The sequence below is a fragment of the Coccinella septempunctata genome, chromosome 7, assembly GCF_907165205.1.
Source record: "Coccinella septempunctata chromosome 7, icCocSept1.1, whole genome shotgun sequence".
NCBI classification, from domain to species: domain Eukaryota; kingdom Metazoa; phylum Arthropoda; class Insecta; order Coleoptera; family Coccinellidae; genus Coccinella; species Coccinella septempunctata.
In genome coordinates this window covers 11,295,678-12,449,110 of record NC_058195.1, presented here as the reverse complement: position 1 = coordinate 12,449,110, position 1,153,433 = coordinate 11,295,678, and the positions used below count along the sequence as shown (strand labels likewise).

General features: G+C 35.8%; 78 protein-coding genes, 4 long non-coding RNA genes and 29 other non-coding genes across 163 annotated transcripts in view; 60 read left to right on the top strand and 51 right to left on the bottom strand.

The window, feature by feature from the left end:
• LOC123317889 overlaps window positions 1-4,830 on the bottom strand; it is an 18,972-nt gene extending 14,142 nt beyond the window's left edge. For 2 of the 4 annotated variants that reach the window (XM_044904499.1, XM_044904502.1), the window contains exons 1-3: window positions 3,996-4,096; window positions 2,765-3,243; window positions 792-1,259 (exon numbers count right to left, since the gene is read on the bottom strand). In XM_044904499.1, the coding sequence (XP_044760434.1) occupies window positions 792-1,259; window positions 2,765-3,193 (897 nt within the window). In that variant the 5' untranslated portion in view covers window positions 3,194-3,243; window positions 3,996-4,096. Of the gene's footprint in view, window positions 1-791; window positions 1,260-2,764; window positions 3,244-3,995; window positions 4,097-4,706 lie in introns of those variants that run through there. The other 2 variants (XM_044904500.1, XM_044904501.1) reach the window with 2 other exon arrangements.
• Window positions 4,831-5,615: 785 nt separating this feature from the next.
• LOC123316788 lies at window positions 5,616-9,557 on the bottom strand. Its single transcript, XM_044903014.1, has 3 exons — window positions 9,394-9,557; window positions 7,435-7,614; window positions 5,616-6,636 (listed from the first exon to the last, which is right to left on the bottom strand). The coding sequence occupies exons 1-3, from the start codon at window positions 9,452-9,454 to the stop codon at window positions 6,437-6,439; spliced, it is 441 nt and encodes a 146-aa protein (XP_044758949.1). The 5' UTR covers window positions 9,455-9,557; the 3' UTR covers window positions 5,616-6,436.
• A 2,481-nt stretch (window positions 9,558-12,038) lies between these two features.
• Window positions 12,039-17,875, top strand: LOC123317461. The gene is made up of 3 exons (XM_044904016.1): window positions 12,039-12,198; window positions 14,510-14,668; window positions 17,652-17,875. The coding sequence occupies exons 1-3, from the start codon at window positions 12,150-12,152 to the stop codon at window positions 17,861-17,863; spliced, it is 420 nt and encodes a 139-aa protein (XP_044759951.1). The 5' UTR covers window positions 12,039-12,149; the 3' UTR covers window positions 17,864-17,875.
• Window positions 17,876-18,736: 861 nt separating this feature from the next.
• LOC123317160 (peptidyl-prolyl cis-trans isomerase sig-7) lies at window positions 18,737-21,369 on the bottom strand. The gene is made up of 2 exons (XM_044903547.1): window positions 20,628-21,369; window positions 18,737-20,390 (listed from the first exon to the last, which is right to left on the bottom strand). The coding sequence occupies exons 1-2, from the start codon at window positions 21,190-21,192 to the stop codon at window positions 19,021-19,023; spliced, it is 1,935 nt and encodes a 644-aa protein (XP_044759482.1). The 5' UTR covers window positions 21,193-21,369; the 3' UTR covers window positions 18,737-19,020.
• Window positions 21,370-22,295: 926 nt separating this feature from the next.
• LOC123317161 lies at window positions 22,296-24,258 on the top strand. The gene is made up of 4 exons (XM_044903548.1): window positions 22,296-22,317; window positions 22,663-22,729; window positions 23,669-23,815; window positions 23,877-24,258. The coding sequence occupies exons 2-4, from the start codon at window positions 22,669-22,671 to the stop codon at window positions 24,086-24,088; spliced, it is 420 nt and encodes a 139-aa protein (XP_044759483.1). The 5' UTR covers window positions 22,296-22,317; window positions 22,663-22,668; the 3' UTR covers window positions 24,089-24,258.
• Window positions 24,259-30,677: 6,419 nt separating this feature from the next.
• On the top strand, window positions 30,678-38,869 carry LOC123317051. The gene is made up of 3 exons (XM_044903408.1): window positions 30,678-30,834; window positions 32,326-32,556; window positions 37,752-38,869. The coding sequence occupies exons 1-3, from the start codon at window positions 30,780-30,782 to the stop codon at window positions 37,976-37,978; spliced, it is 513 nt and encodes a 170-aa protein (XP_044759343.1). The 5' UTR covers window positions 30,678-30,779; the 3' UTR covers window positions 37,979-38,869.
• An 8,341-nt stretch (window positions 38,870-47,210) lies between these two features.
• LOC123316416 (cell wall protein DAN4-like) lies at window positions 47,211-51,892 on the top strand. The gene is made up of 5 exons (XM_044902485.1): window positions 47,211-47,368; window positions 48,805-48,933; window positions 49,485-50,309; window positions 50,862-50,912; window positions 51,439-51,892. Exons 1-5 carry the CDS (start codon window positions 47,320-47,322, stop codon window positions 51,654-51,656), a joined length of 1,272 nt encoding a protein of 423 aa, XP_044758420.1. The 5' UTR covers window positions 47,211-47,319; the 3' UTR covers window positions 51,657-51,892.
• Window positions 51,893-52,614: 722 nt separating this feature from the next.
• On the top strand, window positions 52,615-55,460 carry LOC123316415. The gene is made up of 4 exons (XM_044902483.1): window positions 52,615-53,362; window positions 53,625-53,917; window positions 54,794-54,951; window positions 55,004-55,460. The coding sequence occupies exons 1-4, from the start codon at window positions 52,876-52,878 to the stop codon at window positions 55,344-55,346; spliced, it is 1,281 nt and encodes a 426-aa protein (XP_044758418.1). The 5' UTR covers window positions 52,615-52,875; the 3' UTR covers window positions 55,347-55,460.
• Window positions 55,461-55,892: 432 nt separating this feature from the next.
• Window positions 55,893-59,733, top strand: LOC123316418. The gene is made up of 4 exons (XM_044902488.1): window positions 55,893-56,091; window positions 57,056-57,193; window positions 57,249-57,395; window positions 59,421-59,733. The coding sequence occupies exons 1-4, from the start codon at window positions 56,084-56,086 to the stop codon at window positions 59,647-59,649; spliced, it is 522 nt and encodes a 173-aa protein (XP_044758423.1). The 5' UTR covers window positions 55,893-56,083; the 3' UTR covers window positions 59,650-59,733.
• Window positions 59,734-60,023: 290 nt separating this feature from the next.
• Window positions 60,024-61,881, bottom strand: LOC123316417 (methyltransferase-like protein). Of its 2 annotated transcripts, none has more exons than XM_044902487.1 (4): window positions 61,716-61,881; window positions 60,821-61,309; window positions 60,582-60,754; window positions 60,024-60,164 (listed from the first exon to the last, which is right to left on the bottom strand). In XM_044902487.1, the coding sequence occupies exons 1-4, from the start codon at window positions 61,796-61,798 to the stop codon at window positions 60,028-60,030; spliced, it is 882 nt and encodes a 293-aa protein (XP_044758422.1). In that variant the 5' UTR covers window positions 61,799-61,881; the 3' UTR covers window positions 60,024-60,027. The 2 variants fall into 2 exon arrangements, with proteins under 2 accessions (XP_044758422.1, XP_044758421.1); XM_044902486.1 differs by having other exon boundaries at window positions 61,598-61,859.
• A 621-nt stretch (window positions 61,882-62,502) lies between these two features.
• On the top strand, window positions 62,503-118,505 carry LOC123318009 (protein alan shepard). Of its 7 annotated transcripts, none has more exons than XM_044904660.1 (9): window positions 62,503-62,583; window positions 76,121-76,175; window positions 95,104-95,418; window positions 97,833-98,071; window positions 103,098-103,156; window positions 103,579-103,706; window positions 109,244-109,525; window positions 110,826-111,179; window positions 113,718-118,505. In XM_044904660.1, exons 3-9 carry the CDS (start codon window positions 95,230-95,232, stop codon window positions 113,886-113,888), a joined length of 1,422 nt encoding a protein of 473 aa, XP_044760595.1. In that variant the 5' UTR covers window positions 62,503-62,583; window positions 76,121-76,175; window positions 95,104-95,229; the 3' UTR covers window positions 113,889-118,505. The 7 variants fall into 7 exon arrangements, with proteins under 7 accessions (XP_044760595.1, XP_044760592.1, XP_044760594.1 ...); XM_044904659.1 differs by having other exon boundaries at window positions 62,506-62,868; XM_044904657.1 differs by lacking the exon at window positions 76,121-76,175 and having other exon boundaries at window positions 62,503-62,868.
• A 1,136-nt stretch (window positions 118,506-119,641) lies between these two features.
• Window positions 119,642-125,428, top strand: LOC123317315 (WD repeat-containing protein 3). The gene is made up of 12 exons (XM_044903774.1): window positions 119,642-120,244; window positions 120,350-120,547; window positions 120,638-120,796; window positions 120,864-121,063; window positions 121,181-121,558; window positions 121,908-122,067; window positions 122,123-122,353; window positions 122,523-122,792; window positions 123,174-123,413; window positions 123,601-123,764; window positions 124,973-125,195; window positions 125,253-125,428. Exons 1-12 carry the CDS (start codon window positions 119,864-119,866, stop codon window positions 125,403-125,405), a joined length of 2,757 nt encoding a protein of 918 aa, XP_044759709.1. The 5' UTR covers window positions 119,642-119,863; the 3' UTR covers window positions 125,406-125,428.
• A 762-nt stretch (window positions 125,429-126,190) lies between these two features.
• LOC123318039 (tuberin) lies at window positions 126,191-154,940 on the bottom strand. 3 transcript variants are annotated; one of them, XM_044904712.1, is made up of 23 exons: window positions 154,765-154,940; window positions 154,580-154,713; window positions 153,867-154,115; window positions 153,620-153,756; window positions 153,290-153,464; window positions 153,008-153,208; window positions 152,652-152,793; window positions 152,239-152,578; window positions 151,952-152,120; window positions 150,103-150,327; window positions 149,794-150,040; window positions 149,353-149,474; window positions 148,020-148,350; window positions 147,659-147,855; window positions 146,826-147,178; window positions 142,497-142,900; window positions 140,370-140,606; window positions 137,081-137,347; window positions 133,582-133,974; window positions 129,300-129,709; window positions 127,160-127,486; window positions 126,739-126,915; window positions 126,191-126,556 (listed from the first exon to the last, which is right to left on the bottom strand). In XM_044904712.1, exons 1-23 carry the CDS (start codon window positions 154,832-154,834, stop codon window positions 126,353-126,355), a joined length of 5,511 nt encoding a protein of 1,836 aa, XP_044760647.1. In that variant the 5' UTR covers window positions 154,835-154,940; the 3' UTR covers window positions 126,191-126,352. The 3 variants fall into 3 exon arrangements, with proteins under 3 accessions (XP_044760647.1, XP_044760648.1, XP_044760649.1); XM_044904713.1 differs by having other exon boundaries at window positions 152,239-152,566; XM_044904714.1 differs by lacking the exon at window positions 137,081-137,347.
• An 18-nt stretch (window positions 154,941-154,958) lies between these two features.
• Window positions 154,959-170,586, top strand: LOC123318041 (tyrosine-protein phosphatase non-receptor type 4). 2 transcript variants are annotated; one of them, XM_044904716.1, is made up of 14 exons: window positions 154,959-155,091; window positions 155,162-155,662; window positions 155,745-155,961; window positions 156,166-156,286; window positions 156,425-156,512; window positions 156,648-156,800; window positions 156,872-157,120; window positions 157,527-157,684; window positions 158,651-158,871; window positions 160,110-160,292; window positions 160,346-160,621; window positions 163,095-163,444; window positions 166,086-166,367; window positions 168,815-170,586. In XM_044904716.1, exons 2-14 carry the CDS (start codon window positions 155,387-155,389, stop codon window positions 168,905-168,907), a joined length of 2,667 nt encoding a protein of 888 aa, XP_044760651.1. In that variant the 5' UTR covers window positions 154,959-155,091; window positions 155,162-155,386; the 3' UTR covers window positions 168,908-170,586. The 2 variants fall into 2 exon arrangements, with proteins under 2 accessions (XP_044760651.1, XP_044760650.1); XM_044904715.1 differs by having other exon boundaries at window positions 155,019-155,662.
• A 410-nt stretch (window positions 170,587-170,996) lies between these two features.
• Window positions 170,997-173,869, top strand: LOC123317085. The gene is made up of 5 exons (XM_044903451.1): window positions 170,997-171,745; window positions 171,802-172,109; window positions 172,444-172,817; window positions 172,879-173,276; window positions 173,605-173,869. The coding sequence occupies exons 1-4, from the start codon at window positions 171,182-171,184 to the stop codon at window positions 173,268-173,270; spliced, it is 1,638 nt and encodes a 545-aa protein (XP_044759386.1). The 5' UTR covers window positions 170,997-171,181; the 3' UTR covers window positions 173,271-173,276; window positions 173,605-173,869.
• Window positions 173,870-174,158: 289 nt separating this feature from the next.
• LOC123317086 (vesicle transport protein SFT2B) lies at window positions 174,159-175,644 on the bottom strand. Its single transcript, XM_044903452.1, has 3 exons — window positions 175,421-175,644; window positions 174,855-175,142; window positions 174,159-174,767 (listed from the first exon to the last, which is right to left on the bottom strand). The coding sequence occupies exons 1-3, from the start codon at window positions 175,487-175,489 to the stop codon at window positions 174,636-174,638; spliced, it is 489 nt and encodes a 162-aa protein (XP_044759387.1). The 5' UTR covers window positions 175,490-175,644; the 3' UTR covers window positions 174,159-174,635.
• A 514-nt stretch (window positions 175,645-176,158) lies between these two features.
• LOC123316777 lies at window positions 176,159-179,016 on the bottom strand. Its single transcript, XM_044902998.1, has 5 exons — window positions 178,747-179,016; window positions 177,249-178,686; window positions 176,933-177,111; window positions 176,628-176,741; window positions 176,159-176,340 (listed from the first exon to the last, which is right to left on the bottom strand). Exons 2-5 carry the CDS (start codon window positions 177,375-177,377, stop codon window positions 176,172-176,174), a joined length of 591 nt encoding a protein of 196 aa, XP_044758933.1. The 5' UTR covers window positions 177,378-178,686; window positions 178,747-179,016; the 3' UTR covers window positions 176,159-176,171.
• A 608-nt stretch (window positions 179,017-179,624) lies between these two features.
• LOC123316950 (zinc finger protein 711-like) lies at window positions 179,625-183,964 on the bottom strand. Of its 4 annotated transcripts, none has more exons than XR_006538119.1 (9): window positions 183,841-183,964; window positions 183,085-183,778; window positions 182,551-182,748; window positions 182,293-182,470; window positions 182,072-182,165; window positions 181,826-182,005; window positions 180,790-181,158; window positions 180,604-180,646; window positions 179,625-179,737 (listed from the first exon to the last, which is right to left on the bottom strand). XR_006538119.1 is itself a non-coding variant. In XM_044903271.1 (8 exons), the coding sequence occupies exons 2-7, from the start codon at window positions 183,722-183,724 to the stop codon at window positions 180,829-180,831; spliced, it is 1,620 nt and encodes a 539-aa protein (XP_044759206.1). In that variant the 5' UTR covers window positions 183,725-183,778; window positions 183,841-183,964; the 3' UTR covers window positions 180,029-180,646; window positions 180,790-180,828. The 4 variants fall into 4 exon arrangements, 1 of the variants encoding a protein (XP_044759206.1); XR_006538117.1 differs by lacking the exon at window positions 179,625-179,737 and adding an exon at window positions 180,029-180,150; XR_006538118.1 differs by having other exon boundaries at window positions 180,604-181,158.
• Window positions 183,965-184,171: 207 nt separating this feature from the next.
• On the top strand, window positions 184,172-185,595 carry LOC123316951 (60S ribosomal protein L7). Its single transcript, XM_044903273.1, has 4 exons — window positions 184,172-184,327; window positions 184,612-184,899; window positions 184,974-185,319; window positions 185,421-185,595. The coding sequence occupies exons 1-4, from the start codon at window positions 184,317-184,319 to the stop codon at window positions 185,529-185,531; spliced, it is 756 nt and encodes a 251-aa protein (XP_044759208.1). The 5' UTR covers window positions 184,172-184,316; the 3' UTR covers window positions 185,532-185,595.
• A 5,669-nt stretch (window positions 185,596-191,264) lies between these two features.
• Window positions 191,265-203,224, top strand: LOC123317286 (cGMP-dependent protein kinase 1-like). Its single transcript, XM_044903732.1, has 8 exons — window positions 191,265-191,769; window positions 194,345-194,602; window positions 196,937-197,128; window positions 197,524-197,740; window positions 198,193-198,372; window positions 200,950-201,165; window positions 202,375-202,557; window positions 202,865-203,224. Exons 1-8 carry the CDS (start codon window positions 191,478-191,480, stop codon window positions 203,031-203,033), a joined length of 1,707 nt encoding a protein of 568 aa, XP_044759667.1. The 5' UTR covers window positions 191,265-191,477; the 3' UTR covers window positions 203,034-203,224.
• A 1,153-nt stretch (window positions 203,225-204,377) lies between these two features.
• On the top strand, window positions 204,378-205,048 carry LOC123317246 (zinc finger HIT domain-containing protein 3). The gene is made up of 3 exons (XM_044903679.1): window positions 204,378-204,561; window positions 204,622-204,776; window positions 204,873-205,048. Exons 1-3 carry the CDS (start codon window positions 204,488-204,490, stop codon window positions 205,043-205,045), a joined length of 402 nt encoding a protein of 133 aa, XP_044759614.1. The 5' UTR covers window positions 204,378-204,487; the 3' UTR covers window positions 205,046-205,048.
• Window positions 205,049-207,045: 1,997 nt separating this feature from the next.
• LOC123317464 lies at window positions 207,046-250,892 on the top strand. The gene is made up of 4 exons (XM_044904018.1): window positions 207,046-208,618; window positions 245,238-245,422; window positions 246,777-247,134; window positions 250,192-250,892. The coding sequence occupies exons 1-4, from the start codon at window positions 207,147-207,149 to the stop codon at window positions 250,625-250,627; spliced, it is 2,451 nt and encodes an 816-aa protein (XP_044759953.1). The 5' UTR covers window positions 207,046-207,146; the 3' UTR covers window positions 250,628-250,892.
• An 8,505-nt stretch (window positions 250,893-259,397) lies between these two features.
• On the top strand, window positions 259,398-401,054 carry LOC123316842 (matrix metalloproteinase-2-like). The gene is made up of 10 exons (XM_044903095.1): window positions 259,398-259,843; window positions 337,624-337,889; window positions 392,076-392,222; window positions 395,235-395,377; window positions 395,831-395,998; window positions 396,259-396,388; window positions 397,014-397,407; window positions 397,462-397,763; window positions 399,374-399,477; window positions 399,557-401,054. Exons 1-10 carry the CDS (start codon window positions 259,706-259,708, stop codon window positions 399,811-399,813), a joined length of 2,049 nt encoding a protein of 682 aa, XP_044759030.1. The 5' UTR covers window positions 259,398-259,705; the 3' UTR covers window positions 399,814-401,054.
• Trnam-cau lies at window positions 292,115-292,187 on the top strand. Its single transcript has one exon. It is a non-coding gene; the product is annotated as a tRNA-Met (tRNA).
• Window positions 337,925-337,997, bottom strand: Trnak-uuu. The gene has a single exon. It is a non-coding gene; the product is annotated as a tRNA-Lys (tRNA).
• Window positions 401,055-403,995: 2,941 nt separating the features above from the next.
• Window positions 403,996-410,730, bottom strand: LOC123317516 (serine-threonine kinase receptor-associated protein). The gene is made up of 5 exons (XM_044904087.1): window positions 410,502-410,730; window positions 409,675-409,965; window positions 407,083-407,207; window positions 406,760-407,009; window positions 403,996-404,568 (listed from the first exon to the last, which is right to left on the bottom strand). Exons 1-5 carry the CDS (start codon window positions 410,614-410,616, stop codon window positions 404,366-404,368), a joined length of 984 nt encoding a protein of 327 aa, XP_044760022.1. The 5' UTR covers window positions 410,617-410,730; the 3' UTR covers window positions 403,996-404,365.
• A 501-nt stretch (window positions 410,731-411,231) lies between these two features.
• On the bottom strand, window positions 411,232-412,033 carry LOC123317046 (U6 snRNA-associated Sm-like protein LSm7). Its single transcript, XM_044903404.1, has 2 exons — window positions 411,874-412,033; window positions 411,232-411,819 (listed from the first exon to the last, which is right to left on the bottom strand). The coding sequence occupies exons 1-2, from the start codon at window positions 411,898-411,900 to the stop codon at window positions 411,502-411,504; spliced, it is 345 nt and encodes a 114-aa protein (XP_044759339.1). The 5' UTR covers window positions 411,901-412,033; the 3' UTR covers window positions 411,232-411,501.
• A 2,593-nt stretch (window positions 412,034-414,626) lies between these two features.
• LOC123317045 (alkaline phosphatase-like) lies at window positions 414,627-425,550 on the top strand. Of its 3 annotated transcripts, none has more exons than XM_044903401.1 (7): window positions 414,627-414,844; window positions 419,708-419,836; window positions 419,917-420,050; window positions 420,414-420,648; window positions 422,039-422,368; window positions 422,456-422,908; window positions 424,917-425,550. In XM_044903401.1, exons 1-7 carry the CDS (start codon window positions 414,769-414,771, stop codon window positions 425,201-425,203), a joined length of 1,644 nt encoding a protein of 547 aa, XP_044759336.1. In that variant the 5' UTR covers window positions 414,627-414,768; the 3' UTR covers window positions 425,204-425,550. The 3 variants fall into 3 exon arrangements, with proteins under 3 accessions (XP_044759336.1, XP_044759337.1, XP_044759338.1); XM_044903402.1 differs by lacking the exon at window positions 414,627-414,844 and adding an exon at window positions 418,844-418,966; XM_044903403.1 differs by lacking the exon at window positions 414,627-414,844 and adding an exon at window positions 419,460-419,592.
• A 2,435-nt stretch (window positions 425,551-427,985) lies between these two features.
• LOC123316748 (facilitated trehalose transporter Tret1-like) lies at window positions 427,986-430,738 on the top strand. The gene is made up of 2 exons (XM_044902964.1): window positions 427,986-428,134; window positions 429,379-430,738. Exons 1-2 carry the CDS (start codon window positions 428,092-428,094, stop codon window positions 430,731-430,733), a joined length of 1,398 nt encoding a protein of 465 aa, XP_044758899.1. The 5' UTR covers window positions 427,986-428,091; the 3' UTR covers window positions 430,734-430,738.
• Window positions 430,739-431,182: 444 nt separating this feature from the next.
• LOC123316700 (facilitated trehalose transporter Tret1-like) lies at window positions 431,183-433,475 on the top strand. The gene is made up of 2 exons (XM_044902892.1): window positions 431,183-431,332; window positions 432,088-433,475. Exons 1-2 carry the CDS (start codon window positions 431,287-431,289, stop codon window positions 433,443-433,445), a joined length of 1,404 nt encoding a protein of 467 aa, XP_044758827.1. The 5' UTR covers window positions 431,183-431,286; the 3' UTR covers window positions 433,446-433,475.
• Window positions 433,476-435,081: 1,606 nt separating this feature from the next.
• LOC123316803 lies at window positions 435,082-440,008 on the top strand. The gene is made up of 7 exons (XM_044903034.1): window positions 435,082-435,197; window positions 435,256-435,408; window positions 435,636-436,212; window positions 437,576-437,914; window positions 438,040-438,050; window positions 439,315-439,558; window positions 439,691-440,008. The coding sequence occupies exons 2-7, from the start codon at window positions 435,260-435,262 to the stop codon at window positions 440,006-440,008; spliced, it is 1,638 nt and encodes a 545-aa protein (XP_044758969.1). The 5' UTR covers window positions 435,082-435,197; window positions 435,256-435,259.
• Window positions 440,009-444,257: 4,249 nt separating this feature from the next.
• Window positions 444,258-447,438, bottom strand: LOC123317115. Its single transcript, XM_044903496.1, has 2 exons — window positions 447,198-447,438; window positions 444,258-445,118 (listed from the first exon to the last, which is right to left on the bottom strand). Exons 1-2 carry the CDS (start codon window positions 447,385-447,387, stop codon window positions 444,367-444,369), a joined length of 942 nt encoding a protein of 313 aa, XP_044759431.1. The 5' UTR covers window positions 447,388-447,438; the 3' UTR covers window positions 444,258-444,366.
• Window positions 447,439-457,696: 10,258 nt separating this feature from the next.
• LOC123317056 (protein singed) lies at window positions 457,697-522,895 on the top strand. 2 transcript variants are annotated; one of them, XM_044903414.1, is made up of 8 exons: window positions 457,697-457,945; window positions 480,778-481,015; window positions 492,168-492,424; window positions 494,730-494,910; window positions 497,413-497,646; window positions 517,235-517,391; window positions 520,483-520,781; window positions 521,807-522,895. In XM_044903414.1, the coding sequence occupies exons 2-8, from the start codon at window positions 480,796-480,798 to the stop codon at window positions 522,007-522,009; spliced, it is 1,551 nt and encodes a 516-aa protein (XP_044759349.1). In that variant the 5' UTR covers window positions 457,697-457,945; window positions 480,778-480,795; the 3' UTR covers window positions 522,010-522,895. The 2 variants fall into 2 exon arrangements, with proteins under 2 accessions (XP_044759349.1, XP_044759348.1); XM_044903413.1 differs by lacking the exon at window positions 457,697-457,945 and adding an exon at window positions 477,056-477,125.
• On the bottom strand, window positions 501,560-502,687 carry LOC123317057. Its single transcript, XR_006538133.1, has 2 exons — window positions 501,705-502,687; window positions 501,560-501,639 (listed from the first exon to the last, which is right to left on the bottom strand). It is a non-coding gene; the product is annotated as an uncharacterized LOC123317057 (long non-coding RNA).
• A 2,618-nt stretch (window positions 522,896-525,513) lies between the features above and the next one.
• LOC123317154 lies at window positions 525,514-528,035 on the bottom strand. The gene is made up of 3 exons (XM_044903543.1): window positions 527,676-528,035; window positions 526,992-527,265; window positions 525,514-525,758 (listed from the first exon to the last, which is right to left on the bottom strand). Exons 1-3 carry the CDS (start codon window positions 527,858-527,860, stop codon window positions 525,618-525,620), a joined length of 600 nt encoding a protein of 199 aa, XP_044759478.1. The 5' UTR covers window positions 527,861-528,035; the 3' UTR covers window positions 525,514-525,617.
• Window positions 528,036-530,365: 2,330 nt separating this feature from the next.
• Window positions 530,366-534,488, top strand: LOC123317873 (putative RNA-binding protein Luc7-like 2). Of its 2 annotated transcripts, XM_044904483.1 has the most exons (8): window positions 530,600-530,640; window positions 530,707-530,801; window positions 530,944-530,988; window positions 532,969-533,067; window positions 533,301-533,519; window positions 533,572-533,784; window positions 533,882-534,099; window positions 534,194-534,488. In XM_044904483.1, exons 3-8 carry the CDS (start codon window positions 530,974-530,976, stop codon window positions 534,267-534,269), a joined length of 840 nt encoding a protein of 279 aa, XP_044760418.1. In that variant the 5' UTR covers window positions 530,600-530,640; window positions 530,707-530,801; window positions 530,944-530,973; the 3' UTR covers window positions 534,270-534,488. The 2 variants fall into 2 exon arrangements, with proteins under 2 accessions (XP_044760417.1, XP_044760418.1); XM_044904482.1 differs by lacking the exon at window positions 530,944-530,988 and having other exon boundaries at window positions 530,366-530,640.
• Window positions 534,489-534,625: 137 nt separating this feature from the next.
• LOC123317875 (peptidyl-tRNA hydrolase ICT1, mitochondrial) lies at window positions 534,626-535,409 on the bottom strand. Its single transcript, XM_044904487.1, has 4 exons — window positions 535,227-535,409; window positions 534,989-535,174; window positions 534,771-534,940; window positions 534,626-534,717 (listed from the first exon to the last, which is right to left on the bottom strand). Exons 1-4 carry the CDS (start codon window positions 535,365-535,367, stop codon window positions 534,627-534,629), a joined length of 588 nt encoding a protein of 195 aa, XP_044760422.1. The 5' UTR covers window positions 535,368-535,409; the 3' UTR covers window position 534,626.
• A 166-nt stretch (window positions 535,410-535,575) lies between these two features.
• LOC123317868 (signal recognition particle subunit SRP68) lies at window positions 535,576-537,557 on the top strand. Its single transcript, XM_044904478.1, has 3 exons — window positions 535,576-535,775; window positions 535,836-536,185; window positions 536,238-537,557. The coding sequence occupies exons 1-3, from the start codon at window positions 535,688-535,690 to the stop codon at window positions 537,486-537,488; spliced, it is 1,689 nt and encodes a 562-aa protein (XP_044760413.1). The 5' UTR covers window positions 535,576-535,687; the 3' UTR covers window positions 537,489-537,557.
• Window positions 537,558-538,161: 604 nt separating this feature from the next.
• On the top strand, window positions 538,162-539,333 carry LOC123317877 (protein lin-52 homolog). Its single transcript, XM_044904489.1, has 4 exons — window positions 538,162-538,317; window positions 538,524-538,613; window positions 538,667-538,768; window positions 538,832-539,333. The coding sequence occupies exons 1-4, from the start codon at window positions 538,284-538,286 to the stop codon at window positions 538,975-538,977; spliced, it is 372 nt and encodes a 123-aa protein (XP_044760424.1). The 5' UTR covers window positions 538,162-538,283; the 3' UTR covers window positions 538,978-539,333.
• Window positions 539,334-539,642: 309 nt separating this feature from the next.
• LOC123317879 (cytochrome c oxidase copper chaperone) lies at window positions 539,643-540,122 on the top strand. The gene is made up of 2 exons (XM_044904491.1): window positions 539,643-539,882; window positions 539,959-540,122. The coding sequence occupies exons 1-2, from the start codon at window positions 539,743-539,745 to the stop codon at window positions 540,041-540,043; spliced, it is 225 nt and encodes a 74-aa protein (XP_044760426.1). The 5' UTR covers window positions 539,643-539,742; the 3' UTR covers window positions 540,044-540,122.
• A 298-nt stretch (window positions 540,123-540,420) lies between these two features.
• Window positions 540,421-542,248, bottom strand: LOC123317878. The gene is made up of 3 exons (XM_044904490.1): window positions 542,096-542,248; window positions 540,701-540,809; window positions 540,421-540,642 (listed from the first exon to the last, which is right to left on the bottom strand). The coding sequence occupies exons 2-3, from the start codon at window positions 540,795-540,797 to the stop codon at window positions 540,437-540,439; spliced, it is 303 nt and encodes a 100-aa protein (XP_044760425.1). The 5' UTR covers window positions 540,798-540,809; window positions 542,096-542,248; the 3' UTR covers window positions 540,421-540,436.
• A 399-nt stretch (window positions 542,249-542,647) lies between these two features.
• On the top strand, window positions 542,648-543,575 carry LOC123317876. Its single transcript, XM_044904488.1, has 2 exons — window positions 542,648-543,290; window positions 543,321-543,575. The coding sequence occupies exons 1-2, from the start codon at window positions 542,958-542,960 to the stop codon at window positions 543,573-543,575; spliced, it is 588 nt and encodes a 195-aa protein (XP_044760423.1). The 5' UTR covers window positions 542,648-542,957.
• A 203-nt stretch (window positions 543,576-543,778) lies between these two features.
• Window positions 543,779-545,258, bottom strand: LOC123317872 (putative nuclease HARBI1). Its single transcript, XM_044904481.1, has 3 exons — window positions 544,553-545,258; window positions 544,304-544,479; window positions 543,779-544,246 (listed from the first exon to the last, which is right to left on the bottom strand). Exons 1-3 carry the CDS (start codon window positions 545,064-545,066, stop codon window positions 543,779-543,781), a joined length of 1,158 nt encoding a protein of 385 aa, XP_044760416.1. The 5' UTR covers window positions 545,067-545,258.
• A 1,990-nt stretch (window positions 545,259-547,248) lies between these two features.
• Window positions 547,249-552,061, top strand: LOC123317869 (potassium/sodium hyperpolarization-activated cyclic nucleotide-gated channel 1-like). Its single transcript, XM_044904479.1, has 7 exons — window positions 547,249-547,711; window positions 548,504-548,734; window positions 548,819-548,981; window positions 549,784-550,072; window positions 550,861-551,066; window positions 551,120-551,329; window positions 551,454-552,061. Exons 1-7 carry the CDS (start codon window positions 547,434-547,436, stop codon window positions 551,670-551,672), a joined length of 1,596 nt encoding a protein of 531 aa, XP_044760414.1. The 5' UTR covers window positions 547,249-547,433; the 3' UTR covers window positions 551,673-552,061.
• A 143-nt stretch (window positions 552,062-552,204) lies between these two features.
• On the bottom strand, window positions 552,205-556,703 carry LOC123317870 (acetyl-coenzyme A transporter 1). Its single transcript, XM_044904480.1, has 7 exons — window positions 556,270-556,703; window positions 555,647-556,064; window positions 555,349-555,563; window positions 555,100-555,241; window positions 553,131-553,297; window positions 552,699-552,923; window positions 552,205-552,527 (listed from the first exon to the last, which is right to left on the bottom strand). The coding sequence occupies exons 1-7, from the start codon at window positions 556,474-556,476 to the stop codon at window positions 552,357-552,359; spliced, it is 1,545 nt and encodes a 514-aa protein (XP_044760415.1). The 5' UTR covers window positions 556,477-556,703; the 3' UTR covers window positions 552,205-552,356.
• Window positions 553,542-555,061, top strand: LOC123317874. Of its 2 annotated transcripts, none has more exons than XM_044904485.1 (3): window positions 553,542-554,087; window positions 554,136-554,324; window positions 554,505-555,060. In XM_044904485.1, exons 1-3 carry the CDS (start codon window positions 553,948-553,950, stop codon window positions 554,776-554,778), a joined length of 603 nt encoding a protein of 200 aa, XP_044760420.1. In that variant the 5' UTR covers window positions 553,542-553,947; the 3' UTR covers window positions 554,779-555,060. The 2 variants fall into 2 exon arrangements, with proteins under 2 accessions (XP_044760420.1, XP_044760421.1); XM_044904486.1 differs by having other exon boundaries at window positions 553,545-554,087; window positions 554,581-555,061.
• Window positions 556,704-557,440: 737 nt separating the features above from the next.
• LOC123317130 (suppressor of cytokine signaling 2-like) lies at window positions 557,441-606,968 on the bottom strand. 2 transcript variants are annotated; one of them, XM_044903518.1, is made up of 4 exons: window positions 606,698-606,968; window positions 593,662-593,732; window positions 559,284-559,651; window positions 557,441-559,138 (listed from the first exon to the last, which is right to left on the bottom strand). In XM_044903518.1, exons 3-4 carry the CDS (start codon window positions 559,622-559,624, stop codon window positions 558,631-558,633), a joined length of 849 nt encoding a protein of 282 aa, XP_044759453.1. In that variant the 5' UTR covers window positions 559,625-559,651; window positions 593,662-593,732; window positions 606,698-606,968; the 3' UTR covers window positions 557,441-558,630. The 2 variants fall into 2 exon arrangements, with proteins under 2 accessions (XP_044759453.1, XP_044759452.1); XM_044903517.1 differs by lacking the exons at window positions 593,662-593,732; window positions 606,698-606,968 and adding an exon at window positions 583,147-583,266.
• On the bottom strand, window positions 564,079-564,270 carry LOC123317133. Its single transcript, XR_006538138.1, has 2 exons — window positions 564,193-564,270; window positions 564,079-564,135 (listed from the first exon to the last, which is right to left on the bottom strand). It is a non-coding gene; the product is annotated as an uncharacterized LOC123317133 (long non-coding RNA).
• Window positions 566,311-566,502, top strand: LOC123317134. Its single transcript, XR_006538139.1, has 2 exons — window positions 566,311-566,388; window positions 566,446-566,502. It is a non-coding gene; the product is annotated as an uncharacterized LOC123317134 (long non-coding RNA).
• A 4,932-nt stretch (window positions 606,969-611,900) lies between the features above and the next one.
• Window positions 611,901-621,786, bottom strand: LOC123317128 (exocyst complex component 7). The gene is made up of 12 exons (XM_044903515.1): window positions 621,593-621,786; window positions 621,377-621,542; window positions 621,034-621,233; window positions 617,308-617,422; window positions 616,708-616,934; window positions 615,569-615,928; window positions 615,306-615,485; window positions 614,984-615,218; window positions 612,771-612,990; window positions 612,604-612,712; window positions 612,259-612,392; window positions 611,901-612,094 (listed from the first exon to the last, which is right to left on the bottom strand). Exons 1-12 carry the CDS (start codon window positions 621,638-621,640, stop codon window positions 611,992-611,994), a joined length of 2,097 nt encoding a protein of 698 aa, XP_044759450.1. The 5' UTR covers window positions 621,641-621,786; the 3' UTR covers window positions 611,901-611,991.
• Window positions 621,787-621,791: 5 nt separating this feature from the next.
• Window positions 621,792-623,704, top strand: LOC123317129 (tether containing UBX domain for GLUT4). The gene has a single exon (XM_044903516.1). The coding sequence runs from the start codon at window positions 622,057-622,059 to the stop codon at window positions 623,617-623,619; it is 1,563 nt and encodes a 520-aa protein (XP_044759451.1). The 5' UTR covers window positions 621,792-622,056; the 3' UTR covers window positions 623,620-623,704.
• LOC123317132 (40-kDa huntingtin-associated protein-like) lies at window positions 623,630-625,135 on the bottom strand. Its single transcript, XM_044903519.1, has 4 exons — window positions 624,996-625,135; window positions 624,694-624,943; window positions 624,200-624,635; window positions 623,630-624,108 (listed from the first exon to the last, which is right to left on the bottom strand). Exons 1-4 carry the CDS (start codon window positions 625,061-625,063, stop codon window positions 623,942-623,944), a joined length of 921 nt encoding a protein of 306 aa, XP_044759454.1. The 5' UTR covers window positions 625,064-625,135; the 3' UTR covers window positions 623,630-623,941.
• A 509-nt stretch (window positions 625,136-625,644) lies between these two features.
• LOC123317127 (sun domain-containing protein 1-like) lies at window positions 625,645-633,006 on the bottom strand. 2 transcript variants are annotated; one of them, XM_044903513.1, is made up of 5 exons: window positions 632,315-633,006; window positions 630,934-631,020; window positions 630,681-630,872; window positions 630,127-630,575; window positions 625,645-628,314 (listed from the first exon to the last, which is right to left on the bottom strand). In XM_044903513.1, exons 1-5 carry the CDS (start codon window positions 632,458-632,460, stop codon window positions 626,912-626,914), a joined length of 2,277 nt encoding a protein of 758 aa, XP_044759448.1. In that variant the 5' UTR covers window positions 632,461-633,006; the 3' UTR covers window positions 625,645-626,911. The 2 variants fall into 2 exon arrangements, with proteins under 2 accessions (XP_044759448.1, XP_044759449.1); XM_044903514.1 differs by lacking the exon at window positions 632,315-633,006 and adding an exon at window positions 631,312-631,457.
• A 312-nt stretch (window positions 633,007-633,318) lies between these two features.
• Window positions 633,319-636,182, bottom strand: LOC123317961 (facilitated trehalose transporter Tret1-like). Its single transcript, XM_044904599.1, has 3 exons — window positions 636,091-636,182; window positions 635,404-635,556; window positions 633,319-634,816 (listed from the first exon to the last, which is right to left on the bottom strand). Exons 2-3 carry the CDS (start codon window positions 635,444-635,446, stop codon window positions 633,489-633,491), a joined length of 1,371 nt encoding a protein of 456 aa, XP_044760534.1. The 5' UTR covers window positions 635,447-635,556; window positions 636,091-636,182; the 3' UTR covers window positions 633,319-633,488.
• Window positions 636,183-636,358: 176 nt separating this feature from the next.
• Window positions 636,359-640,136, top strand: LOC123317960 (facilitated trehalose transporter Tret1-2 homolog). The gene is made up of 2 exons (XM_044904597.1): window positions 636,359-636,550; window positions 638,642-640,136. Exons 1-2 carry the CDS (start codon window positions 636,505-636,507, stop codon window positions 639,964-639,966), a joined length of 1,371 nt encoding a protein of 456 aa, XP_044760532.1. The 5' UTR covers window positions 636,359-636,504; the 3' UTR covers window positions 639,967-640,136.
• A 512-nt stretch (window positions 640,137-640,648) lies between these two features.
• LOC123317959 (5-methylcytosine rRNA methyltransferase NSUN4) lies at window positions 640,649-643,767 on the top strand. Its single transcript, XM_044904596.1, has 4 exons — window positions 640,649-640,809; window positions 640,863-641,819; window positions 641,874-642,130; window positions 643,567-643,767. Exons 1-4 carry the CDS (start codon window positions 640,726-640,728, stop codon window positions 643,709-643,711), a joined length of 1,443 nt encoding a protein of 480 aa, XP_044760531.1. The 5' UTR covers window positions 640,649-640,725; the 3' UTR covers window positions 643,712-643,767.
• Window positions 643,768-643,775: 8 nt separating this feature from the next.
• Window positions 643,776-645,149, top strand: LOC123317963. Its single transcript, XM_044904602.1, has 2 exons — window positions 643,776-644,733; window positions 644,813-645,149. The coding sequence occupies exons 1-2, from the start codon at window positions 644,679-644,681 to the stop codon at window positions 645,106-645,108; spliced, it is 351 nt and encodes a 116-aa protein (XP_044760537.1). The 5' UTR covers window positions 643,776-644,678; the 3' UTR covers window positions 645,109-645,149.
• Window positions 645,150-645,898: 749 nt separating this feature from the next.
• Window positions 645,899-665,153, bottom strand: LOC123317957 (embryonic polarity protein dorsal-like). Of its 3 annotated transcripts, none has more exons than XM_044904593.1 (8): window positions 664,910-665,153; window positions 656,040-656,350; window positions 654,680-654,858; window positions 653,155-653,390; window positions 652,792-653,095; window positions 651,803-651,841; window positions 648,658-649,583; window positions 645,899-646,352 (listed from the first exon to the last, which is right to left on the bottom strand). In XM_044904593.1, the coding sequence occupies exons 1-7, from the start codon at window positions 664,970-664,972 to the stop codon at window positions 649,150-649,152; spliced, it is 1,566 nt and encodes a 521-aa protein (XP_044760528.1). In that variant the 5' UTR covers window positions 664,973-665,153; the 3' UTR covers window positions 645,899-646,352; window positions 648,658-649,149. The 3 variants fall into 3 exon arrangements, with proteins under 3 accessions (XP_044760528.1, XP_044760529.1, XP_044760530.1); XM_044904594.1 differs by lacking the exon at window positions 664,910-665,153 and adding an exon at window positions 658,567-658,723; XM_044904595.1 differs by lacking the exon at window positions 664,910-665,153 and adding an exon at window positions 658,228-658,250.
• Window positions 659,302-670,867, top strand: LOC123317962 (sporozoite surface protein 2-like). 2 transcript variants are annotated; one of them, XM_044904601.1, is made up of 3 exons: window positions 659,302-659,363; window positions 669,798-669,876; window positions 669,934-670,867. In XM_044904601.1, exons 2-3 carry the CDS (start codon window positions 669,807-669,809, stop codon window positions 670,776-670,778), a joined length of 915 nt encoding a protein of 304 aa, XP_044760536.1. In that variant the 5' UTR covers window positions 659,302-659,363; window positions 669,798-669,806; the 3' UTR covers window positions 670,779-670,867. The 2 variants fall into 2 exon arrangements, with proteins under 2 accessions (XP_044760536.1, XP_044760535.1); XM_044904600.1 differs by lacking the exon at window positions 659,302-659,363 and adding an exon at window positions 664,643-664,778.
• A 254-nt stretch (window positions 670,868-671,121) lies between these two features.
• Window positions 671,122-681,133, bottom strand: LOC123316800 (sodium/hydrogen exchanger 10-like). The gene is made up of 14 exons (XM_044903030.1): window positions 680,996-681,133; window positions 680,446-680,674; window positions 680,059-680,361; window positions 679,623-679,995; window positions 678,305-678,658; window positions 677,770-677,949; window positions 677,543-677,717; window positions 676,347-676,745; window positions 675,512-675,796; window positions 674,904-675,141; window positions 674,397-674,642; window positions 672,571-672,844; window positions 672,265-672,507; window positions 671,122-671,303 (listed from the first exon to the last, which is right to left on the bottom strand). The coding sequence occupies exons 1-14, from the start codon at window positions 681,014-681,016 to the stop codon at window positions 671,222-671,224; spliced, it is 3,402 nt and encodes a 1,133-aa protein (XP_044758965.1). The 5' UTR covers window positions 681,017-681,133; the 3' UTR covers window positions 671,122-671,221.
• A 1,672-nt stretch (window positions 681,134-682,805) lies between these two features.
• Window positions 682,806-687,574, bottom strand: LOC123316230 (NADH dehydrogenase [ubiquinone] 1 beta subcomplex subunit 10). Its single transcript, XM_044902175.1, has 4 exons — window positions 687,354-687,574; window positions 687,164-687,299; window positions 686,071-686,210; window positions 682,806-682,994 (listed from the first exon to the last, which is right to left on the bottom strand). Exons 1-4 carry the CDS (start codon window positions 687,442-687,444, stop codon window positions 682,870-682,872), a joined length of 492 nt encoding a protein of 163 aa, XP_044758110.1. The 5' UTR covers window positions 687,445-687,574; the 3' UTR covers window positions 682,806-682,869.
• On the bottom strand, window positions 683,005-686,057 carry LOC123316226 (coiled-coil domain-containing protein 186-like). The gene has a single exon (XM_044902165.1). The coding sequence runs from the start codon at window positions 685,663-685,665 to the stop codon at window positions 683,725-683,727; it is 1,941 nt and encodes a 646-aa protein (XP_044758100.1). The 5' UTR covers window positions 685,666-686,057; the 3' UTR covers window positions 683,005-683,724.
• Window positions 687,575-687,702: 128 nt separating the features above from the next.
• On the top strand, window positions 687,703-691,661 carry LOC123316229 (platelet-activating factor acetylhydrolase IB subunit beta homolog). Of its 5 annotated transcripts, none has more exons than XM_044902171.1 (5): window positions 687,703-687,779; window positions 688,586-688,632; window positions 689,057-689,205; window positions 689,321-689,504; window positions 691,339-691,661. In XM_044902171.1, the coding sequence occupies exons 1-5, from the start codon at window positions 687,773-687,775 to the stop codon at window positions 691,606-691,608; spliced, it is 657 nt and encodes a 218-aa protein (XP_044758106.1). In that variant the 5' UTR covers window positions 687,703-687,772; the 3' UTR covers window positions 691,609-691,661. The 5 variants fall into 5 exon arrangements, with proteins under 5 accessions (XP_044758106.1, XP_044758109.1, XP_044758108.1 ...); XM_044902174.1 differs by having other exon boundaries at window positions 687,765-687,798; XM_044902173.1 differs by having other exon boundaries at window positions 687,773-687,798; window positions 688,586-688,615.
• LOC123316228 (ATP-dependent (S)-NAD(P)H-hydrate dehydratase) lies at window positions 689,552-690,829 on the bottom strand. The gene has a single exon (XM_044902169.1). It carries the CDS (start codon window positions 690,665-690,667, stop codon window positions 689,618-689,620), a length of 1,050 nt encoding a protein of 349 aa, XP_044758104.1. The 5' UTR covers window positions 690,668-690,829; the 3' UTR covers window positions 689,552-689,617.
• A 354-nt stretch (window positions 691,662-692,015) lies between the features above and the next one.
• LOC123316227 (protein-L-isoaspartate O-methyltransferase domain-containing protein 1-like) lies at window positions 692,016-696,053 on the top strand. Of its 2 annotated transcripts, XM_044902166.1 has the most exons (6): window positions 692,016-692,691; window positions 692,959-693,210; window positions 693,739-693,825; window positions 694,619-695,019; window positions 695,160-695,362; window positions 695,443-696,053. In XM_044902166.1, exons 1-6 carry the CDS (start codon window positions 692,250-692,252, stop codon window positions 695,876-695,878), a joined length of 1,821 nt encoding a protein of 606 aa, XP_044758101.1. In that variant the 5' UTR covers window positions 692,016-692,249; the 3' UTR covers window positions 695,879-696,053. The 2 variants fall into 2 exon arrangements, with proteins under 2 accessions (XP_044758101.1, XP_044758102.1); XM_044902167.1 differs by lacking the exon at window positions 693,739-693,825 and having other exon boundaries at window positions 692,019-692,691.
• A 348-nt stretch (window positions 696,054-696,401) lies between these two features.
• On the bottom strand, window positions 696,402-697,929 carry LOC123316529 (U3 small nucleolar RNA-interacting protein 2). Its single transcript, XM_044902646.1, has one exon. The coding sequence runs from the start codon at window positions 697,850-697,852 to the stop codon at window positions 696,476-696,478; it is 1,377 nt and encodes a 458-aa protein (XP_044758581.1). The 5' UTR covers window positions 697,853-697,929; the 3' UTR covers window positions 696,402-696,475.
• A 134-nt stretch (window positions 697,930-698,063) lies between these two features.
• LOC123316851 lies at window positions 698,064-699,175 on the top strand. The gene is made up of 2 exons (XM_044903109.1): window positions 698,064-698,220; window positions 698,279-699,175. Exons 1-2 carry the CDS (start codon window positions 698,188-698,190, stop codon window positions 698,732-698,734), a joined length of 489 nt encoding a protein of 162 aa, XP_044759044.1. The 5' UTR covers window positions 698,064-698,187; the 3' UTR covers window positions 698,735-699,175.
• An 857-nt stretch (window positions 699,176-700,032) lies between these two features.
• Window positions 700,033-700,887, bottom strand: LOC123316818 (EKC/KEOPS complex subunit Tp53rk). The gene is made up of 2 exons (XM_044903060.1): window positions 700,648-700,887; window positions 700,033-700,590 (listed from the first exon to the last, which is right to left on the bottom strand). Exons 1-2 carry the CDS (start codon window positions 700,838-700,840, stop codon window positions 700,157-700,159), a joined length of 627 nt encoding a protein of 208 aa, XP_044758995.1. The 5' UTR covers window positions 700,841-700,887; the 3' UTR covers window positions 700,033-700,156.
• An 86-nt stretch (window positions 700,888-700,973) lies between these two features.
• Window positions 700,974-708,588, top strand: LOC123316579 (zinc finger protein 26-like). The gene is made up of 3 exons (XM_044902727.1): window positions 700,974-701,196; window positions 701,391-701,594; window positions 703,000-708,588. Exons 1-3 carry the CDS (start codon window positions 701,087-701,089, stop codon window positions 706,700-706,702), a joined length of 4,017 nt encoding a protein of 1,338 aa, XP_044758662.1. The 5' UTR covers window positions 700,974-701,086; the 3' UTR covers window positions 706,703-708,588.
• A 6,283-nt stretch (window positions 708,589-714,871) lies between these two features.
• Window positions 714,872-766,617, top strand: LOC123317227. Of its 3 annotated transcripts, none has more exons than XM_044903644.1 (13): window positions 714,872-715,103; window positions 729,789-729,959; window positions 751,448-751,631; window positions 751,896-752,078; window positions 752,345-752,452; window positions 753,499-753,755; window positions 754,613-754,773; window positions 758,220-758,500; window positions 760,247-760,417; window positions 760,604-760,895; window positions 763,301-763,965; window positions 765,213-765,409; window positions 765,471-766,617. In XM_044903644.1, the coding sequence occupies exons 2-13, from the start codon at window positions 729,847-729,849 to the stop codon at window positions 765,757-765,759; spliced, it is 2,901 nt and encodes a 966-aa protein (XP_044759579.1). In that variant the 5' UTR covers window positions 714,872-715,103; window positions 729,789-729,846; the 3' UTR covers window positions 765,760-766,617. The 3 variants fall into 3 exon arrangements, with proteins under 3 accessions (XP_044759579.1, XP_044759578.1, XP_044759580.1); XM_044903643.1 differs by lacking the exon at window positions 714,872-715,103 and adding an exon at window positions 722,254-722,878; XM_044903645.1 differs by lacking the exons at window positions 714,872-715,103; window positions 729,789-729,959 and adding an exon at window positions 743,596-743,834.
• A 1,731-nt stretch (window positions 766,618-768,348) lies between these two features.
• On the top strand, window positions 768,349-848,624 carry LOC123318043 (protein yippee-like 2). Of its 3 annotated transcripts, XM_044904718.1 has the most exons (6): window positions 768,349-768,518; window positions 825,366-825,406; window positions 829,705-829,870; window positions 834,485-834,528; window positions 842,364-842,472; window positions 844,922-848,624. In XM_044904718.1, exons 1-6 carry the CDS (start codon window positions 768,507-768,509, stop codon window positions 845,009-845,011), a joined length of 462 nt encoding a protein of 153 aa, XP_044760653.1. In that variant the 5' UTR covers window positions 768,349-768,506; the 3' UTR covers window positions 845,012-848,624. The 3 variants fall into 3 exon arrangements, with proteins under 3 accessions (XP_044760653.1, XP_044760655.1, XP_044760656.1); XM_044904720.1 differs by lacking the exon at window positions 825,366-825,406 and having other exon boundaries at window positions 768,360-768,518; XM_044904721.1 differs by lacking the exons at window positions 768,349-768,518; window positions 825,366-825,406 and adding an exon at window positions 826,003-826,152.
• Window positions 848,625-848,984: 360 nt separating this feature from the next.
• On the top strand, window positions 848,985-852,103 carry LOC123318042 (fatty-acid amide hydrolase 2). Its single transcript, XM_044904717.1, has 8 exons — window positions 848,985-849,727; window positions 849,786-849,926; window positions 849,982-850,137; window positions 850,284-850,373; window positions 850,447-850,678; window positions 850,825-850,975; window positions 851,093-851,242; window positions 851,602-852,103. The coding sequence occupies exons 1-8, from the start codon at window positions 849,337-849,339 to the stop codon at window positions 851,884-851,886; spliced, it is 1,596 nt and encodes a 531-aa protein (XP_044760652.1). The 5' UTR covers window positions 848,985-849,336; the 3' UTR covers window positions 851,887-852,103.
• Window positions 852,104-854,496: 2,393 nt separating this feature from the next.
• Window positions 854,497-867,125, top strand: LOC123316819 (S-adenosylmethionine decarboxylase proenzyme). The gene is made up of 7 exons (XM_044903061.1): window positions 854,497-854,766; window positions 854,906-854,992; window positions 862,822-863,023; window positions 864,164-864,397; window positions 864,458-864,550; window positions 864,960-865,115; window positions 865,207-867,125. Exons 1-7 carry the CDS (start codon window positions 854,582-854,584, stop codon window positions 865,342-865,344), a joined length of 1,095 nt encoding a protein of 364 aa, XP_044758996.1. The 5' UTR covers window positions 854,497-854,581; the 3' UTR covers window positions 865,345-867,125.
• A 2,169-nt stretch (window positions 867,126-869,294) lies between these two features.
• Window positions 869,295-893,707, top strand: LOC123316344 (kinesin-like protein unc-104). Of its 12 annotated transcripts, none has more exons than XM_044902380.1 (26): window positions 869,295-869,444; window positions 876,386-876,509; window positions 876,577-876,659; window positions 876,714-877,216; window positions 877,275-877,452; window positions 877,544-877,546; window positions 877,771-877,934; window positions 877,989-878,128; window positions 878,417-878,458; window positions 878,834-878,944; window positions 879,003-879,202; window positions 879,255-879,416; window positions 879,472-879,741; window positions 881,067-881,181; window positions 881,297-881,448; window positions 881,524-881,702; window positions 881,879-882,031; window positions 884,824-885,164; window positions 887,112-887,367; window positions 887,425-887,515; window positions 887,569-887,919; window positions 889,509-889,817; window positions 889,880-890,069; window positions 890,322-890,712; window positions 890,887-891,184; window positions 891,510-893,707. In XM_044902380.1, the coding sequence occupies exons 2-26, from the start codon at window positions 876,410-876,412 to the stop codon at window positions 891,813-891,815; spliced, it is 5,088 nt and encodes a 1,695-aa protein (XP_044758315.1). In that variant the 5' UTR covers window positions 869,295-869,444; window positions 876,386-876,409; the 3' UTR covers window positions 891,816-893,707. The 12 variants fall into 12 exon arrangements, with proteins under 12 accessions (XP_044758315.1, XP_044758314.1, XP_044758310.1 ...); XM_044902379.1 differs by having other exon boundaries at window positions 881,276-881,448; window positions 889,880-890,060; XM_044902375.1 differs by having other exon boundaries at window positions 881,276-881,448.
• A 2,093-nt stretch (window positions 893,708-895,800) lies between these two features.
• LOC123317208 (lysozyme-like) lies at window positions 895,801-902,789 on the top strand. The gene is made up of 3 exons (XM_044903618.1): window positions 895,801-895,997; window positions 900,489-900,748; window positions 902,477-902,789. Exons 1-3 carry the CDS (start codon window positions 895,952-895,954, stop codon window positions 902,627-902,629), a joined length of 459 nt encoding a protein of 152 aa, XP_044759553.1. The 5' UTR covers window positions 895,801-895,951; the 3' UTR covers window positions 902,630-902,789.
• Window positions 902,790-903,367: 578 nt separating this feature from the next.
• Window positions 903,368-907,820, top strand: LOC123317207 (lysozyme-like). The gene is made up of 4 exons (XM_044903617.1): window positions 903,368-903,829; window positions 904,604-904,884; window positions 906,806-907,066; window positions 907,576-907,820. The coding sequence occupies exons 1-4, from the start codon at window positions 903,772-903,774 to the stop codon at window positions 907,657-907,659; spliced, it is 684 nt and encodes a 227-aa protein (XP_044759552.1). The 5' UTR covers window positions 903,368-903,771; the 3' UTR covers window positions 907,660-907,820.
• A 1,717-nt stretch (window positions 907,821-909,537) lies between these two features.
• On the bottom strand, window positions 909,538-978,812 carry LOC123317094. Of its 3 annotated transcripts, none has more exons than XM_044903464.1 (6): window positions 978,595-978,812; window positions 967,889-968,073; window positions 917,182-917,244; window positions 916,604-916,765; window positions 916,099-916,466; window positions 909,538-910,594 (listed from the first exon to the last, which is right to left on the bottom strand). In XM_044903464.1, the coding sequence occupies exons 2-6, from the start codon at window positions 968,051-968,053 to the stop codon at window positions 910,273-910,275; spliced, it is 1,080 nt and encodes a 359-aa protein (XP_044759399.1). In that variant the 5' UTR covers window positions 968,054-968,073; window positions 978,595-978,812; the 3' UTR covers window positions 909,538-910,272. The 3 variants fall into 3 exon arrangements, with proteins under 3 accessions (XP_044759399.1, XP_044759398.1, XP_044759397.1); XM_044903463.1 differs by lacking the exon at window positions 978,595-978,812 and adding an exon at window positions 969,523-969,660; XM_044903462.1 differs by lacking the exon at window positions 978,595-978,812 and adding an exon at window positions 969,103-969,420.
• Window positions 927,790-954,906, top strand: LOC123317092 (pancreatic triacylglycerol lipase). Its single transcript, XM_044903459.1, has 6 exons — window positions 927,790-928,260; window positions 942,036-942,287; window positions 944,590-944,883; window positions 949,492-949,677; window positions 952,432-952,579; window positions 954,603-954,906. The coding sequence occupies exons 1-6, from the start codon at window positions 928,059-928,061 to the stop codon at window positions 954,682-954,684; spliced, it is 1,164 nt and encodes a 387-aa protein (XP_044759394.1). The 5' UTR covers window positions 927,790-928,058; the 3' UTR covers window positions 954,685-954,906.
• LOC123317093 (malate dehydrogenase, mitochondrial-like) lies at window positions 955,629-957,301 on the top strand. The gene is made up of 5 exons (XM_044903461.1): window positions 955,629-955,735; window positions 955,790-956,040; window positions 956,092-956,340; window positions 956,598-956,944; window positions 957,005-957,301. Exons 1-5 carry the CDS (start codon window positions 955,687-955,689, stop codon window positions 957,246-957,248), a joined length of 1,140 nt encoding a protein of 379 aa, XP_044759396.1. The 5' UTR covers window positions 955,629-955,686; the 3' UTR covers window positions 957,249-957,301.
• A 1,730-nt stretch (window positions 978,813-980,542) lies between the features above and the next one.
• Trnas-uga lies at window positions 980,543-980,624 on the bottom strand. Its single transcript has one exon. It is a non-coding gene; the product is annotated as a tRNA-Ser (tRNA).
• Window positions 980,625-983,431: 2,807 nt separating this feature from the next.
• LOC123317166 lies at window positions 983,432-1,037,032 on the top strand. Its single transcript, XM_044903556.1, has 3 exons — window positions 983,432-983,830; window positions 1,032,159-1,032,367; window positions 1,036,064-1,037,032. The coding sequence occupies exons 1-3, from the start codon at window positions 983,722-983,724 to the stop codon at window positions 1,036,685-1,036,687; spliced, it is 942 nt and encodes a 313-aa protein (XP_044759491.1). The 5' UTR covers window positions 983,432-983,721; the 3' UTR covers window positions 1,036,688-1,037,032.
• A 1,379-nt stretch (window positions 1,037,033-1,038,411) lies between these two features.
• On the bottom strand, window positions 1,038,412-1,100,475 carry LOC123316297 (NAD kinase-like). Of its 5 annotated transcripts, none has more exons than XM_044902305.1 (6): window positions 1,100,257-1,100,475; window positions 1,055,385-1,055,468; window positions 1,043,639-1,043,768; window positions 1,042,922-1,043,584; window positions 1,041,143-1,041,225; window positions 1,038,412-1,039,230 (listed from the first exon to the last, which is right to left on the bottom strand). In XM_044902305.1, exons 1-6 carry the CDS (start codon window positions 1,100,397-1,100,399, stop codon window positions 1,039,020-1,039,022), a joined length of 1,314 nt encoding a protein of 437 aa, XP_044758240.1. In that variant the 5' UTR covers window positions 1,100,400-1,100,475; the 3' UTR covers window positions 1,038,412-1,039,019. The 5 variants fall into 5 exon arrangements, with proteins under 5 accessions (XP_044758240.1, XP_044758238.1, XP_044758237.1 ...); XM_044902303.1 differs by lacking the exon at window positions 1,100,257-1,100,475 and adding an exon at window positions 1,057,305-1,057,745; XM_044902302.1 differs by lacking the exons at window positions 1,041,143-1,041,225; window positions 1,100,257-1,100,475 and adding exons at window positions 1,040,916-1,040,998; window positions 1,057,305-1,057,745.
• Trnae-uuc lies at window positions 1,057,080-1,057,151 on the bottom strand. The gene has a single exon. It is a non-coding gene; the product is annotated as a tRNA-Glu (tRNA).
• Window positions 1,057,968-1,058,039, top strand: Trnae-cuc. The gene has a single exon. It is a non-coding gene; the product is annotated as a tRNA-Glu (tRNA).
• On the bottom strand, window positions 1,058,291-1,058,361 carry Trnag-ccc. The gene has a single exon. It is a non-coding gene; the product is annotated as a tRNA-Gly (tRNA).
• Window positions 1,058,934-1,059,004, top strand: Trnag-gcc. Its single transcript has one exon. It is a non-coding gene; the product is annotated as a tRNA-Gly (tRNA).
• LOC123318098 lies at window positions 1,059,294-1,059,484 on the bottom strand. Its single transcript, XR_006538257.1, has one exon. It is a non-coding gene; the product is annotated as a U2 spliceosomal RNA (small nuclear RNA).
• LOC123318107 lies at window positions 1,060,631-1,060,792 on the bottom strand. Its single transcript, XR_006538264.1, has one exon. It is a non-coding gene; the product is annotated as a U1 spliceosomal RNA (small nuclear RNA).
• On the top strand, window positions 1,061,157-1,061,227 carry Trnag-gcc. The gene has a single exon. It is a non-coding gene; the product is annotated as a tRNA-Gly (tRNA).
• LOC123318106 lies at window positions 1,061,503-1,061,664 on the bottom strand. Its single transcript, XR_006538263.1, has one exon. It is a non-coding gene; the product is annotated as a U1 spliceosomal RNA (small nuclear RNA).
• Window positions 1,062,518-1,062,708, bottom strand: LOC123318100. Its single transcript, XR_006538258.1, has one exon. It is a non-coding gene; the product is annotated as a U2 spliceosomal RNA (small nuclear RNA).
• Window positions 1,062,519-1,068,010, bottom strand: LOC123316299. Its single transcript, XM_044902307.1, has 2 exons — window positions 1,067,758-1,068,010; window positions 1,062,519-1,063,330 (listed from the first exon to the last, which is right to left on the bottom strand). The coding sequence occupies exons 1-2, from the start codon at window positions 1,067,774-1,067,776 to the stop codon at window positions 1,062,849-1,062,851; spliced, it is 501 nt and encodes a 166-aa protein (XP_044758242.1). The 5' UTR covers window positions 1,067,777-1,068,010; the 3' UTR covers window positions 1,062,519-1,062,848.
• Window positions 1,066,966-1,067,036, top strand: Trnag-gcc. The gene has a single exon. It is a non-coding gene; the product is annotated as a tRNA-Gly (tRNA).
• On the bottom strand, window positions 1,067,602-1,067,792 carry LOC123318097. The gene has a single exon (XR_006538256.1). It is a non-coding gene; the product is annotated as a U2 spliceosomal RNA (small nuclear RNA).
• LOC123318109 lies at window positions 1,068,432-1,068,593 on the bottom strand. The gene has a single exon (XR_006538266.1). It is a non-coding gene; the product is annotated as a U1 spliceosomal RNA (small nuclear RNA).
• On the top strand, window positions 1,069,028-1,069,098 carry Trnag-gcc. Its single transcript has one exon. It is a non-coding gene; the product is annotated as a tRNA-Gly (tRNA).
• Window positions 1,070,437-1,075,190, bottom strand: LOC123316300. The gene is made up of 2 exons (XR_006538051.1): window positions 1,075,070-1,075,190; window positions 1,070,437-1,070,564 (listed from the first exon to the last, which is right to left on the bottom strand). It is a non-coding gene; the product is annotated as an uncharacterized LOC123316300 (long non-coding RNA).
• LOC123318095 lies at window positions 1,070,440-1,070,601 on the bottom strand. The gene has a single exon (XR_006538254.1). It is a non-coding gene; the product is annotated as a U1 spliceosomal RNA (small nuclear RNA).
• On the bottom strand, window positions 1,075,405-1,075,566 carry LOC123318094. The gene has a single exon (XR_006538253.1). It is a non-coding gene; the product is annotated as a U1 spliceosomal RNA (small nuclear RNA).
• Window positions 1,076,530-1,076,718, bottom strand: LOC123318101. Its single transcript, XR_006538259.1, has one exon. It is a non-coding gene; the product is annotated as a U2 spliceosomal RNA (small nuclear RNA).
• On the top strand, window positions 1,078,835-1,078,905 carry Trnag-gcc. The gene has a single exon. It is a non-coding gene; the product is annotated as a tRNA-Gly (tRNA).
• LOC123318096 lies at window positions 1,079,470-1,079,660 on the bottom strand. The gene has a single exon (XR_006538255.1). It is a non-coding gene; the product is annotated as a U2 spliceosomal RNA (small nuclear RNA).
• On the bottom strand, window positions 1,080,193-1,080,264 carry Trnag-ucc. The gene has a single exon. It is a non-coding gene; the product is annotated as a tRNA-Gly (tRNA).
• Trnad-guc lies at window positions 1,081,256-1,081,327 on the top strand. Its single transcript has one exon. It is a non-coding gene; the product is annotated as a tRNA-Asp (tRNA).
• Window positions 1,083,193-1,083,264, top strand: Trnad-guc. The gene has a single exon. It is a non-coding gene; the product is annotated as a tRNA-Asp (tRNA).
• Trnad-guc lies at window positions 1,083,945-1,084,016 on the top strand. The gene has a single exon. It is a non-coding gene; the product is annotated as a tRNA-Asp (tRNA).
• Trnad-guc lies at window positions 1,085,087-1,085,158 on the top strand. The gene has a single exon. It is a non-coding gene; the product is annotated as a tRNA-Asp (tRNA).
• On the top strand, window positions 1,085,839-1,085,910 carry Trnad-guc. The gene has a single exon. It is a non-coding gene; the product is annotated as a tRNA-Asp (tRNA).
• Window positions 1,099,824-1,099,914, bottom strand: Trnay-gua. Its single transcript is given in 2 exon segments — window positions 1,099,824-1,099,859; window positions 1,099,878-1,099,914. It is a non-coding gene; the product is annotated as a tRNA-Tyr (tRNA).
• Trnak-uuu lies at window positions 1,100,088-1,100,160 on the bottom strand. Its single transcript has one exon. It is a non-coding gene; the product is annotated as a tRNA-Lys (tRNA).
• A 5,150-nt stretch (window positions 1,100,476-1,105,625) lies between the features above and the next one.
• Window positions 1,105,626-1,108,797, top strand: LOC123317249 (ralBP1-associated Eps domain-containing protein 1). Its single transcript, XM_044903682.1, has 4 exons — window positions 1,105,626-1,105,804; window positions 1,106,111-1,106,528; window positions 1,107,022-1,107,348; window positions 1,107,401-1,108,797. Exons 1-4 carry the CDS (start codon window positions 1,105,655-1,105,657, stop codon window positions 1,108,459-1,108,461), a joined length of 1,956 nt encoding a protein of 651 aa, XP_044759617.1. The 5' UTR covers window positions 1,105,626-1,105,654; the 3' UTR covers window positions 1,108,462-1,108,797.
• The last annotated feature ends 44,636 nt before the right edge of the window (window positions 1,108,798-1,153,433 follow it).

Below are 1,153,433 nucleotides of genomic sequence, written 5' to 3'. Positions count from 1 at the left end.
TTGTATCAATCCCTAAAATCAGTTGATGCCAATCATAACTGGGAACAGCAAGCGTTAGATAGATCACAGTGGAGGTCTTTGGTCCACAGTTATAATAGAGGCTCGAGAAGAATACAGCGGCTACCAGATCTATCCATGCCCGGAGGATCTGTAGGTCACGGTTGGGTCCCTTCAGTCATAGGATGGCACACACTCGCAAGTAGCCCTAGGGAATTAGGGTTTGATAGCACCGATTTTTTTTTTCAATCTTTTTGTAGGTTTATTCTCGGTAACGAGATACAGCAATGAATGAATGTATGAGATCTGAAAAAATTGTTTGAGAGTAACATCTACTTAGTGCTTCATATTAAGTATAGTTTTTTTGACTCAGTGTTTTTAGATACCGTAAAAAAATTGAAAACTGTCAACTCGTCATCGCCTTCCAAAGGCTGTATCTTGGAATGGAGGTCAATTTCGAAAACAATTTATAGGAACTACCCCTGCTTATTTTCATCGAAGAATCATCCCCTTGAGTCCTATTTTCTATACAGACATTTCTATACAGACACCCTGTATATAACACATGTAAAAATGGAATTTTCGTTGATGAAAATAGTTTGTTTCGTGAAAAAATATAGAAATAAAAGGCGTGCACAAATAAACATTGAAAGGAAGCGCAATTCAGTTCAGCGTCTGACGTATTGAGTGGCAAGGTCAAGTTCAACTTGGCTCATTAGCCCAGTGTATAGAAAATGGTAAAGTAAACTCCATAATCCTCTACTAAGATGGACGAGAAATGTTTGCCTACTCACCTGCGGAGGAACGAGATTATTGGCCGAATGGATACTGCCCGTATGCAACGGACTATTTATGTTCGTGTCCAGATTGTAGAAGACCTTGGTCAGCTGGGCGGCCAGTTCCATGGTCTCCTTCTCCCATCTGACGTAACATTCTCTGAACTCGGGCGTCAGCTCCCTGGTGATCTTCCCAATGGCCGGACCGTCCCTGTTCTCCCAGTAGCCCCTCAGGATGTGCCAGCAGTTGGTCAGTCTGACGAAGGCGTAGATGAAGTCTTTGGTCGCCCACGGTATACCCTGCGAGTGTATGTTCGATACCGTGGTGCAAGGTTTCAATATCTCCGATCTCGTACGTACGCACAGATTCTGTATGTTGCGGAAACACGGGCGGTTTCTGTTTCTGTGTGCGATTTGTTCGGCGGTTATACAGCTCCTCTCGAGAAATTTGACGAAGTTGTCGGACATGTTATCGTCTACGTTACCCTGTGGGGGATTCATATTTGAGGATTAGTTAATGACGAAAACAAAATTCAAAACTCTGGAGGGCTTGAAAGACAATTTTACAGTCGAATGATGGCCTCCTGAAAATCCCGATTTCACACCTACCGATTTGGGGCTGTCATGCAAGAAAGTTCAACAGAAATCCCTGTAAATATTAGAGAAATCGGGAAGAAGTGGTTGATTAACTCAATTCTTGAAGCTTGCAGCATTTGAAGAAATATGAGCCCAAGAACTTTTTTGGTCGTGATGATTTTCATATGAAAAGTTTGGTGTAATTACCATCAATGAAATCAACAGTTAGGGACGTATTGAATAATATTTTTAACTAAACTATATTGTTAAGAACAGTTCAATGTCTTGAGGTGGCAATAGTTAGGCCATAGGCGCAAATAGAAACGCAGGTTAGTGAGATGACGCAGCGTGAGTTTTTGTAAAACATAGACCAAGACCGCTCAGTTAAACGTGACAGTGACTTGTCAGATAGTACGTGCAGCGCAGGAAAAAGATGCGTCACCTCACCAACCTGCGTTTCTATTTGCTCCTAGCCTTATGGTTATAGTTTGGTGTGGGGGTTAGATTCCACGGTGTCCTTAAGATCTATTTTGCCCCCATCAGATCTGTTCTCTCAACTGCACCATCTACTGCTCGCCAGCTCTAGACTTCAAATCAACTCCAGTATCTGAGAGGACATCATCAAGGCTGAGTCTGGCTGAGTCCTCATTCCTTCTATAACTTTCTCATCCAAGACATTCCTTGCGCAGGCTTGCAATGGCTGTAACCAGGTGAAAAGGAGTTTGCTTCTCTTCCCCATGCACAGAATCTACACTCGTCAGTTTCTGAGTAGCCAAATATCATCATACGCTTCTCAAGAAGGCCATGTCCAGTGAGGAATCCAGTACGTAGACTTTTTCGATATTGAAGTTTCAAAATCCCGTAGAAACTTTTTGGAATTATCCATTCCTGAAAGAATCCTACAGTGTTTCTCTTTTGGTTTCGACCTTTGCCAGAAACTCTTTCTTATGGGTGTATTTTCCTATACCATGGCTCTGGGCCAGTAATTGGTTGGTTTGTGCTTCCTTTCTTGAGAGATGACAATAACTGCCAAATTATTGGTAGATTCGGGACTTAATAAGTGTTCTGCCCAAAACCCAAATCAATAAATCATCCTGTATCTCAAAAACGTTGACTCTTAGACCACATTCAACTGCTGTTTTCTGGTCCCCCTGAGTAACAACTATACCCCTCAAACTATGTACCTACCACCCTTGCATACACCAAGTGGAGCACCTTGTTGAAATCGCCTTGGAATGGGCTCTTTAATGGTGGCATGAAATACAGGGTGTGCCATTTAAAATGATAAAAATTTTTAGTTGATTTAACAATGCCGAAAACTTCTTGGTTATGGTTGCTAATTTTCAGTTCAAATTGTCGCATCTTTCTCCCAATCAAGTGGTGTTTAATGTCGAAAACTGCAATGGAAGACTCACCATCAGTAAATCCTTATTGGGAGGGGGAGAAACATGTCCGTAATCAAAACCAGAAGACTCGCTAGGTTTTTCAGCCTCGAGGACCTCTTCTTGTACCTCTAGCCTTTCTCTTCGATCCCTGCCAGAACTACCGAAGAGGATGTCGGTCTGGTTGTTTGCAGAGTAAACCGTGGCAGCTGTACCGCCAGCCACTTGTGGTACAGGCAGAGAGTACTGATTGAACTGGGTGTACTGATAATGTTGCAGGTATGGTCTTGCAAGCTGTTGAGCGTTGTAGGCTACCATCGGTGGCGGTGGAGTGCGGAAACTAACGGGCTGGTAGTAGGCGGGGGTGGGATATATGTTGCCGTGACAACCACAGACGACTTGATGCATGTGTAGATGCACGTTTTGCTGCTGAGAACTGTTGTCCGGCCGATTCTGGTCCATTTATAGGAGATTTTTCCCTTTGAAGAAATGTGTGGGGTATTTCTTGAAAACTGGAAGATTTTTTTCGATTAGAGTTATTTTAATTATTGAGAACGAGCCCAAAAACGGCTGATTTATTCGAAATCAGTATCTATGAAACTAAAAAGATGATAGTTTGTTATGAAACTTCGCAGGCAAATACAATGACGCAAAACGTATATATGATGACATATTTTTTGTTGCTACCGTACTTCCAGTTTCATCCGGAAACCTAATTCAAGTAGGACATACTATATGTTTGGTGGAAATAACGAATGATGAAAATATAATTGGAGTTGAGGATGTTAAAATGTCAAAAAAATAATAAAAGTCGAGGTTGTTCTGAATAAACAAATTTAAGAAGCTATTTTATTATGCCTATGGTTTCGTATTCTGGATTATCAGATACTGACAAAAAGTTATACCTAATATAATGAAAATATAGATAGGTATCTGTAGCGTATACTTTTTATTGATTAATTATTATGAACCCTGATTTTCTATCGGTTTGGCTCAAATGGTTTTTTTCGCGCTTTTCAACAAAGGATATTTAGTGCCCATTCAGTGAAATATTTGATCTAACTGTCCATCAACTGAATTAAATAATGGCAACAAGTATATAACATATGAAAAGGCTCAATAAATTCATGAATCATAGCTATATATTCTATCATAGGTAAGTTCAATGGTCAGGTTAGAAAATATTAATCAATGTAAATTTCTTTTGGATGTAAGTATAACGCAAGCTATAATGGACGAAGAAAAATGCAAATGTTCTACTTACAAAGTAATCAATTTAAAAACATATTCTCTTACGAATTAGAAAACTTTAAATATAATCATTTTGGCATTTTTGACTTAAAAAAGAGTGAAGTGTTACTAAGGAAACATTGAATCTCATAATTTCAAAACAATATGATAATTTTGTTTTAGCCAAACACCCTGCCTAAATAAAGTTTCACTGTTACAAGAAAGAAAATCTTCATCAGACGATTGGAATATTATTTGAGCTCGGCAGTCTTAGAAGACTTTTTCAGATATCTATACAAAAATTATTCCTGATATTGTATGAATAAAATGTATCTCTGACTTTAAGCTAATTTTACAACATTCTCATGAATGTAAAACTAAAAATTCAGCCGGAAATGGATTTCAAAAACCGAAAGAAGACGTGTTCATCTAAAGAATTCACAAGAAATAGACTGCTTTACTTGAACCAAAATTCACTACAATCGCTGACCGCAAAAACTATTTATCTACTTGTTTAGAATCTGATAAACCTCGAATTCACTTGTACAAGTTCGAATAATTCTTTAATTCTTATACAATCGTGAACGCATGCGTCTTCACATTTATAATAGGAAACGAAACAAATTCGAGAACATGCGCATTGAAGAAAGGTATCCCAAAAATTAATATCTTACTGTTATGACAGAAGTTAACATGCAAGAGGTAATGGATGAAATTCGGTTACTCATTAGAAATGTTCACTTACGTACTCAAATTGATATTGTTACATATCTACAAGACTTAGGAACATTTCAACAAAATTTTGTACTTATTAATAACGTTAACGTAACAATGAAACAACGTTTATGTAATATTGGTTTTGACAGCACGATTCGAATTAATTTTGGGTTTCTGTGATTATACACCATGATTACAATTCTCTGTGACGTCAGATCATTGATGATCTATGGTATAGCGAAAGCTTGCGCAGTAAGGCATATGTAAGGCGTGTAGAATTTCAAAAAGTTTACGTTAAAACATTACGAAATTCGTAATGTTTCAATTGCTGTTTAACTTTGTTGGAATTCATTTTGTCATCAAGCTTTGTGAAACGGGGCATAGATATTTTGGTCGACCTGGATAACATGAAGATGAAGATCCTTTTCATCAAATATTTTGTTGGATTCAATTTTAGGCAATATAATTCATGAAAATTTTTCAACAAATTCAGCAGCCTAATATTTGTTTTACGCGCGTTTCCCTAGAAACGATAACGTCATCATTTTGACCAAATGTCTCAAATTATCGAATTTTAAGCCGAAAACGGTTTCAATTGATTTGGTTGGACTTATTGATGAAGAATTGTTAATCAATTTTTGTTCTGTGTTCGCTTGTTCTGCAGTGAACACTAACAGTTAAAACACTTTCTGGAGTTGTATTTTGTATTCTAATGGTGGGGTTATGCAGCTGTCCTAAGAGAAAAACCGATCTAGTGGAAAATGCTGATCACGTGAATCAAATCTGCCAATTAGATTGGTTACTTTCTTAGATATAGGCGAAAGTGCATTATAATTTTCAACTTGATCTCTATTTTAGAAAATAATTTTTAGAGTGGATTTTTTGTTGTTTACACTATTCTGAAACTTGCATAGGGGGTTCTGGAATAAAACAGATCTCAACTAAACACTTTTATATATTTTCAAATCTTATAAGAACTGATCGTTCTACCCTTATGATATTATTCCAAACTCATCCAGGAAGCTCTACCTAGAAACTATGGCAGTAAATGCATAGAATTCAATTGAAATAAACCATCGATAACATCTATAAACAATTCAAATTATTGCCGTTAAAATAATGCTCGAGTGTGAAGCTTATCTAGTTGAGCCTTCTATATCATCTGTTTTCAATCTTGAGCAATTTGAACATATAGAAAAATCTGTCAGTTTTCAGGAAATGGTAGCTACATTATATTAAACTTTCGGGAAGACTCATTTTGTCCTAGGAATTTGTTGCATTTCAGTGGTTGAAGGTGGAACCGAAAGAAGAGTTTTTCTATTCTGATTATGCTAGCTTACTAATCCTATCTGAGTGACTTTTATATTTAGCAGAAAATTACGAGCATTTCAAATGATCTCATTCTCTTTCGAAATCTACTGAAATAAAATGAAGGTGTTATTATTCTAGATTTTAATTAATAGCCTCAATCACAACCATCCAGTGTTGAAAGATCACTAATACTTATATTCAAGCGCTTCTTTGATGAACCAGATTTGGTCGATTGTGACTGAGATTCGAAAAACGCTGAAACGAAACTTATTTCTCATCAAATATCGAACGTAAAGTGTATGTTAACAATGGAATCCCTATTAAAAATAATAGTTCCAAGATAAAACCTTATCGACATGTCATTCAAAAATTTGGTTGATTTGAACGTAAAAAACATGGCTGTGTTAGTCCATTCTTTAACTTTAACAGTAAACTTCAACAATCAGATTATAGGTATATTCTAAGAAAGATAAGGAGTGATCCCAACAAAGTTGCCGAAGAGTATATCGTCGAACTACCATTACATCCGTCACCTTCGCATGCGCAGACCTCCTGTCTACCTCCAAATCCTGACCTGTGGTAGCATCTGTTTTGGTAGGAAGATGTGTCCCATCCGCATGTCCTGATGATTCGACTGTCGGGTTTCACTAAAAAAAATAGATTGTTGAGTGCCATGAATTTGTTCATAACAACAGTTATTATCCACTAAGAACTAAGAACGTGGTTTTCATAATAATCAAGAATGGATTTAGTGATAACGATATGGATACGAGTAATCTCCAGAAATATCCAGAGTTGTAGGAATTAGCAACTACGGCGACGTAGCTGGGGCCAGCAAACGGGAGAGTACATACTTTCATAATATTACCTATGTTGGAGTCGACGAAAAGAAGTAGTATGCATTTCGGCAAAAAGACTCTTTATATTGTCTCACCTATTTGCAATTTGCAGGCTCTACTATAATACATATCTATAGTTTCATCAAATGAAGTAACTTAGTATTAGGTACTTTCACCAACAGAAAAATTTTTAGCGATGGCAAAATATTGGTAAAAATCACTAAGGCAAATCACCATGGCAAATCACCATGGCAAATCACCATGGCAAATCACCATGGCAAATCACCATGTATGCACTACGCACCATAATAACGGAAATAGGGAATTTGTGCCATTTGGCTGAGTCACTATTCTTCGGAGTTTATTCTTAACAAAATTAACAAAGATATTTTATATCAAAACTCGATGAGAACTAAAGTGTGATATCCCATTTATCTTTCAATTCATGCAGTTATAAGTGATGAAAAAGCTCATTCGGCTTCATGTTATCAGTCCTAAGTGATGTTATCGAATGAAAATACAAACAAGAAGACTTTTCTTCGACATTAATAAAAAACACATCCATTTGTTTTCGAAAATTATTGAAATCGAATATTGTATACTTACAGCCATTCACTTCAAAATCTATTACTTGCTTTATCTTCCTGCACAAAACGTATGGATGATCTCCATGTGGCGATTTATCCAAGCAAGTAATTTTCAAATCGTCTGATAATTTGTTATTTTCGTCACCTAGACATCTTTTATCTGTTGCACTGTTACATTCGTAACATTTAAGTGCGATACCTGTAAAAAAAGCACATTATTTCGACGTAGTCATAGTAGGCTCCACGTGTTTCTTCATCACAGTAGCATCTTCAGGTATAGGTGAAGGCAAAGTTTACGTCTACCGGTCTACCCAACTCTGATAGCGAAACACTTATCGTGATAGAATATCTCATGTTGGTGAAAATCATATACATAATTCAGTTTCGTAGCTTTATTATGGATTTTCAGTAGGTGCATCAGTCACATCAATTCAATAGGTAGGTATATTTTATTCATTCATGACAGTCAAAGATAGCGTAAATATTAATAGAAACAATAATTCCGGAGTAATTGGAGTACTGTACACTTTTACAGAACTCTTTTTCTTTGAAAAGATAGCGTAGTTAAATGTTGTTTATAGGATTGATGTGGCCAATACTTGATGAAAATCCATAATTGAACTCAAAACATATTATACGTTTTTTACGAAAATTCATTCATTCATTCGCTGTCACAATAGCATCTTCAGGTGTGTGAAGGTAAACTGTTTTCCTAAATTGTTCAGGTCCCCTTAAATTTCTCAAAATTAGTCATATATCTATTATGAATAGGGACAAGTTAGGAGAAACTGAAAGATAATTACACAATCAGTTTAACGGCTGCAACCAATGTCGACATAATTTTTTCAAATCCGACGTTTCGTCTTCGACTTGTCATCATCAGCTTATTTCTAACCTTGTCCTGTTATTTTCATAACAAAATCTGAAGTGACTTCATGAAGTCACTTCTGATTCTGAATCAGATAAAATCGATTAAATATCCTCCTGGACCAACACTGGACGTTTCTCAGAGTATCTTTCAGGGGAAGTAATAATAGAATAGAAGTCAAAACAGAAACAAAATATCCAACAAGATTTTCCAATCAATAAAACAAGGAAGTTGTTATTCAAATGTAATACGAATGTTCTTCAAATTTTCTCTTATTCCAATTGAAAATGCCATTGGCGTCACCAGAGGGTCACAAGGGGGGGGGCAACTACCCCTGCCATTTAAATCACCATAAATTTGAAATGGAAAAAGAATTTCCACAACTGATTACTGAAGCATTTCAATCAATTATAATAGATGTATAATAAATACAAACTTGACAGCAATTTTTATGATAATAATAATAATGGTAGGTTTAACCAAAACTACCCTGTACTGAATTAGGTCATCATTATTATGATTACTAAATGGGGCTATACTAGCCTTGAGTATACTCGAAGATACTAGTTATAATTTATTATCTGCCAACTTCTAAAGATGACCTTTCTTCGATTAATTGTACTCAATCAAAATAATGTTTCTTTATATGAAATTAACAAAAAGAATATTGTTCCTTCTTTCCCAGTAATGAATTGCGAGGAATCACATCATTGATTGCAGCATGAATGCAGTTATTTATTAAAACGTATCAGTTAACTGATACCTACGTTTAATCTGTTTTGGCAAGTCATTCAAATCGGATTGAATAGGATCAACGAATAATGAGGTCCACAACTCATTGAACACTACCTATTCGACCCCTTGGAATGGAAAATATTGATCCAACCCTCCAAACGCAAAAGGGTGCGCAACATGAAGGACCCTGCTATGTTGAAACAAACATCAGCAAACTTGTAAAATAATTGCAAGAATAATCCGAAAAAAATTGATCTGGTGATCAATTTCACCTGAAACTTTTATGAGAACTCGTCAGTGAAACCTTTCGGTTGGCAATGCCCCAAATGCCTCAGAAAAAACTGAAAAACGAAAGAACATAGCAAATATACTCACTTTGTTCGAAACACACAAAAAGGGTAACAAGCACACTGATGTAATGGTGTAAGTATTTCATTATCGTGAAATGAACTTCAATACGGACAATGTGCCAAAATACGAGTCAAATTTTGAGCCGCAGGGTTTCACTGTACGATATCAAGCAGGCACTGGGCAATTGGAGGCAGGATCTTGCGCAGATGAGGTAAGGAGTTGAGATAGGAGATCATTTGGAATTCGGCATGGGGCGCTGAAATGGTGCCTAATTGTAAAATTGGGGCATGATAGGAGGATATAGTATATTAAAGATATAATAAAATGGTCCTAGTATCGTTTTGTCTCGTGACCAAAAGTCCGTGAGATTTCCTTTTGGATCTATTCCCGACCTTTTTTGAATACCGTTGTTTTTTCTTTGAATATTGGATTCTTGATTCACCATCTTCAAGCTCACTGAAAGCATCTTGGAAACTACATACAAAAGTTGGAGAAAAATGTTCAAGGACACCTGCTGAACTCTTTTTTTAATAATGAGGTGTCAAAAAGCAAATAATACTCGATCTTGATGGAGTTAAAAGGCGTTTCTGAATTATGCAAATATTTAGGCTATATCTTATTTCCTCCTAGCTTCTCTATGAAATTCAAACTGCCCATTTAATTCACTGAAAGAATAAAAAAGGGCCACTCTAATAACACCTATATTGGCAATTTGATGGTCCATTATTAACATAAAACGGATTATATGATTCTCAACAAACTGAGTTCTCCTCTATCACCTGAAGTTGCTGTATTGTGATAGCGAAACACGTATCGTGGTTTAAAAACTCATTTTTGTGAAAACCATATAGTCTGTTTCATGTTCAATTATGGATTTTCATCAAGTATATATCGGCCACATCAATCAAATATTCAGATATGGTCCATTATTTACGGAATTATTTGACCAGATTCTCTTTTGTTGGACACTTTTATGTTCCAAATTGAATTATACGTATCCTTCATCAAGTTTTGATAAATGTGACTAAACCCACATGAATTACTAAAACGGATGTCGACAATTATTCAATTGCATTGAATATTCCAAAGGAAAGATTAAGGTGAGGTATGACTTGACCAACACAAATCCAGTTACTTAATTAAGACTGTCCAGTTTTTTCCCATTTGTATGATGATGTTATTGCGAAAAGAGAGTATACCTAGTTCCTTTTGTACATATCATATTGCTAACTTATGCGAATTGCTAGATTGAGTTTTCAACTCAATTGAGAGGAAAATTGTGGAACGTTACAAAATATTATTCAAGATTCTGATATTTAAAATATCAGAATCTTGAATAACTTTACAACCGCAGATTGTAATTGGACCATACTCTATAGTTTATAGGAACTTTTTTATTGCGAATTATTTGTAGAATCACTCTGTGAAATTTGGCAAATGATAACTTGAAAACACTGTACCGTAGATTCGGGTGATTTGGGACGATTGTTGAATTTAACTTGTCTCATTTTCAAAACGGTGACCTATTTTTATCTGAAAAAGAGGTTCGACTATTGATTAGTATATACATCATGCTTCAGAATTCGGATATAAATTTTGAAAAAAATAAAATATACTTGTCCCATGTCACCCATCGATTTGGGAGGCTTGGGACACAAGTTAAAAGCTATTGATTTCTCAACTCTCAAATGAAATAAGGGACTTGGGACGGTGTATAGTTTTGAAAAATTAGAATTTGTGATTATAAAGTTGAAACTCGGTAAGGGAACTAAATGATAAACCCCTATTACAGCGAAAGTAAATATATTGCAACTCAAATGGTAAGAAATTAAACAAAACAAGGGAACTTTGATTTCTTTCAATCTTTGGTGATTTTTTTGTGGAAATAAGTAATAATATCCTGCGAAAAATCGGCATATTTCCTGCTGCCAATGCGCCGCTTGTATCTGTTCGGCATTGTCCCAAGTCATCCTATGAAACAACAAAATAAATGAATGAGATCCGTGTTGCCGTTTGATTTGTAAACAACCTTGTTTCATGACATATCTAATATCCCAATATCCCACGTATTCAGAAAAAAAAATTACACATGCACAAAGTGAAACACGTGTACAGGACACTAGAAAGTATAAGGGCCATAAAAAAACGCGCTTTTACTCTCCTGAATTCGTTAATTTTTCCTGTCAATCCAAACGCTCTTGTCACGGCAAACTCAACAAGAATTAATTTTTAAACTAACCGAAAAGACGCTACACAATCTTATAAGTTTGTCTCTTCACTCATAAATGGTAAGAAACAAAGAAATCTGCAAGGGGGGTAATTGTCCCAAGTGACAGGACTATCCCAAGTCACCCGAATCCACCGGTATATTATTGATATTATATAGGGTGTACAATTCAGAATCAGTGGCGCATCTGATATCAAGACTGAGTTTGGGGGGCACTGGCAAGTGGATAATTTCAAATAACAATCTATTTTGAGGCGCCATTTTTCTAAAATGGTGTCGGAATAAGTACATCGAAATCTACTAACTAAAAGCTTTTCAATACTTCATTGCAACTTCAGAAAATGTATGGAATTTTTGGTGGCTGGATTTTTTTGGCCCTCCGAATATTTCATAGAATTTCATCATGAATTCAATAATCTAACAATAGTTTTTGGTTTGTATAATGGATATCTGTTATGTTGACACGCCCGTCAATTTTCTTAAGTATTATATATTATTGAATTTTATGAGTAGTAAGAGAAAATGGCCTCGAATGTATTTACACTGATGAGGAATGAAATATTTCTCATTCATTATCATTTTAGTTCATTATTTCATAGTTGGTAAGTGATAATTCAAATTTTATAAAAAAATTCATACTTCCTCCAATGGATATCAAGACTATTAGAAATTTTTCCGTACTAAAAGTCCCATACTACTTTCAGTTATCACAGTAAACATGACCTTAATGAATAAGTAGTAGGATTTATTGTGCTATCTCCATCATTTTAGCTTATGAATGGAATAATCCATAAAACTTGATGCGAACAAATTCAGGATATTAATTTCCGAAGTACATATTTGGTTTTCAAGGTACAGGGGTTACATGTTTTCAAAATAAATAACAAATTTCCTCGATATTTTCGAAACGTTTCCTAGCTGGAGGCTAGAATTCTTGTATATAATTCTAAAATCTTTCTGATGTAATAAAATGCATTGTTCGATTGCTCTTTTCGAGTTTTTTTTTAATAACAAATGGTTTTCAATTTGCATTCTGCATTCTAGAGAAAAAACGCAGAGAGTCTTTTTTGTTCTCAATTGAATTAGAACCGTGTAGAAATGAATTCAAGTTGTGAAAAAGCCACTGTCACTGTCAATACGAGTACGCATACACGTCACTGTAGTTGCTGAAGAAGACAGTATTCGACGTCAAATGACCACCTTAATGAGGTACCTTTTTTTACTAAAGCTCGTTCAGATATCTCAAGCCTCTTCGAAGCGTTTCCATCAGATAAGGACCTACTTAAAGGACCTTTTTCTGACTCATCCTGATAACGCGGAGAACAATATCCAGAACTTGTTCGCAAAATGTTTATGAAACTTCCTGTAAATTCATAATTTTACAACAATTAAATTGTGAATTAGTAAACTTACACCAAGAATGAAACGATAACATCATTTGCAAGATATTTCATCGACATTCAAAGCGTTAAAAAATTAATAGGTTACTGCTACACCGAACCTGAGTACGCTCCTGCAGACATCCATGCTCTAGTCTAGAAGTGCATAAGATGTAAAATTTAAACACTGTGTCAGAGATTATAATCTTTGCACAGTGTGTTAAGAGGGCTGTGCTTGTGGGTAGTGGGTGTGGTACCTCCTTCCAAGTAACTTGAACGTTGAAGATTTATTGTACCAGGGGGTAGTTCCGATATTCCCGAACAATACTATCGGTATTCCCAGAGACGATGCCTATTGGCCCAGATGTTCGAGTTCTATTGTAATTCGATTGCAGGCCAGAAACTTGTCTCTGACCAGACCAGAATTGTGCAAAGTGTATACTGCCCTCCCCATTGTATATCACAAATATTCCATGGGATTTAAATCTGGTGAACGTGGTAACTGGTAATCGCGGCCAAACATTACCGCCCCTCTCTGTCTCTTGTGCAGTCCTGTTCGACGAGTAACGTACAAGGTGATTGTTTGACTCGTAAACATACCATATTTTAACAGTAGATTCTTGGGGCCAAAAGAAAAAAAATTTTCCTATATCGTTTTTTACGAATCCACTCGGTGTAAAAGATACAGGCTGTTGAAAAACCATAAAAAATGTTATTTTTAGTTCTCACAAACGGTTTTATCGAATGAAACGACTTTCGGAATATAGTTTTTCATTTATTGGATGAATCCTTTTCCAACACATGATATCACCCACGTCTTCCAGTTTTCTCATTATGACCATAAGGTGCCATAAAAATACCAACAATTCAAAGAACCCAACTGTTGAAACTAAGTTTGAAGCTAACCAACAATGAATATTTGCGCGTTTTGTAAAATAAAAGTATTCTTCATATTTTCTCGATTAATGGACCGTTTTCGAGTAATTCGATCTTCGACAATGAAAAATATCTGTGATATTCGGAAAATTGGGTACTTTGGCTGAATACAACTCTGTTCAAAAGATCAACAGATGTGTAGTGTCACAGATTTAGCTAGTGATTCTGAAGGTAATTTTGTTTCTCCAAGAGTGGCACGGCTCATTATAAAATAAAATGGCTATATCTTTTTATCAGGGCCGAATCGGAAAAAATGGTATAGGAAAAAGTGTTTCTTTTGACCTCAAGAATCTACTGAGGTACCAGTCAAAGACTCACCCTGTATATGTGTGATGAGAGCTTTATTTTTCTGAGTAAAGTAGTGACAGTAAAGAGTTCTAATTGAAATGCTGCTTCGCTGCCCAATAAAAAAATTTATAGTTTGAAGCAGTGTAGGTAGAGGAAAATACTTATTTGAAGTTGTCAGCGCATTTTTAATCGATTTTTGGAATCTCTTGCCTTGCTATAGAATAATACGCAAAAGTAATATTTTACCCTTCTCAATTTTCAAGTGTTCATCTCATCATTGAGGGAATAAATGATCCATTTTAATTTTCAGGAATGGCATTGCAGTGTTACCAGTGTAATAGTGAAACACACCGCAGATGTCTCTCGGAAGAACGTCTCATAGATAAGTTTTTAGTCGAATGTCCCCCATCAAAAGTCAATTATTCCGGATTGAAGCCAACGCCTTTCTGTTCCAAAATCAACCAGTGGTGTGAGTTCATTTTTTTACTAATAGATAGCCACAAATAAATTGAATTTGGTCATTCAGTGTACTAAAATCTACTATACAATGACTGCGAACTCATGATTCATCTACACTGCGCAAAAAAATTAACGCACATTATGGAAATCTCAAATTTATTATACAACTGAAGGTGTTCTCAATAATAATTATTCTTATCAGAATTATGCATGCATATGTTATCCACTTTCAACGGTTTTCTTCAATACAGATGTTGCAAGAAGTCCAGATCTCAATCCGATTGAGAAGGTTTGGAACCACCTCAATAGAAGGCTGAGAAGTTCAGAATATCATCCAGCTACTCTTAATGACTTAGGAATTTAACTCGGAGAAATCTGGGAAGGATTAGATCAGAACATTTTAAGATCACTCATTTTGAGTATACGCAAGGGGTGGAAATACCAAGTATTAAATCACTTATCAGCATTTCAGTATTTTGGAAATTGTTCATTTCTCTTCTTTCACATAAGATTCGGTGAAATCCTGAATTTTTCTTCCATTTAATGTGTCTTGTTTCGTTCAAAACCTTCCCGAGAGAACATAAAAAATATGTTATAAAGTCAATGTAGAGTTAACTTTCATTAAAATTGGGATTTTCAGAATGTGCGTTAATTTTTTTGCGCAATGTATTTTGACGCGGACGGCGTTAGGTTAGGTTACACCTTCCCAGCGAGCACAAAAACATCTCAGAGATGTTAAAAGTAAGAGATTTCGAGACATTGAACATCCACTGCGATGTTCTGTTTATACATGAATAGAACTTTTATAGAACATCCAATGTCCGCCGCAGGCGGCTATTATATGGTTGTCCCTGGGATGTCACAAAAAGAACTACTCAGAAGTTTTTTTGATAGCCTTTTCATGTACACAATAGAACATTTCTATAGCGCTTTGCGCACACGAAATCGCTGTTTGTAAGACTTTATATGAAATTCGTTTGTGAGGCCTTTTTTCTTTCATTTGAATGTTTGAGGATACCACATTCAATTTTAAATGAACTACAAAGTTTTCAAATGAAATACAGAATACTATATAAGAATAAAAATATTTTAATGATACTTCAACAGGTACAAAAGGAAAAGAAATCCCATTTCAGATAAAAAATTGAACAACAAAAAATAATTGATAAATATTATACTACAGAAAGGGAGAATAAACAAAAAAATATATCACATTCAATAAAACAAACATAAATAACCAAAAAGAAATATCACATTTAACATAAAAAAAACAGAAATAATAGAAAACAAAATGATTATAATTTTAGATGTACCGAAAGGGAAAATGAAAAAAAATTTATGAAAAATTTATTTTCCCTTCATTTTATCGTCCCTCCTCCTCTGCCTAATATGCCTAAACCAATCTTTGGCATAGAGTTCGAATACTTTCCTAGTGATTTGGAATTTTTTATGGATCACATCTACAAAATAAAAACAATTCAAACAATTAATGAATATATGAAGGTTAAGATGATTTTTTCCAATTAAAATAACAGAGAAAATAGCTGCATGAAAGGATCTAGAAGATTTGAGTTGTATAGCTCCTGACCAGGTTGATTTGCGAAACGATTTCATTCATTTCATTATTTGTACTGGTATGTAAAGATACAATACAACAATTTAAAGGAGTTTTCAAAAACAAGAACTTCTCTTTTTGGGACAATTTTAATTATTTTGTGATTCACAAGTGATGAATGATTATTATCATCGTCGGAAGAGTAATCTTACAAAATATTCTGGGTATTATCAACGGCAGAGATAGATTATCGAAATATGTTGAAATCCTCGATGATATGGCTTTAAACTTTATAAAGTTATTTCTTGAATAATTATAATAACCTTCCATATACCATTCGATTATTCCAATCAAAATACAATGATCTCTTATACCTAGTCCCAAATACACAAATAATATTAACCACGCAGCGTGGATTCTTTTGAGGTTATATGTATGTTTCTGGACATAACACTATACATTCAATTCATGTAATACTTACTTAGTAATTGTATTTGGTTACTATGAAGAGATCGATCCTAAATTCACAATCAAAACCAACACAGAAGTAGTTAATATTATACAAATCACCAATCAACTTTCAACTCCGAACAGTCCACAGTCCAAACTACGAAGAAAGTGGAAATGGCGGCAAAATGAAATAGGTGAATTATATTGTTTATTTGGGATAAACCTTCCAAGGCAAACTATGCGACGCCAAGAGAAGATATCCACACGTTTACATTATTTTCAACACGACAGTACCTCTCAGTAGGTAGACGAAGAAATGCCACAGATGGCACAGATCAGAACAAATAGAGATTTCCAATAGCCTTTGGAGACCTCTTTGGGAAGTGCATATAACGTTTCAAAGAAACATCCTCATGCCAACATTTTCGAAACATCCCAAAACATCCCAGGGATGTTTGTGCTCGCTGGGTTATACCTTCCAAATTCGAACTTAGAAACGCATTTGACTTGAGGGGAAGATAACTCCGACATCTTGAATATCTTATTATCTTATATGGGTGATTTTTCGTGAAATAATTTGTTTTGATGGGTTCTACCTTCTACCTTTTGTCAAATAAAAGAATCATTTTTGAAAACATCCATATTGTCACATTAGCAACCAGTATGAAATGCTTTCCACAGCATGAGTGTAGTTTAGCAGGATTAACTATTAGGTTTGTTCGTAGAGTGGTTCACAACGTTTGTGGACTGTACAGAGCAAGCGTAATTCAAAGATATATTAATATCTTTGGCGTAATTGCATTTTAGGGCAGCGAAAATCCATTTGCGCTTGCTCTGTACAGTTCACAACCGTTGTGAACCACTCTACGAACAAACCTATTATATTCCGCATTTCACCCGGTAAAAAACAGAGAAATATTTGAAACAGGTCGTTTAGTTTCGCATACGAAGAGTCGTATATTTTCTAAATATTATATTTTATTTGCAGTGTATTTCACAAAAAGGAAGAGGGAAGCTGTGATAAGAGGCTGCAATTACTACCACAAATTCAAAGATAAGTGTGAAATTCACAGTGACCGAGACTCAGCTGTGTCTGTATGTTTGTGTGGAACTGACGGCTGTAATTTCGGTAGCAGGAGCAGGCTTACTGCAAAATTGTTGGGCTTGCAATTTTTTTTATATTTATTATATTTAATATAGTTTTCCATTGTCCATTTGAATAGTTCTTCTTTAGGCGGTACATCGGGAGGTTGAGAATAGGGACTATACTTACTGTAATTTGTGGTTGATATCATCAAGTAATCCAAGTTAGGTCTCTTAGGCAGTGAAGCGTCTATACTGCCAACATGGACTAAACCAAAGATTATAGAGTTAGGTTAGCTAACTAACTCTATAATCTTTGGATTAAACTAATAAAACACTTTTTGACCTCGTCAGAGCAATACAACTCTCATCTCGATGGGAAGCGTTTAGTTTTGTCGGCCTTTATTAAATGCCAGTAGCCGCTTTTAAGTTAAACTAAACCAACGCCATCTGGCTGGAGTCGAATCTAACTGAACCTCTCCCAATGGTCTCCGAATAAATTTATCTGCAGTATCCACTCTTTTCAAGAGCATTTCGAGGACAGCATTTTTTTTTTAAGAGAGTTGCCCTCTAATGCTGCGTCCAGACCAGACGAACCCAAATTCTATCGAACTTATCAATTAGTAGCACAGATTACAGAGTAGATTAGTAGAGATACTTTCAACGCCAGGAAATGATATCCAGTAGAGAAAACATTCTCCTCCACACCAAAAATCATCCCTTCAATGCAAAAACAACAGAAATGAAGTAAGCTTTAAATAAAGTACATACTATTATTCCCTATGAAATTGAGATGATAACTCTTCCTTCTTGAATTCATTTCACATTGGCGATTTTAGGTGAAATTTTGAAAAGTTCTACCTTCTGTCATTAAAAAACCCACTTTTTCAAAATACTTTTTTACTACTTCTAATTAGAGCTTTCATTTGTTACCTCTTAATGCATGTGAAACATACAAATCAAAGGGTAGGGTTCAGAAAATGATGAAAATTCTTGTTTAATTGAATTTATTGCTAAATTTGCTTAGCTCTGACATCTATTATTACCTATACTTTTTATTTTTCAGGAAAATATGGACTGAATAAAAAAATTTCCATAAAAAAATAGCCTAACATCATTCAACAATGAAGTTTGAAAACATTCTCCTTATATCCAATTTCTTACTTCTAATCTAAGCTTCAGAATCTTCATTCACCTCTCTTTCCTGTTTTAAGCCTTCTTTTTATGCATCACTAGTACAAATTTCTTCATCACAGTAATTTTTATTATATACACTATTTTCTATATTTTTTGTATTTGTCAGATGTAGATTTTTCACTGCTTCTTGAGCTCTCTTTTCTTTTCTTATACTGAGGTGTAAGTGACCTACTATTCCTTGATCTACTTCTTCTATTTTTTGTTTTTTTAATTCTAGGCGTTTGAGATCTACTTCTACTTCTCAATCTGCTTTCTTCAGCTGTTCTCTTGTGAGATTTAGATGCGGACATATATTTAGAACTCCCTGACCTCTTATGTTTTTCATCACCTCTATCATGCGATCTTTCCTTGTTTATATTTTTTTTGTAATTTTTTTTTGTTTCAGGTGAGGAAGATCTACTTGTTCTACTCCTTGATCTACCCTTTCTGTTTTTTCTGCTTTCACCATGTTCAGACGAATCTGATGTACTACTTTCACTGGTTGAAGATGATACACTGCTGTCAGTACTACTTGGCCTGCTTTTCCTATGTTTTGTTTTCTTATATGAGGGAGACCTACTTTTTCTACTTCTGGATTTAATTTTAACCTCATTATAGCCTTTCTTGTGGTCAGATGATGAAGGTCTAGTTCTTTTTTCTGTTTTATTGTTTTCAGGTGTTCGAGACCTACCCCTTTTGGTATTCCTCTCGTATCTCTTATCTGATAAAAGGGATCGACCTTTTTCATTGTTATTATGTTTTGGTGATGATGACCTACCATTTGAGCTCCTTGATCTACTTCTTCTGCTCTTTTTTTTGCTGAATTTGGGTGTTAGCGATCTACTTCTACTCTTTCGCATTCTTCTATGTCCTCTAGTGGGACTTCTATTTTTTTGATGATATTTCCCACCATTATCATATTCAGGTCTTGATAATCTTTTTCTTCCAGATTTACTATATTTTTCCGATTGGTTATCATCGTTGTAGCTCGTTTCTTTCAAATCATGTTTTTTTTTTGAACCATTTTCCGTGAAATGTTTGACACCTCTGCCCTTACCCATCCATTTCACTTTTGAGACTGACTGACTGAAGTCAACATGGATTCTTCTGTCGTCTATGAGAACATTATCCATTTTAAAATATGCCTCTTCACAGGATTTCTTATCCTCAAACTCAATAAAAGCATACTGAAGTGAATCACCAGTCTTATGATCTCTAATAACTTCGCAAGATTTTATTTTTCCGAATCGGCTGAATATGATTTCAAGGTCATCATCTGAAGTGACTGGATTAAGCTTGCAAACAAAGAGCACGTTTTCAGGGGGTGCCATATCCGCATCTGGAAGGTCTCCAACCATTTCTAGGATTGTAGCTCTGGCCTTTGCTTCTCTTTCAGCTATCATTTCATTTATTTCTTCTGCTGATTTGCCAGCAATTTCATCGATTTCCTCATCTGCAGCAATGCGACCTGAAATGGAATATAACTATTGAGTTGGGTCTCGAAAAACATAGCTTATTATTCAACCTTCCGTTCTCAATGATATTCTCTGATTTAATTTGTACCATTTTATTCAAGTTATTACTGATTACTGATTGCTGGGTGTGTTGGACGGATAAACCCAAACCTGCCACTGCGACCAAGCGGTCTATTGTAGCACGAGTTATTAACAATATGTTGAAAAAGTATTCATAGAAACAAATTTACCTCCTTGTAATCTCTCAGCTGACGGTGATGGTGATCTAGAAGGAATGACCATTTTTTCCAAATCAGGAAGTGGATCGTCCAAGATTACTGTGTGAGTAATACGGATATCCTGATATGGCCGATCATCTGAATCACAGATGGCCTCATTTATTAATTCCAACACATCTAACCCTTCTGCCACTTCCCCAAAAACACAATGCTTTTCATCTAAATATGTTAGGTCATCAGCCAAGGTGAAGAAGAATTGGGAACCAATCATATTTTCTTCATTACCCACAAAAGAAATCAACCCTCTGATCGTGTGCTTGATACGTGGTTTAGTTTCAGCAACAAAAAATCTTTTCAGGGGTCCATCTAGCACACCAAATATGGATTCTCCTCCACTTCGACTACCCGTAGGGTCTCCAGTTTGAGCAATAAACCTTCTGGTGACGGTATGGAATAAATTATAATTGTAATACTTGATTTTACAAAGTTTTAAGAAATTCAAGCAAGCTCTGGGGCGTTCTTTGATGAATAAATCCACTGTTATATCACCAAGTGTTGTTTCGACAACAACAGACATAATGAACTAATGTTTATTTTCTTAACTAAGCACAAAAAACAAAGGGTTCAAGACAGGTTTGTGGGGGCCACAGGGTCGGCAGCAGTTAATAAAAGCATCAAATTGTTTTGTTTTCCCTCTTTGACATTCTTTGAAAGTGAGGTTAACAGGGACAACTTATCACAGAGAGAGTCACCATAGGTTACTGTTCTTCTTCTTCTAAAAACGTAACGGATACCAGTTACGTGGATTTCCCACTTCCATAGTTTTTAATGAAGACTTAAATTTCAGAAAATGAATGATTACTATGTTATTCAAAAAAATGAGGAAAGAACGGACCAGAGACAACCACAACCGGTCTCCTGCACTTGCACGGATTGAATCAAGAGTTTATGCGGCGCTCTGTTCAAATTTAATTGAAGATGCCTATAACTCCGAAACCGTCGGCCAGATTTTGCGTACTTTAACAAGTACGCGACCTCAATGAAAATTTCAAATTCTACCTAGCTTTTTCTATTCGGAAATTAGAATGTTGAGGACCAGCTGGACAGAATTGATTTTTAACATTTGATACTACTCTTGTGGCTCAAAATTTGAAAATAACCGATATAAAGCAAAATAATAATGAACTTGTTCCTAGGAATCTTATCAATGGGACAGAAAACTGGTAATTTAGCTTCAAACGCTTATTGGTCTTTAGATACATACCTAAATCAATATTCGAAATTTCATAGCCTACTTGACCAATAATTTTCTTGCTTCATTACCAATTCCTGACTAAATGTGTTTATTTTCTTTTTTTAATATCTAATTTTTTATTGTATACTAACAAATAGTGCTCCATTCGCATTTCTTTCGAGTATCATTATCGACATAAATAAGTAAGCCGAACTCGTGAAATATTCACATAAACATCTCTATTGAATATTTATAGTTTGGGCTTGAACTGTAACCTCAAGATATGAGGTTGTACATTAGGTTCATTTTTATCAATCGAATTCTTACTTATTCTTTATCATGAATGAACAACAGTGTTCGTAATCCAGTTGTGACATATGAATCTGGTTGTTTTCTGAAAATTGAATGAGGTGAGATTTACAAGTACTTATCGAATTATTGATCTTAGGATTTTACGATTTTCTGACCGTACGTATATGAAACTACAGAGTGAGTAAAAATTCATACCTTGCTCACATACTATTGGAAAAAATGCTCGAATAGGTCAATTTTAATTTCAAATTATGCAACCCTAAGTTTTTGTGCCAGAAATGAATATTTCTTCTGATGCTTGAGATGATTTAGTCATTGATGGTTTCTTCATAAACCGTGTTAACTTATAGGGGTTAAGAAATGTTAAATTAATTGAATTCAAATTTGTATGTATTTTGAAGTCAATGACATACATTTCAGTAATTATGTATAAACAGTGTATATGTATCTTTAAAATCTAGCTTGATGTTCGATTTATTTTAATCAAGGTTTTTTTTTCAGATCGACATGCAAATTTCTACAATTTTTCAAGTTAGCGTCTTATTATTGTTTTATTTTTTGACAGCAGGTAAGAAAGCTTACAAAAATAACCCTTGAGTTAATGTTATATCCATTTTCATACAGCCTGACTATGGCAAAAATTTCCGAAATCCATTGCTGATTAAAAATTTTGCCATAGAAAAATGATTCATTAATTATGTAGTTGCTTGCACAGTTTACAGAAGCTGTATACCAAATTTAAGGAGAATATAAATATATGTAGGTACTCCAGAATTACGCAGCCATGATAAAAATATACTATTTTTTGTATAACCATTAAAACTAGGAATTTGTTGAAGAAAATTTTGAATTTTTTCATTTAGCACATTTCTGTGAAATTGCTTTTGCTACTTTGAAGCTGTAATAATCTGTAATGAATTATTTGTTTCACGCTATCCAAAATTTCATTACAAAAACTAGTCCATCTTAACTCATGCAGTTGTTAGATAGTTATGTTATGACTTATGATGAGACAGATAAAACACCCACACAAATTTCCGATGTTTGCAGGATGTAAATGAATAGTTACGAAAAAATGTAAAGGGGATTCCTTGACAATTGTGTGGGTCTATCAGCTATCTTATAATGTTTCTGAGCAGCCCCTGCTTAGATATACAGTCTCCTGAGATATTGCCCTTCCCACCTGAATAGCAGTTTTTATTTTTTTTTCTCAGAAACCAGAGAACTGAGAGATATGACAGATATTTTATGAGACCGAGAAATAATAAAAAAAAATTTGGTGGTGTTTCTCTGCAATTGCAAAGGGTAGAAATAAAAAAAGCCACACCTGAAATTTGTCAGTTTATATCGTTGAAAAATTAGTTTTTGAGCACTTCATTCATTCAGAACAAATATGGTCTCTTGTATTTTCTTGTAAAAAAACAGTTTTTGAGTATATTAGTTTTAAAAAGTGTCAATTCCTATGTCAAAATCAGAAAAACATTTTTATTATTCACATTTGTTTCAGTATACGCACTGAAATGTTTCCAATGCAACTCTTTCGACAATCCAGAATGCCTGACGCTAAAAAATAACGACACGGATTCAGAACATTACAAGGAATGTCCAAAACTCGAGGGAAATGTGACATTCTGCCGAAAATTATATCAACAACGTGAGCAACCGATAAGTTAACATTGTGCCCCCTTAATAATTTAATTTTTTGGGATTCCTAGTTGAGAATGACGAGAAAACCGAGCGAGTTAGAAGGAGTTGCGGATGGATCCTTCACAAGGAGCCCAAGGATCATTGTTGGAGGGCAGACACTGATTTCAAGAAGGAAAGGAACTGCCAATGTTTTGGAGACGCTTGCAACACCTCATATCGTACAGAATATAGTTTTAGTGCATGTTTGGTTGCTGTAGTTGCTTTCCTTCTGTATATATGAATGGATTGAAAATTATTAATACAATTATTGAAATCATTTTTTGATATGCTATAAGGAAGACATTACAACAATTTAATTTTTTTTAATGTGTTGGATATGGTGTTTACTCTATTCCATGCCTAATGGAAAGTTGACATAATTTTTCCCGAATAAAAACTTATAATTTTTTAGTTTTAGTATGTTTAGTGAATTCTGTTCTACTTCTATTCTGTTTATAATTTTATTGTATATTAATCTTTCGAGTAGTACTGTGGGCAGCAAACTGATTGGTCTCTAAAAAATAATAATGAAATAAGTAACTGACCCTCGCGTCATTAGGAATCTGATATCATAACAGAGGCGGATTTTTGCAATGAGTAGAGAATAAACTTCCAACCATTTAGACCTTATATACAACATTATAACTTTTGAAAGACGATAGAGGGTTTCGCTTCAAAACGGGTAAAAAGATCCCAACTCTGTTGAATTATATTACTGTTTTATATCAACATGCATCCATAAAAATGCTATATATTTATGTGCGTTCAATCTCCTATTCAGTGTGGACGAGGGCTTAGGAAAGTAACTATTTCGATATCCATAGTATGCACCGTTAGATACCGTAGATTCGGGTGACTTGGGACGTTTGTTGAATTCATCTTGTCATATTTTCAAAACGGTGACCTATTTTTGTCTGAAAAAGGGGTTCGAATATGCTTAATGACTCAGACTATTGATTTGGATATATACCATGCTTCAGCATTCGGATATAAATTTTGAAAAAAATAAAATATACTTGTCCCAAGTCACCCACCGATTTGGTAGGCTTGGGATACAAGTTACAATCTATTGATTTCTCAACTCTCAAATGAAATAGGTGACTTCGGACGGTGTATAGTTTTAAGAAATTAGAATTTGTGATTATATAGTTGAAATTCGGTGAGGAAATCAATTGATAAACCCCTATTACAGCGAAAGTAAATATATATTGCAACTCAAATGTGAAAAAACTGAGCAAAACAAGGGAACTTTGATTTGTTTCATTCTATGGTGATTTCTTAGTGGAAATAACGTAAACAATAATATCCTGCGAAAAATCGGCATATTTCTTGCTGCAATGCGCCGCTAGTATCAATTCGGCATTGTCCCAAGTCACCCTATGAAACAACAAAATAAATGAAACAGATCCGTGTTGCCGTTTGATTTGTAAACAACCTTGTTTCATAACATATCTAATAACCCAATATCCCACGTATCCAGACAAAAAAAATTCCACAAGCACAAAGTGAAACACATATACAGGACACTAGAAAAGTATAAGGGCCATAAAAAAACGCGCTTTTACTCTCCTGAATTCGTTAAATTTTTCCTGTCAATTCAAACGTTCTGGTCACGACAAACTCAACAGGAATTAATTGTTGAACTAACCGAAAAGACGCTATACAATCTATTAAGTTTGTCCTTTCACTCATAAATGGTAAGAAACAAAGAAATCTGCAAGGGGGGTAATTGTCCCAAGTTACAAGACTGTCCCAAGTCACCCGAACCTACAGGTAGTACTGTGAGCAGCAAACTCATTGGTCTATAAAAAATAATAATGATATAACTGACCCTAACATCATTAGAAATCGAATATTATAAGAGGTGAATTTTTCAAATGTGTAGAGAATAAAATTTTGAAAGACAACAGACGGTAAAATGATCCCAACTCAGTTGAATGATGTTACTGTTTTACATCAACATCCAAAAAAAGTGCTATGTGCCTTCGATCTTCTTTTCAGTGTGGACGAGGGCTTAGGAAAGTAACTATTTCGATATCCATAGTATGCACCGGTAAGTTCATCTTTATCAAGATTTATTTTACCCACATCCCAAGATACTGGATAATTAATTTAACATGATAAAGGAATAACGTTACGTGACCGATTGTAATATTCAGAATGCAGAGTTTCTGGAATGAAGAGAGTAAGCAGGGTAAACAGTTTATGTATGGCATTAAAACTGTTATTTAGTTGTGACTTCCTGATATAATTCGCTCCTTGTCCTTGTTTAATGGTTCCTTTTTCAACTTGGATGCGACAATCAAGCCTTGATTGATGTGTTTGCATACTTCAACATGCAAGGGTGCTTCTGTGGAGAGTTTAAGATTAACAAATTTCATACTATACTTCCAGAATTAAAATTAATTTGTAGAATAGATTTACCTCGAAAGCAGTGCATACTAAGGAAGGAATTTTGTTTTCAAAATACCGAAAATGTCCCCAGACACCCCAGACCCCAGAAAAAATTAAGTGCGTTTTGCTAACCCCTCCCCCAGTAACACTTCGATTTGACCTGGGTCAATCTCTCCATCATAAACTCTTTTAGAGCTCAAAAATCTGATAAGTGCACAAATTTCCACTTACTGTTCCCAGCCATGATCCATGCATTGCCACCCAGTATTTAGGTATAACCTAATTGGATCGAGTTATTGAAAAAAATCAGTTTCAGAAAAATAACTGTGTTCACTTGTATTTGGAGTACAGAGCCTTCACAGATGAAGCATCATAATGTTTTGTCCTATTGCGACGTATAATATACCTCTGATTTTTTTAATTCAATTGTGGGTCACACTGTAGAGTAGCTCCAGTCTATAAAACCTCGCCTTAAGCGCTAAATCCCTAGTTATAGCGCTATCAATTTCTAAAATTTCATTTTCCATTTGAGTGAACATTCCCTTATACAGGGACGCCACTGTGCCGGGTAGAAAGAAATGTCAATGTAGGAAACCCAATGAAGCTATTCCCAACAAGATATGCGTTTAGTAAAATTGATTGCCTTCAAGTAATCAGATATAGGGTTTCTCCCACGTTGTGTGGGCGAAAACGACAGTACTTTGAAAGCAAGCAAAGATTTGTATTCATGTGAAAACGGCGAGATATAAACTAGCGCATGAAAGAATGTTTACAATCTAACTTTGGTTGAAAAATGTATGAGCAAATTGCGATCTTCAAGTACAGTTGTCGCTTTCAATGAGTTTGAAGAAAAAATGGCAAAATCAAAGCAGCTGCCACACAATTCCTATCCTATACTTCTTGTGAGTAATTTCGAGCTGTTTGGGCTGTAGCTCCATCCTGGTGTATCCAGATATCACCCAGATCGTGTTCTTCAGAAATTTTGTTCGATTCAAACTGTAGGAAATGTGGGAATGTTTCCAACATCGAAATGCTGAGAAGTTACTGACATTTTCCTGCTCGAAAAAGAAGGGGTCTATCACTCATAGTTGGGGAGCCCATGATGCTAAATCGGGATTTACTCGAGCGTCGTGGAGACCTAGTGGATTTTCAAGATGAGATGGTAGAAAGAAAAAAAGGTTCTATGATGTATGCATTTTAAGCGGTGGGGAAAGCGTCTGCAGGTTTTCAAAGATGTGAAAAAAATCGTCAGGTGTACATACTCGAGCGTGTCAGATGATAGCCCTATGTGTCTCTGATAATAAATTCATGTTAATCTGACAGTGTGTGTGTCAGATTTTCAGAGGCTATGTTAATTTGACCTAAAAGATGCTACTTTTCAAAAGACAGACGATTCGGACGTGACTGAAGGTCACAGCGGTCCTTTGAAAATGCAGAAAAATAATCGATTTTCAAACAGATGGTTAATTTCGGTGTTGTAGACGTATTGTCCTATTGATCTGACACAAATCAGGAAGGGTCTCTCAATCTGACAGTATGAAGATGATAATAAAGCATTTTTTTTGATATCTCCCTTTCTGTATCTCTAATCGTTTTTGTATTCATTATAAAAGTGGTAGATGATAAAATTCTATACAGCTTTTGTCTAAAGGAATTTTTTAGACTCTAAACCGTTTTTAAGCTAGATGCGAAAGAGCAAGGTTAATGTAGAATACCAGTGTAATGTACATTCATCGGATTATTTCTGAAAAACGTTCGAACGTAGAAAAAATTGCTTCGAACGAAATTTGTAGAAAATGTCATGCTCTACAACTTTTATAATGAATGCGAAAACAATTTGAAGACCAGGAGAGGAGATAATTCAAAAAAACTGATTTCTGTGACCTTTATATGGCCAATTTTTATTGTTTCGGTTGGCTGAAAGTGTCAGATTTTTTTTTCTGTTACCGGTAGATTTGGGGTGAATTAGGACACTCCTGTAACTTGGGACAATTACCCCCCTTGCAAGTTTCTTTGTTTCTTACCATTTATGAGTGACGGGACAAAGATTGTGTAGCGTCTTCTCGGTTAGTTTAACAATTAATTCCTGTTGAGTTTGCCGTGACCAGAGCTTTTGGATTGACAGGAAAAATTAACCAGTTCAGGAGAGTAAAAATGATTTTTTCATGGCCCTTATACTTTCTAGTGTCTTGTACATGTTTTTCACTTTGTGCATGTGAAATTTTTTCTTCTGTATACGTGGGTTATTGGGATATTAGATATGTCATGAAACAAGGTTGTTTACAAATCAAACGGCAACACGGATCTCATTAATTTATTTTGTTGTTTCATACGGTGACTTGGGACAATGCCGAATAGATACAAGCGGCGCATTGGCAGCAGGAAATATGCCGATATTTCGCAGGATATTAAAATTTACGTTATTTCCACGAAGAAATCATAAAAAAAATGAAAGAAATCAAAGTTCCCTTGTTTTGTTCAGTTTTTTCACATTTGAGTTGCAATATATTTACTTTCGCTGTAATAGCAAAGAGTAATAGCCCCAGGTAGAAATTTTAGTCTTCAAGACGTCTTTGGTTGGTCATGTTCGGACGTATGGTGACCAACTTGGTGACGTCAGTGAAACCTTATGGTGACGTTAATATGTCACAGCCTGAAGACGTCTTACGGTGACGTCTTGAAGACGAATTTGGAAGACGATTATTCGGTACTTTTACGTCTTGCGTACGTCTTTCTTACGTACTGAGGACGTCAGTATTTCTCAGAAAATTTTAGAATTTCATGGATAAAAATGAAACATAAACCAACATGTTTTTTTTTTCTTCCCCCTGGCCTTGTGTTCGAGCATATCAGCATACATTATTTGAAATCCTAGGTACAATACACCCACAAACATCCTATGATATCGGCGGGATTCGAACCCGCTACCTCCGGCATCCTAGCCGAGTGCGCTGCCATTACGGCCGTCGAGGCTGTGTAAGATGTTGGTATTATTGGTATTGAGTATCATGAAAAAGTCTGTCAGAAAAAGTTATTTTCAAGACTATGTACTAACGGAAATGAAGCAAAAGATCAATTGTCAATGCGTTAATACATGCATTTACATAGGATAAATGGAACAGGATAGCTAGTCATATTTTTTTCAGGCTTTTGACTGCAAATAATTTCATCTTCCTTGAATCTAAAGGATATGAATATAGCGATTTATAATTTAACGGACGTTATCCGTTTATGTTTCATATCTACATATCTATATTCAAACTGTCCGATATATATCGAACCTTAAAAAAATTATAAGTCTAAAGTCTCAGAGTGGTCTGAGAATAACGTTATTCAGACGTCTTTTGTGTGACGTCTTACTAGCCCACTTGAATTGACGTCTCGGAGACGTTATTTTACGACGTCTTACTAGCGTACATGAATTGACGTCTCAGATACGTTATTGTACGTCCGAGTGACGTCGAAGACCAATAAAGACCTAATGAAGACGTCTTCGAGACAACACCGTTCTACCTAGGAGGGGTTTATCATTTAATTGCCTTACCGAATTCCAACTATGTAACCTAAAATAAAATAAAATTCTAATTTTTCAAAACTATACACCGTCCCAAGTCACCTATTTCATTTGAGAGTTAGGAAATCAATAGATTTTAGCATCTGTCCCAAGCCTCCCAAATCGGTATGGGTGTCTTGGGACAAGTATATTTTATTTTTTTCAAAATTTATATCCGAATTCTGAAGCATGGTACCTATATATCCTAATCAATAGTCTGAGTGATTGAGCATATTCGAACCTCTTTTTCAGATAAAAATAGGTTACCGTTTTGAAAATATGACAAGTTGAATTCAACAATCGTCCCAAGTCCCCTGAATCTACGTTATTCTTGAATCATTTAGCTTCAAAATAAAACATCCACTAAGCTCGAGAATGTACACGTGACCTTTCTTGTTCCGCAAGTTTTGAAAGAGATTTCTCAAGGGAAAATCGACTATCTTATAAGAAAGTATGCCCTCGTGTTGCTTAGTCTATAAGACATAGGGGAGCTCCAACACTTTATTATAATGCTGGGTGTTTTATTTTCTATGTCACTTAGTTAACTGACTTACTCGCTGTGACTATCAATGGGCGATTATGTATTATGTTATTGTGGATAAGTTAGATCCTCATACTTTTTTTAACCTTCTTTGCGGAAAGTAGAAAATCGAATATTTCGATGATTTTCGAAATTTCGCCATGAAAAATGCAGTATTCTTGATGTTTACAAAGCGACAAGTATAGAGAATGTAACCAAAATACTTCATGAAAAGTTCACGCTGCATCTTCGTTTATATCACGTCCGTTGCGAGCAACCCTTAAAAATCACCCCCCAGCAGCTTGTCGACGACCCTGTTCTCTTTCTGTAAATAGGTGACGCCGAAATGTCGGGTAGTTCACTGTTGAGATCCACAATGATTCCGCGAAGTCAGTTTCGCGCACATTGTTTACTTGTAGGGGTCCCTAGTCTTAGATCTTGTAGTTTAAGTAATTAGATTTTGATATGGTTAAAATAGTTGAATTGGTATTTCGCGTGTGGATGATCAGTTTTTTTGCAGGTGAGTAAATGAATTGAACAGATTAATCCAACCGTAGTTATAATATATTTGTGTGAAATTCGAAAAATGCGTCGTTAACTTAATGCGCTTAAATATGCACAAGAGGCAATAAAAATATTGGTACTTTTCGGATATCCCCAGAATATTATTTGATATATTGAATATTGATTATTTGTTCCAAAAAGTTGTAGTAAATGAGGCCGATTTATTATAGTATATTATTATGTACGTAGAAATGGTACGCCCTATACTACGCTACTACGCATATTTTTTTTATGATAAAAATATAAATATTAAGTACAAACCATATTCCACATTTATTAATTAGAAAATTTGTTTGGAAGTTTAGCAGTATTCAATAATAATAATAATATAATAGTTATGATAAATAATAAATTATACTTACATTATACAGGGTGTTCCTGAATTGGAGGTACAAATGAACTGGGGAAATTCCTCAAGTAATCTTAAGAAAAAAGTTCTATACACATGGGATCGCAAACGTTTCGTTTTCGAGATACAGGGTGTTAAAGTTTGCCATAAATATTACAATTGGGAGTTCACATCATGTGACATGCAATTTTGATAGCAAATCTACAGGGTGATATTTTTCATGAAACACAGTCCCCTGTTTTCATTCAGTTTTTTTTTGGTGAGCCACTCTGTTAATTTGAAAAAATTTAAAAAGAAGCCTCGTTGTTATATTAAACTTTATGGTCACTTGCAATTTTGTCGTATCTGCTACCGATTTCGAGAAAAAAATTTTGAACCATTCTCTCGAAATCCTATGAAAAATCCAAATTGTCGTAAAAATTCAGTTAGTAGGCTGTGGTGAATAAATTCATTCTTAGTTTCGACTTCGCACATCAAATTAAACTAGCTATTCCTAATAATGAATGTGTTTTCATAACTTGTTTCAATACCACTTCAGAAATTCAAACTTCAACACCCTGTATCTCGAAAACGAAACGTTTGCGATCCCATGTTTGTGGAACTTTTTTTCTTAAAATTACCCAAGGAATCTGACTTGTTTGTTTGTTCTCTCAATACAAGAAATAGCCTGTATATTATATTGTACCTTACATGATTAATTTTTTTCACTTATCTGCCTTAATTTTTGCAATATACCAATTTTGTTGTTATGCAAAATAATAACGCGCATTCATATATAAGATATGCCTTCAATCTTCAATATATATAGTAAATTTTTACCTACAGGGTGTCCCAAAACTCGTGAATCAAACGTCACAGCACACGATACAGTAGACCAAATACTATCGAATGATATATGATACCAAAAGTACTTCAGCGAAAGTGTAGCGTTTTTTTAATTAGAATTTTATGAAAAAACCTAATATTGCCGTCTCGTGGTTTAAAAACTCATTTTGTGAAAATCGTATAATCTATTTCAAGTTACATGAAGGCAATTGTAACCTATACAGATACACCTATCAAGACCTGCGGATCAATTCTTTACCAATCCTTTTTCAGATTTTACCATGGCTATCGAATGTTACACATGCTCTACAATTAAGGACCACAAAGCATGTGAGCAGCCAGAAAAATACAATATCCCAAGGAAACTCTGCAACAAATCATCTCTGAACGATACACTCAACTTAGCTAAGGAAATAGATCCTGATTTCAGAGAAATATTCGAGGTAGAACTAAGCGCACTTGATCCTATGGAGCCCACGACTTGTTTGAAACAAATAACTTTAGGTATGTTTTTGTCGCAAAACCAGAATTAGGTATAACATGGTATGATTGAAAAAAATAACAGGTTACTGAAGTAAGTAATCGTTTCATGAAAGCTGGCTTCTTGGGAAGCTTTGTTTTTCATTTTTAACTTTTCGGAAAAGCTCTGACGATGGACAACGAAAAAATCTTCTGATTCTGACGCCCCTAGCTTATACAGGGTTCTGCAATAGTGCGTTAGGCTTCCATAGCTGCCAAACCAGACGTTTTAGAAATTTAGTTGAAAAGCATTCCCTTTGTACTTTCAATTCTGCATCTCAGGAAATTATTTTCTAATACACAGGGTGTTCCCAATTAAAATTATTCAACAAATGAGTGATTTTTTAAATGAAACACCTCTTATATTTTTGCATATTTTCAATGCTCTTCAATACCTCTACCATGATGCAAAATATTAGGGATATTTTTCCAACGGTACGGATCTTATTCAGAAAAAACTGCAAAATTTCGACGAAACAGTAGTTCGGTAAAAGCCTTTTACCGATTTCCAGAAGCGATAGAAACATGAATTTGATCAGGATTTCCTTTAACTTAAGATTTTGCCTAGTCATCGTTTCTAAATGATCAACCTCTCTTATACAGGGTGTCCGTTATGAATGTCCAATTATGAAGAATTTCAAATTGTATTTTCTCGATTTTTTCAAACGTAACACCATGTATTTTTTTCCATGATGATATACACAGTTTGAAACCTTACATTCTTTAAGAAGTAACCTTAGGATTATTTTTACTCCTGTGTCCATCAGACACGAAAAATGAAATTTCAACCAGAAATTTCAGGAATAATGAACTAACTAACGGAAATTTAAAATGTGTCACATAATGAAACCAAACTGAATGACCAATTTTTGAAAAACTTTTGAACCTATCCAAAATCATAATCTTTGAAGTTCAACATGAAAATGATAATGTTTCTCCGAATAAGTAACACATACATAGGTATTATTGGTAACGTGTGTATTCTAACGATTACAGAGTTTTATCGGCATCCAAAAAAATTTTTATTCATGAAATGGATTAACACAATTTTTTTTGTCTTTTTCAATGCCCGTTTGTTTTTATATCCAATATTTAAATAAAATTTTCTGTTCTGATTTTATTTTCCGCGCCTGCTGGACGCAGGAGTGAAAAAAGCCCTTTGGTTACTTCTGAAAAAATGTAAGGTTTTAAACTGTGTACAACATCATGGAAAAAAATAGATTTGAAAAAATCGAGAAAAAACAATTTGAAATTCTTCATATTTGGACATTGATAACAGACATCCTGTATAAAAGAGGTTGATCATTTAGGAACGACGACCAGGCAAATTCTTAAGTTAAGAGAAATCCTGATCAAATTCATGTTTCTATCGCTTCTGGAAATCATTAAAGGGCTTTTACTGAACTACTGTTTCGTCGAAATTTTGCAGTATTTTCTGAATAAGATCCGTACCGTTGGAAAAATATCCCTAATATTTTGCATCATGGTAGAAATATTGAAGAGCATTGAAAATAAGCAAAAATATAAGGGGTGTTCCATTTAAAAAATCACTCATTTGTTGAATAATTTTATTTGGGAACACCACGTATATTAGAAAATAATTTCCTGAGAATCAGAACTGAAAGTACAAAGGGAATGCTTTTCAACTGAATTCTTAAAACTTCTGGTTTGGTAGCTATGGAAGCCTAACGCACTATTGCAGTACCCTGTATATAGTGTCAGGTATTGGTGAACCGATGGAACAAGCTGTATATTGAATGATCCCATTGGAAACGTTGGGATAATACTTAAGTACTCAATTAATTTTTCTCTAACCCAGTCTCAGTGATCTGCAGAGACGTTTTCTTATCATTCGGTGCAATTTATCAGTTCAGAATTTCGTTGGAATATCTTTTATATTTTCTTATCTGATAAGTTTCCCATGGAAGTAAAAAAATGAGGCTATTGATTATGACGCTAACGTGTGTCATCCCCTCATTTATAGAAATTTATCTCGATAATTAAGTTATTTCAAAATTTCAAATACACAGAACGCAGCACTTACGATGATAGATATAGTTAACGAAAAACTGTTTCGTTTATTTCTTAAGCTATTCACTTCATTATAATTGAAACACTGAGTTTTTGAGTTGATCGTGAAAAACCATTCAAAAAACGTGGTTTTCCCAGTAAAAAGTTTTCAGGTCACAGGTGCTGTTACATAAAAAGGCAAACGTTAAGGTGACCACACACAAATTCTTGCTGGATCTGGATCATCACTATTTTGTCATAATTCAGTCAGCATTATTTTTGTGGGGTGGGTATAGCCTGTATTTAAATCCCATGGGTTATGTTTGAACGATACTGGAAGAAAATACTTCGTTCATCAGAAAAACCGCTCGAACAACCCATTGTTCTATTTCAGTGACTAAAATGAAGGTTAATTGAAAGATTAATGGAATTTCCGATACCTTATCGATGGATGATATTAATAAAGCCAAAGGCTACTACATACAAGCGTTTCCCAGGATCGATAAACGAGAAAGATCTATTTTTCCGCAACATTTTCACCACTTTTTATTGGCAGCAAGCCAGAGTTGTATTCGGAAGATCGAATGCTCATTACAGCGAGAGGAAATCTACGAGGAAGAACCAATTAGTTGATAAATGGAGTAAATGTTACGATAGGAGGGAACAATGCATAATAATGCTCTGGATTGGCCCACCAAAGAGATATTTGTTTATTTTCTTGTTGGGAAGATCAAGAAATTTGTGATTGGTGGGAGTAAATGAATAAAGGTTAATAGAATCAAGATTTGATATTTCAAACAAATATACAGGGTGATTCAACGAAATTTAACAACTCGATTTCCCTCCGTATTCGAGGGGAAACAACTTTTCCACTGTTTTCACTTTTTTTCCGCTTCAAAATATCCATCGATAATGAAATAATAGCGAAAATAGTGAAACAAGCAATATGGAATTCATCTCGAGAATATTGTTCGTCTCCGACAAATTTCAAAGTTATTTAGTAGTTGTGTTGTTCATTTTTTGTCCAAAAAAGTAGACGGACCATGTTTTTGATTTATCCTAGACTATCTTGGGTTTTTAAGAACGTTACAATTGTCAAAGAGATTGAAAATTTTTAGCAGAATTAAAATGGTGTATTCCATAGAAGAAGGGGTGGAAATGATAAAATTATATTTCAGAAATAACGACTCTGCTCGAACAACAGCAGTTTTATTTATTGAAGGACATTCTGGAAAAATGTATCCTGTATACAGGGCTGATTCCTAATTGTATGTCAATATTTATGGGGGTGATTTTGGGGCCAATTTTAAGAAGAAAACTTTATATGAACATATGTCCTAAACGTCTTACCTTATGAGATACAAGGTGGTATTATTTGGACAGTCAGTGGCACGCTACTGACTGTATTCAATTATGAGCAAATTTCATCTCTTGAATTTTTTTAGTCCGACTCACGGGTTTCATCTAAAAAATGAAATCTACTTATGTCTCTGCACGGTGATATTGTCATATGTAGGTATGTATAAGGATATTTTTATGATCATGCGGAGAAACGGTTTTTATTTTTTAAGCGGAAACCGTGAATCGGATTGAAAAAAAGTCGAGTGATCAACTTAGTTAAGAAAGGATTGGGAATTTCCAAAATAATTTTTATTTCAGGAAAAATCTGTGGTATACCATCAATGTCTGCCAAAATAGGTAGGTCAAATTACGTACGAACGCCACTGGTTGAAATTAAGGAAAAAGTGATACATTAAAAAATGCCTCTTGATTCATAGTATACATGTATGACAAATTTCATTGAAATATTTGAAGTGGTATTGTAGATATTGATAATAAATGATTAATGTATGTATGATGTATCTCAAAAGGTGAGACGTTTAGGACATATGTCCATATAAAGTTTTTTTCTTAAAATGGGCCCAAAAATCACCCCCATAAATATTGACACTCAATTAGAAAACACCCTGTATGCTGACGTTGTGCAACTGGCTGCCAAATTTGACGCTACTGGTTCAGTCAGAAACAAGAATAAGGTGCATGAAAGAGACGAAGCGAGGGACGCGGTTGTCTTGGGTCATGTAGCAATGGATCTAACCTTCAGTACTAGGATTTCCTAGTGTTCGATGTATCTGGTGTTTGGTGTTTCACGCACAACAATCATGAGAATCCTTAAACAACGGGGATGTAAAGAGCGGAAAAGTTGTTCCCCCTCGAATCAGAAATATTCCACATTTTCCTTTTAAAGCCGGAAAATCGAGGTTTTGAGTTTTCATTCGACCACAGGGTATAAAGAATAGACCCCATCTACATAGTTTTTTTTGTTTGTTTTGGATTGTTTGGAGCTAAGAGAGAATAATTTGGTAAGATTGCTATACAGGGTGGGCAAAATTCGTTGTCTACTGAGAGGATCTCGAGAACTATAGCAGCTAGAAGAAAACGGATGACACATTTCCGAGCTCATTTTCGGAGAAACAAAGAATGGTGAAAACCGCAGCCACCTACGATGCTCCGTTTTTGAGTTTGACAATTTCGTAAAGTTCTATTACTTTTTTGTCTTTGAAGTCACAAATCTGAAACTTGAACCTTCTACAGGCACTTTTTTACGTAGAATCCACTGATGAGCTCAAAATATTTTTCCAATTTTAATCATTAGGTGAACTATCATTTTTAAATGAAAACTTTTATTGAATTTGTTATTTTTGAATTGGAAAAAAATCTTTTGTCGGTAGATTCTACGTATGAAGGTGCCTAAGAAGGTTCAAGTTTCAGATCTGTAACTTCAAAGACAAAAAAGTTATGAGAACTGTTCGGAATCATCAAAATCCCAATTTTTGTTTATAACTCGAAATCTAAAAATGATAGGCCGATTCAGTTTTCAGATTTGGATTAGTCATGAAAAAAGAATATGTCATCCGTTTTTTTTGTAGCTGCTATAGTTCGAAATCTATTTCTGAGATTGGAATTATGCAATGAAAATACCGTGCTGTAATTTCCAGAAATGTACCTATGAATTTAAGTTTCCCAATTGAATTAGAAGAGTGAATCGCCAAAAAAAATGCTAATAGCATATTTTGCAGTGAATCTATCAAAGGTTGAATTTTATTGAAAACGCATCTTTTGAATTGTATAAAATCTTTGATATTACATTCATTTTTCCTTCGTTCCAGTGGGTGAAAAGCATGTTATCCTGAGGGGATGCCAACTTCTCGCCTATTCTGGAAACCTAAACGTCTGTTATAAAGTGAAGAAACACCAGAGCAACAATTTGAGGACCACTTTCTGCGAGCTTTGTAACACCAAAGACGGCTGCAATTCTTCCAAAAACCTCCACTTGAGCTATGGACTGTTAGTACTCACTCTCCTGACTTGCCTGACAAATTTCATCAATACATAAAATGAAAATGGAAACAGTAGTGTTTAAAACTGCGCTGTAATTTAAGTTTGAGATTGACGATTGTTTTGTAATGAAACTGATCTGAGACAGGCTGACTGTGTGCATTGCACATCCGAAAAAAAGGGTGGATGAAAGACTACCCTATACCTAAGTTTGGGGCACTCGTAAGCTTTGTAGTTTAGAGTTACTGCAATGAAGAAATATCACTTAAGCAATACTGTGAGAGTTGGTCAATTCATATTCACATAAGTAGGAGAAAATATGAATTCTGAAATAATTTTGTGAAAATTTCTCATTGTTTTTCCATACACAAGTAAGTTTATCGAAAACATTATGAAATCTCGGTCGTTTGTTTTGTGCCAAAAAGAGCTAGTAGAATTTTTTTGAATTCCTACTTGTTGGAAAGTTTCAGCTGAATATCGTTCAGTAGATGAGAACCAACAACAACCAACAATTATTTTTATCTCGTAATCATGACTTTTGTCGTCTTTTGAGTCAACTGATAGTTCAGAATCATATGACTGATGCAAATTTATATATTTGAGAGATGCCGAGTTTTCCTAGTTTTTTTGTTCCGTTTCTCAATCCCAACCAGAGAGAGTGAAACACTGTCATTTGTAAGATTTTGTTAGATTATCAAGTCTTCAAAATTGACCATCCCGATCAGGCTATATGGTGTGGGTTCACGCAAAGCTCTTAAGAATTATAAGACCTAAGAAATTGACCGTCAAATGGGCAGTTGGCAAACCCGTGTAAGCCATCTGATTGGTCCCTTTCTTAGGTCTTAGTAACGCTGTTTTTAACAATTAGAGACTATACCTATATATAATATATATAATAGGCTTGACAAACATCGTGCTTGCTTTCGTATTTTTTCAAGGTTTTCGATATTTTTATGTTGGAAGTAATAAAATATTTAAAACTATTCCACTAGTTTTTCTCCTTCATTGTGGCGTACAAATAAGTGATAAAAAATCACGAACAAAGGGAGTAGGTAGGTTAAATATTGAGATGGGTATATAGGGTGAGTCTTGGAGTCGAACTAATATTTTAACAGAATACTCTTGAGGTCAAAAGGAATACTTTTTTCTATACCATTTTTTTATTCGGCCCTTATTATAAAAATATATATAGGTAGCCATTTTAAGTTTTCATAATGAGATGTGCCACCCCTGGAAAAACAAAAATATCCTCAGAATAATTAGCAGAATACACATCTGTGGAACTTTTAAACAGAGTTGTATTCAGCCAAAATACGCAATTCTTCAAATTCCAAAATTTGATGTTCAAAAGATTTTTGAACATCAAATTACTTGAAAACGGCACATTACACGAGAAAATATGAAGAATACTTTTATTTTACAAAACGTTCAAATATTCATTAGATATCGTCCAACTTAGTTTCAAGAGTTGGGTTCTTTGAATTTTTGGTATTCTTATGGCACGTAATGGTCATAATGAGAAAACAGGAAGACGTGAGTGATATCTTGTGTTCGAATAAGATTCATCAGATGAATATAAAACTATATTCCGAAATTCATTTCATTCGATTTTTCATGGTTTTTCAACATCCTGTATATTTCAAACCGAGCCGATTCGGTAAAAATGATAAAGGAAAAAAGTGTTTCTTTTGACCTCAAGAATCTACTGTTCAAATATTTGTAAGAGTCAAAGACTTACCCTGTATATACAGGATGTCCCACGGTAGGTGGCCTTTTAGCCGTTATAGATAACGTGATAATTTCACGAAATTAACCCTCTAATACCCAAGTCCGCCTTGAGACTGGTTGCATATAAGTGGATACAAAATTATTCTGCCCATGTCCGTCTTCAGTATAGGTTCATTTTGTGAGAACAGGTGTTAATGTAAATCAGTTAACTATTTGCGAAAAAAAGATGTAGATTACATAAGCTAATTTGAAACTATACGGAAATAATTATAAAAAAGGAAAAAAAACTTGGGCATTAGAGGGTTAACTAATTTTATGCAACAGAAGTCCATAACCTGAAAACCCTCATATTCATAGAAATTTGACTCAATTTCCGAAACCATGAGGTTTTCATAGAGGAACATGAATTCTTATATCCTTTAGATGAATATTTTGATTTTCTCTGAAAATATCAGACAAAAGTAGGGTGTTTCATTTGAAAAATTCAACTTTTTGTCATGTTTTTTTCTACATGAAACTTATTCTCAAGATCTCATTGACCTATATATTTAAAATTTCTGCTCCCAAAATATGAAATGTCTCTTCTATATACCAATTTTTTTACCATGTTTTTGGCTATTTTTTGTGAAAGATCCGTTCTCCGTAAACGTCATATAGACCATCCTGTATATTCTTTTGATAAAGAGCATTACAATTTTCAACCTAAGCGTAATAATGAGGTACCACATAATTTGAGCTATGATACAAGAGCTTATGGAAAAATCCCAGTAAAAAAAATTTCACCCGGTGAGTGTAGGTAATTAATTGTAAGAAATGAAACTGTTTACAAAATAAGCTGAAATATTTGATATTGGGGGGCATCTCACACTGCAAAATGTGCAAAAATTGAGATGTATATAAAAGTTTAAAGCCCTTGCAATGAATAGTTACCAATACCAATGAGTGGTGCGAAATATTGGAGTCTGATGATTGCTTCTATCAATGGTTAAGTCTGGACGTCTATTTCAGATAAAGTCGATGCTATCTCATCTATACCGATCATGTATTTATCACTACCTCGATTAGAAGGTAAATATAAATAAAATACAAGGATATTTTAGGTGCACAATGGAACAATATTCTGGTTTGCGAGCTGATAAATTAATTCACAAGTGTTTTTTGCAATCAGTATGACTCATAGTTGATAGTTGCTCATGTCATCTTACAATTTGACCCAGAAGGAATCAATTTCATTTCACAATGTCCTCTGATATTTTCCTCCCAGAAGAATAAAGAAGAACAGCCACATCTACAAGCTAAAACTTAATGTCTAATACGATAACTAAAAAAATCAAAACAAAAGACTTCTCTTTTTTATGCTGTCAAAGTTATCTATAGCGATATACCTGTACCTCAAAGCAAGCTCTCAATTTCAGTTGAAGCACACTGAAGAATGTAGAGGAATTATTTAAAACAAACGGAATCTTCTTTATTAGAAAAACATTATTCTCTGATATTCTTTCCCATAGATATATTCAATCCTTTTTGTTTGAATATCAGCCCAATAACTCGCTGAACATATACACTGCGCAAAAAAATTAACGCACATTGTGGAAATCTCAAATTTATTCTACAACTGAAGGTGTTCTCAATGATAATAATTATTTTTATCAGAATTATGTATGCTTATGTTATCCACTTTCAACGGTTTTCTTTAATACAGATGTTCTTTCCCAGCAGGAATAAAAAAAGATGATATTATCAGATTATGAATGTATTGGCTCCATTCTAAAATCAGTTGTTCTCGATCAATTCTAGTGATCAATAGTTTTTCTTTCGTTTGATTTTCTACACTCGATCGCTATGCAACGCGAAACACGCAATTTGACCCAAGAGGAATGTGCCCAAGCGGTAGTTTTGCGAGAAGAAGGTTGGACATACACAAGAATTGCAGAAAGGTTTGGAGTTTCCCATACAAGTGTGTCCAGAATGTTGCTGCGATTCAGGGAGCCAGGTATGAATGTCCGAAGACCAGGACAGGGTCGACCACGGGTAACAACTGCCATTCAAGAACGTTACTTCAGAGTTTCTTCGTTGAGACAACGGTTTGCAACCGCTCGCCTCCTTCAAATTCAGCTTGAGCAAACTCATGAGGTGCAAATTAGCACTCAGACAATAAGAAATCGCCTCAGAGAATATGATTTAAGGCCCCGTGTCGCGGCAAGAAACCCAGCTCTTATATATATATTACCCCAGCCCATCGAAGGGCGCGTTTGGATTTTGCGAGAGAGCATATCCATTGGGAAGAGGCCCATTGGGAAAGAGTTCTTTTCACAGATGAGTCTAGAATCTGCCTCTACCATTGTGATCGACGTTCCCTTGTATACAGACGTCCACATGAAAGATATGCTCATTGCAATTTTCTGAATACTACTGGTTTCGGGGGAGGATCGATTATGGTATGGGATGGAATATCTTTGACTGCTCGCACAGACCTAGTGGTCGTTGATAATGAAGCTATGAATGCTGATAAGTATATAAGGAACATTCTTGAAGAGCATGTAGTGCCATTTGCACCATACATTGGTGAAAATTTCATTTTTATGGACGATAATGCCAGACCCCATCGTGCCCGCATCGTTCAGGAGTACCTAGAAGAGGTTGAAGTCTCTCGAATGGAATGGCCAGCAAGAAGTCCAGATCTCAATCCGATTGAGCAGGTTTGGGACAACCTTAATAGAAGGCTGAGAAGTTCAGAAAATCATCCAGCTACTCTTAATGACTTAGGAATCCAACTCGGAGAAATCTGGGAAGGATTAGATCAGAACATTTTAAGATCACCCATTTTGAGTATGAACCGTCGTTGCCAAGCTGTAATTAACGCAAGGGGTGGAAATATCAAATATCAAATCACTTATCAGCATTTCAGTATTTTGAAAATTGTTCATTTCTCTTCTTTCACATAAGACTCGATGAAATCCTGAATTTTTCTTCCATTTAATATATCTTGTTTCGTTCAAAACCTTCCCGAGAGAACATGAAAAATAAGTTATAAAGTCAATGTAGAGTTAACTTTCATTAAAATTGAGATTTTCAGAATGTGCGTTAATTTTTTTGCGCAGTGTATCATTATACACGAATCATAACCAGAACTCATGAAAAATCAGATTAAATATTTTCGGGGAACTCCTTTTCATTCAATTCAAATTACTTTACTATAGGCTTATCTTAAGTGAATTTGGCAGAGTGAATGATCTCTCCGCAATTTTGATCTTTATACCATTTTCAAAACTGTTAGGAGATGTATGATTCGATTATCAGAAATGTATCTTTTGTTTGAAATAAAACGACTCCACAAAATAATCATAATTTGTTAGTTTGTTTTATAAAGATGCCGATTCGAATCATGTAGTATTCATTTATTCGATCATGAGCACATGGTACTTCATTATAATATAATGCAGTTCTACTTATGAGGAAATAGAGGAAAATTTATTTTCAACCTCATCCTCCAGATAAAAACATTTCGGGAAATCTTTCATTGAATTCGAATCGATAAACAAAATATTACCCCCATAAAGATAATGATATATCTTTTGATTAAATGCACAGAGAATGATTTTTTTGAATACTTCGATCAATATTTTACATCAGTTGGCATTGAAACTGGAAAATCAACAAAACAAGTCTAGTGGTTAAAGCTCAAATTAAATAACAACACATATTTTCATATCTGAAATGACTAGTCGGACTTTTCGATTTGAATCTAAACAAATTCTCATAAAAAAATTAAATAAGTATGCTGAACTCAGAATAGAAAGGCCTTTCAAATGAAGTATCACTTACCCCATCTCAACAAATCAAAATATAGGGGTTGGGGTTGTAACAGTGGGTTTAAGTGATACGGTTTTGAATTTTATCTTAGACGATGAAGTTGACCCCATGAAATAAGAAGTCGACGCGTTCGTGCGTTTCTATACAGGGTGAGTCTTTGACTCGTACGAATATTTCAACAGTAGATTCTTGAGGTCAGAAGGAAAAATATTTGTACGAGTCAAAGGCTCACCCTCTTTAATTTGGTTCTGCCTACCTAAGGAGCCGCTGTTTAGTTATCAATGACCAACTCTGTATACAGGGTCCTGCATTAGTGCGTTAGGCTTCCATAGCTGCCAAACCAGACGTTTTAGAAATTTAGTTGAAATGCATTCCTTTTGTACTTTCAATTCTGCATCTCAGGAAATTATTTTCTAATATACAGGTTGTTCCCAAATAAAATTATTCAACAAATGAGTTATTTTTTAAATGGAACACCTCTTATATTTTTGAATATTTTCAATGCTCTTCAATACCTCTACCATGATGCAAAATATTAGGAATATTTTTCCAACGGTACGGATCTTATTCAGAAAAAACTGCAAAATTTCGACGAAACAGTCGTTCGGTAAAAGCCCTTCACCGATTTCCAGAAGTGATAGAAACATGAATTTGATCAGGATTTCCTTTCACTTAAGAATTTGCTAAGTCTTCGTTCCTAAATGATCAACCTCTCTTATACAGGGTGACGGTTATCAATGTCCCAATATGAAGAATTTCAAATTGTTTTTTTTCGATTTTTTCTCGAACACCATGTATTTTTTTCCTTGATGATGTACACAGTTTAAAACCTTACATTCTTTAAGAAGTAACCTTAGGATTATTTTCACTCCTGTGTCCAGCAGACACGAAAAATGACATTTCAACCAAAACTTTCAGGAATAATGAACATAATAACTAACGGATATTTTAAATGAGTCACGCAATGAAACCGAACTGAATGACCAATTTTTAAAAACTTCGAAACCCTTCCAAAATCATAATTCTTGAAGTTCAACATGAAAATGATAATGTTTCTCCGAATAAGTAACACATACATAGGTATTATTGGTAACTTATTGTGTATTCTAACGATTACAGAGTTTTATCGGCATCCAAAAAAAAATATTATTCATGAAATGGATTAACACAATTTTTATTTGTCTGTTTCAACGCCCGTTTGTTCTTATATCCAATATTTAAATGAAATTTTCCGCTCTGATTTCATTTTTCGTGCCTGCTGGACGCCGGAGTGAAAATAGCCCTTTGGTTACTTCTGAAAAAATGAAAGGTTTTAAACTGTGTACATTATCATGGAAAAAATACAGGGTGTTACATTTGAAAAAATCGAGAAATAACAATTTAAAATTCTTCATATTTGGACATTGATAACGGACACCCTGTATAAGAGAGGTTGATCATTTAGGAACGATGACTAAGCAAATTCTTAAGTGAAAGGAAATTCTGATCAAATTCATGTTTCTATCACTTCTGGAAATCGGTGAAGGGCTTTTACCGAACTACTGTTTCGTCGAAATTTCGCAGTTTTTTCTGAATAAGATCCGTACCGTTGGAAAAATATCCCTAATATTTTGCATCGTGGTAGAGGTATTGAAGAGCATTAAAAATATGCAAAAATATAACGGGTGTTCCATTTAAAAAATAATTCATTTGTTGAATAATTTTATTTGGCAACACCCTGTTTATTAGAAAATAATTTCCTGAGATGCAGAATTGAAAGTACAAAGGGAATGCTTTTCAACTAAATTTCTAAAACGTCTGGTTTGGCAGCTATGGAAACCTAACGCACTATTGCAGGACCCTGTGTACAAGAGTTGGTCATTGATAACTAAACAGCGGCTCCTTAGGTCGGCAGAACCAAGAATCTACAGTTGAAATATTCGTACGAATCAAAGACTCACCCTGTATAGAAACGCTCGAACGCGTCGACTTCTTATTTCATTGGGTCTTCTAAGATCAAATTCAAAACCGTATCACTTAAACCCAGTGTTACAACCCTAACCCCTGTATTTTGATTTGTTGAGATGGGGTTAGTGATACCTCATTTGAAAGGCCTTTCTACTCTGAGTTCAGCATACGTATTTAATTTTTTTATGAAAATTTGTTTAGATTCAAATCGAAATGTCCGACTGATCATTTTAAATATGAAAATATCATTTAATCAAAAGATATATCATTATCTTTATGGGGGTAATATTTTGTTTATCGATTCGAATTCAATGAAAGATTCCCCGAAATATTTTTATCTGGAGGATTGTTCGATGAGAGTGAGGTTAAAAATAAATATTCCTCAATTTCCTCATAAGTTGTATTATATTATAATGAAGTACTATGTGTATAAGAGAGGTTGATCATTTAGGAACGATGACTTAGCAAATTCTTAAGTGAAAGGAAATCCTGATCAAATTCATGTTTCTATCACTTCTGGAAATCGGTGAAGGGCTTTTACCGAACTACTGTTTCGTCGAAATTTTGCAGGTTTTTCTTGAAAAGATCCGTACCGTTGGAAAAATATCCCTAATATTTTGCATCATGGTAGAGGTATTGAAGAGCATTGAAAATATGCAAAAACATAAAGGGTGTTCCATTTAAAAAATCACTCATTTGTTGAATAATTTTATTTGGGAACAGCCTGTATATCAGAAAATAATTTCCTGAGATGCAGAATTGAAAGTACAAAGGGAATGCTTTTCAACTAAATTTCTAAAACGTCTGGTTTAGCAGCTATGGAAGCCTAACGCACTATTGCAGGACCCTGTATAAATTATAGTGGAGGAAAATTCTGCTAAGGTGAACTGATTCTGTGTAATCGGTCCGCATTTGCATTGAATAGAGTCTGATTCCTTTAAATATTCGCCAGAATGATGTTAGATAATCGATAACGGAAACTTGTAAATAAACGACCACTTTTTTCCAAAGCGTCACATAGAAATCTCTGATCCATACGATTTTTCTTTAACTCATGAGTATGTTTATCAAGAAAAACAAACTTTATCTGAGTTGGAATGAAATTTCCGCTCCAACGAATTCTACTTTATTGTGACAATAATACATTTTTGAAAATGCCTAGCTAGTGAAGTTAGAAAGCACTGAATTGACTGAATTGAAGTAAGGAGCTTTTACATCCTTGTCTAAATTCCGCACTGAACTCTGATTGAAGTATTTTCCCAATATTTAAATCTGGAAACTAGTACCACAAATTACAGTGATCTCTGTAATCTGTGACCAATACTTTGCTGTATAATAACGTTTTGTAGGTCCTCTGGGCGGGCTTTCTGTTTAATAACAATTTCTTTAATGGTTTCAAGTTATGTGATTGAAAAAAGGTTTCAATATAACACGGAAAACATAAAACCTGAATTTACTAGGATGAGTGCCTTCTATGGCCGTAACTTAAAAATTAAAATAAGATATTCTACTGTGAACTCGTACCTTAACTTAACGGAGAGTTTATGCAGAGTAACTAAGAACTAATAATACCAATCTCATAGGCAGATGGAAATACGTGCAACCAATTGGATTGGTCCCTTGCATAGTTCTTAATAACTCTGCACAAACTCACCATTATACCCGCAGATTATAGGTACACTTGCCAAGAATAACTCTGATGGGATTCAGCACTTTGATCGATATCTACCTATTGGAATTCATCCTGAACGAATTGATTTTACACAATTGTTCCATAGTTTTATCTTTCTCTTGGAAATCTATATGCTTATCAGATAATATGTATCATATAATACCGCTCGGTTTAATCAACGACACAGTGATTATTCTCGCTCAATTTGTTTCAAAGAAGAAAGTTGGGCAGTTTTCGAAATGAAGTGCTCCTTCACCCTCATATTAGTGATCTTTTGTTTAGGCCTGGGTATGTATAGTGACGAATTCCAAGTAAAGAAGTTTAGATTTCCAGATCAATGGATTATTGAAGCAGTAACTCTTTCGTGAAGCAATACAAAAAAACTGGCGTGCCACATAAAGCTATGTGCGCATTAAGCTAAACCATATGTAATATTTAATTTCGTTTCATTGAATCAAAAAGCACCCATTCGTTTTCGTTAACTATTATTCAAAAGAAAGTAATTGAAATTTCCGAATCAAATAATACTAAAAGTAGTAAAAGTACAAGCTCTTTATAAATGATCTTAACATAATCATCACAAGGGGGTATTTCATACTTTGCTATTGTCATATTTCCTTTACTTCAGTAACAAACAAGAAAATGCAATTTTTGATATAGCGCCTTCAGTTGTGCGAAATGCTGGAGTCCTTGGGAAACAGAATATTAAAAATCATTGTCATTGTTTCTCCTGAGATAATATCAGTATGTACAATAAAAAGTTTCAGATTAGAATTGTCTTTTCCACAATATAATAGATAAATTGAGACACCTTCAAAAATTCCCCTTCTTTTGTAGGGGTAAATTTTCTACACCATTGTGGAAATATAAATATAAATAACTTAGAAGTTGCATTCCGCATTTTGGACATCAATAATTATTCGCTAAATTTCGCCCATCGAAATTATTGTCATTTTGAGATTTATAAATAATTGAAGAAGGAATGAAAGAAGAGCCTTAGAAATATACACTACCTGTCAAAATACCTGGAAAATTAATTTTTATTTCGTTTATCAAATTATAATACTCAAAGATTTAAAAATAACTAATGAAGCAATGGAAGTTTTTAGTGGCCCCAAATGACTATACAATTTTTGACACTCTGATGTTATATGGATATACAGAGTGGACCATTTAAAATGAAACGAAGGCTCTGTAGGTCCGCACAACCGAATTATATAAAAACGGTCGGACAAGTCGATTTTTTATTCCAGGAGGCAATTACTAAGATCAAATTCAAAACCGTATCGCTTCAACCCTAATTATAGAACCCCAACCCATTTATTTTGAATAAGGGGAAGATGGGGTAAGTGATGCCTCATTTTAAAGGTCTCTTTTTCTGAGTTATTCGTCATATTTAATTCTTTTGGTTTCAATCCTTTCGTTTTTGAGATATTCTATCCAGTTAAACTCAGGTTTTTCCCTTCCTTTAACGGCTTTCACATTATATAATACGCGAAAACAATTGTACAATTGGATAACTGAAAAACTACAGTTTGAGATGTAAGGACAAATATAGTAGGGGATTGGGGGTGAGATTTTATGTTCTAAGGGGTAAAATGATATTTTGTCGAGAATCAGTGAAATCTAGTTTGATTAATGTCCACTTAAAACATGAAATTCGCTCAGTTGATGTGAAAATTTCGAAACGTCCTAAAAAAATCAATTTCTGACTTGTGTTTCAGGAAATGGCTTGGAATGTCCCGATGCTGAAGGAAAAAATGTTGAATGTACTAAAGATAACAGTTATATTGATGGTATTCCAGAAGATGACCTCAGTGATGATTACATCTGCATTTCAGTGACAGTAGACGGTAAATGAAAATATTACCCACATTTCTCTTTCCAGCAGGCTTTCTATTCAGATCAGTGCAAAATGTAACAGTTGTAACAGATATATAGCTTATCAACTACTCAACTAGCTAGAACAATTGGTAAAATATGTAGTGTACCATTTCTTAATTCATCTCTGAAGAAGAATATGAAAAATCTGATATCAATATATTCAATTACAATAAATTCGAAAAAAAATTAAATATCTCGTTCAAAATTTTAAGGGAAATTGTTATAGTGATTGAATAAGGAAATGATGTATTGTATTTAATTGCTTTCTTTATTGTGATATTGGTATAAATAATAAACAAATTTTATAATTCATCGTCATTGGGTTGAAAGAAATGTACTTTAAATAATTCTAAAACAGTTCGAATCGAAGCAATAAAGTTTTGAGACTCATACGGAATTTTCCCAATCCAAACTCCAAGCAAAATCTCTACCAAACCAAAACATCAACATTGTAAATTCAAGCTTAAAAAAAAATCTTCTCATTTGGATTTTATACATATAACAATGAGTTTCATTTCAGAGTCCATTATTCCAACGACTAGTCCTACTGCTTCAACCACCTCTGCTCCAACTACTGCGGATACGACTACAACACACACAACCACCTCTGCTCCAACTACTGCAGATACGACTACAACACACACAACCACCTCTGCTCCAACTACTGCAGATACGACTACAACACACACAACCACCTCTGCTCCAACTACTGCAGATACGACTACAACACACACAACCACCTCTGCTCCAACTACTGCAGATACGACTACAACACACACAACCACCTCTGCTCCAACTACTGCAGATACGACTACAACACACACAACCACCTCTGCTCCAACTACTGCAGATACGACTACAACACACACAACCACCTCTGCTCCAACTACTGCAGATACGACTACAACACACACAACCACCTCTGCTCCAACTACTGCAGATACGACTACAACACACACAACCACCTCTGCTCCAACTACTGCAGATACGACTACAACACACACAACCACCTCTGCTCCAACTACTGCAGATACGACTACAACACACACAACCACCTCTGCTCCAACTACTGCAGATACGACTACAACACACACAACCACCTCTGCTCCAACTACTGCAGATACGACTACAACACACACAACCACCTCTGCTCCAACTACTGCAGATACGACTACAACACACACAACCACCTCTGCTCCAACTACTGCAGAAACGACTAAAACACACTCAACCACCTCTGCTTCAACTACTGCAGAAACGACTAAAACACACTCAACCACCTCTGCTTCAAATAAAGAAGGAACAACTACAGTTCCAGGCAACCAAACCCCCTCTAAAAACGATGGTAAGTCTAGCAAAAGTTAAATTTTTTATGGTATGTCTTATTTTTTCCGCTGATACATTGACATAAATTATACAATAGTTGGCAATAACAACAGAGCAGAAAAATTCATTGTTCCGACTTATAATATATAGGATATTCCAAGGAAAACTTGAAATTGCTATTTTTTACTACTACAAACCACAGAACACTAATATAAGCTACAAACATTCAAATTAAATCAGGGAATAAGGTAATCTTCATGATTTTCTGTAGGAGTGAAGTGCATTTGTTATATAGACCAAATTTCAAGGATCGCAACAAGTAATTTTTGACCTTGTAATTCTGCATATATGATATGGATGTATGCAAACTGTAATGAGGTGACTTTGGGTAAAATTATTCAGTTCAATGAGTCTTTCTCGCAGAAAGAAACTCTTTTTCGTAATAAACACTTGCTTGAGAAGCACCCAACGCTTAGTCCTCTTCTTATCATCATAGTATGTACTTCGAAAATTACAGTTGTGATTTGTTAAGGTCCTCTATTGAATTAATAAAAAATGTGTATATTTACAGGTGATTCGGACGATATCCAGGTATTTAGAATACGGCGAGATGTCACCTTGAGTGAGTATATTACTGGTTATTAAAACATGTCTCACTCAGTGTCCCTCAGACCTAGCTAGGAAATAGAATAGGATTTTTCAAATTATTAGATCTATTCAGATGAAATAGTTTGGCTAGGAGGTACAAGAATATAAAGAGGTGTCCCCTTTATATTGAAAGAGTAAATTGTGGTTATGGCATGGCATTAAGATGAGTTCTGCATCAATTGTACTTATCTACTACCCTAAAAATTTCATAAATACCTTCCCTTTTATTTCAATGTTTGTTGAATAGTTTCAGATCCATCAAAAATTATCTGGGTGTGAAAGCCTTCATTAATCCGTTCGGAACTTTTCCAGAGACCTAACAAAATAAATAACAAAAATTTCGTTCCATATCCATTTTTCGAAAATCCTTCCGAATCGATTGTTTTTAAATTTTAGAATTGAGGAAGAAAACATATAAAAGAATCGTACTGCTTGAACTTATTTTCTCGCTCTACAATAAACAAATAATATGATAAAAAATATATGTATTCATTTCACAGGACAAATTTTGCAAGGCCAATTGTATAAGGATATAAACATCTCGCAATGTGCACGAAAGCTCAAAAAAGGGGACCTCTGTGATGAACTCAAGAAAAAATACCCAACCGGAATGATAAAAGATTGCAAAACAAATGGTTCCTTCCGAATATCTTCTAATTTGGCGATTTTGACTGCAGTCTTGATTTTCCTCTCATCGACATTCGTTTTCAACGTTTAGTGAAATAAGTATATCTATCACGGTTCCCTTACAAGACTGCATGTTGTCCTAAGTATATCACCGAATCATTCAGAGAAATTTAAAGGAAGTTTATGCAGCAATTTTTCATTTACCCTCTATTAAATCCACGTTTTTGTAAACATTAGTATTAGTTCGTAAATTTTTTTTAAGTATTATTTATTAGTCTTGTGTGAAAATGAACACCGACTGAGATTTTGAATAAATGATTTTTGTTATTATATATATTCATTTTATATTTTCCCGACTCTGCCAGAAGAAATGAAATAGCTAGTTTCCACGTTTATACTAATAAACTAATTTCTGAGAACTATAGGAATTAACATGATTGTTTCCTGTTTTGAATATTCCGCTATATCTTGAGTTCTAAGATATTGCTTAACCCCAAAACAGATAGAAGAAATTTAACGGACTTAAGTAATCTGATACAAGAGCCAAAAAATGGTATTTTATATCAATATATTTTAAGTTCTTTTTGATATATAATGTAAAATCGTCTTGTGTCTTATTCAATCTGCATAAATAGAGTAAATAATCTAAAATATGTAGTTTAATTTTCTCTAAGCATTTGAAAATTTCAATTCAATGGAAAACTGCCATCAATAAAAACTAATATAAAAAGAAAAGGTATCATGAATATGGGTGTACATACTACACAGTCTTCGTTAATTTAAAAACTACTTTGACTTTGCCTATGCATCGAAGAACACTCCGAAATGTTTGAAACACCCTGATTTACTTTTACAACGCCGTATTTTAGAGCAACCTTCCGGCCTGTTCCATTCTACCTCCTTGATTCTACGCCACTGTCAACACGCACAGATTACAGATTACTCTGTATCTGTCATTGAACTCTTAAAAGTTGCTAAAAGTGCCTCTATCTATGGCCCGCCATAAAGATAAAAAATAAATACAAGTTAACCTAAAATTTCAACTTTGTTTTTGTTAATGTTATTCGTTTTGTAGATCAGAACGTAGGGATCATAGACAAACTGGTAGGGATGTTTAGATAGCTCAAGAAATCCAAAAGTTCTCTTAAAATTTCAGAATGGTCGAATTTTGAATAATGATTGAAGTTTAAGTTTAATTTTTAAGCAAATTACGATTTTGCTATGTTCCTGATTAAGTCGTCAGTGTGAACATTCTTGTTTCCAGACGAACTGGAAAGTAAGAAAACAATATTTTACACCAAATATCGACGATGGAAAACCCCTCATCTGAAACAGAAGTTATCACTCTTAATACCATCTTCAAGAAAATTATAAACTCTGATGATGGGGAAACTGAAATATCTCTTCAAGTTTTGAATGGCATCATCGAAACTAATTTACATTTGGATCTCGATAATTTGGATAATGTCCAGAGAAATGCTTTAGTCTATATGCTTTTGAGGTATATAAAAAATTGGCCAGGATGGTCAAAAAAAGATGAGTATGAAAAGGGATCTATCGATCTTGATAATTGGATGTTGAGATTTAATAACTACATATGCTATAAAATGCAGTTATTAGTGACCAGGACATTACCAAATATAGAAAAAGATTTGTCTGATCAGGCGGAATCTAGCTCGGTAAAAACAGCTGATGTGAGTACCCAAACAGAATCCAAAGTGAATTTTTCCAACTTCAACATAGATTTGGCTGGCCCAGCGACTCTCTTGAACAATTTGGTATTTTCAGGACATCAAGGTAAACACAAGTTTTAGTTGTACGAATTAGCCACATAAAGTACTCAAGCTAATATGAGATATATATGTCGGAGTTTTGACACACGTATTTTTATGTTTTTATATATTTTTTAATCAGTTTGCTTTTTTATGGTTTATATGTACATGTCATTCATTTATTATTTGTTTATTATGAAATGTGTAAAATTTATTCAAATATATATTGAAGTTTTGAAAACATAAACTGAGCTTTTATGTACCAAGATGATTATCTGATCTTTCAGGCGACATTAGAGTGGAAGAGCATGCTGAAAGACCCTGGGTAACTTTGGAATGTGCCGATCTTTTGAATTATCCATATGTTCAAGTAGAATTCAACAGCCCAGAATTGTCATTCAAAAGATCATTTGAACCCAAAATAAGCCAGTATCTCAGTTGTTCCTCAGATATAACCAGAGAAGATTCCAATTTCATATTGTCAAAAAGTTCCATTCATTCTAATTGTTCCAAATGGCCCATTAAAATCTCTATCTTGGAAACTTATATCAGTGCTTTCAAAGCCGCTGTTTCTTCACACGTGAGTAGAAGTTATGAGTTGAGTGAAATGATCACTATGGTAGTAATTCTGTGCATGAAGTCACTTGGATACACATTCAAATTATTTGCTTCTCCTGAAAAGTGTTTTCCGTTGACATCATAATAATGTCAGTTTGATATACTTGAGAACATCCATAAATGACCCCTACTAATGCTCAATTTTCCATTAATGCACAATAAATGTGTGATGTAAATTAAATTCGAGTTTCTGTAATTAAAAAATATCTTATTTCTTTTTGAGGTTTTTGGGTAATTTGCATGTTATCTAAACGTAATCAATTTTTATTTGTCTGTCAGTTTTAATCTTCATATTGGCCCAACCAATTTTGTCGGTACTTTATTGGAAAAGGGACTCTCCAAGGAAGACTTTAGACTACAAAAAAAAGTAAAATAGAGTAGATTTTAGTGAAGTGAACTAGAAGAGAGTAGAGCAGAGTAGAGAAGTGAAGTGAAATAATGTAAACTGAAGTTAAGTAAAGTGAAATGAAATAAGTAAAGTTCCTTCTACGATACAGGCAGGTACAGCTAGTCTTCCATATAAGATCTGTGTCCCCACCAAAGAACTTATTTAATATTCTTCAATGAACTTCTCTGAATTCCAAAGACAAACAAATTCATTGGGAGGTTGTACTCTCAACACATCACAGGCACAACTTTTCCTGCAATCTGTGGCACTCAATGCAGAACATATTTTATTCAGGAATTAATCAATTTCTTTTGAATGAGGTTGACAGAAACCTTTATTTTAATGAATGATCTCAAATATTAAAGTCCTTGCTTCACTCTCACGTTGAAACATCTCAATCATTAATGGCTCAATTAATAAACAAGCAGATTAAATAACTGTTCATTTTAGTTATCACCTGAACAACAAGAAGAGGTGAATATCGTGCTAGATCAATTTTATCTTGACATGGTTGATGTAAGCACTAATAACGAAGTTTTTGAGAATAGACTTATAACGTTCAACATAGGAAGAAACATATATAAGAGGACAAAAAAATTATCCAACGGGTGAGACATTAAATCAGTAGTGAGTTAATATGCTGATGATATGTTTTTACAGGTGTTCCTCACCAGATGTTGTTTTCAATGAAATATTCTTGCCTAAGGTAACTTCATCATTCAGGTATTTCGCAGGAATGCAACACAACTCTGTGGAGAAAATAGTTGCAGATCCAGATAAAATTGATGTCAAGGTAATGTTAGCTTTCACACCTGTGATAACTTACAGATGCACTTTTTGCAAAATAACATTCAGCGGTCCAGAATCGCGTCTTGCCCTTGTGTCGCATTTACAAATGTTGCATAGAAGGGCGCAGACATTAGTGTGTTTGCGCTGCAATAAATGTGTAGAAGTTGCAGAATTATCCAGACGAAGATGGAAATGTGTATGTTTCGAGGAATAGCGAAGTATTTGAAACATGTGCAATTTATTTATTTTATACATTTTTGATACTTTAATTTCATTGTTATATTGATATAATTGTACAAATATAATTGTAATAAATAATAGTTACATATTGGTCTTTTTTTGTGTAAAGAAAGTTTCGCAAACTTTGCCCATTCCAAATGGAATATGGAATGAGAGTATATCTATCTTCAAAGTGGATCAGTAGATTTAACAGGCTTGTTCGTAGAGTGGTTCACAACGGTTGTGAACTGTACAGAGTAAGCGCAAAAGGATTTTCGCTACCCTAAAATGGAATTGCGCTTGCTCTGTACAGTTCACAACCGTTGCAAACCACTCTATGAACAAAGCTAATATGTACTCTTTTCGACCTAGAGGATCTACAAAGCCGAGAAGCATGACGCTTCTTAAAAATTAATTAAAACATCAAAAATAAAAAATTGAAACCAGTTGGCGCACCCTAGAGTAATTGGGATAAAAGATATCTACCTATTTCAGAAATGTCGAGTTTTTCACTGTGGATATACTTCCAAAAACTCAAAAACGGCTGGATCAATTCCCTAACATTCCCCTTTTGTATTAAAGAACACAATACTGTGTTGTGCAGAATATTCTAATTTGTTCACATGGATACGTGTAGTTTGAAAATGAAAGTTTTTTTGTATCGAAAAAATGATTGTCTATTGACTTCATGTTGCGTGTTTTACAAATGAAATAAAATTTTATGTACTTTGAATGTTTAAGTAAGTGCATTTATAATTATTTATAATGTTATACCTACCTATATGTATTTTGCAGCTATTTGTTCTGAAATGAAATATACTCATTTCTATAATTTTTCAACATATTATGCGAGCTTTCAAATGAAAATGTCAATGAAAAACTTGCATTAATGGCAAAGGTTTGAAAATTTTAGAACTTTATCCATATAAGATCATACTGGAAGAAGTTCTGCATGTATTCCAAGTATGGAGGGTTTATGCAGAGTTCCTAAGACCCTCTGGCGATCACATGAACGCTATCTACCAATGAGATTGCTCCATTTTTAGCTCTTTTTAATTTGAAACACTGCATCAGTTCATCATTTCTAATCAAAGTAGAAGGGGAACCTAGAACCTATATCCCTATAAATTGAACTATCCCTAAACTACAAATGCAAATGCCAAAAAGAACTTCGAATCTAGACTTGTGCAATTAGGAGTATTAAAGATTAATTATTCAATTCTTGTGCTTTCAAAAGATCACGATTTTTCCAATAAGTACGTTAAATCTACCCTTAAACTTCAATAAATGGATTAAATCCTGTTGGTTTTCAACCATAAGAACAAACTTTATTATTTTTGTTGTCCAGGTTCAATCGAAAACTTTCTACAAAATTATACGTTAACTTTCATAAAAGGCGTGGACCATTCTGTCATATATTCCAATTCCATTAGATGGCGTTATACAACGAGCTCTTGAAGCTGAGTTAAATTAAATAATAATCTTTTCTTAAAATACTACAAATTTACACCATTACGTTTGAGCTAGGCACCAAGTATCTGCATTCTGCAGTGGCAAACATGATTTAGATGGTGTAAAAAAAATAAAGTGAAATTTGGGAAGTATGTTTTTCCAACAAAAGGCGTTGAAGATAAATTCCTTATGGAAAGCGGGTGGCTACAGCTAGTTATTGCATAAATCATACATAGAAAGAATTCTTTACAGAACGCAAAATTCAATTAATTCAGGCGAAATGAAGGAATCCAACATGAACCCAAACAACAAGACCGAAGAGATTGCGGAAACGCCCAAAACTGACAGAGAACAACCGTTTTTCACGAAATTACTGACGGAAATAACTTCGTAAGTTCTTGATTGATCTGAGCGATTTCCCCAATGAAGATGTTGAATATTCTAGATCCTTCGGGAAAAATCATACAGCGTCATCCAAGCATCGCGTATTCTGTTTTAAGGAAAACAGGCCGGATGATCCTTTCATCTCCTCGGATATACCTTCGAGAGTATCAGAAGCAAAACTCGAATTTTCAGATAGGAATGAAGAAAGGTTAGTTGAATTTCTTTGGTCTATCACTCATCGATCTTTTAAAAGAGCAATCTAACTGTAGTATCCCCCATATATAAAACACACACCACGTCGTTGGAATATTTGCAATATCATCAACTGTAACGAAGGTCCAAGCACTGATCCCTGGGGTATTTCCTATTTTAACTATCCTTAATAATTCCATGTAGTTCTACATGTTCAATTATATGGCACCTACCCTCCATAAATTACACTGCGCAAAAAAATTAACGCACATTATGGAAATCTCAAATTAATTTTACAACTGAAGGTGTTCTCAATGATAATTATTTTTATCAGAATTATGCATATGTTATCCACTTTCAACGGTTTTCTTCAATACAGATGTTTTTTCCCAGCAGGAATAAAAAAAGATGATATTATCATATTTTGAATGTATTGGCTCCATTCTAAGATCATTTGTTCTCGATCAATTCTAGTGATCGATAGTTTTTCTTTCGTTTGATTTTCTACACTCGATCGCTCTGCAACGCGAAACACGCAATTTGACCCAAGAGGAATTTGCCCAAGCGGTAGTTTTGCGAGAAGAAGGGTGAACATACACAAGAATTGCAGAAAGGTTTGGAGTTTCCCATACAAGTGTGTCCAGAATGTAGCAGCGATTCAGTAAGACAGGTATGAATGTCCGAAGACCAGGACAGGGTAAAACACGGGAAACAACTGCCATTCAAGAACGTTACTTGAGAGTTTCTTCGTTGAGATAACGGTTTGCAACCGCTCGCCTCTTTCAAATTCAGCTTGAGCAAACTCATGAGGTGCAAATTAGCACTCAGACAATAAGAAATCGCCTCAGAGAATATGATTTAAGGCCTCGTGTCGCGGCAAGAGGCCCAGCTCTTACCCCAGCCCATCGAAGGGCGAGTTTGGATTTTGCGAGAGAGCATATATGCATTGGGAAGAGGCCGATTGGGAAAGAGTTCTCTTCACAGATGAGTCTAGATTCTGCCTCTACCATTGTGATCGACGTTCCCTTGTATACAGACGTCCACATGAAAGATATGCTCAGTGCAATTTCCTGGATATTACTGGTTTCGGGGGAGGATCGATTATAGTATGGGGTGGAATATCTTTGACTACTCGCACAGACCTAATGGTCGTTGATAATGGAGCTACGAATGCTGATAAGTTTATAAGGAACATTCTTGAAGAGCATGTAGTGCCATTTCCCCATACATTGGTGAAATTTTTTTTATGGACGATAATGCCTGACCCCATCGTGCGCGCATCGTTCAGGAGTACCTTGAAGAGGTTGAAGTATCTCGAATGGAATGGCCAGCAAGAAGTCCAGATCTCAATCCGATTGAGCAGGTTTGGGACAACCTCAATAGAAGGCTGAGAAGTTCAGAAAATCATCCAGCTACTCTTAATGACTTAGGAATCCAACTCGGAGAAATCTGGGAAGGATTAGTTCAGAACATTTTAAGATCACTCATTTTGAGTATGAACCGTCGTTGCCGAGCTGTAATTAACGCAAGGGGTGGAAATACCAAGTATTGAATCACTTATCAGCATTTCAGTATTTTGAAAATTGTTCATTTCTCCTCTTTCACATAAGATTCGGTGAAATCCTGAATTTTTCTTCCATTTAATGTGTCTTGTTTCGTTCAAAACCTTCCTGAGAGAACATAAAAAATAAGTTATAAAGAAAAAAAATAAAGTCAATGAAGAGTTAACTTTCATTAAAATTGAGATTTTCAGAATGTGCGTTAATTTGTTTGCGCAGTGTATATATAGTAGGAATCATTTGAAAGAAATCTCAAGGCCATTGTATAAGGACATCTATATTTGTCCTTATACAGTGCCAAGGCCATTTAAGACGCATGTTACCTCGCTTGGAAATAAAAATAGCGGAGTCAAGGAAACCTAAAAAGAGCGTCCCTTTTCAATCAAAATTCGACAGGTCTGGACATTTTCAGTTTTTGGAGATTCGTTTTGAGTTGGCCACCATGTATATAAATTATAATACCTGGATTATTTGTTTTGCAGAAAACACCTATCGGAAAAATATGGACGACGATCAATAGTAACACAGATGTATTTCGAAAACACATCGAGAAATATTTCACTCACAAGTTCAGACTACCTGGTCCCGAAGTTCGAGCATATAGATTTCAGTGAACTAAGGACCAAAGACCCTCATCAGATAGCTTTGGAAAATTCGTGGAAGAACTTCAACGCACTGAAACTACAAAGGGCGAATGAAAAGATCAACTGAGCATATTTTACTCATTGTTTCTCACTATCAACAATGTAGCCTTTATGACAATAATTTTGGATCAAATAAAACTTTCATCTGTGGTTTAGACTATGCCCAGGTTATATTGAGATATTGAGGGTCAACTAAAATTGAAACGCGTCATCGACATGAAAATCGAGTTTTTTTCCTTAATGCCAGTTAGATTCAATATCGGTTTATATTTGGTTTCCGATTGGATTAAAAGACTTATTTTACCCCCTTGTTTAAGGGTCACCATATGCCACACTGGTCATGGCAGATCAATATTTAATATGTATTAGTGATTAGCAAGTAACTCTAAGGAAAGTTGTACTTGCAGATGATGTAGATATTAACCAAAAAAAAAACTGTGATACCTTAAATTTTTTTATATTTAGCTTGGATCCAAACCCTATACATTTTCAACAATCTACCTCTATTCACTTGCAGCCTCTTGTCCGTTCTATTTTCTTCTTCTACAAACCTTGAATCGTTAAACAACGACCGGATTTCCTCTGAAAATGGACATAAATTTTTCAAATAAAATGTACTCATCATTTCATGTGCCAGATAAAAATCTGTGCAAAACTCAAAAAAAATCATCACTTAAGCTCCTATCATGCAAGTAAACAAAAATTTCAGAGTTGGGGAAAGTATCTACATATATTATCAGAAAACTATTGAGAATGTAAATAATTATTGTTAAATCCTTTATGAATTTATAAAAATTTTAACCAATTCTATTTTAAACAAGCCCACTGAGAGAATTGTATAATAAAAGGACTTCTTGAATGAAAATGCAAATGGAAAACTTTTCTTTAGATACTTTGAACAAATTTAAATATTACTGTATAAGTGGACATAAATGTATCTATATTCATCATCTACAGCGTTTAGTTGTAGAATAAAGTTATGTGAGCACTACTATTTACCTTGTGAGAAGAAATAAACTCTTGTTCCATCTCCTCTTACATAGAAATTCTCTGAAAGGCACTTTCCAGGTTTGAATCTCAGCTGTGCCAAATCATATCTGCCGTAGTCTCGAAACAGAACCACACCCCCAGGTTTCAAATATTTATAAATATTATCCACAACACTCTGAAACCTGAAATGAAAACAAAGTATGTGTCACAATACAAATATAACAACTCGGTGAACAAAAGAAAATTACCTCTCTGGTTTCAAAGCGGATAGCACAAATATTAGTACAATAATATCAATACTATTTTCTTCAAAAGGAACATCCCAAGTATCCTTTGAAGCATCTTCCACAAATACTTCACATCTTTTTGTATCGTACTCCTTAGATTCTTTCAATATATTAATAGCTGTTTCGGAAAAGTCACAACCATAAACAAACAAATTTTCATTTCTTGAATATTGTAAAATGGGAAAAATTGTGTTCCCCACCCCACATCCGATTTCAAATATTTTTTTATGGTTTTCAGGTGTACTATCTGATAATTCAGGGAACTCGGTGAACAACCAGTGTCGATCTTTGAAGAAACGGTTAGTGTGGATGTTGTAGAAGGCATCCCAGTACAGGTTTGCTTCAATGTCATACTTGTCTATAGCTTCTTTTGGCAATGTGATTTTGCCATTTTGGGTGACTATTTTTTGTGCTTCTTTCTTCTGGTCCTCATCCCACTCAACGTCATCCCTGTAAGGTAAATATACATACATTGAAACAACAGAAATGTAAGAGAATACTGTTATGAAGGATTACATAGGGTTTTTCGAAAAATTAACCACTCAATAGTTCAATTAGTTTTGGAATAAAATTACATTAATTATCGCATGTATGCAATATCAAAAAATGGACAAATAAGGTGGTGAATTCTCCCGATTCACCTGTATTCCAAACATCTTACTTCAACTTTGTTTTTGTATAGAATTTAAATAAAATCTGTGATTCAACATGTTTTGAACTGATATGAAATGGACGTACCATGCATTGAATTCGTATATCTGCGTTCTGTCTTTCAAGAATCTTGACCCATACTTAGGTTTCTTTCTGTATTTTGTGAACGCATAACAATACCTTTTATGAGTAAATTTTATCATACCATGCATTATGCTCGAAAACATTATTTTCTTCTGTTAAATGACGGTTTCCAAATTGGGGCCTCTTAGTTGAATCACTATCCATCACTCAAGTTTTTCCTATCTTGACCAAAAAACCTAATCAGAGACTTTAACCCAATCAAAAAATAAAAAGAACACACAACACAACCGAACTTAACCTTAAAATGGAAAATGTCAGGTGAAGAAATCAGCTGAGAACCAGACATAGCCCAGTGGCGTAGCTAGTAAGTCACCCACCTGAAGAGGAATATATTTGGTATTATAGCCGTGTAAAAACGCTCTATTTTTGCAAGAAATAGTATGGAGTATATTTGCTATTACTGTACGAAATCTTCCGATTTTACACTGCAGGATTTTGAAAGTTAAGACCTTTAATGGATCTACGCCACTGGTCGGCACCCTTTCGGAGATGTTCGATCAATAAAAGGTTGTCTATGGTCCATTAAGGTCATTTCACACAGCTTAGAGCAGAAGTGTTGTTACTTCTGCTCTGTCCAAAGATTAGTTAATTAATCTTTAGCTCTGCCAGTACCGTTAGTAGTAAGAAACTGAAGAAGAAACATTCTTCTCACCTTTTTGAGCAGCAACATTTTATCTTAAAATAATATTAATAACTAGAATTGACTAGCATCTATGCCCAGAAACTCTTCTTGAAGCAATCACACAGCAGTGTTGAAGGGGGCTGTGGATCAATCGTATTATTCTATAGTTTTCTGTCATCATTGATGTGGCTAGAGAAGGAAAACAATAATGGGAGGATCCCCTCTATTCGTAGAACTGTCATGATAATTTGATGTTTACCTCCCTACTTCAGAAATATCAGTGTTTGCGGTTTTTAAATGCCGCGTTGTAAGTAATATTTATCGAATATTTTCATGAGAAGTGTTCTTTTATATAAATTTACACATTAAAACCAAGTACAAATAGTTGTGAAAGACTGACGTATTAAAAATCGAGCAGAATTGGAATGTTTTTAGTGTCTGACATCTGTCATAGAAAGTAGGGGCGTATCATTTGCGAAGGAATTTGAGAACTTTGTCGATCATTGAACATTTTTCAAATCGGGTGAATAACTCCAGAGTGCCTTTCATTTAAAGAAATTGTGAATTAATTGTGTCTTGTACATTCTTTAAGGTAAGGTGAAAGATATTCTGAATTCTGAGAATTGACGAAATGTCACTTCTTAGGAAATTGGAAAACTGCGTTTTTCAGATTTTCCATATTGAATTTGATGATCTATTGTAAATACTCAAGTTGAAAATTCTGCTAATAAAGCTTCTGATGGGATTTTGAACTTAGATTATCATCAGTTATTGATTAGTTTCTTCTACGCCCATATCAATCTGTATCCTATATGTGTATTGGATTTAGCTTTTAATTTTTAAATGTTTTATGTTATTTTAAGTCAGTATCATTTTTAATCTTCACTGGCAAGAAAGTATCTATTCAGAAGACAATTCTTTTGAGTGACTCATTCTGTATTATTCCATAGTATAAGAAAGGTTGAACAAATGATTCTTAAGATCATTAAAAGAGTTATGATTATCTAGTGGCAATCAGAATATCAAATGATGAGTATTTTGAACATTTTGGAATATCTGGGAGGGGTATCAAGTAGTTATCTTCCCGAAAAGTTCCCCTTATTGGAACAAAATGGTGAATGCGCCGCTATTAATTCTCTGAACACTTTTGAGTTTTCAATTTATGGCAGTTCAGGGTTATGGTACAAGGTAGTTCTAGATATTTGCAACAGTTTTCAACACTTTATAAAACCATTGAATCCTGCTAGGAATCAACATTCTCTCTAATGGTGGTGCAGTGAATATCATAGATTAGATTGCGGATAACGAATTGAAAAACGCTCCAAAATTCACGCAAAGCTTAACTACTTCTTAAGTGGGAGATATCCTAAATTTACCAAAAAATTTAAAACAAAAAATTATGGTCCCTGCCGAGTCCTGAACCTGTCCACGTCGCATGACAGTAGGCTTGGCACCAATTTCGAATTTTCCATATTTCCAGTATCAATAGTCTTTCGGAAATATGTACTATTAGTATTGTGTTTTATTTCTCAACTTCCCACCTTCGTTATGAGTGGATTCGAGCTGAAAATTGGAAGGGTTACTTTCGATATTTGCTTGGAAATTCAGGAAAATTCTGGATGGATTTTTCGATTTTAGAAGTTACCATATAATTTTCTACCGTCCTCTTTCAGTTTTGTTTCAACTTTCCTCTATTATTCTTAAGAAAACTTACTCAACAGTAGTATTCAGTGTAGATGAAAGTTAAAAAAAAAGGCAGTGGAAATTGATTGAATTGATGTGGTGGATACTTGAACTTAAAACGACTTTTACAAAATGGGTTCTTAAATCACGAGCCTATCTAGAAGACAATGATATTTTTTCTATCCGGGAAATTTTATCTGAAACTTGTTTTTAAAGGAAATTCGATTTCCCTTCAATGATTGCTGCAGCTTCTAAGCAGTTGCTGAAAAAGAATCAATGCATATTCTCGAAAAATGATAAAAGGGGGCACATTACAGTTGGAAACACCTTAAGAGATTGGTGTGAAAGCAATTGACACTATTTCACACAACTAAATAAAAGTTCGGAAGCTCTGTTCTTGATGGATTACTTTTACAACTCGACCTCAGCCCAGAAAGATGAAATTGCGAGATGGTGGAGATCTACACCATATCGTTTCATACTGGGTGATTCGAAACGGAAGAGGAATCCCCGAATATGACGATTAAACTGAAATTGCCCTTCTCAAATGTAGCTAGTTTAGGAGTGACAGGGTGCGAAGGTTTTTTTTACGAGAAATTAAAAAAGTTTTATATATCTATAATCAAAACAGGGGAGAACTATTTTTCGAAAAAGACGACCTCGACAACTTACTATTTCAAGATGCATAAATTGCATCATATGTATAATGAATGCAGCAAAGCATTGATCGCAAATATGTATCTCGAGAATACGTTTTCCTCGACATTTTCATTTACCAACAGAAAAAATGTAAGCAGTAAGTGAAACTTCATGCTTTTTTGTGTGAATGTTGGGAGTGATGAATGATCTATGTGGAACATACCATCTGTTTGGGGTTCAAGATTATTTTAAGAAATAGGGGGCTCAGATTAAATTCACGGTGTCTCGTGCCCAGGTGTTTGGAAATGGAAAATCACCATCGATTTATCACGACCCCCTGAAAACATCTTAAAGTCTCCCCCTTTCTGTAGGGTAAAAACAGATATGGTTTTTCAACATCCACTTCCGTCGAGGTGAGACTATTAATAGATTTTCATTTCTACCAATGTCTGTAGATGAGAGACACATCCTGAGTAGCTTATCTGTTAGTGAATACAGTAATTGGTGTGCACGAGTCCTAAGTCGAATTTTGCCACCCCCATGATAGATCGTGTTGACTCATATGCGGCTTTTAGGGGTTTCAAGTGCCACCCTCTTTGCCCAGTTGAATTGGAAATGTTCTAAAGGTGTTACCCGAAAAAAGTGCACAATATGGTCTGTCTCCGTTTATTATTTCTAGGTGAGGTAATACTCAATGATAATACAGAGTTCATTTAATTGCGAAAATACTGTATTGTGGAATTGATGTTGAGGGGTGTGGGAAAATGTTTGAACATCACACGTATTTAAATGACAAAAATCATACCGGAATACAACCCCTATGATTCTGTATTTCAGTATGTTTTTTCTCATTTCTGTATGTGTAAGATGACCCTTCACATTTTTTAGAATCCTGAGGAAGTTCCACCAGCCGAAACGTCGACTTATGGAATAAAGAAGAGATCAGAAAGTAAGTTTCAGTTGTCGCTCCCAAGAAAATACTTTTCAACCCTGAGAAAAAATAATTTTTGTTCCGAAAAACAAATACAGAGTGAGTCTTTGACTCGTACTTGTATTTTTACAGTAGGAAGTCAAAGGAAATGCTTGTTTCCTTTAGCATTCTTTCCGAATCGGCTGTGTTTAAGAGATAGAGGCTGTTGAAAAGCCATAATATTTTTAGTTCTATCTCACAAATGGTTTTATCGAATGGAATGAATTTCGGATTATAGGTTTTCATTTATTTGATGAATCTTTTTAGAACACAAGATACCACCCACGTCTTCCAGTTCTCATTATGACCATTACGTATCATGAAAATATCGAAAATTCAAAGAACCCAACATTTGAAACTAACCTAAATTTGGTCGTTTTGTAGAATAAAGTTATTCTTCATATTTTCTCGTATAATGCGCCGTTTTCGAGTAATTTGATGTTCAAAAATTAAAAAGGATTTGTGAAATTTGAAAAATTGGGTACTTTGATCGAATGCATTTCTTTTTAAAAGATCCACAGATGTGTAGTATCACAGAATTAGCGAGATATTCTGAGGGTAATTTTGTTTTTCTAGGGGTGGCACAGCTTATTATGAAAACTTAAAATGGCTATATCTTTTTATCAGGGCCGAATCGGAAAAAATGTTTCTTTTGGCCTCAAAAATCTACTGTTAAAATATTTGTACGAGTCAAAGACTTATCCTGTATACAGGTTTGTGGCCCCAAGAATCTACTCTCGAAATATTTGTATGGGTCAAAGACTCACGACACACCCTATATTTTTCGCCCACGAAAAAATTATATATCGATTGAAATTCATTCTGGGAGGATACTGCATTTCCTGAAACTTTTTAGTGTTTTCACTCCCAACCTCAATTTTTTAATTGATTTTGTTCCAGAGATTGGGAGTGAAAACCGTAAAAAGTTTCAGGAAACGAACAAATTTGTTTTCGATCACAAAATAGTTATTTGTGCAACCAGTTGGGAAAAGCATCATTTTTCGTAATTTTTTCTGCGCAACTCGCAAAAGAACGCGAAATACGAAAAATAGTGTTTCACACAATATTTTTTCTAATTTTAAATAGGATGTTGCTATGAATTCAAATTTAAAGTACCAAAAACATCTTTAAAATCGTCTAGTGACGGAAATTATTCAACTTTTTACAAGTTACAAGCAAGTATCGTTTTTTTTCTCGTAACTGGTTGCGAAAAGTAAAACGTTTCAAAACGTCAATTCGTTTTAAGAAGTGTCACTTTATATGTCAAAATTAGAAAAAATAATTTTCTACGCCGAGTCAACACATTTTTGCATCACTAGAGAAATCAGTTTTCGACCTCGAAAATACCTATTTTCAAGCAAAAAAAATAATTTTGGACCCCCGAAAAAATATTTAATTTCGGGATTAAAAAATATTTTTTCCTGACTTCAGAAATATTATTTCGCGATAGAAAAGTGATTTGTCTCGTGGTTCGAAAATGTTTTGTCTCTACGTCGAAAATTATTTTTTGTCGGGGTCGGAAAACATTTTTTCCCTGGCTTCAGCAAAATTTTCCGGAGTGGAGAATTTATTATTTATTTTTTGTTGGAGTTGATAATTATTCTTCTTCAGAGTTACAAAATATTTTTTCCCTGACAAAAAATGTTTTTTTTTTACGGTCGAAAATAATTTTTTGTCATGTTCGAAAACTACTGTTTTCCTGCCTTCAAAATAATTTGTTTCGCTGTGGGAAAGTCATTTTTCTCGTGGTTCGAAAATGTTTTGTCTCTACGTCGAAAATTATTTTTTGTCGGGGTCGGAAAATATTTTTTCCCTGGCTTCAGCAAAATTTTCCGGAGTGGAGAATTTATTATTTATTTTTTGTTGGAGTTGATAATTATTCTTCTTCAGAGTTACAAAATATTTTTCCCTGACTTAAAAAATGTTTTTTTTTACGGTCGAAAATAATTTTTTGTCATGTTCGAAAACTACTGTTTTTCTGCCTTCAAAATAATTTGTTTCGCGGTGAAAAAGTGATTTTTCTCGTGGTTCGAAAATGTTTTGTCTCTACGTCGAAAATTATTTTTTTTCGGGGTCGGAAAATATTTTTTCCCTGGCTTCAGCAAAATTTTCCGGAGTGGAGAATTTATTATTTATTTTTTGTTGGAGTTGATAATTATTCTTCTTCAGAGTTACAAAATATTTTTTCCCTGACTTAAAAAATGTTTTTTTTACGGTCGAAAATATTTTTTTGTCATGTTTGAAAACTACTGTTTTCCTGCCTTCAAAATAATTTGTTTCGCGGTGGAAAAGTGATTTTTCTCGTGGTTCGAAAATGTTTTGTCTCTACGTTGAAATTTATTTTTTGTCGGGGTCGGAAAATATTTTTTCCCTGGCTTCAGCAAAATTTTCCGGAGTGGAGAATTTATTATTTATTTTTTGTTGGAGTTCATAATTATTCTTCTTCAGAGTTACAAAATATTTTTTTCCTGACTTAAAAAATGTTTTTTTTTACGGTCGAAAATAATTTTTTGTCATGTTCGAAAACTACTGTTTTCCTGCCTTCAAAATAATTTGTTTCGCGGTGGAACAGTGATTTTTCTCGTGGTCCAAGAATGTTTTGTCTCGGGGAGAACAATTTTTCGACCACGAAAAAAAATATTTTTCAACCTCAAGAGGAAAAACTTATTTCGAAACAAATGACATTTTCGAAAACCCGGTAACGGGACGATATTCGACGAGTCTAGGAGGTTGAAATCTATGTTGAAAAATGCAAGGGCGTGCCGTTAAAAAAAACACACTTTCCTGCAGAACTCTTCAATGGAAACTTATATCTTTGGTTAGATGAAAGTAACACAAAAATAACAAACTACTTGAAAAAAAAAAAGACTTCGGGTTTTTTTTTTTAATATCCCAAACAGAAACTTATACTTATAGTGAAATATTCGAAACAGTAATTTTCCAAAAACCTGTAACTTTAATTCGAATCAAATATCTATTATCTGCTTCCTGATTATTATTTAAAAACAGACGTCAAGAGTACTACTTTTTTCGCTCGAGAGGCCAGCTGTGACCATCGAAATTCCCCAACCACCCTGTACCAATTTTCATCTATTTTTTCTGTATGAGTTGTTAGGTACATTTCTTTAATGCTCGATTGTTTTTGGGAATAAAGTTCCTAGACTAAACCATGGTTGAACCAAGGATTCTGTCTCAATAATTTTTGGTACTCATGCGCCATCTGATCCTAGACTAGATCCCGGAAGGAAATAGCTGAGATGGGGTGAAACGGCGGGTCTTTGACCCCGTCGGATGCCCCGAGAGCGCCGACCGCCCAAATCGAAACCAGACAGACAGTCGTATTTGCGTAGGATTCTAGCATCCCTCTGCCGAAGAACGAATCGGCGTTGTCGGATTTTCGACGAATTTTCAGGTTAAAAATAGAATGAGATTCGCACATAATTATTTCAATTACGAATATTTCATTCGTTAACGAAGAAATCGTGGAGTTAAATATTGAAAATGATGCACATAACCATGTTAGGTAGGCTGTAGCACCTAGGCAATAATATGAAAAAAAAAAAAATAGTAAAATCTTGAGTGTGAGTCTTTGACTCGTACGAATATTTTAACAGAAGATTCTTGAGGTCAAAAGAAACACTTTCTTCCTTTACCATTTTTTCCGAATAGGCTCGGTTTAAAAAATACAGGCTGTTGAAAAACCATAAAAAATATTATTTTTAGTTCTCTCTCACAAACGGTTTTATCGAATGAAATGAATTTCGGAATATAGTTGTTCATTTATTTGATGAATCTGTTCGAACACAAGATGTCACCCACGTCTTCCAGTTTTCTCATTATGACCATTACGAACCATGAAATGCCACAAATTTAAAGAACCCAACTCTTGAAACTGAGTTTGACGCTATCTAAGGAATATTACCTTTTGTAAAATAAAAGTATTTCTCATATTTTCCCCTCTAATGCCCCATTTTCGAGTAATTTTGATGTACAAAAATAAGTATCAGTAAAATTTGAAAAATTGGGTACTTTGGCTGAATACAACTCTGTTTTAAAAGATCCACAGATGTATAGTGTCACAGATTTAGTTAGTTATTCTGAAAGATTTTCCAAGGGTGACAGCTCATTATGAAAATTATTATAATTTACTTACACTCGTTAATGATCATAACCGAAAATGATCAGGATATTTCACCATAGATTAATGAAGAAAATCATTAAATAAAAAATTTAAAAATTATACAAAGCTATGTTACACAGGCTGTAACACCTAAAAAGTGTCCTCTTATAACTCTGTTATTGTTCATTGAAAGGAGAAAAAACTTATTTTTAGTTTATCCACAACCGTTTGTGATGATGATCTCTGATGAATGAAGAAAATCACAAAAATATAAATAAAAAAATGCTTCCATAAATTTGTTTTCTTAATGTTGAATGAGGAAAAAATAAATTAATAGTAGAATTATTATAATTTACCAACACTTGTTAATGATATAACCGAAAATGATCAGGATATTTTACCATAGACTAATGAAGAAAATCATGAAATAAAAAATTATACAAAACTATGTTTTACACAGGCTGTAACACCTAAAAAGTGTCCTCTTATAATTCTGTTATTGTCCATTGAAAGGAGAAAAAACTTATTTTTAGTTTATCCACAACCGTTTGTGATGATGATCTCTGATGAATGGAGAAAATCACAAAAATATAAATAAAAAAATGCTTTCATAAATTTGTTTTCTTAATATTGAATGAGGAAAAAATAAAATAATAGTAGAATTATTATAATTCACCAACACTTGTTAAAGATCATAACCGAAAATGATCAGGATATTTTACCATAAATGAATGAAAAAAATCATAAAATATGAAATTAAAAAAGTTCACAAAGCCATGTTACACAGGCAGTAACTTATTTTCAGTTTATTTACAACCGCTTGTGATCATGAGCCTTGATGAATAAAGAAAATCGCAAAACTATAAATAAAAAAGAACAAAGGCTAAAGAGTGTCATTTTATTATCCTCTTACTGTTCACTAAAAGAGGAAAAAAAATAGCGTTTGTGATCATGACCGAAAATGACCAAGGTTTTTTTTCCTCGAAATGTGCAAAATAAAGATGATAGTGTTAGATGATATGTATGCCGAAAATATGCTTAGAACATTTTTTTTTTAATATTTTACTATCCTACTATATTTTACAGTAGTTCAACTAGCTTTTAAGATTTGAGTACTGGTATGTCATGGTCAAAATGAAGATACTGGAAGATTTGGGTGGAATTTTGTATTCGAAGAAGATTCATCACATCAATGAAATTTTTTTAGATGGATTTTCAGCACTGGGAATTTTTTCAACCTAGCCGAATTGTAAAAAAAATTTTAAGGGAAAAAGTGTTTTTTTACCTCGGAAATCTTCAAAAACTCGCCCTGTATAAAAAAAAAGTGGAAACCAGCTTTTATTGTTGAAAAAAAGACAAGTTGAAAATAAAAATTTCAAATATTTTTTTAGACAAGGATTTATGCAAATGCTCTAGAGGGATAACATAATTATTAATTGTTTGATTTAGGTAATTTTGTTAGCAAAAGCTCACCTCACAATACTATAATTTTATTTATCCGAAAATCTTTTAATATAGTACCTTTATCGAACTAAATAAACTAAACTAAATAAATTATTATTTTTTTTTCAGTGAATTTGCTTGCCTTGAAAATTGTTATTTGTTATTATACAGAGGGGGTAAAAAGTAACGAAATTGTTATCCTCGGCTTTCATTATTTTGTAAAAAAATTCCGGTCAATTGTTATCTTAAATTACCTTTTACATTTTATGTATGATCATTGAGTACCCTGGGGGTAATACTTGATTGAGGAGTTAGTTACGCACCCTCTAAGAAGGATGTTACCGAAAACATGCATTTTTCTGAGGGTAATGATTGAATAAATGAAAAATGAAAGAAAAGCAGATTCATTTATCTTTGTAATTGTTCAAAAACGCCAATCACTCCTAAAGTGTATGTTATTGACCTCAAAGTAGGTATACATAAAAGTAGTCGAAATTTGCATTCAATAGGCTTAACCGTTTCAACCCTATCATTAAAAAATGGTTGGTAATAACTCCTAGCAATGACCAAATCGTCCTCAGCAACAAAAGGTCCTTTCATTTTTGACACAAAGAGGTTGATGGGGTTAGGTATATCGCTTTCTGGAACAAAGAGATAGAGTTGCCATTTTACACCTGTCATAAAGACTCCTCACAAACTACATGAAAAGTTGCGTGGTTTGAAATAAAAATTGACCTGACTTTTAAAAAAAAATTGTAAACCCTGAAGAATTTTGTGCGATACTCTACAGGGTGTCTGTTAACAAATGCGAAGGACTTAGGGAGATGATACCTCTATGAAAATAGGCAGGGGTAGTTCCCATAATTTTTTTTCGAAATCGACCTCCCTTCCGAGATACAGCCTTTGGAAGGCGATGACAAGTTGACAGTTTTTAATTTTTTTTACAGGTTCCAAAAAACACTGAGTCATAAAACTATACATAATATGAAGCACAATTTTTTTAGATTTTATAACTTTATCATTAGAGGTTGAAAATAACAACCCTCTATGATTTTCCTTCGAAAATTGTTTTCGTGGGTTAGATTTTCGAAAAATAAAATTATTTTATGGTTTCCCGTTAAGTTCTGGAGAAAAAAAGTCTCTTGCAAAATTATACGATGAAATGTCGGAACTGCTTGTAAGTTTTTATTTATTCCTAGAAAAGTATCGACTGTATCGAAATTTTGTAAGAGACTTTTTTTCTCCAGAATTGAATGGGAAACCATAGGAGAATTTTATTTTTCGAAAATCTATCCCACGAAAACAATTTTTCAAGGAAAATCATAAGGGGTTGTTATTTTCAACCCCTAATAACAAAGTTATGAGATCTAAAAAAATTGTGTGAATAACATCTACTTAGTGCTTTAATATTATGTATAGTTTTATGAATCAGTGATTTTTAGAACCCGTAAAAAAGATTTAAAACTGTCAACTCGTCTTCGCCTTCCAAAGGCTGTATCTTGGAAGGGCGGTTGATTTCGAAAAAATACCTACTGCTTGTGAGTTTTTATTTATTCCGAGAAAAGTATCGACTGTATCGAAATTTTTCAGGAGACTTTTTTCTCCAGAATTGAATAGGAAACCATAAGAGAATTTTATTTTTCGAAAATTCATCCCACGAAAACAATTTTTGAAGGAAAAGTCATGAGGGGTTGTTATTTTCAACCCCTAATAATAAAGTTATGAGATATAAAATATTGTGGGCGTAACATCTACTTAGTGCTTCATATTATGAATAGTTTTATGACTCAGTGTTCTTTAGAACCCGTAAAATAAAATTAAAAACTGTCAACTCGTCATCGCCTTCCAAAGGCTGTATCTTGGAAGGGAGGTCGATTTCGAAAAAAAATTATAGGAACTACCCCTGCTTATTTTCATCGATGAATCATCTCCCTAAGTCCTTTGCATTTTTTTACAGACACCCTGTGTATATATGTCTTCGTGACCCCCAAATGGCCACTCCCGGTAGGAGACCCTGTATATTTTCCCTAGTATGGAAAATTCAAACGATGCCATTAGCTGGATCGTAAATCGCCAAAAATAGACGACGGTGTATTATAAAAATAAATTAATCAACAGCGTAATTTCCACGCGTTTCTCCTCACGCGTTACGTTCACTATCGCCAAGCGGAAAAGCGATTTCCCAAGCAATTGATGTAACATTGGCAATGGTGCAGCTTTGGTTTCCGCTTCTTCTCGGGACGATTCGGAACGATACGCGTTTTCGGTTTTATCATCCAAGATGGTGCGAGGGGAGTGCCGAAAGGTTATCCCGTAAAACGTCGGTTGTTCTGTTCACCTCCATAAATCCTGTGATACTCCCTGAATAATCGACGAATCTTTGTGAATTTCAACGGTACGCCCGTTAAGTTCGCTCCTTTCTATGACGATGAGTGAGGGACACACCCCTGCTTATATGCCTTGCCCGAAGTAAACGAATCTGTGATATAAAAATGAAGTAGGATGGCAACGGACGTTACCTCGACTAAAATTAATAAGATCAACTATAAAAACACGGTAGGTGGAATGGCGACAATTCCCAAGTTGTCAGAGGTTAGGTTAGTCCTTATGTTTACATTTGCAAGGTTGCATAATATAACCCGGCCTACGGAACGCGTAGGGCCGGTTTTGCCAGCTGTTCCGTGTCAGCTGATCCTCCTTGGCTGCTGCTTATTGACGTTTGTTTTGTTTATTTGGCGCTGACTCATCATGGTTTTACTATATTTAAAAATAAATGATTCGAGCTGATAGATTCATGTTGTCCGCGAAATTTCCGTCCGTATAGTTCGATACAATCCAGTTTGAAATACGCTGTGGATGTTGGAGAGAAAATTTACGTTTTGCGCTTTAATAAAATTTTCAATATTGCTGAACATACCGCAAACATAGAGGGGCGTATGTTTGCGTTCTGCTCAAACACAAAAAATGGTCCTCAGCCAAAATCAAGCAATTTGGGGTACATTGTACATTCGTGGTCTAAAACGATTGATTTAAAAACTGCTGGTTCAATATCCTTCATCCCACAACGATTATGACAAACATCTGAAACGAGCAATTCCCAATTTATTTAAAAATAAAGTTTTTTTTTTCAACAGAAGGTAGAACTGGTCAAAATGAAGCGGTTCACCAAAAGTCACCTATACAAAACTTTTCAAAAGTTGAAAAAAAATTGAAAATGATGCTAATACGACCATAGACCATAGTAAGCAGAATTATCCCAAAGCAGTGGGAAAAACTTATATGCTGATGATGATATTGGCTCGTTCGATATTCACGTGGTGATGAAAATGGAAACTTAGGACTGCTGAATTGTTGTCATTATTTTTTAGTAACTTACACGATTTTATGAATTGGCTCATTTCGATACCACTGACTGAAGAGACTCAGGACACAAGTGTAAAAAATAGAATAATACTTCAAAATCTCACCAATAAAATTCGTCTAAATCATTCACGAATTTTTGCACAATGGGCATCACAATCTTCTTGTTCGAACATTCCAACAATCGTAAAAATGGGGAAACATCATAGCACTTTTCAACATAAGCACGTTCAAGAAACTGCCTCAATTTCTTACATTTTTTTTTCACCCTAAATTGCACGATACAACAATTATGATTCTCTCAAAAGTGACCAGATGCATCTACTCCGATGAACTTGGTACTGAACCATTCATTGTCAAGCCATATGTTTATGTTTTGTTTCGTTTATGCGATGCCGGTGTCACCTTCCACAGTCCTGTACTTGAAATTCAATGAAATTTTGTAGAACTTCTAGGGGTTATATCTCAGCCATCTTGGATATTTTATACAGGCAAGTTTTGGTTAAACGACTCATTTTGATGAGTTCTACCCTCTGTCAAAAAATAACCTTTGAAAACACCCTGTAAAGGGCTGCTTGAATATGTGTACAGGGTTACCCTAAACAGAATTTAGCAGTTGCTTTTTTCAGATTATTTCTACCAAAACAAATTTTCATATAACACATTTCCATCGAGGTCAGAGATGTGTGTATCACTTTGATGAGGACCAATAAGTTTGAAACCATAGCAACTACTCTTTTCATCGGTGGAATTAGTTTTCAGAATTACACACTATAATCATGGTGCTGCATTCCTTTTAGGATGATACTTTTAGATTAGAACTTTCTGTCTACGGAGAACATAATCTTGCTGTTATATTATTCTCACTTATTTCTGATTCCGCTTCTATAAGCCGAGAAATTCCAAAAATAGAAACCAAAATTCATTCCATGGAAGAAACCCTCAATGTTCACTGAATTATAAGGGAATCCCTATCGAAGGCCACTTAAAAGTTGGAGCAACATGAACTAAATCCATTTAACGAAATTCTTCTCGAGGAACACCCAGTAATGGAATTAGTTAAATTTCAGAATTGATGTATCTGGATATCAGTTGCAGTATTTAAGCCGACCAGTCTAAGAACTAAGAACTGGTTAGATTTACAGAATGTCTTAACGCAAAGGATGAAGAGAAAATTATACCACAAGACCATACGTAATATTCATAATTTTCATAATGGAAACAGTCACATATCCATTTCCTGACCTGAACTCAAGTAGAAGCTTAATCATAATCTAATACCACGCGTCTATGATTCAAAGCAAAAATCGTAACATCTTAACCTAATTTTACCTATAAAATAACATTGAATGTCTTTCTGATAGCAAACTCCATAAAAAATATCGCCCTTGAGAATTAAACAGTTTCTTCCATTCATTTGTCATTTTCCTCAAAAAAAAAAAAACAGTGAACAACTCTTAAACGACTCAGAATAGCTGTAGAGAATTCTTTACGAAATATGAAATGAAGGAGGAATTTGAAAATACATTCAATGATCTAATAATATTCAATTAAGAAGGTTTATTTCCCTTATATTTTTTTCAACAATATGTGGAATTTAAAAAATACATAATTTTTGTTTTGTTTCAGGTAAGACATGGTCAGATCTCTGAAGGTGTACAAAGAAAAGGAAGATCTCAGTTAGGTAATTTTGTCTACCATGATTTCAATAGAATGAAATATACTTCCGATGCAAGTGCCGAAGTTGTTAGAAAAACTGAAGGTCTACAATTCTGGGTGTTACAGTACTGATCATTTTCTATCAATAATGTACTGAAGAAATCTTCCACCTAATACATGGTGCGTTACAAAAACGCTCAAAAGCACAATAAAAAACAAATAAATAGTTTAACACTATCATCATTGTAAAAGACATAGATAACACAGGATAAGTGACCCATTTTCAATAAACTGAGCTAGACGCAGCTTATTGCTGCGTTGTTTGGTAGTTTTCTACTTATCGTTAACAAACCCAAACCAAAATTAAATTTCAAAGATTGGCAAGGTTAGCAACTCACAAACTTCTATAGTCTAGACCCTGTAGGATCCAGATAGGCTAATTTTTATGACTAGCCAGCTCCTGTCAGAGATATATGGCAGTGAGGTGCTGGGCATGAAAGCTGACCTGATCGTTGCAAAGACCAACATGAGCAGGCATTACTAGTCCAGACACGAGGATATCCATGTACAGGGGCCCCGCTGGTTTACAGGCAAAATATAAACGCTACTGGAGCCGGAGTCTACCCTTGACTGAGCTTTACTCTAGTCTAGGCAGGTTTGGAACTTCGTTTCATTCAATCTTTGCCATCAATCTATCCTGACGCATAGTGTTTGTGCTACTAGATCTCTGAAAGTTGACGAGTACAAGTCGGCCTTGGAGCTCAAATGCACCTCATTCATGTTTCTGAACGGGCCCATTAGAGATGTGTAATACTGTGCTACGCCGAGCAATTGTGCCATCTCTATTCTATCGAGTTGCCGTGTCCACACAAGAAAAATTACCCATCTCTACAGCCAATTAAATACACTATATCTTGGCTAGAATTATCTAGAACCATCTTCAATTGATCGAAGGATTACTCAAGATATATCAGTATACCTGGAGATGCGATTAAGATAGTGGAACACGTGTAGGTTAAATAATAATCCTACCCTAATGAAAAGCATGTCATTCTTTTTCAAATTAATGATCGGTGCACAATAGTGAATAGTGGCACCTTTAGATTGTGAAATGATAACTGGCAGATATAATGAGATGTAATGAGCTGATTACTTCCCAGAAGATTTATAAATGCCAGAAGGACAAAAACATGGATTTGAAAGAAATTTGATCTCTGAATTTCCCATTACATGACAACGTTTCAATATAATAAAATAAAGTGAGGAAAAAACTCGATGGCTACTATACAAACATACTGCTCAAAAATTGAAGTGGATTATATGTAATAATATACAGGGTGAGTTTTGACTCGTACAAATTTAACGGTAGATTCTTGAGGTCAAAAGAAACACATTTTTTCTATGCCATTTTTCCCAATCGGCTCAGTTTAAAAGATACAGGCTGTTGAAAAACCATAAAATAATGTTATTTTTAGTTCTATCTCACAAACGTTTTCATCGAATGATATGAATTTGGGAATATAGTTTTTCATTTATTTAATGACGCTTTTTCAAACACAATATATCAACCACGTCTTGCAGTTTTCTCATTATGACCATAAAGATACCAAAAATTCAAAGATCCCAACTCTTGAAACTAAGTTGGGTGCTATCTAATGAATATTCGAACGTTTTGTAAAATAAAAGTATTCTTCATATTTTCTCGTATAATGCGCCGTTCTCGAGTTATTTGATGTTCAAAAATTCAAAAGTATCTGTGAAACTTGAGAAATTGGGTATTTTGGCTGAATACAACTCTGTTTAAGAGAACCACAGATGTGTAGTAGCACAGATTTAGGTAGTTATTATGAAAACTTGAAATGGCTATATTTTTTTATCAGGGCCAAACCGGAAAAAGTGGTACAAGAAAAAAGTGTTTCTTATGACCTTAAGAATCTACTGTTAAAATATTTGTACGAGTCAAAGACTCACCTTGTATAAAGGAAAATAATTTTTTTTGTATATTAACTGATGTATTGAGGTACGTTTCTACATAGGCTCAACCTGCCAGAAATGGCAGCAGTAAGCAAGGCTGCTTCAGAGCGACAACAGTAGAGAAATGAACAAAATAAAGATTTTATGTTGTGGAGTCTGCAGGCTTCCTAGAAATCTAGGTTTAATATCGGCAGGGACCTCCAGTAGCTCTTGTAGTGCTCTTGCTATATTTATCATTGTGTCAATGAGATTATCGATGAAAGTTTCATGAATGTCAAAGCATTGGCGAGCTGTGGTAGTGTCAGCGGCGGGTCAGTTAAGCGATGTAATTGCTGTGACATTGCAGGCCAGACACTTTCAATACGATTTTGGTCTGTAAGATGACTTGCATGGATGAACTAATCTCCAATCAGTCAAGGGCTATTTGCCCTGTCTGTGATTCAGCTCTCTGACACCAAACGAAAACGATTGGATTTATAGATCTAGTCGGATTCAACTCCGACCATCCTCTGGCACGTGGAAAACAGTTCTCTGACACATACTGATCACCGTTTGGAGATGTGAGCTCCAAGAGAGCTTTTGGTCAAAAACTACACCAAGGTATTTGGTGTGGTTTTTGGGGACTAAGGTTATACTCTCTATCTTTAACACTTGAGAGAAAACTTTACCCTTCGCGAATATGCCACTCGTGGGTTGAGGTCAGACCTTGCATAGAACCCTTATTACAAGATCACTGGTATATCCGCAGATTAGAAAACCCGCCTCCACGACCAGTCAGCCTCACCGCTATTCAGACTGAATTTCCCCATGTGCACTAGACCGGTGTGCGGACGGCCTAAGCCTCTAATTGCATACACGCGAAAGCGCATCCGCCCCATTATGACATTTCGTCGCTTTCAGATCGCCAATTGCAGCATTCCCATGCGCGGCAGTCTCCCTACCCTGTCGGGCGTGTTTGCCACGCCACGAAGCGATCCCCATCTCCCCATACAGTGGCTTTCTGACTTTCCTGCTGTGCCAGACATGTCAGGGAATGCTGATGTGATCTTTGCTTTCTGCATCTTTGCCAGCTTGTCGTCGTTTCCGGTGAAGGTCGCCGGTAGACTTCCTGTGCGTACGCTCACATTCTTGTTCTGCTGTGATCGGTGAAGTGCCTTATTGAAATACGAAAGATACGTATCCGATTAAGTTATCCGACGTTTCCGGTTCACGATACAGATACGGATTGACACTTTTCGTGATGTGTTGCTTGTTTTGTTGGTACTGAGAGCTGTCGTCGCCGTTCAAGGTAACGTTGATTACGTTTCGTGATGTTTTGCATTTCGTTGTTTTTCCGGAGGTCTGGGAAACCCCTGGACTCGTTTGGTCGCTTTATTGTGAGGCTTCCTTGGTGGTACACACTTGAGGATGTACAACAGTGAGAAGTCTCCAAGGCTGCATCGATTTGTTTCTTCAGTCGCAGCTTTTTTATTCAAATGCAGTGGTGCGCTCTTTTTTTCATTTCGCACATTTTTAATCTTTTTTGGAGCTATGTACGTGGCAGACGTTGGTATCCAAATTGGAATCTGGTAACGTGCGACCAATGTCATGTCAGATCGATTTGATTTTCAGTCGAGTCGTATTAGGACAAAAAATTTATGAGGATTAATTTCTACAAGTGGTCTTATCTCGGGTTTTATTGTAAGAATGGCTCCATTAGCAATCCTGTAAGATTATCCTGGTGTTTTACCCTCGGGGGAAGGTGAGCCTTACCATTGGGGACCTAAAATGTGCCTCAAAAAAGGGTGTTTTTGTGGTTTTTCGGTTACATCTCCCTATAAACTTCGAAAATCGTCTGTGAAGATTGTAGATCACTAGAATCTGCCTGTAATGAAGCCAAGAGAATATTTTTCGGTCAACTTGAAGGTCCTGTAGTATTTACAAGGCTGTTTCAAAAAATGCGCGCTTGTTCCACTGCTCTACAACTTAGATCACTATCATCGCATGAACACAACTATGGAGGATTTTTTTCGGAAAACTGACTGAAACGCAGATTTTACAATATCTCTGAAAATTGGCCCAAATTTGAGGTCCTAGATGGAAACGGGTTGTCCAAAAAACGCTGACTCAGTTTCATTCAACGCAGAATGCCATCTACCACAATTGGTGGGTGGTAGGTAAAACCACACACTCTTTTTTGTCACCAAAAGTTAAGCTCACATCTCCTCAAAAAGAAAAACCTAAGATAGTCTTATGAGGTCACTTTGACTCATTAAGAGAGAATCTGTTGTAGGAACTAAATCCTTTCTACTATTTTACTGTACTATTCGATCATTCTATTTTTCATAGGAATTTCTTGTTTCAAATCTGTAGAATACTAATTTACCTTCCAAATGTTGGACCTAGTCTCCACGATGATACTTTCATATTAGTATTTTTTTGTGATGGAACACAAATGGGATTGCATCTATCATTATTTCAATCAAAATTAATCTCACATCTAGTAAATTGTCACAAAACTCTCAAAAAAGTGAATATGTTGAAAAATATGAGGAAGTAAAAGCAATTCAACAAAAAGCTTAAATAGATCTGGAAAATAGAAAGGAGAAAAGTAACTTATAGAACATTTCTGATTGACGTCACGTTGAGGGGCAACCAATAACCAATTATGATCATACACCTCCAAATTTATCAATAATAATCAGTTTTCTACCATACCACACTTTTAAATCAGTATTGAAAGAAAAATTATACTCGGCGTTCGACATTTCCCAAGAAAATAAAAAAAAAATCTCGAAATCACAAATAAATTAACTTAACCAACACTTTGTGTGACCCTCGGGCAAAATGGCAGTCCTGTCAATGTTCGGTTATAGGAAATTATAGGGCCCTATTGTGCCCTATGATTGGTGTCAAATTGACGTTAACCTATGGCTCGCAATCTGACATGGATTGTCAAAATTCTGTAACCTGTTTTAACCCTCTCGCCGAGAGTTGGCAGTGTTCTTGAAATATTGCAAAACTGATAACCTTGAACTCTATCTGGGGGGATTTTTCATCAATATATTCATCTTTGGTAATTAATGAAAATCTTATGGAGATATAGAGTTAAAGAAAGGGCCTTTCTTACTTTGAACTGTTAAAACTGTTCAACCATCTCCCGTTTGCATCTTATCCACTATTGTGCAACATTTTTCATAACCTAATTTTTTTCAATATTCTATCTTTGCATCAATAATGATCTATCAGGGTCTTGGTCATAATCCATTTCTTGTTTCCTTGTATATGTGGGTATCAAAAATATCACGATGGTCTCGAACAATGAACCTATCTTCTCTCGTACCCCGCATAATTGGTAATACGAAATATTCATCATAATGACTCCATTCACCACTAGAAATCGTTATTGAAAGCTTCTTCCGATGAATGTTTCCAATCTGTCCATGTAAACTAGGTGAAACTAACAGATCATGCGGACTGCTAGATTTAAACAAAGGACCGGAATTATACAGGCTGTGTCAAGCAGCGCTATTCATTTTAGATGGGAAATGTGAATTACCAGGTTAGATTGGATTGGCCAGATATCTTTTTGGCCTCGCCTGAGGACTGAACTCTGCTGTATTAGTAGCATCGATTCTGGATCTGGGATTTCGAATTTCCACATAGGCTGAAGGACCATAGGTCGATGACGCTTTGTTAGAGACAATAAAGAACTGTTACACTCATATTTCCACAAATGTACTAATCCTATGTTGGCAGGAGATGCAGTTGCAAGGTGCTCTGCTACTTTGGGCTGTAACCCTAAAATATGCGATGAATGAATGAGCTATCGGCTGTAGTCTTTTTTGCTACAGCAGAGCAGAAGAGTACGGGAAAAATACTCGACAAGGTACAAAAGCTTGCCTGTGCATGCATCACTGGACCTATGAGAACGTGTCCTACTAGATGACTTGAGGTCATCACAATCTCACTGCTCTACATCTAGTGATATATAGGGTTGCCCATCTGAGGAAGGCACAGGTAATGAGAGAATTAAAAGTCAGAGAGCCTGGTCCTCCCTAAACAAGAACATCTCATCAGCGAACCTACCTAGTGATGTTACGATTAAAAAAGCATTGAGAAGAAATTTAACACGATGCTTTGTAAAAGGGGTGAATGGGAATAGAAATGCACTACCCAGAATGTCAAAGTTAATACAAAAAACCACGACAGGGGCTGGCGCTGGAATATGTAAGGGGCAAGCACCAAGTGTACACTATCGCTAGGCTGTTCGAGTGTTTTGCAGGCAGAAATACTTGCTATCGAAAGATGACATAGGCGTTGTCATAAACCTGGAAAGAATGTGACAAAGTGATCCATTCTTAGAGTCTAGCCTACTTCTATGTCATCGGCTCAAAGCTGATAGTGCCGAAGAAAACTCAATGAAATGAGCAAGAACAGCAAGGTTTCTCTAGTCTGAGTTCCATCTCACTCTGGAATCAAAGGAAACTAGGAAGCTAACACACCAGAAAAGGACTATAAACGCCACTTACTGGCCCAGAGTCTTTCTGTGGTATAGAAAAATGTTTCTGGGGAAGGAAGAAACCAAAGAAGAAAAACTCTCATCTGTTACTTTGGTTTATTCAGTACTGCTTTCTAGTTTTTCCAAAGAAATTTAATTTTAAACTCGACTTGAATACCCGATAAAACCTACAAAAAAGTTGTCCTAAATCGCGATTCATTGAAAACTGTTAAAATCGATGTGATATCTTCATTCTGTCATCAGTTTCGATGGCATTGCTATGCGGTTTGGAATGGAAATTTTCCCGAAGTATATTTGCTTTGAAATTTTGGGTTATCGTATCGTGGTGAGTCATCGTTGTGGTAGTAATAATCTGAGGATATGATTATTTGAATATTCATGAGGAACAACAATGATTCGAGTTCGGTTGATCAGGCATAAAAGATAAAACGTTAAGTTCATGGTTGACGTTAAAACCGAACTTATTATACCACGAAATGTGGAATTGTCCAATTTTCTGAATATTCCATAATCTAGAGAGGAAAAACCTTCAGATTTTTTTTAATGCTTAACATTTTAGAGAAGAGTTTTTCTCGAATCTTCGCTCATTCGCAAGTTCAAAGAGAATAAAATGGAAAAGACAAAGTTGAACTTGGCAGCAAGATAAGTTTTACTAAATATAAGTTTGGTTCAAAATATTTATAAGAATCGTCATCTTTAGTTTCATGAAAGCGCAGTCCATCCTGTCTTGAAAAAGGTGTAAAATGAAAGTAGCAATAATAGCACGAACAATAACTAATTCACCAGTTTTTTTAATGCCGTATATCAATTCTTCTGCACCGTTAACCTTCGTTTCACCATACCCCAAGTTTTCAAAAACACCCCCAAATTATTCAGATATTCCTGCATTCAATATTATGAGAATTATTTACTCCTTTAATTGTGTTTATTTATCTTTTCATTCTTCTGAACCAATTGTATACGATGACTGCTCATGATTCACCTGCTGCGGGTGCTTCCTACTTCTACCTGCCAGATCCATACTTAAAATTTCATGTAATCGCATAGGACTTGGAAGGATGAATAGGATGATTACTTCTCCCTGATATCTTGATCAGTTATACCTTCTTCCAAAACTTCTCATTATTCAGTGAATACATCTACTGAAATGAACTGATAAACATAAGGAGGGAAAATTCGCAATTTATAGGTACAACTGAAAAAAGTACTTCCCCAGTGATTTCTCGTGATTCTCTGGCCTCAAAGGCTTAGCCACACTGTATCTTTTCAACCGAGCCGAATTGGGAAAAAATGACAAGGAATCTGTTAAAATATATGTACAATATACAGGGTGGGCCATCCATAACTTTCCACCCCGAATTTTGAGCTTTGGGATGGAATAACGAAAAAACGCTCAGACAGGTCAAATTTTGTTGAAAGGGGGACAAATAAGGGCTTTCAAATGAGTTTGATATCACTACCCCTCTAGCCGCAACCCCTAACAGATCTCATTTTTGAATAGGGAAAAAGGGTCGAGCAGCACCTTGTTGGAAAGGCAATTAAATTTCCTACATGAGTGTATTTTTTTTTCATCGCATTATTATTATATAGAGTGACTCAGTATTTCATCAATAACTTTCACACGCCGAATTTGGATCTTTGAGTAGCGGCTAGAGGGGTAGTGATATCGAATTCATTTTTTGACCCGCCTGACCGTTTTTTCCATCTCAAAGATCCAAATTCGGCGTGTAAAAGTTATTGATGGAATACTGAGTCACTCTGTATAATAATGAAGCGATAAAAAAAATACACTCATGCAGGAAATTGAATTGCCTTTCCTATAAAGTTCTGCTCGATCAAAATGGCCATCTGAAATCTCACAAAATTTCATATGTTTCTGCAAATATCCCTCGAATCAATATTTCAACCAGTGTTAGGGCCTTAAAACACATTTGAAACACAGATGGCGCCCACATCACTTCAGTTGCTTCGTTTCCTATTTTTCTACTCTATAATCTTTGGTGACCATAGATAACCTACAAGTGACGTCATTCCGAAATGCCTAATACCCGCATGAAAGTGTCCACTCAGTGGAAAAGGACGAAGCAGAAGAAAGAAAAAGACAACTACTGGCCTCACGTTGGGTAGTTTCTTTCACATTTTTCTGCCATATTCACCGTTCAGCTGATATAGAATGCCCAGTCCATTCTCTATGTCTATGGTTCGCACCAATCACAGACAGGGGTGGGTACTACTCATAGAGCGGAAGAGTACTGTTTTTGGCCTTGGTTTTTCGAGACAAATTGGCCCTCAGAGGTGGATCTTCTGGCCTACTTGTAACTATGTCGACTGTTGAAACTAACATTATTGCAGCCGCAATCGAAGATGTTTCTCCGTCCCAAAAAAATCGTGTGAAATGATCGTTTGGGCACGCCTCGAATTTCGTCAAGTCCTCATTGCAATGACGGCTCGTCCGGGTATGCAGGGTCGGCCGGGCCGACCCAAAAATAATCGAGAAATGGAAAATAATTATAATTATTTTATTCTTCAAATCTTATTCCAAATGATTAATTTCGATATTAAATTCTCGATTAATTCCCTAGTAATACGTACGACAACTTATTTCGATCAACGTGACGCCCCTGTCGCCCTGAGTTAGTTTATTTCGAAGTTCTCTTTCCTTACGATAAACACGATACACGCTAGGTCGGCCAGCCGGCAGTAGCCTAGCGAAACGCTTCAAGTTATTGTACTATACAGCACCTACGTCGCACGCAGTTATCACCAAGTTGAACATCGTATTACGTCGCTGCTAGATACATACACGGTCGGCCAGCACGAGTTGGGCCTACCTTGCTATGGTTTGGTCGTTTAGTTGTCATATTTCTAGATTTCCTCATTGTCTATTCTAAGATATTATATTATCAAATGAATAGTTAATCATTAAATATTATGTCTATTTTAGAAAAGAGCGTATTCGCACCTTTTAAGAGTAGTTTAGTCAATGAAAATATAATATATCCCTAATTATAGTTAGATTTTTTTATTATTAAATGAATAGTTAATTTTTGAAAAAGGGTATTCCGACCGTATAAGAGTAGTTTAGTGATTTTTTGACCATAAAAATTCGTAACTCCTAGTGAATTTATAAGGGCACGGTGATTTCGAAGCTTCTTGAATACGCGTAGCCGGCCGGCCGAGCCTCGGAGTGGGGATATAAGAATCGCATCCGCATCGCTGTTCCCATATTATGAATTGAATTAGGTCAGTGTCGTAGAATAAGAGAAAGGGGTGCACGTGTTTATCAGTTTTCTTCGATTCATTTCGTAAATTTTGACAATCTGAGTGGATTCTAAATTTCTTTAATTGTTGAATAATTGGAGTAGTAGCAAATCGAAACAAACTTTGCATCCTGTCACAAGATCATGTGACAGTAGAAGGAAGAATGGTGAAATAAAGAAAGGAAAAATTAGTACATTTTCACTTAAAATCAAAATTGTAGATGTGTTTCAGTGAACTTAAAATTTTGATTCGTATTGACGTTTTGTGTTGTAATAAATTTGTTATCGGTATTTACAGAGAGACACCGAAGAAGAATAAAACTATTATTCAAAAGCTGGGCAAAAACAAAGAAGTATAGTACATTCTTTCTCCAAAAACAAGCCTTCATATCGCATTGAAAACGAAACTTTTATACACTGTTGTATAAAAATAAATCAGACTATATCTACAGGATGGGGCATAAGTCTGGAATAAAATTAATATTTCTTCAATATTAATCAACCACTCAAAATGAAGACACTGAAACCCACCAATTGCTTTTCAATTACCTTCTTCTTCTATCAATGAGTAGTTTCTCAACCAATAACTTAACATCAAGATGCTGAAAAACATGTCATTTCTGATTGCATTTATTTTTGGGAAATAAAATTGAATATTTTTTTCCATCCCTTAGCCGCAACCCTATCCAACTTATCTTCAGAAACTTAATCGACAAAAAATATATCAACATTCAATTTTAGAAAAACAGAGATTATGGTGGGATTCCGCGTTTTCATTTTCAGTTATTGGTTGAAAAAATAGATATTAATTTTACTTCAGGATATTCCCCTGTATATCCTGGGTCTGGCCGACCCACACCTTATGGGCACGAGCCGTCACTGCCTCATTGGCCGGTCCATCGGTTTCTGACCTATGGTCCCGAACCGATGACCCGCGACTGTTCGATCTTCTACGTCTCCCTCTGGCCGGTCGAATTTATGATTGTAATGAGGATATCGGCCCGCGGATTTGGCCGTCTCCTCTCCAGTTTCGAGAGGCTTTCGCCTAGCCGGCAGCGGACATTCCGACCGCGCATAGAAACTGTTATTCGGAACGGATGGATAACGTTGCATTATTCGCTTCCCAAAACGATTTGAGGCGAGCCCCGGTCGTCCGACGTCGGGTGTATTGAACTTTCAAGGATACGATACGTCTGCGACGATAAAAATTCAAATAGGATTCTATGCTGTTCATTCACGTTCTCGTTTCGGCGGCCAGAGGCAGCGGCAGGTGGAAGACCCGGGAAGGTTGCCAAGGTCAAGCTCACCGGAGGATTTTCGAAGAGAACGAGCCCAGCCCTCCAGTCTAGCGCAGTTATAGCTGAGCGATTTCGGAAACGTCGACTTCCGATCATCGCTTCTGGTGTACAAATAGAGATAGAGATGTTACCTATACATCTACGTTTCAGTTTGGAATTAACTTGTGTCTTCTCTTCAGAAAAACCCAATTTCCTTTTGAATTATATCTAGGTATGCTTTCAACAACTCATAATTCTATTGACCCTCAATACAAAGTATGACTTGTACCTATAAATGCTTTTCATCCTGCTCAATTTGTTGCATAAATTGTGGCAAAAGATCTTGAAGCGTTGCAGGCAGTCTGTGGGCATCAAGGGCACTTTGTAATGCTTGATGTGGAATACCATATTTTTCTCTAGAAGTCATTACCTAGTGTGTGCTACATTATCTTGAAAAATGAAATTTTCGCCAATAGCTGTGTGAAATTATGGGGTTACTACGTTGATTAACCTGAAGCGCCTCAGAGCAAAAACCCGTACAAAGTTTATTGCTGAAGTTCAATATGCAGACGACCGCGCACTTATCGCTTGCGGCCCAGAGGATCTACAGATAATGTGGGACACCTATAAACATATATACGAAGCTTCAGGCCTTAGACTCAATATTGACGAAACCTTCAAACAGGTATCAGCCTGGAGGATGAAACTCTAGAACAGGTCAAGCAGTTCAAATACTTGGGAAGTCTAACCTGGGCACGGAAATACACAACTGTATCAATTCATTATCACGGGCATTCTGGAAGCTAAAGAAAAGAGTGTTTTAAAATCACGACCTCAATCTGAAGACCAAGACAGCTGTTTACAAAGCAGTGGTCATCCCAAAGCTTCTTTGCGGAAGCGAAAGCTGGACGCCCTACTAGCGACATATTAAACAGCTTGAACAAACGCAACAACGTCATCTAAGACAAATAATACATATCAGATGGTTCCACAAAGTTTCAAATGCAGAAGTCTTGCAGCGCGCGAGTCGTATAACAATTGAGACTCAAGTAACGAGGGCCCGACTTAGATGGAGCGGCGACATTCTGAGGATGCAAGACACAAGACTCTCTGTATGGCGAATTCAGAGGAAGCTCGGAAACCAGGAGGCCAGTATAAGCGGTTCAAGGATATACTGCATCAATCCCTAAAATCAGTTAATGCCAATCATAACTGGGAACAACTAGCGTTAGATAGATCACAGTGGAGTGGTCCACAGTTATAATGGAGACTCGCGAAGAATACAGCGGCGGCCAGATCTGGTTGATGACTATCCATGCCCGGAATGTGGAAGGATCTGTAGGTCACGGTTGGGTCTCTTCAGTCACAGGAGGGCACACAGTTGCAAGTAGCCCCAAGAAATTATGAGTTTGATCGCACCAATAGTTTTGTTTTTGAATCTTTTAGTAGATTTATTCTGGGATACAGCCATGAATGAATGAATTAAAAATTTCTGATAGTTTCCTTCAATGGCATTTCCACACATCTTTGGATTATGACTTTTCCTGTCTCAAAGACGCATAGACAGCAGCCTAATGTTAGTAAATAGTTCAGCGCTAGTCCCTGTCGTGGTATGGTGAGTACCATTTGATGGTATTATTTTTGAGAGCTGGGATTGTGGATTTCCTTTGTCAATCTTATTTCCTACTTATATTTGCATCGTAGTACAGGGTTTCTCGATGATATTTTTCTTAACCATATCATCGCTGATGGGATGTATTTGATCGGAGATGGCTAGGCTCTGTGATTCTCAATTCTCTCATTGTCGATACTTTCCTGGCCTCATTGGTCAATCTATATATAACTAGATGAAGAAGTGTAAGATCTGTAATGATCTCCAACTCTCTTGTAAGGGTACTCTGTCGTAGCTCCAGTGATACAAACATAGGCTAACCTTTGTATTCTATCGAGGGCTCTCCTCCTACTGTATTGACTTGCCTGAGTGTACCAGACTATTGCCCCATGAGATATTAACGGTCTCACAATCATGACGTAGATACATCCATCCCAGTATTTTTGGATTACATCCCAAAATCCCGATGTTAGATTGTCTTCATAGAGACATCTTCTGACAGGAAATTGAAGTTCCTGTGATAGATATAGGTTAGGTAATCGGAAAAAATATCCTCAACATCCTTTACTGGCCTTGACAGTAAAGCAGACTTCGTAACTTGAAGGCCTCTCTGCTGAAATTGGCGTATCTTCCCGCCTTCCTTGCACCAGTTGCAGACGTTCCTCACCTAACAGTATACCCACAGCCATTCATACTGTACTTTTTGCGAGGAAACCTTGTCGCCTATGGCGAGCTTAACGGAAGAAACGAATTCCTGCGGAATGCAAAGCCGTGGAAGAATGCGCCTCAATGCCAGGTTGAAGAATCGCACACTCGGATCTAGGTTAGTCGAGGTCACTTACTTCTTCGTCCGAAGAGTTAGGAATGCGAACACACGACAGTACTATCACATGTGTATATGGCGCGTTTCTACTACCTACGCCGTAAAAAAATACTCTCAGAGCTATCCGATGGAATGCACAAACATGAAGCTGACCTTTCCCATGTTATTATTTCGAAAAATGATTTGAAAATGACACTTGACACTTGAAATAGAAAGCAGAGCACTCAGTATCAATGAATTTATTAACTACTACATATATAGCTGACCTAGCAGACATTTTTCCACCATTCATAGTGGTGGAATATTTTTTAGTAATGGGAAGTAAGATGAGAGATAAAAAAATTGAGTTACTAGAATAGTGTGAAAAAAGTATTTATTTTAAACTTTTTATTGAAAAAATTGATTGAAGACACATTTAATTATATAAATAATATTATGTACATTTTTTATTTTGAGTGAACATTGACTTTTTCTTTGCAGTACCACTTTGTAAACAAAATGTTTTTTTTTGTCTATTGCTTAAATGAAGTTGAGGGTTTGTCAACACAGGAACAAGCTACATACAAATGACCGTGTGAAATCATGGATTTTCTAGATCAATGCTGCAAAACTTACGGTCTAACCGAAACTAGAAGTGAATAATTTAGTGTAGGTACTTAAAATTGATACAGGGTCCTGAAATAGTTAGGCTTCCATAGCTGCCAAACTAGACGTTTTAGAAATTTAGTTGAAAAGCATTCCCTTTGTACTTTCAATTCTGCATCTCAGGAAATTATTTTCTAATATACAGGGTGTTCCCAAATAAAATTATTCAACAAATGAGTGATTTTTTAAATGGAACACCTCTTATATAATTGCATATTTTCAATGCTCTTCAATACCTCTACCATGATGCAAAATATTAGAGATATTTTTTCAACGGTACGGATCTTATTCAGAAAAAACTGCAAAATTTCGACGAAACCGTAGTTTCGTAATAACCCTTTACCGATTTCCAGAAGCGATAGAAATATGAAGATTTTCAAATTCATTTTTCGTGCCTACTGGACGCAGGAGTGAAAATAGCTCTTTGGTTACTTCTGAAAAAATGTAAGGTTTCAAACTGTGTACATCATCATGGAAAAAAATACAGGGTGTTACATCTGAAAAAATCGAGAATAAACAATTTGAAATTCTTCATATTTGGACATTGATAACGGATACCCTGTATAAGAGAGGTTGATCATTTAGGAACGATGACTAGGCAAATTCTTAAGTTAGAAGAAATCCTGATCAAATTCATGTTTCTATCGCTTCTGGAAATCGGTAAAGGGCTTTTACTGAACTACTGTTTCGTCGAAATTTTGCAGTTTTTTCTGAATAAGATCCGTACCGTTGGAAAAATATCCATAATATTTTGCATCATTGAGGTATTGAAGGTATTGAAGAGCATTGAAAATATGCAAAAATATAAGGGGTGTTCCATTTAAAAAATCATTCAGTTGTTGAATAATTTTATTTGGGAACACCCTGTATATCAGAAAATAATATCCTGAGATGCAGAATTGAAAGTACAAAGGGAATGCTTCTCAACTAAATTCCTAAAACGTCTGGTTTGGCAGCTATGGAAGGACTCTGTATATGCATTGATCCCTAATCTCGTGATCGTTTTTTATTTTAAATTTATAAATGCATTGATCACTTATCTCGAGATTCGTGTTATTCGCGTAGAAGGTGGCTTCCCAACATACACTTGTGCGCGAAATTTAATTTCGTTTAGTTTTCCTGATTTTCCTAGGCAACTTTTTCGAAATTTTCTTCCGTTAAAACCTTCTACAAAGTATGAGGAAGGTTTCAAAGAAAATATGAATGAAATCGGTTCAGCTGTTTTTATGTAATGCGATGACAAAGCAAAACAGGGCTGCATTTGTATTCATATGTCTCCGGGTTTCGTAAGTAATCGATCAAAATACCATTTAAGTTCAAAAGACCATTTGATGAGAATCAATTTTCTTCTCTGTTTGAAATTTACTTCGATTGGCTGCATTTCTTAGAAATGTTATCGTGGCAAGTTAACAATTAAATTTGCAGTTACATGAATAGCGAAAAAATATTGGTATTCGTTTGTAGTGACGAACTTGCTGCATCATTATTTAATTGTTTATAATAACCGAAACATTCTATCCTTATCGAAATTCCATGAGAGACTAAAGATAAGAAACAATAAAATTGTTGGCTCTGACGTTCATGAAAAGATAGCGGATCCAATCTTGTCTATGATTCATAAGTCTGGCCTTCCGTCGTTCGGTACAAAAGAGTTCAGGGACGTACTGAGGATTTTCGAAATTGGCCAGAGATTGTTTATTTTCCTTTCGGCTATTGACTTCGATCGACCCATTCGGAAGGCCGAAAGTGTAAGAATAAAACGAGCTTGAACGGTGAAACTCAAACGTATTGTGACGATAATACAATACAGTTTTTCTGTCTGACGGACCTGACCTTGGAACATATATAGATATCTATGTCCCAAGAGCCTGACCTTACCACTGAACTATAAATTAGTTCAGTGGACCTTACACACACACAAAATTTCATGAAATCGGCTCAGCCGTTAGGGGAATTCAGAAAAAATACTCCTTAAATTGTAATTCTACCTACCAGGCTTGTTTCTTGAATCTGAACCCACTTTTTTGTGAACCCCCTGTCCTAAACCAATACATTTTGGCACATTATTCATCCGTAGGTAATATAAAAATCAAAGGCTTTTCGTTGGAAACAACTGACGGAAAATCACCATGTGCTAATCGATGAGTTTCAATATTTGAACTAATAAATTACGCTTTTTGTGTTTAATGATCAAACAAAATTCTTGGTGATAAACTCCGTACAAAACCGTGATGGAGGGAATGTAAAAACGGAAGTATCTGTATTTTATCGGCGACATTGACATAATGACACATTGTCATTGTATTTCGATTTTATCTGCACCAATAAAATCTCCAGTGTGGTGACTAATAGAGCGAGCCACTAACTCATTGCCTTATCTTGAACTTGAAGCGGCTAAGAATTTGACTGACTGTTGGACAAGTCAATTTTGTCCATGAGAAGGTCAGTATTGTAGAGGAAAACAATTGTAATGTTTTACACCTTTATCGATCATCCTCAAGCCCTGACATTCGAAACAAAGTTTATAGAGTTGAAAGATGGGAAACGCCCTCATATCTCTGGTACTAAAAACCGACTACGATTTGGTCAGTGAAAACACACTTGACAATGAGATGGCGCTCAAAACGTACTTTCCATACAGAAAAACTGTTTAATAATAGTTTTCTGTTTTATAATAGAGGGGCGCGAAATTTGAATTATATTCCTTGTATTTAATTTTAATATCTACCTTGTTTATACAAGAAAACAAACATCCTGAGCGACAAAACAAAAGTACGGTTTTGTTTTGTGATCATGTTTTCATCTGAACATTGTTTGGAATTAATTACTATCAATGAAAAATGCTATTGGATGTGCTAAATTTTTATTTGCAGTTTATAAAAAATTTAAAAAAGTGGACAACAAATGAAGCTCGACAAGGACACAAAAGTATATGGTGATCTGCTATACGTCGAAGGTGATATTTCTGTGCAATAGGTTGTTTTGACTTAATAAACTTAGTTGAACTTGTACAATATACATATATCAGAAATTAATATGAACCAATATTCAATATACCATCATATCATACAGATTTCAGTTCCTTACATATTATTTGTAGAATTTTCAGAACAACACTTTAAAAAACCTTACAGAGGTATACAAGACCTTTATGTTAGCCTGTCAATATAGTTATGTTATGCTTTTTTTATGATTTCCTTATGATATGGTCTCTTTATGACACAATATACAAATTGATTAATGAATGAACAAAACTCACAGCAGGTTTCATAAAACTTTGACTTCCCGAACAACAAATCAATAAAACCTTTGCATTCCTGAAAATATTGAAGGTGAAGCAACTGAGAATCATTGAATGGACCTATACAGATGATAATTTACCCTAAATGTAAGGGATGCTTTCTGTATATAACAATTTATGTGCAGAACAGTTCTCAATTGACTTGCAGTAAAATGTTTCCTGCACATGGTGTAGTCAGTAGTGTTTGCTGAAGTCATTGACTCAACGTCCTAAAAAATTTATCCACTCCGAAAATAAAAATCAATGAATGACCAATTCACATGTTACGAATTTTAATACTAACGCTTCCATTTTCCTTAGTTGTGTAAAAAACTGTTTTAAATGATTGTACTCCTCTTGGTTTTCTGTTGGTTGAGAGTTGTATCAAATTGTTCGGTTGCGATGTAGTTTCCTGACTTTTAGTTGTTTTTCTAGAGCCTTGATAATGCAATAATAAATTTTGCGAAACGTTGGCCATCACACCAAGTGGTTTCTTTTAATAACGTTCCCAAACCAAACAAGTATTTCCATCTTGATAATTTACTGGAACGAAAAATCTTATCTGTTGAAAAACTTAACTTCAGAAAATCCATTTTATTATTTGATCCTTAGTTCTCCACCTTTCAATAATTTCCGAACGATATTTTGGGGTTTTCACTAAGAAATTAAACAAAAAGATTTGATAATCAGCAACTAGAACGAGCTAAATAAACAAAAATTGGTACTAGCATCAAAATGTTCTAAACCTCTTTGATCAAAATGGCCATCTGAAATCTTATTTTGTAAGATTTTGAATTTTTTTTCATATGTTTCTGCAAATGGCACTCAAATTAATATTTCAACGAGACCTGGAGCTCTCATCACTCCAGTCTCTTCGTTTTCCATCTTTATACCGTATTATCTTTAATTCGAATATAAACGATCCCTTTTATTCTATTTCAAAACATTTTTGAAACTTGTGTTTCAGATGTTTAGAGAGAATAGCAGCAGGAAGCTTCAAGAAAATGTTGTAATTGTTCAATCTGTTATAACGGTGTATATTTAATGTTCAAATATTCTGCTCGCATTCTGGAGCAATTCATTCGTAATAAATTTAATGAATGTTTGTAGTAGGAATGTGAAATATCATTAAGTGTCATTCGTAATAAGTTGTTTCACATTCTTGGTGAATTGAGATATTGAAAACCCCTTGATGGTTTCAGAAGCAAACAAGTTCTCTGTCGTCAGTGTAACAAATTTGAAGTTTTTTGGCTATTTATTGCCGAAAATCTATAAAATTCATATGTTGGACACACTATATGATATTCGGATTTCCCTCCCGCAGTAATGTTTGGAATATTATCAGGGTGATTCACCGCGATGGCCTGTAGACTCTCTGAATTTTTCGAGGGAAGGATCCATCTTTTTGCAGACTAGTAATTAAGAAGAAATAACCATTCTCGTTCTCGGCAATTGACCGATAGAGGTCTCCGATATCTAAACCTTATATGAATTTAGGCAACCCAAAAAAAAACGTGCTAGCATCCCCCTATCCAAAATTTTCTTCTATCGATCAATATACGATTGTTTTTTATTTTTCAGAACAGTGCCAGCATCCACGGATTACCTCAGCATTCCTCTAACCCGCAGCAGCAACGTAGCAGCGGCGGCTCGTCGTTCACGGCCCTTGTCAAGACAGCGGGGTCGGCGGGGGCTATCTCCGCTCCCATGGCAACGCAACATCAAAGCGCCAGCGGGTACCGCCAGTGGGGCGGCGTTGGTGGAGGTCATCAGCACGCTGCAGCAGCTCACTCGTCTTCGCCCCCCTACTACCGGTATCCACAGCCTAGCCAACTACACCAACCTAACCATATACCCGCATACGCGGCAGCCAACGCTTACAATTCCTCCAATACGGTAAGTTTTTTATTTTTGGGGGTTGTTTTCCGCCCTGGGAAGGGCAAACCTATGTCATTTTGTTGGTGCCCCTGGCAGCCTGATATTCCATATCAGTTGAAAGCATTTTTCACTATTTAACAGTTCGAACAGGACGAAGGATTTCGGAAAATAGAAGGTCTAGGCATCATCGGAAGGATGTTTAGCCTTACTGCTGCTTGAGAATCGCCAATTGTCTTTAGAAATATGTATATGTGGAGTTTTTAGGTTTGAATATTAAGATTTTTAAGAAAATACGTGTTCGAAGCACTCACAATTTGTCCGAAAAACTGGAAGTCTGAAAATTTTAAAAATCTACAGTTCTATTCACCCTATGTACAAAGTTTGCCCTCCAGCACATCCAAAGTAAAGCAGTCCTGGTGACTACTAGACTGCTACTAGAACAACCTGCACATGTTTTGGTGTTCCTACTGTTCTCGCCTGTCTTCGTCGCGTACTTCCCGCTTCTTCAAGTTGGCGAGCCTAAGTTCTCGTGGTGTCACGATCACAGAACGGTTAGTTTCGTAGCATCAAGGTTAACACCTGCTGGACCTGAGCCTCTCTGTGTGCTTGGAAAATACCATAAGACAGCGGTCCAACAATTGGAGTTGAACAACAGAATAACCCTCTAGAGAAACACTCCTGGACTCACTCAGTCAAAGAAATTCGTGATGATTTCACCGACCTACACCAGAAAACTGCTAAAGCTGTCACGAGCTGAGCTTCGGGTGATGGTGGTACTGCTGCCAGGGCACTGTCGGTACAAATACCATTTGTACCGAATGGGAAAGTCAGCAGATGAGACTTGTAGGCTCTGTGGATTAGAAGGAGAAACAGCTGAACACATGGTATGCAAATGTCCAGAGCTGGCTGGACTAAGAACCACTCATATGGGGAAATCGGTCCTGGATACTCACGAGGTAACGGCTAAGGCCCCTAAGGATGTTGTCGGTTTTATCAACATCATTGACGACCTCTTTGGGTTCCTAGATGAGTAGGATATAGAACAAAAGAGCTACATGGTCGCAGTTCCCCAAAGGCTGATCGAGCCACAACGACTCTAGTTCAATAATATAATAATAATAGTTTCGTAACGCCTTCAAACGACAGACTACAAACTACAGACCCTAGGGAACACATAGAGCCCTTCGGTTCCTGACTGCCCCCTTCACAGCACGAGCAACGATAATTTAATGATTATCATCAGCTTTCGAGTCGAAACGAAATCATATTGATTTCTGATTAAACTTTCGACGCCAAACTGCATTCAGAATTATCGCAGTATCTGCGACGTTTCTACGAAACTACATGAATCTTATCGATTTATCTAATCGTGATCTTTCCACATTTTGCTGTATCAATCCAACTGAGAATTCACTTATGTAGTGAAACTCAATACTTCATTTGTATACATAACTTTGCATATGGGTATGTAAATGTAGATATGAATATATACGTGGAACAGTTTTCAATGAATTCTTTGATAATTTTAGGACTTCCCAAAACATAGTTCAAATGTTGATGAACTATTCTCGTTCCTTCCAGAAGTAGTTCAAATGTATTCGATAGACTTTCGCGAAGAATTCAAAATATAAATCAGAAGCGTTTCAACTTTTATGAATTTCTCGAATAATAAGTATCTCAGATTCAATTTGTCATTTTCCAATGCATAACAAGTAAAACGGAGTAGATGCTGACCAAGTTCTCGGTCCAAGTTGACCTAGGTTTCTTTTAGACCTAGATTTTCTTTGTAGCAGACGCTTTAAGCTGCAGTGACTTTATACAAGACAGTGCCGACTATTGTGGTCTCGTTTGTCATCGTTTTAGCAATTTAATGGCGGATTTAGTCACGTGACGTGACCCAATCCGCATTAAGGATCACAACATTGTAATCTGTGCTTCTAAGCCGCCAAGTTACTGCTAAGTTTCCATTTGTCGCCACACTCTTGTAGCTGTAGTGTAACTACAGTGACCGTATCAAGCTGATACAGTCGCTGTAGTATATAACCATACCCCAGCGCCACCTAACACTCGTTAACTCTCAGTGTGAAGATGGCAGCATGTATACATTTGCACCATACTCTCATTTTGCAGGAACCGATATTTCCTAGCATCTACTGGTCTCTAATAGTAGAACCATCAATTCGATCTATTTGGTGAGAGTTGTGTTGCTCTGACGAGACCAAATGATATTCAAATCATGGTCAGCATCTACTCTTCGTCGTTAGTATTATCCTTCTGTTGGTAGTCCTCATAATGGTGGTCGGCTAGTTCGATCCAAATCGTAACATTCATTGATTTTTAATCAGTGGACGTTATGTATTCATTTCAATTACAATTTAGTTCTGTAGTTCATGGAAGAAGGGCGTTTTCAAAGGTTTTTTTTTTTGTTTCAGTATGATAACCGAGTGCCAACAGCAAGTAGTCCATCTAAATCGAACGCAAGTAGCACAGGATCTCATAGCAGCCAGAACGGCACCATTTCTAACAGCCAGCTGAGCAACAACATGGCCAACACCAACTCGTCCAGTAACAATTCCACTGCTGGGTCGGAACAACTCTCGAAGACTAACCTGTATATCCGGGGACTGCCCGGAACGACAACAGACAAAGATCTAGTCATTATGTGCCAAAAGTAAGTACTTGGTCAGAGGGAAGATTACAGTGGCCAATGACAGTTTGGAAATAGGTTCCTGAATTGGAAATACAAACGAAACGAGGAAATTCCTTGAGTGATTTTGAGAAAAACGAGTCTCATAAACATGTAACTGCAAACGATTCGTTTTCGAGATACAGGATGTTTAAGTTAAAAGTTTTTATCTCATAGTATCTACAAATTCAACTGAAATTTTGTATAAATGTTATAATTGATAGTTCACACCATGTAACATGCCAATTTCGATAGCAAATCTACAGGGTGATATTTTTTCGGGAACACTTCCCCTGTTTACCTCCAGAACTTTTTTTGGTGAGCCACTGTTAATTTGAAAAATTGTAGAAAGAAGCATTGTTGTTGTACTAAACTTTATGGTCTCTTGTAGTTTTGCCGTATCTGCTACCGATTTCGAGAAAAAGAATTTGAAAGATTCCCTCAGAAAAATCCAAATTCCCATAAAAATTCAGTTAGTAAGCTGTGGTGAATAAATTCATCGTGTTAGAATGTGTTTTCACAACTTGTTTTGATACCAATACAAAAATTCAAACTTTACACCCTGTATCTCGAAAACCAAACGTTTACTATACCATGTTCATGGGACTTTCTTCTTAAAATTACTTAAGGAATCTCCTCTCTCCGTTTGTACCTCCAATTTAGGAACACCCTGTATACTTAGTGCCGGCTTACTCATCATTAAATTTTACGAAGAAAGTTTAGTGTGAGTTCTTGAGGTCAGTTTCAATGTTTCGACAACTGTCAATCTGATATCAACTGGTAGTTTTCTCGAGATTAATACATGCAGTAACCTTCCATCAATACTGAAAATTCCAAACAATAGTATGGTATCTACTAAAGTGAGGTTAAATACCTGTAAACAACAACGTCAAATAGTAGGCCATCGTTGACGGGTTAACTTGATCCAAGGTTATTGGGAGATTTTCTTACCGAGCGGGTACACTGGTAATTCCAGTTATCAGTCCATTAAGTTTATTGAATAGATAAACTTTCGATAAGTGGTGCTCGGAAACCGGACATAAGTCAGGATAAGAAACGATCAGTAACTCAACCATATCTACAGAGTGGTTTTTGTGTTGTCGTCTGTTCTCACAAAAAAGTAAGTAGGCGATTATTGTGTTTTCTAGCTAAAATTGTGATGGTTCAAAAACCATCATCAGGTTGGCGCTGGAATATACTGGGCAAGCACTATCGTTAGGCTCCTGCTCTAGTGTTTTTCAGGCAGAAATATTTGCAATTGAAAGATGCGTAGACATAAACCTAGAAAGAAACTATCGAGTGATACATTCTGATAGTCAAGCCGCTATCAAAGCTCTTAACTCCTATGTCATCTACTCAAAGTTGATATGGGACTACCGAAGGAAACTCAATCAAATAGGCTACAACACAAGTTCTCCTTAGTCTGGGTTTCAGGTGACTCTGGAATCCAAGGAAACGAACAGGCCCGCACAATCGCCAGAAAGAGAACACTAATGCCACTTACTGGCTCAGAACCTTTCTGTGGTACAGGAAAATGCACCTATAAGAAACAATTTCTGGAGAAAGAAGGAACCAAAAGAGAAACACTCTGGAGTGATCCTCTCAGATACTGGAGTTCATTGGAACTCTGGAGCTGGAAGGCCAGCTGTAGAGGGCGCAGTTGTGAGAACAGCTCTGGTGGGGGCACAATAGACCTTAAGGTAGCAGTGAAATGTAACTCCCTTGCCAAACTATAAAACTATAACTGCCGTTGGATTTATCTCAAATTGTGATCGTTTACTTACCTAACCCTCAGGCACATGTATACATAAAAATGTTGTGATGAATTCATCAATACTGGAGGTTCCAGGTATTTGTGAAATTCAATAAATATCTCTTTTTCTTGAAACTAATTAGGGTTATCTTAAAACAGTGGTTCCCAACTAGTGGTCCGTGGACCACCAGTGGTCCGCGGAAGCCAAAATATGGTCCGCGAACTTAAAACATGGTACTTAGTTCGAAGTCCGCAAATGATTTACAGTTTTTTATTTAAGATTTAACCGCTGCCCTCAGACCAAACTGTTTAATAGATGGCGTTAGCGAATAGAATCAGTAGTACAGTCAAAACAAATGTGCTGAAAATTTTTAGAACGTGGCAAATACACTGCGCAAAAAAATTAACGCACATTATGGAAATCTCAAATTTATTCTACAACTGAAGGTGTTCTCAATGATAATTATTTTTATCAGAATTATGCATGCATATGTTATCCACTTTCAACGGTTTTCTCAAATACATATGTTTTTTCCCAGCAGGAATCAAAAAAGATGATATTATCAGATTTTGAATGTATTGGCTCCATTCTAAAATCAGTTGTTCTCGATCAATTCTAGAGATCAATAGTTTTTCTTTCGTTTGATTTTCTACACTCGATCGCTATGCAACGCGAAACACGCGATTTGACCCAAGAGGAATGTGCCCAAGCGGTAGTTTTGCGAGAAGAAGGGTAGACATACACAAGAATTGCAGAAAGGTTTGGAGTTTCCCATACAAGTGTGTCCAGAATGTTGCAGCGATTTAGGGAGCCAGGTATGAATGTCCGAAGACCAGGACAGGGTCGACCACGGGTAACAACTGCCATTCAAGAACGTTACTTGAGAGTTTCTTCGTTGAGACAACGGTTTGCAACCGCTCGCCTCCCTCAAATTCAGCTTGAGCAAACTCATGAGGTGCAAATTAGCACTCAGACAATAAGAAATCGCCTCAGAGAATATGATTTAAGGCCTCGTGTCGCGGCAAGAGGCCTAGCTCTTACCCCAGCCCTTCGAAGGGCGCGTTTGGATTTTGCGAGATCATATCCATTGGGAAGAGGCCGATTGGGAAAGTTCTCTTCACAGATGAGTCTAGATTCTGCCTCTACCATTGTGATCGACGTTCCCTTGTATACAGACGTCCACATGAAAGATATGCTCAGTGCAATTTCCTGAATACTACTGGTTTCGGGGGAGGGTCGATTATGGTATGAGGTGGAATATCTTTGACTGCTCGCACAGACCTAGTGGTCATTGATAATGGAGCTATGAATGCTGATAAGTATATAAGGAACATTCTTGAAGAGCATGTAGTGCCATTTGCCCCATACATTGGTGAAAATTTCATTTTTATGGACGATAATGCAAGACCCCATCGTGCGCGCATCGTTCAGGAGTACCTTGAAGAGGTTGAAGTCTCTCGAATGGAATGGCCAGCAAGAAGTCCAGATCTCAATCCGAATGAGCAGCCTCAATAGAAGGCTGAGAAGTTCAGAAAATCATCCAGCTACTCTTAATGATTTAGGAATCCAACTCGGAGAAATCTGGGAAGGATTAGATCAGAACATTTTAAGATCATTTTGAGTATGAACCGTCGTTGCCGAGCTGTAATTAACGCAAGGGGTGGAAATACCAAGTATTAAATCACTTATCAGCATTTCAGTATTTTGAAAATTGTTTATTTCTCTTCTTTCACATAAGATTTGGTGAAATCCTGAATTTTTCTTCCATTTAATGTGTCGTTCAAAACCTTCCCGAGAGAACATAAAAAATAAGTTATAAAGTCAATGTAGAGTTAACTTTCATTAAAATTGAGAATTTCCGAATGTGCCTTAATTTTTTTGCGCAGTGTATATTCATTTTTGAAGATAACCTTCTAGCTTTTATTTGCAAACTTCAATTGTGATTATATGTAAAAATTTCCAAAAAGATGGAATCAATTGAATAATCGTCAAGACCGAACGGCTGCATCGAGCTCCATAAAATTTTCAGATTTATTACTAGAAGAGTTGCCCTTTCAGAATTTGTATCACAATAACATCTACGGTTATTGTTATTGAGAGATAGTACACTCGGAAGGTGACTATCGAAAAATTTCCAAAAATATGGAATCAATAAAATAATCGTCAAGACCGAACGGCTGCATCGAGATCCAGAAAATTTTCAGATTTGGAGTTTGGGATATTTATTCCGGATCTGTATGTCGGTATGTCGGTCTGATAGTGTGTACGTGCCTTGGGCCAGATACGTGGCTGGCTGGAAATGCACCGTTCCCAAGGTCGACGTTTCATTTAATACTACATTGTGCGTACATCAACAACAAACGATATTAGTTGTTAATTCGCTATTCATCTTCTGACTAATCCATTTCAATTGATTATGGCACATTAAAACTTGGGAATGTTGTTTTTCTTGTACGGTTCGTCCCTTTTTCAGAATGGGCTTGTGATCTACGTGGTGGAATATTTTATTGATCATCAGTTCTCAGAACTGATGGGAAAACAGATGGGTATTCGACAAAGGTTTCAAACACAGTGTACTAACTTCTGTGGAAAATCTAAATTATGTTGGTAATAGACACTGACCTACTTCTAAAACCGAAGATGCATCGAACAGAGTTACTTAGAGATACACCTTTTCCGGTCAATTTTACAAAAAAAAAGGTGCAACCTTTAATATCTTGGCCTCCATGCAAAATCAGAAGAAAAGCAATAAAAAAGTAAACATTGTTTGGCAGGGGCACAATTTATACGGTTGTATAAACCCTGTGAGTGTGATGAGTGCAACCGTTAAATCTTGAATGGGAGGGGATTCAGTGACACCTTGTTTTCAGGTGTCAGGTTCATTCAATTGGCCTTCTTTTAACAATCCATTTCTCTTGGAAATATGATTAGTGAGGCAGTAGCTCACAGATCATTTCCAAGAGAAATGAATTGGTAGAAGTCCGATTAAATAGCCACCACCCCCTCTAGACTTGTCACTTTTTGATTTTTTCTTCTGGGGACATTCAAAGTTGTGTATAAAACAAAGCATGCCAAAAAAATCAAGTTGAAGTTTCCCAAAATGTAAGAGCCGTATGAAGCCATTTTTTACTTCTTTATATAACGTCACAAAATCAATTCGGCTGTTTTTCCCAATCAATCGTTGACAGAAACAAAGTCCTTTTCGTAATATGTTAAAATATGAATTTTATAGCTAACAAGAATATTTTTATTTTCAGTTTTGGTACAATAATTTCAACGAAGGCCATTTTAGACAAGAACACGAATAAATGTAAAGGTAAGACAAATAACACTATTCGTTTGTTTTTTGAACTGTTTTAGAGTAACACTTTTCTCAGATGCTATGAGAAAAAAATTGAATTTCATCACACTGTTGAAATGTTTGTATCCTATGTTTATAGGACTCTTTTTGCCTTTAAATTATCCAAAGAATCTTCCCCAGAATCTTTTTAGTTCAGAGTTGTTCAGGTGTGGAAATTCAAATTTTGTATCATTGCATGTTCAAGCCTGGAGTGATCAAGAAGAATTCTAGCTTAAATCTTGATCGACACATAAATTTTTATTTCCAAGATTGTTTCGAAATGGTTGTGGTTGAATATATCGTCATGAACCTTTGAATAACTTTGCTGTGGTTTTAGTGGACGTAATGAACATTTTTTGCCCCACATGCTATTACATATCGTGTCTCTTGATTTTCAGGTTATGGTTTTGTGGACTTTGACAGCCCTGCAGCTGCAGAGGGGGCAGTAAAGGCGTTGACCGCCAAAAATATACAGGCGCAAATGGCCAAAGTGGGTATCCATAATTCTCAACGTAGACAACCCTATGTACGTTTGCATGCAAGTAATACCTAGCTTTATCAGATTATTCTGTCACAGTGCTCTGCTACCCGTATTAATTTCTTATTAACATTTTATTTTCTCATTTCTCGGAAGAGTTATGTTATCCTTCATTGAATTCGTTTTATAAGAACAATCGCTAGGCCATTATTTCATTGGATAATAATAACAGCAAATTGATTATCGGAATCGATCGGAGGTAATCTTTTACATTACGTAATAACGTTCTATACAAGGTGAGTCATTGTGGTGCATATGTAGGGTTTTACTTTGAGACGATATTGCAATATTTTGCTTCTCTCATCCATTTTTTTTTCAAATTATGCTCGAAGTTCGTGGAAGTATTCTCTGTTCAGCATAATCATAAAAATGGAGGCTTTTAGTATTGAAATTTTGTCACGAAACTCAAGAATTTTGAAAGAAATTGAAAAGAGTAATGTTTTAAGAGATTTCGCATCATAAAACTCCTGTGTACCAAATTCAGTGATCTTCGTATGATAGGATTCTGAGATAAGAAGAACAGACTATTATTGGGGCGAAATTCAGGGAGCTTTAAGCTGCAACTCCGAAAGAGTGAGACTCCTGACAAAAATAAAAATAGGTGTCTCCTAATTTTTTCTCGAGAGTCTAAATTCTGTTGCATTGATTTCGGCACACACTGTCCATTAAAAAAGCATTGATAAAAACAAATCATTGATTGGGCTATCAGAGTTTTGTGAAATCCCGTAGATTTGGGTGACTTGGGACGATTGTTGAATTCAACATGTCATATTTTCAAAACGGTGACCTATTTTTATCTGAAAAAGAGGTTCGAATATGCTTGATGACTCAGACTATTGATTAGGATATATACCATGCATCAGAATTCGGATATAAATTTTGAAAAAATAAAATATACTTGTCCCAAGTCACCCACCGATTTGGGAGGCTTGGGACACAAGTTGAAATATATTGATTTCTCAACTCTCAAATGAAATAGGTGACTTGGGACGGAGTATAGTTTTGAAAAATTAGAATTTGTGATTATATAGTTGAAATTCGGTAAGGAAATTTAATGATAAACCCCCATTATAGCGAAAGTAAATATATTGCAAACTCAAATGTAAAAAAACTGAGCAAAACAAGGGCTTTTACTCTCTTGAATTCGTTAATTTTTCTTGTCAATTCGAACGCTCTGGTCACGGCAAACTCGACAGGAATTAATTGTTAAACTAACCGAAAAGACGCTACACAATCTCATAAGTTTGTCCCTTCACTCATAAATAATAAGAAACAAAGAAATCTGCAAGGGGGGTAATTGTCCCAAGTTACCCGAATCTACCGGTACTGAACAGAATTGAAATTCACTTCCAAATATCGAATTATTATCATACGGGTCAAAATATCTTCGCAAATGAACCATTATTTTGAAACAAATTCTCAACGATAAAAATGGTTGTTTGTCGGCTTCAAAAGATAAACATAGAATGTCAAGGACTTTTGATTTTTGGAAGGCATTTCGACGATCTACATAAATGAAAAGCATTAGTTTTCAGTATTATTTTTTCAGAAAAAGGCGATAACGTTTGATAATATGAATCCAGAAAAAAATCCGTGTCATAATTATGTTAAAATCCACAATTTCTCCCTGGTCTCTTCCATAAAATAGTAAAATGACATCATTATGAGAATGAGCCATCTTAAATCCAGGAACATCCTGTTTTTCTCATCAGAAAAAAGTTACACAAATGGAAAATGCAAAAGAATTTTATTTCTTACTTCTTATTAATTTATTTTCCTCTAAATTATTCTGGTTTTTATATATTTCCCTCGGCAATTTTTTGGAAGCAATATTGGTACGATATCAAGACAAAAATCTTTTTGTTTATTTTCGCATTACCCCCAGTTTCTATCATATTGAAGCTCGATATTTTCAAAATTCTCAGGATTTTTGGATTATCTTAGTATAGAAGTAGATATCAGTAGCCTCTAGAGAGATTTTTCGTTCTTATTGCTTGATATTATTTACATTAAATTATCTAGTTTTGTTTACGTTATGAGTTGATGTAATTGAGCGTTTCGAAAATTTTACCTGATATGATCTCACAATATTGATAAACAGTAGATGTTTATATTATACGGGTTTCCCTTGCTATAGATATATGCAACAACAAATAATGCAAATATTGAGTAGAACTATTGAATATTAAAAAGTATAACGGAACACGAAGGAAATGACGAGCATTGAAATAGGCATACAGGGTTTCTCGCGATAAAATTGGAAAACTCCCTCATTTTGAAAAGTTTTGTAAACGTTCTCGTTTCAGAATTTCAGAAAAAATGATGGGGTAATCACTGAGAAGAGTACTTCATCTATGTAATGAACACAAATGAATAATATGTATATCAAATGCTAATTTTAGTTTAGTACTCTCAGTAATAAACCGAAATTGGGTAAAAAAAGGTTCGGGAAATTGAGCTATCATTTAGCGAATTAATTAAGATCTGGAATACTGATTTGATCGACAAAATATCGATATTGAAATTCTAAATACCGTATTACATCACAATCTGATTGCTCAATGCTTATCGTCATCCTATCACCCACGTGATCACTAATTACTTACTGTATTGCGTACGCTATTGATTAGATACATCAGTGTACTTATTAATTATTATTATTATAATTTTGGACGTCTTCGATTATTTTACCTAAGAAAATGGTGGTATAATGTAAATGGTTAAACTTAGTGAATCGCATTTTTTCATGAATTATTACACTGTAGGAGGGATTGATGTTCTTGAAGTGAAATTGCAACGTTAGATGAAAGAATGTATCAATTCGGGTTCGATAAATTCAATCTTCATTTGGTCTAGTGTACATACTTGAATTCTTATAATGAGTTTGCTGTTAATCCACGACTACCTTGAAATGGCTATGTCGATTGCATCCGAATTTGTACAAATTGTTTTGCTGTATGATTGAAATGGTATTGGATATTGCATGTTTTCTATTTATTTCCAGTAGTTTTCATTGACTTATTTAATTATCTTAGTTTGTCACGATATTATGAGGACCTCACTATAAAGTATAAATTAGTTCTCAAAGCTCTGTATCTATTCTGAAGAGTTCGTGAGAAATATAGGAGTCATTTTTATAGTACAATGTGGTTGGACACGTGAAAATGTTTCGATAAGGTTTATAATAGAAAAGATGATAGTGACACAGGAAAATTAGCAATGAGAACTATATTTTTTTCTTTATGATGACGAAACTTCAATAATCAATAATCAGAATGAGTGTAAACATTCAATTATAGTTTAATCATGAAGAAATCCTCATAAAACCAACAATGTACTGTTAGAAATGTACAAACATTTCTGGTCTCTCCTTATAATAAATAAATTGAAAAAAAAATTAGAACGCTTGGACTAGATATTCAGATTGAAATCTATTTTTTGCAATTTTTACACGTCGACATGATATGAAGACTTCTCTTCCCCTAGGTGGCTAGATTTTTCGCATTTTCTATTAAAATTCGTCCATGAGGCAGTTTTCCCTGATTGATTGGGATTTGGTCTAAACTATAAAGAGTATCCCCCTGCATGACGTTATCATTATCGATGATAATTCGTATTTGAAATGATATTGCTGTGACAGAATAACAATAGGAATAACAAACTTTGTATAGGACACGTTATTGCTATATTTTATTTTTAGAGGAAACACTATAGTTTTGGTCTCATTTTCACAGATAGTAGTGTAGAATATGTAATGTGCTGTGCATAGGTGCATGAAGGTTTTGATATAACAATAAATTGGTTTTTATATTGTGTTGTTAGGTTGTCCAAAATTATGTCCCAAAATTTCATGTGAAATACAATTTTGTAATTGAATTTTTTAACTGTACTGTCTCCAGATCAATATTACGTTCTGAAAAGATCGATCTGTCGATAACAATTAAAAGTTTAGGGCTCAGAGGATGAGGGATCAGGGAAGTCGGAATCGACTTTACCTATAGCATAAGCAAAACTTATTTTTGACTATGGGGTGCTCCGAAATACCACCCTGCCTTGTCGAAGGAGGATATTCATTTATGATGGTTTTACCTAGAGCTCGTACCTTGAAGACCAGTCGAGATGAATGTATGATCTTGTTTTTATTGAATTCCCCAAGTCTTGTTCAGTATTTCGGATCACTCTACAGGTGGTCAGAAAGACACTGCGATTTTTCGAAAATGACCTTTAAAAAAATGTCAATCCAGTCCATTTTTTCAATGGCATGCCTTGAATTATTTTCGTCTCTTGGATACCCTAAGGGGTTGGCCTTCATTTTTATGGAAAAGTATAAATACAGATAATTTTAGAATGCTAATCCATCTTAATAATTTTGTTTTAGTGGTTTCAATGGAAATCATTTTTTTTCTGTTCAACTCCAAAGATTCATTGTAATACTAGCTGACTCGGGGGAGTCCTGAGGAAATATTTAGTATTTGGAAGTAAAATGAGCGCTTGAAAAATTGAGTTAGTATAGTATGAAAATCGAGAGAAGTTTTTATTTAAAACTCTTTATTGAAAAAATTGATTGAGTACATATTTATACATATAATAGGTCCTTTCGTTTGCATAAAAAGTGTAGCACTTTTCTACACTTTTACACTTCTATTTTAGTATTCGTTTGCTGATTGAATTTACACCAGTGTAGAGTAAGTGTAGTTTATCTACATATCCTTTCTACTATGTGTAGATAAACTACACTTCCTCTACCCTGGTGTAAATCAAATCGAGTGTAGAAAAGTGCTACACTTTTTATGCAAATGAATAGACCTAATATTATGTGAATTCTTATTTAAATTGAACATAGGCTTTTTCATTGCAGTGCTACTTCGTAATCAAATTCGTTTTGTCTGTTGCATAAACGAGTAACGTTGAGGGTTTGTCACACAAGATCAGACTACATACAAGTGATCGGTTGAAAGTGATCAATATACTAATCACTAATCATTTAGACTCACAATAATCAATTAACTAATAACCAAAATGTTGAACTCCGAGAACGCTAAATCAATATTAAGTTCGTTCGTTAAATTCATTTGTCAACTGTCAGCAAGTGTTAATCACTTATCCGTGTAAGGTGCGCAAGTGTATGTTGGGTACATACACTTGCGCACGACATTTCAATTTCGTTTAGTTTTCCTTATTTTTCACTTTCCCAGGCAACTTTATCGAACTTTCTTCCTCCAAAACCTTCTACAAACTATGGGGAAAGTTGAAAAAAAAATGATTAAAAACGGTTTTGCCGTTTTCACGTAATGCGATGACAAGGCAAAACAGGGCTGCATTTTAATTTATATAGATAGAGAATTTATGAATTATCATGTATGCTACCAGACCCTTCCTTTATTTTTATTGACATAAAATTTGCGCCAATAAAATGTATTCACACTTTTCAGTTACTAAAGATGTCTAGTTCTACACGATCTTAGGAGAATTTTTCGTTATGGATTATGTTTGCCCTAACATTAATAAAGATTCATCTTTTCCAGCAACAAGAGCAAGACCCGACTAATCTGTATATCGCGAATTTACCGCCCCACTTCAAAGAAGCCGATCTGGACAGTCTCCTCAGCCAATATGGCAGCGTCATCTCCACCAGGATCCTCAGAGATTCAGCTGGAATTTCTAAGGGTGTGGGTTTTGCCAGGATGGAAAACAAGGAGAAATGCGAGAAGATTATTCAGTTCTTCAACGGCAAAACAATACAGGGTTGCAAGGAGCCCCTTCTGGTCAAATTCGCCGATGGTGGTAATAAGAAGAAGATATATAAGGTGAGTCCCAAAGTAGTCGTTTATGAACTATGCTGGAAACAGTATTTTTCATCAGGAATGAGTGGCGCAGATAAGGGTTACATGCCAGTCAAAAGCCCTCTTCAAATGTCCTCAAAGTTGGACATAATAATATATCATCGCGAATTTCTTCATACAACATTTCTAGTTCTAAAAAATTGTTCTTCATCGTTTTCCTCCATCTATTTTAGGTTTCTCAGCGTTGGCCATGAAAGCCTTAAATCAACGGCTTCATTCACGACTTGTTTGCGGAAAATCGATATTTCATATCATGTTTTCTTTATGAAGGAATGAATTTCACATGAGAACATCCTCGAATGAATTCTATACACTATAGTGTAAATACTAATCAAAACCGGACATCTGGTTCCGAAGTTATATAAAGACAAACAAAAAAACTGAAAGGCACATTGACTTTCACATTTATTATTTATAATACATTAATTCGTATTGGAAAACATCATTAATCACTATCAAATACAGCCTATCTCATTCAGGAATTTTCAAAATCAATTCGGTAGTTCCTGGAAAACCAAGAACTCATTAACTTTACCAAATTATAATATTAGGAATTTTAAACAGGCGATATGGCCTCTGGTATCAGTTTTTTTTTTAATTAAAAGTTAGTAGTAGATGTTTGTTTACATCTTAATCTGTTGAAAATATCTTCATCTGTCTCTTTATATTGAGGGAAGCCAAGTGAAGTTTAGATAATTTGGATCCTTTGAGCAAATCTTATAATACGACTTTCTTGTTAAGGTGTCCGTTTTCACTATTTTCCACGATGAAATGAACATTTAGCCAATGTTTAAGGACATAACGTATCTTGTCCTTATAGTTTTTGTACATTTCAATTAGTTACGAAGAATAGAAAGCGAACTAACCGGTATATACAGGGTGATTCTTTGACTCATACAAATAATTTAACACAGTAGATTCTTGAGGTCAAAAGAAACACTTTTTTCCTATAGCATTTGTTCCGATTCGGCCCTGATAAAAAAATATAACCATTTTAAGTTTTCATAATGAGCTATGCCACCCCTGAAAAAATAAAATTCCCTTCAGAATACCAAGCTGAATCTACAGAGGTAGTGTGGATGTTTGTGGATGTCTTGATGAACCTAGTTCCGAAGATCGACACTACACATCTGTGGATCTTTTAAACAGGGTTGCATTCAGCCAAAGTAACCCAGTTTTTCGAATATCACAGATATATCTTGACATTCAAATAAATCTAACCAATATTTCATGATATTTAATTTCCGTTTTCGAATTTTATAAGATGTTTCATATTCAGAACAATGAAAATTCGAAGATGTGGCGTGACGGAAGTGAGGGCCTGTCAACTGTCGGCTACGAGCACACCATCTCCTCCAATGGGGTAGCCACGACCCACATGATGCCTGCGATTTCCAGCTACAACAGGTCCTACGCCCCGTTCGCTGCCGGTTTCGCCGGTCCACCGCCATGGGTGCAGGGATATATGCTGCCGTCCATGCATACTGTGGACGACGCCTATCCCATGTCAGGACACTTAACCGCTCCCTACAAGAACGACGGACAGGGACCGAGGAACATCCCTGTAATGCTCCCCTCACCGGAATCTATGCCATATGGGATGAATATGATGTCGTCGGTAAGTTTTTCTGTTGAGTTTGACTAAGTTCTCGTTAGAAGTTTCGCTTCCGAAGTAGCATCTTCAGGTAGGTGAAGGTAATACTTTTCAGGACTTGTTTTCAACCGCTCTCGAACTGATTATGTAATTGCTGACATGAGTATGAATGTAAGAGGTGTTTGATTAAGACTCAGATTTGATGGAGGCCTGTTTAACCTGAAGCGCCTCAAAGCAAACACCCCTACAAAGTTTATCACGGAACTTCAATATGCAGACGACTTCGCACTTGTCGCTAGCAGCTCAGAAGATCTACAGATAATGTTGGACACCTATAAACATAAAATATATACGAAGCTTTAGGTCTTAGACTCAATATTGACAAAACTTAAGTCCTGGTGAGTCCGCCAGAAAGCCTTCAAACAGATATCAGCCTGGAGGATGAAACTCTAGAACAGGTCGAGCAGTTCAAACACTTGGGAAACTTCCTAAATAAACTGCTCCACATAAGTAAGGGATATTGACTTAAATTGCAAACAATATAGTTAAAATAAGATTTTTGTGATGAAATTTCATATTAATATGATTTCAAGTTGCAAAGTAATTTTAGCCTGTAGGTCTGCAGCGTATACAGGCTGGTTCAGAAAAATCGAGTAAAATAACGAAATTTTATTCCCAGAGAATTCAAGCATTTTAAGACTATCAATACAATGTATGGCCTCCACGGGCATCAATAACAGTTTGGACATATTCTTTGCATACTACACACGAGGTTGTTGAACATTTCTTGAGGAATTTGGTTCCATAAACGGGGCAGAAGCTCGCTCAGATCATTTAAGGATTCTGGGGTAGGTTGATGATTACCTAATCTTCTTTGGAGCATATCCCATGCATGTTCTATGCAATTCAAATCTGGTGAGTGCGGAGGTATTGGTAAATGTGGAATACCAAGCTCCTCGCGCGCATTCTCAACTATGGCTGCACGATGCTGTCTAGCGTTATCATCTAGAAATTGAAAAGTTTCACCAATAGCAGCGTGAAAATTTGTCAAAACATTGTCAATGATATGCTTCCTATAGTGTAAGGCGGTCATATTCCCAGGACAACGCCGAAACGGTGATGAAACGATCCTGAGCAGGTGTTGTTTTTCGTCGCCCACCAAGCCTTGGTCTTTCCAACACGGAACATGTCTCCCTGAACCTATTCCAAAGTCGAGATATCACACTTTGGTTGACTTGGAGCCTTTCCGCTACAACAACCTGAGTTAGGCCACGCTTTAGCATTCCGATAGCCCTATTAGCCTCAGCGTTTGTTAATTTACGTCTTAGCATTTTCAGAAAACTCTTTTCGAATCGAAGCCGTTGATAAACTGACTTCATTTCAAAATAAGAGCATTCATGAAGCCTATGCAAAGAACCAAACTTCAGAAAAAAGGCGACCAGATTGACGAAATGTCTCTGATTTTTATTGGATCGATTCAAGTTGTTATTGAGTTTTTAATGATTTTACAGCGATTTATTTTCTCGAAGATTACATACTTTTAAAAACGATTGAATACGATATCCCTAACTCTTGTGGAGCAGTTCACTGGGGCTAACCTGGACACGGAAATACACAACCGTATCAATTCGGCATCACGGGCATTCTGGGAGCTAAAGGACAGAGTATTTCAAAATCACGACCTCAATCTGAAGACCAAGACAGATGTTTACAAAGCAGTGGACCTCCCAACGCTTCTTTACGGAAGCGAGAGCTGAACTCCCTACAGGCGACATATTAAACAGCTTGAACAAACGCAACAACGTCATCTAAGACAAATAATGCACATCAGATGGTTCCACAAAGTTTCAAATGCAGAAGTCTTGCAACGCGCTAGTTATATAACAATTGAGACTCAAGTAACGAGAGCCCGACTCAGTTGGAGCGGCCACATTCTGAGGATGCAAGACACAAGACTCCCCAAAAAAGCTCTTTATGGCGAATTCACAGAGGGAGCTAGGAAACCAGGAGGTCAGTAAAAGCGGTTTAAGGATATACTGCAACAATCCATCATAACTGGGAACAACTAGCGTTGGACAGATCACAGTGTAGGTCTTTGGTCCACAGTTATAATGGAGACTCGAGAAGAATACAGCGGCGGCCAGATCTGGTTGGTGACTATCCATGCTCGGAGTGTGGAAGGATCTGTAGGTCACGGTTGGAGGGCGCACATTGCAAGTAGCCCTAAGAAATTATAAGTTTGATCGCATAGTTTTGTTTTTGAGTCTTTTTGTAGATTTTTTGTCGGTAACGGAATACAGCAATGTAATTCTCCAACTTTTTACTGGGTCGATTGATGCCGTTGATGTTTTTGGCGCTTGTGAATCCTCTAGGTCGAAGGCAGCGTATTAAATATGGCGATATTCTAATACACTTCCATGGTAGATCTACTTTTAACTTGTTAACAGCCCAATACGGGCGTGATACACAGGACATCAAAATGTATATGTGGCATCTAAATGTAAACTATACATCTGCTTGCTGATATAAATTTGTTGCATATGATGCAATTTTTTTTTTCAGTTGACTGCTCAGATGAGCGCTATGCACATCGGTACCTCACCCTTCATGTCGCAGTACCAGTTTTATCCATCGATGATACAAGCAGTGCCCTTGGCAGATTCGGAGAATACACCGAACGCTGCTAGTCCCGAGGATCCATACCAAGCTTATCAGCCAGCACAACCAAAGTAAGAACAAAGATGCGAAAGAGATGAAAATGAGATTATTCTTGAAATGTGTTTGTGAACAGTTTAAATTATTTATTTTTGGGGAACTTTCATCGTTTTCAACCATTTTCTATGGAGAGATTGAAGGTTGCTATTGGTAATTCAGTTTATCTGACTCTTTATTCGGTTTTCATACGAAAATTTCATTTATTGATGGATTCCACCTTCTACTTATTGTTCTGAATTTGGTTGTGAATGATGAGTTTCCTAATTGACTTTTGAGAATCTTTGCACATCAAGCATAATTCTTAGTTTCAAGAAATGGAACTACCAAGGTGTTTAAAAGATTTTGAATATAGTTTGTAAGTATTAGAAAGGGGAAGAAACTACCCAAATAAGTTACAGAATAATTTGAATTGATTCTTCTGTCGGTTATTAATTTTTCATCTCGGTTTGAAATTGTTTCAAGAGATCTATAAATGACTGAATATAAGTGTAAAGTAGGTATTTTTGATACAGTATGTTCCTAGATACAAAATTGTATTGAAAATCCATCAAATATCACAGGTTATCTGTGTAAGAAAGCCAAAATCGACGTTTTCTATTTCGTTACATTTTTTGCTTGTCAAAATGTGAGTGTAAATATGTTCAACCAGACTGTGAGTTTCTTACATAGATAGGGTATATCCACCATTCTTCAGAATCGTGCTGCTTTTGAACATGGCAAAGCCAATATTTCCTCAGTGTTCTCTGGAATGAGAAGTGGACACGTAAAATTCAGATGGTTTAAGTAGAGAAGAAGTTGACTAAGCCTTGCTATTATATTCAACACGAAAGAAATTTCTTTCGGCTGACGATATTGATTTTGCGATGTTGATTATCGGCATAAATTGAGTAGAATAGATTAATGTAGATAGTATTGAAAAAGTAATAGAACACTTGACGCCATGATGAGTAAGATCATTCGAGAAGCAACTATATAGAGAGGGCGAAGCAACTGATGAAATTATGATCTTCCCGCCACTAGGCATAGCATAGGTAAATTAAGTAATTTTATTTTTTGATGAAGATCTTACGTAGGTAGTTGTATATTCATGATGAGATTATAGTGCTCATAACAAATCAAAGAAAACTTCCTCGATCATGTTAACGACAACATGTGTGGTAAGAATAAAATTGCATGACGAAGGGGTTTGAACTTCCCTTCCAATGAGTTATTTCTATTCATCTCCAGTCTCAAGGATGAGTGAATTGATAATCGATCCTTAAAATGTGGATTTCCATGTTTATATAAACGCATAATCGGAAAAAATTCGAAATCTCGAATTGCAATCTAATGTCCCCCCCGTTGAACATTCAGGATTCTGATGGTATAATTCGACGAAGAACTTCATTTTCAGAAAGTTCTCCACATCGATACCCTTCGAATTCCGTTCGCCAAATAAACTTCAACTATGAAATTTCGAGGTTTGAGCATATACAATTTTATTCTACCACCCAATATTAAAACTTCCAAATTTTACGTGATTTCCGGATTGTAATTTTTTAAATAGGGTGAGCATATTGGTCAAAAGCGAATCCGAATAAAATTTGATAATTCTGATAATCGCCTTCTGGGTTAATGGAACTAAACTAATGGTGGGTTTACGCTGAACTAATGCCTGAAAATGGTACCAATGTAATGGATGGATGGCGATCACCTGATCCGCCTGTCTTAGTTCTTTATGTACCCACCATCACATAATGTTTATTTTTTCAGCTGTTTTGAATCAAGTAAAAAATATTAAGAACTAGTTCCATAGTAACCTTGAACAAACTATAAAAACTGAAAACACTGATATGACAATATTAGGTATTTGGATGAGCTTTTGATCTTTTTCAGAAACCAAACATCTTTTTTTCTGTTCAACAAATTATAAATGAGTTCGAATGTAATATAAATATCTTATATCCGGAATAAGCTACCAAAAATGTTATATGGCAAAGTAAAGTATTATTTTCAGGTTTGGATACATATTTCCCTCGAAAAAAATCGATGCAATTTTTTAATTTGCTCACTATGCACTCGATGGATGTAGTTTATTCTGATCTCAAACTGGGAATATTCTGAAAAGTGAAAATCCGCATAGCCGTATTGAAGTAGTTGATTTGTTAGGTTTTTATCGATTCACATTCCACCCAACTGTTGTCCTTTTAATTAGTTGTCATTTATCGAATTTTTTTTCATTTACAAAAGTTTCCCCTCCCTATTTGTACAGTTATTGTATAGTGCAATTTTGTTTTTGTTTTTTTTTTTAGATTTATTTATTGAAGATTTATCAAATGGGATCCTTTTTTAAATGGATTTAATCAAACTTTCTTTTTAAAGTCGGATGGCACCGGAGTACAAGCCGGTTGTAAGAACTGTGATTTTGAATTTTTAAGTCATTTAATTTGTATAGTCGTATCTAAGGGAAGTTGTAATATAATCGGCAGATATCCATACTGGAGTGTCATTATTATCTAGCAAAGGCGGAACGCAGCCTTTGAAATGGATAAGGGCTACCTGGTCACTGAATATTTAATATTCTAGATAATTTATTGACAGAAAAATATTCATATACATACAAGAAAAATATTTAATATATTTATTGCGCAATAGTTTTTTTGTAAATAGGTACTTGAATATTTAGATTGTTGTTGTTTGTACACATGTTTTAAAGCTACATTTTTCTTTGATATGTTTCGATCGAATCTAAAATATTAAATGACATCTAAGGACCGGGTTTTTCGAAATGAATGTGGACATTATTAGAACTCGTGCCTTTTCAGATTGTCCATTGACAGGGATATACTGAAAAATATTTTAATATATTTTTTTATCTCGATGTTTTCCTGAGAAACCGTAAACAAATTTTCAACTTTTGGAGTTTCTGTGTTGTAGACAAATGTGTGTTTATTTTTATGTATGCTTCCATCCCGCAGATAGTTCGAAACCATGACTCAACTTTTCATATTACATCACCATAATGTTTTAGATCAATTCTGGACGCTAAAAAATACATACCTTAAGTATGTAGTTCATCACCATTGGTATAAGTATATTCGGACGCTACTTATAAATGTATCGCTCAATAACTATTGCTGTTATATAAGTGTAAAAAATTCTCATTAATAACGAAAGCAGGTTATATTTTTTTACCCAGACAAGGGTCCGGTATTTATAGTCGGTATGAGTGATATCAAATATAATGAAAGAGTTTCTATATTGATGAAAATGTTTTAGCGCTTTTCGCTTTTCTTTACCTCGGTTCAACTCAAATTCTATACTGAATTTTTATTTATTACTTTTTAAATTCCTTTTTCCAATTTTTATTGAATTGAATGATATTTTGATTGTGGTTTTTATTTATTCGAGATGTCGTGTCAGAGGTTAGAGTTTATCTTGAAGAGGCACGTTATAACCCCTGCTATTGCAGTTGTGTCTTATCAAGCTCTTGGTCCAAATTGATTTGTGTCGTAGGCGTTAAATGACTAACAGTGGTTTACCACGGCTATCACTAATAGATGATCGTATTTCCGCATGTTTTTATGCATCAAAAGGAAATCGCACTTGACTCGAAATTATCCTGTGTTTGTTTGTGTGGAACACCAATTTTTCCTCAACAACCTATGGAAATCATTTCATATTTTCGAAAATAAATTCCTGTAATGCGAAATGAAAATTATGAGAGTAAAAAGTTTTAAAAATCTGTTGGGTTAACTTACGAAGTTGAATATACCACTTGCTCGTACAATACAAAATTCTTTATTATTCTGATAATCTTTGAAAACGGACGGTTTTTCTGCACCGCGCATGATTGTATTGATTTCACATGAAACATTGTATGGAAGCTAGAGCCACATGAGATATTTTCGGTGGCTTCTTTTTTTCAATGAGAGATGGGAGAAATTTGCATTAAATGAAATTAACTATTCAATAGTTCATCGCATATTTTCCCCCAAAAATTGACTCTGGTAAGCCCGATACAAGGAAAACAATAATTTTATATTTTTATAAAGGAAATGTCTGAATAGCTAAAACCAAAAATTATATGGACAACATTCGAAGATATAAAATTTTACACATAACTGATAAACTCGGTTTATTTTCGTATACCATGAAGGTATCGCATAGTTTTAGACCATATTATCGAGAAACGACTACCTATAGGTTTAGATTGGGAGCAGGTCCCAATATTTGTAAAAAGTATGCGCATAGTCGCATTTAATTTAAGAATAGCTTTCAGATTAGTGCTTAGTGCAGTATGTTAAATTATAGTGTAGTAAACAAGCGATATTTTAGAAAACGTAGCTTAGGTTTAGTTTGTAAGATGAATGAAATGAAAATTGACTAGATTTTGTTTGGGACGGTAGTTAAATGTTATATATAGATATATTGAGCTGATTAGAGCTCCCGATTAACAAAGTAGGGATCTCTAGTTATGGCAGTGTTATAGTCAGAGCAACCCTTTCAAACTCTAGTTAATGTAAAAAAATGCAGAAAGAATTAGAATAAGTCAATGTTTTTTATTGTTGTTTAAGTTAAATGAAAAATATGTTTGTTCGATTTCTTTTTTTATTGTAAGTCTAATTGTGTTGGTAAATACATTGTATTTGTCCACCATTAGTTTTCTTTCTAACATTTAAGTGACAACGAGTTTCAGGATTCAAACAACAGATTACTAAAACATCATTTCACAAAAGTTCAAAACTAAAAGTCTTATTGGCTACAGAAATCGGGAATTTTCATGGCCAGAATTTCATAAAATTCCCATGAAGAACAAAATTCTGGAAAAATATTTCATTATTTGAACATTGACTATATTTGAAGTGAAACTTAAAAAAAGTTAATGTAATATTCCTGCATAAAATTCCCATGCCCATGAAATATCAGAGAGATCATCGAACAGAGGGATGGCCATGAAATGTAGTTAAAGAAAACACTGGTAGGTGGCGCCACGGTTTAATCAAGTTTCTTTCCGAACATCCCTCATATATTTGGAACCAAAGATTATAGAGTCTATAATCTTTGTTTGGAACGTATTTGAGTTATATTTTTCAGATATGGTGAACGCCAAAGGGTTTAAAGAAATTAGAAACTATTGAGCGTTTTTAAAATACCTCCTGCTTATGTTTGCTCAAAAAGTTGACCAACCTATGGCTTATGTCAACCTATGTCTGATACTGAAATAATTGAAATGTTAGAGAAAATGTGGGAAATCGGTCATGTATGTGCTCTCATGAGGCTAGTAGACATAGACAAACTAGTAGAGCCATTTGCTTATAGAATAAGTGCAAGAAATGCCACTCAAAAAGCCAAGTTCAGTAATACTTTTTGTTTCTCATTTTATATTTCAAGTTATATTATTAATAAACTTTTTTCAATTCCATTATTTAATTGCCCAACATATTTCATATCTTCCACAATTCACATTTTATTAGGAAATAAAGATTTTTAGGACAGTTCAAAACAAATTGTTTCCCATTTTTAGAGAAGTTCTCCATAGATGTGTATATACCAAAGATATTACACAATATAATAATAATAATATCTTTGGTATATACACCCTACATTTTACCATTAAAGTTGAATACCCAGCTATTATACAGTCAATAGCTAAAATTAATAATTGCATCCAAATTATTAGAATCTGAAGAAAAGTATAGCTAATATGGCTTTCCGGGATGGGCGCAAGAGGGCTCTCAATGACTGAAGATGTAAAGAAAGAAAAAGATAGGTATTGAATTCTATGCAACTTGTTGACATCTTGTTGATTGAGGTTATGATCATAATTGCACGTTGCTTTTAAAATCAAAAGTTTTAAATTTAGTGTTTCGTATTTTAACGAATACAAACCAAATATTCTTAAAGCAATAAGACGAAGAAATTAAAAATTTTATGTATCCTCAAGAAAATCTGGAATCAGACATCATAAAATACAGGGACGTTCAGTGCTATAAAGTTTTACGAAATCTAGAATGGGTAAAACGAAAGACTATTTAGGATTTGTTCCTGCTGGAAATTTCAATATTATCGCCAGTGGTACAAGTAACGTATCTTTCGTTACATTGGATGGACAAGAAGGAAGATTCGTGGCAGTTGCGGCATGTGAACATGTTGTTATTTGGGATATGAGAAGAGGTGAGAAGGCTCAAGTGTTAAATGGCGAAAAGACTGCAGTGACAGCGATATGTGCTAGTCCAAATAAACGACAATTGGCTGTGGGTTATGCCAATGGACTTGTTCAATTATTCGACCTAAAGTCTGGAGACATGTTGAATCCATACCAAGGCCATACTTCTGCAATTACTACTCTAGCCTTTGATGAAGGAGGTTTCCTGCTAGCAAGTGGCTCACTGGTGAGTAATGGAATATCATCCAAAACATTGTATTTCATGAAATAGATTTGCCATAAATCTACATAACCAAATGATTGTGAAACCTGAAATCAATTTTGTTTTTAGGATACTGAGGTAGTGATATGGGATTTATATGAAGAAAAAGGATTATGTAGGCTATCTGGGCACACTGGACCTATTACCAAGGTAGTTTTCATGTCAAAAATGAACGTAGTGATAACTGCATCTAAAGATACTCATGTCAAGTTTTGGGATTTAGATACTAAATATTGTTTCAAAACTGTCGTGGGATTAGGAACAGAGGTAAGGATTTTGAATAATATTAATTGATTCAATTGATTTGATTTACTTTACCGATGTTTGTTATTAATCAACTGTGTTACGAAATTTTAGGTTTGGTCTTTAGTACTCATGAGGGAAGAAAAATACATGGTGACAGCAGCGTCAGACCAGACATTGGGAATTTGGAAATTGGTACAGAAAGGTGAAAATGATGAAAACGATATGAAACAAGAAGATAACCCTGAAACACATGAAGACGATGATTTGAAGGTGACTATAAAATAACATCTAGGAGAAACATTTTTTCTAATCAGTTGACCTTTCTTTGTTTTTGCAGTATCCGTTGCGATGCTACAAAATAGGTACTGTAGCTAGAGCTGGAATTGGTCGTTCAGTATTTATGTGCGCTGATGCTAGTGGTCAAATATTGGCTTGTCATGGTAAAAATCAGTTGATAGAAATATTCCAATTCCTGTCAGATGAAGAGGCAGATGCAAAATTAAAGAAGCGGGTCAAGAGGTTGAGAAAAAGAAGCAGGTGTGTTAATGTTAAATCGTGTACATATTATTTGCAATGAGCTCTATCATTTGTTGATAAAGAATCAACTCGAATAAATGTAAAAAATAATTCAAATTATCTCATTCACATTTTTAGAACAGAAGATGAAGAAGCGAAGGTTGAACTAACCGATAAAGACCTATCAAAATCAGTGCTTGATATTGTGAAACGTTTACAACCTATCAAATTGACCGGAAAGCCAAAATCTACAGACATAGTATTGGGAAGAGGAAATGAGGTCCGATTGGCAGTTTGTATGAGGGATAATGAATTAGAATTACATGCTATGAATTGCGGAAAGGAAGAAAATGAAGCCAAATGTTTGAAAAAAATTTCCTATCTTCAAGGTCATCAAAGTGAGGTTAGAGCTGTAGCGTTCAGTAGTGATAATCAGCTCATTGTATCTGGTAGTGGGGAGTCTATTAAATCGTGGAATAGATCCACACAAGCCCGTGTCATGACGCTGGAAACAAGGTAAGCTTTTTCTTTACATATGTACAAAGTATTTCAGAGGAAGAAATTGCATATGGAAATGTTGGTAATACGATTTTCTTCAGGTAAACGAAATTGGGTATTTTGACATTAGAAAGAGTTTGTCTAGACTCAAGAGCACAGAAATGTTTGAATTTCTACCAATCAGAAAATGTTACATGTAAATTCCTTAGCAACGGCTTCAATCGCCAGCACTTTGCTGTCAATCATAATTGTCAATAATATTGATTATCCAGGCCCACTTTTTTTTAATGATCTTCAGATATTCCTTTCAGTATCGCCAATTCTAGAGTTAAGCAATTATTTTGACAGCTATCTTTTCGATTTTCAGTTCTATAGTGACAGTGGCGTTTGTTCCTGGAGATAGATATGTATTAGCAGGAACCAAAAAAGGGGAAATTCTCATTGTAGACATTGCGGCCGGTGAAATTGTAGAAGACATTGCAGCTCATGACAAAGAAGTACGGTCACTTTGTTTGACATCAGATTTGGTAAGATATTATAAAACCTAGTTTTGTGGAAAGTACTTCATCTTTTTCTTTACAGCGTGGAGTAGTTTCTGGTGGCATAGATAAAGCAGTGAAATTCTGGCAGTTTGAATTGATACAAGACAAGAATAACACCGATAGCAAGGGGAAAGTTCTATCACTCATACATTCAAGGACACTCAAATTGGAAGATGGTGTTTGGTGTGTGAGGGTCTCGAAGAACGGAAAATTCTTAGCTGTTGCGCTCTCAGACTCGACAGTGAAAATATTTTTTGTTGATAGTTTTAAGGTAATTATGTGTTTTTGGATAGTCAATCCAATAATTCAAAATCATTGTCAATGTCATAACGAGATAACCTAAACATTCAAGTTGTCAGTTCGTTGCAATGAACAAGTTGCATTGATTTAACCACTCTTTGTTTCAATTCAGTTCTTGAATATTTTTCTATTCATTTCAGCTCTTCCTATCTCTTTACGGTCATAAACAACCAGTACTATCAATGGATATCTCATCGGATTCTGCGATTATAGCTACTGGTTCTTCCGATCGTAATGTGAAAATTTGGGGCATGGACTACGGTAACTGTCACAAGAGCATATTCGCTCACGATGATTCCATTACCGGATTACAGTTTGTCCCTGGGACCCACTTGTTTTTCACATGTGGAAAAGACGGAAAAATAAAGCAATGGGATGGAGATTCTTTCCAGAAAGTTATAACTCTGCAAGTAAGTTGAATTTTGTCTTATGCTTTCGGCTGCCATCTCAATATATCAAATTTGGAATTAACCTATTTAATCGGCAAATAAACGAGATTTTTAGACCGATGAGGAAATCATGGGTGTACAGATTGATGATGATTCAATATTTCCATCTAATCATCTAATTTTTTCTACAAACTAATCTACTAAACGGGTCATGCGACGAAATCACCCTAGGATGTCAAATTAACATCAAAATAGTATAAAAGTATCTTTAAATTTGTTTTATGGAATTTTCGCTAGTTCTCGAATCTTTCAAGGTTTTTTTCGTAATTTGTGTTGTTTTTTGTGTTGAATCGGTTATACGAAATCTATGTAGTTGTTTGATTAGATGAGGTGCATTTTCAGGGACATATTGGCGAAGCTTATGGATTGGCTGTCAGTCCAAATGGAAAATTCGTAATTTCTTGCGGTTCCGACAGAGTGTTACGTCTGTACGAAAAATCTGATGAAATAATTGAAATAGGAGATCAGGAAGAGATGGAAAGAGAACAGCAAGAGCCCCTAGCCACAGGAAATGTAACAGTTGTGCCCGGACATGGTGAACTCAGTTTACCGTCCAAAAAGACAGTTGGCTGCGAAGCAGGGGTAAGTTAGATTAATAATATCCTGAAAAGAGAAACGCAACTTCGATAATAACTGCTTACTAGCGACACCTGGTGTCAATTTCTGTAACTGGAGTTAGTATCTAGATTTCAAAATCCCGGAAAATATTTGAAAGCTTCTTTTCATATCATTTTGAATTCAATCAATCAAATCTTTATTTCCTTTCAAGGCAGACAATATTTTGGAAGCATTGCAAGTGTGTGAACAATACGAGTTAGCACTTGAGGAATGTCGAGGGAATGCCAAACCACCTCTACCACCACTTATGATGGCCTATCAGGTGGAAACCATCGATGATTATCTTATGAAAGTTATAAAAAGTATAAGACCAAGGTGAGTTTTTTAGGAAAATTTTGGTGTTTTAGGTTTTTTTTTCTCAGTTATTCACTGTTTTTCTGGTCATCTTTTGGAAAATAATTTTGGGAACATTCCCAATGCATAAGAAAGACACAACTCATTTCTTTCAACTGTGGCACACGCAACTCTGTCTATTCTGACGATTTTCATTAATTTTGGAAATTCATCAATATTTTTGCATTTCAACAGATGCATTATCTCAATTTCTCAAATTTTGCACTAGAAAAAATTGCCCCATCATGAAATGCAACAATAAACGATCTTAAATTGAGGGAGCTCTGAAATGCCATTCAAGAATTTCAATTTTCTCATCAACAGTCAACGTTTTCAAGTCGAAGAAATGATTTCATTTTCGACCCTTATGGTCTCTGCGCTCTGTTGCTATAGATAGATGTACAGGGTGGGCAAAATTGGTGATACCTGAACTAAAAATTTTTAACCCAACGAGATAGAGGAAAATGAATGGCACATTACGTTCGTTCTTTTTTCGAAAAACGAATGATGCCATCAACTGCACTCCTCTATCTTCTTTTGTTTTTGAGTTATAGGCCAAAATTGAAATTTGGGTGATTTCAACTTTGGTCATAATCTGAGTTTCTGTTTGTGCTAGGATGTTGAGATGAAAAAACATGACACTTTTTTATAGCAATCCAGTGACGTACTATGATTTTTCCAACAGGTTTATTTGCTGAGCTATAACATCAAGTTGTGTTTTTTCTTATGAAAACAGTAGTTTTAAATGACTAAAAAAGAATCGCCATTTTTTTCCCTTTTCAGAAATATATCATACATCGCCCTCAGTCTTTCTAAGTCATTTTAAGCTACTGTTTTCATAAGAAAAAATACATTTTTATGGTGTAGCTCATCAAAAATACCTGTTCGAAAAAATCGTAGTACGCCACTGGATTCCTATCAAAAAAGTGTCTCCATAATGTTTTCATTTCAACATCCTAGCACAAACAGAAACGGAGATAATGGCCAAAGATGGCATTATTAGTTTCTCGAAAAAAGACGACATGAATGGCACATTCATTCTCCTCTATCTCGTTGGGTTAAAAAGTTGTAGTTCAGGTATCACCAATTTTGCCCACCCTGCACAGTGAAGTGTGCAGAGCTAGCCTATCCATGTCTACAAAATTAAGCACCCACTGAATAACTGTCTTAACCTTACATTGATTTTTCAGTGATTTGGAACAAGCACTCCTCCTGCTCCCCTTTGAAGCAGTGTGCAGAATAATGAAATATTGCCCGATGTTGCTGGAGAAAGAGCATGATTTCGATGCTATTATGACCATCTTTTCGTTTTTACTGAGGGTTCATCATTCCACCATACTACAGACTGAAGATTTGTTTGAAACAATGGAAAAATTCTCAGAAATAAGTTTTGTGAAATCGAAGGAACTGAAGGTAGGTCATTTTTCTGAGATTTTCTCTAATACATTGATGAAACTTGTTATTTTTCAGGATTTGATTGGTAATAATTTATGCACTCTGAAATATATTCAGAGAAAATATGAAGGAACTGAAATGCTAACGATATTCAAGGATGATACTATAAAGAAGCAAAAAAAGATTACAGACAACAGAAAAAGAGAGAAAAGGAAATTAAATAAATAAATAAATATGTAAAAGAAATCTACTCATTTCATTACCTTCTGGAAAAATAAATCAACGAAAAATTCTTGAATAGGACATTGCTGCATCGCGATATTTTTGGGAAAAGAACATTTTCTCTTTCATAAGCATCTCCATACCAGAAGAGCAAAACATTCATAAGAAGGAAATTTCAAAAGGTTCTAAAACCACTGGGTCGATTTCTACCAAAACCGGTGAGCTTAATCAAGCCTCAGATGAGCACCAACATGCAAAATTTCACATCGATAGATTCAAAATTGCGAACTTTGGAGTGCCCACAGCAATTTTTTTTTTTTTTTGAAAAATTCGAAAAACTAAAAAACCGTTTTCCCGATTTCCACCAAAACCAACAGACTTCTTGGCATCGTCGATCCGCATAATCCTTCCAAATTTGATCTCAGAATTTCAAATTGTATCATAGAATTCCAACATGATACTCGGATTTTTGACTTGCAACTCAGAATTTTAACTTGTATCACAGAATTTCGACGGGTAACTAAGCATCCTGATATGTATCTCAGAATTCAAACTTGAAGATCAGAATATTTATTGCAAAAAATTACGCTTTCGTAAATATTTTTCTGGCAAAATACCACACACGAAAAATTTCTATGAAAAACAATTCCTCATTTTATTCTTTGTGTTTCAAAAGTTGTGGCAAAAAAACCTATAAAAAGTTGAAAAAAAGCATGCTGTTCTCTTTCAATCGATATTATTTTTCAAAATGCCAATATGAACTGTTTCAGGAAAAAATCAAACTCTTCAAATAAATTTAATTGAAATATATAATTAAAATCTGCTTTTAATAAAACAGGTGGTTACATTACCTTCTGCACGAAGTAAAAACTTCCATTACACTTATCTGATCTCGGTAAGTTCTTCCTTATGATAAACACAATAATTTTAAGATTAACAACTTGATTGTCACCCTATGTATATTCGGTGAAATCTTCCATCTGCTTCTGCCTCGATTTGGAGCTATTGATCATATTTTCAGCATGAGGAGGGCTATCTATTGTATCGATCACCCTCGATCTGATCTTTTTGATCTGTCTGAGTCTTTCGAGCCAGTTGGAAGCGTAAGGACTCTGGGAATTTGAGAGAAGCAGCGATGCATGAACCAAAGACGCCAACTGTAATCATCAAATGCAATGGAATTAGAGATAAAGAATTATTTCATTGCATTTTTTAGTTACAAATTCATTGATGGAAAAATTTTCAATTTTGTTTTTGCATCAGATATTTTCATCGCTGTGGTAGATGATTATCACCCTTAACCCTCTTAGACAAATAGATTAAAATGTCCGCTACTTACATTGCAATGAAGTGCCAACTGCCTGGCTAGTATAGCAACACTTTGATCGGAAACTATCTTGGTTTCTTGGCAACCAGCTCCCATAAGATTGATCAATACTTCTTTGCATTTAACAGTCACCCTGTTCAAATTTTGATCCATTGGTTGAATAATCACAGATGCGAAATTGAATTGACTCTAGAAAAAATATAAAAATGTATTGATGACCAAGAAGTTGTATCATTATTTTGTCACAACAAGAACAATTTGTAGTTTTCTTAGAAGGGAAAAATCTAAGTAGAAGTAGGGGGTAGAAACCGCCGCTGCTACAGAATATACAAGGTGTAAATGGGCAAAAAAGGAATCATAAATTTTGATTCTATTCATTCACATGAATATGATACGCCTTGTTACCACTTAAACTGGATGTAGACCAACTCACCCTGATTGTATTCATGTTGTAATCCTCGCCACTCTCGTTGTAAACAATAGTCACATTGTCGTTACCGATGTGTAACTTCTTGCAATGACAATTCGGATCCGAATCTTTGTTAGGCATCAGAGTAGCCACATGGAAAATCATCTTTACCAAATCGTCTTGCCACATGTAACTGAACTTGCCATCCTCCCCGTTTTGGGACAATCCACCTAGGAAGTGTAGCTGGGGATCCACGTCCTGAAGTTTGAACAATGTGCCCAGTCTGCGGAGAAATTCCCCGTACCTTATTGAACCGAACGAATTTTTCAATATTTCGCTTTCTTTGTTCGCCTGAAAAAAGTGCGAGAATGAACAGGATGGAAGGGGGTTTTCACAGATGAGTGGTTTTTTCGAGGGAAAAATCGTCTATATAAAATATTCAAGATGGCGGAGTCATCATCCCCCCTAAGTCCAATGCGATTCCATGAATTAATAGCTACCGATAGGATAGGATTTGTTTCCATGAGCTCACAGAATCGATAATGTAATCGCCAGTTTATTAAAAACGCGCTCAACGATACAGATAAGAAGTTGATAGTGCGACAAATACCGTGTATAAAAATGTACAAATTACTGTTGAATTGTACTAAATAATTGCTCCACATGAGTTAGGGATATTGACTTAAATTGCAAAAAACTATAGTTAAAATAAGATTTTTGTGACGAAAATTTATATTAATATGATTTCAAGTTGAAAATTAATTTTAGCCTGTAGGTCTGCAGCGTATACAGGGTGGTTAAGAAAAATCGAGTAAAATAACGAAATTTTATTCCCAGATAATTCAAGCATTTTAAGACTATCAATACAATGTATGGCCTCCACGGGCATCAATAACAGCTTGACATCTTCTTTGCATACTACACACGAGGTTGTTGAACATTTCTTGAGGAATTTGGTTCCATAAACGGGGCAGAAGCTCTCTCAGATCATTTAAGGATTCTGGGGTAGGTTGATGATTATCTAATCTTCTTTGGAGCATATCCCATGCATGTTCTATACAATTCAAATCTGGTGAGTGCGGAGGTATTGGTAAATGTGGAATACCAAGCTCCTCGCGCGCATTCTCAACTATGGCTGCACGGTGCGGTCTAGCGTTATCGTCTAGAAATTGAAAAGTTTCACCAATAGCAACGTGAAAATTTGGCACAACATTGTCAATGACATGCTCCCTATAGTGTAAGGGGGCCATATTCCCAGCACCAATGTGTAGATCTGTGCGCCTGTTGAAACATATCCCGGCCCATACCATAACACTACCCCCTCGGAATGGATGGACTTCGTGGACATAGCGACGATTACGGAGTATGCGTGGGATTGTCCATACCCTTATTCTTCGAGAATCTGAAAATCGTCCATATCTGGATTCATCAGTGAAAAGGACACTACGCCATTGATCGTTCCAATTGATATGTTGCCTTGCCCATTCCAGTCTTTGGCGCTCATGGTCACGTGTTAATGGAACTCCTCTTAATGGACGTCTAAAACCTAGATTCACCTCTCTCAAACGTCGTCTGATGGTTTCGATGGAAACTTGGACCCCATCTGCATTTTGAAGAGTATTCCGTAGCATTCTACACGTAGATGTAGGGTTTCTTCTCGCCGTAACGGTGATGAAACGATCCTGAGCAGGTGTCGTTTTTCGTCGCCCACCAAGCCTTGGTCTTTCCAACACGGAACCTGTCTCTCTGAACCTATTCCAAAGTCGAGATATCACACTTTGGCTGACTTGGAGCCTTTCCGCTACAACAACCTGAGTTAGGCCACCCTGTAGCATTCCGATAGCCCTATTAGCCTCAGCGTTTGTTAATTTACGTCTTGGCATTTTCAGAAAACTCGTTTCAAATCGAATCAGTTGATAAACTGGCTTCATTTCAAAATAAGAACATTCATGAAGCATATACAAAGAACCAAACTTCAGAAAAAAGGCGACCAGATTGACGAAATGTCTCATACTGATTTTTATTGGATCGATTCAAGTTGTTATTGAGTTTTAAATGATTTTACAGCGATTTTCTCGAAGATTACATACTTTTAAAAACGCTTGAATACGATATCCCTAACTCTTGTGGAGCAGTAGCGTAGTGAATCAAGAAAATATCCTACCTGTCCTTCACGAATGTAGATAACCCCAATCTTATGAGTCTCGTACGGAGGAATACGATCCAAATTAGAAATCGCTCTCCGGATCGGTTCATCAGTCCCAATCAGGATAGGCCTCTCTTTCGAATCCGCGAAGTCGACTTTCTGATAGATCTGCAGGAAGATGAAGCTTGGATTGATGCCGCTCTTCGGCGCTTCTCTAGGCCTGGTCAGCTGTTGAAGCTGTTCGCTTCTCGGCTTCCTAACGCCGTGACTAGTCCCTGCCACAGTGTGCGTGCGATCTCTCTTCTGTGGATCGAAATCGCTGAGCTTATCGATGTTCCCCGTGCTTTTTCGATCTCTGCTCGTGTCCCTGTTACTCGTGGTATTCCTGTCGAGGACGGAAGCTGACGCGCTCTTTTGTATTTCGTTCCCTGGAAATGTTCAACGTTCATAAACAGGGTGACAGTTTAAAAACTTGCCAGGCCAGTTATGTCGCGACAAGGATGTTTTCAGAGAAAATGCCGCAACAGGTCAATTTTTATTCGGATGGGGGCATATTTTGAGCAGAATTGTAAGCTGAAATCTCCTCAACCCCAGGTGTAGGGGTAATCACCCCTAAATTCTTAATAGGGAGTAGGGGGTGAGATTTTACTCATTTGAAAGATCACTTGTCCCTTTACATGAATACTATGGTTTGCAAATTTTTATTGATTCCTTGAAGTAGTTACAGGAGGTGACAATTTGAAAACTTGCCAGGCCAATGATTTCTTGACAAGGATGTTTTCAAAGAAAAAGCCGGAACAGATCAATTTTTAAAGGGGGGGACATATTTTGAGCAGAATTGTAAGCCGAAATCTAGGTGCTATCACCCCTAAATTCTTAATAGGGAATAAGGAGATTTTACTCATTTGAAAGATCACTTGCCCCTCTACATGAATACTATAGTTTGCAAATTTTATTGATTCCTTGAAGTAGTTACAGGAAGTGACAATTTGAAAACTTGCCAGGCCAATTATTATGTGTCGACAAGGATGTTTTCAAAGAAAAAGCCGGAACAGGTCAATTTTTATTCGGAGGGGGACATATTCTGTGCAGAATTGTAAGCCGAAATCTCTTCAACCCTAGGTGTAGGGGTTATCACCCTTAAATTCTTAATAGGAAATAGGGGGTGAGATTTACCTCATTTGAAAGATCACTTGTCCCTCTACATGAATACTATGGTTTGCAAATTTTTATTGATTCCTTGAAGTAGTTACAGGAGATGACAATTTGAAAACTTTCCAGGCCAATTATGTCTCGACAAAGATGTTTTCAAAGAAAAAGCAGGAACAGGTCGATTTTTATTCAGAGGGGGACATATTTTGAGCCGACTTGTAGCCGAAATCTCCTCAAACTTAGGTGTAGGGGATATCACCCTTAAATTTTTTATAGGGAATAGGGGGTGAGATTTACCTCAATTGAAAGATCACATGTCCCTCTACATAAATACTGTGGTTTGTAAATTTTTATTGAGTCCTTGAAGTAGTTACAGGGGCTGACAATTTGAAAACCTGCCAGGCCAATTATGTCTCGACAAGGATGTTTTCAGAGAAAATGTCAGAACAGGTCAATTTTTATTCGGAGGGGGACATATTTTGAGCAAAATTGTAGGCTGAAATCTCCTTAAACCTTGGTGCAGGGGTATCACTCCTAAATTCTTCATAGGGAATAGAAGGTGAGGTAAACCTCAATTGGAAGACAATATGTCCCTCTACATAATACTATCGTCTTCCCATCGAGGTATAGGTACCTATAGATCAACCTCTATTCCCTATTAAAAATATAGGGGTGATAGTCCCTAGACCTACGATTGAGGAGATTTTGGCTTACAATTCTGCTCAAAATATGTCCCCTCCGAATAAAAATTGACCTGTTCTGACATTTTCTCTGAAAACATCCTTGTCGAGACATAATTGGCCTGGCAGGTTTTCAAATTGTCAGCCCCTGTAACTACTTCAAGGACTCAATAAAAATTTACAAACCATAGTATTTATGTAGAGGGACATGTGATCTTTCAATTGAGGTAAATCTCACCCCCTATTCCCTATAAAAAATTTAAGGGTGATATCCCCTACACCTAAGTTTGAGGAGATTTCGGCTACAAGTCGGCTCAAAATATGTCCCCCTCTGAATAAAAATCGACCTGTTGCGTCATTTTCTCTGAAATCGTCCTTGTCGTGACATAATTGGCCTGGCAAGTTTTCAAATTGTCACCCTCTATAACCAAAACGGGAGTATTTCAAGTTACCCCACCTGAAGATGCTATTGTGATAGCGAAACACGTGTCGTTTAAAAACTCATTTCGTGAAAATCGTATTATTTGTTCGAAAACGGGGACGTGTGTATCACTTTTAGATCCATGAGGATTTTTCTGAGATACGCGCTTCGAAATTTGACCTTCGAAAATTGCCAAATATTGGGGGTCACTTAAAAATTCGTCAAGACCAAACGGTTGCACCGAGGTCGATGAAATTTCGAGATTTATTAATAGAAGAGTTGCTCTTTCAGAGCAAGATCACTTTCAGCTATACAATGATTTTTCTGGAAGATACACTTCGTTTGGTCTTGACGAATTTTCAAGTGACTCTAGCATTACAACCGCAATCCTCCAACTTCCAATCGAGCAAGCTTGGGACCAATCACAAAGAGATCCTTTGCCACAAATTCAGTGATTTGATTAATTACTTGATGGAAAGCATGCAGTGAGTATGCCAATAATGAACGTGGATACCATGCTTTGTACTGAGGGTAAATAAAACTATGAATTTCTTAGGCCCGTTTGCACCAACACCCCTTAAAACGAGTACTTAACTAAGTGTCGTTTAAAGTTAATGGACGCTTAATTTTATTCCCAGTTGCACGACTGTGGCTTAACGGAATCTTAAATAAGGGGCCCTTATGTTTTTATAGCTAGTGATATTTCGGTTTTTTATTTTGGTGCAACTTCATCCTAATCCAATGAAGCCATTTCATTGGTTGGACGGTTGCCGATGATCATTGCCATTTCATTAACCTAACTTTATTGTCCTGTCAGTCAGTTTTAAGTGAATTATTATATTATAATCAAAGAGTAACAACTTTTTGCTGTTGAATTATCATTAATATTGATAATGATAATGATTGTCAAATAAAAGGTACCTAAGTTTATATAAGTACAACACCTTTTTTGTGAGTTCTTGTGTGAATTTGTTTCACTAATGTTGAACGCGAACGTGAAGAAAATGTCCTTATTGCCCTTGTTAGTACGAATACGGTGAATGCTTGCCAAGCAAGTAATTCACGAAGGGCACTCAACTTCTCAACAGAACAAAAGAGTTTGTTGCTAACTATAGTATGATTTGTGACACCAAATTGAAAATTGAAAAACACTGACGGCATTACAAGAAAGGCAAAAAAAAGGCTTGGTATTCAGTAATGAATTCATTCAATTTTCGAAATCCATCAAAAATGGTAAGTTCTGCAGCCAGTTCAACAAATTATTCTAGGTTAGAATCCCGCCCTCAAATATTTAAGTGGTCATTACAGCAGCGCTTAAATTTAAGGCTAGCTTTAGCCATTTAAATGTCACTTAATAGTTGGTGCAACGTAATTTAAGTTAAGGGTTCATTTTAAGGGACACTTAACACTAACGTCCAGTTTCATAATAAAATTTAAAGTCACTTTGAGCTTAAAGCTTCTATTAGTGTCATTTTTACGTCCAGTTTCATAATCGAATTTAACGTCACTTTAAGCTTAAAGCTTCCTTTACTGTCATTTTTACGTCCAGTTTCATAATCGAATTAAACGTCACTTTAAGCTTAAAGCTTCCTTTACTGTCATTTTTAGTAGGGTTAAAGGAAACTTTAAAATTAAAGGTACTTTAGGTTTGATTATGAAACCGGCCGTTAGTAGGGTTAAAGGAAGCTTTAAAATTAAAGCGACTTTAGGTTTGATTATGAAACCGGCCGTAAGTAGGGTTAAAGGAGGCTTTAAAATTAAAGCGACTTTAGGTTTGATTATGAAACCGGCCGTAAGTGCGTTTAGTGCAAACGGGTCTTAGGGGTTCATTTTAAGGGACACTTAACACTAAGCGTGTTTGGTGCAAACGGGTCATAAATTTCCAGAGTTTCGTGAAATTCTCCAAATATCATAATTATGTTCTAAGTAATTATGTTTCTGCGATTACATTACATTTCTTCGAAATCTCATCACTCTAACCTGAAAAACTCTTCAAATAAACATTTCAATAAGAAATCGAAACTTTTAACTAGCAGAATATACACACCTTCCTTGTCCTTCAGAATCCAACCCTTAGCCGAAGTCTGCGTGGGACTCTGTGGCGGTTTGGCCGCCACCGATTGAAGTTTCGAGTGGGCAGGCAGCCCCGACTTGTCCGAATCCTTGGCCGACTTGTTCGAGTCCACCGAGAGATCGCTGGAAGAGTTTTTCGACAGACTTGCTCTCTGTAACATCGGATGGTTTGCGGTGGCTGTTACGTTCGGGGTTGGCGGCACCGATTGGTAGGCTTTTGGTGCGATGTTGCTCTCGCCCGGAGGCGAGGAACCTGGATAACTGTGGCAACTGAGGAGGGAGGGGTGTTGCGAGGGATTATTCGCTTTCTTTCCAGGCAGAGACAGGTCGGTCAACGGGAGAGCTTCGTTGGATGGCGGTGTCGTACCTGAAATATTCAGCGACTCGAAAGAATTTTTAAACATAAATAGTTTAATCAGTTATGGAATACAGGACGAGTCTTTGATTCGTACAGATATTTTAACTTTAGATTGTTGAGGTCAAAATAAACACTTTTTTCTCCCACTATTTTTTTTGAATCGGCTCGGTTTGAAAGATACAGGCTGTTGAAAAACCATAAAAAAATGTTATTTTTAGTTCCATCTCACAAACGGTTTTATCCAATGAAATGAATTTCGGATTATAATTTTTCATTCGTTTGATGAATCTTTTTCGAATACAAGATATCACCCACGTCTTCCGGTTTTCTCATTATGACCATTACGTACCATAAAAATACCAAAAATTCAAAGAACCAACTCTTGAAACTAAGCTGGATGCTAGCTAATGAATATATGAACGTTTTGTAAAATAAAAGTATTCCTTATATTTTCTCGTATAATGCGCCGTTTTCGAGTAATTTGATGTTCAAAAATAAAAAATATCTGTGAAATTCGAAAAATTTGGTACTTTGACCGAATGCAACTCTTTTTGAAATATCCACAGATGTGTGTGTCATAGATTTAGCTTATTATTCTGAAGGGAATTTTGTTTCTCCAGGGGTGGTACAGCTCATTATGAAAACTTGAAAGCGATATATCTTTTTATTAGGGCCGAATCTGAAAAAATGCTATAGAAAAAAGTGTTTTTTTTTACCTCAAGAATCTACTGTTAAAATATTTATACGAGTCAAAGACTCATCCTGTATAATGAATATCCTACGTTTTTCTCCTCGGAAAAGTTGGGCAAAAGTAGGGGGAAGGACTAAAATGGACACCCTAAAAGGGTGTTTTGGAAATTTTCAGTCCTCATATCATGAGATACCTATGCGCAACTCTGCCGAAGGAAAATACGTCTGATATTGATATTGCATACTGCAATTTTTTCATAATTGAATGCTTATTCTACTGGGTATTTTCTATACTAAAATATTCCAGTAAAAAGATAGAATACATCACGGAGTATGTATCTTTTACAAAAGGGTAACCCCAAGTACCCCAAGTATTTAAGTGAAAAATTACAAGAATTGATTATCATGAATTAGTGAATGCAGTTTTTGAATTCTGAAGTTATAATTTCCCTCAAGGAAATATTATAGGTACCTCCATCCGAAAACAACATTCACTAAATAAATGATTACTCTCATAACAATATTAAAGGAAGTGAAGGAAGATGTCAATGCACTTGCCAGGAAAGCACATACTACTTACTCCTCTAGCTCTAGCACATGGTAAGTAAAGGGTGAGCACAGTTCGATGGGATTGAATTGCAGTACTGTGACCTCAATTTTCAGAGAATGGGTAATGGCCAAAACCCTCATCTTCTTTTATTTTCAAGTTTATGAAAACCCATTTTTCGGCTCTTTGAATTGGTGTCTCTATTTCATAAAGTTTCAGTGATATGAAAAAGCAAATGCAACATTCTAGAGACACTTTTTTATGTATAATGCAGTGGCGCAGTCAAAGATTTTTTTCAGTCCACCACTTCAGTGATATAATGTTAAATTTCCTTTTATAACATATTCCAGTCCCATATTTTTTCCTGATATAGAATAAATAATATACGGCGAGATTGTTCCATAAAAAGAACTCAAAAACTAGTTCGATCAAGTTGACGGGTCATTTTCATTGATAATGTGATAATGAGCTTTATATTGTGTCAGGTTATGAGAAACTTTGAAGATCACTCTCATTCCAGATATTCGGTAAGCTGCTTGTAAAATGAGGAACTAACCAGAATTTTCATGACTACTTCATTTTTACCTATGCTACTACTAGCAAAGCCGTCTTTATTTGTGGAGGTGTTTGAAAAGATGTGTCGGAACATATTTATTTGTATTCAGGTTTACGAAATTTCCTGAAAGTGATGCATTCCATGTTGTAACACTTTTCATCTTTTCAAATATATGAAATGAAAGAGATCTTCAAATTCTCTCATAACCTGCCACAACATAGGAAGCATCTATACGCATTATCAATGAAAATATCCCATCAACTAGTTTCCGAGTTCTTTTTGTTGGAAGAACAATTATTAGAGACACAATGTATATTATATATTCTGAATCAAAAAAAAATATGGGACTGGAATATGTAAAAAAAATATAGGGTTTATATTCAAAAAAATTAAAATTACTATTATATTACTGAAGTGACTGAAAAAATCTTTGACTGCGCACTCCATTCTACATAAAAAAGTGTTACATTTGTTTTTCACTGAAACTTTACGAAATAGACGCACCAATTCAAAGAGCCGAAAAATGTGTTTTCACTTAAAACTTATAACAATAAAAGATAGACGGATGTAGTTTTGGCCATCATCCATCTTTTGGTCGGAAGCATACCATTCATTTTTCCCTAGCTCTTACGGTTGCAGAAATGCCATTCAATCCCATCGAATTTTGCCCAGCCTGTACAGCAATATTGAAAATTTGATTTCAAGTGCAAAAAGTAATTTTTCTCTCGTATATCCACTTCAATTTATGAGCAGTGTAGTAGAGGGATACATCTTGTTAATCTTCGATATATTACAGAGTACAGGTGTTTTAGTTGTACCTACTCTGTTATTACATTCTTAGGTCTAGTTCCAGCCTATCAGGTCAGTATTGAGTCAATTTTGTTCGACTACATACAGAACTGAGTTTGATAATTTCACCAGTTGCATCGCTATTTCTAGCAGAAGTTCGTGGTCAGCATAGCAATGTTGCTTTAAGATGTACAAACATAAATGTTTGATATCAATCTGCCAATCAGTCTTCATGAATTTCACGATTACGTATTTTCCCAAAAGTCAACCAGTCAACCACAATTCACGGATTTTGGCTCCCAAAATTGTTTTGAAACAATTTTCCAGAATCAGTATGGTTTGATGGACATAACCATATGTTTTTAGTGAGGATACACTGAATTGATACAGTACATCTGCCAAAATGGCATTACACAGTTCATCATCCATTTATTCTTGATAAGACAAGAAAATTCAACCCTACTGTAGGGATAATCGACATATACCAGTTGCCCAGCCCCTGATCATATCTTTATTTGCAAGTTGCGACTTACCAGCCATTTCCTCTGGTATAGCCTCGCAACTGACTCTCATATCCTTCGAATATAATTTTCCCTTCTTACTACCGTCCTCTTCCGTATTTTTTTCGTCGTCGTGCTTGGAATGCAAGAACGGATTTTTCCAGTTCGACATCTCCGGGCTGGAGTTCGACCTACGGACGGGGTTTCTGGTCTTGGTTCCGTCGTCGTAGATGTGTTCCATGTCTTCGTCTCCGCTATCTCGTGAACTTTGCCGAGATGGGGAGTCCCTTGAACTGGAACCTGCATTTTAAAACTGTTCGTTATTCGCACAATATCACTAGGTACTTCTGCGCAATCCTCCACCAAGCAATTTCGATCAAAACTACAAGGGAAATGGGGGCAAGCATTATTTTCCCGTTCGATTATCAAAATGTAGACACTGTCCAAAAAATTGCAAATTGTTTGGCGATATCCATTTATGAGTATAAAAATGGACATAATTAGTATCAAATTGTCCAATTATTGACAGTTGTTCAATTCAATACAGTCTAACATTCTCAAAACAGTTTTTAAAACTATAGTACTCAACTGAGGCAAATTTTGCTACATTCATCATACAGTGAGACTCTCTAACTAACTTCAGTAAATCAAAGACAGGTTTTTTGTTGTGACTATCTCCTTTTTCATGTCCTTATTCTGCATTTCCCGTGTTTTGTGTATCGTGCTCTCCTCTCAAGCCTGTTCATGAAATGGCAATAGGGATGGCCTTAATATCTTTCAGCTTCCATCGTCTCCTTGTTTGTTCCTCAAGATATTTGAATTTTGATATGTTTTCAATGTGCCTATCTAGTAGGCTGTTGATATGCAGACGACTGCGCACTTATCGCTAGCAGCCCAGAGGATCTACAGATAATGCTGGACACCTATAAAAATATATACGAAGCTTTAGGCCTTAGACTCAATATCGACAAATCCAAAATCCTGGTAAGTCCACCAGAAAGCCTTCAAACACATATCAGCCTGGAGAATGAAACTCTGGAACAGGTCGAGCAGTTCAATTACTTGGGAAGCTTCATAAATAATAAGGCTAACCTGGACAAGGGAACACACAACCGTATCAATTCGACATCAACGGGCATTCTGGAAGCTAAAGGACAGAGTGTTTCAAAATCACGACCTCAATCTGCAGACAGCTGTTTACAAAGCAGTGGTCCTCCCAACACTTCTTCACGGAAGCGAAACCTGAACGCCCTACAGGCGACATATTGAACAGCTTGAACAAACGCAACAACGTCTAAGACAGATAATGCACATTAGATGGATCCACAAAGTTTCGAATGCAGAAGTCTTGCAAGACTCCCCAAAAAAGCTCTGTATGGCGAATTCACAAGAGGCCAATAGAAGCGGTTCAAGGATATACTGCATCAATCCCTAAAATCAGTTAATGCCAATCATAACCGGGAACAACTTGTGTTAGACAGATCACAGTGGAGGTCTTTGGTCCACAGTTATAATGGAGACTCGAGAAGAATACAGCGGCGGCCAGATCTGGTTGGTGACTATCCATGCCCGGAGTGTGGAAGGGTCTGTAGGTCACGGTTGGGTCTCTTTAGTCACAGGAGGGCACACAGTCGCAATTAGACCTAAGAAGTTATAAGTCTGTTCTTTTTTTTATGTCCTTTTGTAGATTTATTCCCGCTAACGGGATATAGCAGTGAATGAATGAATGTTATTTGGAATCGCCACGTCGAAGAATAGTGCTGTTCTCATCTTTATATAGTAATATGAGGTCAGGTCTATTGTGAGTTATTTTCGGTCTGTGAGAAACGTGTGATCCCAGTAGAACTTGCGACGATCATTTTCCAATACAGAATCTGGATGGTAATTCTAATAAGGAAACCCCTTACTTAGAAGGTATCTTATTTCCAAGTGTAAAATCTTGGCAACAGCATCATGTCTATTCTTGAACTCCGTGCTCGCGAACTTCTAGCATCCCTCGGTGAAATATGTTGGGTGGTTTCATCCCACAGCCATAACGCCACTGAGGCATCCTTGGGTTTATGCTTCATATAGCTCCTTCATCCTGGATGGCAATGATGAATCCCTCTGTCTCGGAAAACAAACTCCCAGAAGTCAACCAGTAGTCGTGGCAGTTCTGTTACTTCTATTGAGCTTTTAGGGTGATGTTTATGATGTTTCGTCAGCATGTTCGTATTTTTCTCTGTAGGGCTGATAAATCGGTGGTGGTAAAATATATTGATCGCTTTCATCAGATTCTTGCTGTTTTAACTAGTTTTCAATATACTCTCAATCTACGATGAACTGTTCCGTCAATTCTCTTTTCATCTGGCCCTGATTTACTCGTTTAGCCTGCTTAATCTTTAGAGACTTGACTTTTTTCTCTAATACTTCGATTTCTACACCTTCCTCCAGTTTGAATCTACCGTTTTTTATTTTGCCTCCGGTTATATAATATGAATATTGTTATTATAACATTTACTCATGTCGGAAAAAGAGCAATTTAAAAAGAATTATCCACCTCTCCGAGTATATTTACAAAAAAAACTGTCTTTGATTTAGTGAAATTATTCCAAGTTACCGACTCACACTGTACAATCAATTTTGTACGACACCTATTTTCACGTAGAATACTGTGCTACGCTACGTAGCTGTTGATAATTTTTTTTTCTCAAAAACCATTACTTCTATCGAGTAATCAGAAGGGAACTTCATTCTTTATTCAAAATGAATCAAACCATCAAAAATTAATTTTTCAATGGTATAATATGAATAAGGAAAAAACTTTCTTGCAGAACAAGTTTTAGGGGTGGCTTTTTCTACCTCTTGCATTTATAGGGGAACACCACCAACTTTTTATCCCCATCTAGCTGCCATTGAATGTCTGCAAAATTTCATTTCTGACAGTTTTTTGGTTTCCTAGAAAAAAATCATATCCTCCGGGATCTGTATCAGAGCTACCCAAAAAAAAAAGTTATATGAAAGACCCAGACTTTTTTCAACAAGGAATTAAATCTCAACATTTTTTGCAACTATTCATTCTCACCCTGTATAGTTAGATAAATTCGGGAAAAATTTCGGAAACATAATAATAGTAATCTAAATTATCACCAGGAAATTCAATTAATACATCTTTTCTTTATATTGTGGCGTTCTGCTAGAGGGTTAAATGATGAAGACTTTTGTTCTAAATGAAGTTTTCTAGGATAAACTACAACAATTTCCAAAACCAGCCAGTAGTTAGGTTAGGTACCAGTAGTTAGATTATGGCGGTTTATAGAGATGCATCAATTCCATTACTCACCAGGAATGCGAATAAGTAAGTTTGAAGAATCTATGTCTCTATCCCTCTCTTGGAGAACTATATCTAATACAGCATCTGCCGAAGAGTTAACGCGAGATGTAGCGGGACTAATATCGTTTGCATTCCCAGTAGTCACAGATGGCATAAACAGGTGCGTCAACTCTTTCAGAGGAAATTCGTTGATTGAGGATTTGGACGATATGGTATTTTGTATCCTCATCACCCAAGACATGTCACCTGTAAGGAAAAATTTCACTTTTTTTCTTTATTCGTTGAATGAAACACCGCTCAAATATTGGATTGGATAATTTGCGTACATGTAATCGTATATAAAGGGAAATAAAAAACTATTTTGTATACATCCTGATGTATCAACTTGGGTGTCTACATACGGTTAACCTGCCTGGAATGACAATAGTAAGCAAGACCCTTTCAGAGCGACAACATAATCAAACACCTACCGTAGATTCGGGTGACTTGGGACGATTTTGAAATTCAACTTGTCATATTTCAGAAACGCTGACCTATTTTTAGTTGAAAAAGAGGTTCAAATATGCTTAATGACTCAGACTATTGATTAGGATATATGCCATGCTTCAGAATTCGGATATAAATTAAAAAAAAAATAAAATATACTTGTCCCAAGTTACCCACCGAATTGGGAGGCTTGAGACACAAGTTAAAATCCATTGCTTTCTCAACTCTCAAATGAAGTAGGTGAATAAGGACGGTGTATAGTTTTGAAAAATTAGAATTTGTGATTATATTTATAGTTGAAATTCGTTAAGGAAATTTAATGATAAACCCCTTTTACAGCGAAAGTAAATATATTGCAACTCAAATGTAAACAAACTAAACAAAACAAGGGAACTTTGATTTCTTTCATTCTTTGGTGATTTCTTTGTGGAAATAACGTAAATAATAATTTCCTGCGAAAAATCGGCATATTTCCTGCTGCCAATGCGCCGCTTGTACCTATTCGGCATTGTCCCAAGTCAACCTATGAAGCAACAAAATAAATGAATGAGATCCGTGTTGCCGTTTGATTTGTAAACAACCTTGTTGTATGGCATATCTAATATACCAATAACCCACGTATCCAGAAAAAAATTACACAAGCACAAAGTGAAACACATGTACAGGACACTAGAAAGTATAAGGGCCATAAAAAAACGCGCTTTTACTCTCCTGAATTCGTTAATTCTTCCTGTCAATTCAAACGCTCTGGTCACGGCAAACTGAACAGGAATTAATTGTTAAACTAACCGAAAAGACGCCACACAATCTTATAAGTTTGTTCCTTCACTCATGAGTGGTAAGAACCAAAGAAATCTGCAAGGGGGGTAATTGTCCCAAGTTACAGGACTGTCCCAAGTCACCCGAATCTACCGGTAAATCAATGTCCCTCAAAGCATTCACGAGCTGTTGTAAAGTCTGCAGTGGGTCAGGTGGGCGGTGTTATTGCTCTGAGATTGCAGACTAGATATGTTTAATATGGACGAGTATTATCGTCGAACAATGAGAGGTTCTACAGTCAAATGACGATACCTTACCGCTGTCAAGATTGCGTTAATGAGGATAATAAGATCTGTGCATCTCTTAAAACAGTTGCCTCTCCAGAAGCACACTGAGCCACCACCGAAAAGAATTGTTGGCTACACTTTGCAAAGCCCGGAGACGGTTAACAACTTCCTGTAGAGTGAATGCCTCGTTTAACCAACACACAAATCATTCAAGGAAGGCTCACGATGAACTCGTTATGCTATACAACACCAGATTAGTTGCAATAGCCAATTATGAAATGAATTTTGTTAGATTAGCCACTAAAGTGTCAAGAGGAGTATATTTTGTGTGTGTGTTTTCTCTCCAATATCCACTTAAATTTTTGAGCAGTGTATTTTTGACTAAAGCCCGTTTGCAACAGCCGAGAATTCTCTAGAAAATTTACTCGAGATTTCATGCGCCGTGAATTATGTACCGTTACATACGCACTTTCGGTAGAATTCTCTGTTCAGTTGCGTACAAAATAATCTCTGCCGTTTTCTTGCGAGAATTTTGTAGAGAATTCTCTAGAGAATTCTCGGCTGTTGCAAACGGGCTTAAGAGAGCATTCACGATTATTCATACCTGTAGGTCTTCGAACGTATATTTCCGCCCACGCTTGGCACCAGCAGGAGCACAGAGGCTTCTCGTACTTATCCGGATCGGCGCTAACCATACCTCTTAACTTCTTCTGGACCTCATCTTTCTTTTCCTCGTCCGTTTTTTCCTCCGGCGGGGCAACAGTTTCGGGGTTGATTTTATCGCTGGAGTTCTGTCGAGTCAACAGGGCCGCCTCGGCATTCTCTATGCTGCTCCTCGCCGATTTCTGGCCTTGCCGTTCGCTCGAACAGACGTGCCAGCACTTGTCGCACAGTCCGTGTTTCAGTACCTTCTGGGAACAGCCGCTGGTGGTTATCGTGACTAGTTTGTTCCCCAGAAGCCAGGTCATACTTTGGCCGCCGTTCAGGAGAAATTCAGCAGTGGGAGTACTAGGAATCAAATTATTAAGATGATTGGATCAAATTACACAGGCCAACAAAATGAAAAAAAAAATTGGTGCCGGAAATCTAACATCTGATTTCAGATGTTTTTAATGTGCTGATTCCAAAAATGCCACCAGATTTTTTCTATCAGCTCTAGTTTCTGAGATACACGTTACAGGTTAAATGGTATATTTTTTCTGACAAAGGACAAAACGTAGTTTAAAATGTGTTCTTTTACATAACGGTAACAAATATGGCTCAATTCCTATTGGTCATTCTACTACCATGAAGGAAGAATATGAAACAATAGCATTAGTTTTGAGAAAAATTAAATACGAAGAACATCAGTGGTCAATTTGTGTTGATTTAAAAATGATTAACTTCCTCCTTGGACAGCAGAGTGGTTATAAAAAATATCCTTGTTTTTTGTGCCTTTGGGACAGCAGAGCTAAAAATGAGCACTGGGTTAACAAAAATTGGCCTTCAAGAGATGTCATGATTCAAGGAATACAAAACGTGATCAACGAACCTTTGGTTTCAAGAGAAAAAATCTTACTTCCGCCCTTGCATATCAAGCTAGGCAATTGTGAAAGCTTTAAATCGAGATGGAAATTGTTTTGGGTATTTGTCACGTAAATTTCCTGGCATTAGCACGGAAAAACTCCTCAAATAAGGCAACTTGTTAAAGATCCACAATTCACCACATCAATGAACGAGACTGAATCTAACGCTTGGAGTTCATTTGTTCAAGTAGTACAAAATTTTCTTGCCAATCATAAAGCAGAGAATTACGTAGAATTAGTGGAAACTATGCTTTCAAATTTTAGTATTCTCGGCTGTAACATGAGTATAAAAGTTCACTACCTCCACAGCCACCTAGATCGTTTTCCAGAAAACTTAGGTGATTGTAGTGAAGAACAGGGGGAAAGATTCCATCAGGATATTAAAACTATGGAAGATCGTTATCAAGGACGATGGGATAGCCACATGATGGCGGACTACTGCTGGAGCCTTCAGCGAGACTGCCCTAGTAAACTCCATTCTAGAAAATCGTGTAAAAGAAAATTTTTATGTGATTAGTGACTAAAGTAATTATGTAAATTAAGTTTTTGCAATAAATACTTAAATCCATGTGTCTTTGTTTTTTTTAACTGTCAATAGTAATATTATATATTATAACAGTTTTAACGTAAATTATATACACAATTTTTTTTAAAAATCTCAAAAACTAGATCTGATAGACAAAATCTGAGAACTTTTTTACATTCTGCATCCAAAAATTACAGTTAAAAAATCGCAGGCACCAAAATGTGTGTTGGCCTGTGTTATGAATGAAAACGAGATGAGAATTTCAAACAAAGGTTCGAAACTGTTTCTTCATTCATTATTCTCAATATTACTAGAGAATTTTAAGAAATTTCAAAAATTCTGCATATCGGAAACTACTTTTCAGATGGCACTTACAAACGCGCAAAAGTTTTAACTTTAACTTGGAGAGACTGTTGAACATAATTATTATAAACTAGCTTAAACCCCCGGCTTCGCTTGCGCAATATTTCATGGTAAAACGCTAGTTAAGATATCATTAGAATAATTCAAAAAAGAAAATGAGCACAAAATCAATAAATCCCACTATGAAAAATGAAATCGAAAAGAAATAATAATTAATAATCAGCATCAAAATATTAATAAGCAAGAGGGAAATTTGGGATTTACTCGAGCATGTCAGATTAATATAAAGCGAGATACCTTGGACCCTGTAGAGTACCTCTACCAAAAATTAGGCCTGTATCTAGGGGGAATTGTCTAGGACAGCCTGTCAGAATAGTAAAAAAAAACGATCATTGTGCATACACGAGCTTCAGATTAAGATATGTGGTTAATTACATGTTGAAAAGTATACATTCTCTTATGACTGAATTATTGATTGCAAACAAATTGACGTTTATCTGTCAATCAAGCGTTGATTCCCCGATCGAGCTTTATGAAACCGGGGGTAAATCTGACAATTTAATCTTGGATTTCATAAAGCTTGATCAGGGAATCAACCAATAGACGTCAAATTGTTTGTGTTTTCAAGTTATAATTCAGTCATGATCATTCAGAATATAAATCTCGCATCAAATTATGATGTTCATACGTCCATAAAATTATTCTCAATTGCTACTTCTTCAATATATTCAGAAAAAATAGGTTTCAGTGATTTCGTTTAAGAGATCGAGTGACTGTCAAATCGTTGATCGGACAATCAAAGTTTTATGAAACCCGCTGTAAGTGTGACAAAAATGTGTGGGAGTGCGCAAAATTTGTAAAACGTCACGTGTACATTCTTGAGCGCGGTGGCTTTTTTTCTTATATTGAAGCGAATGATTCAAGAATATCGGAAAAGATATAATCTGACAGTTTCAGCAAGCCGAAACAATAAAAATTGGCCATAAAGGTCACAAAAATCAGTTTTTTTGAATTATCTCCTCTCCTGAGTTTCAAATTGTTTTCGCATTAATTATAAAAGTTGTAGGGCATAACATTTTCTACAAATTTTGTCCGAAGCAGTTTTTTCTACTTTTGAACGTTTTCGAGATACATGGCGATGAATGTACATTAGACTGGGTTTCTACATTGACCTTGGCCTTTCACATGTGTGGCTAAGCTCCTTCCCCTTATCGCCCTCTAACTCGAAAACGGTTGAGTGTATGTGAAATTGCTTCAGACAAAAGTTGTATAGAATTTTATTATGTACAACTCATAATTAATACAGAAACGATTAGAGGTACAGGAAGGGAGATATTTTTAAAAAATGCCTTCAAACTGTCAGTTGAAGAAAACCCCCCTGAGTAGTATCAGATTAATGAGTCAACACGTCTGCAACACCGAGAGTAACCATCTGTATAAAAATCTGACATGCTCGAGTATATACAAGTAACGATTTTTTTGCATTTTCAAAGGACCGCGGTGACCTTACGTCACGTCCGAACTGTCAGTCCCTCGAAAAGTAGCTTCCAATAGGTCCAATTACCATATCCTCTAAAAATCTGACACGCTCGACGACAATTTTTTTTTACCATTTTCAACTCTTCCGAACAGCTAGCCCCACCACGCAAACTGTCAGATTAACATGAATTTATTATCAGAGACATGTAAGGCATATACAGTATCTTAATCTGACACGCTCGAGTATGTACATCTGACGATTTTTTTTTACATCCTTGAAAACCTGCAGAAGCTTTCCCCACCGCTGAAAGTGCATACATCATAGAACCTTTTTTTTTTCTACCATCTAATCTTCAAAATCCACTAGGTCTCCACGACGCTCGAATAAATCCCGACTTAGCATCGTCGGCTCCCCAACTATAATAAATTGGTGAGAATTAAATTGACTCACACAGAATGTTTAACAAAATAAACAATCCTGTACGAAATTTAAATTTGAATAACTCAAAAACGGATAGATTTAATAGAAAAAAATATGCTGAACACAGAATAGAATGGCTTTCCAAATGAGATATCACTTTCCCGCATCTTCTCTATTCAAAATAAAGGGGTTAGAGTTGTAACAAAACCTTATCGCTTCAACAAGCGATAAGTTTTTGAATTTGTTCTTAGAAGTTACCCCCCTGAAATAAAAAATTGATGTGACCACCGTTTTTATAGGTTTGTTCATGTTTGCAACGGTTGTGAACTGTATAGAGCAGGCGCAATTCCATTTTAGAGTAGCGAAAATCCATTTGCGCTTGCTCTGTACAATTTACAACCGTTGTGAACCACTCTACGAACAAGCCTTATATAATTCGGTTCTGCCGACTTACAGGGCCGCCGTTTCGTCTTCAATGGCCCACTCGGTACATAACAATGAATGAAAGTGTAGATAAACAATGCCTAATGAATTTCACACAATTTGATGATCGAAAAACTTTACAATAATCCAACTTACCGCCGGGGCAGAGCGCTAGATGGAGAAAACGCATATCTGGCCATTAGGTCAATGCAAGTTTCGGTGAGTTCTTCATAAAACGTCAACACTGACGCATTCGCCGCATTCAACGAGATGGTCAGTGGAATCGAACCCTTGTGCATTAGCAACTGCCCCTTATTTTCTTGGGATCCGGATGACCCCGATACAGCAGCGCTGCCTCCGGACACCGTAGCAGCCCTTCTTCGTGGACCCTGCTCTGTTAGACTCGAACTCCTCTTCCTGTCCGAACTGTCTATGTTCAGTTTACTCAGGTCCACTTTACTGAAGAAATTGGTCTCTTCAAATGGAGTCAGGACATTGGTTTGAAGGGCCTATAATATAGCAAAAAGAAAATGTAGATGTCCCAGGTGAAATGGAATGGACTAACAAGAACTAACTCTCAATATATCAAGAGGATTAACTGAATGTTTGCTTGAATTCAAAAAGATATCAATAAGGACCACCCATTAAAAAAAAAAGTGTTTCTTTTGAACGCAAGAATCTACTGTTAAAATATTTGTACGAATAAAAGTCTCAACCTATATACAGGTTTGGAAAATAATGCGCGAAAGATAAGATAGCTTTCAAACTAACTTTATACTTTATAAGTTGGACATCTTCCAAATGACACAAGAAAAAAACCCGCACTGATAAGTTAGCTACAAAAAAGTGAAATTCCCGCTTTGGCGAAATTACAGAAATTTAAAGAACCGAATTAATCAAAACCAATTCAGCTCGATGAAGGGTTAGCAGGGTGACATCCTATAAAAATCATACAAACAATACATCGAATATTTGAATGTTATACATACACTAGTGATAAAGGCTACGGAGTTGATTCGAATGGGCAATCTACATTTCAGGAACCATACACCTATCACATAATGGGCCAAAGACACGGTATAGTGATTATACTTGAAGGGATTCGTAAATGGTGACGTTATTGCGAAGATGGACAAATACTGCTTGTCCACAAAACTAGCGTAAACCATTGGCAGCTGTGTGAGAGCTGGAAATATGAATGAGGAAAAAAATTAAGCCACATTTTAGTTTACGGAGAGGTTTTTAAACCTATTCACTGGTTATCAGTAATACTGAAAATAACTGACGCATTTTCATCCAATTTTTTTTAATTTAATTTATTGGCGATTCAAACATCCAAAATTCACTCACTGGATAGGAATTCCAGAACTGGTATAGCTATGACGACAGTTGGAGAGATTTTCGATACAGTGAGGAGTATCTCTGGTAACATCTTGATCATAACATCCCTCATTTCCAAGCAGCATATCGTCAGAGCCTCTATAAGTTGCTTAGGGCTGGTACGTAAGGAATTTCCTATACACCGGGAGAGACACCGCACTAGGAACTGTTGATGTTTCTGGTCCAAACAAGCATGATAAGAGGGTAGGGTCACTAAAACCATGAAGAATAAGTGGAGGTACTCGTGGCGGTTCACTGTTTTATTGAAGTGCTCCGGTAACGTAAAGTGCTTGTCCAGAATCTGGAACATTTACATTGTCCTTATGATTGTAAGAGTTAGGAAAAAAAAGTCATATAGATTTGCATCAACAGGCAAAGGGAGCATTGAATCTTTTGTTAAAAGTCAGCGCCCGCAAGTACTGAATAAATCACAAAGCTGAGTACAGGGTGGTCAAAATTCGTTGTCTACTGAGGGGATATCGAGAACTATAGCAGCTAGAGGAAAACGGATGACACTTTCTCGACCCCTTTTATCATGACTAATCCAAATCGGAAAACAGAATCGGCCTATCATTTTTAGATTTCGAGTTATAAAAAAAAATTGAGATTTTGACGATTCCGAAAAGTTCTCATAACTTTTTTGTCTTTGGAGTTACCAGATATGAAATTTGAATCTTCTTAGGTACTTTCATACGTAGAATCTATTGACCAAAGATTTTTTTCCAATTCAATAAAAGTTTGCTTTAAAAAAAATGAAAGTTCACCTAATGATTAGAAATGAAAAAATATTTTGAGCTCATCAGTGGATTCTACTTGAAAAAGTGCCTGTAGACGGTTCAAGTTTCAGATTTGTAACTTCACAGACAAAAAAGTTATGAGATTTTTAGGAAATTGTCAAACTCAAAAACGAAGTATCGTAGGAGGCTGCGGTTTTCACCATTCTTTGTTTTTCCGAAAAAGAGCTCGGAAATGTGTCATTCGTTTTCTTCTAGCTACTATAGTTCTCTCAGTCTCTCAGTAGACAACGAATTTTGTCAACCCTGTACACAGAGGACTATTTTTCAAGAGGCCGTATGAGCGAAACTAGCTTATCGCTAGTGGCAGTACGTTTTCAGTTGTTCATTTAAAAATTTTAAAACCTGGAACTCTGCTTTGCTTAATATTGTCATTTTATTTCCTCAGATACTCATTTTGCATGAACTTAAAGAGAATAAGATAAGTAAATCATTTTGCAGTGGAGAAATCTGATTCATCTTTATTTATTTGAAACATTTTCTGTTGAAAAAACCTTCTACAAACTCACCGGTGGACTCAAAACATCTACCAAAAGATCCAGTTGGATATTACCATGCTTCGATAGAATGAGAGTTTTATTTTTCAGCACCTTAGGCAGCTCCTGAAGCACTAATCGTAAAACATTCCAGTCTGTAAAAAATAATTATTTTTTCATTGTTTCACATTTCTTCTTCAAATTTTAGGCAGAGTATTGTATGTATCTTGTATTCATTTCATTCTTACTCTTTCGTTATCGGCGAAATGTTCGAGATTAGCGAAATAACCCTAATTTTTTTTTTGGCATCTTCTCTGAATGATTTGGATCGATTTTATTTCAGCGTTCTTTCGAATTTCGCGTTTTTCAGTCATTTATACAGTTTTCGAAGGTAATCATATTGCTGTAATGGGGTGGAACTCCCCAGATTGAAATTTTTTTTTAATTGAAGATGTTGCTGAATCAACTACTTACCTCTTTCGCGTTCTAGACAGCTTATAAACACTCTGAAAGCACGTTTAATGGAAACATGTGTAATATTGCACTGGACACCATGCTGTCCCAAAGCGGGTGATTGGGGCAAAGGGGAGCCGACAACAGCCTTATCCACTGAATGACTTGTGACACATAAATAAGGGCTATAGTTAATGTTCTTCTCATCCCTCGAGTAGCCCAAACGGTATTGGTCATCCGCCCTCATTTTCAAGAAGCATTCGAAAATCTGTAATAAGTCGAAGTGGCTAACTGGCAATTTATTTTTTATCAAAGATGAAATTTTCTTACCAGGTATCTAACTCTGTAACAATTAGCAAAGACTGAAGGCTTTTTATAGTGGGTTTCCAAGAAAAGAACCATTATTTTGTATATTCTTACTGCGTGGTTTGATGGTAAACGCTCCAATTTGTAAACGAATACATCTATCAAACCCTCTACTAAAATCAAGACGTCCTCAAGTTCTTGTTCTGATGGACTATGATCTGTGTAAACTTCAAATGGTCGGAACATTAGCTAAAACAAGGTTGATATAAAATCCTTAGCAGGAATTCATATTTCACATAAAATACACTGCTGAACAATTGATAGAGAGATCAAGTATAAATTTCTTTTTATATAGAGGGTCTTTGACTCGTACAAATATTTTAACAGTAGATTCTTGAGATCGAGAGTTGCATTTAGCCAAAGTACCTAACTTTTCAAATTTCACAGATACTTTTTAATTTTTCATCAAATAACTCGAAAACGGCGCATTATACGAGTAAATATGAAGAATACTTTTAATTTAGATAGCTAGACTCCCTACAGGCGACATATTGAACAGCTTGAACAGACGCAACATCATCTAAGACAAATAATGCACATCGGATGGTTCCACAAAGTTTCAAATACAGGAGTCTTGCAGCGCGCGAGTTGTATAACAATCGAGGCTTAAGTAACGAGGGCCCGACTCAGATTGAGCGGCCACATTCTGAGGAGGCAAGACACAAGACTCCCCAAAATAGCTCTGAATGACGAATTCACAGAGGGAACTCGGAAACCAGAAGGCCAGTTTAAGCGGTTCAAGGATATACTGCATCAATCCCTAAAATCAGTTAATGCCAATCATAACTGGGAACAACTTGTGTTAGACATATCACAGTGGAGGTCTTTGGTCCACAGTTATAATGGAGACTCGAGAAGAATACAGCGGCGGCCAGATCTGGTTGGGGACTATCCACGCCCGGAGTGTGGAAGGATCTGTAGGTCACGGTTGGGTCTCTTCTGTCAAAGGAGGGGACACAGTCGCAAGTAGCCCTAAGAAATTATAAGTTTGATCGCACCGATAGTTTTGCTTTTGAGTCTTTTTGTAGATTTATTCTCGGTAACGGGATACAGCAATGAACGAATGAATGAGATAGCGTCGATCTTAAGAGTTGGATATTTAGAATTTTTAGTATTTTTATGGTATGTAATGGTCATAATGAGAAAGGAAGACGTAGATGATATTCTGTGTTCGAAAAAGATTCATCAAATAAATGAAAAACTATTATAATATAATATAATATATTCCGAAATTCATTTCATTCAATGAAATGTTTGTGAGAACTAAAAATATCATATTTTTATGATGAGGAAAAAAGTATTTCTTTTGACCTCACGAATCTACTGGTGAAATATTTGTATGAGTAAAAGACATTCTTTCAGGAAAAACTGAGATGTCTTAAATTGATTTTATCATATTCTCTTTTCAATTTTTCACGCTCTTATCCTCTGAAATCCAAATTGTGGTAGTCAGATGGTGGCATAAGAAACCATGTGGTATTTGTTGCTAAGATTGTTTTTTTTTCTTGTTTGAATGTATAAGTTTGATTGGAATTGACAATAATTGAAAAAAATGGAAACTAGCTTTCCCAAAACATTCCATTTTTTCTTCATTCAATCTTTTCATTCTCTGTTATTCAAACCTAGTATTTCTCAAGAAAATCTATGAAAAAGAGACATTTTTAGGTGATTCCTTTCATTTGTTGAGCAGTGTATTTTTCACTATTTGAATAGCTCTTATCAAAACCTTCCTGAAACCTCTGGACTTAGATTTTCATTTCGAATTCACAAATATATATAAAGATACCAAAAAAATTTCTGAAAACCCACTTACTTTCTCCAAAATGTCCAACATTTCCACACACCTTTTAGTCTCACAGGAAACGCATAAACTAAGCAAGCATTTAGCCACTGCTGATCGTACTGTGATATTCGTGTCATTAACTATATTAGTACAGTGGGGAATAACGATGTTATCAATTAATTCTTCTTCATAACTTTTTCTACAAAAAGGAGTTCAGTTAGGTAATCATTAGCATACTGAGATGATGCTATATTAGCAACAGAGAGCAGCTGAGCAAATCTCAGACTAAAATTTTCAATAAAATGCATTAAACCTACCTATTCAAATGTGCAACCCCCGAAAGCACATTCAAAGCCGCCAATCTGATGTCAGTTCTGATTTCATCACTTTTGAAGAATTTATTCAGTAAATGGTTCAAGTTGGTAAGCCAGCATTGTTCCGTGGAAATAATGTCTCTAGACATGTATTCAATCAACCTCAATACACTGCTTTCTGGCCGACTATTAGCGCAGTTTTTGATTATGTCAAAGTACTGTCTCAGCGAGCCACTGAAGCAACCTGTATCGATTAAATTCTCTATCATATCGAGGGTTTCGTGCATTGGTGTCACTATCAAGTTGCTGGGTTGTTGGCCGATATTGCTTTCTGAAAATATAACTACAAATAATGAAAATAATAATGCATACAAAGTAAAGTTTTATGAAACTAATATTTGTCAGGCCATACATACCTAAGCTGTTCTGAACATGCTGAATAATATCTAGAACGGTGCTCCAAGCTGGTTTTGATAATTCTAACCCCAATTTCTGTACAAGATCATACATTCCTAAAATCACTTCGTAGCATATTAGAGGATGGTTGGTTCTGACTGCCTGGAAAAATTTATTTTTGAAACCCCCCCTATGTTGAGGAGCAAAAAGATATAATAATGATCATCAGCTTTTGTTGAATGTTCCGCTTAATTTTAGGGTCGCTATAAGAGACTAGATATGTGAGAATTACAGAAATTTTAAAGGCTTTACATTATTTTGGGTCCTGAAATCTCTCAGTAGCAGCTAATACTGTCTACTATTGGTTATTACATACCTCGAGTAACGACGGCAAAACAGCACTTGGAGGCACACATAAATTAGCTACAGGTTTGGAGCTCCATAAAGACATATGAATGAAAAACACAGCTCCTCTCAATAAATGGATCTGACTCTTCAGGCCTTGTTCCTCCAAAATCAAACACAAAGTGTACATTGAAGCATGACCCATGTGTGTGCCTAACAGATTTTTTCCAACCTGTAACAGAATTTCAAATAAAAAAGTGGAAGAAATCAACTGATGTTGAAATTGATATTTGACTGCACTAGTCTACTTTACCTTCCAAGCCTCTTGGCAGAAGTCTTCGTTATTAACTGTTCGACATAGGGCTCCGATCAATCTTGGCAATGCATCTGATGGCATATTGCTGTAAGCTATTACAGTTTCTAATATTTGAAGACAACAACTGATCGTCCTTGGTTCATAGGTGCCACAGCATAGTATACAAATAAGACTAAAATATGTTAATTATATTAATTTTTATATGAGAACAATACAAGCCAATTTTATTATTTTTTTTTAGGGAAGCAAATAAGGTTTAGTTCGATTTAATTATGGTAATTAACATAAGGTGAAAATATTCATATCAATTTATAAATTTATACTCACTCAACAAGACCAGAAAGTATGAAGCTATTTAAGCACACTGCATTGAATTTTATTATATTCAAAATCAATTCTAAATATTCAACCACATTATTTACATGTTGGATATCTGAATACCATCCAAGAAGAAATGGACCAATCTGAAAAAAAAATATATATATATATATATATAGAAAAATTTATATGATACAAAATAATGAACCAAAAATAATAATAAATATTCATGTTAGCCACACTTTGAAGAACTTACCTCTTCTTCAAAATGCTGCACGTTCTTGCCATTACTTGTTAGGGCAACCAAAAGCTGTAACCTCTGCCCAACATCTTGGGGATTATTGTGGGTCCTGATGAACCGAAAAAATTCGGCTCTTGTAATTTTGAGTTCTTCATTTTGGCGTTTTATTAAATTGATCAGGAAAATGAAACCTGTATTCCTCAGTTCCAGGTTATCAATAGAAAATATATCCTCTATGCTTTTCCACAACTTGGAAATGGTATCCTGAAAAAATAAATTGTCCACTCCACAAAATGTCTGAAGAAAATTTCAATAGCAGTTTCAAACTGATGAAAATATGTTCATTACGAAAGTTTAAGTGCACAAGTTCTCAAATCAGTTTCAACAATAGTGAAAAAGTATTAATATATTGACTTTCAAAGATACGCTGTAAGGATTGATTAATTGTATACTCAGAGATTGTCTAGCAGAATATTTTGAAAGAAGCATGCATATTTTTTGAAACTCATTGTATATTTTTTCTTGCAGCATCACGAATGGAAGGGATAAAAATAAAAAATTTTAATCTGCCTTCAGTCCAACTTATAGTCAAATGGAAACAGATTTCAGTGCTATGTCTATGGGTACATAAGGACATGGAAACAGAATACTCCGTGTCTCCTCTAAGTTAATGAGGGATTTGGCAGAAACCTCATTTCAAATTATTACTAGATCTTCTTAATTCTTACAGTATCGAGGTTGCTGCAGGAAACTCGTTCAGTTATATCTTTCAACCGCTTGATTCTCTGTGGCACAGGAGTCTCTTTTCCAATATCTCTCAGTATATCATCACTGAGCTCAAAAGAACCTCTGCTCCTAGTGCCTGTAATGAAAACATTGTGAATGGAATATCCTACAAACTACAAGAACAAACCTTGATTTCGACGAAAAAACTGCTTGAATTTATCGTGGAAACTTTTATTATCTTTGTCTCTAGACGACATCGTGTTTTTTTGTATATCAATATTTAATTAAAATTTAAAAACCTCAAAAACCTAGAAAAAATCAAAACCGCCTAACCTAAAATATTTGTTTTGACTTTTGATTTGACACTTCGTGTCAAATGTCAGGAAGTTCACCGACTTCACTCATGTCAGTCAATTCTGACATTCGCTTGTACCAATATTTATAATCAATCAATTATTTTATTTTATCTCCATTCTTATGTGACTTATTCTTTGCAGTTTCTGGATGATCTAATGTAATTGCAGTTCTTGCAAACTTGTCTTCCAGCTTATATCTACATTATTATGTGATTATGAATTTTTCAGGATGCTTTTTGTTCTGACAAACTTTGAAGTGTAAACTTGATTCAAATAGCAATGAACAACAACAGTTGAACAATTTGAGAGCCTTAAACTCTCCAAACGAACAAAAACAAGATTTTCAAAGATAAAAAACCACAGTACAAAATGTGTTCAAGTTATTCTCAAGAATGTTATTAAATAATTAAGGCCACCATCAAATCCTTTTCAAGGAGTTCTCACATACAAGCTATGATAGAAAACTTCTCAAGACAAATGTTCAGAGGTTCCAGTGGGACATATAACGTATACGCTTTAGAACTGGCTGCCACAACGTTTCGAAAGTTTAAAGGTCTGGAATTGACTGTACACTTCCTAGACCGTACAGAACATGTTTTTCATGTTGACAAACGTTCCAAAGGTTCCGTGCTATTAGATCTTGTTTACCACCACCTGGAACTGGTTGAAAAGGATTATTTTGGATTACAATACCCTGAAGATAAGTCAGGCACCTCGACTGAATGTATGGTAAGATTTTGATTAAATAATCACGGATAAGAATGTTTTGTGATAAGGATCCTGGAAGTAATCTGTAATGAATTATTTTTAGATTTGGCTGGATCCGTCGAAAACCTTGAAGAAACAGCTGACAAATTGTCAGACAAATCTGTATTTCCGTGTTAAGTTTTATGTTTCCGATCCTAGTAAATTGCAGCATGAATATACTAGGTATCAATTTTATCTACAAATTAAGAAAGACATATTCGAGGAAAGATTGCTTGTTCCACCTAGCACTTCCATCTTGCTAGCAAGTTACATGGTACAATGTAAGTAAAATCAGTATAATAAGTGCCTTCAATATTATCACTCTGCTCTAGTTTTTGATTGATGAAGATAAGAATTTTGAGCTCAAAGAATTTTTTTTTTATTCAACAACCAGAAAATATGCACCATTTAAGATAAATCAACTTCATAGTTCGGAAACAATTGGAATTGGATTTCTTTGAAAAATATAATCTTTTCGCTTGCAGCTGAACTGGGAGATTACTGTCCAGAAGAACATGATAAGAACTATTTATCGAATTTGCAACTCATCCCAGGACAAACTCCTGAATTGGAAGAAAATATAATGGAACTTCATAAACTACACAAGTAAGTGTTATTGTAGTTCAAAAATTTCGTTTCTTAGTTTGAGGATCAGTACCTACACATCGGTTTCCACAATCACAATATGTTAGGTTAGAGAATACTCACATGTTACACTGCACCTGAATGAAAAATTTCTTTCAGAGGAAAACTTCCAGCTGTCGCAGAATTTCATTTTTTAGATCATGCCAAAAAAATTGATATGTATGGAGTGGATCTACACAATGCATTGGTAAGTCTTAATAATAATAATCTTTATAGATTTGAAATTTGCATGTTCGTGCAGAAAGCGAAAGGGAAATCAGTAGCCGATTCTTATGTGGATCGAAAGGAAATCAATATTTATTAGCAGCATCTTTTTTTTCAGGATAGTACAAATAAGAGTATCCAATTAGGTGTGACACATATGGGTCTTGTCATATTCAGAAACAATATTAAATTGAACACCTTCTCTTGGTCGAAAATTATGAAGATCTCCTTCAAGAGAAAACAGTTTTTCATTCAGCTGAGGAGAGAACCTGTAAGTGGAAATTTCATTTTTTATACAACCTCACGTTTTCACCGTTCTAAACCAACAAATATTCGTTTCAGTCCGAAGACTATGACACTGTTTTAGTCTTCAATATGGAGTCGTACAGATCGGCCAAGAAACTCTGGAAGAGTTGCGTAGAACACCACACATTCTTCCGTTTGCATTCGCCCAAGGTGAAACGAAAATTCCCCTTTTCGTTGGGGTCGAAATTCTCGTATTCTGGAAGGACGGAAATCCAGACAGTTATTGACGTGCAACAGAGGGGAAAGATCGAACATAAGTTTGTGAGGTCCCCCAGTCGACAAATAGTGAGTAGGGCTTTTGATCTTTCGAAACATTTTGGAATTGTCCATGTGTGAACTTGTCTGCAACAACAATAATTGTCTCTTATGGGGGTTTACGTAGAGTTCCTAAGATCTAAGGCCTTCCAAGGGAGGAACAATCTCATTGGCAGATGGCGTTCTCTTTATCGCAGTTTGCCGATTAGATTGGTTTGTTTTTTTTTGGTCTTAGTTCTTAGCATGGACCTTAATCCTGGCAATGTAAGCTTAAACTTAATTGTCACATTTGAAAACTGAAAAACTCAACATCGACCCTTTGAGTTGCAAAAACATTTCAGAGAAGATACTTCATTTGAGAATGTTGTTTATTGTTTCGAAGATTCATATGTCATTAACGCTTGCTAAGTCATCATTTTTGCCGTATTCTCCCCAGGTAAAGCACATAATTTCTACGGGACCGTCGATGGAAGAGAAGACAAAAACGTTTTTAACTCCCAACAGATCAACCAGATCTTACGATAATAAGGTCACCTCTTTAGGATCAAAGGGGCCCAGAAAAGCTTGGGGCGCCGAATCGCAAATTTCGAGCGAGTAAGTACCATATTGTGAAGTTTATCAATAATAAAAAATATACAAATCCAATTATACAGGGTGTATTTAAAGGTGATGCTTTTTTTCAACAGAAGGTAGAGCTGGTCAAAATGAAGCGTTTCACCAAAAATCACCTATACAAAACTTTCAAAATGACAAAGTTGAAAAAAAAATTGAAAATGATTACTGAAATAGATCCTAACACGACCCTAGACCCTTTTTTCAGCTGAATTATCGCAAAGCAGTGGAAAAAACTTATCTCCTGATTCGACCATGTGGTTTCGTTTAGGATATTGGCTCGTTCGATATTTACGTGGTAATGAGAATCGAAACTTAGGATTGCCGAATTGTTCTCATTATTTTTAGTAACTTACACGATTTTATGTAATGGCTCATTTTGATACCAACTGACAGAAGAGACGTAGGACACAAGTGTAGAAAAAAAAATAATTCTTCAAAATCTCACCGATAAAATTCGTCTAAATTATTCACGAATTTTTTCACAATGGGCATCACAATCTTCTTGTTCGAACATTCCAACAATTGTCCTAAAAATAGAATGAAATCTTAGCATTTTTTTAACATAACTAACATAATCACTTTCAAGATTTTACCTCGATTGTCTACATTATTTTTTTCGCCCCAAATTGCACGATACAACAATTATGATTCTCTCAAAAGTGACCTAATGCATCTAATCCGATGAACTTGGTACTGAACCATTGATTGTCCAGCCATATGTTTATGTTTTGTTTCGTTTTTGCGATGCCGGAGTCGCCTTCCACAGTCCCTTACTTGGAATTCAATGAAATTTTGTCGAACTTCTAGTTTGTATCTCAGCCATCTTGGATATTTTATATAGAAAATTTTTGATTGAACGACTTATTTTGATGAGTTCTACCTTCTCTCAAATAAAAGCTTCACCTTTGAGAACAGCCTGTATTCCATTTCATTGTTATTCCACAGAGATGGGGATAATTTGGAAAAGCCCATTGATGCTCCATTTTCGCCTGGCAAGATCCTCAGCTATGCGGATGATGATATACCTTCCCCAGTGTCAAATGGACTGTATGACACCCCTCCGTACAGTGCTAGTCATTCACCAGTGTCTCAGATGGTCGAAGAACCATCCGTTAGTATAACACTATTTCCTGACGCAGAAGGAAAATATGGATTCAATGTGAAAGGTATCGTTTCTTCACAAACAGATTTCACGAAATCCGTTTCATTAGAGCGTTTTTTTTTTTAATCTGTGGAAATTTATTTTTGTGACCCATATGGCAATGACAATGCCAGTTCTCGTCACTTTTATTTTAACACTCGGTTGGCCATGGAAATTTTACACATTTCACTCTGTATAGTACGAAAATGTGGGGTTATGAAGCTTGTCAAATCATTTTTGTGTTTTAAATCAACGCCATGTTGCCCGTTCTACGTAAAAGTTTTTGTTATCACGTATTTTATCACAATGTTGAATCTCTTCGGAAAATATGTGACGAACATAATTGAAGTTTATACAAACTGATTGAAGGCATACCAAATCCAGTTATTTGCATGGAAAATATAAGAGATCAGTATAATATCATAATATGCACTAGCTTGAGGAGAGTTAATGTTCGTTATCTTCTTTGGCTAAAGTTTGAATACATTATATCAGTTGTAGATTTCAAAAAAATCAACCAGAAGATGAAATGCATATGATGCAGTGGTTAGGAATGGGTATCTCTTGAAGGAATTAACAGATAATTACAAGAATGTTAAATTCTTTAACAAAAATCATCTTGCATCAATATAACTAAAAGGAATTGAAGGATGTTTCAATTCAAGATGAACTTCACCTTTGAACAAAAATTTCATGGGAATAAACAATTAACAGAAAGACTGGCCCGTATTTGTTTCTGTTTATCTTAATACATTGATATAATAACAATAATTTATTGGTACCTTAAGACATTTACAATGTATAGGACAAGTCAAATGCCACCACTTTTTTGGGTCTCCCAATACAAGGAAATTCTTTGTCATCCTCTTCATCCACAATCTTTCTGATTGTTGAAATATTCATCTGAAATATAAGTCGTTTAGATTCAGATGAAACATTATATAAATTCTCTTACATTGAATATGTTCGCTACCGTCTGTCGTATTGTGGATTTTAGAATATCAGGGTAAAACTATTTGCATGAGCGGACCTGAAACCCTGTCCCTTTTTTCAATCACTTTCGACATTTTCGTAATAAAAATTGATATTAGTTGTGGCAACGGCGTTCTGACATCAACGACATTTCATGAGTGCCAACCTTACTCCTCTAGTTACAAAAACTTGGGAAAATTATTTCATGGCCAACGGACTGCTAAAATAAATGTGAATGGAGTATAATTTCCTATATCGAAATTTTGTTGACCGGTGTAATTTTTTTCTCAGGTGGGGTCACGCAAAGTCTTCCAATTGTAGTTATGAGGGTAGCCCCAAACACCCCTGCCGACACTTGTACACCGAGACTATCGGAGGGGGATCAAATTTTACAGATCAACGGCAAAGATATGTCCACTGCCTCGTACGAAGAAGCTGTTAAACTTATCCAAGAAGCCAGGACTACGAATGACGGTGAGCAAAATGAATATGTTCAATTGTTCGATGTAACACATGGCCTTCTTCAGGGAAACTCGTTCTGCAAGTGAAGCCAAACGTCATTTACAGCGGTCTAGACGATTACGAAGAACCGCCCTATCAGTATGTGCCGTTGGGAGATGTACAAACCGTCCAATCAGGAAACGTCCTGGAACAGAGCATGTTGCTACTCGCTGACGGACTAGCGAGCGGCGCTGTGGTGGTGAGATTCGAAACGCTCTATAGGAAGCACCCGGATATGACTTGCGATGAGGCCTTGAAACCAAAGAATATAAATAAAAACAGATACAGGGATATATCCCCATGTAAGTTAGTTTTTTATGCATCATGAAAGTGAGTTTATACAGTAAAGAGAATAATAATTAGAATGAAACGAGAAATGATTATTGCCCTCATACATTCTTATTCAATTTTATTTGCCTGATAAATTCGCCCTTATATTACTTATACAGATGCGGAAAAATATTTTTTCACAGTGGAGAAAAGTATTTGTTCCAGATATAGATTTTTGTTATTTAAACGATCCACACAGGTTGAACCTGAACACGGGGAATACCGTGGATCAATGAAGTGTAAAAAGGAGAAGTTTATCAATACAGCACTTGAAGGTCTGTAGGTTGAAGCTCTCCTCATACCTCTACCTCTATGCATGGTGAGTATTTGACTCATACTTGAGGTTGAAAAAAAATTTCTTTTTCTATACCATTTTTTCCGATTCGGCCCTGATGAAAAGATACAGCCATTTAAAGTTTTCATAATTAGCTGAGCTACACCTGGAAAAACAAAATTCGCTTCAGAATAACAAGCTAAATCTATGACACTACACATCTGTGGATCTTTTAAACACAGGTGAATTCAGCCAAAGTTCCCAATTCTCAGAAAACCACAGATACTTTTCATTTTTGAACATTACTCGAAAACGGCGCATTATACGAGAAAATATGAGGAATGATTTTATTTTACAAAATTTCCAAATATTCATTAGATAGCGTTAAACCTAGTTTTAAGAGTTGGGTTCTTTGAATTTGAATCTACTGTCAAAATATACTAACCCAGAAGGAGCTGTAAATTTCAATTTTTTTTTTTTTTTTGGTAAAACATAGATAGTATAGCAAGGAGTAAATGTTTAAATTTGGAGAAAAAAACGAAGGCTTTACAATTTTTTTATTGAATTTGTCAATAATGCGTTTGTTCAACGCGGTTATCTATACACCCCTCAACACGTCTTGGCATTGATGCAAGAAGATGGTCTATTTCTTCTTGAGGGTTACTATCACAAGCTACCTGTACTTCATGTCTCAGAATCACCTAAGTCCGTGAAGGCTGGGGTAAATTTCCGAGCCTTCTACCCATGATGTCCCAAACATGCTCTATGGGCGAAAGATCGGATGATCTGGAAGGCCATGGCAAAAGATTCACATGGGTCGCTTCAAAAAAGTTTAAACTAACTCTGGCAACATGAGGTCGAGCATTATCTTGCTGAAATATTGGATTCTCGAGCCGGTTAAGGTAAGGGAGAACATATGGCTCCACTGTTTCTTGAAGGTAACGCAGCGCTGTCATGTTACCTCGAATAAACACTAAAGGTGACCTACTTCCATGTGCAATAGCACCCAATACCATAACGCCTACTGTCCGGTGTTCATGACGCTCAACATTAAAATGAGGTTCACGTCTTTCTCTTCGACGTCTTCTTAGTCTTCTTCGGCCATCATGTGCACCCAAGGAGAATCGAGATTCATCAGAAAAGACGACCTGATGATGATGCAATTCCATATTGCAATGTTTTCGTTCTCTGCACCACTGTAATCGTTGCCGTCTTTCCTCAACCGGAAGAGATAACACAAGATGGGGTCGATAATGCTGCAGTCCAAACGGTAAACCGTTCGGACAGTTACAGGATGGCCTTGTTCTCCTAACCATCCATCAGCCAAAGATCGAGTTGTCGCAAATCGGTCTCTAATGTCCATAAGTCTTAGACGCCGATCTTGAACTTCATTTGTGCCCCTTCGACGTCTTGTGCCTACTCTTCTTCGATTTTGGGCATCATCAAACCACGCTTGACAACATCTCATAACAGTAGTTGGATTTCTGTTCCTACGGTTAGCGATTTCTCGAAATGACAACCCTGCCTCCCGTAGACCAATAATTCGACCTCTTTCAAATTCTCTTAGCTGGCGATAAATTCTGCGTACACGTACTCTAGGCATTTTAACAACAACTAAACATCGACTTTGGATCTCCTCGAACAGCTGGTTTGTTGTAAAATTTAAGAAATTTGCAAAAAACGACTACAATATTTAAGTAACAAAAAATGTTTTCATGAAAAAACCTTCACCATTTTTTTCCAAATTTTAATCATTCACTCCTTGCTATACCATCTATGTTTCACCAAAAAAAAAAAATTTAAATTTAAACAGCTCCTTCTGGGTGTTGCAGTTTCTTTGTCGGTTAGTATATTTGTACAAGTCAAAGACTCACTCTGTATATTATTAAAATCGTGCACTTGGAAAATACGAATTTAGTGGATGGCGGAAAATAATTTTGAATTTACTGACACAGGGTAGTGTAGCAATTAGAATCATCAAACACAGGGTATACTACACTTACCGAACATGTGTATCTCGGTGGAGGACCATCGAACAGAGCTATTAAGATGATACGAAAAATGTGCATCTTCGGAAAAAATCATTAGTTTTTGGTAACCGACAAGCATCATCCACACACTTGATAAATACTGAAAGAGGAACTTTTCATTTTGTAAAATCCTTGTTTCAGACGATACAACCAGGGTGATCCTCAAAAACGACATCAACGGGGACTACATCAACGCAAACTATGTAAATATGACCATCAATGGTACCGAAATGGTGAACAGGTACATCGCAACTCAAGGTCCCCTCCAATCCACAACCGACGATTTTTGGCAAATGATCTTCGAAGAAAAATGCACGTTGATCATCATGTTAACCACTCTGGTAGAGAGGGGTAGGACCAAGTGTCACAAGTATTGGCCCAGCGTTGGGGAATGCCTGACTGTACAAAACACCACCGTAAAGTGCATCAAGGAGGAGACGGATCTGACCGGAAGCGTCGTCTATAGGGATTTCATTCTGACGGATGGCGACGTAAGTTGTGTCTATACAGGGTGGGACTTTTTTTTTAGATGGAATGCCCAACTTTTCATCCGATATCAATCAAATACGCATCTAATGATGCATCATGTTCCTAACGAAAACTTCATGGTTTCGGAAATAAAGTAAAATTTCTATTTAAATGAGAGTTTTCAGCGTACGGCTTCAGTTGCTACCGTAGAATTATTGCCACGTTTATTTTGTAATATTCTAATATGATTGAAAACTCGACTGAAGGTGTTTGTCTTATTCATACATTTTTGTCTGATAAAATAAGCCAAGCAGTCTGAAAACCCTCATTTTCTAGAAATTTGACTTTATTTCTAACATGATGTTCTAGTATAGGAACATGATACATCGTTAGATGCGTATTTTGATGTTCTCTGAGAATTTTAGATGAAAAATAGGTTTTTGCCGTTTTTATATCGAGTGATAAGAGGAAAAATTTTGGAACACATAGTATATCACAAACCTAGTTTTTTCTACATATCAACCTTGAAGGTTAATTCATTCATCAACGGATAAATTTTTTCCTTTGCTTTGCGATAATTCAGATCACAAATGATCTAGGGCCGCATTAGGATCTATTTCAGTAATTATTTTCAAATTTTTCTTCAACTTCGTCATTTTGAAAGTTTCGTAAAGGTGATTTTTGGTGAAACGCTTTGTTTTAACCAGTTCTACCTTCGGTTAGAAAAAAGCTACACCTTTAAATACATCCTGTAAAATGATGTTCTAGATAACTTAACAAAAACCACGAATAAGGAGAAATATACGGGGTGAGTCTTCGACTCGTACAAATATTTTAACAATAGATTCTTGAGGTCCAATGAAAATTTTTTTCCTTACCATTTTTTCAGAATCGGCTCGATTTAAAAGATGCAGGCTATTGAAAAACCAAAAAATAATGTTATTTTTAGGCCTATCTCACAAACGGTTTTACCGAATGAAATGAATTTCGGAATATAGTTTTTCTTTTATTTGATCTGTTATTTGAACACAAGATATCATCTGCGTCTTCCGGTTTTTCATTAGTACCATTACGTACTATAAAAATACCAAAAATTCAAAGAACCCAACTCTTGATGTTCAAAAATTTTGAAAAATGGGATACTTCGGCTGAATTCAACTCTGTTTAAAAGATCCACAGATGTGTAGTGTCACAGATTCAGCTAGTTATTCTGAAGGTAATTCCGTGTTTCCAGGAGTAGCACAGCTCATTATGAAAACTCTTTTTATCAGGGGCGGAAATCGGAATCGGAAAAATGGTATAGGAAAAAAGGTTTCTTTTGACCTCAAGAATCTACTGTTGAAATATTTGTACGAGTCAAAGACTCTGCTCACCCTGTACACGTGACCCCTATCAATTGTTGAAGAGTATATAAACCCTAGCAGACATTGGCATCTTTTAATTGCATTTCCATGATCCTATGAACCTAATGGTACCTGGCACACAGCCAGGAGTACTAGTCCTTTCAAGATACCGATAGATTCGGATGACTTGGGACGACAGTCCTGTAACTTGGGACAATTACCATTCTTACCATTTATGTGTGAAGGAACAAACTTATAAGATTGTGTAGCGTCTTTTCGGTTAGTTTAACAATTAATTCCGGTTGAGTTTTCCGTGACCGGAGATTCGGGTGACTTGGGACAGTCCTGTAACTTGGGACAATTGCCACCCTTGCAGATTTCTTTGTTTCTTACCATTTATGTGTGAAGGAACAAACTTATAAGATTGTGTAGCGTCTTTTCTGTTAGTTTAACAATTAATTCCTGTTGAGTTTTCCGTGACCGGAGCGTTTGAATTGACTGGAATTCAGGAGAGTAAAAGCGCGTTTTTTTATGGCCTTATACTTTCTAGTGTCCTGTACATGTATTACACTTTGTGCATGTGTCATTTTTTTTTTCTGGATACGTGGGATATTGGGAAATTAGATATGTCATTAAACAAGGTTGTTTACAAATCAAACGGCAACACGGATCTCATTCATTTACTTTGTTATTTCATAGGGTGACTTCGGACAATGCCGAATAGATACAAGCGGCGCATTGGCAGCAGGAAATATGCCGATTTTTCGCAGGATATTATTATTTACGTTATTTCCACAAAGAAATCTCCAAAGAATGAAAGAAATCAAAGTTCCCTTGTTTTGTTTAGTTTTTTTACATTTGAGTTGTAATATAATTACTTTCAATATAATACGGGTTTATCATTCAATTTCCTTCCAAATTTCAACTATATAACCACAAATTCTAATTTTCCAAAACTATACACCGTCCCAAGTCACCTATTCCATTTGAGAGTTGAGAAATCAATAGATTTTAACCTGTGTCCCAAGCCTCTCAAATCGGTGGGTCACTTGGGACAAGCATATTTTATTTTTTTCTTAATTTATATCCGAATTCTGAAGCATGGTATATATCCTAATCAATAGTCTGAGTCATTAAGTATATTTGAACCTCTTTCTCACATGAAAATAGGTCACCGTTTTTGAAATATGTCAAGTTGATTCTCAAAATCGTCCCGAATCTACGGTATTCTTATCTTTCTGTCCAACCCTAAAGAATGAAGATAATAACAACTCGTGTTGTAAATACCGTTTGCCCCATTTGTACATTTTTTTCTTCACAGACCGAGGAGCTCAGAGAAATCAAGCATATTCAGTACGTCGTTTGGCCGGATCACGGTGTGCCTGCCTCACCATCGGAGTTCCTGTCGTTCACCGACATCGTTAGAGAAGCCAGAAAGGGCGACGCCCCAGTCGTCGTACATTGCAGCGCCGGAATCGGACGCACCGGCGTCCTTATACTGATGGACACGGCCTTGTGCCTGATCGAAAACGAAGAACCCGTGTATCCGTTGGAAATCGTCAAAGTTATGAGGGAACAAAGAGCCATGATGATTCAAAATGCTGTGAGTATTCCTTCCTTTGAATTTTCGTGTCACACTTGCCACTTGTGGACACACTTTTTACCGTATATACTAATGTAGGAGTCCCTTGAATATCTTCATTGAGTTCACTAGCTTTGATGTTCCCACCCTGAGTTACACAGAGTGAGTCTTTGACTTGTACAAATATACTAACTGACAAAGAAACTGCAACACCCAGAAGGAGCTGTTTAAATTTTAATTTTTTTTTTGGTAAAACATAGATGGTATAGCAAATAATAAATGATTAAAATTTTGAAAAAAATGGTGACGGTTTTTTCATAAACACATTTTTTGTTACTTGAATATTGTAGTAGCATTTTGCAAATTTTTTAAATTTTACAACAAACCAGCTGTCGTCGGTTGTGGATTGGAGGGGACCTTGAGTTGCGATGTACCTGTTCACCATTTCGGTACCATTGATGGTCATATTTACATAGTTTGCGTTGATGTAGTCCCCGTTGGTGTCGTTTTTGAGGATCACCCTGGTTGTATCATCTGAAACAAGGATTTTACAAAATGAAAAGTTCCTCTTTCAGTAATTATCAAGTGTGTGGGTGATGCTTGTCGGTTACCAAAAACTAATGATTTTTTCCGAAGATGCACATTTTTCGTATCATCTTAATAGCTCTGTTCGATGGTACTCCACCGAGATACACATGTTCGGTAAGTGTAGTATACCCTGTGTTTGATGATTCTCATTGCTACACTACCCTGTGTCAGTAAATTCAAAATTATTTTCCGCCATCCACTAAATTCGTATTTTCCAAGTGCACGATTTTAATAATATACAGAGTGAGTCTTTGACTTGTACAAATATACTAACCGACAAAGAAACTGCAACACCCAGAAGGAGCTGTTTAAATTTTAATTTTTTTTTTTTTTGTGAAACATAGATGGTATAGCAAGGAGTAAATGATTAAAATTTGGAAAAAAATGGTGAAGGTTTTTTCATGAAAACATTTTTTGTTACTTAAATATTGCAGTCGTTTTTTGCAAATTTTTTTAATTTTACAACAAACCAGCTGTTCGAGGAGATCCAAAGTCGATGTTTAGTTGAAAAGAAAACCTAGAGCACGTGTACGCTTAGCTAAGTGAATTTGAAAGCGGTCGAATTATTGGTTTACGGGAGGCGGGGTTGTCATTTAGAGAAATCGCTAACCGTACGAATAGAAATCCAACTACTGTTATGAGATGTTGTCAAGCGTGGTTTGATAATGTCCAAAATCGAAGAAGAGTAGGCACCAGACTTCGAAGGGGCACAAATGAAGTTCAAGATCGGCGTCTAAGACTTATGACCATTAGAGACGGATTTGCGACTACTCGATCTTTGGCTGATGAGTGGTAAGGAGAACAAGGCCATCCTGTAACTGTTCGAACGGTTTACCGCCGTATAAGGTCTTTTGGACTGCATCATTATCGACCCCATCTTGTGTTACCTCTTACGGTTGAGCATCGACGGCAACGATTACAGTGGTGGAGAAAACGACAACATTGGAATGTGGAATGGCATCAGGTCCTCTTTTCTGATGAATCTCGATTCTCCTTGGGTGCACATGATGGCCGAAGAAGACTAAGACGACGTCGAAGAGAAAGACGTGAACCTCATTTTAATGTCACATACACCGGACAGTAGGTGTTATGGTATTGGGTGCTATTGCACATGGAAGTAGGTCACCTTTAGTCTTTATTCGAGATAACATGACAGCGCTGCGTTACCTTCAAGAAATAGTGGAGCCATATGTTCTCCCTTACCTTAACCGACTCGAGAATCCAATATTTCAGCAAGATAATGCTCGACCTCATGTTGCCAGAGTTAGTTTAAACTTTTTTGAAGCGTTCCATGTGAATATTTTGCCATGGCCGCCCAGATCCCCCGATCTTTCGCCCATAGAGCATGTTTGGGACATCATGGGTAGAAGGCTTGGAAATTTACCCCAGCCCCCACGGACTTTGGCGGCTCTGAAACACGAAGTACAGGTAGCTTGGGATAGTATCCCTCAAGAATAAATAGACCATCTTCTTGCATCAATGCCAGTCGTGTTGGGGAGTGTATAGATACCGCGGTGGACAAACACATTTTTAACAAATTCAATAACAAAATTTGTAAAACCTTCGTTTTTTTTCTTCAAATTTTAACCATTTACTGATTGCTATACTATCTATATTTCACCAAAGAAAATTTAAAATTTAAACAAAATATAGGAAAGGAAAAAAAGTGTTTCTTTTCACCTCAAGAATTTTCTGTCAAAATATTTGTACGAGTCAAAGACTCACCCTGTAGTGCTGTCAGACTCAATGAATCATCTTCAGTGCAGTGTTCAGACGACTCTTTTGGCAACAATAAATAACATTGTTGCTTTAGTAGTTCACATGTAGCCAGACTCATTTGTTCAATTCTCCCCAAATTAATTACCAAACTTTCTTTACAGAGTCAATATAGGTTCGCTTGCGAATGTGTCTACGCTGCCTTCATGAGAAGGGCCCTGCAGTCCAAAAAGGAAGAGGTTGAAGAGAACGGATGATAATGTTTTTTAATCACAGTAAAGAGTAGTTCTGAAACTTTATTATATTAAAATAGAATGTATAAACACTGTCCAAAGAGCTCAAAGATTATAAGAATCGTCCATGATGTAGAGGAATGAGATGAATCAGGTTGTCGGAGGTATCAAATCATATGTTGTGATAACATCGGATGGGCTATCATCATATTTTAACGCTCAATGCAGTATCATGTCTTGGTCATTCGAAGAAATCACTTATTGGATGTTGCAATTGGGTACATTTTGAAAGTAGGCCATCGAAATAGTCAAATTTCGCATCTTTTATCGGTAAATCGTAAATTCTGGTCACAAAGGTTATTTTGTTGATGTGAAACTTTGAAAATGTCGGAATTATTCGGAATGCATAGACATATCAATAAGATGTGATGGCTCCATTCAATAATTTCAATTTCCTCACCAACAGTTAATATTTTAAATTTGGAGAAATTATTTTATTTTTAGCAACACGCTGAACGCTTATTTACGCAACACGCGCTTATCCATCCATTTTGAACTTGGTTGATTCAAAATAATTCAAGAAAAAAATCCGTCCAATCGCCGTCCAGGATATTTGTACTCATTGGTCAGATTTAAAAGTTCACAATGATGGATTAAACTTCCAAATTTAATGAAATAGAATATGTAAGAAGAGATCGTTTCTTCAGGCTGATTTGCCTTAACAACCCATAAAAAATGAATTTCATAAATACCGAGACCAAAACACTACTCTTTTCTAACGATGAGTTGAATCTGTACTACCTACCCAAAGACATAGAGATATGAACTGAGCATTCTCTTTCCATCTGCGCATGAAATACGGCCAAAAAAAGTGACAGGAAGAAAATGAACATCAGGCTAGCTAATTGTCATTTTCTAGAATTTTGATTGGTCCACACTCACGTCCATGTCAACAGAAACAGAAGAGACAGGTCTTGGCCTGACGATCATTTCTCTCTTTCTATAAAATAGCCAATTTCATACTGGTATTGCTCAGTCCATGTCTCTATGTCTATGTACCTACCCCTGTTTCTGGGTATAACCTCATTCTTGTCAGTTTTTTCGAACTAACTTATATTTGTTTAAATTTGCTCTTCCTTTCCGATGTTACCAGAATATTATGCCGTTATTACTAATTCGTAAATTTATGATCTATTTTCAGTGGAAATTCTTATTCTTCTCATCAATCCTGAACATATTTTGAATATTCAAATGTGGTGAATTTTATTCCTTCTTTTTTTTAAATGTCTCGAGCTCAGTCATTTTTATCCATACTTTGTATTTTCGTCCCAAAAACTAATAGTTTATGTGTAGTTGGAATGATAATTTTTTATGCTTTTAGTATTAATAGATTGTCCCGAAAATTGATGGAGGTAGCTTTTATAAAATTATGTACAAATATCAATGATTGTGAGTGTAACGATATTGTGACAATTTTGCGTTTTTGCAAGACTGACTGACCTACTTTTGCTAGTTTAGTGCCATAGATAGTCCTGGCCTATTAATCGTTGTTGATTTTAAGGTATTTTAATTCATAAGTGACGAAAAAATTCACATTTGACCATCCAAAAAGAATAGAAACGAAAATGATAGATATTTTATGAGATAAATTTTTATTTTATGAATAACATTATACAGATACGAATATAGAATAATAAACTATTTATTGGCGTATTTTATTACCAATCTCTACCCAAAAACTTGTATGAGTAAGTTACTCATAAAAAAACACCCTGTAGTTAAAGAGAGGGACAACAGAGTCACCCTGTAGGGTATACAGTCCTGTCCAGTCCATCAGATATGAGATATGGCTTGAATTTTTCTACTTAATTTTTCTTTTTCGATATCCTGCAGGAATTTCTCATTATTCAGATTGCATAGTTGGCTGAATATTTTAATAAATTTTAATTTTCAATAATAGGAAAGGCCAAATTCATATTTGACAAATGTCAATGTCAATCAAAGAAAAAAATTGTTCAGTTGTGAATTGACAGTTGTAGGCTAATTCCATTAATAATAAATATTTGTTAAATTGCATAGACTTAAAATAATATTATTATGTCTATGTTAAATTGTGATATTTTATTTTAGTGTAAAAGTTTAATTGGTATTAAATTATTTGAATAGAAATAAACGCATTCTTCGCTTTATCTGCCAGCAGTGCCATCGCTGCGCCCCTCAAGAGTATTCTAATTTAATGTACTCAACCAAATGTTTGTAGTTTTGAAGACTAGAATTAGCATTTAGAAGCTATTAGAAATGGAGCATGATACGTACTGCCATGAATGTAAAAGAGAATACAGTGGAGTCAGCAATCTGAGGAGACACATAAAAAAATTCCATCCAGACATTCCACCCCCATATCAGGAAAAGAAAGATTATCCTTTTACTTGTGAAGAATGCGGCAAAAATTTCAGTTATATGAGAAACTTCAAGAGCCATAGGAAATCACACCTACCCCCTGATCAAGTTGTCGAATACAATAAAGCGAAAATTAAAAAAAAGTGTCCAATTTGCGAATACTCAGATTGGGATAGAAGGGGGTTATTTCATCATTTCCGAGAAGAACATGAAATTATAATACTTCCAGAGCATAAAGACTTTAAAGATTTTGATGCTTTTCTTGAATGGAAGAAGCTGTATGAGAATGAAAACAAGAGTCTTTTCATTAAGAGACACGAAGCAAGTACAGCTAAATATGAGAGTACCATGATTTATAGATGTCACCGATCAGGCTATTATCAACCTAGAGGAAAGAATATAAGGAGATTGAAAACCCAAGGGAGTTGCAAGATTGATGGTTACTGCCCAGCAACTATTAAGGTATAATTTAAGTACTTCTAGTATTGGAAAATATTTTAGATATTAATATTTTTCAGGCTATGAAATCTAAAAATGGAGGTGTGAAAGTTATGTTGTTCGGAACTCATGTAGGCCATAATGAGGATCTACCACCACTAGCAGTATCCAAACAAGAAAAACGGGAAATGAAGACCAATAGCAAACTGAAAAGTATTCGTTTACGCCATAAAACAAGTTTGTCTCTTCAAAGGGACCTTGTTGTGAAGACTAATCAAGGCTGGTTGTTCCCATCTTGTAAAAGTGGAGAGGTTTACTGCATCACAGTAAACGATGCTGAGTGCCAATGCGAACTTAACTGTTCAGAATGTAATGTTTGTATTCACAGGTATGTATGGGTCATTTTTGATGGTTGATGAAACATTGCCCACACCTTACGCTCTCATTTACAGGGTGAGCCTAAATCAGCTGTTTTGTCTGCTTGAAATATCAGAATTTTGTTGTTTGTCAATTTATACTAATTCTGATTGAATTAGAAATTATTCCATTTTTGGCTCACCCTGTAAAAAATAATTTCCAAGTGTATGTATGATGAATAAAGGAAATGAGGTATGAATTTATGTATTTAGAAAATATAACAACGTTTTATGATTTTTCTTTATTTCCTCATATTTATTTTTCGAATGCTGATTCCTGTTATCAATAGGTAATAATTGTTCAAGGTACTCATGTACTTGTTCTGATTCCACAAAGAAAGGCAACATGTGCAAACACGTTCATCTGTTATGCCAACCTTTGAAGGGTGAAGAAGAAATATTGCAACAGGAACAGTTGCAGCAGGATCAGCTGCAGGAACAACTGAAATCTGATCAGTTGAACGAACAGTACCACGATCAATTACAGCACGAACAACTGACACATGAACATCTTCAAACGGAGCAACTCCAACATGAACAATTGCAACATGAGCAACTGCAGCATGAGCATCTTCAACACGACCAGCTGCAACAGCATGAGCAGCTTCAACATGAACACCTTCAGCATGAACAACTGCAACACGAACAGTTGCAGACTCAGCATCATTCCGGGCATTCAGGTAGGGAACAGAGTTTTTTACTCATTGAATGTAACTTCTTCTAATTTGTACTAATTTTCAGATGACGAGCTCATTATTTATGAAGGCCTTCATCCCGAAGATGACGCAGATATGCAAGAGCTAGCTGACCATCATCAACATATCCAAAACATGTTGGAGGACCGCAAACAGTCGATCCTCAATAAGTTGAACGATGTCTTGCAACGCTGCAACAATGAGAATCTTCTGAGGGAGATTGAGATGTATGTGATTCAGCTAGATGCCAGAGTGGAATGTGGAGTCTTGCCTGTTCCGCCACTGGTGCCCCTTCCCAATACTCCAGTTGCGGTGGCCGTTGCAACTCCGCTGTTGGAAATTACCTCGCCTAAGAGACAAAGGACGGTGCTCACAGAATTAAAGCAGTCGAAGCCTATCGTTAGGTTCCAGGCCAATGATTTGTTCCGGCATTTATAGTTCAGGGTGAGTTTAAATTTTTTTGGATTTTTTTTCTATCGCTATCGATATTTATTAAAAAAACTGATCGTCAAGAGTTAAGGATAGTGATTAATTTGTGTTTTCTCGTGAGGAAAACCTGATTACCTTATGTTGATAAGTATATTTAGGGTTTTTCAGATAAAGTGGGGAAAATGAGCGCGTTTAGATGATTCAGTAATTGCTTTATCCAACAAAATTGCTGCATCTCGCCGGCCACGAAATAAAGATTCTTTTTTTGCTAAATCATACTTTAAGGAATTAACATTCTTCACTTATTTTTAACAAGGGAGGGATTAATTGATTATTTTTGCAGATAATTCCAGGGGAGGTACAAGTTACTTCTGAACTGGATGATTGTACAGAATAAGCTTGTAAGTTGTAAGATTCAATTGTGGCAGTGAAATTCAGTGTGAAGCATGATTGTTGTATAGACATTTTGGTGTATCAAAGTAATATTGTACACGTCTTTTACCTATGTAACAGAAAACGTTTGATCACTTAGAGTAAGGAAAACCTCACATGTATTTAAATGAAGATATTTTAGAATCAAACAGTAAATATATTTTTATTTTAAAAAAGGCTTTTTTTACACCAATTGGGTTAATTTTCAGATTTCAGCAACATTCTTTTTGGAATTTCTTATTTGTATATCACATCTTTCAATATTAATATTTGAGAGGAATTTCTCAGAAACAACAACAAACAAAAGAAAAGTGACTGAAACTTCGTAAAAAACCAAGTTTTTGGAAATTGATTGTATATTTTCATTGAAATTACTATGAAGCTCCACCCAATTTTTGTTGAAACTGACAAATTTTACATTTGTTGAAATTTGTTCCACATAAACACCAAAAATATAGAAAACAATAAGAATAATAGCTCTTTATTCAAAATCAAATAATATTTCGAGACAGTTAAACTTTCTAACAATGGTTTCGGTATAAATACAAGTAATACGCTGTATTACATAAAGAACATCAATACACATACATATTCTCATATTAAAAATATATTTTATAGATCTATATACAACGCTCAACATACTTCGATATACATCACAAAATAGATTATTTGGACCATTTGTAGCTAAGGAGCACTTATTTATTGTCTGATCGATCAGTATTAGTTCTCATTCAAGAAAAATATCAAGTATATTAAAAATAGGAATATAAAATCATCTGATAGATTTTGGGTTCATTTTATAAAAAATAGTATTAATATTCTCAAGGTAACTGATGAAAAAGTATGTTTCATCAGTTATATGGAAAGTTTGAAATTTTCTATTCGTCGTTGACGAAGTTGAAGTGTTGTGCAGGTATGTTTCATAAAAGTACCAGTATGTGCTCAGACATCTATGCAAGTTGACAAGGTCTTCTTCACTGCATCTCTGGCATAGGGAATGTATGATAGAGAATACCAGGTCATTGCCAAAGACTGAACAATTATAAGTAACAAGGCGAGAACAGGATATTTCAGCTGAAATTGTATCAAGTTTTAACACATCTTAATATTTAAAAGAAAGTCGCGATATTGCTAGATTATATCTAGATTAATTGAACTTACCACAAAAGCAGCGAAGAGTGTCAATATAAATGACGTAATCACTATGCAAGTTGCTACAGCTCTGGTAGCTGCAAACATTTTTTTAAGCTGGTTGAAAGGTCCCATCAAAAATAAAGTACTGAAAAGTGATGTTATATTTCCTAATGTATAAAATGCTGCAAAAAGTCTCATTCCTCCATGGAAAAATAGTGCGAATGAACCTAGTATTGAAAAGGCAATTCCAACAACAAAACAAGCTATGAATCCTTTTATTCTGGTGGACCAACTGAATGTAGTAGCATCACTGAACTGAAATGGGAAAAAATGGACTAAACAGAAACAACAAAAAGGTGAAATATGTTCCTACTTCTTGGAACAGTTATTAAACTATAATAACAAGTTGACTTTTTCCTTTACATCGCAATAACTTGAATCAACTCGGAATACAATGTAGTTGAAAGATTTTAAAATTGTGATGTATGAAACTAGTTATAAACTCTAATTCAATCAAAAGAGTGAGTTCAATTCTTTTTTATCAATTAGTTGGGCGAGAAATAATTTAATATAGAGCAATATGTGTACAAAACCTGATCCATAATCCCACTCTCTTCATCAGGAGAATCATTTCCACTTAATACTCTTTTGAGCTTATCCATTTTATTATCCTTTCAATTCAGAATGTCGACTTCAGATTTTACTATTTGAAAGGTCTGTTCTTATTCCTTGCAAAGAAAATGTAAATAAATTAGCTGTAATATGTATATTATTTTTGTTTCCTCCAGTTATTCATCATTGAGGTTAAAGTTAACTGTCAAATCAAAAATTTTTTATTCTATGGTTTATTAAAAAGGGCCACTTTCCATGGGCGTAGAAAGGTAGGGTAGGCACGTCCCTGCGTATTCTTGGTGCCCCTTCACCACCAGATACTGAAACCTAATAATTTTCAAGCAAGTTTAGAATCTTCTATTCCCAAAATCGTGAAAATTATTGATATCTAAAAACTGAAAATATTTTGAGGACCGCCCCTCGCGCTGTTACAATGACTTATAAAGACTCTATATAATGCCCAAATGAGTGCATTATATTTATATAAATATTCAATATTTCCCTATACAAATGAGTATAGTTATTGAAGCTCTAAAATATTGCGCTATTATTCATAACTTTTCCCTTAAATTATCTCTCACTGAATCATCTCCATTTTTTCTCCATACGATGATTCTTTACTCGTCAAGAATAGAAATTATTTAATTGAAACACCATTCGATTATTTAAAATATAATTATAATCATGAAATAAATAAATATCATAGACAACAGCAATAAATCAGTTCATATTTTATTGTTCATTTCCATCTTTTTGAATGGAGTTGCCGAGCCAAGTCACAATATCTAGAAAACTTGTCCTGCATTTTTTCGAAAATTTCGAACAATTTCCCACTTGTCTGCCAACTTCTTCGGCCTTTTCGTAATCTTCTTCCAAATCAGGATTTTTCGACGAAGACGGACTGCAACAAAATATGAAGCTATAGAGAATTCCCTGAGACATTAGGATTCATATACCCTTCAACATAAAAGAAATCTTAGGCAAATATTCTGTATACTACTTGTTATAAGATATATTTTATGATTATCACTTTTTTCCTCCCATTGATTTCAATAATTCAGGATGATGAAAGACCCCACCAAAAATACAAATTTTATGTCACTCCCCTATCAACACCTCATATTTATATAGAAAAAGACGCTTTATAAATGTTAGTTTTTTATTCTAAAGATCAGAAGAGCCACTTACGTGAATACAACATGTAATATATCACCTAGAATGCCATTTGCGTGAAGAATGGTATGTGAAGAAGCCAGTTCACATATTATTCTCAGTAGACATGGTTTTCCCATGTATCCAATTCTAAAAAAAATCAATCTTAATTGAAAAGGAAAGATATAGCCCTTCCCTGAAATTTTCAGTTTTAATTTGAAAAAAAGAAGCTTATGAAAAATATACCCATCCTACAGGAGGGTCTCTTATTGGTACGAAAATCGAGTACGATACGACAAACGATATTTTGAGGTCTGCTGGAAAACTTTGAATTTACTTACGATCGTAGTTTGGTCTCCAAAGCTTTATAAATCAATGTTCTGTCGATATTTCTCCCTAACAGAGGTGGATATTCGAAAGACGTCTCATTTCCAGGTACCAGGTAATTTGCTTCGAAATTGTAGGCCAGATAAGCATTTTTGTAGGGGCCCCCTAAAGGCAACGCTAGAGCCATGAATAACTGCAAATAATTTGGGTTTAGTAACTCAACTCTAAATGAATAAATTATTAAAAAAAAACTACCATACGAAACAGGCAATATTTTTTATTTTAAAGATATAGCGTATAGTAATTAGAATCCAAATATACATGTCTTACCCCCATGCCAGTGCCAGGTATGAAGTGGAACTTCCAGTTATCGACTTTGAAATCCGCATCGTCTATTGCCTTACACTTGAGAAAAAAAAACCCTAACAGAAAAAATCTAGAAGAAGCGATTCTCATCATCGCTAGAAACTATGCATGTATGTTAACCGCAATTGCCGGACATCTAACGTTAAAAAAACCAGCGTTTTACCGTTTACCGCATGCTGATGGAATATTAACGGGGTCACCAAATTCTGACATGTTAATTAGTGTTCAAACATCACAAATTCCATTGTGTTAATTGTGTATCTATTACTTATAAAACCTCAAACTATTGGGATGGGCGCAGTGACAAAAAATTCGACGGATGATTTCGGAGCTATGGGCATCTTAAATTTTTTCTCAATATTGAAATATATACCAAAAACATAAAATAATTTATTCACAAAATTGTTTAACTTTTAGTTTGATGTCCGCACCGTCTCATCCGGCCTAAAAATTAATACCTTAACAATTAAAGTACTTCGTCAATGAACCATTTTACAAGCACTTTCGATTCCTCTGTGCCTTTCTTAATTTACCTTCCTTTTACGAAATTTGATGAAATCACATCCTACTTCGGCAGAAGATAATTCTGCTGTTATACTTTCTTGTATATTCGAAAAAGTCTCAAATTTGTGCTTTCGTTCAAGATAATGATGTGATAATCATGAACAAACGACAAACAAATGGATGTATATATTTTATTGTGAATTTGATTTACATTGGTTAATGTAAGGTATTATTAATTTGTAGATAAATATATATTTATTATTGTAATTTCAACAATACATGGTTGATTTCGAGTTTTGTCTCATTATTAAGGAACATTACCTTTCGCATGTTATGAAATTTGTTTTTTGCCAATAGAAATGATATATGATATTCATAAGCTATAATGATCTGACACTAATATAAAGTATAGATGGTTGAGCAAACTTATGAAATCAATCGTTGAACTGGAGTAACTGAATCTTTAACAACTGAATTACATTTCAATTATAAACGTATGAAAACGCACTATGAATTCCATGTTTAAATGAAAATATAAAAATATAAGTTTTTAATTTCCTAATAAGAACAGCCTACACTATCGATCACAAAATATTCAATGGAAAGAAACACATTACTCTAAGGTAATAACAAATTGTGGCAACAACTTCATTTATTTCTCATCTTTTGTTCTATCTACTGAAGGGCTGAAGCCAAGGTTACTTGTGCAAAAATTTTCACCGCTCAAAATTTACCAATTTAACTAGAGCTGGGCGTTTTGTGATTTGTATGTTTGCGTAGTAATTCGCAACGTCTTCCTCGACTTAATTCTTACTGTCCTCTTCAGAATTCTCATCATATCGTCAGTTCGGTTGATAGCACTCTCCATTGCCTGTAAACTATGTGTCATTTCGTCAATCTGAAAAAATTAATATTAGATACTAGGAAATTGCGCCGTAACGATCAATATACGCAGTACCATTTCGTTATATTCGTTGAAACGCAAACGTTTCTGATAAGCCTGATACAGGACTTTGCACTGGAATAAAAATCCTACAGCAAGTAATATACTGCACAACACAAACAAATTAGAGCTCTGAAAAAACCTTCGAATATATAACATCACAAGGAACTTGGAACATCTTCGCAGATATTGTTTATCTAAATATTTGGAAGTTGCCAATAAATATTTTTGTGTGAATTATAACCAAAAAATTTCACAGCTGTCACTATGACAAATAAAATGCATAGAGCATTATCTTTAATGTATTTTTTTTCTAGTTAATGCTGATGAATGATGAAGACCCTCGGTTACACCGCTTATTTTTCACGCAAAAATATCGGGTTTCACGATCTTTCATTGCATTTTCAGTCAAATTTACCCAGTGAATTCTTTTTTTAATTTCATCTCAAACTTCAACCAAAGGAATTGTTTGAGTGCAGTGGCGTATCTAAAGAGGGGGATCGCATATATGCAAACTATTTTCTGCGTTCGTTGTCAAAACGTTAAAAACCATCTTATAGGTATAGGGAATATATTAAACTTTTCACTTTTCAAAACACTACATTTCCTGTTTGGCAGAAAATTTTCACGGACAGATCTTCGCTTGATGATAAATATTAGAGCTCTTTAGCCAGAGTACAACTAAAATAACTAGAGTTGTACCCTGCTACAGCCTTTAAGGTACATTTCGCCCACAACAGAGGTAGATATCTTCAGCAAAAGCTCGGTTTGAGATTGTACCTCAACAAGGTCTCAAAAAATGTCAGTTGAAAATATGGAATATGGGGGAACGGAATGAGGAATTTCCGGCCTATTAAAATCAATAATTTGGTAAAAAACAAAACTGCAAAGACTTTAGTCGAATTGTTTTTATTCTGTTATAATAAATACAATATAATACTGGGCTTTATAAATGATAGTAATATCTCAGTTTCCTGAAACTTTTTAGGCTTTTCACTCCCAATCTCTGGAACAAAATAAAAAAAAATTGAAATAAACGATTTGCTCCTGCGTAAATTTTTTAAATTGATTTTATTCCAAAGATTCGCAGTGAAAACCCTAAAAAGTTTCAGGAAATGCAGAATCCTCCCAGAATAAATTCAATCCATATCTAATATCTTAGTGTCCGTCAATTTTGAAATTCTATGATATTAAGTTCGAAATGATTAGTAAGGACCAGCAAAGATATAACAATCATTTATAAAGAGCCTGCACAAAAACTTCATCAAGTCTGTGATATTCTATCAGCCAAGAACAATTCAATACAAATTTATTTATTCATATAATATTATTTTTTCTATTCATAAAATTGAATTATAATACTCTGACTGAACTTTAATCTTTGGAGATGATTATTTGCGAATCGTATAATATTCTTATCTAAAAAAAAAAATATTGCAAGGTGTATGTGATTTCCCTCAACCAATTAAACTTTCGGTAAATTGGCAGAATCTACAGGTGACCTTGGGATGTCCTTGAGTTACGTAGAATTCGCAGCTATGTTGCCAGATTGGAAAAGTTGGAGAATGTATCCATATTTTTTGCCAAAGTGAAATTTAATAATGTATGTTTCCGATGCTTAGTTCTTATCTAGATGAGCTTAAGATCCACTATGAAATGAAATTCAATTTATTCCAATCATTTACGCAGATACAGTGTGTGCACATTTTGGCAACAATAACTCATAAATGACATTGTCGCCGCGTGCGCATTCTGAGACACTGCCACTTGTAGATTCTGCAGGATTACCCAACCTTCAATTACATCACAGAACACAAATAATTACACAATGAATTACATTTCAACGTAATTGGACTGGAAAATTATATTTACCTTAACCAAGAGGTATTTGACCCAACATTGTCAATATGTTTTGCTGAAAAGTTGGAAATATAAATTTTCTAGGTCCATAGGTATATAGAGCAAGGACTGGCGAAATTTTTCAAAGTATTGCTCAGTTCACGCTCTTTATCTATGGTATAAAATCATAGTAATTTAAATTTAATGAATTTAAAGTACCTTGACATGGTTTTTCCATTTGGTAGATGTTAAAATCGATCAAGTTGATACATCTCGTTTTGAATGCATGAAACTCATATGTTTCTTCAGGTAACGTTTACTACTCAAATGGCAGTCACAGATAGGACACTTAACCATCACTTTTTTCACATAACTTCTGAATGGTTGATCTGTTTGTGCTGAAGGTTCTTGGACAATTTGATGTTTTGCGGCTACATGCATCTGCATTAGTGCAGGATTCAGGGTAGCAAAATCACAATACTGACAGTTATCTATTAGTGTCTGTCCGTTATGACAGCAGAGTATATGAACGAGTAGGTTGCTGTAGAAGGGGGCTTCGTAACTACACATGGTGCATTGCTTGTTAACCTGGAGGAAAAAGTGATGATAACATTTTTTTTAACTGAATTTAATGAGGGCTACCGCGTGTGAATTCGCCGCTAGATGTGCTAGTGTAGCGTGAGGTCCAAATCATAGACTCAACTATATGATTAATATTAAGTTTATGGTCTCCATATATTTATAATACTTTTATTGATATTACGTGTTTAATGCTATAAACGAAGTGAAGCCAAATCATTGTCAGAAATGGACTTACACACATGACGAACAAGATATTGATTAGTAACCAAATATTTATATATTCAATTTCTCCAATATTAGGATCTGTGAAATGACAAGTTCCCGTCATCGTAGACAAACAAATCTTGCATTAGTTCAGGACCTCACTCTACAAAGGCGCCAACTGGTGAGCAAAAAAACGGTAGCCCCCATTGGAATCCTCCCAATTCATAGGCATGGGGTGTGATGCAGGGTTGGGATGATGTTTGTATATGCAAATGAACATCTTTAAAACAAAAATACCACATCTATGAAATTCTGCAGGCACTGCTCCGAGCAGCCATCACCCTTCCTTTTAGAGGTAAAATGTTTTCTAGCATCAAACAAAACCTCCTCAGCCCCTATGCTCACAACCCACCATAATTTTCATCAAACATTTCAATATTAGGTATTAAAGCCGTGATTAAATAATTACCTGATTATTGTGTACGTCACTTGTATGCTCACTTGTCTCCAACCAGTTGGGAAATTTCTGATCACAAAACTCGCAATAACAAGAGCAATGTTTTTTGTGTTTCTTGGATTCATAACTATATTTTCTGATACTATATCTTGTATCCGATTCACAGAAGGGACAGGAAAAAAATATGCCATTCTACAAATAGTACAATAGGATTTAATCATAACAATGTTTAAAGGATGACAATAATTCAAAACTCACCCTGTGTTTCTTATCCACATGATCCTTTATATCTTCAATGTAAACATCACATAAACAACAGATCTTAAGCGATGATAAGCAATAATGAGGATGTCTGAAATCATTCAATACATGATTCAAAGAACAATTGATGTTCATGTTAACTTCATCAATAAGAATCTAATGATTTTAGTTTTTTTAAATATTATATCGAAATAATCTAATGTATATATATAACTTACATTTTATTATTATTCATATTGTTAGATGTAACTATCTCTTCTTTGATATCATTAGTATTTGGAAAAGAACAATCATCAACAACTTCATGTATTTCATTTTTGACGTATATTTGATTATCTAAGAAATCTTCATTATCTAATTTTTCTCTCTTCATTTCAATGTCCTTGAATGGGGAGCCTGTAAAATGAAACAATGGTATAATACTTGAAAGTCTTCATTAGTCCTAACTAATGAAGATAATAACTGGGAAAACTCACTACTTCTTCTTCCAATATCACTATTTACTTCAAATTTAGGAGTTGATTCATTTAGATCAAGAACATTTTCAACCGTCTCAATCACTTCCTCTTTAACTGTTAGATTTGGTAGTTCATTTTTTATGTATATTTGATTATCTGAGAAATCTTCATCATCCAATTTTTCTCTTTTTATTTGAATTTTCTCAAATGGAGAACCTGAAAAATAAAACAATGGTACAACACAGATTTTATTACTCCTAACTAAGATAATAACTGATAAAACTTACAGTAATTTTTTTCAATATTTCTATTTACTTCAGATTGAGAAGTTGATTCATTTAGATCCATAACAGTTTCAATGACTTCCTCTTTGACCGTTAGGTTTGGTAGTTCATTTTTGATGTATATTTGATTATCTGAGAAATCGTCATCATCCAATTTTTCTCTTTTTATTTCAATTTTCTCCAATGGAGAACCTGAAAAATAAAACAATGGTATAATACTTGAAAGATTTTATTAGTCCTAACTATGATAATAACTGATAAAACTCACCACTCCTTTTTTCAATATTTCTATTTACTTCAAATTGAGGAGTTGATTCATTTAGATCCAGAACATTTTCAGCAGTCTCAATGACTTCCTCTTTAACTGTTAGGTTTGGTAGTTCACACTGTGTATTTATATTTTCCTCTATATTTTCCAGAATATTTGTAGGGAGCGGCTCAGGACAATTAATTATTGGTTGCCATGAATTTTGCAAATCTCTATGCAATAATTCACAGTCTACTCTTGAAGGACCTGCTGTTTCAAATTTTGATTTCTTTTTTTTAGACTTTTCTCTAGTCTTTTCTCTATATATTGTCTTTATAAGTTGAGTAGTCACATTAGTGCTCTTCAAAATTGGTAAGTATTCATTTAATACTACACTATTTCTTACATCAATATCTGATCTCGAAATTCTTAATGCTTCCGTTGTTCTTAATTTATTTGTCTCTAATCTACGAGGTATAGAATTATTTCTACAGTTTGTGTATTCATTTGGAATTATTATATTTTTTATTAATGCACGAGTTGCATTCCTATATGAATCTTCATTGCTTTCCTCCATTTCTATCTTCATATTGGTTACATTAGAAAAATTCTCTTCAGTTATTAGAGGACATGAATTCAATATTGTGTTTGTTATATCCATATTGTTACATTTGATGAAATTTTGCTCTGAGCAAAGTAGGGTTGTTTCTGGCACCTATAATATCCAATAATATTAAGTTCAATTAATTCGATCCTTGTGAAGTGCTTCATACTTACCTCAGATTTAATAGGCAAATGGAAAAACTCAAATAGGCAAATATCACCTAAAAAAAAATTGTCTCTGATTCTGATTTTGTTTTTGTTCCGAAAAGAGTAGAAAAACTTCAAACTTCAAACCCAAATCACAGAGTGGAATGTGACATGTGACAAACCAAAGATCGTCAGTCGGTCTGTCATTCATTTGTTAAAAAGTAATTTGATAATTTCTCAAAAAGGAAATTTCCACTAAAAATAGATAGATCACCATGTAACTAAAATACATGCAGGACCAATAAATAGAACCTAGCCTATTAAAATTAAATTTTCCATAAAAATTGGAGTCTACATTTTCAAATCATCAAAAGATCCCACTCTTCTAATATTCTATGCTCAAATATCACAAATGTCATCTTAAATAGTTTGAGGTTAGATTAGAATCTAGTTCCTCTTGCGTTTTTTTTTCTAGTTCGCAGAAGAATTTGCTAGGAATTATAATGGCCCCAACGTATGTAAAAGCAATTTATCAATCTATTAAAAAACCTATTCCGACTTTGTTGAGGAAATGAAATAAATTTTGCCCAAACTTTCATCATTTTGTGCACAAGTCTCATTGAAGACACGTGTTTAATACATATCGTTGTTTTTGTTAAGTTCTAAGGTTTTGATCAGATTAATAAGGAACAAGTGATGAGCTTCTTAATTCTTTATATTGATTCATTAAATGGCTACACAAAACAACTTTTAATGTATATTTACCCTTTGAGTAATCTCAATATTATTATATTTTAGTGTACAGAAACCCAAGGTAAAAAAGGAGCTGCCTGCGGTTCCCGAGTCTGTTTTGAAACATCGTAAGAGACGTGATTTGGCAAGAACCATAAAGGTTCAAAGTGCTATCAAGAAAAAAGCTGTCCAAGTGAAAAAGCGTAAAGAAATATTCAAGAGAGCAGAAGAGTACCTTAAAGAATATAAGCAGAAAGAACGTGAAGAAATAAGGTTGATACGACAGGCTAAAAACCGTGGCAATTTTTACGTCCCTGCTGAAGCTAAATTAGCTTTTGTTATTAGGATAAGAGGGTGAGTTTTGGGTTCAAGTAATATCCGTTTTTTATGGAATGAATTATGAAAAATTGCAATTTTTATGTTTTCAGTATTAACAAAGTTGCCCCAAAGGTGAGGAAAGTATTGAAACTGTTCCGTCTCTTACAAATCAACAATGGGGTCTTTGTAAAGCTCAACAAAGCCACTATTAACATGCTGAGGATATGTGAGCCTTACATCACATGGGGATATCCAAATCTTAAATCTGTGAAAGAGCTGATATACAAGAGAGGCTATGCCAAAGTTAATGGTCAGAGGATACCCATAACTAATAACGAAATTATTGAGAACAGACTCAGCAAATCGAACATCATTTGCGTTGAAGATTTAGTACATGAAATTTTCACCGTTGGACCTAAATTCAAGTTCGCTTCCAACTTTTTGTGGCCCTTCAAGGTGAGTAATTCCATCCTCCACCCCTCATTAGAGGGGTGATAGTTTTTAAATATGTCGTGGATGTTACTAATATCACTTACTCGAAATTTTCCATTTTTTAGCTGAATACTCCTACTGGTGGATGGCGCAAGAAGACAAACCACTATGTTGAAGGAGGTGACTTTGGAAACAGGGAAGACAGGATTAATGAGCTTCTGAGAAGAATGGTGTAACATTTAATTCTGCAGAATTATGTTCATTTTATGTTTCAGTCAATAATGAAAACATGAGTAAAAATGAGTTTTTTATTTACTTTCAACCTATTCTTCTGTGGAATGAAGTTAGTATCTTATGATTCAAACATTTAATAAAAGAGAGGTACATACAGGGTGTCCTCCAGAAAAGTCATTATACGTCATTATGTCTACTGTAAGAGTTATAGAGAAAATTTTGTCAAATAAAAGTTGTTCTTATAAATACATCATGGCTGATTTGTATACAGGGTGGCAATATGAAGTTGCCATTTTTTAATGGCACAACCATTATTTCATCCGTCATTTGAGTAGAGCTTGAAGGACAGTTCGAAATGGCAGTTTCCCCTTTTTTCAACTTACAATATCTAGTAAACCATTGACTTTATACACAAGGTATGGCATAGTGTTGAAATCAAATCAGCTATCAACGATGCAAAGATATACTGTGAGTGCCATCTGTAATAAGACGCTGGTTCCGGTATAACCGGAAGGTGCGTAGGTCTGAAAAAAATTTTAGGGAGTAAGTTCATTGTCGAAAATCTAACGAGCCAATTTTCAGCACAAAATTTTGATTAGTTCTCTATAAACGAGTAATAGGCCATCCGTCGTGGGACACCCTGTATATTCTTATCTTTCGACGAGAAGTTTTCGTATATTTCAGAGCTAAAAAACTCGGTATCATGCACTATGTATTTATGCAAGGTAGCAGAGGCGCAACCACGGGGAGGTAGGAGGTACTGGGGGTAATAACCCCGTTCAGAGGTCAGTCTCCTAAAACTTGCTAAGTATAATATATCTAAAGGGTTTATCCATTTATATAATCAAGATACAGAGTGTTTCATTGTTTTCCCAATTTCTTTAATTATATATACCCTGTCACGAAAGATTCATTTTTCTGTTGGCAAATATGCGCCCTCATGCTAGAATAGACTTTGTTTCGTTTCAAATAATTTTTATTTCGTGTTAATTTTTGAAGGGAATATTTTCTGTTTCCAATTCAGGATTCCGACATTGCGAGTTTCCTTTTTCGTTCGCAATTTTTTTTTGCTTCGCCGAAGTAGATTTCTGTTCCGGTGCAAGTGCACGCCGAGAACCTAACCGTCCAGAGTCCATAGGTAAGACAACACTCCGTATTATTATCTTGGAACCTTATCCTCCGCTCTCGTCCTTCCTATGCCACATTTTGAGTTCCACCCCTACTGTTAGTAGGATACCCTGCCGGTGTGGATACCCGGGGGGTACCTACAGAACGCACTTTGGGGTGGCTGTCCTTCCTTAATTTTCCCTAACTTTCCAGTGAACACCTCTACTGTTACTACGATACTCTGCTGGTGTGGATACCCGGGGGTGCAGAAAGCACCTAAGGGTGAACCGTCGTAGGCCTGTGTCGTCTTATTCCAACCCTAACCTTGCTGAGTTCCGTCTGCTGGCGAACGAGTCTGTGAACCCCGTCTCGCGTTTGAGATAGGATCCCCCCTAAATTCACCACTTTATATTGTTACTTGTATCTAATTCCGAAGAAAACCTTTTCAAGTGTGTAAAGGAGACTGTTTCTGTTCAACCCATTACATCGCGGCACGAGTCAATGTCTCACCCAGGCCCATTTAATTTCTGCTGTCCTTCATATATTACCTTCTACTTCCGTTATTTTCCTGATATCTTTATTTAGAATATGGTCTCTCAAAGAGATTTGGCCCTGATAAAAAGATATGGCCATTTTAAGTTTTCATAATGAGCTGTGCCTCCCCTGAAACAACAAAATTACCTTCAGAATAACTAGCTAAATCTGTGACATATTACACATCTGTGGATCTTTTAAACATAGTTGTATTCAGCCAAAGTACGCAATTTTTCAAATTTCACAGATACTTTTTAATTTTTGAACATCAAATTACTGGAAAACGGCGCATTATACGAGAAAATATGATGAAGAATACTCTTATTTCAAAAAACGTTCAAATATTCACTAGATAGCGTCTACCTTAGTTTTAAGAGTTAGGTTTGAAGCAAATCTCAGATGGGTGGGATTTTCGTCGATTTTTATTCCCCATTTCACCCATTTTGTGCTTTATACGTCTTCTAGTGTAAGGGTGAAAAATTTTGGGGAGATCATGTCGTATATTGTCTAACTCTTCTTTTAATTCTAATTTTTTCAGTAACTAGATTTTCTGCTATATTTATTTGGATGGTAGCTTTGTTATATAAGTATATTTGCTTGAGGAGATCTCTATATCTGGACCTGGAGTCTATCCTTGCATTATCCATTCCTTGAAAGATTCCCACCATTCTACTAAATCACACCAATCAAACGCTTTTTGTTATAGTAAGCAAAGGTTAAGTGAAGGGGTACATTGTATTCGTTTCATTTTTCTGTAAGTCTGGAGATGGATATCGTGCTGTATCCTTTGCAAAGACCTGGCTGTTCGACTGGCTGATTGTCGAACTTATTTGATAATCTATTAATGATTACCTTCATTAGGAGTTTACAGGGATGAGTAAGAAATTGGGTGGCAGTTATCTAGATTCAGTTTATCTTCTTTCTTGTGAATAAGGGTGACCTGTGCTTTTTGCCATGTGTGTTGTACACATTTATTCATCAGAATTTTAACTGCTTCGCTTCGAGAGTTACTCTACCTCCGATTCCTATAACTTCCTTTGTGATTTATCTAGCCCTGGAGTTCTGCCGACAGGGCTTTTACGATTTCCGGTATTTCTCGAAACCGTCACAGAAACTCTTTCAACACTAAATGATTCAATAACATAATTGAAAATTACTGAATACCGAATAAAATTGTGTTTTATAAAATTTTGGCAACTGCGTTGTCTGAAAATTAAGATTTAACAAGGTTTATTGAGTATTAAAATGCGTATGAGGAATAACAAGTTTCTTTTAGTTTTTCTCCTTATCTCGAATATCATATCAAATACCTATAAGGAATTTTGATACACAGGGTGTATTTTTTGGTTCAATTCCATTCATCAGCTATCCTAAGCCGGAGCTGAAAACAAAATCAGTTACTTCGTCAGTATAAACTAGTTGTTGCGGATGAAAAATGTCCCCAATCAATATCATCAAAATATATAGGGTGGTTCGAAAGTTATGGGTAATTGAATAAATTGGCAAAATCAATTATATACTCTGTCTGATCATAAAGGGATATAGACCTTTAAATTATTCTGACTCACCCCAGAGTCTTCTATCTACCCTTAGCTTTCGCCCATTTATCAATTAATTAATTATTAACGATATAAGTATCGTAAAGCTGAATGGACTTTAACGATATGCAAAAAACACGAAACGCACAGAATTAATAAATCGGTAGAGTGGCGAAATGAGAAATAGATTATTCAAGGAAACGAAAATCAAAAGCAAAATAATGTTTCTTGGAAACATAAGCACTGGAAAGTTCTAGGTAGGTATTGATCTTTCAGATGACGAGTCATTTATTGCTGGTTGCAAAAATTTCACAAAAGTTATTAGGGGCAAAGATTAATTCCTTGCGATAACAATAGTCAAAAGGTCAAGTTAACCCTGGCAGTTCTACCAAAGCTTTCTAAAAAGGGCTGTGGTTCTACCCTGCGGCAAAAAGTTAGATATTCCCTCTACCTCCTTTGTCACGAGCGTATACCTTCTTTGCGAAAGTTTATGGCACTGTGGTCATTCAATCGAAAAGTCGTCATGTATTGAATTGTTTCTAAAGAAATTATTCCCTTAATGAAGATTTCAAAAATTCTGTATCTAGTGTGGAACAGATTTTTTCTGAGAATTTCTATTGAAGAAAATTTCATATAACTCCGGAACTTTATTCGACCAGATGTGTGTTCAGCACTTCAATCTAGGACATTCCAGTTGTGATTCAGAAATAATCAATTGAAATTGATGTATTTCCGAAAACATCAAATGTAATTCGGATTAGTCAATTCGATTTCAGTAATGACCATTTGAAATTAATTCAGTGTAGTCACATTTATTTCAGAAAAAAAACAATTAAATTCTAACAGATAATTCTGACGATGAAAAAGATTCAGAATTTTCAGGAGAATGATTAATCTGATTTACGATTGATCGTTTCTGAAATTGAATTGATTACCGGTAGATTCGGGTGATTTGGGACAGTCCTGTAACTTGGGACAATTATACCCCCCTTGCAGATTTCTTTGTTTCTTATACCATTTATGAGTGAAGGGACAAACTCAGAAGATTGTGTAGCGTCATTTCGGTTAGTTTAACAATTAATTCCTGTTGATTTTGCCGTGACCAGAGCATTTGAATTTACAGTAAAAATTAACGAATTCAGGAGAGTAAAAGCGCGTTTTTTATGGCCCTTATACTGTCTAGTGTGTTTCACTTTGTGCATGTGTAATTTTTTTTCTGGATACGTATTGGGATATTAGATCTGTCATGAAACAAGGTTGTTTACAAATCAATCGGCAACACGGATCTCATTCATTTATTTTGTTGTTTCATAGGGTGACTTGGGACAATGCCGAATAGATACAAGCAGCGCATTGGCAGCAGGATATATACAGATTTTTCGCAGGATATTATTATTTACGTTATTTCCACAAAGAAAACACCAAAGAATTAAATAAATCAAAGTTCCCTTGTTTTGTTTAGTTTTTTCTTACATTTGAGTTGCAATATATTTACTTTCGCTGTAATAGAGGTTGATTATTCAATTTCCTTACCGAATTTCAACTATATAATCACAAATTCTAATTTTTCAAAACTATACACCGTCCCAAGTCACCTATGTCATTCGAGAGTTGAGAAATCAATAGATTTTAATTTATGTCCCAAGCCTCCCAAATCGGTGGGTGACTTGGGTCAGATATATTTTATTTTTTTTTCAAAATTTATATCCCAATTCTAAAGCATGGTTTATCTCTAATCAATAGTCTGAGTCATTAAGCATATTCGAACCTCTTTTTCAGATGAAAATAGGTCACCGTTTTGAAAATATAACAAGTTAAATTCAACAATCGTCCCAAGTCACCCGAATCTGCGGTGATCTGAATTACATTCGATGTTTTCTAAAATAAATGTGACTAAACTAAATTTCAAATATAATGATTTATGAAATAAACTAATCTCAAATTCAATCGATCATTTCTGAATTTGTACAAATGGAAATGGTGTATAGGTATAAGTAGGTACTGAAAACTTGAAGTCTAGCTCGTTTTCACAAGATGGTATAGTGTTTTTACGTTGGCTGTTTTCTATTTGAACTATGCTAATTACAAAAATGTCAAAAATTTAGGTAGATAACTGATGATTAATTTAAGACATTGAAGAATCTATTATTGATTATCCTTCATTTCTTCTGAAAATCGTCTACACTCCACTAACATCGATTGAAAGTATCTATAGAGACGTTTCTCGATAGATCGATTCTTGAATCGGGCATCCCTGGTCATAGATTATTTCACAATACTATATTATTAGTGTTTTATCTAAGTAGTCTGTTTCTTGTAGGTACTATTTTTTATGACCAGTATTTCTTACTGCATTGAAGCATTTGTTTCGAAAGTTCTTTCTTTATAATGACTGGGCACTCTGGCTTTTAACAATAGCCCTAACAATAATTTTACAAGAGAGCAAAACCTCTGGAAGAAGTATCAGGTAAGGAAGAAAAAGAAAAATAAACGAAAGAAAAAGAAAGTTCCTCAGAATTTATGGTCAAAAGCAGTACCTGAGAGTACCCTATAGAACAGATATTAGTGTTCTGTGTAGTACCCAGTGTTGACTAAGTCCTAGTGTTGCTGTTGATTCAGTCAGTAAGTTCTTCAGTCAGTGTTCAACTTCGTTCTCTGTGGTGTTGTTCGGGGGTGTCCAGTTAGTTGTAGTCGGTCGAGTATATTGAAATTCAAAAACTATCTCTTTAATTTTGTGAGGAATAAGTACCTGGTTAGATTGTTATTAAAATGGAGGAAGAACGAAGAATCCTTAAGTCGATGCTTTTGAAAAAAAGTAAATACATTAGATATTTTGACATGAGAGTGCTAGACGAGATTGTGCGTTCAATGACCAAAATTAAATATGCCGCTAACAGTACGATCATGAGTCCATCGCAAGCAGCGAACTACTTGTACGTTTTCGCTGAAGGAAAAATTATAGTGAAGGCAGAACTGAAGTACACTTTTAAAATGCCGCCTTGGTCGGTATATGGCGAACAAGAAATGTTGTTCAGAAAAACTAGACTGGCATCAGCTGAAGGTAAATATGTATTATTTTTTATGATCGTTTGTAAATAATATTGAAGAAACAAAACAACACGAAAAACGTAATTCCTAGCTTTATACATTATTTTTATCAGAGAGAAAACATCAAAAGGTTCTTGATGATGATGATTTTTTATAACGCACCTTATCCGAACCTCGAAATCGCTAACAGGGATGTCAGGAGCGCTTGTCGATAACTTGTCATTATCCTAATACCTACTCTCATTGATTCAATATTTAAACAACATTATTCTTCTTCAAAGATGTTTTATAACGATATGACAAAGAAAAAATTTTTCACTGCTTTCTAGGTTTGAAAAATGCCTCTCTCAGAAATATTGAATAACATACATTTTCATTCTGCGTGGCCATATATGAAGCAAATATATTACAATAGCTTTGATCAAAGATTATAGAGTTACTCTATAATCTTTGGCTTTGATATGAAGGATATTGGACCACGTGGGTATGGACCAATCAGAAGTCAAGACCTTGAGAGTTAGGAGTTTCTATTGGTTTATTGTCACGTGTCCGTCACGGATATGCATTACCGATACAGTAGTATGAAAACTGTAAAATAACGAAAGATGAAAATGAAATATTCAGACATTGCAGTCTGAATTCTATTCTCCATCGTTGCGAACATTTTCAATAATAACTCATTAATATATATACTCACATATTATTGTATTATTATTATAAAATTTTTCATCCTCATATTTTGCTTTCAGTTTCTGCTGAATTTATTTTCTGTTAGTTTTTAATTAGTATTCTGGAATTTTCTCTTTCATTCATCAACAAATATTAGTATTACTTAGTGCATCTTTTTTCTAGTAAAAAAAATTTTCTTTCCCACATTGCCTTTATCCAAAAAAAGTATTTCATTTTTATTTTTTATTAACAGATATTTGATCTAGAAATTTGAATACCTATGAAAGTTAATGTCGAATGAAATATAGGGGGTTCCATTTAAAAAATGTAACTTTCTATTGCCATACTCTGTACACAAATGAGCCGTATTGTATTGAAGATTAATTTTGTAGAACAAATTTCACTTGAAATTTTTTTCGTTAGCTAATATAGATTCGCATGTAAGGTAAACAGGGTCATTTTCTGGCGGACACCCTGTACCTACATATTGTCTAACTTACAACTTACAACCTTTGTCATAATGAGGGTACACAGGGTGAGTCTTCGACTCGTACAAATATTTTATCAGTATATTCTTTAGGTCAAAAGAAGCACTTTTTTTCTTTACAATTTTTTCCGAATCGCCCTGATAAAAAGATATAGCCATTTTAAGTTTTCATAATAAGCTATGCCAACCCTGGAGAAACAAAATTACCTTGAGAATAACTAGCTTAATCTAGGACATTGCACATCAGTGGATCTTCAAACAGAGTTGTATTCAGCTAAAGTACCCAATTTTTTTATAGCGTCCAACTTAGTTTAAAGAGTTGGGTTCTTTGAATTTTTTTGTATTTTTATTGTACGTTATGGTCATAATGAGAAAACTGGAAGAAGTGGGTGATATTTTGCATTCGAAAAAGAGTCATTAAATAAATGAAAAACTATATTCCTAAATGATAAAACCGTTCGATAAAACTAAAAATAAAATATTCTTATGGTTTTTCAATATCCTGTATTTTTTAAACCGAAAAATTTCGAAAAAATTGTAAAGGACAATCTTTTGATCTCAGGAACCTAATGCTAAAATATTTGTACGAGTCAAAGACTCACTTATATCGTATATTAGACTAGGTATATTTTATAGTGATATATTGTATGATATACAGGGTGACAATGTGAAAACTTGCCAGTGCAATTATGTCACGACAAGGATGATTTAAGAGAAAATGCCGGAACAGGTCCATTTTTATTCGGAGGGGGACATATTTTGAGCAGAATTGTAAGCCGAAGTCTCCTGAAACCTAGGTGTAGGGGCTGTCACCCCTAAATTCTTCATAGGGAATAGAGGGTGAGCTATACCTCAATTGAAAGATCATTTGTCACTCTACATGAATACTATGGTTCAAATTTTTATTTATTTTCATTCGGAGGGACACATGTTCCTAGCAGAATTGTAAGCCAAAATCTCCTCAATCATAGGTGTTGGGGTTGTCACCACTTAATTCTTAATAGGGAGTAGAGGGTGAGCTATACCTCAATTAGAAAACAATAGTGTTATGTAGAGGGACATATTGCCTTCCAATTGAGGTTCAGCTCACTCTCTATTCCCTATGGAGAATTTAGGGGTGATAGCCCCTACACCTAGGTTTCAGGAGATTCCAGCTTACAATTTTGCTCAAAATATGTCCCCCTCCGAATAAAAATTGACCTGTTACGGCTTTTTCTATGAAAATATCCTTGTCGCGACATAATTGGACTGGCAAGTTTTTAAATTGTCACCCTGTAGTGGTTTACATTTGAAAGATGTTCCCCCTCGTGAACAAAAATGACCAGTTGCCAAACAATACCCATATACTCAAAGATTATAGAGTAAGTCTCTAATCTTTGCATATACCCTTTTCAGTGTTACACACTGTATACATATTCATTTATTTCCCCAGCGCTAACAGATTCTACAGTGTGGCGGCTTAGCAGAGACGAATTCAAGGATATTATGAGACGAACCTGCCCTGTGAATGAAATTCCAGAATTCTTGAGGACAGTAGATATTTTCAGGAATTACCCAGACGATTTGTTGAGTAGAATCCAGAAGGAATTACAGGTAGAATTCATTGAAACCGACGAATTTGTTCCAGTCAAACCCGATACTTTATACGTGGTTTCTAGCGGACTTTTGAGAACTACTTGTGGTGATACAGGTGAGTGACACGACACGAAATTTCGAATTCGGGAATTTTACCCTAAATAATAAGTGGATAGAACACATATCTACAATCCTTCATGCTTGAAATCATTCGGTGGAGTTCTGAGCAGAATACTAAGTTAGGATAATGTATCGAAACATAAATCTAAATATTAATCAGGTACTCAATTTTTTTTATTTTAAGTGAGACACTCTGTATACTTCTGCAAATTTTAAAGCACCTTGCTATATCGAATTCGAACATGTACCTTCTATATGTTTAGTGGAAATGATTCGAAAAAATGAGAAATAAATCACTTTACAGTTACATAAATAATTGGTAAATCTGTTTACTGTAAACCAGTGATCCATCAATATACAGCAGTGGTACCCAACTAGTGGTCCGTGGACCACCAGTGGTCCGCAAAAGCCAGAATATGGTCCGCAAACTTAGAACATGGTACTTAGTTCGAAGTCCGCAAATGATTTACAGTTTTTTATTTAAGATTTAACTGCTACTCTCAGACCAAACTGTTTAATAGATGGCGTTAGTGAATAGAATCAGTAGTACAGTCAATACAAACTTGCTGAAAAATTTGAGAACATCGCAAATATTTTTGATGATAACCTTCGAGATTTTATTTGCAAACTTTAATTGTGATTATACGTGAAAATTTCCAAAAAGATGGAATCAATTAAATAATTGTCAAGATCGAACGGTTGCATCGAGCTCTATAAAATTTTCAGATTTTTTACTAGAAGAGTTGCTCTTTCAGAATATGTATCACATTTCCATCTACGGTTATTGTTATTGATAGATAATCCAATCGAAAGGTGACTGTCGAAAAATTTCCAAAAAGATGGAATCAATTAAATGATCGTCAAGACAGAACGGTTGCATCGAGCTCCATAAAATTTTCAGATTTTTTACTAGAAGAGTTGCTCTTTCAGAATATGTATCACATTTCCATCTACGGTTATTGTTATTGAGAGATAATCCAATCGAAAGGTGACTGTCGAAAAATTTCAAAAAGATGGAATCAATTAAATGATCGTCAAGACCGAATGGTTGCATCGAGCTCTATAAAATTTTCAGATTTATAACAGGTGGTCTCTGCTAACAAGAGAAATATAAAAGAGGTCCCTGCTAAGAAAAAAGGTTGGGAACCCCTGATATACAGAAAAGAATAGTTGCGAAAAAATTCAAGGAGTGATGATTCCTTGTCAAATAATACTGTGGGTCTTTTATACAACCTTTTTCTTACCGGCCTCTTCCTAGATACAAATCATAGCAATTATTCGGCATGAGTGTACAGGGTGGCCAAAATTCGTTGTCCACTGAGATCACATTTCCTAGCTTTCCTAGCTCTATTTCAGAGAAACAAAAAATGGCGAAAACCGTAGCCTCCTAAGATTTTGACGATTTCGAAAAGTTCTCATAACTTTTTTCTCTTTGAAGTAACAGTTCCGAAACTTATTGAACTTTTTTTACGTAGAATCCATTGACGAGCTCAAAATATGTTTTCATTTCGAATCATTGAGCGAACTTTCGTTTTTTTAAATGCAAACCTTCATTGAATTTGATATTTTTGAATTGGAAAAAAATTCTTTTGTCAGTAGATTCTACGTATAAAAGTTCCTGAGGAGGTTCAAGTTTCAGATCTGTAACTTCAAAGACAAAAAAGTTATGAGAACTTTTCGAAATCGTCAAAATCTCATTTTTTGCTAATAACTCAAAAACGAAGAATCGTAGAAGGCTACGGTTTTCACAATTCTTTGTTTCTCTGAAAAAGATCTCGATGGGTGTCATCTGTTTTGTTTTACCTCTTATAGTTCTCGAGACCCCTTCAGTGGACAACGAATTTTGCCCACCCTGTACATTCTTTAACGAACTGTAACTGTGATTCATTTCTAGTTTTTTCAAATTGAAATACTAAATAACATAGATAGATAGATTCTTTATTTAGTAAAAATTACTAGATACAGCTTCAATATAATAAAACTAACAATAATAATTCAAAAATAGTACTCCCTCACATATGATACCAACAGTTTCCTGAATGTTACATATTATTATTTGTTACAATTCTTTAACATATCAGGCAATTCATTATAGCTTCATTAAAAATTTGCAATAATAAACGGATAAAGAAAGTTGAGGGTATATCTGGTGAAACCTAGAAACCCTGAAGTACTTCATGAATATCTTCTTTTTTGTGAGATTTTCATTTAGATCCATACTTCATCTTAACCGTGAATAGTGAATAATAAAACTTTCATTTTTAGTTTCGAACTGTTTCAACTAGCTCGGTTCCTAATCTCTCAAATTGTAATATATCAATCTTTACAGGTGCTGATGAAGGACGTATCGTCAGAGTGCTGAAAAGAGGCGATCACTTCGAAGAAGGGTCGTCCAACGGCTTGCTCCCCTTTTTCCCCGGAGTAGAACTTCTGCTCCTCAACAAAGAGATCCTGCGTCAAATTGGATTTGAGGGCGCACCCTTCCCAGTTCAGGATGAAGAGGAAATATCTGCTGATAGGGGTGAGGATATGTTAACGATTTCAATATGTAAACGTTTATTCCCAAAGTGGGCTATATCCTAACTTTCATCGATCAACAAACACACAATTTTTGCATTTATTGAACATTAAATGACATTAGTCAAAATCAAATATAGCCTTCTTAGCTCAGGAATGACGTTGCTATTTACTGGTGAAAGAATTTTATAATAAAAGTGTAGATTAGTACTATAGATATATCGTGGCATGAAATTTAAATTTCCCTTTTCCTTTCTTAACCCTCAAAATTGAGGAAAGTGAAGAGTTCAAATGAATCGGGTAGTCCATTTTTTGTTTATGGTCAAAAACAATGCATGAGGACACTTAGTCCAAATCAAATATTGGCAAATAATATAGAACTCGACATTTTTTTTTCAGAATTCAGCAGTATTTCCCTGAACGACCTATCCGTCGTAGGTACCTTAGGGGCTGGCGGATATGGAAGGGTGGAGCTGGTCACATGCACCAGAAAACCGGGCGCCAGCTTCGCCCTCAAAAAAATCCAAAAGGCGCGGGTGGTGCAGAAGGCTTATCACGGTCACGTGATAAGCGAAAAAGAGATATTGTTGAGGGCAAACAGCCCCTTCATAACCAGGTAAATATTATATAATAATAATACTTAATAAAAATATTATAAATTCAAAAATAGACCTGTATAACTATATAAAGCCTAATGAAAGACATTCTGAACAGTTTTCGTAAAACTATTATAGTTTTTTAAAGATTCATTTTGAATCATGAAACTTTTTTCTGCGGAAAGAAACAAAAAAGTTACATAGAGGGGGCATTTATGATCAATCACCAAATCACCCTGTAATAATAATAATTTGCAGTCTGGATATTTCCACCAAGACAAGACTTTATTTCCATAACAAAAGTACCAAGATTGAAAAATAGGGACTGCAAGATTTGTGGAAAATTGCATTAATTTAATCATTTTTCAATTCAAAAAGTTCAATTGTCCACGAAAATTTAAATATGAATAAAAGAAGAGCATGAACGAATAATTTGAAATGAAGAAGAAATTGATTTTCTTGATTTTTTCAGATGCTACTCTACCTATCGTGACGATAGGCATGTGTACCTTTTGTTGGAGGCATGTCTCGGCGGAGATCTGTTGAGAGTCCTGAATAGATATAGATATCTAGAGGAAGACGTAGCCCAGTTTGTAACTGGATGTGTGGTGGAGGCGTTAGACTACCTCCACCGAAGCCACATCGTTTACAGGTAAATAAGAAACAGATTGATTCTTGATAAAACTCATTCGCAACACAAAGAATGCAAAGAAACTTTCGTATGAAATTTTCCAGTTTAGATTGAATACTGCGACGTTAGTGTTCAACGATCTTTGAACTGATTCTACCTCACAGTTTATGGGCTGTGAGGATCTTAATGAAATAGCCGTATAATATATTTGATACCATATACTTAGGGCCTTGAAACGATACAGTAAAAATAGAGAAATCGAAAAAGACTGAGAGCCAGAACATCTCTTAAAAACGAAATTAAAAGTTGAATTGAAAATTATTAGAACACTGATATAAAAGAATGGAAATATAAGTATTTATTGAAAATCAATTAAAATGTTTTTTGAATTGTTGTATTTTTCTTTTGCATGAATACTTTTTTCGGATATTGTTATTCATATTTTTGTTTTGTTTATGTTAAAGAAATGCGTTAAAGACTCTTTTCAGGTCTTTATCAATAAAGATCAAATTGACTGTTATTCTTTAACTATATCGTTTCAGAGCCATGGGTAAGGTATTAAATTTATCAAAATCGGCATTCCCTTAAAAAATTTTCCTTAAATTTATAAACCCTTTTCACTAATGAACTGTGAAGTAGAAGGAAATACTCAATGTATTTCGTAGGAACTATATATAGAAGATTATAAAAATTTCAAAGAAAAAGAGGAAATGCATTATTACATTTTGAGATATTCAAAAAATAGAAAACCAACTATAATGTGAAACCCAGCACTCCTAGATTCAAGCTGGGTGCTGCTTTGTACTGATTTTTTTTAATTCCATACAATTCTCAATATATTTCACAAAATGTAGAAATGGCCGAAATAAATTGTACATACTGAGTTTTGCCGTTCTAGAATTTGTGAAAATCTGTTGAATTTCCCGGAAAATCAGAAACTATCAATCTACGACATCATTAAGCAGAGTTAACAATCTTAAAATCATAGTTTGATAACATAACTGCCCATTTGCGAAATCTATTAGATGAATATTGTGATAGTTGTACTCCCTGTAGTGACATTGCTCAGTCACGTGGGTTTTCCGTCCACTATACTGACACTTATTGACGTGGCCTTGAATTGGTTTCTTCCATGATTCCCTGGATTGTGCTTTTCTTTGTTACGTACGCATCTCCACATTTTTTCTGTCCAATATGGTGAGATCCGGTTCCATTTTGACTTTTGAAGGGGACGCCGACCAAAAGCCGCCATTTTTGATGATGGCATGTGACGTCAGAAAATGTCGAAGTTTGTGGTTCCTTGAAATCCTAGACCTTACTTCACCCTTGGAGAATCCGATAGCGAATCGATCTCTTATCATCATCAGGACTATACTTCTTGATCATGCTGCCCATTCTTTGGAAGTTCCACACTTCCATTGATTCCATGAGGGCAGCAAAAAACTTGTCTGTGGCCACAAAAAAATGTTTCTGGAGTTTCGGAGTGTTCATCCAAGAGAACGTTTTATTCAACGTATTTTCTTCTGGTGGTAACGGCACACAAAGATTATAGATTGAAAATTCAAAAGGATGGCTCACTTTTTCCCATTGTTCTTGATTTCGTTCATTGTCTAATCTTCGTTTGTACCCATATTTTTCAATCGAATACGTGTCACTTTTAACTTCATGTATATTGTCCGTAATAAGAATTATTTTGTGGATCACTCATTTTGGATATTCTAATGAATATGCATAACATTTTAATAATGAAACTTCTTTACCCAAACGCATTCAATTTGGTACTGAATTCCTGAATATTACGTGCATATGGTACAGTACATTTCTGATAAGGCATACAACGTATGGCTGCAACAGATATACACATATTTATCGATATTTCAGCGAAAATAATCTATATATAATATAAATAATATAATATATATATATATAAACTACTGTAATATATTGTACTAACGCACAGTTCTGTTTTTTTTCTCAAAAATAAGCGATAAATTAAGTGCTTCGCTTTTGTTTACTTGTGCCGCAAATATTTACACGAAAATTCGTAGGATTTTCCGGGAAATTGCGAATTTGAATGAAAAGTTACACCAAAACATGTCCACTTGTCTCAATGGAAGCATATTAAAAAAATTGTGCCTACACGTTTTGCTTCTGAGATTTACAGAAAAATATTTTTAATTCTACGAAAAATAAATATTTTAGAAAAAAGTTGTCGCATCGCTCTCTCTTTTTCTTAGTGAAGAAATTAGAACGTTTTATTTAATAACAATTTCAAACAAGTAGTTATACATGTAGCATATATTTTTTCAACAATATGGATAAGAAAAATTGAAATTGCTGCGCCTTTTCTTTCCTAAATTCGTTTTTCCTGGAAACAAGAGGGTTGAAACCCACTTTTGCGATAAGTGTCGGCACATTTCACAAATTCTGTGTAATATCTTTGGAAGAATATGGAAAAATATCGAAGTCACAAAGCAGAAAAAATACATGATTCAACAAGAAAAAAATGTTGAAAAGTGCTGGTCCCATTATTTCACGCTCATCAATACAATGAATAGGGATGAAATGAATTTCTACAATTTTGATTTTTTTTTTCAGGGACTTGAAACCTGAGAACCTTGTGGTTGACAGAAAGGGCTACGTCAAACTCACTGATTTCGGACTCTCAAAGCAGCTCGGTTATACAGGAAGATCGTTCAGTTACTGTGGAACCGCCGAGTACTTCTCTCCAGAAATGGTACTCAACTTGGGTCACGATAGAGGGGTAGACTACTGGTCCTTAGGGGTAATGGTCTACGAACTGCTCTGTGGGGAGTAAGTATTCAAATTCTCAAAAACTCTCGAAACACACACACAAACAACAACTTTTCATCTCCGGAAATAAATGATGAAAATACAAGGTGAATCTTTGGCTTGTACAGGGTGGGCAAAATTCGTTGTCTACTGAGGGGATCTCGAGAACTATAGCAGCTAGAAGACACCGGATGACACATTTTCGAGCTCTTTTTCAAAGAAACAAAGAATAGTGAAAATCGTAGCCTCCTACGATTCTTCGTTTTGGAGTTATGTAGTAGCAAAAAATGAGATTTTGACGATTTCGAAAAGTTCTCATAACCTTTTTGTCTTTAAAGTTGCAGATTTGAAACTTGAACCTTCTACAGGCACTTTCTACGTGTAGAATCCACTGACGAGCCCAAAATATTTTTTCATTTCGAATCTTTAGGCGAACTTTTTTTTTTGCATTTTTTTAAATGCAAACTTTTATTGAATTTGTTATTTTTCAATTAGAAAAAAAAACCTTTTATCTGTAGGTTCTACGTGTAAAAGTGCCTAAGAAGGTTCAAGTTTCAGATCTCTAACTGAAAAGCCAAAAAAGTTATGAGAACTTTTCGAAATCGTCAAAATATCATTTTTCAGTTTCAGAGGTCTAGACTTACACTCTTTTCCCTTACCATTTTTACCGATTCGGCCTTAACAAAAAGATATAGCTATTTTAAGATTTCATAATGCGCTATGTCACCATTGGAAAAACTAAATTTCCTTCAAGCTATGACAAGAAAACATTTGTGAATCTTTTAAACAGAGTTGCATTCAGCCAAAGCATCCATGCAGATTTCACAGATATTTTTTATTTTTGATCATCAAATCACTCGAAAACTTATACTTTCATCTTCCAAAACAAATATTCATTAGTGAGCGTTTAACTCACTTTTAAAGAGTTGGGTTCTTTTCGTTTGGATTTCAGGTATCTTTATGGTTTATGGTATGTAATGGTCATAATGAAGAAACTGTGAAATTTCTTGTCCGGGAAAGGAGCCTGATTGATAAACTATATTTTAAAAATCCTTTAATTTATAGAATCATTCCTGAGATATAACTCGAAACTGATGAAATGGATTTTCAACAATCTATGTCTTTTCAACCTTATCGAATCTTCGACAAGTCAAAGATTCATCCTGTATATTGAAGAATGAAGTTGTAGTCTGTACTATCACTCTCTGACTCTACCTATTCGTTTTTTAGCTTGCCGTTCAGCTCTGACGATATACTCAAAGTCTTCGAAAGCATTTTGGAGGGAATTGATGATGTTTATTTCTCCGTTCTCATCAGAGAACTTGATGCTGAAGATTTGGTGAGAAAACTATGTAGGAGGAAACCGGATCACAGGATTGGGTATAAAAATATAGACCAGATCAGACAACACAAGTAAGTAACCCCTAGCTATGTTTAATACTATACCTACATATGTTACTAATAAGTGTATTAGGGAGATATGAGAACGACCGGTAACAGGTTTTCCAATTTAGTTTTATTTAGAAAGTCGGCATTTTCGGCAGCTAGCTCTGATACCGAAAATATCAATTTCTAGACGGCTGCAGTTTTTTTTAATTACCCGATTATTCATACCAGCAAGAATTTATTATCAATCACTGCTTAGACGTTTTTCTTTCTCCACGTATTTAAATCACAATTTGAGATAAGTATCTGATAATAACTTATTTATTTTGTACAGGTGGTTCGAGGAATTTGACTGGGCTGCACTCAGATCCCGGATTATGCCCGCACCAAGAATCCTAGTGCCACTACTGAGAGACTCTTCGGATTTATCTCATTTCGACACTGTCGATTTGGAGGAGGTACAACCATCGACTGAAACCAGCAATTGGGACATGGATTTTTGAGAATATATTATAGTAGAAATTGTAAATAATATAAAGTCGTTATCGGGAACCTTTATTGTAAATAATATTCCCTGTAAATATTGTAAATAATTTTGAGTGTAAATATTGTAAATAATTTTCAGTGTAAATATTGTGCATAATTATATTAATGTATTTTTATTTATAAAAATAGATGAAAATATTGAAAGACACACTTATTTTTTTTTTCATTTCTAAGGCAGCAAATGACGAAGGGAATAGGTCATGTCAAACGTCATATTAAGCTCAGAGTTGAAGTCCACATGACGCCTAATTCATAGGCAACGTCCTACCTATCTAGACGTTTAATTGACGGTCAAATTGAAATATCATTTTGAGATACGCGTGTCGAGAGTTCACTTTCGAAAAATGCAGAAAAATATGGGGGTCCCTATTACTAGTGGAGTTATCCTTTCAGAATATGTACTAGTAAGCGTAAATTCGCCTTTACAGGCTTATTCGCCTTCTCGGGCAAATCACCTCTTCCCACCGGTTGGGGTGGGGGGAGTATTACCCCCTTTATGATCCCCTTTGATGTAAAACACGCCGCTCTGTTTAAATTTTTTTTGATCATCGATCGTCACATAGATGACACTTATGCTTTGCACATAGATGACACTTGTGCTTCGTCCCAAAGATGACACTTGTGCACAGATTACAGAGCACTTGTGCTCACAGAACACACCCATTGACTTACCACGGCCTTCTAAAGACAAAAGGGGTTTAGAAGGCCGTGGACTTACTTTATGCTTGTGCTTTGTCTCACAGATGACACTTGTGATTCGACCATAGACCTAATAATGCATATTTTATTCAAAGCTATTATTTAAGTGTAATATCTTTGATTTTATTAGGTCTATGGATTCGACTGATGTTAGATAGTTTTCCTTTCACAGCGAATGGCAAAATGAAATTGGGAAATGTCAAATATTCCGCCTTTTCCTTACGCAATTTTCGGGTATATGATGGTCGTAAAAGTGGGCAAGAGTATAATCACCTGTTAATTTGGTCCTTCGTGACGAAACATAGCCTATCCCTGGTTTCCCATAGGGTTTCGTACGATCTCCTTAGGGTGGGTAATCCGAAATTATTTTAGGCGACTTCTCGGGCTTCGATCGTTCGATACCTCTACGGAAAGGGTGTTTCTTGGACTCCAAAGATTATATATATTAACCTAACTCTAAAATCTCGGAAACAAAGATTAGAAATATTTGCTCGGAAACTCGTCGAGAAGGTCGATAAAGAAGAAGAAAAGCACAAGAGCAATGAAATTTTTTTAAATGTTCTATGAAATAACCTTTCTAACCTCAGCTAACCTAACCTAACCTTACTTTTCTTCTTACTGTCAACTTGAGAGCAGGCAACTAAAAACCTCTGTAATCTCTACTAAGACACTGTTGAAGAGTACATTGAAAGAATTTGTGTGTTTCTGAAGAATGTTAAATATGAAGTGCGAAATATGTGGTATTTCTGATAAAAAATACAGATGTCCAACTTGCCTCATAGTATAGTATGTTTGATTTTGTTTCAATATATCCTACTTTTCTTATTAAATATGTTTATCTTTCAGTTGTTCTAAAAACTGCTTCGGGCAACATAAGTCCAAGTGCATCAAGAAGTCGAGCAATGTATCCGATCCCCAACCTAAAAAAGAAAACATTCCCCCACCAACTGAGAAGGAATCTATATACTGCGAAGTACCTCCAGAAAAATTGGATATGCTACGTGAGTACACACCCATTTCATTAATGCATGAATTAAAAATTGAAAATAACTGTTGTTCTATCGATAAATTTTTCTTATCCCTAATTTTATTTTCAGGTCATTCGAAACCTCTGGCCGATCTACTCCGGAATCCCCATTTAAGGGAGCTTCTTAAATTAATTGACGACTCGCCTGATCCTGAATTGATAATGCACAAAGCTATGCAAGAACCACTCTTCGTTGAATATGTGGATGTATGTATGGAGACAATAAAAATGGAATCTTCGTAAACCATTGCTATATCAGATATACAACCAACCAAAGACCCTTGTATATATGTAAATATAATAAAGATATTTTTGAAATTTTAGAACTGCATTATTTACCAGGAACTTATAATCCCCCTAAACTTATAAATTCTATGGAATATTATAATTGCCAGTTAAAACATAATCCCAAAATAATTCTGTCTTTGTAAAAATGTGAGTAACACCTAGATTATACAGGGTGTCCCAAATCTAGTGAATCAAACGTCACGCCACGATAGAGTATACCAAATATGTACTATTGAATGAAACCAACATTAGTTCAGCGAAAATGTACTGTTTCCAAAATAATTAGATTTTTATGAAAATACCTAAAATTGCCGATTTTCGAACTATTTTTTCAATCACAGGGCCAGTTTGTGATTAAGGATGGCGACTTCAGCCTAGATTATTGTATTATCACCCCCAATTGAAATTATTCTGAGTAGTAATCGGAAAGCTCAGTAAATGTAAATAAAAAAAAAATTTTTACAAAATTTTCATATTTCTATAACTCAGAATAATCCCCTCTAGATAATTAAAATTATGTGGAAAAAAAAATTGTTTCAATCTACATTTACTGAGGTTTTTGATTAATTACTCAGAATAATTATAATTAGGGGTGATAATACAATAATCTAGGATCAATATGGATGAGAGACGTTATCCTTAATCACAAATTGGCTCTGTGATTGAAAAAAATAATTCGAAAATCGGCAATTGCAGGTATTTACATAAAATTCTAATTATTATGGAAACTGTACCTTTTTGGCCGAACTAATGTTGGTGTCATTTGATAGTATTTGGTCTACTCTATTGTGGTGTGACGTTTGATTCACTAGTTTTGGAACACTCTGTATATATTAATGATGAATGAATGAATGAATGAAATTAGTGTAAAATTTTATGTAAACCTGGAGTAGTGAATTATTTATTGTCAGTTTGAACCAGCACTCTTTCCTTTAATATTTTTCCTGTTCAGCATAGATAAAAAGATATAGCCATTTGAATTTTCCATAATGAGCTAAGCCTCCCTTGGAAAAACAAAAATTCCTCTAGAATAACAAGCTAAATCATGACACTAAAATTGTGTGGATGTTTCAAACAGAGTGGCATTCAGCCAAAGTAACCAATTAATTAATTAATAAAGTATAACATAGTAAGAGTTGGACTCTTTGAATTTGTAGTATATAGTGGCATTGAGTATTAATCATTATTTTTTGCCCTTTATGTATGCAGATTTTTCGAACAAATTTCATTTCAAGTCATAAAAGAGGAAATGTTTTTTCGCAACAAACCTTGTGATGCACCTATGTCCTATATGAATTATTAGTACTTTTGTTTGGGAGTTCATCCTTGAAGAAAAACTCCACATTTTAATACTCAGAAATAGTAAATTTCTTTTGTTTGGATAACTATATGGTGCGATATCTGGTGTCCATCATTTGGTAACTTGAGTAAGCACTTGCTTGAAGTACCACACTAGTTATGAATTCGAACAAGCTGAACAGATGGTTTCTTTGCTAAAGCTGCAAACCTACAGCAATGTAATTCAAAATTACTTCATGAGCTCACTGTGCAATCGGTCTGTGGTCTGTTATATGCAAAATCTTAAGTATGTATTGTATTTTTTTTTCTTATAATCAGACCGAATGTTTCAGAATGTGAGCTATGAAAAGTTCATATATAACATCTTATCCGTCCTAAATTCCGAAACCATTCTATCTGAAGAAGATAATACACGCGTTGGTTGCGCCGATTCCATTGTGTACAAGCAAAATGCATAGCTTTCTACCTATCAATAGTGAACCCATCTTCATTCAGGTAAAAGATGCTGGACAGTTTCAGCTAGCCGTGCATCGTGCAGACCTACATCGTATACCTCTGTTGAAAGTTGTAAGTAAGGGTACGCCGCGCCAATAGCTCCTCACCATCCGATCACGTGACCCGAGTCTAATTCCATCGCAAGTAGGTTGAAAGCCGAACCACTCGCTTAAGTCAGTCTGAGTGACTTAACTTGTGACGGTATACGCTGCGCGTTTGTTCGGACCACTGTAATGTTTTCGTGTTTATCAGTGACAGTGATATGCAAGTTGGAATCGGAATCGACCAGAAAAACTGTCGGTCTTCTTTGGATGATGGCAAACAGAGCAACGACGAGCTGAGAGCCTCCTTCATCCCGTCGTCGAATCGCAATGCCCTCGGTTTCAGTCTCGACAACGAAAGTAACAGCGATGCTTCCGTCTCTGCTAATCTTAGAAATCCTCCACGGCCCTATCCGTTCAATAAATCGACTTCGTTGGGGAACTTGAGCTTTATAAACGTTGTCGGACTACCACCGTGCCATCCGAGGCAGACGTCCGTACCTTCATCGACAACCTCCAAGAACAAAACGAGTACCATTCACCCGTTTCACGCCAGAAATGCGTCGGAACCTCAAACGACACCTGTTAAGGTCCCTCAACTTCAATTACCTAATAATGTGAACGTTGGAACCAACATCAATCTCGGGGGTACTGCTACGATGACAGCCGTGAAAGCTGAACCAACTTGGAACCACTGCGGTGCCTCCAACAGTACCGATTTCAGATTAAGCTCACCGTCATCCATAGGCCAGAATCTGGGTACTGAAATTTGGAATAAGAACTCCCTCGTGGTACCTGCACGACCGACCGATGGATCTCACATCAATATCAACGATAACGTCAGTAACGTCAACGTCAACTTTTACAGGGCAGTACCAATGAATGTGATGTCTTCAGTACCAACGATCGAGTGTTCGAACAATCAAACCGCAAAAAACGTATCAAACGTGCAGATCATGCCTTTAAGTGGTTCAATAGCTGATAGAAATTCAAGCAGTACCTCGAGTCCGTGTAGAACATCGATAACGAGTTGTCGGGTAACTGTTCAAACCGAACAACCTCCTACACAATTAATCAGTCCATCTACAACTGAAACGGTGTCATCAGTTTATTTGCCGAGCAGAGTTGCACAAAGAACATTCACGTCTACTGAAGCTCAAACCGACGATAGCTCTCTGGGTTACGGAGAATTGAGTAATAACAAAGATAGGAGACGTAGAGAGAGAAGGGAAAGAAGGCACAATCGTCGAACCAACCCTGTACATTCTAGGTCTGTTGGAGAAAACGGAGTTAATAATGGAAACCCTTCAACCCTTCCGGATATCTTAGATAGTCATCTACCTCCCCCGTACACATCACATCCAAACACCCTCCAAAGGAATCAGGTTATGGCGAATCATCAGCCACCCCCTGGGGTCAGGGTGTTGCCGCATTTGGGCATGATTCCGCAGACGGTTATCATGCCACCTCCTCAAATGCTCGGAGGGATGATCCCTCCACAACCTGTTGCCCCCAATATGATACCACACCCTAGGCCAAGGAATGCCCTGCAAAGTTCAGTGTCTAATAGCGGTCTCCCCCATGTGTCTTACCCCCCACCAAACGTTATATCTGGACAAATACCAGTAGTGCAAAATGCTGCCGAAAACAATTCCGGATTTAGGTTTGCTCTGCCTGTCGGACAGTTCAGCAGGTGAGTTAGGGTGTATTTATGGAGTATTAGAATCGATACGATTGGTAGGAAGGAGGATTACTGAAAATTGGAAAAATTTTGATATGGAAATATCAAAGAAACGGGAAATGCCTACAGTGAAATGAGGAACTCTAGAGTCAGATTCTTCTGGGTCCTGTCAGTTTAACAGTTGAGCTAGCAGTAACCATTTTTAAGCTTATATAATGAAAATTGACAGTGGGTTCAAATGAGAGCCTTAAATTATGAGGGGATGATACGATTGGCTTTCAGGTTCTTTTAGCTTAACGTAAAGCTAGCTGAACCCTCGATTTATTCAACAATTGGATAGCAAAACATTTTTCCCTAGGGTGATGTACTTGTTGGTATTAGCCTAATCTAAACTTACCCTCAAATCACTTTTTAGAAATAACTACTCTGCGCGAACAACAGCGGCTTTATTTAATGAACGACATCCTTGAAAAAATGACGATGAAAGAGGTATTAATTACAATATCTTCATTTATTTCTGTGATTTTTATTTTATGATTGATTTATTTATCCTACGATAAAGGCACTTCAGCAACATCAATCAATCACTTATTATAGTTGGGGAGTCGACGATGTTGAGTCGGGATTTACTCGGGCGTCGTGGAGGTCTAGTGGATTTTGAAGATTAGATGGTAAAAGAAAAGGTTCTTTGATGTATGCACTTTCAGCAGTGAGGAAAGCGTCTGCAGGTTTTCAAAGATGTAAAAAAATCGTCAGGTGTACATATTATACTCGAGCGTGTCAGATTAAGATACTGTACATGCCCTACGTGTCTTTGTTAATAAATACATGTTAATCTGTTAGTTTGCGTGGTGGGGCTGACCGTACGGAAGAGTTGAAAATGGTAAAAAAAATTTTTTTTCGAGCGTGTCAGATTTTTAGAGGATATGTTAACTGGACCCGAAGGAAGCTACTTTTCAAGAGACTGACAATTCTGACGTGACGCAAGGTCACAGTGGTCGTTAGAAAATGCAAAAAAATCGTTATTTGTACATACTCGTCAGATTTTCATGCAGATAGTTAATCTCGGTGTTGCAGACGTGTTGACACATTAATCTGACACTTATCAGGGGGGTCTTCTTAATCTGACAGTTTGAAGATGATAACATGTAATTTTTTTGAAATATCTCCTTTCCTGTACCTCTAATAGTTTCTGTATCCATTATGAAAATTGTGCATAATAAAATTCTATACAATTTTCGTCTGAAGCAATTTCACATACTCTTAACCGTTTTCGAGTTAGAGGGCGATGAGTGCGAGGAGTTCAGCCACACATGCGAAGGTCAATGTAGAAACCCAGTCTAATGTACATTCATCGCCATATATCTCAAAAACGTTCAAACGTAGAAAAAATTGCTTCGGACAAAATTTGTAGAGAATGTTATGCTCTACAACTTTTATAATGAATGCGAAAACAATTTGAAGCTCAAGAGAGGAGGTAATTCAAAAACACTCATTTTTGTGAGCTTTATGGCCAATTTTTATTGTTTCGGCTAGCTGAAACTGTCAGATTATATTTTTTCCGTTATTCTTGGATCATTAGCTTCAAAATAAGAAAAAAAACCACCGCACTCGAGAATGTACACGTGACTTTTTTTGCAAGTTTAGAGCGCTCCCACACATTTTATTCACTCTTAAATTGTCAGGTTGAGAGAATATATACTTTTCAACATGTAATTGACCACATATATCTTAATCTGACACGCTCGCGTATGTACAATGATCGTTTTTTTACTATTCTGACAGGCTGTCCTAAACAATTCCCTCAATATACAGGTCTAATTTTTGGTAGAGAGACTCTACAGGGTCCAACGGGTGTGAAGGCAGCAACGGTTTCCAGCAACGGTTTTTTCATTTTCGCTTTTACCATACAGATTGTAAAAATACCTGTTGTTCGAGATTTTTTGATACGAATGGGTTATTTAGAACATTATAAACACAGTCTATAGGGTGAAATAATTTGTGCATCGAAAACTACCCCCACCAACCCCCCGAAATTGAACTATCTTGATACACAGTGAAAAAAACCGTTGCTAGGGGGTTTTTTGATGTAAATGGGTTGTCACCAACATACTGAACACGATCTATAGGGTAAAATAATTTGTGCATCAAAAACTACCCCCCTCCAACCCTCTGAAGTTGAAATATCTTGATACAGTAAAAAGTGTGAAAAAAAACCGTTGCTCGGGGTTTTTTGATGGAAATGGGTTGTTACCAACACACTGAACTCGACCTACAGGGTGAAATAATTTGTGCATCAAAAACTACCCCCCTCCAACCCTCTGAAGTTGAACTAAATTGATAGGGTAAAAAGTGTGAAAAAAACCCGTTGCTCGTAGTTTTTTTATGGAAATGGGTTGTTACCAACATACTGAACACGATCTATAGGGTGAAATAATTTGTGCATCAAAAACTACCCCCCCTCCAACGCTCTGAAGTTGAACTAAATTGATAGAGTAAAAGGTGTAAAAAAAAATGTTGCTCTGTGTTTTTTGATGGAAATGGGTTGTTACCAACATACTGAACACGATCTATAGGGTGAAATAATTTGTGCATCAAAAACTACCCCCCCTCCAACGCTCTGAAGTTGAACTAAATTGATAGAGTAAAAGGTGTAAAAAAAAATGTTGCTCTGTGTTTTTTGATGGAAATGGGTTGTTACCAACATACTGAACACGATCCATAGGGTGAAATAATTTGTGCATCAAAAACTACCCCTCCTTCAACCCTCTGATGTTGAACTATTTTGATACAGTAAAAAGTTTAAAAAAAACCGTTGCTCGGGATTTTTTAATGGAAATGGGTTGTTACCCACATACTGAACACGATCTATAGGGTGAAATAATTTGTGCATCAAAAACTACCCCACTCCAACCCTCTGAAGTTGAAATATCTTGATACAGTAAAAAGTGTGAAAAAAAAACGTTGCTCGGGGTTTTTTGATGGAAATGGGTTGTTACCAACACACTGAACTCGACCTACAGGGTAAAATCATTTGTGCATAAAAAACTACCCCCCTCCAACCCTCTGAAGTTGAAATATCTTGATACAGTAAAAATTGTGGAAAAAAACCGTTGCTCGGGCTTTTTTGATGGAAATGGGTTGTCACCAACATACTGAACAAGACTTATAGGGTAAAATAATAATTTCCATCAAAAAACTACGAGCAACGGTTTTCTTTCACACTTTTTACTGTATCAAGATATTTCCACTTCAGAGGGTTGGAGGGGGGGTAGTTTTTGATGCACAAAATATTTCACCCTATAGATCGTGTTCAGTATGTGGGTAACAACCCATTTCCATCAAAAAACTACGGTTTTTTTTCACACTTTTTACTGTATCAAGATATTTCAACTTCAGAGGGTTGGAGGGGGAGAGTTTTTGATGCACAAATTATTTTACACTTACACTATAAGTCGTGTTTAGTATGTTGGTAACAACCCATTTCTAGAAAAAAACTACGAGCAACGGTTTTTTTTCACACTTTTTACTGTATCAAGATATTTCAACTTCAGAGGGTTGGAGGGGGTAGTTTTTGATGCACAAATTATTTCACCCTATGAATCGTGTTCAGTGTGTTGGTAACAACCCATTTCCATCAAAAAACCCCGAGCAACGGTTTTTTTTCACACTTTTTACTGTATCAAGATAGTTCAACATTAGAGGGTTTAAGGAGGGGTAGTTTTTGATGCACAAATTATTTCACCCTATAGATCGTGTTCAGTATGTTGGTGACAACCCATTTCCATCAAAAAACCCCGAGCAACGGTTTTTTTTTCACACTTTTTACTGTATCAAGATATTTCAACTTCAGAGGGTTGGAGGGGGGTAGTTTTTGATGCACAAATTAGTTTACACTATAAGTCGTGTTTAGTATGTTGGTAACAACCCATTTCTATCAAAAACCTACGAGCAACGGTTTTTTTTCACACTTTTTACTGTATCAAGATATTTCAACTTCAGAGGGTTGGAGGGGGGTAGTTTTTGATGCACAAATTATTTCACTCTGTAGGTCGAGTTCAGTGTGTTGGTAACAACCCATTTCCATAAAAAAACCTCGAGCAACGGTTTTTTTCACACTTTTTACTGTATCAAGATAGTTCAACATTAGAGGGTTGAAGGAGGGGTAGTTTTTGATGCACAAATTATTTCACCCTATAGATCGAGTTCAGTGTGTTGGTAACAACCCATTTCCATAAAAAAACCTCGAGCAACGGTTTTTTTTCACACTTTTTACTGTATCAAGATAGTTCAACATTAGAGGGTTGAAGGAGGGGTAGTTTTTGATGCACAAATTATTTCACCCTATAGATCGTGTTCAGTATGTGGGTGACAACCCATTTCCATCAAAAAACCCCGAGCAACGGTTTTTTTTCACACTTTTTACTGTATCAAGATAATTCAACTTCAGAGGGTTGGAGGGGGGTAGTTTTTGATGCACAAATTATTTCACCCTATAGATCGTGTTCAGTATGTTGGTAACAACCCATTACTATCAAAAAACTACGAGCAACGGTTTTTTTCACACTTTTTACTGTATCAAGATATTTCAACTTCAGAGGGTTGGAGGGGGGTAGTTTTTGATGCACAAATTATTTCACTCTGTAGGTCGAGTTCAGTGTGTTGGTAACAACCCATTTCCATAAAAAAACCTCGAGCAACGGTTTTTTTTCACACTTTTTACTGTATCAAGATAGTTCAACATTAGAGGGTTGAAGGAGGGGTAGTTTTTGATGCACAAATTATTTCACCCTATAGATCGTGTTCAGTATGTGGGTAACAACCCATTTCCATCAAAAAACTACGAGCAACGGGTTTTTTTCACACTTTTTACCCTATCAATTTAGTTCAACTTCAGAGGGTTGTAGGAGGGGTAGGTTTTGATGCACAAATTATTTCACCCTAAAGGTCTTGTTCAGTATGTTGGTGACAACCCATTTCCATCAAAAAACCCCGAGCAACGTTTTTTTTTCAAACTTTTTACTGTATCAAGATATTTCAACTTCAGAGGGTTGGAGGGGGGTAGTTTTGGATGCACAAATTATTTCACCCTGTAGGTCGAGTTCAGTGTGTTGGTAACAACCCATTTCCATAAAAAAACCCCGAGCAACGGTTTTTTTTCACACTTTTTACTGTATCAAGATAGTTCAAAATTAGAGGGTTGAAGGAGGGGTAGTTTTTGATGCACAAATTATTTCACCCTATAGATCGTGTTCAGTATGTTAGTGACAACCCATTTCCATCAAAAAACCCCGAGCAACGGTTTTTTTTTCACACTTTTTACTGTATCAAGATAGTTCAACATTAGAGGGTTGAAGGAGGGGTAGTTTTTGATGCACAAATTATTTCACCCTATGGATCGTGTTCAGTATGTTGGTAACAACCCATTTCCATCAAAAAACACAGAGCAACGTTTTTTTTTTACACCTCTTACTCTATCAATTTAGTTCAACTTCAGAGCGTTGGAGGGGGGGTAGTTTTTGATGCACAATTTATTTCACCCTATAGATCGTGTTCAGTATGTTGGTAACAACCCATTTCCATCAAAAAACACAGAGCAACATTTTTTTTTACACCTTTTACTCTATCAATTTAGTTCAACTTCAGAGCGTTGGAGGGGGGGGGGTAGTTTTTGATGCACAAATTATTTCACCCTATAGATCGTGTTCAGTATGTTGGTAACAACCCATTTCCATCAAAAAACACCGAGCAACGGTTTTTTTTCACACTTTTTACTGTATCAAGATATTACAACTTCAGAGGGTTGGAGGGGGGTAGTTTTTGATGCACAAATTATTTCACCCTATAGATCGTGTTTAGTATGTTGGTGACAACCCATTTCCATCAAAAAAGCCGGAGCAACGATTTTTTTCACACTTTTTACTGTATCAAGATATTTCAACTTCAGAGGGTTGGAGGGGGGTAGTTTTTGATGCACAAATTATTTCACCCTATATATCGTGTTCAGTATGTGGGTAACAACCCATTTCCATCAAAAAACTACGAGCAACGGCTTTTTTTCACACTTTTTACCCTATCAATTTAGTTCAACTTCAGAGGGTTGGAGGAGGGGTAGTTTTTGATGCACAAATTATTTCACCCTATAGATCGTGTTCAGTATGTTGGTAACAACCCATTTCCATCAAAAAACACCGAGCAACGGTTTTTTTTCACACTTTTTACTGTATCAAGATATTACAACTTCAGAGGGTTGGAGGGGGGTAGTTTTTGATGCACAAATTATTTCACCCTATAGATCGTGTTTAGTATGTTGGTGACAACCCATTTCCATCAAAAAAACCCGAGCAACGGTTTTTTTTCACTGTGTATCAAGATAGTTCAATTTCGGGGGGTTGGTGGGGGTAGTTTTCGATGCACAAATTATTTCACCCTATAGACTGTGTTTATAATGTTCTAAATAACCCATTCGTATCAAAAAAACCCGAACAACAGGTATTTTTATAATCTGTATGGTAAAAGCGAAAATGAAAGAACCGTTGCTGGAAACCGTTGCTGCCTTCACACCCGTCAGGGTCCAAGGTATTTCCCTCGGTATTTCCCTTATGTTAATCTGACCGCTCGAGTAAATCCCGAATTTACCTCTTGGGCTCCCCGACTATAAAGTGTATGTTATTGACCTCAAAATAGCTATTGAAAAAAATTCAAATTATTCAATATGTTCATCCATCATCTTTATAATACAAACATTGTTTGTTAAAAAAAACCGAGAAAAAAACCATCAATAACCAAATTATCCCCACCAAAAAAAGGTGCCATTCCTGGAACAAAAAGTTAGGATTTTGGAGTAAAAAAATACTAAATTACACATGGGAAGTTGTGTAATTTTTCTACAAAATAGTAAGATATGAATTTTGTGGGTTACTTTTTACGTAACCACTATTTTTTCGAGATTTTTTCATTATGTGTGCTGACATTCTTATACTCAAAATAGAACTGTAATTTCATGGATCAGTGAATCTGAATAATACATTCACGCAATGTACTTAGTTTATCATATGAATAGGAACCTTAAAACTAACACAGGACATATACATACAAAGTTCTTTCTTTGAACTGCTCCTTTCTTAAGCCGCAGTCGCCAGCTGTTCAAAAATAGGGCTTCTCTAGGTGTGCCTCAGATTCCTTCACTCAATATACGTCTAGACAAGGATGAAGCTGAATGCTACAATAATACGCTACAAAGTTTTTCGAGCGTGAAGCTTTTTGTGTGCATCTCTGATGTTGAATCGAATATCCTACACAATTTCAACAAAGCACGCCCGAAGAAATGAACATCTATTCATTAGGCGCATTATCGGAAACTTTTTGTTGGTATTTGTTGAATATCAATATTAATCACCTCTGATATTTTTCGGTCGGAATTTTCTTTATGCTTATAAACACACATATGATTTGAGAATACTTTGTGTGGAATAACTTTGATGGCTCATTATTTCAAGTGAACTTTTATAGGTCAGCGGACTCTCCAAAATAGGCTAAAAGGCTTATTTCAAGTGTTTCAAGGATGTTAAACATGAATCCGATGCTAGTTTTCCTCAAAAAAACGAGGTCTTCATATCTAAAATACAAAAGAAGCAATTTTTCACGCTTTTTCACATTCAACTCGCTGTTGTTTCGTTTATGGTTAATATTCCTTTTTGAAATTTCATCCACTTAATGTGAATCATGCACTTGAAAACAAAACAGAAACTGTCATTGCTTTTCATAGATATTACCAGGAGGAATTTTTTTTATTTGACCTCGTATCTCGTTCCGCTTCCGATATTCTAATTCCTGGGACACCCTGTATACGAAAATTATTGCGATTGAAAATCAAAACAGGAGTTCTTCCTAGGAATCAATTTTTTATGGGCAATAAAGATGCTGGAATAGGCTTTCAAATGTGTTTTATTGATCATTAAAGTAAAACATTGCCATACCACTTTCGAGGAGCTGTTAAAATCAAAGCAACCACAACAGATGCATAATACCTATAGGGGACTACGGTCTATGTTGCCAACGCCAACCCAAAAATATTTTAACTTTTATATAACAGGTGGAAGCAGGAATTTCTAAAGTGTTTCATTCTCGGTTTTATCATTTCAAGGTTCGCGTTATTTATAAATACTGAGGGAGTAAAAAGTAGCTCAAAAGATTAATATCTTCGGTGTTTACTATTCTGTAAAAATTGCTCGTACAGATAGATTTTTATTTTGAATCACGCAAGAGTCATGCACCCTCCACGAAAGGTACAGGGTAGTTGAGTTACTTTTTCAGTCAATAATGAATAGATCCTTTGCTGCTTAGAATGGTTAGCTCATTTATGAAATGGTTGAACTACCAATTGAATTCGGAATTTGGAATTTATACCCTTTATGTATTTCAAAGTCAATGACATAGGTACACTTTAGGAGTGATTGGATAATATTTCACATGATTAATTCTTCATGAAATTTGCTTTGAACCGTAGTATTTTATTGTACCGGTTTCAAGCTAAAGTGTTGATCACTTGAAAAAATATTTAAATATAAATCTGCAATTTTAAAAGAAAACTTTGTTTCCTTACCTGAATTTTATCATGCTTTGAAGGACTTATTTGGACATCCCATAATTTTGTGCGAGAATTCAAAAGAATTTCCTGAATACTTAGTATATATCTGAATGAGTCCAGTCATTCTGAAGACGGATTTCAATAAAATATCATTCAGATGATGAAAAACACTTCATTCAGTCAAGGACGATTGAACTCTTATGTAGTTCTAGAAAAGTGAGAGTGATATAAGTTCATAAGATGGTCGAACCCGTTATACTAGGAATAATAAGTTATGAATAATATTTTTATTTACAAGAACTATTGTAATACAGGGCGTCATAAAAAATAACCAGCTTAAATTTGATAAATTGAGTTAACGGGTTTACAATACTAAAAATAGGAACTACTTGCACAAAACCAGATTTAAATTGAATAAACCAGTATCTTATGGAAAAAATTCTTGAAAATTTTACTGGAATATGAAAATATGTTGTTTTTGCGCGCTTGTCCCTAGGAACGAGACATTTATTAGGTAATACAGACCTGTATTTATTTGAAACAATTTGGGTTTTGTTCCATGTTTCCCACTGATTTGTACTTTACCGGCAAGATTTTTCTTTTCTGCCCATAAATTCATGAAGCTGAACAATGAAAATTCCAAACTTGATTTTCTACAACGTATATCGAAAAGTAAAGCACAAATCATCGAATAAAATTCGAAAAAGAGTCCTGGGCACATTTTCATATATGTACAGGGTGAATTTAAAGGTGAGGCTTTTTTTTAACAGAAGGTAGAACTGGCCAAAATGAAGCATTTCACCAAAAATCACCTCTACAAAACTTTCAAAGTGACAAAGTTGAACAAAAAATTGAAAATGATTACTGAAATAGATCTTGATACGACCCTAGACCGTTTGTTAGCTGAACTATCGCAAAGCAGTGGGAAAAAACTTATCTCCTGATTCGACCATATATGGTTTCGTTTAGGATAATAATAATAATAATAATATAGTGTCTTTATTTGGGAAAAAAAACAAAAAAACACTTGAGGCGAAGTCTAGCATGAGCTACTCCACTCAACCCCTGACAAGTTACAAAAATAAAATGAAAAACAAGTAAAGAACTCAAATGAAAAACAAAAACAAACAAAAATAAAAAATTACAGAAAAATGAAAAATTACGAAATATACAATGAACTGAAAGTGAACATGTGTACCAGAAAAAAAAAAGGAAAAAAAAACCAACTCCATGGTGTTACCTACACTGGTTCACAAGCAGCTTCATCTTCATTTCCTTTTTTAATGATCTGCTAGAAATTGTTTCATTTGAAATTAAAAATTCGTTGTGCAACTCGACCGTATTAAAGGTGAAAGAACGCTGAAACATATAGGCTCATTCGATATTTACGTTGTAATGAAAATGGAAACTTAGGATTGCAGAATTTTTCTCATTATTTTTCAGTAACTTACACGATTTTATGGAATGGCTTATTTCGATACCAACTGACAGAAGAGACTTTAGGACACAAGCGAAAAAATTGGATTAAACCTTAAGAATCTCACCAATAAAATTCGTCTGAATTATTCACGAGTTTTTTCACAATGGGCATCACAATCTTCTTGTTGGAATATTCTATATTCCAACAATCGTCGTAAAATTGGGATGAAATGGGGAAACATCATAGCACTTTTTCAACATAACTAACATAAGCACTACATTTTTTTTTACCATAAATTGCACGATACAACAATTATGATTTTATCAAAAAGTTACCTGATGCATCTTATCCGATTAACTTGGTACTGAACCATTCATTGTCCAGCAATACGTTTATGTTTTTTTCGTTTTTCCGAAGCCGTAGTCACCTCCCAAAGTTCCGTACTTGAAATTCAATGAAATTTTGTCGAATTTCTAGAAGTTGTTTCTCAGCCATCTTGGATATTTTATAAAGAGAATTTTTGGTGAAAAGACTAATTTCGATGAGTTCTATCTTCTGTCGAAAAAAAGCCTCACCTTTGAAAACACCCTGTATATAGGCAGCGTGCAAAGAAAAGGAAATGAGTCTTTTTCTTTGTATACATTTTCAAAACTCTTACGATTCATTTTTTAATTGAATAAGCAACTCTTGAAGAATCCAAAGACATAAAAAATATAAAAATACGCACTGCAAAATTTTGGATATTTAACTTCTGTAAGAAACTGGGTGATTCTATACAGGCTGTCCCGAAAGTAATGCAACATATTGGGTCACAGATTCTCGAGAAAAAAATAGGCTTTCCTCATTTTGTATCGAGAATCTCCAAATTTTGTTGTATTATTTTCGGGATATGCTGTATAAGTTTGGTTGTGTGTACCTCCACATACCTATAATGTTCAAAGAAAACATGAATTGGTATGATGGAAATCCATAATCCGAAATTTGTTGGAATTTGAAAAAAACCATTGCCAATTCATCATTCTGATTTGTACCGAAATAATCACTTCTTTTAAAAAAAATACGACCATCGAGATCAGGACCTTCATTGCAAATTATACATCTCAAAGAAATCCCCATATATTTTCACACGTTATCTGTGTGTAGGTTACGATGAAAGAAAAATTGATTCCTTGAAAAAAGTGGATGAATGGATACCTTTTTACACGTATTATACATATCTGGGACTTTTGTAGCCTTGCGGACTTCTTACCTTAAAATTTCGTAATCACTCCTCACATAGAAGCAAAACCAATTGTTTTTTCGCGCTAAAACCTTGAACGATGACATGGAACAAACCCATTATCGTGGTTTAAGTTTTCTGTTATGTTGAAAGCGGATAATGATTCTTCAATTTTTTCGATCGCTGTGATTTGAAATCTTTATTAACTTCAAGGATTCGATTGATACGTTTTTCAGCAGGATTTATTCAGAAAAACGTTGTCGTCTTGAAAAAAATTAATGGATGGAAGAGGGAACAAATAACGAATTATGGAATTGTTAGCAAATAGGTACTGTCAGAGGCACGTAACATCCGTTAAAATTTAAAGTATTCCAATGTTGAAATAATTAGTGATATGAGATGGAATATAGAAACATCTATATTTTTTGATCGTTTATGTACCTAATTACCTTAAAAATTATTTTCCAAATTTCAGTTCATATTCCTACCAAATCACTTTTTTTATTATTTCAAACTAAAACAAGGGAATTCTACTAAAATATAGTGAATTGATCTGCTGTTTGTAAACGATTTCAATTGAATTTTATTGATATTTTTTACTGGGCTTGGATAGACATTGATTTTTTAGTTGGTATACCCTTATTACATCGAATATTAATTAACGATGATCTTATAAACTGATTGAGTAGGGTATATGATCAATATAAGGCTGAAATGAACTCCTAGCTTAACGACTATAAGGATAATAATAATAATTACTTTGGGTATCCAAAAATTGCATTTTTATTGCATAGTTTGGAGTTTCAACTTTGTAGCCAGTGTTTCTGGAGGACTGTATTTTTTATATGAGAAAAACTACTAGAATTACATTTCCACATCTTTCGAAATTGAAATGAGACATTTTGAAACAAATGTTCTGCGCTAGAATTACCGTGGAATTAGAAAACGAGGCATATACGCAAATTTCTGCAAATTATGAAGAAAAATTACTCGAATTACATTCGTGGAGATTGTCGATTTCAGCTTTCTCGTTTTAATTTTAGAGGAGAAAGTTATCAAATGCTCCACCGATATATTAATAATCAACAAACCAGACTTCATTCAATAATAGGTTTGCTAATCCATGCACAGTCAAATCAGGGACATTTTCGATATTTTCAGCCCCATTTAATTCAGTAATAAATATTCTTTGCTAATTCATCTGCAAGGTCTTCTGTCGTAAAATTGTTACAAAAATGTTCGGCATAATGGAATGGATTGTGTTATTTAATTACTTCACGCTCGTGTCTTGCATACAAATTATTTTTTCAAGTTTCAATCCTTAGATTGAATCTGGTCGTATTTGGACAGTTATTAGTAAATGAGTGATTGATTTGTCCTGATTGATGAGTATGGAGTGTTTTGATGAATTCGTGATTAGAATTCTATAGGTAATGTATCCTCGTATCACCTTCAGAAATTATGAACTATTGTTTCGTCTTCTGGTTTTTTTATTTCGGTTGTTTTATTGAATTTATTGCTTGAAAATTATAGTACAGGGTACAAAATTCGATGGGATTGAATGGCAGCTCTGCTACACTTCCGACTTCGATTTTCAAAAGATTGTTAATGGCCAAAACCGCATCCCTCTATCTTCTTTTGTTTTCAGGTTATAAGTGAAAACTCATTTTTCTACTCATCGTACTGATGCCTCTATTTCGTAAAGTATCAGTGATATCGAAAAACAAATGTTACATTCTACAGATACTTCCTCATGTAGAATGCAATAGCGTAGTCAAAGATTTTTTTCAGTCCGCCACTTCAGTGATATAGTGATAACTTTTATTTTCTCAAATATAAACCCTGTGTTATTCTTACATATTCCAGTCCCATATTTTTTTCTGATTCAGAATGATTATTTGAGTCGTATCTCTAGTTATTCTTCCAATAAAAAAACTCAAAAACTAGTTCGGTCAAGTTGGCAGGTCATTTTCATTGATAATATGAAAATGAACTTTAGGCTTCTATGTTGTGTCAGGTTAGGAGAGATTTTGGAGATCAATTTCATTCCGGATATTCGAAAAGATCGAGGAAAAGATGCTCAGCAAATGAGGAAATATGTATTAAGAATTTCCATGACTACTTCATATTTACCAAAGTACTGGAACAGCCTTATTTGTGAAGGTGTTTGAAGACGCTGTGGTACTAGTACTCAGATTATCTACTAGTTGAAAAGGTTTCGGAACATATTCAGTTGAATCCAGTTTTATAAAATTTCCTGAAATTTATTACAATTTTGATATCTGAATAATAAACCTAAGGAAATCCACTAAAGGCAAAGCCTGCGTCATTTAATAACCCTCGTAATAACCTGACTAAATTTAGGAGCATAAAGTTCATTATCATATTATCAATGAAGTGACCTGCCAACTAGACCGAACTTGTTTTTGAGTTTTTTTATTGAAAGAACAATCAGAGACCGACGTATGTTATACAGGGATGTTCATTAATTGAATGTCAATATTTATGGGGGTGATTTTTGGGCCCATTTTAAGAAGAAAACTTTATATGAACATATGTCCTAAACGTCTTACCTTTTAGATACAGGGTGGTATTATTTAGACAGTCAGTGGCACGCCACTGACATGAGCAAATGTGAATTATTTTAGTTCGACTCACGGGTTTCACCTAAAAAAATAAAATTTACTTATGTCTCTGCATGGTGATATTGTCATATGTATGTATTGAGGATATTGTTATGATCATGCAGAGAAACGGTTTTTATTTTTTTAAGCGGAAACCGTGAATCGTATTGAAAAAAGTCAAGTGATCAACTTTGGTAAGAAATGATTGGGAATTTCAAAAATAATTTTTATTTCATTAAAAATCTGTGGCGTACTATCAATGTCTGCCAAAATAGATAGGTCAAATTACGTACGAACCCCACTGGTGGAAGTTAAGAAAAAAGTAATACAAAAAAAATGCCTCTTGATTCATAGTATACCTGTATGACAAATTTCATTGAAATATTCGAAGTGGTATTGTAGATATTGATGATAAATGATTCATTTTTGAAAACTTTACCACTCTATATATCAAAAGGTAAGACGTTTAGGACATATGTTCATATGAAGTTTTTTTCTTAAAATGGGTCCGAAAATCACCCACATAAATATTGACATTCAATTAGAAAACACCCTGTATATTCTGAATCAGAAAAGATATAGGACTGGAACAGTGGTAAAAATACCACAGGGCTTATATATAAAAAAAATAAAAGTTATCACTATATCACTGAAGTGGCGGACTGAAAAATATCCTTGACTACGCTACTGTATTCTACATGAAAAAGTGTCTTTAGAATGTATACTCTACGAAATAGAGGCACCAGTACGAAGAGCCGAAAAATGAGTTTTCACTTAAAATTTGAAAGCAAAAGAAGATAGAGGGATGCGGTGTTGGCCATCAAAAATCTTTTGAAAATCGAGGTCGGAAAGGTGCCATCCATTTTTCCCCTACCTCTTACGGTTACAGAGCTGTCATTCAATCCCATCGAATTCTGCTGATTTTGTAAAATTCAGCAAAATTGCTGGAATAAAATTTTATGTTCCCAATATAAAAAATCCATTAGTGAGTTATTTTGATCGATTTTGTTGAAATGGTCAAGAAAATAAAATGTATCAGGGAAGCTTCAGTTTTGAGCGTCCCTGACTACGGATCCATCCTTCTTCATAATTTCATGTTTAGGGCTCGTCGTATTCAGGTTCTTTGTTTGACATTTGAGGTCGTCGGACAGATGTGCCTCGAGAACTATAAGGCCCTTTTATTGGCCAATATTCTGCCGGTTGCTGAAAATGAAACATTTCTACACTAGCGGGACAAAGTTATACTACCTGCGACCAGACAATTTACGATCCGTGGGGGTGGATTTAGATGTGTGGAGAATCGGAGACTGCCTGTGTCTGTGTATTCGATAAGGCACCCTCCGTTTCGGGGGCTAGGGGTTCCTCTACTGCAGTGGTTCCCAACATGTGGTCCCCAAAAAGTAATCCATCTAATTAGCGCATATTTTCGGATCACGTTGGGAAGTTATATTTAGAACAGGTTACATCCAAACTTGTGGGAAAATTTACTTGAGTTTTGGAAGAATATATGGACAGTTCATGGATTTTGAAATGCCGACTAATAGTGCCAAAAAATCTTGTTACTAAGTACATTTTTCTTGCCAGTTTAGCCGACTTGGAGTCTAACTAAACTAGAAACTAAAACGCATGATTTTCACTAGGAGTTATATAACCACTACCATCATAATATCATCCTCAGGTGGTAATAGTATATACATATACCCTCACTCACTAATGGATTTTTACATTACAATCATAATTATTAGATAGGTAATGGAAATTGGAATTTTGCAACAAGGTTTTTTAATTGCCAGAGTTGGAAAACTTTGCTTGCTGTGGAATGTTTGCTCAGTTCTCAAGTAACGAATGTTACTTCATGTATTGTTGCTATTTTCGATTTCAAAAAGAATTGTATGTACTAGTTTTTAATGTACCTAAGGTACCACAGTTATTTTAGATATACATACGCGCACTTTCTGTAAAATTCACTGTTCAGTTGCATACAAAATAGTCTCTGCCGTTTGCTAGAGAATTCTACAGAGAATTCTCGGCTGTCACAAACGGGCTTAACACACAAGTGTAAAAAATAGAATAATAATACAAAATCTCACCAATAAAATTCGTCTAAATTATTCACTAATATTTTCACAATGGGCAACACAATTTTCTTGTTCGAACATTCCAACAATCGTCGTAAAAATGGGATGAAATGGGGAAACATCATAGCTCTTTTTCAACATAACTAACAACAAGCACTTTCAAGAAACTGCCTCGACTTTGTACATTTCTTTCACCCTAAATTGCACGATATAACAATTATGATTCTCTCAAAAGTGACCTGATGCATCTAATCCTATGAACTTGGTACTGAACCATTCATTGTCCAGCCATTTGTTTATGTTTTGTTTCGTTTTATCGACGCCGTAGTTACCTACCACAGTCCCGTACTTGAAATTTAATTAAATTCTGTCGAACTTCTAGGGGTTGTATCTCAGCCATCTTGGATATTTTATACAGACAATTTTTGGTTAAACGATTTATTTTGATGAGTTCTACCTTCTGTTAGAAAAAAGCCTCACCTTCGAAAACACTCTGTACCTTTAGATAACTACTGGAGTTAAACGAATTTTGGGAACTTCTGCTTTTAGGGTTTTCAATAAAGCGATCGTTTATCACAGTAGAGGTCCAACTATTGCATTCAGGGCTGAAGTTACCTATTGGTACCTGGAAGGATAAACAGATAAATATGTCATCCATCCCAAAGAATTGGCCGATGAATGCTTGCACAATTTATTCCAGTTCTCTTTTCACCAGTCTTTTCCTATTTCGTGAGTTTTCTATTTCCGATGAACCTCTTTTCATTCGGTATAACTTTTAAAGTTTCCAAAATTAGACGGACGTTCTTTTGAATGATTGATTGATGACTTTCTCATATTGACGGAAGCGGAAGATACATATCCGTTGGCCCGCATTGACCAGCATTTTCTTTGTCATTCGGAATAAGCTATCATGAAAGCACAAGTGAAATTCCGAACAAAGAATCAGTATTTCCAATAATGAAGAAATTATCACGCTTTAACAGGGAGGCAATGAATACAATAATAAGAATTAATTCAGATGCATACCACCCGCCGATATGGATATGAACTAGCCAATTTGCCATCGTCAGGACAACTAAATGGAGAACGTTCCACCGAAGAAGAGCATATGCTGATCATGGTTTTCTCTGACGAGGCCAAATGAGAACGAAAGTATGGTCAGCATCTGCTCTTCTTCGGTGGAATGTTCCCCATTTAATTATATAAGGTTATGGGTTATAAAGTCGCACTTAAATGTAACCCCCCTTATCAACAAACAAACTATAAAGTAATAGGTACCACCCCCTCGAATTCTTCATGAAAACCTACTTACAAGCTTATAAAAATCAATATGTTTTGAAAAACATTGTACAGATGACCATTCTGATAATCATAATCGACTGATCATCTACGTGTAAATTAATTAAAATTAATTCAACTACTTACTTTAATTGGTACCTAGCCGGTTATTATTTCGCTAAACATTTTCACTTTTTGACTTTCCCTAGCTCAAGGAAGAACAAAGACTATTATAACATTTCCTCCAGGAATTGATAATAATATTCTAGAATGCGAGTTATGTAACGCACCATTGTTTCGTTAAATCAAGTTAGCATTGAATATTCATATGAAGACGAACAAATTGGTCGCGTTTTCTGAAGTTAATTAGTGCAGTATGTCATAATATTTTGTGTCTTTTGTTGCTTGATCCTGGATGACAATCTTGAAACCCAATAGTTTGACTCAGATATACAGGGTGTTTTCAAGGGTGAGGCTTTTTTTTGACAGAAAATAGAACTCATCAAAATGAGTTGTTTAACCAAAAATTGTCTATATAAAATATCCAAGATGGCCGAGATACAACCCCTAGAAGTTCGACAAAATTTCATTGAATTTCAAGTACGGGACTGTGGAAGGTGATTCCGGAATCGCAAAAACGAATCAAAACATAAACATATGGCTGGACAATCAATGGTTCAGTACCAAGTTCATCGGATTAGATGCATCAGGTCACTTTTGAGATAATCATAATTGTTCTATCGTGCAATTTAGGGTAGAAAAAATGTAGAAAATCGAGGCAGTTTCTTGAAAGTGCTTATGTTAGTTATGTTGAAAACGTGCTATGATGTTGTCCCATTTCATTCCATTTTTACGACGATTATTGGAATGTTCGAACAAGAAGATTGGGATGCCCATTGTGCAAAAATTCGTGAATAATTTAGATGCATCTAACCCGATGAGCTTGATACTGAACCATTCATTATCCAGCTATATGTTTATGTTTTGTTTCGTATTTGCGATGCCGAAGTAATCTTGCACAGTCCCGTACTTGAAATTTAAAGAAATTTTGTCGAACTTCTAGGGGTTGTATCTCAGCCATCTTGGATATTTTATATAGACAATGTTTGGTTAAACGACCTATTTTGATGAGTTCTACCTCCTGTCAAAAAAAGCCTCACTTTTGGAAACACCCTGCATCGACTTAATCATGGTTGACCTTATTTTGGTGTCTACCATGCAAAGATTTACCAATCACTTACTGCATTTTGCTCTCTGCAGAGTGTTCTAAGATTTTCAAGTCATCCTGTTGCACCTTCAACGGAGTAGAATCATCAGATTCACAAACTACTCGATGAAGTTCTGATGAAAAGGCCTTTTCCAGGAAATATTCTCGAAGTCTTTCAATTTCCTGAGACATACGGTTAAACAAATCAAAAATTCCTCTAACCCCAAGATATCTGTTCTTTCTATTGGACTTTTAGGATGATATTTAGGATGGTTCGTTAGCTTTGTTCTTATTTTTCTTGTTGGACTGCTAAATTAGGAGTGGTCCAAGAGAAAGTGATGAAAGAGTAGCTCAGTGCTGCTTGTTAACGCCTTTATTGATAGAAAATAAAATATACAACGATTGAACATTTTTGTATTTTTTTTTCAGCGCCTTATATCTGTAATATGAGGTATTTCAAGTCTTTCAATTCATTTTGGACCTACTGTATACAGGATGAGTTTTTTACTCGTACAAATATTTGAACAGTAAATTTTCGATGTCAAATGAAACACTTTTTGCCTTCACCATTTTTTCCGAATCAGCTCGGTTCAAACGATACAGACTGTTGAAAAACCATTAAAAATGTAATTTTTAGTTCTATCTCACAAATGTTTTTATCGAATGAAATGAATTTCGGAATATAGTTTTTCATTTAATCGATGAATCTTTTTTGATTTCTTAATAAACTTTTTAGGGTTTTCACTCCCAATCTCTGAAACAAAATCAATTAAAAATGAAATAAACGATTTGCTCCTGCGTAAATTCTTGCACTAATTTGTCAGGAGCAAATCAACTAGAAAAAATTGTTGCCTGACAATGAACTGAAAATAAAGAACGTTGAAATTATAATTTTATGTTGTAACAAATTAATGCAAGAATTTACGCAGGAGCAAATCGTTTATTTCATTTTTAATTGATTTTGTTTCAGAGATTGGGAGTGAAAACCCTAAGAAGTTTATTAAGAAATGCAGAATTCTCCCAGAATAAATTTGAACACAAGATATCACCCACGTCTTCCAGTTTTCTCATCATGACTATTACGTTCCATAAAAATACCAAAAATTCAAAGAACCCAACTCTTGAAACTAAGTTGGACGCTATCTAATGAATATTTGAACGTTTTGTGAAATAGAAGTATTCTTCATAGTTCCTCGTATAATGCGCCGTTTTTTAGTACCTAATTTGATGTTCAAAAATTAAAAAGTATCTGTTAAATTCGAAAAATTGGGTACTTTGGGTGAATACAACTCTGTTAAAGATCGCCACAGAGGTGTAATGTCACAGATTCAGGTAGCTATTGTGAAGGTAATTTTGTTTTTCCAGGGGTGGCACAGCTCCTTATGAAAACTTAAAATAACTATATCTTTTTATCAGGGCAGAATCAGAAAAAATGGTGTAGGAAAAAAGTGTTTCTTTTGACCTCAATAATCTACTCTTAAAAAATATTTGTACGAGTCATAAGACTCACCCTGTATATCAACGCATCGTTTCAAACCCTGCCATCTTGATGTTTATGACCTCGGCGGTCTGGTTCTGATCCATCTGATTTCATCCCGTTGAATGGGACTAATCGAAATCCAACATTTAGATAATCCACCCACTTGTGGTAACGAATTGGTAGTAAACAGATTCTGTTGACAACTTCACTGTCGCTTTCTACCGTGTGGGAATATCGGTATCCGGTTTGAGGGTCCCCTTTCCGTTGCTGCTATTTATAACTGTTCAATTTAAAGGTGGTTCGAGCTCGCGCTATTTCCTACACGAAAAAATTCGGTTCACAACTGTCGTGAAGTATATTTTGGATTGGAGATACTGCAGAGAGTGAATTCTGTGTTCTTAAATGAACGGACCCTGAAAAGGGTACACGAATTGGAAATAATGAACAGAATTATGGAAGAACATAGCATAATTAGTTAAAATGCAAATGTACCTACATTGGGCAATGTGGCAAAGTTTGAAAATGATTTGGAGGATTAGCGGTCGCAATTTTGCTTACGAAAGTAGGATTGACCTATGAAAAAGATCCTAATTGAATTTATGTTAAAATATTTTGAAGCCACAAGTATGTTAAATACTTACCTACAACAAAATACCTCAGCGTGCGGAATTTTAAATACCAATTGTAAATTAGAGAATATTTCAATAGAGATATCAAATTATAAGTAATTCAAATTATGCCCAACCCTGACATTATTTTAAATTTTAAATACACATAAACCCCATAAAAATATCCGTTTATGAATGACAATAACAATTGACAAAACACCTGACAATTTCAGGTACCTACAGTATATTGTGCAGTATTGCAAAGTTTGAAAAGTGAACGCTATTTTCTGCAGTATTCACCCATCAATAAGATTGAATTTACGTTCTCATGTATTTTTAAGCCATAAGTATTTGAAATTTGAAATAACAACTACAAAACTGCTCAGAGTCTGTTATTTGAAATACCAATTGCGAATTACATTTTGAAGAAGTCGTTGAATTGTCAATTGTATTTCAATTACTTATTTTAATAACAAGTAATTCATATACTGACCAACCCTGATAGTGTGATAGTATTTCGAATACACTGAAACTATGATTATAACCGTTTAAAATAACGTTAAAAATGACAATTGCAGTTTGAAAACTGACCTATTTAGGGTGTTTTTAAAGGCGAGGCTTTTCTTTTGACAGAAGGTAGAACTCATCAAAATAAGTAGTTTAACCAAAAATTATCTATATAAAATATCCAAGATCGCTAAGATACAACCCCTAGAAGTTCGACAAAATTTCATTGAATTTCATGTACGGTACTGTGGAAGGTGACTCCGGCATAGCAAAAACGAAACAAAACATAGACATATGTCTCTACAATAAATAGTTCAGTACCAAGTTCATCGGATTAAATGCATCAGATCACTATTGAGAGAATCATAATTGTTGTATAGTGCTATTTTGGGTGAAAAAAAAATTTAAGAAATAGAGGCAGTTTCTTGAAAGTGCTTATGTTGGTTATGTTGAAAAAGTGCTATGATGTTTCCCCATTTCATCCCATTTTTACGATGATTGCTGGAATGTTCGAACAAGAGGATTGTGATGACCATTGTGAAAAAATTCGTGAATAATTTGGACGAATTTTATTGGTGAGATTTTGAAGTAATATTCTATTTTTTACACTTGTGTCCTAAGTCTCTTCTTTCAGTTGGTATTTAAATGAGTCGTTTCATAAAATCGTGTAAGTTACTAAAAAATAATGAGAAAAATTCGGCAATCCTAAGTTTCCATTTTCATTACCACGTAAATATCGAACGAGCCAATATCCTAAACGAAACCACATGGTGGAATCAGGAGTTAAGTTTTTCCCCACTGCTTTACGATAATTCAGCGAACAAACGGTTTAGGGTCGTATTAGGATCTATTTCAGTAATCATTTTCAATTTTTTTTTTTCAACTTTGTCATTTTGAAAGTTTTGTATGGGTGATTTTTGATGAAACGCTGCATTCGGACCAGTTCTACCTTCTGTTGCAAAAAAAGCCTCACCTTCAAATACAATTTTGCAAACGAGACCTTTCGAAGGGTTTTTTCTGTAGACTCACCCATTAATATGATCGCTAAATGTATTTATGTAAAAATGTATTTTGAAGGCGTAAGTATTTGAAATACTGACGTCAGCGTCAGTTTTTGAAATATCAATTACAAATTACCCTTTTATGAAGTAATTGGATTACAAACACCAAATTTGTATTTATATTTCAATTACAAGTAATTCAAATTCTACCAAATCCTGTTTTGAATACAATCTAACAGCGATAGGTATTTGGAATATCAATTCATTTTGAAGAAGTACTTAAATTAGAAATACCAAATATCTAATTGTATTTCAATTACGTTTTTTAATTCCAAGTAATTAAAAATACTGCCCAACCCTGCTCGGAATACTAAAATTAAACAGTATATCGAAAATTCATTAAAATGAATCGAGTCATTTTCGAAATACAGGATATTCATTGACGAAAACATGCAAAAAATAGAGTATAATACAGGGTGTCTGTAAACAAATGCGAAGGACTTTAGGGAGGTGATTTCTCGATGAAAATAAGCAGGGGTAGTTCCTATAAATTTTTTTCGAAATCGACCTCCCTTCCAAGATACAGCCTTTGGAAGGCGATGACGAGTTAATTTTTTTTAAGGTGGAAAAAAAAGCCTCTGGACTTTTCAGCTCCAGAATTGAATGGGAAACCATAAGAGAATACTATTTTTTGAAAATCTATTTCACGAAAACAATTTTTGAAGTAAAATCATACTTAGTGCTTCATATTATGAATAGTTTTATGACTCAGTGATTTTTAGACCTCTTAAGAAAATTAAGAACTGCCAACTCGTCATCGCCTTCCAAAGCCTGTATCTTGGAAGGGAGATCAATTTCGAAAAAAAATTATAGGAACTAACCCTACTTATTATCATAGAGGAATCATTTCCCTAAGTCCTTCACATTTGTTTACAGACACCCTGTATATCGGATCATTGATTAGTTGTACCATTATATCGAAGCTTGGTATTAGCAGGAATATTTATTTCAAGTTTGATTTGGCAATGTGAAAGTTGCAATATTCTGAGTATTTTTTATCTTCATTGGAAAAGGTCAAAGGTTGAATATTTCAAGTTGAAAATTTTGTGTGAAGAAGTTACAAATGACATGATTTAAACAAGTGACATACCTTATTGAACAAAGCTTCTTGAAAGGTACGCTTGGGAAACTTCTTCTAATTTAGGAAGATTGAGATTTATGATGCACGTTACAACGGACGTGTCTATATTTTCCGGCCAGTCGAATAGGTATTCCTGGAAAATAATGAACCCATATTTCGTTTCCACATTTCTGTGAGCCATGAAATTACAAAATTGTCCCTCTGTCTACCGTTGTGACGTTTATTACTATGTGAGCGACATAGTTTTCACCGTTATCTTAACATCTTCTTGAAAAGAGCTCACTTGTGAGATCCGAGAGATATCTCTCAATGCTTCTTATGCCGGAGATGTAATACTACGGTTAATTAAGAATGTCGCCTCAATTGACATTCTTTTGATTGGTGTGAAAAGAACGGCGAAGGAATATTATTATAGAAATAACTGCTTTTATGAGTTCTGCAGATGGTAATAAAGGTCAACACCACAGCTCTAATTGATATGTACATCATTTCATCTTATATCATTTGCTAACCTACGAAAATGTTTTCGGTAACACTTTAATCACTCCTAAAGTATACAGGGCGAATCTTTGACTCGTACAAATATTTTAACAGTAGATTCTTGGGGTCAAAAGAAACACTTCTTTCCTATACCATTTTTTCTGATTCGGCCCTGATAAAAAGATATAGCCATTTTAAGTTTTCATAATGGGCTGTGCCACCCCTTGAAAAAAAAAATTACCTTCAGAATAACTAGCTAAATCTGTGACACTACACATTTGTGGATCTTTTGAACAGAGTTGCATTCAGCCAAAATACTCAATTTTTCAAATGTCACAGATACTTTTCAATTTTTGAACATCAAATTACTCGAAAACGGTGCATTATACGAGAAAATATTAAGAATACTTTCATATTACAAAACGTTCGAATAAAAGATAGCGTCCAACTTAGGTTCAATAGTTTTTTGTATTTTTATGTTACGTAATGGTCATAATGAGAAAACTTGAAGACGTGGGTGATATCTAGTGTTCTTAAAAGATTAATCGAATATGTTGCAATATAAAATCAAGAAACATAATCCAAAGATGAAGTTTAAAACTAATGACAAAGATATAAAATGGCAAAATGAAGTCAAATATCTAGGAATAAGAATGAATAAAGTCTTAAATATGAATGAACACATAGAGGAAACAGCAAAAAAAGCAAGAAGTACAAAAAGATATCTCTATCCCCTCATAAACTGAAAGAGCAAACTGAACCCAGACTTCACAAAGCAATAATTAAACCGACTATGACATACAGAGGTGAAATTTCAATAATGAATAATAATCAACTCAAAAAAATGGAAATTCATTCAAAAAATAACCCTAAGAGAAGCCTTAGAAGCAGAGTGGTTCACAATTAACAAAGAGATCAGAGAGATAAGAGGAAACACAACAATCAAAGAACTGACAAAAAGAGCCTACGAAAGAATGGAAAGCTATGAAAAGTGATATAAAAGAAGAGAAAGTATAAATTGTGAAGAAAAAAATTATTTCCTCCTGAACAGTGTCAGATATTCGAAATTTTGGTATGAAAATATATGTTTTCGAACACGCTGAATCTATTGCGAGCAATTCAGAAACCTATCTCCTTCATCTTGGAAATGGCATTTTTCAAAAATTGCAAATTTCAGTCTGCGATATCTCCTGTAATATTCGTCTGATCGAATTGGTATTTCCGGTTCTATAATCAGCTTTGCCCTGGCTTCCACCCTAGCACAAAAACTAGATTTCGAAAATATCGATTTTTTTGGGTCAAAAATGAGCAAGGGGTTAGACCCCCCTAAAATGATATATTTGCTATTATGTCTGAAAATCAGGGTGTTCTTTTACTGTCCTAGAATATTGAGTGCATTGAAATTGTTTTGAAGATTCTAGAAAAGCAAAGAGTTGATGATTCAATTGAGAATTGCACTCCAGAGAGCTCTTCGAAGTCAACTCGAAAATGAAAATTGGAAAAACAAAAAAATTATTTTATCCTGAATAGTGTCAGATATTCAACATTTTGATATGATAAAGATACCTAGGACCAGGGTGAGGGAAAACCTAGAGGAAAAACAGAGAGAATAATTAAATAAATAATAAACTGAAATGAAACAGAAAAAACAACTGGAAAACGAAGTAGAAGATAGCAGCAAGAGAACCAACTTCTAGTCTGCAGGATGCAGGATTGATTCTACTCAGAATCGATTCAGCCGTTTTGGAGTTCTTTTATATTTATCGAAATTTCGGGTGCCTCTTCCCTTATGCTGGACCCTCATTTCTTGGAAATATTGAATAATAAATATTTCTATAAAATTCGCAGGCGAAGACTAATTTAGTAAAGAATTGAGATCCCGCCCCAACCTAACCGCACCGGCACTAATGAAGAGATGGTGTTAGATGGATTAAAATACGGTTATTCCATCATGATCAATTCCCCTGATGCACGCCATCGAGGATGTTGGTTCTTTGTCATAGACCGTAATTAGGGAATATTATCCGAATGCACGTCTATCATTTCGATGGCTTCGGTTACACGATGGACCCACAGAACAGACCCATATAGAAGGGAAACTCCCCTACTAAGAAGTGGGGTCAAGTTTCAGCGCCCCCATGCGGTGGTTCGAGGAAATAAAAGCGCCCTCTGGCGGCCGGAATTCGAAACAAATGAGCGGGAAAATTTGAAATGCTTCTTATTTAAAATCATTTGATTTGATTTTTGAAGTTCGGGATTGAAACAACGTACTGGAATGCTAATATAGCATCTTGACATGCTATATTAGCATTCCAGTACGAGTTGTTTCAAATCCAATGTTCTCAGAAGCTTGATGACTTGAATAAAAAAAACACATATGTAGGCTATGATATCACTATATTTCTTCATAAATAAATCATATATACATCACAGTGTATGGCCTTATATGTAAAGAATAAAATAAAAATAATTCTAATGTCCATATAATATATATCAAAGTGTATGGGTTTATAAGTAAAAAATAAAATAGAAATAATTCTAATGTCCATATAATATACATCAAAGGGTATGGGTTTATGAGTACAAAATAAAATAGAAATGATTCTAATGTCCATATATACATCAAAGTGTATGGACTTGATAGGAAAAAAATAAAATAGAAATGATTCTAATGTCGATATATACATCAAAGTGTATGGGCATATATGTAAAAAATAAAATAGAAATAATTATGATATCCTATGGGAATTATTGGTTATAGGACTGAAGGAAAACACTGTTTTTTTTCAACTTAGTCGACGTTTCATCAGTACTTTGCTGATTTTTTCAATTCAATTCAATTTGGGAAAACCCTTCATCATAAAGCACTAATATCCATGTAACCAATAATTCCCATATATATGTAAAAAATAAATTCACACTTTCACTCAAAATAGGATTTTCGTATTTGTTCAGTACTTTTAGTAGTTAACAAGGGATTACGAACTTTTTCCACCATAAGTTTGATAATTTCCGGTTGTTTATTATCTGCTTCAGGAAACCGATGACGTCTTCTAGTCTTATCACCACAGTTCGGCACACAAAATTTATTGCTTTTAATATTTCTATTTTCCGACATCTTATTCAATTATCAGAAAAAACACTTAGGAATCACGATGCACTTCTCACTGCAGACAAAGACGAAAAGAATGAGGTTATGGAAATGTTTACAAACGTAAAATCAGCGATGGAAGCGACCCCATGCGGTGGTTCAACAAACTAAATAAGGGGTCCAGTTTTTGTAGCTGAGTTTCCCCTCTATCTTGACTTACTTTATGGATGGACCTGTTTTTCGTGCGTTTCGTCCGAAGTTATTCCGATTTAACCATAGCTATTTATTTCTCATTTGAAAGACTCCAACGTCTGATTCCGAGATGGAAAGTAGGCGATGGCACGCTACATCGAAGTCGACCCCTTGCCACCATCAAGCTGGTCAGGATGAGATTGCGAAAATGATGATATTATCCACTTGAATATCGACTTCAATTTTTGAGCAGTGTAGATATTGACCTGAAGGGTTCATTATTATTGGGAACAGTGAACCCTTCATATCAAGTTGATATCTACACTATCTATCCATTTTATGGTCTTTCGGTGGTGTTTCTAAATAAGAATATCAATAGTATAGTGTATCCCTTTGAGTATACAGGGTCCTGTAATGATGCGTTAGGCTTCCATAGCTGTCAAACCAGACGTTTTAGGAATTTAGTTGAAAAGCTTCCCTTTGTACTTTCAATTCTTCATCTCAGGAAATTTTTTTCTGATATACAGGGTGTTCCCAAATAATATTATTCAACAAATGAGTGATTTTTTAAATGGAACACCCCTTATATTTTTGGATATTTTCAATGCTCTTCAATACCTCTACCATGATGCAAAATTGGATATTTTTCCAACGGTACGGATCTTATTCAGAAAAAACTGCAAAATTCCGTCGAAACAGTCGTTCGGTAAAAGCCCTTTACCGATTTCCAGAAGCGATAGAAACATGAATTTGATCAGGGTTTCTTTTAACTCAAGGATTTGCCTAGTAGTTCCTAAATGATCAACCTCTCTTATACAGACTGTCCGTTATCAATGTCCAAATACGAAGAATTTCAAATTATTTTTTCTCGATTTTTTCAAATGTAACACCCTGTATTTTTTTCCATGATGATGTACACAGTTTAAAACCTTACATTCTTTCAGAAGTAACCTTAGGATTATTTTCACTCCTGTGTCCAGCAGACACGAAAAACGACATTTCAACCAAAAATTTCAGGAATAATGAACATAATAACTAACGGATGTTTTAAATAAGTCACTCAATGAAACCAAACTGAATGACCAATTTTTGAAAAACTTTTGAACCCTTTCAAAATCATAATCATTGAAGTTCAACATGAAAATGATAATGTTTGTCCGAATAAGTAACACATACATAGGTGTTATTGGTAACTTATGTATTCTAACGATTACAGTGTTTTATCGGCATCCAAAAAAAATTATTAATAATGAAATGGATTAACGCAATTTGTCTTTGTCCTTTTCAACGCCCCAATATTTAAATAAAATTTTCCGCTCTGATTTCATTTTTCGTGCCTGCTGGACGCAGGAGTGAAAATAGCCCTTTGGTTACTTCTGAACAAATGTAAGGTTTCAGGTTTCAAATTGTGTACATCATCATGGAAAAACATACAGGCTGTTACGTTTGAAGAAATCGAGAAAAAACAATCTGAAATTCTTCTTATTTGGACATTGATAACGGACACCCTGTATAAGAGGGGTTGATCATTTAGGAACGATGACTAGGCAAATTCTCAAGTTAAAAAAATCCTGATCATAGGTTCCTTTATACAGAGTGAGTCTTTGGCCCGAACAAATAATTCAACAGCAGATTCTTGGGGTCAAAAGAAACACTTTTTTCCTATACCATTTTTGCCAATTCGGCCCTGATAAACAGATATAGCCATTTCATAATGAGCTATGCCACCCCTGGAGAAACAGAATTCCCTTCAGAATAATAAGGTGAATCTATGTCACTACCGATCTGTGGATCTTTTAAATAGAGTTGCATTCAGCGAAAGTACTAAATCTTCCGACATTCGAGAAAGAATTACTCCTAGCATTTGAATCAAATTTTCAGTAGTTTCATGAGTAATCTTCTGGATGGGCTTTGGGCAAGCGGTTCCAAGGCCCAGTCATATAGAGGGTGAGTCTTTGACCCGTACAAATATTTTAACAGTAGATTTTTGAGGTCAGATGAAACACTTTTTTCCTATACCATTTTTTCCGATTCGGCCCTGATAAAAAGATACATATAGCCATTTCAAATTTTCATAATGAGCTATGCCACCTCTGGAGAAACAATTCCCTTCAGAATAACAAGCTGAATCTATGACACTACATATCTGTGGATCTTTTAAACAGAGTTGCATTCAGCCAAAGTACACAATTTTCCGAATATCACAGATATTTTTTATTTTTGAACAACAAATTACTCGAAAATGGCGCATTATACGAGAAAATATGAAGAATACCTACTTATATTTTACAAAACGTTCAAATATTCATTAGATAGCATCCAACTTAGTTCTAACAGTTGGGTTCTTTGAATTTTTTTTTGTTGGTATTTTTATGGCACTTTATGGTCATAACGAGAAAACTGGAAGACGTGGGTGATATCTTGTGTTCGAAAAAGGTTCATCAAATAAATGAAAATATATATTCCGAAATTCATTTAATTCGATAGAACCGTTTGTGGGAAAGAACTAAAAATAACATTTTTCTACAAGCGTGCGCGTTCAACCTTTTTCCCGCACGCATTCCAAGTTGCAAAGAGTCACTTTCCCAAAGAGTGCGGGAAAAACGCCTGCTATTTCTTTCCGGCGCGCATTTGCGTGCGGGAATGGATTAGCAGAGGTTTTTCCCGCAAGCAAATATTATAGAGTAAATTAAATTCTATCATCTTTCTATGGACAGAACGTCAACGATGAGAAACCCTTAGTAACGACTAAGATGTCTAAAACTCTGGTGTATTCACTGATTCGATTTTGTTTTTAATTTCATGGGGATATGGGATCAGTTTCGTTTTTCCCACTGTAGGTAGCGCTGCTTAGAATTTGACAGAGCATTGTCAATTGATATTTGAAAATAATTTGAATACTTTCCTACGACTTACGAATATGTTGTATTTATAAGCGATTATTGTGCGTGTGAAAATGTATTAGTTTCGAGAAAGGGGTGTAGAACATTCATTTATTCAACATGTCGTTGAGTAAGTTCAGTTTTCTGTATGGAGAATCAAGAACTACAGCTAAGAATTCGGTGTTGTTGGAATTTGAGGCAGAACCAAATCAGACGAACGAACATTCGGGATGGATATAGCTAAGTTTTATGGCAACTTCAGCAATATTTCAAAAAAACTGTATTGAAAATACCTAATGTGAATTGTGGGCATGTATTGAGAAACAGAAATACATAAATCTATTCTAGTATGTTCTTCAAATATTCTTTATGAGTAGATATAGTGAAAATTCCCTTTCCGTCAACTGAATATATTGGACATTTGACCAATCAACTGTGTTTTATTAAAATCATATTGAATTACCCCCCTTCATTAATTCAATCTGTGAAACGGAAATTATCTTGAAGAAGAATAGTAAATACTCCTTCGAACCCTTATTCGATAGTGTTGAAATATTGACAGATTTGTTATTGCAACGAAAATTAAACAGTAAGTGACAAATATTCCTTAACAGCTGACAAAATGGGCCAGTTCAGATTTTGAATTCGTTGATCGATGTTCGATATCAACGCAAAACAAAATAAAACGAGAGAGTATCATTGGACTTCCTTTGGTAGAAAAAGGATAGACCGAAGCAAATGACATGGTGGCGCCGCCACGAAACTGATCCCATATCCCCGATTTCTGAAATGTTGATGCATGCAAAAAGTGACAAGTGCACACACCAGTGTTTTAGACATCTTAGTAACGACATGCAGAATTACGTCTGTCATTATATATGAATTAATCAAATGAGATATGATCTGTTTCGTACAATGGATACATTTATATATTTCAAGCGCTTGTAGAAAAAATATTGTTCCTAACTCTTGCGAAAAGTGTCTTGCCCGCACTCAACTGCTTACCCGAACTCTGCTTCGCATCGTTCGGGCAACGGCCGTTTCGTGCGGGCAAGTATCACTTTCCGCACTTATCAACAGCCTGTATCTTTTAAACAGAGTTGCTTCGAAAAAAATGGTAAGGAAAAAAATGGTTCGTTTGACCTCAAGATTCTACTGTTGAAATATTTGATCTAGTCTAAGACTCACCCTGTATAACTGTAAAATATAAGCATGGGGTCGAGTGCAAATTGCCTCTTCAGTTGTCTGTGGAAGTGAGACCAAAAACCGTCAATGCCTCGAAGAAAATTCTGATTTTAACCAATTTGCTGCATATCCAACATTCACAATCTCTATATTTTATTTGGATTCTCTACAAAGTTGGGTAAAGTTGCTTTCCCACTCGATATTAACGGTCCACACCTACGATTCATTATACGGACCGTGAATATAACTCAATATCTGAAACGGATCCAATCGAGCTAGTCGTTAGGCCATAATCTGAGGCGTGTTTTTCCTTATTTCAATGACGAAGGAGAAAGTAATGGAGGTTTTCGTGCTTGAGAGTCGTGAAGTTCGGCAACTGATGCATCTTGAGATTATTAACATGGCCGATAGATGTATACTTATATACCGCTACACAAAAGTAAAAGTTCAGGAAGTTTGTGACCGTTTCAAAAGTCGCTGAATCTTGTCCACCATTCATGAGAAATCCAATGTTCACCATCTTATAATAATGGATTTTTTGCTCCTCGTTTGATATCATTTTCAGATTCAGGCAAGTTGTTGTCGTTTGTGCTTCTAAGAATTTCAAATCAGTTATTGTTTTACGTTCATGTATATATTCTTTTGATAAAGAGCATATTTTTTTAACATCAAACAATAATTATAGCATGTGTATGATATACAGTTTTAGCAGAGGTTAGCCTAACGGGGTACCATACAATTTGGCGTATGCTACAACAGCTTAGGGAAAAACTCCAGTAAAAAAACCTTTTCTCCCCTTGAGTTTCGGGGATCGTAAGGGATACAATTGTTCACAAAATGAGCTGAAAGATGAAATATTTCATATCGAAATCGAAGGGCATATCGGACTGCAAAAATTGATCCTTTCATCGAAGGAAAAAAAAAACATGGAGTTTTCTCCAAGTTCCCAGAAAATTTTAACTGAAATAAAAAAAACAAAAGGAACATTGAGATAATAAAATTAAGTTCTATACGAAGATGTATTGATATCTAGTTAGCCTAGACCAGTTCCACACATAAAAGAAATATTGCGTTATCATAGCAACTAACAATAACTCATTAGCAGTGTCAGTGTGAAGTTTGAGGTCAAAAAAGTAAACCATAGTTACGCAATAAATTAAAAGAAAGAAGATGTCCACCGAAATTGTGAAAATCGAAAAATTGGAGTATGGAGCCATCATTGAGTACCTGTATTTTAAAGGTTAAGAGGTTAGCAGATTTACGAAGATTTGCTTAATAGCCTTGGTGATCAATGACCTTCGTATGCGACCGTTCACGTCAATTTGGACATGAGAAAAATTGCTGCAAAATGGATCCCCAAATGTTTGAATGTTGACCAAAAGCGTGCAAGGGTAGGAAGAAGCATCGCGTTAGATCTGTGCTCGATTTGAAAACGATGTAGACTTCTTAAACCGCATTGTTACTATGGATGAGACTTGAGTACATTTCTACGATCCAGAAACAAAGCAACAATCGATGGAATGGCGACACTCAGGTTCTCCAAGACCTAAGAAGTTTCTCGTGTCCAAAAATCTGCTGGAAAAGTTCTTGCTTCAGTTTTTTGGGATGCCATGAAGTAATCATAATTGATTTTATGGATAAGGGTAGAACAATAACCGGAGATTACTATTCCACATTATTGACCACTCTACGGAAAACATTAAAGAGAAAAGACGCGGAAAGCTATCCAAAGGTGTTTTGTTTTTGCAGGACAACGCCCCTGCATACAAATTTCATGTTGCCATGAAAAAATTCGTGAGTTAGGGTTTGAATTACTAGAACACCCTTCTTATCCACCAGATTTGGCTCCATCCGACTATCATCTCTTTACTCATCTGAAAAAAAGTTTAAAAAGTCGTAAATTTTCTTCCAACGATGGGGTAATGAAAGTTGTGTAGGTCTGGTTTGCAGAGCAAGAAGAAACATTTTTTTTGAAAGGTCTAGAGACGTTTTAGGTTCGCTGTGATAAATGTATCCAATTAAGACAAGAATATGTTGAGTAATAAAATATTTTGACAATGAAATTTGTGGTTGGTAGTAGGCTAAGAATTTTTCAATATCCTCGTATGTCAGATTAACCTAAAATTCACAACCCAGTTCGAAAAAGATTCGGAAACTGCATGTATAGCCCTAAAACCATCCTGAAATTATAAATCAAAAATAATGACTAATCAGAAAATTGCCAGTGTATAGAATGTTATTATTAGAAGATAACAACCAAGACAAGGCCCTTTTGCCTAAATACTTGATGAATTCAGGATAAATTCCGTCGAAACCAGTATAGCGTTGCAAGATTTAGTGGATTTAATTGTTGATTTTAATTCATCCATATTGAATGGATTAGAGATGACTTCCATAGGTTCATAAAATCAACTTTCATCTTGATATTTTAAATATCATGGCGGCCATGGTTTTTCCATCAAAGCTCGTCAGTTTGCTGCCAGTGATGTAGGTTAGGTGAACATCGATATGAGAAGTTAGGTGCAGGGCCAAAGCGAATATGAAAACCGTAATTGAGAAAAATTTTCTTACATCAAAAAGAACGCAATTCAAAATATTTATCGATCTACTAATAGAGCATATTTACAACTGTATTCGATTAACTGAATTCATTTAAAGCGAGATTTAGTTAGAGACTAGCACTGTACATCAAAATTACGAATCATTGTTTCAAACTTGTAACGCTTGTTTATAGCAACAAACTATTCAACCAGAAGAAGTAGCCTAGAGAATAGGTCAAGTGCCGAGCTCGCAAATGCAGCATAAACTTAGAACGCTAGCTCCACAACAAAGAAAGGTTCTATCGATTATAAATCATCATCATGTGCAATGAGGGAAATCTCAAATGATGCACTTTCTTAGGCACAGTCTCCATATTATCGATCGATAACCTCTTACTTTCACTGTCAATGAAATTAATTGCTCCAGCTTGAAAAAATATATAATAATCTTATTCCCACATTAAATTTCACGCTGTATATAATTGAATGGTGATGATGTTGAGATTACAGTGGTTACCTATCTCCTAGAAATTTACATATTTAGCAACGAAAAACTTTCATGTGTTTCTACTGTTGGTCAAAGAACGTTTTTATATCTATACTCCATTCACATTTATTTTAGCAGTCGGTTCGCTGTGAAATAATTTTCTCAAGTTTTTCTAGCCAGAACGGTGTAAGGTTGGCACTCATGAAATGTCGTTATTGTCATAACACCGTTGCCACAACTAATATCGATTTTTATTACGAAAATGCCGAAAGTGATTGAAAAAAGAGACAGGTTTTCAGGAAGTACTATTTAGAATTCAGGTCCGCTCATTCAAATAGTTATACCCTGATATTCTAAAATCCACAATACGACAGACGGTAGAGAACATATTCAATGTAAGAGAATTTATATAATATTTTATCTCAATCTAAACGACTTATATGTCAGCTGAATATTTCCACAGTCAGAAAGATTGTGAATGAAGAGGATGACAAAGAATTTTCTTCTATTGGGAGACCCAAAAAAGTGGTGGCATTTGAGAATTTTATGTTTGAGTGAATTAATTCGAAAAGTTTACTACAGGATTGTCGATGGTCATCGTAGAATAAGTTCCCGAAAATTGATTTTTCTATTTTTCATTTGACTTGTCCTATACATTGTGAATGTCTTAAGGTACCAATAAATACCTAATTATTATTATTATATCAATGTATTAAGATGAACAGCCACAAACACGCGCCAGTTGTCCTGTTAATTGTTTATTCATGTGGAATTTTTGTTCAAAGGCGAAGTTCATCTCGACTCGAAACTTCTTCTAATTCCTTTTACTTATTTTGATGCAAGATGATTTTTGCTGAAGAATTTAACATTAACTGATCTCTTATATTTTCCATGGAAAAATCTAGATTTGGTATGCCTTCAATCAGTTTGTATAAACTGCAATTATGTTCGTCACATATTTTCCGAAGAGATTCGACATTGTGATAAAATACGTAATAACAGAAACTTTTACGTAGAACAGGCAACATAGCGTTGATTTAAAACCCAAAAATATTTTGACAAGCGTCATAACCCCACATTTTTGTACTATACAGAGTGAAATGTGTCAAATTTCCATGGCCAACCGAGTGCTAAAATAAATGTGAATGGAGTATAGTAGTTATTGCTTTCCTGATTTATAAAAGTCTCAAATTAAGCTCATTTTGATCTATTATTTCTCATAATAAACTCATGGAATCCAAACAAATTTTGCTATTTGAGAGGATTCCAGGATTCTAGGAAATGAAACAAATATCACAAAAGTGGCGCCTATGTATATGTTTATTTTTCAAATGTCATGAAATTTCAAGGTGATCTCGTGTACATCACACTCACTAAATGAGTGACAGAGTGAAACACCAAAAGATGGACAAAGAAATGCAATTCGATTGATTTTAAATCAGCTGGTATGGATTCTCTGTAGATAAATGAAGATTTAATTGCCATAAATCTATCGAAGTCAATTCACATAATTTTTTATACAGGTTGGTTGAATAATTTTGGACATCAAACACGCTTTGAGCTTCAGAATCCACGTCATATTGACATCAGACAGATTTGACATAAGCCCCGGATTTGGTTATTGTTTTTTTTTAACCTTTTTGTCATTTCATTCAAAATTATTTTATTCTACTTGATTTGGCGCCCAACGAGGGACGTCTAATCTAATAGGGAGTTTCCTTAGTTATTGTGCATTGATAAGCTTCTCGAACCATTCTTCAACTATTTTCAGAGCAACTTTATGAATCAGTTATTAGACTTTCCTCCTGAATTTGGAAAAATACAGTACCAGTTTGATAACTGACATCTGTTTTGATGAAAGTGCACGAATCAAAATCGAGATCCAGCCTCTTCACGAAAACTGTTTCGCCACAGTCGAATTCCAAATCCCTCATGGGTGATTCATGAGGAACACATCGAAGATCTCGGCTCTTATGGTCTTTAAATGGTCAACGAAATCTTTTCTTTGCCTCGTCTGGTTCGCCGACTTCTCTCGAGGATTTAACTGAGTCACGTGTGGACAGGCGTGAGAATAAAAACCAATTCTTTGGGCCCAGGTAGAATCCAGTCTAGATACTTGTTACTTTGTTTTATCGACGAAGCCCCATGAGTCATGTTCCGGCAGTTCACTAGATTAATCTCGATGGAATATTCATAAAGCGCAAATTGAAGTGTTTAACATGAAAACCGAGCCAATAACTTCTTGTATACTGGGTGATTCAAAACGGAACGGAAATCCAGAGTTGTTCTTCAAGTTTCTTTCATTTAGCTCTGTTTAATTTTCACTGTTGAAAAAATATTATATTTGGTTCATGCAATTTGCCCATAGACCAATGTTTTAAATTCTCCTTCAAAAAAGTGGAAGAATCTTGGAACTTGGTACAAGGATAGAGCATTTTTGTTCTAAGGCTAAGGGAAGATATTCAATTTTGACGACTAGGAAAATATTGATCATGTTAAATTTTCAGTATTTTTCCAGAGATACCAACTTGTAATCCTCCATTGAATAAAAAGTTATCTGTTCACTTTTTTGGCAGAATATACTAAGTACATACTTTCATTTCATACAATATTTTTTGCAGAGATCACTTCACGGAAGAATCACCAAAAAGCTGTTGCGGGGTGTTGACATGGAAGCCTGGATCATTGAAATGGCTGATAGCATCGGTAGCATTGGTAGCAGTAGGCTGTGTTTTAGTAGGAACTGCTCTTGGTACCATGAGGCCAGCAGGAAGGGACCATTTTACGATAGCCCTCTTGATGATTGGTGAGTTTCTTATAGTTCTTTATAGTTCTTCTTTTGGTCTGAATGTATAAACATTTTTTGTTACTTAAATATTGTAGTCGTTTTTTGCAAATTTTTTAAATTTTATAACAAACCAGCTATTCGAGGAGACCCAAAGTCGATGTTTAGTTGTTGTTAAAATGCCTAGAGCACGTGTACGCAGAATTTATCGCCAGCTAAGTGAATTTGAAAGAGGTCGAATTATTGTTCTACGGGGTTGTCATTTCGAGAAATCGCTAACCGTACGAACAGAATTCCAACTACTGTTATGATATGTTGTCAAGTGTGGTTTGATAATGACCAAAATCGAAGAAGAGTAGGCATCGGACGTGGAAGGGGCACAAATGGAGTTCAAGATCGGCGTCTAAGACTTATGGCCATTAGAGACCGATTTGCGACAACTCGATCTTTGGCTGATGAGTGGTTAGGAGAACAAGGCCATCCTGTAACTGTCCGAACGGTTTACCGCCGTATAAGGTCTTTTGGACTGCAGCATTATCGACATCATCTTGTGTTACATCTTACGGTTGGGCATCGACGGCAACGATTACAGTGGTGCAGAGAACGACAACATTGGAATGTGGAATTGCATCAGGACGTCTTTTCTGATGAATCTCGATTCTGCTTAGTTGCACATAATAGCCGAAGAAGGGTAAGACGTCGAGGAGAAAGACGTGAACCTCATTTTAATGTTGAGCGTCATGTACACCGGACAGTAGGCGTTATGGTATGGGGTGCTATTGCACATGGAAGTATGTCACCTTTAGTCTTTATTCGAGGTAACATGACAGCGCTGCGTTACCTTCAAGAAATAGTGGAGCCATATGTTCTCCTTTACCTTAACCGGCTCGAGAATCCAATATTTCAGCAAGATAATGCTCGACCTCATGTTGCCAGAGTTAGTTTAAACTTTTTTGAAGCGACCCATCTGAATCATTTGCCATGGCCGCCCAGATCCCCCGATCATTTGCCCATAGAGCATGTTTGGGCATAATGGGTAGAGGGCTTGGAAATTTACTCCAGCTCCCACGGAGTTTTGCGACTCTGAGACATGAAGTACAGGTAGCTTGAGATAGGATCCCTGAAGAAGAAATAGACCACCTTCTTGCATCAATGTCAAGACGTTTTAGGGAGTGTACAGATAACCGCGGTGGACAAACACATTATTAACAAATTTAATAAAAAAATTTGTTTTTTTTCAAATTTTAATCATTTACTGATTGCTATACTATCTATTTTTTACCAAAAAAAATTTAAAATTCCAACAGCTCCTTCTGTTGCAGTTTCTTTGTCATTTAGTATATATGCTAAACCTTCTCTGCGTTATGTGTTTCAGGAATTGGAATTGTACTAGTTACAATAAGCGGGGTAGCTTGGCGACTGGCATCACAAAATGCCACCTCGTGCAGAACAATGTTAGGAATAGGGTCTTTGGAATCAGTCGACGTCTGCACCCGCAGGTTCGTCCCGAGACTGCCGCCAACCTATGGCCGCCCCCATCACCCCTACGCCGCCATGATGTACCCGGAGTTTCAATATAGACCACCACCGCCCACCTACCAGGCCTCGATGCAGGAGTATAGGCTGAGGTTGCTGCTGATTGATCGGGGAAATACCCCACAGATTCAGGCTGGTGTTCAGAATACTGTTTCTCCCCCACCAACCTACCGGAGTCATTCTGGAAGTTTGATAAGGTGAGATATTGAGAAGAGAGATGTACTTAATTTTGCTTGTAGGGATGATAAATCATCTATGCAGGGTAGGGAAGGCATACGGTTGGGCCAAGTTGATGTTGCAGGGGATTGTACTTTCACTTTTTGATTTTAATAGGACAGCTATACAGGGTGAGTCTTTGACTCGTACAAATATATCAACAGTAGATTCTTGAGGTCAAAAGAAACACTAGGCTCTTGTTCATTTATTTGATGAATCTTTTTCGAACACAATATATCTTCAGGTTTTCTCATTATGACCATTTATTCATTAATTGCTGTATTCCGTTACCGAGAATAAATCTACAAAAAAGATTCAAAAACAAAACTATAGGTGCAATCAGACTTATAATTTCTTAGGACTATTTGCGACTGTGTGCCCTCCTTTGACTGAAGAGACCCAACCGTGACCTACAGATCCTTCCACACTCCGGGCATGGATAGTCACCAACCAGATCTGGTTGCCGCTGTATTCTTCTCGAGTCTCCACTATAACTGTGGACCAAAGACCTCCATTGTGATCTGTCTAACGCTATAGTTGTTCCCAGTTAGATTGGCATCGAATGATTTTAGGGATTGATGCAGTATATCCTTAAACCACTTATACTGGCCTCCTGGTTTCCGAGCTCCCTCTGTGAATTCGCCATACAGAGCTAATTTGGGGAGTCTTGTGTCTTGCATCCTCAGAATATGGCCGCTCCATCTGAATCGGGCCCTCGTTACTTGAGTCTCAATTGTAATACAACTCGTGCGCTGCAAGACTTCTGCATTTGAAACTTTGTGGAACCATCTGATGTGCATTTTTTGTCTTAGATGACGTTGTTGCGTTTGTTCAAGCTGTTTAATATGTGGCCTGTAGGTCGTCCAGCTTTCGCTTCCGTAAAGAAACGTTGAGAGGACCACTGCTTTGTGAACAGCTGTCTTGTTCAGATTGAGGTCGTTATTTTGACACTCTTCCCATGTATTTGAACTGCTCGACCAGGCTTTCTGGTGGACTAATCAGGATTTTGGTGGCGTAGCTCGTTATGAAAACTTAAAATGGCTATATCTTTTTATCAGGACGGAATCGGAAAAAATGGTAAAGAAAAAAAGTGTTTCCTTTGACTTCAAGAATCTAATGTTAAAATATTTGTATGAGTCAGAGACTCACCCTGTATATTTCTGAACTGAACTATTTCGTATAGAAGAATAAGGACTATAGAAGGTTGAAAAAAGCGGGACGTCGAGAATGGAAAAAAACCCCTCATCGTAGACGCCCCAGTTAAGTTAAAAAAAATTGTGAAAACTTCAGTTTGAACCGTTTTTTCTTTCTGAAACCTCCAAATGCAAAATGTTGAAATATTATGTATTTGAAATACATGCGAGATGGCATTTGTGATTTGTATTTTAATCAAAGCGAAGTATGAGTTTTCCAGCTCTGTACCTTCTTTATATTTCTGTGTTCCGCTTTCGCGATTCTAAGTAGGTTATTTAAATACCTCGTTTATGTGATGCTGCAAATTAAACACAATGCTAATTCGTTTCTACGTTTGAATACTCCTCTTATTTTTAACCTACTTTCGAACTGACGAGAGCGTTCACGTTCAAATATGATGGATATACGAATTTTGCAACCCCAAGCACTAAGAAACTTCGCAATAATTATTCTCATATAACTCTCCCCTTTTCTTCCGAACTCTTTTCCACATTTGAGCAACGGGCTGGCATCAAGCCTGGACCTCAAAGTACAACTGTGAGCATCTATGAAAATGCAATCAATGTATTCAGTAATATCTCTGGAATTTAATTTTGACGATGACGATGAGTAGTTTTCAAATCAGTTTGTAAGGCAAGAAAAATCGAAAAAGGAGAAAAGTAGGTTTTTAAAGAAGAAATTACCGAGTTTTCAAAATAGTGTTCTGAAACTCTTTAGGGTTTTCACTACCAGTATCTGAAACTCTTTAGGGTTTCACTCTCAGTCTCTGAAACAAAATCAATGAAAAATTTGAAATAATTACGAGAGATACGAAAAATATTGTGAAATATAGGGTGAGTCTTTGACTCCTACAAATATTTTAACAGTAGATGCTTGAGGTCAAGAGAAACATTTTTTTCCGTACCATATTTTCCGATTCTTTCCTGATAAAAAGAAATAGCCATTTTGAGTTTTCATGATGAGCTGTGCCACCCCTGGAAAAACAAAATTGCCTTCAGAATAACTAGCTACACATCTATGGATCTTTTAAACAGAGTTGTATTCAGCCAAAGTGTCCAATTTTTCAAATTTCACAGATATACTTTTTAATTTTTGAACATCAAATTACTCGAAAACGACGCATTATACGAGAAAATATGTGGAATACTTTTACTTTACAAAACGTCCAAATATTCATTAGATAGCGTCCAACTTAGTTTCAAGAGTTGGGTTCTTTAAATTTTTGGTATTTTCATGGTAAGTAATGGTCATAACGAGAAAACTGGAAGACGTGGGTGATATCTTGCGTTCGAAAAAGATTCATCAAATAAATGAAAAACTATATTCCGAAATCAATTTCTTCCGATAAAACCGTTTGTGAGACTAAAAATAACATTTTTTATGGCTTTTCAACAGCCTGTATCTTTTAAACCGAGTCTATTCGGCAAAAATAGTAAAGGAAAAAAGTGTTTCTAGTGACCTCAAGAATGTACTGTCAAAATATTTGTACGATTCAAAGACTCACCCTGTATACACTTGAGGCATGATTGAAATATTCATGGTATATCACAGATGTATAACGAAGCTGGCGTATATTCGTTCATCCACTGCACTGTTCAATGGTTTTACTTTCGTCCTTTGGGTATCTGACAGCCAAGCGCTATCTACCATAGGAGTTCCTTTTCCTCTGATAAGATTTACTAATATAAAAATAATGTCAACATAAGAGAAGAAACTCGTGTTGTACACAACAGCGCCTGGCTACTAGTTATCGATAAGGTGGAAGTAAACCCATTGCCAAGTGAAGGCGATGGACCCTATAGTCATTCTATTCCTGACTAATCTGACCCTTTTTCAATTTTTAGGGATCAAACATCGGTGAGAAACGAGACGGCCTGGTCGGAATACAGCTGCCCACCCTCCTACAGGTCGCAAGCCCAACTGGGAACCATAGAAGACTCGATTTCAGTGCACACCAGAGATCCGTCACTCGTCGCGTCCGAAAGGGCCATAGAAAATAACGTGGAGGTTGTGAACATCCTCAGGGAGCCCCAGGAGGTGGCGAACCTGGATGGCGTGGTCGGTCTGGACTCCAAGGTGGAAAATTCGAACCAGTACAAATTGATACTGGAGGATTGCGGCGGTAGTTTCGAGAACGACAAGGATGACAATCTAGTGACCATTGTACAGACTGACGAGAGGAATCCGGTTATAGTGACCGTTAGCGGGAATTCTAGTACGGATAGTACGAGTAGTAGTAACAAATTACCAAGTGAGATTCAGATTTTAGCCCATTTATAGTACAGTCAGTTCGGTATTTTCTGTGGTATTACGAGTGATGGTCGTAAATTTGATTCTATGGTCCGGAAATTTTTGCGAATGGGGCATTTCGGATTTACGTCTCGCTGATGGGCAAACAAACCATCTATGGCATTAGTGGTCAAAATACTTCAAATTGTACGAGAAAAATAGTAATTACAATCTGCTGAAATCGAGATCGAAAAAACAGAGGGTTTTTTTCAAACTTGAAATACTGACATACAGGACAGGATATCAACATACATTCTAAACACTACCGGTAGATTCGGGTGACTTGGGACAGTCCTGTAACTTGGGACAATTACCCCCCTTGCAGATTTCTTTGTTTCTTACCATTTACGAGTGAAGGGACAAACTTATAAGATTGTGTATCGTCTATTCGGTTAGTTTAACAATTATTTCCTGTTGAGTTTGTCGTGACCAGAGCGTTTGAATTGACAGGAAAAATTAACGAATTCAGAAGAGTCAAAGCGCGTTTTTATGGCCTTTATACTTTCTAGTGTCCTGTACATGTGTTCCACTTTGTGCATGTGTAATTTTTTTTTTCTGGATACGTGGGATATTGGAATATTAGATATGTCATGAAACAAAGTTGTTCACAAATCAAACGGCAACACGGATCTCCTTCATTTATTTTGTTGTTTCATAGGGTGACTTGGGACAATGCCGAATAGATACAAGAGGAGCATTGGGAGCAAGAAATATGCTGATTTTTTGCTGGATATTATTATTTACGTTATTTCCACAAAGAAATCACCAAAGAATGAAAGAAATCAAAGTTCCCTTGTTTTGTTTATTTTATTTACATTTGAGTTGCTATATACATATTTACTTTCGCTGTAATAGGGGTTTATCATTTAATTTCCTTACCGAATTTCAACTATATAATCACAAATTCTAATTTTTCCAAACTATACACTGTCCCAAGTCACCTATTTCATTTGAAAGTTGAGAAATCAATGGATTTTAACCTGTGTCCCAAGCCTTCCAAATCGGTGGGTGACTTGGGAGAAGTATATTGTATTTTTTTCAAAATTTATATCCTAATTCTGAAGCATGGTATATCCTAATCGATACTCTGAGACATTAGGCATATTCGAACCTCTTTTTCAGATAAAAATAGGTCACCATTTTGAAAATATGACAAGTTGAATTCAATAATCGTCCCAAGTCACCCGAATCTACAGTATGTGAGCTGTATATCCCAGGAATTCCAGGTTTACTCCTTTCAACCCAGATCCTCCTGTTATTTTCCACGAACGTACCTATACGCAAATATACAGTATATTTATGAATTTAAGTGAAAGAATTTGAAAGGTGATATATATCAACTTCCAAGTTGATTCGAGAAACACCCTGTTTGAAGAGCGTTAAAGAATTTGTTCTAAATTGTGGTATGAAACAACGATTTAATTTGAAATTTCAAATGCAAAATGTCTGAATTCTACAGGGTGAGTCTTTGACTTGTACAAATATTTTAACAGTAGGTTCTTGAGGTCAAAAGAAACACTTTTTTCCTATGCAATTTTTTCCGAATCGGCTCGGTTTAAAAGATACAGGCTGTTGAAAATTCATGAAAATGTCATTTTCAGTTCTCTCTCACAAACGGTTTTATCGAATGAAATGAATTTCGGAGTATAGTTTTCCTTTTTTTTATAGTTAATCTTTTTCGAACATAATATATCACCTACGTCTCCCAGTTCTCTTATTATGAGCATTACACACCATAAAAATACCAAAAATTCAAAGAACCCAACTCTTGAAACTAAGTTGCACGCTATCCAATGAATATTTGAACGTTTTGTAAAATAAAAATATTCTTAATATTTTCGCCGTTTTCGAGTAATATGATGTCCAAAATTAAACAGTATCTGAGAAATTTGAAAAATTGGGTACTTTGGCTGAATACAACTCATCTGTTTGAAAGATCCATAGATGTGTAGTGTCACAGATTTAGCTAGTTATTCTGAAGCCAATTTTATTTATATACGCCGAGTAATTTGATGTTCAAAAATCAAAAAGTATCTGTGAAATTCGAAAAAATGGATACTTTGACCGAATGAAACTCTTTGTAAAAGATCCACAAATGTGTAGTGTCACAGATTTAGCCAGTTATTCTGAAGGGCATTTTGTTTTTTCAGGGGTGGCACAGCTCATTATGAAAACTTAAAATGGCTATATATTTTTATCAGGGCCGAATCGGAAAGAATGGTATTGAAAAAAAGTGTTTCAATTGACGTTAATAAGAATCTACTGTTGAAATATTTGTCAAAGACTCGCCTTGTACATATATGAAATAGTCTTCCTTATGATAATTTTTTTTTTTTAATTTAGGTACTATTTCGTTCATGTAATGTATGACTGTATGACATCCTAAATGAATTACTTGTAATTTTTGAACTGACTGTACATTGATAGGATTAACTCAACAGTATTGATATTAAAATAGTGTATATTTGTATGACATGTATATTACATACTCATGTGTGCCTATATCTGTAGATACCCAGATATTTTATATGTTTTTAGTGTGGATAGATTAAATATATTCGAAAGTTACTTGTGTTTTCAATAATTCAATTTTTTCTGGCTGACCCTCAAGAATTGAAGTACGTAGATGTTTTGTTTCTCTATTATTTCATGAAAATGTTTATATTTTCTTCATGTGTATTTATTATACTTTAATTTTTATTCCTTGATATGTAGGTAATGTAGGAAATTCGAAATAATTCTCAGTTCTCACTGATATCAGGACCGGTTCAGAACAGCACTTCTAACTAATTGATGCACTGTACTATTCTAGTTTAGTAAAAGTATATATAGGATAGTCAAGATATAAGGAACTAAGCAAAGAAGCGTTTAACACTGTCATCAGTGGAGCATATCATGTAGTTAATGTAGGAGTTAACACCGTGATGAAAAATTCATATGCAGAATGACTAAAACCGACGATAGAAATATTACACATTTCTAGCTTCTCTGATCTCAGTGATCTAAAATATTGATTTATGTGCTGTTCTTTCTCAGAACATACTCATGTTTATAAAGTGTGAAGTGTAGTATTTTAAATTGTGCTCTTTTCGATATAAGAAAATGTTATACAGCGTGTCCCTAACTTGAGATATGACGTCATTGATAATTTTCTTACTGGCAATCGAGGATATTTATGGTAGTTTGCGATATGGATGGTAAATCAGGATACTTCTCTCTGAATAAAGGAAGAACTTCATTTTAAGTTCTTGTCTTTTTTGTGTGATGAAAGTGATAAACAACTAATTGTTGTTGGATACCTTAGTACCTCTTGCTTCATTTTTAAACTATATGTAGCTGAATTATTTCATTTCGTGGCATTAGAGTCCTTCATCCTTCATTTTCTAATTAGAGTTAATATTTTTTTGTGAAATACCTACCTTTTTAAAAACAAGGAATAAGAAAGTAATATTCGGTATTACTTGAAGAAGAAAGAATAGTCAAGGAATAGGAAATTAGGATTTCCGTTAAAAAACAATAATCGATGATGTAATATCTCAAATTTGGTACACGTTGTGTGAGATTATTTTAGATGAAAAGAGAGCCATTTAAAATATAAATCAACCTGTGAAAGCATATATTCACAACAACAAGAACTTACCTTGATTTACTGTATTCAAACCATGTACACGTTCTATCCATCAAACAGTTTTTTCCAGAGTGACAGTATATTTTTCATATGAATGATGGTAATGCAGAATGAATTTTCATTAATATTCAAATATACATTGATAATATTGATATGGTCGGATAAAATTAGAAAAAGCTTTTTCAATACGAAATTTGCTGGTTATTATACATAATATCTGGATATTCCACATTCTACCCATTTCAAATCTGAGCTAGAAACTGATCAAAACAAACAAGTTTCACCAGGATGAGTCACTCAATAACTGCATGTGTTTTGCTATCACAAAAAAGCATCTTCAGGTGGGTAAAGATGAACTGTTTGTTATTACGACACACGTGTAGTTTTACATGGAATCACCAATTTTAACTAAGGTGAGTGTAGACCTGTTGGGTTCCTGAGATGTATTCGAGTGTTCAACACTCAAATACATTTTGAGTTAAAGCATTCATCAGGCTGCATCTGTAACAAGTTATCTGTTGTTATCTTGAACATCTTTTCTTATTATCCAGAAGGGCTGCATTTTGTGGACCTCATGTTTCTTCATGAAATGTTAAAGCTTTCGGACAACGGAATGACAAGCATTTTCGTCGAATCTTAAGCAAACATACTGTATGTTGAATAAAACGGAAACAAACAATACAGTATATGGTCTGCCAATGTTTTAAATCTGTGTTATGAATCGAGAAAGTTCTGGCAGATTTATGACATTGACAATTCGGAAAAGTACGAAAATCCGGCCCTGAAATCGCGTTTATCAGGTTCTATTCAATTTTATGATCGTAAATGTTTCAATTTCTTGTTTTTCAGATAGAGCGAGGGTTCAATCACCGTCTATAGATATTAATGATAATGCAGTTGTTCCATTTATACACCAGTAAGTTGAATGCATTACAATTAACGCACGTGCTACTGTCGTACATTTGAAGCGTCTAAATGAGCATGTAAATGACTTGTTGGTGTTCATGGCAAGAAAGTCGTTTATATTGTTTTCCATCATCTAAGTACCTATTGTTTGGCCGCTATCTAACTATTTTGTTGAGGAATGCGTCTGAAACATTCAAGGGAGAAATGAGCCTTCCAAGTATGCACAAAAGATGTTTTGTTTTTAGCAGCTGTTGAATTGTATTCACCCACTTGAGAACTATTTTCGATAACACATTATAGGACACTGGCTATACAGGGTGTATTTGAAGGTGAGGTTTTTTCCAACAGAAGGTAGAACTCATCAAATAATTCGTTTAACCAAAAATTGTCTATATAAAATATCCAAGATGGCTGAGGTAAAACCCCTAGAAGTTGGACAAAATTTCATTGAATTTCAAGTACGGGACTGTGATAGGTGACTCCGGCATCGCAAAAACGAAACAAAGCATAAACATATGGCTGGGCAATATATGGTTCAGTAGAAAGTTCATCGGATTAGATGCATCAGGTCACTTTTGAGAGAATCATAATTGTTGTATCGTGCAATTAAGGGTGAAAAAAATTTAGAAAATTAAGGCAGTTTCTTGAAAGTGCTTATGTTAGTTATGTTGAAAAAGTGCTTTCATGTTTCCCCATTTCATCCCATTTTTACGACGTTTGTTGGAATGTTCAAACAAGAAGATTGTGATGCCAATTGTAAAAAAATTCGTGAATAATTTAGACGAATTTTATTGGTGAGATTTTGAAGTAATATTCTTTTTTTTTCACACTTGTGTCTTAAGTCTCTTCTGTCGGTTGGTATCGAAATGAGCAATTTCATAAAATCGTGTAAGTTACTGAAAAATAATGAGAAAAATTCGACAATCCTAAGTTTCCATTTTCATTAAAACGTAAATATCGAACGTGCAAATATCCTATATAAACGAAACCACATGGTCGAATCGATAAGTTTTTTCCATTGCTTTGCGATAATTCAGCTAACAAACGGTCTAGCGTCGTATTAGGATCTATTTCATTAATCATTTTAAATTTTTTTCAACTTTGTCATTTTAAAAGTTTTGTATAGGTGAAACGCTTCATTTTGACCAGTTCTATACCCTCGTTTAAAAAAAGCCTCACCTTTAAATACACCCTGTATATCTGTCAAAAGTCATTACCAGACTGCCTAGTCTAGTGACATCTTTTCTGTCTTAGTATTCTTGAGCAGGGTATTACATATCTCTACCCTTATTTTAAATTCATTGTCAGCCCTGGAAAAAAATTAATTTGAAGAAACGGCGAGGGTACAAAGTACAAGATCAAGCAGGAAAGCAGCTGCAATTTTTTGACCCAGCAGGGCGTGACCGGTGTACTTTGAAGTGAAAAACATTCCATTAGTGAAACATTGATTTCAACCTTGAAAATTATAGAGTTCTAATTGAAACCAGAAGTATATATTTCCTCTTGAGAAGGCAAATTGACCCTGTTGGTTATTGTTTGTGTGCTGCTTGATACAAATAACCGTAGATAAAAATAATTTATGTACTCGCTAATTATTGCTAATTGATAATAAAGAGGACTTGACCATTCCTGATGATAGTTGATTCAAAATAAGAATTAATTCAGTTGCATACCACCCGCGTTCAAACGAAGAAGAGTAGTTGATGACCATGGTTTCGGTCTCATTTGACCTCGTCAGAGTAACACAGCTCCTTCTCCGATGGATAAACTCTTGGAAAGGTTCTATTATGAATGGATTTTCAGTGGTGGGGAAAGTGTCTGGAGGTTCTCAAAGATGTAAGAAAATCGTCAGTGTACATACTCGAGCGTGTCAGATTATGATACTGTATATGCCTTACGTTTCTCTCATAATGAATTCATGCTTATCTGACAGTTTGCGTGGTGGGGCTGGCCGTACGGAAGAGTAGAAAATGATGAAAAAAAAATTTCGAGCGTATCAGATTTTTAAAAGATAAGTTAATTGGACCCAAAGGAAGCTACTTTTTAAGGGGCTGACAATTTGGACGTGACGCAAGGTCACAGCGGTCCTTTGAAATTGCAAAAAAATCATTACTTGTACACACTCGAGCGTGTCAGATTCTCATACAGATTGTTAACCTCGGTGTTGCAGACGTATTTTCGTAGTGTCCCATCAATCCTGGGAGATTTCTCAATTTGACATTTTGATGCTTATAAAAAGGCATACTTTTAAAAATATCTCTGATCCCGTAAGTCCAATAGTTTCTGTATTCAATATGTAAGTTGTAGATAATAAAATTCTTTACAACTTTTGTCTGAAGGCAATTTTACATACTCTCAACCGTTTTCGAGTTAGAGGACGATAAAGGCGAGGAGCTTAGCCACACATGCGAAAGGCCAAGGTCATTGTGGAAACCCTGTCTAATGTATATATTAATCGCCATATACCTCAAAAACGTTCAAACGTAGAAAAATTTGCTTCGAACAAAATTTGTATAAAATATTATGCTCTACAACTTTTTTAATGAATGCGAAAACGATTGGAAGCTCAGAAAAGGAGATAATTCAAAATAACCGATTTTTGTGACCTTTAGGGCTCATTTTTATTGTTGCGGCTTTCTGAAACTGTCAGATCTTTTCGGTATTTCTTGAATAATAAGCTTCAAAATAAGAAAAAAAGCCACGTCGGTCGAAAATGAACAAGTGACGTTTTTTTTTGCAATTTTGGCTCCCTTCCACAGATGTGTTCAGCGGTTTCTACTTCTGATCCACAGAGCCTACAAATCTCACCTGTTAACTTACCCATACGGTACAGTAGATAGTCAAGCTGCCGTGAAAGAGCTCTTATGTCATTGATTCAAAGCTGATTTGGGAGTGCCGGAACAAACGCAATGAGGTAGGCAAGAAAAAATAAGGTCATCTTAATCTGGGTTCCCGGTCATTCGGGAATCGTAGGAAACGAGAAGGCCAATACACTTGCCAGAGAGAGCGCACAAACGCCACTCATCAGCCCAAAACCCTTTTGTGGTATAGGAAAATGCACCTACAAGAAGAAGTTTATGGATAAGGAGACAGCCGAAAGGGAAAAACTCTGGCGGAACTCCCAGGGATGGATCACTCCAAAAAGTTCCTTCGGAACTTTGAAACTGCTAGATTCATAAAATATCTGGATCTTAGTAAGAACCAACTACACTCACTGGCTTTCTCACAGGACATTGTCGCCTGAAGAAGCATCTGTTGAGAATGGGTTTGTCGGACACCGACGAGAGCAGATTCTGTGGGGAGGAGGAAGAAACTCCTATTCACCTGGTTACGGAATGCTATGCCATTGCAAGCCAAAGGAAAGAGTGCTTTGGACAGGATACTATTCTCATTGAAGCCGTCCCAGATATTGGATTTCATCAGATCTCTGGAACTGGAAGGCTATCTGTAAAGGGCGCGATGAGAACAGCTCTGTCAGGGGGCACAATAAGCCTTAAGGTCACAGTGAGCTGTAACTCCTTCTCTCTATATACTATGCTACCCATACTCCCTGTCAGCAGTCCCACCATCACCCAAAGCTCAGCTCGTGACAGGTTCAGCAGTTTTCTGGTGTAGGTCGGTGAAATCATCACGAATTTCTTTGACTGAGTAACTCCAGGAGAGTTTCTCCAGAGGGTTAATCTGTTGTTTAACTCCCATTGTTGGACTGCTGCCTTGTATTGGTACTTTTCAAGCTCACAGAAAGCCTCAGGTCCAGCAGGTATAAACCTTGATGCGCTTTTTGCAAGTTCTTGGCTTTTTAATTTCCTTCAACACCACAATGCCCGGGTACCCACAGTAGAGTCACATTGTTGTCTCTGACCAGTTGCTTTATGGTGTTACGGCACTCCCATGTCAGCAGAGATCTATGGAAGTGTGATTCCGCGTGGCCAGGTGTCCGTGGTGAACCTTTTCGAGGTTCACTTTAAGACACTCCTGAGCGCATACGTAAACCGCCACGCCTTGTATACTTCTTGCCCTTCTTGAACTTCATAGACATCAATTAGATCGAATTAAAGTGAGGAACCTCAACGAGACACCGCGTTGCGACTGAGTTCAACATCCCTCCGCCGGAGAAAATCGAAATGATGCATTTGGAAAGACGCGCATCCAGTTGTAGAAACCGAAAAAGGGACAACAGACAAACAGAAACTCGCACAAAGCCCGATGCAAGTCCGTGCGCTCAATTCCCAATTTACTGCATCGCCGGTTCTCAGGCTCAGGCTCTCAGTCAGTTCTCTTTTCACTTGGCTGCTGAGCGTGCGTCGGGTAGGTACGCAGGCTGTCCCCGTACTAAAACAACGCGCTAGCGGGCGGTGACATTCACGGCCTACTCGAACTAATCTTATCATGCACCCAGTTCAACCACCGCTGATCCTGACGGGACGCTCGTGAATTTTCTGCGGGGACGGTAGTGAGACGTCGGTTTTTCCGGGCTTAAGATGCCCTGCGACTATTTTTTGTTCACTTACGGCTAGTGCAGGGAATCATAGAAAATGTGCCTTTGTTTCAGTGATAGTTGGTGTTCGCCCGGGGTCAAATTATTTTGTCGCGCCGTTTTTGTGTTGTGCGTTGTCGTATCGACGACTTCCGCGCCCGTTAGGATTAAAAGGGAATACATCGACGATCATGTGGTGAGTGATGTCACCTTTTTTCTTGTCCACAGATCGGCATATCAGTGAAAAAGTTATTGGAACTTTTTCGATGTCATTCCAGACAGAGATTTTTCTGCATTTTTGTCAGGCTGTTCGCGCAGCATGCGGTAGCTACTGACCCTCGCGAAGTTAGCCGAGCTACTTCAGGGTTTTGGTCGTTTTGGATTTTTTAGGCTCTGATGCATTTGGCTAGTGGAAAATATTTTCATCTCCGATTGCTATACGCTTTTGCTAGCTTTACGTTGAGCGTGTTTGCACCGCGATTCCTCGAACAAGACCATAATATTTTAACAGTAGATTCTTGAGGTCAAAAGGAACACTTTTTTCCTATACCATTTTTTTCGATTCGGCATTGATAAAAATATATAGCCATTTTAAGTTTTCATGATGAGCTGTGCCACCCCTGTAACATCAACAAAACAAAAGTACCTTCAGAATAACTAGCGAAATCCGTGACACTATACATCAGTGGATCTTTCAAACAGAGTTGTATTCAGCCAAAGAACCCAATTTTTCACATTTCACTGATTTTTGAACACAAATTACCGTAGATTCGGGTGACTTGGGACGGTTGTTGAATTCAACTTGTCATATTTTCAAAACGGTGATCTATTTTTATCTGAAAAAGAGTTTCGAATATGCTTGATGACTCAGACATGATTAGGACATACCATGCTTCAGAATTCGGATATAAATTTTGAAAAAAATAAAATATACTTGTCTCAAGTCACCCACCGAATTGAAAGGCTTGGGATATAAGTTAAAATCTATTGATTTCTCAACTCTCAAACGAAATAGGTGACTTGGGACGGTATATAGTTTTGAAAATCAGAATTTGTGATTATATAGTTGAAATTCGGCAAGGAAATTAAATGATAAACCCTTATTACAGCGAAAGTAAATATATTGCAACTCAAATGTAAAAAAACTAAACAAAACAAGGGAACTTTGATTTCTTTCATTCTTTGGTGATTTCTTTGTGGAAATAACGTAAATAATAATATCCTGCGAAAAATCGGCATATTTCCTGCTGCCAATGCACCTCTTGTACCTATTCGGCATTATCCCAAGTCACCCTATGAAACAACAAAATAAATGAATGAGATCCGTGTTGCCGTTTGATTCGTAAACAACCTTGTTTCATGACATATCTAATGTCCCAATATCTCACGTATCCAGAAAAAAAATTACACATGCACAAAGTGAAACAGATGTACAGGACACTAGAAAGTATAAGGGCCATAAAAAACGCGCTTTTACTCTCCTGAATTCGTTAATTTTTCCTGTCAATTCAAACGCTCTGGTCTCGGCAAACTCAACAGAAATTAATTGTTAAACTAACCGAAAAGACGCTACACAATCTTATAAGTTTGTCCCTTCACTCATAAATGATAAGAAACAAAGAAATCTGCAAGGAGGGTAATTGTCCCAAGTTACAGGACTGTCCCAAGTCACTCGAATATATCGGTACTACAAACTGAGCTTTAAAAAGGACTTGACTTATCCTGTTTGGTCCTCTGTGTTTTAGGGCCGGAGATATTCGTCTCTGTGCTTTGTTCTTGTGAATTTCTGAGTAACACTCCCACGCAAGTATAAAAGCGATAAGTGTCAGTGGACAAGCTCAAATATCCTTATCAAAATGGGACAGGTCGTTAGTACGTTTCCCCCTCGGTTTCACCATAATTGACAGTGCTGTATGTCCAAATTCCTCACTGTTAACTGACTTCGTTTTTCATTTTTTGCGTTTACAATGGAAGGTAGATTTCTTGAGACAAAGAGCTGAGGACACTTTCTATAATAATTGTTAGGATTTTCAGAGTCATCCTAGCTTGGACCTATTTTATAAACCAACTTGCTGGAAAAAGGTGAGTGTAGTTTAGTATACATCCAAGTATGACATCACATCATGGGGTGAGCAAAACATAATTCTCCTCAGATCGCTTATCAGAAGTGCAAATCCACGGATCTAGCACTCAATACGAGACTCAATAACCTTGAAGGCCTCAACTGAAATGGATCAATAACTGCCTTTCTTGACCTGAGTTTAATGAGCAATGCTTTTCTGGGAAAGAGGAAGTCAAGGTTACCCTTAGAGAACACCTCTAAAAAACCTGGGATTCAAATTCGAAGAAGGATTACCTAAAGGCGAAGGCTCCTTCTGTTAATAAAGCGTCAGCACCGAGGTCAGCATCCTTGACGTCTATATACAGACGTCAGTGAACTGCATATTTTCGCATCAATTACCAACTGGACAGAACTATTCACAAAGCCAGTGAATACATTTTTGAAACCTAGTACAGTAAAGACACTCTCAGACTAGCTCTCAGGTCTTTCTATCCTTCAAATAATAATACGAGGTGAACACATTAATTAGATGACCTTAATCTGAAGTCTCGTCTGAAATAATTGGGTAGGTAAGTGGTGTGGCCAAATACTCTTTCGGCTGGCATAGGAACCATTGAAATAGCGAGTATTTATCCGAACTTTGTTTTGGCAAAGACCAAAGACCAAGAGACCAGTTTCCAGTGGAGATGATTGGGTCACTGATGAAAGGTCACTAATCTTGCTGGTCTGAGCACTGACTCAGCTTTGACTGTGTCAGCCTTGAAAAATTATCAATTATATTTTACGTAGAGCTATTTGCTGTAGTAGTTGCTATAGAGTTTCATGTCTCCTTGAGAGAAACTAGTCAGGGTTGCGTTCACAAACTTAATCTGAAGTAAGCACAACTAAAGCGTTCACAAAAGAACTGCCTTCCTCGGAGTATGCTTTGTTTGTTCATATTTTACTCTCGGAGCAAGTTTGTGAACGCAAACGTAGGAGTCGATTTTATTGTTGATGTTCAGATTCAACATCTCCCAATCTGGGAAAGACAATAGACTGGAACACATATGTTTGCCAGGTCACTCTGGCAAAAGTGGCACTTTATTATTGAAAAGCAGGTGAAGATTTGGCACTGGTTATTGAAGCTTCCAATTACCTAGTGAAGAATACAAACAACTAGCAAATTCTCGAGATTACGAGATTACTGACAAAACTAGAATGAGCTCTTATAATGCCACAAAATTACTGGTTGTGTCATTTGAGATGGGAAAGTAATATTCTGTTTCTGATAACTGGATTTTGCTCTTTTAAAATAATATTTTTGTTTGCGAAAAATGTCCAAAACCACAAACTTTCAGCTCAATATTGAAGCTTGATCTCCTAAAACTGTTGGTCTACAATCTACATTAATCAGCCTGTTGTGGATTTCCAAATCTCTAAATGTTAACTAGAACTCTAGGACAGAAGCAATCAAGAGGAAAGTATTTTGAATAGAAGGATATTTTTTCCGCTCCATTACTACTTGACTGATGCAGTTTGCTTGTCTCTTCCAAGTATGAAGTATGTCATATTCCAGGAGATTTATCCCTCCTAGAATGTGTTATTTTTATAAAACTAGTTATAAAAATAGAATGATACATGGACACATCGCATTGCTTTGTTAGGTCAGCAGTTCTCTTTCAATGTACGCTGACATTTTGGCAGTTCAAAAATGAGCACGTTTTCACGTCTAAACAAAGCTAATAAACATTAGTTATTTTTAGATTGCATCATACATCTGGAAATTTCAATGAGTGTGAAAAATATACTGACAACATTAAAACTGTTACAAACAGAAGTTTTTTGGCAATATAATACGAATCTATATTTGAAGCATGATACTAAACAATGTCAACCTTCTATACACAAAAGGCAAACAATTTTTTTTTGAATATTCATAAAAATAATTGCTGAATTTTCAAAATGATACCTTGCTTAGGGGGTGATTTTCCCTAGGGTGATTCATATAATCACTGATAAACTCTTCAATAATACATGAAACGTTGCATATTTGAAATTACCTGTTCGGGCATTTTCCTACAAAGTAGTAAACAAGATATGAATATTGTGCGTTACATTTTACCTTGTCTGTACTGTATTCATTGAAATACTATCTTCAGGTTCATGGTGAAATAGCGGTTTTCAAAAAACTGTGTTTGACCTGCAAGCTCTGCATCTGTGAAATCAACGATCGAACTTCAATTACGTAAATACAGGGAAAGATCAACTACCATTCAATCCAGTTCCTTCAGACTTCTAGTTCATCAGGAATTATCAACTGTGACGTTTCTTGAGGCAATGTTGATTTGCCATATTTGTAAGCGAAGCATCTTGTTCATTGTGTTCGCATGAAGGATCAAGAAACTTTGAAACCGCAAAAGAATGAAAACCACCTGTCAATCTACAGTGTGGGTATCTATACTTCATTCAACCTTATTTTAGCAGTCGGTTGGCCATGGAAATTTGACACATTTCACTCTGTATAGTACGAAAATGTGGGGTTATGAAGCTTGTCAAAACATTTTTGGGTTTTAAATCAACGCTATGTTGCCCGTTCTACGTAAAAGTTTCTGTTATTACGTATTTTATCACAATGTCGAATCTCTTCGGAAAAATATGTGACGAACATAATTGAAGTTTATACAAACTGATTGAAGGCATACCAAATCCAGTTATTTGCATGGAAAATACAAGAGATCAGTATAATATCATAATATGCACTCGCTTGAGGAGAGTTAATGTTCGTTATCTTCTTTGGCTTACATCATTTGTAGATTTCAAAAATATTAACCCGAAGATGAAATGCATATGATGCAGTGGTTGGAAATGGGTATTTCCCGAAGGAATTAACAGATAATTACATGAATGTTAAATTCTTCAACAAAAATCATCTTGCATCAATATAAGTAAAAGGAGTTGAAGGAAGTTTCAAGTTAAGATGCAACTTCACCGTTGAACAAAAATTTCACATGAATAAACAAGTAACAAGGCTATTTGCGCGTATTCGTGGCTATTCATTTTAATATATTGATGTAATTATAATAATTAGGTATAATATTTATTATTACCTTAAGACATGTACATTGTATAGGACAAGTCAAATGAAAAATAGAAAAATCCATTTTAGGGAACTTATTCTCCGATGACATTTATCAAAAATCCTGTAGTAAACTTTTCGCATTACTTCACATAGATAACCTATAGATGCGCAACTCTCTGTCTGAATTTGTTCCTTATAGAGCGACATCTATCGAGTTTTTTCCTTTTTCGCCGGCATGATTTTGGCAGCATTGCTACCAGAATTACAGATGCCTACTGAACTGCCAACGCATTTGGTTTAAATTTCAATACATCAAGATTGAAATTTCGGTCGCGTACCATCACAAATTTATGCCGAAAAAAATGTAATTTCCGACATAAATTAGTAATGATGCGCAGAAGATTTGAAACTGGCGAAAAAAATTTCAGTTTGTAGATTTGGTAACATCTGATTGGAAAAATTAATCTATAGGAATAAAAGAAGACAATACCTCCTCATATTGTGCTTGAAACCCCTCAACATCTACTTGCCCCCTGAGTTCTTCCCTAATTTTGAATTGAGTTATTAAAAGGAGTTATTTTGGCGAGGATATTTAGAGTTGAGCGATGAAAAATAGTATTGAATGTTCAGGAAGGTCTCACCGATTTTGTGTTGGCTTCATTTAGCCTGAATTACTTCCAAGCAATCCGAACATTTATTATAATATCATTCATCGTTTTTCTGGCTAAATATCCCGCCACATACGGTTTCCTCGAATCATTTTTTATATTTTTACGTCAAAAGTTTTGACTTCCATCAAAGAGGAAACTTTCCTCTTTGCTTCCACCACATTGTTGTTGTTTTTATTCTTTTTCTTCTTTCTCAATCAAAGTTGCTGCTATTAAATAGATATTCGTGAAGAAATCTACTCTAAAATATCTATTCGTCGATAGTTAAAAGGAAAAAACTCGATAGATGGCACTACTTCTGCCCGAACAAAATCATTTCAAGGGAGTTAACCCCCCCTGTTACTTCACTCAAACATAAAATTCTCAAATGCCACCACTTTTTTGGGTCTCCCAATAGAAGGAAATTCTTTGTCATACTCTTCATTCACAATCTTTCTGATTGTGGAAATATTCAGCTGAAATATAAGTCTTTTAGATTCAGATGAAACATTATATAAATTCTCTTACATTGAATATTTTCGCTATCGTCTGACGTATTGTGGATTTTAGAATATCAGGGTATAACTATTTGAATGAGCGGACCTGAATTCTAAATAGCACTTCCTGAAACCCTGTCTCTTTTTTCAATCACTTTCGGCATTTTCGAATTTTCGTAATAAAAATTGATATTAGTTGTGGCAACGGCGTTATGACATTAACGACATTTCATGAGTGCCAACCTAACTTCGTTCTAGTTACAAAAACTTGAGAAAATTATTTCATGGCCAACCGACTGCTAAAATAAATTTGAATGAAGTATAACTTGGAATAAATTCAGTAAATCGAAGACAATTTTTGTAGAGGTCGAGTAGATTTATACGGGGTGACTCTTTGACTCGTACAAATATTTTAGCAGTAGACTCATTAGGAAAACTTGAAATGGCTATATATTTTTATCAGGGCCTAATCGGAAAAAATGAAATAGGAAAAAAGTGTTTCTTTTGACCTCAAAAATCTACTGTTAAAATATTTGTACAAGCCAAAGACTCACTCTGAATAAGAAAATGTTTTGAAATCTTAGGATGCTGATAAAAAAAAAGATACTCTGTTCCTGGATACTTTTCTTACTACTGCATGTTGGTTGGTATTGAAATATTGATATTACTGTGTGTCTTACTATCACTTAGCATGTTGAATGTTAATTGAAAAGGATACCCATTTCAAAGTAATAACGAAAAACAAGGTTGAGTGCAAACAATGCATACTTGATACTGTTCCATTTCATGTCTACCTAAGATCGTGTCCAAGTCAATAGTTCAAAGACTGAAAGAGTATAAATAAGAGGATTAAATCAACATTTTGTAATCCCTACACGGCAGGAAACTTCTCATATCGAAGGCCATCTTCGTAAGAAAGCAATTGCTTTCTATAATCGTGTTTCTAAGAAAGGATCTGAATATCTATTTAATAATCATTTGACAGTGACAAGAACACTCCCTTCCGTGTTTCTTTTCAATACAACCACCTATCTAGCAGGGTCATCTTCTGAAAGCAGAATATTTCGAGATATTTATAGTCCATAAGTTCTTTTCATTATTTCTGATAATGACTTTTAATAACAACATCGCTTTTATAGTAAAGAAGAATATTTCAGTTATAATTTTACTTGAATTCTTAGCCTTACTAAATTCTTTCATATATATAGTCGAGTATATAGTGGTAACTTTCATTTTTTTTTAATACACAGCGAAAAAAAATTAACGCACATTCTGAAAATCTCAATTTTAATGAAAGTTTACTCTACATTGACTTTATAACTTATTTTTTATGTTCTCTCGGGAAGGTTTCAAACGAAACAAGACACATTAAATGGAAGAAAAATTCAGGATTTCACCGAATCTTATGTGAAAGAAGAGAAATGAACAATGTTCAAAATACTGAAATGCTGATAAGTGATTTAATACTTGGTATTTCCACCCCTTGCGTTAATTACAGCTCGGCAACGACGGTTCATACTCAAAATGAGTGATGTTCTGATCTAACCCTTCCCAGATTTCTCCGTGTTGGATTCCTAAGTCATTAAGAGTAGCTGGATGATTTTCTGAACTTCTCAGCCTTCTATTGAGGTTGTCCCAAACCTGCTCAATCAGATTGAGATCTGGACTTCTTGCTGGCCATTCCATTCGAGAGACTTCAACCTCTTCACGGTACTCCTGAACGATGCGCGCACGATGGGGTCTGGCATTATCGTCCATAAAAATGGAATTTTCACCAATGTATGGGGCAAATGGCACTACATGCTCTTCAAGAATGTTCCTTATATACTTATCAGCATTCATAGCTCCATTATCAACGACCACTAGGTCTGTGCGAGCAGTCAAAGATATTCCACCTCATACCATAATCGATCCTCCCCCAGTAGTATTCAGGAAATTGCACTGAGCATATCTTTCATGTGGACGTCTGTATCCAAGTAAACGTCGATCACAATGGTAGAGGCAGAATCTAGACTCATCTGTGAAGAGAACTCTTTCCCAATCAGCCTCTTCCCAATGGATATGCTCTCTCGCAAAATCCAAACGCGCCCTTCGATGAGCTGGGGTAAGAGCTGGGCCTCTTGCCGCGACACGAGGCCTCAAATCATATTCTCTGAGGCGATTTCTTATTGTCTGAGTGCTAATTTGCACCTCATGAGTTTGCTCAAGCTGAATTTGAAGGGGCGAGCGGTTGCAAACCGTTGTCTCAACGAAGAAACTCTCAAGTAACGTTCTTGAATGGCAGTTGTTACCAGTGGTCTACCCTGTCCTGGTCTTCGGACATTCATACCTGTCTCCCTGAATCGCTGCAACATTCTGGACACACTTGTATGGGAAACTCCAAACCTTTCTGCAATTCTTGTGTATGTCCACCCTTCTTCTCGCAAAACTACCGCTTGGGCACATTCCTCTTGGGTCAAATTGCGTGTTTCGCGTTGCATAGCGATCGAGTGTAGAAAATCAAACGAAAGAAAAACTATCGATCACTAGAATTGATTTTTTATTCCTGCTGGGGAAAAAACATCTGTATTGAAGAAAACCGTTGGAAGTGGATAACATATGCATGCATAATTCTGATAAAAATAATTATCATTGAGAACACCTTCAGTTGTAGAATAAATTTGAGATTTCCATAATGTGCGTTCATTTTTTGCGCAGTGTATAAACTCCATGTTATTTTTACAAATTGGAGTCCCATATTATTTTATGATTCAAAATATATAATATATGTCGTATCTCTAATTGTTCTTCCAATAAAAAACTCAAAAACAAGTTCTGTCAAGTTGGCAGGTCATTTTCATTGATAATATGATAATGAACTTTATGCTCCTATGTTGTGTCAGGTTATGAGAGATTTTGGAGATCACTGTCATTCCGGATATTCGAGAAGAATCTCGGAAATGAGGAAATTATTAGAATTTCCATGACTACTTCAATCTATCTATACTAGTTCTGGAACAGCCTTATTTGTGAAGGTGTTCGAAAAGGCGTTGGCAATAGTATTTAAATTATCTATTAGTTGAAAAAGTTTCGGAACATGTTCAGTTGAATCCAGGTTGATAAAATTTCCTGAAAGTCTCATTCCGTATAAGGAAATTTTTCATCCTTTCAAATATCTGGAATGAAAGTGATCTCCAAAATCTCTCATATTAGTAATAATGATAAGGTTTATTTTTTGGAATTTACAAGGTTGTTACAATTTTAAAATCTGAATAATAAACCTAAAGAAATCCAGTAAAGGCAAAGCCTGTGTCATTCAATACCTGACACAATTTAGAAGCACAGTTCATTATCATATTATCAATGAAATGACCTGCCAACTAGACCGAACTAGTTTTTGAGTTGTTTTATTGAAAGAACAATCAGAGACACGATTTATGTATATTCTGAAACAGAAAAAAATATGGGACTGGAATATGTAAGAATAACACAAGGTTTATATTTAAAAAAAAATAAAAGTTAGCACTATATCACTGAAGTGGCGGACTGAAAAAATCTTTGAGGCACCAGTACGAAGAGCCGAAAAGTTAGTTTTCCCTTATAACTTAAAAACAAAAGGAGATAGAGCGATGCGGTTTTGGCCATTAAAAATCTTAGGCAAATTAGTTTTTGGGTGATACATAATTTATAAATTGAACAATTCCATTTGGGACTATGAAAATTGAGATATTTCGGAAAATGATTTGAGTACTAAGATTTCGGAAATAACAGATATTGAAGAGAAGTTCGCAAAGTTTGTGAACCTATATCTAAAGCTAGGTCTAAAACTGTCCTTTTTCCTATTCCCCTGTTATTCTGCGATTACGAGATCGATAGTGAAAGTGGAATTTATTCCGCTGACATACATTATTCCACTTATGGTACCCCAGATATAATTATCAACAATTCGAAACCAATTCTCGTATAGCTTAATCAATAATTTCGCAAGAGTTCAAATCGAACTCATTCTGTTTCTATTCCCCTATGCAAATTCGAGAACGGTATTGAAATTCCATGTGGTCCGGAAGTGATTCCGTATGATTCACTCTCCACAGGTCGGACGTACGAAGGTGTGTTCACGTTTTGTTTGTGTGTGCCGTATATAGCTTCGATCCCAGTCTTGCCCACCCTAAATTTAGCGTGTGTTCATCTACCCCTCTCATTATTTTATTTGCTCATTTGGTTATAATGTGGGGTTAGGAGTGTGCGTAGCCGATCTGCTGGCCCAAATGACATGGTCTCGTATTTCGTTCAATAATGAAGTAGGGATTATAAAAAAAATTCTTATTTGTTGTACAGGGGGTCCCATTTTTGTAGGTTTCGAGAGGTCTCGGTTATTATTTTATCCTTACTAATACTAATATTATAAATGTGAAAGTTCGCGTGTTTGTTAGTTTGTTTGTTTTGTTTGTATGTTTTTCTGTCCATAACACCCCCATTAAACTGGCAGAACCACTTTTAAATTTTGTTTTTTTTGCGGCCATAATTTTAGAGTAATTTATTACCCCAATTTAAAATTTCTTACTGCCCAAAATTTGGAGAAATTGAGGGTTCTGCTAGCTTAAGTTTAAGCTAGCTAGCTTAAGCTAGTTTTTTTTAACTCATTCTACAGAAATCCGTAGTAGGTTCAAATGAGAGCCTAAAATTGTGATATTGTCAGATTCTTGCTTAATGTTCCATTAGCTTCTGGGTTCTGCTAGAACGTTTAGCTAGCAGAACCCCCAATATCTTCAAAAATTGGGGAGAAAAATTTTTAATTGAGGTAATAAATTAGCCTAAAATTTGCCTAAAATTATGGCCGCAAAAAACTCCAAATTTTAAAAGTGGTTCTGCTAGATAAATAGGGGTTTCCATAACTCTGGAACCAGATGTCCAATTTTGATGGGAGTTTCAATATAATATAGAGAATTCATTCGAGTAGGTTTTTGTGTGAAATTCATTTCCTCGTTCATTTCTATGTAATGATGAAATGAAGAAAAATATCGATTATTATGGTCGACGCTGAGTAAACTATAAGATATAGAGAACAATGATCAAGAACAATTTTGTTGAGCTTAAAAAGTTCTCCACGAGATTAAATAACGTAGAAAACAGTACACTGACGGTTTATTCACCTATCGTCAAGAGGGTTTTCATAAGGTTTGAATTTTCTCAAATTTTGATTGAGAATACCTACTTACCCCTAAGACCCAGGTATAAGAAAAATTTCTGAAATATTTATTTATTCTGTTTTCTATGACATATTTTTAATAATATCCGGGCTTCCTAAGGAGATAAAATTTTCTTTTTCTAGTTCAAATGAAAAATATTGACGAACTGTACACTTCCTTTATTTCAAAAATATACCATTATTATCAGTTCATCGAATTTTTGTGTATACAGGGTGAGTCTTTGACTCGTACAAATATTTTAACAGTAGATTCTTGAGGTCAAAAGAAACTCTTTTTTCCTTCAACATTTTTTCCGAATCGGCTCGGTTTAAAAGATACAGGCTGTTGAAAACCATAAAAAAAATTATTTTCAGTTCTATCTCACAAACGGTTTTATCGAATGAATGAATTTCAGAATATAGTTGTTCATTTATTTGATGAATCTTTTTCGAACACAAAATATCACCCACGTCTTCCAGTTTTCTCATTATGACCCTCGTTATGACCATTACGTACCATAAAAATACCAAAAATTCAAAGAACCCAACTCTTGAAACTAAGTTGGACGCTGTCTAATGAATATTTGAAGTATTCTTCATATTTTCTCGTATTAAATGCCATTTTCGAGTAATTTTATGTTTATCAGGGCTGAATCGGAAAAAATGGTATAGGAAAAAAAAATGTTTCTTTCGACCTCAAGAATTTACTGTTGAAATATTTGTATGAGTCATAGACTCACCCGGTATAAAGGGTCAATGTTTTCAAATAGTGGAATTCGTGACTAGGATATAAAACATTAAATACCACGTAACGCATTATTTGGACCATCATTATGTACAGGGCGGGCAAAATTCGTTGTCTACTGAGGGGATCTCGGGAACTATAAAAGAAGAAGAAGGATGACACACTCTTTTTCAGAGGAACAATGAATGGTGAAAACCTTGACCTCCTACGATTCTTCGTTTTTGAGTTATTAGCAAAAAATGAGATTTTGACGATTTCGAAAAGTTCTCATAACTTTTTTGTCTTTGAAGTTACAGATCTGAACTTGAACTTTCTACAGGTACTTTTCTACGTAGAATCCACTGACGAGCTCAAAATATTTTTTTATTTTGAATCATCAGGCGAATTTTCGTTTTTTTAAAGGGAAGCTTTTATTGAATTTGTAATTTTGGAATTGTAAGAAAATTTTTTGTCAGTAGATTCTACGTATAAAAGTGCCTAAGAAGGTTCGAGTTTCAGTTCTGTAACTTCAAAGACAAAGAAGTTATGAGAATATTTCGAAATCGTCAATTTCTCATTTTTTTGCTAATTACTCAAAAACGAAGAATCGTAGGAGGCTACGTTCTTCACCTATCTTTGTTTCTCTGAAAAAGAGCTAGGAAATGTGTCATCCGTTTTCTTCTAGCTCTTATAGTTCTCGAGATCCCCTCAGTATACAACGAATTTTGCCCTCCTTGCATACTAGAGGTCTTCCTGTGGAACTGCAAGAGCATCTACCTCAAATCAGAGATGTTTCCTATGAGTAACCATATATTTCACCACAAAGTTTGACGCACGAATCCGGTTCCTTCAATCGATATTCACCTATGGGTCATAAATAATTTGCAGGCAATTTCCTGTTGATCCGTTACTTTCAGGAATAGATCGATGAATACTTGAATCGTTTTTGTTGAGGTCTCCGTTTAAGTTGAATTCTTACCCACTAAATTAATATCGAACTTTATATGATGAGCCTCACAGTTGGTCGCGCTTATGCCTGCCAAACACCAAGCGAAATAGCTTCAAATCCTCCAACAACTCTATACAGGGTGTTCCTAAATTTGAGGTACAAAGGAAACAGAGGAGAATCCTCAAGAAATTTCAAGAAAAAATTCTTTTCGAGATACTGGGTGTCAAAGTTATTTTCTTATATTACCTACACTTTACAAGATATTCAACACAAACGTTCAATTTGATGTGTCGAAACTAACAATGAATTCATTCACCACAGCTTACTTACTGAATTCTTATAACAATTTGGATTTTTCTGAGGATTTCGAGAATTCTCTCGTTCAACTTTTTTTTTCTCGAAATCGGTAGCAGATACGACAAAACTACAAGAGACCATAAAGTTTAGTATAACAACAAAGATACTTTTTACTTTTTTTCAAATTCACAGTGGCTCAACACGAAAAAATTCTGGGGGAGAACAGGGGACAGTGTTCCAGAAAAAATATCACCCTGTAGATATGCAATCGAAATTGGCACGTCACATGTTGTAAACTTTCAATTGTAATATCTATGCCCAATTTCAGGTGAATATCTTGTGAAGTTTAGACACAATGAGAAAAAAACTTTCAAACTTTAACACCCTGTATAATTTTAGAGGTTGATATTTCGTACTTGAACGTAACGCCCCAGCTTCTATTGAATTTGCGAGAATATGCTATTTACAGGTGTCCCAGAATTAGAAGCCAATGGCATTGTATTTTACCATTGAAAGTGTTGGGAAAAGTTCAAATAATTTTCACGAAAAATGTTTCTCGATGGAGCTACTCTTCGGAGATTACATTCTTGATTTGGACACGACTTGAGCTCAGTATTTGTGTGATTGTAGTTTTTATGTAGTATAAAGTATTTTTGTCTCATAAAACTTTCATTTGATCTGAGGTATGAGTAGAGAAGAATTTGGTAAAGATTTCCAACGTTTCAAAGTTGAAAGTTGAGTTTTTAAACATTTTTCATTTCGGGGAAAATATTTCAATCAATAGCACAGATAGCTGGAGGAAAACACAAATTAGTTCAGAGAGAACTGTGCTAATGAACAAAGTTTGGGTACCACTGACTGTAGGGAATATTGTATGAGTAATCCCTGACAAAATCAATGCAGTCTAGGTTTACATATTTCCACTTCATTCATTAATATTTCGGGGGTCAATAGAATGATAATTATCCATGAAAACTGTTGTCCAAAAACATTGCAAATATCCTTACAAAAATGGCCTTCCTGAATTTCACCACTTCTTGATATTAAGGGTGTTGAAGTCGAGGTTGAAGTGAAGTGAATGAAGAGTGAAGTTTTTTGTTCAGAATATATTTTATTCTGGAATTACCTCAATAAAAAAGGTTACGGTGATCTCATATTCATTATACGCTTGTGTTCTTCGCTAGGGTGAACATTGTCAACGAAGAAAATTCAATTTTACTGATTTTGAACCAACCAGCATGTCTTCGATGAAATTCGTTAATTCAATTTGGCCTTTGTGAAATTCCTCAAGCTTCATCGAAATTAATTGACATAGTGTTTCTACACATAATAGGGATACGTCAACCGCTTGTTTTTCGGTTCATTCATTTTATGCATACAGGGTGTGTAGAAAGATACTTTTTCTTACAAAAATATCTATACAATATCTGAAACCTCCTTGTGTTTCTCTCGGTGCAAAATTTTGCAGATAGTGCGTGGTTTATGAAGAAAGAAACGCTTGAAACATGACAAATGTTGTTATACTGAGTGAAACCTTGAGGGAACTGGGTAATTAATTAAGGTTCGGACGTCTTCATGATCCATCCAATCTAGTCTACATATCCCCTGATTTCATTACCAACATACATTAATTGGTCTGCTACCAAATGAAGCATCACCGACTTGGGTGACTCATTCATATGGTTCATGCCGAATTATAAATATATATCAATGTCCTACATATGATTATGGTGTTTCCTGTTAGTAAATAATAGTCGAATGAGGATTGAAATATTGTCGTACCCAATCGAAGGATGTCACTTTGTCATTTTCAGTTAACTATTGGATTCCAACTGGAGAAAATGTGAAAACCCTCACTATCTCTCACAATCAATTTTGTTCATTTGAAGTGGCAACTAGTCATATCTTTTGAATTTCTGGTATTTTATTGTTCCAGACCTAGTTACCAAGAAAAAAGCTTGCTATATTAAAAATATACGAGGATGTATTGATATCTAGTAAGCCTAGACCAGTTCCATGCATAAAAAAATATTGCGTTACCATAGCAACGAACAATAACTCATTAGAAGCATCAGTGTGAAGTTTGAGGTCAAAAAAGTAAACCAGAGTTACGCAATACTTTAAAAGAAAGAAGATATCCACCGAAATTATGAAAATCGAAAAATTGGAGTATCGAGCCATCATCAAGTAACTGTATTTAAAAGGGTTAAGAGGTGAGCAGATTTACGAAGATATGCTTAGTACCTACTCTTGCTGATCAATGTCCTTCGTATGCGACCGTGAAAAATTGGACTGGAAGCTTCAAAAAAGGCAAAAGAGGATTGCCATGGTGTAATCATGATTGATTTTTTGGATAATGGTAGAACAATAACCGGAGATTACTATTCGACATTACTGACCACTCTACGGGAAAAAATTAAAGATAAAAGACGCGGAAAGCTATCCAAAGGTGCTTTGTTTTTGCAGGACAACGCCCCTGCATACAAATCTCATGTTGCATGCAAAAAATTCGTGATTTAGGGTTTGAATTACTAGAACACCCCCTTATTCACCAGATTTGGCTCCATCCGACTATCATCTCTTTCCTCAATTGAAAAAAAGTTTAAAAGGTCGTAAATTTTCTTCCAACGAGGAGGTAATAAAAGCTCTGGAGGTCTGGTTTGCAGAGCAAGAAGAAACATTTTTTTTGAAAGGTCAAGAGACGTTACAGGTTCGCTGTAATAAATTTATCGAATTAAGAGAAGAAAATGTTGAGTAAAAAAATATTTTGACATTGAAATTTTATTTGGTTCGATAGTAGGCTAAGGATTTTTCAATATATCCTCGTATTTCTATAAATCTCGAATACAATGAACCGTGTAATTCTTTCTTGACTTATTCTTGGTGAAAAAGTCGTAGTTCAAGCAATAAAATCGAGAATAAAACCATCACTAAGGTCATTTGAATGAATTTCTTTGATTCCATCTCAAAGCAAGCTCAACGATGATATTTTCATCATTGGAATTCCTGGAAGATCAAACCTTCATCGAATTGTGTGAACACAGTGTGGTTTCACAACAACAATATCCGAATGTTTACCGTGAGAAAAGGTTCAACTGCAGAATTTCATGGTTTGTTTCCTTTTATCTCAAAGACAATTGGAAAAAACCTCCTTATTCAGTATCAATAATGGCGGAAAAAATCCGAACACTTCACTTGTCTTAATGGAGCACTTATAAGAGTATAGTATGGCAAATGTGAAGGTGATCCTATCATGAATCTCTTTATTTGTGCTCATAAAAGTCATAGGTTTCACTTGCATTTAAGTATCTACTCAACCTTCGTTGCATATCACGCTATATTTAAAAGATAATGATGATTTTTATGGCAGTAGATTGGATGGAATCTGGATACACTGAACGACAAACTAGATGGAAACTGAGGCTTCATTTTATTGTGAAATGACATTTCGCTTCGTCAGATTCAAAATTGCGAATTGTAACATGCCCACAACAGTTTTTTCAACTCAAATTGACATATATGTACGAGGATATATTGAAAAATTCTTAGCCTACTATAGAAACGAACAAAATTTCAATGTCAACATATTTTATTACTCAACATATTCTCCTCTTAATTGGATACATTCATTACAGCGAACCTGCAACGCCTCTATGTTTCTTCTTGTTCTACAAACCAAACCTCCACAGCTTTCATTACGTACGTTGGAAGAAAATTTACGACCTTTCAAACTTTTTTTCAATCGAGGAAAGATATGATAGTCGGATGGAGCCAAATCTGGTGAATAAGGGTTCTAGTAATTCAAACCCTAGATTACGAATTTTTTGCATGGCAACATGAGATTTGTGTCCAGGGGCTTTGTCCTGCAAAAACAAAACACCTTTGGATAGCTTTCCGCGTCTTTCCTCTTAAATTTTTTCCCGTAGAGTGGTTAGTAATTTCGAATAGTAATCTCCGGTTATTGTTCTACCCTTATCCAGAAAATCAATCATGATTACTCCATGGCAATCCCAAAAAACTGAAGCAAGAACTTATCCAGCAGATTCTTGGACACGAAACTTCTCAGGTCTTGGAGAACCAGAGTGTCGCCATTCCATCGATTGTTGCTTTGTTTCTGGATCGTAGAAATGTACCCAAGTCTCATCCATAGTAACAATTCGGTTTAAGAAGTCTACATCGTTTTCAAATCGAACACAGTTCGAACGCGATGCTTCTTGCATCCTTGCACGCTTTTGGTCAACATTCAAACATTTGGGGCTCCATTTTCCAGCAATTTTTCTCGTGTCCAAATTGAACTATATGATGAACGTGTTCGTTTGAAATATTTAGTGCTTCAGATATCCGTTTTAGACCAATTCACGGTCTGATAAAATCATGTTATGAACTGCATCGATATTTTCGAAGACTGACACAGAAACTGGCTTTCCCGATCGGTCATCATCTTCAATGGAAAATTCCATATCTTCGTAAATCTGCTTACCTCTTAATCCTTTTAAATACAGGTACCTGATGATGGCTCGATACTCCATTTTTTCGATTTTCACAATTTCGGTGGACATCTTCTTTCTTTTAATTTATTGCGTAACTCTGGTTTACATTTCTGACCTCAAACTTCACAATGACACTTCTAAGTAATTATTTGTTGCTATGGTAACGCAGTAGTTTTTTTATGCATGGAACTGGTCTAGGCTAACTAGAAATCAATATATCCTCGTATGTACAAAACTCTTCTAAATTTGGGCCTGTAGCGAATCCACAAGAAAACTTTGCACACATCAGAGTTTACTTACTCCGAAACGGATTCCCCTATAATAGTTTTTTCATTTATTTGTTATAAGTGCAACTTTACTTAAGTTTACCACATCAGAATCATCTCATGAATTTCCAGGAAAAACTTGGTTGTTTTAGGTAGGTACAGCACACCAAATTCTAATTCATTCTCCGAAAGTTCCCATGATTAAACTTGTTTCTTCTACTAGCACGATTCCATTATTGAAAATACGAAATAACAGAATAACAACAAAGATTTAAATGAATTCATTATAATCTTCATGGAAAACCTGGAGGTGTTGTTGCCATTTCATTTCTGAAAAAATTACCTGGATATCTTTGTCTGAAAGTGTTGAATATTCTCACACGATAAAATTTCATCATTACAGAATGCAATAAATGCAGAAGTTGCGAAAGTTGATGAAATTTTCCTAGCTATCGAACTATGACCAACCCTAAAATATGATTTACCACGCCTCCTTGTCACCTATTCATTCGATGTTTCTCAACAACGTACATAGTATTTTCTTGCGTAAATCATGGAAACATAGTATCTACACTTGTAAGAGTATTTCTTATTAGTTGGCTAAATGCCATATCGCAACACAGATATCTAGGGTAATTCATCTCTGTAATGACAAATGATTTCCCATAAGAGAAATTCAACCAGTGCTGTATTAAGCTCTCACAAATATGTTCAACGTTTTGAATTATATTCCAAAGATTCCCTGAATTATACAGGGTGAGTATTTGACTCTCACAAATATTTTAACAGTAGATTCCTGTTTTTTCCTATAGGTACCATTTTTTCCGATTCTACCCTGATAAAAAGATATAGCCATTTTAAGTTAGAAAAACAAAATTCCCTTCAGAATGACAAGCTAAATCGGTGACATTACACATCTGTGGATCTTTTAAACAGAGTTGTATTCAGCCAAAGTACCCAATTAGATAGCGTCCAACTTAGTTTCAAAAGTTGGGTTCCATTTTACTATGAAAAAATCACAGGTGGCTCATTTTCTTTGTGAACGTAGGGTGGACACATTGAAATACTCGTTTAGGAGATATTTCAATTAGTTTTCATCGAAAATGATTTCTTCAACTGACCTTCAGAATGCGATAACAGCAAACGACACAAAAATAAAAAAAAAAACTATTTCCCGCTGCAGATTCCTCTGAGGCATCCAGTTGCTGATAAAACATGTATCCGTCTCTATTTTGCGCCTAAACAAGAACACTGTAATTTCATTGTCAATTCATGCAATTTATGTGCATGGAAACTACACACATTTGAACTCTGTGTAGGCGCCAACACATTATGTCTTATTTTTCAGTCGTTTTCCTGTAGATGTTTCATTCGTGGAAACACGTTTCTTGGTACTAATCTGGAATGAACTTCGCATGGGAATTAGTCATCCTTTGTGTGAAAGGACAAATGTTGAACCTTCTAGAGGGTTTTTTCTTGTATAGGTACGATAATAATAATAATAATGAAATTTTTCCGCATTCAAACCACACAAATCCACACAATAGGTAGGTAATGCACTTGAAACGAATAAAGATTATGTAAATATAAAATGAACTGACAGCGAGGCCCTGTTAGAGTTTTTTCAGAAACACAATTTTTTTGCTCTTCATGAGAATGTTTGAATTGGAACACTACGAAAAAAGCATGTTTTCGATAACATCAATTACTTGTGAAATGAACTGTGATATGATGATATTATGTTGTTTTAGGTCAATTATGGATTTTCATCAACAATCGGTCACATCAATTCAATACTTCTTATTCTGAAGTGTATGTCATTGACCTTAAAATTCGAGAAATTTGACTATTTATTAATATTTTGACAGTTTGATATACTTATACTCCATTCACTTTTATGTTAGCAGTCGGTTGGCCATGGAAATTTGACACATTTCACTCTGTATAGTATGAAAATGTGTGGTTATGACGCTTGTCGAAACATTTTTGGGTTTTAAATCAACGCTATGTTTCCCGTTCTACGTAAAAGTTTCTGTTATTACGTATTTTATCACAATGTCGAATCTATTCGGAAAATATGTGACGAACATAATTGAAGTTTATACAAACTGATTGAAGGCATACCAAATCCAGTTGTTATTTGCATGGGAAATGCAATGGCTAAAGTTCAAATACGTTACATCAATTGTAGATTTCAAAAATATTAACCCGAAGATGAAATGCATATGATGCGGTGGTTGGGAATGGGTATCTCCCGAAGGAATTAACAGATAATTACAAGAATGTTGAATTCATTAACAAAAATCATCTTGCATCAATATAAGTAAAAGGAATTAAAGGAAGTTTCAATCAAGATGAACTTCACCTTTGAACAAAAAGTTCACATGAATAAACCATTAGCGGGACAACTGGCGCGTATTTGTGGCTGTTCATCTTAATGCATTGATATAATAATTATCTATTTATTGGTACCTTGAGACATTTACAATGTATAGGACAAGTAAAAAGAAAAATAGAAAAATAAATTTTCGGGAACTTATTCTATGATGACATTAATCGAAAATCCTGTAGTAAACTTCTCGCATTGATTCACTAAAACATATAAAATTCTCAAATGCCACCACATTTTTGGGTCTCCCAATAGAAGGAACTTCTTTGTCATCCTCTTCATTCACAATCTTTCTGATTGTGGAAATATTAAGCTGAATATAAGTAGTTTAGGTTCAGATGAAACATTATATAAATTCTCTTACATTGAATATGTTCACTACCGTCTGACGTATTGTGGATTTTAGAATATCAGGGTATAACTATTTTAATGAGCGGGCCTGAATTCTAAACAGCACTTCCTGAAACCCTGCCTCTTTTGTCAATCACGCATTTTCGTAATAAAAATTGATATAAGTTGTGGCAACGGCGTTATGATATTAACGACATTTCATGAGTGCCAACATGACTCCGTTCTAGTTACAAAAAACTTGAGAAAATTATTTCATGGCCAACCGACTGCTAAAATAAATTTGAATGCAGTATACATAAAGTACTATAGCTCCGTCCCTATTCTATGTAATTGATTCAAATTTGGACTGTGTGCATTCAATGAATTAAATACTAGTTTTTTTTTTGTGAATAACCGTATTATATACAGGGTCCACGAAAACGTAGATCCATGATCAAAACAGAAATTCATCAAAATCTTCATTTTTTTAAATAGCAACCCATATTTTTTTTTTTGTTCATTATTCAAACCAAAGAAAAGCGAACGAGAAATGTTTAAAACAATAAACAGAAAAAATATGGGTTGCCATTTAAAAAAATGAAGATTTTGATGAATTTCTGTTTTGATCATGGATCTATGTTTTCGTGGACCCTGTATATAATATGGTTATTTGGAAAGAAAATTTTGAATGTTTCATTTATTAACTAGACACAGTCCAAATCATAGACTTTATTAAGTCTATGGTCCAAATTTGAATCAATTACATAGAATAGAGACGGAGCTATAGTCCTTTATGTAAGTACCTCAAACTGTCAAAATACTAATAAGAAGTCAAATTTCTCGGAAACCGTTGAGAATTCAGACATAGTGATGTAAAAATATATAGGGTGTTCCATTTAAAATAACAAAGTTGATAGCTGTGCAGAAGAAACGAAAAACTTTGTATAGTTCTAAATAATTTCAGGAGTTGCTCTTTTTTGTAAAGTTAATAGAATTAGAGTAATCGACTGCTGCCCCATGGCGCGGACACCCTGTATGAATATGGCTGCTTGATCACAATACTCGCTCTTTCATGTTCGTTTTCAATGTGATTCAGTATATTTCCACTTTCTTTTCTGCTTACCTGTTTTTCTCGTTCTACCAATATTGATTCTTTGATCAGCACATTATCGGTATTGATGGATGCACTCACCCAGACCTTCAACGAATTTTTCTACTGTTAATCATTAAAGGTGGCCGCTAATTTCGAAACAACGTTTCTTGTTTTCTTTATTCATTATCCCGGAACCTCACACTGTACAATAATTTATGCATTCCAATATCGTAACAATAAGGTGTGGATATACGGTTATTATCTGTTGTTTAATTAATTAAAAGAAGACAATCTACGAATTCGTTACAGCATTTATTGTTGGGAGTTAACTACATGATACAACAGATAAATGAAATTTATATTTCACAGAAAATATATAAGGATATATTAAAAAATTCTCAATCTACTTTAGAACCAAACAAAATTTCAATGTCAAAAGATTTTATTACTCAACACATTCTCCTCCTAATAGGATACATTTATTACAGCGAACCTGCAACGTCTCTAGACCTTTCAAAAAAAATGTTTCTTCTTGCTCTGCAAACCAGACCTCCACTGCTTTTATAACCTCCTCGTTGGAAGATACTTTACAACTTTTTAAACTTTTTTTCAGTTGAGGAAAGAGATGATGGTCGGATGGAGCCAAATCTGGTGAATAAGGGGGTTGTTCTAGTAATTCAAACCCTAAATCACGAATTTTCTGCATGGCAACATGAGATTTGTGTGCAGGGGCGTTGTCCTGCAGAAACAAAACATCTTTGGATAGCTTTCCGCGCCTTTTTTCTTTAATTTTTTCTGTAGAGTGGTCAGTTATGTCGAATAGTAATCTCCGGTTATTGTTCTACCCTTACCCAAAAAATCAATCATGATTACTCCATGGCAATCTCAAAAAAACTGAAGCAAGAACTCTTTTAGCAGATTTTTGGTCTCGAATCTTCTTAGGTCTTGGAGAACCAGAGTGTCGCCATTCCATCGATTGTTGCTTTATTTCTGGATAGTTGAAATGTACCCAAGTCTCATCCATAGTAACAATTCGGTTTAAGAAGTCCACATCGTTTTCAAATGGAGCACAGATCGAACGCGATGCTTCTTCCCTTGCACGCTTTTGGTCAACATTCAAACATTTGGGGATCCATTTTGCAGCAATTTTTCTCATGTCCAAATTGACGTGAACTATATGATGAATGATGAACGCGTTCGTATGGAATATTCAGTGCATCAGATATCCGTTTTAGCCCCATTCGACGGTCTGATAAAATCATGTCATGAACTGCATCGATATTTTCGGGGACTGACACAGAAACTGGCCTTCCCGATCGGTCATCATCTTCAATGGAAAATTTACATCTTTTGAAGCTTGCAGTCCAATTTTTCACGGTCGCATACGAAGGACATTGATCACCAAGGGTGTTAAGCATATCTTCGTAAATCTGCTTACCTCTTTACCCTTTTAAATACAGGTACTTGATGGTGGCTCGATACTCCAATTTTTCGATTTTCACAATTCTAATGAGTTATTGTTCGTTGCTATGGTAACGCAATATTTTTTTATGCATGGAACTGGTCTAGGCTAACTAGATATCAATACATCCTCGTTAAACCACCTTTTTATTATTCATACTTTGAGTATAATATAATATGTTCGTTAATTTCAACCCCCTTCTTTACAATAATGTTTCTAGTTATATACAGGTTTTCACTAAATGTTTGCAAGGTTTTGAGAAGGGAGATACCTTGAAGAAAATTAAAGCGGTATTATATGCTGTTACAGTCAGGTTCATAATTAATTCAGAAGTCCTTTTAAATTTAAAGCTACATTACCTCCTACCAAGAAGGGATATTGAAGAAAGCTTCAAATTAAAGGAATTTTAAAAAATATTGACGTTCTTTAGGAGCAAGAAGGCAGTACAAAATATTTTTGGTAGTTTTCCCCTATGATGGCATGGGTAGAAAGCGCCACCCCTAAAATTTGTTTCGTAAGAAACTTCTCCTTATTCATACATCAAAAGTACTATGAGATTCATCGACTCCCACTAAAATCCACTAGGATTAGCGGGAATCTTCTGAGATGAACATCTAGTTAGCATTGGATACATTACAAAGGCCTCTCGAAGAGAAAACAAAAAAGTTCATTGATGTAACTAACTTAATTCGGTGTTTGTAGTGAAGATCTTGGGAGTGTTTTGGTGGGTGTGATAAACAACGTTAAGCAGATGTAAGCACCGTCATGAATATGAATGGAACAAGTATATAAATAAAACATGGATATAGTATCTGAATTTCTCTCTGTTGATAGATAATCCATTCCACGGTGATGGTCTCAATGAAATACGAAATAATATTGGCACATATTCATGTATCAGTCAATGGGTCCATTTCCTGTTTGGATGCAAATTGATTATACAGGGTGGGTGTTCGAAATTTGCGATTGGCATATCTCTGAAGCTACGGGAGGCATGAGAAAACATTTAAAAATGTTTCACTAGTATGAAGGGGTAACAATTGTGGTTTATTTAGGCCATCAACCAACCAAGACCTTGAAAAAGGAAACTTCCTGCTATGAATATAGCCATCATAGAGTGGAAGTCTGAAGTTGAATATCTGGGAATAAACCTAGATAGTAAGCTTTCTTGGAAAACCGTTGATAGCAGGGGAATGAGGGCATTGATAGCGTGCATAAATCTAGCTGGTGAAACTTGAGGATGAAACCCAAAAATACTGCTATGGGTGTACTAATTGTGAAACCAGTATTCACTTATCGTTCATTAGTCTGACATGCCAAGTCAAGTCAGAACAGTAGGAGGAAAACCTTCGATAGAATACAAAAGCTAGCCTGTGCACTAGGACACTGGAGATCATTACATATCTCACACCTCTTCATCTTTTGATAGATATTGTAACCAGTCCGGCCCTTGCGGTCGGACCTTTCGAGAACCAGAGCGATCGAGAGCTTCCAGAATAACCGCGAATCTACCTGAATGTTTCCGGCGCCTATATAAGCCCAGCGGAGGAGCAGGTAGGGAAGGAAGTACAAGTACAGTTACAGTGCAAGCGACCAGTGGAAATAAACAAGAGTGGAAATAAATAGTAGTGTAATGGTTAGTTTGTGAGTTATATGTGTATTAAGTGTAAATAAATAATTTGAATAAGTTGGACGTTTTAATCAAGCGAAGAAAACGTTACATTGGTGTCAAGTGTGCGGTTCAATATCGCTCGAATTAAATAAATAATTTTGGATATTTGGAGTTCATGCCAGTGACCACAAGACTGCAGAACACGATGGAGACTCAAGCGGTAATGGACTTTTTGAGAAAATTAAATGAGAAAATGGACGAGAATTCTTGTAAGTTGGAAGAAAATTCTCGAAAATTGAACGAGAAAATGGACGAGAACTCTTGTAAATTGAATGAGAAAATGGACGAGAACTCTTGTAAGTTGAATGAACAAATGGAAGAAAATTCCCGAAAATTGAATGAGAAAATGGACCAGATTAAGGAAAATTGTAATGATGTGGTGAGTCAACTTACAGATAAATTGGATAAGAAACTGGAAACCATAAATGAAAAATTTGAAAAAGTAGACGAGAAGTTTGATATAGTGAACGAGAAATTTTACGAAGTTTATGAAAGTGTTCATGAAAAGTTTGACAAAGTTTATGAAAGAGTTGACGAAAAGTTTGACAAAGTTTATGACGACGTTAATGGAAAATTGGAGGAAATGGCAGGAATAATTGAACATCATTCCAAATTGATAGATTCCTTGAAAAGAATGTCAAACAGAACAGATATTCTGGCTTCAACACCCTACAGCACAGCGAAAGCGGAAAATGTCGGCGAAGGTAGTAGAATGAAGATCAAGCCTCCAACTTTTGATGGAAAAGTACCCTGGTCAACTTACCAAAAACAGTTTGAAGCTGCTGCGCTGGCAAACAATTGGAACGATAACGAAAAAGCCACGGCATTAACAATAGCTCTACGAGGAGAGGCACTCAACATTCTGCAAACGATTCCGGAGAGCCAACAAGCCTGTTACGAAGTTCTTACATCGAAACTTCAGATGAGATATGGCGATGCTCATCTGCAACAAGTATACCATGCACAAATAAAGAACCGAGTGCAGAAAACAGGGGAAAATCTCCAGGAGTTTGAAGCTGATGTGGCGAGATTAGTCAGGCTGGCTTATCCATCTGCTCCAGATAGCTTCCTGGAACAGCTATCAATCCAGACATTCGTGGATGGGATAAAGGATGGTGAAATACAACAAGCCCTGAGACTAGCACGCCCTAGAACCGTAGATGATGCCTTAGCCCAGGCTTTGGAAATCGAAGCAGCGAAGCAAGCGTCGCATAGGGGACACCTTCGTGTAAGACAAGTCCAAGAAACAGACCGATCTATTGAGGACATTGTCAGAGAAAAAGTCCGCAGAATATTGCTTGCTGGAAAAAAAGATGCTGTGTGCTGGAACTGCAACAAAAGGAGGCATTTCAAGCAAAATCGTCCAGAATTTGAAAGGGCTACAGCTGGGAAAATAAAAGGAGTCGCTGTGGTAGACAATGGCTCGACCAAAACCATTGAGTGTCCCCAGAATTCCAGCCATTGTTCGCGCCTGGAAGAAAAGATCGATTTAAGGCGGACCACCGTAATCGAAGACGACTGGCTACCTGAAGAAATTCAAAGAGCACAAGAGGAAGATAACGACTTGAAAGTAATCCTGAGTTGGAAGAAGAGCGGTAGACGACCTTCTTGGGAAGAAGTATCCAGACTGAGCCAGAATGTAAAGTCGTATTGGGCACAATGGGAAACGTTGAAGATTGATGGAGGTCTTCTGAAACGTTGCTGGGAAAATGAAGATGGAACTGAGCAGAGACTTCAGTTGATTGTGCCGAAGAGCCGTGTGACAGACATTCTGACCAGACTACACAATGGAACTTCAGGTGGACATTTCGGGATAACCAAGACGTTGGAAAAAGTCAGGCAGCGATTTTATTGGCTAAATTGTAAGAGGGACGTTAAAGATTGGTGTAGAAGATGCAAGGTTTGTGCTGCTGCTAACGGACCTTATGGTAAAGGAAAAGCACCAATGAGGCAATATAACGTCGGATCCCCCATGGAACGAGTAGCTATCGACATCGCTGGCCCCTTTCCCGAAACAGACCATGGAAACAAGTACATTTTGGTAGCGATGGACTATTTCACGAAATGGGTGGAAGCCTACGGTATTCCTAATCAAGAGGCAAGTACGGTAGCTGATAAATTGGTCAGAGAATTCTTCTGCAGATTTGGAATACCTCTGGAGCTGCATTGTGATCAAGGCCGAAATTTTGAGTCGAAGTTATTCCAAGAAGTATGCAGCAAATTGGGGATTCATAAAACAAGGACTACACCTCTTCATCCACAATCAGACGGCATGGTCGAACGAATGAATCGGACCATGGGAAAACATCTGGCCAAAGTAGTTTCTGATCACCAGCGGGATTGGGATGAATATTTACATCTATTCACCATGGCATATAGATCTTCGGTTCAAGAATCTACCAAGGAAACTCCAGCCAGTATAATGTTCGGCCGAGAAATAAGGCTGCCTTGCGACTTAGAGTTTGGATGTAAGCCTGGAGAAGACGTAGCTGGGGAGGACTACGTTAGTAAATTAAGGAACAAGCTGGATTACATTCATGGCAAGGTGCGCAATCAAATGCAGCAAGCAAGTGACCGAATGAAAATGCGCTACGACATCAAGGCTATTGAAGGTGGATTCACCACTGGGGATCTGGTGTGGCTACATAATCCACAAAGGAAGAAAGGTTTTTCACCAAAGCTGCAGAGACAGTGGGAGGGACCGTATGAAATAATCAAGAGGATAAATGATGTAGTTTACCGGATAAGGAAGCTCCCCAAAGGAAAACCAAAGGTTGTCCATTTCAACCGATTAGCCCCGTACGCGCAGGACGAAGAAGAAGTACGTCTTGTGGAAGCCCCGATGCAAGGTAGCAGCGATTACCAGAAGTTTATGGATTGTTATGGTGAGACACGCGTTGCACGGTTCGGCGTTACACAGGAAGTACATCAAGATCTCTTTACCGTCTCTAAGGAATACTCTCTCGCTCATTGCGTAGCGGAGGACCTTCGTATGAGCAAAGGAATAGCAAGAGTATTCAGAAATAAATTTGGACGTCAGGAACAACTATTGCGACAGCAGCCAAGAATCGGAAAAGTTTTGAAATTGAAGGCTGAAGGTCGGTTCATTTATCACCTAGTCACGAAGCAACATTCCTATCAGAAGCCAACCTATCAGAATCTATGGACGGCACTGCATAGCTTGAAAGAAGACCTTCAACGCTTTGGGGTTAGGAAATTAGCTGTTCCCAAGCTCGGTTGTGGATTGGACCAGCTGAATTGGCGAGTTGTGCGAAGCATGCTGGAGGTGGTATTTCGGGGGACTGGTATACGGATCCTGGTGTGCAGTTTCAACCCAAAGCAGGCCAGGGAGCCTGGAAAAACTGTGGAGTGCTACTTCCATCAGAATGGCTACTGTAGGAATGGTGATGACTGCAAGTTTCGCCACGGTCCTCGGAGGAATTCACTAAATCTGTTCTGGGACAGAACAGGCTTAAGGAGGGGACAGTGTAACCAGTCCGGCCCTTGCGGTCGGACCTTTCGAGAACCAGAGCGATCGAGAGCTTCCAGAATAACCGCGAATCTACCTGAATGTTTCCGGCGCCTATATAAGCCCAGCGGAGGAGCAGGTAGGGAAGGAAGTACAAGTACAGTTACAGTGCAAGCGACCAGTGGAAATAAACAAGAGTGGAAATAAATAGTAGTGTAATGGTTAGTTTGTGAGTTATATGTGTATTAAGTGTAAATAAATAATTTGAATAAGTTGGACGTTTTAATCAAGCGAAGAAAACGTTACAATATATTATCCCAGCTATTCCAAGAATATTCAGGGAAGGCAATGGTTGATGATGAATCAGAGAGCGTGGGTAACACTGCCCAAGTACATCTCATCATTGTGTCTTCCCAGTGACGAGATGGAGAAAACCAGCATTGAGAAAACGTTCACTACGAGAGGAAGAAATCCCCAAAAGAAACACTATTAAATGATTCCTATACAGATTGTTGGAAAACCACGACAAGGACTGAAGAAAACCAACCACCATGGACCATAGACAAAAGCCAAATCATTACCAAAACAAAAGGGAACAAATTCGATAGTAAAAACTAGCAACCATACAATAATTAGAGATGAAGAGAAAGAACGAAACCCAGGACAAGACATTCGAAAAGGAAGTAACAGAACATAACAAAGCAAAACTGGTAGGAGAAGATAATTACAAATTCGAAGAAGTCACCACCGACGAAATTCAATCGATGATCAGAAACCTCAACCTCAAGAAAGCCGAAGGGATGGACAGAATTAATGACAGAACACTAAAGAACCTCCCTCAAAACACAATCGAGAAAATAAAAATCATTTGCAACGGCATTCTCGAAACAAGAAGTTTACCAACTATAAATCTAATTGAAAATGAACGAAAAAACATAGATGGGAAATATAGAAGCAGGAGTACCACAGGGATTCTTACTAATACCCATGTTATATAACGACATATCAACAAATCAAGAGGTTACATTAGGTCTCTAAGCAAACGATACGGCAGCCTTAACCACAGGTAAAACTGAAAACAGCGCTAAGAAAAAACAACACATTGACAAACTGACCAAATGGCACAGCTAATCTATCTATATTAATAAAAGAGGATCTATGGTTTACTTCAAAATGCTTTATTGTTCAAACGATCGCACCAAATTGGACAATTCTTTTTTTGTTGTGTTTATTATTGTTAGGGCAAGGTTTATATAACAAAATATTCCCACAAAAATTGTACAGAACAGAAAAAAAAAGGCATTCCTTTTTCTTACGACTAATCGAGCAATCACGATGAGTTAGTTATTATTATCTACCCTAGAAATAATTTAAATGGCAAAACTAGATTTGCCGGGTCAGCTAGTGAAAAATAAATATAAATGAAAGCAAAATTCAAATCAATATGTTCCAATATGAAAACAAGAAACATAACCTAAAGATGATAATAAAAATAGGTTACAAAGAAATAGAATGGCCAAATGAAGTCAAATATCTAGGAATAACAATGGAGAAAAACCTAAATATGAATCAACACATAGAGGAAACAGAAAGTAAAGTGAGAAGAGTGAAAGAATATTTATGTTCTCCCAAATAAGGGAAACTGGACCAAGAACCGACAATAGAATAATTAAACCGGAAGTGAAATTTTAACAATGCATAAGAATCAATTTAAAAATTGGAAACCATACAGAACATAACTCTTAGAGAAGCCCTTGACACAGAGTGGTAGGTACACAACAAGTAACGAAGAGATTACAGATGACAGAAACAACAACAATCAAAGAAAATATAATATAACTGGTAAATAGAGCCTTCGAAAGAATGGGAAGTGATGAAAATAGTAGTATAAGAGAAAGTGTAAACTATGACAAAAATGAGAAACGAAGAATCATGAGACCAAGGACCAGGCAGAAGGAAAATCTGGAAGAAAAACAGAGAGGGAAAAATTGTAAAAGAATAATATCAAATAAAAGAGTAAGAACCGCAGGAAAACAAAGTAGAATACAGTAGCAAGAGAACCAAGTTCTAGTCTGCAAATACACATATCCAGACTTGCGTAGGGCTTGCAATATTAGATTCTAATTCGCTGTCGAAGTATCTTTTAGGCAAAAATATTTGCACTACTATATATTTGAAACAAAAATAAAGAGAATAGGATCAGCATGTACCTTAACCATCTGCGACTAGTATTAAATACATACATGGGTTATCGGTGTTAGGAACACATTACGAAATGCCACTTGAAACTCTGCGTTATCATCTGAATCATATAGTACACAACAGATGCACAGGGTGCATAGCTTTAATTATTGATCAAGCCGACAGACAAAGAGGAGGCGGTTTGTTTATTGCGATATTTTTGCTCTTTAAGAATGCTCGTTGACCTCAAGCTTGAAATTTTATCGCTTGCAAAATACTATTCACTATTTATTTATATCATAGTGAGCAGAACCGAGGTTCTCACGGAAATATACGTTATTTATACCGTCTACAATCTACATATCGAAAGTACACGCATGCAACAATTTTAATGTTAGTTGTTTTTGGATTTTTTGGTCTTTGCTGATGAAAATTAGTTTTAAGTAATTTTTTCTCGGCCTACTTCAATATTTTTTGTCGGACTTGACAATATTATTTCTCTTGACACTTGAATTATTTTTTCTCTAAGTCGAAAACTATTTTGTCTTGGCCTGCATCAACATTTTTTGTACGATTAGTAAATTATTTTTTTCCGTACTCGAAAAATGCTTGTCTTACCTGCTTCAATATTTTTTCTCGGACTGTCAAAAACAATTTTTTTTTGCCTGCATCAACATTTTTTTCTAGGGCTGGTAAATAATTTTTTCTCGGACTAGAAAAATATTTTTCCTTGTCCTGCTTCAATATTTTTTCTAGGAATGGTAAATTGTTTTTTCTCGGATTCGAAAAGTATTTCTTCTTAGACTCGAAAAATGTTCTTTCTCGGACTGAACAAATAATTTTTTTCTGACTGTCAAACAATTTTTCTCGAACTCGATGATCTATATTGTTTCTTATTTTTATTATTTTTCTTAGGACACTTGAATTATTTTTTCTCCGACTCGATAAATATTTTTTTCGGACTGTCAAACAATTTTTCTCGGACTCAACGATTATTTATTTTTAAATTTTTTAATTTTATTATTTTATTTTTTTAGGACTGTCCGATAAATATTTTGTTCGGTCTGCTTCGATATTTTTTCTCTTATTTTATTTCGGACGCCGAATGTATTTTTTCTCGGACTCGAGAAATACCTTTTTCGAGCTTGCTTCAGTATTTTTTCTTGGACTGGTAAATTGTGTTTTTCGGACTCTCAAATTATTTTTTCCGAGATTTTTTCTCTGACTCGAAAAATATTTTTCAGCCTTCTTCAACGTTTTTTCTCGTATTGATGAATTATAAATTGTATTTTTTTCCTGACTTGAAGAATATTCTTTCTCCTACTCGATTAATATCTTTTCTCGGAATCGAAAATTATTTTTTCTCTGACTGAAAAAATATTTTTTTCGGCCTACTTTAATATTTTTTCTCGGACTGGTTAATTATTTTTCTTGGACTCGAAAAGTATTTCTTCCTGACTCGAAAAATAGTCCTTATCGGACTCGAAAAATATTTTGTTTCTATCAAATTATTTTTTCTCTGACTAGAAAAACATTCAGTAATTTTTCTGAAACTTAAAAAAACTGAAAAATTAGAAATAAATATATTTTCTAGGCCTGCATCAATATTAAACTAGTAAATTATTTTTCGGAACATTCTGTTGTATTTGGTTGGCTCTCATTTCATTTCTAGCAAGCTGCTTATGATACAACTCAAATGCAACCTAAACATAGGGCCTCGGTAGCGCAGTAGGCAGCGCGTAAGTCTCATAATCTTAAGGTCGTGAGTTCGATCCTCACCCGGGGCACGATCTTTTTGTTTACATTCGTTCGTCGTGCAATATTTTTATAACACCCTCCAGACTGAAATATAACCGTCCTAATGAAAACTTTCCCAACAAGGTGTTTTGACCCCGTCGGCGTTTAATCTATAAATCGCCATTAAATTCAATAAAGTTATTGTCGCCCGACAATGAAATGAATACGAGTTCAATGCGATTTTAATCTGAAATGCAGGAAATGTCCAATTTTCTCGCGTCGATGTTGCTTTGTTGGAACAAAGAGACAAAAACGAAACAAGGTTGAAACGCCAAGGCGAATGCTCGCGTTCGGATAGTAAAAATAATCAAAACAACTCATGCAAATTTGATGGATGTGTTTTATTTTGATCCAGTCGGGTTTGCTGAATCGAAGCAGGGAAATAACTCGGAAAATTATACCTTGTTTTTTCGAGCTATACCTACTTCATTAAAACGGGATGTAAATCTCATCGGTATAAAGTTAGCAATGAGCATACACATATGCTCGAAGATGAAAAACAGGGATATTTTGCTAAATTCTAATCATCCAGTAATATGGATAAATATATAAAACAGTTTTGCAGGATATTTCTGTAATTATCTATTACACTGGCCAACAAAATGAAAAAAAAAAAATTGGTGCCGGAAATCTAACATCTGATTTCAGATGTTTTTAATGTGCTGATTCCAAAAATGCCACCAGATTTTTTCTATCAGTTCTAGTTCCTGAGATACACGTTACAGGTTAAATGGTATATTTTTCTCAAAACGTAGTTTAAAATGTGTTCTTTTACATAACGGTAACAAATATGGCTCAATTCCTATTGGTCATTCTACTACCATGAAGGAAGAATATGAAACAATAGCATTAGTTTTGAGAAAAATTAAATACGAAGAACATCAGTGGTCAATTTGTGTTGATTTAAAAATGATTAACTTCCTCCTTGGGCAGCAGAGTGGTTATACAAAATATCCTTGTTGTGCCTTTGGGACAGCAGAGCTAAAAATGAGCACTGGGTTAACAAATATTGGCCTTCAAGAGATGTCATGATTCAAGGAATACAAAACGTGATCAACGAACCTTTGGTTTCAAGAGAAAAAATCTTACTTCCGCCCTTGCATATCAAGCTAGGCCTAATGAAGCAATTTGTGAAGGCTTTAAATCGAGATGGAAATTGTTTTGGGTATTTGTCACGTAAATTTCCTGGCATTAGCACGGAAAAACTAAAAGCTGGTATATTTGATGGTCCTCAAATAAGGCAACTGGTTAAAGATCCACAATTCACCACATCAATGAACGAGACTGAATCTAACGCTTGGAGTTCATTTGTTCAAGTAGTACAAAATTTTCTTGGCAATCATAAAGCAGAGAATTACGTAGAATTAGTGGAAACTATGCTTTCAAATTTTAATATTCTCGGCTGTAACATGAGTAACAGCCACCTAGATCGTTTTCCAGAAAATTTAGGTGATTGTAGTGAAGATCAGGGGGAAAGATCCCATCAGGATATTAAAACTATGGAAGATCGTTATCAAGGACGATGGGATAGCCACATGATGGCGGACTACTGCTGGAGCCTTCAGCGAGACTGCCCTAGTAAACTCCATTCTAGAAAATCGTATAAAAGAAATTTTTTATGTGATTAGTGACTAATGTAATTTTGTAAATTAACTTTTTGCAATAAATACTTAAATCCATGTGTCTTTGTTTTTTTTAACTGTCAATAGTAATATTATATATTATAACAGTTATAACGTAAATTATATACACAATTTTTTAAAAAAATCTCAAAAACTAGATCTGATAGACAAAATCTGAGAACTTTTTTACATACTCCATCCAAAAATTACTCAGGAACAGTTACCAAATCGCAGGCACCAAAATGTGTTGGCCTGTGTTATAATTAACATTTCAAGAAATATTTCTTTTTTTCTAAACATTTGATTCCAAATTGATGCTTTGGTTTAAGAAACATACTAAGGCGTTTCAAAAAATAAAAATTATTCTTTCTTGGAACCACTCTCAAAAGTTTCGTTGGAATGTCAAAATAGGCCTCTGAAAATACGAGCCCTCAATTTTGATGTTAAGGTTGTCCGCATAGCACTTTTCGATTTCCCATAAGAATAACACAGGAAAAAATTTGTTTTCTTCTGATTTTTATAACCAAAGAACGATTAATTGCATTGCAATATCCTTTTTACGTTTTGTAGAGAATTAAACGCTCTACAAAAAAGGTCTGATGTCATTTTTCGATAAATGAACTCAGTCGAAAGTTATCCAAGGGAAAAGTTTAATTTACCCTCAATTTAGCCATTTTTCTGAATGATTTGCCAAAATATTATGTTTGTAGAAAAAATGGGACCAAAACATTTCACAAAATATAAATCAGACCTCTGAAGTCTGTGAACCAAATTTGAGAGTATTATATGAAAGTTTTGAGCGTGTTTCCGAGAAAAAGTAATTTTTTTGTTTTTTTTTAAACGCCCTAATACCCAATACCTACCTAATGTTTTTTCCAAGCCCAATTTCCACCAAGGAAATGCTTTTTGAAATTCGTGCAAAGAATTTTTTTTTCTGATTAATTAAGTACATCGAACAATTTTGCAGATATCTAACGCTTATTGGCAGTTTTTTTTTAAATTAACTATTGAAATCTCATCACATTTTGAAAACAATTGAAGATCCAGAAATAATGTATACTTAAAAGAAATCGTAATTTTTTAATTTGAAACCAGCATATTTGAAAAGAGATTTCATCCGAGAGCAGCCTACATTCTTTTACTAACTTCAAGAGTCAGTACCTAATTTTATAAAATAATCATATAAAGGAGACCTATTTATCTTCGTTGTAGAAACACCTTCTGAAATATTTACATCGATTTAGAAACATCCTGTTTATAGAACGAGTTATTCCTATTCTATTTCACTAAATATATCAATCATTGGAAACCAATTCAGTTTACTAATCATTTCTTTTTTTCAGGTAAGCGTTAATTTTGATGAATACGATGTCGCAGAGTGAAATCATAAAGCGGATCATTATTTATTTTGAAAAATGTAAGTATTTCATATCCATACACAATATAAAAGATGGAAATTGAATAAAATAAGTTAAATATTTTGCACGTTAGGTACTCAAATTCTGAGAAAGATTCACATTCACTCAACTATTCAAAACCTATAGATTTTCAAAAGTAGTGTATAGACTATGACTGTTATGTACTAATTAATTTATTTTAATGTGGTCAGCATTTTATTGCACACGTTTATCGTACCTAATTTCACAAATATTCAAATTGCAAAAAATATTCTTCTTTATTGTCTCTCGAAATATATCAAAATATTTTTTATGTTAAAATTCTGGAGGAACAAATACAAAAAAATTCTTCTCCTAAATTCCAATTTAATCAGAATTTTTGTATTCCTTTAACGTTGCTTGCAGGTCGATTTGTTGAAAAGTCTTTTCAATCTCCATTTTCCTGCTCACTTACAAAGGTTAATTATTGGAAGTAAATCAAAAAACCTAGACGATCTATTCTTTTCACTTCCATTCAATGGATGTAGTATTTTAAATCATATACGTAGGCATTATGCTGAGTCGAATGGACTGCATTGTTTCATAACAAACAAATTTCATTAACATCTTGCTGCTAATTTCTTCATGACATTGGAGTCGAAAAGTCGGTATTTGTTTACAAGTTTGAGAATTGTAAGTTTTACATGACACAGATGATTCATTTCGGGAACTAGATCACCCACAGCGGAGGTTCTCATATTTTCCTAAAATAGCTCAACAATAAGTCATTCCAATGTTGGTGTTATCGGAGTATGCTCTTGAGAGATCGTAAAAAACCAGCTGAGTGAATCTGAGGCGTCAAAAAATATTATATCAAGTGTTATGATACACTAAATTATTATTTTATCCATTTGGAAAAAAAACGGAACATTATCTTATTTTCTTTTAATCAAACTTAAAATTCGAGACGAATATCCGAATAAAAATTTGTTTATCTTTGCCTTCTTAAATTAATTTTCAATTTGAAAAATTTTGTAGATAAGTTCCAATATAAAAGATTATAGGGGTTGATTTTCACTCCCCTTCACAATTACTTAATTATTCAATAAGCAAAAATTGGATAGAAAATAGGTATAAAAATAAAAAAATTCAACCAATTTTATTGAGCAGTAATTCAGAGCTGGAAGAGGATCAAATTAGTTTGTTTCATTGTTGATACTAATATGTAGTTTCAATATTTTGCTCTCTTAAGTTATTTTCAACAAAGAATCTGATTCTGCTGAGATATTTGGATACAGAAGTTGTCAAAGCAATCATTGAAATATTGAAATAAATACAGATATAATTGAAAATGAGGTGAAAGGGTAACACCCAATTTTTAATGTCTCTTTACTAACATTCACTGAAATGTCCCCATGGGAGACTTATTACACATTGTGAAACACCCATTTGCTCAGCTTTATCGATTTGTCTCATGCCAACTCAAAGCATCTACCATTAGATTAATCTATCCCCAAGTTAATTGACGTCGTTTCTTTAACAACTGCAGAAAATATATTTCTCCAACTTACCGTCAATAAAATCGAATTGAAATTAATCAATTCGAACAATTCAACATTGCAAATTCCACTTTTCGCAACACTACCTAAAATATGCAGTTTTTGTTAATTTCTTCACATTCACTTGTTTGAAATGATAATTTGTTCAGATACATCAGAAATCTGAGCAAAATTCGATCTCATATTTTTTCAGGATCCTTTTCATGTCAACCTGAACTATGCAGGGTGACTTTTTGACTTGACACATACAGGGTGTTTTCAAAGGTGAGGCTTTTTTTTGACAGAAGGTAGAACTCATCAAAATAAGTCGTTTCACTAAGAATTGTCTATATAAAATATCCAAGATGGCTGAGACACAACACGTAGGAGCTCGACAAAATTTGTGGAAATTTGTGTCACCTGTGGAAGGTGACACCGGCATCTTAAAAACGAAACAAAACATAAACATATGGCTGGACAATGAATGGTTCAGTACCAAGTTCATCGCATTAGATGCATCAGGTCACTTTTGAATGAATCATAATTGTTGTGTCGTGCAATTTAGGGTAAAAAAAAATTAGAAAATCGAGGCAGTTTCTTTAAAGTGCTTATGTTAGTTATATTGAAAAAGTGCTATGATGTTTCCCCATTTCATCCCATTTTTACGACGATTGTTGAAATGTTCGAACAAGAAGACTGTGATGCCCATTGTGAAAAAAGTCCTGAATAATTCAGACGAATTTTATCGGTGAGATTTTGAAGCATTATTTTATTTTCACACTTGTGTCCTAAGTCTCTTGTGTCAGTTGGTATCAAAATGAGCCATTTCATAAAATCGTGTAAGTTACTAAAAAATAATGAGAACAATTCGGCAATCCTAAGTTTCCATTTTCATTACCACGTAAATATCGAACGAGCCAATATCCTAAACGAAACCACATGGTCGAATCAGGAGAGGAGATAAGTTTTTTCCTATAGCTCTGCGATAATTCAGCTAACAAACGGTCTAGGGTCGTAGTAGGATCTATTTCAGTAATCATTTCAAATTTTTTTCTCAAACTTTGTCATTTTGAAAGTTTTTATTCGTGATTGTTGGTGAAACGCTTCATTTTGACCAGTTTTCTGTTGACAAAAAATCCTCACCTTTAAATACTATTTCAACAGTGTCAACAGTGGGGTCAAATTTTACACTTTTTTTGCAATTTTTTTTCGATTCGGTGCAATAAAAAAGATATATGAGCCATTCAAAGGTTTCATACTGAGCTATGCCACCCCTGAAAAAAAATCCCTTCAGTTCAGAATAACAAGCTGAAACTATGAGCCTACATATCTCTGGATCTTTCAGAGTTGCATTCATTCAAAGTACCCAAATTTTCGAAGGTGTTTCTATTGACCTCAGAAATCTTCTGTTAAATGTAGAATTAAGTCAAAGAACAACAATTCAGGACTTGGAGTGACAATCTGATAAAGCTGCAATTATTGTTTCAATGCATAGTTCTTTCAGAAGATTCAGTATGTTATCGATAACACCGACTAACGTAAACAAGGAAGCGTTTCAGAGTTGCATCATTCCAAATAATTGTAATAAGAAAGAAGATACGGTACAATATATTTCAAGATACCTTATCTTGTGTGTTCAAAATATTTCGGACGCACTCATGATTACCAACGTAATGAATCACATCGATATAAATCTTCGTCTAACTATTCCTCATAAAAAAAATACTGGTATCGTAGTTATTATGCAAGTGTGTTCAGATATTCCTGGAGATGTTAGATAGCGGCTATGTATGACATGGTGATTAATTAACACAGCATCCCATTTGTGGACTAATAGTATCTATATTTGTATTTCCATTTCCAAACATACCGACAGTTATATTTTTCAATCAGTGTTCAACGCAGCTGGCTCGACGATGACAATGGCGCCAATACGAGGGTTTGGTATTGTCCAATTGCCTTATATTACGTTTTAGTACACATTTGCAGAAATATTCATGATTTCAGTGATAAACGAGACTGCTTTAGTTGCTGGGATTAGATGAAGTACTAAATGTCATTTCCCTCTCTTTCCCAGACTCTCAAATTCCTAGAATTTCAACACTACCAAAAGACCTTGATGTGTTAAAAATAATTCTGCATTCCCATGAATTTTGCAGAAATGATTCACGAATAAAAAAGTTCTGGTCACGTCTATTCCCAATCGTTATTAGACTTCTGAGAAGGGTGTTGGGAACATTAGACATTTGGTGCAGCGAATTTTTAATTGATGTTTACCCTGAGGTCTGCTCAGAATTTGCATGGGTCCAAGAAAGACAATGGAGCATAACACCAAATACACTGCTCAACAGTTGAAGTAGATAAATTGCGTTCATTGATTATTGATGTATTAAGTTAGGTGTAACTGCCTGAAATGGGAACAGTGAGCAAGACTCATTTAGAGCGACCATTTAGAAATAGACAAATGTATAGAATAAATATTCTTCCTGGTGGCTTAAAATGCTTCTATTACAAATTGTTGAAAAGTTCAATACCGGCCTCCTTTAGCTTGTTGTAGTGCTATTGGGCATTGTGCCAATGAAACTATCAATGAAATTTAGAGGAATACTTTGCCAAATGTCCCTCAAAGCATTGGCGAGCTGTTGTAATGTCCGCAGTGGGTCAATTAAGCGGTCAAGTAGCATACAACTCCGTGTCAGTAAGGTTAGCACGCATTCTTTCGTAAATTAGGTTATTTTTTTTTGTATTCGTTAGTAACTCGTTAGTAAATATTTGTAACATACAAATTTTTGTTTGTAACCTAACTTATATTGGGAAAATGACACCCTCAAAAGCGAATACAGCACCCATATTTTCGAAAATTCCAATTCCAATAGCACTCCGTTAGTAACTATTTGTAACGACAGAATTTTCGTTTGTAACCTTAACTATACTGGGAAAATGACACTGTCAAAATGGGAATTTAGCATCCACATTTTCGAAAATGTTAGTAACTCATTAGTTACTATTTGTAACAACAAAATTTTCGTTTGTACCTAAAAGATAGTTGAAGAAAAACACCACATTCCGCTGGGTACTGACTTGGCAGGCATCCACTAATCGATTTTTCGCTAAAAATAAAATTATGTTGGACAGTGCATCGTTAGTAACTATTTGTAACAGAAAAATTTCCGTTTGTAACCTTAACTATAATGGGAAAATGACACACCCAAAATCTAAGTTAGCTCCCACTTTTTCGAAAATTAATAAAATTTTTTATTCGTTAGTACCTCGTAAGTAACTATTTGTAACACCAAAATTTTCGTCTGTACCTTGAAGCTAGTGATAGAAAAACACCGCATTCCGTTGGTTGCTAACTTCACGGGCACCCGCTGTTCGATTTTTCGCGAAAAATAAAATATTGGAAAGTCTATCGTTAGTAACTATGTATAACACGAAAGTTTTTGTTTGTAACTCGTTAGTTACTATTTGTAACAACAAAATTTTCGTTTGTACCTAAAAGATAGTTGAAAAAAAACATCACATTCCGCTGGTACTGACTTGGAAAGCATCCACTAATCGATTTTTCGCTAAAAATAAAATTCTGTTGGAGAGTCCAACGTTAGTAACTATTTCTAACAGAAAAATTTTCATTTGTAACCTAAACTTAAATGGGAAAAAGACAACCCCAACATGCGAAGTTAGCACTCACTTTTTCGAAAATTAATAATACTTTTTATTCGTTAGTAACTTGTAAGTAACTATTTGTAACACCAACATTTTCCTTTGCACCTCAAAGCTAGTGGAATAAAAACACCGCATTCGGCTAGACAGAGTACAGAGTACCATCGAGAGTAAAAGCCAAATCGAGAATTTCCAACATATTGGTTCTTATACTCACACTCTTCACAATTTTAGGGTGCAATTTTTCATTAGTGGTTGGAAAGAAGAAAAATTTTGTCCATAAATAGTAACTAACGAAGTACGATTGGAAGCAAAACGAAAATATAGAATTTTAGAAAACGAGGGTGTTATCTTCGGATTTTGAGGGTGCTGTTGTCCCATTGTATGTTAGTTTACGAACATACAACAACATTGTGTGTTGAAAATAGTTACTAACTTGACTCTTCAACTGAATTTTATTTTTGGTTGCTCTTTAAGTTAGCACCCAGCATAATACTGTGATTTTCCTTCATTATTCTTGAGAACCAAACTAAAATTCAATGTTACAAAAAGTTACTAACGAGTTACTAACAACATTGTGTGTTGAAAATAGTTACTAACTTGACTCTTCAACTGAATTTTATTTTTGGTTGCCCTTTAAGTTAGCACCCAGCATAATACTGTGATTTTCCTTCATTATTCTTGAGAAACAAACTAAAATTTTAATGTTACAAAAAGTTACTAACGAGTTCCTAACAACATTGTGTGTCAAAAATAGTTACTAACTTTACTCTTCAACTGAATTTTATTATGGGATGCCCTTTAAGTAAGCCCCAGCATAATACTGTGATTTCCTTCATTATTCTTGAGAAACAAACTAAAATTTTGATGTTACAAAAAGTTACTAACGAGTTACTAACGGATGCAAACAAAATTAACTTTATTTTCGAAAAAGTTCGGATTTTGGGGGTGCCATTATCCCATTATAGGCAAGGTTACAAACGAAAATTTGGGCGTTACAAATATGTAGTTACTAACGAAGTGCTATTGGAAGCAAAAAAAATGAAGAATGTTCGAAAATGGGGATGCTAAATTCGAATTTGAGGGTGTCATTTTCCCATTATAGATTAGGTTACAAACAGAAAATTATGTGTTACAAATAGTTACTAACGATGGACGAACTGTATTTTATTTTTCGGGAAAAATTTAACAGTGGGTGCTCATGGAGTTAGCACCCAGCTGAATGCGGTGTTCTTCTACCACTATCTTTAAGGTACAAACGAAGATTCTGGTGTTACAAATATTATAGTAACTAACATTTTCGAAAAAGTGCTAACTTCACGGACGCTGCAACTCTAAAAATGGTTCTCAGAGCTAGCCGCTTGCATTACTTGTATGCTCTTCCTATACACTTCATCGAAAAACTGAAAAACGAATCTGTTCTGGAGAACGTAGATTCAGAATCCCTGAAAAAGTTTCTGTATAAATGTGTGTGTTTGTTTAAGAGGAGTTTATACCACGGGACTTTCTCGCCATCCGTATAACTCTTTAAAAGGGAGAAAGACTACAAGAATGTGGGGTGTTACCAGAACACTTGAACGATAAGTAGAAGTTACGAATATTACAATAGTTTCCACTTTCGTCCAAAAATGGCAGCACTCAACGAATGTCTTCTTCTTTCAATTTCACCAGGGCACGAATTGTAGCCAATGGCGAGACTTTTCCAGAAATGTCTTCATGTGGGAATTCATAGAAGAGATAATTTCACCTCGGAAAGTTAATAACATGAATCAATATTAATTTGTTCTTCAAAGAAAAAATTTTATCCGTTTGACGAATAAAAAAATTTCTGACTTTCCGAGATGACGAACTGATTGAATTGAATTATAATAAAAACCACATATAAATTAGTGGTTTCTGATGTAAGATATTCATTTCCTCTCTTTGAAGTGACCACCAAAACGGTGTAGACCCCTCTTAAGGCGAGCGTTCTTGTGGACATTGTAGAGGTCGCAAGTTTGTAGATATTGTTCTCATATTTGGCAGGATTATACTGATCTATGGTATCCAGTAGCACATTGAGTTTGGTGAGAATCGAAGGAATCGTTTTTGAGTTATGCCCATTCTATAAAAAATTGTGAATGTGGTCTTTTCAGTAATTTTTTACTCGTTTTGTTTGAGGATTTTTGAACAGACTCTGCTTCGTTTGGTAGTGGAATAGAAGGTTCATTTTGAAAAAATCTCCATGTTATCATATCTACGAGAATTGCATAGAATTGATGAATTTTCACTTGCAGAAGCAGAAAAACGCAATTTCACTGAGTAGCAGTGATGAATAAAGAAAAATACTGATCTTTTGAAAAAGAGTATCAGCTAAAAATCATTTCTTGATGGTAACAAAGACATCCAATGTCTCCATTCAATAATTAAAAGAACCCAATCACTTTTCTGATTTCGAAATCTTGGATACAGTGTTATCAGGAAAATTAAACCAAAACAAAGTGACGTCTTCGAGATTTTTCCATCGACTCCCTGGTTTCCCAGCAATATCGATTCCATTTGGAATTTTCTACACCAACCGCTATCGCGACTCTAGACGGAAATCAATGATTCGGCGATTCACTGGAAAACAATAAAAGGTTTGATTTCTTAGATCACGTTGTGCAGAAAGGAAACGGAAGCTGGGACCTGAAAGTTCGGTAACCACATCATAGACGCCATGGTGGTGGCTACCGGAAACAGGGTCGCACTCTTGCATTTTAATCGTTAGATTTTCGGAGAACCGTAGGAAAGGACTGGGAATGACTTTAACTGTTCTTTGCATTGTTTTGTCCGGGATTGACGTACGTAAAGATGAGTAATCTTGCGCTTTATCCCTGGAAGTAGGTAGGTATGATTATACGGGGTGTTTCATTGGGAAACGGAAATACTCGAGAGGCGATTAGAGTACACAGTGGTTCTAGATATACAGGATGTTTCCTAATCGAATGTCATTATTTATGGGGGTGACTTTTGGGCCCATTTTAAGAAAGAAACTTCACATGAACATATGTCCTAAACATCTTACCATTTGAGATACAGGGTGGTGAAGTTTTCACGCCACTGATTCTATTCAATTATGAGCAAATTTGTAAAAGTACCACCCAGAGCTCTGGGTGGTACTTTTTTCAGAATTTAATTCTTGTCTGAATGCCGCTAAAATCTTCATTATATTAACGATATTGTCATGATCATGCACAGAAACGGTTTTTATTTTTTAAGCGGAAACCGTGAATCGGATTGAAAAAAGTCAATCGATCAACTTTGGTAAGAAATGATTGGGAATTTCAAAAATAATTTTTATTCCAGAAAAAATCTGCCATCAATGTCTGCCAAAATAGGTAGGTCAAATCACGTAGGAACGCCACTGGTGGAGATTAAAATAAGGGTTACATTAAAAAATGCTTCTTGGTTCATAGTAAATGTATGACAAATTTTATTCAAAATATCTGAGGTGGTATTGTATATATGATCATTATCCCAAATAACCTTTCGGTGTATGGGTTATCTTTGCATTACAATTTCACATTAATGGTGGTATTGTAGATATCAATAATAAATGATTTATTTTTGAAAACTTTACCATCCTGTATCTCACAAGGTAAGACGTTTAGGATATATGTTCACATGAAGTTTTCTTCTTAAAATGGACCCAAAAATCACCCCCATAAATATTGACGTTCAATTAGAAAACACCCTGTATATACCACACTATGGGCTCTCACTATCTCCGAAACCGAGATACAGGGTGTTTTATCAATTTTGTTCATTCATTCCTGGGATCATAACAAGCAAACCATACCGTACATTTTCTTCATATTTGGCACAATTGATTCTTATACAAAGATCAAATGGAACAATTTATTAACCACAAGGAAAATCCAGGTCCGGGTTAACAAAAATTATCCTTGAAAAAACATCCATATTTTGCAAATCTCTTTGCATATTTTAAGAGATCATTGAAAACTTAAATGAAACTTGTGCCTCACATTCTTGCGCGGACAATCTTACTACACCAATACTCAAACTTTTTTTGAGAACTTTGATACCGAAAATTGGTTACAAAAGTGACTTTCAGGAATAAATTATTAGAAGTATCGAATCCATTATTATTTTGAAATTACTAATCGTTAATTAAATACATTGGTTTCACTTAGTTGTAGAGTAAACTATAGTTCATTTCACAGGTACTCATAATTCGAAGAAGAGAAATTAACGCCCTGTATCTCGAGAACTATAAGAGCTAGAAGAAAACGGATGACACTTTCCTTAGCTCTCTTTCAGAGAAATAAAGAATGGTGAAAACCATAGCCTCCTACGATTCTTCGCTTTTGAGTCATAAAAAATGAGATTTTAACGATTTAGAAAAGTTCTCATAACTTTTTTGTCTTTGAAGTTACAGATCTGAAACTTGAACCTTCTTCTATTTCGTTGGGTTGAAAAAGTCGTAGTTCAGGTATCACCAATTTTGCCCACCCTGTACATACAGAACGTTAATTTGTTTTCTTCAAATTACAAGTAGGTATCCTCGTAATTACCTAGTAGCATCAAAATGCACAATTGGTTATTTTGCAGCTATAAAAAGGGAAAAAATATATTATATAATCAATTTGTAGTTTTGAAATAATTGTGGATTCAATATTATATTTCTATTGATTTATTATTGAAAGTCGATTCTTGATAGGTGGCAAAGTTCTTAAAATCTTCACTGCTGAATTCAAAATTTGTACAGTGAAACTTGTCTGCACAAAAATGTGAAACACACGTTTCAGTATTTTATACTCCTTCGAGATATGCAAATACAGAGTGTTGTTTCGGGGATACAATCGATTCATAATTTTTTGTTAACCCGGACCTGGATTTTCATTGTGGCTATCAAATATTTCATTGGAGCTTTTTATGAGAATCATGTATGCCAAATATAAACAACTGATATGTCATGATCCAAGGATGAAATGAACAAAATGCATAAAACACACTGTATCTCGGTAACGAAGACAGTCAAGGTCAATAAATGTGGTATATCTAAAACCACGGCTGTACCTTCTATTCGCCTCTTGAGTATTTCCGTTACCCAATGAAACACTCTGTATAGTTTCTTGCTATTCTGGGATTTTCGGCTAGACAGCTTCTGGTTTTGGATTTCAGACAGAACATGAGATGAATATCTTGTTTCGTTAGGAAAGGGCATCAACAAGTACGTGGTTTAAATTTACAATAGGGGAAGTCTAGATTCAACTCTGATGCTAAAATATGAATAATTTACACCTTTTCCTGACATACAATTCTTATTTATAGCAGGTAAAAAGTACAGTTGTATAGAAGAGAAAAGTGTTGCTATGATCGGGACGTCAAATTAGGAGCTTTTGAACCGTTCAACTTTTCCAAAATTTCCAAGAACTCAAATACGATCAAGCTAACAACTAGCGAACGTGGAGAAAAAGTTCTTCTGTCTTCTGTCCCACAATCTTCATTAGTTGTAATGACGACTAGTCTTGAGATTCATTTTCAAGTCATAAAAGGTACAAGCTAAAATAGTGACAAACTTCCTGTCATATAAAGTCCTCTCTTCTCAAAATCAGCTGACAGTAGAAAACACATTTTATGTGTTCTTTACGTGAAGTAAAATCTTGAAATAACTTCAAAATTCCACAATTCTCGTTGTTGACAGATATATAATAATTCCCAGCATCAATTTTACTGAATATTCATTGTATTCGTATTCAGATCAGAATCGGATTTCTCGATTGACTGATTCACAAATATCGCTTTGGTAGGTCATCTAAAAATAGTGGACTGGCTGTAGTATTTGCGAGATGCAACGATTTCCGGTAGGTTGCTGGGACAATGCCCCATCGGATTTCAGGTTTACCAGCCACGTCCTTATTCAGTGGGACAAGATTGAAGAACAACACTAATTTTTTTTCCACCATGTACCATTTGTGCGTCTGAGAACTCCAGAACCTTATTATGGTGGGATATTTGTCTTCTATAGGCGGTCGGAGTTCATATAGAAAGAAATTCCTACAAATTTCACACACTGAATCAATATATTTATTTATTTATCATCCGAAATAATGTTTTCTCACTTTCAGTTTGAACAAAATATTCGAATACTCGCCCCAGAATATATTATATTTTTTGTTGAATTTATGGGCGTTTGAAACTCAATATACACATCCGATATGTAGGTTAGGTATGTTATTTGTTTGGAAATCGTACATTTATCAACAGAAATTAAATGCATGGAAGTTGCATTTCTAGTTTAATTTATACATTGCTCAAAAATTGGATAGTTTTGGACGATTGGAACATTGGCGAGCTGTTGTAATGTCTGCGGTGGGCCATGCAAGCGGTGTAATTGCTGTGACACTGCAGACCAGACATGTTCGATACAATTTTGCTCTGGGGAGGCAGCAGACCAATCCTGTCGTTAAATTCCATGTACAGGGTGGGCAAAATTCGATGGGATTGAATGGCAGCTCTGTAACCGTAGGAGCTAGGGAAAACACTTTTCCTACCTCGATTTTCAAAAGATTGTTAATGGCCAAAACTGCATCCCTCTATCTTCTTTTGTTTTCAAGTTTTAAGTGAATACTCATTTTTCGGCCCTTCGTACTGGTGCCTTTATTTCGTAAAGCATCAGTGATATCGAAAAACAAATATTACATTCTATAGACACTTTTTCATGTAAAATGCAGTGGCGTAGTCAAAGATTTTTTTCAGTCCGTCATTTCAGTGATGTAGTGATAACTTTCATTTTTTTAAATATAAACCCTGTGTTATTTTTACATATTCGAGTCCCATATTTTTTCTGATTCAGAATTATAATATACTTCGTGTCTCTGATTGTTCTTCCAATAAAAAAACTCAAAAACTAGGTCGGTCTAGTTGGCAGGTCATTTCATTGATAACATAATAATTAACTTCTTACCCCTAAATTGTGTCATGTTAAAAAACGACACAGGTTTCGCCTCTGGTGGATTTCTTCAGGTTTATTATTCAGATATTAAAATTGGAACAACCTTGTAGATTTCAAAGATTAAACCTCATTATTATTACTTATATGAGAGACTGTGAGGATCACTTTAATTCCGGATATTTGAAAGGATGAAACATTTTCCAATATGGAATGAATCACGTTCAGAAAATTTCATAAACCTGGATTCAACTGAATATGTTCCGAAACCTTTTCAACTAGTAGATAATATAAATACTAGTACCACAACCCCTTCACAAATAAGGCTCTGCCAGTACCAGTATAGGTTAATTAGTAAATATGAAGTAGTCATAGAACACAAGTGTGAAAAATAGAACAATAGTTCAAAATCTCACCAATAAAATTCGTTTCAGTTATTCACGTAAAAATGGGATGAAATGGGGAAACATCATAGCTTTTCGTCAACATAAGTGACATAAGCACTTTCAAGAAACTGCCTCGATTTTCTATATTTTTTCACCCTAAATTGCACGATACAACAATTATTATTCTCTCAAAAGTGACCTGATGCATCTAATCCGATGAACTTGGTACTGAACCATTCATTGTCCAGCCATATGCTTATGTTTTGTTTCGTTTTTGCGATGCCGGAGTCACCTTCCACAGTCCCGTACTTGAAATTCAATGAAATTTTGTCGAACTTCTAGGGGTTGTATCTCAGCCATCCTGGATATTGTATATAGACAATTTTTGGTTAAACGACTTACACTGCCCAAAAAAATTAACGCACATTCTGAAAATCTCAATTTTAATGAAAGTTAACTCTACATTGACTTTATAATTTATTTTTTATGTTCTCTCGGGATGGTTTTGAACGAAACAAGACACATTAAATAGAAGATAAATTCAGGATTTCACCGAATCTTATGTGAAAGAAGAGAAATGAACAATTTTCAAAATACTGAAATGCTGATAAGTAATTTAATACTTGGTATTTCCACCCCTTCCGTTAATTACAGCTCGGCAACGACGGTTCATACTCAAAATGAGTGATCTTAAAATGTTCTGATCTAATCCTTCCCAGATATCTCCGAGTTGGATTCCTAACTCATTAAAAGTAGCTGGATGATTTTCTGAACTTCTCAGCCTTCTATTGAGGTTGTCCCAAACCTGCTCAATCGGATTGAGATCTGGACTTCTTGCTGGCCATTCCATTCGAGAGACTTCAACCTCTTCAAGGTACTCCTGAACGATGCGCGCACGATGGGATCAGGCATTATCGTCCATAAAAATGAAATTTTCACCAATGTATGGGGCAAGTGGCACTACATGCTCTTCAAGAATGTTCCTTATATACTTATCAGCATTCGTAGCTCCATTATCAACGACCACTAGGTCTGTGCGAGCAGTCAAAGATATTCCACCCCATACTATAATCGATCCTCCCCCGAAACCAGTAGTATTCAGGAAATTGCACTGAGCATATCTTTCATAAGGACGTCTGTATACAAGGGAACGTCGATCACAATGGTAGAGGCAGAACATAGACTCATTTGGGAAGAGAACTCTTTCCCAATCGGCCTCTTCCCAATGGATATGCTCTCTCGCAAAATCCAAACGCGCCCTTCGATGGGCTGGGGTAAGAGCTGGGCCTCTTGCCGCGACACGAGGCCTTAAATCATATTCTCTGAGGCGATTTATTATTGTCTGAGTGCTAATTTGCACCTCATGAGTTTGCTCAAGCTGAATTTGAAAGAGGCGAGCGGTTGCAAACCGCTCAAGTAACGTTCTTGAATGGCAGTTGTTACCCGTGGTCTCCCCTGTCCTGGTCTTCTGACATTCATACCTGTCTCCCTGAATCGCTGCAACGTTCTGGACACACTTGTATGGGAAACTCCAAACCTTTCTGCAATTCTTGTGTATGTCCACCCTTTTTCTCGCAAAACTACCGCTTGGGCACATTCCTCTCGGGTCGAATTGCGTGTTTCGCGTTGCATAGTGATCGAGTGTAGAAAATCAAACGAAAGAAAAACTATTGATCACTAGAATTGATCGAGAACAGCTGATTTTAGAATGGAGCCAATACATTCAAAATCTGATAATATCACCTTTTTTATTCCTGCTGGGAAAAAACATCTGTATTGAAGAAAACCGTTGAAAGTGGATAACATATGCATGCATAATTCTGATAAAAATAATTATCATTGAGAACACCTTCAGTTGTAAAATAAATTTGAGATTTCCATAATGTGCGTTAATTTTTTTGCGCAGTGTATTTCGACGAGTTCTACCTTCTATCAAAAAAAAGCCTCACCTTTGAAAACGCCTTCTGTTTGGTCTGTGTATATTCAGTTTAAAGAAATACTCGATTATGAACCATCAATACAAGATCTCCCAGAGATCTCCCACATCGGGAAGAAATGGAGTACAATTTTACAATACTGACGGAGATCCTCATCATTGTGCTTGTGAAACTGTACGTCGTCGCGTGGGTTCCTTGGTAAATTGTATTTTTACCGTATTTTTACGAAAGACTTGGTGTATCGTGAAAGGGAGCTGAACAATGACGAAAAATTGTAACATAGCTTAAAAATCATTCTGTATTTTCCCCTGAAGTTATCAGCCTCTGAATTCCTTTCGCACGAGCATTCACCTAGGTTAAAATCCCTTTCTCTACACCTGGTAGTAGATCCACTGAAACCCTAACGCAATTCAATCTGTAAACCGAGAAAATAACAGTTTTGAACCGCTCAATATGCAGAATTGAAAGTAAGAGCAGGTTGCACCCACATCCCTCGTCAACAGATCACTGACCTCGCAGAATGTATTATTAATAAAACGCTAATATGAATCGAAAACCTTACCAGACGTCGAACGAGACTACCAAACAGAATGTAGGATACAGCGGATGATGAAGTGCTAAATACGAATGCCGACATTAACATCCGATGTTCGATCTATTGATGAAGCTGCCCATAAATCAGCTGTTGCATGAATCATCTGGTGTCCCAGTGAAATTCGCGTCTAAAGGGGAGCATGGACGGGAGGATTCGTCTGGTGCTGCTACACCTGGTAGTGGAGATGGGAATATCCCAAGTCATTTGGTATTTAGGTATCAATTTTCTCCACGTGTTGAACAATTTCGATAATTATATGATATGGCTTAGGAACCAATTATTCTGTTGCATAAGGCACGAAATAATTATAGTTCTAAGTAACCCATAATATGGTTAAGAACAGGATGAGCGCTTCGTGATAATTGTTTGCTGAGAAATAGTGAAAAAATGTTGCCTTATGATTCTTTGGGAAAATCTTGGTATTTACCCAAGCCACGATCAAGAAAGGTTTATCACCTTGTGTAATTTAATATTTCATTCATTCGTTCTTTTCCTTCAATAAGAGTGATCTTTTCCTGTCCATAACTATGTTTCCTCACCATTTTGTAGAGTTGATAATGATAAGAATAAAATTTCAAAAATTTCAAAGATTTAAAAAAAAAACAAAATGAATTGTATAAGAGAATAACATTGTCCTTGGGAGAATCTCCAATACCATAACAGGATCTACTAGTGCCATATCTGTTGTATGACGATGGCACAGATTATAGGTTAGGTAATAGATACATTGATGAATGAAAATGAGTTGCCTATTGGAATAGCGTGCAGATGATGTTGAATAATAGCGAGTTTTTATCATACCTGCATAATAAGTAATCCTTGTTCCATGAACTAGAAAGAGTCTATATATTTCCCTCTCACAAACGGTTTTATCGAATGAAATGAATTTAGGAATATATACTTCATTCAATTTTATCTTAGCAGTCGGTTGGCCATGGAAATTTGACACATTTCACTCTGTATAGTACGAAAATGTGGGGTTATGAAGCTTGTCAAAACATTTTTGGGTTTTAAATCAACGCTATGTTGCCCGTTCTACGTAAAAGTTTCTGTTATTAAGTATTTTATCACAATGTCGAATCTCTTCGGAAAATATGTGACGGACATAATTGAAGTTCATACAAAATGTTTGAAGGCATACCAAATCCAGTTATTTGCATGGAAAATACAAGAAATCAGTATAATTTCATAATATGCACTAGCTTGAGGAGAGTTAATGTTCGTTATCTTCTTTGGCTTATCATTTGTAGATTTCAAAAATATTAACCCGAAGATGAAATGCATATGATCCAGTGGTTGGGAATGGGTATCTCCCGAAGGAATTAACAGATAATTACAAGAATGTTAAATTCTTCAACAAAAATCATCTTGCATCAATATAAGTAAAAGGAATTGAAGGAAGTTTCAAGTTAAGATGAAACTTCACCGTTGAACAAAAATTTCACATGTAAACAAGTAACAGGGCAACTTGCGCGTATTTGTGGCTATGCATCTTAATACATTGATGTAATAATAGTAATTAGGTATTTATTAGTACCCTAAGACATTTACATTGTATAGGACAAGTCAAATGAAAAATAGAAAAATTAATTTTCTAGAACTTATTCTACGATGACATTAATCGAAAATCCTTGAGTAAACTTTTCGCATTAATTCACTCAAACATAAAATTCTCAAATGCCACCACTTTTTGGGTCTCCCAATAGAAGGAAATTCTTTGTCATCCTCTTCATTCACAATCTTTCTGATTGTGGAAATATTCAGCTGAAATATAAGTCTTTTAGATTCAGATGAAACATTATATAAATTCTCTTACATTGAATATGTTCGCTACCGTCTGACGTATCGTGGATTTTAGAATATCAGGAGACCCTGTCTCTTTTTTCCATACCTTTCGGCATTTTCGTAATAAAAATTGATATTAGTTGTGGCAACGGCTAGAGGGGTAGTGATATAGAATTCATTTTTTGACCCGTCCGAGCGTTTTTCTCAACTCAAAGATCCAAATTCGGCGTGTGAAAGTTATTGATGGAATACTGAGTCACTTTTTATAATAATAAAGCGATGAAAAAAATACGCCCATGCAGGAAATAGAATTGCCTTTCCAACAAGGTGCTGCAAGACCCCTTTTTCCTATTCGAAAATGAGAGCTGTTTGGGGTTGCAGCTAGTGGGGTAGTGATATCAAACTCATTTGAACACCCTTATTTGTCCCCCTTTCAACAAAATTTGACCTGTCTGAGCGTTTTTTGGTTATTCCACCCCATAGCTCAAAATTCGTGGTGGAAAGTTATGAATGGCCCATCCTGTATATATTTGACTTCTATCCAGAACCTAAACCCCTATTCGTCTGAATCTCCCTCTCACGTCCTTCACCCCCAAACGCTTAAGCTCTCCAAACGTCCGTTCCGCTTTTCCAAACCATTCGTGAAAAGGCTGTTACTGCAAAATTATTGCGGTCTAATTTTACCCCCAATGAATTATTATCGAGCACACGTCTAGGTCAGTGATCTGCACGAACGTCTAGGTTCATGGACCCCCCTGTAAAGGATGCTTTTTGCGGACTTGTCTAGTGTCTACAACGAAATCAATTACTATTTTATACGTTATGCCCATGTGACTACCGGTCCTGAAGGATCGACCAGACATCCTGGAGGCGACATTCCATCATCGTTTTACGATGGGAATACACAGGTGTAGATTATTGTAGATGATTCGTTAGATAGGAGTGCTCTACTACTCGTAGAATTTGAAACGAGACTGTATTCCCTTAGGAATATTGGAGCTATGTTTTTTTTTCAATTCTGAAAACAAAAATTCTTCAACTGATCCAGAAAATATACATTTTGATATTTGAAAAATAAATCTCAATATTACGAGTTAATCTGCAAATTTCCTCGTTATCAAGTTATGGATATCGAAAATTAGGTAAGCAGAAATCCATAAATCTACCCTGTATCTCAGAATATAATGGGTACGAAAGAAGCAACTTTTCTGTAAAGCCTAGATCATTAGGCTATGACCAGCCGGTCGTGAAACACCCTGTATACGCATAAACTGATCATTTTTCCTTTTTTTTATCTGAAATCTTATGTGATAAAATAAAGGTGCCCAATGATGACTAGGCCTGTCAATATGAACCCCCCCTTCTTTTCAAACCCAAATTGTTGACCCTCAATTACTTCTCCCTCCATTTCTTATAAGCATGACTTCGCACTTTGATAACAAAAGTGGTTCTTTCAACAGAAGGTAGAACTGGTCAAAATGAAGCTTTCCACCAGAAATCACCTGTACAAAACTTTCAAAATGACAAAGTTGAAAAAAAAATTGAAAATGATTACTGAAATATATCCTAATACGACCCTAAAACGTTTGTACGCTGAATAATCACAAAAAACTCCTGATTCGACCATATGGTTTCGTTTAGGATATTGGCTCGTTCGATATTTACGTGGTAATGAAATTGGAAACTTATGATTACCGAATTTTCTCATTATTTTTAGTAACTTACACGATTTTATGAAATGGCTCATTTCGATACCAACTGACAGAAGAGACTTAGAACACAAGTGTGAAAAAAGAATAATACTTCAAAATTTCACCAATAAAATTCGTCTAAATTATTCACGAATTTTTTCACAATGGGCATCACAATCTTCTTGTTCGAACATTCCGTAAAAATGGGATGAAATGTTAACATCATAGCACTTTTTCAACAAAACTAACAAAAGCACTTTCAAGAAACTGCCTCGATTTTCTACATTTTTTTCACCCTAAATTGCACCATACAACAATTATGATTCTGTCAAAAGTGATCTGATGCATCTAATTAGATGAACTCGTTACTGAACCATTCATTGTTTAGCCATATTTTTATGTTTCGTTTTTGCGATGCCGGAGTCACCTTCCACAGTCCCGTAGGTACTTGAAATTCAATGAAATTTTGTCGAATTTCTAGGGGTTGTATCTCAGCCATAATGGATATTTTATAAAGACAATTTTTGGTTGAACGATTTATTTCGATGAGTTCTACCTCACCTTTGAAAATACCCTGTATATACATAATAGTATGTATTTACCATGCTTGATTAAAATACTATTAGGAATCTGAATTTCATTCAATCCCTTAAATGAAAAAAACATAAAATGTGCCTACATATTGTAGGTAGAATCATGGGAAGATCATAAACTAGTCAGCTGAAAAAAATGAGCAAATAAGTAAGTAGTATAGGGTGTCGCTATATGGAGAATACCTGATAGGCTTGTCCATTTTATTTTACTCTTCTTCGTTTGGTTATGTAAGATAGTGGCTTACAACAATGTATAAGGCAGTAGGTACTATTGAAAGAAATGTCCAGAAGTTGTTTTGAAATAACTGTCGTCTAAAAATTAGTTTATTGCTTATTATTCACTAAGATTGGCGAGCTTATAAATTTAACAGTAATAAGGTTAAGGAGGTAATTCCACAATTCCAAGCAGAATTTCATGCTTTTCGATTTTGAATAACGTGATATATTCTGTAAAATGCATCGTTTGCAAAATATGAACAAAGAACCAGAAAAACTGCGAAAATTTCGAGGTTTTTTGCGTTTTTTGGTCTGAGCCGGTACTGTGCGAGGCAGCAGACTTCAGATTCTTGTTCAGCACCCCAAAAAACATATAATTCCGTTGAGAAAACCTCTATCGGACTCATGTTACAAATCTGGCACATTTGAATACCATTTGTTGGGACCAAGAGTTGTCGACCGTTAAAAAACAAATCTGTATTCACATTCACACTAATAGGTAAAAATATATTTCATAATTTTCGAGATTAAACTCCAAGAAGCAGCGTTTTCTAGTGTGGTTGAAATTTTCTATCAAACCTTCGCGTAGCATATTCCATGTTTTGTTTCTAGGAATCGAGAATGTCCACGAAAATATCAAAGACTTCATTGTTGAATCTGAAGCACAAGTACACTCCGCTTCCACCACAATAAATCATAAGTAACGCTTTGAGCTGTAATGATGCTTGCTCGCTGCATTTCAACATCGCTATCCATTCATTCCCCTACATGGAGGAAATGTCCAAACGGAATTTCAATGGAAAACAAGATAAAAGATAATGGAAATGCATTATGCAAGTTGTGTTTGTTTAATCACTCATTGCCTGCTAGCAATCAATGTGTGGATTACCTAGATGTTTTTATGTCTAATTACTGGGTCACTGCACTCAAATCCATTAGTCTTCTGGACAGTCATCTTGCTTTGAAATCCTTCCACGCCATTCGTTCTGTGTGAAAATATTAAGTGGATTATAGGAAGTGGTTAAACCACATCTTCTGCCTTATATTCGGACACTTTTTGGTGCCTTGGCCTTCTAGATCTCCCTATCTTTAAGCTTTAGATAGCACCTGGATCTTTATGGAAAGATCACTACATTCAGCCCAGCCCTCACAGACTCTATAAATGCACTTCAACATGAAATGAGGATATACTCATCTCATGCCTGGTATAAGGTATAAGATATCTCAGCAACCATTATTTTGGAGTATTCACTGACGACTGACGCGTTTGTGAAGGCATAAGACATCGTGGAGAGATGTAAGAAATTATTAGATAATTTTCCCTATGGTTAGATTTTCCAAAAAATTATTAGCATGAATTCATGAATACTGTTCTGTTTTCTATATGTATATAGTTTGCGAGACTAACACTTCTTTTTGCTAAATAACATTTTATAGGTGGGGAGCCGACGATGCTAAATCAGGATTTACCCGAGCGTAGTAGAGAGCTAATGAATTCTGAAGATTAGATGGCAGAAAGAAAACAAGGTTCTACGAAGTATGTACCTACTTTCAACGGTGGGGAAAGCGTCTGCAGGTTTTCAAAGATGTAAAAAAATCGTCAGGTGTATATACTCGAGCGTATCAGATTAAGATACTGCGTGTTTCTGTTAATGAATTTATGTTAATCTGACAGTTTGCGTGGTGGGGATGGCCGTACTGAAGATTTGAAAATTTTTTCGAGCGTGTCATATTTTTAGAGTATATGTTAATTGGACCCAAAGGAAGCTACTTTTCAAGAAACTGACAATTCGGACTTGACGCAAGGTCTCAGCGGTCCTTTGAAAATACAAAAAAAATTCTTACTTGTACATACTCGAGCGTGTCAGATTTTCATACAGATGGTTAATCTTGGTGTTGCACACCTGTTGACCCAGTAATCTGACACTAATCAGGGGGGGTTTCTTAATCTGACAATTTAAAGATGATAACAAGGCATTTTTTTCTAATATCTCCCTTCCTGTACCTCTAATCGTTTCTGTATTCATTATGAAAGTCGTAGATAATAAAATTCTATACAACTTTTGTCTGAAGCAATTTTGCCTACTCTTAACCGTTTTCGAGTTAGAGGGCGATAAGGTCGAGGAGCTTAGCCACACATGCGAAAAGCCAAGGTCAATGTAGAAACCCAGTTTTATGTACATTCATCGCCATATATCTCGAAAACTTTCAAACGTAGAAAAAATTGCTTCGGACAAAATTTGTAGAAAAGGTTACTCCCTACAACTTTCATAATCAATGCGAAAACAATTTGAAGCCCAGGAGAAGAGATAATTCACAAAAACTGATTTTTGTGACCTTTATGGTCAATTTTTATTGTTTCGGCTAGCTGAAACTTTCAGATTATATTTTTTCCGTTATTCTTGAATCATTAGCTTCAAATTTGTACACTTAACGTTTTTTTGCAAGTTTGGCGCCCTCCGTCACGCTTAAATTGTCAGATTCAGAGAATATATACTTTTCAACATGTAATTAACCACATATATCTTAATCTGACACGCTAGAGTATGTACAATGATCGTTGTTTTTTTACTATTCTGGCAGGCTGTCCTAGACAATTCCTCCTATATACAGATCTAATTTTTGGTAGAGGTACTCTACAGGGTCCAAGGTATCTCCCCTTATATTAATCTGACACGCTCGAGTGAATCCTGAATTTCCCTCTTGGGCTCTCCAACTATTACATAACACCTAATGAAATCTCCACTCAGTCAAAAATTTTATTTAACGTCGCCATGTATATCTCGTAAGAACTATTTATGATTCCTCCCCCCAAAAAAGCCCTAAAAACTGACACGTGCACTCCTCTGTAAAAGGCACGAAACTTATTCTTCTGGTACATTTTTCTCGCCACCTCCCTTACTGCCTCCAGCGGCCCCCCCACCTCCTTCTGCATAGTCACCCTCAGTGCAACCAAAGGGTAGAAAAATGCGTAGGAGAAGCTTGCCAAAACACCGCCCTCGAAGAAATAGGCCGCGTTTCTCAACACTGGAATCTTGATGATTTCAGTCCTCCTATCGAAATTGTACTTGCAGACAAAAAAGGAAGATTGAGCTGCCATGTTTCTCCAAGCGGTCACAACCATTCCTCTGTAAAATTCCCTGACTCCACCAATCCTGTAAATCTGCACTAGAGCATCGTAGGTGTTCTTGTACACATGGTTGTATTTTTCGGCGATCAGAAGAGTCTGGACTCGTTCGAATGGCATGAAGGTTGTTTGGACGAGAGCTGTGGCCAGGCCTCCTGTTATGTTGGCCTGGAGCGGTGTCATCGAGTGCTTCGTAGAGAAACCATAAACTTGGCTGTGGATTCCGAACATCAGGGAAATAGTCAAAGATTTGTGTATAAGCGTGGGCATCACACCTCTGTAAATGAATTGTCTCCCCTCTTGCATCACTCCTTTGGTAGCGTTTGCGGTGCCTACGTCCAGTATGATCTGTCTCCAACCGATTTTTATGAAGGGGTAGGTGCATAAGATGTTGGTTGCAGAGGCTGCGCAACCGCTTACGTATTTCTTCCAGTGATTATTGGATATCGTACTAGACATGCGTAGTATTGGGCGAATTTGAAGATTCATCTTCAGACGACATAAAATCAATGTGAAGCTGTCTCGAAGTTAACGAAATGAATTGATAATTCCCGAGTGTACCTGTCAAAGTGGAATTCATTGGTTAGTTTATTTGACAACTTCATGAATATGTAACAAATGTTGTTTTCTATGCCATTATTGTGATTTTCTCTACTTGGCCGGAATTTTTCTATGGTATAGAAAAATGTACGTATACTCCATTCACTTTTATTTAAGCAGTCGGTTGGCCATGGAAATTTGACACATTTCACTCTGTAGACTACGAAAATGTGGGGTTATGACGCTTGTCAAAACATTTTTGGGTTTTAAATTAACGCTATGTTGCCCGTTCTACGTAAAAGTTTCTGTTATTACGAATTTTATCACAATGTCGAATATCTTCGGAAAAAATGTGACGAACGTAATTGAAGTTTATACAAACTGATTGAAAGCATACCAAATCCAGTTATTTGCATGGAAAATACAAGAGATCAGTATAATAACATAATATATACTAGCTTGAGGAGAGTTAATGTTCGTTATCTTCTTTGGCTAAAGTTTGAATGCGTCACATCAGTCGTACAGATTTCAAAAATATTAACCCGAAGATGAAATGCATATGATGCAGTGGTTGGGAATGGGTATCTCCCGAAGGAATTAACAGATAATTACAAGAATGTTGAATTCTTCAACAAAAATCATCTTACATCAATAAAAGTGAAAGGAATTAAAAGAAGTTTCAAGTTAAGATGAACTTCACCTTTGAACAAAAATTTCACATGAATGAACAATTAACAACACAACTGGCGCGAATTTGTGACTGTTCATCTTAATAATAATATAGATATAATATATAATAATAATTAGATATTTATTGGTACCTTAAGACATTTACAATGTATAGGACCAGTCAAATGAAAAATAGAAAAATCAATTATTCTACGATGACATTAATCGAAAATCCTATAGTAAACTTTTCGCATTAATTCACTCAAACATAAAATTCTCAAATGCCACCACTTTTTTGGGTCTCCCAATAGAAGGAAATTCTTTGTCAACCTCTTCATTCACAATCTTTCTGATTGTGGAAATATTTAGCTGAAATATAAGTCATTTAGATTCAGATGAAACTTTATATAAATTACCTTACATTGAATATGTTCGCTATCGTCTGACGTATTGTGGACTTTAGAATATCAGGGTATAACTATTTGAATGAGCGGACCTGAATTCTAAATAGCACTTTCTGAAACCCTATCTCTTTTTTCAATTACTTTTGGCATTTTCGTAATGAAAAAAATTGATATTAGTTGTGGCAACGGCGTTATGGCATTAACGACATTTCATGAGTGCCGACCTTGAGAAAATTACTTCATAGCCAGCCGACTGCTAAAATAAATGTGAAAGCAGAATACAAGGAAGAGTTTTAGTAGAATGAAAAAACATATTTTCGGTTAGTTCAAATATGCTTTTGATTTTTCATAAAATGTAGTTCATTTCATCATGCACTAATGAACCTTTCATTTGTCCAAATCAATATAATGGTTCAATATGTATAAACAATTGGATTTCACCTAAGGCAATAGAAAATCTAGGTAGCTAGTTGCATTGAAATGCAGGAATCAAATCAAACAATAATTTATCCAACAAAATCAACAAGACAGTATGCAGGGTGTTTTCGAAGATGAGGTTGAATATGAAATATTCAAGATGGCTGAGCTACAACCCCTAGAATTTCGACAAAATCTCACTAAATCCCAAGTACGATATTGTGCGATTTGAGTTGAAAACAGTGTAGAAAATTGAGACAGTTTATTGAAAGTGCTCATGTTGACAAAGTGCTATTATTGTCTAACCAGAAGAAGGTAACCTTTGTGAATAATTTAGAAGAATTTTATTGGTGCAATTTTGAACTAATATTCACTTTTATAAACCTTGGTATTTTTCTGTCAGTTGGCATCAAAATGGGCCATTTCATAAAATCGTTTAAGTTATTAAATAATAGAGAAAAATTCGGCATTCCTAAGTTTCCAATATCCTGAACGAAACCATATCATTGAGTCAGTAATCACGAGATAAGTTTTAGTATTGCTTTGCGATAAAACAGATTACAAATGATATAGGTTCGTATTAGGATTTATTTCAGTAATCATTTTGAATGTTTTGTAGAGGTGATTTTTTGTGAAACGCTTTATTTTGACTAGTTCTACCTTCTGTTAAAAAAAGCGTCACCTTTAAATACCGTTGTATACAAAATTTTTCACACTGTGAACATAAATGAAGTAAATATAATAATATTTGTAAAAACCAGGAACCAGGTATTTCACAAGAAGATTATGAAAAGAATCCTGACTCTGATTTCTCAAAAAAAGATGACAAAATGTAAAAATAATTCACATAATACAATACGTAATTGTAATGAGATCAGTTCCTTGAATTGAAAGAAAACCTGCTAAACGAAGCATTTTGTTGCTGAAACCATGTCTTTTTTCTCAATGATCCCAGATACTGGAACTGCACCCTGTCCAGTTTTATTTGACATAGAGGCGAAAACAACTGTAATAGGGGCACAATCTTTGAAATATAAAATCTAGAATGAGACGAGACTCTATATAATGAGCATGACTATCTCGAATTTTTAAGTTTCATTACGCAATCGATAATTTGACATGTAACAATGACCACTGCACTTACTACTGCTGTTAATTAAAGTGGAATGAGTGGCCTTTTAGGTTCACAAGTGTGAAATTCACCGAACAAACGACTAGAAATTATCGTAAAACATACTCTCGCATGCATTTCGAAACCTGAATCACTTAGTCATTGAATTCGACATCATTGAATGATAGTTGCAACACTTAGTTCCGTTTAGATGTTTGACTCAGACATTATTCATCAATCAATTCACCCTTTATGTATTCTCTATTTATGCAGTATTGCATACTCGAATGTTTTGGTGCATTGTTTAAGCATAGGTAGATACTAACATTCAAAACTCCATCAAAATCTATTGGATGTCGAATTTTGATGAATGCTCCTTAGTTATCGAATTTTGAGCAAAATTTGAAGTCAACAAATGATTTACCCCAGTATTTTTCTCCTAATATACGATGAATGGAATGTCTGTGTATGGTTCGACTTGTTTGACGCCTTCGCTTGAGCGTTTTTATATCTTTTATCATCATAAATCAATTTCGAGGACTGTTGTCAGTTTACCCTACTGAAATTCGAGTTGAATCGGCCGCAGCATCCCTAATATTTCATTTAACACCATTCCCTTTCTGTAAATACCGAGGAGTCAGAGGAAAGGTCACTAGAGCCAAGAATTATGAATGGGCCTTTGTTATTTATGAAGCTAGTGCAATGAATCACAACCGAAATGAAAAGAAAAATGCATATACAATAATATATCTACCAACAATAACTTTTCTTCTACAACTATCGGATGCTCCAAGACATACAAGGTTCAACTCTCTGTTGAAGGTGATTTGTAACTTCCATTAATGAACTGGGATCTTTATATTTTACGTTTGGTGATGTGCAGGGTACCTGGTGGTGTATATTATGATTCTATCATCAAAAACTGGTTGAATCAGTTGTTTAATTTTAGTCCTATTGATTGACAACCTCTTATATCCATTCCCTCCATGTCGGACTACATATAAATTTTTTTGATAAAGAGCATAACATTTTTTAACATCAACCAATTATTATACCATGTGTAAGAGATACAGTTTCAGCAGAGGTTAGCGTAACAGGGTATCATACAGTTGTGCGATACAAGAGCTAAGGGAAAAACCCCAGTAAAAAAAATCCGCTTCTCCCTGTGAGTGTAGTGGATTGTAAGTGATGGAACTATTTACAAAATAAGCTGGCATATTTCATATTGAAGGTATCTTGCACTGAAAAAATTGATCATTTCCTCGAAGAAAAAGAAAATCCAGGCAGTCTTTTCCTAGTTACCAGAAAATTTCATCTCAAATAAAAAAAAAAGTAAAGCAGAAAAATGTGAGTGATAAAATTGAGTTCTATATGTCAGATTGACCTTAAATTCACAACCCAATTCAAAAAAAAAAAAAAAATCGGAGACTACATGAATAGCTCTAGAAACATCTCATAAATTTATAAATTGATGATAATTGACTATTTTGTGTTGCTTGATTTATGGTTTCTTCTGGTTCCCCGCTTCGCACAACTATAGGGCTCTCAACTGAATTCCATCGGAAAAGCATACTATTGCAAAGTCAGTGACCTGTTCTTATACGATTCAGAAAATACCATATTTTCCTGGGAAGATGAAAACCAGGTATTCTATTTGAAGGATCACTAACTAATTCTTGGTTGAAAAGGTTGAAAAGGTGTTCCATTCAGACTGCCAAATGTCCTTGCCCCTTACACTCGAATTAAGGGAAGAGTTGGACCATAAGGCTTTATGCGATTTCAGTCTGGGAGTCGTATTTTGTGAAATATAGGGCAGAATTGGAAATGAGTCGAGAAAGGAGTGAAATTTATATCCAAGAATTTTTAACTACAGTCTGTCTACGGTTATGGGGCGGTACAATGTTTGAAAGAACTGGTAACTATTGAATAGGTGAAGATTTAATTTGTAGTTTCAGATATAATTCTCATAGAAAGACTTAGCTGTGTCTAATTTTTTGCACATGAGCACTTTTAACCCAAACAGACCAACAATATTTAGCAGTCGAAAAAAACAAAGCTAAAGCTGCCAAAGCAATACCAAAGCAATAGTAGTTGCATCAGCACCTCATGAAGTACCAGCTAGCTTATGCAGGATATTATTCTTAGTTTTCAACTTCAGACACAAATTTTCCAAATGAGCTTTGAAATTCACCGAGGAATACATCTCAACTGCTAGATATTTTGGATTGAAATTATGTTCCAGAAAAGAATTACCGAAAACTACGCTTAATTTTCAATACTTTTGATGATTATTCAAATGGAAACACGAAACCTCTACTCGAAAAAGTAATTCCTCAAAATGTGTAAATCTGTAGATAGATTATTCTCTATACATTTAAAATCAGAATGACGAAATGCGAGGGCAATATCATCAGATTATATAAACTTCGAGACGTAGTAGGGATAGCACAGATATAATTTGTAAAGAAGAGGTGCTAAAACTGATCATTGTGGAAGACCGTTATTCAAAGTTTTGAAATTACTACCGTTATCATCAACAAAAACACAAAACTTTGTATCTGGCATCATGTTTTCTGGAAAGCGAACCATCTTTCTACACTTCAGATGAGTATTAAAGTCCGAAAATCAAACCATCCTTCCATACTGTGTCATATACTGCAGATAAATCCACAAATGCTGTTCCTGTTTTTAGTTTATCCTTGAAAACTGCTTCAATGAATGTGATCACATCAATTTCCATTTTTACTGAAACTCCTTTGACAACAGGACCCTAGAATAAGGAAATCATTTCTCTCAGACATACCAGTACGATTAAATCGTAAAAATTAATAATTATTCAATGGGATTAAGGTCGGGGAAAGCAGCAGGCCAATCTTATTCTTCCAAACCCTCAATAGTTTAGCGCCACTACAAGTATGCCACAGCAGATATGATGTTTTCTACGTTTTTCAATATCAGAATGTCACAGCAGAACTCATTGAGACACAGAAGATAAAGTTTGAAAATTCCAAAGACTGTATAACAAATTTTTATGAACAAGAACAAGAAAAAGAGATTCAAACTATGCCAACTTATGCGTATACATAAATCTTACATACATATATTACTCGATGTGAAAGATCACGTGCTCCTTTGAAATGTTGCATTCTCCGAGAATATCCGTCTTGTAGGATGACAAATCACACAACCTCGAAGTTATTTACGAGTATTTCGAAAGATACTGGGATTCCTTTCTTGTTCAACTGAATCCGAGGTATTTTGCGACCTGGTATTAAACTCAAAGCTGCCCTGTCGAGGGTATTTGTGATTTATCGGTCATCTGGATATGAGCATAATATTCGTACTCTTTCCAAGGGTTATTACCATTATTTGGATCAATATGAACTGGTAACAGCCGAAGGACAATGACTATCAGGTCTGTCTGATATGAAAAAGACATTTTAAGATGTTAAATATTTTATTACATCAGACCACCTGGCTGTAACCTGTACTATACTACATTCACTTTTATTTCAGCAGTCGGTTGGCCATGGAAATTTTACACATTTCACTCTGTATAGTTCGAAAATGTGGGGTTATGATGCTTGTCAAAATATTTTTGGGTTTTAAATCAACGCTATGTTGCCCGTTCTACGTAAAAGTTTCTGTTATTACGTATTTTATCACAATGTCGAATCTCTTCGGAAAATATGTGACGAATATAATTGAAGTTTATACAAACTGATTGAAGGCATACCAAATCCAGTTATTTGCATGGAAAATACAAGAGATAAGTATAATATCTCAATATGCACTAGCTAGAGGAGAGTTAATGTTCGTTATCTTCTTTGGCTAAAGTTTGAATACGTTACATCAGTTGTAGATTTCAAAAATATTAACCCGAAGATGAAATGCATATGATGCAGTGGTTGGGAATGGGTATCTCCTGAAGGAATTAACAGATAATTACAAGAATGTTAAATTCTTTAACAAAAATCATCTTGCATCAATATAAGTAAAAGGAATTAAGGGAAGTTTCAATCAAGATAAACTTCACCTTTGAACAAAAATTTCACATGAATAAACAATTAGCAGGACAACTGGCGCGTATTTGTGGCTGTTCATCTTAATGCATTGATATAATAATAATAATTAGGTATTTATTGGTACCTTAAGACATTGACAATGTATAGGACAAGTCAAATGAAAAATAGAAAAATCGATTTTCGGGAACTTATTCTACGATGACATTCATCGAAAATCCTGTAGTAAACATTTCGCGTTAATTCACTCAAACATAAAATTCTCAAATGCCACCACTTTATTGGGTCTCCCAATAGAAGGAAATTCGTTTAGATTCAGAAGAAACATTATACCGGGTGTCCCAGAGCTTTTAGGCCAGCAGATATCTCAGTTACCTGCGGAAAAAAAAATTGAAAAAAATACTTGTCGTAGGAGACCATACGCTCTTTCATGCAGCATAGCAAAATCCACCCCCTGACAAACAACCCCTGAGAAACAACCCCTAACTTTTGTTTTTCAAATGGCACCCCCATGTTTGTTTGGCTTCAACTGACAGCTCTTTTTAATTCTCAATCAATGATATATCATAATATGTAGTTGTAAAGATAGTCACTCGATAAAATTGAATTCGTTAGTGGGTACTGTTAATTGGACTGATCGAATTAGTCCACATTGTTGTTGTTGTTGTCATCCAGATACCGTAGGAATAAAACACAGCACAAAAAGTTCTAACATTTTATTGACTCTTTTTTTTCAACATCCACTTTTTCTTGTCTCTACAATGTGGACTAATTCGATCAGTCCAATTAACAGTACCCACTAACGAATTCAATTTTATCGAGTGACTATCTTTACAACTACATATTATGATATATCATTGATTGAGAATTAAAAAGAGCTGTCAGTTGAAGCCAAACAAACATGGGGGTGCCATTTGAAAAACAAAAGTTAGGGGTTGTTTCTCAGGGGTTGTTTGTCAGGGGGTGGATTTTGCTATGCTGCATGAAAGAGCGTATGGTCTCCTACGACAAGTATTTTTTTCAATTTTTTTTTTCCGCAGGTAACTGAGATATCTGCTGGCCTAAAAGCTCTGGGACACCCGGTATAAATTCTCTTACATTGGATATGTTCGTTACCGTCTGACGCATTGTGGATTTTATAATATCAGGGTATAACTATTTGAATGAGCGGACCTGAATTCTAAATAGCACTTCCTGAAATCCTGTTTCTTTTTTCAATCACTTTCGGCATTTTTCGTAATAAAAATTGATATTAGTTGTGGCAACGGCCTTATGACATTAACGACATTCCATGAGTGCCAACCTGACACCGTTCTAGTTACAAAAACTTGAGAAAATTATTTCATGGCCAACCGACTGCTGAAATAAATGTGAATGCAGTATAGTTATCATAAATAAATAAATAAATAAATAAATAAATAAATAATTATATAAATCCCAACCGTTCTGATCATTGAGAAAATGGGAAACACTTGTGTAATTCGTCCTCGATAATGAAGGCTTATCATCTGATTATTAAATCGAAAAGCTTGGCCACCAACACTATCTACCCATATTCCATTTCATTTCGAAGATTCATACCTCGCTATTGCACGAAAGTGGAGCACGATTATCAACCTCTACGCTATTGACTCATCCTGTGTCAATTTAGGAAGCACGTATTTATCTGCCGACTTTTATTAGAACTTGTCGAAGACATGCCAAAGGTCGCTCGATTCCATTTATCGGAGATCAAGGCTTCCTGCGATATAAACGACCGTTTAATTACATAATTTTTGTTTTGAAACTGGTCGCATCCGAACTCATATGCATTTCCTCATAAGCGTGAGTCCTTCAGATTGACTGGATGCGACTACTAGGCGTAGATCCAGATTAAGAAGGAGCTGTGGGCGTATTCCAATTGGTGATAGAGTCATGATCCCTGCTCGAGTTGGAAAATTATGTGCACTGCATCTTTCATAGGCCCATTATTCGATAACCTTCTGTTTCTCTTCACGCCAATATAGATAAATGTATCTGTATACTTCTGTTCACTTCAGAGACAACTGCGATTTTATAGTTCAATTCAACGAATCTGAGTAGTTCCTTTAAAGTTGAGCAACTTAAAAATTTCTAATTTTTTCATGACGAGAGAGTGATGAATTTATGAATATTAGTTAGAATCAAGATACCTGCGAAAAATGTTCATTTTTCAAGTCACGCTACGATCATTTATCGTTTAAAGGAAATAGGTTTCATCCTATTCAATATCTAGTACCTACGAGGATATATTGAAAAATTCTTAGTCTACTATAGATCCAAACAAAATTTCAATGTCAAAATAGTTTATTACTCAGCATATTCTCCTCTTAATTGGATACATTCATTACAGCGAACCCGTAACGTCTCTAGACCTTTCAAAAAAATGTTTCTTCTTGCTCTGTAAACCAGACCTCCACAGCTTTTATTACCTCCTTGTTGGAAGAAAATTTACGGCCTTTTAAACTTTTTTTCAGTTGAGGAAAGAGATGATAGTCGGATGGAGCCAATTCTGGTAAATAGGTAAGGAGGGCGTTCTAGTAATTCAAACTCTAAATCCCGAATTGTTTGCATAGCAACATGAGATTTGTGTGCAGGGACGTTGTCCTGCAAGAACAAAACATCATTGGATAGCTTTCCGCGTCTTTTCTCTTCAATTTTTTTCCGTAGAGTGATCAGTAATGTCGAATAGTAATCTCCGGTTATTGTTCTACCCTTATCCAAAAAATCAATCATCTCCATGGCAATCCCAAAAAACTGAAGCAAGAACTTTTCCAGCAAATTTTTGGACACGAAACTTCTTGGGTCTTGTAGAACCAAAGTGTCGCCATTCCATTGATTGTTGTTTTGTTTCTGGATCGTAGAAATGTACCCAAGTCTCATCCATAGTAACAATTTTTGAGAAGTCTACATCGTTTTCAAATCGAGCACAGTTCGAAAGCGATGCTTCTACCCTTGCACGCTTTTGGTCAACATTCAAACATTTGGGGATCCATTTTGCAGCAATTTTTCTCATGTCCAAATTGACGTGAACTATATGATAAACCACAGCCGTCTTTATCTCGTTTAAGAAGGCTGTGGATAAACGCGTTCGTATGAAATATTATTTTTTAACATATGCCCATATGAAAAAATTCAACTGATTGTGGTCTGGTGATCTTGCTGGCCAGGCAATAGGACCATTCGTTTACATCCACTGGTTGCCTATATTTTTGGCAAAGCTTCTTTTTAGAAATTACCTAGAGCAAAAAATTTATGAAAATTCATTTTATTCTATAACATTTACTATAAAAATGTATTGAAATATTTCATGTCTACATCATTCATAGAATAATACATATATGAGACTCTGTAGTTAGTGATTATTTCAGTTTTATGTTGATTCTGCCTTTTGGAGATGTAAGTAATATATAGACATACATATGTATATATTTTCGAAAAACTAATTTGTTTTGTATGACATGAGATCAAAAAAGTATGCATTCGTATGTAAAGTGTATTGTAAAGATGTATTAATATCTAGTTAGCCTAGACCAGTTCTATGCATAATAAAATATTGCGTTACCATAGGAACGAACAATAACTCAAGTGTCAGTGTGAAGTTTGAGGTCAAAAAACTAAACCAGAGTTACGCAATAAATTAAAAGAAAGTAGATGTCCACCGAAATTGTGGAAATCTAAAAATTAGAGTATCGAGCCATCATCAAGTACCTGTATTTAAAAGGGTTAAGAGGTAAGCAGATTTACGAAGATATGCTTAATACCCTTGGTGATTAATGTCCTTCGTATGCGACCGTGAAAAATTGGACTGCAAGCTTCAAAAGAGGTAAATTTTCCTTTGAAGATGCTGACCGATCGGAAAGGCCAGTTTTTGTGTCGTCCCCGAAAATATCGATGCAGTTCATGACATAATTTTATTAGACCGTGGGCTAAAACGAATATCTGAAGCACTTAATATTTCATACGAACGCCATCATCATATAGTTCACGTCAACTTGGACATGAGAAAAATTGCTGCAAAATTCATCCCCAACTGTTTGAATGTTGACCAAAAGCGTGCAAGGGAAGAAGCATCGCGTTCGATCTGTGATCGATTTGAAAACGATGTAGACTTCTTAAACCGAATTGTTACTATGAATAAGACTTGGGTACATTTCTACGATCCAGAAACAAAGCAACAATCGATGGAATGGCGACACTCTGGTTCTCCATGACCTAAAGAAGTTTCGTGTCCAAAAATCTGCTGGAAATGTTCTTGCTTCAGTTTTTAGGGATTGCCATGGAGTAATCATGATTGATTTTTTGGATAATGGTAGAACAATAACCGTAGGTTACTATTCGACATTACTGACCACTCTACGGGAAAAATTTAGAGAGAAAAGACGCGGAAAGCTTTACAAAGGTGTTTTGTTTTTGTAAGACAACGCCCCTGCACACAAATCTCATGTCGCCATAAAAAAAAAATTTGTGATGTAGGGTTCTAATTACTAGAACACAACACTTATTCACCAGATTTGGCTCCATCCCATTATCAGAGACAGTATCTCTGCCACTATCATCTCTTTCCTCAACTGAAAAAAAGTTTAAAAGGTCGAAAATTTTCTTCCAACGAGGAGGTAATGAAAGCTGTGGAGGTCTGGTTGGCAGAGCGAGAAGAAAGGTCTAGAGACGTTGCAGGTTCGCTGTGATAAATGTATCTAATTCAGAGGGCTAAGTAGGCTAGTAGGCTAAAAAAATTTCAATATATCCTCGTATGGTTGAATTTGAGTTACTGCCATATTTAAACGTATTATATTAGAGTTGTGCTAAGCTGAATTCTTCCCACTATGATGCCTTACTTGAATGAAAATCTGAAAAGAGTCGAAGGCCCACTATATACGTTCTGAAGCTAGCACCCTATATACTATGTATACAAACAAACCATCATCGCTGCATCACGTTACTTATTGGAAAGCATAATCACAATCTGTAAGGGGGAGCGCATGACACTCGTAGCTCTTCAATCCAATGACCCTTCATCAAATTATCCTCAATTTTATCAGGGGGGACAACGCACGCCTATGCAATTGGACAAAGACACTCGGCGCCAGAAATGTGGCATTTCCGTTGAACTTGAATGCCTTCGCTAAATTTTAATGTTGTAATGCTTGGAGCCGCTAAGAAAACAAACAACGGATGTTTGCCTCTGGCACTGATATATGTTGAAGTTGTATTTCAAATTCATTGGGGTTGTTAACGTTAACACTTGAAATTTGATCAATTTGGATCGAACTTCAACATTAATTTGTATTTAATTGAAAAAAATTTCTATGTCTACTGCTTCACAGAGATTATAAGACATAATCTCGTAAATAGTTGATGCAGTACAATAAAATTTATTATTCCATTGGTATTCTGCTCTCAAATTTCTTCCAATTACTGGCTTCATGCTTTCAGTTCAAGTCCAGTCGAGATGTTAACGATAAAAAACGTAATTCTTCGTTTTTTACCTCCTATGGAATAAACGTTGACGGGAAACGAAAAATATACGTTTCATATTGGTTGCTTCAGTAACGGGCTGTCGAATAGTTTCGTTAAAGTACAACGTTGAGGTAATGTTTCTTATTTCTCATTGAATATACGATAAGATCCCTTATTAAACATTGACGTCATGATTCTAACTCTTTATTGAATGTTGGTAAACTAGCTGATGTATGTTGAATATTTTTCACCAATTCATATACAGGGTTAGTCTTTGAATCGTAAAAATATTTCAACAGTAAATTCTTCAGGACAAAAGAAACACTTTTTTTCTTTACTATTTTTTCCGAATTGGCACGGTTTCAAAAATACAGGGTGTTGAAAAACCATAAAAAAAACGTTATTTTTAGTTCTATCTCGCAAACGGTTTTATCGAATGAAATGAATTTTGGAATATAGTTTTTCATTTATTTGATGCATCTTTTTCGAATACAAGATAACACCCACGTCTTCCAGTTTTCTCATTATGAACATTAAATACCATAAAAATACTAAAAATTCAAAGAACCCAACTCTTGGACGCTATCCAATGAATATTTGAACGTTTTGTAAAATAAACGTATTCTTCATATTTTCTCGTACCCATAATGCGTCGTTTTCGAGTAATTTGATGTTCAAAAATTAAAAATTATCTGTGAAATTTGAAAAATTGGGTACTTTGGCTGAATACAACTCTATTTAAAGTCATAGATTTAGCTCGTTATTCTGAAGGAAGTTTTGTTTCTTCAGGGGTGACATATCACTTTATGAAAACTTAAAATGGCTATATCTCTTTATCAGGGCCGATTCGGAAAAAATGGTGAGGGAAAAAAGGATTCCTTTTGACTTCAAGAATATACGGTTAAAATATTTGTACCAGTCAAAGACTCACCCTGTATAGTTTCCAGCGTTACTTCTTCACCTATCAAACCCATAAATTTTGCAATATGTATATGAAAAATTATGTAGCCTAAAGCCGAGAATCCTCTGGAGAATTATCTACCAAATTTTGGTTAGAAAACGGCAGAGATTATTTTGTATGCAACTGAACAGTGAATTCTACCGAAAGTGCGTATGTAACGGTAAATAATTCACGGCGCATGAATTCTCGAGTAAATTCTCTAGAGAATTCTCGGGCTTAATACAATCCCTAATAGCACAAAGTAGTCCTATGGACATCCATAGGACGTCCTCTTCGGACATTACGGACATCCATGGGACGTCCATTTCTGGTACAATGGACGTTCTATGGACATCCGAGGGACGTACAAATGTCACAACTTTGAACAGAATTCGGACGTCCATCGCGGACGTCCAATGGATATCCCGTTGGGACCATCATTAGCAATCTCAACGGTACAAAAATTTACCACGACGTTGGCTATCCTATCTATTAGAATTTTAATATCCTATAACCCAATGTCTTACACTCAGACGCAGATGGTATTTTTTCTGTGTTGTTCTCATTTTTATCCATACTTACTAGAAAGTTTTTACACTTGGCCCGGATTCGAACTCGCGAGTACGTGGGGACACCGCATTACTGAGTCCTCGGTGCAACCGTCCTAGCTACCGAGACCATACGATATATCTACTTGTAGGAACATATTCATTATATTGTTAACTGATTTATGGAATAGTAGTCGATTAATAAAGAAATACCATATAATAAAAACTGAAATCTTGAAACTCAAATATAGATTATTTTATAATAGTAATTACTCAAGTAATAACGTTATACATAATATAATATTCATAAGATATTCATATACTACAAAGCGGAAAAATGGAGTTTAGTGAAAAATAATATTAAATTTTGGTGTTCATTGATATACATGTATGTATTATTTGGTCCATATTACGGACTCCTGGTGAATATCCGGTATGGACATTCAAAATATGTCCCTACCGGATATCCACTAGGTGTCCGTGATGGACGTTATACGGACCATGTAACTTATACATGTTATTTGGTCCATATTACGTCCCTTATATACGGACTCCTAGTGAATATCCGGTATAGACATTCAAAAGATGTCCCTACCGGATATCCAATAGGTGTCCGTCATGGACGTTATACGGACCATGTAATATATACATGTTATTTAGTCCATATTACGTCCATTACGGACTCCTAGTGAATATCCGGTATGGACATTCAAAAGATGTCCCTACCGGATATCCAATAGGTGTCCGTCATGGACGTTATACGGACCATGTAATATATACATGTTATTTGGTCCATATTACGTCCATTACGGACTCCTAGTGAATATCCGGTATGGACATTCAAAAGATGTCCCTACCGGATATCCAATAGGTGTCCGTCATGGACGTTATACGGACCATGTAATATATACATGTTATTTAGTCCATATTACGTCCATTACGGACTCCTAGTGAATATCCGGTATGGACATTCAAAAGATGTCCCTACCGGATATCCAATAGGTGTCCGTCATGGACGTTATACGGACCATGTAATATATATGTACAAGTTATATGGTCCGTACTATGTTCATCTCGGACAACTAATGGATATCCAGTAAGGACATATATTTGACATTGCATGTATTAAGTCGGTCAGGGACCATTTTGGGACTACATGATGCGGACATGTGTCATATGGTCCGTATTATGTCCATCACGGGCATCCAATAGATATCCGATACGGACATTGTACATAAATTGGACTAACAATGGATATCCATCTTGGACGTCCTAAAACTGTCCGGAAACGGACGTCCAAAGGACATACAAATCAAGTACATGGACGTTCCGACGTTAAATGGACATGAATTGGACGTCCCAAGGACGTTGTGTGCTATTAGGGATAATATTGTAGAATTATGTTTTATAGGCACTTTAGTTCTACATATTTTTATTGACAAAAAAAATTAGATTGAAAAAACCAGGCGCATTGACATCAGGCCTTCAACTTCCTTACAAAAAAATCAATTTTTGCGTGAGAAATTAGTGGTGTGAATCATGTATTGTTGAATGCAGTTACTGAATGGTCTTAATGCTCTGTTCTATCCTGTATTGGGTTTACGCAGAGTTCCTAAGAACTAAGACCTAAAGAAGGAGCCAATCTAATTGATATAGATGAAAATCACGCTGATGCAATCTACCAATGATATTGTTTTTCCTAAGATTTTAGTTCTTAGGAACTCTGCGTAAACCGACCATGAGATTTCATGTTTATCTACCCACCTCTACTGAGTCTTTGACTTTGACTCGTAGAAATATTTTAAAAGTAGATTCTCGATGTCAACAGAAAAATCTTTTTACCATACCATTTTTTCTGAATGGGTTCGGTTCAAAAGATACAGGCTGTTGAAAAACCTTAAAAATTTTTTATTTTTAGTTCTATCTCACAAACTGTTTCATCGAATGAGATGAATTTCGGAATATAGTTTTTCATTTATTTGGTTAATGTTTTTCGATTACAAGATATCACCCACGTCTTCCAGTTTTCTCATTATGACCATTAAATAGCATGAAAATGCCAAAAATTCTAAGAACCCAACTCTTGAAACTAAGTTGGACGCTAGCTGATGAATATTTGAACGTTTTGTGAAATGAAAGTATTCTTCTTATTTTCTCGTATAATGCTCCGTTTTCGAGTTATTTGATGTTCAAAAATAAAAAATATCTGTGATACCAGGATATATTAAAAAATTCTTAGACTACTATAGAACCAAACAAAATTTAAGTGTCAAAATATTTTATTACTCAGCATATTCTCCTTTTAATTGGATACATTTATTGCAGCAAACCTACAACGACACAGGACCTTTAAAAAAAAATTCTTCTTCTTGCACTGCAAACCAAAACTGCACAGCTTTTATTATCTAATCGTTTGAAGAAAAAATAGAAGTATTCTTCGTATTTTCCCGTATAATACGCCGTTTTTGAGTAATTAAAAAATATGTGTGAAAAATGAAAAATATCTGTGATTTCGGAAAATTGTGTACTTTGGCTGAATGCAACTCTGTTTAAAAGATCCACTGGTAGGTAGAGTCATAGATTCAGCTTGTTATTCTGAAGGCAATTTTGTTTCTCTAGGGCTGGCATAGCTCATTATGAAAACTTAAAATGACTATATCTTTTTATCAGGTCCGAATCGGAAAAAATGGTATGGGAAAAAAATGTTTCTTTTGACCTCAAGAATCTACTGTTAAAATATTTGTACTAGTCAAGTACTCACCTTGCATATAACACCCTCATTGTCGCCGTATGCAAATCTTTCGGTTCAGGTATAGCAGGTTTCGACAAATTCTAACTCTTCCTGTATAGTCGTAGAAAGGGGTGAAGGAACGTTACACAAAATAATTCTCCAGCTTTTGCAAAGGCCGGTCCGGCTGTTTATTTTGATTAGTCTCCAGAGCCGAAAGGAAGTGTATAAATCGAATCAACCGCGGTGCAAAACGAGCGTGACAACGTTTAAAATAGCCGATGATTAACTGTGACAAGCGCACTCTATTCGCATTCACCGCCTGCAACCGAGAGAATTTCTTTCGGTCTCCTTTAACGGCTTTACGGAAGGTTAAATCGGCGGCCGTCTGATAATATTTTTATAAAATGACAAATTAGACTTATTTACGCGCGGTATGTTCATCCGCGGTTTTTGTAGGTCTGTTCAGTGTTCGTCTAATCCACTGGAACAACATCGTTAGTTGATAGTATCGTCTAAGTCTTAGCAATAGAGACGCTTGTTTGAACTTTTATCTAACTATTGACAAAGTACGTCAACAGATTGGCGCCATAAGTAAGGAATGCCCTTAAAATTATCGTATTTATAGAAGAAAATTGTTAGAATTTCGAATCAGTGGATATAATACCGTTTATCGCAAAAACAACTTTTAATACTATAAACAGGGTGGGCAAATTCGATGGGATTGAATGACAGCTCTGTAACCGTAAGAGTTAGGGAAAAATGGATGGCACGTTTCCGACCTCGATTTTCAAAATATTGTTAATGGCCAAAACCGCATCCGTCTATCTTCTTTGTTTTCAACTTATAAGTGAAAACTCATTTTTCGGCTCTTCGTACCGATGCCTCTATATCGTAAAATATCAGTGATATCGATACACAAATGTTACATTCTACAGACACTTTTTCATGTGGCATGCAGTAGCGTAATCAAGGCCACTTCAGTGATATTTTTACATATTCCAGTCGCATATTTTTTTCTGATTCAGACTATATAACATACGTTATGTCTTTGATTGTTCTTTCAATAAAAAGATCATAAACTAGTTCGGTCTAGTTGGCAGGTAGATAATATGATAATGAACTTTATGCTCTTATGTTGTGTCAGGTTATGAGAGATTTTGGAGATCACTTGAATTCCGGATCTTCGAGAAGATGCTCGGGAAATAAGGAAATTATGAGAATTTCCATGACTACTTCATATTTACCAATTAACTTCTACTAGTAGTGGCACAGCCTTATTTGTGAAGGTGTTTGAGAAGCCTGTGGTACGGGTATTTAGATTATCCACTAGTTGAAAAAGTTTCGGAACATTTTCAGTTGAATACAGGTTTATAAAATTTTATGAAAGTGATTCATTCCATATTGGAAAATTTTTCCTCTTTAAAATATGCGGAATGAAAGTGATCTTCAAAGTCTCTCATATTAGTAATAATAATGAGGTTCATTCCCTGAAATCTACAAGGTTGTTATAATTTTAAGATCTGAATGATAAACCTGAGGAAATCCACTAAAGGCAAAGCCTGTGTCATTTAATAACCTGACACAATTTAGAAGCATAAAGTTCATTATCATATTATCAATGAAATGATCTGCCAACTAGACCGAACTAGTTTTTGAGCTAGCTCTTACGGTTATAGAGCTGTCATTAAATCCCATCGAATTTTTTCAATCGAATACTGGAATCTTGTTCAGGTAGTGTATACCTGATTTTATATTTTGTCAGACTTGCAGAATTATTATTTCCAAACTTTTCATTCTTTTGTCTTTAATTTCTCTTGCTTTTTCAATATTTTTGGTTTTATTGTTTTATGGTTTTTATTGTTTTATTGGTTTTTATTGTTTATGAATCTTTTACTATATAATTTTCTTCAATTCTGAACAAAAGTTTCTTGATCGGCAGCTATGTTTATTGAATCTTTTGAGTTTCAGATCGTTAATTTTTGATGCATCCTGAAATTCATAGGAAATTCGGAAAAATGCTCTTGCGTGTGTAATGTAAGGCCTTCAAATCTCCTGTACCTAGTTTGTCTGCGGGATCTGGTGTCTCAAGTTACCCCTAAGATTTTTGGATAGGGGCGCTATTTCAGGTAACATTTGAACGGATCTTATCTCTGCTTCCTCAGTCATCCCTTATCACAATCAACTTATCGTTTAGGTATCCGGTGTTTGATGTGAGGTCCATAGAATTTCTTTCACTTCCGTTACCACTCTTTATCGTGGCATATACATCGTTTTAACAGCTTAAGCAGTCTTTATTGATTTCTACCCCTGCAGGCATATGAATCATAATATATCTGAGTGTTGGGATTGAGACTCTCGTGTTGAAAGGACTAAGGAGATCCAATAGTCAATACTTATTGCAAAAGATTATGACACTGGTATATTCTATATTATTCCCAATTAATTGTTCTCTTTTTTCAATTGCAAGCCTTATGGTTATATAATACATTCTTTCAATATCTCATATTTATATTAATCAATTAATTGTTCCATGTCCTCAATATTATTATTCATCAAAGAAACCTTTTTTGAAATGACGACTTGATACATGAGCTATTCGTACAAATGTATTCTTCAATTTATTTTCAGACAGAAAGATACCAAAGGGCGTATACACCCGTATATATGGGGTAATAAGTCTATGGTAGACACGCGTGTGTCCATTCTACACATGTGTAACTAATCAGGCTGTAATTCTTCAGAAATTACGGTTGAAATTATGCTTGCTGCTTATGTGTACAAACGCGAGTGAAAAATAGTGTTCTGCCGTCTCATTGTTGTACAATTATAATAATAAATGACATAAATTATTATTTTCCATATTTGAACCTATTTTAATCGATTAACCTTTCACTCTGCGACATCTCGTGACGCTATTTTAAAGGTATTAATTTATGGAGAGTTCTTGTCGCGGGTATACAGGAACCAATCTGAAGGGCAGATAGGATCACGTGAATGCCATCTGCCAATCAGGTTGATTCCCTCCTTAGGTCTTGGGACCGACGCATTAAGACCCCTGCAGTTTTCTTCCCCCTTTTACTAACCAAACTTTTCCTTACAGCAAAATTACCTGATGCGGTTCGGGTACTTACCGAAAGCGAGAGATGGCGCTTTCGCCCTAAGGACCGAGGAATCTGTTCGAACTAGTTTGAGTGAACTCCAACAATTCGCCGGCATTCCCGTTACCGGGCGTTTAGATGACGCCACTGTGAAGTTGTTACGGACGCCGCGGTGCGGACTTCCGGATAAAATTATTCAGACTTCCGGAAGACGGAAACGATTCACCTTGCAGGGAGAGAAGTGGCCTTACCTCGATTTAACATGGAGGTGAGTTGTTTATATGAATGTTCGATAAAAAGTTACGCCCGAGCAGGGACTTGAACCCTGGACCCTTGGATTAAAAGTCCAATGCTCTACCGACTGAGCTACCCGGGCTACATATTAGGTTAGTAGTCTATAGTGGAAGAACGCGGTGTATTGAGTGAGTTAAAGTTAACTCGCATGACATTCTCTCGATGTCTCCAGGCCCGGATCTAGGGGGGGGCAAGCGGGGCGCTTGCCCCGGGCGCCAGCCTAAGGGGGCGCCAAAATCAACCAGAAGTTAAAAATTTTTTACTTTTGATTTTCTCGGAAAAAATTAATTTCCTAGTGCTAAAATGGAAACTGTAGAATGGAAACATGATCACTATGCCTAAAATCTTTAAAATCAATGAGGGATGAATTAACTGCATATTATTCAGTCATCTACGAATGACCGCCACACTTGGGTGAAATAGGTTGAAAGATCTGATATGTTTACACTGCGTCGCAAGCAGTAATTTCTTTGCCTGGGGAATTGCCGACTCATCTCCTTCTCATCTGGAACTAAGGGCCAAAATTTCCGATTTTCTTTAGACCATAACATAAAAACTAATCCTTTCAGCATAATTCTGTTTGCATATTCGTAATCTATGCCTTAGTAAAAACACCAATTTTGGTGGAAATCGGTAAGATCGAAATTTTTTCAAATTTTTCATAGATGTACCGAGTTTTTCACCATAATTTGAGCCCCCCTTCAACTTTGTTACTAAGAAAGGTACAAAAAAATGTTTTATAGAAAAGTTTCACGAAATTGATATTTTTTTAAATGTTTTCACAAAATGAATTATATACAAAGTGGGCGGTTTTCTGAAGAATATTTTTGGTCTCCGATCAAAACCGAATTCATTCTGTACACTAATTCGAGGGCGTAGAACACGAATATGCAAACAGATATTTTAAAAAAAAATTACTTTTCAAGTTATGGTCGATGGAAAATCGGAAATTTTGGACTTTCCTACGAACCTTAGAAGGAGGGGGGGGGGCGCCATCATGAATATTTGCCCCGGTCAGAAAAACTCGTAGATCCGGGCCTGGATGTCTCATTTAGCTAACAATGATGACATCTGGCATTGTCGGAGTGGTAGAGATATGGCCGTAAACAGGAGAACCTAGGCTCTTAGCCCTCTAAACTAGTAAGCCCGTAAATTTACCTTTTTAGAGATGGCTGGCTTCGGACGTGGCTCGGACTTGGCTCGGATTATGATTCAATACAAAGTTATTTTTTTTCTCTTTCTTGACTCAATGATTAAATTGATAATTGCTTCACTGTGGGTCATTTAGATTGAAGAAACATTTTTCGACCTTTCAATATAATCAACTATATCCACTTTATGCAAGTATCCATGATCATTCCATCGGGATTAAATTGGGTAGATTTTGATGAATTCGATGACTAATGACTATACATTTGGATGTTCTGCGGTGAAAAAAGAAAATGGCTTTTTCAAAACAAAACATTGAAAGATTTTATGTGTTTATGCTTCGATTCTATTCAAAATTGATACTAGATGATTTTTGTGTGGAGATACGCTTTCTGACGAAATCAAATTGTACATAGTGATTCCAGTGTTCAAGATGGCGCTTAACTACAGTCTGAATAAGTAGTCAGCCATTTTAGGAGTCCATAATCAGGAACTGACATTTTTGGAAGAATTCGAAATTTAAAGATTGCTACGAATTTTGTATTCGATTCAATTTATGATTGGTAATTTGTAATTTGATGTATATATTGAGATAATATTGAGTTAATATTCACCGACTTTTTTGAGATCCAACCTCAAACTTGCATATTATCAAAAAGTTGAATTCATGGCATTAACCATTACCCAGGAATAGTTGGGGAGCCCAAGAAGGAAATTCAAAATTCAAGATCTAATGATTCAAGAATTACGGGAAAATTATAAATTGACAGTTTCAGCAAGTCAAAATAATAAAAATTGGCCATAAATGTCACAGTTTTTTTTAATTATCTCCTCTCCTAGGCTTCAAATTGTTTTCGTATTTATTATAAAAGTTGTAGAGCACATTTTCTGCGAATTTTGTGCGAAGCAATTTTTTCTACGTTTGAACGGTTTTGAGATATATGGCGATGAATATACATTTGACTGAGTTTCTACATTGACCTTGGCCTTTCGCATGTGTGGCTAAGCTCTTCTCCCTTATGGCCCTCTAACTCGAAAACGGTTTATAGTATGTAAAATTGCTTCAGACAAAAGTTGTATAGAATATTATTATCTACAACTTTCATAATTAATATAAAAGCGATCAGCGGTATAGGAAGGGAGATATTTTCAAAAAAAAATCCCTTATCATCTTCAAACTGTCAGGTTGAGAAAACCCCCCTGATTAATGTCAGATTAATGGGTCGACATGTCTGCAACACAGAGATTAACTATCTGTATGAAAATCTGACAGGCTCGAGTATGTACAAGTAACGATTTTTGGACCACTGAGACCTTGCATCCAACGTGCGAATTGTCAGTCATTTGAAAGTAGCTTCCTTTGGGTCCAATTGACATATCCTCTAAAAATCTGACACGCTCGAAAAAAATTTTTATACCATTTTCAACTCTTACTTGTACGTCCAGCCCCAACACGCAAACTTTCAGATTAACATGAATTTATTATCAGAAACACGTAGGCATATACAGTATCTTAATCTGACATGCTCGAGTATTTACATCTGATAATTTTGTTACATCTTTGGAAGCCTGCAGACGCTTTCCCCACCGCTGAAAGTGCATACTTCATAGAACCTTTTTTTCTTTCCACCATCTTATCTTCAAAATCCACTAGGTCTCCACGACACTCGAGTAAATGCCGATTAAGCATCGTAGATTCCACAACTAGTAGGCTTCATTGAAAGTCGTGTGTTTCTTCCCGCAGACCTCGGAGTTTAACGGAAATGTCAGTAATGTTCCATATGGGCATTTTTTCGTGATGAGTTTGATTGTGATAAGTTCTATTCTCCATAACAAACTACTTAACATTCGGAAAAGTTTATAGATCTCACTGATCTCAGGTAAAATTGGAAATCTTCTTCAATTTTGAAGGAGTTATATCTTTATTTGTATAGGTACTGATGAGGTATTAAGTTAGGTGTTTACAACAGCTGTCTACAACCGTAACCAAGACTGCTTTAGAGCGACAGCATTAGCACTTAGTAGAGAAATTAACAAATTAAGAATTCTACCCGATTCAATCTGCAGGCATAAAAAGGATCCTTCTGTTACGTCTATGAACACCTTGAAATCAAGGTTCATCACTTCTCTGACTTTTCGTAGTGCTCTTACTCTAATTACCATTGTGTCAATGAGGATATCAATGGAATTTTGAAGAATGTTTTGCCAAGTATCCATCAAAGTATTGGCGACCTGTTGTTGTGTCTGCGGTGGGTCAGGTAAGCTGTGTAATGCTGTAACATTGCAGATCAGACATGTCCAATACATCTTTGGTCTGGCTGCGTTAATGAGGATAATAAGATCTGTTCGCCCATTCAAACAAATGCCTCCACAAACGCATCCTGAGCCACCAAAAAGAGTAGTTGGTCTACGTTCTCTCCACTTCCACATTCACCCATCAGTGATACAACCTATTCCAGATTGTTTGTTCGAAATTGGCTATTATATTCGGTATGATGTGGCGAAGAGATTTCGTCGTGCAGTTAACCGTAACAGCCGATCTTGTGCGAAGGTTGTAGCTCTTGCTCTTCCATTTCTATTAGTATATGCAACACTTCCACTAGTTCGAAAGGGATTTCATGTATTTCCACACTAAATGAATGTCATCTGATCGCCCTGGAATCAATCCTGACGGATTCCGTCAAACCCCCTTGTCGAGCCCGAAAAAACCGCCTGCCTTCCTGTCGGCCCCGATCTGGAGGAGCGCGAGGAGAAGAAGAAGGGGAAGCAGAGGACCCTAAATGACTGCGAAATAAAACTGAGATTGAACATTAAGTGAATTAGTTATGAAGCGGAGACTTGCTAATATCTGGTAATAGCTTACGGCCTGAAGGAGGAAATGGATTTACAGTACGGAGATGACGGAGACAAGGTTGCTGCTAGGAGTTCGTGGAATCTGGTAAACGTTGCACCTCGTTTCCACCTTTTCCGACCGTCGGTTTTATTGGATCAGGTAATTTTGAGGCGAGACAGTGAGTTCACTCTCGACGTGGATATGAGGCAGAAAAAAAACGCTGCAAATACAACCAAAAATAAGTAATTCGTAGGCGAAAATTATGGAGAGGACTACAATCAAGGTCATCTTTCTGAATTCTTTTTACTATGTTAAAACCAAGTTCCATGGAAATAGCTATTTATGTAACAAGTACATAAATTAGGTCTTTATGGACGAGTCCAAAAGTTTATGGCAGAGCGAGCAAAGCGAGCGAGGCCAATAACTTGGGCAAGTCCATGAAGCCTAATTATGTACGAGTTGCATACAAAGCTTTATGTTCGACTGCAATGCAGAAATTTTATTTTCTGAAATGGCTTATCACTGAAAAACATTGAGTGTGCTTTTGATTTTCTTACCTTAGTAACCAGCGACTTTAGCAACCTTAGTAAACACAGTTGTTTACTTCCTTAATTATGTGACAAACGTCATAATAATCCAAAAAATGGATAGTGCTGGAGAAGAAAGCGTAGAAAATTTAGCCGTTAGCGACAAAGAATCTTTCTTACCCAGTAAAAATATAGGTGCTTATGAAAATATGTATGCGGCCTATAACAAGTGGTGTAAAACGAAGGAAATTGTAAAATCAACAGAAGACAGTATTCTTGCTTATTCAATAGTGAATTGAAAGCTCACAAAAGTTCTTCGCTTTGGACTACATAGATGAATCGGAAAGTACTAAAATGAGTGTTGCCACCAGAATATTGGGCCATCAAGAGTATTGTAGATCGAAAACTGTGCTTCTACTTCGAGCTCGACTTCCTGAGGCATGCATTTTTATGATAACAAAGAATGTGTTTTTAATATTCACTACCACACTAATGCTTAGAATCGTTATTCATACTTTTGTTTTAAGGTCGAAGTTCAATTCTTCTTCTTTGAATAAAGTGTTATTTGCATCTAGTATATTTACTTGACAGAATGATAGTGACAGTTGAGTCCAATAAAGTGGTGTCCAATAAAGTAGTCAATTATGGACACTAAACGAATTCATAAATGAAGTGTTTATGATGCAGTCGAACATAATAGCTATTTATGTAACAAGTACATAAATTAGGTCTTTATGGACGAGTCCAAAAGTTTATGGCAGAGCGAGCAAAGCGAGCGAGGCCAATAACTTGGGCAAGTCCATAAAGCCTAATTATGTACGAGTTGCATACAGAGCTTTATGTTCGACTGCAATGCAGAAATTTTATTTTCTGAAATGGCTTATTACTGAAAAACATTAAGTGTGCTTTTGATTTTCTTACCTTAGTAAGTTGTTTACTTCCTAAATTTTGTGACAAACGTCATAATAATCCAAAAAATAGATAGTGCTGGAGAAGAAAGCGTAGAGAATGTAGCCGAAGCGCCAAAGAATCTCTCTTACCCACTAAATCTAAAAGTGCTTATGAAAATATGTATGCGGCTTATAACGAGTGGTGTAAAACGAAGAAAATTGTAAAATCGACAGAAGATAGTATTCTGGCTTACTTCAATAGTGAACTGAAAGCTCACAAAAGTTCTTCGCTATGGACAACATAGATGAATCGGAAAGTACTAAAATAAGTGTTTCTACTCGAATATTGGGCCAGGAAGAAGTTACATCAAGAGTATTGCAGATCGGAAACTGTGCTTCCACTTCGAGCTTGACTTCCTCAGGCATGCATTTTATAATAACAATGAATGTGTTTTTAATATCCACTACCACACTAATGCTTAGAATAGTAAATCATAATTTTGTTTTTAGGTCGAAGTTTAATTCTTCTTCCTTGAATAAAGTGTTGTTTGCATCTAGTATATTTATTTGACAGAATGATAGTGACAGTTGAGTCCAATAAAGTGGAGTCCAATAAAGTGGTGTCCAATAAAGTAGTCAATTATGGACACTAAACGAATTCATAAATATGGTGTTTATGATGCATTCGAACATAACTATAATTTTTGAATACTATGGAAAAAAGTAGGGTTTATTGGGCTCTTTCCATCTTCGTGGAGTATTCTATCCATTTAGATGGATAGAATGATCGGAGTTATGGACCTCAGTTATGGCCTGCCAGATTCTAAGTTTGAATATATGTTGTGGGTACAACTTTCTTTGGTAATTGTTTTTGTAACTCCTATAATTTCGTATATAGGTGACGCTCTGTACATTATTCAGGCTATTTTCAAAAATAATTGAATTAAAAATGTATTAGGGACATAAATAAATCCGTAGTTTGGGAATAAAAGCTCAAATGTTTTTGGTGAATGAAATATTTGAAAGGTTCAAGACAGATTTGTTGAATTTTTTGAATCTATGAGATGTACGTTATTCAGGTGAAACACTGTGTTCGAGAAATCCATCTGGTATATTTTTAATCTCGCCTGAGATGAATTGAAACGAGGTCATGAACTGAAACATCAAAAATTCCCAATTAATACGGAATCTTTCTTCCCTCTAGTCTAGACTTTACTGAGTTTCATCTTCCAACAAAGAACCGTGCAGATTCCGATAAATAACTTGAAGATCATTACCGCGTACGAAAACTCGGGCCAATTCAAACGTAAAATGAGATTATTCACTTTCAACTATGCCCTATTATACTGATGCTTTTCCCGATTGCCAACGGTTTAATGAGAATACTTTTCGGATAAAACCCCTATACGAGCTGCATCGAAATCCGTCCTGTTCCAAACTTGACTTGGCGAGACCGATAATTTTTGACTGGAAAGAGATATGGGGAAATACACTCACTTTCAAAAGTTTTACACCCCCCCTGTAGTGGAGATAAAATAATCAAGATTCACAACAAATTGTTACTGACAACAACAGAAACTTTCTGGCCACCAAATAAAACGATAACATTACGAAACAAAAAATTTTCTTGTGTTTAAATATCGATTTTGTCAAATATGTGCCTTTCTGCGGACCGGTAGTTTTTCGTTTTAAGTACCGGTTAGTTCAAAAACTGTGTAATATGCCCAGAAACGAGTTGTCTGAGTTTGACAGAACTAGAATTATTGCTCTCTGGCAAGAAGGGCTCTCACGCCATCAGATAGCCAATAGACTAAACATTATTCGAAGCACGGTTAGCAGAACGATTAGGCGCTATGAGGAAACTGGTGGAGTGAATAGTAGACCTCGAAATGGTCATCCTCGTGTTACCACGATTCGAGAAGATCAGTATATTGCCCAATAAGCCCGTAGAAATAGGTCAGTGACGGTACCAACACTCAGGTCGGAATTCCAAAAAGCCCACAACCGTGTAATTTCATGTGCTACAATTCGTAGAAGAATTTTATCATCAGGATTGCGGTCCAAAAGGCCTCCCAGAGTTCGTTCATTAACAGTTCGTCACCGAACCGCTCGTCTGCAGTGGTCGCGAGCTCATCAAAACTGGCATTTAGAAGAATGGAGGAATGTGCTATTTACAGAGGAGTCACGGTTTGGGTTAGTAAGTGATGACTACCGCTTAAGAGTTTGGAGGGAACCAGGATGTCGAAATAGACCTGAGAGAGCTATTCAAGTTGCTCCTTTTCGCGGTGTCACTGAAATGTTTTGGGGAGGCATAATGTTTGGAAGAAGAACGCCACTAATTCACATATCCGGGACGATGACTGGTGCATATTGCCTCGAAAATATCATAAATCCTGTAATTATACCCATGGGTAATGAATTAGGGGCTCAATTTATCTTTATGGACGATAATGCCAGGCCACATCGCACTAGAGGTGTTCAAGAAGCCCTGGAAAACCAAAACATTATCAGATTAGAATGGCCCGCGATGTCTCCTGACATAAATCCTATAGTGCATATATGGGATCATGTCTCCAGAGCCGTTTTCCGTCGAAATAATCCACCACGAAATTCACAAGAACTTATTGTAGCTGTTACCGAGGAATGGATGAATATTCCGCAGGAAATAATCAATAATTTAATTTTTGGAATGCCTAGACGATTGAATGCATTGCTGATCAACAGAGGCTCAAATACTGCATATTAGTTTGCTCTTTTATTCATTAACTTTCAATTTTCCGTTTAAATTTAATTTTTGTTTTTGCAATTTTTGATTCCTAATTTGAATTTGTTGTTTCAACTTCATAATTCTATGAAATGAAATTGATTTCATTTTATTTCTGTAAAAGCCTTTCATTATCCTTGAACCCGAGGGTATCATTTTTTTTTCAAAGTTTGAGATAGCCTTAATAATTAGGGGGTGCAGGACTTTTGAAAGTGAGTGTATAAAGTTTTTAAAAATTGACGGAACACACGAGTTGAAGTGGACAACAATGTCTCATATATTGGTGGTTACTATTATACATTAAACAATGAAAAAGGAGACTGGAGAGTAAATTCAATGCCTCAAACAAATAGTGTGAAGTTTCCGGTTGGCAGATCTTGTACAGGGTGTCCGTGCCATGGAACAGCGGTCGATTACTACAATTCTATTAACTTTACAAAAAACTCTTTTTAAGTAGAGCATCTCTTGAAATTATTCAGAACTATACAAAGTGTTTCGTTTCTTTTGCACAGCTATCAACTTCGTTGTATTAAATGGAAGACCCTATACTTCATTCACTTTTATTTTAGCAGTCGGTTAGCCATGGAAATTTGACACATTTCACTCTGTATAGTACGAAAATGTGGGGTTATGAAGCTTGTCAAAACCTTTTTGGATTTTAAATCAACGCTATGTTGCCCGTTCTACGTAAAAATTTTGGTTATAAGGTATTTTATCACAATGTCGAATCTCTTCGGAAAATATATGACGAACATAATTGAAGTTTATACAAACTGATTGAAGGCATACCAAATCCAGTTATTTGCATGGAAAATACAAGAGATCAGTATAATATCATAATATGCACTAGCTTGAGGAGAGTTTATATTCTTCTTTGGCTTACATCATTTGTAGATTTAAAAAAATATTAACCCGAAGATGAAATGCATATGATGCAGTGGTTGGGAATGGGTATCTCCCGAAGGAATTAACAGATAATTACAAGAATGTTGAATTCTTCAACAAAAATCATCTTGCATCAATATAAGTAAAAGGAATTGAAGGAAGTTTCAAGTTAAGATGAACTTCACCTTTGAACAAAAATTTCACATGAATAAACAAGTAACAGGGCAACTTAATACATTGATGTAATAATAATAATTAGGTATTTATTAGTACCTTAAGACATTTACATTGTATAGGACAAGTCAAATGAAAAATAGAAAAATCCATTTTAGGGAACTTATTCTCCGATGACATTTATCGAAAATCCTGTAGTAAACTTTTCGCATTAATTCACTCAAACATAAAATTCTCAAATGCCACCACTTTTTTGGGTCTCCCAATAAAAAAAAATTATTGTCATCCTCTTCATTCACAATCTATCTGATTGTGGAAATATTCAGCTGTAATATGAGTCGTTCAGATTCAGATGAAACATCATATAAATTCTTTTACATTGAATATGTTCGCTACCGTCTGACGTATTGTGGATTTTAGAATATCAGGGTATAACTATTTGAATGAGCGGACCTGAATTCTAAATAGCACTTCCTGAAACCCTGCTCTTTTTTCAATCACTTTCGGCATTTTCGTAATAAAAATTGATATTAGTTGTGGCAACGGCGTTATGACATTAACGACATTTCATGAGTGCCAATCTAACTTCGTTCTAGTTACAAAAACTTGAGAAAATTATTTCATGGCCAACCGACTGCTAAAATAAATTTGAATGAAGTATACAATTCTATTAACTTTACAAAAAACTCTTTTTAAGTAGAGCATCTCTTGAAATTATTCAGAACTATACAAAGTGTTTCGTTTCTTTTGCACAGCTATCAACTTCGTTGTATTAAATGGAACACCCTACATATTTTTACATTTTTGAATTCTTTGTTGAATTTGAAAATGAGTTTGATGATACAGCTATGTCTGAATTCTCAACGGTTTTCGGGAAATTTGACTTTTTATTATATTTTGACAGTTTGAGGTACCGTGTAATGTAACCGTTTGTGAGAACTGAAAATAAAGTTTTTTTATGGTTTTTGAACAGCCTGTATCTTTGAAACCGAGCCGATTCGGAGAAAATGGTAAGGGAAAAAAGCGTTTCTTTCGACCTCAAGAATCTACTATTGAAATAAACTGCTCCACATTAGTTAGTGATATTGACTTAAATTGCCAGAAAAATACGGTTAAAATATTTTGTGATGAAAATTCATATTAATATGATTTCAGGTTGAAAATTAATTTTAGCCGTAGGTCTGCAGCGTATACAGGGTGGTTAAGTAAAATCGAGTAAAATAACGAAATTTTATTCCCAGAGAATTCAAGCATTTTAAGACTATCAATACAATATATGGCCTCCACGGGCATCAATAACAGCTTGACATCTTCTTTGCCTACTACACACGAGGTTGTTGAACATTTCTTGAGGGATTTGGTTCCATAAACGGGGCAGATGCTCTCTCAGATCATTTAAGGATTCTGGGGTAGGTTGATGATTATCTAATCTTCTTTGGAGTATATCCCATGCATGTTCTATGCAAATCAAATCTGGTGAGTGCGGAGGTATTGGTAAATGTAGAATACCAAGCTCCTCGCGCGCATTCTCAACTATTGTATATTATATGGCTCCACAGTGCGGTCTAGCGTTATCGTCTAGAAATTGAAAAGTTTCACCAATAGCAGCGTGAAAATTTGGCACAACATTGTCAATGACATGCTCCTCATAGTGTAAGGCGGTCATATTCCCAGGACAAATGTGTAGATCTGTGCGCCCGTTGAAACATATCCCGGCCCATTCCATAACACAACCCCCTCGGAATGGATGGACTTCTTGGACATAGCGACGATTACGGGGTATGCGTGGGATTGTCCATACCCTTATTCTTCGAGAATCTGAAAATCGTTCATATCTGGAAACTTGGACCCCATCTGCATTTTGAAGAGTATTCCGTAGCATTCTACATTCTAGATGTAGGGTTTCTTCTCGCCGAAACGGTGATGAAACGATCCTGAGCAGGTGTTGTTTTTCGTCGCCCACCAAGTCTTGATCTTTCCAATACGGTACCTGTCTCCCTGAACCTATTCCAACGTCGAGATATCACACTTTGGCTGACTTGGAGCCTTTCCGCTACAACAACCTGAGTTAGGCCACCCTGTAGCATTCCGATAGCCCTATTAGCCTCAGCGTTTGTTAATTTACGTCTTGGCATTTTCAGAAAACTCGTTTCAAATCGAAGCCGTTGATAAACTGACTTCATTTCAAAATAAGAACAGCATATGCAAAGAACCAAACATCAGAAAACAGGCGACCAGATTGACGAAATGTCTCAAACTGATTTTTATTGGATCGATTCAAGTTGTTATTGAGTTCTAAATGATTTTACAGCGATTTTCTCGAAGATTACATAGGTACTTTTAAAAACGATTGAATACGATATCCCTAACTCTTGTGGAGCCGTATATTTGTTCGAGTAAAAGACTCATTTGAAAAGCTGTACAATTTAAAATCAAATTGACAAAAAAGTAAGGGAGAGCTCTGAATGGTTCAGATTCAATTCTACCTTTAGTATAAAGATGGTATTTTATTTGTTCCAGACTCTATTTTCAATGTAAAAATCAACATTCCAGCTTTCCCTAGAACTAATGACCGTTAATTCAACTAGTAATGATCAAGATGCGAACAAATGAAAAATTTATGAGGGTGGGTACAGAGAGCCAGGTTCCACCAGGGCTAGGGACTGAACGAGTTCTGTAAACAGAGTTCTCGAGGTTCCACACATGACTGGATTTTTCGATGAATATTGCATAATGAACTAGCAGCGCACTATTATGTTCATAGACTGCTCGAAATTAATAGGGCTTCGGTTCTCCCTCTCGCGTTACGTGATTCCGAAATTATTAAAATCCGATAGGGGCGGGCGAGTGCGGATCAAGCAAAAAACCCGGTATGTACAAGAGTCTTAGTTGTGGTTAGTCGACAGGTAGGTAGGGTGTAAAACGCTGGCTTGGGATCGAATTCAATTTCATCCAGCACAGAATCGAATTGAAACCGTAGAATTTAGATCTACGCCCAGCTGCAGGAAAGTCCATTAAAATTTAATGCCCCATTAAAATTTAAAACTAATTTTTTATGGGAATAATGGAGGATTAATATTTTAATGGGGCATTAAATCTCAATGGAGGTTACTGCAACTGGGTCTTAGGGTTTCATTGGACTGGTCTATTGTGCTCCCATCAGAGATATTTTTGCCATTACTTTATCTTCATCTCGTTTATTGTTGCTCTGGTTATTAAAACTGGTGGATAATTCCATAATGATTTTAAAAATATGCTACTTGTGGTCTTTTTGAAATAACGGCTTCAATTATTTGTCTCTATAACGCCCAGTTCAATAATGAAATTAGTAATTTTAAGCTTAATGCTTTCTTAAGGTCCTGTTGCAGGAGGGTCCATTAAGATTTGATGCCTCATCAAAATTTAAAACTGACTTGCAAGTGGATGATAGTGTCCTTTTCAGTAGAGTTAAATGAAGCTTTAAAATAAATGAGTTTGATTATGAAACTGACTCTGAGTATTTTTATATCTAAAGTCTATTTGAAGTAGTATTTTACTGAAAAGGGGCTTTGTCGAGGGTGATAGGACAGCAGCATTGGTTGGGGAGCCGACGATGCTATATCGGGATTTACTCGAGCGTCCTGGAGACCTAGTGAATTTTGAAGATTAGATGGTAAAAAGAAAAAAAGGTTCTATGATGTATGCACTTTCAGCAGTGGTGAAAGCGTCTGCAGGTTTTCAAAGATTAAAAAAAAATCGTCAGGTGTACATACTTGAGCGTGTCAAATTAAGATACTGTATACGCTCTACGTGTCTCTGATAATGAATTCATGCTTATCTGACAGTTTGCGCGGTGGGACTGACCGTACGGGAGAGTTGAAAATGGTAAAAAAAAAATTTTTTCCATCGTGTCAGATTTTTGGAGTAGGTATATGTTAATTGGACCCAAAGGAAGCTGCTTTTTCAAGGGACTAACAATTTGGACGTGACGCAAGATCACAGCGGTCCTTTGAAAATGTAAAAAAAAAATCGTTACTTGTACAAACTCGAGCGTGTTAGATTTTCATACAGATGGTTAATCTGGGTGTTGTAGACGTGTTGACCATTAATCTGACACTAATCAGGGGGGGTTTTCGGTTTTCTTAATCTGACACTTTGAAGATGATAAAAATTCCTTTTTTTCAGATATTTCCCTCCCTGTACCTCTAATCGTTTTTGTATTCATTATGAAACTTGTAGATAATAAAATTCTACACAACTTTTGTCTGAAGCAATTTTACATACTCTTAACCGTTCTCGAGTTAGAGGGCGAGAAGCTTAGCCACACATGCGAAAGGGCAAGGTCAATGTAGAATCCCAGTTTAATCTACAATGGGCAAGTTTCCTAAAACTCCAAAATCGAATTTAAAATTATTTATGGAAACCCCTTTCCATTAGTTATCCAACACGTGAAAGATTTGCTTCAAAATTAAGAAATTTCAGAAATATACCCTTCGAAAATTCGAGTATGTAAAAGCTTGTGACGTAGAATGCCTTTACTAAAGTCTAATAATTTTTGTTAATTAGACAACAGTGGAACTGATCAAGAAGATATAGAATTCTATATCCACACATTTCAAAAAATTGTTTCTGTAATCTGTGTCTATATATTCTTAAAAACGATGACATTTTGTGTCATTGTTTGATATTTCTATGCACTGTTTGTTTTCCTTGTCAAATGTGATCACCAAACTTGATATTTATTAAGTCTATGATGATCATAAAACTTTCATGACCTTTATTGATTCGACGGGCGTTGCCGGATTGTGAAAATGACGTAGAATGTTCATAAGAGAGCACTTCTGAAATCAGAATTCTCGTAAGTGAATACAGACAAAACGCAATATGTTAAAATTCTAAAAAAATATATTTCGATATATTTGAGTTATAAGGATTTCAATGACATATATTTTGAAATTTAGGAAAATACCCCATTGTCAAAATGACAAGGTATTTCCATGATGACAATTTCGAAATTAATCGTAAAAATTTTATTGTTGTCTGTGACTGAACCTTAGAATGTACTATTTTCCAACGAGTGAATTTTCGCTTCAGCATGTATCGCTAACAACCTCGCATTAATCGCCACATATCTCAAAAACGTTTGAACGTAGAAAAAATTGCTTGAGACAAAATTTGAAGAAAATGTTATGCTCTACAACTTTTATAATGAATGCGAAAACAATTGGAAGCCCAGGAGAGGAGATAATTCAAAAAAACTGATTTTTGTGACCTTTTTGACCAATTTTTATTGTTTCGGCGTGCTAAAACTGTCAGATTATATTTTTTTCGTTATTCTTGAATCATTAGCTTCAAAATAGGAAAAAAAGCCACCGCGCTAGAGGATGTACACGTGACTTTTTTTTTTGCAACTTTGGCGCCCTTCCACACATTTTCGACACGCTTAAATTGTCAGATTAAGAGAATATATACTTTTCAACATGTAATTAACCACATATATCTTAATCTGATACGCTTGATTATGTTTTTTTTTTACTATTCTGACAGGCTGTCCTAGACAATTCCCCCTATATACAGGTCTAATTTTTGGAAGAGGTACTCTACAGGGTCCAAGGTATGTCCCCTTATATTAATCTGACACGCTCGAGTAAATCCTGAATTTCCCTCTGCGGCTCCCCAACTACATTGGATGAAGAGGTTTCGAATACTTTAAAGCTTGTAATATTCATGAAAAAATATTTGGATATCCTTACTATAATATCATGAATGTGAAAGTCTTTGCTTTTGTTTGACACTCATTCCTATATAATGAAGAGATGACGGAAAATATAGTTTTTTTTCTGAATCATCCAATCGTGCATGAAACTGTTGATTTTAGGCCTTTATGGTCCACGCTGGGTGAACTATAAGAGATAGAGGAAAATGATCAAGTAAAATTTTGCAGAGCTCCAAAAGTTTAACATTCTTAATTCAATCCGAAATAATGGTCTCAGATTTTGATGGAAATTTCACTGTAGTGTAGAGAATTTATCCGAGAAGGTTCTTGTGTGAAATTCATTCCTATATAATGATGAAATATCAACGTTTGCCATAAACAAGTTGTGAAAGAAGCTGTAGATTTTAGGTTTTTATGACTGAGAGAGAAACATTATTGAGTATAATTTTGTAGAGCTCAAAACGTTCTATTGAAAAGTCTACGACGGCTTACATCTAACTTCCGAGGATTACTCTGGCCCTCGCCCTAACTGGCGTGCAAACCCCTTGGAGGCAGAAACCGGAGTTGTGAACAAGTGTGCCTTATCGCCTATCCTAATCAGTTCTATCACTACTGGGGATACGATTTCCTGGTTGGCGTGCAAACCTGGGTTGCAGGAATCAGAGTGGTGAACAATTGTGCACCCTTTTCAAGGAAAATAGATAAGAACCCTTTTTGGTTTCTCCCCGCTGGAAGTACGATTTCTGACTGGCGTGCAAACCCGTTGAAAACAGAATTGTCTGCTATGTGTAAGTCCTGGTTCTGGCTGGTGAACTAATTCGTAACACCCATGATGCGTTTGAAATTGGATCCCCTGTGTTCATTCCGTCTGATCCACACCTTGAATGCACCACATTTACATTGCTATTTCTATTTCATTCCGAGGAGAACCTTATTCTTAGTTTTGTAAAGTAGACTGTTCTTATTCCTTTCATTGTATTGCGCTTCTTAATCACTGATTTATAATAGTGCCTATTGTGTTGTTTGTTGCGAATCAACTAATAAACACCCCAGATATCAGAGAACCTTGCCTTGTACTCGAAGCCACTAGGGTATGTTTGCTATTTTTTCCTTTAAAAAATAGCTGGCGCTCGAGACATCTGAGGAAACGTCATTACAAGACTGAAATTCAAAAAATCACCAGAATCGATTGAGTCATTGCGAAGCTATCTTAAAAAATCTAAATTATGGAGTACCTTTGCAGGAGGGCGTCATAAAAATTGATTATTTCTGATTCGTCCTTGTAAACCTTATTCAACCTGAGGAAGAGTCACGTAGTACCCAAACACCCTGTATATGTGTAAACTCGTGAGTGAGTCCAAACAGCTGAAGTAGAATTAGAAATTTCTGTAGACTTGAACCTCGAGGCATTGAAGTAGTCGTCAGGCGTATTTCTTGCCCTTAAACAGGGGCAGTAAAGTGAAAATCTTCATTGAATTATTCACCCTTGTTCGTCGTTCCTCCAGAATCTATGCAGCTGTCTTCCGATGGAACGTGTTTCTCGTTCCGTTGACAACTCTGTATAATACCCAATATACGGGGAAAGAAAGCGAGACTCCTGATCTTGGAAGATCTAAAAGGGTGGTAATGGCGTAGAGAGATTGCTGCCTGCCAGCCCGATTGATGCGGTCTGAGAATTTAACTTTCGGTATCGAAGCTCTCACGGCCAATTTCACACATCAATCGAGATGCTGCGACTATATCCAAGAATGTGGGCCACGGTAATGCGGGCTACAGCCACAATATGGTTCGACGTGCATACTGTGGAATGATGAAAGGGTCTTTCGGGTGGTGTGAATTCCAGGTTCACTTACGTGAAAGGTTACTGGGATGGATGAACAAGTGTTTTCGATCGGTATAAATAACAAGAAACGTACAATAGAACCCTATTGAAGAGGAATTCATTATTCTCACTGGATCTCCAGAACTATGGATCAAGATTTTTATATGATAACTTGAAACTCTTCGAAGAACCAGTTGTGGGGTTGGAGTTTCAATACTTCTGATGCTACAGGACCAAGTTAAATATTTAAAAAACTATTGAGAACTATCCAAGTGTTTCTTTATTATCTGAGCAAGATATGCTGACATCAAAATTGGAAGATCTTGAAGGTTTTTGGAAATTGGTGCTTCCAATACTCTTGCAGTTCCTCGTGACCTCAAGAAAGTAGTGACCATGACTTCAACTGAAGCCCAGATTGCTTACACCATTCACTATAGGAGCTACTAGCTTGTACTTCGAACAAATAATAACAATAACCATGGAAAACGCCATGTCAATCTGATGCATCAGTCTACAAATGGGAGCAGCAGATGGCTTCATCGCTGGATGGAACTGGACCTATCCCAATAAAACGCGAAAATTTCCAAGGAGACTCGCTCAGCTCACACCTGCATGGACCTCATTCAATAAATCTATAGATCGAAAAGCTGAATCATCTCCTTTGCATAGACTATGTGAAACTACTTGCATCTACTCAAAACCAAATGTAACAGATGCTGAAAATGGTGAAAGAATTCTCTGATGATATCGAAATGTTTGGACTGGAAAAATGTCGTATTCTCACAATACGACAGGCAAAATGAAAGAAGGTAGGTACATTAAAACTCAAGGAAGGTGCATAAATCGAAGCATTAAAGGAAGCATCTAGAGATTAAACAGGCTAGAAGAATAAATCAGAGCCAGATAAAGAAAGAATTGAGGAGTTCAATCGGAGATTGAGTAGGACAATGAAAACTAGTCTAAACATCAAGAATTCGTTCAAAGCGATTGATACTGTCGCTTGCTTTTAGCACGCTCATGTGCCTCTATCTCTTGGATCTCCACCGATTTTACAGCTCTTCAGAGAAAAATAAAGACAGTGCTGACGAAACATCATAAACATCACCCTAAAATAGTGCTCCATAAAACGAACAGTGCTGCTACGTTATCTGGAGGGCTTCAAGGATCATTCCTTCTATAATTTTTTCGTCCAAGACATTCCTTACGCAGGCTTGCAATAGCGAGGCATTGTGTAACCGGGAACAGGAGTTTTCTCCTCTTCTCCACAGAATCTACACTCTTCAGTTTCTGCTAAAACCATTTTCATCATATGCTTTCTAGGGCGACAATGCCACTTATTAAAAATGACGGCGTAACTTATTCTTAATTAGATCCAAATACTTCTTGGATCTTGCAGTCTTTAAATTCCTCCAGAGTGTTTTTCTTTTGATTTCTTCTTTCTCCAGAAACTCTTTCCTATAGATGCATTTTCCTATGCCACAGAAAGGACCTGGACCTGTAAGTCTTGAGCTCCCTTTGAAGCGAGTGTGTTTCCTTTGATTCCAGAGTGAACTGGGACCCAGACTAAGGATACCTTGTTGTTCTTGCCTATTTCATTGAGTTTCCTTCGACAGCCACATAACAGCTTTGAGTCGATGACCTAGGAGTTCAGTTAAAGCTGCAACATGAAGAAAGCAAAATGCAGAAATTGATTGGTAAACCTTTGCATGGGTGACACCAGAATGGGGTCAACTATTATTACGTCGACATATCTGCGCGGAACTACTGGTTGCTTTCCGGAAGATTGTTTCCCGAGACAGAAGGATTCTTCATCATTGCCATCCAGGATCAAGTGATTCCATGGAACTATATGAAATATATCGCCAAGGATGCCACAGTGGTGGACGATATCTTTCGTTATGGCTCTGCGACACATCAAACCATCTAGCACATCACCGGGTTATGCCAGAGTAGGCATAATGATGTTACTAAGATTTAACACCAAGAATTCGCAATAAATTCCAATTCCAATTTCTGAGGTGAAAAAGGTTGCTTATTATATTACAAATACCATCCAGATTCTGTATTGGAAAATGATCATCACAAGCTCTACTATCATCGCACGTTTCTCACAGATCGAAAATTAACTCACAATAGACCTGTCTTCATATATTACCTCGTATATTACTGAGAACAGAGTAGTTGCTAGATAGACACATTAAAAAGATTCAGAATTACAGAGTTCTCGAGGAACAAACCAGGAGACAATAGAAGTTGAAAGATATCTAGACCATCCCTATGGCCATTTCATATGGGTCTGATGCCGAAGAAACTACAGGAGATAGTGTATCTAATTAAGTCATGCCAAAGTGGTACTGCTAGGGAGGTCAAGAACGGTACTTAAGTACATGGGAAATGCAGAAGAACAGCATACTTACAGAAAAATCACTCATAGGGGAACAAAACCAAAAAAAAATTATTTACTTTTCGCCCAATTTCATTTTTGTCAGATTTCTGGTTTTTAAGGTGAAAATTGAAACTTCCTTTATAGGGGTCATCTTTAGGAGGTTGCATCTAAGAAAAAAAAATTGTATGAGAGACCCATACTATTTTGACTCCTTTTTTCTCAACTCATTCAAGCCTTATACACTGCGCAAAAAAATTAACGCACATTCTGAAAATCTCAATTTTAATTAAAGTTAACTCTACATTGACTTTATAACTTATTTTTATGTTCTCTCGGGAAGGTTTTGAACGAAACAAGACACATTAAATGGAAGAAAAATTCAGGATTTCACCGAATCTTATGTGAAAGAAGAGAAATGAACAATTTTCAAAATACTGAAATGCTGATAAGTGAATTAATACTTGGTATTTCCACCCCTTGCGTTAATTACAGCTCGGCAACGACGGTTCATACTCAAAATGAGTGATCTTAAAATGTTCTGATCTAATCCTTCCCAGATTTCTCTGAGTTGGATTCCTATAAGTCATTAAGAGTAGCTGGATGATTTTCTGAACTTCTCAGCCTTCTATTGAGGTTGTCCCAAACCTGCTCAATCGGATTGAGACTTCAACCTCTTCAAGGTACTCCTGAACGATGCGCGCACGATGGGGTCTGGCATTATCGTCCATAAAAATGAAATTTTCACAAATGTATAGGGCAAATGGCACTACATGCTTTTCAAGAATGTTTCTTATATACTTATCAGCATTTATAGCTCCATTATCAACGACCACTAGATCTGCGCGAGCAGTCAAAGATATTCCACCCCATACCATAATCGATCCTCCCCTGAAACCAGTAGTATTCAGGAAATTGCACTGAGCATATCTTTCATGTGGACGTCTGTATACAAGGGAACGTCGATCACAATGGTAGAGGCAGAATCCAGACTCATCTGTGAAGAGAACTCTTTCCCAATCGGCCTCTTCCCAATGGATATGCTCCCTCGCGTAATCCAAACGCGCCCTTCGATGGGCTGGGGTAAGAGCTGGGCCTCTTACCGCGACACGGGGCCTCAAATCATATTCTCTGAGGCGATTTCTCATTGCCTGAGTGCTAATTTGCACCTCATGAGTTTGCGCAAGTTGAATTTGAAGGAGGCGAGCGGTTGCAAACCGTTGTCTCAACGAAGAAACTCTCAAAGTAACGTTCTTGAATGGCAGTTGTTACCCGTGGTCTATCCTGTCCTGGTCTTCGAGTCTTCGGACATTCATACTTGTCTCCCTGAATCGCTGCAACATTCTGGACTCACTTGTATGGGAAACTCCAAACCTTTCTGCAATTCTTGTGTATGTCCACCCTTCTTCTCGCAAAACTACCGCTTGGGCACATACCTCTTGGGTAAAATTGCGTGTTTCGCGTTGCATAGCGATCGAGTGTAGAAAATCAAACGAATGAAAAACTATTGATCACTAGAATTGATCGAAAACAACTGATTTTAGAATGGAGCCAATACATTCAAAATCTGATAATATCATCTTTTTTATTCCTGCTGGGAAAAATATCTGTATTGAAGAAAACCGTTGAAAGTGGGATAACATATGCATGCATAATTCTGATAAAAATAATTATCATTGAGAACACCTTCAGTTGTAGAATAAATTTGAGATTTCCATAATGTGCGTTAATTTTTTTGCGCAGTGTATATTTCGAAAGAGCATTTTATTGAAGCATTTCTATTTTCCCACCCTCATTTCACCCTTCTAATAACTGATATCTGAAAAAGTTCAACAGGACACACCTGTCTCGAGATTGACTGGAATTTACAGTCTCGTCATGTTATCAGCCCAGATTTAAAGGGACCCCAAATATACCTCGGCTTTTAACGGCGACAGAGGTAAAATTGACGGCTGGTCTAGAGCAGAAAAAGCCTTCTATTCCCTGCGAGCAGAAGGCACTTACTGTCTTCTGGAGGCGGTATCGGACAAGACGTATGTGGATGCTGCGGGAATGAAACTGCGAAACATCACATCATGGGGGATGAAGGAAAAATCATGGAGAAAGTGCTAATAATCCAGGGTTTTTGAGATGGAAGGCGGACAAGTTGTTAGAGTCACTGTACAGAATAAGCATGTCGCTCCAAGTTGGGCAGTTGTGGATATATGAATCAATTTCAATCGAAAGAATTATGTACTTAAAAACGTATAAATGATTAGGCGACGTTTCACTATACGGGATGAGAGTTTGGATCGTACAAGTATTTTAACAGTAGATTCTTGAAGTCAAAAGAAACACTTTTTTCCTATACCATTTTTTCCGATTCGGCCCTGATAAAAAGATATAGATATTTTAAGTTTCCATAATGAGCTGTGCTATCCCTGGAAAAACAAAATTACCTTTAGAATAGCTAGCTAAATCTGTGACACTACACATCTGTGGATCTTTTAAACAGAGTTGTATTCAGCCAAAGTAACCAATTTTTCGAATTTCACAGATACTTTTTGCAAATCAAATTACTCAAAAACGGCGCATTATACGTGAAAATATGAAGAATTCTTTCATTTTACAAAACGTTAAATATTCATTAGATACCGTCCAACTTAGTTTCAAGAGTTGTGTTCTTTGAATTTTTGCTATTTTTATTGTGAGTAATGGTGAGATAACTGGAAGACGTGGGTGGTATCTTTTGTTCGAAAAAGATTCATCAAATGAATGAAAAACTATATTCCGAAATTCATTTCATTCGATAAACCTGTTTGTGAGATAGAACTAAAAATAAATTTTTTTTATGGTTTTTCAACAGCCTATATCTTTCAAACCGAGCTGATTCGGAAAAAATGGTAAAGGCAAAAAGTGTTTTTTTGACCTCAATATTCTACTGTTAAAATATTCGTACGAATCAAAGACTCACCCTGTATTTCCCGAGGTAATTACATTAATGTGAAGTTGGCGCAGACTTCTTTGAAAAATACTTTTATTTTTTGGAGGTCTGGGTAGATCTGAAAGAGTTCTGGAGTTCTTGAAAATTTCGAATAGTTCCAGCAAATCATGTATTCTAACAAAAAAAAAAAACAAATTAATGCGATAACTTGACACGGCTTTGAAAATTTTTTGGTAAAAATTGACCTCAGAAGAGTTCTGATGAGTGGCTGCCTTACATTCACACCCTGTACAACAAGAAGAGATTGAAAAAAAATTACCCTGTGCCAGTGATTTCTAAGTTATACCTACAGTGAGTTTCATAAAACTTTGATTGTCTGATCAACGATTTGATAGTTACTCGATTTCTGAAACGAAATCACTAAAACCTTTTCATTTCTGAATATATTGCAGAAGTGGCAATTGAGAATAATTGAATGGACCTATGAACATCAGAATAATCGATTGAAAACAAATTTACCTCTATTCGTCGATCAAGCGTTGATTCCCCGATCAAGCTTCATGAAACCTAGGGTAAGTCAAACATAGGCTGTCACACTTCATTTGCTGCTCAGTTTATTATTCCAAAATCAAATTGGATTTTATCTGGCGAACTGAAAAATATCCTTGACTACGCTACTGCATTCTACATGAAAAAGTGTCTGTAGAATGTAACATTTGTTTTTCGATATCACTGATACTTTACGAAATAGAGGCAGCAGTAGGAAGAGCCGAAAAATGAGTTTTCCCTTATAACTTGAAAACAAAAGAAGACAGAGGGATGCGGTTTTGGCCATTAACAATATTTTGAAAATCGAGGTAGGAAACGTGCCATCCATTTTTCCCTAGCTCTTAAGGTTACAGAGCTGTCATTCAATCCCATCGAATTTTGCCCACCTTGTACTAGTATAGCAAGTCTCTGATATTACAATGAATCAGCGTATGCTGAAATGACGTTATTTCCATAATATACCATTAACATTTTCCAGAAACCATCAGATTTCACAAATCCCCGAATAAATTTCGAAAACTACCCCTACCTCAAATTTCCCTCCCTCTAGACACCCCAAATCTTCGACAAACCCCTTCAACCAAGGACCGAATTAATTGGTCCCCGTCAAAACCCGTCCCGAACAATGTACACCCCCACGATGACCACCATTGACCCACTAATCGCCTGTGTACATTTCCACTTGCCAAATCAAACGGAGAAACGTCGACGTCACCATCTAATCGAGTAGGTGTCGTTTTCAATGGGCTCAGTCGATGGGCTCATTGTTACCCCGCTCTCCATCTTTCGAGCACCGACGTGGCACTCAAACCACAGAAAATCCTCGTGACTGTCCCGCCCGAAGCCGGAAATACAGGGTTGGGATCCATACGAGATCATCCCTGGATTGAATTTGTGAGTAGAAGAGTGGGAATAGAAATTTTACTCGTTTTGTGGAGAAGGCTTAGAGAGGGGGTTGTATTCAATTAGAAATAGACGAGAATACAATATTATTCCAAAATGTTCACTCTCACACCTAAGCGCTAAAGTGATCGACTGGCTTGATGCAGAGAACGGCTGACCGCTGAACTAGGACATTGGATGGTATAACATTATCTTTAGTGAAAAATCTAGATTCTGTTTGGGCATGCATGATGGTCTTGCAAGGGTGAAAAGGCGGCTTTGTGAAAGACGAGATAAGCTATTGATTATGGAAGCACCATAGATTAAATCAAAGACAACACGATGTTACAGACATTTATAAAGACCCAGTACACTGATACCATTGTAGAAAACTGAATAAGAAACATGCCTCTCGTAGCCCTCTAGGTGAGCTGCCAACTCTTACTAGCTACCATTTTGAAAAGTGTAAAGGTCGATTCATTCAGCGTTACTTAGTACTTTTACCTAAGAAGGAAACAATCTAATGGGTCGATGGAGATCACGTAAACGCCATATGTGAATTATGGTGAGTTTCTGCAGAGATACTAAGAACTAATACCTAAGAAAGGCACCAATCTAATTGGCTGGCATATGGCTTGCATGTGTTTGCCCATGAGATTGGTCACTTTTTTTAGGTATTGGTTCTTAGTAGCTGTGCATAAACTCACCATAATTGGCATATGGCGTTCACGTGATCGCCACCTGCCAATTAGATTGTTTCCTTCTTAGGTATTAGTTCTAAGTAACGCTGAATGAATCGACCTTTACACTTTTCAAAATGTTAGCTAGTAAGAGTTGGTAGCTCACCTAGAGTGACTGCTGCATTTGCAGTACAGCTTGCTGTACAGTTTTTGCAAGTGACTGCTGCATTTGAAGTGCAGCTTGCTGTACAGTTTTTGCACATGACTGCTGCATTTGAAGTGTAGCTTGCTGTACAGTGATTGCAATACCATCGCTGTATTTGAAGTGTAGCAACGCTGTACTGTGACTGTAAGTCAAATGCAGCCTTAATTCTTAGTAAAACTGTGTGAACCCACCCTTACAGTTGGGGAGCCGACGATGCTAAAACAGGATTTACTCGAGCGTCGTAGAGACTTAGTTGATTTTGAAGATTATATGGTAGAAAGAAAAAAAGTTCTATGATGTATGCAATTTCAATGGTGGGTAAAGCGTCTGCAGGTTTTCAAAGATGTAAAAAAAATCGTCAGGTTTACATACTCGAGCGTGTCAGATCAAGATACTGTATATGCCCTACGTGTCCCTGATAATAAATTCATGTTAATCTGACAGTTTGCGTGGTGGGGCTGGCCGTACGGAAGGGTTGAAACTGCTAAAAAAGAAATTTTTGGAGCGTGTCAGATTTTTAAAGAATATGTTAATTGGGCCCAAAGGAAGCTACTTTTCAAAAGACTGACAATTCGGACGTGACGCAAGGTCACAGAGCCGGTACTTCGAAAATGCAAAAATCGTTACTTGTACATACTCGAGCGTGTCAGATTTTCATATAGATAGTTAATTTCTGTGTTGCAGACGTGTTGACCCATTAATCTGACACTAATCAGAGGGGATCTTCTTAATCTCACAATTTGAAGATGATAATATCCCTTCCTGTACCTCTAATAGTTTCTATATTTATTACGAGAGTTGTAGATAATAAAATTCTATACAACTTTTGTCTGAAGCAATTCTACCTAATCTTAACCGTTTTCAAGTTAGAGGGCGATAAGAGCGAGGAGCTTAGCCACACATGCTAAAAGCTAAGGTCAATGTAGAAACCCAGTCTAATGTATATTCATCGCCACATATCTCGAAAGCGTTCAAACGTAGAAAAAATTGCTTCGGACAAAATTTCTAGTAAATGTAATGCTTTACAACTTTTATAATGAATGCGAAAACAATTTGAAGTCCAGGAGAGGAGAGGAGATTTAAAAAACCTGTTTTTTGTGAATTTTATGGACAATTTTTATTGTTTCGGCTAGCTGAGACTGTCAGATTATATTTTTTCCATGATTCTTGGATCATTAGCGGATCATTGCAAGTTTGGCGCCCTCCTACACATTTTCGTCATGCTTAAATTGTCAGATGTGGAGAATATATACTTTTCAACATGTAATTAACCACATATATCTCAACCTGACACTCTCAAGTATGTACAATGATTTTTTTACTATTCTGATTGTCCTATACAATCCCCACTATATACAGGTCTAATTTTTGGTAGAGGTACACTACAGGGTCCAGGGTATCTCCTCTTATATCAATCTGAGGTGCTCTCGAATTTCCCTCTTGGGCTCCCCAACTATTAGTCAGAGGCTTGTCTAAGGCCAGACAGGAGCAAATAATACACCTACTTCTTGCAAAGAAAGTACTCTGTTTGTTACATCAAACGCTCCATAGTTTTGTTCAATCTTTCTTGTAAGTTTGATTCTAAATTTGGTCCAAACTTCGAACGAATGTCAAGGTCGAAATGGCGAATCCATCCCTGACCTCGAAGCCACCGAGACGTCATGGATAGGGTCGGAGGAGCACTAATCTCTTCAGACTTTGAAGAGTGCCATCCGTGAGGCTTGCGTCAACTCTATTGTCTACGAAAGGACGCCGCGGTGGAAGATTCCTTGACAAAGTGTGTGCACGTTTGAATTCAGGGGATTTTAACGATAGTCCGCCACTTCGTGTTCAGGAACTCGATCTTCGCATTCGCTGAAGGGTTTCTGCGTCTCCAACCGAATTCGATATCGTATGAATAGTCTTCTTTCAAACGTATAGCATATAAATATTACAAAAAATATAAAGATGTACCTATTCATTTTATATTAACAAACAGAATTTCAAATATAAAATTGTGCCCTCACCCCAACTGCATTCCTGGAACCGCCACTGCAACGAGCTCGATGAAATTTCGAGATTTATTACTAAAAAAGCTGCTCTTTTTGAATATGTATCACATTTCCATCTACGGTTACTTTTATAGAGAGATAAACGACTCGAAAGCTGATCTTCTGAAAACCCTGAAAAAGCTGTTAAAAATTCGTCAAGACCGAACTGTTGCTCCGAGATGGATGAAATTCTCAGATTTATTACTAGAAGAGTTGCTCTCTCCGAATATGTATCACATTTCCATCCACGGTTACTTTTATTGAGAGATAAACGACTCGAAATCTGACCTTCGAAAAATCCTGAAAAAGCTGAATTCAGTAAAAAGCTCATCAAGACCGAATGGTTGCATCTAGATGGATGAAATTCGCAGATTCAATACTAAAAGAGTTGCTCTTCCAGAATATGTATCAAATTTCCATCTACGGATACTTTTATTGAGAGATAAACAACTCGAAACTGACCTTCGAAAAATCCTGAAAAAGATGGGTTCAAATTCGTCAAGAATGATAGGTTGCACCTAGATGGATAAAATTCTCAGATTTATTACTAGAAGAGTTGCTCTTTCAGAAAATCTATCACATTTGGATGTACGATGATTTTTTTTGGATATACGCAGATATTTCTGGGAGATACGCGTTTATAAAGTTGTCCCAGATAATCCCAAATAAGATGGAGGCAGTTATAATTCGTCAATACTTAACGACTACAACAAGGGTCGATGAAATTTCTGGATTCATTACTAAGAGAATTGCTCTTTCAGAACTTGAAATACATAATTTCAATTATAAAATTATGATGAATGGTATTTTCACAACAAATTTTGTATGACGTTTCAGATTGATTTTATAATATCATGAATGACACCTTTTGATTTTTGTTTATGTATCGATTCAAAAAGATGGTATACAACGTGAGTAGATTCTAGATTTAGGGGTGGTTGTATTGAACTGTGACCATTTTAAGCATTTTGTACGAAATAGAAAATACTGAATATATGAATTTGGCGCTTCACTTTTCACTTACTCTGAAGACCTTATAAAAGCTGGTTAAAAACATAAACTTCTTGGTACCTTCACTCTTATTTCCTTTTTTTATTCTATCGTACCGAATAATTCGTTGCATTCAAGAAATTACTGGTGTAGAATTATCCGGAATCAGTATAACAGCGTGTACTTTGAAGCGGTGTTTCCAACTCACAGAAACGTATTTGTTGAAATTCGAGCTGAATGGAGTGTTTTAAAGCTTTTTAGGACCCTCTGGGGTATTCCTCACATACTGAAGGGACCTAGGGGCGTATGCTCCTACGTATCAATTACCGGTTTTGCCGGATCATCGAATTTTCTCCAGGAATTCAACGAATATTAATAACACGAGGCTCGGTTTGTCACATTTCCAGTTCAGTCGTTTTAAATTGTCTTTCAGTTTTCAATTCTCATTGTCCAATCTGAATGAGGAATGAGGAATTGCATTGATACAATATGGAACACTAAATGCGAAAGAATATGTAGAAAAATATCGAATTGATCTGGCCGATACTATATGATAGTCCATAATTGAACTAAAACAGAATTATATGATTTTTACTAACATTTGAATTTTTGAACAATTTTTTCTGTTCCTCCTGTACCTTCGCCCACCTGAAGATGCTAGTGTTATAGCGAAACACGTTTCATGTTTTAAGAAGTTATGTTAATGAAATCATACAGGGTGTCCGCGCCATGAGGCAGCCAGCGGTCGATAACTCTAATTCTACTAACTGTACAAAAAAGAGTTTCAAATAAAACTTTTCTCTTTTAAAGTAGAGCATCTCCTAAAATTATTCAGAACTATACAAAGTGTTTCGTTTCTTCTGCACAGCTATCAACTTCGTTATTTTAAATGGAACACCCGATATATTTTAACATTTTTGAATTCCTTGTTAAATTTGAACATAAGTTTGATAACACAACTATGTCTTAATTCTTGAAGGTTTTCGAGAAATTTGACTTTTTATCAATATTTTGACAGTTTTTACTTACATAAAGGACTACATCTCCGTCCCTATTCTATGTAAATGATTTAAATTTGGACTGTGTCTGGTCAATAAATGATATACTGAAAGTTTTCTTTGTCAATAACCATACAGGGTCCACCAAAACGTAGATCCATTATCAACACAGAAATTCATCAAAATCTTCATTTTTTTAAATGGCCACCTATATTTTTTTTCTGTTCATTATTTAAACATTTTTTGTTCGCTTTTAGTTGTTTCAAATAATGAGCAGAAAAAAATATCGGTTGCCATTTAAAAAAATGAAGATATCGATGAATTTCTGTTATGATAATGGATCTACGTTTTTGTGGACCCTGTATATAATTTGGTTATTTACAAAAAAAATTTTAAGTGTTTCATTCATTGACTAGACACAGTCCAAATTTGAATCAATTACATAAAATAGGGACGGAGCTATAGGCTTTTATGTAAGTACCTCAAACTGTCAAAATATTGATAACAAGTCAAATTTCTCGAAAACCGTTGAGAATTCAAACATAGCTGTGTTATCAAATTCATACTCAAATTCAACAAGAAATTCAAAAATGTAAAAATATATAGGGTGTTCCATTTAAAATAACGAAGTTGATAGCTGTGCAGAAGAAACGAAACACATTGTATGGTTCTGAATAATTTTAGGAGATGCCTTACTTAAAAAGAGGAAAGTTGTAATTGAAACTCTTGCGGATACCCTGTATATCCTGTTTTTAGTAGAATAATATTCTCTAAAGGTACAATTAATTCGTTTTAAAAAAATGTCGGAGTTTTCTGCTCCATAGCCAAAGTTCAAGATTACTTAAAAAAGAACTAAAAGAAACGAACATTCATCTTTTAAATTAACAATGTGTTTGGTCTGAAAAGTCAAATAAGAGAAATCTAACACTTATATCTCCAATAATAAATTGAATAAGAACCCGTAACTTCCATTCAACCATATTCTCGAAAGGGGTTGAAGAGGAAAATATAAATGTGATTACGTTATTAAAACGGTTCTTAAGCTTTTCATATCGGTGCAAATCCAAGCCATAATCAATCGTAACATTGTTCTGGCGCCATGAAAAATGGTACGAAAACTTGATTGGATTTACGTAATAAACATTTTGGCCGGAATGAGCAATAACCTTCAAAAGTAATTGACATTTAGGATGTATCAGCCCTGCCAAACTGTATCGTAAAAGGGTGAACTGAGTTACCCAATCGTAGACGGCTTCGATGTTTCATGATCGGCACAGAAAATTCCTCTGCATATAATTTTAAGAATTTAGAATCCGTATTGTTCATACACAGGATGATTGACGTAAACCGACCACTAGAAGTGGGAGAACTAGCTGCAATAATTCGATCGATTTATTTCACTTGATTCATAATCAAAATTAGAGTCCTTTTGAGTTCAAAGCTTCCTTTAGTGTCATTTTTAGTTTTAAAATTAAGGGGAAGTAATACCTCAAGGATCTCCATTCAAAAACGGCATTCACTGGTTCCTAATTTACGCGAAGCCTTAATTTTTTTTTAAATTTCTCTTTTTTTTTCGAATTTAGTTGTTTTTTTATGAGAAAAAAAACTTGAATTTTAGTGTAAATAAAACTTGCTTCCACAATCATTTTCGACGCTGAAATTCAGGAATAACTTCGACTGACTCAGTACGTAATTCAGGCGTAAGCAACCAATGTCTATCGTCTTGATCTCGAATCGTATGTACTACTTCCTCTTAGGGCTTTAAATGTATTCATACATCATAACGGTTATTGACCTCGAATGAAGGGCCGCCAATCAATTCCATTTTCGTCGGGGTATGAGTTGTGTTGCTCTGACGAAATCAAATAAGACCGAAACTATGGTAAGCATCTACCCTTTCCCGACGAAATGGTATTTCTGTTGATATTTTGAGTAATAATAATAGGAATGATCACGCCTAAATGGTGAGGAAATGAATACAATAATAAGGATAAATTCAGACGCATACCACCCGCTGATATGAATTCAACAAGTGTTACTATCTGAATTGAACAAGCTAATTTGCCATCGTCAAGGCCCCAAATGGAGTACGCCCCATCGAAGAAAAGCAGATGCTGAGCATGGTTTCGGTCTCATTTGACCTCATCAGAGCAACATAGCTTTTTTCTCCGATGGAGAACGTTTGGAATTGATAGACCCTTATTCAATACTGGCAAGCGCTACTGAGTAATATCCACTATCCAGTAACACAGCTACTATACTGAGTACTATACAGTTACCCAGAGCGCCACCCAGTATGAAACCAAGACGAAGACAATAGCATCAAAGATTATAACTCTATAATCTTTGAATAGCATATGTCTCATATTTTCCCTAATTCAGTACGCCGATTCGCTTTGCGAACAACAGACGTGTGATGAATTGAGTAGTCTGGAAACACGTTCAGATCACGACACAAATGATGCCAGCAGAACATTATAATGACAAAAAAATTCCCTATAATAAGAAGAAATAAGTTAAAGCTATGAAACTGCAATGTAATATATTATTCAAGTCTGTGGATTTTTTGAACAGAGTTGCATTTAGCCAAGGTACCCAATGTTTCTAATTTCACAGATGTTTTTCATATCAAAGATTAAGTAGGTTTGAATATCATTTACGAGAATATGAAGACTCCTTTTTCACAATATGGTTAAATATTCATTAGTGGACGTTCAATTCACCTTTAGGTATTGAATTTCTGGTATTGGTATGGTATTTTTATGGTATGTAATATATAATAAAGAACATGGATGATGTAGGAGAAATATTGTATTCGGAGAAAATTAATCACATCACAATGGAAATATATATTTCAAAAATCATTCTGTTCGATAAACTCGTTTGTGAGATAAAACTGAAAATTACTTTTTTCATAGATTTTCACTAGCCTGTATCTTTTCAACTGAGCCGTACTGGAAAGAAATGTGAAGGAAAAAAGTGTTTCTTCAGACCTAAGGAATCTTCTGTTAAAATACAGGGTGTGCCTTTGACTCGTACACATGTTATTATTATTGGGGTCAAAAGAAACACTTTTTTCCTGTACCATTTTTTCCGATTTGGAACTGATAAGAAGATATAGCTCTTTTAATTTTTCATAATGAGCTGTGCAAACTCAGGAAAAGCGAAATTACCTTCAGAATAACTAGTATCTTTTAAAAAAAGTTGCATTCAGCCAAAGTACCCAATTTTTCAAATTTCTCAGATACTTTTTAATTTTTGAACATCAAATTACTCGAAAACAGCGCATTATACGAGAAAATATGAAGAATACTTTTATTTTATAAAGCGTTCAAATAATCATATTTAGCGCCCAAATTAGTTTCAAAATTTGGGTTCTTCGAATTTTTGGTATTTTTATAGTAGGTAATGGTCATAATGAGAAAACTGGAAGACGTGGGCGATATCTTGTGTTCGAAAATGATTCACCAAATAAATGAAAAACTATATTCCAAAATTCATTTAATTCGATAAAACCGTTTATGAGATAGAACTAAAAAAAGTTTTTTTTGGATTTTTCAACATCCTGCATCTTTCAAACCGAGTCTATTCGGAAAAAATGGTGAAGGAAAAAAGTATTTCTCTCAACCTTAAGAATCTACTGTGGAAATATTTGTAAGAGACAAAGATTCACTCTGTATATGCACAAGTCAGAAACTCGCCCTGTATTTCAGGATTTTGAGAGAGTCGTTAGTTTTGAGAACTTGATTAGATTTCTGTTGAATTTCTTCGAACCTTCACTGAAATATTTTTCAATGCAGAAACCTAACAAGGGCCCAGAATAATACCTCTTCGTAGTTCTCATTTTCCAACTCAGGAAGATGATTCTGACAGGAAACGCTGCAAAATCTGCTCTTGAACGGTCGGTCCGATCACAACAACAAAGAATGTCCGAAAATAAATTAATTAGTCGCAAAGGAATGGTCCTCAATGTCAGGTGCAAAATCGAGCCATTCATTAATCTATTCCTGAAAGGAATACAGAATTTAAACGCTGAAAAACATAAGCATGAACGGTCGAGAGAGAGGGACACGTGCGGATGACAAGCCGGTAGTATAGTTAGCAGATCGGACAGTTTTGATTATTGTCAGCGCCGATATGAGAGGGTGTCACGATCATGTTCCAATTCCTCCCATGAAAATATTATGTATTGTAAAATTGGTTTGATGGGTTGATGAACGGGACAATCATACGTGTGACGTTCTCCAAGTTCGAAATTAAATTGATTCAATTGTTGGATAAAATCTGAATCATAATTCATATCGCGATATGGTTTGACATATGTATTCGTTTTATTCCATGCAGCCATCACGGGATATTCCAATAATAGTGTTGGAATATCCCAGTGCATTCGTAGAGTGACAGATATACAGTCTATACAGAGTGTGTAAAGCGTAAGGAGTTGATATCCGATAGGAAACTTACTATTTTCCGTATAGCTCACATACCAGTCGTTGGGCAGACCATGATGCTAAATAGGTATTTACTCGAGCTTCGTGGAGACCTAGTGGATTTTGAAGATTAGGAAAATGGATGACACATTCTCTAGCTCTTTTTTCATGACTAATCCAAATCTGAAAACAGAATCGGCATATCATTTTTAGATTTCGAGTTATAAACAAAAAATGAGATTCTGAGGATTCCGAGAAGTTCTCATAACTTTTTTGTCTTTGAAGTTACAGATCTGAAACTTGAACCTTTTTAGGCACTTTCATACGTAGAATCTACTGACGAAAGATTTTTTTCCAATTCAAAAATAGCAAATTCAATAAAAGTTTGCATTTAAAAAAATGAAAGTTCACATAATGATCAGAAATGAAAAATTTATTTTGAGCTCATCAGTGGATTCTACGTAAAAAAGTGCCTGTAGAAGGTTCAATTTTCAGATTTGTGATTCAAAGACAAAAAAGTTATGAGAACTTTAGGAAATTGTCAAACTTAAAAACGAAGTATCGTAGGAGGCTGCGGTTTTCACAATTCTTTGTTTCTCTGAAAAAGAGCTCGGAAATGTGTCATCCGTTTTCTTCTAGCTGCTGTAGTTCTCGAGATCCTCTCAGTAGACAACGAATTTTGACCATCCTGTACACTGTACATACTCGAGCGTGTCAGATTTTCATACAGATGGTTACTATGGGTGTTGCAGACGTGTTGACCCATTATTCTGACACTAATAAAGAGGGGTTTTCTACAATCTGACAGATTGAAGATGATAACAATTCCTTTTTTTCAAATATCTTCCATCCTGTACCTCTAATCGTTTTTGTATTCATTATGAAAGTTGTAGATAATAAAATTCTACAGGTTGTCTGTAAACAAATGCGAAGGACTTAGGGGAGATGATTCCTCAATGAAAATAAGCAGGGGTAGTACTTATAAATTTTTTTCGAAATCGACCTCCCTTCCAAGATACAGCCTTTGGAAGGCGATGGCGAGTTGACAGTTTTTAATTTTTTTTACGGGTTCTACAAAAAACACTGAGTCAGAAAACTATACATAATATGAAGCACTAAGTAGATGTTATGCTCTCAATTTTTTTTAGATCTCATAACTTTATTATAAGGGGTTAAAAATAACAACCCCTTATGATTTTCCTTCAAAAATTGTTTTCGTGGGATAGATTTTCGAAAAATAAAATTCTCTTATGGTTTCCCATTCAATTCTGGAGAAAAAAGTCTGTTACAAAATTTCGATACAGTCGATACTTTTCTCGGAATAAATAAAAACTTACAAGCAGTTCACTATTCATTCCAATTCTTCGTATAAGTGTTCCATAGAATGACTACCTCCCGCTAAAATACATGTTGTTATTTCCAACCCCTAATATTAAAGCTATGAGATCTAAAAAAATTGTGTGAGTAACATCTACTTGGTGCTTCATATTATGTTTAGTTTTATGACTCAGTGTTTTTTAGAATCCGTAAAAAAAATTAAAAACTGTCAACTCGTCATCGCCCTCCAAGGCTGTCTATAGGAAGGGAGGTCGATTTCGAAAAAAATTTATAGGAACTACCCCTGCTTATTTTCATCGAGGAATCATCTCCTTAAGTCCTTCGTATTTGTTTACAGACACCCAGTATACAACATTCGAGGAAGAGGGTTGTTGAATTTTTGAACGGCAACCCCAACTCTTTCTGACCTAAATGTGGTGCAAAAGAGAAAACCAAAAGTGATAAAAAATGGGACAGCCTTGAATTTTTCAGAAGAACACAGAATTATTCGTACATACCAAGTTTTTATATCACAATAAATCATAATCCAAATATGTGTTAACGCGAAAGACAACATTTAACGTCATCAAATTGTCTACTAAATAGTGGGATTACCAGATATTCTACGAACAAATTTTTACCCCATATTTCAGTGCCAATTTTCACCTCCCCTGACAACATATTGGAGCTGATTCGTGATTTAATTTCAAAGATTTCTCAAATTTGTACACAGCGTCTTTCATTTTTTCACTTCTTGATACGTATATTTCTGAGTATACTATTTTAATCCTTTACTTTCCTCGTTTTTTCAGCCGTTACTTATAAAAACATTTCGAACATCATTTTTAGCCCCCTCTGAAGCAACATAGTGTTTATTTTCACATTATTACCTACCATATTAAACAAATATTCGAATATGTTTATCCCAAAAATTTCGGGCCCTTGTTATTAACAGTTCTGTCCGGAGCAGTACAGAATAGAATAATTTGAAACCAACTGCGATGTAACCAACATTTATAAAGACCCTGTATATATTCTTGAGGTGCATGGAATGCTAAAATCTCGTGAATTAATTGGATAAATTCAAGTCGTATATGAGCGCTTTGATCAAGCACCGTACCTTCATTTCCCAGAGAGAAACGTTCCGTAGCTCCTGCTCTCAGCTCTCCTTTTTCAATTCGAAAAAGATTAACAGCGGGTTTCATAAAACTTCGATTGTCCGATCAACGATTTGACAGTCACTCGATTTCTGAAACAAAAACACTGAAACCTTTTCATTTTTGCATATATTCAGGAAGTAGCAATTGAGAATAATTGAATGGACATATAAACATCATGATTTGATGCGAAAATGATATTCTGAATGATCACAATTGAATTATCGATTGAAAACAAATTGACGTCTAATCGTCGATCAAGTGTTGTTCCCCCGATCAAGCTTTATGAAACCGGGGGAAAGTGTTTTTTAATAGAATCATCAATATTCAATATTCTTCTTTCGTCATACCCAAATTCCTCCGGTATAATTCGTTTAAAGCTGCATTATATTCAGATTTGACGTGATACGAAATTTATTGAGTTATAAGAAATCCTTAAGGGCTGATCGAACAGAAAGGAATTGAATTCCTGGCTTAGGCATTGGCTCTTACGTTTCCGGATCAATTCCATATTGTAGTGGATGTCCTAGACCCTGGTTTTCCTTGGAATCCTGGCACATCATCAAGGAACACTCTCATAAGGTCAGGACTTCTCGGTAAAAAGAAAATGTGTAATGAACAGGAGAAAAAACTGTTGAAATACAAGTATTATGGTGTAATAAGCGTAAAACTGGGTGGCCAACATATACTAAGTGACACAGAAAGCAGAACACCAGTATTAATGAATTTATTACAACAATTTGTGGTATTCAGGTGTCTTCTGTCCCCTTTGCAAACACAATCAACACTTGGGCTCGCTAACTTGAGGAAACAGGAAGTACACGACGAGAAAAAAATGTGACCGTCACAGTAACTTTCTATGTTGTGGTCAAAGGTTTCAGATGTTCCAGGAATTTTCGAATATTTTTAGACATCATTATGGAAATCACCCTATACATATATAGGAGAGTTGACAATTTGATGTTCTATTTCAAACTGTACTCCATTCACTTTTATTTTAGCAGTCGGTTGGCCATGGAAATTCGACACATTTCTCTAAAGTATGAAAATGTGGGGTTATGACGCTTGTCAAAACATTTTTGATTTTTAAATCAACGCTATGTTGCCCGTTCTACGTAAAAGTTTCTGTTATGTCGAATCTCTTCGGAAAATATGTGACGAACATAATTGAAGTTCATACAAACTGATTGAAGGCGTACCAAATACAGTTATTTGTATGGAAAATACAAGAGATCTGTTTAATATCATAATATGCACTAGCTTGAGGAGTGTTAATGTTCGTTATCTTCTTTGGCTAAAGTTTGAATACGTTATTACATCAGTTGTAAATTTCAAAAATAATAACCCGAAAATGAAATGCATATGATGCAGTGGTTGGGAATGGGTATCTCCCGAAGGAATTAACAGATGATTACAAGAATGTTAAATTCTTTAACAAAAAGCATCTTGCATCAATATAAGTAGGTAAAAGGAAATAAAGGAAGTTTCAAGTCAAGATGAACTTCACCTTTGAACAAAAATTTCACATGAATAAACAATTAACAAGACAACTGGGTCGTATTTGTGGCTGTTCATCTTAATGCATTGATAATAATTGATATAATGATAATAATTAGGTATTTATTGGTACCTCAAGACATTTACAATGTATAGGACAAGTCAAATGAAAAATAGAAAAATCAATTTTCGGAAACTTATTCTACGATGACATTCATCGAAATCCTGTAGTAAACTTTTCGCATTAATTCACTCAAACATAAAATTCTCAAATGCCACCACTTTTTTGAGTCTCTTAATAGAAGGAAATTCTTTGTCATCCTCTTCATTCACAATCTTTCTGATTGTGGAAATATTCAGCTGAAATATAACTCGTTTAGATTCAGATGAAACATTATATAAATTCACTTGCATTGAATATGTTCGCTACTGCCTGACGTATTGTGGATTTTAGAATCTAATATATAAAATTCTCGTGTCATAGTTTTCGTTACCATACTCCTCCGAAACGGCTTGACCGATTTTGATGAAATTTTTTGTGCTTATCCGGTATCTGTGAGAATCGGCCAACATCTATTTTTCATCCCCCTAAATGTTAGGGGTAGTCCACCCCCCTAAATTTTTTTTTGTATTTTTTAGACAAAGTTTTTAATTTCTATTTTTTTATGATACAACATACAAAAATACATACAATCCTCAATTTTCACCCTTCTACGATCAACCCTTATTTTTTATAGCCATTTTAGTAATTTAATCATTAGGAAATTATTTATATGGCAAAACAACGTTTGCCGGGTCAGCTATCTATGAGAATCGGCCAACATCTATTTTTCATCCCCCTAAATGTTAGGGGTAGTCCACCCCTAAATTTTTTATTTATTTTTTAGACAAAATTTTTAATTTCTATTTTTTTATGATACAACATGGAAATTATTTATATGGCAAAACAACGTTTGCCGGGTCAGCTAGTATCAGTATAACTATTTGAATGAACAGGACTGAATTCTAAATAGCACTTCCTGAAACCCTGTGTTCTCTCTTTTTCACTCTCGGCATTTTTGTAATATTAATTGATATTATTTGTGGCAACGGCGTTATGACATTAAGGACATTTCATGGGTGCCAACCTTACTCTGTTCTAGTTACAAAAACTTGAGAAAATTATTTCATGGCCAACCGACTGCTAAAATAAATGTGAATGGAGTATACACTCTGTACCCTTCGATAGCATCTCATGAAATTTCATCCAACACTGTCAAATTCTGAGAAAAAAAAACATTTAATACAGGCCCTCAGGTGGTCAATACATTTTTGGGCTGTGACATTCCCGGTTTATTACTTATTTCATTGCATGCTGCTTCAATTATGAAGATGATCCCTGAAATATATCTCCAGATCGCGAAGGTACCTCCACGATAAATAGTCCAACATCGATAAATCTGGAGATCTTGGAGGCCAAGGAATGATACTCCCTCAACCTATAACACGGCCTGTGTAACGATCGTTCAAGAATTCTCGGACGTGCTAGAAATAAGGTTTGCCATGATTGTCATCATCCAATAATTGAGGTAAACGATCGCTTAAGAAGTCTAAATACATTCGCGCATGCAGCAGTATATCAGTAAATTAGGTCTTATCAATTACCTAGTTATCAACCAGACCGCACCACATATTAATAGGGAATCTATACTGCGAATGTCTTTGAGTTTTTGCATGTGGATTTTCTTGGACCCACACACACACTCTAGTATCTTTATTGAATATTATTTTTCTCAGAATTTCTTGATGTACCATGAAATTTTATGAGACCATTGAAGGGTGTATACTGCAGTTTAAACCAGCATATCTTATTTTCAACATTTCTATTACAATGTGATTTTCATCATGATTTCTGAAAATATTCGATGATGATTTCCAGGGCAGGACCTAATCCTGCCCTGGAAATTGAAAACCTTCTACCTCATCTTTTAAGATATCTATGTAGCCAACCTGATACCATTTCATAAATTTCTGATTATTCATTTGTGTAATAGAGGAATTTGAAGATATGACCCAAGACAGGAAATGTTACATTATCTGTTTTTCGATAACTTTACAAAAAGTGGCGCCAACTTCTGGAAAGAAGCCATCAATTTTTCCCTAGCTCTAATGGTTACAGAGCTGCCATTTAGTCCCATCGAATTTTGACCACCCTATACATTTTATCAGGATTCACCCTGTATGATTTTTACCCCTTCATTTCTTCGTAATCGGCCTTGTGAGTTTCTTCCGTGCCTGACTATACGAATCAATTAACAACAAAAAGTTTATTATCGATGGTCACTCATAAATATAAAATTTTGAAGCCGAATTGATCCTGTTTGTGTATATCGTTGATGCAGGGGCGTGAAAACAAAACTGATATCTGCTACGCCCCCCTACACGCCAATAAATAAGAGGAGTGACGATCCATCCGCATCAGAATTATCAAGTGAACGCTTCAAGTGAAACTCTAAATCAATAAGCTCCACAACTATCACTCCAATATTGTTGGAGTGAACCCTCGGACTAGAAGTGACACCTAGATTTTTATTAATTCAACATTGAGGGTGTGAGTGAGGGTGCTGCGCACGCGTTGGTCCCTATATAAGAGAAAACTGGAGAGGAAATTCAGTGGTTTTGCGCTAACTCTGGTGCAGCTAGTTGGTGTATGAAAGTTGCGTGATGCTTTCCGAAACGTGTACGATGTTGATGCACTTGTTTTACACGGTATGTAAATTTATTTTTGTATTTGAATTGACATAAGTCAATTCTCATAAAAAAATATTTCAGTGAGACAATTCTATTCTCATGTGAGATCATTTGTGCCAATAATCATCATATCATTTCACCCCTTTTGAGTGCCAATAGCAGAGAGAAAGAAAATAAAAACAAGAAATAATAATACATACTAAGAAATAACCTATTTCGAAGGAGAAAAAAAGCGAATAAAAAAATTTTCAAGCATCGAAATTTCATTTTTTTTTTCAAAATCAAAGAAACATCCCCAATTTCACGAATTCAATAAGGAGATTAACTCCTGAATTGTTTCAGAATATAGACATAAAATTAAATTTAATTCACATCGAAATATTCAATATCTACAACTTCAATTTTCGCACAATTCAAAAAAACTTTCATACATTTGTAAAAAAGAAAACAAGAGTTTTCTGAAAAAAAAAAGATATTATTCCCCTTCAGAAGTCAATCAAGCTCTTTGGGCTGTTCTTCAAAAAGGGTAATTCAAAAATTATGAAATTTGGTACAAGAACTGGAAGAAAAACTTTCACCCTAAAGTATTGATTCTGAATTTTTGAAATTCCAAATACCATAGATTGTTAAAAAAATTCTTTAAATGCTTTATGTAGATAACAATTTTTTTCGTATGACTTTAGCTCAAATATAATAGTTTTCACGGTATATCCCAATTTTTCTACTACTATATGTCGACTATTATTTAGATTAATGTTCGAATATATTATATTTCAAACAATGTCCTTAAGAATCATAAATTTAATAGTTAATCTTTTTTCGTCTCATTTTCCCTAGAATTTTTCACACACTTCAGAATAAACGTTCACAAAAAGTTTGAAATAGCTCAATTAGAAGTTCGAAAGTTCTTATTACGTCATATAGAAAATAAAATGGTATTTCTATCACTACCAGAACTGACACGAAAGGAAATCAATGATTGTTAGAAACAATTGATTCCAATTATCCCAATAATGGTTGTCAGTTTTACATGAGGTTATAAATAAACTCTAATTTTTAACTGATAACCATTATGCGTAAAGATAAATTACTTATTAAAATATTCCATACGAATTTTGTGGATCATAAATTATAATGAATAATCGCTGTTAATTTCACAGGAAGTTTAACTCAGTGAAAAATTTTCGAAAGAATATAGGTATTACGAATACAAAATTCTAATTTTTCTCAACTGATGACCATAAGAGCTATATTTAAGCTAATGTGGTGAAATTTAATATTGAGTGTCATCAGCTAAGCATATATAATATTTAAAAAAAAACTTCTAAACTTCCAGAAATACAGTGTGAATCTATAACTTGAAATAGGTAATTTCAATAAATCAAGGACGATTTTTTTGTTTCAAAATTACTCGATCTGGTCGATTAGTATTTTAAATGGCGATGTTTTTGATGTGAGTTATTTTTTATGTCAATCCTATTTTATATATTCTTATTCTTATTAATTCTCGTTAAAAAGATAATCAACAAACAAGTTTTGTAGCCAGTTTCAACAAATGGCTTGGATCAGCCTGTATTAATTTTCAATCATCCAGTTGAAGATATAGGATGCATTGTTTTTGTCTTGAATAACTAAGGAGGCAAACACAGTAAGGCATAGATAAGAGTGCGTAGGAATGACAAAGATATAATTTTAAGGGTTTAGAGATGAGTTTCCTCATTTTCTGTTCATCTTCAGATATTTATCCTAGAGTTTTCGGAATTCATTTGAAGGCTTATAGATTGATGTGGGAAGAAAAATCAATATTAGACTTATTCCTAGTTTCATTTTACATTGTTTGAGTTTGTTCTCCCCCATAAAACCGAACATGTTTCTATCTCATTTATTGTGGAAAGTCTTTTTTAGTCGGCTTTAATGTGAGGCGATGACACATGAGCAGGAAAATGGAAAGGCTTCTCGTATATCGATTGTAATTGAAGACATACATTCCTATGTATTCCTCCACTATTAAAAGCTATACTCTTTTCAATGCTGAGTGTCATCGAGAAAGCTTATCTCCACCATAGCTGCCTCGAATGAGAATTCCTTTTTTATTTCTTTTTCCTTTTGATAAACGAATAGCACTGAATCAGTCCGTCTGCATGTATGTACTGGTTGTCTCTACTGAAAGACGCAGTTCATGACTATGTATACAGGGTGTCTCAAGTTCGAGTGCCTATTAGACGTTTCTGGAGAACTAGACATATTTGAAATCTGAAAATTGGGATTATGATATTGTTCGAAAGTTTCTACAGAGCTAAAATATTTTCGAAGCCCAAAAACTTCCGGTTATACAGGGAGTGAAAATAAATTCGACGAAAAAATTTTTTTCAAGTTTTCTATTCCTGGTATGATCGAGTATTCAATAGTGAATACATTTCTGTTAAAACCATTGTATTAAATCGAATAGTTTTGAAAATATCCAAAAAAAACTGGCAAAAAAGTCAAATATGTTCAGTCAGTAATATGTTCATTATTCTTATTTTAAATATCCTGAGCGTAAACCGTTTTTACAACATCGAAGAGGAAGGATGTGAAAAGGTCATGCATCTTTTGGATTTCAAAAATATCATCACAGTGTGTTTCAAATTTTCTGTTGAAAATTGAGATCCTAAATTGGCCATAACTTCTGTTTTTCAAATTAGAACCCTATTTTTTTATAATTGTGTTGGATTCTGCGGTCAAAAATAATGATAGTTTTTTCACATGATTATGCTTCTAAATTCAATAATTTCTGAGTTATTTGAGATTTTCTGGATTTATGTAGTACGTAGAGTCAAATTCTTCGAATCTGATTCATAAGGATATTCTGTGAGCATAGAAGATAAATCATCCTATTTATAATTCACAAGTGTCAGACAGGTCTTATTGTTAGTCGTTATGAAATTTTTTGATTTCACAAAATAAATTAGAATAACGTTTCATTTTGTTAAATCGAGAAATGAAGATAGCGAATAACAATAACACCTGACACTTGTGAATTATTAACAGATAATTTATCTTCTATGGGTACAGAGTGTTCCCATGGTTTCGAAAGAATATTCATTGAATTTTTTTAGATGCAATCAATTTGACTCTACGTACACCATAAATCCAGAAAATCTCAAATAACTCAGAAATTATTGAATTTAGAAGCATAATCATGTGAAAAAACTATCATTATTTTTGACCGCAGAATCCAACACAATTATAAAAAAATAAGGTTCTAATTTGAAAAACAGAAGTTATGGCCAATTCAAGATCACAATTTTCAACACAAAATTTGAAACAAACTGTGATGATATTTTTGAAATCCAAAAGATGCATGACCTTTTCACATCCTTCCTCTTCGATGTTGTAAAAACGGTTTACGCTCAGGATATTTAAAATAAGAATAATGAACATATTACTGACTGAACATATTTGACTTTTTTTCCAGTTTTTTTGGATATTTTCAAAACTATTCGATTTAATACAATGGTTTTAACAGAAATGTATTCACTATTGAATACTCGATTATACCAGGAATAGAAAACTTGAAAAAAATTTTTTCGTCGAATTTATTTTCACTCCCTGTATAACCGGAAGTTTTTGGGCTTCGAAAATATTTTAGCTCTGTAGAGAACTTCGAAGAATATCATAATCCCAATTTTCAGATTTCAAATATGTCTAGTTCTCCAGAAACGTCTAATAGGCACTCGAACTGGAGACACCCTGTATGCTTTCATTTTCCGATTGGGAAAAGTAACATTATCTGAAGAAATCAGTGACCAATAATTCCAGGATGTACTGTACCACATAAACCCATACCTAAAATATAATTTTTACTACACCATTTCCAGTTGTAATTCAGAATTAATCAACTGAAATTCAGAAAAGATCCCTTTCTTTCATATCAGTCATGTTTATTTTAGTAAACATCAAATGTAATCCAGATTTGTCCCTTCAATTTGAGAAATGGTCGTTTGAAATTCAGTTCAGTCACATTTATTTCAGAAATTGTCAATTGTATTTCAGAAAATATCAATTGTAATCCAGAAAGATATCAATTCAATCAAGTATAATATAATATATTAACAGATAATACTGACGATGAAAAAGATTCAGAACTTTCAGGTGAATGAAATGATTACATGCAATATAAAATGAGGTGCCCATTTGAAATAAGGAAATAGGACTAAGTTTAGACTTTCTGCAACACCCTATACATATGTGAAAAGAAACTTTGAATCATAAGACTTTTGTATGAATCATTGTAAATGTGACTAAACTGAATTTCAAATTACCATTTCTGAAATTGAATTCACTAATCTGAAATACAATTGACGGTTTCTGAAAGAAACTTGACAAACCTGAATTTCAATTGATCATTTCTGAAAAACAACTGGAAATGGTGTAAAATAACTTTATGAAAACAGTACTAAGAGTTCAAGCGGAAACAATATGAAAATTCCAATTTCAATTTACCGTAATTCAAATAAGACTCGAGTACCTATATACACACACAACATAAAAAAATTGTTTTGTATTCCGAAACCGACATATACCAACATTGGTATATGTATATTTTCTCTGAGCAATTCGTGAGCATAACGGTTATTTTGTATAAATTCTTCGAATTGGAAGGTTATGGAAATGTTATTAACTATATCACGTACTATCAGTATGTTTATTTTTTCAAATGGCTATTCTAATTTTGTGCTCCTTTTTTTATGTCACTTTTCAAGTTACTCAAATATACCAAAAGTCAAATTCTCATTCGATAATGAAGGAATCTGATGATTCTCAATGGAATAATTCAAGCAGTTTGAAAATTTAATGTCAATATTTTATAATTTTTCGTCAAACAAAAAATTTGAATGAAAAAGTACCTTTAAACATCTGTGTAACTTATAGGTATACCCTCAGAAGTTGATCATAAAGAAATAGGATTGCTGTTAAAAGAATTATCGATGACCTCATATCTCAAATTTGGGACACGCTGTATAATATGTTTCTATTAAAAAACGCTCGATTTATAATACTGATTGACGAGTCCGAGCATATTCAGAATATTCACAACAAAAAATTGTTTATAATTTAATGAATTCATTACACGAGACTCACACTGTATAGTCGATCGACCCATGAACTTAGTTCATCACAAAATCTTACCCAGGAGCTCATCCCCATAGTTCCATAACCTTCCTGACAGAGAGATATCCTAAATAATTTAACTTTGTTGCAAAGACGTCTCACTATATACAAGGCACCGTTATAATCTCATGAATTTCAAACATCCATGTAAAGTTGACATTTTGAAGTCTACGCCTGCACGAGGAATTTTTCATTACCTATGCCCATTTTATACCCGGGCATAATGGATCTTGCGAAAGTTGTTCGAAAGTTTCGGTGTTCAGCGTGGAGTCGGCAGTTTGAAATTGGAATCACCGGGAAAAAAAATGGTAAGATGCGCCCAATTTTCGTATTCAATTCTGCTAATTAAAAGGGATTCGGCTAGTTTCGTAGTTCACCCTTCGACAAGCAAATATACAGAGTTACTGTTTCAAAGAGATTGAATTTTTTTCTACAGGTCGGATATAATGAAAAATATGGAAAGTTGAGTTGATGAAGTAAATCTCCCTTATTAAACTAGAAACTGCATTATTTTATAGCTGGATGAAGGTACATTCACTGAGTTATTTTGTAATAAGGGTGTTTCATTTAAAAAATATAACTGTCATTCCCCACAACTTTGTTCCCAACCCTGTGTACTTACTTTTATCGCTAATATACTGGGTGAGTCTTTGACTCGTACAAATATTATAACAGTGAGCTACACCTCAATTGGACGACAATAAGTCCCTCTACATAATACTGTATTATGTAGAGGACATATTGTCTTCCAATTGAGGTATAGCTCACCTTCTATTCCCTATTGAGAATTCAGGTGTAATAACCCCTACACCTAAGATATATTGTCTTCCAATTGAGGTTTAGCTCAGCCTCTATTCCCTGTGAAGAATTTAGGGGTGATAGCCCCTACACCTAGGTTCGAGGAGATTTTGGCTTACAATTTTGCTCAAAATATGTCCCCCTCCCTTTAAAAATTGGCTTATTATTTGAAAACATCCTTGTCAAGACATAATTGGCCTGGCAAGTTTTCAAATTGTCACCTCCTGTAACTACTTTAAGAAATCAATAAAAATTTGCAAACCATAGTATTCATGTAGAGGGACAAGTGATCTTTCAATTGAGATGAATCTCACCCCCTATTCCCTATGAAGAATTTAGGGGTGATAGCCCCTACACCTAGGGTTGAGGAGATTTCGGCTTACAATTCTGCTCAAAATATGTTCCCCTCCGAATAAAAATTGACCTGTTCCGGCATTTTCTCTGAAAACATCCTTGTCGCGACATAATTGGCCTGGCAAGTTTTTAAATTGTCACCCTGTATATGAAAAGTTGTTCGATTCAAAATTAAATTGACCTGTTCGAGATTTTTTCACAAAAAAGAAAATACCGAACTTTTCGCTTACTCTGTGTATTTTTTCGATTTCTGCCATTTGAGATAGCTTCACACAGTCATCATGCAACAAATTCCGAAAGTAAAAAAATCACAGTACGCCACTGTTTTCAAGGGCGAATCAGATCCGTACCAGATATTTTGATGAACTCATTTATATTGATGAGTTGTACCTTTTTTCAAGAAAAAAACATGTATATGTAATCTTGATATATTATATATATGCCGAAGCCTCATCCGATATGATTTTACGAAAGGAATCTGTCGTTTTCTTTCCTTCGACAGAGGTGGAGAAGTAACTTCTCGAAGACGTTCAGCTCTGCACAAATTTATGACGGAAATCGAAAGGGGAATCTAATTTATCCGGATCCAATTTGTTGTGTACATCAATTTGTGCCGATGGGGTGCGTAGATGTGAAAAATATTTATGCAGTGAATGAACACTGAATATTTCCTCAATTTGCACAAAGCGGAAATTCCTACGGTAAATCTACGGATCTGGAGATGGAAGGAAAATTCAGTGATCACCCTAAGATAAATAGAATCCCTTCATCTCCAACAAATGTTGCAAGGTCTGGATATGGATCGAATGTATATATTTTTTGTTTTCCAACATAAAATAGCATTGCTCGAATGCATTGAATGCATCGCGATTTGATTCAATCGTAAAAAGAACAATGTATCGTTTTATGAACAATGAAACTTTTTACGACTTGGAATTCAACTTTGAGTTTTCGAAATGGTGAAATTAGTGGACTTAGTTTTTCCAAATATTGTTCTTAGAAAAATAAACTGACATTTTTCAGCAATTCAGAGGAACATCGTCATAAAATAGAAACATGAAAATCGTATTAGTTTTCTCCAATATATTTTTTTCATTAATGAACGATTTCAATGAAGCATGAAGAAAAACTATAATATATTAACCTACACAGTTTCCCTTTTAAAGAACGTGATTCCAAAAAGCAATGGAGAAAGGAACATTATTTTCCAAGTATTTGAAATATACTAAGTGACATAGAAAATAGAACTTCCAGTATAAATGAATTCATCAAGAAGAATTAGAAGAAAATATTTGTTTTATTCAGGAGAAGAAACAATCAGTTTTTCCATCATTTCTTCAGAGGGTTTATTGTGTTATCTTCTGTAAGGAAATGCTTTAACTTCTTCAACATATGTAGATCGAAGGGTTTTCACCAAGAAATTAGACAAAAAACATCAATAATCAGCAACTAGAACGAGCTAGATAAACAAAAAGCGGCACGATAATCAAAACATTCAAAACCTCTGATCAAAATTGGCCAGTCCTGGCGTCTTACAAACACACTTGACACATAGGGGGCGCTCACCTCACTTTAGTCGCTTCGTTTCCCATCTTTATACTCTATAATATTTGATCATTATGTCTCACCTGTCTTATTTTTTGTATTCATCCTTTCATATTCTTCTGTGAACTGTCCATGTCGGTGACTCACTCAACCTGGGTGTGATGTGTATTTATCTCCGTCACAACCTCCTTGAGTGAGCGACCGGTTGGGCATCAACATCGTGTCAACATATCTTTAGATTAATGTCAAAAAGTCCGACAGGCAACGTTATCCAGCTCTATGATAAATGTACATACCATGTATGGAAAAAAAATCTGGAAGAACACGTTCTTTGTAGAGTTTATCAGCAGACGTAGGATATGCCAATGAGATATTTTACGAATAATCGTCTTACAATTGTGGATAAAGTACAGGGTGTGCAAAATTCGTTGTCTACTGAGGGGATATCGAGAACTATAAAAGCTAGAAGAAAATAGTTGTTTCATTTCCAAGCTCTTTTCAGAGAAACAAAGAATGGTGAAAACCGAAGCCTCCTATGATTCTTCGTTTTTGAGTTAATAGCAAAAAAATGAGATTTTGACGACTTCGAAAAGTTCTCATAACTTTTTTGTCTTTGAAGTAACAAATTCGAAAGTTGAACCTCCTTAGGCATTTTCATACTTAGAATCTACTGACAAAAGATTTTTTTCCAATTCAAAAATAACGAATTCAATAAAATTTTGCATTTGAAAAACGAAAGTTCGCCTAATGATTCGAAATGAATAAAATATTTTGGGCCGGTCAGTGGATTCTACTTGACAAGTGCCTGTAGAAGGTTCAAGTTTCAGATATGAAACTTCGAACATAAAAAGGTTATGGAAACTTTTCGAAATCGTCAAAATCTAATTTTTTGCTAATAACTCAAAAACGAAGAATCTCAGGAGGCTACGCTTTCGACCATTCTTTGTTTCTCTGAAAAATTGTTAATAAATATGTCATACGTTTTCTTCTAGCTCTTATAGTTTCCGAGATCCCCTCAGTGGACAACGAATTTTGACCAGCCTGTACAGTATTTTACTCGCATATAATGGCTATCTATTCACTTGGGTGATAGCCATCATATATGCTCATTGAATGATATACTATAATACTGTTAAATTGACCTACCTTTTCAAGTATTACTAAAAATTCACAATAAAATTTGCCCCATTTTTGGGTGAGAAATCCTATATTTCTATTTGTGAACCAACCTGCGTAATATTTTATATTAAATTGATCCTACGGATTTATTCATATACAGGGCTAGTATATGACTCGTACAGATAGTTTAACAGTAGATTCTTGAGGTCAAGAGAAACACTTTTTTCCTTACAATTTTTTCAGAATCGGCTCGGTTTAAAAGATACATGCTGTTGAAAAACCATAGAAAAATTATTTTTGGTCCTATCTCACAAACGATTTTATAGAATGAAATGAATTTAGGAATATAGTTTATCATTTATTTGATGAATCTTTTTCGAACACAAGATATAACCCACGTCTTCCAGTTTTCTCATTATGACCATTACATACCATGAAAATACTAAAAATTCAAAGAACCCAACTCTCGCTATCTAACGGATATTTGAACGTTTTGTGAAATAAAAGAATATTTTCTCGTATAATGCGTCGTTTTCGAGTAAATTGATGTTTAAAAATCAAAAATTGTCTGTGAAATTTTAAAAAATTGGATACTTTCTCTGAATACAACACTGTTCGAAAAATCCACAGATGTGTAATGTCATAGATTAAGCCTGATGTTCTGAGGGTAATTTTGTTTTTCCAGGGGTGGCACAGCTCATTATGAAAACTGAAAATGGCCATATCTTTTTATCAGGGCAGAATCGTAAAAATGGTATAGGAAAAAGGTGTTCCTTTCAACCTCAAGAATCTACTGTTGAAATATTTGTACGAGTCAAAAACCAGCATGTATAAGTAGATATGTCACCTTAGTGACAACTGTCTCCAAACCTCCTTCCTTCGACACATACAGGTACACGTCACCCACCTCCCTTCAATAACTCAATTAATCTAGTGCATACTCGTAATTCTATTCCTGGTATTGAGGTTCCACCTCATTGGAAATTGGAATGTTTCTATTACCTCGGTTTTCCATTTAACTATGAGTTGTTACGCCGTTGTATCAATTAATTTTCAATTAAGGGGATTAGATTAGCTCCCTTAGGTGTCATAATTATGTTCGAATCTTACGAGCTTCGGAAGCTTTCCCACAATAATAATCGACTAGATTCAAACGATTTTCGATTAAGTGCATTTCATCTTGGATGCGAAGCACGATGATGATGATATTCTGTGTGATGTTAGTATACGGGGTGTTTTCAAAGGCGTGTCGTTTGTAGAACTCATCAAAGAGGGGGTGGTTTTCTCTCCCCTCTCATTCACTTCCAAAATTCATTGAAATTAGGGTCTACGCTTCGTGATTTGACTGTGATTATTACCCAGTAGAATGAGCATTCAATTATGAAAAAATGCAACCAAATGTACTCCCTAAATGGGTGTTTTCGCGCCTTTTCGATCGTATCTCGTGTAGGACTGAAAATTTCGAAAACATACTTGATATGAATTTTGTAGAGTATTAAATTTTGAGTCAGATGACACCAAACGCTTGTTTTTCGGACTAACTGTTTCCGTTATACAGTTTCTCAAAGTTTGACATTTTTCAGAATGATGAAAAGTATTTGTAGTAACATCAGTTTTGTGGAAAAATATTCTAAAATAAGCTATTAATGATGAAAGTGATCTCTAATAAAGTGCTTGAGCATTGAATTATACATCGAATGGCACCAAGAGAGTTTTTTTACCACCCATTTCAAGACAATTACATGTTGAAGTTGTGTCACTTTCGAACGTACTACATGGAAAATCTATTTCCACTAGCAAATGCTCTCTGTGCTGCATTCACATTTTTCTTCCTCGTGTAAGATTCACAACACGAAATAAAAAGTTTCACATTATCACAGCTTTTGAAAAGATCATTTGTTCCATCTCTCTTCTTACTTCACTCAAGCAATAATTAGAGCCCTCCTTATTTCACAGTCACATTCTTATGCACACCTTTATTATCACCTCACACACAAAACAATTGTCATTTTCAATCACAATCAGATGTCACAACACAATGATAGTTTGATTTGAGAAACAATGTTTTTTTTTGTTATAATGCTTATAGCAACTACCTAACCAAAAACATATTTTTTTTCAATTGATTTCACTTCTTCTTTTCTATTGCTATGTGGCCAGTAGAAAATAGTAAACCATTGTGTGAAATTTGTTTTGTTTGGGGTTGACTGACAGCCAACAACAGTGTGGTATGTGAGTTTGATAGTTTTTAATACTACAGCTCGATATTTCATGTATGTTTGAGAGCGACTCAACTTCAAAATTCAATTATTTTGATATGGGTGGTGAAAAAGAACGCTCTTGATGCCATTCTACGCAGAACTCAATAAAAAACTTTCATAGAGTTCACTTTTATCATTTATAGGTTATTTTAGAAGGTATTTCATATTTCACAAAACCTGTGCTAAAACGAATGTTTCTCATTATTATGAAAAATTGATCAACTTTGAGAACCTGTAAAACTGAAACGGTTAGTCCGAAATACATGCTACTGGTCTCATTTGACGCAAAATTTTATACTCTACAACAGTGGTTCCCAACTAGTGGTCCGTGGGCCACCAGTGGGTCTGCCAACTCAGAACATGGAACTTAATTCGGAGTCCGGGAATGATTCACAGTTTTTTATTTAAGATTTAACCGAAACTCTCAGACCAAATTGTTCAATAGATGGCGTTAGTGAATAGAATCAGCAGTACAGTCTATTCTGAATGAATATATTCATTTTTGAAGATAACCTTCTAGCTTTTATTTGCAAATTTCAATAATTGTGATTATTCGTAAAAATTTCCAAAAAGATGAAATCAATTAAATATTCGTCAAGACCGAACGGCTGCATCGAGCTCCAAAAAATTTTCAGATTTATTACTAGAAGAGTTGCTCTTTCAGAATATGTTTCACATTTCCATCTACGTTTATTGTTATTGAGAGATAATCCACTCGAAAGGTGACTATCGAAAAATTTCCAAAAAGATGGAATCAATTCAATAATCGTCAACACCGAACGGCTGCATCGAGCTCCATAAAATTTTCAGATTTATTACAAGAAGAGTTGCTCTTTCAGAAGATGTATCACATTTCTATCTACGGTTATTGTCATTGAGAGATAATCCACCCGAAAGGTGACTATCGAAAAATTTCCAAAAAGATGAAATCAATTAAATAATCGTCAAGACCGAACGTCTGCTCCATAAAATTTTCAGATTTATTACATACAGGCTGGGCTTTTTAAAACGAAACAGACGAGATAACGGGCGGAATAAATTTATTTCGAAAAAATGCTCAGACACGTCGATTTTTGTTCCGAGGGAGACAACATTTAAGGTCGAATTCACAACTATATCGCTTCAACCCTTAGTGTTAGAACAACAACCCCTAAATTTTCAATGAGGAAGATGGAATAAATTTCACCTCATTTAGAAGTCTTCTCATGCTGAGTTCAGCATATTGGTTTTTTCTTCATTTGATTCATTGATTCTTGAAATATTGACATTTGAATTTGAAACAACGATGGTATTGCCGTCAAGCAAGCTGTCTGAATCAAGCGAATTTATTCATTTATTTTGTAGATTTGATGAAACTCCATAACTGCCATACACCAGACATCAAAATAATGTTCATTTCTCTCATCAACAATGAAAAATAAAGAAATAATTTCAATATTTTCTACCAAAGAATAAACCAACCTAATTGTTGAAGAATAATAATTATTTCGTTGTCTAATGTTTACAATTAACGGTTACCATCTTAACCACAGAATAAATTAGATTTCACATAGCATGGTTAGCGCAATGACTGGTACTGTACGAAATTCAAAATTGAATATCTTGAAGACGAATGAATTAAATGAGAAAAAAATTAATACGCTAAATTCAGCATAAAAAGGCCTCTCAAATGAGGTATCACTCACCCTATCTCTCCTATTCAAAATTTAGGGGTTGGTGTTCTAACACTAAGGGTTGCAGCGAAATAGTTGTGAATTTGACCTTAAAAGTGGTCCCCCTCGGGACAAAAATCGACGTGTCCGAGCATTTTTTCGAAATAAATTTATTCCGCCTGTTATCTCGTCTGTTTCGTTTTAAAAAGCCCAGCCTATACAATACAGGGTGTTCCTAAATTGAACGTACAAACGAAAAGGGGAGATTCCTTAAGTGAGTTTTAGAAAAAAAAGTCCCACAAACATGGGGTCGCAAACGTTTCGTTTTCGAGATACAGAGTGTTGAAGTTTGAATTTTTTTCAAGTTTTTTTCTCATAGTATCTACACTTCACAAGATATTCAACTGAAATTTGGCATAGATATTACATTTTAGAGTTCTCACCACGTGACATGGCAATTTCGATAGAAGATCTACAGGGTGATATTTTTTCTGGAACACTGCCACCTGTTCTTCTGCAGAACTTTTTTTTGGTGAGCAACTGTTAATTTGAAAAAATGTAAAAAGAAGCTTTGTTCTTATACTAAACTTTTCGGTCTCTTGTAGTTTTGTCGTATCTACCAACGATTTCGAGAAAAAAAATTTTGAACGATTCTCCCGAAATCCTCGTGAAAATCCAAATTATGATGGGAAGGTCACTTTGTAAGCTGTGGTGAATGAATTCAGTGTCAGTTTTCATGGAAATTTCCCTGATCTGTAGCGATGATTCATAAAGATTCGATAAACTCGTATAATCAACACAAAAAACGTAAAAAACAACAAGAAACGTAAAACTAAAAAAAAATCATAACAAGAAAACTAAGTAACCGCAAAGGACTGAACTACATCAAATGTTGAAAATGTCCTCCCCCAACTCTTATACAAGCTTCTGTTCTGCTCACCAAAAAAAAGTTCTGCAGAAGAACAGGTGGCAGTGTTCCAGAAAAAATATCACCCTGTAGATCTTCTATCGAAATTGCCATGTCACGTGGTGAGAACTCTAAAATGTAATATCTATGCCAAATTTCAGTTGAATATCTTGTGAAGTGTAGATACTATGAGAAAAAAACTTGAAAAAAATTCAAACTTTAACACTCTGTATCTCGAGGACGAAACGTTTGCGATCCCATGTTTATGGGACTTTTTTCTTGAACTCACTTAAGGAATCTTCCCTTTTCGTTTGTATATTACAGGTGGTCCCTGCTAACAAGAATAATATAAAAGAGGTCCCTGACCAAAAAAAGGTTGGGAACCCCTGCTTTACAACATTCATATATGGCATGTTTTCGAAATTTTCAGTCCTACAGGGGATATGATCGAAAAGCTCTCCCTCTACTTATACGCAACTTCGCCAAGGAAAAAACCTCGGATATTCATTTGGGACATATCTGAAGCCATTCCAGCAATACAATCTTTGGTTGCAAATCTTTCACAATTGGTCGATTTTAAAGTCTGACGCTACTAGCCTATTAGTCGGTCACCGAAAATAAGTGAAATAAACTTCTGTCCTGAAACATCCTGTGCGGCATACTCGCTTACTGTAATATGCATGCAGCCTTCAAGGATCTGTCGTAACGCATCAAGCGAATAAACAGCCGAACGAACAAGAGAGAATAAGCTCTGGAAAAGTTTCCCCGCGATCTAGGGTTACTTTTGTAACTCAATCTTATTTGTTCCACTACCCGATTCCCGAAATCTAATAAAGTTTCTCCGTTTTTTTTTTTTGCAGTTTGAGGACCAAGAGATTGAACGGGCTGAACAGGGACGAAGTTCGACAGATGATCGCCAGGGCTTTTGGAGTTTGGTCAAGGCACTCCAAATTGACTTTCAGGGAGGTTGACGATGACCGAGCGGACATACTGATCTATTTCTACAGGTAATTGGATACTCTCCGGATATTATCATTCTTTAATTTTTTTCTTCACTTTGAAAATATCGAGGAAAATAACATTGTTCATTAGATTAATTTAAACGTCAAATTCATTTTGTTGTGTCAGTTTCTTATCAGATATACCCAGGCGATTCGGCTTGTCAGTACATATTATAAAACAAAGTCGACTGTCTGTCCCTATGTATACTTAGATCTTCGAAACTACGCAACGGATTTTGATGCGGTTTGTTTCAAGTTTCAATAGATAGAGTGAATCAAGAGGAAAGTTTATATGTATAATTTGTTAATGATTTCGGTGGAAATATGACTATAATCATTGAAAATATCGGAAGTAGTCTGACGAAAAATGCTCTTTGCAGCATCTTCCTTCAACGAATAGTTCGCGAAATATTGCAGGTTGAAGAATTACATATTCCCATACCCCCATACTCCACTCGTAGTGTTTGTTTATGTTGAGAACTTGGAGCCCACACACCTCTGGAGTTTCGTCGGATCGGATGTAGTGGCACATAGGCCGAGATTTATCTCTTGAGGCGGACAAAAAAGTTGAACCTTTGCGGTACACCTATAAGTGTATGGCCATCCTAAGGCGAGCGATAGTGTTTGTGTCTTCGTGTTTAAATCAAACTGTCGGAGCGAATGTTTATGAATTTTCTGCTTATGTAATTTTTTTTTTGGGGTATCACTCGACGCCCATAAAGATAAATGTAGTGCTTGTTCATCTTGAAAACTTGGAGCCCACACGACTCTGGAGTTTCGTCGGATGTAGTGGCACATACGCTGAGCTTTACCTCATGAGGCGGACATAAAAGTTGAGCCTTTGCGGTATACCTATAAGTGTATGGCCATCCTAAGGCGAGCGATAGCCCGTGTGTTTTCGTGTTAAAATCAAACTGTCGGAGCGAATGTTTATGAATTTGATGTTTATGTAATTTTATGTACTTTTTTCTTTTGGGGTATTGTTGGAAAGTTGCAATCGCGATTTTTTGATAGGTGCTCTTTATTTGGGTTCAATCTACGATTTCAAGTATGTCTGTCGTCTGCTAAAGAGTCCGTTCAAGTCAAATCAAGAAAAATGACGCCTAATGAATGATTCCTGATTATGTGATAAAATGGTAGATATTTTTGACGAAACCTCTTAGTAATTTGGATTAGAAATGTAGAATGTAAAAATGATTTATTCATAATATTGGTGATATTGTATGAACACGATAATTTCACCCGTTTTTGAGAAAAATGCAATAAAAGACTTCTTGCTTCAAGTGGAGAATAGTCTTATTCCACCAATTTATTGAAAGCCGACAGTGGGTTTGCTGCAAAACGCAAGATTCCAATGAAGATTTTAACGCATCTCTTATTCTTACGAAATATTAAAATTTTCGGGCACCCCTTGCATTTTTGCCCTGTGTACGTATACCCACCCTAACTTATGAAGACATTCCCTAATCCCTGTATTGGATATTCAACAACCCATTGCGTGTTTTCCACCATTCCACGCACACATTTTCCCCCCTGAATCGAACATATTCCACTTATCCATTCCTCTAGATACCGTTTCATGAACGCCCAATCCAAAGATGAAAAATTCAGGGATTATCACAATTTAATGACATAATTCTTGTACTTCGGCCAGCCCTCTTTCCCCAATCTATGAATAATAAATTTCCTTCCTGCCTAAGCCAAAATTCAAACGTAACGGCTAATTTAATGAGCATCGATTCTGGTTCGGAACTCTCCAGTCTATTGAGAACGATAATAATTCATAAGATTGGTCCTTCGAGCATGCAACGTGTGTTTTTACGTGTGTATGGAAACCGCAAGAAGCTCCCCTGGCGCACAGGGGGTAGTTTATGTTCTGCGTTGTTGAGTGTTTACCTTGGAAGTTGTAAAGATGTGAGGTCATGATTCGTCCTTGCTTTAATGGAGAAAAAACACGGGTTTCTTGACACTTGACTAACATGTACGATCACGTGATCGTAACTGCCAATTAGGTTTGTCCCTTTCTTAGGCTCCTAGGAAATGTGCATAATCCCAGCATGAGTTTATTTTGTTTTTCTTTTCTTCTTAATGATGCGTTCATGCAGATTTATTAAGAACTAAGACCTAAAATCTCTTAGGTCTTACAGAGCTCCTAACCTAAGACCTAAGAGATTTTTAGGTCTTAGGTTAGGAGCTCTGTATAAACCCACTATAAGACCCGAGAATCATAACTAGAAATAGGTTGTTTTTACGTCTTAGTTCTTGGGAAGCCTGCATCATCAGCCTCTGAGAACCTAGGTATTATGTTAAAGAAGGACATGTGCATGCGCTTTACGAACCATAATCTAAAAATACAATATTTTATAAGCCAAGAGTAGACCTAATGTGGGCGTATTTTAGGTTAATTCCATAGTTATTGGTTCATAGGTCATCAAAATGATTTTATTCATATTTTATGAAATATCTTTGAAACGTTTCTATTGCACAAGTTGGCAACATCGACTGAAATATGCGTTGATAACAAAGGACAACAAATAAACTATATTGATGGATAGACAAAGATAGCTGTCTATGAAGTTTGCGACGAAGGAAGAAGGTCGTGAAATTTTATGGGATTTTTATGGCCGGTTGCTGTTGAGGCTCGTCAGTAAGTACGCGCCTTATGATGGCTGAAAATCAGCTGCTGTTATTTTATAAACAAGCCATTGTTCTTTTTATTTTCTAGTAGGCGCTGTTGCCAAATCGTAAACTAGAAACGAAGCGATTCAAATTTTAAAACTTCATATTTGAAGAATGATTTTGAATAGTTTTCGCGGTGCGTTTAAAAAATTCATGAATGAAACTCATAATTATTCAGTTCAAACTTGCATATGCTGTGATAACCCAAATTCAGGAAGTTTAAAGATGAAATGTCATTAAATATGTGGAGTTCTCCTAACTGCGAATTTTTCTCTGTATTTGACTTTCGCCAATTTTAACCCTTTGTGGCCATTTTTCTTTAATAAATTCTTCTTCCAGTCGAGACCATGGAGACAATTTCGATTTCGATGGAAAAGGTGTTGTCTTGGCACATGCTTTCTTCCCTAATGGTGGAAAAAATATAGATGTGCATTTTGATGCCGACGAAACATGGACTTTGAGTAGCGATCCTAATGAAGAAGGTAAATATTCAGCTTGAATCAGATGTTGTAGGAGTTATTATATTGTTTCTACATTCCTGGGTTATATCATTAAATGTTTCGGCAAGCAGTCGCCAGCCATCTTCAGGGAATATCTCTTTTTCATCCTAAGAAGTTTACATTTTATTAAAGGTTAAAACACTCCTAATATATAAAGAAAAACAATACAATTTGAGATGTCAAACAATGGTAATATATCCAATTAAATGACGAAAATTCCGTAGGCGTTTTGACGATAAAACCGGGAGCTATCTTCATCCATTTCTCATTCGATTGATGATAATCCGATAATATATGACACATAAAGGAAGTGAATAATCATCAGCATCCTCTAGAGTTCATACATTCCATTGTTTTTCGTGGAAAACTGACTGTTAGGTTATTGGCTTTCAATAATTATCAAATTATCTAAGTGCTTTATTCGTTCGTTTTCAGGAACGAACTTTTTCAACGTAGCAGCTCATGAGTTCGGCCACTCTTTGGGATTGGCCCATTCTTCCGTTGATACTGCCCTTATGTTCCCTTGGTACAAGGAGATAGAAGATAATGGTTACGATTTTGAACTACCCGACGATGACAGAAACGCTATACAAACTCTTTATGGTGAGTACTTATTTCTTATGGAAATCATGCAAGAGCATATTCTTGTAGTGCCGTATGTCGCCTACACATAAATACATTGTGTCATGCATTCTAAGTGTCAAATAGACCTAGACGAATTCAAAGCACTAATTCAATTTGAAAAACAGTGATACATTGTCAGATTTGTATACTTGGTAAATTCATTTTGGAATATCAGAATATTTCTGGATGATAAGTAAAGTGTTTGGTGTATGTTGAAAAAAAATTATCATTTTTGATAGGATCAAGAGAAAATCGGTTATGGGGAAGATTATATCCTGATAGAACCAGAACTACTACAACTACTACAACAACAACAACTACCCCAAGAACATACCCTACGAGAAGAACTTATCCTACCAAACCAATAAGGTGAGTTGTCTAAATCATTGATTCTGTTTTTGAGCCGAATATCGAATTATGGTTAGTTTCTTTGTGGGTTTTAGTTTATAGTTCTGAGTAACACTATAATATGAACCGACACTTTCAAAGTGTTAATTAGTATTTCTTGAAACTTTTTAGGGTTTTCACTCCCAATCTCTGAAACAAAATCAATTAGAAAAATGAAATGAACGATTTGCTCCTGCGTAAATTCTTGCACTAATTTGTCAGGAGCAGAATCCTCCCATAATAAATTGTTAATGAGTAGTTGCGAAAAAATTTAAGGATCAAAAAAATTGTATGTTTTTCATATACATTTTATCTGTGAGCAGCACCTAACTAGATATAGCTCCCTATGGATGAAACTTGAAAAGCAATTTTTATTATCTTCGAACTTGTCTTGGATATCATGCTGATAATGTAAGGAAAAACCACAATTTCTGTTAGTTTCCTGGTTTCTGAGAAAAAAATGCTTTTCACGTGCCATCTTCAATTGGCTGCATCTAAGCAGTACTTGCTCGAAAACAAAATTATATGAAAAGGAAGCACTCCTTGAATTTTTCGCAACCTGTTGTAAGACATCGGAAATCATTGTCATTTCAATTTTCTTATCCAGGCGCCCTGAGAGACCTCAACAGAGACCCTACGATCCTCGCTACCCCAACGGAATCCACCCCTCATTGCCTTACGACCCGAAGAAAGGCAACAAGTACCCCTACTACCCACAAAAGCCTTCCATCCCCAAAAAACCGCAGTATCCTCCTAAACAGCCCAAAAAGACTCCCTTCATTCCTCCCCACCCCACAAGAGTGACACCCGTCCATCGTACTACAACGACAACCACCACCACAAAAGCACCACCACATCATCACCACCCAAAGAACGAGCATCACCACAACCATCACCGTCCCAAGGAGGCTTCTCCAGCAATGCCGGTTCCTAATACCTGCGACACCAGTTACGATGCAATATCTGTCATAAGGAGAGAAGTTTTTATATTCAAAGGAGCAGTAAGTATTTAAAACTAATGAAGATGTTGGTGATTCTATGTCGACAATTTTCAGTACTTTTGGAGGATAGGCGACAAGGGGTTGATGGAAGGGTATCCGGCAGAAATAACGAGGCTGTTCAGGGAGTTGCCACACAATTTGACTCACGTTGATGCAGTATACGAGAGACCGGACAATAAAATTGTATTTTTCATCGGAAAAAAATACTATCTCTTCAGTGGTAACAGGTTGGAGAGAGGCTACCCGAGGCCGTTGACTGATTTGGGGTTACCATCTCAGCTGGACAAGATAGACGGCGCAATGGTTTGGGGCCACAACGGGCAGACCTACTTTTACAGCGGAAATATGTACTGGCGGTAAGGTATTCATTTCGAAGCTAAAATTACACATAAAGTGGCCAATTTTGTAAGAGTCGACCTCCGAAAAATTCCCAAAAAGATGGGGTCGGTTGATTTAACTTATTATTTTGAAGGGAATTTTGTTTTTCTGGGGGTGGCAACGTTCATTATGAGAACTTAAAATGGCTACATCCTTTTATCTAGGACGAATCGGAAAATATGGTAAAAGAAAAAGGTGTTTCTTTCGACCTAAATAATCTACTGTTATGATATACAGGGCGTTTTAAAAGGTGAGGCATTTTTTTGGCAGAAGGTAGAATAGAATAGAAATAAGTCGTTTAACCAAAAATTGTTTTTATAAAATATCCACGTTGGCTGAGATAGAACCCCTAGAAGCTCCACAAAATTTCATTGAATTTCAAGTACGGGACTGTGGAAGGTGACTCCGGCATCCCAAAAACGAAACAAAACATAAACATATGGCTGGACAATGAATGGTTCAGTAACAAGTTCATTGGATTAGATGCATCAGGTCACTTTTGAGAAAATCATAATTGTTTTATCGTGCAATTTAGGGTGAAAAAAAATGTAGAAAATCTAGGCAGTTTCTTGAAAGTGCTTATAGTAGTTATGTTGAAAAAATGCTATTATGTTTCCCCATTTTATCCCATTTTGACGATGATTGTTGGAATGTTCGAACAAGAAGATTGTGATGCCCATTGTGACAAAATTCGTGAATAATTTAGACGAATTTTATTGGTGAGATTTTGAAGTATTATTCTATTTTTTACACTTGTGTCCTAAGTCTCTTCTGTCAGTTGGTATCGAAATGAGCCATTTCATAAAATCGTGTAAGTTACTAAAAAATAATGACAACAATTCGGCAATCCTAAGTTTCCATCTTCATTACCATGTAAATATCGAATGAGCCAATATCTTAAACGAAACCACATGGTCGAATCAGGAGATAAGTTTTTCCCACTGCTTTGCGATAATTCAGCTTACAAACATATTAAGATCTATTTCAGTAATCATTTCCAAGTTTTTTTTCAACTTTGTCATTTTGAAAGTTTTGTATAGGTGATTTTTGGTGAAACGCTTCATTTTGACCAGTTCCACCCTCTGTTGAAAAAAAAACCTCGCCTTCAAATACATCCTGTATATTTACGTCAAAGACTCACACTATATAGTTGAGCTACATTCGTGCTGACTTGTGCTGTTAAGCTTCTCGGAAAAAATCAGTAGATTGTTTGAAAATTAACACCTCAAAAAGTGCTGTGCTTACTTAACTCTTCATTTTCGATTCTCTGGGAAATGAGAGGATCTTTTGCGTATGTTCGAACGGCACAAATCAATGCAATCTATTTCAGTGTTACAGAGTCTCAACCATTTTACAAAGAAAGAATTTCAACTGCACAAAAGAGCACAAACTTGTTTTGCAGAAAATCGAAAAGTGTTGGGCTTCACACACATTTCTTAGGTTTTTCTCAGAACGTGATAACGTGAAAAATTATAGGAACTTTGTAGAATGCCACGAACAAATAATTGACTTGTAGGAACCTATATTTAGCTTTTATTTTCTTATGCGTATCTTACTTTCGTATGAAACCTTTGGGTGTATTTTTCAGATTCGATGAAGATTCCGCCAAGGTTGAATTAGATTACCCAAGGGACATGTCTATGTGGAAAGGAATAGGTTCCGATATAGATGCAGTCTTCCAGTGGAAAGATGGTAAGTGTATCCGCAATATTTTTGATTCAGAATACTTAGTCCATTTCTCGTTAATCCTCTAAATCCGAAATTTCCCCAGGAAAAACCTATTTCTTCAAGGGCAAGAAATTCTGGAAATTCAACGATCAATACATGAGGGTTGCCCACGATGAACCCAAGTTATCAGCGCCATTTTGGATGGGCTGCACCAGCAACATTGAGGGTGCGCTTCCAGTAGGAGGATCCCCATCACTTTCTGGTCCCAGAGCTGTGAAAACCGATTTCTGCTTCTCCATCGTATCATTAGTTATTCTGCTAATTTTTCGCAAATACGCGGAAGTCAAAGTGAATATTTGAAATCAATTTTTGATCCGTAGGCCATCTGAACAAGAATCTTCGAAGGACTAGTTTGTTCCTTGAATGATGAGTACTAGAAAAGAGTAGAAGGAATAAAGATATAAATAATTTCTCAAACATAAATCAGCGATTATTTATCTCCGAAATGCTGATGCGATTGACGATACTAGTGTAGTTGGAAAAATCGAGAATATATTATCTTTGGTAAATATTTTTCTATAAGCTGGAGTATATTTTGTATTCATTCGTATAGGTATAGGAGGTTTGATATGCCTAAGATCTCGGAAAATGTTCGTTTTTCCGCTCTCTCAATTTTATATCGGAACTAGGTAATGGATAAGATCCGTTTATGGAAACTGCCATTTTGAATCGTGCTGTTCAATAGTTAATTGTACACTTTCAGTGAAATGAACTGCCAATGTTCATCAGTGTCACAGCGAGAAATGTATTTTACAGTTTCAACTAGTCATATATTGTTTTTTTCTGTTGACTAGGTGTTGATGGAGAATCATAAATAATAAATAAAAGGGCATATGAAGTATGATCCTATGAGGAACATTTCTTAACTTTCATGCAATACAAAATAGAAAAAAAGTTAATTCTTCCATTATTTCAGCTCTTATTACATCTTCCTTTCTAATAATATTGAAAAAGACATCTGTATTGACACGTACGCTGATAGGCTTTTTCATCCGCAGTTGATTCCGCCCAACTACTCAAAAGTAATTACCATCGATCCAATACGAATTCCATGAAATCAGTAAAATTTTTATTACTCGAGGTTCATATTCAATTTCATAATTTTTTCTGCTTTATCGTGTTGCTAAAAATTACGCTCTTGAAGCCGCAATCAAGACTGATTTCATTTTCACAAAAAAAGTGCTCAATATATAAAGCGCACGTATATTGCATATAAACTCAATATGCACCTTATTCTTATTTAGACTATAAGAAAACCGCTTTAATTTATGCTTATGTCCTACTGTGATATACAATTTTATACCATTCAATATTGTGAATTGATATTTTGTAATATTCTCTTATATCGATTATTCTTTAAGCAGATATTGAATCAAGAAGACCATTATTAGAAATTGAAGGATAGTGTATTTTGCATAAGTTATTTTCTTATGTCATAGACGATATACGTTCTTGTATAAGTGTAACAATCCATTGAATATATCCGATTTATGTATATAGAATTAGTTACTTTATAAATAAAGAGTAATGAAATATTGAAAGTCGATGCATGCTATTTTAAAGGTAATAGGGATGGATTTCTAAGAAAAATTTTTCACCTTAATCCTGTAACGTGGTTTCCTCGGAGAAACTTATCTCGAGCGCCAGCTATTCTTTTCACTAGGAAGAATAGCAAACCTACCAGAGTAGCTGCTAGTCGGAGACAGAGTTCGCTGTTATCTAGGGTGATAGCTATAACGAAGTAGTCAAAATCAAATTATGTATATACCAGTTTATTCACACCTTCGGAAACTGATTATATAAAAAACGGAAATATGACATATTTCCGTTTTTTTGCTGATCGATGAATCGATCAGCAAACGTACATCCGATCCGATCACGAGCACTTTATAAAGTCTATACCGGGTACAGGGAAAAATCAAAGGTTGTTCAATAAAATGCGCCAACCAGAACTGACGAAATGGGTACTAAGGATGACCTCGCGAAGTGAAATGACTTGCTGTACGGTATCGGGATGTGATTAATTGTATTTCTCCAGAAACGAAAGAAACACAACCAGGGCGGATCTAACCGAGACCTTTATTCACTACCCCAAGGGCTACGCTCCATGAATGATAGCGAAGAAAAGGTTTATTTTGAGAGCAACTACGGGATTTCACTGACTACGAGCGGTATTCCTTTTTCTCAACCCCAAGGGCTTACGCACCATGACTGATAGAAAATAAAAGATTTCTATTTCAACACTTATGACGCGGGAACGCGAACAGGGGGATTGACGGGACTTCCTCTTCACTACCCCAAAGGCTTACGCACCATGACTGATAGCGAAGGGAAAAGTCAGACTCGCGAAACAGGGTAAAGTACGGCAAAAGATAACAGAAAGCGATATAGTACAGCAGTGTCAAAGAAGTAACCGCTGTAGGTCTAATAAAGAAACTGACCGGTATAGACGGGGACCTACCTCCTTTATTTCAAGGCACTCGCGGAAAAATAAAAATCAATTTCTAAGAGCACTACTTTCGTAACACAAAATTCATTCTAAATTCGTTGTTCGGCTCGTCGGGCACACAATCGCAGAGACAAGAGAGTAAAGAGCGTCAAGTAACAAAAGAGGCCGTCGCGGGGGAAAATCTGCTTTTATAGGCAAATCCCCCCACACGTTGAAAATCTGAAAATTCCAGAATGCGACAAGAGTGAAAAACGTCGTCAGCTCCGGTTTATCGCATATCAACATCAGAAAAATGTCAAAATCTTCAACGGCATGCAAGAAAAACAACGTGAAACACAGATAAACGTTTTTTTTTACATTTACTTTGCCTATCGGAATGAATGTACTGAATATTTGAGAAGTAAATATTTGCAAAGGCGGAAATGTGAAATGAAAGGAATGCACTAAAATGAACTCCAATTTTCTTAGAAAACTGGGATTCATTACAATCCATATACATATTGGGCAGATTTATTCACCTTTCGACTACCGGATTCGTTTTTGAGATATATGGCGATGAAACTCATCCTTTTGCATGTATGGCTAAACTCCTCGCGCTCATCACCCTCTAGCTCGAAAACTGTTAAGGGTATGAAAATTTGCTCCAGACAAAATTTGTATAGAATTTTATTATCTACAACTTTCATAATGAATAAAAAAAGATTAGAGATACAGGAAGGGAGATATTTTGAAAAAATACATTGTTATCATCTTCCAACTGTCAGATTAAGAAAACCCCCCCCTGACAGTGACAGATTAATAGGCCAACACCGAGATTAACCATCTGTGAAAATCTGACGCGATCTAGTATGTTCAAGCATCGATTTTTTTGCATTTTCAAAGAACCGCTTTGACCTTGCGTCACGTCCAAATTGTCAGTCTCTTGAAAAGTAGCTTGCTTTGGGACCAATTAACATAACCTCTGAAAATCTGTCAATCTTCAAAAACAATTAGGTTTGTTCGTAGAGGCTGTGTTCATAAACTTACTCCGAGAGTAGAGTATGAGTATGGTCATGCTCAGAGAGCATACTCTGAGGAACTAAAAGTACGTTTATGAACGCTTCGGGTAATCAGAGCTTACTCAGAGCTTGCTCTGAGTAAGTTTGTGAACGCAACCAGAGTGGTTTGAAACGGTTGTGAACTGTACAGAGCAAGCGCAATTCCATTTTAGGGTAGCGAAAATCCATTTGCGCTCGCTCTGTACAGTTCACAACCGTTTCAAACCACTCTACGAACAAGCCTATTATTTAACATTTTCAACTCTTCCGTACGGCCAGCCCCACCACGCAAACTGTCAGATTAACATGAATATTATCAGAGACACGTAGGGCATATACAGTATCTGAATCTGACACGCGTTTGTACACCTGATATTTTCTTTCACATACCTTCAGACGCTTTTCCCATCGCTGGAAGTGAATACATATTAGTAGTTTTTTTCTTCCTACTATCTAATATTCAAAATCCACCAGAGGCCTTCTCGACGCTCGGGTAAATCCAGATTTATCATCGTGAGCTCCCCAACTATTCAGATTACCTTGAGTCTAACAAGACAATTGGAAATTTTGAAATACATGGCTTAGAAGCGCCTAACACAATGCTGTTTAATATTCGGATTGGGTAGTTCAGATTACAGTGACTCTAACAAGAGAGTGGTTTCGTTTTTCATCGTATTGGTAAGTCATCTCTGTTTCTAAGCCGCAAAATTTCGAATTGTGGCCATTTTGATTCAGATTACTCACGGTGCTCCACCTGTTGGTAATTTTTGTAACCCAAGTAAGTACTTAGTTGTTTGTTCATATTGAGAAACCTAAAGGGTGCTTTTTTTGAGATTTATTTGTGAAGGCATACGCCTTGAATTGGGAAATTATGAGTGCCCTTGGGTTTAGAAGCCAGTGTTAATCTGCAGAACTCCTGATCCACTTCCTAGGTAGATCGATTTTTTTAAGTCATGTAAACAAGTGACTTCGTTCGATTGAGAAAATAAAACGCAATTCACAAAAATTCATTAAATATATTTCCAAATTCATAATATAAAAAAAAATTCCAACATAACAAAAATGTAGGTAATACAATGTCTACTCCTCATCTCATCACAAGGAGCACTACCAGTGTCAGACTTGGGAATCATTTATAAATATAATATTTATCGAATATATCATCACACATTAACCTCCATCAACAGTGTGATCTAGAAATTACCAAGAGAATTGAGATAATAATCGTCCAAGTTTGTAAAATTATCGGCCTCCAATATTCTCAAACTGGACCTAATTTTTCATATACGAAAATGAAAATTATAAAAAAATTTGCGGATCACACTGCCAAATAAAATGTATAAGGTTTGGTGGGATGTTTGTTCATTTACATGGCTTGCACTTCCTTCATAGCTGGAAGCGAATCGTTGTTGACCTGAGAACCATCTAGGCATTTCCACAAACCGTAGGTTTTTCCTACTGTCGTTTGCCATAACCTCAACGTTCCATCTTCTGAACCTGACGCGTATAGCTCACCATCTGGAGAAAACTTCACGCAATGGACTGGTCCGAAGTGGCCTTTGAAGGACTCTGCGGTGAAGTAATGAATAAATTTATACAAATTTCTCTCAGAACTAAGACTCGAGAATGACGACTAAGTACCTCAAACTGTCAAAATATTAATAAAAAGTCAAAGTTCTCGAAAACCGTTGAGAATTCAGACATAGTTGTGTTATCAAACTTATATTCAAATTTAACAAGGAATTTAAAAATGTAAAAATATATAGGGTGTTCCATTTAAAATAACGAAGTTGATAGCTGTGCAGAATAAACGAAACTTTTTGTATAGTTCTAAATAATTTAAGGAGATGCACTACTTATAAAGAGGAAAGTTTTATTTGAAACTCTTTTTTGTAAAGTAGAATTAGAGAAATCGACCGCTGCCCCATGGCGCGGACACCCTGTATGAAGAGGTAAAGAATGATTTCGTATTTGTACTGATTATAGAGTTAGGTGTATACATACAGTTAACCTGCATGTAATGAAAACATTAAGCAAGACTTCTTTAAAGTAACAACATGGTATTAATATCTCCGAAAGAATCAGGGATAGGGCAGTGCTACACAAAAATACTCAGATGAGGATAGAGAATCGAAAACAGTTATACTGAAAAGGGTGGAATAACGAAGTTTATAGTATTTTTTTGTATCGGCGGCAACTTTGCAACATCGAAAATAAACTGTTCCACATGAGTTAGGGATATTGACTTAAATTGCAAGAAAATATAGTTAAAATGAGATTTTTGTGATGAAAATTCATATTAATATGATTTCAAGTTGCAAATTAATTTTAGCCTGTAGGTCTGCAGCGTATACAGGAAAGAAATATCGAGTAAAATTACGAAATTTTATTCCCAGAGAATACAAGCATTTTAAGACTATCAATACAATGTATGGCCTCCACGGGCATCAATAACAGCTTGACATCTTCTTTGCATACTACACACGAGGTTGTTGAACATTTCTTGAGGAATTTGGGTCCATAAAAGGGGCAGAAGCTCTCTCAGACCATTTATGGATTCTGGGGTAGGTTGATGATTATCTAATCTTCTTTGGAGCAAATCCCATGTATGTTCTATGCAATTCAAATCTGGTGAGTGCGGAGGTATTGGTAAATGTGGAATACCAAGCTCCTCGCGCGCATTCTCAACTATGGCCGATAGCGTCTAGAAATCTAGCGTTATCGTCTAGAAATTGAAAAGTTTCACCAATAGCAGCGTGAAAATTTGGCACAACATTGTCAATGACATGCTCCCTATAGTGTAAGGCGGTCATATTCCCAGGACAAATGTGTAGATGTGTGCGCCCGTTGAAACATATCCAGGCCATTACCGTAACACTACCCCCGCGGAATGGATGGACTTCTTGGACATAGCGACGATTACTGGGTATGCGTGGGATTGCCCATACCCTTATTCTTCGAGAATCTGAAAATCGTCCATATCTGGATTCATCAGTGAAAAGGACACTACGCCATTGATCTTTCCAATTGATATGTTGACTTGCCCATTCCAGTCTTTGACGCTTATGGTCACGTGTTAATGGAACTCCTCTAAATGGACGAATAGAACCTAGATTCACCTCTCTCAAACGTCGTCTGATGGTTTCGATGGAAACTTGAACCCCATCTGCATTTTGAAGTGTATTCCGTAGCATTCTACACGTAGATGTAGGGTTTCTTCTCGCCGAAACGGTGATGAAACGATCCTGAGCAGGTGTTGTTTTTCGTAGCCCACCAAGCCTTGGTCTTTCTAACACGGAACCTGTCTCCCTGAACATATTCCAAAGTCGAGATATCACACTTTGGCTTACTTGGAGCCTTTCCGCTACAACAACCTGACTAAGGCCACCCTGTAGCATTCCGATAGCCCTATTAGCCTCGGCGTTTGTCAATTTACGTCTTGGCACAGAAAACTCGTTTCAAATCGACGCCGTTGATGAACTGGCTTCATTTCAAAATAAGAACATTCATGAAACATATGCGAAGAATCAAACTTCGGAAAAAAAGCGACCAGATTGACGAAATGTCTCATACTGATTTTTATTGGATCGATTCAAGTTTTGTTATTGAGTTTCAAATGATTTTACAGCGATTTTCTCGAAGATTACATACTTTAAAAACGATTGAATACGATATCCGTAACTCTTGTGGAGCAGTAAATTTTAGTCAGATAGATCAGAAGCGTAAACCCAAGTACCGAAATTTTAAGAACAATACTAACCTATTTCGCTGCCCGTGGTATAGTCGAATTTGTACACTTTGAGGTCGTCGCCACCAGCTACGAAAATACTTTTGTCTGGGTGTAACGAAGCGGAATTGACAGTCGTTGGCAGTTGGAATTCCCGTATTTTGTTGAGGCGTTCCGCGTCCAGGAAGACCACGTGGTTGGAATGGGTGACTGTGATTACTGAGCCGTCACGTGATACCTCGAAACTGCTCGGCACAGAAGGAAACTCGAACTTTTGAACCTCCTGTGGGCAATCGACCATTATTAATGAAATGCTCAATTGAAATTTCGGCTTTATGAAAGTTGTTGATACTCACGTCGCCAGTAGATCTGTCCCACACCCTGAGTGTTTTATCGTCCGCGCATGAGATGAGGTGGGTGTCGTTTCTGAAGAATTGTACGTGCTTTATACCTGCAGTGTGCCCAGTATATACTTCAGGCGCTAGAAAAAAATATTTTAACTTATAACTAGCACATGACCATGAGAAACAAGCTCTTCTGTTCAAATCATTGTGCAGCAATGAACGCATGAGTGAGAATAAGTTTAGGAGCCTACGATTTGATCGAGCGTCGTCGATATGGATTTTGAAGATTAGATGGAAAAAAGAAAAAAAGGGTTCTGAAAATGTTCTATTTGTCCAAACCGCAACATTTCGCCAAAAGCGAAAAACCAAAATCAAAGAATCGGACCGTTCACAGCTTATGGTAGTGGTAGTTGGGGAGCAGACGATGCTAAATCGGGATTTACACGAGCGTCGTGGAGACCTTGTGGATTCTGAAGATAAGATGGTAGAAAGAAAAAAAGGTTCTATGATGTATGCACTTTCAGTGGTGTTGAAAGAGTCTGCAGGTTTTTAAAGACGTAAAAAAAACGTCAGGTATACATACTCGAGCGTGTCAGATTAAGATATGCCCTATGTGTTTTTGATAATAAATTCATGTCAATCTGACAGTTTGCGTGGTGGGGCTGGCCGTACGGAAGAGTTGAAAATGGTAACAAAAAAAAAAGAATTTTATCGTGTCAGATTTTTGAAGGATATGCTAATTGGACCCAAAGGAAGCTACTCTTCAAGAGACTGACAATTCGGACGTGACGCAAGGTCACAGCGGTCCTTAGAAAATGCAAAAATCGTTACTTGTACAGTGTGGGCCAAATTCGTTGTCTACTGAGGGGATCTCGAGAACTATAGCAGCTAGAAGAAAACAGATGACACATTCTTGGGCACTTTTTTCATGACTAATCCAAATCTGAAAATAGAATCGGCCCATCATTTATATATTTCGATATACATATAAACAAAATTGAGATTTTGACGATTCCGAAAAGTTCTCATAACTTTTTTGTCTTTGAAGTTACAGATCTGAAACTTGAACCTTTTTAGGCACTTTCATACATAGAATCTACTGACAGAAGGTTTCTTTCCAATTCAAAAATAACAAATTCAATAAAAGTTTGCATTTAAAAAAATTCACGTAATGATTCGAAATGAAAAAATATTTTGAGCTCATCAGTGGATTCTACTTGAAAAAGTGCCTGTAGAAGGTTCAAGTTTCAGATTTGTAACTCGAAGACAAAAAAGTTATGAGAACTTTACGAAATTGTCAAACTCAAAAAAAAAAAGTGTCGTAGGAGGCTTCGGTTTTCACCATTCTTTGTTACTTCGAAAATGAGCTTAGAAATGTGTCATCCATTTTCTTCTAGCTGCTATAGTTCTTGAGATCCTCTCAGTAGACAACAAATTTTGCCAGCCTGTACATACTCGAGCGTGACAGATTTTCATACAGATGGTTAATAGCGGTGTTGGAGACGTGTTAACCCATTAATCTGCCACTAATCAGAAGGGGTTTTCTTAATCTGACGGTTTGAAGATGCTAAGAAGGCATTTTTTGAAATATCTCCTTTCGTGTACCTCTAATCGTTTCTGTATTCATAATGAAAGTTGTAGATAATAAAATTCTATACAACTTTTGTCTGAAGCAATTTTACATACTCTTAACCGTTTTCGAGTTACAGGGCGATAAAGGCGAGGAGCTTAGCCTCACATGCGAAAGGCCAAGGTCGATGTTGAAACCCAGTCTAATGAACATTCATCGCCATATATCTCAAAAAAGTCCAAACGTAGAAAAAACTGCTTCGGACAAAATTTCTAGAAAATGTTATGCTCTACAACTTCCTTTGAATGCGAAAACAATTTGAAGCCCAGGAGAGGAGATAATTCGAAAAAACTGATTTTTGTGACCTTTATGGCCAGTTTTTATTGTTTCGGCTTGTTGAAACTGCCAGATTATATTTGTTCCATTATTCTTGAATCATTAGCTTAAAAATAATGAAAAAAGCCATCGCGCTCAAGAATGTTCACGTGACGTTTGTTTTTGCAGGTGGCGCCCACACATTTTCGTCACGCTTAAATTGTCAGATTAAGAGAATATATACTCTTCAACATGTAATTATCCACATATATCTTAATCTGACACGCTCGAGTATGTACAATGATCGTTTTTTTTACAATTCTGACAGGTTGTCCTAGACAATTCTCCCTATATATAGGTCCAATTTTTGGTTGAGGGTCCAAGATATCTCCCCTTATATTAATCTGAAACGCTCGAGTAAATCCCAAATTTCCCTCTTGGGCCTTCCAACTGTTAGGAAAATCAAGATATATGATGTTACGTATTTCAAAGGGAATTTCGAAGTGTTTTCCTTATTTTTTTTTATTTTTGGCTTTAGAGAACCTGCGTTTTTTCAATTTGAGGAGGTGCTCTTAGGGCATCTTGTCCTAAGATGACTTAGACTATCAGTTACTAGAAATGTTTTTCGAACCAACCACCATTTGAATGTTTCATTGACAAAATAGGGTAATATATTACGCGAATCAGTGAGCATTGGTGGACTGCATATCCAGACTCACCAGATTCCGGATTGACGAGATTGAACACTCTGACAAGCTTCTCATTACTGCCGGTCACTAAGTAGTTGCTGTCTTTGGAAAAATTGACGCTTTTCACGATATGGTTGTGTTGGAAAGAATGCAATTCATCGCCAGATATTGCATCCCATACTTTACAAGTGAAATCAGCTGCCCCACTGGCAGCCTTGGTAGCGTCAGAATTAAGGGCTACTCCCCAGACAGCCCCCTTGTGGCCTTCAAAAGTGCCAATCCAATCTCCCGTGTCACCTTGCCTCAACATTGGCTTTCCATCTGAAAGAAAAATGAGAAAACATTATTTCAACTCCAGGTTGACTCTTGGTATTAACTGAACTGAAAAAAGTCCTTTATAAGTAAAAATAAATGATAATGATAAATGGAAATTTCGAATGATCTCAACCCATACATTTTCTTTTCCTTCTACAAACCAAATAACTTCGATAGACGGTCAACTGTAGTAAAAGTAGGTTCACAACCTAAATACATTTTATATTTGAAAAGAACGAAAATACCTCGAAGACGCTCCACCTGAATTGAAAATTAGGTATCAATGTCCATAAATTCAATTATAACAACTTTCTTCGGAAGATCAATAAAAGAAAATCTCATTGAGATAAATTAGGAAGTGGACATATTTCCAGCACATATTGGCATTGAATACATACTTGAAAAAAACAGGAAGAACAACTAAACCGAGTGACCTTTGGCGTAAAATTTAAAGGCTACAACACCGAAGGGTTTCTTGGTATCGAAAAATCAGGCCAAGGTGAATACTGGCACAATTATGTTTAACATAAAATGGTACTCACCTTTACAGGCCGATATCAAGAAATACGAACAGGACGTGATACCACTGAAATCTAAATGCACAACAGGTCGTGTGTGTCCACTGCAGGTTAAAGGGATTTGTCTCATATTTGCCATTTTGAGACGGGAAATGATAAAATTTTGATCGTTGAAAGTCAACAAGAAAGATGTTTACGAGTTCAGCTTTCACGGCGAACTGATCTAAAACCCGTTACCTCGGTAACTGTTATTTTATTTTATGACAGCTGTCTTATTTATGTCATGTGGCAACAACGTCAATGTCACCGTAGACCAAAGACTTTACCCTCTTGTTTTCATATGTGTGGTCGTATGCCGTGGAGTTTTCCCCATGAAAATAAATTGTGAAAAGGAACAAAGATTCCTCTTTGAAAGGAATGACCGTATTCTGAAGTAAGTTTCTCAAATTAGAGTACATAACTGAAATATTTTTTACTTTTACTACTTTTTTCAAGGAAAGTAGAAACACATATTTCCAGTGTGAATGCAACACACAATACGCCAGAAATCTTGCGTTGTTCACAAACCATAATGGAATGGAAAAGAAACCTTTACTTATTATATTTGATATAAATCAAAGATTATAGAGTTAGTCTATAATCTTTGATATAAATATATCTGGTGAATTCTTTGATTGATCGTAACGTGATCATTTAGCTCATACTCATATATTTGAGAGTGAATACGTTATATTATTATTTGAATGAAAAACAATTTGAGGTTTTAGATTTATGTAGTCTGAAAAATAAAAGTTTATACAAAACTAAAAATCCTACTCATTCAATCAATAACTTGCACTCCATGAAAAACACCATAAGTATTATTGATCAAATTAAATAAATGACATCATAGAAGACCACACTATCCATTGCTTTAGACAATATCAAACCACTGTTTCACTTATCAGTAGAGGATGGAACCAAATTAAGTCCATCTTATGTTAAAAGTTCATGTGTTCAATCTCAATATTTATATCAAAACCTACTAGTCCTGTGTGATGAAAGGGTTCTGTATGGATTCCATTCCATCCATCGGACATATCAGAACAACACTAGTACCTCGACATACAACCAGCCCAAGGGATCTTGTTTCTTCAGTTAACTTGTAAGGATCTTCAGGATCTCGTAAATATTCCAAAGTATTATCCAAAACCAAATTCAGAAGGGGATCGTAACCTTTCAATACTCCACTAGCTTCCCTTCCTCCAGCAAATTTTACTCGTATACTTTTCTCCAGATATTTGGAGAGATCTAGGATTGATTCCTTCCTCTTCTTCTCTTTACTATCAGCTGACTGATTCGTCTGTAAGACAGGAATTGTTCAAATATAATGAAATGAAGACAATCAAATATATACCTTCGCTTTGTCTCCGTTGGAAGCCATTTTCTCCTCGCAGAAATAGAAAAGACAAGAAGAATTAACAGGATATCGATATAGATTCAAGAAAAATTTATTGAAATTTGAAATGCTAGCTGCAGTCTGCAACTTGCTTGTTACTAAAATTGAGGTTAGATTAGCGGGAAGCTGTCATCATAAACATAACCTAAAACAAAGCCTAAATGCAACAGGGTTGGATTAGCCGTCTTTGGAAGGCAATATTCGTACTTTCTGAATTAAAATGACGATTTCTGCATCAAATCATTAATCTGATTCACAATTATTGATGGTTCTGAAATTAAATTGACTAATCTGAATTAAATTTGATGTTTTCTAAAATAAATGTGGCTTAACTGAATTTCAAATGACCATTTCAGAAATTAAATTGACTAAACTGAAATACGATTTCCGAAATAAACTTGACTTATCTAAATTTCATATGATCATTTCTGATTTACAATTGGAAATTGTGTGAAACTAAACAATAATCCTTCTTATCCTACGACATACTGATTTTTATTGTGATTAGTCTGAGATAAATGTATACCTATTCCTTAATTGTGAAGTAATTCAGTGCCCGTATTTTCAAATTACATGAGCCGGCGAACTTCGTTACGCCTCAAAGAAATGGATTGTTGTAACTTCGTTTTCATCTAATTAGTCTGAAGTGAATGAATCCACCTATTCTTCAACTATAAAGTGATTTATTTCTCGTTTTCTTCAAACTATTTCCACACTGAGCTTACGATTTCAAAGAATAGAGTTCTTTCAATACCCCAAGAAATATACGTGGTGTCCCATTTAAAATGAGAAATTCAGGGTATTATCAGTGAAAAAGTATAGAAGCGCCAAAAAATAAACTGCTCCGCAAGAGTTAGGAATATCGTATTCAATCGTTTTTAAGAGTATGTAATCTCCGAGAAAATCGCTGTAAAATCATTTAAAACTCGAATCGATCCAATAAAAATCAGTATGAGACATTTCGTCAATCTGGTCGCCTTTTTTCTGAAGTTTGGTTCTTTGCATATGTTTCATGAATGTTCGTATTTTGAAATGAAGTCAGTTTATCAACGGCTCTGATTTGAAACGAGGTTTCTGAAAATGCCAAGACGTAAATTAACAAACGCTGAGGCTAATAGGGCTATCGGAATGCTACAGGGTGGCCTTAGTCAGGTTGTTGTAGCGGAAAGGCTCCAAGTAAGCCAAAGTGTGATATCTCGACTTTGGAATAAGTTCAGGGAGACAGGTTCCGTGTTGGAAAGACCAAGGCTTGGTGGGCGACGAAAAACAACACCTGCTCAGGATCTTTTCATCACCGTTTCGCCGAGAAGAAACCCTACATCTATGTGTAGAATGCTACGGAATACTCTTCAAAATGCAGATGCGGTCCAATTTTCCATCGAAACCATCAGACGACGTTTGAGAGAGGTGAATCTAGGTTCTAGACGTCCATTGAGGAGTTCCATTAACACGTAACCATAAGCGTCATAGAATAGTACAAGGCAACATATCAATTGGAATGATCAATGGCGTAGTGTCCTTTTTACTGATGAATCCAGATATGGACGATTTTCAGATTCTCGAAGAATAAGGGTAGGGACAATCCCACGTATACCCCGTAATCGTCGCTATGTCCAAGAAGTCCATCCATTCCGAGGAAGTAGTGTTATGGTATGGGCCGGGATATGTTTCAACGGGCGCACAGATCTACACATTTGTCCTGGGAATATGACCGCCTTACACTATAGGAAGCATGCCATTGACAATGTTGTGCCAAATTTTCACGCTGCTATTGGTGAACCTTTTCAATTTCTAGACGATAACGCTAGACCGCACCGTGCACTAGTGCAGTCATAGTTGGAATGCGCGCGAGGAACTTGGTATTCCACTTTTACCAATACCTCCAATTTGAATTGCATAGAACATGCATGGGATATGCTCCAAAGAATGAAGATTAGATAATCATCAATCTACCCCAGAATCCTTAAATTATCTGAGAGAGCTTCTCTGCCCCGTTTATGGAACCAAATTCCTCAAGAAATGTTCAACAACGTCGTGTGTAGTATGCAAAGAAAATGTCAAGCTGTTATTGATGCCCGTGGAGGCCATACATTGTATAGATAGTCTTAAAATGCTAATTTTGTTATTTTACTCGATTTTTCTTAACCACCTTGTATACGCTGCAGACCTACAGGTTAAAATTGATTTGCAACTTGAAATCATAAAGATTTAAATTTTCATTACAAAAATCGTATTTTAACTATATTTTTTTGCAATTTAAGTCAATATATCCCTAACTCATGTGGAGCAGTTTATATATAAATGTCATATGGGTCATTGTACTCGCCTGCAAAGTTACAAAACTATCGTAATTTTCGTTTTAAAGTTATTTACTTGGTTCCATTCATCCTTCAACTCATATTATCCCTTATTTCCGCCAACAGTTCCTGTATGTCCTTAGACTTAGACCAGACCACGCATCCTACAATTTCTCTAAACGTGATCTAGCCAAACAATACAAATCCCAAATGTAAATCGAGACAAACGTTCAAATTTAATTAAGAGATCCCTTTCATATCCTGCTCACTGATGTCTAACATTCCACGACCTTCCTCTTATTAGAGAGCGTTCAAATCATAATCCTTAGTTAAACCAATTAACAGACCAATCATTTTTTCATCGATCTCATGCCTATTCAAGGTATATTCTAATGAGAATATTAGCATGGAGCACTTACTGGTCGATTCTTTAACGGCTCTGACCGAAGAACTGGTTTAGATGAAATGTAATGCCTGCGGCCTGAGGGAGATCACGAAATTTAAAGCTCCTCTCCTGCCCAGCTTCTGGTCTCAGTGACGATGAATTGTGGCCAACATGAGGGTGTACTGTGCTTTACTGTTTCTTGCGTGTTTTTTGCAGGGGGCCACGTGGGGCTTCGCTGCAATCAGAGGTGAGTTTACGACCCGCATCGAGCTCAATCGATATCATCTTCGTCAAAATCGAGTCACACTTGGGCTACCCAAAATAACATATTCGCGAAAAAATATTTATCTGCGAAAAACCATCTGAATTCATTGGAACAAATTATATACGGAGTGGCCAAATGAAATGTGGAAGAAATCTTAATTCATAAAAAAGCCTCAGACAGTTCCATTGTGTCCAGTGTTGTTTTTTGCTGAAAACAATCATTGTGTCTTTTTAATCACATCAACCCCATCCATTGAAACTTAAGAAAGTAATAGGGATGGTGCGATATATCATTATTTTTTTCCAATTCTCTAAAATGCATTTTTTTTTCATCTATGAAAAATGTAACTCATTTCTCAAAAGACAAAATTGTATGCTGCAATGTCTACAACCTCAAATAATACAGATGATATTTTATACAGAGTGATTAAAAGTACCTAAACCTAAAAATTTTATGTTTGGTTCTTTTTATTTCGTGGAAAAATGATCGAACAGGTCAATTTTTATTTCAAATTGTGGTGTGGAGGGAAATTATTTCAAAAGACTTCGAAATGAAAGATACATAGATAGCCTCAATTCCAAATTTATCAATTTCACCTGCTGACGAGTAGGTTATTGAAAAATCTGATAAACACTTTATGTGTATACAGGGTCATTCATAACTATTGGGACATAGGCTAAGGGCAGATTGTTTGGACCAAAATATGGCGATAGGACCAAATATACCTCAATAAAATATTGCTGTGGAAAAAGATAGTGGGCGTTAAAGTTGAATTTTTTGGGGACAGAATAATATTTTCTTCGAAGTTCTAAAGTCCTTTATTAAAAAAATTAGAAAAGGCATAGAACATTCAATTTAAGTTTATTCTTTTTATGTTTCATTGTTTTTGATTATGCTTTATCGCCGAAATAAATAAATAAAATAAATAAATCGTTACTTCAAATTCCCTTCCGATGCTCTGAACTGTTCAATTGTGTTTTTCTTAAAAACGGATGAAAAAATATTCAGTGAAATTATTAGCAAAAAATGAAAAAAAAATTCAACTTTAACGCCCTCTATCTTTTTCCATAGCAATATTTTATTGAGGTATATTTGGTCCTATCACCATATTTTGGTCCAAACAATCTGCTCTTAGCCTATATGTCCCAATAGTTATGAATCACCCTGTATACTTAATATTATTAGGTACTGTAACTCTTTTGGCGCCCTATATTCGGAAAATATTCGAAATACATTTAGGAGCGTAAAATGTTTTTTGTTCACCAGATTAGGGTATTCCTGTTGTGAACAAGGATGATATTATTTCATCAATTTGTACAATAACCCCTACCTCAATACATGGGAAAGAGCAGGTGCGGTGAGATATATCGTTATCGTTACATTAGAAGGCTTTCGCCGAATATTCAAATACTCACCTTGGTTTTCCGTTTAACTCTGAAAGATGATAAGGTTAAGGGCAGTTTTTTGGAACTACATGCATTGCAATTTGGATATTACACAATCTTACAAAATTCAAGAGCAATAATTCGTTATTCATCAACCAGCTTTTGCCGCAGCATCACGCTCATAGATTTTATCTAAGTTCCTTTTAAAACTATTGTTGCATCACATTTTGTATTTCTAGGATCATAACAGTACTATACAACAGTCTCTTACTTATAGTATTTTTTCTGATGTAAGAAAATATTATACAGCGCATCTCAAATTTGAGATACCTATATGACATCGATATTTTTTTTTAAATGGTAAACCAATTTTTATGACTATTCCTGAAATATATACAGGGTGAGTCTTTTACCCGTATAAATACCTCAGCAGTAGATTCTTGAGGTCAAAAGAAATAATTTTTTCCTTCACCATTTTTTTCGAAGGTTGAAAAACCATACAAAAAATGATATTTTCAGTTCTATCTCACTAACGATTTTATCGAAGGAAGAGAATTTCATAATAAAAAGTTTTTCATTTATTTGATGAACCTTTTTCGAACACAAGATATCACACACATCTACCAGTTTTCTAATTATGACCATTAAGTACCATAAGAATATCAAAAATTCAAAGAATCCAACTCTTGAAACTAAGTTGGACGCTATCAAATGAATATTTGAACGTTTTATAAAATAAAAGAAGGTATAGTGTCACGTGCGCACCAAATACCGCAAATTATCACTATTGTCATTAAAAAGAAGAAATCGGGTTACACTCAATCAAATAATTCAGTCTGTATAAAAATGGGATGTCAAGAAGTATTTGTTTATCATTTATTATTTTATTGTGGAACAAAAAAGTTAAATTTTTCAATATTAGCTATATAGGATATTTATAGTACTCTGCGAACCGAGCGTTAAATCAGAATATTATCTGAATATCATCCCCAATAATTTTCGTTCTATAGGATGCTTCTCTCCTTAATTCAACTTTTTAATTTGACAAAAAAATGATAAACTCTTGGATGGGCATTCCATTTTTAAACTGCCTGATGAATCCTATTCCTTCATTTTCCAATTGGTTGATATTTGTTGAATGTTTTTTTAACGAGGAGGAATAATAATTTTATATTTGGTATGCATATGTTACTTGATATAGGTACCCTTAAAAAAATTTCATAAAAAATCAGTATTGGCAGTTTGAAAAAAAAATCGATGATCTCATATCTCTTTGGGGCACGCTGTAGAACATTTTCTCACATAAAAAAAAGCAATTTGAAATACTACTAGACCTGCCCGAGTATATTTACAGCAAAAAAACTTGATATACTGAGTTTACTTCTCAAGTTGGAGGGTCACACAGTATTATAATATACCTTTGAATTTTTATTCATTTCGTTTTCCATTCCATTCCTCTATATTGGTCATTTTATAATCTCCGAATTCTTTCATTTCTCAGAGACGTGTGATGAAAGAATACAAATTGCCTACAAGAAATTTTAAAAATAAAGGCAGCAATCAAGAAAGTATCAATTACAAAATAACGAAGATAGTTCAATTGTATCTACATTATAGTGAAATTTTAAATTATTCCTTTTTTTCTGCTTTTGCGATAATATCATATGTGAGTGGATAATTTTAAGTATATTCCATAAAAATTATTTTTATAGAATTGCAAGACTCAGTTAGGAGATGAGTTGACTCCATTTCTGAATGCAGAATGCATTTTTACTTTCTCTTCTAGGATTTTGTAATTCGTTCTAAATTTTTGTCGAATAAGTGTGGTTTCTTCTGATTTCCATCTGCCAATGTTACCAGTCGGAATAGTCTATTTCCATTTTTAAACAAAACGCTCTCTTATTCTTACAATAGATCTAGACCTAGACTAGACGTACTGCCTAAAATCCTGTTGGTTATTTTTCAGCATCTAGCACGAAACTGTAAAAATTCATTGAATTCCTCGATGCGATATATGATAATGAATTTCTCTTGTCCATCCATGATATTATCTCTAGATTAAAGTCGAGGAATTTCTCTCACTATACCCGTTTTCGTTATTTAAAAGCTAATGGTTTCGAAGAAATACCCTCTAAGGGGCAGAGCTCGTTTCTTTAAAAGCAGTAGGAAGTTCAACCTGGTTGAAATACTGCATTTCACCTGCAATACCTTATGGAACAATAGAATAGGTCTACATATCACTATTAGGGATAGGATCTTGTATTATTTGTCCGAGTAGGTAGTATAGGTACCTGTTTCATTGATAGAAGTCAGCATCGTGCAAAATCCTGAAATTCCGAATTATAATAGTCTAGCGAAGCTGCAAGAAATATTTTGCGAGGCATGTGACACGTGGGTCGGAATTTATTCAACAGATCACGTACCATACACCAAGGATGCCTTTCTTTTTCTGATTAATGTATAAATTCAAGTATTCAAATATTTCAATCCACTAAACTGGTACTAATATATTTCGATTCATAAATTATTGTTGATATACATGCAAATTCTGATATGCTAGTCATTAATTCTATAGCGACTTCACCTTATGCAAACAAGTTAATTTTATACTAGATAAGAGGATCACATGATCCCCATAAAACATGACAATGTATTATATATAAGGTTTTTTTATAATTATGTAATCAGTGGGAAAACTTCCTTGGGTGAATTTTCTGCGGTGAGTATTTTTATTTGGTGAAGCGTAATTTTATGTAATTACACAGAAAAACAATCTGATCATGGACATCAATTTTGTTTTTTTCCAAAACCTTAAAATATAAAATTTCACACCTTATTAAAAAATCCATAAAAATCTAGAAATACAGTGTAGTCCTTCAAATTTCTTTGTGAAAGTACTTTGACGGGAATTGTTGAAATTCAAGGATATTACATTCTCTCAGTTCATTGTAATTCAAATCACAATAGAATAATTGTCGCTGGTTGGAATTGTGTGGGGACATTTTATATTTTATAACTGCACTAGAATACGAAGATCCCAATCTAGAATTATCTAGAAAAAAACTGAATTCTTATTCGTGAACGTTTATAAATATCTATTACCTGTTCAGGCTTTTTGCAGTAAAATTTATGATCAATAAAAATAAAACATAATTGCATAATCAATTAATTTTGAGCAGAGACTAACTCATTTCCATTTCTGAAACTACATTCGGAACAGTCTGCAAAACTAGTGTTTGTTGCTTAAGATCACTTATGGCTTAATAACACAGCCGTCTATAGAAAGTACTTTAGGTGGTTAGTTGTGGTACTACTACTGCTTTCTAGCTCCAAGGAATGATTCAGGTATTGACAACAATCTCGAACAACTAGTGTTTGTTGCTTAAGACGACCTATGGCTGAATACTTCTACTGTCAATCTAGCTCCAAGGAAAAATTCAGGTTAAATATTTGTTTTCAGCTTCCAATGGAAAGAATCAAGAGAATCATAAAGACTCCAATGTGAATTCTAGAGAAAAAAGTGCAGAATACTGGCACGATGTAGCCCAGAGTTTCCTACAAAAGGCAAAATTGAAAAAACCCATCACAAGTGAGTAAAACAAATTCGATTTGTCATATCAGAAGTGATTTTTGCATAATGAATGAGTATATCATACTGATTGTTTTCAGATGTTGCCAAGAACGTCATCCTTTTTTTGGGCGATGGCATGTCTGTTCCAACTGTGACAGCAGCTAGAATATATGCTGGAGGTGAATCATATCAACTTTCATTCGAGAAATTTCCCTACACAGCTGTATCCAAGGTACGAAATCATTTAAGAACGTCAACTCTGTGAAGTTGGCAATCCCTAAATGCGAATTTTGCAAAATTCAGGGTATTTTCCATCATTTCTAAGGCTAACGTCGTAGATCCGTTGGAAAGCGTTCGGATGTTCGCAAGGCCACACCAAATCTCTATTCACATGGCATTCGAACTTTGGTGAAGACGAGACCTTAGAGATAACACATTCCCAATGTGTTTTCGAAATAATAAAATATAACAACATTTACCCAGGAGATTCTGTTCAAAAAACTTCGGTTTTCATAATGTAACTGCCTCATCTTCGAACGATATCTTCTTTCAGTTTCTTATAGGTTTTAAAAATTGTTCTACTTATTTCTTCTAGACGTATAACTTGGACAGAATGGTTTCTGAATCAGCATCTACTGCAACTTCCTACCTAGGTGGTGTAAAAGCAAACAGGTATACGTCTGGACTTACAGGTGCAGTAAATATAAGTGATTGTGAAGGTTCCTTATTACCAGAAAACCACGTACCTTCGATAGCCGATTGGTCGCAGAAAGCTAACAAATGGACAGGTCTTGTTACCACCACAAGAGTTACTCATGCTTCTCCTGCAGGTAAAATGGGATAAATTTTTTTTTAATTCTTCCCCTAAATTTTTTTTTGATCCACACTAATTTGATATCACAAAACATATCACTTCCGTGGTTCAGAGTTGCCTGAAGATCTTCTGTATTTGTAGCTGATGGTGTATTGAAATATAAATGATCTTACAGGATCGTTTTATCCTTTCGCGGGAGCTAATAGATGATAAGGAACGTTTAAGCGAATAGGGTTGATGAATATTAATCTTAATTCTGAACTGAGAAACATAAAAACTACTCATAATTCCATAAGAATCTTCAGTTTTGTTTTAGAGTTACTTTTGAGGATGTTTCATTCAATACATTTTACTCACTCCACTACTTGTCTAAAAAGGATTAATTGAACTAGACTGCACCTTAATCGGAAAGTTTTTATTTGGGTACCTTCTGAAGTACGTAGATTCGGGTGACTTGGGACGATTGTTGAATTCATCTTGTCATATTTTCATAACGGTGACCTATTTTCATCTGAAAAAGAGGTTCGAATATGCTTAATGACTCATACTATTGATTAGCATATATACCATGATAAATTTTGAAAAAAATAAAATATACTTGTCCCAAGTCACCCACCGATTTGGGAGGCTTGGGACACAAGTTGAAATCTATTGATTTCTTAACTCTCAAATGAAATAGGTGACTTGGGAAGGTGTATAGTTTTGAGAAATTAGAATTTTCGATTATATAGTTGAAATTCGGTAAGGAAATTAAATTATAAACCCCTATTACAGCGAAAATAAATATATTACAACTCAAATGTAAAAAAACTAAACAAAACAAGGGAACTTCGATTTCTTTCATTATTTTTTGATTTCTTCGTGGAAATAACATAAATAATAATATCCTGCGAAAAATTGGCATATTTTCTGCTGCCAATGCGCCGCTTATTGTATCTATTCGGCATTGTCCCAAGTCACCCTATGAAACAACAAAATAAAGAATGAGATCCGTGTTGCCGTTTGATTAGCAAATAACCTTGTTTCATGACATATCTAATATCCCAATATCCCACGTATCCAGAACAAAAAATTACACATGCACAAAGTGAAACACATGTACAGGTTACTAGAAAGTATAAGGGCCATAAAAAACGCGCTTTTACTCCCCTGAATTCGTCAATTTTTCCTGTCAATTCAAACGCTCTGGTCACGACAAACTCAACAGGAACTAATTGTTAAACTAACCGAAAAGACGCTACACAATCTTATAAGTTTTTCCCCTCACTCATAAATGGTAAGAAACAAAGAAATCTGCAGGGGGTAATTGTCCCAAGTTACAGGACTGTCCCAAGTCACCCGAATCTACCATTAAAAATGGTGATCAAAAAATTTCCACTTTTCAAATAGAAACATTGATTTTGTAGGCTTATTCTCACATACTGCACATAAGGACTGGGAATCAGATGCAGACTTGGTGAAACACAAGAAAGATCCTGCTCATTGTCCAGACATAGGAAGGCAATTGATTGAGAGCAAAGTAGGTTCAAATTTCCACGTCATAATGGGAGGTGGACGAAATAAATTGTTACCAAAGGAAGTTACCGATGATGAAGGAAAGGCTGGTAAACGATTGGATGGAAGAAATTTGATAGAGGAGTGGAAGAAGAAGAAAATGGAGGAAGAGAAGAAATTTGAGTATATTTGGAATAGAAAACAGTTAATGGAACTGAATGAAACAACTGATTATTTGCTAGGTGAGATATAAATACAAATAAGTTCATGTGTTCAACACAAAAAACTCTTTTCCTCAGATATTTTACATCGTTTTCTTTTCCTTCTAGGTCTTTTCGAAAACGACATGTGCAAATACCACGTTGACAGAGATCCAGAGATGGACCCCACTCTTGAAGAAATGACTGAAGCAGCCATCAAACTCCTCAGTAAAAGTCCAAATGGCTATTTCCTCTTCGTGGAAGGAGGAATGATCGATCAGGCGCATCACTTCAATTTGGCCGGAAAGGCACTAGACGAGACTGTCGAATTTTCCAAGGCTATAAGACGTGCTACCCAATTGACAAATGAAAAGGATACCCTGATAGTGGTGACAGCCGACCATGCTCATACCATGATAATAGGGGGCTATCCCAAAAGGGGAGAAAACATTCTTTCATTGACGAATTTCACTGATGTGTTTCCAATGGGGGGACCTGTTCCTGTTCTGAGTTATGCCAATGGACCTGGGTATAAAATGACGAACAATGGAACACTTTACAATTTCACTGCTGATAAAATAGGTACCAATAACTTGCTATTTCCAAAATAAGTCGCTTCACCTTGCTTACTTTACAGCCATTTCCATACATAATCAGTTTTGAAGTCGATTTTAAACCTTCTCCAAGTGTCTCTCTTTGGTATTACTTGAAGAAGATTTACAATTGAAGGAATTTCAAACTTGAGTACAAATCTGGCTGTAAAGTCTAATGTGGCCATCTTGAATTAAAGTCGGTGATAGAAAATGTGGCAACTGAATGAAAATTCAATAGCAGGGAACAAAATACATAAGGTCATTCTTTATCCTTTCAACCCCAAAATTATTCAGAAGAAATCATACTGAAGATATATTCATGAAATTCATTTTCATTGTGTATACGAGACACCTAAAAAACCTTAAATACTGGAAGTAGCTATCAACGTTTTTTCGAAAGATATGCTCGATAAATTGTCACATTCTGGGATGCCTACCCATAAAATTGTAATGTGACTTTGGTGATAAGAGTTCACTTATATTGCAAAGCTTTCTAGACTTTTTTTTATTATATTAGCTTATTTACTCTTGTCAGCAAGATGGTCATAGCTACAGGGTGATTTCTGAACATTGACCCTTCAGGCAGGGGGTATAGGTAATAGAGAACCATAAGAGGAGACGAAATTGCACTCAAACATCTCTCATGACTAATAGTTTCTGAGATATACTGGTATTTCCTGAAAATCGTAGAATATAGCTCAAATAATTTCTAAACTGTTAAATCGATTTTTTGCATTTCATCTATGTTATACAGCACCTATATATTATTTGCTTCCATACACAGGGTGTCTTTGAAGGTGAGGCTTTTTTTCAACAGAAGGTAGAACTGGTCAAAATGAAGCGTTTCACCAAAAATCTACTATAAAAAACTTTCAAAATGACAAAGTTGAAAAAAAAATTAAAAATGATTACTGAAATAGATCCTAATACTACCCTAGACCGTTTGTTAGCTGAATATTATCGCAAGCAATGGAAAAAAGTTTGTCTCCAGAATCATGTGGTTCCGTTTAGGATATTTTGGCTCATTCGATGTTTACGTGGTGAAAATAGAAACTTAAGCTACATTCACAATCAATTCACGGGCCGAAGTGCACTTCGGCACGGAAGCTTAGCAGATGGCGTTCTCCGTTACCATTCACAATGAAATTCAAGACAAAATTTCTTGCAAGCTGCAAACTATCACTTCGGCAAGGAATTTCGTGCCGGCTATAGATGATGCTGATGCTTATGTTTTGATCAGTTACATTTTTGATTCATTTGAGTATTTGGTTCCAAGATTATTGCGAATGGTAAATTTCGTGCCGAAGTGCACTTCGGCCCGCGAATTGATTGTGAATGCAGCTTTAGGATTGCCTAATTGTTCTCATTATTTTTTAGTAACTTACACGATTTTATGAAACGTCTCATTTCGAGAACAACTGACAGAAGAGACTTAGGGTACAAGTGTAAAAAATAGAATAATACTTCAAAATCTCACCAATAATATTCGTCTGAATTATTCACGAATATTTTGACAATGGGCATCACAATCTTCTTGTTCGAACATTCCAACCATCTTCGTAAAAATGGGATGAAATGGAGAAACATCATAGCAATTTTTCAACATAACTAACATAAGCACTTTCAAGAAACTGCCTCAATTTTCTACATTTTTTTTCACCTCAAGTTGCACGATACAACAATTATGATTCTCTCAAAAGTAACCTGATGCATCTAATCCGATTAACTTGGTACTGAACCATTAAATTGTCCAGCCATATGTTTCGTTTTTGCGATGCCGGAGTCACCTTCCACAGTCCCGTACCTGAAATTCAATTAAATTTTGTCGAACTTCCAGGGGTTGTATCTCAGCCATCTTGGATATTTTATATAGACAATTTTTGGTTAAACGACTTATTTTGATTAGTTCTACCTTCTGTCAAAAAAAAGCCTAACCTTTGAAAAACCCCTGTATTTTCTGGTAACAAACTATACCTCCATCAACTCTTCAATTTCAGACATGGACTACAAATATCCAGTATTGTATAAGACAGTCGTGGAGACGCATGGTGGAGACGATGTCCTCATCTACGCAAGAGGTCCCTGGTCCCATTTATTCCAGGGTGTTATGGAACAGAATGCCATTCCCCATTTAATGGCTTATGCTTCATGTGTTGGAAGCAAGAGTACGGCATGCAAAGATGGTTTCACACCAAATTCGTCTATAAGGATTCCCGGCAGTATCATGACAATTATTACCACACAGTTTTTAATTCTTTCGACATATTGGATTGGCAAATTATGATCTGATAATTTATGATAATATTGACTTCTCCATTTATGAGATTCAATAATGACAGAGGGGGTTGAAAAAGAGAATGATTTATTTTTGATGGAATTTCGAAGATGGCTAGAAATCTCAAAGTATAACCTCCAGAAAAATTTTCCAGGGAATATCAAATTTTGTCATTCTTTATGAATATAAATATATCTGTATATAGTAGAAACCATATCCCATCCCATTTTATCAAATATCGATTAATCATTGGAAAGAATTGGAGCACCTTTGGGTGGATATTAGACAATCTTTAAATTCAAATGAAAAAATGTTTCCAACTGTGCTCAAAGGTGGTTTGAAATAAATGATTGATTGAAAAAATGTTTCATTTATCTCCAAGACCAATTTTTGAATGGAATCTTATTTCTGTGAATCTATAACTATGATTTAAAAACTCAAAAACAGTAACCAAAATACATTTTTAATATAAAAGAGTATAAAAGAAATAAAAATGTAACTTGCTGAGTTTTGGATAACTTTAATGCCACAGGCGTCGATTCTTTCACCTAGAATAATATTTTTCTTGGAACTTTTCAACATTCTCTTAAAATTCTATAGAACATCTGAAACACAAGGAGATAAAAAACATCAATGCTTTCCAGTAATCAATTTTTTTGATCCAAGAAATAATTTTGCAATCGTAAAAAAATGAAAACTGAATATAGTTACTTATTCATTATGGTAACATCACTATCTAAATGATATTCTGCCAACCTCTAATTAACTTTGGTAACTATTTTTGTAAAGGAATCTTTCCAAAGAATATGCGATAATTTTTTCTGCAAATAAAATATCGAATGCGCTTTTAACTTGACCGTCACCAATGCTTATGTACCCATTGTTGTCTAATCTTTCTCTATTTGATCTGAAAGAGGCGGAATATAATATTCAAATATAATCGAAAAACCGCAAACAGAATTTTCTATTAACAAAAATTCTGAATCCCTTAGATTCCCATGGATCGCAATGTTGGGTCAATATTTGAATATGGAATAAGAGAATGAAATTATCAGTAGCGTAGAAAGCTGGGAGCACCATATGATATTCACAGGAAGAAGATATCACACAGTTCTTGTTTTTTTTCAACTCATCCGCCTAAATAAAGTCAACCCTTTCATTATCTTTTTTCTGTATTGAATTCTACATACAGACATTATACAGGGTGTTTCCTTATTGAATGTCAATATTTATGGGGGTGATTTTTGGGCCCATTTTAAGAAAAAAACTTTATATGAACAGATGTCCTGAACGTGGCACGCCACTGACTGTATTCAACTATGAGCACATTTGATCTCTTGAATTCTTTTAGTCCGACGCACGGGTTTAATCTAAAAAAATTAAATCTACGTAAGTATCTGCATAGTGATATCGTCATATATATGTATGCATCAACGATATTGTTATGATCATGCAGAGAAACGGTTTTTATTTTTTTAAGCGGAAACCGTGAATCGGATTGAAAAAAGTCAAGTGATCAACTTTGGCACAAAAGGCAAAAAATGGGAATTCCAGAAATAATTTTAATTTTAGGAAAAATCTGTGGCGTACCACCAATGTCTGCCAAAATAGGTAGGTCAAATTACGTACGAACGCCACTGGTGGAAATTAAGAAAAAAGTGATACATTAAAAAATGCCTCTTGTAGATGTTGATGATAAATGATTTATTTTTGAAAACTTTACTACCCTGTATCTCAAAAGGTAAGACGTTTAGGACATATGTTCATATAAAGTTTTTTTCTTAAAATGGGCCCAAAAATCACCCCCATAAGTATTGACATTCAATTAGGAAACACCATGTATGTAGGGATTTTTTCCAACAGGAGATAGATTTGGACAAAATATATAGGTAACGTTTCACCAAAAATCACCTCTACAAAAGTTTCAAGTTAACATCAGGAATATGGCGATAGAAATTTTTTCGAAGCCTGAAGCATTTTATATCCCTCTCCGTAAAAAATATTCAGACTTCTGATTGGAAAATTTGTAAATAAGATCAGTTCTGAAATATCGATGAAGCTATCCAAAAACCCGCAAAACAGTTGATGACGTTTTTGATAAACGCCAACAAGAGTGGAATGGCATGTTCAACGGTGTGTATATAATTCTTATGGCTGTTGGCGTTTTGGTTACCCTTTTTTTAAATTAATCTCTCTTACTCTTACACCACTCTTACTTTGAAATCTTGGCGCCCCCAATGACCGTCTATATATCCTGTCTCCCCAAGTTAATCCCTTGGTTGTTCGTATAGCTCATGAATTTCTATAAAAAACCTCTCCCCGTCATTCATATTCGTAGATAATTAATTGTAGCATTTCGTTTCTGAAGCAGGATTTTGAATTATTCATTTTGTACAAGAATATACTAAACTGACTTAGTACTGAAACAGCAATTGGAAAATCAATTCTGACATTTAAGCACTTTAATTCTGACTAAATGATAATGCCACATGAAAACTCACCCTCACTTGTTGATCTTGATTGATTCTATCGATTAGTTTCGATGTAGTACAATTGGTTTCAAACGCTTTAGGGTAAGAAGAGACTGAAACATTTTATTGCATGGAGTACGAGGAATAGAGGATACTCCAAAATGTATATATGTAATTCTATAATATGTTGTTTATTATGAAATGGCTGTTACTACCCGGCACATTTGAAATTTTGAATAAATAAAAGCTAATATTTTACGATACGTGTTTTCCTTTATCCTTAAAATCAATATTGTGCATTTGTACAAAGATTAGAGAGAAATATATGGCAACTGATTTTAGGGAATTTGTTCACCACATTAATCAGTATCTGTTATTCGAAATTTTCGAATATATGAATTAATTTTGGGGATATCGGAGATAAGGATGGGTAAGATTTCAATAAAATTGCTTCAAGCAGTTTTCACTGGTGAGTATCAAATCATTCTATAGAATCTTATGCCAAAGTGGCATTTTTTCAAATAAGACCAATTTTCTCGGGGAAAATCAAGACCTCCCAAAGTATATATGTTATTCTCCTAAAGTCTTATCTCTATAGAATTTCTTACATGCATGAAATCCATTGATTTTCATTCTGGTGTAAATATATCGTTCAATTTTTTGGAAACGAAATGGCTATATTTGAAATATGATGTGATTATTGTGGTACCAATATTAGATGTTTAATATTTGATTATATTTTGCGGAAACACATTGACTGCTGGGAACAGTATAAAGTGATAAGATAGGTACCTACATCAGAAAAAAATTATAGATATTCAGTTCACTCTGACATTTCTGACGCAGTACCTAAGTGTATAATGAATTCTCTGGTAGGGTCAGTTAAAAAATAATTTTCATAAAAATTTCATCTAGGTATATGACTTTCAAATTATTAAGGAAAAAATGCACATCTTATCATCACTACATTTTCGAAAATTTTAAACTTTTATTCGATTTACTGATCTAGCCCTAGTCATAAGAAATACACTCATATCTTCAACAGGCCTCTCAACTTCTGTAATTATTTGAAAATGCATACCCAAAAACTGTTAACAATTCACTAAATTATGCACAGAATCCCTACTTCAAATATTTACATTTAACTTGGGAAATTCCAGCGATTCAATTGGTACTGCTAAATCTATTTCGGATAGTATTTGAATTGTGTTAGAAAATGAACTATTTTCGAAAGAGTTACTAAAAAATCAAGTGAGAATAGAAAGCATTTCACATATGGCTGCACATGGTAGTTGCAATTTTATTTCGAATCTTTTCTTACAACAAATGAAAATCATACTCTAGTTTAGTATAATTATCACACTCACTCCACTCATAACAAAAGAGCTTGCGAAATAGGATTGAGAAGGAATATAGTATGTTAAATCGATGGATCTAACGTTTTTAGCCTGAACAATTCCGCAATAGTTGAATAATTATCTTACCCTACCTGGTTACACCTGGGATAGTATGCTGAAAGTATGAGGCAGCTGAAAGTATACAATACGGTTCATTTTATGAAAAAGGAACCGAAAGCGATAGCCAAAGAATAAAATAACATTTCAAACAGTGTGTTTTATTGTCACTTCTGAAAATAAACATACCTACTATTGAAGCTTTCAGCAATAAAAAAATTAAAGTTGTTTGTTCAACATTTTATTCTTTATTTTGCAGTCGATCTTCTTGCATTCGCATCTGGAAACTTCTACAGTTGGTCTTCGACAGCTCTTATCAAACTCAAGAATACAGATCCTGGGAAGAACCCATTAGGAAGGCCAGTGACATACTCTGAGGAATCTTTGATTGCATCTCTGTTAAGCTTAGGAGCTATTTGCGGTCCACTTCTAGCAGGAATATGTGCCAATGCTCTAGGACGAAAAAATACAATCTTGCTGTTTTCTTTGCCTATGCTTGCATCCAGCCTGATCTTGACATTTGCCACAACTACGTTCGAGTTTTATCTAGCAAGATTAATGGCGGGAGTTGGTGTTGGGGGTGTTTATACAGTGGTACCAATGTATATCGGGGAAATTGCAGAAACAAATGTACGTGGATTTTTAGGAGGAGTTATGGGTATATTCAACGTTCTGGGAATGTTGCTGGGTTTTGCTGTCGGGCCATTTGTCGACTTGAAGATGTTCTGTTTCCTTCAAGTGATACCAACTGGACTTTTTCTCATTCTTTGGAATAGTTATGTTCCAGAGAGTCCATTCTATCATCTTATCAAAGAAGACGAATTCGCTGCTAGAAGAAGTTTGACGTATCTGAGGAAGTCTTTCGATGAGAAAGAGATGGAAATGATGAGGGACACTGTCAACAAATCAACTTCTGAACACAGTCTATGTGTTATGTTTTCGAGTCAAGGATTCAGAAGAGCATTGATTTTGACAACGTTAATAATGGCCCTTCAACAACTAATGGGCTCTATAGCAATTTTGTCATATATGGAGGATATTTTTGCTGCTTCAGGAAGCTCATTATCTGCTTCCACATCAACGATCATCGTAGCACTTCTTCAAGTTTGTCTTGTTGTTTTATCAACATTCTTAGCAGATAGGTGGGGAAGAAAACTCTTGCTTATGATATCCGTAGCTACCTGCGCATTATCTTTATTTCCCCTGGGATTATATTTTTTCATTAAATACAATGAATATGACGTTTCTCAACTTTGGTTTTTACCGATACTGTGTATCGTATTATTCTTTGTTGGTTTCAATTTTGGTTTGTGTACTATACCATGGACTTTAGTTGGTGAATTGTTCACAACTGAAGCTAAAGCAACAGCCTCATCCATCACTTCTATAACATATTTTGGCATGGCTTTTTTGATGTCATTCGTTTTCCCTCATTTGAAGAATTTTATTGGCTTCCATGGAGTTTTTTGGTTTTGTGGTAGTTTTTCCCTTGCGCATTTAGTTTTCATTTATTTCTTTCTTCCGGAGACGAAAGGAAAAACTTTTCAAGAAATTTTGGACTTGATGGAAAAAGACAAAAGAAGTGAATGTTTTGTGAATATTAATCGAATATGAGGACTCTTTATCATAAGGATCAAGATTTTTACTCGTTCATGCTTCCAGAGATCATTGTCAAGGTAACTAGGATAAAATTGTCAACAAACAATCAGAGAAAAAAATTATATTATAAGTATTTACAATTTTGTACAAAAACTCCTTGATTATTCATGAAAAAATGAGTAATTTAAACCAAAATTGACCTGATCGAACATTTTTCTATGAAATAATAAATTCTGTCTTACCCTACACACACGTTTTATTGAAGACTGTACATTGAAAATCCAAAATTAATTCGAATAAATAGAAAATTCACAAGACACCCATCAGGTTAATGTCATTTGTTCACGTGAAATGATAACATATGAATTTTAGGAATAAATATTTGACAGATTTTATGCGGTAGATAGAAAAGGATTTATCGAACAATTGGGATATTGTCAAATGAATTTTCTCTTCATGAACTAAACAAACATTTACATAAATAAATTCGTTGTTACAATTTAATCACTTATCAATTAGGCCAAAATAATTCGTGATTCTATTTTTAAATGTATTTCAAGCTTGAAGAATGCTGAACGAGGTTAACTTGAAATTGATTGTTGCAGTTTGCACCGGTAAGTGAACAAGTTAGAATTTTTCAGTTCAGAGTTTTCTCTAGAAGGTTCTGTTTCTAATTGACCAAAATATTCAATTTGAAATCGGATAACATTTCTATCATGATATGGAAATATTTTCCAGCATGATCAATCGCTAAAAACGACTTGAGTTATAAACAAAATTCCAAATGTTACTCTTAGTGTACGAATGAAAGTAGACTAGATTTCCTCAAAACCATACTCGAAGAAACAAAAATGAGTGATTTGACTAAAAATTTGGTATTTGTGCTTTTTGACAGAGTTGATTAAATACTTAACTGTAGTATGTAGTAAACAAACTGCGAAGCTAAATGAATATATTCTCAGTAACAATAAAAGAAATAATAATCAAATTTAATAATTAGAAAAATAGCGCAATTTCGGCAGAATGGAGAAAATATTTTTTTGAGAGAAACATTCAATCCAATTTTCAACGCAAGGCTCGAGGTTGAAAATTCATCACCAATATTAATGTAGTTATACAGGGTGTCCTAAGGTTGGTGGTCTATTAGACGTTTACGGAGAACGGATCATAGAATTGCTCTGAAAATTTGTGTACTAGCGTTAGTTTACGCTTCTGATCTATCTGACAAAAATATTTTTAATGTTGCGACGTTGTCGTTTATACGAAAAAGTACTACGAACTTCGTTATTTCAAATGGTACATCCTATTTATTATAATTTTTTTCGATTCTCTATTGTGTGTTCTCTGTAGTGAAATTTTTTTGTTTCAGTCAATGTGTTGAACTTCGCAACGGGCAACGTCTACGCTTGGTCGTCATCAGTATTGATTGCATTGAAGAAAACAGATCCCAAGGAAAACCCTCTAGGACATATAGTTACACCTCTTGAAGAATCCCTAATAGCTTCTATTCTAAGTTTGGGTGCAATATGCGGACCTATGTTTGCCGGATTCTGTTCAAATTTGCTAGGAAGAAAAACCACTTTGATGTTGTTCGCTATACCTATGCTTCTATCCAACGTCATCCTCATGTTTGCCACCACAACCCTGGAATTGTATGTCGCTAGATTCATGGCTGGGTTTGCTTCAGGTTCGTTTTACACAGTGGTGCCAATATACGTTGGAGAAATAGCAGAAACGAAGATACGTGGAGTGCTTGGCGGCTTTATGAGTATATTCTACGTTTTTGGGCTGCTCTTCAATTATGTCGTTGGTCCTTGTGTCAGTTTACCAACACTTAGTGCTTTTATGATTGTACCTATAGTTATATTCCTGATATTTTTTGGGCTCTTCATACCAGAAAGTCCTTACTATTATTTCGCAAAAGGTAAAGATGCTCATGCGAGAAGGAGTCTCATGAAATTAAGAAATCACTTCGAAGAAAAAGAACTGGCAATAATCGAAGAAACCATAAATGAATCGAGAACAAATGTAACCCTATCATCCCTATTAAGAAACGCCAGTTTTAAAAAAGGCCTCACATTGACAGCAACCATTGTCATTCTTCAACAACTGGTTGGTATAACTGCCATTCTGGCATATATGGAAGATATTTTCATAGCTTCTGGTAGCACGATTTCTTCATCAACATCTACCATTGTGGTAGCTATTATCCAAGTGATTTCGGTGGTTTTTTCCACATGTTTATCCGATAAGTTGGGAAGAAAAATCTTATTGGTAATTTCGAATTTGTTATGTGCTGCAGCTTTATTTCCTTTGGGTGTTTACTTCTGGTTGAAGCAAAACGAAAATGACGTTTCTCATTTGGGATATTTGCCCATAGCATGCGTCATCTTGTTCATCACCGGTTATAACTTCGGCCTGTGTACCATCCCTTGGACTTTGGTAGGGGAATTATTTTCGAACGAGACCAAAGCAATTGCTTCGTCCGCAACAGCTACAAGTTGTTACATCATGGCGTTCTCCATGTCTTTTCTGTTCCCGCATTTATTGAATTGGGTTGGGTTTCATGGAGTCTTTTGGTTCTGCGGATGTATGGGTATTGTAAATTTAACTTTTGTAGCCTGGTACCTTCCAGAAACTAAGGGGAAGAGTTTTTCCGAAATCTTGAAATTGTTGGAGGGAGAAAAATTGAATAAGGAGACATATGAAACTGTCAGAGTTTTATGAGTGGTAGTGTTATAATCCGTTATTTCTCGATAAATCAATGAGGTATCAAATGAGGGATTTTCAACCGCAATCCAAAGGTTACAGTAATTTCAGAGAAGTACTTAGTACTAATCATGATATCGTGTTAATATCGATGTTAATATAATTCGATCAAGAAGAGGTTTTCAAACATCAAGGATTGATTTTATGTTTGATCTTCGATTCGTTTTGAGAAATTGTCTTTGGTATTTGTATCTGAGAGAATCTTTGTTTTGAATTTTGTGTTTGGTATCTTCCTTACAGATTGTAATAATTATTATTAATACTCACTATTTAATTATCCATAAACGTTTATTATTTATACATGTTATACAGGGAAGGGGGGTGAAAGGCTAGAAAAATTTCGAAGCAGTTGGAAAAATTTCGATGCTTTACATCCCCCTCCTCCAAAAAAAAATTGGCTCGGCCCGTCCCTGCTGTTATGGTGACAGTAATGGAGGACTAGAGCAGAATTTAACTGAGTCGATTATGAACACCTACAGTGATTATAGGTATACCTGAAAATTGTAAATTATTATCAATTTTGTTATAAGTAGATATATTTTATTGTACATAAACTCTCTTATTTGAAAATTTTTTGATAGGAATGTAGAATTATAGAGCACGATTTGGTTGATTGATTAGTAGAGAAGGTACAGTGTAGATGATAATATTTATGTATAAATGCAACTAAAAGATATAATAAGAGGAACTTGAATTTTATAAGGACTTCGTATGTGTTTTCTGTTGAAAAATCTGAAATAAAATCGAAACAATATAGATGATTACTCAATTAAATGCAAAATTTACGAGCCTATTTCAGACAATAAGTTTTATTCTTAACAAGCTTTTATTAGCTTGACCTGTATCTAATTATTTTAAGGTTTTCTGCATAGTATCTGAGAATTTCGGTTACGACAGTCCACTACTGGATATTCTTCAATAGATCTTATTTCGACTTTGATAAAATTATAACTAAGTATGCTTGAAAAATTTCAATAAATGCCTTGAAATGGTTAATATTGAAAGAAATATTCTTCATATTTGAACTCTGTATTAAGAAAAGAAATTATTCAGCCATGACTGCTTCAATTAAATTGATTCATGTAACCATGAAGTTCAATGACTGAGCATTTGTATTGTTATTTATATGGGATTGTGGAGGAATATTGTTTCTAGAATTTGGGAAATTTGACGGATCATGCGGATTTTATACCATTTTTAAAAAAATATTAACTAGGCCATAAACCATCATCCCACATCAACTTGCCACAAGAGATCTCCACTGAATAAGTATCATCCTTATAATAAGAAAGGATAACATAATAATATGGAGTTCAAATGCCATGCCATTTTGCAAATCGTAAGAATTGACAAGCTACATTGCATTTTGGATCTGCTAGTTTTTGTTATATTAGAATTAAGCCAAAATATCTTCTACATTTGAACACATTTATCTGGGAAACATGTACTGGTGAAAGCTGAGCAGTCAACACAATTCACGAAGCTTCTAGGAGTATCTTCGAGTATTCCACAGAAAACAGGGGTGTACTTAGGGCCGTTCGTAAAGTCCAGGATGGAAATGATCCATTTCAGACATCTCTGCAATTCAGTACTTCACGTTTTCAGTTTCTATGATTACGTCAGAGGTTGACATCGATTGGCGAGATGAACTCACGTCAAAAATTGCAATGTAGTTGATCTTCACAAATGAGTAACTGTCTGTGGATTGTGGAATGTAAACTCAAATGTGATCTGACCGATGCAAGTGAAATATTGAAACATTTTACAGATCAATGGAGGAAACCAAGAAAAAATTGTTTAGTCGACGGAATATTACTGAGACTTCTATGGAAAATCGTCCTCTCAGTCTTGAGAAAAATAACCCCTCTTCAACTAATGGAAGTTCGCAACCGGAAGAGAATGAAAAAATCATAAACATTAGGTAGAGTTTCTTTATTTTCAAGAATAGCTACTAAATTACTCGCTACCAGACTAAATTACTAGCTTAATCTGAAAAAGGCTTAATAGCTCTATGACGTAGAGCCTGATTACTGATTATTTACCACATACCCTCAAAATTTATCTTTCCTCTTAGGACAATATACATATTTTAACTGAAAACTGATAAGATCTCAACAAATCAACTAAAACAAACCCAATATTCTTCAGCTTGTCAGGCAATCGTCAGAATCCTAGCAATGGAAGTAGAAGTAAATTCCAAATTCCCAACCAACCTTGCCAGACCACAATTAACCTCTACATCAACGACCCCCACATTATGCAAAAGAGCTGGGACAAGTACCGGAGGGCACCACCAAGGAGGAAGATGAGGAATGAAATCGTCCTGGGGAAAAGCATCCCCGACCACACCCTGATGAAGAACTTGCTCGGTGATCTCGGCATCAAGAAGTATTCCTCCGCACCAAACATGACCAACAAATATATAAAGCCCCAAAGGATGAACCCGACTAAAGAGAGATTCCCCAGCGAAAGATCATTTACGGATTCTACCGAAGTTATGATCAACGAAGAGGCGTATAGAAATTTCGAAAAAACGAATGCAGAGAAAGAAGCAACGCTTCTGTATGTGAACGAGAGGAAGAGTGGGGGGGATTTTATGAAGAACAGTATTGAGATGATCAATGAAGAAGAAGAAGAGGAAAGAGAGGCTGTAGCAGAAGAGGACAACAACTGTCCAGTCCATTGTGATAATAATTCGGCAGTAAAAAAGTTGGAATATTATAATGTGAGTTGATAATGATAATAGAAGCCGTTTCTTCATAAAAAATACACGACACTCGTCCAACTCAAGGAACATACACTTTATAATTATCATCTACCAAGAACGAAATTTTGCTTGTACAGTTATCGTAGTATTTCTATAAAAACATTTGGAATTCGTATCTCAGAAACATATTATTATTATTATTCAAACCGGGGTCATTGTGGATTGGTTAGCCTTCCAAGAGCTGCGACCATGTAGATTTCTTGTTATCTTCCCTACTCATTCATGCGAACCCAAGGAGGTCGTCAATGGTGTTGACACCATCCGACAGCATCCTTATAGGAGCCTTAGCCTTGGCCGTTACCTCGTGAGTATCCAGGTTTCTGCTTCTGATTCAAAGAGCCTACAAATCTCATCTGCTCACTTTCCCATGCGGTACAAATGATATTTGTACTGACAGTGCCCCTTCAGCAGTCCCACCATCAGCAGAAGCTCAGCTCGTGACAGCATCAGCTGTTTTCTGGTGTAGATCGGTGAAATCATCACGAATTTCTTTGACTGAGTGAGTCCGGGAGTGTTTCTCCAGAGGGTTATTCTGTTTTTCAACTCTCATTGTTAGACCTCTGATTTATGTTGGTCTTTTCCAAGCCCACAGAAAAGCTGCAGGTGTAAACCTTGATACTCTTTTTGTAGTTCATCGGATTTTTCATTTCCTTCCACACCACAATGCCCTGGTACCCATTGTAGAGCCACTTTGTTCTCTCTGGTCACTTGCTTTATGGATTACAACACTTCCATGTCAGCAGAGATTCCTGGCAGAGTGATTCCAGGGATCTCAGCGTGGCCTGGCTGTCCGTGGTCATATAGATATGCGCCCCTTTGAGGTTCATTTTAAGACACTCCTGAGCGCATGCTTGAATAGCCAATATCTCGTTCTGTAAAATAGAGGGTTCGTGCACTTCTCAGGGCTTTGGAGACACTCAGTTTAGGTCCATATACGCCAATGCTGGTGCCTCTTTGTGATTTTGATCCATCAGTAAACTTATGGCACTAGGACGGTCAGCTTACTTGATACAAACCCAGAGATTCGCAATTCGTATTCCCTAAACGTGTGATTTTGGTTTTTACAAATATACCTAAACGCAATATGGACAGAAGAGAAGAGACAGATTTTTTTGTGATGAGACTAACTGAATATTCATTGAAAAACGTCCCATTACGAAAAATCTATTCAAAATATGTAACACATAATAAAAAACAAACAAAACCTTGTACAACAAGTTGAAGAAACCTAAACTGTAATATTCATGTGAAATTAGGTTGGTACTTGACCTGATTGATTGCTCCCTTGCTGAAAACCTCCCTAAACATTGAACGTTTCTAGGTGAAAGAAGAGGACAGAGCTTGCTTGAAAGACCCGATGAAACGTTTCAGGAGAAAACCTTTCAGGACATTCCAAATGAACAAAAATCCAGCAATACTTTATCGCGACATAAACGCCTCGAAACAAGTGCAAAATGAGAGGGAACAGCCAAGAAGAATGCTGCCAAGTTTTCATCTGCGTACACGAATGGTCAGGGATTTCTTGGACATAAATCCAGAACAATACCACTCTTATCAGTCTGGGTTAATGAAGAACCACAAAAGGTTGTTCGATTCTTTGCGACATAAGAATTTTCAGTGTATTATGGAAGAAAATAGTTATGCGGAAAAGGATGCGTATGTAAGTAACTGAAATTTTTGCAATTGAGCGCTTTTTCCAATAAATGAAGTTGAGGGTGATTCATTATTATAAATGCCCACAAACTATCAGGGTTTTATAAGATTTTTCATCAAATATCCTTCAAGCTTTTCGCTGAGTTAGTAGGTACGCTGTTAGGTATTTTTTTGTAGTACGAGGATATATTGAAAAATTCTTAGCCTACTATAAAACCAAACAAAATTTCAATGACAAAATATTTTATTATTCAACATATTCTCCTCTTAATTGGATACATTTATTACAGCGAACCTGCAACGTCTTTAGACCTTTCAAACAAATGTTTCTTCTTGCTCTGCAAACAAGACCTCCACAGCTTTTATAACCTCCTCGTTGGAAGAAAATTTACGATTTTTTAAACTTTTTTTCAATTGAGAAAAGAGATGATAGTCGAATGGAGCCAAATTTGCTGAATAAGGGGTGTGTTCTAGTGATTCAAACCCTAAATCACGAATTTTTTGCATGGCAACATGAGATTTGTGTGCAGGGGCGTTGTCCTGCAAAAACAAAACATCTTTGGATAGTTTTCCGCGTCTTTTCTCTTTAATATTTCCCTGTAGAGTGGTCAGTTATGTTGAATAGTAATCTCCCGTTATTGCTCTACCCTTGTCCAAAAAATCAATCATGATTATTCCATGGCAATCCCAAAAAACTGAAGCAAGAACTTTTCCAGCAGATTTTTGGACACGAAACTTTTTAGGTCTTGGAGAACCAGAGTGTCGCCATTCCATCGATTGTTGCTGTGTTTCTGGATCGTAGAAATGTACCCAAGTCTCATCCATAGTAACAATACGGTTTAAGAAGTTTACATCGTTTTCAAATCAAGCACAGATCGAACGCGATGCTTCTACTCTTGCACGCTTTTGGTCAACATTCAAACATTCGGGAATCCATTTTGCACCAATTTTTCTCATGTCCAAATTGACGTGAACTATATGATGAACGCGTTAATCATATATTCAGTGGAAAATTTAACTCTTTTGAAGCTTGCAGTCCAGGTTTTCACGGTCGCATACGAAGGACATTGATCACCAAGGGTATTAAGCATATCTTCGTAAATCTGCTTACCTCTACCTAACACTTTAAAATACTGGTACTTGATGATGGCTCGATACTCCAATTTTTCGATTTTCTCAATTTCGGTGGAAATCTTCTGTCTTTTGATTTAGTGCGTAACTCTGGTTTACTTTTTTGACCTCAAACTTCACACTGACACTTATAATGAGTTATTGTTCGTTGCTATTGTAACGCAATATTTTTTTATTTTTTATGCATGAAACTGGTCTAGGCTAACTAGATATCAATACATCCTCGTATTTCAATTACTCTTTTATGTATTCATACATTATTTTTTTATATTTGAGTTGCCGGATACTTACTTTTTATCTATTTTCCGAATTTCTTCTGATACAATTGAAAATTCTTGCTTTATTTCACACTCTACAGTTACCTAGGAGGAATAAGAGTGGAAAAATTGACCAAATCGACGTGAAGCAATCAAAACTTATCTTGTGCGGAAAAAACAGGAGACCAATCTGTTCATCTGAAAGCCATGGATCGTATGAAGAGTACAGAAAAAATCTCGTTAAAGCTCCTGATGGTTCACTGGTAAGGGGAACTATGAACTATGTTGAAACTTTATAAGGGCTTCAATAAAGAAAAAACTGCACAGTTTTGGCACATCGCATTCGAATCAATGCTTATGACTGGTCTGGTTCATCTAACCGATAATTTTTCAAGTGTTGTAGAAATGTAGACTTTCGAGATGAAGATGAGGATATCTGGAGCAGAGCAGAAACTAGGAACATGATTACTTCCGAATTTGTGAAGGATAAGGTGAAGAAATTCGACAAGCTCATCAATAAGAATTCTGCTGGTCCAAAGGATTCCCAGAAACTTGGCAGTAGGGATGAGAAGATTCTGATGTACAAGTATGAAACGGCAGAACATCCTTTTCAAGGTATTGAAAGTCTACCAATTAATTTTAACTTAACTACTAAACTACTTTCCACGCACAAAATCGGCGGATTCCTTCATTCATTACACAGCTCAACCTAGTTTCCCGCACTTTTTCGTCGCAAACGATTAGAGCTTATTCGTTTTGACCGTATCCTATCTGAGTTCCGATTACGAAAATTCATGAAACTCCGAGATTCGATCTTAAACCACGTTAAGCCACAAATCAAAAACAAAAGAACACCCCTCGAATACTGTTTCAATAATTCCGCCTAAAACTTAGAACCCTAAGACCCGTTTGCACCAAACGCACTTAGTGTTAAGTGTCCCTTAAAATGAACCCTTAAGTTAAATTACGTTGCACCGACTGTTAAGCGACATTTAAATGGCTAAAGCTGGCCTTAGATTTAAGCGCTCCTGTAATGACCACTTAGGTATTTGAGGGCGGGATTCTAACCTTAAATAATTTGTTGAACTGGCTGCAGAACTTCCCATTTTTTGGGATTTTGAAAGTTGAATGAATTCATTACTGAATACCGAGCCTTTTCTTTTGCCTTTATTGTAATGACATCAGTCTTTTTTAATTTTCAATTTTGTGTCACAAATCATACTATAATTAGCAACAAATTCTTTTCTTCTGTTGAGAAGTTGAGTGCCTTTCGTAAATTACCACCACTTGCTTGGCAATCATTCACTGTATTCGTACTAAGAAGGGCAATAAGAACATTTTCTTCACGTTCCTCTTCAACATTAGTAAAACAAATTCACACAAGACCTTACAAAGAAAGTGTTGTACTTATATAAACTTAGGTGCCTTTTATTTGACAATCATTATCATTATCAATATTAATGCTAATTCAACAACAAAAAGTTGTTACTCTTTGATAATATTTTAATAATATCCTTGACACTGACTGGCAGGACAATAAAGTTAGGTTAATGAAATGACAACGATCATCGGCAATCGGCCAACCAATGAAATGGCTTTATTGGACTAGGATGAAGTTGCACCAAAATAAAAAACTGAAATATCACTAGATATAAAAACTTAAGGGCCCCTTACTTAAGATTCTGTTAAGCCACAGTCGTGCAACTGGGAATAAAATTAAGCGTCCATTAACTTTAAACGAGGCTTAGTTAAGTACTCCTTTTAAGGGGCTAATGCATGCAAATTAGTAGTCTGCTGAGCAGTATTATCGAAAGGTTTCTCTTCTTTCGACACTCATTTAGTGAAATCCACACTCAGAGGAAAGAATCCGAATATGCTGAATAGTCCTTCCACCTTAATAACGATCCTGTTTTCGTCTTCATGGAGTGTCAACCCATGGATATGGATAAAAACTGAATACCGTAGATTCGGGTGACTTGGACGATTGTTGAATTCAACTTATCATATTTTTAAAATGGTGACATATTTTTATCTGAAAAAAAGGTTCGAATATGCTTAATGACTCTGACTATTGATTAGGATATACACCATGCTTCAGAATACGGATATAAATTTTGGAAAGAATAAAATACACTTGTCCCAAGTCCTCCATCGATTTGGGAGGCTTGGGACACAAAATAATATCTTTTGATTTCTTAACTCTCAAATGAAATAGGTGACTGGGGACGGTGTATAGTTTTGCAAAATTAGAATTTGTGATTATATAGTTGAAATTCGGTAAGGAAATTAAATGATAAACCCCTATTACAGCGAAAGTAAATATATTGCAACTCAAAAGTAAAAAAACTAAACAAAACAAGGGGACTTTGATTTCTTTCATTCTTTGGTGATTTCTTTGTGGAAATAACGTAAATAATAATATTCTGCGAAAAATCGGTATATTTCCTGCTGCCAATGCGCCGCTTGTATCTATTCGGCGTTGTCCCAAGTCACGCTATGAAACAACAAAATAAATGAAGGAGATCCGTGTTGCCGTTTGATTTGTAAACAACCTTGTTTCATGACATATCTAATATACCAATATCCCACATATCCAGAAAAAAATTACACATGCACAAAGTGAAACTCATGTACAGGACACTAGAAAGTATAAGTAAGGGCCATAAAAAACGCGCTTTTACTCTCCTGAATTCGTTAATTTTTCCTGTGAATTCAAACGCTCTGGTCACGGCAATCTCAACAGGAATTAATTGTTAAACTAGCCGAAGTTTGTTCCTTCACTCATAAATGGTAAGAAACAAAGAAATCTGCAAGGGGGTAATTGTCCCAAGTTACAGGACCAAGTCACCCGAATCTACCGCATCCTAAAAAGTCCTGCAACGAGCTGAAATTTTCAGGTACACTATCTCATAACCTTCTGAATGGAGAAACTGTATCTTTCCCGAGAGAAACTAAAAACGCTATGTCGAGGTTGCTCTCCAACAATTCGAAAATATGTGAGGGTAAGGACCAGGATAAGAGAGTGTTCGCATCGTTGAGAGAAATAAGAAGCCATTCGATTGCAAACAGGAGTTCTTCCGGTCCTTGTACACCTTGTGAGGATAATATCAAACTGAATGAAAACTACAATAGTGAGTATCTTTATTATGTTTCTAAAGATAAGGAACGAGGAAGGGGCGAATGAAACCGGATTTGTAATACTCCATTTTAAGGGTGGGCTACAGCGTTAATTAGAATCTAAGGAAGCTACCCATCTAATGGACAGATGGCGGACACGTGGAAGCCTTAGTTCTTAGGAGCTCTGCATGAATCCTCTATTAATTTTCATTTATTCATTAACAGATAAGTATAGATACTTCAATAGAATAAGATCTAACTATTCGCAATACTGGCTGTGCTGTATTTTCAACAACTATCTTGCTTCTCTCTGGTCAATGCTTAGGTAGGTTTCTAACTTAGTTCTTGAAAGTACCATAAAAATCGAGAGAGGTCGCAAAGTACCAGACGTTCTCTAATTAACTTGAAACACGCTGGCCCATTAGAAAAGCAGAGGCGTACTTAGGGTAATTCGTAATGAGATAGATATAGGTACCTGTAGAATAAATTTTGGGGACTTTTTTCATGTCTCAGCGATCTGACAAGAACCCCAAAATGAATCTTCCAGACCCCAAAAGTCTAGACAAATTATGAAGAGGTATACGAACCATTTAAAAATGATACAATGAATCTAAGAACAGTATAATTACACAGGCTGTGAGGCTTTTTTTTGACAGAAGGTAGAACTCATCAAGATAAGTCGTTTAACCAAAAATTGTCTATATAAAATATCCAAGATGGCTGAGATACAACCCCTAGAAGTTCGACAAAATTTCATTGAATTTCAAGTACGGGACTGTGGAAGGTGACTCCGACATCGCAAAAACGAAACAAAACATAAACATATGCGACAATGAATGGTTCAGTACTAAGTTCATCGTGTTAGATGCATCAGGTCAGTTTTGAGAGAATCATAATTGTTGTATCGTGCAATTTAGGGTGAAAAAAATGTAGAAAATCCAGGCGGTTTCTTGAAAGTGCTTGTGTTAATGTTGAAAAAGTGCTATGGTGTTTTCCCATTTCATCCCATTTTTACGACGATTGTGAGAATGTTCGAACAAGACGATTATGATGCCCATTGTGAAAAAATACTTGTATAATTTAGACGAATTTTATTGGTGAGATTTTGAAGTATAATTCAATTTTTTTCACTTGTGTCCTAAGTCTCTTCTGTCAGTTAAGTTACAAGTTACTAGAAATTAATGAGAACAATTTGGTAATCCTAAGTTTCCATTTTCATTATCACGTAAATATAGAACGAGCCAATATCCTAAACGAAACCACATGGTCGAATCAGGAAATAAGTTTTTTCCCACTGCTTTGCGATAAGTCTGCTTGGTGAAACGCTTCATTTTGACCAGTTCTACCTTCTGTTGAAAAAACAGCCTCACCTTTAAGTACACCCTGTATAATTATTCCATCTCAAGTTTCGAAATACAAGATGCGCACAGAATTCGCCACATCAAAGAATGACTCATTTGTGTAACGGTGTGAATGATCCTTTTAATTTATTTTCCAATAAATCTGAACAGTTAAAGAAATCCTTGAAAAATCATAATTCATTATAATAGTTGGATGAATGTATCGTTCCTTATTTTCTTCAATTATATAATTTTTCTTTTGAACTGTGCTATTTTTTTTTTCTCTCTCTTTCTAAATGTTTCATGTTTGGATTGAGTTCAATTGAGTTGTTTTTCTTTTATTCATTATATATATATGATGTGATACCTCAATTTATGAACATGTGGATTCATTAGTGGACTTTAAATAGTCAGTTGTATTCCTTATTTCTAATAAATAAATAAATCAGCTTCCTCTCGTATATTGTCGACTCTCAGGCAGGTCAATAAACTCACACAATTTTTCAGAACAAGACTATATTTATTTGGAGTATGTACATATACTTATCAACAAAGGTACCCTTACATGGAAGTGTCCAACATATTTTCCCAAAGAAGGAGAAAAGAAAAGCAAATCATTCACATTCTTCCTTATAACAAAGCAACGAAAATTCTGAGCTGTCATTTGACGCAGAAGGGGATGTGTAGACCGAGTTTGGCTGAGAAGAAAAACGCCCAGAACTCGGGTAAAACTGACTATCCCCTTGCTGCTGAGGTGTTGTAGTTGTGATAGTGTTATGCAGAAGTTGTTGCTGATGTCGACTGTTTAACGATTGAGTAGAACGCACTGCTGCAGAATAGACAGGATGTTTCCTCATCCTGATGTCCTTCACGAGTTTTAAGACCTCCATTTGAAAATCTAGCGTATCGAATTCGTCGAATTCCTCTAGGGAAGGAAGCAACCCTTTGAAGAAGTGAAGATGTCGGTTTGGTGTTACTGCCGAAGCTGCATTTACGTCCCATTCATCTGCATTCGTTTTTTGTTTCTTTGGTACTGGTTTTTTGAACTTGTTCTCTGGCAGCCCATCTTTTTTACCCGAACCCGAAGGTTCGGGTCTCGAAAGATTTGATACATCAGGAACCGACTCCTGATGGATCTCGTCATTTTCGGACTGTTCATTCGCCGATACAGGGTCCTCGATATTTTCCGGCGAAGTGTCTCTATTTGCTCTTTCTCTTTCTTCGAACATGTTGTCTAGGAATCGCAAGCGAGATGAGTAAATGTAGGTTTTAATTTTGGAACCTGCAGGCCCTGATCTCTGTTTTTTGCTCAGGGACTTTCTGTAGGAGTCCCTCATCTGTGTCCATTTCTTCAGAACGATCCTTCCTACGATGGAAAAAGTTCATAGCTATTGATTGACTTAAAGGGACCTTCACTTTTATAAAAAAAATCGGTTGGCCATGAAGAAATTTTCTTAACTTTTTATAACAAAAATGGATTATTTCTTAATTCCATTACGCATAAAAATGTTATTTTTAGTTCTACCTCAGAAACTTTTTTATCGAATGAGATGAATTTCGGAATATAGTTTTTCATTTATATGATGAATATTTTTCGAACACCAGATATCACCTACGTCTCCCAGATTTCTCATTATTACTATTATGTACCATAAAAATACCAAAAATTCAAAGAATCCAACTATTGCAACCAAGTTGGACGCTATCTAATGAATATTTGAAATTTTTGTGAAATGAAAATATCTCATATATTTTGTCGTACGAGGATGGTAATATTGAAAAATTCTCAGCCTACTATAGAACCAAACAAAATTTCAATGTCAAAATATTTCATAACTCAACATATTCTCCTCTTAATTGATACATTCATTATAGCGAACTTGCAACGTCTCTAGACCTTTCAAAAAAATGTTTCTTCTTGCTCTGCAAACCAGACCTCCACAGCTTTTATTACCTCCTCGTTGGAAGAAAATTTACGACCTTTCAATTTTTTTTTTTGGTCGAGGAAAGAGACGATTATCAGATGGAGCCAAATCTGGTGAATAAAGGGGTTGTTCTAGTACCTTTGGATAACTTTCCGCGTCTTTTCTCTTTGATTTTTTTCCGTAGAGTGGTCAGTGATGTCGAATAGTAATCTACAGTTTTTGTTCTACTCTTATCTAAAAAAACAAATCATGATTACTCCATGGCAATCCCAAAAAACTGAAGCAAGAACTTTTTCAGCAGATTTTTGGACACGAAACTTCTTAGATGTTGGAGACCAGAACCAGAGTGTCACCATTCCATAGATTGTTGCTTTGTTTCTGGATCCTAGAAATGTAACCAAGTCTCATCCATAGTAACAATTCGGTTTAATAAGTCTACATCGTTTTCAAATCGAGCACAGATCGAACGCGATGCTTCTACCCTTGCACGCTTTTGGTCAACATTCAAACATTTGGGTATCCATTTTGCAGCAATTCTTCTCATGTCCAAATTGAAGTGAACTATATGATTAACGCGTTCGTATGAAATATTCAGCGTTTCAGTCCAATTCGACGGTCTGATAAAATCATGTCATGAACTGCATCCATATTTCTGGGGACTGATACAGAAACTGGCCTTCTCGATAGGTCATCATCTTCAATAGAAAATTTACCTATTTTGAAGCTTGCCATCCAATTTTTCACGGTCGCATACGAAGGACATTGATCACCAAGGATATTAAGCATATCTTCGTAAATCTGCTTACCTCTTAACCCTTTTAAATACAGGTACTTGAAGATGGTACTATACTCAAAATTTTCGATTTACACAATTTCGGTGGACATCTTCTTTCTTTCGATTTATTGCGTAAATGTGGTTCACTTTTTTGACCTCAAACATCACACTGACTCTTCTAATGAATTATTGTTCGTTGCTATGGAATCGCAATATTTTTTTATGCATGGAACTGGTCTAGGCTAACTAGATATAAATACATCCTCCTCGTATATAATGCGCCGTTTTCGAGTAATTTGATGTTCAAAAATAAAAAATATCTGTGATATTCGTTAAATTGGGTACTTTGGCTGAATACAACTCTGTTTAAAAGATCCACAGATGTGTAGTGTAGCTCATTATGAAAACTTAAAATGACTTATCTTTTTATCAGGACCGAATCGTAAAAAAGTGTTTCTTCTGACCTGAAGAATATACTGTTGAAAAATTTGTGAAAATCGCCCTGTATAAACTATATGTTCGTCACATATTTTCAATTTAATTTATTTTCTGGAGTAAATTCACATTGCGAGAAACAGGTATGTAATTAATTATACTAAGACCTTTATAGAATATCTTTTTGATATAACTATGATTCAAAAACCAAAAATATTTTGACAGGCGTCCTAGCCTCACATTTTCATACTATACATGTGTCAAATTTCCAAGGCCAACCGAGTCCTTCCAATCGAAAAATCACACTTACCAAATTCGCTTTTCACATCGTCGTCAAATTCTTCGAAATTAACGTCCAGTTCGGTTAAAATCTCCTGCCATGCTTTCTGCGTTTTGAATTTATCCCTGTATTTTTCGTGTTTCCTATTCCACAGCACTGGCCTATTTTTCACCAACTCAATCAGCTGTTCGGCGTCCACGTCATACAACTGAGAAACCATTTTGAAGAGAAAACGAGACGCTTGAAGCTCTCGTTTATTCCCGGACGGGCAAGCTGAACCTTATCAGAGCCGTGAACATGTGAATGCGCAGTGGCCGGACGGATGGATTTTGTTTACCTGCGACTCGAATACGTTTCGAATTGAAGCCGGATGGAACCGATTGGTGTCGAGGGAGCGGTCGGTGATATGCCGGTTTTCATCAGACTAGCCAGGGGCGTATTCAGGAGCACATGATCTGTCATCCATTTTTTGTGTTCCAACTTGAATTTCATACTGAAATTCATCATCAGTCGCTCTTCCGCCTCTTTGAACGATTTTTGAGTATGCCTATGAATAGGTTGAATCTTATTGTATTTTCCAAATACAGGGTGTTTTCAAATGTGAGGCTTTTTTTTGACAGAAGGTAGAACTCATAGAAATAAGTCGTTTCATCGAAAATTGCATCTATAAAATATCCAAGATGGCTGAGATGACTCCGGCATAGCAAAAACGAAACAAAACATAAAAATATGGCTGGACAATGAATGGTTCCTTACCGAGTTAATCGGAAGAGATTCATCAGGTCTCTCATCACTATGTGTCTTTATTTCGAATATTCACTCGAATAAAATTTCATACAGGGCGTTTTCAAAGGTGAGGCTTTTTTTGACAGAAGATAGAACTCATCAAAATAAGTCGTTCAACCAAAAATTGTCTATATAAAATATCCAAGATGGCTGAGACACAACTCCTAGAAGTTCGACAAAATTTCATTGAATTCAAGTACGGGACTGTGGAAGATGACTTCGGCTTCGCAAAAATGAAACAAAACATAAATATATGTCTGGACAATGAATGGTTCAGTACCAAGTTCATCGGATTAGATGCATCAGGTAACTTTTGAGAGAATCATAATTGTTGTATCGTGCAATTTGTGGTGAAAAAAAATTTAGAAAATCGAGGCAGTTTCTTGAAAGTGCTTATGTTAGTTATGTTGAAAAAGTGCTAGGATGTTCCCCATTTCATCCCATTTTTACGACGATTGTTGGAATGTTCGAACGAGAAGATTGTGATGCCCATTGTGAAAAAATACTTGAATAATTTTGACGAATTTTATTGGTGAGATTTTGAAGTATTATTCTATTTTTTACATTTGTGTCTGAACTGTCTTCTGTCAGTTGGTATCGAAATGAGCCATTTCATAAATTCGTGTAAGTTACTAAAAAATAATGGGAGCAATTCGGCAATCCTAAGTTTCCATTTTCATTACCACGTAAATATCGAACGCGCCAATATCCTAAACGAAACCACATGGTCGTCTAGGGTCGTATTAGGATCTATTTCATTAAGCATTTTAAATTTTATTCAACTTTGTCATTTTGAAAGTTTCGTATAGGTGATTTTCGGTATAACGCTTCATTTGGACCAGTTTTACCTTCTGTTGAAAAAAAAGCCTGACCCTCAAATAAACCCTGTATATACTAGGTAATATACAAGGTGACTCTTTGACTCGTACAAATATTTTAAAAGTAGATTCTCGAGGTCAAAAAAACACTTTTTCTCATACCATTTTTCCCGATTCGGCCCTGATAAAAAGTTATAGCCATTTTAAATTTTCATAATGAGCTGTGCCACCCCTGGAAAAACAAAATTATCTCCAGAATAACTAGGTGAATATGTGACACTGCACATCTGTGGATCTTTTACAAAAGAGTTGCATTCGGTCAAAGTACGCAATTTTTCGAATATCACTGATATTTTTAATTTTTGAACATCAAATCACTCGAAAACAGCGCATTATACGAAAAAATATAAGGAATACTTTTATTTTACGAAACGTTCAAGTTTTAAAAGATGGGTTCTCCGACAAAAACTACATAACTAAATACTACTTTCATTTTCATCAACTGCCACTCTCTGGATACCGTAGATTCGGATGACTTGGGACGATTTCGAAATACAACTTGTCATATTTCAAAAACGATGACCTATTTTCATATGAGAAGGAGGTTCAAATATGCTAAATGACTGAGACTATTGATTAGGATGAATACCATGCTTCAGAATTCGGATATAAATTTTAAAAAAATATATATACTTGTCCCAAGTCACCCACCGAGTTGAGAGGCTTGGGACACAAGTTGAAATATATTGATTTCTCAACTCTTAAAGGAAAAAGGTGACTTGGGACGGTGTATAGTTTTGAAAAATCAGAATTCGTGACTATATAGTTGAAATTCGGTATGGAAATTAAATGATAAATCCCTATTACAGCGAAAGTAAATATATATTCCAACTCAAATGTAAAAAAACTAAATAAAAAAAGTAATCTTTGATTTTTTTCATTCTTTGGTGATTTCTTTGTGGAAATAACGTAAATATCCTGCGAAAAATCGGCATATTTCCTGCTGCCAATGCGCCGCCGGCATTGTCCCAAGTCACCCTTTGAAACAACAAAATAAATTAATGATATCCGTGTTGCCGTTTGATTTGTAAACAACCTTGTTTCATGACATATCTAATATCCCACGTATCCAGAAAAAAAAATTACACATGCCCAAAGTGAAACACATGTACAGGACACTAGAAAGTATAAGGGCCCTAAAAAACGCGCTTTTACTCTCCTGAATTCGTTAATTTTTCTTGTCAACTCAAACCCTCTGGTCACGGCAAACTCAACAGGAATTAACTGTCAAACTAACCGAATAAATGCTAAATAATAATATCCTCGGAAAAATCGGCATATTTCCTGCTGCCAATGCGCCAATTGTATCTATTCGGCATTGTCCCAAGTCACCCTATGAAACAACAAAATGAATGACTGAGATCCGTGTTGCCGTTTGATTTGTAAACAACCTTGTTTCGTGACATATCTAATATCCCAAGTATCCAGAAAAAAAAATGTCACATGCACAAAGTGAAACACATGTACAGGACACTAGAAAGTATAAGGGCCTAAAAAACGCGCTTTTACTCTCCTGAATTCGTTAATTTTTCTTGTCAACTCAAACCCTCTGGTCACGGCAAACTCAACAGGAATTAACTGTCAAACTAACCGAATAAATGCTAAATAATAATATCCTCGGAAAAATCGGCATATTTCCTGCTGCCAATGCGCCAATTGTATCTATTCGGCATTGTCCCAAGTCACCCTATGAAACAACAAAATGAATGACTGAGATCCGTGTTGCCGTTTGATTTGTAAACAACCTTGTTTCGTGACATATCTAATATCCCAAGTATCCAGAAAAAAAAAAGTCACATGCACAAAGTGAAACACATGTACAGGACACTAGAAAGTATAAAGGCCATAAAAACGCGCTTTTACTCTTCTGAATTCGTTAATTTTTCCTGTCAATTCAAACGCTCTGGTCACGGCAAACTCAACAGGAATTAATGGTTAAACTAACCGAAAAGACGCTACACAATCTTATAAGTTTGTCCCTTCACTCATAAATGGTAAGAAACAAAGAAATCCGCAAGGGGAGTAATTGTCCCCAAGTTACAGGACTGTCCCAAATCACCCGAATCTACCGGTATAACCTATGATACCCTGTATCATAAGTCTCCAAGACGGAGTTTCGGCAGTAGCTGGGACGGCGAAAGCCGCCAATTAAATCTCTTCTTTCAGATATAATGAGCCTTCTGAAAATTAACAAGTGTAATTATTCTGCTTCAGGGTACCGGCCAAGAGTAGCGGAACGCGTGCGACCATCAGCGGAAGAAAACACGGCGTGAGGAGTTAATTGCCGAGGAAGCCAACTGGTCATCGGACCAAGACAACGTAGGAACATACCGATATTTTCGATCCTTTACACGAACGTGTGTATGATATCGTTCATTAAATTTCAGTTAGAAGAAATTTAGGAATCCTTCCATTAGAGAGTTTCATTGGGCGATTTCGAAAGCCTAGGCGCCCCCTAAAGGTTGAATTGTGAAGCTGGTTTATTATAGGTAACCAGAGTGGTGGTGTTGTTGAGAGGACGCCAGTAGAGTCAGCAGTTTGTCTCTGACGTCAGTATTGTTTTTGTCTTCTGTATTCTACGGTATTCAAGGCTTTCTTAATGTGTGTCTTTGACTCGTACAGATATTTCAACACTAGATTCTTGAGGTCGAAAGAAACACTTTCTTCCTTTACCATTTTTTCCGAATCGGCTCGGTTCAAAAGATACAGGCTGTTGAAAAACCATAAAAAAAATGTTATTTTTAGTTCTATCTCACAAACCGTTTCATCTAATGAAATGAATTTCTGAATAAAGTTTTTCATCTTTTTGATGAATCTTTATCGAACACAAGATATCACCCACGTCTTCGAGTTTTCTCATGATGACCATTACGTACCATAAAAATGCCAAAAATCCAAAGAGCCCAACTCTTGAAACTAAGTTGGATGCTATCTAATGAATATTTGAACGTTTTGTGAAATAAAAGTATTCCTCATGTTTTCTCGTATAATGCGTCGTTTTGAGTAATTTGATGTTCAAAAATCAAAAAGTATCTGTGAAATATGAAGAATTGGGTACTTTGGCTGAATACAACTCTGTTTGAAAGATCCACAGATGTGTAGTGTCTCAGATTTAGCTAGTTATTCTGATGGTAATTTTGCTTTACCAGGGGTGGCACAGCTCATTATAAATCATTAAAATTACTATATCTTTTTATCAGGGGCGAATCGGAAAAAGTGGTATAGGACAAAAGTGTTCCTTTTGAACACAAGAATCTTCTGTTGTATGAGTCAACGACTCACCCTGTGAGTGAGCTTAATTTCCATTCAAATACCTCAGTAATCTTCGGTTATGAAATTGTTTTTGACCTTCTTATTCTTGCAGTTATGCTTACTTATAATCATAGTATTCTTGAATAGGAGGTGTGAAAAGCAGTTATTCTTTGAATAATTTTAAGAAAAAACCCTCATTTTTCCACCCTTGCAAGTACATGAATTAGTAGGGGAGCTCACAATGCTAAATATAAATTTACTCGAGTGTCGTAAAGACTTAGTGTAAAGTTAAGATTAGATGGAAGGAGGAGAGAAAGGTTTCAAAAGGTATAATTCTTTCATTGGTGTAGGGCGAGCGTCTACAGGGGGTAAAAAATAGTCAAATGGACATACTTGAGTGTGTCAGATTTTGATACCGTTTATACCCTAAATGTCTGAGGAGCACTTAGCTGAAGAACCATAGAATGTAGTATAGAACTGAATTCGCGATTCTACTTTCGTTTTGGTTTGTATAGCAGGCTGCAGCCCCGAACCCTCAGCGTTTGAAGAATGTTTTGCCAAATGTCTGTCAAAGCATATCGAGCTGTTGTAATGTCTGCGGTGGGTCAGGTGGGCGGTGTTATTGCAATGACATTACAGACCAGACATGTTAAATAAACTTTTGTTCTGGAGGGGCAACCAGCCAATCCATTCGGTGAATGTCATGCATTTCTTGCCCGATATGGACGAGCATTATCTTCGATTAACATTGAACCTTGGTAAAACCTTCCTTCAACTAACACACTAATTAATCGATCTGGAAGATTTCCAAACGCATGTTAAAATCTAGACAATCAATCCATAATTGATACTGCATACCAGATGAATTACAATAACCCAATCATCGCACATATTAATTACAAAAAAAAAATCATACACCTGAAAAATTAATTTCTTGGAAGTTTTTTAATTAAGCCATTTAGTGTATTGACTTAAGGACCATATTTTATATGTATTTTTTGAATATGTGTGTAATGTAATGTGTCATAGTATGTATAGCTTCTGAAAATTCGATTCAAGTGCACAAAATAGTTTTTCTCTGGAATATCTACCTCTATTTACGAGCACCGTCCTGTAGTTCGTTGGTTGCGAAAATCGGTAGGTCAATGAACAAAATACAAAGTGCCAATTCACTGCGAAGTGTAATGGCAAGAATAAGAAAAAAATACGAATTGTATCATTATATCTACAGATTCAACGAAAAAGTTTTTTTTTTGGAGAATTTCCAATTTCAATAGCCACATTTTAAATTGTATTTCATTAATCTTTTTCATCATTTCAGCGTGGGTATATGAACATCCATCATGTTCAAGTTGAACTATTTCGATCATTTTCATCTTGATTTGCATAAATGAAAATCCCTCTCATCTACACTTGTTCGAATGTGAAAGAAAACAGTTTCAGAATTCATCAGACCATTTATCAACGGTTCGACGAACAGCAGACCATAATGGATGTATATGGTTCTCCAACATGCTCTATTTTTTTCGCCTATTAAGTTTGATAGGTTTGCATAAAAAGCAATTATTTAATTTACAATACAAAGTAATAGTTGTTATATCTCCCCAGCGAGATCTGCGGAGTAAATGGATTTCGTTTTACAAACCATTTTAAAACCCTCTTTCAGGGAGAATTATTCCCGTTCCTGATTCGTAATAATATTCTGAGATCTCGAAATAGTATAACAATGAATCGCTGTTTAATAGTTACTAACCGAAGCTTCTAGATAAGGCAGATGAACAATAAACTAAATTATTTCAGATCCATAAAAATCAACAAATGTTAATATTGATCGTCAGAGCAACCGTCTGCAACCCAACTCATACTTGATGTCAGTAGTCCCCACGAAGAAAAAATACACCCTATCGCCATCTCTGGATTCATTTCAAAATAAACCTCGTTTTCTGTCAGATGGGTGTATGAATCATAGAGAGGGCAGGGCACAATCAAAGAGTATCAAGCATTTCTATACTCCATTCAAATTTATTTTAGCACTCGGTTGGCCATGAAATAATTTTCTCAAGTTTTTGTAACTAGAACGGGGTAAAGTTGGCAGTCATGGAATGTTGTTTATAACGCCACGCCACGCCACGACTATCATCAATTAATAGCACAAAAATGCCGAGAGTGGTTGAAAAATAGAGAAGTCGAACTTCAGGAATTCTCCTCAATTTGGGTTATCACAGCATATGCAAGTTTAAACTGAGTAATCATGAGTTTCATTCATGAATTTTTCAAATGCACCACGAAAACTATTCAAAATCATTCTTCAAATATGAGGTTTTAAAATTTGAATCGCTTCGTTTCTAGGTTAAGATTTGGCAACAGCGACTACTAGAAAATAAAAAGAACAATGGCTTTTTTTATAAAATAACAGCTGTTGATTTACAGCCATCATAAGGCGCGTACTCACTGGCAAGCCTCAACAGCAACCGGCCATAAAAATCCCATGAAATTTTACGACCTTCCTCGTTCGTCGCAGACTTCATAGACAGTTGTCTTTGTCTATCTCATTAGATAGTGTATTTGTTGTTCTTTATTATCAACGCATATTTCAGTCGATGTTGCCAACTTGTGCAATAAAAACGAAACGCTTAAAATTTTAAATACCCATTTTTATTTTTCATTTTCTTCACAACTCACAAGGAGTATTCCCTATTCAGGTCCGCTCATTCAAATATATGTAGTAGGTAACCCTGATATTCTAATATCTACAATATATCAGACGGTAGCGAACATATTCAATGTAAGTGAATTTATATAATGCTTCATCTGAATCTAAACGACATTTACTTCAGCTGAATATTTCCACAATCAGAAAGATTGTGAATGAAGAGGATGACAAAGAATTTCCTTCTATTGGGAGACCCAAAAAAGTGGTGGCATTTGAGAATTTTATATTTGCGTGAATTAATGCGAAATGTTTACTAAGTACAGGATTTTCGATGAATGTCATCGTAGAATAAGTTCCCGAAAATTGATTTTTCTATTTTTCGTTTGACTTGTTCTATAGAATGATAATGTCTTAAATGGATCGATAAATATATAATTATTATTATTATTATATTAAAGTATTAAAAATAAACGTCGTTACAGGGTGTTTCCTAATTGAATGTCAATATTTATGTGGGTTATTATTGGGCCCATTTTAAGAAGAAAACTCGGACAGTCAGTGGCACGCCACTGACATGAGCAAATTTAATCTCTTGAATTTTTTTTGTCCGACTCACGGGTTTCACCTAAAAAATAAAATTTACATATGTCTCTGCATGGTGATATTGTCATATGTATGTATTAAGGATATTGTTATGATCATGCAGAAAAACGGTTTTTATTTTTTTAAGCGGAAACCGTGAATCGAATTAAAAAAAGTCAAGTGATCAATTTTGGTAATAAATTATTGGGAATTTCAAGAATAATTTTTATTTCATTAAAAATCTGTGGCATACCATCAATGTCTGCCAAAATAGGTAGGTCAAATTACTTACGAACGCCACTGGTGGACATTAAGAAAAAAGTGATACATTAAAAAATGCCTCTTGATTCATAGTATACATGTATGATAAATTTCATTGAAATATTTGAAGTGGTATTGTAGATATTGATAATAAATGATTCATTTTTGAAAACTTTACCACCCTGTATCTCAGAAGATAAGACGTTTAGGACATATGTTCATATGAAGTTTTTTTCTTAAAATGGGCCCAAAAATCAACCCCATAAATATTGACATTCAATTAGAAAACACCCTCTATATACGACCTAGTTGTCCTGTTAATTGTTAATTTATGGGAAATTTTTGTTTAAGGGTGAATTTATCTTGCCTTGAAACTTCCTCAAATTATTTTGACTCCCATTGCATTGATGCAAGATGATTTTTTGTTGATTAATTTAACATTCTTGTAATTATCTGTTAATTTCTTCGAGAGCTACCCATTTCCTACCACGCATCAGATGCATTTCATCTTCGGGTTGATTTTTTCGAAATCTAGAACTGATGTAACGTCTTTAACCTTCAGCTAATGAAGATAACCAACATTTTTTGGTCCTCAAGGTACTGCATATTATGTGTAAATAATTCATTTTTCTTCCATAGCAAGAATAAAATATATTTAAAAATTGATCTCTTGTATTTTCCATGCAAATAACTGGATTTTGTATGCCTTCAATCAGTTTGTATAAACTTCAATGGGGTATTTTCCTAAAACTCAAAAAAAGAATTAAAAATTATTTTTGGAAACCATTTTCCATTGGTTAGTCACCACATAAAAGGTTCCACTCAAAATTCAGTAGGAAAAAAAATATAGGCCTTGAAAAAAAATATGTGAGAGCTTGTGACGTAGAATGCCTTTACTAGAGTCTAGTAATTTTTGTGAATTCGACAACATCGGAACTGATCAAGAGGATATTATATAGAACTTGGAACATAAATGCATTTATGTATTTATGTTCCAAGATACAGAATTATATCTTCCTGAAACCGATGACAGTTTCTGACATTGTTTTAAACGTTCTTGTCAGATTGTTATAACTTGTGGAAATGGAGTCGAATTTTTCAAAAGCAAGCAGTGAAAATTTACCCCCTGTAAACTTTTTCATATTAATGACTTTAGGAACCTATAAAATATATCAGCAATGCCTTCTTTCATAAACAATAACAGCCCAAGGAAGATCGAATATTAACTGACAATAAACAACCATAGACTCAATAATATATTATCAAGTCTATGGAGATCAGAAAACATTGATAAGAGTCATTGATGGCAATACACAACCATAGACGCAATAATATATGGAGATCAGAAAATTTGATGAGAAACATTGATGAGTGTTCCAACGATGCCGGATTGTAAAAGTGACGTAGAATGTTTCTGGGAGAATGCCTCCGCGATGTGAATTTCCGTAATTACAAACAGGCTAAATACAACTGTTAAAATAGAAAAAAAATACTTTTCCATATATTTGAGATATGAGGATTTCGTTGATATATATTTTGAAATTTAGGAAAATACCCCATTATGTTCGTCACATATTTTTCGAAATGATTCGGCATTGTGATAAAAAACATTCGTAATTACTGAAACTTTTTTGTAGAACGAACAACATAGCGCTGATTTAAAACCCAAAAATGTTTGGATAAACGTCATAAGCCCACATTTTCGTACTATACAGAGTGTCAAATTTCCATAGTCAACCGAGTGCAAAAATGAAAGTGAATGGTGTATACGAAAATTTCAGAGCATCATAGCTGCTGAAATAATAGTCCCTGCATGGATATCATTCGATTTCTTATGAAAAATTTCATCCAAAACCATAATAATTAATATTTATTTTAGGGCATGAATCATTATATTCAATAATTCAATCAATAATTCAAGTCCTCCACCTGTTGGAAATTATGGCCCCCACCTACGCCTCTGTCTTTTGAACCGTCGATATCCACCCCGTCAACATCCCCCACACCGGAGTTTCATCGTGTGAACGGGACTTTTCGATCTGCGCCATCCCCACCCCTCTATAAAAGGAACAATCGCCACCGCGACTTAACCAAAGAGTAACCAACTCTTTGACTTAACAGTCGACAATCGCGTTTTCGTGACGTCGCGTAAACCAGTCCACTGCCTGCTCGAACAAAAAAAAATTGTGCGCTCTTTCCGTTCCTTCCACGAATAATACATAACGGAAACGGTCCTGCTTTCATGGGAAAGAATTCACGTATTGCCTGAAGTTTTCGAGTGGTCCATCAATTTCCACGAACCTGTGAGCTACCGGCTTCCTGGATCTAACCAATCCCCCGAGGAATTATTGATTTTTCTTGCTCAGGTACGAGATTATTCATCTCATTCGTATTTTCCTCTTTTTATCTGGCTTGAGTGAATCATTCGGATTTCCATGAAGATGACCCACCCCAAAATCCCGTTTGGCGGATCGTTAGGGCTGTGAAACAAATATGAATCAGCCCTAAGCAGTCGCCCCTTTTGATTGACTTCATTTCCGTCTCCTGCAGGAACTTTTTTCCTCAGTTTTTGAATCTACACTATTTGAATGATCGATTTGTTCAAGCGACTGTTTTTCCAGACAATCTGTAGAATTTCCATAAATCGATTGGAATAAATAACGCAATTCAGTAAAAAAAGAAACCATAATAAACAATGGAGAACAACAGATAGATTGTTATAGTCCCAAAATCAAATTAACAACGTTTGTGTTGGGAAAATCCATAGCTACATTGCTGTAACTTCAAGGATTTGCCTGGGTATAAAATCAAGTTGAATGTTCTTGAACTGCTGTAAAGTATATTATGATACATTTTCGTCAAAGTAGACAATAGGTTAAAACCACAAAAGCCACATTCTGCACTGATAAATTTCAAAGTGCATTCGAAATTATCTTGTTTTAATTATGCACCAATGATAAACATTCCTCGTAAAGAACAATATGTCGACAAGGCATTTTTGTTTCTGTTTAGTTTTTGTTATTGTATGTATTGTCAGTGGCGTGGTACCATTAGACTGATTTATAATTAGAATTGACAGTTTTCGATTAATTTCGAAGTGGTGAGGACTAAACAAAAAGGAAAATTCAGTTATAACAAAAATAAATCGTTAATTTTTTCTGAAAAAGTGATAAATCGGTTAGTCCTTTCACAAATTGAAATTCAATATTGAATCAAGGGAGACCCGAGGTGAGGCCTGACAAACATCCTTTCAATTTCAGTCAACCATCCAATCATTTCTAGGTTTCAATGTGAAGAACAAAAGAACTACTGTCACAGACCTCTGATTTATTTTTTTCGATTATTTGGCATTTTCAGGAGTTTTGATCAAGTGTATAATAATATTCATACGTTTTTTCCATAGTTTACAAACAGGAGTCCAATACAATCAAAAGTGAACGAATGACAAAAAACAGTTTTTTTTGCGAAGACTTATTCTTCCCTAAATCCACTCCTAAATAAACTCACGCCACTGCATAATGATGAAGCATATCGAATGGAATTCGATGAACTTACTGCTTGATACTGCTTCACTTCTTCCCTACTCACCTGAAGAATAATTGCTACTCGCGATTATTTATCTTCATTCTTGAAAAATTGGCACTCTAGATCGAGTTTCCGGTGTGGTGAGTACAGATGAACCAGACAGGAAGTGGTCCTGATTAACATACAAACAATGACGACGGGTCTACGGATTATTTATTGCTTATTCTTCGGGTTGGTAAAGGTACGAGACCAGAGCCCACGTGTTAGGAATGACGATCACTTATGAATAAGAAGGGCTTCTCTCTGCTTGTTTTCTTTAATGATGGAGTTTTATTTTCTATACAATTTGTTCTTTTTGTTTTGTGCCACCCTTTGTTCCGTTTTATTTTCTCTCATATTGAAACTCTTGAAAACGTGCTAATTTAAGTGGTGGAACCCATTTTACGAAAAAAGCTATGTCTAGAACGTCATAGGTTGTGAGAGAAACCTTTTTTAGAAGCATTTAGCAAAAATTGTGGAAAGTCACACGTCTTCAATAGATCAATATATTCTAATGTATTATGTACAATTTCGCATTGACTTCACTCCATTCACTTTTATTTTAGCACTCGGTTGGCCATGGAAATTTGACACATTTCATTCTGTATAGTACGAAAATGTGGGGTTATGACTCTTGCCAAAACATTTTTGGGTTTTAAATCAACGCTATCTTGCCCGTTCTACGTAAAAGTTTCTGTTATTACGTATTTTGCCACAATGTCGAATCTCTTCTGAAAATATGTGACGAACATAATTGAAGTTTATACGAACTGATTGAAGGCATACCAAATCCAGTTATTTGCATGGAAAATACAAGAGATCAGTATAATATCATGCATAATATGCACTAGCTTGAGGAGAGTTAATGTTCGTTATCTTCTTTGCCTAAAGTTTGAATACGTTACATCAGTTGTAGATTCCAAAAATATTAACCCGAAGATGAAATGCATATGATGCAGTAGTTGGGAATGGGTATCTCTCGAAGGAGTTAACAAATAATTACAAGAATGTTAAATTCTTCAACAAAAATCATCTTGCGTCAATATAAGTAAAAGGAATTGAAGGAAGTCAAGATGAACTTCACCTTTGAACAAAAATTTCACATGAATAAACAATTAACAGGACAACTGGCTCGTATTTGTGGGTGTTCATCTTAATACATTGATGTAATAATAATGATTAGGTATTTATTGAAACCTTAAGACATTTACAATGTATAGGACAAGGCAAATGAAAAATAGAAAAATCAAAAATCCCGTAGTAAACTTTTCGCATTAATTCACCCATACATAAAATTCTCGAAAACAACCACTTTTTTGGGTCTTCCAATAGAAGGAAATTCTTTGTCATCCTCTTCATACACAATCTTTCTGATTGTGGAAATATTCAGCTGAAATATAAGTCGTTTAGATTCAGATGAAACATTAAATAAATTCTCTTACATTGAATATTTTCGCTACCGTCTAACATATTGTGGATTTTAGAATATCAGGGTTTAATAACTATTTGAATGAGCGGACCTGAATTCTAAATAGCACTTCCTGAAACCCTGTCTCTTTTTTCAATCACTTTCGGCATTTTCGTAATAAAAATTGATATTAGTAGAATATCAGGGTATAACTATTTGAATTCTAAATAGCACTTCCTGAAACCCTGTCTCTTTTTTCAATCACTTTTGGCATTTTCGTAATAAAAATTGATATTACTTGTGGCAACGGCGTTATGACATTAACGACATTTGATGAGTGCCAACCTTACTCCGTTCTAGTTACAAAAACTTGAGACAATTATTTCATGGCCAACCGACTGCTAAAATAAACGTGAATGGAGTATACTAACTGTTGAGTTGGTGGATCGGTCAGTTCGCCTATGTCTTTTTTCGTGTAGATTGGATATTTTCAGCGAATTTTTTCGAAGTGCTTCGTTTTCAATATGGGGACAAAATCTTTCTCTCATTCATTGGTCAGCAAATTCAATATTTCGAAATAAAAAAAATGTACATATTATGTAGTTATTGTTATAAAATTCACGGAATTCACGGAACATGTCTTCATATATTTATGAGTCAGGGAAAGAACCTATTATTTCCATTATAACTTGTCAACTACCCTAGCAACTACCTATGTCAACAAATCTCGACGGGTCTAACCTCAAGTGAAACAAATCTGACCGCACAAAACTTATTGAGATCTAAATGAATGGACGCTCATTAGTTGCGCCACTTCTAGTGAATACATAAAACGTTGGGAGCACCTTCTTTCACCTTTATCTTGACCAGCGCCAATTCTAATTGCGCTTTGCGTTGGCGTGAAAGGATCAAGTTCCGTAAAATGAGGCAGATTTCCTGAATCGGTTTTTTCTGCTAGGATGACCGTCGTCATTCTATACGTGCCATTTCGCCAGAATAAAATAGCAATTAAAATCGCTACACTGATTCTTCGTTTCGACTTAACGGAGTGTGTAGCTGGATCCGTTATACTTTTATCCTTCTAATGAGTGTATCCTCATCAATTTTCGTTTTTGAATTCGAAGAAGGGATCGCTCCTTCGGTCTGTTGATTTTCGAATTATTTATCGGTCGTGTGATCGTCGAACCAACGATTTTTTGTGCATATTTATCGGAGTGAGATGAATCATTCAGCTTTTTTCGAGATTAGCTGGAATGAATATTTTGTTAGTGGTTGGTCACTGAGTGTGACCATAAAATTAATAACATTAATTAATAGAACGAATCAATTAATTATTCTTCTGGATGTTTGTAAGTTAAATGAGAAATATATTTTTTTATATTGTCACGATATCTTTGCAACCGCCTTGTGGTTTTCAATTTTGGTGCACGCAAAATAACCATAAAACAATAAATGTTTTTCAAGTAAATATATCACAAATTATGAGAAATTTAAAAAATAAGATACATTGGAAAGAAGCAAATAAATTCATATAATTTTTTACATCGAAAACTAAAAAAGAAAAATGACGAGGAATATGTTTTGGTGAAAATTTGGGTTAAATTATGGAATTATATTCTTTTTGAAGAATAAAAAGGGGCGTATTATTATTTTTCTAGAAATATTGCAGGGCATGTCAATACCGATGAAAAATTTGGAAAACTCCATCCAAAAATGATTTTTTTTCACGAAAAATAAGCAAAGCACGTATAAACAACAGAAAAAAATCAATATGGTTGTGGCACATTGGAAAAATTCTCGAATTTCAAAAGCCTCTACCCCTGAAACTACAGCAGACGAGAACGTACATGAACAAAAAGAATTTTTTTAAAAACAATCCTAAGTCAGGGCATGTCAATACCGATAAAAAAATTGGAAACACTCCATCCAAAAATGATTTCTTTTTACGGAAAATAAGCAAAGCATGTATAAACAACAGAAAAAAACCAATATGGTTGTGGCACATTGGAAAAATTTTCGAATCTCAAAAGCTTATACCCCTGAAACTACAGCAGACGAGAACGTACATGCACAAAAAGAATTTTTTTAAAAACAATTATCGCTTTTTTGGATTTGAAATATAAAAAATTTTATTTTCCGAAAAAATCCACAAATGACCGAACGAAATACATATTTGAGCGTTCATCTTCAAGTGAACCTGAATTGAATATTTCTGCTCCTGATATTTCAATCCATAAATAGCACTACAGTAATAATTCCAAGAATGCACCAATGAATTCGAACGCCAGTGAGGTTGGTGTAGGGAAGTTCCTAACCGATTGGTTGATGTGTGAACTTTCGTACATTCTAACCGAAAGATATTTCATACTTTTCACAATTGTCTCAGGGATTTGATAATTTTTCCTTGCCGGATTATAACATCTTATAGAGATTGAAAAGGTGATTTTTGTACTTTCATTTCGAACAATTAGAAACATTCTGACAAATTTACGCGCAGCAGTCGGTTGGCCATGAAATAATTTTCTAAGTTTTTGTAACTAGAACGGATTAAGGTTGGCACTCATGAATTGTCGTTATTGTGTGTGTACGCCGTTGCCACAACTAATAAATTTTTATTATCAAAATGCCGAAAGTGATTGAAAAAAAGAGACAGGGTTTCAAGAAGTGCTATTTAGAATTCAGGTCCGCTCATTCAAATAGTTATACACTGATATTCTAAAATCCACAATACGTCAGACGGTAGCGAACATATTCAATGTAAGAGAATTTATATAATGTTTCATCTGAACTAAACGACTTATATTTCAGCTGAATATTTCCACAATCGGAAAGCGATTGTGAATGAAGAGGATGACAAAGAATCTCTTTCTATAGGAAGACCCAAAAAAGTCGTGGCATTCGAGAATTTTATGTTTGTGTGAATTGGGAATTCAAAACAAGCGATACGCCCTCTGGTGGCTATTTTTGTAAATAAAAAGTTAAGGCACTTTTGTCATTTGTTTGTTTACATCATAGACCTAATAAAATAAAATGTATTATTAGGTCTATGGTTTACATCGAGGAAAGTAGAAAAATGACGTAAAGGCATTAACTTTTTACTTCGGACTGTCACCACTATGTCGCTGCAATCTACATTTGAATTCCCAATTAATGCGAAAAGTTTCTACAGGATTTTCGATAAATGTCATCGTAGAATAAGTTCCGAAAAACTGATTTTTCTATTACTTTTCATTTGACTTGTCCTATACATTGTAAATGTCTTAAGGTACCAATAAATACCTAATTATTATTATTATATCAATGTATCAAGATGAACAGCCACAAATAGGAGCCAGTTTTCCTGTTAATTGTTTATTCATGTGAAGTTTTTGTTCAAAGGTGAAGTTCATCTTGACTTGAAACTTCCTTTAATTCGTTTTACTTTCATTGATGCAAGATGATTTTTGTTGAAGAATTTAACATTCTTGTAATTATCTGTTAATTCCTTCGGGAGATACCCATTCCCAACCACTGCATCATATGCATTTAATCTTCGGGTGAATACTTTTGAAATCTACAACTGATGTAACGTATTCAAACTTTAGCCAAAGAAGATAACGAGCATTAACCCTCCTCAAGTTAGTGCATATTATGATATCATACTGATCTCTTGTATTTTCCATGCAGAAAACTGGATTTGGTAACCCTTCAGTTATGTTCGTCACATATTTTCCAAAGAGATTCGACATTGTGATACAATTCGTAATTACTGAGTCTTTTACGTAGAATGGGCAACATAGCGTTGATTCAAAACCCAAAAATGTTTTGACAAGCGTCATAACCCCACATTTTCGTACTATATAGAGTGAAATGTGTCAAATTTCCATGGCCAACCGAATGCTAAAATAAAAGTGAATGGAGTATACATACTGTTCTTATCCCAGTAGAGAAATCATAAGGAACTAATTTGTTGAATTCCATAAAATCCATATCATATTATAATATAGGAGATTCGAATTAGAATTATGGTTTTCACTATATAGCTTGAAAAAATTGTGAAAAATTACGAAATATTAACTTCACAATGGAATGTAATGGGATCATACTGTGAAGGAACTTCTCTCCTGCAAACAAACTGTAGAATCCCTCTGTGAAATTTAGCTAGACATGACTTGCATACCCTGTGTATTCGATAGTTTTCTCAAGTACGATATCCGGATTCAGTATTGTGAATTTTCATCCTTCAAGGTAGGTATTCAATCTCCCTTACATCTCGTGGGTATTTTCAAGAGCACCAAAGTCAGGACAATCGCGTTTGCAGCCTATTCCTATATTTAGCCACGTTTAGGCCTGTGTTTCACTTGGAGAGGATCCCTCGTTCTGGTTACACGTATATGACGGCGTGTCTGAAGGTTAACGACATTCGATCCAAGGTCATCGACGAAGAATCAATGGCACCATTAGTTGCAGCCATATAGTGTTCAACAAACCGGAAAAAAATCGAAAATCTCCACATCTATGGAGTGGAAAATATGTGAACTACTTCCGTTGTTGGTCGTCAACGTTAAGAAAGCTTGTTTATTCGAAAATATACTGGGTAGACACAGAAACACCGAAGGGTAACTCTATCTTGTCCAGTTGCTGCACTAGGACATCAGAAGGGTCAAGATTATTCTCTTTCCGTAGAGTTAAAGGTGACCCTCCTCAAGGAAAGATACATTTGATTGATAGAACTTCAGGAAATTTTACGTTCAATAGCCAAATAGAGAATATATCTGCAGACAAAGAAGATGGTGCACATAAATATGGCAATAGCTTTTCCAGGAGCTGGTTGAGTCTACTTTGTAAATATCGGTATATAAACTAGATCTGGATCTATAGATCCAGAAAGGATGAAAACAACAAGCATCTCTGCACTGCGACCACAATATAGTGCCACTCACAGTGACATCAACTTGCCCAGAAGCACCTTAGGATTTTTTTTTGTCATAATAAAAGCTAGTGTCATCAACTATTTGGGAAATTATCAGTTCTGCCAGCTGAGCGGCTAGATTAATGATTGTTTAGGGTGTAACACCATCTACAGTTGCAGAGTTCTAACTCTATTAACTGGGCTGGGTTAAGGAAGCTTCTAAATGTTTCTCGTCCAAAGCTTTTTTATGGCTATTAGGTACTCTTCAACTGGGTTATCCGCTGCTTCTTCCTCCTTTCTCCCAATTCAAAGAATCAGTGCTCTCCATCTGCTAGACTTATTCTTATCAGCTGCATCATGAGAAGTCAGTTCAGGAAGGCAGTTAGCAAAGCTGAAGCTAGCGCAGAACCAGAATTTTGGGTTCAAATGGAAGCCTACTGTCTCACATTCGATCAGCTGTTTGGTTTAGCTATAGCTCTACGTTATGTTAGCCTGCTGATGACAGAAAAATTTTGTCACTGAGATTATACTGAAACCTGAAATTATTGTCGGAACAAAGTATAAAATCTCAAGATGGTTCGGCTTATCCACTTTCACGACACTTTATCAAATAATTGCTCAAGTAATTGTCAAAATCAAACTATGGGGCACAAACATTAAAAAAAGTTTATATGTATTATATCACTTCGAAAATGAAGTGAGATATTCTAAAAATTAATAATTAATAAGTATATACCTACTATTAATCATGTAAAGCATTTCAAGCAAAGCGATTTGTTCTAGTAGGTACTGTTAGTTACAACGAACCAAAATAAGGGTTCATGTGCCAAAATTGGCATATTTTTATTTTATCGATAATCTTCAATAAAAAGTCGAGTAGGCTCTATACAAACTTTTAGGTATACTCCATTCACATTTATTTTAGCAGTCGGTTGGCCATGAAATGATTTTCTCAAGTTTTTTAACTAGAACGGAGTAAGGTAGGCACTCATGAAATGTCGTTAATGTCATAACGCCGTTGCCACAACTAATATCAATTTTTATCACGAAAATGCCGAAAGTGATTGAAAAAAGAGACAGGGTTTCAGGAAGTGCTATTTAGAATTCAAATAGTTATACCCTGATATTCTAAACTCCACAATACGTCAGACGGTAGCGAACATATTCAATGTAAGAGAATTCATATAATGTTTCATCTGAATCTGAACGACTTATATTTCAGCTGAATATTTCCACAATCAGAAAGATTGTGAATGAAGAGGATGACAAAGAATTTCCTTCTATTGGAAGACCCAAAAAAGTGGTGACATTTGAGACTTTTATGTTTGAGTGAATTAATGCGGAAAGTTTACTACAGGATATTCGATGAATGTCATCGTAGAATAAGTTCCCGAAAATAGATTTTTCTATTTTTCATTTGACTTGTCCTATACATTCTAAATGTCTTAAGGTACCAATAAATGCCTAATTATTATTATTATTATATCAATGTATTAAGATGAACAGCCACAAATACGAGTCAGTTTTCCTGTTGATTGTTTATTCATGTGAAATTTTTTTCAAAGGTAAAGTTCATCTTGACTTGAAACTTCCTTTAATTCCTTTTACTTCCATTGATGCAAGATGATTTTAGTTGAAGAATTCAACATTCTTGTAATTATCTGTTAATTTCTTCGAGAGATACCCATTACCAACCACTGCATCATATGCATTTCATCTTCGGGTTAATATTTTTGAAATCTACAACTGATGTAACGTATTCAAACTTTAGCCAAAGAAGATAACGAACATTAACTCTCCTCAAGCTAGTGCATATTATGATATTATACTGATCTCTTCAATTTTCCATGCAAATAACTGGATTTGGTATGCCCTCAATCAGTTTGTATAAACTTCAATTATGTTCGTCACATATTTTCCGAAGAGATTCGACATTGTGATAAAATACGTAGCTAATAACATAAACTTTTACGTAGAACGGGCAACATAGCGTTGATTTAAAACCTAAAAATGTTTTGATAAGCGTCATAACCCCACATTTTTGTACTATACAGAGTGAAATGTGTCAAATTTCCATGGCCAACCGACTGCTAAAATAAAAGTGAATGGAGTATACATATAATACATCCCCTTATAGCAGGATCTACATAATCAATTCCTTATTATCTTCCAAGTCAATCGACGACTAAGAAAATTACTGCTGTCAATGGCTATTTTAGCATTTTCCATTCCGAAAGTATCAGAAGGATAATGAAGACACAGACAACTCGATAACTGTATCCTCATGAGATATCCATGCCGTGTAATTTTGCAATTGGAACCTCATACCAGGCTAATTGACGAATGAAGCATCAATTGAGACATACATTTTGTTAATTCTTATATCACCAGTGTGAATGCAGCCACGAGTTCCAGCCACGCGTTTGCCTCGGCGCCTCGGTGAAGCGGTCGGCCCGCTCGGGGTGTATCTTGATTCGTAATGAAGGCTAGTACGGGATTGATATTGAAAAGTGGTAATGAAAATGAAATTAAACGATGTTCTGGAAAAGGGGTGAGGTTACTGAGTATCTACAACCATTCTGAACTATTAATAGGAATGAATAACGAGCTAGTGGGTCAATAAAATGGAAATTTTCTGGTTTCGAGTAAAATTGAGATATTTGAATTTTTTTTTCGGTGAATATATTCTATTTACAATGCTCTTCAAGACCTATATACCACCTGATTTTGTCGGGCACGAATTCACCCCCCACTACCCCCAACTTGTGTGTTTGAAAAATTATGCTAAGTCAGGTAAAATTGAGATATTTGAATTTTTTTTTCAGTGAATATATTCTATTTACAATGCTTTTCAAGACCTATATACCCACTGATTTTGTCGGGCACGAATTCACCCCCTACTACCCCCAACTTGTGTGTCTGAAAAATTATGCTAAGTCGGGTAAAATTGAAATATTTGAATATTTTTTTCAGTTAATATATTCTATTTACAATGCTCTTCAAGACCTATATACCCACTGATTTTGTCGGGCACGAATTCACCCCCCACTAACCCCAACTTGTGTGTTTCCGAAAAATTATGCTAAGTCGGGAAGAATTGAGATATTTGAATTTTTTTTTCAGTGAATATATTCTATTTACAATGCTCTTCAAGACCTTCATACCACCTGATTTTGTCGGGCACGAATTCACCCCCCACTACCCCCAACTTGTGTGTTTCCGAAAAATTATGTTAAGTCGGGAAAAATTGAGATATTTGAATTTTTTTTTCAGTGAATATATTCTATATACAATGCTCTTTAAGACCTATATACCCACTGATTTTGTCGGGCACGAATTCACCCCCCACTAACCCCAACTTGTGTGTTTCCGAAAAATTATGCTAAGTCGGGAAGAATTCAGATATTTGAATTTTTTTTTGAGTGAATATATTCTATTTACAATGCTCTTCAAGACCTTCATACTACCTGATTTTGTCGGGCACGAATTCACCCCCCACTACCCCCAACTTGTGTGTTTCCGAAAAATTATGCTAAGTCGGGAAAAATTGAGATATTCGAATTTTTTTTTTTCAGTGAATATATTCTATTTACAATGCTCTTCAAGACCTATATACCCACTGATTTTGTCGAGCACTGATTCCCCCCCCACTACCCCAAACTTGTGTGTCTGAAAAATTATGCTAAGTCGGGAAAAATTGAGATATTTGAATCGGTGCCCGACAAAATCAGTGGGTATATAGGTCTTAAAGAGCATTGTAAATAGAATATATTCACTGAAAAAAAATTCAAATATCTCAATTTTTCCCGACTTAGCATATTTTTTCAGACAGAAAAGTTGGGGGTAGTGGGGGGTGAATTCGTGCCCGACAAAATCAGGTGGTATATAGGTCTTGAAGAGCATTGTAAATAGAATATATTCACTGAAAAAAAATTCAAATATCTCAATTTTACCTGACTTAGCATAATTTTTCAAACACACAAGTTGGGGGTAGTGGGGGGTGAATTTGTGCCCGACAAAATCAGGTGGTATATAGGTCTTGAAGAGAATTGTAAATAGAATATATTCACCGAAAAAAAAATTCAAATATCTCAATTTTACCCGACTTAGCATAATTTTTCAGACACACAAGTTGGGGGTAGTAGGGGGTGAATTCGTGCCGGACAAAATCAGTGGGTATATAGGTCTTAAAAAGCATGTTGAAGGGAATATATTCACTGAAAAAAAAATTCAAATATCTCAATTTTTCCCGACTTAGCTTAGTTTTTCGGGAAAACACAAGTTGGGGGTAGTGGGGGGTGAATTTGTGCCCGACAAAATCAGGTGGTATATAGGTCTTGAAGAGCATTGTAAATAGAATATATTCACCGAAAAAAAAATTCAAATATCTCAATTTTACCCGACTTAGCATAATTTTTCAGACACACAAGTTGGGGGTAGTAGGGGGTGAATTTGTGCCCGACAAAATCAGTGGGTATATAGGTCTTGAAGCGCATAGTAAATAGAATATATTCACTGAGAAAAAAATTCAAATATCTCAATTTTTCCCGACTTAGCATAATTTTTCGGAAACACACAAGTTGGGGGTAGTGGGGGGTGAATTCGTGCCCGACAAAATCAGGTGGTATATAGGTCTTGAAGAGCATTGTAAATAGAATATATTCACCGAAAAAAAAATTCAAATATCTCAATTTTACTCGAAACCAGAAAATTTCCATTTTATTGACCCACTAGCCCTTTATTCATTCCTAGTAATAGTTCAGAATGGTTGTAGATACTCAGTACCCTCACCCCTTTTCGAGAACATCGTTAAATTTCATTTTCATTACCACTTTTCAATATCAATCCCGTACTAGCCTTCATTACGAATCAAGATACACCCCGAGCGGGCCGACCGCTTCACCGAGGCGCCGAGGCAAACGCGTGGCTGGAACTCGTGGCTGCATTCACACTGGTTCTTATATCACCCATCCTTACTTCACAATTTCTTGCGCTTCAAGAATAATAACGTAGCTTTACATCTGTTGAACTGGCCTTTTATGGAAAACATCAGCTTTGTGAGACAACAAAGTTATCTTCGCCTAGTTAGAAGGAAAATCTTTTGTTCTTTACTGCCCGCTCTCTTCATTCTTTAGATCTTGTGTTAGGAAGTACCTACCAATCAATCAATGGTTTGTAATTGTCAGAAATATCTAGAATCTTCCAGTTGTTTGTTGAAATTTCAACTTCTATACTAGAGTTGAACCCTGTTCATGCCAACTAACGGATATGCTTATTATTTTCGTGAAGAATTTTGGCGATATTCCTTGCTGTATTTCAATGATGACATGATAATGATAGTCGAGAAATTCAACACTTTTTCTCCACTGTATAGGTAGAAGTTAATTGTATTATTCCATTCAAACAAACTTGTGTAAGATTGTGAAGTGCTTGGTCCTTTATAAACGATTGTATGAGTAATTTCCTGAGTAATTTTGCAGGTGGCTTTGAAATATTATTAAGCGCTCCTCTAAATGCTCTCTAACAAATTCTCATTATTGTATTTACAGTTCTTATTGAAATATAGTCAATCAACTTTTTTTAACTTACTTTACTCGATATTTTATGTAGTGAGAACAAGAGTGAAGTATGAATTGACAATCGACAACGTCTACGAATTAGGAAAATAAAGTCTTCTCGCAAAAATCATCATTTTACAAATCATACTCAGCTACAAAAGGTCTGTTCATTTCTGCCACAGAAATTAGAGATCGCTAATTTAGAATAAGAGTTGTGTAATTTGAAATAAAAATTAACCTATTCAAGAATTTTACTAAACAATAGTGAATACCGAAGATATGAATATTGTGCGTTACTTTTTAATCACTCATATAATACGAGGACGTATTGAAAAATTCTTAGCCTACTATAGAACCAAACGAAATTTCAATGTCAAAATATTTTATAACTCAACATATCCTCCTCTTAATTGGATACATTTATTACTGCGAACCTGCAACGTCTCCAGACCTTTCAAAACAAATTTTTCTTCTTGCTCTGCAAACCAGACCTTTACAGCTTTTCTTATCTACTCGTTGGATGAGAGGAAAGAGATGATAGTCGGATGGAGCCAAATCTGGTGAATAAGGGGGATGTTCTAGTAATTCAAACCCTAAATCACGAATTTTTTGCATGGCAACATGAGATTTGTGTGCAGGGGCGTTGTCCTGCAAAAACAAAACACCTTTGGATAGCTTTCCGCGTCTTTTCTCTTTAATTTTTCCCGTAGAGTGGTCAGTAATGTCGAATAGTAATATCCGGTTATTGTTCTACCCTTACCCAAAAAATGAATCATGATTACTCCATGGCAATCCCAAAAAATTGAAGCAGATTTTTGGACACGACACTTCTTAGGTCTTAGAGAACCAGAGTGTCGCCATTCTATCGATTGTTTCTTTGTTTCTGGATCGTAGAAATGTACCCAAGTCTCATCCATAGTAACAATTCGGTTTAAGAAGTATACATCGTTTTCAAATCGAGCACAGATCGAACGCGATGCTCCTACCCTTGCACTCTTTCGATCAACATTCAAACATTTGGGGATCCATTTTGCAGCAATTTTTCCCATGTCCAAATTGACGTGAACTATATGATGAACGCGTTCGTATGAAATATTCGGTGCTTCAGATATCCGTTTTAGCCCAATTCGACGGTCTGATAAAATCATGTCATGAACTGCATCGATATTTTCAGGCACTGACACAGAAACTGGCCTTCGCGATCGGTCATCATCTTCAATGGAAAATTTACCTCTTTTGAAGCTTGCAGTCCAATTTTTCACGGTCGTATACGAAGGACATTGATCACCAAGGATATTAAGCATATTTTCGTAAATCTGCTTACCTCTTAACCCTTTTAAATACAGGTACTTGATGATGGCTCGATACTCCAATTTTTCGATTTTCACAATTTCGGTGGACATCTTCTTTCTTTAATTCATTGCGTAACTATGGTGTACTTTTTTGACCTCAAACATCACACTGACCCTTCTAATGAGTATTATTCGTTGCTATGGTAACGCAATTTTTTTATGCATGGAACTGGTCTAGGCTAACTAGATATCAATACATCCTCGTAAGTATAAAGTAAAAACCTAACACGGTGATTAGAGTAACAGCTCCTTCTTGCTTTAAATTTCCTCGTTTCCTTAGATGACTTATTCATTATTGTTTCGCCTTGGACAATAGGGTACCTTTCCTAAAATTACATTATGCTAGTAGTGGCGGAAATATTCAAAGCAACTATCATACGTTTTTTTCAGAAGAAAAAGACGATAATAATGAAAGAATATGAAATGAGTGAATCAACACAAAAGGAGTCATATCGCTTCTTCAAACAAAGAAAAATCATCATCATTCACGATTTTATTTCACTCTCCTGATAAGAATAAGTTTCAAAGTATTTTTTTTCAAACATATAGCTTAGGTATATTATGATTATGAAGATATACATATTTATTTTATATCAAAAAACACCTTACAGAATTTCAAATATAAAATTATATTTTGAGATTTACTTAGTAGTAAATCTCAAAATATAATTTTATATTTTTCTAGTGAAGAGCTTAGAACATAGAATATCAGGAAGGAGCTTTTTCGAATAAATGTGACGGGAATTGTGCGACGGAAACGGCCATATTGGTCTTCCAAGTTTTAATTTTAAAAGTGGCATACTTGGAAGTCAAATGATTCTGTTATCTGTGGCCAAATGAACAAAGTGATGTTTTAACTTAATTTTGGTAATTTAGATTCTTGAAATTTGCTGGAAATAAGGATTTTGGATTGTAGCGTGAATAATTTATAGGTAGGTGATTTTTTTTAGCTGACTATCAGGTAATAATTATGAGTTCCTGAATTTCATGACATATAACAAGGTTATCCTATGACAATAACACTCCATGGGCGTAGGTGATGTTAAGTCATAGACCTTAATACCATTAAGTATCTAGCCAAGCAGTGTTAGGCGGCGTGAATTTCCGCTTTGATTATCAATTTGAACGAGCTTGAAAAAGCTTCTGACTTTACGTCAGTGCTTTCCTAATTTTTTCGATCAGAATCAACTGACTATTGAAGTTAGTTTTTTGGAAACTTCATTGTCCTACGTCACTGTTGAAACGGAAATATATGTCGGCCATATTTCTCCTCCATTCCGGTCAAATTGAAATGAGCAATATGCTCCTTCCTGTTATTCTATATTCTAAGGTGAAGAGTTACTCTTTTAGAATACGTATAATCAAGATCCCTGTGGGAGATATGCCTTTCGAAAGTTTACCTTTGAAAAATTCCCAAAAAGATGAGGTCGGTTGAAAATTAATCTTTACCGAACGGTTGCACCAAGCTTGATGAAATTCCGAATTTCATTACTAGAAGAATTGCTATACTGTTCAAAGTATTTTTCTTTTAAATCATATATATCTGATATCAACATACACCTAACAGAATTTCAAATATAAAATTATGCTCCCCAAAACCACTCCTGGAACTGCCACTGCAATGCTTCGAAATCAATCCAAATGCACTTCCGCATATTCATAATGCGATAAAACCTCACGGATAAAACGTATTGAACAATTCAGACTCTTTCAATACTATCGCATTTCTGGAAAATGACCCCCAAGTGGAAATTGACTTATTGGCCTACAAGAACTGCAATCCTCAACGATAACGATAACATTGTGTCAACGCTCTCAACCACCAAGATAACCTTGGTGGTCTCACTAAGAAGATAAATAAACGACGAAAATAGGAAAGAAGTTTATCAGCTTCCACATGAATCAACTGTTCGAAATCAAAATATGGAAATACGTAAATATAAATAGGTTGGTGTAGGTTTTACTGTTACTTGTGTGTATAATATGAAAACCTTGAATAGCGTTCAATGAAGTTCATCAGGTTGAATAACCTATCTGATGATTTACAATCGATTGGACTTGGATGAGTCGTTAATCCATCCACATTCTTCCATTTCGTTCTGTTAGAATTGATGTTGTAGACGACGACAATCGACCAGTATCTCGTTTGATTGAAACATTCGTTCGGATTAATCCCATGTAACGTGCGTTCAAAAAAATTTGTCGCCGAGTAGGATATGGAATTTTGAAGGTTGATGTTATGTGACTGAACTTATGTCTTTCCTTGAATTATTTCATCTTCACATCTCCCCAAAATGTACATAGACAATGATGACATTAACCTTTATATCGTAATTTTGTATGGAATGTTGAGAGGCACTTTTTAGGAAAAAGTAACTAGAAGATTGCGAAAAGCATATCTTTCATTGAGTCAGATCACAAGAATCCAAAAAAATGTGACATGAATCTTGAATGAATCAGTTAATATGTTTTTTGTGCTCACAATTAAGTTCTACCTATTTCAGTACCTAATATGAATAACTTGTAGCAAGAATCTCGATATGTTTAATTCTCAATAAATGTTGAATTCAAACGGTCAATACTCAATGACAATTCACAACTAAACCAAAGAAACTGTATTACATGATTTTCATTAGAATTAGAAGTTTCAGTTTTCTTCTACAATTGAAGTAAGTAATTGCTAGAAATGTCTTCTTCTTTGCTCCTAACATCTTCTGACATATTCAAAACATTATAGAAGATGAAAGAATCATCCTTAATTTATTTGAAATATAGAATTTAACAAATGAGGCCTAGGAAATAATCAAACTGTGAGATAACACGATCGTAGAACATTCCTTGAAGTAGCTAAGATTTCCTCAGCTGTTGAAAATTCATCAAAATTCAATTTAGCTATGAAAGGCATGATGATTTTTCTTCCATAATGTTTTGCTGTTGAAGTTCCACCTAAGAAAATAGGTCTCACATATGCCTTTTATTGATGCATAGCAGACTCCAATTTTTTTGGATGCTACAAGGGTAGGTTATCAACCTTTTCAATTTTCTGATAACATGTCAATCTTATGCCTGTTTCGCGTAATTTTTGATTCATTCACATAAGGTCACTACTATTATACTATTTGCAATAAAAATGGTTTTCAAGAAAAAACTAATGTATTAACAGGTACGTAACAGTCGTTCAGGCTGAAATTATCTTAAAACAATTCACCTTGTATATAGGCGCATATCATAGAATGAATGCTCAGTTTAATTCTTGTCAATTTTCTTTCCTTTGAGGGAAAGAAAATCGCTTTTCATGTCCCATCTTCATCTATTCATTAAAAAATGAATGTATATAAGGAAGAACCACAATATTTTTTTATAAAGAATCATACCTTGAGTTTTTTCGCTATTATTCATGTATACCGGGTGTCCCAGAGCTTTTAGGCCAGCAAATATCTCAGTTACCTGCGGAAAAAAAAATTGAAAAAAATACTTGTCGTAGGAGACCATACGCTCTTTCATGCAGCATAGCAAAATCCACCCCCTGACAAACAACCCCCGAGAAACCACCCCTAACTTTTGTTTTTCAAATGGCACCCCCATGTTTGTTGTGCTTCAACTTACAGTTTTTTTCATTTCTCATTCAATGATGTATCATGGTAGCTAGAATGGCATGCAGAATTATGGAAAATAAAAATACAAATGAAATACGAATTTATACGCTCAGCTGTATTGTTACTGCAACATTATACTAAAGAAAATGTTTTATAACATAAATTATAATAAACAAAAAGTTCTAACATTTTATTGACATCCACTTTTTCTTGTCTCTACAATGTGGACTAATTCGATCAGTCCAATTAACAGTACCCACTAACGAATTTAATTTTATCGAGTGACTGTCTTTACAACTACATATTATGATATATCATTGATTGAGAATTAAAAAGAGCTGTCAGTTGAAGCCAAACAAACATGGGGGTGCCATTTGAAAAACAAAAGTTAGGGGTGGTTTCTCGGGGGTTGTTTGTCAGGGGGTGGATTTTGCTATGCTGCATGAAAGAGCGTATGGTCTCCTACGACAAGTATTTTTTTCAATTTTTTTTTTCCGCAGGTAACTGAGATATCTGCTGGCCTAAAAGCTCTGGGACACCCGGTATTATGAGATGTTGGATATATTTATGATATAAGATGAATGAGAAAAAAAATTCTCGTCTGATATGGGTGTTGCTCAACTTGTTACAAGAAGATACAGATACAGAGTGCGAATAAAATGGCGCCAGAATACCTACTTCCTTTAACGTATTCGTAATGAAAATGGCAATCTGTTTTGTGATTTCGATATGCTTCTAGAATATCAATTGATTTCTTTTATTTCATTTCCTGTTGATCGATAGCGAAAGTAATCCTTAACGACTTCTGAGGAAATAAAGCTCACTGAGTCTAATTCTGTTTTGTTTTCATCATGCGTAAGTATAGAAGAATGTATTCGAATCCAAATTAGAAAAAAATCAAGAATGATTCATGGATAAAAACAGTCTCCTCATCAATCAACTGTGTGTCCTTCAAAATACGAGGTTATGTTATTCTAAAGATTCATTAAGGAAAGTGGTAACGCATAACATATAATGTTCACCCTGTATATGATGCTATGAATGTCAGATGACAAGTTTTTCAATTCTCCATTGACAAAAGTGTCATCGATAATTCAGAATATCTATGGGTGTCAATATATAGTCTGAAAATATGATTGTGTGTGAATTGAAACCTTTTTTTCTTCTTGAACGAAAGGTAATACATTTAAAATTTTCTTACTCCTCTTGATCATGGGTTCGAAACATATCTCATTAACTTTTCTAACTCTTCATGATCAGTGTCTCACAAAATATTTCTTTATAACGAAAAAGTTAATTCATTTTGAGGACAAATTTTGATCATCAAAATCAAGCTGGAGGGGTAAGAATCAAGATAATAAAAAGAATAATAATGCCTTCGTATATCAATTCAGACTGAAACTAACAAAGGATTGGTTGCATATAGGTACCTACACCAAACGTTTCTCATAGATTTCTGGGTTTATTCACTTCTCATCTCTTCCCAACATTTTCAAACCAATTTGAATTAAATTCCAATAGAAATTTAGGTTTCCTGCTCTTTATTGTAATCTGTATTCGGTTTTATTCTAGTGAAGAATTGGCTTCCTGCAAATTTGTCTTCCACAGCATAACTTTTCCGGTGAAAGAGTGAATCAATGTCTCCTTATCATGAATCATAGATTGAAGTTGCTGGGAAAAATTTAGACATAAACTTTCGTTTCCTGTCCGAATTCGGATTATGCTCATTCCGAACATACAGGGTGGCTCACGTGATAGAGTATATTGTTTATCATTCGCTTCTAGATAATAATTGAATTGTTTTTCAATGTTCTACAAATATTTTTTATCACTTCAGGTGTGATGAAGAATCAACAATCACAACAAAATTATCTACTGCAAGAAGTGTTAATATGTATTGAAATATTACCTGAAATGTGGAAATCAGAGCCAGATTAGACTTTCAATCAACTAGGGCATTTACAATTTGATATCCTTTTGAATTGTATAAATAATAAATTATGTTAAGTCGCAAAAATGAAAGAATCCATTCGTTTAAAGTATTTGCTATTTCATAATTGAATTTTTGCTATGAAATCTAGAGTTTTAACAGTTTAAATGAGCAATGAAATCCTTCCTATCATTAAATGCAAACAATTCTTTCACTCTGCTTCGTTTTGAAGGTAAACTTTTACGCTTTTCACTGAAAATCTAAAGATTTTTCTGTTCATTATTTAAACATTTTTTGTTCGCTTTAGTTGTTTTAGATACTATACAGAAAAAAAAATTGGTTGCCATTTAAAAAAAATTAAGATTTTCATGAATTTCATTGACTAGACAGTCCAAATTTGAATTAATTACATAGAATAGAAACGGGCCTATAGTTGTGTTATCAAAATTAAATGAGCAATGAAATCCTTCCTATCATTAAATGCAAACAATTCTTTCACTCTGCTTCGTTTTGAAGGTAAACTTTTACGATTTTCACTGAAAATCTAAAGATTTCCTTTATGTTGATAATAACCGAGATAATTTTCCATTTTCCGAAATTCCAGATTCTTTCAACTTCCATATTTGTATTCACAGCAGGACATTTCCAGTATGCATATGTGCGAAATTTTCAATTCATCGTGTTAAAAGAATATCTAAATTTAGAACCGTTATGTGTCTGCTACAAAGAACGCTGGTACAAGGACCGTTATTTTACATTTGTTTCTTTAAATACGAGTGATAAATGCGTCGAAAACCGTATTCAAAGCAAACGAACATGCATACGGTATGAATTAAGTTCAATCAACAGTTGTGGATTCGTTAAAAGCACTTAGTGAAATCATAGGGTTCAATATTTCATGTTTTCACTTTCTGACGTTGGATGTGATATGTATACTCCATTCACTTCTATTTTAGCAGTCGGTTGGCCATGGAAATTTGACACATTTCACTCTGTATAGTACGAAAATGTGGGGTTAAAACGCTTGTCACAACATTTTTGAGTTTTAAGCTATGTTGCCCGTTCTACGTAAAAGTTTCTGTTATTCCGTATTTCATCACAATGTCGAATCTCTTCGGAAAATATGTGACGAACATAATTGAAGTTTATACAAACTGATTGAAGGCATACCAAATCCAGTTATTTGCATGGAAAATACAAGAGATCAGTATAATACCATAATATACACTAGCTTGAGGAGAGTTAATGTTCGTTATCTTCTTTGGCTAAAGTTTGAATACGTGTTACATCAGTTGTAGATTTCAAAAATATTAACCCGAAGATGAAATGCATATGATGCAGTAGTTGGGAATGGGTATCTCCCGAAGGAATTAACAGATAATTACAAGAATGTTAAATTCGTCAACAAAAATCATCTTGCATCAATATAAGTAAAAGGAATTAAAGGAAGTTTCAAGTCAAGATGAACTTCACCTTTGAACAAAAAGTTCACAGGAATAAACAATTAACAGGACAACTGGCGCGTATTTGTGGTTGTTCATCTTAATACATTGATATAATAATAATAATAATTAGGTATTAATTGGCACCTTAAGACATTTACAATGTATAGGACAAGTCAAATGAAAAATAGAAAAATCAATTTTCGGGAACGTATTCTATGATGACATTCATCGAAAATCCTGTAATAAACTTTTCGCATTAATTCACTCAAACATAAAATTCTCAAATGCCACCACTTTTTTGGATCTCCCAATAGAAGGAAATTCTTTGTCATCCTCTTCATTCACAATCTTTCTGATTGTGGAAATATTCAGCTGAAATATAAGTCGTTTAGATTCAGATGAAACAATAGGTCTATAAATTCTCTTAAATTGAATATGTTTTCTACCGTATAACTATTTGAACGAGCGGACCTGAATTCTAAGTAGCACTTCCTGAAACCCTGTCTCTTTTTTCAATCACTTTCGGCATTTTTGTAATAAAAATTGATATTAGTTGTGGCAACGGCGTTATGACATTAACGACATTTCATGAGTGCCTACCTTACTCTGTTCTAGTAACAAAAACTTGAGAAAATTATTTCATGGCCAACCGACTGCTAAAATAAATGTGAATGGAGTATACTTGTATCATTGTGTAGACATGGTCAGTCAGCTTTATGTAAAACGCCCAGTGTTTATTCAAAATTCCTATCCATTTCTGACACGGAAAGTTAAGCTGGTCCTTCAAAAAACTCTTCGACTTGAACTTGATTAAAATAAGCTTAAAAATTTTTCCTCAAGTATAAATTGGACATTCAAACACAATGAAACATGATATAAAACTTTTTACTACATGATATTTACTCGGGTACACTTTGATTATGGTTTTTCCGAACCTGCAGAATAATTTATTTCTGCTTAACTTTAAAATATTTACGCCTGACATGAGGTACTTACCTCAAATGATTCATGTCAGTAATTTGGCTATTTTTCTTTGGGACGATCAATTACAGTTATACATTCACCGAATGTGGGAAATTTGGGAGCCATTCACCATGTGAAATGAACTGATAATTTTCACTTCAGCGCCAAATTATGGAGATTATTATCATTATATTCCTATGTTGATTGATGCTCGGGATCGAAATTACCGAAAAAATGGGGTAAAGTATAGACTTCCTTGTAGGGCAATTTCATTAATAGTCCATTCTTACTTCTTATTATATTACTCTCATTATGTCCCAACTGTTTCTAATTTTATTTATAACGTTATGGGCATTTTCATCAGCGAATAAGAACAGTATTTCTAATATAAGCAGAAATTACTCATCACCATTGGGAAAATTTGGCATAATTTCATCTTTCGTCAGCTTATTCTGAGTTTGAGGAAATTAAATGTTGTTTTCTCCTTCCAGATCAACTACGTTTCAATCATGAACGGTCTAAACGGACACGCAAACGGAGAACTGAACGGTTGTGGTGATATCATCACCCAGAATCAGCAGAAGGGCTGCTGGACCATCGGCCTTATCAATTCGAAATTCCGCTACTTGACAGCGGAAACGTTCGGTTTCAAAATAAACGCTAACGGCACATCGCTGAAGAAGAAACAGATATGGACTCTGGAGCCAGAACCGACCAGCAATGGAGAAAGTAAGTGATGTATCAGACAAGTTTTTGCATGTGCCTTTATGACAAAGTCTTCGACTCGCACAAATAATTCAACAGTAGATTCTTGAGGTCAAAAGAAACACTTTTTTCCCATAGCATTTTTTCTGATTCGGCCCTGGTAAGAAGATATAGCCCTTTTAAGTTTCCATAATGAGCTTTGCCACCCCTGGAAAAACAAAATTCCCTTTAGAATAACTAGCTAAATCTGTGACACTACACTTCTGTGGATCTTTTAAAAATTAAAAAGAGTTGCATTCAGTCTAAGTACCCAATTATTGATGGAAAGAAAGTGTTTCTTTTCAACTCAAGAATCTACTGTTGAAATATTTGTACTAGTCAAAGACTCACCCTGTATAAATAAATGAAGATCTTTATTTCAAAACCATTCATGTCGAACAAGAAGAGAAATGAAATAGTATTAATAAAAAGTATTTTCCATCAAGGAAATTCTTCCATAGTATAATACAAATAAAATAAAACATTTTCTTTTTGAGAAATTTCAGTGTATCTATTTTCTGTATATCCTTTGTTGAAAAATTTCAATCATCTGTACTCTGCTTGCCTCTAAGTAGTTTATAGAGTATTTTTGGGCAAATTGAATGACAATGTTTTCGTATAATAATTCGTTGTGGGATTAAAATGTTGAGAAAACAGATCTTTGTGTTTAAACAGATCAAACTATTCTTGAATGTATAAGACCATTATTTTGCAAAATGAATGACCTGTGTCCTGTGCATATTATTTCACATCTATTGGCATAATTAAGTACTGTCTCAATACTGAAGTGTTTATTTTTCAAATGATGATGGCAAATTTGCCGTTGTTCTTTTTAAAAAATACAGTCAAATTCCGCTACCTTCATGAGTCTCCCAATACAGGGTGTACTCGCCATGGTGCAACGGTCGATAACTCTAATTCTATTAACTTTACAAAAAAGAGTTTCAAATAAAACTTTCCTCTTTTTAAGCAGAGCATCTCCTAAAATTATTTAGAACTAAACAAAATGTTTCGTTTCTTCTGCGCAGCTATCAACTGCATTATTTCAAATGGAAAACCCTATATATTCTTACATGTTTTGAGTTCCTTGTTAAATTTGAATATGAGTTTGATAACACAACTATGTCAGAATTTTCAACGGTTTTCGAAAAATTCAACTTTCTATTAATATTTTGACAGTTTGAGGTACTTACCATATAGTACTATAGCTCCGTCCCTATTATAAGTAATTGATTCAAACTTGGACTGTGTTTAGTCAATAAAGATACACAAAAAATTTCCTTCGTAAATAACCATATTATGTACAGGGTCCAGGAAAACGTAGATCCATTATCAAAACGGAAATTCATCAAAATCTTCATTTTTCTTAAATGGCAACCCATATTTTTTTCTGTTCATTGTCTAAACATTTACAGAAAAAAAAAATGGGTTGCCATTTAAAAAAATGAAGATTTTCATGAATTCCTGTTTTGATAATGGATCTACGTTTTCGTGGACCCTGTATATAATATGGTTATTTACAAAGAAAATTCTAAGTGTTTCATTCATTGACTAGGCACAGTCCAAATTTGAATCAATTACATAGAAGAGAAACGGGGCTATAGTCCTTTATGTAAGTACCTCAAACTGTCATAATATTGATAAAAAGTCAAATTTCTCGAAAACCGTAGAGATTTCAGACATAGTTGTGTTATCAAACTTATATTCAAATTTAACAAGAAATTTAAAAATGTAATGATATATAGGGTGTTCCATTTTATGAGTGCGAAGCTTACTCCGTTCTAGTTGCAAAAAGAAAAACCGAGTGCTTTTATGAAAGTGAATGGAGTAGGTACCAAGCTTCAAAGTTCTCCCCTGAATCATTCTATCGTACTATTTCAGCAGAGAATTCGCTATTTGCCATTTCTGGAATACCATAATGAATGACATGAATGTGAACGTGGTTGATTCGTCGTGAACTTTACGTGAAATTCCACGAACGTGGTATTATCGTGTGGCACACTTATTTGCTGACACCTTTATGAAGATCAACTGCAAAATAGAAAATGCGAATTTAGGTTCATAAATGCCATGGTAACGCTTTCATGGATCTCATTCCACGAGGGAAACGCGACCTTTAGTATATTATGAGTGGACACGTTCTAATAGAAGTTTCCACGATAGGAATAAGATTCACAATTACAGAGGGTGCTCCATTTGCTACTAAGAGACAGTCACTGTCTCAAGATGACTCCATTTTTGTAGGGGTCGTAATATATGTATGCAGCGATAATTTCAATAAAATTTTGGAGTAGACATTAAAAAACTTTTTTCAATTTATTAAAGAGCTCCAAATAAACAAGATGGGTAACAAGTCTAAAGAATTTTTTCTCGTTTCCTGACAAGGCTGTTGGCCTCTTCATTTCTTTTGACTCTTGAGTGGTCGGGAACCCTGAAACTATACATAATCTTACCAGAGATAGAGTAGGAATTAACAGGGTGAGTCTTTGACTCGTACAAATATTTCAACTCTAGATTCTTGAGGTCAAAAGAAATTCTTTTTCCTATGCAATTTTTTTGCGGTTCGACCCTGATAAAAAGATATAGCCATTTCAAGTTTTCATAATGAGCTGTGCCATCCCTGGAAAAACAAAATAACCTTCAGAATAACTAGCTAAATCTGTGACACTACACATCTGTTGATCTTTTGAACAGAGAGTTTATTCAGCCAAAGTACACAATTTTTCAAATTTCACAGAATATTTTTAACTTTTGAACATCAACTTACTCCAAGACCGCGCAATATACGAGAAAATATGAAGAATACTTTTATTTTACAGTTTACTCAGTTTCAAGAGTTGAGTTCTTTGAATTTTTGCTATTTTTATCATACGTAATGGTCCTAATGAGAAAACTGGAAGACGTGGGTGATATCTTTATTCAAAAAAGATTAATCAAATAAATGAGAAAACGGGTGTGAAGGCAGCAACGGTTTCCAGCAACGGTTTTTTCATTTTCGCTTTTACCATACAGATTATGAAAATACCTGTTGTTCGGGATTTTTTGATACGAATGGGTTATTTAGAACATTATAACCACAATCTATAGGGTGAAATAATTTGTGCATCGAAAACTACCCCCACCAACCCCCCGAAATTGAACTATCTTGATACACAGTGAAAAAACCCCGTTGCTCGGAGTTTTTCTATGAAAATGGGTTCTTACCCACATACTGAACACGATCTATAGGGTGAAATAATTTGTGCATCAAAAACTACCCTCCTCCAACCCTCTGAAGTTGAAATATCTTGATACAGTAAAAAGTGTGAAAAAAAACCGTTGCTCGGTGTTTTTTGATGGAAATGGGTTGTTGATAACATACTGAACACGATCTATAGGGTGAAATAATTTGTGCATCAAAAACTACCCCTCCTTCAACCCTCTAATGTTGAACTATCTTGATACAGTAAAAAGTGTGAAAAAAAACCGTTGCTCGGGGTTTTTTGATGGAAATGGGTTGTTACCCCCATACTGAACACGATCTATAGAGTGAAATAGTTTGTGCATCAAAAACTACCCCCCTCCAACCCTCTGAAGTTGAAATATCTTGATACAGTAAAAAGTGTTAAAAGAACCGTTGCTCGGTGTTTTTTGATGGAAATAGGTTGTTACCAACATACTGGACACGATCTATACAGTGAAATAATTTGTGCATCAAAAACTACCCCCCTCCAACCCTCTGAAGTTGGAATATCTTGATACAGTAAAAAGTGTGAAAAAAAAAAACCGTTGCTCGTAGTTTTTTGATGGAAATGGGTTGTTACCCACATACTGAACACGATCTATAGAGTGAAATAATTTGTGCATCAAAAACTACCCCCCTTCAATCCTCTAATGCTGAACTATTTTGATACAGTAAAAAGTGTAAAAAAAAAACGTTGCTCGGGGTTTTTTGATGGAAATGGGTTGTTACCCACATACTGAACACGATCTATAGAGTGAAATAATTTGTGCATCAAAAACTACCCCCCTCCAACCCTTTGAAGTTGAAATATCTTGATACATTAAAAACAGTGAAAAAAAAACCGTTGCTCGGTGTTTTTTGATGGAAATGGGTTGTTGATAACATACTGAACACGATCTATAGGGTGAAATAATTTGTGCATCAAAAACTACCCCTCCTTCAACCCTCTAATGTTGAACTATCTTGATACAGTAAAAAGTGTTAAAAGAACCGTTGCTCGGTGTTTTTTGATGGAAATAGGTTGTTACCAACATACTGGACACGATCTATAGAGTGAAATAATTTGTGCATCAAAAACCACCCCCCTCCAACCCTCTGAAGTTGGAATATCTTGATACAGTAATAAGTGTGAAAAAAAAACCGTTGCTCGTAGTTTTTTGATGGAAATGGGTTGTTACCCACATACTGAACACGATCTATAGAGTGAAATAATTTGTGCATCAAAAACTACCCCCCTCCAACCCTTTGAAGTTGAAATATCTTGATACATTAAAAACAGTGAAAAAAAACCGTTGCTCGGTGTTTTTTGATGGAAATGGGTTGTTAATAACATATTGAACACGATCTATAGAGTGAAATAATTTGTGCATCAAAAACTACCCACCTCCAACCCTCTGAATTTGGAATATCTTGATACAGTGAAAAGTGTGAAAAAAAAAACCGTTGCTCGTAGTTTTTTGATGGAAATGGGTTGTTACCCACATACTGAACACGATCTATAGAGTGAAATAATTTGTGCATCAAAAACTACCCCCCTCCAACCCTTTGAAGTTGAAATATCTTGATACATTAAAAACAGTGAAAAAAAACCGTTGCTCGGTGTTTTTTGATGGAAATGGGTTGTTAATAACATACTGAACACGATCTATAGGGTGAAATAATTTGTGCATCAAAAACTACCCCTCCTTCAACCCTCTAATGTTGAACTATCTTGATACAGTAAAAAGTGTGAAAAAAACCCGTTGCTCGGGGTTTTTTGATGGAAATGGGTTGTTACCCACATACTGAACACGATCTATAGAGTGAAATAATTTGTGCATCAAAAACTACCCCCCTCCAACCCTCTGAAGTTGAAATATCTTGATACAGGAAAAAGTGTTAAAAGAACCGTTGCTCGGTGTTTTTTGATGGAAATAGGTTGTTACCAACATACTGGACACGATCTATAGAGTGAAATAATTTGTGCATCAAAAACTACCCCCCTCCAACCCTCTGAAGTTGGAATATCTTGATACAGTAAAAAGTGTGAAAAAAAAACCGTTGCTCGTAGTTTTTTGATGGAAATGGGTTGTTACCCACATACTGAACACGATCTATAGAGTGAAATAATTTGTGCATCAAAAACTACCCCCCTCCAACCCTTTGAAGTTGAAATATCTTGATACATTAAAAACAGTGAAAAAAAACCGTTGCTCGGTGTTTTTTGATGGAAATGGGTTGTTAATAACATATTGAACACGATCTATAGAGTGAAATAATTTGTGCATCAAAAACTACCCCCCTCCAACCCTCTGAATTTGGAATATCTTGATACAGTGAAAAGTGTGAAAAAAAAAACCGTTGCTCCTAGTTTTTTGATGGAAATGGGTTGTTACCCACATACTGAACACGATCTATAGAGTGAAATAATTTGTGCATCAAAAACTACCCCCCTCCAACCCTTTGAAGTTGAAATATCTTGATACATTAAAAACAGTGAAAAAAAACCGTTGCTCGGTGTTTTTTGATGGAAATGGGTTGTTAATAACATACTGAACACGATCTATAGGGTGAAATAATTTGTGCATCAAAAACTACCCCTCCTTCAACCCTCTAATGTTGAACTATCTTGATACAGTAAAAAGTGTGAAAAAAACCCGTTGCTCGGGGTTTTTTGATGGAAATGGGTTGTTACCCACATACTGAACACGATCTATAGAGTGAAATAATTTGTGCATCAAAAACTACCCCCCTCCAACCCTCTGAAGTTGAAATATCTTGATACAGGAAAAAGTGTTAAAAGAACCGTTGCTCGGTGTTTTTTGATGGAAATAGGTTGTTACCAACATACTGGACACGATCTATAGAGTGAAATAATTTGTGCATCAAAAACTACCCCCCTCCAACCCTCTGAAGTTGGAATATCTTGATACAGTAAAAAGTGTGAAAAAAAAAACCGTTGCTCGTAGTTTTTTTATGGAAATGGGTTGTTACCCACATACTGAACACGATCTATAGAGTGAAATAATTTGTGCATCAAAAACTACCCCCCTTCAACCGTCTAATGCTGAACTATTTTGATACAGTAAAAAGTGTAAAAAAAAACGTTGCTCGGGGTTTTTTGATGGAAATGGGTTGTTACCCACATACTGAACACGATCTATAGAGTGAAATAATTTGTGCATCAAAAACTACCCCCCTCCAACCCTTTGAAGTTGGAATATCTTGATACAGTGAAAAGTGTGAAAAAAAAAAACCGTTGCTCGTAGTTTTTTGATGGAAATGGGTTGTTACCCACATACTGAACACGATCTATAGAGTGAAATAATTTGTGCATCAAAAACTACCCTCCTCCAACCCTCTGAAGTTGAAATATCTTGATACAGTAAAAAGTGTAAAAAAAACCGTTGCTCGGGGTTTTTGGATGGAAATGGGTTGTTACCCACATACTGAACACGATCTATAGAGTGAAATAATTTGTGCATCAAAAACTACCCCCCTTCAACCGTCTAATGCTGAACTATTTTGATACAGTAAAAAGTGTAAAAAAAACCGTTGCTCGGAGTTTTTTGATGGAAATGGGTTGTTACCAACATACTAAACACGACTTATAGGGTAAAATAATTTGTGCATCAAAAACTACCCCCCTCCAACCCTCTGAAGTTGAAATATCAAAACTTTTTACTGTATCAAGATATTTCAACTTCAGAGGGTTGGAGGGGGTAGTTTTTGATGCACAAATTATTTCACCCTATAGATCGTGTTCAGTATGTTGGTAACAACCTATTTCCATCAAAAAACTACGAGCAAAGGTTTTTTTCACACTTTTTACTGTATAAAGATATTTCAACTTCAGAGGGTTGGAGGGGGGTAGTTTTTGATGCACAAATTATTTCACCCTATAGATCGTGTTCAGTATGTTGGTAACAACCCATTTCCATCAAAAAACTACGAGCAAAGGTTTTTTTCACACTTTTTACTGTATAAAGATATTTCAACTTCAGAGGGTTGGAGGGGGGTAGTTTTTGATGCACAAATTATTTCACCCTATAGATCGTGTTCAGTATGTTGGTAACAACCCATTTCCATCAAAAAACTACGAGCAACGGTTTTTTTTCACACTTTTTACTGTATCAAGATATTCCAACTTGAGAGGGTTGGAGGAGGGTAGTTGTTGATGCACAAATTATTTCACCCTATAGATCGTGTTCAGTATGTTGGTAACAACCCATTTCCATCAAAAAACTACGAGCAACGGTTTTTTTTTCACACTTTTTACTGTATCAAGATATTTCAACTTCAGAGGGTTGGAGGGGGGTAGTTTTTGATGCACAAATTATTTCACCCTATAGGTCTTGTTCAGCATGTTGGTGACAACCCATTTCCATCAAAAAACCCCGAGCAACGGTTTTTTTTCACACTTTTTACTCTTTCAATTCAGTTCAATTTCAGAGGGTTGGAGGAGGGGTAGTTTTTGATGCACAAATTATTTCACCCTATAGGTCTTGTTCAGTATGTGGGTAACAACCCATTTCCATCAAAAAACCCCGAGCAACGGTTTTTTTTTTTCACACTTTTTACTGTATCAAGATAATTCAACATTAGAGGGTTGAAGGAGGGGTAGTTTTCGATGCACAAATTAATTCACCCTATAGATCGTGTTCAGTATGTTGGTAACAACCTATTTCCATCAAAAAACACCGAGCAACGGTTCTTTTAACACTTTTTCCTGTATCAAGATATTTCAACTTCAGAGGGTTGGAGGGGGGTAGTTTTTGATGCACAAATTATTTCACTCTATAGATCGTGTTCAGTATGTGGGTAACAACCCATTTCCATCAAAAAACCCCGAGCAACGGGTTTTTTTCACACTTTTTACTGTATCAAGATAGTTCAACATTAGAGGGTTGAAGGAGGGGTAGTTTTTGATGCACAAATTATTTCACCCTATAGATCGTGTTCAGTATGTTATTAACAACCCATTTCCATCAAAAAACACCGAGCAACGGTTTTTTTTTCACTGTTTTTAATGTATCAAGATATTTCAACTTCAAAGGGTTGGAGGGGGGTAGTTTTTGATGCACAAATTATTTCACTCTATAGATCGTGTTCAGTATGTGGGTAACAACCCATTTCCATCAAAAAACTACGAGCAACGGTTTTTTTTTTCACACTTTTCACTGTATCAAGATATTCCAAATTCAGAGGGTTGGAGGGGGGTAGTTTTTGATGCACAAATTATTTCACTCTATAGATCGTGTTCAATATGTTATTAACAACCCATTTCCATCAAAAAACACCGAGCAACGGTTTTTTTTCACTGTTTTTAATGTATCAAGATATTTCAACTTCAAAGGGTTGGAGGGGGGTAGTTTTTGATGCACAAATTATTTCACTCTATAGATCGTGTTCAGTATGTGGGTAACAACCCATTTCCATCAAAAAACTACGAGCAACGGTTTTTTTTTCACACTTATTACTGTATCAAGATATTCCAACTTCAGAGGGTTGGAGGGGGGTGGTTTTTGATGCACAAATTATTTCACTCTATAGATCGTGTCCAGTATGTTGGTAACAACCTATTTCCATCAAAAAACACCGAGCAACGGTTCTTTTAACACTTTTTACTGTATCAAGATAGTTCAACATTAGAGGGTTGAAGGAGGGGTAGTTTTTGATGCACAAATTATTTCACCCTATAGATCGTGTTCAGTATGTTATCAACAACCCATTTCCATCAAAAAACACCGAGCAACGGTTTTTTTTCACTGTTTTTAATGTATCAAGATATTTCAACTTCAAAGGGTTGGAGGGGGGTAGTTTTTGATGCACAAATTATTTCACTCTATAGATCGTGTTCAGTATGTGGGTAACAACCCATTTCCATCAAAAAACCCCGAGCAACGTTTTTTTTTTACACTTTTTACTGTATCAAAATAGTTCAGCATTAGAGGATTGAAGGGGGGTAGTTTTTGATGCACAAATTATTTCACTCTATAGATCGTGTTCAGTATGTGGGTAACAACCCATTTCCATCAAAAAACTACGAGCAACGGTTTTTTTTCACACTTTTTACTGTATCAAGATATTTCAACTTCAGAGGGTTGGAGGGGTGTAGTTTTTGATGCACAAATTATTTCACCCTATAGATCGTGTTCAGTATGTTATTAACAACCCATTTCCATCAAAAAACACCGAGCAACGGTTTTTTTTCACACTTTTTACTGTATCAAGATATTTCAACTTCAGAGGGTTGGAGGGGGGTAGTTTTTGATGCACAAATTATTTCACCCTATAGATCGTGTTCAGTATGTTATTAACAACCCATTTCCATCAAAAAACACCGAGCATCGGTTTTTTTTTCACACTTTTTACTGTATCAAGATATTTCAACTTCAGAGGGTTGGAGGGGGGTAGTTTTTGATGCACAAATTATTTCACCCTGTAGATCGTGTTTAGTATGTGGGTTAGAACCCATTTTCATAGAAAAACTCCGAGCAACGGGGTTTTTTCAATGTGTATCAAGATAGTTCAATTTCGGGGGTTGGTGGGGGTAGATTTCGATGCACAAATTATTTTACCCTATAGATTGTGTTTATGATGTTCTGAATAACCCATTCGTATCAAAAAATTTCGAACAACAGGTATTTTTACAATCTGTATGGTAAAAGCGAAAATGAAAAAACCGTTGCTGGAAACCGTTGCTGCCTTCACACCCGTAATGAGAAACTATATTCCGAAATTCATTTCATTCGATATAACCGTTTGTGATACAGAACTGAAAATAACATTTTCAACAGCCTGTATATTTTAAACCGAGCTGATTCGAAAAAATGGTAAAGGAGAAAAGTGTTTTTTTTTTACCTCAAGAATCAACTGTTAAAATATTTGTACGAGTCAAGGACTCAACCTTTATAAGTACGGATTGACTCTAAATAATTAATTTTAGGTTTTCCCCAGAAAGTTACAGGGTGGTTTTCGAAATTCATGGAAATACTGAGACCATCATTAAAGCCAAACTTATCGACAAGATTTATTGAAAAGTGGAAGGTTATTGACAAATGCTGAAATCGAGTCAGAGAGATATCATTTCAATATTCAAGGGCCGGACTAATTAATCCTCATTTGAAGTGTTCAGGGGAAAAATATCACTTTGTATTTCGAACTTCAAATAATTGCTTTGCTTTCTAGAAAGAACCTAATTTGAGCTTCGATACGTGGTATCATTCAAAGTTGTCACATCTACAGTTCTTTTCTTATGAATTTTCGAAATTTCACATAGTTCGAAAAATTTAATTTATCCACATAAACAGCACTGAGATATCTCGTGGTAATGAGAAATTTTTCCATTTGTCTGTTTTTCATTTTCAACCCGTTCACGTTATTAAGTATTACTTTTATGTATTATGTACTATTATACTGATTCTCCTAGGCACCAACGTAGTAACTAGGCTTTTTAGAGGTTTATTATTTTGTAGAACCAACTAAGTATGACATTTCCTATGACTTTTCACAATTTGAAATTTTAAAAGTTGAAATTATTTCGAAAATTTTACAATAATAAACATTTTTTTAGTTAAGTAGTTACTAGTTATAGAAAAAAAGGGTTCGAGTAAATTAGCTGTATATTCAATACAATGTAGTGAATGCTTGATGTCTTGATTAAATGTCTCTATGGGCATTCATGATCTAACAGACAGTTTTCGGGATACAGTGTGCTCAACATGAGGAAGAAGGATTGTTGCCTACCTTAAATCAATGATTTGGCGATTATTTTTTTGTGACAAAAAGTCGAGACTTATGATCTCAGTGCTTTACTCTATAACAACCATGCAGATTGCTGAGTAGCTTAAAATGTTTTGCCACCTCAACAACTGAACATAATGAACGATGATAATAGCCTGAAGTTTCATATTAGCACTTCTTTCTTTGCAGGCATGATCTACCTGAGATCCCACCTGGACAAATATCTGGCCGTCGATTCATTTGGAAACGTGACCTGCGAAGGCGAAGATAAAGAACCCGGAAGCAAATTCCAGATCACCGTGGCTGAAGACGGTACTGGCAGATGGGCCCTGAGGAACGTGGTCAGAGGCTATTTCTTGGGGGCATCCTCTGATAAGTTGACGTGCACTGCCAAAGTTCCTGGCGACAGCGAATTCTGGCACGTGCATCTGGCAGCTAGACCACAGGTTAGTTGAAACTGTAAGGCTTATAGGTAGAAGAGGCAAACTCTATCTGAAGCTGTCCAATGAATATGGTCTAGTCGAACTGGTCAAAATTGTTTATATTGAATTTTTAATATTCCTCTGAATACCATGTTTAGGTAGGAGACAAGCACAAAATATGTTGCTCATGATATCCGATGGTTAGAAAAAAAATACGAGAAACTCATCTCTTGTAGGCATATAATTGTTTTTATTCCCTATTTGCGATTATAACGAGCTATTTCAACTCAGCTGGTCTTATGTAGCATCATTTTTAACATGTCTAGTCTGCGTTGTCTGAGCAATTACACCGCTTACCTGACCCATCGCAGACATAACTATAGATCGCCAATTTATTTTCCATTTGGCAAAATATTCCTCAAACTTTCATTGATAACGTGGTTGGCACAATTCCGAATAAAGCACTATGTGGTAGAAAGGAAATCCACCCGATATTAAGCCTTGATTCCAAGTTGTTTGTAACTGATGGAACCTTCCTCAAGCCTGCAGACCCCACTAGGTAGAATTTTTATTTTGTTCATTTCTCTACTATGTAACAACTATATTGTGGCTCTAAAGCAGATTTACTGTTGCCTTTTCAGGCAGGTTAACCGTATGTAGACGCCTAATTGAATACTCTAGTACAGGGAGTCCCAAATTCTCGAGAACTTTGAGACTTGGAGAAAAAAATCGTCAAGAAATCCCGAATTCATTACACAGGCCAACAAAATGAAAAAAAAAATTGGTGCCGGAAATCTAACATCTGATTTTAGATGTTTTTAATGTGCTGATTCCAAAAATGCCACCAGATTTTTTCTATCAGCTCTAGTTTCTGAGATACACGTTACAGGTTAAATGGTATATTTTTTTCTGATAAAGGACAACAAATGTGTTCTTTTACATAACGGTAACAAATATGGCTCAATTCCTATTGGTCATTCTACTACCATGAAGGAAGAATATGAAACAATAGCATTAGTTTTGAGAAAAATTAAATACGAAGAACATCAGTGGTCAATTTGTGTTGATTTAAAAATGATTAACTTCCTCCTTGGACAGCAGAGTGGTTATACAAAATATCCTTGTTTTTTTTGTGCCTTTGGGACAGCAGAGCTAAAAATGAGCACTGGGTTAACAAAAATTGGCCTTCAAGAGATGTCATGATTCAAGGAATACAAAACGTGATCAACGAACCTTTGGTTTCAAGAGAAAAAATCTTACTTCCGCCCTTGCATATCAAGCTAGGCCTAATGAAGCAATTTATGAAGGCTTTAAATCGAGATGGAAATTGTTTTGGGTATTTGTCACGTAAATTTCCTGGCATTAGCACGGAAAAACTAAAAGCTGGTATATTTGATGGTCCTCAAAAAAGGCAACTTGTTAAAGATCCACAATTCACCACATCAATGAACGAGACTGAATCTAACGCTTGGAGTTCATTTGTTCAAGTAGTACAAAATTTTCTTGGCAATCATAAAGCAGAAAATTACGTAGAATTAGTGGAAACTATGCTTTCAAATTTTAATATTCTCGGCTGTAACATGAGTATAAAAGTTCACTACCTCCACAGCCACCTAGATCGTTTTCCAGAAAACTTAGGTGATTGTAGTGAAGAACAGGGGGAAAGATTCCATCAAGATATTAAAACTATGGAAGATCGTTATCAAGGACGATGGGATAGCCACATGATGGCGGACTACTGCTGGAGCCTTCAGCGAGACTGCCCTAGTAAACTCCATTCTAGAAAATCGTATAAAAGAAAATTTTTATGTGATTAGTGACTAATGTAATTATGTAAATTAGGTTTTTGCAATAAATACTTAAATCCATGTGTCTTTGTTTTTTTTAACTGTCAATAGTAATATTATATATTATAACAGTTATAACGTAAATTATATACACAATTTTTTTAAAAATCTCAAAAACTAGATCTGATAGACAAAATCTGAGATCTTTTTTACATTCTGCATCCAAAAACTACTCAGGAACAGTTAAAAAATCGCAGGCACCAAAATGTGTGTTGGCCTGTGTTATTGTTGTGCTTGAAATATCTGATACATCGGACAATTTCCTTGTACTAAAGCGCGGATCCATTGCTACATGACCTAAGACAGCCACGTCTCTCGCTTCGTCTCTTTCACGCATCCTCTTTTTGTTTCCGCCTGAATCAGTGGCGTCAAATTTGGCAACCAGTTGCACTTCGTAAGCAGCGGAAATATTTTTTCCAAGATGTCGTTCATTAAATAAAGCCGCTGCTTCAGTAACCTCCAGTCGCATACTTTGTTTCCAGATGAATCTGAGATCGGTCGGAAGGAAAAGATTCGCTCATCTTTCCGAGAATCTCGATGAGATCCACGTCGATGCAAACATACCATGGGGAGAGGACACGCTCTTCACTTTGGAATTCAGGCTAGAGGAATCCGGCAAATATGCCATCCATACTTGCAATAACAAATACCTTTCTCTAAGCGGTGAGTAAAACGTGCCTGTAACCGTGGTAATTTTCCAATGAAATATTTCTGAACCTTTGTTATTAGTGATGCCCACGAGACCAACTAGAAGATATAATATATAAAGTCTCGTCTCGTGAGCTCTAACCTAGTTTCGTCTCGTCTAGAGTCTCGTGTCTCTAGTCTAGTCTCTTCTGATCCTAGACTCCTGCGAGAGTTTAAAGTAAAATTTATGTAGTCTCGTGGTTCAAAACGTTTTGCGAAAGTGGAATATTTAAATCTAATAATAATTATAACGCATACTCTAGTGAGATCACCGGGTATAATTTTTCACAATTATTTGCCAACGAGACACGAGGCGAGACTTTTATCGGCCTCGTCTCGTCTCGTCGTAAAATAATGAGTCTAGACTAGTAAAAAAGTCGAGACAGGAAGAGACTCTTGAAAACGAGACTCTCATTGGCATCACTAATTTGTTATGCAAATGTTTTTCAATATTGGGAATGTGCAAATTAGGTCGGTCCGTTTAAAAAATGGCTTTCACTTTTATTAATGTCTCATATTGGCTGGTTTTGGTGGTTTTAGAGAATATATATTCATTCCTAATATTCAGCTCATATCGCTTCGAATGTCATATAAAAATCTTGTTTTTTACTTGTTTTTTGCTGAATATGTTAGATTATGGGTTGGGTCGACCCAATCGAGATACGGTGGTCCTAATTTTTACACTTCGGCAGCTGCAAGAGAAGGCCCGTGAACAACAATCAAGAATCCATACAGCCTATATGTATTTAAGTAAGGCCTTCGACTCGGTGAATCATGGGACGCCTTGGAGTACCCGAAAAATTCTTAGGAGTGTGTAGAAGCCTCCATACCAACAACACCGCTAGAATACAGCATAATGGCTCTACAACCGACCATTTCTTAACCAACTCTGGATTAAAACAAGGCTGCGTGTTAGCGCCTTTACTGTTCAATATTTTCGCCATAGCTGTCTCGATATTTGCTGACATGAGTATGCCTGTAAGGTTGCGTTCACAAACCTACTCTGAGTAAGCTCTGATTACTCGAAGCGTTCACAAACGTACTTTTAGTATAGACAACTTTTAGTTCTTCAGAGTATGCTCTCTGAGCATGGCCATACTCATACTCTACTCTCGGAGTAAGTTTGTGAACACACCCTAAGAGTTGTTGGAGTAAGATTCAGATTTGATAGAGGCCTGTTCAACCTGAAGCGTCTCGTAGCAAAAACCAGCACAAAGTTTATCACGGAACTTCAATATGCAGACGGCTTCGCACTTATAGCCAGCAGCTCAGAGGATGTATCAGATAATGTTGGACACCTATAAACATATATATGAAGCATTAGGCCTCAGACTCGATATTGACAAAACCAAAATACTGGTAAGTCCCTCAGAAAGCCTTCAAACAGATATTAGCATAGAGGATGAAACTCTAGAACAGGTCTAGCAGTTGAAATACTTGGGGAGCTTCAATTATACTAGGGCTAACCTAGACACGGAAATACACAACCGTATGAATTCGGCATCACGGGCATTCTGGAAGCTAAAGGACAGAGTGTTTCAAAATCACGACCTCAATCTGAAGACCAAGACAGCTGTTTACAAAGCAGTGGTCCTCCCAACGCTTCTCTGCGGAAGCGAAAGCTAGACGCCCTACAAGCGACATATTAAACAGCTTGAACAAACTTAACAACGTCATCTAAGACAAATAATGCATATCAGATGGTTCCACAAAGTTTCAAATGCAGAAGTCTTGCAACGCGCGAGTTGTATAACAATTGAGACACAAGTAACGAGGGCCGACTCAAATGAAGCGGCCACATTCTGAGGATGCAAGACACAAGACTCCCCACATAGACATAGCTCTCTACAGCAAATTCACAGAGGGAGCTCGCATTAATCCCCAAAATCAGTTAATGCCAATCATAACTGGGAACAACTAGGGTCCTCAGCTATAATCGAGACTCGAGAAGAATACAGCGGCGGCCAGATCTGGTTGGTGACTATCCATGCCCGGAGTGAGGAAGAATCTGTAGGTCACTGTTGAGTCTCTACACAGGAGGGCATACAAACTAAAAGTTTGATCACCCGATGGTCTTTTTGTAGATTTATTCTCGGTAACGAGATTCAGCAATGGATGAAAAAGATTATGGGTTAAGAAAACAGCATTTGCGTGAGGTTTTAGGTTTAATTTTCTGCTTCAATTAAAAGAAAAGTGCAGCTGAAATGCATCGCCTCATGAGACGAGGCATTTTCCTCCAGATGGAATTCGAAAATTGCCTTTGAGGTGGAAAAAAGTAGTAGTCAGCGGTGAAGAATACGTTGAATGACGCCTCATTCAATTCACTCTGAAATAGTTGCATTGTTGACCATAAAAAAACGAACCGATTTAATTTTTGCTCCCAATATTATACAAAAATTGGTCCTGTGATTTTTATTTTTATCAAGGCACATTTGGGCTCTCATAAACTTCAAATGTGGTCCGTTTTTCTCTGTACAGGCAAACTAGTAGATTCCTGCACCCAAGACTGTCTCTTCTCGGCCGAGTACCACAGCGGACAGCTAGCCCTCAGAGATAGGAACGGCGCCTATTTGAGCCCTATCGGCTCCAAGGCCGTCCTCAAGACCCGTTCCAACACCGTCACCAAAGATGAACTTTTCAGCCTTGAAGATTCCCTGCCCCAGGCCAGCTTTGTGGCCGCCCTGAACGCACGATTTGTTTCCGTCAAGCAAGGTGAGCGATTTTTTTTTTAACAGTTTTATTCTTCAACAGTTGAAGGTCTAGTTATTTCGGGTTTCGTCACACTTTTGGACTTAAACCGCCTAAACAGTTTTGGTCTTAAACTTACAGTATAGGGAAGATGGGCCTATTATGAGTTCAGCATATTTATTTTTTTTTTATTAAATTCAATCGTTTTTGAGATATCAAAATTTAAATTCTGTACAGAATTCGTCATTTCGTTGAACATGCTCTGTTAATCGATCCAATTTTCACTAATTTATCTATTCCATGGTTTTGACGATAATCGTTGACTAACAAATGTGGTGGCAAATTAAGAACTCTCCAGGCCAATTATGTCACTACAAGGATGTTTTCAGAGAAAATGTCGGAACAGGTCAATTTTTATACGGAGGGGGACATATTTTCAGCAGAATTGTAAGCCGAAATTTCCTCAACCTTAGATGTAGGGACTATCACTCCTAAGTTCTTAATAGGCAATAAGAGATGAGATTTACCTCAATTGAAAGATCACTTTTTCCCTCTACTTGAATACTACGGTTTGCAAATTTTTATTGATTCCTGAAGTAGTTACAGGAGGTGACAATTTGGAAACTTGCCAGGCCAATTATTTCTCGACAAGGATGTTTTCGAAGAAAAAACCGGTCAATTTTTAAAGGGAAAGGGACATATTTTGATCAAAATTGTAAGCTGAAATCTCCTCATCCCTAGATGTAGGGTCTATTACCCCTAAATTCTTTATAGAAGAGAGGGTGAGCTAAAACTCAATTGGAAGACAATATGTCCCTCTACATAATACTATTGTCTTCCAATTGAGGTATAGCTCACCCTCTATTCCCTATTAAGAATTTAGTGGTGACAACCCCAACACCTAAGATTGAGGAGATTTTGACTTACAATTCTGCTAGAAACATGTCCCCCTCCGAATAAAAATTGATCTGTTGTGGCATTTTCTCTGAAAACATCCTTGTCGAGACATAATTGGCCTGGCAAGTTTTCAAATTGTCTTCCCCTGTAACTACTTCAAGGACTCAATAAAAATTTGCAAAACATAGTATTCATGTAGAGGGTCAAGTGATCTTTCAATTGAGGTATAGCTCACCCCCTATTCCCTTTTGGGAATTTAGGGCTGATAGCTCCTACACCTAGGGTTAAGGAGATTTCGGTTTACAATTCTGGTCAAAATATGTCCCCTTACGAATAGAAATTGACTTGTTCCGGATTGTTCCTCTGAAATCATCCTTGTCGTAACATAATTGGAGTGGCAAGTTTTCAAATTGTCACCCTGTATATTATATATATTAACAACTGAGGTAAAAATAGTTTATTCATTAGCAGATAGAATTGAAATAATTTCTTCATTTTCAATAACCAGCACTGCAGATGTTTGATCATTGAAATTGCAGAATAAATTAGTGAAAATACGATAGATTGACTCAGCATGTTTGAAGAGAAAAGCAAGGTTGTTGAACATTTGAATATGAATACGAATGAATTGATTTAAAAAAAATTAATAATGCTGAACTCAGAATAAAAAGACGTTTCAAATGAGGTATGACTTACCCAATCTTCCCTATTCAAAATATAGGGGTTGAGGTTTTAACTTAAAGGGTTGAAGCAATACGGTTTTGAATTTTATCTTAGGAATTGTCCCTCTAGAATCAAAAATCGACGTGTCCGAGGGTTTTCATACAGGGCGAGTCTTTGACCTGTACAAATATTTTAACAGGAGCTTCTTGAGCCCAAAAGAAACACTTATTTCCTATACCATTTTTTTCCGATTCGGCCCTGATAAAAAAAATTAACCATTTTAAGTTTTCATAATGAACTTTCCACCCTTGAAAGAACAAAATTACATTCAGAACTAGCTAAATCTGTGACACTACACATCTGTGGATCTATCAAACAGAGTTGTATTCAGCCAAAGTACACAGATACTTCTTAATTTTTAAACATCAAATTACTCGAAAAAGGCGCATTATACGAGAAAATATGGAGAATACATTCATTTTACAAAACGTTCAAATATTCGTTAAATGGCGCCCAACTTAGTTTCAAGAGTTGGGTTCTTCCAATTTTTGTATTTTTATGGCACCTAATGCTCATAATGAGAAAACTGGAAGACGTGGATGACATCTTGTGTCTGAAAAAGATTCATCAAATAAATGAAAAACTATATTCCAAAATTCATTTCATTCGATAAAACCGTTTGTGGAATAGAACTAAAAATAAAGTTTTTTTATGGTTTTTCAACAGCCTATATCTTTTAACCCGAGCCGATCCGGAAAAGATGGTAAGGGAAAAAAGTGTTTCTTTCGACCTAAAGAATCTATTGTTAAAATATTTGTACGAGTCCAAGACTCACCCTGTATAATTCAGTTCCGCCGACCAACAAAGCCGCTGTTTCGTTTCAAATGGCCCACTCTGTATATAGTCTTTGTAGTTATTCGTACCCATAGAATCCACATTCGCCATTTCCTGCTTTCGTGCATCCTTTCGGTCTAGACTGGAGTAATGAATACATTTCCTTCTTGAGTGTCCATGTAGTATTAAAAACAAGAAAAAACTCGTACGCAAAATTGCTGCGTTGTAGTAATTCGATCCCCAAGGGGCAATCAATTCACGCAGGTTAAAGTTTCTTGTCCCTGTGTTCTTTATCTTTCACATGGAGTAATCCGTTTACGGTCGTATAATCCTAACAAGTTAGTAGTTCTGCTTTTTCAGTGAAACAATTCGCGTTCTTCGCATTCGTGCAATTACTATCTGGCAGTCTGTGCTCACAATTTCTTCTCCATGTGACGACTAGATGCAATTGTTCAGTTTACATGTACCCATACCTGGGTACATAAAGTTCAAATATTCTTCGTCAAGTAGGCTTTGTATCGCTTAGCTGGCACCACCACATTATTTGAGGAGTTAAAATATGTGAACATCATGGGCGGTTCGGTTTGGGGTGCCATAGCATGAGAAATATTTATCGAAAAATGATTTTATTTCCCCTTTTCAAAGGAGAATGAGTTTCAAAGTAGTTTTCTCTCAAACATACAGGGTGTGTTTGTAGCTGAGGTTTTTTTTTTCAACAGAAGGTAGAACTGGTCAAATTGAAGCATTTTTTAGCTGAATTATCGCAAAGCAGTGGGAAAAAACTTTTCTCCTGATTCGACCAAGTGGTTTCGTTTAGGATATTAGCTCGTTCGATATTTACGTGGTGATGAAAATGGAAACTTAGGATTGCCGAATTGTTGTCATTATTTTTTAGTAACTTACACGATTTTATGAAATGGCTCTTTCGATACCAAATGACAGAAGAGACTTAGGACACAAGTGTAAAAAATAGAATAATACTTCAATATCTCACCAATAAAATTCGTCTAAATTATTAAAGTATTTTTTCACAATGGGCATCAGAATCTTCTTGTTCGAACATTCCAACAATCGTCGAAAAAATGGGATGAAATGGTGAAACATCAGCACTTTTTTAACATAACTAACATAAGCACTTTCAAGAAACTGCCTCGATTTTCTACATTTTTTTTCCACCCTAAATTGGATACAACAATTATAATTCTCTCAAAAGTGACCTGATTCATCTAATCCGATGAACGATGGTACTGAACCATTCGTTGTCCAGCCATATGCTTATGTTTTGTTTCGTTTTTGCGATGCCGGAGTTACCTTCAACAGTCCCGTACTTGAAATTCGATGAAATTTTGGCCAACTTTTATGGGTTGTATCTCAGCCATCTTGGAAATATTATATAGACAATTTTTGGTTAAACGACTTATTTTGATGAAATGTACCTAATACTGGCAGTAAGACGCAAGTCGTTAGCCATTTGCTATAGCAATAAATAGTAACTTGGTTATCATCCATTGTATTAGAATTAGGAAAGAAAGAATATATTGGGAGTGTTGGACACTGTTTATTATCTATTGTTCACTGTGTAACAATGCCGACGTTTCGAAACAAATCGTTTCTTTTTCAAGGCTGTAAATAAATACGAAAAGTATACTATAAGACACACAATATGACATAACATGAAAATAAATTACCTAGTTACGAGAACAATATTGTACGCTTTTTAAAAACATTAGGATTCAACAAAGAAATCAAAATCTCCTGGAGAGCAGACATACAATCCCATCACTTTATCCGTTTCTATATTTATGATAATGACATCAACATAAGGTTACAAAATATTGATCAGGAATGGTCTTAACACTATTGACGAGGCCAGCCATTACTTATTACTTTCTAAGTATATTATTATAGATCATGCTTAGGTGTTGCACATCTTCTCTATGATTGACGGTATAATTTCTTTTTATGTGTATCATCTCGCTTATATTACGTCTATAACCAACCTCTTCTCTATCAAGAATTTTTACATCTTCAAAATTAAATTTATGGCCCGTAGTCATTTGATGTAAAGTTAAAGCAGTTTTGTTAAAATTTGCAATATTTTCACTATCATATTTATGTTGTTTCATCCTATCGCGTAAATACTGTTTTGTTTGGCCAATGTAACACTTGTTACAATTAGCACAGGGTATCTTATATACTACTCCTGATTCTAAATTATAAGGTGTTTTAAATTTCAAATTTGTGAAAAATCTCTTTGTGGTGAATAAGTTGTAAAAGGCACACTTGACATTCAACTCCTTAAATATTTTATTTATTCTGTGAGAAAGACCAGGTAAGTACGGAAACCTAAAGTAGGAAGAAATAGACGAGTTAGAAGGAACATTAACTATATGACTTCGGTTGGACGTGTGTTTATTTATTATTCTTTTGACTAAGTATGTAGGATAGTTATTCTGCTTCAAAATATTTTCAACTTTATCTAAGTTCTTCCTATGAAACTTTTTGTTGCTCAGTTTTAAAGCTCTTTTAATTAAATTCTCCATTATATTAGTTTTTTGTTGCATGCTATGACTGCTGTAAAAATTTATGCATCTGTTAGTGCTTATTGCTTTAGTGTACCAGTCAGTAATAATACTAGAGTTTTCTCTAATTATCAACAAATCCAAAAAAGGCAAACTGTTATCTTTCTCCACTTCAATCGTGAATTGTATCTTTTTTTTTTTTTTTTTTTTTTTTTTTTTTTTTTTTTGATGTAATATGACAATGTCATATTGTGTGTCTTATAGTATACTTTTCGTATTTATTTACAGCCTTGAAAAAGAAACGATTTGTTTCGAAACGTCGGCATTGTTACACAGTGAACAATAGATAATAAACAGTGTCCAACACTCCCAATATATTCTTTCTTTCCTAATTATAGCAATAAATTTTCTCTCTCTCTCTCTCTCTCTACCTTCTGTCAAAAAAAAGCCTCACCTCTGAATACACCCTGTATAGCTTATATTACAATTATAAAGATATACCTATTTTATATCAACAAACACCTTACAGAATTTCAAATATAAAACTATGAACCCCTCCCCCCCAAATCATTCCTGGAACCGCCACTGGTAAAAATACTATAGGCATTATTTTCTCTAGCGTATTTCCGAAATGAAATGCTTTCACCCGATAGTTTCATCAAAAATTCACAAAATTCTACCCCAAACATACAATGGAACCTCCTGCAAAAGCATAAACCGTTCTGCATATCTTCGACCTCTGTCCTTCCAGATTGGCCCATTAGAGTTGACCCATGGAAATCTAGAGACATCTGTGTCAATTTTCAATTGTCCAATTGCGGTGATCCTCGACACACAACCGTCAGCGCACTCTGTGCTCCCTACAGTGAATTCTGAAAGAACTGGAACGGCATCTAGATACAAGCAAACTGAGGAAGACTGAAAAGGAAGATGTAGAGATCTCTCTCTGCGCTATGTCAATTGGGTTGCCGAGCCATCAGAAAGAAATGGGTTGCTCTACATCTTCCCTCTCAATGCGACACACTTTTCGTCGTATTTGGGTACCTAAGAGGCCCTTCCAGGTCTCTTAGATTTCACTGGCTCCCTATTTTATATAAAGTGGTATTTTGTACCCATCTACGTGCTAACCAAGAATATGCGTTGGCGTCTAAAGGTGCCTACAGATTACTCTGACGTGACGTGGGATCACGTCAAAAAGCGCATAATTGAAAAATCTAACATAGTGTGTGTTTTTGTTCTGACTTGGAGTGGGGATGCAGGTCCGTCACGTCAGAACAATTTGGATGCTCCGCGCAAAATCGTATGTTAGATTTTTGAATCATGCGCATTATGACGTGGTGTTACGTCAGAGTAATCTGTAGGCACCTTTACTGTCTAATTATAAATTAGGAATCCTATTGCAACACTCGGTGATCAACTCTAGCATTGATGATGAAAACTGCGCTGCATGAGCATAACCTACTGAGTTGTTTCGGATGAACCTATTCCAAGCCCGACTTAAGAACACTTTACGAAACATTCAACCTTTGCTCTATCCATCGTATGATTTGGTCAAGTTGTACAGGAGCCAAAAGTCTTCTCGGCATCAAGATTGCTTCCATTTCTTCAATTATCAATATCAAATCGGACTTGGTGTTGAAACGATAAAATACAGGTTTAGCAACAAATACCACATGGTTTTTCATGCCACCATCTGCAGCCTATAAAAATTGATCGATTTAAGAGGACGAAAGCTTGATGAATATCATAAAACAATTTGAAATATTCCAGTTCTTCTTGGAAGACACATGTATTGTATAACAGATGTTGCAGATAACCGAAGATAAGACACGAATTAGGAGAAATTTATTATTGAGAAGTGTATATGGTTGTCCATTATTCCGAATGTGTACACCAATTATCCATTATGTATGGTAGAGCCTAAGTATTTCACGCTATCTACATGTGGTAGGTAGGAAACCTCCCATAATTTACGCTTTCTTTTTGACCGTTTGAGCAGCTCCTGGGCAGCTCCGGTGCATCTCACTCGAGCACCGACGCGTTCTTTTTGATTGGGGCGTGAAGCACCGGAGCAGCTCGCGTTCCCTTCCCCTGCCCCCTCTTGCACCAACCGGAATGCTGGTGCACGTCGAGGGCTTGAAGCCCGTAAACAAACTTTTTGGTTATGTTTACATATGTCAACAACTATTAGAAGTCGTGTATTGTTGAAATTTGTGGATTAATACTATAAAAAGGCTGTAATACACCTTATGGACCACCTAAGATTGATTTTTTCGTCAATTGAAGCTGTCAGTTAGTTTTTTTATTGAGTAAATGAATAAAGAATCAATGCTAGATGGAATTAGAACTGAATGATTTTGAATGAAGATAAGATTCGTTCTTTCAGGTTTGAAGAGTGAACTAATCACTCACATAAAATTTTTTTCATGAATGCATAATTTTTAGAGATCGATCAAATGAATAAACGACAAGTTTCAGTTTAGTAGCGCCCATCAGTGAAAATGTAACATTTCTTTTCAAATAAGTTGATATTTCACGTACTTGAATGCAATTTTCGTAAAATCAGAACACTCTTTACCTACTTTTACCAAAGAGGATTATTAACGAAGCTTTAAGAGATGAAATCATTGTTGTTTTTTCAAGTTTTATATCTACAGACATATCCAGTATTTCGTATATTTTTACTCTCCATAGCAAAGAAAGGGTAATGTTTACCCGGTAAATCAAGTTTTTCAACCAAATATATGGCAATAGATTCCGAAAAAATAGTGAAACTTATTAAAAATCAACGACTTTAACGTCAAACTGAAAACAAATAATCCAAAGAACCGCGGACTTGTCTCTTGTCATTTTGCTCAACAGCTGATCATCCAACTCGCTGCGCGCAGTTGGCGCACTAATAACCGTTTTATTTGGAACAGCTCAGGGGCGAGAAGCCCGGAGCTGTACCGGTGCATGAAGCACCAAAAAGAAAGCGCCTAATAAATCCAGTAGGAACCTGGATCCGTTATCAGCAATTTCTCCGGTGATAAAATGTAAAGGCAACGTTCTCCATTCGATAGAATCAAATCCGATACATGGCCTGTTCGCTGTGCAGATGTTACGGCCGCAACATAACGCAGTTAATTGCTGAAAGCCATATGCAACGCGTTTGCCCAGATTCTTTGCTTTGGTACTTCGACTGACCGACACCTCAAAGTAATATCGAGGAGGTTGTTCGAGATTTTTCAATCGGCGATTTTACTGTTAGACCATCGGATCCGTGAAATCGATAGCCTGAAGAAGTGGTCACGTTGCTGTCGGATTGTTCCTGGTTATTATTTTCATTGGAGATTGGATTTGAAACAAATCGTGACATTTGGTCTGTTTGGCGCATACAGGTGGTTTCATATTCTGCCCATAGACTGCAGAATGGGAGACTTTTTTCAGAAAACGTTATTACAGGTCTTGAGGTCTTTATCCTAGAATTAATCTTTCGGCAGATTCTTGGGTTATCCTTCTGAAGTCTGTATCAAAAGCTCGTGTACACGCTCAAGCCATTTGGGCAAACTGAAATAAAGCTTCGAAACCCGAACTAATCAGCTTGAGAACAGAAACTCTTGGACTATCTACGGTTACTTTTATTAAGAGATAAACGACTCAAAAGCTGACCTTTGAAAAATCCTGAAAAAGCTGGGTTCAGTTAAAAATTCGTCAAGATCGAACGGTTGCACCTAGATGGATGAAATTCTCAGGTTTACCACTAGAAGAGTTGCTCTTTCAGAATATTTATCACATTTCCATTTACGGTTAGTTTTATTGAGAGATATACGTCTCGAAAGCTGAAGTTCGAAAAATCCTGAAAAAGATGGGTTCAGTTAAAAATTCGTCAAGACCAAATGGTTGCGCCGAAATCAATGAAAATCTCAGGTTTATTACTAGAAGAGTGGCGCTTTCAGAGCATGTATCACATTTCCATCTACGGTTACTTTTATTGAGAAATAAAAGATTCGAAAGCTAACCTTCGAAAAATCCTGAAAAAGATGGATTCAGTTAGAAATTCGTCAAGACCGAACGGTTGCGTCGAGATGGATAAAATTCTGAGATTTATAACTAGAAGAGCTGCTCTTTCTCAGTATGCATCACATTTTAATCTACGGTTTATTTTATTGAGAGATAAACGACTCGAAAGCTGACCTTCGAAAAATCCTGAAAAAGCTGGGTTCAGTTGAATCTTTGGACGATACAGATTTACTACCTAGTTCAAAATATTCCCACTGATTTGGAGCAAAATTACGATATTGTTCTTTTTTGAAAATTCATTCTTGGAAAACTGAATGTGTGTCAAACAAATTAGAAACGTCGGAATAATGACTCATTATGGTAGAATCTGAAACGCAGTGTACGGGGTGTTTTTTCAACCTACACACTCAATCTGGAATTATCACAATAACAACACTGTATTTTGGAAAACTTGTTTGAATCATTGAATGTACTCGTTCATAGTGTACCACACTGAAAATTTCACGAAAATTGAATGAGCCATACCAAAGTTATTGATAAAAGTAATACCGCTCGAATCGTACAAATCACCCTGTAGAGTCTCGATAGATACCTTTGCCGTAAACCAAACTTCTAAAATCTGACGTTCTCCTCCGGAATCATCCTGTATTTTCCCTCATCTACTTCCTCAATTACTGGCATTGAAAAGAGTTATTATCTATATCTCTAGTAGTTATACAATGTATTTATGAAAAAACGACATTTAGCCGTTACAGACTTCACATTGAACATCGCGAGCCTAAAACAATCGAGGTGAGACAGCAGGAAACGTCAGTTAGTAGTCACCCATTTATCTCCTCATTAATTTCTCTAATCACGAAAAAGCTGAAGCTTCTGATATCGATAATGGCATTATCTACCATATGTCAGATAGAGGCAGCTTTGAAATTAACGTTCCTATATAGGCATCCAAATGTAGTTTCCCCTTATTGATAGAAAGATGTTATCTATAATCCCGACTAATGAATAATAACAATAGAGCAGATTTCGTTATTTTGGTTCGCACTTACGACAGTTTCAAGTAGAAGAAGAGCATGGTGTCAAGTATACTGTATAGTCCTCTGAATTTTTGCGCCAACTACATCGATTTTTAACTGCTTCATAATATCAAATTTTGGGAAGATATAAATATGCATCTTTGCTTTTTCTAGCCAGGTAACTTAGTATTAACTTCCACCACCTGAAAAAACAGGTCCTATAGTAGGGGAGTCAACGATGCTTAATCGGGATTTATTCTAGCGTCGTAGAGACCTAGTGGATTTTGAAGATTGGATGGTAGAAAAAAAAAGGTTCTATGAAGTATGCACTTTCAGCGGTGGGGAAAGCGTCTGGAGGTTCTCAAAGATGTAAAAAAAATCCTCAGTGGTACATACTCGAGCGAGTCAGATTTTTATATGGGTGGTTAATCTAGGTGTTGTAGACGTGTTGACTCATTCATCTGGCACTTATCAGGGGGGTTTTCTTAATCTGACAGTTTGAAGATGATAATAAGGAATTTTCCTAAAATATCTCCCTTCCTGTACCTCTGATCGTTTCTGTATTCATCATGAAAGTTGTAGATAATAAAATTTTATAAAACATTTGTCTGTAGCAATTTTACATAACCTTAACCGTTTTCGAGTTAGAGTTAGAGGGCGATAAAGACGAGGAGCCTAGCCACACATGCGAAAGGCCAAGGTCATTGTAGAAACCCAGTCTAATGTACATTCATAGGGCCTGTTCCGATATTGCTGGTTTTACTGGCCCGCAATCGAATAACAATAGAACTCGAACGACTGGGCCAATAGGCATCTGAAATACTGACAGTACTGTTCAGGAATATCGGAACAGACGGATAGTCATATATCTCGAAAACGTGCAAACGTAGGAAAAATTGCTTCGGACAAAATTTGTAGAAAATGTTATGCTCTACAACTTTTATAATGAATGCGAAAACGTTTTGAAGCCCAGGAGAGGAGATAATTAAAAAAAAATTGATTTTTGTGACCTTTATGCTCAATTTTTATTATTTCGGCTTGCTGAAACTGTCAGATTATATTTTATCCGTTATTCTTAAATCATTGGCTTCAAAATAAGAAAAAACCAACCGCCCTCGAGAATGTACACGTGACTTTTTTTTGCAAGTTTGGCGCCCTCCCACACATTTTTGTCACGCTTAATTTGTCAGATTAAGAGAATGTGTACTCTTCAACATGTAATTAACCACATATATCTTAATTTGACGCGCTCGAGTATGTTGATCGTTTTTTTTAATATTCTGACAGGCTGTCCTAGACAATCCCCTTATATGCAGATCTCTACAAAAAATTATAATTTTTGGTAGAGGTACTCTACAGGGTCCAAGGTATCTCTCCTTATATTATTAATCTGACACGCTTGAGTGAATCCCGAATCTTTTGCTCCCCAAGTACTAGTAAAGATGTAATCAAGTTTCTTTTTTGAAATAGTTGAGTATATTTCGAGTGTTTGAAAAATAAGCCTCTGCTCCTTATTTATAGCTTTTTTCTTCGAGAATGACGCAGAAACGATTATCAAAAAACACTTTCATCCTCCAGATTCGTTTATTTCTTGCTCAGAGTGTAGGGTACAAAAACTCTTCTCAATAGCGTGCTCCTAAACAAATAAATACATGGTTTCAGTCAGTAGGGGATGTAGGAACAAACGTAGCCATATGGTCGTGAATCCAGACAGGCTCTACATCTGATACAAGTGCTGGCTTAGCAGTGTTGCCAATGGTAATTTATGGAAAAATCCGAAATATCTGACAAAAAATCCGAAAAAATCCGATGCTTTCGTAACTTAATCCGAAAAAAATCCGCTCGTTCATCGAGCAATTAAATAATTAAGAAAACAGATAAACAATTTTCTTTTCTCAATATTCCAATCATTTTTTCAATGTGAAAAATCTTCACTAGCCTTTTTGAGCTGCGAATATGCTGCCCTCTAGTGGTAGCTGAATTTTGTACCAGGTCTAGAATACCGAATACGTTATTTATTTCATTACCTAAACATAAACAAATACTTTTCCAAAAATCCCCATCGATCTCGCTTGTACAGTTTTTTTATTTGAGGTCAAAGCATGGACCTATAATACCAAGTAGTATTATACATCTATGGGTCAAAGCTCGCACATTTTCGTAAACCTCAAGAAACTTTGCAGATCATACAATTCTTCACAAAAAAAAATATTCTAGAAAGTCGTATTTCGTATTTTATTTCTTTACACGCACACATTTTCGCTGGTTTCTCCACTTCCCAATAGGAATATTCCACGATATATTTCGACCAATAAATCATAACGGGACATCTAGTGGACGAAGCCTCTACTATTGATTTGAATTATTCAATCATCTAGGGGCAAGAGCCTCAATAATTGATTTGAATAATTCAATTCCTTCAGAAATTCTTTGAAACTGTATAACATAAAAAAAATCCGAAAATATCCGAAATATTTTTAAATCCGAAAAAAATCCGCAAGAGCTAAAAAAATCCGCAATTCGGATAAAAATCCGCCGATTGGCAACACTGTGGCTTAGATCGAGTCCCTTGCAGTCTGGAGATTGAATTACAGATTTCGACCTTGAAGAAGGAATGAGGTTGTCAACCAACTAGGTGAAATAAATATCAAACTGTCGGCTAGAAAATTCCTCTGGAATAGGTTCGAAGGAGTTCTAATGTCTAATAATGATGAAACATGAGGAATTTTTCGATATTCCTATTATAGCTCTTGGGAATTTTCATTAGTTTAATGTTTATGCATTAATATGTGCTTCGCATGACACATTCAATACCTAAAATACCACAGCAGTCGACAAGAGTGGTTCTACATATTATACGGGGTGAGTCTTTGACTAGTACATGTACCAGTAGATTCTTGAGATAAAAAAAACTGTTTTCATATACCTTTTTTTTCGATTCGGTCCTGATAAAACGATGTAGACATTTTGAGTTTTCATAATGAGCTGTGCCACCCCTAGAAAAACAAAATTACCTTCAGAATATCAAGCTGAATCTGTGACACTACACATCTGTGGATCATTTAAATAGAGTTGTATTCAGCCAAAGTACCCAATTCTTCAAATTTTACAGAGACTTATTAATTTTTGAACATCAAATTGCTCAAAAACGCGCATTAAACGAGAAAATATGAAAAATACTTTTATTTGATAAAACGTTCAAATATTCATTAGATACCGTTCAACTTAATTTCAAGAGTTGGACTCTTTGAATTTTTGGTATTTTTATGGTACGTTATGGTCATATTGAGAAAACTGGAAGACGTGGGTGATATCTTGTGTTCGAAAAAGTTTCATCAAATAAATGGAAAACTATATTCCGAAATTCATTTCAATCGATAAAACCGTTTGTTAGACAGAACTAAAAATAACATTTCTTATGGTTTTTGAACAGCCTGTATTTTCCAAACCGAGCCGATTCGGAAAAAATGGTAAAGGAAAAAAGTGTTTCTTTTGACCTCAAGAATCTTCTGTTAAAATATTCGTACGAGACAATGACTCACCCTGTATACTCGTTTCAAGACTTATTGCCACCTCAGGTGACTGTGGAAAATCGAAAATCGCAATTATATTCAGTAAGGTTTTTGAGTTGCACAGTTTAGGTTGGTATTGGGAATAACACTGACTCATAGACATATACAGGGTGGGCAAAATTCGTTGTCTACTGAGGGGATCTCGAGAACTGTAGCAGCTAGAAGAAAACGGATGACACATTCTCGAGCTCTTTTTTCATGACTAATCCGAACCTTAAAACAGAATCGGCCTTTCATTTTCAGATTTCGAGTTATAAACAAAAATTGAGATGTTGACGATTACGAAAAGTTCTCATAACTTTTTTGTCTTTGAAGTTACAGATCAGAAAAATAAACCTTATTAAGCACTTCCATATGTAGAATCTACTGACAAAAGATCTTTTTTCAATTCAAAAATAAAAAATTCAATAAAAGTTTGCATTTAAAAAAATTAAAGTTCTCCTTTTGATTCGAAATGAAAAAATATTTTGAGGTCATCAGTGGATTCTACGTAAAAAGTGCCTGTAGAAGGTTCAAGTTTCAGGTTTGTTATTTCAAAGACAAAAAAGTTATGAGAACTTTACGAAATTGTCAAACTCAAAAACGAAGTATCGTAGGAGGCTGTGGTTTTCGGAATGTGTCATCCGTTTTCTTCTAGCTGCTATAGTTCTCGAGATCCTCTCAGTAGACAACGAATTTTGCCCACCCTGTACAGAGGGAGTAAAAAGTAAAGCACAAAATTCAAATCTTGGGTATTTATACTATTCTCTTCTGGAACAGGTGTCAAAAAGTTAAGGTTGTCATTTGAAACACTCAACTACCCTCCAACCTCTGTAGAGGGTGCATGACAAACTGCTTAATTATGCATAAAAATTTTGCATAATTTGAAATAAAAATATTATCAATATTGATTTTTGGCGTTACTTTACTTTACTCACTTTTTATTTAAAAAACGCACACCATGGAGAAGATTGCAGGCGAGTCAATTTCAAAGAAACGTAGATGAAATGAAAACTGCCTGGGACTGATTCTCTTGTGACCACGTGTGTTCATTACCTACCAAGAGATAATGATACCTTGTAGATATTGCATTACGTGTGGTTTTGTTCCTCTTGATGACTCCGAACACGACGTAGAAAGGAAGCAGATCATAGTGGTACGAAACGGAATAAGTAATATTTAATACTTAGTTATTTCTCCTTGAAACACGAGTCTTTTTCAACAGAAGGTACCATCAAAAAAACGATTCAATGTAATGTGACTGATTTTTGATTCAAACACAACATTAGACAGTTCTGCATACCAGAATAATGTTTAATTCTGGTACTCAGATAGTATTTATTTCTCCTAAACAACCATCCAAATTTTATGCCTTAATTTTAAAGTCCTTAGTTCGAACATTAAACCTTTGTATTTTCCTTTTCTGTTCTTCTTTCATAACCACATTATTTTCGGCAGGAAGTAGAATTCGACGACTTACAAATATTTGAGCTCTTTGTCCAGCATAATTATATCTGGCTGTATTTCGGGGATCTGAAGAGTTGTTGGAAAAGCATAGTTTAAGTATATAAAGCTTAACCTATTATTATTAAAAATTCGTCAAGACCGAACGGTTGCACCGAGCTCGATGAAATTTTGAGATTTATTACTAGAAGAGCTGCTCTTTCTGAATATGTATAACATTTTGATCTACCATTACTTTTTTGGAATATACGCGTGTCGAAGGATGAACTTTCCTCAACTTTTGTGGAGCAGTATGTTTATAACTCTATAACTCGATTAACTTTTTTCATTTGATCTATAACCTACCCATAAAATCTCATCCCCCTTAATCACTGAACTCCCAACCCTCGAAATGGGGGCATTAATTGAATTGCAGTTCAATAATAAGTACTTTATACCCTTGCCTACTACACGAAATCGTTCAATAACACCATTGTTTCGTTATTGCGATTTCCATCCAGTGCATTTATTGTTTATTTCATATTGAGAAACTACTATTTCCTCCCCCATCGTTACACAATGCTACTTGTATTGGATTTGGTCAGTTTCAACCCTATTCGAATACGCTGGGGAGTGAGTCATTTACACTTCCATCAAACTATAGAAAGTTTAAAGATTTAAAGCATTATCCTCATTGCTGGAATATCTCCAGAAGAGATTTTAACGATTTTATGGAAAATAAATGCAAATAAGAAATTGAAATTTATACAGGGTGTATTTGAAGTTGAGGCTTTTTTTCAACAGAAGGTAGAACTGGTCAAAATGAAGCGTTTCACCAAAAATCACATATACCAAAATTTCAAAATGGCAAAGTTGAAAAAAAAATTTAAAATGATTACTGAAATAGATCCCAATACGACCCTAGACCGTTTGTTAGCTCGTTCGATATTTACGTGGTAACAACTGATAGAAGAGACCTAGGACATAAGTGTAAAAAGTAGAATAAAACTTCAAAATCTCACCAATAAAATTAGTCTAAATTATTCAAGAACTTTTTCACAATGGGCATCACAATCTTCTTGCTCGAACATTCCAACAATCGTCTTAAAAATGGCAGCACTTGTTCAAACATAATTAACTTAAGCACTTTCAAGAAACTGCCTCGATTTTCAACATTTATTTTTTCACCCTAAATTGCACGATACAACAATTATTATTCTACCAAAAGTGACCTGTTGCATCTAATCCGATGAACTTGGCATTGAACCATTCATTTTCAAGACATATGTATATGTTTTGTTTCGTACTTGATATTCAATGAAATTTTGTCGAACTTCTAGGGGTTGTATCTCAGCCATCTTGGATAGGCAGACAGTAGTGAGGGACAGGGAGAAAAAATTAACGTAGTGGCTGCTGTTGCGGATAATCTGCATTCATACCAATTTATCACTCGTTTCCTGTGTTAGTTTTGTGGTATTCTTAGGAATGCAAGCAAATGTTGCTCATATTCTGCTTTACTTGAGTTAAAAATTTGTAGCTAGGGTAGGTAATGAATTAGCCTTGTATGAGCCTGAAAGTATTCTCTATAATTGATCGGGGATTGTTGGTGGTGATATCCATACGTTGAACTAGCGCAGAACCCCTGATTTCTCCAACAATTTAAGTAAAAAATGTTCACTAGGGTGATGAGTTGGTCCATAATTTGCTTGAAATAGTGATCCAGCTAGCTAAACGTAAAGATTTTTTACTATAGTAGTGAATTAGCCTTAAATTATGTCCAAACAGAAACAGGAGGGTAAAAGGCCTCTGAGTTACCTTTTTGTACGTTCAATATTTCGTAAATCACCCCATTTTCAGTCCAGACATATGTAAAACGAGATAGAGCCTATCCCTAGAAATTCCGAATTAGGAAAGCCTCCCTATGTGCGGATGTCAGGTCCGCCCTCTTTCATCTTTCCTACGATAACTTTCGATTTCATTCCGATCGTATTTTTGTTGCTGTGTGATTAGGGCTGTACGGCGGGGGCGGATGCAGTGGCGTTCGTCAGTTATGAATGCATCCTCTACATCTCCATTAACCCTGTTCAGTCCGGATCAATATAGACACCCCATGCCGTTTGAATATTGTTGCGAGCCATAGTTACACCCACACGACAAATCTCCGTGAGTCTGGACGGAAACAGTGGTTCCCAAAACGTGTGGGACAGAAATCAATGGAGTATCGGGAATATTGACACAAGGAGGTTCTTTCGTTTGCATAAAAAGTGTAGCACATTTCTACACTCGATTTGATGTACACCAGTGTAGAGGAAGTGTAGTTTATCTACACATAGTCAGAAGGAAATGTAGATAAACTACACCTCCTCTACACTGGTGTAAATTCAATCACCAAACGAATATTAAAATCGAGTGTAGAAAAGTGCTACACTTTTTATGCAAACGAAAGGACCTATTGCAACTATTAATCTTATGATAAACCATCGAAATCAATCTCATTATTAGGTACAGCCTTGGGCTAAATGTTTGATAATTCCTTGACAAATACCGTGTGGACCAGAATATTTTTTGACGAGGACGATGTTTATTGGGATGGCAGTAGATGGGCACAGTTCTGAATGGAATGAATACAAAAGCTCACGTCTTTCGTGTATGTATGTGAAAATTAAATTGGAATTAGTCGATAAATTTCAAATATAAATATAATTCAAGTTATTCTGTTCAGATTAGATCATCGCAATTCGATTTTCGTCTAAAATCCCTAGAGAAAGAAACAGAAAGTATCGACAAGACAAAACGTGAGAACAAAAACTAGAATCAAATTAAATTTCAATGTCAAAATATTTCATTACTCAACATATTCTTCTCTTAATTGGATACATTTATTACAGCGAACCTGCAACGTCTCTAGACCATTCAAAAAAAAATGTTTCATCTTGCTCTGCAAACCAGACCTCCACAGCTTTCATTACCTCCTCGTTGGGAAGAAAATTTACGTCCTTTTAAACTTTTTTTCCAGTTCAGGAAAGAGATGATAGCCATATCTGGTGAATAAGGGTGGTGTTCTAGAAATTCAAATCATAAATCACGAATTTTTGCATGGCAACATGATATTTGTGTGCAGGGGCGTTGTCCTGCAAAAACAAAACACCTTTGGATAGCTTTCCGCGCCTCTTCTCTTTAATTTTTTTCCGTAAGGTGGTCAGTAATGTCGAATAGTAATCTCCTGTTATTGTTCTACCCTTGTCCAAAAAATCAATCATGATTACTCCATAGCAATCCCGAAAAACTAAAGCAAGAACTTTTCCAGCAGATTTTTGGTCTTGGAGAACTAGAGTGTCGCCATTCCATCGATTGTTGCTTTGTTTCTGGATCGTAGAAATGTACCCAAGTCTCATCCATAATATCCATTCGGGTTAAGAAGTCTTCATCGTTTTCAAATCGAGCACAGATCGAACGCGATGCTTCTACCCTTGCACGCCTTTGGTCAACATTCAAACATTTGGGGATCCATTTTGCAGCAATTTTTCTCATGTCCAAATTGACGTGAACCATATGATGAACGCGTTTGTATGAAATATTCAGCTTCAGATATCCGTTTTAGCCCAATTCGACGGTCTGATAAAATAATGTCATGAACTGCATCGATATTTTCGGGGACTTACACAGAAATTGGCCTTCCCGATCGGTCATCATCTTCAATGGAAAATTTACCTCTTTTGAAGCTTGCAGTCCAATTTTTCACGGTCGCATACGAAATACACCAAGGGTATTAAGCAAATCTTCGTAAATCTGCTTACCTCTTAACCCTTTTAAATACTTGATGATGGCTTGATACTCCAATTTTTCGATTTTCACAATTTCGGTGGACATCTTCTTTCTTTAATTTATTGCTTAACTCTGGTGTACTTTTTTGACCTCAACTACACACTGACCCTTCTTATGAGTTATTGTTCGTTGCTATGGTAACGCCATATTTTTTTTACGCATGGAACTGGTCTAGGCTAACTAGACATCAATACATCCTCGTATGTAAAACAAGGAGACTCCTTGATTGAAGGAAACAAAGGAACAAATGTTTTGTCCGTGAAACGTACCAGATTAACCGACAGGAGCATTGGCCTGTTCGAACCAAAGCTCGCGATTCTTAGAACCACTTCGACTCGGCTTTCCGTCTGGTGCAACATTCGTTCAATGTACAAGGTGTCCCAACTCCAATACACTCCATAACTTGTCTAATAGTAGAATAATTGTTCATATTCCATCTAGTGGTACGTGAATCTGCCTACAATTGAGAATAGGTTCAAAAACTCATCAACAGAATTGGTCTGTCTAAATTATTACCCAAAAATTGCTGAGGATGTCACGATTACTTTGATGTTCGGACAGTCTTACCAATAATAGGTGAAAATAGTAAAACTATGACCACGAATAATTTCTCAAGCAATTTTTATAGCGTGTCTGTTTATTGTTTACCTCCCTTTTACGATCCTTTTTTAAATTCCCCTGAAAATGTTATTCAAATAGTCTCTCTCCAACCAATAATATAAAAATTTTGGACTTATAAATTGTATTCGCCTTAATGTCTTCTAGACTTAACTCTATCTCATTTTCCCTGCTTCTACTATTTCTAGTATGTATCTAGAATTGTTTCCTCGTCAACTGAATGTACTAATTTTTATTTCAGGTGTGGATGTGACTGCCAACCAAGATGAAATTTCCGATCATGAAACATTCCAACTGGAATTCGACTGGAGTGTGAAGAGATGGTACATCAGAACTATGCAGGATAGATATTGGACACTTGAAGCAGGTGGAGGAATTCAAGCTGCAGGAGACAAAAGGTAAAGGAACCTGTTTTCGAAATCGAAGGAGCAAATATTTGAAATAACTGTTTCTACGACTGAGGACATGAAATCGATTCATGAATTTTTCGATCCAAAAACTCAATTCGTAATATAGGGTATTTGTTTATTTATTGATAATTTAGTAGAAAGAAGAAGAACGTTTTCACGTGTAGATGAATTAGATTACGATTTATTTTCTCCAGCCAACTGTCTAACCTGGTCTTTAATCGATTGCATGCTTCTTTTATTCGGTTTTCTAACCAAATTCTGTAGGAGAATATTGGTAGGTCGAGTAGGTTGTATACAAGGTGGCTAAATGAGAACCAAAGCCATTTTCAGAAACTGAAACTGGAAAACGCTCAAAGTTGAGATTGGAAATCCCTTTTACAACAGTCACAATGTGTTAGGAAAATTGTAAGAGCTCTTCGAAAAAATCGACAGGTGCTAAAAATTGACACTGTTTCATTCACAGTTGGAGACACTGTATATCATGCCTAATTCTGACCATGTAATTCGACTTGTTACGAAAATTAATCACCAAGGTCCTGTCTTATATTATATGCCATATGGTCTCCAGACGAAGTACCGGTGGAGTGTGTCATACAACTTCTTCAATTTAATGAGTTTTTTGGCAGTAGATGCTTCGCTGGATATTCTTATATCCGCTGACCCGGAATTTGAATCGCTTAATTAGATAAACTTTTATTTATTAATTTTCTTCGATGTTTAGTTTCAGACTATTTTTTTATGTTCAGTTGTCAAATTCAAATATAATTATTACAGAACACTAGAAAAAACTCTTCTTGCAGTCCAATAACCTTGAACTGGACATAAATACCCTACCGAAGGGCTTTCCATATACTGGGTAAATATGGTAAACGAAAAAAGTGTTTTTTTTTTTACCTCAAGAATCTACTGTTAAAATATTTGTATGAGTCAAAGACTCACCCGCAGTGTACCTACATCTTGAAAGACCAAAACGTTGCATACTTTCACATTAATTACTGATGCTCTTTCGTACTGACCAATTTTTGTAAATCAGTATTACAAGTATCCGAATAATATTCTCCGAAACATCATACTTGATCTGCCTCCCCTACACCTACATGTGAGGAAATGTAGCCTGCCAGAAGCAATAAGAATATCCCTTAACGGGAATCTACCCGGAAACTGGGTTGGACATATGAGGATATTGACTCAACTGGACTCAAACCTCTTGGCAAAACCATCGGATGTTATCCCAATCATTTTCAATGCTGACCGTCCTAGTGCTAAGTTTCTTGAATCGTTTGCACAAAAAGTCATCCACGTGGTTTACTGATGGATCAAAATCTGTAGGGGGCACCTGCTGTAACGTGGTTACCTCGGAGAAACTTATCTGGAGCTCCAGCTATTCTTTTCACTAGGAAGAATAGCAAACCTATCAGAGTAGCTGCTAGTCGGAGACAGAGTTCGCTGTTATCTAGGGTGGTAACGATAACGAAGTAGTCAAAATCAAATTATCAGTTTATTCACACCTTCGGAAACTGATTATATATACAACGGAAATATGTGTAGGTATGAAATATGAGCGAATCGATCAGCAAACATACATTCGGGAAATTGGATCCGATCACGAGCACTTTGTAAAGTTTATACCAGGTACAGTGAAAAATCAAAGGTTGTTCAATAAAATGCGCCAACCAGAACTGACGAAATGGATACTAAGGATGACCTCGCGAAGTGAAATGACTTGCTATGCGGAATCGGGATGTAATTAATTGTATTTCTCCAGAAATGAAAAGAAACACAACCAGGGCGGATCTATTCGAGACTTTTATTCGCTACCCCAAGGGATACGCTCCATGACTGATAGCGAAGAAAAGGTCTATTTTTAGCGCAACTACGGGATTTCACTGACGACGAGCGGTTTCTCTTATTCTCTACCCCAAGGGCTTACGCACCATGACTGATAGAAAAGAAGAGATTTTTATCTCAACACTTATGACGCGGGAACGCGAACAGGGGGGTTGACGGGACTTTCTCTTCACTACCCCAAGGCTTACGCACCATGACTGATAGCGAAGGGAAAAGTCAGACTCGCGAAACAGGGTAAAGTACGGCACAAGATAACAGAAAACGATACAGTATAGCAGTGTCAAAGAAGTAACCGGTGTAGGTCTAATAAAGAAACTGAACTGTATAGACGGGGACCTACCTCCTTTATTTCAGGCACTCGCGGAAAACAAACTAAAACTAAAAATTAATTCCTAAGAGCACTAACCCTCGCAACACAAAATTATTTCTAAATTCGTTGAACGGCTTGTCGTGCACACAAAGCAGAATCGCAGAGAAAAGAACTAAGAGAGTCAAATGACAAAAGAGTAAAAAAGACTAAGAGTAAAAGAGGCCGTCGCGGAGTAAAATCTGCTTTTATAGCAAATCCCCTGTGTTAAACACAGATAAACGGTTTTTTTACATTTACTCTGCCTATCGGAATGAATGTACTGAATATTTGAGAATTCAATATTTTCAAAGGCGGGAATGTGAAATGAAAGGAATGCACTAAAATGAACTCCAATTTTCTCAGAAAACTGGAATTCATTACACTGCATTGTCGTATATGGACCTAAATTGAGATTCTCTAAAGCCCTGGGAAGTGAACCCTCTATTTTATAGACCGAGACACTGGCTGTTAAAATGTGTGTCTTAAAATGAACCTCAAAGGTGCGCATATGGGAGTGCCGTAATACGATCTGGTTCAAATAATAATAATAATTCTCCTGTATCTTACAAAGGGGTACTTTTGATTAAGCGCTCTCGTGTTCAAAGATAGACTAGGACTTATTATCACCTATGTTTATTTATGTTGAACGTAACACCGTAACACTTCTACGGAGAAGACTGTCCTCTGGCAGATATAGGATCTGATTTGATTAGCTTTCTGGGGACAAGTTATTGAGGAGCTCAAACAGTATTCAGTCTCCAGCATTATCAGATTCCTAAGAAGAATACGATTAGATGTACATATGTACCTTATATAAAGCTTATTGTGCCTGGCAGTTCAACCAGCACGTCAACATTTTGTAATCTGTACCTCTTCTCGTAGGTCTTCAAATGCACTTTTCGATCTCGTCTGGCAGGGCGACGGATCTGTGGCCTTCCGAGCCAACAATGGCCGTTACATCATCACCAAGAGGTCCGGTCACCTTTACGCAACTTCAGAGGCGGTGGATGAGAACTGTAAATACTTCTTCTACCTAGTCAACAGGCCCATTCTGGTGCTCAAGTGTGAGCAGGGATTCGTAGGCTACAAATCCTCCAACAATCCCAAACTGGAATGCAACAAGGCCACCTACGAGACCATCCAAGTCGAAAGGGCCGAGAAGGGAGTCATATACTTCAAAGGTGAGTGTAGAGAAATAGCTATTTGTTATAGTTGTGGATGTTTGGGTAAAATTTTCTCGTTCAAAGCAATTTTTGCGTTGGCCAGCAATGGCGAGACATTCTGTCATAAGGTGATCTAGAGTTGTATCCTCCTCCCAACAGAATCTGCACTCTTCAGTTGCTGCTAGACCCTGAGATGTTTCCTGAGGCAAGAATACTCTGTAAGGAACCCAATGAAGAGGAATAGCTTATCCTTACTAAGATCCAGATACTCTTAGATCTCACAGTGTTTAATTTTCCAAGGAACTGTTTGGAGTGTAACAATCTCGGAAGATTCCTCCAGGGTGATTCATTTTCTGGGTTTTTCTTCTCCTGATACTCTTTCTTTTGGGTATATTTACCTATATGTACTTCGAATCGGTTCCAGACCAATAAAAGAGGTTTATGCTCTTCTTCGTTTGGTTGTTCTGAATTAACCAAAAACTTCTGCCAAACGATGGTCGTATATTGAGTGGTAAAATGGTCTTTTGATTACTTTAAACTTCTGTTGCTACCAAGTGTCCGAAAGAGGTTCATGAGAAGAAAAAACCGAAAGAGAATTACTCTAGTGTTAGAGGAATCTTCCGAGACTGGAACATTCAAAAACCTTACAAAAGAAGTATCTGGATCTTAGTGAGGATATGCTACACTTCCTCCAGGGCATTGCCGCCTCAGGAAGCACCTAATGAGAAGGGGTCCAGCAAAAACTAGAGTGTGGGAAGGAGGATGAAGCTCCAGATTACCTGGTGACACAATTCCTGGCCATTGCTAGCTAACGCAATGCCTTGGGCAAGAAGGTAATCACCTGGTAATGGCCTGAAGCCATCCCAGTTCATTGAAACTGGAGTTGTAGATGGGCAGCTCTGATGGGGATCACAATAGATCTTAAGGTCGCATTACAACGCAACCCTCTTTAAAATCTATAAGTGTCCAAACATCACGTTTCATATCTTGAGATTGTCTCGTATCTATCCATAATTCTCTATTCATTTTATTGTTCATTCCAGGACAAAACAACAAATACTGGCATGCCGACAGCGAAGGTGTTGTGGCCGATTCCGACACCCCAGAAGGTTTCTATTTGGAATTGCGTGAACCAACTAGATTAGCAATAAAAAACACCAACGGAAGTTACTTGACCGCCGGCAAAAACGGTGGTTTCCGCTTAGGCGACACTTCCATCGAAAATTCAACTATGTGGGAATATTAGGTTGTGAAAAAGTCCCATTTTTAATTATTAAGTTTTTCAATTATTGTGCATTTAAAGATTTTGATATATTGAAGATTTAATTGTGAATTATATTTATTTTAATGTATTTATTTATTGAAGTCCGATATGCAACTCTTCTTGTGATTGTTCTCGAAATTTTTCCCAGGTTAATTTCGAATTGTTCATTTCCATAGTGTTGTTAGTGTGTTTTTATCGTATCTTATCGATACAAAACGCTCATTGTATTATAGATATATGATATCTGGTACTGTTGTGAATAAAAGCTGGGTTACATTACCTTCACGGATTATGAAAGTCTATGTAAACTGCCAAATTTAATCTAAACCCAATCATATTTTCTGTAATTTTACAACGTAACCAAATACTTGAAATTTAATGATAAGCCTCTTATACATTATACTTATATATTTTGCATTATATACATATATTTGTATTTTAGTATTTAAGGAGGAAAATGATTTTAGAGAATCAATGTTTTTCTACTGTTACTGGGAAGCGAATACATATGGATTTTTTAACGCCAATAATGTCTAGATTTAGATTCTAATGTAAATCTTCCGTCATTCCACCGGCATATAAACCGTCGATTCATCGAGTGTAAATATTCCTAAACAGTAACTAGTAATACGACATTATGTTAGTTATTATAATCATAGCTAGTTATGACCGCCAGATGTAATGCATTTACAAGTACTTATGGAAATTGGAAAACATGTTTGTATCCTGAATTTTCTATCACATATCTTGATATCCTAGTTGTTGGCATAGTTTTTCATTTTTATATGGATATTTAGCTCCTACTGAACAAAGTTATTTATTGCGATTATTTCATATGTGTAGCTTTGTGAATAAAAACACAATAAAAGCATGACGTTTCATTTATTACCTGAAATAATCTTTTTTTTCTATAATATATGCGATTTTTTCAGTCTAATTACCGCTGAGAATGTGATGCTATAATAATCTCTGTCTAAAGAAAACGCTCAGACTGTGATGCTATAAATTCCTCACAGTCTAAGGAACGCTTAGACTGTAATGCTAAGAACTTCACAGTCTAAGAAACGCTTAGCTTAGACTGTGATACTAACAATCTCACGGTCTAAGAACCGCCGAGACTATGATCTTATACAACTTCACATTCTAAGGAACGCTTAGACTGTGATGCTATAACAACCTCACAGTCTAAGAAACGCTTAGTATCTGATGCTATACAACCTCGCCCTCTAGGAAACGCTTAGCTTGGACTGTGATGCTATAACAACCCCACAGTCTAGGAAACGCTTCGCTTAGACTATGATACTTTAACAACCTCACGGTCTAAGAACCGATGAGACTGTGAAGCTATGACAACTTCATATTCTAAGGAATAAGGAACGCTTAGACTGTGATGTTATAACAACCTCACACTCTAAGAAACGCTTAGTATGTGATGCTAAAACAACTTCACATTCTAAGCAACGCTCAGACTGTGATGCTATAACAACCTCACAGTCTAAGAAACACTTAGTAGGTGATGCTATACAACCTCACCCTCTAGGTAACGCTTAGCTTAGACTGTGATGCTATAACAACTTCACAGTCTTAGGAATACTTAGAATGTGATGCTATAGCAGCTTCATCGTATAAGGAACGCTTAGACTGGGATACTATAACAACCCCACAGTCTAAGAAACGCTTAGCTTAGACTGTGATACTTTTACAACCTCACGGTCTAAGAACCGATGAGACTGTGATGCTATGACAACTTCACATTTTAAGGAATAAGGAACGCTTAGACTGTGACTCTATTACAACCTCACAGTCTCAGGAACGCTTAGTATGTGATGCTATACAACTTCACCTTCTTAAGAACTCTTACAATGTGATGCTATATAACCTCACAGTCTAAGAACCGCTAAGACTGTGACGCTGAACAACTTCTTCAGAGTCTAAGGGACGCTTAGACTGTGATCTCACCGTCTAAGGAACACTTAGTTCCTTAGAATCTAGAATGTGAAGTGTGGGGTGTGCATTCTAAGCGACTGTCTCGCCTTTAACTTTGTAATCTGTGCTTAGTGTGGTTCTTCGGAGCTTCCAAATTCATATTTTATACAGGGGACACCCGAAAAGTTCCGTTATTTAAAGTAACTCTGAGTATTATACAAAACTGGTATCGCCACCTACCAGTATTTTGCTGAACTAAATTGTATAATCAAACTGCAGTTATACAGGTGACATCAAAAAACGTTTTACCATATTTAGATACAGAAGGATAAATCAAATATTTTATGTAGACAAGCTTTTAGCAGCTATAAAAAGCAGCTATGAAATTAAATAAACAAAAGGGTCGCCTAAGCGGGCGCATCGCAAGAATGAAATATTAATGGAAACAACAATTCCGAAGGAATTGTCGTTCCAATAATGTGAGTTAGTCATGAACTATCATAGGAAATCCCAGAGAAGTCGAAAAATTCAAGTGCAACTGTAGACCGGTTTCGGGATCATTTTCCCTCGTCAGTACAGTATAGCACTGAATTTCTCGATCGGAGGATGGTGGTCTTATGCGATCTTGGGACGCCGCTTTGAGATATCTCATCACGATACGCCACCTGTCACGCAAAGACTGAACCAAACCTCACTTTCTCTGCAGACTCCTACAACAGTTCCATGGCTCCCAAGTTCATGATAGTTCATGACTAAAGCTACATTCACAATCAATTCACGGGCCGAAGTGCACTTCGGCACGAAAGCTTAGCAGATGGCGTTCTCCGTTACCATTCACAATGAAATTCAAAACAAAATTTCTTGCAAGTTGCAAACTATCACTTCGGCAAGGAATTTCGTGCCGGCTATAGATGATGCTGATGCTTATGTTTTGATCAGTTACATTTTTGATTCATTTGAGTATTTGGTTCCAAGATTATTGCGAATGGTAAATTTCGTGCCGAAGTGCACTTCGGCCCGCGAATTGATTGTGAATGCAGCTTCACTCACATTATTGGAACGACAATTCCTTCGGAATTGTTGTTTCCATTAATATTTCAGCTATGAAATTGCCTAGTGGCAGTGATTTAGAAATAATTTATAAGAATTAGTACGAATTTTGAATACACCGGTTGGGTTCTTCAATGAACGGAATCTGCTCGCTGATCTGGCTTATATTTATGGGCATGCAGATTTTATGAAGGAAACAATTCGATAATTTTTTCTTTACTTTCATTTCACATAGAGGCCTTCAAATAGGGTTGAAAGAATTTATTTTTTTGAGGGAATTTCATAAAAGACAACAACTTGATAATTTTTTTCCTGAAAATTATGCGATAATAATACCTTCACAGTCTTATTACCGGTAGGACTGTGATGCTACAACAAACTTTCATGTCTTAACGTTAGTCTCCAAAAAACTAACCCAATAAACATGGATAAGCCAAAGAGAGCCATGCAAAGAGAGGGCAACATTTTATCCAAAGAATAGGCACAAGATATTTTAATGAAGAAATAACCATATTCTTTTTTTTTATTCATTTCCAACACTCTATAATACTAACACTGCTTGGAAAAAAATTCGAATAATACTTAAAAAGATCGATAACAGAATTCAGGAAGCGTCAGTACTGGAAGAAAGTACCATCGGCATCTTGTCTTGAGTATCCTGCATTCGTTTGTGGGGCATGATGAGAAGAGTTCATCAATTTTATATTCATAGGATGTTTGTTGCTGGTGGTGCCTCCAATCAATACGGGATGGGACTGTGAAAGGGAAATGAATCATCATTTTATCAAAAGTCATTAAAATTTACTCATTACGCAGTGGCGTCCATCGCTTTAACGAGTAGATGAATAACGAAACGTATACAGGGTGAGCCTTTGACTCGCACAAATATTTCAACAGTAGATTCTTGAGGTCAAAAGAAACACTTTTTTCCTTTACCATTTTTTCCGTATCGGCTCGGTATAAAAGATACAGGCTGTTAAATAACCATACGAAAATGTTATTTTTAGTTCCATCTCACAAATCGAATGAAGTGAATTTTGGAATATAGTTTTTCGTTTATGTGATTAATCTTTTTCGAATACAAGATATATCACCCACGTCTTCCGGTTTTCTCATTATGACCATAACATACCATAAAAATAGCAAAAATTCTAAGAACCCAACTCTTGAAAGTGAGGTGAACGTTATCTAACGAATATTTGAACGTTTTGTAAAATAAAAGTATTCTTCATATTTTCTCGCATAATGCGCTGTTTTCGAGTAATTTGATGTTTAAAAATAAAAACTACTTGTGATATTCGGAAAATTGGGTACTTTGGCTGAATGCAACTTTGCTTGAAAGATGCATAGATGTCTAATGTTACAGATTTAGCTAGTTATTCTGAAGGGAATTTTGTTTTTCTAGGGGTGGCATAGATCATTATGAAAATTTAAAATGGCTATATCTTTTTATCAGGGTCGAATCGAAAAAAATGATATAGGAAAAAAGTGTTACTTTTAACCTCCGGAATCTACTGTTGAAATATCTGTACGAGTCAAAGAAAAACATTAACACATAATATTCATATCTATTTTGTGGAAGGTCAATTTTATTACAAAATACGAAACTCTTCCACTTCTTATCGTCATCTCTTACTTCTTGCTTATGAATAGAAGGATTTCCTTTTAATTTATAAATACGAACTCAAATTGGATGTCCCTAGTAGGACACAAGTTGACCAAAGAATAAGTATTGGATCGCATTTAGCAGAGAATTCAGTACTCTACTGTTTTTTTTTTTTCATTAGATGATCAGTGATCAGACCAAAGACTACAAGAACACTCTTCCTATAGCGTAGGTTTGGCCATACAAACTTAAGCCGAGAAACCTAGGATACTCTTACTGGGTTAATCTTACAATGATTGAGCCATCAGACTATCAGACTGAACAATAGTGAAACCCCAAACTGTGAGCAATCGTCACGGGACTAGAACAAACATCAACTCACCTCGTGGTATTTGTATGGTATGCATTCAGGCTTTTCCACGTATCCGTCTACGCTGCCAGCTGTAAGGAATTTTCCGGAAGTTGCCTTGGCGGCAAAGACATCTTGTAGCTGTTGCTGAGGGTGGATGTCAATGGTGTTACGTAGCCTGCGAAAGGTGTCGTCACCCATGGTCTCTGCTTGCAGAAGTGGGTCGATGGGGTCGATGAAAGAATGTTCATTGTGAAGGTAGCTGGACGCAAGGATGTAGTCTAGGTCATCGCGAGGAATGAGATCTCTGAAAAAAAATCAAGTGGAAGAATGCATTGTCTCAGAAACATTCTACCCACGCTATAAGGCTGTCACAAAATTCATAGAAGCTGCAAAAGATCTGTACCTATATAAAGTTCGTATTTTTTTAACGTACCATAACTGCCTTCTCCAAAACAGTGGAGCACAGCAGGGGTATAACCATACTGGTTAGTAAAACCGATCATATTTGAAAAAAATACGCGGCGCGCAGACAAATAGAAAGTTTTTCGAACTGGATTTTCCTCCATTTATCTTTATCACATTTTCTTCTTATCGTATAATAGGTATTTGATTTCAAATGTTATTAAGGCCAGTAATTCTTAAATTCTTATGGGATGAAGAAATAAGTTAACATAAATGAACAAAATAAAAATGAACAAATAGTTTTTCACTTACGGGTTAGGTTTGTAGTAAACACTCTTCCTAGCACTAGCAAGTGTCTGATGGTTGAACAGTCGATCAGAAGCCCTCAATTTCCTGTGCCACAAATCCCCTTGCAGCCTGCATGGGGAGGGAGGGCTGTAACTACCCTCCTTGAAAATATAGGGAATGCAACTTTTATTCCTCCTTCTGAGCACCATCCTGACTGGCTGGTCAAATCAAATTTCCTTCCTTTATCAATAGTGGATGTTGTAACATGAAACCCATTCGAAACTATACTATAAATTTGGGCAAACGATGTCTTATCACGACATTCTTGCAATTAAGATGTCTCGCATGACATTATGATATGAAATCTGGGTTTCCATGGTTTCCTTACCGATACTGGTAATAATTCAGATGAAAATAATATACCTAATGTTTTGTGTATCGATTTCCATTTTATTCAGTGCCCGATTGTACCTACCCCTTTCAATTCGGACGGCTATTTTACTCTTTCATTGAACACCGTTTATACAGGGTGACTTTTAGCATTTCGTCTGATATTTGTGCGGTTCTCATTCAAATACCTTATTGTAACGTTATACAGGGTGGTCCAGATCGTAACCAAGAAATTTTAACCATGCACGTATTCTACATCAAAAATAAGCCCTAGTTTGTCATATAAACATATGTCGAGAAATGTTTCCTCTCTGAGATACGGGGTGTTAAAATTATAGAAAAAAAATGTTTTTTATTAATAACTTTGAAATATTTTGTTGAAATTTGAGAAATAGGTTTTGAGCGTCAAGGAGCACTTTTTGCATAATATCATTTCTTTTTTATTCTACCAGTGGCGTCCGTACTGCAGCGTGACTGAATATTTTCAGATAAAAAAATGATACGCCACTGGTTTTTCCGACAATAAAAATTACTATTTAAATCCTTATTTAATTTGGAGCAAATTCGGTTTTTTTACTTTTTGCTGTACGAGGTACCGTTTCCGGTTAAAAAAATAAAACACATTCTCATGCTTGAAGAAATAATAATAAGACTATTTTTGCTATATCAAATTTTGGCGATTTCTTCATGCTTGAGAATTTGTTTTATTTTTTTAACCGTGCCTCGTACAGCAAAAAGTCAAGAGACCGAATTTGCTCTAAATTAAATAAGGATTCAACTGGTAATTTTTATTGTCAGAAGAACCAGTGGCGTATCATTTTTTAATCTGAAAATATTCAGTCTCGCTGCAGTCCAGACGCCACTGGTAGAATAGAAAAGAAATGGTATTATGCAAAAAGTGCTCCTTGACGCTCAAAACCTATTTCTCAAATTTCATTAAAATATTTCAAGCAGTGTGAAAGTTATTAATAAAAAACATTTTTTTTTCTATAATTTTAACACCCCGTATCTCGGAGAGGAAACATTTCTCGACATATGTTTATATGACAAACTAGGGCTTATTTTTTATGTAGAATACGTGGTTAAAATTTCTTGGTTACGATCTGGACCACCCTGTATATTCATCTTAAGGATAAAAAATATTTTCACAACATTACTTTGTTTTTATTGGTTTTCCAGAGCAAATTTCCATGAAATAGCCATTTTTTGCGACAATTTAAAATGGCTATATTTTTTTATGAGGGCCGAATCGGAAAAAATGATATTGAAAAAAAGTGTTTCTTTTGACATCAAGAATCTCCTTTTAAAATATTTTTACGGGTCAAAGACTCGCCTTGTACAAAAACCCTCGGACACGTCGATTTTTTTATTCCAGAGGGAAAACTTCAAAGATAAAATTCAAAACCGTATTGCTTCAACCCTTAAAGTTATAACCTCAACCCCTATATTTTGAATAGGAAAGATATTTAAAAATAAAAAAGTATCTTTGAAATTTGAAAAATTGGGTACTTTGGCTGAATACAACTCTGTTTAAAAGATCCACAGATGTGTAGTGTCACAGAGTTAGCTAGTTATTCTGAAGGTAATTATGTTTTTCCAGAGGCGGCACAGCTCATTATAAAAATTTAAAATGGCTATATCTTTTTATAAGGGCCGAATCAAAAAAAAAGTGTTTCAATTGACCTCAAGAATCTACCTTTAAAATATTTGTACGAGTCAAATACTCACCCTGTATATTCACACCTACTTAAACATTTCGGATCAGCAGACTTTGGCGGACCCCTTTTGTGTGCCCCACGTGATAGACAAGTGAGATATCTTCTCTTTCCTCTATCTACGGTGCCCTACAAGTGTTGGTTATGTTAGGTTTCGAGTGGTTTTCATAAATCCTCATCAATTTTCTGAGAAAATGACTATTCTTGACTGACACAATTCAAGAAGATATGGCTATGTCATAAATGGCTTGTTTGCCTTCATTGAACTCAATAATCTTTATTGAGGTCAATGTTTGCCCCTCAAGAGACGAGTGACGTCATTCCGAAATGCCTGTAATCAAATTAATGGGTTCAATTATTAAAGACCATCCATAAGTTCAATGTTGAAAGGAAACGAATGTTTTGTGAGAGCTATACATCGAATGATCATCAATTGTTGCTATTTTTGGGGGAGGGGCTGTAGCCCCAAAGCCCCCTCTCAGCTACGCCAGTGCCAGAGACAATGTTACTCTATGGTTCAATTGGCCTAGTGTTTCCCCCTGGAGGCGCGCATAGTAAGAATAAGTAAAATTACTCAGTGGTTTAAGGCTTTATGCTTCAATTTTGACGTTTAACTGACGTAAAGTGTACGTACGCAGAAATCGGTAATCAGAAAAGGAGCCCATTTCTCGTAGATACCGCAATCAGCCTTCGCATTATAGCATCTTGGATTGTGAACGCCCTTGATATTCTGAACGAGTTCTATTAGAACAATAATTTCCCTTGTTTTAAGCGTCGCAAAAAAATCACCTATTGCACTCTTGTTGTGTTCCTACAATCAACAATGTCGGCCCACGATCAAATGCGAGCGATGCTCGACCAGTTAATGGGAACAGGACGAAATGGTGGGTATAAATTATGAAAATTTTTCAAAGAAACGATTTCTTGGATCTAATCATATCTATTTTCAGGGGAAAACAACAAATATCAAGTGAAATTTAACGATCCGAAAGTGTGCAAATCCTTCCTGCTGAGCTGTTGTCCACATGAAATTCTCTCATCAACGGTATGTTTCCAATATAATTTATTCTCCCTGTTTTAACTAGTCACTTCATTTGTGTTCTAATTGGTTGTGCAGGCAGATGCTTGTCTGCAGATAAGATGTTGAAGCAATATTCGGTGAACTAATATGCGAAATGTATTTTCAGAAACTTCAATTTTCTAATAAAGTGGAATAGATGTTGATTTTGTATGTAAGTACTCGGACGTACGTATTAAATATTTTGACTGTAGGTATTATTATCTTGAAGGGTCTATTGTGGAATTTGACCAATTAGAGATTATGATGGTTTGAAATTATTTCCAGGAAAATATTGATTTTGTTATCAAAATTCTCTACTTCACCTTATTGAACGAACACAATTTATGATGAGTTTATGCAGCCTCCCTAATAATTAAGATATCATCAACATTAGTGAAGTAATGAGAGTGGTTTTAGACAACTTTCTCTGAGAATTATTAATCGAAATGTGGTCAACTCCATTGGCTTCTTTAGAATGAAAACCCTGCATACACCCACCATAAGCTAAGAACTTGGTTGTTAGGTGAAGAAGAAAGTGCTTATGTGTCTTTTTCTGTTTCGGGACTAAAAACAAGACTTAGGGAAATTGCGTGAATACCACATTAATTTCTTGGCCATCAGGAAAACCTATCTTTAGATAGTTGCCTTTATGAAAATAGACAAATTTAATACTTCGTTTGCTTTCCTGAAAAGGTCAAAAAAGGACTTGAAATAAATTGAAACAAAATTGACTTTTGATATACTTCAAGCATCTGATTGATCTGAAGTTTGGTCTAAATGTATGAATAATCTCCCATACAACTTTTTCCAAGCTCAAGAAAAGCTTATGTGTTTGTCTTACACATGACATTTGCCTCATCTTCGAGAATCTATTTATTTGTAAGAGTTAAGGTTTTGTTGGATTAGATTTTATTTTAATACTTAGTTCAGTTGTTATTGTAAAAAATTACAAAATCCACTTCAGCCACGTGTGATGATTTTCCTCATTCATTGATGGTAAATTGGGAATATCATCAATTTGAGAAATAGAAAAATCTGATTAATTTACTTCCAAAGATGAAAAAAAAAACCGCATTGTTTGTTTTCTATCTAAGAATACTCATATTTCCAATATATTCAGTAAAAATCTCCGAATCACAATTCAATATTTTTCTGGAACTATCATCTTGACAAAAAGGATTTCTCTAAAATCGTCTATTGAAAAAAATGATCAATGTTCTTTGTGAATACGCTGTACCTACAAAATTCAGAATTCCATTGGTATAATTTTATTTAGTATTCGAAGATTATTGATTATTTTTAACTAACGGCTATGCCCGATCTGAAGGTATGGTGAAGAAATTTCGTAGATACAAGTTAGGGTTGTAAGCAGAATAGCTCCGTACTTGGTAAGTAAACAACCTCAAACTTGAATCCAGGTCAACGTATGCATGTAACGTACTACATACAATTTCACAGTAATATTCAGGAATTTGTGAGTATAGAACGAAAAAGTCTGTCGAATTCCTCCTATCTTTTGTGAGTATTCCTTCGATGTTTTAATCTAGGAAATTGTCGTGCCTACAATTGGCAATTTTTACGAATATCGTTTGATAAAAGAAAGAAAATCCGATGCAAAGTTGGACTGTTCAGGGATTTTTACTGTGATTGTAAGTTTTTCATTTATATTTTCACTATTATCTTTATTTGTTGTTTTGTATAGTCACAGCATTAGTTCTTCAAAAGGACATACAACATTTAGAGTTTCGTATAAATTTTCTCGCAATGTTAAAGCTTTCATTAATTGGCTATGATCATTTCGGCTATGAAAAAAAAAGGATATGTAATAAAAAAAATTATGTTCACTCAGGTAATTATGAATGTTGATAGGAGAACAAGGAATGTGCAGGATTCAAAGTTTCTATAGAGCCACGCTGTTACTGAACATATTTTTACAAATGCTGAATCCAGATACCCAAGTATAGACTCGAAATGTAATCTTATATAATAAAGCAAGGTATATCGGAAAAGGGAAATGGCTTGTTAGGAAAACGTATGTGACTCTAAGCTGTGATTATATAAAAATGAATCAAGATGTTCGAAGAAACGTATCATTTCCCATTTATGTAACTGTGCTCCTTGCAATTTCATTAATGCATAAATTTTTTCACAGCGCATGGACTTGGGGGAATGCCCTAAGATTCATGATTTAGCTTTGCGTGCGGACTTTGAGAATGCTCAAAAAACTAAGGACTACTTCTATGATCTTGATGTGAGTATTTTCTTCTCATGCCTCTGAACGACACTGAATTTCAATACTTAATCAATCCTGAATAATCACAAATATATGAAATGAAACAGTTCCATGTGACCAGGTTTTAAGTACCAGTGAATAGTGATCTATAAATCACAAGTAGAAGATCTGTTTTAAGTTATTGAAATTCGATTGTCGAGAAATAAGACCATCTCTACCTCACTAAGAAATGCTTGTTTGTATTTCCTTAGGCTATGGAACATCTGCAAGCATTCATTAGCGACTGTGATCGCAGGACGGAGTCTGCCAAACAGAGACTGGCCGAAACTCAGGAAGAGCTCAGTGCAGAGGTGGCCGTTAAAGCCAACAGTGTACATGAACTTGCTGAACAAATTGGACAAAAGCTGGCCAAAGCTGAACAGTTAGGACAGGAAGGTTTTGTGGAAGAGAGTATGAAACTCATGGAAGAGGTAGGTTAAGATCCGTAAGATGTTCAGGCAGCATCTGATGTCGTTTTCGTAGGTAGAAGAACTTCGTAAGAAAAAACTGGACGCTGAGCAGGAATACAGGAACTCTATGCCTGCCAGCAGCTATCAACAGCAGAAACTGAGGGTATGCGAGGTGTGTTCTGCGTATCTTGGCATTCATGATAATGACAGGCGTTTAGCTGACCATTTCGGTGGAAAACTTCATCTGGGTTTCATCAAAATTAGAGAGAAGTTGGCTGAACTGGAGGTAAGTTTTCTTAGAATGTATAAACTCTTGAATATATATATATATATATATCATTTACCACCTTGATGACCTACCACCATTTGAAAATGTACTTCAGAAAACGTCTGAAAAGAGGAGAGAAGAAAAGCGTAAAGCTGGTCGTGGCGAAAGAGATAGGGAGGACAGGGAAGAAAGAGGATACCGAGATAGACATCGAGAACATTATGTAGGCGGCAGGGAACTTGACAGAAGGTCCAAGAGACACAGATCTCGATCTAAGGAACGCAAGGATAGAGAAAGAAATAAGGAGAAAGAAGAACGAAGTAAAGAAAGCGGGTAGGTGCTTATTTTATTTTGAGCTTCATAAACTTCACGAAAAATAGATAATTCGTTGGCCTGGGTTATTAATTTGTCCCTTTTTTTTTTTCAGAAGCAGATCCTATCGTTCTAGGTCGAGAAGCCGTGATCGTGACCGTAGATCTCGTTCCCGTCACTCAAAGCATTGATTAGTTGTTACAGAAACTCTAATCTAAGTTTTGAATATTAGTTATTAAACCATGAACCTATTTACCCTGTTTCTGTAAACGAGCTAAGTTATTCCTAAATTGTGGATATCTGTACAAATTATAATTCTTTAAATTTCATAAATTTACAATTTATGTTAGAGGTGATATAAAGTTAAAGCACTGTAGACATAGGTATGGAATAAAGGAATGGAAAAATTATCAATATTTTTCAATATCGCAAATGAGAAACACCAATCACCCGAAAAAATTTAAACAGAACTGGGAATATGAGACTTTACATACCAAAATTATTGGATGAAACCAAAAAAAAGGAATTTATAAATAATTAAGTCTAATCTACTCAACAATTATATTTTGACTCCTTTCGTTCTTTATCTGTGACCTCATTCTTTTAAGTGCTAACCTTTCTCTATTATTCTTTTCTTGCCTGAAAAATCAAAGGGATATAATATGAAATAACTTTTATACTATCAAGGGTACCTCTTTCGGATTCTATCTATTGTTTCTTGAGTGGGTACTGATTGAACCTCTAAAGAGTTCCTTATCAGTGCCCTGATTTTAGCCAAACAATCTGCTAAATTCATTTGCTGGTAACGTGTTAAATCGGATCGAAATACCAAACAACCATCCTTAGTTATTTGATTTTTACACTGCAAATTAATACATCAATCTCACGCAATAACTGAATCCTTAATTACCTTCTCTAATAATTTCATTTTGATATTGTCGTTCAACCAAGAGGCAGATTTAACATTGAAACGAACGTCTACTTTCGTATTGACTTTATTTACATTCTGACCACCTGGTCCAGAACTTCTACTGTATGATATATCCAATTTGTCTAATGGAATGTAGCCATTGAATTCATTATCACTTTCTGGGGGCTGAAATATAATAAAGGTCATTCAGTGTTTTCATTCATTTTCTTAAACTCACCTTAGATACATGGGTCAAGCGTAGGCTGCTAGATGGATAAAGAGTTTTCAAAGAAATCGCACTAGAAAATGAATTAAACCTTGTAGAATTATTCAGAATGTACGGAATAAACTGTAGTGATTTTTTTATTGTATTCATCATTTATCAGATTTGTTTTTGCTGTGGAAACTACAGTTAAATTAAATGACAGTGACGATGACACTTGACACTTCTCTTCAAACCATACCTAATAATTATTAGGTCTATGCTTCAAACTGACTACTTTATTTTTCAACTATTTTACCGCCATCACCAGAAAAATCAATTAACTTCACTCACACTTCAACTGTCACAAATTGTGAGCAGATGGCAAATGACGTGTAATGTCAAAATTGATCAGTGAACAGAATCACTTCGTGATTACACGAATGACATTCAGTTCTGAGAAAGTTTGGGATAAATATTTTTGATAATTTAGTAGGATGACCGTTGAAGAAATTATTCAAACGAACGCACCAGAGGGAAAGGGAAAAAATGCTCAAGAAGCCCTTAAACCTTTCACGCTAGAAAGTGAGTCCGAAGAGCTCACAATCCAATCGTTTTTTTCATAACATCTGGATGTTCTTTTAGTTTTGAAATTGATCAAAGACTCTCAGCAACAGCATGGATTGAGACATGGGGATTATCAAAGGTACAGAGGCTATTGTTCGAGGAGAATTCGTAGATTGCGAAAAGTACTCAAGTTACCCCAAGGCGATCGTAGACATTTCAAGAAACGAGATGTTTCCGATACTCATCTAATTAATCCTAAAGCTGATGAAAGATATTTGCATATCTACCTTGTATTAACAGAGAGATGCTGGGCATATGCGATGCAGTTAAGACAGGAATCTAATACTGAACCAAGAAAAAAATTCCATCTAATTCAAAAATTGAGGAAAGCAAGTGTTTATGCTTTGCAACTCGAGGAACTGTGCAAGGTTGTTAAAATTTATTTCCATTATTTTGAATACTGAAACGGTTTTTTTATAGTTTGAAAGATGTGATGCTAGGACAAAATTAGAGTCACAGGCTTATGCTGCGTGGATCCAAGGCACTCTAGAATTTGAGCTGCATTTATGGATGAAAGCGACAGAAAACCTGAAAAAAGCTCAAGTCATTTATGAGAAACTTGCATCAACTTTACCTGAGGATGATCAGTTGCCCTATAAGCAAAGAGTTGAAGAAATTGCTCCTAGTTTAAGATACTGTGCTTATAATATTGGAGATGAAAAAACTGTTGACATACTCGAACTGAAGAGTCAAGGAGTTCTAGAAAATTTTGAGACTTTAGTAGCACAAACTAAAGAAAAAACTATCAAGGTGCTCCATGAAATTCAATGGTTTGATGTGAAAGTTCCAGTGATAATCGAACAAGTACGTATTTTCCTGATTGGTATTGAAGGATTAGATGATTCTCTCAAAAAAGCTGAAAATATCCAAGCTAAAATAAAGATTCTTGAAGATCTCTTCATTGATCTCCGTGATGTTATATCATTGGCTAGAGAAGGTGCTCGTAATGAGAAACAAAACCAAGTCCTTCTTTCTTACTTACTTTCCATTCGTGTTGAAAGAACATCGCAAAGAAACTTGCTATTAGTTCAGCAGACCAGAAGGGCACAAGATTGTGTTCGTTTATTGGATATTGTTATTCAGCAAACTAACGAACTGGCTCAAAATGATGATATCAAAAATGATGGAAGAGCACAAAAACACTACAGTGATCAGATAAGTGCTTATAAGATTTTGAGATTGTATTACTTGGCCAAAACTCAAGTAGCTCAAAAACGCTGGAGGGAAGCTGCTGCCTTGTATGATCTAACTGAAAAGGCCACAAAGGAAAAATTGCCCAACTATAATTTTCCTGAATTGGAGCAACTTGTTGATCATGTAAAAAAAAATGTTGAAATTGAAAAAGCCAAGGCTCAAGCAAACTTTGTACTGGAAAAAGAAGATGAAAATGTAACTGTAGTACCACAGAAAGTTTACAAGAGTAAGAAGCCGTTAATTGAGAGATTAGATGATTTCCGAGAGGAACCACAGTTACTAACCAAAAATCCAAATTTGGTTAGTTTGCCTACTAATATGGAGCCCATACCTGTGAAACCATTGTTTTATGATTTGGCGCTCAATTTTGTAGAATTTCCAGATTTATCTGAAAAACTTGAAGGAACTCAAAAATCTAAACAAGGAGCAGGAATTTCTGGTTTCGTTAAGGGTCTTTGGGGATGGGGAAAAAATTAATTTCATTCCTCTGAGTGAAAACATTTTTCTTTATGTTAATTTAAATAAAAGTTTTCATGAAGAACGCAATTTTTCAATTAAAAGCCATCAAAAACCTTAACAACCTTCTAATGAAGCAATTCTTGTGCCACTGCATATAGGCAACTGCCTATGTACCAAACTTGGTAGCTCTCAAAAATGAAAGAAACTTTTAATTAGAAGCCAACACATTTTGCTCTACAACACAATCCTTTGAAAGGTACTTATCGAATGTCATTTATTTATGTCTTATTTTGTTAACAACATAATGGGACCTACAACGCATTTTTTTAAATCTTCATTCAAAAACAGGGTGATTGATTATTAAAGGGGTAACCATTTGAAGTAAGAAAAAAAGGATAATGCACAAGCATGGTAAAAGTTTTTCAAAATTTTTTTTATGAATTATGAAAGTTTTTTGCACAGTAAAACAATAAAGTTGAAGGGAGGCGGGCATATATAATCGATCACCCTGTACAATAACATCAAACTACCCCAAAACAATTATAGCATAGATTATAATTTGTTGCTCTTACTTGAAGGCGAAGCGTTAAAACATCGCTATACGAATTCTATTCTATATTTTGGTCTATATAAATATAACATCCCGCATACGACGATTGAGTATTATCTGTAATTGCAGAAATCTTGCATATTTGTGACAATATGTAACATAATTCAAACCTTTTTTCAACATAACCTTCCCAACAAAGTGATCAATTTTTTGAATTACCGCCATTGTAGGGAATTCATATTCGCAGTTGGTATTAATGCAAAATGGCGTCGGAGAAACCCGGGAGCGTTGAACAAGGTAATGGTTTTAATGGAATTTCTCTTTAAATATTCAATAAATCTCAATTTTTTAGTGCCTGTAAACTTTTTTATCACTTTTTATTCAGTGAGGCAATTTTAGGGATGGCGCCATTCTCGATGTCAAGCAATTAACAAAATTTTCTGCTAACAAATTTCATGTTCAATTTGACTGTCAAATCATAATTGATTTTCTCGAACTTTCAGATCAAGCCAATGCACTGAAGGAACTAGAAGCTAGTTTGTATAGCATGGAAATTTTGGATAGGGCTTCACCGGAGTTATGGCCTGAAAAATGTGAGTAAAACGACTGAAATACGTAAATCAAGCTCATTTCATATTTCCTTCAGTTCCTGGAATGTCAGAATACGCGAACGGTTTGACCCCTCTCAGCACAACAAAACTTCCATATTCAAAGGAATTGAATCAGGAAGACCAAAATTATATGCACCGTAAGAATAAGCATTTCGCGCAGTATATTTTTTAAATTTTGTATTCGTGAATTTTCATTTCAGAATTGGCCTCTTTACCAACAGCAGAACTTATAACTAGGGTGAAGCAGTTACATGATATTGCTTATCAGTTGGGTGTAGAAGAAAAGAATGAAGTGACTAGGGGAAAGTATTTGAATTTGTTCAATAAGAAACGATCAAAGAGTTGAAGATGTACTAGACTGATCATTATACAGTGAAGAGAAGACTTCAGAGGTATATCGTGTTGCTGTGTGGTGAATATGATCCTCCACAATCATCATACTTGTTATCTCAATAGTATTTGAAAAAATTTTTTCTTTGATATTCAACTTGCCCTCTGTAAAGACTGAGTTGAGTTTCATGTAATTTTTAGTTTTCCAATTTTCTTGTAAGAATAATTTTCAATTATATATTATGAACTTTGCTACAAGAAAATGATTATATATATGAAAAGCAACTCGTAAGTCCTTGAAAAATTGTTATTATAGATTTAATTTCTATAAATGTTGTGAATAAAATGTATATATTAAACACTTACAGCGAATTTTGATAATTTTTGAGCCAATGTTTTTTCAAATATCTTCTCCTGTTGCCTTTTCGAAATATCGTATGATGTATGATACAATCCAGCATTTGAAACAGAGAGGGGCGAGATATGGCCAGAGACGTTGAAACTTTAGTATAAGGAGTGCTATTTTCCTTTAATTCCCAACCTGTATATCAACAAAATATGAAAATATTTCTAATCTGAATAGTTTTATTCATAGAGGAATAATAGAATAATAAAATCTTTTGTCCCTACTTAACGCAACTTCTGTGGTGAGATGTCAAGTGACAGAAAGCGGAAAAAATTAAGGTTAGACTCAGATTAGAGTGGTTAGACTTCTTGCGCAATTTTAGCTCAGTATTTACAGATACATCGACAACAAAAAATAACACACACACGTTACAAGATGGGAAATGCGAACCAAAAAGTAGAAGCGGCAGCGCCAGTTAAGGAAATAGCAAATTCAACATCTTCAACCGATGAACAACCAAAAAAATTGAAACCTTGCTGTGCTTGCCCCGAAACAAAAAGAGCGAGGGATTCATGGTACGTTTTCTATCTGGATATCTGATCTTCCATCCCTTTAAATTGAAATACTTCGCTAATGTTACACATATTTCAGCATAATCGAGAACGGAGAGGAAAACTGTCAGCACTTGATTGAAGCCCACAAAGAATGCATGAGAAAGGCTGGTTTCAATATATAAGGAGAATTTACTGTATTGTAGATCTGTATATAATTTTTGATTAGTTATTTAAATATGGTTGATAATAAATTTTAGAATGCAACTACTTGCTTCACTAAATAAAGCATGCATCAGTCAAAAACCATTGCCAAACAATTATTGATATTTGTATGACGAAAAAACTTATTACATATCATTGATTAGGAATAGATTGATAGCACCCATTAGAAGATATATTTAAAACTGCTCTAAAGTAGAGCATGTAAAAATATCAAAGAATAATAATTAGAAATAATCTCTCCAATAAAATTATCTTGAAGTGGAATAATCGTATTAATGAGGAATACATACAAGAGATGAAAGTTGATATAGGATATTTCACCAAAAAAAAAAAGTGAAACATTACGAAATGTCTTATTGAATTTTTAACAAATTCATATTTTTGTCCAATTCTATTGATATTATATCTGTTATTCTCAGGATTGCTTTCCTGGCTGTTTTTGGAAATGGAGTCCTGAGGTTGTCAACTATTATATTTTCAAAATTCAAATCGATTGCTCTGATGACACAAGTTATACTTGTATTATCATACATCTGGATATGACATTTCAACTTGCTTGCTGAAATATGTACAAGTTATTATCATGAAATCATAACTATATTTTTCGATATGCATACCACATAATGACGAGATGAAATATAAGTATCTACTCCTCAAAAAGGCTCTGCATTCTTGTTCCTCAGTATTTTCGTTCATTACCGTATTCTCTTCCATTTATAAGAGATTATTATGCAGTGTAGAGAGAACCGTGCTAGGTCGGTGAAAAAAATCGTACTCACAGATTCCGGGTCCCAGATTACGAAAATGAAAACGAGAAGTCTGCAATTCTCTTAGTTTTCCCAAAAAAAAATGGGAAAGTTTCCTTCTGGAACGTGAGGTTAGTGATAGTTATAGTTTGTTTTCTCCTTTTTTCTTAATCAATACTCATTGGAAATGTTCGATTTAGGTAATCTCAATCATTTCCAGTCAAAAAAAGGCTTTCATTTAGCCGAAAACGATGATTTTATATATTGTTTACATCCGTAGGAGTCGTCATTGCCGCCATGATATTTCAACATACGAACTGTCAAACATTGCAAACTATGCAACGTTGCCAATAGTACATATGTGTAGTTAAATTGAAGAAATTAGTTCGAATATTGCTTGGGAAAATATGTTTTTAGTTCTTATACAATATTTTCACGCATTGGCATATCAAATTATTATAGAGCTGTACAACCCCTATAACCACCTAACCCTTCCATTAGGAAAGGTTAGGTTAGGTTTAAGGGTTTTGTCATGGTGTTTTTTCAAGGATCATTTTTGAAAACACGGTCAAATTCGTAATGGCAAAATGAATAGAGTCTTTTCAGAGTTTCCTACACCAAAAAAGTATCATTTTAAAGATATTAATAACACGAACCATTCAGGAATAACGACAAGTACCTATCATAATCAAACTTCTAAAGTTCCCTTTAACCCTGGTAAAAAAAGACAATGGAAAAAGCATTAAGCAATGTGACTGAAAATTTTATTAGTTAACTGGCAACTAACCATAGGTTAGCATAGGTTATCTATGCAGCTAACGCATATGGAATAGTGAACAAAGATATGCTTTTCCTATCCCAACAGTTCGAAAGGAATTTGCTGACCAACCAGTTTGAGACTTGGCAACGTTGCATAGGAACAGTTCGTAGCTCGAAACATCATGGCGGCCATGATGGTTCACAACGGATGTAAACAAAGTATAAAATCGTCGTTTGCGACGAATTAAAGGCATTTTTTTGGCAGGATGATCTTGAATGTTGATGAATTTAACATTTCCAACGAGTATTTATTAAAAAAATAGAAGAAAACTAGCTCTAACTATATATAACCTTACCTTCCATAGGGGAAACTTTTCCATTTTTTTTTGGAAAAACTGAAAGGATTGCAGAATTCTCGTTTTCATTTTCGTAATCTGGGACCCGGAATCTGTGAGTACGATTTTTTTCACCGACCTAGCACGGTTCTCTCTACACTGCATAATTACCGAAATTTTATATACAATAAAAAATAAAATACTAGTACTCTTGCAGTGTTTAGTTTGTTGTTGTTTATACATACACGTTTTGTATCTGTCAGCTGTCGTAAGATTTCAAGCCCGTTTTACACTTTACGACCATCGGCTAAGCCCCTCTCACACTTCAGAATCGTTAGTTAAGCCACCGTCACAGTTGATGACCGTTAGTTAAGCCCTCTCTACATTTTGGTTGAACTTATAGAAAACGGATTTTTGCCTTTTTTTGTATTTTGATGTCAATGACCTACACTTCAGGAGTGATTATATTAGGCGATTTTTAGCGTGTTACCGGTTACTTGTGGTTATGTCATCTGAAGTTACCGTTGTATTTTAGCGTGAAACCGGTTACGGAGGGGAAGTGATATGACGTCATATCCAACGTCATTAGTATTTACCGCAAATAACCCAGCTCGCGATCAGAGTTATAAGCGGTTACAAATGATTTTTGAATGTCTAATTGACACGCTAGAACGAAAAAACACGATCCGCTATTTATTCTGAAAGTGCTATATCTATTTAAAAAAGAAATGGAGGCAAGGACTACAATCCTTTTAAATAACCGTGGACGAGATTACAAAGTCATAGTCGATGTGGAGACTGCAAATATTCTTTTAAATGGTAGAGTTCGTTATAAGTATTAGGTACTAATATGCAATGGACTGAAACTTTTTTTAGACCCAGCCGCTGCGGAGGAATTTATTTTTTCTCATCTGCAGGATAATACTGAGCAAAATGTAATTGAGGATGAAGATGCGGCAGAAGCTACTAATGCTAATGCTCCCTTAATTTGGATTAAAAAAAAACCTGATTATATTGATCATGCGGCGACAGAAATGTTCTTATCATTGCGCGAAAAATATAGTTCACAGTTCGACGACAAAAAAACTAATAAATCTCAGATATGGAGAAAAATTTGGAAGGAAATGGAAGAGGCAGGGTATAATTTGGGTGATAATGGAGTGGAGAGATGTCGGCAAAAATTTGCAAACCTCCAGAAGCAGTACTTGGCTCATTTGAATCACATGAAAAAGACCGGATCTGAACAGAGAGAACAGCCACTATACTTCGACAAGATGCATAATCTGCTTCACATGAAGGACAAAATTAATCCGCAAAACCTTCAAGAATCTACCGGAGCCAGTACAAGTGGAGCATCCAGAAACAACATGTTGTCTCTGGACATGTTGTCTCTGGACATGTTGTCTCTGAATGCATCTGTAACTCAAGAAATTTCCGAATCGACCGGAACAGCGGAAGCTATACGAAATAGATTCCGAAATACGAAAAACTCAGTAAGACCTGAGAGTTCAAATGCGCAACTCTTAGATTTGTGTAAAAGACAATTTGAGGAAGATAAGGAAACTAAAAAGCGACTGATAGAATTACTTGAGGAGCAAAATAGACAGAGAGGCCAAATGTTAGAAATTCTTTCTAAGTTAGTGGGGCGATAGGAAATTAATTATTTGAATTAGACTCTTTATTTATCGTTCTTACATGCGAAACCGAAAGCTTGCTGAGCGCTTCTTTCCGTTATCGCGTATATACCTACCTTGTTTTGATGAAATTTGATGAAATATGTTATTTTATTATTTTCCTGTTTGTTGAAGGCTGTGATTTAATTGATAATATGAAATTGTTTATTTAAGAAATGTAACTAGTTTATTTGATTATTGTGATACAATTCATGTGCTATCCTATCCCTTTTCAGCTTTCCTAATTCCCTGTCATTATTATGTTGATTTTCTTGATCGAAATTACGTTCTTCAAGTACACATATATCTTCTTCCCATTCATCATTGTTGAGATAGCAAAAATTGTGAATAACACAGGCAGCTGTTACAATTTCAATTGCTTTTGCTACACAGTATGTATTTATAAATTGTAATTTTCTGAATCTTCCCTTTAAAATACCAAATGTATTTTCAATAACAACTCTTGATGAACTCAAACACTGATTATGATACTTCTGTTCTCTTGTCAAATTATTATTTTGCTTGTAAGGAGTCATGAGCCAAGGTTTTATAGGAAATGCACTGTCTCCTAATAAATGTTTGTCGGCGGGAAAATATATAGAAGGTCCGTAGGATTCTATATTTCGAAAGAACTGAGAATTTAAAAACACCTGAAAACGATAAGAAATATTATTGCTCAAGTTTGATAACTTCATCTTTCCACATACCCTTGAATCATGAGCTGACCCAGGGAAACCCACAAACACATATGTCAGTATATGTGATGCTGAACAAATTGCCATAAGATTTATCGAATGTTGCATATATCTATCCACGTAGCTATCATGTTGACTACTAGGGACTTTGATATTTATGTGTGATCCATCAATGGCACCAATCACTCCTGTGAATAAATGAAAGTAAATGAGTAATACATAAGGTATATGGTATATTTACATATAGTATAGAGGACCTACCTGGATATGTAGTGAACCCATTTTCTAAATGTTCAAATTCTTCACTTGTCTTGGGCCAACATATGATTTTATTTTTCATGTGTACCAGGATATAAAGACAAGAATTTACTATGTTCATAACAGTGGAAGGTACCAGGTCGAATCTGTACGAAATTGAATGTAACGAATCCGGATGTGCTATGTACCAGAGGAAAACAAGCAATGCTTTCTCTGGGGGAACTGGATGTCTGCCACCAATATACCTTTTTTTTATTAAACAAAATTGATCGTTAACAACCACCATATCCAATAGTTTTGAGAAAGTTTCCTTTTTCAGGCGAAATAGTTGGAAAAATGTAATATCATGCATTACTTGTACCCAGTGTTCATCAGGAATGGATGGCCTGTAATATTCCTCTCTCATCCTGAATGAGACGTAATGTGTACTCAATCTACGGTTTAATAATTGTAGAATATATTCGATTGTATTATCGAACATATCATCTGCGATGAAGCAAACTATTTGCGATTCCATTTCAAAAATAAGGGAGAAAATAGTCGAAACTGACGGTAGAAGTTTTTTTTGACGTTAGATTTTTTTTTTCTGACGGGAAGGAATAACCAATTTTTCTAACCGCTCTATTTTTGCGATTCATACTGGTTATTCAAATCATTCTTCCCGCGGAAGAGTGGGGGGTAACCGCAAGATACCGCTAGTAACATAACCGGTAACCATAGACTTAATAAAGCGTGGACTGGCCCTGCGAGAGAGAACATTGTCCGGAGAATGAGATGCAAAGCTTTTGGGCCTTGTCAAAAGATTGAGGTTAATCTTTGTTTACGTGCTTGAATATCGTGAAATAAATATTTACTTTTTTGCGTTTCTAGCTCTCGATAGTGGTTGTTTGTAGTGATTTCTGTGAAGTGACTTGCGGTTGTTTGAGTGTTAATAAAGTGAAGATTATTGTTCATTAATTTTCAGCTTTCGGCAGTAGTTGAAGTGATTTCGGTGAAGTGGTGTAGAATTTTCATAGTTTTATCATTACTGTTCTTTTTTTCACTCTTTCACTTTTTATATTTTCAGGAAGTAGTAAGTAATCATGCCTTGGACCTGTGCTGCATTCAATTGCAAGGCTCGATATAAGAAAGGCGAAAATTTGAAATTTCATTCGTAAGTAGTCTTGGAGTGATTCTGATTGTAGTTGTAGTAAAATGGTATAATTTTAGCTTTCCGAAGGATGAAATATTAAGGAAAAAATGGACTTTAGCTTTGAGGAGAATAAATTTTAACCCTTCAGCTAGCTCCGACAGGACCTAGACAATAAAATCACGAACTAGAGGGAAGAACTTCAGCATACATCAGAGCTCAATCCTGTTGATATTTCTGAAATCCAGGATGAGTGAATGTTTTCCTTAGCGGAGAGTGTGAAAGCATACAGAAGGTTTTTCTTCTGAGCTGGAAATCATTTGTACACCCAATTAGACAAATGGCCTTTTTACTAATTTTGGAAATAATTAGTTTATTTTCAGAAGTAAGTTTTTTACTGTTTTAATAGAGAAAAATTAAAATAATTTTATGCCAGGTCAAGAAGAAGGCTACAAGGCCGAGTATTGACGGTAGAGAAGAGGACCAGATACAGCTGAGCTCAATCTTTTTGATATTTGTGATATCCTAGATGAGTGAATGATCTCCTTAGCGGAGAGTGTGAAAGCCCACCGAGAAGAGAGAATTTCCCTTTTACGCTGACAGGCTGAAGGCGTATATTCAATAAAAAATTAATATTAAATTTAATAAAAATCTGTCCAATTTTATATTTTTCACATCGCTAATATACAATATATTCAATAAATACCTTTCAACTGATAATTTTATTTATTTATCATCCTTCTTGGGGACTTAGATAAACCTTTGGGTTTAAAGGAATACCTCTGTATGTTTTCTGTATTGCTAAAAGCACCTCTACTCAAACAATTAATCATTCAAATAGTTTTTTCAACTACCTTGACTGGGAATTTAAGGAATGTTGGGTGTTCAATATTGCGAACTGTTTCTTTGACATACTTAAATCTCAGTAATTGTTTTCCTGAAAACTATATAAAATAATTGATTCATAAAATTAATTGAAGAAAGATTCAAACCAAAATTTGATTGTACCAAAAAACGCACTATTACTTGTCTTCTATCTTCAAATAGTGCATATTAGTTATTTCCCTTATTTTAGGGTTTTTTCTCCGAAAATTTCCGCATAAATTAGTTCTCTTACATAAATATTATATATTTCCATTGATTCAAGTAACGATTTTGCAGTAATAGGACCGGAAACCAGAAATAAAAATAATTTTCGCTCGGATTGATTTTCGATCAAATTCGTCAATTGCTAACAAATTTCAAAGCATAATTACCTCAAACTGATTTCTGATGATTCCTCAACATGTTTATAAATTATTTTGGTCAAAATGATCATAAGTTTCTTTCAAATACTAGAAAAATTCGTGTTTGACCAATGCTTTACCTTAGTGAAATTAAATCTTTAGCCCAAAGTATGTCTATCTCTCTCGGTGATTCTCTCTCTAATGCTCCGGACATCCATTTCTTCCCGAGAGTCACGTGACGGCCAGTCCATATATTATTATGTCTATGCCGGTAACACGCTAAAAATCGCCTATTGTTGATGTTTAATCGAAAACATATGTATATAGGTACCTTCTCCGTAGATCTGAAATGAAAATTGACCTGGTCGAGCATTTTATTAGATATTTTTTACTCACTCTGTAAATATATAATGCCGACGTATTTCAGCAGAGAAGATAGGTACTCAAATGTACTTCTATGGGTTAAGTAATAAATTTCATGCGAACATGTAAAATTTGATTTTTATAATTTCGACTTTAATGACACATAATGGCAACAAGACCAGCTCTTCAAGATGCCGTGCATTATAGAGTAAAGAGGGTTAAGGGTCACAAATGCGCTTTAGTTTGCGAAGCTGACCCTGTAGCTAAATATATAAAATCAGGACCTTTCATTCCTTTAAGAAGAAAATTTAGAAAACTAATGATCATCAGCCCCAGAGATCCAAGGACACATTCTTTTGCGAAATCTTTGAGTAGGATAAAAATTGAGGAAACAAGACATTTGGAGAACTACTATTATATCATACACCCTTTCAGCGATTTTCAGTAAGTTCACGTGACAAACCATTTGGAGCATTGGACTCCCAAACGCATTGTTATACCTTGCATACAAATTGATGCAGTGGCGGCTCGTGAATATTCATCATGGGTCAGCGATATAGTTTATCCAACCACCTTGAATTTGTTATCTTTCAAAAAACAGCTCGACGTATCAAATTTTGTAAATTCACAATTTGAAATTTACCTGGTTTTTGTTGATTTCTCCTAGAACATAAAAATAATTTTTTAAATGAATATCCATATACCACATATATTTTATGTGTTAAATGAAACCATGAAATTCGAGGTAGTTTAAAATACAGGTAAAATGAAGAGGAGCCATCTCCGATAGTGGGTGCGGCAGAGAACTTGCTGATTTGAATAGAAAAATACTTCAGATATTTGAAAATCACCACAAAAAAGTATACTCTTTTGAATTTGTGTTTGTTCATTTTATATCATTAGATATTATGATTACTGAAATTCAGTTCAAGTTGGTACAACCAGAGGGGAAAGAGTTCCTCTTTGATACAACATTGTGACCTCTATATAGAGAAATACTATCTTGAGCCGAAGATAATCATAAAATTCAAGATTTTTCAGTGTGAGAAAACACTTTTTCCAAGTTACTACAACTAGAACGAAATCTTAGAAAAAAATATATCATTTTCTGAGTTTTATTCATATAAATATTGAAAAACTTATACTCAACAACAATAATTCTTATTTCCGATATTTTTCAGAAAATCTGTGAAGGAAATTTTGTCAATTGATCATAATAAAAAATTTATTTTTCAGTTTTATTTGGCAAACAATAATGACCTTAACGCATTTGATGATTTTGATCATTATGCCCATATACTCTTTAGGCAAAGTAAGCAAAACAAATCTAACCACTCAAAAGAGAATGTTCAGATTCATATTAGCTTTAGATTCGATCTGTTGGATGAATATTCTTTTGAGCTTCATCATAGGATACCATAACAAGAAGAATGATAAAATAATTTTATTCCCAAAAAAAATTATCGTGTAAGTATTAACTCAAAAAAAAAGATATATTCTATAATAAGATGAAATGAGGATTGATCGATTAATTGTTATATAATATTTCAGAAGGTACTTATGCACACATTTCGTATTCGATTTCATATCCACTTTGAATTATAATTTATTTTTTGGAAGAATATTTGGAGCTAATTGGTACACGAGATTTCAATGGGCTCTTAAGTTGATTCGCTTGATAACTATCAATGAATACTTGGATAACGTACAATTGGTGAGTGAATTGTTTCGAATATAATAACAAAGAATATTAACCTGATACTCTTTGATAATATAGGCATGAAGATGAATCTTTATCTGGGGCATGCAAAAAAAATATTATGATTTCCAACTGACAACAACATATGACTGTCTGTTTTAAATGGCAATCAAGAATAAATGCCAGTTCAAATTGGCGATTCCATTTGTCAGTTCGAACTAGAACTTACACATATTTCAGAATTGCTAGTTCAAACTGACAATAACTTATGTCTAAGTATCAGTTTGAAATGGAAATTATGTACAATTGTCAGTTTTACCTCAGGTTTCATTAAGCTTAATCGGGGAATCAACACTTGATTGACGAATAGACGTCAATTTGTTTTCAATCGATAATTCAGTCATGATCATTCAGAATATCATTCTCGCATCAAATTGTGATGTTCATACGTCCATTGAATTATTCTCAATTGCTTCTTTTTAAATGTAGGTATTCAGAAATGAAAAGGTTTCAGTGATTTCGTTTTGGAAATCGAGTGACTGTCAAATCGTTGATCGGATAATCAAAGTTTTATGAAACCATCCATTATGTATAATATCTGGCCGTTCAAAGGTGATAATTATACATAAGTATTCGCCAATTTGAACTAGCATTTCCAGATGTCCAAACTTACGATAGTACGTTGTACGTCTGACAATTTCTACCTTATTTTCTGGCGGAACCATATGTTTCAACTGCGGATTATTTGTACTCCTGTTATATCATCAGGAATACACAATTCTGTGACATATCGATAATTTCTACATTTTTTTTTCAGAGACTTGCTTTACCTAACTTCCTATATAGAAGCTTCAAATATACATTATTCACCACTGTTATATTATTGTGGTTAATGTTCGTGGACTATGCTTTCGACTACTATTATCGTAGAGTCATCATACACATCGACTTAGCACACAAGTTTTTCCTTGCTGCAGACAACATTTTGAGAAGGCTTTTCTTAGTTGATATTTACAAGGGACAATACAAATATATAACTCCATTGGATTTGTATGTTTCCTTCATTACTCTGCAATGTGGTAAAATATTTGAAATATGGTTACTTGGTAAGAAATTTTTTCATTTGACTCTTCAACATATCTTGTTCGAGGGTTGCTATTACAATGAAAAAAAAACATGAGACTTTCATATAATTTTTTTTGAGCAGCCCCTGCTTAGTTATAGCTCTCTAAAGCTGGCACCTGGAAAGCAATTTTCAATTTTTTTCTTAGAAATCATAAAGTTCGCAGGAATGAAATAGCGCAGACATTCTATGGGAACGAGAAGGCAATAGAGTCAGCATGATTATACGCCTGTTGTAGTAACATGAAGCATTTATTTTTAAGATTTAAATTTTTTGGTATATCAATGCACAGACATCTCCCAAGATCGGCTGTTAGAATGCATGTCAGAAACATCGTGTAGGTACGCACATGGTGGAGAAAATAATTAATAGTAATTTTGCTTTTCTGGAATTTCAAATGAACGCTGTTACGCTAATATACGTATAATCGATATATAGATTATACAGGGCGAGTCTTCGACTTGTACAAATATTTTAACAGTAGATTATTATTGAGGTCAGAGAAAACACTTTTTTCTTATACCATTTTTTCCGGCATAAATTGCCAGGTCCTCCAAGTGGTCGTACTAGTGAATAATACCGTCTACAATTTTGTCGATACATAATGAAATTCTGACTACTACTGGTCAACGAACTGGAAGGGAGGTTGAGAATCCCTGCTATATGGTAGGCACACTTGCAGAAAAATAGAGCGTCAATAGCCCTAAGCAACAGCAAAAAGACGACAAAAATTAAAAGAACCGCATCTAATGAAGTGATTTTGTTATCCAGCCAAAATATCCCAAATATTCGCGAGTTACACCATGGTTACCCTCAGATACCAGACGTTAATCCACCAGATCAAGGCTTATATACGTTTCAAAGACCTGCCGAAGAGAATGAGCAGGCGGATATACAGTTACATCAACTTCAGATTCCAGTATTACATCTTCAACGAGAAAACTCTGATGGATAACCTCTGTCTGACCTTGAAAAAAGTGAGTACGATTTGTGATTCGAATACGATCTCTTCATGTTTCATGAATTCAAGCAAATACTCTGGCACACTTGTCAAAATCTGGTGACGAAAGTGGAAACGTTCAAAGAACTGCCGCCAGCCGTTCTTATGAAATTAGTTACGATGATAAAACCGGAGATCTATCTTCCTAACGACGTGGTGGTGCAGGCTGGAGAGGTTGGGAGCGAAATGTTCTTTATTTATGTCGGTGTATTGGCAGTATTTACAGAGTCTGGTAAAGAGGTGAGAAAACCCTTGAATCATCATCATCAAAAAACCAGTTTTTTTTTGGGTAAAATCGATGCACCAAGAAATTACCATTTGGTACAGCTCAATGTCTTTGTACCAGACAACTTTTATTTTTCAGATTTGCCATTTGTCAGATGGTACCCATTTTGGAGAAATTGCCTTACTCTTGAACGAACCCAGAGTAGCAAGCGTGGTAGCAATCGACTTTTGCGAGCTATATCGCTTGACCAAAAAGGATTTCAACGAAGCAATAGAACCTTATCCGGCTGTAAAGGAGAAGATATTGAAGGCTGCTTATGAAAGGTTCCAGGAAACCAGGAATATTTCACCGAAATGATTTTTTCATGAGGAGTCCTTCACCATTTCAATTTCTTTGTTGAGTATTAAGAATAATTGTACAATAAAATCACTTACTGAGCTGATATAGCCTCCAAAAAAAAAATTTCAGATTGTAAGAATATAGCTTGTTTCTTTTCTGAAAAAAAGGTTGTGAAAAAAGTAAGATCACTTCTTTGAGATCACAAAATGGTTTATTGGAGCCATATGATGCTTTCATACAAAGGAAATTAATGCATTCCAATCTGGAAATTACCAATTCATAAGTAGACCGCAACTTCGGAGGAGCAACCATAAGAAATTTCTGATTTTCAGACATTTACCATACAATGTTCATCAGAACAAAATTATAAAATATACTATGATTCAATGTTTTCAGAAGAAGTGTTTATTGTCACAATGTGTGGTTAAAATGTGAAAACTTTCAATTTGTTTGAAATAAAAACACTAAAATAAAAATAAATAAATTATGGAGTGAAATATATAAAAATATACTTCAAATGGGAAGAAATTCCCAATAGAATAATACTTCATCTACTCCATAATATTTATATCACACTGCAATCAAAATATAACAAAATATAAATCTCAATATTCAACAGTGCATATCAAAATTTCACATATTCAAAATTCTTTGAAACCTGGTGTTTGTGAAAATATATCGACATGTATACCTTTCCGACTACTATCTCCTCCTTTTCGACAATTTCCATGCGTAATCATCCAAATTCTGGATGTAATTGATCCTCTTCTTTCCCCACGCTAACCACAAAAAGCCAATGATTGCACAAATGAATATTTCCATATAAAATCCATCGAAAACTGTTTGACACACTCCCCCTCTAGATAAACAGAGCTGAAAGAAAATTATTGGAAATTTCTTGTTTCCTTTCTTTGTTGCTATAATACAATAACGAGATAAAGTTATTTCTCAATCAACTTTGGCCTTTTCCCGAAAAAATGGTTGTATATGAAACAATCTGTCACATGCTACACAGATTGATGAAAAGCCAAAGATTGTACTCACATTTTTCTCTGTAATGTTCCTGCAAGTGTTATCTACCTCCTCCGTCCCTCCCACACATTGTTTCCAAGTGAGTGGATCAACAAAATACAAGGCCAACAGTGAAGGCCAGTTTCCTCCCAAATTCGCCAAAGTGTTGAGGAGTGTCATATAGGTGCCACCAACTGATGAATCGCTCACTTTTGCAAAGAATGCCATCACAGAAACGAACATACAGTAGACACATACCTTAAACAAACAACTTTGGTTTTTACCTGACTACTAACATCCACACTGTTTTGTGATCCCTTAAATTTTTTCGCAAGCACCCATTCACACCCTGCATATTTATTCAATGGTCAAAGGAATATGTAAAGGTGCTTATTGCACTCAACATAATTCAAGAACGAAATGAAAAGGTTCACCAAAGATGTAACTTTGGAAAGAAAGTCTTACCTGATGTATCACATAACAAATCAGCACAAATGCAACATAAAGGATAGGCAATCCTTGAGAAGCATCTGGCACAAATGTTGGTGTAATCCAGACCAAAAATGCTGCCACAAACCCGAACATCAATCTATAAGGAATAGCTTTCACATATATGTCGAGTGGACGAGGTCCTGAAAAATATCAATGTTGAAATAATTTAGAAAAATTAAGAAGCGGGTAGATCCACCTTTGACCTGAATTCGCCTGTCAAGTGTATTAGTGTTTATCTACCGTTAAAGTATATCAAGAGATCGGTAGATTCAATATTAAATACTCTGGCTTTGACCCAAAGGATTTGCGAGCGTCAGGAGCTCGGCACTTGAGAAGTTCTTGAAACTCTCATTAAAACACCTAAAATCTCCTCCGTTTGTCGATGAAACAACTCTCTTTACAACTAGTGACACTAAGTGGCGTACCCTTTACCGACCTGAAGATGCTATTGTGATAGCGAAACACGTGTCGTGGTTTGAAAACTCATTTTTGTGAAAATCGAATAACCTGTTAAGTTCGATTAAGTATCGGCCACATCCAATGTTTTTATATACGATATGGCTGCATCATGAGATTTCTACGAAAAAAACATTTTTTCCGTTCAAAAAATTAGCATAGCTGACGAGTAAAAACTTTCTAAAAACTCGAAAACAGCTGGATCGATCCTGACCAAAACCGATAGGTTTCTTCACGATTCAAAAAAATTCTTCCAATTGTAAAACACAATAGATTAAAAAAGGAATATAGTTAGCTTAATTTTCATGAAACTGTCACTCATTGAGAAAGAAAAATGTCAAATAACCTCAGCCAGTATGAGAATGTCTTCCATATCTTGCATCAAGATCATTCCTACTTTTTAGCTAGTTCGGATGAACTAATTCCAAAACGAAAATTGGTGAACGATTTCAGCATTCCAAGAATTTTTCACAAGTAGTCTGCCTCTCGAATTTCTTCATAGATTCATGATAATGTTTTCAGCCGCGATAAGAAGGTTGCCGCATTAAGAATAAAGAACTTCTTATGTTCAATAAGAGATAGAAGAATTTATGAAAAAATCAAATCAACACTATTCAAATTTGCAAGTCAAAACCCAATATGGCTTCTCAGACGATTAGACTATGCATATTTCACATTATTTGAAAAAAACAATTGTGCATTAGTTTTCAGGTGAGTGAAAAACTCAAAGAAGCAAATACACAAAGTATTAATCTTCTTGAAATACAAACACTCTATATATTAGGCAAAGTTTACTGAGTAACAAAAAATAAAAACCAAATAAATTTCATGAATCCCCTGCTCAACTCTCTTTATGATATGAAAAATACATCATATTTTTTCTCTTTGAAGATTGGCCGGCGAGTCATTTCCTCCTTATATTGTTTACAAAATATTTAGTTGCCTTTATGTAATCAATTCATTCAAGTTTCCTATCTTGCAACCAAAATTGAGGATAAAGGAAAGAAAACCAGGAAAAGCACCAAACACTAGCTATTATCAGAACAAAGATGACAAATGGAAAATTTGCTATGTATATAAAGAAGAGAAAAAACTGTTTAAAAAATCAGAATCAAGAAAGAATACCAATTCAATCTCCTGGATATCAGAAAAGTATGGGCCTTGAACAACAGATCTAAATATTTAGCAATAAGTTGGATTTAACCTAATGGTTCATTTATCTTTATACCTCAATTTTCCCAGAAAAAACTTTTAGTGTTGTATTTATATTATTATTGTAATAAACATTTTTTCCATTTTAACTTCGAAGTGAACCAGAAGATCGGCAGATTTAATACACTAGCGTCAGAAGCACGGCGCCCCTGAGTTCATGAAAACTCTTAAGAAAACACCAGAAAGCTTTTTTGTTTCTAGATGTGAGCATTCAACTAAATACTAACTCCGATTACGAAAATAACTACTGGCGCTTATTAGGAAAAAAGCTTACCTGAAGTATATTTTGCTATTACCAAAGGAAGTGCTATTTGAACAGGTATCATAGGCACTGCTAAAAGGCCAAGTCTTTCCTTAGGTATACCAGCTTCTACTAATTTCAAGGACATTACACTGTCAGTAGCTGAAAATCCAATCTGAAAACAAATACATACACATAAGTTTCTCCATAATTCAACAATTAACCAGCAAAACATGCGAATAAATTCTCAATAGATTGTTGAATCACAAAATAAATACGCACCTTACTAGTTAATAATATGATACTTAATGTCTGCACTGATTTGAGTCCCAATATTTCCTTCAAAGACTTATAGGCAGTGTTAATATCTGTATTATGGATAATTTCTCGATCACCATCCCTAGGTTCCTCTTCTTTTTTGAAAATCGCTACTAATGTGGTTGTTACCAAAAATAACCATCCCCAGAAAGATAGGAAACCTGATAGGGTTATGATGCCTAGAAGTAAATTCCCAATTAACCACATCTCTTACATATATTTTCTTTTCGATTTGAATTTTATTTATTCTTCATTTATGTACCTTCATCTTTTGGCTCCCATCTCAAATACATATTACAAAAACTACTAGATTCTAATGCCATAAATAATACATAGCTTAGAAAAAATCCGGCTGTTTGGCCTACACTATTGCATGCCGATGAATGTCCAATATTATCTTTCTTAAGCATAGTCAATGCCCAACCATCAACAGCAATATCTTGCGTAGCAGCAAGAAAATTGAGAATGAAGAATGTTAATGTTAGTAACTCAATATTGGGAGTTTCCCCTATCCAATTGTCCACATGATGACTTAGATATATCATAAACGTTCCTAATAAATACTGTGTTGGTATTAGCCATGTTTTTCTCCTTCCAATCTTCTTTGAGAATATACAATCCACAAGTGGCGCCCACAACAATTTAATACTAAATGGCCATGTAACAAAACTAAACTCCGCCTGAAAGAGTAAAGTTTTTGGGTAACAAGTAGGAAATTTTAAGAAGAAATCCATAAATGAATCAAGAGAATACATATCTTTTCCATAAACACAACCTTTTGAGCAAAGATTATGCTCTATAATTCTTGCTTTTGAGAACATATGCTCAGGCTCAGGAATACATCATTAAAACTTCCAAAATGTAACATAACACATATACACCAACCTGCTGTTTATAAGTTATACCCCTATTTTGCAAAATCATAGGTAGAGCTGCACTCAGACCTAGAGGTATTCCTTGAAGTGTATAAAGGAAAAACAACAAAGCAATATTTTTTTCATCTCCCTTCATGTTTAAATGTACTGTTGAAATCGCCGTAAACTTCTTACTGTCCTTGTCCTCAGTAGCTTTTTTATTAGTTTTCCTCTCCATCTCGGCGTATTGTTTAGGACACGTCAGTAATTCTGAGCAATAAGGAAAATTTTACCTCTTAATAACCTCTAAAACTAACATTCTAACATAATCTTTGCATAGGATAGGATTTTTTATGCTGAAAACAGGTGAAAATATATCAAATGTTGAATTATCCAATTTCCCGAAATCATTCGACGTAAACTAAATTTTTGAGGTTATGTACACTTTTTTGCTGTCAAATGCAAAACATTTCGTTGTAGTTCATGGTCCTTGTAGTTCAGCAATCGTGGAAGTGATATTTGTCCTTGATGGTGGATGAACTATCGTAAAGATTATCTTTGATTATTTCAAAAATTAACTTCCTCTTTGATTATTTCAAAGATTAACCTCTTTGATTATAACAAAGAGTAACAACTATTTAAGTATGAGCGCCACTGCCAAGTGCCAGCCATACTTCAGTTTCCAACGATACGATAATCCATCCATTGGTGGAATTTTTCTGAATTCTAAGTTAATCGACCAATATCATTTTTGGATTATCGTATCGTCTCTATGATCGGTAACGATAATCCACGATACTTACGATGATCCAAAAATGCTTCTATTGGTTGATTATTTTTAGGTTCAAGTTCCAATTGGCTGAATATTTTCAAATTCAAGCAATAGAATCATTTTCGGATCATCGGATATCGTATGGCCCCACTCAAATTGTTGAAAATGAATTATTTTTGATTTTCAGTTACAACTGAAATTATGATTATGATCGATTTCCAAATCCTTTTCATTAACTATATAAGGTGCTCATTAATTCCACTCATATGGTAATCTTATTCTGTATGGAAATTCCGCTAGTCGGATACTTATATAGAGTGAGCTTTCAAGAGTTTCACTGACTAAGGAAAATCGGATTAATTTATATTTGCTTATATAATGTACCTTGTAACATGAAATATTTATAATTCGATGAATAACAGGCATTTAATAATCAATAAATAATTTATTTTTCAAGGGAAATAAATACATCAACTATACATTATATGTTCAGATACCATGCATTCATATTTCTTCAATTATTTACACTGTTGGAATGAATAATAAATACATAAAAGATTCTACTTCATAAATTATAATTCTGTTCAATGACTTATTGCATAATAACTATATTTACACAGCTGCCGTAAGTATGTTATATTCATGATTGACTTAAATTTGATCAAATCATATTTGCAGTACACTGGTGGAAATTAACATGGCAACACTTGTGCGATTCATGTTGTTAACATGAGAGACAAGCTTCATGGTAATTCCTGAACACATTTCACTCTCATAACAATAATATCATTAGTTTATTTCGAGGTAAAATATTTTTATAAATGAGATAACAAATAACAGAGGTTAAATTTCAAACAAAAAAAATGTCGACACTTTGATTAACTAAAGGACAATACAACTTTGAACCATATCGGCGATATGCAGAAAAAATATTATAATTGCCAGTTTGAACTGGCAATTGAAATATATTTCTGCATTACCGCTCAGTACCAATCTGATTCGCCAATCATGATTATTAATTCAATATATGATTCAGTCAACACAGTAATACTTGAAACAATAAAAACTAAGCGATTTCTAAATTAAAACACAACGTCACTCTCTGGTATCTCAACATTTAAACGAGACAAGGCACCACACTTAAACGAATTTGTTCTAAAGATCCTACCTATAATAATCATAGAAATCATTCAAATTATTGTAATCCTTAACGAATAATTTCTCCATCATTGAACAGAATTCCAATGGTAAAATTAGTTATCCTAGCTAGTAGAACGTATATCCGACGCTCTGAGAAACAAAGTCGCTCGAAACTGCGTTAACTTCCTATTTAGTAACTTCCATCCAGACATAGAATTCGATGTTCTCAAGCAATCCACGAGGGTTTGTTCCTCAATCTTAAGAGTATTATTTGTAGGTTTGGAAAGGTCAGGACAATCCAGGAACCGTATGATTAAGTTCGATTGAAGGTTAAGATTTCTGTAGAACATCGAAATGAAGATCCTAACGTGCCTTTACAGACCCCACAGTTAATTTATGGAGGAGAGCAACTTTGTCTCTAGAATACTTATGTGGTGTCCCTGATGTCGGTATGTAAAAGGTACCGACCAGTCTTTGGTACTATAAAGAATATGGGTATTCCTCCAAATAGGCTGTTAAGGATTTCGGCAGCTCCAGTTGGGCGTGCGGGGGAGTCAAGAACGCCACTTTGGGTTTGGTGGACAACTTCAGCTCTCTGTTGATCGCAATGCGTGCGAGATGCTTGAGAGAAGGCGGCTCCTGGTTCTTCCTTAACGGCCTTTCGAGCACAATCGGCGAGTACCACTTTCCCGTGAAGTCCACCCACACTTGCGAGCTGTTCTTGCACAGTTTGCTCTGATTCACGTAGTGTTCGACCAAGGCCAGCACGCAGGGAAACATGGGCATCGCGGCGAGCAAGTGAGGTTGGGCGTCTAACCGAAAGAAGCCCTGCTGGTAGTAGAGCCTAACCGACGTGGGGCCCCTTTCGGTCTGGACACTCAGGGAGAATAGGAAACGAGGATCCGAAGAGTTGCGTACTAGGAATGTACCCACTTCAGCGTTTTTCAGTAGTTCGTGGCTTTGCTGATATGTGATGCCTTCGTAGTACCTGGAAAATGAAGAGAATTCCTTGTTAACTCATGCTGCCTTTGGAAAGGACTGTCAAAATCGGCAATTAAAATATTTGGTATCAGATCTTGATAGTACAAGAGTGAAAACTACTCAGTAATTGGTAATTGGAGTGGAAAACTTACCAGCCTGATAGGCGAAGAGCCCGTACGGTGTTTAGAAGCCTTTCCAGGTCCATTTCTGGTTTGGCAAGGTCGCAGGGGGGAGGCGCAGGCAGGAGTGGCAAAGTGGGCTGAGGCATGACGAACGCCAAAGGCATGCTTGGTGACACTTGCGGCGACTGGCACGGTGAGGTGACAGACGGGCACGGTGCTGGTTCCAGGCAGGGATCGACCAGACCTCCGCCGCTGAGATAAGAGACCCGTCTCAGGTCCTGTGGGAAGCATGGCGACGAAGCTGTCTGACAGCACTTGAACTCGTGCTTGCACTTGGGACATGAGGTGCTACAACCAAACATGGCAGACATATGCCATGCCCGATCAAACAACTCGGTCTGAAACAAAGAGTTCAATTAGGAATTTCGAAATCGGAGCTATGCGAATTTCATTAGTAATCGTCTGCAGGGTGGGTAAAAATTAAAAATCAATACAGCATATTCATATCTTCGGTATAACCTATTTTGTAGATAAATGACTGAATACACGTCAATTATTGTTTTAAATCACCAACAGCCTTTCATGTGTTATTTGGGAGTTTGTTATGCGCCTTCTACGAGGGTAGTTTTGCTGTTTTGAATGGCAATCCCAACTTTTGTGCCAAAAATTTGAGGACCCGAAATACCTTGGACCCTGTAGAGATCCATGATTTCATCGAGAGTCTTAAATCAGATTCTGTGACTCAGTTGCCCAGCGATGGAACAGTTCACGAACTGACTAGTAACGTGATAACATTTTTAGAACAATTATTGGATTACATTGATACTATAGGCGTGGTGTTGGCCAATTAACCCGGATATGCTCAGCAATTGGTCAAAATGAATGTGAGCGACGAGAACAAAGCCCTGCTGGGATTGTATATCAGTAAGTTATAATATGAATATACAGGTTCGAAAAATAATCCTATTCGTTTCGGTCTTATTTGACGTAGTCAGGGCAACACAACCCTTACCTCGATGGAAAACTCGATTATTAATTCTTGCGCATAGGCGACATTCATTTCATTGATAAATTCAAATTAGCACTGTTCTATCTGATCTCATTGTTAATCTTACGACCGGTTTTATAATCGACCCAAGGTCGCTTTTATTTTAACCCTACCAAAAATGACATTAAAGGAAGTTTTTAGCTTAAAGTGACTTTAAATTTGATTATGAAACTGGAAGTTATAGTTGCGGAGCCCAAGAATGAAATTCGGGCTTTACTCGAGCGTGTTAGATTAATGTAAGGGGAGATACTTTGGACTTCTACCAAAAATTAGACCTGTATATATGGGGAATTGTCTAGGGCCTGTCAGAATAGTAAAAAAAAACGATCATTGTACATACTCGAGCGTGTCAGATTAAGATATATGTGGTTAATAACGTGTTGAAAAGTATATATTCTCTTAATCTGACAATTTGAGCTTGTCGAAAATGTGTGGGAGGGCGACCAACTTACAAAAAAAAACGTCACGTGTACACATTCTCGAGCGCGGTGGCTTTTTTTCGTTATTTTGAAGCTAATGATTCAAGAATAACGGAAAAAATATAATCTGACAGCTTCAGCAAGCCGAAACAATGAAAAGTGGCCATAAAGGTCACAAAAATCAGTTTTCTTGAAATATCTCCTATCCTGGGCTTCAAATTGTTTACGCATTCATTATAAAAGTTGTAGAGCATAAAATTATCTACAAATTTTGTACGAAGCAATTTTTTCTACGTTTGAACGTTTTTGAGATAAATGTACATTAGACTGACTTTCTACATTGACCTTGGCCTTTCGCATGTGTGGCTGAGCTCCTCGCCCTTATCGCCCTCTAAGTCGAAAACGGTTGAGAGTATGTAAAATTGCTTCAGACAAAAGTTTTATAGAATTTTATTATCTACAACTTTCATAATGAATACAGAAACGATTAGAGGTATAGAAAGGGAGATATTTAAAAAAAAATGCCTTATTATCATCTTCAAACTGTCATATTAAGAAAACCCCCCTGTTTAGTGTCAGGTTAATGGATCAACACGTCTTCAACACCGAGATTAACCATCTTTATGAAAATCTGACGCGTTCGAATATGTACAAGTAAAGATTTTTTTTCGCATTTTCAAAGGACCGCTGTGACCTTAAGTCACGTCCGAATTACCAGCCTGTTGTTGTTGAAATGTAGGGTGCTTCCTTTGGGTCTGACACATACGAAAAAAGTTTTTGTTACCATTTTCAACTCTTCTTCACGGTCAGCCCAACCACAGAAACTGTCAGATTAACATGAATTTATTATCAGAGACACGTAGGGTTATACAGTATCTTAATCTCGAGTATGTACACCTGACCATTTTTTTTTTACATCTTTGGAAACCTGCAGACGCTTTCCCCACCGCTGTACGTACATACATCATAGAACCTTTTTTTCTTTCTACCAACTAATCTTCGGCTCCTCAACTATTAAGGCCTTTATAATTAGACTGGACCCTTTTCTATTTTAGGGATGAAATTTTTCAACTCAAATTCGAAATTTTTCTCTGTTTATCAATTACTGCACTTAAAGAGTGTAAATAGCCCAGTATAGCTGAAGCTATTCTCGCTTTCAAAGAATCCGAAAACCTCAAAACTTGAAAACGGCGTCCGTTTCGCCAGAGAAACTGGCAGGAAACCAAATTTGAAAGCGGATTCCAGTGTAATTTGATCAATTCGCCACGAGCAACAACCGCATCGTCTATACGTCGTTCCGAGCACTCGAAAACTCTTACTTATAATTGAGTTTCCGTGAAACGGATTCGCAATTTGTATTCCGGGAAAGCCGGCAATTTGTGAATGGCATTGAGTTTGGTGTAATTGTGTCGGAAAGAATGGAAACGCTCAATTGGGGGCTCTATCGCGTGATGCTTGGTTATGTAACGGCTGAAGACGCACGTGAACGCTGTCGAATTGGCGAGCTAGATGTCTGCCATTAATCATTATCGAATAAGCTTGCATCCAAAGATTATAGAGTAGAAAGATGGGAAACGAGGCAACTAAAGCGATTTGAGCGCCATCTGTGTGTCAAGTGTGTTTTTAAGACGCCAGGACTTGTCTAAATATTGATTTGAGTGCCATTTTCAGAAACATATGAAATTTTGTAAGATTTCAGACGTCCATTTTGATCAAAGAGGTTTTGAATGTTTTGATTCTCGTACCGCTTTTTGTTTGTCTAGCTCGTTCTAGTTGCTGATTATTGAATTTTTTATCTTATTTCTTGGTGAAAACACCAAGTGCTCTGAAGTGCTCAAGCTTTAAGACAATGACCTTCTTCAGCAAACACTACTGACTACTGACCATGTGCAGTGAACATTTTACTGCAGGTCAATTGAGAACTGTTGTTCATCCACGTAAATTGTTGTATGCAGAAAGCATCCCTTGCATGAACGGCCTATTAAGGGGAAATTATGATCTTTATAGGTCCATTCAATTATTCTCAAGTGCTACTCTTTTTATATATTCAGAAATGCAGAGGTTTTATTGATTTCGATTTGGAAACCGAGTGACTGTCAAATTGTTGTTTGGAAAGTCAAGGTTTTATGAAAGCTGCTGTGAGTGTTTTGTTCATTCATTAATCAATTTGTATATTGTGTCATAAAGAGACCATAAAGATCATAAAAGAAGCACCAAGAAACTATACTGACATACAGGTCTGGTATACCTCTGTAAGATTTTTTTATTAAGTCTGGTTCTGAAAATTCTGTAAGTGATACATACATCTTTAAGTAACTGGAATGTGTATGCTCTGATGGTATATTGAAGATTGGTTCATATTAATTCCTGATATATGTATATTTTACAAATTCAACAAAGTGTATTAATTCAAAACAAACTATTGCACAGAAATAACACCTTCGACGTATAACAGATCACCATATACTTTTGTATCCTAGTCAAAGCTCCATTTATTATCCATAATTTCTGTAAATTTTTCATGAATTGCAAATAAGAATATAGCACATCCAACAGCGTTTTTCATTCATATCAATTGATTCCAAACAATGTTCAGATGAAAACTAACATCATGATCAGAAAACAAAACCATATGTACTTTTGTTTTGTCGCTCAGAATGTTTGTTTTCTGATCGAAACAAAGTGGATATTGAAATTCAATACAAAGAATATAATTCAAATTTCGCGTCCCTCAATTAAAAAACAGAAAACTGTTATTAAAAAGTTTTTCTGCATTGACAGTGCGTTTTCAGCGCCATCTCATTGTCAAGTGTGTTTTCACTGACCAAAATGTAGTCGGTTTTTAGTACTAGAGATATGAGGGCGTTTCCTATCTTTCTACTCTATAATCTTTGCTTGCATCATGTATTCTTCTAGATTTTAGATGACTGTAAACTGGAGCAACCTAGCAACCATTCCATGAGTATAATTGAAATAGGGCTGATGATAAAATATCATCAATGACCAAATCATCCCCTGCAACAATGGCCATCCATTTTCTGGCACAGAAAGTGAGGGTTGCCAATTGAAAAAACTACTCTCCACCCCTCGTTAAGAGTACAGGAAAGAACCCACCAATTATACCAAAAAAGTAGTTGCGTTATTCAAAATAAAATTGACCTGTTAGAATTTTTTCCAACGAAATAGTAAATACCGAAGAAATTAATTTTGTTCATTACTTTGACCACTCCACATTAATTAGTCGAACCCTATTATAGGCTACAAATTCGAAAATTTGAAACAAAATGCAAATATTAGTGTCCACCACAATAATTAATAAATTGATAACTGTATTTTGCGGGATAAGGACAAACTCTCAAAAGATCTTAAAGTATATTCAGCAACGTTTCGCAAACTCTCGTTTGCTTCATCAGGCCTAAAAACATTATAAAAATGTCATACAAAACACTTACAGTAAAGTATAAATAAATACCTCTATACTATAAATAAGACATTCAGATGTAAAAACTTTAAAAACCGACGGCATCAACTGTATATTCCACGTCAAATCACATTAGAGATCTCATTAGAGATACTTTGAGAGCAGATTTTGTTAACCTTCTTACTAACCACTTACACAGAGTCAATGGAAGGGTAGATGTCCATGATAAGATGGTGAGGAATTTTAATATAACGAAACGGTTTCTTAAAGATAACAATGACATCATAGTGAACAAATCGGACAAGGGTGGATCAATAGTGATCATGTATCGTGAGGACTACGTTAACCATGTTAAGGGAATGCTGAGTGATGTGAACACATATAAATTACTCAAAAAAGATCCCACATCTTCGTTTCAAAAAAGAGCAAATGCTCTTGTAGACTCTTTATTTGAAAACTCATTCATTTCTGAGTTTGAAAAGAAAAAGTTAAAAAAACACAACTCGGTTCCTCCCCGACTATACTGTCTGCGGAAAACACACAAGGAAGGTCTACACATGAGGCCGATAGTCAGTGGAATTAATTCTCCCTCATCAAATATTGCAACATTCATACACAACACGTTAAGTGATGTAGCAACTACATTTCAACACCAAGTGAATAGCTCTTTTGAGTTTGTTGAATTTTCGGAAAATGTTGTCTTACCTGACGGATACGTCTTGGTTTCATTGGACGTCACTTCTTTGTTCACTAATATCACACATGCCCTCACTGTACAGATCATTAAAAAGAATTGGCAGACAATATCAGCCTATACATGCCTGGATAGAAAAACTTTCCTGATGTTGGTTGACTTTCTGTTTGAATCCAGTTATTTTATGTTCAATGGAGAAACGTACCTACAAATTGAGGGAACAACTATGGGTGGCATTGCGAGTCCCATTTTTGGAAAATTTGTAATGAATGACTTGGTGATAACAGTTGTGTCCCAACTACCCTTTCCTGTGCCTTTTGTCAAGTTCTATGTTGATGACTCTGTCATGGCTTTACCATTTGACATGATTGATGAAACGGTAAAAATTTTCAATAGCTACCATGACAAGATACAGTTCACGTTTGAAGTGGAAACTGGAGGTTCTTTGCCCTTTTTGGACGTCTGCTTACACCGTACGGAAGAACAAAAAATCATAACGAATTGGTATACTAAACCCACCAGCTCAGGTATCATACTTAACTATTTATCAAACCATGCTACCAGCTATAAGATCAGTGCTATTAACAACTTACTTCACAGAGCAATCAACTTGAGCAGCCCCGTGTATCATGACCTAAACATAAAAAAAGTGAAACACATATTACGAGATAATAAATACCCCAAACCTTTCGTTGATAGAATTGTTTCTGAACTTCTACGTAAACGAAACAATGACAAAACTGTCAATACAACCACAATGAGTAAAGCTTACTTCAAATTTCCGTATGTCCCAGAACTGTCCCAAAAAATCAAAAGAACCCTTAAAACGGAAAATAGTGAGCTAGTGTTTTACAACATGAAAACAGTTGGGTCGTTATACAGCAAAATAAAAGATCCAATAAATAAAGATCATAGATCAGGAGTGATATATGGGATTCCATGTTTGGATTGTGATAAAATGTATATAGGACAGACGAGACAGTATTTACAAAATAGGATTAAACAACATGCATACGATGTCAGAGATGTGAAAAATAGAGAAAGGACAGCCTTGTGTTCACATTTTTTCAAAGACGATCACAGATTCGATTTTTCGAATGTAAAAATATTAGACAATGAACAACATTTTAGAAAAAGGAACATTTTAGAAATGATACATATTAACATTAACAACACTGTTAATTTTAGATCTGATACTGAACATTTAAGCAAACTTTACAATTCTGTCTTAACAAAATATGTGCATTTATAGTGCTGTGCGAGCTTGGTGGAAACTAATTAATGTACGGTATTTCATTGAAAGAAAATGAAGATAATTCTGTGTTTGACAACCTTGATATTGTTTTACTGTATTGGTTTGTTCTGTTGTGTTTTCAGGTTATGTTTTCCTATGATTTATTTTGGATGTAAATATTCTGGAATTTTCCAAATGAATTTTAGCCAAACTTTTAGTATTTTAAGCTGTTTTTTTTTGTGATTTGACGTGGAATATACAGTTGATGCCGTCGGTTTTTAAAGTTTTTACATCTGAATGTCTTATTTATAGTATAGAGGTATTTATTTATACTTTACTGTAAGTGTTTTGTATGACATTTTTATAATGTTTTTAGGCCTGATGAAGCAAACGAGAGTTTGCGAAACGTTGCTGAATATACTTTAAGATCTTTTGAGAGTTTGTCCTTATCCCGCAAAATTCAGTTATCAATTTATTAATTTGAAACAAAGGTATCGAACCGCCACAATTCCTCTGAATACCGATCTGCAAACAGACAGACAATGGTGGAAAAAGCGGTGGAAGACACAGCTTGCCAGCATACAGCGTTCGGCTGGCTCGTTTGGGTTCTAGGAAGCCCGATCAAACCCATTTCCAGAAACTCATATATGAAACACTCTGATGAACTCTCTCCCCCGCTGTGGGGCAGGCCTCAATTCTCGCTATTTTGCATTACCCAGTATCCATATGGTATTTTAATGCGTCCGTGAAACGGCTGGTGAACCCCGAAAGAGCAGCTATGTAATTTCTCATCGATTATGGCGTTTCATCCACGAGATGAGGCAATTTAATCACCGATTTTCACAGTCTACTTGACATTTATTTAATGGTACTGTAATGATCATTCCCCTACTTTATATACACATCGGTTTATTCAACTCCCACAAAAATAGACCACATAGAAGCACTTCGATGATATTAATTATTAGTGATAAAAATAATTACTGAAGCGTCAATAGTGAAAGAAGAATCTAGGAAAGTATCTGAACTGAATATTCAAATTTTGAGGATATGAATCAACTTTCAAAATTGATATTATTATTTCCTCCATGTGAAATAACCAGAACATAAATTTCAACATATCTTCGGTGAATGCATAGATTCACACTCCTTTCCCGGGAGGCTGTGGGAAATCGAAATTACGTTGGTAATAGTCCATTCAGTAAGATTTTGAAGTTGCTATTGGTAACAATGACCCATAGACCAACCACATAAAGTCTATATGCACTACCTCAAGGTTGATGAAAATCAACCAAATCATCCTCAGCAACAAGAATGCTATCCATTCCAGGTACAAAAAGTAAGTGAGTAAGTAACTCCTCAATTATACATAAAAAGCTGCGTAAGAATTTTCATCTGTAGTCTTTATTCCATTATAAAAATGGGACTCTGTTTTATGTTGTCATCGCATCACGTAAAAACGGCTGGACCGATTTTATCAATTTTTATTCCGAAACCTTCCTCATACGTCGTAGAAGGTTTTCACGGGAGAAAAATTACGAATAATTGCATGGAAAACTGGGAAATTCAGGAAAACTAAACGAAATTTGGATTTCGCGCGCAAATCAAACGTCTAACCTTCACGGACAAGTGACTGACAATCGATGCCGGTTGACATTTGACAAATGAACAGACGTCAATTCATAGACATAGAGACATGGACTGTGCCTTCCCTTTCTATCTATGCATGGAATACGGCCAAAGAAAGTGACAGAGAGAAACTGAACATCGGGCATGCAGTTGTCTTTTTCTAGGATTTTGATTGGTCCGTACTCATCTCTATGTGAAAACAAAAGAGACAAGTAATGGCCAAGTCTGAGTGATAGTAATGAATTAAATTGGAGTGTCTGTCTGTGTTTTCGAATGTAAGACTTTTCTCGAGTCTGATCCAGTTTGATTCAACATGAAATTTGACTCTTGGAAAAGACACAGGAAAAAACACCTCTCTAGGCGGAAACCATGACCTCATCTGGTCAAGTGATCTACCTCTAAGCTACCAGAAGAACAGGCTACATCATACTACAGCCTAATAGAAGGCAACTTCTAGTAGGATATAGCTCCATGCGTTCAAAGAGAACCACTTGTCACAGAATGCAGTTTTGGTATACAGTGACTATATACCCCCCACAGTGGCGACATAGTCTATCTCATTTTCTATTGGTTGATCCGCCATGTTTTGTCGGACAAATGACTAGTATTTGCATTTAACTTCAAATCTATATTATTATTTCTATGATTATTTGTCTACGTCCTTGACAAAACAAGGCAGATTTTTGACAGTTTTATGACCCGTTGTTGCCACTGTGAGGGTATATAGTCACTGTACGTTGTTAGAGGTAGAAGCGACATCTATGAACACTGGCGTTTGTGATATGTTCCATAGGCTGTTAAGGGTGGGAAGGAACTACATGAGCAGAGAGTGAATTCTTGATCATTTCAATTTATCGCAGACGATAAACTCTATGCTCGCGCTCACCGATCGTTCGAAACAATCGGAGTACAACCCTGTATCGAACACCTGCGGCTTTGATCGTTGACTCCAGCGCTACCGGGAAGTGGAGCTTGGCCAGCGACCGCGTTCAGGTAGAAATGGTTCAAAAGGAGCCAGTGGCCGAAGATAAGATTGATCTCGGCCTCCGTGTCCCACGAGAGGAATTCTCAAAATTCGGCTACTCCGCAGCGTGGGATTCTGCGTATTTGGAAAGTTGAAAGCCGTGAGATACAAGCGAGAAAACGAAAAGAAAGAAGTACGGTAGAGACGAAGCGGTACTTCCATAAACTTATTAATAATATGTCTGTGGGTACTACCACGGGGGTTACTTTTGAGATGTTATGATATTTCTCCATGCAACTCCTAAAGTGTTCCTGGAATGAACACAAAAATATCAAGTCCCGACAGTCATATGTGAAAATTAATTTTATCAACCCTGAAAATATAATATGATGAGTATTTAGCAACCTAGGGTTTTGAGTCACACAGACAGAAATATCTTTAGAAGCCCTTTGCACTGAGTGTGAGAGGTAAGGGGGAAAAATCATCTGATCTAGAGGGTTGGGAAAACGCTATCTGCGAGCGAACCACTGCATATTGAGGGCCACAAAAAATGTCAAACGAAAGGCGAATTATCACAGCCTGCCCAGAAAATATTTCTGACCCAGAGCAAGATGAATACGACAAAACGCTTCAGAAATTCGAGGTTTTTGATGTTTACCAGGCGCAAATGTAAACAAATCTACATCACTCGTTAGTTTGGCAAAGTTACGTTGGCACCGAGAATAGACAGGGGTGATCGATAGAGAAGATGTTTTTGGCCTTCGTATTTATGAAATTCTTTTTATTATGGTTTTTTGAGTCAAATTGGCACGAAAAGGTGGATCTCCTGGACTGCTAGTAGCACCATATGTGTGGGTGTGCAGAAAAAAAATGTAGCTACACATAATGCCGGTTTTACAATCCGCTCATTCATTTTAGAACCCGAATTTGCTTCGAAACAGTGCACTTTTCACAAAGTCCATCTGCATTCCTTCAAAAATTCACCAGAATCTGAACTATGGCCCCTTACCTACAAACAGTAGCCATTTGTGATAAGAGTTTCCATTGGTAGGTAGGTAAGGGTGCCATCTGATCTGTCACAAGAGGCTTTTTTATCTTAGGGATGACATATTTATATTTACCGAATAATGTATTTTAAGGTCAATGGCGTACACTTTAGAAGTGCTTGATATCTTGAGTAAGGGTTTTTCTATCTAGTGATTTCAGTTTTTGATTTAAGTGCAACTTCATCCTAGTCCAATAAAGCCATTTCATTAATTTAACTTTACTGACCTGTCAGTCAGTTTCAAGTAAATTATTATATAATTATCAAAGAGTAACAACCCTTTGTTATTGAATTAGCACTATTATTGATAATAATAAGGATTGTCAAATAAAAGGCACCTAAGTTCATATAAGTACAACACTTTCTTTGTAAGATCTTATGCGAATTTGTTTTATTAATATTGAAGAGGAACGCAAGGAAATGTCCTTGTTAGTACGAATACTGTAAATGATTGCCAAGCAGGTAGTGGTAACCTACAAAGGGCAACTACTCAACACAAGGAAAAAGTTCGTTGCTAACTATAATATGATTTGAGACACAAAATTGAAAATAAAAAGACTGATGGCAAAAGAAAAGGCTTGGTATTCAGTAATGAATTCATTCAATTCCCAAAATCCATCAAAAATGGGAAGTTCTGCAGTCAGTTCGATAAATTATATTAGGTTAGAATCCCGCTCTCAAATATTTAATTGGTAGAGGAGCACTTAAATTTAAAGTTAGCTTCAGCCATTTAAATGTCAGTTAACAGCCGGTGCAACGTAATTTAAGTTGAGGGTTCATTTTAAGGGACACTTAATACTAAGTGTGTTAGGTGCAAACAGGTCTCAGTATTATTCTTAGCATGTATTTTTTGTGGTGTAGGTAGTAATTTTTGAATTATCTGAAAAAAATCACCATAACAGAAATGAATGAACATGTTGTTACGTTACCATATCTTTAAGCAATTACTACCCCTACGAAAATGGCATGTTCTCGATGACACTTCAAGAACTGAAGTGTCGAGTATACTACCCATTGTAAATAAATTTCTATTTTCTAGAACGTTTGATTACGTTTATCACCTACATTTTTTTCTGTTATATTATATGTTTAGTGCAGATGCTCTGCTATAATAATAATTTCAAGATTTTATAGAAAAAGAGGAGGAAAATGCCTGTCTGTTTTAGTATACAGGATGAGTCTTTGACTCGTACAAATATTTTAACAGTAGGTGGATTCTTGGGGCCAAAAGAAACACTTTTTCCCTTCACCATTTTTTCCGTTTCAGGGCGGTTCAAAAGATACAGGCTGTTGAGAAACATTTAAAAATGTTATTTTTAGTTCTAGCTCACAAACGGTTTTATCGAATGAAATGAATTTCAGAATATAGTTTATCATTTATTTGATGAATCTTTTTCGAACACAAGATATCACCCACGTCTTCCAGTTTTCTCATTATGACCATGACGTACCACAAGAATAGCAAAGAATTCAAAGAACCTAACTCTGGAAACTATGTTGGACGCTATCTAATGAAGGAAATTCGAACGTTTTGTAAAATGAAAGTATTCTTCATATTTTCTCAGGGCTGGCACCGCTCATTATGAAAACTTAAAATGGCTATATCTTTTTATCAGGGCCGAATCGGAAGAAATGGTATAGGAAAAAAGTGTTTCTTTTGACATCAAAAATTTACTGTTAAAATATTTGTACGAGTCGAAAGCACACCCTGTATACCGGGTTAGAACTATTGAGAGGCTGACTACAGGATAGGGCGAGGGTCATAGGAATATCGTAAACCGTTAAAAATAAGGGTGGCTTAAATTACAGAAAAGTAGTACACCAGTATAATCGCTATATAGGATTATGACTACACACCGATTTTCGTGTAGTTATCTCCAAAAACAAATAAGTTGTGAAGAAAAATTAATAATCTTGATTTTCAGTTTTTTCGAGATATCTCAGGAACCATCAGAGATATTTTTGAACTGTTAACACCAAACCACTCATCCTTAAATAACGCAACTTTTTTGTAATTCAAGCTACCCTGTATTTCTAACGGTTTTCGATATCCCTGTAGTCTCCCCTCAGTATAATATTTTGTTTGATATGAAGATTGCTATGTTGCATGATAAGTACCGAAGTTTAAATTGTTTAAATTGTCGGATTTTGGGGATTTCCCCTCATTTTAGCCAATCGAGAATGTCTGCTTAAAAGTTTCCGAGCATATTTCCCAGTTTCCATTATTCGAACACAATTATATCAGCCGGCCGATTTGAACGAGGCTGAATTGTAAACAGGATCAACTAGCCATGTCGACCCTCAGGTAATAAGTTCGAAATTGACTTCAACAGAAATTCTATATCATTATAGTTATTCTACGAATACTATTCCACTTATTATTACATCTCTCTATGGCTTATTGTCATGGTTCCGGGAAATTATTCTATGGGAATTAGATTCCGTTACGAGACCTGAAGAGGGGAACTGAAACGTGGACTGTGGAGAAACATTGGCCTCCGGCTATTGGTTGAGTATATAAAACGCAGCAAAGTTTAATCATTTCTGTACTTCCCAAAATTCTAATATAAACTATTCATCATAAAAATTTTAAGAAAAATCATCAGACAATAGAGAATACTTAAGAAATGAATCAGGTTCTCTAGCACCAAATGAAGCTTCAACATTCAAAGGGAATAAATGTAAACAGGGTGAGTCTTTGACTCGTACAAATATTTCAACAGTAGATTGTTGAGGTCAAAAGAAACACTTCTTTTCTTTACCATTTTTTCCTAATGGGCACGGTTTAAAAGGTACAGGCTGATGAAAAACCATTAAAAAATGTTATTTTTAGTTCTATCTCAAAAAGGGTTTCATCGAATGAAATGAATTTAGGAATATAGTTTTTCATTTATTTGATGAATCTTTTTCGGACACAAGATCACCCATATCTTCCAGTTTTCTCAGTGTGACATAAAAATACCAGAAATTCAAAGAACCCAACTAAGTTCGATGCTATCTAATGAATATTTGAACGTTTTGTAAAATAAAAGTATTCCTCATTTTTTCTCGTATAATGCGCCGTTTTCGAGTAATTTGATGTTCAAAAATTAAAAAGTATCTGTGAAATTTGAAAAATTATATACTTTGGCTGAATATAACTCTGTTTAAAAGATCCCCCAGATATGTAGTGTGACAGATTCAGTTAGATATTCTGTAATTTTGTTTCTCCAGGGCTGGCACAGTTCATTATGACAACTAAAATCTTCTTATCAGGGCAAAAATGGTATGGAAAAAAATTGTTTCTTTTGACATCAAGATACTGTTAAAATATTTGTACGAGTCAAAGACTTACCCTGTATAAGTACTGCTCCAAAAAAGTTAAGGAAGTTCAGAAACTGTTTAAACTTTAAACAGTTGCCGAGGTGAACTCTCTTACATCTAAATGTTTTTTCTGCTCCTCGTTTGAATTTTCACCACCAAAGAACTACTTGAGTTGCAAGTCATGCGATGAAAAGTATTCAATTGAATATACTGGCATACAAAACCGAACACCCAATGTCCTACTATTAATGAATTTATTACAACATTTTTTTATACATGGTAACTGCCACCAAAATTTGATGAACTCTCGTTACATGTCTCAAAAATAATATAATTACCTGCTCGATTCCAAAATATACATAAAAAACCTTACAATAAGCACGGATAGGGCTTCTAACCTTTGTGATCAAAGTCACTTGAGTATTCAATAAAAAACTATCTCTGATCTGGGCTTTCCACTCACCTTGGCTTATTTCATGATGAGACTGATGATCGTCCCAAAATTGACATGAAATATCCCAGTATTGTTGACAGAACAGATAACGATAGATAATTTGAAGGGAAAGCTAATAATTCCGAAAACAATTTTTTCTATTGTTATTCAGATTTTCCCTTGTTTACAACGAATTGAATTATCATCACGAGAGCCTTTTCCAATGAGGAAATTTTATTTTGAACGAGTACTCGAGGAACGAGAAGTATCTAGAAATTCCATTATAACATGGAAATATTTGAAGTGAGAACGATAATCTGACAAGTATCGGAAAAGATTCAGATAAAATCGGGTAGGCAGACAGCTTTATAGTTTTCGAAGTTGGATGTACCTACTCGAGTTCTTTTAAATGACAACCATAACTTTTTGTGCCAGAAATTGATAGACATTTTCTTTTATTTCCCTTTGTCAGTTGAGTTTCGAGTTGTAAATTTATTTTTTATCTATGTTTCGCTTTGATATTGTTGATACTTTGATGAAGGTTAGGTTAGTTAGGTTAGGTTAAGTTAGGTTGATACTTTGATGAAGGTTACAATTATTGTGTCATTTTTTTCTCTCAATTTTTAATCTCGTAATTAGTGTATTTAAACCCGATCGTTATCAAATAGCACTCGTATTAGTACGGGGTTGCGTGAATAAAAAAAACTTGGATGAAAGGGGGATATTTCTTAAATTCATTGTCCGGAATCTACAGGTATTAAAAGGGGTTTAGGGTTTATACCACGGGACTTTTTTGGCATCCGTATTAGGCGTAAGGGAGGAAAGGGGGTGTCGCCAGGAAACTTGAACGATCAGTAGAAGTTGCGAATTATACAGGGTGTTTCAGAATTGATGCGAAAGATTTCAAAGGATGATCCTTTAGCAAAAATTGAGGGGGGTCTTTCATATAACTTTTTGTTCAACACCATTTTGCCTCCAATTTACAGCCCTTTACAATTAGGTAAACAAAAATTGTTTTTATTTAATATATCCACTTTGGAAATTAGAGGAAATTCAGGACAATCAATTGTCATATGACTTCATTTGACAGCAGCTTATTTGATTTTTTTTTTTATAAATGATAACCTCTCTGTTAATTTATGGGAAAAGTGTCTTATTTTTTTATGATCAAACTAACAACTTTATGATAAAAAGTCAAGACATAAAAAAGTTGCAGATTGAGTATGTCTTTTCAAATAAATTTTTAAATAGGAAAATATAGGCGCGTTGAAAAGTTCTGATGCAAAATATTATAGGGGTTGATTTTTCAGCCCCTTGTGATTACATTTTAGGGTAACAAAAACACTCAAAAACTGTCATTACATTAACATCAGTTGTCTGCCAAATTGTATTCTTATAAATTTTTCCGTAGTGGATATATTGAATGAAAACCAATTTTTTTACCCAAATTTAGAGGAGATGTAACTTGGAGGGAAAACGGCGTTCATCAAAAAGTTGAATCACCCATTGAAATCATTCGCATCAATTCAGAAACACCCTGTAGCGTGCCCAAAACAATTTTGTTGAAAAATTCGATAACTCAGAAACCGGTTTTCCGATTTCCACCAAAATCAATAGCCTCATCAACATCGTGGATGAGAACAATCCTGCCGAAACTGAACTCGCTAGCTTCAAAATTGCGACTTGTAGCGTTGCAAACACAATTTTTTTTTGGATTCCCCGAAATAGATTTCGTGATAATATTTTTGGACATTTTTTTTTTCAAACTGTAACGGCGCGTATAACAAGCGCCTATGAGCTCCACAGGAGCAACAAGACTTCGGTAGATTGATCCAAGCTCTGAGTTGCAGTTCCGTTTGTTTCACGTGAATGATCCAACAGTCGGTGACACCAGAGACAACTGTCTCTGGTGACACTTTTCATTTCCGCGACATCCGTGCGTGGGCGTGGGTAGACTTCGAATTTAACTCCTCCAACTAGTTCCCTTATCTCGAAACGTAAAAGGTGTTCTGTGAACAAGAACACGTTATTGAGGTTGCAGCTGCTCCCCTATTTTGGACATCCATTCCGAGAAAAACGTATGAATGGACTATACACGCAGATGCGTAGGTCGATCTTTATCATCAGTCATCACGTTCGTGCATTTTATACAGCGCTGTAAAAATGGGGAGAACGCGAGCAGAGCAACCGAAAATTAGATTATAAGAATGGATCCATACAAGGATCGTCGACGCAGGGTTGGTTTACTGGACAGATCATCTGCCACTCGGATTATCACCAAAACGGCGTGGTGTACTGAAAGGAAGATTTATCTAACCCGTTGAGTACTACTGTGGAAGGGTTGAAAACAAAACCCAACCGTCATATTTTTTGTTTAACAGCGTGTCCCAAATCTGATTTAGCTCAATGAAATAATTCAGGCAGTTCAAAAGTGGAATGTCAAGAAGTATTTTTGTTGTATTTTTATAGAAGAAAGTTGAAAAAATAAAAGTATCATGGTATCGAGCTGCAAGTTTTCTTCATAATTTCAAATCTAAAGCCCGTTTTTGCAACAGCAAAAAATTCTCTGCAATTAGGGTAGACGGCCCAACATACACTTGCGCGTGAAATTGAAATTTCCTTTAATTTTCACGATTTTTCCTGTCGAACAGGCGATTCTTTCTAATTTTTCCTCCGTTAAAACTTTCCTCGAAGTAGGGGCAAGGTTTCAAAGAAAAAATTAATAAAATCGATTCAGTCGTTTTTATACTGCCTATTTACTAAGATACAGGGTGTTGTGACCCTTCATTATCTAGTGATCAGATATAATGAAATATTCAACCTTGACACGAATCATTACATACATGATCATTACATAAATTACGTAACGCCGGGTGTTTTCACCCTTCAGCATCAGGTGGTCTGGTTCTGGAGTAATGATATACTTGGAATACACGTCCTCAGAATGTTTTGATGTCGAGGGTGGAATGCCATTAGACCACCAAAATTCGAAATGTATTGAGGCATCAGTTGCAATCACTTTGAAATAAATTCTAGTCCAAATCCCATTTCGATGTTACAATTACAATTATTTCAAAATTTACAAGAGGGTGATGTAGCTCAAGTGTGGATTTATGCAGCATCAGAAATAACACTCATCACTTAACAAGTAACACGTAACAAATAGCCATTTATGCAGACCAAATTAACCCAACTTCATATTTTCTTTCTAAATAAACTGTCTTCTCTACAAAATCGTCTGTTAAACAGGGTGGGTCTTTGACTCATACAAATATTTTAACAGTAGATTCTTGAGGTCAAAAGAAACGCTTTGTTCCTTCACCATTTTTTCCGAATCAGCCTGGTTTAAAAGATACAGGCTGTTGAGAAACCTTAAAAAATGTTATTTTTAGTTCTATCTCACAAACGATTTTATCGAATGAAATGAATTTCGGAATATAATTTTTCATTTATTATATGTATCTTTTTCGAACACAAGATATCACGTCTTCCAGTTTTCTCGTTATGACCATTACGTACCATAAAAATACCAAAAATTCAAGGAAACCAACTCTTGAAACTAAGTTGGAAGCAATCTAATGAATATTTGAACGTTTTGTAAAATGAAGATTCACATTTTCTCGTATAATGCGCCGTTTTAGGCCCGGTTGTTCAATTCGTGATCAAAGTTAATCCTGGATTAATTTTGACATTTCCGTTCAAACCTGTCACGTTAATCCAGGATTAACTTAAATCTCGGTTTAAACCAGAATTGAAATTTTAAAAATTGGGTTATTTGGCTGAATACAACTCTGTTTAAAAGATCCACAGATGTGTAGTGTCGCAGATTTAGCTTGTTATTCTGAAGAGGATTGTATTTTTCCAGAGGTGGCACAGCTCATCATCAAAACTTAAAATGGCTATATCTTTTTATCAGGGCCGAATCGGAAAAAATGGACTAAGAAAAAAATGTTTCTTTCGACCTCAAGAATGTACTGTTAAAATATTTGTGTGAGTCAAAGACTCGCCCTCTATACCTATATGTATCACTAAACCTAAAACGAACACTTAAAATAGAACGTACAAAAAGTTGTTTTGACAGAAGTTTTGGTTAAATATTTGGTTTGTTCGTAGACTGGTTTGCAACGGTTGTGAACTGCACAGAGCAAGCGCAATTCCAATTTAGGGTAGCGAAAATCCATTTGCGCTTGCTCTGTACAGTTCACAACCGTTGCAAACCACTCTACGAACAAACCTATCGTGTCTTGACAGGCCGATACGCATTTATCTGCGTATTAAGTTGCGCATAATAAGAAAACTGCGTTCAAATTACGTAGAAGTTGAGAATTTGGCTTGTTATTTGTTAATTGATAATTGTCATTTGATATTTGTTATTTTGAGCTGTATAAATCCACACTAAGATAGAACATACAACAAACAGTTTTAATTCGGTTTTGGTGAAATAAAATTCGAAGCTGCTATTATAAATTGTAATAAAAATGTGACAAATTGTAGTAGTAGGATTCCGGTTTTTGCAGGGTGTAGGTGTAGACTGTAGCTTAAAGTCATTGAGATCGTAGAAGGCAACGGTTTTCACCATCCTTCGTTTGTCTGGAATAGAGCCAGGAAACGTGCCATCCTTTTTGCTCTGTCTCTCCCAATTTTCCCTCGCAGGACAACGAACTCGAGACCCCCCGTACACACCCCCGTATCCCGCCATCCGAACGAAATCGCAGGAAATGCCCTCCGACCCGGGAAATCAGTCAGACGCGACTCCGGGTACGAAGATTTCCGGGAAGTCTGCGGCTTCGATCGCCGTTAAAATCGATGCGAAACGGCCGTTTTGACGAACCGGTCCGTACGTGTATAATGGGGAACTTTGGCGTGGGCAAAAGGATCCGGAATCGCAGCGCCGTGATTAAAGAGATAATTTCTGGAGACAGGTTGGTTCCAGGAAAGGCCTGCGACTCGAGAGCGAGCAACAGCTGCCTCTGCCGCTTCTCGGAAATTTTTCCAGACCCTCTCCGGTCGTTTTCAGCCGGTGCATCGGAGGTTATGGCTGCCCCTGCGTGATTCGACGGGGATTAACAGACGTGGAAGACCAACTATCCGACTTATAATGAACTAGAAGGTCCAAGGGATTAATGGGAATAATTTCGGATAGAGGTTCAGTACCGCAAAATAAGATGAAAACTTCCTATGGGATCATGCGCGGAAATGCTGCGTTTAAGAGTTAGTGGATGCACTAACTAGTAGCTAACTACTAACTAACGTTAGTAGAGTAGCGTAGCACTGACATGGCACATACATGACAAAGGCAAAGAGTAACAACTCTTTGACAAAGGCGATGCATAATTTTCAGATATGAACTGAGAATGACTTATTTCACGCAATTGACACTTCACTCAGATGTGCAATAACAGAAAATTTCGAATCGCCTTTGTCATGTATGTGCCATGTCAGTGCTACGCTACTTTGGTGGGCGCCCTCCCTTACGTCACTTAAAAGATGAGGACTTGACTCTAGATTTATTGAATCTTTCCAGAGGAGCAGAGATAAAAAATAAAATTTTGCACTGGTATTTTTTAAAGAGAATCACCTAGAACTAAATTTTTCAGCATAGCTACAGAAGGGTGAAGTAAACACTCTTTTTTCAGGCTCATCACAAAATATGTATTGAAATGAAGATTTTTTCTGGAAACCTCATTGCGTTTCAACTATGTCCGTAAAAGAATGATTTAGATCCTTCGGTCTATTGTTGAATATCACACCGGCTTATTACTTATTTGAAAAATGTATGACATAATTTGTGCACAAATCAAGTACAGACAACTGAACTGATCTATTAACGAATTCCATTGACAGAACTGTTGCGCACTGAGAGCTTATTTGGATATAACTAAAATCATTCCAAAAGATCTAGAGCTTGTTCTACCAAGGGAATTTACTATTGTAGAAAATTCCGTCAGTAAAATTGGTGCGCATTGAGTGCATATAATAAAAATAGAGCAATAATTTCAGGATATCTTATAGTGAATACCAGTGGAAAAACTAGAGTTGCACTAGATCATAGAACATCAAAGATAGTCTAAGATATTACCAGTTGAACTAATGCAATTTTCTATAATAGCCAATTCTACTGATAAAACTAGCTTTAGATCTTTTGGAATTACTGTAGTGACATCATAAGCTCTCTATGCGAGTCAGCTGTCTTAATGGAATTCACTACTAATCTATTAACGAATTCCATTGACAGAACTCTTGCGCACTGAGAGCTTATTTGGATATAAAGAAAATCATTCCAAAAAATCCAAAGTTTGTTTTATTAAGGTAATTCACTATTGCAAAAAATTCCGTTAGTAAAATTGGTGTGCACTGAGTGCATGTAACAAAAACGGAGCAATAACATCAGGATATCTTGTAGTGAATTCCATTAAAAAAACTAGAGTTGCACTAGATCATAGAACATCAAACATATAGGCTAAGGTATTACCAGTTTCACTAATGCAATTTTCTGTAATACCCAATTTTACTGATAAAACTAGCTTTAGATCTATTGGAATTACTGTAGTGACATCATAAGCTCTCTATGCGAGTCAGCTGTCTTAATGGAATTCACTACTAATCTATTAACGAATTCCATTGACAGAACTCTTGCGCACTGAGAGCTTATTTGGATATAAAGAAAATCATTCCAAAAGATCCGAAGTTTGTTTTATTAAGGTAATTCACAATTGCAAAAAATTCCGTTAGTAAAATTGGTGTGCACTGAGTGCATGTAACAAAAACGGAGCAATAATATCAGGATATCTTGTAGTGAATTCCATTAAAAAAACTAGAGTTGCACTAGATCATAGAACATCCAACATATAGGCTAAGATATCACCAGTTTAACTAATGCAATTTTCTATAAAGGCCAATTTTATTGATAAAACTAGCTGTCGATCTTTTGGAATTACTGTAGTGACAATGCTAGAGTTTCAATAGATTATAGAACATCAAACATAGGCTAAGGTATTACCAGTTTAACTAATGCAATTTTCTGTAAAGGCCAATTTTATTGATAAAACTAGCTTTTGATCTTTTGGAATTACTGTAGTGACATACGCTAGAGTATCAATAGATGATAGAACATCAAACATAGGCTAAGGTATTACCAGTTTAACTAATGCAATATTCTGTAAAGGCCAATTTTATTGATAAAACTATAATAGCTTTTGATCTTTGGGAATTACTGTAGTGACATATGCTAGTGTTGCAATAGATGATAGAACATCAAACATAGGCTAAGATATTACCAGTTTAACTAATGCAATTTTCTGTAAAGGCCAATTTTATTGATAAAACAAACTTTTGACCCTTTGGAATTACTGTAGTGTCATATGCTAGAGTTGCAATTGATTATAGAACATCAAACATAGGCTAAGATATTACCAGGTTAACTAATGCAATTTTCTGTAAAGGCCAATTTTATTGATAAAACTAGCTTTTGATCTTTTGGAATTACTGTAGTGACATATGCTAGAGTATCAATAGATGATAGAACATCAAACATAGGCTAAGGTATTACCAGTTTAACTAATGCAATATTCTGTAAAGGCCAATTTTATTGATAAAACTATAATAGCTTTTGATCTTTGGGAATTACTGTAGTGACATATGCTAGAGTTGCAATAGATGATAGAACATCAAACATAGGCTAAGATATCACCAGTTTAACTAATGCAATATTCTGTAAAGGCCGATTTTATTGATAAAACTAGCTTTTGATCTTTTGGAATTACTGTAGTGACATATGCTAGAGTTGCAATAGATGATAGAACATCAAACATAGGCTCAGATATTACCAGTTTAACTGATGCAACTTTCTGTAAAGGCCAATTTTATTGATAAAACTAGCCTTTGATCTTTTTGAATTACTGTAGTGACATATGCTAGAGTTGCAATTGATCATAGAACATCAAACATAGGCTAAGGTATCACCATTGACAGAACTGATGCGCACTGAAAGCTTATTTAGATACAACGAAAATCATTCCAAAAGATCCAAAGCATGTTTTATCAAGGTAATTTACTATGGCAGAAAATTCCGTTAGTAAAATTGGTGCCCATTGAGTGCATATAACAATAATTTCAGAACATCTTATAGTGAATTCCATTAGAAAAAATAGAGTCGCACTAGATCATAGAACATCAAGCATATGGGCTAAGATATCACAAGTTTAACTAGGGCAATTTTCTGTAAAGGCCAGTTCTATTGATAAAACTATCTTTTGATCTTTTGGAATTACTGTAGTGACATATGCTAGTGTTGTAATAGATTATAGAACATCAAACAAAGGCTAAGATGTCACCAATTAAACTAATAGACAGCCATTACACTACAATTTTACTTCTCTTTCTTGCGCCTGAGATATGGGGGATGGTAAAGTTCCAAAGAAAAAAAAATGTTACTATGTTAACATTTCATAGAATTTCACTTGAGGGTTAAAATTCTTCGGTCTGCATTTAAGTCCGAAGGTTTATTATCAGAAATAATAAACCACTTCTCGGGTCTAAAAATGCGGTGCTTTCTAGGAATTGAACCGCAAGTTAACCAGTCCCGAGGGTCTCGTAAACCTTTTTTGAAAAAAAACCCGAACGTTACTGCTTTGAAAAGACGATGTACCAGGTAACGTCGACCTATGTAAAAAATTAAGCACTGACATTCAAATTGTTGTTTAATGATAGGATCTTCTGATTAGCGATGAGGCATCAGCGATAGTATAGAATGCGCAAATTGGCAAATATATTATCCTTCAATAGAACGCTGTTAGTTGCTTCAACAAGGTGTTGATAGAATTATAGAATTGGATTGCAGATATAACTTATAATAGAAAATCATGACCATCGGCAAAAACTAATTTTTGTTTTCAAGATGGAATGATACATGGATTAAAAATATTGGTCAGATGACAAAGTAGATTATAGATATGGTGTTCCTTCACTGTCATGCACCCTCTATGAGTTGTGGAAGGTAGTTGAGGGTTTAGAATGAAACTTTTTGTGAAGTTGTTGTTGAAGATGATTTGGTCATTGATGGATTTTTTATCAACCCTTTTTTATCTATTTTCAGGTCAAAGACATACACCTATAAGGAGTGATTGAACATTAAAAAAAATCAACCACTCCTACAGTGTGGCGATGACCACATAATTCATAAAAAAAATTCTGATTCAACTAGTTAAACCATTTAAATGTCTACAATAAAACGGAGACCTCATCAATGATGAAATACCCCCCAACAACGAAATATCTATCAATTTCTGGCACAAAAAGTTAGGGTTACTAAGAGTTAAGGTTAAGTATTGTGTGAAGGTGGTTTTAAAAAGTTTCTTTTATAAATTTATTATTGAAAACCCGTAAGGACTCGGTATTAAGAGTCTGATTGAAAAGTATAGAACCTCACTGTACACGATCCCATCGGCACCCATGTCTTTAATAATATGTACAGTTGGTGGCCCTAATGCATCGTATCTATTCCACTAAAATACAATTCTTTTATTTATCTATCATTCAAATTGTGACAAACAAAAAAATTGCAATGAAATTCCGAAAATCCATCACTGTAACAACAAAGTGGATTTCTCGGATTACACTCTGAGAAGGACCAAAAACCGATCAACTACAATAGAAAATGGACGATAAACATAAAATGAAATAGAATTGAATATAACACACTTACATCTGATTGGAAGATGAAAAATATATCCAAGTCGACTCCTAGACATTCTATTTTTTTTACACCACTTCCGTCCTTGGTAACCCTTAAGTACACTTTGAAACTCATCTCGTTAACTAGGAAGGTAGAGCCGCACGGAACGTAGCCAATTTACAGTTTACACAGTTGTCAGTTGTAGCCGAATAGGTTTTTGAAAGCCTTATACCTATTTATATATCTCCCTAAACTACCACTACTCCTATTCCAGGATTTCGAAAGTTTCTCGGTAAATTATCTTTCCTGGTAATAGTATTGTGGCCTTGTTCTTGGATATTGTATTATTGGAATCCGACAATTTAGCGGAAGCAAAGAATTAAAGTTTCAAAAGCGGAACAAATCAAGAGGAATTCCTACACAATGTTAGCAATACGATAAGGAAAAGGCTGAAGAAAAAACGATCTTCTGAGACCTAATTTGAATTCCTCGTATTATGGAAAACCGAAATGATATGCATAGGAGGTACAATTTGCAGTTTACTAGATAAAAAAAAATTTGTCGACCCCATGTCCAAAAGAATTAAGGAATTACCGATTGAAGAATTTTCATGTACGCTTGAAGAAGTTGGATGCTAAAAAGCCGAAACGTTGTTAATTTCTGAGTGTGATATCTTGTGCCACGAAGATTAAAATATAATAATAGTTTTATTCACCTCAGATCGATCAATATTTATAATCTAGAAAATAAAAATTAAAGAATTAAATTAATTAAATAAAAAAGAAAAATAAAAAAAAATAATAATTAAATGAAAAATATTAAAAAAATCAAATTATATTCTAATGGCATAAAACCTTATCCATTTAGGGATAGGAGAATGATTCAAACTACCAAATTTTTATATCATATTCTGTATCTACATGAAATTCTTATTTCGAAATACCCCAATTGTCATAATAAAATATGTGAGCCTTTTTGACGAAGGCCACTTTTTTCGACAAATTTCATGGTTATGATGGAACTGGGATCATCTTGGAAACCGTTCGAGATAAATGTATATTTTTATTTATTGAATCACCAGAGAGTCTTCTTCAGTTTCATTCTAAAGGTAATACTAGGTTTTTTCGAAAATATCAATGTCAAGTCCACTGTTTGAAATGGCATACCTGAAATTTTTTTGCCCTGGTTAAGTGAGCAGCCTTCATTTTTATAGAAGCATTTCAGGCCTAAAATGAATAGATTTTAATATTCATAAATGAGTACATAATAATTAGTCTCTTGAGCTTCATGAAAAATTGAAAATAAATAAATGGCGACATCATTTTATATGCTAGATATAAAATGAAAAAAAAGGATCATCGAGTTTGGACTTTCAATATTTTTTATCGAAATACTGAGAAAATTCATTTATAATTCCATATAATTATTCCAGATACAGTTGTGATAATATTCAGTAAATATGGTATTTTTTCAAACATTGCAAATTTTGTCTAATCGAATTTATTATAATTGATGAAAAATAAAAAAAATGAATAGAAGGTAGAACAATTTTTATAATTTAGTGAATTATTCATAGTTTCATAAAAACTACTTGAATCAAATTTAGATTACGAAGACTGACCCCAGGTTGATCGGAGAATCAACGCTTGATTGACGAGTAGACGTCAATTTGTTTTCGATCTATAATTCCGCCATGACCATTCAGAATATCATTCTCGCATTAAATTATGATATTTATACGTCCATTCAATTATTCTCAATTTCTACTTCTTCGATATATTCAGAAATGAAAAAGTTTCAGAGATTTCGTTTTAGAAATCGAGTGACTGTCAAATAGCTGATCGGACAAGCTTCATAAAATATTAAAATAAATAAAATACGATATAATTTCATATGTCTGGGTCGAAATAAAAAAATAAATCTCATTATCAAGTTCAGACCGATATTTTTATTTTGTAGACATACAAATTACAGAGAATTATCGAGTTATCGATTCAAACAATTCGAAATTCATCAGTAAAATACAGGAATATTTTTAATGTTCACGTATACAAGAATATAATCATGAATATACTTAATTTTGTTAAAATGCCTTTGAGGAATTCATAAAAATAATTTATTTGAGGTGCTCAACACACAAACTATATGAGAATTCTCGATAAATTAGGTTTATTTGCGAAACTAATCGATGCTAGCGAAATGAAAGTTTTACTATCCATAACTAAAATGACAATTTAATCGTAAAAGTAAATATACAAGTACCACTAAACAAGTTATCGAGAAATGCTCGTTTTCTAGGAAGGCCCATTTACGATAATCTGAGAATTACCACTCCCAAGGATTGTACTATCTTCCAAGTAAGAACCATTCACCAGAAATTTCAAAGGCACATTCTTTTTCCTCTTTTCTGGGAATTTAGCAGGTCGAACAGGATGGGTAATGACATCCTTTGTAGAAAAATTGTGCAAAGTTCAGACCCATTGTTTCCAGGCTCCAACAGTCTCCTTCGATTTTTTACTCCGAATTTAAAAAAAGTTCAACGAGCGGGTTCCCAACCAGCGACCTAAGGGAGGACCACGGTAGTACACCAGCCGTGGTACAATGCGTCCACCAGTCCACTAGTCTTTCTCGAAAAATTACTAGTGTCACCCGAAAACAGCTGGTTCGATTTTAACTACAATCGACCAATCTTGTGAAATGTACATTGAGGAAAAAGTAAATATAAAAAACGTTGGAAAACATTGAAAAATTACATATGTATTTAGCGCATTAGACGTTGCTTACGGAAGCTTTTGAACGTTATTTTCTGCATTTCCCATTGATGCTAAATGTGTTTCTTACTTGGAATAAATTCGGTAAGTACAGGGTATTCCAGATTACTTGATTTTGGCTATTTCGGGTATTTCTGGACTAGATAAGTAAAAACGTTGATATGAGTCCTCGATTTTCGTGAAAAATCCATTAGGGGAAACCACTTCACGATATCTTCATTTTTCATATATAAGATATAACCAAATATTGGTATTTTGTCGATTTTGAAAATGTGCCATAACTTTTTTTTTTGGTGTGCTCAGGTTCGATAAGCGTTTCAAATAGCGCTCTTTTTGATGAATAAAAAAATATTACACAGCGTGTTTCTTCTCGTTTTACGCGGCATAGAGAATAATATGTAAAATTGCATGCAATTTGGTGCAATTTATTGAAAACGTTAATCATTGGAAAAAATAAACCCAAATTACGACCCATTCGAAAATATTTGACAGGATCTGTTTAACATACTGTCGAATTATGCCTTATATCGGGTAATAATTTTCTGTTCGAAGATAATTTACGATAGTTGGGAAACTTCTCTGAATCTTATCTTGACCGATAGTGTATTTACTGGAAATTGTTTAGACACTTTTCCCTTGATAGTATACCGAGAACTCAACTCACCTATTTTGAGAAAAAACAATTGTACATAATACACGATGATTAAGTTTTTCTAGCAACTTTTTTTTTTCAATTTTATCGCCTTTATCGTCAGTATTTGAAGGCTTAGTCAGATTAGAGCATAAATAAAAAGTCTCATTTAATTTCTAGGAACATAACAACGCTTATTATCCGTCTTTCTTTCAATAATTCCTATTTTTATCAGAGGTTACAATGCTTGAAAATGTCGCAACAATGTCAACAGAAGAATTGAAGCAAGGCAAATTGTAAAATTCTCTTCCAGCCTTCCTTAAAGCAGTCTCGGATGCTGTGATGAATTAGTACTGAAAGGCCTGAAACCATAGATCCTCTAGAAATAAATAAATATGATTCTTTATATACAGGGTGATTGACGTAGACCGTCCACTAGCTGCATTATTTTTGTGGTTAAACATCAGATAATATTCAGTTCATGCTAGTTGCGACTGTGTGCCCTCCTATGACTAAAGAGACCCAACCGTGACCTGCAGATCCTTCCACACTCAGGGCATGGATAGTCTCCAACCAGATCTGGCCGCCGCTGTATCCTTCTCGATTCTCCATTATAACTGTGGACCAAAGACCTCCACTGTGACCTGTCTAACGCTAGTTGTTCCCAGTTATGATTAGCATTAACTGATTTTAGGGATTGATGTAGTGTATCCTTAAACCGCTTATACTGGCCTCCTGGTTTCCGAGCTCCCTCTGTGAGTTCGCCGTATAGAGCTATTTTGGGGAGTCTTGTGTCTTGCATCCTCAGAATGTGGCCGCTCCATCTGAGTCGGGCCCTCGTTACTTGAGTCTCAATTGTAGTACAACTCGCGCGCTGCAAGACTTCTGCATTCGAAACTTTGTGGAACCATCTGATGTGCATTATCTGTCTTAGATGACGTTGCTGCGTCTGTTCAAGCTGTTTAATATGTCGCCTGTAGGGAGTCCAGCTTTCGCTTCCGTAAAGAAGCGTTGGGAGGACCACTGCTCTGTAAACAGCTGTCTTGGTCTTCAGATTGAGGTCGTGATTTTGGAACACTCTGTCCTTCAGCTTCCAGAATGCCCGTGATGCCGAATTGATACGGTTGTGTATTTCCGTGTCAAGGTTAGCCCTAGTAGTTATGAAGCTTCCCAAGTATTTGAACTGCTCGACCTGTTCTAGAGTTTCATTGTCCAAGCTGATATCTGTTTGAAGGCTTTCTGGCGGACTTACCAGGATTTTGGTCTTGTCAATATTGAGTCTAAGGCCTAAAGCTTCGTATATATGTTTATAGGTGTCCATCATTATCTGTAGATCCTCTGAGCTGCTAGCGATAAGTGAACAGTCGTCTGCATATTGAAGTTCCGTGATAAACTTGGTACGGGTTTTTGCTCTGAGGCGCTTCAGGTTGAACAGGCCTCCATCAAATCTGAATCTTATCCCAACACCTCTTACGGGCATGCTCATGTCAGCAATTATCGATACAGCTATGGCGAAAATATTGAACAGTAAAGGCGCTAATACGCAGCCTTGTTTTATTCCAGAGTTGGTTGAGAAATGGTCGGTTGTAGAGCCATTATGCTGTATTCTAGCGGTGTTGTTGGTATGAAGGCTTTTACACACTGCTAGGAATTTTTTTTTTTTGTCTTCTTCTTTTTGTAGATTTATTCCCGGTAACGGGATACAGCAATGAATGAATGAATGAATTCAGTTCATATAGCTTTGAATTTAATCCAAAAACCTTGTTGTTTACTGTTTTTAATATGTCAGATCATGTGTTAACTAATCAGCATTTGAGGGAAGTTTAAGTTTTCTGCTAACTGGAACAAAAGTGCAGCTGAAATTCATCGAATGCTTGTGAAAGGTTATGGTGACAATGCTCCAACTAATAAATCATGTTGAAGACGAGCCTCTCTTTGGACAGTAAAAAAAAATCGAATACAAAGGACTCATATCGTAAAAGATGTAAAAAATATTCAGAAACGCTCAAGTGGAACATTTTACCATACTTGGGCACTACCCCTTTTGATTACTGGTTAAATTAGCTTCCAAATTGGATCGCATCATCAGACGAGGCATTCAGCGATGAAGCCTACTTTGAATGTTCCGTTATTTCATTTTGTGATGAAATAAATTGATTTTGACCATAAAAAATGGTCCAATACACCTAAGGTACTCTGGGACAACAGAATTATACAAATTCATTTCTTCCTTCATCAGTAAAGGTAAATCAGAAACATGTAAAAGATTAATACCTATAATGTACGTGATTATTGAATACCAGTTTCGTATTAAAGCCGAGGATAAAGAACTTCAATTCTTGGAAACTTCTTAACGGAATCGTACTAAATTTAGATCACCTCCTAGTTCCACGGAAAATATCGACATTAAAATTAACTTTCAACATGAAGCGTTATCACAATTCTTGTAGCTCCTAAATTGATCGACTTCAAGATGTTTCGCAATTCATTCTTGAAACAATTATACGATAACGAAGCTATTATTTGTTTTGCCTCGCTCGCAGTAAGCCAACCCAACATATATACGAGTCAATTTCGAAATAGATCGTGTTCAAAACAGCGTAAGGATTCCTGGAAGCCCGAATCTTATGTCAATGTTCCAAAATCGAAACGATTCATAAAACAGTGACGTAAAGTCGGAGTATTTATCGTTACTAAGCTTACGCTTAAGATATACGTCAACGTTCACGTGGATCAATAATTATATCAAGTATCTTGAGATGAATAATCTCATATACTTTTGAATACAGGGGTTATCACTTATGAAAGCTGTTGGTAATTTACCCAACAAATACTCTAGACCTGGGAGACGGAAATGACAAATGAAAGCCTCAGAAAATCGAGCTTTTCGACGTTTATCAAACGCAAATTTAAACAAATGTACACCAGTCGTCAATTTGACAAAAGTGAGGTTAGCTTCGATCACAGACAGGGTTGGGTAGTACTATTGAACTTAAGAAAGTTCTTGAGTTCAATGGGTGGTACCGATTCAACTCATCGATAGCAAAGAGTAGTGTTTTTGGGCTCAATATTTATGAAATTCGTGGATCGTTCACAAATTATGAACGAATGGAGTGGAGGATAACCATACGGATACAGTGCGAGTGACACATCATTCCGGAGGTCTTTTCGATCTGAGTATTACTGTGCATTTGTTTTTATCGAAATCAATAAAATTACCTGGAGATAGAATTGATTTAGAGATAAAATAAAGGCTTTGGTAGCAACCTAAAAACTAGTAGATGATGTTAACAAGGGAGAAGGCGGAAATTGTGAGATACAGAGTGGGCTATTGTTGAAATAGAGGCTCTGCAGGTCGCCAGAAACAACGAATTATATGAAAACTCAATTCGCCATTGGCTACAATTCGAAATCTGCTGAAATTTGAAAAAGACGCTCGTAAAGTGCTGCCATCTTTTCGATTAATATTCGCAACTTCTACTGATCGTTCAAGTGTTATGGCAACACCCCACATTCCTGTGGTCTTTCCTCTCCTCTTAATACCAAAGATGATCTACTCCCATATCAGTGCCACCAAAAATTATAGAGTATAAAGATGGGAAACGCAGCGACTAAAGTGATGTGAGCGCCATCTATGTGTCAAGTGTGTTTTCAAGACGCCTGGACTGGTTAGAATATTAATTTGAGTGTCATTTGCAGAAACATATGAAATTTTGTTCGATTTCAAATGGCCATTTTGATCAAAGATGTTTTGAATGTTTTAATTCTCGTATCGCTTTTTGTTTATCTAGCTCGTTCTAGTTGCTGATTATTGAATTTTTCGTTTGATTTCTTGGTAAAAACCCCAAAATATCGTTCGAAAATTATTGAATGGTGGAGAACTGTGGATCAAATAATAATAGAATGGATTTTCCGAAACTCAGTTTTTTACTCAACTAAGGAAAATGAAAGCGTAACTATTAAAACTCGTAACAAGTGCTCCAAAGTGGATAAAATTTTCGTTTAAGACAATGACTGCAAGTCAATTGAGAACTGTTCATCCACGTAAATTGTTGCTTGCAGATAGCATCCCTTGCATTAAGGGGAAATTATGACCTTTATAGGTTCATTCAATGATTATCAGTTGATACTCCTTTAATATACTCAGAAATACAAAGGTTTTATTGATTTTGATCTGGAAACAGAGTGGCAGTTAATTAATTCAAAACAGCCTTTAGCACAGAAATAACACCTTCGACGTATAGCAGATCACAATATACTTTTGTGTCCTAGTCGAAGCTTTATTTGTTGTTCAATTTTTGTAAATTTTATATAAATTGCAAATAAAATATAGCACATCCAACAGCGTTCTTCATTGATATTAATTGATTCCAAACAATGTTCAGATGAAAACTAACGTCCTGATTACAAAGCAAAGCCATACTTTTGTATTGTCGCTCAGGATGTTTGTTTCCTGGTCTAAACAAAGTCCATATTAAAATGCAATACAAGGAATAGAATTCGAATTTCGCGCCCTTCAATTATAAAACAGAAAACTGTTATTCAACAGTTTTTCTGTATTGAAAGTACGTTATGAGCGCCATCTCATTGTCGAGTGTGTTTTCACTGACCAAAATGTAGTCGGTTTTTAGTACTAGATATATGAGGGCCTTTCCTGTCTTTCCACTTTCTACTCTATAATGCAAAGCCCCCATATCATAACTGCGTGCCTTCCCACAAAAAATTTAGGATATCCGATGTCCCTAACACTTTGTCGGCAATCATGCATACATTTCCAAAAATAATATTTGGAAATATTGATTCCACGTGGATTTTCTCCAATTTTTATCGATTCCAAGCAATATAACATCTATAATATCCAGTGCACTGCACAGAACAGACCCTTGACTTGACTTGACTTGACTTACTTTATGGTGCACTGTAAAAGTCTTTTAGAGTTCACTGATAACATCAACATCTTAACCTCAAACTCAACTCTTCTATGTCCATAGAAAATTGTCCAACAAATTTCGTAACAAATGATCCTACGGAAAAAACCAACGCGCGTATGTCTATGTCAATAACATCGACGTAGGTCTGTCTAAATAAAAATCTTTTCCCCGAATCTGAATGATGATACTGCGTCGAAGATAAAAACCGTGGTATAAGGTATCTACGCGATCCGTGACTCACCTCGAGTCTAGTGGATGTATCGACGAAATCCCGGTTTATGGAAATTGTGAACAAACAAGCTGCGGCCGTTTTCCATGAAAAAGATAAAGGAAACTTTCGATCGTCGCCTTCCTTGCGAAACGGACTTATTTACCCTTCGACAGCTCGAAATAGACGTCTATTATGGTCGCGTCGCGACACCGTCGACGTCCAAGTCTCGTGTATCGTAAATATTCCAGTCAAAACAGACAGTCGACTGCGGAAATTTCGAAATCGGAAGAAATCTTATGAATTATAGAGTCCATTTATTTCAGCTGCGGTATGACGTCAGCGAAACGTCGTTGCCAAGCTGTCGAAACAATCCTCTTACAGCTTACGTTTTTATTTAGTATATGAAATGGACATTTTGAGAAGTTAAGACAACAATCACTCCTTAATTCTTTATTCAACCCAAAATACTTGTTAAACTCCTCAACTCTACACGAAAAGTTTTTAAAAATAAAATGAAGCCTTGTTATGCGTCGTCATAACATCACGTAAAAACGGCTGAACCGATTTAATTGATTTTTTCTTCGAAGCCTTCCTCATACCTGGAAGAAGGTTTTAACTGGAAAAAAAATAGGAAAAGTTGCCTAGTAAACTCGATAGAACCAAACGAAATTCAAATTTGTGCGCAAGAGTATGTTGGGTAGTCTACCCTCCAGAGACAAGTGGTTGACACTTGCTGTCAGTTGATAAATGAACTTAATGTTCTTAACGTTCAGCATTTTTATCATCAGTTAGTTCATCATTGTGAGGCTGAGGGAGTAGTAAACACAATATTAATTTTGAGTACTATATGGATACACAGCGTTTGTGCTTCACACTTTTCTATATTCCCTTTAAATTTCGGTTAAACCTCAGATCAATAAAAAACTCGGCACATTTACCATAGTATATTATATTATATCCAACTGAAAGTTATTTTATAATTGATATCGATTCTTCTTCTTCCCATTCATTAACGAGAACTGGTGGGCTAGATGCTCAGATCAATAAATTTTTTATTGATCTGTGGGTTAAACAGTAACGGCCGGTTTCATAATCAAACCTAAAGTCGCTTTAATTTTAAAGCTTCCTTTAACCCTACTAAAAATGAGAGTAAAGGAAGCTTTAAGCTTAAAGTGACGTTAAATTCGATTATGAAACTGGACGTAAGTTTTGCAAGTTACATTGACGTTGAAAAAATTAGTCTTCTGTAATTTTCTGTGGGGCTTTTATTCGTAATGACAATTTATATCGCACCTGAGTGTTTGCAGGATTAATCTCGAAAATACATGCTTTGCACACGGACAGTTGTACGTAGCTTGTTCGTCTGTTGACTCAACTTTATTTGTTTATGCAACAGATCAAACAAAAAATGTTGTTTACAAAGTAAGGCTGCAATGTAAAATCGATGTATATTTTGAATAAAAAATGGTCATAATAAGTACAAATAAATATGTACGCAATAAATTTTTTTAATAAAAAGTTTAAAATAAAATCTTTGAAATATTAAATATTCCCCCACTATGGAAAGACAAAGAATGCAGGGCCAGCTAGTTTGAAATAAAAATTGACCTGTACGAGTGTACGACCATTTATCTACAAAATATTATACCGAAGGTATAAATTTTGCGCGCCACTTTTTATTCACTTTACATTTTTAGAGAGCTTGGTGGGCGTGAAAAATGGTTCATTTCGTGTAATTGAAAATATCTTTTCATTAATTTTCGTATTTTGTCGTATTTCGAGCTGTCTACGATTGGAAAAAATAATGATCTTTCTCAACCTATGTCTTACCTATAACATTTACAATTTTCCACATAAGTTTACACACCCTTCATAAAGAAAATAAAAGGAAAATGGACCACTATGCAAAGTTTTCGGTTTATAATTAACGATTAATTTGAATCCAATTATCAAAGTGTACAATCATGGAACAAAAAGAAAAGAAAGCTAAAAGACACTTACCGAAATACAAGCCTAGATTGATAAGGGTTCCAGCACAGGGCCCACGGTCCCAGGGCTCCCCCACTACTGAACTGTAAAGCAAAATAACAATTGATTTTCATCGAAGCAATTGAATCATATTCGATTCCATGAATTTATGAGTATGAACCTTCTTTGAATTTCATTTCCCTGAATATTTCTCGCGGTGTTAAATCACGCGATCTGGTAGGACATTTCGAAGCTGGGAAATAGCTAGCAAATATACAGAGTGGGCCATTAAAATGAAACTGAGGCCCTATAGGTAGGCAGAACCGAATTATACAGAGTTTCTTTCACTTGTACAAATATTTTAACAGTTGATTCATGAAGTCAAAAGAAGTATTTTTTACCTTTACCATTTTTTCAGAATCGGCTTGGTTTAAAAGATACAGGCTGTTGAATAACCATAAGAAAAATCTTAAATGGTTTTATCGAATGAAATGAATTTTGGAATATAGTTTCATCATTTATTTGATGAATCTCTTTCGTACACAAGATATCACCCACGTCTTCCAATTTTCTCATTTTGACCATTACGTACCATAAAAATACCAGAAATTCAAAGAACCGAACTCTTGAAACTAAGTTGAACGCTATCTAATGAATATTTGAACGTTTGAAATAAAAGTATTCCTCATATTTTCTCGTACAATGCGCCGTTTTCGAGCAATTTGATGTTCAAAAATAAAAAATATCTGTGTAAATTGATAAAGAGGATACTTTGGCTGAATACAACACAGTTTGAAAGATCCACAAATGTGTAGTGTCACATATTTAGCTAGTTATTCTGTAGGTAATTTTGTTTTCCCAGGGGTGGCACAGCTCATTGTGAAAACTTAAAATGACTATATAATTTTATCAGGGCCGAATCGGAAAAAATGGTATGGAAAAGTGTTTCTTTTGACCTCAAGAATCTACTATGTATTAAAATATTTGTACATTGTCTTTTTGGTCTTTTTACATCGAATTTAAAACTGTCTCACATTACCCTTAGTGTGACAACCTAAATACCCCTGTATTTTGAATAGGAAAGATGGGGTAACGGGTAACTGATACTTCATTAGAAAGGCCTTCTATATAGAAGACCTTAACTAATATTAGTTCAGCATACATATTTATCAATTTTTTTCATTGCATCTGTTTGCGAAATATTCCCATTTAAATTTTAAATGCTGTTTTTTCCTTCAAGCATGCTACTGTGTAAAACAATAGAACTTTTACTCATTTATTCTGCAATAACGTTGATAAATCTGGTTTTCAAGAAATTTTTACAATTTTTTCTGCCACTGAACCAGAGAAGAATTCTCTGTAATCTTTATAAATAAAACGGAGCCTTGTTTTGCCTTGTCATCGCATCATGTAAAAACGGCTGAATTCATCCATTTTTTTCTCAAACCTTCCTCATACTTCGTAGAAGGTTTTTATCGAGGAAGAACTTGGAAAAGCTATCTAAGAAAATCATAAAATCAAGAGAACTAAACGAAATATAAATTTCGCGCGCAAGTGTATGTAATCTACCCCCCATGGACAAATGGTTGACTGGATGTTGACAGTTGACAATTGAATAACATGTTCTCAAAGTTCAGCATTTTGTTTATCAGTCAATTAATTATTTTTAGCCTGTTCATAATATTCTTATTTATTTTTTGTATTTCTTTTTTACTTCCAATTAATAAATATTTCCTTACTATGGCAGGATAAAGTCTGCTCGGTCAACCAGTTTCCAATTAAACATCAAATACTGCGCTGAATTTGTGGAAGGCCTTGTTTCCAAGCGCATAACCAGAAACGAATAACCAACTCATATATGCCAGATTTCGAATGTTAATCAATGTTAATTTTAATAATGAATAAAATTAGCAACAAACGCATAGCTGCATTTAAATGATTCGAGCCATATGGTTCCTGGCCGTCGAACAGGTACATACCAAATTGACCTACCCGCCTATTTATAGACGCCGATCAATTTACGGGATGAAATAATGAACCTCCACATTGTCAGTCACGAAGGTAGAAAAAGGTATATTGACCTCGATTCGATTTCGAATTGCCGGACATGTTCGAGCTCCGTTTAAAATCGGTTCTTTATTCAGTTTCCAAGTAATAATGACCGGTTACGAATACTGGGAAAAAATTACTACATTGTGGCATCATTGCTGGCGTATAGAAATAAAAGAAGAATAGCTTACGTCGCGTTTCGTTTATGAATACAAAATCGGCCGCTGCTTCACTATAGATGGGTATTCTTCGAGAAATAATCGATACGATCGATACTGGGTAAGATATTAATAGGAATTCGTAACACACAAACGTTAGAACATCTGTTCCGCGCATCCTTGGTTTTTCAGGTCATCTTCGAGGGTTTTTAACTAATTCGCTTGAATCTGCGTTATTGCTTCATCATTTTCAATCTCGATTCGTTCTAGGAGAACAAAAAGAAAACATTGCAAATTTAAGGGCATGTAACATCCCCTTAGTCTCCATCCAAAAAGTGCATTCATGATTTGCTTTTTTAATTTTGCACGAGACTTGATTTTTTTCATTAGGGTGTCAACTCGCCTTTTCTTTCATTTTAATTGTTTTTTCAATTGAGAAATATGTTGAACTTAAGAGTCTATAAAACTTGACTGAAGCCACATTAATTTCGTTATTTTTCCACGAATACAATTAACGCATAAAGTTGTTCATTACGACGAGACAACTATGTATCACTGCAAACTTCTATGCGGAAAGTTTAGGCTGGCGATCGATAATTCGAAATTCAATCTGACAATTCTGATTGGAAACACAGGAGCTCATCAAAATTCATTACATAACCTTATGCGTTCAAGGTCTATAATGAGATAAGTTTGGGCTAGGATAACATACACTTCCTTATACTTCCTGCATCATCGACAAACTAGAGAAAACATCACTGGCCATCTTGCTAATAATATACATCAGTAACTTTTTCAGAAAAGATTACCTGAAGTAGAAATTCGATAAGCTGGAAGCTAGACTATTAGTGTAAGGACTGGTTACTCAAACATTGGTATACAGGGTGAGTCTGACTTGTTCAAATACAGTGTGAGTCTTTGATTCGTACAAATATTTTAACAGCAGATTCTTGAGGTTAAAAGGGACACTTTTTTCCAATACCATTTTTCCCGATTCGGCCCTGATAAAAAGATATAGCCATTTTAAGTTTTCATAATGAGCTGTGCCACCCCTGGAAATACAAAATTTCCTTCAGAATAACTATGTAGCTTAATCTATGACACTACAAATATCTTTTAAACAGAGTTGTATTACAAAATTTTCAAAATTTCATTTATACGAGTAAATATGAAGAATAATTTTATTTTACAAGACTTTCAAATTTTCATTGGATGTCCAACTTACTTTCAAGCGTGGGGTTCTTTGAATTTTTGTTTTTTTTATGGTAGGTAATGGTCATAATGAGAAAACTGGAAGACGTGGGTGATAGCTTGTGTTCGAAAAAGATTTATCACATAAATGAAAAACTATATTCCAGAATTTATTTATTCGATAAAACTTAAAATGACATTTTTTTATGGTATCGCAACAGCCTTTATCTTTTAAACCGTGCCGATTCGGAAAAAATGGTAAAGGAAAAAAGTGTTTCTTTTAACCTCAAGAATCTTTTGTTGAAATATTTGTACGAGTCAAAGACTCGCCCTGTATAGATTCTTGGGATAAAAAAAAATTTTTTTTCGAGTCTGCCTAGCCTTTTGAATTTTCATATTGAGCAATGGAAAAACAAAATTCCCTTCAGAAAAACAAGCTGAATTTATGACACTACATATCTGTGCATCTTTTCAACAGAGTTGCATTCAGCCAAAGTGCCCAATTTTTCGAATTTCATAGATATTTGTTATTTTTGAAAATTACCCGAAAACGGCGCATTACACTAAAAAATATGAAGAATACATTCATTTTTCAAAATTGTCGAATATACATCAGTGAGCGTACAACTTACATTTGAAAGTTCTTTATTGAATTTCTGGAATTTTTATGGTATGTAATGGTAATAATGGGTATTGGAATTTTGTGTTCGGAGACAATTCATTACATCAATGAAAAACTATAAAAAAAATCATTCCATTCGATGAAATCGTTTGAGACAACTGAAAACTATATTTTTATGGATTTTCAACAGCCAGTATCATGTGAACCGAACCAAATTGGAGAAAATGGTAAGAGGAAAAAGTGTTTCTTGAGACAACTGGAATCTCCTGTTGAAATATATGTAGATCTCAAAAGACTCACTCTGTAAATCAATTTCGAAAGCACCAAGTGGGAGAGGCAAGAGTGGAAGAGCTGCTGATCTGGAGGATTCGGTAAATTCTCTTTTTTTCAACCCTGAACGTCTAAGCCCAGGTGCCAGATGAGAAAAGGCCAAAAAAAAAGAGGAAATTGAAATTCTTGACGTAAAAAAATCAGTCAGTTTGACAATAGTAATCCCGGACCGGGGTGGAGAGCAAGAATATAGCAAAGAGGTGCAATTCAGTTCAACGGCGACTGGAAGGGTGATGACGTAGAAGATGGCAAGGTCAAGCATACCGGCAGAACTCGGTTAGTAAGCAGGGGCGTATCAGAGACAATGGATAACGTTATAAAAAATATAAGATAAAATAACTTCTATTCGAAAACTTTCTTCATCTAATGAATAACTAATGGGGATATAGTTTAACGAGTAGACCAGAAATAAATCAATTGAATTTATTTATAGCTACGCGCTAGTGTGACGTTACATTTATGGCCCAAGAATCAATCAGATGGCTGCTCAAACAAAGGTGAGAAAAAGGCCTTTTGAATTTAAGCCCTTCGCTTGAACAAATCCATCGCAGTTTCCTTACAGCCTGAGGCTCATGCTAAAAACGCTCCGGTGAAGTGAGCACCACACTAAAACAGGTAAATAACCATTACTCCGCTTCATTTCCAATGCTCATTCTCAGTAATGAAGAACTTAGGGATTAAATCCAATTTTTATCCACAATAGGAGCAGAGCATCGGGCGTAATAGCAAACGCTCACAATAAAACCGAACTGGCTGTATTCCTCGAGCCAATAAAACGAGAGATTGCCGAAGGATATAATTTATTGTCAATCCAGGTCGTAATTTACATTACTCGGAACGGCATACACGGAATGTATTCCTAGAATACAGATTATTATTTCTGAAATATTTTCAACGTCCCGAGTTGGAGGTGAATATACGCTTCAGGCGTCTAAAATACATCTTAGAACGCTTCGCTGGCGCTGCTCATGCTTATTTTGTTCCAGTAAGATAAGAATACAGAGTGTTCCAATCCAGTCGTAGTTTCTGTATGAGTGTATGTCCTTTTATGGCACATATATTATTCAAGAAGCATATTATTATGGCCAAACGAGACCAAGTCCAGTTTGGTGATTTATCAAGTGAATAATATGCAAGTGGAATACAAAACTTCATCCACGATTGTAAAAAGAGTATCTCTGGAATATCATTGTCAATAATATCTGTATTAATTTCAATATCAATATACGCAAAGGAGGTCTCTATGTCTGTTACGAGCTGTTATAAACATGACGTCTGATAGACCAGTCAATAATGGCTCATTAATCACGAGTGAATACTGGTGGTCTTATGGGCTTTACGTGAGTCTTTGACTTGTACCGAAACTTGTACCAATATATATTTTTACATTTCCTCCAATCAGGCTTAAAAGATACAAGCTGTTGAAAATCTAAAAAAAAAATAATTTCACTTATATCTCACAAACGATGGTATGATTTTTGGAACATAGTTTTTGATTCATGTGGTGATTCTTCTCCAAACAAAGTTCTACCCAAAGCCTCCAGTTTCTTCATTATGAACATTACATACCAGAAATTCTTCGAACTGAACTCTTTAAAAGTTGAACGCTCCCTAATGAATATTTGACCATTTTGGAAAAATACCTGTGAAATTCGAAAAATTGGGTACTTTGGCTGAATGCACCTCTGCTCGAAAGATTCACAGAATTGACTATAATACACATAAGATGTCTAAAACTCAAACACACATTACACATGTGTAGTGTCATAGATTTAATTTGTTGTTCTGAAGGAAATAGGTATTTGTGTCATGATAGTGTTTCCATGTTTTTCAACCTGGCAAAAAAGAAAAACGTTCAGAAATGATTTGGATGGGTTATATTTGAATCGGTTAGCTGTGAGAAATGAAATAAACAACGATAATAATAATGAGATGATAATGGAGATGAATATAGATGAATGGTTGAATTATTGTTGAAAATGAAACAGAAATCAAGAGAAGAATTTTCAACATTTATCGCCAACGAAATTGCAGTAACTCATTTATTGTATTATAAATACTAGGCAATTCGTTGATCCAATGGAATGGAAAAATTGAGTTCATGCTTGCTTTTCCAATATTTAGCAGCATATTCCGAAGGTTAAAATGGTATTTTTGATGCCTGGAAAAACATTAGTGCCAGGTTTCCAGGGGTGGCATAGCTCATTGCGAAAACTCAAAATGGATTCTTGACCTCAGAAATCCTCTGTTGAAATATATGTACAATGTGGGCAAAATTCGTTGTCTACTGAGGGGATCTCGAGAACTGAAGCAGCTAGAAGAAGAAAACTGATGAAACATTTCCGTGTTCTTTTTTAGAGAAACAAAGAATGGTGAAAATCGTAGCCTTCTACGATTCTTCGTTTTTGAGTTTTTAGCAGGAAATTAGATTTTGACGATTTCGGAAAGTTCTCTCCACATGCACTTTTTTACGTGGAATCCACTGACGAGCTCAAAATATTTGTTCACCTGAATCATTAGGCGAACTTTCGTTTATTGAAATGCAATTTTTTTTTTGTAATTTTTGAATTGGAAAAAAATATTTTATCAGTAGATTCTACACATGAAAGTGCGTTCAAGTTTCAGATCTGTAACTTCAAAGACAAAAAAGTTATGAGAACTTTTCAATATCGTCAAAATCTCAATTTCTGATTATAACTCGAAATCAATGAAGGATAGGCAGGTTCTGTTTCAAGATTTGGATTAGTCAGGAAAAAAGAGAATGTGTCATCCGTTTTCTTCTAACTGCCATAGTTCACGAGATCCCCTCAGTAGACAACGTATTTTGCCCACCCTGAAAGGTTGCCCTGCCTCTATCTCTCTCTTTCTAGGGAAAAATGGTTGCATATTTCTAGCTCTTACGGTTACGAAGCTGCCATTCAATCCCATCGAATTTTGAAAACAATGCCCACCCTGTACAAGTCAAGGACTCATCTCGTGAATTATGGAGCATTAATCACAAGCGGATAAATCGAGGGATAGATAGAAGTTTTGAGTCGATAAGTTTTTCCACTATACTCTACAGTGCGTACATAAAGTATGGAATAAATTCATTTTGTCGCACAAGGATTAGAAAAAAATCTGCTTTTTAAGAGGGGCACATTTTAGGCATATTGCTTCACCCCTTGAGTAGGGGGAATAGCGTATGTGCTAATACCAGCTGCCAAACTATAAGTATGGTCCAACAGGAATTTGTCGATCGTTTAGGATACTGTCAGGCACAAGAAGGGTTTCAGTTTGAATATTTGATTAGGAAAAGTAAGTTATTTATTCAAGTAGGTAGTTATAACCCTAGCTAGAGTTTGAAGTTGCTACTTTTTTCTGTTAATATGATAGCTTGAGAAAACTAATAAAATTAGGAATTTTGACAAGCTGTCATGTTAACAAAGATAACACTAGCAACTTCAAACTCTAGGGCTATAATCTGGAGCGAGAGACCTTCAAAATGAGGTATCACTCGACCCCCCTTCCCATCACAAAAACTAGGGTGGCACTCAGCGCCGCTCAGGGGTTAAATATAGAGGCAAGCAGAGACAGAGAGAGTTGGTTGTCTCTGGAGGCAAAGTAATATGCCTAAAATGTGCCCCTCTTAAAAAGTAGACCGACGTGTTCGAGCATTTTTTTTAAATCCCAGTGCGAGAAAATTCATTCCCTACTTTATGTACACACTGTAAATGAGAGCATCATCACATTTCGGCAGTTCAGCTGAATCCTACTCAGAATTCTGTAATAGAAACAGCCAATCCCGTGCTACACAGACACCCCCATCCCAAATACAATTCCTAATATTTCACATCGCATAACCTCAGTCGGGCGAATGAGGAAATTCATTTTGCCAATTCCATTTCATTTCAGCGAGTTCTTCCGGGAATTCCCCTAAGGACGAAGGCTCGTGTACCGCCCCAAATTACAGAATATACACGAGAAACCATAAATCACGAACGTCAAAGACGCACCGGATATATCGTTACCGTTACTTCTGAAAGGAATTGCTCTAATTGAAAATTTCCCAGAAATACAATTTATCCGAGTGGAATATAATTAAATCCCCCCGCCCTAGAGCCCATTAAGATTCGGTGCGCCAGTTATTGGATCGTTTTCGCGATATTCGAATACGGCGAAGGGCGCTTTTGTGATTCGGAAAATGGGCGAATAAACTCGAGAAGTTCGATTGGATGGGAAAATTTTCTAACTAGATTCATGGCTGTTGATCTCATCAAGGCAATTAGGCGTTTACCGAGGCATTTTCTACGCCATCTTCCCGTTATGGTGAGTTTACGCAGAGTAACTAAGAACTAATACCTTAGAAAGGGACCAATCTCACACATTGACTCTGCCAATTAGGTTGGCCCTTTTTCTTAGGTGTTAGTTCTTAGTAACTCTGCATAAACCCACCATTATATTGGTCCCTTTTTAGGGAAATTCACGATTTTCTCTTGTAAGTTTTGGGTAATAAATACGATTAAAATGCGATCTCAGCGTATATGTATAGCTCGATTTATCGTCTTTCTATTTCTATGTCATCCCCACAAAGGGCGCTCCTATCAATACATAAATGGCAAGCTGCAAAAACTAAGGGTGATTCCTTTTTGTCAGTTTACTGGTTTCCAAGAAAAAACTGATTTTCAGGTGCCGTCTTCAGGGAGCTGTATCTAGCAAGGGCTGCCCTAAAAAATGTATATAAAAGAGTCAAACTATTTTTTGACAAGAAATCGCCCCTATTTATGTATTCATATTCAATCTCTGTAAGAGGATGTATTGATATCTAGTTAGCCTAGACCAGTTCCATGCACAAAAAAAAAACATTGCGTTACCAACGAACAATAACTCATTAGAAGTGTCAGTGTGAAATTTGAGGTTAAAAAAGTAAACCAGAGTAACGCAATAAATTAAAAGAAAGTAGATGTCCACCGAAATTGTGAAAATCGAAAAATTGGAGTATCGAGCCATCATCAAGTATTTAAAAGGGTTAAGAGGTAAGCAGATTTACGAAGATATGCTTAATACCCTTGGTGTATTTCGTAGGCGACCGTGAAAAATTGGACTGCAAGCTTCAAAAGCGGTGAATTTTCCATTGAAGATGATGACTGATCGGGAAGGCCAATTTCTGTGTCAGTCCCCGAAAATATCGATGCAGTTCATGACATGATTTTATCAGAACGTCGAATTGGGCTAAAACGGATATCTGAAGCTGAATATTTCATATGAACGCGTTCATCATATGGTTCACGTCAATTTGGACATGTGAAAAATTGCTGCAAAATGGACCCCCAAATGTTTGAATGTTGACCAAAAGCGTGCAAGGGTAGAAGCATCGCGTTCGATCTGTGCTCGATTTGCAAACGATGTAGACTTCCTAAAACCGAATTGTTACTATGGATGAGACTTGGGTACATTTCCACGATCCAGAAACAAAGCAACAATCGATGGAATGGCGACACTCTGGTTCTCCAAGACCTAAGAAGTTTCGTGTTCACATATCTGCAGAAAAATTCTTGCTTCAGTTTTTAGGGATTGCCATGGAGTAATCTTGATTGATTTTTTGGGTAAGGGTAGAACAATAACCGGAGATTACTGTTCGACATTACTGACCACTCTACGGGAAAAAATTAAAAAGGAAAGACGCGGAAAGCTATTCAAAGGTGTTTTGTTTTTGCAGAACAGCGCCCCTGCACACAAATCTCATGTTGCCATGCAAAAAATTCGCGATTTAGGGTTTGAATTACTAGAACATTTCCCTTATTCAACAGATTTGGCTCCATCCGACTATCATCTCTTTCCTCAACTGAAAAAAGTTTAAAAGGTCCTAAATTTTCTTCCAACGAGGAGTTGATAAAAGCTGTTTGTTTGGTTCTATAGTAGGCTAAGAATTTTTCAATATATCCTCAAAGTGGTATCCGACTTCCTGACGACTGGTGGCGCACTCGCCTGTACAGGCCTCTATAGGACCACTCGGATTTTATGAAATGAGCGTCCAACCTCGGTCCCAACGAACGGAGAATTCAGAATTGATTCGGCAGAAGTTGCATAGAAAAACTTTCATAATTGGCGGTTTTGAACCTGACTTGATTATATAAAAACACTTATTTTTAGTTTCATCATCCCTAGAAATATTCCCAGACATTTCCGCTTCGCCTTGTATATTTGCCTCATCCTCTTCGTGTTACTCGGTACAGCAATTATCAAATCGAATACGAAACTTGTTTAAACAGAACGTTGAGTCACAATTCCGACTTTTCAAAACGCAAATCGTGGTCTCAAGCACGTATTAAGTTCAAAGCATTCATGGCGTACCGAGAAAACCCATAACAATATATACTTGCGAAAGTCGTCATGCGGTCGGTCGGTTCTCAAAAAAATTTTGTAACAGTTCCTGGAGAGATATGTCGTTACCCACCTATGGACGGGCGGTAAATTGATTTCGAGTTCTACGGAACCACGCGCCGTAGGCGGTCATGACGGCGTAATTAAGTAAACAGAAGATGAATAATAAATCGACAAGGAAACTGATATAAAAGTGACAATGAATACTGGGAATTGGGCTCTCTGGAAATAGATCGAAGATACAATGCGAGTGATACGATGAGATATAAGTGAATAGAGTACAAAATTTTTTGAAAGTCGAGGATGCGTTGCGCGTTGAAGACAGTGGCGTAACTATACCATATAAGGCACGTGACCTTCTTAGTATAAAAGCTCTTCTATGCTCAATGTCCTTCGGTACGGGGTATCGTGTCATTTAACTTCATCTTTTTCCACAGCAATATTTTATTGAGGTATATTTGGTCCTATCGCCATATTTTGGTACAAACAATCTGCCCTTAGCCTATGTCCCAATATTTATGAATCATCCTGTATATTTCACACTCTTGTGGCATATGGAGAAGAACCGTCATCACTGAGTATAGCCATGACATTAACAGGATTATCGTCCAAACTTTTCATCATTTCTCACAAGTTAATAATTGAGACTGAACGATAATTCCCGAAAAGATAGACATTTTAATAAGAATTTACCATTATACAGTCGGCGACACATCCGGTACATTCCGTTCGGACTTTTCTGAAAACACTAATGGATTTTTCAATGGTTAGAAGCCTGAATGAACGTTCCATCATTAATTGTTATCAAAAAAACTCCATTCATAATAATTCCTTAATTAATTAATGCACGAGCTTCCTCTTGGCAACAATCGTTTCTATGAAATCCAGTAAGTGGTGAACTAAGTATATTTTCATGGAAATATGTATTAAAAGAATTACACGATAATATCAACTTGATAACATTGTCGATGATGAGCTGATGAGCTATGTAAAGAACGGATGAAAAGTTCTCTGCAAGTATTTAACGAAAGGGTTTATACCTAGGTTTATACAAGTTTGTATAAGACGATTTACTAAAATATTGTTAATTATTTACGAACGGCCTGAATCAGTGTTGTTCAACATAAGTCCATTACAAATTTTTTTAATTTCAGTAAATTCGCTCTCGAGACGGAAAATTGAGATATAATAAAATAGACTGTCAGAATAACAAGATTTTCGACCTGTTTTTTGGAGCTCATTCATAAGGCAAAATTAACAAAAGAACCATTCATATTATAAAATCATCAGAAGAACCATTCATATTATAGTATTTTTTGCAAAAAAGTTTTTGCGGAAAATCCATTTTTCGAAAAAAAGCGAAATCTGGAAAATATTTTATTGTTGTTATTGAACCATAGAGCACATTGATGTCTTCCTCAGGGTAATTTTGAAAAAAAAATTTCAACTATTCGTTCATTATTACCTACTTTCATTGCATATCTTATATTCGAAAGTTTCTGAGATAGCATATTATCCGGATAGCTCGTTAAAAATACTATCTAATTGATGGTTCATTTTAAATTTTGTTCAATCAATAATTCGCAGAATCCGAGAAAAAAACTGTAAAAAAAACGAGTTCCATCATGCAAAGCGAATCTTGGGATTTAAATTTAATTTTTTTTAATTTTTTGGAAACCGACAGGGAAATATTTTGGTGATTTTGAAAATATTGAAGCTTATGAGAAAATTTGCATTTTTTCATTGAAAATTTTCACCTAGAAAAATTTTCTGTTTCTGATAAAAAAATGATTCAATATTTTACAAATTCTAATTTTTTTTCTGAAAAAACCGTTGTAGGCAATCATATATCGCGTTTATCCAACTTTAGGTTGGGGTCGGCGGTGTACAGGGAGTTAAATAAATGATGACTTTCAATTATCTTCTGAAATTAAAATTCCAACTCAAATTAATTTTCAATTTCCGGAACAAGCTTATTGGTTGGATAAATATTCAATCAATATTTGATCGAAATGGTGATTGAAAAGCAATATGATTCGAATAAAAATCATATCGAAATTATTAATTTCGAATTGCTTCCCATCAATTCCAATAAAATTTCCCTAGTCTTATCGACGAAGAAAAACAATTAAAAAAAGTGTTACTTCGATACACGAAACATAAAAAAGTGAGAGGTAACAGTAGAAACTTCTTTTAAATGCCGCAACCTAATCGACTTCATCGAAGACATTCCAGAAAACGCTATCAAGATCATTCCAAGAACAGATTTCGAATCACAACGCGTGAAAATTAATTCTATACACTTACAAAATAACAGTCACAATTCACAGAATTCACTTCGACATCTCGTACTCACCTACTTAACAATCCTTCCACCGTACACTTTATACAGAACAGACAGCATTTTTTTGGAAAAATCTCAGCACGTAATCCAACGAGGGCACCAAATCAACAGGAATTTATAGTTTAAAAACGCACCAGGTCCAACACTTGTTGTTTTCCCGATAAAAATCGGGAATTTTTAGGTTAGAGAACACTCAAATCGATTTCACACAATCAGCCGAACGTCACCTACTTAGGTTCGTGTTCTGAAATCGAATGTTAACTTCACGTTATGAAGTTTTCTTTGGCGTCCGCGTCCGCGCTCCGCATCAATGTCAAAACGTTCGTGTTTCTCCGCTCCTGAACTGTCTCGCATTTAAGCGACACGAGGATAGCCGAAAATAGTAGCTTGTCTCTAAAATAGACCATACACGGGGACTGATGAAAAAGACCAAGACGGAATTCTCGGAAGGATTAGAATGGACAGGGTGGAGTCGGGGTAACGTTACCCTTTTCGACAATTCTTCACTTTGGCTCATTGATCCCAATAACTAACCTTAAAAGAAAGTTATAACTTCCCCTGCAACTATGGATAAAAAATCTAAAACAAAATTGACCACCAAGATCACCAAATTCTTTCCTGTGGGGCTAGTTTATAGTTTGGTAAGGGGGTACATTTCACTTAAGGTCTATTGTGCCCCCTACCAGAGATGTTCTTACAACTGCGCCATCTACAGCTCGCCCTCCAGCTCCAGAGTTTCAATGAACTCCAGCATAGACAATCTGTGTCTATGCTCCAGTATCTGAGAGGGCTTCAAGCAAAGATGCAGAGTCTAACTCTATAATCTTTGGCCTTCAATGAGGCTAAGTCCTCATTCCTCCTATAATTTTCTCCTCCAAGACATTTCTTCTGCAGGCTTGAATTGGCGAGGCATTCTATAACCAGGTGAACAGGAGTTTCCTCCTCTTCTACACAGAATCTACACTCCTTAGTTTCTGATAAGCCCATTCTCATCATATGCTTCCTTAGGCAACAATAGAACATTATTCTTACTCAGATCCAAATACTTCTTGAATCTTGGGCCTTGAAGTTTTAAATTCCAGAAGAAATTTCCTGTGGGCTAGGGACTACCTTAAGTAAATTGCTCAAAAGAAAACTAACCATTGCATTCCGATAATAAAGAGAGGTTGATGAAACAACCCATAAATGACCAAATCATCCTCAGCAACAAAACACCAAAAGTTGTTTAGGTAAGGATTTTTCTGTTGGGCTAGGGGCTACCCTAAGAAAATTGCTCAAAAGGAGTTCAATCGTTTCATTCCCATGATAAAGAGAGAATGATAAATCAATCCATCAAGGACCAAATCATCTTCAGCAACAATTAAAACACAAAAGGTTAGGTTAGGATTTTTTCTGTAGGGCTAAGATAGAGGCTACCTTAGGTAAATTGCTCAAAAGGAGTTCATTTCATACCCATAATGAAGAGAGGTTGATGAAACAACCCATAAATGACCAAATCATCCTCAGCCACAAAATAAAACACGAAAAGTTTGTTGGTTAGGAATTTTTCTGCGGGGCTAGGTGCTACCTTAACTAAATTGCTCAAAAGGCCTTCAACCATTTCATTTCCATAATAAAGAGAGCTTGATGTGAAACAACCCATCAATGACCAAATCATCCTCCGAAACAACTGAAACACAAAAGGTTAGTTGGTTAGGATTTTTTCTGCGGGGATAGGAGCTACCTTAGGAAATTAAACATTTAATTCCCATAATGAAGAAACGCTGATCAAAATCAACCCATCAATGACCAAATCATCCTCAGCAACAATTAAAACACTAAAAGTTAAGTTAGGATAGGAATTTTTCTGTGGGGCTAGGTGCTACCTTAAGTGAATTGCTCAAAAAGCATTTAACCATTTCATTCCCATAAACAAGAAAGGATAATAAACATCAACCCATCAATGACCAACTCATCCTCAGCAACAAAACACAAAAAGTTGGGTTAGGTAAGGGTTTTTTCTGTGGGGCTAGGGGCTACCCTAAGTTAATTGCTCAAAAGGAGTTCAATCGTTTCATTCCCATAATAAAGAGAGGATGTTAAATCAATCCATCAAGAACCAAATCATCTTCAGCAACAATTAAAACACAAAAGGTTAAGTTAAGATTTTTTTGTGGGGCTAGGCTAGAGGCTACCTTAGGTAAATTGCTCAAAAGGAGTTCATTTCATACCCATAATAAAGAGAGGTTGATGAAACAACCCATCAATGACCAGATCATCATCAGCCACAAAATAAAACACAAAAAATTAGATGGTTGGGAATTTTTCTGTGGGGCTAGGTGCTACCTTAACTAAATTGCTCAAAAGACCTTTAACCATTTCATTCCCATTATAAAGAGAGCTTGATGTGAAACAACCCATCAATGACCAAATCATCCTCAGCAACAACTAAAACGCAAAAAGTTAGTTGGTTAGGATTTTTTATGCGGGGTAGGGGACACCCATAATGAAGAAAGGATAATAAAAATCAACCCATCAATGACCAAATCATCCTCAGCAACAATCAAAACACTAAAAGTTAGGTTAGATTAGGATTTTTTCTGTAAGGCTAGAGGCTACCTTAGGTAAATTTCGCAAAAGGAGTTTAACCATTTCTTACCCATAATAAAGAGAGATTGATAAAACAACCCATCAAAGACCAAATCATCTCCAGCAACAATTGAAACACAAAAAGTTAGGGTTGCCTAAGCATTTCATTCCCATAATAAAGAGAATTTGATATAACTAGAACAACCCATCAATGACCAAATTATCCTCAGCAATAACTTTGAGTAAGTTGATACTTCAGGGGTTAATACTCAATGGCAATAATTAAAAGATCCATCCATTTCTGGCACAAAATGTTAAAAAACTATCCCCCACGCCTCATGGTCGGTGCATCACAAACACCTCAATTATACATGAAATATTGCGTAATTTAAAATAAAAATTTTCCCATGCGAGTATTTTTCTAAGAAATAGTAAATACCGAAGATTTTAATTTCGTGCGTAACTTTTCACTTACTCTGTATAGCAGAGGAGGCTATTCTGAACTTGGTTTCACTTACAGCGTTACTCATTAGTAGGTGGCCTCGTGGTGAACCTAAACTTTTGGAAGGGGTTAGTACTAGATCGAAAAAATAATGGATAAATTAAAGAAAATAAAACATTGCGAAATTATTGTACATATATTGGATTTTGATGGAATATACTTTCAGCCAGTTAAATCCTACTGGTGAGAAATAACTCCTCATCTCCAGGTTGGTTTCAATAAAACAAACTGCTCATTAAAAGTTGAGGATATTTCCGAATATGCAAATAATCCGTATCATCTATTCATTTTCGATAAGATCAAACGGCTCTAAGTAATTAAAAATCGAATTTTCATTATACCAAAACAAGTTTTATCCGATGACGATGCCAACAGAGCACTGGGCATGCTCAGTCTGATCAAAGCAGTGGCGGCTGGTCTGTGAGGGCTATAGGGCTACAGCCCCCCATACAAGAAATCACAAGAAATCAATCCTTTTATGCTATTTACCTTCCCATACGATTTTTAATGAAAATATTACATTCCACGGTTATTTATATAATTTATTGATGTAGAACTTTCATGCGACTCCTGCAGTTTTGTTCATTTCAATCATAAAATCTAGCAGTTCGTCCCTGCATGGGCGATGAATCGTGTAGCCCCGAATTCTTGCATTCGGACAGTCATTCGGCTCCAGCCGCAACTCTTCGTGTCGGTCGTTTTAAGGAGTAAAAGGGCTACGATAAAAGTCGCCCCTTCCCCTATGCGCTTCAGTCTAGCCGCAGCCGCTGCCGGCTAGCGTATAGACAACATAGCGTGTGCTCGTATTTGTTTACGTTTTGAAATCATGGCGGACAATAGTATTCAAAATATTTCAAAAACTGATTTCGCGAGGCTTTCGCTGGCGGAAAAAAGCCGTATTAAACTGCTGGGTAGACCGACTCCCGATTTAAATTTAACCCAGGCAGATAAAACTCCAAAAACTTCTTACGCAAGACAATTGATAACGTATGGGCAAGGGCAGGATTTAGAGATTTGAAGCACCTCAATGAATAAATTAAGAATCATGAGCTATCTGCCGAGCATGTAAATTGTTCGACAGAATTAGCTTTTCTGGTTACGACTAATATCGCTGCCCAATTAGATTCAGCTTACCGGAATAATATTTTATTAAGCACAACGAGCAAGTAGATGAGAACAAGTATGTTTTAAAAAGAATTATAAATTGCATTAAATTTTGCGGAAAACTGGTTTTAAAATTTCATATTTTTATTATTGTTCTAAAAGTAGCCCCCTAGTGAACTAGATCACGAGCCGCCACTGGATCAAAGACATGTGCAAGTAGACGATTCATTCAATGTTAGCCAAAATCTGACATCACGTTTACTCCCATAGTACTTTGCCACTAGAACTATTCGTCAAAGACCCAGAAGTGGTATATTACGTGCTGCAACGTCAGTAGAAGACCGCTTGTCAACGTCTTCGTAATGACACAGGTACATACTTCAATTTCCCTAAGCACAGTCAGAAGACGTCTCCATCAAATCAATCTAACATCGAGAGGCTGTTTGAAAAGAGTTCCACTCACTTGAGAACACAAGCGTCAAAGGTTAAAGTGAACAAAGAAGCAGGTACACTGAAAGTTTGACAACGGAGTAGTCCCACAATTTCCTTTAGAATTCAGCTATTGGCGAACATTGGTGATTACTGCTGGAGAAATCCAGTTTATACCAATACGTTAAGCATTATCTTCAAGATCCTCTGACCTGAATGCCGTTACTGTTACTTCATCATTTCTTTGAAGTCTTATTTTTCTAACCCGAAAAACTCTACAATACATATTGCAAGGAAACTGAAACTTTTACGGAAAATACAAATTAATGCGATATCCTCAACTTTCGACGAGTGGTTTACATATTGGAACATATTTTCAATGAAAATTAATCTCAGAAAATAGCGCGCTATTCAATATAATAAATTAAAAATGTTTTATTGACTGAGAAGCCAAAGGTCCCGGTTCACGAGCACGAGCCGCCACTGATTAATACAATACTTTTCCCCGAGTATGTTACCCGAACAACTACGCACCTGTTTATTCGCCGCTTTTAAAATCTACACTAATAGAGATATTGGATCGAAATTAGGAGAGGTTATTGAAAAAGTCCATGGTATTGTATATATGTAATAAATGTATATATAATATTTTTATGCGCAATAAATATTTTTCTCTTATCACTAGGTCGTATATATGGAATTTCTAAGCAGCAACGTCAAAGAACCTATCAATTATGTTAGACACTTCATCGGGTTTGTGTTTGATGTATTTATCGATATTTTTCGTGAACTGCACGTTGGCATACCTGAAAAGACGCTTAGTATTACACGATACATCAACACAACACAACGAATCAGATATTAGAAACATTACCGTTGTTTAACTTTTTTTACACCAACACTACCTAAGCGACTTGACATAAATTCAAGAGTTTGGCACCACAAATTTGCACATTGAAAAATTACTCACATATTGAAGAAGGCGTTATATTTAGGGATAATCAACTCCTTATTATCCCGTTTTATGCTTTCCCTCAACTGAACGTCAGGTATGGAATATCCTCTTTGAACTCTAGATATTTCTTCTATTTCCCTATTGAAACCCTGTGAAAAACATTCAGGATTTACCAGAGCAGTTGAGTTTTTTTCAATATTTTAAAAATAACGAAGTACTGATTTGAAATGAAACTCAATTACTAATTGTAGAATGGTACCGATACGAAAAAAATTGCTTTAAATGACTACTTAAAGCAATTTTGAACATCTAACGCAGGAAAAATTGGAATAGTCGAAAAAAGCGTAAAAATAAACCTACTGCGAACTTCTCTTTGATAATTCCTCGATCCCTGTCCCTCAGTCGCTCACCGTGCAGGAGATTTACTGGTGCATTATCGTCCCATATATAATGCAACAGTTTGTTCCAGCTGAAAAATGAAATGGCGTATAATGGACTACCGAATATTCGTCAACACGAAGACAAACCTTTGCAAATAAGCTTTCTTTTGATCCTGTATCGAATTATAATAATACTCTACGCATTTTGCCTCGGCCATCTTGTAGAGATCCAAGAGTTCTTTGCGTTGCTGAAGGGATTTCAAGATGTAATTGTTATTGTTCAGTCTGAATATCGACTTCAAGGCAGCATCGCTATATTGCTCGCTTTTACTGATGAGGGTGTGATTAAGCTGTACCAGAACCTTTTCTATCAGAGAAAAATCCAATAAGCATAAATAATATTTTAAACTTCTAATAGTTGGGGAGCCGATGATGCTAAATCGGCATTTACTCGAGCATCGTGGAGACCTAGTGAATTTTGAAGATTAGATGGTGAAAAGAAAAAAAGGTTCTATGATGTGTGCACCTTCAGGCATTTTTTTAAATATCTCCCTTCCTGTACCTCTAATCGTTTGTGTATTCATTATTGAAACTGTAATAATTCTATACAACTTTTGCCTGAAGCACTTTTGCATACGCTTAACCGTTTTCGAGTTAGAGGGCGATAAGGGCGAGGAGCTTAGCTACACATGCGAAAGGCCGAGGTCATTGTAGAAACCCAGTCTAATGTACAGGGTGGGCAAAATTGGTGATAACTGAATTCCAACTTTTTCAACCCAACGAGATAGAGGAAAATGCATGGCGCATTACGGTCGTCTTTTTTCGAAAAACTAATGATGCCATCAACTGCATTACTCCATCTTCTTTTGTTTTCGAGTTATAGGTCAAAATTAAAATTTCAACTTTGGTCATTATCTCCGTTTCTGTTTAAGCTAGGATGTTGAAATGAAGACATTATAGAGACACTTTTTTTGATAGCAATCCAGTGGCGTACTATGATTTTTTCTAACAGGTATATTTGCTGAGCTATAACATAAGGAAGTATTTTTTTATGAATACAGTAGTTTAAAATGACTTAGAAAGACTGAGGGCGATGTATGATATATCTCTGAAACGGTTAAAAAATGGCGATTCTTTCTTAGTCATTTCAAACTACTGTTTTCATAAGAAAAAACACAACTTTATGTTATAACTCAGCAAATAAACCTGTAGGAAAAAATCATAGTACGCCACTGAATTGCTATAAAACAAGTGTCTGTATAATGTCTTCATTTCAACATCCTAGCACAAACAGAAACGGAGATAATGACCACAGTTGAAATCGCCCAAATTTTAATTTTGGCCTATAACTAAAAACAGAGGAATGCAGTTGATGGCATTATCAGTTTTTCGAGAAGAGATGACATGAAGGGTACATTCATGTTTCTCTATCTTGTTGGGTTGAAAAGTTGTAGTTCAAGTATCACCAATTTAGCTCACCCTGTACATTCATCGCCATATTTCTCAAAAATGTTCAAAGGTAGAAAAAATTGCTTAGGACAAAATTTGTAGAAAATGTTACGCTCTACAATCTTTGAAATGAATGCGAAAACAATTTGGAGCCCAGGAGAGGAGATAATTCAAAAAAACTTATTTCTGTGACCTCTATGACCAATTTTTATTGTTTCGGCTTGCTGAAACTGTCAGATTATATTTTTTTCGTTATTCGTGAATCATTAGCTTCAAAATAAGACAAAAGCCAGCTCGAGAATGTACAAGGAACTTTTTTTTTGCAAGTTTGGCGCCCTCCCACACATTTTCGTCAAGCCTAAATTATCAGATTAAGAGAATATATACTTTTCAACATGTAATTAACCACATATATCTTAATCTGACACGCTCGAGTATGTATGATCGTTTTTCTTACTATTCTGACTGGCTGTCCTAGACAATTCCCCCTATATACAGGTCTAATTTTTGTTAGAGGTCCAAGGTATCTCCCCTTATATTAATCTGACACGCTCGAGTAAATCCCGAATTTTCCTCTTGGGCTCCCCAAATATATCGTCCAGGCTCATTATCAAATTTAAAGTCACATCAAGCTTAAAGCTTCCTTTAATGTCATTTTTAGTAGGGTCAACGGAAGCTTTTAAAATAAAAGCGACCTTGGGCACAATTATTAAACCGGTCGTAAGATTAACAATGAGATCAGATAGAACAGTGCTAATTTGAATTTATATTTGAAATGAATGTCGCCTATGCGCAAGAATTAATAATCAAGTTTTCCATCGAGGAAAGGGTTGTGTTGCCCTGACTACGTCAAATAAAACCGAAACGAATAGGATTATTTTGCGAACCTGTATATTCATATTATAACTTACTGATATACAATCCCAGCAGGGCTTTGTTCTCGTCGGTCACATTCATTTTGACCAATTGCTGAGCATATCCGGGTTCATTGGCCAACACCACGCCTATAGTATCAATGTAATCCAATAATTGTTCTAAAAATGTTATCACGTTACTAGTCAGTTCGTGAACTGTTCCATCGCTGGGCAACTGAGTCACAGAATCTGATTTAAGACTCTCGATGAAATCATCTAATGATTTAGAACCCTAAAAGACGAAACATTTCTCTAGTTTACGATACCTAAGAATTGTTGAATGAATTACAAAAACCAGCATAAAATCAATTTAACTTACTGTGGAATGAAGCATGCTCAAAATAGAATTGAACTTTGGCTTAAAATTTAAATCGCAATCATTAACAGTCTTCTCGAAATCCGGTTTCAAGGACCTCAGTTGTTTCAACAGAGGAAAAATGACCAAAACTGTACCAAACTCATGTTTACCGATGCACTTTTTAGCCCTCTGAACGAAACTCTAAAAGTAAACATCGTGTCATAAATAATAAATCTTAGTGGAACCATCTATATAAAATATAGGATTATAAACATGCAATGTACCTCCCCGTCTTGCACTATTGTGTCCATCGCATCTTTAACAATCAGTTCAAACACACTAGGCTGATGAGTCGTTGGAATTATTTGTTTCATCAAATCTTTCTCTACTTGCATCAGTTTATGTAAAGCTATGACACAAAGTAAATAGTTTTCCATCTCCTGTTCGTTGTCCACTTCCTCTCCGTTGTACGATGTATCTAAATGAGATGAGGATCGTCTTCCACTGAAGTTGAAACCTGTGGAGTGTTCAAAAGTTTGGGATGCCTTCAGTAGCATCTTGTTAGCTTTCCCTTGAAATACTTGCTGCAATCTTCTAGTGGAAGGCTTTCTTGACGGTTCATGTCTGTTTTGGAATTTGGACCGCTAAAATAAGTCGAAAATGTATTGTAAAAAAACTGTTTTAACACCACGCTTACAATAATTAAAGGCATAGAGTTCAATGAGGGAGAATAATTTTTTTCTTGGTTATTTAATAATGAAGGGTTTGAGTAAAAAATGTGGAGCGTCAGGAAGATTATTAAGCGCTTCTACTCATATTCTTCATTATTCGCATAATAAAAATTATTTTCCCCCTTTTCGTTCTTTGAATGTAGCGTAATGTGTTAATAGTTTATTTACAATGTTTTTTTGAAATTTCGACAAAATAATCATAATCTCCGACCCTGAAAATCTCCAGATACAAAATTTGAATCGAATCGGATCACAAACGCAAAATTCGTCGGCCATATTGGAGCCGCCATCTTGAATTTTTTAATTTTAACTGAAGAAGCATAATCTCCGATACCGGAAACCCCCAGAAACCAATCCTGAATCGGACTGGATCATAAACACAAAACTAGTGAACTCTAAATGGCTAGAGTTCACTTTACAAAACTCATCCGCCATATTATAGCAGCCATCTTGAAAGTTTCAATTTTGACTTTTGACAGAATCAACCGAAACTGGTTGAATAGAATCTGTCATTTTGTTTTTATCTCTAACAAAAACTTCATGATGATAATCCACGATATCTTCCTCGATTTCAAACAAATCGAAAAAAAAAATTCGAAAATTTCATTTGTTACGATAAAATAATAACGCTCAAGCTATGTTATTTTTAAAAACAAGTACAGAAAAAGTACAAAAAATTTACAGGAACCCACCATCATCGGTGAACTAGATACTCCATGGGTACTACCACCACTAACAGATTTTTGGTGGTTTTTCAGCATTGTAAGAGAACGTTGCAGAACATATCCTCTTACCATACCATAAACGGTGAGGTGGTTGTATTTATGTTGATCCAAGAGCCAATTTGACATTCTTATCAACTTAGCCTTCGCTTCTTCGGGAAATTGTGGTGGGGGAAACTTTTGTGTTTTATTATTATCTAAAATCATCAACCAAAAAGATTTGAGGAAACAGAATAAATATGAAACACGAAAGGTAGTAATATTAATGTTAAGTGGTATTCGATATGCATATATGTGTATATTAGCATCACTAAACAACTACTGTTTTTCGCTAAATTTATATAAGGCTTGTTCGTACAGTGGTTCACAACGGTTGTGAACTGTACAGAGCAAGCGCAAATGAATTTTCGCTACACTAAAATGGAATTGCGCTTGCTCTGTACAGTTCACAACCGTTGCAAACCACTCTACGAACAAACCTATTCACTAATTCACTCTCTACACTTGGTGGTAAAGCAATGGAATATCGGATTATTAACAATTATCAATAATTAAATTTGATCAACTTACCATCCATATTTATAAGATCTAGAAGTACAACTGGCAACATTGGGGTATTGTATTTATCCAAAATTGATTTGAACTCAGAGTTGATTTTATCACTTCCCTTTTCAAATAAAGTAGTCTACAAAACACCATATGTTTTATTTCATTCAAAATTTCCAGTTGATTTTTTTATTTTTATAAATATTTTTTCAATTCAACAAGCATATTATGAGGGCTACTAAGCAGATGACCCTTAACGAACGCGACGAAGTAGAGTTTGGGAAAACGTTCCATTGAAGAAGAGTAGATGCTGACCATGGTTTCAGTCTCATTTGACCTCGTCAGAGCAATACAACTGCTGCGATGGAAAACGCTCGGAATCGACGGACCTTAATTAAATACTGGTATGTAGTACATATGAGCTTCTGAGTATTATCAAGTAGTCGAGCGCCATCTAGTATGCAAGGAGATCCAGTTCAAATCACCCCAGATCAGAATCCAGACGAAGAAAATGGTATATGTCCCATATTTCCTCTAATTCAGTACTCTGAACTGCTTATTGCAGACAACATGCGTGTAAGAAAAGAGGAGGAAGGAACGCGTTCGAGTTCACGGCAGAATTGATGCCAGCGGTGAAATAATGGAGGCAATGAATACAATTTCATTGCCTCCACTTGAGGCATTATCACTCTTTCAATATTATTTCTAAAATATTTCATCCCATTTTCAATAAAATTAAATATAGCCTACTAGAAATAAAATTGTTGAGAGCCTATGTCTGTGATTTGACCAGTGGCGGATTTACATATTTGCCGCCAGTAGGCTATTCAAATTTTGCCGCCCTTACCATAATTATTTAGTTCAAAATATTAATGACAATTTTTGTGTCAGTGAAAATGTAACTTTGGGATTTGTACACGTTGGTCCTAATAACAATTCAGTATTATTGTGACCTAGGGAATCGATGTGTCCGAGTCCAGATCATTTTTACAACGCAACGATTAAGTTGAGATTTCACAAGAAATAGAACGTTTATTTCTGAATGAAAGAAAATTTAGTCATAGACTTCTAATAAGGTAAAGTATTGGATATATTAATTGATATTAGTCACACAGTGATATACATTCAGTAAACTTGATCATTTTTGCTGGGAACACAGTTCAAAATAGAATAGATAAATTCTATATCAAACGAAAAGAAGAAATTTATTATCATTAAGCATGGCACAGCATATATACATGGTTACATGGTCCATAGGAATAGTTGCAAAAAAATTAAGGGGGTGATTCTTCGTCAGAAAATAGGGTGGACCTTTAATATGCAATTTTCTTTTCTGAGTCCTCCTGCTTAGTTACAGCCCGAAAAGCAGTTTTCAATTTTTTTCTTGCTAATCGAAAAACTGACAAGAACGAAATCAAGCAGATATTTTATGCGGGGTAGAAAATCTCGGTGCTGTTCCTCTATGATTGAAAGTGCTAGAAAAAGCTACCCCTGAACATTGTTCCGCAAGAAACTTTTTTCCATATCCGTATTTCAAAATAAAAGATTGATTTTGGATAGCTTGATCTATTCCTAATAAATAAGATCTCTTGTAGTTTCTTGGGAAAATTCACAGAAAAAAAAGACCGTAAGCAAAGTGCATATCGAATATTTCTGCGTTTGTGCACACAATCATCTTGATGAGTATATGTGACAAAAATCTCAAGATGATTTTTTGAGAATGGATTAACTTATCCAAAATTAATTTTTTATTTTAAGATATGAATATCGAAAAAGTTTCTTGCGAAGCAAGGATCAGGGATGGATTTTTCTACCCCTTCCTATCATAGACGAACAGAACCAAAATTTTTTTGATGCCTTCCCGTCCGTATAAAATATCTGCTTGAGGAAAGTTCATTGATTTTCAATAAAAAAAAACAAAAACTGCTTTTCGGACGCCATCTTCAGGGGGTTGTAACTAAGCAGGGACACAAAAAAGAAAAGACCTTCCCTACTATTCATATTATTATATGTATTATATCGCCACAATCTAACTGACGATGACAATTAAATAGGAACGTAAGTCATAAAAGTCTCACCTAGGGTTTCATAAAGCTTGATCAGGGAATCAACGCTTGATTGATCAACAGAAGACGTCAATTTGTTTTCCATCGATAATTCAGTCATGATCATTCATAATATCATTCTCGTATCAAATTATGTTCATACGTCCTTTTAATTATTCTCAATTGCTACTTGTTCAATATATTCAGCAATGAAAAAGTTTCAGTGATTTCGTTTTAGAAATAAAGCGTTGATCGCACAATCAAAGTTTTATGAAACCCGCTGCTAAAATATCTTTCTGCGATGTTGTCATACGAAATTTTGTTTAGTTATGACTGTATACACGAAAGAGCCAAAGCGTTAAGCTTTTCTTGGCTCAATGTGGTTCATAGGTACCTAACTTTTCACCTTTTTCAAGCAAAAAAAGCTTCTCTCACCCGAACAATAAGTCGATGGTGTATACAGGGTGGGCAAAATTCTTTATCTACTGAGGGAAACTCGAGAACTATGGCAGCTGAAAGAAAACGGATGACACATTTTCGAGCTCAGAAAAACAAAGAATGGTGAAAACGGATTTTGAGTTATTAGCAAAAAATGAAATTTTGACGATTTCGAAAAGTTCTCATAACTTTTTTGTCTTTGAAGTTACAGATCTGAAACTTGAACCTTCTACAGACCCTTTTTTACGTAGAATCCACTGACGAGCTCCAAATATTTTTTCATTTCGAAGCATTAGGCGAACTTTCGTTTTTTTAAATTGAATTTGTAATTTTTGAATTGGAAAAGAAGATTCTGTCAGTAGAATCTATGTATAAAAGTGACTAAGAAAGTAAGTTTCAGATATGTAACTTCAAACACAAAAAAGCTATGAGAACTTTTCGAATTCGTCAAAATCCCAATTTTTGATTATAACTCAAAATCTAGAAATGATAGGCCGGTTCTCTTTTCAGAATTGGATTGGTCATGAAAAAAGAGCTAGATAATGTGTCATCCGTTTTCATCTTGCTCTGATAGTTCTCGAGATCCCCTCAGTAGACAACGAATTTTGCTCACCTTGTAAATAGAGGCAATAGAGCCATAGCTACGAACTTCTGGACAAACATTTCTTGAATTGTGTTTTCGTAGGAGCCGAAGAAACACATCCCAACGATTCAGAATCTGGTTACACCAAAATTTTTCAACCTCACGAAATTTCAGTATAGAGTCCAAAGCGGCCGAAATAAGAGTGGAACAGGAAAATAGTAATGATGCACTACTTGGTCAGTTTTTTTTTTATAATTAGGGAAAATCAGATGTAGATAGATATTAAAATATCTATGAAATACAAGTATTTCAGTTTCTATAATTAGTGCAAGCAAAATTGTCCCAAAATTTGCCGCCCCCTGAAATCTGCCGCCCTAGGCTGCAGCCTACTTAGCCTCTATGGTAAATCCGCCACTGGATTTGACCATGAAGTTTGATAGACCAGTGAATAATGGCTCATAAGTCACAAGTGATTAACGAATACCATGATGCTCAAGGAAATGAATAGATTATGATTAGTTTTTGCATCAATCGTGGGTAACATAATAAATCAATGTATCAAGATGCATAGCAACTGCTTTTCAAGAAATTTTCCAACAGCTCATTGCTTAATGGCTTGTATATACATTTCTTGATATCCTTCAATTGAAATGATTTGAGGCTTTCAATGAAAACTGCCCTTACCACATTTTCCCTCTCTACACTTTGTGGAATGTGTTCTTCGAAATACTTTTGCGCTGCAGCTAACTGATTCAAAGACTGTAGATATGGTTCCAATTCTGATGCTCCCTCACCTGGTCCTTTTTCGATAATGCCTTCAACATTTGTTGAGACATCATAAAAACTTATTACATTGTCTAAAAGCTGGATAGTTGCATCAATATCTATGATGAAAATTTTAAGGAAATCAATCGTAACACAAAATCGAACATCTTAATAGAACTCAACAGCAACATCACTAATATAAGAGAGTTGTTATCTAGGCCAAGAAATTGATTTCTTTCAATAAATATTTGAGAAAGGATACTTCTTTGAGACTTTTGTAGTATTTCTGTTTCGGTATATACAGGTAATATGGTATCCTCCAATCTCGAGAGGCGTTCTTCGAATGTATTTAAAATGGAATCAATGTCATTAGTTATTTGATTACTCTTATCCAATCTTTCTTTCAACAAAGACAAATTATTTTGTTCCTGAAATTAATTCAAATCAATTCGCATAAACATACTACTTTTCAGGTTACCTTCTTCAATTTATTTTCCACTTCAAAAAGTTCGATTTTATAATCCATTTTCAGTAAGTCATTCACCTACAAATCATGTAAAATAACAAATACACATAAGTGAAGAAGTAAACTGCTATTTGAGTTTTTCTACAATTTTTGCTGAGCAAAGAGGATTTGATTGATGTCATATCTCATATCATTGTCAAAAAGTAGTGCGAATGTATATATATTTATTTAACTTTTTCCATGAATAATTAAATGGAAATGGATAAAGCAAAATAATAGTTCAAGGTTTCTCAAATGAAATCGTCTTTTTTTAGATACACAAATCACTGTGGCCTGTCATAATTTTTCAGTTGAATCATTCTGGTTGTAACACAATTTTCATGAACATTTTTAAAGAAATTCACAAGCTTCACTCATGACCAAAACTTCTGAGTTATTGAATTCATAAAATAGATCATAACTAAGCCTTAAAAACAATGACTTCTAGGGCTGTTACCGTTTTGGCTCCAAATGGTCGCAGACAAACAGTCAAATGCAACTTGAATACAACAATTCTGCAAATTCTGGAAGATGTATGTAAAAAGCAAGGTTTTAATTCCTCAGAGTATGACATTAAGCACCATAATAAAGTGTTGGATACATCTTTAACTGTCCAGTTTTCTGGTTTGCCTAATAATGCACAGTTAGAACTAGCTGCGTCAACCAAATCCCGAAAAGACTCTGAAATTATGGTTGCCTTGAACCTTGAAGATGGTAGTCGAGTTCTGGGAACATTTCTTCCTTCTAGTACCTTACAGGATATACTTAACACATTATACGATAGTCAAAAATCAAATCCAGTTGTGATTTACATGAGAAGGGAGATATATGGAGAGGACCTTTCCCGAACAGATTTACGTAGCTTGGGCTTAACAGGAGGTAGAGCTATGTTACGTGTTGTCCATAAAACTCCTGAAGAACTTAAAACTCAGGCTAATGTTTCTAATACTATACCAGCAAAACCAGTTGTGGAGAAACCTTATAAGAGAGTTTTCCAACCAGTGGAAGTAGAAGAAAGCAAGAAAAGTCCTCCAAAAATGGAAGAGGCAGCAGATGATAAAATATTACCTCAAACTAAAAATTATTCAGCTCGTCCTGATATCTTGAAATTAGCTAAGGAGAAGATTGTTGAGAAAGTTGTTACCAAGGAATGTTCTCCCATGGATGTGGATCCTCAGGAAACTGAAAATCTAGAAAGTGGTCAAGATTCATCATTGCATAATGAGGAAGTCGATAGATCTATAGTGATGGAACAAGCTCAAAGTGAAAGAATGAAAGAAATGAAATTAGAAGATTTTCCATTCACAGGTGTGAGACATGGTTTGATTTATCATATAGAAAGCAGCAACCCGAGACCAATGGATGATCCACCAGACGATTTCTTCAATCTTACCATCAATGATGCAAAAACAATTTTGAGAGACGTAAGGAAACATGCTGAAGAAGCGGAAGAAGGTGGACCTCTACTCACAGCTGCTTTACGTCAATTAGAAGAATCCAAAAAACAGCTCAGACATCTCAGTAAATATAGAAAATGTATCATAAGAATTCTTTTCCCTGATCGTGTAATCTTACAAGGTGTGTTTGCACCTAAAGATTCTATAAAAACTGTTTCTGAATTCGTGAAAGAACACTTGGCTGTTGCGAATATACCTTTCTACCTCTACACTACCCCTCCAAAATACATTTTACCAGAGGATAAGATGTTATTAGAGGTTGATTGTGTTCCTGTTGCCTTATTGCATTTTGGACTAGATGAAAAGTATAGGAATGATCAAATTAAATTTATTCGAGAGGATCTTAAAGATAAGTTTACCACCAACTCCATGGCAAGCTTAGCAGCACAAATGATTAGAAACGGGGATAGGAAAAAAATAGCGGAATCATCAGATGAGAATCCCATTGCTGGATGCAGTAAAGATTCTGATTCAATGAGTAATCCTGTTAAAAGGAATACAAATAGTAGTGGAAAAGTTCCTAAATGGTTTAAGGGTACTTGAATTAAACTACTTTTAATTTAAATGTTGTTTAATACTAAAATACTGATTGATAATTTGTTTATTTCATTAAAACTTGTGTGATATTTATTGTATTATGTCTATTTGGGAAGGGATTATCCTTACAAAGAGAAGGGAGGTTAATCTTTCTTTTTGTGAAAATTCTTGAATATTGAGCAGGAACTTAGCATATCATTTTGCTTATACCTACCTATCGAAATATCGACGGCAACCATTTTCTTCCTTAAAATCATGATTTAGGGAACCACTGCCTCACATAGAAAAGAACACGATTTATTTAAATTCTTACAAGATTTCTGATGTCCTATAGGTAATATATCTGGACTAAAACTCTGAGTAAGTCCCGTTGATTTCTATTCAAAAGAGGCCACAGTTTTTTTTCCAGGTCATTCAGAGAACTAGTATCAGCAGATTGACAGGTGGTAACTAGTGATTCTAACAGACTGAAAATATACTCGCTCATTTGACAATCTGAAATCGAATGAATTCAGTGAAGACTCCATTGAATTACATAGATTTTTGATATAAAGTTGGTAGCAATAAACAATTTTTATATACTCACTTTTGATACTATCGTCATTTTTATCTCCCCATGTGTATCTTTCTAGAACTTGGGTTAGATCGCTGGTCAATTTTTGTGGGGGTGGTTTCAATATCAGTAACAATAAAATTCGGTTGATTTCACATTCCATAAGAATTTGAGCATTTTCTCCATTATTTGGTAATGTTTGCAGAATATTATGTACTTCTGTGAATGATTCTAAAGCAGCTACATAATTGCCAGCCTTGATATAGTTTGAAGCGAGTAAATTCAAGCAGTATATTTTCAGTGATTCCCCGTTGACACAGTGATCTAACGCAGTTTTCAGAAAATTTTCAGCTGAATCGCTTTTTCCAATTATTCGTAATAAATTGGCTACTTCTAAATTGAGAGCCACTGCTTGTGGTGAATCCTTCTTATACTTTGAAATTGCCGAAGTGTAGGATATCAAAGAAGCCTGGAAATTCAGAATATTCGTTCATTTGATTGAATCCTGATTTCCACAGAATTCTTACTTGCAACATGTCCCATTCCAAGCTAATACAACCTGTTTGTAAATTATTCACTTCATTCTTCGCATATGATCTAGCAGATCGCAGCAAGTTAGTTATTTCTCCTACTGTATTTCCAAGGGCATTTTCACATTTTGCTGCAGCATGCCAACTCAAACCTGCATAAGCTGGTAAATCAAGGTTTTCCCATTCTCTAGCTAGATCCACATATGATTCTAGAGCTTCATGCTCATTAGGTTTTTTGAAAAAAGTTCTAAAAGTCGATAGGACTACATTACAGTTAACAATTAATTAATCAGCATTACCTCTTCAACTTTTTGGAGATGCTTCTATATTGATCCAAAATCTCAATTCGTGTCGTATCGCTTGCCATTTCAAAAATGGATACCTATACTTACTCCAAACAGTTTATCTTTTCATTTGCAATCTATTCAAATACGTTGACTTTCGCTTACAGAAAATCGAGTAAGGTTATGTTTTGACTTAATTATTTGCATATTTGTCCAAAATCACGCCACAGGTTATCTAAAGAAAGAGGGAATCTGAAAACTTACAGGCGTAGTTGGAAGTTGTGCGGCTTGACGATCCCCACCAGCACAGAAGGCGAAGAATATACCAGTACCAACACGTACTGAGAGTCGAACATGTTAGTACGTGTTGTTTATCTATGGTTGGAACATGCTACATGACTTAAGTATGGCGATTCACCGTCTCACCTACAGTTTTCGCTTTGCTCGGTTTATGGAGGATAGTCCCTACCCTTCATAGCTCGGTTGAAATTACAGTGTGATATGGAAGATTTTAGCTTGACGTTTTTATATTTGAGATAATCAATAGGTAGGTTGATTACAGATATGGATATCTTCGACTTCAGTAGATACTTACCATACCTCGTAGCTGTGCAGTCACAAAAGCAAATCAAAATCAAATTTGTCGTTTGAATGCAAAAAATACTCATACAAAAAGGCTTTATTAAAACTAAAAATATAAATATAATTTGTGCAAAAAAAAGCAGAAAAACAAAGATAATTACATCCAAAATAACAATTTACAGAATTTATAGTCATGTATACAATTGCCTTCAGGAAAATAGATTTTTTTAGATTATTTACTAATTTGGAGCTACTACTTTTGGGTCAAGAACAAACAATAAAACAATTAAGCTTTGATATTGGTTAAGAAAATTGGGCATTGTGGAAAATTGTTGTGATTTAATTCACGAGCTCCATTCAATTCAAACGACACCAAATACCTAGGTATAAAAAAATACATTACATGAATGAGAGTCATACATTCAAATAAATTTGATTGATCATGAAATTGTGAACAATAGAAATTTCAAGTCATGCCATTGTGGTTTTCTGAATTTGATTTGCCCAATTTTCTCTTCACAGGAGAATAAAAGTTTATAGACTGAAAGAATATTATGTAATGAAATAAAATAAAATAAAAAATAAAACAAAATCAATTAATAGAACAACAATGTTATGATTTTCACCCATTCGATTTTTTTGTACCTATAAAATAGAAAAATCACAGACTAGAATAAGTTAGATATCATTATCAGTAAAAAAAAATTTCCTCATGTGCATCGTAAAGACCTATATGTAGATTTGAATAAATTATAATACAGCAGATTCTGGTAACTCTGGACTTAACAGTCGACAGACAGATTATTCAACCCACCAACTTCATACATCTACAGTTTGGCTAAAAAAATGTGATCTACCATATTTACAATTTATTTTTAATCAGATATATAACAGAAAGAAATGTGTTGTATATTTTACAACTGATGTTAGTCAAGCAATCTACAGATAACTTTGCAGTTTTACTTTCTGTTTTTCAGACTTGTTTTGAAGGCACTAGATCACTTGCTTGGAATCTTGTAAAAGTTGTCTTTGTTATTTGTATCCCAGAACTACTTTAAATGATTTCTAAATACAAAATGTCCAAAATGAAAAAATTACTGTTTTTGTACAGAAGGCACTGTTTTACACCCAAATAATCCCCTAAGAACAGAATGAATTGAAACAATAAGAAAATACACGAACAACAATATTACAAAATTTGTACTTTTATAATTATAAAAAAGTGTATTTAGCCTAAGATATAACAATTTTATGGTGTGTAGTGGGGAAGATATTGCTTTATAACCGATATTGATATTACTTTTACTCGAATTTGACACTTTCCATAATTCTTTACATGAACTCGCATGTTAGCTCATAATTTTATTTCCATGTACCCTAAATCTGTATAGGCATGTGTAATTAGGATTTCCATGATTTGAAATTATTCTGATTTCAACGTATTGAAATACAGAATCAGAATTCTGAGAAGGGAAAAACTGTAGAGATTCACCGTTATAATCATATCTATAACTTCCAATCTTCACGCCGTTCTTATCATTTTCATCTTCCAAACCATAAAACTCGATGTCTCTGGGTGCTGAATCGATTTTTCCATCTGGAACAAGAAGTCTACTCACATGTTCATATGAAAACGCTTCTATTCGAATCGGAGCCATCAATTTTATGACGATAAGTCCGGGAAAGTTTTGAAATGCCCAGCATTTTCCTGGATTTATACCAGGAGTTATCACAGTTCTCGGAGAAGCAGTGAGGTACCACAAGGGGAGTCCAAAAACTGATACCACTGCAGTTCCAGCATGATAGCTCTCTGTACATCTTGTAGTGATAACCTGGGCCCCCATTGCCTCCATTGCATAATCCACAAGACCTGTTTTATCGGCATCGTAAATTTTCAAGGTATCCCTAACTATTTGTCTAACTGTGTGTTCGCTTATGTTTACTGATGGTGAACCCTGACTAACTTGTCCCTCTGTGTGCTTCAAATTGAACTCAAAATTTAATTTGGTTCTCACTTGATCCATCAAAAATTTGCTGTTGCTCTGCAGCAGGCTCTCAAAGTTTGATTTTAATTGTTCAGAAAGTTGTGATATTTGGTTTTCAAGCTCAGTTTTAGCGACAAAAAGTGAATTCAACCAATTGGTGAGCCCCTTCTGGTTTTGAAGAAAGTTGGGATTATTCAAATCCGCTATAAGTGTCTTGAGTATGTGGGACTCAAGATTGACAGCCTTTTTGCAACATCTGTTCAGTTGATACATGAAATAATCCATTTTTTGAGAACTTTCTGTATGTATCTTCATGTTTCTCTCATTCAAATTTGCTTGGTGGTTTTGTAAATTTGAAATTTCAGTTTTAAGTTGACTCAGTTCATTTGTTAATGCTTCAATGGATTTACGTTGATTTTCTACTAAATCCTCGATGTTGGCCTGTTTATTAGAAATCAAATGATTTTCTTTGTACTCATTCATGAGATTCTGAATAATTTCTGTATTCATTATGTTTTTGGTTATTTCTTGATAGTCGATATCGTTGTTAGTATTGAGGCTTGCCTTAATGTATTGTAGTATTTCGTCCAATTGTCTTTCTGTTAGACTATATCCACTTGAGTCCTGATGAAGATTTTTGTAAGTTTGTTCGTTGGTTCTTATGTTCTTAGAATTTATGATTACTGTTTGGTCAGCCCCATCAGTAGAAAATAAGTTCTCCATGGAATTCCAATTATTTTCTCTAGTAGTCAGAGATAACCACCAACCTGTAATTGTTTTCAGTTATTTTTTCTTCACCACTATAAAAAATTTTAAGATCTCAAATACCAACAAAGAAAATTTTTTTTATCACATGTTAAGCCATATTATGATCATGCTTCTAAAGCAAAGCACAATAAAGGGTGGCTATCTTTTGAATGGGATATCCTGTGTTCTAATTTTCTCAATTTTACCCATGATATTGAAATATCAAATTTTTGCATACATTTAAGAATTTTTGTTATTTCTCACACTAATTTTACGGCATATCTTTGCTCCACCCTACCACCAGTATGGTAAAATGAATGAGACACATTAAAATATTAGATATATTTATTCTTCCAAATACTCCAAGAAAAATCAGAAATATCAAAAACAAACCACTAACCACATAATTTAAATAAATAAAAAACTAATATACATAAAGATACCGAGTAGTGGGTGTATACAAAAACTTGTAAAAATAGTAATAGTAATAACATAATTATATTAGTTCAACTAGATTCTAAAATAATATTCCTGCGATGATGAGATGAAGCTTTGAATGGGCTACTGATTATTTCAATTAATTCTAAAGGAATTTAAGAATAGTTTAGCAGTTTAGCAAATTATCATATTAATTAAAAAGGATGTTTTCGATTTCTTTAAATAAATAAGATACTTCTTAGCAGCACTGAAAAATAGAGGACAAATTTCCATTCACATCTTCATTCCACCTTACATTTTTCGGGGACAAAACTAAATATATACGAACGTATGTATATGTAAGATTGAACCGAACATCCATTTTTCTCTTTGCAAAGTGGCTTAAACCTTTCAAACAGCAGAGAGCGAAACTAACTTGAAAATGACCAAAAGAAACTTCATACAAAAAATATAAAACATTAAAAAATACATATTTAAATCAAGTCGCTTTGAAAACGCTGAAGAAGTCATTTGTCATGGAGTTCAAGTAAGAGATAACAATTTTGCCGCAATTTGGGTGGCAAGATGGTGCAATGGGTATGCCGCTAACCAGACAGAAATAAAGTTGAAAACCTGAAATATACAGGTTTTTTAATAATAACGCTAATTAGTATTCTAAAAATTTATCAGGATAAATAATCATGTAACGAGAGCTGGCTGGGAAGTGATAGTGTAGATTTTAAACGTTTGAAAGGAAATCTAGTAAGAAAAAACCCATCAAGTCTGTTTAATATCAATGTAGGTATATTCAGGGTGTTTTTGAAGGTCTTTTTTTTGACAGAAGGTAGAGCTTATCAAAATGAATAATTCCATCGAAAATTGAATATAAAATATTCGAGATGGAATCTACAATGTCGAGTTTTTCGTCAAGGAAAAACTTCCAAATTACAGCTTTAACTTAGGATGTGGCTGCATTGCGATTTTTTTGCGAACTGTAGAGCGTCCATATAGATTTTTTGAAAAATTCCAATAGCTCAAAAACCGTTTTTCCGATAGGCTTCTAAACATCGTGGATCCGCATAATACTTAGCTAGATAGCTTCAAAATTGCGATTTGTGGCATAACAACAACTTGTTACATTGTTACACACACAAACAATTCTTTTTACGGATTCTTAATCTACGTCATTCGAAATGGATGATTCTGAGAGTTTTGTTTAGGTGATTTCTGGCAAATCGCTTTATTTTGACCAGCTTTAATCTTATGTAAAAAAAAACTCGCCTTTAAAAACACCTTGTATGTGTAAACGCATCAGAAATTCAGCCAGAAAACATATTCGAACTTTTTTAATTTGTTTTTTTTCTGTCGACTACTTTCATTTTCCAAAAAAACCAGTATGATAGAAACCCACTCACCTCCAATTATAAGAAACGGTATCAGGCATAAAGCAGTAAGAGCGGCAGCTTTCCCATAATTCCTGTTACTTCTCAGAAGCCATGTATCCAAAAGCATAATTGCACTTGTTCCTAAATATATCCCCTTGGCTACTGTGATGCATACTGAATGTATAAATCTAAAAGCATAAGAGAACGGTCTCCAAAATAGGTGAAATATGCTCAAAATGGATATCAACACTCTGAGAATACTCTTCTTAACCACACCATAAAACGTATTTGTTTCTAAGATTTGACGTGTTCTAAGAAAACTGGACGGACTTGACGCACTGTAAGTATTAGTATTGGTATATTTATTGTAGGAAGAAATATGTCTACGCGACATGTTTGGCATGGCTACAACACCAGGAGCTATTTCTACTCTGTCCTTAGAGAACGGAGAATAGGTCCAGTCTGTTTTTGGGTATTCTCTGAAAAACAAAAAAAATTTTCATAAAATACTTCAAAATTTTAAAGGTGCTAATACAAACAACAACATAACATGTGTAAAATAATATTTTCTGAATATTTCTTACTCCCAATATTGTTTAGCTTTTCTATAAAGTCCAAGCGCTGTGATTCCTGTAGAATTATCAGCTGCCTTTCGAGCATCTTCTAATATACGATTCTTTTCATTATCAGATATACTTCGTGTTGAAGATACTTCATTTTCTCCATCTTCAGAAGAATAATCGGATGTTTTATATAATTTTGAGAATCTTCTAGTCCTGAGAACACAAAACATCAATTTGAATTATCTTCTGCAAATACATATAGATATAAACTTACCTTCTATTGACTGAAGGTTGTGTAGCTGAACTTTTTATGCTCAACTCTTCACTCAATCTTTCGTATGAAGACTTTCCATTGCTGCTCCTGAAATTTGTTGGGAGGGAAATGAATTTTATCTTTCAACAAGAAGACTGGTTTGATCAGTCCACTCACAATTGAATAAATGGAATAAAATGAAAAATTTCTCGAAAAGTATGATGACTTATTTGTCTTTTTTTTGAATCATAGGATTTCCTTATTGTTGAGGATTATAACAATTTGAACTATTTAACTACATAGTGATTAACATTGAAATTAACTCTTTCCTTGAATGCTCACTTGAATATAGATGATTGTATAAACAACAATATTCTTAATATCTTCAATTTCACTCACACACAATATATAAATGAAGGTAATATAATATTATTAGGTTTTATTAGGTGAAAAATTAAGTTGATGCAAAAGTAAAGGATAATGTTTCCAAGAAGTAGTAAACCGAACTGGTTAGATATTATGTTCAACATATTTTATCATGATAATCTTTGGGTGATGTTGAATATGAGATAAATATGGATGTTAAAGGGGTCCATACACAAACAGTTTTTGAGAAATTGGAATATTAAGACTATGAATTGTTCAAGTGTATGTTCAAATTTTATCACAGTTTGCTTTGAATTATTCTTTGCTTCAAACTTGATATAGTTTCGAAAATTGATACTCACTGCAATGTTACAATGATTTGTAAAGAACCTGTGAAATGAAAGTGAATTCACCATAATATACATTATATTTATGATTTGTAATTCGTTGCTGTTGTATAAATTGTAACGATTTAATTGAAGATTGCTGCTATCCCACTAATAAAAATCGTTTTATTTTATATTTATATATATTTAAAGATTAACATTTCACAGATTCCTGTTTCTGCATATCTGCTTTCATTATATCCAACTGAAATTTTCATTGAATAGATAATCGTTTTCCTTGATTGAAGCTAGTTTCTGATGAAAATTAAGAGCCATATTGGGCTCGAAAATTATTTTTAAATGCTATATCCAACCCAGAAGTGAAATACCCTGAAGTATGCAGAAATCTCAAACAACATCTTTCAACTTTTTATACACCCAATAGAAACATTTCCGAAGAAGTCCTCATTATATGGCCATGAAAATCTAAAATTTAATTTTAGACCAACTCAAGGTATATATCTGACATGGTGGTGATATGAGAGCCTTATGGACTGTATAGATTATAGAATTATGGGGGCCTGTAGAAACTCAAGATGAATAGTATCCTACTTTATTTTTGATGAATCTCGCATTTGATGCATAGATGTGCAACTGTGTTAATGAGAGAATGGAATAAAATTATTTTTGTTCTTCCCAAGTCCTCTTACCTGACAACAGTTGAACTAGTTCTTATATCTTCAGAGTGAGTAACTGCTGAATATTTTTCCTCAACATAGACTTGCTCAGAATCTGTAGTTGCAAAGGGGGTTCTGGATTTAGATCTTCTAGATCTAGTACTTGATCTCAAATCCATTTCGAAGGGCACTAATGATCAAGTTGCAATTGTTGACATCCAAAGTAGAACATTAGTGGAACTCAGGTCGAGACTGGAGGTTTTTGTTGCAGTGCTTATGCTAAATATAGTTCACTTCTGTCACTATGGTCTCTTTTTTGATCTAAAATTAAAATACTCTGATCCAAAGGGGCACAAGTTCACACTATAGTCAATGTTCAATGTGGAGAAACATGTTCACAGCATATTTCCAAGTATACTTATTAGTTTCACTTGCAAACTTCTCTTCGTCAAAATATAAGAAATCAGAAATTACTGAATAATCGTTACATTTATTTACAGCTTCAACAGTAACGTTTGTTTGACATTACGTCATCGTAAAATTTTGAATATAACCTTGAATTTTGAACAAGATTCATCTTTGCTTTGGGGAAATAAAAAATGTCACTAATATCCTCGTTTTATGCTTTCTGTCTTGACTTGCAGATTTGTTGCAAGCAAAGATTATATATATAATCTTTGGCAAGCATTTCATTTTATATTATTATATATATCGATGAATAGAATGAAATGGCTCTCGTTTATGGCACCCAACATATTTCGACTTTTCGAAGATTTTCGACCCCGAGTACCATAGAAGACAGGGGCGTACTCAGGGATCAGGGTTGTTCGAAACTCAAATCTCAAAAACTAAATTAACATATGGGAAAACGTTATTCGCGTAGCTTGTTGTAGAATTGTGAAAGGCACTAAGGTATTGTAAGGCAACTGAGGGGATAAGAATTATTTGAAATGCTAGAGATGTCACAGGTGGTTTTTAGGACCTTTTGCACCTGGCACTGGAGGCCTGTACAATATTTTCAGGAATAAAAAGCAGAATGATAGTTATTTTCCTAGCACAAAAGTGCGGAAATATTTATATTTATCATTATTTCATAATACAGTCTGTCCTTAATTTGAGTTGAAAAAATTTAATGAGACATATTCCACTTAAGCTTATCACAGATATCAGTTGAATAAATATTCATATAGTACCTGATGTATTCACTTCATCGGTCTAACATCTTCAGAATTTCTTGAAAAGTCTTCCCTTTCGTTTCTGGAATGTAATAAAGGCAGAATAAAAGAGCAATGAAACCGTTTCCTGAAAAGAACCAGAATGACCAATGAAACCCTATTAAATCCTTCATTGTGGGGAAAATGAAGGACGTTGTAAATGCTGTACAAACGCATAGGGTCGTGGTTATCGTAGAAGCCAAAGATTTCGTCTTGCTGGAGAATAATTCTCCTACTAAAGTCCACGGTATCGCACCTAAACCAAATTTGAAGCTCACTGTGTATACTATTAGGCACGACATAGGTATCAACGATAATGTCGACATATCCATTCCTTTTTTCTTCATGTAAAAATAAGTCCCTAGTATAAAAAGGGACAAAGAGCAACCACCGCATGAAATTTCCAGTAGAAGTCTTCTTCCCCACCTGTCTGCTAATAAAGAGCTGAACAAAACGACAGCTGTTTGAATTCCTCCTACTATTATTGTAGAATGGGAGGAAGAAAATGTACTTCCAGAAGCTATAAATATATTTTCCATATAAGAAAACACAACAGTTACGCCTACACTTTGCTGTAAGACCATTAGGGTGGCTGTAATTGTCAGTCCCTTTCTAAAGCTTCTATTTTTGAACTGTTCGCAAACTGATGAACCGATTTCGGAAAACTCTTGTACCGTTTCTTTCATTAGTGCTAACTCTTTGAGGTTGGCACATGGATCATTCTTCCTGAGTTTATTCAAGCTTATCTCGGCGCCCCTGTCAAATCCTTTAGTCAAATAATAGTAAGGACTTTCAGGTACGAAAAAACCGAAAAGGAAGAGAAATAATCCTAGAGGTGATAATAGGATGAAGCTGAGGGTTTTGAGATTGACGTATGGGCCTATACTGTATACGAAAAGTAACCCAAAAGCTATAAACACCCCCAGCAAACACCCTAAAAATCCTCTTATCCTAGTTTCAGCTATTTCACCAACGTACATAGGAACCATGGTGAAAACACTTCCCGCACCTACTCCCAACATAAATCTTGCAATATAAAATTCATATGGTCTTGCTGCAAAGGCCAATATCACATGGGCTAGAAACATGGGCATCGCAAACATCAAGAGAGCTCTTTTACGGCCTATTTTCTCTGACAAAATTCCTGCTAATATCGGACCACAAACCGCACCAAGATGGACTAAGGATGTTATCAAAGATTCCTCCGAGGTTGTTATGGGTCTTCCAATGGGGTTCCTCATGGTATCGTTGCTTTTGAGAGCTATAAGTACGGTGGACGACCAGGCGTATGCGTTGCCATTGGCAAATGCCATCAAATTCACTGAAATCAAATAGATACGGATGTAAATAATTGATTTTGACCAAGAATACTTCAAAAAAGGGGTTCAACCCAATGGTTTTGGATTTTTGACTAAAAATTCTGTTTTGAAGCGAATAATTATAATTATAACTGCCAGTTGAAACTGACAATAATGTGTAATTTGCCAGTTCAAATTGGCAAATTGGTTCAACGCTTTGGTACTGAACAGATCTAGAGTTGATATAAGTATTTGGGTATTCATTTTTAATTAGAAATTAACATGAACACGCGCGAAGATCAATTCAGTTATGATGCAAAATTTTTAGTTAGATTTATTGGCCTATTTCCATCATTTTGCCTTATTCTATCTTGAAGATGCGAAAGCTAGTCGAAACGTTGAATAGAAAAAGCCAAAATGATGGAAATAGCCCAATATATTCTACTGTAAAAACTTTAAAATTTGCCTTACCTGTTCTGCACTATTTCTTCGAACATTTTCAAATATTTTGCGAATTTTCATATATAAAGTTTTATATAGTTTTGGAGAAGAAATCCATTGAATTTCGAAATGGGGTGATGAATGCCCGTGAATTGAATTTTTTACTCACCCGTACAAGCTGAAGCGATCAATCTGAAGTTTATATTTTCCATAATTTATTATACGAGTTGATCGTTATGATTTCTGTGTAGGAACCATACTTATCTTCAAGAAATTCTCGAACAGCAAGCGCGTCAGTGGTTTTGTTTGGAGATTTGATTATCTACGGATAATAATCCAAAGTTTGCTTACTCCAAAACAATAAATAATTCTTCTTTGTGCATTTCCTTTGTGTATTTATTTTCGGTAATTAGTGCATCTCTGTATTTCAATATTGCATCAAATAAATTTCAGAAATAAATAATGAGCTCAGATCTCACATCGATGTGTAGATTGTCTCTTATATTAATGATATATCAATTGAAATGAAGAAAAATTTGTTTTGATTTCTAGCTAAAAGTGTTTATTTTGCCTCATAAAATCATTAAGTATCTATATTTTTTATTAACTACTTTTGAAAGTAGTTCCAACAATTTTGTTAATGAAATATTCGATTCTACAATCGGTAAAAGTTACAATAAAAAAATCCGTTTCTGGTATCTTCAGTCACCTTCCACCTAAAGCATCTGTGTTTTGTCTAACCTTCTATTCTTTTCATTAAACAGTTACGATTTCATTGGTGTCAAAGTATGCCGATTTCTGTCCAGGCTCTAAAATGGAGACGAAGTAACAAAAATTAAATCAAATCATACCATACCAATATGAAATTTTCTGAACAAATAACAAAAAGAAATTTCCGAAAACTTCAGCTTTTCGTTCCATATCGATGCTTTCATAAGAGGTTGCTACTATTGTTGAACCTACACCGTTTTTTTTTTAAATAATACTGTTCAAACAAAAGGGATATAAGAGATAACTGAACTTATTTGGGAAACTGACATAATGATCTCTTAAAAATGAATAGTTTGCCAATCTCCCAAGTTCAAACATCAAAAGGATTATTCAACAATGCGAAAATCGTAATTCATGTTAGAAGAAGCTGAAGTGTTTGATTTGAGTAAGAACATTTCTGATATGTCACAAATTTTTGCGTCTCTCAATTTAATATTATAAGTTATAAATGCTGCTTTGTTAAAAGAAGGTTCCACTTGGTTCTGATTGAGTCTTAACGATGATCAGAACGGTCAATTTCAAATTGGTCGGAGCAGCTTGTTCGGGTGAGTTCAAGATTTTTTATTGTTGCAGGAAGTAAAGAAAATATTTAAGATTTCATTTTGTGCGAAGTTATTGTGAGGTTGGTAGTAAATTTGTATCGTTTTTATGACATATACACTACGCAAAAAAATTAACGCACATTCTCAAAATATCAAATTTAATGAAAGTATTGACTTTATAACTTATTTTTTATGTTCTCTCGGGAAGGTCTTGAACGAAACAAGACACATTAAATGGACGAAAAATTCAGGATTTCACCGAATCTTATGTGAAAGAAGACAAATGAACAATTTTCAAAATACTGAAATGCTGATAAGTGATGTAATACTTGGTATTTCCACCCCTTGCGTTGCTCGGCAACGACGGTTCATACTCAAAATGAGTGATCTTAAAATGTTCTGATCTAATCGCCTTACAAGATTTCTGCGAGTTGGATTCCTAAGTCATTAAGACACAGATTACAGAGTAGAATTAAGTCATTAAGAGTAGCTGGATTATTTTCTGAACTTCTCAGCCTTCTATTGAGGTTGTCCCAAACCTTCAACCTCTTCAAGGTACTCCTGAACGATGCGCGCACGATGGGGTCTGGCATTATCGTCCATAAAAATGAAATTTTCACCAATGTATGGGGCAAATGGCACTACATGCTCTTCAAGAATGTTCCTTATATACTTATCAGCATTCATAGCTCCATTATCAACGACCACTAGGTCTGTGCGAGCAGTCAAAGATATTGCACTGAGCATATCTTTCATGTGGACGTCTGTATACAAGGAAACGTCGATCACAATGGTAGAGGCAGAATCTAGACACATCTGTGAAGAGAACTCTTTCCCAATCGGCCTCTTCCCAATGGATATGCTCTCTCGCAAAATCCAAACGCGCTCTTCGATTGGCTGGGGTAAGAACTGGGCCTCTTGCCGCGACACGAGGCCTTAAATCATATTCTCTGAGGCGATTCCTTATTGTCTGAGTGCTAATTTGCACCTCATGAGTTAGCTCAAGCTGAATTTGAAGGAGGCGAGCCGTTGTCTCAACGAAGAAACTCTTAAGTAACGTTCTTGAATGGCAGTTGTTACCCGTGGTCTACCCTGTCCTGGTCTTCGGACATTCATACCTATCTCCCTGAATCGCTGCAACATTCTGGACACACTTGTATGAGAAACTTCAAACCTTTCTGCAATTCTTGTGTATGTCCACCCTTCTTCTCGCAAAACTACCGCTTGGGCACATTCCTCTTGGGTCAAATTGCGTGTTTCGCGTTGCATAGCGATCGAGTGTAGAAAATCAAACGAAAGAAAAACTATTGATCACTAGAATTGATGGAGAACAACTGATTTTAGAATGGAACCAATACATTCAAAATCTGATAATATCATCTTTTTTTATTCCTGCTGGAAAAAAACATCTGTATTGAAGAAAACCGTTGAAAGTGGATAACATATGCATGCATAATTCTGATAAAAATAATTATCATTGAGAACACCTTCAGTTATAGAATAAATTTGAGATTTCCATAAGGTGCGTTAATTTTTTTCCGCAGTGTATATGGTGTGTTCAACGCTGCGACACCAACCTGCGACTCCAACTACATTGAACATTGAACCTCATTGGTGCAGTGTAAGGGTAATCATCAGATTACGTATTATTTTGTTACGTGTATTTCGCAACTTCATTTCAACCATACGTTGATTCAACCTATAATCAAGGTATATGACTCAACTTTTTACTGTAGCCACCAATACATAGACAAACTATACCACCAATACGAGTAGAACTTAACGTGCTTCCTCAAGGTATATTCAATAAGAAGTAAGAAGTATTACATCAACATTAAATGAGAAAATTTTCAACAACCCGTTACTTCAGCAACTAATATGAAACGTTTCCTCATCGTGTCCCCTCAACGTTTATTCAATAAGATGAAAAAATAAAACAAATAAAAATAATCCTACGCCTTCGTACGAATCATTTTATAGCTATTCATACCTTGTAAAATATATATGGTCTAAAAGGTGGTCGACACAGTCTAATTCACTTACCCTTTATTATTTTTTCCCTTCAATCTACTTATATGCCACCCTCTGTTTCAGTGAACCTTCTAGCTTTTGCCACCGGAAATGCATATGCTTGGTCCTCCACCGTTTTAACAACGCTGAAGAGCAACCAGACCGGAGAAAACCCATTGGGAAGACCTATCACATCCTTCGAAGAATCTTGGATAGCATCTTTGATAAGCTTGGGAGCAGCATGTGGACCTTCTCTGGCTGGTTTTTGTGCAGACAAATTCGGGAGAAAAAAAACTCTCCTAACATTCGCAATACCTATGCTTATATCCCATATAATGCTATCTTATGCCAGCACTCCGGCAGAATTTTACATAGCAAGATTTATACTTGGACTAGGGGTTGGAAGCGTATTTACAATAGTGCCCATGTATATTGGTGAGATTGCTGAAACTGAAACCAGAGGATTTTTAGGATGTATAATGGGGATATTTTTATCCTGCGGCCTTCTTTTCGTGTATTCCATCGGACCTTTCGTGAACTTAACAAATTTGAGTATCATACTCACCTTACCTATTATTCTTTTCATGATAACTTTCGGTATATTTTTTCCCGAGAGTCCTTACTACTTTGTAGCTAAAAACGATGAGCTGGCAGCGGAAATAAGCTTGAACAAATTGAGAAATAACGAATCGTCAAATCTCAAGGAACTTTCCGAGATCAAACAGGTGGTCGCTGAATCAAAAGCAGGGAGCACGTCCATGTTATCGGCTTTCAAGGGTCGGAGTTTCAGGAAAGGCATCACCATAACTGTAATGCTAATGGTTTTCCAACAATTCGTCGGCATAACCATCATTTTATCATACATGGAAAAAATTTTCATAGCATCTGGTAGCACGATATCTTCAACTACTTCCACTATGATCGTTGCACTGATCCAATGGTTGATGGTCATCTTGAGTTCATTTCTAGTAGACAGGTGGGGTCGGAGGTTACTTCTCATATTAGCCAGTGCGGGTTGCGCACTACCCTTGTTCTCTTTGGGATTTTATTTTTATCTCAAAGACAAAGGAAACGATGTGTCTTCCATGTGGTGGTTACCTATCTTAAGTTTGGTTATATACATAATTTCTTATAACTTTGGTCTTGGTACATTGCCGTGGGCCTTGGTTGGAGAGTTGTTTTCGACGAAGACCAAGTCTCTTGCATCCACAATTACAGCAACAACTTGTCTGGCTTTGGCGTTCACCATGACTTTGATCTTTCCGAAAATGGAGGAAATTATGGGATTATCTGGAGCATTTTGGTTCTTCGGGGGAAGCGCCCTTAAGTCCTTCGTGTTCGTGCTGTGGTATGTGCCTGAAACAAAGGGAAGGACTTTTCAAGAGATCCTCATGATTTTGGAAAAATAATTATTTTTATATACTCTCTATTATGATAAGATCTAATAAGTAAACATAAGCATTAATCACTTAAACTTACACCCTGTTATAAATATCAAAAATTGATGATAATTTTTTGTATTTATTGTATTTTGACCACAAAGTAGATAATAAGGTATATAATAACAGTACCTACCTAATTAAGTAATTTTATTTCCTCCTATGAACACGAAGAGTATACCAAGAGCCTGAAGAATCTTCAACATCGGCAACACGTGTAGTGTGTGAGTGTTTTAAATAATTGATTACTTTTTTTTTTAAATATTTCACTGTTCGGAAATAAAGAGCTGTTTATTTTCATTATTCATCAGCACTCAATTCAGTTCAATATTAGGAATTTTACAATTTAGTTATGTTTTTCAGTGCCAATTTCGACTTGAAATTATTGATGAAGGAAAAGTTATTGGCCTATTTTCCATGACTTCAGGAAAAACAAATTCTAATTGATAGAAATATGCAGCTCTTTGAACCTTTTACATACCTACTATCAAGGAGATATAGGAGATATATCTCCTTGCCTACTATTAACTATTATCAATTATAAGATTTTATATTTACCTAATTTCTATTATATCTATATACTAGGGGCCCTAGGGCCCCTAGTTACCTTAATCCTTCTCTGGTGAAGAGTAGGAAAATCAGGCAGGGGCGGCTGTGATTTTTTGTACTCGATTCTTGTGATGACATCTGATTGTTTTAAAAATTTATAGGTTATGTTATTTAACTAAAATGCTATCTAACAGAAAATTACTTTTAAAATTGAATGAAATCTCTGTTCATAATCTGAGAAGGAAACATAAACCTGATCACTGGGTGAGTAAATTAATTTTCTTTCAAAAGCACCCCAAAATCTATCCAAATTTCAGTCAGTTGTTCGTAAAAAGGTTCAGCCAGTGGATAAAGCATTAGATCATTTTGATGAGTTTTATGGTCCGATATTTGGTAAAAAATGGTCTGAAATCAGAGCTGGTTTACTGAGTAAACAAAAATATGTAGCCGTAGTAAACAACTATGGAAATGCTCCTGAAACGTGTGAACATTTAGAACTTAAAGGTGCCCTCAATGTTAGAAAACTATTTCAATTAGAAAAAGATTATATAGAAGAGAGATACTCTAAAAGTAAACGATTGAGAAATTTATTGAGGATATGGCAAATGGACAGGAGTACGGAAATTGATTCTGAAAATGGAAGTTTAGATTCCCAGAAAGATGAAAAGGTTCAGAGCTTCTCAATAGCTGAAAGTCTGAAAGTTGCTGCCTTAGATAAAGATAGGATTTTTGATGCGAGGGAAACTAAATCATCTGAATTATTACTCGAATTTGTGCCTGCAACTGAAATCAAAGGTAATGAAGATTATATTCCTGAATTCAGCTACAACTATTGTGATGAAAATAGTGATATGACTGTAAGAATAGAAAGAGAATTCGATATACATTTCCCTGAAAACTTAAATGTGTATAGTTATGGAGTTGAAAATGATGAACCTTTCGATTCTCCTCTTAGAGATCAAACAGATGTCTATAATTATTATCTTATGGACGGAGGTTCAATTTTTCCGGTACTGGCACTTGATTTGAGGCCGAACAATACCTTCTTAGATATGTGTGCAGCACCAGGTGGTAAGAGTTTGACGGCCTTACAAACCCTGTATCCTAGTGTAATTACTTCGAATGATATCAGTAAATCAAGAGTTGACAGGATATATAATGTGTATCGGCAGTTTTTGTTTGATTTCGATGAGAAATTCTTGAGGAATGGAAGGATAATTATAAGTCGGAGAGATGGAAGAGATATCAGCGATGCTGGTTTTGACCGAATCCTTGTAAGGAAATTATATATATCCAGTAATTCATGAGTGTTTCAAGTTGTCTTTTAGGTTGATGTTCCGTGTACAACAGACAGACATTCATTGAAAGAAAATGATAATAACATATTCAAACCATCAAGAATAAAAGAAAGGTTGAGGTTGCCTGAATTGCAAAGTGATTTACTCTATAATGCTTTACAATTAGTCAAAGAAGGTGGTATTGTAGTCTATTCTACATGTTCTCTTAGTCCTATCCAGAATGACGGAGTGGTTCATATGACACTGAAAAGGATATGGGAAGAAAACAAAAAAGAAATCGTTGTTAAGTAAGTTTCATCCAAATATCTGTCTCTGACTATTTTTGTACTAGCTCTTTACGTCTGTTTCTCTGAACGTATTTCCTTAACTTACTAAATTTTTCTCTACTCACCTCCACTTTACACTAATTCACTCTGCTCTATTTTATTTTGCTTCACTTTACTTAAGTCTGTTCTGCTCCACTTCACTCTACTCTACTCTATTCTAACTCACCTGCTTCACTCTACTTTACCTTACCCAAGTCGAATCTATTTTACTCCATTCAACTTGAATCAACTCTTCATGAATCTACTCTACTCTACTTAACTCTACTCAAATTTACTCTACTCAACTCGATTATACTCTACTTTACTCTACCTTACCCAACCCAAATCTATTCTATACTCTACTCTACTCTACTTTATTTTACCCTATACTATCCTAATTTACTCTGTTTTACTCTACTCTACCCAACTCGAATCTACCCTACCCAAATTGAATCTTCTTACCTAATTAGAATCTACTGTACTCTACATCACTGTGTATTGCTCTATTTTACTCTACCTTACCAAATCCGAATCTATTCTTTTTTGCACTACTCTACTCTACTTTACTCTACCCTATCCAACCCTAATCTACTCCGCTCTACTTTACTTTATTCTACCCTAATCTACTCTGCTTTACTCTACTCTGCTCTACTCTACTCAAATATACTCTGCTCTACAGGGTGGGCAAAATCGTTGTCTACTGAGGGATCTCGAAAACTATAGCAGCTAGAGGAAAACGGATGAGACATTCTCTAGCTCTTTTTTCATGACTCATCCAAATCTGAAAACAGAATCGGTCTATCATTTTTAGATTTCGAGTTATAAACAAAAAATTTAGATTTTGACGATACCGAAAAGTTCTCATAACTTTTTTGTCTTTGAAGTTACAGATCTGAAACTTGAACCTTCTTAGGCACTCTCCTACGTAGAATCTACTGACGAAAGATTTTTTTCCAATTAAAAAATAACAAATTCAATAAAAGTTTGCATTTAAAAAAATGAAAGTTCACCTAATGATTCAAAATGAAAAAATATTTTGAGCTCATCAGTGGATTCTATGTAAAAGAGTTCCTGTAGAAAGTTCAAGTTTCAGATTTGTAACTTCAAAGACAAAAATGTTATGAGAGCTTTACGAAATTGTCAAACTCAAAAACGGAGTATCGTAGGAGGCTGAGGTTTTCACCATTCTTTGTTTTTCCGTAAATGAGCTCGGGAATGCGTCATCAGTTTTCTTCTAGCTGCTATAGTTCTTGAGATCCTCTCAATAGACAACGAACTTTGCCGCCACTGTGCATTACTCAACTCAAATCTACTCAACTCTAACCTATCCAACTCTACTACTAGTATATTAGTATTAGGTATGAATTGTATATTATTTATCTTCAATAAATAATAATTGAACTATAATTTGTTCACAGAGATCTTTCCCCAGCTTTACTGATGGCTCGGTGTTTATTCAAATTAGCCAGTCCAAAAATGATGAAATATGGTCACTTAGTTCTACCAACTAGAGCTCAAAGTTTTGGACCCACATATTTCTGTAAATTGCAAAGAATAAAATGAGAAAACTAATGCAGTTTTATCAAGAATTATATAGCTGTGCCAAAAATGAAAGGTAATTCTTTGTTTTATTTTTTTTACCCCCTAAACACATGAGAAGTGTCAACTTTGGATCTCAGAAATGCAATCGCCAAGTGCGAAAAGAATTTCATTACAGGTGATATATTATTTGATATTCAAAATTTTTTTTTCTTTTTTTCCGTGAGTGTAGTGGATTGTAAGAAATGAAACTGTTTACGAAATGAGACATATAGTACCATAAATTGGCGCTAACATATAAAAATCAATTACATTAATTATTTTAATCAATCAAATTGCAATATTACGATATTTATTGTAGCATCATATGCGAATATTTATTTTTGGTCAACGGTCTTATTCCATGATTACAAACTTGAGATGTTTGTATGCCCAGGGTTGGCAAAATAGGTGATGCCAGAATTTACATTTTTGTAGCACATAGCACATTGCGGTGAAAAATAAAATGCTGACAACTCCATCTTCTTTTGTTTTGATGTTTTACATCATCAAGTATGACCTTTTTTCTGATAGTTTCGAATGCGATAAAAAAAATTCGCAAAAAAATGTTGCCTCTTGGATATTATTCGCCAGGACATACTCAAATTTTGCGTCAATTCCGTGTCAATTGCTGAATTTCAACTTGATCAGATTCGCATTTTCGTAAATACGGAAAGAAATTTTTCTACGCAGCGATGTGCGAGTCAATTATCTGGATAGGTGACCGCTTATGAATTCGGACGCGTGCGCAAAAGCTTCTGACTTACCTTAGTTCTTTTTCCATTCTTCTTTTTGTGAAAAAGAAAACAATAAAGAATAAAGGTTTATTTCTGTGATTTGGTTGAATATATTTTAAATGATTTCCGGGAATCACAACAGTGCCTAGACCATTAGGGGGTGGTTTGTCTACGAGCTTGAGTTCATTTAGTGGTTGTCTTACCTAGTAAAGAGGATGAAGTGGCTTACATGTTTTAAACATGTCTTTATTGTTTCAAAGAAGAAAAAAGGTGAGTTTTTATTTTTCAAATTTTTTATCCAATTTCGATTTTAGTTTATTGGTGTATTAATCCGATTCGAATTTTCTAGGCGAAACAGATGAGGGAGATTCAGAAGGAGGGTTCGAATTCTATCGAAATGATGTGAGGAAACCCGACAATTCAAAAAAGGGAAAAAGAATGGAAAAACAACCGTTTCGCGCTAGAAACGCGCGGGAAGAACGAGAAAGAAGAGTATACATTTCAGCAAGTTTCTCGAAACTGAACGATCTCAGATATTCGGATCACGATTCTGATTTGCGAAAGAAGGTTCTTGTTTGGAATACACTGAAATATGCAGCATCCTGTAGAGAAGCAGCCTGGGTGAGCACACCGATACGAGTTTGATTTTTATATGTGGCGTATAGTCTTATGTGATATCTGTTGTTTTGAATTTATGAAGAATAATTTTTGTGTGAGAAGTAATTTATTTACTTTTGTTTTCTTCTATTGATAATAAAATATTGAAGTTTGAGAATTGTTTTTTTTTACTGCAATATATCAACTCGGCGCGTTGTTACTGTAAATGTTTGTAACCATTTTTAGACCACTTCATATAGATAATTTAGAAAAATCACGCTCGTATTTTAATGAAGGTACTGAAAAATAAAAATATTTCCTCCTGGATATGCAAAAACGGATAACCAGAAAAAAATATTTTCCTCTTTTTAGCGCATTGAAAAATGATCGTGGTTTCTTAAAAGTTTTTGTTTCTATTATTTAATTCCTTTTTGACTCAAGTTAATTGAAGTTAACTTTTTCCATTTGATTCTAAAGAGGTGTCGTTACAAAACATTCTTCTTCACTTGAATTTCGTCATGGTCATCATTTTTAATGGTTATGGTTAATAAATTCTGCACATTAAGTGCGATCGGAGTGAAGGGTCCTTAATTAGCAATATACCGATGACCAAAAAATTTATTTTGAATGTAATGAAACACTTGCATTGCTGAGCCATTATAATAAATCCCTTACTTGTTATATTTCACTTCACTTCTGGTGAAATGATTCATTTTGACAAGAAAGTCAAGAAATTAGCCACCTTTAAAACCCCTTGTATGTATGTTTGGTTTTATGAATCACCATGATTCATGCTAAACCTCCATTAGATCAGTCGGGTTTCGAAAAATATCAAATATCTTCAACAAAAATATATTTCGTATCAAAATTCTATACTCAAAATTATCACATAAAACATTAAAAAAATATATATACACTTCAAATTTATGTTTATAACAAAATATATACACACATTTCATTATATTTACATGCAATTAGTTCCACATCAAATAAGTTGAATGGTATTGGTGTGAAATTAGGTTTTTTTATTACTGGTATAACTATAAGATGTCTTTAAAACGGCGTTCAAACTCAACCTGAGGATGTGTGAGTGCGGGTGTTGGATTTTGACATTATTCCAAATCAAATCGAACAGTTTTGATCCTATATATGATATATCAACCAAGACTACATATATCAAAACAATTGAGAAGTGCTAGTGGTGTTCACTTTGTACATTTTACTAATTATTCACTTAATCATCACTGTATTTGGTGATTATTTGAGGATTTTATCCATCGAAGGCGGACAATCTGAAACAACGATATCATAATGAATATGTTAACGGCGTGCAGACAATTATATATTGTATTTAATTTTCAGACATTAACTCCACTTCTCTATTTAAAGATATCATAATGAATTTTTCATTCCTTGATTAAGTAAAAATGAAATCATTAAAAATTTTCTAAAAAATTCTCTGAGTACACGTATGAGTAGCAACCAGAGCCGGATTTGCAATGCGCGGGCCTCCGATTATTAGTCATAATATGGGAGTAGAATACTGTACACAATTGTGAAAAGATTATTTCTAAAATATCTCATCCCATTTTCAATATCTCAAAACTATTGTATATGTGTACTCCAACTTCTGACATTTCGCATCTACAGGGGCAGTCTTTGACTAGTACATATACAGGGTGTATTTGAAGGTGAGGCTGTTTTTTCAACAGAAGGTGGAACTTGTCAAAATGAAGCGTTTCCCCAAAAATCACCTATACAAAATTTTCCAAATGAAAAAAAATTTAAAATGATTACTGAAATAGACCTTAATACGACCCTATACCGTTTGTTAGCTGAATTATCGCAAAGCAGTGGAAAAAACTTTTATCTCCTGATTCGACCATGTGTTTTCTTTTAGGATATTGGCTCGTTCGATATTTACGTGGTAATGAAAGTGGAAACTTAGGATTGCCGAATTATTTTTAGTAACTTTAACGATTTTATGGAATGGCTCATTTCGATACCAATTGATAAAAGGACTTAGGAGACTTAGGAGACAAGTGTAAAAAATAGAATATTACTTCAAAATCTCATCAATAAGATTCGTCTAAATTTTTCACGAATTTTTTTACAATGGGCATCACAATCTACTTGTACGAACATTCCAACAATCGTCGTAAAAATGGGATGAAATGGGGAAACATCATACCACTTTTTCAACATAACCAACATAAGCACTTTCAAGAAACTGCCTCGATTTTTTACATTTTTTTCGCCCTCAATTGCACGATACAACAATTATGATTCTCCCAAAAGTGACCTGATGCATCTGATCCGATGAACGTGGTACTGAACCATTCATTGTCCAGCCATATGTTATGTTTTGTTTCGTTTTTGCGATGCCGGAGTCACCTTCCACAGTCCCGTACTTGAAATTCAGTGAAATTTGTTTGTATCTCAGCCATCTTGGATATTTTATGTAGACAATTCTTGGTTAAACTACTTATTTTGATGAGTTCTACTTTGTGTCAAAAAAAAGCCTCACCTTTGAAAACAACCTGTATATACAGGTAGAACTGATAAAATATTCAAGATGACTGAGCTACCACCCCTAAAAGTTCGACCTTCTTTCATTAAATTTGAACTACAAAACATAAGCATATGGCTAGACAATGAATGGTTCAGTAATTCCGAGTTTATCTGATTAGTTGGAATAGGTCACTTGAGTAAATTGTTGTATCGTGCGATTTAGGGTGAAAAAAGTGTAGAAAATTGAAACAGTAGTTTATTGAAAGTGCTCATGTTGACCATGTGCTATTTTTGTTACCCTATTTCATTCCATTTCTACGACAATTGTTGGAGGGTTCGAAAAAGAAGAAGATTGTTATGATCATTGTGAAAAAATTTATGATTAATTCAAGCGAATATTATTGGTGATATTTTGAACTAATATAATCTATTTTTCTGCACTAGGTCCTAAGTATTTATTTGTCAGTTGGTATCGAAATTTCCATATTCATTCCCACGTGAAAATCGAACAAGCCAATATCCTTAACGAAACCATATGGCTGTGTCAGTCATCACAAGATAAGTTTTTTCCCATTGCTTTTCGATCATTCAGATAACTAATGATCTAGGGATGTACTAGTATCTATTTCAGTAATCATTTTTCATTTTTTTTCCTCAACTTTGTCATTTTTCAAGTTTTGTATATAATAGGTGATTTTTGGTGAAACTCTTTATTTCGACCAGCTCAACCTTCAAATAAAAAAAGGGGCACCTTTAAATAAACCCTGTATATAATCCATACAAGAATTATTGACATAGATGTCCATATGCTTGTGACCATGAAGTTTGATAGATTAGTGATTAATGCTCATAAACAACAAGTGATCAATGATTGTTTGATGGACAATCGGGGAATTGTGGCTCATTAATCACTAGATGATTTATGAATGCCATAATGATAAAGGGAACGGATATATTATGATCACTTCATTCAACGGTCGTGGATAAACTAATTTTTTCAACAAAATTGACCCAGACGTGAATTCGAATATTCCTAAAAATCTGTCAATTTGTTGAAAAATATGATTAAATACTTTTTTCACATACCTGATAATTTATTCATCCATCCTTTTTCTCCTTCATTGTGATCATTCCAGAAGCGTTTGAAGAATCCATTATTCACATCTAGTTCAATTGAGTACAGACATTTGATACGTTTTACAAACTGATACATAAAAAATGAGATCTCTATTCGAAATACTGGGTGACGAGTAATTCAATAATCAACTATTTCAAATTGGAAATATCACCGTGAAAAGACATCTTTGTGATGAAAAGAGTGTGTAACTGAGCATTATTACGTATAAATTATGTTTTTTTCGGTTGCCGTTCGGATATCTAAATGAGCAATTTTCTTGTTTTCCTTAACAAAATATTCACAGTTCGATTACTATAGAGGTGAATAAAATTCCACCTCGATGAACTACCAACCTATTTTCATCGCACAGGGAACAACACGCAATTTCATCGAAACGAGAGGGAAAAATTATGCACAGCCAAAAATTTCAACCGATTTTGTGTGAAAATTCCGATCGGATACTACTTGAAGGTATTCGTTCCTTGACAGATGCTGTCTATCGTGTTGTTCGCTAATCTGGTCAGACTGTCCGTCATGTTCTGATCGCCGCCGACTTGAATATCGGTAAGGGAGAGATTGGTGTTTAGGGTGTCTGAGAGGTGTGTGACGTCTAGGGCGGCTTCGAAAGAGCCCAGTTCGCCTGAGTTGAGGTTTATCTGCTTGAGTTCCGTGTTGTGGGAGTCCAGGTCCAATAGACTCCTCAGGCCGTTGCTGTCCATTACGTTCTGAGCAGAGGGCTGGGTTGGGGTTGGCTGAAGGTTTTGTAGGGTGTACGGTAGGTTCCAGGTCATTGGCGGAAGTGCGCTGGCGGTTGGTAAGCTTGGGGGGTTTGGGTTCGAGGGCATTATGTTGGATATATCCATCGGTGCTCCTTGAGTCCATGGAAAATTATTATCTGGAAAAAATTTTTGAATTTGAAACTATAGTATGTCTTATGGTTCGTGTTCCTTCAGTTTACAGCAAATAAATGCTCGTCAATTGTAGAAATATTGGAGGAACACAATTTAGGCCTGGTTGCACAGTTTAGGTTCAAGATTGAACCCAGCTCAAATTTGACAATTCTGTTCAATTATGACAGTTTGAGCTGGGTTCAACGTTGACCTCGGTTTGAACCTCAACGGTACAACCAGTAATTACAAAACATCATGCTTCCTCACTTAAATCTCATCATGGTCTTCATTTTTAATGGTTTATAAATTCTGCACATTAAGTGCGACTGGAGTAAAGGGTTCGTAATAAGCAATCTATCGATGACCAAGAGATTCATTTGGAATGTTATGAAACACTTTCATTGCTGAGCCATTATAATAAAGCCCTTACTTGTTATTTTTCACTTCACTTCTGGTGAAATGATTCATTTTGACAAGAAAGTTAAGAAATTAGCCACCTTTTAAAACCCTCTGCATGTATGCTTGGTTCTATGAATCAATTGTAGAAATATTGAAGGAACACAATTTAGGCCTGGTTGCACAGTTTAGGTTCAAGATTGAACCCAGCTTAAATTTGACAATTCTGTTCAATTATGACAGTTTGAGCTGAGTTCAACGTTGATTTCGGTTTGAACCTCAACGGTACAACCAGTAATTAGGGAGCCGACTATGCTAAATCGGGATTTAATCGAGCGTCGTGGAGATCTAGTGGATTTTGAAGATTAGATTGTAGAAAGAAAAAAGGTTCTATGATGTATGCACTTTCAGCAGTGGGGAAAGCGTCTGCAGGTTTTCAAAGATGTTAAAAAAAATTGTCAGGTGTACATACTCGAGCGTGTCAGATTGAGATACTGTAGATGCGTGTTTTTGATAATAAATTCATGTTAATCTGACAGTTTGCATGGTGGGGATGGCCGTATGGAAGAATTGAAAATGGCAAAAAAATATTTTCGAAGGTGTCAGATTTTTAGAGGATATGTTAATTGGATCCAAAGGAAGCTACATTACAAGTGACTGACAATTCGGACGTGACGCAAGGTCACAGCGGTCCTTTGAAATGCAAAAAAATCGTTGCTTGTACATACTCGAGTGTGTCAGATTTTCATACAGATAGTTAATCTCGGTGTTGCAGACGTGTTGACCCATTAATCTCACACTAATCAGGGGAAGTGTTCTTAATCTGACAGTTTGAAGATAATAAACAGGCATTTTTTCTAAATATCCCTCTTCCCGTACCTCTCATCGTTTCTATATTCATTATGAAAGTTGTAGATAATAAAATTCTATACAACTTTAGTCGAAAGCAATTTTTCATACCCTCAACCGTTTTCGAGCTAGAGGGTGATAAGGGCGAGGAGCTTAGCCACAGATGGGAAAGGCCAAGGTCAATGTAGAAACCCAGTCTAATGTACAGGGTGGGCAAATTTCGATGTTTCAGCACTACAGCTTTTAAACCAGAGGAGATAGACAAAATCTGATACCTCATTCTCGTTCCCTTTTTCTGAGAAACTAACAAGAGTAGTAATCATTTTTGGCCACCTTCTTTTGTTTTCGAGTTATTAGCGAAAATTGGAAAAATGGCGAATTCGAAATAAATTTATATCTCCTCTAATACTGATGATAGAGCTCTGTAATTAAAACATTGGCGTGCTTGCCTTTTTAGCAGGATTTTTAATTATGAAGCTATGACCCAAAATTATGTTTTTTTAAATAGGAACACTAGATGTCTATCTCCTCTGGTTTAAAAGCTGTAGTGCTAAAACATCGAAATTTTTTCGGCTTGCTGAAACTGTCAGATTATATTTTTTCCATTATTCTTGAATCATTAGCTTCAAATTAAGAATAAAAGCCACCGCGCTCGAGAATGTACACGAGACTTTTTTTTTAACAAGCTCGAGTATCGATGATCGTTTTTTTTTTACTATACAATTTCCCCTATATACCGGTCTAATTTTTGGTAGAGGTACTCTACAGAGCCCAAGGTATCTCCCCATATATTAATCTCACATACTCGAGTAAATCCCGAATTTCCCTATTGGGCTGCCCAACTACTGGCCTTGAAATACTAATGGACCTGTCTGAGTAGAAATATTTACAACAAAAAACTGTTACGAGTCGATCGAGAATATACCACTCGGAAAATTATCATTCAAAAAGTATTCTAACTAAATATTCTTGGACTCACCTCTTGGTTCCATTTTGATATTCAAGAACGGAGAGTTAGCTGTAAAAAAAAAATTCGTTTGAGCTTTCGCAGGAATAAAAAATTGTGTTTCGAAAATTGTTCAATTATTATGGATGGTTTTGACATTGCCAATATTTTACATGAAAATCAAATCCATATCGGTTACAGCTAATTGAAATTACATATTTTATTTCATTTTGACGTTTAAAAACGACATTATACAACCCATACCAATAAGGCTAAGTTGACGTTTATCAACTCAGTGAATTAGAAAAAAATATAATTCACGAATGAAATAAAATAAAATGAACATGAGCGGATAAACGTCTTCTATGGATTGAATGCCCTAGCAATGCCTAGGAATAGGCTTCATAAATGAGATAATTCTCTGGAAAGTGTTATCATTTGAATCCTAAACAAAGTTGAATAAAATTTTGAATTTGATCTGGAATCAAAAATCGTTATGGCTTTGTCTGGACGTTTTATACCTTTACGGAAAGGGCGTTTAACGGACTCGGGAACTCGGGCTTCGCCCTCGTACCCTTGAAGCCCTGCGGGTTCACTTAGAGCGTTTTACCCTCCCTTCATTTATGTATTCTAAGTTCCTTATTCTTTTACTATATTGAACTATAGGCCTGTTTTGGTTCGCTTTTAGGATGGTTCCAGAACGGTTCAAAACAGTCGCACATTTATTTATTCAGCGTAAGCTCGCGCATAGCATGCGTGGAGCTCCCCATAGCATTGCTGCTCCACTACTTTGAACCGATTCGGAACCGTCTCAAGTGCGAACCAAAACAAAGCCTATATTAACCCAGTAAGCCCGTGGATCTACCTTTATTGGTAGATCAGTATAGCTAGGAGATCCACCTTTTTGGTAAATACGCATATGCTGACAAGTTGTTGACAGCTCGGGCCTTCGGCCCTCGCTGCTGTATCCGGCAGTAGTTAGTTAAACGCGTGAAAAATTTAATAAAAACAAGCTAACCTACCACCAAGCATCAAGTCTTGTGTTAGATTGAGCAGACTGTCGAATTTGGGTCTTTTCCTCTTCCTGTCTATCACCGGTAAGAACTCGAAAGGTACAGATTCGCTGGTAGCCCCATCTGACGGCCTTTTCAGCTGTACCAACACTTTTACCGGATCCGTGATTTCGGTGTTGTGATACCTGGGAGGTTTAAAGCAGATCGCAACCTGCTTGTGGACCTGAGCCGGTTGAAACTCGCCGTAATCCTCCCAGACTAGAAGTCCGTCGCGTTCTTCGTAATATCGGATCTGTATATCTTCTTTTGTTATCTGTGAAAAGTTGTTGTTGTCATTTTAACATTCTTTTTTTTACCGTGGATTTTCCGTACCTTTTCACAGAGGAGAATGATTTCTGTCCTGTCTCCGTCAGCGGGACACACACAGTGTGACAACTTGACGATGACTAGGTCGGAGGCCGTTTTTTTGTCGAAAACAGGGTCACTTACGACCGGCGTTAGTGGTACTGTGAATTTTCCCTTCTTGTCTCCTTCTAGAAAGACTTGGAAGCATAATCTCACTGAGTTGAGGTCGATTGAGGTTGGTTGATTCCTGTGACTGAACCCAGCTGAAAGAAAAAATAATAACATTTATTAAAGAATTCAAAGAATGACAAAAAGTTCACAGTTTTGCCTCGACAATTTACCTATATGCATCATGGGAATTAACAAAATAAACCACAAAAATCAACCATTGATTTGGTTGTGCGGAGGATCATTCCTTATTCTACCAAACATAATGAACTAAACATATTTAAACCATATAATACAAAAATTATTTTATACATATAAATATAATATAGAAATTAAAAAGAAATTCACAATATCTACTTTGAGGGAACGAAGAATTGCAATATGAAATTAATTCCTGATTATTTATTCAAGATGAAATTGAAATTGCTAAGCATGAAAGAACTCCCTAGCTACTAGGTTATTTCATATTCAGGCAGTAGACGTTAAAGTCAAAACAACGTCTTTCCTTGCTGTTAGATGCTCTTACTGATTCTACAAATTGTGACCCATTTACACCTGTTTAGTGAGCAAGTAGTTAGTCAAGTGTTTAGACATAAGGCATAATGGTTCTAGATCCAAATAAAAAAAAGTGATGAACTGAACAAAAGGATATAAATTGTTCTAATTTTCTTGCTTCTGAATACTTGTACGGTTTACTAACTATTTACTACTCTTTAAGATTGGAGGATATTGATGGATGCATATTTTCGGCATCATCTTTATATATATTTTCTTCAATTACATTAATTTATAATATAGGTACAGGGTCCAACGTTTTGAATTATATTCCAAAGATTTCCTGATTTATACAGGGTGAGTCTTTAACTTGTACATATATTTCAACAGTAGATTATTGAGGTAAAAAAAAATTTTCTTCTTTACAATTTTTTGGATCTAGCCTAGACAAAAAGATATGGCTATTTAAGTTTTGATAATAAGCTATACCACCCCTGGAAAAATTCCTTCCAAAATAACAAGCTAAATCTAAATGATCTAAATGATACTACACATCTGTGGATCTTTTAAATAGAGTTGCATTCAGCAAAAGTTCCCAATTTCGCAGATTTTTAAATATGAAATTATTAGAAAACGGCGCATTATACGAGTAAATATGAAGAATACTTTAGTTTTCTAAAATTATCAAATAATTATTAGCGTACAACTCACTTCGAATTTCTATTATAACAGTCTGTATCCTTTCAGCTGTGCCGAATAGGAAAAAGTATTTTTTTTTCCCTGGAATCTCAGAAGACTCAACCTGTATATTATTCAAAAGCCTATCGTACTAGTTGTCTTTTATTTATTATCAGCTATGTGCACTATCAATCATCAACATTAAACTCACTTCTGAAGGGATCCACCCTTATTTCTTCTCTGAGTCGTAAGGCTGATTCAATCTCCTTCTTTTTAACGCACTGTATGCCCAAGTTGCAGAATTGAATCGACATGGTTTCTGTTGGAATCTCTAAGGTGCATACTCCACGTTTGCATCCCTCACGGCCTACCAGATTGTGTGGGTGAGGTCTGTAAATGAGTTTCGTCATTTGATATGGATATTTTTTAATTATTGCTCTGATAATGGATTTACTACTGTGAAAAAGAAGAAGGTTTGTTCTAAGGTGCCTTTCTTGATTTCAATTCATTTGAATTTTGGAAGAAAACTCTCTGAATTCTATAAATTAAACAACCACTGGGCATCCACTCTCTGTGCTGTATTCTACGGCCAACTTCATATTGCGCTATGTGCGGCATTATCATAGACATGGAGAACGGACGGAGCATTCCCTGTTGGACTGTACAGTAAAAATGTGAAAGCGACATGCGGCCAGTTGTTGTCTTTTCCTAGAATTTTCATTGGTCCACACTCACATCTACGTTCATAGAGAAGAGACAAGTATTGGGCGCATCCTAGCTTCCTCTCTTTCTACACTACAGAGCATACACTTTCATGCGGGTATTGCTTAGTCCATTCGCTATGTCAATGGGCATTATATACTGACAATTATGTACTTGAAATACGACGGTTTGATCCGAATACACTGTCGCAGAAAACAGAATACCTAGTATTGATGAAATTATTTTATGACAACTAAGCATCAGTGACATCCACATCGTTCGTTTTGCAGCACATAGTACAGCGTGGTGAATAATTGTGCATTTTATTTGCAAACCCGGGTTTACACTGTTGCGTTATTTTTAATCTCAAGCATCATGTCATTGAACTGCACTACACACCAACCAGCAAAACGAATGAGGTAATTATTTAGTCTGAGGTCAATGATACATCTGATTATTTCTATGCAGCATTGTAAGCAACAAGCATAGACATAGGGACATGGACTGAGCAACGCCAGCATGAAATTGGCTATTTTATAGAAAGAGAGAAATTATCGTCGGGCCTTCACCTGTCTCTTTTGTGTTCACATAGAGGTGAGTGCGGACCAATCAAAATTCTAGAAAAAGACAACTGCATGCCCGATGATACTTTTTTTGACCGTATTTCATGCATAGATAGAAAGGGAAGGTACAGTCCATGTCTCTATGTCTATGGCAACAAGTAAGCATACAGATCTGTGGTTTCTGATTAAGAACCATAGATCTAGATACCATCGACAGATGCCAGACCGTAGATGAGCTGTTTAGCGACCACCCGTTTCACAAAACTGCTGAAAGACTATTTCTTGATAAATCTAATGAATTATCACCTATAAGGTTGATCTTTCGTAACGCAAGAGACAACCACAACTGCTCTTCCTTGATATCCTACCACTTGGATCGCTGGGAACGTCTTGTTTTCCGGGGTGCTCGATATTCCCGGTATCGAACCTGCGGATCGGCCCTCGCACAGATACCGGAAACGGAGGGCCTTCGGCGCAGGTTGTTCTATGATCTTCACATAGGCGTCGTGCTTTGCTCTGGGGCTGCTTTCTAGCGTTTGTATGGATGTGGGTTGGAGGATTTCGCAGCCGCCGTTGAACATTTTTGCCAATTGGTCTAACTGGGAAAGAAGAGGAACCTGGAAGAAATTACAATTACATTTATAGCAAAAGGTCTTACAGGTCTAGGTCAAAATATCATAATCATGAGTGCATAACACAGAATCTAACTATACGCATCACTTTGTGATAGTTGAAAGATACATTATTCAAATCAAAGATGAGAAACGAAGCGACTAAATACATTTTTGCAAGAATATGCCGGATTTGGTCACGTGACGTGACGTGAGCCAATTCGCATTCCGAATTAGAGATCATGGCATTGAAATCTGTGCTTCTAAGCCGCCATATTCACTGTACGTCTAAATACAGTGACTCTAACGAGTCACTGTACGACTAAAATGATGTGAGCGCCATCTATGTGTCGAGGGTGTTTTTAAGACGTAAGGACTGGTTAAAATATTAATTTGCAGAAAATTTGAAATTTTGTAAGATTCCAAATGGCCATTTTGATCAAAGAGGTTTTGAATATTTTGATTCTCGTACCGCTTTTTGTTTATCTAGCTCATTCTAGTTGCTGATTATTGAATATTTTTGTCTCATTTCTTGGTGAAAACATCAAAAGATCGTTCGAAAATTATTGAATGGTGAAGAACTGTGGATCAAATAATGTATTTTCCGAAATTTTACTCCACTAAGGAAAGTGGAAGAGCAAGTATTAAAACATGTGAATCGGTCATTCATTGTTTTTTTTTCAGTGCTCCAAAGTGGATAAAATTTTCCGGACGTTAAGACAATGACTTCAGCAAACACTACTACCTATTCCATGTGCAGTAAACATTTTACTGCAAGTCAATTGAGGACTGTTCATCCATCTAAATTGTTGTATGCAGAAAGCATCCCTTGCATGTTCATGCAAGGGATGCTTGGGCCGTTCGGCCCATTAAGGGGAAATTATGACCTTAGGTCCATTCAATGATTCTCAGTTGCTATTCCTTCAATATATTCAGAAACGCAGAGGTGATTTCGATATGGGAAACGATATGGAGTGACTGTCAAATTGTTGCTTGGATATATTGTGTCATAAAGAGACCATATCATAAAGAAATCATAAAAAAGCATAAAGAAACTTTACTGACAGGCTAACATACAGGCCCTGTAAATTTTTCGAAAATTGCAAATAAAAATATAGCACATGCAACAGCGTTTTTCATTGATATTAATTGATTCCAAGCAATGTTCAGATGAAAACTAACGTCCAGATCACAAAACAAAACCATATTTTTGTTTTGTCCTCAGGATGTTTGTTTTCTGGTCTTAACAAAGTCTATATTGAAATTCAATACAAGGAATAGAATTCGAATTTCGCTCCCCTCAATTATAAAACAGAAAACTGTTATTAAACAGTTTTTCTGTATTGAAAATACGTTTTCAGCGCCATCTCATTGTCAAGTGTGTTTTTACTGACCAAAATGTAGTCGGTTTTTAGTACTAGAGATATGAGGGCATTTCCTATCTTTCTGCTCTATAATTTTTGATTCAAATATTGATATTGATAATATTCTGGTTTATCAATGCAAGCAAATTCTGGACATAGACTCAAATACTTGGTGTACCGTGAGAGGTGGGTGAACAGCGTAGGTGAATAGGGCACAGTATTGATAGCGCTTGTGAAATTATTTTGTCGAAGGTATATATAATGTTATCTTATTTTTATTTCATTCTCTAGTCGGGAAAGACTGTGCGTCAATCGTTTGAAAAATTTTATTGATAATTCAAACCATTTTCTTTAAAAAGCGCTTTAACTTCAATTTGAATTATAAAAGGATGGTGAATAGTTGTTTAATTTTTCAAGTTTGAATATATTGAAAAATAGCCAACCGTTTTCCACATTTTTTACCATCAATTCCTTCGAAGCACAAATTCAGTAGTGGATTACTCTGGAACGAAGCCATACCTGTTCAAATCTTATAGTGTATGGTCACCTTTAACATATCCAAGAACTTTCACGGAAATGGACACCAAATTTCACAAAATTCGAATGGGAAATTTTCCAGAGATCACCCGTGCTCGAGTTCCTGTATGCATCATCGCAATGCAACAACACCAATTACGCGCCTATGACAATTTATAAGGTGTTGTGTATTTTACATCCTACACCGCAAATTGCGTTCCAATCGGAAGACAAAATAAATTCGACCTTGCTATTGGAACTGAACATGTCGAGGTATCTTTTCCGATACAACTCTAATTACATGTATTTTTGTTAGGCGGTAGGCTAAAGCAATAAACTCACCAGCGGTTGGGGACTAAAAAGCTAAACCACAGCGGAAAATCCACTAAACATAACTCATATAGGTGTCTGTTTTGATATTGTTGTAAAGGTTAGGTTGTTCATGAATTAATCGCGAAACAGAATGGATCTCCCCGCAAACGAACGAGTGAGATAAAAACCAGATAATTTTCAACTGGTGGGCGGTGTTGTCAGATTTGACGCTACTATGTATTGTGTTCTAAGTGGTGGTTGCGTCTTAAATAATGACGAGATAGCGCTACAATAGATAACTGCAATGAGAGAAAAGGTGCCCAAAATGAAAAATAAAGAAAAAAAAGTTCAATTTCAAAAATAGCAGTATTTTGTTGTTGTTGTTGTGGGTCACCCTGTATATGTATTAATTATGATCATACATATTTCGAATTTCACATCAATACTTCTGATAATATTTGATTTTTTTCCCAATTTTGAACCTTTAAAATAAACCAAGCACAATTTTTTTTCCATTTTGATCTGGAATACTCGCTTTGAAACCTACTAAAGTTTCTGTGGTTTCGTTGGTCACCTTCTAGATAATAATTTTCCTTTCTCATTAAAAATCTCTTGTAAAAACAACATTCTCTATAAATACGTATATTTCACATTCTATCAGGATTCAGATATTTTTCGAGCATCAGACAACAGTGCTGCTTCAAAGAGAACCTCTTTCAAGTACTAATAATAGATTGTTTGGTTCAAATTCTCAAAACTCCTTTTCTAGGAAGTGAAGTATTCATAATAAAAATATTGAATAATGATGTCCTCAGTTAAGTTAATTGGTTAGTTTAAATTATAGGTGTACTGTAAATAGTTTTGGCATCGAATACAACATACTTTATGTTAGTGTTAGCTTGAGTACCGGTAATGAGTAATTAGTTGATTTGTGATTTACAATTTTTTTTAGAAAAATAACGGATAGTTGAAAATACAGGGTGTCCCAAAACTAGTGAATCAAACGATAGAGTAGATCAAATACTATCGAATGACACCAACATTAGTTGAGCCAAAATGTACTGTTTCTGAAGAAACTTAACCTAAAGTTGCCGATTTTCGAACTATTTTTACAATCATAAGGCCAATTGGTGATTAAGGATAGCGTTTTCCTCCCATATTATCACCCCTATAGAGGGGGTTTATTCTGAGTAATAAAAATCATGTAGAAAAAAACAATTGTTTTAATTTACATTTACTTAGGTTATCGATTAACTACTTAAAATAATTTCAATTAGGGGAGATAAAACAATAATCTTAGTTCAATATAATTTAAAATCGAAATCCTTTTTCACAAACTGGCCCTGTGATTAAGAAAAATTGTTCGGAAATCGGCAACTTTAAGTATTTTAATAAAATTCTGATTATTTTGGAAACGGTACATTTTCGTTGAATTAATGTTGGTGTCATTCGATAATATTTGGTCTACTCTATCGTGGTGTGACGTTTTATTCACTAGTTTTGGGACACTCTTTATTTTTTACTTGCACTTTTATACAACAATCTCATGAGTTGATATAAAACCAAAAATTGCACGCAGTAGTGCCTTAGATGGTACACAATATACAGGGTGTCTCTCAAATTTCGAACGTAAATTATTACAGAGATGGGCTAAGGACATTCCTTTCCTTGATTTCTACAAACCTCACCGAAGTTTCTTCAATAGATTAGGTACATAGATATAGGCAGATATCAATGCATAATTTATAAGAAAGATACATTTAAATGCTTGCGTGAACGTCAGAGATGTGTGAAGCCTTTTCAAGAACCCAAAACGCACGATTACGCGGAGATTCATGACGTCAATTTTATTCGGCACGTAATGGTTTGGGATTCCCACCATTAAAGGTGATCACACACGGCAAATCCAAGCAGAGCTTATCTCGAGGCACTTTCTATACATTTTTGAAAACCCACGACAAAATTCGTCTCTTTGAGAGCAGATAAATGCGTAATTTTTTATCTTATATGTTTTTATTACGCTACGGGTTGCAATTTAAAAGATATGGAAAAGTAATCCAGTACGATTTCTCGAAATTTTGATATTTCAAGTGAATATTTTTTGAAAATATTGCGATATTGTCAATTTTACGGAAAATATGGAAATAATAGAATTTCAAATTGATACAACTTTTTCCTCTTGTAACTTTTTCGGAGTCAGGTCATTTTTGGTAATCTCCTAAAATTGTTGATTCAATAACAACAAAATAGAAATCGCTCGGAATCCTTCGATTGAATTCAGAGTTATTATTCATGGAAAAAATTTAATAGGAAGCTGTTAATAAACCTAGTTATAACAACAGATATTTCAATCTTTGTCACTTATCATCAAAGTGGAGTAAGGGGATTAAAAAACAATTTTACTGAAGAAAAAATATTTGCTGAAGTATAACCTCCTGAAATGTTAATGTTAAGGGGAGTTTATACCACGGGACTTTTTCGCCATCCATATAAGGCATAAAGGCGGAAGGACTACCAGAATGTGGGGTTTTGCCAGAACACTTGAACGACAAATAGAATATTACGAATATTACGATAGTGTCCACTTTCGTCGAAAAGATGGCAGCACTTAACGAACCCCTTTTTTCAATTTCACTAGGATACGAATTGTAGCCAATGGCAGGACTTTTCGAGAAATTTTTTCATGTATAAATTCATAGAAGAGATAATTTCACCTCGGAAAGTTAATAACATGAATGAATCTCTGTTCTTCAAGGAAAAAATTCATTTATTTTTTTCCGCTTGACGAATAAAAAAATTTCTGACTTTTCGAGATGAAGAACTGATTGAATTGAAATATAATGAAACCCCATATGAATTGTAGTAGTTTCTGGCGTGAGATATTCATTTTTTTTTAACTGACCACTGAAACGGTGTAGGACCCTCTTAATATTCCTCAATTTTAAGAGATAGTCTATCAGATACCTTTTGGCCAGCATACTTTTCATTTCCTCGAAGCAAACTCATGAAGCCATATTTTCAAACGAAACAAAAACTCGAATTTCAAAAAAGGTTCTAAATTTTTCTAAACTGTACTATATATTTCATTCGAAATCAACTCGGGTCTCTATCGAATAATTTAAAATTGATTTGGCATAAATTCAAACATTTATTCCAAAAATAAACCTCACTTTCCCACAATTATGACTAGGCACTATCGAAGTATTGACCGCAACTCATTTAAATGCATAGGTTCGCTCAAATCCGTGCAGATCTACAGGTGTTGACAAAATGAATAAATACTTTATTCTTATTCTGAGCGAACCATTCGACTTTTTCCATGGTTCGATCATGAGCAACAATTTTGGCATGATAGAATTTTTTGAGTACAAGTACTTCGTTTTTAAGTGAATTATAGTTACTCAAAGAATGCGTTTCAAAAACAATATAAACTAACAATTAAAAAATATTCTTGTTTCAAATTCAGCATAGGTATAGGAAGTAAACTATTCGAATTACAAAAGTATATTTTAAATACATTATAGGTTCATCGTTCAACATTCATTTCAAACAATAACAAATATTAATCCATGATTTTTTCTCAGGATTCACTTTTCTGAGCATTTTTTAGTTCTCTGATGAGAATTGAGGATTCGATTTAGCCTAGATGAACTTCTCCAATCTTGATCGAAATTGAATTAATTCGCCTTAATTTTTGATACAGGGTGTTTCGAAAATAGGGCTTACTCCTTGTTTTGTTGAATGTTCCTTTTTTATGTTAAGTAGGCCGCATAGTATAGCCATTTCGCTTAAACAGGGTAGTTAAAAATATACAGTCCAACATTCTTAGAAAAACGTGTTTTAGTTCACAATAAATAATATCAGGTAAATTATATTCAATTCTTGATAATTAGATAGAAGAAGATTATTGAGATCAATAGGGCTAACTCCTTGTTTTATTGAATGTTCCTTTTTTATGTTTAGAAAGCCGCATAGTATAGCCATTTCGCTTAAACAGGGTGGTTAAAAATATACAGTCCAACATTCTTAGAAAAACTTGTTTTAGTTCACAATAAATAATATCAGGTAAATTATATTCAATTCTTGATAATTATATAGAAGAAGATTATTGAGATCAATAGGGCTAACTCCTTGTTTTATTGAATGTTCCTTTTTTATGTTTAGAAAGCCGCATAGTATAGCCATTTCGCTTAAACAGGGTGGTTAAAAATATACAGTCCAACATTCTTAGAAAAACTTGTTTTAGTTCACAATAAATAATATCAGGTAAATTATATTCAATTCTTGATAATTATATAGAAGAAGATTATTGAGATCAGAAGGAAGACTTTTTTCTTTTATCATCTTTCTCCCGATTTGGTTAGATAGAAAGTTATAGCTAGTTTTCATAATGAGTTATGGCACCCATGGAAACCTCACTCTTAAATTTTTTCAAGAATACCATGTTCTCACTCTTTCCATTCCATTTGGTTAACGAAGTAGTATTCAAGCCCGGAGATCTACCTTTATTGATAGATCTAACTTCATTGGTAGATTCATCTTTTCGGGCTGATACGCCTCTGCCGTAGCTCGGGCCTTCGCCCCTCGCGATTTGCCTAGGCCGCAGCTCGAGCTGCGGCGCGAGGGCCGAAGGCTAAATCGGGCCTTGGGCCTTCGCCATTCGTCTCATACGTGGGTCTGGCCTACGGCCCTCACGAAAAAAAAATATTTGTTTTCGTCCCAACCTCGAAAAAACGGTCCTTTCAGCTTTACCTACGACCGAGAAATCATCTTTTCCCACCAGTTGGTGGAGGGTAATAGCTCCCCCTTCACCCTGAAAATTTTGATAATTTCTCCGAACGTTCAAACGGTTCAAACGTTGCCACGTTGACAAAGAACACTTTAGTGAGTGATAACAAAATTCCCTTAAGAGTAACATGCTAAATCTATGACACTAAATCTGTGACAACGTAGCCAATGTTTAATCCTATGGATCTTTTAAACAGAGTTGCATTCAGCCAATTTTTCGAATTTTGCAATTATTTTTATTCTTGAATATCAAATTACTTGAGAACTGCGCGTTATACGAGAAATTATGAGGAATATGTACTTCTATTTTCCAAAATGGTCAAATATTCAATATTGATAGGTCAAATTACTTTTAAGAGTTGGATTATTTGATTTTCTGGTATTTTTATGGTATGTAATAGTCGTAAAGAAAAACTAGAAGATGTGGGAGGAAGATTCATCACATCGATGAAAAACTATATTCCAAAAATCATTCAATTCGATAAAGTCCTTCATGAAACTGAAATTTTTTTTATAGATTTTCGACAGCCTGTACCTTTTCGACCGAGCCGAATTGGAAAAAGTGTATATTCCAAAGACTCACCCTGTATATGTTTTGAGGAAACCGAAATATTGCCACCAATGTCAGGAGAAGTCTCAGAACTCATTTGGCTACAAACTTTTGAAACATTTGAAAGTTCAGTTTCATTGTTACCCACATATTCCACCATTTGAGATAGAAGGGGCTGTAATATTTCTCCGTATTACAGAATGCAGTATAAGAGGTTGGTCCAATGTAGAAATCTACAAACTTGCTCAAGATTCATGTGTGGCTAATCTTTGATAGCAATATTTCGGAAATTTTGACTGCTCACTCACACTGTATATACGAAATGACTATGCGACGTCTTCATCAAAGAATGCTCCCCTATCTGAGCTCAAAAATAAGGCGTTAACGTATCGCTATTTTCTAGCTAGATCACCGTAACTTTGTACACTCTTTGAAGAGTCTTATTATCACAGTGCATACACGTTTTGTCAATTCTCAAAATTGAATTTGTGACACACTTTACCACGAAAAATAGTCATAAGATTTATTGTGCCTATGGACACTCATCTATAACATACCTACCAAAAATTCAAACGATGCTTTTTCTTAGCTTTTGTCTAACGATGAATGAGAAAAATAAAACCCCAACAAGATTAGAATAATAAGATGTTAGCCAAAGATGAAACAAGACAATTTATCAACAACTTCCTCGCATGATTCAAGAAGTTGTTTTCAATGTTAGTTGACCGTATTATCTCAGTTCTATCGAAGGTCATCAACAAAACCAAGTCTGTATAAACTTCTCAGATCTTCACGTCTATTTTAAAAGCAATTCGGTGTCCAACATTAGGATGTTATTATAGTGCAATATAAGCTTGAAAACAAATACAATAATTATTCGTGTCGTGATATCGGTGCAATTAAGGTAAGATTCTTCTTGTAAGTTTTTGAAAAGTGTGAATGGGATAGGCAGAATCGCTTGTTGATATTTTTATGCTCTCATGGAAAATTTTTGAGGAGTTTTTAACACGTGAACATTTTTTCTGGATCGCTTACCTTTTTTTCGGGATTAGAATCCTGAATTATAAATTTTACACTTGGAGTAACTGGAACTAACATGAATGTAAAGGGTTCACATCAATCCCACCACCTATGGACGATTTTTCACTCAGGTTTCACCAGTCGTGGTCAATAGAATCATTACACGTCTCTCTTCTTCGGACAGTTTCGTAAGACTGCTCACATATAGGACTTTCACCGCAATTCCACATCAACTTATTCAGAAGACAGGTAGATGTTGAATTAAAATCGAGCTTGGTTGCCGATATTTCCGAAAACAAAAGACCAATCAATTGGGCGTCGAAGCGTGCTGGAAAGGGGTGGGGATAGGAGGGTACCATTTTTATCGTCTAGATTATTTTTAATATGATATTTTTCCTTGAAATGTATGGGTTTTCTCCACCACAATCTCGAAAAACCAGAAATTACATAAATGAAAAATTGCCTTTGCAATATACATTGCACAGAAGATTGCCTTATTGCTCTCTCTATTTCTGGGTTTTGTACCTCCTATTCACTCTGATGACTTCTTCATAAGGCTCAACAACAAATTCAAGTAAAAAAATAGTGTAGGTCTTTCATATAATTTTTTTTGAGCAGCCTCTACTGGGATACAGCTCCCTTAAGATGGCACTCAAAGAGCAATATTTGATTTCTTTCTCACAAACCAGAAAAAAATCATCCCTATAATTGTGAGGGGTAGAATTATCAAGAGTCCTTCTACTGGCGTTAAATTTTGTTGAATAAGCTAGGTAGGCAGCTTCTCACTTCTATACTAGCAGAAAATTCCTAGATATATTCAAGTATAATGTCTGAAAGACTAAAGACTCTTTACATCGAAATCCAATAGATTTTGAGAATAAATACTTTCCAACCTCAACGTGCACATTAGAATGTACATACAGGTACTTACTTCATTCGGAGTAGGTACTGAGTATTGCCTAAATGAAAAATATGTAAATATGTATACTAGTACATAATTAGTACTTTGAGTTTTATTGAGTACAAATTACCGGCATACAACTTACTTCCACAGGCTATAGGTACCTATATCCTGTAGATTATACTGAGTATTGCCTAAATAAAAAATATGTATACTATAGTACCTAATTAGTACTTTGAGTTTTATTGAGTACAAATTACTGGCATACTACTTACTTCCCCAGGCTATAGGTTATAGGTACCTATACCTTGTAGATTATTACTCAGTGGTACTACCAAGCTCTGCTCAGAGCAAGATGTTCTCATAAAAACTGTATGAAGCGGCAACACTGGTTCGACTGTCCATACGTTACTCGGAATTTGACGCATAGGGTTTTCCTTAGCATTTTGACTTAAGTAATTATAGTAGTATTTGGAAATTCCCAGTTTGGTCCATTCATAAAACCGAAATTGTAGGGAGGACGTTATCGAAGGACGTTTCTGGTATCTCTCCAAGATTCTTCTTTCCACAGGTTTCAGGAAATGAGTTGCTGGTTCTCAAGAAATTCCTCGAATAAATGATCCGTGGTTCGTTGATTGACGCATGATATCGACTGATTCGATAAGTTAAACTAAGGATAGGTACCAAAATTAATTTCATGTGTATATTTGACTAATATTTTAACAGTAGATTCTTGAGGTCAAAAGAAACACTTTTTTCCTTTACCATTTTTTTCGAATCGGCTCGGTTTAAAAGATAAAGGCTGTTGAAAAACCATAAGAAATGTTATATTAAGTTCTATCTCACAAACGGCTTTATTGAATAAAATGAATTTCGGAATATAGTTTTTCATTTATTTAATTAATCTTTTTCGAACACAAGATATTACCCACGTCTTCCAGTTATCTCATTGTGACCATTACGTACCATAAAAATACCAAAAATTCAAGGAACTAAGTTGGACGCTATATAATGAATATTTGAACATTTTCTAAAATGAAAGTACTCCTTATATTTCCTCGTAAAATGTGCCGTTTTCGAGTAATTTGATGTTAAAAAATAAAAAGTCTGTCATATTCGGGAAGTTGGGTACTTTGGCTGAATGCAACTCTGTTTAATATCCACAAATGTGTAGTCATAGATTTAGCCTGTTATTCTGAAGGGACTTTTGTTTCTTCAGGGGTGGCATAGGTCATTATGAAAACTTAAAATGGCTATATCCTTTTATCAGGGCCGAATCGGAAAAATTGTTATGGGAAAAAATGTTTTTTTTACCTCAAGAAACTACTATACAAATATTTTTACGAGTCAATAAATCACTCTGTATATTGCTTGAACATAAGGATACTGAGGATCAATATACTGAAATAGGCCTCCCTTTATAAATTGTATCATCACCCTAGCTTTGAGTACTACCCTCTTTTTAATAGAGGAAGCATGTGTATGATTGGAGTCTGTAAAATTATTTCAATATTTCTTTTCCAAACATTCAATTCAATATTGTCAACAATAAGAAATGAACTACCATGGATCTAGATTGAGAGTTAACCAGAACATGCCTTCATAGAAGAATTACTATTCTTCGCTACTGCGGTTGTATCGGGTGTTAGCTCTCAATTTAGCCCCCTATGTTTTATCTAGTCGTCATCGTTGATTTATGCGGTACTGATGAGCTTCAATAAGAGCGAAACTGGTCTATAGCTACTCTTCTTCGATGCCGTAGATAATTCTCAATTGCTTTAGTTTGGTCATAGTGGCGTTAACATATTTTCTGATAAAGAAATGATTCGATATAGCTGTTCTATTAGTTTCGGATCGATAAAAAATATAAATTATATACATATTGAAGAAGTTGCAATCGATAATCATTAAATGGACTTATGTGGATACTGGATTACTGGATCATAATTTGATGCAAGTATTAACAGAAAATTATGGGACTAGCTGAATATCCCAATAAAATATTCGACCTTGCTGCAAATTTTTTGCCGAAAAAATATGAACGTATTTCTGCTTTCTGTTTCACAGACAATAAATAGGTAGGCGTTATAACATAGCGACTATAAAATATGCATTTATTTTTCGTGGACTCAATACTCTGTGATCGGAATTACCGATTGACGAATCATTTTTCCTATGAATTTATTTCTAATTCATCATTGTTGAATATGGCAATTTCTCAATTTTTGTTCATAACTTGAGATCTGGAAATGATAAGCCGGACCTGTTTTCAGATTTAGATTACTCGGAAAAAAGAGCTAGAGAATGTTTCACTCGTTTTCTGTTAACTGCTATAGTTCTCGAGATATCTTCAGTAGACAACGAAATTTTTCCACCCTGTACATTTTTTTTTCCTAATATCTAGCAAGAAAAATAAGAAATCAAGAATTGTAACATTCTTCAATCCGAATTGAATTATATCAAAACTCAATAAATCTGTCATTCATTATGAACTGAGAAATATATTAGCATACAAAAGGTATAACGCATTCCTTTTTCCAAGAAGATTTCATGTGGAAAAACCTGTTGGTTTATTTGTGAATCAGCAAGGTTCAGCTCGAACAACTTACATTTTTATTTCTAACCTTAGGCTCGCTGAAAAAATCGCCATTCAATTGAAACCGAATGAATTTATTGAACAAATAATATTTTTTCATTAGGTGTGAAATATTATTGGGAATTTGGATAATCTTGAAGTGTTTTACACAATCATGAAAAGACGTGGTTCAAACAACCTTCATGAAATAGTAACAAAGTCTTTCTGTGCATTTCAAATTTTTGTAAAAAACGGTAAAAACAAACCCAACTGGGGACATGAAGATTAAAAACCTGTAACTTGTAACTACTTCAAATTCAACTTGATATTTTTTCATGTGATTCCCATTTTTTTTTCAACTTATACTAAAGATAGTTATCTGCCTATGAAGAAATGTCGTATAGAGGTGTTGGGCAAAACATTCTAGTAGTTATTTTAAAAAAGGCACTTGAGTTGATTGAATCCTTAGACCAAGTTTATTTCATAGATTTTATGAAATCATAATAAGAATTTGATCTTAGTTCAGTGAAACGTTGCAAACTAAAATAAGTCAAGTATGTAACTTGTAACTACTTCAAATTCAACTTGATATTTTTTCATGTGATTCCCATTTTTTTTTCAACTTATACTAAAGATAGTTATCTGCCTATGAAGAAATGTCGTATAGAGGTGTTGGGCAAAACATTCTAGTAGTTATTGTAAAAAAGGCACTTGAGTTGATTGAATCCTTAGACCAAGTTTATTTCATAGATTTTATGAAATCATAATAAGAATTTGATCTTAGTTCAGTGAAACGTTGCAAACTAAAATAAGTCAAGTATGTGAATATTCCGAATATTTATCTCAGTTACAGCACCTATACAGAGTGGGTTTTCAAAAACTTACCGATGGCGTTTCTCCAAAATCATAAGAGTTATGAAAGAACAAATGAAAGTGTATCTAAAGCACAGAAGGGGAACAATAATGGCACCTTAAGGCATTCACCACGATCAACCTCTTGCGGTATAGCCATCCCCAAACAGGAAATTCTAATTCCAACCCCCCACTTGTCGTATTATTCAATCATTTTTGAATAAGTGTAGATTTGAGACCTTTGTTCTTCGATAATTTAGTTGGTTGACATGTTTCAAAATAGCCTGAGTCATGTCTTTAACAGATGGAATCAAAAACACCTCAAGTTCTCAACGTTCTTATTTCAAATATGGAGCCCTGAAGATGATTTCAGAATAAAATCGAAACCGGGCTGACTTGTTCGAAGAAGTTGTTTTGTTGTGATAACCTGGTATTTTGAATGTTTTCTTCAACCTCTAATAACTTCGGTGATATGCCAATTGCAAGTTTCTTAACATCCATCCTGTATATTCAAATTCAAAGTTGTACTACTATATTTTTCCAGATAATCCTCAATTAAATTGTCCTGTTTTCAGGATTTTGTGATGAAGTGGATATTGTGCCTAACTTGGATAAGCCTGTTCTTATATATCAATGCTGAGGAAGACTCCACTAGTAAGTAAAAATAATACTTTGCTATGGAAAGATTAACGAAAATGGCTTTACCTTCAGGTCCTCCATTCGGCTCCCAGCAAGGAGGTTCACGTTTGTACCCCAGCCTAACTGGTGTTACTGACTACAACAACAGGAACGGTTACACTAACTACGTATCTGGACAAACGGGTAACAGCTACAACAGTGGTGCCAGATATCCCTATCAACAACCCGGCAACAACCAGCCCTATCCAATAGGTACAGGTCCGTACAACATGTCATATTCTGGATATCCTGGTGCCAACAACATGCCCAACAACTACAACTACAATTCATCGCTCCCAACCTACCCGAACAACAACGTTTACAGGCCTGGTGCGAATCCTGGTCAACCTTTCGGTAACCCTAAACCAATATCAAACCCCCACCAACCTTTCGGAACACCAGGTGGATCCATAAGTAGTCCCTATCCTAACCAGCAGAATAACACGAGACCTTACAATCCAATCAATCAAAATACTAGACAGCCTGCTTATCCGAACAATCCAAGTTATCTGAACAATCCAAGTTATCCGAACAATCCAAGTTATCCGAACAATCCAAATTATCCGAACAATCCAAGTTATCCGAAAAATCCCAGCTCTCCATACAATCCTACTTATCCTAACAGTCCTGGTACTACCGGCGGTTCTAGTTATCCGTATAATCCAAATTACCGGGCTAACTCAAGTTATCCAACTAACCCAGTTAACCCTTCCTATGGAAACTCGAATTATCCAACCAATCCGGTTTATCCAGGAAGTTCTGGTTACCGTAACAACGGTACTACGTACCCTAGGCAACCAGTGACGAATAATGATCCACATAGACCTTTTGGACAACCTCCAAAACCGGCTGTTTCTAATCCCTACTATAGGCATTAGATGTAGGTGGTTTATTGCTTGAGCATTCGATCCATGCCATCCTTTTTTTTTCTAAATCTGTACTCTGTAGGAAAATAAACTTATGATACGAGAAAAACTATATTGATCACACAAAATTCCTTGTGGGGGTTCAGGAATATACTTTTTTGAGGTTGAAATTCGTTATCCTTTGTTTAACCTTTGGGGAGTTTCTGGAAATAGAAACTCAACACCCTTTTTCTATTTGACCTTGAGTTTGGAGCAACCTGTATTGAATGCGCACAGGTTATTAGATATTTATTTATTTATACAATCTGGGATATAGTGAGAAATTCAAATGTATAGTTGACAAATGGGCCGTTAAAAAAACGAACAAATTCGAAAATTTGCATAATTTTCTATTACTTTCGATAAGACACTGATAACTGAACAATTATTTTCGCCATTCCACAATTATTTATAACTTATTCTTGAAATTCCCTTTCATAGGTCAAAAGGATTTTTGCACTTACAACATTTTCAGGAAATAGTATCTCTTTAACAGATCTGAAAAAATTTAACACATAATATGTATAATCCAAAATTAACTCATTCCTAAGTGAATATTTTTGAAATACACTACTCAAAATTTTGAAGTGGATAATTTGCCTTCATATTATAATATACAGGGTGAGTCTTTGACTCCTACAAATATTTTAACAGTAAATACCATAATAAAATGTTATTTTTAGTTATCTCACGAACGTTTTTATCGAATGAAATGAATTTCGGAATATAGTTCTTCATTTATTTGATGAATCTTTTCGAACACAAGATATCACCCACGTGTCTTCCAGTTTTCTCATAATGACCATTAGGTACCATAAAAACACCAAAAATTCAAAGAATCCAACTCTTGAAACTAAGCAGAACCCTATCTAATGAATATTTGAACGTTTTGTAAAATAAAAGTATTCTTCATATTTCCTTGTATAATGCGCCGTTTTGGAGTATTTGATGTTCAACAATTAAAAAGTATCTGTGAAATTTGAATAATTGGGTACTTTGGCTGAATACAACTCTGTTTAAAAGATCCACAGATGTGTAGTGTCACAGATTTAGCTAGTTATTCTGAAGGTAATTTTGTTTTTTCAGGGGTGGTGCAGTTCATTATGAAAACTTAAAATGGCTATATCTTTTTATCAGGGCCGAATCGGAAAAAATGGTATTGGAAAAAAAGGTGTCTTGACCACAAGAATCTACTGATAAAGTATTTGTACTAGTCAAAGACCCATCCTGTATAAGGGGAAACTATTCTGTATATGTATATGATATATTAAGGTGCCTACATGCCTGAAATGGCAGCAGGAAGCAAAACTGGTTTCTTTTTTAACTAAGCCATCGAGTATCATGAGGACCATATTTTATGTGCTTTATGTGTGTCTGAAAATGTTCTTTAATTGATAAAAGCAAATTTTCTCTCTAACATCCACTTCCATTTTCGAGCAGTGTATTTTATGGCACTCACCTAGGAATCACACATGGGGCTTTGTAAATTCTTCCCGATGTTGCATCCCTTATGATGCCCTCGATAAGAATCACGTGTTTCACAGAATCTTCCACAAAAAATGGTTCTTCAAGCGTTAAAGAACTCGCATAGAATAAATGATTGTCTTGTAGAACTGTCGGTTCCATCGATTTTTCGAAAATTTCCATCAACAAACTCGAGGCTAAGTTTTTGGATACATACTTCCACATTTTACATTCCAACCTAAGAAAAAATATAAGCCTGTTCGTGTTCCCAGTGAGCACCCCAAGAACGGTTTTTACTCACCCATCATTAGGCTCTTCGTCTTCCATCATCTTCCTCAAGACCGCAGAAGAAAGGAAATATGCCTTCATTGGAAAATCGACTGCTATACTAGCAGCATAACCCTTTCCAGTCAAGAAACTGAGTTCTCCCAGAGTCATACCAGATAAAAAGCATTTGTCGTGGATGGTTTGTTCGAATTTCCTAGACGCTATATGGTCCAGAACTGGAAGCTCCCCGAATTTATCTAGTCTGGTCAAATATTCTTCCTTTGGTACGTAAAACATATTACATGTGCCTAAAATTGAAAAAATTTAACTGAAAACAGGAAAAAAAGTGCCTAATAGAATTCTTATTAGATCTGTAACTTCCAGAAAATTTATATCAGATTATTGATTTTGGACACATGTGCTCGGGAACCTTTAACACATCCAAAGACTTCATGCAGGACCACTTATCATTCGAAAAATGCTTCAAGGGCTTTATTCCAAGAAAGCAACCAGATAAAACGTGATACGCGTTAAAGTAAGTAGATTAACAATACCGATTCTAGACCAGACGTGAGAAGAGAAGAGAAGAGATGTAGGAAGTGATATTCATACTTTGGATTATAAAATGGGTGACTGCCCTATTACATATACTAACTGACAAAGAAACTGCAACACCCAGAAGGAGCTGTTTAAATTTAAATTATTTTTTTTTGGTGAAACATAGATAGTATAGCAAGAAGTAAATGATAAAAATTTGGAAAAAAATCGTGAAAGTTTTTAAAATAAACATTTTTTGTTACTTAAATATTGTAGACGTTTTTTGCAAATTCTTTAAATTTTACAACAAACCAGCTATTCGAGGAGATCCAATGTCGATGTTTAGTTGTTGTTAAAATGCCTAGAGCACATGTATGCGGAATTTATCGCCAGCTATGTGACTTTGAAAGAGATCGAATTATTGGTTTACGGTAGGCGAGGTTGTCCTTTCGAGAAATCGCTAACCTACTGTTATGAGATGTTGTCAAGCATGGTTTGATAATGTCCAAAATCGAAGAAGAGTAGGCACCGGACGTCAAAGGGGCACAAATGAAGTTCAAGATCGGCGTCTAAGACTTATGGCCATTATTAGAGACCGATTTGCGACAACTCGATCTTTGGCTGCTGAGTGGTTATGAGAACAAAACCATCCTGTAACTGTTCGAACGGTTTACCGCCGTATAAGTTCTTTTGGACTGCAGCATTATCGACCCCATCTTGTGTTACCTCTTACGGTTGAGGAAAGACGGCAACGATTACAGTGGTGCAGAGAACGACAACATTGGAGTATGGAATTGCATCAGGTCTTCTTTTCTGATGAATCTCGATTCTCCTTGGGTGCATATGATGGCCTAAGAAGGATAAGACGACGTCGAGGAGAAAGGCGTGAACCTCATTTTAATGTTGAGCGTCATGTACACCGGACAGTAGGCGTTATGATATGGGGTGCTATTGCCCATGGAAGTAGGTCACCTTTAGTCTTTATTCGAGGTAACATGACAGCGCTGCGTTACCTTCAAGAAATAGTGGAGCCGTATGTTCTCCCTTATCTTAACCGGCTTGAGAATCCAATATTTCAGCAAGATAATGCTCGACCCCATGTTGCCAGAGTTAGTTTAAACTTTTTTGAATCGACCCATGTGAATCTTTTGCCATGGCCGCCCAGATCCCCCGATCTTTCGCCCATAGAGCTTGTTTGGGACCTCATGGGTATGAAATTCATCTAATTTGTATAAACTATACTGAACACATTGAAAATGGGACTGGGAAATCTCAAATTGAGCATAAAATTATAAATATCAGAATCAACATAAATTAGAATACCTGAAACGATAACATATATGCCATCTGACAAATCCCCTTCTGCGAAAAGAATTTCTCCGGAATCAAACGCTATCATTTTAGCTTCCTTTAGCAGGGCATTCGATCTTGAATAGTCTCTCAACCACGAAGTATTCGAGAAAATTTTTTCAGGATCATTGTCCTTGAGTTTTTTTAATCGTTCACATTTGCTCATGAGAGAAGAAAGTTTCGAATATATCGTTGCATATTCTGTATTATCTATCCAACCTAAAACACAGAATCATGAGCTGCGCAATAATCACAAAACTAATGATTCGAAATTAATCAGAATATCGGATTGAAGTGATGCCATTAGTCAACACAGTTTAATTCACACTGATTCTCAGTTGCTGGAACGCCCATTTAAATTTAATGACCAAACTATCAATTTTAATCCTCCATTAAATTAATTTATGTGACTTAAGACGCTTGTCCTCTTCAGTTTATCCTGTTGGTTTCTCTGACCAGCCTTAGCCCCCCTATACTCACCAGCAATCATCAAGTTTTCCACCGTTTCAGCCATAGAAACCAAACTAAGTTTCGCCGCATATTTGGTTTTCGCTGTTACTGCAATCCAAGGATGTTCGTGTTGAATTTTACGCAATTCATGCAGGATCTCGGACAAATTCATTTCCATCCGGGCACAAAAATCTCTTCTCATTTTAGTATCCTCACAGAAAAGTGGTAATATTTCTTCCTCTAGACGTTTTTCTTGGATCCAGAAATCCTTGAATCGAGTAAATAATATTTATAGAAATGATGACGAACTGCTCGGATCCCTTTAGTTACAGGATGTTTTATTCACATTTTCCAAAGGCCATAACTGTGGAGTGGAACCACTCGGTATATTTCGTTATATCATCAACTGGTATACCAACAAAAACTGCCATCCAGGGCTGGCACAGTTGAATGTGATGAAACGAAAATATGCCCATAAAACACCCAGTTTGATGGACCAGTGAATAATGGTTCATTTATCACAAGTGATTTATGAATATCACACTCCACGCATAGATTATCTATGCCTTTTCTATCTTCTAATCACTTCATGCATCGATGATGGAATATAATATAATATAACTATTTGTTATATTCACCTTGCCGATGTCATACGCCTGCAATAAACGACGATGCTTCCAACATTCCACGGTTTTGACGAAAACCATTTTCGAGTAAAAACAATACTCAATTATTCGCAGCAAACGCAAACTCTTGAAAATCGAAAACCATAATCTGTTCTCTAACAGTATCATCTCAAAAGCATGATCTACGTATGAATAACTGTCCATAATGGCACTCGTCCATATGGTTATCAGAATGGCGAAATCAAAACAGTTATACTTCGACCTGAAATCAGAAATGGTTTTTCCCAAAGTCTTATCCTAAACCTGTGAACGACAAGCAAAAAATCTGTTAATATTGGTCAGTTTTTTTAACCGATTTCTTCTAAAAAAGAAAGGCGTAAAAAATTTAGTTCAACACAAAAATGATCGGGCTTGAAACTATTATTTTTGTTGCCAAAATTTCGAGCTAAAAACATTGTTCGTTCTGAATGTAACAATTCTAACGAGATTGACACCCGTTTAAAGGAAGGTCCGTTAAAATTTAATGCTCCATTTAAATTTTAATGCTCCATGATTCCCTCCACAAACTACAGTTTTAAATCTTAATGGACGTTCCTGTAAACTGGGCTGAGTTTATATAGCAAATAGGTAATTTGAGTCTTTTTTTCTTTGTTATACAGATGACGTAAGGGCTCAATTGAGGACCTAAAACTGAGTGAAGCTTGGGAGTTCGAATATCCCATAAGCATATTGGTTTCAGAGATACAGGATTATTCATGGAAAAATGATAATTACATTCTACATCAGCTCACGAAAAAAAATTTAAGCGGGCCTGCTATCAAAAATTTCAACTAAGCTGTCAGGTAAAAAATATCACTCGGTATATTAGATGAAAAAAAAGACGAATAGAGATTTGAAAATACCTGAAATAATTCTTCAATCCGTCCTTGCAAAACGATCTAGCAGAACGAGCGGCAATATTGATTAAAAGCTCAGATGTATAAATAAAAACAAAAATTATATCGAAGGCGAGGAACACATCCTTGGCTTCCATAAAATTGGCTGTGTTTATGCAGGTTTCAACCAGTATCAGTGTCATGTTGGTCAGTATGACTGCCAGCATAAAAACGTGAAAACGATGACGTCTCACTTCGTGATAGCATAGTCTTCTCCAATAGGCATTAGGCTTTTTCGATGGAAAGTCACGTGGTCTCAAAATCGAGCATGAAATTGGTGTACATTTACTCCTGTTTTTTCTGCGGCCTTTCTGAAAATCGAATTTTGGATCAAGGAGTTTTCTTTCTAGCATATAGCTTATACTAGATTCATGAAGATATACCAATTTTTTATCAACAAACACCTTACAGAATAAATAATTTCAATTATAGAATTTTTGCCCCCTTCCTATCAAAAACACTCCTGGAATCGCCGCAATTCTGGATTGCCCTGAAACTGCAATAGGCAACAGTAAAAATTGTACGTATACTGTAACAAGAATTCCGAAAAACCATTGTCTACTGTATGGTGTATCGAATTAATAAAAAGTTAAATCTTGACAATCGCTGAAACACCAGAATAATTTTCGACCGAAATCTGTAAATAACAGTTTATTCTAGCTTTCTAATTCTCGTCAATACTGCATGGTCAAGACACTTTTACTTGGTAACCAGTTATTAAAGATTAACTAATCTTTGCCAGTTATGTTATTCCATGGAGGGTGGGCTAGTTTTGGCTGTCTGGATCTGTGTTTGGAGTCACCTAAAAAATTTGGTGTCTTGAAAAAGATCGCATAGTTGGAAACTTGTGGAATGTTGTCAAGTGTTTTTATTGTCGTTTTCGCTCGTTATATTGGGCAAGACTGTGCAAGCAATCGACTCATGGTGACGAGGTTGGAAGATTCTCTACTCGAGAACAATTTTGGGAATAGTACTGCCAAGATCTATGTAAGCCAATTCAATTCTTCGGCAATGTTATTACTCCAAATGTGTGATCATTTTGTCTTTTATCTGTACATATTTTTACGCCGTGGAAATTGATAAAACTGCAGTTTTAGGTTCAACCTACCTCTGTTTTGAACAATTTGACCAAATCTTTAATCTCAATCTCATTATTGGGATTATCGAACGCCCTCTTGATCATGGAATTCAACGTTTTGAACGATTTTTCGGATATCAATCCCTTGGAGAACGAATCGATCAAGAGAGTTTCTCTGGTGTAGAGCAACCGCAAACTTATTCGACTGAAACAAAGTGAATGCTTTGCGTTCATTTCCAAGTTATTCACGCTTGTACCATTTCAGATTCGTATATTCTTGATGATTGGGGAATAGATAGATTTCTTGATTGCATTCCGAACAATAACCGATGTTTTCTTCCAACTCGTATTCTTCGCTGTCTCTAAAATCTCTACCGAAGGGATTCTCCAGAGTTGTTAGTTGCTCAACTGATTTCCACGAAGTTTCGCTCATCAAACTACAAAGTAGAAAGCATCATTATCTTAAAGATTAATTTGGAGTTACTATAGGTGGACGAATATTTTCAATATACGAGTATCTACCAGCGACTAAAGAAAATGGAAATAAACGAAATTAACTCAGATCAAATCAACAAATGTTACGATCTAATTCGAACTAGCAAACTACCATCATACTCAAAGTATGATCTCGACGAAATACCATTTCGTCGAGAGACAGTAGATGCGGACCAACACTCCGACGAAAATATAGCCGATATGGTGGCGGAATTCACTCAATTCACTTTCCCAACTGTAGGAGTGAAGATGGTTACATATACATTTACAATAAAAAAATATTAAATTGATATTCACTTCTCCAATTTCATCAGCATCATCATTCTCATCTGGATGCCCTTCAGATGATTCAAACTCAACATAACCTCCTTTTCTCGGGCCGATGATAGCACATCCATCTTCAGGAACATCAAAAGAGGTGACAAAGTGAAGATATTCAAAATGAGGGAAATGATCACCAGACCTGTTACGTAGAAGAAAACCATCGGTATTGCTTTCTCTGTTGATCCATCAACTTGCCAAGGCAGCATAGCTATGCAAATATTGATTAAGCTTGGAGTTCCTCCCCAAACTGCAACGATCATGCATCGGATATTCATTCCATATCCTAATCTGCTGGATAAGGGAGCCAGGATGACATAAATTATAAATCTGCAAAGTGAATCGATTTCAATTCAGTCAAATCAGAGATAGAATCCAAGAATAGGTAGTAGCGTATTGTGCCAGTATGAATAAATTATGTAGTTGAGAGCTTAGTCTATTTTCATTACAACACGAGGATGTATTGATATCTAGTTAGCCTAGACCAGTTCCATGCATAAAACAAATATTACGTTTGAATGTTCACCAAAAGCGTGCAAGGGTAGAAGCATCGCGTTGGATCTGTGCTCGATTTGAAAACGATGTAGACTTCTTAAACCGAATTGTTACTATGGATGAGACTTGGGTACATTTCTACGATCCAGAAACAAAGCAACAATCGATGGAATGGCGACACTCTGGTTCTCCAAGACCTAAGAAGTTTCGTGTCCAAAAATCTGCTGAAAAAGTTCTTGCTTCAATTTTTTGGGATTGCCATGGAGTAATCATGATTGATTTTTTGGATAGCGTGGAACAATAACCGGAGATTACTATTCGACATTACTGACCACTCTACGGGAAAAAATTAAAGAGAAAAGACGCGGAAAGCTATCTACAGGTGTTTTGTTTTTGCAGGATAACGCCCCTGCACACAAATCTCATGTTACCATGCAAAAAATTCGTGATTTAAGGATCGAATTACTAGAACACCCCCCTTATTCACCAGAGTTGGCTTCATCTGACTATCATCTCTTTCCTCAACTGAAAAAAAGTTTAAATGGTCGTAAGGGTCGAGGAAGTAATAAAAGCTATGGTGGTCTGGTTTGCAGAGCAAGAAGAAACATTGTTTTTGAAAGGTCTAGAGACGTTGCAGGTTCGCTTTAATAAATGTATCCGTTTAAGAGGAGAATATGTTGAGTAATAAAACATTTTGACAATATAATTTTGTTTGGTTCTATAGTAGGCTAAGAATTTTTCAATATATCCTCGTAGATTTTGCAGTTGTTACATATACAGATTAAATCTGAGGTTTTACCTTCCGCAATAGGTGGCGCAGTAAATCAAAACCATGAATACATAATCGGTATAACTGGAGGACCAAACAATCGTATAGCCGACTATTGCTCCAACTGAAGTTGATACTATGGACTCTGTTATGAAGCTGATGATCTGCCAATATTCCCTCCAGAGAACAGTTGATCTCTTATTCAAGATCGATCTTCTACTATCCATCATCAGGCCGCATATAGATATAGCTATGGATCCGGAGATCCCAATTATGTATGAACAAATGTAATAAGTGACCAGGGGCAGGGTAGTACTGAATAGCACAATGTTAGACACGTTGGATGACATTGTCCAGAAGAAGAAGCAGTTGATTTCACCCATAATGTATCCCACAATGGTTCCTAAAAGATTCGGCTGTGTCTAATTTCAATAACTTCAAATAAAGAAAAAAAAATCATTCTCACCACCAAGGGCGTATCTCATGACGACAATCACGATGTCCTTGACCTTTTCCAAGTACGATACGAAACCAGTGAGTAAAATGTGATACAGACCAAATGCCATAAATGTCCCGAAGATGGTTTCTCCCTCTAGTAAAATAGAGATATGCTTGGATTCTGTTCCTTGTTGTCTCAATATCATTATGTTTTCCTTGGGATATATGACTACACATGCTGTGCCGAACATAACGCAATCCACCAATTTCCAATCCTTGGCCAACAAATACCGAATAATGGTTCCAACTAGAATGGCATTGCCAACTAACCCTGCAATATATATTCGTGAAAAATTCCATTAAACAGTGCCGGAAAAAAGGATGTCTATGATTCGTTTTGTACACATTTATTTACCAGGTCCAGATATCAGTAATGTTTGAAAAATATTCTTCTGTAACCCTTGCAAATCGGAATAAAAGCACATCTTGTACAACATAATCGGTACAGCTATGGAGTACATGGTGAAGGATTGCAGCAGAGGTATATCTATGAGGAAACTAAAACCGCTCAAACGGCAGCATAAACCTACCAGTATTCCATAGATGAGGAGTGGACCGTTCAGGTCTATTGGGAGCTTCAAACTCTAGAATGAAGGGAAGTAAAAAAGTAATTCATCACATTTTAATTTTCATATAATTGATCACACAATCACAAGCAAGGGTGGTTCCAGTAGAGGGTGCATGGAGGCCATATCTCACTATTTTACCTATTTTATATATCAACAAACACCTTACAGCATTTCAAATATAAAATTAGCCTCCCTCCTCCAAAATTATACCTAGAATATTCATTCTTCAGAATAAGGCACATGCATATGATCAAATCTTCGGCGAAATCACAAATATGGTGATTAATTTCAGTTCGTAAAAGACAAAAAATAAAAGATTTTTCAAAAATTGCTCACCATTATTACAGATCTTGTCATAGCGCCGAATACTAAACTGGAATTGATCACCAAAGAGATAATGCCCAATGTGTGAAAAAAATTCTGTTTGATTTCAATAAAGTGCCTTATTCTTCTCTCATACGAAAGTCTCAACGAAGAGTTCGTGGAGGAATTGTTCGGTCTACGATTTATCAAGGGTGCATCTTTCGGGTCCCTTCCATTGATTGAAATTGTACTCAATCGTTGGTTGAGTATTGAAGAATTGTTGAGATTTAACGAAGTATTCATTCGTTCTTCTGCTACTTCTGAGACATAAGTGGTTTTTGTGAACCATCCGGATGAATTATTGAAAACAGTACTTGCATCAACATTCGTTTGAAGTTTTGCTCCATTTTTCATTAAAATTAACCAAAGCATAATACGAAACATGACTTGAATGTTTTTACTTGTCATATTTTATGTAAAGTGTCTTATCTTCCTAGTTACCATTACACACAGAATGAGGCTGATTAGGATTATACAGAATAGCTTGGAAGAATGGCTTGAATGCCAAAAAGAAATCGAAATGTTTCTCAATTTACACTGGAATTGAATAGAAATAAAAATTTTATATGATAAAATAACTAAAACGTCTCACTACATTGTTGCTTTTTATCTTTTCTACTGTCGTAATAATTTCTTTTCGTTTCTTGTATCTTTCTCCCACAAATAGCTGAACTTTTCTGTTCGCTTTACATCTGCTTTATCTACATAACATTATTTTCGGAGCAACAGATAAACTAAATTATTATTATATCAACAATAAAAACGAGTTGCACGTAAAGTGGAAGTAAATAATAAATATTATTTTATTAATAATTTCAGAGTAGCTTGTAATTTCGCTTGTAGAGATAATTATCTTTGGTTTTAAATTTCCTTCATAAAATTCTCATCTCATGAGGATAGACAGACGGTCTCAATAAAATTGTTCCTAGTTGTTTTCAAAGGTTATCTTCTTTCTCTATGGTGTTTTTAACAATAGATTCTCTTATTTAAAGGAATTCAGGTGGGACTATGAATATAATACAAACTTGATCGCCATCTAGTAGGGATTTACTGAATTAACGTTTGTGCCTACCCACACCAAAAAGTAATCTGCGGAACCTGCGAAGAATTTCAACCGATTACAACTAGATGGCGCATACATCGACATTTTCCTAATTTAATTTACCCTACGCCATCTTACCAGTTTCTAAACTGCATATTTAGTATCTATATTAACCCTCTAATGCCCAAGTTTTTTTTGCTTTTTTAAAATTATTTCCGTATAGTTTCAAATTAGCTGTATAATCTACATCTTTTTTTCGCAAATAGTTAACTGATTTACATTAACACCTGTATATTCACAAAATGAACCTATACTGAAGGCGGACATGGGCAGAATATATTTGTATCCACTTATATGCAACCAGTCTCAAGGCGGACTTGGGTATTAGAGGGCTAAATATGCAAAATATCATATTTCAAGTTTTCTTGAATTCATTGTTCTTTTCCTATTAGGCCAATTGAAAGTTGTTGATGTATACTTACTTTCTTGCTTTCTCGACTTATCAATCCACTTCCAACACAAATTATCAATCAGCATTATTTCGAGAGTAACCCAAAATGCATTAATTGATCGATTAAATTTGAAATCAGTAGCACTGGATACTATCATCGAAAAGATTAGAAACTGTATGTTTGCTTAATAAAATAATAAAATCAATAAAGTATGCATTTGTTCTGTTTAACGAACAGGAAGCTAACTTACACAAAATTAGGGTTTGGGAATAGGCAAATAAATAAATAATTAATAACAGATTTTTTATTCACTCCAAGTATAGTACAATTCTACTACGCTGTAATGGTGACATTCATTCGTTCACTTGTTCAGTTCTTACCCCACTGCCTACTGGTCCATGACGACGTTCCCATATCATTCTATGTTTCTGCTTCATGTAAGCCGATTTTACATTGTGATATGCCCCAAGATCACCGTCTGAAATGAAAGCAGTTACTCTGCTATCCCAATGCGAAAACGATGTATTGAAAAAAAAAAGGTTATTAATCACAGACTGGTACATTTGGGATATCTTCCAGTCCACATTCAAAATAGCTAATTATTTCTATCCACTGATTCTAAACTGATTTCATAAACTCAAGTTGATGTTTTCATTATAACTCCTTGTGAACAAGCGCCAGCCCCTATGGAGCTGATAGAAGCTGAAACTTCTTTTTTTTTTCATTAATGAGTTGAAGTTTTTGCTATTACTCCTTGATTTTAAGATTTATAGTCCAATGACTTCAAATTTTGTTGGAAACACAGTCCCATAACTCGACTGCAACGCCCCCAACCGAACTTGACTGTGAATCTAAACCATCCAGGACCTCACCCAAACCTACATACAAAAGTTCATTTTGATTGTTATTTGTGTTTGACGGAATAAATTGGTTAAGTCGTTCTCAAATTATGGGGTGACTAAGCCATTCGTTTTTATATAATATAAAGATTACCAAGAAAAAAACATTTTTTTTTACTGAAAGAATACAATATAGAAAGCCAATTAGATTCATATATTCCCCTAAAAGAACATCACTTTACAGTTTTCTTGTCGATAGATATTTTCAACATTGTTTGGGTCATTTACGCTTTTATATCGCAACTTAAAACCATATCCCTCCCAGTTGTCATATACTCATAACAAAAAACTCAGCTCATCCTTAAATAATCATATTTTTCTCAATTGTCTCTTCAATTTTTCAATTTCTTCTCCTAATATTCTGACATTATCCTTCAGAATCATATTTTTCAACAAAACATCTTCAAGAAGGGCTTGTAATTTGTGGTTTATCTCCAGGGACAATCCCAATGTGAGATTATTATCGGCTACTCTTGCATCATAAAGGGACGCCATAACTCCTCCAAATTTGCAAATATTTAATTTAATTTGGTCCATCTTATTGGAAGTCAAAGTTTCCGTTTGTTGTTGCAAGAAATAAAATTGTAGCAATCTTCTTTTCTTATGCAGCTCGAACAACAATGCTTCTGTCTTATCTTGCAGGAAATCTATCTTCTCTGATTTCCGCACACTGATTTTTTGTAACCTAAGAATACGCTTTATGAGAACATTTTGATTCAGTACATTCTCAGGTTGAATAACTTCAACCTGGTCAAAGGAGTGTTCTGTTCCCTTCGATGTAGAGCTAACCAGAGACAGAGATGAGGGACAACTGCTATTTGAAGAAATATCATGATTGTTTTTACACAACTTTATTTCTTTTCGAAATTCCCTCAGTGAACTATTGTGTTTTTTTTTGATAATACAGATTTCCCCTTGAAGATCCAATAATTGCTGTTTCAACTTAAGATTTTGTCTGTTTTGCTCGGTTAAATTCTTTTGCAAAGTCTCCAATTCACATGAAATTTTCATTTTTTCATGTTGATTTGTCTTTCTTTCACAAGCAAGCTGCTTCGACAAAGCTATAAAATTTTCCTTAAACTCTGTGTACAGTTTATTTAACTCATATTTCTCACTTTTAAGAACTTGTATCATATTATTGAGATTGTAGTTTTCTGACTGCAATTTTGCATTTTTGTCTGAAAGCTGCTGGCTGAATAATAATGTGTCAGTTTCCCGAACCCTACATGAGTAAATATCATCTTCTAGTTCTTTATTTTTCATTTCTAATAAATCAAGTTTTCGTTCCAATTCAATCAATGTGTTTTCTTCTACATTTATGGTTTCTTTATCATTGAAATCGTCTCCAGAAAAAACTTCATGTTTCAATAGATGTTGGTATTCTAATATATTGGACTCTAAAGTTTGTATTCTATTAGAAAAATTACTATTTTCCTTTAGTAAATCATGATATTTTGAAGTTAACTCATCAAAAGATTCATTGAGTTCTTGTAGTTGTTGTTTAGTCTCATTTCTATCAATTTCGATCGCTTTTAATTTCAATTGCAACTCTGCAGGATTTTCATTGATATTTTCAGATGATACCCTTTCCTTCTCTTCAGTTAAAGTCTGAATTTTTTCATTCAAATTTTTGATTGTAGACTGGGCTTTCCCATACAGGTCAGCTTGGTTTTTCAAAGCAATCTGACATAACTTCAACTCATTCTTCAAGATACAATTTTCATTTACAATTCGATTATTCTCAGATTTCATATCTTTAAGTTCATGTATTTTGTTATCATACATAAAAGAAATTCTAGTTTTCTCATCTGACTTCATCAATAATTTTTTTTGTAAGGTGTCAATTTCATTGGCCAATATCTTACACTTCTTCTCTGCCTTTTCCTTCAATTCTTTTTCATTCAACATTTTTCTTTCTCCCTTTGCAAATTTTAGAGTCATATTTTCTTTTTCTTTCAACGCTGTATCTTTTAAAACTTTTGTTTTCTCCCAAGCATCTTTCACTTCCTGTAGATTTCTATGCAACATTGAGCATTTACTCTCCAAATCTTCAGCTTTCAAATAATAATCATACAGTAGTTGCTTATACTTCTCAACATCCTCATTCTGGTCTAAGCCAATTTTTTGATTCAATTCATTTTCTAGAAAATTTGGGTACACTTCCGAGTTTTGAGAATTTCTCGATTCCACTGAACATATAGAAGTCAAACTATTTTCATTTGTTCTTTCGGACTGATCAACATTCGACATTATTTATTAGTTTTACCACAGTGCTGAGTATCAAAAAAGGAAGTTATCTTTTTATATGTTCTGATTACTTTGAAGATAGTTCGTGAGGAAGAAATCATACCTCATCAACTTGAACACATTTTGTGATGAAGAAGCCTAAATTATATATAGTGACAACCCTGTCATTGAAAATTGAATGATCTACTTTTCCTTTTTATTTGTAGAAGTTTATCAGCAAATTCTCTGGTTTGATTCGATATTATTGAACGACCTCAACACCTCAGAGATTTCTCTTGTATTGATTCTCAAAAATATTGATTTCTGTGTGCGAACAAAATGATTGCTTAGTACAATGCAGAAATTGAATGGATACTAAATTTTTGAAAATAATGAAATAGAAAAATAGGTATTCAATGAAGAACTCACATTTTATGAACCAATTAGTTGCTGCTTCTTCGTAAATATCTAACAAAGGTTTACATTTTTTAAAATGGTCAGGACCTTCATATATTACACAATGTTCAAAACGTTGACGTAAAATGCTTACAATTTCTTCATCAACTTGCCTGAAATAGAAAAAGCAGATGGCATGAAACTCTCCTGTTTGGATAAATTTACAAGGTGAGTCAGAAAGAACAGACCAAACATTTACATGAGCTACTTTGAAGGGATGATATTCTGAAAATCCTCCACATTCGACTTGTCAGGTTAAACAACATTAAAAAAAAAGGATTTCTTAGCCGTAAAGATCTCCAGACCTCATAGCACTACATTATTGGGCTCCTGTTTACTTTAGCGCCCACCTTGGATGTTTGTCTTCGATTTTTTCATCAATTTCAATGAATTCGAATGTTGGCATTAAGAGAACTCGATGAGTTAATGATTTCAGTTAGTTTATTCTGAAAAATGTGGGGAATTTTTCAATTTTCGATGAAATATAAATAATGGTTTTGAGGTTAGGTTAGGTTAGTTTAAGTTAGGACAGTGAAAAATCATATTTGTACATGAAAATGCCATTTTAAGATATTAATTAAACGAATAAACGATTGGATTTAGTTATTGAAGGGCTGAACAGGGAAAATATTACAGTTTGACTGATTTATACCGAATTTTCGCAATTTTCATAAGAACTTTGAAAAATCATATCTCCCAAACTACAAGTCTCCTAAGGTTGAGACATGTACCAATCGATTTTTCATACAAGACTTTATCTAAGAAAAAATCGACGTCAAAATCGGAGGTGGGCACTAATCTAAACTTTTACCCATTATTGTTTAAGGGGCTGGTTCACTGTGAAAATGAACTAGTTTAGATCAGGCCAACTAATGTTATGACTCATCAGGAAAGGAACAAGCACCCTTCATAGATTAAGCAGCAGAATATGGTGTTTTAGAAAATTTATGATAAGAACACCTTCATATGCTTATATTTTGTTCCGTTCTTCCTGACTAACCCTTTATTTCAATTCATCCCACCCAGACATGATCTTAACTGTGTTTCCGGATTAGCAGATACCCACCTATCTCTTTTGTATTGCAAATTAGCTTCAGCGTAACATACAGGATCATCTGTGTAACACTCATCTATTGTAGGAACACGTCGAAATTTTTGGTGATACCATGGGTAAACTTTCTGATTGGGTTCCACGATTTTTTCTTGAAAATATTAATCAAATGAGATATTTCTTTTCATTACATAATGAAACTAACCTCGCACCCATGTAATCGGACCATCAATAGCATAGTTGATTGTGTTCATAAATTTGGCGAATAAATTAATGGGTACCTCTTGATCTGGCATTCTTGTTCAAAAATAGAGACAATTCTCAATTATTAGCTCAATTTTGAATAATAAACGAATTCAAAACTGAAAGAATCCAATCATAGAGAATTTAAGCAGAGGCAGAGAGTTTTCTCTGCTATTGTGACAGCTGACAGACCTTTGTTTTTGCTAAAACATAGAAAATATCTCAAACACAGAAAAACAAATTATTGTTTTCTATGGATATTTCAAGGCAACGTGTGTTCTGTGAGCAAAGCTTCAAAAAGTAACAGGCCCGGATTTAGTTGAAAATTGAAAACAATAAGGAAGGATTGCAGTTTTGTTTTGATATACCTCCCGCATATTAATGAAATGTAGGTGTAGCAGTCAATAGTAAGTTTCAGAAACCTACCATTAAGCTATTTTTGGGCTAACATTTCAGTTTGGTTCATTGGGAAACCGCTCTGAAATGTACCTATTTTCCCGAAAGAAACAGTATCCAAGGAAACTGTTCTCTCAGCAAAACAATGCCGAAAAATGCTCGATTAAGAAGTTAAATTTTCAATTGAAATCACGTCATATAGAAGTATCCCACCTTTGTACAAACCATCCTTATAAGGTCCTACTAGCTGCTGCTGCATTAGAATTAGTGATTGATTTAATACTCAATATTAATCTGAATTTTACAGCTCGTGGGTGTGAATGGAAAGTTCATGAAAGGATGGATTTTTACGAAGGGTCTTTTCTTACATTACAAAATATACACTTACTTACTTACTTACTTCCAGTTTTACTGACAACTTTGCATCAAAGGTTTTAGATTGGTGGGCTAACTCACTATTCTTTGCAGTGCATGCACATAACCTAAATTCATCATTCATTTGTTCGAAATAAAAAAAAAACTGGAGAAAAGTTTCAATTAGCCAGTAGTTAGTATGTATGATGTATAATACTCATTAAATTAATTATTGTGCATAGCAAAGTAGATTTGAATAACAACAAATATTTCTATTTCACCACAGGAATGCGATGATAAATAGGCACTTTAGTAGGGCATACGCAAGATATTAAAACACTTCCTCAATTTAGATTTAGAGCTTAATTCATTCCACTTCCTTCATATTTCTTACGTTACTGCTACGTTTAAGTTTTTGTGTCGAAATGAATCCTTGTATTTTAGCACAGCCACCTGAAGATGAAGTTGGAGATGGTAGGTGGCAAAGTATGGTATGTTTCTTTTTTATTCATGTATTTTCGCACCATCAGTTTGATTTTTGGTATTACCTGATTTTTTTTTGTATGTTCCCCGATGGCGCCTTCTATGACAGAAAGCCACTTATTCAGTAAAAAATGTCGAATTATAATCACAATATTCAGACTTGTATACAGGGATTATTCAAAAAGCTACTTTCATCTTGAATATTTTCAGTTCAATCTAATTTCCAGTCAAGATGTACAATAGGTCAATGAGATTGATTTTCTCTTCTGTTTTAACTGGGACAGGGATTATTATATATTCCATTTATAATGAAAATGGCCATCAACTCCAATGTTTCTAATTTATGTATATTATTGTACAGAAACCTTGTATTAATAATGTATGTAACAATTTTTGTTCTATTACCAACCTTAATATCCTTTTCATAAACAGCATGATAGATACCTCAACGAAGCTCAAAATTCAGAGCCTGAAGTTCTTTTCATAGGAGATTCGATTATACAGCAGCTTCAGTTTTCAACAATATGGGCTGAAAAGTTCGTTTCCCTGCACTGCTGTAATTTCGGTATTGGAGGAGACAGGTAAAAACTGCTTTGAAATTTACATTTACAATCTGAATTCTGGTCTTGTGAAATTTTTGTAGTTTCGAAATAGTGACTGGATTAATTAATATCTGTGAATTACTTATAATTTTAGAGTTGAGAATGTGCTCTGGAGAATACAAAACGGTGAATTAGACTTTCATTCCAAACTGAAAGCTATCGTTCTTTTTGTTGGCACTAATAACACTGACTGTACTCCTCATGAAGTTTACGAAGGAATTCTTGAAATAATCAAAAACATCAAGCAGAAATTAGGGAATGTTGCTATTATTTTACCGGTAAGTACAATTCATTTCTCCATTTCCCCCAATATCGAAAAAGTGACTAAAATTGAAATATACATATTTATTGATTGATAAACAATTCATGATTAATCCAAAATAATTAGTGCTCAATCAAAAACACTGCCAATAGCATTTTTCTTATTCTCAAAATAATAATCGAAAACCGTGTGGATTTCATGTGTCATATCCAGAGCCGTCATGCTCCTCCCAAGTTTGGAAAAGGCCAGTCTGTTACATTCCCTCACTAGTTTGCATGCAGCGAACGTGGCAACTAAGGCTCTATCATCGTATGTATCTTCACATTCAGCCGACACCTCTTTCTGCATAGACCAAGCCAAAAATGTGGATATAGCTCCTGCTAATAAATCCCCTTGACCACCAGATCTTCTACCAGAACCTGAACCAGTAACTCTGGCCTCGACCATCTTATCAAATATTAGATCTTCCTGTCCTTTAACAAGAACTGTTAAATTTGAACATAAATCGAAAAGTTTTGCTGAATTGCTCCTGTATTTCTGTTTATCTGCACTGCCTACAAGCCTAGAAAATTCTACAATATTCGGGGTCAAAATCAGTTTATTTGGATAGTCCTTGATTAAATTGATATCCTTCGAAAGCAGAAACAGTCCATCTGCATCTATCACCATCGGTTTTTTTAACTTCTTGCACGAATTTATCACCTGTTTGATCACGTTGAAGGTCGGTTCATCTCTTCCTAAACCTGGACCGATGAGGACAACATGGAGTCTATCCAACCATGGTTCTATCTTCGCTGCTGCTTCCTTATGATCCAAAAACGGAAGAACAATCAACTCTGGACTGTATGTTTTTATAACAGTAGCAGCATCTTTCATGCAAAAGACGTATACTAGATCTGCCCCCACTTTTAGTGAAGTTATGGCAGCATAATAGGGTGCTCCAGTGTATTCCAGACTTCCTCCAAATACTCCTATTCTGCCAGCTTCCCCTTTGTGCTTATCTTGAGACAGTGGCGGTGGTAATTGTTTACATTTCGCGAGGAGACAGTCTTCTTTGAGAAGTTTTGATTTCGTGGACATTCTTTTAGGATCTGGATATTTCAGAGGGATGATATTTTTTATCGAGAGCTTATTCAGTTTTCTGACTACATGCATAACATTATAAAAGTGTGAATTCATTTATATAGAATCTAATTATCATTGTGATATCTTGAAAATTGATAAGGTTAGGTTTATTTGGCCTTGAAAAATTGACAGTGGTTACTTGCATCGTAAACAGGACAATACACTAATCTCCCTAAAAAATGATTGATAAAATCAAAGATATTGGGTATATCTTTGGTTAGAATGCTCATACTAGAGATTTGGATATAGCTCGGAATTCATCAGTTATTTGAAACTCAAACTACTACGGCTATCCGTACTTAACCGAGATCTAGTCAAATAGTAAATAGAGCTATAAATATAATACATAATATGTATAATATAAATAGTGAGTAAGGCTTCTAGAGCGGGGTGATGGCATTTGGTTGGAAGCGCATGGTAATGACGGAAAACCTGTGACTGATCCAAGGAACCTAGTATGAAAATTGGGATCGCTTATTTCGAACATTTTTGATTTGAAGTTATTTCTTTACTGTTTGTGCGGACGTCTTATTATATAGGGTTCCATTCATTGTTATACCCGACGAAAAATACCAATGATATATGATTTGCGCTCTCCTTTACTGAAGCATAGCCTTTGTCTGAAGACGAATTCGCTATCTCATTATAAAATAACCAGTAGTCCGAAAATCCGGACGATGACTAGCAATTATTTCTAGAATTTTGATATTGATGTTAATTTGCAGACTCTACTACCAAGAGGGCAATATCCGAATCCGTACAGAGAAAGGAATGATCAAGTGAATACTTTTCTCCTGGATAAATTTTGCAATCCAGATAATGCAGATATGTTGACTCCAAATGTCCACGTGGTGAAAATTCACGAAAATATAGTTCAAAATGATAAATCCATACCACATTTCATCCTACACGATTATTTGCATCTGACTAATTCGGCCTATTGGAAAATTTTTGGACCTGTATATGATAAATTATGTGAAGTACTGAAAAAATGATTTGAATATGTTTTATAAGTTATATTCGTTGAAATAAATTCGTAACGAAATTTCTTCGACATGTTCTGCTTATCATAGTACTATGCTCTATACTACTATACTCTACCAGTCTACCCTCCATACATAGTACCCAGATTTTCTCGACAGTATTAATTATGATACTAACAAAAAACATTAATAACTCAATATGATAATCACCTTTCGAATGCTGCAAAACCTTCGAGAACATTTTGAATGATTAAGAAAAAAATAATGGAAAAATGTAACTGTCAAAAATTATAAAAATACGTTACCGACTTTCTTGTCTCTGGTTGGAAATGAATGAAAAATTGCCATAAAAAAGAATTTATTGTCTGTGATCGCATATCTATGATCAAGGACATCCACATCTTCGGATCAATTTTTGTAAACAAACCGCTGTCACTTTTGTTTTTGATTCTATGGTGTTTATGTTGGTGAGATCTCATCAAAGTTCTTTCTTATTAGAAAAAAACGAATTCTTGAGAAGTCTAATATGACTTCAGAAAATACAATAATCAATCTATAGAACGCAACTTTTCACATTGCTCAACAAATCATTTCTCGCTAATTTCAAGTAGTTATATATTTAGCACCGTATCAACGACGGACATTTTTATAAAATGGGAGGTATAGTAAGTACTGGGAAAAGTAATGAAGATTTAATAGATAATTTAGTCCAAGTCGATTACATAAAGTCGTCTTGTGCCGAGATTGCGTTTAGGGCAGTGGATAGGGCTGAATATTTTTTGCCAGATAGCAGAGGAAATGCTTATCAAGATGCAGCTTGGAAGTGTGGTCACTTACATATATCAGCTCCTTGTATCTATAGTGAGGTGATAGAAGGCTTATGCTTAGAACCAGGATTATCTTTTTTGAATTTGGGTTCTGGAACTGGTTACTTGAGTACTGTAGTGGGTATCATATTAGGTTCACGAGGAATCAATCATGGTATTGAATATCATGAAGATGTAGTACAATATGCTTATAAGAAATTGGAAGACTTCAAGAAGTATTCTGGTGCAATGGATGAGTTTGATTTCTGTGAGCCAGTATTTGCGAGAGGTAGGTGAATGTCGATATGAGTGATAGAATCGAGTGAGTTTTTATAAAGAAAATCTTGAATAGTTTATCATACTGAATGAATATGAATGCTTGAGAATAAAGATATATATTTCATTATTCTACAGGTTCGTTGGATGAAATAAGGGCACAATTCAGTGTGCTACATTTTTTCTGCGTCTACTTATTTCATCCAACGAACCCGTTAAAAAATAGTGAAAAATGAATCATTATTGGAGTTACTGATTTGTACATTATAATTTATTTCAGCAAATTGTTTGTGCCTTACTGAGACTCGTTTGTATGATAGAGTTTATTGTGGAGCCGCTTGTCCAGTAGAATATGAGCAATATTTAAAGAATCTCATTAAGATTGGTGGTATCTTGGTGGTACCAATTGGTGAAAATTTGATGCAGTACAAGCGCACTTCTGATACTCAATGGGAATCCAAATCCTTGCTACCTGTATCTTTTGCAAATTTATTGAGAGAAAATGAGACAACCCAAGATTTGATTAAATTACGTAAGTATTTGTATAAGTATGGGAGAAAATTTCAACTTTGTTGGAAAAAGCATAGTTCACCTAGTTTCATCATCAGATCTAACAAGGCTTACAAATGTATGTGTTATAATTGCATTTCTCTGTGTAGAGTCATTGATAATAATTCTTTTTACACTCCGTTTGGGTGAAACTTGAATAAAGTATAATTTTTCATTCATTTAATTATTTTTTCAATCTGAAAACCAGATAAACTATAATTAGTGACCTAAGAATTCATTGTAGATGACAAATGAACAATGCTTGTTTTTGAGAACTGTTGAGTAAATGATTATTATTATGAGATATTCCGGTTTTTTCGCCTTGACATCATTTTAAGAATCTGATCACAAGTTATCTGAAAAAAAATTGACTTATCCACATCAAGTTTGAACATTCTGCCCACCCTTGTTAAGATTTAATGATTGCAAAATTGTTGTCATGTGACTTTGGAACCATTGCAATTACCGCTCAGATTACTCTGATATTCGCTGCTTTAACCTCATTGTGTAGTAGAACGTACAGCGAAATGTGCCTATCTCGTCCTAGAAAAGTGCGTCCCAGGGATGAACCATTTTGAGACTTCGTTTTGGAAGCAGGGTAAGGATTTATTAGTAGTCGAATTTTTTTTAACGTATCTTGCTGTATTCAAGAAATAACTCACATGGTGCTGCATTGATTTTGTTCTTAATTTTTTCATGACGTTTTTAAAATAGTCGCAGTCCATTTCACTAGCTTTCTAAGGCTAGAATTAACGTCGTAGCGAAAATTTCTCAAACTAGGAAATTATTATTAGCATGCCTGTGCAACATATCGTGATGATGACTTAGAAATCTTTTTATAAAGGCGATTTTTGGTGAAATTATTTATTTTGATGAGTTCTACTCTATATAAAGAAGGTTTCTCGTGAAAATATCCAGCAGATAAACTGCAACATAATATAAGGTTTGAGTTTTCGTTTTTATTCTCTGCCACGTTGCTCACTTCGTGTTTATACCCTTGAGATCAATATCCGTCACTTTTTAGTAGCTCAACCATACTTCTTCGCAATCCATCAATTCGCTTATGCAGTTTTCTTCAGTTCAAAGAATTGAATCAAAGGTGAGAAGTGTAGGGGAGTATTTTCTCTATAGCAATCTTGAATACCGTCTTCAAGAGAAATTCAGGGGAACATGCCGAAAAGCTTCGAATGTCACAATTTTTCCAGCTGTTGTAATATTGGATTTGAGGCGACAAGTTCGGTTGGAATTGAATTTACGACCTAAACTTATTTGAACTCCTAACAAACACCGTTTTCATTTCAACAATCCCCTTTTGGAAGACTTTTTGGTAGAGTGCCAGTTGATCGAAATTCCCGAAAATCGTTCAATACAGTAATTCCTTTTTTTTATAGTCGAGATCCAACCGCCAAGTTTACAGGCGCTATCCCGCAATCTGATACGCAGCATCCTGCGCCAGAACATCGAGAGGGAGACACCGCACGTCGCTAGGACCCCCACCGTGAAGGAGCCTATTTTCAGGGAGGCTATGGAGAACAGGAGGCTGATCAAACGATACATAGTTCCCGTGCTGGACGACAGTTCCGACGATGACCTATCGGGTCCCGGTTGGTGGGAGTTCAGCAGGAATAACAACCTGCTGGGACATCTTTTCGAGGCCCTGAAACATCGGGATAGGGACGCGTCGCACGATAGCGACGACACAATGCAACACACCGATGATTCAAGGACGGAGGCTGGAAGCAGCACCCAAACCGACGAAGAAAGGAGACAGGCCCGTTCTAGAAGTAGCGATGTGAGAGTCAATTTCTATTTATTCGACTATTTTAAATGCCACACACTGTAAAAAGCCATGAAATCATTTTTTCCAACTCATAGTAGCCCTACTTGAATATCGAAATGTTGCAAGAATAATAAGACGATGAAATCTTATAGGGAAACCGAAGCTCCTTCACTGAGGAAGCTGATAGCGATGGCGGAGTAGTGATAGATTCAGAAAGAGATGGAAGTGAAACATGCGAAGAAATGGGTGAGAATCCCAATGCTAGGTCAGCTTCCATGGTTGCAAACGATGGATCTGTTTGTAGTTCCATATCATATCAAGATAATAAAAGACAGTCCAATTTGAATTCTTCCAGGTATAAAATGACCACTTTAACGTTATGATCAGATAGGTTAAAAAAACTTTAAACTGAAATAATTATATATATTCTTTCAGCTGGGCTGAAAGTTCCGAATCAGACGCAACCAATTCAAGTCAATCAAGAAGCACATTTGATAGGAAAAAAATGGACAGCGGTTTAGGAGATGAGAATGAAATTCTCGAATCGTCAGACAACGAGACTAACGACAACGAAAGAGGGTTTTCCATGGAGGAAACGGATCATATTAACAGGGTACCTTATGTGACTGTGAGCGATACAGAGCAGTCGAGAAATGCAAAAAGATCGAGTAGGCAAGGTGGTTCTCGAAGTGTTAAATGGCGTAGGGTCACTTCTGAGCCTGATATGTCTACTGATTCAGAAAGTGAAGATGAAATACCAGAAAGGAGAATGTATAAAAGCCGTTTTTCCATCCCAATGAAAAAGAAGATACAAGAATTACCATTGCCCCAAGTTCTTAAGAACTATGTAAATTATCATAGGGATTTCTAAAACATCGTTAACATTATACAGCTTCGTATTTACATATTTTAGATTAGCGTGTATCATATTGTGAAACAAATGTATGGGTTTTATTTCATTATTATTATGATTATTATAATCATTAGTGTAAAAAACTGTTTGAGTTGATATTTTTTTTTGGAATAAAGAAATAGTTCTTTTCCCATTTGGATGTTTCATTTTACAATCTACACCTGGTGTGGTTTTCACATCAGAGTTGTGGAACGCGCAGAATAGTTTTTAATGTCTATGTTTTTAATGTATATATCTGGATCATTTGACAAACAAAATCAGCGGTATCAATTGGTTATTATAAATTTTCTTGAATCCATTAAATGAATGCTGAAATAAGTATTCTTTATTCGAAATGTCAGGTGTTCAATCATCTCATTGCTTTAAAATCATGACGTGTCTTCGACAATACTATTTCATGATACTACTTGACTAAATTAAGGTATAAATCTTTATGATCAGCTTATCTTCGAAATATGGGCATTTAACTAAAAGATAAGGATATTTATAAAAACTTTATTTTCACGAAAACAATGCAGATCCAATTCATATTTGAATTGGTTTGCAAAATAACAATTATTTCTTCAAAAAAGAAATTACTTTTATACAATTAAAAAATTTTTGTCCCTCTAAAAAGGTGAATCTACCAAATCTATGATCTCTGCTACAACTTACAATCAACTTATCTCCGTTTGATGTGAATGCCATACAATTTATGTAACCAACTTGCGGTATATCGAATAAAAGCTCCGCTTTCCTGAAATTTGATGTCAATTTCCACAATTTCACAGTACCATTGAAGGATCCGGAAGCAAATAAATCTGTATTAAATAAAGTAGCAATACTACATATCCAATTCGGTTGCTGGTTTACACTGTCTATTCCATGAGCATCTTTGATTGTGTAAAGTGGTTTTTTCTTCATGAAACTCCATATATTTATTTGACCATCTTCGCCTCCAGAAATAAAATGTTCTTCATTTATAAGCCTAACAATATCTATACAACCACTATGTCCATTATAAACTAATTGCGACTCTTCAGGGATTTTCCATATTCGAAGAGTACCATCTCTACTTCCGGATGTTATAACCCTTTCTTTAAACATAGAATCGATTGAAGAAATAATGTCTTGATGTCCAAATAGAGTTTCGATGTATGTCATCTCATCTAAATTCCACACTTTCACAGTCCGATCAGCACTACAGGAATATAAAGTATGAGAATTTTTTCTAAAAGATACTCCCATCACCTTTTTGTTGTGCCCTTGAAATGTTTTCAAGAACGATAAATCATTTGGACACCAAATTTTTATATCAGATGATTCATCCCCAACAGCCAAGTATTTATCATCAAACGATATGGCAATTGAAGTTATTCTATTGCTATGTCCAATTACTTCATCAGATTTATGTTTCACGAAGGGAATAATTTTTTCTTTCTTCTTAAGTTCTATATTCCATTTCACAACAATACCATCTTTGCTTCCAGTAAAAAGAAATTTATTGTTGGAAGATATACATAAACATGTAATTGAATTTCTTTGTTCTCGGCACTTCAAAGTATCTATTTTTTCTATTTTATCTTCTGTATAAGTTTCTGCTACCAAACTTCTAAATTTTCCAATTTCTTTCAGGTAATTTTCATTTAAACGTTTAGAAATGATGCTCTTTTCAACTTCTTCATCCTTACCCAATTTTTCTCTTTCAATCTGTTCAATCTCCTGCAAATATATTTTCGCCAATCGAAGTTTTTTATCTTGAGGAGATTCATTTTCTTCTTCAGAAGTTAAGTCTGCTATATCACCATTCAAATCAGGATCTTCATCTTCACTAGTAGTTATTTCGTCATCACTTTTATTCAGCTTTCGTTTTTTACTACTTCCTGGATCTACATTCTTGGCACGTTTGTTATTTTTTTTCTTCTTTGATTTTTCTTTTATGAAAAAAGGCATGTTGAAAAAGGATTTGCTGGTCGACACTGGCACATTTAATTTATTTTGATATCACGAAAGATAGGTTAGACGAAACATAACCTATGATGTGCCGAATAACCATCGATTATTTGAAATTTTATTTTTCTTATTTTTGTAAAGAACGATAGCAAGAACAAGTGTCTTGTTTTGTAGAGCCCCTCTATGCACTTGTCATTTAAAAGATGTCAAACTTGCCCATACAAAAAATATAAACAAATATAGAAAGAAATGTGAAATTTCGTGAACAATGGTGAATCTCGAATTTTGCTAATTTTTGGGCAATCTTGATATAACTCTTTCCATAATTCGTCAAAATGCAGTACGATGAAATCAAAGAGGTGTCTGAAGTAGGTGTTTACTTACATATTTTGCAGTACAAATTGTTCAGATTCAATTATTCTTCAGATAAACACTCCACAACTGAATGATTTGGATTCTGCTCTTGAAGAACTGGGCATGTTAGCCTCTTCTACCAATTCCAGAAATGAATATTTAAAAGAAATTTCTGCTTATCCATGCTCAAGTACTCTGAAAATAAATACAAAGTATATCAGCAATGTTATGATAGCCTGCGGAAAATATAAAACTAAATCACACAGCAGGTTCATGCCTTATATGACAAGAGTACGAAATAGAACAAAATCAGAAAATAATGATAATGAGTGCTTTGGTCTGCAAAAAGTGTTAAATGACTCTCTGAATAGTGTTGAGAACTTTGCAGAGCTCAAAAAAGCTAAGTCACTGGAAAGTATAGTGAATGAAAACAAGGAACATAAAGATTTTAACAACATTCATTTTGACAATCTACCAGAACTTGAAACCGTTAGTGAGTGTATTCAAAATTTGAAATTTGGGGAATAAATAATTAATTTTTGGATATAAAAAAGTCTAAGAAAAGGATTGACAAGGAAGTTATTCATTCAGTTATCACATCAACATTCTTTTATTTCTACTTATAGTTATGAGCAACTTAATTAGAGGTCCTATGTGAAACTAATCACAATTAAATCAAGCTGGATATATACAGAGGAAGGTAGAAGCACTTTCACTGATTGTAGAAATAAATAGATGTAGAGAAAGATAATAAATCCTATGATACAAGTCTTGAAACAAGCGAAAATTGCCTCTATAAAATTGACTTTAATGTACATTTCAAGATGGGCATTATGTATACACTAATACAATTCTCCAGTTTGCAGATAAAAGAAAAATTTTCCTTACTTGATCATTATCAACTGTTAATTTATTGACTGATCTTGTGTATGTATGATTTGAAGAGAAATATAATTTATATTGAATGTTTCTTGTGAGAATATTTCTTGTTGTTGAACATCAGTCCAGAAATCTACAAGTCAATTTTCTACTGAATAACCACTGGTATATCTATGGGAGATGATTCCCCAATATAAAGGGTCCTGTAGCGTTCCTCGAACAACTGAAGAATAGAAGAATCATCACTTGGAAGACTGGACCTGGTCGAAAGGCCCTCCCAGTCAAAAGCAAGATTTGGCTATTATTAATTTGAGTACTGAAGGCATTTCTGACGACGAGGGTGATCCTCCACCAAGATCAGCAGAAGATTTTTGACGCAGAGATGATATTCCTCCCAATGCAATTGAAAAACAAGTTATGTACCTATGATTATTTATTTTTTTCTTCAGTCATCATCAAATCTGGAAATAAGTTTGGATGAAGGCTTTATTATTCGAATTTCTTCTCGTTTTCTGCTCTGTTTCTTTGTTTCAGATATTATTTCGATATGGAAAGAGGATAAAGAAATTTTTATGTCAATGGAAAGGAAGCCCTTCAGTATTTAAAGCTTATTCTGTAAACAAATTTGTCATCACTACACTTTTCACGGGGAGACAGGGTTTTTTTACTGAGGTTTTTCCCTAAGCTCTTGTATCATACTCTGAATTGTATGGTACCCCGTTACACTAACCTTTGCTAAAACTCATACATATGCTATATTGTTTGAAAACTAAAAATGTATTGCTGACATTCAAAAGAATATATATATATATACCAAAGATTATAGAGTTAGTCTACTTAGTTACCTAACTCTATAATCTTTGAATGGTACATTTACCATTTGAACATGGCAATGAAGGAATGCCTCTAAATATTCTCTGTTGATGTAGGTCAGGAAAAAGCATTGATAGACTGTCAGTATGATATAATTATCACTTTAAAGGCTTAACCCTAAATATGTCATATAGGGAAATATAACATTATAATTCCTTCTACAACACTACACACCTTAAGTAAAGAAAATCAAAATTTTCACCCTATCATAGTGCGTTTTCTTCCTCTGGCTCTAACATCTTCATATTTAGAATATATTTCTTTAAAGCTACTTTTATTCTCTTCCTTATAACCTTCAAGAATATTGATGAACATTTTCGTAGCTACACTATGAGTACTAATAAGAGCTCTCTCTAATACATAAAGGTCAACCCCCTTATCTTCAGGACTAGACTCGATATGTGCCAATCCAAAATCAATTAATACTAATTCTATATTATCTATTACGAATTCTTTTTCACTATTCTTTTTTATTAAGAGCATATTCGATGAGGTCAAGTCTCCGTGGATGATATTATTCGAATGCATTTTGCCAATTAAATTTCCTATTTTTCGAGATAAGTCCTTCAGCGATTCCTCATCAGGATGTTGTTCTATGTATTCTTTAAGGCAAATGTGGTTCTCAAAATACTCAAGAAATATTATTTTCCTTTTATAATCAACTAAATATATCGCGGGCGTCCTTATACCAGCACTCTTACAACGAACTATGGCACGACTTTCAGCTTTCATTCTTTCTTTCGTAATTAAATTATCCAATTCAGCATGTCGATAACTTTTCGAGAACCTTTCTTTGGCTAGAGTTGGCTTTCCTAAATAAAATCCTTTGTAGATTTTAGCTTCAGCACCTTGTTTGAAAAGTTCGAAATTTTTCAAATCCATTGGAACTATTTGTTTTTTTTTGCATAGACAAAAAGGTTAGTTTGTCCCATGCCATAGACTCAAATCAAATACAGATTATTCTATGTTTTAACCCCATTTTCATGCATCATAGAGTTAAATTCTTCTGTCATTGTCAATGACATTCCTGTGTTTACCGACTATTTGTCAATATGTCAGTATTTTCTATATAAGAAATGGCGATGTTAAAATAAATAAAAGGATATTTATTCTTCAAAACTTTAGAAGATGGATACCATCACGGGAAGTAGCTGGGAAAATGACGATGGAACCATTTCAATTGTCAAGACCGAAATAGAAGACTATGATCCAGCTGATGAGCATAATACAGAAAATGTGTAGGCTACTTCAAATAGAAATAAATGAAAACCTTCTTGAGTTGATATTAATTAATCAAATATTAGCCCGTCAGGTTTTTACTAATTATTATTTGTGTATATTACTAACCAATATTCGTTTATTATTCAATAGTATTTTATTGATTTTTCCCCTTCAATTTGAATTCTTGAAGAACACAATTAATCATTTTCAGAGATGATGAGAATTATATCAATCAATATGAAGAAGAAGGAAATGCCACCAACGAGCTATTCATACCTAAACAGGAACACCTTGAACCACAGGGTAATTATGCAGAAGGGGGAATGGACGGTTTTCAAAATGAATGCATTGAAAATAATTTTCAAGATACATCTTCGGCTGTGGGAGATGCTGAAAACTGGCCCCTCATTCAGGGGTGAGTCCTTTATTTGATCTCAATTCACTTTTTTTTTTCTTCAACTATGAGAATATTTGATTTTATGAGATTTTGAAATCGTGGATTATGGTTTAAATTTATTCAGTGAAAATTAATGAGATGGTATTCAAACAGCTATTTGCAGTCATAACTTCTTTGCTAGTTATTAGTTGTAGGTTGTAGATTTATACGGGGGTTGCATTGCACTGCAATCTTAAGATCTATTGTGTCCCCATCAGAGCTGTTCTCACCACAATAGATTATAGTTATTAGAAATACGTTTCTCAAACACATTTCAACACATCTGTACTATTTAAAGGAATCTAGTTTACTAGCAACATTTCATACAATAGTCACAGAATCAAATATGACGAATCTTATGTTACCTATTGATAATTCACGAAATAAATTGAGAATTTTTATTCTTGAATCTCTGATCAATCTCAATGTGAAATTTAGTTTGTTTCAACATCAACTATTGTTGTGAAATTGAATAAGAACCAGTAGTAGTTCTATTGGACGTTAATAATCATAGCGTCAAATGTGATTTTTCAGCACAAATTAACGTCAATAAAAACATGATATGTACATATTTCAAGAATTGCAGTTGTTTCAAATAATTGACCTTATAGCTGGCAAATATTTGAAAATGTATGAACTTGGATTACTCAGTTTTTATTGCCACCCTGTTATTGTATATAAATGAGTTACTATGTTTTATTATTGAATTATTGAAGGTTGATTTATCCAGAACAGCTTTTGCTCGACAAATTTATCTTTATCTTACTTATAATTTCACATGTTTTGTATAAGGTCTTTTTCTGAAGATTACTCTGTATATATTGACTGGCTGTATGTGGGACAAAATCTGTTGTACCGATGGTATAGCTAATTTTCCAGTAATGGGATCGTTTGATATTTTGCTAATTTTATATTCCGTGATAGCTTTAAATATTGAGTGTCAGAGTGAAATACAACCTGTTAGGCCGAGTTGCCCCAAAAAACCATAATAAAATGAATTCCATAAATACCGAGGCCAAAAAATTACTCTTTGCTCTATGAGGATGGATACTATCCATCCCTGTCCATCATCAGTGTTAACTTTACTTTTGACAGTATTGTCAAACTGACGTGGATATGTTTACTCTTGCGTTTAGTAAACGTCAAAATCTTTATTTTCTCGGGCTTTTTTTGGCCTTTCCTGATCTGGCTCGTGCTAAGAGAAAATTAAATTTTTTACTGCCCAATTAAAAATTATGTGAGAACCATTTCGTTTGTTCAACTGCAGCCACATTTCGTTTGTCCGAAAGCTCATTTTCATGAAAAATAAAAGATGATTAAGAAGAAATGTTGAGTCTTTTTTGCTTCCAATCTTATCACAGTTGAAGTTCATTTTATTTTCCAGATACACTATTCCAGAGACAGAAGAACACTTCATGAACCAACCTGGGACATCGGACATAAGCGTCTTCGCTTATAAACGTGAGGCTGAGTTGTACCCCTGCAACTATTGTGATTATGTTGGGGCCCATCCGAAATTACTAACCTCCCATATGAACAATCGTCACATCAAATCCGTCGTTTATCAGTGTCCTCACTGTCCCTACAATTCAACAATTTCTCGGAACACCAGAGATCACATTCAGTGTAAACATTGTAATGAAGACGACGACAAGCCGATCATAAAGAGAAAATGCGAATTCTGTGATTACTGCGCCAGCAGTGCTACAGCTCTGAAGAATCACATGAACAAGCATACTAAAGAGGTGAAACATCAATGTTCCTTCTGCGAATTCAATACTTTGTGGGAGGGGTATCTGAAGATGCATATTAGGAGGAAACACAGTGATCAATCTATGGATTCTGGGAGCGCGAAGGAGTATCCATGTCAGTATTGCGACTATAAAGCTGCAACTCCCAGTACTCTCAAATTACACACTAATAAACACACGAGGGAGCAGGAACACCAATGTCCTTACTGTCCTTACAAAACGGTATGGACGACATACATCAAATTGCACATTCAAAACAAGCATTTCAAAGGGGAGAAGTCTCCACCTAGCAAAGAACATCCATGCAGTTTCTGCGACTATAAAGCGAAAAATTCCACCTTGTTGAGGCAGCATATGAACAAGCATACCCGGGAGAAGGTGCATCAGTGTCCCCACTGTCCATTCAACACGCTTTGGGTCACTTACATGAAGCTCCACATCAAAAGGAAACACACCGAGAATAATGAGAGTGAATCGACGGAAAAGAAGGATTTTCAGTGTCAATATTGCACCTACAAAGCTATCAGTTTGAGTCACCTCAAAATTCACGAGAACAAACACACGAAGGCGATCGAATACAAGTGCAACCAGTGCGATTTCAAGACGACTTGGTACGGTTACTTGAAGTTCCACATCAAGAGGAAGCATTCCGCCAAGTCGGACGTGAAGGAAGAGGAGGCGAAATCCACTTTCCCCTGCAGCTTCTGCCCCTACAAAGCCATCAATCTGAGCACCCTGAAGGTGCATCAGAACAAACACACCAGAGAGAACATCTACAACTGCCCGCACTGCGAATTCAAGACGACGTGGAGGGCGTACATAAAGAGCCACATCCAGAGGCACAACGCCGACAATTTCAAAACCAGGAAGCAGGGGGTAGCGGCGGTCAAATCCTTCCCTTGTCAGTATTGCAGCTACGTGGCCACGCAGATGGGATCGTTGAAGTTGCACGTCAACTCTAAGCACACCAGGGAGAACATGCACAAGTGTCCGGAATGCGATTACGAATGCGCAGTCTACGGGAATCTGAAGATGCACGTCAGACGGAAGCACGGCTTAAAACCGGACGAGAACGGCAAGTATCACTGTAAGGAATGCGATTTCGTATCGGAGACGGCTTCGGAGATCAAGATACACCTGAACGAGAAGCACGATCTGAAGATCGAAGTCGACGATATTAAGAAGGAGGACGAGAAAGTGTACTCGTGTCAATATTGTTCCTATACAACCCTCTATCAGCAGGTTATGAAAAAACACATCAACAAACATACCAGACAGAACGTCATTAAATGCCCGCACTGTCCTTATTCCACAGTTTGGAATCATTACATGAAAGTCCATATTAAGAGGCACAATGAACCTAAAACCTTGACCGGCAGACAAAGAAGCACCAAACCTAATACAGATCAAAGTCGACTATTCCCTTGCCAATACTGCGACCACAGAAGTTTATCTTTCAGTAGTCTGAGGGATCATATAAATTCTGTGCACACTCGTGAAATTATACATAAGTGCCCATATTGCGACCATAAGTGCACTTTGAAAGGTAACCTTAAAGGTCATATCCGCAGAAAGCACCCAGCGGAGTTCATCGAGCAAGAGAAGAGGTATCAATGTGAACATTGCGATTTCAAAACGTCCGAAAGAAGAAATCTCAAAATTCACTTGAAGAAGGAACATAATATCGATGATGCTAAGGTTAAAGCGGAGAATGGAGAGTACAAGTGCCAATTTTGCGAATATAAGGCTAGAAGCCTTTACACTTTGAAAATTCACCGTCATAAGCATACCAAGGAGAACGCTTACCGCTGTCCGCAATGCGAATTTGCCACGAAGTGGCCTAATTATCTACGGAAGCACATCAAGCAACACAGTATTGGAAAGAGTAGAGTTTCCTGTTTATACTGTGATTACAAAGGTTGCTCCACGTTCAGACTGAGAAAACACATTGAAAGTCTTCACAAAACTGACGACTATTACCCTTGTCCTAAACCGAACTGTCTGTTTAAAACCATACACTACACCAGTCTTAGAATGCATTTAAAAGGTAGCATACACGCCTCGGGTGTACCCAGATCGCATATGTCTGTTAGTCGTAATTTTTCGTATAAATATAGACCGAATGAGGGTAGATACTTCGCTTGCGATTACTGCGATTATGCGTCGAAAACTCAGGGAAATTTAGATAAACATATAGAGAATAAACACGAGAAGAAAGGCATGAAATGCGGTTTGTGCAGCTATAGAACACCTTCGAAAAACTACCTTAGTAGACACTACAAATTGAGACATTCAAATGTAAAAACTGAAGATTCAGAAACTATAAAGACAGAACAGGAAATAAATGAAGATGAAAATAAAACACTAGAAAATAACAGTGATAACCAAGATGAAAACATCCCCAAACTAGACGCTCCAGAATTAGACAACAAGAGTGAAATATTTTTCACAGATCAAAACGAGACAACTGCGAACGCAAGTAATAATGAGTGTGAGGAGGTCCCAGGCGTACTGAATCGTTCTAGAAGAAAAAGAAGTTTCATTCCGTATTACGTAGAAGATAGCGACGAGGAAGAAAATGAGTTTATCTGTGAAGATTTTCTCGAAGTTGAGCTAGGGGCAAATACAGGAACCAATGATAAACAGAGCGATGTTGAATTAAACAAGAACGAAGACTTGACAAGTGATATTACCGAATCTACTACATTTGACTCCACAATGGATTGTGCTCAAGATGCCGGAGTTAATGAGATCGAAAATATTGAAACTAAAGCGCAGGATGTCCAAGAAACAATTCTTATCGCAGATGATGTTTCCTCTGAACAAACCAGTACGGGCAAGGTTGAAAGCGTAAACAAAATTAATGGTTTCTCAGGAAGAAGTAAAACTTCCAATTCAAACATTCAATCCAGAGTTATAACAAGAGGTAGGAAAAGAATAAATGGAAAGAGAAGAGTTGCAATAAAAAAAGTGATAGTCAAGGGGAATACTAAAGAAAATATGTTGGACACAAAAGTGAATCACAAAGTTGAGACCGTCAACAACCCTTCTCCAAATGTTGAAGAAGACCCTGTTGTTGAAGGAATAGAGACGACTGGAATGAGAGTAACATGTGATGAAGATCAAAGTAATCAAATAGATAACGAGAGTCATAATGTTCCTTCAAAAGAATCTACGACTACTGAAGATTTACCCGTTGGGGAAACAGTTACATCTAAAAACAATCCAGATGACCGAAAACCTTGTAATGAGGATGACATAAATCAAACAGAAGTAAAGAGTTGTAGCAAATCAATAAAAGAATCTTTGACCAGAAATTCTGATGAAAAAGATTAAGCACAAGAAGATTCAGTTTGAAGCTCAAACAAATACAGTTGGTCTTTTAAAAAAATGAAGAATAGTGCAGATGAAGAATCTTGATGATGAAGTTGATTAAAGATTGAATGAACGAGTTCAAAAAGGCTTAACCTTGTAAATATTGGAAAAAGCCCTTACTATGGAAACGATTTTTCTTAAATTATATTTGTTTTGTTGCCTGAATCATTTTAAAATCCTTGAACCTTGGCAGCTATCAAATCCAAGTGATAGAAACTTTATATTGTGTTTTCATAGTAAGATTTTTTACATTATTCGGGATTTTGTGTAAACATTGATGGTACAACTAAAGTATTATACAGCCAGTTAAAGAAACGTCAATTATTATTTAATGATCCATTAAAATTTTAATCCTCCATTAAACGGCTTATGTAACCCAATTAATGGAGGTTTAAATATTTTAATGGACCAGTAATTTATAATGACATTCTTGTAACTGGTCTATAAATTGCGACTTGACATAGTGTTGATATAAAGCTTTAATATCTTTGTAGTTGAGGAGTTCTGCGATGAAACCATAAATGCAAGAACAAAACAAAAAAAGGGCTCAAATAATGTCAAAACTTTCAATTAAACAAAACAGTTTATCATCCCTTGGATTTGTGATAGCACAATTGAATACAAGGAATTTAAAAAAATAAGTTTCCATCGAGAACTTTTTTCGAATATTTACTAATTTGTCTAGCGTTTTCGAACTAGTTGATTAAGTACATAATAATCAAATGAAAATAATGAAAGCACTCCAAAAAGATGGGAAAATGAAATAAAACGAAAAACTAATTTTTTTAAAATAGGAGCTAATGGTGAATAAATTAATCATATTATTTCATCATAATGATGAGTTTGAAACATCCTCTTTTACAGTTGATGTACAGAGTTAAAAATAGAATAGGCGAATATTATATGATACAAGTAAGCATTGAAATTTTCAATTCGATTTTCGAGTATTAGGAAAATTGAAGTTGAAAAGTTCAACTCGGTATATTTTCCACTATGTCCAATTCGAAAATGGCTATTACTCATACCTTGGAATATTTATAATTGGTTTTCCGATTAATATATAATTTTTTCATAGTTAAAATTCCCATACCTATTCTCATTTACAAGGAAAAATACTTGTCTTGTTACAGTTTTAGGATATATGTATAAGGCTTCTTTTAGTTTGATCCAATATTTCCGTTTCGAAATTTTAAGCCCTTTAAACAGATTGAATGTTGATTCAGATTTGAATCTTTGTGTTGTACATCTTAAGAAAATAGAAGAATTATGGAGGTAAAAGTTCATAGGGTGTATGTGTGACTGTTTTTATTTATTATTTTATGTACGTTAAAATATTTATAATTTTTTCTTGGTAATATATTTCCATAATTTTTTTTGTCGAAATGATTGATAACTACGCATTTATATTTTATAGACCTCTAAGAAATTTAGTAGACTGTGGAATATATGTGTTAGAAGAACATATTGAAATTTTATTGACTAAATTATATCAATAAGTCCTGTTTTTTCAATTACTTTCTTCAAAGATTACGTTAGACATATTTATTTATCTATCGTGTTTGATGAACATATTTCTTACAGGGGTTTCAAGAGTTTTTATTTACAAATTATTTTTTAGTAATATACGCCAAACTCTCAAAATTAATATTCAGGATTTGTTCCAAACAAATTTATTTATTTATATGTAGTCTCTGTGTTGTGCAATATCTGAATTGTTTCTTCAAACACTTGCGTCTATTAACTATTTTTTTCTGTATTTTGTGCCGTTATAAGTTGGATTCTGATGTACATAGTGAATGAATGTTTTAATACTTATAAGGATATACAATTAAAATGATGAAAAATTATTTGTCTTTGTTTCATCTTCCACCTCTCCAATTTATCACAATTGATAAGACTTAGAATTCAAAAAAGTAGGATAAATATCCATTTCATTAACACCAGAGTGGTTTCAAGGAAGGAAAAAACTGGATATCGTCATTTAAATGTGAATATTTCGAAACGAATGAATTGAATGGAAAAAAGTATATGCTGAACTCAGAATAGAAAAGCCTTCGAAATGAAGTATCATTCACACCACCTTCCCTATTCAAAATATAGGGGCTGGAGTTCTAACACTAATATCTAAGGGTTGAAGCGATACGGTTTTGAATGTGATCTTAGAAGTTATCCCCTTGGAATAAAAAATCGACGTGTGAGGGTGAGTCTTTCACTCGTACAAATATTTAAACAGTAGATTCTTGAGGTCAAAAGAAACACTTTTTTCCTATACCATTTTTTCCGATTCGGCTCTGATAAAAAGATATAGCAATTTTAAGTTTTCATAATGAGTTGTGCCACCCCTGGAAAAACGAAATTACCTTCAGAATAACTAGCTAAATCTGTGAGTCTATACATCCATGGATCTTTTAAACACTGTTGTATTCAGCCAAAGTACCCAATTTCTCAATTTTCACACATACTTTTTAATTTTTGAACATCAAATTACTAGAAAACGGCGCATTATACAAGAAAATATGAAGAATACTTTTATTTTACAAAAAGTTCAAATATTAAATAAATAAATAAATAAATAAATGACGTCTTCATTAGAAACCTATAAAAAAATATATACTCTCATGACCAAGTCAGCAAAGGCGAAGTCTAGCATAATGCTATTCAAACTCAACCTCCCACTGACCAGCAATGAGCTAAAAAATATTATTTAATAAAAAATATTCATTAGATGGTGTCCAACTTAGCTTTCAAGAGTTGGGTTTTTAGAATTTTTGGTATTTTTATGATACGTAATGGTCATAATGAGAAAACTGGAAGACGTGGGTGATATCTTGTGTTCGAAAAAGATTAGTCAAATAAATGAAAAAGTATATTCCGAAATTCATATCATTTGATAAAACCGTTTAAGAGAAATTTAAAAAAAAAGCATTTTATTACGGTTATTCAACAGCCTTTTAAACCGAGCCGATTCGGAAAAAATGGTAAAGAAAAACAATTATTCTTTTGACCTCAAGAATAAACTCTTGAAAATTTGTACGAGTCAAAGACTAATTCGGTTCTGCCGAATTACAAAAGCCTGCATTTCGTTTTCAATGACCCACTGTGTAGCTATAAGTTATAATCATTTGTGGAAACACTGCATTCAATAATAATGGACCAGTCACAATTCTGTTCGAATTGATCCAAATCAATGATTGAAGACAACACTTCAATAACGTCCAAATGTATAATGAATGACGCAAACAGATAGGTACAACAAAGAACGTAGTACCTACTACCTAACAAATGTGACAGGTGTTTAAAGATGTAAAAACTACTAATTGGAATAAATGAATCTGATATAATTGAATAATTCAACATTAACATCGTGATTCATGTATAGGAGATTGAATAAGGCCACATTTAAAACAGAAATGTGAAATAATTTTTCGGCCATTGTATTCATTAAATTTTATTTTCATTCAGATATAATTTTTCAATGTACCTTATCATTGTTTTGCGAGCTACAGCATGAGAAGTTATCCTAGTGAATTGAGAAAATCGAATAAGAAGACAATAGGTTCAGTGAAATTTGTGAGAACGAAGAAATGTTCTAATCGCTTCGGTAATTCCAGTGAAAATTTCTGGAACATCGTAATCTTCGCTTATTTCGTGGAAAAGTCCAACTGGTTTCTTTTCAAGAAGAACAATCGAAGTTCGAGAAAATTGGGCATATTTCTCAAGTGAGTTGATTGAAAGTTTCGTTGAATAGGGATGGCTTTTTGCCAGTTATATCATTGTTAATCATTCTTATTCGAGCTTAAATTGACGATTCCAAAAATACAGTATTTTTGTGCGTTAGAGCTGCTTTTATGAAAGGGATTGGTAATTAATAATGATTAAAAACAGTGGTGGCTCGTAGTCCTTACAGCCGAAGGAGGCTGAAATTTCAATGAGCAATAATAAATTCAAGTATTCCCAGTCAATCAATAATATTTTTTCAACATGAAAAAGTGGCTTTTTTTCTGGAATTGGTTTGCTTTGAGAAAAGTTACCACAATATATTTTATCAGCCATCAAGAACCATCAGCGTGGAGGTGAAGAGATTTTCTGACTGACAGGAAAATCTAACTGACTGAAATTACATATTTCTCGAAATTAAAAATGAACGATTAATAGTTTCGTAATGTTTTATTTCCTCAATCTTATATCGATTATATTATTTATCAAGTATTGAACCCTGACCAATAAATCACAAAACTTCCAAAATTCGAGTTATAACAACGAAGACGTTAAATCTAAATCAAAACGCGTTCTAAAATCTTTTGTTGAATTCATTCATAAAAAGAGTTCCTCTCACCATATAAGAAATGTGTGGTGGTATGGTATAAAGTCCTCAACTGTGTATAAGGTTGCTAGAGGTTGAACAGATTGTATTCAGCAATTTTGTATTTTCAAGATGTGGATATATCTATCGATTCTGAGAATTATTCTTGATAGGGAGACAAATATATTTTTTTTAATTCTACGAAAAACTAGAAATAAAATTCAAAACTGTATATAGGGTGTCTTATATATATGGAGATGAAATTTCTAGATTTCACTTTCAAGAAACTACCTCGATTTTCTACATTTTTTTTTCACCCTAAATTGCACGATACAACAGTTATGATTCTCTCAAAAGTGACCTGATGTATCTTATCCCATAAACTTGGTACTCAACCCTTCATTGTCCAGCCATATGTTTATGTTTTGTTTCGTTTTTGCGTTGCCGGAGACACCTTCCACAGGCCCTTACTTGAAATTCAATTAAATTTTGTCGAACTCCTAGGGGTTGTATCTCAGCCATCTTGAATATTTTATACAGGCAATGTTTGGTGAAACGACTTATTTTGATAAGTTCTACCCTGTGTCAAAAAAAGCATCACCTTTGAAAACAACCTGTATACAATTATAAAGATATACCTTTTTTATATCAACAAACACCTAACAGAATTTCTAATACAAAATATTAAACCCCCCACCCCCAAAATCACTCCTGGAACCGCCTTTGGACCAGATGTCATCCAGATCGTGTTCTCCAGCAAGTTTTTGCAATTTATAGGTTGTAGGAAGGTTTCCAACATTCAAACGAAACGCTCGGAAGATACTAGGATGGTTGCATTGTATTGTGGTACAAATCATGGTGTCGATTACAAACACAGATTACAGAGTAGATTACAAACTAGAGATCCTAAGGAACACAAAGAGCCCTTCCGCACCTATCTGCCCCCCCACAGCCCGAGCAATGAGCCTTTCGAAATTTATCATTACTCATATATAAGTATTCCGCAACCGCAGAATAGTTTAGTATGGAACCTTTTGGACTTTGAAGATATAAAATGAGAGGATATCTATTGATTCGGATAATGATGTATGATGTATCGCCTTTGGTGGGTGGCAAGAATCATGTTTGCTGGTTTTTGTTGAGAATATATGTTCAAGTATGATTGGTTTATATATATTGTATTTGTTGTCAGTTAATTAAGCGAGCAGTACGAGAGAATAATAGCCAGATATTGACATATGGTCAGCGGTAACCTTCAATTACTGATTATTCTTCTGAACCATACTTTTGCAGCGTCTCCAACCTTGACGGATCTACCAGGCAAGAATCGATCGACATATAGATGAAGATCCTTCGCACGGAGGTGCAAAAGTTTCCGGAAATTACAAAAAAAAAATCACGTAGTATATCGAATGAGTACCAACAACAATACTGTTTTGATTATGCAGTATCGTCCCAGTTAGTTGGCCCACATTCTGTATCTCAATGTCATTGGCATGGCCGCATGCAACTCTGATAAGTCCGATATCTTGGAGAGTGGAGAGGTAGGTATCTATCTGCTCGCTTCCGAAGAAAGTGCTCTTTGGCAATACCATCGAGATTGCATGAGTCGGAGACCGATGATGAAGTCTATTCTATGGAGGGTAGAGAGACTCTATACTTAAACCTGCGGCTTCGTACGTAAAATGCCTTCTTTTATAAACTCACACAGGAGCAGCCGTCACGTGGTAAAGCGGTCTCAGGGTCGATCTAATTTCTTACCTAAATTTGCAATTTTTCAGTCTACTATATTAATTGATCAGCAATTGAGTGAGAGTAACTCTTCTAGTAATAAATCTGAGAATTTCATCTATCTCGGCGCAACCGTTCGAACTTTTTAACTGAACCCATCTTTTCCAGGATTTTTCGAAGGTAAGTTTTCGAATCGTTTATCTCTCAATAAAAGTAACCGTTTATGGAAATGTGATACATGTTCTCAACGAGCAACTCTTCTAGTATTGAATTTGAGAATTTCATCCATCTCAGCGCAACCGTTCGGTCTTGACAAATTTTTAACTTAAACCATCTATTTCAAGATTTTTCGAAGGTCAGCTTTCGAGACGTTTATCTCTCAATAAAAGTATTCGTATATGGAAATGTGATACATGTTCTCAACGAGCAACTCTTCTAGTATTAAATCTGAGAATTTCATCCATCTCGGCGCAACCCTTCGGTCTTGACGAATTGTTAACTGAACCCATCTTTTCATGAGGTTTCGAAGGTCAACTTTCGAGTCGTTTATCCCTCAATAAAAGTAACCGCAGATGGAAACGTGATACATATTCTGAAAGAGCAACTCTTCTAGTGATAAATCTGGGAATTTCGTTAATCAAGGCGCAACCGTTCGGTCTTGACGAATTTTTAACTGAACCATCTTTTTCAGGATTTTTCAGAGGTCAGCTTTCGAGTCGTTTATCTTTCAATAAAAGTAACCGTAGATGAAAATATGATACATATTCCGAAAGAGCAACTCTTCTAGTAATAAATCTGAGAATTCCATCCATCTCGGCGCAACCGTTCGGTCTTGACGAATTTTTAACTGAACCCATCTTTTTCAGGATTTTCGAAGGTCAGCTTTCGAGTCGTTTATCTCTCAATAAAAGTAACCGTAGATGGAAATGTTATACATATTCTGGAAGAGCAACTCTTCTAGTAATAAATCTGAGAATTTCATCCATCTCGGCGCAACCGTTCGGTCTTGACGAATTTTTAACTGAACCCATCTTTTTCAGGATTTTTCAATAAAAGTAGATGAAAATGTGATAAATATTCTGAACGAGCAACTCTTCTAGTAATAAATCTAATAAATCTTTTTTTTAAATATCTCTCTTCCTGTTACTCTAATCGTTTCTGTATTATGAAAATTGTAGATAATAAAATTCTATACAACTTTTGTCTGAAGCAATTTTACATATTCTTAACCGTTTTTGAGTTAGAGAGCGATAAGGGCGAGGAGCTTAGCCACACATGTGAAAGATTAGGTTAATGTAGAAACCCAGTCTTATGTACATTCATCGCCATATCTCAAAAACATTTGAACGTAGAAAAAGTTGCTTAGGACAAAATTTGTAGAAAATGTTATGCTCTACAACTCTTATAATGAATGCGAAAACAGATTGAAGCCCAGGAGAGGAGATAATTCAAAAACATATTACCTTTATGGCCAATTTTTATTGTTTCGGCTTGCTGAAACTGTCAGATCAAATTTTTTCCTTATTCTTGAATCATTAGCTTCAAATTAAGAATTAAAGCCACCGCGCTCGAGAATGTACAAGTGACGTTTTTTTTGCAAATTTGGCGTCCTCCCACACATTCTCCTCAGGCTCAAATTGTCAGATTAAGAGGATATATACATTTCAACATGTAATTAACCACATATATCTTAATCTGACACTCTCGAGTATGTACAACGATCGTTTTTTTTTTTACTATTCTGACAGACTGTCTTAGACAATCCCCTATACAGATCTAATTTTTGGTAGAGGTTCCCTACAAGATCCAAGGTTTCTCCCCTTATATTATAATCTGACACGCTCAATTAAATACCGAATTTCCCTCTTGGGCTCCCCAACTAAAGCACACATATCTTCAATGCATTCCATTGACTGTGATATTAAGAAAAAACCGACGAATTCCAGGTAAATTGATTGGGCAATTGACGACAATCGTTCTCAGCCAAAAGAAAGTATACATCCTCATCCACCAACTTCCGACAAACCACATCCTCAACTTTCCACATCTATGGATCACCGTCACTCGTGAAATTTCTTCTTAGCAGTATGTATCTCCTTGCTGCTTACGGACGTTGTTCATACGCCGCTTAATTTCACCTCTACCGATTTAATTCTCCGCTCAGATACATCGCGGTCGGCCGCGCTGTACGAATTTCAAGACCAAGGTGCGCGCGTAAAAAAAAAAACGATTGTGTTTGGCACGCGACTACCCAGTAGTAGTTAGTGTGATCAGTGTTGTCTCTTTTGATTAAGGAATTTAAATACCCAGTTTGATTATTGGGCGGAGGTGAGTCGATTCAGTTGTCACTTTGATCATGAAAATCATCCGGACCAACTCAAAAAATCCTCCAAAAAAGAGCATAACTCTTTACAGTGCTCCATTCCAAAGGAATTTTCAAAATTCATCGAAAATGGAGAATTATTCAATTGTATCTTCGTTATTCTACTTTAAAGTTACCTCTCTTCTTGGATATTTCTGTACAGGATGTCCCAATAGAATTTGAATAGAGGAACATGAGTCAAATGACACCTCATTCAAAAAGTCTTCAAATTTCCTTCTTAGAAATATCCACATAGACTTTCTCAGTTCAGTAGTTTGGCAAGAAAACAGATATTTCCCTCTGATCGTTTAATTTTATTGTGTACAAAAATATTAGGAAATCAGTCAAGCTTAATGTTCGACTTGAGCTTCATTTGCATCCATATAATAATAAGGACGTGATATATAGCATATCTTGAAAGACTTCTGGTGAAAATATAGACATTTGGGTAAAATGATAACGCACTTGTTCCTATAACAAAATATTCTGGTGAAAATATAGACATTTGGGTAAAATGATAACGCACTTGTTCCTATAACAAAAAGGCAACAAAAATGACGTTGGTATATTTGAGAATTTTATGAATAGTATATTGCTTCTATTTAAGATGAAATATACTCCTCATAACTCAATAGAAACCTCAGATAATTCAGTCTCTAATGGACATTAGGAGGAAGTATTATTACATTACTTTTTTAGGAACATCCAGTTAAGAAAATATCCGTATCTGCGACTACATAGGTCTTCAGAAGTTTTGGAAATTATCCAAAACAACTTTGCGTCCAATATTTCTCATAATATTCAATGCCATATATCAAAAAGTTCTAAGGATTTCCATTATTTAAGTTAAAGGATATTCAAACCTTTCCATTCTAATTTGCACTTAGCAGCGAATGAATATTCGAGAAGAATACACTAAGCATTAGTTTCATTCAGTCATCATGCAGCATCGTGAAACTGAAAGTGTAAAACTACTGAGTGAGAGTATCTTGATTTATACTTACTTTCAAACAACAACAATGGGTATATTGCTTATATACAATGATAATTATTATCAATTAATACCACCCACTGTCAGACCACATGTTCGCAGATACCGTAGATTCGGGTGACTTGGGACGATTGTGAAATTCAACTTGTCCCAAATCACCCACTGATTTGGGAGGCTTGGGACACAAGTTACAATCTATTGATTTCTCAACTCTCAAATGAAATAGGTGACTTGGGACGGTGTATAGTTTTGAAAAATTAGAATTTGTGGTTACATAGTTGAAATTCGGTAAGGAAATTAAATGATAAACCCCTATTACAGCGAAAGTAAATATATTGCAACTCAAATGTAAAGAAACTAAACAAAACAAGGGAACTTTGATTTCTTTGTGGAAATAACGTAAATAATAATAGCCTGCGAAAAATTGGCATATTTCCTGCTGCCAATGCGCCACTTGCATCTATTCGGCATTGTCCCAAGTCACCCTATGAAACAACAAAATAAATGAATGCGATCCGTGTTGCCGTTTGACTTGTAAGCAACCTGAAACACAACATGAAACCTTGTTTCATGACATATCTAATATCCCAATATGCCACGTATCCAGAAAAAAAATTACACATGCACAAAGCGAAAAATATGTACAGGACACTAAAAAGTATAAAGACCATAAAAACGTGCTTTTACTCTCCTGAATTCGTTAATTTTTCCTGTCAATTCAAACGCTCTGGTTACGGCAAACTCAACAGGAATTATTTGTTAAACTAACCGAAAAAACGCTACACAATCTTATAAATTTGTCCCTTCACTCATAAATGGTATGAAACAAAGAAATCTTCAAGGGGGTTAATTGTCCCAAGTTACAGGACTGTTCCAAGTCACCCGAATCTACCGGTACTGTAATTCATTATCTTAAATCTCAAACTAGACTCTTCATTTTGTAACACCTACTTGTTCTATATCTTTGAAGAGCACGTGAAAAATACTTTACAATGATGGCATTATTGTTCTTCCTTGTGCTCGTCCACCAACACCGAATGGATTGGCCAGCTGCCTCTTCGGACCAAAATTGTATTGAACATGAGTAGTCTGCTATTTCACAGCAATTACACCGCTTACCTGACCCACCGCAGACGTTACAACAGCTCGTCAATGCTTTGACGGATGTTCCTCAAACTTTCATTGATAACCTCATTGACACAATGCCGAATAGAGTAAGAGGACTTGCAACAGAAGAAACCTGGTGGAATTTTTATTTTGTAAATTTCCCTACCTCCATACATTAGTGATCACTGCATTCACAAAATCGATTCCCTTTACATATGATTACATTTTCGCAAATTATCCTCTGCAGTGTATGAAGATCGTAGAGAAATACCATTTTATAGGAAAATCTGAAAATATAACAACATTCAACAGAAAATCGTTAACAATAACAATAACTTTTATTAGCATCAATAATTTACATGCTTCGTTTAGCCAAGGTGTGGAAAAAATACGAAAGCACATAAAATATCTTAAATTTCGTTTAACTAAGAATACTTCAAGTAACTGCTGATTTTTATATCTCAGTTTGTCTCGATTCAGTGGCCAAAAACACTCTTTCACATCGGCAGAGTACGAATGTTGTTGAGATGAAGACTTTTACGGCAATCTTCATTAAAACGGCCGGCTGTGTGTGTGTGAAAGTTGATAGTATCGCTAGACTATATTGGGAAAGTGACAATCTATACACTGATACAGCTTTCTTGAACGCGAAAAGTGGGACAAACATTTTTGTATTCTCCGAATTGTTATTTTCACGGACACGACATCTGGCAAACCGGCGGTGGAGTTTTCATTCAGTTAATTTTTCCGCAACTGACGGACATGAATGAATTTTCTTTTTTTCGAAATCGATTCGAAAGTGATTCGATTCGACTTGGAAGGCGGATGGAGTAAAAGTTGTGTTTACGGAAGGATTTGATGGAATTCGATCGATTTATTCCCATAAAACAGTCATTTTGATTTGTCGGATGTATCGTTTAGGAATTTTCCTTCCAAAAGCAAGTAATAGAATAGACTTTCATCAAATTTATAAAAACTGATGTGCGGACAGATGATGATAGCAGTTTCAAGGTTATTTCCTTGACTTCTTTCTTCTGGAGAATGAGAGGAAAAGAAAGTGAAACTATACAGGATGTTTTCTAATTGAGTGTCAATACTTATGGTGGTGATTTTTGGGCCCATTTCAAGAAAAAAACTTTATATGAACATATGTCCTAAACGTCTTCCTTTTTGAGATAGAGGATCGTACAGTTTTCAAAAATAAATCATTCATTATCAATATCTACAATACCACTTCAAATATCTCAATGAAATTTGTCATACATGGTTACTATGAATCAAGAGGCATTTTTTAATGTATCACTTTTTTCTTAATTTCTACCAGTGGCATTCGTACGTAATTTGACCTACATATTTTGGCAGACATGCATGGTACGCCTCAGATTTTTCCTGAAATAAAAATAATTTTTGAAATTCCCAATCATTTCTTACCAAAGTTGATCACTTGACTTTTTTCAATTCGATTCACGGTTTCCGCTTAAAAAAATAAAAACCGTTTCTCTGCATGATCATAACAATATCCTTAATACATACATATGACAATATCACCATGAAGAAACGAAGGTAGATTTTATTTTTTTTGTGAAACCCGTGCGTCGGACTAAAAAAAATTCAAGAGATCGAATTTGCTCATAGTTGAAGTTGAAGACAGTCAGTGGCGTGCCACTGACTGTCTAAATAATACCAGCCTGTATCTCAAAAGGTAAGACGTTTAGGACATATGTTCATATGAAGTTTTTTTCTTAAAATGGGACCAACATGATCCCCATAAATATTGACATTCAATTAGGAAACACCCGGTATATCAGGATTATCAGGGGTTTCAATTGGGTATATTTAACTTTTTTTCAATCTTAATCACTATTTGTTTGAAGAAGCAGATAAACCAAATCTAACAATGGACTTCACATAGCAAGAGGTTTTTTAGGGGTGGCAAGGAACCTCAGTGTTCTTTCTCAACTGGAAAAAAATGTCGATATCAGTATTTGGAGATGGATGGGCACTCGATAATTTTGTAAGGGGGGCTGCTACCTGTCTACTCCTATAGTTTATCTACGAATCAGGTGATGATATTGCTTCATACAAAATAACTGATAACTGATAGCCAGATTAACTTCTAGATCTATAGTAGTATTTTCCAAGGTGAGTATTTTGTTGAATGAAGAAGTTGAATTTCATCAAAATGAATCATTACCAAAGGATGCAAACAACACGATTGATTTTTCTGCCGAAAAATATTTTTGTTCTCGAATAATCTGACAACATACAGGTGTCCCAAAACAGTGAATCAAACGTCACACCACGATAGAGTAGATCTAATACTATCGAAAGACACCAACATTAGTTGAGCGAAAATGTACCGTTTCTTAAAAAACCTAACCTGAAGTTGCCGATTTTCGAACTATTTTTTCAATCACAAGGCCTATTTGTGATTAAAAATAGCGTTTTTCTCCCATATTATCACCCCTATTGAGGGGTTTTATTCTGAGTACCTAATAAAAAAATGTAGTGTTGTCTTAATTTACATTTACTTAGGTTATCGATTAACTACTTAAAATAATTTCAATTAGGGGAGATAAAACAATAATTTTAGTTCGATATAATTTAAAATTGATATACTTTTCCACAAGCTGGCCCTGTGATTCAGAAAAATAGTTCGAAAATCGGCAACTCTAAGTATTTTAATAAAATTCTGATTATTTTGGAAACGGTACATTTTCGTTGAACTAATGTTGGTGTCATTCGATAATATTTGGTCTACTCTATCGTGGTGTGACGTTTGATTTACTAGTTTTGGGACATCCTGTATACAGGGTGAGTCTTTGACTCGTAACAATATTTTAACAGTAGATTCTTGAGGTCTGAAGAAACACTTTTTTCTTATACCATTTTTACCAATTCGGCCCTGTTAAAAAGATATAGCCATTTTAATTTTTCATAATGAGCTGTGCTACCCCTGGAAAAACCAAATTACCTTTGGAATAACCAGCTAAATCTGCGACACTACACATCTGTGGAACTTTTGAACAGATTTGTATTCAGCCAAAGTACCCAATTCTTCAAATTCAACAGATACCATTTAATTTTCGAACATCAAATTACTCGAAAACGGTGCATCATACGAGAAAATATGAAGAATACTTTTGTTTTGCAAAAAGTTCAAATATTCATTAGATAGCGCCCAACTTAGTTTCAAGAGTTGGGCTCTTTGAATTTTTGGTATTATTATGGTACGTAATGGTCATAATGAGAGAACTGAAAGACGTGGGTGATATCTTGTGTTTGAAAAAGATTCATCAAATAAATGAAAAACTATATTCCAAATTTCATTTCATTCGATAAAACTGTTTATGAGATAGAACTGAAAATAAGAATTTTCATGGTTTTTCAACAGCCTGTATCTTTTAAATCGAGGAGATTCGGAGAAAATGGTGAGGGAAAAAAGTGTCTTTTTCGACCTCAAGAATCTACTGTTACAATATTTGTACGAGTCAGACACTCACCCTGTATATTTTATTTATTTATTTATTTATTTATTTATTCATTCATTTCTTATTTCTCATAACCCAATAAAGGTTACATGGGGTGTCAGAACTGTCATGTTTATTTTTCACTTTAATAATACATACGAACAAAAAATATGCGATCAAACATATAAAAAACTACAAAACAACATTACATTAGGTTTCATCAACAGTAAACATCAAGGCTCCAAGAGGTATCTTCCAAATACTCCCCTATTCATGAGAATAGATTTCACTTCTCATTTATGTGCAGAATTCTTTATCAAAATGAATATGCCAGAGATTAGTGGATCAGAGAAAATTTTACACATATAGTGTGTACCAAATTTGGGATAGGCCATCATGGATTATTTTTTGAACTGAAATCCTAATTTTAGGACAATTAAAATGAAAAGAAGTAAGAAGAATAGCTTCGTATCCAGCAGAGATTCAATAACCAGAATTCCTTAAATCTTTCCAATTTCTCTAGCAATTACGTACATAAAGAATATGGAAATTGTTGATGATTCAATATAAATAGATTTCTCGAGAGAAATGGAAAGCTACCAAGCTACGATCAAATAACCACCTTCATTCACGTTGAACATGGAGCTAATCGATTAAGCAATTAATTAATTAAAGACATCCACACCTATTCGTGTCTGATCTTCGTGTACTGTCTCGTATTTGTAGCATTGACTACTGGCAACTACTGTGTACACAAGTTAGTAACAATAACACCACTACGACAGGGGAGATAAAATAATTTATACATGACTGAACACCTTTTGTGTGAATGTCATGTTAACTTCCGTTCAATAGCTCTACGCTTCGAGTATTTAACATTACTCAGTTTGGTTGATGATGGCCACAGTTCAAGAGAAACATTCAGAAAAATTTTAGTAGTGTTAGGTTTGTGCAATAAATGCGCTTCGCATTTTTGTGTTTTGTGTGTTTACGACAATTTTTCAGCGTATATTAGATCCGTCAATATTTCTGGGATATGTAATTCAGAATGAATGGAAAAATAACTCAGTTGTACTGATGACAATTCACAACTATGAGAAGGAAAATGAAAAATGAGTATCTTGAAAGTTTTGAGATGCCTCTGTTTCTGCATCGCTATAGAAAGAGGAAATTGGACCCCAAATTCCCCAAGGACTCCGAGCTCCAGAAGACACTTGAGAAGGAAAATCCTGGACAGAACGAACAGGACAACGAAGAATTTCGTGAAACCGGACTGGCTGAAACAATGGACCATAAGCAAAGGTTGGAAGCACAACGGTTCCCATCTGATGAAGTTGAGCATTCCACCTGACACCTCCAAAGACATGCCTTGCGAGGAAGAGGCGGAAGACCAGGAAAATTCCTCGGTGTCCATCGAAAACATCGACGAATTGATTTCCTTCACCAGCAACGTGGATGTTAAGGACGATAATCATGTGGATCTCGATCGGATTGAAGCCATTTCATCCTCTTCATCATCTGAAACGAACGCTGGAGACGTAGCAGAAGACGAAGAGTCGAAAATGAAGGAACAAAAAGTTTCCGAGATATTCCTTCAGAGCTCAAGGAACTACAGGCTCAGTTTTCCAACCAATCCAAATAGCCACATGAGAAGGATAAAAAACGAGGAAATCACGATGCAGAAATTATACCAACCGAGAATTTCACCAGAAAATACGAAAATCTTCAAATTCAGCAGGAATCTACAAGAAGAGGTGATATACGAGTGTTCAGAAGAGTCCAATAGTCTGACTGTTTTCCACAATCCAATCTATTCTACGGACAACGTGAAATACTACGATTTTAGGACAAACCATTTGAAGAAACCAGGAGATTTCTTGGAGAAAATCGAGGTTGGTAAAGATAGTACAGTGAGGTTCTCCAGCAGGAGGTCTAGGAGGTACAGGATCAAGACGGAGAAGTACATTATACAGCACATAAGAGTGAGATTCATGTTAGCTATAGGGAAAAAAACTTTGGGCTTGAAGATGGGTTATAAAAGATTGAAACCCGATCGCTCGAAAGTGAAAGGAGAAGGAGACAATCGGAATTTGTACGAGAGTATAGCGAGAACGCATTATGAGCAGAGAAAGATCGGAAATGGGAGGGTCTCACTGAAAATTCAGAACTTGAGGTGAGGATTTTGAATAATCGACTGTGGTTCTTCTGAAAAAACATCAAATAAATTCGTGAAATCTACTAAAAATGAGGGAAAAATCAAAAAATTCATGCCACAATTTAGCATTTGATTTTGTTTGAATCTCATATTGAGTTTTCAGTTGTTATGAGGTAAAAGAGTGCTGGCCATAATACAGGGTGGTCCAGATCGTAACCAATAAATTTTAACCACGTATTCTACATCAAAAATAAGCCCTAGTTTGTCATATAAACAGATGTCGAGAAATGTTTCCTCTCCGAGATACGGGGTGTTAAAATCATAGAAAAAAAAATTTTTTTCATTAATAACTTTCACACTGCTTGAAATATTTTTATGAAATTTGAGACATAGGTTTTGAGCGTCGAGGAGCCCTTTTTGTATAATATCATTTCTTTTCTATTCTACCAGTGGCGTCCGTACTGCAGTGAGACTGAATATTTTCAGATAAAAAAATGATACGCCACTGGTTTTTCAGACAATAAAAATTACTATTCAAATCCTCATTTAATTTGGAGCAAATTCGGTCTCTTGACTTTTTGCTGAACGAGGCACCGTTTCCGGTTAAAAAAATAAAATACATTCTCATGCATGAAGAAATCGCCAAAATTTGATATAGCAAAAATAGTTTAATAATTACACGACTCTACAAAAAATTTTTCGTTCTTTGTCCTAACGTTTATACTAGGAATTTCCGGTTAATTATGCACAAAAACGAAAAGAATATACCTTTTTTTGATATAAAGTTTGCTTTTGTGATAGTTATAGTATTAATACTTATTCTTAATTTTTTTTTATAATTTTTAATAATTCAAAAACCGGGCGATGAGAGTGGGGTGTTTACCCTTACAAATTGTCACTAGTGGGCACTCGAGTCATAAACAACGATAAGGTGTTGTTTACAAGCCCAGACAAACTTAAAATGTCGTCAAGAAAGTGTAAATACGATGCTGATGCATTTTGTTTTATATGTGGTCAATTTATTATAATTCGTGACGTGAAATACGAATTAAAGACATTTCACGTTCTCTCTGAAGCCTATGAAGCATATTTTGACTTTCCTGTTTGGAATCAAGACAAGCCATGGGCTCTACATGTTGCTTGTAGTTATTGTAAATGATATCGCTGAATCAGTCTCCTAAACACAAAAGCAAACTTTTTCATGCCATATATTTTTTTTTCGTCTAATTAGGATCTAAACTATCGAAATTTTATGCTTTGCAGTCGAAGTCAAATTTGGTGTTGACCCGTGTTATTATTATTATTATGTACCTACCATATCAAATTTTGGCGATTTCTTCATGCATGAGAATGTGTTTTATTTTTTAACCGGAAACGGTGCCTCGTACAGCAAAAATTCAAGAGACCGAATTTGCTCCAAATTAAATAAGGATTTAAATAGTGATTTTTATTGTCTGAAAAACCAGTGGCGTATCATTTTTTTATCTGAAAATATTCAGTCTCGCTGCAGTACGGACGCCACTGGTAAAATAGAAAAGAAATGATATTAAGCAAAAAGTGTGAAAGTTATTAATAAAAAATATTTTTTTTTAAATGATTTTAACACCCCGTATCTCGGAGAGGAAACATTTCTCGACATATGTTTAAATGACAAACTAGGGCTTATTTTTGATGAATAATACGTGGTAAACATTTCTTGGTTACGATCTGCACCACCCTGTATTTATAAGGTCTGAGTCTCTAACTGATGATAAACTCAGTAAATCAAAGAAATTCCTTTTATTGTAAATATGCTCCGATAGGTCCGATAGGTAGTATATTGAATTTTGCTCTTTTTGATGTAGGAAAATGTGGTACAGCGTGTCTCAAATTAGATTTATGACACATTCGATAATTCTTTTGAATAGCAATCCTGATTTTTTTATGACTATTTTCAAAGGGTATTATTGTCGCATATTCGTACCAAATATCAAAATCTTATTCCTAGTCGTTGAAAAGATATACAACTTATTCGAAAATAAAGAAATCTGAATCAACTCAATGAAAAAAAATTCAGGCAGTTTAAAAATGGAATGTCAAGAGTTATTTGATAATTATTTTCTTCCATAAAAAACAGCGCAATTTAAAATACTAATCGAGTTGTCTGAGTATATGTAGCAACAACAAACTTTCATGGATTGCAGATTTTGTTTGAATAACATTTAGATAATCCCAGAAATTTTTCACATTTATATTTATCATCATGAAAAGAGACTAGTGAAAGTCTAAATTTATAAGGGAACTACAACGAAACGTGCTGGCATAGATCGGAAGAGAGGCAGGCAGACCGGTTTCTGTCTTGTTAGTCTTCATCAGTGCCACATAACTCATGCATTTATCATATTTTTCTAAACGATCTTTTCGCATTTTTTGATTGGCACCTGTTGCAATGAAAAAACCTGATTCGACAGTGAATAATGTGTGTTGAAATTGAATTCAACCCATCAGATCCAAGGTTCGAAGGATTCTACCTCAAGCGTAACGAGAATTTCGAATTAATAAACGTGCCCATGGTAGATTTTATGAATATTTCCGGCTTTGAAAGATTTTATGCCTGTTCAGGATGTTGCAAAACCAAGATCGACATGATAAATTTGGGAAGTTGATTAATATTTCAGTTTTTATCTCTTCTTTTGCGAAGGTAGTACCTACCGTACGAATCACTTCCTATAAATGATGAATAACATAAGGTTATAATATTCAGGCATGAAGAACTGAGATCTTTCATGAGCAACATTCGTAGATTTGTTTTCCTCGACGTTGATTCTTTAGTCAGAAATGAAAATCCTGCCGAAAAATCATGTAATAATCCGTTGAGCATTTTATTTATGATGGGAATATAAATATTAATTGAATACACGGAATACGAGTAACATTTTTAGAAACATTAAAGATAGACACAAGTAAACAAATATTTTAGCAGTAGATACTTGAGGTCAAAAGTAAAAAATTTTTTTCTGTACCATTTTTACCGATTCGGCCCTGATAAAAAGATTTAGCCATTTTAATTTTTCATAATGAGCTGTGCTGGAAAACAAAACAACAAAATTACCTTCAGAATAACTAGCTAAATCTGTGACACTACACATCTGTGGATCTTTTGAACAGAGTTGTATTCAGCCAAAGTACCCAATTTTTCAAATTTTACAGATACTTTTCGATTTATGAACATTGAATTACTCGAAAATGGCGCATTATACGAGAAAATATAACGAATTCTGTTATTTCTTCAAGGTTCGAATATTCATTGGATAGCGTTCAACCAACTTTGTTTCAAGAGTTGGGTTCTTTGAATTTTTTGTATTTTTATGGAATGAATGGTCTTCATGAGAAAACTGAAAGGCGTGGGTGATATCTTGTATTCGAAAAAGATTCATCAAATAAATGAAAAACTATATTTCGAAATTCATTTCATTCGATAAAACTGTTTGTGAGATAACAGAAATAACATTTTTTTATGGTTTTTCAACAGCCTGTATCTTTTAAATCGAGCCGATTCGGCAAAAATAGTAAAGGAAAAAAGCGTTTCTTTTGACCTAAAGAATCTTCTGTTAAGATATTTGTAAGAGTCAAAGACTCACCCTGTATTTTTGTGAGTTAACTCTTGAAGTTTAACATTAATATGTATGTAGGTATTTACTTTCAAAGATGTACCTTCCATACACATTCATGCAGAACTTCAATTTGAAATAATTCGAATTCTGAACCCAAAAAAGTAATTCAAACAGTAAATTTCGATACTTAAGTGACTTTAATGCTTGTCTAAGAGAGAAATAGGACAACTAATTAAAAAAGAATGAAAAGGAAATATTTTTGGTAGACGAAAAACGCCAGAATATGTTTTCTTTATTAAACTCTCGGAATGGACTCCCCTAATGCCCCTAATGGAAATGTTCACTTTCTAAGGGGTACCTGCATACTTATTTATAGATAACTAAAATTTCAAAGAAAGGAGATTTAAGCCAGAACAACTTTGATTCTAGTGACTTAAATATGTAGAAGGATTTAAAATAGTCATTTTTCGGAATACATATCTTTTATCGAACTTCAGAAATAATTTCAACACTTTTGTAGGCTTGGATGAACCAATTTGAATAAAATTCGAGCTGCATTGGTCTGTGTTCGAGGAATAAATCAATTCTATAGCTTTATTATTCGAGAATAATATTTTAAATTCGATATTCTCACTTTCTGCACATCGTATAATTCTGAAAACTCATGCACCATATTCGTTAATGCAATTTCATGGACAATTTTTTGTTTGGGAGTTCCAGTTTATAAATGTTTCATAAAAGTGGATTCTACCTACGTATATCACCGTTTAGAATCGCGCACCATGAAACCTAAGCCGCTACATAAAATATAGGTGATGATCTTCACTAGGTAGTATAATATTTAACGTTCCATATCCTCATTATGAGAGACCATCTCACTTTGCGGAAGCTAATATGGACCAAACTCGTTCGTACTCTATAGAATCGGGGTCAATTGTTTGATTTAATTCGATTTGTATTTGTGCTTTCGTGTTGTTTGGGAAAAAATTCATTAATTTACGGTCTACATACAGAGATACACTGGTGAGTGTGCTCATTAGATAAAATAACATTTGATTGAAGTTCATAAGAAGAATGAAGTGTGAAGCTGTTCAATAATTCCACCCAAAACAGTTTACCTACCTCAATTTTCTTCGAAAAACTATCCTTAGGTACATTTACTGTTTTTAAATGCCCAACCTAAGCTAACTTCATATTATTACTACAAACCTACTGCTCCACAAAAGTTGAGGAAGTTCAGAAATTTAGAGAATTTGGGAAGTTTTACTTTCTTCTTTTCACCAATTTAACTCACTGTTTACCCACTTATCTATCTCAGTCGCCTGCCCTTTTCTTTATAAATTTCATAGTTCATGTGAAATCATTTGCAGGAAAAAATCAGTTCACTCGAAAATCGAGTGTATATAGCCTTGATAAATCTCTCCAGAGTTATAGTTGGGGAGCCCAAGAGGAAAATTTGGGATTTACTCGATTTAATTGGACCTGTATATAGGAGGATTGATCTAGGACAGTCTGTCAGAATAGAAAAAAAAACAATCATTGTATATACTCGAGCATGTCAGATTAAGAATATATGTGGTTAATTACATGTTGAAAAGTATACATTCTCTTCATCTGACAATTTAAGTTTGACGGAAATGAGTGGGAGGGCACCAAACTTGCAAAAAAAAGTCACGTGTACATTCTCGAGCGCGGTAGCTTTTTTTCTTATATTGAAGCTGATGATTCAAGAATAACGGAAAAAATATAATCAGACAGTTTCAGAAAGTCGAAACAATAAAATTGGCCATAAAGGTCACAAAAATCAGTTTTTTTGAATTATCTCCTTCCCTGGGCTTCAAATTATTTTCGCATTCATTATAAAAGTTGTAGGGCCTAACATTTTCTACAAATTTTGTCCGAAGCAATTTTTTCTACGTTTGAATGTTTTCGAGATATATGGCGATCAATGTACATTGGACTGGTTTCTACATTGACCTTGGCCTTTCGCATGTGTGGCTTAGCTCCTCGCCCTTATCGCCCTCTAACTCGAAAACGGTTAAGTGTAGGCAAAATTGCTTCAGACAAAAGTTGTATAGAATTTTATTATCTACTACTTTCATAATGACTACAGAAACTATTAGAGGTACGAAAAGGGAGATATTTAAAAAAACTGCCTTGTTATCATCTTGAAACTATCAGATTAAGAAAACCCCCCAAAGGATTAATGTAAGATTAATGGGTCAACACGTCTGCAACACCGAGGTTAACCATCTGTATAAAAATCTGACACGCTCTAGTATATACAAGTAACGATTTTTTTTTGCAATTTCATAGGACCGCTGTGACCTCGCGTCACGTCCGAATTGTCAGTCCCTTGAAAATTAGATTCCTTTGGGTCCAATTAACATATCCTCTAAAAATCTGACACGCTCTAAAAACTTTTTTTTACCATTTTCAACTCTTCTTCAACTCCGTACGGCCAGCCCCACCGCGCAAACCGTCAGATTAACATGAATTTATCATCAGAGACACGTAGAGCATATACAGTATCTTAATCTGACACCTTCGAGTACACCTGACAATTTGTTTATATCTTTGAAAACCTGCAGACGCTTTCCCCACCGCTGAAAGTTCATAGAACAATTTTTTTTAACATCTAATCTTCAAAATCCACTAGCTCACCACGACTATTTGGGTAAAAGCCGTCTGAGATATTGAAGTGTATGTGGAGATGGCTGATGAGAATCCAAAAATAAGAAACTTGGCACAATAGCCTCATGAAACAAAGAAAAATTATCGTCAATGACTTGCTCTCCAAAGCTGTCCGTTTCAATTGAAACGAAAACAAAAGAAGCATTCAAAAGCTGTAGCATGATTCGACAAGTACTCAAATGCTCACTAGGGATAGACAGTCAGAAACTGATCTTGTGCAAGAGTATGGATCTTGGGCATCCACTTCTCGGTCCTCTGGTCACGTTTAAGAAGTAAGGTTTATAGACTATCAGGTAGATACGACTATGAGGTGGATAAGACTATTTGGTAGACATTTCGTAATCCTGTTTTCAAATATTGATAAGACATAACGGCATCCTGCTCATGCTTCGCAAAGATCAATATTTCACTTCATTCGAATTGACCTCAAGATTTCTTCTGAAATAATTCAATCTACATCATCTATTCCACAACTCGCTCGTAATATTCACGATCAAACCGCTATTCTTCACCGGTTTTTCTTTCAATTATCGATGGAAGACCGTTCGTTGCATGATTATTTCCAATTTTATCAACTACAATTAATCTTTTCAGAGCGACCAATACAACAATAATTAAACGTGCTCGATTTTGTTTTACAGATACGGTCGACTGAACGTGTTACGTTGGTTGCTGTGGGAAGCACAGAACCATAACGAGATGCCCGCTCTGGAGCGATCATCGACGAACATAACACTCGCGCTACACTATGCAGCCGCTAGAGGGTGCCTGGATTGTGTTAAGCTGCTGGTGGACTCCACACCGGACCTTAGGTATGTTATTTCCTTTTTCTCATTAGGTGTGTCCTGGTGCCGGAAGTTGTTGAGACTTCTTCCGGCGAGAAGCCGAGATCATCCGGTATTGGTTGTGATATTTTATTGTGTATGCAACCAAACATACCTACCTCGAATCGAGTAGTAGTGAAAGTAGAAGTGATACAGAATGAACCAACCAGAAGGTCGACAGAATTATCCACGTTCAGATAAATAAGTTATCACTCTTATAATAAATTCAAAGCACAAAAAGTTCATTGGCCCAAATGAGTCCGAGTCATTTTGGGAATAACGCACTCAAATGTAAAGGGGTTGAAGTGAACCCCATTTTTCGGATATCTATATCATTTTAAATGGGTAGGCGCCGTTAAGAATTATACAGACAGGTGCGCCATCTATTGTCGGATAGGCGGATATGCTATAGCTAGGTTGTACTCGCAGTTGGACGATCCCTGTAAAATGGGTATGAACGCCACAATGTAGTCATCACAGTTCTTCCAACTGTGGAACTTTAAAAATTTGGTTAATGATAACGATAACTAAATCTGTAGATGAAAAAAGAATTTTAGTACTTCGTAAAAATCATAAAAGATTGGATTGATCAAGATAAATGACATATTTTTTCCTGAAGGGGAAGTAATATTTTCGCTTGGTTCAAGAAATAAGGAATAACAGATGATACTCCAACTACAGTGACTTTATACCCCCCACATTGGCGATGTATAGAAACATGCCATCTTTTATCTATAGTTTGAACGACGATCTGACTCAGTTAAAAAAAATTATCATAAGTTTCAAACTAAGCTGAATTCAAAACGAATCATTTTCAAAGTGGTTCATACACAAATCACTCTGAAATTTTGCATTGTGTCGAGAATTTTACCGAAATTTTATGAAAACAAAACGAAAAACAATTTTGAAGTCAAGTTTTATAGATACTAAAGTTAATTAACATATTTTTCTTGATTAAAAAAACAAATAAATTGAAAAAAACTGTTGTAGTGCCATCAAACGTTCGATATCATAGTCAACAGCATAAAAAAATTACAATTAAAAAAATGATTTATTAATGCAGGTTTTTGATAAATATTCACAAGAGAATACATTCAATATTCAATGGTTTGCGAAGGTTAGAAACAAATTGGCGAATGCTCTGGTCATCGTCCAGCGTATTTCCCCAATTCGTCTTCAAACTTCTATCGAAATTTCGGTTTCCTTGGAATGATTTACGATTGTTTGATAGCTCAACTATTTTCAAGAAATTTCCATAAGCATACATCAAAAGAAATAATCCAAATGCAAATTATTCCCAAATAAATTCACATTATTTCCATTTTTCAACTCTCATTATCAGAGGTTATTGCTGATCTCCCAAAAATTATTTTTCCAAAAATAATACCATCACAGAATCTCTTTCAGAGCACATGGGTTCAGAAATGTTCGTAATTTACGAGTTGTGCAATTCAAATACAGTTTGACAGTTTTTTTAAGCTGTTCAATAATATTTTGCACATTTTGAATTCCTGAAATATCAATTTTCTAATATTGGAAATTGGAAAATATTGATTTCATGAAGCTTATTGAAATTTATGAAAATCCATAATTCTCTTCAGAAAATAGCACTTTTTACCCTTCAATGCTCATTCATGCCGTTTTACAATGCCGTTTCAAGGTAAAATAAACACTAGTTCGAAAAACAGATATCGAACATGTACTTTCGATTACTGTTAATCATTTCACTGACCACTTCGCAGAACTGGACAGAACATCGGAAAATTTTCTAGTACTAAAGGTCGAATCCATTACTACATGACCTAAGACAGCCACGTCCCTGGCTTCATCTTTTTCATGCACCCTCTTTTTGTTTAGTTCAAGATAACTACTTTATACCTATGTAATGTGTGGGATACGAATAATATTCTTGAGATAAATTCTACATGGCCTTTTTCAATAGTTTCGCTGTTGTTTCATTATCTATGGATATTTTGAAGCGAAATGTTAGGATCAGATAGTATATACCTACTCGATACGATCATCAAAATTAGTAATCGCAATACCACTCATCCCTATTAAAAAAGAAGGGGTTTTGCTTACCCCCGTTAGGGAGTTGAAGTTGCGGAAAAATTGTTCCCTCTGTAATCAGAAATTGAAGGGTCCAAGCGATTTTCCACTTCATCATTTTAAAGTCGAAAAATCGAGGTGTTAAGTTTTCGTTGGAACACCCTGTATAAATGATTCTACGTCAGCTGTCAGTTCGACCATAGAAATACCAAACGTTTGATGAAAGCGAGGTTAACACTGACCACAGACAGATTCGGAGTATCGATAGAAAAGAGTAGTGTTTTTGGCCTCAGTATTTATGAAATCATCTTATTAAGGTTTTTTGAGACAAATCAGCTCGAATAGGCCTGTTAGTATTTTATACTATAAATTATAAATGAGAAACATGGAAAATAGGAACTGAACGATACAATCCATCCGAGATCTTCACCTGAACCTTATTAACCAAGATTAATCAACATCATTATGAAATCCTTCTGTTGATCACCGACGGGTTCAATGCATAATCTTATTTGTCTGCTCTTCATATCGATCAATCCATCAGTTGCAAAACGGGGCTAATTGTTCCGTGCGGAATTGAGATTTATCTCATTTCACCTGGCATATTGTTACGCTCTAATTTTTTTCATGTTTAGGTGGAAAACGATCGTGGTATTCAATTATAGATATAATTTCAAGATAATTGTATACCGTGATTTCGCAGTGCATAAGGATGGTTGAAAAGAGCTAATTCGTCGTGTTTTGTTGGTTTTGATACCATTTACACCATCCTCAGTTGCATAGGTCGAAATATACCTAAGATGCTCAAAGAGAAAATACACTCCTGGACAAAAAAAACGGACAAACAAAAAGTTTACCAAATTCATTTTAAATTAACTTTTTAAGGTGTCCATTGATTTTTATCATTTTGATGTCTATTTGTAGCCTGTCTCATCTAGTTTATCATGTGATTTCGAGTCTGCAGAAATTTCAATTGAATTTGATGGTATACAGGGTAGAACTGGAAGTTGCAATTTCCTCTTAATTTCTGAACACCCTGTGGAGGTGTTCTTCCTTTCAGGAATGAGGTGAATTGAAGAGGAAAATGCTAAGAGAAGATTAGGCTTCAAGAACTCATTCAAAGACCTATCATTGCGTCACTAATTACCTCAATGTTAAGAAATTTAGAGAAAATTGCAATTTTCAGTTCTACCCTGTATACTATCAAATTCAATTTGAATTCCTTCAGACTCGACATCAGGTGATAAACTAGGTGAAATAGTCTACAAATAAACATCAAAATGATCAAAATCGATGCACATCTTAAAGAGTTATTTCAAATTAAATTCGGGTAAAATTTTTCCTGTCCGGTTTTTTTGTTTCATTTCAGCGCAACACACTGTCTATCTTTCCTGATCGTATCGATAAATCAGATTAGAGAACGATCTTTAACACCATATCTCTGGTTGCAGGACATGCATAACATAAGCCTTTTTCATTTTTTTCTGAAAGTGCACATACCCACTTGACTTTAATTTCTAGGCCACTTCCACGAAGGAGGCAAAAAAGGTCAGGATAATTAACCTTGCGAAATCTAATTCATTTATTAGGTACAGCGGCGAAAGTTCAATCCTTATGAATATGACAGAGGAATATTCATACTGCCATGAATATGCAGTTTAGCGACAAGATTGGGAAATGGCTTTGATATGGTGATTTCCTAATCTACACGAATAAAAGCCGAATCTCTGAAAAATGATTTTGTATCGATGGAACGGCGATAGTGAACGGTCAATCAAGAAATTGTAATGAAACTCTCGGATTGAATCATTCGATTAAAATATCACATAAAGGCCATATGGTCGATAATTTCATAGCAACGCAATGTATCCAGAAAGACACGAAAAGATTTGTAAGGCTCTTTACTATTCCGAAATTCTTCGCCATTAAAATGTATATTTTTGGCTGCCTCATATTTACACCCTGTATAACAATAAGATGTCGAAAAACATAAACTGCGCTATTGACATACAGCCTAAGGATAATGCTTTGCATCTCTGAGTGAGAATACATCTCCAAAGTAATTTTATATTTGGCTACTCCACTTCATTTGCTGCTTAGTTTATTTGATATCTATTAGAAATTACTTGTATAGGAGTCCTCAGTGTTATCTAAAAAGGAATGAGCGATCTGCATGCACCATATAATGAAAAGAAATGGCCTATAGGTACTTAATGATAGCTTATTATAAATAATCATGAAGATATCATGTTATTATTTCAACCTTTAAACCAAATAAACTGCTGAAAAATTGGGGAGCATATTCGACAGAAAACTTACTTTTTGAACTTGAATCTAATTTTCAGTATTGCTGTATACAGGGTGATTCTTTGACTCGTTGTGGTCAAAATGAACACTTTTTTCCTTTACCATTTTTTCAGAATCGACATGGTTTAAAAGATGCAGGCTGTTGAAAAATCATAAAAAAATGTTATTCTTATTTTTAGTTCTATCTCACAAACGGGGTTTTATTGAATGAAATGAATTACGGATTTCATTTATTTGATGAATCTTTTTCGAACACAAGATATCCCCCACGTCTTCCAGTTTTCTCATTACAACCAATACGTACCATAAAATACCAAAAATTCAAAGAACCCAACTCTTGAAACTAAGTTGGACGCTATCTAATGAATATTTGGACGTTTTCTAAAATAAAAGTATTCTTAATATTTTCTCGTATAATGCGCCGTTTTCGAGTAATTTCAAAAATTAAAAAGTATCAGTGGAATTTGAAAAATTGGGTACTTCGGCTGAATACAACTCTGTTTAAAAGATCCACAGATGTGTAGTGTCACATATTTAACTAGTTATTCTGAAGGTAATTTTGTTTTTCCATGGGTGGCACAGCTCATTATGAAAACTTAAATAGTCTATATCTTTTAATGAGGGTCGAGAATCGGAAAAAATAGTAAAGGAAAAAAGTGTTTCTTTTGACCTCAAGAATCTACTGTTTAAATATTTGTACGAGTCAAGAATTCACCCTGTATACTAGTGTATACCATGTGGAGAGGCTCATGTTTGCATATTACGCACACAATATATAGTCCTCCTGACACTTGATGACTTAAAAAACAATTAGGTACAAGAAACGAATTTCTTGTAGGTGTGTGATATATTTTTTGAGGTCCGTATGTGCGATAATGGACTATTGCAATTCTTCTAGTGTTGTGTAGTATCACTAGTATCCATAGCAGTTACGAGTTTAGCATGCGTTCACAAGTAGTACAATTAATTAACTTCTCAGGATTTGCCAGAGTGTAGTTAGTAGGGCGTGGAATCGCTATCTTTGTATAAGTGCTGCATATACCCAAAAGAGTGAAAGAGCAAGAGCTACATCCGTCGCACAAGATCGCCTAATATGTATAACTCAGCGACGAATTTCCTTCTTCATAGTATCTTGAATCAATAGCTTATCACGGCAAGCTACCGCTGGTATACTTTCTGGTCAAACAGAGGGCAAAGAGATCCTCATATCTACCAGGCACCCGCGATTCAGTAGGGAGCAGCGGTGTGTAAAATATCGTTGAGCTCTCGCTCAATACACGCATGTATGGAGATCCTTCAGATTTTGTCTGCATTAGTCTGATGGGCGAATGTTGGTGTTCCCTTTGTGGCAGCTATCGGACGATAATCCTCATCCAGAAAACACTCAATTTTATGTGAAAATTTCATGTAGAAAGCAGCTCTGCAAATCTGCATTTATTTATTTTTTCAACAACTCTTCAGCTGAGACAGGAGAAAAGTTTAAGCCATATGTAGAATCTCTCAAGATTTCAGAATCCTTTCACGCCAAACTATTACTTTTGATGTTGACGATCAATAACGTGAAGATTAAAAGCCATCCATTCGGAATATACCGGTAGGAATATTGACAGGGTAACATCACAGGCTAGAGTTTGAAGCAGAGCCAGGTCCATTCTATTATGCAGCGAATAATGATTAAGTACATAGTACATAACGATTTATGACATATGAACTCTTTGTTTGGGAGTTATATGATAGTTCCACTGATATACGTTGCATGGTTACATCGTTTAATTTAGTATTCATTCCGAAAGTAACAGGATTTTCAGGAAAACTCTTCCTGTTCAATTATACTATAGATTGATTTCAATTTCTTCCTGCAAGCAAGTAACGGTAAAGGAGGTGGAAGTTCATATAAGCCTTGAGCAGATCCTTATGCCGTAGCAATGAGTATTAAATTATATTAATATCGGTAGATTCGGGTAACTTGGGACAGTCCTGTAACTTGGGACAATTACCCCCTTACAGATTTTTTTGTTTCTCACCATTTATGAGTGAAGGGACAAACTTATAAGATTGTGTAGTGTCTTTTCGGTTAGTTTAACAATTAATTCCTGTTGAGTTTGCCGTGACCAGAGCGTTCGAATTGACAGGAAAAATTTCAAATTTAGGAGAGTAAAAGCGCGTTTTTTATGGCCCTTATACTTTTCCAGTGTCCTGTACTTGTGTTATTTTTTTTTGGAGACGTGGGATATTGGGATATTAGATATGTCATGAAACAAGGTTGTTTACAAATCAAACGGCAACACGGATCTCATTCATTTATTTTGTTGTTTCATAGGGTGACTTGGGACAATGCCGAATATGTAGATACAAGCGGCGCATTGGCAGCAGGAAATATGCCGATTTTTTGCATTTTATCTACGTTATTCCACAAAGAAATCACCAAAGAATGAAAGAAATCAAAGTTCCCTTGTTTTGTTTAGTTTTTTCACATTTGAGTTGCAATATATTTACTTTCGCTGTAATAGGGGTTTATCATTTAATTTCCTAACCGAATTTCAACTATTTAATCACAAATTCTAATTTTTCAAAACTATACACCGTCCCAAGTTACCTATTTCATTCGAGAGTTGAGAAATCAATAGATTTTAACTTGTGTCCCAAGCCTCCCAAACGGGTGGGTGACTTGGGACAAGTATATTTTATTTTTTTTTCAAATTTTTATCCGAATTAGGAGGCATGGTATATATCCTAATCAAAAGTCTGAGTCATTAAGCATATTCGAATATCTTTTTCACAAAAAAATAGTTTTGAAAATATGACAAGTTGAATTCAACTCAAAGGCCACATTCACATTTTCCAAAACCTTCAATATCGTTCCGAAAATTCTCAAGGGCGTCCAAAAATTTAGAATATAGCTATTCTGCGTTCAATATATTTTATTTGGAGGAAAACATGAAACGTTTGTGTTGACATTCAACAAAGGATAAATTTGTATTTCGAAGATTATGAATAAAACAACAGTGTCTCAAAAATGCCTTTCTCTTTTGTCGTATCTTCACATTTTTTAGATAGAATCCTTGACTTTTAACACCGGCCATTATAATAGCTTTGATGTTTTGTGTTTCTGACCCAAAGAACCAGTTTGTATTGTTGCTAAATACATCCAATCAATCCGAAAATCTCAACATTTTCATCCTAATGATTTCGATACGTTTTCTCTTCCTACTTGCAATCGAATACTTATCTTGAAATAGATAACGAAATAGGTGGTTGAAATGGAATGTAAGAGTTCGAATGAATTATAGAATTCTGCGATGAACAATCATTGTTTCGTAATTTACAAACTCCAATTATTTACTCAAACATCCGAAGCATTTTAGCGAATCATTTGTTCGACGCATTGATTTAATTGATTTGTGAGAATAAAATATTTTGGAAACAAGCTTCATTATATACTTAAATGATCGTTCAAATACATATTAGTATAATATATTAGGTAAGGATGTATATATGTACTATACTAAGAATAGTACAGGATATCTCAAATGGCTTGAGATTGGCTGTTTCAGGTCATATTTTCAAAACGGTGACCTATTTTTATCTGAAAAAGTGGTTCGAATATGCATAATGACTCAGACTATTGATTAGGATACATACCATGTTTCAGAATTCGGATATAAATTTGGACAAAAATAAACTATACTTGTCCCAAGTCACCCACCGATTTAGGACTCTTGGGACACAAGTTAAAATCTGATGTTTTCTCAACTCTCAAATGAAATAGGTGACTTGGGACGGTGTATAGTTCTGAATAATTAAAATTTGTGATTATATAGTTGAAATTTGGTAAGGAAATTAAATGATACACCCCTATTACAGCGAAAGTAAATATATTGCACCTCAAATGTAAAAAAAACTAAACACAACAAGGGAACTTTGATTTGTTTCATTCTTTGGTGATTTCTTTGTGTAACTAACGTAAATAATAATATCCTGCGAAAAATCGACATATTTCCTGCTGCCAATGCGCCGCTTGTATCTATTCGGCATTGTCCCAAGTCAGCCTATGAAACAACAAAATAAATGAATGAGATCCGTGTTGCCCTTTGATTTGTAAACAACCTGGTTTTATGACATATCTAATATCCCACGTATCCAGAAAAAAGGTTACATATGCACAAAATAAAACACATGTACAGGACACTAGAAAGTATAAAGGCCATAAAAAAACGCGCTCTTACTCTCCTGAATTCGTTAATTTTCCCTGTCAATTCAAACGCTTTGGTCACGGCAAACTCAATAGGAATTAATTGTTAAACTAACCGAAAAGACGCTACACAATTTCATAAGTTTGTCCCTTCACTCATGAATGGTAAGAAGCAAATAAATCTGCAGGGAGTAATTGTCCCAAGTTACAGGACTGCCCTAAGTCACCCGAATCTAATGGTAGGTGAAAATGTTGAAAGGACCCTTGTGCTCGATTTTCGTGAAAAGTCCAATAGTGGAAACTTTTTCACGAAAATCGAGCCTAGAACTCCTCTCAACGTTTTTACCTATCTAGTCTAGAAGTACCAGAAACAGCCAAAATCAAGCAATTTGTAGGTACTCTCAAAATTCCAGAAAATCAAACGTAAATTATGTTACCCTCCATTTGCATAAATATGTTAAATATCTGGAATTATTCAAGAAACAAAAATCGAGCAACCGTTCACAAGGCCACTGCAGGAACTGGATATATCTGTCCTTATCATAAATAATAGGATATGAAAATGAAAGGTCCCAATACCTTAGATAAGTTTCTATGAATTCCATTTTCTCCTAATTACTCAGCAGGAATGTTTTTAAAAGATCAAGCTTAAGTTGATTCCGCAATATATAACATGAGTGAATATAGAGTAGTTCGCATGGATGAAAAACTGATAGTTTCTTATCCCGACTTAAACAAATTGACTTGTAGAAATATTTTAACATTACATTCTTGAGGTCGAAAGGAACAATTTTTTCTGTACAACAATAAGATGTCGAAAAAGATAAACTGAGCTTTTGACATACAGCCTAAGGATAATGCTTTGCATCTCTAAGTGAAAAGGCAACATCTCCAGAGTAATTTAGAACTTATATTTGGTTACCCCACTTCATTCGCTGCTTAGTTTATTGGATATCTATTAGAAATTTCTCGTATAGGAGTCCTCAGTGCTATTTAAATAAGAATGAACGATCTGCATGCACCATAATGAGAAGAAATGGCCTATAGGTAATTAATGATAGGTTATTCTAAATAATCATGAAGATATCATATTATTAGTTCAACCTTTAAATCTCATACACACTGCTGAAAAATTGGGGAGCATATTCAAGAAAAAACTTACTTTTTGTAATGCTCTATATCAAAAGAAACACTTTTTTCCTATACCATTTTTTCCGAATCGACATGGTTTAAAAGATACAGGCTGTTGAAAAACCATAAAAATGTTATTCTCATTTTTAGTTCTATCTCAAAAACGGTTTTATTGAATGAAATGAATTTCGGAATATAGTTTTTCATTTATTTGATGAATCATTTTCGAATACAAGACATCACCCACGTCTTCCAGTTTTCTCATTGTGACCAATACGTACCATGAAAATACCAAAAATTCAAAGAACCCAACTCTTGAAACTTAGTTCGACGACATCTAATGAATATACGAACGTTTTGTAAAATCAAATTATTCTTTATATTTTCTCGTATAATGCGCCGTTTTCGAGCAATTTGATGTTCAAAAATAAAAAATATCTGTGAAATTTGAAAAATTAGGTACTGTGGCTGAATACAATTCTGTTCAAAAGATCCACAGATGTGTATTGTCACAGATTTAGCTAGTTATTCTGAAGGTGATTTTGTATTTCCAGGGGTAGCACAGCTCATTATGAAAACTTGAAATGGCAATATCTCTTTATTATAGCCGAATCGAAGAGAATTGTAAAGGTAAAAAGTGTTTCTTCTGACCTCAAGAATCTAATTTTAAATATTTGTGCGAGTGATTTCTTTGTGTCCTATGTTACTCAGTATAGGTAAGAAAAGAATAACTTTTAGACCCATTATATCAACCTTCAAAATTCCATATCCTGCTTGACGACGAATTTTTTTCAACGCTCGTTATTTGCAACAATGATAGAGATCACCATGCATCCGAAAGTAGATACCCACCGATAATGATGAACTCATTCTGGTAATTTGGTTCGTTACCCATCTCTTGGGTATGAAAATTTCTTCGTATACTCCAATTATTCCACCGAAGGCCGTTATGCATTTATTATGGATTAATTATTCACAATCTGGAAATCTTTTTTTTTTAATGACACCAGTGCACGCCAACTAAAATTGCGAACTGCATCAGAAACAAGAACTAATACCTGTTTGTTTATTCAGTTGTCTCCGATTGGACTTGAAAAATTTCAAGCGGAGACGCTAATTAATTGGGTGCATTTACTGATTTCCCGAATGTTGAAACGGTAAAAGTTACTGGTGGTCATACCAGAAAAGCTGCTTAGGAAACATTAACAAACACCTGGCGGATACAGAAATCTCGAATGAGATTTACCGATATCGGACAATCGGATTCAATAACTTGAAACCCGCTAATTTTATATGTTTCTGCTTTATTTTTCCATCTTAGGACAATTAACTTATGGTTCAAAGAAGAGTAGGTAAATATTGGAGTCCTACAAGACTCTATTCTGGGGCCGTTAGTGTTCACCGTCTTCACCAATGACTTTTCGTATTGTCTGAGAGATTTGGAGCATTTACTTTGGGCTGATGATTCATGCCTGTCAGTGAGGGACAGGGATCTTACTGAGACAGTGAGAACTGAAATAATGTTTTTCAATCTTAATAATATACAGCCTGAAGAGGCTTCATCCTATGTGAAATTTTTGGGGTTGTTCCTTGATCCGGTGCTGACTTGGTCTCCACATGTTGACCACTTGGCTAAGATTTTGGTTAAGAACACTTTTCTGTTGCGACATCTGACCCAGCAGGTCTCCGGGAAGGTACTTAGGAGTGCTTACTATGGTCTCATCGAGTCACGCCTGTGGTATTACGTTCTGCTTTGGGGAGGATGTTCGTCTAGGGAAAGATTTTTCAGGTTACAGAGAAGAGCTATTAGTATACTGGATAATATTACCTACCAGGATGATGTAAAGAATCTTTTATCAAGCTCAGAATACCCACCTTTCCCTGTCTTTTTGTGTACGAGTGTCTTATAATAATAATAATAACTGTCATTTATTGACCACAGTCAAAGGCCATCGACCAAAGTCCTTCAGCCTGAGTGTCTTATGTTTGCTCATACTAATTAAAAAAGCTTTATGCAAAATAGCGATTTCCATAACTACAATACAAGGAATAAAGAAGATTCGAGACCCGTATACAAGAGACTACAAAGATGTCAAAGCAGTACAAATTTCCTGTGCTATATCAGTTATTCAACAAAGTTCCCCTTTCCCTCAGGTATGCACATGACTTTTGGAGGTTTCATTGAGTCTTAACTTTTACGTATGGCTTTCTATAGTGTGGGGAATTTCTGTCAACTGAGATGCGTGACGATGTTCATTGCTTTACTTTCATGTTGTGTTGATATTTGTGCAAATTTTCTGCATATTTCGCTTACTTGTGCAATACAAAGTACCTATATTTGTTAAAAGCACCAAATAAATACTTACTCACTTAACTATCTTCAGAGTTCCTCGAATCTATACCAATAAATAAACTAAACAGCTGAAAAATTGCTTTATTTTGACTAGTTATAACTTTGACGATAGTGGATTTACCTAAACCCCAAGATGCAAAGCTTTATCCTTTGCTTGTATATGCCATTGGCACAGGGTAATTTTTTTCAATGTATTCTTCTTGTACAGGGTGTGAATGTAAGGTAGTCGAAAACTTTTTTTTTAAACGAAGAATTTGGGAATAGTAGAATTCTTCACGAAGATTTTTTTTTTTGGATGCTGGCCGGATTGTTAGATCAACGCCTCGGCACATCTTCGCCACTTTTAGGATATAATGCGTTGCTATGGAAATATAGCCATTTTATGAAATCACCTGCTTTTCCTTGGAATTCTGGCCATAACTTCGAAATTTCTTCGCCAATGTTGGATTTTTCCCAGTGATGCAAAGCACAATTCTTAGTCCTTACACAACTGACCCAGGGTATTGGGAGCGAAAAATTCACAACCTTTTGCTTGAGAATGCAGAAACGGTGAGGGTCTTATAAAGTTTTTGTGGAAATTTCTTCTCAGAAAATTAGTTTTTGAAGAACAACACCAGAAATGAAGGATAAAATGCCTCAAGGATTATTTGGTGATGAAATTGATCAGAAGCAATGGTGTGCATAGGGGGTAGGTATTTGATAAAAAAATACCGGGAAAAGTCCTTAATTTTATTCGGAATTTTCTATCGTTTTGTTGAGCTTTACACTTTGAAAGAAGCTACATGTGAAATGAGTGCCATTCATAGGCGTTTGAATAAAAAAAAGTCATACGAAGAGTTTTTATCTGGTACAGTCACCTCCTCCTCTGTTCGAGTTGTAGTTTATTGAAAATGGCATTTTCTCTTCATTTCTACTCTACAAGATTTCATCGGAGAGTTTCTGGCCATTAGGAAGAACTCCAACTTAATCCAATAGGATTGATGTCTGGGGACCTAGGAGTAATTCAATACGTAATTAAAGGATTTTCCTCTTTTGGATACTTGTGCACTTATTATGCTCGATGAGGCAACACAAATTATCTCCCACAGAAAGAAAATACTTCACCTTTAAAGATGTAGTTCCGAAAAGCACTGTGGAAAATGGTACTCAAAATTTAGTTTAATTTTTGTCTCTTTTGACTCCCAACTTGGATGGCCTCAAAAAACTCCACTTTTGCGATTGTAAGCCTCATCTTCTCTCACAAGTGTTCTTGCAAGAGAAACTCTTAATTTCTCAAATACCCAAGTCCATCTTGCCATTTTCCACAAATGTGTGGGATAATCTTATCTTATACAATTTCCCACATTGCAATGCTCTATATCTCCATTCTGCCAGGTACCGAACAGAAGTGAAATCGAAAGGAAACCTGAAACCTTGAAAAATCCGCCTAATCGATTTTCATCAGCGGTGCTTCTCAATTCAGGAAGCCGGCAATTCTTCATTGTCCAAATTGCCGATAGAAAAAGCACTACGAAAGTGTCGTGTCGTCTCCCACTTATGGTACTTTCTACGAACCACCAGCGAGACCATACTGACAGACTAGTACCGTAGTAACTGTCTCAACCATTGGATAGCACGAGAAAAGAACGAAGAACGCGCGCGAGGAACATGTGAGCGCGTTTAAATAACTCATCAGTGATAACTTGATCTACATCCATTACTGTTATGTGACGTTACTTCTGGATCATTGTTTTCGTAGTGCTTAGTGTATGTTTAAGATGGCGAATTTGTTCTTTAGATCTAGTTCGACGTCGAGGAAGAAGCACAGGAATTCTGGATCGAGGATGTTGAGGTACTGATTGCGTGCTCGTCGCGTTTTATCCCAATTGAACCAGTTTCGGAGGATTTAACGTTCATCATCAGAATACTGAATCGCAATTATGATTTGAGTCAAGATTTCACCAGCAGAACCGTGAGATAAATTGAGGACAATTTTGTATGATTTTTTTTCGAATTGTCAACCTAGGACTGGAAATTCTGAACAGGGATCTATTATCTTTATCCCAGTTGAGGAAGAAATTGCAAGGATCTTAAAAAAACATTTTACCAAATCTACAAAATTGTGCTCCCGCAAAAGATTAAGCAGCTGAGAAATTCTTTGTGCCCTCTGCCTCATCTGATTTGAAGTTCCCAGTAAAATTGTTCTGTTAAAAAAAGTTCCTTGCCTTTCTCATCATTTTCGAAAATTTTTCTACACTTCTCTACTTTCTACACTGATTGAATTTCTGAACGGAATATTTATAGAAATAATAAATGGCTTTCAAAATAGTTTTTTCATAATATTCATGAAGAATAATAGTTCCATGGATGTCTCACTATATTAGGAATTGAAATTTTAAGGGTTGGGATCAATGATCAACAGTCAACCGATAAATTGTAAACCGAATTATATGAGTGTTCTGCCATAATATTATTTTTCCTGCAATATGGAGGTTATTTAAGCCTCTAACTCAGTAAATCAGAGACAGTTGTGAATAGGCTCACTGCACTCTTTTTGCTGCAATCTTATATAGCGTGTCACGAATTTGAGATAAGATACTAATGCACAATTTCATTTAACGAGATGAATTTCTTAAACGTCTTTTTTTCGAAGAAATTCCATGCTTAAACATCGTTTGAGAGCTTGATCTTCGTTTAATGAAAAGGTGCATAAGGACATGAGTGCCATCAACATTAAATATAAGGAAGAATGATCACGCCTAAAGGCAAGTGGCAAAGGCGGGTGCTATTAAATATAAGGCAGCAAACCTCTGCTGAGATATCAATCTCAGAAGTTGACTGACGTTGTAATGTTAATAATATGCCCTAAGGACAAACAAAATTGATGGTTTTCCACAGATTGACCGTTTAAAATAACGTTTTATGATTTCATACTGTTTAATACATTACGAAAGCAGTTTCATTTGCATATTGATTAGCCTCCTTCACTTTTGTTATAAAACTGGAAAATCATCCACGTTAAACTTATTTTAAATGAATAGTAACAAAATGTTTTCCTTCGTCAAGGTTAGTGCAACCAATTCGAACTTATTCCACATTTTCAATTAAAAATTAAAAATTTTTTTTTGAAATAACAGAAAAAAGGTTATAACAAGAAGAAATGAGCGCGAAGAAGAAAAATGATTTATGAAGAACAACTCAACATACTTCTTGACATTCGATTTCAAAGGTCAGTACTGAAAACAGAAAAAATTCCCTGTAGGATAATTGATAATGAAAATTTAATAGTAGGTAAGCTTTGTTTCGTATATTTCATGCAAGTCTAAGCTCGATAAGGACATCAACAACAGTGGAACTTTGTAATCTTCCATAAAAAACAGAAAAGTTCTTTCCGACGTAAAAAGTTATGATTACTGCAAGAAGCTCCATCTGACATATGTCACGCTATCCTTATTGTCTCTCTAATGGATAAATCCAATCCAGTCAGCACTTCAACAATTTCGAACAACCGGTGGCCTCTGGATGTAGACTCATTACAAGATCGATGAATGTCGACATATTAGCCTAGTGGTTTCTATTCTGTTAGTTCTGATTTTTAATTGAACTGGATCCTAGCATAACAAGCATAGGAGCAGTTTCTCTCAGATTCAGAAAAATTGAATATTTAAAATTGACGAACTCATAAACAAACCGTCTGGTCGGTTATAATTCGCATTATCATTTTAAATCTTAATTTTTGGCAACACCATTAGTGAAATCCGATTAAGATCAATTGCGTTACGGTCCTCAACGGTCTGAACCTAAGGGCTGTCATGTTTTCTGATTTTCAAACAATCTACTTTTTTTTTAATTTGCATCATTTCAATGCTTTTTCTGAATCGTCACAATTGTAGCAGAGAAAACAGAATTGCTTAGCTCATTTTTTTTTCATTCTAGATTAACCAGGAAATAAGAATATTGTCGCGAAAATTTCAGTTCTATCTCGTCAACGGTTTTATCGAATGAAATGAATTTCGAAATATAGTTTTTCATTTATTCGATGAATTTTTTTCGAACACAAGGATATCACCCACGTCTACCAGTTTCCTCACTATGATCATTACGTACCATAAAACGGCCAAAAATTCAAAAGAAATTACTTGAAAGTAAGTTGGACGCTGTTCAATGAATATTCGAACGTTTTCTAAAATGAAAGTATACTTCATATTTTCTCGTATAATGCGCCGTTTTCGAGTAATGTGAAAATTAAGAAGTTTCTGTGAAATTTGAGAAATTGGGTATTTTGGCTGAATGAAACTCTGGTTGAAAGATCCACAGATGTGTAGTGTCACAGATTTAGCCAGTTATTTTGTAGGTAATTCTGTTTCTAAAGGGGTGGCACAGCTCCTTTTACTTAAAATGGCTATATCTTTTTATCATTTCTTTTGACCTCAAGAAACTACTGTTCAAATATTTTCCATAAAAATACTAATCATTTCTTCCATATTAATTTTTACATTCAAAGTTGAATAAAAAATATATTGCTTCATTTTCGTTGATATGTCTGAAAAAACATTCCATCAACAACAGCTTCTTTCCAAACTATAATAAAATACCTTCATTCTCTATTCGATGATCTTCAAAATCAAAATAAACACCGAGCTTTCACCATGCCCTTGTGTACAATGCATGCATGTCACATTTTTCATGGAACAAATTAAATTAGATCTTGCTTCGTTTGATTGTCACAGCACAAGGCCGTACTATTCACCTAGGGGGTATTTCACTAATGAAAATACCTCTGAGCTTGCATGTATCCGTGTAATTAAGACCAGCATTTTCGTTCAATTAGCCGTTTATTTATTTTTATTGACTTCATCTGATCATTTGTATGGCGAATAATATATTCCAGTGATTCCAATTATAATAATTCACAATAACTAGACTATAACTGAATGGGATGATGGTTTTCATATTGGTTCATAATAGGAAATAATTGAATAATTGTAAACGTACACTTTGATATTAGTAATCGTTACATTAGCTGAAAACTGAAATTGAACGATAATTGACGACTCATCTTTTCGAAATTAATAAACAAATTTATACTTTTCCTCAAGTGAACAATGTGCACTGTTTGGTGGCTTTTTGTCAGTTATTCTTCTGTGCTAAGCTAGCACGTTATCGATTCTAAGATGATATGGACTAGCCGAAAAAACTCAAGAATAACAAGATGAGTGCAGATCCTGTGGGCTGAATGCATATCCAGATCACTTGGTGACAGAATGCTTCACCATTGCCAACTAACGCAAAAAAACCTTGGACGAGAAACATGTAAAATCGAGGAGGTAACGTTCTTGAAGTTACAGAAACTGGAGTTCTTTAAAGCTGTGGAACTAGACGGCCAGCTGTAGATGACTGCTGCGAAAACAGCTTTGACAGGGGGCACATTAGATCTTAAGGTTAAGGTCGCAGTGGAACCTAAGAATATAAATACATGGAATGGACATTGACGTGCTATGAATGTATTTGTTGTGGTACAAACATTCGATGCTTCTCTGTCTAGCGCGACACTGAGGCAGTAGCGTAAAATAAATAAATTTATATAGCTCCTACCTTTTTGTATGGAAAATTGACGTGACAGTGATGTCGGATTCAACTATCTCAATTGTGATTGGCGACACTAAGCAACTATCTCACTCCAGTCTTTGGACAACAACAAATGTTTATTTTCCATTCCTTGTATCTATGTTTCAAGAGTGGACCCTCAAGTTCTTTTCCCAAATGTGATTGCATTAGATGCAATAATCCGATTATATGTATCAGTTAATTATGCAAATAGACCTATAATTCATATTTATTATTTTAACACATCATTAATACATTACCAATAGGTTCGATGAGCTCCCAGCTTTCATTTTTCATCTGATATACATAAAGAGGAAATATAAATCCGTATTACATCAACAAATACTCAGACAACTGTTGATTGCTCAAGAACGAACATTAACTCGAATTATGACAAAAAAAACTAAACGCTATGCGTATTGAAGTGGTTTGAAAAATGATTTGTTATATGCAATGCAAGATCAACCTGTCAAGATGAAATTAATTGATAAAAAGAATGATTAATTTCTGCATATACTCGATAATTATTCTCAAGTCATGAGCGAAAGGCTTTTAGTTGACAATATTTCATAGTATTTGGAATATTTAATTACTCTAGCTGTATTAACCAGCTTTGCTGGTGTGAACAACAAAATCAATATGTTGATTTCAACAATAACAACAATACAGGGTGGAAATGAATAGGTGCTGAAATTTATTAGGGATTCTTGTTAAAAAATAATGTGGGACTCTCATATATTTTTTTGAGCAGCTGCTGTTTAGGATGAAGCTCCCTGAATATGGGGCCTGAAAAGTAATTTTTAATTGTGTGTGGAAACCAGAAATCTGACAGAAATGAAATTGAAGCGAGAAGGTAAATTCTGTAGCTTGAAAACTCGTCTAATTTGGACGCTCTCTCTAAGAACCGACCATCAATCAAAAATATGACTCATCTAGTTCTTCCAAATCATGAGTTGCGAAATACATCAATCAATTCTAATTCGAAGTGTGAATAACAAAGATATGAATGAGCTTCAAATCAAACCAAGATACTCGGCTCAAGAAAGCGTTACCACCTCGGATGATGTGAACCAAAATGAGAACGGTCTATCTCGGATACTTTCTACTAAAATTAGCGAAGACATAATTCGAGCAATCGCTGTTCTTAAACTAAATTAATGAAGATGATACTTTCACTCGGTGCCCGCCTTTTTCTGCTTAAGGTGTTGATTAAAACGGCGCGAAAATTATTCTAATTACCTATCCATTGAGTCTGAGAGCTACTATACGATTTACACCCGAGACTGTACCTAATCATTAGGTACCTACCTATTTGCGAAGATTGTTGCATTGTTATTGAGCAATTGAATGAGTTATTTTCCGAACATTTGATCACATATTCGAAGAAGTTAATCTGGATGAAGTTCTATACTACAGGGTGTCCCCTGCAACCAAATCTGATCTGAGATTCTCGGAGTTTGCCCCTACAAAGTCTTTTCTTTTTATCTCGCAATCGTTTATACGAAAAACAATTAACCCTTTCAGTCACGAATTTTTGTTGTGTCATTGGAAAAATATTGGACCTGTGGAATCTTCCTTACAATTTCAATTAGAACTTTTCCTATGGTCATTTCACCCCCAAAACGCCCCCATCGGGAGTTATGGCATATCCCCGAATGAGGACACTGTGATCAGAAGGTTGTCGAGTAAGATATTAATATGTATGTCCTCAAATGAGGACGCGGTGACCGAAAGGGTTAATTTGGAGTTTTATAATTTGAGTTCAATCACAAATTTGTCTCAAAAACCTTTTTAACGGTTAAATTTCAAGGAATTCAAATACGCGGTTGGTTAAGTGGTTCCCAAGACATTCTAGATTCCAGATTTCAAACAAGGTTGCGTTGCACTGCGACCACAAGATAAATTGTTATGGCTGTTTTCGTATACGAGGATATATTGAAAAATTCTTAGCCTCCTAGAGAACCAAAAAAATTTCAATGTCAAAATATTTTATTACTCAACATATTCTCCTCTTGATTGGATACATTTATTATAACGAACCTGCAACGTCTCTAGACCTTTCAAAAAAATTGTTTCTTCTTGCTCTGCAAACCAGACCTCCAGAGCTTTTATTACCTTCTCGTTGGAAGAAAATTTACGACCTTTTAAACTTTTTTTCAGTTGAGGAAAGAGATGATAGTAGGATGGAGCCAAATCTGGTGAATAAGGGGGGTGTTCTAGTAGTTCAACCTTTAGATAGCTTACCGCGTCTTTTCTATTTAATTTTTTCCCGTAGAGTGGTCAGTAATGTCGAAAAGTAATGTCCGGTTATTGTTGTACCCTTATCCAAAAAATCAATCATGATTACTCCATGGCAATCCCAAAAACCTGAAGCAAGAACTTTTCCAGCAGATTTTTGGACACGAAACTTCTTAGGTCTTGGAGAACCAGAGTGTCGCCATTCCATCCATTGTTGCTTTGTTTCTGGATCGTAGAAATGTACCCAAGTCTCATCCATAGTAACAATTCGGTTTAGAAGTCTACATCGCTTTCAAATCGAGCACAGATCGAACGCGATGCTTCTACCTTTTCACGCTTTTGGTCAACATTCAAACATTTGGGGATCTATTTTCCAGCAATTTGTCTCATGTTCAAATTGACGTGAACTTTATATGATGAATGCGTTCGTATGAAATATTCAGTGCTTCAGATATCCGTTTTATCCCAATTCGACGGTCTGATAATATCATGTCATGAACTGCATCGATATTTTCGGAGACTGACAGAAACTGGCCTTTCCGATCGGTCATCATCTTCAATGGAAAATTTACCTCTTTTAATGCTTGCAGTCCAATTTTTCATGGTCGCATACGAAGGACATTGATCACCAAGGGTATTAAGCATATCTTCTTAAATCTGCTTACCTCTTAACCCTTTTAAATACAGGTACTTGATGATGGCTCGATACTCAAATTTTTCGATTTTCACAATTTCGATGGCTTCCAGGAGGTTACATCCTTGCTTCTCCAAGCTTTTCGAAAAAGCATTTTTTGCGTTGGCTAGCAAAAGCGATAACCCAACCAGATCAACAGGTGATCTAGAGTTTCATCCTCCTTCATAAAGAATTGCGTCAGTTTTTACTAGATCTATGGGTGCTTCCTGGGCCGACAATGTCCTGTGAGAAATACATACAGATACTTTGAAAATCTCGCAGTGCTAAAGTTCCCAACTTCCAAAGGAACTTTTTGGAGTCCCTGGGAAGATTCCTCAAGAGTAATTTCTTTTTGGTTTTTCTTCTCCTGAAACCCTTTCTGGTAGTTACATTGGAAGTGTATGCTCCTTTTCTGACAAGTGTATTGGCCTCTTTATTTCCCTTGATTCCAGAGTGACCGGGAACCCAGACCTCCTGGGCTAATCTACCCAAAGATAGATGGTGGTCCAGTAAGTCATGACCAAAATAGGTAGCACTTTGAGATTTGGCATATCATAACACGATCCTTTGTAAAAGGGAAGAGTGGGTAAAGGAATTGCCTACCATAATTTTCTTAGTTAATTCCATTAAATGGTATACAAATCGAACAAAAACCACATGGGCTGCCGCTGGAATATACAGGGCAAGCATCAAGTCAACACTATAGTTAGGGTTTTTCAGGAAGAAATACTTGCAATCGAAAGATGCGTGGACCCAAATCTGAAAAAAACTGATTTCTTGCCTGAGTGACGAAGATAAAGGTCCCATTCATCTATTTCGAATTTGTTTTGCAATATCAAATCTGTTTACTGTGGGTTATCCTCTACAGATTGTAGTTTTTAGAGAGTGGACACTTCGACTTTAAGGTCTATTCTGCCCACTACAGCTCGACCTTCATTTTGTTTCAGTGCTAACACACAGATGGACAATGACGTAACGCCAGTATACTTGGCTGCTCAAGAAGGCCATCTGGATGTTCTCAAATTCCTCGTACTTGAAGCTGGTGGTTCCCTCTACGTCCGCGCCAAAGATGGCATGGCCCCAATCCATGCAGCAAGTCAGATGGGCTGCTTGAATTGTGTCAAATGGATGGTGAGTTAATTTCTGAGAAGATATGCTCATTTCAAATATGTAGATGGCACTGAAGAGATTCGTTATACCGAAAGAAATAACATAAGTTTAAAATTTGCTTCGTATGTGTCCCATACCATTGCTATGAAACTTTATGAGATTTTTCGAACAACTCTCATGACCTAAACCTGAAAAATTGGACAGAGATTCAATTTGATTAATGCTTGGACTAAACGAGATAGGAATACTGTGTAAGCTAGATTACCCATGAGGAAATCCTTTCAGATTCAAGATCAGGGAGTAGATCCAAATCTTCGAGATGGCGATGGTGCTACACCTCTTCATTTTGCTGCTTCCAGAGGTCACCTAACTACTGTCCGATGGCTATTGAAACATGGTGCAAGACTTTCGCTGGACAAATACGGAAAAAGTCCCATAAACGATGCCGCAGAGAACCAGCAAGTCGAGGTGGGTATAGAAAAAAAACCTTCAATAATACCAGACTTCAAACTGAACCTCATTCGACAAACTGAAGAGCTTAGAGAAATATGAGATACCCACTTCATTATCAAATATGTACTCCCTTCTGATTTTCTTCTTATGTTGGTACCTAATTGTCTTAGATGAAGAAATGAAAAATAAAATAATATTTCTCAATAAGAAAGAGTTAAAGATAAACAGAAACCATCTTTCAACTGTGTATTTTTACCTACCTAAATATTCTTTTCTTTCAGTGTTTGAATGTTCTGGTCCAACATGGAACAAATGTGGATTACAAGGATAGTGAACGACATTCCAAACATGGATGTTCTTGCACCAAGAAGAGTGGAGCAGTGAAGAGGGTATGTAAATATTGATTTTAAGAATGCCAATTTCATGAATAATTTGAGAGTTTCCTTATATCGAATCCTTCCAATTCAAATCTGTTAGAGTTAGGGAAATTTTTCCAGTTGGGCCATTCACTTTTATGGAAATTCTAACGAGCTCTAAAAAAGAATATAATTAATTAGAATATTACGTAAAGTGATAATTTCGTAGATATAAAAAAGTGAGAGAAAGTGATGTTTGATACGGCTCAACAAGGTGCATTATTCAATTATAATAATATGCGTAACTTTTAACAATGTTCCTTCATAACTTCGTAATCAAATCAGACTCGAAGATTCCAAGAGTAGTACTCAGTGTTTGATGATTGTAATAAATGTTCAAGTGAAGCGTAACTGAAAAGAAAGTTTCCAGCGTTTATTGGGTGCAATATATATTTTGATACAACAACATTGTAATCAATTGAGAATTTCCCGATTCGTTCTTTGTCTAACAGAAATAATGAAAGTTGCAGAAGATAGTTGGAATTTTTTTCTGAGCAACCTTTTGTCGCCGTTTCGGAGAATTCAATTAGAAAATTCAAAGTCTACCACATTTGAAAGGTTAAAAAAAGTCTTGAGAAATCCGTTCAAATGTTCAATATTTTTTGGGAAAAAGAGAAAGAAGAGAAATTCTATTTCGATACGTATCATGAAAAGACTGCTACCAATAAAATAGTCCACCTTGTAATTTGCAATAAATCCAATATTTAACTGTTTAAGAAAGATATCTTAGATAGGTGAGATGAACGATTCCAATTTGAACACAAAATCTGAAAAAAAACCTGAAAATTTTCAAGTAGATACACTGAAAAACAACGAAAGCAGTTTTTAGGTGAAAAAGAAATTAGTCTTGAAAAATCACTCTGAAAGAGTAACTCCCTCATTGAGAGGTTTTTTCCTTGAATAAACCTTGTCTCTCAATAATTTTTTGATGAATGTTGGTTTTAGTATATTTATTCATACTTCTCATTGCATTTACAAAATAGGTGTCACTATCAATTTTTTCGCTATATCCATTCTAGGCACATCACACCCTAAGCATGTCCAATGCAGACTGCTCTTGTTGCAAGCCTCTCCAAGTGGTTAATGGAACAGAGAACCGTGATAACAACACCAGAAAAGAAGAGAACGAGTATTCGAACGGAAATGAATGCAGTTCCAACAGTTCCAAATCAGAGCCTTTTTATCTTCATCCACCAGTCGAGAATAGGCTTGTCGAGTCGCCTCATGCTCCCCAAGATGGCCTGTATATCAACCCTATGAACAGTCATAGACAAAGGTGAGTTTTTCAATTTTCTCCGAAACACCTGAAGATGCTATGAAGGTGCTAGCTAAACACGTGGAGTGGTTGAAAACCAATCAAACTGAAAACCACATAATTAAGTTTGCAGTTTTTTTTATGTCTTTCAATTCTCACTGTGTATTTTTTTCGAAATCCACGAAAAGAGGTCAGTTTTTAACATGAACTGGAGAGATGAAGAAGTTCTCATTTTCCTTTGTCACAATTAGTATTGCACCATCACCATCACCACCAAGATCTGATGTTAAAGAGCAACAAGTAATTCACAAGTGTTACAATTATTATTACGTGATGTTACAAAAGATGTCACATTGTTAATAGTCATTAATTCGTTACTTTTTTATTACCTTGTTACGCAATACGTTAGGGGCTATTAATGATAGACTTGAAACACAATATATTCTGCAAGTTTACAGTTATTAGCAATTATTGCTTGCGTTTGCCTAAAGTTCAAGAATAGAACTTTCAGATTATATCTGATCTTGGCAATAAACTAAACGTTTTATTGGAACGCTCTTCGCTTCCACATTTGAGATGTTAATGACTTTATTTGTTCCTTAATGGGTCACATATGACATAAGAATCAACGTGAATTGGTGAATGAGAAGACGTAGAGCAGTCTCGAGTACCTATATTGTAGAAATATTGGAATTTAGAAAGATTTTGAATGTATTTCTTATTCAGGTCTACAAAAAATTTACACGCCCATTTTCCCATTCAGTGAAAATATTTTTTTCTTCATGTCGTCCATTAAATGGAAAGGTAACTTCTAAAAACTATTCTATTTTAACTACCCTTTCTTCATTTTCCACAAAAAAATATAAATTTTTTTTCAGTGCTCCCAGTATATCAGAAAGCTGTTCCAGTGGAAGCCTCAATGGTGAATCCTTCTACCTTCATAACCCACATGAAGTTATCTACAACAGAGTGAAGGACCTATTTCAGGAGCAGAATCATAAGCAGCAAAGCAAGAAGCAGCATCTTTCTGCCCTCACTGGTGAGTTGCCTGGGTATTCCAATTTTTATCGGTATTTTCAATTTATTCGAAAAATAAAACGAATCTCAGAATATTCATTAGGTATATTTATACATTCCCTTGAATTCCCATGAAATAATCGTGGGCTCAAAATTTAATTTGATGTTAACTCTAATGTTGAAAGCTCATGACTTGATCGCTTTTAACATTTATAACTTTTGGCATCTAGAGCACTTTCTTCATCTACTAATACTATCTTTAATTTTTCACCCCTAGAGGCGTGAAATTTCACCCCTAGAGGCTTGAAAAATGGAAACTCTAGCTGGAAGGGCTAGAGAGTTCTTGTTGAATTTTGCGATGTGTCAATAGCCTTCCATCAGTCTGAACAAAAACATGAGGTCATCCGCCTACTGTTTGTTTTAGAGGTATTAAGAGGTTATCGTTTTAAAAAACCCCCCTAACTTAGAGTTTTTGTCAAAAAAAGGAATTTATCTAATGCTCAGTATTTGACCATTTTCGAGAAAAACATCTCACATTTATTTAAATTTTTTGTCGAGAGTTCACTTTGACAATTCGTGAATTTATTAGTTAAAATTTCGGTTTACGGAAGCAAACCTCATAATAGTTGGTAGAAATACTGTAAATGATAATCCTTATGCAGCGTCCAGACCCAGACATGATTTTTTACGACCGTAAATATTACAATCTCCTCCACACCAAAACAAACATCCCTTTGATGTGCCACATCTCGACCGAACGTAGGCTAACGCCGTAGAACCGTTGGAAAGCGCTCCCATGGTTTTGGCAATGTCGTCCATACCGAATCCAACTTATCCGAATCTCTACTTATGTTCGAATTAGGTGTAGACGAGGGGTTATAAAAAGCTCCTTAGATTTTTGAATCTCGAATTGAATTCTTCAATATTATCACAATTAGTTTCAAAAGGCACACATAGTATAGGTACTATACTAACAGCCAGTTTTAATAATCAATACTTCAGTCCATTCAATGTATAAGCTTATATTAGTTTCAAGAAAAAAGGCAAAAAAGAAACTCAAAGAAGCTTCAGAATTGAATAGACTTTTTCGACCGTTTGATGTCATCACAGAAGAGATTAACTTGTGATGGAAGCTGAGTTCTTGTTGACTTCGCCTCTATTCTTGAAGTGTACGTTTCGGCAGAAGATTGCTGATTGCTGGCCTTCTTCAGGACTTGAATATCCAGCCAAAAGTGGTGGAATTCCCTCAAAAATAAGGGCATAGATATAGGTCGATGAGACGGTTCTATTTTGAATCTCTAATATATAGTGATATGTATGTATGTATACAAATTCACTTTTCTCATGGGAAAGCACTAAACCAATGTATTTTTCATGGTGATGGAATATGGCTCACAAACTTAGTATCTACCAATTCAAGGACTGCAAATTAGGTATATTCTTGAGTTATTCATCTTGAAAGCTTCGAGAGATCAATTTATGATCTGACTAACTTCCCCCACAGGAAATCCGGAAATAATACATCGATGTGTGAAATTCTCCGCATTTTCCACAAGTGAAAACAAAACACATTGTCTATTCAACTGAATAGCTTCCAACAGGACCCCAACGAACAATAATTACGTATCCAATGCAATAACCTCGGATGCAATAATTAAAAAATTAAAACGGAGTTCCTAGTTCGGTCTCCTGCAAGCACTGATGCTAGGTATCGAACTGGTACTGGAGTTTCTCTAATCAGCATAAGCAGCTTGTGCGTGAAACGTTTGAAAAGTACTTCACAATTTACATTCCGAAGAAAATCAGTCTTGTTCAACTGTTGAGTGGAAGTGTCTAAAGTTCATTGGTTTTCTTGTGTTGGTCATATCGTATCGAGTGATTAAACAAAAAAAAATGGGTAAGGCGAGATATGAGAATGAGGACAAATAGGACGTTTAAGTAACGTTTAGATAAAAAAAGGGGATTATATTTATGTCCTGGAAGTTCATTATTCCATTTTGACTGCTGTTTTACGGGCTGCAGATAGGTACTTTATGACCGTGCGTTCATAAAATTTTACTATGGGTAGTACCTACTACAGGTAAAACGTTAATTTTATAGCTTAAGTTGAGATGAAGACACCCATGAATTTGCAAGATATTAGTCATTATGTATCTTATTCAGGCAGAATCCTCATTCCTTCTCTGATGAACAATAAAACGCATCTTGTTTTATATGTTTTGGATTTTTTGAAATCGTGCGACGTTTCATTTAAGGATGTAAACAATACAGAGTGAGTCTGAGACTCGTACAAATATTTCAACAGTAGATTTTTGAGGTCAAAAGAAATACTTATTTACTTTACTATTTTTCCGAATCGGCTCTGGATGAGAAATACAGGCTGTTGAAAAACCATAAAAGAATGTTATTTTTAGTTTTATCCCACAAACGGTTTTATTGAATGAAAATGAATTCCGGAATATAGTTTTTCATTTATTTGATAAATCCAATTCGAACACAAGATATCACCCACGTCTTCCAGTCTTCTTATTATGACCATTACGTACCATAAAAATACCAAAAATTCAAAGAAACCAACTCTTGAAACTAAGTTGGACATTTTCTGATGAATATCTGAACGTTTTATAAAATAAAAGTATTCTTCATATTTTCTCGTATAATGCGCCGTTTCTGAGTAATTTGATGTTCAAAAATTAAAAACTATCTGTGAAATTTAAAAAATTGGGTACTTTGGCTGAATACAACTGCGTTGAAAAGATCTACAGATGAGTAGTGTCGCAGATTTAGCTTGTTATTCTGAAGAGGATTTTATTTTTTCAGGGGTGGCACAGTTCATTATGAAAACTCATAATGGCTATATCTTTTTATCAGGTCCGAATAGAAAAAAATGTTATAGAAAAAATGTGTTTCTTTTGACCTCGGGTCGAAAATTCACCCTGTATAAAAACATAATAATTGTTTTCGAAGTTTATTTGATAAGTTGTTGCTCCAGCTTTAAAAAAATCATATAGCCTTCAAATCTTTCGTTATGGTTGATCCAATCTTTTTCTGAATCAGAGATTTCTCTTAAATATCGATGATCATTTTGCATCCATATTTCATTGCCACTAATGTATACCACAGGTTTTTATGGTCAATATTTATGGAGAATAATCTCTCGCACATTCACTGATCTAGTAGCATAATCTGATTAGGAAGCTTTTCTGACAAACTGAGTCCTGACTTTAACGACTAGATAAGCCGTGCTGCTTTTTAGACTCATCTAACTGCTCATCCACAACAAAGTTCGAATTCCAACAACGTATATGTAAGCAACGTTGCCGTTGGACGGCTAAATACATCCGAACGCTTTCCAACGGTTCGATGTACCAACGGAGACGTACTAAAGCAAATTGATGTTCGTTTCGATGTGGACAAGATTAGAATATTTTCACTCGTAGATTTATCGAATTTTCTTCCTCTTTCCAGTGAAAGTTGAAGTGCACTCCAGCAGCAGTGGAGCGGGATCAGACGGAAACCTCAGCTCGTCAGAAATATCGGAGAGGTCGGGCGACCATGACCACGAATACGAGGACATATACATGGTGCGAGAGGAAACGCTGAATCAGGAACCCAAGAGAAATCCGACAATGGTCGAAAAAACGGGAACCCAAAGATCCAGGTCCAGGGACAGCGGGTCCCATAGTCGATCTGGCTCAGCCAGCTCCTCGAATTCAGGTTGTAACGTGATATTGAAAGTGGCACCTACTGTAAGTATGCCTCTATGAGTTACTGGACTCAAATTAGTGATGTTGCAATAATATTTTTGATAACGCCTACAAAATTATGTCAAAGGTGTTCGAAGCTTTGCCACTCGTTTTCGATTATTTTTGACCTTTGGTAGAGAAAAGGGCTGGGGTCTAAAGAATGGAAAAATCAGAAGAATCCCACCGAACGCATATGACATCGACAAGGGAGTACAGAGGGTGTAACAAACTTGTGATGTTTCTGGCATAGGGGAATAACCCTTATAAAAAAAACTCAATGACTCAAACCCTGATTTTTTTTCATCGATCATCCCCTAAATAATGCCTCAATGGGTTCATGAAGTGTCCGACCCGAGCCCTTTTCTCTCTACTACTACTCTACACTTGAAGCCTCACTGATAAGCTTTTTTATGAAACCAAGTTACGAATGATTTCATCAGTGATTCACCAGAGATGGCTATGAAGACAACCCTTAGAGCTTGGGAACAGGGTCAATGGAATGATAGTGAACTATTCAGGGGAATGCGAGAGCTCTCAAGATGATGGAGGATGCCAAAGCATCCCTTCGCCACAGAGGGGACCAGCTTCTACTTTGCCGAACCCTACAGGGTAATTGCTCCTGACAGAGACCTATGGTCTACACCAAACAGGCTTCTTGTGCCTGAAGGTCTCACTTGATTCACCGATGGCTATGTGATGCCCACAGGGACTGAAGTGGGAATTGTGGGAACTCGTTTCAACTTGTCCATCCCCTTAGGGAAGGATTGTTGCATAGTGCAGGTTGAACCGTATGTTGATCTGGTCTGCACACTGGAGAATATCCGCAGAGGGTACTCCGATAAACACATCTATATTTGTTGTGACAGCCAGGGAATCTTGAAATCCCTTTCTGGGGAAAGGGTTAACGAACTCTTATAAGAGGAATGCAGAGAGGCTTTGCAAGAGTTGAGCTCTGGTAAAATTGTGAAAGTTGTGGACTTCCTGGGAGCGAGAAGGCAGACTAAGCGAGGAGCCTGCTCAGCTTTTGTTGGTCCAAGACCGGCGCACCTCTGTCAAGATGGCTTGACAGGAAATTTTCCTCATTGAGAGACCGTTCTCTATGTCTGAGGTCAAAAAACTCTTGACTCTGGTGACTAGAGCAATGACTGGGTAGCTCTTCAACAATCACTTGAATAGAATGGGACTGACCGGCTGTTTCCTGTGCCGCTGGCGCAGGGGCAGTTGTGAAACTGTTGCACACATTCTGTTCATCTGCAGCAACCTTGAAAAGTTAAGGATGACACACCTAGGAAACAACACCCACGATTCCTATGGTGAGAGGGACTCCTCTCCATCGACTTGTGGCATTTTTGTCAGCGTGTCTCAAGGTTTGAGTCTTTCCAACTACAAGCGGATGAACAATGGTCACAAGGCTTCAGTTTAGCCCGGTGGGGCATCGCAAAGAAGAAATTTGTCACACGTTGCGGAATATTGTATTTTATCAGGGAAATTTTAATGGTTCATTACCTAACGGCGTTTTTATGCTGGAGGGAAATCTGTGTGCATAAATCTTGCGCCATATAAAATATTGTATAATGAATATTAACATTCCATATTTGATTGAATTTCGGCTTTAATTGCTTTGAGTTCAATATCCACTCTCCATTGGATCGTTACTTAAACAGAAATTACTTGACTGTTTAGTCTTGTTCTAGAAGTTACAGGGTAAAGTTCCAGAAATAATCTGCAAATTTATCGAAATGTTTTCAGTCCAACAACAACGATACATCTAAAAGGGACAAAAAGGAGATCGGTAAACTCAACGAATTTCTTCCGAAACCGCAGAAATATGAGAAGGCTGACAAGGCTAAGAACAACAAAAAGGAATGGAACGAGAGTGGAGTGAGTTCCTCGCCATCTGTATTGAGTTCCGAAGAAGAGGTATCTATTTATGTCGTATCTGAGTTGAATAAGTTATCTAGTATTCTCAAAAATTAAAGTACATTTGTGTTACCTATGTATGTATTCTCTTACCTTATTTATAAACATTATTTTAGAGTTGAGGGGGTATATTCAATATATATGTTTGATTTTTCTTTATGGTGCCTACCTTTTTCTGTTTATTAGGCTGAGAAGACAAAGCTAGGCGTGCGTCACTCGGTACCTATCAATACGACAAAGGCAAATGACAGTGAAATGCAGGAGAGTAAACTTTTGAAGAGGGTCACCTCCGTACCAACTATTTCGCCGCCTCCACCTCCTCCTCCACCACCAGCCAACGTTAAGTTGATGACCCAGCCCAGGATGACTATCGATGATGAGGAACCGCGGGGTGCAGAAATAGTGGAGGTGTGTGAGGAACCCACGGTCAGACCTTCGGACGTAGTCAAAGGAATGGTTAGAAGTATATCTGCCCTGTGTAAGTACCAAGTTTAAAATATTCATAATGGGTAGTGGAGACAGAGATACAAGGTTAGTCTTCGACTGTACAAGGTGATTTAAAACGAAAGGAAAATCCATGATTTCCATAGATTTTGCCTTCGTTGAAAGGATAGGAACAGCTGTAGCTTTGCTTTTTTAAATCTGGAATGTTCTATATACGACCAGAACAAGTACAATTGATTAATTTTAGTTGGAGGGTGCGAAATGTCCAGAAAATATATCAATGCAGTAAATTCAACGCAAACTACTTGATGACGATTTGGCAACGCCAACTGTCACAAATAGCGCGAGCGGATGGCCAATAGAGTGGAGGCACTCTTTACTGAGCTTCGCTTTCTTCAGTTATCACCATAGTAACGTAGTGCCACGTTGCCAATTAGCCAATTGAGGTGTAAAAACAACGTAAAGAAAATACTTTTCGACTTTTTTTGATTTTCAAGTAGTTCATCAGTGAATTTAGTCCTTAAACTAGTTATATACATATACACGTTATATACAGGAAGCTTCTAAATTGATGTGGAAAATTTTTATTGGTGATTTTATAGACAGAAGCTCTATCTTCTTCCCATCCACAAATTAGGGCAAAATAATTCATTTGATTCAATATCTACGCGAAAAAGTATTTGGAAGAATTAAGTTTGACAAATAAATAATGCTAGCAAAATGGAGGTATTCTATGGTTTTTCTAACCAGGAAGTTTTATTATGAGAAGGAAAGAAAACGACATAATACTGCTTCAGTATTTTTAAATTTTAATATTTGAACATCAAATTACTCGAAAACGGCGCACAAACAAACAAACAATGAAATACACGGACTTTCACATTCATAATATTGGTAAGGATTTAGTTTAATTTTTCCAGTCTCTACTTAACTTCTATCTTTAATTATTTGTATTTCGACTGAAGTAGATTCTATATGAATTTGAAGTTTTTGTTGAGCGATAAAGAAGTAGTTGGGGAGCCGACGATGCTAAATCAGGTTTTACGCGAGCGTCGCAGAGGCCTAGTGGATTCTGAAGATGGTAGAAAGAAAAAAGGTTCTATTATGTATGCACTTTCAGCGGTCGGGAAAACGTCTGCAGGTTTTCAAAGATGCAAAAAAATCGTCAAGTGTATATACTCGAGCGTGTCAGATTAAGATACTGTATATTATGCCCTACGTGTCTCTGATAATGAATTCATGTCAATCTAGGTCTTGCAGACGTGTTGATCTGACACTAATCAGGGGGGTTTTCTTAATTTGATAGTTTGAAGATGATAACAAAGCATTTTCTCAAAATATCTCCCTTCCTGTACCTCTAATCATTTCTATATCCATTATGAAAGTTGTAGATAATAAAATTCTATACAACTTTCGTCTAAAGCAATTTTACATACTCTTAAAGGTTTTCGAGTTAAGAGGGCGATAAGGGTGAGGAGCTTAGCCATACATGCGAAAGGCCAAGGTCAAGGTAGAAACCCAGTCTAATTTACATTCATCGCCATATATCTGAAAAACGTTCAAACGTAGAAAAAATCACTTCGGACAAAATTTGTAGAAAATTTTATGCTCTACAACTTTCATAATGAATGCGAGAACAATTTGAAGCTCAGGAGAGGAGATAATTCAAAAAAACTGATTATTGTGACCTCTATGACCAATTTTTGTTGTTTCGGTTTGCTGAAACTGTCAGATTATATTGTTTCCGTTATTCTTGAATCATTAGCTTCAAAATAAGAAAAAAAGCCACCTCGCTCGAGAATGTACACGGGATGTTTTTTTTTTGAAACCTTGGCTCCCTCCCACACATTTTCTACTCGCTTAAATTGTCAGATAAAAAGAATATATATTTTTCAACATGTCATTAACCACATATACCTTAATCTGACACGCTCGAGTATGTACAATGATCGTTTTTTTTTTACTATTCTGACAGGCTGTCCTGCACAATTCCCCCTATAAAAAGGTCTACTTTTTAGTAGAGGTACTCTACAGAATCCAAGGTACCTCTCCTTATTAAGATCTGACACGCTCGAGTAAATCCCGAATTTCCCTCTTGGGCTCCCCAACTACACCGCAAATGTCTCATCTTACATATTCATAAGATTCCACATCCGAGATGCTCGAAGGGGTATAAATCCGCGATACGAAAACAGAGAATAGAAAAAAAGAAACACGAAAGCCGGGCGCGACCTACAAATCACATTTTGTCGGCGGTGTGCAGCGCCAGAGGCCCAATTACGTCGTATATTTTCACTGATTATAACACATACTTATCACACCATGAAACCGGGAGAACAAAAGTGATTAGGGGGCCAGCCGTCCGTGGACAGAGTGATATTCAGCATAAATTTAGTTACCCCCGCCGCCTCCTAACGACCCGCTCTCTGATTGTTTCAGCGTCTCGAAGACTGAACTCATCCTGTTCCGATTTGACCATCGTCAGTTTGGGGACGGACACCGAAGACCGATCCTCGATTTCGGGTCCCAACTTGGTGAACAAACAGCGTGTGCTGCCGTTCGTGCCTCCAGTCTTTCCGGGCACCAACTCGAACTCCAACCACCTGATCAAACCCTCGGAGTACCTCAGGAGCATCAGCGACAAGAGGTCCCTGAACGGAAGCATGCGCAGCAAGTCCGAGAGCGAGGAAACCTTCCCGGTTGTGGAGGAGCAGAGGACGAATGGACCTCCACCCCCGCCACCACCTGAGCCCAAGTTCGACGAGGAGCAATACCAGGAAGAAAAGGAGAACCGGAGGAAGGGACAACAGCCCTTGTCCGCCATCAGCATACAAGATCTGAATTCGGTGCAGCTCAGGAGGACGGATAAAATGGTCGCCTCGAAAACCTTCTCAGCCCCAACGAGATCTGTCAGCCTGCAGAGTCTACAGTGTGAGCCTTTCGCCTCAGCCAAGACTGATCTGATTGCTGAGCTGAAGATGTCGAAGAATATCCATGGCATAAAGAAGATGAAGTTGGAACGCGCCAAGAATGAAGTGTACAGGGAGAAGGAGCTGTATTCGGAGATATCGAAGCAGTTTTCAGCCACGAACTTCGTTGAAAAAGTGAGTTTTTCCCCTTGTGTACCGATTTTCAATAGTTTCCACCTTAGACATCTTGAAAAACGTGAAGGGCGTGAAGGGTATTAAAAAAAAGTTGGGGTGGAAAGAGAGATACTGATCATATCTCTTCAGGAATCAGTGAGTGATTTTTTTTGTGTTGAAATTAACGATTCATCACTATAGACTACCTAACAACTTGGCAAAGAAACATTTCCTTTCGGGTTACGACTTATAAATGGATTTATTTCAGCTCGCCAATAGGTTATGGCCCCAGAAAAGAAATATAAACGTCACTATCTAAAAATTGTATTCGAGGCGTTTAGACTTAAATATACTGCATGCTAGAGGATGAGATAATAGAAAGGTTTTTCTAAACCTGTGTTAAAACCACTGAGAATTTCGGTTCAACTATTATTTTGTGAAGGGATTACTACTGCTTTATTGGGGCAAACTGAAATGAAAATCACAATACTAAAAATACATGAGAGTGTAATTGATACCTACTTTTTTTCATCATTTACCATCCTAAGAACAAGGCATATATGTTCAAGAAACCTTCAAAAACATCACTTCTATACAATGTATGTCAACGACCTCAAAATAAAATGAGAGTAAGGATTGCCATTTAAAAGAGCTATCGTCAGGGCTTTTTCCATGATTCTTATCAATTTTGAAGCGAATATTCGATATATGATGAATGAAATGGAATGGAGATACAAAACTTTCTTCTGATTTATCATCAATATTCATGAAATGAATATTTAGAACGATTCTGCAAAAGAAAACAATCAATCAGATACACCGTTCATTCTAAATTTGCAATTGTGAATCAGATAAATGCAATTAGGAATAAATAGAATTCCATAACTTTCATCTGAATAATAAACTTTCCACTACGAACTGATTCAAATTAAAACACTATCCTACAAAACGGTTCTACTCCAAAACGCACAGAAATTAACAATTAACGAACGAAATTTTTTTATTTGCTAATTGACAATAAGATTTGAGATTGTTTCACTGAAGCCGCTACATATCTTCTTATTTTACAAGCTTTGTATTTTGGTCTAGGGTTCATCAAAGCTTATTGTGTATTGAAAAATGATTTTTCAAGTAACAAATTAGTTCCAAACTATATTTTACATGTTCTGGGTAATGTGTCTTGATTGTGCTTATTTATATAATATTCATTTATTTACTTTTGTTTGAAAAAATATATTATTCCTATTTTCTATGTGAATCTCTTTCAGATTCCTGACAAAGATAATACGGGAAATTTAATACCAGCGTGGAAACGTCAGATGCTCGCTAAAAAGGCTGCGGAAAAAGCGAAAAAGGAACTGGAAGAACAACTGCTTAGAGAAGCAGAAGAAAAAAGACTTCAAGCAATACCGGCATGGAAGAGACAACTTCTAGCTAAGAAAGAAGAAACAGATAATAAAATTAAGTGAGTCCTCTCAATTATTAAAAGTGTGGACAAATATAAGATCATTCTTCTTTAATTTTAGATCAACGATATACACACCAAAAGTGGTCGATAAAACCCAGGAAAACCACCCGAGCACCCACGAAAACCATTCATTGAACTCGAGCACGGAAATTAACAACAACAATAATAACAAGGACGAATACATAAAAGAAGACTTCAATAACAACAACATGGAAAACTGTAAAAATATGGAAAATCTGAACACATCCTCCCTGGACTCAAAAGAACAATCAGATGAAGAGGCCAATATTATACCTTGGCGTGCCCACTTGAGGAAAACGAATAGTAAATTGAACCTCTTAGATTGATAAGTTCGATATATTATACTTATATTATTTATTTTTATTAGTAATGTGTCACATATAATAAGCCATATATCATATATGGCCGCCGGTGTTTACTCACATAGGAAATCTTTTTTTCCAGAGAAAAATTCGAATATATAAACAATATTCTCAAATCTAGTGCCTTCGATGCTGGAGAATTGAATACATTTTGCATTTAATTCTCAAAACGTTGAACGGCTTGAAATGTCCGTGTTCAATACAGGACTTTCAAATAGGCCATCTAGCCTTAGTAGAAAATAATTAGAAAGATATTTTGAAAGAAAAATTATATGTTATATACGTCTTCCTATAGAATTATCTACATCTTCTTGAAAACTTTTTTTTACTTAGAGATTCATATCTCAAGAAAATTTTGCTTCCTACCCTTAAAATAAGGTACTTACCAAACTACTTAAATAATAAATACCAACATTGTCAGTGTCGAAATATTCCTACAATTTCCATTCTTATTCCTATTTTCATATGTTATATTTTTACATATTTATAAGAACGTCAATATATTGTGATTTTCAGAAATGATCATATTTTGTTTATATTATTATAATTATTATTTTTTTGGATAAGTAATAAGGAGAGAATGTGTGTATTTTCGATTGAATGTTGATCATTGTGTAAATATTTACTACACGTGTGGAAATATATTGCGATCTATCCATAAGAAAATTGTGTTATATTCAAATGTAAATTTCGTTTTCGTCATACAGTATTTACAGGATTCGTTAGAAAAAGCTTTTCGAATATAACGGTGGGGGCTGAGCAATATTCCTTGATTCAGATAAATTTGTCAACACGTTAATGCCGAATAAAAATAAAATTTAATTGTTGATATTTTTTTCACCTCATATATATGAATATACCATGAAAAAAGTTTGTGACAAAAATTTAAACAAACATTTTCTGTACCCAAGACAGAATGTGTAAAAAGAATGTACTGTGTTCAAACCAAAATTTTACGAGTACTACTTGAAATTTATGGCTGACACTCGGTATAAATATCTATATATATAAATAATTTCAGTCCGCTACTCTCAGTACAAGTTGGGATTTCGATTTGATAAAGTAAGCTATCTTTTTTTTTAATTGTTGGATAAAGTGGAACCAAATCTTCAAAACGAAAATTGACTTTCGAAAAATTCCCGAAAAGATGAGGTCATTTAAAAATTTGTCAAGACCGAACAATTGCACCGAGCTCGATGATATTTCGAGATTTAATATTAGAAGAGTTGCACTTTGAGATCTTATTAAAGCAAATATTTTTTCGAATATCCACGAATATCGAAAAATAATTTTATTTCCCCCTTCAAATAAGAATAAGTCCCAAAGTAGTTTCTTTCATATTACAATTATGAAGATATAACTATTTTATAGCAACAATCACCTCACAGAATCTCAAATATAAAATTATCCAAAATCACTCCTAGAATCGCCACTGCATACGTGAGAAACAAAGTGTTGAGCTTGTAAATATCGCCACTCATACTCCTTCAATAGGAAAAACACAATCAAATTTTTTTTTTGATGGTTTCGACGAACCTAATCATTAAATTTATAACGCCTCTAGCGGAAAGCGTCCTGAAACTAAACGAAGGAATCTCTTATTCGGACAGTTTGCTTTATTCGAAGAGCTCTAAAGAATCCTTCAAGGGTATAACATCTCATTGAAGATTACTTCTGCTAGAATATTCGATTTGCAGAGGACAAAGTATAGATGCCTCTAATGCGAGTGAATTCAGGAGAAGACGAAAATCGAATATAATAATTGAAAGGGAGAAATTCCTTCATGTTTCGAGGCAATATACAGGTAATGGATCACTGGTTATAATAATTAGTCATGTTCATATATTATACAATCATAAATGATCATAAAAAATTTTTCGTACAGAAAACAACATGTAAAATATTAATAACATGTTGGTAAATAGTGCTAAGAAGTGGAAACTCTACAATGTTTTAAATTTTTTTTTGCATCTTTATTATTGAATAAAAAATAGTTCCTATTCTCACTCTAGTCTATACTAGAGTTACCAAATGGTGACCTGGACCTTAGAACAGTTTTATTTGTTTTTCAGAACACACTTTGTCACAGTCTTTTTGAGAAAAAATTTTAACAATTGTGCCTTTCATTCCGGGGATATCTCGGCAAGGCTGGAAATATCCTAGAAAGACCTTCAACTTTCAGTTGAGAGAAATCAATGGATCAATATACAAGATTGAAAAACATATTATCACCAATTAACCTAATAATTCAAATCAATTGAATGAGGAACTACATCTGATTTGTCCGATACAGTCTTCTCACACTCGAGAGATCATTAGCCCCTTAAAAATTGAATAACAACAATGTTATCGTCGCCTCTCCATTGAATCTAGTGTCAATCGACCGCATTTACATATTTATCGTGTATAACCGAAATAAACACATCACTCCAAGTGGAAAACAAATTTTTGCGGAATTAACTGTAAATATTCCGAAAATATATATGTATATACCATATGCGCATTTTGCGCTTCAGACCGTAGCGCCTCCCATTCATTAGCGGCACTCGACGAAATCAAATCAGTTAGTTCTATGCGCTTGCTACAGAAGCAGCACCTGCACCGCTTTCGGAAAGTGTCTCTGTTATTTCAGATATCATTTCTGCCCGTTAAGTGGAGTGATTCTAACAGACGAAGTCGTGTATAAAGACTCAACACACTTACAAACACGTATGATTTCTAAAGTAAGTTCAATGTCAGTTCTTTGAACCTGAATGAATGCATTTTCTTTGTTTGTATGCAGTCTAGGCTGCCATTTTTCCTCGCGTAGAATATTTTTGTCATTAATTTCTATGACCTGCACCCGACTGTTTGTCTATGCAACTTCTTGTGAAACCCCCGAATCACCATAGAATAAAAAATTTTCAACAAAATCTGCATTTATTGTTGTTTTTATTTCTCCACGAGCTTTGTAAACAAAACTAATCAAAACTAATTGAATGGTTACATTCTTGGACTTATGTATGATAGCAAATTCTACCGTTACTTTAGGAAAAACGACTGTGGAAAGCATTGATTGATTGAAAATTATCTGCCAAGGCTTTGTTATGGCAGTCAGCTGTTTATTCCTCTCTCATCTAAGAACTGCGTATCCACTTCTATCTCTGTCTGTTACATTGGTGTAATAGCGGACTTGCATCGGCTACGTTTGTACCTCGATATGCGCACTGCATGCAGACCTGGTGAAATACTCTTCTATTTTCTGGATGCATGAGTTTAATAAGGGAAGCTGTTCTATTCAACCACATAGATTGTTGACCTTAAATCGAAACCTGGACAGGTACTCTGTCAGAGGTGGAACAAAATCATGTTTATCGTCGCGCCTGTGACGCATTTGGTATGGTCAGTTCCTTTGTTCTGCGTTTAATGTTGATTCCAATGAACAAAGGACCCCTACGACTTTTTTGAAGCTGGGTACTGATAGCCAACGAAGTTAATCAACCATAGACCAAACGAACCGTTGAAAAATGCGGGAGGTCCTCTGTTTGAACCGGAGGACAAAAAATAATTCAATCTTGAGTCTTGACTTCTTCGGATTGGTCTGGAATAGTTCATAGATTATATAAAATTTTTATAGAGATGCACTGAATAATAATACGTTCTCCTTGAGGAAGCTCATCATAAGCAGCGTTCAAATTGAGCGTATTTCGTAACAAGTAACTAATAATAAGTAACCAATCCCACTTAGAGCAGAGAAAGTGCCTATAAGTGGTCAGGTGTTTCAATCACTTCAGCTGCACCTAATAGACTCTCGAGTTATAAGTGTACCCTTTCTCAAGTGAATCACCGAAGCATTATAAAAGATAAAGAATAATCAACCTCATGGCGATTTAAAAAAAAGAAAATATATAAATAAAAACAAACATAGAATTGATGTGCAAGCACTTGACGCACTTTTGGCTCAAAACAAGTATCAACTTTGAAATTATCCCGATGGACAATAGCAAATCGTTATCATATCATTAATAACATGCATGCAACCTTGATAATGTTATGAACCCTAATCCCTAATGCCACATCAAAAGGACTACAATTGCATAGTAAACAGAGGTTCAAATTTCAAAACAAATCTTAATTACGTTGCACTGTATCACAAATCAGACGATCCGAGACAGACGTAGCGACTACATTATCTATATTGCCTAATAAACCACCATACATAAAATGTAGTAATCTTTATCTATTCTTGATAAGGCACAAATGATTATAAGCTTACCTAGAAATAATACGATGCAGCTGAGAAGGCTCGTGTACGCTATTGTTACGAAAATGAGCCATTTCCTTTGGAATCGAGAAGGCTTGTCTACACCATTAATTTTTTTCGCGAAATCATTGATATTGAAGCTCACCTCGAGATCTTTATAAGTATTTCATAGTATAGTCGGATATATACAAATATAATGCTCCACAAAAGATGAGGAAGTTTGTGTTTCGAAAGCTGCCGATTCTTGTCTACCAAGATCTACCGCTCCTGCACAAGATCGGTTTCTGATTGTCCCTACCCCTAGAGATTATTGTCGAATCATGTTTCTGTTGAAATAGTTCGTCGAAGACTAACTCAATATCATATGTGATCCAATGAGTACCTACGTGTCTGTATTATTCACAGATGTGTAGAGATATCGACGGTTTTCGGATAGTCAACGTATTCGTGTATGGACCTATCCTCTAGTGTCATTATGTTGGTTCTTACTGCTACCATGAATGGGCAGGCTCAGACTCAGACGCCTTTTACCCTAACCTAACCTAACTCTGGAGGAAAATTGATAAAGGCCACTTCAACAATCTGATCGAAAGTATGCAAAGGCGTTGTCAGGCTTTGGTTGATGTTCGAGGTGTTCATATTCTTTACTCAATAATTTTTAAAATTTTTTGGTTCTTTGAATTTTTGGTATTTTTATGGTACGTAATAATGGTCTTTAGGAGAAAACTGGAAGACGTGGGTGATATCTAGTGTTCAAAAAAGATTAATCAAATAAATGAAAAACTATATTCCGATATTAATTGCATTCGATAAAACTGTTTGTGAGATTGAACTAAAAATAATTTTTTTCAAGATTTTTCAATAGCCTGCATCTTTTAAACCGAGCCGGTTCGAAAAATATGTTAAAGGAAAAAAGTGTTTCTTTTGACCTCAAGAATCTACTGTTAAAATACTTGTATGAGTTAAAGACTCACCATGTATAGCTCGTATTTTGCAGATTTATGAGAAGAACAGGCCTATACGTATCTACTGAGAAAGTTTCCATTAAATGGCCTCCCCTTCAAAACTGGCAGCTTCTCAAGGATTTTCAGCTGAAACAATCGAAATTTTCCAAATTTGATACAATTACAGTCTCCCATTTTACATTGTGTTGACCAATCCGATTGCTCTGTAGATTAAAGTCATAAAAACCGGTTTTTCTCGAATACGCATTCGTCTGTTCTCTCCTCATGAATGAAAAACAACTGAAAGTTCATTGCCAACAAAAATACCATCAACAAACATACAAGCGGATATTTTTAAATGAACTTGAATACCATTCATTTTCAATGTACGTAAAATAACTTAGATGAGAAGGTTTTACGCGTTTGTTGTGTTCCTCTCTCTCTCTTCTCAAATTATGAGAAAAATGCTCGAGATTGTTAGACCAAGGGAGGAATAATAATTTATTAATCGATCTGGGTAGGCGAATTGTAAAGGATTGCATTGAAAATTACAGAATATTCAGGCAACCTCTCACTTCGATTTGTCAGAAAAGTGAATAGATATGCAGGTGTTTATAGAGACGGAAAATAAAATAGGTGAAAAATGCTTTGTCACAAATATTTAAAAAAAATGATCAAAAATATCCAGTGATAGAATTTGTCATGACCTGTATGTAAATTGAAATGTTCAGCTGAGTATTGATGATATAATGACGAAATAACAACTTATGTAACTATGCATTGGAGTGAAGGATACTGATGTAAAATCCATCAAACTTCTAATGTCTCCGATGAATATTTTACGACTGCATCCAGGGAAGGAATCATGATATAAACCAAAAATAATTGTCTAGGTTAAGGTCTCCCCCTAATGATCTAGAACTTTCCACTTATAACAAAACTCCTACAGATATCGTGCACGAAGTCGAACAACACCATGTATTTATCATGGAAGTAACAAAAGAGCAGGAACCAGTTGCATCGGTTCACAATCTCTGTTGCAAGCTGAACCTATTCCGCGATTTCTGTGGCATAGAAATAGGTCGTTTATATTTAGATTTCATTATAATGTGATATGCGTATCACCCGCTCTTTCTTGGTTGAAGTCCTCGTACTCCATCATTAGATCGACTTTCAATTCAATAAAACGCGAGAAGTTTCACACAAAGGTTCATTAAATATTTCCAAATCAGAAGTGAACGAAAGAGAAGCGAAGAATCAGAGGCTTTCATGTTTTGATGCACGCCTTCTGGCACTTGACCAAAGACATTTGTAGGTGTTATATATTACAGGGTGTTCCTAAATTGAAGGTACAAATGGAGGGGGGGAGATCATTATTAGAAATACCAGGTTTTTTGATGTGTCAGAACTAACAATGAATTTATTCACCACAACTTACCAAGTGAATTTTTATAACAATTACGATTTTTCAAAATTACTTGTTGCAGACGGTTGCTTTTCTATTCCCAACTAGCTGACCCGGCAGAAGTCCTGACACACCAAGGAAATATTTAGTACTTGGTGAAATGAGATATGAAAAAAATTAAGTTAGAATAGTATGAAAAGTGAAAATAGTTTTTATTGTAAACTTTTCATTGAAAAATCATAAGATTGATCGTGTAAAAAGCATGAATTTTCGAGATAAAAGCTGCACACGATTTATAAGGCGATTTATGTATTGTCATTGCGAATGCAAGTTGCACTCAAAATAAGACCTTTTTAAAATAAATGTAACTTGCAAAACTCACTGTCTCACTGAATTTTGAAAAAAAAGTGTAAATCAAAAGTGCTATGTATAAATGGCTACTTGGCCCCTTATTTCTCTGTACATGGTGGGCAAAATTCGTTGTCTACTGAAGGGATCTCGAGAACTATAGCAGCTAGAATGTATAAATGTTGTACATTTAGTTCATTTTTCCACTGCCAGTCAATCACTTGTCAGTGTAGTGTAGACTACATTGACTACAACATAGCCTTGTGGGCGGAATTGAAATTTCGTCTAGTTTCCAAGGCAACTTTTTCGAATATTTCATCCATTAAAACTCTCAACAAAGTATGAGAAGAAAAAGGATAAAATGGGTTCAGCCGTTTTTGCGTCAAGCCACGACACCACAAAACAGGGCTGCATTTATATACCGGTAGATTCGGGTAACTTGGGACAGTCCTGTAACTTGGGACAATTACCCCCTTACAGATTTCTTTGTTTCTTACCATTTATGAGTGAAGGGACAAACTTATAAGATTGTGTAGCGTCTTTTAGGTTAGTTTAACAATTAATTCCTGTTGAGTTTGCCGTGACCAGAGCGTTTGAATTGACAGGAAAAATTAACGGATTCAGGAGAGTAAAAGCGCGTTTTTTATGGCCCTTATACTTTCTAGCGTCCTGTACATGTGTTTCACTTTGTGCATGTGTAATTTTTTTTCTGAATACGTGGGATATTGGGATATTTGATATGTCATGAAACAAGGTTGTTCACAAATCAAACGGCAACACGGATTCATTAATTTATTTTGTTGTTTCATAGGGTGACTTAGGACAATGCCGAATATATACAAGCTGCGCATTGGCAGCAGGAAATATGCCGATTTTTCACAGGATATAATTATTTACGTTATTCCCACGAAGAAGTCACCAAAGAATGAAAAATAAAAAAATTCCCTTGTTTTGTTTTTTTTACATTTGAGTTGCAATAAATTTACTTTCGCTGTAATAGGAGTTTATCATTTAATTTTCTCACCGAATTTCAACTATATAATCACAAATTCTAATTTTTCAAAACTATACACCGTCCAAGTCTTCTATTTCATTTGAGAGTAGAGAAATCAATAGATTTTAAATTGTGTCCCAAGCCTCCCAAATCGGTGGATGACTTGGGACAAGTAGGTATATTTAATTTTTTTCGAAATTTATATCCGAATTCTGAAGCATGGTATATATCCTAATATTCCTAATCAATAGTCTGAGTCATTGAGCATATTCGAACCTCTTTTTCAGATAAAAATAGGTCACCGTTTTGAAAATATGACAAGTTGAATTCAACAATCATCCCAAGTCACCCGAATCTACGGTATTTAGAAAGATAATTTGCGCTTTGCATTTGGTCGGAAAAGAAAGGGAGCAGTATACCCAACACCCATCCAATGTTTACAACTTCACGAACGACGGCAATATTTCACATCCGCCTTGAAACACCTACAATTAATCTGCACCGGTTATATCTGCATAGATAACGAAAACGAGGTTGAAGGTGAAACCTATCTAGCGAAACGTCTACACCGTTCTTTCAACTTTCCATCGAGAGATGTTTCTCTCCCGACGAAATTCAATAGGAAACGTGACGCGACTAGTTGATATTTTCGCTAAAAGTATACTTCCGAGAAAATTAGTTCGCTGAAATGTTCATTAACTTGCCAGTTGTCACGTTTCGCGGAAATATACCCCGATGTGTCAGGGGAATTTGGATAAAGAGGTTTTTCAGAGTCAATTCCATCAGCCTTCGCTTACAGTATTGATTAGTCGGGCAAATATTTTAAAACTACTGATTCGCCTTCTTCATAGGTCGATATCAAAAATGCGTTTTGATTGCAGGTAGTTCTAATACATGGTAGACGAATCACACCATAGTTCAAATAACCGATAAGGTCAAAGGGCTTGAATATCTCATAATGCATATAGAGAGGGACTAGAAGTGACGAACGAACTTTTTATCTTATTTGAATTACGAAACTTTTCATGTATCTTTGATTAGTTTGTCATGCACCCTTTGCGAAAGGTGGGGGGTGGTTGAGTTTCTCAAACTTGAAATTTCGATTCCGAATTTTCGTCGATAACGAAATGACAGGTAAAGTAGTGGAAGAGTACTTACTTTTGTGAGTAGTCTATTAAATGTTGGAAATGGGCACCATTAACTTCCATGCAGTTGTATGAGTTTTGCTGAAAACGTTCACGTAGATTACTCAAGATTTCTGGTGTAATTTGACGGCATTCATGATCCGAGTCCGTAAATCATCCAGTGACTCTGGCTGGGCATCGTAAATCTCCATAAAAATAGTCCAGTGGAGCCTGATCAGGTACTCTGGGTGGCCACTGAATATGTTCCATTCTTCCAATCCAGGCGTGAGGAAAATTTTCATCAACGGTTGAACTAAATGAGGTGGTGCGCCATCTTGTTGGAAAATTATCGTTCTTCATTCTCCAATACTTGCAAGAGGGCTGGATGGATAGCGTTCTCCTATAGATGTAAATAAATTTGGCCAGTGAGATTACCAAAAATAAACGCCCAAACATTCAAGTTTTGGGAAAGCTGAGTATGCACCTCACAAAATAATCTTGGATTTTCATCTGACCAATACCGACAGTAATGCCGGTATTACAATGTCGTTAAGGTGAAATGAAAAACAGATATCGAACATATATACTCCATTCACTTTTATTTTAGCACTCGGTTGGCCATGGAAATTTGACACATTTCACTGTGTATAATACGAAAATGTGGGGTTATGAAGCTTGTCAAAACATTTTTGGGTTTTAAATCAACGCTATGTTGCTCGTTCTACGTAAAAGTTTCTGTTATTACGTATTTTATCACAATGTCGAATTTCTTCGGAAAATATGTGACGAACATAACATAAAGTTCATACAAACTGATTGAAGGCATACCGAATCCAGTTATTTGCATGTAAAATACAAGAGATCAGTATAATATCATAATATTCACTAGCTTGAGGAGAGTTAATGTTCGTTATCTTCTTTGGCTAAAGTTTGAATACGTTACATCAGTTGTAGATTTCAAAAATATTAACCCGAAGATGAAATGCATATGATGCAGTGGTTGGAAATAGGTATCTCCCGAAGGAATTAACAGATAATTACAAGAATGTTTAATTGTTCAACAAAAATCATCTTGCATGAATATAAGTAAAAGGAATTAAAGGAAGTTTCAAGTCAAGATGAACTTCACCTTTGAACAAAAATTTCACATGAATAAACAATTAACAGGAGAACTGGCGCATATTTGTGGCTGTTCATCTTAATACATTGATATAATAATAATAATTAGGTATTTATTGGTACCTTAAGACATTTACAATGTATAGGACAAGTCAAAAATAGAAAAATCTATTTTCGGGAACTTATTCTACGATAACATTCATCAAAAAGCCTGTAGTAAACTTTTCGCATTAATTCACTCAAACATAAAATTCTCAAATGTCACCACTTTTTTGGGTCTTCCAATAGAAAGAAATTCTTTGTCATCCTCTTCATTCACAATCTTTGTGATTGTGGCAATATTCAGGTGAAATATAAAGCGGTGAACACATATGAGCGGCCGCGGCCACGATCACGATCACGATCGAGAAGCGTCCCATGCAAATATATTATTCCGCACGTAATATCACGATCTGTTCAGCGATAGAGCGGGGTTCAGTCGCGATGTCTCACGATCGTGATCGTGATCGCGGCCGCGGCCGCTCATATGTGTTCACCGCTTAAGTCGTTTAGATTTAGATGAAACATTATATAAATTCTCTTACATTGAATATGTTCGCTACCGTCTGACGTATTGTGGATTTTAGAATATCAGGGTATAACTATTTGAATGAGCGGACCTGAATTCTAAATAGCGCTTCCTGAAACCCTGTCTCTTTTTTCAATCACTTTCGGCATTTTCGTAATAAAAATTGATATTAGTTGTGGCAACGGCGTTATGACATTAACGACATTTCATAAGTGCCAACCTTACTCCGTTCTAGTTACAAAAACTTGAGAAAATTATTTCATGGCTAACCGACTAAAAAAAATTTGAATGGAGTATAGTTTTGATTATCGTGAATCATTTCACTGACCACTTCACTGGAGTCGGCGATCGGGATCATCCTCATTCAGTTTCTGAACCAATCGAATCTTTTATGGATGGAATTTGTGTTGTTCAAGGATTCTCATGATGTCCGTGAAACACAAGATACATCGGACAATTTCCCAGTATTAGTACAGAGACCAGATCCATTGCTACATGACCTAAGACAGCCACGTCCCTCGCTTCGTCTCTTTCATGCACCCACTTTTGTAGCGTCAAATTTGGCAACCAGTTGAGCGGATACATTTTTTCCAGAGGTCGCTGTTGTTTAGGCAGTCATTATTCCTGAAAAATAATTTAATCATTTAACCCTTTCTTCTACGGAATACACCATTTAAATTCTACTACAAATTTACAATCTCTTTGACACACTTGAAACATTGTTTACAATTCAAGATAGACTAAGGTAAACCAAAAACATGGCCCGTCTACTTTTTTTTTGGTACAAAAAATCAACAACATAACTACTAAATACTTTTGAAATACGGATTACATTCTCGAGATAAATTCCGCATTGCCTCTTCAACAATTTTCGCTGTTATTTCATTATCAATGGATATTTTGACGCGAAATTTCAGGGTCAGATAGTACTCGATACGATCTTCAAAATCAGTCATCGTTACCAGCCCCCATCCCTCAGCAAAATCAAGGTTTAGAAGAAGACGTTTGGAAAATTCGGCGTGGAGCATTGGAAAAGCTCTCTAAGCATCCAAACCTTCCAAAAATCGATGGGTTCAAATAGTAATCGGGCCCATTGACCTTATGCATATTTTACTTAGAAAATTTACTTATCATTTCCCCTAATGATTCGGTGGCAACCAAGAACTTCGACCGAATATGGAAAATCGTTGGCTATCGTCGTCGAAATGCTCCAAGTCCCCCTTGAACCTCACGCTAGTTGGAGTTCTTCAACCTCTCGATAACCACGTTCCGTTTTTAGTCATCCTTACCGTTTCTTGGTTCCAAGAGAGGTCAGTTACATCGAATTTTGTCGAGGAGTCGTTCGCCCCCTGGCCGACAGGTTCATTGCCTTCATTTGGGCCATGGTAGTGAATTCATGAACAATCGGTTCCGCTATAGCGGTTCCGTTTTTGTGCTATCTTAATTGAGGCATCGTAGATGTCACTTTATCGGTCATTAGAGGAGATATTAATGCGAGCCTTTCGGAATCGTTAATGATGTTTCTATGTCAAGGTTAAGGTCGCCCGCATCGCTGTGCATTTCTGATTACGCGGATGCTCGAGAGGTTGAGGTCGTAGGTGTTGTTGGAAATAAGATATAGCAAAAAGGAGGTGCGATAAGAGATCGGAAGTAAGAGCCTCTTCGGTATCGCCACACGCCACGTCACACTAGTCCCAATTTGCCTAGGTTTAATAAAAGTAGTCGGCGCCGTGCAATAAATTCAAGTAATAAATACTCGTGAAAATATTTTCAGTACTTCTGATGACTTAGCCATTAGATAAACCACGTTTGCGCAAAAAAAAATGTTATTATCTTCTTTATAATTCTACTCATTGTCTACGATAGGTAATGAACCGAGTTTTGTCTTCTACCTTGCCACCTTCTACATCATCCCCTTTCAATCGGCTATGAAATGATTGCACCTCTTTTGCTACATCTTCTTGGACATAGGAAATAAGTAGAATGACTAAAAGCACTGGTGAGAGATTTTGGGTTGAAATAGGCGATACCAGCCTCCTTGATTGATGGCGCTGAAACATACTTTCAATACAGGAAAACAGTTCAAAAACAGTTTTCTGTTTTATAATTGGGTGGCGCGAAATTCGAATTCTATTCTTTGTATTGAATTTTAATCTCGACTTTGTTTAAAACACAAAACAATCATCCTGAGCGATAAAACAAAAGTATGGTTTTGTTTTATGATCAGGATATTGATTTTCATCTGAACATTGTTTGCAATCAATTGATATCAATGAAATAGGGTAATGTATGTGCTATATTTTTATTTGAAATTTGTAAAAAATTGACAAAATTGAAATTATGGACAACGAATACAGCTTTGACTAGGACACAAGGGTATAATATGATGATCTGCTATAGGTCAAAGGTGTTATTTCTATGCAATACGTTGTTGATAAACTATGTTGAATTTGTACAATTTTTATCAGAAATAAATATGAACCAATATTCAATATACCATCATCATAGCATACACATTTCAGTTACTTACATATTATTTACAGAATTTTCAGAACCACAATTAAAAAAACCTTACAGAGGTATACGACACGTATAAGTTCGCCCGTCAGTATAGTTTCTTTATGCTTTTTTATGATTTCTTTATTATATGGTCTCTTTATGACACAATATACAAATTGATTAATGTATAAAAAATTACTGCCAGCAGGTTTCATGAAACTTCGACTTTCCAAACAACAATTTGACTTTGTCACTCGATTCCCAAATCGAAATCAATAAAACCTTTGCATTTCTGAATACATTGAAGGAGTAGCAATTGAGAATCATTGAATGGACATATAGAGGCCATAATTTTCCTTAAAGGGGCCTCCAAGCAAGGGATGCTTCGTGCATAGAGTCATTCGGGGTAACTGAGCGCAGTGGGTAAGTGTGCGCAGTGCGTATATCTCGACTATGCAATGTATGAAAGAGGGGTTCATTTGAGTGAAGCAAGGGCGCAGAATCCCCAAATTAGTTTTTCATAGGAATGCGCCGTGCGACGTTTCGTTAACTTTTTATTTGCATTCAATCAAATTCACTAGTTTTCTTGTTAATTTTCAGCATCTCTGCAAATTCTGCCAGGTCCAAGTTCCGAGTCCGACAGTGTTGAACAATATTTTATTCGATCATGGGCATATAAATCTAAATATATAATAAAAAATTTTAGGTTCTCTTAGCTGCTCAACTCTATAAGAACGTCAATTCAAATTATGGCTTACTGGGGAAAGTGTGCGCATACATTCATTATATGGGCATTAGTTCAGTGAGGAATAAATTATGACATTGTTGATTTTCTTGGTTAAGACTCGATCAATTTTGTCCTATTTGTTCAGAAAAATATGAAGAGCCACCAACAGGGGAATGTAACAAGTGTTGTGTTCACCAAGAATTGTGGCACGAACAATAATACAGTGCTTATAAAAAGGCGCTTCTGTATTGACAATAAACAGCATTTCTCTAATATTGTAACATTTTGATGACATTATTTTGTAATTTGTTTTGATTGTGTGGTTCGCTAAGCACTGCGTTCACTTACCCCGTGAGGGTGCGTACACTTACCCGCAATACGGGGCATGTGAACGCACTCCAACTTTCACCATTGAATTTCTTTTTGCGGAAAGAAAACGTTTTTGTTTGTTGGCTTTTTGATGTTTTTTTATAGATTAGAAAATTCTCTATCTTATGAATATGTTTTGATTTTCCTAGCTTCAACATTCGAAACAGGGTATGACTTGAAAGGCAAAAGTGCGCAAAGTTGCCCCGAATGACTCTAGAACATTTACGAGGATGAAGGGTTCTCAATTGACTTACATTAAAATGTTCACTGCACATGGTGTAGTCAGTAGTGTTTGCAGGACTTGACACCCAGAAAATTTTATCCCCTTCTGAGAATAAAAATCAATGAGTAACCGAGTCACATGTTACCAGTTATATTACTTACATTTCCGTTTTCCTTAGTAAAGTAAAAAACTTAATTTCGGAAAATCAAGTTTATTCGATCCACAGTTATTCACAATGCAATAATTTTCGAACGATAATTTGAGGTTTTCACCCAGAAATTAGATAAAAATTCAATAATCAGCAATTTGAACGAGCTAGATGAACGGTACGAGAATCAGAACATTCAAAACTTCTTGAATCAAATAGCCATCTGAAATCTGAAATTCCATATATTCCTGCATTCTGCAAATGGCCCTCGAATTAATTTTATAACCAGTTTTAGGGTCTCAGAAACACATTTGATTCACAGAATGCGCTTACATCACTTCAGTCGCTCCGTTTCCCATCTTAGTATCTATAATCTTTGGAACAAACATTATTCATTTTTCAAAATTATAATCCAATGCTTCTTTCATTCGTCAGAGGGAAAAACTTCGACAATTGGAATAATAAAATCGCAAAACTGTGGCAGAGATGTGGAGAATAAATTACGTGATACTACAGGTTGTGTCCCCTTGAGACTTAAGGCTATAGGGTACAGTTGAATACCCCAAGTTTTCGTTTAATTTGGGAAAAAAAATTGAAGTTAATAATGAACAGACTTGGAAAATTGTCAAAGCAGTTGAAAATATTTCAGGCCGATACACCTTTGGAACACCATACTGAAACGCAATTAGAAGATTATGGCTTCAACTTCCTGAAAAAACCAAATGAGATAAATTTCACTCGAAAAATTTGAGATGTGAATAAGAAAATGAATGCAATATTTCATTATTAGAAAAAATGAAGCAAAAAGAAGAATTTGTAATAAAAGGTCTGATGGTATGTTTCGACGACATCGAACAGCCTTCCCCTGAAAACCTGGCATTGGAAAATAAAGTTAACAAGTTTGCCAGCAACTTTTTCAGTACTTTTTCCTCGACCCTTCAAACGCCCGCTTCAAAGGGGCCAAATTCCAAATCGAAACGTCCCACTTGGAGGGCGTCGGTCGACAAAAATACAGAAACATCGGAAACCGAGTCACAAAGTGGGTTGAACACGTGGAAAGTCCAATAGGAAACGGAATTTCAGTCTGTGGAACGAACTGAGTCGATGCCTGGGACGTTAATTGATTTAGTTTCGCAGTAATTCTTCCGGTTTTTGTCCCTCGGCGGACTGTGTTCATTGAAATTCAATTGGTTCCCATTTCTGTTTGATTCACGTATCATTTGATTTTTATTGTTTCGTGGTAATTGAATTCCCCAATGAAAATGTCACCCAAGGCTTTATCCTGTGAATATTGCGAATTTTAGACATCAAGATTTGAATATTGAATTTATCTAGTTGATAGTTTGGTAAGGGAGTTACATTTCACTGTGACGTTAAGGACTATGCCCCTCATCAGAGCTGTTCTCATAGCTGCGCCATTTACAGCTCGCCCTTCAGTCCCAGAGTTCGAAAGAACTGTCAGAATGGATCACTATGTCACATCCTTGATAGTTTCTTTTCAGGTTTACATCTACGCATCTTTAGATTGCTAGTTTTTCTGTCTGAAAAACACTAACGATAGTGTATACTTGGTTGTTGCCCTGTATATTCCATTCTTCCCTTGTACTTAGCATCTTGTTAAAGTTCTTCTCAATACTAACTTTTTTAATCATAACATCACTAGGTAGGTTAGCTGATGAGATGTACTTTTTTAGGCAGGACCAGGCTCTCTGACTTTTAATTCTCTCATTACCTTCCCTAGATGTTCTGAGGATGGCCTAGTGGGATACCTTATCTGTCACTAGATGTTACATTTCACTGTGACGTTAAGGACTATGCCCCTCATCAGAGCTGTTCTCATAGCTGCGCCATTTACAGCTCGCCCTTCAGTCCCAGAGTTCAAAAGAACTGTCAGAATGTATCACTATGTCACATCCTTGATAGTTTCTTTTCAGGTTTACATCTACGCATCTTTCAATTGCTAGTTTTTCTGCCTGAAAAACACTAACGATAGTGTATACTTGGTTGTTGCCCTGTATATTCCATTCTTCCCTTGTACTTGGCATCTTGTTAAAGTTCTTCTCAATACTTACTTTTTTAATCATAACATCACTAGGTAGGTTAGCTGATGAGATGTACTTTTTCAGGCAGGACCAGGCTCTCTGACTTTTAATTCTCTCATTACCTTCCCTAGATGTTCTCAGGATGGCCTACTGGGATACCTCATCTGTCACTAGATGCAGAGGAGTGAGATCTCAAGTACCCTAGTTGGGCACGTTGTCATAGATCCAGTGATGCATGTCTTTGTATTTTTCGAGTATTTTTCTCGTGCTTGTCTGCTTTGCTTTAGCTAGATTACTATCGTAGGTTACTATCGGTCTCACAATCATCCATTGCAATATTTTAGGGTTTCAGCCCCAAGTCTCACCGGATATATTGCTACACGGCATCAAAGGTATTTTTAACACGCTTGTTACACAGAAATCGAACAACTTAAATACTGAAGAAATCATTCCAAAACAGAAGGAAATGAAAGAAGGTCGTTTAAAAACCTGCAATTTGACAGAAAATAAGATTTTGCTAAGATAATTGTTCTGAAATGCACACACTTTTTGTGTGTGAATTTTTCAAATGTTACATGTTACAAATCAGATCATGACTCCTCAAACTCTTACAGCTTGGTTTGTATACTTCCATTAATGGAGACAGAGATAGGCATATCACAACGCAGTTATCAGCCTTGTTTGAAGTTCATTAAAAAAACGACACGAGCAAAATGTTTGTTGACTATCTGTGCACCAAACGAGCTAGTAAGGTCAACGTTTCGCCTCAAACAATGGAAATTGAAGGCGCAAACCATCAAGTGCAGTTCATTAGTGTTAGCCCGATTTATGTATTTTTCTGCGCTCAACAGTAAACAAGATATTACGTGGAAAATTGGCTACGCCGAATTCTATTTCTATATTTCGAAACATAATTAGATTCGTTTCGAATTATGATGGCTGCTCATTTGAAATGGATCGACATCGATTCCTATATCTATACGTTCATTTTAACGTACAGGGTGGTCCTGATTGGAAAGAAAAACTGGGTGGTATTTTGATTATTTCACCTCATAACAAAATGGATATACATAGTGGTAGATGATCATCTGAATACACACTTGTAACTTAACGAATTCAGTGCATTTTGACAATGTTATAAATTATACTAAATTATTTTAAAAAAGTAAGGAGGTAGAAATTTTTTTCAATAATGAAATTACGTATAATGAGTTTTATAGCCGAGTCTAGTGCTAACTTATATGGTACTACAGGAATCTATCGTGAAATTATCAACCAGCATTTGAAATATCTTCTCATTTGCATTTTGAAAAATGATACGAAATTTATTGGATCGAATTAAGACACTCAATGGAGATGCCTCCGGTTCTTTAAATAATATTTTTATGGCGTAATACTCCAGCGAGCCTTTTGTTCAAGAAGAGAATGTTAAAACTGGAGTTCAAACTCCAGGAAGGTTTGTTTTTGATTTATCCTGCACCTCACAGTTGCAAATTGGTGAATGCTCTGGTTCCCGTGAATTTAGATATTTATTGAAAATTCTTGTAGCTAAAACTTTATGTTTGAAACTCAGTCAGTTTATTCCGTACAGAATCGTTGGTTCATAATGCCGTAGATGACAAGGCTCTCAAATCACAACCTCTACAGGGTGTTTGGTTTTTCATCATATACCGGTTGCAGATTTCTTTGTTTCTTACCATTTATGAGTAAAGGGGCAAACTTATAAGATTGTGTAGCGCCTTTTCGGTTAGTTTAACAATTAATTCCTGTTGAGTTTGCCCTGACCAGAGCGTTTGAATTGACAGGAAAAATTAACGAAATCAGGAGAGTAAAAGCGCTTTTTTTATGGCCCTTGTACTTTCTAGTGTCCTGTACATGTGTTTCACTTTGTGCATGTTTAATTGTTTTTTCTGGATACGTGGGATATTAGGATAATAGATATGTCATGAAACAAGATGGTTTACAAATCAAACGGCAACACGGATCTCATGAATTAATTTTGTTGTTTCATAGGGTACACTTGGACCATGCCGAATAGATACAAACGGCGCATTGGCAGCAGGAAATATGCCGATTTTTCGCAGGATATTATTATTTACGTTATTTCCACAAGGAAATCACCAAAGAATGAAAGAAATCAAAGTTCCCTTGTTTTGTTTAGTTTTTTTTTACATTTGAGTTGCAATATTTTAATTTCGCTGTATTAGGGGTTTATCATTTGATTTCCTTACCGAATTTCAACTATATAATCACAAATTCTAATTTTACAAAACTATACACCTTCACAAGTCACCTATTTCATTCGAGAGTTGAGAAATCAATAGATTTTAACTTGTGTCCCAAGCCTCCCAAATCGGTGGGTGACTTGGGACAAGTATATTTTATTTTTTTCAAAATTTATATCCAAATTCTAAAGCATGGTATATATCCTAATCAATAGTCTGAGTCATTAAGCATATTAGAACCTCTTTTTCAGATAAAATAGGTCACCGTTTTGCAAATATGACAAGTTGTTACAGTACCTTCTCATAAAAAAAAAAAATTGTAGAAATTTTTATATCACCTAGATATTGTATGAAATGAATGAAAATATGCGTGAAGCAAACATCAAAGCACCTCTTCGTCCGAAGAAGCTGGAGTACGAAACGTGTTGATAGTTTTTCGATGAAAATCCTGCATTTTCAGTAAAATATCATTCCTGTATAAGGAAACGATTCACAATTCACACGCAATCATACCTTCCGATACAAGATTCAGCAGGTGTCCACCCGGAATCCTTCCATGGAATCGACCTCCGAATTAAACCTGTCAATCATCCTTGTCCTTCACCCGCCCGAACCTTCGGTTGCACCGATAACACAAGGGTCGGTTATTTTTAAATAATAAATTGACGCATTCACCCGGTAATCGATTCAGCCGTTCTCTTCGACAGCCGATTTGATTGGTTCTCGTCATCCAGTAGATTGCAGAATAGGGCGACAACGACAAATAGCCCCATTATTCATTACTTGGCCACTGCTGGCACAGATGTACTTCTAGTAGGGTAATTAGACTCCTTATATGTGATATGAAAGAAGTCTTGGCACACCTTGTCAGAATTGTACGCAGTGGTATGGCAGATAAACTGATCTGTCAGACTGTCAGTAAATCAAGAGCTCGATGCTCGTTTGCACCGACTTATTTGAGGCAGATCAAAATTTTTTACTTACTTATTTCAGTGCTTGCTATGTTACCCGATATAAGAAAATGTACCTACAACAAAGAGTTTCAAGAGAAGAAAACCGAAATGGAGAATTACCCTTAACAGCTGGGGAGCATGTCAGATCAATATGAGGGAAGATACTCTGGACCCCCTACCAAAAATCAGATCTGTATATAGGAGAAATTTGCCTGGGACAGCCTGTTAGAATAGTAAAGAAAAAACGATCATTGTAAATACTCGAACGTGTCAGATTAAGTTCATAGCTGAAGTGAACCAAGTCCATGCAGTCTAGTTTTGAGATAAATGGCTTAGAAGTTGTTTATCACCAATTAATTCAAAAGTGACTTCTTTCTTTTAAGAGGTTAGAATGTAAGCATATGCTTACATTCACATTACACAAGTCGAAAACAGTCACTTCTGAATTAATTGGTGATATATACAACTTCTAAGTCATTTATCTCAAAACTGAGCTGCATGGACTTGGTTCACTTCAGCTATGAAACCCTTATATATGTGGTTAATTACATGTTGAAAAGTATACATTTCCCTGACAATTTAAGCGTGAAGAAAAGGCGTGGGAGGGCGCCAAACTTGCAAAAAAACGTCACGTGTACTTTCTCAAGCACGGTGGCTTTTTTTACTATTCTGAAGAATGATTCAAGAATAACGAAAAAAATATAATTTGGCAGTTTCAGCAAGCCGAAACAATCAAAATTGGCCACAGAGGTCACAAAAATAAGTTTTTTTGAATTATCTACTCTCCTGGTCTTCAAATTCTTTTCGCATTCATTATAAGAGTTGTAGAGCATAACATTTTCTACAAATTTCGTCCGAAACAATTTTTTCTACGTTTGAAGGTTTTCTAGATATATGGCGATGAATGTACATTAGACTGGGTTTCTGCAATGACCTTGGTCTTTCGTATGTGGGGCTAAGCTCCTCGCTCTTATCACTCTTATCTTATCTTATTATTTTATTACCTACAACTTTCATAATGAATACAGAAACGATTACAACTACAGAAAGGGAGATAATCTACAAAAATGCCTTTTTATCATCTTCAAATTGTCAGATTCAGAACACCCTCCTGATTAGTGTCAGATCATTGGGTCAACACTTCTGCAACACCGAGATTAATCAATTAACATATCCTCTAAAAATCTGAGACGCTCGAATTTTTTTTACCACTTTCAACTCTTCCGTACGGCCAGCCCCACCACGCAAACTGTCAGATTAACATGAATTTATTATCAGAGACACGTAGGGTATATAGGGTAAATCTGACACGCCCGAGTATGTTCATTCAACGATTTTTTTACACCTTTGAAAACCTGCAGACGCATTTCCCACCGCTGAAAGTGCAAACATCATACAACCTTTTTTTCTTTCCACCATCCAATCTACAAAATCCACTAGATCTCCATGACGCTCGAGTAAATCCCGATTTAGCATCGTCGGCTCCCCAACTATTAATATAAGTAATTTTCCGAGACTGAAACACTTCAACATTAACACTGCGAGATCTGAAAAGTATCTGGATCTTAGCAAAAATATGCTACACGTTCATACTGGATTCCTTATAGAGTATTGTCCCCTCAGGAATGGGTGTAGCAGAAAAGACCAGCGAACATTTTGTGGGGAGGAGGATTAAACTCCAGATCCCCTTTTGAAAGATCTACCTTTTCTATAGTCCCCCCTTTTACCCTTTTGGTAGATCCACCTCTTCAATCGGATTCGCCAAATCAACATAATTCGACCCAAATTCCATCCTTCCTGTCTTAACCGTCGTAAACATCATCGTAAGTTGTTCTAGCCGCTCCAGTACTGATTATTAATACTGCAATTCCTTCATGTTCTCAAGCGGGTTCAAACCAACCCCCACATTCGGAAACTTCTCATTTATATTGCCGAACAAAATCCTAGGAGCTCAACCGCCACGAATCCCTTAATAAGACAGCTAATCGATATAATATAACGCTTGGAGGAAACAATGGGAGCTTAATAAGGTTTCCAGAGAAATCCAATATGACTTAGGAGATGTAGAACGTCAGTTCTGATTCCAGAATAGCCGATAGATGGGTGGGAGCAGTCACTCTGGTGGCGATGAGGGTTGGATCTCGGATATCACCAGTTGCTTCTTCCATTTTCGTTTTTGAGGGTAGATCGTTAGATTTCTATTACTGGGATTGAAAGTATGGAAAAGCCTTAAGTTGCATTAAATTTTCTGTTCGCTATATCCTGTGAACTCTTAATTTTGAGAATATTACAGCAACTTGTACTGTGCGCTAAAGACTCGCTTATACTCTTTGCTTACACACTCGTATCAAAATACATTATTATGTAGGGTGAATCTGTGACTCGTACAAATACACTGCGGAAAAAAAATTAACGCACATTATGAAAATCTTAAATGCATTCTACAACTGAAGGTGTTCTCAATGATAATTATTTTTATCAGATTTATGCATGCATATGTTATCCACTTTCAACGGTTTTCTTCAATACAGATTTTTTTTCCCAGCAGGAATAAAGATCAGATTTTGAATGTATTGACTCCATTCTAAAATCAGTTGTTTTCCATCAATTCTAGTGATCAATAGTTCTTCTTTCGTTTGATTTTCTACACTCGATCGCTATGCAACGCGAAACACGCAATTTGACCCAAGAGGAAAGTGCCCAAGCGGTAGTTTTGCAAGAAGAAGGGTGGACATACACAAGAATTGCAGAAAGGTTTGGAGTTTCCCATACAAATGTGTCCAGAATGTTGCAACGATTCAGGGAGACAGGTATGAATGTCCGAAGACCAGGACAGGGTAGACCACGGGTAACAACTGCCATTCAAGAACGTTACTCGAGAGTTTCTTCGTTGAGACAACGGTTTGCAACCGCTCGCCTCCTTCAAATTCAGCTTGAGCAAACTCATGAGGTGCAAATAAGCACTCAGACAATAAGTAATCGCCTATGAGAATATGATTTAAGGCCTCGTGTCGCGGCAAGAGTCCCACCTCTTACCCCAGCCCATCGAAGGGCGCGTTTGGATTTTGCGAGAGAGCATATCCATTGGGAAGAGGCCGATTGGGAAAGAGTTCTCTTCAGAGATGAGTCTAGATTCTGCTTCTACCATTGTGATAGACGTTCCCTTGTATACAGACGTCCACATGAAAGATATACTCAGTGCAATTTCCTGAATACTACTGGTTTCGGGGGAGGAACGATTATGGTATGGGGTGGAATATCTTTGACTGCTCGCACAGACCTAGTGGTCGTTGATAATGGAGCTATGAATGCTGATAAGTATATGAGGAACATTCTTGAAGAGCATGTAGTGCCATTTGCCCCATACATTGGTGAAAATTTCATTTTTATGGACGATAATGCCAGACCCCATCGTGCGCGCATCGTTCAGGAGTACCTTGAAGAGGTTGAAATCTCTGGAATGGAATAGCCAGCAAGAAGTCCAGATCTCAATTCGATTGAGCAGGTTTGGGACAACCTCAATAGAAGGCTCTTCTTTCACATAAGATTCGGTGAAATCCTGAATTTTTCTTCCATTTAATGTGTCTTGTTTCGTTTAAAACCTTCCCGAGAGAACATAAAAAATAAGTTATAAAGTCAATGTAGAGTTAACTTTCATTAAAACTGAGATTTTCAGAATGTGCGTTAATTTTTTTGCGGAGTGTATTTGTACGAGTTAAAGATTCACTCTGTATACTCGTCTTCGAAATTAATGAACCTATCAGTACAAATTATGGCAGTTCTTTCACAAAACCAGAAAATTCATCAACACGGTTGAAAACGAATTAAAAAAAAATAAAAAACATGATTCCATTATAAAAACCCTGAAAAGTTATGGGGCTACGATAAACCTACAATTTCATACTTTTGGGACACACAAATGATACTTATTATTCCTGTAATCGTTTCTCTCAATCCCACAGGAGTCCTGCAGTCCAAATAAACTTTTTCATTCTGGACGGAATCCCTTCCAGGACAATAAGGATGTGCACATAAAGGAAACGCCACAATCGCGTCCGAATTTATCAGGCAAACTGCAAACTCAGAATCCACTATCTGTCGTATTTCACACTGAAGGATTTCGGGTGCCTTTTATGTCCTTAGCTGGTCGTTTCATCGCTTTAATTTAATTGCTTTTCCTTCAAACAGAAACCATCAACTTCGCCGATTAGTTATCAAGGAAACACACTCATGTGACGAATTTAAAGGGGTGTTTTGAAGATGTTTTTGCTTTTAGCTAGTCGGTTTATCGCTTTGATTTAATTGATCCTCCACCAAACAGAAACCATCTTCTGCAACGATAAGGTATCGAGGAAATATACCCAGCGATTTCAATGTGAAGCCACATCTGCTGCAGGGAGTTTAGGACAAGCTTTCTTCTTATTGCCTTTCAAGCCAGTTACGTATATCCGTTTGTAACGTACTGATTTGAACCGCCAAACTGTAATAGGTAATACTTGAAAGACGACACATTAAAGTTATCAAAACAACTTAATTCAACGTATTGCGCATCCAAACTAAGCAGCAACCTGATAAACAAGTTAAATGTGAAACGAATTAATATTATGCTCCAGATTCTTCCTAATTGTGCGTTCAAATTATTTCACTACATGGCCTTTCATAGGAAGTGATTCATCCAAAAATTTGAATATAAAGGTTGTTTTCAAAGGTGAGGTTTTTACAGAAGATAGAAGTCATAAAAATGAGTGATTTGACCACTAATTGTCTATATAAAATATTTAAGACAGCGATGAGGCGATTTCTTATCGTCTGAGTGCTAATTTGCACCTCATGAGTTTGCTCAAGCTGAATTTGAAGGAGGCGAGCGGTTGCAAACCGTTGTCTCAACGAAGAAACTCTCAAATAACGTTCTTGAATGGCAGTTGTTACCCGTGGTCTACCCTGTCCTGGTCTTCGGACATTCATACCTGTCTCCCTGAATCGCTGCAACATTCTGGACACACTTGTATGGGAAACTCCAAACCTTTCTGCAATTCTTGTGTATGTCCACCCTTCTTCTCGCAAAACTACTGCTTGGGCACATTCCTCTTGTTGCATAGCGATCGAGTGTAGAAAATCAAACGAAAGAAAAATAATTGATCAGCAGTTTTGATCGAGAACAACTGATTTTAGAATGGAGCCAATACATTCAAAATCTGATAATATCATCTTTTTTTATTCCTGATGGGAAAAAACATCTGTATTGAAGAAAACCGTTGAAAGTGGTGGTTATGCATGCATAATTCTGATAAAAATAATTATCATGGAGAACACTTTCAGTTGTAGAATAAATTTGAGATTTTTTTGCGCTGTGTATATGGTTGGACAACGGTCTTGCGAATTGTGAGGAAATAGTGTAAAAAATTGAGACACTTCATTGAAGGTGCTGGTGTTGATAAAGTGCTATTATTGTTTATATTTTTCTGTCAGTTGGTATTGAAATGAGCCATTTCATGAAATCGTTCAAGTTACTAAATAATGAGGAACCAATATCCTAAACGGAACCATATTTTGAGTTAGTCATCACGAGATAAGTTTTTCCCATTGCTTCACGATAATTAAGAAAAAAAATGATCTAGGCTCGTATAAGTATTTATTTCAGTAATCATTTTTGAATTTTTTCAACTTTGTCTTTGCTTAGGTGATTGTTGGTGAAACCCTTGATTTTGACCAGTTATATCTCGAGCCTCACCTTTAAATACACCCTGTATAGAACTCTTCACCTCAACTTATCATATAGGTATGTTATATTCTTGGGAAATCCCAAATTTTCCATTGCTATTTTTTTTGAACATTACATCAGAGAAAACTCATCATATATGCTGTTGAAGTTCTGGTCTTAAAGTCACTCGATATAATTGAAATAACTGGCATAACTGCACTCCAATTTCCTCGTGTTGGAAACAGTGTGTTCATGCCATTAAACCAGATGATAAAGGCAAAGCTATCAACATCGGAGTGATCGAGCTTTACACGAACTATAACAGCATGAAAACGGCACAATTGCATATCTATTGAATTACCTACCCCACGTAACTAATTGCAATCTATGCGAATAACCTGGGGGTTGATACTGAATTGGGTGTTCACTTATCCACGTATTCTTGATTGAACTTCCACATGAGTTGCTACGCCATTCCACGTGACATAATTCCTCCGAATAACAGCCTCTTCGGCAAGCTGCTTTGATTTCATCTCTTGAAACCGCGAAAAGCCTGAACATCAGAAGGATTATGATGGGACGGACATGTTTGCAATAATAAGTATTTCTTTTAGTAGATTAGATTGGGATACAAAATATTGTATATCATTGTTCATCCGCATGCCTTTGGGAAGACCGACACCCTCCTAAGGAAATGCCACAAAACTGCTACAAGTCAACAGAGAGAAGTCCCGCTCACCATAAGTATAGCGTGTTTCCTAGGTGGGTTGCCCTTAACTACAGGTGTACCTGCAGAATATGTTTAACAGTTCATCTTGCACCAGCAAGAGTTAAAATGTTTGTTGAACAGGTGGCCGGTCATAATTGTAATAGGTCCATATTGTTGTGTGGGTTTTTTTTTGTTTTCCTTGTGTCGCTTTAGGACACTGAAGAAGGCAAAATTGTTTGCCGAAAGCATTGAACAATGGAGAGGTTTTGAACATCTGATTTATCGAAAAATCGATAAAGTCTGTATTCATACGTTGGTAGTCGATACATTCAGTAATTAAACTGTCAAAACGTCGAAGAAGGGCAACTCACGCAGAGCTTTCCTGCATAACTATACAAAGAAGACCACCATTCCTCAGAAAGGAACTTCATCAGTGTTCCCTGAGTAGGTACCTCTGCAGATATTTTCCATTGTGCAGACAATAACACCATACAAATCAACCTGCACCATGAAACAGTCCTTTAACAAGAGTATGGACTGGTTGAAACGAGGTCCCATAATTTTCACATCAGTTCCTGTGGATAACACAGGGCTATCGGTGAACCAAGTGGGACATTCAGGCACAAGAAGCCTTTTTGGTGTAGACCACAGATCTGTATCAGGAACGATTACCCTGAAGGGTACGTAAAAGGAGAACCTGGTCCCTTCTATGGAGAAGGGATGCATAATGTTGCGGTTACAGTTCTTCCCTATTATGGAAATCTACCACATTTCAATCTTGCAATGCAGATGACTTAAAGCTCAGAAGAGCTATAAGGGCCAATGGGACTCTACTATGAGTACCAGGACATTGCGGTGTTGAAAGAAATCAACAAGCCAATGAAATGCAAAAAGAGCATCAAGGTTAACAGTCGCTGGACCTGAGCCTTTCTGTGCGCTTGGAAAAGACCAATTTAAAGCAGCGGTCCAACAGTGGGAGTTGAACAACAGGAAAAGCCTCTAAAGAAACACTCCTGGACTTACTCAGACTTATACCAGAAAGCTGCTAAAGCTGTCACGAGCTGAGCTTCGGGTGATGGTGGAACTGCTGACAGGGCACTGTCGGTACAAAAATCATTTATACCGTATGGGAAAATCAGCACATGAGATTTGTAGGCCTTGTGGATCAGAAGCAGAAACAGCTGAACACACGGGAGTGTCCAGAGCTGGCTGGCCTAAGAACCATTCATATGGGGAAACCGGTCCTGGATACTCACAAGGTAACGGCCAAGGCTTCTAAGGATGTTGTCGGTTTATCAACACCATTGACGACCTCCTTGGGTTCCTGTGAACGAGTAGGGTAGAGAACAAAAGATCTACATGTTCGCAGCTCCTGGAAGGCTAACCTAGCCACAACGAACCAGGGTCAATGGTGCCACAATTAATTCATTCATTGCTGAATCTCGTTACCGAGAATAAATCTACAAAAAAACTAAAAAACCGGACTATCGGTGCGACGAAACTCATAACTTCTTAGGGCTATTTGGACCGTCCCTCTGTGACTGAAGAAACCCAACCACGACCTACGGATCCTTCCACACACCAGGCATAGATAGTCACCTACCAGATCTGGCCGCCGCTGTATTCTTCTCGAGTCTCCATTATAGCTGTGGACCAGAGACCTCCACTGTGAACTGTTTAACGCTAGTTGTTCCCAGTTATGATTGGCATTAATTGATTTTAGGGATTGATGTAATATATCCTTAAACCGCTTATACTGGCCTCCTGGTTTCCGAGCTCCCTCTGTGAAATCGCCACATAGAGCTATTTTGGCGAGTCTTGTGTCTTGCATCCTCAGAATGTGGACCCTCCATCTAAGTCGAGCCCTCGTTATTTGAGTCTCAATTGTTATACAACTCGCGCGTTGCAAGACTTCTGCATTTGTAACTTTGTGGAACCATCTGATGTGCATTATTTGTCATAGATGACCTTGTTGCGTTTGTTCAAGCTGGTTAATATGTCGCCTTTAGGGGGTCCAACTTTCGCTTCCGTAAAGAAGCGTTGGGAGGACCACCCCTCTGTAAACAGCTGTCTTGAACTTCAGATTGAGGTCGTGATTTTGAATCCCCGCTTCCAGCTTCCAGAATGCCAGTGATGCTGAATTGATACGGTTGTGTACAAATCTGAATACATATATGAAATATTGTAAATCAGTAGATACCTTTAGCTCATGAAAACTGAAAAGCTCTATCAATCTTACAGAAAGTAACATGATTGGATCCTGAACAAGGAGGAAGCTTTGTAGACAATTTGAAGACGATCATCTTGGTCAAAAATGCTTGAGTATTCCACGGTTCCCAATTTTACAGTGAAAAATCAGTCAAAAATGCCAAAATATCAACTCAATGCCTTCAACTCCGACCCAACAGACACCTACCCCTTCCAGCACCACCTCAAATCCTTCATTAACTCATTACAACCCATTATCGAAGAACGCAAAGTCGAAAAGGCAACAAAGAGCCCCTAGAAACGAAGCAGACTACTCCAAACCTGAAATTCCGAGTAACGTGTAAACTCCAGACCGCAAACAAATTACATTCCCCCCGATTCCCGGAAGTAATTCGAAGGAGATCTCGCTGTTTATCTAGAGACGGTCGATCCACCGGAACTCTGGCGTTGGGAGGGGACCGTGCGGAAGTTTAGACCCCCCGGTTCGTAGGCGTATTCGGACAATGCACTCCGAAGCCGAAAAACGCGATAAAAATGAATGGACAAGTTCAAGGTCGCGTGCACCGAAGCGTCGGAATGCGTGGGAGGAAGGACAGCCTTGTTAACACACTCGGGTACAATGGCGAGCTCCGAGTAGGTTCCTATTGATTATTGGACTAGTTGTTTACGTCTGATTGCGAAGACAAGTGCACTGGGTGTCTCATTTTCGTAGGTGAGAATGAACCCGTTACTTTCAGCCGTTTACGGCTAACGCTGAGTAAACTACAGGGTGTGGCAGAGCCGATATACGACTTTCAGGCTGTGATGGAGGATGGGAGGCTGTTTGTGTTCTTTAGGGTCTGAAGTACGTTTTAACGAAAAACATTATTCTGTGATCGCAACCCAGTGGGGATGAAGAAAAATGAAGTACACGGTGTGCTCACCTGATTTCAGTATCTGCGGCTTCTCTTTTTGGGACTTGAAAACTCAAGGACAAGGTCATTAAACATCTTCCACACACCCAGCTACCGAAGAAATCCAGGCCATCCGCTCACCTTCAAAGGTGAACATAGGAGTCATCAAATCATTTCACCAAAATATTCAAGATGGCTGAGCTATAAGCCCTAGAAGTGCGACAAAATTTCATTAAATTTCAGGTACAGGACTCAAGGAGAGTCACTCCGGTATCGGAAAAACGAAACAAAACATAAATATATGGCTGGACAATGAATGGTTCAGTACCAAGTTCATCGGCTTAGATGCATCAGGTCACTTTTGAGAAAATCATAATTGATGTATCATGCAATTTAGGGTGAAAAAAATGCAGAAAATCGAGGCAGTTTCTTGAAAGTGCTTATGTTAGTTATGTTTAAAAAGTGCCCTGAGGTTTCCTCATTTCATCCCATTTGTACGACGATTGTTGAAATGTTCGAACAAGAAGATTGTGATGCCCTTGTGTCCCCAGTCTTTTTCTGTCAGTTAGTGTCGAAATGAGCCACCATAAAATCGTTAGTAGTTGTTAAATTAAACGAAACTATATGGAACCATATGTAAAATGCCCCCTTCAACATATTCAACTAAAATTTTGAGAGATATGGCAGGTTGAAGAATTTAGACAAGAAATTAAATCAAACCTGTGTCCTCAGTGCTACGTGACCACCGCTTAGCTGTGAGTTTAAAAAATAGGGGAATGGGGATAAAATAGTGTACACCAGCATCACAATATCACTAACGACGCCGAATAATTTTATTTTAATTAAATGTTATGTGGTTAACCTAAGTCATGTTTGATTATCATCCCATAATCACTATAGTTTTCAAACTCGATATGGTTCGTTTTCCTTGTAAATTTTATACAGGGTAACAGTTTAGACATTGTATAAAGACCAGTGGTCTTTATACAATGGTTTGGATTAGGTTGACCAGATTATCCCAGTTAAATGACGGACTTTGAATCGTAAAATTATTTCAACAATAGATTCTTGAGGTAAAAAAAAAACACTTTTTTTCTGAACCATTAATTCCTATTCGGCCCTGATAAAAAGATATAGCCCCCTGGAAAAACAAAATTACCCTCAGAATAACTATATAACTAAATATATGACTCTACACATCTGTGGATCTTTTAAAAAGAGTTGCATTCGGTAAAAGAACCCAATTTTTCGAATTTCACAGATATTTTTTATTTTGGAACGTCAAATTACTTGGAAACGTCGCATTATGCGAGAAAATATGAAGAATACTTTTATTTCACAAAATGTTCGAATATTTATTAGATAGCGTCCAACTTAATTTCAAGAGTTGGGATCTTTGAATTTTTTTAATTTTATTTAAATTATCTCCTAAAAAAGTAATGGTAGATCTATGTAAATGTGATGATTTTCAGGGAAGCTGAAAGATGTGAAATTTTGCCCAAAAATCGAATGTCAATCCAGAACGAGTCACTCATATCTTTTTGGTTCAGATTTACCACTTGCAACGGTGAAAAATTGAGAGAAATACATTAAAGCAGTATTAACTAAAGGGTGAGCCTCATAAATGAATCTGTTCTTCTTTAAATTATAAGTGTTTCCTCATGATCTTTGGATCACAAGAAATCCGTATTTCTCAGACAAGATCGAATTGTGGCTAGATGGAGAAATATTTTATTTATCGTCAGCTCGAAAGTAGAGTGTATGTGTTTTCCCAGAAAAGGTATAATCCCAACGGGATTCTACCGGAAAGGCATTCCTTGTATGAATTCCTTACGATATTCCCAACAATCTAGAACTGGCATTTCGCAATACTTCATAATTGAGAGTAATCCAAATGGTTTTCCACTCTTACTCAACTCCACAATCGGCTCTGCGTGTTCAATTTCCAACAAGTTAGCCACCTCTCATTCGACCAATTGAAAGGTGGAAAATTATTATAGAAATTTTTGACAGTTTCTGACATTTATCTAATTGTGAGATCAGTGGTGAGATGTTGAAGTTCAATATGTATGTCCAAGATTTTTTCAGAAAAAGAACAGCAAGGTACGTAATGACAAATCAGACCATTTTCATTTCGTGAAATCCCATTATCATGATTGGTTCATGAATAATCGATTAAGGAACAATGTTGAACGGAAGATTAATGTGTTTGTTGATGAATTATATACATGTAATAGCTAGAAAATGAGGAATATTCTTAAAAAGCAAAGGGATAATTACACCAACACAATTTTAACTGAAAACTTTTTCTTATGATAATCATTTTGAGGTAGAGCGAATTGAATGAATCCATATAAGAAGGTATTGTGACTTGATGAAAGATAAGAAACATGATGATTTGGAGAGTGGACATTAATGATTCCCTATTTGAGAATAATATGTGTATAAGATAAAAGAGGTAATTATAATAGAATCTTCCTAGAAATTCTACTAGTCATAATCTGGCTATTATTTTTAGTATGTAACTCAAGCTTATTTTGAATGAAGAAATTCTTCAATTTTGTACTTTCAAAGCTTTTTCTAATTGCCGCGTATTTCTTCTACCTGACCTAACTGTGAGAAGGGCGTTTGGTTACCTTATCGTAAAAACTCATTGCGATAGCACTTCGGTACTTACTTTATCTTGTATACAACCCGTTTCTACCTGGTCCTGTCATAACATAACAAATCTTGAGAAAACCCAAACGGTGTGGCTCTACTTCAGTTAGGTAGTGACAATTATCTAGTGAACATCTTCGAAATTCTTGACAAGAACATGGGAAACGCTTGTTGCCGTGTAAGTCCTACGGAAGAGGAAATACGGTAAGGATATTTGATCGAATATTCAATTGACAATATAGCCGTTTGCACTGTTTCATTAAACGATGATTTAGTTCTCAAACCACGTGAATTTGATAGTCTGAAAAAACGTGGTTGAAGAATTCAGTCATTCGATTGGACGAAAATTCTTATTTCACTATATTCGTCTCGAAATACAGTAGGTCACATAAAGCTAACCAAATTATTTTGTCACAATCTAAGATTTGATATGCGAATATCAATGAGCCTTCTATATTATTATCTCTCAATTTTGATGGAGCAACCGCCTGAATTCTGTTTTGTTTATGTGTGAGGGTGGTACTTTGTGCCAAAAAATATTTTTTTTTGTGAATTTGGCCATCTCGTATGATATGCGGGTACCATTTAGAATATGTATTTTTTTTAGCAGCCCATTTCGATGGAATAGGCCCAGATCAAATTTTGATGTGTCGTAAGGTTCAATGTTTCTCTGGTAACTGTTTGCCAGCAGATAGTTTCTTCGTCATCTCTAAATATTTATTGAACTGTTAGTCGAAGAAATTTGGTAGGTACAGTGTATCCACCAGAAGAGACCCTATAACTCGAGTAGTTACAGAAACAATTGTTAAATGAAGGTGGTTCTGGACAAATCACTATTCAAAAATTTAACAAAACAATATGGCTCATTTGAAGACAGGGTGGTGATACTATGTTACGTCTTTTTCAATGGTATGCCCTTTATTTCATTCGATTGCGAGTAGAGTTTGAAAAGCCGAATTCAAATATAGGTAAATTTTTATGGGTTTATTGATAATTTTCAGAAAAAAAAACGAGCCAACGTTGGAAATTTTTTGAGTAGAATACTTTTATAGATATCGAGTTGCAGTTCGTGCTACTTTGAGCTGTCACACTGTAAAAAAATCAGCCCTTTTGCATTATAAAATTATTGAATTCTTCTCTGACGATATAGTCTCTTATACAGTGTGAACCAACAATTCGAATTCGTTAAGAGTTTTCAAATCTTCCGCAGTTTTACGAATCGATCTACAGTTGGTCCGAAAGACACTGCAATTTTTCGAAAATGACCTTCAGTAAAGAGCGTACCATTTGAGAAAATGTAGGGGGAGTCCGGGAGGCTTGCTCAGGTAGGAGACTTGAACCTCCTCGAATATTTCAATTCAAATTCCGAGCTACAAAGGTTCAAAAAAGTAAAAAACATCTCGGAAATAAGTGAGAGTGATTCTGAAATAGAAAATATGTATTCCATACGCTCATACATCTGATGATGAAAACCTTGACATAGGCAATCGTTGGTCATTGGAAATTGTATTTCTTTCAATGTTCTTCCTGATAAACAAACTCATGTTCAAGTCTCTCTCGCCCCCTTTCCAACTCTCCTATGGGTTAGGGAGACATGAGCCAATTTTCGGTTCCTAGAAAAAAAAAGTTGCTGTACTCAATATATTCACCTCACCATCACCATCACTACTATTATTGCCCATTTGGGCATGATATCTTCACCCAAAAAAATTAGTTGCTACCATTTAAAGATACAACTTAAGTGGCTTCAGAGTTAAAAGGGGTTCATCTCTTCCTGACTCCCCATACTTATTGACATTTTGTTAAGATCATTTTCGAAAAAATCGCAGTTTGTTTAGAATGGAATGTTTCTCATTCTCGTGATTAACACAACTCGAAACATAAACTGCAGCAATTTCGAAAGGAAATGAAATCTCATTATTCGTACACGGTGATAAAGATTTATTATTGGAAATAATATACCGAAAGTCACCTTGACCCGTTTCAGGGAAGTGTTTTTTGGCCGGAATCCTGGAATTTCGTAGGTCCGTTCCTGGAACTTCCTCGTTTATCTGCCAAAAGATCTGGTCTCGCAGATCCATCCTATCCTTGACTCGGAAAAACTGCGACGAACATTCCGAATCTCGAAGAAACTGTTCATTCCGAAAATAACCGCTCCGGGAGCGCTCCAGATCAAACAATATCGGCCCTATTCTGGGAAAAAAACGCGCTCGTTTGGAAGCGGAAGCATTTCACAACCAGAATACCGAGCTTTGCGCCATTGTTCGAGAAGTGCATCTAGCGTTTTCCATTTTACCAAGGCTGACTTCGCGAAATGCTGAAAAATACGCGTCCTTCGATACTTAGGGGTGTCAAAGATACATCGTCCGCGCGGGAACGTAGAGTATCGACCGTTTTTCCACCCCTATTAGCAGTTCTTCGAATGGAACGATCCGTATTTTTTACTCGTACGATGACTGACAAGATTAAAATGCCTACTAGATAGGCGCATCGGAGATATTACAAACCTCATAAAGGGTGTACTTTTAATTTTACGGCTATATGCGCAGTAAAGTATTGGCAACCCTGTTAACGAAACAATTTGACAGCTGACAGTTCCGGGTTAGTATTGTTAGTAAGAATGGTGCGTCACACCACAGCCTCCTGAAGGAATTCTACTCCATAGACGGCTGTGGTTACACAACATGGTTTAATTATTGAACAATATCTCGAAAACAACAAATATGTTAGGAATAGTATTTTAACTTTGTCAACCGTAAATATAAATTTGAAAATTCAGAGAGACTGTATCTATTAGAGACGCTCAGCACTCTAGTCTTTCAAATACGTGCCTATGTCGATATAGAAGTAGTGAGAGTGTTGCTGAAAAAAATCAAGAAGCTCTCTACAGAGGATTACAAAATTCAATCAACACAACAACTGAAGTCTCATTACCATGCACAACGAAGTTTCGTTGAACGGATTATTGGACGTTGATGATTCATTAATCTCATTACCGAGAATAAATCTACAAAAAGACTCAAAAACCAGACTATGGGTGCGATCAAACTTATAATTTCTTATGGTAAGTGTCCACCTGAGATAAAATCTCGAGAGAAAGTTTCGAGAATAATCTCAGCGAGTTGTTTATCTGAGCACTTGAGACAAGTTCAGTCTCGGAGACTAATATTTACTTATGTCGGAGAGCGCTTGAGGCTGCTCCCGAGACTATTTTGTCGCAGGTGGACAGGTACCATTAGGGCTACTTGCGACTGTGTGCCCTCCTGTGACTGAAGAGACCCAATAGTGACCTACAGATCCTTCACACTCTGGGCATGAATAGTCACCAAACAGATCAAGCCGCCGCTGTATTCTTCTCGAGTCTCCATTATAACTGTGGACCAAAGACCTCCACTGTGATCTGACTAACGCTAGTTGTTCCCAGTTATGATTGGTTTTAACTGATTTTAGGGATTGATGCAGTATATCATTGAACCGCTTATACTGGCCTCCTGGTTTCCGAGCTCTCTCTGTGAAATCGCCGTACAAAGCTATTTTTGGGAGTCTTGTGTCTTGCATCCTCAGTATGTAGCCGCTCCATCTGAGTCGGGCTCTCGTTACTCAAGTCTCAATTATCATACAACTCGCGCGCTGCAAGTCTCCTGCCTTTGAAACTTTGTGGAACCATCTGATGTGCATTATTTGTCTTAGATGACGTTGTTGCGTTTGTTCAAGCTGTTTGATGTGTCGCCTGTAGGGAGTCCAGCTTTCGCTTTCGTAAAGTAGCATTGGGATGAGCACTGCTTTGTAAACAGCTTGGTATTGGTATTCAGATTGAGGACTCTGTCCTTTAGCTTCCAGAATGCCCGTGATGCTGAACTGATACGGTTGTGTTTCATCCTCCAGGTTGATATATGTTTGAAGGTTTTCTGGTGGACTAACCTGTATTTTTATTTTGTCAGTATTGAGTCTGAGGCCTAAAGCTTCGTATACCTGTGTCCAACATTATCCGTAGATCATTGATGAAGGTATAATTGGCTTGCCCCTTTCGTAGATGTTTATAATATATGTTTTTTCTTCAACTCAAACCTTTTGGGACACCGTTTATAACCATAATCAGTCGGTGATCCTCTGGGCTCATTACCAACTTGTCTCCTACTTTCCCTTGGTCCCAATTCAACAAACAATTACCTCCGTTTCATATATTTCTTCAGGTATTTCTGACGATCTTTTTTCATCCCTGCAATGGGTGCATCGATATCGATGATTATTCCTATCCTTAGCGACAGTGCAACGCCGCGTCGCGAAATTCTTCGAGATGAAAGTAGGCAAAGGGTTCAGTTCGCTTCGTTTACTCTAGTTCTGCGATGTGACCCAGATACATGAGTGGGCACTTTCATATTCTCAGCATAAACCGGGTGGATGTACGCCGAAAACCCCTCATCGTTTACTTGTCAAGCCTGCACCGTTGCATGTCACGTTTTCAGTATTCTTCCTGATCGATTTCTGTCCAGTTTGAGTCCTTGAAAATATATTCTTCGCAACCCTTATCTCTGCACCGGAACATTGGTGAGACGAGTAGGTGGAGCCAAAGAAAAGGCGCACTATTTGAGATGTACAAACATTTTTTGTTCATGTGTGGAAGGAATTATCTCAAAAATAGAAGATTTTACGTGAAAGTGTAAGGTGAATGCTCCACAGCAAGAGATATAGAGGCTGGAGTTCCCCAGGGGTCAGTACTTGGGCCACTTCTGTACAACATATACATTCACGATATTCCGAAGAATCCAAGTACCATGCTAACGTTATATAGTGACGACACAGGCATAACAACTCGACCCCGCAACCCAGAAGTAATAAAACGAGTTCTACAAGAAAAGATTCACGAAACAAATGACTGGTGTATAAAGTGGAAAATCAAGATCAATGGACAAAAGAGCCAAGCAATATTGATTCAGAAGAGAAGACTGTGACCCACAACGAATCTAGAAGTTGACGGCGAAAGAGATTGGAAAAATGAAGCCAAATATTTAGGAATAACGCTTGACAAAGGACTTACTTGGAAAAGTCATATCAAACAAGCAATCGACAAAACGAAAGCAGCGATGAATAGACTCTATCCTCTGATAGGAAAAAGAAGTCACATGTCGAAAGGAACAAAATTGAAGATTATTAAAGCTGTTGCTAGGCCTCAACTGACTTATGGATCAGTTGCCTGGGGTTTCGCGGCAAAGAGCCATATCAAAAGAATTCAGACCACGGAAAACGAGCTGCTACGATGTGCAATAGATGCACCCTGGTTTGTCAGGAATAGACAGATTTATAGGGACCTAAAATGGGAAACCATAACGGAATTCATGAACAAAAAAGCAGAGAAATTATTCGAAACAGCGAAAAACCATCCGAATCAAGAACTCAGGAGACTAGTGGACTACGACCCAGAGGAAGACAAAAGGAGAATGCGAATTTACCGAAGGAGACCAAGAGATCAATTAAAAAGAGATTAAAATAAGAATAATAATGAATATGAATAATCCAATAAAAGATAAACACGTAAATCCCTGCACGATAGTGTGCGAGAAGAGCCACTAAGAGATGAACGGTTTATAGGCAAATGCCCGGAACCAATATTCAAGAAGCAGTTGAGGGTTTTTAGTGGGTCTCGAGCTCAGGAGAGTGAGAATCCCCACACTTGTTCCCCCTCAGGACAGGGTGGTTCGTCTGACTTGCAGATTTTTCCCCTGCTACACAAAAAAAAACATGTGTGGAAACGAGAGTCAATTAAAATTTTTGGAATTAAGGATGGAATTTACGTGTTTTAAGGACCTATGACTGAAAAAATCTTTGACTACGCTACTGCATTCTACCTGGAAAAGAATGTACTTGACTGTGAAAAACTTGAATGAGGAGTTTAACTCTTTTCTTAGAGCACGAACTCAGACTTTCATCATTGTAAATAACGAACCAAAATATACATCACAGAAGGTGGCATCTACAGCATAAGATGTTCCTAGTGAATGAATGGCAGTCCTGCAATTTCCGCAGAGCCTTTGCATAAATTGCGGGATCCAATCAAGTCGGCAATTAGTTCCCGATTCACAGATCGGAGATCGAATCTGTCCGGAATTTTCATGAGGGATGCGCCTTTATCGTCTGGTTTGGTGGCATCGCCTGATTATAAACGAGGCTTTGTATCTCCGCGGCCAGTCCCGCCATGGTAATTAATGGGGTTGATCGGGCTTCTTTTGTCTCGGTTTCGTAGTCGAGCATCGGAAAACGTCGATACGGGGGAAGGGGGTTGTGTTCCTTTAACCGGATATCAACGTGAGCCTGATTGAATTATCGCAGGGAACGATTCCAAGATTCCAAGGGTTGCTCGTGATAACTTTCGAGGCGCGTTTATTCTCGGAGATACGACGTGTATCCTGGTCCCATCCTCATCTCTTCCCTTCCTGCTCAGCCTTTTTTTTTTCGACTGCCATATTCGTTTAGTTAAAAGCAGCGTTTTTCAATTTCATTTGGGGCGGTAGAGCTCAAGTTGATGGGAGCCAGAGAAGTTTGAAGTTTCTGATTGATTGTAGATTATTTTGAGAGGGTTATTTTAGGTAATTTGAGGTCTATTCTACCTCCAACACAAATGTTGTTCCCAGTATCTGAGATGGCTTCAAGGAAGTTGAGTCTTCGCTCACGAAAGCAAGGTCTGAATTAATTAGCAATGGTGAGGCAGTCTGTGACCAGTTGATAGAGAGTTTCTCCTTCCCACAGAATATTCACTCTTCCGTTTCTGAAGGATCTCTTCTTATAAGATGGTTCCTTCATTCATTCATTGCTGTGTATTTCGTTACCGAGAATAAATCTACAAGAAGACTCAAAAACAAAACATTCGTTGCGATCAAACTTGTGCCCTCCTGTGTCTGAAGAGACCCAACAGTGACCTACAGATCCTTCCACACTCTGGGCATGGATAGTCACCAACCAGATCTGGCCGCCGCTGTATTCTTCTCGAGTCTCCATTATAACTGTGTACTAAAGACTTCCACTGTGATGAATGGGATTGATTCAGTATATCCTTAAACCGCTTATACTGGCCTCTTGGTTTCCGAGTTCCCTCTGCGAATTCGCTATTTTGTGGAGTCTTGTGACTTGCATCCTAGGAATGTGGCAGCTCCATCTGAGTCGGGCACTCGTTACTTGAGTCTCAATTGTTATACAACTCGCGCGCTGCAAGAGTTCCGCATGTGAAAAATTGTGGAACCGTCTGATATTCATTATTTGTCTTAGATGACGTTGTTGGTTTCTAGGGCGGCAGTGGCAAGTGAAGAGATAAAACATATTTGCATTAGGATCTAGTCTTGTCAGAGTGTTTCTCTCTCGCTGTGGGTGCACCATTAGATTTCAGAATTGGCGATAAACTAGGTTTAATACAATGGTTTTTCAATCGTTTCCAGTTGTTACTTAAAACACTTGGATTGAGACCCGTTTGCACCAAACGCACTCAGTGTTAAGTGTCCCTTAAAATGAACCCTTAACTTAAATTACGTTGCACCAACTGTAAAGTGACATTTAAATGGCTAAAGCTAGCCTTAAATTTAAGCGCTCCTGTAATGACCACTTAGGTATTTAAGGGCGGGATTCTAACCTAAAATAATTTGTTGAACTCATAAACTGGCTGCAGAACTGCTGTGGTTTTTCTAATAACGTCAAGTACCTTTTATTTGACAATCCATTTCATTATCAATCATAATGCTAATTCAGCAACAAAAAGTTGTTACTCTTTGATAATAATATAATAGTTTACTTGACACTGACTGACAGGACAATAAAGTTAGGTTAATGAAATGACAACGATCATCGGCAACCGGCCAACCAATGAAAAAGCTTTATTAGACTAGAATGAAGTTGCATCAAAATAAAAAACTGAAATATCACTAGAAATGAAAACTTAAGGGCCCCTTACTTAAGATTCTGTTAAGCCGCAGTCGTGCAACTGACAATAAAATTAAGCGTCCATTAACTTTAAACTACGCTTAGTTAAGTACTCATTTTAAGGGGGATTGGTGCAAACGGGCCTAATGGTTGTCATCTCTGGCCTTCAAGACAGGATTGGGTAGGATTCATCCTTTCAGAACTGCGACCATTTGAATCAACAGAAGATCTATCATATTTTTCCAGAAACGTGTTTCAGTCAATGTGGCACTATACATATGCAGCATGTGACTTTGACTTGTACATATATTTCAACAGAAGATTCCTGAGGTTAAGACAAATCTTTTTCCTCGTCTTTTTCCTTCGCCATTTTTTTCAATTAGGTAAGGTTGGAAAGATACAGGCTGTTGGAAATCTATAAATATATGTACTTATACAGGGTGAGTCTTCGACTCAATAGATTCTTGAGGTCAAAAGAAACACTTTTTCTTATACTATACTTTCCGATATATTCATAATTTCAAATTTTCATAATGAGCTGTTCCACCCCTGGAAAAACAAAATTACCTTTAGAATAACTAGCTGAATCCGTGACACTACACATCTGTAGATCTTTTAAACAGAATTGCATTCGGCCAAAGTACCCAATTTTTCAAATTTCACAGTGCTTTTTAATTTTTGAAGTGTTTTTTCTTACCACAAGAATCTACTGTTAAAATATTTGTACGAGTCAAAAGTCAAAGACTCACCCTGTATATCTCACAAACGATTTTATGGAATGGAACTATTATCGCAATATGGTTTGTCAATGGTGTGCTGAATCTTCTACGAAAACAAAATTCAACCCACACCTTGCAGTTTCCTCATTATGACCATTACCTACCCTACCATAAAAATACCAGAAATTCAAAAAAACACTTGAAAGTAAACTCACTTATGAATGTTTGACGATTTTGGAAGTTAAAAGTATTTTTATATGTTCTCCTATAATGCGCAGTTTTCTAGTAATTTGATATTCAAAAATAAAAATGTGAAATTCGAAAAATTGGGCAGGTACTTCGGCCAAAGTAAGATCCACATATGCGTAGTGACATGGAGTATATTTTTTCATTCACCTCCCCATGCTTCCATTTCCTTAAATAAATCTCCTCCGTTTATTCGGATGGAAATGGGACGAAACAACACCTGACCTCGTTCAAACCATCGCAGGTTTTCTGGTCCAACTTTATCACTTCCTGTACCAATCATACGATCGATATTTCTTTGTCTCAGCATAACGAGAATATCGTTACATAATCGCTCCATTGACTGGTGCAGTTATCTACCCACAACTGCTGCTAACGAGCTAATATATGTTGCCTTTAGTATTAATAGCTGTCATTTATCGAGACCGTTTTGTATACCGCGAACCATACAGGTTTTTCTACGAACGAGAAAGTATAATTGCGCTGTTATTGAGAGTGGAGACGGTATTGTTTGAGTTGGTGTGTAATTTCGACCTTGATCGGAGCAGTGGAAAACACGCACGACAATGACAAGCTGCACCCGAAGATACATCGAGAATTTCTCTTCGCTCAGCCTGTATGAATACCTAGTTTGATAAAACTGAAAGAGACTTGAACCTCCTCAAATATTTCAATTCAAGTTTCGCGCTACCGGTATCGTAAATAGCTTGGAATATACTCGTAACAAGGCACAACCAGTGACGGCTCCATTTTGGCCGCCATCAGAACAGTTCGGGAGTGAGAGGGTTGAACGTGATTTTGTTGTTAGGAAGTTAGAAATTGGATAATTTTTGTTTGTTACACTGTCTGAAAAATTTAGTAGGTGCGTGATATTTAGTTTTATTGCTTTCATTGATTAATATTGTTTTACAAACGATGAGCCTTTTTAATAATAGTTGTAAAAGTTTCAAGAGAGCATTTTTTCAATAGACTAAAAGGGAGTGCGGAAGATTTGACCCATGCTATGGTCGGGAGACATTATCAGTGGTCCAAGTTTCCCGCACTGAGTTTAGATAATAGTTTGCTTCAGAAAAAGAAAATTGAATAATAAAAATAAATATAAAATATATACAAAGGTTCAAAAAAGTAAAAAACATCTCGGAAATAAGTGAGAGTGACTCTGAAATAGAAAATATGTATTTCATACGCTGATACATCTGATGATGAAAACCTTGACATAGACAGTTGGTCATCGGAAATTGTTTTCTTTCAATGTTTTTCCTGATAAACAATCTCATGGTCAAGTCTCTCTTGTCCCCTTTTCAACTCCCCCATGGGTTAGGTAGATATGAGCCAATTTTCGGTTCCTAAAAAAAGAATTGCTGTACTCAACATGTTCATCTTACCATCACTCTACTATTATCTATCGTTAGGGGAGAGTTCCTTTGAATTGGACAGCCCATGAACCGGACACTACAGTTTTCTACTACACTCGATAGTAATTTAGCATCCTTTACGTGAATCCCATTTTTTCAACAAGGCGTGAGCCACAGGGTCAGTCATTTTCCAAGAGATATCGATCGATGTTGCGAAAATGGGATTTACGTAAAGGATGCTAAATTACTATCGAGTGTAGTAGAGAACTGTAGCGTCCAGTTCATGGGCCGTCCGATTCAAAGGAACTCTCCCCTACCCATTTGGGCATGATATCTTCACGCAAAAAAAATGAGTTGCTACCATTTACAGATACAACTTATGGTACCTGTCCACCTGCGACAAAATAGACTCGAGACCAGACTCAATCACTCTCCGATACTAGTCAATACTAGTCTCCGAGACTGAACGTGTCTCAAGTGCTCAGATGAACAACCGCCTGGGATTCATCTCGAAACTTTCTCTCGAGATTTTATCTCAGGTGGACATTTACCATTAAGTTGCTTCAGAGTGAAAAGGGGTTCAACTCTCCCGGACTGCCCATATATGTAATAACATATGAGGGGAAGTAATAAAATTGTTTTTTTTATATGATCTGTATTAAGTTCCTACATATGGTTAACCACCTTGAAATGGCAGCAATAATCAAGACTTCTTTAAAACCCCAACATAGAAGAGAAATTAATAATAAGAAGGTTCTTCTGGTAGGGTAGGCTTGTAGGGCCAGCAGGCTTACAAAAATTCCATCCGTTACAAACACCTTGAAATATCGGTAGATGCCTTTTCTAGCTCTCGTAGTGTTCCTACTCTTTTCGGCATTGTGTCAATGAGGTTACCATAACAAGTTTGACGGATGTTTTGCCAAATGCCCTCCAAAGCCTTCCTACCCTTAAATTAAATTGAAGGTATGCAACGGATTTTTAGCCAGAAATTATCTTACCGGTGTTTTTAAGTCGGGATGCTGTGAAGAAGGAATTTCGTCGTGCAGTTATCCATACTAGCCGATCTTGTGCGGCTGAAGCTCTTGCTCGTCCTCTATCGAACATCCAATTCAATTCTTGAGCAGTGCTTTTGGATTTTCATCGATTATCGACAGACTTGTATTTGATTCCCATCGATTTCACGCTTTAGTGAACACCTTAATGGCCTCGAAATACCAGAAAATATATTTCGTCCCAATCTTCCCCTTCCCATCAGCATAATAATGACAGATTATGGCTAGCAGCACTTTCACCCGTTTAATTTCAGTCCTGCCTTTCGGGCCATTCCTTTTGCGTGAAATACGACCTCGTATATTTTCGTTATGCCCTCATAACCTTGCGTGCAAGGTGAAATGTTTGCATAAGTTCGGTCCTGAAGGTTCGGGGCGCTGGAATTTTCCTGTCCGAGCTCATTTTTGCCTGTCAGAAGCCGTTCCGGGTGAACATTCATTTTGATAACGCGTACGTAAGAAATGTGGATAATATATTCGGCGTTCGTGGGTCTCGAAATTGAAAATGACGCGGGTTCAAACAAGAGATATATTTGTCATCACCTGTTCCATCAACTGCCCCTCTGTGCGAGCGTTCATAAAGGATCCGTTGTAATTACTGCGAAATTGGAAATTCTTAGCCTTCACGAGATAGGCCCAATAATCGCGTTGATTCAAAGCGGTTATATTCCGCTAGAAAGACCCGATAATTACAAAGGCAGGAAACTGCAACCAGCTGCATGAACAATTCGATGAATAATATGCCATATCACAAGAAATAAATACAGAAAAGCGCTTTGATAGTGAACATATCGTAATGAGAAATTTCATAACAATTTGATAAGAAAAGTCTAGGCATCTATCGAGAAAAGCTTTGCCAATTTCTTTATATTATTATTTCCCTTTCAACTCAAAATGCAAAGAAAAGTTATGAAAGAAGAACTAATGAAATTGAATTTCAGCAAAATAATCTGCTCCACAAGAGTTAGGGATATCGTATTCAATCGTTTTTAAAAGTATGTAATCTTCGAGAAAATCGCTGTAGAATCATTTAAAACTCAATAACAACTTGAATCGATCCAATAAAAATCAGTATGAGACATTTCGTCAATCTGATCGCCTTTTTTCTGAAGTTTGGTTCTTTGCATATGTTTCATGAATGTTCTTATTTTGAAATGAAGTCAGTTTATCAACGGCTTCGATTTGAAACGAGTTTTCTGAAAATGCCAAGACGTAAATTAACAAACGCTGAGGCTAATAGGGCTATCGGAATGCTACAGGGTGGCCTAACTCAGGTTGTTGTAGCGGAAAGGCTCCAAGTCAGCCAAAGTGTGATATCTCGACTTTGGAATAGGTTCAGGAACACAGGTTCCGTGTTGGAAAAACCAAGGCTTGGTGGGCGATGAAAAACAACACCTGCTCAGGATCGTTTCATCACCGTTTCGGCGAGAAGGAACCCCTTATCTACGTGTAGAATGCTACGGAACACTCTTCAAAATGCAGATGGGTCCAAGTGTCCATCGAAACCATCAGACGACATTTGAGAGAGGTGAATCTAGGTTCTAAACGTCCATTAAGAGGAGTTCCATTAACACGTGACCATAAGCGTCAAAGACTGGAATAGGCAAGGCAACATATCAAATGGAAAGATGGCGTAGTGTCCTTTTCACTGATGAATCCAGATATGGACGATTTTCAGATTCTCGAAGAATAAGGGTATGGACCATCCCACGCATACCCCGTAATCGTCGCTATGTCCAAGAAGTCCATCCAATCCGAGGGGGTAGTGTTATGGTATGGGTCGAGATATGTTTCAACGGGCGCACAGATCTACACATTTGTTCTGGGAATATGACCGCCTTACACTATAGGGAGCATGCCATTGACAATGTTGTGCCAAATTTTCACGCTGCTATTGGTGAAACTTTTCAATTTCTAGACGATAACGCTAGACCGCACCGTGCAGCCATAGTTGAGAATGCGCGCGAGGAGATTGGTATTCCACATTTACCAATACCTCCGCACTCACCAGATTTGAATTGCATAGAACATGCATGGGATATGCTCCAAAGATAATCATCAACCTACCCCAGAATCCTTAAATGATCTGAGAGAGCTTCTGCCCCGTTTATGGAACCAAATTCCTCAAGAAATGTTCAACAACCTCGTGTGTAGTATGCAAAGAAGATGTCAAGCTATTATTGATGCCCGTGGAGGCCATACATTGTATTGATAGCCTTAAAATGCTTGAATTCTCTAAGAATAACATTTCGTTATTTTACTCGATTTTTCTTAACCAACCTGTATACGCTGCAGACCTATGGGCTAAAATTAATTTGCAACTTGAAATCATATTAATATGAATTTTCATCACAAAAATCTTATTTTAACTATATTTTTGCAATTTAAGTTAATATCCCTAACTCATGTGGAGCAGTTTATATTGAATATCTCTATGGCAACATAAATGAACAGTGGGTAATAACTAAGGTATAAAAGTGATATCTTGGGTTCCTATTACTCCGTTCAAAAATTAAAGAATTTTTTGGTGAATAGACTTATTTTGATAGCTTCCTCTTTGAAAATTCCCTCTATACAAAATCGTGTTTTTATTTCCCTTTGTAATTGTTATAAGACATGTTCTTCTTTGAATTTTATTAAATTAAAACCCTAACAGAAATGGAGTTAGGAGTTAGAGAGATAAGGAATTTTGTTTCAGAGACTGGGTGTGAAATCCCAGAAGAATTACAGAAGATGTAGAGGACTCCAAGATTAAATTTCAATCGATAATGCAACACAATTCTTTAGTTTCGTAAAGGATTCAGGAGTATTCCAGAGTAGACAGAGACGTACTTAGGGACGTTCCTGGCAATATATTCAATCAGTCTTGCATCAACAAATCATTACCAAATGTTTTGGCCTTGAATTTCTAGGAATTGGAAAAGGTAGAGTCGAAACATAGAAAGTCCTGCTTCAGCAAATGATTTATAAATGTTTTGGCCCTGAATTTCTAGGGAATATAAAAAATGGAGTCGATATATGGAAAGTCTTGCTTCAACAAATGATTTCTAAATGTTTTTCCTTGAATTTCTAGGAATCATATTAGGTAGAGTCGGAATATAGTAAGTCCTTCGGAATCAGTCGATCGAGGTCAAAAGATAGTGTACCACACTTTTGTGAGGAGAAGACAGGAAGTTGAATTAGCAGATCTGTGTGTTCATCTTTTTTTGTGCTCAATTCCAAACGTTTATAATCGGAAAAAACGAAGATAATAAGACAAGCTCTTCACGCTTCAAAGCACTGTAATTTTTCCGCTTTTATCCACTCTTCTTCCGATCGAAACGGTCCCACTCATTTTCTTCTGGAAAATTATATTTTTCCTCCTCATATTTCCCAATTAGTCTTCGTCCCGTAGCGAGTAGTAAAGTGGGAAATATCGAAGTGCTTGTCGTCTAGACTACACCGCGCCACAGACGGAAAACGAAAAAGCGCACAAAGCTCCATCGTCTGGGTATCGAATAGCGTCGGGTTTTTTTGCGACAACCCTGTAGAACCGTCCGTGAATTCCCCCGAACCTTGAAGTAACTTCCGTCGAAACTTCAGCTCGGAAGTTTTGGTACAGAATCAATTTGAATGATATACATATGCGATTATTGGTAGTTTGCTGGCTTGAGTCTAAAACACTTTCCTTTTCATTTGATTCTATAGGTAAATATTGAAACTTAATTTTAAGGGATTTATTTATGTTTTTTATGATGATTCTTCCACAGGGAAGAATTGTAAGATGAATTCAAATTTTAGATCTGCAAATATATTATATCTTTAGCCATGCGGTTTTCACACTCATCTCCAGAGGAGCATTCACTTATTCCAGACATCAAAAGGATTAAGTTCTGTTGGTTCTTGTCGAAGTGAATGATGGTGTTCTTTCCCATGCTCTTCTGTATTTTCCATGTTGATATAGATCCTTGTTGGAATCACTTGATACTAGTAGTTGGAGTGAACTCGAGCGTCGTGGAGACCTAGTGGATTTTGAAGGTTAGATGTTAGAAAGAAAAAAAGGTTTTATTATGTATGCACTTTCAGCGGTGGGGAAAGCGTCTGCAGGTTTTCAAAGATGTAAAAAAAAATCATAAGGTGTACCTACATACTCGAGCGTGTCAGATTAAGAAACTGTATATGCCCTATGTGTCTCTGATAATAATTCATGTTAAACTGACAGTTTTCGTGGTGGGGCTGGCTGCATGGAAGGGTAAAAATGGCAAAAAAAATCGAGTTTCAGAGGATATGTTTATTGGACTCAAAGGAAACTACTTTTCAAGGGGCTGACAACTCGGACGTGACGCAAGGTTACAGCGGTCCTTTGAAAATGCAAAAAAAATCGTTACTTGTACCTACATACTCGAGCACGTAAGATTTTCATACAGATGGTTGATCTAAGTATTGTAGACGTTGTGTTGGCCATTAATCTGACACTAATCAGGGGAGGTTTTCTTAATCTGACAGTTTGAAGATGATAACAAGGCATTTCTTAAAATATCTCTTTTCCTGTTCCTCTAATCGTTTCTGTATTCATTATGAAAGTTGTAGATAATAAAATTCTATATAACTTTTGTCTGAAGCAATTTTTCATACCCTCAACCGTTTTCTAGCTAGGGGGTGATAAGAGCGAGGAGCTCAGCACATGGGAAAAGCCAAGGTCAAGGTAGAAACTCAGTGTAATATACATTCATCGCCAATATTTCAAAAACGTTCAAACGTAGAAAAAATTGCTTCGGACAAAATTTGTAGAAAATGTTATGATCTACAACTTTTATAATGAATGCGAAAACAATTCGAAGCCCAGGAGAGGAGATAATTCAAAAAAACCTATTTCTGTGGCTTTTATGGCTAATTTTTTATTGTTTCGGCTTGCTGAAACTGTCAGATTATATTTTTTCCGTTCTTCTTGAATCATTAGCTCCAAAATAAGAAAAAAGCCACTGCGCTCGAGAATGTACAAGTGACTTTTTTCAACGTCGGCGCCCTTCCACACATTTTCGTCACGCTTAAATAGATCAAGAGAAGTTGAACGCTCAAAAGCAGAGCCCTTGATTCGAACACAGCACGTCAACTGTCAAAATTCCACAGTTTACTTCATGCCGCCCCATGTATTGATCTGGCTCATGCCCATTAGATTGCATTCATGGAAAACGAGTCAAAAATCGAACACGTCATTTACCGAGTATCCGAGGCTTCAAAATTGTCTTCTCGGAATCCGAAAATTATTTCTTAGTCACGTACGCATCGGATATTATGCCCGCGCATATAGATTCGAATTATTATATGCACACATCCCCGTGCTCGTCAACATACATACATAATAACGAATTCGCGGAAACGCATCGACTGGTTATTATTTCTGACAGATGTCGAATTTCCCGGAGAACTCACGTCTTCCCGAGGAATTTCGAACAAACAACAATTTTCTGATAGGGGAGGGCAACGCCCCCGACCCACCGTCCGTTTATTGCCGGAGGAGGATACGGTGGAGATTTATGGATGCGACGGAGTTACACGTTTCCCTGGAGACAGGTTAATTGTGACAGAAGACAACGTTTTCGAACGGAAATCTAAGACAAATAATAGGAGTGTTCATTAAGGATCCACTGCAGCTTCAAGTTTGCCTTATTTTCGCTAAAAACAACGAGGATTATCAAGAAATTTCGTCGGTATGCACTAATTTCTAAAGCACCGAGTGGAATATGCAAGGGGGGAAATCAGCAGAGTGAGAGGGTTCGGAAAATCTATTCGTCCAAACCGTTCCGTCAAGGTGGCCTTGAAACAGACCGAACGATTCAGACCATGCCGTAACGATATCGGAAATAAGAGAAAAAAGCTTGAGCCCAAACGCAAATAAACAGAACTACGTCTGCCTGAGAAAAGTGTGGTTACCATCGATCACATACAGGTGTGGATACTACCAGTCCAACTCATTGAGTAGTGTTTTGGCATCGGTATTTATGAAATTCATTTCAATAAGGTTTCTTAAGGTGAATCTGACCGGCAACTAGCCTGCTAGATGGCCACTTTGTCTCCTTTTTCAATATCTAATGCAGCAAGTAAGGCAACACTCAGACAGTAGGGCAATCAAACGGTAGTTGGAAGATAGTGTCTTACTAGTAGTAGTATCACTCTTCGGTGATGTGCTGGATGGTTTCATGTGTGGTGCAGCCATAACGACAGTTATCGTCCGCCACTGAGATATCCTTGGCGATATATTTCATGTAGTTCCTTGTTGGAATCACCTGATCCTGTATGGCAAGGATCTCTGTCTCGGGAAACAACCTTCCAGAAGTCAACCAATAGTTCGACGCAGATACGTCGACTTAACCATGGTTTACCTCGTTCTGATGCTTCTCACGCAAAGGTTTGCCAATCAGATTCTGCATTTTGTTTTCTGCAGAGTGAAGTGATTTCCTGAGACATACGGTTGAACAAATCAACAATTCCTCTATTCCAAGGTGTTTTAGCATCTCTGTTCGTTTTCTTGAGCTTTTTGGGTGATGTTTATGATGTTTTATCAGCATTGTCCTTAATTTTCTCTGTAAGGCTGATAAATCGGTGGTGGTCCAAGAGATGATGCCGAATGGTTAGCTCAGTATTGGTTTTAATTGCTTTGGTCAAGTTATTGCTCTTTAGACTTCGGAATCTTCGAGTGAACTCCTCCGTCAATTCTCTCTTCATCTAGGTGTCTTCTTCGCTTAATGCTTCGATTTCCTCAACTCTCTTGAGTTTGAATGTACCCATGTATACCGTTTACTATTTTGCCTCCTGTTATATTGGGGAGACGGCAATTTTCCAGTCCAAACTCCGTTTTGATATCGTCGGAGAATTTTTCTACCGATTTCAGCATCTGTTGCATTTGGTTTGTGGTAGATGCAAGGAGTTGCAAATCGTCTATGTGAAGGACATGATTCAGCTTCATCTTAGTTCTACAGCCGCTCTTGATGGCAAATCATTAGAATTCAATCTATGAAACAAGGGATTCAGGGCCATATACAACCACGGAGGTCTAAGGGAGTCTCCTTGGAATATTCCGCGTCTTATTGGAATACTTCCAATTGAGATGGGGCCGTCAGTAGCTTTAATCTGTAGACTGGAGCGCCAGGTTGACATGGCGTTTTCCAGGACCTTAAAAATATTGAGATCTATCTTGTAAATATTCTAGATCCTTCGTTTAGTTTAGAGAATGCTTGATTGCAGATAACTGAATTTTTCATTACTTGTTCTTTGATCTTCGGCTGTCGTTGGTGCATTTTTTCTTTTGAGTGGCAACGATATTATTCCTTTAGCAATCGTTATGAATTCGGTTTGAAATGCACGCGATGTAATCAATTTCTATGTCTTTAGCCTTGCGGCTTTCACACTCCTCACCAGAGGAACATTCACTTATCCCACATATCTCGGATATCCAAAGGATTAAGCTCCGTTGGAGCCCTTTCCCGATGTTCGGGCTCATGGTGGTGGTCTGGTCCTTCCTTCTCCTTTTGTCCCTGGCGTTCGTTGGGTTCCTGATCTCTCAGCACATCTTGTCGAACTGGATGGTGTTCTCTTTCAAGTCCTGTATTTCCCAGGAACTTGCGTACCGTTTTCACCCTCCCCAGCAGTACCGCCTTCTGCATGACTCTATAGATGGTTTCGTCCAATTCAAGGTTCTTCAGATTCTTTGTCAGTTTCTTCGGTATCAGACCTGTTGATGAAATGACATCATTATCATTATTATTATATGATTAATTTCAGTACAAGTACAAAATATTCCGAAATAAAGTCTCAGATAACTCCCCCAGACAACCTGTTAGTGCCTCCGATAAGCCATGCCGATTTTCGACGTAGTCAAGCTCGATTCCTTCCACCCCATTCTGCTCGGCTACACCCCATTAAGGACTCGGACTGTATTCAAGTACATCTGCAACGACCAACATTAACTCCCCGCTCGCAACTTATCTGGAGCAGAAAGAATAACGAGGACGAGGGGCTTGAAATCCGCTAATGATGAAAATGTGAACTGAGCCGAGTCCTTGAAACTCGTCACTGGATAGGAGGGGTGGGGGAGGGATAATTGGTACGGCGCGAGATTGAAATCGACGTGGACGTTCCTAATCCACGTCCCAATACTCCCAATATGTCGAAATGATTTGTGGAGATTAGTCCCGGACGTATACGTCGGGAATTGATTCGGTCCGTACGATTTTGGTTTCGAGGAATCGGTCTTAGGTTGAATGGGATATGCGGAAAGCAGTGTACTCTGAAAGTTCACTGGTGAAAAGTTTCCCATCTTTCATTTTCGGAGATGAGAGATTGCTTCAGCGATGCGTGGCAATTGTTTGCGTTGGACTTGAATGGGTAGAAGTCGATTTTTATGTGTATCTACGCTTTCTGCCTCCGTGTCTAGGTTTTGGCCACGCTAGGGCTAGAAGGCCACGAGGTCCACATTTTCGGTAGATAAACTTTTAGGGGTCCATTCGCTTTAAAAAACCGTAACGAAACGAATTTCATAAATATCGATGCCAAAATCAGCACTCTTCGTTCTATGAATTGAATCGGTAATAACCACTAAGAAGCTATATACAGGTGTATGTGAAGGTGAGACTTTTTTTCAACAGAAGGTAGAACTGGTTAAAATGAAGCGTTTCACCAAAATCACCTATACAAAACTTTTAAAATGACAAAGTTCAAAAAAAAATTTAAAATAAATGCTCAAATAGATCCTAATACGACCCTAGACCGTTTGTTAGCTGAATTATCGCAAAGCAGTGGAAAAAACTCATTTCCTGATTCGACCATGTGGTTTCGTTTAGGATATTGGTTCGTTGGATATTTACGTGGTAATGAGAATGGAAACTTAGGATTGCCGAATTGTTCTCATTGTTTTTTAGTAACTTACACGATTTTATGAAATGGCTCATGCTAATACCAACTGACATAAGAGACTCAGGACACAAGTGTACAAAATAGAAAAATACTTCAAAATTCGTCTAAATTATTCATGAATTTTTTCACAATGGGCATCACAATTTTCTTGTTCGAACATTCCAACAATCGTGGTAAAAATGGGATGAAATGGGGAAACATCATAGCACTTTTTCAACATAACTAACATAAGCACTTTCAAGAAACTGCCTGGATTTTCTATATTTTTTTTTCAGCCTAAATTGCAAGATACAACAATTACGATTCTCTCAAAAATGACCTGATCTAATCCGATGAACTTGGTACTGAACCATTCATTGTCCTGCCATATGTTTATGTTTTGTTTCGTTTTTGAGATGCCGGGGTCACCTTCCACAGTCCCGTGCTTGAAATTCAATGAAATTTTGTCGAATTTCTAGGGGTTGTATCTCAGCCATCTTGGATATTTTATATGGACAATTTTTGGTTGAACGACTTATTTTGATGAGTTCTACCTTCTGTTGAAAAAAGCCTCACCTTTGAAAACTCCATGTATAGCATTAGAAGGTGCATTAGGAGATCGGAAGTACTCTGGTCAATTTGGTATCGCCATTCGTCACATGCCGCGACACACTAGCCACAGAAAACACCCGTATTGATTTACTTTATGATACAAGCTTGCATTGGGGTAGCTCTTATGTAATTTGGCGGTGCTGTGCAATAAATTTTAATAATTTACTTCCCATCTACTATATCAAGAAAATCTCTTCCGCATTTTCAATGTCAATTCAATGTAGTCATTAGATAAACAACGTTTTCGCACTAAAGTTGAGGTTATTTCAAATCATTTTACTAGTAACCACCCATTTTCTATATTACGCCACAGCTAACAAACCGAGTTCTGTCATTGATCTTGATCTTGCCACCTCCTACGTCATAACCCTTCCACTCGGCTTTGAACCTTTGCTATATCATAAGGAATGATCACGCCTAAACGGGGAGGCAATGAATAATAATGAGTATAAATTCAGATGCATACCACCCGCTGATATGAACATCAACAAGTGTAACGATCTGAATTGAGCTAGCCAATTTGCCATCGTCAAGGCCCCACATGGAGTACTCCCCATCGAAGAAAAGCGGATGCTAACCATGGTTTCGGTCTCAGCTATGTTGCTCTGATGAGGTCAAATGAGACCGAAACCATGGTCAGCATCTGCTTTTCTTCGATGGGTCGTACTCCATTTGGGGCCTTGACGATGGCAAATTGGCTAGTTCAAGTCAGATCGTAACACTTGTTGATATTCATATCAGCGGGTGGTATGCATCTGAATTTATCCTCATCTTTGCTATATCTTTTGCTACTCACCCCTGCCTTTATTTTTGCCTAACCGACTTGACCTGTATTTGGGACCAACGTCAGGAGAAGAGTTTATTCTGTGATCGACTGACGAGTTCAGATTCTGTGAGGAGGGGTGGGGAAGGAGGATGAAACTCCAGATCACCTGATAACGTATTACCATTACCTCGCCATTGCTAGGCAACGCTAGCGTTGCACAAGAAACTTGCTGGAGTGAGGAGATAGTACCGATTCAACACATAGAGCAAAGAGTACCTATTGTTTTTTGCCTCTGAATTCATTGAATTAATTTCTTTATGGTCGCGAAAAGGTACCAGTAGATCTCTTTAAATGCTTTCCTTGCTGATTAGCATAGTAAATAAAAGACCCTCAAAGTGATATTCCTCTTGAATTTCACATAATCATGGTTCATCTCTTAGGTACTCATTCGTATAAAATCAAGATCAAAGATGCCTTTTCTCCATGAAATATTTCAACTGCGAAATGGATCGTAAGAATGCTTTCCCGTTTCAATCGTTTTTCAGCTCTGCACCCACACAAACGATGCATCTCATCATACCTTTTCACCAGCACTTTCGTCATCCAACGTCATGCGACGATACTCGACGAGTCGTCGAATTTTTCGGATGAATGTCGATGTTGCGTATCCACTGACGCTCATTACCATTTCACGCCGTACGTCAATTATTTTCTAGGCCGCCTCCAGCCAGACCACTCCATCGGATTCGCGTTTCACGTTTTCGTCATTAGGGGTTTCGATGGGTTTACGGATTTTCGCCCGAGAGCCGGCACGTAGACAAAACATCCGTAGTTATGGATACGTCCATCGGGTTTTTTTTTTTTACCTTTTTCGTTTCTCGCTTTCGTGGAACTGTGCCGAAGAAATATTGTCGAGCGACGGTGCATGAACCTCGATTTCTGTTTATTCCGGCAATTCGAGGATGAAAATGTAAGTTTTCCCAACATTTTTTTTCTCAGATTAATGACAGGTTATTTGTCGGATGATAGATCTGATCTGTTCTATACTCAATGTAAGTAGATCTTCGATGAGTTGGAGGGTTTCTCCCGCCCCTATCGCCTTACTAAACTGCTTAGAATTTTAGTGGATAATTTGCCTACATGTAAAAATATATAATAGTTGGGGAACTGACGATGCTAAATCGGGATTTACTCGAGCGTCGTGGAGACCTAGTGGATTTTGAAGATTAAATAGTAGAATGGAAAAAAGGTTCTATGAAGTATGCACTTGCAGCGGTGGGGAAAGCGTCTGCAGGTTTTCAAAGATGTAAGAAAAATCATCAGGCGTACATATTCGAACGTGTCAGATTAAGATACTGTATATGCCCTACCTGTCCCTGATAATAAATTCATGTTGATCTGACATTTTGCGTGGTGGGGCTGGCCGTACTGAAGAGTTGAAAATGGCGAAGAAAAATTTTTCGAACGTAAATTAGATCCAAAGAAAGCCACTCTTCAAGTGACTCACAATTCGGAGGCGACGCAAGGTCAGAGCGGTCTTTTAAAAATGCAAAAAAAATCGTTGTGCATACTCAAGCGTGTCAGATTTTCATACAGATGGTCAATCTCGGTGTTGCAGACATGTTGACCCATTAATCTGACACTAACCAGGGGGAGTTTTCTTAATCTGACAGTTTGAAGATGATAGCAGGGCATTTTTTTTGTGACAGATTTGTTTTGACAGAACCAATAAAACATTCTGTATCTTGATTATAAAGGGAGATAAACCCTTTAAATACAGGGTCTTCTTTACAAAACCTCTAATTTATTCACACAACTACTACACTTTTTTATGTATAAGGACCATAATTTGTTCACACACTCACTTATTCACTTTCACTACTTTGGTCTTTGTAACTCTTTTAGTCTTTTAACAGGAATTCACTGTTCACTCTGGTCTGTTCAAAATACTAACTACCCTGGGGTTCACCGCGCGTATCTTTTATACCAATACGCCCCGGTTCGAGAGCCTTCCTACCGTAACTATGTTTTCGAGGGGCTGCAGGGGCGCATTCATTTACCAATTAATCACCTTGTATATAGCGGTCGACAGGCTTGACGCGGTTATTAGTATTGTTTACGGCCGTCTAGTTGAGCTGTAAACAACGTCTTAGGGCATATCTTAGAATTTTCAACCGAAGACAATGCGAAGACAATCAATAATTTGTGAAATAGCAACATGGGCCACGAGAAAAGTGAAATATAAGTATGTATATCATTTCCATCTCCGCACCACGTAGACAGACAGTGGAAAAAGGGAATGGAATTGGCAGGGCGGCATCGCGATGGACACGTCACATGAGGCAACGACCCGCGAGCATACGTGCAGCCTTGGGGATGCATGGCATATCTGCCGGAGGCTACTCATTTGCCAGTCATCCGAGTGATGATCAATTGCGTTCTAGGCTGCAGTTTTTACGGGTTTCGGGCGTTTGGACGGCGAGGCCGTCGATTGGGGGAGATAAGCGAACAATGGGATTTCGTCTAGCGTATTGTTTCGCGGGACAGACGTTGAAATTAATCGACTGCTTTCGTGGAAACGGCCGAAGCAATTACGGTCGTTTTAAGGACGGAATACCAGAAGACGGAATGATAAATATGGAGATTGTTATTTGCTGACTGAGCTGAAGAAAGCCTCACTGCTTCGATTGCAGATTACGTTGAATCAAGTCCCATCGCTTGTAGAACTCGAAAAGCTTCGAAGAAAATTCTTGCCAATCCTATTAAGAAGAACTTGCAGATGATTGAAACAGCTCAAAAAATCCAAATTAGAATTAACTGATCTTGTTAAGCCTGTAGTCGGTGATGTCATCGATGATGCTTCGAAAGTAGATTGCAATTGGGATGATGGTCGAAAGGAAATAGCTAGTTCCGATACAGTAAAAGACAATTCAAAACTTGCCACGTAGTATTCGAAAAATTGGGATTTGTTCCGATGACAGAACCTCAGCATTACCTCCAATGTCCAATAGACCATGCTCGGTACCAATTAAAAAGACCCTTGATGCCCATAGAATTAAACACTTACGCTTCAGCATCTTCGAGATCTTATGCCACAACATTGGCAATAAATTAGGCAGGATCGTCTAAATGACTTGGTGGATCGAAGATGCCAAGCAGATATTGATGCTCGTAGAGGTCATACATTTCAGTGAGGGTGAATAGAAATGTTCGTTCGAATCAACCTGCTGGTCTGCCCTGTAAAATTCATCCTCAGAAATGAAACGCGATGTAAAATATACCATATGTCAATTTTTTGAATTTGACACCAGTCATTCGTTATCCTCTAGCAAGATCGAGGTTTCCTCAATCGAACAGCGTGCATGTGGTTCACTCTAACACAGAGTTTAAATTTAACGAATTAAGGTGCCTATAGATTACTCTGACGCATTATGACCACGTCATAATGCGCATGAGTCAAAAATCTAACATAGGGTTTAGTGTAGAAGCGTTCAAACTGTTCTGACGTGACGTGGGACGTGCATTCCCACAATTGGAACGATTCCGCGCAAAATCTTATGCTAGATTTTGGAATCATGCGCATTATGACGTGGTTCAACGCACATCAGAGTAATCTGTAGGCACTTTAATTTGTTAAATTTAAACTTTGTGGTAGGGTGAACCACACGCACACTGTTCGATTGAGGAAACCTCGAACTTGCTAGAGGATAGCAAATTTGCATATGGTATCTTTCATTTCCATCGCGCATCATTTCTGAGGAAGAATTTTACAGAGGTTGATTCGAACGAACAGTTCTATTCACCCTCACTGAAATGTATAACCTCTACGAGCATAAATAACTGCTTGGCATCTTCGATCCACCAAGTCATCGAGACGATCGTGCCTTATTTATTGCCAAAGTTTTGGCATACAATCTCGAAGATGCTGAAGCGTTACTGTTGAGTTCTATGGGCATCAAGGGTCTTTTTAACGGATACCTAGCATGCTCTATTGGACATTGGAGGTAATGCTAGATGTAGAACACCCTGGTCTTCTTTACCACTAATCACCTGAGATTTATGAGCATTATCATCCAGAAAAACGAGACTTGCTTCAATCAATATCTGCGTGTCAGTTATCACCTAACCTAACCTACATATGTCTGAGAGTTCATGGTTCTTGGGAGTACTAATGAACTAGTTCTGTCATCGGAACAAATCCCAATTTTTCGAATACGACGCGCCGCTTAAAATCGGATAAACATGCAAATCAATTCATTCGCCTGTATCCCGTAACATAACATGCACATTCCGTTGCCTCCTGACGAGGTTATAATATGCAAAGCACTTCTATTTCAGTACCCAATGTGTCGCATTTTATTGATCCGATATACTGTACACATACTTACATATATTGAAAGCGAAAACACGTGACGCTTTCGGCGGATGCCAATTACTATTCCGTCAAGATAGTGCTTGAAGCTCATCGATGAGATGACATAGACAGGGTGAGCCAAAGAAAGCTCCAATTCAAAGAGCCGAGAAATGAGTTTTCGCCTATAACTTGAAAGCAAAAGAAGATAGAGGGATGCGGTCAGATCAAGATAGTGTATATGCCCTACTTGTAATACTGATAATAGATTCTTTTCGAACGTGTAACATTTTCAGAGGATCAGTTAATTGGATCCAAGGGAAGCTACTTTTGAAGAGGCTGACAATTCGGACGTAACTCAAGGTCACAGTGATCCTTTGAAAATGCAAAAAAAATCCGTAACTTGACTCGAGCCTGTCAAATATTCATACAGATGGTTAATCTCGATGTTGCAGACGTGTTTACCCATTAATCTGACACTAATCAGGGGAAGTTTTCTTAATTTGACAGTTTGAAGATAACAAGGCATTTTTTTAACCATCTCCCTTCCTGTAAGTACCTCTAATCGTTTTGGTATTCATTATGAGAGTTGTAGATAATAAAATTCTATACAAATTTTGGCTGGAGCAATTTTTATACCCTCAACCGTTTTCGAGCTAGAGGGTGATAAGAGCTAGGAGCTTAGCCATACATGCGAAAGGCCAAGGTCAATATAGAAACCCAGTCTGACGTACATTCATCGCCATATATCTCAAAAACGTTCAAACGTAGAAAAAATTGCTCCGGACAAAATTTGTACAGAATGTTAAGCTGTACAAGTTTTATAATGAATGCGAAAACGATTCGAAGTCCAGGAGAGGAAATTATTCAAAAAACCTTATTTGTGTGACTTTTATGGCCAATTTTTATGCTGAAACTGCCAGTTTATATTTTTTTCGTTATTCTTGAATCCTTAGCTTCAAAATAAGAAAAAAAGCCACCCGCACGAGAATGCACACGTGAGGTTTTTTTTGCAAGTTTGGCACCCTCCCACACATTATTAGATTGAGAGAATGTATACTTTTAAACAAGTAATTAACCACATATATCTTAATCTGGCACGCTTGAGAATGTACTATTTTTTTTACTATTTCTACAGGCTGTCTTAGACAATTTCCCCTATATACCTACAGGTCCAATATTTGGTAGAAGTACCATACAGGGTTCAAAGTATCTCTCCTTATATTAATCAGTTACGCTCGAGTAAATACAGAACTTCCTTCTTGGGCTACCCAACTAGAAGAAAAAAGTGTTTCTTTCGACCTCAAGAATCCTCTGTTAAAAAATATGTACAAGTCAAAGACTTAACCTGTAGACAATGATATCAGTGTCAACCAGCAGATGCCAATCTTCATTCTTCCTATGCACTCGCTTGAATTCCTACATCTAACCTTGCATGAGTAACATCGATATCGGTTAAAATAGATCAGTAGATAAAAATATATGTTTATTGCCTGAACTTTATGTCTACCTTCCATGCTTGCCTTCTAGCTTAATTTCGGCCTGTCTCGGTGTGATTTGCTTTAGATTTTATGTATTAACATTGACGTATTCCAGGTTGTGTTGGGACTTGCATCGTGTGGTAATGTGTTTAAAGGGTAGGTAGACATTGAAATCACGTTCAAACTCGCCTCATAGATTTTGTTCATTATTATTTATGACCCTTATCAAGAATTCACCACCATCTTTACTGTTTTCGTTCAGGTATTACAGCACCTTACCCAAGCCAATTGTTTCTTGGCACGCTAGGTGAATTTTATAAGGACCTCGAGTGGAAGCGTTTAAAAAGTTTCGTTCTACGAGGTTCAATATATGCAGATAGCTCTTTCGATGAAAAATACTTCTATCCCACCCTTCACACAGTTAAATTTTCGAAAATATTCATCAAAATGAACGTCAGTTAGGATGACGTTGGTGTGGTCCACCATGCAGATACATGATGAGATTTGGGATCAACTGATGAAGAGCTGGAAAATCAATATCAGACAGGCACAAAGATCGTCAATCGTACTGTGCCCTTTGTCCTCATTGACCACAATCGGTATTTTTCTATTTTGTCCATCGGTACTGACCTCGTCATAACCACAACAACAAACGAACAGACTGTCTGGTCCGTTTGAACTTCGAATAAAAGAATTCTCTCACGATAGACGCCTTTGATCCGTGGCGAATCAACACGCCTCGTCGATAACAAAAACAATTGAGGGAGATAAATGCACCGATAAACACCAAAATCTGAAATTATCTTTTTCCGTGCCGAAGCCAGTGCTGCGAGAACGCGGTGTTGAACTGGTGAGCTGTGCGATCAGTGAGAAGTTACTGGAAAACGAACTATTAGTACCCGGTAAGGTATTGGGGATTCTTGGAATTAGGTCAGGTGAAAAAAATCATCATCTGAAGAAGAATACTCTCGATAATTCGTCAACTTTCAAAGTTTGAAGAATTTGAGAAAATGCTAAAAATGTTCATTTAACCTCTTCAGGTAAACAATTTCCTTCTGACACACGTACCTTTATGTAAAGTTTTTCATGTTTGAATGAAAAATTCTGAAAATTACAAAAATTCAAAGTTCTATCCACCCTCAATACAAGTACAGGGTGTCCGCGCCATGGGGCAGCGGTCTATTACTATATTTCTATATACTTTACATTTACAAAAAAGAGTTTTGAATAAAACTTTCCTCTTTCTAAGTAGAGCATTTCCTAAAATTAGTTAGAACTATACAAAGTGTTTCGTTTCTTCTGCACAGCTATCAACTTCGTTATTTTAAATGGAGAACCCTAAATCTTTTTACATTTTTTAAATTCCTTGTTAAATTTGAATATAAGTTTGATAACAACTATGTCTGAATTCTCAACGGTTTTCGGGAAATTTGACAGTTTGAGGTACTTACATAAAGGACTATAGCTCTGGACCTATTCTATGTAATTGATTCAAATTTGGACTGTGTCTAGTCAATAAATGAAACACTAAAAATTTTCTTTGTAAATAACCATATTATATCCGGGGTCCACGAAAACGTAGATCCATTATCAAAACAAATTCATCAAAATCTTCATTTTTTTTAAATGGCAACCCATATTTTTTTTCTGTTCATTATTTAAACATTTTTTGTTCGCTTTTAGTTGTTTTAAATAAGGAACAGATAAAAAATATGGGTTGCCATTGAAAAAAATGAAGATTTTGATGAATTTCTGTTTTGATAATGGATCTAGGTTTTCGTGGACCCTGTTCATAATATGGTTATTTACGAAGAAAATTTTTAGTGTTTTATTTATTAACTAGACACAGTCCAAATTTGAATCAACTACATAAAATAGGTCCGAAGCTATAGTCCTTTATGTTAGTTTCTCAAACAGTCAAAATATTAATAAAAACTCAAATTACTCGAAAACCGTTGAGAATTCAGACATAGTTGTGTTATCAAACTTATATTCAAATGTAACAAGGAATTCAAAAATGTAGAAATATATAGCGTGCTTCATTTAAAATCACGAAGTTGATAGCTGTGCAGAGGAAACGAAACACTTTGTATAGTTCTGAATAATTTAAGGAGATGCTCTACTTAGAAAGAGGAAAGTTTCATTTCAAATTCTTTTTTATAATTTTGATAGAATTAGAGTAATGGACCGCTGCGGACGGCCTTTATGTACAGGATGGGTAAAATTCGTTGTCTACAGAGATGATCTCGAGAACTATAAGAGCTAGAAGAAAACGAAAATTTCGTTTTCAGCTAATAACTCAAAAACGAAGAATCGTAGGAGGCTACGGTTTTCAACATCCTTTGCGTGTCTGAAAAAGAGCTAGGAAATGTGACATCGTTTTCTTCTAGCCTTATAGTTCTCGAGATACCCTCAGTGGACAACGAATTTTGCCCACCCTGTACAGGGTGCGGCAGAACCGATTGACGAGTTCTGAAGAGCTTATAAAACGTGGTAAAAGTAGGAAAAAAGTTTTATTGATTCTAATCAGTATAAAATATAGTTTTCGTACAGGAGTTCAAAAAATGATAATGCTAAGATGATGACAGTCAGCAGCTATACATTGATCGATGTCGAAAGTTTTCGACTGCTTTTTCTTCGGTTATTCGGTGTTTGAGTTGTGGCAGGGTGGATGAACGATATTTAAAAAGCTTATCTTCAAAGATACACGTCGAAGATGCTCCAAATCTGGTGAGCGCGATAGCCACCTCACGTCTCCTCTTAGTGAGGCCAGTCGCCAGTCACCTGCTAAAACTAGATTTCCCCAAGATCGGCAACTTTTACAATTCAGGCTGTAGGATGGTTCCCAACATCGAAACGTAGGGCTGGGAAGTTACTGTGACGGTCCATGTCCTCGTTCTAGTCATGTACTTCCAGTTTCCTTAAGTTTGAGAGCCCAAAGGTTTGTTTATGTTCGCAGAGGGGTCAGAAACGTTGACAAGATGTCTAAATTCACCAAACACAAGGTTATTGACAATGATCTGCCACTTTTATACCACTTATATATCGTGTTCTCATGACTCTTTGGGAAGTCAATTAATCCGACAGTTGCAAATAATCTTTTGATCGCCTCAGTATAATTATTGTTGGTAGATTACAGTTGTCTTTGCAGAAACTATCAAAAGTTCATTGTACTGCACTCAATGGTTACATATTCAGTCGTTCTCATGCATGTCGAAACTTTGAGGAGGTAGATGACTGTGGTAACATTGACCCTGCTGTATTTCCGAATTGGCAATCTGTTATAACTTGGAAATTAGGACACTGTCCTCCGACTTCACAGGGCTGCTGAAAGAGGTGATCAAACAAAAGCGATATAAAGAGTTCACAACTTGCACCTGAGGATATTGGACAATTTATCCCGAAAGTCTTTTTACCGACAGCGTTCAAATTGAATAAACAACTCCAATGTTCCTCCCAACTTCGACAAAATTGCCCCTCGTGACTGTACCCAACTACAATGTCCTATTTTACCGGTTCCAGGAAACACTGGATCTTTCTCCGCGTTGATATTTCTTATTCTGTCGCTTAAATAATCCAAGAAAACTCGATCTCCTCCATCTTGAGCCTTTCAACTGTGACATTTGGTTGAGTACCACTATCGCAATAATATTATTGTCTCGCATTCTCCTCAACGAGGAACAGGTGGGACTATGTAGGTCATTCTTGATGTCGACATCCATTATTTCGCGCCTTCCGCATAGCAGATTAATTTAAGTTCGCTCTCGGTGCCTTTACATCTTGCTCTTCATTTCGTATTCTCTTTGCCTGTAATCGCTCAGCGTATTTCACATCTCGGATACACCGAAAAGAAGGTCGACATTTCATGCTTTTTGTCTTGTTGTCACAAGTAAACATTTTTTGTTGGCGCGCTGGATGCTTTTACATTAACGGATGAGTTCCGCCGGACCATTCGATGGAAGCAGACAATGGAGAATTTGCACGTAAAACATTGTTGTATTAATTCATTAGTAGGCCAGGAGAGCTACCCTCACAGGCCTATTCGCCTTGAAAAATTCCAAAACACTCTTAACTTTCTGAGTTGAATCTGTACAATCCACCCCTGTCTATGATAGGTGTCACCACTCTCACATTTGTCAAACTGACGTTAACCTGTACTCTTTAGAAACGTCAGGCAGTAATTCATTCTGTGATCGAAGATTTGTTCACATTTGTATTTCGTATACTTCCAAATATCTCGATTTTCCCTGACAGTCTGCTCTTGATAGACATTACGTTGCCAAACTTCCTAACTTACATAAGCGGGAGCGATCCAAAACAAGGATAAAATATTAATCTCGAATTCTTGGGACAGACGACCGACAAGCACAGACCCTTCTCATCCTCATCCATCCCTCATATTCAAGCCGTATCTGCAGCGTTTCTCGACCTAATTGTTTTATCCATTGTTGCAGCTGTGACAACTCCGCATGGCATGCCGTCGAGGCCGACAACAGCAGCTCGAGCAGTCAGGTCACCATGGTGAAGACGTTTCAGGCCTATTTACCACAATGCCATCGCACCTATTCCTGCATCCACTGCCGGGCCCATTTAGCGAATCACGACGAGCTTATTTCGAAGGTGAGTGGTTCCTTATTATCGGTGTTTTGTCTACCGACCGCACTCGAGGAAAAGAGAATTTCCTCGCTCTTGATATTACAATGCATTGCCTACTGGAAGAAGTGTTTCAAACTATAAGCCAAAAATATTCAATTTACTCAAAGAATGAGACGCGATCGACCAACTCAATCGCTCGAGAAATGGTCCATAGTAGAAGGCTTGCGCAGCTGCATTTTCTTAAGTGCCCTGACTGACAAGCTGCGCTGATTTATATACCGAAGGTTTAGATATTTGTCGAAAATATCTCATGTATTCAAATCAGGGTGCTAATTGCACAATGTTGTTTCAAATTTTGAAAATCATTGGATCAGTCGGATTCACGCGACTTCAGAATATGGTTCACATTTTCATCTACGGTTACTTTTATTGAGGGATAAACGACTCGAAAGCTGACCTTTGAAAAATCCTGAAAAAATGGGTTCAGTTAAAAATTCGTCAAGACCGAACGGTTGCGCCGAGATGGATGAAATTCTCAGATTTATTACTAGAAGAGTTGCTCTTTCAGAATATGTATCACATTTCCATCTACGGTTAATTTTATCGAGAGATAAACGTCTCGAAAGCTGACCTTCCAAAAATCCTGAAAAAGATGGGTTCAGTTAAAAATTCGTCAAGACCGAACAGTTGCGCCGAGATGGATGCAATTCTCAGATTTATTACTAGAAGAGTTGCCCTTTCAGAATATGTATCACATTTCTATTTACGGTTACTTTTATTTAGAGATAAACGACTCGAAAGCTGATCTTTGAAAAATCCTGAAAAAGATGGGTTCAGTTAAAAATTCTTCAAGACCGAACGATTGCGCCGAGATGGATAAAATTCTCAGATTTATTACTAGAAGAGTTGCTCTTTCAGAATATAGTGCACATTTCCATCTATGGTTACTTTTATTGAGAGATAAACGTCTCGAAAGCTGACCTTTGAAAAATCCTGAAAAAGATGGGTTCAGTTAAAAATTCGTCAAGACCGAACAGTTGCGCCGAGATGGATGCAATTCTCAGATTTATTACTAGAAGAGTTGCCATATATGGTTACTTTTATTGAGAGATAAACGTCTCGAAAGCTGACCTTTGAAAAATCCTGAAAAAGATGGGTTCAGTTAAAAATTCGTCAAGACCGAACTGTTGCGCCGAAATGGATGAAATTCTCAGATTTGTTACTAGAAGATTTGCTCTTTCAGAATATGTATCACATTTATATCTACGGTTACTTTTATTGAGAGATAAACGACTCGAAAACTGACCTTCGAAAAATCCTGAAAAAGATGGGTTCAGTTAAGAATTCGTCAAGACCGAACGGTTGCGCCGAGATGGATGCAATTCTCAGATTTATTACTAGAAGAGTTGCTCCTCCAGAATATGTATCACATTTTCATCTACGGTTACTTTTATTGAGAGATAAACCACTCGAAAGCTGACCTTTCAAAAATCCTGAAAAAGATGGGTTCAGTTAAAAATTCGTCAAGACCGAACGGTTGCGCCGAGATGGATGAAATTCTCGGATTTATTACTAGAAGAATGGTTCTTTCAGAATATGTATCACATTTTCATCTACGGTTACTTTTATTGAGAGATTTTAGAACTTAAGTGATATGTTTTTTCGAACATATTATGCCCCCTCAAATCACTCCTGGAACCGCCTCTGATGTAGGACTATATTAGAACTGTTAATCAATGAATATGTGAAGATCTAATAGTTCCTGTGATAATTCTCATGGAATTCAAATAGATCATTGTAAAGTTTCAAACATCCTACCGTTAGGTCTCGGAGATGTTTGAGGTCGTTTCTGCTAGATAGATATATATCGCTTCAAGAACATGGAGACACAATTTAAGTTCTGCATAGTCGGCCAGAATGCATCGTCTAGTTTCTAGTAATTTAATAGCACCAATTTAATTGAACAGACCGGGTGGGTGCATAGGGAAATGCACAAGCTCCTCGTTTAGTGTAATTGACCCCTCTAATAAATTGACATCCTCTAATAAAAATTGCACTTTCGCGGGGTCATTCAAGTTCAGTCCCTAGTCACGCTATGTTGATGCCAAATTGGCGTCTGCGGAGGGCTGGACGATCCGAATGGACTATAATTTTTCATCGAGGATATTGCCCCATAATCATAAAAATGACCGTAAGGAATTTCATGATAAAATCTCTAGTATCAATACATCGGAAGCCATTTTGTGAACACAAGAATGTAGGTAAGGTTCTTGATTGCATGAAAATTGCTCAACAAGATTAAAAGTAAATTCTACTACGAAGTGGATCAGAAAATCGATGTTAACTTAGAACTCTTGTTACAAAAATTGACACTCTCATCTGAAATGAAGAATTTTTTTCAAAAAATAAGAGTTTTTCAACGAGGATAAATTCCCAAGTAATCTTTCTTATTGAGGGTGAGTCTTTGACTCGTACAAATATTTTAACAGTAGATTCTTGAGATCGAAAGACACAATAGGTCAGACGGTAGCGAACATATATTCAATGTAAGAGAATTTATATAATGTTTCATCTGAATCTAAACGACTTATATTGCAGCTGAATATTTCCACAATCAGGAAGATTTTGAATGAAGAGGATGACAAAGAATTTCCTTCTACTGGGAGACCCAAAAAAGTGGTGGCATTTGAGGATTTTATGTTTGAGTGAATTAATGCGAAAAGTTTACTACAGGATTTTCGATTAATGTCATCGTAGAATAAGTTCCCGAAAATTGATTTTTCTATTTTTCATTATTTGACTTGTCCTATACATTGTAAATGTCTCAAGGTACCAATAAATACCTAATTATTATTATTATATCAATGTATTAAGATGAACAGTCACAAATACGCGCCAGTTGTCCTGCTAATTGTTTATTCATGTGAAATGTTTGTTCAAAGGTGAAGTTCATCTTGACTTGAAACTTCCTTTAATTCCTTTTACTTATATTGATGCAAGATGATTTTCGTTGAAGAATTCAACATTCTTGTAATTATCTGTTAATTCCTCCGGGAGATACACATTCCCAACCACTGCATCATATGCATTTCATCTTCGGGTTAATATTTTTGAAATCTACAACTGATGTAACGTATTCAAACTTTAGCCAAAGAAGATAACGAACATTAACTCTCCTCAAGCTAGTGTGCATATTATGATATTATACTGATCTCTTGTATTTTCCTTCCAAATAACTAGATTTGGTGTTCCTTCAATCAGTTTGTATAAACTTCAATTATGTTCGTCACATATTTTCCGAAGAGATTCGACATTGTGATAAAATACGTTATAACAGAAACTTTTACGTAGACCGGGCAACATAGCGTTGATTTAAAACCAAAAAATGTTTTGACAAGCGTCATAACCCCACATTTTCTTACTATACAGAGTGGAATGTGTCAAATTTCCATGGCCAACCGACTGCTAAAATAAAAGTGAATGGAGTTGCATTCAGCCAAAGTAACCAATTTCCCGAATATAACAGATATTTTTTATTTTTGAACATCCAATTACTCGAAAACGGCGAAAACTTTTATTTTATAAAACGTTAAAATATTCCAATTTTGTTTCAGAGTTGTATTTAGAATATCTTCAAGATTTGGGAAATAATGTCCTCCAATGGTGCGACAGCAATGGTCTGATGCTAAACATAAATAAAACCGAATATGTTGCTTTCTGCACTGATCGTTCAAGACAACCCCTGCCGCAGATACAACTTCTGGACGGCACTGTCGCTGGAATTTCACCATCAACTAAATTCCTAGGAGTCCACCTAGATAAGGACATGAAATGGTTTGGCCACATCGATTATCTGAATAAAAAGCTATCGTCAGCTGTCTTCTCTCTACGTGCCCTCAGATTGCATGTGGGAGTGGACATTCTCAGGATGGTCTATTTTGCAAATTTCCAGTCTTTACTATCATATGGAATTATATTCTGGGGTTCTAGTCCCAGAGCCGAAAGAATATTCATAACTCAGAAGCTAGCTCTAAGGGGCATGCTGAGGATGAAATACAGGGAATCGTGTCGAGGAAAGTTTAAGGAGAATGGGATTCTTACAGTAACAGCATTGTACGTGTACAGATGTCTTCTGTTTCTTCGAAGCCATGGTTGTTATTTTGAGCGGTATAGAAGTTTGAGCTGCACTAGACATACTCAACCATATCTCTATCCATCTGTCAAACTCACGCTCAGTAAGAATAATGTGGAGTTCATGTGTATGAAACTATACAATGCTCTTCCTTCATTCATTAAAAATATTGATGATTTCAAAATATTCAAAAAAGAAGTGCTGAAATTCCTTTTGGACATGGAGCCATATAAGATAGGTGAATACCTGGATGGGTGTACCAATTAATTTGATATTTTTTTGTTGACGTGTTTTCTCTTCACTGTTTGTACAGTTATTTGGAAAATAAAATGCATTATTATTATTATTATTATTAAAATACCCATCGTTTTTCGAATTTGGAACAATGAAAAGGTCATATTCTATTGTTTCCTCAGCTAAATGAAGTCGGTTGAACATTCGCAAAGTTAACCGTTTCCACCGTAGAACTTCCATCGAACGAACTAACATTCTTTTCTCTTTTGCAGTCATTCCAAGGCAGCCAAGGACGGGCGTATTTGTTCAACTCGGTGTAAGTAATGTTCAACTTTGCTTTTATTAAATGAAGTGAAAACCCTTTTCTCTTAGGCACGGTCGAGATGCAAATTTTCACTCGATTGCTAATAACGAATCAGGGCAAGCGCTGGATGGCTACCTTTCTTTGTTCCATGACTATAAAAATTATGGGCGTTGGTCAGGCAAGGTTCAGTTTTTATCACTGAGATTGGGATTTATGTACATAGGTTCATTTTTAATTGTACTCAACTGAAATTGGACCAAAATTAACCGAACAATCGAGAAATAAATGGACAAAGATTCGAGTCTGATTGGGGAAATCCTTGGATAGGGTGAGGGTGAACAATAAGTTGATAGTGGCAATAATACTAATCGTCTACAGTTACTGGGCAAATAAAACGATCAAGTCCTTGAAACTGGTTGGTTATAGTTGGTCTGTTACTATTTTTCATTCTGTTTGTCTATTCATTTCAGAATGATTCGGAAATTAAGGTATACATTGCTGCCAGACTATCAAAACTATCATCTTACTGTTCACATTATCATATAAGGACCATTGAGAATCATATTCGATACATAGGGTCGGTCTTAGACTCCTACAAATATTTTAACAGTAGATTCTTTAGGTCGAAAGAAACCTTTTTTTCCTATACACTTCCATTCAACAAAAGGCTATAATTAGATAGCGTTCAACTTAGTGTCAAGAGTTTGGTTCTTTGAATTTTTGGTATTTTTATGGTACGTAAAGGTCATAATGATAAAAATGGAAGACATGGGTAATATCTTGTGTTCGAAAAAGATACACCAGATAAATGAATAATTATATTCCGAAATTCATCTCACTCGATAAAACCGTTTGGAAGATAAAACTGAAAATAAATTCTTTTTATGGTTTTTCAACAGCTTGTATCTTTTAAACCGAGTCGATTCGGAAAAAATAGTAAGGGAAAAAAGTGTTACTTTTGACATCAAGAATCTACTGTTGAAATATTTGTACGAATCAAAGACTCACCCTGTATATTAAAAAAATACATGCAATGAATTGCTAAGACTAGCACACAGTTGCAGGAACTACAATTATAATTTAAAAATTCCATTGAAATATTAATCCGGAGTATATACCTCGTTTAATGGAGGTTTATAGAGCCCTTTTAATGGAAGATTGAAATTTTGATGGGCCATTAAATTATAATTGACGTTCTTACAACTGGGCGTTGGTTACATGAATTAAATATCATTTTAGCTTACATTCTATTAGTTACTGAAATCCATCCACATACGATCGAATAGTATTCCGCTTTCATCTGTAAGCCAATCTGTAACTTTTCATAAGCTTACAGGAAAATTGCAATTCTGGACGGTTTTTAGTGGTCTGTAGCTTATAGAAATCCGTCACTATTTACGATAAGTAGTTCAATGAGATAGTGACAGAAACATTTCCAGAATTGCATTATTTTCGAATCTGTCAATCTGAAACTTACAGATCGATCGTACGCTACAGATTAGTAACTTACGAATAAAAAGCAGAATACAACCATTAGCATTTCTTGTCCTTTATAAGAATTCAGCACTCGTCGATATAAATAATTTTAAATAATAACAAATGTTACTATCTGGCTTGAGCTAGCCGACTTGCCATCTCTCAATATGCCGACGGAATAACCATCTCTTCGAAAAAATAGATGCTGACCATCCTGTGTCATTTGTCTTTATTAGAGCAGAGCACCATACTAACACCCCGATGAGAAACAGCATAGAACTGAAAGACCCTGATTAAATGCTAGTAGGAGTTTCGCAGTATCAAAAGTATTGCAGCGCCATCTAGCAGGTAACGAGATCCAACCCGATTCCCCCTCTTGTCTGAGACCAGAAGATTTGCTAGACAAAAGAAATTCATAACTTTAACAATTGGCATAACAAGCCAAGGAGATTTGAGAGAATATCTGTGAAGCCGGCCTTACAATCAAAGCCAACTCGCCAAAAAAGTATAGGGTCACGATCTCAATATCAGAGTTAAACTTTTATGAACCGGAACACAGGAATAAACAGATAACTGCATATTGCCACGGCGAAAAACTAAAACCACCGCAAAAACGACGCACGAGCTCAGATTCAACGTGCAGCATTGTAGGAAATACTCTAATTCCCGGGCACGACGAACCCCCACCTTTTGTCTCCTCCTATTTTCGTCTAGACTCTCCTGTTTCATACGAAATGAAGTTTTCAAAGTCTGTTGGGATTCCAAGGCAAGCTAGCAGCCGAAACAGGATTCTTCCCTCGTGAACTCGAACAAAACATAATTGAATATATGTTCTCTGAAATCTTAGAACACAACAAAGGTCAATAAAGGTGGAGTTCGCGCGATTTTGACAATGACGCGCTCTTGACTTGAGGAAGGGTGTGATCCATCTCCGAAGAAGAGAAGTCATCTGTGGGTTTTCTCAGCAATTTCGTAAATCATACAAGAGTACATATCTGCCGAAGCAAATGTGTTAATATCGTTACTTGTCTATAGGCTCCAAAGGGATATAAAGACGGTTGAGCTATGTAGGCCGATGTGCTACCTATAGTTGGGGAACCGACGATGCTAAATCGGGATTTACTTGAGCGTCGTGGAGACCTAGTGGATTTTGAAGATTAGATGGTAGAAAGAAAAAAAAGTTATATGATGTATGCACTTTCAGCGGCGGGGAAAGCGTCTGTAGGTTCTCAAAGTTTGTGTAGTGGGGCTGGCCGTAAAAAATGATTGAATATGGTAAAAAAAATTTCGAGCTTGTCAGATTTTTTAAGGATATGTTAATTGGACCAAAAGGAGGCTACTTTTCAAGAGGCTGACAATTCGGACGTGACGCAAGGTCACAGAGGTCCTTTGAAAATGCAAAAAAAAATCGTTACTTGTACATACTCGAGCGTGTCAGATTTTCATACAGATGTTCAATCTCGGTGTAGCAGACGTGCTGACCCATTAATCTGACAATAATCAGGGGAGGCATTATTAATCTGGCAGTTTGAAGATAATATCAAGACATACCTCTAGTCGTTTCTGTATTCATTATGAAAGTTATAGATAATGAATTTCTATACAACTAACTTTGAAGCAATTTTACATACTCATAACCATTTTCGAGTTAGAGGGCGATAAGGGCGAGGAGCTTAGCCACACATGCGAAAGGCCAAGGTCAATGTAGAAACCCAGTCTAATGTACCATCATCGCCATATATCTCAAAAACGTTCAAACGTAGAAAAAATTGCTTCGGACAAACTTTGTAGAAAAAGTTATGCTCTACAACTTTCATAATGAATGCGAAAACAATTTGAAGCCAAGGAGAGGAGATATTTAAAAAAAAACTGATTTTTGTGACGTTTATGGACAATTTTCATTGTTTCGGCTTGCTGAAACTGTCAGATTATACTTTTTTCGTTATTCTTGAATCCTTAGCTTTAAAATAACAAAAAAAGCCAACGTGCTCGAGAATGCACACGTGACTTTTTTTTTGCAAGTTTGGCGCCACACATTTTCGTCACGCTTAAATTGTCAGATTAAGAGAATGTGTACTCTGCAACATGTAATTAACCACATATATCTTAATCAGATACGCTTGAGTATGTACAATGAACCTTTTTTTACTATCCTCACAGGCTGTCCAAGACAATTCCCCCTTTACTATAAAGGTTTAATTTTTGGTAGAGTTACTCTACAGGGTCAAAGCTATCTCCCCTTATGTTAATCTGACACGCTCGAGTAAATTCCGAATTTTCCTCTTGGGCTCCCCAACTACTAGGCCGCAGTGTCAGATCTCTATCAAATAGGTGTGATCGATAGTAGGGTTCGCCACAATCAAAAAGTTAGGTAAGTAAACCTAACTATAATCTTTGGTCACAAGCAGTTTCGGGGAAGTAAAAATGCATTGAATGATGAGGGGATACTTCGATGCGTCCCTGTCGAGAACCTTCTGATATGGCCACGATGTGAACCAGCCCAGAGATATAAAAAATTCACAACTTCAGTACCCCTCTTCACCAGCCATGAATAATTGAAACCAATCGATTATCATCCTTTCTGAAGCTGTAGCTGCATTACTATTTCGCGATTTTACGTTAACTGCTAACGCATTAGGCGCAAAACTGAGAATTGGTTGCGATAGATAACGAATGTCAGTTTGAAGAGAGCGCAATTAGATGTCTTATCTTGTTTGTAATACTTATCGTCTTTTTTCAACCGGAAATTGAACTACATACGTGCAAGTGGTTTTAGCCAAATCTATTGAAGTGCAACTGCGTGGAGATACTGGATGCTTACATCGCAGTTCTAATTTGTTCAATGATGCAATCTGTTATGGTCAATTCAGTTAGGCGATTTTGAAATCCGCGTAATTTTTTTCTGGTTGCAAAAAGGGATTTTTTGAAACATGTGTCTTAGAATTAGGCAAGTAATCGATAAATCGTAGGAACGAAGTGCACAATTAATAATATGTAGGACCGCCACAATGTCTTATGTATTCAGAAAGCCTTCAGGGTGTACTCTTTATACGAAAGTGGATTTCCTCTTCAAGTATTTCTAGTATCAAGGCACTAAATCGACTCTGCTCGAAATGAGCCAGTGTAATTAAAGCTACATGTGGTCCTGTATTATTTTGTTGTACCTAAAAGTGGGTTCTGACTCTAAGCATGAGCAAGAAATTAAAGCAACTGTTCATGTATTCTACGTTGTTTTGTGAGAACAAACGATAACGAAAAACACACTCTGTAGATATGATTGGAAAACTGATAGTTTCTTATCCTGACTCTAATACATATACTCCTAGAAATTCTTTCTGATAAGTTCATTCATACTGGTTGTTCTGTTTTCCATGTCGCTTAGAATAATTGTGAAATTATTATATGTCTTATCTGTCCAGGACCTTTTCCAAATATGTTTTCCCCGAAGCATTGTTGAAAACATCTTCGTATGAGAAAAAGCGTTGCCGTATCATTCTCCCAGGCGGAACAGTTTTGTGCTCTTGTTGAAGAATGAGAACACTGCCACGTATATTTCTCTTGATTATTTCCTTCTTGGGAGCTGAATCATGCATCCTTTGTCAACCGAAGCTACTTCCCCAAGTTATCTCCCAGAGAGACTTGCATTTCTCTTTGATGTTATCTTTATTTTTGTCTTATTTCACCAACGTTACAATTCATCTTCATGCTATTTTTAATCAGGAGAGAAACCCTAGATGGATATGTATACTGCATTCAAATTTATTTTAGCAGTCGGTAGGCCATGAATTAATTTTCTCAAGTTTTTGTAACTAGAACGGAGTAAGGTTGGCACTCATGAAATGTCATCAATATCATAACGCCGTTGCCACAACTAATACAACAAATACAGAGACCAAGTGAACAACTGAACTCTGAACAAATATTTTGTTTCTTTAAACAAAATATTTGTTCAGAGTTTCAGAGTTGTTTCAGATATTCTAAAGTCGACAAAATGCCGAAAATAGTTGAAAAGCCGCAAAGAAAGAGTATCAGGAAATGTTATGCAGAATTGAGGGCAGCTCATCTGAAAAGTAATCCTGATACTCTTTCATCTACCATTTTCCAGATGGTATCAAACATTTTCGATGTAAGTAAATTTATAATACCTATGTTTCATATCAATCTGAACTACTTTTATTTTAGCTGAACGTTTCCACAATCCGAAACATTGTTAATGAAGAGAACGACAAAGAATTTCCTCCTATTGGGAGACCCAAAAAGGTGGAAGAAATTGAGAAGTTTATTTTTAGAAAAGACCTGCAACGGCGAATTTGGGATTATAATTTGAAAAATGAATACTTTAGTGTTGACACTCTACTTAATTATGCAAAAAATGATTTGGAATATCACTTTACAAAATTTTAAAATCGATGGGTTACAAATACAAAAGGGTGGATGAACGCAAAATTTTATGTGAACAAAAGCATGTCGTTGCAGCCAAAATTACTTTCCTGCGAAAATTTCTACAATATAAATCTTCAGATGAAGATATCAGATTCGTGTTCCTCGACGAAACTTGGATTTACCAAAATGGTTCTTCTGTTCGTCGATGGACACACGAATCTGATATAAAGAGCAACCCATCCAAAATTAAACATGAAGGAAAACGTTTTACGGTTTTACACGCAGGAAGTAATTGTGGATTTTTAGAGGGGTGTAGTTTAATTTTAAATTCGGCAAACAATGACAGAGACTATCACAATACAATGACCAGTGAATTATTTCATAATTGGATCATTAATCAACTGATTCCTGCATTAGCTAAGATTCCTGGAAAATGTGTGGTTGTAATGGACAATGCCCCTTATCATTCGGTGCAATTGGACAAGCCACCCACATTTTCCAGTAAGAAAAGTGAAATGCAGGATTGGTTGATTAAAAACAAAATTAATTTCAGTCAAAATTCAAATGAAAAACATCTTTGGCAATTAATACTACCCTTTCGAAATAGAAGTCAACGAAAATATTTAGTGGATGACCTTTTGAAAGAGCATGGGCATGATGTTCTTAGATTACCCCCATACCATTGTCAGTATAATCCTATTTAAATGGCCTGGGCGTTCTCTAAGAACTTCTACAACAAGAACATAAATTCTCTTCCCTATTCCAAAGATAGGGTTTTGAATTTATGGACTTTGGCTCTTTCAAAATGTACATCGGAAATGTGGAAAAATTTTTGTATGCATTGTGATAGGCTCATAACTGACGACTGGGCTAAATTTATGGGTAACCCCCAATAGCAGATATTCCTCCATTCATTATTTCATTGGGAGAATCAGATTCTTCTGATGATGAGTCTGATTCAATCGATGACATTCATTTATTCTGCGTGAACTCGCGCATTTTTGAATTCAACAAGTGATGTAATGTCTTCAACGTTTAGCCAAAGAAACCAATATTTACTCTTCTCAACCAACTGCATATTATTAATTTTCTTCCATAGCGAAAATAAATACATTTAAAAACTGATCTCTTGTATTTTTCATGCAAATAACTAGATTTGGTGCATGCCTTCAACCAGTTTGTATAAACGTTTGTTATGTAAATTACCATATTTCCGAATTAATTTAGCGTTTTAAGTGAATACGTAATTACAGAGACTTTTACGTAGAACGGACAACATAGCGTTGATTTAAAAGCCAAAAACGTTTTGACAAGCGTCATAACCCCACATTTTTCTACTATACAGAGTGAAATGTGTCAAATTTCCATGGCCAACCGACTGCTAAAATAAAGTTGAATGCAGTATATAGGGTCGCAGACATAACGTTCCTCTTTTACGTTTTGCGTCTACACATAGGGCAACTGAACTGGAACACAAGTTGTCAATTTACCATTTATAAGAACTTTGAGCCGGTGACATCCAGATCTAATAGTGCGCTTCCACCAGTGCATCGGTTCAAGAACTTCTCGGCGTGTTTGAAAGCAAATTAGCATATATGGATATGGTCTTGTTGGTTGACAAACAAACGGGCGGAAATAGGATTGATCAACAGAGTAAACAGGATGAGAGCTCCGACGTCTATCTTCCACGGGCCCAGCTATACTACTTCATCATGTTGACGCAGTCAGTACAAATATCTCGAATATTTCTCTGTGCTTAGATTTCTGTTCGAACATTTGAAATGCAGAAATATTGCCTGAGAATTTCGTATTCCGCACAGTCTTTTAAATCATCGCTCCAATCATGGAGTGTTTTGGATCTTCAATTTTTCTCATTTCACAGCCATAACTTTATTCGATGTTGAATATCTGCAATAAATAATGAATTAATGAAAATCAACTTACAAATGGTAACGAATGTGTCCAAATGCATCACAATTTTTTTCCAGAGTAAATGTCGGATGCGGCCCAGCAGAAGAAAGAGTGCTGTTGACAGGACTGCATGCCGTCGCCGATATCTACTGTGAATGCTGCAAAACGATACTTGGCTGGAAATACGTAAGTTTAAAGTTTCGTTCGTTTTAAAACAGCAACCTCTACTTCGAAAGTATCTACAGGCTGATTCATAACTATTGGGACATAGGCTAAGGGCAGATTGTTTGGACCAAAATATGGCGATAGGACCAAATATACCTCAATAAAATATTGCTGTGGAAAAAGATAGAGGGCGTTAAAGTTGACTTGTATATGCACTGAGGACATCCAAATCGCTCAAAACGCAGTTTGTGGTCGATTATTACGGTACCTTCTGGCTCGTTTCAAAAGAAGTACCTCTACATCGTGATCATAGACGCTACGCTGCTTTGATGAGAGCCAATAAGCTAGAAAATATGATCTGCGGTTGCATATAAAATTTATTATTTTTTATATTTAAACAGAAGGTTTAACCAAAAATCACCTATACAAAACTTTCAAAATGACAAAATTGAAAAAAAAATTGAAAATGATTACTGAAATAGATCCTAATACGACCCTAGACCGTTTGTTAGCTGAATTATCGCAAAGCTGTGGGAAAAAACTTGACTTCTGATTCGACCTGTGGTTTCGTTTAGGATATTGACGTGCGGGATGTTCACGTGATGATGAAAATGGAAAAGGATTGCCGAATTGTTCTCATTATTTTTTATTGACTTACATCATTTTATGAAACGGCTCATTTTGATACCAACTGACAGAAGAGAGTGAGGACACAAGTGTAAAAAATAGAATAATACTTCAAAATTCCACTAATAAAATTCTTTTAAATTATTCACGAATATTTTCACAATGGGCGTCACAATCTTCTTGTTCGAAAATTTCAACATTTGTCGTAAAAATAGGATAAAATGGGGAAGCATCATAGCACTTTTTCAACATAACTAACATAAGTACTTTCAAGAAACTGCCTCGATTGTCTAAATTTTTTTCACCCTAAATTGCACGACACAACAATTATGATTCTCTCAAAAGTGACCTGATGCATCTAATCCGATGAATTTGATACTGAACCATTCATTGTCCAGCCATATGTTTAGGTTTTGTTTCGTTTTTGCGATGCCGGAGGCACCTTCCACAGTGTCCCGTACTTGAAATTCAATTAAATTTTGTCGAACTTCTAAGGTTGCGTTCACAAACTTACTCTGAGAAGGCTCTGATTACCCGAAGCGTTCACAAACGCACTTTTAGTTCCTCAGAGTATGCTCTCTGAGCATGACCATACCCGTACTCTACTCTCGGAGTAAGTTTATGAACACACCCTAGGGGTTGTATCTCAGCCATCTTGAATATTTTATATAGACAATTTTTTGTTAAACGACTCACTTTGATGAGTTCTACCTTCTGTCAAAAAAAAGCCGCACCTTTGAAAACACCCTGTATATTGTGATGACAGCAAAGAACACTGTTATCTCTATACTCTATACTTTCGAAACCGCACAAGTACAACCTATACCAAATAAGGGAAAGAAGTTTCTTCAAACTACCTTCCAACAGCGATAACAATAGTTTTGTCAAAATTTTTTGAGAAAGCTAAATGGTAACACTCCTAGGTATAGATGTAGAGGGGGTTACATTGCACTGCGATCTTGAGATCTATTGTGCCCCCCGTGAGAACATTTCTAGCCTTTATGTCGTTAAGAGTTTGACCTCTAGTTCCAGAGTTCTAATGAACTTCTTCTTGGATGGATTCAAGGAGGTTATCTCTGCGCTCCTAAAAACCTAAAGCATATTTTGCTTTGGTTCATAAGAGTGAGGAATTTCTTCACCCGTTGGTGTAATACTTCTCGGGCGAGCAGTGTTGAAGTATTTTTAGAGTGATCCAACCTCAGAAAATTCCACCAGAACTCTCTGATAGGTTTTTCCTCCTCTTCAAACTTTTTCTTGTAGGTATATTTTCTTATACAATAGAAAGACTTCTGGTCAATGGAAAGAGTTGGTGCTTCTTTTCTGGCAAGTGTGTTGACCCATTTTAAAACACTAATATAAGGCAGGGGCCCAACAATCATAGCTAATCACCATTCTTTCGTGGCGCTTTCATCTTTCATCGACTTACATCATGTAAGCTTCTAAAGCTACCACGTGCTAAACTTTGGGTACTGACAGTACCCAAAGGTACTGTCAGTACCTTTGTATGCAAGTCATGCAGATGAGACATGCAATCGTGCAGAAGCAGCTGACCTGAGAGTAACCAGTCCTGGATCCCCACAAGGTGAAAGGAAAGGCTCCTAAGGACGTCACCGGATTTGTCAGTACCGTTGACGGTCTCCTTAGAATTGAATCAATCTTTCATCAAACTACGTTTGAAATCCTCCCTATTTTCAACACAAATTCATTAGCAATACTAGTTGATAACACTATAGTGTTATCAACGATCATGGCGTTAGTCTCTTTATTACGCAATGTTATATGTCACCTGTCAAAATCGACAGAGATTTGAAAAACCCTTAATTACTTCCCTTGATTCTTTCAGGAGCACGCGTTCGAATCCAGCCAGAAATACAAGGAGGGTAAATTCATCATCGAACTAGCTCATATGATCAAGGAAAATGGATGGGACTGACTATTCTACGTACGTGACGACGCAATCAGAAGCAGCGCCATCTCACATCATGTTACCGAAGAAAACGTTAATGATAAGCTATTCCTCACACGCATATAAGGGTATAGTGTATAACACAAACTTTTGTTTTCTCGATTGGACCTAAGCGAGAACGGTAGTGCTCGGGGATGTACAAGTGAACACTATAGTGTATTTGATGGTGTCCTCCTTGATTGCATCGTTTACAAGTTTTAATTTTGAGGATTTCGTTCTTTTGAAGAATGTCTGGGCGAGTTTATATAATGTATCATTATTATAAGTAGAGAATAAGTAATGTAAATGTGTCGATTGATTGGGTATAGTTTCTAGCGCGCCTAACTGACTGAAAATGAATCTCAGTGTAGGTATTCGAAAAACGAAATTACGGATAGGTTGAAAAGAAGAACCTTCAAAAAAATATATATATACACACCAAGTAAAAATGCGTTCAAATGCTCCACCTTTTAAACATGTGCTCAATGTCATACACGCATCCATATCATATTTTATTACTATAATCTAGTACTATGGATGTTAAATTCGAGGCATGATCGGATTCCAACAGAATTTTACCAATTAGTTTCGTGACTCATATCTGGTCATTTAATTTCCTAGATTATGAAAATTTTGTCGCTCATTTCATTAGTTTTCAAAGGTTTATTTGCAATAACCAAAAGTTTTACCGTTACTTCATAAAATTCCATTATCGATAAAATATGGCATTAAATTCCTCTCTGGATAATTCATTTTAAACTGGATATCGTTATTCGAGAAATGTTGTGAAGAAAATAATGCAAACATCGCTCGAAGTTTCTATTATGCAGGTTGTATGTAAAAGGCAACCTTTCCTAGGATGAAACTTACCTCAGTATGAAGTTTGGTTTCCAAACTGAATTCTTCAGTCTAAGGTTACAGTGTTTTGCTGAGCAGTAACAGTGATCACTGTAATAAAGAGGATTTGAATATTAAATTAAATTTTGAAAGCCTGCACTCATTAACATCAATAAAATATAATTAAAACTGTTTTTGAAAGCGATTACACAAAATGAGCTTTGTAATGAAAAATGCGCACTGAGAAGTGTATTACAAGGACATCAGACAAACAGTTTGTGTATGGATACGAGCGAAAAATCGAAAAGATACAACCAAAAATGAACTATCCGGAACTTCAAATCATTTATTTAAAGAATAAGCTGGATTCGCTATGTAAGGACCAAAATGATCATCGTGAAAAATTCTCGGATAAATGAGTCTGATAAAATTCGAACGTCAATAGATTCTGAGGTGGTGCGGAGGCGTATAGATGTTCACTGCTTTTTGTCGATGTCAATTTTTTCCAATGTTGAATCGATCAAGAAAATAAGGATGGCAAAACTAATTTTACCAAGTTGGGGATGGTCATCTGATAGATCTTATAAAATGTCACTGCAAATGGCCAAGTTTTGGGTGGAGTCAGTGGCGAATATAATCAAAATTTCAATTAGTAGCAACTTGGATAAATTTGATTCTCAAAACTTCATTCTTCTCCCATAATTTAAACATTTTAGGACATAAGAAACATAATCTGAGGAATAGTTTCATCTCCAGTAATTGGATTGCTTTTAATACATATAAAAATTATTTGCAATGCCTCCATTCAAACCTTGGCGATCAAAATTTACCTAACGCTCTTTTTTTTCAGTTAAATCGACAATATATACGCGGGTATTTCAGACAATCATATCTATTTTTTCATTCTATTTTTGGTAATCTTCGAAAATAATAAAACATTGGGGCTCCTACATTCATTCGATCTATTTTTTCATCTCAAATTCGAGTTTGATATTGGATAAAAGATGGCAAACGTTTTTTGAGCGTAGACTCAGATCTTGACCCTTGCAAAAGCATACTGTGGTAGAAAAACTGTGTCTGTGGTAAAGAATCTGTGGTAAATGATCGAAAACTGTGCAAGGAAACTGCACTGTGCACTGCTATATTGTTCATATTTATAATAATTATTATTATACATGTAGAATTGTCATTATTGTTGGTGGTCTGCATTTTTATATCCTCATTCTCCTGGAGGGATCACTCAAATTATGGAATTATACGTATTTAGAGTTTAACCAATGCATAAAATAGGTCATGACGGCAACTATAATTTCATAAATCATCAATTTGTAGATTGAAATTTTCAAACAATACTATTTTTCATTGGACAATAAAAAAGAAATATGAAGTTGAAGAATAAATTGCATAGAAATTTAAAAAGCTGATGAAATAGAAAAAAAAATCTCATATGGGGGAAGAACAGATTTGAAAATTGCCACTATTCAACACATTTTATTGATTGTTGGTAGTCATGACATATTTTATGCATAAATTATTGGTGTATAAGATGAAATACAACTGCAACTACAGTTTACTAGAGGTTTAGAATTAAGCATTCGACATATAAGATTCAAATCGATTTTATTATAATACATTATTACGAAAATGATTGCAATCAAAATTGAATTTTATGTTGCATGATTTGGTATAATTCACATCGTCGGCGGTCATTCAGCATATGACACAGATCTCAGATTCTTAAGTTTATTGGTCCAAATGATTTGTAAGGATAAAAAGTAGTATTTAAACATTTTCGATGTTGATCAATGTTCAAGCTACAGTGGGAACACATCAGAGTGGAGCGATTGAAAAGAACTGGAAACAAAATTCAGTGGTAGGTGTTGTTGGTCTTAGATGGTGCTTCTAACAATAATAATATCTAAATCTATATATTTGCAATATGTATTCTGTTAAGAGTGAACGTAGAGAACAGTGGTGTATCATGAACTTTATCGCATTGTTGTTTTCATGTAGTCTATTTTGTATTACAGATTATATTAATCTGAGTCGAAAATTTTTGTAGGAATCTAAGGGAGAATCATAATGGGGTGAAGTTCACTGAAGTGTGTTTTCTAAATAATGTTTGTGATAGTTATGTGATATAATTTTTTCTTGAGTGGCAACAACTTACGGAGCTTACAACTCACGCAGTTTCAAGGACTTTGGGTGGTGAAAAAGTCCAATTGAAAATAGTATCCTTTCAGCAATTCAGTTCTATCAATGGAAATTACTGAAAGTTGTTGGCATATACATAATAAGGCTCAGCTAACATTATTTCAGATATGATTTTCCTGATTCATGAAACCAATCGTTTGACAGAAACTAAGTGATATATACTCTCCAAACAAAAAGAGTAATTCTCCAACCATTGATGCATCTGAACCACCCAAAGTTTCTTCATTACACAAGTTTTAGAGACAAGAACCATAATACTTATCTTCAATTCATATAAATGCGGCCACTCGCTCTTTTAAGTTGAGTCCTATTTGTAAAACATGAGTTACATCATTATTGAATCATATTGTCTCATTGCATTCATACTGCCAGTAGCGTTAGTGTTGTCATTAATATTAATATTCGACATGATAAACTTTTATGTTTAAATTTTCTATTGTCCTTAGTCAAATGTAATAACTGATGAATTCATATTTATGACATGAATTACATTTATTTTCGAGTATTTCTGGATTATGAGTACGATTCAATAAATCCTACTATATTTAAATTGTGTTTTATTGTTGACCAATTGATTTCCATTAAATTTGAATGATTGCTCTATAACTCGAAGAACCAAATGTATTGAAGCAGTTTAGAAAGTGTTGCTAAAAGTGGGCAAATACAATAACTTTTCAGTTTATATGGATTTTTATCCTTTTTCTTCGATTTTCAATCTTTGTGATGAGTATATTGAAAACATGAGTCCAGATAATCTTTGTAGGATTGACACACATATTGAACCGCTTCAACTTGACCACCACAACAATAGATGTCTCTACCATCGTTGGACGTTGGCTCCACCTACCAGTAAAAATGTTTCAGAACAGGTCAACATCAACAGGTTACTATGAGCGAAAAAGTCAAGGATCAATTTATTTTGATCTCTGGAAAACGTACACAAGTTTGTACTCATCATTTCCATAACTCGAATAATAAAAAATTTGTATTCTTAGCAATCTCTCAGATGATAAAGTGTATTTCTCGCATTTATTTCGCATAACTTTTCATTGAATGCCCATCTCTGCCTTTTCAAAATTCCTACTAACTAGATTACACAGTGGTAGGTAATTTACTATGCATGGTATTGGACTGATCGGACTGTTGAACCCATCACAATGACACGGCGTAACTCGAAAGTGGGTGTCCAATAATTAATTTTAATAGATACATTTTATGAGTTATCGCTTCATTAACTTAACGAGTGAATGCAAAAGCTCTAGATGACGAGGAAAAATAGTAAAGCCAAAGTGTGTGCAATCATTAAAGGAGCTCTCTTAAGTATGTTATTCTGGTTGAGATATTACTTTGATATGTTCATCGACAAGATATTTGGATTCTTCCACGATTCCAAAAAACAGCAAGTATGTTCAGCAGACAATCCTATTATACTGGATAGTGCTACTACAATAGCTAGAAAAATAAGGAAGCGGGAAGTCAAAGTAGAGGAAGTTGTTAAAGCCTTCATAAATAGAATAAAAGAGGTGAATCCCATTTTGAACGCAGTAGTAGATAACCGATTCAAAGAAGCAATAGAGGAAGCCAAAAAAATCGATAAACAGATAGAGATAGGTGAAATTACAGACCTCGATTTCCGAGAAAAACCTTTCTTAGGTAATTGACACAGCCAGTTAAACCAAGAACAATTAATCCCAACAGTTGCATATTCTAGGTGTACCATTCACTTCCAAAGAAAGTACAGCTGCGGAAGGTTTGTCTTTCACCTTTGGAATCTTTGCACGAAAGGGTAGAAAGGCCAAGGAAGATGCTGAAATTGTTAGGTTAATGAAGAATGCTGGCGGAATACTTCTAGGTTAGTGAACAAAAGCTCATGAAACTGCCAGATTTCACTTCAAGACTTATTCTAGGTGTCACAAATATTCCTCAGTTGAACATGTGGCAAGAGACTATGAATCCGATATATGGCCTCACAAGAAATCCGTATAACACCACAAGAAATGTTGGAGGTTCCTCAGGTGGTGAGGGAAGCATTATAGCTGCTGGAGGATCCCCTATAGGACTCGGTGAGGATATTTTAGAAACCCTAGAACAATAATATCACTATTAGTAACGTTTAAAAAATTTACAAAAAACCTTAAACTATGATAGCATTTTCAAGCTGCATTTTAGAAATGTAGAGAGGTAATAATTACTTTTTCTCACATTTTAGGGACTGATATAGGTGGATCTCTGAGAATACCAGCTTTCATGTGTGGAATTTACGGCCATAAACCTACATGCAATTTGATTAATACCAGAGGTGAGTACAGGCTTGAAAAATAATAATCATCCTTCATCGGCTAGCCCATTTCATTGAATCCAATTTTTTTAAGGCCTCACCTTCAGAACAGGCAAGGAAAAAGACACAATGGTTGTTCCGGGTCCCATGACCAGATATGCAGAAGATATAATTCCACTTCTGAAAGTACTTCTGGATGAGAATGCCTCGAAATTGAAATTGGACCAACGGGTTGATATTGAAAGCATAAATATATATTATATAGATGATCCTCTCGATCCTACCATCAGTGCAATGAGAGAAGAAATGAAAGAATGTTTGAAAAAGTGAGTAAATTACTGTAGTTTCTCATTATATTGAATTTAATCATACTCGAATGATTTTTAACAGTTAAACATGCATTTTATTGGTTCAATGGTGGAATTTTTACCAGAAACCTATAAAAACTACACTTCAGGTGATTATTTTTCAGGGTTGTTGACCACTTCGAGACTATCCTACCTCAGAAACCACAAAAAGTGGGTTTCAATGGAACAAGGTATGGAGGAAAACTGTGGAGATACTCGATGACTCAAGAACCTATGTCCAACTTTGTAAGAGACCTGACCGATAGGCAGACTGAGGTAAGCAACTGGAAAATCGTCAAAAGTTATGAATTGACAGAATTTCTGTCAAAAAAATTAGTTTTCCAAGTGTTGAAAACTTGTATGTTCACTAATTATTGCTCACTCACATTTCAGCTGAATCCTGTGATTGAAATCCTCAAGTACATATGTCTGAATAGAAACCTGGCTCTATCATCGGTGTACAACATGATCAATAGACTATTACCAGCAGAGAAAGCGGATTGGGCCGAAGCAGAGATTAAAACTTTAAGAAAGCAAATATTGGTATGTTAATGGTTATATGCAATATGTTTCGACTAACTCAGAATCAAAGTATTGAATATTTTAGAGGTGATAAATTCACATTGTTCAATCTTATCAAAGTTGTTATGCATTGGTTACAATGGGTTAGTAATAAAAATGCGATTATTGGATCGATAATTTAGTTCAATGTTATGCCATTATTTAATTCTTCTTTAGGAATATGTTGATCTGAAATCACTTGGTTTCTTTGACATTGTCAAAAAGTTTTTTATTATCATTGGATGAATGTTCAATTTTTCATTTATTCATTGAAACAAGGTGAAAACAGAAATATTTATGCGCTTAATAGGTGGTTCCTAGTTTGAATTTTTACTTCACAGGATAAACTGGGAGACAATGGAGTTCTACTTTACCCCTCTGCACCCTGGCCAGCAAGTTATCACTACACAGCTTTTCTACGTCCCTGGAATTTCAACCTATTCGCCATTTGGAATGCAATGAAACTGCCAGTTACCCAAGTTCCTCTGGGCTTAAGTTCCGAAGGACTGCCCCTTGGTATTCAAATTGTTTCCGCGCCTTATAATGACAGATTAACTATTGCTGTCGCCAAGCATCTGGAAAAGCACTTGGGAGGATATGTTCCACCCTTCAAACTAGAAGCATGAGATTTATCGTGAATCAATCTTGCACACCTAATGTTATATATTTGATAATAGTTTAATGGCATTTTGCACTTTTATAAAACGTTAAATTCCACATTTATTGATCTCGAATTGTGGATTTCAGGAGTGCCTTAGGTATATATTTTGGATTGGGTACTTAAAATATTGTGATAATCTTATTTTTTAATTTTGTTGTTATAGAATAAAGGAAAAAATTCGATTACGTTTGTTTTTGTTTCATCATTTTATACTCCGAGATCGCAAATCCGTATAAGGCAACGAAATTTGTAAAAACTGATGGCTTTATTTGGAAATATCTACTGTCAGAACTTTTTTTCTTCAAGAAATATAAAATTTGTGAGCTCTTGTTGAAATCTACGTCGATACATTTCTTATCCGAAAAATTTCACTATCTTGAGTTGAAGAGTCGATTTTACACTCACCTGCAAAAAAACTCAGCACTCGGCCACCTAAAAGTTTGTTATCCAGGAACTTTCATAATTTTTTAACGATTTCAATATTGTTTCTATACGCCAAATTGTAGATAAATTCTCTGGTATTGAAACAAACTCAAGAAAAATTTTCCGAAAATGTTGATAGCTAATTTATAAAAAAAAAATCAAGATATCAAGATGAAATAAAAAAGAAAGGTGGTTTTAGTAATAAACCGAGCGTTTCCGAATTGTTTCACAGGGTGGACTACGGATACATGTTTTTTTTCTTTACCCTGTGTAAATAAGCTATCACCATTTTTGGAAAACTTTTCTGAAATTTGTTTTAATACCAAAAATTTATCTACAATTTGGTGTAGAAACAATTGAAATCGATGAAAAATTTCGAACGAACTTCAGCAAAATTTTAGGTGGCCGAGTTTTTTTGCCAGTGAGTGTATTTAATAGCGAGCGGAAAAATGTTTTTGAGTTTTTGAGCCTTACTTTGAACGCCATCGGTTATTATTATTCGTCATGAGCATTGATACAGCACTATACAATATACATATACAGGGTGTTTGTAAAAAAATCCGAAGGACTTAGGGAGATGGTTCCTTGATGAAATTGAGCAGGGGTAGTTCCCCTAATCGATCTCCCTTCCAAGATACAGCTTTTGGAAGGCGATGACGAGTCGACAGTTTTTAATTTTTTTTACGGGTTCTAAAAAACACTGAGTCATAAAACTATACATGAAGCACTAAGTAGATGTTACTCACACAATTTTTTTAGATCTCACAACTTTATTATTAGGGGTTGAAAATAACATCCCCTTATGATTTTTCTCTAAAAATTGTTCTCGTGCGATAGATTTTCGAAAAATAAAATTCTCCCATGGTTTCCCATTCAATTCTGGAGAAAAAAGTCTCTTGCAAAATTTCGATACAGTCGATACTTTTGTAGGAATATATAAAAACTTACAAGCAGTGTACGAAGGTCTATGAGGCAGAGAGTTGATGCATGTATTTTAGCGGGAGGTAGTCATTCTATGAATATATACGATGAAATGGAATGAACAGTGATCAGAACTGCTTGTAAGTTTTTATTTATTCCGGAGAAAGTATCGACTGTATCGAAATTTTGCAGGAGACTTTTTTTCTCCGGAATTGAATGGGAAACCATGAGAGAATTTTATTTTTCAAAAATCTATTCCACGAAAACAATTTTTGAAGGAAAATCGTAAGGGGTTGTTATTTTTAACCCCTAATAATAAAGTTATGGGACCTAAAAAAATTGTGTGAGTAACATCTACTTAGTGCTCCATATTATGTATAGTTTTATAACTCAGTGTTTTTTAGAACCAGTAAAAAAATTTAAAACTGTCAACTCGTCATAGCCTTCCAAAGGATGTATCTTGGAAGGGAGGTCGATTTCGAAAAAAAATTTAGAGGAACTACCCCTGCTAATTTCATCAAAGAATCATCTCCCCAAGTCCTTCGCATCTGTTTACAGACCTCCTTTTTTATGTATAACGGACCAACAACATAGGTTCATAGTGTAAAGTTGTTTCAGATAATTAAATTATGAATAGAAGACATTTGGGTCCATTCTATGATTATGATATCTTGAAAAGTCGGTTAAAAAGTGCCTGCTGAGTTTGGATTCTGCCTGTAGGTAGCAGATTTAAGGGGGATTTCATTGCACTGCGACCTGAAGGTCTTTTGTGCCCCATTAGAGCTGTTCTCGCCATCAGTCTACAGCTCGCCCTCCAGGTCTAGAGTTCTAATGAACTCCAGTATCTGGTATGGCTTCAAGGAGGGTACTCCCTCACTTCTACAAGTTTCTTGTCCAAAGCAGGCTAGCAATCGCCAACACCAGGTGTTCATCCTCCCTACACGGAATCGACGCTCGTCGTTTTCTGCTAGGCCCATTCTCAGTCATTGTAGAATGAGAAAATTCAGACCAAAAAAATGGTACATTTTCCTTCGCGCGAAAAATGCTTTCCATTCCACAAAGGAAAATCCTTAAGGGTTGGAAAGACCAAGTGGAGGGAGAAACGCGTACCTGTCAACATAAACCAACCAATGCAACGCGCCCGTCTCACTGCAGGCCGCGATTTATTATTGTTTTTGTGGCGCGCGCACGTTCCCGTGACCTAGGGACGCACGGCGTCGGAGCCGTCTAGCAGTACACACCGGACCTGCCGGGTTAGTTATATTTGACGTACGCATAGTCACGGCCAACAGTCGCAACAGATTCGAAGCGCGCGGATGTTTGTCAATTGTAGATCGCAGCAGCACAACCACCATCAGAGAATTGCTCAGGCACCACGTAGAAGAAGTTACAACATGAGCGATCCAGTTCAATTTTTCGAGGGGGTCGAGAAACTCCTAGAGATATGGTTCGCGTCGAGTGACAAGGGAAATCTATCGGCCGATCTGAGGAAAATACCCAGGTGAGCACCTCACACACGTCACATGCCGGTTTTGACAGGTATCGATTTTACCCGAGCCCCTTTATTTACATCCTTTTCGATCTGCGAGTAAAGCACGACGATGTTTTGGCGTGAGTAATGAAAAAAAATTTCTTCCCAGGAAGGAGCTGGAGAGACTGCTCAAGATTGTCAGGTGTGAAATCATCAGCTTCACAAGAAACGAGCAGATAGACGCCTATGTACTTAGGTAAGTTGCGAAATGATCAAATTAAAATGGAATAAAACGATAAACAAAAATTGTAAACAAACAATAAGATTGTCATAATAAACAAACGCTTAAAGCAGGTGTGTGGATGTGCAGGGGTCGTTCTAGAACATTCTAAAGTTATATCAATGTGATGACTTCGTACTTCAAAAGACGGATTTCGTATTAAAACTTGGTGTGAGAACGATTCGTTGAGCGTCCTTGGAAGCTAGACCAATTGGTTTTTATGCTTCCAATAAAGCAATTCAGTTGATTCTCACCAACAAATTATTTTTAGATAACACATGAACTGTTACATCTTACATGAAGTGCGGAATATCGTTGTCCTTAGATCCTATTTCTCGGGATCGTTGAATATATGAATTCAATGAGGGAAATCAAAAATTCAGATGAGTTTGGAGAAAAAAACATCTCAATAACTGAGGTAACCCTTGTACCTTTAGTGATCATCCCAAAATAATTGTTATTACGAAATAGAAAAGCTATAAAAAATTAAAATAGGATAATAACAAAGTTCCAACATGTTAGAAATTCATGGATAGGTAATCATTGAAAAAACTTTCAATAAAAAGAAAATAATATGTAACAATATTCAGACTAACTCAGATGAAAATCCTTATAATCTGAGAATACCAATGTTCAAATAAATTATAATGAATAGTTATGACAAACGATCAATAAACTTAATTCATACATGTATAAGGAGACAATGAACAGGCGTATCTTTGAATATCAAGATTTTCATTCGAGATAATTTATTGAAAGGTATCAAGTGTGATAATTTATGTCTGGTTGTCGACTGATTCAGAGCCATAGACAATAGTTCAATTGTGAAAATAAAATCATTTGAATTACTCCAAAAGCACGATGAGTCGGGAATAAAACCAAAACTGCTCTCAGAAATACATAAAAAAGACCTATTTGATTGGATATTACCATCCAATGTATAGTTGGCCCAAGATTTTTTCAAATTCTTGAAACTACGTTTTTCACATCCATGTCATGGTGCATCCACCAAATTGAGGCTTTTCATCTGCTTCTTCCAGCAAGCAAGAAAGCTTTTGATAGAAAAACTGTTAATTACTTTCCAATAAAACAAGCATCGTTTTTTCATCTTTTAGATAACTGAAATCACAACCTTTCGAAAGGTAGAATCTTTTTACCATGGTTAAATAGATAAAAAAACTATAATTGAAACAATTTTCGTCAATTATTCCTTATCATCTAGCTCTGAACAGAGAACGAAAAAAATTTTATAACTGAAAACCTAATATACAGGATGTAAATTAATAGTTGCGAAAAAAATGTGAGGGGTGATTATAGGGGACAACCACGGAATTTTATTTCAATTGTCTTCTCGGTCTTCACTTCTATTTCTGTTAGTTTCCTGGTTTCTCAGAAAAAAATCAAAAATGTGTGTAAGCAGGGGTTGCCCAAAAAATATATGAAAGATTCACGCTACATTTTGAGGTGGAATCACCCCTTACATTTTTTCGCAAAATTTCTTCATTTGTAATTTACGATTTGAATTTTTTTTGATGCTTTTGGTCTAGACAAACTTTTGAGTGATTTTCTAGTTTGCATAAATTCATGTAGATCCCCACATATTGAAACTAAAGAATAATTAATTCCGCTGATTGACACAATCAATTTCAAGTGAATATCAACCCATTGTTGAAGTTATTAGGATAAAAAGTATGATAGTCATCGAATTCAATTATTAACATTATATTCTCAATTTTTCGGGTTATTAATGATTTTCTGGGATATCTAGCAACGCTGCTGAACGTCGGTGACGTAACTGTGTTCAAATTTCGAGAAATGCGAATAAAAATTGGGTCAATAACACCTTTCTGATTCCGCACAGCTGAACGATATCCATTTTACGAACGAGTTGTAGTATTTTATCGTTTAAACAAACAAAATAAGCACCCACTGGGAACTTCAATTATTCATACGTTGATCTTTGGAGTTAAACAAAACCGTGTTTTGGCCTTCGCTGTTTTCACTTTTCAAATTTCACTCTTTTTCATCGCTGTTGAATAGTGGCATATAACGTTTCAAAGTTTTGGAGCTCGTACTTTGAAGGAGATGAAGGATTTTTTTAAAAATTATCGAAATGAATCTACCAAACTTTTCTCCAGAATAAGAAAACCGATGGTAATGTTTTGCTACCACTAGATCATCATACGTATTTTGTACGTTTTATAAATTCCTTATTTCTTTCTAAATCCCTTTTTTTCTCAATAAAATTAAGTTAAATTTCAGCGCGAAAATGTTTCATGAACCCATTGGATGGGAATATAATTTTGTATCGATTTTAAAACATAAGTCTGCTAATATATAAATATAATTCCATATCTTCGCAATTGAGTCCTACATGTTAAGTGAAGTGAATTGGTACTTAATTTTCAACTAACCATGCACTAGATCATCAACCTCCTCTACTCGCATACAAAGTGTATTATGTAAATCTCATATTTCGATTGCAAACATGTTTCTCCAATCATGACTGTGTGAAATTCGATCATTTTCGATTTTAAAACGAACATAACTCTCTTACATGCAACTAAAATTATGACTTTTGTACTTGTGTTGAAATTGATACTGTTGATACTGAGTATTTTGGAAGAATTTTTATAGCTATCAACGATCTGTGCATGGAATGTACATTATGTAATAATTTCTCAAGCTCAAAGTGAAACAATCGAATTTGCGACGTTCAAGATCATGATTCCATTAACCACAAACGCAAATTTACATACATTTCCAGAGCATGTTAACAGTATGACCACAATGTCGGGAGAATCGAGAACAGAAAGAAAAGCGTTAGCCACAGAACAGACCCTTGGGGAATTTCCAAGCGATCGATGAATTGTAATGGAAATTATAATTTCTATCTCTCTGAGATTCGTCACAAATATAATGTAGAGCAATTTACAGGTATCGCAATGAAGCCAAAGCATTTCTCTCCATTAGAGCCCTTAATCTCTTTGACTGCCATATTATGACCCATATCTTATGATGGGCAATACAGTTCAGATGCTCGAACTTCGTAGTAGGTTTACAGGCTTACAAGCCAAAGTATTACCCACAAATCAGAGTCCTTTGTATTTGAAAGCCATACTATGACCCATAGCTTATGATGGGTCATACAATAGCCTTCGTAGTTGGTATTAGGGCTAACAGAATGAATTATTAACCACAACGACAATCGTTTGAGCTTCCTGAGTTACATATTCACCGGTGTGCTTAGATAGATGAAAGAATTTAGATGTACCTTGGTACCTGCAAGACAAATATCAACTTTTTCTTTTTCTCCTATGGCATCTCTCCATACAATTTAACAATTTTCCTTTAGAGTCAAAATCAACTTGTTTATATACCGGCTTTTTACCAATAATAACAATAGCACGAGTTTCATGAGTGACGAATCCGTCTTTTGAACGTTACATAGTTGGTGGAGAGCTCGCTCGTCGATGGTCTAAAAATACTCCCGCCCAATAAAAACCGTCGTTGCGATCTCGGCCAATGTAACAACGATTAAACACTTCTTGGGCATGTAACAAATCGGAACCCACGTCTTCTCTCTTTGCGACTGCGAGCTGAGCTGACCTTGCCCTTGGCTTATTGATAACTGCCACAGATTACAGAGTAGAATAGATCTGACACTCACGTTCTACGATGCAAAATACAGTTTATCCCGCCCTCAGCGCCCCCATGCGGCTGCCACCCAACTAACCGGGAGAAATGTCGGTATAACTGGAAACTGCAATCGCATGGCGCGAAATTTAAATTAGCCCATTCACTGGTATTTTAGACGTCGATAGTATAATATGGATTATTAGGGCGAATTTTAAGGAGAAATAAAACTTGTCATGAAAAATATACATATAATGATATACCCAGCACAGGAAAAAAAAATATGGAAATACATAAGCTATAATTATGGCAATGAATATATGAGCAGAGGTAAAATGTCAATAGGGTCACATATCTTCGTAAGACAATAATTATAATAAACAGTAATAATATTGTTCATAGGAAATGAGGTTGAAATTATTATATGTTCAGAAATCTTCAACATTATCCAAAAAGGACACAATGTTTGTTGGGAGTCGGCAAATCGGAGAAATCAAAAACAGCATGCCAAAGCTTAGAATGCATGAATAATTTGGAAAAGAAAAAATTAGTTGCCCAAAGACCTATGTGGATTTTATATTTTCCTGCAGGAAAGATTTCAAAGTCTCTAAACAACGACTCCCTGTTTTATCTTCCTCACAGTTAGATCACCAGGAATGCACCGACATGAAATTATTAATAACTAAAGTTTTGAATGATGAAATAAAGTGTTCAACATTTGGGTTATTATTCCTTACTCCATGTGGTCTAATGTACCCAAAAAAGTTTACTAAACAATCTTGATTGAAAGCCCCAGTGAGAATATATTTAAAGTGATAATCATTGAACCATTTTTTGTGTAAGGTAAAGGAATGCGTTCAATGTTGTCACTATATTCTTCAAAGTGGGCACCACAATGGATCTTTTCTTTCGAGGGCAATAAAATGAAATACTGTTGAAAATTTGTATCGCCTGCTCCCAAACAACATTGTGTTCTGTTTGAATACTAACCGTCTTCTTTAAGAGTTTCGCAGTGGATGTCCAAGCTCTGGATACATTCAACGAATCAAATAACTTATCCAAGAATAGTATAAAGTCAGCAGTGTCGATAGCCTCTCTGTGAAGCTGAAGCGGATGCTTGATTTCTAAAAAGGAAAATAGTAAATTTTTGTATTATTATGTTTGAAAAAAATACTTACCCCATTGAGAAATGAGCTTCATCATTGACCCCACGGAGTGGCTTAATAACTGACTACACAGTTTGACTTTCATTTCCATTAACACAATTTTTCAAGGGTTTGGTTGGATTGGTTTAAGTATAAACGATTAATGTTATAATTACGTGGTTCTTTGAATCAAATATTTCTCACAAGAAAATTGATTTCCTGATAAAACTGTCGAGTTCAATAAATGGGTATTTTTAATTTACTCCCGTATAATATCTCCAATATCTCGTTTGTAAACAAGAATTTGCATTAAAGCATTTTGACATTGACACTGTTGGCGTTCACAAATCCAATATGTCAGAATACAGTAATCTGTGGAGAATATGATATATATTTTCGTATGCAGTGCCACATAGCGATTGATTGCAGAACTAAAAACCGTATTTGGGGTGGGGGTAAGGAAGTGTCAAGCCCCTGATAACTGCGAAATCGATTTATGTCTGATTCAAGCGCTCGGCCGTTTCAGGTGCCATAGATGGGCATACCGATTTGTAACGTGTGTAGATTGCGAGATGCGGAGACTCTGGAAGTCCTGTATCGGCCTCCAAGAGGAGATCATGCATTTCAAATGCCTTTAATACTGTATATTTTCATTTGAACGATTGCGAAGAGCTCTCACGTGACTCTTATTTAGAGACCACCTTTTCGGCTACCAGAAGTGTCAAAGGTGACTTAATCGTCAACCAGTGACAAGAAATCTGATATTAGAAACACAGGAAATGCTTGGATTCATTTTAATCAAATGTATAAATAAACCCCGAAACAATTCAGATGTGGCACAACATTTTTCGCGATACCCGTGCGAAAATAAACCCGGGAAGTGTATCGAATCATCCTTAAACCTCGCAAAACAATGAATCAGTTAAGAGCCACAATAAATAGGTGTATCAAATTCGCATAATAACTGCTCGGCCAATCGTTTAAGTTGAAACACGACTATTCTAAAGGCATTTCGAAAACAATAACAGGAGAAACCACAAACATATGCAGTGTGCACCTGCTGATGTTGGCGATTTGTGCAATTCCATATCTCTTCCTGGAACTCGCTATCGAAGTGACCTAGGTCCTAGGAAATTCCTAATGGCATTGTTTATGGCTTAGATTTACGCGAATTGAGCTATCTGCGGTTAAGAAAAATTGATAATCGATTGAATACTGTATCAATTTTTAGTTTGAATCAGTTACGCAAATGGAACGTGCATGCTGTACTGAGTATAAAGTCATTCATTCATTGCTGTATCCCGTTACCGAGAATAAATCTACAAAAAGACTCAAAAAAAAAAAAAAATATATCCTCCTTTGACTGAAGAGACCCAACCGTGACCTACAGATCCTTCCACACTCCGAGCATGGATAGTCACCAACCAGATCTGGCCGCCGAAGTGTTCTTCTCGAGTCTCCATTATAACAGTGGATCAAAGCCCTCCACTGTGATCTGTCTAACGCTAGTAGTTCCCAATTATGATTGGCATTAACTGATTTTAGGGATTGATGTCTTAAACCGCTTATACTGGCCTCCTGGTTTCCGAGCTCCCTCTGTGAATTCGCCATACAGAGCTATTTTGGGGAGTCTTGTGTCTTGCATCCTCAGAATGTGGCCGCTCCATCTAAGTCGGGCCCTCGTTACTTGAGTCTCAATTGTTATGCAACTCGCACGTTGCAAGACTTCTGCATTAGAAACTTTGTGGAACCATCTGATGTGCATTATTTGTCTTAGATGACGTTGTTGCGTTTGTTCAAGCTGTTTAATATGTCGCCTGTAGGGCGTCCAGCTTTCGCTTCCGTAAAGAAGCGTTGGGAGGACCACTGCTTTGTAAAGAGCTGTCTTGGTATTCAGATTGAGGTCGTGATTTTGAAACAGCTTCCAGAATGTCCGTGATGCCGAATTGATACGGTTGTGTATTTCCTTGTCTAGGTAAGCCCTAGTATTTATGAAACTTCCCAAGTGTTTGAACTGCTCGACCTGTTCTAGAGTTTCATCCTCCAGGCTGATATCTGGTTGAAGGCTTTCTGGCGGACTTACCAGGATTTTGGTTTTGTCGATATTAAGTGTAAGGCCTAAAGCTTCGTATATATGTTTATAGGGGTCTAACATTATCTGTAGATCCTCTCTGAGCTGCTAGCTGAGTATCGGACAACTAGCTATTGTCTGCGTAAGCTTCAGAAGAAGGCAAAGCACTGCAGCTCATATATCATGGATTTTTCAGAAGACTATTCTTACTGGTACTCTTTTCCTTCGCGACTAGTGCATACTCGTACCTTTTCCAGTATTTCTTTCCGCTGCTCGTTTGCTAGCAGTGCACACTCTATTGTTTACTCGTACCGTTTTCAGACATACTGCTCGTTCTATTGCCCATAGACTCATTCAATCTTTACCTTTGTGTTTACTCGTCTGTTTCATGATGATTACCCGTACGGTTTTCGGTCTTCAATAACACTCAATTCTGGTAGATATTCAATGACATTAGCAGTGGCTACTCCCAACATTTTCAAGCATTCTTCCTGCTGCTTATATGAAGCAGAAGAATCTACTCTAACTGTTTCTCACCTGCGCGATAGGAATTGTTCGTCTGCGCTGTTCATCACTCATCTGTTTGGCATACTCGTATGGTCTCCATTTTTTCACTGCTTGACTGCCCTACAGAAAATGACTCGAGCTGTGTTCGTTCGAGGTCTTACCTTGTCGACTTTAGACGAACTGGCTCAAACAGTGCTGAGGTATGGTTTCGGTAGTGCATCGGCAGAATGTGACTGCTCATACACAACTACCAATGAGCAGTCACATTCTGTAGCACTGCAGCACTGCTGCAACTTCCAATATCCAAGTGTTTACTTAAAGAACAACACACACGATGATGATATGGTAGATAACCACGAATAAAGAATTGTTGCATCAAATCCTCTAACTCTATATTCTGAGTTTCTAACACTCAACAGCATCCCTCAAAACGATTTTTTTTTCAGCGAAAGTTCGATGTTCATCTCCAAACGTCGCTTCATACTGAAAACTTGCGGGACAACTACGCCACTCCTGTGTCTGGAGCACCTCCTCATACTGGCCGAGCAATACGCTGGATTCACCGAGGTAGAAGATGTTTTTTACTCCAGAAAAAATTACAGGAGACCCGATTTACAGATGACGCCACATAAACATTTCGAGCAAGAGGTGAGAAAGTTCCATTTTGATACCGGATAATTGTTGTGTGGGAATTGTTGGAAACGTATTAGTTGTCTCATAGATCTGATGAGTATTTTATACTGAGCCTTTCGCATGTATAATCTCCTCTGTCATTTCTGTTCAGGTTGAATAGTACCTCCGACCCTACTCGGTCATAAGCTGCTGAAAATTGTGTGGTACAGGTACAGTTGTTTATTCGTTATACAATAACCATAATGTCTGGGTTACAGTGGGTTACGAAATTCTTATTTAACAATTTCGTAGTAAGATATCTTGTATTTACTAAACTCATGTGATTGGTTTTTCAGTGCCAAATTGTTTCTATTGTTGATTTTTTATTGGGGTACATGATTGCGAGAACTGACGATAAACATAACATATCAAGATATGCTCAGAAAGCTTAAGGGAATGAAACTTATATGCATGCCCTTCTGTCGTCATTCTTCATTCCAGGATGAATGGCTTTAGACTTCAATAGGTATTTAGGAAATATTAGTTATCACATCATTTCGCTTTCAATCTTTCAGTCAGTTAGTCAGTTAATGTTGGGGAGCAAGAAATCCATTACTTTTTAGGTAGATGGCTGTAGTGATGGATATCTAGTAAAGTATCTATCCAACCATTCGAAATATGTGCTCGTTGGGAAGGTGACAACGTGTTGAAACAATTCTCTTGCTGTTTTTTGTGTGGTCCATTCAGTTGTCAGCAGAGAACGCTGGCTGTGTGATTTAACGCCCTCAGCGTGGCCTGATTTACCTGAATATACGCTGTTATGTAGATATGTGCTCCCTTGTTCTTCAGAGCAGAAGACTAGGCAGCCAGTGTTCTCTGCCTGTAGGATGGAAGGTTCATGTGCCAGGGGCATACAGATCCTCGGTTTTGGTCCACATACCCCAATACCTACGTCCTTTTCTGATATAGATCATTTTGGTCCAAACTAAATATGAATATAAGCCCAGGGCTTCAACTGATATCCACAGCCAAATCGCGCTCAATTTAGCCGTTTCATAACACACCCAAGCTACACCCATTTCCCAAACTCACCTTCATTTCATCATCAGTGAATTTAAGGATCGTTTCTTCTTCAATCCAACTAGCTGAAACCCCAACTAAAATCGCTCTTCTTAGGTAAGGCTTCTGGACTCCTTGTTCTCAGATGGTGCAGCGTACTGTCTTGGTTCGGTAAACAGGGATTGCTGGTACTTGTATACTCTGAACCCGCCTACGCAGAGCTCTATAAGAAGTCCCATAACCGCCGAGGAACAGGACCAAACCTTGGAGATCCTCATGACAGACTTGGACGCCGACGTCATGTCCATATTCACCAAGGAGGAATGTTTGAACGCCACGGAAGCTACAAAGGTAAAAACGGTTAATTCTATAGACTGATAAAAGTAACTAACCCATTCGTTGATTTTTCAGAAGTCTGGAATCGATAAGATCATACCGAACATGGTCATAGATGACTTCCTGTTCGACCCATGTGGATATTCCATGAACGGGATCAACAAAAACGTAAGTTATTTTATCGAGATACAACTGAATGATCGATATGAATACATTTTCGTAGATTTAGATCTTTGAAATGTTTCATCTTCAGTCACTGTAACTTTCCACTTTTTTATTTGCATGCTAGGTCGTAACTGAGATTTCTGATGTGAGTATTGACCAGCATGCCACGTTCTAACCGCTTTTCACTAATTTCAATGCAAAATATCTTCTGACCAAAGCACATGAGGCTTTTATTCGAATAAATGTATACTTCATTTCAAGTTCAAGAGAACCGTAAAGGACGACTTCAATCCAAAAGTCAAGGGTGTGAAGAACTAACTAAGCTCAACAACATTCATAAATTTTATTTGATGACGTTTTATCGACGTTACCTTTAAAAGATTCCAAATCAATGCAATTTGCATCTTTTTAGGGTTGCTATATGACAATTCACGTAACTCCAGAGCCAGAATGCTCCTACGTCAGCTTCGAAACCAACGTACCAGCTGACTCTTACAAAGAAATAATTGGGAAAGTGTTGAACACCTTCCAACCTGGGAAGTTCATGATAACCTGCTTCACGAGCGAGGTAAGCTATAGAATATTTTTCTTGTAATGGACAAAACGAAAATTTCCGTTGGTATGGCAAACCTGATGTGCCCTAAATATTTCTCTTGCAGACCTCCAACCCTAAAGAAACCACCCGTGAGATGAGGCAGCTCACGCAGCTTGGAGAATACGAGAGGCAAGATCTTCAAACCTGTCATTTCAAGAACTACGATCTCGTATATGCCTTCTTCTGTCGTTTTCCCAGCTGAGGGTTTCAGGATAGGCAGCGTGAAAATGCAGCTGTCGTCACAGTACCCCCAACCTCCTTTTCCCCCACTCCAATCACCAAGATCCAATCTATATCCCTCCCACCGTCTCCCATAAAATGTTTACCATGCTTAAAAAACTCCCAGTCAGTATTTCTACTACAAAACTGTCAATATTCGAAACCTTATTCTTTTTACAACTCACAATGCTTTCCAAAGATCTTTCCAGGCATGCTCAAAGATCCAGATTATAGAAAATCCCCCAGTATTCATCACTTAACAGTTTATTCCGAAAATATCCTAAGAAATATGTTGAATTCGTTGTTAAAATACATGTTGGTCACTGAACAAAATTCTAAAGTTGCTACAAACGCCGATCTTTCTAAAATGCTCGCAAAACTGAACAAAAAAATCTCAGATGTTATCAGTGTGGTTGTGGAAATGTTGGAGTTGCAGTACAAATATTGCCTCACGAAAAAGTTTGAACGCACATTTCGAAAATGTATAAAGAGTATTTCGTACGAGGAAAACTTTTTATTCATGTTATTCTCGATGCTTTTCGTTTTATGTTCTGTCATTTTTATTCAAACGGAGTTTGAATCTTTGTTATTACTGTTTTCGTGGTGGAGGAACAAAATATCGTGAGAAACACTTTAAACCTTCGGACACTGTAGAACGTAGTGATATTTCTAATTGTGAGTGATCCACCTATGAGGGTGGAACACACCACGTTTTCTTTTTTGAAAATTCGATGTATACAACTAGAGTTATATTAAAACAAAATTGAAACAATCCTTATACTTTTCTCATGTATAAGTCACATTCAATCCTCAGAATAAGATGCTCCAATATTTTTTCGCACAACTATTAGATAGTGTTAACTTTTATTATTTCTCAAAATAAGTTTTTTTCTTTATAAAACTTTCTGCTGTATATAACGGATATTTCAAAAGTTTCAAAATCACTATGTCTCACTGTGCCAGAAGGTTAAGTCAATGCAGCGCAGAACTCATCCTATATATTTTCTTCAGAGAGAAGCGTACGAGATATTTCGGTTTTCTTTTTGTATTTAAAACGAAGCAAGGTTGCCATGGTCCACTGAATTGTATATTAAACCTTGAAGTTAAAGTTAGGTTTACTCATTTCCAATGTTTCTTATTCCATGGTGTTCGATGTACCTTGTTCTAGAGTTTCAAAGATGAGATTTTTAGGGAAAGAACTCCCGATGGTTGTTCTTTCGAGGAACTTTTTCAAAATACAGTGTCATTCCTTCGAGATTTGATACTTCGAAAATTTTTTGGAGACTGTGAATCTCTGACAATGCTATATGAACAAATACAGGTGATAAGTCAAATTATTAGTTACACTAACATATTTTGGTGGATTAAATTCAAGTTTACACTCCTCAAATTTCCACTTCTGTAGTTACTGTCTCTACAAAGTTCTGTACAGAATCGAAAATAATGCAGTTATTTCCCATTCTACTTCAAAATTCGTATTCAATAAATGGTAACTAATAACTTGGCTATACACTGCTGTCAGTACAAATAATGCTACAACAATGTATTTAATCTTGGCATGATGTTGATACTACCACCCTTGTGACCTCAAAAAATTGTTTCCAGACGACTGAGAATGATCGAGTCCTCCAAACTGTCAATCACAAATTTCTAAGTATATGTTAGATGTCAGTTACTTCGACATATCAATCTATATCCCTAATAAATAGCAGTAGATCGCTTCAAATTTGAGTTGAAAAAGATAAACCACTATACATATGTCCACAAATGAAAAGAATACTTAATTGTTGAAATTGTTGAATGTTAGTTGTGATTGATATAGTTCCCTAATAGCACACAACGTCCTTGGGACGTCCAATTCATGTCCATTTAACGTCGGAACGTCCATGTACTTGATTTGTATGTCCTTTGGACGTCCGTTTCCGGACAGTTTTAGGACGTCCAAGGTGGATATCCATTGTTAGTCCAATTTATGTACAATGTCCGTATCGGATATCCTTTGGACGTCCGTTTCCGGACAGTTTTAGGACGTCCAAGGTGGATATCCATTGTTAGTCGAATTTATGTACAATGTCCGTATCGGATATCCATTGGATGCCCGTGATGGACATAATACGGACCATATGACACATGTCTGTATCATGTAGTCCCAAAATGGTCCCTGACCGACTTAATACATGCAATGTCAAATATATGTCCTTACTGGATATCCATTAGTTGTCCGAGATGAACATAGTACGGACCATATAACTTATATATATATATATATTACATGGTCCGTATAACGTCCATCACGGACACCTAGTTGATATCCGGTAGGGACATCTTTTGAATGTCCATACCGGATATTCACTAGGAGTCCGTAATGGACGTAATATGGACTAAATAACATGTATATATTACATGGTCCGTATAACGTCCATGACGGACACCTATTGGATATCCGGTAGGGACATCTTTTGAATGACCATACCGGATATTCACTAGGATTCCGTAAGGGACGTATTATGGACCAAATAACATGTATATGTTACATGGTCCGTATAACGTCCATCACGGACACCTAGTGGATATCCGGTAGGGACATCTTTTGAATGTCCATACTGGATATTCACTAGGAGTCCGTAAGGGACGTAATATGGACCAAATAATACATACATGTATATCAATGAACACCAAAATTTAATATTATTTTTCACTAAACTCCATTTTTCCGCTTTGTAGTATATGAATATCTTATGAATATTATATTATGTATAACGTTATGATGAACGAAGACTAAATACTTGAGTTATTACTATTATAAAATAATCTATATCTGAGTTTCAAGACTTCAGTTTTAATTATATGGTATTTCTGTATTAGTCGACTACTATTCCATAAATCAGTTAACAATATAATGAATATGTTCCTACAAGTAGTTATATCGTATGGTCTCGGTAGCTAGGACGGTTGCACCGAAGACTCAGTAATGCGGTGTCCCCACGTACTCGCGAGTTCGAATCCGGGCCAAGTGTGAAAACTTTCTAGTAAGTATGGATGAAAATGAGAACAACACAGAAAAAATAATATCTGCGTCTGAGTGTAAGACATTGGGTTCTAGGACATTAAAATAAAATAAGGATAGCCAACGTCGTGGTAAATTTTTGTACCGTTGAGATTGCTAATGATGGTCCCAACGGGATATCCATTGGACGTCCGCGATGGACGTCCGAATTCTGTTCAAAGTTGTGACATTTGTACGTCCCTCGGATGTCCATAGAACGTCCATTGTACCAGAAATGGACGTCCCATGGATGTCCGTAATGTCCGAAGAGGACGTCCTATGGAAGTCCATAGGACTACTTTGTGCTATTAGGGTTTGTAAGAAATCACTATGAATCAATATCAATTACGAATTTCATGAAAATTGTGATATGATGTACTAAAGAAACCTGCTATGGTATTTCTCACAGATATTCTAATTAAATGATTCCTCTACCTTCGAATTAATCTTATAGATGCTATGCTTATTGAAACAAAGAGTAGAAATTAGTTTCTTAACGAGTATTTAAAAATGTTGATGTTAATAAAAATGGAGATTAAATAAAGTTACAGTAGATAATTTTCTTGTTTCAATTTTCTTGTTTCATTTGAGGGGGATGGGTACTCATCAGATACAGAATTCTTCTACAAAAATCAACTACTAACTTCAGGATACTTTTAAAAGAAGTTATTAAACCGTTATCAAGAATATAAGTGTTCTTAAAATTCAGTAAACCTGAACTAAATAGGGGAGGGTATGCTTCTTTAATTGATACAGTGTTTCATTAAGGAATGAGGAGTTTATGCTCCAGAAATTCATTAAGGTTATTGAATTTATTCATAAAGAAGCGAATGTAACTACATAACAGCTGAGTTCAATGCGAACGACCATTCAACGATTGAAATCCCATTGCATTCTGACAACAAGAAAATAAGTACGGTCCTGCGTATGAGTCATCAATTATGACGCCTGCGTAAACAATTCCCTGAACAATGTCAGCAAGTGTTGTTATTACATCGCTGGTTCTAATTTCAAATTTATATTTCGACTGAACCAAGGTAAGATATATATTTCACCAGTAGAACTAGAAAAGTTTGAATGAAAATAAAATAGTTGAGCGTTGATGTTCATACAGAAATTGAGCTTGTCGCACATTTAACGGGAAAACAGAGTCGTATTAATAGTTGACGATAATGAAAACATTGTTATAATGTAAATAACAGCTTGTCAGTGATAATTTATTGATGTTAACGTTTTTATATATGATTAAATTTTTTGCTTTCTATCGTAAATCACAAAAATGTATTTTTAGTTATTAATTCATAGGGTGTAGGTCATGGATGTTTATTGATTTGTTCCCAATTTTTTTAATTTTTCATGTTTTTCGTCAGATTATAATTCAAAGAGCTGATGGATAGTTGTGAAAAATGTGGGTTCATAAATTCGTATGATATTGTCGTATTTCACTGAAAAAATCAGATATATAGAAGAACAACATAAACCATTAAACAATGTCATTATTTCTGTATCACTGCTTTTAGTGTTTTTCAATCAAAACAATAACACTGCCATTTGATTGCAATCAGAACAAATGATATACTTAAATCCGTCTACTCAGGAAAATTTCAACTTGAATTAAAAAACTTTTATCAGTATTTTATGAATTCCCAATTTTTATATTTGAAAAATAAATCATTGAATAGATGAAGTAAGATATTCAAGTTCATCCAAGACCAAAAAACGATGAATTCCATGTATTTTCCAACCGCCACAATTTTCTTTTTTCCAAGAAAACGAAGAATCTTCCTATTGATTGGTCTAAAAATCAACTTTTCACATTGGCGAATAGTCGTATTGATTTTGAGTCACGTGTCGGCGCGCAAACTCCGCTAGGAAAATTCCCCAGTACGTCAGAGCGCCTAGGTTTCACAGCGCGCTCGGTTCCGAATTTCCACAATATGATTCGGGAAAATGTTGGTGAAAACTGACCTCGTCATTTTCGAAAAACGCGTCCGAAAAATATCCAGTGTCCAGTCGACAGGTTGAATCAACTTAACGCAGGTATGTTTCCCACACGAAAACGCAATTTTCCGGAAAATTCAACGGGGTGTATTTGACATTTGGTGCATGATTCTCGCTCGATGGGGGGTAGTTTAATCGGAATTCGATGAGGGTTATGCATGTTCGCTAATATTTCCTCAGTATAATAAACGGGAATCAAAATCTTTATATTCTCAAGTACTGACCTTACTTATATCTGAAAATTAGGATGTACGTCTTGACAAAGGACCCTACGATCGATATGATCAAACCAAAATAAGTTCATGGGCGAAACAAAGTTGATTTTACTAGAAAAAAATCAAATATAACAAACATGCGACAAAGATATGTACAACAAAAAATATCAAAGCAAAATACACTTGAAATATCATCAAAAACAAACATGATGAAAAATCAAAACTCAAATACTACAAAATAAACATTTCCTACGTAAATCATTGTAATTTTCCGAAGATCTAATTCACTGAGAATTTCCACCCCCTCCTAAGTTCCTGGAAACAGTGGAAACGTACCCTTTGTGCGGGCGCGTAGGTGTTAAATGAGAAAAACAAATTGAAGGAAAGCCTTTTCAAGTCGGGAATTACTTCACAGGAGTAGCTTCTAACGAAGCCATTAAAAATTAATAACAGTGCGAACAAGATATTTGACGTTTGGATGGGGATCACGCAGAGAAAGGGATGTTATTTATTCTTTTGTCGAAGCAGCACGGAAGGAATTTGTGGAAGGCGTAGCTTTAATATTGAGGTTTTGAGGAAGATCGAGGATGAGGATTTTCGAGTTATTGTTTATTATTTCTCCAATAATCCCATTACGCAGAGGTATTTGATGAAATATCTGAAATAAAATCACAATTACTGAAATAATAGATACGTTCTTTCATCATACATAAATTACTAGGACAGAGGCATGTTTTCGATAACGCTTTAAAAATATTAATGAATTCTGAAGATCTCAAAAAAATACATAAAAAAGCAAAAATTCGAATTCAATCGATAACCAAATTATCGCCAGCAACAAAATGTCTATCAAGTTCTGGCCAAAAAATTTGGGTTGCCATTTAGAAAAAAACTCCTCAATTAATTATGAAAAATTGAGTAAAATTTAAAACAGAAATTAAGAATTTTTTCATACAGAATAGTGGATATGGAAGGCATGAATTTTATGAGTTACGTTTACATAGTTTTTCGAGTTATATTCTTCATTTTCTCCCAAGAAATTTATTTTCTTATGCCCGAAAACTATTCCAGAAGAAATGTTTGAATCAATCACGTCACTTGTTGGACTACAATTCATCTCAACTAAATAATATTTTACTTCAAAGGATGAAATCAGCAGTAGTTACACAACAGTGGTTTTGAGAAACAAAGTATAACAAGAGAAAAAGAAAATTAACTTAACCAACTATTCTTGATGAGTTCAGAACACATATATGTACAGTTAAGAAATTCATAGCAATGGTTCACTGGGATATTTTATATACTGTCTTTACACACTTTAGTGTAGAATTAATCTATTTTTATACTGACAGGTTTTCATTATATCACGGAAACATTGTGAAAAAGAATTAAGGGTTTGCATATAGTGATGGTAGAGATGAAAATGAAAATTGGGCCTATGTGCAAGTCTTCTTCAACTACACTTCAGAAGCTTCTTTAACTAACAGGATAAGGATAGGATATGTGGAGAAACCACAGATTACGTCCATACATCCGTATGAATCAAACCTTTGAAGACTAAGGCAAGAATCCCCCTCTGTTTTACCATAAGAATCTGCAGCTAAGACCAACTATCGAATAGCAAATACCTGCAATATAATACTGACTTCAACATTCCACACCACAATTTTCATTGATTTTGTTCAGTGCATTTTCTCATTATGTGCACGAATATAAAATGTAACTTGTATGACATATAGGCTTAAAAATATGAAATTATTTAAAGCCTCACTTATTTACATTCCAGAGCAATTTAAAAAAATTGTGAACTGATAAATTGAGAAAATTAATTTGAAATACAAAGCCTTTCCTTAACTCAATTCACTGAACAGAAGAAGAATTAGCTGCAATATTGTTTTCAAGATAGTCATAATATCTCACTACATATTTCAAGAGCATGCAACTCCATAATTTGCTGCGTTACTATCTCAACCTTCATCTGATGCAAATGTTGTATTAATCAATTATTACGCGCATCTATATTAAAGTTGACTGTCATTTCTCTGCAAATATTCTGGATGACATGGATTACTTAGATTACTTTGTCGAAATTACACGTAATAATTACAAATAATTTGTGATGAATATACAGACAGCATCTACTAGTTTCAGTCCCTCTCCGAAAACTCTAAATAACATGAATTTGATTCATAATTATACATTTATGTATACTCTAATGAAGACCTTCAGGGAAACAAATGAATTTTTTAGAAAATAGAATTGTTCGAGTTGAGAAATTTGGATATCCAGTAACTCGTTAAAAAAGTTTTATTTTCATCGGAGTACCAAGTTTTACCCCATCGTTGTAAGAGTCTACTCTTACATAACAACATTAGTGTAATGAACAGAATCCCAGAAAAGTTGTTAGGTATGTGCATCAACGTAAACTTTGTAGTGTAGTTTGTACTTTCTCTAGAACCCCTCAAGTATGCAACCACCATTTAAACTCAAACCTACAACTCTTGAAAATAGCTTGTGAAATACGAAGTAGGTAAAACGAGTTTATTTGACATTAATGTCCTGCCTCGAAATACTTTGAGATTTCCTTTGTTTACATCATTTTTATGTTTAGTACACTCCGAACATTTTTTATTTCAAACACCTTGCGCATGACACTGTATTGATCGATTCGTAAAGGTTAAACGACTGCAAAGCAAATAAAGATTGTTTCAAAATGCAGGATATTCTTTTTCCAAGGTAAAAAAGTAATGAATTTAAGGGATCAAATAATGAACACGTGCAGTTATACATTGGGTAATTCCCATAATAGGCCAATTGTGTGAGTAAGTAACTGAATGGCTCTGAGGAATTTATATGCATTGGTAATGCATATATGTAATCAGAAAACTTTTTTCTTGCTTTTGCGATACAGCACTTTGGTAATTCATTTGAAAACCTACCTAACTAAAGGTTAATAATTTCAGTTTTTCGTTGAAATTAAAACGCCATCTTGTACGTTTTACAAATTATATAAATAAGAGGTACTGTTCAAAATTCGCCGAGGTTATAGCATTTTTGTATGACCCAGAGTGCACTGAGAAATGAAATGCAGCTGGAACAGCACTTGATTTTTCAGCCAAATTTCATAAATTCATCATTCATTTCTTCAACACCAACGGTTTTGAACTCATTTCAGTCATAAACTTCCCGTATCATAAAAATTTTTAAAATATTCCGAAGACGCTTAGGAAATAAGCATGAAGCGACACATAAAATTTGCAACTTTTATCACAAAAACCCCTGACTTTCCAATAGAATTGGCAACACCGCTTTGGCCAAAATATTTTGGGTTGAAAACGTGCAAATATACTCTACCTCCGTTCTACCGGGAATATTCAATCCTTCATCCACCACCCTGTATACATCCACGTAAGCTCCAAAATTTATTTCGGTAGAAATAAGATAAAGTAAAAGGGCTTATGAATAAGGTATGAAACGTTCCATCTTCCAAGGCTCCAAGGTGGGACAAAAACTGCTAACTTCCTTTTGAAATGTCCTCCGAGGATACTTGGGGGAAATTGGATGAAATTTATGTTGGATATAATCATTTCGTGTTGGTTTTTGAGGCCGAGGTGGCTTCCCTCGTTCTGGCTTATTGATGTTACCCCACAATAATGTTTTTCGGATAATGCAGAAATAATAAGGACCAGATGTGTGCACGAAAGAAAAGTGGCGTATCCTAGAGGAAAAAGGCCAATTGGATGAGAATTGTAGAAATAATTTTGGAAAAAGACACTGGCGTACTCTTTTTTTTCTTCAAAAATATGAAAGTCAATGCCAGTACGCACGGCACACTGTAGTTGCTGCAGAAGAAATGATCCCCTCAATGAGATATCCATTTTTACCAAATCTCATTCAAATATCCCAATCCCTTTCGAAAATATCAAGGAATATATTCAAGGCCCTGTAACTTGGAAACGAATCATTTTCGGACATAAAACTCAGAGAAAAACATTCTGAATATGTCGCAATGTTTATTAAACACGCTGTATAAAAATAGTGAATACCAAAGTACCGAATTCTGCGTCTTCCTTTTCTCACTTCTTATGGAAAACTAAATCAAAAAATTTTCCGATCTGAATTGAATTTGTCGTTCAAGATCAAAGAAACTTACAACATAGTTATCAATTCGCGGAATGAAAGAAGTCCTTTGATGCGCTTGACCCCGCATTCAATCAAAAGGTCTTATCCAACAACACAATTCTAGAAAGAAAAGGGCAGCATACAAGCAGGGAAGGTTTTAGTGCATCTTTGATCTCGAAATTGAATGGATAGATTATCGTTTTCCCATTAATCACTTCTAAGTTCTTCCTAATAATAATAGTGTTTTCTTCATCTTCTTGTTGAAAAAATCTATCGGTAAGTTGTAGCTTGAAAAATGTTCAAAATAGAGCTTTTTGAAATCAGATGATTTCAGGAGAGATTTTCGAATTGTAAGACTATTGAAAATGATATACATACTTTGATTTTAGACTCTCAAAATCCACTCATAGTATTTGACCAAGAGAAGAATCAAATGATTGATGATAAATACTTTGCTTTCGAATATTTTTGTAGTGAATATCAAGTAGATGAAAAATATCGTTAACTTCTACTTTTTGAAGCAGGTGAAAAAGTTACAGCTAAAAAGCCTTCAATAGCTTCAAAAGCCTTTCGTGGACTATCGTGACACCTATCGTCGAACTCCCAAACTTACACCCGTCGAACCAAATCCACAACCATCTATACCGATATGAGAAAAATTTTCGACTGTTGAGGATCCTGCAATAGTGGAAAAACTATTTTCAGAGGCAAACCCACAAATGTCTGAAAACTGCATGTGGAGTTTCCTCGGCGCCACAAACCGATTTTTATCTTCATCACTGGCGCCATTCATGGGAGTAGCGTGACTCCAAATTACCAACAAATTATAACTTCTCCAAGAGTGGAAAGCTTTCGTAATATCGCCGCAAACATTCGAATCGGCTTCGTCATCCCTCCTTTTCACGATAAAAAAAAGCATTGAGAAGTATCTTCACATGTAAAGAGCCAATTCACTTAGATTCGTTGGACTTTTTAGCTTGAATTTTAAATAATTTCGGGACACGCAGTTAACACTGTAAACGAAATTTTTTCCAAGAAACCTACTATGGAGGTACCCCCCATGAACCCTACCATGATTATCTCGGGGCTTTAAGCAAGAAATTTGATTATTGATTGACTGATTTCGAACTTATGATTATTATTATATATATACAAAAATATCATCATTAATATATGCCTGAAGATGCCTACTAAATGTATTAGTAGGTAGGAGAGAAGTGTAGTTTCATTGTCTTTTCCCATTTCCCACTTTTCAGTTTGACATGAACTTTTACAGGTTATGTCAGCACTGGAGAGGATGACTGCCTCCCTTGATTCTATTTTACATTTTTCATGAAAATTGAAATGACCATAATAAATTTGAAAATAAAAAGAAAAAAGGTGAATCATAAACAACTGACCCATTGAAAGCTCTTGAGCATTCAAAGTGCTTCAGTGTATGAAATGATTTATAGAAACACAAAAATTCAAAATTGTATGATGTTATAAAATGCCCACACAAGACAAAATAATCCGGAACTCTTACTCAAATCATAAATGGGAAAATGAAAATACTCAAACAATTTTAGATACCCATAATACACTGCATAAAATTATTGAAAACAAATATTATCAATCTACTCAATAATTTCATTTTGCAGATTTGTAACTAAACACCAGTTAAAATGTCTTCGGTAAAAGTAGCAGTCAGAGTTAGACCCTTCAACAACAGGGAGATATCTCGAGACTGCAAATGTATAATCAAAATGGGTGGAAACACCACAAGTAAGTGTTCTCAACCCTTATCAATAACAATAAAACCACCATTACTGCAACCTATCACCCTTTTCAGCTATTTCAAACCCAAAACTAGATGCTCGTGAAAAAGAAGGACCCAAAAGCTTCAATTTCGATTACTCCTATTGGTCACACAATGTAAGATTCAAATCACTAAATTTTTCCATAATAGTAACTCCTTTTTCCATACAGGAAAGTGATCCAGATTTCTCCTCACAACTTGTCGTTTACAAAGACATCGGAGAAGAAATGTTACAGCATTCTTTCGATGGTTATAACGTTTGTATATTTGCCTACGGACAAACTGGTGCAGGTAAATCCTACACCATGATGGGTAAACAAGAGGAAGGCCAGGAAGGCATCATTCCACAAATATGTAAAGATCTTTTTCATAGAATTAGAAGTAACACAAATCCAGACATTAAATACTCAGTGGAAGTAAGTTATATGGAGATATATTGCGAGAGAGTGAGAGATCTATTGAATCCTAAAAATAAAGGAAATTTAAGAGTCAGAGAACACCCTCTGCTGGGGCCATATGTCGAGGACTTGAGTAAATTGGCAGTCACGAGTTACCAAGACATTCATGATTTGATCGATGAAGGCAATAAGGCAAGAACGGTTGCTGCCACAAACATGAACGAAACAAGTTCTCGATCACATGCAGTATTCACCATTTTCTTCACGCAGCAGAGGTGAATATTTTTCTGCTTCATTCCACGAACTCACAGATTAAAATTTTTTTCTCATCAGGTATGATGAAACAACAGATTTATGTACAGAAAAAGTGTCGAAAATATCCCTGGTCGATCTGGCTGGTTCAGAACGAGCAGATTCAACTGGTGCAAAAGGAACAAGATTAAAAGAAGGTGCTAATATCAATAAGAGTTTGACGACGTTAGGAAAAGTTATATCTGCTTTAGCTGAAATAGTGAGTATCAATTTTCTTTTTACTTGAGTAGGTTATTCACATTTTTAATGCTCATTCATTTATTTTTCAATTATCAAATGGAACAATGAAGTCAGTGAGTATCATCATGAATTTTATTAATTCTTTACAATAAACACAAACCTAAGTACAATTTAAAGAAAAAACATTGATGAATACTCATAAAAATTGTAGTTTGTAATTGGAGATTGTTTTTTTATTTTATTCCAAGCAGAATTCTGCAAGTTGTTCAGAAACTTTTAAACACTTTCAAAGTCTTTCTAGTGAGTCTTTGTGAATTGTACCATAACTTTTCTCTAGGCATCAAAAGGCAAAAAGTCCAAAAAGGCTGATTTCATACCTTACCGTGATTCGGTTTTAACCTGGCTGTTGAGAGAAAACCTGGGTGGCAACAGCAAGACAGCTATGATAGCTGCTATTTCTCCCGCTGATATAAATTACGATGAAACACTTTCCACATTAAGGTGAGAAAAATACATACTTCTAGAATAATTACTACCCCAACTCTATACTTATAGATATGCTGACAGAGCCAAACAAATTGTATGTAAAGCAATTGTCAACGAAGATGCAAATGCCAAGCTCATTAGGGAACTCAAGGAAGAAATTCAGAAACTCAGAGAACTCCTCAAAGCAGAAGGAATTGAAGTCCAGGAAGGTAAGTCAATGATCAGTACAAATTGTATGAAAAACAATATAAGAAAATATTAGTCCAAAATTGAAAAGAAGAAAATGTAAGTATTCACTTACAATGAAAAAGATAGGTAGGAAAAAAATCCTAAAAAACTGTGCTATAAAAAAGAGCTAGTACAAAAAAAGCACAGTAAACTGCATCCCCAATTGGCAAGATAGGTATCATTTCTAGGTTCTGTACATAGTGTAAATTTAATTCATATGAATTTGTAAGATAGTTGACTCTTTTTATTGATTTCAATTCTGCGGCCAGGTCCTGATGGTAAAGTTGTATACGAGAAAAAAGAGACACCGCGTAAGTATAATGGCTTATTGGACTTGGAGAGCTTGTGGCACTATCCCTTGTAACACTGTTCAACAATTGGATGTTCAAATTTTTATTAATAAAATATGGTCACATGTATCAGATCAAGAATACGAACAAAAAAAATTATGGTGCAATTGAAATCATACAATAACAAAATATTTTGAAAAAATATACAATTATTATTCCTGTATGTGATTCATTTTTTGTTTTTGTAAATATTTTATTTCTGCTTCGATTTTGAACAAAATCTCATTATATTATATTTTATCAGTGCTTCACAGCTTAGCCATTTGGGGAATGTTTACCATTGATTTTCCTAAACAACATAATAAATATATCCCTGAATTCTTAATTTTTTTACAGGGGCGGAAATGGTTCCTAAGACTCAGAAAGAAAATGAACGCGCTAGGACCCAATCAACAACAGCTGAGGAGGCTGTAGATCAATTACAAGCCAGTGAAAAGTTGATTGCAGGTATATATAGTGTAACTAAAAAGATGGACATGCAAAAAATGTAAACTTCGGGTTTCAGAACTGAACGAGACGTGGGAAGAAAAATTGAAGAAAACTGAAGAGATACGTATTCAGAGAGAAGCGGTATTTGCCGAGATGGGTGTGGCTGTAAAAGAGGACGGTATTACAGTTGGAGTATTCTCTCCTAAACGTACACCACATCTGGTGAACTTGAATGAAGATCCGTTCATGTCAGAATGTTTAATTTACTACATAAAGGTAATTAATTAATCGAGTAAATTAAACTTTTATATATCTCATATAATTACAGGAAGGTATCACTAAAATTGGAACGAGTGAAGCCCAGAATCCTCAAGATATTCAGCTCAACGGTTCACACATAAAACCAGAACATTGCGTGTTTGAAAACAAGGACGGTAGAGTTATGCTTTTCCCTCTCAACAACGCCCTCATTTACGTTAACGGCAGGGAGGTAAAGAAGTTCACCCATTTAATTTTGCAAAACATATCAAATACCTTCTTCCTAGATTACCGAACCAATCACCCTCAAAACTGGTTCGAGAGTTATTCTGGGAAAGAATCACGTGTTCAGATATACTCATCCAGACGAGGTTAGAGAGATAAGGGAAAAGAACACGCCCGCAGAGAAAGTGGACTGGAATTTTGCTCAAATAGAACTTTTGGAAAAACAAGGAGTCGATCTCAAGGCAGAGATGGAGAAACGGCTGATGACGTTGGAGGAACAGTACAAGAAGGAGAAAGAGACGGCCGATCAGTTATTCGAAGAACAAAGGAAGGTGAGGACAAAAAAATTACTGATTACTGACCTTGTGAAATTTTTTAATTGGTAATTTGCGTAGTGGGGCTGGCCCTACCGAAGGATTGACAATGGTAAATGTAAAAATGGTAAAATCGGGTTAATTGTACCCGAAGGAAGCTACTTTTCAAGAGACTGACAATTCGGATGTGACGCAAGGTCAAAGCGGTCCTTTGAAAATGAAAAAAAAAATAGTTATTTGTGCATAATCGAGCGTCAGATTTTCATACAGATGGTTTATCTGGGTGTTGACTCATTAATCTGACACTAATCATGAGGGCTTTTCTTAATCCGACAGTTTGAAGATGATAACAAGGCACTTTTTTTAAATATCTCCTTTCCTGTACCTCATATCGTTTCTGTGTTCATTATGAAAGTTGTAGATAATAAAATTCTTTACAACTTTTGTCTTAATCAATTTAACAACATACTCTTAACCGTTTTCGAGTTAGAAGGCGATAAGGGCGTGGAGCTTAGCCACACATGCGAAAGGCCAAGTTCAATGTACAAACCTAGTCTAATGTACATTCATCGCTAATCGCCATATATCTCAAAAATTGCTTCGGACAAAATTTGTAGAAAATTTTATGCCCTACAACTTTTATAATGAATGCGAAAACAGTTTGAAGCCCAGGAGAGGATATAATTAAAAAAAAAACAGATTTTTGAGATCTTTATGGACAATTTTTATTATTTCGGCTTACTGAAACTGCCAGATTATATTTTTTCCGTTATTCTTGAATCATTAAAATAAGAAAAAAAGCCACCGGGCTCGTGAATGTACAAGTGACATTTTTTTTTGCAAGATTGGCGCCCTCTTACACATTTTCGTCACGCTTTTTTTTTAAGAGAATTATATATACTTTTCTACATGTGATTAAATAGATATATCTTAAAATGACTCTCTCGAGTATGTACAATGATCGTTTTTTTTTTACAATTCTGACAGGCTGTCCTAGACAATTCCCCCTATATACAGGTCTAATTTTTGGTAGAGGTACTCTACAGAGTCTAAGGTATCTGCCCTTATATTTATCTGACACGCTCGAATAAATCCCGAATTTCCTTCTTGGGCTTCCCAACTATTATGAATTTTGGAGCTCAGCTGTATGAGAAGGTTGTGCCAAAAACACCGATGTTGTGCAAAAAGAGATCGTCATATGACATATCGTGATATCGAAGCATGTTTCAGCATTAGCACGAACTGCATGTCTAAGATTCCGCACAAACATTTGTGTGTTACGGCGCTATGTTCTATTTGTATTCCCCAGAAGACAGAAAGAACTGCAAGGCAATTTTTTTCAGAACTACGAGGCCCGCATAGACGCGCTCCAGAAGCAAGTCGAAGAACAGAGCATGACAATGTCGATGTACAGTTCCTACACTCCGGAAGATTTCAACACCGAAGACGACATTTTTGGTAAGGGCTTCCACCTCAGCTGCCCGCTTCTGTAGAATTAGATAGCGCATGCGGCTTCTTTCTCTTGAGAATTTAGAGAGCTACAATTTTTCAGTGAACCCTCTGTTTGACACAGAGTGCAACTGGACCGAGAAAGACTACGAGATAGCGGCATATTCTTGGCGAAAATGGAAACACCATCAGTTCACTTCCCTCAGAGACGACCTGTGGGGCAACGCTATATTTTTGAAAGAAGCCAACGCGATTTCGGTGGAGCTCAAGAAAAAGGTCAGAGTTTTTCACATTTCTATGGATTTTTTTCAATCCAAAGGACTTTTAGTAACGTCTTCGTATATTTTCCAGGTCCAGTTTCAATTCACCCTTTTGACAGACACCCTATACTCTCCGTTACCGGCAGATTTAAAACCAAGCATCGAATACGATCACGAAGAAGACACTCCAATTCAACGCACCATTGTGGCCGTTGAAGTACAGGACATCAAGAATGGCGCCACTCACTATTGGTCGCTAGATAAACTGCGGTAAGGAGCAGACGCATCCTTGTTGCTCGATAAGTGGATAAAAAAGTTTCAGCTATTTTTGGAGAGTTTTGTACGAAACTCTTTTTGCAGCTGCATTTTTCACTATCTGAGTTTTTCGTGGAATATTGATCGAGTGTGCACTCACTTATATTCATTCACTTGTTTTGCACCCGTAGTCAAAAATTGGAACTAATGCGACTGATTTATAACGAAGAGGGGGAGTTAGAGAGTCCCGATGTAGGCTGTGATTCTTCGAATTTCCTTCGGTGCCTCACTCAGTGTCCAGCCCCGTCACAACGCTTCACATTAACCAGTCTCTTACCCTCGAGGTTGGTGCCAAGATTGCACAGAACACAATGTATCTCACTGAACACTCAAAACTGTATCATAAAATATCGATCCTTCTATATATACCATTTGGCATTTGTCTATTCTCTTCTGTAAAGCTGAATGTAAATAATGCGTACTTTTTATAATGTGAGCTTCAGCTTTCTTGTGTTTGTCGATCTCGATTTTTGCGTAAAAGCTGATGCAAGTCGATTCATGAGACGGCTGCCGTTGAGAGAAACGACAAAATTCATTTAGTTTCAATTCTTGATACTCAGAGTTTATATCTATCCTAGTTATACAATATCTGGAAACTGAAAAATGTGCATGTAATACGGGTAGTAGAGAGCTTTGTACTTCTTTCATTCCTCAAAACACAAGGAACTCTTCTAAGGGCATTTTCATTCGTCATTATACGGGTCGTTATACAGCTATGAAATGATGCCTATAAAGTCTATATAGTCTATACAGTCTATATAGTCTTTAGTCTATATAGTCTATAGTCTATATTGTCTATAGTCTATATAGCCTATAGTCTATATAGTCTATAGTCTATATAGTCTATATAGTCTACATCTTTTGAAACCCTTTTTTGCTCCTGAAAAATTAGTGCAAGAATTTATGAAGGAGCAAATCAATTATTTCAATTTTTTAATTGATTTTGTTTCCGAGACTGGGAGTGAAAACCCTAAAGAGTTTCAGAGGATGCAGAGTCCTCCCAAATTGAATTTCAATCGATATCTATATAGTCTATAGCACTCCGAATGTAGCCTAAAACGACTGATGACAATGCAACAACTGGGCAAATGGCACTTTTATGTTTAGAATAAACACCCGCTTAAGCAGTGAGTTAAAGTCAGCTTCTAGGCTGTATGTATCAATTTTTATCATTGGGGTTATTAGACATTTAGTGATTTCGCTTATGGCAATGAAAGGCAGGGCCTGTTTCCAGCAGAACATACAACTTCAGCTTATCATTAGGATATCAACCTTCTAATTGCTTAGAGATTTAATGGAGAAATAAGCTCCTCATGAAACGGTAGTAAACTCAGGCAAGCATGGAGTCAGAGATTTGCATGGTATTCGCCTTTAATCAGTTTTCTTCTCATTTTAAGAACACATATTAATGGGTGGACCATCTATTGGAATTCAGAAGTCAATAAGGGTTTTCAGAATCACTTGTTTCTTGAGGTAAAAATGATCAAAAACACGATCTTTCAGTGTAATATTTTTGTGGAATCGTCGGTCACGCTTTAGGTCGAAACTGAACCAAGAAACTGATCAATTCTTAAGAATGTAGCATCCTCAGATCGAAATTTCGACTTGTAACAAATTGAATCGCCTTTGGGGCTATCTGCAGTCTAATACCAAGTTTCCCCTTATTGAGAAGGCTATGCTGACCAACTCTGTCCCAATCTCAAAAGCGCAGATTTGACAGTACATCCATAGCCCTCTTTAACACTTAAGAGGGAGGGAACATCTAAGTCAATCGTGGCAGTGACAACATGTATTTCAAAAAGAAACCGGTAGATGGTCCATCTTCACGTCGGAGTTACAGTGACTATATACTATATAGTCACAGTGACTACATACTATATAGTGACTATATGCTATATAGTCACTGTAGTCGGAGTAAGGAGTAAGAACTCGATACTAAAAATGCAAAGTTCAACTAGAAACTTTGAACAAGTAGAGTCGAATCAAGTTCGCTGGTTCTTACCCAAAAAATCACACTTATGTCACGTGTAAGGCTTGTTTCAGAAGACTTGTCCATCTTTTCCTCAAAAACTGATTTTGATCGTTTATACCAAATACACTGCTCGATCGAAATTGATGTGGATACTTGAGAGAAAACCTACTTTTTCACTTGAATACAATTTTCAGTATGGAGAATCGAATATTTGCCTATTAAGGCGGAAACAGACTGCTTTCACGTCACAAGAGCTCACGTGTGAGCATGGGAAGTCACGTAACGGCAAAAAAATATGGTCCAAATGCAGTTAATACACTAATGGGATATAAACTCACTAGATCCACAATGATATTACAAGTGCACTTCAAAGGATTCAGCACATGAGCTCTACATGACGTGTTAGCAGTCACGAGTTTAACATGCGTTTATATTTCGTCGAACTTGAACAATTAAAGTGTTGGTTAAACGAAGGTTCAAGTCAAGAAGAAGTCGCTAACCTTCTCTGGGTTTCCCAATTCGCTATCGTGCTAGTGGCTACATATACCCATGACAGTGGAAGAGCAAGAGCTACCACGGTCATCGTCACGAAATCCCTTATTCACTGCATCTCGAATTAAAAGCTCTTTTCGACAAGATACCTGTAGAATAGTTTCTGGTCAAATCTAGCTTTAATCTCAGCATTCTTCAAAGTTTAATCGAAAACCTCCTTGACAATGACAATGCTGAATAAGGTAGGAGCATTTAGAACAACTAGACTAGACCCTATCCAATATAAAGCCTCGATTTTTGTAACTGAAGGAATCTTTTTCAAGCCTGCATACACCACCAGGTATATTGTTAACTTCTCTTCTATGACGTTGCTCTAAAGCAGTCTTGGTTAGTGTTGCCATTTCAGACAGGTTAACCGTATGTAGACGCTCAACTCAATACATCGTTACTTATAAAAAATCGTTTTTTATTCATCTTTATATATTATTAGATATAGGTTGGCAAGTTATCCACTTCAATTTTTGCGCAGTGTAACGCTAGAATACCCTAAAGATGTTCAACCTGAAAAAGCCTTCCGATCTGTTCCTCGAGAGTTCACAACCTCTTTTTCAGCCAACGCCTGGAGCTGATGAGGGAAATGTACCATAACGAGGCGGAGATGTCACCCACCTCTCCGGATTACAACGTCGAAGCTCTGACAGGAGGCGATCCTTTCTACGACAGATTCCCCTGGTTCAGGCTGGTGGGAAGAGGCTTCGTTTATCTGAGCAATTTGCTGTATCCGGTCACGCTCATCCACAAGGTGGCCATTGTGAGCGAGAAGGGAGACGTAAGGGGGTATCTCAAGGTGGCCGTGCAGGCTGTTGTGGACGAGGACAATTCGGAGCAGGTGGGAGTGAGACAGAGCGCGAGGATAGCCTTCGAGAACCCCAAGGGTAAATGTTCGGGATACTGTAAGCATACTTTTTTCACTTATTTTATTTGTTACGTTTTCGTTAACCTTGGGGTGGTATGCAAGGGGAGCTAGAGGTCAGAACCTTCCATGACAATTTTGCTCAAATGTGGCTGGTTGAATCTCCTCCTTCAATACCGGGGTGATTGAGGGCTTATAGACGTGAATATTGGACCTGGTTTTTTGAAATTACCTTCCGTACAAAAACGACCTCCCAAGATGAACAATGGGGAATTCTCCTTTCTTTCGTGGTTATTCCTCAACATATGTCATTTTTGTTCTTCATTTGAAATTGATGTACATAGTTCAAGGTGTATTATTCAATTGCCTACTCTTATCCTTGTTGGAGAAGTTATTGGGACGCGGTGATATTAGAAAAAATAATATAAGGATTTATAGTTGGGGAGCCCAGAATGCTAAATTAGGATTTACTCGAGCGTCGTGGAGACCTAGTAGATTTTGAAGATTAGATGGTAGAAAGAAAAAAAAAAGGTTTTATGATGTATGCACTTTCAGTGATGGGAAAAGCGTCTGCAAGGTCTCAAAAATGTAAAAAAAAAATCGTGTACATACTCGGGCGTGTCAGATTAAGATACTGTATATGCCCTACGTGTCTCTGATAATAAATTCATTTTAATCTGACAGTTTGCATGGTGGAGCCGACCGTACGGAAGGGTTGAAAGTGGTGAAAAAAATGTTTTTCAGAGCGTGTCCGATTTTAAGAGGATATGTTGATTGGACCCAAAGGAAGCTACTTTTCAAGGGACTGACAATTCGGACGTGAAGCAAGGTCACAGCAGTCCTTTGAAAATGCAGAAAAAAATCGTTACTTGTACATACTCGAGCGTGTCAGATTTTCATACAGATGATTAATCTCGGTATTGCAGACGTGTTGACGCATTAATCTGACAATAATCTGGGAGGGGGTTTCTTAATCTGGCAGTTTGGATATCATAACAAGGCATTTTTTTCAAATATCTCCCTTCCTGTACCTCTAATCGTTTCTGTATTCATTATGAAAGTTGTAGAGAATAAAATTCTATACAACTTTCGTCTGAAGTAATTTCACATACTCTTAACCGTTTTCGAGTTAGAGGGCGATAAGGGCGAGGAGCTTAGCCACACATGCGAAAGGCCAAGATCAATGTAGAAACCAAGTTTAATGTACATTCATCGGCATTCATCGGAAAATTGCTTAACAAAATTTGTAGAAAATGTTATGCTCTACAACTTTTATAATGAATGCGAAAACAATTTGAAGCGCAGGAGAGGGGATAATTGAAAAAAAACTGATTTTTGTGACCTCTATGGCCAATTTTTATTGTTTCGGGTTGCTGAAACTGTCACATTATATTTTTTCCGTTATTCTTGAATCATAAGCTTCACAATAAGAAAAAAGCCACCGCGCACGAGAATGTACAAGTGACTTTTTTTTGTTGTTGCCCTCCCACACATTTTCGTCAAGCTTAAATTGTCAGATTAAGAAAATATATACTTTTCAACATATAATCAACCGCATAAATCTTAATCTGACACTCTCGAGTATGTCAATACTTTTACTATTCTGACAGGCTGTCCAAGATACTTCCCCCTATATACTGGGCTAATTTTCACATATTTGTTGAATTTCAGGAGCGAAGTGTTTCGACTGTATTTTCCAATAAAAATATCTTTATATTATGCTTAACAGTTTTATTAAATTCAACTTCACAACAATCCTACCATTTCATAAAACCACAATTTTCACTTCTACTACTTAACCTAACTTCTAACCACTGAAAAACTAACCATAGAAAAAGGAAGATTGACACTTCCACAATATTCTCAGGAGAAGCCTATAAACATAGAGAAAGGGAAAGTCTTGTCTCTGCCTATAAATAAAAGCTTCCTAGATGATGAACTGCTATTCTTCAATTCCCAAACTCTCAATACACCCTCATTTTTTCAGCTATAGTGGATAGGAATATCCACAACATGGAGGACCGCATAATCGAGGGTCAGAACCACATAGACCCCATCAAACTCGACGAACTGATCGAATGCGATGCGGACTCCGGCAGGGGAGATAGTTCGGTGTCATCTGACGTTAAGGAGGACGAGATACCGGAGCATCTGTCTGTCGGTAAAGAGTTCACGTTCAGGGTAACAGTGCTACAGGCGGTCGGAATATCCGCCGAGTACGCCGACATTTTCTGTCAATTCAAGTGAGTGGTCACGTGGTCAAAATTTGATCTTTTTTTTTAAACTCGACATGTTTACAGCTTTTTGCACAGATACGACGAGGCGTTCTCAACGGAACCGGTGAAGAACACCGGCAAGGGAACTCCACTTGGATTCTACCATGTCCAAAATGTAAGTTAGTGACTTATCACCATAGGCCTATATCTAAAATTCGATTTTTCTAGATAACAGTGTCGACATCGAAATCCTTCATCGATTACATCAAGAGTCAGCCGATCGTTTTCGAAGTGTTCGGACACTACCAGCAGCATCCCCTTCACAAGGACGCCAAGCTGGAGGGAAGCATGCGCCAGCCTCCGCGAAGGATGCTACCCCCCTCCATACCCATCTCGCAGCCAGTCAGATCGAGCAAATTCGGCGCTCTACCGTCGCCCTGTACTGCGCATATTCACGCCAAGGTCGACGTGCTGGTGTGGTTCGAGATATGCGAGCTTGCGCCGAACGGTGAATACGTTCCTGTCGTTGTGGAACACAGCGACGAGCTGCCTTGCAGGGGATTGTTCCTCCTTCATCAGGTAGGGTGGGCGGTTTCAGAAATTCGGAGGTATCACAACTGCATAAATGATAGGTTATGTCAGGTATACGAGGATATATTGAAAAATTCTTAGCCTACTATACAACCAAACAAAATTTCAGTGTCAAAATATTTTATTACTCAACATATTCTCCTCTTAATTGGACACATTTATTACAGCCAACCTGCAGCGTCTCTAGACCTTTCAAAAAAAATGTTTCTTCTTGCTCTGCAAACCAGCTTTTGTTACCTCCTCGTTGGAAGATAATTTACGACCTTTTGAACTTTTTTGATGATGATGATAGTCGGATGGAGCCAAATCTGGTGGATAAGGGTGATGTTGTAGTAATTCAAACCCTAAATCACCAATTTTTTGCATGGCAACATGAGATTTGTGTGCAGGGGCGTTGTCCTGCAAAAACAAAACAACTTTGAATAGCTTTCCGCGTCTTTTCTCTTTATTTTTTTTCCGTAGAGTGGTCAGTAATGTCGAATAGTAATCTCCGGTTATTGTTCTACTCTTATCCAAAAAATCAATTATGATTACTCCATGGCAATCCCAAAAAACTGAAGAAAGAACTCTTCCAGCAGATTTTTGAACGCGAAACTTCTTAGGTCTTGGAAAACCAGAGTGTCGCCATTCCATCGATTGTTGCTTTGTTTCTGGATTGTAGAAATGTACCCAAGTGTCATCCATAGTAACAATTCGGTTTAAGAAATCTAAATATTTTTCAAATCGAGCACAGATCGAACGCGATGCTTCTACCCTTTTGGCTTTTGGTCAACATTCAAACATTTGGGGATCCATTTTGCAGCAATTTTTCTCATGTCCAAATTGACGTGAACTATATGATGAACGCCTTCGTATGAAATGTTCAGTGATTCAGATATCCGTTTTAGCCCAATTCGACTTTCTGATAAAATCATGTCATGAACTGTATCTATATTTTCGGGGACTGACACAGAAACTGGCCTTCTCGATCGGTCATCATCTTCAATGGGAAATTTATCTGTTTTGAAGCTTGCAGTCCAATTTTTCACGGTCGCATACGAAGGACATTGATCACCAAGGGTATTGAGCATATCTTCGTAAATCTGCTTACCTCTTAACCCTTTTAAATACAGGTACTTGATGATGGCCGATTTTTCGATTTTCAAAATTTCGGTGGACTTCTTCTTTCTTTTTCTATTCCGTAACTCTGGTTTACTATTTTGACCGCAAACTTCACAATGACACTTCCTATGGACACTTCTAATGAGTTTTTGTTCGTTGCTATGGTAAGGCAATATTTGTTTTATGTATGGAACTGGTCTAGGCTAACTAGATATCAATACATCCTCGTACTTGCCGATTTCGAAAATATTTGAAGACGATGAAAACCTGATGTGATAATAGCATATATACTCTTCATCATTGACTAAGCAGGGGATAAAGAGGCAGATAAACAGCCTCATCTTGTGATGGTTCAATCAACCATAGGGTTTTGTTTAGAATTGACCTGTTATCACCGTTAGTTTGACATCCACACAGTCTTATCCGTTGTAAACTCCTATCTTTTTACTCCGGAACTAATTTGTGGTATCCCATAGGGAATCCAACGAAGAATACGCATAACAATCGTCCACGAGAAGGTGTCCGAGATCAAATGGCGAGACATAAGGGAATTGGTCGTAGGCAGAATAAGGAACACTCCCGAATCTGAGGAAGACGAGGATAACGATAGCTCGGTGCTTTCGCTCGGTCTATTCCCCGGAGAATACCTGGAAATACCCGGAGATGACCGCGTCATGTTCAGGTTCGAGGCGGCTTGGGACAGTTCCTTGCATAACTCACCGTCGCTGAACCGGGTCACTTCACAGGGAGAGCAGATCTTCATGACCATCTCCGCATATTTGGAGGTAAGCTAATGTTATCCCTCCTTTCCCGCCATTCCCCTCTGACATTTCACGATTCCTTTCAGTTGGAGAACTGCGGAAGGCCAGCTATAATAACGAAGGATTTGAGCATGGTGATTTACGGCAGAGATGCAAGAACTGGACCTAGATCTCTAAAGCACCTCTTCTCCGGAAGCTACAGGAACGCTGAAGCGAACCGTCTGTCGGGAGTTTACGAGCTGCTCCTTCGTCGAGCTAGTGAAGCAGGTAGTCCAGGTAGATCCCTAGTTTAGTGTCCTTCCCCACCCCTTTTCGCTATCTTACAGTCTTTCGCTTGTTTGTTTGCATGAAACTCCTAAGTCCCCTAGTTAGTGAAAATGGCGTATTAGCATCTGATTGTTTGCTATAATTGAATGGAACTTGATATATGTAAGCTAATAACCTATTTTCGAAGTTGATATTCGATAAAAACACCATTTTCTTCATCATTCTCAATTTTTCCAACAACTTATCAACATAACCTTACAGGTGTACAAAGAAGACAGAGGAGAGTACTCGACACTAGCTCCACCTACGTGAGGGGCGAAGAAAACCTCCACGGTTGGAGGCCCAGAGGGGATTCCTTGATATTCGACCACCAATGGGAGCTGGAAAAACTGACCAGGTTGGAAGAGGTCGAACGCGTCCGACATACGCTACTGCTGAGGGAAAAATTGGGCGTTGACAAAACGTACAATAAGTACCACCTCGAATACACCAAGAACGAAAAGGACGTATGCAACATGGTAGCTAAGAACAACAACATAAACGCCAATGCCGCTCAAAATTTGGACTTTTACGAATACTCAGATCGCGAGAAGGAGTTGTTGATGAAGTGCATAAGGCTCATCCAAGGAAAGGGTGCTAGGGATGCCTTGAAGTAAGAAACTTTGAATAAACTAGTATTTCTTTATTGAATGGTAGTATCAAGACTCTTCTACAACTCCAAACAAAAACTGGAGTTGGAGAAATCATTGAGTTTTCCTTGGGAAATTGCTGTTCATTTTCTAGCTAAAACGAATCGATAAGAATCCTTAAATATCCTTTCTTCCAGCAATATTAAAGAAGAAGTAAGTAGCCCATCGGAAGAAGCCACAGAAATGAGTACGAGCATGATATCCAGTATGGTGTCAAACAGTTCCATAGAATTATGTTCTCCAGAAAGGGCAGCTTTGCCAGGCGAATGCGCACCCTTCCCACAAATGTCACCCATCCCTCCAGCGCCCCACGACCCCGACCTTGTTCTGTATGTGCCAGACATGGAAGAGATAAGGATTTCTCCCGTTGTTGCCAGAAAGGGATACCTGAATGTGTTGGAACACAAGACCCACGGTTGGAAGAAACGATGGGTGGTAAGTTTCCGAATTGATCGATTCCTTAGTCTTTTGCCCCTCGACGATGTCTGTGTTTTAAGCGACACCTAAGCCCTTTTACTTAACAGTTCTACCAACAACGCCGTGTTGACATGTTGGCGGTTTCTGCATCCATATAAGGTCTACCTTTTCTGGGTCATTGATCGAGTGTTCCAGTGGCAAAGTCCCTTTAGCTCGACAAGCCTGAAGGGCTCTGTTGGTATCCTAATCGAATAAAACTTGTCTTGGCATAATTTAAATTAGTCACTCATCAAAATCTCGTCTAGAAAGACGCATTTTCAATAGCGTTTGGTCTCTTTTTCAGACTGTAAGACGTCCCTACGTATTCATATTCCGAGATGAGAAGGATCCAGTAGAAAGAGCGCTCATAAACTTGGCAACAGCCCAAGTGGAATACTCGGAGGAGCAGTCCAGGAATGTGCAGCTTCCCAACACCTTCAGCGTCATCAGCAAACACCGGGGTTACCTTCTGCAAACGCTGCACGAGAAAGACGTGCACGATTGGCTCTACGCTATAAATCCCCTTCTGGCAGGCCAAATAAGGTCAAAATCTGCCAGGAGACAGCCAAGAAAAATCCAGGAAACGAACGAGAATACTGTGAGCAAATGAGATTTGCTAAATATGGAATCCATACTGGTTTATTGAAAATATCTGTTTAGGTAACACGTTAATATGCCAACCTAAGAAGCTGCTAAACTTATAACCCACATTTTAGTATCTACTCATATCTCCACTACGATATTTTCTGTTCTGAAGTGGAGCAATTTAAATGTACATTTAGACATTAGGAATATTTTTGACACCAAGGTGTAGTGGAATGAACCACAAATCAACAGCAATGTGGAGTTGATGTACAGAGTTTTCGAGAATCAGTAAGGATTTCATATTTAAAGTCTTCAAATTAGATAAGTGTGTACGTTCTAGTCATTATGAAATATGTATTGCAGAATTTATCCTTTATTCGAATTTATATTTTAAGTTGGAAATTCTCAGAAGGATCACAGAGGTGTAATTTAAAGATTCGAGCGATGAAATCGAAGATATTTACTCATTTTATAAGGCTGCGAATTATAACTTGGAATCATTGATAGTTAAACAGATTATAACATAACTATTTAAAGCTTCTATGCCGTAATTTAAAATAAAGGTGTCTTATTGTGTAAGCCAATTCAAGATTTTTGGAATGTATTAGTTCACCAGGGGGTCCCTTGAAATCGAGTTATCGAAGGCCAAATGAACACTGACAATGTAAAACCATGATAATAACTCTCGATATTAGTATTTCTGCTTTATAGGAACTACTATTATTACACATAAGGTATAGTTTAAAAGCAGAACACTAGTCCGAATTATAGGACTTGATTATAATCTGCTAAATTATGATGGATTTGGGAATTTCACTATTCATAGATTTGAGAAAAACCTTTATGAATGAAGATTAACTTTTCCATGAAATGATAGACGCAGAGATTAAACATTAATAAACAACACAACATACATATTATGATCTCCACTCGATTTCCTGGTACACTATATTCAAGTCAAGGCCTATTTTTCCTCTGTGTCAGCTCTATTGTAATAATGCATTACCCAGTTTCTCTGAAGTTGAAGTTTACACCCATCGCATAACTAGCTTTTTCACTCATAAAGAGATCACTGCTGATGTGTATTGTACAGGATGTAATTGTGTTTACGGAAACGATAAAAAAAGCACTATTTAGGCTGCTGATGCAGCTTGGTTGGAGTTATGCTGTTTTGAATGATAGTTTATCTGACCAAACTTTTTGAAAGACGTGACTTAGAGAAATACCAGCTTTAGTCTTCATCTGGTTGAAGGAAATTATTTTTTTCATCATGGAGAACTGAGGAGAATAGATTATTTATTACTTATCCACATCTTGATGTATAGAAATGTATAAATGTAATCCGAAAGAACAAATTCTTCAAATCCCTAAAAATGTAACCTTATTGGATATATACACCTAACTTAGGTATACTTAGTTTTTAAAATTTTACAATGAATTTCGTTCCTTATGCTTATTTGTTATTACAAACTGATAACTGTTCACTTAAATGATCATTCCAAAGAAAATCGAAGAAGAATTTATAAGTTGAGTTCATTCTATATTTGAAATTTTGAACATGGTGAAATTCGAGCTTTAAAATCGATGAAATGTTGTGATTTTATTTATGTGATTTGTTTGTTATTATTCAATCACAATGTAATAGATGACTATAATATGTTGTAGTTGCTTGTTACCAAAAAGTCAATTTTATTTTTCTAGTTATTGAATTTACTATACCTTTATGTCTCTCTTACTCTTATGCGCTTCATGCTATAATTAATGTAAAAACATTAAGATGTAATAGGTAGGAAATATTCCTTAGGTATTTTATTTCAACTTGATCTTTGTGATATTTTAATTTTTTCGTTATTTATATTAAACATAATTGTATAATTGTGTAAGCATAAACAATAAATAAATGAATTGAATCTTCAATAATTGTATTATGTTTCTTTTTTTGATATTCTGATATCAGTTTTATTATTTTTTGAGTTTATTGAAATTAAGATTGTGAAATCATCTATTTCAATTGAGTCGTTAGAGGGCAAAATCAAATTTGCAAGATTCTTCGTGGTGGAATACTCTCCGAAAGGGGATTTGAGATGGTAATTATTTAGAACTAAAATAACTGTGCCAGGTGAGTGAAAAAAATCGTATTCACCAATTTTGGATCCCAGATTACGAAAATGATAACGAGAAGTCGACAATCCCCTCAGTTTTTTCTAAAAAAACTGAAAAATTTTCCTTCTGGAACGTAAGGTTAGTTATAATTATAGCTATAGGTTTCTTCCATTTTTTTAATCAATACATTAGTACCAATTAAACATAAAATTGTTTATTAGTTGAACCGAATGTATTATCACTCAATTACAGAAAAAATAGAACTAGCAATTTTTCAATGACATACATTTCCAATAATAACTAATGCGAAAATATCGGGTCATATATACCATGAAATATTAACGTAGTAATAAGTAAGTTTAATTAAATTTGGGTAAAATCAAAATAGTCGTAAATATCCAGTAACAAAACAGTAAGAGAGTTTTCATTACTTTTGATTGAGGTTGAAACTTGACTCACCATTTACTGGATTACACAAACACTGAAAATTCAGGATTTTCTTGAAAGAACAAATTAATGAAATGAAAAAATCGTTAATTAACGTTCACTTGAAGTTTCAATTCAAATTTCGATCTGAATCTGAACAATATGAACTACCCACAAAACGTCAGTTTTGGCATTGTTTACTTTTGTAATTAGGTCAAACGTTTAAAGGGATTTAAAAGCCGCTCCAGAGGTGGCTGCAAAGGGATTTAAAAGGGATTTTTCAGCGAGATATGGTTTCAGATATACTTTTTATAAGAATTAGTATATTTCGATTATATTTTGTGCTTGTTATTATAATAATTTTTTTATAACATTTTTGTTCTTTTCGAAGAAAATAGAAATATTATTTTTATGAGGAACAGTCTTTTTATTTCGTATTTTTATATCTGAAACAGGTTCTTTTTCTAGGGGTTTTCAAGCCCCCTTTTTATGTCTTCTTTAAATTTGCCTTTTATAGAAGATTTTATATGTTGCGGATTCTGGATTTTTCAAAAGCTAAAAAGAGCCTTTTATTTGGTAAGGTATAGTAATTGATGAAAGTTGATGAATACAAATAAATAAGTTAAATGTTGATTTATTTTTGAAATATATGGTGTTATTTATTTTAAATAATTCATCATTTACTACCCGACGAAAATGAATGTTTTCGAAAACACTCCATAAAGATCAAATCACTCCTGAGTGAAAATGTATGTCACGACCTCAAAATTCATAGGGAATAAAAAAATTAATGATATTCACTGAGTTCAACCATTTCGTTTCTATAACAAAAAAAGGAGAATAAAAAATAGTAAACACGCAAATATTTTGAATAAGAATATCAAAATTGTAATGCCCACAAACCTCTAATGCTAAAGGTTCAAAGAAAGACTCTAAAAAAGTTCAAAAATTACACAGTTTCCGTTGAGCTATCAGAAAACAGTTCTTCATCAAAAAATCCACTACTACAATCTCAAATAACCTGAATAAAATAGGACTAAATTTTTCGGAATTTTCATCCCAAAAATTTCTAAGAAATCTTCCTGATCTTCGCCTTGAAATAACTCCGTTTCATAATAATTTCAGGAACTAGTCAATATACATTTCCATACAATGCAAGGTTCGGTCTCTGAATCATAGTAGCAGGAAAACCCTCAGTGTATATCCGGCTTAGGATTAACGTCCAGATTCCTTAAATTTTGCAAAACAAACTGCCAGTTTGGTGTAGGTTACACAAAGTCGTTAAAAAACCAACTCCACCAAACGCCTTTTTTATCTGCTTAACTACAAATTAATGTTCAATTCACCTTCTATCGGTGAATCTCGACAAGCTAATTCGATTCATATCGAAGAACTTGACACTGAACAAGGATTTTGTCTTCTGATTGGAAACTTACGGAATTTGTTGCTGTTTCTCTCCAACTTGGATCAGTTAATGGGGAACTGGTTTAGCACTAAAAGAATATTGGATAGTAGTGGGTTGACTTGTTAATCTTATATAGATACAGCACCTTCAGTATAAATTAACTCTTTGGCGATTTACGTTCAGTTAGTTCTTTGTCTGTGTGTGTGCTGAACAAGAGTTTTTGGAAAATGGACAAACTGTACGTGATTGGTGTTCTGGCACTCTGTTTTGCAGGTAAATAACAAATCTTCATAAATGATGATGGGCAATCTGAGAGTTTTTCTCATTATCGAAAACCTGAAGAAAGTGATCGGAATATATGTCTCATCAACATTTATATTAGTTCCACCAAATTTTCATCAAGTATTTAATTCAGTTATTGTTTAATTTGTAAATGAGTTTTTGATTATAATCATCAATATTCTTGAATAGTTCATTTTGGCTGAACAACACAGATGTTTGAATGAATAATGGTACACAACACAAAGTAAAAGTTACGAAAAATTAACGAAAATAGTTATTTCTTATAGAATATGATGTCGACATAAACTGGGAAAGGAAAAGATTTGTATGATGTGTTAAATATTAAATATAAGGTACTTTAGATCTACTTTGCACAGCTACACTATTCTTTTCACTTGGAATTTGAAGTGAAATTTGGATTATTTCGAAAATCATGAGCCACTATAAGTGTCAAAAGTGTATTAAATATTAAAGCAGCAGATTTTTTCATATACTTAACGACTTTACTCGATTTAAAGTGCTTCACTATAATCCTTATGACGCAGAATTTGTTTACACCACATTTACTACAAAAATGTTTTGAAAATAATCAGTGCAAATAACGACCTTAGATAATTCTTAATTTCAATAAATCGGATATCTGCGACTATCCATGAGCTAAAAGATAACACAGTGTACATCGTTGTTAACAACGAGAAAGTTAGCTATCGTAGACCTTAATTTTATATGGATATTAATTTTTAGATAAAAGCACAACAATAACTGAATATATTATATTATACAATATCTTGGGGGTTCTTTTACATTGAGGACTTTTTTATTAATTATTTTTATTTGCTAAGATTAGATTTTAACTTTTGATCAGAAACAACAAATAAATTATTGACCAATGCAGTTTCCATAATTTTCATAATTTGAAACATTTTCCATTGTGAAAAAGCGTTTTCTTAAAAAGTTATTAACAAAAAAATTTGGAATTTGGATGGAAAATAGCACCAATTTTTTGACGCCAGATTATAATAACCTGTTAATTATTGATTCAGACAATTGTATCGTAGTCAATCAAAACTTCAAAACAGATTCACATACCTACTCAAATATGTTTGACTCAAATAAAAGACGCAGGTAGAAATGTTTTTGGAGTTAACATTTTGCTACCATACAGTTTGAGTCTTTCACTCGTACAAATACTTTAACTGTACATTCTTGAGGTCAAAAGAAACACTTTTTTCCTTTACCATTCTTTTCAAATCGACAAGGTTTAAAAAAAAAGATACAGGCTGTTGAAAAACCATAAAAAATGTAATTTTTAGTTCTATCTCACAAATGGTTTCATCGAATGAAATGAATTTCGAAATATAGTTTTCAATTTATTTGATGAATCTTTTTCGAAAACAGGATATCACCCACGTCTTCTAGTATTCTCATTATGACCATTATAATGGTCATTATGAGAATGGTACGTAATAACGTACCATAAAAATACCAAAAATTCTAAGAACCCATCTCTTGAAACTAAGCTGGATGCTATCAAATGAATATTTGAACGTTTTTCAAAGTATTTATCACATTTTCTCGTATGCTTTCTCGTATGCGTCGTTTTCGAGTAATTTGGTGTTCAAAAATTAAAAAGTAGTAGTATCTGTGAAATTTGAACTTTGGCTGAATATAACTCTGTTTAAATGACCACAGATGTGTAGTGTCACAGATTTATCTAGTTATTCTGAAGGTTATTTTGTTTTTTTCATTGCTGGCACAGTTCATCATGAAAACTTAAAATGGCTGTATCTTTTTATCAGGGTCGAATTGGAGAAAATAGTATAGGAAAAAAGTGTTTCCTTTGACCTCATGAATCTACTGTTCAAATATTTTTACGAGTCAAAGACTCACCCTGTATATGCATAGTATATAAACGTTACAGTTGAGACATCTTATTGTATATTCCGACATTTTCATGTATCTCCTGTTGAAGTTCAAACTACCTTCAACCGTTTTTTTCCGATGTAGGTATCTTTAGTATTTTCAAGATTCGAATCCCGCAGGAATCTACAACAAGTTTAGCTTTATGTCTGGCGATATATTCATATTTTACGTCTCTCGAAAAACTTGTTTCTGCACCTGTTGGATGAAGGATATGAAGGCAACAAACCCATAAAAATACCGTTTTTGCAGTTTCAATATCCTGTTATCCATAGGAGATCTGACGATGCCAATTTTGTTTTTCTATAAAATTAAAACGGACGATTCAATATACGATCGTTTGGAGAATTTTATGCCTATTTGATTTGTTGAAGATAGATCAACTGAAGCGGAAAATTTTCACTTTCTTTTAATGCTAGCGATTAGTTCAGTAACAATTTCTGATTATCATCAGTTGCACAATTGTAGTTGTGGTAATCTTCAGGAACGTTTCCTCAATGAGTTTTTTTGAATTTTTCTTTAGTTGTTCGCCCAAGTGCAGTCAAGGGGTAAAAACCTGCTACAATAACTATTGGAATATGAAAGGATCTGCAGATAGATTCAAAAATAAATAAAAAAAATAAATAATCATATCGTGACAGTAATTTGTCAGAGTGTGACATAAGTCTATAAATAATTCCAAATTGACATCCGGGAAATTAGAAGTGATATTTCAATTGTTCTCATCGTCCTTGATCATTTTTTCTAACCACATATAAATGCCGGTCTTTTAGAAATTTGAACCCACGTTTAGGATTAAAATTATACAAATATCAGTTATTAACAGCTTTTTTGGCAAAGGGTAACCGTTTTACTGTGTGGATGTTGTATTGGGTCCATAACATATTTGCATAATTAAAAGTTTGAAGCGGAACATTCTCATCCTCTATACTCCAAAACTGGTCACAAAATATCATGAGCATATTTTAATGAGGGAATCCAGTGAATGCAATATAGATGTTCCAGTGATTTCTAACCAATTAGAGAGCTATTTTTTGTATCATTTTTGAGGATTTTCATCATTCGTAATCAACAGATATTTCAAGAAATATATTCTTGAGTTCTTATACAATGCATTTCAATGAGCACATAGGAAACGAGATTCAGCCTAATTCATATTGTATTATTTTGATGATATCACTAATTGGATAGGTTTCGCCTACTGTGAGAATGAAGGTTGAAGTAATGAGGTTTTCATTCAAAGAATATCAAATCTGCAAAAGCAACAATAGGAAGTATAATTCAATGTTAGTTATGAGATTATCGATCAAATCAATGCCAAAATCGAATGGCCTAAGATATATGTATTCACCTTGTACATATCATTCCGAAGAATAAGCAGATATAGGTTCAAATGGGAATTTTTTTTGATTTGGAATGTTTATTTCTAGTTTCAGTCACTCGTAAATGGCCCATCTATTTCGACAGAATAAAAGAAGAGTAATAAATAAGTGACCTTTACTGTAAATTATCTCAAACAATTCTGAAAAGAGATTTTTGTAGATCAGGGTTTATTGCAGCATTTCATTTCACTCCAAATTATTTCATTAATATCATTCGATTTTTGGTTTTCCTCAAATGATTTTTCGACTAATTACACAATATGATTAGGTATTTGAACCAGCTAAGTCTGAGTAGCTTTCCAAAATATCAGTCAAATGCTGAATTTGGGCATAATCATATGACTAATAAATGAGTTTATGGGAATAATCAAAAAGATCTATCAGTTCTTAACACAGTTGTTCCTTCACCATTCTGCAACCACGATGTGTTTTCACATTTTCCTATTCAGAAAACTAGAAAACTACCTATGTTCATTCAAGTAGTTTTCGTTTTGAATGCCATACTGAATGATGATTGGGATTTAAATATATCCCATTAGGATATTGTTTTCAGAAAAAATATAGGGTGTTAATAATTAAATAATAAAGCATAATAGGTTGGCATTCAAAATAAAAACAGCTTGCAGATAATCATCCTTAGCCAATATAATTTCTCCGATGACGACATGTTTTCTTATGCGATAATTTTATGCAAGACAATATGGTTTAGCATTGGAATACTAAGTGGGTTGAGACAAGGTTGGATCTTGTAGCATTGACCTAGGTGACTTTGTCAAGTTTGGAAGTGTAAACATAAATTTCACTCAGCAATGGAAATCAGAATGATTCATCTCGAAAGATGAATTGTGATATAAGGTTTCTTGGAGAACCTTTTGAACAACTTTTTCCATGATTTCTCGAATTTCCAAATGGAAAATCAGGATAACAAAAGTGGGACAGATAAATGTTTAACAGGAATGAATTTTATTATTTCGACTTATTTTGTTTCAACCCTACAGGCTTCTATATACCCAGCGTAAATCTCCAATGATTTTAATTATCCATTTTTTGTTTTATTTTATTGATTTTGAAAATTCCCTATGATTTTTTATACCGATTAATTCAGATGAAAATATTTTGTATCTCAATTATCTCCCATCTAAAATTTCTCATGGATAACCTCTACTGTATTTTATTGTAGGTGCAATTTCTGAAGACCTGCCTGTTACTCAACAGTGCTTAGGATGTCTATGTGAAGCTAGCTCCAACTGTGACATCAGCGGACAATGTGCTGGTGACGTTTGTGGTCCTTTCAGGATAACTTGGGCATACTGGGCTGATGCTGGAAAACCAACAGTGAACAACGAAGCTACTGATGCACCACAAGCTTATGCTCACTGTGCTGCTGACACATACTGTTCTGCCTTAGCTGTCCAAGGATATATGCAGAAATTCCAACAGGTATTTTTGATATAAAACATCAATAGTGTGTTCAAAAGTTGAAACACAAGTCAGACGACTTCTGGGACATGAGTATCAGTTCTTAATTCGTCAGATATACAGGGTGTCCGCGCCATGGTGCAGCGGTCGATTACTCTAATTCTATTAACTTCACAAAAAAGAGTTTCAAATAAAACTTTCCTCTTTTTAAGTAGAGCATTTCCTAAAATTATCTAGAACTATACAAAGTGTTTCGTTTCTTCGGCACAGCTATTCAACGTTCTTTTAAATGGAACACACTATATCTTTCCACATTTTTGACTTCCATTTTAAATTTGAATATGAGTTTTATCTCACAACTATGTTTGAGTTCTCAACGGTTTTCAAGAAATTTGACTTCTTATTAATATTCGACTGTTTGAGGTAGGTATTTACATAAAGGACTATAGCTCCGTCCCTCTTGTATGTAATTGTTTCAAATTTGGACTGTGTCTAGTCAACAAATGATACACTAAAAATTTTCTTTGTAAATAACCATATTATATACAGGGTCCACGAAAACGTAGATCCATTATCAAAACAGAAATTCATCAAAATCTTCATTTTTTTAAACGGCAACCCATTTTTTTCTTATTCTTTTTTTTGTTTCATTATTTAAAAATTTTTTCGAAATTCTTCCCTATCGAGGAGATATATGTCCTTATATATTTATATGTATAAGATTATAAGAATGAAATAATACTATGGAAAATTACACAAAAACTGGTTTTCGAAAAATTTTCTCATCATTTTCATGTGTAATGTTTATTTTTGACAATAGCACTTCGCAGCTGGCTGAATTTTTTAATGTCTTTGGTTTTTTGACCAAATTATGGGTTTTAAATAACTATCATTCATATCTAATTTTGTTTTGGAATTTGTTCTCTGAGGAACATAATAACATCAATGAAAATTAATCAACTTATGATATAGTTATTAGATAATATTTGTTTTGATGATTTTATTTGATATTACATTCACATTTGAAGGTTTCAATTTATGCATTGGAAAATCGAATCAGCTTAGTTCCTGATAAAAGATCCAGTGAAATAATCGTTATTTCAAGAAAAATCTGAAAATTTTATCAAAGCCTATTTCTACGAAACGATCAAATCTGCAATATCACTCAGATAAACAAGGTTATAGTACTATTTTTCTTATTGACTAATTAGAATTAACATGAATAGTCTACTATTAGGAATAAGATATGAGAAAAAAAAACTAAACCAAATTTATTCGTATTTCATGTTATAAACACGAGTCTAGCAGATAGGTCTCTACTTGATTTTAGCGTATTCGCCAATTTGTTCCCTAGAATTACGAAACACTATAATAAGTATATTTTTGATTGAAATTCCATGAATAATTTCAGTAGTTGCACAACACATTATCTCTAATTCATTTAGATAAGTCATTAACTGTTATCATGCTAATAATAAGTTTCATCATTTTATTTTTGTTCAAAGAAACAAAAAAATCACCATTAATGGTCACATATGTAGGTACTTTAAGTTGAGCAATATTCAACAAAAAACAAGAAAATGACTTTCCTTTTAGTTGCATTTAAGAAAATTGCGTCTATTGGTTTAGAAAACATAAAAAAACTAAGGTTCTCGAAAGCTTTTGCAGCACTTGAATAACTGTCACAATGAAATTACACTTTATGAAGACATTAACACTGTAACTAATGCAGTTCACAATTTTTTTCAGGATTGCAACGGGGATAACAGAATAGATTGCGATGACTTCGCTCTCATTCACAAATATGGAGGTTACGGATGTAAAGGTCAAGCACTCCCTGGTGTCTTTGGACAACGTTACCAGCAGTGTAAAATCCTAGTGGGCGGACAAGGACAACAATAAGAAAGGCTGAGATGATTTAACAATAGGAAAAACCTAATACCGAATGTTGACGTCATTATGTGTACGAGTAATTAATGTGTTACTCTAGACTAGGAGGAGATTATACTGTGAAGTGATATATTGTTAATAAGAAACCTTTATTTATTAAAACTAAACTTTATTTTTGCCTTTTGATCATTTACGATTTATTTGAATATATTCAATCAAAATATTATACTTGAAATATTTGTCAGATGAGGGCAAAAGTTGCTCTAAGTATGAAGGGACTACTTTGAGAAAACCATAATCATAATAATGAAAAAATGATAATACCTTAACATGGAGGCAACGAATACGATAATAAAAATTGATAATTCATATGCATACCACCAGCCGATATGAATATCAGCAAGTGTTACGGTCTGAATTGAACTAGCCATCGTCGGGACAACTAAATGGTGAACGTTCCACCGAAGAAGAGCAGATGCTGACCGAAACTCTGATGGGGAGCACAATAGACCTTAAGGTCGCAGTGAATCAGTGAAATATATCCCCCGTACCAAACTATCTCAAATATTATTATCTATTTATAATAATGGAAAAATGCAGGAGTAATTTGAACATTCTGGCAACGGTTTATCTCGCCAATAGATGACGTCTTTGCCGTGTGAATAGGTTATCGGTTTCTGATTATGTGAAACCGCAAAAATATTTCATAGTTGCAGATTCATAAAAAAATCTTGAATGAAGGTATTTTTACATAACATCCGTGTATAGTAGGCGTCTTATACTCGGAAAATGATGCAAAGTTTGCTGTTATCGTTGACTCAAACAACCGAATAAAAGTGCAATCTTGATTTCTGAGTAGAAGCGTCACTGTTTCCGAATACCTACTTTTGTTTCGAGATATTTCTCAATTATGGTTGTCTGACTAGTGGAAAACTAATGATTAACTCTGGTCTCCTCACTGAATGGAAAGCTAATCCGGGAGTTTCAAACCAGGAAAAACGCAAGTAACTGATAAGGCTTTAAACAACGTTAACAGGAAGGAGAAAGCATTCAGTCTCCTCAGAATGCAGCATTTTATTTGTGTATGTGGTGATAGCAACTTAAAACTCGAATGAGTTATTTCGTGAAGTGATTTCAAATAGATTATTGTGGGAATGATGGGAGTTGGGCATATTTTACCTATTATTACGGTTTTATCGTTTTCTGAATTAGGTAAGTGAGAATACCTTCTTATCCGTTTTCAATTTTTCTGTAGTACCAATTTTCCCACATTTTTTTTTTTGGTCGCTATAATATAATAATGCAGATGAAATCCTATTTTGGTATAAGGCTAATATTTCCGTCTCATTTCTTCGTTCATTAATAAAGATAAATATGGCTCAAATTCAAGTAACAAGTCCTCGTTACAATAATTATGATTTTATATTGTGATGAATATGATTGATTATTATAATTATTATTTTTGTTTAAGAAATATCGATGGATGTTACATTCCATCGCTTAATCAAGAACTTAAAAATTATAAATCTTTCAAATATCAATCACTTTCTTTATAACTCATTAAGAAATCAGAATTGTGAAATTAACAGCTAGAAAACTTACATGAACGCCTTAAGAAACATTTCGAGATTTGAAAAGTTTGGAAATTTTTGTGACAAAGGCTTCTTCCTAGCCAAAAAAATTTAAGAAATTTTCTATTTCTTTTCACACGAATAGATTTCCCCAGGTATCATAGAATTCATAACTAACTTTTAAATCATTTGCACATTTGCTGGTTTGATGGCTTTTTATTCATTTTTTTGAGTATAGATGTAAAGATCCCAGAAATTTTTTCGATATTCTATATGTCGTTGAGTTTGAGTATGTTAGGGAAACCCCTAGTAGTCCATCAACTGAAAACTTATGCGTTTGCCAACAGAATTAAAATAAAAAGGGCAAGAAATGTTGCTGGCTTATCACACATTCTATTCTCGTCTTTTCTTACAGCTGTTGGCGCTCTGGACTTTCAGTGCCTCAAATGTCTGTGCGAAACAGCCACCCTGTGCATGACACTTCCCTGTGACCACTCAAAGTGTTCCAGAATTGAAATCAACAACTTCGGGTGTTCATGTGGACCATTCGGTATAACTCCGCCATTTTGGCTCGCAGCTAATAAGCCGGTTCTGGATGACAAGGGAGGTAGTGAGGCTGAAAAGTTCAAGAAATGCGTTGAGTCATTTCCCTGCTCCATTTGGGCAATACAGTATTACATGGAGAAATATGCGCAAGTTAGTTTGATTTCACTTATTTTAGAATAATCGAAAGCAGGCCATATATCAGTATGGCGGTAAACTAGGGCATATGGGTAGGCCAGTTCATGATGGTTTCTGGAAAAAAATTATATTAGAGAATGAAACTTTACGAGGAGATCATGAAAAAATGCTCATTTCTTTGAACTGGTCAACATAAATTATTTATGTTCAACATTCTTATTGTAATAGGGATAAATGGAATAACATTGAAACAATAATTTATTGAGTTTTATCTGAAGGGATTCCAACTTAGCAGATTTGCACGATTACCAAAACTGTCAAGGTTGGTTCTAAGTATTTGGCCTAGATGATGTCTTTGGGTTAAAAAGATTATAATGCACAGATGAGTCTTCGACTCGTAAAAATATTCTAACAGTAGAATCAACAATTTTTCCTAAATTATTTTTTCCGATTCGGCTCTGATGAAAAGATGAAGCCATATATTAAGTTTTTATAATGAGCTGTGCCACCCCTGGAAAAACAAAATTACCTTCAGAATAACCAGCTAAAGCTGTGCCACTATACATCTCCGGATCTGTTAAACAGAATTGATTTCAGCCAAAAGTACCCAATTTTTAACATTTCACACATACCTACTTTTAATTTTTAAACATAAAATTAATCGAAAACAGACCATTAAGAGAAAATATAAAAAATAAGAAAACTTTTAATTTACAATAAGTTCATATATTTATTAGCTATGTCCAACTTAGTTTCAAGAGTTGGGTTCTTTGATGAATTTTTGGTATCTTTATAGTACGTAGTTTTCTCATTATGATGAGAAAACTAGACGACGTGGGTGATATCTTGTGTTCGAAGAAGATTCGTCAAATAAATGAAAAACTATATTCCGAAATTCATTTCATTCGATAAAACCGTTTTTGTGATAGAATTAACTTTTGACGTCAAGAATCTACTGTTAAAATATTTGTACGAGTCGAAGACTCACCCTGTATACTCTAGACTTCGAAGTGTTGATTTCTGCTTATTTCAGATTTTTTCGTATTGGTATTCCTTTCTAGGAAGCTTCATTCCATTTAATCCTGAGTGACCTTGTTTTTCCTAGTTATTCTGACTTTTCAAGTGGGTAGGTACGTTATCTCTTTTTGGTGTAGCCCTTTTTCTTGAGTATCTTTATCTTCTCTATAAGGGCACATTCTGTAGATGAAGAATTCTGGTAATTGTGGATTCCAAACGAAGTACTTGTACTAGTTGGCTGTTTAAAAAACGTGGTGCCAAGATTCATGTTTTCGCTTATATACATTTATATCTAGGCATTGAACATTATTTTTTTTATTTTCATGGTAAATTCATCAAATATTCCATGTTGTCGAGGTATTTGAGAAATAAGTTCTATACTGCCAAATTACGGAAGTCATTCACCTATATCTAGGTCTAGGTAAGCTATAGACACTACTATACTACTAGGTGTTTTACCATGCCTGCAAAAGAGTTCAGATCCCATAAGTGGATTCTGATCAATCCTTGGTTGATTTATGGGCTATTTCCTCTGATTTCTCTGTCCTCAACAACATATAGCAGAAATTTTTCTCAGGGGGGGCAAAATATCATCTACGATTAGTTTTACTGGAAGAAAAATTTCTCTAACGGTGTCTATCAGAATGACCCCCCCTGCCCCCCCCCTGCGGGCGCCCATGTATACCAAAAAAATCTGCTATTCTTTCTTAGCTTGGCAGGTACTCTCCATTCGTGATGAGTTTGGAGTCTAATGCCTCAATTATATTTAAAATGTTGAATTGGGGGGTCATTTTGGAAGCTACAGAGGGATATAAAACTCGAAAAATGAAATGGTCAGACAGGTTATGAAAAATCAATTCGTATTCTAGTTTGGTCTCAATGAATACAAAGTAAATAGATTAAATTTAATTCATTTTAGGACTGTGACAACGACAAGTTGATCAACTGTGATGATTATGTCTTAATTCATACATTTGGGCCAAACAATTGTCGTAATGCTTCACTGAATGAGGAACGTTTGGGAAGGTACAAGACCTGCATGAGTAGAACTGAAATAATTCAACCAAGTAACGCGGGAAGTACAACCAAGTCTACAACAACAACAACCACAACTACAACAGAAAAGACCCAAACCACAGTTAAAAAAAGTGAAAAACTTGTGGACTTGTCCACTATTATGGTAAGTGAATATTTTTGAAGATGCATGCTGACTCCTGGCAACTCATATGAATTACATTCATAAGACCTTCTTATGAAGAGTGGTAGAGAAAAATTGTGAACATATCTTTGCTATGCGAAACAAGCGTCATAATTACTTTTCATGATATACCGTAGATATTGGAATAATAATTTTATTAGAGATATCAATGTTCAGATATTTGATACAATCAATCCTTCATCCTAACTTTACTTCTCACTTTTTTCGTTGGCGTTATATCTTATGATATAAATCCACACACAAATTTTGTCGTCAAGTAGGTTGAGGAATTTTCCAAGGTGACCTTTTGCATTTGGAATTCCAACACAAACGTCAACTGTCAAGGTCCCATGAACACTATATAGTATTTTATGCTTCCTTGGAACCTTACGTTGAAGCATACAATTTAAACTATAAACTTTTCCATGACACTACTTGACGAAAATTTTGGTATTATTTTGAACTCTCATTGAACTAAATTCTTTCTGCAGAACCAAACTTCAACCTTGCCTTCCACTGAAGAAGACGATGTGGAAAAGGGGGATTTGCCTTTGAATGACGAATCTTATTCCTGAATGATCGTAAACAAAAAAATAACACCGAAAATATTCGATAAAATGATCACAAACCAATGACATGTAATAATATATTTTTATTTTAATATCTATATAGATCTGTAATTTATTACTATTTATTTGTATTTATTTTATTTATTCGATTAAAACTTTTATTCGTTCCTTTTGTTTTATCATGTGGAATCAGGAATAAAAAATGATTCAATTAATTCAGTTACGGAAGTAATATATTACTTGAATTCTGCATTCCGCATGAATGTATGAAAACAAAGTAGAAGATCTTAAACTTTCATGACCAAAAGTAATAAATAGGAGATATAAAAAGTGTAATACAATTTGCTTATTTTTCATTTTTTGAATAGGAGACTTTTCTCCACTTTCTACACTACACTATTATCTTGTAGTGTAGAGGAAAAAATCATGGGCGGGTTTATGAAAAAGCTTTTCTTCAATAACTATTTATTGTAACCACAATTTGCCGCAGTGATAATTTTTTGAAAAATATTGATAATCATGATAAATTGGTTTTTTCTTCCTACTCAAGTTTTATTGCGTTTGAAATGAAAAAACAACAATAGCATAAATTAGTTAACGACATGAAAATTTCAGAAAATTCAATCATTTTCGAGTTGAAGTTTTCAATAGATTTTCTGTGTTTATTTTTTGTCATTGAAAATGAAAAACACTCTTTTATGTGAATTGATAAATTAAAGAAATTAAGGTTCACAACAATTATTTAACAATAATAATGTTAATGCGCTGGTGGCAGTTTCATGATGATTCAATATTCTTCAGGAACACTTCGGTTTACACAACACCTATTAATTTATTAATTATTACAAAATTAAAACTCTATTTCCACAGCATCGCAACTGGCGACGTCTAAAATGCTTCCATCAATAATCTTTAAAATATTATTGCCAATTTTTTAAAACATTTCATCCTATACGAAAACAAATAAATTGCAACAGCTTCGAAAATTCTAATTAATTTTTTGATTTTTATTATTTGTAAAACGATATGTTCGTCACTAAATCTACATTTTTTTATTGGCTTCCGTACAGGATATATTCTGATTAAATGGATCGGGAATTAACAATGTATACGGGATATTTATCAAATTGTACTTACTCATTTGAGGAAAGGTAAGAACAGAAGAGATTATCTCAATCGAATCTTCAGAATGTTTTCGCTTTAGATTCCTCTTTGAATCTTATGAAAATAAATACTATATATGCTCAAATAAATAATTTCAAGGTTACACATGGGTATACCTATCTCATCTATACAAAAAAATTAAATAATATTATAAAATTTAAAATTCTAGGTAAAAGTGATCTTGAAAATAGTATCACAACCGTTTATTTATGCACTTGTTTATCAATTTGATCATAAAATTCGTCGTAGAATTTCATTCACTTATTTGGGCATGTTTATCGAATTCACACACAGATTTTTATTATCACAGATTAACTACATGTATTCCAATGTGAATCAAAATTAATTTCAAGTAGAGGGATTCAGGAACAATTTGAAATGATTGTTTATATAACTTGTTTTCATAGGATTCAAAGAACTCTTTTTATAGTGTCCATCGACAAAACTTCGAGTTGATCTGACACTCAAAAACAAGAAAATTTTTTTTGGAACTATCTAAAGTAAGATCAAACTATTTTCATGAGGCATCAATTTATGTGATTTGAAAATATTCTTCACGTTTTTTTCATAAACTTGAAAATTATTTGGCAAAATATGGAATTAATAGTTTACTTTAAATAACGTCTGGATAATTAGAAATTATAATTTATATTTTTGAAATGCTTCGATAAAAGATAGGTTCAAAGGGGTATAACTGAATGCGTCCAGCATTATTAAACCCTTCGTTACAACCCCTCCCCACTTAAATTCGAATTAAAAAAAATTTTCAACAGATACTTCATGAAGGTAGTGAAATCTTGAAGTTCTAAAATCTAATACTTTGTTCGAGTATTATGGAAAAAATAATTGAACACTATAAAGTGGATAAAAACCTTATTGCAAATTATTTGCTTCAGAAATAATTGACCAGAATTGACATACTGGATCGAGTCCAAATAATGAGTCGAATGAAAGTGGGTATTATATAAAATTATACAAAAACACAACGAGAACTCGATGATGGTATACACTGTTTAAATAAATAGTTGTGAAAAAATTTTAGTGGTGATTCCTTAACAAAAATAGTGGTTGTCGCTGTCATTGAGCTCAATTTCATTTCTGTCAGTTATCTGATTTCTGAGCAGAATTTGAGAATTGCTTTTTGAGTGCCATCTTTAGGGGGCTATATATCTAAGCTGCTCAAAAAGAAATTTATATGGAAGATCCACATTATCCTGAGACCAGGAATCACCCCTAAAAAACTTCGCCACTACTTATTGCCAGTAATACAGAACATCAAGTTCCAATAGAATCTGTCTAATATATATATATTTAGGTAGGTACCCTTAAAGTTTGGAATTTTATTAGCATTTGGAATAGGTCTATTGTTGAGTTGGTGTGTTTGACTCATTGAAATTCGGACTCGAACTACAATAATTTGATATTGCCGAATACATTTTCTCATTTTGAGACGTCTCAGAATTGTTCTTCTTTTTCCCCAACAGCCAGGGGGAGTTTCCCCTTTCCCTTGCCGCTTTTCAGAATAGATTTTCCCTTTCCCTTCATCTCCATTTGCTTTTCTACGATCTCGTTCTTCTTATTGTCCGATCTTTCCTCGCTTCTATCTTCACCAGTTGACCACTTTGAATCTTTCCACCATTTTTTGTCGCGGTCTAGCAGGAGGGTTTTCTCGCTTTCTTCTTCTTCCTCCTCTTCTTCATCTTGCGGTAGTTTTTGATATTTCTTCTTGCCCAGCATTGATACCGATTCTAATTGTGTAACGATTTTTTGTGCACATCTGTAAAGGAAAAACAGAATAGTTGCAAACTTGAGCGAAAAATATAAGTAGGTACACTGCGCAAAAAAATTAACGCACATTCTGAAAATCTCAATTTTAATGAAAGTTAACTCTACATTGATTTTATAACTTATTTTTTATGTTCTCTCGGGAAGGTTTTGAACGAAACAAGACACATTAAATGGGAGAAAAATTCAGGATTTCACCGAATCTTATGTGGAAGAAGAGAAATCAACAATTTTCAAAATACTGAAATGCTGATAAGTGATTTAATACTTGGTATTTTCACCCCTTGCGTTAATTACAGCTCGGCAACGACGGTTCATACTCAAAATGAGTGATCTTAAAATATTCTGATCTAATCCTTCCCAGATTTCTCCGAGTTGGATTCCTAAGTCATTAAGAGTAGCTGGATGATTTTCTGAACTTCTCAGCCTTCTATTGAGGTTGTCACAAACCTGCTCAATCGGATTGAGATCTGGACTTCTTGCTGGCCATTCCATTCGAGAGACTTCAACCTCTTCAAGGTACTTCTGAACGATGCGCGCTCGATGGGGTCTGGCATTATCGTCCATAAAAATGATATTTTCACCAATGTATGGGGCAAATGGCACTATATGCTCTTCAAGAATGTTCCTTATATACTTATCAGCATTCATAGCTCCATTATCAACGACCACTAGGTCTGTGCGAGCAGTCAAAGATATTCCACCCCATACCATAATCGATCCTACCCCGAAACCAGTAGTATTCAGGAAATTGCACTGAGCATATCTTTCATGTGGACGTCTGTATACAAGGGAACGTCGATTACAATGGTAGATGCTGGGGGAATCTCTATCCCAATCGGCCTTTCTCCAATGGATATGCTCTCTCGCAAAATCCAAACGCGCCCTTCGATGGGCTGGGGTAAGAGCTGGGCCTCTTGCCGCGACACGAGGCCTTAAATCATATTCTCTGAGGCGATTTCTTATTGTCTGAGTACTAATTTGCACCTCATGAGTTTGCTCAAGCTGAATTTGAAGGAGGCGAGCGGTTGCGAACCGGTTGTCTCAACGAAGAAACTCTCAAGTAACGTTCTTGAATGGTAGTTGTTACCCGTGGTCTACCCTATCCTGGTCTTCGGACATTCATACCTGTCTCCCTGAATCGCTGCAACATTCTGGACACACTTGTATGGGAAACTCCAAACCTTTCTGCAATTCTTGTGTATGTCCACCCTTCTTCTCGCAAAACTACCGCTTGGGCACATTCCTCTTGGGTCAAATTGCGTGTTTCGCGTTGCATAGCGATCGAGTGTAGAAAATCAAACGAAAGAAAAACTATTGATCACTAGAATTGATCTAAAACAACTGATTTCAGAATGGAGCCAATACATTCAAAATCTGATAATATCATCTTTTTTTATTCCTGCTGGGAAGAAACATCTATATCGAAGAAAACCGTTGAAAGTGGATAACATATGCATTTGAAATTTGCATATGGATGCATTTGGTTTAACAATTTTGGTTTGCAGGGCAGGAACCTTCGCCAATTTTAAAAGTGGGATGTGAAACTTTCTTCGTATAAGTGACTTTCACAGCTCGTACACTCGCCCACTATGAGAAAAAAAGCAAATATACATCTTCGTGAATCATAAATATCCTCAACTTTTGATGAGCAGTTTATAATATGCGACCCTTTTAGAATGGCCCATTGTGAAAACCAATAACCCACTTCACTTCCAACAGAATCTATCCCGGTCTCTAGGAAATTTAGGGCGGCAAGCTCGGTCTAGCAGAGTTTTCCACTTGGTTTGCTTTATTTAACCGAAAATGCACATTTGCCACTACGGCTGAGGCTTTAATGATGCAATTTATTTAAGGCTCCACGTAGTGGAAGAAGGTCTTTATTTCGAGGGTGTGAGATCGATAAAGGGGAGACGAAGTTCGTCTTCGGCTATAGAAAGTTTTAAATGATCGGGCTCTGAAGTCTGAATAGGTGGATATATTTTTTTTATTAATAAATTTTCGGTGAAATATGAGCAAGGGTTTGGACTCCCTTTAAACGACCTATTTGTTCTTCTGTCTCAAAATCAGGATAAGGGGTACATATAAGTTGTTTGGTAGATTCTGTAAAACCAAACAGTTGATGATTCAATATAGAATTGCATCCCAGGGAGCCTTTCAAAGTGAACTTGAAAATGAAAAATGGAAATACAAAAGATTTATTTTCTCGTAAATATTGTCAGATATCTGTAAGTTTGGCATGGAAATATAAATTTTCGAACACGCTGAATCTATTGCAATCAATTCAGAAAGCCTATCTTCGTTCCTTAAGATTTTCATCGCTGATGAAATAGCATTTTTCGAGAATTACAAATTTCAATCTCCTCTTATATTCTTCCGATCCGATGTTCTATAATCAGCATTGCCAAGACTTCCATCCTTGCACAAAAACTCGATTACAAAAACCTCCATTTTTTCGGACAAAAATGAGCAAGGGGTCAGACTCCCTAAAATGGGCTCTTCTGCCTCAAAATCAGGGTGTTTTATTACTGTCCTAGGATATGGAGTGCATAGAAGCGTTTTTGTAGATTAGAGAAAACCAAATCGTTGATGCTTCAATAGAGCATTGCACTCCAGAGAACCCTTCAAAGTGAATTTCAAAATGAAAAAATGGGAAAACCAAAACATTTATTTTTTCGTAAACAGTATCCGATATATCTGAAAGGTGGGTATGAAAATATAGGTTTTGGAACACGCTGAATGTATTGCGAGCAACTCCAGATGTCTATTACCCTTCGTTCAGATTTTCATCTTGGAAATAGCATTTTTCAAAAATGGCGAATTTCACTTGAGAATTCGTCAAGACCAAACGGTTGTGCTGAGATGTATGAACTTCTCAGATTTATTACTAGAAGAGTAGATCTTTCAGAATATGTATCACATTTAGATATACGATTATTTTCCTTGGTTAAAAACTACTCGATTGTTGACCTTCCAAAAATTCCCAAAAAGATGGGGTCAGTTGAAACTTCCTCAAGACCGAACGGTTGTGTCGAAATGGATGAAATTCTCAGATTTATTACTAGAAGAGTTGCTCTTTCAGAATATGTATCACATTTAGATCTACGATTATTTTCCTGGGTAAAAAAACTACTCGAATGTTGACCTTCCAAAAATTCCCAAAAAGATGGGGTCAGTTGAAACTTCCTCAAGACCGAAAGGTTGTGTCGAAATGAATGAAATTCTCAGATTTATTACTAGAAGAGTTGCTCTTTCAGAATATGTATCACATTTAGATCTACGATTATTTTCCTGGGTAAAAAAACTACTCGAATGTTGACCTTCCAAAAATTCCCAAAAAGATGGGGTCAGTTGAAACTTCCTCAAGACCGAAAGGTTGTGTCGAAATGAATGAAATTCTCAGATTTATTACTAGAAGAGTTGCTCTTTCAGAATATGTATCACATTTAGATCTACGATTATTTTCCTGGGTAAAAAAACTACTCGAATATTGACCTTCCAAAAATTCCCAAAAAGATGGGGTCAGTTGAAACTTCCTCAAGACCGAACGGTTATGCCGAAATGGATGAAATTCTCAGATTTATTACTAGAAGAGTTGCTCTTTCAGAATATGTATCACATTTAGATCTACGATTATTTTCCTGGGTAAAAAAACTACTCGAATGTTGACCTTCCAAAAATTCCCAAAAAGATGGGGTCAGTTGAAACTTCCTCAAGACCGAAAGGTTGTGTCGAAATGAATGAAATTCTCAGATTTATTACTAGAAGAGTTGCTCTTTCAGAATATGTATCACATTTAGATCTACGATTATTTTCCTGGGTAAAAAAACTACTCGAATGTTGACCTTCCAAAAATTCCCAAAAAGATGGGGTCAGTTGAAACTTCCTCAAGACCGAAAGGTTGTGTCGAAATGAATGAAATTCTCAGATTTATTACTAGAAGAGTTGCTCTTTCAGAATATGTATCACATTTAGATCTACGATTATTTTCCTGGGTAAAAAAACTACTCGAATGTTGACCTTCCAAAAATTCCCAAAAAGATGGGGTCAGTTGAAACTTCCTCAAGACCGAAAGGTTGTGTCGAAATGAATGAAATTCTCAGATTTATTACTAGAAGAGTTGCTCTTTCAGAATATGTATCACATTTAGATCTACGATTATTTTCCTGGGTAAAAAAACTACTCGAATGTTGACCTTCCAAAAATTCCCAAAAAGATGGGGTCAGTTGAAACTTCCTCAAGACCGAAAGGTTGTGTCGAAATGAATGAAATTCTCAGATTTATTACTAGAAGAGTTGCTCTTTCAGAATATGTATCACATTTAGATCTACGATTATTTTCCTGGGTAAAAAAACTACTCGAATGTTGACCTTCCAAAAATTCCCAAAAAGATGGGGTCAGTTGAAACTTCCTCAAGACCGAAAGGTTGTGTCGAAATGAATGAAATTCTCAGATTTATTACTAGAAGAGTTGCTCTTTCAGAATATGTATCACATTCAGATTTACGATTATTTTCCTGGGTAAGAATCTACTCGAACGTTGACCTTCCAAAAATTCCCAAAAAGATGGGGTCAGTTGAAACTTCCTCAAGACCGAACGGTTGTGTCGAAATGGATGAAATTCTCAGATTTATTACTAAAAGAGTTGCTCTTTCAGAATATGTATCACATTTGAATCTGCGATAATTTCCTCGTAAACAGTATCCGATATATCTTAAAGGTGGGTATGAAAATATAGGTTTTCGAACACGCTGAATCTATTGCGAGCAATTCCAGAAGTCTATTACCCTTCGTTCAGATTTTCATCTTGATATGGCACTTTTCAAAAATTGCAAATTTTAATCTGCGATATCTCTTGTTATATTCCTTCGATCCAATTGAGATCTTAGGTTCTATAATCAGCGTTGCCAAGGTTTCTACATAAAAGCAATTTCGAATATCTCGATTTTTTTTGACAAAAAAGAGCAAGGCGTTGAACCCCCTGAAATGGCCTATTTGCTCTTCTGTCTCAAAGTCAGGGTGTTCTATTACTTTCCTAGGATAAGGGGTGTATAGAAGTGGTTTTGTAGATTCTAAAAAACCAAACAGTTAATGATTCAATTCAACAGACAATTGCATTACAGATCGATCAAATCGATTTTCTCCTAATCAGTGGCAGAAGGTACAAAAGTTAACAGAAATATTTTTTCCGATGTTCGGAAAATTATTCTTCTTTGGATAGAAAACTGTCTCGCTTCTCGGCGATTCAAAATTGTTTTTCTCGGCCTCGAAAATACAGTTCTTTCTGTGTTCAATAAATATTTTTCTTGGACTCGATAATTATTTCTTCTCTTGTACAATGCTTTGTGTTATTACCTCATTAAATGTAGTATGCGAATACTTTTTTATTTCTTTATATTTTTTTCATTTATTTATTGATTCACCCTATCAGCATACAATAAAATTCAACATAACATGGCTTTCTTTCTGTTTATGAAAAACGTTCAAATCAAATCACCTTAATCTAGTGGAAGCAGGAGGCGTATTATGACTAGGGCTATGTCCAGGCAATTCCCTGATAGGAGGCAACCGGTTGTCCGGCCTGCAATAGTCCTGCTTTCGCATCTTCAGGTGTTGCTGACCTCTCCTCATTGCACCTGTAGCCGGTTGCCTCGGATATGCCCCCAAGCATCTTCCACCGCAACATCCTCCTACCACACCACCCCTTGGTATATGGTTTCCAGGACCGCACTCGGAAGCACTGGAGTTGGAAGAAATGGTCGAGCCGCCACTGCTCACGCTGTACAGGCTGTCGGATTGAGGTACTGAAGATGCTCTGGAGTTGACGGAGTACCCGCTCACCGACGAGGGCAGAGCCGGTCCTGTCTGAAAAAGAGGCAATTTTCACTGGGTAATCCCATATCTGCTAAGCTTCACTTGATAAATTCATCATCTTTACACTATTCACTATTATTTTAAGGGGAATGAACACATATTCTTGGAAAATACGGGAAAAAACTCACCCTTAGTCTCAACACTTTCGCTCGGCAAATGACACATCTGAGAGGTAAAAGTCTTTGGGAAACAGCTATTTGAATAGTCTTGACGAAGCACTTTCTACACACTACCTTGTGACCACAAGGCACAGTTTCCATGGTGGCTTTCGCATTGATGCATATGACACACTGAAAAAAACAACCAAATTAATGGATACAGTAAATTTCTCAAATAATTCGTCATTCGTATATCTGGGTTTATAACAGAGGAATTTTCCCTAGAATTAAACTTCCATTTTTTCATGGGTTGGAGAACACCAACTAGGGTGGATCACTCTCTAAGTGCTGCTCAGCTGTTAATGATGTTGCGTGACAAAAAGGCAAACAGACCCATGCTAATATTAATATTTAAGTGGCTTGATATAAGTGTGACTCAGGCTTTAGGCCATTACGAATCAGTGATTGTATATTATTAGACTTACATCAACATTTCCCAAAAGTTCCCTTTTAATTGGTGGTCGTACACAATATGTTAATTCAAATCACGTTGAAAAGTTTCGTGATGCATTCTGAAAAATTAACGATACTATAAAATGAAAACTAACCTCTTCTTCTTGGCATCCTGCTAGTTCAGGTTCGCTTTCCTCCAGTTTGTTCAATAATTTTTCCTGAAACAAGTGGAGAAATTTGTTAAAAATTACTCGTTATTAGAGAATGTGTATAGGAGGTTACCATTCCTGATGAGAAACGCAGTAAAAGAGAATAATAATAATTATAAAGTGGAGCAGTTATAACTGTTTCTATAGGAAACACTGAAACCCAAGAAGGTGCATCCCTATTAGTTGGGGAGCCGACGATGCTAATTCGGGATTTACTCGATCGTCGTGGAGACCTAGTATATTTTGAAGATTAGATGGTAGAAAGAAAAAAAGGTTCTATGATGTATGCACTTTTAGCTGTGGGGAAAGCGTCTGCAGGGTCTCAAAGATGTAAAAAAAATCGTCAGGTGTACATACTCGAGTTTGTGAGATTAAGATACTGTTTATGCCCTACGTGTCTCTGATAATGAATTCATATTAATCTGACAGTTTGCGTGGTGGGGCTGGCCGTACGGAAAAGTTGAAAATGGTTAAAAAAAATTCCAAGCATGTCAGATTTTTAGAGGATATGTTAATTGGACCCAAAGAAAGCTACTTTTCAAGAGACTGACAATGTCAGTGACACAAGGTCACAGCGGTCCTTTGAAAATGTAAAACAAAATCGTTATTTGTACATACTCCAGCGTGTCAGATTTTCATACAGATGGTTAATCTCGGTGTTTCGACCCATTAATCAGGAGGGGTTTTCTTAATCTGAAAGTTTGAAGATGATAACATGGCATTTTTTCTGAAATATCTCCCTTTCTGTACCTCTAATCGTTTCTGTATTTATTATGAAAGTTGTTGATTTAAATTCTATACAACTTTTGTCTGAAGCAATTTTTCATACCCTCAACTGTTTTCGAGCTAGAGGGTAGTAAGCGAAACATGGGAAAGGCCAAGAACAAGGTAGAAACCCAGTTTAATGTACAGGGTGGGCAAAATTCGTTGCCTACTGAGGGGATCACGAGAACTATAGCAGCTAGAGGAAAACGGATGACACATTCTCGAGCTCTTTTTTCATGACTAATCCAAATCTGAACAGAATCGGCCTATCATTTTCAGATTTCAAGTTATAAGCAAAAATTGAGACTTTGACGATTCCGAAAAGTTCTCATAACTTTTTTGTCTTCGAAATTACAAATCTGAAACTTGAACCCCCTTAGGCACTTTCATGCGTAGAATCTACTAAGAAAAGATTTTTTTCCAATTCAAAAATAACAAGCTCAATAAAAGTTTGCATTTAAAAAAATTAAAGTTCACCTAATGATTCGAAATGAAGAAATATTTTGAGCTTATCAGTGGATTCTACGTAAAAAAGTGCCTGTAGAAGGTTCAAGTTTCAGATTTGTAACTTCAAAGACAAAAAAGTTATGAGAACTTTACAAAGTTGTCCAACTCAAAAACGAAGTATCGTAGAAGGCTGTGGTTTTCTCCATTCTTTGTTTCTCCGAAAATGAGCTAGGAAATGTATCATCTGTTTTCTTCTAGCTGCTATAGTTCTCGAGATCCACTCAGTAGACAACGAATTTTTCCCAGCCTGTACATTCATCGCCATATATCTCAAAAACGTTTAAACGTAGAAAAAATAGCTTCGGACAAAATTTGTTGAAAATATCACCCCCTACAAGTTTTATAATGAAAGCGAGAACAATTTGAATCCCGGGAGAGGAGATAATTAAAAAAAAATGATTTTTGTGACCTTTATGGCCAATTTTTATTGTTTCGGCTTGCTGAAACTGTCAGATTATATTTTTTCCGTTATTCTTGAATCATTAGCTTCAAATTAAGAAAAAAAGCCACCCCGCTGGAGAATGCACACGTGACGTTTGTTTTTTGCAACTTTGGTGCCCTCCCACACATTTTCGTCAAGCTGAAATTGTCAGATCAAGAGAATATAATATACTTTTCAACATGTAATTAAACACATATATCTTAATCTGATACGCTTGAGTATATACAATGATCGTTTTTTTTTCTACTATTCTGACAGGCTGTTATAGACAATTCCTCCTATACAGCTCTAATCTTTGGTAGAGGTACTCTACAGGGTCTAAAGTATCCCCTCTTAAGCCCGTTTGTAACAGCCGAGATTCTCTGAAGAATTCTCTACCAAATTTTGTTAAGAAAACGGCAGAGATTATTTTGTATGCAACTGAACAGTGAATATGCCGAATCTAACGGTAAAGAATTCACGGCGCATTAATTCTCGAGTAAATTCTCTAGAGAATTCTAGGCTGTTGCAAACGGGCTTTATGTTAATCTGACTCGAGAAACTCTCGAATTTTCCTCTTGGGCTCCCCAACTATATCCGTAATATGGGAAGTCCAGTAGATTCTTCCATTAACATTTTTGAATGATATACCTATATAAGAATAAATGAAGCTTTCAGTTAATCTTTTTCATACATGAATAATGAATTATTGGCTCCACATATTTCTTTAGTAGTTCAATTCATTACTCATCTACAAATTTCGAGGATATAAATCTACATCTACATATATTATTGCCGGTACGTGGCCAAATCGGATGTCACCTGTTCAGTCTAATTTTCGACAAGAATACAGAATGGCTCTTTAAACTAAATGTGGGCTGAAGGCGTTGCCCCAAAACAATATATTTCCCTCAACGGAACTGTATTGCGGTGCCCAAACGACCTTTGTCTCCGATGTAGAACGTAAAACGTTCGATTAAAAATGTGTCAGATTCGATGAAGTTCATTAACCCCCCAAGTTTGATTTCCAAAGTCGATATTTTAATAACGAAAGGTAGGAAATTTTTGAATGGAGAATGTTGACAGAGTGACACATCATTTTAAGGTAGAATATTCAGATACAGTAGGTTCTTTCGCATTTTGAGCAATGAAATTTTCTTGGGTTTATATTCATCTGAAGGTGCGTGAATGAAACTGTTGTTTCTACAAATTGCTACTAAGTTAGTGCTAGAAGTTACACATGATTCCTCTTTTGGTCTTAAGATTTGGACTCGTTGTATAGAGAATTTGATGATATGTTTTCATTCAAAAATATACCACCCATGACCCAACCCTAGCTTAAAAATCCGCAAGGGGTGTGGTCATAATGGATTTATGAATATTTAAAAACAAAACTTTTATCGTGCTCCACATATTGGATGAATATTTGACAGGTCCATTAGATTCTCAGTAACCTGCACTTTCAACTCTGTTTATCTTTCAAGTTAGCAAACCCACAGCAATTTCCTTTACTTTTCGCGGAGGCAGTAATAATGGAATATCTTCATCTATTCTTATTCCACAATACCATGATTTCGAAATGTTGCGAAGTGTTTAATTGAATGCGATAAACGATTACAACTATTTTGTCGAATATGATGATAAGTTATGATGATCGAAAACAAGAGGGGATATTAGAGGGAAAGCTTCAATGAGCTTCACTCACTAACTGATTTCCCGGATAAACTATTCAGTCACTAGATATTACATCGATAATGGGTTTACAAAATGAAGATATGTATATATGCAAGAATTGATTTCGATTTATTTAATTGCTTGAAATCAGGATGCAGTGAAAGATCAAGGTTGAGGCAAGTGTGATGGAACTAGTCGATAATGCTCAGACAAGTAACTGTGGACACATACTTGGGGAACTCCATATCATTTCCTTGATGAAGTCATCAATAGACTACAGTAAAAGATACCCTACATTAGGAAAGACACAACGGTAGCAGGTGGATGAAATTTAGAGATTTATTACTATACTCCATTCACTTTCATTTTAGCACTCGATTGGTCATGGAAATTTGACACATTTCACTCTGTATAGTACGAAAATGTGGGGTTATGAAGTTTGTCAAAACATTTTTGGGTTTTAAATTAACGCTATGTTGCCCGTTCTACGTGGAAGTTTGTGTTATTACGTATTTTATCACAATGTCGAATCTCTTCGGAAAATATGTGACGAACATAATTGAAGTTTATACAAATTGATTGAAGGCATATCAACTCCAGTTATTTGCATGGAAAATACAAGATCATCAGTATAGTATCATAAAATGAACTAGCTTGAGGAGAGTTAATGTTCGTTATCTTCTTTGGCTAAAGTTTGAACACGTTACATCAGCTGTAGATTTCAAAAATATTAACCCGAAGATGAAATGCATATGTTGCAATGGTTGGGAATGGGTTTCTCCCGAAGGAATTAACAGATAATTGCAAGAATGTCAAATTCTTCAACAAAAATCATCTTGCATCAATATCAGTAAAAGAAATTAAAGGAAATTTCAAGTCAAGATGAACTTTAACTTTGAACAAAATTTTCAAATGAATAAACCATATTAACAGGACCATTGGCGCGTATTTGTGACTGTGCATCTTAATACATTGATATAATAATAATAATTAGGTATTTATTGGTACCTTAAGACATTTACAATGTCTAGAACAAGTCAAATGAAAAATAGAAAAATCAATTTTTGGGAACTTATTCTACGATGACATTCATCGAAAATCTTTTCGCATTAATTCACTCAAACATAAAATTCTCAAATGCCACCACTTTTTTGGGTCTCCCAATAGAAGGAAATTCATTTTCATCCTCTTCATTCACAATCTTTCTGATTGTGGAAATATTCAGCTGAAATATGAGTCGTTTAGATTCAGATGAAACATTATATAAATTCTCTTACATTGAATATGTTCGCTACCGTCTGACGTATTGTGGATTTTAGAATATCAGGATATAACTATTTGAATGAGCGGACCTGAATTCTAAATAACACTTCCTGAAACCCTGTCTCTTTTTTCAATCACTTTCGTCATTTTCGTAACAAAAATTGATATTAGTTGTGGCAACGGCGTTATAACATTAACGACATTTCATGAGTGCCAACCTTACTCCGTTCTAGTTACAAAAACTTGAGAAAATTATTTCATGGCCAACCGACTGCTAAAATAAATGTGAATGAAGTATAGAAGAACTATGATGAAAAACTTTTTTTAGACATTGAAGATTAACATTGAAGTTCTTCTATTATCATTTCCAAAATATCAAAATTTTCAACTGATTGATAGATAAAACATTGTTTACCATCAATTAAAGTCCAATTATCAAACGTTGTCCAACGTTTTGCCACACATAAAAGCAACGCTTCTTTGGCAACCAGGCCAGCAGGTTTGTGAATAATGGTAATCAAAACGCATTCTAATGTTTTTATTTTTCTTCACTTTCACCCAAAACGATCGATCAAGGATTAGAGTTTAATGGTTAGTGCAGAACTAATTCAAAATTGATTGTTACGACTTGATTGCCTGGAAAAATCTTGCAACCTTCGAGGTGGTCTGTAATTGCTCAATCAGGACGTAAGGAGGATGATAGAATTACAAATCATATCGAGATTAATCTTTTCCTATTTAGTCCGCCGATTAAATTCCTATAAAAATTGAGAGTAATTTCAGTTTCTGTCGCCTGGAATTTCGCAAACTTTTCATACAATTTTTGTTGGCCATCATCTAGATCCTAAAAGATTCATGATAGCGTTGAACCTTAATCCACACTTTATTGATGGTTCAAAATTGTGTGTGACTATACTCCATTCAAATTTATTTTAGCAGTCATGAAATAATTTTCTCAAGTTTTCCTAACTAGTACAGAGTGAAGTTTGCACTCATGAAATGTCGTTAATGTCATAACGCCGTTGCCACATCTAATATCAATTTTTATTATGAAAATGCCGAAAGTGATTGAGAAGAGACAGGGTTTCAGGAAGTGCTATTTAGAATTTAGGTCCGCTCATTCAAATAGTTATACCCTGATATTCTAAAATCCACAATACGTCAGATGGTAGCGAACATATTCATTGTAAGAGAATTTATAATGTTCCATCTGAATCTAAACGACTTATATTTCAGCTGAATATTTCCACAATCAGAAAGATTGTGAATGAAGAGGATGACAAAGAATTTCCTTCTATTGGGAGACCCAAAAAAGTGGTGGCATTTGAGAATTTTATGTTTGAGTGAATTAATGCAAAAAGTTTACAACAGGATTTTCGATTAATGTCATCGTAGAATAAGTTCCCGAAAATTGATTTTTCTCTTTTTCATTTGACTTGTCCTATACATTGTAAATGTCTCAAGGTACCAAAAAATACCTAATTATTATTATTATATTGTATTGATGAACAGTCACAAATACGCTCCAGTTGTCCTGTTAATTGTTTATTCATGTGATATTTTTGTTCAAAGGTGAAGTTCACCTTGACTTGAAACTTTTTTAATTCCTTTTACTTATATTGATGCAAGAATTAACCATTCTTGTAATCATCTGTTAATTCCTTCGGGATATACCCATTCCTAACCACTGCATCATATGCATTTCATCTTCGGGTTAATATTTTTGAAATCTACAACTGATGTAACGTATTCAAACTTCAGACAAAGAAGATAACGAACATTAACTCTCCTCGAGCTAGTGCATATTATGATATTATACTGAACTCTTGTATTTTCCATGCAAATAACTGGATTTGGTATGCCTTCAATCAGTTTGTATAAACTTCAATTATGTTCGTCACATATTTCCGACTCCATATTTTCCGAGGAGATTCGACATTGTGATAAAATACATAAAAACAGAAACTTTTTCGTAGAACGGGCAACATAGCGTTGATTTAAAACCCAAAAATATTTTGACAAGCTTCATAACCCCACATTTTCGTACTATACAGAGTGAAATGTGTCAAATTTCCATGGCCAACCGAGTGCTAAAATAAAGGTGAATGGAGTATAGTATGAAACACTTTTGAACACCTCACTTACTCAAGTTCAGAGCTCCTGTCAAATCTCACAGGAATCTATGGAAAAAACTCCTCTCTTCAATTCATTTTTTGAAACTCAGGCTTTCCTTAATCGAATTCACTTTTCAAGCAGAAGAAGTGTCATGAATCGATAATAATACGACTACCGAACGTTCCCAATCATAACAAAAGCTTATTTTCCATACTTTCTCCATTGTACTGAATGAACAAGATGGAAATTGACCGAATATCATCCTGCCGATCACAATAATTGATAATGGTCGAAGTACAATAAAAAATAACCGCAAGCTTAGATAAGCATCCCGACAATTATACGTATTCAATATGTACATTTAAAAAAAAATGTCAGGGTGAGCATAGCGAATTAACGGTTGCAACATCCAATGAATACACCTAATTACCATGTTGTTACAGCGAAGATCATGTCAGTGCCACGCATTGGTACAATAAAAAAGTGACATTGGATTAGGAATTAAAGGTGTGACTGAACCATCACTGTGAAGTGGACAATTAGCTGTGGAAAATGATGTGTTTTTGGTATTTTTATTGTTGAACTCTTACAAAAAGAATCAACTGAAAAATCGATGTTCAGATTTCCATTAGACAGAATGTCTTGTGTTGATTTTAGGAAACTTCTTTCTCTAATTAGAAATACTGCCGTAAAGCTAATTGTCCCATTTTATACAGGGTGTAAATGAATAGTGGCGAAAATATTCAAGGGGAGATTCATTGTTAAAAAATAGTGTGAGTCTTTCATATTTTTTTTTGAGCAGCCCCTGCCTAAATAAGGAATATTTTTTTCTAAATTAAACCTTTGGTTACTTGAGTGCCAAAGTAAGAAAAAACATGAACATGAACATGAAATGGTATAAGTTACTGTATTTCCAGCATTTAATACAATAGTTATTTGTTCAACCAGTTGGGAAAAGCATTATTTTTCGTAATGAACTCTAAATACGAGAAATAGTGTTTCCAAACGTTTTGCGCACAATATTATTTCTGATTTTGAATAGGATGTGGCTATGAATTCAAATTAAAAATACCAAAAACCACTCCGTTACTATAGAAGCAAGTTTCTTTTCATAAGTTGCGAAATATTTTACTTTTCATAACTGGTTGACAATAATTAAGACAGTGGTGCTTGGTGGTTAATTTTTTGTAATGATGTCAGGTTGTTATTTAGATTGCATTTTTTTTGTTAGTTGTAGAACTGATTTTTCCTCAACAAGGCCTATCTCTGTCGAAATAAACAATCTAGTAAACCCCTCAGCTAGGACTTTGATTTCAAAAATCTTGTTCCTGTTCAATGTATTAGAGTTCACTTTGAACAACTTTTGTAAGACTCAACTACTCAATAAAGTGTTATTTCAAAATTGTTAGTTTTTTTCGTTTTCTTTTATTACACAATCATAAAAGAAATGTTTTTGAGTGAATTTCGAGTTATGAAGTAAATTTTAGCCCTTTTGTGTAACTAAGAAATAAAGTTAAAAATGAAATCCTTTCACAAATGGTTCATCGTTCAAATTCACTTCATTACTTAAAACTAACTTGAAAATATCGATTTCATAACTGTAGAGTTCAATCATGAGATAAAACGAGAGAAAAAATAACAATTTATAAATATGGGTACCTATCATTTTATCAAATTGCATTTCACAAAAAGTTGGCCACCATGAGCTCTAATATACAGGGTGTCTCAAAACTAGTGAATCAAACGTCACACCACGATAGAGTAGATCAAATACTATCGAATAACACCAACATTAGTTGAGCGAAAATGTACCGTTTCTGAAAAAATCTAACCTAAAGTTGCCGATTTTCGAACTATTTTTTCAATCACAAGGCCAATTTGTGATTAAGGATAGCTTTTCTCTCTCATATTATCACCCCTATAGAGAGGGTTCATTCTGAGTAATAAAAATCATGTAGAAAAACATGTAATTTACATTTACTTGGGTTATCGATTAACTTCTTAAAATAATTTAAATTAGGGGAGATAAAACAATAATCTTAGTTCAATATAATTTAAAATCGATATCCTTTTTCATAAACTGGCCCTGTGATTAAGAAAAATAGTTCGAAAATCGGCAACTTTAGGTATTTTAATAAAATTCTGATTATTTTGGAAACGGTACATTTTCATTGAACTAATGTTGGTGTCATTTGATAATATTTGTTCTACTCTATCGCGGTGTGACGTTTGATTCACTAGTTTTGGGACACCCTGTATGTTCTACACCTTCTAGTGAATTATTGCTTTATTCTGCTCTCATGTCTCATTTCAGTTGATAACAATTTTCAAAAACAAGGTTTACATTAAACTATACAGGGCGAGTCTTTGATTCGTACAAATATAACAGTAGACTCTTGAGGTCAAAAGAAACACTTTTTCCTATACCATTTTCTTCGATTCGGCCCTGTCTAAAAAATATAGGCATTCTAAGTTTTCATAATGAAGTGTGCCATCATTGGAAAAATAAAATTACCTTCAGAATAACTAGCTTAAAATGTGACACTACTCATCTGTGGATCTTTTGAACTGAGTTTTATTCCGCCAAGTGCCCAATTAAATTAAATGATAAACCTTTATTACAGCGAAAGTAAATATATTGCAACTCAAATGTAAAAAAACTGAACAAAACAAGGGAACTTTGATTTCTTTCATTTTTTGGTGATTTCTTTGTGGAAATAACGTAAATGATAATATCGGCATATTTCCTGCTGCCAATGCGTCGCTTGTATCTATTCGGCATTGTCCCAAGTCGCCCTATGAAACAAAAAAATAAATGAATGAGATCCGTGTTGCCGTTTGATTTGTAAACAACCCTTGTTTCATGACATATCTAATATCCCAATATCCCACGTATCCAGAAAAAAAATTACATATGCACAAAGTGAAATACATGTAGATACAGGTTACTAGAAAGTATAAGGGCCATAAAAAACCGCGCTTTTTCTCTCCAGAATTCGTTAATTTTTCCTGTCAATTCAAACGCTCTGGTCAGGGCAAACTGAACAGGAATTAAATGTTAAACTAACAGAAAAGACACTACACAATCTTATAAGTTTGTTTCTTCACTCATAAATGGTAAGAGACAAAGAAATCTGCAAGGAGGGTTATTGTCCCAAGTTACAGGACTGTCCAAGTCACCCGAATCTACCGGTACAAATATCCTGTATAGTAGGATTAGAAGGAACAGGCTTTGATGGTTGAAATACTGGGAGTGAAAACCCTAAAAAGTTTCAGAAAATGCAGAGTCCCCCCCAGATTGATTTTCAAACGATATCTGAAATACTTAAACAAAGACCATATTCAAATTTCTGTTAACATTGCAATGTTGATGAGAAGGCCTCAATTATTATAGCCATTTTTGTTGTAAATTCTTCAAATATCATCATTTCATTCAATGGGTTCCTCCTTTTTTTCTCTTTTTTTTTGTTGATTTTTGTCAGTTGTACTCATGATCATTAGTAAAGTTCGTAATCTTGTATAGAATTGATCTATGTACTTAAAATTTGTGTAATTTCGTTCGTTTTATCTGAGGATACATTAGTATGTTTTTGTAACTGTTTGTTTGTGAATAAATAAATAAATGAATTAATTCCATCAACAACAAAAATAGGGAAGGTGTAAGATAAATAGTGGATTCAAAGTGCATCATCTCACACCTCTAGCGGAATATAAATCATAACTTTACGGTCGCGTTAAACGAGAAATTTGCATAGGTAAACAGACCGCTCGTCATTTCGAGCAACCGGACCAGAACGCGGCATAAAAGCACCCACTATTCTTTCCTTCCGGGCCGTCAAAGGCCAACGTTAAGGACGGCACCAGCGGTACAAATGGCGAAGAAACCAAACCGCGGAAAAACAGCTTTCTAAGCAATTCCGACGACAATACCCACAAGCTACTTCCATCGGTCGAATGCAGGAAAGAAACGAGCCGGCTGAATAATAATACGATTCGAATTGACGATAAAAATTTGAAGAAAAAAATGGTGCGGGCGATATAATGACAATATTCCAGTGATTTCCGACAGGGATTCAAGATGAAGGTGCTCTCGAACACTTTGGGGCTCCTGATTAATTTCGTTATGGCGCCGTTTACGTCTAATTTGACGCAGTCGTTTCAAAATGTGCAAAAGAATATTATCGAACCGGTGCAGGAAAATATTATAAAGCCCATAGCTACAGTACCTTTGAATTTGATTAGGAATAAAGTGACATGCAGTGCTTATGTTTTTGAAGTTGGTGAGTAGATGCATTTTGAGAATTTTCCTAGCTTGACCATCCAACTTTTTCCTTCCGTCCTTCGAAATTAAAAAAAAAATATTTCAAAAAATTGACTGATGTGCCTAGATAAATATACGGTTGTTTCATGAGCTGTTTCCCATAGCCCTAAATGGTGGTATGAGGGTCATCTGGTCCTTTCAGAAAATTTGCCCTTTTTTTACCCAAAGGCCATTAGTTTCGGAGATATAAGGTGATTCATTTTGTATTTCGGCTTAAATTTCCGATATCCATAACTTGACAACGAGTGGTCCGATTTTGAAGAAAATTTGTGGGCTCGTTTACTTCCATTAGCCCTTTTTAAAGGCTCATGCCATTCTAAGATTATCAGGACAGAACTCAAAATACGGAGATTTATTTTCCAAACATCAAAATCAAAATTTTTTGGATCAGTTAAAAACAATTGTTTTCAGAATAGAAAAAAACATATTTTTCTCAATCTAACTCAATTTTCACTTCGCATGGCATACTTGTGCCAAAAGAGAAACAAACGAAATCCATAAATTACCCTGTATCTTCGAAACTAATGATGACTCTCATTCAACACTAGCCTATGGGCCCTATGACCAACCACTCGTGGAACACTCTGTAGAGGGTGCAAATGAATAGCTATGAAAAAATTTACCATACATTCTATGGAAGGAGGCAATAAAGAAAATGTTTGGTCAGCAATAGCTGAGAACATTTAAACGTTCTTAATATTGATTTCATCGAAAGAAGTGCAGAAATATTGTTGACAATCGTAAAAAGTGAAATATAGTAGAGAATGAATTAAAGAAATCGAGAACTGCAGGATTGCCTTCTTTAAGAAAAGGCTGAATGAAAAATGAATTCATAATTTTCACCGTTCTTTTTTTTACATTTCACAATGAAAATTTTTGCAGAATATAAAAAATTACATCACCGATATGAGACTGATCAGAAAATTTCAACGAAATATGATGATGAACCATCAAAAAACAATCATGAAACCAAGTGTGATAGACACTCAAGTACAACTTGAAAAACCAATTAAATTGAACAAAACAAGTGACTTGAAGACATCCTTCACCTTCAATAAAAAATCCCGTTTTTACGTGGAAAATTACAAGAGTAGATTATGATTTAGTGAATGCTGCTTTTGGATGTAGATAACCAAGGTAGTACTTTCCATACTACAAACATACAATACGCCAAATTAATTTACATGTTGAAATTGAAAAAGTATTTTCACGCAAAGTAAGATTATTTTCAGACAATAGTTTAAAGTTCAGCAAACTTATAGAAGAAAATTTCAAATTTTTTCATGAGTTTACAATTAAACAAAAATTCAGTCAGAGTGAAAATTTCAAGGTTAATTTTTTTATGTCCATTCTGAAAGTTCATTGTCGAATATATGTCTATGACTCATACAAATTACAAAGTTAAAAGAAGCACCTTTTCCTTCACCGTTTCAACCGAATCGACTTTAAAAGATACAGGCTGTTGGAAAACCATAAAAAATGTTATTTTTAGTTCTCACAAACGGTGTTTCGAATGAAATGAAAATCGGAATATAGTTTTTCATTTATTTGATGAATCTTTTTCTAACACAAGTTATCAATTACGTCTTCCAGTTTTCTCATAAAAATAATATACCAAAAATTAAAAGAACCCAAATTTTGAAACTAAGTTGGACGCTGTCTAATGAATATTTGGGCGTTTTCTAAAATAAAAGTATTCTTTATATTTTCTCGTATGATGCACCGTTTTCGAGTAATTTGACGTTCAAAAATGAAAAATATCTGCGATTTTCGGAAAATTGTGAACTTTCGCTGAATGCAACTCTGTTTAAAAGAGCCACAGATGTGTGTCACAGATTTAGGTAGTTATTCTGAAGGTTATTTTGTTTTTCCAGGGGTGGCACAGCTCATTATGAAAACTTAAAATGGCTATATCTTTTTATCAGGGCCGAATCCGAAAAAATGATATGGAAAAAAAGTTTTCCCTTTGACCTCAAGAATCTTATAATATTTGTACGAGTCGAAGACTCGGCCTGTATAGTGCATCAAAAGATTGGACAGATATTCACCAGTGAAGAATTCGTCCTATTTTTGAACATGAAACGGTATTGAAAAAGTACAAACATGGAATTTAATCATTGTTCAATCAGAAATAGTTGAATAAAATGTTTGATTGTTGTAGTAAAAAAAAGTATTCAACGAATTGCAAAAAATTACACAACCTACAGATATACCTATTTCACAAAAATCTCGATTCGAATAAAAATCAACCGTTTTCAATTCCCAAACCCTCTTTCATTTTATACTAATCTTATTTTTATTCAATCTGCGTTCCGCCCATTTAAAATTAATTGAAATATGCATGGATTAAAATGAAGACTGCAAACTTTTCAAACTGCTTTATTATCTCTTTATCCAACAGTAATAACTTCTTATTTCCATGAATACTTAGGTTTATATTGGGGTGCATACTTTTTGTTTGTGATCGATTCCACAATCAACCAAAACAGTTGCAAAAAACCAATACCATGCCCATAATTTCCATGATTTCTAGAGACTATATTTCTCTTGAGAATTTGTTTGTTTTATTTCCCAATAACACATCTGGAAGGTTGGAATCCAAATTATGTTCCTGAACCATGAAGCCGGTATCTTGTTTTTAGAATGGTTCGATTAAGAATAAATTAGGGAAATACGCCAATAATGTTGCATCGAATTTAGAGTGAACGATAATAATTTGTCCTCACTTCCGTGATTCTCTACCTACTTTAAACATGAAAATTGGTTATTTATATGCATTTTTTGTGTATCCTCTGCCATTAAATGATGAGTGGTTTAGAATTCCGATCTGTTGTGATTCATCCTTCAACTATTCTTCATTTCGTCACGTCAATCAAAACCAATTCACATATAAAATATTGGGAATACACGAATATTCCTAACAATTTTTGTACCCATCTTGAAATTGTGAAACAGAAAAGTTTTCGAACATGAAAATTGTATGGTTTTTGTTTCTTAAAATATAGACGAGTTGTTAAATCTTTTATTCGTTATAACTAAATTTACATATACCTATTCTCTGTTTCTTTTTATAGCTGTAAGCCTTTCTTTTTCGAATGTTTTTGATTCAACAGTGAACTACATTCCATTTCCTATTTAATTACTGTGTCAGATAGTCGGATTAATTCATTACCTCACAGTCGGTCACAAAATAATAACTAACAGAGACAGAGAGAATATAATACCTACATATAATTGGAATATCAGTTCCATTGTAATATTATTTATAAATATGTGAAATTTTGTTAGATTCATGTGAAAAGAGTGTCATCGCTTGTTTATTAAACAATGAATTTTATTTTTATTCAATTCAGCACCTCGTATGATGAAATCCTTGTTTTGCAAGTAGAATTAGGATGTGAACGAGATAAAACACGACAGCTACAACAAATGCAAGTATACATATACTGGATTTAAAATTCATAACTGGTTTAAATTGAATTTAAATTTTCAGTTTTCCCGAAAATTCCAAAATTTCCTTGCCATATACTCAATCAATTCTCAAATCGAATATAAATGCAATTTTGCTATTTTACACTGCGCAAAAAAATTAACGCACATTCTGAAAATCTCAATTCTAATGGAAGTTAACTCTACATTGACTTTATAACTTATTTTTTATGTTCTCTCGGGAAGGTTTTGAACGAAACAAGACACATTAAATGGAAGAAAAATTCAGGATTTCACCGAATCTTATGTGAAAGAAGAGAAATGAACAATTTTCAAAATACTGAAATGCTGATAAGTGATTTAATACTTGGTATTTCCACCCCTTGCGTTAATTACAGCTCGGCAACGACGGTTCATACTCAAAATGAGTGATCGTAAAATGTTCTGATCTAATCCTTCCCAGATTTCTCCGAGTTGGATTCCTAAGTCATTAAGAGTAGCTGGATGATTTTCTGAAATTATCAGCCTTCTATTGAGGTTGTCCCAAACCTGCTCAATCGGATTGAGATCTGGACTTCTTGGTGGCCATTCCATTCGAGAGACTTCAACCTCTTCAAGGAACTCCTGAACGATGCGCGCTCGATGGGGTCTGGCATTATCGTCCATAAAAATGAAATTTTCACCAATGTATGGGGCAAATGGCACTACATGCTCTTCAATAATGTTCCTTATATACTTATCAGCATTCATAGCTCCATTATCAACGACCACTAGGTCTGTGCGAGCAGTCAAAGATATTCCACCCCATATAATAATCGATCCTCCCCCGAAACCAGTAGTATTCAGGAAATTGCACTGAGCATATCTTTCATGTGGACGTCTATAATCTGTATACAAGGGAACGTCGATCACAATGTTAGAGGCAGAATCTAGACTCATCTGTGAAGAGAACTCTTTCCCAATCGGCTTCTTCCCAATGGATATGCTCTCTCGCAAAATCCAAACGAGCCTTTCGATGGGCTGGGGTAAGAGCTGGGCCTCTTGCCGCGACACGAAGCCTTGAATCATATTCTCTGAGGCGATTTCCTATTGTCTGAGTGCTAATTTGCACCTCATGAGTTTGCTCAAGCTGAATTCGAAGGAGGCGAGCGGTTGCAAACCGTTGTCTCAACGAAGAAACTCTCAAGTAACATTCTTGAATGGCAGTTGTTATCCGTGGTCTACCCTGTCCTGGTCTTCGGACATTCATACCTGTCTCCCTGAATCGCTGCAACATTCTGGACACACTTGTATGGGAAACTCCAAACCTTTCTGCAATTCTTGTGTATGTCCACCCTTCTTCTCGCAAAACTACCGCTTGGGTCAAATTGCGTGTTTCGCGTTGCATAGCGATCGAGTGTATGAAATCAAACGAAAGAAAAACTATTGATCACTAGAATTGATCGAGAACAACTGATTTTAGAATGGAGCCAATACATTCAAAATCTGATAATATCATCTTTTTTTATTCCTGCTGGGAAAAAACATCTGTATTGAAGAAAACCGTTGAAAGTGGATAACATATGCATGCATAATTCTGATAAAAATAATAATCATTGAGATCACCTTCAGTAGAATAAATTTGAGATTTCCATAATGTGCGTTAATTTTTTTGCGCAGTGTATTTCGAAGATTTTCTGACTCCCACTAAAAGAACCGAAACCGATTTGTCTCCCCCAAATTCTCGAAATAAATCTCTGTCGAATTTCCGAGGAGATTTTCCCCAGGCCAGCAAAAATTATGCGTCTGTGAAGCATAAATAATTTTAGGAAGCCATTATAATCCGAAAAAAAGGTGCCATCGATGAAATACGACCTGGCAACTGAAATCCTCCCCATTCTATCCAGATCCCATTGTTCTCTGTCAGTTTCTCCCTCGAATCCTGGATTGGAATAGATCAGACACGTGACAGGTTCGAGAAGAGCAATATTCTGGACTAGAGTTGGGATCGTATGGATAGAACAGGTTATTCGAAAATAGTTACACCTCCGAAATCATGTTAAAAGAACTTTTTGTTCTACCTGTTGAACTCACTTGAATAATATACAATGTGATAAGAAGGGAGCAATGAATTTAAATGGCTTTAGCGAGTTCAGAACCCGACCTGCCATCGACTATTTACTTGAGAACTAACGGATTTTAGTCGTTACCTCCGAGAAGAATCATATCGGAGGTAACGCTTTAGTCCGTTATTTTTATTACTTGGATAAAGAATGAAACTCAAACTATAGATCAGGTGAGATTGGATTAGGTTAGGTTAGGTTTTGATCAAATTTAAGGTCACCTAATTACTTTTCGAAAACGTTCTGACTGCAACATATTCGAAAAAATTATGCAAAATTACAAATAAAACTTTCTGGTACACTTCGTATGTATGATGACTTCTGGGAATATTAATCTATTTTTTCGTCGACCTGAACATAATTGACATTTTAAGACGACTATTTTTGAAGGCACGTACTTTTCGTCCTTATACTGACATTTTGCTGCACCAAACACTTTTCGTCCTAAGTAATATTAGATTCCTGGGCAATTGAATCAATTTTGTGAATACAGAATTCGTTAAAAACATAAGTGCTTGTGACAATAACTGTCATTTGCTGTTGTCAGATTAATTCTTTACGAAAATGATAGCGATATCAGTAACACTTCTCCAGGGCTTAGGACCTATACTCCATTCACTTTTATTTTAGTACTCGGTTAGCCATGGAAATTTGACACATTTCAATCTGTATAGTACGAAAATGTGGGGTTAGGACGCTTGTCAAAACATTTTTGGGTTTTGAATCAATGCTATGTTGCCCGTTCTACGTAAAAGATTCTGTTAATACGTATTTTATCACAATGTCGAATGTTTTCGGAAAATAGGTGTCAAACATAATTGAAGTTCATACAAACTGATTGAAGGCATACCAAATCCAGTTATTCGCATGGAAAATACAAGAGATCAGTATAATATCATAATATGCACTAGCTTGAGGAGAGTTAATGTTCGTTATCTTCTTTGGCTAAAGTGAATACGTTACATCAGTTGTAGATTTCAAAAATATTAACCCGAAGATAAAATGCATATGATGCAGTGGTTGGGAATGGGTATATCCCGAAGGAATTAACAGATAATTACAAGAATGTTAAATTCTTCAACAAAAATCATCTTACATCAATGTAAGTAAAAGGAATTAAAAGTTTCAAGTCAAGATGAACATTACCTTTGAACAAAAATTTCACACGAATAAACAATAAACAGGACAACTGGCTTAATACATTGATATACTAATAATAATTAGGTATTTATTAAGACATTTACAATGTATAGGACAAGTTAAAGGAAAAATAGAAAAATCAATTTTTGGGAACTTATTCTACGATGACATTCATCGAAAATCCTGTAATAATTTTTTCGCATTAATTCACTCAAACATAAAATTCTCTAATGCAACCACTTTTTTGGGTCTTCTAATAGAAGAAAATTTTTTGTCATCCTCTTCATTCACAATATTTCTGATTGTGGAAATACTCATCTGAAATATAAGTCGTTTAGATTCAAATGAAACATTATATAAATTCTCTTACATTGAATATGTTCGCTACCGTCTGACGTATTGTGGATTTTAGAATATCAGGGTATAACTATTTGAATGGGCGGACCTGAATTCTATTATAAATAGCACCTCCTGAAACCCTGTCTCTTTTTTTCAATCACTTTCGGCATTCTCGTAATGAAAATTTATATTAGTTTTCACAACGGCGTTATGACATTAACGACATTTCATGAGTGCCAACCTTACTCCGCTCTAGTTACAAAAACTAATTATTTCTGGGCCAACCGACTGCTAAAATAAAAGTGAATGGAGTATATTTCGATGCATATTTCATTAAAATGTCAACAGAATAAACGAAACTATACCTTCTCTAAAACCATAACTTGGATACTCTTCCAAAGAAATCGAAAAAAGGACAAAAACTTACTGGAAAATTAAATTTAAAACACTTGTATCATTACCTATCATTTCAAAAACAAAAAATTAATTTTAAATATCGACTGAGGATAATATTTCCAATTGATGCTCCATTATATTACCTTCCGAGTATAAATTGTACATTTGAACTAATTTGATGGGATACCAATTAGTTTATTTCCATGGAACGTGAACAAAGTCATAAAAAAAATTCTTCAAATCTGATTTTTGCCGCACTGAAGTCTGAAGAGTCTAAGTAATCTCAGGCTAACAACCTAACATATTTTTAGAAGATATTCTCAAAAATCATATTACTGATAATTATCAGATATTTATTTTGAGCAACCACAGCTTTAAAAATTATTGTTTTTTCGTGCTGTTTCGTTCTAGAGAAACAGAACAAATTAAAATAATGAAAACACCCTTTTCTTCATATTCTGACTAGTAGTCTAACCATAGTACAACCAACCCCAGAAAAAAAATGATTTCAATATTTTCCTTTTCCAACTATTGGTAATGTGTAAAACGGTTCAGTTATTCCAGGAATCTCGTACTTATCCAGAAAGTTCGCATCTTCGCCCAGTTCCTCCGGTTCATGTTTAAGGGATGAAGTGTTAATGGGGAGTGACATATATTGTCGTTTGTTGGAGAAGTGGAGAAGGATCACACCTAGAATTGAAAAGGAAGTTCGTTTTTAGACCGAATTCATTGGGAGTTGAGAGAGTCTACGGTCACGGAAAGTTTGGAAGGGAAATGTTTCATTAACAAATGGAAAAATTGATTCCCCAGTCTTCGTTTCGTGATGAATCGTCTATCGTTGGAAATTGCCGAAGGAATATTTTAACGTCTGAGACATATAATATATTCAGGATAACTGAATTTGACTTAGGACAACCCTAAAACCATGCGGTGAAAATGATCGAGATTTGGACAGAAATCTGTGCAAAAAATCAGCGAAAAGAAGTCCATATGTTTATTTATTCGCTGAGTATTCTAAGTACCGCTAGATTCGGGTGACTTGGGACAGTCCGGTAACTTGGGAAAATTACCCCCTTGCAGATTTCTTTGTTTCTTACCATCTATTAGTGCAGGGACAAACTCATAAGATTGTATAGCATCTTATCGGTTAGTTTAACAATTAATTCCTGTTGAGTTTGCCGTGACCAGAGCGTTTGAATTGACAGGAAAAATTAACGGATTCAGGAGAGTTAAAGCGCTTTTTTATGGCCCTCAAAGGCGGATTTAGGGGGTGGGCACGTGTCCCCCCCAGACGGATGGATCTTTCCATACATACTTGAACTTTTTAAAATAAAAGTGAAGTTCATTTCACACAGTTACTGTTCATTTTTTTGCTCGTCTGTCCGTTGTGCCCCCCCCCAGAAAAAAATCCTGGATCCGTCCTTGAAGGCCCTTATACTTCTAGTGTCCTGTACATGTGTAATTTTTTTTCTGGAGACGTGGGATATTGGGATATTAGATATGTCATAAAACAAGGATGATTACAATTCAAACGGCAACACGGATCTCATTAATCAATTTTGTTGTTTCATAGGGTGACTTGGGACAATGCCGAATATATACAAGCGGCGCATTGGCAGCAGGAAATATGCCGATTTTTCGCAGGATATTATTATTTACGTTATTTCCACAAAGAAGTCACCAAAGAATGAAAGAAATCAAAGCTCCCTTGTTTTGTTCAGTTTTTTTACATTTGAGTTGCAATATAGTTATTTTCGCTGTAATATGGGTTTATCATTTAATTTCCTTACCGAATTTCAACTATACCGGGTGTCCCAGAGCTTTTAGGCCAGCAGATATCTCAGTTACCTGCGGAAAAAAAAATTGAAAAAAATACTTGTCGTAGGAGACCATACGCTCTTTCATGCAGCATAACAAAATCCACCCCCTGACAAACAACCCCTGAGAAACAACCCCTAACTTTTGTTTTTCAAATGGCACCCCCATGTTTGTTTGGCTTCAACTGACAGCTCTTTTTAATTCTCAATCAATGATATATCATAATATGTAGTTGTAAAGATAGTCACTCGATAAAATTGAATTCGTTAGTGGGTACTGTTAATTGGACTGATCGAATTAGTCCACATCGTAGAGACAAGAAAAAGTGGATGTTGAAAAAAAAGAGTCAATAAAATGTTAGAACTTTTTGTGCTTTGTTTTATTCCTACGGTATCGGTATCTTTAGTATAATGTTGCAGTAACAATACAGCTGAGCGTATAAATTCGTATTTCATTTGTATTTTTATTTTCCATAATTCTGCATGACATTCTAGCTACCATGATACATCATTGAATGAGAAATGAAAAAAACTGTAAGTTGAAGCACAACAAACATGGGGGTGCCATTTGAAAAACAAAAGTTAGGGGTGGTTTCTCGGGGGTTGTTTGTCAGGGGGTGGATTTTGCTATGTTGCATGAAAGAGCGTATGGTCTCCTACGACAAGTATTTTTTTCAATTTTTTTTTCCGCAGGTAACTGAGATATTTGCTGGCCTAAAAGCTCTGGGACACCCGGTATAATCACAAATTCTAATTTTTCAAAACTATACACCGTTCCAAGTGACCTATTTCATTTGAGAGTTGAGAAATCAATGGATTTTAACTTGTGTCCCAAGCCTCCCAACTCGGTGGGTGACTAGGGACAAGTATATTTTTCGTTTTTTAAATTTATATCCGAATTCTGAAGCATGGTATATATCCTAATCAATAGTCTGAATCATTAAGCATATTTGAACCTCTTTCTCACATGGAAATAGGTCACCGTTTTTGAATTATGACAAGTTGTCTTTCAAAATCGTCCCAACTATTGAAAGATAATAATAAGTATCTGTATTTTTAGTTTTCCTCCAGTCTATAGTTTAGATGAAAAATCTGAATGTATTCATAAAAAACGCACTCAATTCAATATTTACAAAGGAATTGATGATCCAAATAATTCTTTGAATTTTTCAACATGGATTTCTGTTTTTACACCTATTTTCATCATACCTATATCTTCTATCAAATTATACCGTCTATTCACCAGCAATAAAGGAGCTATTAAACAAATTATCATCATGGAAATATTCAAATTGTTCGAAAATTTGAAGGTAAAATTCACAACCTGAGAAATAGACAAAATTGTGTACATTCTTGCTGGTGTTTCGTTTTAAACAACTTCGTATAGTCTTTGAGTAGTTGTGAATTTCAAGAACTTTATACGTTCAAGGATGAATCGGCTCTTTCAATCAATAACTTAAATAAGAAATATACAGAGTGAATAAAAAACGCGGCAAAAATTTATATCTTCAAAATTTACTATGTTGTAAGACAAAAAGTTCGAAGAGGTCAATTCTTATTCTGAATTACACATCTTTTCATGTTACATTGAGGAGTTTTTTTTGCAAAAATTTATTAGGTAGAAATGGAGAAACCTTTTTTTTGTTAAGAACGATCTGGTCATCGATGGCGTTTTCTATTAATCTTTTTTATCATAGGTATGAAATGGGTGAACCTATTTAACTCAACTACCCTAAAATCCAGTAGAAAAGGGAATTCAAAATAAAATTTGACCAGTTTGAATAATTTTCCCAGAAATCAGTAAATATCGAAGATATGATACCTGAGCGTTTCTTTTCATACACTCTGGATACTCTGAAAAACAGAAAAATCGATTCAAATTTTATTTATATCTGTTCAAGAATTTAATGAATTTGTTAGGAAAATGTGTAAATAGATCGTTTTCTTCATTTCGTGAATATAAGCACGTCATATTATGAATAATTATCCCTTTTCAACAAAAATGATTGTTTTGCATTTGTTCCATTAACTTGGCAGACATCCGTAACAAGAGAAAGCATAACATATAGGTAATATAGCATAACATGTTGCATAATGAGGAAGGACAATCTAATTGCCCTATGAATTTAACAATTTGGTTATTCTCAACCAAAAAATTTTTTGTTGAGATAGCCCAAGAAGCAGCGATGCAACCCGTTTTCTTTTGCTACAATAATTTCAGCTCAACCCTGAATTTTTTTCCCAATCATTTGATTTGAATGAATTTATAGATTCCTTATGTATTTCTGTCGAATTTTTGTGTGAATATTATTCTCATAACATACTATAAAAATAATTAGGAACTTTTCAAATATTTTAATACCTTTCGGAACCACATTCTTAACACAAATTCAACAAGTTGAAATACCTCTTCACTATTTGACGATATTTATCATATTATAGTTAGCACGATATCTAATTCTAGGCGCCTCCCATGATGTAGAACAGGTTGGTAGTTTGGATGTGTAACATCGCATGACTGAGCCAATAGATGATAATCAGAGGTCAAATTGGCCATGTCACTTTTCATTTTTCACCCTTCAGATGACAAAGGTATTTGGCACGAGCAAAGTCATACATTCGATTTTGTTTCACCTCGAGAAATATTCGGAGATGGTTATTTTTACTGTTTATTATAGTTGTAACTCATGTATTTCGAAACTCTATAAGACATCTTGTGAAGATAGATATTTTTCATCGGATCATAGACAAAATAAAACGCAGAAAAATATGCTATTCAGATAAAATGAGGTAAGTTTATATCTTGGGCAAAAAAAATAATACTATGAATGTTACAAATTTGCCCTGGATAATAATTTTTTGTTACATAGGCAGCGTTTATCAGATTGAAAACATAATATATACCATAATCATAATGTGAATTCATAAATTCTTCCATAAAAGGCAAAGTTGAAGAAAGACGTAGGTAGACCATTTCCATCAATAAATAACTACTTCATCTCATGAATAAAAGAATAGGTACGCAAAATAATATCCCAATATTCAGCGTTTTAATCTAATCTAAGATACCTACAAAAAATGTGTTTCTAAATGATTTTACAAAAGGAAATACGTACAGCATATATCGGTATATCTCTCTTATTTTGAGAACTACAGACTATAGAGTTTCCAATTTCAAGAACCACCTGCCAAGCTCAGTATAATTGGTTGTCAAAACAACCATTATTTATAATGCTATATTAAATAGTCCTACCAACTTGAGAAAAAGGTATGAACAATGTAGGTATATCAAATAATGGTATCCATTTCGAGCAATTTCTTTAGTTGATACGTTTTATAACACACTACCTATCGATATTTTTTTCATCATTTTTATTGGTTACGGTTAAGTATGTATTAATTGAAACACTGATGGTTTTGAGTGGATTGTTCGAATATAAAGAATTTTGGAATAATTTCACACTTTTTGTTTTCTGTTTACTGTATTTTCATTTCAAATTTTGAAACTATGCAGCTTTGAAGTTCTCAAAATAAAAGACACAGATCTACAGGGTGGGCAAAATTCGTTGTCTACTGAGGGGATCTCGAGAACTATAGCAGCTAGAAGAAACCGGAAGGCACATTCTATAGCCCTTTTTTCATGACTAATCCAAATCTGAAAACGGAATGGGCCTATCATTATTAGATTTCAAGTTATAAACACAAATAGAGATTTTGACGATTCCGAAAAGTTCTCATAACTTTTTTGTCTTTGAAGTTACAGATCTGAAACTTGAACCTTCTTATGCACTTTCATATGTAGAATCTACTGACAGAAGATTTTTTTTCCAATTCAAAAATAACAAATTCAATAAAAGTTTGCATTAAAAAAAAATTAAAGTTAAACTAATGATTCGAAATGAAAAAAAATGTTGAGCTCATCAGTGGATTCTACTTAAAAAAGTGCCTGTAGAAGGTTCAAGTTTCAGATTGTAACTTCAAAGACAAAAAAGTTATGGGAAGGGAGTATTCCAGGAGGCTGCTTTTTCCGCCATTCTTTGTTTCTCCGAAAATGAGGTCGGAAATGAGTCATCCGTTTTCTTCTACCTGCTATAGTTCTCGAGATCCTCTCAGTATAGGCAACGAATTTTGAATTTTGCCCACCCTGTACATATGCATATTCGAGATCAAACCAAAAATTAAAAAAATTACAGAGTCCCATTTGAAAAAATTAAGTTGCATTCAATATGTTGCAAAAAATTTTTGAAAAAGTTCATTCGATTTCGTACAACTTTTGTTTGAAATTTTTTTATGTATTTCTTTTTGTATTAGATTCAGAGGGGGTAAATTTATAGTGAAGAACCCGGTTCATCAAACATTCTTTGATGTTGAGAACATAAACATAACGTATTGAGAAAAAATACAACTTCTTTGCCTATTCGGGTTGAAATTTTTATTGGGAAACATATTGGTCATAGCAAGTGTCATCATATAACCGATACATTGATCAACCTCGCCTTTTTATTCTTCAGGGGGAAACGACATGCAAATAACGGCCATCCCCAGGGGAAACTGCTGGAACTGCTGCCCCGTGAACCTGAAGCAAGACGTTAGATTCCTCCTTTACGCGAAAGATAGGCCCGAAAATGGCACAATCATAAATCCCATGGCGAGGCCTGGGGCCCTCAGGGCCGCTGGTGTGGATCCCAACCTACGTACGACAATCTACATCCACGGGTTCTCCGAGCTGTCTCCAGGAAAGAGCGGCGAAGCAATAAAAAACGGTGAGAAACAACTGGAGAGTGTTGTATAATTCATCGTGATATTCTGATCCCGCCTGTCAATTTTGTTGCGTTGCCTTTTCGACAGGGGAATGTCAGAATTTTACGGATTCTGGGCTTTATGTCTCTGTGATTTATCTTATGTTGAAGCCGAGGATCATTGGGACGTTATTGGTAGCTAGGGTTTGGAAAAGTAAAATCTGTCTACTCGTAGATTTGACCTCAGCTTCAAGATCATTATTTTCGTATCTCTGGAGTTGCAGAGATTTGAAAGCACTCGTTCAATTCAAATTAAATCAGTAGTTATTTAGCAAACATTGGAAAAAAAAGATTTGCTCGAGATTGTCAAGCTTATGAGAAATCGTACGCTGCTCTACAATTGATAGGGATCACTGATTTTCCATCAATTTATTCCAAGAATATTCACTCCAAGATGCATCAAAACAATACAAACCTGCTCTACATTATCAATTGGTTGTTCTATGGAGAAAAATTATCTAGATATGTCTGCTAAGACATACTCGATGCAAGATTTAATAGATTCTGAACTGAAAAATTCAGTCCACTTCTTTATCGTGGATTGAATTTTTCTCTCAGCGCAAGGGGGTGTAATGAAGTTTCATTAATTTTCGCAAAGGTGTACCCTCAATTTAGAATAATTTTTAATTGAAATATTTTTAATTTTCAATTCGGGATTCCGTTATTGTTCGAAACCGTAAACATTCCGGACCGTTTTTATTAATTTTTCAATTCTGAAAAACGATGTTGCACCTTGAAAAACATCCTGAATTGGGAAATAACCGAGTTTTTGGTCGCTAGTACCGATAAGCATCTGAGACACATTCCGTTTCCACCCCCCAGCGGTGGGTACAAAAAGAGATGTCCCCCTGCTGGTCATTCATTCTGATGAATTCTGAATTTTGATCGAGTCTGTGCCGAATAGTACAAGAGTTTAGTGGCAATTTGAAAAGTAACATCTCCGATTTTGAATCAATCTTTTGGATTATTCTATCCGAGTTTTCCGAAAAGTCATTCTCTAGACGAGTCGTCCAGAGTCTAGAGCGACAGAGAGACAGCACTCCGTATTATTATCTAGGATACTCAGCCTCCATCCTCACCCATCCTGTGCCACACTTTGGGTCTACACCTACTGTTAGTACGATTTCTACGCTGGTGTGAAAACCCGAGGGGAGCAGAAAGCACTCAGAGGTGAACCGCCGCATTTCTGTGCGGTCTTGCTCAAATCCTAATCTTGCTGAATCCGAATCCGTAACACCCGTGGAGCGTTTGAGATCGGACTCCCTTTTTTCCGTTCAAGTCACTATGTGAATTCACCACCTGTTCATTGCTATTTGTATGTAATTTCGGGAAAAACCCTCTAAGTTGTGTAAAGTAGACTGTTTCGTTTCAACCCATTGCACTGTGATTTTCACTTGACTCTATTATCTCCCTGTAAATCGGTGGATTTTAAGAGTTGTGTAATAGTTCGTGTTCGTATTTATTTATTACGAGGCAACGAATAAACTTTGTTAACTCAGATTTTGACTTTTCAAGTTAGCGATAACCCTCTAGATAACATGGAACCTTGTCTTCGACTTAAAGCGACCAGCGTAGATTTGCTATTTTTCCCTTCCTATGAGAACACTCTCATTAGAAGAAACTCATTTTTACTTCTATTATCTGATCAATTTGAAGTAACGGATTCGCAGAGAAATAGATGCTTCATTACCAATAATTAACGATGTCCATTAGTTCTAACCAATTGTCAATAGACCAATGATGTAATTGCGTTATCATCTGTAATTAATTTTCTGACTAGTTTAAAAATGTACGTTCAGCAGATGGTACAATTACGGAGCTTGTAAATGATAATCATTGCAAGTATCCTTGTCCAATATAGCACTTGTAAACCATTGTATTTACTCAAGATTCAATTAATATTCAAGTAAATGGAAATTACTAAAACAGTCAAGGATGGTTATTATTGAGAAATATATCATCTAATAATAGTGTATATATGTATATGTATATATTTCCTTGTGTTTCAATTTTCCAATATGCGAAATCAGTTTTTATTATTAGAATTTTTCATATCTTTACCGCTATCTTCGTTTTTTATTTTTATCATACATATTGTAGATCCTACAATATGTCAGCAATTTTGAACACCAAAAATAGGCGCCACCATTCCCATAGCAGCTTTAAAAGCGAAAATAGAAGTACTCAGAATACTAAAATTTCAAAAGCCTAGATTCATTGAAGGAGAGCGATACAAATTTCATCGTTTTGAACGAATTCTTTCCAGCCTATCTTGCCAGACCTGAAAAAACAAACTTCCTCATATTCGATTGGTCCACCTTGAGTAGTTTTCCGTGGTACACTCAAGCCAAGGCCAACGTGAAATTCGTTGCCAAATTCCTCAGCAACTTCCTGGAAACTTTTCACAACAGTGGAGAACTGCCCTTAGAGCACGTGCATCTTGTTGGATTTTCACTTGGTGCTCATGTTGCCTCTTTCGCTGGGAAATATTTGAGGGGAGGCTTGAGGATAAAGAGGATAACAGCTCTAGATCCTGCATTTCCAGAATTCTCAATACAAGGTAAGGATTTAACTGACTATGTACAATAAAGAAATTATCACTCAAAAATAATGTTTTCAGATTCATGAAAAATATTTTTATTTGGCGTATCAACATAGGAAATTAAACCGATTGACAATTGAAATATAATGCTCCACAAGAGTTAGGGATATCGTATTCAATCGTTTTCAAAAGTATGTAATCTTCGAGAAAATTGCTGTAAAATCATTTAAAACTCAATAACAACTTGAATCGATCCAATAAAAATCAGTATGAGACATTTCGTCAATCTGGTCGCCTTTTTTCTGAAGTTTGGTTCTTTGCATATGCTTCAGGAATGTTTTTATTTTGAAATGAAGTCAGTTTATCAACGGCTTCGATTTGAAACGAGTTTTCTGAAAATGTCAAGACGTAAATTAACAAACGCTGAGGCTAATAGGGCTATCGGAATGCTACAGGCTGGCCTAACTCAGGTTGTTGTAGCGGAAAGGCTCCAAGTCAGCCAAAGTGTGATATCTCGACTTTGGAATAGGTTCAGGGAGACAGGTTCCCTGTTGGATAGACCAAGGCTTGGTGGGCGACGAAGAACAACACCTGCTCAGGATCGTTTCATCACCGTTTCGGCGAGAAGAAACCCTACATCTACGTGTAGAATGCTACGGAATACTCTTCAAAATGCAGATGGGGTCCAAGTTTCAATCGAAACCATCAGACGACGTTTGAGAGAGGTGAATCTAGGTTCTAGACGTCCATTAATAGGAGTTCCATTAACACGTGACCATAAGCGTCAAAGACTGGATATCAGTTGGAACGATCAATGGCGTAGTGTCCTTTTCACTTATGAATCCAGATATGGACGATTTTCAGATTCTCGAAGAATAAGGGTATGGACAATCCCACGCATACCCCGTAATCGTCGCTATGTTCAAGAAGTCCATCCATTCCGGGGGGTAGTGTTATGGTATGGGCCGGGATATGTTTCAACGGGCGCACAGATCTACACGTCTGGGAATATGACCGCCTTACACTATAGGGAGTATGTCATTGACAATGTTGTGCCAAATTTTCACGCTGGTATTGGTGAAACTTTTCAATTTGTAGACGATAACGCTAGACCGCACCGTGCAGCCATAGTTGAGAATGCGCGCGAGGAGCTTGGTATTCCACATTTACCAATACCTCCGCACTCACCAGATTTGAATTGCATAGAACATGCATAGGATATGCTTCAAAGAAGATTAGATAATCATCAACCTACCCCAGAATCCTTAAATGATCTGAGAGAGCTTCTGCCTCGTTTATGGAACCAAATTCCTCAAGAAATGTTCAACAACCTCGTATGTAGAATGCAAAGAAGATGTCAAGCTGTTATTGATGCCCGTGGCGGCCATACATTGTATTGATAGTCTTAAAATACTTGAATTCTCCGGGAAGGTTATTTTAATCGATTTTTCTTGAGCTGAAGGCTAAAATTAATTTGCATTGAAAACATATTAATATGAATTTTCATCACAAAAATCTTATTTCAACTATATTTTTTGCAATTTAAGTCAATATCCCCAACTCATGTGGAGCAGTTTATTTTAATCATGTTCACTGTCTACTATCAGATTTAATAAGTTCCCAGTACTAGTTTGATACAAGGTTGTTGGGGTGCTGCTTTTGTACCATCTATCCAAACCAACAAATAAGATATCAGACAAAAACAGAGTAACTTTCAGAGTAATCTACTTATCGTCATTGTATCAGGTAATTGATGGGCGACGAGACCAGGATCGTTGAAAATTCGTGAAATTGCTGTGTAGAGATACTTTGTTTGAGCCAATTCACCGAACAATATCCGATTATCATGGGACAATATTTATTTACGTAAAACGAAGCTCATTATGTGAAGTTTTCCATGCATCGTTTTGTTACGAAGAGATAAAGCAAAACTTTCAGACTATGTTGTCAACTCCCTAGAAGTTTTTGTGTTCAGCATATTATGCAGGTACTTATAAATTCTGAGCACCTTCGGAACAACTCAGCTGAAGAGATAAAACTAAATTTCATGCAGCCGTCGTGGAGAGAAACGTGAGCAGCATATGGAAATTATTTTGATTGGTTTTAATAAGTGGAGCAAACAACATATTTCGGGGTATTGGAATAGCTATGTAAATTCTGATATGTGTCTTCTTTCATCCTTGTTTAGGCTTCTGTTGAACATACAAGTTTATTCGAAAAAACAGATACGGCAAGAGATTCTTGAGCTCTCATTTAAGGGAAAATTTATTCAACGAGAAGTGAGAGGTTTCAGAAAAGTCGAAAACATCATTTTACTGAGATTTATTCCTCTCAATTTGCAATGACTTGAAGAATTCGAACTAAAAAGAATGGGGTAGCTCGGAATCAAACCAGGAGCTATTAATTATATTCGGTGAAAAACCAACCAGACCGACGGATCGATAATTATTTGATATTCGGATTGCAAACAGAATTAAATCCTCGAATCTCATCAATATTTCTTGCTCGGTTCCTAATCCCATTAAATTCAGATGAAGTTCGTTTCCATAACGAGTTTCAGATTATCTTCCCTCAGTTTCCCTCCAAAATTTTCCGTACGCTTGGGGGCATATATCGAAACACTTATTATTTTAAATGATTAATAATGGTTCTCACAGCGGGAGATTAAACTTGAATGAGAAGAAATAGAGTTCTTGGATATTTCTGATCACGAATCAAATGTAGTATTATTACTGAGGAAATTTGATAGTGACTGACAGAAATCCCTATCCAAAAATAAGTATAGCTTGTCCTATAAATTTAAGGTTAAGATAGATCACTTCAAAGGATAGAAAAACAGCAGCCAACAAAGGACCACCCCTGGAAGTTCTGACTAATTTCTAAGTCAAAAAGTTGAATTGGCGTCGTGACCAGGACATTGTCGCAGGTAATTGTGGGAAACAGAGTTATACCGCTCATGTTCGATTTAGGTAAGGCCTTCGACACGGTGAATCGGAGAGCATTCTGGAAAATCATGGGACGCCTTGGAGTACCCGAAAAATTCTTAGCAGTGTGTAAAAGCCTCCATACCAACAACACCGCTAGAATACAGCGTAATGACCCTACAACCGACCATTTCTTAATCAACTCTGGAATAAAACAAGGATGCGTGTTAGCGCCTTTACTGTTCAATATTTTAGCCATAGCTGTCTCGATAATTGATAACATGAGTATGCCTGTAAGAGGCGTTGTAATAAGATTCAGATTTGATCGAGGCCTGTTTAACCTGAAACGCCTCAGAGTAAAAACCCGTACAAATAAAACGGAACTTCAATATGCAGACGAGTGCGCACTTATCGCTAGCAGCTTAGAGGATCTGCAGATAATGATGGACACCTATAAACATATATACGAAGCTTTAGGCCTTAGACTCAATATTGACAAAACCAAAATCCTGCTAAGTCAGCCAGAAAGACTTCACACAGATATCAGCCTGGAGGATGAAACTCTAGAACAGGTCGAGCAGTTCAAATACTTGAAAAGCTCCATGAAGACTAGGCCTAACCTATACACGGAAATATACAACAGTATCAATTCGGAATCACGGGCATTCTGGAAGCTAAAGGACAGAGTGTTCCAAAATCACGACCTCAATCTGAAGACTAAGACAGCTGTTAACAAAGCAGTGGTCCTCCCAACGCTTCTTTACGGAAGCGAAAGCTGGACGCCCTACAGGCGACATATTAAACAGCTTGAGCAAACGCAACAACGTCATCTAAGACAAATAATGCACATCAGATGGTTCCACAAAGTTTCAAATGCAGAAGTCTTGCAGCGCGCGAGTTGTATAACAATTGAGACTCAAATAACGAGGGCCCGACTCAGATGGAGCGGCCACATTCTGAGGATGCAAGACACAAGACTCTCCAAAATAGCTGCTCTGTATGGCGAATTCACAGAGGGTGCTCGAAAACCAGGAGGCCAATATAAGCGGTTGAAGGATATACTGCATCAATCCCTAAAATCAGTTAATTCCAATCATAACTGGAAACAACTAGCTTTAGACAGATCACAGTTGAGGTCTTTAGTCCACAGTTATAATGGAGACTCGAGAAGAATACAGCGGCGGCCAGATCTGGTTGGTGACTATCTATGCCCGGAGTGTGGAAGGATCTGTAGGTCACGATTGGGTCTCTTCAGTCAAAGGAGGGCACACAGTCGCAAGTAGCCCTAAGAAATTATAAGTTTGATCGCACCGATAGGTTTGTTTTTGAATTTTTTGTAGACTTCTTCCCGGTAACGGGATACAGCAATGAATAAATGCATTATCGTGTACATACTATAGAGTGACAATACAAAAGTTTCAGCAATTTTTCAAAATCCAATTTTTATGAGCTATGAGACCCACCCTTGGCTCCTCTATCGATGACAAATCGTTCAAATGTTCAGAAACGGCCATAAATCCAAAACAAACGCCACAATAAAAAAATCCACGAAAGCAAATACCCCAACGTAATCCGAAAAACCAAACCAAACAATTCATTTCGGATCCAACGCTCCCCAAGCTCCCGTAACCCCCAGAGCCGTCTTTCAATCATCCCCCGCTCGATTCTGGCTATAATCCCCATGTAAATTGCATTTTTCCAGATACGTCCAGACGCTTGACCCTCACCGACGCCGATTACATCGATGTCATCCATACCGACGCGGGAATTTTCGGCATTCCCGTACCCCTGGGGCACGCTGATTTCTACCCGAACGAGGGGAAGGCCCTTCAACCCGGCTGTCAGCCCAGTTACCTCCTCAACGAGGGCAATTTCGTGAACTTGGTCGGTGAGTTGAAGAAATACCTCTGCGGGCTTTGTCGGAAACTTTTAATTCGAAACTTGGGGATGACGAGACTGAAGTTCTTCGTGGCGTTAACACTGCAAACGACTCTGAAGCCCATATATCCCCTATATTGGAAAACACAGCATCCTGTTGTTTATCTTCAGCTGTCTTCTGTTATATTATTAGCTTTATCTTGTTGATGAGCTCTATAAGTAGGTGGCTAACTGCATCTTCTCGTATCTGGATGATCAAGGCTTTCCAAACCACACACGTACGTGGTAACACACGAAGTACTTGTCCAATACTTTTTATGGTGCCATCTTTATCTGGAGCACAAGACGAAAACTTGTGTGAACTCAACTAATAACATGATCGTAATCTCAAAATATTTTCCGATGGAGATCAAACAATCGATTTGCTACTTTTCAGATACATATCATTTCTTTTTATGTCACAAATACATCTCCAAAAGAGCTCATATACATAGCAGATAGAGAGCGGAATCGTCCCAGTATCTACTTCAAGTAGAACGCATGCCTATATCCTAAAGACACAGGTCGTGGTGATGTTTCAAATACCTGTATTGACACCTATTTGAAACATCACCACGATCTGTTTTTGTAGGATATAGGTTTGCGCTCTACTTGAAGTAGATACTGGGACGTCTCCGCTTTCTTTCAATTAGGGAGCGTTCTACATATCAACTGATACATATTGGGGATATAAAAAGTATAAACTCCTCTCATAGTGAAAATATGTATTATATTTGCCTTCGACACCAAACATAATTATTGAAAGGGCATCACTCCATGAGACAAAAATTCCATTGGATTAAATCACTTCAAACGTGAAGCACACTTGATGCTAATAATTGATTTCAAAACACAATTATTACATCCACTTTTATACGACAGTGAAATACCGTAGATTCGAGTGACTTGGGAAGATAGTTAAATTCAACCTGTCATGTTTTCAGAACGGTGACCTATTTTTATCTGAAAAAAAGGTTCGACTATGCTTAATGACTCAGACTATTGGTTAGGATATATACCATGCCTCGGAATTCGGATATTAATTTTGAAAAAAATAAAGTATACTTGTCCCAAGTCACCCACCGATTTGGTAGGCTTGGGACACAAGTTAAAATCTATTGATTTCTCAACTCTCAAATGAAATAGGTGACTTGGGACGGTGTATAGTTTTGAAAAATTAGAATTTGTGATTATATAGTTGAAATTCGGTTAGGAAATTAAATGATAAACCCCTATTACAGCGAAAGTAAATAAATTGCAACTCAAATGTAAAAAAAACTAAACAAAACAAGGGATTTTTTTTATTTTTCATTTTTTGGTTATTTCTTTATGGAAATAACGTAAATAATAATATCCTGCAAAAAATCAGCATATTTTCTATTGCCAATGCGCCGCTTGTATCTATTCGGCATTGTCCCAAGTCACCCTATGAAAAGACAAAATAAATGAATGAGATCCGTGTTGCCGTTTGATTTGTAAACAACCTTGTTTCATAACATATCTAATATCCCAATATCCCACGTATCCAGAAAAAAAATGATACATGAACAAAGTGAAACACATGTACAGGACACTTGAAAGTATAGGGGCCATAAAAAAAACGCGCGTTTACTCTCCTGAATTCGTCAATTTTTTCTGTCAATTCAAACGCTCTGGTCACAGCAAACTAAACAGGAATTGATTGTTAAACTAACCGAAAAGAAGCTACACAATCTTATAAGGTTGTCCCTTCACTCATAAATGGTAAGAAACAAAGAAATCTGCAAGGGGGGTAATTGTCCCAAGTTACAGAACTGTCCCAAGTCACCCGAATCTACTGGTAGCAAATTCATTACGTAGGTATGTTAAATGTATGAGCAATCGTCAATCGTCAATCGACTCTGACGCACCCTGTATAAAGTCGATTGTTTGAAATTGGATAGTTTTTTTGCATCCTGAATTTCCCCAGACATCCAGACAAGCATCTCCTTAGGTCTATAATACATCTCTTCCCTTGCCTTTCCAACTTATAAATTAGGTTACATGAGAATGGACCCGAGGAAAGTTATATAAAACTTTTCTCATTCATTGCATTATTCTGGAACTTTGAAAATTGGATCGTGACTCCTATGTCTTTCCATTTTCTTCTCGGAGCATATAAGGTCGAATCGAAGAGGAACGCGCGTAGACTACTGTGTGTTTCGCTATCACAATAGCATCTTCAGGTCGGTGAAGGTATACTAAGTGATTTGGATTTAAGAACAAATCATAAGAATCAGTTTATCGACCCCCATCAACTCTCGGCTACATCAATTCTGTACCTATTCAAAAAACTCCTCATTTTTTAACCAAAGTTGGAAAAAATTTCGATGGAATCCAATCTCCACTTATCTTTCGAGAATTTATATTGAAAAATAAGAATAACTGCGTTAACACACCCTAAGTCTCTTTTATAAAGTTGTAAAACTTTACATTTCCGATCCGGACGTTCATTAAGTCGGACAATAAGGACTTCCTCAATAGCAGTTTAAGCCTCAAGGGGCTTAACATCAAACATTCTCCACCTGAGACCTTTCCTGTATTAATTCCCTCTTGTTCTGGGTCCAAAAAGCTCAAACAACAAAGTAACGTGGCTGAAGTCTCCAAATTTCAAGATTCCACTCCAGCCAATTCGATATAACCCAATTTCCGTGCAAAATTTGCTTCTCGACAGGAATAAATTAACTTCTGTATCCTTCCTCCGCAGTCGGATGCAGTCACGTGAGAGCCTGGAAGCTGTACGCTGAATCGGTGAGGAATATGGGGGCATTTCCAGCCACTAGATGCAGAAATTGGAAGGGAGCCAACAGACAGTGTAATTTCACTAAGGATACGAATATGGGTCTGGCGAATGAGTGAGTATTTGAATAAAGTTCGGCATATTCGATTTGGTGTAACGATATGCAGTAAGTACTGTTTCCGGTTGCCAGATGCATTTGGGATTTATTGGGTGTAATCGGAAGTAGAACAGGGCTTGATTTGAAGCGAATGGAATTCATTAAGTTGCAAATTTTGAGATTTTCTGGTCAGAAATGCCTTCCAAGATACACCTACACAATCACCATAGATTCACTCCCCAGTAAGGCAAAGTCTGACAGGAATGTCTGCAAAGACAGAAAGTTTCCAAATGGATATTTGAAGAAATAAATTACTCTTTAATTACAGAAAATTTTCAAGTGGCTATTTGGAGAAATAAATTACTCTTTATCCCTTCTACTCGCTTCGTCCAACTCTACAGGGTGGACCATGATAGATATTAATGTCTTGTCTAGGTAAAACTGAACAATGGCTCTGTCACATAGCCATTGATTTTAGCCAGATTTCAACTGGCACATAAGATCTGCCATTTCTATCGCATTCTTTGTAGTTTGGGAGCCGAAGAGGGAAATTCGGGATTTACTCGAGCGTGTCAGATTAATATAAGGGGACATACATTGGACCTTGTAGAGTACCTCTACCAAAAATTCGACCTGTATATAGGGTAAATTGTCTAGGACAGCCTGTCAGAAAAGTAAAAAAAAAAAAACGATCATTGTACATACTCGAGCGTGTCAGATTAAGATATATGTGGTTAATTACATATTGAAAAGTATATATTCTCTTAATCTGACAATTTAAGCGTGTCGAAAATGTGTGGGAGGGTGCCAAAATCGCCAAAAAAAAACGTCACGTGTACATTCTCGAGCGCGGTGTCGTTTTTTCTTATTTTGAAGCTAATGATTCAAGAATAACGGAAAAAATATAATCTGACAGTTTTAGCCAGCCGAAACAATAACAATTGGCCATATGGGTCACAAAAATCAGTTTTTTCGAATTATTTCCCCCCCTGGCTTCAAATCTTTTTCGCATTCATTATAGAAGTTGTAGAGCATAACATTTTCTACAAATTTTGTCCTAAGCAATTTTTTCTACGTTCAAACGTTTTTGAGATATATGGCGATTAATGCGAGGTGTTTAGCGAGATATGCTGAAGCGAAAATTCACTCGTTGGAAAAGAGTACATTCTAAGGTTCAGTCAGAGAAAACACTAAAATTTTCGTGACTTATTTCGAAATTGTCATCATAGAAATACCTTGTCATTTTGACAATTGGATGAATGTAGATTAGACTGGGATTCTACATTGACCTTGCCCTTTCGCATGTGTGGCTAAGCTCCTCGCCCTTATCGCCCTCTAACTCGAGAACGGTTAAGAGTATGTAAAATTGCTTCAGACGAAAGTTATTTAGAATTTCATTATCTACAACTTTCAAAATGAATACAGAAACGAGGTACAGGTATAGATGAATATAAAAAAAAGCATTTTTATCATCTTCAAAGTGTCAGATTGAGAAATCCCCCCTGATTAGTGTCAGATTAATGGGTCAACACGTCTACAACACCGAGATTAACCATCTGTATGAAAATCTGACACGCTCGAGTATGTACAAGTAACGATTTTCAAAGGACTGCTGTGACCTTCCGTCAGGTCCAAATTGTCAGTCCCTTGAAAAGTAGCTTTCTTTGGATCCAATTAACATATCCTCCAAAAATCTTACACGCTGAAATTTTTTTTTTTTACCATTTTCAACTCTTCCGTACGGCCAGTCCCACCGCGCAAACTGTCAGATAAGCATGAATTCATTATCAGAGACACGTAGAGCATATACAGTATCTTAATCTGATACGCTCGAGTATGTACACCTGACGATTTTTTTTACATCTTTGAGACCCTGCAGACGCTTTCCCCACCGCTGAAAGTGCATACATCATAGAACCTTTTTTTCTTTCTACTATCTAATCTTCAAAATCCACTAGGTCTCCACGACGCTCGAGTGAATCCCGATTTAGCATCGTCGGCTCCCCAACTATTGAGGCTCATGTTCAATTTTTGCTTTCAGTCACTCTCATGGAGTCTTTTACCTAACTACGAAAGCGAGTGAACCATATTCCAAGACCGTGGAAGAACAAATTGTTGTATGAAAAAAATTATGGAACAGTAAAGGAGACTGATGGTATTCATAACAGTGAAAGTTTCGAACGATCTGCATTTTTGGTCAGATGCCAGAACTTGCCAAGAGAAAAATGAGCCGAGATATTGTCCTTGTACACAAGTCATTTTTATTTGTGGAGGATCCGTATGAATGAGAAACAAACAACTTTATATTTATCACCGCCATTTTCATGAATAAATGCTATATTTTCTGTACGTGTTTTTTTTTAATCCAGAAATTTTCCAAGCCCATATTTAGAACTTTCAGAGCTGTATGAAATGTCGCTCGATGACTCAATTCGTACATAATCGGATCTTTTTTATCTCTTCGCAATGCCCTACTTATATCATGTGCATAATCTGTTTCGCGTTCAACACGCAAATCCCCTATTTTGTCGGGGTTCAATAAAATAAAACCTTTCTTTCGCTCATATCCAAAGACTGGAAACAGCTCTAAGAAAATGCCATTTCAAGCTGATTCCTGAAGGATACCAGGTGCAATACACATCTTGTTGATCTTTACAAGTTTATTGAACAAAACTATTTAGCATTTCCATCAATTCACCCTTCTCTTAAGGTTCGTTATGTACAGGCTTTGTTGTTCCTCTGACACACGAGACACAGCACACAGCACTGTCAATTATTTGCTCACCAGCGAATCCTCCAAGACATTAACAATTAACTGGATTGCGGATCGGTGAAATCAACAATGCCAAATTAGAACACCAGTCTACAGAATCGTACAAGGTCTTACCGAAATTTATCAGAATAGCTTCAGAAAGTTTTCAATGTAATCTCTTAAAATCATTGGAATTTCGAGAACAATAATAACGGTGAAGTACTTCGTCAATTCGAAATGGGACTCAACCATTCATAGAATAATTTAATTTATGATAAATGAAGGATTCTCATCCCAAAAACCATCCATATTGTCAAAATGCTGTCCCTTAAAAACGTCAAAATTTCATGTAGAATTCAACGCACAATTTGAAATGTTCCCAAGATTTATACTGCGAAGATACTCCTCGGCTTTAACGAAGAGTAAGTAGAGGAACCCAACACTATTTCAGAATAAAATTTCATGAACGTCCGTAGGTAAAGAGCTGAAAAAAAAATTATGCAAAGAACCAGTAGAGAACAGCTTTTGCAACGTAGCCCTTATAGGAGCAGATTCTAAGCTGGGCGAACTAACAGCTTTCTTGGTGAAGCAAAACCCTTTGATTACAACCTTACATCTTCAAGGGGGTGCCGGAGTTGTTGGTTTATGTGAGGATTTGGCTCATATCGATACCAGATGTAGGGTTGTCGCACACGCTGGTTTGGATAACTATAGAAATGCAATGAAAGTATGTCCCATTTTCCTCAGCACGGTTCGTTATGATTTCAAGGTATTTTAGACTGCTGATGTGGTAGTCCTTCTTGGTTTGGGTGGGTTCTCCTCGAGAACAACCATTGGAGATCGTGTGATGGCGGAGGGAAATAGGATTTGTAAGTTAGCCGAGAAATGTACCAAATACGCCCGCAGAGCTATCATTGTTGTCTGCTCTACGCCCGTTAGTGTTATGACGCCATTGGTTGTTGATATGTTCAAGCGAACAGACTGGTATCATCCTTCAAGGATCGTCGGTTTTCCTGGGCCTGTATCAGTAAGTTCATACAATGTTTTACCTAAAGTCACTTGCAATTCTGTAGTTGAAATAGTGACTTGTCTGACTTACAGCCTCCCTGACTGCTCCAGCTTTAACTAACATTTATAGTCTTCAAAAACTAATGCTTAATTCAGGAAAAGGGAAAGAAGACAATGAACAAATAGCCATATGAAGAAAATATCTAAAACATAGCCTTTAAAACATGATACCATGAATGACGTTGTTTCTTCCTACAAAACCAAGATATCTTCCAGGTTGTTCTTAACACCGAAGTGGCTCGGCATCAGTGCTTCGATCCAAGTATTGTAGACGTACCAATCATTGGAGGACCAGATCTAGAATCAATTGTGCCGGTATTTTCCAAAGCTGTACCCTGTCCTGTGGACCGAAGAAGCGCTGTGGAGCTGACTGCTCGTTTGAGAGGACTGGATCCTAGTGACTTCCCCAGGAGATCTCGAACTGAGAACACCTTCGTCACTGCAGTATACCCAGAGGCTATAGCCCTCAACCGCCTCATATCCACCATTGCCTACGGCATACATGGCGATGAGGTAGCTGTTAGTTACGCGCATGTGAGGACAAATTGGATCAAGACTTGCAGGTGATTTTTTTCGAGTTAAATCTTCGACATTACTTGGTTTTGTTATCGATGTTTTTCTAGATTTTTGGTATCCCAGGTGAGATTTGGAAAAACTGGTGTTGTACACAATTATGGCATACCAAAACTCAGTAAGTTCGAGCAGGATCTACTAGAAAGGGGGGTAGCAGCAGTTAGTGATAGAGAACATATGGCTAAAGAGTATCTAGATTACTACTTGTCGAAGAGGAGAGATATCTTGCCCTGTTTCAAACAGAGGGAAATTGAAGAGTACCACCAGAAGAGGGAGAGTATGATGAGGAATTGATATGTTCGAATACCAAGTGTTGTCCATGAATAAAATCCAAATTTTATGGGGAATTCATTGAGTAGTGTATTTAACCTGCAGATATTTGTATTTTGTTGTATTTTTTGCAATCATACCATCATGATGGTATGACCAGGTTGAGTAGGAGCAACTCTTCTAAAACAATGTAGCTATGCATGTGGGATATAAGAAAATCGAGCTAACATCGCATTGATTCAACTCACTGAAGCTCGAAGTGGAAAATTCCCATACTCTAGGGACAAAAACCAATTGATTTCGAGAAGCTTAAGGCATTGAAAAATACATAGGACAAACAGAACAACCACTTACTCTGCCGGTGATTCCAACATGAGAACGAAGCCCTCAAACGTGCATTCTTCCAGTTTAATTAACCGGAATGATGTAATTCCTTCAGGGGCTTCACGAAGCATCAATTTTCCTCGCAGAATTGAAAGTCTCCATGGTAACGAGACTTACGAGAGAGACTTTGTCTACGAATGAAAATTGTTATCGTGGAGAATCTCGTGAACCGAAGATCTCTTGATGGCGTGGGGAATCTTTATCCTGAGTGCGTTTTTGGCAGGTTGTCAAACATAAATTTATTGTTTCTATTACGTTTTTATGTGGTGTTACCACAAGATATACATCATGGATATAACTTGTACAGGGGTGGAGTAGGGTAACTTGCAGATTTGTTTTTGGCGTGACGCTGAGAGGAGCAGGCCGATGAAGGTGGATATGATCTCATGTGGTGGGAGACATCCGTCATAGTCAGTCAACTGTGCGAGAAGAATTTTTCACTAAAATTTCTGAATTTTTCCCTTTATCATTATTATTATTATTATTCGAAACGGGGTCGTTGTGGCTCTATTAGTCTTTCGAGAACTGCGACCATGTAGATCTTCTGTTCTTTACCCTACCCATTCATAGGAACCCAAGAAGATCGTCAGTGCTGTTGATATAACCGACAACATCCTTAGGCGCCTTGGATGTTACCTCGTGAGTATCCAGGATCGGTTCCTCCATAAGAGTGGTTCTTGGATCCGCCAGCTCTGGACACTTACATACCATGTATTCAGCTGTTTCTGCTTATGACAGAGCCAACAAATCTCATCCGCTTTCCCATACGGTGCAAATGATATTTGCACCGATAGTGCCCTGTCAGCAGTTCCACCATTACCCGAAAGTCAGCTCGTGACAGCTTTAGCAGCTCTCTGATTGAGTAAGTCCTGGAGTGTTTCTCCAGAAGGTTATTCTGTTGTTCAACTCCCATTGTTGGAACGCTGTTATAAGGCTTTATTTAACTAATACAGGACTACAGGCAGTATACAAAGGCGGTTCGAGGCAAAGGAAAATATAAAAAACAGAGTGGAAAGATATTCCTATTCGGTCACATGACCTCAGAGATGACGTCATGACAATGTCAGGTCCATAGATAAAACAGAAAATAAAAGTTCAGTACATGACACATTCGACAAAAAACAGAGAGAAATCAATACGTCCAAGTATAGAACGAAGTTCACGAACAAAAACGCACGAACAAACTCTCTCGAACCGCACTTACAGCCCGCATCAGTAGCCCGAATACACAACCAATTCGCGCACACGCGAGACTGGTTAAAGCATTACCATTGAGGTCTTGCAGTGGGACGAACTAAACGCGAACTTCGCGAACCCTACGGGCACAGCGCCAAACCACGCGGATGAACTGCTTTTGTATGATGCTGCCACCCCTCAGTACGGTATGGATAATGTCACCAATGTCCGCATCTGTAGCGCCAACCATCTTGATGATATTGCGGTTTTCAGGGCACCATCCTCCTCTAGCTCCCACAATCAGTGGAAGCACCCGGATAAAAATCCGGGTGAAGTTCCTCAACCTTCTCTAGGAAGGTGGGAGTGGAGTATATGGCTTTCTTAACTGCATAAGCCATGCTTAAAGGCTCTGGGCACTCCCAGCTCACTGAGACGTCGCATACAATGACGTGCTGATCTTTAATTAGCAGAAGGTCGGGCTTTAAAAGTTTCCCTTCTCTGTCCCTAATCCTGGGCTCTCTCGTCACCTGCCAGCCGTTCTTTGTCGCTATATCCTCAAGGCGATAAGCGACGTAGTTGTGCATAGTTATTCTTTCCCAGTGCATGACACTGCACTTTTGCAGGATGTGTGAGAGTGACTCACGTTGCCTGCATCCTGCCGGCACACGGCTTCTGGTCCTTGGTTCCACGGCAGGCCAGCGCAGTTGGTAAACATTTTGACCTCAGCTGTATTGCCCGTACATAGTCCTCACCTGACCAGTATCTGGGAGGGTTATCAATGTACGTGTTGCACATCTTGTGGTTCTTAAGTGCATCCAGTCCAGTGCCATAGTAAGATTGATGGAGTTCACTGGCCCTATAGCGTCTTTCATGGCAGTGGTGGCGTTTGGCGGTTTTATCATCCTGGCCACCCTGTTCATCCAGATTGAGGAGGTCCAAAAGTTGTTAACCTTGATGCTTGATTGCAAATTCATCGGCTTTCTTATTTCCCTCAACACCACAATGCCCTGGTACCCATAGTAGAATGACTTTATTGCCTCTGGCCAGTTGCTTTATGGTATTACGACACTCCCATGTCAGCAGAGATCTCTGGAAGTCTGATTCCAGGGACCTCATCGTGGCCTGGCTGTCAGTGGTGATATAGATATGCGCGCCTTTGAGGTTCATTTTAAGACACTCCTGAACGCATACGTAAACGCCAGTGTCTCGGTCTGTAAAATGAAGGATTCACTTCCCAGGGCTTTAGAGATCCTCAGTTTAGGTATTTATACGCCAATGCTGGTACCTCTTTCTTATTTTGATCCGTCAGTAAACTCCGTGGATGACATTTTGTCCAAACGATTTTCGAAACTTTTTACACTAGGACGGTCAGCTATGACCGTTACAAAGGGCATTTCGAAATCGAAGATAATTGGCATAATATCCGATGGTCTTGCCAAGAGGTTTATGTTGATTCACTATTCTCATATGTCCAACTCAGTAACCGGGTAGGAGATTCCCGTTAAGGGATATTCTTATTGCTTTCAGCAGGCCGCATTTCCTCACATGTAGGTGTAGGGAAGGCAGATCAAGTATGGCCTCAAGCGCTGCTGTAGAAGCTGTGAGCTATGCACACACCAACACAGGCCAGCCTTTGCAGTTTCTGCAGCCGGTTGCGTGTGGTGACCTCTTCGGTTTTTGTCCACCATGCTAGAGACGCATAGGTGACAATAGGACGTACTACCGCTGCATAGGCATATAGACATGGACTGTGCCTTCCCTTTCTATCTATGCATGAAATACGGTCAAAAAAAGTGACAGAGAGAAACGCACGTCGGGAATGCAGTTGTTTCTTTCTAGAATTTTGATTGGTCTACACTCACCTCTATGTGAACAAAAAAGAGACAGGTAAATTCCCGACGATCATTTCTCTCTTTCTATAAAAAAAGCCAATTTCATGCTCAGTCCATGTCTCTATGTCTATGTACCGCTGTGTATAGCCACAGTACCATTTTAGTTTTCCTGCCCCATGTCTTTCCAAAGAGTCTTGCGCAAAGCCCATACAAAATCTCCATGAACGAAGTAAAAATTACAAGGGAGGTCATACTTTCATTGTTGGAAATAATGAGACTTCATGACCTTCACTACTGACTACTGGAATGGGCTAATCTGGAAACGAATTTCCAGGCATCCAAACTTTCATTTCACGACAACAAGATCGTAAACTCTCTCGATTACTTGCAAAGTTCGTATCCAGAAGGAATACAGCAGGACAACGCGGCATTTTCATCTGCCCTCCATACGTCAGACCACTAAACACCAGTGGTGTGAGTATTCACTGCAGAATCTCAGCTAGACAGATTAAATTTGGACATAAATGGATTTTATGGGATGGCTTTCGACTGGCGGATGAATCCACGCAGTTGATTCATGCTTTGCATCATTGGGCGAGAGCGTATTGCGGTATTTGGCTGGAATCCAATCAGCCTGATTGTCGAAATAGAAATGAGGGGTGTTATCTGGCTCGGATGAAAAAAATTGAATGGTAATAGGCGTAAAATGGATTTATGACCACCAAATATCGACGGGCGTGTATGGAATGGGGTGGGAACAAAAGTTGTAAATTTGTGGTAATTATCGTAAATCTGAACTAAGCAGCAAATGAAGAGGGACAGCTGAAAAATTGCCTAACTTCGATCATTTTGATGATTTTTGATTTTGAGTCCTAGATGTGAAGCCGTATCCTTCGCCTATATGCCACTGGCACAGGGTAATTTTTGTTTTCAATCTCTTCTTGTTGTACAGGGTGTGAATGTGAGGCAGCCGAAAATTTTAGTTTTTTGACGAAGAATCTGGGAATAGCAGATGTCTTTACGAAGTTTTCTTTTGATTCTGGGTGGATTGTTAGGTCAGCCCCTAAGGACGTATTTTCCACCGAGACCTAACAATCCACCCAGCATAAAAAACTCTGTAAGCTATACATTCACACCCTGAAAATCATTGAAAATGAATTACTCTGTGCCAGAGGCATAGACATCATCGAAGTAAAGTCGAAGTTATAGCTTGTCAACTTGGGCCATTTTTTTAGTGTCCCACTTCATTTGCTGTATACAAATACACTGCGCAAAAAAATTAACGCACATTCTGAAAATCTCAATTTTAATGAAAGTTAACTCTACGCTGACTTTATAACTTATTTTTTATGTTCTCTCGGGAAGGTTTTGAACGGAATAAGACACATTAAATGGAAGAAAAATTCAAGATTTCACCGAATCTTATATGAAAGAAGAGAAATGAACAATTTTCAAAATACTGAAATGCTGATAAGTGATTTAGTACTTGGTATTCCCACCCCTTGCGTTAATTACAGCTCGGCAACGACGGTTCATACTCAAAATGAGGGATCTTAAAATGTTCTGATCTAATCCTTCCCAGATTTCTCCGAATTGGATTCCTAAGTCATTAAGAGTAGCTGGATGATTTTCCGAACTTCTCAGCCTTCTATTGAGGTTGTCCCAAACCTGCTCAATCGGATTGAGATCTGGACTTGCTGGACATTCCATTCGAGAGACTTCCACCTCTTCAAGGTACTCCTGAACTATGCGCGCACGATGGGGTCCGGCATTATCGTCCATAAAAATGAAATTTTCACCAATGTATGGGGCAAATGGCACTACCTGCTCTTCAAGAATGTTCCTTCTCAGCATTCATAGCTCCATTATCAAAATCCAAACGCGCCCTTCGATGGGCTGGGGTAAGAGCTAGGCCTCTCGCCGCGACACGAGACCTTAAATCATATTCTCTGAGGCGATTTCTTATTGTCTAAGTGCTAATTTGCACCTCATGAGTTAGCTCAAGCTGCTCTAACGAAAGAAAAACTATCGATCACTAGAATTGATCGAGAACAACTGATTTTAAAATGGAGCCAATACATTCAAAATCTGATAATATCATCTTTTTTTATTCCTGCTGGGAAAAAACATCTGTATTGAAGAAAACCGTTGAAAGTGGCTAACAAATGCATGCATAATTCTTATAAAAATAATTATCATTGAGAACACTTTCAGTTGTAGAATAAATTTGAGATTTCCATAATGTGCGTTAATTTTTTGCGCATTGTATGAGATTAACAACGTATTAATAAAATTCGAACCTTCTGCAGCGAAATGCGCAAAAGAGAGGGAAAAAATGAAATCTCTCATTAAGAATTAATGGTAACGCAGGAATTTTTATTACTCCCTTTCCAGATGCTGTCTATCTGAAAGATGGAAGTTTTGGACTGGAAAATAAATTGCTCTTACTTGTTTAGAGGTTTACAAGATGGCAAAAGCCCTGAGGAATAATATTTTCATGCGGAGTTAGCTCACTGAAATAAAACACGATGTGAGGAATCCTGAAATGGAAAGGTGGGGTAGAAATGAGCCTGAAGTTTGCTTAGGGGTTTGCCATTCCGTTTTTTGGTTGAATATGGTCGACGTCTTGTATTCACGTTAAATACATTGATTTCGGCGATTTTAAAAGTTTAATTTTGTACGTTAGAACACACCTATTAACAAAATGAGGCGAATTTCATGATACGTTGCTTACGTTATAACTGTTCAAAATCTGAGTTGACAGGAAACGATTAACAGGTTATTTCACAAACATTATTCTCCGAGTTATTTAAAAAGGTCTTCATTCTAGGAAATCAACCCAAAAATAATTTCTAATTTGTCGTTACAAGTATTTTCCAAAAATAAAGTGCTCAATTCCCAATTATGGGATTCCCAATAGAAGGAATTTCTTTGTCATCTTCTTCAGTCGCAATCTTGTAGGAACAATGAGCTCAAATATATGGTAAGTCGTTAGGATTCAAATCATATTCAACTGTACAGTAAACATGGCAGAAATATGTGAAAGAACAACCGGCTAGTAGAAATAGAATTTTAATTGGTCCACACTCACATCTATGTCCACAGAAAAGAGACAAGTATCGGCCCCTTCATAGCTTTGTCCCTCTCTACAGAGTAGACAATTTTATGAGGGTAATACTCAGTCCATTCCCTATGTCTATGAGTCTTTGTATCAGTATGAGCGGATCTCAATTCTTCCTTATACTGTCTAGTCTCTTTGGAAAGCACTTTTGGAATTTTTGCAGCAGAATTAAAAAAGATTAACTTCATCTTTAGCACAGAGAATACGAAATAATTGTGGGCAAGAAAATGTAGCTATATCTTTTTGGTTCTGGCAACTTCTTTTTGACTTTAACTACATTTCATTGGCGCCAACTTTAGTGGGAGCACCAAAGTAGCGTAGCACTGACCTATGGCACATACATGACGAAAGCGATGCATAATTTTCAGATACTGAGAATAACATATTTCAAGCAACTGACACTTCACTCAGATGTGCGATATCTGAAAATTTTGCATCGCCTTTGTTATGTATGTGCCATGTTAGTGCTACGCTACTTTGGTAGGAGCTCTGCCTTACTCCTTTCTACTTACAAAATTTTTAGAATCATTTCATGACCAACCGACTGCTTTTATAAAAGTGAATAGAGTATACGCCGGTTCATTTTTCTCTAATCAAATTCCTATTCAACTCAGAACAAAAAGGGTCTCTGCGTTTTTTCTCTAGGATTCAACACTTTTCAATTAAAAGAGTCTGAAACCATGTGTTATTCAAAGAAAAATACTCGAGTAGAGCAACTGGACAATTATATTACATCAAAAAGGTCTTCAAATTACAAGAATTGTTGAAAATGGCCACCTCTAGCTAGGATACAAGAGTCCAGTCTTGGAAAAATATTGAGGAGTTTATCGAGAAGGCATGTAACACCCTGTATCCTGAAAACTGAGAGATTAATATCCTTAATTTGTTCGAAATTTCCTGGAAAATCCGTGTATATTCAACAATTTCTAATATTTGAGGGGATTAAAATCGAATTTTCATTATATTATCCACTGAAAGCTAAAGTTAAGCTGACCTCTTGCGGTCAAAAGAATTGCTCGAAGTATCATTTTAGCAACACACATTTTGAATTGTATTAGTGTGAATTGACATACAGGTAGTATTTGTATCCTCACTTTACAACCCCTAAAATTAGTCCAACTTAAACAAAAGCAGAAAGAAACTTTTTTAGATGATCCTGAAACACAACCAGTTTAATAATTCATAATATGCCTGCAAGCCGCAACCTCACAAATATATTGAGATTATTCCTAGCCACTTAAAAGCAATCTTCAATTTCCATTTCTCACAAAACTTCATGAGTTAAATTATCATGAGCGTATTTTCCACGAAAAATATGAGAGTTGCTTGTTCATACACCGTGGCAAGAGCGTGAAATTTTCAGTAGGTGGAAGTGTATGTTTCCCGAAAAAACATTACGAGCTGAAAGAGTGAAGCTTTACAGGCTCCCATTCGTTATAGTGCGAAGCACTTGAGCGTAGTCCAAAATAAATTCAGTTTACGGTTTCTCTCTCTTCTTGATAGGTTCAATTTGTTGCTTTCTTGTACTGCGACGCAAGGACTAGTTGTTTTGGGTTCTTTGCATCCTTCCGACTGCGTATAGAGAATTCATGTTCAAAGAAATCTAGTTGTTTGAGAAAGGAATTAAGGGAAAAGACTTCCTGATAAATTTACAAGACACGAAAATATATAATTTGAACCCTGAAAAAGAAGGTAGGCATATGGTTGATTATTTTCAAGTGGGACTTAAATTAAGAAGTGTATGCTATCGGAATGCATGCTATCTTATTTACTTATACTGCCCCACAAAAGTTAGGTAAGTTTTGAGACTGTTAAATAGTTTCTTCATAAGTTTCACAGTTTCGTCTGAAAGTGTATTTTTCCAAAAATACACCAATACTATATAGTATTGGTAGTATGAAATCAAAACATCATTCACTGCCTGACAACGCCTCTGCTTACTTTCGATCAGATTGTTGAGGTAACCTTGATTAATTTATCTCCAGAGTGGCGGTAAAAGCAGCCCTGCATTGATCGTTCCAATTCACCAGCTCAAAACAAGTCGAGAATGTGCATTAACGTCTCGAAATCTTCGAAGAACTGTTACAATCGGCCAAAAGCAGCTGTAGCATGATACTCAAAGGCTCTCTACGGGTGAACACAGTCAGAAACCGATCTTGTGCAGGAGTGATAGATCTTGGGCGTCCATTTCTCGATCTTTGGGCCATATTTTCAGTTTGTCGATATCGATGAATATTTGGTGGACAAGTATCGGCAACTTTTGAAGCGGTCACAAAATTTCTGAACTTTCTTTTGTGATGCAGTATATTTCCAAACTATGGCAGAGATTCTACACTTTGTCTTGGACTTCGCCTCAATGAGTTCAAGATGCACACAGCGTTAAATGAAAATCGTGTAGAATGTTTTTCAATAGGCACTCAAACTAAATCAATAAAATCATTCGAATAAAGGTCAACATTTGTCTCCAGTTAAATAACAACAGCGGAAATCGATAGATGACATTGCTTTGTGGACTTGCTCTCTGGATTTCAGAGTAAACCCTTCGATACTTTCAAACTGTACAAAACTAAATATAAATCGATAATGGTGCTCATTCATGCTACTGAAAATTAGAGATTTCATCGAGGTGTATCTCGATAATACGATCAATTTCGATGGGTATAAGCTAATAAATAGTTTTCATCGATGAAACAACAGGAAGATTATCGTCAAAGTTGTGAAATGGATAATTAAGAGTTACACCACAAAGCAGAATGAACGATATTTGTTCACGAATTTGAGAGTTTGTAAAGTATTAATTATGCAGAGAACAACCCCTTGTTAAATTATAAATTTCGACGACTGGTTTCGGCCAGAGGACATCTTCAGGACTGCTGATAAGGTTAACAGAGAGGTCATCATACGAACAGAGATGAAGGTATAGGATAGAGCTGATCTTCAGTTGAACTTAAGAATATGCTTGCCACAATGCTTGTTTCTCTGGAAGAAAAAATGATCTGAATTTTCAATTTCCACTGAAGATTAGGTTCTACCCGATGTCTTCTTCTATGTTTGCTGAGTATCCTCTGTTCATCTTTTCAGCTGAGCTGAAGATGGCTTCTTGTTTGGTATCATCCAAGTGAATAATAGCCATAATAACATTAGAACACTATACTTTATCCACTATTGTGAAAATATTTTTAGATTCATTCCAATATTGCAATACTTGCTATGGTTCTTCTGACATTTCAATATTGTTATACACGGTGAGTCTTTGACACGTACATATATTTTAAGAGTCAAAAGAAATAGTTTTTTTTCATACCATTTTTTTCGATTCGGCCCTTATAAAAAGATCCATTTCAAGTTTTCATAACGAGCTGTGCCACTCCTAGAAAAACAAAATTACCTTCAGAGTAACTAGCTAAATCTGTGACCCTACACATCTGGGGATCTTTTAAACAGAGCTGTATTCAGCCAGAGTACCCAATTTTTCAAATTTCACAGGTATTTTTTTATTTTAGAACATCAAATTACTCGAAAACGATGCATTATACGACAAAATAATATATGCAGAATTCTTTTATTTTACAAAACGTTAGAATATTCGTTAGATAGCGTCCAACTTAGTTTCAAGAGTTGTGTTCATTGAATTTTTGGTATTTTTAAAAGACGTTGGTGGTATCTTGTGTTCGAGAAAGATTCATCAAATAAATGAAAAATTATGTTCCGAAACACATTCAATTCGATAAAACGTTTGTGAGGTAAAACTAAAAACGACATATTTTATAGTTTCTCAACAGCCTGCATCTCTCAAACCGAGCTGATTTGAAGAAAATTGTAAAGGAAAAAAGTGTTTCCTTTGACGTCAGGAATCTACTGTTAAAAAAACTAGTCAAAGTCTCACCCTGTATATTCTAGGGTTCAAAGTAGAGTCGTGAACGCTGCTCTTTATGTTCAGAGCCTTTATTTGAGATTCTGTTCTATAGACAGTGAATAATGGTTTATTTCCTACTCATGTTTTGGATAAATCAAGAACTATCCAATTATCGAATTTGACTGCTCGGGAAAGAATACATTCAGTAATAGTTTTTAGAAATCCTCTTTTTTCCTCTGGAAAACTTCTGGATCAACCTAATCATTTCCGCTTATAGAAAACCTTTTCTACTCACGATTTTGTTGTTGAGATGTTGAAGCTCTTTCTCTGTAAGTCGTCTCCTTGCATTCTCCTTCTTTTTCCTTTTATATTGATTATACTTGTAAAAAAGATACATTCCAGGCAGGGCTAAAACCACAAGGGGCTTCATCAAGGGGTTGGTCGATGGCTCTTGTGGCATTTTATAGATTCTTTATTTATCTGCAAACAATGAACATACAATTTTGTTATGCTCGTCCAATGCATTCAAGAAAATATTTCAAATCCTAAGCCCTATTTTGGGTAGTACGACTTAAATAGTTTAATTTTGTTATTTTATTATTTTTATTTTTTATTTAATTTTGTTTATTCATTTTTTAATTTATTTTAGTTATACTTCAGCTTCTACAGTCCTTCTAAGCCTTTGAAGAAGTTACTGATATGGTCCGGTAATTTTTTACATAAAACAATCAAACATATATTCTTGTATGAATTTTATTATTATTCTTTGAGTTAGGTAAACCAAATCAGAAAGGTTTATCAGCTGGAAAAATGGTTTTGTTCAGTTAAGTTCATTTATTATTGTTGAATTGCATACAGAAAAATCAATGTGTGTGTATGTATCAAAAAATTGAAACTTACTAAAGGAATTTTTTGACAAGGAATACTACGAATAAAGAAAAGTTTAAAATTCAACAGTAATCGAAGGAATAAATGAAATGACAGTATTCATCGTTTAAGACAATACATAAATTTCGCATATATGTTATTATATTAGTTTCAAAATTTTTCAATTATTCGCAACATTTTTTCTTCAATCAGTTTTTCAAAATTGACATCCAATCCAAAGATTAATTGATATGAATAATAAATGCATAGACAAATCAAGAACTAGACTTTTTTACTTGCTTTTCATCTTCTAAACCAGCAATCGGTACACATATCATGAATTCCTACGAAATTGTATAATTCATCACTAAACGCCCCATAATTACAGACATTTCATGATTTCTCGCGCCGCCACTGTTGATTGCGTGATTCAATTCTCAATAATATAAAAATTTCAGCTAGAAAATTGTCCTCAAATTATTTTGACCCATATTTCATGTTGTCGAAGAATTTAATGCCCCACAATCTTCGTATATAGTCTGATAGGAATTTGGTTCCAAAGAATAAACTTTGGAAATATCAGTAAAACTTTGAAAAAATGCAACTGATGAGAACAAGATAGAAGCATTCAAATTGCCATACTTTTCAGAATTCATCATTATGGATTAAAGGCACATTAGAGATCTAAAATTTATTCAGCATTTGATCTGTGGATCCACCATACCAATCAACGAATCAATCAACACTGTTTATAAACTGCGGTCAAAGATAACTCTGAGCGATACCAAAATAATCTAGCTTCTTTTCAGTTGTTCACTGAGTTTAATACTCATGGGTATCAGTATCAGTGGATATCTTGAAAATCGATAAGCAGAAAAAAACGCAAATTTGAAGGTTACAATTTTTAACAAAACAAATTTAAAAAGAGTCTACATTGTTATCAAGTCTCATGAGAAATGTGATGTAGTCGACTATTTTTTTTTGGAATCAGTAGCATTTTTTTATCATAATGATAGAATAATAGAGCAAATTAATGCACGGTGTATAGGATTGAAATCTCACATCATTATTTAACAATATGCACTCTTCTTTCTCATTCTTGTGGCACTATGGTACCAACGATCACATACTAATTGCTTAAATGCAAAATTGCTCATACTCAAGATCAAAATAAATATCTTCCGACCTGTGTTATTGAACTACAAGATCGCTCCGTATTGGATGAATAGATACAGGTCAGTACCAAATCGAATATTCCACAATCTAGGCAATTATCGGCTTTGGGCCATATAAAACCAGATAACCCAACCTACATTCAAACATTAATATCGCAATGCAAACAGCAAACACTATCTCATAAGGCGGAAATCCAGACCGAATAACAAACACATTTGTTTCATCTGGGGTTGTTTTTCCTCCGAGTTTTCGCAGACTCATTTTTCCGACCAGCCCTCACGATTTCCACGTTCTGCAATAACCTGAGGAAGGGTGGATTTCCACAACACCTGGGATGAATAGAAGGGTATATTTTGGGGAAAATATTTTCCGCTGACGTTCTACTGAAATTATTATGATTAAGGGAAGAATATACAGGGTGTCCCGTAAGGACCACGTCAAACGAAAACGGAAAGTAGATCAGAATGTGCTCTACCTGATGTGAAGAAATCGTTCATATGAAAGTCTCACAGTTTTCGAGATATTTGATGTTTTATGAAAATGTTGAATTTTTTCACTTAAACTGCTTTCTCTCTTGCGGAAGCTACAATTAAATACTTTTCGAATCAGTTTTTTTTCCGTAAATTTTGTTGAATGATTACTCCAATTCATGCAATGAAAAATACCACAAAATATTATACAGGGATTCTGAAAAAAAAATTGAAATTCATGTTCTGAATGAAGTGTTTTTTTGTGCTGAATTCTATCTGACGTGGTATAAAAAAAGACACTAGACCTTTTCTGCATATTACGTTGAAAAGTTGCCCATTTTGTGAGGATTCCGAAATGGTAAAATACAGGTGAAGACCTTCTTCACGAAAAAAGATATTTGAATGTTTATCGAAAATGGAACATTTCTATGAAAAACTGATTTTTTCACCTTTTCCATAAATAGTTTCATTTTGCACTTCCTGCTGAAAATAATCAATCAACAAATCAATAAAATGTTATTAAGATGCTAATTAACTGACTGAGTTTTTCTATTTCTTTTTCTTTGCCTAAAGAACTCTCGAACATCGATATTATGTGATGCGATTCAATGATTCACCAGACTAAATCCTCTGGATTTTTTTACTAAAAAAAAAAGGAAATTTATTCGAATCCTATAAGAGATGAAGCACACCGCATTCGTATTCCAGCAGCCAAAATAGTGGGGAGAAGTTTGTATGGTTTGAAAAAGGAATTTCTCAATAGATGGGCATGTATTAGCGAAGGGGGTGGTCATTTTGAGCATTTGCTCTAATAAGAATCCTGAATTTTTTATTATTGATATTTTTATAAAGTTTCTTCACAATAGATTTGTTGATGTTGAAGGTCCTGTGCGTTATTACATTATATCATTGCAATTAATGAATAATTTCATTTTATAAGTAATTTAAGGACTAACTGACATTTTTCAAGAGAATTATTCAATATGTTACAGCAGAATCTGCAAAATGAAAGAATTTGTGGAAAAGGTGACAAAATCAGTTTTTCACAGAAATGCTCCATTCTCGATAAACATTGAAATATCTTTTTTCGTGACGAAGGTTATCACCTGCATTTTACCTTTTCGGAATCCTCATAAAATGGGCAACTTTTCAACGTAACATGCAGAAAAGGTCTAGTGTCTTTTTTTTATACCACGTCAGATAGAATTCAGCACAAAAAAACACTTCCTTCAGAACATGAATTTTAATTTTTTTTTTCAGAATCTCTGTATAATATTTTGTGGTATTTTTCATTGCATGAATTGAGGTAATCATTCAACAAAATTTACGGAAAAAAAACTGATTCGAAAAGTATTTAATTGTAGCTTCCGCAAGAGAGAAAGCATTTTAAGTGAAAAAATTCAACATTTTCATAAAACATCAAACTGTGAGACTTTCATATGAACGATTTTTTCACATCAGGTAGAGCACATTCTGATCTACCTTCAGTTTTCGTTTGACGTGGTCTTTACGGGACACCCTGTATGTGGTTTACAGGGGATGGACTCTTCCAAACAGATTCGAATTTCAGAATGAGCATTTAAGAAAAATTCCCAATTACTACATCTATGAAAATAAGGATTAATGCAAAGACGTATTGAAACTAGTACAGGATGGGCAAACTTCGATGGGATTGAATGGCAGCTCTATAACCGTAAGAGCTAGGAAAAAATGGATGGTACGTTTCTGAAGTCGAATTTCAAAAGATAGGTAATGGTGAAAGTCTTCTATTATTTTTTTAATTAAAATTGTACCTCGACATCTTGGCCATTGGCACAAGGTACAGTAAATACATGCTAAATTCTTCTATTTCTTTTAAGTTATAAGTGGAATTATCTGAAAATTTTTAGGGTTTTCAGAGATTGGGAGTTCCAGAAAATGCAGTATCCTCCCAGATTGAATTTCAATCGATATTTATAAGTGAAAACCATAGACATATTAAACACATGGACACGGCGTAGAGAGAGAGGGGGTGCGGCCGAAATAAGATAGAGCTAGTATGGGCAAAACATTCGTTTGCACTTTGTATTTATCGAAATTTTCAGAATTTTCTCATCAATTTCAGATCAACTTTGAATGTCGTATCCTTTTTCTATTATGAAAGTTATAATGGTGTCCTCGTAGAGTGCAATTAATAGTACGAAATGAGTTGAAAAGACAGATAAAGTGAAATTTCACAGGTATAGTAACTTCGAATGTATTAATCGATTTATTATATCATAGTTGAATTATTCATTTCAAATCAATAAATGTATGTCAATTCTTTTCTCATCAAGATAAAATAATACTCAAGAAACACTTGAGATTAGAAGAGAAAATAAATGCCCAAAATGCGAGCTTTTCCATTGAGAGAAAATATAAATATGCTTCCTAAAAATTATCCTCAGTTGAAAATTACTTAGTATGCTGATTGTAATGTCTATTTTTCAACCTTTTGATCAATATTAATCAATGAAATATTTTTACAGATATTGAACCAACAAGAAATCAGAATATTGTGTTGGCTAAAAATGTGCTCAATTGTTTTTATTCAAATCAATTTATTCACAAACTTTTCATGAACTTATCTGTTGTACTTTTTCGAAGAATAGTTGCCGAAAGCAAAAATTGTGCTCTTTAGTTCTAATTGGATCATTAAACGCAATCTAAATGATACTAATATTCGTTCAATTTTTTTTATTCGATTATAGGTACTTGTTTTTATCTCTAACGGGCGCCAATATACAAATATAGCTCGGAAATTAATACCTAAATTAAAAGAATTATGTTTATAATCAATTATCAAAATATTTCTAAGTAAATTTAATTTTTAATTTTCCCTATATAAAAAAATCGAAATAAATCGTATGCGCTTAGCGCTAAGGCGTTCTAAGGAACGTTTTCTTGCCCATACTAGCTCCATCTCATGTTGGCCGCACTCGTGGCTATTGAAACTCACTGGAAGGGCGCGTCCATGTGTTTTATAGGTCTATGGTGAAAACCCATTTTTCGGCTCCTTGATTCGGTGCCTTCATTTCGTGAAGCTTCAGTGATATCGAAAGACAAATGTAACAACATTCTATAGACACTTTTTTATGTAGAATGCATAGGTCAGGTCAAAGATTTTTTTCAGATCGCCACTTCAATTATACGGAGTGAATCTTTGTCTCATACAAAAATTTTAACAATAGATTCTTGAACAAACAATTTTTTCTCATACCTTTTTTTTCGATTCGGCACTGATAAAAAGATATAGCCATTTAATCTGTTCATAATGAGCTGTGCCACCTCCGGAAAAACAAAACTACCTTTAGAATAACTAGCTTAATCTGTGATACTACAAATCTGTGGATCACTTAAAAAGAGTTGCATTCGATCAAAGTATCCAATTTTTCGAATTTCACAGATACTTTTTTATCAAATTACTTGAAAACGTGGCATTATACGAGAAAATATTAACAATACTTAATACTTTTATTTTACAAAACGTAAAATATTAATTAGATAGCGTCCAACTTAGTTTCAAGCCTTCGGTTCTTTGATTTTTGGTATTTTTATGGTACGTAAAGGTGTTTTTTTTTATTTCAAGAAAAATTTCAAGTTAAAATATTTATACGAGTCAAAGACTCGCCCTGTATTTACAGTAAAAACTTTCTTTTATATGAATATAAACCCTATGTTTCTTTACATATTCCAGTCGCATATTTTTTCTGATTCAGACAAAATAATACACATCGTGTCTCTAATTGTTCTTTCAATAAAAAAACTCAAAAACTAGATCTGTCAATATACGAACAGAGCTGCCATTGAATCCCATAGAATTCTGCCCAGCCTGTAAATTATACAATGAAATTCGACGATTTTTGAAAAATAAATTACGTCAATATGGTTCGAAAATTTCGAAAGCTTTGTTGAAATGTAAAAGAAAAACTTGGAATGTTCGGAGTTGGACTCGGTGAATCCATAACATGGCGTATTCAGCTAAGGGATTCAGTACATCAAAGTGGATTAGTGAGCTATGTAAGATTACATATGTCACAGTGAATATCTATCTTCAACTGACATAGATAAGATTGGAGGGAAACTCGATTTTGTTTGTGTGAACGTTTCTTTATCTGAAATGTGCATATACAGGGTCTAAAAGAATTGTTGTGATTCCTTGTCAAATCAAATTTGACAAGTGTTTCCGTCATTAAGACTTCATAATGAGAGTCCCAGGATTTCTGACTCCTAATTCTCCAATTGCTCGTACCTTCCTTGGATATTTTTAGGATGGCCTCATGGGATAATCTATCACATAAGTGGTTACTGGTCTCACAATCATTTTTGAGTTACACCCTCAAGATTTACCAGCCAGATTTCGGCACGCTATGAAGGACTTTATTGCTCTACTAGCCCTTATTTCAATATGCTTATTCCACAGAAGCTTACGTTTATTCCAGATATGTTACTTCAGACTTCCTCCCTACCATTTTTTCCATTGATTCCATCTTTTTGGGAATTTTTCGATTGTCATCTTTCGAATCGATTATCTCTAAATAACAATAACCATAGATGGAAATGTGATACATATTCTGAAAGAGCAACTCTTCTAGTAATAAATCTGAAAATTTCATGGAGCTCGATGCAACCGTTCGGTCTTGAGGATTATTTAATTGATTCCATCCTTTTGGAAATTTTCCGATGCAATCTTGACAATTATCTATTTGATTCCATCTTTTTGAAAATTTTTGCAAATGAAAGCTCGAAGGTTATCTTCAAAAATGAATACACTTGGGACGTTCTCAAATTTTTCAGCAAGTTTGTATTGACTGTACTACTGATTCTACAGTGACTCCATCAAACACAGTGGCGACAATTGGAAATTTAGCAATATGGCGGCTTAGAAGCACAGATTTCAATGCTATGATCTCTAATTCGGAATGCGGATTGGCTCACGTCACGTCACGTGACCAAATCCGCCATATTTTTGCTAAAACGATGAAAAACGAGACCACAATTGTCGCCACTGTCTCGTTAGAGTCACTCTAACTGATTCTATTCACTAACGCCATCTATTAAACAGTTTGGTCTGAGAGTCTTAAATATAAAACTGTAAATCATCGCGGACTTCGAATTAAGTTCCATGTTCTAAGTTGGCGGACCATATTTTGGCTTCTGCGGACCACTGGTGGTCCACTAGTTGGGAACCACTTATTCAGAGATATGGACATTCCTTTTCAGGGTAAATATGATTACTGTGGTCTTGGTTGTGTTTATGTTCAGCCACACTGACAAGCACCATTGCTCAATAATTCTGAAACCCTTTGGCATTAACAAATAAGTATAAGGGTGCCTCATCCATAGACAAAGTGAAAAATCTCTTGTATACAAAAAATATTGATAACTACCGAAATTGATCCACCTCCCCCTTTCAGAAAGCAAGTAATGGATCGACCAAGGGTAGACTTCAACAGTAAAGGGTAGGTGAAAATTGTAAATTCATTTCCACGACATTATAATGCCACATGCGTGCAAATTCCATCGTAAACCACATTACTAAAGGCCGCACGCATATGAGCTCTCCCCCAATATCCCCAGAGAGTTCACCATCGGTCGTCCTCCGTCCCACACTACGTCATTTCATTTTACATGATTTCCCAATATTTCCTTCTTCGTATGTGCCCGATTCGTAAGCGTAAATCCCATCGAGTCACGCTTCAACCCCAACTACCCCCTTTCAGTTTCAGATCATGCATATTTGCGATATCTGGGGTTTATTTATAGGTACCCCAATTACGTATTCGATTGCCATACGTTGTGACAAAAAGGGGCAAGCAGAGACGTCAACAGAGTTATCGAATTCCGATTAGCCGATGCAATTTCACCGTTTCGTGTATTGCATATAAGGTTTAAGGGACGTGCTTTGACTCGAGTCGAGTGAGAACTCGAATTCCTTCCGAAGTTGAGGGAAAACTGTTAAGTTTTAATTTTTTCGAAACAAAAAGCGAAATGTTCGCGTTTCAAGGATGCATCGGATCTTTCAGAAGAAGAATAAGGCATTCCATGCTTTACAGATACCCAACGTTACTTTAGCTTCAGCCTCATACACTCGACACATGATACAAGATTATTTAATTTTCTCTGTGAGGTTTCAATTGCGATTCTTCCTAATTTGTATCGAACACAAGAGGGAGAGGTACTCAGTTCCTCAAAGCAAAACACTTTAAGTGGTATACAACTTCTAAGATCACTACAGGTACTGGAGGTGGTACCAGATGCCTATTGCTAGGCTACTGTCCAAGCGTCTTTTCCATGCAGAAATATTTGCAATCGAAGGATGTGTGTAAATTAACCTAGAAAGGTGACACTGCGCAGCATTCTGACAGTCGGTTTGCCATCAAAGCACTCAGCTTGCATGTCTTCGATTCTAAGCTGAGATGGGAGGGCCAAAGGAAACTTTAGAATTCGTTGAATTTACTAGAGCACTCTCATATCATCTCAGAACTCGCCTAATTAGGTCTGTTTAGACTAGGTTCCTGGTCTCTCAGAAGTCAAAGAAAAAGAAGAGGCCAATACACTATCAAGGAATGGAGCATTAGCTCGGAATTCTTCCATGCTATAGGAAAATGTACCTGCAAGAAAGAGTTTTAGGAGAGATTTTAGAGGAGGTTGCGTTGCACTGTGACCTTAAGATTTATCGTTATAAGAGGAAAATCTAAAAGAAGTTCCTTGGGAACTTGAACATTTATCTTGGTAAGAATGTGTTACTCCCCTCTGTTCTAATACATGGTATTATCGTCTCAGGAGGCAACTTATGAGAACGGGACTAACAGAAACTGTAGGAAGAAGATACTCCAGATCCCTTGTTGAGGGAGTGCCTCACCATTGCGAGAGAGCGCAAAAAATGGTTCAGACGGGGGACAGGAAGTAACCTCCTTTAAATCCTCCCAGATATTGGTTTCATCAGAACTCTGGAACTGGATGGACACCTATAAACATATATACGAAGCTTCAGGCCTCAGACTCAATAGTAACAAAACCAAAATCCTGCTAAGTCCGCCAGAAAGCCTTCCAACAGATATCAGCCTGGAGAATGGACCTCTAGAACAGATCGAGCAGTTCAAATACTTGGGAAGCTTCATAAATACTAGGGCTAACCTGGACACGGAAATACACAACCGTATCAATTCGGCATCACGGGCATTCTGGAAGCTGAAGGTCAGAGTGTTCCAAAATCACGATCTCAATCTGAAGACCAAGACAGCTGTTTACAAAGCAGTCGTCCTCCTAACGCTTCTTTACGGAAGCGAAAGCTGGACATCCTATAGGCGATATACTGAACAGCTTGAAGAAACGCAACGTCATCTAAGACAAATAATGCACATCAGAATTTCAAATGCAAAAGTCTTGCAGCGCGCGAGTTGTATAACAATTATTGAGACACAAGTAACGAGGGCCCGACTCAGATGGAGCGGCCACATTCTGAGGATGCAAGACACAAGACTCCCCAAAATAGCTCTGTTTGGCAAATTCACAGAGGGAGCTCGGAAACCAGGAGGCCAGTATAAGCGGTTTAAGGATAAACAGCATCAATCCCTAAAATCAGTTAATGCCAATCATAACTGGGAACAACTAGCGTTAGACAGATCACAGTGGATATCTTTGGTCCACAACTATAATGGAGAGTTGAGAAGAATACAGCGGCGGTTAGTATCCATGCCCAGAGTGTGGAAGGATCTGAAGGTCACGCTGGGGTCCCTTCAGTCACAAGAGGACACACAGTCGCAAGTAGCCCTAAGAAATTATGAATTTGATTGCACCGATGGTTTTGTTTTTGAGTCTTTTTGTAGATTTATTCTCGGTAACGGGATACAGCTGAACACTATTGTGGCAGGGCACATAGATCCTTAGGTCGCAGTGCAATGCAATGCCTATAAAAACTTCAATCTTAAAACTACATTCACTACCAAAAATATATTTGAATATAGTGAAATCAGTGATGGTTTTGATTGATTTCTAGTTTATCCAGTTCCAGTTGAATTGTTCGCTTGTTACGAGGTATAAGTAGTTCAAGAATCAAGTAGGACCTGAGATGCCTGCAGAAAAGTAAAGTTTAGTATGTTGCAAGATGGATTAAAAGCTTTTATTCGCACCATCAAATACAAAGAACTATTTCTTTCGCCCTCATCTTTTTCATAACCCTCATCATAATTTTCCCAAGTGCAATTCACTGGAAAATATTCAAGACTCTTTTAATTCAGAATTCTATTACTTCCATCGATTTTATTGCATACTCCGATACTTTCCAATTCCCAGAAGTACACTCCGTTATTACCCACATAATTTCCTTATGAATAAAAATCGAGCGGTCATATTACTTCCACTCATTTTATGACGTGATTTATGGCCGAATAAAACCCCTTTTATCATCCAAAGAAAGGGATGATTCAACCCCTTGAAGGTCAGCCAGTGAGGTTGGTTAACCTACCTTCAATCAACAATCCTCGACTCTCAAAAAATATCCGAAAATTTTCAACGAAAAAAAATCTCAAAAAAATCTTTGGCACGGTAACGGGTTGTGTCTACAACGTCGTGAACCTCGTTGCCATACAGGAACCATAGAGGATGGTTTGTTGCAACCACATTGTACACAGAACCACGCAGGTACGCCCACCACGCTAACGACGCTTCAGACGCTCGTGACGAGGCGTCTTTTCGCGTAACACTGCGTCCCTTGGCTCCAGCAGTTCGATAGACGCCCGTAGGTGACGGAACGAACGCCTGCGCAGCGGTCGTATCGTCGAATTTCCCAAAAGTAGCTTTTTTTCGTTTGTTAAGGGTCCTGTATCCCTTTTGGAATGGTCAGTGAAAGGGTTCGGGTGTATTAAATTACGAATATACGTGATTCTCCAGAGAATTCAATGAGGGTGATAACAATCGTTTTGTCTCGAGCAAAGCATCCCTTGAACGCGGGGATAAATAGGTTATGCTTCGGCTTTGATGCATTAATTTGATTGGGTATGGATGATTTATACCCTTTGGTGCTCATACAAGGGGTGTTCTTTTTGCACTGAGACTACTGAGGGAAAACAAGATATATATCCACGAAAAACATTTCTTTTTAAATTTTTAGCATTCACACCTATACAAAGTCGAGAATGAAGGGTTCATGGACAATGTTCCTAAGAACCAATGCCTAGAAGGGAACAATTTCATTGGCCTATTTACTCTTTTCATTGAAGATATCCTCTTCGACCATTTACTGTCAGTGCTCGCATGAATCAGTTTTTTTATGACTTATAACTTAAGCCCGTTTGTAACAGCCGAGAATTCTCTGGAGAATTCTCTACCAAATTTTGGTGAGAAAACGGCAGAGATTATTTTGTATGCAACTGAGAATTCACGGCGCATGAAATCTCGAGTAAATTTTCTAGAGAATTTACTCGAAAATTCATGCGCTGTGAATTATTAACCGTTACATACGCACTTTCGGTAGAATTCTCTGTTCAGTTACATACAAAATAATCTCTGCCGTTTTCTTGCGAGAATTTCGTAGAGAATTCTCGGCTGTTGCAAACGGGCTTTAGAATAGGTACTACCTGAGACAACCTATATCTGGTTACTACACAAAGTTACTACTCTTCTGTGAACTCAACATTCACCCTTTACCTATAACGCAAACAGAAACAAGAAATCGTTAAATTAGGAATGAAATGAAAAGAAACGTAACAATTTAATTCAACTGGTTTATACCTACCACTCTTAACAGATAAGATAAATACCCTACGCAGTACACGTATCAGCTGATCTTAAGTTTGTTAGAGAGACCATTTGCCTTAAAAGTGACGTATCATCGAGTGTCATTCAAGCATGGGCAAGCTGATCACAACACTTAAGCGCCATCTTGAATTTGTCAATTATTATTAAAATCCTTCATTATCGCCCATACGTTGAAAACATCAAGAAGACTAATTACTAATTTCAAAACGAATTGGAGGATAATCATTAAACTCGTCCGCCACAAATTATTCGATTTTAATTCATAACCACTGATCCTGAAAATGGCAACCATTTTGATTCGAATCTTACCTTAATCACAAAACTTATCCTCCATATTGAAGCCGCCATATTGATTTTTGTGAGGAAATCATAAGGGTGCTCAGCCCTTTCGAAAACTCATAGACAATGAAGAAGATTAGCTTTCAACTTGAAAGCTGAGAGAATATCCCCAAACTGAATGTAGATATATTATCTTATATGTATTATTATATGTCAATATTCATAATTACCAGTGGTTTTTTAGTAAAAACAATATATAAAGAGTATAAAATATGACCACACAAGATGGTTGTCTACTATATTGTGTCATTGAGGGGTTGAATACTCAGTGATGTTGGTTAAGGTTTGAAACGTTCTGAAGAATGGAAAAAAAGAAACGCTGCGGACAGGATTCGAACCTGTGCGGGTAGAACCCAATGGATTTCAAGTCCATCTCCTTAACCACTCGGACACCGCAGCTGTGGACAGAATTAGAATAAAGCTTCACAAGAATAGATGCTAAAAGTCGTATAATAATGTGTTCAAATATTAATATGCTATGAAAGAATGGGTAATTTCTAACATTTTAAAAACATTTTAGAGTGTGAAATGCACTATGAAATCTTCATCTCCGCCCCTAGAGTATAGATAATCCTTCAAACAGAGGTTGTGTAACATTAATTGCCTATCTTCAGAGTTGAGGCAATTTCAATTCGCACGAAGTGTTTGATGGTAAGCATACCCTACAGGCGTTTACGAACCAGATATAAACTCAACAAATGTGAACTGCTCCGGACATTTTTGAACGGTTTCGAATCAACCAAACCGAAAAAGAATATTGTCCTCGTTTCGGAACCGTTAATTGATAAGACGCTCAAGTCAATAAACGTATTGAGCCTCTCTTTCGATAATAATTTTTATTGCAACAGTTTCATTTCCGTTTATCTTATCTTGAGAGCTACTCCAAGATTCCCGGTTTGTTTGATCCCCGACAGTGGCGGTCCATGATATCGAAAAGTTATTCCAATAATTTTTGATCCGATACTGAGGAAATGAGAAAAAAGTGTAATAATTCCATCAATTCAAATAGTTTTTTTCGTCGTGTTTTAGTTAAAAAAATTAGTTCTAGTGTGCTGTAGTTCTTCCGTCTTATTACCGATAAAACGAACATTTGATCAGTTACAACCATTGAACTAAAGAGTTCAAATGGTTACAACACTCACAGGGTAGAATTTAGATGGCATTTGGCCAGTAGTTCCAAGGGATCTTAGATGCAATGAATTATGGTCCGGAGAATCGGTAGTTCAAATGGCCGAATATACCTCATTAAAACATATGAATTGATTTTTTCGAAATCAATCACATCGATGATGACATCTTCTAATCTGAGATACTGTAGAGTCAATATTATATGTAATTTTTATATTTTGTCAGGATTCACCTTGAATTCATTATATTATTTGATTATTCCATATTTTACAGAAAATGATTCGCTGGACTTTCAGTAAATTAATATATTTCTGGAAATGTCGATCCGTTTCGGGTTAAGAGTGGCCTTTTTATCATATCATACTAGACTTTGTGTATGTATTATCATTCATTTTATCAGTAATAGATGAATTGATAAATTATCATAAGAATAGGGTTTTCACTCCCAATCTCTGAAACAAAATCAATTAAAAATTAAATAAACGATTTGCTCCTGCGTAAATTCTTGCACTAATTTGTCAGGAGCAAATTAATTATAAAAAACTGTTGCCTGACAATGAACTGAAAATAAATAACGTTGAAATTATAAGAATAGCAAGGGCTTATTTGGAACAGACTTTTTTGTGTATTGTTGTACTTCAAGGAGTTGTAGGAGATTTTTATTATTACGTTTAGCTGTAGTAAATATTATTGGAAATAATAATAAATAATAATAATGAGTTTTTAATTATATGAAATGCTATACAACAAATAATAAATAAATAATATAAAACATTATATATTCCATTATTATGATAATAGTACATCTACTTGTATATGTTATAAATACATACAAAGAAAAATAAACGACAAATTTTTCCTGAAATTATTTATATCAAAATGAAAATAGAATAACATAGGAAATCTTTGACTTTGATTCAACTAAAATAATATTTATGTGCATCTTGTCGTGAATTTGAATTAGCGAAGGCTTATTTGGAACAGAATTTTTTGAGTACTGTTGTACTTCAACGAGTTGTGGGGAGTTTTTTATTATTACGTTTAGCTGTACTAAATATTATTGGAATAATAATAAATAATAATAATAACGTTTTTAATTATAAAATGTTATACAACAAATAATAAATAAATAATATTAAACATAATATATTCCATTATTATAATAATAGTACATCTACTTGTATAGATGTTATAAATACGAAGAAAAAAAAACTACAAATTTTTCCTGAAACTATTTATAAATAAAAACAAAATAACATAGGCAATCTTTGATTTTGATTCAACTAAAATATTATTTATGGGCATAATATAAGGAAAACTGACTCTAGTCGTGAATTTAAATTCATTAGTGGAATTTTTCAAGATATGAAAAAATTTACATATTGACAATTATAAAAGTAATATATGGGATGAAAATATAAAGGGTAATGTTAGTTGAAAAATAATAATTTTATCATCATAGTAAAAGGCTATTAAAAATTATTGACATATAAATAAGTCTGCATTTCATTTTTCCCCTTACAGCAGTATCTTTGAAGCTGTTAATAATTTAAATTACGTCTAAATTGAGACGTCAGTGGTAAATTTCCCATCGGTGCATTCAACTAACCCAAGAATATCCTCATTAAAATCCCATAAAAATCATAAGGGTTGGAAATTGGAAGTAGTGTGCCAATTGGCACAGTTGGTGGTGATCATATCCATACTGCTCATACCTATGTGCAGGAAAAACTGAAACCAGACTGGAACCGATGTTTGACCTTTCCCCCTAAATATAGAAACCTGCTTATATCAACTAATCCTAGTCCTCATCATAAAAAATTATCCCTTCATTAAAACCCATCCCAATTTTGACTTCGAAGATTGAATAGACCGATTCTCTCGGTCCCACAGCTGAGCCCACATGTGCAAACAGGGGGTTGGGACACCCCTATACCCGTCGTAACTCACCACCGCTGCGCAGATCTTTCGTGCTTAAGGACCCGACCAACTGCAACAAATGACAATCCCTTCCAGGGATCATAATTACAACCCGCCGGCTACTCAAATCGGTCGCTCGTAGAACTTTCAGTTCACTCATTCAAACAATCCCAGATTGCCTTGGAACGATCATAGCACGACAGGCAGCTGTTTTGTACGTTAGAACGCGCAGCCGCGTCATTTAAATCGCACCAAATTTGAAGTTCGGAAGTAAACAAACCGGAGAATTCGCCAAAATAGGGAGATTTACAGAAAAAACGTTTCGCCAGTGTTTTTGAGACTTATGCGGTAACCGAGATGAACTCAAGGATTTCGAAAAAAATTCGTGAATGAAACAAATAGTGTTTTTAGTTTTATTCAATTCTGTGCTTTTGAATTGTGCGGAAAAATGTTGGTAGCTGCACCTTATCCTAGCTTTGATGGGCCGAAAATTATCGCAGGAATTAGGAAAAAGGATGTCATAGCACCTACTCCAAATATTAGACCAAGATTATCAGGTACGGACTTTTCAAAACAAATGGCATAATTTCTCTGAAAATTTTCATCCCAGAAAAATAATTTGTTAAAAGATGATCGATAATGATAATTGAAACGTCGATCAAAGAGATATTAATATGGTGTTTATGTACCGGACAAATAGTAGCTGAAACAATGTGAAGTGAACACTGAAACTTGTATTTAAATTTAATTGCAAATGCATAATTAATAGAATTATCCTGTCAAAAAGTACGCTAAAGTTATTCAACGCATTCGACGATCGAGAGAACAAAATATGCTGTAAGAAGTTTCATTTAATTCAATTGATTGATATCCCCAACAACGATATCTCTTTCATCTATTTATACCAGTTTGAATTCATTCAAATTTGATCGAAATATATTCAGAATTTCAATATTTTTAATATACATACGTCAACTGGTGAAAGCTTTTTCCCATGTGATAAATCTACCAGAAATGTCTCCTGGCAAACTGTTTGTTATGTATTTCCATGAATTATTCAGTAAAACGCCTCTAATTTTTTTCATTTCGCTAACATAGGATGTAATGCAAATTCTGCAACTTGCTCGTTGAGTTGAACGATATGTTTCTTGCAAAAAGTGGGAATTTTATTGTCTAATTAGCATGAGGAAGCGACCACATTATTTCCATTTTGATCGAATTCATCGATATATTTCGATTTTTATTACATCCATTCTATGATGTCTAAATGTCCAAAAATTCTCATAGTTTATATTTTTAGACACGAATATTCAGTAATGACCTGATAATAATAGTTTATTTTGAATAAAACTACCTCAGTTAAAAAGAAATTTCAACATTGAATAAACAAAAGAAAATACAAATGAATATCAAAGCTACATATAAGATTTAAGATCATAAATATGCGAGTAAACACAACTCAACAGGAAAACAAACAGTTAACACAAAAAAATCAAAGATCTAACAAAAAGGATCTAAATATTAAAAAAATAATACAAGTTTCTTGAATAGGACCAATGTTATCAAAGTGTCAGTACTATCAGATATCTTATTGAAAACTAAACATGTATAATAAATGTAATGCAGATCTATAGAATGAACTATTTTTCGCAAAATAAAGATGAAGTGCCTGAGGTGGTATTGGTGAAGTAGGAGACCTAATATTTGAAATAAGGATTATATCTTAAATAATAGGTTGAACACTTCTTTCTTCATCGTATGCTTTATTGGAAAAATTAAAATATATCCGATCTTTTCCCAATTCAGAGTTTATCATTAATCGGCGAAAAAATAGAGTAGGAAAACCAGATAGTTTCTCATTATGTCCTTGTTATTTTTGACGTACAATATTAGTCGTATGATATCAGAAAACAGCACCTACTAAACGAAGAGGTGGTAACGTCTTATCTCTGTTGTCTGAAAGGCAATAAATTCATGATATTATAGCCTCCAACTCGCTTCATGTGATATGTGGATAGATATTTTTTTAATTATCGACAGAACCCTCGCAGCTTGAGAAAAATTAATAGGAACATAACAATCACCGTCAAGGTAGCTGGATATAATTTTTTTCAACAAGTAAAATGAATTGGCTAGTTCATATCTTCTCCATCTTCGTTTATTCAATTCAATCCCCTCTCAACACAATGTGTGAATGGTTTTCTGGAAGTAACATAGGAATGACTACCTATCAAAGAATACCAGTCTCACCCAAGGGTACTGTCTTCACGCACAATTAAACCCAGGGTGGATTGAATGTCATATGATATATTATGGTAATTGTACGTGTTTTTTGTGGGGTCGAATAGAAACGATGTTAGAGACGCCCAGGTGAAAAAATTTGGAATCTGGCTGGTCATTATATACGGAGATAAATATTATGGCTTCTAGACTCAATTCACTTTTTTCGGGGGTTTATAAATGTGGAAAATCTGACATTATGTCTAGAATGGTACTGAAGAATTTACTTGTAATACCTTAAAACTAATTAGGACAAACACTCTACGTTGCTTTCACTCAGAAAAGAATTTGTAATCTGGATAAAAATAAAGATGGACGAATATGAATGGCAGTCATTTTTAACCTCTAGATTTTTTTATTTATTTATTTATTTATTTATTAAAAGCGGTGTCCTTGAACACATAAATCGATGATTAAACAGAAAATGATTGATCCTTTGTTGAATCTGAAGATTCTTTGTGACAATATCAACAGTTATACGCCAATAGAAGGACTGTTAACAGAGTTTCTTATTTTCGTCTTCAATTTCTAGTTCCTTGTTGGAGATAAACAAAGTAGAATTAAAGATGAAGCACCTTGAATTCTCGAAGAATCGATCTTTATTTTAAACCAATCAATGTAGCTCTGAAATCATTGTATTTTTTGAACCGATTAATAGAAGTTGAAAAATTAAATGGACGACTCAGAGGAAGAATCAGAATCAACTAGATTTGCCTATGATTCGATTCGAAAAATATTGGCAAAAATTGTTAGATATATAAGTATTTTCTCTGATATATTACTTGGATAAACCATGAAACCTCGCATGAAACACTTTCAATTTCTGATGTGTATGAACTAAGATATCTACACTCCATATATTCGAACAGATCGTTATTGTAAGAGTATAAATAACACTCATATCTATATCTGTAGATTTCTCCTAATACGAAACAATTTACCAGAAGAATTCAAACGATTAATTGTCCTTAATGAATATGATCTCGATAGTTCCATGTTCTATTGAAACTCGAAAAATTGCTAGTTTTCACTTAATAAATTGAATTGTTAATGGCATCTCCGGATAAAATTTGTCACACCATATAGTTCTACACTTATAGCTGCCATTAAAAGGAATTCCCTAGTATTTATAGCAAATGAAACAATCCGCGTGGAACAATTAAATTGAAAACTTTTCACTGCTAGGAGTGCTAGGACGTAATAATTGTGCCAGATGTAATAAGGTCAACATGCGATTGAATCCAACCAAACTTATATGGAATCACACGGTATTTCACGAACATTCATCAAACAAACATGCTTGAGATCAAAATATAATTCAACACATTTAATCGCATAAATTAGTGAAAATAAAATAGAATTCCTTAATAATAAATTAAGAGAATTTGTTACAATAGTAAAATCAGAATATGAAACATCGTGAACTTCTGTTCTTCCTCCAGGTTGAAGAAGCAAGTTCTTTCATTTGACATCGACATAAGAGATGTCAGTCCTGCTTCTTGTCTCAGCGTTTAGTAGAAGCCACTTGTTACTCCAATAAAAAATCCAGACCCCATTATACGAATAGTAACCTCGATAAATCTCTTGCCCAATCACATAAAACAATCTGATATACTTTATTAACCAGACCTCACAACAACAGTTCAGATTATGTCATCGATTACTGATCCATTCCAATTGAATCCACTCAAGAGTTGAAATTCCAAAAAATGTTGTGGTTGCCATTTTACATGTTAAAAATCCGCTGGGCTTCCAGATGGAAGCCGATATACCCATTCAATTTGTTCTGAATCGATTTTTGCATAATAACAGGGTATAATGTTATATATTCCTCATAGATGGATGGGTTATGAATAGTTTAATCACAGGCAGACGTTATAAATCATAAGGTTTTGACAGGGACCGCTTTCTAGAAGACTGACCATCGTGGCTGCTCTTGAGGAAATTGAATATTATCTTGCGTTTGATATATCGCGAATTCTAATGAAGTGATTGCCTCCATCTTAACCGTTCTACTTTCATTTGTTGAAAAAAGCGTGCGGAAACAGTTTTTTGCCAAATTTCTGGCTGATCTACATCGGCGGCCACAATATCAATTGTATTTCGTAGAAAAATCCTTATAAGTTTCCAGAAAAGTTTGATTTCAAGTAATAATTCAATAATTTGCTTCAAAATTCCAATAGTGACTTGAACCTAGAAATGTCAAATCACCCTGCCAAAACCTTACAATTTGTTAAATTTTTATTACAATGTATCACAGTATGTGAGAATTTCATTACACTTCACACTCCCTAGTTACATATGCATATTTAGTGTATAAAATATTCTGAGGTTCTGTATTTCAAGAGCTACTAATTTCATATTGAAATATTTTATTATACCAGAGCACCTGATGCTGAATGGTCATGAATTTTGGGATTTGAATTGATCGATCAGTTGCTATAAATTTGTAATAAATTCTAGTCCAAATCCCACTTAGCTATCACAATTACTTCATAATACAAATGTAACAAATTGTAACATCCTCTTTTTGCAGGGTGATCTGGTTTGTGTAAGATTAAATTACTGATTCCAGTTTACATTCTCAAAAATATAATTAATTTAATTAAGTGTACTTGCAGATTGTCACATCTCCCGGCAATTAATTTTAATATACAGGGTGTCTGTAAACAAATAAACAAAGGACTTAAGGAGATGATTCCTCGATAAAAATAAGCAGGGGTAGTTCCTATAAATTTTTTTCCAAATCAACCTCCCTTCCAAGATACAGCCTTTGGAAGGCGATGACGAGTAGACAGTTTTTAATTTTTTTACGGGTTCTAAAGAACACTAAGTCATAAAACTATACATAATATAAAGCACTCCCACAATTATTTTAGATCTCATGACTTTATTATTAGGGGTTGAAAATATCAAACCCTTATGGTTTTTCTTCAAAAATTGTTTTCGTGGTGTAGATTTTCTAAAAATAAAATTTTCCTATAATTTCCCATTCAATTCTGGAGAAAAAAAGTCTCTTGCAAGAATTTCGATACAGTCGATACTTTTCTTGGAATAAATAAAAACTTACAAGCAGTTCTGATCACTGTTCATTCCATTTCATCGAATAAGTGTTCTATAGAATGACTACATCCCTCTCTGCCTCATAGACCTTCGTATACTGCTTGTAAGTTTTTATTTATTCCGAGAAAAGTATCGACTGTATCGAAATTTTGCAATTTTATATTTTTTCCAGAATTGAATGGGAAATCATCAGAGAATTTTATTTTTCGAAAATCTATCCCACGAAAATCATAAAGGGTTGTTATTTTCAACCCCTGATTATAAAGTTATGGGTACTAAAAAAATTGTGTGAGTAACATCTACTTAGTGCTTCATGTTATGTATAGTTTAATAACTGAGTAACTGAGTGTTTTTTAGAACCCGTAAAAAAATTAAAACTGTCAACTCGACATCGCTTTTCAAAGGCTGTATCTTGGAAGGGAGGTCGATTTCGAAAAAAATTTATAGGAACTACCCTTGCTTATTTTCATCTAGGAATCATCTCCCTAAGTCTTCGCATTTGTTTACAGACACCCTGTATAATTCAGAAGATTTTTAAAAAGTAGATTTTTTCGTCTGATGAAGGAGTCTGATATAGACTCCGAAACGTTACAAAGAATTATAATTTCAACGTTATTTATTTTGAGTTCATTGTCAGGCAACAATTTTTTCTAGTTAATTTGCTCCTGACAAATTAGTGCAAGAATTTACGCAGGAGCAAATCGTTGATTTCATTTTTAATTGATTTTGTTTCAGAGATTGGGAGTGAAAACCCTAAAAAGTTTATGAAGACACCCTGTATAAGCGTTATTTTTTCGCAAATCGTTATGAATATCGAAAAAAACAAATTAAGTTAATATACTTCAAAATAACCTCGAAACTACCCATAAATCACTTGAAATTCCTCTGTTGAGAAAGTCATTAAAATCTAGAACAATAATTGCCATCAAACTTTTATGTCCACCTATAAAATCTTCAGTGAACTTAGAAGAGTACCAATCAACTTATTCGATGTTAGCCTTTTAATATAATTAAGCATTTCAGTATTGTTTATTTCTAATTCGATCGTTATTTAATTTTTTTCACTTGCCTACGGTCAGTTGTGAGTGCAAAAATTCGAGTAATTCAGTCGTTATATGCTCTTTATCTATCTTGTTGGAAGAAGGATTTAATAGCCTTTGTCCACTTTGTGACCACAACCCTAGCTTGGATATTTCTCACATTCGACATCCATTCTTAAACGTCATCCCACATTAAATTCATCCGAGCATGTTTGATCACCCCTACAAAAAACACAAATCTGGTATAACCGATTCTATTAAGAATTCAGCGGGTAGAATAGGGTAGTAATAGCGGTAGCCAGTCTCACACGGAGAACCTCGAAGGAGTAGTTGTAAAGAAAATACACATTAGCAGACCCTGATGGTGGTAAGAATCACAGGGTGTCTAGAATGGGTGTGGCGCAAGTGCTGGTTGAACAAAGGATGGAAGTAACAGGGATTTCCTAAGGGAACTTGAGTACCAGACGTTGGTATAGGGACAAAGAGATAGGGATATGGTAATTTTCACATCAATAAGGATGTGTGATGTCATTTCCATATGGGCGTCATGTTTTGTTTGCAAAAATCAGCTCAGGATTGTGGATAATACTCAATTCAGTGATTGTTATCGTACATTTGGAGTTTGACAACATCTGAGCTTAGAAATAAGGGTTTCTTCTTTAGAAAAAGTGCTATGAGGGTTGACTAGAGCAGCAATTATTTCAGGTAAGCTGTATCATGGGAACTTGAGAATTCTTTGATCTGATATTCAATTTCTTCAACCAGAAAATGATCTGTCTATTATTCGGAGTACGAAAAACTCGAAATAGTTATTTTTGTCGTGTAACTAGGACAAAATTCGGACGTGTTCAAATTTGTCTTTTTCAAATACCACCGCTTCAATCCACTTCCGCTGACCGGAGACATCTACGTGACTACCTAATACTTAAGCCGAATTTTACCAACTCTACCATAAATAGCAAGACGGACTTCCTAAAGTAGTATTTTATCAGCCAACAAAAGCTTCCAATAGGTCTAGGAAATGGATAATACCCCAAATCGATAATATACAACACCAATTCTCTTTTACTCGGGACCTATGCTATTTTTCCAGTCTGTATGGAAGTTTTGACATGGACTGTTGTTATTGAGGGAGCTGAACAACTGGTCAAATCGTTATTGGGAAAGAATGGAACAAAACTTTCTAAACCGTTGGACTTTTATTGTAGTAGTCATCAATATACTGTGAGGGCTCATTTAATTTCATAATATGGTGACTCCTACCATTTTTTACAGCCAGAGTGCTTCAGGGAAAAAGGAAATACACTGCGCAAAAAAATTAACGCACATTATGGAAATCTCAAATTTATTCTACAACTGAGGGTGTTCTCAATGATAATTATTTCTATCAGAATTATGCATGCATATGTTATCCACTTTCAACGGTTTTCTTCAATACAGATGTTTTTTCCCAGCAGGAATAAAAAAAGATGATATTATCAGATTTTGAATGTATTGGCTCCATTCTAAAATCAGTGGTTCTCGATCAATTCTAGTGATCAATAGTTTTTCTTTCGTTTGATTTTTTACACTCGATCGCTATGCAACGCGAAACACGCAATTTGACCCAAGAGGAATGTGCCCAAGCGGTAGTTTTGCGAGAAGAAGGGTGGACATACACAAGAATTGCAGAAAGGTTTGGAGTTTCCCATACAAGTGTGTCCAGAATGTTGCAGCGATTCAGGGAGACAGGTATGAATGTCCGAAGACCAGGACAGGGTAGACCACGGGTAACAACTGCCATTCAAGAACGTTACTTGAGAGTTTCTTCGTTGAGACAACGGTTTGCAACCGCTCGCCTCCTTCAAATTCAGCTTGAGCAAACTCATGAGGTGCAATTTAGCACTCAGACAAAGGAAAAAGCCTCAGAGAATATGATTTAAGGCCTCGTGTCGCGGCAAGAGGCCCAGCTCTTACCCCAGCCCATCGAAGGGCGCGTTTGGATTTTGCGAGAGAGCATAGCTATTGGGAAGAGGCCGATTGGGAAAGAGTTCTCTTCACAGATGAGTCTAGATTCTGCCTCTACCATTGTGATCGACGTTCCCTTGTATACAGACGTCTACATGAATGATATACTCAGTGCAATTTCCTGAATACTACTGGTTTCGGGCAACGATCGATTATGGTATGGGGTGGAATATCTTTGACTGCTCGCACAGACCTAGTGGTCGTTGATAATGGAGCTATGAATGCTGATAAGTATATAAGGAACATTCTTGAAGAGCATGTAGTGCCATTTGCCCCATACATTGGTGAAAATTTCATTTTTATAGACGATAATGCCAGACCCCATCGTGCGCGCATCGTTCAGGAGTACATTGAAGAGGTTGAAGTCTCTCGAATGGAATGGCCAGCAAGTCCAGATCTCAATCCGATTGAGCAGGTTTGGGACAACCTCAATAGAAGGCTGAGAAGTTCAGAAAATCATCCAGCTACTCTTAATGACTTACTAATCCAACTCGGAGAAATCTTGGAAGGATTAGATCAGAACATTTTAAGATCACTCATTTTGAGTATGAACAGTCGTTGCCGAGCTTTTAGTAACGCAAGGGGTGGAAATACCAAGTATTAAAGCACTTATCAGCATTTCAGTATTTTGGAAACTGTTCATTTCTCTTCTTTCACATAAGATTCGGTGAAATCCTAAATTTTTCTTCCATTTAATGTGTCTTGTTTCGTTCAAAACCTTCCCGAGAGAACATAAAAAATAAGTTATAAAGTCAATGTATAGTTAACTTTCATTAAAATAGAGATTTTCAGAATATGCATTAATTTTTTTGCGCAGAGTAGTTGACATCGAAGTTTTCACAAGAACGTGTTGAGATTTTTACTAGTTTCGACTCTGAAAAAAATTTAAAGCCTGTGTAGTGAAATCTAACATATTTTGTTACAAAAGTTGTATGCCTGTGAAGAGGACAATTAAGCTTTAAAATGATACGATCTTTAGTACATAAACCGCTATACTTCCGCAGGGATAGAAACTAGAAGATAGTGAAAGTAACCAAAGATTGTCCTCTTCGATTCTGAGGTTGTACTTATTTCATTTTCTAGTTACTTTTCAATGTCAGACAGTGTATAAAAATGTATGAAACTATTTGCCTTTTTTCTTCAGTGTCCTTCAAAACAACCCTGATTTTAGTTCACTCTTCATTAGAAATATACGGAGAATGAGCTCTACTTTGTTCATCTTTTGGATGCACTAAAACAAAATAATTTCTCTTTGACCAGTTGTGTTCCTCTCAGACTGTCTCTTTTATTTCAGCCTAGGGGTGAAATGCAGGTCAATTTCCGGTGTAGGACTCAAGCCCAAATTGCCCGGAATTTTATTACTTCACGGGTGAATAACCACGTAACGCACAACAAACGTGTATATGGCACAGAAAGCAAGGATCATTATGGGGCTTAGAGAATTTCCGATAAAATCATTAACAACCACCGGCGATGACCGTTGGGGTCACTGCTCTAAGCTAAGGGTTATTTGGTGGAAAACAATAAGTAGGAACAAGTGTAACAGGAATCTTGAGGGTTTATCGGTTCACTCATAAATTTAAAAGTAACCGATCGTGTTACCCAGGAAAAATCGTTTTAATAGAGTACGTTATTAGGCAGATGTATATTTTCACCACGTGTGGGCCATGACAGACCAACAGGAGAGAATAATTTAGGAAAGATCTTGCCCACCTTTCAGCGACAAAGGGGAGGTTTTATCGATCGCTGTCAAACTGATGGTTCTAGACCAGATGTTCTGTCAAAATGGAGTACATCTGGGTAATTCCAGATGGTTCACAAAGAAGTTAAACTTCTATAATTATAGTATAATTTCATTTTAGAGTACATACATATATCACTTTTATTTATTTTATTTTTTTTTGAGGTTTTTTTGTCATGAGATAAACTGCCCCTTTCAGCATATTTTCTTAAGGAAAATTCAACGATATATGGCATGTTGAAATATTGCAAATTTTGGCAATAAGTTAGATCGAGTCTCTAGAACCGCAATGTCACGTGACTATCGCTTCTGCGTGAGTTTTTAAAAGGAGGAAAATACGCGTAAAATAGTGTTGAACAATGATGTAATTACAAAAAACTTAGTTTCAAGAGTTGGGTTCTTTGAATTTTTGGTATTTTTATGGTACGTAATGGCCATAATGAGAAAACTGGAAGACGTAGGTGATATCTTGTGTTCGAAAAAGATTAATCAATTCAATGAAAAAATTCATTTCATTCGATAAAACTGTTTGTGGGTTTGTGAGATAGAACTAAAAATAACATTTTTCATGGTTTGTCAACAGCCTGTATCTTATGAACTGAGCCGATTCGGAAAAAATGGTAAAGAAAAAAAGTGTTTTTTCTGGCCTCAAGAATCTACTGTTAAAATATTTGCACGAGTCAATGACTCACCCTGTATAAACAATTTTATACGCAGTTCAAAGAAATTGTCATCAATATCAAAAAAAAGCAAAAAAATGCTCCATCTACTATTAAAATATCAATACGAGTCAAAGACTCGCCCTGTATATCTGATCATTCTTAGAAATCAGTCCAGATTTTGAGATATCAATTCAAAAAATTCCATAATGCATCTTGAAATTTTTTTATTTAATCAATTTTTAGGAGTAAAGAGTTGATATCCGATACAAAAACACACATTGTAAATGAACCATCCAAACAACAAATCAACTACCATCCTCATTATTGATTCTAACGTTGTTATGCCAGCGTTATCATATGATTAATTTCGCATCATCATATGGATATCACCATTATTCCTGCCATTATTTACATTGTTCTCAACAAGATCTACATTATCCTCTACCCGCTCATAATCGAATAACAAATTGCAAATGACAGAAGATCGTCCAATAAATCATCAGCGTATCCAAGTGGCTCACGTCTGACTCAATTGAGCTTAAGAAGTTTGTTCCTCCGAAGAACCCTGATGATTTGCTGATTAACCCAGATTGGAGATTGTCAGAGCAGTGGCTAAATTAGTGGAAAGCAATTTGTTGCATAACAAGGACGTTCTGTTGTTGTTTCTTACGTTGTAATTGAAATGCATGATGGAAGATGTGGAGAATCACTCACTGAAAAATTTTTCTCGGTGTTCTTGTATATGAGGTAACGCGACCTACGGTAAAGAGAAAATTAGTCATTATTTTTAAGTAACTCCAGTTGTTTCATCAGTGATTACTCTTCTTCCTGTGTCTTTGGTAGAGGTTTGAGAGTTAGTTAAACAAGGTAATGAGCGCCTGAGAATGGAATCAATTATTCCCAGATATCTTCATCAAGTGTTCAGAGCATAGTCGAATCTAATGATGCTATACACTGTATACTCCATTCACTTTTATTTTAGCAGTCGGTTGGCTATGGAAATTTGACACATTTCACTCTGTATAGTACGAAAATGTGGGGTTATGACGCTTGTCAAAACATTTTTGGGTTTTAAATCAACGCTATGTTGCCCGTTTCACGTAAAAGTTTCTGTTATTACGTATTTTATCACAATGTCGAATCTCTTCGGAAAATATGTGACGAACATAATTGAAGTTGATACAAACTGACTGAAGGCATACCAAATCCAGTTATTTGCAAGGAAAATACAAGAGAACAGTATAATATCATAATATGCACTAGCTTGAGGAGAGTTAATGTTCGTTATCTTCTTTGACTAAAGTTTGAATACGTTACATCAGTTGTATAGATTTCAAAAATATTAACCCGAAGAAGAAATGCATATGTTGCAGTGGTTGGGAATGGGTATCTCCCGAAGGAATTAACAGATAATTACAAGAATGTTAAATTCTTCAACAAAAATCATCTTGCATCAATATGAGTAAAAGGAATAAAAGGAAGTTTCAATCAAGATGAACTTCACCTTTGAACAAAAAATTTCACATGAATAAACAGTTAACAGGACAATAGGCGCGTATTTGTGGCTGTTCATCTTAAAACATTGATATAATAATAATAATTAGGTATTTATTGGTACCTTAAGACATTTACAATGTATAGGACAAGTCAAATGAAAAATAGAAAAATCAATTTTCGGGAACATATTCTACGATGACATTCATCGAAAATCCTGTAGTAAACTTTTCGCATTAATTCACTCAAACATAAAATTCTCAAATGCCACCACTTTTTTGGGTCTCCCAATAGAAAGAAATTCACAATCTTTCTGACTGTGGAAATATTCAGCTGAAATATAAGTCGTTTAGATTCAGATGAAACATTATATAAATTCTCTTACATTGAATATGTTCGCTACCGTCTGACGTATTGTGGATTTTAGAATATCAGGGTATAACTATTTGAATGAGCGAACCTGAATTCTAAATAGCACTTCCTGAAAACTTGTCTCTTTTTTCAATCACTTTCGGCATTTTCGTAATAAAAATTTATATTAGTTGTGGCAACGGCGTTATGACATTAATGACATTTCATGAGTGCCAACCTTACTCCGTTCTAGTTACAAAAACTTGAGAAAATTATTTCATGGCCAACCGACTGCTAAAATAAATGTGAATGGAGTATAGTTGTTCGATATTTACTAGTGTACTTCAAAAAACCTCCCCAAATTTCCCCTTGCAATCGTTTCCTGTTATTGTCGTGTTCGAATATTTTTCTGAGCACTTTTTAATAGTCTCCTCCACGATCCATTACGAGGATAATCAAGGTCCCAAATTAAGTTTGTGGTTTCATATTCGATTAGACTGTCCTTGGCTTCGCACGATCAGCGACTAAGTAGCTTCTAAATTATCAGTTTTTTGTGTATTTGGGTTAGGACGACCCACGTTTTATTATATCAGGAAATTTCGATTTTGAAGATTAAATTGGTTTTTTATCGGAAGAATGGGTTTCTGGGAATTGCATCGACGATTTCATTGTTGCCGATGAAGGGCGTACTTTAGATATGGATTATCTTGTGGCATGATGTTATTACATTGGTTCAGTTGATTATTTTATTTATAAATTGGTTTTGATAAGACATTTGGCTCCCTTATTGTAGAAAAATTTGGGAATTTTATGGTACCGATGAATTGATTCAACATTTTTCAGTCTATGAATTATTCTAGGCGCCTGCTGTTTTGAGTTGTTTTTGAATTTCCCCATAATCTCCGACCGATTTATTACCAACAACCCAAAAATATCATGAATGTAATTGTGGTAGATGAACCGTGCAGATTGATGCAACAAATGTTACATATAGCACCGAATTTCCAACTTTTATAGACGAAAATAGATCGAACCGAATAAATAAATATTGATTAGCTGCACATCCATCAAAATATTTGGTTTGGTAACCTTTGATGTCATAATTTTCGGAATGATGATAACCCGTATAGAAAGTTGATATTTTTGGGACTTCGTGTCTCTGTGACAATGAAATATTCATGAGATGCAGAAATACAAGATTTGGTTCGATTAATTGAATGGTTTCAAATGTACCTCTCTAGGAACCAACCCTAGATATTATTTGTCGTTTTTTATTCAAGTATTTCACTCTTTGACATTTTGTTGAAAACTGGGAGAATGTAACAAATCATATAATTTTCAATGCACATTCGAAATCTGTATCTAAGTGACACCATTGTATTGAAAAAAAATCATTTGATGGGATGTTCCTTCATATCGACGTCAGAATATAAATGACACTTATTCTAGAAATACGGCCATACTGATATGGTTCCAAAAAAAATTATAGAGTTGAAAGATAGTGAGTAAACGCCCCCATATCGCGACTACATTTTGGTCAGTGAAAACACACTTGACAATGAGATGGCGCTCGAAACGTACTTTCAATACAGAAAAACTGTTTAATAACAGTTTTCTGTTTTATAATTGAGGGGCGCGAAATTCGAATTATATTCCTTGTATTGAATTTTAATATCGACTTTGTTTAGACCAGAAAACAAACATCCTGAGCGATAAAACAAAAGTATGGTTTCGTTTTGTGATCAGGATGTTAGTTTTCATCATTTTTGGAATCAATTAATATCGATGAAGAACGCTGTTGGATGTGCAATTTTTTTATTTTCAATTCATAAAAAATTCACGAAAATTGGACAACAAATAAAGCTTTGGCTAGGACACAAAATTATATGGTCATCTGCTATATGTCGAAGGTGTTATTTCCTGTGCAATAGGTTGTTTTGAATTAATAAACTTAGTTGAATTTGTTCAATATACATATATCAGGAATTAATATGATATTCAATATACCATCATAGCATACAGATTTCAGTTATTTACATATGTATTATTTATAAAATTTTCAGAATCACACTTACAGAAGTATACAAGACTTGTGTGTTAGCCTGTCAGTATAGTTTATTTATACTTTTTTATGATTTACTTGTGATATATGGTCTCTTTATGACACAATATACAAATTGATTAATGAATGAACAAAACACTCACAGCAGGTTTCATAAAACTTTGACTTTCCAAACAACAATTTGACAGTCACTCGATTCCCAAATCGAAATCAATAAAACCTCAGCATTTCTGAATATATCGAAGGAATAGCAACTGAGAATCATAGAATGGGTCATAATTTCCCCTTAATAGGCCGTTCATGCAAGGGATGCTTTCTGCATACAACAATTTACGTGGATGAACAGTTCTCAATTGACTTGCAGTAAAGTGTTGACTGCACATGGTGTAGAGTAGTGTTTGTCTTAACGTCCTAAAAATTTTATCCACTTTGGAGCACTGAAAACTAAAATAAATGAATGACCGATTCACATGTTACGAGTTTTAATTCTTACACTTCCACTTTCTTCAGTTGAGTAAAAAACTTAATTTCGGAAAATCCATTTTATTAGTTGATCCAGAGTTCTTCACCATTCAATAATTTTCTAACGATATTTTGAGGTTTTCACCAAGAACATAAACAAAAAATTCAATAATCAGTAACAGAACGAGCTAGATAAAAAACAAGCTGCGAGAATCAAAACAATCAAAACCTCTCTGATCAAAATGGCCATCTGAAATCTTACAAAATTTTATGTATTTCTGCAAATGGCACTCAAATTAATATTTCTTGAAAACACACTTGACACACAGATGGCGCTCACATCTCTTCAGTCGTACAGTCACTGTATTTAATCGCTTCGTTTTCCATCTTTATACTCTATAATCTTTGGTTCAAAAAGCCACTACGCTTCAGCAACTCTTTCAATTTCTAAGTGAATAAGCGAATATACTAAGTGCTTTCTTTCCTCTTTAATAGCCCGATGTCAGAGTTTAAATGACATCTATTTCAGGGATACCTTGATGTTTTTATTGCTCAGGGTTTCAACAGCTGTAGGTTGACTAATTTTTTAATGCAATTTTGACCATCTTATAACTTCTCCATTTGTACAACAAGCTCACAGCGAAGAACTCTGACAAGAGCATCTAATTGGAGCGTTTGACCATTAAGGCATTATTTGTGCGGTGCACACTCATTTGCCAGTTTATTCTTCGGATTGTCTGCTTAATTGACAAAAAGACCAAAAGCGTCCTATCTCATAAGATTTATTACCGGAAACTGCAATTAGATAAAAGCCATAACTCATCTATTTTCACCTTGTCAACCGAGATAAACACAAGAAGCAATGTCACTCCATCCATGCAATCACGTGGGATTTGCAACTCAATCCTATAAATCCTGAAAATTGCTTTGAAAACCGTCTAACGAAAAACGTTAATAAATCTTTTCCTTGAACTTTCTCTTGCATTCGAGTGCGACATGTACTCGACAATTTTTCAATTACACAAAACGATGTAACTGTACCAAATAACAGTTCTCAATTACGCCGCCGCACCGTGGTGAATTATACAGCGCGTCCACTGACAAAACGCGGTAACTGTAATATATTATGGAATATGATAATATGTAAATAGATAGACGTGTGACCGTTTCTGCATGCGGAATCGAAAACAAGAAGGAGGATGTTCCAAATACGGCGATAATGGAGGCACACTTCCATAGCTCTTGGTTGGAATGTTTACATTCGAAGACGCGTTTTGTGGTATTGGACGTACTTTGACGTAAGGAATGCATCGATGACTAACACTCTTAGAAAACGGGGTTGTGATGGTTGATAAGTCAACAAGTCGTTAAAAAATACGTAAATTCAGTGAAACTTGGTATTATCGAAGTTATGAGAAGAAAGAGAGAGAATCAGATCATTCCAAAGGACTTCTTAAGGTCGTTAAAGGTTTTACGACAAGATTAGGTATGAAATTACTGTGGCCAGGGACCAAGTTGAAAGATAAAATATAGGCAATAGGAGAGCATGAGTGAATAGAATTTTTTCTTGTGGGACACAACGCAAGGTCCCTGAGAAAAACTTGTTTTCAATTTCAGAACATTCATAGAAAATCGGTACCCAAATTTGGAAAATATTTTCTATCCAATGTGAATATGTATCACCAACATTTACCTGTATCAATACATTTCTGAGTAAACTTATATTTTTCGAGGTGAACCTTATAGGAAATATTTGATCGAAAAATAGGTCCTGCAAAGTCCACGACACATATACAGCCTTCTTCAGAAGGCTGTATTCAGGGTGTATTTGAAGGTGAGACTTTTTTTTCAACAGAAGGTAGAACTGGTCAAAACGAAGCGTTTCACCAAAAATCACCTGTACAAAACTTTCAAAATGACAAAGTTGAAAAAAAATTTGAAAATGATTACTGAAATAGATCCTAATACGACCCTAGACCGTTTGTTAGCTGAATTATCGCAAAGCAGTGGGAAAAAACCTCCTGATTCGACCATGTGGTTTCGTTTAGGATATTGGCTCGTTCGATATTTACGTGGTAATGAAAATGGATTGCCGCATTGTTCTCATTATTTTTTAGTAACTTACACGACATTATGGAATGGCTTATTTCGATACCAACTGACAGAAGAGACTTAGGACACAAGTGTAAAAATAGAATAATACTCAAAAATCTCACCAATAAAATTCGTCTAAATTATTCACGAATTCATTCACAGTGGGCATCACAATCTTCTTGTTCGAACATTCCAACAATTGTCGTAAAAATAGGATGAAATGGGGAAACATCATAGCACTTTTTTAACGTAACTAACATAAGTACTTTCAAGAAACTGCCTCGATTTTCTACATTTTTTTCACCCTAAATTGCACGATACAACAATTATGATTTTCTCAAAAGTGACCTGATGCATCTAATCCGATGAACTTGGTACTGAAACATTAATTGTCCAGCCATATGTTTATGTTTTGTTTCGTTTTTGCTATACCGTAGTCACCTTCCACAGTCCCGTACTTGAAATTCAATAAAATTTTGTCGAATTTCTAGGGGTTGTATCTCAGGCATCTTGGATATTTTATATAGACAATTTTGGTGAAAGGACTTATTTTGATGAGTTCTACATTCCGCCAAAAATAGCTCACCTTTGAAGACACCGTGTATAGAGGGCTGTGAATCAACTATACAAAGGACTCAATCTAACCTCACCTTCACTTAGATGATTTGACGAATTAGAATACCTCCCCTAATTTAAACGAAAGTTTTCGGGAGAGAAAACTTGTTCACACAAACTATTTGCTATCGTAAGCCCTACCTCTATGATGAATACTTTTACGACAAAATTTAGCGCTTCATCAAATGGTACAACTACTTATATGTTCGAAATTCATCAATCATGTTTTCCTCAACACCGATTCGTCAGTCACACATCAAAGGGAGAATTTCACACGATTTGTAGCATAATAAGAAACGATAAACCAAATCATAAATTAAACGTCGATGGTATAAGGGTGCATTTTGCAGCTGTTCGAAGGTCGTTGAGTCTACACAGGGTGTTCCTAAATTGGGGGTGCAAAGAAAGAGGGGATAAAAAAGGCACATAAACATTGGATCGCAAACGTTTCGTTTTCGAAATACAGGGTGTTAAAGTTGGAATTTCTGGATTGGCATCACAATAGAAATACCGAGTTTGATTTGATGTGTTAAAACTAACAATGAGTTTATTCAACACAACACAACAAAAACAGCTCACTAACTGAATTTTTATGATAATTTTGATTTTTTTGAGGATTTAGAGAGAATCGTTCAAAAACTTTTTCTCGAAATCGGTAGCAGATACTACAAAAGTATAAGGGACCATAAAGTTTAGTAAAACAACAAAGATTCTTTTTACATTTTTCAAATTCGTAGGAGCTCACCAAAAAAAAGTTCTGGAGGAAAACAGTATGTCACATTGTGTGAACTATCAATTATAGTTGAATTTCAAATTTCAGTTGAATATCTTGTGAAGTGTGGATACTAGGTATAAGAGAAAAACTTGAAAAAATTCTTACTTTAATGAAAATTACTCAAGGAATACCCTCTTTTAGTTTGTACCTCCAAGTTACGAACACCCTGTGTAAATTATTTCAAATATTATGTATGTAACTTTCGTTGCGAAAAAATAAAGAAATAACTTTTTGCTCCAATTTCTCCAGTACTGAACGTTTTTACGAAAACCGTAAAAAAAAACACTATATTTATATAATTCGTGCTGAAACTTCTACATATTTCATTTTGGGAAGAATATCCTGCTTGTTACTAATAATGAATATTCTGCTGCTCCAGGCTACTATAATATACGAGTCGGAATATCAATTCTACACGAGAAATATTCAGAATAACATCCAAAATATCAAAAACCTCCGTTATCTAACAAAACAAATATTCTCTAATACGAACAAAACATGAAACTGAACAGTTATAAATAATTTGCGGAATACAAGTTTTTTTCAGGATACTTAAACATAATTTCTGAAGAGTTCCCGGTAGAAACGAAAAAAACAATAAAGGAAACGACCTCTTAATAACTCCAAAGATCAAATACCTACTGTACATCAGAAATATACCAAGTTCATGAGAGAGTCCGAACCTTTGAATACAATACAAACGAAAGTTCACTGCGCTCATTAACTATCGCTACAACATAAATAGTGCAAAATTTCTCAATGAGATGAGACAACATGTATAATTACCAACATCTGGTAATTACCGAAGATATGCCCATGAGATTATAGGGGTTTCACTGATGGGTAAGATTCCTGTTTCTCAACAACAGAAACAGGATATAAATGAATTGAGGGGTTTAGGAAGTTCGACATTTTCCTAACTACAATTATATTTCGGATTAATTTCAGACAGGACGATTTTGAAAATGATCTAGCCATCACCTGATGATTTTAAATACATATTATGAGGTAGAATACACTGGGTCTATTACAGGTAAAAAAAGGTTTCTTGAAACCCAGAATAAACATATTCATATTGTTTTTTTTTATTTACTGATGCAAATTATTTGAAATGATATTAATTCATACAGGATGTGAGAGATAGGTATAAGTCGTATATTTAAACAGTAGATTCTTCAGGTCAATAGAAACACTTTTTTTCTTAACCATTTTTTCCGAATCGGCTCAGTTTAAAAGAAATAGGCTGTTGAACAACGATAAAAAAATGTTATTTTTAGTTCTATCTCACAAACGGTTTCATCGAATGAAATGAATTTTGGAATATAGTTTTTCATTGACTTGATTAATCTTTCTCGAATACAAGATATCACCTACGTCTTTCAGTTTTCTCATTATGACAGTTAGGTACCATAAAAATACCAAATATTCAAAGAACCCAACTCTTGGGTACTTTGTCTGAACGCAACCCTATTAAAAAGATCCACAGATATGTTTTAATAGATTTAGCTTGTTATTATGAAGGGAATTTTGTTCCTCCAGGGGAGGCATAGCTCTTTAGGAAAATTTACAATGGCTATATCTTTTTATCAGGACCGAATAGAAAAAATGGTATGGGAAAAATATATTTCTTTTGGCCTCAAGAATCTACTGCTAAAATATTTGTAAGAGTCAAAGACTCTCTCTGTATACCTTCCATCAAGGATTGCTCATGGAACTGGTATACGTATATCTGAAAATTGAGGTAAAACAAAAACAGGTTATTTCACCTTTGGCAAAGATAAAAGTGGAAAAGTCCTAGCCTTTTCAAAATGTGTGGTACTTACTCCTCACTCTCAAAAATTTCACCATTTCTATTATTAAATCTTTCGTATTTCCAAGAATTTGGGAGAAATTCGTGGGTTCAATATACCATTATTTTCCCAGATCGAACTGTTATGGTTATTGAATTTGCTTACTCAACCGCTGTCTATTTGTTCTATTTTTCATTCTTACAACGTATTTGGCAACCTGAGCCAGAATACCTATGTTATATCACAACCAATTTATCTAATTAACCATTTCAAAACAACCAATTTTCATTCCACAAAATGTGAAACCGAATAGTTCGAATTTTCGTTTGAATCCTCCTCGTTTTTTCACAATCCCATGTACAGATTGAAACTATTTCTTCACCGAGTTGCATTTCCTGGAAATCTATGCCGTTCCAGATCTTCTGCCAATTTGGAGCGACTAAATTAAACATATCGCGTTGTATGCACACTTTGAAACGTAAAAATTGTAACAATTGTTCGAAACGGGGTTTATGACCTGTGAACTGAGCTTAGAAAACGAATTATCAGTGACAAATGTTGTTGCATTAATGATGCAACGACGAGGAATAACAAAGATGTTAATTTGTTGGGAGAAGTCGGTCTGTACCGTGTCAAATATTATATCCACTTTCTCAAGATGGGAAGTCAAGTTCTGCAATTTGTCTAAACTACATCATTAACTTTCTAGCTTCTTGAATATCGTTGAAAAAATCGAGCCAAGTGGGCTTCTGCTATAAAATGATGGTATTATGTGATGCTCATCAATCATCTTGAACGAATAGATTGAATTCGCAATTATTTCTTCTGCATTTCTCATCTCATTCATCTACTCTTATTTTCATCCACTTACTATTGAAGAGACACTCGTGTTTTTACACACAGTTCTGTCTCTACTATATTTTGAATGATTTATAGTGTTAAAAAACACCCTAAATCTCTTGTACAGGGTTTTTTCAAAATAAGTCGTTTAACCAAAAATTGTCTATATAAAATATCCAAGATGGCTGAGATACAACCCCTAGAAGTTCGACAAAATTTCATTGAATTTCAAGTACGGGACTGTGGAAGGTGACTCCGGCATCACAGAAACGAAACAAAACATAAACATCTGGCTAGACAATGAATGGTTCAGTACCAAGTTCATCGGATTAAATGCATCAGGTCATTTTTGAGAGAATCATAATTGTTGTATCGTGCAATTTAGGGTGGAAAAAAATATGTAGAATATCGAGGCAGTTTCTTGAAAGTGCTTATGTTAGTGCTGTTGAAAAAGTGCTATGATGTTCCCTATTTCATCCCATTTTTACGACGATTGTTGGAATGTTCGAACAAGAAGATTGTGATGCCCAATTTTATTGGTGAGATTCTGAAGTATTTTCTATTTTTAACACTTGTGTCCTAAGTCTTTTCTGTCAGTTGGTATCAAAATGAGCCATTTCATAAAATCGTGTAAGTTACTAAAAAATAATGAGAACAATTCGGCAATCCTAAGTTTCCATTTTCATTATAACGTAAATATCCAACGAGCCAATATCCTAAACGAAACCACATGGTCGAATCAGGAGATAGGTTTTTCCCACGGCTTTGTGATAATTCAGCTAACAAACGGTCTAGGGTCGGATTAGGATCTCTTTCAGTAATCATTTTCAATATTTTTTCAACTTTGTCATTTTGAAAGTTTTGTTTTGGTGAAACGCTTCATTTTTTGTCCAGTTCTACCTTCTGTTGAAAAAAAAAGCCTCACCTTCAAATACACCCTGTATAGCTGAGTCAAATGCACCTGATTTTGTTTTGATATCGGCGTTATAGCGTTTTGAATGTTCTTCAACCTTGACATCCACATAATGTTCTTCCTTGAGAACCAATTAATGGACGAAGGTGATTCTAATGAGTAACAAGGATATTTCAAACGAAGAATAAGGAAGAGGATCGATCCCAAAATCCTTTCAGGCCCGAGCCGATCGTTTCAGAGCTGTTGCCTCATCTGACAAAAAAATTAACGGAACTCCTACAAGAACTCATCGAATAAATCATGGCAAATTATTGATTACGCTACAAACGTACCATCTCATCCTTGAAATAATGAATAAATTTTGTTCATTTCACTATCTATCGAAGAATTATTGACTAACGCTGGCATTGAACCCATCGGAACAATACAACAATGGAATTTCAGCGATTAATATGTAGGAAATTATGAAAAATCATAAAAACACTAATGAGAAGGATGTACGAAATGATGAAAGTTATATCACGATCTTAAGCTACACGGGAGTTTGGTTACGCATTAGGATAATGTTGATTTGTTTATCGATATCAGATGTAGTTTGATTGATGAACAACTGTGCCATTGATTCTTTGTGTCAAGAATATATAGGGTTAGATCTGGGGATTGAAACGATACATCGCTATTTCACAAACGTCGATGTTGTTTCATTTGAAATTGCAGGAGCGAATTTGTCGAAGAAAAATAACATTTCTGTATTTTTTTACGTCCTCAAGAGTTTATATCAGGGGAGGATAAACCTTCACGAAATCCTGTGTTTACTGAGATACTCTCCAGTTGATCCTGGAAAAATATCTGTACAAACAATAACTTACTCACCTAATAGCATCTCCTGCTAAGAACTCATCTCAAAAATTGAAAATGTAGATCTATAAATAACCCCTCCATTTGGACAGACAAATACAGATAAATATCGTTTGTTGTAATGGATTTCAATTCTTTGCATTATTTATTAGCCGCGTCTAATGTATTCAAATTAGAAAAGGAGTAGATCCTATACAAATGGTCCCATGAATGGTACAATAATTCGTCTTGTTTAATTTTTTCCTCATGCGGGCTATAATTTCGTGTTATTGACTCCACAGAGGTCGGGAATATATTTCATGGAGGATTGTAGTTCTATTCCGTTTTGTCGAGTTTCATTTTCATTAAAATTATTTATTATTTTGACCAGAAAACCCTTATTCGATTTAATTTATGTTCAGCAACTTAGAAATCCTGAAACAAGAATAAAAACAGCAATTTGTCATCTTCCTAGGAGTTTCAATCCAATCTATCAATTATATCAGTCATTTAAATTCAATATTTTCAATAGTAAAGCCTCAAAGTGAATCCAAAAAATAATGAGCTGTATAGAAATGAACTAAGAAGCAAATGAAGTGAGATATCCAAAATAAACTGCTCCACAAGAGTTAGGGATATCGTATCCAATCGTTTTTAAAAGTATGTAATCTTCGAGAAAATCGCCATAAAATCATTTAAAACTCAATAACTACTTGAATCGATCCAATAAAAATCAGTATGAGACATTTCGTCAATCTGGTCGACTTTTTTCTGAAGTTTGGTTCTTTGCATATGCTTCATGAATGTTCTTATTTTGAAATGAAGTCAGTTTATCAACGGCTTCGATTTGAAACGAGTTTTCTGAAAATGCCAAGACGTAAATTAACAAAAGCTGAGGCTAATAGGGCTATCGGAATGCTACAGGGTGGCCTAACTCAGGTTGTTATGGCGGAAAGGCTCCAAGTCAGCCAGAGTGTGATATCTTGACTTTGGAATAGATTCAGGAAGATAGGTTCCGTGTTGGAAAGACCAAGGCTTGGTGGGCGACGAAAAACAACACCTGCTCAGGATCGTTTCATCACCGTTTCAGCGAGAAGAAACCCTACATCAAGGTAGGTAGAATGCTACGGAATACTCTTCAAAATGCAGATGGGGTCCAAGTTTCCATCGAAACCATGATACTACTTTTGAGAGAGGTGAATCTAGGTTCTAGACGTCCATTAAGAGGAGTTCTATGAACACGTGACCATAAGCGTCGAAGACTGGAATGGGCAAGGCAACATATCAATTGGAACGATCAATGGCGTAGTGTCATTTTCACTGATATGGTCGATTTTCAGATTCTCGAAGAATAAGGGTATAGACAATCCCACGCATTTTCAAGCTGCTATTGGTGAAACTTCTCAATTTTTAGACGATAACGCTAGACCGCACCGTGCAGCCATAGTTGAGAATGCGCGCGAGGAGCTTGGTATTCCACATTTAACAATACCTCCGCACTCACCACATTTGAATTGCATAGAGCATGCATGGGATATGCTCCAAAGAAGATAAGATAATCATCATCCTACCCCAGAATCCTTAAATGATCTGAGAGAGCTTCTGCCCCGTTTATGGAACCAAATTCCTCAATAAATGTTCAACAACCTCGTGTGTAGTATGCAAAGAAGATGTCAAGCTGTTATTGATGCCCGTGGAGGCCATACATTGTATTGATAGTCTTAAAATGCTTGAATTCTCTAGGAATAAAATTTCGTTATTTTACTCGATTTTTCTCAACCACCCTGTATACGCTGCAGACCTATAGGCTAGAATTCATTTGCAACTTGAAATCATATCAATATGAATATTCATCACAAAACTCTTATTTCAACTATATTTTTTCGATATTTAAGTCAATATCCCTAACTCATGTGGAGCAGTTTATTATGCCACAGCATTTCAGAAAAAGCCAACATCAGAGGAGAATCGTCGAAGTTATGGCTAGAATTTATGAGAAAAAAAAGGAGTATTTCCATGGAAACGCAATGTATTCGAAAAGTGGCAAAAACGTTTGGAGGTGTTGAGTCAACAATGAAACCAGATCAATAAAAATTATGTTTTACATTCACACCCAGTACAACAACAGGGGACTGAAAATATACCCTGGGCCAGTTGCATAGGTACGAGCATCTCTGGGTGAAAAACCAGCATAACCAAAGTAATGTCGATGTATAACAATTTGTCAAACTTGGGCAATTTTTCAGCTGTACCACTCTATTTGCTGCTGAGTTTGATTGGTGATAGAATAGTAGATATGTGTCGGATAACAATTACCATTCGGAATATTGAACCAGAAGCTCCCATCCCAGAAGGAAGTTTTTCAAACTTCCTCTCCACGAATATGCCGTCAAACAGATATCGAATACCACTTTTTGTCGAACGTTTGGATTTCACAACGCTATATGCGCTCGAAACGCGCTAAAACTTCTAATGGGAGAAATTTCAGCAGGCTTTCTCACGAACAAACAACACTTGTTTTCTATTACAACACCGAATAATGGTCGAACGCAGGAGATGAAAGACCAGAAAAAATTACAAATCATTCGCTGGACCATAATGTGGAATTCATTACGGTATAGCATAGGAAAGGAATTAAGCGAAATAATTATAGGAAATGGTCACGTTCATGTGTTATTACAAGTGAACCTAACTTATTGGATGGTTTAGAAATTTGATTATTTGTAGCTTGCAACAACAGAACGTTCTAACGAGAAGGTTAATTAGAATTTTTTTTGAGGAAAAGATTATGGATGAATGAGTTATGAAGAACAATAAAGATGTATCTTTGAACCAAATTTATTCACTAGACATCTTTTACTGGTCCACAATGTCGCAATTCTTACAAGTTCTTCATGAAAATCTGAAAATGTGAATAGACACATCGAAATTCGTATGGAATTCTTGTTAATCACAATTTTTTTATCTTGCATTTCGCTTTCTGAAGCCTTAACATTTTCAAGGAAATGTTCAGTGGTTTTAAGAACATTGTGACCCAGTAAAAAGTTTCTTGAGGGAGGCCAAAATATATAGAACTATGAGATTTCGGATATCATAAAACTCCTGTGGATTTTAGTATGACTGAATTCTGAGATAAGAAGGGAGGGCTGTTTTTAGGGGGAATAGAGAAGGGCTGCAATCAAAAATAGGGGGTCCACTTTTTTGTCACGAGAATCTGTTTGGATGTCGAAAATGAACCAACTACACTGCGCAAAAAAATTTCACGCACATCATGGTAATCTCAAATTTATTCTACAACTAAGGGTGTTCTCAATGATAATTATTTTTATCAGAATTATGCATGCATATGTTATCCACTTTCAACGGTTTTCTTCAATACAGATGTTTTTTCCCAGCAGGAATAGAAAAAGATGATATTATCAGATTTTGAATGTATTGGCTCCATTCTGAAATCGGTTGTTCTCGATCAATTCTAGTGGTCAATAGTTTTTCTTTCGTTTGATTTTCTACACTCGATCGCTATGCAACGCGAAACACGCAGTTTGACCCAAGAGGAATGTGCCCAAGCGGTAGTTTTGCGAGAAGAAGGGTGCACATACACAAAAATTGCAGGAAGGTTTGGAGTTTCCCATACAAGTGTGTCCAGAATATTGCAGCGATTCAGGGAGACAGGTATGAATGTCCGAAGACCAGGACAGGGTAGACCACTGGTAACAACTACCATTCAAGAACGTTACTTGAGAGTTTCTTCGTTGAAACAACGGTTTGCAACCGCTCGCCTCCTTCAAATTCAGCTTGAGCAAACTCATGAGGTGCAAATTAGCACTCAGACAATAAGATATCGCCTCAGAGGCCCAGCTCTTACCCCAGCCCATCGAAGGGCGCGTTTGGATTTTGCGGGAGAGCATATCCATTGGGAAGAGGCCGATTGGGAAAGATTTCTCTTCACAGATGAGTCTAGATTCTGCCTTTACCATTGTGATCGACATTCCCTTGTATACAGACGTCCACATGAAAGATATGCTCAGTGCAATTTCCTGAATACTACTGGTTTCGGGGGAGGATCGATTCTGGTATGGGGTGGAATATCTTTGACTGCTCGCACAGACCTAGTGCGCGCATCGTTCAGGAGTACCTTGAAGAGGTTGAAGTCTCTCGAATGGAATAGCCATCAAGAAGTCCAGATCTCAATCCGTATGAGCAGGTTTGGGACAACCTCAATAGAAGGCTGAGTTCAGAAAATCATCCAGCTACTCTTAATGACTTAGGAATCCAACTCGGAGAAATCTGGGAAGGATTAGATCAGAACATTTTAAGATCACTCATTTTGAGTATGAACCGTCGTTTCCGAGCTGTAATTAACGCAAGGGGTGGAAATACCAAGTATTAAATCACTTATCAGCATTTCAGTATTTTGAAAATAGTTCATTTCTCTTCTTTCACATAACATTCGGTGAAATCCTGAATTTTTTTTGCATTTAATGTGTCTTGTTTCGTTCAAAACCTTCCCGAGAGAACATAAAAAATAAGTTATAAAGTCAATGTAGAGTTAACTTTCATTTAAATTGAGATTATGAGAATGTGCGTTAATTTTTTCGCGCAGTGTATTTTTTCGATGTGAATCTTTCAATAGATACAGACGAATCTTTCAGTAGATACGAGGTAGCAAATAATTCATCGTCCTTTTAAAACATAATTTACATTGAAATATCCATGAAATTGAAGAAGAAGAATGAATGACCTTGATAAAATCAACAGATACTGAAGGTTTTTCATTCACTTTTATGCCCGATCGAAGAATCTGGGACCAATTCTGCTTAAAACTGATAAAAACAATTAATTAAATTTTATACCTCATTAATCACAGTATATTGACCTAATCCACAACGGCGATCGTAAAAATAATATCACGATGCTCCCTATATTGGCTGGGATATTGATGTAAACAAAATAAAAACAGATCTCGATTGGATCTCGTGAAAACGAAAACAATGAGCTATAAAATCTCAATTAGATGCATCAGGTAGCTGTGCACTACACTGAAATGATGAGCTAATGAATGACCTTGAAAAAAAAACGATTATTTACAAATTAAGTTATTATGTTGGGATTCTTCGAGATTTATATTTGGGAAGGTCTATCTCATCAAGAATTAGTTTTTTCTCAACAATTATTTAAAATGCTCGAAGTTTTTATGATTAATTGGATCAGATTGTAAACTTTGGCTTACAATGCCATTTTTATGCAAGTATTTTCAATTTTTTGGTACAAATACTCGTTGGAGTGTGTTGGTGAACCACATGACCTCATATATTCAGTAAAAACTACAGATTTTGGTGATTGCTCAAGTTTTACATGTGAGAAATAGTATAAATATTTGCGATGTGTATTTTCAACTAGAAAAACAACATGAATCACTGCAATCTCCGTGAAAGATTCTAAAATTGTGAAAGCCGAACCTCGTCCTATTTGAATCTTTTTTTCAAAGATCATCTCATATTTCGTACCATATTTTGAGGACGAATACGACCGTGAACTGCTCCTAAGCTAAGACCCATAACAGCCCAATTTTTCACTATCTCGAGGACATAAAAGTCGTTTTAGTCGCATCTTGACACGTCTTATCTGCCTCGTTATCTACGGAATTAAGAAACTACACAGATTTTGACTTATACCCATCGTTTCTCCTACAGATCGACCAAATAAGCCGCGATGACGTTTCGATGAATGTTAAAACTTCAAAAAACACCGACTTAGGTGTCGTATTACAAGGTAATGGAACTACTACAACTTTGATTAACGTCTCTTGGAAAACAGGGGGTTGTGTTCTTTGTATCCTTCAGGATTAAGATGCAGGTATAGGGTTTAGCTTGATCTTTCTTTATGGGGTGGAGATAGGTTTGATATTGAAATTGTCGTATATCTGAAGATTTTTATGCTTATTCCCACAGTAGGGCTTTATGTTCAGGGTTTGGTAATAGTGTAGGGTTAATCCAGTTGAACAAATTTGGATACAACCGAGATAATTCATCTTTCTCATTCAATTAAATTTTTTTGGATCTCCTATACCAAGTGAATCTATTATATTCGTATTCAAGCTATCTTTGTTTATGTTAAGGTGAAAAAATGCTTTAAAAATTTCGGTTTGAATTCATCTGTACAGGGTGAGTCTTTGACTCATACAAATATTTCAACAGTAGAAACACTTTTTTCCTTTTTTCCTATAACATTTTTTCTGATTCATCCCTGATAAAAAGCTATGGTCATTTTAAGTTTTCCTAATGAGCTGTGCCACTCGTGGAAATTATTCTTCAGAATAATAGGCTAAATCTGTGACCCCACATCTGTGGATCTTTTAAACAGAGTTGTATTCAGCCAAAGTTCCCAATTTTTCAATACTCTCAGATACTTTTCAATTTACTACATCAAATTACTGAAAAACGGCGCATTATACGAGAAAATATGGAGAATACATACTTTCATTTTGCAAAACGTTCAAATATTCCTTAGATAGCGTCCAACAGAATACCACCAATATTTTTTTATTGCATTCTCTTCTTCCATAATATGTCTCCTCAATTTCATTTCTGTCATGTATTCGAAGTTGTGGATCTTATATACAACTTTTATTTACCTACCTACATTACACTCATCCTCAGAAGAAATGACGTTGATCAGAGTGTTTGTGCAAAAATATGTCCATGACTGTCTTTTATAGCCTCTTATGATTTTATAGGGTAAGAAAACATAATTCCAATAAAACAATTAAAGATTTTATATGTCTTTCATGAATAATAATTAAAGACGTAATTAATCATCTGAATTAAAAATATTTAATTATTTGCAAAATGTCCTCGATGAATTTTATAGGATTCTTTTGTAGAATTAAAACTTTTATTTCATACATCCATTCATTATCCATTGCATTATAATCTGCCACCATAAATTATTTCACAAATTTTAAAAATAGATAAATGAAAAATATTCTCTCTACTCAGTTCTTCAAATTCCTTTCAAAGAGTTGAACTCGAAAATATTTTTCAACTTTAATCCCATTCGGATTCCGCACTGAATACTCTCAGAAGAACACTCATTATAATACCTGGAAAACAGCAAATACGACAACCTTGAGTGTCCACCTAACAAGCGAATGACACATTTGTAATTCTCGTTTACAATGATTTAAATATCAAATGGTTTGATACGATTCCATATCCACGTTTCACCGAAGAACACGCAGAGAGAATTTTGATCAGAGGAATTCGAAAAATTTCATTCCAGTGCAAGTGTTTACTACTACTACCTCGTTCCTTGAGGCAGTTGGAGATGAGAAAACAAGTTCAAGGTTACTATGGGCCTGACTGGGGGTTTATCAGAGGATTTCGAGTAATAAAAAGGAGCTAATGGGGGCTATAGAGATATTAGGATAATACGATAAATCTTATTACTTCCTCGGATCATTCTTCCACTGTCTTGTTCCACGTTTGTAACTTCTCAGATGTTGGTATATCGTTCAAGAAAAAGGAACTAAGCGATAAAATACCGATTACTCTTGGAATGAAGATTTTAAACGGTTTTTTACAACGATTTCTGAGACACAATCAGTGACTCAATATTACACTTGTTATTCCAGTTTTTTATTTTCGATCAGAATTTTACCTTGAGAGTCTTATTCTAGAGGTTAAAATATTAGAAAAACTGAATTACCTACCAATGCCTTCAAAAACAACCCCTGGTAAGTTGCATTTTCATCATGATCCCCAAAAACTGTCAAATTAAGAGGATATATTGAAAAATTCTTAGCCTACTATAAAACCAAACAAAATTTCAATGTCAGAATATTTTATTACTCAACATATTCTCCTCTTAATTGGATACATTTATTACAGCGAACCTGCAACGTCTCTAGACCTTTCCAAAAAAATGTCTTCTTGCTCTGCAAACCAGACCTCTTTTATTACCTTCTCGTTGGAAGAAAATTTACGTCCTTTTAAACTTTTTTTCAGTTGAGAAAGGAGATGATAGTCGGATGGAGCCCAATCTGGTGAATAAGGGGGGTGTCTAGTAATTCAAACCCTAAATCACGAATTTTTTGCATGGCAACATGAGATTTGTGTGCAGGGGCGTTGTCCTGCAAAAACAAAACATCTTTGGATAGCTCTCCGCGTCTTTTCTTTTTAATTTTTTCCTGTAGATTGGTCAGTAATGTCGAATAGTGATTTCCGGTTATTGTTCTACCCTTATCTAAAAAATCAATCATGATTACTCCATGGCAATCCTAAAAAACTGAAGCAAGAACTTTTCCAGCAGATTTTTGGACACGAAATTTCTTATGTCTCGGAGAACCAGAGTGTCGCCATTTCATCGATTGTTGCTTTGTTTCTGGATCGTAGAAATGTACCCAAGTCTCATCCATAGTAACAATTGGGTTTAGGAAGTCTACATCGTTTTCAAATCGAGCACAGATCGAACGCGATGCTTCTACCCTTGCACGCTTTTGGTCAACATTCAAACATTTGGGGATCCATTTTGCAGCAATTTTTCTCATGTCCAAATTGACGTGAACAATATGATGAACGCGTTCGAATGAAATATTCAGTTCTTCAGATATCCGTTTTAGCCCAATTCGACGGTCTGATAATATCATGTAATGAACTGCATCGATATTTTCGGAGACTGACATCTTCAATGGAAAATTTACCTCTTTTGAAGCTTGCAGTCCATTTTTTCACGGTCGCATACGAAAGACATTGATAACAAAGGGTATTAAGCCCATCTTCGTAACTCTGCTTACCTCTTAACCCTTTTAAATATAGGTATTTGATGATGGCTCGATACTGCAATTTTTCTATTTTCACAATTTCGATGGACATCTTTTTTCTTTCAATTTATTGCGTAACTCTGGTTTACTTTTTCGACCTGAAACTCCATACTCCACACTTCTAATGAGTTATTGTTCGTTGCTATGGTAACGTAATATTTTTTTATGCATAGAACTGTTCTAGGCTAACTAGATATCAATACATACTCTGTCTCAGTTTGACAAAAAAAGAACATAATTCATTATAAGTGGTTTTAACTTTTAGTTGAGTCCAAAGAGAACTTCTTAAAAATTCTTTCTTGCTTCCTTGGTGTATCATATCCGTTGAAAGCGAAACCATTTTCACTTTTCAAATCCCACCATTATCCATCCCAGAGTCAATGTTACGCACGGATTAAACAGCCAAGCTCGCGCTTTTGTAATACCCATTCTTTATCTCACACCGCCGATCTGTAATTTGTTGGCATCAGCCGATTCGCAACTCTAGCCAGCTAACAAGATTCTAATCGAGAATTGAAAGGTGTAGGTGGGGACATTGATTATGCTAATTAGAAGTGTGTTGAGATAGACGTTTATCTCCTCAAGATTGAATCGTTTCCTTTCATAATGGTGCTTAACGTACTGATGGTTCCCATGGTGTTAGATAACGAAACGCAAATGGGATTAACATTGATTTCAATTGTTCAGAATGCAGTGCGACATGTGAAAAATAGTGGATACTTTGGATTGAATACAGCTGAGGCTTATGGAACAGTATTAAGATTCAGAGTATTGAATATGAACACAATGGAAGGAAGAAGAACGTTCAACAGAAGGCCTGCAAGATCCCAGAACCTTCTAAATACCTTAGCTCTGCGGTTATAGTTTATTACCATTCTGAAATCTGAAAAGCAGTGTCCCAGAATTCAAATTTCGACTCTGATCTACTAGGTATCTAGGGTATCTTCAAGGAGTATATGTATTCATCTTCAATACTGACGCATTTCGTTTTTAAAGGTTTGAAAGCTCCTTCCTTGAACTGATGGAAGCATCTAATCAGGTACTTTTCGTTAAGAGTCCTGGTCTCGGCGCCAATTCAACTTTTTTTCGAAATGATCCATTCCTGGAGGATTCTTCCATAGTGTTTCTATTTTGGTTTCTTCCTTCTCCAGAGACTCTTTCCTACAGGTATATTTTCCTATACCACAGGAAGGCTCTGCGCCAGTAAGTGATGTTTATGCTCCCTTTCTGGCGAGTGTGTTGGCTTTGTCGTTTACTTTGATTCCAGCGTTCTTCTCAATGCTTGCTATTTTAATTCCTCTGCATCTAGTTGTAGTGGTTCTGCTTAAAATTGGTAAATATTCGACAATCCTACATTGTGCAACCTGTAGGGAGTTACACATAGCTGATCGAACGCCACGAAATTCATTGCTAATCTCCGGACAACACAGAACCCTTTATATTATGTCGACAACTTTAACAAATGGATCAGGCTTTTCTCACGCTAGCACCGATTGCCATTCCAAGCGCTAAAACAATGTAATCGGCATTTATAGGTCCAAGCGAAACAAACTGATTAGCTAATTCAATTACACGGCTGTTGGATTATACCTGGGCATTTGGTGATGGTTTCGCAAATTGATTGCTTTTCGTTTCGTGGAAAAGTGGTAGAAGGAAACATTCCGACTAAAAACTAGTGGAATGTGCCGAAGGAAAAAGCTACATACCAGATGTGATATGTCAGGATGGAATGAAAGAGCAAAGATTATATAAAGAGAATAAAGATGGGAAACGAAGCGACTAAAGTGATGTGAGCGCCATCTGTGTGTCAAGTGTGTTTTTAAGACGCCAGGACTGGTTTAAATATCAATTTGAGTGCTATTTGCAGAAACATATGAAGTTTTGTAAGATTTCAGATGGGCATCTTCTCTAGCTATGGCACACCACTGCCATATATCCAATCATCTCTATTGAATATTATTGAAAAAACCTTGTGCTCACTGCAAGTCTTGTTGTTTGTTTTCTAGTTCGACAGGAGGTATATGAAGTTAATTACAATAAGATTTTCTTCCTCCTTTTAATCAATCACAGCATATCAATGACCTAGTCTGTCAAACTGAATTCAAATCAGGCGAGATACAACCTCCCAAACATCTTTATCATTCGGAAATGCCTGTGGCAAGGAAGCAGACCTACCAAATCGACTACTTTCCATTTCACCGACAGTACTCTGCATCGCGAAACTGCCTAGGAATACCGACCTGTTCAAAATTAGTGATATAATCTAGCGATCTTACTTTCGTTGCACAAACTGGGTTGCCGGAAGACAAATCGGATTGGCAGACGATGACCTGAGATAAATTTGTACGCAACGTTTCTGTCTGCTCTCTTTTACGTGCGGACGGAGGTTTTGGTGAATCAGCGGTGTTTATTCTTGAAACGTCCTATTGTGGATCATGATTCATTAATTTGCCTTAGCGGTTGGTCACAGTGGCCGAAGCATATGTTAGGTCGTCGAAGAATATTAACATTTCGATGCAGTGGTATGGTTACTTCGAGTGTGTGTCTTAAATATTCATTTTTCTAATCATGAAAAATTGAACAAACATTCTACAGCACAAGATTTTGTGGAACTATACAGGGCATCCCAAATTTTGGGCTGTTTTTGGTACTTCTCGTGTAGATACCACCCGTATTTAAAATAAAGAAGTTATTTTTTTCCACCCTTAGTACAGGAGATAAAGAAAAGTTGGATATAGTGTCGTATTACCAGTAAAAAAGTACCTGTAGAAGGTTTTTATGGTTTTCAGATATTTTCGAAAATAAAGAAGTTATGACACAGTTTTGAAATCAACAAAATATCAAGATTTGGTTATATATTCAAGAGAAATGAAGATATCTTGGAACGGTTTCCATTAATAGACTTTTCACGAAAATCGAGCCCAGGACTTTTTTACCTATCTAATCTAGAAGAAGCAGAAACAGCCAAAATCAAGCAATTTGGGATAACCTGTACATACACATATGTTCAGTGAAACGACTCAGTCAACAGAATCACTTTTAAAATAGATCAGAAACTTTGTAGATCAATTAAAATAGATCAGAAACTTTGTAGATCAATTAAAATAGCTCTGTAGATCAAACTGGCATTCGCAGAGTTTCAAAAAGTGAGGCCTAAGAAAGGAATCAATCTAGTGGTGGGTAAATGCAGAGCTCCTAATAACTGAGGTCAAGAAATTGACCAATCTAATGGACATATAGCGAAAGAAATTAAGATTTCTTGACGTCAGCTTCGATAAGTAAATGAATAAATTAAAAAAAGTGGGACACAAAACAGCAAAAAAAATAAGTAGTAATTTTTTTTATTCCCCTAATTTTGCCGGAGTGTGTAATGTATGGAAAAATTATCTTAGGACTCATTTTCTTTTCGATGAAGTTTTATTGAGGATCAGTGTTTTTGCCGAATTTCATTTCTGAATTGTATCTCCTACCAGTCCTACTTCAAACCACCGAAAAATATGCAAAAATGCTTAAATGATGATGAAGTCACATAACTCCTTCATTTTATTGCTCATCATTTGAGATGTGGCTGCCATAAACAAGTTTCAAAAGAAATCCGACGTTTAGTCATTTAGTAACTCTACTCGTTATACTTTGATGTGGTGGAAATGAATGCTCTGACAGCATATTTCTGCAGCAAACTTCTCCGAAAGATCTGCCAGCATCAAACGGAAAAAAGCCGATAATACCAATAGGATATGAATCTTATCAGTTTTACCGCCATTAGTCAACACGATTCAATGACTAGGCCTCATGGCTTATCGCCAAAACGTTTTCCTAGTTCTGCGTAGATGTAAACGTTGGTCCATATAAGCGAGATCTTAGTCCTGGAAATATTTATTTATTTATTCGTGCACCAAAACATCGGTTGATTTCAAAAGAGTCCGATCGATAAAATGGATTGCCGACAAACTCAATTCGTCAATTGAGAACAAACCGTTTGTGTTAAATCTCCTCCGAAAGTCAAGTCTCCAATTTCACATCAGTTGCAATAACTTAAAAAGTTGGAAACGGCTAATTTTTTCATGAAACGCAAGGCTTTTGAGAGGAATTTTGCATTTTACGAGGATATATTGAAAAATTCTTAGCCTACTATAGAACCAAACAAAATTTCGATGTCAAAATATTTTATTACTGAACATATTCTCTTCTTAATTGGATACATTTATTACAGCGAACCTGCAACGTCTCTAGACCTTCAAAAAAAATGTTTTTTTTTTGTTCTGCAAGCCAGACTTCTACAGCTTTTATTACCTCCTCGTTGGAAGAAAATTTACGAACTTTTCAACTTTTTTTCAGTTGAGGAAAGAGATGATAGTCGGATGAAGCCAAATCTGGTGAATGAGGGGGTGTTCTAGTAATTCAAACTCTAAATCACGAATTTTTTGCATGGCAACATGAGATTTGTGTGCAGGGGCGTTGTCCTGCAAAAAACAAAACACCTTCGGATAGCTATCCGCGTCTTTTCTCTTTAATTTTCTTCCGTAGAGTGATCAGTAATGTTGAATAGTAATCTCCGGTTATTGTTCTACCCTTATCCAAAAAATCAATCATGATTACTCCATGGCAATCCCAAAAAACTAAAGCAAGAACTTTTCCAGCAGATTTTTGGACACGAAACTTCTCAGGTCTTGGAGAACCAGAGTGTCGCCATCCCATCGATTGTTGATTTGTTTCTGGATCGTAGAAATGTACCCAAGTCTCATCCATATTAACAATTAGGTTTAAGAATTCTATATCGTTTCAAATCGAGCACAGATCGAACGCGATGCTACTACCCTTGCATGCTTTTGGTCAACATTCAAACATTTGGGGATCCATTTTGCAGCAATTTTTCTCATGTCCAAATTGACGTGAACTATATCATGAACGCGTTCGTATGAAATATTGAGTGCTTCAGATATCCGTTTTAGCCCAATTCGACGGTCTGATAAAATCATGTATGAACTGCATTGATATTTTCGGAGTCTGACACAAAACTGGCTTTCCCGATCAGTCATCATCTTCAATAGAAAATTTACCTCTTTTGATGCTTGCAGTCCAATTTTTTACGGTCGCATACGAAGGACATTGATCACCAAGGGTAATAAGCATATCTTCGTAAATCTGCTTACCTCTTAACCCTTTTAAATACAGCTACTCGATAATCCAATTTTTCGATTTTCACAATTTCGGTGGACATCTTGTTTCTTCTTTTTTATACTCAGATCAAATCAGATCAGATTTGGCAAGTTCAGTGATTCACGTATGACCGGATTCTGAGATAAGAAGAAAAGATTATTTTTAGGGGACAAATACAGGGGGTTGTAACTCCGGAAGAGGGTGCTTCTGGGCAGAAACAAAAAAAATAGGGTTCTCCTAATTTTTTCATAAACTTTTTAGGGTTTTCACTTCCAATCTCTGAAACAAAATCAATTAAAAATAAAATCAACGATTTGCTCCTGCGTAAATTCTTGCAGAATCCTCAAAGAATAAATTTCAATCGATATCTTTCTCCTAATTTTGTCGTGAAAATCTGTAACCAAATTTTGTTCCTTCAATTTCCAACTGTATACAGGTTGAGTCGTAGATTTGTTCAAATATTTTTGGTATATTCTTGAGGTCAAAAGAAACACTTTATTCCTATACCATTTTTTCCAAATTTGCCCTGATAAGAAGATATAGCAATTTTAAGTTTTCATAATGAGCTGTGCCACCCTTGGAAAACCAAAATTACGTTCAGAATAACATGCTGAATCTATGGTACTACACATCTGTGGATCAGTGGATCTTTAAAACAGAGTTGAATTCAGCCATACTACCCAATTTTTCAAATTTCATAGATACTTTTTAATTATTGGACATCAAATTACTCGAAAACGGCTCATTATACGAGAAAATATATAAAGAATGCTTTTATTTTACAGAACGTTCAAATATTCTTTAGATAACGTGCAACTTAGTTTGAGTTGGGTTCTTTGAATTTTTGGTGTTTTTATGGTACATAATGATCATAATGAGAAAAATGGAAGACGTGGGTGATATCTTGTGTTCGGAAAAGTTAATCGAATAAATGGAAAACTATATTCCGGAATTCCTTTTATTCGATAAAGCCGTTTGTGAGATAGAACTGTATCATTTAAACCGAGCCGATTCGGTAAAAATTGTAAAGGAAAAATTGCTCTTTCTGACCACAACAATCTACTGTTAAAATATTAGTACGTGTTAAAGACTCGCCCTGTATACCAACAGTGAGTTTCGATTGAACTGCAATTTTGAACTTCTCAAACAGTGATGTACAATGGACAATAAAAATAAAAACATCTAACAATCTAAGAAGGTGTAGAAGGACCAAGAAATTATTTAATTTTTAATCCCGCCTTATAAGTCGGGATTATACCTAACTTTTGTCATAACCTTGTCGTGTTTTGTTCGAGGTACAATAATATTGCTACTATTAGTTTTGAATATAACGATTCTTTTGGGAAATTGTTGATTTTCCTTCCCTTATTCGACGTGAAACAATTAATGATCTGTTTGAGCATTTCTACCAGTCTGGAACATTCACTCCAAAGTTTCTGTAATTCTTCTGTTGTTAATTGAATTTATTCGTGAAATAATTGTTTTAAACCACTCTCTGGTTTTTCAGATGTTGACTATCAAGTCGATTCATCTTCAATTGAAGAGAAACTGTGGCGATATTTTCGTTAATACCCCGAAACAAGCCAACCACAAGTCAATCAAAGAAATGGATGCATTTAGGTGGACCAGCAAACGTATCATTTCCTCCATCGAAAATCCAAATTGCAATCCATAAGCTCATTTTTCGCTCGTCTTTATACCGTTATCCTGGACGTATCTTGGTCACATATACCTCTAATTAGGGTGCGACTGATGCAATATCCACTGAATTTTCATTGCAAAGAGTTCAAATCAATTATCAGCCTGCGAACGAACGGACTGCAGTCCAAATTGCATCTGATTTCGCAAAATAACCCACTTAACTCCCAAATTGTGCGTACGGTATACCAATTCCCATTCGGGGATTGCCCCAAAAATGCACGAATGCCTTTTGGGAATCGAACTTCTCGAGGAGAGTGACTCAGGTCACGTAGCCCGGGTTTTCGAGGAACCCATCTGTCATAAATTGGTATCTTAAGGTTTTGTCACGCACCCTTTCAACGAGGAGCAAGAAAATCACGTTTAAATACATCAACGCTGCTATCGATAATCCCAAAAAAGTTGAAATGGAAAAAGGTATCGTTTTCGACACAATCAGTAAACAAACAAGTTGCCTTTTCGAGATAGTGATGATGAAAGGTCTGGTTCTTCGGAAAGACGGTCGTAAATTAGACGCCTATTCCATATTTGTTGGGCGCCAATATTCAAACCGCATTTACCTGTTTGCCCAAGCAAGAAAATCAGTGGTGAAGTTTGGGATAGATTTCGGAAATAGTTCTGCATTACTCGGAAATATTAGACGTTAAAGCCGTTATTTTACAGCTACCCAATAAAGGGAGCAATACCTGAAGAGATGTAAATATAGATCTATAAAAGCCTAGAAAATGTGGAACTTTTTTTGGTTTGAAATGTAGTATAATCATCGAGTAGTAAATATACAGAATGAGACACGTACGAGTATTTTAACAGCAGATTCTTGAGGTCAAAACAAACACTTTTTTCTTTTAACATTTTTTCCGAATCGGCTGGGTTTAAAAGATACAGGCTGTTGAGAAACCATAAAATGAATGTTATTTTTAGTTCTATCTCACAAACGGTTGTATCGAATGAAATGAATTTCGGAATATAGTTTTTCATTCATTTGATGAATCTTTTTCGAACGCAAGATATCACCCACGTCTTCTAATTTTCTCATTATGACCATTAAGTACCATAAAAATACCAAAAATTCGAAGAACCCAACACTTGAAACTAAGTTGGACGCTATCTAATGAATATTTTAACTTATTGTGAAATAAAAGTATTCATATATTCTCATATAATGAACCGTTTTTGAGTAATTTGATGTTCAAAAATAGAAAATAACTGTGAAATTTGAGAAACTGGGTACTTTGGCTAAATACAACTTTGTTTAAAAGATCCACAGATGTGTAGTACCATAGATTCAGCATGTTAATGCTGAATGCAACTCTCTTTAAGATCCACAGATGTGTAGTGTCACAGATTTAGCTAGATATTCTGAAGGTAATTTTGTTTTTCAAGGAGTAGTTCACCTCATTATTAAAACTTAAGTAATGGCTATATCTTTTATCAGGACCGAATCGAAAAAAATTGTTTCTTTTGACATCAAGCATCTACTGTAAAAATATTTGTACGAGTCAAAGACTCACCCTGTATACTCAATGGTACAGTCTGAGTTTAACATATTTCCCATTTTTTTCAACACCAAAGTTATCTATTCATTAACTGAATCTGAAAATAGTAGTCCTGTTCAACAGTTTCTTTGCTTGGATATTGCTGTTCTAGCCTTAGAAATAATAAATGTTCAGCATAGTAGGAATATCAGGTGATATCCTTATTAAATCTAGGAAACTCAGTATCATCATTTTTCACATGTATATGAGATTTTGTGCGATCTGAACTATAACTGAACCTCGTTAAATTTGGATATCAATTTTCGAGCTCATAGTAGAAGAAAAATAATTTTGTTTCGAAATTCCCATCAATTTTTCGGAGAAATTCATTTTCTTCTCACAGTTTTCAGGTTAACTAGATCACTAATTTCCAATCTCCAGGTTTCTAATATAGGAAACAGAAATGATCGATCATTTATTCCAGATCTTGCCTTTGTCTTGATCATCAATAAATTCATTGGAATATGTGGATCCCCACACGGCACACACTAACACGTCCACATTGTCCAAAATGTCATTAAGATTAATGTTTTTTGATAATGGTTAATAGAAAAATAGTAACCTGATGAGTGTGGCAGTAACCTGAAAGATGATATGGTTTCTAAGGGGAAATTTGATAGTCAAATTCTAGTTGGAATATCTTCATTATATCATACAGAATTTCTTCGTGAAATGAGAGAAGGTTAGAGACTGCCTGTTTGATGAACCGTCATAAGATTAAGATGAAAGTAATGGATAAGAGGAGCTACTTAATTTCGATAGATAGGCACAGCATCAAAAATTTGAATACCTAGAATTGAAAGTGTAGAATATCTGATAAAGCTTTTTTTTTCTATGCTTTTAATTAACTCATTCCAACTCTCCCAAAAACATTTTGCATGGTGGAGATATAGGTACTTACAAAATAAACACTTAGCTGAAATACAACATTTTGATTCTACTACAAATTTACAATCGCCTTGACACACTTGTAACGATCTTGAAAATTCACAAATAAGGTCTATCTTTTTTGGACGAAAAATTAATACTTTTTTGAATAGAAAATCAACAACATAACTACTAAATACTTTTGAAATGTATCTTATATATTCTCGAGGTAAATTCCACTTTGCCTCTTTCACTATTTTCGCTTTGTTCCATTATCGATGGATATTTTGAAGAGATATTTTAGTGTCAGATAGTACTCGATACAATATTCAAAATCAAGGGGTGTTCTGTTAGGAGGTTGAAGTTACGGGGATGTATTCCCCCTCGAAATTGACGGATCCGAGCAATTTTCCATATTTCAATTTCAAAATAGGAAAATCGAGCTAAAGTTCTCGTTGGACCACCCTGTATGTCATATTCCACTTAATCTGCCTCTAACCTGACCTTTAATTAGAAGTTCAAAGTGCTTTTAAAATTCCGTTAGACTTTCTATCATAAAAATAGTAATTGTAACGCTTTTAAACACGGCGAGGAAAATAGGAAATATACGAAATACCATAATCTGCATCGTATAATCATGACATTATGTATAAATATACAGGCGTAGATTTAAATAGTAGCACGACAAAATTCTCCGCAATAGAACAGTGACGTATTGAATTGTTCAGGTCACAATGAAATCTTTATTACAGCTTTTTCCTCACAGGATACTGGTTCTTCCTGTTTATAATAATTATTTTTATTATTATGTCATTATATAAAGTTGGTTGAGTGAGTGTTGCGCATCAAATATAGGAAATCCACTGGTGTTTTTGTCCTCTTGTAGATTATAGGATACTTTCTAAAAAACATATTTTTGAAAGGTCATGGCATCCTTAATTGAAATATTTCATTGACTTAGCTTAATAAAACTTATAAATCGAAAACATTGGAACAAAATATCCTTGTTCGATAATGCTCAATCAAAGTGCGACTTGTTTTTTTATGCATCCAATGTGGAAATTCATTTTTTGCATATTTTGCCTACGGGATAATTGAAGAATGGATAATTAAAAACAATTCAACTCCTCCAAGGCACTCCCCTACGATATTTCCTAATAATATTCCTAATAATATAAGGAACTTCCCACAGTTTTACCAAAATAGAGCTCCTCATTGTGTCAACAACAAACGTGTCATCCACCTTCTAAACTTATTATAGTCGCCCACAGCTGATCAGATAATCTCACTGATTAATAGTTTCGTTAATGTCAATTTAAATTTACAGCAGCAATTTTGAAATGCCTGATGGTTGGTTATGATGTTACTAAATAATTTAAATCAGATTTCAGAGGTTTCAGAATTTTCATTCACAATAATAAAGTAAAGAAAAAAATATTATTTGATTTCTTCAGTTGTCTCCGTAAATAAATGAGAATTATTATCCAAAATTGAATTTGAATTTGTAAAATTTCAATTATGAATTTGCGTTGATTGATTGCCTGTCCCATTTTTCCAGTACTGCCCTGACAATTATTATCTCCTGAAATAGCACTGCGTTAACTGGAGGACATTAACCATCTCCAATGTCGTGTTCATTTGTGGTTTATTACAAACTTCATCACGGGATTTGTTTATTCATTGAAGCTTCAGATAACAGCAACATTGGTAACAGTAGCAAAAACAGATGTATTCTGTAATTGAAAAGAAGTTGATGTGACATCAAGAATTTGTTATGATAATTATTTTCTCGAGATTATAATCCTGATAATTCAATCAATATTAAATAGAACACTCTTGTCACTCCTGAAAAACAGAATGTTCATCGATACAGTCTCAAATTTTCTTTTGAGATCTACTTCAGTATGTTCTCCTTTATGTGAACTGACTATAAAAACTTAATATTAGATTGAGTTTGGTGTGCTTTCAGTGATTCTCATTTCCTGCCGAGTAAAACTTAAAAATGAATCGAAAATCTTGAAGATAACATCATTCAGAATGCTACATTCAACTTTCACAACTAACAAGAAGGAAGCTAATATTTCATAGCTCCCAAACATTCCACAACGAATTGAAACATCCATCAGCTGGTTAGATCAAAGCTACCTACTGCATCTGTTTCTGAAACAGTCTCAAGTAGAACTTTATGGAGTACCTATCTTTGCCCACGCAAAGAATCCACTGCCTCTTAATGAGATCATTTATATTATATGGTTCAGTTCGAGCTTCTGACCTCCATTCCAGTCATTTCTTGTGCACTCTAATTGATGTCTTGTCCGGAGTTATAACATAACTCTGAATAGTATATCCACATCTTTCTTGTTTTCACATCATTCGTTCCATTTTGTGACCTTCAGACGAATATTTCTCTACCATTGGGAACGGTGTTAATTTTTTTTGTTCTCGATCGTAAATAAACTTTTATTCTGTGGTGATGGTATTGACACTTTCAATCCTTCACCAAAAAATAAAGGTCATTAGCAATTCTTACTATATAGGTATATGAGAATTTCAATCTGTACTTCTGTATCTCTGATAACACGTCAATATAGTGATTTATATAACCAATTATACACTGCGCAAAAATATTAACGCACATTCTGAAAATCTCAATTTTAATGAAAGTTAACTCTACACTGACTTTATAACTTATTTTTTATGTTCTCTCGGGAAGGTTTTGAACGAAACAAGACACATTAAATGGAAAAAAATTCAGGATTTCACCGAATCTCATGTGAAAGAAGAGAAACGAACAATTTTCAAAATACTGAAATACTGATAAGTGATTTATTACTTGGTATTTCCACCCCTTGCGTTAATTACAGCTCGGCAACGACGGTTCATACTCAAAATGAGTGATCTTAAAATGTTCTGATCTAATCCTTCCCAGATTTCTCCGAGTTGGATTCCTAAGTCATTCAGAGTAGCTGGATGATTTTCTGAACTTCTCAGCCTTTTATTGAGGTTGTCCCAAACCTGCTCAATCGGATTGAGATCTGGACTTCTTGCTGGCCATTCCATTCGAGAGACTTCAACCTCTTCAAGGTACTCCTGAACGATGTGCGCACGATGGGGTCTGGCATTATCGTCCATAAAAATGAAATTTTCACCAATGTATGGGGCAAATGGCACTACATGCTCTTCAAGAATGTTCCTTATATACTTATTAGCATTCATAGCTCCATTATCAACGACCACTAGGTCTGTGCGAGCAGTCAAAGATATTCCATCCCATACCATAATAGATCATCCCCCGAAACCAGTAGTATTCAGGAAATTGCACTGAGCATATCTTTCATGTGGACGTCTGTCTACAAGGGAACGTCGATCACAATGGTAGAGGCAGAATCTAGACTCATCTGTGAAGAGAAATCTTTCCCAATCGGCCTCTTCCCAATGGATATGCTCTCTCGCAAAATCCAAACGCGCCCTTCGATGGGCTGGGGTAAGAGCTGGGCCTCTTGCCGCGACACAAGGCCTTAAATCATATTCTCTGAGGCGATTTCTTATTGTCTGAGTGCTAATTTGCACCTCATGAGTTTGCTCAAGCTGAATTTGAAGGAAGCGAGCGGTTGCAAACCGTTGTCTCAACGATGAAACTCTCAAGTAACGTTCTTGAATGGCAGTTGTTACCCGTGGTCTACCCTGTCCTGGTCTTCGGACATTCATACCTGTCTCCCAGAATCGCTGCAAACATTCTGGACACACTTGTATGGGAAACTCCAAACCTTTCTGCAATTCTTGTGTATGTCCACCCTTCTTCTCGCAAAACTACCGCTTGGGCACATTCCTCTTGGGTCAAATTGCGTGTTTCGCGTTGCATAGCGATCGAGTGTAGAAAATCAAACGAAAGAAAAACTATTGATCTCCAGAATTGATCGAGAACAACTGATTTTAGAATGGAGCCAATACATTCAAAATCTGATAATATCATCTTTTTTTATTCCTGCTGGGAAAAAACATCTGTATTGAAGAAAACCGTTGAAAGTGGATAACATATGCATGCATAATTCTGATAAAAATAATTATCATTGAGAACACCTTCAGTTGTAGAATAAATTTGAGATTTCCATAATGTGCGTTAATTTTCTTGCGCAGTGTAACTACAATATCACCATTCAACAAGATTATTAATTTTGAGGCTACAAAAACCAGAAAACCAAATTCTCCTTTCTACTTGTTTTTATCCAAAAGTAATAGAACAGTGCTCGATAAACCTACATCTGAAGGTATTACAGAACGACCTGCATATATTAATATAGGACTTATTCCGTAAAACGTAAAAGTGTGCTGTGAAGAAACAAAAACAACTCACATCCGTTCAAAATGGAACCTTGAGTAGATCCTTAATTGAACAGTAAATCTGTTTTTCCTTCATTTGCATGCAATTTTCCCTATAAACGATTAAACGATAAATATACCATTATTCTTGTTCTATATTTTTATGCGGTTGGTTATTGTAACAGGTTTTTCCCCGAAGCAAATACATAGACAATGAAATAATGGATAGGTGTTATTAGTTTTAATCACTTTTCGCCAGGTATAGCCTTTAGTATCATAAATATTAATTATATCGATAATTGTGGATATTTATTTATAGACCACGTATATTGTGCCTATTTAATTGTTAGGTTGGCTCAAAAAGGAGTAGCAAGTTCCGAAGAAAGTGTTTTCTATTGAAATACGTTTTTTTTATCACTCATTAATAACATTCAATATACATATCGGTGACTGATGATTTAGTTCTGACAAAGTAAGTAATCAGTCATTTATCGAATTGTCACCTAGAATCTAGAAAATTTATAAAAAAAAGAAAACACTAAAATCGGGATTAAAGCATTTCTTGTTTGTTCTTTGACATCTCTCCTCAAATACTGAACCTGCTAATTAGTATAGCAGAATCCCCATCTGGACCACGAGACCACATGTTCCAACAAGTGCATAAAAATTCCACTTGTACCCACAAATTCCCCAATATGTCCTAAAAGAAACATGATATCCTATATCTTTCCTTCGTTCCACACGAATCTACGATGAAATGACAGACTTTTACATCACGTTAACAGAAGAATAAAAATAGCTAAGGTTTAGAGTGTGTAGGGGTATTTCATCATTTCTGGAGGGCGAACAGATTGGTGCACGTGCAACCGTCGACTTTCTGGTGTGAAAAACAAGGACTACATCACGGAAATTTATGTTTGTTTTCTCATTTGAAACTCGAGGAATTGGGGATAGTTTCAATTTGCATGTTTTTGTTCAATATGGGACCTTTAAGGGGGTGGTCTAACGATAAATCAGTGAGGTTCAAGCAGAATGGTCAACGTTCCGAGGGATGTCTTGTGAAACAGGAGATTTACAGATTAAAATATGTAACACTAGTATCGTGAACATAAATTAAGATTTCGTTGAATTTGGTAGAGGTTCGATGGTCGGTATTTCTGAGATTTAAATCCCCATATTCTATCTTTCCAAATTTATAATTATTGCTGACAAATAATTTCGCCACTGCCTCTTTTTATTTGCTTTTTTTTATCTATTTATTTAAATTTCACCGGTTTTTGTGGAGTAAAAAATAAAAATACAACGATAAAATAAAGAACTAATAAGTAGAATTTATTACACTTCTTTCTACACCTAAAACTATCAATCCTTACATTTCAACAAAATTAATAAAGAATAATAAAAGAGCAACGCACAAAATTACTAATTTTAATAGAATTACCCCAGTTACCAAGGCATCCTCAGCAACAGAAGGTTAATCTATTTCTGGCACAAAAAGTTAGAGTTGCCATTCAAAAACTCAAACTACTTCCTCGTAGAGGGTGTATGAAAAACTCCTCAATTTTACATGAAAAGTTTCTTAATTAATTAATAATATAAAACAATAATCATACACAGAATAAGTTATTGAGACATATTTGTTATAGTTCCCTATTTTCCTTATAAAGTAGTTTTCTAAACAATCTTTTTACTGCGATTGGGAATATTAAAACCTATTATTCTCTTCGTAGATGGATGAAGGACAAAAAAGGCATGATGATTATCTAGTAGGTGTAACTGTATAATTTAGGGCTTGTTTCCAATTTGCATGTTTTATATACGAGGCAGGCATCCACTAGGGTGGTCCTGTAAATTATGACAGTTACTACCGAAAGAACCTTGCGATTCTGATAAGGATTGGGTCAAGATTCAGGTCCAAGAAGCTCGTAAATATTTCAGTACAAAAGGACAACAATGAATTATCAAAAAATATATATATCATATCCCTGAAGAATTATGGATTTTATTCTAAATGGTGGTTTAAAAGCCAAAGAAACTATGGAAATTATCGAACGATTTCCATTCGAAAGTTTTCGAAGATGTTCAATCATTGAAAAATTCATTAAACAATTGGAATTTTTTTTTCAACTGATGAAGTGTCTCAAAGGATTAAAAATCCATTCAATTCGTAAAAGATAAGGGAAAAGTTTGAGATTCTTTCGAATATTCAAATTTGAAATTCGTGTAATACGTCATCGAAAAGTTGGAGGGGGATCTTGATGTAAAATGTTGATAACAACTGAATTTGAATTTGTTAATCAATTAATTGAAGCATATATATATATATGTTTATTTGAATTGAAATTTGTAGATATTTGATGTAAATTTTAATCAATGTTCGCTTCAAATAAACTTCATCTATCCATCTATATATCACTTGAAAATCACATATCTCATAAACATTATAAGAGTATAATCTTTTAACTAATAGTTATTTCGAATATAGCTATCCTTGAACCAGAGAATTATTGAGTAATTTTTCAATTTTAAATGTCCTTAAACGTGTGTGCCGATACAACAAAAATCAATATTTGATATCAGCATTCTTTCGACCTATCCCAAAACATGTGAAAGTTCAAACAGGCGTGAAAATCCATTCATGAATTGGAAGTGGTCAATTTGATTCAGAAAAATACAATGGAAGAGATCGACAAATTATTTCTTAATCGTTCATTGTCAAGCCCAAGAATTGAATTGTCTTCATTCTATTAGAGCAGGTTTTTATTTCATTTCATACTACAGTGAATGCAATTGGTTCATTGAACCGTCCCATCTTGTCCTTTGTTTTTCTATATTACTTTCAGCTTTCTATTTGTAGTAAATACAATTTTTTTTCGAAACTGCAATTCATATGAGTACGAATGGAGGATTAAACTAATCGTGGAGTTCTATTGTTGCAATTTTTAATTTTATCCACTGATGATATGATGCAATCACATGGAATTAATACGAATCATTGTTGCAAACAATGGCAAAGATAATTATTGGATTGGTATTGAATTATATTTTATTAAAAATCGAGAAATTCTAATAAACGTTATCAGTTACAATCGATCGCTCGGTGATCTAACTGCAATCTCTCTTATGAAATTGATAAGTAATCCTTAACGTGGCATCTGTAATTTACTCTCTCTTCACTGGCTTTCCTTCTACTCTACAAGGTGAAATATATCGTATTGTATATTAGTCACGCCAATATCGGCTTGGCCTTTGAAAAAGTATGTGTTTTCAAGAAAAATACGAGTGAACTGAACTCAGGCATTATTCCTTCAGAAGACATGCTGCAAAGAAATGAATTCAATACAACCAATATAATAAACAGAAAACTGACAGCTTTGGAATTTGAACTGCATGAAGTTGATAACATTCTTGTGATTTGCCAACGTGAATCACCCTCTATAAATATCATTTTTTTGCAGGGGAACTGTTGGTCAAATGCGGCCACGAAAAAAACTGGTGGCCAAGAAAAGTCACTGTCAGAGGGGGACATCTGGTTGTGTCCTCCCGAAGAACAGATGATTCTCTACCCACTCTGAGGCTGCCACTGAGGCAGCTGAGTCTACAAGCTGGACCACTTGTTAACAGTCTTGCGCTCACCAAAGGACCAATCATTGTTCTCACCATACAGGTAAAATATAACATTAAAAAAAATATCTTTGAAGAAATAGCGATAAATACGTATACGAGCAATAATTGATTACAGATTCGAATATACAGGGTGTGCAAAATTCGATGGGATTGAATGGCAGCATACAGTTCATTATCATATTATCAATGAAATGACCTGCCAACTAGACCGAAATAGTTTTTGAGTTTTTTTATTGGAAGAACAATCAGAGATACGACGTATGTTATATATTCTGAATCAGAAAAAAATATGGGACTGGAATATGTAAGAATAACGCAGGGTTTACATTTAAAAAATAAAAGTTATCACAATATCACTGAAGTGGCGGACTAAAAAGAATCTTTAACTACGTCACCGCATTCTACATATAAAAATATCTCTAGAAGGTAACATTTGTTTTTCGATATCACTGATACTTTACGAAATAGAGGCACTAGTACGAAGAGTCCAAAAATGAATTTTCACTTATAACTTGAAAACAAAAGAAGATAGAGGAAATCTGCTTTGACCATTAACAATCTTTTGAAAATTGAGGTCGGAAACATGCCATCCATTTTTCCCTAGCTCTTACACTTACAGAGCTACCATTTAATCCCTTCGAATTTTGCTTACCCTGTAAACAGCCAACAAAACATTCGTTCGCTAAAAATCTTTTCACCACTTAGGAAGGAGTTCTCTTCTTCAACACCTTCAAGAACACCACGCTCAAAACCTGATTCCAATGAATGAGGTCGATATTCCTATTATAACCTGATCTTCCATATAATAGAATCAAAATCTGCCGGCATAGCCTGTTTTTAGCAATTCAGACGTTATTTAATTTTCTATGTGATAGCCGTGAATAGTAATGCCATCCCAACTATACTAGGCGTCCTCTAAAAAACGAGACTAGCGTAAAAATGCCAGAGTAGGATGATCCTACTCGCATAATAATGTCATATTACTCGCTTGCGTAGTAGTTCACCTGTCAGAAGTGGGATCAATTATATTACCATAACCTAGAAGTAAATCTGCTGGTAAACAGATACACCCACCTTAGCTATCTTGCTCTCTAATTGCTGGTATCTTGGGTAAACTGGGATAGGTACTTGAGATGATCAGATTGAATATATATTTGGGGTCATTCGTTGTGGTTGCAGAAGTTTTCACTAGAAATAGGACAAAATTCTGACTACAGGCAGTGAGAGGAGAAATAATTTTGTCGTATGATTTTTATGATAAATTTTCAGAAACATAAACGAGATAAAATTCAACGAAACCTGAAACTTTCGCAGTTTACTTTTCACAAAGTAATAGAAAGACTCAAAGATGATTTGATCTGATCGTTGGGTAAATCTGATCATCCCCTCAATTCTTTAACTTCCTGAGGTAGCCTCGTACCTACTAGGGAAAGTTTCCCTAATTTCCATTATTATCTGAAGGTCTATACGGGTTCCAAATTGTAGGATTTAAATCCATGAAAGATTTGTCACTGATCAAACTTCATTATCAGTATATCGGGGCATACTCACCTATTTAAGAATCAAACACTCCCAGATAAGATATCCCTAAAGAACAATATAACCGGTGAATCAGGCAAAACAAATTTCGAAAGAAATGTTTTGGGAAAGGCGTCGACCTGCGATAGAAAAAAAATCATGAATGGAATTATCGGTTGGGTTGAGCGTGTTCGTGGCCAATAATGAATAGATCTTTGTTTTTGTACGTTGATATCTAGATCGGTGCGTGAGAATTCGTTTTCACGAACCATTAAAACGAAAAATTATCACGATATACAGAGTGAGTAATGGGTAAAGCACACAGTTCATATCTTGGGTATTCAGTGTTTTTTAGAAAAATGCTGTGAATTTTCCTTTGAAATTACCCAACTTTTCATGTAAAGTGCGTTCAAAAAAATTATTTGCTTCTGCTGTATCAACTGTCAAAACAGCATACTGCATCTTCTGCTGTACCAACTGTCAAAACAGAATACTGCATGGTTTTTATTTATCAACGTGCATTTATTATTGAATCTTATTGCTTCAGAAATAGGAAGAAAATAGAAGGATGGTAAAAATAGTCTATTGATAAATGTTGCAGCGACTTTAGGATCTAGTAGGTAAACTAGAAACAAAAAGAAAAAAGTAAGGAGTTAACCAAAGAATAGAACCCCCAATTAACAATACGAATGTTCGGCTTTTATCTCAACTGATTGAAGTCTCCGATGACACGTGTTACAGGGTTTTGAAAGAAGACATCAATTTGTTTTCGTATTGATTATGGCTGCCTTTTTCAATTCATCAGCTCAGGAGTCAGGTTATGATCTTTGATCACTTCCATGCATATTATTTCAATGTGAAACGGAAACTGATGTGATAAAGCGAACTTGAGAGCTGTTATAGAGAATGATAATACTATGAATCCTCAGTCAGACGAAATAAAATAATCAATAATTGTTTTATCGTTTCATTTGACTGGAAGAAAAATTGATCCTCTGCTAACTCAAGACTTACAAAATGCTCCCAATAAGTGAATGCGAATTTATAATGTTTATAAGAATATACAATTCAACCCTTTTAACTGAGTCATTCAACTATAATATTTTGTGACAGTGAAGTATTCGGATGATTTCGGAAGTAATGAGAAAAAATTTGCATTGTGTGCCAGACACATCGGACGTTACAATATTCAAATACGCAGACTGAAATTCAAACGGAGCGGCGTCCAAACCAAATGAAACAATTAAAAACAAATATTTCATTTAGAGCCACCATATCCAGTAATGCGTCATCAAGAAAGTGCAGTAGGAGAAATGTATATCAGATTCCACATTCAGAAGTTATTAAATCAATTAGGGGGCACTTAAATACTGCCTGTTCTGCTCATTCGATTAACACAAAGCAGGCCATTGATGAGAAGGAATAAGAGCATTATCAGACATTCTGGTAAATTGACAGCGTCTTAGGCTCTTTGTTTTGCGCTGAAAGCAATTTAATTCGATTTTATCTCTCACTTGGCATTTAGGTTTCGCCCTAGATCCAGCGACGTGCATGTATATGTACGTGGTTAAACAATCAGAGCTGTGTATGACAGTTTCAATGAGAATTTTCAGTTGTCAAAATTACATTAAAATTTTTGTGGAAGTCTATGTCTTCTCATACATCCATATAATGCAACCTCAGGGGTTTTTTGTGCTATAACTTACTCTGTGCACTCGAATCAAATAGCTGTACATACATATGCGTTTGCTATCTCACAAACATACCATAAAAATACCAAAAATTCAAAGAACCCAATTCTTGAAACTAAGTTGGACGTTGAATATTTTGAACGTTTTGTAAAATAAAAGTATTCTTCATATTTTCTCGTATAATACGCCGTTTTCGAGTAATTTGATGTTCAAAAATAAAAATGTAGCTGTGCAATTTGAAAAATTGGGTACTTTGGCTGAATACAACTCTGTTTAAAAGATAGACAGATGTGTAGTGTCACAGATTTAGCTTGTTATTCTGAAGGTTGTTTTGTTCTTCCAGAGGTGGCACAGTTCACTAAAAAAACTTAAAATTGCTTATTTTTTTATCAGGGCCGAATAGGAAAAAAGTGTTACTTTCGATCTGAAGGATCTACTGTCAAAATATTTGTACGAGTCAAAGACTCACACTCATATACTTTAATATAATAATGCTAAAACGCTAATTCATCTAAATATTTTTTCAGACATCGACCGAACAACATTTCGACTTATGGGTGAAGGCCATAGCCATAGAACTGATCAGACAAACCCCCCTCTTCGCCGTCAAATACCTGGACATCCTCAATCTAACGGAGGTCTCGAAAAACAAAGAACCGGACTGCCCCTACATCCCCCAAGACCAAACGACCAGAAGCGACATTACAAGGCTCAAGAAACATTGTCCACGGATAGTTGAAATGCACACCAACGATGTGCCAACGTCCACTGTTAAAGGTCAGGCAGCCGGCAAGGTCGTCGAGGAGAAAACGGTGGAGACGATCCTGAAGAAGTGCCAGAACGTCGAAACGTACGTCCCAGTGAAGGAGAAGTTGGTCCTCTTCGAGTCGCTCTGCCGACTCGGTAGGAAAGTGAGGAGCACTGAAGATGTCTCGTATAAGAGCGACGTGGAGACGAAACGTGCGAGGTCGATGCACGATTTGTCCAACGTCGGACCTCACGTGGCTGTGCGCGAAATATGTAAATATTTCGAGAACAAGACAGACACGAAAGAAATTAAAAATATCGAGAAAAATGTCCAAAGAAATAGACTTATGTGTTCTGAACCGCAGTTCTTGAGCGTTAAAAATTATCAGATATCGACCAGGTAAAATATCTAATCTAAAGACAACCACTCCTACTTAAGCTTTCTTGTTTTTTCCTCAGTTTTTGTGTATATACTGTAGTTATTCCCTGAATTTTGTAAATATCCCTATTGATTATGTATTATTGTTGACTTTTACGAAAGATACTAAATGCATCAAATATTAGTGAGATTGAAGAAACCAAAATATGGATTTGCCATGTAATAATAATAAGAGACTAATAATTACGAATTGAACACATGATTTTATAAGTTATTGTTGAATTTCTTCTTCACATTTCTTTGGTAGTGATCTACTTTAATAAAATACGTATATTCTCATGGAATAATGAAAAATAAATTATTTAAATTACTTGCAATGCTTTTTTTCCAACCTAAATAAATTCCAGCAACACAAAGCAGAAGAGGGTAGATCCAATTTTCACTTGGATTTTTCTGCTATCGCCTTGGCGATAAGGTAAAAAGTAGATCTACTCTCAAAGTCAATCAGAAAATTGATTTATTTCAATTCTTGTGAAGTAAGTATTCACAATATGACTGTGATTGACTTTTAAATATGTATAGATCTCTGAATTAAGAAACAACAGAAAATTTTTGAGGTGATTTATTTCATAAAATTATGTACCATTAAGTACGGATTTCTGAAAAAATATATCAATTTTGCAATATTCGAAGTTCCCCACGTATAGTGGAAGTAAAAAAAATGATTGGAGTGAAAATTCCAATGGTTATGCCCATGAAATATCAGCGAATGCACAAATGTGCATTCGGAGTTCGTACCAAACTTAATAAATTGTCACTGAATTTCACATATTCTTGAAGCTAATCAATATTTTGCTTAACCCTTATGGTAATTTGGTAAGACTTCGTCAGAGCAACACCATGGTCAGCATCTGCTCTTCTTCGATGGAACGTCATCCATTTAGTTGTCTTGACGATGGCAAATTGCCTAGTTCAATTCAGATCGTAACACTTGTTGATATTCATATATCAAGAAGTTTTTCGGACGTCACTTGTATGGCTTTTGAGGTGAAACATTTCTCAGCTGGTTCCGTACATAAATTCGTAGGGTGCGTCATCTGTTTGTGAGTAATGAAAGTTCTTTCATGGAGCGCAGATTTCTCCTTGGGCCATACAACTTAGTTCAAGAAAATAGTGGTAGGAAGCGCCACTACTTGAATAATACTCAAAGTCCCACAACGAATTCCCTTAAATATTAGAATTTTGTATAACAACAACTTTTTCATCCATAATTGCTTTCCAACTTACGAAATATAGCAAAATAAAATGAAGTACTTCCAGTTTTCTTGAAATGGAATCATTATTCTTCTCACTTCTCACATACAGGTGTGAATAACTCACAGGTCAATTGAAATTTGCTGCATCTTCTCATAATAATGTATACTTACCAAATACTGAATCAGAGAACGACTGTGGACTAAGCTTTTTCTACTTCTTCAATGCTAAACCCAACTATCAGCATCATTTCCACATAAAAATCACCTTTTTTCATCGATTGAAAGCAACCCACAATTCAATATGTAGTTCAACCACAGTTTTTCTAAGTAAAGTCAATAGTTGCTTCAATTGGGAATTAATTAATTTATTGATCCATAAGAATTAGCATTACGTTCAATCACTGAATATCAATATTTGAAAGAGAAAATTGGGGATGTTTTTGAGAAATAATCTCCGATAACCTGTTAAAAATAAATAAATAAAACACTATAAAACAATACATACATATAATTTATCAAAAATTCAATATTCAGATCCCACAAAACATCAACAACTAGGAAATTTCTCTAAAATGAAAATCTGGCACAATATTGGTCCTATCAATCAACTATTAACTCCTACTCCGGTTCATTACCGTCTAACCTTAACCTGAGTACAAAAATAAAACTGATTTATCCACAAAATTCGTATTAAAAGTTGGCAAACTGAATTTCCCGGTCAACTTATTGCCCTGGTTGAGTGCTTCGAACCTTTGGTATATTGTGCTAACAGTTCGTCAAAAGATTGCTAAAAATATTGCATAGTTGTAAACATTTCCCTAAAACAAATCAATAAATTAAAATTAACCTAACCGATCGATAAAATTTGCAATACTCGCACCAACTCTAACAAATTCAATACTGTGGGCCTATTTTAAATTTTTTTTAATTCGTTGGGCGTGCCAATTGATTACGTGATCATGTAAAACATATAAAACCGACTTTTAAAGTCCCCACAACGGGGTTCCTGCCCCGCTGATGGAAACAAGGTACTCTTGTGTAAAGAAAACTTTAAAAGCAATGACTCGCAATACTAAAAATCAACATTTTCCACTTCCTGCTTCAGTTGTCCTTTTCGATTGTTTCGCTCTGGTCGAGCGAGTCCAGAGTATCGTTCGAACTGGAATGGGTGAGATCTGTCAGCTCGTCAAGGTGCTTCTGCTTCTTTCTGACGTTCCAGTGAAGACACTCCGCCAGCGAGTCAAACCAATCGGATATTTGGTCTTGCGCACAGATGCTTGGTACTGGGTAGATGGAGGTGGTCACCCTCAGACTGCAGGATAATTAAAAAGTTAGTAATACAAAAGGGAGGAGGGATTAATCAGAATTCTACGACGACTAACAGGAACAAGTGACAAGTGTCCACAAGTATCCAGAGAGCTCTCAAAATGGTGGAGGATGCAGATGCACCACTTCTCTGTAGAAGGGTTTCTGCTTTGGCGAGCCCTACAGGGTTTAGTATTCCATACGGTTTACCAATGGCTGCATCTTCCCAGTATGCTTTCCAATAAGTTATTAAGAAAATAGATCAATCAAGGGATCTTTCAAACCGTTTCTACTCGTAAGCCTCCACGATTTGTTTACATAAGGGGATCTTGGACATAATGCCAGATGTGAAACACCCTGGATTTCTTCACCAGTAATGACCTGCTAGGATCTACGTGGCAGAGCATTATCATTCGGAAAAACAAAATATTCGCCAATAGCTGCGTGAAATCGTAGGATTACACCGTTGATAACTACATCAACATATGTCTGGGAGTTGATGGTTCTTGGAATTACATACTGATGAGTAAATCAGTCCTACCATGGATGGACTTTTTGAACGGTTTCTCTATGTGAGACTTGTCAGTAAAGAGTAGGTCCATTTCGCCAGTGTAGCCGCTTCATTGCCCACTATAATCATTGTCGCTTGTGTTCACGACTGAGTGTGGAATTCTTAACAAGGGTCTCGATGTTAGATTGACTTCTTGGGCACGTCTTCTGGCTGTCCTGAAGTCCTTGAAGTCTTGGGGCATGTCGAAGACTTCAGACATGTCAATTTGCCATTCTGAGAGTGTTGAAAGGAGGCCTGCTCCCGAAAGAGATAGATTTTGACGTCGTAGTTCGTCGTCTACCACTTCTGGGACTTAGACGAACTATTCCACTGGATAAAACAATCAGAGTAAAAGTAAAATCACAATTTGGCTCAAATTGAATGAATTGGCCACTTGCACTTGTGTTCGAACAGCCTTAGGCATCAAAAGGACTCTGCTGGTATAGTAATCGGATAAAACTTGTATTGGCTATTGGCATGATGAATATTTCATTTTAAATTTTTTAGAACCTCTCGACCTCATTGAAGATCATTAAAATGCACTTCCCACACAAAAAATGATGAAACTTGATGGAAACTATCTTCTCGATGAGCTAGAAGACGTTTTCATAATCGTAATAGGTATATTTAGATAAACGAAAAAAAATTGAGATGATACGGAAAATATGCATTTTCGGAAATCACCAATATTCTTATCTTTTGATAGGTGGTTTAGTAATGAGTGTTATATACAAGGAATGCACTACCACCAATTCATACGATGAATTGAATGAACGCACCCCTAAGCTTCCAAGTTGAATGAAAATTAATGTTTTTGTGTTCAGTAGTCTCTACCTTTTCAGAAAGAACTATTTCGATGGGTTTCACTAAACTTTGACTGGTAAAATGAAATGACCTACAGATCCTCATCTTCCAGAATACTACAACATAATTTACTCACTCTTCTAATCGATTGAATAAAACCGGAACAGAAAAAATGCAGTTTCGTTTTAATGAGTCATGCTTTCAAGGTTTTGAATGCATAAATTACAGTCAATCATACTAATAAACAATAATCATATGAATAAATAACCCGAACAATATTTTCAATTCAAAAAACTATTAATTTTCACTCAACGGCCCAACGTGAAGCAAATAAATACCTATCGCCAGGTTTCAGTTCCTGATGATGGCGTCCATCGAAACAGACATAGGAGGAATTCCTACTTCCACTACTGGGAGTTATCTGCAAATAAAAACGATGGCTGAACATTAAAATACAACACAATTCATCCCCCACTAGGGCTTGTGGGCAAAAATACGAGAAAAATAAAAAAACGCCGATTGGTGGTAGTGCATTCTTTTGTTCCGTCTGATATGGTAGCAGTACCTGTCTCCATGAAGTAATTCTTGTCTATTCCTGCCGTCGAATGAGACCCATGCTGTGTTCCGACTATCCGGTGAGACTGAGATCTGAAAAAGTGGTTTAGAGTGGCTTTCAATGAACATAGGGGTTTTCACTTCATTCTCGGAACAGTGAGGTCCAAAACAATAGCATGCTATCACTGGCTAATAAACACTATAAAATGGACAAACTCAGCTTAGGAACATGAGAGTAGCTTCAAAATAAAAATCTTCTAAATCGGTTAGTTGTTGAAAAGAATGAAAGAAATGTCGATTTTTGGTCTAGGATGAACTATTTTGACAGTTTGAGGTACTTACATAAAGGACTATAGCTCCGTCCCTATTCTATGTAATTGATTCAGATTTGGACTGTATCTAGCCAATAAATGAAGCAATGAAAATTTTCTTTGTGAATAACCATATTATATACAGGATCCACGAAAATGTAGATCCATTATCAAAATAGAAATACATCCAAATCTTCATCTTCTCAAATGACAACCCAAACTTTTTTCTGTTCATTATTTGAACATTTTTTGTTCGCTTTTAGTTGTTTTAAATAATGAACAGAAAAAAATATGGGTTGTCATTTAAAAAAATGAAAATATTGATGAATTTCTGTTTCCATAAAGGATCTACGTTTTCGTGGACCCTGTATATGATATGGTTATTTACAAAGAAAACTTTTAGTGTATCATTTATTGACTAGTCCAAATTTGAATCAATTACAAAGAAAAGGGCGGAGTTATAGTCCTTTGTGTAAGTACCTCAAACTGTCAAAATATTAATAAGAAATCAAATTTCTCGAAAACCGTTGAGACTTCAGACATAGTTGTGTTATCAAACTCATATTCAAATTTAACAAGAAATTAAAAAATGTGAAAATATACAGGGTGTTCCATTTAAAACAACGAAGTTGATAGTTGTGCAGAAAAAACGAAACACTTTTTATAGTTCTAAATAATTTTGGGAGATGCTCTACTTAAAAAGAGGAAAATTTTATTCAAAACTCTTTTTTGTAAAGTAAATAAAATCAGAGTAATCGACGGCTTCCCCATGGCGCGGATACCCCATATATCCACCAAAATTATTTTTTTTGTGAAAAACAGAAGAACATAATCTGGGTGACATCTGGTTGCAGCAGGATGGAGCTACAGCCCATACAGCTCGAATTCAATAGCTGTTTTGAGACAAAAACGAAGCCTCACTGAGATTGGCCTCACTGAGAAGAGACGTTGGGTGACTTCTTTCTTTGGGATCATTTAAAGATGATGAGTAGCTTAAACTAAATCATAAAACTTTCACAATTTTTTATAGCCCTTTCAAACTTGTCAATCGTCTCTGTCCCACTCTGCATCTATAGAAGAGACCAAAGTCTCTTTGTTCTGGATGGAAATCAATGAGTTGCAATAAATGTTTGGTGCCAAGCTCCAGAGTCTTCAAGTTCTGATTTCATCAAGAAGGATCTGATTTGAACAAAAATCTCAGCTTTTCTGCAATGGATGCAAAATGGGCTATAGCATCCCATTACAGACAATTGACAGTTGAGCCAAGGAAATCCATGGACTTCCAACACCTAATTATCCATCATCAAGTCACCAGTTGGCGTTTTGGAGAAAAAGCTAATGTTTAAATCTCTGAAGAGAATATTGTACCAGATGCCTTCGACCACATCCATTCATCCTACCAATACCTTCGTTCACGGCATCAAATAACTAATAATATAACAAACTACGTATAAATAAGGAAACTAAACCTTTTTTACCTTGAGCTCTACACCAGCCGGCACCACGATAGGCCTAAAACTCAGGGAATGTGGACAAATAGGCGTCACCATGATGGCGGGAACGCTAGGATGTATCATAGACGCGCCTGCAGCAACAGCGTATGCAGTACTCCCGGTAGGCGTACTAACAATAACACCGTCACCCTGCACCGAAGTGATATGTTTGCCGTCTAGAAAAAGATCGATGTTCGATAGATAAGGAGATGGACCCCTGTCCACCACAACCTCGTTCAGCACCAGCAGATTCGTGGGCTTCCTGGCGAGAGCGTCATCCCCTTTGCCTTTCAGGTCCTTCTTCATCACTATGCACCGCAATCGACTCCTTAGCGTCAACGCTGCGTTACCCTCGAGGACGTTGTTCACCTGCTCCTGGAAATTGTCGAATTGAAAGGGCGTCAGGAACCCGAGGGAGCCAAGATGGAAGGCCATCACAGGCGGCACGGACTCTTGGAATAGATGACTGGCGTAGAGTAAGGTACCGTCTCCTCCCAGGCATATTATGAAGTCGATCTTATCGGTTAGGTCGTCCTTGCCGTCCCTGAAGCTCATCAGTTTGTCCTTTATGGTCGAGAAGGCGGTGTACTGGTCCAGGAGGCTGTCTTCCATCACCTGAGCCTCGACGAAGACGACCATCCTTTTTTCCTAAAAAAAAAAGCAGGTGAGTTCTGGATTTTTCACGTAATGGTGGATATTTACCTGGATGAGCCACTGGACCAACTGAACGAATGGCGATAGGACCGCCACATCACGGACTTTCTTGATCACCAAGACGGTGAGGGGAGGTTTGTACCATGTGAGTCTCTGACTTGCTGGGTCTTGGATCGTCCTGGAAAAAAATAATTTCGAGAATCTTTAAAATATGCTACTTAAGTACTCCATGCAAAATCGGAAAAAATTCAGCTAGACCCATTCTCATTAGGTGCTCTCCTTTTATATTCGAATGATTAGAGAATGACCTTCCATCAACTCGAAAAATATATACTCTGCTAAAATTCACGAATCAGATAAGGAATTGAGTAATTTTCGATATACCTAGTATTTTTTACGCAGGAAACAAACTGACGTACAGTTATCGCCAAGCTGTGTCAAGTTCGATAACATTTATCAAATAACATTATAACTGCCGGACAAGATGTATTGGCAACTGATAACTCATAATGAGTATTAACGAATTGATTCTGATCGAAACCCCATTAGGATAACCTATGAATATTGAGATAATCTGATGTCATAAGATAATTATAAAAACATCGTGAAGTCGATTCTCGTGTTTCTTATTAACAACAAACAACCATCAGATGTTTTCTGAGAAAAAAGTATATGGTGGTTGGGAAGTCATGAGAAGGTTGCATATATCCTTATGAACTTCGACAAATTTTATTTAAAATTATGTTTAGAAAATACGTATAGAATTATATTACTTTTAATAGTTGGGGAGCCGAAGAGGGAAATTCGGAATTTACTCGAGCGTGTCAGATTAATATAAGGGGACATACCTTGGATCCTGTAGAGTACCTCTACCAAAAGTTAGACCTGTATATAGAGGGAATTGTCTTGGACAGCCTGTCAGAATAGTAAAAAAAAACTATCATTGTACATACTCGAGCCTGTCAGATTAAGATATATGTGGTTAATTACATGTTGAAAAGTATATATTCTCTTAATCTGACAATTTAAGCTTGTCGAAAATGTGTGGGAGGGCGCCAAAGTTGCAAAAAAAAAACGTCACGTGTACATTATCGAGCGCGGTGGCGTTTTTTCTTATTTTGAAGCTAAGGATTCAAGAATAACGGAAAAAATATAATCCTACAGTTTTAGCAAGCCGAAACAATAGAAATTAGCCATAAAGGTACAAAAATCAGTTTTTTTGAATTATCTCCTCCCCTGGGCTTCAAATCTTTTTCGCATTCATTATAGAATTTGTAGAGCATAACTATTTTTACAAATTTTGTCCTAAGCAATTTCTTCTACGTTCAAACGTTTTTGAGATATATGGCGATTAATGCGAGGTGTTTAGCGATACATGCTGAAGCGAAAATTCACTCGTTGGATAATAGAACATTCTAATAAGGTTCAGTCAGAGACAACACTAAAATTTTCGTCATTGTCATCATAGAAATACCTTGTCACTTTGACAATTGGATGAAGGTAGATTAGACTGGGATTCTACATTGACCTTGCCCTTTCGCATGTGTGGCTAAGCTCCTCGCCCTTATCGCCCTCTAACTCGAGAACGGTGAAGAGTATGTAAAATTGCTTCAGACAAAAGTTTTGTAGAATTTTATTATCTACAACTTTCATAATTAAAAAAACCGATTAGAGTTACAGGCAGGGGAAAATTCGAAAAAAAAAGCATTTTTATCATCTTCAAAGTGTCAGATTAAGAAGCCCCCCCTGATTAGTGTCAGATTAATAGGTCAACACGTCTACAACACCGAGATTTACCATCCCTATGAAAATCTGACACGCTCGATTATGTACAAGTAATGATTTTTTTTTTTACATTTTTATAGGACTGCTGTGACCTTTCGTCAAGTAAAAATTGTCAGTCCCTTGAAAAGTAGCTTTCTTTGGGTCCAATTAACATATCCTCCAAAAATCTGACACGCTGGAAATTTTCTTTTTTACCATTTTCAATACTTCCGTACGGCCAATCCCACCGCACAAACTGTCAGATAAGCATGAATTCATTATCAGAGACACGTAGGGCATATACAGTATCTTAATCTGACACGCTCGAGTACGTACACCTGACGATTTTTTTTACATCTTTGAGACCCTGCAGAGGCTTTCCCCACCGCTGAAAGTGCATACATCATAGAACCTTTTTTTCTTTCTACCATCTAATCTTCAAAATCCACTAGGTCTCCACAACGCTCAAGTAAATCCCGATTTAGCATCGTCGGCTCCCCAACTATAAAGCTATTTCTTGGAATAACCTAGGAAAAACTTGCACCAACTATGTACCATCTCTGAGGGTTGTAGCACCCTCAGTAAGTTTATTTGACGAACATAACATATTTCTTGGTATCAAACCCAGCACTATTCGAAAGAACTGGTCGATAATTTTTGTTCACCTAACAAAGCTTATACCCAGGAAGTCTATCTATCTTTATGTTGAAGACGAAATCCACATTTTGTGTGGAAAGGCATGTGCAACATACTGTCAGAATTATGGTACGGAGGACGCCAGCTTATGGAGGTAGGTCACCTTTGGTATTCACCACAGCAATAAGGCTTGCCTTTCACCCAGTTGGTGGTAGCACATACCCTTCCTTATAATTAGACACTACCCAACCCAATTTTCCTACAAGATGATGAACATGTAGCTAGCTAGAATGACATTGGCTTATCTTGAAGACGATCAGTCGATTAGTTGCCTTGGCCACCTAGATCTCCCGATCTTTCACCCATAGAACACGTCTGGGACATCCACCACAGACTCTAGCCTCACTTAGATATGAGGTACAATCATTAAACTATCAATACTTCATTGGTACTGTCTTCCATGAGTTCTATGACACTTATTCTTGATAATAACCATCCTAAGAAATATTCCCTAGTATAAACAAACAACCGAAAGAAACAATCTCCCCTTTATCAGGCCCACTCATCAATATTCTCAACAAAAAATCTGAAACAGATAGTCGCATTATCTGACGACCTCAAAATCGTCCGTATATCCTCAGAAGTTAATTTCTTCAATTACCTGCCACCTCTAAAACGCTCATATGTCGTGGGAATTCACGCGGAACCTTCTCATTCGTCCGTTGCACAAACAGCGTGTGGAAACTGACGATAAACCGAAGGAAAATACGTGAAGAAAATGGGACTTTCCGAAAAAGGGGTCAAGAATGTAGACGCAACCGGATTTTGATCGATTGCCTAAGCTCGAAGGCCATGGGTACTTGTATTCCATGGGAATAAGAACATCAATGGGAGGATGGGACATCGGAAACAATAATGTAAAGATGTGAACAAAATATCCGAATTGTATAGCTATACTAAGTGACATAGAAAACAGAACACTTAGTAAGTATAAATAAATCTTCAAATAGAATTTCTAGGAATATATTAGTTAGTTAGGATAAGAAACTATCAGTTTTTCAACCATTTACAAGGTGAGTCTTGTACAGAGTATACCTAACTAGTCTAGAAGTACCAGAAACAGCCAAAATCAAGCAATTTGGAAGATCCTTCACGTATATTTTAACAGTAGATTCTTGAGGTAAAAAAAAAAAAATTTCTCCTCATTTTTAACGATTCGGACTTGATAAAAAGATAAAACCATTTTAAGATTCAACAATGACCTATGCCCCCCCTCCCCCTGAAAAAACAAAATTCCCCTCAGAATAACATGCTGAATCTCTGATACTACACATATGTGGATGTTTGAAATAGAGTTGTATTCAATCTAAAATATCTATTTCATAGATATTTTTTATTCTGGAATATCTAATAACGAGGAAATAAGAAGTTTATTTTTGAAAATGGCTAAATATTCCTACTTTTCAGATTTGAGTTATTTAAATTTCTGGTATCTTTATGGTATTTAATGGACCTAATGAAGGAACTGGAAGATTTAAGTGGAATTTTATGTTCGGAAAAGATTCATAACCTCAATGAGAAACTTTATTCGAAAATCATTCAATTCCATGCATCTATTATAAAACTGTATATAATATTATATAATATTCAGGATGAATTATATCAAAAAACGACTAATTATATGAATTTATTCCATTTAAGATTCAAAATCGTGCCTCACGTGTTCAGTCCTAGAATCAATATTTCTATCATTACATCAATTAATAGAATTCAAGTCCTCCTAATTGCTCGACAATTATGTGATTAAATCAGTGGCGGATCTATCCGATATACGTAATAAAAAAATATGCAGAATAGCAGATCAACTATTCTTGGTTCGGTATACCTTCAGATGAAATGAAAAAAATTCATCCACTTATTCTTAATCTTCATTCAGCAGCAAATCAATATAACAGTCGCGGTTTTCAAATTACACATCTTTTTAGCAATTATGTCTTTCCACAGAACCATAATCATGGCAACATGGACTGTACTTTGTTCACAATTCAAGTCAAGGTAATAATAATTCAATATACAGTCTGTAACTTGAAATCAAAAATGAAGAATATATTCATTGAAAAAAGTGTTTTTCCATCATAATTTCTCATGCCTATATTCGATAGTTTATTGTAAGCAAATTTGGATAACCCCTAAAAAATACTATCGTACTGATGATTCACTTCAATTTTTTTTTTAATTAGTAAGACATATAATCCATTGACCCTTCTACGAGAAACACACTGTACCTATAACTCCGAAACTGTCGACCGGATTTTGTCCATTAGCGAACCCCTCAACCTAACCTGTTGTCAACAAAGGTCAAACAGTAAATTCTACCAGAACAAACGATTCATTATTAATGAAATTCGAGAATATGAAATGGGACGATCAATATTACGCATCGACGGTATGAAAAACGAGATTCTACTAGTTTTCGATAGATGAATTATACTGCTCCGCTGACCAAGACAAATGGGAATTTCGAAATTGCTGTTAATTTGCGCAGTATATGAGCATTAGGATGAAATTGGGCTCCATTGTTCAGATCTGGCTTACTGTAAAAACAAAAATTGACGAAAAAAGTCCGAGAAAATTGAGATTGAAGTTAGAACCGATGACAGACAGGGGTGGCTAGTACCCATTCGACTCATAGAGCAGAGTAGGCCTCATTATTTTTGAATGTCATCATTATTTTTGCTGTGGTAAATAGTACAACCATATGTATGGTTTTTATCAAGATTGTAACATAGAAGTGGACGTCAATTTTGAACATTTCCCATTAGTAAGGAGCAGCACAACATGATTATTCTTTTTGTGGTTAATAGTGCAACCATATACAGCGTCTTTATGGATGATTGTAACATAGTAGACGTCAATTTTGAACTTGCCCCTTTAGTAAGGGGCAGCACAACATACACTCATCATCATTCTTGTTGTGGTTAATAGTGCAACCATATACAGCGTCTTTATGGATGATTTTAACATAGTAGACGTCAATTTCGAACATACCCCTTTAGTAAGGAGCAGCACAACATATACTCATCATTATTTCTGTTGTGGTAAATGGTGCAACCATATACAGGGTCTTTCTGAATGATTCTAACATAGTAGTGGACATCAATTATGAACATGCCCCTTCATTAAGGAGCAGCACAACATATACTCATGATTATTCTTGTTGAGGTTAATAGTGCAACCATATACAGCGTCTTTATGGATGATTGTAACATAGGAGACGTCAATTTTGAACATGCCCCTCAAATAAGGAGCAGAACAACATATACTCATCATTATTTCTGTTGTGGTGAATGGTGCAACCATATACAGGGTCTTTCTGAATGATTGTAACATGGTAGTGGACATCAATTTCGAACATACCCCTTTAGTAAGGAGCAGCACAACATATACTCATGATTATTCTTGTTGTGGTTAATAGTGCAACCATATACAGCGTCTTTATGGATGATTGTAACATAGAAGACGTCAATTTTGAACATGCCCCTCAAATAAGGAGCAGAACAACATATACTCATCATTATTTTTGTTGTGGTAAATGGTGCAACCATATACAGGGTCTTTCTGAATGATTGTAACATAATAGTGGACGTCAATTTTGAACATGCCCCTTAAATAAGGAGCAGCACAACATATACTAATCATTATTTTTGTTGTGGTAAATGGTGCAACCATATACAGGGTCTTTATGAATGATTGTAACATAGTAGTGGACGTCAATTATGAACATACCCCTTTAGTAAGGAGCAGCACAACATATACTCATGATTATTCTTGCTGTGGTTAAAAGTGCAACCATATACAGCGTCTTTATGGATGATTTTTACATAGTAGACGTCAATTTCGAACATGCCCCTTTGGTAAGGAGCAGCACAACAGATACTCATCATTATTTCTATTGTGGTAAATGATGCAACCATATACAGGGTCTTTCTGAATGATTGTAACATAGTAGTGGACATCAATTATGAACATGCCCCTTCATTAAGGAGCAGCACAACATATACTCATGATTATTCTTGTTGTGGTTAATAGTGCAACCATATACAGCGTCTTTATGGATGATTGTAACATAGAAGACGTCAATTTTGAACATGTCCCTCAAATAAGGAGCAGAACAACATATACTCATCATTATTTTTGTTGTGGTAAATGGTGCAACCATATACAGGGTCTTTCTGAATGATTGTAACATAATAGTGGACGTCAATTTTGAACATGCCCCTTAAATAAGGAGCAGCACAACATATACTAATCATTATTTTTGTTGTGGTAAATGGTGCAACCATATACAGGGTATTTATGAATGATTGTAACATAGAAGTGGACGCCAATTTTGAACATGCCCCTTAATTAAGGAGCAGCACAACATATACTGCTCATTATTTTTGTTGTGGTAAAAAAGTGGAACCATATACAGGATCCTTTATGAATGATTATAACATATAAGTGGACGTCAATTTTGAACATGCTCCTTTAGTAAGGAGCAGCACAACAAATACTGGTACAGAAAAGTTTTGTGTGTTTTGCTGGCCGCTAGGGCAGGATGTAATTAGAGAGATGTTGCGAATTTCCTTCAATCTAGTGAAGCCGTAGTTTCTCGGCCCTTCCCCAATATCCATAAAATGGAAACGAGACCGAGAAGTGCACGCCCAAGATCTACCACTCCTGCACAAGATCGGTTTTTATCTATGTCTATATAAACAGTACATAGCAGTACCTAAAATCCAAATCCCACTACGATCTCAAAGTAATTTATCAAGACAATGTATTTGAACTGATTAGAAATTAACGAATACGATGTTTAATTTCAGATGCTTCAGTCCACTTTCACAGGTATTAGACCGATAAGTGCGATACCTTGGATGAAATAGTATACTTGTATTTTCTACTCAAGTGTGTTTTTTCGGTCCAAGTTGCAAATTTCCTGCGTTAATTTCGTCTAATTGGCCTCATGAATTTTATCTTCTCTCATACTAACGGCCATATAATTGGAAAGTATCGCAAAGAAGGAGTTTTCTCAGGCCAGAAATTGATTGATTTTTTAAGATGATTGATCAACAAAATTTAACTTTTTGTATCACCATGGTTATCATGAACAATTCTATGCTATTTCTAATCAATATTATTGAGATTATACAAAGGATACTGAATTTTGTACTCCGTATCATATAGTGACTACTAACCAACATTTTTCTGGGAAATTCTAACCAACATGTATCAAAAATGTGATAATGTAACTAACACCTACTTCTGTTTCCAATTCAAAAGTTTATATGAGTTTACCAAAACAGCTCCAGTTAATATTCTTCAATCTGCATAATTATTGTTAAGAATATTCATCGTATTCAAATGTTCATTAGAAATGCCGAATACGACAAAAATACAGGAAGATTCCGAATAGCACCAATAGACATTATTCTAATGATATACAAAATTACATCGAGAACCTTCCTGAACAACTTTCAAATTCCGATTCTCAGACAATGGCTTTATTAATACGCATTGGAAATGGAGTTTTTCAGTCAACATTTACCAAAATATTTATTCCCTTTTGCGCGCTCGTTAATATGAACGAAAGCGTTATCATTTTGTCTGTAGATTTCGAGTTTTGAACCGATAATAGATCCCTCACTCAAAAAAAAAAACACTTCAATTGAATTTAAACTCATTCACTATTTATGAGGTACTGATACTTAGGTACATCTATGTGAATTTAGTATCGTGGTAAATGTATCATCACTAAAAAGAATTGAAAATCTGATCTCAGAAATTATTCACCAAATGATGTTTGCATGATAATTACTTAAGATTGTTATTACTTTGAGTTTTGACACATAGCTTTTCGTATCAACCTCAAAAACTTGAACTATGTGTTTAAAACAATTTGTCCAGCCCAAATTATAACAAGAAATATAACCTGAATATCCATTGATTACTCTGAATTAACGTCGAAGTGCACCCAACTCTAGATAATCATCCCTGCACTTCAAGACTTTGTTCTGAGCAATGTTTTCGCTTTTCGAATTCTAAAAACTGATCGATCTCTAACCACGCTATCTGATGACACGCCAATTATTACCAATCACCCCTTAAATAATAAATTGAATCTATATTGACCTGTATTGCCTGTTGCGAGACGTAACATCCCTCTGCACCCCGCTGTCCTCGTTCGGTAAACCACCCGTTACGATGTTGTTATTGCGAAGATCACTATCACCACCGTCGCCTATATCCGAGCGCAATTTCATCTTCTCCAGCCTCATCTGTTCGAGCTGGGCGCGGAACACGTCTCCCCTGGCCACCATACCGACCGGATCCGAGACCCTCGGATTATTTTCGAAAAACGCCGGATCTCGACGCGGCACGCACCTCAGGCTCATAGTAGGCTCATCTGAGGTTTCCCCGGCTGTCGGTCGAGACCGCTACAGGTGTCTTCCTCATTTCGCGCCCCGTCGGTCGAACAAAAGAGCGTCGCGATCGAAATCGTACCGTACGAGAGTCGACGGAGGACTGTTCGAACGTTCGGGTTCAACCTTCGGTGCGATATCGACGAAATTGCTGGAGTAAATAATGGTAAAGATCGCTCAGCTTTTGTTTACGCGTGCTTCCAATGCACGCAGTCGATAGGAGATGATGACTCGCGAGGCGCTTTCAGATAGGACATTTGCGATAAGACCTAAGGCGGATCTATCGCAGAGATTGTGCTTATCGTTTGTGCCAGGGTCGACAATGTGTTGCATCGTTCGATTTCGCCGATCTAGTGGTCTACGTCTTCAAGTGAGCTACGGAATTTCTTCAGTCTCTGTGGTCGTAAATTACCCATTATCCATAGAGGGGACAGCGCGGTCACCAGCTTCTGCTTTGACGAACACTAAAGGGTTTTTGTTTCTGATAGAGATCTATGGTCTCCACCAAACAGGCTGCTTATGCCTGAAGGTCACTCTTGATTCACCGATGGCTCTGTGTTGTCCGCGGGGACTGGATTGTAGAGCCTCATCCTAGGGAAGAACTGTTCCATAGTGCAGTCTGAACTGTATACTGTTCTTGTCTGCACACTGGAGAATCAGATGATACTCCGGAAAACACATCTTTGAAGGGTGAGGCGTAATGAATGGATAATATGAAACCTGCGGGTAGAGCAAGTTATGGCGGTTCAGAAAAATATGCTTTATGCTCAGTGAAAGGCACTTTCGTGATTTGCGAAAATTCAAGACAATTACAACCTTTGCCACTCGTTTCGGAGGCTAGTTTCCAAATAGAGAAATTTTTTCAATCTGTTTTCTGGATAGTACCTATTCCTTGATAGATGCGCTATCGAATGTAATTAATGATTTTCGGGGCGCATGCATAGTTATCTTACTCAAATTTCCTATTTCGCTTAGACCCGTTTGCACCAAAATTACTTAGTGTTAAGTGTCCCTTAAAATGAACTTAACTGGAATTACGTTGCACCAACTGTTAAGTGACATTAAAATGGCTAAAGCTAACCTTAAATTTATGCGCTCCTGTGATAACCACTTAAATATTTGAGGGCGGGATTCTAACCTAGAATAATTTGTTGAACTGGCTGCAGAACTTCCCATTTTTGATGGATTTTGAAAATTGAATTTCATTATTGAATATCAAGCCTTTTCTTTTGCCTTTATTGTTATGCTATAAGTCTTTCAATTTTCAATTTTGTGTCACAAATCATACTATACTTAGCAACAACTCTTTTATTCTGTTAAGAAGTTGAGTGCCCTTTGTAGATTACCACCACTTGCTAGGCAATCATTCATGGTATTCGTACTAACAAGGACAATAAGTACATTTTTTTCACGTTCCTCTTCAACATTAATAAAACAAATTCACACAAGACCTTACAAAGAAAGTGTTGTACTTATATAAACTTAGGTACCCTTTATTCGACAATCCTTATCATTATCAAAAATAATGCTAATTCAACAACAAAAAGTTGTTACCCTTTGATAATAATACAATAATTTACTTGAAACTGACTGACAGGACAATTGAGTTAGGTTGATGGAATGACAACGATCATCGACAGCCGGTTAACCAATGAAATGGCTTTGTTGGACCAGGATGAAGTTGCACCAAAATAAAAAACTGAAATATCACTAGACATAAAAACTTAAGGGCCCCTTACTTAAGATTCTGTTAAGCCAGAGTCTGACTACTAGTGCAGTGACTGGCCACCTATTCTATAAACAATATAAACATTAAGAGAGAATGGGACTGTTTCTAGTGCAGGAGTATTGTTGAATATATTCTGTTCACCTTACAGAGTTGAGAATTGTTCAGACTAAGCTAGTAGTCTTCATGGACAACTCAAAACTAGAAAACAAAGCAACCACTATTCGTATAGTGAGAAGAACTCCTCTCTGTCGACTCGTGGAAATTTGTCAGCTTGTCTCAGGGAGAGTAAGCCTGGACAGATTCGCCAAATCAAGATGAAAGAAAATGTTCTAAAAGGTTGTGCTGCAATGGCTTACCCCACTCGTGGAAATTTATGCAAACGACTTGCTTCACCCCCACCCTCTCGTAACTATGTCGTTGCTATGGGACTATGGAGGTTAGTCTCCATATATGGGACATTATAGCCTCAAACATTCTGACTGATGGGTACTCGACCGATTTCTGGGCTTCTTAAAAAGATTCTGTAGGCATTATTATTTTCGAGATTTGGCCAACGAATATCACTAGGTAGTGTGGCGACTTACCGCCTACTATATGAACATAGGTATGATATGGGCGTCCCAACGGTTGGAGACCACCATTCAGAAATCTCTGACGAAACCTTGAATCATCGATGGAAAAATCGACGGCGGTTAATCTCGAAATAGAGAACAAAAATCAACATGAATTAACTGAACGGATGAATTAATCCATGCTAGCTTTCGTCCTGCCAGTTCACGCTTCATAAAATTCCGCAGAAAAAAATTTAATCGCTGGTAATAAAACGAACAAGTTTTCATAGGTCATAAGCGTAGATTATTTCGCATTCGGATAATCGAACTGACATGAAATCAAGGAAATTAAATTCAATCGATCCTCCCAGCAGACGCCTTCACCTTTCTGAACAGTCCGTCGGTTTTGATCGGTTTCAGTTTTAATCACTCTGTGGGAGGTAGATAAAAATAATATATGATCATTTCGGTTTATCTTTCCTATTGACAATCCGACTTAAATAGTCCTGATTAACATTTAATTGCATGAGGTGACAAGAGGAAAACCTCATCATTATGGGCAAAAACTGGCTTGTACTCACAGATAACAACAAGTAAGGTTTAGTGAGTGACAAATACTTTTTTGGTATAGATAAGACAAGTATACTTACATGACCATGGCTGAATTCTTCATTATTCGACCACATGGTCCAAATTGTTGAATTGGAGATGGTGCGTTCAATGATCTGGTCCTTCTGCAACACAAAATAAATTTTTCACATATAGGGTATATTATGGTTGAACTAGCTTGAATCAGCAACATTACTACCCTCCTTTTATAAACTCATTCAGAATCGGCTATCACGTGGTACTGCTCGATCAAATTTCTTGCCAAAATTTGAAATTTTGCGAAGGATGAAGGTAACTTTCATTCGTATGCATACAGGGTGCCTTTGACTTGTACATATATTCTGTTTCTGACATCAAAAGGAACACTTTTTCCCATTGTAATTTTTCCCAATTCCGATCGGTTGAAAAGATACTGGCTGTTGAAAATCCATCAAAAAAGTATAATTTTGAGTTAAATCTTATAACGATATCATCGAATGGAATAATTTTCGGAATATAGTTTTCCATCGATGTGATGAAGCTTCTCCGAACACAATATTCCACCCACACCTTCCAGTTTCTTCATTATGGCCAATACATTCCGTAAAAATACCAGATCCAAAGAACAAAAATCAAGTTGAATGCTAAAAAAATAATATTTGGCCAATAAAAGTTTTCTTCATATTATCTTGTATAATGCACTGTTTTCGAGTAATCTTATATTCCAAAATAAAAAATATCTGGGACATCTAAAAACTGGGTACTCTGGCAACTCTGTTTGAAAGATCCATAGATGTGAAATTGTTATTATGAAGGGAAGCTCATCATGAAAACTTAAAATAGCCATATATTTTATCCAAGGCGAATCGGAAAAAATAGTTAAGGAAGAAAGTGTATCTTTCGACCTCAAGAATCAACTGTTAAGATACATGTACTAGTCACCCTCAATAAATTTATTTCTTGCTAGTGAAACTTTGAATAGAAAAAACTAGTTATTGTGGTACAGCTCCGAAAATTCGATGTCTTTTGTCAAACCTACGAGACACGAAAATCTCGAATAAATTCTCTGTGCCATAGTGAAATCCCCATGAAAATCTGAGATCAGGTAAGTACGGCAGTTATGTGGGGGCAAAGAAACAACTATTCTAACTATTGTCAAATGATCTGTCTAGATTTCATATTTCAAACGGATATTATACAAAACTGTTCTTGTTTACTGTTCGTGAATTGAAATTTGAGTAAGTTTCAAATTTCATCACTGTTCTAAACAAGAAATTAATCATTGAGTATTAACCCCCATTTAAATACCTACTCGAAGGTTTAATGCTGTCAACAGCAACCAGTTTAGGTTAGTTCCAGAATGACCACGACAAAAGTTCCAAACATTGAATTCCCCTGATATTCTGACAATCTGCTTAACAATACTCACATTATCTGTTCTGAATCAATCAAGCTTTGACAGCGTCCAAACTTATGAGCATTGTTACTGGATTCCATATCGGAATTAGCCAACATTCACAAACACACGATTATCAACAGAAATGAGAAAATTACAACGCACCAGAACCTCATCAAATTCAAACCATTAGAGTTCACACAACTGGAACTGGAGGATGAGAGCATAACCGAACCTATTTGCGTTGAAATGGAGAACCCATTTACTGAATAATCAAGGAGATAACCAGTTTGAAACCAAAAGAACAGTGGAAGCAATACAAGGAAAGATGATAACAGGAAAACGTGGAACGAAAAAATTTTTCCGGTACCGGGAATCGAACCCGAGCCTCCTGGGTGAAAGCCAGGTATCCTAGCCACTAGACCATACCGGATGTACAGATAAATATCAGACTGTAAACCACTTCAACTTCAGAAACGGGTTGCTCAAACAAAAATAAATGTGAACTAACCATTTTATTGCATCCTACCACGAAGGAAGATAAAGACAGCAATAGGCCTAAACCACGTATCTTATTGGTACTCACGGCCATGTTCCAGATCTCCTTCGCCTGCTGAGCTGTGTGACAGCATCGTTCGGATTGGTTTTCACTTCTTCGAAATCCACCTGACAATGTTTGGAATTCCTGGTCTTGTGTAAACACGACAGCCTATATTCTAACCTCTCAGACATTCTGTACTGATGTAGGGTAGTTAAATCAACGTCCGAACCCACCCACAAACAATCCATTGCTAAAGAAAACTATATCTTCAATTTCCTCGATGATAAGAAATAGAGAGATCGAGAACTGTTGGTGTGCTGTTTGACACTTCACAATTAGGTTATTAGGTGGGCAAGTAAAAGTATTGAAATTTGTATTTGCGAAGACATTTTAGGGTAGTTTCAAATCGTTGGTTTATATTCATGCACTCAAGTCATTGCCAAAGCTTATGTAATTTTCGATTTCGCAGGGTTTATTTGTGGAATTCGATATGTTGTCAATTCGAGTGCAAGAGCGCCATCTGTGTAGCTTATTGGGAGTTATATTAATTATTGCGGCACTCTGAATCAACAAAGGTTTCCCCAGAATATGAATGGATGAAAAAAACTCAATTCGAATATCGAACGATATTTTATCGTATACGAGTGAATTAACACATTTCTTTTGGATTTAGGAATGAGTTCTTAGTTTTCTGTTAACTTTGCATACTCCGGTATGGTCTAGTGGCTAGGATACCTGGCTCTCACCCAGGAGGCTCGGGTTCGATTCCCGGTACCGGAATTCATTTTTACGGGAAAGGAAATTTTCTCTTTTGTTCTCTTTTTCTATCATCACAACATGAAGAACTTCCTAAGTATTTATTTTCTCGTCTTCTCTACCATTATCTTGAATGGACTTTATTTTTTAAACCGAGGTATCTCAGCTATTTTCTTAGTATTAGCTATGCGCAGTAGAGAACTGCAGAAAATAAAGAGAGTAGAAAAAACTCACTTCCTACGTAATTTTCGTACTATTCGAATGAGAAAAAAAAATGCACTGCCCGGGAATCGAACCCGGGTCGCAAGAATGGGAATCTTGCATGATACCACTACACCAGCAGTGCTGTACGATCGTGATGCTAGAATGGAATTACATCAATTGACATGTCACTTCAATGAAGAACAAAGTTTTTCAAACAAATCCTACCGTTGGTGCTGAGGATTTTATAATACAATTCTAAAACTAAATTGCTTGATTTTTCGATTCTAGCTCGCTCCTAGAAGCGGACAACAATGATGCTTGTAGCCCACTTGAAATTAGACTCTACACAGCATCTCTTCACAAACCTTTTAGGGCTTTCACTCCCAATCTCTGAAACAAAATCAATTAAAAATGAAATCAACGATTTGCTCCTGCGTGAATTCACGCAGGAGCAAATCGTTGATTTCATTTTTAATTGATTTTGTTTCAGAGATTGGGAGTGAAAGCCCTAAAAGGTTTGTGAAGAGATGCAAAATCCTCCCAAAATAAATTTCAATCGATATCTACACAGCATGTTCCAAACAACCGTCAAGAAATTCTTCAATTACAAAAAAAAAACGGCAATCCAAATTTGTTTAGCTCGAAATGGAAAGCGGTGTTAGTTTTCAATAAGAACGTCTGTGTGTATTAGCATTTACATCAATGAAGACATAAGCATCGGTGGTTCAGTGGTAGAATGCTCGCCTGCCACGCGGGCGGCCCGGGTTCGATTCCCGGCCGATGCAGATCTTTTTTTATTCATAATTCAAGTGCGTCAAATAATCCACCCTCTCAGGCCTATATGAAATGAACAAAATACTCTACAATTCATCAGTTCTATCTGTCGTAGATTTGCTCACATTCGCGTTTGATTAACATAAAAAATCTCAATTTTTTCGAACTTTTTTTTGGTGCTTTCCGATCAGGTTCCAGCTGGACCACGATACCATTGTACTAATGAACTTTTTAACCTTCTTTCGAGGCACCTTTACAAGTGTAATTTTCATGTCATGAAATAAATTTATTTTTAATTATCTTAAGTGGGCCGATCCCGGAGGTACTGCAATACCGGGCCAACCCGCGACGGCGGTGGAGCAAGCCCCTAACCGCCGTCAATTTCCAAAAATCAGTTTAATATACTGGCCCCGCATGCGGGGCGTATCAGATATTAAGCTGATAAGAACAGATACTACACTTTGATCTTAGCCATAGGGCCGAGAAGCGATACCGATTGCTAGATTTCGTGCGTATTTATGCACAGATGTATATTTTTTATGAGTGTTGCTTTAACAGTGCTTCCATCTTCTGATGAATAGATTCACTGCAATGTACTCAAAAGGGTTTCTTCACACTCAATACTGATACCACAGATTTTGACGTATAGATGGGGCAGCTGTTGAGCATCATTTCTCGGCACGCAGGCGCTCTTTTCTTTGTTGTACCTAATATTAAAATGGCACATTCGCAATTTCATTACGGATACTCAAATAAGATGTTTTCAAACAAATGTTTCGGATACATAAAAAGGTACTGAGGGATTAAATTGAATTTTTGTTCCTTTCGCCAGTGACTACTCATCTGATGATAGTGATCCGATCCGATCGAAGATATACGATAGGCTATAAATAAAGAAGACTTAAGAACTCAACCTGAATGAAAAACCTGTTGACACGTTCAAGCCGTTTTCACAAACTGAAAATTCACGCAAATGACACGAGCATGAGATAAGATCAATAATTTCATCATCATCATTCTATCGTTTCAGGATTAGGCAATTTGCCTGTTCCGGCTTCAACACCTCATCCTCGGTTTGCCCACACTTCTACATCCTGTGGGGTTGTAATTTAGTATTTCCCTCGGTACTTCTTATTTGGGCATCCGCATAACATGTTATTTCCATTGGCTCTTAGTTTTTCGCTGAATCTGTTATTTTATTGGCTGTACCTTCAGTTCCTGCCTGAAATGCCCCATTCTTACATGATTAGAACGTGTGCAACCCTTCAATGCTCTCAAAAACTTCATGTCATATGTTCCCTATGTCCTTATTTATCGGGGCACAAGTTTCCGACCCATGTAGTACCGTGTTTCTTTTAAAGTCTTTCGTTTTAGTGGTTTTCTGATGATTCCAAAAATTCTTAAATTTGTTGGTAATACCTATATCCTGTTCATGAGTGAATGTAATCCCCAATCTCAATGCATACAGAACTTATTATTGGCTATAAAAGACTGCTATCAGTGCTATCAATATGTTTAGCGAATAATGGGAAATTAACCTATTGGTTGTAGTTCACAACACTCTGAACTGAGATGTGTTTTAGACATTTCCTTCTCCACTTATGACCCAACTAGTAATTGATATTGCTTACTTAATTCCGGGACAGCGCGTACGCAGTCCCGACTACCAAAAATTACGCGCCCGAGTTATCCGCATTAGGGATAATCGCAGAGGTCAGCCCGATCGAAGTGCAATGAAAGGGCCTCACTCCGGGGGAACCGCCTTATTGATCACGGTAACCCCTACGCCAGGTAAGTATGCTTTGAGCAGCTTTGGGATCGTATATACGCCTCTGGGAACAATTCCATTGAGGTACGTATATTGAGTGGCACCCTCTATTAGGACAGCTATGAAACATCGGATATATACAACAAGTTTTCTTTCGCCACATCAATAGCATCACCTTTCGATGTCAAAACAATATTGACAACCACCCAATTCGTAATCAGATTTAACATTTTGTAACCATGTTTTACAAAAACTCACGCTGCGTCACCCCACTAACCTGCGTTTCTATTTGCGCCTGACCTAAAAGACGGGGTTTGATAACGCTATGCACTCGTCATAGATTAGTCTATGATTGTTTTGTCGAGATCGAATAGCGTGATCTTAATGATCATCAAGCATCGGTGGTTCAGTGGTAGAATGCTCGCCTGCCACGCGGGCGGCCCGGGTTCGATTCCCGGCCGATGCAGTTTATTTTTATATATGATTTCGTGACTGTCTTGGAATTCCGCCGTATACACCTTTCGGTACAATTCCATTGAGGTATGTATATTGAGTGACACCCTTTATTAGCACAGCTATGAACATATAGAACAAGTTTTCATTCGCCACACCAATAGCATCACTTTTCGATGTCAAAACAATATTGACAACCACCCAATTCGTCAGTAGATTTGACATTTCGTAACCATAGTACAAACAACAAATTTTATTCTATACATCTTTATATTTCCTTATCTGATTCCGGGACAGCGCGTACGCAGTCCCGACTACCAAAAATTACGCGCCCGAGTTATCCGCATTAGGGATAATCGCAGAGGTCAGCCCGATCGAAGTGCAATGAAAGGGCCTCACTCCGGGGGAACCGCCTTATTGATCACGGTAACCCCTACGCCAGGTAAGTATGCGTTGTGCAGCTTTGAGACCGCATATACGCTTCTGGGAACAATTCCATTGAGGTACGTATACTTAGTGGCACCCTCTATTAGGACAGCTATGAAACATCGCATATATACAACAAGTTTTCTTTCGCCACATCAATAGCGTCACTTTTCGATGTCAAAACAATATTGCCAACCACCCAATTCGTCATCAGATTTAACATTTTGTAACCATAGTACAAACGATAAATTTTTATCGATACATCTTTAGCTGACTAGTTTCTTCCCACAATTCCGAATATTTTATATTTCCTTATCTAATATCGGGACAGCCCGTACGCAGCCCCAACTATCAATTAGGTATAATCGCAAAGGTCAGCCCAAAGTGCAATGGAAGGAGAAAGAAAGACTTTATTAAACATTATTATGTCCAGTATTTACAATAAAATTGTGTTTTTTATGTTATAAAACACCAATGATAGTTCCTACACATACATGTTTACATCTTTTTGGGACAAAAAACACAGTAACCGCCTTCTTGATAAATGCGATCACAAAAGCTTATCCATTCTTCAAAATCATCAATCACATTATTCCATCTACAAGTCTCACAACAGGGCGAAAACAAAAGAGACTACACCATCTAGTGTGGCTAGTAAACTTTGGCAAATATCGTAACACTGGAAATATAAGTCTTCGTGCTACTTTGCACATGAACGGCATATTAATCGTATTGACGTATTATACTCTCGCTCGAAGTTCATTCAGATGCTTGATCCTCATCGTTAAAATTTCGAAAAATGTTGCTGATGCTGACCCAGGTTTAGCCCTCAAATGATAGGCATCACTCGATTGAACCGTAAAAATTATTTTATTGACTAAAGTGGGTCGATCCCGGAGGTACTGCAATACCGGGCCAACCCGCGACGGCGGTGGAGCAAGCCCCTAACCGCCGTCAATTTCCAAAAATCAGTTTAATATACTGGCCCCGCATGCGGGGCGTATCAGATATTAAGCTGATAAGAACAGATTGAAAACTTTATTCAGAAAATAGTTTTACAAAAAGCATGTCATACATCGAGACAGTAAAATAATTAAAATATTTACAATATCCCAATAGGGGACGTCTAAGATATGACAAATGTACACACATACAATCGCTTCTCAGCTTATTATATATTGACAAAAGAAATACATACATATAAAAAGTCACGATACGGGTGAAGATAGAGTCGAATCGTCGGTGCCGCTCATGCCAGACTGGCTGTACTGCCTGACACCGGAAACGTGCTCCACGTAGATGTCTCGGGACCACCTGATGGTATCACTGCACATCAGGCGGCGCATCAAGGTTGCGTAGCGCGGCGAAACCGCGCACCTCTTCAACACCGGTTCGTTCGCCTGGTCCCACGATCCCAGGGCACCCACGATCAAGGCGTCAACCGTGGTCTCCCACCCCTTCGCTCTCATCTCCTCAGCAAGGGCGGCATATTTCGCGAGCTTCGCGTCTCTGGCTCTCTCGAGCGCCAAAGGCCCTCCCTCAAAGGGGATCGCGACGTCGACCACCGTGAGCCTGCTCCTGGTCTCATCCACCACCACGATATCAGGTCTCAGTGCGGAATCAGAACCGGGAACCCGCTTGTTTACGTGGATCACCCCCATCCTGGCCGGGATGGCCTTGACCAGCCTGTCCTGCACGGCGTTGTGTCGCCTCTGCCACGCCGCGGAATGGATCTTGCAGTGGTTGACCACGTGTGGCAGCGTCTCATTGTGCTCGCCACATCGACGGCATCGCTTGTCTCCGTCGCCAAACCTCCGGGTAGCATTCAAGGGTACACAGCCCAGCCTGGCTCTGTGGATGAATCTCCAATCACAGAAGCGAGTTGCGAACCCGCTTCTCATGAAGTGGCTACTTGCCGCACTCCCCGAGAAGCACCTGAAGGTTTTACCTTGGTCAGGTTTTCGGACCAGGCGGGATGCATACAGTTGGCGGATTGCATCCTTCAATTTCCACTCGAGATTTCGGCCAGTGGGCTCAATCGGGTGAGCCCCCGCGGGGTCATCTCGGCCCAACCAAAGATTATAGAGTAGAAAGATAGGAAACGCCCTCATATCGCTAGTACTAAAAACCGACTACATTTTGGCCAGTGAAAACACATTTGACAATGAGATGGCGCTGAAAACGTATTATCGATACAAAAAAACTGCTTAATAACAGTTTTCTCTTTTATAATTGATGGGCGCGAAATTCGAATTCTATTCCTCGTATTCAATTTCAATATTGACCTTGTTGAGACCAGAAAACAAACATCCTGAGCGACAAAACGAAAGGATGGTTTTGTTTTGTGACCAGGATGTTAGTTTTCACCTGAACATTGTTTGAAATCGATTGGTATCAATGAAATACGCTGTTGGATGTGATAAATTTTTATTTGAAATCTATAAAAAATTTACAAAAATTTGAAATTATGGACAACGAATAGAGCTTTGACTAAGATACAAGAGTACTTGGTTATCTGCTATAGTTACGTGAAAGGTGTTTTTTCTGTGAAAAAGTTTCGAATTAATAAATTGAGTTGAATTTTTACAATTTATATCAGAAATTGATATGAACCAATATTCAATTTACCGTCATATGATACATATTTCCGTTACTTACATATTATTTACAAAATTTTCAGAACCACAATTGAAAAAATCCTTACAGAGCCTTACAAGCCTTGTATTCAAGCCCGTCAGTCAATGACGGCTCGTCCGGGTATGCAGGGTCGGCCGGGCCGACCCAAAAATAATCGAGAAATGGAAAATAATTATAATTATTTTATTCTTCAAAACTTATTCCAAATGATTAATTTCGATATTAAATTCTCGTTTAATTCCCTAGTAATACGTACGACAACTTATTTCGATCAACGTGACGCCCCTGTCGCCCTGAGTTAGTTTATTTCGAAGTTCTCTTTCCTTACGATAAACACGCTACACGCTAGGTCGGCCAGCCGGCAGTAGCCTAGCGAAACCCTTCAAGTTATTGTACTATACAGCACCTACGTCGCACGCAGTTATCACCAAGTTGAACATCGTATTACGTCGCTGCTAGATACATACACGGTCGGCCAGCACGAGTTGGGCCTACCTTGCTATGGTTTGGTCGTTTAGTTGTCATATTTCTAGATTTCCTCATTGTCTATTCTAAGATATTATATTATCAAATGAATAGTTAATCATTAAATATTATGTCTATTTTAGAAAAGAGCGTATTCGCACCTTTTAAGAGTAGTTTTAGTCAATGAAAATATAATATATCCCTAATTATAGTTAGATTTTTTATTATTAAATGAATAGTTAATTTTTGAAAAAGGGTATTCCGACCGTATAAGAGTAGTTTATTGATTTTTTGACCATAAAAATTCGTAATTCCTAGTGAATTTATAAGGGCACGGTGATTTCGAAGCTTCTTGAATACGCGTAGGCCGGCCGGCCGAGCCTCGGAGTGGGGATATAAGAATCGCATCCGCATCGCTGTTCCCATATTATGAATTGAATTAGGTCAGTGTCGTAGAATAAGAGAAAGGGGTGCACGTGTTTATCAGTTTTCTTCGATTCATTTCGTAAATTTTGACAATCTGAGTGGATTCTAAATTTCTTTTATTGTTGAATAATTGGAGTAGTAGCAAATCGAAACAAACTTTGCATCCTGTCACAAGATCATGTGACAGTAGAAGGAAGAATGGTGAAATAAAGAAAGGAAAAATTAGTACATTTTCACTTAAAATCAAAATTGTAGATGTGTTTCAGTGAACTTAAAATTTTGATTCGTATTGACGTTTTGTGTTGTAATAAATTTGTTATCGGTATTTACAGAGAGACACCGAAGAAGAATAAAACTATTATTCAAAAGCTGGGCAAAAACAAAGAAGTATAGTACATTCTTTCTCCAAAAACAAGCCTTTATATCGCATTGAAAACGAAACTTTTATACACTGTTGTATAAAAATAAATCAGACTATATCTACAGGATGGGGCATAAGTCTGGAATAAAATTAATATTTCTTCAATATCAATCAACCACTCAAAATGAAGACACTGAAACCCACCAATTGCTTTTCAATTACCTTCTTCTTCTATCAATGAGTAGTTTCTCAACCAATAACTTAACATCAAGATGCTGAAAAACATGTCATTTCTGATTGCATTTATTTTTGGGAAATATAATTGAATATTTTTTTCCATCCCTTAGCCGCAACCCTATCCAACTTATCTTCAGAAACTTAATCGACAAAAAATATATCAATATTTAATTTTAGAAAAACAGAGATTATGGTGGGATTCCGCGTTTTCATTTTCAGTTATTGGTTGAAAAAATAGATATTAATTTAATTTCAGGATATTCCCCTGTAAATCCTGGGTCTGGCCGACCCACACCTTATGGGCACGAGCCGTCACTGCCGTCAGTATAACTTCTTCATGCTTTTTCATGATTTCTTCATGGTATGGCCTCTTTATGACACAATATACAAATTGATTGACGAATGAACACTCACAGAAGGTTTCATAAAACTTTGACTTTCCAAACAACAATTTGATAGTCACCCGATTCCCGAATCGAAATCCATAAAACTTTTGCATTTCTGAATATATTGAAGGCAATTGAGAATCTTTGAATGGACATGTAAAAGTCATAATTTCCCCTAAATGAGCCCTTCATGTAAGTGATGCTTCCTGCATACAACAATTCACGTGGATAAACAGTTCTCAATCGACTTGCAGTAAAATGTTCATTACACATGGTGTAGTCAGTAGTGTTTGCAGGACTTTACGCCCTGAAAATTTTATCCACTTCGTAGCACTGAAAACAAAAATCAATGAATGACCGAGTCACATGTTACCACATGTTACCGAAACGTCGCCACTTTGATCTTAGCCATAGGGCCGAGAAGCGATACCAGTTGCTAGTTTTCATGGGAACTTACGGTGAATCGTGTCGATCTTCTGAGTACTAGCAAAATAAACGAGGATACATAATCCATCTATTGCCTGGGCACTCTTGATAGTATCATGGTTGTATTTAGTTTCCTTCATTGTTAATAGGTTTGTATACTATATTTCCAAACAGATGGCGCTCAAGCACAATCGATATGAAGCCCTAAATAAACCTAGTAGGGGCATAAAATGCTAACACGACATTTACAATGTTTTCGGAGCGTCGTATTACTACCACCCTCATTACAAAGGCTTGGTGTTGATGTTTGTGTCCATTATAAGAATTAGGTACAGCCAGGATATCTATTTATTACGTCCGAGCACGTAAAGAAGAATTATGTATGAAGCATCGGTGGTTCAGTGGTAGAATGCTCGCCTGCCACGCGGGCGGCCCGGGTTCGATTCCCGGCCGATGCAGTTTTTTATTATTTCATTTACTATCACATTTTTAGTGATTACTAAAAATTGTCTCAACTTTTTGTTAACAGCAGCGACCCTTTGTGAATGTATGATACGCCTAAAATTGGTTCATCTCTTCCGGAACATAATGCGTCCATAGCAAACGCACACACTATTATGCCACTGCTTCGATGGGCAAACTATACAGAAAAGCGAGAGGATCATATATGTTTTGATACAATAATGGACCCGAAGAGTGAAGTGTCTTCCCCACTGATCTCTGAATGAGTACATTAAACTTCAAAGATGATAGGATTGAAAAAATCCATGTACATTAAATTACACTCTTCGTGGTGGTTTCCACTTAATTGGTAGATCCACCTTTGTAGCCCGATTTGCCTACAAAACACCATGATGAAATGAATTTCATAAATATGGAGGCCAAAAACACTAACTACTCGTTGCTCTACGAATCAAATTGGTACCACCCATGAACGTCCCTTCCTTTCATCGATGAGGAATGCCAATAATATGAACTATTAAAGCATATTCCTCAATTTTTATATATCATGTATTTAATTTTCTAAAGTGGGCCGATCCCGGAGGTACTGCAATACCGGGCCAACCCGCGACGGCGGTGGAGCAAGCCCCTAACCGCCGTCAATTTCCAAAAATCAGTTTAATATACTGGCCCCGCATGCGGGGCGTATCAGATATTAAGCTGATAAGAACAGATACTACACTTTGATCTTAGCCATAGGGCCGAGAAGCGATACCGATTGCTAGTTTTTGTGCGTATTTATGCACGAATGAATGTTTTTATTAGTATTGCTCCAACAGTGCTTCCATCTTTCATGAATAGAGCCACTGCAACGTACATATAAAGGTTGCTACACACGCAACACTCATACCACCGTTCTTGTCGTATAGATGGGGCAGCTGTTTGGCATCATTCCACGGCACGCAATCACTTGAATCCTTTTTCCTAATATAGCACCGTCGGATTTCCAAATAGTTTAGGGGGCCATCGTTCAGGTCCTTGCTCGGGAACCATTTTTTGTAACGACGTGTCTCGAGCGCCTGCTATTCTTCGAAGTAGAAATAGCTAACCTACCCTGGTGGCTTCGAATCGAAGTCAAGGTTTCTTTTTATGGACGTCGCGTCGTCTCGTCGTACACGAAATAATTAGTTTGGACCAACATACAAACAGATTGGGGGCACAGCGATTAGCAACACAGAGAGTCCTACGCAAACACTTTATCTCTAGTACACATCAATACATCACTTTTCAAAACAATATGACAACCACCCATCAGCAGATTTGACATTTTATAACTAGAGTACAAACAACAAACATTTATCTTACTAGTTTATTACCAGAATTCCCAGTGATTTATATTTCCTTATCTAATTCCGGGACAGCGCGTACGCAGTCCCGACTACCAAAAATTACGCGCCCGAGTTATCCGCATTAGGGATAATCGCAGAGGTCAGCCCGATCGAAGTGCAATGAAAGGGCCTCACTCCGGGGGAATCGCCTTATTGATCACGGTAACCCCTACGCCAGGTAAGTATGCGTTGTGCAGCTTTGGGATCGTATATACGCCTCCGGGAACAATTCCATTGAGGTACGTATATTAAGTGGCACCCTCTATTAGGACAGCTATGAAACATCAAAATATATGCAAGCTGATATGAAGTTTTCTTCCAATCAGCTTCAGAAATGTATAATATATGTGAATGATTATATTCTATGGCTTCAGATGGCGATAAATGTCGAAATCCACAAGAGCGAACCTGAATATTTTTCTGTAGAGATCCGTCAACGTGAATAGTGGTCGACAGATAACAGAAATTATTTCCTTCCAGAGATTCGACACCGTGCTTTCTGTAGGTCTGGGCGACATTTGGTACAATATTTACGAATAACCACCTACGTTGTGAATTGTGAAAACTGTTCGAGCCCCGTACCTCAATATATCCACGTAATACACATGTGTAAGTATGAAGCATCGGTGGTTCAGTGGTAGAATGCTCGCCTGCCACGCGGGCGGCCCGGGTTCGATTCCCGGCCGATGCAATTTGTTTTATTTAGTCAAACACAAACTTGTAAACCATTGCAAACCATACAGCAAACCGAGAGGGTTTAAATATAACCAATACTGAAGCAAGAACTTTTCCAGCAGATTTTTGGATTTTTGGAGTGTCGCCATTCCATCGATTGTTGCATTGGTTCTGGATCGTAAAAATGTACCCAAGTCTAACAATTCGGATTAAGAAGTCTACATCGTTTTCAAATCGAGCACAGATCGAACGCTATGTTTCTGCCTTGCACACTTCTGGTCAACATTCAAACATTTGGGGATACATTTTGCAGCAATTTTTCTCATGTCCAAATTGACGTGAACTATATCATGAACGCGTTTATATGAAATATTCAGTGCTTCAGATATCCGTTTTAGCCCAATTCGATGGTCTGATAAAATCATGTCATGAACTGCATCGATATTTTCGGAGACTGACACAAAACTGGCTTTCCCGATCAGTCATCATCTTCAATGGAAAATTCACCTCTTTTGAAGCTTGCAGTCCAATTTTTCACGGTCCATACAAAGGACATTGATCTCCAAGGGTATAAAGCATATCTTCGTAAAGCTGCTTATCTCTTAACTCTTTTAAATACAGGTACTTGATGGTGGCTCGATACTCCAGTTTTTCGATATTCCCAATTTCGGTGGACATATTTCTTTCAATTTATTGCGTAACTCTGGTTTAATTTTTTGACCTCAAACTTCACACTGAGACTTCTAATGAGTTATTGTTCATTGCTATGGAAACAATATTTTTTTTATGCATGGAAGTGGCCTAGGCTAACTAGATATCAATACTCCTCGTAAGTTATATAATGTTGTCTCTTCTACAAGGATCCCCATTCCATTGCACTTTCTTTTGCACTGGCGCGGAGCTTCATCCATATATATCTATATAGAAAAAGAAGGGCGTCAAGCAGCATCCTTACTCAGTTCTTTCGTCACCGAAAAACTATTTGATACATGTATTTATAGTCTCCTATTTTTACTTTTGATATCGTGTTTTCGTAGAGGTTTTTGATTGCTCGAACATTTATATTGCATACGTCATTTCGAACAGATTAAAATCGTTGTCATTCGGGACATTCCCTTTCATCAACAATCTCTTGAAAATCTCTTCTTTGGACAATTTCGTTTCCTCTTTTGCAGCGTTCATAACGAAGCGTAAGGCACTACGATCAGAAAAAATCCTTAACGTTCGCGCATATTCCTTAGGCCCGCTTTCTTTTAATCATGTGGTAAATTATTTATTGAATGATTTGATAAGTGTATTACTTGCATGTATCATTACTATTCTTTGGTGGAGAAGTATTAATTTATATTAACTAATTCCGGGACAGCGCGTACGCAGTCCCGACTACCAAAAATTACGCGCCCGAGTTATCCGCATTAGGGATAATCGCAGAGGTCAGCCCGATCGAAGTGCAATGAAAGGGCCTCACTCCGGGGGAACCGCCTTATTGATCACATACATACATACACAAAATCTTTATTAACATATTTACAGAATAAATTATTTACAATACAGTTCTCTATTATAAGATACAATGTATAGTTCCTACAAATGAATGTTCACCTAATTTTCTGAGAATTGTGGCTGGTAGCCTTGTAAAAAGATATACACAGGATTGCTTTCTAGTTAGTCATATTTTTAAATCATTTGAATTGATGTTGGCAGGAAAATAAAAAAAAACCTGCTTTAGTGAATCAATAGCTAGAATTGCCATAAGGCAATCCTTTCCTAATACATTTCATGCTATGGCATGAAATCTGTTAGGAAGTTTTTGTATGCGAAAAACTCGATTGTTCGATTGGGTCAATAAGGATATTCCTTATTCAGTATCTGAAGGAATTCAGATAGTTAGATTCATCTTAGGACATTTAAGATCGATCCTGATTGTAAGGTACAAATACCTCATTGTATATGACAAGATGCTCATAAGGGAGCACATGCTTGTCATTTGGGTTTTTGTTGTTAAACCGTGTTGAGGTGATTTTATTGACAGGATCGCTTACATAACGAGATTTTTCATAGAACTTCGAAGATATGTTATTGATATGATCTTTAACCATTTCGATTTCTGATGAATCATGCAGTTCAGAGATTCTTGTGAGAATATTTTTATTCAAGATTTGTCTGAGTATTTTGTTTTGAAATGTTTGTAGCGGGCTCATGGGTCGAGGTTTCAAGTGGCACCACGCTGGTGCGGCGTATGTTATTAATGGTCGGATAAGGGTTGTATATATAAGTTTTTTGTTTTGAAAATTTAAATCACTATTTTTACGCAACAGGGGATGAAGGATTTTTTTTGCGGCATATGCTTTTCCCATTCTTTTTTCTATATGTTTTTTGAAATTCAGCCTAGAGTCTAGCTCCATTCCCAGGTATTTTACTGAGTGCTTTTGGATGACTGGTTCGTTGTTTATTTTGAGTGGGAATGGTATTTTCGTGTCATTTATTTTTCGGCTGAATATTATCATTTCCGTTTTTTTTTCATTTACACGAATTTTCCAGGTTTTGTAATAATTCATGAGGATGTTCACGTAATATTGGAGTAGTTTAGTTGCTACAGTGGCGCTAAAAGAATGAGCATATATCGCAGTATCGTCCGCAAATAAGGCTTTTTTTGTGTTGGGGAAGTTAGGAATATCATGGATATAAATATTGAAAAGTTTAGGTCCGAGTACCGAACCTTGTGGTACGCCCGCTTTAATTGTTTTTTGTTCAGAGAAGGAGCTATTAAGTTTTACCATGAATTTTCTGTTTGTAAGGTATGAACTGATTAATTTTATTATGAAAGATGGTAGTTTCAATTTAATCATTTTGTAAAGCAAGCCTTGAATCCAAACTCTGTCGAATGCTTTTTCAATGTCGAGCAGTAGCATTGCAGTTGTTTGATTTTTATTGAAAGCTTTGATTGTTTCTGTTATTATTCTAGTAAGTTGGTGGGTAGAGCTGTGTTTCTCTTTGAATCCGAATTGAAATGGGTCATCAAATGATGATTTTTTCAAAGTTTGGGTTAGGATTCTTAATATAACCTTCTCTGTTAATTTGCTCACGGTCGACAACAAACTGATCGGTCTATAGTTGGTTGAAAGGTGTTTTTCCTTGCCGTTTTTAGCAATTGGTATGATTAGTGCAGTTTTCCAAGAATTAGGCCAGTGGTTAAGTTGGATCATGGAGTTAATGATATATGTCAACTGCACGATGGATTTTTTTGATAAGTTCTTGATCAATTTGTTGTCGATTTCGTCTAGTCCCGGGGCTTTGTTGGGACGGAGTGTTCTGATCAGATTTTTTATTTCCGTGGGGTTAGTGAGGTATTTATTACTTTCATTACTATCAGATGTTAGACTCAGGAATTCAGAGACTGTTGACATGATTGTACGATCCGAATCACTGTCCGTCTGACCTATGTCATGAATTTTTTCAAAGGTGCTGGCCAGTAATTCAGCTTTTTGTTCGTCTGTAACATAGTCAGTTGAATTATGGGTAAGAGTAGGAATATCATTAGGGGTTTTTCTCAGGAGCTTCGTCATTTTCCACAAGGAACCGTCTGCTGGTTTCAAGTTTCTCAAAGTGTTCTCCCATTTTTGATTTTTAAAAATTTTTATTTCATTTTTGATTTTTGCATTGAGAATGTCGGAGTTTATTTTATCTTGAGGATCACGAAAATTTTGCCAGTGCTTACGTAATCTGTTTCTAGATTTAATCAAATTAATTATTTCAGCAGGTAGTGATTCTGTATAGGGATGTATTGATTTGATTTTAGTCGTTCTGTTCCTTGCGTAAATGAGAGTTTCCGAGAATTTTGATAATTCCTGCTCTAAGACTTCAACTGAATCTATGTGGTTATTAATGACGATTTTACTGTTCAGAATTCTACGATATTCTTTCCAATCTGTGGTCGAATAATCGTAGATTTTCTTCGTCGTTTTGTCTCTGAAGTTTCCTCGTATGTTGAATATTACTACATTGTGGTTTGAGGGAAGTTCGGGTAAAGACTGAAGGTCACTAATGTTGGGGTAGGATTTAGCTAGCAAGAGATCTATTGTTGTAGGGGTGGTGTTATTGTAGGGAAAGTGAGTAGGACTAGACGACTGGTGAAGGGCACATTCGTCATTCTTTTCCAAAAATTTCAGGAGGGTTCGGCCGTTGGCATTGTTAGCATGACTATTAAAGCGGGCGTTGAAGTCCCCAGCAATTAGGGTGTTGTTAGTTGAGAGTAGGTTCTCTAGGCAACTTTCTCTGAATTTATTGGAGGGTTTATTATAGATCGACATAATTTTTGCACCGTTTGCAATTTCTATCCCGACGTTTTCTATGGAGCATTGCGTTTCAGGTAAAATTTTAAATGGCACTGCATGACTCACAAGAATTGCTACGCCCCCACCTTTGTTATATAAGCGATCCTTTCTAACTACGTGGAAGCCCTCTATTTGAAAATTGTCGGAAGGTTTTAATTTTGTTTCGTTAATGAGAAATATTTGGATGGAATGTTTTTTCAGGAAATAGGAAATTTCAAGTTTTTTGTTTCGAATACCGTCAGCGTTCCAGGCAGCTAGATTAATTTTTGTTGAGTAGGGAATCATTATGACTCATCGATATAGTTGAAAAAAGCGTAGAATTTTTCCGCTTCGTTTTTGCAGGTTGCTAGTTGCTGATTGAAGGCTTTCAGTTTTTTGAAAAAAAGTCTGACATCGATATGTTGTTTTAGTGTGTCAAATTCTTTTTTAATATCGTTAAATATGCCTAAACCAACCTGTTGTTCGGGGATTTGGTGTTTTTGTTGAGTTTCCTCTGCCTCTCTTGTCTTCTTCCTCTCCTCCCAGTAGTTTTTTTCTGGTATCGGGGCAGCAGTATGCTTTTTAGGTGGCTCTTGGTTCCGCCGGTTATTATTTTTATTATTTTTTTTTTCTATGATCCGGATGTATTCCTGACATTCGGTACTATTCGCCGGATGGCTCCCTTCGCAATTTACGCATTTTGGCGCTTGCGTTTTATCTTTTTTGCAGTCCATAGTTAGATGCTCTCCGGCGCATTTCAGACAATTTGTTGATCCATAGCAGTTGGAGGTGGCGTGCCCCCATTTTTGACACCTCCTGCACTGGATCATCCTCCTTGAGGAATAGTGCCTTGACCAGGAAATTACAGTGAAGTATAATGTCTTCACGTCTTTCTGGAGGTTTCTCAATGTGACCTTGTTATCTGTTATTACCAGGTATGATGGATATCTTGTGCCCTTCATTTTGTAGATGTTTTTGACATTTATGTTCAGCTCAGCAATCTCCTGTTTGAGCTCGTCAATGTCTACATCAGAGCTCAATCCGTGTAAAACAAACGCATGTGTTTTTTCCGTTTTCTTCGTATAGGTGTGGAATTTAACTCCCTCAAGGGTGAAGTATTTTTTTACTTTGTTGAAGTCTTCTTCTGATTCAACTAATACGGTCGATGTATCCTTAGTATATTTTATAAGAACTTTTGCGTCTTCCAGTACCCTTCGGATCACCTTCACTGTTCCAATGTGCGAATCAAAAACACCGTGGACCACAATTGGTGGTATTTTTGTTTTTTTAGTTGTCGTTATTGTTTGTTCCTGTTCTTCTCGCACTTCATGTAAGTTTTCAAATCTGTTTTTCAGTTTTATGGTTGTTGATTCAGTGTCCATGGGCGACGTTTTGTTAATGGTTCCTGGGTGGGTATAGATTGGATTCTCTGTATCCATTAATCGTATTTTTTTCCGCTTGGTAACTTCACCTGGAGACTGCGGTGTCCCCATTTTGGAGCTGTTAACAGTCCCTTTTATGTTACTAATCACTTTCTCACGGTCACGAAAACTCACTTTGGATAATTCAAGTGTCTTTTTTCACAAATTTTGGATTTCAAATCATATAACACAAACTCAAACTCAACTTCAAACCTTATTGATCATGGTAACCCCTACGCCAGGTAAGTATCACCTTATTGATCACGGTAACCCCTACGCCAGGTAAGTATGCGTTGTGCAGCTTTGGGACCGTATATACGCCTCTGGGAACAATTCCATTGAGGTACGTATACTTAATGGCACCCTCTATTAGGGCAGCTATGAAACATCGCATATATACAACAAGTTTTCTTTGGCCAGATCAATAGCATCACTTTTCGATATCAAAACAATATTGACAACCACCCAATTCGTCATCAGATTTAACATTTTATAACCACGGTACAAACAACATATTTTAATCAATACATCTTTAGCTTACTAGTTTCTTCCCACAATTCCCAGTAATTTATATTTCCTTATCTAATACCGGGACAGCGCGTACGCAGTCCCGACTACCAAAAATTACGCGCCCGAGTTATCCGCATTAGGGATAATCGCAGAGGTCAGCCCGATCGAAGTGCAATGAAAGGGCCTCACTCCGGGGGAACCGCCTTATTGATCACGGTAACCCCTACGCCAGGTAAGTATGCGTTGTGCAGCTTTGAGACCGCATATACGCTTCTGGGAACAATTCCATTGAGGTACGTATATTGAGTGGCACCCTCTATTAGGACAGCTATGAAACATCGAATATATACAAGTTTTCTATCGATCAGTACCTCAATATCTTTCGGCATAAAGGTGTGATTGACTTTTAATACGTTAGATGGCGATAAAATTAAAAACCCTGATAGAAATTGAAAATTGTGTGAAACCGGGCAAGGAAAAGCACTTTTTTCGTACAAAAAAATACATTTTACGTACTAATTCCTGAAGTAGAAAATTTTTAATCGCAAGTATGTATTTTTCGTCTGCATCGGATACTGTTCCTTCGTAAACACTTTTCGTCCGCTGTTCGCTTCTTAGATACTAATACGAGAGAATTTATTTCTTCGAGAGCCTGAGATTTGATAAAAATATAAGTGCCTTTGACAATAACTGCCATTTGCTATTGTCAAATTAATTCTTTACGAAATCTGCTAGATTTTACGAGTGAATTAAGAATGTTCATATAATCAAGTGTACCTAGATGTTTGTAGCTATATGGATATGAGTAACACTCCTCAACAGATGAGCTTGGGTTTACACCACACAAGTAAGAACACTCATTCCAAAGTATGTGGGGTCGGCGAAATAATATAATTTGTACTACGGAAAAAAGTCTATATTGTCTCGCCTGCTTGCTAGCCTCGGCTATCAATTTGCAGGCTCGATTGTAATAGACAGTTTTTCGTCCTTGGTACATCAATATCTAATTAAAACAGGGTCAATGTCATAGATGGTTTGTTGTTCCTCAACGTGACATCAATCCGAAATGTTCGTCTGGCAGTAACCTCAACATTTTTTTGAATATGTACACTGCGACGTAGAGAAGACATACAGTTAATATCTTGACATTCCCGAAGTGAGGGCAAAGATGAAGTATCTTTGGTAAGATATTTGTTTAATTTTCTAAAGTGGGCCGATCCCGGAGGTACTGCAATACCGGGCCAACCCGCGACGGCGGTGGAGCAAGCCCCTAACCGCCATCAATTTCCAAAAATCAGTTTAATATACTGGCCCCGCATGCGGGGCGTATCAGATATTAAGCTGATAAGAACAGATTGAAAACTTTATTCAGAAAATAGTTTTACAAACTATTTTCTGCACGGTTCTGGCCTACGCAGACGACCTGGTGCTGGTGGCGGAGACACCAGAAGACCTACAGAGCATCCTTAACAACGTGGGTGACTCTGCGACTGCGCGTGGGCTGACATTCAAGCCTGCCAAGTGTGCCTCCTTGACACTAGACTGCAGGACACACAACACCTGCCCCCTCCTTGACTTCAGCATCCAAGGAACCCTGTTTCCGGCGCTTGGCGAGGGTCAATCATACGAACACCTGGGAGTCCCTACAGGCTACCACGTCGACCAGACCCCTGAGGACGTCCTGAGAAGGATAAGAGAAGATCTGGCGAAACTAGACGGTTCCCTCTTGGCGCCCTGGCAGAAAATCGATGCCCTCAATACCTTCGTCCTCCCCAAGATCTCTTTCGTACTGAGGGGCAGCCACGTCGAGAAGACCCCTCTGGAGGCGCTTGACAGAGAGGTGAAGAGGGCTCTGAAATCCTGGCTCAATCTACCCCAGAGAGCCAGCCCCGAGCTGTTATACCTGCCTATGAAGAGAGGAGGTGCGGGAGTCCTGCCCATGGCTGACCTTGTGGAGGTGGCCACGGTCGTCCAGGCCTACAAGATGCTGACCTGTCCGGATCCCCGTGTCCGCGATATCGCTAACGGCCAATTGTGTGAGGTCGCCCGTCGACGGATAGGTCGCCCCCCGACGCCCGATGACCTGGCGCGCTACTTGTCGGGAGATCTGTGCGGAGAGTTCGGTAGGGACGGTGGCGACGTTTCGTCCCTCTGGACAAGAGTGCGGAACGCTACGCGGAGACTCGCGAATAGACTGCCCATTGAGTGGTCGGCAGCAAGCGGAGCCCTGTGCGTGCGGTTGGGCCGAGATGACCCCGCGGGGGCTCACCCGATTGAGCCCACTGGCCGAAATCTCGAGTGGAAATTGAAGGATGCAATCCGCCAATTGTATGCATCCCGCCTGGTCCGAAAACCTGACCAAGGTAAAGCCTTCAGGTGCTTCTCGGGGAGCGCGGCAAGTAGCCACTTCATGAGAAGCGGGTTCGCAACTCGCTTCTGTGATTGGAGATTCATTCACAGAGCCAGGCTGGGCTGTGTACCCTTGAATGCTACCCGGAGGTTTGGCGACGGAGACAAGCGATGCCGTCGATGTGGCGAGCACAATGAGACCCTGCCACACGTGGTCAACCACTGCAAGATCCATTCCGCGGCGTGGCAGAGGCGACACAACGCCGTGCAGGACAGGCTGGTCAAGGCCATCCCGGCCGGGATGGGGGTGATCCGCGTCAACAAACGGGTTCCCGGTTCTGATTCCGCACTGAGACCTGATATCGTGGTGATGGATGAGACCAAGAGCAGGCTCACGGTGGTCGACGTCGCGATCCCCTTTGAGGGAGAGCCTTTGGCGCTCGAGAAAGCCAGAGACGCAAAACTCGCGAAATATGCCGCCCTTGCTGAGGAGATGAGAGCGAAGGGGTGGGAGACCACGGTTGACGCCTTGATCGTGGGTGCCCTGGGATCGTGGGACCAGGCGAACGAACCAGTGTTGAAGAGGTGCGCGGTTTCGCCGCGCTACGCGACCTTGATGCGCCGCCTGATGTGCAGTGATACCATCAGGTGGTCCCGAGACATCTACGTGGAGCACGTTTCCGGTGTCAGGCAGTACAGCCAGCCTGGCACGTGCGGCACCGGCTACACTTTGATCTTAGCCATAGGGCCGAGAAGCGATACCGGTTGCTAGTTTTCGTGGGAACTTACGGTGAATCGTGTCGATCTTCTGAGTATTAGCAAAATAAACGAGGATACATAATCCATCTATTGCCTGGGTACTCTTGATAGTATCATGGTTGTATTTAGTTTCCTTCATTATTAATAGGTTCGTATACTATATTTCCAAACAGATGGCGCTCATGCTCAATCGATAGGAAGCCCTAAATAAACCTAGTAGGGGCATAAAATGCGAACACCGTAGGGTTGGTACGACATTTACAATGTTTTCGGAACGTCGTATTACTACCACCCTCATTATAAGAGCCCGGTGTTGATGTTTGTGTCCGTTATAAGGATAAGGTACAGCCAGGATATCTATTTATTACGTCAGAGCACGTAAAGAAGAAATATGTATGAAGCATCGGTGGTTCAGTGGTAGAATGCTCGCCTGCCACGCGGGCGGCCCGGGTTCGATTCCCGGCCGATGCAGATTTTTATTATCTCATTTATTATCACATTTTTAGTTATTATTAAAGATTGTCTCGGACTTTTTGTTAACAGCAGCGACTCTGTGTAGATGTATGATACGCCTAAAATTGATTCATCTCTTCCGGAACATAATGCGTCCATAGCAAACGCTCACGCTATTATGCCACTGCTTCGATGGGCAAACTATACAGAAAAGCGAGAGGATCATATCTTTGATACAATAATGGACCTGAAGAGTGAAGTGTCTTTCCCACTGATCTCTGAATGAGTACATTAAACTTCATAGATGGTAGGATTGAAAAAATCAATAAACATTAAATTACACTCTTCGTAGTGGTTTCCACTTAATTGGTAGATCCACCTTTGTAGCCCTATTTGCCTCAAAAAAAAAGCCATAATGAAACGAATTTCATAAATATCGAGGCCAAAAACACTAACTACTCTTCGCTCTACAAGTCAAACTGGTACCACCCATGAACGTCCCTTTCTTCCATCGATGAGGAATGCCAATAATATAAACTATGAAGGCATCTTCCTTAATTTATATATCATATATTTAATTTTCTAAAGTGGGCCGATCCCGGAGGTACTGCAATACCGGGCCAACCCGCGACGGCGGTGGAGCAAGCCCCTAACCGCCGTCAATTTCCAAAAATCAGTTTAATATACTGGCCCCGCATGCGGGGCGTATCAGATATTAAGCTGATAAGAACAGATACTACACTTTGATCTTAGCCATAGGGCCGAGAAGCGATACCGGTTACTAGTTTTCGTACGAATTTATGCACAGATGTATATTTTTGATGAGTATTGCTTTAACAGTGCTTCCATCTGTTCATGAATAGATTCACTGCAATGTACTTGAAAGGGTATCTTCACACTCAACACTGATACCACCGTTTTTATCGTATAGATGGGGCAGCTGTTGAGCATCATTCCACGGCACACAAACGCTGGAATTCTTTTTCCTAATATGACACATTTGGAACTCCAAATGGTCCCTGCTCGGTCGCCATGTTTTGTAATAAATTTATTCACTGGAATGTACTTGTAAAGGTTTCTTCGCACCCAACTCTAATACCACAGATGCTGTCAGATAGATGAGGCAACAGTCATCTTCCCTCGGTACGCAGACACCTTTCAATTCTAATTTTTGCACTGAATGATCCATGTAGAGTCTTCTATAAGGTCAATTGGAGATGTTTTTCAAAATAATATTTCCTTTAACACTGAACGTAGTCCACCCATAACAAAGTGTTTGCACAACAAATTATGAAAAAAATTTTTTGCGATGGCCGGGAATCGAACCCGGATCAACTGCTTGGAAGGCAACTATGCTGACCATTACACCACCATCGCAAGTTATTAACAAGAATGATGATGTTGCTTTTCAAAAAGTAACAGTTTTTATAACCCATTTGTTAGCTTTACTGCTTCGTTAACAGTTTTAATTGAGATTTTTTGTTCTTCTTGCATATATCAGAGAACTTGGAGTAGAAAGAATCTTCAGTGATGGCGTATGATGATGCAATTTTCTGTTTCTGTTCTCACACTGTATTTTTTATTAACCTTGCCTTTTCTTCTTCTGTTCATTTCACCAATTAGATGTTATTTGGGATTCTCTCTGAACTACGTCTGAAATCTTCTGGGTTCCTTTGATTTAGGAATATTTCTTTTTTATTGCAGCTGTTGATCTGATACCTGATACCTGGGATTGCTGTTTTCGAGATCTCCACTGATCAGAATGCCATCCTAATTTTTAGAGTTAAAATTTCGTCAGGTGTCCATCGAGTCAACGTTTGCTATTGTTTTTTGTTGGTTTTTCTGACCTTGGATGTTGGGTGAATTTTATTTCACTGAGTTTGAACTGCCCACGGTTATACACTCGAACGAGCGGACTTTCAGGTAGGGTAGTTTTCACCTTTTTTCCGTTTATACGGTGAACAAACCGGATAATTTTTAAATTTCTCCGGAATTCACCGCAATAGCGTCTGACTAAGTCAGAAATAGGTAGTATCTAAGTCGAATCTGCGGATGGGTTGAAACTTCACAGCGAACTATCCTCTGGGCCGTTTCAGACTACTCCTGCTTGTGCTCGCCCGTCTTGGTATTGCCTAGTATAGGCTGGTATGGCTCGTCTGATTTGCAGTCTTGTTCTTATTATCACTGTCCATCTTGTCAAGCTTCGACTTGCTTGTTTTCGTAGACATAACAAATAAATAAATATATAAATGTATAAATAAACAAACGAACACATAGATAGATCAATACAACAAGGAAAAGAAGATGGAAATGCCTACTCATGAGAATTGGCTTTGAATGTCACATTTTTCCGCAGTATAATCACAAATCCTCGGTAGTATAGTGGTGAGTATCCCCGCCTGTCACGCGGGAGACCGGGGTTCGATTCCCCGCCGGGGAGGATTATTTTTGAATTATTTCTCTGATTTTAGGTCCTACAATGAGCTACACGTTCCAATGCGTTTCTACCTTCATCCCCTCTGCTACTCATATTTTCATTTTTATTCGATCCCACTCTTTATGTATTTCGCAGAATTTTTTTTGAATCTTTTTTCTTATAATAAATATTTTTCATCAATGGTCGAATCTGCAGATGGGTTATAACTTCACAGCGATCTATCCTCTTGATTTTGTGACAATGTATTAATCGACATAATGATATCTTTCTTTTTCGTTTTCAATCCTTTTCTCAGCATGCATTGTGAGTTTTTTTTCACAGTTACAGTTGTAGATCAGCGTGGCAGAGAGAGAATTTTTCTTCGTATACTTCAATATTGAAACACTGGTTGGATATGCGAGAATCGTATAGCCCAAATTCTTGCTTGGGGCTTTGAATGTCACATTTTTCCGCAGTATAATCACAAATCCTCGGTAGTATACTTTATTTACAAACTCCTAATACATACATCTCCTGACTAATAGGATACTTATGACACTAGGTAACTAATTATTTTCTTAAGCCTAAATATCACAGATCTACATTGAAATTACAACTAACTAAATAAATATATACATTTCAGTGTTCTTTCATTCTCTTCATAAGGATTTGGCTTGTTGACATTGCCACGCTGTATGAACACTTATTTAGCAAAATAGTCCACTCCCTCTCACTGATTCCCATTGACTTCATAATGTTTTTGAGGTGAGTATCCCCGCCTGTCACGCGGGAGACCGGGGTTCGATTCCCCGCCGGGGAGGATAATTTTTTAATTATATTTCTTATTTTAGGTCCTACATTGAGCTACACACCCCAATATGTTTCTACCTTTTTCCTCACTGCTACTCATATTTTCATTTTTGTTCGATCATATTCTTTATGAATGTATGTATTTCTCAGTATGTTTCTCATGTCTTTTTTTGATAATTAATATTTTTCATCAATGGTCGAATCTGCGGATGGGTTAAAACTTCACAGCGAACTATCTTCTGGCAGTTCCACACTACTCGTGCTTGTGCTCTCGCCAATCTTGGGCTTGCCTAGTAGGCTGATAAGGCTCGTCTGACTCGCAGCCTTGTTTTTACTATCATTGTCCACATTATCTCAGATGCTAGTCAAGCTTTGACTCGCTTGTTTTCGTCCACATACCTCGAGCAGCTCGACGAGCTTAGCGACGAGAAGCAGAGCCACTCAAGCCACAGGCTCGCGCGCTGTCTGTAGGCTCCAGTTATCGTCCATATCACTCGTTAGCCACCAAAGTTACACGAGCACGAGAAGTGTGGACAGGCCTTTACAGTTACATTTGTAGATCAGCGTGGCAGAGAATGTTTCTTCGTATTCTTCAATATTGAAACACTGGTTCGATATGCGAGAATCGTATAGCCCAAATTCTTGCTTGGGGATTTGAATGTCACATTTTTCCGCAGTATAATCACAAATCCTCGGTAGTATATTCATTTATTTTTCTAATATTTATATTTACACATAAATTATCCTATTCCAAAATAACTATGTACAAACAAATATGTGACACTTTATGTGTCACATATTTGTGTTATATTTGGGTTATAACTTCACAGCGATCTATCCTCTTGATTTTGTGACAATGTATTAATCGACATAATGATATCTTTCTTTTTTGTTTTCAATGCTTTTCTCAGCAAGCATTGTGAGTTTGTTTTTACAGTTACAGTTGGAGATCAGCGTGGCAGAGAATGTTTCTTCGTATACTTCAATATTGAAACATTGGTTGGATATGCGAGAATCGTATAGCCCAAATTCTTGCTTGGGGCTTTGAATGTCACATTTTTCCGCAGTATAATCACAAATCCTCGGTAGTATAGTGGTGAGTATCCCCGCCTGTCACGCGGGAGACCGGGGTTCGATTCCCCGCCGGGGAGGATAATTTTTTAATTATATTTCTTATTTTAGGTCCTACATTGAGCTACACACCCCAATATGTTTCTACCTTTTTCCTCACTGCTACTCATATTTTCATTTTTGTTCGATCATATTCTTTATGAATGTATGTATTTCTCAGTATGTTTCTCATGTCTTTTTTTGATAATTAATATTTTTCATCAATGGTCGAATTTGCGGATGGGTTAAAACTTCACAGCGAACTATCCTCTGGGCAGTTCCACACTACTTGTGCTTGTGCTCTCGACGATCTTGGGCTTGCCTAGTAGGCTGATAAGGCTCGTCTGACTCGCAGCCTTGTTTTTACTATCATTGTCCACATTATCTCAGATGCTAGTCAAGCTTTGACTCGCTTGTTTTCGTCCACATACCTCGAGCAGCTCGACGAGCTTAGCGACGAGAAGCAGAGCCACTCAAGCCACAGGCTCGCGCGCTGTCTGTAGGCTCCAGTTATCGTCCATATCACTCGTTAGCCACCAAAGTTACACGAGCACGAGAAGTGTGGACAGGCCTTTACAGTTACATTTGTAGATCAGCGTGGCAGAGAATGTTTCTTCGTATTCTTCAATATTGAAACACTGGTTCGATATGCGAGAATCGTATAGCCCAAATTCTTGCTTGGGGATTTGAATGTCACATTTTTCCGCAGTATAATCACAAATCCTCGGTAGTATAGTGGTGAGTATCCCCGCCTGTCACGCGGGAGACCGGGGTTCGATTCCCCGCCGGGGAGGATTATTTTTTAATTATATTTCTTATTTTAGGTCCTACATTGAGCTACACACTCCAATATGTTTCTACCTTTTTCCTCATTGCTACTCATATTTTCATTTTTGTTCGATCATATTCTTTATGAATGTATGTATTTCTCAGTATGTTTCTCATGTCTTTTTTTGATAATTAATATTTTTCATCAATGGTCGAATTTGCGGATGGGTTAAAACTTCACAGCGAACTATCCTCTGGGCAGTTCCACACTACTTGTGCTTGTGCTCTCGACGATCTTGGGCTTGCCTAGTAGGCTGATAAGGCTCGTCTGACTCGCAGCCTTGTTTTTACTATCATTGTCCACATTATCTCAGATGCTAGTCAAGCTTTGACTCGCTTGTTTTCGTCCACATACCTCGAGCAGCTCGACGAGCTTAGCGACGAGAAGCAGAGCCACTCAAGCCACAGGCTCGCGCGCTGTCTGTAGGCTCCAGTTATCGTCCATATCACTCGTTAGCCACCAAAGTTACACGAGCACGAGAAGTGTGGACAGGCCTTTACAGTTACATTTGTAGATCAGCGTGGCAGAGAATGTTTCTTCGTATTCTTCAATATTGAAACACTGGTTCGATATGCGAGAATCGTATAGCCCAAATTCTTGCTTGGGGATTTGAATGTCACATTTTTCCGCAGTATAATCACAAATCCTCGGTAGTATATTCATTTATTTTTCTAATATTTATATTTACACATAAATTATCCTATTCCAAAATAACTATGTACAAACAAATATGTGACACTTTATGTGTCACATATTTGTGTTATATTTGGGTTATAACTTCACAGCGATCTATCCTCTTGATTTTGTGACAATGTATTAATCGACATAATGATATCTTTCTTTTTTGTTTTCAATGCTTTTCTCAGCAAGCATTGTGAGTTTGTTTTTACAGTTACAGTTGGAGATCAGCGTGGCAGAGAATGTTTCTTCGTATACTTCAATATTGAAACATTGGTTGGATATGCGAGAATCGTATAGCCCAAATTCTTGCTTGGGGCTTTGAATGTCACATTTTTCCGCAGTATAATCACAAATCCTCGGTAGTATAGTGGTGAGTATCCCCGCCTGTCACGCGGGAGACTGGGGTTCGATTCCCCGCCGGGGAGGATTATTTTTTAATTATATTTCTTATTTTAGGCCCTACATTGAGCTACACACCCCAATATGTTTCTACCTTTTTCCTCACTGCTACTCATATTTTCATTTTTGTTCGATCATATTATTTATGAATGTATGTATTTCTCAGTATGTTTCTCATGTCTTCTTTTAATAATTAATATTTTTCATCAATGGTCGAATCTGCGGATGGGTTAAAACTTCACAGCAAACTATCCTCTGGACAGTTCCACACTACTCGTGCTTGTGCTCTCGACAATCTTGGGCTTGCCTAGTAGGCTGATAAGGCTCGTCTGACTCGCAGCCTTGTTTTTACTATCATTGTCCACATTATCTCAGATGCTAGTCAAGCTTTGACTCGCTTGTTTTCGTCCACATACCTCGAGCAGCTCGACGAGCTTAGCGACGACAAGCAGAGCCACTCAAGCCACAGGCTCGCGCGCTGTCTGTAGGCTCCAGTTATCGTCCATATCACTCGTAAGCCACCCGAGTTACACGAGCACGAGTAGTGTGGACCGACCTTTACAGTTACATTTGTAGATCAGAATGGCAGAGAATGTTTCTTCGAATACTTCAATATTGAAACATTGGTTGGATATGCGAGAATCGTATAGCCCAAATTCTTGCTTGGGGCTTTGAATGTCACATTTTTCCGCAGTATAATCACAAATCCTCGGTAGTATAGTGGTGAGTATCCCCGCCTGTCACGCGGGAGACCGGGGTTCGATTCCCCGCCGGGGAGGATTATTTTTTAATTATATTTCTTATTTTAGGTCCTACATTGAGCTACACACTCCAATATGTTTCTACCTTTTTCCTCATTGCTACTCATATTTTCATTTTTGTTCGATCATATTCTTTATGAATGTATGTATTTCTCAGTATGTTTCTCATGTCTTTTTTTGATAATTAATATTTTTCATCAATGGTCGAATTTGCGGATGGGTTAAAACTTCACAGCGAACTATCCTCTGGGCAGTTCCACACTACTTGTGCTTGTGCTCTCGACGATCTTGGGCTTGCCTAGTAGGCTGATAAGGCTCGTCTGACTCGCAGCCTTGTTTTTACTATCATTGTCCACATTATCTCAGATGCTAGTCAAGCTTTGACTCGCTTGTTTTCGTCCACATACCTCGAGCAGCTCGACGAGCTTAGCGACGAGAAGCAGAGCCACTCAAGCCACAGGCTCGCGCGCTGTCTGTAGGCTCCAGTTATCGTCCATATCACTCGTTAGCCACCAAAGTTACACGAGCACGAGAAGTGTGGACAGGCCTTTACAGTTACATTTGTAGATCAGCGTGGCAGAGAATGTTTCTTCGTATTCTTCAATATTGAAACACTGGTTCGATATGCGAGAATCGTATAGCCCAAATTCTTGCTTGGGGATTTGAATGTCACATTTTTCCGCAGTATAATCACAAATCCTCGGTAGTATATTCATTTATTTTTCTAATATTTATATTTACACATAAATTATCCTATTCCAAAATAACTATGTACAAACAAATATGTGACACTTTATGTGTCACATATTTGTGTTATATTTGGGTTATAACTTCACAGCGATCTATCCTCTTGATTTTGTGACAATGTATTAATCGACATAATGATATCTTTCTTTTTCGTTTTCAATCCTTTTCTCAGCAAGCATTGTGAGTTTGTTTTTACAGTTACAGTTGTAGATCAGCGTGGCAGAGAATGTTTCTTCGTATACTTCAATATTGAAACATTGGTTGGATATGCGAGAATCGTATAGCCCAAATTCTTGCTTGGGGCTTTGAGTGTCACATTTTTCCGCAGTATAATCACAAATCCTCGGTAGTATACTTTATTTACAAACTCCTAATACATACATCTCCTGACTAATAGGATACTTATGACACTAGGTAACTAATTATTTTCTTAAGCCTAAATATCACAGATCTACATTGAAATTACAACTAACTAAATAAATATATACATTTCAGTGTTCTTTCATTCTCTTCATAAGGATTTGGCTTGTTGACATTGCCACGCTGTATGAACACTTATTTAGCAAAATAGTCCACTCCCTCTCACTGATTCCCATTGACTTCATAATGTTTTTGAGGTGTTCGTTTTCCTCCGTTCTTATCACCTCCCCATAGCTGCCTATCACCAGGATTCCAAGTTTCACTGGACAATGATGTATTGCGTCCAGTTCACGTACCAGATTCAGGTCTCTTGTTATCCTGTGTACGTTCTTGCTGTCCACCTTTTCTACTCCATTTATTTCGTAGCGGGTTCTCTTTATTTGTTCTTGCAACCTATAGTTCTGTATGTGGGCGACCGAAATCTCCAACAGCACAATCTCATCCGGTTGGTGTAATTTGATGAAGATGTCTGGCTTGTTGTGGTGTAGTCTTTTCTCTGTTAGTATTGGGCCCCCAGCTCTTATTGTGACGAGGCGGTTGCCATGGTGGAAATCCTCATTCAGGGTGGCTCTTCCAAATTGCAATTTCTCCCATACATGCCTTGGTGCACAGAAACCGTTCAGCAGAGCCTTCAGCACCCAATAGACTACGTTGTCGTGTCTAGAAGTGTATGCTGGAATTATACATGAGGAGCTGACATGGTAAGCTGTTTCCTCATGTTGGCAGCCCCTTCGGCAACGACTTCTTTTTCCAGCTGTTCCTCCCAATCCGTGGATTTGTTCCTCCGCCGCGGAATGAAGCAACGTCCACCTCCAACTATCCATAAGGGGGGAATTATAGGCCGGAAAGTGAATCCTAGTTGTTTCCTTAGCTACAACTTTGCCATAATGCATGTTATTCTGCCATTCATTTTCTAATTGTTCTAGATACTTTTCGTATATGAATTTTTTCATCACTGCACAGTTTTTCTTCAAGTTGTTCTCGTTGTATTGTGCTGGAGGACAACCATATTTTTCTAGGATGGCTTCCTGATCACTAAGGGGGTTCCTCCATCCTGCCCGTTGCAACTCCTCGTACATCCTTCTTGTCTCTTTCATCTCGGGGTGGGATTTTAAGTATATGCCTCTTCTGATGTACTGAATTTCGGCCTCCAGTTCTACCGACCATAACCCCATTCCTCCTCTGCTGGCTGGGAGGTATATGTGTGCGTTTGAGGATGTTTTTCCTTTCAGGTTTGTCTCCACTAGTATCTTTCTAATTTCTTTATCCAAATCTCTGCATCTCTTGAGAGTGGTTGTTCTTTTCTCGTTCGGATATATGTTTCCTAATACATATATTGCACTTGGAATGGCGGTGCTGTTGAATAACTTTGCCTTCTGGCTTGTAGTAAGTTTTGAGTTGCAAATTTTTGTTGTTAGTTGTTTGATTTTCTCGGTAATTGTTTCAAAATTGTTCTGAGTGTCCCTTTCTAGTTGTTCTAGGCCTAGGTACCTGTATCCCCTCCTTATTTCAGGCAGAAATGGTGGCTCCCCATCCTCCATGTCAAGGTCTTGTTGTGTCCTGCTGTAAAATCCACATTTGTCCTCATTCAAAACCAGTCCTAGTTCCGCTGCACTCCTTCGCAGTTCCTCTGTCAGGATTTTCAGTCCTTTTTTTGTTGTTGTATGGCACTTGAAGTCATCCATAAATGCCAAAATGTCAAATCGGCCTCTAGTTTCTTTGGTTGTTCTTGGGTCTGTGGTAATATGGTGTATGATGCTTGCTGTTAGTAATATGAATAGTAGGGGACTTATCGTATCACCCTGGTAGACTCCTCGCTTTATGTAAATAGGCGTTGTTTTATCTTTGCCTACTCTCACTCGTATTGACCACAGTCCCATTAGGTTTTTCAATAGTTTTTTAATACTTTCCGTTAGTGGTAGCCTGTCTATGAGTCTTTTCAGTTGACTATGGTTAATGGTATCATAGGCTTTTTGGAAGTCATACCAGGCTGAGTAGTGTTTACTTCTCTTCATTCTGGAATTTTGTGTTATAGCCTTGTCTGTCAGCATACCGTGAATTGTTCCCCATACATGTTTTCGTGCAAGCTGTTGTTTTGGTATCCAGGGTTCAACATTTTCCAGTAACATTTGAGTGATTGTGGCAGTTAGTATCTTGTAGTCAGCATTAAGTAGTGCTATGGGGCGGTAATTAGCTACATTGGTTTCGTCTCCTTTTTTATGAACAAGAATAACCTCTGCTCTGCAATCGTTCTCTATAGGTATATATTCGCCTTTTATTGATTTGATTATAAATTCTTCCAGGTGTGATTTAGCTGCAGGTAATGTTTTGTATAAATACGTTGGAATACCGTCTTCTCCAGGAGACTTCCATGGCGCTGCTGATTTGAGTGCTTGGTCGATCTTACTAGAAATTTGCTGGGGGTCGTATTGCCACTGATAATCCTGGTCTTTACATTTCTTCTGAAGCTCAAGTAGCCATTTGTTAAGGCACGGTGTATTTGAGGGTTGCATAGTTTTTCTATACATTTGAGTGAAATACCCTGTAACAACATCTATTTTTGGTGGATGCGCTAATTCCTTCTCTTCTAAAATATTGACTGATGGTGATTGTCTAAATTTGTTCCTTATTTGCTGGGTTTCGTGTCTCGATTTTTGTTGTTCCAACCTTGTTGTTAGGGTTTTGATCCTGTCTTCATTCGATTTTATGTATTGTGAAGGTGACATCTTAAGCTTCTTCATTTGTATCGCTTCTTGGGTTAGGTATCGAGGTAGATTTCGTCCTTTCCAGTTCTGAATTTTCTTTGCCCTGACATTGCAATCCTTCAACTTGAGTATCTTACGTTCCGTTGCTAGATATTTTGGTGGACTGTAAGTTTTGTTATTGATTTTTGTTTGCAGTAGGAGGCCGGCAGTGTAAATTAATTTTTTGCTCTTAAGTCTGTAATCTACCTGGTTCATGTTTAGTTCTTTTAATTGGTTGATTTTTAGGTGTAGGATTGTGTTTATGTTTGCTATAACCTGTGCATTCTCAGATGTGGCCAAAAATTTTCTTATCCTTTTTCGGTGTTTTCTTACTGTGTTAAGAATTCGGTCGAATTCTACCTGTAAGCCCTCATCTACTGCTATGGGGGGTTCTTGACAGTTTTCTTCCAATTGAAAGTCTGGCTCTAACCTATTGTCAGTAGGACAAGTTATCTCTTCTTGGGGTAGTTGTATTATTTGATCAATTTCCTCATCGTTACCTGCTCTGTTTGTCTCTATCGTTTCGGTGTCGTTATGCATTTCTGGGGCATCTTTCATGTAGTAGATGTTCGGGTGTGTTTCTCGTAGTTTCGTAGCAATTGCTTTTTCAGACCTGTCAGGAAACTTATGTTTGATTGCTTTTATTCGTTTACTTATTTGTTGTTCTGTCCTATTGGAGTATTCGATCACCAGTTGTTGTATTTCTTCCTGGGTCCATTTGTTCGGTTGACAGTTGGGGGCACTGTTGTTTTTGAGTTCTAAGCATTTTTTCTTTATAGCTGCCAAGGATCGGTGTGGGAGGTTGCTTCTAATGTTTTCGTGGTCTTGTTTAGTTATATTACTTCCTGCTTCACTGAGATATTTGCGGAGGATTTCGATTTCTTCGAGTTTCCAGGTGGCCATAACCTCAAAATTAGTTTTTCGTCTATAGTTCTTAGGTAAGACGGTGATTCACTGTTCCAATACGTTGACTTTTTCTGCTTTCAGTCCAGAAACAGTTATAACTACGGATATTTTAGCTGAAGGACTTGAACACGGGCAATTTTGAAAATTTTCCGGAGCTCACTTCTTTCGCTTCTAAAAATCGTAGTATAGTGGTGAGTATCCCCGCCTGTCACGCGGGAGACCGGGGTTCGATTCCCCGCCGGGGAGGATTATTTTTTAATTATATTTCTACATTGAGCTACACACCCCAATATGTTTCTACCTTTTTCCTCACTGCTACTCATATTTTCATTTTTGTTCGATCATATTCTTTATGAATGTATGTATTTCTCAGTATGTTTCTCATGTCTTCTTTTAATAATTAATATTTTTCATCAATGGTCGAATCTGCGGATGGGTTAAAACTTCACAGCAAACTATCCTCTGGGCAGTTCCACACTACTCGTGCTTGTGCTCTCGACAATCTTGGGCTTGCCTAGTAGGCTGATAAGGCTCGTCTGACTCGCAGCCTTGTTTTTACTATCATTGTCCACATTATCTCAGATGCTAGTCAAGCTTTGACTCACTTGTTTTCGTCCACATACCTCGAGCAGCTCGACGAGCTTAGCGACGACAAGCAGAGCCACTCAAGCCACAGGCTCGCGCGCTGTCTGTAGGCTCCAGTTATCGTCCATATCACTCGTAAGCCACCCGAATTACACGAGCACGAGTAGTGTGGACCGACCTTTACAGTTACATTTGTAGATCAGCGAGGCAGAAAATGTTTCTTCGTATACTTCAATATTGAAACATTGGTTGGATATGCGAGAATCGTATAGCCCAAATTCTTGCTTGGGGATTTGAATGTCACATTTTTCCGCAGTATAATCACAAATCCTCGGTAGTATATTAAGCGTTTATTTCATGTCATTTTACGCTACATACATTAAACTGTGTATCCTAGTAAAACGAATAAACTATTGTAAACATGTTTACAAAACTATTCACCGGCTGCGTCGTTCGTCCGTCCACAGACAAAAGGGGAGTAAACACATATAAGTATATAACAAACAATAATAAATACAACAATGAGTAAATATACATAACAAAAACAACAAACAATCTTTGCTATATGACTAGTTCTTATCTATCACAGGTAGTAGGTTCGTTCATTCTCTTCATTAGTAGGTTGCTGGTTGAGACTGCCACGCTGTACGTCGCGTGGTTGAGGAGATTTCTCATGCTTCGATTGGAAACCTGTAGTTTCTTCTTCATTATCTCACAGAACTGTTTATGCTCATCGGTCGCAATCAATTCGCCATAACATCCGACTACGAAAATTGCCAATTTGACTGGGCATCTGTAGGTTGCTCCCAATTCTGTGACAATGTTGAGGTCTCGGGTGGTGTTTGACAGGTTGAATTCTGTTATGTGCTTCACGGAATTGACGGCATACCTAGTTCTTTTGAGGCGTTCTTGATTCCTCCAGTTCTGGATGTGGGAGACCGCCACTTCGATGATGAAGATTTCGCTAGGATTCGTGAGTTTAACAAGGATATCTGGTTTGTTGTGATAAAGCCTCCTCTCAGTCAAAAGCTTTTGTCCTGCCTGGATACTCACTTTTCTGTTGTTTGCCTCGAACTCTACTCTACACGTACTTTGTCCGAACTGGAGATTCCTGATATAGTTGTTCGGGGCTCTCAGACTCGTCAGCAGCGTTTTAAGTGTCCAATACACCACATTGTCATGCCGGGTGGTATATTCGTTGCAGATACATGAAGCAGAGTATAGTGGTGAGTATCCCCGCCTGTCACGCGGGAGACCGGGGTTCGATTCCCCGCCGGGGAGGATTATTTTTTAATTATATTTCTTATTTTAGGTCCTACATTGAGCTACACACTCCAATATGTTTCTACCATTTTTCCTCACTGCTACTCATATTTTCATTTTTGTTCGATCATATTCTTTATGAATGTATGTATTTCTCAGTATGTTTCTCATGTCTTTTTTTGATAATTAATATTTTTCATCAATGGTCGAATTTGCGGATGGGTTAAAACTTCACAGCGAACTATCCTCTGGGCAGTTCCACACTACTTGTGCTTGTGCTCTCGACGATCTTGGGCTTGCCTAGTAGGCTGATAAGGCTCGTCTGACTCGCAGCCTTGTTTTTACTATCATTGTCCACATTATCTCAGATGCTAGTCAAGCTTTGACTCGCTTGTTTTCGTCCACATACCTCGAGCAGCCACAGGCTCGCGCGCTGTCTGTAGGCTCCAGTTATCGTCCATATCACTCGTTAGCCACCAAAGTTACACGAGCACGAGAAGAGTGGACAGGCCTTTACAGTTACATTTGTAGATCAGCGTGGTAGAGAATGTTTCTTCGTATTCTTCAATATTGAAACACTGGTTCGATATGCGAGAATCGTATAGCCCAAATTCTTGCTTGGGGATTTGAATGTCACATTTTTCCGCAGTAAATCACAAATCCTCGGTAGTATATTCATTTATTTTTCTAATATTTATATTTACACATAAATTATCCTATTCCAAAATAACTATGTACAAACAAATATGTGACACTGTGTGTTGTAGATCAGCGTGGCAGAGAATGTTTCTTCGTATACTTCAATATTGAAACATTGGTTGGATATGCGAGAATCGTATAGCCCAAATTCTTGCTTGGGGCTTTGAATGTCACATTTTTCCGCAGTATAATCACAAATCCTCGGTAGTATATTCATTTATTTTTCTAATATTTACATTTACACATAAATTATCCTATTCTAAAAATAACTATTTACAAACAAATATGTGACACTTTATGTGTGTTCTGTGTTTTCATATCTAAGTGGCGTCTCGGACCAACCCATCTCTGCCATCCCTCAATCTCCGCATCAGCATATTGGTGGTGGAAACTGCGACGGAGTAGCTGGCTTTGTTTTTGAGTACTTGTATATCCCTCTTTCCCAGGCCTATCTCTCTCATAATGGAGCAAAAGTTGTTATGCTCTTCTGTATGAATGATCTCCCCAAAACAGCCGACGACGAAGACCCCCAGCTTCACCGGGCATCTATAGAGGTTCTCCAGTTCAGTGACGAGATTAAGATCCCGTTGCGCCTCTTTGTAGTTGGAAAAATCTAGTTTTTTTGAGGAGTTGACTGCATACCGAGCCCTCTTCAGTTCTACTTGCTGTCTGAAATTCTGTATGTGCGAAACTGCTACCTCCAACAAATAGATTTTCTCCGGGTCTGATGTTTTGACCATTATGTCTGGTTTGTTGTGGTACAGCTTTTTCCCGGTTAAGATTTTGTGTCCAGCTTTAATTTCCAGGTTACGAATTCCGCAGCATAGGGTAGCCTTTCCGAACTGAAGGCCACGCTCCAACTCGTAAGGGGCACCCAATCCCCTCAGCAGAGTCTTGAGCACCCAGTGGACGACGAAATCATGCCTCGTTGTTATGGCACGAGTAGGACAGGCACAGGCTACATGGTATGAATTTTCGTCCGCTTCGCAGCCCAGTTGGCATCTCCTCCTGTTGCTCGGATTTGCCCCTAGACCGTGCAGTTGTTCCTCGGCCGCAGAGAGCAGAACACTCAGACGCCAGCTATCCATGTTGGGTGATGAATTGGCCGGGAACAGGATGTTGGGCTCCTTGAGAACATTTTTCGCGTAAGAGAGGTTAGATGACCATTCCTTTTCTGTCGCCAATTGGTGTTTGTGCTTTATCTTGTTGATGATATCTCTTGTGCACTTTTTGAGTTCCACTTCTTCTGGTAAATCTTTCTGTATGTCGTATTTTTCCAAAACATATTCGAAATCAGATATCGGGTTTCTCCAGCCTGAGTTTTTGAGGGCCTGATATGACCTAAGGGCATCTTTCATTTCTGAATGTTTCTGTAAATATATCCCTTTTCTTATGAACTGCAATTCGACCTCCAGTTCTATAGGTCGCAGTCCCAAACCCCCTTTTTGGGTTGACAAATATAACCGTGCATTCGATTGAGTTTTACCTTTGATGTTGTTCTCGGTTAAAATCTTTCTTATTTTACAATCTATTTCCCTACATTTCTTAAGGGTAGAAGATCTTTTCTCAGCGGTGTAAATGTTGCCTAATACATAGCTGGCTGCTGGATTCACCGTGGTGTTAATTAGCGATATCTTCTGTGGTGTTGTCAGGTCAGAATTGGAAATCTCTTGCACTTTTATCTCGATCTTCTTCTCGATATCTTCATAATTTTCGATGGTGTCCCTCTCCAACTGGTGCAACCCCAAGTATTTATAACCCTCTCTTATTTCCGGCAAGAATGGAGCTGAGTCGTTGTCCTCCTGATTATTGAGATCTCTTGTATAGTATCCACATTTTGCCTTGTTCAGTTCCAGCCCAATCTCCGCTGCTCCCTCTTCCAGCTCTCTTGTTATCATCTCCAGGGATTTTTTGTTAGGACCGTGGCATTTGAAGTCATCCATGAATGCTATCAGTTTATGTTTCCCTTTTGAAGTCCTATTTATTTGTTTGTCAGATTTTATATGACTGATGAGACCCCCTGTTATCAACTCGAAGAATAACGGGGATGCTGGGTCTCCCTGGAACAGGCCCCTTCGAATAGAGATCTCTTTGGTCATCATCTTTCCAACTCTAACTCTTATTGTCCACTTAGACATCATGTTTTTCAACAATACTCTGATCCCGAGATTAATTGGTAGACAGTCTATAAGTCTTTTCAAGTCTCGATGATGGACTGAATCGAACGCTCTACTAAAATCATACCACGCTGAATAGTGTTTGGTTCTTCTCAACTTTGCTAACTGGGATATACTCTTATCTAGCAGGAATCCGTGCACAGTGCCCCATATATTTTCTCTAGCCAATTGTTCTGGTGGAATCGCCCATTCTGGCAGATTTTGTTTTATTATTTTCGTCGGTAGTATAGTTTTATTTGTCTGTTACAGTCTCATACATTGCATTACTATTAATTATAATGGTACTTATGAAACTAACAGTGTACTGTCGTCTTTTTCTGAGACATATCTGATGCCAGTCGCCCCCAGATACTCGAGAGTGTGCACTCCTGCGGAATTCATGTGTATAATACAAACATATATCACAGCTCATAATACAAACAACTGTAAACACATAAATACCTGTCAAAAAACTAAAATACAGTGATACACAAGAAAATATAAATATAAAATATATAAAATATAAAATTTCTATAGTGGTGAGTATCCCCGCCTGTCACGCGGGAGACCGGGGTTCGATTCCCCGCCGGGGAGGATTATTTTTTAATTATATTTCTTATTTTAGGTCCTACATTGAGCTACACACTCCAATATGCTTCTACCTTTTTCCTCACTGCTACTCATATTTTCATTTTTGTTCGATCATATTCTTTATGAATGTATGTATTTCTCAGTATGTTTCTCATGTCTTTTTTTGATAATTAATATTTTTCATCAATGGTCGAATTTGCGGATGGGTTAAAACTTCACAGCGAACTATCCTCTGGGCAGTTCCACACTACTTGTGCTTGTGCTCTCGACGATCTTGGGCTTGCCTAGTAGGCTGATAAGGCTCGTCTGACTCGCAGCCTTGTTTTTACTATCATTGTCCACATTATCTCAGATGCTAGTCAAGCTTTGACTCGCTTGTTTTCGTCCACATACCTCGAGCAGCTCGACGAGCTTAGCGACGACAAGCAGAGCCACTCAAGCCACAGGCTCGCGCGCTGTCTGTAGGCTCCAGTTATCGTCCATATCCATGTATCGTACCATATCGTAAGCCACCCGAATTACACGAGCACGAGTAGTGTGGACCGACCTTTACAGTTACATTTGTAGATCAGCGAGGCAGAGAATGTTTCTTCGTATACTTCAATATTGAAACATTGGTTGGATATGCGAGAATCGTATAGCCCAAATTCTTGCTTGGGGCTTTGAATGTCACATTTTTCCGCAGTATAATCACAAATCCTCGGTAGTATACTTTATTTACAAACTCCTAATACATACATCTCCTGACTAATAGGATACTTATGACACTAGGTAACTAATTATTTTCTTAAGCCTAAATATCACAGATCTACATTGAAATTACAACTAACTAAATAAATATATACATTTCAGTGTTCTTTCATTCTCTTCATAAGGATTTGGCTTGTTGACATTGCCACGCTGTATGAACACTTATTTAGCAAAATAGTCCACTCCCTCTCACTGATTCCCATTGACTTCATAATGTTTTTGAGGTGTTCGTTTTCCTCCGTTCTTATCACCTCCCCATAGCTGCCTATCACCAGGATTCCAAGTTTCACTGGACAATGATGTATTGCGTCCAGTTCACGTACCAGATTCAGGTCTCTTGTTATCCTGTGTACGTTCTTGCTGTCCACCTTTTCTACTCCATTTATTTCGTAGCGGGTTCTCTTTATTTGTTCTTGCAACCTATAGTTCTGTATGTAGTATAGTGGTGAGTATCCCCGCCTGTCACGCGGGAGACCGGGGTTCGATTCCCCGCCGGGGAGGATTATTTTTTAATTATATTTCTTATTTTAGGTCCTAAATTGAGCTACACACTTCAATATGTTCCTACTTTCTTCCTCACTGATACTCATATTTTCATTTTTGTTCAATCACATTCTTTATGCTTGTATGTATTCCTCAGTAATTTTTTCATATCTTTTTTGATAATTAATATTTTTCATCAATGGTCGAATCTTCGGATGGGTATCTTTACAGCGATCTATAAACGTATTCATCGACAGAACGCTATAGGCGCTACACTGATGAGCTACATCTCCCAATCTGAATTATACATCCTTTTCACATTCCACTCACAAAAAATAGTTTTCATACCCTCGACGTGAAGAAACAATAATATAATAATGCACAATTTCGAGAAATATGCAAGATGAAGTGTTTTGGCAACCTTACCACTTCACTCACACCATTTAACACTAAATATACCACAAACAATTCATTATCGGTTTCCAAACTCCGGCCAACTTTGTCTTGAAAACAAAGAAGATTAGGCATTTCAGGAGTTGAAGCTGCATTCAGTTTACATGATTATCCGTTTATCTCATTTGTTCTCCAAATTATTCCAAAAACTAAAAAAGCAAGTTCATCGAGGTATCTTGAAATTCACTTTTTGATATGATTTACCAATGCAGCAAATCATTCAGCAGTGAAAACAATACCCACCAAAAAAAAATTAAAATTACAGAATCTTTAAGGCATCCCACATGATATTCACTTTCTCTCACAATAAGATGAAACAATCAGCGAAAAAAAATTATAAAAAGAATAGCAAGTGACGGCATAGATGCATCTCAATCGATCAGATGGGGTGCTTCACAAAAATTGAAAAAAAAATGAAAAAACAGATTCATAATAGCATCACACATGACCCACGAAATTAATGAAAGGACAATTGGTCAGGGGTGATACTTCACAAAAAAATAAGAAAAAAAAAAGATCACATGAAGACATCTCATATAATCTTTATGCTAGATGTAGCATAATGCATTAACCCAATTTCGATGAGGTACTAAACAAAAATAATAAGTATTGAAAAATTAAAAATAAGAACTGAAGAACTGAAAACGACAGTTTCATAGTAGCATCGCACTTAAACCACAAAAATAGAAAAAAAAAAGATCTCATAAAGGCATCTCACATAATCTTTACTTTCGAGCAAATGCATTAAACCAATTTCGATGAGGTACTAAACAAAAATAATATTGAAAAATTGAAAATAAGAACTGAAGAACTGGAAACGACAAATTCATAATAGTCAGAAAAAATATCAGCAGAAATTAGTGAAAAACTCATCTCACATTATTTCTTCCACTTTGCATTACAACTGTCAGCTGTCAATCAGAAGAGCCAAAAATAATTTAGAAAGAACAACCGGTACAATTAATTGAATCATCTGCTCACTTTTTGGCTATTGATCAATCAATCTGCTGATTTCCCAAATTTCAAACTATATATAGATAATTGAAATCCTCATGTCTCTCTTATATAAATATATATCGTCATCTATATATGCTTGTTTAATATTTTACTTTATCAGCCATAATATACAAAAATTACTAGAACCTAGTAAATTCATTCTACTGCACAAAATTCTGATTATTCGAATGTTTCAAAGGTTCAATTTCTTTCTAGCCCAATTTTGAGCTGGTGAAAAACTGATAGAAAATGTTTTCCATAAATAATTTTCAATTCGATTTTGGAGTTTCCAGGAAAACTGTGAATTGAGTGAAATATTGATTAGATGAGATGCCGCATAAAATTATCTCATAATTCCTGATCAGGGGTATGGTCCGTATATTATATTCTTTATTCTGTAATTCGTCAGACCATATACAGTATGTCTGTATGTCTAATTCCTGAAAATGAGGTGAACATTTCCAGAAACTTCGTGAAATGACCTGTAGCCACAGCTACCTTGCTTATATTCTGACAAATGGAGTAGCCACCTGTCCTTTCAGTCCATTATTTAGAATTTTCGTTCTCATTTTTGCGCGCTTGCTCCTGTATGTAATTTTCGAATTTTGAACCGAAAATTGTGTTTAAAAGTTGGCTTGGATAAAAATCCAAAAAGGTTATTCAGCAGCAGCAACGTTCCGGTTCAGTACCTGGATTGAGGACCGAAGTGGTTATGAACAAGCGCGCAAAAGCTCTTAACTCTACGTCAGCTCCCAATTCAGAATGTAAAATTATTGAATTTGTTTCCGCTAACGACAACTGACAAGTGACAAGTACGACGCTAACTGCTATGAAGTGCATGGCATGACAATTACGGACCATAACCCTGCTTTCACAAGTAACTTATCTACTGCCACTAATCGAAACATCCATTGTAGGTGTAGGTGAATATTTTCCTACTCTGATCCATTTCCATAGTCTTCAACAAGAATAATTTATATCCACAATTTGACAGCTTTTCATCACTCCATCAAAATTTCTTGTTATCTATGTATATGGAGAAGTCCCCTGGATTTTACACGTTTTCCGTCACTCATTCATTGGTTGTTCAACACTTTCAAACGAAAGGTTCAAAGAATTCCGTAAATAAAAAAAGTTTCCTTCGGGCCGGATTTGAACCAGCGACCTATGGATGTCAATTATCTAGTTCCTCTACAGTCCACCGCTCTACCAACTGAGCTACCGAAGGTTCAACAACAGGGACACAATCTCAACTTATGAAGCCAGATTCATAAATATTCGTTTTGATAAATAATAAATTGAGCGACATTCTTTCCATATTTTCGTTCCGATAATTCGCGTGTTTGCCATCATGAATGATAGTTGAATTACATTGATTACAACTGACGTGAAAAAAAGTTACGCCCGAGCAGGGACTTGAACCCTGGACCCTTGGATTAAAAGTCCAATGCTCTACCGACTGAGCTACCCGGGCTGCGTTAGCTCAACACGTAAAACTTGCACAGCCAACTAAACTATCGATATCGCATCAACGAATGAAAGTAGTAAATCTGTATATCAGTAGACTTACCTGAATATGTTGGTCTTCTCCAAGACTTGCGAAATCACGGTTTTCCTGGTAGAGACTGGGCTACCTCCCGGGGTTGAGGAGGCAGATCTCTGCCTCTCTTCTGCCACCATGGCTCTCGCCAGCTGCATGTCCATCTCGTTCATGACAGCGAAAGAACAGAACCTGTAAAATCGCACCAATTTCAATGTTTACTCACTGCACCGACACAAACAGCTTCCAAAGGTGAATAGTCACTGCCAAATTTAAAAATTAACTGCGTAACAACACGATTTCGCGTTCGAAAAAAAATACTAGGTGGCGGCGATATTCAAACTGGGATTTTGCGAGATTCGAGATGGTTTGAGCAGAGGCGAGTTATTGTGATAAGAAAAGAATAGATTCCGTGTTGTATAGGTGAAGACTAGGTGTCCCTGGCCCCGTTGAAAATTAGAATAGGTTTGGTCTTCAACGTGCACCTTCGATTATTTCAACTGGATCGTTTATTTTGTTTATTTATCTGGGAGACGAAGGTTGCAGATGAATCGGTGCTCAGTAAACGGTTTACCTTATTTGGTAGACCCCAGTGGTCATGCGGCAGGTACCATTCATAAAATACGCATTATTTTGAATGTTAAACCAGTTCGAAATGATTTTAAACCCTCATTAGGACGCCCCTGGGGCCTAGAATAGTAGGTGTGTTATTTTGGGATGAATTACAAGTAAAATATTATTACAACCTTGTTTGTGGGGTAGTAAAACAGACCTAAAATGATTCAGGAAACCGACAAAATGGGTAAATTCTGGTATGTACCTACCTAACAACAATATTCAGACGTCATTGTGAAAAAAAGGAAATAAATATCCAAAAGATCTTTATTCGTGTTGTACAGGGTGGGCAAATTTCGATATTTCAGCACCACAGCTTTTAAACCAGAGGAGATAGACAAAATCTGATACCCCATTCTTGTTCTCTTTTTCTGAGAAACTAGTAAGGGTAGTAGTCATTTTTGGCCACCTTGTTTTGTTTTCGAGTTATAAGCGAAAATTGGAAAAATGGCAATTTCGAAATAAATTTATATCTCCGCTGATACTGATGATAGAGCTCTGAAATCAAAACATTATACAGGCACTTTTCTAAGTAGAATCCAGTTGAGTGCTTGCCTTTTTAGCAGGATTTTTAATTACTAAGCTATGACCCAAAGTTATGTTTTTTTAAATGGGAACACTAGATTTCGGTGCAATTTTTTGACAGCTTAATTTTTACTGATTTCAAAAATATATATCATGATTTGTATTAATATAAATAATAGAAAATGGTCAAAAACCTTTTTTCTCAATATTTCTGTAGTTTCAACCTTTGACGAGCACAGAAAAATAGAGCTTCCTATAACAAGAGAAGCCTCTCTCCGGCAATGTCATTCTTTCTCTGCTTTTTACCAAATTTCACGTAATTTGAATCTTGGAGAAATTGAGTAAGAAGCATAGAAATGAAAGGACTAATAGAAGGAGACTGTGGTAGTCATAGGATGCTACATTTTTCCATTCTTATCAGAAGTAGAAACCATAGAAATATTGAGATAAAAGGTTTTTAACCATTTTCTATTATTTATATTGATGCAAATCATATGATGTTATTAATTTTTGAAATGAATAAAAATTAAGCTTTAAAAAAATTGCACAGAAAACTAGTGTTAAAAAACATAACTTTGGGTCATAGCTTCAAAATTAAAAATCCTGCTAAAAAGGCAAGCACGCCACTGGTTTCTACTTAAAAAAGTGCCTGTATCATGTTTTAATTTCAGAGAGCTCTATCATCAGTATTAGCGGAGATATAGGTATGTACATTTATTTCGAAATCGCCATTTTTCCAATTTTCGCTTATAACTCGAAAACAAAAGAAGGTGGCCAAAAATGACTACTATTCTTGTTAGTTTCTCAGAAAAATAGAACGAGAATGGGGTATCAGATTTTGTCTATCTCCACTGGTTTAAAAACTGTAGTGCTAAAACATCGAAATTTGCCCACCCTGTACAGTGTCTTTCTGAACCATTAATATTATTTATGGGCTATCCAAATATTCTATCGGAAAAACTATCGAACGCAGAATTTCAATTGAAACCCTTTCTTGTCTCTTGAAAAATCTGAAAATGTGATTAACGACAAGTAGAATTCCATACGTATCTAGAAATGCCTTCAATCACATTTTTAGATTTTTGTCCAAATCTTGTGTTTCATGAAAAAATTGCAAGAATTCAAACACGAGACTTTGTGGTCCAGTAAAAAGTGTCTATTGCCAAAATCGTAGCACTATAAAATTTCCCATATCATAAAACTTATATGTACCAAATTCAGTGATTCTGATTCTGATTTTCAGTACCTACTTCTGCCCTGTTTGTACCTACTGGATTTTATTTTTATAAATTTTTTTCTCTTGATCGATGTTAGTTTTTACAAAAACATTCGTAATTTTAAAGATATGGCTATTTAATTTCCGTGTGGGAGCGAAAAAATATAATGTATAAAAGGCGCCTAATAGTCTTAGTCCGGCCCTGATGTTTCGTGAATGAGGGTTTTTAACCACCCAACTACCATCTGAGTTTCTCGAATTCACTGGCATCTTTCGGCATCCTTTGAAATAATTTAAAAAATTTATTGCAAGTATAATTCGGAACTTCAACTGACATAATTGTATTCAAATGACCAACATCTGCAGACACTTCCCCTATTTCCTGAACCGGACTAAAAACATGAAAATATTCCGAACCGACGGTAAAATGGTCATTGGATGATTGGTACATTGCGTACCTATTTCAGAATTTCAGATATCCTTTGCTTGATCTGTTCCATTGTTACAATTTCAGAAACCTTCCCTTCTGAGAAATTAGTGGTAAATCCCAACATCACTTATGGATAAACCAGACTGATATTCTTGGTTGAAACATAAGGAATTACGAATGCCCCCATGAAAAACTGGCCAAAGTTTTAATAAAGATGCAAATTTAAAATCATCCAATGTAGTACAGTGGTTAAAATTAGCTTGGGAGCAAGCACAGAACACACCACCTTGACTTACTTTATGGGAGCAAGGAAGAATGAAAGAATACTGAAGCTAGAAGCTATATTTTTTAGTTCCCTTTTTCCCCTAAATTGCCCCATCAATTGTGGTAGTTTTCCCCAAAATACGATCTTCAATTTCCAATTCCACAAGATCTTTTTATAAACGATTTCAACATCGAAGTTTTCCTGCGCTAATCCCTATCATTGTAAGTATAATACAGTATATATAACTGAAAAGTTTTCTACTAAAACTATTGAGTATTGAATTGAATATATTAATACTCTAAATATTCTAGATAAAACTGAATATAAAACTTCTTAAAAAGCTCACATTAGATTTATTTGCTCTACTTCTTTTTTTTTTTAAGTATAATATCCCGAAGTTATAGCAATAAAATTTGGTCACAGATTTTCGAGACAAAATAAGGAAACTCCTATTTTCATTTTTTCAGGAGACTTCGTCTTTCGGAGTTACTGTCTCCATTTTTAGGACGTAACTGCAAAAGAGGGGGCTTCGGGCAAAAATAGAAAATGGGGTATTTTCCTAAAACTCAAAAAAAGAATTGAAAATTATTTTTGGAAACCATTTTCCATTGGTTAGTCACCACATAAAAGGTTCCACTCAAAATTCAGTAGGAAAAAAAATATAGCCTTTGAAAAAAAAATATGTGAGAGCTTGTGACGTAGAATGCCTTTACTAGAGTCTAGTAATTTTTGTGAATTCGACAACATCGGAACTGATCAAGAGGATATTATATAGAACTTGGAACATAAATGCATTTATGTATTTATGTTCCAAGATACAGAATTATATCTACCTGAAACCGATGACAGTTTCTGACATTGTTTTAAACGTTCTTGTATGATTGTTATAACTTGTGGAAATGGAGTCGAATTTTTCAAAAGCAAGCAGTGAAAATTTACCACCTGTAAACTATGTAATGATTCACGAATTTTTCTCTCGTAATACTAATTATTTGAGAGTCATTGATGGCAATACACAACCATAGACGCAATAATATATGGAGATCAGAAAATTTGATGAGAAACATTGATGAGTGTTCCAACGATGCCGGATTGTAAAAGTGACGTAGAATGTTTCTGGGAGAATGCCTCCGCGATGTGAATTTCCGTAATTAAAAACAGGCAAAATACAACTGTTAAAATAGAAAAAAAAATACTTTTCCATATATTTGAGATATGAGGATTTCGTTGATATATATTTTGAAATTTAGGAAAATACCCCATTGGGGGTCCCCAAATTTTGTCTGGAGAATCTGGGACCAAATTTTGTTAGGGATATACTGTATGTAACAGAAAAGTATATAATACAGTTAATCCCAATCGAATCCACAACCATTTTTGACTTGAAACTTTAAAGAATGTTTAATTCTTTCTGGAAATTAAATGAAAGCAAATTCAGGTAAGTTGTTCCAGGACAATGTGTATTATTCATGGTTATTATACAACTAATCATTTTTCAATGCAACAATCACATAGGTACCTAAAGATACATACTATTCAGAATATGTTAAGTCCCTTTATATAATAAGACATACAAGATGGAGTACAGGCAGATACAACAAATAACATGAACTCACAAGACAGATTTCGAAGCTTGCTAGAATAGAATCACATCGAAAACTAATATGAAAAACAGGCAATTAATGTAGGTATTCAAACTTTTTTTTTACACAGAAAAGACGTGGATTACCGCAACTATGAACATGTAAGATCTGAGGTTTTCCTGTGTGGAAATAGGTAGATAAAAGTATGTGATTTGTTGAATAAACTTAATAATTTCATATTCGTCAATACGATATTTGATGTTAATTGAGTTCGTTTATTTAATTTAAAGGGATACTAAAGGAATAAAAGGTATCGCAAACGAAATGACATCCATTAGAATGAATAGCTTGAAATATTATTGAACTTACTGTTTCAAATTGTTTCCACAAATGATGAAACGCACATACTGGAAAAGAACACTTCGCAGCAAAAAATCTAGAAGCCTTGATTTAACGGTTTTTCCGAAATTCAAAATCGGCAAATCGGGTGTATGGTCTTAAATCACCCACATACTCTATGCTTCTTGTAGCTACTGAAGAAATACAGAATGCAGAATAAATAATGAATCAGATCTGGGAGTATTAATAAAAATTTGTAAATTTACTTCAATTATGCAATAAATCTTTGCCACACCTCGCATAAACATTTAATTTACGGAAAAACATTTATAATTCTCGCAAAAAAAAAAGTTCAAATAAATAGTAGATCAGTTGTTGTATGCGGTTGATCCTGCTCGTAGATTATATGTCAAATGAAATGTCAGTGTCAGTATTTATTTGAGTCAAAATCAAAAATGGAAGAACTGCAGCTGTCGGAACCTTTACAGAGATACTTCTCAGATATTTTTTTATTATGCGACGAGGAAAATTCGGAAAAAGCTTCTGTTTTAAAAACTATTGAACTTATTAGGTCTGCAAATGTACCTGAGCATATAATAGACGAGGTAAAAACCTTCATTTTCGGCTTCAGTAACTCTGCTTGTACTCTTTTTAGAAAAAGTACTATAAAAAAACTATTTCTGAAAAGATGTATTCCATGAGATTGAGTTCTTCCTAATCTGTAGTACTCAATAACCACTAATTAAAGAATTATGCTCAAATCATGTTATGAGTTGTCCAATGTAATGAATATGGAATTTCTAATTAGCATTTGCAATCTCCTATAACTATGACTACTCTGCATCCTAATTCATTCCTAATTTTGAATTTTTTTCCTTGAATTCAAGCTCTTAATCTAATTCTTATTTTAGATATCCGAAATAATATGTTGGAACCAATCCACGGCTAATTTAAATAAGAAAGAGTTTTTCTCTGCTCTTAAGTTAGTGGCAGCCTATCAGTCAAATAGAAGTTTGAGTAGTGATTTAGTTACAGCCAACATAGATTTGCCTTTGCCAAAGTTTACATGGAATAATCTAGGAAATGAGAGTCCTATTCCTGATTTGATAGAACTGAGTAATGATTTGAATGTATATAGGGAACACATAGATACGACAAGTACTGATTCGGAATTCGATAGTGATACCTTAAGTCTGAACAGAAATGGATCGCCAGAAGTTTCAAGTACAGCTTCTGATAGTCCAACACCCACAAATAGTGTACAGGATAGGAATTGGGCTGGCAGAGGTTGGCAAGGATTAATTTCAGAGGAGCAGAGACAACTACTAGGTGAGGACTAACTGTGTTCAAATTAGTTGTTAGAAAATGGTGTGCAAAACATTTCACTTTTGAATAATTCATAATTTATTTCTTGTGAATTTTTCACCTTCATAAGTCAAAAGTTCTGTCTTTCCTTTACTGGGTACATTGAGTGAAGAATTATTTTGTAACAAATTTTTTTATCAATTTATACTATTTTTTTATTTCCCAACATTCCATGGCAATGAGATAAAAATGGAATAATGAATTGTAACATTATCTTTTATTTATACAACTTCAGGATTATGTTACTCATGCAGGTTTATCATTACCTTCCTCTTTTATTGATAACAGTCTCGATATTAAATAGGGATTGACTATTGTAGGAATGAAATCAACTTTGAATATTCTCATTCACTATACAGGGTGTCTGATATTTTATGTTGATTGCATGGAGTTGACTTTTTTTCTACTAATTATGAATATGAAGACTTAAAAGTTGAAAATATCTTAAATTTTTCAGGTACAGAGGAGGAGTTGTCTGACAAACATAGCAGCGAAGATGAGACTGAAGTAATGGATGATGTTTGGACTATTACACCAGAACAATGTACCTATTACATAAAGCAGTTTAAGACGCTTCAACCAGATCTTACAGCATTGTTGCCTGGGCCGGTAGCCAGGACCTTCTTTGAAAAATCCCGTTTACCTGTTCATACATTGAGGAAAATTTGGCAGCTAGCTGATGTCACAAAGGATGGAGCCCTGAGTTTGCAGGAGTTCATGACTGCGATGCATTTGGTCGTTTTGAAGAGGAATAATATTGAGATTCCAGATGTTCTACCACCAGGTGAGTGAATTGATTGAACCAAAATTTGTTTGAACTAATATGTGTTTTTCAGGTTTGATACCTGGAAATAATGAAAATCCGAAGTCTCCCAGTCCGGAAACTGAACCGATATTATCACCGCCAGTACCACCCCCAACTAAGGAGACTGCCAAAGAGTGGACCAAGTTCGTTGAGAGCCCCACCAGTTCTATTGCTTCCCCAGGACCCAAACCCGTCAATTTCGATTTCCAGAAGGTCTCCCTCGATAAGGATCCGAAGATATTGCACCCGAAACCTCTGAGGTTAACGCCAGAGAATCCGGGAACATCGAACGATGAAACCAGGGAGATTTCAGATGGACCAAGTCCATCTAAGTTTTCAGATAGTAACAGTTTAACAATAGGACATAATTTAAATTCAAGCAACGTTAATTCTCAAACCCAGAACAGTGCTATTCAAAGGCCGCAACCCAAAAAGATTGTAGTGAAGGGGGCCATACCTCCTCCTCCGACAAATCAGAGTAGCGTTGAAGAAGGCCCTGTCAGTTTACCTGCTTTTCCGCCTCCAAAGAAGGATAAACCGCCACCGCCCCCTCCAAGATCATTCAAAACTCACGGAAGGAGTTCTTCGTTGGATTTGAATCGTCTGACTAAGGTTCCAGTTGTACCGCCGAGGGTTAGTCCCAGTATTAATTCGTCGAAGAAGTTGATGAATCAACGGTCTGAAGGTGATCAAGCTGTTTCAGCCCCAGTCGATAATCAGGAAGCAGAAGCTTCGTTTGCAAACTTCGAGCAGTTTGAGAAGTATGAAAACGTTCAAGAAGGAGTATTTCCGGGTAGTGTATATGAAGCAGAGAGGAAAAAACTGTTTGCCCAATTTTCTGCGCCAGAAACTTCAGAAGAGACAGGACCGAGGAGACATGGTGCGTTCGAAGTATATAGGAAGCCAAATAAAGGCAAGGATAGTCCCGTATCGAATGAAGAGAAACTCAAATGGGACGTTTTCCAGAAAATGCAGGAGGAAAATACTGTACTATTGAGGTTGTGCCAAGAATTGAGTCAAGAGTTAGCCGATATCCGAGAAGAGAAGTTAGCGTTAAAAGTGCGATTGGAAAAACTGATGAACGGGGGATAATAGATTGTCAATCTCTTTCTAGAGTTCCTTCGTCACTTGTTAGGTTTTAAAAATGCTTCTAAAGTATATTTTTTCTAAAAATGAAGATATTGGATCACAAGGTAGGATTATTCGGAGAGTGAAAGCTATCAGAGTTGTAAATTATCATTGTGAATTGTTAATAACTGTTGGGCTTTGAAACGTTCGACTATCTCGATTTAAGTTTATTGTCATAGATTTAATGAGAACACTATCGACAGTTTCCCTAGAACCTGTATGAATAAAATGTGATTTAGTTATGGATTTATTATCGTCTATTAAGTTTGAATATATATATATCAGAAACCTTTTACTTCATTCGTGTGTTTTATTCAGTTTGAAAAAAAAGACGAGACAAACTGATGTGCCAAAAAAGTGGGCAATACTCCTAACAAATACTTGGGGTATTTGTTATACTGTATCCTGTTCTGATACTCAGTAACTGTTACTGGGATTATTTTCAATAAAGTAAAAGATACTTGAATCGGTAGATATATATTTGGTGCACATATATATCCTCGTATATAATGAGAGAACTTTTTTCGGATTCATACTGTAGTGTATTACTCAAGTCCGAACTTGTCTGCGCCTATCTAACGCTTGCGCAGTCATCAACAACCTCTGATGGTTTTATTAATTACTGCTGTGCCCACTCGCTTCAAAGAACGATTTTTTCGTGGCCCTTCGATAACACACGATCTAGGGTCATATCATACATATATATATATATATATATATATATATATATATATATATATATATATATATATATATATATATATAGGTACACTATTCAATTGAAGTGAATAATTTCATATGAAGGGAAATAGAATCGATGTTTTAAGTAAGGTGTTTACATATGGTTAAACTGCCTGAAATGGCAACAGTAAGACTGCTTTAGTGCGACAACATAGTAAAGAATCGAACAAAATAAAGATTCTATCTAACGGGGTCTGCAGGCTTAAAAAAGGTTTCTTTCTGTCATAAACACCTCGAAATCAAGGTTCAATATCAGGTGGGGAACCTCTAGATCTTCGTAGTGCTCTTAGGCCTGCCGCAGACATGCTCAGTTGCGCAACAGTTTGATTGCAAGCGGTTCGAAGGCGTACACATACGCAATCGCTTAGTTTGTGACGAGGATCAAACTATTCGATCGCAAAACTTTTCAGTTGCATGTCTGCGCGGCTCCATATAAATGCATTGTACTCACTTCTGCAACTAAACAGTTGCAAAACTAAAAATTGCATGTCTGCGGCATTCCTTATTCTATTCGGCAACGTGGCAATTAGGTTAGCAATGAAAGGTTGAGGAATTTTTTTGTCAAATGTCCGTCAAAGCATTAGCGAGCTGTTTAATGTCCCTAATGCGTCTTGCAGCGCGCGAGTTGTATAACAATTTTGAGACTCAAGTAACGAGGGCCCGACTCTGATGGAGCAGCCACTTTCTGAGGATGAAAGACACAAGACTCCCCAAAATAGCTCTGTATGGCGAATTCACAGAGGGAGCTCGGAAACCAGGAGGCCACTATAAGCGGTTTAAGCATATATATACTGCATCAATCCCTCAAATCAGTTAATGCCAATCATAACAGGGAACAACTAGACAGATCTGGTTGGTGACTATCCATGCCCGGAGTGTGACAGGATCTGTAGGTCACGGTTGGGTCTCTTCAGTCACAGGAGGGCACACAGTCGCAAGTAGAAAGAAATTATAAGTTTGATCGCACCGATAGTTTTGTTGTTGAGTCTTTTTGTAGATTTATTCTTGGTATCGGGATACAGCAATGAATGAATAATGAATGTCTGCGGTGGGTAAGGCAAGCGATGGGATTGCTGTGATATTGCAGACCAGCAAGTTGCGCCTGTTAGGTAATCTTGTGACAAATTAATACATGATTGATACAACATCATAGGAGTTGCAATAGCCCATTGTCGCACATACCGACCCCAAAAAAACATATACACCTACAAAAAATTGATTTGTTTTTTGAGCCAAGTATCATGAGGACCACATTTTGTGTGTATGTGCAATACGTGTACGCGAACAACTCTTCTCCACTTGGTATTATGTACAACAATACTGAAACTTTGATTCAATTTTTGGGCAGTAGTGTATGATCGGAGATTTTTCCAACTTCGTTATTTGAAACTTTTGTGTTGCTGATTTTTGATGATTCAGGCGAGATCTATCTTATGCTAAGAAAGGACTCGCCTTCAAAAAGTAGGTACATATCTATATTAATAAAAGAGGATCTATGGTTTACTTCAAAATGCTTTATTGTTCAAACGATCGCACCAAATTGGACAATTCTTTTTTTGTTGTGTTTATTATTGTTAGGGCAAGGTTTATATAACAAAATATTCCCAAAAAAAATTGTACAGAACAGAAAAAAAGGCATTCCTTTTTCTTACGACCAATCGAGGAATCACGATGAGTTAGTTATTATTATCTACCCTAGAAATAATTTAAATGGCAAAACTAGGTTTGCCGGGTCAGCTAGTACATTATATATGTTATTCTTTCATATTCAAATAAATTGATGACCAGCCATGAAGCCATGTCATTTATAGTAAAGGTACATTCAGTAGATTCAGAAACGCTAGACTACCAACACATTTTTGAACAAAAAAAGTAAAAGATCAGATCATTTTTACTGGACGCGGTAATTCATGTTTATTTGTGAATTTCATGTAATGTTAAAGTTTCTATATTCAACATAATAACGTAATAAAATTTTCTTTATAAACTTATATGTTTGGACTGAAAAAATTCACCTCAAATATCAACCCTTGCTCATAACATTCCACACCAAGGCCCTAAAACGGTATAGAATGGAGAGGTCATGCACATGACTAATCCTTACACAATAGAAAATACGTTGGGAGCTTTCGGCTCAAAGCGCAAGTTATCTCTTCTTTTGCCGGGCGGGTATGAAACGAAGAAGTTATTTTGTCAGTTTTAAGAACGAATAATCTTGATAAATGTGGAAATTGCTCCTAGGAAGGCGCAATAAAAAGATACCTTATTCGTTCTTGTTTGGTTTTTATGATTGTTATTGTATTGAATGAGTACGCAACTGAATAATAATTCACTGCTATAAAATTGAGGTGGATAATTTGTGTAGGTACATGTTATAATATATGAAGGGAATCAGAAAACGATTATGTGTATGTACATGTGTCTACATACGGTTAACAACAGTCAGCTGGACAGAGCTTTAGAGTGACAACATATAGATACATACCTAGTAGATTAGAGAATTTATTAAAACTAGAGATTCTACAGGGAAAGAGCAGATTCTGACCATGGTTTCGGTCTCATTTGACTTCGTCAGAGCAACACAGCTCCTTCTCCGATGAAAAAACGGTTGGAATTGATGGACTCTAATTAAATAAAGGTAGTCGCTTCTGAGTATTATCGAGTAGAGGTACTCGAGTGCCACACAGTAGGAAACGAGACCCCGTTCAATCCTCCCCAGATCGAAACCCAGACGAAGACAATGGCATATGTCCCATTTCCCACTAATATTGTTCAAGTTGGTAGGTTGAACTTGTGATAATTAATTCACAATTGACACTACACAAATTCAGATGAGTTGCAGTAGCCCATTATTGAACATAAGGACCACACAACAAATATCATGCACCTGAAGGAATAAGTAATTTTTTTTCAATAGAACTATTGAATGTCATGAGGACCATATTTTGTGGGTGTATAAATATATCTAACTGACAAAGAAACTGCAATACCCAGAAGGAGCTGTTTAAATTTCAAATTTGTTTTGGTAAAACACAGATAGTATAGCAAGGAGTAAATGATTAAAATTTGGAGAAAAAAAACAAAGGGTTTACAATTTTTTTATATAATTTGTTAATAATGTGTTTGTCCACCGCGGTTATCTATACACTTCCCAACACGTCTTGGCATTGATGCAAGAAGGTCTATTTCTTCTTGAGGGATACTATCCCAAACTACCTGCACTTCATGTCTCAGAGCTGCCAAAGTCCGTGGGGGCTTGGGTAAATTTCCAAGCCTTCTACCCATGATGTCCCAAGCATGCTCTATGGGCGAAAGATCGGGGGATCTGGGCTTCCATGGCGAAAGATTCACATGGGTCGCTTCTAACTAACTAACTCTGGCAACATGAGGCTGAGCATTATCTTGCTGAAATGTTGGATTCTCGAACCGGTTAAGGTAAGGGAGAACATATGGCTCCACTATCTCTTGAAGGTAACGCAGCGCTGTCATGTTACCTTGAATAAAGACTAAAGTTGACCTAATTCCATGTGCAGTAGCACCCCATACCATAACGCCTACTGTCCGGTGTACATGACGCTCAACATCAAAATGAGGTTCACGTCTTTCTCCTCGACGTCGTCTTACCCTTCTTCGGCCGTCATATGCACCCAAGGAGAATCGAGATTCATCAGAAAAGACCACCTGATGCCATTCCACATTCCAATGTTGTCGTTCTCTGCACCACTGTAATCGTTGCCGTCGATGCTCAACCGTAAGAGGTAACATAACAACAGTGTCGATAATGCTGCAGTCCAAAAGACCTTATACGGCGGTAAACCGTTTGGACAGTTACAGGATGGCCTTGTTCTCCTAACCACTCATCAGCCAAAGATCGAGTTGTCGCAAATCGGTCTCTAATGGCCTTAAGTCGATCTTGAACTTCATTTGTGCCCCTTCGACGTCTGGTGCCTACTCTTCTTCGATTTTGGGCATTCTCAAACCACGCTCGACAACATCTCATAACAGTAGTTGGAATTCTGTTCGTACGGTTAGCGATTTCTCGAAATGACAGCCCCGTAGAACAATAATTCGACCTCTTTCAAATTCACTTAGCTCCTCAGCTGGCGATAAATTCTGCGTACAGGTACTCTAGGCATTTTAACAACAACTAAACATCGACTTTGGATCTCCTCGAACTGCTGGTTTGTTGTAAAATTTAAAAAATTTGCAAAAAACGACTACAATATTTAAATAACAAAAAATTTTTGTATGAAAAAACGTTCACGATTTTTTTTCCAAATTTTAATCATTTACTCCTTGCTATACTATCTATGTTTTACCAAAAAAAAAATTAAAATTTAAGCAGCTCCTTCTGGGTGTTGCAGTTCCTTTGTCAGTTATATTTCGTTTATGTTATGTGGGTAACCTTTAATAGTTACCCAGAGTCTGCTTGAATTTTTACAAGTGTCTAGTTCATGAAACTAATGGTGCAAATTACGTAATTTTAGTCTTCCTCGTTCCTCAAGATGAATAACCTCTGAGGACCTCTCATCGATTGTTAACACTAAACAAACACAAAAAACCGCCGGAGCGGTATGCCTTCCCGAGGGCATCCTGTGGGATCAAAGTACTCTCCAACTCCAACACTCTAACGAGGAAACCCGAATCAAGGTCAAGATCAGATTTCCCTGTTGAGTGCCCACTAGTGCGCCCCTTTGTACAGGAATCGATACGTCACAGACAGAATAATCCGGATGATAATACGTCAGTCTTGTTTTTACCGGTCAGTTTTCACTTTGTTTTCGTTTACCCTGAAAAAACAGATGATCTACGAAGGGGCTTTCGGAGTTATTGGATCGAATTGCAGGCCGACGGTGTCGTGGGAGAGGTCAAAGGTCATCACACCATGGTTGGATATTTGGGGTACATTAGGTCACCTTGGGAACGGAATTTCGGGAACAAAAAATGTACAAAATCTAAATTTCCCATAAAGTTTCCACAGTTATTTTCCCATGGCATAAGAGTTATTATTTTGATCAAATCTACAGGGTGTATTAGTGAAGTTGCGACGAAAATCAATGAGATTATTCTTTGTCCGAAAACATCAATATTTCGTGTAGAAATATACAGGGTGAGTCTTTGACTCGTATAAATATTTTAACTGTAGATTCTCTAGGTCTAGGTCAAAAGAAACACTTTTATCCTTTACCATTTTTTCCGAATCGGCTCGTTTTAATGGGTACAGACACTTGGAAAACCATAAAAAATGATATTTTTAGTTCTATCTCACTAACGGTTTTATCGAATGAAATGAATTTCGGAATATAATTTTTCCTTTATTTATTGAATCTTTTTCGAACACAAGATATCACCCACGTCTTCCAGTTTTCTTATTATGACCATAACGCACCATAAAAATACCAAAAATTCAAAGAACCCAACTCTTGAAACTAAGTCGGGCGCCATCTAATGAATATTTGAACATTTTGTAAAATAAAAGTATTCTTCATATTTTCTCGTATAATGAGGCGTTTTCGAGTAATTTGATGTTCAAAAATTAAAAAGTATCTGTTAAATTTGAAAAATTGGTACTTTTGGCTGAATACAACTCTGTTTGAAAGATACACAGATGTTTAGTACCACAGATTGAGCTAGTTATTCTGAAGGTAATTTTGTTTCTCCAGGGGTATCACAGCTCATTATGAAAACTTAAAACAGCTATATCTTTTTATCGAATCAGAAAAAATGGTATGAAAAAAACTGTTTCTTTTGACCTCAAGAATCTGCTGTTAAAATATTTGTACGAGTAAAAGACTCCCCTGTAGATTCAAATGTTATCTTTTTGAGATATGGTCTAACAAAAATTGGAATCGTTCTCATGTTTTCCTTGATAAAAATTAAGAGGCAAGATATATTTCGAAATGTTAAGTCGTCCACTATTTTATATGAAAAATAAAGCTATCCTTTCGCTGTTTGTACTGTCACAGCTCACTTAACAGTGTGGTACTGTGGTAGCGTTCTAAATAAACTGCTCAACGAGTGATAGAGATCACGTGTAAATTTCTCTTTATACGTGGCTTTTGTTGTTATCTGAAATTCTTTTTTATCATAAAATTGAAAATTTTTATTTTAATTTACGATACATAACGGCAATTCTGATAGGATGATATAGAGAATATATTGAAAAATTCTTAGCCTACTATAGAACCAAACAAAATTTCGATGTCAAAATATTTTATTACTCAACATATTCTCCTCTGAATTGGATACATTTATTACAGCGAACCTGCAACATCTATAGACCTTTCAAAAAAAAGTTTCTTCTTGCTCTGCAAACCACTACAGCTTTTATTTCCTCCTCGTTGGAAGAAAATATACGACCTTTTAAACATTTTTTCAGTTGAGGAAAGAAATAATAGTCGGATGGAGCCAAATGTGGTAAATAAGGGGGGTATTCTGGTAATTCAAACCCTAAATCACGAATTTTTTGCATTTCAACATGAGATTTGTGTGCAGGGGCGTTGTCCTGCAAAAACAAAACACCTTTGGTTAGCTTTCCGCGTCTTTTCTCTCTAATTTTTTCCCGTAGAGTGGTCAGTAATGTCGAATAGTAATCTCTGGCAGCAATTTTTCTCATGTCCAAATTGACTATATGTCATGAATTGCATCGATATTCTCGGGGACTGACACAGAAACTGGCCTTCCTGATCGGTCAGCATCTTCAATGGAAAATTTACCTCTTTTGAAGCTTGCAGTCCAATTGGTCGCATACGAAGGACATTGATCAACAAGGGTATTAAGCAAATCTTCGTAAATCTGCTTACCTCTTAACCCTTTTAAATACAGGTACTTGAAGATGACTCCATACTCCAATTGTTCGATTTTCACAATTTCGGTGGACATCTTCTTTCATTCAATTTATTGCGTAACTCTGGTTTACTTTTTTGACCTCAAACTTCACACTGACACTTGTAATGAGTTATTGTTCGTTGCTATGGTAACGCAATATTTTTTTTATGCATGGAACTGGTCTAGGCTAACTAGATATCAATACATCCTCGTATATGTACAATGAAAATGTAAATCGCAACTGCAATAAATAAGAAACTGATCAATCTTTCAACTGGTTAGATGGAGACACCTCCCAAATGATACAATGAAAAATCGTATCCAAACTAGAAAAAAATCTCCCTACTCACCTATTCCTGTTACATCTCTGTAATCCGTTACCTGTCCTATCTTGTCCAATATAAACAATCCAGAGGCTCGCAAACACGGGGGACGAAAGAAAGATAAAGCGTGGTTCAACGTTACCACGTAGGTGATTCTATTTTCACCACATTTGCCCGTTGTGGACACGATGAAAAAGAGCTTATAAGAGTATAAGCTCCTTCCTTCCGATAGAGATCGGAATTTCAATAGAGTGATTTATTATTCTTCCCTTTAATTTTTACGTTGGAATGTAGAGAAGGCGAACAAAGGAGTCTATTCAGGACTATTCATAGATTTTTCTTGGAAACAACAGGTTATTCGTCATGTTAATTAAGAGAGGCTCATCTGAGGATTATTGAGATATTAATTTCTTCAGTTTGGAATACTACTGAGGTAAGTTTAGAACAGTTTTTTCTCATCCTCATCGAAATGTTGGAATTTGGAATGGTGTGATGTTAATATACTGATGAAATAAGGCTATAAAAGTGTTAACATGCATGATGTCAAAAGAGTTTTCTCTTCATGAGACTATCCTGGCTTTAGTGTGGACACCATGTATTCAGCTAACGCTCCCAAACGTTACTTTGAAAGTTTCGAAGTTCCAGATCAGATTGGCGGTTAATCAATCAAAGTTATTTCCATAGACATTCTCCAGAAATTGGGACAGAGATCTCGCTGATTCCGGTTGGAAATTGTGAGAGTTATGTGGGGGAGAAATTATTCCTGTTAATATGCTCTATCAGAAAAGAATCCATCATCACGCTGACAACTGGCCTTATAATATCTGAGGATGCGGAAAGAGAATTTTTATCTAACCTATGTGAAGGTTACAAAGGTTCATAGATATTACATCGTCCATATTCCTGAAGAATTTATTGAGACCGAGCAAGAAGACCTTAGTAAAACTTTTCTCTCAATTGCTTTCTGAGAAAAATATTGCTCCTTAGTTTGTGTGTGAACGAATGGTTTTGAAGTATTATCACATAAACCGTTCACAATGGGGATATCAAAATTTGTACATTTTCTATTAATTTTATACTTGATCAAATAAAATGAAAATCAACTGAAAGTTTCCTTTTGAGGATAATTTTGCATCTTTTTATACAGAGTGTCCCGAAATTATTGGAAGAAAATTTGTTTACAGATTCTCGATTTGATTTTTGCTACAAGGCCCTCTTTGCGCTCCTAAAAAAGTCTTTTTTTATTTCAGAATATGGTTATACGAAGGCGCTCTTTACTGGGCTACAATGTCTTTGGATCGACTCACTTAACAATAACCTATTTGAATTTCTTGTAAGAATTTATTGTTAAGCTGTTATGTGAAAAAATTTCTTGACCTTTGCAATTTTTTCATGAGATTCAAGATTTGAGGACTCCATTTTTAGAAAACACCTGCAACGCCAATTTTCTAATTATAATTTGAAAATGAACACGAAAAATTATTTGGAATATAATGGGGGACAAAGACAACTTTTCAAAATTTCAAAGATTAATGGGTTTTAGGTGAATAGAAAAGGGTGAAAGCATGTTGTTACAGCCAAAATAACTTTCTTGCGAAAATTTTTGCAATATTAGTCTTTGGATTTGTGTTCCCTTACGAAACTCGGATTTACCACACTGGTTTTTCTGTTTATCGATGTACACATGAATATAATATGAGCAGCAATCCATCCAAAATTAAATCTGAAGGTTTTGACACGCAGGAAGTCATTTTGGATTTTTAAGAGAGGTGTAGTTTAATTTCAAATTCGGCAAATTCATATTACCTCGATCCTCAATGACAGAGAATATCACATTGCAATGGCCAGTGGAGTATTCCATAATTGGACTATTAATCAACTGATTCCAGCTCAATGGCATCTCTACAAGGGGGTTATGGGGTAATTACTATACAGGGTGAGTCTTTGATTCGTACAAATATTCTAACCGTAGATTTTTGAGGTCATAGGAAACGCTTTTTACCTATACCATCTTTCCGATTCGGCCCTGATAAAAGATATAGCCATTTTAATTTTCATTATGAGAGGTTCCACCCCTGGAATAACAAAATTACCTTCAGAATAACTAGCTAAACCTGTGATACTACACATCCGTGGATCTAATACAAAGTACCCAATTTTTCAAATTTCACAGATACTTTTTGAATATAAAATTACTCGAAATCGGCGCCTTGTACGAGAAATAATGAGGAATACTTTCATTTTACAAAACAATAAATTATACATCAGATAGCTCTCAACTTAGTTTCAAGAGTTGGGTTCTTTGAATTTTTGGAATTTTTATGTTACGTAATGGTCATAATGAGAAATCTAGAAGACGTGGGTAATATCTTGTGTTCGAAAATGATTCATCAAATAAATGGAAAACTATAATTCGAAATTCATTTCATTCGATGAAACCGTTTGTGAGATAGAACTGAAAAAACATTTTTTCATGGTTATTCAATAGCCTGTTTCTTTTGAACCGAGCCGAATCGGAAAAAATGGTTAAGGAAAAAAGTGTTCCTTTTGACCTCAAGAAACCACTGTCAAAATATTTGTACGAGTCAACGACACATCCTGTATAGACTTCCATTTACAAGATGAATTTTGTTGATGAATTCAATATTCTTGTAATTGTTCATCAATTCCTTTGAGAGATACCCATTTCCTCTCACTGCATCAAATGCATTTCATCTTTGGTTTGATTTTTCTGAGATCCATGTAACGTTATATTATATTCTCGTGCAACTGCATAATATGTGTCAATAATTTTGTTCCATGGCAAAAATAAATATATCTACATATTTAAAAACTGATCTCTTGTCCTTTCCATGAAAATACCTATGTAGCTTAGGAATCTCTTCAATCATTTTGTATAAACGTTAACGATGTTCATCACATGTTTTCGAATTAATATTTCCCGTAGTTAATTCACAGAGTGATAAAATACGTAATTACTGAGACTTTTACGTAGAACAGACAACAAAGCGCCGATTTAAAACCCAAAAATGTTTTGACCGTAGACATATAGACATGGACTGTGCCTTACCTTTCTATCTATGCATGAAAAACAGTCAAAAAAAGTGACAGAGAGAAACTGAACATCGGGCATGCAGTTGTCTTTTTCTAGAATTTTGATTGTTCTACATTCACCTCTATGTGAACAAAAAGGAGGCAGATTGACAGGTAAATGCCCGACGATCATTTCTCTCTTTCTATAAAAAACCCAATTTCATGCTGACATTGCTCAGTCCATGTCTCTATGTCTATGGTTTTGACAAGCGTCATAACCTTACATTTTCGAACTACCTAATAGGGAACTCTAACGATTTGTCAAAATCAGCTAAGCATTGGCTGTTGTGGGACACACAAAAGCTTTTCCCTCCATTGATTCGCATGCTGTTTTGGTCGAGTATTGTGTTTTGTGCATGTTTTTGGAAAACATTTCTTCCCTACGTTAGATTAGACTATAACTTTCTAAGAAATGCCTCTTTACACTGGTATTAAAAAGCTTTGTGTGATCCACGGCAGTGAACGGTCAGCTGATTTTGACAAATCGTTAGAGTACCCTATACCTATACAGTGCGAAATGCTTTCCATGGCCAACGGCGTGCTTTCATGAAAGTGAAGGGAGTATTCAGGTTGACAATTTAAAAACTTGCCAGGCCAATTATGTCGCGACAAGGATGATTTCAGAGAAAATGCCGGAACAGGTCAATTTTTATTCGGAGGGGGACATATTTTGAGCAGAATTATAAGCCGAAATCTCCTCAACCCTAGGTGTAGGGGCTATCAACCCTAAATTCTTACGGCCGGTTTCATAATCAAACCTAAAGTCCCTTTAATTTTAAAGCTTCCTTTAACCCTACTAAAAATGACACTAAAGGAAGCTTTAAGCTTAAAGTGACTTTAAGTTTGATTATGAAAGTGGACGTTAATAAAAAATAGGGAGTGAGATCTACCTGAATTGAAAGATCACTTGTCCCTCGACATGAATACTATGGTTTGCAAATTTTTATTGATTCCTTGAAGTAGTTAGAGGAGGGGACAATTTGAAATCTTGCCAGGCCAATTATGTCTCGACAAGGATGTTTTCAAAGAAAAAGCCGTAACAGGTTAACAGGTCAATTTTTAAAGGGAGGAGGACATATTTTGAGCAAAATTGTAAGCTCAAATCTCCTCAAACCTAGGTGTAGGGGCTATCACTCCTAAATTCTTCATAGGGAATAAAGGGTGAGCTAAACCTCAATTGGAAGACAATATGTCCCTCTACATAATACTATTGTCTTCCAATTGAGGTATAGGTCACCCTATATTCCCTATTAAGAATTTAGGGGTGACAACCACTACACCTAAGGTTGAGGAGATTTTGACTTACATTCTGCTAGAAACATGTTCCCCTCCGAATGAAAATTGACCTGTGCCGGCATTTTCTCTGAAAACATCTTTGTCGAGACATAATTGGCCTGGCAAGATTTCAAATTGCCCCTCCTCTAACTACTTCAAGGAATCAATAAAAATTTGCAAACCATAGTATTCCTGTAGAGGGCCAAGTGATCTTTCAATTGAGGTATAACTCATCCCCTATTCCCTATTGAGAATGCAGGAGTGATAGCTCCTACACCTAGGGTTGAGGAGATTTCAGCTTACAATTCTGCTCAAAATATGTCCCTCTACGATAGAAAACCTGATCCGGCATTTTCTCTGGAATCATTCTTGTCGTGACATAATAGACTGGCAAGTTTTCAAATTGTCACCCTGTATGTAGTAGTTTAGTTTTTAATTCGATCGGGTATCCCAAAACTAGTGAATCGAACGTCACACTACGATAGAGTAAATCGAATACTATCAAATGACCCCAACATTAGTTGAGCGAAAATGTACCGTTTCTGAAAAAACCTAACCTAAAGTTGCCGATTTTCGAACTATTTTTTCAATCACAAGGCCAATTTGTGATTAAGGATAGCGTTTTTCTCCCATATCATCACCCCTATAGAGAGGGTTTATTCTGAGTAATAAAAATCATGTAAAAAAACAATAGTTTTCATTTACATTCACTTAGGTTATCGATTAACTTCTTTAAATAATTTCAATTAGGGGAGATAAAACAATAATCTTAGTTCAATATAATTTAAAACCCATATCCTTTTTCACAAACTGACCCTGTGATCAAAAAAAATAGTTCGAAAATCGGCAACTTTAGGTATTTTTAATAAAATTCTGATTATTTTGGGAACGGTACATTTTCGTTGAAGTAATGTTGGTGTCATTCGATAATATTTGGTCTACTCTATCGATATATATATCGACGTTTGATTCACTAGTTTTGGGACACCCTGTATAGGTATGTAATTTTGGAAATAGTGCATGGTAAAATAAGATTTACTCAGCGACGACGCTTACTTCATCAGTATTTTTCCAATTTTCTTCATCCCAATTTACATCTCCCGACGGTTCATCTTCGAAACCTCTTTTCCAGCAGTCCTAAGCGGCTCTAATCTCCTGAGCATTGCCGTCTACTCCCGATACTCCCGCGCTTTCGTGAATGGAAAGCAGGACGGAAAATTCGGGAAAGCGTCACGCATGTCCCAGAAGCTCCCGCCTCTAGTTATATATAAAAAATTCACTTTGGCGGTTAAACAGTTTCTGCGTAATTTTTGTACCGAACAAGTTGCGATAACTTGTCCGAGCATGCCGCAGACGTGTTCCTTGTGATTTTTCTTGGACTTTGCGCCGTCGATGATGTCGGATGAGGTGAATTTTCCAGGGGAAAATGTGACGGGGAACGTGGGAAACTCGAATGAAACGTTGGATTCTTTTTATTTTTACGAGGTGAGTTTTTCAGTGTGAACAACCACCTCAGCTTCGAAAATTCTACTTTAAAAAATGATGGGTAGTGTGATATGTTGGGAAATTGAGAGAGTGCCCTCAAAACATGCGAATAATGCTGATAAAAAAAATATAATGGGTTCTAATCCACACATATTGTTTTATTCTCAAAGAACAATAAAAATCTCATGATTTTTCCCCATAGTTTTTTGATATATAGGTACACATACATATCGAATTGAATGATAAGTAATAAATTAAAAAAAAAAACTCTTCTTTGTTTCAATTTTTGTTCCATCATCTTAAATCTTTATACATCTTATATGTCACAAGAAATCTTCTTGATCCATAGGCCAAACAAATAGAAATTCTGTTAAAAATTGCACATAGTTTGATGCTGGAACTTTCAATAATTCAAGTAGGTAATGCTTTATTCCTTTAAAACTGAATTTCGTCATACCCCTAAACCACAAAACTAACAGTCGTATAAACAAAGGAAGAAAAGTGTGATATACTCGAACACTGCTTGAACTACACCATTTCCAGTTATAATTCACAAATGATCAATTGAAATTCAGATTAGTAAAATTTGTTTCAGAAACCGTAAATTGCACTTCAAATTATTCAATTCAATTTCAGTAATGGTAATTTGAAATTCAGTTTAGTCACTTTTATTTCAGAAAACATCAAATGTGATTCAGTTTAGTCACTTCACTAACAGATACCATCAATAATTGTAAATCACATTAGTCATTTGTAACTCAAAAACCGTCATTTGTAATTCAGGAAAAACGAGTATTATTAAAAGTTATGTACGTGTTACTGCAGGATTTATTCGATAGCTCAGTACAGGGTGATTGATTTATGAATGCCCTTTCCCTATTTAACTTTTTTGTGTCACGCTATAAAGAAAGATTCATTCAATAGTACTAGTATTCAAAATGAATTGAGAAAAAATTTCTTTCCGCATATAAAGAGTGTTGCAGAAAGCCTGAACCTTATTTCAAATGGGTATCTTATTTTTTATCCAATCTTCTCATTCTCCTGAAAATTCTGAAACTTTTTCATCGTCAGTATTATCTGTTAACGCATATTTAATTCAATTGATTGATTTCTGAATTACAATTGATAATTTCTGAAAAACAACTGACGATTTCTGAAATGAACCTGACTGATCTGAAATAAATGTGCCTAAACCGAATTTCAGTTAACCATTTCTGAAATTAAATTGACTTATCTGAATTACATTTTGATGTTTCCTGAAATGAAAACTTGACTAATCTGAATTACAAAATACAAGTGATGTTTTCTCTTAATTTCAATTGATTATTTCTGCATTAAAACCAGAAATGGTGCAGACTTATGGGGTGAAAACTATTTTATGGCACCAACAGTATCCGAAATATGCTGAATTTATTTATTTTTTTCGGATGCTATTGAGTTTTTGTACAAAATTTCATCAACTTCAGCAGTTTCTGAGAAAAAGCCTGAAACGCAGATGAATTTTCTTATCCGTTCCTTGAAATCTACATATCTACATACAAAATATTTTTTTTCGTGCTTCGTATTTGGATTTATTTACTGGGAAACTAACTGCACTAAACTTCCATTTTTCGTACATTGTCAGGCAACAATTTTTTCCATCTAATTTGCTCGTGACAAATAAGTGCAAGAATTCATGCAGGAGCAAATCGATTATTTCAATTTTTATTCAATTGATTTTGAGTGTGAAAACCCTAAAGAATTTTAGAAAAAAAAAAGATGTAAACCTACTTATAAAAAAAAAGAATTTAAAAATTATATTTATCTAAAAAAAGTATTTAGTCAGAGATAGAAAGACATCCTTCACTTAGGCTAGTGAAGAGATATTCTATCAAATCCCCTGTAGATCTGAAATAATGGACGAAATTGATGATCTGCACAGATGTCATAGTTATTATTATTCATTTTAGAAAAATTGAGTTTTACACCTAGTTATGCATTCTTTCGACTAATTAACACATTCCAAATCATCATCAAAGTTGCTGAAATGCTTGTAATTAACGATTAAGCATAATGGCTGTTGTGAAACGAAGACCCGTATATCTTCCCAGAAATTCTTGTATAATACTTCTCATTTCCAGCATAATAAATCTATCACGGACCTGTCCACACATAAAAGTCTGGAGAATTTTTTCTTTGGAGCTATTATTAGAAGAGTTTTTGTTGGTCTGGATGATATTACATAAAAAAAGTGTGAAGAGTACGGGAATATTATAAGTTCCAGTTTAGGTGTGGATAAAAATCTGGAGCTTTTTCGTGTTATTTATTTATGAATTATATTATAGACGTTCAAGAAATTCATATATTGAATATAAAGTATAATCATAGACGGATTAGACGATTATTTTGATTAATAGTGATCCTAATTTTTTATGGTTATTCTTAAAGATTATAAAGGTTGAGTCTTCGACTCGACAAAAGAAACACTATTTTTCCTTACCATTTTTTTCGAATCAGCTCGGTTTAAAAGATACAGGCTGTTTAAAAATCATAAAAAACTTACATTTTTAATTCTCACAAACGTTTATATCGAATATAATGAATTTCGGAATATAGTTTTTCATCTATTTGATGAATTTTTTTCGAACACAAGATATCAACCACTTCTTCCAGTTTTTCCATTTTTTTCGTTAAGTACCATAAAAATACCAAAAATTCAAGGAACCTAACTATTGTAACTGAGTTGGACGCTATATCTTATGAATAGTTGAACGTTTTGTGAAATAATATTATTTTAATTTTTTCTATTATTTGATCATTTGTGAAATGAAAGTATTCTTCATATTTTCTCGTATAATGCGCCGTTTTCGAGTAATTTGTGTGTAATATTAAAAAAAAAAGTATCTGTGAAATCTGAAAAATTGGGTTGTTTTGGCTTAATGCAACTGTGTTTTAAAGATCCTCAGATGTGTAGTGTCACAGAGATTTAGATAGTTATTCTGAAGGTAAATTTGTTTTTTCAGGGATGGCATAGCCCATTATGAAAACTCAAAATAGCTATATCTTTTTATCAGGGCCAAATCAGGGAAAAAAGTTATAGGAAAAAAGTGTTTCTTTTCACCTCAAGAATCTACTGTTGAAATATTTGTAGGAGTCAAAAACTCACCCAGTATATCAAGTTATTTATCATGCCTATCGAATAAGAAATTTTTATTTTTTTTCATTAAAAAGATATTGAAAAAACATCAACTACTTCGAAAATGACGACTCATAATTAAATAATTGTGGCAGTTTGAATGGAATGTTAAGACAAACTGCCCGAATTTTTTCAATGAGTTTAATCAGATTCCTCCATTTTCGAATTGGTTGATGTTTGTTGAATATCAACAAGTGTTGATATTTTCAGCGACAAGAAATAGAAATTAGATATTAAGTACGAACGAGTAACTCAATGTACCTTTGAATAAGTCATCGAACAATTTAGGATTGCCATTTGAAATAATTATCGATGACGTGGTATCCTGAATTTGCATCACATTTTCCATTATAAAAAAAAGGATTTTAAAATACTACTTACGACCTCTCCAAGAATATTTACAACTAAAAAAGTGTCCTAGAGTAAATGAATACTGAGAACTAAGAAGATAAATAATTAATTGTATCAACTTTATCGACATTTTGAAAATAAAAACTTGTTGGTAGCTGGAAATAAAAGTAATTCAGGTTATTAGAGATTATGTCCTGTATAATTTGATGCAACCATTTGGAAAAATTCGATAATGATGATGAAAATTGATTCTATACATTCAAAAAGTTTCGTTATGAACTGTACAGTTCGTTTTTGACTTATAAAGAAATCTGTTTATGGATTAATTAACATTAACTCTGGATATCAACTGGTAAAATGTCTTCCTGACGTAAGTTTCCAACTGGTTATTATGTATTTACCAGAGAATTAAACTGGAAGGATTATACATATAACACAGTAGATGCGATATGAAATACTTCATAAAATAGAGTGAGAATAGATATTGCCCACATCTCACAAATAAATCAGCAATATTTATCCTTCACTTCCGAATTTCACGTAACATTTTAACCCCCGCAATATCGTACGCTTAGTTATTTTCTTATTTCGTTCTGCCACATATGCTCTTATTATTAGAGATAGGGTCATAAATTTTTACTACTCCTCCACCTTTTTCGTGTAGTTTCGATTTAATTCACGAAAATCGAACGGGGACGCTGTGAAACTGTCCTCGTATACGTTATTGGCGATCAGATTTATGCCTCTCCGTGAAAGTTTCGTCGAAAATTAGCTTCCTCAGTACAATTCCAAGTGAAAGTCTAAATCAATGATGTTTTTATTTATGAATGATTCATTTATTTACCAATGTCTTCACAGACTTTTCAGGAAATTTGTTTATTTGTTTAAATATCATGTGAAAACTTTCAAATCAATCTGGATGAAAGCTTCTGTTTGTAAAAGTTCATGATCAGATGTAAAAGCTATTGTAAGTATAGGTACTACTGACATATTTTTTATTATGTTTTAATGAAAATTGAAAAATTAATTACTCTTTTGAAATATTTCATCAGTTTGGATGTGCCAAATGAATTGCTGACACATTTCAGAATATCTAATGCATAAAATGTTCAAATTCAATTCTCAATTTTTCGGTGAGAGCATTCTTAATGGAAATTTCAGTAGGATACACGAGCTGTGAAGTATATCGTTAGAATTTTCGTTTTCAATTAGACAAGAGAAATTTCGGAATCCGTTAATTCTTTTTCACCTCAAAAAACTGTATTCTGGCCAGATTATTACTATAGCTACTAAGTTTTGAGAGGCCCTGTGAAAATTGAATGTGAGTTTAAAGTGGATATGAATTTTTTAAGTATCCTTTGACAAAACTTTCGGTAATTGAATTGCAAAATATGAAGAAGAATCTCGTCTGGCTGCTGTAACTCGAGTGAATCAAATAGGAGGGCTGGGAAGGGACAAGATAGGACTTTTGGAAAGAATGGAAGTTTATTCCGAACACTCAGGGTATGGGAGCGAAGTTTCACTTTTATCTGATGATGAATTTCAATTTAGGGTCTCCGCCCAGGTTTGTTCCATTTAATTATGGATAGACACAAATCGGAGATGAAATACATATTCAAACTCAGAGAATGACGTGAAACACTCTGGACCAAATCATTGAGCAAAATACAAAAAGAAACATCGATATTTATTAAATTTCATACAACTATCTATTATAATTATATATAATAATTTATTATTATCATAATATACTTATGTTATAATCATAATGTTCATTGTAGTGCGTATTATGGCGCCTGAAAAGCAATTTTTAATTTTTTTCTCAAAACCCAGAAAACTTACATACATAAATTAAATTGAGCAGAGATGATAAAAAAATTCCGGTGGTGTTTCCCTATCATTGCAAGGGGTATAAAGAGCCGCCCTGAAATTTGTTTTGCAAGAAGCTTTTTCCCTTATTGATTTTAAGCAATTTAAAAATTAATTTTTGATAGCTAGATCTATTTTGAACAAATTAGGTTATCTTCCTAAAAGTAACGGTTTCTGAGAAAAAAAATTATCAACAGGTACGTGGTGTGAGCCATATAGGCTGAAACTATCTTGGAACTTAAATTTACACTCAGTAGACTGTTGTAATGCTCACACATTTATCTGAATCTAAAAAGGGGCTGCTCCAGAAAAAAGGTAAATTATATTAAAAACAACAAGAAGTAATCCTTTGGATGTTTTATTCACACTCTATGTATACAGAGTGTCTCAAATTAAATTTCCAGTGAGGGGATCTTCGGAAAGCAGAAGGGCTAGAGTTGACACTTGACACGTTTCCAATCTCTTTTCCAGAGAAACAAAGAATAGTGGAAACCGTAGCCTCCTACGATCCTTTATTTTTGTGTTATTAGCAAAAATTTTAATTTCGGTGATTTCGGAAACTTCTCATAACTTTTTTATCTTTGGAGTTACAGATCTGAAAATTGAACCTTCTACTTCTTTTTTACGAATAATCCACTGACAATTTAGAAAAAAATTTCTTCCTTCTAGGTTTGGAATTACGAGGCAAGTTAGGTTTTTTTGAATGGAAATTATTATTGAGTTGGTCATCTTTGAACTAGAAAAAATTCGCTTATTTCAAAAATATTTACAGGGTGAATCTCTGAGTCGTGAAAATATTTAAACAGTAGATTCTTGAGGTCAAACAATTTTTTGAAATTTTTTTCCAAATCGGCTCGATTTAAAAGATAAAGACTGTTGAAAAATCATAAAAAAAGTTATTCTTAGTTCTATTTCATAAACGGTTTCATCGAATGAAATGAATTTCGGAATATAGTTTTTCGTGTATTTGATGAATCTTTTTCGAAAACTAGATGAAACTAAATTGGATGCTATCTTATAGCTTATAGCATAATATGAATATTTGAACGTTTTGTAAAATAAAAATATTCTTCATATTTTCAGGTATAATTCGTGTGTGTGTGTTCAAAAATTTAAAAAGTATCTGTGAAATTTGAAAAATTGGGTACTTTGGCTGAATACAACTATGCTTGAAAGATCCACTGATTTAGCTAGTTCTTCTGATCTGAAAGTAATTTTGTTTTTCCAGGGGTGGCACAGCTCATTAGGAAAACTTGGCTATCTTCTCATCAAAAATGAACAAATGGGAAAGAATGGTATAGGAATAAAGTGTTTCTTTTGACCTCAAGTATCTACTGTACTGTTCAAATATGTGAACGAGACTCGCTCTGTATAGAAGAGAAAATCTTTTTCAAGTTTGTCAGTGGGTTTTACGTAAAAAAGTGTCTGTAGAAGTTTCAGATCTGTAACTTCAAAGACAAAGTAGTTATGATAACTTTGCGAAATCGGCAAAAGCTGAATTTTTGCTAATAACACAAAAACTAAGGATGTCCTCCTTCCTCGTTCTTTGTTTCCTGAATTTATTTAAATTATAATTATGATATTTATTTTACTGTATATAATATATATACATACACAGTTTTCGAATTTTTTCTCAGTAAACGGTTTTATCCATATTGTTCAAGAAATTTTTCTGAAATCAATTCCTGTTTTTCTGTTACTTCAAAACGTTTTTGAATAGTTCCGAAGATTTTCAAATTTTAACCCCATGAAGGGTCTGATCTGTAGGCTCCAAAACCTTTCATCAATTCATTATTAATTTGGTTTCGATTTCATGTATTATTTTTGTTTTAAAAAAATTTTCTTCTGACAAATTATAGTTTATAACTTTTAACGATGAGAGAAAAATTGATTTTCGACAAGTGTTCGTGAGAATGGAAATGCCAATAACAGCTACTTCAATACTTCCATGTTAATTTCGTTCTCATGTTTGATAACGTCCCCATAGTCAGTGGTACACACCACAGTTTTTAACTAGTTCGTGCTCGTTTTCAATCCAATGTTTGAAATAATACCGAAGTATCATTATTTTGTTGACCAACTCCATCACGTACATAATGTATTCGTATTTGTAATTACTTGGATGGTAGAGGTATTGAAAATCCAGGCAGGGTAAATAGGAATTCCATGGAAAAATTGAAAAGGATCAAACAATCTGTTGATTACTTTTGGAACTGATATATGATTGAATAATTGTAATTGGAAATTCAGATTTTCCAGTTTGTACCCAAATACAACCCATATTATCGGCCTACATGTTTTTTCCCCGATTTTAAACCCCTCAAAATCAATGGATAGCATCAGTGAACATTATCGAATAATGAAAATAATTTTTTTTACTTTCAAATAATTAGGATATCATCGATGTCAATTTCAACAGATTCTTCGAATATCTAATTCCGAATAAATCGTGATGAATAGTCCGTGTTCATCCCACTCTCACATGTAAACTTCAATTTAAAAAAAAAGTGACGAAGGAAAGTCTTTCAGGATGGAGTTTACCTCTCCTCTTGTAGGGAGAGTTGAATTGAATGGAAACATCAATACAGAGCTTCAGAAATGTGAATTCAAGCCAAATAGGTACGAAGGGAGAGTTCAATTGGTTACCTTGCCTTCCGTCACCGCCTAATTGCCGACGTTCTCATGAAGAATTGGGGCACAAACATCTTTTGAATGTTATTCTGGTGTGGAAAATGGAATGAGACTTCCTTATGCTCATGTGATAAAAAATTAGCATATAACGCAGTTGCCTCATGAGTTTTTTCATTGTTATTTGCATTTCGACGATGCGAATTCCTTATACGGGGTGTTTGATGAAGAGGCGGCAAAAACGCAGGTGATTTTTCATTCAAAACTCCCATTGTTGTTAATATATAAATAAAAAATAAGGGTAAATATGCCTCAATTTTTCTACCTTACGCCATACAATACATGTGAATCCCAAGTAAATCTAATTCTAGAATTACACACTGGCGGTTACGGGGGTGATTTCGGAGAAGGGCATAATTTTGTTGATGTGTTTGTTGATATAAAATATACTCCATTCACTTTTATTTTAGCACTAGGTTGGCCATGGAAATTTGACACATTTCTCTCTGTATAGTACGAAAATGTGGGGTTATGAAGCTTGTCAAAACATTTTTGGGTTTTAAATCAACGCTATGTTGCCCGTTCTACGTAAGAGTTCCTGTTATTACGTATTTTATCACAATGTCGAATCTCTTCGGAAAATATGTGACGAACATATTTGAAGTTTATACAAACTGATTGAAGGCATTCCAAATCCAGTTATTTGCATGGCAAATACAAGAGATTAGTATAATATCATAATATGCACTAGCTTGAGGAGAGTTAATGTTCGTTATCTTCTTTGGCTAAAGTTTGAATACGTTACATCAGTTGTAGGTTTCAAAAATATTAACCCGAAGATGAAATGCATATGATGCAGTGGTTGGGAATGGGTATCTCCCCAGGGAATTAACAGATAATTACAAGAATGTTAAATTCATCAACAAAAATCATCTTGCATCAATATAAGTAAAAGGAATTAAAAGAAGTTTCAAATCAGGATGAACTTCACCTTCGAACAAAAATTTCACATGAATAAACAATCAACAGGACAACTGGCGCGTATCTTAATACACATATTTATTGGTACCTTAAGACATTTACAATGTATAAGACAGGTCAAATAAAAAATAGAAAAATCAATTTTCAGGAACTTATTCTACGATGACATTCATCGAAAATCCTGCAGTAAACTTTTCGCATTAATTCACATAAACATAAAATTCTCAAATGCCACCACTTTTTTGGGTCTCCCAATAGAAGGAAATTCTTTGTCATCCTCTTCATTCACAATCTTTCTGATTGTGGAAATATTCAGCTGAAATATAAGTCGTTTAAATTCAGATGAAACATTATTATAAATTCTCTTACATTGAATATGTTCGCTACCGTCTAAGGTATTATGGATTTTAGAATATCAGAGTATAACTATTTGAATGAGCGGATCTGAATTCTAAATAGCACAATAGTACTAGGGCTAACCTGTACACGGAAATACACAACAACCGTATCAATTCGTCATCACGGGCATTCTGGAAGCTAAAGGACAGATTGTTTCAAAATCACGACCCCAATCTGAAGACCAAGACAGCTGTTTACAAAGCAGTCGTCCTCTCAACGCTTCTTTACTGAAGCGAAAGCTGGACGCCCTACAGGCGACATATTAAACAGCTTGAACAAACTTCATCTAAGACAAATAAGGCACATCAGATGGTTCCCGAAGTTTCAAATGCGGAAGTCTTGCAGTGCGCGAGTTGTATAACAATTGAGACTCAAGTAACGAGGGCTCGACTCAGATAAAACGGCCACATTCTGAGGAGTACAAGACTGCCCAAAATAGCTCTGTACGGCGAATTCACAGAGGGAGCTCGGAAACCAGGAGGCCAGTACAAGTGGTTTAAGAGAAGAGAGAAGAAGAGTAAATCTGCGGCCAGATCTAGTTGGTGACTATCCATGACTGGAGTGTGGAAGAATCTGTGGGTCACGGTTGGGTCTCTTCAGTCACAGGAGGGCACAGAGTAGCCCTAAGAAATTATAAGTTTGATCGCACCTATAGTTTTGTTTTTTTAGTCTTTTTGTGGATTTATATCCGATAAGGGGATACAGCAATGAATGAATAAGCTATATGTTTGAAATAAAAATATTTTTACACATTGCAGATCTGAATATTATACATATTCTGAAAGAGCAACTATTCTAGTAATGAATCTCGAAATTTCATCGAGCTTGTTGCAGTGGCGGAGTGATGTTGGGGTGGGGGCATAATTTTATATTTGAAATTCCTTAAGGTGTTTACTGATATAAAATAAATAGGTAGGTGAATCTCTATAATTATATCATTATATTGCTTTGAAACTCATTCATATTTGAAGAGGGAAATAAAATCATTTTAAGGTATTCGAAAAGATATGGCAATATGGCATCCATTAGCTCCCCAATGGAACCTGTCTTGGGGTGACATTTTCGACCACGTCGAGTATCCTTTCTTCAGAACAATTTGTTCTCATCTCCCAAATTCAATGAAAAATATAGCGGCACAATAAAACGCGAAAACAAATCCAGAAAATCTTCAGCCCTATTTTCTCGACGTGAAGAATTGAAGGTTAAAGCAGCTCGTTTTTCTCTGTCAAGTTCAAGGGCCCCATTCCATTGAATCTGTACCTTTCGAACCTAGTAATGAAAACATCCATGGGACAGGGCACAGCGTAAGCCGAAAATAATTTGAGGCATTAAATTTTCTTAAGTGACATTTCAATAAGACTTATCCAGGTTTAATTGTTTCAGTCGCCAATTTATCTTAAAGACTGCCATGCGATACTTGGCCCCCTTCCAAAATGTTAGCGATTTACAGGGCTTCTCACGAAAATGCACCATCCCTTATAACAACTTACGAAATTGATTTTTTCAAAATCCTGTTTAGATACAAGTATTTCCTGTTGTATTTTGATGGGCAAACTCATTTGCCTAGCATCCAAAGCTTGTCGACATCGTTAACATGTCTGGTTATAACGAAAAATACAAATTTCTACCCTCAGTGTCGAAAATGACTTCGACTTTCGGGAATTTACCCAAATACCTTGTAGTAAAGAGTTTCTGAGCTAAAAGAGAACATAAACAAAAATTTTATGATTGATTCATTTTAACAGGGTGTTTCACATTTCTTCGAGAGTTGGTAAGCTGTAACTTATTATTAATTCTAATTGTTTGCATTGCTCGATACGGAAGATGAACGTTACAGTCTTTGTTGATGTTGATCTCGAGAAGTTGATGTGACTACCCAAAGTAAAACATGGGGGTAGAATGAAATTCTTCCAAATTAGCGAGGAAGATTTTACAGATGATGTTACAGCAGGATGTTGTAAGAAATTCTTCATTCACTGTGATGGGAAGGAAATATTCACCATCCATGCAAATAACAATTAATCCTGCTCCCTAATTAAATGCGTTTATTTTTTCTTGTCGAAATACAACAATAGTTATTTGTTCTTCAAATGTGGTCAGAATATCTCTTGGAAATTTGGTAAAATTATAATGTAGCTTTATTTATTGTAAAGGCATACAAGTAGAGCTACCTTGAAAAGAAATAATGTCAAAGAACACAACATAACAAGAAATCCAAATTATATGTCATACTCTAAAAATTCTTCAACTAAATATGGTTCAACTTATATAAAAATCTTAAATAGCATCTGAAGCATATGTTTGTTAGTTTCCTACATAACTCAGTTCATAAGTATAAGACACAGAGTGTTATTTTTTGCAAAATAAATATTTTACGGACTAAGTATAATTATATTTACAAAAGTATACCTAGAAGGAAACAGATTTTCTCCGATATGCATGCACTGAACATGTTCGTTTACGATATTTTATTATCGTTGATCTAATTTCAGCTGTAGCAATTTTCCCAACCTATTTGGACATCGATGTTGAACTATTACTATTGATATATCAATTTCCCATCCCTAGTTCCGGAAGTCACCCACACATCTGCAGTTACATGATATCCTAGGGTATAAATTTGACACGTGCCATCTGTAGGATGTGAGTATAATGGCTGTACTCTATTCAATGATGGACAATGTAATGATCACAGGGAAAATTGCTCATTTCGTACGACAAGCGTCTGTATTATATTTAATATAGAGTCGTTATTCACTGAGCTAATGATCTCCTGCATGGTGAACAAATTAATACAGGGTGTTTCATGAGTCTAATGGTGAATGCAGGTCATCCATCAGGCCTTTCAGAAAAGTTGCTTGTTTTGTATCCTAAGGCTATTAGTTTCGGAGATACAGGGTGATTTATGAACATTAGCCTAAATTTGCGATAGCCATAACTCCATAACTCCGGAATGCAAGGTCCGATTTCGATCAAATTTTATGGGTTTGTTCACTTCAGAATGCTCCTTCAAACGGCTCATGAAATATCAATATTTTCAGGGCAGTACTCAGAATATCATAATTTTTCTTTCATCCCCAAAATCTATAAATAGAGTTTTATTCAGCTAAAGTACCCAATTTTTCAAATTTCGAAGATGCTCTTTAATTTTTGAATATGAAATTATTCGAAAACGGTGCATTATACGAGAAAATATGAAGAATACTTTTATTTTACAAAACGTTCAAATATTCATATGATAGCGTCCCATTTAGTTTCAAGTTTCAAGAGCTGGGTTCTCTAAATTTTTGGTATTTTTATGGTACCTACGTAATGGTGATAATGAAAAATGATGATATTTTGTGTTCGAAAAGGATTCATCAAATAGATGGCAACATAATATCCGCCCACTAAGTAAATTTAAATACATACAAAGATAATTCTAGCCTATATGACTCACGCTATATTATAATATCTGTTGATAAAATATTTTCTTCTCAAAAACCGTTTCTTTTAACTACAAGTTACAAGAGACCTTATTTGTTCGAAATTTATCAAGTTATTAAAAATTGATTTCCTATGTTTCTGGGATTTTATAAATATGCAATAAAATACTTACTAATAGTGGCAGCATGCTGAGTTTAAAGAAAAATTATTGTAAAACATCAAAACAAAATGAGTAACCTAAATTGTACCTACATATATTACTTCTATCAGAAAAACCATTGATGTTTTCCAGGCGATATTTTTGTGCATCGATATTCAGAATACATGGTTGTATCGATACATTGAACTTTTATTTCACAGTGTATGCATCCCAACTAAGCGTGACAATTTTTTCAGGTCGAACAAAAACTCTCTCCTCTCGAAAGAATAATAATAAAAATCGGTATGAGCTTTCGCTTTCAAGTTTGTAGAGGAAAGGACTCATCCGTCATCCTCAGTCATCTGTAACCTCCGATTCTGGAGCAGAATGTCGAAATGATACTTTTTTTTTTATTGAATCAGCAGACGTCGCTCGCTAGAAGTGGTAATCTTAACGGTCCAGAATAATATCATTCAGAATCGATTTTGCAGTTACTGTGTCGACAGGAAAAATTTATGGAAGACGTACCAGCAATTTATTCAGATATGATAAGGGAGAAGATTGGGTTGAGATGTTTGTTGTTTGATTTTCTTTGCGACAATTCAATTCTTTACATCTTCGCCTACGTGCCATACAAACAAGAATTCCCTTGATAAAATGCACTGGCGTGAACTCAGAAGCTTTTGAGTGCTTATTCCAATTCATAGATATCCACTATAGTGGTATTACATATAAATACGATGCTGAAAAATTTCTGTACATACCATGTAAAAAGCCGGAATTTTCCGTGTTAGACATACACAAAATATGGTCCTCATGACACTTGATGGGTGAATTAAAGAAAATTAAAAGACACTCATTTCTTGTAGATGTTATTTTTTTGTTCGTATGTGAGATAATTAACTGTTGCAACTTATGGGGTGTTGTGTATTATCAATTGTGGTTTAATCGTCACGAGTTTTACAAACGTTTGTTATTCTTGAACAATTGGTGGGTTAGTTGAATGAAAACTTAAATTAACAAGAAGTTGCTAACAGTTTGCCAATGCTTTAACGACATTTGGTAAAAATTTCCTCAAACTTTCATTGATAACCTCATTAACACTATGACAAATAAAACACGAAAAGCTAGAGGGAGCCCTACCCGATATTAAAGTTTCTTTCGAAGGTGTTTGAACAGAAAGAGCCTACAAGTCTGCAGGCTTCACTAGGTGGAATCTTTATTTGTCTACTCTATTGTAGCTCTAAAGCAGTCTTGCTTACTGTTGCCATTTCAGGCAGGATATTTCTTTATTTCCCTTTATGCATAAGAGCATGTACGAGGATGTATTGATATCTAGTTAGCCTAGACCAGTTCCATGCATAAAAAAAATATTGCGTTAACATAGCAACGAACAATAACTCATTAGAAGTGTCAGTGTCATGTTGGAGGTCAAAAAAGTAAACCAGAGTTACACAATAAATTAAAAGAAAGATGATGTCCACCGACATTGTGAAAATCGAAAAACTGGAGTATCGAGCCATCATCAAGTACCTGTATTTAAAAGGGTCAAGAGGTAAGCAGATTTACGAAGATATGCTTAAGCTTAATACCCTTGATGATCAATGACCTTCGTATGCGACCTTGAAAAATTGGACTGCAAGCTTCAAAAGAGGTAAATTTTCCATTGAAGATGATGACCGATCGGTAAGGACAGTTTCTGTGTCAGTCCCCGAAAATATCGATGCAGTTCATGACATGATTTTATCATACCGTCGAATTGGGCTAAAACGGATATCTGATGCACTGAATATTTCATACTAAAGCGTTCATCATATAGTTCACGTCAATTTGGACATGAGAAAAATTGCTGCAAAATGGATGCCCAAATGTTTGAATGTTGACAAAAAGCGTGCAAGGGTAGAAGCATCGCGTTCGATCTGTGCTCGATTTGAAAACGATGTAGAGTTCTTAAACCGAATTGTTACTATGGATGAGACTTGAGTACATTTTTACGATCCAGAAACAAAGCAACAATCGATTAAATGGCGACAGTCTGGTTCTCCAAGCCCTGAGAGGTTTCGTGTCCAAAAATCTGCTGGAAAATTCTTTGCTTCAGCTTTTTGGGATTGCCATGGCGTAATCATGATTGATTTTTTGGATAAGGGTAAAACAATAACCGAAGATTACTAAGTATTCGACATTACTGACCACACTACGGGAAAAAAAATAAAAGAGAAAAGACGCGGAAAGCTATCCAAAGCTGTTTTGTTTTTGCAGGACAACGCCCCTGCACACAAATCTCATGTTGCCATGCAAAAAATTCGTGATTTAGGGTTTGAATTCCTAGAATACCCCCGTTATTCACCAGATTTGGCTCCATCCGATCATCATCTCTTTCCTCAACTGAAAAATAGGTCGTTAATTTTCTTCCAACGAGGAGGTAATAAGAGCTGTGGAGGTCTGGTTTGCAGAGCAAGAAGAAACATTTTTTTTGAAAGGTCTAGAGACCTTGCAGATTCGCTGTAATATCAAGAGAAGAATACTTTTAGTAAAAAAATATTTTGACATTGAAATTTTGTTTGGTTTTATAGTAGGCTAAGAATTTTTCAATATATCCTCGTATGCAAATTCTCCACACCAATGTTTCAGCCCCTACTGGGGGTAGGTATAGTTGGGGAGCCCATGATGCTACATCGGGATTTACTCGAGAGTCGCGGAAACGGAAGAGTTGAAAATTGGTCCCAAAGGAAGCTACTTTTGAAGTGACTGACAATCCGGACATGACGCAAAGTCACAGCGGTCCTTTGAAAGTGGAAAAAAAATGGTTACTTGTTCATACTCAAGCGTGTCAGATTTTCCTACAGATGGTTAATCACGGTGTTGCAGACGTGTTGACCCATTAATCTGACACTCATCAGGGAGTTTTCTTAATATGACAGTTTAAATATGATAGCAATACATTTTTTTGAAATATCTCCCTTCCTGTAGCTCTAATCGTTTCTGTATTCATTACATCATTACGAAAGTCATAGATAATAAAATTCTATACAACTTTTGTTTAAGGCAATTTTATATACATACTCTCAACCGTTTTCGAGCTAGAGAGTGATGAGTGCAAGGTCAATATGTTGAACCCCAGTCTAATGTACATTCATAGCCATATATCTCACAAACAGTTGGACGTAGAAAAAATTGCTTCGGTTGAAATTTGTAGAAAATGTTATGCTCTACAACTTTCACCATGAATACGAAAACGATTTGAAGCCCAGGAGAGGAGATAATTCAAAAAATCTTCACGGCGCTCGAGAATGTACACATGACGTTTTTTTTTAGAAAGTTTGACGCCTCCCCACACAATTTCGTCAAGCTAGTAGGTTTGCCAGTGTGTTATTCGATTTTTATGCTGAGTCTAGAATACCTACGATGACCTGAAAATATCATATATATTTCATGTCATATATTCAGATTACTTTCAGATCATTACGAACGTATCGACAGGTACATGATGTATTGAATCCGCTTATGATATTTCCCATTTTTAAGAATGACTAGGAGAAGTTATAAGGGATATTTCTTTCCAAAGGCCAGGCAGGAGATTCGGGAAATGGCTGCTCCAGATCTACATAATATGTAAATTTGTTTCAACATACGACATGTAGAATATTTTTTCAATCATGACATGCGATCCGCCGTGTTGGTGATCCCTTTTTGAAGAGAAATAATGAAGAGAATTTGGTTGAAACATGAGGAATATGACGTATGTTTGACCACGAGAAATCCTTCAGTTCGTAAGACTCAATTTTCAAATTTCATCACGCTTTGGTCCTCACATCTTATAAACCGAATTGACAGACTAGACATTCAGAGGCATGCCTTTCATCTTCTAATTATTCAGGATGCACCAACTCCCCCTGGGTTTCACCAAACATGATAGATCTGAGAAGCGACAAACAGAAGTAAAAATGATGAGGCGACAACGAATCCATAATTTAATTTTGTAAGAGCTAAGTTTCATTCGTCACTTGTCTAGTGATGATGTTCGTACATAAATATCTGTGCATTTTGCCTGCATTCTAGGAGGGGAAAACATAAAGATACCGAGTTCGAAGAAGTCAAATTGACTAATGGTTTCCGACAAAACCATTAATCAAGGTATATTTAGCAGCGGAGATAAGTATAACACCGCAATTGTGGAGAATTTTGAACAGTTTATTCAGAACTATACTGCTCAAAAATTGAAGTGGATAATTCGCGTAGCTACATGTTATAATATACAGGGTGTCCCGGATAAGATGAGAAACATTTTAATGGGAGATAGAGAACACCTAGAGTATCACGAAAAATCCCCATATATATGCCATATATAGTGTCTAGAAGTTCTAGATTCTGATTTACAGGTTGTTTTTCAAATTTGAATGGAAATTAAAACCTCTTTCTCTCCCCTGAACGGAATCACCGATTTATTCAAAATTCTGTATGAAGATAGCTTCCATGAGGTTCCAGAAAACTGCAATCAAATATACTGCTCCACAAGAGTTAGGGATATCGTATTCAATCGTATTTAAAAGTATGTTATCTTCGAGAAAATTGCTGTAAAATCATTTAAAACTCAATAACAACTTGAATTGATCCAATAAAAGTCATATGAGACATTTCGTCAATCTGGTCGCCTTTTTTCTGAAGTTTGGTTCCTTGCATATGCTTCATGAATGTTCTTATTTTGAAATGAAGTCATTTTATCAACGGCTTCGATTTGAAACGAGTTTTCTGAAAATGCCAAGGCGAAAAAAGCTGAGGCTAACAGGGCTATCGGAATGCTACAGGGTGGCCTTACTCAGGTTGTTGTAGCGTTAAGGCTCCAAGTCAGCCAAAGTGTGATATCTCGACTATGGAATAGATTCAGGAAGACAGATTCCGTGTTGGAAATGCCAAGGCTTGGTGGGCAACGAAAAACAACACCTGCTTATGATCGTTTCGGCGAGAAGAAACCGTACATCTACGTGTAAAATGCTACGGAATATTCTTCAAAATGCAGATGGGGTCCAAGTTTCCATCGAAACCATCAGACGACGTTTGAGAGAGGTGAATCTAGGTTCTAGACGTCCATTAAGAGGAGTTCCATTAACACGTGACCATAAGCGTCAAAAACTGGAATGGGCAAGGCAACATATCAATTGGAACGATCAATGGCGTAGTGTCCTTTTCACTGATGAATCCAGATATGGACGATTTTCAGAATCTCGAAGAATAAGGGTATGGACAATCCCGTAAACGTCGCTATATCCAAGAAGTCCATCCATTCCGAGGGGTAGTGTTATGGTATGGGCCGGGATATGTTTCAACGGTCGCACAGATCTACACATTTGTCCTGGAAATATGACCGCCTTACACAATAGGGAGCATGTCATTGACAATCTTGTGCCAAATTTTCACGCTGCTATTGGTGAAACTTTTCAATTTCTAGACGATAACGCTAGACCGCATCGTGCACCCATAGAATGCGCGCGAGGAGATTGGTATTCCACATTTACCAATACCTCCGCACTCACCAGATTTGATTTGCATAGAACATGAGTGGGATATGCTCCAAAGAAGATTAGATAATCATCAACCTACCCCAGAATCCTTAAAAGTTCTGGGAGAGCTTCTGCCTCGTTTATGGAACCAAATTCCACAAAAAATGTTGAACAACCTCGTGTGTAGTATGCAAAGATGTCAAGCTGTTATTGATGCCCATGGAGGCCATACATTGTATCGATAGTCTTAAAATGCTTGAATTCTCTGGGAATAAAATTTCGTATTTTACTCGATTTTTCTTAACCATCCTGTATACGCTGCGGACCTACAAGCTAAAATTAATTTGCAACTTGAAATCATACAGAGTGAAATGTGTCAAATTTCCATGGCCAACTGAGTGCTAAAATAAAAGTGAATGGAGTATGCACGACACCAGATGAGTACCAATAGCCCATTATCGAACATACAAAATCATCATTAATCATTCAATTTTTACCCCTCCTCCCCAGAAACTCAGCCTTGGACCGCCCTTGAGGGATTGCCATACAAAAAAGCTACCCTACCAAACCACCTCTAATCAGAACCTGTAACTTAAAAAGATGTAATTTCCTGAAAGGATATACCGTCTTATTTTTTTCGTCCCCCGCATTCAAAACTCAGCTCTTCCGGGAAGCAGCAAAATAATCAGATTCTTTATTCGCCAATTTTCCATTCCTCTTGCAGTTTCTATTCATCGAGGCTCGTGGGTATTTTTTTATTTTCCGTTTCTCATCTGAATGGAAAGTTCCGAAGTTAGGAAGCATAGAAGCAGCAATTAAATAGTGGCGAAGTACAGGGAGTTTCCACCGGGGCCTTTGTTTGGCGTTCTCCTTGATGCAATTCGTACTTCATGACTTATTCATGGGGAAAAATTATCTGAGAAGTAAACGGTTTGAGGTGTGCCGGACAGAAGGAAAAGTTAGTTGGGATTTCATCCGAACAAGTGGAAGACTGCGTCATTGGACCAATTTAATTAGGAAAAATATTCAAAAATATTCTAATGTCTCTCGGTTGATGTTTGTTGGGTATGCTGATTAAAAACATCGTACAATGCTCAACAATTGATAGGAATCTCGTATATAAACTGCTCCACATGAGTTAGGGACATTGACTTGAATTGCAAAAAATATAGTTAAAATAAGATGTTTGTGATGAAAATTCATATTAATATGATTTCAAGTTGCAAATTGATTTAAGCCTGTATGTCTGCAGCGTACACAGGATGGTTAAGAAAAATCGAGTACAATAACGAAATTTTATTCCCAGAGAATTCAAGCATTTTAAGACTATCAATACGATGTATGGCCTCCACGGGCATCAATAACAGCTTGACATCTTCTTCGCATACCACACACGAGGTTGTTGAACATTTCTTGAGGAATTTGGTTCCATAAACGGGGCAGAAGCTCTTTCAGATCATTCAAGGATTCTGGGTTAGGTTGATGATTATCTAATCTTCTTTGGAGCATATCCCATGCGTGTTCTATGCAATTCAAATCTGTTGAGTGCGGAGGTATTGGTAAATGTGGAATACCAATCTCCTCGCGCGCATTCTCAAGTACCTATGGCTGCACGGTGCGGTCTAGCGTTATCGTCTAGAAATTGAAAAGTTTCACCAATAGCAGCGTGAAAATTTGGCACAACATTGTCAATGCCTATAGTGTAAGGCGGTCATATTCCCAGGACAAATGTGTAGATCTGTGCGCCCGTTGAAACATATCCCGGCCCATACCATAACACTACCCCCTCGGAATGGATGGACTTCTTGGACAGAGCGACGATTACGGGGTATGCGTGGGATTGTCCATACCCTTATTCTTCCAGATTCTGAAAATCGTCCATATCTGGATTCATCAGTGAAAAGGACACTACGCCAATGATAGTTCCAATTGATATATTGCCTTGGCCATTCCAGTCTTTGACTCTTATGGTCACGTGTTAATGGAACTCTTCTTAATGGACGTCTAGAACCTATAAATATGCACCTCTCTCAAACGTCGTCTGATGGTTTCGTTGGAAACTTAGATCCCATCTGCATTTTGAACAGTATTCCGTAGCATTTTACACGTAGATGTAGGGTTTCTTCTCCCGAAGCGGTGATGAAACAATCCTGAGCAGAGGTGTTGTTTTTCGTCGCCCACCAAGCCTTGGTCTTTCCAACACGGAACCTGTCTACCTGAATCTATTCCAAAGTCGAGATATCACACTCTGGCTGGATGGAGTCTTTCCGCTGCAACAACCTGAGTTAGGCCACCGTGTAGCATTCCGATAGCCCTGTTAGCCTCAGCGTTTGTTAATTTACGTCTTGGCATTTTCAGAAAACTCGTTTCAAATCGAAGCCGTTGATAAACTGACTTCATATCAAAATAAGAACATTCATGAAGCATATGCAAAGAACCAAACTTCAGAAAAAAGGCGACCAGATTGACGAAATGTCTCATACTGATTTTTATTGGATCGATTCAAGTTGTTATTGAGTTTTGAATGATTTTACAGCGATTTTCTCGAAGATTACATACTTTAAAAACGATATCCCTAACTCTTGTGGAGCAGTTCATTTCTATTCATTCTTGGCGTTTGTTAAATTTTCTGCAACCTCCTTTATACATGACTGTGTTCTTTCACAGTTTAATCTTTTCCGGCTTTTTTTCTTGAGAAGAGTTTGGTCGAGACATTTCATTTTTCTACATTTTCTAAAATTTAAATTGGTTGTAAATTTGATTCGAAAATATGCAAAAAAATATGACCCTCATCTTCGCCATTTATTCCTGATAAAAAATTCTGTTTGTATCATCTTCCTTCATGGAATAGTTCGCGAGATAGTGCAGGTTGAAAAGTTTCATATTTTGCCAAGAAATTAATTAAAGCGTGAGTCTCACAGCGAGAGACCACTCGGCCTATCATCTGCAATATAACACTCGCCCATACATACAGTGTTTGTTTATCTTGAGAACTTGGAGCCCACACACCTTCGGAGTTTCATCGGATGTAGTGGCACATACGCAGAGGTGTATAAGCGTATGGCCATCTTAAGGCGAGCGATACCGCGTGTGCGGCGTGTGTCTTCCTGTTTAAATCAAACTGTCGATGTCGGAACGAATTTTTATGAATTTGCTGTACATGTAATTATATGTATTTTTTTGGGGTATTGCTGGAAAGTTGCGATCGCGATTTTTTCAGGTTGATGGGTGCTCTTTATTTGGGTTGAATTTACGTTTTCAAGTAGGTCTGTCGTCTGCTAAAGAGTCCGTTCAAGTCAAATCAAGAAAAATGACGAATAGGGGGTTGTCCGTTTATCTTCAGACTATGATATAATATTTCTCAAGGAGTACGAGAGACAGAAACATATGTTGTGTGGTTGGAATTCTTCCTTATTCAATGTGTCATTATCACAAGGCTAGATGATCCTTGATATTTTCCCTCCTCAGGGCGAAATTATTGTGGTTATCACCTAATTCCTGATTCCAAAAGTGTCCTTTTAATAATTGCGGGATTTGAGGATAGAATTGGCAAGAAATGATATTGACGGACATTGTGATGCATAAGTTGTCGCCAAGAGTTGGGAACTTTTTCAGACAAGTTATTGCTTTTAGAAAAGGTTAGGGCTGGAATTTGTTGTGTCAAGGTCAAGACGTTGTTATAGGTTAAGGGAATGAAAATCAGTTTTAGTGGAAAACAAAATGAAAGTCATTTATATACGAAGTGATTAGATATTGATTAGTTCAATTTGAAATTGAAGGAATTCATTATTATACAGAGTGTAAATAAATAGTTGAGAAAAAATTCAAGTAGTTATTCCTTGTCAAAAAAAAGTGAGGGTGTTTTACATGAATTTAGATTTATTTTTTGAGCAGGCATTACTTCGACACAGCTTCCTAGAGATGGCATCTGAAATGCCATCCTTATTTTTTTCTTAAAAACCAGAGAATTGTCAGAAACTAAATTAAGCAGAAATATTACATGAGCAAGAAAGCAATCAACACATTTAGGTTACCCTATAATTTAAAAAGGTAGAAAATTTGTAACTTCAGAAACTTTGAAATATCTTCGAACTTGAAGTTGCTCAGTAGGCGGATAACATGATGACATCTTCTTTCGGTTTTCTGGTTTGAAAAAAAAATTATAAATTATTTTCCAGATGCTATCTATAGGGAGCTGTATCTGAGACTCTGTATACAGTGTGAGTCTTTGACTCGAAGCTCGAACAATTATTCTGAACAGTCGATTCTGAAGGTCAAAAAAATACTTTTTTCCTATACCATTTTGTCCGATTCAGCCCTGTTGAAAAGATATAGCCTTTTTAGTATTCGTAATGAGCTGTGCCAACCCTAGATAATTACCTTCAGAATAACTACCAAAATCTGTGACCCTACCCATCTGTGGATATTATAAACAGAGTTGTATTCAGCTAAAGTTCCCAAGTTTTCAAATTTCACAGATACTTTTTTATTTATGATCATCAAATTACTCGAAAACGCCGCATTATACCTGAAAATATGAAGTATAATTGTAATTTACAAAACGTTCAAATATTCATAAGATAGCGTCCAATTTAATTTCAAGAGCTGGGTTCATTGGATTTTTAGTATTTAGTATTTTCATGGTACGTAATGGTCATAATGAGAAAACTGCAAAACGTGGGTGATATCTTGTGTTCGAAAAAGATTCATCTAATAAATGAAAAACTATATTTCGGAATTCATTTTATTCGATAGAACCGTTTGTGCATAGAACTGAAAATAATTTTTTTTGTGGTTTTTCAACGCAGCCTGTATATTTTGAACCGAGCCGATTCGGAAAAATGGTAAAAGAAAAAGTACTTCTTTTGACCTCAAGAATCTTCTGTTAAAATATTTGTACGAGTCAAACACTTACCCTATATAAATATATCATATATCTATATTAAATATCATCTTGTATGCCAGGATCTCGAGATCCTTGAGTATTTTGATTCGCTTCGGGCATATAACTTATTATTATTATTAATTTTCAGAGTTTAAGCATTGCCTATAAACTCACAGAAAAAACTACAAAATCCATTAAAAAAGAAAAACCAAAACAATAGCGTAAATATGCTCGAAGAGCGGAAGAAAAAAACAAAGATTTTCTGAGGAACAAAAAAAAAACATAGCCAAAAAAAAATACACAAAAATATTCATATTACTGAAACGCCAACTGTCATAATTGTTTTTAAATGAGTTCACTGGCACTGACTCAACCATAACTTATCACAAATACCTGTCCGAATTTTTATGTAGATATATGAAGAAAACAGAGCAGTCAGAACATCAAACTTTAGTAATAATTTTCGAATGGATCCAGGATAGAGATTTCAAGCCAAACAACATTTTCAATTAGAAGAAATGATCCCGTTCGTAAATTTCCGAAGTCCTGCCACTTTTTACGCAGGATATATCGTCCATTCTCTTCTCTCCTGTAAGTCCTCAACACGACAAGAACAAACTTCGGCCCTGTGGTTTATCCATCCATCCATTACTTCGGAGGACTTCGCACCAATACTTTTTTTTCGATTTTATGTGTTTTCCGGAATAAATGAATGCCTCCCCCACTCGTACCATGATGGATGTGTGTTGAATTGTGTGTGACGTTTTCAGGAGATATATCATTGCTCCTGCTGAAATTAAAAGCGGAAGTCCAGCGGTTCGGTCGGAGTTCGCGTAGAGGAAAGTGTTAAATTTGGAAACAAAAAAGATGGGAGTATTTCAGGTGTCGACAGTTAAAAAATATCGACACTCTTATTCGACGCGTCCTGTTTTAGGTTACAGGGAGCTTCAATTGATCGCTTATTTCATGGAAAAGAGATAGTTGACTATGGTGGCAATGGTGGACTCTACCACCTGCAGAATTTTTTTAGATGTTCTACCTGAATGAATCGATTCTTTGTAACAGTGTCAAGACTGACGCCTTTGTTGTATGTAGTATACAGGGTGAGTCTTTGACTCAACAGATTCTTGAAGTCAAAAAAAAACTTTTTTCCTCTAGCATTTTTTCCGAATCGGCTCGGTTTGAAAGATACAGGCTGTTGAAGAACCATAACAAAATGTTATGTTACTCGGTTTTATCGAATTAAATGAATTTCGGAATATAGTTTTCCATTTATTTAATGAATCTTTTTCGAACACAAGATATTACCCACGTCTTCCAGATTTCTCATTATGACCATTACGTAACATAAAAATACCAAAAATTCAATGAACCCAACTCTTGAAACTAAGTTGGGAGCTATCTGATGAATATTTGAACGTTCTGTAAAATAAAAGTATTCTTCATATTTTCTCCTATACTGCACCGTTTTCGAGTAATTTGATGTTCAAAAATTGAAAAGTATCTGTGAAATTTGGAAAATTGAGTAGGGGAGACTAGGGAGCATTGATACATGGGGAGGGTTGATACAGGCTTATATCCGCGATCTGTAGCCGTTTTCAAAAGTATTATACTAGTGAACACTATTCTTTGGCAGAGGGCATTGCGTGACGTTAATCTGTAAGGCTAACAGTAGTTTGTTTGTGAAATATTCAACGAAGAGTGTTTCGAGGTGAGAAATTGTAAGTTTTTACCAAAGGGTTTTATGATCATGCATTAATTCTTCGGCATAAACAAACATTTCACTGGGAAATATGCATAAAACTACTCAATTTACAGTTTTATTTGGTTTTCAAAATATTTGAGTATAAGATGAAAACATAAATCACTTTAAAAATTGCTTTCAGGGAGGTTTGAGACATTTGTCGTGGGGAGGCCTGATACATGTATCATCTTCAAAAAATATTCCGTAGCTAGTTGGATGGGCCTACATGAAGGCGTTTTCACCATCCAACTTATCAAAGGGATTTTTAACAACTGGAATTTATCCGTACAATCCCCATGTATTAACGAGGCCGACTTTTCATGTGCGGAAGTGACTAACCGACCATTTCCTGATTTTTCTACACCTATGTGACCAAAGCAAGCCAGTATCATTGCTGACCTACCTACTGATCTAAATAATCCTCTCGATTACTCTCCCAGTACATCGTATCAATCCTCCCATATGTGGGGAGGCTTGAGACAGTTTGCATGTTTTTGTGTTCAACGTTCTGTACAGAATAAGATGTTTATGTATTGAGACTTCTATATTCATTTTGTTGAACGATTAATTGAAGAATTATATAATATAATATAAGAAAAGTCCTGTTTCTTCATGTAATTCAGTTTCCAGAATAAAAATTCCAAAAAACGTATCAACCCTCCCCAGTCTCCCCTACTTTGGCTGAATACAACTCTGTTTTTAAAGATCCACAGATGTGAAGTGTCACAGATTTGGCTAGTTATTCTGAAGGGTTTTCCAGGGGTGGCACAGCTCATTATGAAAACTTAAAATACCTATATCTTTTTATAAAGCCGTATCGAAAAAAGTGTTTGTTTCTTTTGACGTCAAGAATTTACTGTTAAAATATTTGTACGACTCAAAGACTTACCCTGTATAGGTGAGAAAAGTTCTAGAAGTCTAGGTAATGTATATTGTGGTTAAAATACCCAAAGTGTAATGATTGGATAATTTATCCTAGTGAAAATTATGTACCTTATTGAGTTTCAAGTTAAATTATAGGTATCTACTTATCAATAATTCAATATTTACAGGGTTTTGAAGATTTCATTCGGTTTGATATGAGAACCGTTTTCTCATGATGCATAATTTTATTATTCTTCAATAGAGGACCTAAAAAAACAAGCCAAACATGATTTCGAAGGTACTATTTTTGATAGATAGAATTTTCGCATTTTTAGGCTCTACTTAGTGATAGATAATAATCTATGGCATGAATAAACTGAAAAACTGAATTAGATGATTTTCACAAACATGAGTTATTTTAGGTGAACTGAAATATTTTGTATCTAAAAAAGATAGGTATATAGGACGAGTCTTAAACTCGTACAAATATTTTAACAGTAGATTCTTGAGGTCGAAAGAAAAACTTTTTTCCTATACCATTTTTTCTGATTCGGTCCTGATAAAAAGATTTAGCCATTTCAAGTTTTCATAACGAGCTGTGCAAAATTACCTTCAGAATAAGTAGCTGAATCTATAACACTACTCATCTGTAGATCTTTTAAAAAGATTTATATTCGGTCAAAGTACCCATTTTTTCGAATTTTACAGATGTTTTTTTATTTTTGAACATCAAATTAATCGAAAACGACGTATTATACGAGAAAATAAAAAGAATATTTCTATATTACAAAACGTTATTTATGAGATAGCGTCCAAATTACACTGCGCAAAAAAATTAACGCACATTCTGAAAATCTCAATTTCAATGAAAGTCAACTTTACATTGACTTTATAACTTATGATTTATGTTCTCTCGGGAAGGTTTTGAACGATGCAAGACACATTAAATGGAAGAAAAATTCAGGATTTCACCGAATCTTATGTGAAAGAAGAGAAATGAACAATTTTCAAAATACTGAAATGCTGATAAGTGATTTAATACTTGGTATTTCCACCCCTTGCGTTAATTACAGCTCGGCAACGACGGTTCATACTCAAAATGAGTGATCTTAAAATGTTCTGATTTAATCCTTCCCAGATTTCTCCGAGTTGGATTCCTAAGTCATTAAGAGTAGCTGGATGATGTTCTGAACTTCTCAGCCTTCTATTGTGGTTGTCCCAAACCTGCTCGATCGAATTGAGATCTGGACTTCTTGCTGGCCATTCCATTCGAGAGACTTCAACCTCTTCAAGGTACTCCTGAATGATGCGCGCACGATGGGGTCTGGCATTATCGTCCATAAAAATGAAATTTTCACCAATGTATGGGGCGAATGGCACTACATGCTCTTCAAGAATGTTCCTTATATACGTATCAGCATTCATAGCTCCATTATCAACGACCACTAGGTCTGTGCGAGCAGTCAACGATATTCTACCCCATACCATAATCGATCCTCCCCCGAAACCAGTAGTATTCAGGAAATTGCACTGAGCATATCTTTCATGTGGACGTCTGTATACAAGCGAACGTCGATCACAATGGTAGAGGCAGAATCTAGACTCATCTGTGAAGAGAACTCTTTCCCAATCGGCCTCTTTCCAATGGATATGCTCTCTTATTTCTCTTTTACATTTGTTGATGTATAATTCTACTGCAATTTACTTTCTAAAGAATTTTGTCTGCTAAACTCGAAAAATGCGCTTAACAAAATACCATATAGTAATTAAAAACTTTGAAATTCCAACTGATAAAAATTGTCATCATAGTTAACCCACCTTACCTTACGTTTGAAATTTCTACCTTTAGTGTTGCCACCTGAAAAACCCAAGTAGCCCTCAGTTGTTTCTTCAACTGGTAGTGCTCGACCCCCACAACAAAGAAAACTTTCGCCTGAACGAACTCAGCCCTGATTTTCCAGAGCCCAAATAGGAAACTTCGATATTTCCTCTAGAACGAGGCAAGTTTAACGGCAGCGAAAGTGTTTCGCCGTTATAATTCTTGTTGTTTAATCGTACCCCGCATAAAGTCAACGTCCACACTTTCTGAACCTGCCCCCTTTTCCAATTAAGATTTACGCCTGACTTTCCCGATTCTAAGACGTCTAATGGAAACTGTTATTCCCTTGATTACCTCGTCTACCACTCTTAAGGTTATCTCGAGTGGTGTGTCGAATTGCTGTCGGAAAAGATACGTGCACACGAAATCGTCTTTCTTGAGATACAGAAGGTCGTAGCGTGTTTAAACGATGATCTCTCGTTATAAATTTTTCGCTTTGATTTTCCAGACAACGCGAGAAATCGACAATCTTGGGAAACAAGGAGGCAGTTCTTTATAGTTGGGGAGCCCAAGAGAGAAATTCAGGATTTACTCGAACTTGTCAGATAGGGGAGATACCTTGAACAAAGTAGAGTATTTCTACCAAAAATTGTACCTGTATATAGGGGGAATTGTCTAGGACAGCCTGTCAGCATAGTAACAAAAAAAAATCATTGTCTCGAGTATGATAACGAGTATGATAAGTTAATTACATGTTGAAAAGTATATATTCGCTCAATCTGACAATTTGAGCGTGACGAAAATCTGTGGGAAGGCTCCAAACTTGCCAAAAAAAACGTCACGCGTACATTCTCGAGCGCGATGGCTTTTTGTCTTAATTTAAAGCTGATGATTCAAGAATAACGGAAAAAATATAATCTGACAGTTTCAGCAAGCCGAAACAATAAAAATTGGTCATAGAGGTCACAAAAATCAGTTTTTCTTAATTATCTCCTCTCCTGAGTTACAAATTGTTTTCGGATTCATTATGAAAGTTGCAGGGCATAACATTTCCTACAAATTTCATCCGAAACAGTTTTTTCTACGTTTGAACGTTTTCGAGATATATGGCGATGAATGTACATTAGACTGGGTTTCTACATTGACCTTGGCCTTTCGCATTTATGGCTAACCTCTTCGCCCTCGTCGCCCTCTAATTCGAAAACGGTTAAGAATATGTATAAATTGCTCCAGACAAAAGTTGTATAACTTTCATAATGAATTCAGAAACGATTAGAGCTACAAGAAGGAAGATATTTTGTTTTGTTATCATATTCAAACTGTCAGATTAAGAAAACCCCTCCTTAAGTGTCAGATTAATGGGTTAACATGTCTGCAACATCGAGATTAACCATCTGTATGAAACTCTGACTGGCTATGTACAAATAACAATTTTTTTGCAATTTCAAAGGACCGCTGTGACCTTGCGTCATGTTTGAATTGTTAGTCCTATGAGAAGTAGCTTCCTTTGGGTCCAATTAGCATATCCTCTAAAAATCTGACATGCTCGAAAAAAATGTTTTGCACCATTTTCAACTCTTACATACGGCCAGCCCCACCACGCAAAGTGTCAGATTAACATGAATTTATTATCAGAGACACGTTGTAGGGCATATACAGTATCTTAATCTGACACGCTCGAGTATGTACACCTGACGATTTTTTTTTACATCTTTGAAAACCTGCAGACGCTTTCCCCACCGCTGAAAGTGCATACATCATAGAACCTTTTTTCCTTTTCTACCAACTAATCTTCAAAATCCACTAGGTCTCCAAGACGCTCGAGTAAATCCTGATTTAGCATCGTCGGCACCCCAACTATTATGATTGTTGAATACTAGTTGAATTACCCAATGGGAACATTCTGTACCTATTCTTTTCTTCTTTTCTCCTTTGTCTGAGTTTTTGACATATGGTTATCATTATTACCCTAGGCAAATTAGGCCGAAAAATAGTAGTGTTTACTAAAAATTGCTAACAATCTCTGGAAATGGTTCTAAAAGACGAAAGGCATCTAAAATATGGGAAATGTGAAGTTTGCAACAATTTTTTCCAAGGGCTCAACTTTTGGGTGCCAAGAACCCTCGGATTTTCCGCAATTTTCACTGAGGAGAGTGCATCGGACAAAAGTTTTTCCTTCCTCCTCTTGTAGAAGAGGATATAGCCTTCCAAATGTCATCAAAATCGTTTGAATCATACAAGTGGTTCAGCACCAATCGATCGCCAAAAAATTCCTTCCTTTTAAACTTAAAAGGCAGGAAAAATTGGCTTTCCACGCCCATATCATCTGTTTTCTTCGACAAATGAACATTTTTTCAGCTATGGCAAATCTATAGCCGAATCTAGTTCAAAACGGATTACAAGATTTTAAAAAAAGTCAGTTTTTCCTTCTTTCGAGCTGAGTAAGAAAAAATAACCCAATTTTTGGCGGTCGGTTTTTGGCTGTTGGAAATTAGGTTGGTTTAGGATAAATTCTTCTTCAATGAAACGCACTTTGTGAAACAATCTTTATATTGATTCAATCGATTTAACGGAGATCGATCTATACTCTCAATGAATATCAAACCAGAACTAACTAAACGGAGAGAAATATCTCATTCCTAAAAGATGCTTATATACAGTATATATGCTCCAATAGCAAAGTACATAATATGGTTATCACAGTCGAAAACTGCTGGGGTATGTTATTCAACACTTTTACCGCCAGCACTAATATTGTTGACTAATAAACCAATCGCATTTGACATATTTATATTTGTCGAGAATTCTGAATGAGTAAGGGATTTGGTTTTGCTTTACTCTGATGAATTTATCTCAACACGCCGCCTCAAAATCAAATCTCTTATTTTTTATAATACAATGCTCAATTACCTATACATATCATTACATATCAAATTGCATGCAAAAATAAAATATTCCTGAGTATAGAAAGACCCTCCATTTGTTATCTGGGGCAATACAAGTATGGTCCAATATTCATTGCAAGGATGTGGGAAACCCAGAAAAACCACACCAGACCATTGCTATTAGAAATTGTATACACACATTTTATAAAACTTTTAGTATTAATAGTAATACCTAGTAAATAAACATTTAAAACTTAAATTTCCTAAACCTGCTATGAATTAACAGACATTAGTCTGGTAATAGTTTGGTTGAAATAACAGAGAGCTGATAACCTCTGCGATTTTATTTGAGTTTTATAACATATATTCAATATGTTCTGATCTCGTATGGATTGCAGTACGTACTATTCCCAAAACTAATACAAGTTAATATAACCATTATTTCTATCTTCATAATAATCATGATTGATTTCATAATAATCAAATTAAACCTTTTTTTTTTTTAAGTCTTAACGTACGTTTTATGAC

What these genes read in the sequence shown, in the direction of transcription:
- LOC123317878 (XM_044904490.1), bottom strand. Translation starts at nt 540,797, where the DNA reads ATGGAAGAGAATACGGTAATGAACGAAAATACTGAGGAACAAGAATGC. An exon ending in TTTCATCTCGTCATTATGTG is followed by an intron (nt 540,643 to 540,700) that starts GTATGCATATCG and finishes TACATATTTCAG; the next exon opens with CAAGCAAGTTGAAATGTCAT.
- LOC123317130 (XM_044903517.1), bottom strand. Translation starts at nt 583,251, where the DNA reads ATGAGTTTCAAAGTGTACTTAAGGGTTACCAAGGACGGAAGTGGTGTA. An exon ending in TTTTCATCTTCCAATCAGAT is followed by an intron (nt 559,652 to 583,146) that starts GTAAGTGTGTTA and finishes TCTTTGTTTCAG; the next exon opens with ACCGAGTTGTTTGATCGGGC. An exon ending in GCTCTTCGCCTATCAGGCTG is followed by an intron (nt 559,139 to 559,283) that starts GTAAGTTTTCCA and finishes TTCATTTTCCAG; the next exon opens with GTACTACGAAGGCATCACAT.
- LOC123316819 (XM_044903061.1), top strand. Translation starts at nt 854,582, where the DNA reads ATGTTTGTCAATTGTAGATCGCAGCAGCACAACCACCATCAGAGAATT. An exon ending in GATCTGAGGAAAATACCCAG is followed by an intron (nt 854,767 to 854,905) that starts GTGAGCACCTCA and finishes ATTTCTTCCCAG; the next exon opens with GAAGGAGCTGGAGAGACTGC. An exon ending in TGAACGGGATCAACAAAAAC is followed by an intron (nt 864,551 to 864,959) that starts GTAAGTTATTTT and finishes GCATCTTTTTAG; the next exon opens with GGTTGCTATATGACAATTCA.
- LOC123317868 (XM_044904478.1), top strand. Translation starts at nt 535,688, where the DNA reads ATGACCGTTGAAGAAATTATTCAAACGAACGCACCAGAGGGAAAGGGA. An exon ending in TAAACCTTTCACGCTAGAAA is followed by an intron (nt 535,776 to 535,835) that starts GTGAGTCCGAAG and finishes ATGTTCTTTTAG; the next exon opens with TTTTGAAATTGATCAAAGAC. An exon ending in AACTCGAGGAACTGTGCAAG is followed by an intron (nt 536,186 to 536,237) that starts GTTGTTAAAATT and finishes GTTTTTTTATAG; the next exon opens with TTTGAAAGATGTGATGCTAG.
- LOC123317960 (XM_044904597.1), top strand. Translation starts at nt 636,505, where the DNA reads ATGATCAGAACGGTCAATTTCAAATTGGTCGGAGCAGCTTGTTCGG. An exon ending in GGTCGGAGCAGCTTGTTCGG is followed by an intron (nt 636,551 to 638,641) that starts GTGAGTTCAAGA and finishes CCTCTGTTTCAG; the next exon opens with TGAACCTTCTAGCTTTTGCC.
- LOC123316344 (XM_044902375.1), top strand. Translation starts at nt 876,410, where the DNA reads ATGTCTTCGGTAAAAGTAGCAGTCAGAGTTAGACCCTTCAACAACAGG. An exon ending in ATTTTCTTCACGCAGCAGAG is followed by an intron (nt 877,217 to 877,274) that starts GTGAATATTTTT and finishes TTTTCTCATCAG; the next exon opens with GTATGATGAAACAACAGATT. An exon ending in CGAGAAAAAAGAGACACCGC is followed by an intron (nt 878,459 to 878,833) that starts GTAAGTATAATG and finishes ATTTTTTTACAG; the next exon opens with GGGCGGAAATGGTTCCTAAG.
- LOC123318039 (XM_044904712.1), bottom strand. Translation starts at nt 154,834, where the DNA reads ATGTCGTCTAGAGACAAAGATAATAAAAGTTTCCACGATAAATTCAAG. An exon ending in TGCAGCATTTTGAAGAAGAG is followed by an intron (nt 153,757 to 153,866) that starts GTAAGTTCTTCA and finishes TTTTTTTTTCAG; the next exon opens with ATTGGTCCATTTCTTCTTGG. An exon ending in ACAACATGAATACAATCAGG is followed by an intron (nt 126,916 to 127,159) that starts GTGAGTTGGTCT and finishes TATTTTTTCTAG; the next exon opens with AGTCAATTCAATTTCGCATC.
- LOC123317166 (XM_044903556.1), top strand. Translation starts at nt 983,722, where the DNA reads ATGTTGGTAGCTGCACCTTATCCTAGCTTTGATGGGCCGAAAATTATC. An exon ending in TATTAGACCAAGATTATCAG is followed by an intron (nt 983,831 to 1,032,158) that starts GTACGGACTTTT and finishes ATTTTTTTGCAG; the next exon opens with GGGAACTGTTGGTCAAATGC. An exon ending in TCATTGTTCTCACCATACAG is followed by an intron (nt 1,032,368 to 1,036,063) that starts GTAAAATATAAC and finishes ATATTTTTTCAG; the next exon opens with ACATCGACCGAACAACATTT.
- LOC123316415 (XM_044902483.1), top strand. Translation starts at nt 52,876, where the DNA reads ATGGAAAACCCCTCATCTGAAACAGAAGTTATCACTCTTAATACCATC. An exon ending in GGTATTTTCAGGACATCAAG is followed by an intron (nt 53,363 to 53,624) that starts GTAAACACAAGT and finishes CTGATCTTTCAG; the next exon opens with GCGACATTAGAGTGGAAGAG. An exon ending in ACAAAAAAATTATCCAACGG is followed by an intron (nt 54,952 to 55,003) that starts GTGAGACATTAA and finishes ATGTTTTTACAG; the next exon opens with GTGTTCCTCACCAGATGTTG.
- LOC123317962 (XM_044904601.1), top strand. Translation starts at nt 669,807, where the DNA reads ATGAAGTGGATATTGTGCCTAACTTGGATAAGCCTGTTCTTATATATC. An exon ending in TGCTGAGGAAGACTCCACTA is followed by an intron (nt 669,877 to 669,933) that starts GTAAGTAAAAAT and finishes CTTTACCTTCAG; the next exon opens with GTCCTCCATTCGGCTCCCAG.
- LOC123317129 (XM_044903516.1), top strand. Translation starts at nt 622,057, where the DNA reads ATGACTTCTAGGGCTGTTACCGTTTTGGCTCCAAATGGTCGCAGACAA.
- LOC123316227 (XM_044902166.1), top strand. Translation starts at nt 692,250, where the DNA reads ATGGGAGGTATAGTAAGTACTGGGAAAAGTAATGAAGATTTAATAGAT. An exon ending in CCAAGATTTGATTAAATTAC is followed by an intron (nt 693,211 to 693,738) that starts GTAAGTATTTGT and finishes CTCATTGTGTAG; the next exon opens with TAGAACGTACAGCGAAATGT. An exon ending in TCCAATTTGAATTCTTCCAG is followed by an intron (nt 695,363 to 695,442) that starts GTATAAAATGAC and finishes ATATTCTTTCAG; the next exon opens with CTGGGCTGAAAGTTCCGAAT.
- LOC123317464 (XM_044904018.1), top strand. Translation starts at nt 207,147, where the DNA reads ATGCAAGTTGGAATCGGAATCGACCAGAAAAACTGTCGGTCTTCTTTG. An exon ending in GATAGCCCTCTTGATGATTG is followed by an intron (nt 245,423 to 246,776) that starts GTGAGTTTCTTA and finishes TATGTGTTTCAG; the next exon opens with GAATTGGAATTGTACTAGTT. An exon ending in CATTCTGGAAGTTTGATAAG is followed by an intron (nt 247,135 to 250,191) that starts GTGAGATATTGA and finishes TTCAATTTTTAG; the next exon opens with GGATCAAACATCGGTGAGAA.
- LOC123316228 (XM_044902169.1), bottom strand. Translation starts at nt 690,667, where the DNA reads ATGAATTCACACTTTTATAATGTTATGCATGTAGTCAGAAAACTGAAT.
- LOC123317161 (XM_044903548.1), top strand. Translation starts at nt 22,669, where the DNA reads ATGCAAATTTCTACAATTTTTCAAGTTAGCGTCTTATTATTGTTTTAT. An exon ending in GTTTTATTTTTTGACAGCAG is followed by an intron (nt 22,730 to 23,668) that starts GTAAGAAAGCTT and finishes CATTTGTTTCAG; the next exon opens with TATACGCACTGAAATGTTTC. An exon ending in CCGAAAATTATATCAACAAC is followed by an intron (nt 23,816 to 23,876) that starts GTGAGCAACCGA and finishes TGGGATTCCTAG; the next exon opens with TTGAGAATGACGAGAAAACC.
- LOC123317045 (XM_044903401.1), top strand. Translation starts at nt 414,769, where the DNA reads ATGAGGGTGTACTGTGCTTTACTGTTTCTTGCGTGTTTTTTGCAGGGG. An exon ending in GGGCTTCGCTGCAATCAGAG is followed by an intron (nt 414,845 to 419,707) that starts GTGAGTTTACGA and finishes ATTTGTTTTCAG; the next exon opens with CTTCCAATGGAAAGAATCAA. An exon ending in TTTCACTGCTGATAAAATAG is followed by an intron (nt 422,909 to 424,916) that starts GTACCAATAACT and finishes CTTCAATTTCAG; the next exon opens with ACATGGACTACAAATATCCA.
- LOC123317132 (XM_044903519.1), bottom strand. Translation starts at nt 625,063, where the DNA reads ATGGCAAGCGATACGACACGAATTGAGATTTTGGATCAATATAGAAGC. An exon ending in ATCTCCAAAAAGTTGAAGAG is followed by an intron (nt 624,944 to 624,995) that starts GTAATGCTGATT and finishes ATCGACTTTTAG; the next exon opens with AACTTTTTTCAAAAAACCTA. An exon ending in TGGAATGGGACATGTTGCAA is followed by an intron (nt 624,636 to 624,693) that starts GTAAGAATTCTG and finishes CTGAATTTCCAG; the next exon opens with GCTTCTTTGATATCCTACAC.
- LOC123317227 (XM_044903643.1), top strand. Translation starts at nt 722,268, where the DNA reads ATGAAGGAACAAAAAGTTTCCGAGATATTCCTTCAGAGCTCAAGGAAC. An exon ending in GCATCTTTCTGCCCTCACTG is followed by an intron (nt 754,774 to 758,219) that starts GTGAGTTGCCTG and finishes TCCTCTTTCCAG; the next exon opens with TGAAAGTTGAAGTGCACTCC. An exon ending in CCACGAACTTCGTTGAAAAA is followed by an intron (nt 763,966 to 765,212) that starts GTGAGTTTTTCC and finishes AATCTCTTTCAG; the next exon opens with ATTCCTGACAAAGATAATAC.
- LOC123317207 (XM_044903617.1), top strand. Translation starts at nt 903,772, where the DNA reads ATGATGGGAGTTGGGCATATTTTACCTATTATTACGGTTTTATCGTTT. An exon ending in TTTATCGTTTTCTGAATTAG is followed by an intron (nt 903,830 to 904,603) that starts GTAAGTGAGAAT and finishes CTTTTCTTACAG; the next exon opens with CTGTTGGCGCTCTGGACTTT. An exon ending in ACATGGAGAAATATGCGCAA is followed by an intron (nt 904,885 to 906,805) that starts GTTAGTTTGATT and finishes AATTCATTTTAG; the next exon opens with GACTGTGACAACGACAAGTT.
- LOC123318043 (XM_044904718.1), top strand. An exon ending in ACGACGAGCTTATTTCGAAG is followed by an intron (nt 829,871 to 834,484) that starts GTGAGTGGTTCC and finishes TCTCTTTTGCAG; the next exon opens with TCATTCCAAGGCAGCCAAGG. An exon ending in CGATACTTGGCTGGAAATAC is followed by an intron (nt 842,473 to 844,921) that starts GTAAGTTTAAAG and finishes TGATTCTTTCAG; the next exon opens with GAGCACGCGTTCGAATCCAG.
- LOC123317876 (XM_044904488.1), top strand. Translation starts at nt 542,958, where the DNA reads ATGTTCTTATCATTGCGCGAAAAATATAGTTCACAGTTCGACGACAAA. An exon ending in GTGGAGCATCCAGAAACAAC is followed by an intron (nt 543,291 to 543,320) that starts ATGTTGTCTCTG and finishes TTGTCTCTGGAC; the next exon opens with ATGTTGTCTCTGAATGCATC.
- LOC123317092 (XM_044903459.1), top strand. Translation starts at nt 928,059, where the DNA reads ATGAAGGTGCTCTCGAACACTTTGGGGCTCCTGATTAATTTCGTTATG. An exon ending in TCCAGAATTCTCAATACAAG is followed by an intron (nt 944,884 to 949,491) that starts GTAAGGATTTAA and finishes GCATTTTTCCAG; the next exon opens with ATACGTCCAGACGCTTGACC. An exon ending in CAATTTCGTGAACTTGGTCG is followed by an intron (nt 949,678 to 952,431) that starts GTGAGTTGAAGA and finishes CTTCCTCCGCAG; the next exon opens with TCGGATGCAGTCACGTGAGA.
- LOC123316803 (XM_044903034.1), top strand. Translation starts at nt 435,260, where the DNA reads ATGGAGGAAACCAAGAAAAAATTGTTTAGTCGACGGAATATTACTGAG. An exon ending in GAAAAAATCATAAACATTAG is followed by an intron (nt 435,409 to 435,635) that starts GTAGAGTTTCTT and finishes AATATTCTTCAG; the next exon opens with CTTGTCAGGCAATCGTCAGA. An exon ending in AAGCTCCTGATGGTTCACTG is followed by an intron (nt 439,559 to 439,690) that starts GTAAGGGGAACT and finishes TAATTTTTCAAG; the next exon opens with TGTTGTAGAAATGTAGACTT.
- LOC123317094 (XM_044903464.1), bottom strand. Translation starts at nt 968,053, where the DNA reads ATGCCACAAGAGCCATCGACCAACCCCTTGATGAAGCCCCTTGTGGTT. An exon ending in AACATCTCAACAACAAAATC is followed by an intron (nt 917,245 to 967,888) that starts GTGAGTAGAAAA and finishes CACTTGTTTCAG; the next exon opens with GAAAAATTATTGAACAAACT. An exon ending in CAGGATGCCAAGAAGAAGAG is followed by an intron (nt 916,766 to 917,181) that starts GTTAGTTTTCAT and finishes TGTTTTTTTCAG; the next exon opens with TGTGTCATATGCATCAATGC.
- LOC123317959 (XM_044904596.1), top strand. Translation starts at nt 640,726, where the DNA reads ATGCTATCTAACAGAAAATTACTTTTAAAATTGAATGAAATCTCTGTT. An exon ending in AACATAAACCTGATCACTGG is followed by an intron (nt 640,810 to 640,862) that starts GTGAGTAAATTA and finishes TCCAAATTTCAG; the next exon opens with TCAGTTGTTCGTAAAAAGGT. An exon ending in AAAAAAGAAATCGTTGTTAA is followed by an intron (nt 642,131 to 643,566) that starts GTAAGTTTCATC and finishes ATTTGTTCACAG; the next exon opens with AGATCTTTCCCCAGCTTTAC.
- LOC123317093 (XM_044903461.1), top strand. Translation starts at nt 955,687, where the DNA reads ATGTTCCCAAGATTTATACTGCGAAGATACTCCTCGGCTTTAACGAAG. An exon ending in CTCCTCGGCTTTAACGAAGA is followed by an intron (nt 955,736 to 955,789) that starts GTAAGTAGAGGA and finishes GAACGTCCGTAG; the next exon opens with GTAAAGAGCTGAAAAAAAAA. An exon ending in AATTGGATCAAGACTTGCAG is followed by an intron (nt 956,945 to 957,004) that starts GTGATTTTTTTC and finishes ATGTTTTTCTAG; the next exon opens with ATTTTTGGTATCCCAGGTGA.
- LOC123317315 (XM_044903774.1), top strand. Translation starts at nt 119,864, where the DNA reads ATGGGTAAAACGAAAGACTATTTAGGATTTGTTCCTGCTGGAAATTTC. An exon ending in TTTTTGTTGATAGTTTTAAG is followed by an intron (nt 122,354 to 122,522) that starts GTAATTATGTGT and finishes TATTCATTTCAG; the next exon opens with CTCTTCCTATCTCTTTACGG. An exon ending in AGAAAGTTATAACTCTGCAA is followed by an intron (nt 122,793 to 123,173) that starts GTAAGTTGAATT and finishes GTGCATTTTCAG; the next exon opens with GGACATATTGGCGAAGCTTA.
- LOC123317874 (XM_044904485.1), top strand. Translation starts at nt 553,948, where the DNA reads ATGTCAAATAACCTCAGCCAGTATGAGAATGTCTTCCATATCTTGCAT. An exon ending in ATTCCAAGAATTTTTCACAA is followed by an intron (nt 554,088 to 554,135) that starts GTAGTCTGCCTC and finishes TAATGTTTTCAG; the next exon opens with CCGCGATAAGAAGGTTGCCG. An exon ending in AATTGTGCATTAGTTTTCAG is followed by an intron (nt 554,325 to 554,504) that starts GTGAGTGAAAAA and finishes TTCTCTTTGAAG; the next exon opens with ATTGGCCGGCGAGTCATTTC.
- LOC123316226 (XM_044902165.1), bottom strand. Translation starts at nt 685,665, where the DNA reads ATGTCGAATGTTGATCAGTCCGAAAGAACAAATGAAAATAGTTTGACT.
- LOC123318041 (XM_044904716.1), top strand. Translation starts at nt 155,387, where the DNA reads ATGATAGAAAACTTCTCAAGACAAATGTTCAGAGGTTCCAGTGGGACA. An exon ending in GCACCTCGACTGAATGTATG is followed by an intron (nt 155,663 to 155,744) that starts GTAAGATTTTGA and finishes AATTATTTTTAG; the next exon opens with ATTTGGCTGGATCCGTCGAA. An exon ending in TCATTCTGACGGATGGCGAC is followed by an intron (nt 163,445 to 166,085) that starts GTAAGTTGTGTC and finishes TTTTCTTCACAG; the next exon opens with ACCGAGGAGCTCAGAGAAAT.
- LOC123316229 (XM_044902170.1), top strand. Translation starts at nt 688,567, where the DNA reads ATGAATCCTTGTATTTTAGCACAGCCACCTGAAGATGAAGTTGGAGAT. An exon ending in ATGGTAGGTGGCAAAGTATG is followed by an intron (nt 688,633 to 689,056) that starts GTATGTTTCTTT and finishes TTTCATAAACAG; the next exon opens with CATGATAGATACCTCAACGA. An exon ending in TTCGGTATTGGAGGAGACAG is followed by an intron (nt 689,206 to 689,320) that starts GTAAAAACTGCT and finishes TTATAATTTTAG; the next exon opens with AGTTGAGAATGTGCTCTGGA.
- LOC123316748 (XM_044902964.1), top strand. Translation starts at nt 428,092, where the DNA reads ATGGGTAAGATTTCAATAAAATTGCTTCAAGCAGTTTTCACTG. An exon ending in GCTTCAAGCAGTTTTCACTG is followed by an intron (nt 428,135 to 429,378) that starts GTGAGTATCAAA and finishes TTTATTTTGCAG; the next exon opens with TCGATCTTCTTGCATTCGCA.
- LOC123316842 (XM_044903095.1), top strand. Translation starts at nt 259,706, where the DNA reads ATGTGCCTTTGTTTCAGTGATAGTTGGTGTTCGCCCGGGGTCAAATTA. An exon ending in ATACTGATCTATTTCTACAG is followed by an intron (nt 392,223 to 395,234) that starts GTAATTGGATAC and finishes TTCTTCTTCCAG; the next exon opens with TCGAGACCATGGAGACAATT. An exon ending in AGTCTTCCAGTGGAAAGATG is followed by an intron (nt 399,478 to 399,556) that starts GTAAGTGTATCC and finishes AAATTTCCCCAG; the next exon opens with GAAAAACCTATTTCTTCAAG.
- LOC123317086 (XM_044903452.1), bottom strand. Translation starts at nt 175,489, where the DNA reads ATGGATAAGCTCAAAAGAGTATTAAGTGGAAATGATTCTCCTGATGAA. An exon ending in AGAGTGGGATTATGGATCAG is followed by an intron (nt 175,143 to 175,420) that starts GTTTTGTACACA and finishes TTCCCATTTCAG; the next exon opens with TTCAGTGATGCTACTACATT. An exon ending in CACTCTTCGCTGCTTTTGTG is followed by an intron (nt 174,768 to 174,854) that starts GTAAGTTCAATT and finishes ATACAATTTCAG; the next exon opens with CTGAAATATCCTGTTCTCGC.
- LOC123317127 (XM_044903513.1), bottom strand. Translation starts at nt 632,460, where the DNA reads ATGGATTTGAGATCAAGTACTAGATCTAGAAGATCTAAATCCAGAACC. An exon ending in CAACCTTCAGTCAATAGAAG is followed by an intron (nt 630,873 to 630,933) that starts GTAAGTTTATAT and finishes TTGTGTTCTCAG; the next exon opens with GACTAGAAGATTCTCAAAAT. An exon ending in AAAGCTAAACAATATTGGGA is followed by an intron (nt 630,576 to 630,680) that starts GTAAGAAATATT and finishes TTTGTTTTTCAG; the next exon opens with AGAATACCCAAAAACAGACT.
- LOC123317160 (XM_044903547.1), bottom strand. Translation starts at nt 21,192, where the DNA reads ATGTCTGTTGTTGTCGAAACAACACTTGGTGATATAACAGTGGATTTA. An exon ending in AGCTGAGAGATTACAAGGAG is followed by an intron (nt 20,391 to 20,627) that starts GTAAATTTGTTT and finishes ATTCCATTTCAG; the next exon opens with GTCGCATTGCTGCAGATGAG.
- LOC123316851 (XM_044903109.1), top strand. Translation starts at nt 698,188, where the DNA reads ATGCAGTACGATGAAATCAAAGAGGTGTCTGAA. An exon ending in AAATCAAAGAGGTGTCTGAA is followed by an intron (nt 698,221 to 698,278) that starts GTAGGTGTTTAC and finishes ATTATTCTTCAG; the next exon opens with ATAAACACTCCACAACTGAA.
- LOC123317516 (XM_044904087.1), bottom strand. Translation starts at nt 410,616, where the DNA reads ATGGCAAATATGAGACAAATCCCTTTAACCTGCAGTGGACACACACGA. An exon ending in CTTGATATCGGCCTGTAAAG is followed by an intron (nt 409,966 to 410,501) that starts GTGAGTACCATT and finishes TTTTTCTTTCAG; the next exon opens with ATGGAAAGCCAATGTTGAGG. An exon ending in TACCACGGGCAGCGAAATAG is followed by an intron (nt 404,569 to 406,759) that starts GTTAGTATTGTT and finishes ACTTCACCGCAG; the next exon opens with AGTCCTTCAAAGGCCACTTC.
- LOC123317461 (XM_044904016.1), top strand. Translation starts at nt 12,150, where the DNA reads ATGAAATATTTCTCATTCATTATCATTTTAGTTCATTATTTCATAGTT. An exon ending in AGTTCATTATTTCATAGTTG is followed by an intron (nt 12,199 to 14,509) that starts GTAAGTGATAAT and finishes TTTAATTTTCAG; the next exon opens with GAATGGCATTGCAGTGTTAC. An exon ending in TTCCAAAATCAACCAGTGGT is followed by an intron (nt 14,669 to 17,651) that starts GTGAGTTCATTT and finishes TTTTATTTGCAG; the next exon opens with TGTATTTCACAAAAAGGAAG.
- LOC123316579 (XM_044902727.1), top strand. Translation starts at nt 701,087, where the DNA reads ATGGATACCATCACGGGAAGTAGCTGGGAAAATGACGATGGAACCATT. An exon ending in GAGCATAATACAGAAAATGT is followed by an intron (nt 701,197 to 701,390) that starts GTAGGCTACTTC and finishes AATCATTTTCAG; the next exon opens with AGATGATGAGAATTATATCA. An exon ending in AACTGGCCCCTCATTCAGGG is followed by an intron (nt 701,595 to 702,999) that starts GTGAGTCCTTTA and finishes TTTATTTTCCAG; the next exon opens with ATACACTATTCCAGAGACAG.
- LOC123317154 (XM_044903543.1), bottom strand. Translation starts at nt 527,860, where the DNA reads ATGGTGCTCAGAAGGAGGAATAAAAGTTGCATTCCCTATATTTTCAAG. An exon ending in GTTTACTACAAACCTAACCC is followed by an intron (nt 527,266 to 527,675) that starts GTAAGTGAAAAA and finishes ATTTTTTTTCAG; the next exon opens with AGATCTCATTCCTCGCGATG. An exon ending in TACCATACAAATACCACGAG is followed by an intron (nt 525,759 to 526,991) that starts GTGAGTTGATGT and finishes TCCCTTTCACAG; the next exon opens with TCCCATCCCGTATTGATTGG.
- LOC123316700 (XM_044902892.1), top strand. Translation starts at nt 431,287, where the DNA reads ATGCTGAACGAGGTTAACTTGAAATTGATTGTTGCAGTTTGCACCG. An exon ending in GATTGTTGCAGTTTGCACCG is followed by an intron (nt 431,333 to 432,087) that starts GTAAGTGAACAA and finishes TTTTTGTTTCAG; the next exon opens with TCAATGTGTTGAACTTCGCA.
- LOC123317875 (XM_044904487.1), bottom strand. Translation starts at nt 535,367, where the DNA reads ATGATGAATACAATAAAAAAATCACTACAGTTTATTCCGTACATTCTG. An exon ending in GCTTGACCCATGTATCTAAG is followed by an intron (nt 535,175 to 535,226) that starts GTGAGTTTAAGA and finishes ATTATATTTCAG; the next exon opens with CCCCCAGAAAGTGATAATGA. An exon ending in AAATGAAATTATTAGAGAAG is followed by an intron (nt 534,941 to 534,988) that starts GTAATTAAGGAT and finishes ATTAATTTGCAG; the next exon opens with TGTAAAAATCAAATAACTAA.
- LOC123316818 (XM_044903060.1), bottom strand. Translation starts at nt 700,840, where the DNA reads ATGGATTTGAAAAATTTCGAACTTTTCAAACAAGGTGCTGAAGCTAAA. An exon ending in AGTTCGTTGTAAGAGTGCTG is followed by an intron (nt 700,591 to 700,647) that starts GTATAAGGACGC and finishes TAATATTTCTTG; the next exon opens with AGTATTTTGAGAACCACATT.
- LOC123318009 (XM_044904654.1), top strand. Translation starts at nt 73,634, where the DNA reads ATGGCAACGGACGTTACCTCGACTAAAATTAATAAGATCAACTATAAA. An exon ending in CTTACAATTCCTCCAATACG is followed by an intron (nt 95,419 to 97,832) that starts GTAAGTTTTTTA and finishes TTTTTGTTTCAG; the next exon opens with TATGATAACCGAGTGCCAAC. An exon ending in ATAAGAAGAAGATATATAAG is followed by an intron (nt 109,526 to 110,825) that starts GTGAGTCCCAAA and finishes GAATTTTATAAG; the next exon opens with ATGTTTCATATTCAGAACAA.
- LOC123317115 (XM_044903496.1), bottom strand. Translation starts at nt 447,387, where the DNA reads ATGGTTTCTCAGTTGTATGACGTGGACGCCGAACAGCTGATTGAGTTG. An exon ending in CGATGTGAAAAGCGAATTTG is followed by an intron (nt 445,119 to 447,197) that starts GTAAGTGTGATT and finishes TTTCCATCGTAG; the next exon opens with GAAGGATCGTTCTGAAGAAA.
- LOC123316297 (XM_044902303.1), bottom strand. Translation starts at nt 1,057,507, where the DNA reads ATGGATTGTTTGTGGGTGGGTTCGGACGTTGATTTAACTACCCTACAT. An exon ending in AGGAGATCTGGAACATGGCC is followed by an intron (nt 1,055,469 to 1,057,304) that starts GTGAGTACCAAT and finishes TTTGTGTTGCAG; the next exon opens with AAGGACCAGATCATTGAACG. An exon ending in TGGTCCAGTGGCTCATCCAG is followed by an intron (nt 1,043,585 to 1,043,638) that starts GTAAATATCCAC and finishes TTTTTTTTTTAG; the next exon opens with GAAAAAAGGATGGTCGTCTT.
- LOC123317056 (XM_044903413.1), top strand. Translation starts at nt 477,081, where the DNA reads ATGATTGTGTGTGAATTGAAACCTTTTTTTCTTCTTGAACGAAAG. An exon ending in CAAATACCTTTCTCTAAGCG is followed by an intron (nt 494,911 to 497,412) that starts GTGAGTAAAACG and finishes TTCTCTGTACAG; the next exon opens with GCAAACTAGTAGATTCCTGC. An exon ending in ATTTGTTTCCGTCAAGCAAG is followed by an intron (nt 497,647 to 517,234) that starts GTGAGCGATTTT and finishes TTTTTATTTCAG; the next exon opens with GTGTGGATGTGACTGCCAAC.
- LOC123316788 (XM_044903014.1), bottom strand. Translation starts at nt 9,454, where the DNA reads ATGAAATACTTACACCATTACATCAGTGTGCTTGTTACCCTTTTTGTG. An exon ending in TTTTGTGTGTTTCGAACAAA is followed by an intron (nt 7,615 to 9,393) that starts GTGAGTATATTT and finishes CTTTTTTTACAG; the next exon opens with GTATCGCACTTAAATGTTAC. An exon ending in AGATTTTGAAGTGAATGGCT is followed by an intron (nt 6,637 to 7,434) that starts GTAAGTATACAA and finishes TATTTTTTTTAG; the next exon opens with TGAAACCCGACAGTCGAATC.
- LOC123317873 (XM_044904482.1), top strand. Translation starts at nt 530,580, where the DNA reads ATGTCGGCCCACGATCAAATGCGAGCGATGCTCGACCAGTTAATGGGA. An exon ending in GTATGAAACTCATGGAAGAG is followed by an intron (nt 533,520 to 533,571) that starts GTAGGTTAAGAT and finishes TCGTTTTCGTAG; the next exon opens with GTAGAAGAACTTCGTAAGAA. An exon ending in GAACGAAGTAAAGAAAGCGG is followed by an intron (nt 534,100 to 534,193) that starts GTAGGTGCTTAT and finishes TTTTTTTTTCAG; the next exon opens with AAGCAGATCCTATCGTTCTA.
- LOC123317128 (XM_044903515.1), bottom strand. Translation starts at nt 621,640, where the DNA reads ATGGATTATAAAATCGAACTTTTTGAAGTGGAAAATAAATTGAAGAAG. An exon ending in CCTGCTGGGATTGTATATCA is followed by an intron (nt 612,991 to 614,983) that starts GTAAGTTATAAT and finishes TTTCTCTGATAG; the next exon opens with AAAAGGTTCTGGTACAGCTT. An exon ending in TATAACGCCTTCTTCAATAT is followed by an intron (nt 612,095 to 612,258) that starts GTGAGTAATTTT and finishes GCGTCTTTTCAG; the next exon opens with GTATGCCAACGTGCAGTTCA.
- LOC123316800 (XM_044903030.1), bottom strand. Translation starts at nt 681,016, where the DNA reads ATGACAAGATCTGTAATAATG. An exon ending in TGCGCCACCTATTGCGGAAG is followed by an intron (nt 678,659 to 679,622) that starts GTAAAACCTCAG and finishes TTCACTTTGCAG; the next exon opens with ATTTATAATTTATGTCATCC. An exon ending in GCCCCATGTGTGATTCCTAG is followed by an intron (nt 671,304 to 672,264) that starts GTGAGTGCCATA and finishes AAATTTTTTCAG; the next exon opens with ATCTGTTAAAGAGATACTAT.
- LOC123316416 (XM_044902485.1), top strand. Translation starts at nt 47,320, where the DNA reads ATGAAGTGCTCCTTCACCCTCATATTAGTGATCTTTTGTTTAGGCCTG. An exon ending in GATCTTTTGTTTAGGCCTGG is followed by an intron (nt 47,369 to 48,804) that starts GTATGTATAGTG and finishes CTTGTGTTTCAG; the next exon opens with GAAATGGCTTGGAATGTCCC. An exon ending in ACGGCGAGATGTCACCTTGA is followed by an intron (nt 50,913 to 51,438) that starts GTGAGTATATTA and finishes TTCATTTCACAG; the next exon opens with GACAAATTTTGCAAGGCCAA.
- LOC123317286 (XM_044903732.1), top strand. Translation starts at nt 191,478, where the DNA reads ATGGAGGAAGAACGAAGAATCCTTAAGTCGATGCTTTTGAAAAAAAGT. An exon ending in AACAGCCCCTTCATAACCAG is followed by an intron (nt 197,741 to 198,192) that starts GTAAATATTATA and finishes TGATTTTTTCAG; the next exon opens with ATGCTACTCTACCTATCGTG. An exon ending in CGAAGCCACATCGTTTACAG is followed by an intron (nt 198,373 to 200,949) that starts GTAAATAAGAAA and finishes TTTTTTTTTCAG; the next exon opens with GGACTTGAAACCTGAGAACC.
- LOC123317879 (XM_044904491.1), top strand. Translation starts at nt 539,743, where the DNA reads ATGGGAAATGCGAACCAAAAAGTAGAAGCGGCAGCGCCAGTTAAGGAA. An exon ending in AAAAGAGCGAGGGATTCATG is followed by an intron (nt 539,883 to 539,958) that starts GTACGTTTTCTA and finishes CACATATTTCAG; the next exon opens with CATAATCGAGAACGGAGAGG.
- LOC123316951 (XM_044903273.1), top strand. An exon ending in TTTGTTATTAGGATAAGAGG is followed by an intron (nt 184,900 to 184,973) that starts GTGAGTTTTGGG and finishes TTATGTTTTCAG; the next exon opens with TATTAACAAAGTTGCCCCAA. An exon ending in ACTTTTTGTGGCCCTTCAAG is followed by an intron (nt 185,320 to 185,420) that starts GTGAGTAATTCC and finishes TCCATTTTTTAG; the next exon opens with CTGAATACTCCTACTGGTGG.
- LOC123317961 (XM_044904599.1), bottom strand. Translation starts at nt 635,446, where the DNA reads ATGGAAAATATAAACTTCAGATTGATCGCTTCAGCTTGTACGG. An exon ending in GATCGCTTCAGCTTGTACGG is followed by an intron (nt 634,817 to 635,403) that starts GTGAGTAAAAAA and finishes ATTTGATTTCAG; the next exon opens with TGAATTTGATGGCATTTGCC.
- LOC123317051 (XM_044903408.1), top strand. Translation starts at nt 30,780, where the DNA reads ATGGTTAAAATAGTTGAATTGGTATTTCGCGTGTGGATGATCAGTTTT. An exon ending in GATGATCAGTTTTTTTGCAG is followed by an intron (nt 30,835 to 32,325) that starts GTGAGTAAATGA and finishes ATCCTTTTTCAG; the next exon opens with ATTTTACCATGGCTATCGAA. An exon ending in TTTGAAACAAATAACTTTAG is followed by an intron (nt 32,557 to 37,751) that starts GTATGTTTTTGT and finishes CCTTCGTTCCAG; the next exon opens with TGGGTGAAAAGCATGTTATC.
- LOC123318042 (XM_044904717.1), top strand. Translation starts at nt 849,337, where the DNA reads ATGACGAGGAAAAATAGTAAAGCCAAAGTGTGTGCAATCATTAAAGGA. An exon ending in CCGAGAAAAACCTTTCTTAG is followed by an intron (nt 849,728 to 849,785) that starts GTAATTGACACA and finishes TGCATATTCTAG; the next exon opens with GTGTACCATTCACTTCCAAA. An exon ending in TGACCGATAGGCAGACTGAG is followed by an intron (nt 850,976 to 851,092) that starts GTAAGCAACTGG and finishes CTCACATTTCAG; the next exon opens with CTGAATCCTGTGATTGAAAT.
- LOC123317046 (XM_044903404.1), bottom strand. Translation starts at nt 411,900, where the DNA reads ATGGCTTCCAACGGAGACAAAGCGAAG. An exon ending in CCAACGGAGACAAAGCGAAG is followed by an intron (nt 411,820 to 411,873) that starts GTATATATTTGA and finishes CCTGTCTTACAG; the next exon opens with ACGAATCAGTCAGCTGATAG.
- LOC123316950 (XM_044903271.1), bottom strand. Translation starts at nt 183,724, where the DNA reads ATGGATATAACAAACACAATATTGAATTCATGTCCTCTAATAACTGAA. An exon ending in TGATATTGGAAGAAGAAGTA is followed by an intron (nt 182,471 to 182,550) that starts GTGAGTTTTCCC and finishes TTCATTTTACAG; the next exon opens with GCTCCCCATTCAAGGACATT. An exon ending in ATGTGGATAAGAAACACAGG is followed by an intron (nt 182,006 to 182,071) that starts GTGAGTTTTGAA and finishes TACTATTTGTAG; the next exon opens with AATGGCATATTTTTTTCCTG.
- LOC123317249 (XM_044903682.1), top strand. Translation starts at nt 1,105,655, where the DNA reads ATGGAAGAACTGCAGCTGTCGGAACCTTTACAGAGATACTTCTCAGAT. An exon ending in GGAGCAGAGACAACTACTAG is followed by an intron (nt 1,106,529 to 1,107,021) that starts GTGAGGACTAAC and finishes TAAATTTTTCAG; the next exon opens with GTACAGAGGAGGAGTTGTCT. An exon ending in TCCAGATGTTCTACCACCAG is followed by an intron (nt 1,107,349 to 1,107,400) that starts GTGAGTGAATTG and finishes TGTGTTTTTCAG; the next exon opens with GTTTGATACCTGGAAATAAT.
- LOC123317869 (XM_044904479.1), top strand. Translation starts at nt 547,434, where the DNA reads ATGGCAACAAGACCAGCTCTTCAAGATGCCGTGCATTATAGAGTAAAG. An exon ending in ATTTGAAATATGGTTACTTG is followed by an intron (nt 550,073 to 550,860) that starts GTAAGAAATTTT and finishes TTTGTTATCCAG; the next exon opens with CCAAAATATCCCAAATATTC. An exon ending in TTACAGAGTCTGGTAAAGAG is followed by an intron (nt 551,330 to 551,453) that starts GTGAGAAAACCC and finishes TTTATTTTTCAG; the next exon opens with ATTTGCCATTTGTCAGATGG.
- LOC123316529 (XM_044902646.1), bottom strand. Translation starts at nt 697,852, where the DNA reads ATGCCTTTTTTCATAAAAGAAAAATCAAAGAAGAAAAAAAATAACAAA.
- LOC123317877 (XM_044904489.1), top strand. Translation starts at nt 538,284, where the DNA reads ATGGCGTCGGAGAAACCCGGGAGCGTTGAACAAG. An exon ending in GGAGTTATGGCCTGAAAAAT is followed by an intron (nt 538,614 to 538,666) that starts GTGAGTAAAACG and finishes TATTTCCTTCAG; the next exon opens with TTCCTGGAATGTCAGAATAC. An exon ending in AGACCAAAATTATATGCACC is followed by an intron (nt 538,769 to 538,831) that starts GTAAGAATAAGC and finishes TTTTCATTTCAG; the next exon opens with AATTGGCCTCTTTACCAACA.
- LOC123316230 (XM_044902175.1), bottom strand. Translation starts at nt 687,444, where the DNA reads ATGCCAGATCAAGAGGTACCCATTAATTTATTCGCCAAATTTATGAAC. An exon ending in TCCGATTACATGGGTGCGAG is followed by an intron (nt 687,300 to 687,353) that starts GTTAGTTTCATT and finishes AATATTTTCAAG; the next exon opens with AAAAAATCGTGGAACCCAAT. An exon ending in TTGCAATACAAAAGAGATAG is followed by an intron (nt 686,211 to 687,163) that starts GTGGGTATCTGC and finishes TTTCTATTTCAG; the next exon opens with GCAAGTTGATGAAGAAATTG.
- LOC123317246 (XM_044903679.1), top strand. Translation starts at nt 204,488, where the DNA reads ATGTTAAATATGAAGTGCGAAATATGTGGTATTTCTGATAAAAAATAC. An exon ending in CCAACTTGCCTCATAGTATA is followed by an intron (nt 204,562 to 204,621) that starts GTATGTTTGATT and finishes TTTATCTTTCAG; the next exon opens with TTGTTCTAAAAACTGCTTCG. An exon ending in AGAAAAATTGGATATGCTAC is followed by an intron (nt 204,777 to 204,872) that starts GTGAGTACACAC and finishes TTTTATTTTCAG; the next exon opens with GTCATTCGAAACCTCTGGCC.
- LOC123316417 (XM_044902486.1), bottom strand. Translation starts at nt 61,737, where the DNA reads ATGTTTTCGAGCATAATGCATGGTATGATAAAATTTACTCATAAAAGG. An exon ending in TCCGCTTTGAAACCAGAGAG is followed by an intron (nt 60,755 to 60,820) that starts GTAATTTTCTTT and finishes TTTTCATTTCAG; the next exon opens with GTTTCAGAGTGTTGTGGATA. An exon ending in AGTTTATTTCTTCTCACAAG is followed by an intron (nt 60,165 to 60,581) that starts GTAAATAGTAGT and finishes GTCCATTTTCAG; the next exon opens with AGGAAATCCGGTCGTTGTTT.
- LOC123317870 (XM_044904480.1), bottom strand. Translation starts at nt 556,476, where the DNA reads ATGGAGAGGAAAACTAATAAAAAAGCTACTGAGGACAAGGACAGTAAG. An exon ending in TCATATTATTAACTAGTAAG is followed by an intron (nt 555,242 to 555,348) that starts GTGCGTATTTAT and finishes ATTTGTTTTCAG; the next exon opens with ATTGGATTTTCAGCTACTGA. An exon ending in TTTGTTATGTGATACATCAG is followed by an intron (nt 552,924 to 553,130) that starts GTAAGACTTTCT and finishes TGTTTGTTTAAG; the next exon opens with GTATGTGTCTACTGTATGTT.
- LOC123316418 (XM_044902488.1), top strand. An exon ending in TTACTGACGGAAATAACTTC is followed by an intron (nt 57,194 to 57,248) that starts GTAAGTTCTTGA and finishes TGAATATTCTAG; the next exon opens with ATCCTTCGGGAAAAATCATA. An exon ending in TCAGATAGGAATGAAGAAAG is followed by an intron (nt 57,396 to 59,420) that starts GTTAGTTGAATT and finishes TTTGTTTTGCAG; the next exon opens with AAAACACCTATCGGAAAAAT.
- LOC123317957 (XM_044904593.1), bottom strand. Translation starts at nt 664,972, where the DNA reads ATGTTAGTTCCAGTTACTCCAAGTGTAAAATTTATAATTCAGGATTCT. An exon ending in ACGAAAGATCAACCTTATAG is followed by an intron (nt 654,859 to 656,039) that starts GTGATAATTCAT and finishes ACTCATTTACAG; the next exon opens with ACCTCACCCACACAATCTGG. An exon ending in AAGGGTGGATCCCTTCAGAA is followed by an intron (nt 653,391 to 654,679) that starts GTGAGTTTAATG and finishes TTTTTCTTTCAG; the next exon opens with CTGGGTTCAGTCACAGGAAT.
- LOC123317208 (XM_044903618.1), top strand. Translation starts at nt 895,952, where the DNA reads ATGGACAAACTGTACGTGATTGGTGTTCTGGCACTCTGTTTTGCAG. An exon ending in TCTGGCACTCTGTTTTGCAG is followed by an intron (nt 895,998 to 900,488) that starts GTAAATAACAAA and finishes ATTTTATTGTAG; the next exon opens with GTGCAATTTCTGAAGACCTG. An exon ending in ATATGCAGAAATTCCAACAG is followed by an intron (nt 900,749 to 902,476) that starts GTATTTTTGATA and finishes AATTTTTTTCAG; the next exon opens with GATTGCAACGGGGATAACAG.
- LOC123317963 (XM_044904602.1), top strand. Translation starts at nt 644,679, where the DNA reads ATGAAGTGGCTTACATGTTTTAAACATGTCTTTATTGTTTCAAAGAAG. An exon ending in TGTTTCAAAGAAGAAAAAAG is followed by an intron (nt 644,734 to 644,812) that starts GTGAGTTTTTAT and finishes CGAATTTTCTAG; the next exon opens with GCGAAACAGATGAGGGAGAT.
- LOC123316777 (XM_044902998.1), bottom strand. Translation starts at nt 177,377, where the DNA reads ATGATGAGAATCGCTTCTTCTAGATTTTTTCTGTTAGGGTTTTTTTTT. An exon ending in TTGGAGACCAAACTACGATC is followed by an intron (nt 176,742 to 176,932) that starts GTAAGTAAATTC and finishes GATTTTTTTTAG; the next exon opens with AATTGGATACATGGGAAAAC. An exon ending in ATATTACATGTTGTATTCAC is followed by an intron (nt 176,341 to 176,627) that starts GTAAGTGGCTCT and finishes ATTTTGTTGCAG; the next exon opens with TCCGTCTTCGTCGAAAAATC.
- LOC123317872 (XM_044904481.1), bottom strand. Translation starts at nt 545,066, where the DNA reads ATGGAATCGCAAATAGTTTGCTTCATCGCAGATGATATGTTCGATAAT. An exon ending in TGGGTTCACTACATATCCAG is followed by an intron (nt 544,480 to 544,552) that starts GTAGGTCCTCTA and finishes ATTTATTCACAG; the next exon opens with GAGTGATTGGTGCCATTGAT. An exon ending in GGTCAGCTCATGATTCAAGG is followed by an intron (nt 544,247 to 544,303) that starts GTATGTGGAAAG and finishes TATCGTTTTCAG; the next exon opens with GTGTTTTTAAATTCTCAGTT.
- LOC123317085 (XM_044903451.1), top strand. Translation starts at nt 171,182, where the DNA reads ATGGAGCATGATACGTACTGCCATGAATGTAAAAGAGAATACAGTGGA. An exon ending in ACTGCCCAGCAACTATTAAG is followed by an intron (nt 171,746 to 171,801) that starts GTATAATTTAAG and finishes AATATTTTTCAG; the next exon opens with GCTATGAAATCTAAAAATGG. An exon ending in TGTAATGTTTGTATTCACAG is followed by an intron (nt 172,110 to 172,443) that starts GTATGTATGGGT and finishes TAATTGTTCAAG; the next exon opens with GTACTCATGTACTTGTTCTG.